Source organism: Leguminivora glycinivorella, chromosome 21, assembly GCF_023078275.1.
Source record: "Leguminivora glycinivorella isolate SPB_JAAS2020 chromosome 21, LegGlyc_1.1, whole genome shotgun sequence".
In the NCBI taxonomy this organism is placed as follows: domain Eukaryota; kingdom Metazoa; phylum Arthropoda; class Insecta; order Lepidoptera; family Tortricidae; genus Leguminivora; species Leguminivora glycinivorella.
The window spans coordinates 2,291,480-3,355,490 of NC_062991.1; the positions used below are offsets into that span (position 1 = coordinate 2,291,480).

Below are 1,064,011 nucleotides of genomic sequence, written 5' to 3' on the forward strand. Positions count from 1 at the left end.
CGGTCCGACACAGATTATTTAATTGTTATTCAGACTCTGAAATTTCGTTACGATTGATTAAGTTTTGAAGGAGGAAACAGTCGAGAGCGGAACCTCAATTTCAAATAATTTTTCGCAATATCTTTTAACGCAGTTGTTCTGAATGGATAATTGTTTTTCGATAAATCTAGTTAAAAACACTAGTATATTAAACTAGAATTCCCAAATTAAAAGGGCTCCTTTGTATTTTAGCACTTTGTAGCGTTTTCGCTCCTGTAGCGTCCTTAATTTAACCATTTTTAATTCGCTTGGTCTGACTCTAACGCCATATCTTGCGTGGGCGACGATCGCGCGACCGTCGCGCGACCGTCGCCGTGGCGTCTCATACTTCCATATCGATAAGGTTTGATTTCGTATGCGTCACATCGCCGTCGCGCGACGCAAGCCACGGCGTAACGCTACTTACTAGCCTTTTTTGCATGCAGTACAATGCAACATATGTACAATAGCGCAAATTAGACAATCTGCGCTCCTGATTAGAATGGCCTTCAGCCACACTATTAACTCTTTGTTCGATTTGTATAGTTTTGTCTACTCTTATTGACCGACGCGGCAGTGAAGGTCTCTGTTCCCGCCAGTCAGGACTCGCCGATATTCTCAGGTTCGATCCTGACAGCGATCTTTTTGTTTTACTACACCTGCCAGTTGTGGTCGTGTTTGCCGCTCCCGTATTGGCTTACACAGCCACGAAAAACGCTGTTGCCCCACCTGACACTGCTTGAATAGTCTGCACTGAGAGAAATTTGCATTGTGAATTTAACAAGTTCGACTTGTTGCGGTTTATCCGTTTGAATCAGCCAAACGTATGTTTTTTAAAACAATATGTGTCAGGTTGTTTTTACAAAATCGACTTGTTGATTCAAATATATTGCCGATTCAAATGACAAGTAGCTTGTTGTTTGAACCAAAGAGCACGTAGGCGCTATTTTAACCAAAAAACTTGTTGAACGAACATGAAAACTGTTTGTTTTTCTCTCAGTGTGTTAGAGACTTGAAGGCCTATGATGATGATGATTAGGGATTAGGACCTAGCCAAGATGACAACCCCTGCTATAGCAAACGATTGTAATCTTGGCTAGGCCCCCTTCAATACGTATGAGCATTAATTGAGTGATGAGCTGATGAGTGTACATTATACGGAGTTCTGTCGACTATCGGTACAATCGCGGCCTTTGTTTATAGTACCGCTCTGAGTCAGGGGTACTCAACCATTTCGTATTTATAAACTAAAAATTCTATACCTAGTTTTTTAAAACTTACATACTTACATACATCACGCCTGTATCCCATAAAGGGGTAGGCAGAGCACATGAAACTACTAAAGTCTCAGTGCCACTCTTGGCAATTAAGGGGTTAAAAGAAAACGAAAATTGTGACATAAAACTAAAACTTAACTGAAGAAATATCACCAATACCTGTTTATTAGAATTTATTTTAAACCACCGACGCAAAAACGACGAGGTATTATAAGTTAGACGTGTCTGTCTGTCTGTTTCTCTGACTGTGTGTGTGTCTGTCTGTGGCATCGTAGCTCCCGAACGGATGAACCGATTTAGATTCTTTTTTTGTTCGAAAGCTGAAATAATCGGGAGTGTTCTTAGCCATGTTTCATGAAAAGCTGTGTTTTATTTTAAGTTCTTGTAATTTTAGATCTAGAAGACCCCCACTGAGGTTCATCTTTTACATTCAAGAACCCCAAAAAACCACAAACATTAGACCCTAAGTCACGTCACGTTGTGTTTCTGCCGGTGAGTAAGGTTTCCAGAGCTCAACGAGAATGCAGTATGTTAGGATCGGCATTGACACTTCTAAATTTGCAGACGTCAGTGTCTGAATAGTAATCAGACCGTATGGTGGTCGTAAGCTTATTTGCTACTGACTTAGTATAAAAAAATATCAGGTGCCGTAGCCGAATGGCATTAAGAGAGTTTTGAATGATTCACGGTTATTTTCATTAGACTTATACACACACTTAGCACACTATTGCCTGCAGAATTAAAGAACACATTGCTGCAGTCAAAAAGAACGATACTCGCAAGTCTGCTATTGCTCAACATCTCATTGAGTCGGGTGCAAATCATTGGATCGAGTTGCATAGTCCTAAGGTAATTTCGACGGAACGCCACTACATACCGAGTGAACGCGACCAGTGGTAACGCTGAAAGTGAACGCAGCCGACGCGCGCGAAGGAGGATAGATCGCGCGCTGTCTATACAACTTTAACATCCACCCGCCTTCGTCAGTTTTCCGTGATCATGATGCATGCAACTGCGTCGAAATATCGGGAGCTCGACAAAATCAAAAAGGTAATCACGGTCTATATCCCGGTCAATATAAGCTGAATGGCATTTCTGCGACGCGCAACGAAAACGAAACGCCGCGAAAGGTAGTCAGGCTCTGTCGCGCCAATACGCACGAGCGATAGAGATAGATATCTACGAGCGTTTCGTTTTGTAAGCGTTTGTGCCTTCCGGTTACGCACCCAGGAAGTGTAGGTTGCCGACCCCTGCCCCCTGTATACGCTCGGCAGATGGCGCACGTGGCACGCATCTACATTCTGTTAATCTAATTTACCAGATATGTCCGCTATTTGAGGAATCTCGCCTTAATACAGCATTTTTGAACACCCTACTTCCTACCCCTTCCTCCTAGGGTTGCAAATAGAAAAAAAAAATGTTTTCATAATTATGAAAAAAACCGAGCACCATTGTTTTTTTTTCTAAATATGGTTTTTATGAAAAAAAACCGAGCACCATTGTTTTTTTTTTCTAAATATGGTTTTTTTTTTTCAGGTGAACCAATAATTCGACAATAACGGTTTTTCGTGAGTTGTAACTTGTTTCAATAACAATAACGTACATTTTAATTCGATTATACAAACGTTTATTGGGGAATCCCCGATGCGACATGCAGTGTGGAGAGGCGGTGGTGTTGCCAACAGTAAATAGTGATAACTGCCAACTACAGATTTCGTAAATGTTACTTTTATAAGACCAGAAATTAAAGTTATTTGATTATATTCGTTTAATAGTTAACATTAAGTCTGAAAAACCGTATAAAAGTATTGACTGCTTTGCAAATTTTGATATTTCGTACTTTAGAAAAAAAACATACTCCAGAAAAAAACTGTTTTTTTTTCGTTTTTTTTTTCAAGCCCGAAAAAAAACGGTTTTTTGCAACCCTACTCCTACCATTATCCCACGTTATGTGGGGTCGGTATTGGCGCGACAGAGCCAAACTACATTTCTGCGAAGCTTCGTTTCGCAGAACTGCCATTCCGCTACAGGGCTTGAAATATTTATCAAAACACCTGAAAGGATCAGTGTAATATCAATACATTACCGCTCGGATGTTTCAATAATACATAATGGGTAAAATCGATGATAGCGGCCACAGCCATCAATAATTCAAGACTTCGCAAGGTTATTATAGCTGTAGGTGTTTACTTCCCATTTGGATAGTACAATCTGAGAATGGACCATTTTTAGGGTTCCGTAGTCAACTAGGAACCCTTATAGTTTCGCCATGTCTGTCTGTCCGTCCGTCCGTCCGTCCGCGGATAATCTCAGTAACCGTTAGCACTAGAAAGCTGAAATTTGGTACCAATATGTATATCAATCACGCCAACAAAGTGCAAAATAAAAAATGGAAAAAAATGTTTTATTAGGGTATCATGTGTCGGGGCTGATTTTTTTTTTCATTCCAACCCTAACGTGTGATATATTGTTGGATAGGTATTTAAAATGAATAAGGGTTTACTAAGATCGTTTATTGATAATATTAATATTTTCGGAAATAATCGCTCAAAAAAAAAAAAGTGTGTCCCCCCCCTCTAACTTTTGAACCATATGTATAAAAAATATGAAAAAAAAGCACAAAAGTAGAACTTTTATAAAGACTTTCTAGGAAAATTGTTTGGAACTTGATAGGTTCAATAGTTTTTGAAAAAGGAAAACTACGGAACCCTACAGTGAGCGTGGCCCGACACGCTCTTGATTTTTTCAAAGTTGTCCTCCCCTTTTTTTGTAACATGGGTATCTTTTACGCGATTCATGCTCAGAATCGAGTCTTCCGATCCTGATAGGAGAAAAAAAATGTCCCAAGATTTCCATAATTTTTTTCGATCCTTCCATTCCGTTACCGCCATACAAAATGTATGAAAAAATGGTAACGGAATGGGAAAAAAACCTTGGGACACTTTTTTCCTATTAGGATTGAAAGGGCTATTCTAAAAACACATAAAAATTTCCAAATCCAAAAAAAAAGTGGGGTGGACAACTTGGAAAAAAAAATGGCCCGCATACAGTAGCAATAGCAGTAGTAGTTTGACAATTACTTTATAATTAAGTAAGGAGCATTAGGGTAATTCCGAATGACAGAAATGCTCTGGTAATTCCGAAAGGGAAATCTTGATATGATGGAAATAATAGTGACTTTTATGCGACTTTCGTAATTAGACGACTTTCGGAATTACCCTAATGCACCTTACTAACTAAGATAGCTTTTGCCCGCGGCTTCGCCGGCATTAAATTCGAAAATTGCGGTAGGCTCCATACAAACTTCCACTCCCCCCTCCCCCATTTTAAAGAAGTGGGGGTTAGGTTAGGTTAGAAAAAAATAAGCTATGTCTTTATGAGTATGGACACTCATGCTAATATTATAAATGGGAAAGTGTGTGTGTCTGTTTGTTTGTCCATCTTTCATGGCAAAACGGAGAGACGAATTGACGTGATATTTTAAGTGGACATAGTTGAAGGGATGGGGAGTGACATAGGCTTGTTGTCTCTTTCTGAACCCCTTCTTCCCTACGGCAAAACGGAGAGACGAATTGACGTGATATTTTAAGTGGACATAGTTGAAGGGATGGGGAGTGACATAGGCTTGTTGTCTCTTTCTGAACCCCTTCTTCCCTAATAGGCTACTAGACTCGTATCGAATTTAGCACATCAAGTTATTGTTTTCTGTAGTATTTGACTTAAGAAATCAATATTTATAGCTTGCGGGCATTAAAAGTGCGTGATGACTGCGTATTTTTAATTAAAGATGTGTGTATGTTTTTTTTTAAATTATGGACTCCAAAAACGGTGTTGGCCAATGGAGTGACGTCACATAATTCAGATCAACTATGGAAATTAGAGGTAGTAATCTGATCTCCATAGAAGCAACCTCTATCGTATTAAAATTCATAGTCGTTGACAGGTGTGACAATGTGAAATATTTTTTTCTAAATATACTGACGTTATGTCATAGATATTCTATAGATTAATATGGCTGATGTGTTTTTGCCTGATGTTTTTACTATTTTTTTTCGTTTAATTAGACAGTAATCCATACTAATATTATAAATGCGAAAGTAACTCTGATCACGTGAAAGTAAACTTTAAATAATTTTTTTGCGGGTTTTTAAGTCGTAATAAAATATGGTACATTATTTTTTTACAGGTCGTTTAATTAGACAGTAAATAAACATTAACTAAAAGCGGGTAGATTATATTTATTTGTCTACCCCGAACATTTATATTATAAAGGTTTCCCCAGCGTATATAGAATTACCTACGTTGTGGTCGATGTGTAATATTTCTACAATCATTGCAAGCAAAAGTATTATGTGCAATCGAAATAATCGCAGATAAATATACCTACAGAGAAACCTACGGTCCCTACGGATCCAAATGAAAATCTTAATGAATACTTTTAACGCGGGCGAAGCCGCAAAAGCTAGTTTATAATATTCTAATTTTCCATTTTAGCCCTACATTGTAACGAAAACTCGGAAAACAATATGGCTACCAACTATTTCCACTTAAATCAATTATGGCTGTCTTACACGAAATGAGTTTTAGAAATGCTCATACTAAAGGGGGGGACATTCCTCAGAGGGTGGGGTGGGGCCATAGACTACCTCTAGTAGATCCTTCAACAGCGCCACACCTCGGACACTGGCGATCAAATATATGAAAGAGGCGCGTTCCTAGCACACAGTCTAAGCTCGTGTAGGTGAACGCGTACTATGCTTGTATGAGTGAAATATGACAGGTCGACTTTTCGCGTTTTTGACAAGCGGTAACTGTGAGGTAACTGTGAGGTGGTGGGCAGCACTTTCAGCGGGGAGCGGGACTGGCCATACTGTACGATAATACTCTTTATTATACTGTGACAGCGCATAAACAATAAATATGTTCTAAGAATAAATCAAATTGTTTTCATAGTAATTCGTATTTTGAAGTAAAGCAAACCAAAAGTTTATATTCAAGTTTAAAAACTCAAAATTGTTGAAAAAAAGGGAGCGCTCCCACAAGTGACGTCACGTGCATAAGTTTCAATCAAGATCACCGAACTGTATTGAAAATAACTCAAAAATTGGAGTGGCGGACATCGAGCTATTGAAGAAGGTGAGTCCCGGCTGCTCCAAGTGTTGATCCTTACGACCCTGATCCTCCCTATACATATATTTCATTATTTCGCTCATATTTACATTAACTCACACTCAAAAATATATAATTTCCTCACATATTTGTTACAAACGCACAACGTGACTTCGCATTTAATTGTTTCGCATCACGCTTATTTAATAGTATTTCACACTCAATTATTATTAAACATCAGTTATTTTACTCATTCTTCAAAATTAAAAGCTTATTTTTGGTAAAACTCGCATATTTCGCATAATTAAATGTAAAAAGTTGTTCGCCGCTTGCACCATATATACCTACACCTACCCGCCATTTTAAAATCATTAAATACTTATTCGCCGCTCACCGCACTTTTATTATTCAACTAATTACGCATATTGATAACTATTTTAAACTAACTTTTCGCAAAAGATGGGTGGTGGAAAGAAAAATGAAGCTGGTACAAGCGACGAAGATGTCATAATTACTTTTCTCGAACATAAAAAACAATTTCTGTTTCAAATAATTCAAGAAGTCTATAACTTAAGCTTAATGGTTTCCGACGATGTTTCTCGCACGCAGTTTTTAGCAAGAGCTCAATCAGTAGATAAAACCCGTTTAGATTATATAGAAACAGTAGATAAACTTTTGATTGAACAACTCAAAGAAAATCCTGAGGCTCAGCCGAGTTTTAGTATTTTAAATACATTTGACGAGTTATATTGTTACATTAAACAAAAGGAAACCATACTGAAGCAAGAGCTTGAGGACCAAAAGAAAAATAATAACTTTAATACTAAGTTACCCCCGCTTCAACTCATAGGGTTCGATGGGACACCTACTAAGTGGCCAGTCTTCTATGAAAATTTCCGCAGTGTTATACACACTAACACTCGCTTAACAAATGCTGAAAAGGTCCAGTACCTTATAGGATGTCTCAGCGGAAAAGCACTCAATGTTTGTTCCGGAATAACCGCTACCTCAGAAAATTATGAAATCATATGGCAAGCTCTTCTAGCAAAATATCAAGATACTAGGGTACAAGCTTCTATCTATCTAGACCAAATGTTGCAGCAAAAAACTGGACAGTCTGTAGATAATATACTTGACAACTTTTGTTCCGCTGAAGCAGCCTTACAACGCTTGAAAATTGATAACTTATCAGATTTCATTATAACACATATTGCCTTAAGCAAATTGGATAAATCTATGATTGATCTATTCGAACAGACTCATAGACAAATTGATATTCCTAAATTTAGTGACTTGAAAAAGTTTTTAACTGAACAAAGTAAACTTCAAGTACTCCACTCACAGTCTCGCTCTCAAACTAATACTAATAACAACACGCGCACTCAAAATTTTACTAAACCCGCACCGCAAATGAATAAAATAAAAACATTCTGTACTCAAGTTGCAGTTCCTCAAGTTTCTCAACCTCAAACGTCAAGCAAGTCAGAAACTATTACTCAGCCTCGACCATGCAAAGTTTGCAACTCTCAACTATCACACCCGCTATTTAAATGCGACCATTTCCTAAAACAAAACACTCAATCGCGTAATGACATAGTACGTCAACACACATTTTGCATAAACTGCTTAGGTTTTCACCATATCAGTACTTGCAAATCAACAAACAGATGTTCGATTTGCAATAAAAAACATCACTCTTTGCTACATTACGATACCAATTCTAATTCCCCGCGATCAGCTGATTCCACAAGCGACAAGAGCAATATAAGTATAAATAGTCAAGCAGGCGCGACGGCTACAAGAGCGCCGTGTCCAAGCTCTGCGAATATTCCGTCTCTGTCGCACTCGCCGCGTCAGCCGCGCTCGCCCACGGCGAGTACTGCTCGCACGCAGGACAGCGAGACCGTCTCAGCTGTAAACGGGCCGCGCACTCCCGCTAATAAAAATAACAACCTCGCGTTATCTGTTAACGTTCCCGCGCAGAATTTAAATACTGAAACGCTAGTTTTATGCCCAACCGCGACGGTTTATGCATATAACAATAACCAAAGACATAGTCTCCGCGTATTTTTAGATACAGGAGCGGCTACTAACTTTATAACGAAAGCTTGCTGTGAACGTTTAAATTTAAAGGTCATTACTGAGCCCGCTGTGATTAATGGCATAGGAAAAATCACAGATACTACATTTGGAATAACGCAACTCACAATACATTCTCGTTACGACTCACGCTGTTCCTATACCGTTTGCTGTCGCGTTATGGATGACATTACCGACATTTTACCTGGAACTCAACTCGAAGCCACTCAGTTAGAACACCTGCAAGGCCTGCCGATGGCTGATGACGAATATTACTTACCGGGTGAAATTGATTGCTTGATAGGCAATGAATTATTCCCTACATTACTCGGACCGGGAAAAGTAACTTCACCGACCTCGACAATTATCGGTCTCGAAACTACTCTAGGATATATCGCCGGCGGAAGAGCCCTGTGTTTACCTCAAACGCTCAATAATAACACTCACTCATTAAATTCTCACAACGTGGAAAAGACATTTTTTTGCCAAACGGAAGATTTTCGTCTCGATCAATTAACGCAACGCTTTTGGGAAATTGAAAATGTCCCAGAAAAAAACCATTTTAGTCCCGACGACGAAGCATGTGAAAAACATTTTCAGTCAACTTATACGCGCGGTGACGACGGTACCTATACTGTCGCTCTCCCGTTCAAACACTCGCCCGCCGAACTAGGATCATCTTACTCTGCCGCGAAGCACCGCTTATTGAATCTAGAAAAGAAACTCGACTCATCTGGTTTACGGTCAGATTACAACTCAACTATTCAAAATTATATCGATCAAGGTTATTTAACAAAGGTTCCGAATAATTTTCAAAACACTGATTCTTATTACATACCGCATAGAGCCGTTTATCGCCCGGACAAAGAAACTTCAAAAACGCGCATTGTACTGAACGCTGGGTGTAAAACGACCTCAGGAAAATCCTTAAATGATTTACTATATACCGGACCAGTTTTACAGAATAATATATTCGAATTGCTATTAAATCTCCGCATATTTTCAATCGCAATCTCCGCAGACATCGAAAAAATGTATTTTCAAGTCAAACTTTCTCCTGATCATCACTCCTTTCAAAGAATTTTGTTTAGGTTTGATTCCAACTCACCCATTGAAATATATCATTTCAATAGGGTTTGTTTTGGCGTCTCAAGTTCACCATACTTAGCTCTGCGTGTCGTCCGACAGCTCGCCGCGGACAGTCGCGCGTCGTACCCGCTCGCCGCGCACGAAGCCGAAAATCATATGTACGTTGACGATTATGTTAGCTCCGTTGATGACGTCGACACGGCTGAGAAAATATATAAAGATATGACCGCTATGTTCAAAGAAGGAGGTTTTAATTTAGTCAAATGGATTTCAAATGATAGTCAACTCTTGTCGCGAATCCCATCCGCACAAAAAAGCCCTCTCGCTGTGAAATTCGATGATGATCCCAACGCTGATACAAAAATCGTAGGTATGCAGTGGCAACCTACTGATGACAATTTCCATTTCAAAACAAATATAGATTTTCCAGAAACTTGTACAAAACGCACGATTTTATCTGTTACTGCGCGCTTATTTGACCCTTTAGGTCTCATAAGCCCCGTTGTAGCTTATATGAAATTACTCATTCAAGAATGTTTCAAACTTCAACTTCAATGGGACGATGAAGTGCCCGACTCCATTATTTCCAAATGGAAACAATTTCATCTGGAACTTCCACACTTATCAAAAATTGAAATACCGCGCCACATTGGCATCACAGCTAGTAACAGAGTAACCCTAATTGGATTCGCCGATGCCAGCCAGCAGTGCTACGGTGCTGCCATCTATATTCGCGTAGATACAAATGAAAACTCAATCGCTCACTCAGTTAGACTACTCACCGCTAAGTCCAAAGTTTCCAATCCAAATAAAACCCTCGCTCGCTTAGAACTCTGTGCAGCTTTGTTACTTGCTAAATTAATACATTCTGTTCGAAACGTCCTAAGTAAACGATGCACTGTAGATAAAATTTACGCTTTTTCAGACGCCACTGTGACTCTTACATGGATTCATTCTCCAGCTTATAAATATCAAACATTTGTAGCTAATCGTATCGCTCAAATAAATGAATACTTACCCGCAGCGCATTGGTTTCACGTTCGTGGTGTAGAAAATCCGGCAGATATTGTTTCACGACCTGTAACGCCTCTAGGACTAACAAATAACTCACTCTGGTTCCATGGCCCGCAATGGCTGTTTGATCCAATTAATACATGGCCTGTAATAGAATTTAAAATAAATAATCACAATCAGGATTTGCAAGAAATTAAAATCACATCGCTCCCCGCACAAGTCGTGTCTACGTTCGAACCTACTCATCCAATTCATAACCTCGCCATGCGATGCGCGACTTGGACTAAATTAATCCGCACACTTGTTTACGTTCTCCGCTTTTTAAGAGTATTAAAATCGCATGGTACTATAAACTTAAATGATTTAGAATGCGCAGAGACCCGTGTATTACTCTATCATCAAGAAACTCATTTCGCCCGCGAGCTTGAAGCTATCAAAAAGAATAAATTAATTCCTAGTAGATCTGTTTTAAAATTACAACCGTTCATTGACGACAAAGGTCTGTTAAGAGTTGGAGGTAGACTCACTAATTCTCAATTAAGTTTTGATCAAAAACATCAAATACTGTTATCCGCAAAAGGTAGAATAGTATCGCTGTTAGTAGACTATTACCATTCGTCGAACCTGCATACCGGTCCCGAATTGGTATTTACATTAATTAGACAAAAATACTGGATCATCGCTGCTCGTAATTTAATTCGTCAAAGAGTGCACAAATGCAACTCCTGTTTCAAACTCAAACCAGTGTCGACCCAGCCACCGATGGGCGACCTTCCCGCCATCCGTGTCTCACAAGTAAAGGCATTCGTACACACGGCTGTCGATTATGGCGGACCGTTTTATATCACGCATATACGCCGGCGCGGAGTTAAAAGCCACAAGGCTTACATATGTCTCTTCGTTTGTTTAACAACAAAGGCTATCCATTTGGAATTAGTTTCTGATTTGAGCACGGACTTATTTCTTGCCGCTTTTAAACGTTTCATTTCACGCAGAGGCCCTGTTTCTATTTTATATAGTGACGGAGGAACTAATTTTATTGGCGCGAAACACAAACTAAATGAAATTTACCCACTTATACAGTCCACTGATTACAATAATTATTTAACCAATTATCTCGCGCAACATAAAATTCAATTTCAACATAGTCCACCTTATGGACCTAATTTTAATGGTTTGAGTGAGACAAATATTAAATCTGTTAAAGCACACTTATACAAAGCTATAGGTACCTACTCAAATTCTAACCTATGAGGAATTTAACTCAATTCTTGTTCAAATTGAAGGCTTGCTTAACAGCCGTCCAATTTGTGTCCTATCTTCGGATCCATCTGATCCGACCGCGTTATCTCCAAGTCATTTCTTAAACGTCACCCCGCTTAAGTTTTTACCCGCTGAGAAAATTGATACTAACATCTCAAATAATATGCTAACTCGTTATCAACTCTTAAATAAAATAGTTCAAAGCTATTGGAACCGTTTCAGCACTGAATATCTCACTTCCCTTCAGCAACGCAATAAATGGAATACTCCATCTAACCCTGTGACAGTGGGAACAGTTGTTGTCATTAAAGATCATAATTCTCATCCTATGTTTTGGCCTCTCGCAGTTGTTTCAGAAGTTTTCCTGGAAAAGATAACATCATTCGTGTCGCTAAAGTAACTACCTCTTCAGGGACTTATGTCCGTCCCGTAACTCGGCTCTGTCCTTTACCTACGCAATAATTTAACTTAATATAGTATACCTAAACTTAGTTTATAGTATAAACACATAGTAGTTTTAGTAGTAATCATTTCAAATTATAACTTAACTCAATGTAGAGGAAACCTCTAGGCGCCCCGAAGTTGGCTACGCCATTGTGAATATTTATTACATTTCTAAGTATTTTCATATTACTTTAATAACCCACATACACACACACTACTCGAACGCATCCTTTTTTTTAATATATTTTTATGTATGGCAATATCCATTCCTTCCCCCACCTCACCTCACCTGAAAACGTCAGTGTGAAAGACAACGACCGCCGCGGACGCTTCCAAAAGTTTATATTCAAGTTTAAAAACTCAAAATTGTTGAAAAAAAGGGAGCGCTCCCACAAGTGACGTCACGTGCATAAGTTTCAATCAAGATCACCGAACTGTATTGAAAATAACTCAAAAATTGGAGTGGCGGACATCGAGCTATTGAAGAAGGTGAGTCCCGGCTGCTCCACTTTTTAACTTTGAGAAACAGCGTGAGTTACGAGATTTTTTAAAAGTGGTGACGATATAACTACGCGCCATGTCGTGGAGTTTCATTAAAACTATTTTCTTCATATTATACTGAACTGTCACCGCATACATGAGGCAAATGGGCTCAAATTTATTAAACAGTTTGCAGTGTGCAGGTAACTTTTTTTGAAGATGACAAAACGTGTTATCTCCGAAAGGGCTTTTTATGGATTTGAACCTTATTGCTATCATGATAGTTGCTTTTTAACTACACTGAGACTATAGCACGTGCCGTTTAAACGGGAGCTAACCGCCGCGAATAATAGAAACAAAGGCCTTTGTTTAACAGATTAGGGCAAAAGCGAAAAGTTCATCTCAGAAAATTCATACTATACCTTTTGCGGCGTTATGTTTTCGTTTTGCGTCGCAGAAATGACATTCGGCTACGGCTCCTGGACTGGACACTTACGCTCCGTCTTGCGTGAGCGACGGGCGACGCGACGCGACGCGACGCGACGCGACGCGATGCGACGGCGATGGCTCAAGGCACTAGCATTTTGGTGATTAGAATCACAAGATTCGCCGTCTTTCACAATGTGCAAATGGTCTAGCGGGTTTGACTTCTAGGTGAAATCGTTTGCGCCATGAGTGTCGTGAGTTCGAATCTCGGGTCACGCAATCTTTTTGCATTTTTATTTACTTTTTTTCTTTTATGTTCTACTAGCTTTTGCCCGCGGCTTCTCTTGAAAGACGGACAAACAAACAGACACACACACACTTTCCAGTTTAATCAGTATGGATTATTTGATTTTGTTTACCTGCTTATTTCTTTCTCTAAGATTCTACTTTCTTATTTTTTTTTAAGAACTCCGGGTTTTATACTAACAAGGAAAGTTTTAAGTAGCACACAATAATACTGCATTTTGTTTTTATTAACTTAATGTTTATTTTAATCCATACTAATATTATAAACGGGAAAGTGTGTGTGTCTATTTATTTGTCCGTCCTTCACGGCAAAACTGAGCGACGAATTAACGTATACTATTTACTTATAACGAATGCTATTTACTTAATGTTGAAATGAAAAAATGTCATACAGTGTAACCACGTGTAACCCAGTGTTTTTTAATGCTGCCATCTAGTGTCGACTGGCATAACCACTACACTAAGAGCCCTTATTCCTTAGAGCGTTCATCAATTTCGTGAAATAGCCATTGATAGATGGCGTTGGCACTCGGTACGCGAGCCACCGGTAACGCAACACACAGGCAAGAATGATCTTGATAGTTTTGAATTTAATTGCTAGTAACAATTCTTTTGGTTTCATGTGTTAACTTTTTTGTAAAGTTTACAAGAGATAAGAATATATTATTATTATATGGTACCTACTAAAAGAGATAAGAATATATTATTATTATATGGTACCTACTAATTGTAAGTAACTTAAAATAAACAAACTTGAAAATGATTTACGTAAATTTGACTTTGACCCTGTTTATTAAAATTCTGCTGATATAGGAAATAGCATGTTATACTTTAGTAAAAATGTGTATCAAGCTAAATTACTTAACACAAGAAAAACACGTATTACTCATATACACCTATGTAGCTATGTTTATTGTATGACGTAGGTACGATGATACAGGAATTTTGCTTATGGTTGTAAATTAATTAATTACCTAGTTGAGAACCTGCTGTAATATGTTTTTTGTTTATTTATAATTAAAATAATTAGCTTTATTATAGTGAATAATTAATAATAATTTACCAATTAAGTCCTTGTTATTGCCTGAAACACAGGAACTATCCTAGCTCAGGCATTTGTATAAATCATCCCTTGTAAAATTCTTAGTCTTTAAGAAAAACCAATGTACACTTATGTTATTCATAATAAATTATTTCTATTTCTATTTCTATTTCAGTTTCAAAGAGCTAAGCTGTGTGCATAAAATTACATGTGTTATTGGCCCGGCTAATGAGATCAAACATGGTCGAGTTACGATAAGTAGAATAGCAGTTCTGTTATTCATTTCCTGACTCGATCATGTGACCTTGGACATCATCGAGATCGACGCTGCTCATCAGCCCAAATGTAATAAGCCCAAACATAGTGGAGTTATTATGAGTAAAATAGCAGTTTTGTTGACCATATCCTGACTCCACCATGAAAACCAGAACCTCATCCTGGGGGCCGGTTTTTGAATCTCACATATGGGATTTGTCACTAAAATACCGGTTGAAAACAGTGAATTGCTTAGTATTTTCAGTGACAATTTTCTGAATTCGAACGCGTGAGACTCAAAAATCGGTCCCCTGGTCCCGAAATATAATAATAATTCAAACTCTCATCAGATTTCAAGTAAAATTTCTTGGATAAAATTGCATGTGTAAAAATCAGGCGGACCGTATGCCTGTTTGCCACCAACAGGATCAAGATTTGTTTAGTCGCAGTACCTATACAGCACTTCTCAGAACTATCTAGCTGCTTACGCTTACGAGAGCACGGTGCGCCGGACTATCGAACGTAGGTCCACTGTCTATGAGCGCTGGGCGCAGACTGAAGGTGGCTAGCCGAATGGCACAATCGCTCACGAAACGCTCACGAAACGAAGCGCTAGTAGATATCTATCTCTATCGCGCTTGCGTATTGGCGCGACAGAGCCAGCGGCGTATCGCTTTCGTTTGGCGTCGGAGAAATGCCATTCGGCTACGGGGCCTGGGTGGCTAGCCGAATGGCACAATCGCTCACGAAACGCTCACGAAACGAAGCGCTAGTAGATATCTATCTCTATCGCGCTTGCGTATTGACGCGACAGAGCCAGCGGCGTATCGCTTTCGTTTGGCGTCGGAGAAATGCCATTCGGCTACGGGGCCTGAGCAGTGAGCGGGCCCGTGTCAGCAGTGTATTTTATTCGAATTTTATGTGCTTTAAAATAGTACATTACGATACAAGTGCGTAAAAAGGAAGTTCGAAACGAGTGGCGATAAATTAAAACACGACCGAAGGGAGTGTTTTAAATCGACACGAGTTACGAATTTCCTTTTCGCACGTGTATCGTACGACGTTTTTCAGTACAGATGAGCCTCCGAAGTTTCGACCTGGCATATAATGAACCACTTCTCGCACTAGTGCGTAAAAAAAACACCATCTGTACTGAAAAATATCTATCGACACAAAGGTATGTCTTATATGTATTTTTTTTTATATGGCAACAAGAAGTTCTGGTTTAGGATAATATTATTATTTAAGAGTTACAATAAATGCAGGAATCGCAGGAATTACAATGAACGCCCCTTAAAGAGTAGTCTAATTATATTTTTTTTTGTATGGGTACCTTTCCTTGTTAGTATAAAAGCCGGAGTTATTAAAAATAAAATAAAAATAAGAATGAAGGTTCTTACAGAAAGAAAAAAAGTAAACAATCAAATAATAGAAAATAAAAGAAACAAAAATAAAACTGCAAAAGCACGCCTCAGCCGAGGTTCGAACTCACACCGCTGGCGCGGCGTCCAGACGTCGAAACCGCTAGGCTACGAGCCCGTTGTAATAACTAGTTAATTTTGTGATCCTAGTCACCAAAGTCAAGTGCTAGTACATATATCGTAAGGTCATCGCACTAGTGTTTCATATTTTTAGTTCACACTTAAATTTTAATATTTTACGCAGACAATCTCGTATCACCGTGCACATAATCAAAGGCTGTCAATACAAGTTACAAAAGTTGTAATTTCCTTACTTTTTAGGCACATTACTCCTTTGGTCAACTTATGTTAATTTGAATATTTTGAATTTTTATTATAAGAAAATATAAAGAATGAAATGTGAGACTAGTAATCAATCGTTATTTCTCTAGTCCGACCTCTCTACGTATTGAATTTGCTTCTAAAAATCAAATAGCTTGATCGCGCGCCCATCGCCATCGCATCGCGTCGCATCGCCGTCGCGGGCCGTCGCGGGCCGTCGCTTACGTAAGACACTCCCATATGAACACAGCGGTTTGATCGCATCGCGTCGCATCGCGTCGCTTAACATTCGCATGTTCATCGCTAGTTCGTCGCGTCGCATCGCCGTCGCGTTCCGTCGCCCACCTAAGACAAGTCCATAGAGATAGAAGGTTTGATTTCGTCGCATCGCATCGCATCGCATCGCCGTCGCGGGTTCGTCGCTCACGCAAGACGCGGCGTTAGAGGCCTTGGCTTTTTTTTGGCTATACAGTACATATATAATTTAACAAACAAAACTCATATTTCAACTTATAACTCAGGGTTTGAGCGATTTCCCATCGAAGAAGATGATTTTTCTCATTCTGTATTAATACCCATAGGTTAAACGAGATCAGCCAAAACATACGTTTACTGAGAACTTTAATTATAGTTCATGCACTTCGTAATCTAATACAAAATCTGATTTACACAAAATTCCAGTCTTTTAACTAAAACGAGTACCTTTAAATTTATTCTCCGTTATATTCGACCATGACGTACCTACTTTAAAAAAAAAACTTTAATCTGAAATCACAGAACTAAATTTTTTTTTTCTTGATAATTCTCTTTATTTACATGAACATATTTACATAATTATATAAGAAACTAAGACTAAACTTAAAAGCTAGCTAATGTCTAAAATAGGCCCTTGAGGCATTGTACCAAGGATACTGGCGACATTTCCTCGCTGTATCGCAATGCTGATACGTTGTGCGAGGAAGTCGCCAGCTCTTCGGTCACCAGTTACCTCAACCAGACGCTTCGCGATTTCTGTGAACAACTTGTTCGCGCTGGGGCCCCATGGACCTAGAGTTTCTACACCAAAGGGTACAAAAAGGTATTCTTTGCCAAGACTTTTGTATTTATTACGTTTCAAAATTTCGGCACTTTCTGCCGCTGCGCCTGCTTTTATCTTGGTCCGTTGGAGGTGAGACGGTGCCAATGTGTCTACGCAGGTAGCATCCCACACTAACATTCGTCCCATACTCCAAGGGATATTTTAGCCACCCTGTAATGCTCTATCTAACGGCGAGCGATCTACAGGGTGGAATCAATTACGGCGGTCGTATCGTATGTAGGTTACGTATGTGAGGCATTTATTTTTTTAATCTATGCTTTAAATGGGGGCATTTGGAGAATTAGGTGGGGAATATAAGGAATGGGGCGATTTGGGGAAATCGCTGTTCTTTTGTTTATTGCTCGATGTTTTTATTTTCTTTTTTCTTGAGAGAGAAGGCAATCTTTGTCACTGGCAGGGTAATATAATTATTATGCCTACAGATTTTGTCGAGAGAAAAACAGTGGAGTTATAAGTGTCATTTAGACAAGGATTATTTATATACCCCCGTATCGGTCATAAACCGTTCAGGCGATAATTCATTCCACAGTTTAGCTGATAAAGTTTGTTTGTCCCTTTCCGACGTATTGGTGTGATAGTAAGGGACAAACGAACTTTATCGGCTTGATAACTTTAGTAAACGTTTATGAATAAGGGGGATAGGATTTACATACTTCATCTAATTGTACCTCGACTTTTTAGCGCCACCTATTAAATACTATCATAACTACACTGATGATGCCTAATTTTTTTTAAAATGTGTATTGACGTGATATCATGATATTAAAAATAAAGAAATAATATGACATTTGTTCTTATAAAAAATAAAAACACGCAAAAGTATTTGGGGAAAATATGATTTTGGCCACTTCCAGACTGCGAACAGCGCCATCTAGTTTTAAGCCAAAAAGGTCCATACATTTCAGGGGTACGCTTTTTGTGTGGGCATTGTCAGAACAGTATTAAATCGTTCTTGCTCGTACCTAATGTAATGTAATGTTTTAGCCTTGTGCCTACATTTTGTCCTACCCACAGGACATACATAGCCACCCGGTATATGTTTAAACTAGTTTAAACTAAAAATACGCGTAGATAGGCAGGAGGTTAGGTAGGTATTCGGTTTAAAGATCTTTATTTCTCAAAAGAATAACAATAATTCACTTATTTGAGAAAAAAAAACAAATATTTACAAATAGTTTCGTGAGCAAAACACTTTTTAAACTTAATGATCGTTTCGTGCCGCGCTAGTAAGTTGCTATAACAAAAACATAAAGATTTAATATAATTATAACATAATAAAAGTGGTGTGTGGGTAGAACAAAACACATGCAAAACAAGTTCAATAGAAGTGTGGTTGCTAGGAGCGTCAAGCGGTGCAAGCGCAGGTATTCCTAAGTATACTTACATATATTACATACATACATATAATCACGCCTGTATCCCATAAAGAGGTAGGCAGAGCACATGAACTACTAAGTTTCAGTGCCACTTTGGCAAAAAGGGGTTGAAAGAAATCCAAATTGTGACATTGCAGTGACCGGTTGCCAGCCTCTCGCCTACCCCATATTCCACAGTCGACTTCTACGACACCTCGTGTTAGTCTCGTGTTTACTTAGAAGCTTGCAAATAATATCTAAGTTTTTTGAAAAAAATTGAGGTGAGACAAAAGCGGGGTTTGTAAGTAGGTTTTGTAAGTACTGTGCGATCCGGAAACACTGTTACCGACAGTTCATCCCACAGTTTAGTTGTGCAAGGAAGTTAAGCAACTATACAGTTTAGTACTGCCAATGGCAGTCTACTTAGATGGTACTTAGATGGCAGTCCTGGGAAGATGAAGTTGGTTGGTTGGTTCGTTGAAGATGGTTATATTGTAGATTATTACCATACAACTTTATTTTAGCAAAACTGGTTTCTTGGTCGGAACTGATTTCCAAAAATAATGAAGACTAAAGCAAGTTTTCTACTTTCGAAAATAAACATCACTATCACTACTACGTGTTTGTCTCTGTCTGTTTGTAAAAAACTACTGAACATAATTGAAATGCAATAGTCACTTCGTGGTAACATACTGTATACCTACTCTTTGTGGTAACATATTTACTATATAAGATACAGCGGGGCAAACCTCGACTGGGGGGCAATTGTAACTTTTTTTTTTTTTTAGTATGAATAAGTAGACGTTTGACCACGATCACACCTGATGGTAAGTGATGATGCGGTCTACGGTGGAGCACGCTTACCTATGAGATACCTATTTACTCTTGCTTTAAAGTGACCTGGATTGTACTCATGAAACACACACTCAGGCAGAGCATTCCACTCCACTAATCCATTTTTTCCATTATTACACTATGATGTTGATATAACCGGTGGATACTCTATTTAATAATGCAAACATTGTAAAACATGAAAAAATGGACCAGTCGAGATTTGCCCCGTTGTACCTCACTCGATTATTTTTGTAGGTAAGTAATAAAGCGCAACAATTTGCGAAAACAACTATTTCGGCCTATAATGTTTGTCACATCACTAGTAGCCTAGTTAATGAACAATGCCGTCTGTTTGTTCCGCCACTGGGCCGTGCTGGTACCGTCGGCATTAAAAGTTGCGTATCAGACTACAAGTCAAAGAAACCTACAATTCTCTAAATGCAATAAAATTGGTATAGAGGTAGGTATTTAAACAAATGCACTACCTTGCCTTGCCAGGCCTTGGTCACTTTTTCTTTCATATGTGTAATTTATTTCGGTTTTAATGCACTACTTATTAAGGGTCCCACTGATTAATTTGGAAGGTGGCAAAGGCCTGTCAGTTATAAGACAGTGACAGCACCAAAGAAATAACAGGTCATTGCCATCCGGCAAACTGAGAATCAGTATATCTCTTTAGAAACACTTTTGACGTAAAGTCACACCCTCAACTGAAAACCATAACCGAGTCATAACCTCAGTTGAAATAGTGTTCTTGGGTGCTCTCAATCAATCAACGATCAACACAAAAACAAAACCAAAAACTTATCAACTCATTTTTAGATCATCCTGTAGTGAAGCGGAATTCGGCGAACTTTTTTAATTATAGGTCCATGGGGTCCCAGCGCGAACAAGTTGTTCACAGAAATCGCGAAGCGTCTGGTTGAGGCAACTGGTGACCGAAGAGCTGGCGACTTCCTCGCACAACGTATCAGCATTGCGATACAGCGAGGAACTGTCGCTAGTATCCTTGGTACAATGCCTCAAGGGCCTATTTTAAGTAGACATTAGCTAGCTTTTAAGTTTAGTCTTAGTTTATAATTATGTAAATAAAAAAGTATAGGTATATAAAAAGTTAACGTCGATACAGCTGGTGGTTTTACGTCTATTTTCGCTCAGTGTTTTACCATTCGTTCCGCAATTAACAATGCAACTAGCCGAACTTTCTAGATCTAGTTTTTTTGAGGAATGTGCCCACCACTTGTCGACTTGATGGCAATAAGCTTGGCTGTTTGTTTGTCAACTAACGCCGAATATTTTCGGCTAAACTGCCAACCAATGGTGGACTAGAAAAAAAAAAGACAGCGCCCGTTTGTTCGTCAACTGACTGGATAGATGCGTGAAAATGAAATATATATTTTCAAGTAGGCATATTACAATGTGCATATGACACTGATTTAAACTTTCACGATTATTACACATCATTATTTTTAAAACACATCATTATTTTTTTTTTTTTTTACAGTAGAAAAGTGCGTGAAGCCATTGAAATCAAAAAACATCGCAATTTCAATCGGGACGAAGGTTTTAGGATCTCATCCACATGGAATCCTGTCATTAATAAGTGTAAGCCGAAAATAATATCGACAGTCGTTAAATCAAATATCGTCAGTGTTGTACGTCAAATAAAGCTACGCCGGCTCTAACCCTACGCCTCAGCCTCGAGAAGATTGTTTGAAGGGGAACTGAAATGAATAGTGTAGTTTTTTATTTTATTTTATTTTATTTCTTAAGAAACAAACAGTCTCATATTATGACAATTATTACAGTGTAAATTACTAATATTGTAGACTTACAGTTTCCTTAATTTAACTATCTTAACCTAAACATTATCAGTTAAAAGTGTTATAACATTCAATATATTGTTTACTGGTGTTTGAGTGGTATCGGTATACATCGCTAAGTAATACAAGTGAAAATATCTATATATTACAAATAGTGTGCTTGTTGAATACATTGTAAAGATAATCGTTTGAAGCTACCAAGTGTTTCGTGAAAAATGTCTAACTCTTGGAATTTTTCATCATAAAGCCTGCATGCTCTCCTAATGAAACCGTTTTTAGAATAAGAAGTACGACTACGAGATATATGAAAGAGGGGTTTTTTCCTACAAGCTCGCTCACAACGCCGGGGTACTCGAAAACAAAGTGTCTGCAATAACGAGGGGGCATCAACGATGTTGTTAATAATTTTGTAGAGGATCAAAACATTAATACGATCTCGACGAGAACTTAATAAAGTGGAATTTTGACTTTTTAAGGAAGTTGTATAATCAATGTATTTGTGATTAACGCGAAACTCAACCGCTTTCACAAATTTTCTTTGCACCTTCTCAATTTTGTCGCTGTGTATTTTATAAAGAGGATCCCAAACGGCGCTGGCAAATTCTAATCTGCTACGGACATAGCTATTAAATAAAACTTTATAGGTAGAGAGTTTACTAAATGGTTTTCCTATTCGAAGTATAAAACCCAACAGCTTAAAAGATTTATGCTATCTATGTGAGGAACGAAGGTAAGTTTAGAGTCCATAATTACACCGAGGTCACGAATCTGGTTAACACGAGTTAACTCTTTATTGCAAAGCTTGTACTTAAAGCCTATGGAAGTACGCTTCCTACTGAAACTAATAACGTAGCATTTGTCTAAATTTAGAAATAACTTATTTGAGGTACAAAAAGACTGAAAATTATTAAGGTCATTCTGCAAAATAGTGCAATCGTCCGTATTTTTAACAACTCTGAATATTTTAGTGTCATCGGCGTATAGTAGCATGTTTGAGTTTTGTATACAATTGGTAATATCATTAATATAAAGCATAAACAAAAGAGGTCCTAAATGTGACCCTTGCGGCACGCCGGAAGTTATAGGTCTATAATAAGAAGTGTGCCCTTGCACAGCTACCGCTTGGGAACGATTCTCAACATAAGATTTTATCCAACGGAACAGGTCGCCGTGTATACCGAAGTGCCAGAGCTTCAAAAGTAAGCGCTCATGACAAACCTTGTCGAATGCCTTAGCAAAATCAGTATACACAGCGTTCACCTGATAATTATTATCTAGAGCATCCAATATTGTTTCTGTATAAGATAATAAATTCGAGTCAACACTACGACCGCTGAGAAAACCATGTTGGTTTGGGATAATATGTTGACGTATTGCAGAGGAAAGCTGGTCAGTGACAATTTTCTCAAGGAGCTTACCGAACTGACATAGTTTTGAAATAGGGCGATATTTTTCTATCTCGTTACTAGACTCTCCTTTTGGTATCGGTGTAACTAGTTTTGTAAATACTGGGCTTCATTTATTTCAGTTTTTGTTAATCCAAAGAAAATGGACACAGGTGATTTTGGAAGACAAAAAGGCAGTGTCCTCTCAGTCGTTTATTCACCAACTATTTCCGAATATTTTTGTCACTGCCTACTCCCAGGTACATCACTGGTCGCCTAAAAGACAAAAGGAGTCGTCCGGTAGGCCACTTGTTTAAATAAATAAAAAAATATTATAGGAAATTCTTCTTCTCCGGAGAGATGGGCCAAGGTAGCGACCGAATGGGTGCCACAAACTACCAGAGGCCGAGGTAGACCAAAGATGAGATGGCGGAAAGACCTGGACTCATTTTGTGGCGGCTGGCGAGAGCATGCACGGAGCCGTGACGAGTGGCAGAAAACAGGGGAGGCCTTTGCCCAGCAGTGCAACACACTATAGGCTATTAAAAAAAAAAAAGCAAATTCTTACACAGATTGACCGAGTCCCACGGTAAGCTCAAAGAAGGCTTGTGTTGTGGGTACTCAGAAAACGATATATATATAATATATAAATACTTATATACATAGAAAACATCCATGACTCAGGAACAAATATCTGTGCTCATCACACAAATAAATGCCCTTACCGGGATTCGAACCCGGGACCGCGGCGTAGCAGGCAGGGTCAATACCGACTGCGCCAGACCGGTCGTCGAAGTAGTATGCCGAATATTGTCGGATAAGTTTTCGGCGAAACTGCCCACCACTGGTTGACTGTTAGACAAAAGGCAGTGTCCGCTCGGCTGTTTGTCCCTCATTAGTTGGAGTTAGTATGACGATTATTGTCGACCAAGTTTTCGGCGAAACTGTCCACCACTAGTCAACTGGAAGACAAAAGGCAGCGTCCGGCCGTTTGTTCGTCAACTAACTGGATCGATGGGTTGGTGCTTCACTCATGCAGTTAAATACTGAGCTAGATTTGTTTTAGTATGCTGTGAATGGCTAAAAGACTATTTTTAAAAACGTCGGGGTGTTATAAGTTTGTCGTGTCTGTCTGCGTATGTGTCTGTCTGTTTGTCTATTTGTCTGTCTGTCTATCTCTGTGTGTGTCTGTCTGTGGCATCGTAGCTCCTGAAACGTATAAACCGATTTGGATTTAGTTTTTTTTTGTCTGAAAGCTGAGGAAGTCGGGAGTGTTCTTAGCCATGTTTCATGAAAATCGGTCTACTATGTCGCCGTCGGTTTTTTCTAAATTTTAATTTTGTGGTTAGTTTTTCGATAGATTTTGTCGTTAAAGGGCAAAGGTGCCATATTACCGCACTGTTTAGATTACGCAACTACTTATGTCAAAAAACTAAATGGCCATATGTTATTAAAATTCTTCACACCGAAATTCTTAAAGGTAAGTTTCAAAAATAAAATTCATAAACAACTCAAAAACAACATAACATCGACTAACATACATAGGTTATATAACGGATGTCAAAAATACCATAGATCAAGCAAACGTATCTACTTAGCGTGTCAAATGAACTCAGTAAAATCCACTGAGTTGTCCGTCTTTAATCGCCGCTTGCAGCTTTCGGGCGTCAATTTTTGTAAGTTGAAGCCAACAAAAACATTAAAAATGCCTCGTTACGCGATATTTAATTACAACAACACAAAAAATATGAACACTCAAGGGTCTGAGACATATTTAAAATCACAGGCAAGACAACTTCAGTACAAAATCTGACACGCTCGGCCCCTATACGTATACAAATAGATGAACTTGTTTTTCCTATCTAAATCATAGAGGAATAAATAAAGGAAGAGTTGTAACTCCATACATCAGTAAATGCGAGTTATTTGTATAGGCATAGTTATAGTGACATCTAGCGACAATCACGCATCACGCGTCAACTTGCGTAAATTATCAGCAGGCCTAGCACATGATGGCCGCGGGAGTATGTCGCCGCGAGATAGACTACCTGTCCTTATGTCATTAATACAATTAGACAAAGACGTGTCATCTATCTCGCGGCGACATACTCCCGCGGCCATCATGTGTTAGGCCTACAGTACCGCTACTTGTCAATAGATGTCGCGACGAAGAAAGAGTCTAATGCTCACTCATTTTCTTTCACAATCCCTGTTTTTTTTTTGTTCTACTGATGCACCATCTATTTTTGCGTTTTTCTTTGTGTAACTGGTATTTATGTGTTATCAGTAGGTATCTAGTGCCTTAAGTGTTTAGAAAGTAAGTTTTTCTTGTAACCTAGGTTAAGGCGCCATTGTAGAATGGTTTATACAATAAATGATTTTTATCTTTTTTTTATCTTATCTTTTTTTAGCTAATATTACAATAGTATAAATCAGTATTCTGTTTTCAATTCCTTCTGCTTGTAATATAAGTTAAAACTGTTCTAATATTAAATTTTTGGCAGACGTGACACTATTGACAGCTAGTATCGAGTAGTACTGATAATCAGGGATGTAACAGAGCTCTGCTTCTGCTTCCGTTTCTGCAGAACTTCCGTTTTGTTTTGCACATCCGCTTCTGTTCCGGTTCTGTTATTTTTCAAACGGAAGTTATAACGGATGTCGGAACCTAGCGCGACGGTGGGACATGAGCGGCGTACATCAAAGACCAACAGACCCCTTAGCACAACTTACCTTGTCGCGCGCGAGTCCATACATCAAGCGCGACTTCAAGTATGGACTCGCGCGCGACAAGGCAAGTTGTGCTAGAGGGGCTGGTCTATACCTGTCATTCGCTCATTTCTCTGCGTGCCACGTGCTGCGATACTAAACGCTAAGGCGGAAGGCCAAGCCAGTTCTTAAATTCTTAGTTAGTAAACAGTAAACACCTAAAAGTCGTAGGTAATTTAATTAGCAATTAAATAGCAATTAAAATAATTGTATTATGTATAGAGGACACAGTTCAGATAAGAAAGCACATCAAATATTTTATATTTTATGTTGTGTAGGTAAATTACATATTTAATGATATTGAGATTCATATTATCTTTTTCTTCTGTGACAATTTGATATGTTTTCTCTGAAGAAGAACGACGTATTATTAAGCAATAATATAATTTATTGAAATTAATTTCCATAGAGTACCTAGTCTGTTCATATTCTTTGATGAATACTTTTGCATGTTAAATTGTATCTTGTTATTTAATGCATGTTAATTATAAGATGTAATGTTTTGAAAAGAAGTTGCCCGCCGAGTTTCTTGCCGGTCCCATAGTGGATACCCCCCACCCAACTGAGGGGGGACTGAAATCTTCTCGAGGCTGAGGCGTAGGGTTAGAGCCGGCGTAGCTTTATTTGACGTTCATATGCGCATTGTAATATGCCTACTTGAAAAATAAATATTTCATTTTCATTTTCATTTTCATTTCATTTTCATTTTCATTTTCAATTAGTTTTGATTTATGTTATACCTATGTGGTATTTTTTCTTTTCGTTTTTAACATCCATAAGTTCCGCTTCTGGTTCAGGTTCCGCTTCTGCTTCCGTTAAACTAAATTCAAAACTTCTGCTTCCGCTTTCGGTTCCGTTAAAAACACTTCCGTTACATCCCTGCTGATAATTCACGCTATTTGACGCGTGATTGACGCGTTATTGTGGCTAGATGTCACTATAACTATGCCTAGGTATACAAATAACTCGCGTTTACTGATGTATGGAGCAAGCGCGGATCCAGCTTCGTACCCAGGGGGGGGGGGTCACGTGGTAAAGGCCCAGGCCCCAGGGGGGGGGAGGGGTCACGTGGTCTATTTGTATGGCCAACCTAGGCTAGGCATGAGACCAAAAAATTGTAGATCTCAGGGTTTGGACCACGAAGATACTCGATCGTCTTTGGTATAGGTCATTGTTGTTATATTTTGTCAAACAAGTCTGTCAGTAAAATAAGAACAAAGAAAACTATAGGTATCCTTTTCTCTAGCACCCTAAAGAAAAGGATGCATATAGTTTTCTTTGTTCTTATTTACTGACAGACTTGTTTGACAGAGTATACCTACCTGTCTTAATATTTAGTAGTGTTTATCTATGTGGTTATTTAAAATGATGCAGACCTTCGATTAACCAATAACCGACACCTGTGTGTCTGTCTATACGTCTGTATCCCGTGTCGGAAATAAGCCAAGAAATTAACAAGCGGCCATTTTTATCCCGAGCCATGTGTTACTCGCATCAAAGAACAAAAGAGCCACGCAATCAGAGGGTAAAAATAAAACTCTAATACAGGATGTTCATAAATAAACTTATTATATAATTACCAAGGCCCCCCGACCCAAAACCGACTGTCTGTCTGTCTATCTGTTTGTCTGTGTGTGTGTCTGTCTGTGGCATCGTAGCTCCCAAACGGATGAACCGATTTAGATTTAGTTTTTTTTTTTGTCTGAAAGTGGAGTTCGTCGGGAGTGTTCTTAGCCATGTTTCATGAAAATCGGTCTATTATGTCGCGGTCAGGAGTTATTTCAAAATTTGAATTTTGTGCAACTAGGGAACAAATCAAATTATTTTATTGAATATTTTTCGATTTGTTCTTTTTCAAGTAGTCACACTACTATATATAAATTATAAATTTAAATAGATATCATACACGAAAGAAAAAAAAAGGAACGCGGCTAACGTCCTCACCACTAGACCACCCGCCCAATTTCCCGGCTCGGCCATCAGTGGGCCCTGTCGTTTTTTCTTTCGTGTATGATATCAATTTAAATTGAATTTTGTGGTTAGGTTATTTCAATTACCGCCAAGCGTAGTATATCTATTAAACTACTTAGACGCCAAAAGTAGGCAAAGCCTAACCTGAAATATTTGATTATTGTCAAGAGGGCGCTGTTATTATGATGTATGCGGTAACAGTTCAGTATAGTATGAAGAAAATAGTTGTCATGAAATTCCGCATCATGGCGCCTAGTCATATATTTCTGCGACTTTAACTGCGAAAGGTTTTGAACATTTCATGCAGCTTTCATTTATTAATAAGTGATTTTTAATGTATATAAAAAATGTTTTCTGTTAGGAATGTCAGCATGACAGTCTGCGTCGGGATACCATCGGCATCGCGCGTGCTCAATGAAAATGCTCCTCGTTACGGAGCGAAACACAGACTTACCAGACAAAACTTTCAAAACAGTTGTAAAAGCACGATTAACTGAAAGATCTTACTATAATGTGTCAGACTATTTGAAGGACAAACTTGTTTGGGTGAAATGCAAAATTGTAACTTTAGAATAAATAGGCATTAGTGTACTAGTAATAAGTTTAGTAGTTATTAGTTATTAGTAAGTAATAACAATTGTTTTAGTTGTATGGAAAAACCTGACGGACATAAGTGTATCTTGCATACCTATGTGGGAAATAAATAAATATAAATATATAAATATAAACATGTCGAGCGACCTTCGACAATTTTACGTGAGTTACCCGATTTTACATGTTTAATATGTCAGTGTCTCACGATAGTTTTATTATTAAAACTTATGAAATAAATTTATGGAAACATTGGAAATTGATTACATCACTTACAATAAGTATTAGGTACACTTTGTTTCGAGGCTTTCACCACAGAAAATTGTATGTACAGCTTTTATGGTTAGCAGTACGTAGCTAAATACACAAACGCTCACGATAATATCTGTTTAGTAGCTATCTATCTCTGTCGCTCTTGGGTATAGGCGCGACAGAGCCAAACTGCTTTTCTGTCAGCGTCGACGATTGTCGGGAATTATAAATTAGACGAGTAAATGAACTAATCCAATAATCCATTATCAATAGTTTAATTATAAGAACAACACAAACCCCCTGTATACGTCGGGGTTTAATAAAGGCACGTGCCGCCAACATGTGCGCGCGCGCAAGCTCATTCATCGGCTACACAGATTACTTGCTTGCTGGATTCTACACAAAAAAGAAAATAAAAAACTCTACATAGAATCATTGTAATCATTCACACGACTGGTCTGATACGTTACAAAATTTTCAATGAAATTAACAAATTAAAGATTCTTAATTCAAAAGCAAATTTTTGACAGCGGACAATGACGTTCGGAGGCAATAGATCGCAAAAACCAGATTTTCATACAAAAGTAGTTCTTAAATTCCTATTTGGATACTGGTATTATTGAAAATATTGTTATATCTAATTCGATGAATTTTAAACTTAGTTGTAACGTAGTTGCATTTTATCAACATTATATGTTCAATCAAAGCACTTTTACACAAATTTTAAACTTCTGATCAAGCTGGACGATAGAACTAACTTTTAATTTAATATTTGAATTATTTTTGGATTATATTTGGCTTCTTTTATATTTTGTTAGTGTTGGTGTATCAAACATTTTGGGTTTCACTCGATGGCATAAATTGTTCAAGCTTCGTGTCTTGATTACAATTTTAATGTGCAAATGTGTCGCTTAATTTCAAACTTAGGTAAATCCATTCTGCTTTAAGGTTGATTATATAAAAAAACATGTTATGATCTGAATGATAAATTGATAATTAACTTACCCGAAGTTAATCGACACAAATGTTTGTGTAGTGGTCTAGTGTGTAAGTAATCTGTGGTCTACAGAAGAAAAAGCCGCGCGAGCTTCACTCATTCTTTATTGGTTTAATTTTTTTCCTATTGAATGATATAATGCATACTAACAAATTAAGGATTTGATAAAATATTAAAAACAATCTTATATTAATAATATAGGTATTTTTAGGCAGCCGAGTAGACCTATAATTTATTTATTATTTATAGTTACACTAACAGTCTAAAAAAAATAGTACTTTACAGCAGAGGCCGGAAAAATGTGAATTTCCGGCCAAGTGGGTATAGGGTTACAAGGCCGGGAATCCATTTTGACGCCGACGCATGTTAGTGTTTTTCACAAACATACAATGAAAAAAAAATTGCTCCCGACATTTTAACCAACCAACCTTTAAAAACAAAACCTGCTTTTTATCTAACCAGCCAGCTGACAATGTTGTCAAAACATATTTTGCAAGGCCTAGGCCTGAAAAGTAGTATGAAATCCCTTCCTCTCCAGGCCCCGTAGCCGAATGGCATTTCTCCGATGCCAAACGAAAGCGATACGCCGCTGGCTCTGTCGCGCCAATACGCAAGCGCGATAGAGATAGATATCTACTAGCGCTTCGTTTCGTGAGCGTTTCGTGAGCGATTGTGCCATTCGGCTAGCCACCCAGGCCTCTCAAGTTGTTGCTAAGGAACGTAAAGACAATATTTCATTGCATGTTTGAGAGAAAGTATTTTAAGCAGCATTCCAACAAATCTGAAGGGATTGTAACAATGAGATCTTAATCCCAAATTGGTCTGCATTATTCCCGTGTCCAGCCGTGAGACAGAACGCTGAATATTCATTTGTATAAGGAGCCGTCTCTCGGATCCCGGCTGCCACACAAAGGGGATAGTCGAATTTGTGCCCAAATTACCAAGCGCGGATCCAGCTTCGTGCCCAGGGGGGGTCACGTGGTAAAAGCCCAGGCCTCGGAGGGGGGGTCACGTGGTCTATTTGTATGGCCAACCTAGGGCACGGGGTCATGACCCCCATGACCCTCTTTCTGGATCCGCGCATGCAAATTACAACCACCACATAGTTTACAAAGTACATGAAATACGCATCATCCTCCTTGCGTTATCCCGGCATTCGCCACGGTTCATGAGAGCCTTTTAGTTAGTAGTAGAGATTAGAGTAAAAAAAAAGATATAAAGTAAATGAATTGACCGTGACATCACTCCTCAGTATTTCATAGTAATTCCATGTAGCAATTCGTTTTGACAGTTCTTAAAAAGAAGCTGATTTGACTAGTAGGAAACTAGCCTATTGTCCTTTTTAGGGTTCCGTACCAAAAAGGTACAACAGGAACCCTTATGGTGCGACTCGGTCCGTCTGTCTGTACGTCTGTCGCATTCCTAAATATCTAGAGAACTACTAATGCTATCAACTTGAAATTTAGAATAGTTGTGAACATTGTGAACCTCTACAAATTAGAAGGTATAATTTTTTTGAATTTATTAATTTTAATTGTAGAAAATGGCCAAAATGAAAGGGGGGCAAACTGTAAATTTGAAGTTACTAGGTTAAGTGGGGTATCATTAGAAAGAGCTCAAATTGAACGTAAATAAAGTATTTTTTATAATTTTTTTGTTGTGGAAAAAAAAAGAATTTTGAAGGAAAAATTATGAAAATTTTAGGAAACATTAGTTTTATGCTAAATATTACAGGAAAAATATAATCGTGTTTGTATTTTGAAAACTTTTTTTAATTCACAAAAAACTTTTCAGATTTTTACTTTTAATTTACCCACCTTTGCGGATGTATATAGTACTTCAAATTAATACGAAATGTTACGTAAATCATCTTCTTTCCAATAAAGTAAAAATTGTTTAAATTGGTTAACATTATAAAGAATAATCCCTGAAAAACCAACATACTATGATCGCGCAAATTAGTTAGCGAATTCACCGAGAGATGGCGCTAAACACAATAATCCTCATTAGTACCTATACTTTTGTCTTCTAGTCAAGTCGTTAGAATTATGTGAAAACATGAGATTATTTTAACTGGGGAGTTTGAAAGTTTGTACGGAACCCTCGGCGGGCGAGTCCGACTCGCACTTGACCGGTTTTTTTTTCATAAGCTCGAGCTTGCAAATTAAATTTCCAAAAAACATAATAAAAATTGTATGGTGAAGCTGCCGCGCTCAACAGGGCTTTAAAAAGGGGCCCGTCTGTTTGTAATAGATAACCCACTTACAGCGGCGCGATTATAATGACAGTCTGACGTCATTCTTTTGTCCGCCATCTTCTTAGAGGGTTTCTGACTTTTCATTTAGCAATATACATGAGTATAGTGGCTATTCCCTCTAGTCTTACCGCGTAGTTTTACCAGTTGAACCACGGGGAATTTTCTTCCCAATAGACTTACTGATAAATATTAAGGACATAAATAAATAAATATTATAGGACATTCTTACACAGATTGACTGAGGCCCACGGTAAGCTCAAGAAGGCTTGTGTTGTGGGTACTCAGACAACGATATATATAATATATAAATACTTGTATACATAGAAAACATCCATGACTCAGGAACAAATATCTGTGCTCATCACACAAATAAATGCCCTTACCGGAATCGAACCCGGGACCGCGGCGTAGCAGGCAGGGTCACTACCGACTGCGCCAGACCGGTCGTCAAAAAACTGATAGTAAGGGCTAGTCAATAAGTTTTTTAAGTACCTATAGATGCCCGAAGGGCAAACAATCTAGAAATAGGAGCCCCATCGAAACAGTTGTCGCGTCTGGTTTCGTACAAAAAAGCAAAGTCTTACAATGAGTAAGTCTATTGGGAAGAAAATTCCCAATGGTTCAACTGGCAAAATTAACCGGTAAGACTACAGGGAATAGGTCCATGCAGTGAGAAACATTTTGCCTTCGTATTGTCAGTCAGTCTCAGTATGTACAAGACGTACTGACATTGACTGACCTAGCATGACTAAATACGAACGTTTCCTGAACAGTACGAAGGAAACCCTTTTCGCACTGCATCTGTATATAGACCGGGATATAGACCGTGATTACCTGCGCGCGCTGTCTACGCAACTTTGACGTCCACCCGCCTTCGTCAGTTTTCCGTGATCATGATGCATGCAACTGCGTCGATATATCGGGAACTCGACAAAAATCAAAAAGGTAATCACGGTCTATATCCCGGTCGATATAAGTCTAACGAAAATAACCGTGAATCATTCAAATCTCTTACATCTGTATATACCTAAGCATTTTCCCGTGGCTTCGCTCGCATTAGAAAGAGACAAAAAGTATCCTATATCAACCAGCTCTTCAACTATCTCCACTTAATAAATCACGTAAATTCGTCGCTCTGTCTTGACGTGAAAGACGGACAAACAAACAGACACACGCTTTCCCATTTATAATATTAGTATGGATGTTCAAGTCTAACTTAGAAGTCGAATTTATTTTATTTATTAGGAAAACATACAGCTATAGTTAGTTAGTTAGTAAATAAGGTTTATAGAATATAACATAACATAGAAACAATGAGCCAATAACAGTTTCCACAAATAGAAAACTTATAACTATTATGTTTGATTAAGTTGAGTGTAAGATTAAGGATGGCAAATACCATTTTACGTCACAGATTCTGATTCATATTTTCTAACACTTACTCTATTTGAGATAAATATTTACGTAATCTAAATATGAATCACTAAACTATACTCCTGCCTGTCTGTCAGTCAGTGAGTCAGACTAAATCTCGTCAAGTCTGAAGTGACTTCATAAGTGTTTAAAGTAGTTTTAAGAAATTATCTTATAAACATCTCTATTAACTATAAACAATTTTAGAATCATGGTGGCAGAGACGACTTAATAATAAAGAATGCTGATTGTGATAATAGCACAGAATATATAATAGTACAAGTACAGAAGGCCCACTGCTTTGATGTTCACGAAATGCCGCCTTTTTAAATGCCTACAAAATTCTAACAAAGAAATGAGCCGCACGTGCGCAGCGTCGGATGATAGGGTTGCCTATGGTTTAAAACGCAATAATTCTCAGATAAATAGTTATACCATATATTCAAGTCCTGGGTACTTTCTAGGTATATATACAGTATTTATATATTTTTGTTACAGCCTTCAGCATCACAAGTCTCATTGAACTTTTCCGTTGGACTTAATCAATAAGATCAGTGTAAGATTGTCCTATTTTATTCATGGTGTCTATTTAACTAAGCATTATTAGCCATTCTACACGTGGACATCGCATATGAACCTTGAAAAAATCTCGCTACGTAATGTAACAATAGAAAGTGCGAACGTGCGTTTCGTGAGAACGCGCGCCACCCCTGATTAGGCCGCGAACTCGCGGCCGCCAGCATGTACTTGTAGCGCGGCGATAGAATCGCGGAGTGAGCCGCCCCTGATAATAGATCGATCGCAACGCCGGGCCGTGCTCGTTGACATCACCATTCCCCATGATAAGAATCTCGTGAAAGCTGAGAAGGACAAGTCCAGTAAGTGCCTAGACTTGGCTCACGAGATAACCGCCATGTGGGATGTTGATTCGACGATCATTGTTCCGATAGTTGTTTCCGCGAACGGTCTCATAGCGAAGAGTCTTGACCAACATCTTGAGAGACTTCGCGAGGTGGTTGGATCAAGGGTCAGATGCAGAAGGCTGTCATCTTGGACACAGCGCGGATAGTCCGACGGTTCCTCTCTCTGCAGCCCTAACCACCGGCAGCTTTGGGCCCTGCCCCGCTGCTGGCGGCACCCTAGGTTAGGTTTTTTATAAATGGGTTTATATGTTTTTTATATTGTTTTGTGTGTTTTTTGTATTTTACTTTATATTCATATTATAAACAACCTAACTTAAGACGAAAGATGAATAAAGAATGCTGACTTGACATTTTTACCAAAAATTCATTTCACGTTTGAGCTGTGCGAGGCAGAGGCATATTCATCCCGAATATTTAATTAATGTAATATGCGTATTAAAATCCGATTGACACAGAAACATATCCATTATTCATGAATTTCACGATAATGACTAATCAGCTAATATTCAGGCTCTGTTTGATTTGATTTAACCGATTACCGATGAAATTTGACTGATTATCACACTGTTTTAGTTTTCAGTGAAATTATTCAAAACCGTTGTTTTCCAAATAAGGTAAAGCGGGGCAAATGTCGACTGGAGGACAGTAACTAATCCATTTTTTCCATTATTACACTATGATGTTGAGTTCGACATGTATCCACTGAACACGCCTATCATATATAACCGGTGGACGCTCTATTTAATAATGCAAATATTGTAAAACTTGGAAAAAATGGACCAGTTACATTTGCCTACCAGTCGAGTTTGCCCCGTTGTACCTTAGTCATTATAATTATGTTAACACTGTTAACAGTTCCATATGTAGTTTGGTAGTACGTAGTCTTTTCTCGAAGTTACAATTACAATTTACAAGTGGTTGTCAATGTCTAATATGACAGGTTGGAAAGAGACTTCCGCTTGTAAAAATATAAAATAAATAAATATTATAGGACATTCTTACACAGATTGACTGAGGCCCACGGTAAGCTCAAGAAGGCTTGTGTCTGGGTATATACATAGAAAACATCCATGACTCAGGAACAAATATCTGTGCTCATCATACTAATAAATGCCCTTACCGGGATTCGAACCCGGGACCGCGGCGTAGCAGGCAGGGTCACTACCAACTGCGCCAGACCGGTCGTCAACTTGTAATTTGTAACTTTTAAGAAATGGGCCCGGTCAGGCTTTAAATAAAAATGTCTCGCTCAGCCGCACAACCTACTCGTGTAAGGTATACTATACTTATAGACTTTGTCTGAAACAATACATCCCTTCAGTGCGCCCTGCGAACTGCGTCATGGTATAAATATCTACGCAGTAACTTTGAGTCAGCTGCATCGTACTATACTTACGTACTTGTATCTACTAGTTCGGCCTTTAGTAACCTGTGGAGGTTCCATGAGTTTCGATACGGTCGTCGATAGAATAAACGTCACAAAGCAGTGTCAAAAGCGTCATATTATGCAGGATATGAACAGCGCTTACGTCTGTTACTTACTAGAACCAAACATTATATGCAACTTTCTTGACGTTTCACATGCAGTAGGTGTAGCAGAGTGTGTATCCGCCTTAAGACGTGGTGTGTAACGCGCCCTTAAGAATCTCTAGCTGTCAATCATGACATCTTACCCCGCCTCTTGGATCTAGACCGTCATACAGATAACATGTCACTCCTCACGAAATGTATTAATTATAATTAAAATAAGTTAGTTTTCCAATTAATAAACACATCGTTGAAGACCTCATCAATTGTTTTATTGAAGAACATTACATGGCGCAGTCGGAGAAGAACAATTACGAAGATTAAATTCGATTAAGATCGAAGTCACATGGCGGACACCGGCCTGTACGAATACGAAAATATTAAGGTACGAAACTAAAAATGTCACGACGAAGATAACGAAAAGAAAACTACGAAAATGGACGCAGCCGAGGTAGACAGCATGACATGCGCGGTGGAATATAAAATGCCGCAGGGCCTTAACCTCGATGACATCAGCAATTGTTGGCCACAATGGTTAAGGTTTAAACAATCTTTCCGCATATTTCTACTCGCTGCGGGCTTCGAAAGACTGACAGAAACGAGAAAAGCGGCTATACTCCTCAATTGCATCGGGCAACAAGCGCAAGAACTGTATTTTAATGTATTGCAAACAGAAGAGAAAACGAAGCTAGAAGAAATAATACTATTATTTGACGAACATTTTAAGCCAAAACAAAACGAAGTTATTAATAGCTACAATTTCAACAAACGGGACCAAGAAGACGGAGAAACGTTTGATGCATTTTACACAGCCATCAGGAAAATTGCTGAAAATTGTAACTACAAAGAAAAGGACAGGATGCTGCGAGACAGAATAGTCATCGGAATCAGGGACCAACGGACTCAGCAGAAGCTGCTCGAAGTAAAAGAACTGACCATGGAAAAGGCGGTAGACATATGCCGCTCTGCTGAACTCTCCAGAGAACACATGAAGACACTGAAGAACCCGGAGGTGCATGCAGTACAGGCGAAGTACACAGTGCACCGGTCTTCGGATAACAAAGATAAGTATTCTGATACTAACAATAATAGGACTTTCAATAATACTAATCAGTACAGCAAAAATTTTTACCTATGTAGAAAATGTAAGACTGAGCATGGACCTAGGAATTGCCCAGCTTTCGGAAAAATGTGCTCAAAATGTAAGAAATTTAACCATTTCAGTGTAGGGTGCCATATGCCTAACAAACAAGTTCATGAAATGAACACAAATGACACAAATACTAATAATAAAATACATGAATTATGACTAGTATATTCCATTGATTTTTCCAAGAATGAGTGGACGGAGAAATTAAGAGTTGAAAATAAAAGGGTATCATTTAAATGTGATACAGGTGCAGGCATTAATGTCCTGTCATTAAGGGATCTCAAATTAATTGTCAATGATGATATTCAAAACAGGTTGTCTGAGACAAGGTCAGTTATTGAGGTCTACAATGGTGGCAAAATCTTCCCACTGGGCACCATTACTTTAAAGACATATTCTAAAAATGATGAAAAAAGTTTTGATGTTGAATTTGTAATTATTAAAGAAAATTTCCGTCCTATCTTGGGTTTCAAGTCCCTGGTAACAGTAGGATTATTAAAAATACAAGAAATTAATACTGTGACGAATGGAGCCGTGTGCTCAAACAAAGATAATATTGTTAATTTGAATGGTGAATTATTCCAGGGTGTCGGGGAGTTTAAGGAGCCATTGGAGTTGCGAATTCAGCCAGGAGTCCAGCCAGTAGTTCGGCCCCCGCGACGAGTGCCGCAGGCATTGATGGGCCGCCTTGCTGAGAAACTGAAGACGCTGGTGGAACACAAAGTAATAGCTGAAGTCGCACACCCTAGGAGTTTCGTAAGCAACCTTGTTATTGTTGAAAAGAAAGATGGCTCGCTTAGGATTTGTCTCGACCCCAAAGATCTAAATAAAGTTTTAATAAGAGAACATCGCTTGATACCAACATTAGATGAAATAGTTTCAAAATTGTGTAACAAAAAATACTTTTCAGTTTTAGACTTATCAGATGGGTTCTATAATATTAAATTATCTCGGATTACTAAAGATTTACAGTTTGTGCGGAACACAGATGTCATATATACCATAGATCAAGCAAACGTATCTACTTAGCGTGTCAAATGAACTCAGTGAAATCCACTGAGTTGTCCGTCTTTACTCGCAGCTTGCAGCTTTCGGGCGTCAATTTTTGTAAGTTGAAGTCAACCAAAACATAAAAAATGCCTCGTTACGTGATATTCAATTGCAACAACACAAAAATTATGAACAAACAAGAGCCTGAGACATATTTAAAATTACAGGCAAGAATCAACTTCAGTACAAAATTTGACACGCTCGGCCCCTATACAAATATATGAATTTGTTTCTTCTATCTAAATTAAGTTCTGTGGTGCGGAAAGAGAAGAGTCATAGAATGAATTAGATCCCGACATGTCACGGCTCTATTTCCAACAAAAGAATTAAATTTTTGGGCGTCCTCCATATTCGATTCATTTAAAAACATTCTATTACAAAGGCATACAATTATATAGGAAACATTATAACTTTTCGATTATTTTTATCTATACAATTATAAGAATAATTTAACTAAATATATGTTTTGACCTGTAGTTTTGATTACCTATAAAGAATGTAGTTATCTAATTTTCGGAATTTGGGTCCCCCAATTAGCGTCAGTTGTTACCAAAAATTAACTCGCTGTCAGTTTTGAGAAAACACTTACGCCGTGTCTTGCATGGGCGACGGTCGCGCGACCGTCACCGTCGCGTCTCATACTTCCATATCGATAAGGTTTGATTTCGTATGCGTCGCATCGCCGTCGCGCGACCATCGCCTACGCCGTGGCTTGCGTGGGCGACGGTCGCGCGATGGTCGCGCGACGGCGATGCGACGCATACGAAATCAAACCTTATCGATATGGAAGTATGAGACGCGACGGCGACGGTCGCGCGACCATCGCCCATGGAAGACACGGCGTTAAGCATAAATTCTGTCTACCATCGTGAATATTTGTCATATTATCTAAGCGGAGTTGCCCTCTGCATACTTGTTACCCGAGATCCGACCTAGTTTCCATTCGGGTCTCAAACGCAACAAGTGCGGGTTCATTGGGAACAAAGGTTCGCCTCAGGGCATGTTTAACCGATTACGGTAAACCAGAGGGAAGGGTTCTGATTTCAATCCATATCTATTTATTCTAAGGGCCGGTTTTTCAGTCGCCAGATAAATATATCTACCAGATAAAGTTATCACTATCCTTTTCATCACACGTATAAATGACAAGGACAGCTAACATTTATCTCACAGATATTATTTATCTGGCGATTGAAAAACCAGCCCTAAGCCATATTTAAGCTAGGAACACACTACGCGGACGTCCGTCGTAAATCGACCGCGGACGGGAATCTGGACAATGGAAATACACATACACATAACCGTGCAAACTATCGGTCGACGGACGCGGACGTGGCCTTGAGCGCACGGACGTCCGTTCGAAATCTGGCTCGCTGGATGTTTTGTTCCGTGCACACTGTTCGGTCGCGGTCGCGGTCGTTTTACGACGGACGTCCGCGTAGTAATGTTCCTAGCTTAAATATTTGCCCGCGGATTCGCTCGCGTGAAATTCGAAAGTTGCGGAATGCTCCAAAGAAATTTCCACCATTTTAAGGAAGTGAGGGGTTAGAAAGAGCCAAAAATTAACCTATGTCACTCCCTATCGCTCCAATTATCTCCTCAATTAAATGTTTATCTTTTTCCCTAGTTTTCAAGGTCTTCAACATTTTTTATGAGCACCGATTTTGAATGATAAAGTCAATTTTCATTAAACATTTGGCTACCTATTTTTGTCTAAAAAATATTATAATCATTGATGATCGTGTGTCAGTCAGCCATTGAGTGACAAAAATAAGAAAATTTTGCTAGTAATTATTCCTAAACTGCTAGTTTAAATTAGAAATTTTGAATATACCGTATTTATACAATGACTGCTTGGGTGCTGAAAATTCAGGCTTCTAGTTTTATCCACAATGGACTAACAGGGGGTTGAAAATGGTCTGAATTGCTTCGAGAAAAGGATGGTAAACACGGCCGTGCCATTTTTTGCTCGACTTGGCGGGGGCACTGCCGTAGCTCCAGATGTTTGTGTGTGAATTTTACTTCAGCGTCAACGGACTTTAAAATCGTATCAAAATAAGATCAATATCATAACAAGTTTCTAAATATGAATCTGGTTTTGTGTGAAACCCTAAAGTTTCTGATTTCAGTAGCAATATACAAATCAAACTTGACATGTTCTAACCCATTTTAACTCAAACAAGAAGTCTTTGTTTAAGAACAAAGAGAGTCGAGTGACTAGGCGATATATAACGTTGGTTAATTTTAGCCGATAAACGAACGTTTGGGTGATCGAATTCTTAAAATACTTAAGGTATTTAAATATTAAATAAATATCTAAGGTACAGCGGGGCAAATCTCGACTGTGGGGCAAATGTAACTGGTCAATTTTCCATGTTTTACAATGTTTGCATTATTAAATAGAGTGTCCACCGGTTATATATGGTAGACGTATTCAGTGGATACATGTAGAACTCATCATAGTGTATAACGGAAAAATGGATTAGTTACAATTGCCTCCAGTCGAGATTTGCCCTGCTGTACCTTATTCAGGTTATATCCAAAAATTTATCAATAAATAAATAAATAAACAAATAAATATTGGGGACACCTTACACAGATCAACTTAGACCCAAACTAAGCATGTAATAGTACATACATTACCATACAAGTGCGGAAAAAAGAAGTTCGAAACGAGTGGCGAGTAAAAAAACAACCGAAGGGAGTGCTTTAAATCGACACGAGTTACGTATTTCCTTTTCGCACGTGTATCGTACGACGTTTTTCAGTACAGATGGCCCTCTGAAGTTACGACCTGACGTAATTCGTGTCTTTTTAAAACACTCCCTTCGGTCGTGTTTTAATATATGTATTACACAACCACATGAAGTATAACGCCATTTATTTAATTTAATTGGCGGGGCATATGACGTCATTACTGTGACGTCATCGCGTCACAGGATGAGCTTGAATTGGGCCGTGCTGGAGCTGTAGGGCCGGTGGCACTGTGGAAATAACTAAAAGTTTAGTTAAAGGTTTACTGCACGAGGCCATGCGCTTGGCGAGGAACAGACGCCTATGGAGGGATCTAGTCTTCAAACGAACAGGATGTCACGGTTCTCAGCATTGAGGGAACGACTAAAGAAGAAGAAGGTTCAGTTTTCAAAATTTACTAGCTTTTTCCCGCGGCTTCGCTCGCGCTAATTTCGAAAATTGCGGACTGCTGTAAACTTCCACACCATTTTATTAAAATCATCAAATCACCGCACCCACTTTACCTCATCCTTTCATCACGAATGTTCGCGAATACCCTATCATATCACCCGCGGACAGTCAACCAATTGGAACCCTAGGCCACTGTAGAACTGTCATAATGACGTTATAAATCAGAGTGTAAGAAATCTCTTACTGCTTGTCATTTTGACATGGTTGTAGAGTGGCCTATTGGAACTCTAGTACCAATTGCAAAATTCCCATGAAAGTGGCAATTGAGAACATTCTGTTTAAGATTAGGATTTATTACGCAATGTTCTCAACAGTTGATGATCCCTTCATAGTTTGATGTTTTAGTTACAAACATGTTTATTATCAGCTCATGATATGCCATAGAAATCGAACTTACAGCTAGAAAATACCGAAAACATTCCTTGAGAACCTTCACAATTTAGGAAACTTCGAACTCTTCCGTGCATCGCTAGCCCCAACGACTGTTTTAGCACGATAATATGTTACTCTGATATAAAATTAGGTAGGTAACGTAACAAGACTAACGCAGTACCTACAATAAAACTGCCAACACTTAAACCTCGTTTAACAAAACACCACCGGGCCCAGAATCCGCCCCAGAACGGAGAATGCCATTCGTGTGCGTAATCCCGTGTACGTGCACGATTATCTGTCAATGTGTGCGTGAGTGGAGATGTACGCTGTACGGATTAAACGACAGTTTGCGAGTGTGTGCGTGGATGGATTTATGATGGTAAGGCGAAGAAAATTAATGTTTTCTTGAATAAGTTGATGGTAATTGAATGAGCTGGCGACTTTCTCGCACGTTACAGCAACATACATCGAGGAAATGCAGCTGCAGCTATGGTACAATGTTGAGGTATTTTAAATTTAAGAGTTAGTTTCATGTACATTAATTAGAAAAAGCATTTCCAATACAGATGGTGCTGTGGTTAATGGGGAAGTTGATTGTACTTAAAATAACATACCTATATTTTATATTATGCACAAAAGAAAGCATCAGATAATTCTAAGGAAAACATGGACACAAGTTATTTTTAAATCCAATTTCTATTTAATAAGTCAGGCCGAAATATATAAAGACTGAATTGACCGTGACGTCACTCAATTCGATTTCATATTAATTCCATATTAGCAAGTTGTTCAAATTCGTTTTGACAGTTCTTAAAAAGAAGCTGATTTGAGTAAGGCAAGTAGCCTATTTCTTGTCAGGTCGAAACTTTGGAGGGTCTGTACTGAAAAACGTAGTACGATACACGTGCGGAAAGGAAATTCGTAACTCGTATCGATTTAAAATACTCCCTTTGGTCGTCGGTTTAATACATCGCTCGTGTCAACCTTCCTTTTTTTCGCACTTGTATCGTAATGTACTATTTCCTAATGATTATAACTAATTTGATAGATTTTTACTTGAACATAGTTACAACATTTCAGAATAGTTCATGAGATATCGAGGTTTATCTTTGTAACAACTTATGTACACCTATGTTGGACAAATAAATGATTCTGTATTCTGTATCTTATTTCAAACTGTGGTACTCAGTATTTCAACAAATGTAGAATGCACAAGAATTTCACTGCAAGCGTTCTTGTCTCGTATCTACGTTTGAGTACATCAGCAATGCAGATAGATGCCGAATTTCGGCCGTACCGACTTAGAGATGGGAGAAAAGTAATATTTAGAATATGTATAAGAACACATTTTAGGGGCGAACAATAAAATAAGACATTTTTGAAAGCTATTTGTTAGCTTTCGAAAATGTCCTTAAGTTATTTTTTTCGAGCGTTATAACGAAGGTATCCGTTTCAGTTTGCGCAAAAATACCTCAGTACAGTAGGTACGTCTTGTATTGAGACGGATTGAAATAGCATGACACGTTCGTACGTTTTCGTAAAAATAGAAGGAAAATCTTTTCGCACTACCATCTGTACAAAGTTCCTCGTCCAAGCGTAAGTATCTTACGTAAGCTAATTAATTTAGAATAATAATTTATTCACGAATATAAGTGATGAATATAGGTATCCGAACACCACCCTCTACCGAATACTGATGTGCCGATGGCAAATTTCCAAAATTCTGAAATTTCTACATAGGAAATCTTCGGAAACTTTCCATAGTTTGCATGGACAATAGGGATGACGACTACATAAAAAAATGGCATTCTGTTTAGTCCGTCAGTTAGATCGTCCAAAAATACTAAACAATACGTGTTTTCTAATCATTCTAATCATCTGTCACTTTTTCTAATTAATAAAAAAAATACAAAGATATAAAGCATCAAAGTTCCGGAGTGGGGGCTTGTGACGTCACTTCTAGGTAAAAATTGTACCTAGGCGTGACGTCACGCGAAACTTCAACGCACTGTACCGTCATTTTTCGTTTATCAGAAAAAAGAAAAACTATGTGTCCAAAATTCTTTGATAATCTAACTGACGGACTTATTAGTTTTTTTTAGTCATCTCGCCTATTGCATGGATGGAAACTTTCCACTCCATAAATTTAAATTCCCTTTATTTTTCGTAAATTTAAGATTTTTTGGAAGGTTTCCGCAACTTGCACGTGAGCATTTCTTTTTCCGCCACTTTTATGAAATATGATGTTTTTGAACAAATTTATGGTATTTGTACTTTGAATCACTAGCTTCTTCAATCCTAGTAGTTAAAAAAATTATACCATACGATTTTTTCTTATTTTGTTACCATTTCCCATACATATTGTATGGGGTAACAAAAGAGGAAAGTAACAAAAATGTATGGAAATTCTGTGAGATTGAAAGTACTCGTGATTCTGAGTACAATTGACCTAAAATTCCCTAAAAAAAATCAAAATAAAAGTGGCAAAAAAAAAAGAAATGCTCACATCACTAATACCGAGTGACCCGTATAAGCGCAGCTCTGTTTACAAGCCCCTCACATAGAAAATGACCTCGAGCAAAAATACCCTTTTAAGTCTGACTATTTTTGAATCGAAGAAACTTTATATTGGTAATTTTAACTAATCCAAGGTTTACAATAAACATTTTATGTTAGCTTAAGTACTTCTTGAGATAAGAGCCAAACGATCTGATCGCCTGATGGTAAGCGATCATTGCTGCCCATGGATACCCGAAATACCAAAAGGGTCGGTGTAGGTACGCTCTTTTCTTGACGAATAGGCTAGTTTCCTAGTACTTAGTCAAATCAGCTTCTATTTAAGAACTGTCAAAACGATTTGCTAATATGACATTACTATGAAATACTGAGGAGTGACGTCACGGTCAATTAATTTACTGTATCTTTATCTTTGACTTATTGAATAGAAATTATGTTTAAACATAACTACTTACTGTCCATATTTTTCTTCTAATAGGCTAGTTTCCTACTAGTCAAATCAGCTTCTTTTTAAGAACTGTCAAAACGATTTGCTAATATGGAATTACTATGAAATACTGAGGAGTGACGTCACGGTCAATTCAATTACATTATAGTTCTCTTTGACTTATTAAAATAGAAATTATGTTTAAACATAACTACTGTCCATATTTTTCTTCTAATTATGTGGTGCTTTATTTCGGGCACTGCATATTTTACTTTAAGCATAAGAAACTTGCCTATTGGAGGTTGTTCGAAAGTCAAGAGATATTTCAACCCTAGCAAAAAAAATATCTCCTAAAGATCTTTATTTTCTATTAGGTATGTAGGTACGAGTAAGTACTTAAAGTATGACCAAGGTAAGTTTGTTGGAGTATACATTAAAAGATACTACCTGAATGTAGATGACCTATTTGATAGCCGTCATGTTTAGTTCGTAGTAGGTTCTGTCAGGTGGCGCCTCTATCAATGCGGTTTAACGTAATTCAAATGTAACGTGTTGACAAGCTAAATAAAATTCCGTTATAAAAGAATTCTCATAGTTTACTTGATTAAAGCCTAGCCCCATTAAAGTTGACAGTGATTTTGGTAGCCCAAATAAACGTCACATTAACATAAAACTTTTAAGTTTAATTCCCTGCAAATTCCATGATCTAAATGAGACAGACTGATATTGAAGCCATTTCAATATGCATCATTAAACACCCGATCGAACACCATTATAATTTGTATTGATATGTCACACCTGAGTCAACAGAGGGCGACAAATTCTCGTGCAGCTCTATTGAAAATGTAAGATTTGCATTGGTTTGATATTCTACTAGTGGGCATTTTCAGAATTTGGGACCCACAATTAGCGTAAGTCGTTAACAAAAATTAACTCGCTGTCAGTTTTGTGACGATAATAAGCATGCAATTTCAATAAAAATATTGTTTTTATATTTATTAATATAAGGTCAGTGTGGGGAAGACCGTCTACCCGGAAAGACCGTCTATTGACTATAACTTTTGTGTTTATATATCTACGCCTCCCACACCTCCGAAGGTATAGCAGTTTTTCATCCTCAAGCCATTGGTCTTCAGTACATATCCCTAGGACGAACACTAGTTAACAATAATCTTGATTTGTGTTTCGAACTCGAACATCGAGTTCAACATGGTTCCGCAAAAAATTAAAATCAAATAGAAGCAGTCGGAATATTTATATATTGTATATGTAACGTAGTCATTTAATAACCGTTCTTTCTGACTAGTACTATTAATTTACTCAAAACGCGCTCAATTTCTAGTTTTATGTTCTGAAATATGTAACTTAGAAATTGTGCATACTCAGAAAGTCCGGCATAAAAGAGAAAGGCAAGACCGGCATATCATAAACAAGGAGTTGCCAACATTTTTAGGCTTTATTGGAAATAAGTCGAGTGTAAATGATATCAATATATAAGTACGTTTTTGGCTTATGGTAGTTGTACCGTTTTTGATTTTAACTTCGAAATACAGTTTTGGTAATGATTCGTATTGTGTTACTAAAATCATTCGAAAGTATTAAGTAAAAATAAAATATGTGACATGGGTTATATGAGCTCGTAAATATAGCCGCCTGGGGCCCGTTTCTCGAAAGGTACAAGTCTTGTATTACAAATGTGTTTCCATGACAACCCATACGATTTGACAGTTCGCGCACTTGTAATACAAGGCTTGTGCCTTTCGAGAAACGGGCCCCTGGTATGAATTAAATACCACTTTGGAATCTGACATTGCTGACTGTCACTTTGACACAAAAGAGGTCATGGGTGTGGTCAAATAGGTTCTCGGGGGTGATTCCAAAATTAATAATCAATCTGGAATATGACATTGCTGACTGTCACTTGACACAAAAGTCGTCATGAGTGTCGTCAAATAGGTAGGTTTCTGGGGGTGCCAAAATGAATGACCAATTGGAAATCTGACATTGCTGACGGTCACTTTGGCATAAAAGTCGTCATGGGTGTCGTCAAATATGTTTTCAGGGGTGCTGATTTCAAAATTAATGACCAATTTGGAATCTGACGTTGTTGACTGTCACTTTGACACAAAAGACAAGGGTGTGGCCAAATAGATTCTCAGGGGTGCTGATACCAAAATTAATAACCAATTTAGAATTTGATTGTGCTGACTGTCATTTTGACACAAAATTCGCCATGGGTGTCATTAGTCGGTTTTCGGGGGTGCTGATTTAAAAATTAAAGACCACTTTGGAATCTGATATTGCTGACTGTCACTTTGATACAAAAGTGGTCATGGGTTTGGTCAAACAGGTTCTCGGGTGTGCTGGTAGTGATTACAGCAAAACCCAGACATTGCTAAGAAATGTTACCAAACTAATTCACGTACTACCTTTACTTAATAGCAAAGTTTCAAAAACAAATAAGTAGTTGGATTTATATGATCCTGTAATATCGTGACTAAATTGGACCTGAAAAGAAAAGGTTATGAACCCCATCTACGGGACATATGCCGGTCTTGCCTTATAAATGGAAAAATGCTTATATGTTTAAAATTTCAAATAACAATGATCATGGTTTTGGAACCTAGTCTCATATGAAATTACGCGACAACAAGCACTAGACGGTCTTTCTGTACTCATCGCGGGAGGACGGTCAACCCGCCGAACCTTAAAAAATGTGATTTTTATGACTTAAAATTACCTTATTTCGCCAAAATACTATAAAAGCTTTGTAAAATATAATATTTGCTATCCCATAGGACCATGCGCATTACGCCAGACTAAATTAATTATAGAGTTTTATCCACTCAAACTTTATTTCAAATAAACTATGCCGGTCTTGCCCGCACTGACCTTAATTTCAATAAAAATAGGTCTAGGTAACCACAGTGCATAAATAGTCATCATGTAAAAATAGGAAAAATCAAGCAAAATGCAAAAAAACCAATGCTTTTTATTTATATCTAAAGATATAATAAAGATATACATTTCTTTTGATTTTGGCTTTCTTAACGTGATAATAATTAATAAATATTATAGGCCTTACACAGTATTCTTAACTCAAGAAGGCTTGTGTTGTGTGATAGGTATGTGTTAAAACTGTCAAATATTGATATTAGCGCCATCTGAGAGTCAAACAAAGGTGTAGCGCCATCTATCCGAACTTGACCCGAACGTAGATTTTTCTTGATGGTTTCGAGGTAGGTTTTTTCTTAGATTTTATCTGTTGTGTTGGATTTCTGTCAACCCCTCTTTGCCAAGAGTGGCACTGAAACTTAGTAGTTCATGTGCTCTGCCTACCCCTTTATGGGATACAGGCGTGATTATGTGTATGTGGGTGTATTTTATATGTCTGTAGTGTTATATTTTGCAGTTAATATTTTCCTCGCGTTGGTGTGATGAAAAGTTTTGTTTCACTCCATGGCAAAAGATTAACCTACGTGCCTTGAAACGTGAAACCCTCACAATGCTCAAGATTCCACATTATAAGCCACTCGCTGCTCTCGCAGTTCAATCTTTCGCTTGCTCGGGTATCAAGATATTGACACGTGCGGTTAAATAACTTTGCCCCCTTGTAAAGCAAGTAACTATTTTGTCTATTTTTGTGTCGCCTACCTCTTCCCATAAATGTATATGGGCGTTGGGCTCCAGGGATCCTTTAGAAAGGCAAAAGACCGGCCTGAGTGGAGAGCAATGCAACGTACGTTATGTACGTTGCATTGCTCTCCACTCATCGTGTTTCACTTAACACTAAAAACCTGAATACCGTTTGTTCAGAATCGAGAGTAGAATCGATTGAGCTATGTCTTGATGGGGGTAATATTTTTTGTTTTAATTTGTATTATTAGTTATTGTTTACGTGCCCATTCTACAAATTCGTAATACAACATTGTGCATATCATATTGCTAGAGGTTGTATACCTTTTTCAGTATTTAGGGGTATTAATACTGGCTGGTTACTTGGACGATTATTTTTTCCGCTACGAGTTTGACGTTGTGCGTCACTTTAATTTTAAAGTTTATCATAAGTCATAACAAATTGAACTCCTACCTAATTACAACCTTGTCATTTTGAACGTTAGGTTTAAATTTGCTTGCTGTGTCACCTGTCTAATTTGAAGTTTACTGTGACACAGTTTAACGTGCTTTACAGTGCCCACTACCATGTGAACCTGAAGTGGAAAATGTCAAAAAATGACATGTAAACAAACATTATATTTTAACGAATTTTCGTTAATTTTAAATAAATCGAATAACAAGAGCTACTATTTCAAGTGTAATTTAGGTAGATAGATTATAAAGACATGGATATAATACCAAAAATCAGTTTCCAAAGCATTACTCTCGGTATAAACTTCCAACCCCAGACTACAGAAAGAGTCAATAAATTGCTGCTGGCAGCCATATAAGGAATCTTGAAGAACATAGGAGTAATGGTACAAGTTCTTCGAGCTAGTGATATGGTATTCGCTAAACCTCCGTCCCGTTAATGCCATATAAAACAAATCTAAACGTAAGTACCTAGTCATGTCCGCGGCCGCAGAAATATCCAACACGGGCCTATTCCCAGGCTAGGCCTGAATCTTTAAGCATAATCTTTTACGGTAGGACAAATACTAACAGACTATTGAACAATATTAGGTAAACAAAGCTTAAATATAATTTATTATAATGTTTTGTTTTGACATGTCACTTACGTTTTCTCTTCACCGTAGCTATCCATTTAGTTCTTTGATCCTATTTCCAGTGTGCTCTAAGAAACGCAAAGAACGTGCAACGACTATTTATGCCATTATTTGTACAATTAACAACGAAACAACATTTATGTCCCATATCAAACATTACACATTGTATTATATTGTATGAGTTTTGATAGATGACAACCACAATCAGTGTCTATTTTGACCACCGCAAGCACTGCGATCGCTTTGCTTTCCCCCTCCATGCACTTCGCACGAAGCCAATTGGTAAACCTTATGTCGTTGCAGTAGCTAGCAATTTTTTTATTGAGTGTAGAGTTAAAAGTCGAGTAGAGCTGCACAGAAAATTAAATATTCAATTTAAAAAAATAATAATCATCAAATTAAAAAATGAATATTCTAGATACGTTTAAAAAAATAAAAATCAGTTGGGGTGTCTGAGGTTTTGAGTGATACCGGAAACACGGTGTATATATGAACTGGAAAAAAATACATCGGTTTTTTGGCAGCAGAGTTCGAGTGATTCTTAAAATTTCGCGTAAAAAGAAACTTATTTCAAACATCTCAACCTTTTAGGCACTCGCCTCTGACACGTCTCGACACAAAGACGGGGTTAAGTGCCCTCCGCTTCCTACCAATTATATAGGCGACGAAATCCCTTTGACGCTGTTGTGAATGTAGATATTCGAGTAATATATTTTTCAAAAACTGACGCGCTGGTGGCCCAGCGGTAAGAGCGTGCGACTTTCAATCCCATAATTAGGTATTTATCCCATTCAGTGCCTACAGTAGCCGTTAATACTACTCATATGATATACAATCATGAATTAGACAGCTTTTCAGTCAAGTAGGAAGCTTGATTGTATCTTTATTGTCAAGTGCAGAAATAATATTATGTGGGGCTGCCGAATAACTTACCGAATAATATATATTAGTCACTAATTGGCGAGTGTCCTCACTGATATAGGTACTTAGGTTGGTTATTTGAATGTATTTTATTTAGTTTGAGGATCCTCTTTAATTATATAAATGAATTAATCTTCGCAACACATGAATTATACGATAATACGTTTTTCTTTCTGTCGTGACACTGACTTACTGTCACTATTTCTTTATATCAATTATCAACTCCTTGACGACAACACCTGACAAGGAGACCGTAATAGTGCCGTAATATGTTCTTAACAAGAGGTTTTGAATTAAGGCGCAATAGTTATATGTTTTACAAGGGGGCAATTAAAGTTGTTGTTTAACCGCACGTGCCAATATTGATACCAGAGCAAGCGAAAGATTCCAATATTGAACCGCGAGCGTAGCGAGTGGTTCAAAAAGTGGAATCTTGAGCGTTGCGAGGGTATCAAGGTACGAAGGTTAAACAAAACTTTGCCACCGAGTGAAACACAAAATTTTTCACCACACCAACACGAACAAGATACCGACTATAAACCATCAAAATAAATCAAATCCGTCAATTTATTCAATATTTATGATTCAAAATCATCATTTATAGGTAAAATCTAGCAGCCAAATTAAGACATCGAGTTAAAATTTGTATCAAATTACTTTGCCCCTTGTGGATAAAATGCGATTTTGCTATCTGTTTTCGAATAGCAAAGAAAGCCTTTACCAGTTGGTGTGGTGAAAACAATATTATGTATCGAAAAAATTCGTCTAATATGGTACTACGCTCTTATTACACCGGACTAAGATGCTATGGGACATTATTTTTGAGTAAGGTTTGTACACCCATATTTTTACACTTGACTGTACTTTTGCCATTATACAATTTTAAATAATCAATGAAAATTAGGCATGTATGGTCAATAGTAAGTGTTTGATAAAGGGAAATGGCTTCACATCTGACCGTTGTACTCATTGTTACAGGTGTTTTTGTGAGTTCATATTTTTAACCCCCGACGACAAAAACGACGGTGTTATAAGTTTGACGTGTCTGTCTGTCTGTGTGTGTGTCTGTCTGTGGCATCGTAGCTCCCGAACGGATGAACCGATTTCTATTTAGTTTTTTTTTATTTGAAAGCTAAGTTAGTCGGGAGCTACGATGCCACAGACAGACACATCAAACTTATAACACCCCGTCGTTTTTGCGTCGGGGGTTAAAAAGACAAACAAACTATTACCATAAAACAGTAACGCGTTTATGTCTTTTCACCACTCCAACTGGTAAAGGCTCTCTTTGCTATCCGAAAACAGATAGCAAAATCGCATTTTATCCACAAGAGTGCAAAGTAATTTCATATTAATTTTAACTTGATGTCTTAAGCTGGCTGGTAGAATTTACCCACAAATGATGATTTTGAATCCTAAATATTGGATAAATTGATGGATTTGATTTAGTTTGATGTTTTATAATCAGTATTTTGTTCATAGTGTGGTGAAAAATTTTGTGTTTCACTCGGTGGCAAAGTTTGTTTAACCTTCGTGCCTCGAAACCCTCGCAACGCTCAAGATTCCACTTTTTGAACCACTCACTACGCTCGCAGTTCAATATTGGAATCTTTCGCTTGCTCGGGTATCAATATTGACACGTGCGGTTAAACAACAACTTTGCCCCCCTGTAAAACAAATACGTATTTATCAAACAGGATCGAGTATTATAGAGAATGACTGTCAAAGTAAAATGTGTAATCACAGTGCATAGACTGCCATCTCTCGACACAAGCTTAAAACTTTTGAACCTCAGTTTTGACAATTTGGCCCATATTCTTAGCTTGATATGTTTTAAAATGTCAAATATTAATATTAATCTTACCCCAAAGGTGTATCGCCATCTAGCTCACCGTACCTTTCTCTGTATGGTTTTGGGGTACGTTTTTTTTCTTAGACTTTATCGGTCTTTACGAAGTTATATATTAGGTCTTTGGTATTTATATAGAACTAGTATGGGATATGAGAGTTTAAATTGTAAATAAAAAACATGTATATTTTTCTATAATTTTCTATATTATTTGGTACATGATATTAGTCTGTCCGTCCAACCATAGGGAGCTATATGCGCCGCCTTTGACTAAACATTAAAATACAAATATGGCGACACTTCCGGCCAGTATAGTTGCACGGAAGACGACATCCACTTAACTATACTGTACAACATAAGGTTTTTAGACTTTTTGACGGTCAGTCCTTTCGGGATTTTTTTCGTTTCAGATAATTTATTTAAAGAGATCATTGTAGAACACAAAAACATTCATCATCATTACATCGGCTCTTTATCACCTACTGCAGAGCATCCATACTAATATTATAAATGGGAAAGTGTGTCTGTTTATTTGTCCGTCCGGCAAAACGGAGCGACGAATTGACGTGATTAAGTGGAGATAGTTGAACGGGATGGAGAGTGACATAGGCTACTTTTTGTCTCTTTCTAACGCGTGCGAAGCTAATAAACTAATATAATGTTAAAATAAACGTGAATAAAGAATTACTAGTCACAAAACTCATTAAATCACGATTTAAAAGTACTATAGACTGAAATACAAAATATTTCACTACATAGACAAATATACAAATTAAACATTACAAATCAAACCCAAAGGACACTATTTAATTAAATATTTAAAATCCATAAAACAACTCAAATTATGATGTCATGTGCTCAAGAAGTTTTTTTGGGAGTTGTCTTTAAATAAATTACCCGAAACGTATATACCTACTTGTATTTTGTAACTGTGATCAAGGCCTATATAAAATTGCAGAATCGACCGTCAAAAAGCCTCATACATCCCCATAAGCTTAACTCAAATGGCGTAAAAAAGCACGCTACAATACAAATCCATACATAACTCATACTATAACAGATTATTCTGATACTAACATGTCTTGTTGATGTTACGTTTTTAAATGTGACAGGGACGCTGAGGAAAGCCTGACCAGTAATATATGACAACGCCCCATGTTGCGGAATTTCATGACAACTATTTTCTTCATACTATACTGAGCTGTCACCGCATACAGACTAACAGCGCCCTCTAGACAATAATATCGTCACTACTTTAAAAAATCTCGTATCTCACGCTGCTCCTCAAAGTTAAAACGCAGTAAGTCTATATGCATTCCATACATACTTTCTACGATTTTCTTTTCATTGACAGACGAAGATACAAGTTTTTTTAAAAGTAGTGACGATATATTTCTGGTCAAGCTTTAACCTTACCACTCAAACGCTTTATCGCTTAGGGCCACTTGCACCAACGAAATTGGTGGGTTAACCCGAGGGTAAACCGATCATTTTATATGGAATTTGACAGCCCACTAACCCTCAGTTAAGTGATTGGTGCAAGTGGGTCTAAGTATAATAAATCTGCGATACACAGTTGCGTCATACGATGTCACATGTTTGAGTCAATCAACCCTTGATATTTGTCTCTGAGATGCCTCTAGGTCAGTGGTGGGCAAACTTCATTGGCAACCAAAATTTGAAGTAATTTTAGAGGGCTAGATTTAGGCCAAAATAGCTTCTTACTACAGTTGCATCCTTTCGTAGGCCGAATTTGACCCGCGGTCCGTACTTTGCCCACTACTGTTCTAGATGGTATTATACTACAGATGTGCGAAAAGCTTTCATTCGTATTTTTCCGGAGACGTTCGTATTTGTCATGCTAGTTCAGATTGTCAGTCTTGTACTGAGACTGACTGACATAGCATGACACGTTCGTAAGTTTCCATAACGATATGAAGGAAAATCTTTACGCACTACATCTGTACCGAAAGAACGCACTAAAGCCCAAAAATAGTTATTTGTTATACAAGGGGGCAGTTGTATTTTAAAACGAGCAAGTGAAAGGATTATATAGTTGAACCACGAGCGAAGCGAGTGGTTCGAGAATAGAATCCTGAACTTGCGAGTTTTTTAACACACGAGAAGTAAAATACATTTGCACCCGAGTGTAACACAAAACTTTTCCCCTCACTATAGCGAGGAAACTACAACGCAAAAAATGTGTTTATTACTGCTTCCAGTAGTTCCACAGATGGTAAATCATCTTTATTACTAGATTCACCTATTTTTATCAAATTTTAAAGCAGTTAATTTGACTTTATTCAAGGTCAAATTAATTTACCCACTAGTGGATAAAATGCGTTTTTACCCGCTGGTAGTAAAGGACAAAACACGTGTTTCCGAGCTAGTGAGGGGAAAAATTGGTATTTTTAACTAAAGGGTCAGTTGCATCAGCCACATTTGACAGACACATCATCGTCACGCAGCAGACGTCTATGGAACTTCTCGTACAATAAACTTTAACGAACGCTTTAACGGTGACAGACAGTTTGATGCAACCGGCCCTAAATCGAATCGAAATTATTTTCAGGTCATATGACGAGCAGATTTGTCAAATCGTTATGCTATATGAGAATAATTGAGGCAGGATTCATCGTGAATGACTATTAAATGTTTGTAGAAAAGGCATATGATAGCATTTTTAGGGTTCCGTAGTAATTAAGGAACCATTAAAACTAATAACAATCCAAAACAAGAGGACTCAATGGCCAACGCAAACTTAATTTCATACTCGTTGAAATCAGTTTAACAAATTCATATTCACAATCAAAATGTTGGAATATCAAATGAACCGTGAATTTTATTAGACTAGGATTATAATGGCGGGTTTACACATTCGTTGTCTGTTAAACCAGTATTCGAATAATCAATAAGATGTAACGATACGATACAGTGTGCGTAATAGCCGAATGCAGAAACGCTCACGATAAGAGGTATCTGTTTTGTAGCTAATAGCTAGGTACTTATCTCTATCGCTATTGCGTATTGGCGCGACAGACACAGACTAAATTTCTGCGGCGTTTCGGTGGCGTGTCGCGTCGCAGAAATACCATTCGGCTACGGGGCCTCGTTTCAAAGGTGACGTTTTGGTTGAAGAATTATGTACGCTCATATTGTGAGTGGGAGTGTGGCATGCATATCAAACAATAGACTAGTTTCCTAGTCAAATCAGCTTCGTTTTAAGAACTGTCAAAACGACTTGCTAATATGGAATTACTATGAAATACTGAGGAGTGACGTCACGGTCAATTCATGTACTTTATATCTTTCTCTTTGACTTATTAAATAGAAATTATGTTCAAACATAACTACTGTCCATATTTTTCTTCTAATTATGTGGTGCTTTTTGCTTCGTGCACTGCATAAAACATTTTATTTTAATTATAGGAAACTAGCCTATTGAAGCTCATACAACTGTCCTGAGTCGACGCTTCACGCCCCGCCGACCACTCAGGCCTTCCACTTACATCCTACTTTTTTGAAGAATTGACACTTTTGACATGCTTTTCTGCAACAGATCGGTATCGTATTTGACATCTTATTTCAGTTCAGTTTTTAAAATTAAATGGCTTCAGTCCATTGGGACTATTTCGCCAGTGTCAAGGTGATATGAGCTAATATTAGTAATTTTTGTACGGTAAGTACGACATTGTACGGTGACTTAGCACTTGTAAATTGATAGCTAGATTTTACAAGAGCACGTGGACTACCGGCCGTTTACGACAAAAAAGAGGCTAAGCGCGTTTCGAGAACAATTCTTCATCAGCTTCTCACTACGCCATTAGTTTACTGCATAATACGCTATCAATATTACACTTTAAACAACATTAATGAGTAAAAGAAAAATAAATTATTCACGACACGAAACCGCTATGATGGCGTCCCAACCGGAAGTGCCGACATCTTATTTAAGATTATTATAACCAAAAATTATCTATTTGACTTCGTCATTGGTCAAATTCGACTAGCTATACATATTTATCTGAACAATGATAATATTTGATATCACAAAAGTCCATTCACGAAGTCTTCCTGGCATCCATTACTTCTACTTTTCAAAATTCATTATTAAATATTCTGAGACAAAAAATGTGTAAAACCAGCATTAAGACATGGATGATAAATAAAAAAGCACTGAGACATTTTATCAGTTTCATATACTTTATAGGCGGTATTTTTATTAATATCGAAATAGACAATACTTTCAATTTACCATCCATTACTACATTACACCAGGGTCCATTTCCTACGCAATAATCACAAAATGTGTCAAATAAATGTATTTATTAAACAAAAAAAGAATAATAACCATTCAGCTTACATTCAGTTAAGGCGCGCGCGCGCAAGCTCTTAAAAATAAGCGAACTTCGCCTTAAATATACATCGACTACATTAACATTATGTACACGTCGAAAAATCGACCTTAGTCTATAAGAACACAGTATCCCCCGCGAAAGGATTGGTCTGTACTCACTCCGATATTACTCCCAATTTTTCGAGCATACCAGTACAAAAAAAAAGTACAGTCAACCAATTGGAACCCTAGGCCACTGTACAACCATGTCAAAATGACAAGCAGTAAGAGATTTCTTACAATCTGTTTTATAACGTCACTATATGACCTAGTTCTACAGTCTAGGCCACTGTATAGTCAAGTCAAATATTCTTTATTCAAATGTAGAACTATGGTTCCGATTCGTTGACTATACATTACTATACAAGTGCGGAAAAAAGGAAGTTCGAAACGTGTAGCAATCACGCGACCAAAGGGAGTGTTTCAAATCGACACGAGTTACTCGTAGCTAATTTTACCTAAAACTTTTTGTCACAAAACTAAAGAGTGTTACCGACCCATCCTTCTCAGTAGTGCCCAATTTTCTAGGATTTTCTTTAAGTAGCCACGGTAACTCTGCAACGATATTGATGTAGTCATAAGTCATTGGAAACAGAATATTTATAATCAGGGCCCGTAACTTTCATGCCGATGACATAAATTTGACGTCACGCTGCATATAGGTGATTCAAGAGTTTTATTTAATAATTAATCATTATTCATCAATCATTTTAATCATGACTTCAATACTAATCTATTCATACGTAAAATTATTAATACCTACTTGATACGTGAATAGTAAGCTAAATTATTTGTTTATTTTTATACATACCTTTTATTAAATAGTTTTGTTACCATATTTCAATAAATTATAAAAACAAAACAAAATTGTTTCCTTTTCGTTTCACGTATCAAGTAGGTATTAATTATTTCACGTATGAGTAGCTCACTTTTGAAGTCATTTGTACATGATTAAATTGATTGATGAATAATGATTAATTATTACAATAAAATTATTAGAATCATCGTATATGCAGCGTGACGTCAAATTGATGTCATCGGCATGAAAGTTACGGGCCCTGTTGATAATCATACCAATAGATGAAAATATAATGTATTGTCAAAGTAAAACATTTATTTTAACGTTACAGCACTTAAATACTGTTGACCTTTTTATTTAAAACTAATTGAGATCGTCATTTAAAATTTCATGTGTAATGTTCTTATTTTAATTATTTTAAGTTGAGTCTTAAGTTATTTTTGAGTGAAATCCAAGAATTATTGAACAATACTGGCCTCCGATACACGAGTCAACAGAACACTAAATACAAAAACGCACTAAAATGTTGCCTAACTTAAAAAATATCTATAATTCAGTATAAAAAATACTTATTCAATTTCTCATGTTTTGAGCTCTTTAAGTGAAAGTTACTCTCGACAGTTGAAAGACCTCGCGTAGCGGTTCAGACGTCAACTGTCACTCTTATGAGGTGAGTTGAATTCTAATGGGTAATTCTTAATCATGAGGGATTTAATAAATAAAAGTATAAACTTATTTCTTATCATGCAGAAACATCTGCAAGCGATAAAACATATTTTTAAAGACGGTCAGAGCGACTGGACAGGCAATCCAGAAAAGATCGCAGGTTCGAGTCCTGCCCCAGGTGTGATTTTTTTCTACATTTCCTTCAATTTATAAATAGAAAAAGTATAATTGACCGAAGCAAGCATTATCTAAATAGTGAACAACTAATTTGATTTGTATGATCGTAATCATACACATTTTAAATTGAAAATAATTAGAAGCAATTTGTAAAAAAGTTAGTCTAAAATTGAGCATCATGCGTATAAAAATGAATTTAAAAAAAACGTGTGTATGTTGAATCGTGGAGCGTTGGCGTCACTGTATACGTAATTCAGAAACGGATTATCAATATTAACTTTTCCCTGTACGGAAATAAGAGTTGAAAATCGTTAATTAGTTTCTTAAACGCGGTACATTGGGACTGGTCGGGTCTGGATATTAAAAACTATTAATAAGGCCTAGAAAGATGTTAAATTTTTTTAAATTCGAGGCAAATCATCTTGTTTCAACTTGTTTTTTTTTAGTAATCAAGTAATAAGCTGTAAGGCACTGGTCTCACGAAAAGTAAGCTATGAGCTCATCTAGCTATCAGCGATAGAAGTAAACAAAAGATGGTCGCCCCCGCCACACCTCGGACACTGGCGATCAAATACACATATAAAGAGGCGCGTTCCTAGCACACAGAGTAAGCTCGTGTAGGTAAACGCGTACTACGAGTATGCTTGTATGAGATATGACAGGTCAGGTTCGCGTTTTTGAGAGGCGGTAACCGAGACCGGCGGGAACCGGTTTGCGAGGTAACCGAGAGGGGTGGGGGGCACTTTCATTGGGGAGCGGGAGTGGCCATACTGTACGATAGTACTCTTTATACTGTGCCCCGCGGCTTCCGTGTAAGTAAGAGACGCGATAATAGCGTGAGCGCGCTATAGTTCGTCACCAAGCGATCTCTTTTATTCTTTTCTATCGCCGATAGCCAGGGCTCGGATACCGGTTCAATTTTCAAACCGTTATCATGTACTTGCGGACAAACCTTTATATTACGTTTTCGCTCGAAAAACCGCTATTTTTAAACCGGTTTTTAGAACTCTTTCATAAAGGTTTCGTTCGATTAACCGGTTCAGAATAAAATAAACCGGTTTATTCCGCAGCATGATAGGTAATACTGTTTTAACCAAACAAAAAACTCGCTGCGTGAACTTATATTTAGGTGCGTCTCGCCGCTCGTCGAATAAACCGGTTTATTTCGGTTAAAATAAAGTTCTCATAACGTTCGCGTTCTTTAAAAAGTTCGGAGTAAAATCGAAATAAACCGGTTTTAACCGGTAAAAAATAAACCGGTTCCTCGATTTTGGTGGGCCAGTGCCTAATGTAGCTTAATTTTTCTTTCCACATATCTTTATAGACCTTATTATTTAACAAGTATACATTTTCCAAAATGACACCGCCCCCTGGCGGAGAGTACAGCAAACCCTTCAACGAGAGGGAAACATTACGAACACGCACAAAACCTCTTTTAATTTCCAAAAATGTACCAATTCATTTAAAAAAACTCGTCTAGAATTTTACTCTTAAAAAAATATTTACATTTTCTCGTAATCGTAAATTTTTGTCTATCGCTCACAGTTGAGTGGCGTATTTAGAATTTAATAATTATGTTTTAGTGAATTCCTAAGACCGTCCTAAGAAACGATAGGAGTTAGTAATTTTTAGAACAGTATATTTACTAACTTGACACAATGTTTCCTAACTGTCCCGAAAATGACTTACTTCTGTCGTAATTTCCATACATGTTGTAAAAATTCCTGGGACCTGTTTCTCAAAACTGAAAGTTACAAGTAACCAAGTTACAAGTTACAAGCGGAAGTCTCTTTCCAACTTGTCATGTTAGACATTGACTGCCACTTGTAAATCGTAACTTGTAGTAAGAGTTTTGAATTATATAGACCGTGATTACCTTTTTGATTTTTGTCGAGCTCCCGATATTTCGACGCAGTTGCGTGCATCATGATCACGGAAAACTGACGAAGGCGGGTGGATGTTAAAGTTGCATAGCGCGCGATCTTCCTTCGCGCGCGTCGGCTGTGTTCACTTTCAGCGTTACCACTGGTCGCATTCACACTCAATGGTCTGTCCAAACACACTACACTCACAGTGTCACTACGTTTGTTCAATTCTGACTAAATCAAAAAGGTAATTACGGTCTATATCCCGGTCAACATGAGTGTAACTTGTAGCTTCGAGAAATGAGCCCCTGTAAGAAGAAACAGTAGATATACTTCAATATAGTCAGATCTTCCATTACATATTGTTATAACACCAATAGAAATTCAAACTATTTTCAATACAAATATTAATTATACAACACCAGGGAATTCGTAAGTGTGTTGCTGGCCATTAAGATAAGAGTTCTTTTCTTGAAGTTTTGATCATTAAAAGCTTCGTTTTAATAGCAACTTCACTTATATGAAGATGATTTTCGGTAACATTCTCCTACTATGGACAATAAGCTCACACAAAACACAATATTGACACAAAATATCTTACTCCCATTAGGATATGATCTAAAATCCCTTGGCTCATATCTGAGTGTGAATTTAGATTTAAACAATAAAATGCAATTTTATAATTCATTTATAAAAGTTAGTCCATTGAAATTGAAGATATACTTGATATTTCTAAGTACTGTTTGTGTCCATATTATTTCGAATCCATGTATATAATTGCCAGTTTTATCCTCTATTTTGCCCATGTAGAAATATGACCTATAATGTGAATGAAGATCATGATAATCATATCAATTTGAAATAGTCACATCTAAATGGTTGTCAAATCAGTATTACCACTTATAACTCTTCACACGTGTGTTTATTGACGCTTGTTTTGTCCTAAACTGGTGTTTAAAAGTTAATCTAAACATTTACTATAATTACGTTACAATGTTGGATGTTCGCATATTCTAACAATATGGCAGTCTTTTCATTAACACTTTAAATGGTAAGAATTAACGCTTCGTTAGAATCCTTCACTTTTACAGTAGTATTATTATTATTTGGGCGTTGAAAGCTCTAAGTTAAAACGGTAGTATTCTGTTTGCCCCAAATGTGTAACAATGTTTGCAGGTGTATGGGTGTCGCTCGTCTGTCTTTAGTCTGAGCCAGCGAAGGCCTACGGCCGAGCTGCGCGCAGGGCGAAAGGCCTGGAGCGTCACTGGCAGGGAATTTGAGCCTAAATACAACCCAATAGTAAAAACTTTCTTCGAGAAGCAACATGGCGGGCTCGCTCGTTTGTCTTGACCAGACTGAGAAAGATCGAGCTTCGCGTAGGACCGATGGCCCGGAGCGTCACTCGAGTCAGACAAACTGTTTGCTTTTTCTATAAATAAAAAATATGACGCGCTAAAAATGTTGGAGCTTTTTACATTTTAAAAACTCTACGACTCAATACTAGAAAGTGTCTTAGAGAAACTATTAAATTTATATAGTAGTACTCACTATTACACACTTACCTATCATACAAAATAATTACAAACTTTAGTAGAATCTGATTAGCCTATCTATGATATTGCTCCATCTCGTAATAGTTTGAAGCCTTGGGTGGCCAGGTTTCTCCCTTGTTGATCGTTTCAAGCTGCGTTTATCGTACCTATCCCATACTATGTCTAATCTAGAAACGTTTTCTTTTGGCTTTGAAGCTTAGCCAGGCCTCCCAAGGTGTCAAACTATTACAAGATGGAGCAATATCAGAGGCAAATCAGATTCTACTAAAGTTTGTAATAATTTTGTACGATACGTAACGTAAGTGGGTAATACTGAAGGTTACGTGATCCACCAAAAAGTTGTAATTTGATAGTTGTAGACTCTAAAATGATAATGCACATATTGTTTCAGACCAAGTCGTTGCGTAACGGTGAATGAGTGGTCGAAGTACCTACCTCTTTAGGTACCAGAAAAGATCGACAATTGGAGAACATACCTCCTTCAGAGGCTGTAAGTGGCAATTCTGTTTGCCCCATATAGGTAGCAATGTTCACAGGTATATGGGTGTCGCTCGTCTGTCTTTAGTTTGAGCCAGTGAAGGCCGAGTTCCCCGTGCGCCCGAAGGCCCGGAGCATCACTCAAGAGGCGTGCTGCAAGTTGCAGCTTAAACACCAATAGTAAAAACTGTCTTAGAGAGAGCTAAATGTCTGTTAGTCTACCGTTCTTCGTTCTTGGGCTTGCGTGGCTTGCCAAGCGTGCGGTGCGCGCAAGCGCCGCAGATGTATTCGTCGTCGTCGCGAAGTGTGGCGCGCTGGAGCCCGACGCAGTGCATGTGGAACCATTGGTCGCAGTCGCCATCGCATTGGACCCAGTCCACTTTGCCTGGTAACAATGAGAAATAATTAATATCTAATACAGAACTTACAACTTAGTTAGATCTCTTAAAATATATCAAGTTTCGCTGTCACTGTTAAGCGGCTATTACACTGAGTCGTTCGCCACATGAAAACAATGTCGGTTGCCTGGCAACCTCATACATTCTGTAGGTATACCGCATTAGGTGAACGACGCAGTGTAACTGCCGCTTTAGCAATGTATGTGTTGAAAGAACACGAAATTGTGACTTTACAGTGACAGGTTGACAGCCCATTCGCCCATATCACAATTGAAGTCAAATTCTTCAGTCAATTTGTACGACATCCACGGGAAGAAATGGGGTGGAGAAATTCTCCACCAGGCAGGATACCTCCTATCAAGTAGTCTCCCAGGTTTGTGCTACTGGTAGACAATGGTCTACCGTGGTATAGCAGCAATGGCTGCAAACGGTCTAAGTCCGTTTTCACATTATCCGATCCGATATCGGACGTCGGAAGGATTTCAATAGAAAAAATCCAAGATGGCGCCTTTAATGTATGGGATATCGGTCCGACATCCAATATCGGATCGGATAATGTAAAAACGCACTAAAGCACAGAGATATACCACGCCGGAATATGATATTTATTGTCAATATTATGTTATATACCTGTTAATATACCTGGTAGGTAACTTGACAAAATGCTGAGGGGAAACCTTTTCAATGACGTTAATATCAATACCGTCCTATTAATGTGTATCATAGACATGAGGAACTTGTTAACGTCCTGAATAAATTTATTTTCTTTCTTTCATTCTTTCAATCGTCTTCGGGAGGAAGACGGTGGTGAAATTATTATCCCGACACTACAGATACTAGTTACATTAATAATAAGGTACATGGGTATGTCTTATGTACCTTATTGGTAACTATACGTCAACCTGGAGGCGGAGCGTAGAGAATGAGCTGCGAGAATTTGGACTGAGCTGCAACGAGGCCAAGGCGGTGGCTCAGGCGTGGAAGGACCTTGTGGAGGCCCTATGCGATTGTGGGTGCCCTAGGACAAGCGGCGACAACATATAGACATACCTGTGGGGCGGCGGCAGCTGTGCGCGGCGCACACCTCGTCCTCGTCCTCGCCGGACGACGACGAGCTGCTGCTGGGCTCCGCGGCGGCGCCGGCGGCCGCGGCGCGACGCGCGCCCGTCTCTCGGGTTTGTGCTGCTGGTAAAACATTCATGTTAAAAAAAATATCAGCCCCCACTTTACATGTAGGGGGTACCCTAATAAAACATTTTTTTCCATTTTTTATTTTTGCACTTTGTTGACGTGATTGATATACATATTGATACCAAATTTTAGCTTTCTAGTGCTAACGGTTACTGAGATTATCCGCGGACGGACGGACGAACGGACAGACAGACATGGCGAAACTATAAGGGTTCCTAGTTGACTACAGAACCCTAAAAAACACACCCTTTTCTTTTAGATGTTAGTGCTAGAGTTTTAAAATATCACAATCATGTACATACCTAACTTTATATATGTCGCTTTTTTTAAAAGCAAATGTGCCAGGAGAGCGCGAAGACGTATCGAATTATTGTCATCGCCTATTATCACAGAATATATAATAGTACAAGTACATAAGGCCCACTGCTTTGATGTTCACGACATGCCGCCTTTTTAAATGCCTACAAAATTCTTACAAAGAAACGAGCCGCACGTGCGCGGCGTCCGGCGATAGGGTTGCCCATGGATTCGCTTGAGTCTGTAGTCACTAATAACATACCTGTTTCCTGTTGAGATAGTTGGTGGTGGTGGCGGAGCCACGTTTGACAGTCTTGCTGGGTGCGGCGGCGCCCCGGCGGGCGTGGGCGTCGTGCGGGGGCGCGCGCGCACGCTTGAGCTGCGCGTGCGGGCGGGAGGGCGCGCGGGGGGCGCGTAACGTTTCGAGAAATGGAATCGAGACAGGCTTATACCAATCGGTGTGGAAAATGTACTAAAATACTATCTCTTAAAATATATCTTGATATAAACATAAAGTAATACGAGTGAAATAAAGTATGGAAAGAAAAGGCAACAAACAAAGTCCTCGAAATACAGCCCTCCGCCAATTTTTCAGCAAACTATGTTCTGACGTAGACCTAAACTCGCACGTAACATGTTTCACCACACATAATGAATAACAATTGAAACAATTCAAACTCAGTCGACAGCAATTTTTACATACTAAAATTTAAACTAGCACTTAACACTTGTATTGTATTGTAAAAATCTACTCAGTTAGGCACTGGTCCCACCGCGAGCTAGTAAGCTATGAGCTATCGGCTATAAAAACGAACAAAAGTTAAGCACCCCCGTGCGAATAAAAGAGACACGGCGATATTGATAGCTCACCGCTGGGCGAGTAACTATAAACATCGCCGTGTCTCTTTTATTTACACGGGAGTGATTATCTTTTGTTCGTTTTTATAGCCGACAGCTCATAGCTTACTAGCTCGCCGTGGGACCAGTGCCCAAGTCTTAAACTCGCTTTATATCCATTAGGCCGTTTTCACATTATCCGATCCGATATCGGATGTAGGACCGACATCCTACACCCGATAAACGCTTCCGATAGTGTCGGATGTCGGTCCGATAAAACGCATTGTTCCAAATCAATGAAGTATGATTTTGTATCAAAAAATATTTTTAAAAAGTTTTATATTTAATAATTATAAGCACTATATTTCAAATATTTTATTGTAAAATTAAAGTAACGAGCATAAAAGTACTCAAGTGTGTGCAGGTAAAATAAATATTTTTACATTTAACTATATCTACTAAAACATGAAAAAATTAGTATCCGCAATTCGGACCGATGAATTACAATCTTTTTTTTCAACAGAAATTCATCATTAACAGCTGTTTAATAGACGCCATTTTTGTCACGCACACTACTACAAACGTATACCTACATTATATACGCACACATACAAATATTATCGGCCGACAGCTGGCGGGGGGTCCGGCATGCCAAAAATGTCGGAAGCGTCCTGCCGATATCGGCAGTTCGATGGTGCCTCGGACAAAAACTGTTGTAGGAAAGTGCCATCTGCATTAAATCCGCAATTTTTGCGTTTTAATCCTTTTTTTAGTAATAATGATCTATCAAATACATAAATAAAGACGTGGAAGCGCATAAATCTTACATTTTACATACTTCCTACATCCGATATTGGATCGGATAATGTGAAAACGGCCTTATATTACTACTTCACTAGCTCAGCGACCCAAAAAGGATCTTCCATTATATTAGACATAATTAATATTTACCTCGAGCAAATCTCCTTCCAGCATCAAGTCCTCCAATTTCTGTAATAAGCCAGGAGCCAAGCGAGTGCCCGGCGAACGCGGAGTGGCGCTATACGCGTGCTCCACGCTTGCGGACGATCTGCAATCATATTGTCGCTTACTTAACCTGAAAACCTTTTACTAAACGTCACAAATACCTACAATAGGCTACTTGACCCTTTTTCAAAGTATGTCTTATATTATTAATTACTGTATAATTAAACCAAAAAAAAAGTAGTTAATACTTTTATATTTTTTAGACTTATTACGACTTAAAAACTTTAATTTCTGGTCAAAAAAACATTTACGATTTTTGTAGTTTACTTTTACGTGATCAGCAAAACAACATCAGCCATATTAATAGAACTATAGAATATTATGACATTACACGAAAAACCGTTAGTATATTTAGAAAAAAAACCATATTTCAAAAAAATTGTCACACCGTCAACCACTATGAATTTTAATACAATAGAGGTTGCTTCTATGGAGATCAGATTACTACCTCTAATTTCCATAGTTGATCTGACTTATGTGACGTCCACTCCATTGGCCAACACCGTTTTCGAGTCCATAATTTAAAAAACAATTAAAGTCATACACACATATTTAATTAAAAATACGCAGTCAATCACGCTTACTTTTAATGCCCGTAAATCATTTGATAAATATTGATTTCTTAAGTCAAATACTACAGAAAACAATAACTTGATGTATAAATTTTACTTTTATACGAGTCTAGTAGCCTATATACTACTATCCTCCTAGTCAAATCGGCTTCTTTTTAAGAACTGTCAAAACGATTTTGAACGACTTGCTAATACGGAATTAATATGAAATCGAATTGAGTGACGTCACGGTCAACTGATTTACAGTGACAGGTTGCCAGCCTCTCGCCTACACCACAATTTATATATTTCTATCGGATTTATAAAGAATAAATTGTAGTTAAAAATAACTTCTGTCCCTGTTTTTCTTATAATTATCTGATGCTTTATTTCGTGCATGGCATAAAATATTTTATTTTAAGTACAGTCAAGTTGAATGAAATGTTATTTCTTAGTATTACGGAAAAGTTCGTATTTGTCGTGCTAATTCGGTCAACATCAGTACTTATTATTGTATACAGACTGACTGAAATAGCTGTGACACTAACACGTTCGTGAGTTTCCGTGAAAGTTCGCAATACATCTGTAAAGTTCGAAGCAAACATCGCATTATACAAAATTAAATGTAACGTTGACCAAAAAGTGATAGAAACCAGTTAGTTTACCTCGCGTTTTGTGATGAATGATCATGTCCTCGACCGGTCGCTTTCTTCAATTCTGCATTGAGTTTGTCCGATTTTTCTCGATTCGCCTGCATAAAAAGACATAAAATAAGTTTGAGGCTACTTCGAGGCACATCTTTTAGAATGTACGTCAGTTTCAATGGAAATACGAATTTGTACTGTGTATTTTACACGAGCCATCCTCAAACACAGAATCACAGACTTCGGTGTTCAAACACAACAAAAGTCCCGAGTGTCTTAAGTCCAACCCCCTTAAAATCATAAACGTACTCTAGTTATTTATTGATTTAATCTTTATTGAACACAGAAACACAATGTACAATAGGCGAATTTAATGCCATAAGGCGTTCTCTACCAGTAAACCTTTAGGCAAAGCAGAGAAGTTGTAGTTATCAAGCCGATAAAGTTCGTTTGTCCTTTTCTATCACACCAATACGTCGGAAAGGGACAAATTACTTTATGGGCTGATAATTTTAGAGTACATACATACATACATACAATCACGCCTGTATCCCATAAAGGGGTAGGCAGAGCACATGAAACTACTAAAGCTTCAGTGCCACTCTTGGCAAATAAGGGGTTGAAAGAAAACGAAACTGTGACATTGCAGTGACAGGTTGCCAGCCTCTCGCCTACGCTACAATTTAACCCGTATCCCACAGTCGCCTTCTACGACACCCACGGGAAGAAAGGGGGTGGTGAAATTCTTAACCCGTCACCACACAGGCAACGAGTTTTAGAGTACGTTTATGAAAATTATGAATAAAGGTGAAGGCCGAAAGCAGAGCTCCGCGTAGCACCAAAGACCTAGAGCATCCCCAAACACTCGACAAAGGAACAAGTGTCCAAAGATACTGACTGGGTCGCTGCGCCAGAATAAAGGTCGCCTGCACCAAACCTTCCGATACCGAATTTATTTTTCGTCAAATGTTGTGTATGGAAATTTGCTTTGGCTTCTGCTGCGTGCCTTTGTTGTGTCTGTTACCTGTGGTCGATGCAAGTAGCCCTAATATAATACAGTAACTTTGTCGTCTGAAAGTATGGCACCGTATGCGTCAAATCCGGTAGTTCTGATTTTTTCAGACTTGTTTAGGATGTTGGCCTAATGAATAATCCAAGTTTGTGACCTCGAGCGCCGAAAAACGTTCTAAGAAAGGTTTTTCAAAAACTGGTCCTTTACGGCTCAGCCACGACATTGGTCTAAGCGCGACAGCGGTGAGCGGCGGCCATACATTGGAGTGAGACACAGCGATGGGACTTTTCATTCGCACGTATGGCTGCCGCTCACCGCTGCCGCGCTTAGACCAATGTCGTGGCTGGGCCGTTAGGGTTATAATCGCCAAAATTTGAAAAAGAAACTATATTTTCGTGGTTTTTTCGATTTTTGACAAAGTTGCGTTCGGCGTTCGAGGTCACAAACTTAGATTATTCATTAGGACAAATTACAAATTTTGAAAAAACCCCCGACCGCGACATAGTAGACCGATTTTCATGAAACATGGCTAAGAACACTCCCGACGAACTCAGCTTTCAAATAAATAAAACTAAATCTAAATCGGTTCATCCGTTCGGGAGCTACGATGCCACAGACAGACACACACACAGACAGACAGACAGAAAGACAGACAGACAGACAGACAGACAGACAGACAGACAGACAGACAGACAGACAGACAGACAGACACGTCAAACTTATAACACCCCTTCGTTTTTGCGTCGGGGGTTAAAAATCAGAACTACCGGATTTGAAGCATAGTACAAATCGTCACTACTTTTAAAAAAACTTGTATCTTCGTCTGTCAAAAAGAAAAGACTTACTGCGTTTTAACTTTGAGGAACAGCGTGAGTTACGAGATTTTTTAAAAGTAGTGACGAAATGTATAAAATGACTGGATCAATAGGTAAGTGAACACACGGACCTGTGCGCGGTCCTGCTCGACGGGCAGCGCGGCGAGCGCGGGGTGCGCGAGCGCGGCGCGCGCCGCGTCCTGCCACGCCATGGCGCGCTCCGTCACGCACTGCAGCGCTCGCCTTCCGCTAGCCGCACTTGCAGCTTCTGGAGCCACACCTGGACAAAACAAATATAAAATTATCGGGGTTCTAACTTAAGGAGTACTAGTATATCCCACCAAAAACATTCTGTAAAAAACTAGCCAAGTCTCGATGGAGCTGCTTATTTATCTCTAAAAAGTAATGAAATCTAGACAAAGTCGTGCCAAGTCTAGGGTTCCTTACTGCGATTTCTTCATTATTATAGTTAATGTTATGTGACCTGGCCGTTGAAGGGTAGCGTTTCTGGCGACAGATTGGTGCAATGGTGTCATGGAGCACCTAGTTTTCCCTTGTGTACCCTTCAACGGCCAAGTCACATAACATTAACTATAATAATAAAGAAATCGCAGTAAGGAACCTTAGACAAGGCACGAAAAAAACTAGTGATTCTGAGTATAAATAGTATAAAATTTAGGTTTAAAGATCTTTATTTCCCATTCTTATGGGAAATATACATAATATTCACTTACATGAAAATTTTTTATTTTCCATGCAATACTTATCTTTTAAGCGGTGAGCACACTAAGTACTAATAACTAACAATGTTAACAATAACTTAACACTTAAATTTATCAGAAATAATAGCACATTTAAAAAAAGTGGCGAAAAAAAAAAGAAACGCTCTATGCAAGCAGCTGTAAACAAGTAATAAAATAATAATATCTTTTTTTTTTTACACAGATTGACTGAAAAAAAAAAGAAAAAAAAAGAAAATAGTAATAATATAACATACCAGTAAGGCAAGGATGCGGTCCAAACGCGGCCGGCGTGTCCGCGTGCAGTCGGGACACAGGAACTTGGGCTCGGGTGTCGGGAACGGTAGGTCTCGCTCTTCGGATTCAGCGCGATCTTCTTTCGCGGCGGTTATGCAGGCAGCTACAATAAAACAGACACATTTTATTTTTAACCCCCGACGCAAAAACGACGGGGTGTTATAAGTTTGACGTGTCTGTCTGTCTGTCTGTCTGTCCGTCTGTCTGTCTGTCTGTTTGTCTGTCTGTGTGTGTGTCTGTCTGTGGCATCGTAGCTCCTGAACGGATGAACCGATTTCGATTTAGTTTTTTTTATTTGAAAGCTGTGTTAGTCGGGAGTGTTTTTATAGATATAACAGAAACACGGCTTAAGACAGGGGATAAATGTTGCGCATGCGATGATGGACGAAATTTTAACTATAAAACTCCGTGAGACTCAAAAATATTTAAATTGTTTTTTCGGGTTATTTGCGTCCGCAGTTCGTTTTAGACGAGCTAAACTCTACCTCTTTGAAAATGATCCTCGGAAATGGATCGAAACATGTCGAGCGTTATATTTTTAATATGTGAGTAACCCGCTCTCCGTAATATATCAAGCAAAATCGAACTTGTCGGTCGCTTCGCTGAAGGCTAATCTAAAAAAGCTTTGGCTCTCTGATGAAAACTGAGGTATTGGATGTATGCGGTTTTGTAGTTGTCGTTTTTATTATGTAAATATATATTTAATTTATATATTGTATATGTATATATTTATATTATTTGCTATTTGTATGGTTATATATTATGTATTTATTCGTATATATTGCATGTTAGTGTAAGTTATAATCAATTTATTATTACCTAGAATCCGTTTTCTGCGCCGTTTGTACTGTATGCCTACCATCTCCAATTCTCCCTCAATTGCTCAAAGGTTAACTGGAAGAGATCCCTTAAAGGGATAAGTTCGCCTTTGTACTTGTAATAAGCTCTTTTTCCTGTGTGTTGTATTATTTTCTGGTACAATAAAGTGTTTTACTACTACTACTACTACTTGATTTAAAGATTTTTATTAACCTACTATATTATTGTACATACTTGGTCTGTTGCAAAATATTCAATAATTATTCAATTTAGAACCAGTAAAGAAGTTGACATTAGACTCACCATGGAACCAGTCCTTGCAGAGCTCACACTGCGTCATGACGCCATACTGGCGCTTCTGGCATACGCAGAAGCTGACGCCAGGCATTGGTGGCGCGCGGACTTCTTTGCGCATGTTCTTAACCCTGTAGGAAAGTAAACATTAACTGTTGTGAAACATAAACATTACAGTACATCAGTTGACGAAGCCTGCGTTGCGGATTTGAGAATATGGTTATATGAGCGTACATTTAGACTTCAAAAAGTCATAAATTTATCTTAAGTTACTTATAACAATAATTTTATTATTCAATTCTTAACGATAATTATATGTTAAACATTAAATGTTAGTTTATGTATGTTTAGTTGTTAGTGTATCTTGTTATCTAATGCATGTTAATTATAAGATGTAATGTTTTGAAAAGAAGTGACCCGTCTTGTTTCTTGGCAGTCCCATAGTGGATATCCCCTTCCCAACTGAGGGGGGACTGAAATCTTCTCGAGGCTGAGGCGTAGGGTTAGAGCCGGCGTAGCTTTATTTGACGTTCATATGCGCATTGTAATATGCCTACTTGAAAAATAAATATTTCATTTTCATTTTACACTTTTACCCATTCATTTATAAACGTTTACTAAAGTTATCAAGCCGATAATGTTCGTTTGTCCCTTTCTATCACACAATAAGTCGGAAAGGGACAAATGAACTTTATCGGCTTGATAACTTTAACTTTCTATCACACAATATGTCAGAAAGGGACAAACGAACTTTATATTTGGACTAATACGTCTGAGTCTAAAGATTGAAAGTGTCAAAATGAAGGAGTTAGTGGTTTAACTTAATGTTAATAATAAATATTATAGGACATTCTTACACAGATTGACTGAGGCCCACGGTAAGCTCAAGAAGGCTTGTGCTGTGGGTACTCAGACAACGATATATATAATATATAAATACTTATATACATAGAAAACATCCATGACTCAGGAACAAATATCTGTGCTCATCACACTAATAAATGCCCTTACCGGGATTCGAACCCGGGACCGCGGCGCAGCAGGCAGGGTCACTACCGACTGCGCCAGACCGGTCGTCATTGTTCTCGGCGCAACTTCACTAATTTGGTCAACTGAATCGATTATAGACGTTGACCACAACCGTATAATGTTTAAATATTTGAGTCGATTATCTTAGTAGGAGTGGATTCTTCACTATAGTTGCGTAGGAACTCTGCCGCCTTAAGCGAGGAGGTCTGTGATAAGTTTACTTCTATATTTATTCTGGTTCCTCTCACCTGAGTTCCTTAACAGCGGCTAACTCGCGTTGCTCGGCGTGTTTAAAAGCAGCCACAACGTCAGTAGGAGTGGAATCTTCGCTAAAGTTCCGTAGGAACAATCCAGCTTCAAGTCACAAAGTTTGCGGTGAGGAGACGCCAACGCAATACGTGTCAACTCTAGTTTTCGCTAAGAAACTGTCCCACATTAAACTAGGAGGTTCGTGGTAAGTTTACCTCCATATTAATATTCCTAGTTAATTTTCTCACCTGAGCTCCTTAACAGCGGCTAACTCGCGTTGCTCAGCGTGTTTAAAAGTGGCCACTACCTCAGCGGGTGTAGAATCTTCACTAAAGTTCCGTAGGAACAGTCAAGCTTCAAGTGACGAAGGTTGTGGTGAGGAGACGCCAACGCAATACGTGTCTAGTCTTCGCTAAGAAACCGTCCCACATTAAAGGAAGAGGTTCGTGGTAAATTTACCTCTATATTAATATTCCTAGTTCATTTTCTCACCTGAGCTCCTTAACAGCGGCTAACTCGCGTTGCTCGGCATGTTTAAAAGCGGCCACTATCTCAGTAGGAGTAGAATCTTCGCTGAAGTTCCGTAGGAACAGTCCGGCTTCGAGCGACGAGGGCTGCGGGGAGGCGGCGCCGGCGCGCGCGCGGCGGCGGCAGGGCGCGGCCTCGGTGCGCGGGGAGAGCGCCTCGAGCAGGGAGTAGGGCCAGTTCTGTGGAAACACCGGTCTTTACTATTCATTTTAAGCTATTTATAATAAAGAAGGATGACAAAAATAATTTGATGGAGGAAGGGACTTCGATTCTCACGATCGTAGTCGAAGCATCAATATGATATCTAGTGGATGTTACAATTTGGTGCTGCGACCAGGATCATACAGGTAATACCACAGATGTCGGTAATACGATCACACCTGTATCCCATACGACTGTACCAGGGTCATGCAGAGAGTAAAGAACGAAACAAAATTTTACAGAATACACTGCTAATATAAGAAGACTAATGACTAAAAAGATACTTTGTTACGGGTCAGGAAAAAAAAATTAGTATCAGCCTGAACCTTAAAAAAGTAACAAAACAAAACTGCAAAATCACAAAACAAAATTACATTTAAATAAAAAAAAATCGTTTCCCTCAAAATATCAAAAACCAATTTAAGCTCTTACCTTCTTTAAGAACATATCCCCGCTCCCCGCTTCCATTCCTTGGCGGACGCTAAAGCGGCCGCTAGTTGATCTTCCTCGTATAACGCTAGGGGTATTTCCTGACCACAATATACCTACAGAAACATGGGGTAAAAGTCTAAAATCTCACCTTCTTTAAGAACATATCCCCCGCTCCCCGCTTCCATTCCTTGGCGGACGCTAAAGCGGCCGCTAGTTGATGCTAGTTGATCTTTCTCGTATAACGCTAGGGGTATTTCCTGACCACAATATACCTACGGAAACATGGGGTAAAAGTCTAAAAACTCACCTTCTTTAAGAAAATATTCAGATTCAGAAATGTATTTGCTGAAACATGGTATTTACAATAAGGTCTTAATACTAGGTATGACAGTTCTACATGTTTGGTCATAGAGACATGCAAATATTTCGTAGTGTAATGTGTGTCGCATGCATTAATTTAATGTCTACTTACTTATTAATTAGACAATCTTATAACTATCATTATCATTACTATTAATATATTTATCTATATATCCCCCGCTCCCCGCTTCCATTTCTTGGCGGACGCTAAAGCGGCCGCTAGTTGATCTTCCTCGTATAACGCTAGGGGTATTTCCTGACCACAATATACCTACAGAAACATGGGGTAAAAGTCTAAAAACTCACCTTCTTTAAGAACATATCCCCCGCTCCCCGCTTCCATTCCTTGGCGGACGCTAAAGCGGCCGCTAGTTGATCTTCCTCGTATAACGCTAGGGGTATTTCCTGACCACAATATACCTACAGAAACATGGGGTAAAAGTCTAAAAACTCACCTTCTTTAAGAACATATCCCCCGCTCCCCGCTTCCATTCCTTGGCGGACGCTAAAGCGGCAGCTAGTTGATCTTTCTCGTATAACGCTAGGGGTATTTCCTGACCACAATATACCTACAGAAACATGGGGTAAACGTCTAAAAACTCACCTTCTTTAGGAACATCCCCCGCTCCCCGCTTCCAATCCTTGGCGGATGCTAATGCGGCAGCTAGCTGATGCTAGCTGATCTTTCTCGTATAACGCTAGGAGTATTTTCTGACCACAATATACCTACAGAAACATGGGGTAAACGTCTAAAAACTCACCTTCTTTAAGAACATATCCCCCGCTCCCCGCTTCCATTCCTTGGCGGATGCTAAAACGGCCGCTAGTTGATCTTCCTCGTATAACGCTAGGGGTATTTCCTGACCACAATATACCTACAGAAACATGGGGTAAAAGTCTAAAAACTCACCTTCTTTAAGAACATATCCCCCGCTCCCCGCTTCCATTCCTTGGCGGACGCTAAAGCGGCCGCTAGTTGATCTTCCTCGTATAACGCTAGGGGTATTTCCTGACCACAATATACCTACAGAAACATGGGGTAAAAGTCTAAAAACTCACCTTCTTTAAGAACATATCCCCCGCTCCCCGCTTCCATTCCTTGGCGGACGCTAAAGCGGCTGCTAGTTGATCTTTCTCGTATAACGCTAGGGGCATTTCCTGACCACAATATACCTACAGAAACATGGGGTAAACGTCTAAAAACTCACCTTCTTTAGGAACATCCCCCGCTCCCCGCTTCCAATCCTTGGCGGATGCTAATGCGGCAGCTAGCTGATGCTAGCTGATCTTTCTCGTATAACGCTAGGAGTATTTTCTGACCACAATATACCTACAGAAACATGGGGTAAACGTCTAAAAACTCACCTTCTTTAAGAACATATCCCCCGCTCCCCGCTTCCATTCCTTGGCGGATGCTAAAACGGCCGCTAGTTGATCTTTCTCGTATAACGCTAGGGGTATTTCCTGACCACAATATACCTACAGAAACATGGGGTAAAAGTCTAGAAACTCACCTTCTTTAAGAACATATCCCCCGCTCCCCGCTTCCATTCCTTGGCGGACGCTAAAGCGGCCGCTAATTGATCTTTCTCGTATAACGCTAGAGGTATTTGCTGCCCGCGCTTCACTAGGGCTTCTACACTGTGCATGTATGGGTATAAGTCTTTTGATTGCATCTCTTCCACCTGTGAACAAAGTTTTAGTTAGATAACTAGTAATGTACTTTAAATAATATTCACAAATACAAGAAAACTTACATCTGTTGGCTTTTTTTTGGTGCAAACGAATGAATCGTTATTATAATTATACATAATAATATACTTTAGAATAACTCTTTTAAATTCGAATCAGCTGCCTTAAACCATTGCTAACTGGGAATCTCTAAGGAAGTTTATCACAAAACGTTACTCATTGGTGCCGTAACCAGGATACTGTATACAAAATCTAAGACCATGATATGGACTCATCTTAAAATTGCCTTTTTTCTCATCTATTCTAGGACGACCGCGATTAAATATCATTATTTTAACTTTATCCAGACTTTAAATATGTGTACATTGTGTACAAAACGCGAGAATTCAGTGTTATATTTTCTCATCTATTCCTAATGATTTTATAACGTAACTTTTGCTAGCCAGTCTTGAGAATGTTGCTTTACATGACTAAGCGCGTGGTACGAAGGTAACGCGGCTTCGATATCTTAGTTGGCGTCTAGTAAAGCTTTTACTTAAGCTACTCTTACAATGTTATACTTGCAATAATAATCGACATCCCTCTTTGTTATGTATAATACGTTACAAATTGGTGCCAATGACCAGGATATTTCATACTAATTCTAGTCTAAAACTTACCTTTGCTAGCCAGTCTTGAGCGTGTTGCTTAGCGTGACTGAGCGCGTGATATGATGGCAATGCGGCCTCAATATCTTCCCTGGCGTCCAGTAAAGCTTGTACTTCCGCTAGAGTGGTGTGTTGCGGCGGATCGGGAGGCGGTTTCGACGGGTCGATGAGAACGGCGCGGGCGCGCTCCTCCCATTCTTCGACTTCGGCTGTGGACAAAGAGGGAATATTAGGAATAAATAAATAATAAATAAATTTTGGGGACACCTTACAGAGATCAACTAAGCAAAGCTTGCTATGGGCGACGATATACATACATAAATAGATAAATACATACTTATATATACATAGAAAACATCCATGACTCAGGAACAAATATCTGAATAGAAATAAAAAGAGAGAGTAATAGAAATGTAAAGAATTAACAAATAGTAAACATCTTTCTGGCTGGAGGAGGCCGCGTCGGACAGGGAACAGTGGAAATCCTTCCTAAGAGCCCTATGCCCCTAATGAGGGATAACAGGATACAATCATCATCATCAAACATCTCTCAAAAATCACTTGGTCCCTCGTTGCTGAGGATCGCGACCATATGTGCCGTTTTGCTTCATTTAAAAGGTGGTCAATAGGCGCCACCAGCCATCATCATCAAACATCTATCTTATTCCTTGGTCCCTCGTTGCTGAGGATCGCGACCATATGTGCCGAGCTTCATGGCGCCACCACCCACCAGCATCCGACCATCTCATGGCTGATCATATAAGGGGGAAAACCGATATTTTTTACTTACCTTTAAGTTTATATAATAATGCTCGTTCAGTCTCAATCTTATGATGTGGCACAACATTCTCAGAGTCTTGCAGCAGCCGGTCAATGACCTCTGGGGTCAAATTCGCGTAGTCTTCCTGTATGTGCGGACCTCTTCGAGGAATTTGACTTGCTGGAGGCGCGCTTGTAGGGGGGTGAGGAGGGGTAGAACGATGCAGAGGCGTGCGCCAAGCTCTACCACCTGTGGGTAAAAGGAAAAGGTAAAAAAAGTATCCTAATTTGTACTCCTCTTTAAATATTGGATAATTATATTGTTTTTCGCACCCTGAGGTTACTTAAATAAATAAATAAATAAATATTATAGGACATTCATACACAGATTGACTGAGGCCCACGGTAAGCTCAAGAAGGCTTGTGTTGTGTGTACTCAGATAACGATATATATAATATGTAAATACTTAAATACATAGAAAACATCCATGACTCAGGAACAAATATCTGTGCTCATCACACAAATAAATGCCCTTACCGGGATTCGAACCCGGGACCGCGGCGCAGCAGGCAGGGTCACTACCGACTGCGCCAGACCGGTCGTCAATAAGAATAAGATCTAAGTATTACCTCTTCTAGCTCTCTGACAATGCCGGGGTCGGTCTGGTCCAATTCTTTATCAAGAAGCTCCGTGGCCCGAGACTCGAAGTCGGCCGTCTGACGAAGGACCTCCTTTACTGCTGATCCTATTTTACAAAATAAACTGTATTCAGTAAATGTTTTACCTATAGAGTTAAACCGAAATTATATCAAGAGACGAGTGGAATAAATTTATTTGAAATAAAGTAACACAAAAAATATTAACACAAAAGTCGCTTAAAGTGCTACAAATCTTGTATATCTAAGTGCTGGATCATTGAGGCTATTTTTAGGGATTTTTATCGACAAAGGGAAAAACAAAGGATACAAACCTTCTGGCAGCACGCAAGCTAGTTGGTCAATATCTTGCGCTAATAGCGTAAATTCTTGCACAGATAATCAATATTTGGGATCATGGTGACGCGTTCTGGTACGCATCTTGTGGCGATCTAACTACTGAACCACACAGGCTCTGCTTTAGGACTGTTAGGTCACTATTTAAAAGGGAAAAACAAATGATACATACCTTCAGGTAGCACACAAGCTAGCTGGTCAATCTCTTGCGCGAATAGTGTCAATTCTTGCACAGATAATCTGTATTTGGGGTCATGGTGACGGGTTCTAGTCCGCATCTTGTTGAGATCTAACTGCTGAATCACGGAGGCGCATTTTTCTGCATCCTCAATGGCGGTTTCTAGCGCGCGGACTAGCTCGGTTTTGTGCATCTGTGGAATATAAAACCATATTAGTGTTTATAGTCAAAATTTATTACTTTTAAGTACTACTTTTTGCGTCTTAGTATTTATTATTTCGTTCTATTACAGTAAATATTTTTTTACACACAGTCGGTAAACTTATATTGACCGGGATATAGACCGTGATTACCTTTTTGATTTTTGTCGAGCTTCCGATATTTCGATTGGAATGCGAATGGTAACGTTGAAAGTGAACGCAGCCGACGCACGCGAAGGAGGGTAGATCGCGTGCTGTCTACTCAACTTTGACATCCATCCGCCTTCTTCAGTTTTCCGTGATCATGATGCATGCAACTGCGTCGCATTATTGGGAGCTCGACCAAAATCAAAAAGGTAAACACGGTCTATATCCCAGTCAAATATAAGTCTAATGAAAATAACCGTGAATCATTCGAAACCTTCACACAGTCGGTACTTGCAGTGATAGAACGATTCTTTATGTTTTTTTTTTTTATTGAGCATCTAATAATGTTACATGGATTATACAGTATGTAAACCAACAAAACCATTTACTGAAGCCTGTTAATATTTAAGTTACACAGAGCAACTTTTACTATGGGACCAACACCCAAAACGCGAAATAAAAATTTACTCTCCCATAGGAAATACTTACTATAAAATAAAACTACCTATGAAACTGTCAGAAGATATTTTCGTGATTTCGGGGTTGATCCCATAGTAAAAGTTTCTCAGTATCACCTGGACATTTACGGGTTACAGTAAATGGTTTTCGTTAGTTTAGATACTGTATATTTATAACACTCATTTGTGAATTGTAATTTAAAAAAGTAATAAGTTAAAAACAAAATACCTACATTAATTTTAACATCAAAGGGTTTATATCAAAAGGGAATGTACAAGTTTCTAATGGGGTGGCAACGCGCATGTGACACTGATTGAGTTGCAGGCGTCCATGGGTTGCGGTGACCGCTTTACATCAGGCGGGCCGTATGCTTGTTTGCCACCGACGTAGTATAAAAAAAATATCAAGAAAAAATACAGAAAACGGTTTATTTTTTCGAATGTATGTTTTGAGCTAGTAACATAAGCACACATCCAATGCAGAGATTTTTATGAGTCATCATTACAGAGGGATAAAAGCTAGAATTTATCAGCTTTAAATTTAGGTATAACGAAACGTGCAAACGACATATACCATGCATACAAATTTGTTGTTTACCGTCTAAACAAAAATGCCCAAAATGTAAGACCGAAACAAAAAAAGTTCTTTAGATATTGTGACTTGTGACACAGAAACAGTAAGTATAGTCTCTGTCATCATCATCCTTGCGTTATCCCGGCATTTGTCACGACTCATGGGAGCCTGGGGTCCGCTTTGACAACTAATCCCAAGAGTTGGCGTAGACACTAGTTTTACGAAAGGGACTGCCATCTGACCTTCCAACCCGAAGGGTAACTAGGCCTTATTGGAATTAGTCTGGTTTCCTCATGATGTTTCCTTCACCGAAAAGCGACTGGCAAATATCAAATGACATTTCTCACATTTCAGAAAAACTCATTGGTACGAGCCGGGTTCGAACCCGCGACCTCCGGATCGAAAGTCGCACGCTCATATCGCTATCATACCACTATCTGTATCAAGATTAAATTAAAAATAAAGTCCAGTTAAAATATTGACCAGATAAGATAATTCCACTTCACAACATATAAAATCATTTGTACCCCGTTTGTTTTGTAGATTGACAAGCCCACACTCCATCGCATTACAATAGGCTAGTTTCCTAATAGTCAAATCAACTTTTTTTTAAGAACTGTCAAAACGATTTTCTAATATAAATAGAATTACTATGAAATACTGAGGAGTGACGTCACAGTCAATTCATTTACTTTATATATTTCTCTTTGACTTATTAAATAGAAATTGTGTTAAAATATAACTACTATCCATATTTTTCTTCTAATTATGTGGTGCTTTATTCCGTGCACTGCATAAATTATTTTATTTTAAGTATAGGAAACTAGCCTATTACAAACGTTTCAACCGCTGCTGTTCAGCCCTGGGGCCCGTTTCTCGAAAGGAACAAGCCTTGTATTACAAGTGCGCGAACTGTCAAATCGTATGGGTTGTCATGGAAACACACTTGTAATACAAGGCGTGTACCTTTCGAGAAACGGGCCCCAGGTCTTACTTAGCGGCCACCAAAGCCTTATAAAGCTTGCAACTCAAACTCTCACAGTCAAGAACCCGTAGATTCAGCAAACTCACTCGGACAGACTACCAAATTATACACACTCACAACTTCACTCGTCTTATGCTGGGTTTACACGGGCTTAATGCGTGTCATTAATACTTGTCACATGCGTGTAAACACATTGTACAAGTGTTTAGTATTAGTGCAACTGTGAGTGCAAGTGAATAGAAGTCAGTTCTATTTACTAAGCGACAAGTATCTATCGCCGGCAAAAAAACTACTAATACTTGTCACTTTTCAAGTGGTGTAAACATTACTGACAAGTCGAGTTCAACTACTACAGTGATTAGTTTACTTCGTTACCATGGCAATATCTTGTAACTAAGGCCGTTTTCACATTATCCGATCCGATATCGGATGTCGGAAGGATTGCAACAGAAAAAATCCAAGATGGCGCCGGTAATGTATGGGATATCGGTCCGACATCCGATATCGGATCGGATAATGTGAAAACGCACTATACGCTACTTTCCTCCTAGTTAAATCAGCTTCTTTTTAAGAACTGTCAAAACGATTTTGAACGACTTGCTAATATGGAATTAGTATTAAATCGAATTGAGTGACGTCACGGTCAACTGATTTACTTTATACATTTCTATCTGATTTATAAAATATAAATTGGAGTTAAAAATAACTTCTGTCCCTGTTTCTCTTATAATTATCTCTACTAATACTTGTCATAAATAAAATAAAATATTTTATTTTAAGTACAGTCAAGTTGCCTATTCTCTAATTCCCATGTGTAAACTACTTGCCACTTGTCACTTTGCTCACAAGCCCCTAATCGCTAATATTAATGGCAGTTACTAAGCCCGTGTAAACCTAGCATTAAATACAAAATCTGTCACAGACATACCTTAAGCTCAATAGACCTCCTAAGGTGAGCCCTGAGGCCGTCCAAGTCGCAAGTTTTGGGCGTGTCGGGGTCCAGAGCGTTTTGTACGGACTCGGCCCATTCGCGGAATATTTCTGACTTCTTTTTCAGTTTCTCCAGCATCGCTGGGAGCTCGTCGAGGGTGTAGCGATATCTGGAAAAAGAAAAGGGTTTGAGGAGTGGAATTCCTTGCCGCCGGCTATATTTCCGAGCTCATATAACCCGGCAACCTTCAAATCAAGAGTGAACAGGCATCTTCTGGGCGAGCTCGCTCCATCGTAGGCCACGTCTTTGCCTTTGGCTAGTCTGTGGCCAAGAGTAAGCCAATTTATAAAAAAAAGCAGCCTAGATGACTTTAAAATTAGCAAAAAATCTGTTGCTAAATAGAATGGCATTAAGTCACACTGATGTGATTTAATCTCAGCAATTTATATAAGAAATACGACTTTTCTTTAGAGTAAATTTTCTAACACACTAACCATGACCGAAGGTCAGTTTAACTTCAGTATGTGTGCTTATAGTCTACGACGGCATGAATCGGGATTCGGGACGCTCACTTTAAGCACCTCATTTACACTGGAGCGACAATTTTTTTTTATCAGACTTATATTGACCGGGATATAGACCGTGATTACTTTTTGCGACCAGCGGTAACGCTGAAAGTGATCGCAGCCGACACGCGCGAAAGAGCGTAGATCGCGCGCTGTCTACGCAACTTTGACATCCACCGGCCTTCAGTTTTTCGTGATCATGATGCACGCAACTGCGTCGAAATATCAGGAGCTCAACAAAAATCAAAAAGGTAATCACGGTCTATATCCCGGTCAATATTAGTTTAATGAAAATAGCCGTGAGTCATTCAAAACTCTTTTTTTTTATCGTTTCTATGGCCGATAGCTCATCGATAGTCGCTTTTAGTGGTATGGCTCACTATTCTATATGGCGTATTCATCACTAGCTTGCAGGCACAGGGCTAGCAATGTTTGGAGTTCGAATAGTCTAACACTAGTGACAGAGGATCGGCACACGCACCTTAGTGTGTGCGTCCTTGGCGGGCAGCCGCAGAGCTGGGCGTAATGTCTGAGACACGCCACGCGTCGCGAGCACGTGCAAGTCACGCAGGAGAGGAAGCAGGTAGTCTTCCGGAACACGCATTGACTCTCAATATCGAGTAACAACCCGAACAATTCTACAAGTCTTGATCACGCACTGTTCTAGTAGACTCAAGTCAACAAGGATGACGCTTACCTGAGTGTGTGCGTCCTTGGCGGACAGCCGCAGAGCTGGGCGTAATGTCTGAGACACGCCACGCGTCGCGAGCACGTGCAAGTCACGCAGGAGAGGAAGCAGGTAGTCTTCCGGAACACGCATTGACTCTCAATATCGAGTAACAACCCGAACAATTCTACAAATCTTGATCACGCACTGTTCTAGTAGACTCAAGTCAACAAGGATGACGCTTACCTGAGTGTGTGCGTCCTTGGCGGGCAGCCGCAGAGCTGGGCGTAATGTCTGAGACACGCCACGCGTCGCGAGCACGCGCAAGTCACGCAGGAGAGGAAGCAGGTGGTCTTGCAGAGCGCGCATTGACGCTCATCGTCCGGTAGTAGCTCGAATGCTTCGCGCTCGGCTGAGGTGACACCCTGGGAAGAGGAATTAGTATGAAACAATGGTTTGGTAAATATTTAAACAAGATCATAACCGTATATTGATTAAATAGATATAAATATATTGTTAAACATTATATTTTGTTGTTCACAATTTGAATTATGTACCTATATTAAATTACATTTTATTTTATTCAAAACCAATTCATTAATACAATTTATAATACTAACTCATTCTAAATATACAAAATTACACAATAATACAAAATACAATTAACAATAATTAATACTTAAAAGCTAAGAAACACAATATCCAAAAACTAAACCATATACATCTCCCTATTATTCAGTCGTCGAACAGCCCCCCACGAGTCATTCCCGGCGCAAAAGTACCCAGCACACTCGCAGCGTTCCCCCGTTGAACTGCGATGGATAATCTTTGCACCAGAAATGACCCGGAGCGTGGATCAAGTCCCTTTGCACGCAACCGACTACCGAGCTCCCTTAGGAAGGACCGCGCCTCTGAGCACCAACACCCAGTGGTCTCCACCGCGAGAGGCACAAACAGCTGCTCATAATAGTAAAATCATAATAGTAAAAATATGTACAGGCAGGCAATTATGGTCGCGCGATAAATGATAAAATAGCAGCCCGTCCCTATCGCACTATTTGTAAGTGCCATAGGGACGGCCCGATGTTTTATCATCTATCGCGCGACCATGATTGCCCTACAGTACCCCATACCTTGAGGGGTCGGATATGTAAAGCCTGGCCAGAAATATATGATTATTGTCAAGAGTACTGTTATTCTGATATATGCGGTGACAGTTCAGTATGTAGTATGAAGAAATTAGTTCTAATAAAATACCGCAACATGCGGCGTAGTCATTTCTGGTCAGTATGATATTATGTACTTACCCAGTCTAACAGCGTCAGACGCTAAAACATGGCAACAATTATATATGAAGAATTCCTGACATTTTTTTAGCAACTACTATTTTATGTCGCTTTCTTGGTGCATTTGTGGCCTTCCATAAGAGGATCCTTATATCAAGTGCAGAGAGGACATTTTCACGTTTAACAGAACAATATTAAGGATTTTTATATTAAAGGAAAAAATGGAAAAATTTACGCTTCCGGCGGGACTTGAACCCGCACCATTTAACCATTTAATATTAAGGATCCTTTAGACATGAAATGTCAAATTTTTAGTCAATAATTGATATTGATGTCTTACCCAGTCTAACAGCGCTTTCCTAAGCCTCCGTTCATCGTGCAGCATAGTCCTCATGTCTCTATACGCGGCGAGGGCTACGTTCATGTTTAACGCGTCATGTGAGAGCGCCATCTTGCACACCAACTCGTCGTGTGAGAACACGCAGTAGCGACGCAGGGTTGAGTAGTGTGCGATGCATTCGCGGCCCATTTTTAGCTGGAAAATATTCGTATATTTTAATGTCATAATCCTAGCATCCTAGCCGAAAGTAAGGAGATAATGAGGCACACTTAGGGGTTATGATAGATGGCGCCACCTGATTATTCCATTGCACAGATAAAGAATTTCTTACGTGAGAGCGAGTAAATGATTTTTTTTCTTATAATAACTGGCCAGTGATTGACCTTAGTCGCCCCTGATGGAAAGTGACGACAACGTCGAGGTTGTAGCTCACTGGTTCAGTAATAGCCTATTCACTCTTGACTTGCATTCACCCAGATTGTATTCGCCCGGGAATACAGATGAGGGGAGCATGTTCCATTCCTTAGCAGTTCGCATAAGGAGAGAAGAGGCACACCTCTTCGTGCGAATGAAAGGTAGGTCGACAACGTAAGGGTGAAACCGCTCCCCGCGCCTGGTATGATAGTGACATACCTAGACACTTGTACAGGCGCCGCCTGGCGGGGTAAAATGTGCCTCCTCATTAGTCAAAATATTAATTTGTTTTACAAGAGTTTTACTTGTCACACAAAATATTAGTAATTAAATTTAGTTGTCTTACATATTGATTTGAAAGAGACAGTCACTGGCATTAACGTCGCACAAAAACAAGGCTGCATAAATATCTAGATTAACATGCTCTTATGGATCTATTGTCCCATATTTGTAAGAACCTCTTTTTGACACATGACAGCGTCCACAATACGTAAACTCACGCAACCTAATGAATTTTTAAATAAAATCCTGTAATAATATTAAAAAAAAATAAAGTACTTAAAAACAATATTTCACTTACTTTAAACATAATCTAGCACATATTACATTTTTGCGGATCTTCGTTAGTGAGTATTTTACGATATTAATTTATCACGCGGGATTTACTTATTATGACATTTTTTATCATTTATTTTTATTTTTAAACTAGTGCTGTGGCAGTCTGTCATTTCGATTCAAATGGCATTTCAGTAAGTTGATAGAAATCGTATATTTGTTTAAGCGCCTCCTTGTACAATTGTACATAGGGCCTAATCGATTTAACCAATTCGAAATTAATCGTTAGATTTGGCAAACGATGCGTCTTAGCCACATCGCAACATACTTCAAAACAATGTGTCAAAAATGTGAACTTACAAATCCGGGACAATAGCGATCTCTTTGTGCGATGTTATAGACGGTGACTGGACACGATAATGTTGACACTTTTTAATTCCTACTCTTTCGACAAATTATAATGTTGACACCCGAACAATCGAAAAATGCGAATTTAAACCACGAACGCAGAGTTGTTAATTCTTCATTGAAAAATATCCGTAACTTTTCAAATTGTAAAGACTAGAAGCAATAGTTTATGAATTATGAGTTAGATATTTACCCAGTCGGCGGGGGTGAAATTGACCGCCTCAGCGAAGTTGTATCCTTGGTTGAAGCCAGCGTGGTACGCGCGAGGGAACGTGATCACGAACTCGCCGGCGCGTTGGTCAGTCCTGTCAACAATAATCAGTTTGTGTTAAACCTAACAGTTATTACTTATTGCTTAACAATATATCGTGTAATTCAAGTTGTCAAATGTCACCGCTAATAACATGACAATACCACAGTATAACAAAGAGTACTATCGTACAGTATGGCCACTCCCGCTCCCCGCTGAAAGTGCCGAGCACCCCCTCTCGGTTACCTCACAGTTACCGCCTGTCAAAAATGCGAACAGTCAACCTGTCATATCTCACACATACAAGCATGGTACGCGTTCACCTACACGAGAATGTGTGCTAGGAACGCGCCTCTTTCATATATTTGATCGCCAGCGTCCGAGATGTGACAATACGAACCAAAGCACGCGTCCTTAACAATAACACGATTTACGAGTAAACTATTTCTTTGGTCTACGGTGATGTAACGAACCAAAGTGACTTCATAAAATCATGTCTTGCCTCTCAGTGTACGGTAACCTTCAAGTCACTAGTTACCGAGGAAGGTCGCTACATCTTTCTAAGACGTTCAAGCGGGTGTCTCCCATTTGGTTGTCCCAAGTACGCTCTCTTCGCGGCTAGGGTTGCAAATAGAAAAAAAACCAAATGTTTTTTTTTCAGAATTATGAAAAAAAACATGAAAAAAACCAAGCACCATGGTTTTTTTTCTAAATATGGTTTTTTTTTTCAGATGATCAAATAATACGACAATAACGGTTTTTCGTGATTTGTAACGTTTCAATAACAATAAAGTATATTTTAATTCGATAAACATTCAGTATGCAAACGTTTATTGGGGAATCCCCGATGCGGCGTGGAGCGTGGAGAGGCGGTGGTGTTGCCAACAGTAAATAGCGACAACTACTAACTACAGATTGTGTAAAAGTTAGTTTTATAAAACCAGAAATTAAAGTTATTAAATTAAATTCGTTTAATAGTTAACATAAAGTCTAAAAAACCGTATAAAAGTATTAACTGTTTTGAAATTTTTGAAATTTCGTCCTTTAGAAAAAAAAACATACTACTCCAGAAAAAAAACTGTTTTTTTTTTCACGGTTTTATTCATGTTTTTTTTTTCAAGCCAGAAAAAAAGCCGTTTTTTTGCAACCCTATTCGCGGCACTAATTTCTGGCATTCCCTCTAGGTTAGTGGTTCCAAAGCTGGGAGCCGTGAGCCAAACCTTACCGCCATATTTCCTATCCATTTCAGTGCAAACGTTGTTAAAGGATGGGACAAAAACAAAAAAACTATACCTGTAAACGGGAACTCCAGCCCGCATAAGAGTATATTCGGGTTCATGATGGTGACCAGCTGATGCAGCAAGTCTGGTTGCAGTTGGAAGAGTTCTGGCGCCTCCGACTTCATGGCAGTCTCAAATTGTTCCGCTTTTGAGCCTGGTACGCCGTACCTGCGCACAAGAAATAATACCGTAAAACCAAGTCTTTTTTTTCGGAAATTTTCCTCTAGATTTTTTAGGGTTCCGTAGTCAACTAGGAACCCTTATAGTTTCGCCATGTCTGTCCGTCCGTCCGTCCGTCCGTCCGTCCGTCCGTCCGTCCGTCCGTCCGTCCGTCCGTCCGTCCGTCCGCGGATAATCTCAGTAACCGTTAGTACTAGAAAGCTGAAATTTGGTACCAATATGTATATCAATCACGCCAACAAAGTGCAAAAATAAAAAATGGAAAAAAATGTTTTATTAGGGTACCCCCCCTACATGTAAAGTGGGGGCTGATATTTTTTTTCATTCCGACCCCAACGTGTGATATACTGTTGGATAGGTATTTAAAAATGAATAAGGGTTTACTAAGATCGTTTTTTGATAATATGAATATTTTCGGAAATAATCGCTCCTAAAGGAAAAAAAAGTGCGTCCCCCCCCCTCTAACTTTTGAACCATATGTTTAAAAAATATGAAAAAAATCACAAAAGTAGAACTTTATAAAAACTTTCTAGGAAAATTGTTTTGAACTTGATAGGTCCAGTAGTTTTTGAGAAAAATACGGAAAACTACGGAACCCTACACTGAGCGTGGCCCGACACGCTCTTGGCCGGTTTTTACTGCACTAATTAGATTTAGGCCTGAGTTAGACCACGTGCAAACTCGCATGCGATTTTAGTCACATTGCGGGCTGTTGAGGTAACATACAATTTTGCAAAACCCTCAAATACCGCAATGTAATAAAACTCGTATGCGAATTTCGGTACCGTCTAAATGGGCCCTTAGTTTCATTTAGTGAATTTTACGGACTTGGGACTAAAAACAAGGAGGTGATTTCAGCTTTTTTTTAAAAGCCAGGCGAAGTTAGGCATCCTAGAGGAAGAACAGACGCGACGGCAGCTGGACTCACAAAATGTCTCCTTGCGAACATTCCACCATGTTGTATCGTTGTCTTGCTCTTGTATAACCACAACATAAGCCTTCTTGAGCTTACTGTTGTGGGTCTCAGTCAATCTGTGTAAGATTGTCCTATAATATTTATTTATTTTCACAACACCAACTGGTAAAGGCTTACTTTGCTATCCGAAAACAGGACAGCAAAATTGCATTTTATCCACAAGAGTGCAAAGTAATTTCATACAAATTTAAACTTGATATCAAGTGCTGGCTGGTAGAATTTACCAACAAATGATGATTTTGAATAATAAATACTAAATAAATTGATATATTTGATTTAGTTTCATGTTGTATAGTCAGTATTTTGTTCGTGTTGGTGTGGTGAAAAATTTTGTGTTTCACTCAGTGGCAAAGTTTGTTTAACCTTCGTGCCTTGAAACCCTCGCAACGCTCTAGATTCCAATATTAAATTCCAGAATGTTTCGCTTGCTCGGGTATCAATATTGGCACGTGCGGTTAAACAACTTTGCTCCCTTGGAAAACAAATAACTATTTAGTCTTCCGTGGCGGAATCAATCTTCTGTAGACTTAAAAGGTAAGATGGAAATGTAAAAAATGCTCACCAAGTCTTGGGCTCGCCCCAATGTAGATAGTTGATGGAGTAACTCCAGTGGTCCTCGTTATGCCAGCAGAACGTCGCGAAACACATGCCCACGTACAGCCATGGCACCTGCGGAAAAATACACTTGTTAAAACAATTCCATAACCAGAATTTTGCTAGAAATTCCTCGGTCGACGAATAAGCCTTGAGATTTAAGGATTTAAAATTTCAAGGTGGTATTTTAGTTTATGTTAAGATTTTTCCCTTTAGACATTACGATACAAGTGCGGAAAAGAGGAAGTTTTTAAACGAGTGGCAATAAATTAAAACACGACCGAAGGGAGTATCGTACGACGTATCGCACGTGTATCGTACGACTTTTTCAGTCCCCAGCCCAGTTTGGCCCTCCGAAGTTTCGACCTGACAAACAATTAACCACTTCTCGCACTAGTGCGTAAAAAAAGACACGCACCATCTGTACTGAAATAGTACATTACGATACAAGTGCGTAAAAAAGGAAGTTCGAAACGAGTGGCGATAAATTAAAACACGAAAACAATTTTTCAGTACAGATGGTGTTTTTATTACGCACTAGTGCGAGAAGTGGTTCATTATATGCCAGGTCGAAACTTCGGAGGCTCATCTGTACTGAAAAACGTCGTACGATACACGTGCGAAAAGGAAATTTGTAACTCGTGTCGATTTAAAACACTCCCTTCGGTCGTGTTTTAATTTATCGCCACTCGTTTCGAACTTCCTCTTTTACGCACTTGTATCGAAATGTACTATATCGTTATATGTATGAACTAGGTAAAAGGATACTGTAGAATTATGTTTTGTTAAATTTACCTTCATCCCAGATATGTCAGCGTTGATGTGTCCGAGCACAGAGCCCTCTAGTACGGGCAAATTGTTCAAGTTCCAACTCGACTCCGCATACTGCTGTTCGCCGGGGTATAGATGTGCGCTTGACTTTGTAGGGAATCCTGTACAACAGTAAATTATAAACTGAAATTTAAAAGAATAAGAATAATTTATTTACCAAGAAAAGGAATAGCTACAATTTTATCATTTACTGTGACTTCCACACTAGGCAAAGCCTGAGTGTTGATTTTGTGTAAATGTGCAGTGTATAAGTGTGAGTGTAAAAAATAAATAAATAAATAACAGAAACAACAGAAACAGAAGGATACTAGGTCATCCATTTTAAGACCTATTCAGCCTGATCATAGTTCATGGATAATAGGAGCTCTCGTAATAGGGTTTTAGCCATATGAAAATGAAAATGAAATGAAAATGAAATATTTATTTTTCAAGTAGGCATATTACAATGCGCATATGAACGTCAAATAAAGCTACGCCGGCTCTAACCCTACGCCTCAGCCTCGAGAAGATTTCAGTCCCCCCTCAGTTGGGAGGGGGGTATCCACTATGGGACCGGCAAGAAACTCGGCGGGCAACTTCTTTTCAAAACATTACATCTTATAATTAACATGCATTAAATAACAACATACAATTTAACATGCAAAAGTATTCATCAAAGAATATGAACAGACTAGGTACTCTATGGAAATCAATTTCAATAAATTATATTATTGCTTAATAATACGTCGTTCTTCTTCAGAGAAAACATATCAAATTGTCATAGAAGAAAAAGATAATATGAATCTCAATATCATTAAATATGTAATTTACCTACACAACATAAAATATAAAATATTTGATGTGCTTTCTTATCTGAACTGTGTCCTCTATACATAATACAATTATTTTAATTGCTATTCGTTTTTGTAGTTTCTGGTTCGGGCCATGCATGTTTGTCTGTCAAATAGTCCTCGACTCTGTAATAAGCCTTTAACATCAATGATTTTTTTAAGTAGTTCTTAAGAGCTGGGAGGGGTAATCTCAAAGCAGTGTCAGGTAACTTATTATAAAAATTAATGCATTGCCCAACAAATGACTTCTGTACTTTACGGACACGAAACTTCTTTATGGCAAGCTTATTTTTGTTTCTAGTGTTATAATTATGGATATCAGAATTCTTAGTGAAACAGTCTAAATTCTTAACAACATAAATTATACTATCATAAATGTATTGGGAAGCTACAGTTAAGATATTAATTTCTTTGAAGAGTTCTCTTACTGATTCACGAGTTCCTAAGTTGTAAATAGAACGAATGGCTCTCTTTTGTAATACAAAGATAGTCTGTATGTCAGCTGCTTTGCCCCAAACCAGAATACCGTATGACATTACACTGTGAAAATAACTATGATACACTAGGCGAGCTGTCTCAACATTAGTCAGTTGCCTGATTCTCCTAACGGCGTATGCGGCTGAACTTAATTTGCTTGCTAGTTTCTTTATATGAGGACTCCATTGTAGATTTTTGTCCAATGTTAAACCAAGAAACAGTGTTGTATCTACCATCTCTAAGCATTCATCATTCAAAAGTATTTTTGTATCGATTGGTTTAACATTCGGCAGAGAAAATCGAATACATTTGGTTTTCTTAGAATTAAGAAGTAAATTGTTGACAGTAAACCACTGCAGTACATCAGCTAACGTGCTATTAATTACATTGTAATCCGTAGATTTTCGGTCAACATTAAAAAGCAGTGATGTATCATCAGCAAAAAGTACTATTTCACAAAAGTTTTTCACTATACATGGCAAATCATTTATATAAACCAAAAACAGGAATGGACCTAAAATTGAGCCTTGTGGCACTCCTAATTGGACTACAGTCCCGCTAGAGCGAGTTTTGTTAACAACTACTGTTTGTGTTCTAGTAATCTTGTGGAGTTTTATGTCACATATTTTTAATATATTATTATAAACATGAGGAAGAATAAATAACTTAAAACGCTTAGCAAATGCAGTTTTTACAGAAGGGATGGGAACTTTAAACACTCGTTTCTTTAGCAGGTCAGGGTAGTATGAGTGTTGTAATACATTTTGATGCATACGAATGGAAGCACGGAACAGAAATAATCTTCGGACGCTCAGGACATTCGCCTGCTTATAAAGGTCTATAGTAGGATAGCGTCGGTGTTTACGAAGAGCAACCTTTAGCACCGCTCTTTGAGCTCTTTCCAGAGGCATGAGAATCGATTTTGCACAGCCACCCCAAAAAAAAGCGATCTAGTTCACAGGCGGCCGGAAAAAACCCGTGTATTCAGCAAATATTCATTTATTTACCCCCTTATTCATAAACGTTCACTAAAGTTATCAAGCCGATAAAGTTCGTTTGTCCCTTTCCGACGTATTGGTGTGATAGGGGGGGACGTTTATGGATAAGGGGGTTAATCTTTATTGAACAGAGAAACATGGAAAACAGAAGCAGCAAATCGGGCGACGGAGAAATGAAGAGAAAGAGAAAACATGTTTAAAATAATGGCAACTCTTAGCGCGTTTTTACATTATCCGATCCGATATCCGATGTAGGAAGGATGTCAAAGATGGCGCTTTTAACATATGGGTGAATCAACTTTTTCTTGCCTGTTATTGCCATGGTTACGATCTCCTGAGTCACGCTGGTTTTATGCAAAATTATGCTACTGAAATTATGCAAGCATGCACGTATTCCATGTTTGTATAGGTGGCAAATTAAGGACTTGTTAACACCAGAAAAATGCATGTTTGCATAGTTTAGGTAGCATAATTTTACATAAAACCAGCGTGACTATGTTTATTACTGAATTCTCTGCCAGTTACCATTCCATAGATAACATTAAAAATAAAATTAATCTACTAACCAGATCCGTGGTCCATAGAGTGGAGATCAGCTCCATATTCGACGGTGACGTCTTCATCTATCGATGAAACTACTCGCCAGAACTCTTTCTCTACGGTTGGGGTTGGCACCATCTAAAAACAACATACAATATATGCTCTCCTGACGTTAAACGCGAGAGATCAGTTTCTTAAATTTTTTGAACGATGAAGAGAACTGTATTTGGAAATAAAATAATGTTGTGTAAAAAACCCATAATGCATATCATAATAACTGAGGCTCTAGTGTAAAAACAAGTCTCGCGAAGCGCAGGTGAAAAGGGTGTATGTCCCATATATGAATTATGCCGTTTTTCATCGCTCCGCGAGACTTGTACCCTTTTCACTAGAGCCACAGTAAGTACAAGAATGACTCCTCTCAAACACAAATGCATAAGCATTTGCAAAATGCATATCATAAGTAAAATAACTCAAAGTTTAAATCTTGAAACTATAGTTTCAAGCAACGACTATTTAAAAAGCGTACCCCTGAAATGTGTGGGCCTTTTAGGCTTACTAGATGGCGCTGTTTCGCAGCCTGGAAATGACCAAAATCATATTTTCCCGAAATATTTTTGCGTGTTCTTATTTTTTATAAGAACAAATCTGTATTTTTAATATCATGTAAATACAGATTTTGAAAAAAAAGTAGGCATCATCAGTGTAGTTATGATAGTATTTAATATAGACCGTCAACCAAATCTTGTCACTAGAAAAATGCGGCAAATTTGAAAAATCGCGGGCTAGCAACACTAGTTTTGAAAATCGGTGGAAATTCTCGTGTCATTTGTATCTTATCTGTGGAAATCTCCACCCTACCAAAAAGAGAAATAACTAGCACATATCCGTCCCTTTTTAATACATTATCTAATTCGTAAGGAAGGAGCGAGCCCCTTGAAAAAAATATATCTGTGGCTGTTCGACGTACATTGCTGGTTTTTGTTCCTTTCATAGGGATACCATACTTTAGTTTGATGTACATTGCTACTGCCAAAATTTGGTTGACAGGCTATAGTTATAAAATAAATTGACTGTATTGCTATTCAAAATGTATATTGTACTAGCTTTTGCCCGCGGCTTCGCTCGCGTTAGAAAGAGACAAAAAGTAGCCTATACCACTCTCCATCCCTTCAACTATATCCACTTAAAAAAATCACGTCAATTCGTAGCTCCGTTTTGCCGTGAAAGACGGACAAACAAACAGACACACACACTTTCCCATTTATAATATTAGTATAGATCATTCATAGCTGTTGGAATTCCTTGTATAAATAAATAAATAAATAATGGACGTAGTTACGCAATAACGTTCCAATCCACATGAAATTGTCATTAAGTTTTAGACCTTGTATGAAAAAAAAAATCTTTCATTTCAATGAAAATTTCAGATGGATTGGAACGTTATTGCGTAACTACGTCCATTAAATAAAAAAGGTAGGTTTAGCCAAAGGCTGATCAACATTTTCTTATAATCGGACGCTTTTTTCCTCCATTTATAAAATGCAGTAATAGTGAAACAAAGACATCTTCTTCTTTGTCGAAACCTCAACGGAGGGTCGTGACCACCATAAGTCGCTGTACGTTGCAGTGCTCTCCACTCAGGCCGATCTTTTGCCTTCCTAAATGATCCCTGGAGCCCAACGCGCGTGACCTTCTTTATTGTGTTGAACCAGCGCGTGGGTAATCCGGCTCGGAAACACGCTTTTTTCCTCAATTTATAAAATGCAGTAATAGTGAAACAAAGACATAATACGTACGTGAACGGGCATGTTGAAATAGTCCGATTTAAACTGGTCGGCCATCTCTCCGAACTGTTGTAGAGTGTATTCTCTTGAAGCCTGCTCGAATCCGAACGCCTCTGTCGGTTTTGACACCTGTAAAATCTTGAAAAATTAAACAAGGCTCTGTACAGTACTAATATAAGTTTTATATCGTTACTAGTATTTTCTCGCGGCTTCGCTCGCGTTAGAAAGGGACAAAAAGTAGCCTATTTCACTCTCCATCCCTTCAACTATATCCACTTGAAAAATCTCGTCAACTCGTCGCTCCGTTTTGCCGTGAAAGACGGACAAACAAACAGACACAAACACTTTCCCATTTATAATATTAGTATGGATTTTATTTAACGACCGGTGGTCTGGCCTAGCGGGTAGTGACCCTGCCTGCTAAGCCGCGGTCCCGGGTTCGAATCCCGGTAAGGGCATTTATTTGTGTGATGAGCACAGATATTTGTTCCCGAGTCATGAATGTTTTGTATGTATATATGTATTTTTATATTATGTATATCGTTGACTGAGTACCCCCAATACAAGCCTTCTTGAGATTACCGTGGGGCTCAGTCAATCTGTGTAAAAAATGTCCTATAATATTTTATTTATTTTATTTGAAAATTCACATGGTACAAGGGGGCAATTTCAACTGATCCAATATTTATTCATATTTACTTGGGTTTCATTATGTATTTTTTTTTTATTATTATAAATGGGCTTATACTCTTGGCCACGGACTAGCCAAAGGCGTATCCACTGAATAGTTGAATTTAATAAATTGTCAACATGGAAAAAATCATTACCGGGAATCCTCATCCTTTGGTTTTTGCCTTGAGTAAAACAATATATGTTAATCTTATCCCACCTGACCTTAAAAGTAGACGTCTAACCAATGGTGCAGAATCTACTTCGGATAAGACTTGAACTCACGGTCTTTGTATAAGCACAAGTCCCACTCAAAGCAGTAAATTATTTTGTTGAAGGACTCACCTCTTCTGCGAGGCAAACGGGGCAACGCCAGTCGCCCTTAGGCACGATGGCGAGCGGAGGCACGAGGCAGAATGTGTGGTAAGAGTCATCACAGCCGTCACACAACAGCATTTGCTCTTCGATGTCGCCTCGCCCGCAGACGCGGCACATGTATTTTGCCAGCTGAAATATTTATTTTGGTTACTATTTTAATTCTAGTGCGAAGAGATGAACGAGTTATCTTTCTCATTTACAATCATAGCTACGTTTTTAACGAACCTACGCTAAACGCGTGTTTCCAACCGTCAATATACGCGCGGTTGTGTTATAATACACAAATCATAGGTTGTTTTAAAGGGAGCTTCCGCTACCGCGCAACAATGTTGGAATAACTTTCCTCCGCCAAATATAGTTATACAGGATGTAACATTAATGCCGGTGATCCATTTAAGAGCATAACCGGTATCGAATAGCGGTTACGAATACCACTTCCTTTTTTTAAAATAAACACCATGAAAATTAAAGGTACTATAGAAGGTAATGTATAAGCCGTAGGATTTATCTTCGGCAATTATGTTACATAGTGTATGTAGTTACCGGATCTAGAGGGCCGAAAGTATCAGAAACAGTCACATTGCTCATGCGGCCCTAAATACAGGTCCGCTGATATAAATGGAGCTTCCGCTACCATGCAACATAATGTTGGAACAACTTTCCTCCGTCAAATATTCTTATTGCTCATCATGAGCTCGCGCAGGCGCGTGGAGCGCGTTACAAATCCCTAAATACATGTATGGAGCTTTCGTTACCGCGCAACATGATGTTGGAACAACTTTCCCCCGCCAAATATCAATTTAAATAATATTATTATAGTTACCGGGTCGAGAGCACCGGGGGTGGTAGGAGGTGGTGCGGGTGTGACGGAGACAGTCATGTTGCTCATGCGGTGCTCGCGTAGGCGCGTGGAGCGCGTCACCCGCGACCGAGCGCCGCAGCTGCCCGCCGCTGACATCCATTTGTTTTCGCGGGGACCTGTAATAAAAAAAACTGTAACTATTCTATTATAGCGGTTACACACGTTTGATGTTTGTTACAATCACGGCATCACCACGCTTGGCGAATATCAGAATCATCTCCTCCTAGCCGTTTTCGGCTACGGCGACTGCATTTTATAGATGAGAGCGTCGCTGGTGTGCCCTCAGGTGACTGACGAAGCCAATTTTTGCTACGAATGTGCGACCACACTCGCGGCAGGTCAGCACCCCTCCGACATAATTGTAGGTAATAGCCACAGGTGGTCTGGCTTTTAGCTCGTCGCGCTTAGCGTCGAGTTCTGTGTGCCTTCTAGCTTCAAACTGACGCACCTGTGTCTGCACGGTATGCCTCCACCGTGGGCGAATATACCAGTTTATCGAACACATTTTCGATGTGAGAAAAATTTTGAGTTCGAGCGGCTGCGGGTTATGCTCGCCTGTTCTGGTGTCTGCACGCCTTTTACTTCGATTTTCTACTGTTTTAACGACTAACACCAAAATTAGAAAACTTCAACAAAGATCGTGTGGAAACTGGACTAATCCCAATAAGGCCTAGTTACCCTTCGAGTTGAAGGGTAATCTTGGCCAAATGAGCCGTGGCAAATGCTGGGATAACGCAAGGAGGATGATGACCAAAATTACAAAACTTACTCGTCTCTGCTCCCCATTTTCCTTCTCCTCTTTAACCGGAGTCTTGACCTCCTTTTTATCCTCATCAGCGCCAGCCAGCGCCCCCTCAGTATGACTCCCTTCCACCGCAGATTCAACCTGTTTTAATGAATAATTATCCTCCAAAGATCAAACAAACTTACTGCGTCTCTGCTCTCCATTCTCTTTTTCTTCTTTGACCGAGTCTTCACCTCCATTTTATCTTCATCAGCGCCAGCCAGCGCCCCCTCAGTATGACTCCCTTCCACCGCAGATTCAACCTGTTTTAATGAATAATTATCCTCCAAAGATCAAACAAACTTACTGCGTCTCTGCTCTCCATTCTCTTTTTCTTCTTTGACCGAGTGTTCACCTCCATTTTATCTTCATCAGCGCCAGCCAGCGCCCCCTCAGTATGACTCCCTTCCACCGCAGATTCAACCTGTTTTAATGACTAATTATCTTCCAAAGATCAAACAAACTTACTGCGTCTCTGCTCTCCATTCTCTTTCTCCTTTTTAACCGGAGTCTTCACCTCCTTTTTCTCCTCATCAGCGCCAGCCAGCGCCCCCTCAGTATGACTCCCTTCCACCACAGATTCAACCTGTTTTAATGACTAATTATCCTCCAAAGATCAAACAAACTTACTGCGTCTCTGCTCTCCATTCTCTTTTTCTTCTTTGACCGAGTCTTCACCTCCATTTTATCTTCATCAGCGCCAGCCAGCGCCCCCTCAGTATGACTCCCTTCCACCACAGATTCAACCTGTTTTAATGACTAATTATCCTCCAAAGATCAAACAAACTTACTGCGTCTCTGCTCTCCATTCTCTTTTTCTTCTTTGACCGAGTCTTCACCTCCATTTTATCTTCATCAGCGCCAGCCAGCGCCCCCTCAGTATGACTCCCTTCCACCGCAGGTTCAACCTGTTTTAATGACTAATTATCTTCCAAAGATCAAACAAACTTACTGCGTCTCTGCTCTCCATTCTCTTTTTCTTCTTTGACCGGAGTCTTCACCTCCTTTTTATCTTCATCAGCGCCCCCTCAGTATGACTCCCTTCCACCACAGCTTCAACCTGTTTTAATGACTAATTATCTTCCAAAGATCAAACAAACTCACTGCGTCTCTGCTCTCCATTTTCTTTTTCCTCTTTAACCGGAGTCTTCACCTCCTTTTTCTCCTCATCAGCGCCAGCCAGCGCCCCCTCAGTATGGCTACCCTCGGCCGCGGGTTCGGGTTCGCTGCTTTTGAACCGGCGCGCGGGGGGAGGGGTGGCGGCGGGGCATTTCGAGTTGGAGCGGCTGCGGGTCGTGTTCGCCTTTTCTGGGGTCTGCTCGCCTTTCACTTCGATTTTCTAAAGAATTGAAATTAAAATTTGAAGATTACACATTCATCACGCAAAAGCTGTTGAAAGTATGATCAATTGATCACCTAGGACGGAAATGGACTCTCACTTTAATACTTCATGTTAAACTTGAAGTTCTAGTATTAGAAAGGAAAAAACCGTGCCAAAATATCGACGGAAGGCCGCACGAATATCTAAGTTTAACCTCAGTAACTCATCATCATCATCACTAGGCTTTGTACATCTTTACAGGTGATTTAAGCAGCGTCTCTAGCAGCATACCTAATTATATTTAGATATTCTACTCAACTTCCTGGGCTCTTATATCACTAGCAACCTAATACAAAGCTTCATATGAAAAGAAATTAAATAAAATTCAACAACGGAAACTCTTTTTTTAGAAGAAGTACCTGCTCCCGAGAGGTTTTCTCAAGTGACATCAAGCTCTTTACAACTGATAGTTATATCAAATCAATACAGAAACTTGTTATTTTATCATCTTGTTGATAATTATTGTAATCGAACGCAAATGTATCTATAGAGGATGTTGTAAACCAATGTGAAGATGACTCGAATAATTCTTAGGTATAATAATAAAATAATTCTAAGCTAAGTTCGCACCGACGTGGCATTTGGTTGGATTCATTCTTTTTTAAAGCCTTAGGTCAATTTTTCCGAATGACCAGGATAAACATAATACTCGTGCAATAATAGTGCGATCCTGATCATGTCAAAAATACCTTGACTTTTTAAGAACTCCCTCAAAGCGGGGCATCGTTATCTAATAAAAGAAGCCCCGCAAAGCGGGGTTTCGTCGCTTAGACAAGGTAGCAAGGTACTTACTGTTTCTTTATCCACGGCGCCACTGCTCTTGAACACATCGTAAGGGTACAGTATGCGTTCATAGTGGTTCTTGAGTATAGAGCCAATACCATTTCCTTGTGATGTCAAAAATACTTTCTAAGAACCCCCTCAAAACGGGGCATCGTTACCTAATCAAAGAAGCCCCGCAATGCGGGGTTTAGTCGCTGAGAAAAATAACTTACTGTTTCTTTATCCACGGCGCCACTGCTTTTGAACACATCGTATGGGTACAGTATGCGTTCATAGTGGTTCTTCAGTATAGAGCCGATACCTTTTCCCTGGGGGTGGCCCATACGCCGTGCGATCTTGGTCCATTTACGCTCCGCCGAACATGTGTCGAAACCGCCTGAGAAAAATGAGTTTTTTTTAAATCTTTAATGACGTTAGCAGACATTTTTAACTTGCACTTTAAAGAATGACTTTAGGTGATAAGGCACATGCAGTTCAAAGTGAAACAAAACAAAAAATTATAAAAAGATCATATTCTTAGCGTGTTTAGCGAACATTTTCGTTCTATCCAAATGGAGAAAAAAATTGTGCGTTGGATTTAGCCTCTGGAAAATAAACTTAGAATTATGACTTACCGGCTTCTTTAACAATTTTGTGCAAAGAGTAGAGATCAAGCGGCTTCCTCTCGACTGTGGGGATCTTTAGGACGGAGCCCTGGAGCTCCCAGAACTTGATAATCTGGTCCAGAAAGTTCAGCTTCACACGCGTTATAGCCTGTACAAAATTAAAAAAATATTATAAGCATTTAAATGTGCACAGTTGAATTAAATAAAGGGAAGTGGATCTAATAAATCTATAAAAGATTAAATAAAACAAAACTTTTCAAATAAAATTTCCTAGTAAAAATAAAAAGAGTTCAATTTACCTCTAATTCATTTAACCGTTGTATCCGCGGTGTGAACCGTAGCCGGTCGACGTCCACTGCGAACGGAGGCTGCCAGTGCTAAAACAATAATGACACATTTGGAAAATACTTCAATGGCTCATTTGATAGTTACACAGAACAAATCTGCGTTGCATTTGCATGACTATGGGCCAGTTACACCAACAATTAAGACTGTTCGAGCTAACTCAGCAGAGATCTATGCATTGAGAGAAAAAACAACCAGTTTTCATGTTCGTCCCACAAGTTTTTTGGTTAAGATAGCGCCTACGTGCTCTTTGGTTCAAACAACAAGCTAGATTTTGTTAAGTGTAACTAGTACATTCTACAAGTTACTCATCAATTCAATAAACAACATATTTGAATCAACAGGTTGATTTTATAAAATTAAAATTTTGAAAAAAAACCTCCCCCCCCGCGACATAGTAAACCGATTTTTATGAAACATGGCTAAGAACACTCCCGACTAACTCAGCTTTCAGACAAAAAAAAACTAAATATAAAAATCGGTTCATCCGTTCCGGAGCTACGATGCCACAGACAGACAGACAAACAAACAAACAGACAGACAGACAGACACGTCAAACTTATAACACCCCGTCGTTTTTGCGTTGGGGGTTAAAAGAATTAACATACATAATAAGCAAATTGGAAAACAGGAAATTGCACAGATTTTTACAATAGTTAATTATAATACTGTGCGCGTCCGTCTTTCCTCGTCCTCTCTTACGTCCTATCCGCTCCTACAGAATAGTTACAAAAAAGTGGTTGTGTCGTATCAAATGTCCGATAATTTTTATCTTCACTAATATGAAATTTACCTTTACAAATGTATCTGTAAAATATGATTTTTTTTAGTTAAAAGTAAGTATCTTCATTATGCTGACAACATTCTTTGAAACAGTATACAGTAAATAAAAGTTTCTTTACACAACTTCCATTCTTCACTGATTGTTTTGAGTTTTCCATGCAACATGAGTGTATTGGTAGACAAAACATGTGTTAGTTATTGTTACTGCTCAAAATACATCCTGTGTATGTCATATGACTGAAATGTTCACTGCAAATTTGTGGTGGTTCAAGCTTTTTTCCAATGTAGGCTACTTTCCTTCTAGTCAATGCAACCCATCATCGATGCCGAATGGGCAAAACCCTCTGCATTCTTACTTGGAAGCTTGGAACTGCATTCTACTGTAAAAAATTTTGCTGACCTAAATTTTTTTATTTGTATTTTAAACTTGCTTTCTTAACTTTGTTATAAGCTGTACATTTTTATGTATATTAGTGCCTATTTTAAGCCATATAAAAGAAAAAACCTTTTCCTTAGTTATCCTTTCCTTTTACTTCCCTGTAATATCTTTTACCAAAAATAAATTCGGCTTATTAATATTATACAGTTAAATGTTTACCTACTGACATTTTACCCCATATATCTATGGGGCAAAATGCCTACTATGATTTTAAAAAAATGTTATTTATATTCTACTTATCTTCTTATTCTGTTATCTTTTTCTGTGACATGTCTTACATCATATTGTCTTCGGTTACCGCGATAGTTACCATAAAGTTAGTTAGTATAAAGTTAGTTAGTTAGTTAGTTAGTATAAAGTTTGACAAGCCTCTGGTTCTCGCTAAGGAGAAGCGATATATACCCAGAATGTTGCGAGAGGCCATTGAGATCAAGAAATATCCAAACTTTAATAGAGAGGATGGCTTTACTTTACCACCGGCTTGGGATCCAGTAGTACATCTGATAATGGAACAAGCACGACGAAGGCTGTGAGGCATTTGTGTTGTATGGTGTTGGACATTTGCAGTTTGTTTCTTTGTCAATTTTGTGAAGATTAATTGGTTAATTATTATTTAACAGAGTAATGGTAAATTTTTTGAATATTGTATAACTAGCTTTATTAATAGTGTGTGAACCTGCCTTAGAAATCTATATTATTTGTGGTCATGGTTCGTTAATATTTCTTGTAAGTGGGTAGCTTTTACACATTTTAATTTTTCCTCAGTCACCCGTTGACCACGAACGCTGTAAAGAGTTCGAAACGTCGGGATGTATTTTAAATTCATTATACGCGATTTAATCCGTTTCCATAGTTTTATTTCATGTCTTACATCATTAGGCATAAGTATATTTATTTTAAACAAGTCTCTCACATATTTTATTTGGGTTTAAAATTATAAACACATATTTTATTATATGGCGTATACTCAGAAAGATGAGATCAAAAGGCATTATGGTTGCCCGTTGTTGCAATTTTAGCACCACCTAAAGATCACAAGAAGGTTAGCAAGGGGCAGGGTTAGGATGTTCTGCGCTTCAAATCAAGAGTGACTAGGCATCTTCTGGGCGAGCTCACTCCATCATAGGCCACATCTTTGCCTTTGGCTAGTCTGTGGCCAAGAGTAAGCCCATTTATAATGATAAAAAAAAAGTAATTCCTATGGATGTGATGCCTGACCCAATGTTAGAACATGTTTTGCTATTTACCGAGGAGAAGTTTTGCTCTTCTATGAGAAGATGCACTGTCTGCGTTAATGGATTGCTGTTATTTGCAATCACTTGCAAGCAAAATGTTTAATTTAAAATATGTCTGTGACCCATTTTAATAATTAAAAAACTGCACACAACCTATTTTCCAATGCATTATGCAAGCCTTGCGACATTATTGGATTTCATGAATATTTAATATTCTTAAAGCGACTTGACCTTAGGTTCTACAATAGGCCATTACTTAACATAATATAAGGATATCTTAGTCTTCAATGGGAGTTCACAGATACAAAGTGTCTGTATATTTTAAGGTAAATAATTTAGTATTTGACAGCCAAAATCCAATAGTAAGTAATAAATAAATAAATATTGGTGACACCTTACACAGATCAACTTAGCCCAAAACTAAGCATAGCTTGTACTATGGGTGCTAAGCGACGATATACATACTTAAATAGATAAATACATACTTATATACATAGAACACATCCATGACTCAGGAACAAATATCTGTGCTCATCACACAAATAAATGCCCTTACCGGGATTCAAACCCAGGACCGCAGCTTAGCAGGCAGGGTCGCTACCGACCATCAAACCAATAGTGAACTATTTGTTTACAGTTGAGACCATGTTTGAATTGCATAAGAGGGCACTCACTCCATCGTAGGCCACGTCTTTGCCTTTGGCTAGTCTGTGGCCAAGAATAAGCCCATTTATAATAATAATAACGTCTCGACCAACATCTTAAGAGACTCGCTAGGTGGCTGGATCAAGGGCCAGATGCAGAAGGCGGTGATCTTGGACACAGCGTGGATAGTTCGACGGTTCCTCTCTCTGCAGCCCTAACCACCGGCAGCTTGGGCCCTGCCCCGCTGCTGGCGGCACCCTAGGTTAGGTTTTTTATAATGTGTTTATATATTTTGTATTGTTTTGTATGTGGTTTTGTATTTTACTTTTATAATCATATTATAAAAATACCTAGCCTAAGAAAGAAAATAAATACTGAGAAATAATAAAAAAATATATATATTTTCAATTTGCTTCATATTCAACAAATTGCACATAAGCCAAGTTTTATTTTATGAATAATCTGCAGTAGGCCACTTGCCTCCTAGTCAAATCAGCTTCTTTTTAAGAACTGTCAAAAAGAATTTCAACAACTTGCTAATATGAAATTGAATCAAGTGACATCACAGTCAAGTTACTTCAATATATTTCTACCTGACTTATTAAATAGAAATTGGATTTAAAAATAACTTCTGTCCATGTTATTCATATAATAATTGTCTGATGCTCTATTTAGTGCATGGTATAACATTTTTATTTTAAGAACAGTCAATTTCCCTTTTTTAAAGGGAATTGGGGTATAGATTTTTACAGCTTTATTATTACATAATAACATGGAGTTAATTAAAGCACTATTTATGTATTCATACTAAACAGACACAATAATTTTAGTGGGAAAATCATTTTAGGCATTATAACTGTTTCTGGCTACAAAAACAAAATGGAAATCTTAGAACAACCATATGGAGGGCAACTTAAGGACATACTAATACAATGGCTAAAAATTTAGAAAGGCAACTTCATAGACTAAGGGTCCTATTTTTAATTGTATAGTAATTTCATCACTTGTCACAATTTTTATATTCACTTTGAAACCACTGCTGTAACCAATTTAGTTATTAAAATATGCTCTAAAGTAAATAATTTTTCATAATTCTATTGAGATCTTAATAGAATTACATAAGAATATGTAACAATATGATCAATAACTAATAGGACAATGTTAAAAATCTAAAATAAGAATGTCACTAAGAGATTTTATCAAAGTATTTTTGATGATTAGTAATATGAATGTTATATTTTACACATTTTCCTCAAAGATTCAGTTGCTAAAGTTTCAGAAATGACTAATCATAAAACAAAAGGCATGACTGTAGTGATTGTAACAACCATTTTGAGGTAGATATGGAATTGTTTGACATTTGTACACATTACATTCTCATTTACAGCTATTTTAAATGTTTATTAGTATGTTTTCTTTATTTTTAACACTTTACAGGAAGAATATAATATATGCCAACATATTATATGACAGTATGGTTTACTATTTGCATCTATGAATAATGCCACATTGCCATTATACTTTTCAAAGCCAAATTATGACCTTTCAATATATCTTAACAGATTAAAATAGGTAAATTGAGGGTTGAAAGTTATTTTCAGCACTCCCTGGGAGTATTTTGTGTTTAGATGCAACAATTTACACCACTGGAAGTAAGTATACATAGCTAATAGTCAAATGATCCCAAGTCTATTGGATTGATACAAATCCTAGACATCAAAGCAGATGAAAATAGAGCAAACCTAAGAGCATTTGACCAAATTACAGTTACACGCGACAAAAAACGTCGCAATAGTTATTTTTTATTTTAACCACTGCAAGCAGCAGGGTACAAGACAAAATGGCAACCTGCCTTCTATGCACAATATGCCACTGCATTTTATGACAATATAATGCATTTACTGGCAGTGTAGACATTTGTAACGTGCCCTAGCATGTTTTATTAAGGATTACGCCCTAAAAACAGAAAATAGATAACGCGCAAGACACACAGACGAGCTTATGTGGTTGCATCACACAATTAACGTGCGAGTTTAGGGTTAGAAAACCACTTGAAAACGACAATTCTAAGCTCCAAATAAACAAATAATGAAAAATTGAGATGGTTTCACTGTTTTATAACAAAGGGCACTAACCGCAGGGGGTTTGATTTTGCATATTCCTGACTTCTCTGCGATTGGCCTTATTTTGCTGATGTACGCCAAGGGATCCAGGAACTCTTCCGGCGTCGGCTCGAACACGGGCGCCTCCGGGGGCACGCTGAACGTAAAATTATCAGGTTTCATGGGGGACGCCGAGTCCCCCATACTAACTTCAACATTGGCTTCGTCACATTTTCCCATTTTTGAGAAAAACTATGCAGTTCACACAAATACAACAAATAATATCACTACAGCATCATCAATCGTTAAGGTATGAATAACGCACGTCCACAAAGAAATAAAAGCATTAGAATTAGTCCTTCCATAAGGAATCACAACGAGATGATTGAAATTATCACCAACAAATATCTGAGTCTTATTGCACGTCCGCCATGCGAAATTGAACTTTCGAAACTGCGGTGTTGCTAGTGGCAAAAAACTAGTACGCATTTGACTTTTTTTAAATTGAGCGTTTACTCAAAACTTGTCACAGGATAAAGACTCGTACTCAACGTATCCTTAAATCTATAAAAATAAAGTGTATATTTTTTATGAGATAAAATGGATGTTACAACCTAGCTTGATCTGACTCTAGCCAATGTGAACTGTTTGTAGGTACATCGGAATGGATTTCCTAAAAAATATTCAGGGATTAGGGATATCAAACCGAATTGAAAATGGAAACCCATCGAAGGCTTCCCACAGACAGACAGTCTTAGGCTCCCCACAGACAGTCTTAAAAATTCATAATCTTAAAAAAAACTTGTATGCAATCTGACAGTTCAGATCTGTCAGTATCTTGTCAGTGTCAGTTTGAACTGTCAGATTGCATACAAGTTTTTTTTAAGATTATGAATTTTTAAGACTGTGTGTGGGGAGCCTTAAAAATTCATAATCTTAAAAAAAAAATTGTATGCAAATTGAGACTGACAGATCTGTCAGTGTCAGTTTGAACTGTCAGATTGCTGTGATTATGAATTTTTAAGGCTTCCCACAGACAGTCTTAAAAATTCATAATCTTAAAAAAAACTTGTATGCAATCTGACAGTTCAAATCTGTCAGTGTCTTGTCAGTGTCAGTTTGAACTGTCAGATTGCATACAAGTTTTTTTTAAGATTATGAATTTTTAAGACTGTCTGTGGGAAGTCAAGACTGTCTGTGGCAAGCCGAAGGCCAGATCAAGCCAGTCCGGATACGGTTTTATACACTATGTAACACGACGAAACAAAATATTTCATAATAAATATGTTATGACAAAAATGTATACGACACTTTTCTGGATTTCGCTTAGTTTCAAAGTTCACAAAATTTAAAGAATATACTACTCTTTATTGTTTACTAGCTTTTACCCGCGGCTTCGCCCGCGTAATAAAAGTATTCATTAAGATTTTCATTTGGATCCGTAGGGACCGTAGGTTTCTCTGTAGGTATATTTATCTGCGATTATTTCGATTGCACATAATACTTTTGCTTGCAATGATTGTAGAAATATTACACATCGACCACAGCGTAGGTAATTCTATATACGCTGGGGAAACCTTTATAAACATCCCACATAGCCCGTATTTCGACACTATGATCGGTGGGTAAAAAGTACTTTTTTCTATTATCCCTTACAATTTTTTACATTTTGCTTATACTTGTCGCAAACGTAATCTTCAAGCAAGCAAACAACGATCGTCTTAGAGCACATTGATTGTAAGAGACCGCCGACCGATTATCCGTATCCCTCTAACGATACCCATATTATCCGTATCCGTATCGCTATCGCTAACGCTATCGCTATCGCTATCGCTATCGCTAACGCTATCGCTATCGCTATCGCTATCCCTATCGCTATCCCTATCGCTTTCCCTATCGCTATCCCTATCCCTATCCCTTATCAAGATGTTTAATGATATAACACTTTAAGTTCTCGCGCTTTGTACACATATTTAAAGTCACATACAGGTCGAACGCGATTAATTAACATTATTTTTACCTTTTTTCCCAACGTTTCGGCCAGGTTGCACTGGCCGTGGTCGCGGAAGACTGAAGTCCCAGCAAAACGTCACGGGAGATATAAACAACACAAAACTACCCGATATTAATTTATATAAATGTTCGGGGTAGACAAATAAATATAATCTACCCGCTTTTAGTTAATGTTTATTTCCCACCATGTTTATTTTAAAGGTAAAAATAATGTTAATTAATCGCGTTCGACCTGTATGTGACTTTAAATATATGTTTAATGATTTCTTATAAAGTGCTAAAATATAAAGTTTCATGGTTTTATCATTTAAAATTAAGAAATCCCATACAAACTTTCAACCTCTTTTTCAACCCCTTTATCCCTTTTTTTCGAAATAAATAGTAGCCTATGTTCTGTCTCAGGGTCTAAAGATTGTCTGTTCCAAATTTCATCAAAATCGGTTGCGTGGTATAAGCGGGAAAGCGTAACAGACAGACAGACAGACAGACAGACAGACAGACAGAGTTACTTTCGCATTTATAATATTAGTATGGATTAGTAAAGAAGCCATTATGGTCAAAAATTAAACTATCTGTATTCACAGACAACAGACTGGCTCAGCTTCGCAAGGAGAGCATAATATTTCATACAGCGAACTATCTTAAAAAATTTCAACACGGTTTCTGTAGAACAATAAGGCACACTTGCACCAACCACTTAACTCAGGGTTAGTGGGCTGTCATCTGTCAAATTCCATATAAAATGGTGGGTTAACCAACCCATACAACCATTTCAGTCGCAAAATCTTCAAATCAGTAACTAACTGTCAAATGTGACATAACGCGTGGTAACGTCGTGCAAACAATGCGACCGTATTGATACAATAACAAAATGTAGTCGTCGTGTGCACTCGTTACAGTAACAAAATGTGTACGAATTTGTGGCTGTCAATGTCACTGTCAGAATGACTTTTAACGACACTTTATTAGTCGACGTTTGCACACATAACGGTAACAACATGTGGACGAATTTGTGGCTGTCATTGTCACTGTCAGAACGGTTTCTGACAGTGACATTGACAGAATTTGTACATACATGTACACAACACACATGTACACATGTGAATTTGTACACTGATTACCGAACTGCTCCTAAACCACTGTATCCGCAAATGACAATCTGAAATACGAAGGTTTCTCAAACTGTCTTGTGAAGTTGTGGACTGGTTGCTTTGAATCATTTAAATATGAGCGAATTAAATAATAATAAACGACGACGACCATTTAAGCACTCTTCGACATTTTATAGAAATGTGGGAAAGTTAAGAAAAGTGCAGAATGATAATACAAATAGATAAGCACTTTATAGTTACTTAATGTATTAAATATGTATATAATTTTTAATTCTTATTGATAAAAATGAAGTGTAGTGTTGCTTTACACAATAAAAGTAGGAATCAAATGAAATAGAACTGAGTACCTATTTACTGTGATATTAATAGAATTTCTGTTGCGCAATGATAGTTTTTTTCAGTACAGATGCTGCTTTTTTTAACGCAGTAGTGCGAGCAAATCAAGCAATGATTCATTTCTTGTCTGGTCGAAACTCTTAGCTTAGATTTAGGTACTGAAAATCGTCGTACGATACACGTGCGAAAAGGAAATTCACAACTCGTGTCGATTTAAAATACTCCCTTCGATCGTGTATTAATTTATCGCTACTCGTATCGATTTTCCTCTTTTCCGCACTCGTATCTACAAGTATTTTGTTTGGGTTACAAAAAAAAACACATTATTTACTCTACTACGTTTTATTTGTCTCTTTAACATTACAAATTTGTAGATGTATAGATAAAACTACTAAAGCTTCAGTGCTAGATAAGTGCAAAAAAATCTTGACAAAAGAAGTACAGATCGCTGAAATGAATGTTGATAGTAATATTAATGAAGACTACTTCAACAAGTGTCAATTGTGAAATGCCGCAAAATACTAGTTGCTCTATAGAAGACCATAATAATATGATCCCCGATCCTTTACAACCCAGCAGCTCGGTACGCACGTTACAATTTTTTTTTAATCTTCTTTAGTGAGGACAACTGAGTACGACGGCATATTTAATTGTTTATAAAGTTTGAGGATACCTGGAAAAAATGAATACATTAGCCATTTTGAAAATCCAATAAATATTCACTGCTTTCGGTCACGCGTGTACGCTGCGACCATTTTGCGACCGTTTGTCGACCGTTTGGTGACCGTTTGGCGACTGTTTTTTACATGGAATATTACCGTCTTAATCCATATTTTAACAACTTTATTGGTTTTCTAGGCATTATTTTTATTATTTCAGAATAGTATATGCACCGGAGCACTAAAACTTCACCAATCAATATACATAACACGCAAACACCGAGTAGTCAATAATATTATTACTGGTTAAACTGAGGTAAATTGATGGCGCGTTGATAAATTTAGACTTATTTTATGAAATCACTCGAGCAATTTAATTGGCCATGGTAATTAGCCCACATTATATTACAAATGCAAACAATATTTATCTTTAACAAATGCTTACGCCATTACATTTTAATGTCAAATGATTTTATTTCTTTTTTACTTTGACGTCTCTGACAGTCGCCATTTGAAAAGAATGAAATGAACGAATGATTTTGGGAAAGTAGTCGCCAAACGGTAACAATGTGTGCACGCGTAGTGCACACTTCTGTCACTTTTGTGACCATTTGTGCCTGTTACCAATCATCCCCATTTGGGTCGCCGCGACTAAACGTCGACCGTACTGCGACTAAGCATTGAGACCCGAAGACCTGTGTGTACACAAAATAGGAGGATTTGCGTAGGAACGGCGACCGATTATAGTTATATGGGAACCATTTTCGTTGGTGCAAGTGGCCCTATGAGAGACACAATAAAATTCCACTATACACTATTTTATTAACCCCCGACGCAAAAACGGCGGGGTCTTATAAGTTTGACGTGTCTGTCTGTCTGCGACATCGTAGCTCCCGAACGGATGAACCGATTTAGATTTTGTTTTTTGTCTGAAACCTGAGTTAGTCGGGAGTGTTCTTAGACATGTTTCATGAAAATCAATCAAAAATTATATTTTGCGACTTGATTAAGTTGATTAGCACATGTATAATTACATATATCGTCAAATTTTTAATCAAGCAAAGTACACAAGGTTTGGTTATATTAAACAAATGAATCCAAGCTATATTAGTTAAACACAATTAAAGAGACAAAGGGTCGTAGGGTCTGACATGCGCAAACGCGTCCGTTCTCTACTAAAGCTAAAACGGTAGGCTTGTGTCGTTCACGAACTATGAACTGTTAGGAATAAAATCCCATCAATGACCGAAATGAACTGAATCTTTCCGTGGTCTGAGAATCGGTCTTTGCTCATTTAGTTCAGTATAGGATCGGCGAGCGCGAGCGGTTTGGATCGAGAACGAATGTGTGACTGGGCCGACCGAGAGCGAGAGCTACTTAGCAGAGCAACAAAAAAAGTCAAGTTTTCATATTAAACTTCGGTTACTTACAACCTTTCGGCCCGGAATGTTACTATCTGTGGACTATTCGTGTAATTTTGACACTATTCGGTCCCATTCGTTCTGATCTTTCCGACCGCAGTGATCGCTGGTCTGGCTGAACTAAATGAGCAAAAGACCTAAAAGAGCGAACTAGTTCATGGGAGCGATTGAACGAGATCGGAGCGCTCCGATCAACGACCGAAACGGCACAAGCCTATAAAACGGCCACTGTCCCTACAAATGCGCAGCGCTGCCAGCCGCTACGTGATTGGACAAAACAAGTTACACACGATAGCCAGCTAAGGTTGACCCGCGGCTTAGTCCGTTAGGAAGCGAGACGGGGGTCTACCTCTGTTGGTCCTATTTGGCAGTCTTCTATCTCCCTCAGACTGACTCTTACCGTCTCTCTGAGACGCGTTAGGCGTAAAGCCAGTGTCACACGCTATAGTGTACTTTTATTTCGGGTGAAAACAAATTTCGTAATTTTTTTTATGGGCTTGTGTTTTTATTGTTTTAGAATGCCTCGGAAACCCAAGCCACGGACGTGGGTACCCATAATGAAGAAATAATGAGAAGAAGCACTTAGACAAGTTCACCGAAGGTTGAGCTTAAGAAAAGGTTCTATTTTGTGTTGAATTTTTTGCTAAGAATATTTAATATCTGTACATGTAGATCTCAGATTATGCTACAAAGATCTTAATAAAGACGACTGATTGACTTAAATACGCATAAAATTGTTTTATTTCTGTTAATTAGCCTAATGTTATACACTGTGTACCGCCCCGAGCCACTGTGGAAGTAAGGCCGAGCCACAGTTACAACCCCCTCGTACACAGTGGCCAATTTCTCTCTTTAAAAAAAAAACGAATGTATTGTTCAAAGTGTTGACTATTTTCGAATGTCAGTAACACATACAAAAACTACATTAAATTTACTATAATATTGTTCTTTATCAGTAATAGTTCCGGAGATATGGCCTATGGAAAAAAAGCGAACCACTGTTGACCACTTCACCTACACTTAAACTGTAACCTTCCTCAAAAATCACTCTATTCATAGGCCTATGCCTATGTGAGAGCCGCATGAGTTCTGTCGTTTTTAAGTATACATATACATACACGGTGGGTGACCTAAGCATTTATTTCCCCCTTATTTTGCGTGGTAAAATTCTTTCTGATTCTTTACACTATGTGTAAGGGTGTTTGAACAAACAAATTTTTTATGTTTTTTTGTGTCTTATTTTACCGGGACCGGTGATTTTTTTAAACATTGTTTTTTTATTGTATTCACTGTAGTCAGTTGTATGAATAAAGTTTTTTTTTTATTTTGTTAGTTTTAAGTTTTAGAATAGTTTTTAATTTAATTTATTAATAAATTTGTTTATCGTTATTTAGTTGTTATGTTTATAGAGATAATAATTAATGATAATAAAGTTTATATTATACCGTATACTTTTTCAGAACGCATCGTAATTTTGAGCTAGCCACACTACAGACGACGGTGCCGTGCAGTGAGTACAAGCTTTATAAAAACCTAGCTAGCTCCGTAAACTCACCGACCCGAATGCAATCGATGAAATCACATCCGTCATCCGCCATTTGCGAAAGTAGCCGATCGCTGCTCCGCAGCGCGAGTGTCGTACGTTTGAGTATGTCGAGAGTGTAATTTGTTATTTTCAATTAAACTGTGACTTCTGTGCGGGATTTGAGCAGTTAAAATGATTGTGAGATTTTTGAGCGTGCTGTGCCTGGGAGTTTTGGTGGCTTCGGCGCACAATGCCGAAGGAAACAACGACAATGAAGGTTCGTAATTATAATCCTCAGTCTATTTATTTTTTATCGGTCCCCGTTTTATTTATAAACAGTGTGGAAAATATAAATCAACTTATTTAAAGATTTGAGAGGAGTTCATTCGCCTGAGAATTATTTTTATCTCATAAATTGTATCTTGGAAGTATATGTTACGAAATATTCGTAAAGTTTATTTAGCAATTTTCTTATTAGGGCTTATATTATTTTCCTGACTTTCTAAAGTGTCCCGCGGTTGATTATTATGTCTGCGGGCAGGTCGTGGGTGTAGAGTCGATAGCATAACCGGCCCGACGACTTTAGGCTGAGCCTCTTGCCCAGTGCCCATAGTGCGTGCATACAGCTTGCACACACGTGCATGCTTGTGTAGGTGTTGTCTGATTCACACCGGGTGTTAGCACTTTGTCCCATTTCCGAACGAATTACCTGAGCAGATGAATGAACTGTACTAAAAAAAATATGTTTGTCTCTGCCTAGGGACCTATTCCACCACTGTGTACTTGTAGTCACTTTTAAATAAAAGTTTTTAGGAATTCATTTATGTATATATCAAAAATGTATACTTTACCTAATTTATATAAATATCATCTTTACTATTTGTCACCATTCTAATATTATAAGTAATAGGTTATCTATATATTTACCATGATCATTAAAAATGTATTTTTGTGTTTATTATGGTCTATAAAAAGTGATTCAATTCCAAAGAAAATTAATAAATAACATAGCATCTTTATTTTCAGTTTTAGAGAGGATAGGCATATGAAGCTAGTCAGGAGATAGTTAATAGAAGAAAAAGAAACATAGAAAACCTTGCCCAGGTGTAAGATCCATACAGTCTTCAGTTCTTAGTCCCGGCCAGATCCCGAGTTAAGAAAATCAAGATAACTTTATTAAAAGAGCTATGTTATGAATGCATAACATAGCCCTATTAATGCACTGACATCTAGCCCAATAATTTTGTGATTAGGTTTTTTTTGAGAGTGGATTCTGCATAGTGTGGCACTTAAACCATTTCATCCGAATGATGGTCTGGTAGCGGCTGTTTTAAGTACTAACAAACAGTTTTGCTGTTTTATTCACCAAAAAAATATTCTGAAGTTTGGCAAAATTCAATAGCATGTAAAGTTGTAAATTGGCTAAAAACAGGCAAACTAGAGAATAATAACCCTGGAAAATAGTTCTTGTCATGTACTTTGTTATTATTTATTACATTGGTACCCGTTATTCATAAACATACACTAAAGTTATCAAGCTGATAAAGTTTGTTTGTCCCTTTCTGACGTATTGGTGTGATAGAAAGGGATAAACGAACTTTATCAGCTTGATAACTTTAGTGTATGTTTATGAATAAGGGGGTTATTATTTATCTCAATTGGAGTACTGCAATAGGTGTGTAGGATGTAAGAAAAAATGGCTTTAATCAAACCTCTTAACATTTTTGCCTTGTAAAAAGATTCTGGTATTTTTCTTTTGAATAAAGATCTATTTCAGTATTTTTCAGTATACAATTTATATAAAAGGATGATCAAGTTAATATGAGACCAACAAATTATTAAATAATCAATTAAAAGTATACCTCTACTGTAAAATGAGCTGCATGTGAGGCCACAAGATAATAATATAAAGTGTAGCTGTAGCAACCAATGTTACATAATATTTACCTTTATGAAGGTGATATGTAGATAAGACTGATAAGAGCCAACCTACTTATACTCTCGTAAAACAAGTGTGTGTTAAAGTAGACAGACCAAGCTAACTATGCACGGTTTGACACTTTGACAACAGCCAATGTACATACATTATGTGATGATTATTACTATGATAGTACCTTTTGACAAATTAACATTAATTTCTAAATAAATGTATATGAAGTATCAACACAAAGATTTTTAGTGTTATTTGCGTAATCAATCGTAATAAATAATTAATTTCAAATCTAGTGCTGAAAGCTGATAGCAATTAAATCTAGGTGCTGCCATCGGAGTATACATGTAGGTATTTACATACCATTGTCATCAAAATACGCCTGTTCTACGAATTGATATTGCGTCAGGCCAGAATACCATCTAAACGTGTGGAGTAGGGTTGCCATAAATCCAGGAACGTCACAGGGATAATCTTAAACTACTGTTGTTTCCGTTTTACTCTCAGCTTCAACAATAGTTCTTCAAATTAGTTTTATAACTATACGGCTCGAAACACGTAACTTTAATGCGTGACAGTACACATCAGCGTCTACATTGGAACTGGTTAGTAGATCGTAACTCCATACATTGTCCTGCCAGTTATCCTATTCCTGTGTCCGGGAGTCTCTTCCAGTGTTCGGAATGGATTGTGCAGCTTGTAACAAAGTCGCGTAACAAAAGACGTCCACATTAACGGTACTGACACGTGTTCGTGATACGGTCACGGGATAATGTTCGGTAAATTGTCACAAATGTGGACCCACCTTGAGATACCAAGCCTTTCGACATCGAAGTGACCAAGAGTAAGCCCATTTATAATAATATTAAAAAAAGAAGTGCAACCGATTGTCCCCAGCCACCGTCACAATACTATCGTTATCATAGCTAGCTCTCTCTATCGCTCTACCGTATTAGAGAGAGAAAGATAGAGAAAGCTATAACAATATTGTCGTAGCCGATTGTGACTTTGGCTGTCATGAAACGGGACATGTCTTGGCGTTTTGCAACGTATGGTAACCCTATAGCTGTAGAGCAATTTGCGTGGAAATGCTGCCTTGTTCCGCCATTATTCAAGTTTCAAGGGATTCTAGTTTCAAATGCCGCAAGCTTGTACATGCCGGATAATCTGAAACTTTGAATTAATATGTGTATTGCTAGAACAAACAAACCGAAGTTAATATGTGACGGTGAATGTTCACCGAGGTTATATTGTCTTACAATATAACCTCGCAGGTTGACTGGTGTCAACCAATTAGAATCCTAGGCTAGGCCACTCTAGAACTCTGTCATATTGACATCGTGCTTTATTTGCTATAGAAGTCAGTTTGACTTTTACTGTGAAAGGATTCTACAGTAGCCTAGGATTCAGATTGGTTGACTGTACGTAGGTTTTATGTCTGTACTCACATTACTCAGTACTCACACATCAACTTTGTATTAAAATATAGGTAGATGTTGCTGTATATTGTTTTCCATGTCACTAAATGTTGTATTTTCGAGTAAAAAGCCCTTGTCGGTAACTGCAACATCCACAAAAATTGCCAAAAAATGGTTCTGTATTTACTCTAAGCTTTTTAATGACTTGCAGGGCTAGCACACGATTGTTGCGACAGTATCTCGCCGCGACATCACGTCTTTTTCGAATTGTATTAATGATATAAGGACGCATAATCTATGTCGCGGCGACAATCATGTGCTAGCCCGGCTGGGACTTTTAGAGCCAATATGTATAGCCAGTTTCGCTATTTAATAGTTCTTAAAATTGTAGTTTCCAGTCTCAAGACACTTATACTGCCCATGAGAATTGGGCAAGACTCCTACGCTATCCGCCAGTTAATTGCTTCGCTAAACGAAAAGCTCTTGTGTGCGCGCTACTCATTAAATGTTTCGTTGTAATGTTTAGGTAACAGTACTGTGAGGTTTCCGAGTGAATTTTCTTGTGTTTTGTAGGCAACATTGTTTCTAGCTCGAAATAACTCTATTTACTTTGACCCAAATGCGCGAGTTTATAAAACCTTCAATATTTTAACTATTAGCGCAGAAGTAAGTTTAAAAGTAGAACTTTATCAATAGATGGACCTATACTTAACATGGTGGATGGACAACACTAAAACTCGTCAATAATTTTGTATTTAAAATGATGAATTACTCGTAATGTAAATACACAGAACACTCAGATAGAAAAATTGCCACTTTTCGCCGTTCATATTCAAATATGTATCTTCAAAAGAAAGTTCCATGTCCTATATAAGTTATTGAATCAAAGAACCATTATTATGCGTACACGCATCAAAGAAAGCTAGACGTCCTGGAATGTTGACATTCCAAAGTCAAAAGGTGACAGAATACGCCGACCAACCAGTTTTATTTATAGTTCGTTACCTTTAACGGAATGACTCACTCCAGCTCATTCAAGGACCAATCGAGACAGAAATTATAACTTAATTTATATTTACGATTATTGGGATGAGGATCTCTGTTTAACTTTTTTATACGCTTAACATTTAAAACTGTTTTGTTTTCCCTAACACATAATTATTTATTTATAAAGTTCGAATTTAACGTTATTGAGCGTTGAGCGTCTGTATCATTATATTAAAAATGTTTTTTAATCAAAAAGACCAATAATTAACGAACACAGACATTAAATAACAAAAGGCCATCAAAGGCTAGATAAAAGGCACCAATACAACACACTTCAAAAGGAAAAAAAAACTCGAGAACCATAAATAAACCTTGAACAATGTCACTCGACACCACATCTGTGCAGTTCCGGATATTAAAAAAAACGCACCTGTCGCACTCGTTCAGAAACAGGTTGAAAAAAAAAGCTAGGGGTTTGTCGATGGTTTTTGCGCACATTGAATGTGGCAAACGAGAATTTAAGCACTTGTTGATGGAGTAAGGCAATGGTTTGTTTATTTAGTGATAAGTAGATTGTAAAGATAACAAGACTCAGAGTAACAAGACGAGTTAAGGTTTTGTTAGGATCGTAATATATATATATATTCTGTTATTATAAAAGGTAACTTTAAACCATTATTAAGTGGTATTGTGTGTGTTTATTCACAGCATTACCTGGATAAATGATCGTTAGATTCATAAGTTTAGATAGATTTTAGACGATTACAACAGAAATATGTAATTTCCTTAAAGTTCACTAATCATATCAACATTATGCATCTATTGTTACCTTAATAACCAGTTATTTAGTTGTTCGCGTTTGCCACTTTTAAAGTTAGCTTTTCCGAAGCGTTTGTATTTTTGTTAGTCCAATACAAATGTACTGCGTTCCATTAAATAAGGTGCGCCAATGTAAGCTCAAGCATACTTCCTTTTTAATTTTATATTTTTAAGGGCCGGTTGCATCAAACCGTCTGTCACCGTTAAAACGTTCGTTAAATTTTATTTTATGGGAAGTTCCATAGACGTCTGCTGCGTGACGATGATGTGTCTGTCAATTTGGATGACGCAACTGGCCCTAAGTGGTCTATTGGCTTGGACTAAGGACTTGCGGTACTCAGCCGCGTTATTCCGTGTATTCCGAGATAGAATGTTTTCCTGCCCATGCTATTTAAGGCTTCCCACAGACAGTCTTAAAAATTCATAATCTTAAAAAAAAATTGTATGCAATCTGACAGTTCAAACTGACACTGACAAGACACTGACAGATCTGTCAGTGTCAATTTGCATACAATTTTTTTTTAAGATTATGAATTAATTAGGACTTCCGGTTTCGGGTGCTATCTTAGTGGTATCGTGTCGTGAATAATTTCTCCTTCTTTTGCTCATTAACGTTGTTTAAAGTGTAATATCGATAGCTTATTATGCAGTAAACTAATGTTATAGTGAGAAGCTAATGAAGAATTAATCTCGAAACGCGTTTAGCCCCCTTTTTTGTCATCGACGGCCGATAGTCCACGTGCCCTTGTAAAATCTAGCTATCAATTTACAAGTGCCAACTACCGAACAACGTCGTACTTACCGTACCAAAATCGAATACAATAAGCTTATACCACCTTGACACTGGCAAAATAGTCCCACCAATGGGACTGAGGCCATTTAATTTTAAAAATCTAAGATTATGAATTTTTAAGACTGTCTGTGGGAAGCCTAACCCTTAAATGCATGACCTTGACAAAGATTTATTCAAATTTGAATTTTGACATGCTGTCAATAGAGTCAAAAATGTATGATGCATATATACGTCACTAATATGCATTTAAGGGTTAAGACGAGTCTACATTTTTTAGCTATAGCTTAAAACTTTACTTATTTGATTTTTTTTACAGCGTTTCATAACCGATTATTTAATAAAATAGGTTAACAGCAAAATTGCTCAGCTTTTACCGTGAATTTAAAACATTTGTCCATCAATAAGAAAAAAAGAATACCATTACCATAGATACTTGAATGTATAACAATAAAATGAAATAAGTCTAACAGCTTTAGACCCTTTCGCATGTAAAAATATGTTAATGTATTCGTAAGAGTTGTAAACATTTGATTCATTTATTTATTTACATAGCCGACAGCCGTACATACATAAAAATACAACACGCACAGTGGAAAAAGCACGTATAGGGTTTGACAGCCGTAAAGTAGGCTTTTTTGAAATTATGGCAAAAGTACTCTTATAAGCAAAAACCCACAGATAATAATATGGCAGACACTGAAAACTTAAATGAAATAAATATCGCTGCCAGTGCCAACATTGGAATTATAGTATTTTACACTCAAAATTATTAGAGCCAGTCTACTTGGCAAGCAACAGTGTGAAAATGCTATCATAACTGTCAAGTTCGAATAAATAATGTTAGGTCCCTAAGTATAGTCTGTGGAAACAAAATGATAGCAATGTAATATCCATTCTTAGTTCACACAGAAAGATAACTAATTTCATCAAGTTCATATGAATAATGTTAGATTTGTAAAATACCTATATTCTACGGCAACGGCAGCAAAATGGTTGATAGGGGGGACAGATGTAGTGCATAATAGTTTTCCATCGTATTTTATCGGAAACGTTCGTATTTGTCGTATTAGTTCGGTCAACGTTAGTAACTTAGTAGGTACTTGTACTGAGACTGGCTGAAATATCACGACATGTTCGTGAGTTTTCGTGAAAATACGAAGGAAAAAATATCGTTTACCATTAATGAACAGGCACACTCAAAGATTGAGACAGATGGCGCCACCTTATTACTTACTCCATTGCACAGATAAAGAATTTCATACGTGAGAACGAGAAGATATTTTCTCTCTCTCATACATGTGAATGACAGTGACATGCTTAGACACTTGCACAGGCGCCGCCTGGCGGGATAAAATGTCAGTGTGCCTCCTCATTCTTCTCTTCGCTGAGACACTGAATACCCCAAGAGCTATCCGGTCTTGCTACTACTGGGAAAATAACTTAATTCTATAACAGTACTTTTTATCTCACCAAAAATTAAGTTTGGTAATTTGGTACAGTTTTTTTAGTTAAGCCACCAAAATTTGTGACAAGAAACGTATAATATAATAAAAAAAAGATTATTTTAATTCACTAAAAATCAGGCGAAAATGGTATCAGGACTTTTGTTTTAAATTCGACTACTTTAATTTATGATCTTTATAACACATTAAGAAACCACCTATTTTTGTGAATGATACTTCGTAGTAGCAAAAAGCGGAGTAATTAAATTAGTTATGACGCAAGCAATAATAGGACAAGTGAAGTTATGGTTGTTTTGTATCTACATTATGTGTTGAAACACTATGTCTACTGAAACCACCCTAAAAACAAAACGGAAGTTCAGTATTTTACTATCTCAGAATAACATTCAGGGCAAAAATTATATCAGCAAAAAAATTGGAACAGACTTTTCGTTAAGATCAAAATAAAGAAGTATAAAAAATAATCCACCTTTAAATGCACGCCACGAAGCGCTAAAATCTGTACTGAAAGAAGTATTTTCATATTTTTAATTTACCTACAAACTCTACTATTGACGATGTCATTTTCTGCATTATTTCAAAAGTTAGTTATTCATTCGTATTTTCATTACATCGCGGTATAATAATATATTTCGCCACCTTCACTATCGCTTAAGAGGCCTTACTCCTAAAGACGAGCGTTTTTTGCAAAATGGAACCTTTTTCATTCAAAATTATAAAGAAACTATAAATGATTATTAAAAAAATGATAATGTTCCTAAAAGTACATATCTTAAGCTAGAAAGTCAATTGGTACTACTTTAAAATATGTCTTTTTATACTTCCGAAAAATCAGTTTTTTCGGAAGACGTTTTCAAATTTCGTAGTGGGATAGCTCGTTTAGAATCGTGATTGTGCTGTTAAAAATGTTATTTGGGGTAATAAATGATCACAATCCTATTTGTTATATCCTGTACGAGTTAGCTAATACTTTGACATTTTAAGATTTACTTGAAATGGTGGATAAATAACCTTCCGTATCCTCCCCATTTTTTCGATAAAAAGAGGTTTACATTATGTATTTTTCCTGCGATTCCTGCATTTTTTGTAACTCTTAAATAATATTATCCTAAACTAGAACTTCTTATTGACCTATAAAAAAAAAATCATACATATAAGACATACCTTTCTGTCGATAGATATGTTTTTAAAACACCTAAAATTCGAATAAAAGACACTGTGCTAACGCGAGCCCGCTCAGTCTGCGCCGAGCGCTCGAAGACAACGGACCTGCGTTTGATCGTCCGGCGCACCTAGCTTTCGTAAGCAGCGCGATAGTTCCGAGAAGTGCCGTAAACTGCGACTAAACAAATCTTGATCCTTTTTACACCTTATGCAATTTTAGCATTCGACATGCTTTTCATATGATTTTGGATTTTAAGTTATACGTGAAGTTTGTTGAGAGTTTGAATTATTATTATATTTTGGGACCAGGATGAGGTTCTGGTTCTCATGATGATGGAGTCAGGCAGGAGATGTTCAACAGAACTGCTATTCTACTTATCATAACGCCACCATGTTTGGGCTCATTAGATTTGGGCTGATGAGCACCATCGATCTAGATGAGGTCCAAGGTCTCATGATGGAGTCAGGAGGTGGTCAACAGAACTGCTATTCTCCTCATCATAACCCCATCATGTTTGGGCTCATTAGATTTGGGCTGACGAGCACCATCGAACTAGATGAGGTCCAAGGTCTCATGATGGAGTCAGAGGTGGTCAACAGAACAGCTATTCTCCTCATCATAACCCCATCATGTTTGGACTCATTACATTTGGGCTGACGAGCACCATCGAACTAGATGAGGTCCAAGGTCTTATGATGGAGTCAGGAGGTGGTCAACAGAACTGCTATTCTCCCCATCATAACCCCATTATGTTTGGGCTCATTAGATTTGGGCTGACGAGCACCATCGAACTAGATGAGGCCCAGGGTCTCATGATGGAGTCAGGAGGTGGCCAACAGAAATGCTATTCTCCTCATCATAACCCCATCATGTTCGGGCTCATTAGATTTGGGCTGACGAGCACCATTGAACTAGATGAGGTCCAAGGTCTTATGATGGAGTCAGGAGGTGGTCAACAGAACTGCTATTCTCCTCATCATAACCCCATCATGTTTGGGCTCATTAGATTTGGGCTGACGAGCACCATCGAACTAGATGAGGTCCAGGGTCTCATGATGGAGTCAGGAGGTGGCCAACAGAACTGCTATTCTCCTCATCATAACCCCATCATGTTCAGGCTCATTACATTTGGGCTGACGAGCACCATGGAACTAGATGAGGTCCAAGGTCTTATGATGGAGTCAGGAGGTGGTCAACAGAACTGCTATTCTCCTCATCATAACCCCATCATGTTTGGGCTCATTAGATTTGGGCTGACGAGCACCATCGAACTAGATGAGGTCCAGGGTCTCATGATGGAGTCAGGAGGTGGTCAACAGAACTGCTATTCTCCTCATCATAACCCCATCATGTTTGGGCTCATTAGATTTGGGCTGACGAGCACCATCGAACTAGATGAGGTCCAGGGTCTCATGATGGAGTCAGGAGGTGGCCAACAGAACTGCTATTCTCCTCATCATAACCCCATCATGTTCGGGCTCATTACATTTGGGCTGACGAGCACCATGGAACTAGATGAGGTCCAAGGTCTTATGATGGAGTCAGGAGGTGGTCAACAGAACTGCTATTCTCCTCATCATAACCCCATCATGTTTGGGCTCATTAGATTTGGGCTGACGAGCACCATCGAACTAGATGAGGTCCAGGGTCTCATGATGGAGTCAGGAGGTGGCCAACAGAACTGCTATTCTCCTCATCATAACCCCATCATGTTCGGGCTCATTAGATTTGGGCTGACGAGCACCATTGAACTAGACGAGGTCCAAGTTCTCATGATGGAGTCAGGAGGTGGTCAACAGAACTGCTATTCTCCTCATCATAACCCCATCATATTTGGGCTCATTATAAATATGTGGAAGGTCGTTAATAATAATAATAAATGGAAAAAATGTTTTATTAGGGTACCCCTACATATAAAGAGGGGGCAGATATTTTTTTTCATTTCAACCCCAACGTGTGATATATTGTTAGATAGGTATTTAAAAATGAATTAGGTTTTACTAAGATCGATTTTTGATAATTTTCATATTTTCGGAAATAATCGCTCCTAAAGGAAAAAAAGTGCGCCCCCCCCCCCCCCCCTATAACTTTTGAACCATATGTTTAAAAATATGAAAAAAAATCACAAAAGTAGAACTTTACAAAGACTTTCTTTGAAAATTGTTTTGAACTTTATAGGTTAGTTTTTGAGAAAAATACGGAAAACTACGGAACCCTACACTGAGCGTGGCCCGACACGCTTTTGGCCGGTTTTTATGTTATTTTAATACTTTTCTGTGCTATTCATACATTGTCACCCTAGGGGATTCAGTATTGACAGCTTCTTTTTTTTCTTTCTGCATATATTTCTTTCCGCTTGTAAGTTTGTTGTAAATAAGACTGCTTGCACTTACATTGACATTATAATTACATAATGCTATTAAATTAAATCTAATGAAGCGTTGTTTTATTTCCTAAATCTCAAAACCCTCTAAATCGAATATGTATAGTAATGAGCAAAAATTTTACCGCAGGCTTTCCAAACCGACGATGTTTGATCAGCTACTTTTAGAACGAACATGTACATATTTTGATTTTCACCCTTTAAATTTTAAAAACATTTTAAAGTTTAAAATGTTTCTAAGACGCAATGTTTTGCAAATTTGGTCACGCCATGCACAGTTAAACTGTGGAATGAATTGTCGCCAGCGGTATTTCCGGACCAATGCGACCTTCAAACCTTCAAGAAAAGAGCGTACATCCATCTTAAAGGCCGGCAACGCACCTCCAACACTTCTGGTGCTTCTGGTGTCCATGGGCGGCAGTCATCGCTTACCATCAGGCAGCCTATCTGCTCGTTTGCCTCCTATCCCATAAAAAAACGTTTAATATTTTTTAAGAAAAAAAAAACCGCCGCCTTTCGGGTTCTGGTGAAAGCTACTTGCGAATGTTGGATTATGTAGAAATGTGTAGGTATTTTTTAAAACTGCTTTTAATGCTTTAATTATTTGATGGCAACACAAATCAATATACGTATAACGCTAAGGTTTGAGGAGTTTCTCAATTCCTCATGAATCCGATTATAAGAAATCGAAGCTTGACAAACTTTGACTTGAAAACTCAATATGCTTAACAAACATAACTAAATAAATGTCACTGTTCTGAACTTAAATGCATGCTTTTCTTACAAAAATACCAAAGTCACTATGAGTGTGCCGTTCAGATTTGAGGAGTTCGGTTCTGACCATCATCAGCAGTTCCACTGCACCAAATGTCACTGTTCTGGACGTAAGTGCATGCTGTTCTTATAATAATACCAAAGTCACTATAAGCGTGCCGTTCAGATTTGAGGAGTTTGGTTCTGAGTGTTCTGACCATCATCAGCAGTTCCACTGCACCAAATATCACTGTTCTGGACTGGACGTAAGTGCATGATGTTCTTATAAGAATACCAAAGTCACTATAAGTGTTCCGTTCAGATTTGAGAAGATCGGTTCTGACCATCATCAGCAGTTCCACTGCACCAAATGTCACTGTTCTGGACGAAAGTGCATGCTGTTCTTATAAAAATACCAAAGTCACTATAAGCGTGCCGTTCAGATTTGAGAAGTTCCGTTCTGGCCATCATCAGCAGTTCCACTGCACCAAATGTCACTGTTCCGTACCTAAATGCATGCTGTTCCTTTAAAAACACAAAAATCACCATACGTATGCCTTTCAGATTCGAGGAGTTCCCTCGATTACTCCAGGATCCCATCATCAGAACTGGGTTCTGAGAAAAATGGGACCAATCTGTATTCATATACATTCAATTTTTTTTTTTTTTAATCGGTCCAGTAACAACGGAGATATCGAGGAACAAACATAAAAAAATGAAAAAAAAATAAACATACAGACGAATTGAGAACCTCGCCTCAAATCTCTCAGATTTGAGGCGACGGTTAAAAAGTGACACATCATGAGCAGTTCCAATGCACCAAATGTCACTGTTCTGGACGTAAGTGCATGCTGTTCTTATAAAAATATGAAAGTCACTATAACTGTGATAATTTCCGAAAATATTAATATTATCAAAAAAACCGGCCAAGAGCGTGTCGGGCCACGCTCAATGTAGGGTTCCGTAGTTTTCCCTATTTTTCTCAAAAACTACTGAACCTATCAAGTTCAAAACAATTTTCCTAGAAAGTCTTTATAAAGTTCTACTTTTGTGATTTTTTTCATATTTTTTAAACATATGGTTCAAAAGTTAGAGGGGGGGGACGCACTTTTTTTCCTTTAGGAGCGATTATTTCCGAAAATATTAATATCATCAAAAAACGATCTTAGTAAACCCTTATTGATTTTTAAATACCTATCCAACAATATATCATACGTTGGGGTTGGAATGAAAAAAATTATCAGCCTCCACTTTACATGTAGGGGGGTACCCTAATAAAACATTTTTTAGCATTTTTTATTTTTGCACTTTGTTGGCGTGATTGATATACATATTGGTACCAAATTTCAGCTTTCTAGTGCTTACGGTTACTGAGATTATCCGCGGACGGACGGACGGACAGACAGACATGGCGAAACTATAAGGGTTCCTAGTTGACTACGGAACCCTAAAAACGATCTTAGTAAACCCTTATTCATTTTTAAATACCTATCCAACAATATATCACACGTTGGAGTTGGAATGAAAAAAAAAATCAGCCCCCACTTTACATGTAGGGGGGTACCCTAATAAAACATTTTTTTCCATTTTTTATTTTTGCACTTTGTTGGCGTGATTGATATACATATTGTTACTAAATTTCAGCTTTCTAGTGCTTACGGTTACTGAGATTATCCGCGGACGGACGGACGGACGGACGGACGGACAGACGGACAGACAGACATGGCGAAACTATAGGGGTTCCTAGTTGACTACGGAACCCTAAAAAACAGAAATCACTATTAAACTATTCTCTAATTTCAAGTTCCTAACTAAAATTTTCCTAATAAAAAAAAAACAAATTGATCCCGCTACAAACTTTCACTCCCTTTTTCCCTCTACTAGGGGTGTAAATTTTCATAATCGATTCTTATCTCTTCGAAATTTTGTTAATGCAATCTATACAAATTTCGACTTTCTAGCTTTCGTAGTTTCGGCTCAGCGGTGTTGGTTGTTGAATCAATCAATTAGGAAACCTGTATTTATATATGTATATGTAGACTACTATACTTTTACTACATTCATACACCTTATTTACTACTACCATACCATGAACAGGAAATTCCCCGTATAAAATTGAAAATTATGTTATTACCAATTTAATTCAAAACTATCAAGATTATTTGTGTCGGCGTTGAAACGCGCGTTGAGTTGCAGGTGCTCGCGTACCGAGCGCCAACGCCATCTATCGATGGCCGTTTCGTGAAATTGATGAGCGCTCTAAGGAATAAGGAGTCTTAAATACGTCGTGGGTTCGATCCTCGGCAGTGGAAATCTTTTTTTCTTGTTATTATTTTTTTATCTTTTACACCCTTTTCAACCCTCTCTTTTTAAATATTGATTTTTTAGTATTAGATTTACAACCCGTTTCATTGAAATTTTGTTAGACACATGTAATGCAATAAGTTTAAATATTGTCTTTCAGTATTAGTATTGATTGAAGGTAACCTAAGGTTCAACATCGTGCGTCGTTACTACTAACCGCAATACTCTGTCTTAGTTAACCATCGCTAGACGTTATGCCCTTGTAATAAGGATTACAAGTGTACAGTGACAGTTGTCCGGTATGACTCATAGATTTATATATCATTAAGCTAGATTGAGTTGTTAGGCCAAAAAGTGTGTCCACATGAGAGGGTTGTTGGGGCTGGTGTCCCTCTCGCACTTATTGCCACTGTCAAAATTATTTGAATGACGTCATCACTGTCATTATTTGGGGATACCAGTCAATATTCAAAGTTACTACCAAATCTACTAATACCGAATTAAAGGTTTTTTTTAATTGCGCAAATCTTTGGTTTTATGGCTTCATAATAATGACTTACCAATTCATTACAAGGTATTAATATCCTTGCTTCGATATAATACAAAAATAATTTAAGAAGTTTAGTTATCATACAGGTAAAAATACTACTACTGTAGCTCTTTACTCTTTAACACTGGTCACAGGTGCGAGAGGGACACCAGCCCCAACTTTGACCCTCTCATGTGGACACACTTTTACTAGTCTGATAAGAACGCCTTTCTGCACCGGTGATAAAGTTCAATTTAGTATGGCAAAAAAAGTGTGAGCTCAGTCCCTATTGAAAGTCCATGGTATGAGTCAATGAAAAATTGGCTAAATAGTAATCAGAAAACAAACAAAAAGGGTAGAATATATTTCTTATAAGTTATTTCTGTGGATTACATTACAAAATGAATGTATTATACATTATATAGATGTAATTGTATAGATTTCAATGAATAATTTTATTTGTTCAAATTAATGACTTTCAAGAAACAAAAACTATTGAGTCGCTATTAGACCGTTTTCACATTATCCGATCCGATAACGGATGTCGGAAGGATATCAATAGAAGAATCCAAGATTCCGTCTGTAATGTATGGAATATCGGTCCGACATCCGATATCGGATCGGATAATGTGAAAACGTACTACATTTTACTCTTTTTAATACCAAGATTAATTAGAGTCAGTTGTATGGTCGGTACGTAGTGTAAATAAAAAGTCGAAAAGTAGGTCCTTTCTATACTTTTTGCTATGTATTTTATATTTCAATGGGCAGGCTTTTGTACCCATATTACAGTACTTTCAATATGTGCTATCCTATAATTAAATTCGAACACTCGCGTATTAGACACTTCTAATATTATTTGAATGGCGTTACCAACATTAAATCTCCTTTTGAAAATAAATTTTAAAGAATATCCCACACTATCAGATCAGAACCACTGGTATTTAATTTAAAACAAATGCCTATAATAAATAAATCCGATAAACCTTTGGGTTGTCTGCTGTCGAATTTAATTATTTTCATAAAAAATATTTTAATTTGTATCCTTCCAGCTCGAGATTCTTGGAAGCCTTGTAAATTTTTCTTTGTGCAACAAGATATGACATTTATTTCAGGAAATTTACACATACATACATTACATACATTTATTGTAATAAACAGAGTACAAGTGACCAAGAAAAAGATGATACAGTAGGGTATTTTTAAAGTTTATGTAATGAAGAAGTAAAATTGCGGCCTTTTTTAGGTATTTATATTTATGGAATAAATTGGAAATATCTAATACCTACATACTTATTATATATTGGTAGCGGCTCCATTCGTTCAATATTCGTTCGCAATTCATTTTGACATATAAGTCATTTGAGCATATTATGACAAAAGGTATTTTGATAAAGAGTTTTTAGTGTGTGGCAGTTCCATTTGCAATTTTGATACTTAGGTCTTTATACACTATGTTGGTTATGGCATGAACGATTTTTTTCCTAAGCAGATAAGAAGTTAACGTTATTAGCATCAACAAGAATGTTATAAATGCAATTTAGACCCAGATTTTTAAAACATTTTTGTTATGGTATATTTAATGTCATTGCAGTAGCTTGTACTCATCAACTTATAATATAAATAAAACCTTAAAAAATGAATTAAAAAAGCTGTAAAAACGTATGCGACGACTGAGATTTGAACTCGTGACCCGTGGCTTGTAAGTCTAACGATAATCGCCGGGGCTATACCTGGCCGTGACATATGGGTCGAAATTAGACTTTGCATAGCTTTCGCGTGTTTGTAACAAGCGTTGCTTCAACGATTCTGAAGAATGGAAGAATACATTTCACAAGATGACGGCGATCTGTCAAATGGTAGAAGAGAAAAACGTGAGATAGATGTATGTACTGACAAGTATATACTCTTTTCGACGACTGTCAAATCGCATGCCTAAAATAAATGTGTAATTTTTTTAATTACTTTGGACTTTATTATCGGTGGGAAACGTCTGTTTTTAATCTACTTAAAATATTACTTATGTAGAAACAGGCATGCAATGAGGAGGAACACTCAAAGGATATGACAGATGGCGCCACCCTATTAGTCCGTGAGACGTGAGAGCGAGAAGCTGATAATTATGTTTTTCTCTCTCTCACATATGAATGACAGTGACATGCATAGGCGCCGCCTGGCGGGGTAAAATGTCAGTGTGCCTCCTCATTTACGTTAATGTGTAATAGAAGAATAGAATAAAAAGCATGCGACACGGCTCATCACCTACCCTCGGCCCAGCTCCACCGGCGTTGTGGTTTGCCATATGGATTCCTAAATGTAAGACACTAAGGTCCAAACCAAACCACGCAAAAAATGTAAATATATTAAATAAATTAAAGTATTTAATAAAGGTCAAACTTATTGGGTGGATTATTATGCTGTTAATATTGTTAAATAGGGACAATAAAAGTCAACCTCGTACTATTATCTGTTTCGAATTTGCCCGGTCAAATATTTAGATTTTTTTATTTCCATATAAATATATTGGTGGTTTTTATATGTTAAATATCTGAAAAATTATGTGCTATTGATTTCTGCTTAAAAATATCTGTTATTATATCAGTTCTAGAGCACGTTAGACAAAATTCAAAAATTCTATATCAATAAAAATAGTCTTATTTCCCGTCATATATTTAGGTGGCTTCGGGTTGTAAACCTTAAAACTGATTTTTTCTACATGTTTCCACCATTAAATTACTGTGAGGTATTTTGCTGAAAGAAAACGCTTATTTTCTAGGCGTAGTTTTTTTTAATATCTTCCATTCCAAACTATTGGTGGATTCGAAAATATAGGTTTTTTAAATTGCGATTAAGCGCTGTATATGAAATAAAACTACTGTTATAGAATTATTTTCAAAAATATCGTACCGGTCTTAGGCTAAAATAGCTACTTAAATGTTTAGAATTCTGAGGCCATGACCCTCGTTCCGGGTCTTTTCTGATGCAAAGGCTGTTGTATCGCAATTCAGCACCTTTGCATCTGAGAGGGCCCGGAACGAGTTTTGTGAATAGAATTCAGTTTTATAGTAATGTTAGTTTTAATAGAGTAGTACTTATATTAATTAGTATTTTTAAGTTAGTTTTACATGTACCCTCGGTACATGTAAAACTAACTACAGTCTTTTGAATAAATATATCTTATACTTTTAAACGAGCAATTCTTGTATATTTATTTATTTATTTATTTATATATTTATTTACACTGACGATCTCGGAAACCGCTCTAACGATTTAATCGGTCTAACTTATCCTTAGGTCCCGGAAAACGCGAATTTTCGAGTTTTTATGCGTTTTTCTTCGCGCGCCATCTCGTGTGCAGTAGTTGTACTGTTAAGACAGAATTCTTTCGGTCGATGTAAGTACTATTTATTGCAAACACTAGATGGCGACACAGGTCAAGGCTAAAACGAATAGAAAAATACACTATTTGAGTTTTTGTGGCGAAATGCGCGCCATCTCGTGTGGAGTAGTTGTCACAAGATGACGGCGATCTGTCAAATGGTAGAAGAGAAAAACGTGAGATAGATGTATGTACTGACAAGTATATACTCTTTTCGACGACTGTCAAATCGCATGCCTAAAATAAATGTGTAATTTTTTTAATTACTTTGGACTTTATTATCGGTGGGAAACGTCTGTTTTTAATCTACTTAAAATATTACTTATGTAGAAACAGGCATGCAATGAGGAGGAACACTCAAAGGATATGACAGATGGCGCCACCCTATTAGTCCGTGAGACGTGAGAGCGAGAAGCTGATAATTATGTTTTTTCTCTCTCTCACATATGAATGACAGTGACATGCATAGGCGCCGCCTGGCGGGGTAAAATGTCAGTGTGCCTCCTCATTTACGTTAATGTGTAATAGAAGAATAGAATAAAAAGCATGCGACACGGCTCATCACCTACCCTCGGCCCAGCTCCACCGGCGTGGTGGTTTGCCATATGGATTCCTAAATGTAAGACACTAAGGTCCAAACCAAACCACGCAAAAAATGTAAATATATTAAATAAATTAAAGTATTTAATAAAGGTCAAACTTATTGGGTGGATTATTATGCTGTTAATATTGTTAAATAGGGACAATAAAAGTCAACCTCGTACTATTATCTGTTTCGAATTTGCCCGGTCAAATATTTAGATTTTTTTATTTCCATATAAATATATTGGTGGTTTTTATATGTTAAATATCTGAAAAATTATGTGCTATTGATTTCTGCTTAAAAATATCTGTTATTATATCAGTTCTAGAGCACGTTAGACAAAATTCAAAAATTCTATATCAATAAAAATAGTCTTATTTCCCGTCATATATTTAGGTGGCTTCGGGTTGTAAACCTTAAAACTGATTTTTTTCTACATGTTTCCACCATTAAATTACTGTGAGGTATTTTGCTGAAAGAAAACGCTTATTTTCTAGGCGTAGTTTTTTTTAATATCTTCCATTCCAAACTATTGGTGGATTCGAAAATATAGGTTTTTTAAATTGCGATTAAGCGCTGTATATGAAATAAAACTACTGTTATAGAATTATTTTCAAAAATATCGTACCGGTCTTAGGCTATGAAAGATAATTTCATAAAAGTTTAAAGTCGAAGTCAGGTGCGACTAAGGTCAATCACTGGCCAGTTTATAATAATAATAAAAAAAGTCCTCTCAGAGACGCGGTTAGCTACTTGAATGAAAAGTAAGGATAACCCTTTGTCTAGTGCTAGACTTAACTGTTTAACCAGAGTTTATATTACAATGGCTTCCGCTATATGCCATTGTTCTACGGAATAATTTATGCAGATGGTGCCCTGGGTTTGGTATTGGTGCAAAGAAACTTGGCTCCGACTTAGGTTTGTTATGTTTATGTCTGTCTATTGTGTGGGAAATCGAGTTGTTATAGGGAAATTTCAATAGGTAAAGCCTGCTCAGGAATATATGACTACGCGCCATTGCGGAATTTCATTAGAACTGTTTTCTTCATAATTTAATTCATAATTTATTGCATATCATGTGGTACAAAACAGGTGTTACTATAAGGTAGGTTCACACCAGGGATGTAACGGATGTGGTTTTAACGGAACCGGAAGCGGAAGCGGAAGTTTTGAATTTAGTTTAACGGAAGCAGAAGCGGAACCGGAACCAGAAGCGGAAGTTATAGATGTTAAAAACGAAATGAAAAAATACCACATAGGTATAACATAAACCAAAACTAATTAAATTACCTAGAACTTTTAGGTGTTTACTGTTCAGCCTGTAATCAGCAGTTTGTAATCAGCCTTTAGGCCCACTTAGGTTTTAAAAACGAAAAGAAAAGTAACCTGATATTTTATCTTAAGTATATCATTCATTACAATCCAAAAATTAAAAACACCTTGAACTTTAAGATTGTTTGTTGTTTAGGTAATCACTAAAAATCACATAAGAATCCTTTTAAACCTTTATTATGCCGTAAAAGGTTTTAGAAACGAAAAGAAAACTTACTCGTGCACCACTGAATAGTTGTTCACTCGCTACTAACTAGGTGGACAGGACAAATATTGGCGCGCAATGGAATGAAGCGATTAATGTTTAGTATCGCAGCACGTGGCAAGCGGAGAGATGAGCGAATGATAGGTATAGACCTGTTGGTCTTTGATGTACGCCGCTCATGTCCCACCGTCGCGCTAGGTTCCGACATCCGTTATAACTTCCGTTTGAAAAATAACAGAACCGGAACAGAAGCGGATGTGTAAAACAAAACGGAAGTTCCGCAGTAACGGAAGCAGAAGCAGAACTCCGTTACATCCCTGGTTCACACATGAACCCTGTTAGGGCACAGCAAGTATTCCTTAAAACTAGATTAAAACTAGGAGGTGCAGGTACTATTCATAAATTACAGTTATTATTCGCATTTTATACCACTTATGTTTAAAGCATAAGGCTAAGAGCTGGATTTATATAATTTTGGTACATTTATAATTGTATTATATTCGATACTTATTTATTAACCGATTTCAAAAAAGGAGGAGGTTCTAGAGGAGACTAAGGGACCGAATCCGGAACACTACGCTGCGCTCAAAAACTCAGATAATGGATGTGGCTCGGAAAGCGGCCAAGTTAAAGTGGGACTGGGCTGGCCACGTCTGTCGCATGCCGGATGACTTATGGGCCAAGAATACCACGCAGTGGGAGCCTCTCGAGTCAAATCGAGGATCCGGCAGACCTCGTCGGCGATGGCGGGATAACTTAGACTCCTTTTTGAGAGACTGGTCAGTTGTCGCACAAAACCGAGAGGAATGGAAAAAGAGGGGGGAGGCCTTTGCCCAGCAGTGGGACACAATAGGCTCATAATAATAACAATAATAAGGAGGTTCTCAAATCAACTTTTTTTTTAAATCTATAATTCTTATTGGTAATATTTTAAACTATTTATATTTAATTTCTCATGTACAGAGTAACTTTTATAAATTCGCAAGCCTTAAGTAGGTATGTAATTATATTGAATATAAATTAAATTTATTAATTATTTATTTGGGTAAAGATTCGTCTTCTAGGTACTCGTCTATAGAGTAATAGCATTTTTTGATAAGTAAATCCTTAACATATACTGAACTGTCACCGCGTATGTAAGAATAGCAGCGCCCTCTTGACTATAGTCATGTATTTCTGGCCAGTCTTTCCTATACTATATTTTTAGTATGATGAAGTAATTTTATGTTCTTTTCGCGAGGAAGTGGCAAAGTTATGAGTGCCTTAGTAAACTTCAGATTTTCATAGAAAAATTACGACATTTACTTTGTCACATCGAAACAAGAGCGATATAAAATAGTAATAGTGAAGGCACCACTTTCTTCGTAAATGTTTAATATTAAAACGCTTAAATATGGCTGAAATTTAGTATGAAAATGTTTAGTTCAATTTATTTGTGCCGTTCTGGGTAAAGAGACCTTATTGTCGGTGGCGCTTACGTCCCGCGGCGTTGTATTTGTAAGCGAACATTGATCTTGACGCCATAAGCGCCATCGACAATATGGTCCTTTTACCCAGATAACGTCACATTTCAGTTTATTTCGCGTTGCTGGTTACCCTACCTATCAGTATGTTTTATCTTCACATAAAGACTCAGCAAAATACCTGACTTTTATCATCTAAAGTAAGTATTTGTAGAAATTGTCCCTTTTACTCCAGTCTTCGTTTTATCATATCATTTATCACAAATTTCGGCTGACATGACAAGATACATGATTGGCTGTATGCTCCGGATCGCGGGTCGCATGACAACATCAAGGAAAAAATACAATGCCAATTTGTCCTTGGACATTGATCTTATTGAAGTGACGTTTAAGATTGTCTATGTACATGGCATATTATTCGCTAGCTACACTAAAACTTGTTTTTGACAAAGTAAATATATTCAGTATTTTTCAAGGCTGATAAGGAAGAGGCGATTATAGAGCTTCTTCTTATTAAAAATTAAAATGCTTATGAAATTATATAAATGAAAAGCACTAGTTAACCATAATGCATGGCACAAATTGCACAGACACAGAAGGCAACTAGTTAAATTAAATAACCATCATATTAACCATATCATGTAAAACTCTTGAGTATCACTTATTTTGTATTTAGGTACAAAACAAATGAAATGAATGTTGGTCTTGGTACATGTATTATTTACTGTTTCTTCATAGATTAAACAGGTTTTTAAAATTTGACATTCTTCTCCGCTATCGGATGCCGCCATTGCGCTATTGCAACTTGTGAGAAAGGCTATTTGTTATCGAATAAGTCAAATGTAAGACAATAAAACTGTATGTTGATTTTTACGGAGCGACATGTTAACTTCGGTGACAAGCTCTTTAAATAAAGATAAAAAAAAATTGACATTGATTCCATAAAGCAGGTCGACCTGCTAATCGAATAAGTTGGATCAATAACCCCCCGCGCATAGACAAGAATCACAATAGACTCAATGTTTCATAATTTTTACTCGTGGAGTTCAAACTATGATTATGACCTCATGTTTATTATACGGTGTGGTATGGGCACACCTCGGACACTGGCGATCAAATATATGAAAGAGGCGCGTTCCTAGCACACAGTCTAAGCTCGTGTAGGTGAACGAGTACTATGCTTGTATGAGTGACATATGACAGGTCGACTGTTCGCGTTTTTGACAGGCGGTAACTGTGAGGTAACCGAGAGGGGTTGGGCGGCACTTTCAGCGGGGAGCGGGAGTGGCCATACTGTACGATAGTACTCTTTATTATACTGTGGTATGGGTATGACCTGTCTCTTCTCTACCAAGATCTTTTGACGTTTTACTTAGTTTAGAGTAGGTTATATGTATAGATAATTAGATATACCCGTTTGAGGGCACTATTTATTTTCTCCATACAATGAATGTCACGTTTACACTGTTGATTAACGAACTCTGTCATGTAAAACTCGCCTTAATTATTTAATTTAACTGTTATTGCCTTTTTCAATAATCCGTAAATGAAGATGTTGGTACCTATTTATGTTGGTATGTATTATGAAAATGAGCAGTTGTGTTTCCGCACTTAATATTTGAGTGGAAACGCTCTTATCATATTGTTAGTATGTAAATCTTGGTTATGTGTTAACTGAAGAGTGAGCTTTACACAGCTGTACAGATGTAGTGACTGAAATAGCATGTCTGCATGTCACGTTCATACGTTTCTGTAAAATACGAATTGATTGAAGTTTGTGATATATTCGTGTGTTGAATTGAGGCGAGGAAAGGACGATTGTTGCATTTTTATACTACATGATACGTAATAAAACGGTTCACAATAGTGTTTCCTTTTCTGGCAACACTGCGATAATTGTCGCGTGTATATCACTTATCGATGTGGACAAAACATCTTTCGCACCTATTGTTTAATCATCCGGTCGACCTCGACAGGCTTTGGACATTTTAACACCTTGTAGTTTGATATTGTCATCCCAATCGTGTGTATATATAGGTAATTTTTTTTTGTTGAATTCACATTAATAATAATTGTGTTCACTAGTTTTTCAATTTTATTTTCAGTTTTTATATTTTGCTCCTCATCATCTTGAAGAAATTGTCAACAATCTTTGGCGAGACATTGTATTTGTGCACAAAATTTATTTTTTGTCTACAACTCTACATTAATCAAAATATTTTCGGTTTTTTTACTACTATTTCTACTTTAGTTCTCATCAAAAGATCCTCTAAAGTATTAAAACTTGATTCGCTGAGTCAGAACGCTTTTGTTTCGTTTTTAAGTTGGCTAAAATGATTAATTACTCCCTTTAAAACTTTACACAACGACTTTGGACGAAATCCATGAGATTAATTTGGAGTTTTAGCCTGAGGTGTTAAGTAGGCTTTAGATTTAAATTATTTTTTGTATTAATCTATGCATTAAGCTTTGTATATTGTGATATGTCACTTTTACATCATGTAATATCATCGACATATTTATTTATAGTAAAGGAAGCAGATCTCATGATGCCATTTACATAGTTCCTAAAATCGCACGATTTTGATTGCAACGTGTGTAGATGCCTTTAGACAAACGTCACTACTGATAGATAAATTGTCTCTGGTATTACGTAACCTTTTAAATTTGTTAACTGTCTAAAGCGATTTACGCAGCGGATCAACCGTTTTAATCTTCGTCGACGGTACAGTTTACTCGTTAATTAAATTTATATCTGTGTAGTATAACTTTAACAGGATCACGTTTCCTTCTCTCATTAAATTGATGTAAAGGTTAAACTACTATTAGACATTGTAGAATTTAAAGAGAATGTGAAAATGAAATAATTCTCTGAAGGACCTCGTTCACTATCTCAGGCTGCGTAGACAAGGTGGCAATTGGTAAAACGCTCTTACGAAAGAAACGCAACGGCCGGCCTCGTACTAATATGATAGAGATAATAAACTACGATATGCTATCGATCATGGACGATTGGCACCTTGTCTACGAGGCTTGGTGCTCCTTTTTAGTAGATCCACGTTTCTACGGAAGACCGAATGAAATATTCTTGGAATGCCTAAAATTTCAAAATCGAAGCCAAAGGTGTATCCAAGTATTGTTCATTTACATTTTCTCTCAAATAACCTAACCAAACAGTTTTTCAGAATTTTCCTTTAAAAGTTATTTAAGCGCTCTTGCTTCTGAAAATGTTGAAGTTTTCTGTTCCAATAATTTACGTTGGTAGTGTAATAATTGACGTGCATGAGCGGCGTGAAGGGTTTCATATAAATTTAAGCTTACTTCACGGAATAATACTTAATAATCGGGCATAGAGTATAATTAGACATATCAATCATGGAAACCAAAGACAATATCATATTTTTTTTAAATTTAAAGATCTTCATTTTTTTTTGAGGATTTTATGGCCTAGTTACGAGACCTTTAAGCCAATAAAGATTTTCAACACGGTTTTAAGTGTTGCCAGCGACAAATCGTCTAGCCCAACAGGAAGTTATGACGTCATCATAATTCAAACTCATACGTATGCTAATGGCGTGTCGATTCGTCATTGAATCGCATTGCCACTCCATCGGTAAATCTAGATTCAGAAGCCTGAATATGTATTAGGCATTGTATTTGAATAACATATTTGAATACTAAATTTAATAGGGTTGCCAATTAGCCTTGCCATATTTTCATTTTAACGATGTTTATTTATATTAGAACTAAGCGAATTAAATTATAATGAACCAGAATTGCAACACGTTTAAATGAAACCCAAAGGTACATTAAAAATAACTAAATATTATTTTTATATTCTGGTGTAAGTACAGAAAAAGGCGTAAAACAAATGAAAGGAAAAATTTTTTGGTATGCCGATTGTTGCTACTGAAAAGTGGGTGTGGCGTGCCAGAGTAATTTTCCTGCAACATGATAAAGAAAACAAATCAAAACAATACAACAATGTATATTTAAAGCTGTACATATCGGACTCTGACCTTTTTTTGAAAAGACTAAAGAAAAAAAAACAATCCTTTGTTCTAATATTGGCCTGGGGAAATCCAATGCCTTTCACCTGTTCAAAGGAAAATATTTAGCTCCGCAGATTCTAAATCAGGTTTGACCGTCATCAGAGAGGGTTGACCAAACAAAGACTATTTGAACATGTTTAGAATGTCCCAAGACTTTTGTTACGAGAGAGACAGATATACATTGCAAAATAGCAATGTTAGAGATGTATTCGCTTCAGCACATTTCCGCTACTTTGCATGACTGGTGCTGCCTTCATTTTATAGGCTTTTCCTATTTGAATGTTTTGTCTCTTATGAACCCATTTATAGAAAGTTGTTCCTACAGTGGCATACAATGTGAACCGCTTTATTAATGTACAATCAGCTGCAGAGAAAAGGAGACCCCCTTGCATACAAATAATTCTTTGCAGCTGACTGTACATGCTCGTGAAATGTGGCTTTCTACGAGAGCAGGGTCCATATTCTTTTTTTTTTTCATTTTGCATTTTTTTTTCATGTCTAACCGACACTATCGCGCTAACCAGAGACAATATTAAAGAAATAAAACTATGGACACGGATTATATCGCGTATAATGAATTTACGATTCATCCCGACGTTTCGAACACAACAGCATTCGTGGTCAATGGGTGACTGAGGAAAATCCGTTTCAATAGTTTTATTTCATGAGTAAGGGTCCCCCCACATCTAGCGTCTCGCGAACGTCGTCGCCCCTCCAACGCCCGCGCGGCGTCGACGCCGCGCTCCCGCAGCGCCGACGCGACGTTGCGGCGCCTATCGAACGTCGACGTCGCAGTGGCGTCCGCGCGGCGTCGTCGCAGCGCCAACGCCGCGCCCGCGCAGCGCCTCCGCGATGCCAGCGGCGACCAACGTCCAGCTAGGCCTTACAATACCGGGATCCCAGTATCTCGGGATTTTTGGGGTAGATTTCAAAACCGGTATTTAATATTGTAATACCGGATTCCCGGTATTTTTAGTAACTAACAAATTATGGCAAATAAACGTAATCTACTCATCAAAAACCTTAAATTTCTGCATCATGACGGTCGCTAGACGCGTAAATATTGCTTTTTGCTCCCGTTTCTTCGACACATTCTCTGTTTAGTGTTTTTACAATATTTCTATGAAATGACAGTTTTTCCGATCGTGAACCTTTTGACACATTTGTCGCACTTGGGAATCGTAAGTGTGACAGGGAAGCAATACGTCAAACGTAGTTGATACAACACAGGCCACAGACCCTCTGTAAACAAGTCGCCTTGATGCACCTACATTATAGAAATAACTTTTCAAAAAATTGGTTAAGGCATACGAACTAACGTATAAGCTACTTTTGGTTTACTGCCACTGACGTCGAGGAGGCGCGGCGCTAACGCGGCGTCGACGCCGCGCGGACGTTACTCCGACGTCGACGTTCGAGAGGCGTCGCAACGTCGCGTCGGCGCTGCGGAAGCGCGGCGTCGACGCCGCGCAGGCGTTGGAGAGGCGACGACGTTCGCGAGACGCTAGATGTGGGGGGACCCTAACTATCACGGTAACCCAAGAATATTAAAGAGATATTTAAAAAATATTTTAGGCGGGTTACTCACGTGTTAAGTCAATATAGCGTTCGACATGTACATACATACATACAATCACGCCTGTATCCCATGAAGGGGTAGACAGAGCACATGAAACTACTCAAGTTTCAGTGCCACTCTTGGCAAATAAGGGGTCGATAGAAAACGACATGTTTCGATCCATTTTCGAGGATCTTTCTCAAGAGTAGCGACCCCGCTTTTACATGTCGAGAGCGCGACGCATATACTCACCCCCCACCCCCACGGGGTGAGTAACCCGCTTAAAATATTTTTAAATATGTTTTTATAGTTAAAATATTAAAGAGCTTTAGAATTTCAGGTGGAAGCGTCCTTAATAATCTATAAGTACTTGAAGAGGATCCTTCTCTGCAAGCTTCAAATTAATTCCTGTTTGTATAGATAGGAGTCATGTGTCCAGCTGACTCGGCTGGCTCTTTGTATATGTTAGCATATATCAATTTGCTGTATGGATGTTATATCAATAACATTTGCTCAGGAACTACGTTTCGGCAGACGGATGTATCTATCATTTGCAATAGCTCTGCTCACTGTGAAGGTTTCGGAGCTAAGATTATCTCGAATAGGTACATGGAATGACATAAAAGTAGCGAGTAGCAATTTATGTTTGATATAAGAAGTCTCTTCTCTCGTTAGTCTGAAGACTCTGAACGTGTGTTTAGCTGTCCGATGCGTACTTAAAAGTATTATGTCTAGGTATTATATCACCGAACTACATGTAATAAATAAAATTAACATTTTGAGAAAAACTCCGACATAGTGGACCGATTTTTATGAAACACGGCTAAGAACACTCCCGACTAATTCAGCTTTCAAACAAAAAAACGAAATCTAAAATCGGTTCATCCGTTCGGGAGCTACGATACCATCAGACAGACACACAAACACAAACAGACACGTCAAACTTATAACTGCCCCTCGTCGTTTTATTTGCCCAGGTTAAATTAATAGAAAATTAAGGTCAAAAAACAACAGGAGCAATTACAAAAAATATCTCCTTCGAGTTATATTTGATTTAACATTTATTTCTGTACACCATGATTATACCTATAAATTATATTTAAAAAATACTCAATGTATAACAATAATATAAAAAAAAAACTTTCACATTCCAATGCAACAAACAGCAGTTGCGTTGCGACTTGAATGCATTTTATAACGGAGCCTTCACAATGTTTACATTTATCTTGTTACATATCAATATGGAATGAGTAAGCGGTTTGGACTAGTAATCGAATCTTGGCCTAAAAGCTCGGCCACATATGCGCGTTTTGAGAGCGTAGGCGGAGCGGAGCGTTAGCGGAGCCACAGTATAATAAAGAGTACTATCGTACAGTATGGCCACTTCCGCTCCCCGCTGAAAGCGCAGCCCACCCCCTCTCGGTTACCTCACAGTTACCGCCTGTCAAAAATGCGAACAGTCAACCTGTCACATCTCACTCATACAATCATAGTACGCGTTCACCTACACGAGCTTAGAATGTGTGCTAGGAACGCGCCTCTTTGATATATTTGATCCGTAGTGTCCGAGATGTGGCGGAGCGTCAGCGGAGCGCAATGATAGCGGTCCGGTCAAACGCTGGCGTTGCGCCCAGCTGACGCCGGCGGGAACTAACGAGCGGAATGCGAGCGGTAATAATGTCTACATAATTAGACTAAGTTACGGCGGGGCAATTTCGACTGGGGGGCCCTTGCAACTGATCCATTTTTTTCCATGTTTTACAATGTTTGCATTATAGCAACCGCACATGCACATACACTACATACACTTTACACACGCACACACACTCACACACATTACATTATGCAAGCCATACCTACATTAATGTACTTTAGTATTGCCTAAGTGCCTACTTCGTAAGCAGCACCGCTTTTTGTTTTTGTTTTTTTTTGTCTTCATTCCTTATACCTACTAAATTTGTATTTTTCTTTTGTTACCACTTAGCTTTTGCATGTTTTTTGTATAGTACTTGTGGACATCTGTTATTGGCTATGTTAATGGTTCCTTGTGTCTTAAATTTATCTTTTGTATTGCTGTTGATGACCCAAATAAATAAAATAAAAATAAATAGCGTGTCTACCGGTTATATATGGCACGCGTTTTAGTGCATAGTTGCATACATGTGGAATAGTGTAATAATGGATCAGTTACAATAATAATATTTTCTCAAACATGGTATGAAATATTGATGTTATGTGCCTTATAAGTGGCATCGAAGTATGACGTTGCAGGTGCGGCTAGGACGATTGATAGATAATGGAATTTCATACAAACCTTGCAGGCCAAGGCCGGCAAAGTCCTCTTTTTTAATTTCCAAACACAGATAATTGTGACATAACTATACGTAGAGCAAAGGCGAGAGGGATTATTTTTGCGCTACGAAACCGTTGATGTGACTGGAGAGTAGACTACTTTCATACCATGACAAGCACTATAGTAGAGTTGTGATCGGTACACTTTGTGACTGAGTACGAAATAATGACTTGTCACTTTCTGAGTACAGAAATAATGACTTGTCACTTTCTCAGACTGGGGGGGTTAACTATGACGTCACAAAGATCGCGGTCCCGGGTTTAATTTTTTTGCCAATTTGTCTAGAACCCCTTATCCAATTTTGAAAAATGAGGTGTCGATTGAAAGCGTATAACATGCTGATTAAGATTTATTATATGTGAAAAGTATAGTTTTGTTAGTTATTTTTTAATTAACAATAATGCAAAAAATACGTTTTTTTTTACTCTCTTTTTTTGATTTTTGTGACTCAAAAAGGCAATGAAAACGGCCACTTAGCTAAAAAATATGTTATATAAATCATTTAACTACATTATTAAGCTATCTGTTGCTTTTTGAATTTCTACGATCGGATAATAAATGAGCAAACTACAACCACATACCTGTAGGCGGGGAGTACCGCTTGACACGCGTTCCCATACATTCGGCGTCTACCAAATTACACCTCGCGCAAAATTCGTTTCAAGCAGATATACCTCTAATCTTATTCATCGTAACCTATCAATATTGATATCATTTGAAAGCACAATTAAAGTACTTTAAAAAACAATGTCAATCATTTTTTTAAAATCAATAATCGCCAGTCTGTGGTGGTTACAAAGGAAAAAAGTGGGTATGCAATTTGACTGGTTTCCTGGGTTTGATACCCTAGACGAGTTTAAAAGGGAGGTAAAGGTGACATATGGGTTTTTCTCTGGCCTAAAAGCTACACAGAGGGTCAGGGAGAAAAAAACTAGGGTTTAAGTTTAGTTTTAAGTTATTTTTTCCTTTATTTGTTGATTTTATTGTGTTAAATTTTTTTGTAATTTTATCAAGGATACACGTTGGTTTCTTTTGCTAAAAGTTGCCTTTTTTATGAGAAATGTTATGAATTTTATGGCTTTTTCCGATAGAGACTAAAATTAACTTTCAAATAAGGCCACATAGTCATACTTTTACTTATATAATATTAAGGGTATGACTATGTATCAGTAGGCCACATAGTCATACTTTTACTTATATAATATTAAGGGTATGACTATGTATCAGTATGACTATGTGGCCTTATTTGAAAGTTAATTTTAGTCTCTATCGGAAAATGCCATGAAATTCATAACATTTCTCATAAAAAAGGGAATTTTCAGCAAAAGAAACCAATGTGTATCCTTGATAAAATTACAAAAAAATTAAACACAATAAAATCAACAAATAAAAGAAAAAATAACTTAAAACTAAACTTAAACCCTAGTTTTTTTCTCCCCTGACCCTCTGTATAGCTTTTAGGCCAGAGAACAACCCATATGTCACCTTTACCTCCCCTTTTAAACTCGTCTAGGTATCAAACCTAGGAAACCAGTCAAATTGCATACCCACTTTTTCCTTTGTAACCACCACAGACTGGCGATTATTGATTTTATGAAAATGATTGACATTGTTTCTTAAAGTACTTTAATTGTACTTTCAAATGATACCAATATTGATAGGTTACGATGAATAAGATTAGAGGTATATCTGCTTGAAACGAATTTTGCGCGAGGTGTAATTTGGTAGACGCCGAATGTATGGGAACGCGTGTCAAGCGGTACTCCCCGCCTACAGGTATGTGGTTGTAGTTTGCTTATTTATTATCCGATCGTAGAAATTTAAAAAGCAACAGATAGCTTAATAATGTAGTTAAATGATTTATATAACATATTTTTTAGCTAAGTGGCCGTTTTCATTGCCTTTTTGAGTCACAAAAATCAAAAAAGAGAGTAAAAAAAAAGTATTTTTTGCATTATTATTAATTAAAAAATAACTAACAAAACTATACTCTTCACATATAATAAATCTTAATCAGCATGTTATACGCTTTCAATCGACACCTCATTTTTCAAAATTGGATAAGGGGTTCTAGACAAATTGGCAAAAAATTGAAACCCGGGACCGCGATCTTTGTGACGTCATAGTTAACCCCCCCACAGTCTGAGAAAGTGACAAGTCATTATTTCGTACTCAGTAAAGTCTACCGATCACAACGATACCACTTGTCAGCAGTATACTCTCCAGTCACATCAACTTCAAAACTAGACGACTTTTTTCAATTCCGCCGCCTTACTAATAGCCGGCAAGGAATTCCACCCCTTGGCAGTGCGCATAAGAAAAGAAGAAGCAAAGCGCTTAGTGCGGATTCGTGGAATATCCACCAAGATAGATGCTATTCAAGTGATGTCGGCATATCATTCATTACGTCTCAATTAAAAATTTGGCACCATCTACAAGCACTCTGAAATAATGATCACACTTCAGCCAGAACAGAATAATTATATTCATTATCCAGAGAATCGCGACCTTCCTGACATTATTTTAAATTACTGAAAATTATTTGAGCACCTTTAAAGTTCTTTCGAAAACATGAGTTTTTGACTTTTTTTTTCCCTATGGCTTTTACTCCTCGCTAATTTAAGCCAGGTGGATTCTCTCAATGTCGAGGTGAGGACTTTTAATTTTTTAACCGACTTCAAAAAAGGAGGATGAGAACCTCCTCCTTTTTTGAAGTCGGTTAAAAAATTAAAATTCGACTGAATGTTTTTTTTTTTATTTTTTTTTTTTTTGTAGTAGTAGTAGTAATACACTTTATTGTACAAAGATAAGAACACACACAGTAAAGAAAAAAAAGAACACACACATCATTTGTACAAAGGCGAACTTATCCCATTAAGGGATTTCTTCCAGTTAACCTTAGAGCAGTTAAAGGAGAATTGGAGATGGTAGACGTTCCTAAGCTAAACCTAGCTAGTTAGCTAGCTAGTTTTTGTATGTATGTTACTCGATATCTCCGAGGATCGTAGACCGATTTTCAAAATTTTTTTTTTTGATCGAACGGGTATAACCCCGAGATGGTCCCATTGGCACCAAGTCGGGGTCTGATGATGGGATCTTGGAGAAATCGAGGGAACTCTTCAAATGTTATAGGCACATGTAATGTTCTTAGTGTATTTTTCAAAGGTACACCAGTATTTACGCCTGATGGTAATAATTTTATGTGGCTGAGCTGATGATGGAAGGTCAACTCCTCAACGGTTAGGAGTTAAAGGATAATTCTTTCACTACTGTACATATATTCGGACTGATACATATAATATCACTAGGAACCACTAAAAATCAACAAATAAATTAACTTTTTAACAAAAAATAAAACCGCCTTCAAAAAAAGCGTGTTACAAAACACGGAGAAACTAAAAAGCCAAAAATAATAAACCTTCGAATTCAGATTTCTTATCGGATTGCAATAATCTAAACATCCAAATTATAAACAAATCAATTATTTTTGGAGTCGGGGCCAGCCTGCGTATGGTTGGGTGGGGTAAACAGGAAATAGCAAGGCGACGAACAGGTCTGGTACCGACTACAAAAATAATTGATTTGTTTATAATTTGGATGTTTAGATTATTGCAATCCGATAATTTTATACGTGAGTGTTCGGTAAAATTTTGATTTAATTTTTGGAAAGATAGAGGTCGGACGTTTTATAATACTAGATGGCGTAAACGTCACGGGAAATGACATTGTATTGAGAAAGTGAACCGCGTCCTCTAAGTGCGTTTTCACATTATCCGATCCGATATCGGATGTAGGACCGATATCCCATATATTACAGGCGCCATCTTGGATTTTTTCCATTGAATTCCTTCCAATATTAGTCATAGGGCTTACGGCGAAATTATGGTCAAAAGCTGCACTTTATGCAGAAAGCAAGCCACTTTGCACAGTGATACTAGGGACCAATACAAATGATTTCATCCGAGGAAACACGATTTTCATCCACTAGAATTCAAGATGGCGGACATTTTCCAAAATGGCGGCCTCATATTTTTAAAAATTTACAGAATCACAACGGCTGCACCGATTTTGATGGTTGGTATGTCTATCAGTTTGTATTGAAGCTTTTATTAATATAAAAAATTAAAAACATAAAAAAATTAAGATGGCGGCCGAATAATAAGAAAAATATGAAATTTTCAAACTTTTTTTTTCATTCTCGTGAAATTTACCAATAAATTTTCTATGATATGGCCACATTTGTATATATATAAATTAAACCTGATAATATTATCTACATAAAATAAAAATCATGAAAATCCGTTGAGTAGTTTTTGAACTATACCCATTTCAAATGGAGCGCGCGGATTTGAAAGACGTTTTTGCACGTGCAGTAAAAAAATTTGGAATCATAACAGCTGCACCGATTTTAATGGTTGGGGTGGCTATCAGTTTGTATTAAAACATTTATTCATATAAAAATTAAAATCATTAAAAAAAATTAAAGATGGCGGCCGAATAATAAGAAAAATTTGAAATTTTAATTTTTTTAATTCGCTAACGAAATTTACAAATAGTTTTTCTACGATATGGTCACATTTTAATTTAATGAAATAAAATCTGATAATATCATCTGCAAAATAAAACAAAAAACGTTAAAATTCGTTCAGCAGTTTTTGAACTATACGCATTGCAAATGAAGCGCGCGGGTTTGAAAGAAGTCTCGTACCGCTATACACGCAAGACTGATTATTTATTTTGGTCACCACTTAACTATATTACTATTCAGAATCAATGTTTTTAGTATTTATATACATTATTAGTATTTTATTCCGAGTTTAGGTATATTTAGATAGCCCCCGTAAACGTTTATGGTCATAATTTTTATTTTAATACGTAAAAGAACTTAAAATAGGTACACATAACAGTTGCATCACTTCTCCTTTTCAAGGCTAGAGATAATCTCCGACAACTTCTGTAGGGGGCTACAGAAACATATATTAATACAAAACTTATTTTTTGCTTCTCGTCTAGGTTATATTGAAAGATAAAAGAGTCATTCAAAATAATATCAAAATACAAGGAAATAATGAATAAATAATAATTTATAATATCATTTTTGCAAAATAATTTTTATTTTGGCAGCTGCCTGTGCAAATGTTACATTGCATTATTTGCATTGCGTAGGGTAGACCCACAACACGTACAGCGTATTGTTTCGCAGCCTGTTTCACAACCGCAATTGTCCAAGTATTCCCATTCATACCATATCTCCCTGTTTTCAGACCACTGCAGTACCCAACTATCATTGTACGTCTTCCAACCCCAGGGTGATGGCATAGGCACAGAAGTAATATCCAGAATATGGGGCGTTGTTATACGACACGGAGCGCAAGTGCTGCCGATGTTGGTTACTAATTTATTTTTGGTGGTAAACAGTTTCTTGCTCACCAAGTTCAGGTGAACTTTTCAAGCATGGCGATTATTCCTCCAGGAAGACTTTGTAGTTACTGCGATGTTTCTAATGTTTCTATCAAAGCTGGTATAACTTCAGGGTGTGCAAACAATGTTTTAGAACATGATTATTTTCTTTTGTATTGAAAAAAGAAGTGGTGTCAGACGTAAAGACGTGAAAACCACGAAGAGCAGTCGGTCTTCCAGGATCCAAAGTGTTGGCTATTTTATAACTTATACTCTGGCAGGTTATTCTCATTTAAAATATTAAGAAAATATACTAGATAAGACTTGGAAATTTCCCAATATAATTAGCTCCATAGATCCCATGCTTAAATGCCAAATTGGGATCGTTCTTAACACATATTTTAGTCAGCAAGCATGGACTCAGGCCTGTTTTCCGGTATGGTTTGGCGGCTTAGGCACTCGTAAAGTGTCGTTTTGCCGACATTCCTGCCTCCATTTACATCACGTCCGATCACGCAAGTAACATCTTGAAAGCCTCCACGGCTACAAACTGCGAGATAAACTCAAACAACAAAGGGCATGGGATACTAGTACCCGTTACCACCCTGAACTCACTCGAGGCCTCTTCATGAGGCAAAGACCTTTCGGGCTCTAACCTAGGTCCAAACCCGAATCTGGCCACTGACTTTGCGTCTATCCTTCACCCGTACTTCAGACTCCAGTAGTTTTTATTTAAATACCAAGACATTTGTATCGGAAGATCTGATGATACGCGTGAGTCCCTGTTCCGCCATATCTTTTGCGCGAGGTACAATGAGGCTATCAGCTTCTTCCGGTTACGTTTCTATGGTTTACCCTGAAATAGCAGAGCAAATGTTCTCTGAGGAAGTAAATTGTTTAGAAAAAAAAATCACCACACTAATAACATCAACAGGCCACAGTTTCTGAAACAAGCCTTGTTGGTTGTCATACTAACATAACAGTGTCTTCCTGGAGGAATAATGGCCAAGCTTGAAAAGTTCACCTGCGGCCTATATATGATCCGCAGACTCCACATTTATCGGTGAACTTGGTGCGCAAGGAACTGTTTCCAACCAAAATTAATAACCAGCATTTCACCAACATCGTCAGCACTACAAAACATACGCTCCTTGTCGTATAACAAGCAAACCATCTCGAAACGTAGACTAAGTAGACGAGAAGCAGAAAATAAGTTATTTTATACATAGATATTTCTGTAAAGAAGTTGTCCCCTACAGAAGTTGTCGAAAATTATCTCTGGAGTCCTCGGAAAGGACAATTGCTATTAATACAAATGTTATGTTATGTGCATTTAAGTTCTTTTACGTATTAAAATAAAAATTATGACCATCAAAGTTTACGGGGGTTATCTAAATATACCTAAACTCGGAATAAAATACTAATAATGTATATAAATACTAAAAACATTGATTCTGAATAGTAAGTTGTGACCAAAATAAATAATCAGTCTTGCGTGTATAGCGGTACGAGACTTCTTTCAAACCCGCGCGGTTCATTTGCAATACGTATAGTTCAAAAACTACTGAACGGATTTTAACGTTTTTTGTTTTATTTTGCAGATGATATTATCAGATTTTATTTCAATAAATAAAAACGTGACCATATCGTAGAAAAACTATTTGTAAATTTCGTGAGAATAAAAAAAAATGAAAATTTCATATTTTTCTTATTATTCGGCCGCCATCTTTAATTTTTTTTTAAATATTTTAATTTTTATATGAATAAATGTTTTAATACAAACTGATAGCCACCCCAATCATTAAAATCGGTGCAGCCGTTATGATTCCAATGTTTTTACATCATGTGCGAAAACGTCTTTCAAATCCGCGCGCTCTATTTGAAATGGGTATAGTTCAAAAACTACTCAACGGATTTTCATGATTTTTATTTTATTGTGTAGATAATATTATCAGATTTAATTTAAATATATACAAATGTGGCCATATCATAGAAAATTTATTGGTAAATTTCACAAGAATGAAAAAAAAAGTTTGAAAATTTCATATTTTTGTTATTATTCGGCCGCCATCTTATTTTTTTATGATTTTATTTTTTTATATTAATAAGCGCTTCAATACAAACTGATAGATACCCCAATTATCAAAATCGGTGCAGCCGTTATGATTCTATAATTTTTTTAAAATATGCGGCCGCCATTTTGGAAAATGTCCGCCATCTTGAATTCTAGTGGATGAAAATCGTGTTTCCTCGGATGAAATCATTTGTATTGGTCCCTAGTATCACTGTGCAAAGTGGCTTGCTTTCTGCATAAAATGCAGTTTTTTTCCGTAAGCCCTATGACTATATCGGATCGGATAATGTGAAAGCGGTGTTACGGTTACTTACTAGAATTAAAAACACATACATTTTTTATTGACGTTTACCCTATCGAGTAACGTATCCTAAAACGTCCAAAACTCATATTAGATGATCCGTAAAGTTTTCCCCAAACCTATTTTGGTCAGCGAAAACCGATTCCGTGTCGATAGGTTTGCGGAGACCCTAAATCTTACATAGAATGACTCTTATCAAAACGAGTAGGTATGTTCAGGAATTGGATGCCTTCATTAAGTTTTGTGCAATATATTATTATGAATTTAATTTACTGTAAATATAATAGAGTATTATCGTACAGTATGGCCACTCCCGCTCCCCGTTGAAAGTGCCTCCCACCCCCTCTCGGCTACCTCATAGTTACCGCCTGCCAAAAACGCAAACAGTCGACCTGTTATATTTCACTCATGCATAGTACGCGTTCACCTACATGAGCTTAGACTGTGTGCTAGGAACGCGCCTCTTTCATATCAAATGCCAGTGTCCGAGGTGTGCCTCAAGTCACAGTACGCGTAAAACCAACCCAAAGGGATAAGTGTTTCTCCCTTTCTTCAACCGCTTTTGTTCGGGTGCAAATCGGACCTTAAGGTCTTCTGATAACTCGATAAGTGTTAACCATTACCAAGTTCCTTCGCCCTTGATTGACCACGTCCTATCGATTTGAACCCGTGACCCACTTACAAACAAACCTACCCTCCACCCTCTTATTACTTTCAGAAAAGTCCGATTATTGCTTGACCGGACAGTAAAACGCAGGTTTGCCATCCGAGCCATGGCATTGTCCAGCCGCAGATATGTTCATTATTTCCGAAGAATGGAAGAATTATTTCCTATCTAACCCATGTCAGGCAGAGTTATTGCGGATTGTAATGAAAATATAACGAAATCAACAGTTCAGAAACGTGTAAGAGCGGCTTCGCATTACGTCCGATCTGATAATAAGATCCGTCATTGCCGTAAAACAATTTTTACGAGACTATACGTACTACATCCGAAGAATGACGGAAAGAAATCGGATGACGGATATCGGATGTAGTGCGTAAAGTATCATAAAACAGTTCTACTGCTATGATGAATCATATTTTTACGGGTACCGCTCTAGGCAGGGGTAGAATATTGTCCCGATCGGGCCATTCGCATTGCCATGTAGCAATTATTGGAAAAGGCTCAACTTGACCTCCTTTTGCGTGCTCTACCACAGATAACTATTTTATTTTGACAACCCTAATACGGTCGAAAGGGATAGCACGACGTCTTGGATAAGGACAACACGACCCGACCCTGAACTGCTGTCAAACTTCGGTACTGTAGCGAGTGTCCTTTTTGTACATACGTAAGTAATAATTTATTCTGTGTCAAGAGTACTCCGGAATCCCTTTTAAGTAGGGCTCTGGATATTCGTTACTACCCGCCGATCCGTGCGCCCGGCCCCTTAGCCCCGGCGGTGCTAAGCGTCCGAACTACCCGAACCCGCCGAAGTCCGTTCCCGTGTAGTGCCGTTCGCGCGTGTAGTGCCGAATCGGCGTTCGGGGCCGGACGGCCGGACGCACGGACTTCGGCACCGTTCGGGTATTGAACACACGAGGCGGCCGGCGGACCGATCGACTTATTGCCGTGCCGGTTTGTATTTAAAAAAATACTTAGGTGAAATTTAAAATTTATATTAATTTAGCGAACGAATACGAATTGGTTTTATACATACTCGTTTTATTTTGATCAATAACGTGTTAACTATATTTTTTGTACTTGTTCCCGTTACGTTGTAGGCTACTCGTACAGATTAGATAATATGGAGTGATATTCAATACAAATATTACAAACGTATTCCTATTCCTATAGGTCCATTGTTCGCCAGGCACACTAGTCTACTGGTTTTTTTTTTCAATAAAGTTGCTTAAGACAATTGCGAAAAGTAGAGTTTAATGGACTTTATTTGTCTCTAGGTTAACTAATAAAAGTCTAAACAGGGTATTGGTTTGTGTGAAAAATACTATATTAGTTCTATTACTTGATTGTTTTATAATGTTCATGGTGCCTTACTATAGGGACCATACCACCTATAGTATAGTTATATCTATGTCTCATAGTTGTAAAATAAATAAATAAATATTGGGGACATTACACAGATCGACTTAGCCCCAAACTAAGCAAAGCTTGTACTATGGGTGCTAAGCGACGATATACATACTTAAATAGATAAATACATAACTATGGAAACGGATTAAATTGCGTATCCTGAATTTACTATTCATCCCGACGTTTCGAACACTTTACAGCGTCCGTGGTCAACGGGTGACACTCAGTTTCCACAGTTTTATTTCATAAATATCTTTCAAATTAAGGAAATGTATGTGAACTGTCGAGTTATTAGTTTTTATCTAAGGAGTTAGTAGAATTAACGTCGCATGAGAAGACAAAGGTATAATAATAATGACTTGTGGGCGGCACAATAACCAATACCCGTGGTGATTTTTACTGATAATAATGACACTCAAACCTCACACTCGGCTTCCCTTTGACATGGACAAACCTTTTGTTTGAAAAGTTCTAGATGTAGCCGCGCTGTTTTACAAATACCTAGATAAGAATGGTATTTTTTTTGTTATTTTGGAGGGTACCACTTTGAAGTGAATATGTATCCATAGTCCTGGTTCTTAACTTGAGCTAGTCGGATAGGGTGTGACAAAAAGCATGAGATTTGACATGTATATAGATAACTTACAAACACTTAACAGAAAAAAATAAAAGTACGCAGACGCCGAAATGTCAATGTTTCCCCTCTTTTCCCTCATTATATCATTATCTTCAGTTTTTTTTATATTGTCATGAAAACCGTGAAAGCTATAATCACGATATTTAGGAAAAGTATATTCTCCATAAAAAATTTCTACAATACTGTCTTTTAAGGTACCTATATAGCTTTAACTCATCATTTTTAGATTATGCTTAAGTCCCCCGCATAATAATTGTGTTTAACTACTAGTGGGATGAGTAGGGGTAGCACTACCGACTGTTAGTAATATACTTAAAATGGAAATATTGTAGAGAATTTCATGGTACTTCTCCTAGACATATTTCTGGTAAGTACCTACTCGTAATATTTACTTATCAAAACCTTTAATAGTTTTCGTGAAAATTTTAAAACGCTAACAATGGGATATAATAGTGGAGGGAAGAGATTGACTCCTCGGCGTGTTTCTACTTCTATTTATTCTTATGAACGTCAAAGCTATGTGCACACCAAGTTTCATGCTTTCTGACATCATAATAATTTAGGCCACTGAAAACGCGTGCCCTATATAATAATACCTAAAATGTAAAACATGGAAAAAAATCGAGTAATTAAAATTTGTCCCCCATTCACAATTGCTCCGCTGTCCCTTTCTCGTTTTAGTTATTAAGGTTTTATAATTTTTGGTTCTTTAAACTGATTTTCATATTCGCTTGAACCAAGAACGCGAACGATCATCAAGCATCACTATACGTCGAGAACGGATCGGACCCGCGGGTTTTTAGAGTCCGTCGATCCGGACGCACGGACTACACGGGTACCCGGACCTTAATTACACGGTCCCTAATTACCCGTTCCAAACGGGCCAGAAATCCGGATTCGTGTAACACGGGAACGGATACCCGGCAACGGGTACACGAAACACGGACGCGACCGGGAGCCCTACTTTTAAGCATGTTTACATATTACATAACACAGCGTATTGAGCATCTGGGGCATGATTTAGACAAATGATACGCCGTTATCTCATATCGCTATAAAACACATTTGTCTCAAGATCCTCGCGTGCCCTCGTCACGGTCGCGAAGCTTCGCGATAAATCCGAAAGTACTCGCCCAGTACTACCAACTTGCCAACGCGAATAAAAAATAATAAAGAGCAAACGAGAAAGGCGCAAACAGCCGAGATCGGTTTGTTCAACTTTTTCATTTGGCAACTTTGATTGCCTCCGAATGCCTTGGTGAATTTAAATTTCCTAGCCTTATCTTGAAATGCATTTAGGTTTTATAAATATCCTCACAGATATGGCTGGGGAAATGCTTTTATTTTTCCGGCATCGCTTTCAACTTGAGAGCTTTGAGCGCAATGCTTAGATATCTACACAGGCTCTATTTAATTAAAGTCCTCAGAACTTGTTCTCTTTGCTGTTTAGAAGTTTTAGAACCAATAAAGTATTCCACGAGTTTCGCAATGTCAAATACAAACTTTTTTCTGTCGACGACCGTTCGAAAACTTCGGCAAAGGCTCACAAAACTAGAAACCTCTTGAAATCTGAATCGAGTAATTTCTGCTTAGCATTGGAAATTGAAAAGACGTTTATAGGCTTTTATTAAATGGGTTTTGTATTTCCAAATCTCATTTTCTATTATTTCGCCCGATCTGTCGTAGTGACTGGAAATCCTTTTATTGTAGGTATCTGAAAAGGTATTTGTAATCAAGATTCCCTGCTGAATCGGATGATCGACTCTTTTTTGGTGTGGCCAGTGCAAACAAACTGTATACCTGCAGGGTTCCGGGAACTAAGGCTTGGAATTTAATGAATGCGTACGCTATCCCTTTATGGATTTGTTTCTTTATTTAACACTTCTCAATTCTCCGTTTTTTAGCAGTTTCCTGCCCATTGTTGAAAATATTATACGCCGTTGGTCTTTTGATTAAAAAAAAAAACGTTATTTGATCTCAATTTATTCAAGGCAATTACTGCACCTTTGCAAAAGCGACTTTCAGTAGTAGGGTACCCCCGTTACCAGCCCGTACCCGCCCATCCATGGTCTTACTGAACCTAAAAAAAAAAAAAAAAAAAAAAAAAAAAAAAAAAGCCCCCATTTAGATTCATTGCGCTGGGTCTCGACGCTCTCAGAAGCCTCCTTCTAGTATTTACAGAATACGTTCTTTACACAATAAACCTTGTGCACGACGGTCACAAAAGGATTACCGACCCTTTCTATTGTTCGATCTGGACTCGGCGCTAGACCATTGTTACCCTACCCAGCTACCTGGCAGTGTCATGCACACCTTTTCCTTGTGTCTCATACTGATAGGTATTTTATAATTAATTTTTAGTATAACTTTGTAATCATAATGGATTGCGATTCTAACCTAACCTAACCTAATTAAAATACCTAACTTTTCCATTCGTAACCTAACCAAATTTAATTAAAACCTACTCTTAGTTAACCTAAGTAGTCTAGACTTACCTTTATGAAACCTAACTGAGTTTCACCTACTTTTACTTTTATTTCTATAAATGTAGGTATTTATGAAATGTATTATAATTACGTTTTAACTTAAGAACTTCTGAGTTACATTTAAGTTTATCCAAATACCTAAACTTAACGATCCTATCTAGCGTATCTTTCTTTTTCTCGAATATTTATGATATCTTATACCTATTTCTATCATACTTCTCTTTGTTGTATTACCAAATTTGTACATATGATTAATAAGTCAATTTTTTGATTACGTCTTAATAAAAGTTAATTTCCCATCTTATCAAACTTTTTTTTTACATATATTTCAATGTTTTGTATCTGAATAAACCTCGGTAATTTTGTGAAGTTGCGTTTTTGCTTAATTGCTTTATTTATTGTACCTTCTTTGAATAATTTACTTACCTATTCTTATTTTCTATGACTTGTGTATTGTTTAAGAGAATGCATACTTTCAATAAACTTGTTACGACGTGAGAAACTGAGAACCGGTTAAAACATGTTTAAGGCTAATTCTATGTGAATAAAAATGTCTTTTGTGCATTTTTAAAGATAATATATATTTATTGTTTCCGTTTATTTGAATAATTCGGGTTTTGGGTAAAGAGATCCTTCGACGAACATGTCAAGGCATGATACTTTCTATTCATATTTAACAAAGAGCATTAACTGGTGTAAACATGTTTTAGACTAACGCACCGGTAATTCTTGTGACTTGAATTTATTATTGTAACAACTTAGTTGCTTTATTATAGATGTTTATTGTATTGTAAAATGACAAAAAGTTTATTGTTTGCGTTCAGGTATAAGATGAACTGGTTGAAACAAGATTTATGGTACGTTCCCCTGCTCTCTACCATATTACGAGTATAAAAGCCAAAGACAGTCGAGGCTGAATAAGTATTCCTGTAGAGGCAGCCTTCTGTACCAGAGCTCCTTGTATCTAGTGTGGTATATAGAGAAGTGGAGTGTGCGTTCAAAAGTGAAGTGTTTATAGACAGATCCAACAATGGACGTGAGTATGTTTTTCTTTTTAAATTACTGTAACCCATATTGCCTTTTTATAATATTGTTTCGTCTAGTGTTCTTTGTATTTAATTAATAGAATTGTTAATAGTGTTTAAAATATTGTCTTTCATTGTTTCAGTTCTCTGAAAATACTTTCAAGAACTATTACTACCCGGAAAATCAGGGTGATTCAACCGATGAGGAAGGTACAGCTGGTTTCAAAGTTAAGCAAGCCCTCGCAAAGAAACGTCCTGGAAATAATATTGACAGCTTCTTTGAACGACCTAAAAAGCAGTGTAAAACCTTGAAACGGTCTTCGAATGTAAGCAAAAGTTCGCCAGAAGGCGTGGCTAATTTATCATCTGGATAAGATGATGGGGCGTATTCATCTCACTTAATTAAAATAGAGATATATGATATGCAAACAATCAAAAACATCCCATCCACGGAACACTGGAAGCACGCGGACGTCAGACTGAAGTATTTTGCGTTGGAAGACGACTTGGAATTACAAAATACGCGAAATATTGTATATAATATTACAAAACAATTAGCTTCTAAGGACACATGTGTAAAATATTTTATAGATAATAAGAAACAGTGATAAATATAATTTTTAACGATAGCAGTAGGATAGTGTTAAAGTGTTTCACATTTCTTATCTTTCCTTTTTATGATTTAAGTAAATTTCCTTGTAAGATATTCTTTTGCATTGTTTCACATTCCAAACAAAATAAATAAGAAATAAAATGGTGTCAAATGTCTGTAGTTTTATAAAGGTTACTATGTGAGAATTCAAAATAAAAATCATTATTACCAGTACACGTATTTTTATTTATTTCACAAAAAAGGTCTTAAACATATTTCGTAATACTAGATCATTACATAAAGAATTATCAGAAAACAAGTTAAGCATATGTTTCATAGATTTTCCATGAAACTTAAAATACAAATAAACTAAACAATATTCACCACAAACAGAAGTGAAATGGTTTTGAAGTGATTTATTATTGTAAAACCACCGTCTCGTATTTCTATCTAGAAATGACTTATGATAACCGGAAGGTTTCCTGCCAAAGGAGTCAAAGTATTCACCTACACCATTTACATCAATGTGTATAGCAACCCAATGGGAACCCGGTTTTGAATCAGGGTCCAAATTACTGACAATAAAGGTAGGTAGATTAACCCGAATAGGTATTTTGTTGGCAGCAAAAACATTTGAATTAAACAATGGGTTTAGTTTCCTCATACAAAATTGAATTTCTTTAGTATCCATAGTTAAGTAACATATACAAATTATTGATGATCATGCAAACAATGATGAATTCCAAATAAAATAAATTAAAGAGAACGGGGTATTTATATGTTTCTTAACTATTGTAATCTACAGATACATCACGATTTTTATTTATTTCAATTATATTATCAAATTCTGCATACACAATACAATTAATGGTACTAGTTAGAGCGGAATCAAAACGTACTTCTATCCGAACGCTACCATGTCTAACAAGATTCCAGTGTGAAGTTGAATTAGCAGATAAATCAGGAGTTAAATCAAAACACAATAAACAATAACCTTGACCAAAATCTGTTCTGCTTATTCCATTACCCTCGTTATGGAAATGAATACCAGTTCCAGAAAATAGAGTGTGATATGCTGCTGCTATTGTACCAGAACTAAATGAAGGTTGTAATGTTTTAGAAGGAACTTCATGACCATCTACGAACAAACTAAATGAATTCATATTATAATGTTGAAAATTAAACGGATTTAATGCTAAATTACCATTAAAACCTGAATTTGATACAAATCCAATAATACATCTTTTAGGAATTTGTCCGAGAAATATATTATCTAATGTTTTACCCTGAACCCCCGTTGGTATTGTGAGAACCTTAACTTCTGCCCTCGTAATGGGGTACTTTGCAGTTGTTGTGGCTAATACTTTTTGATGGGCTAACAAAACACTAGGATTGATTCTCGTTCTCCTTACAATGAGGCTGGCATCCATTATTTGTACTTTGAATTTTTTATCTTGGTGGCAAATAAGATTGAATGATTCTTTTGAGCGAACTAACTTAATACGTAGTTCTACACCATTTATTAAGAATTTCTCTTGATTAAATATATCACCATGTAAATGACCAATCATTTCTACTTCCTTACTCTCCTTGATAAATTCCAGCCTTTTGTTAAACCCTTTGTTGTTAACGTCAACAGTATCCATATAGCCCGGCGTATCTTCATACCACAATCCACAAGTAAGATGAGTTGTTTTGGCTGCTGGTCCGTAGTTGAGAAGATTTTCCATATAAGCACGGTAGGCATATGTATTGTTTGGTGGTGATATGAGTTTTTGATTTAAATATACATCAAGTTGATTAAAAAGAGAATGTAACCAGTTATTGGTGGGTCCAACTGCAGCATCTGCTTTTAATTTAGTACCATCTTGGTTCAACACTTTAGCAGTAATGTGTATCATTGTGTGTGATAGATCTATGTAGTCATCACCTGATCCAGGTACTTGAAATTCGATTGGACCGTCATCGCTTAAAGATGAAATTGGTTTATAATGAATCCACTGTCCGCTTTCAATGCTTGTTTGAGTTGATGGAAGGGCAAATATATCTAATTCAGATTTCGCACACTCACATGAATGATTATGTAAAAATGACATTATTTAGTTTGAAAATATATCGTTATTTATATCTTTTTTATTTTTTTTACTTCCTCTTCGTCGCGATGCTTTTAGAGCAATGAGCGGTTCCCTTCTTTTATTGGACATTTTATACCCAGATCCTGACATAAGGGAATCAATTTTTTCATCGGCCTTTCTTTTCAGGTTTGCACTTGCTTCCTTGAATCGTGATCGTATGGAACTGTCTATAGGGCGAGCATTTACCATATCAGATAAGAGTCCAACTCCTGCTCCTAAAGTTTCTTTTCCAATGGTTCTTAAACCACTAGATAATAAAGGGAGTACGGATCTAAATAGTCCTCCCAAAAAACTGCCTATACCATGTCCTCTTTGATATGGAACTCCCTTATAGACAATTCCTACACCAGAGCCGGCTTGGTGTGAATAATAATGTTCGTAAGGACAAGAGGTTGATGATCTGTTATACATCATTTTACACGTTGAAAGTGTAGTTTCACGCAAGAAGACCCAAATTGAAATGGTACTCTGACACCGGTTGTTGTTCTTATATCTATTTCAATTGTATCAAACTCTCTTCGTAAAACTGGTACATAGTGAGCAGGTGAGAAAATATGTGTTTTATAAGCTCCATAAATGAACTTAGTTGGATCTAAAGGTATTATTCTAAGTAACGATGTTATAACATCTCCAACTACTTGTGGATGGATGATATCTGTATAAACAAATATTTGAGATGGTAAACCTAAATATAAATTTGCTGGGTTTTTTCCCAATGTGATTTGTTTCAAATTTGTTCTTGGTTTAAAACCCATTTGAAGACTTAGTATTGGAGTTGTTATGATAGAAGTGATATCTTTATTTGATGTTGTTACTCCTATCATTTTTGTTAGTTCATCATAACGAAATTTAACATTATTTTTTAACTGAGGGTTTTCATTAAACGCTTGAAGAAAGTGATCTATATTATCGTAAGTAGTGGCTGGTATATGAGCTTTTATATCCACAATTTTTGAAGTCTTGTCAGCAGGCGAAAACACTTTTTCTTTATATAAATTATGTTTTCATGCTCTTGTACATTATACATAGAACAAGGGTATTGAAATTCCACCAAACCAACTACCCATTCTCCATCCAATTTAATGGTCTTTGGTAATTTTGTTAAAAAATGTGCAGTCGTATTATCTGTGTAATAATCGGATGAACTATTACTTAACAAAGTTAAATAAAAGCTATTATCACTCATATTTTCTTTAAGCTTGATTCAGGTATCCAAGAATTAAATTTATTAGGATAACCTTGCCACTTCACCAGTATTTCCTTTCTGCCAGCAACTCGACGTGAACGTAATATTTTATCAATTTTATACTCGTTGGAGGGGAGGTAAGTTACTTTTTGTATTTCTTTTGAATAAAACGTCCCAATTATGCGTTCGCCTTCCAAATCCCTTAGTGTATAAACAATTCGAGGAGATCTTTTAATAATTGAATTAATTATAAATATTTCATCACTCCAATTACTTTCGTAACCTTTTTGAAATATATGTTTGTATTTAGTGATTCTAACATGATCTCCTACGTTTAGTTTTGCAGTTTCTGGTGAGATTTGTCTATCTGTATTGCGATCATATAAATTACACCAAACAGTCATAATATTATTAGAGTTAACATCAACTGGACACATTTTTATGCTTGAATGATAGCTGTGGTTGTAAGAATAAAGAAGATCTTGTAGAACATTTATGTAATTATATGTATTCTTATGAGTGAAGTAACGCCACATTTTCGTTTTAAGAGTTCTCTGGAACCTTTCTACTATACTTGCTTTAATATCAGGGTTATTAGTGGTATAATAATTAATATTTTTACTTTTGAAATAATCTCTTACCACCTTTGAAACGAATTCCGTACCTTTATCAGATTGGATATGACGAGGAACTGAGTTGGCTTCAGTAAATATGCTTTCAAAACAATGTTTAACTGTTGCTGAATCCTTCTTCTTCATGGCTCTTGCAAAAGCATATTTACTGAATACATCGATAACACAAAGAATATATTTGTAACCATCATTAAATTGACTATATGTACTCATGTCACTCAAATCAGCTTGCCAAAGTTCATTAAAGTTAGATAGAATGTATCTATTTCTAGTAAACCGCCTATGAACAGGTTTATGTAGTGTATACGTGTCTTGAGATTGTAACCATTTTTTTACATCTTCTTTATTCATTTGACCTTTCATTTCCTTTGTTAAATTATTTAAACTGCTATAACCAGCGGGATGAGAGATATCATAGTAGATTCTGTTAATATCTAATAAGGAGTCCATCTTTCCCAATTTATAGTTTTTGCAGATGATTTTTGTACTCGTGTAGTAAGAGGAGTAGATGTGTTGTTTTCTTTATCTAACGAGGCTCGTGTTCTTATAGAAGTAGAGGGGGTAAAGGGCTCAATCAAAGGAGTGTCATTAATAAATGCTAAATTTGTAGGATTACCTATGCATGACTTAGGAACTTTGATATCTTTTAAAAGTAAAGCAAACACTTCCCAGCCAATTGGTTTAGGACGTTTAAGACATCTAACCGTGTCGCTCACCAAATCAGTAATATTGCTATTTTGAATAGTCTGGTTGTTTATAACAACTTCACCAGTCTGCTTCCACCAAATTTTAGGTTTACTTAAAACAATGTAATCTAATAGCGTTCTAGCTTTTTTTTCATAAGATTTAGGTAATATCTCTATTATTTTTGATGGACTGATCGGCATTGATTCTTGATTTATTTCACCAGGTGTCGTGTTAAACAAAGATGGTGCAGGTATCTCAGTTACATCACCTTTCGCTGATTCCTTATATTCTGTCTCCTCCTTTTTGGGTATCTTTGAATTTATGATATCATTACTTTCTTTGTTGAATTGATCGAACCCCTCCATTACTATAGGTATCTTAAACGGTTTTCGATCTGTTTCAATAAAATGTAGAAACCGCTGCAATGCTTGAGAATAAAGCATCCATTTTTCACGATCGTTCATTTTACTTTTGAGAATTTTTTGCATCTCTTCATCTAGCCGAGATGAGGAATTTTCAGGAGGGTTCTCATTGCGTTTCAACTTTTCAATAAAGTCCGATTCAACTAATAACATTTTTTTCGTGTTTTCCATTTTGTTTATTTATGATAAAGAGTTAACTAAGGCACTTAGAACTGCTCCTAAAATAATAGGTAAAAAGGCACCTCCTTTTTGAATTATAACCGTTTTTCTTAATTTATGTTTACCTTTTGAAACTAATTTCCTTAATATGTCTTTGTACTTTTTTAACTTTGTTTTTTCTTTTTTTTTCTAAAGGAATTTTCCCATTCAGAACGTTATAAATGCACTCGCATATAATGTTGATCTCTTCATCATCACAAGATTTAAGTAATGCAGTACGATATTTGGGTTTAAGCAAGTGCAATGCTTCTAATAAATGTTTATATGTGTTTACTCTTGCATGCATCATGTAGAACTGACTAAAATTTGTTGATTTTTATCATATTTAAATCCTTTTTTGGGTACATACACTGTGCAATGTCCATCAAATGGAAATATTTTTGTTTTAAAACGACATATGTCATTTGTATTTTGTTTCAGATCAATCATAAGGTAACCATGAGCATCCTTTGTAGCATCTTTGTAGGCTTCATCCACGAATTTTGAGTTTTCAGGACAAACTTGTCGTGACAGGTATCGTATTTGAGTTTTATCTCTAGGGTTCTTAAAAAATACAATGTAGCTTGTGTTCAGTGAAATATCACGTTGACCTCTTCCTTGATGAAATATGTTTTGTGTTATATAAAAAACACTTAAATTTCTATGATGACTTCCTTTAGTAAAAATATCAACAACTCGTCCATCTGATTCTCTCATTAAATCATCTATTATTAGAAGTTTAGGTTTTTTCCCATCGAAAGTTGAAAAATCTGGTATTCCTTGACTATAATTTACATTTTCTAGATTATAAAGAGGTTGCATTTCATCATAACACCAAATAATTTCATCAAATTCTATGTTACATATCTCTTTAGTATTATTCAAAAAATTTGTAACAAATTGAGTTTTGCCACACCCACTGGGACCTGCGACAATGGTAGTGAAAGGATGATAAAAATGAATCATCTTTGAATGCTGTAATATGTTTAACAGTGTTGATATGAATGCGGATAGACATTAAATGGTGCTATTCAATAAACATATTACTATTTAAACTAAAGTAGAGTAAAAAAAAAACTGATAAAAAATATGTATATTTATTCTGATATTAACACTTTTCTTTATTATCTATTGTTACATTTGATATACCCAACCACCAATTTAAATTTAAACATAAAAAACAATAAATCTATGTTTACAATATTCTTATGCCAAAACACGAATAAATGTTAAATTAAACAATTAATTAAAATATAATTTACAATTAAATTTAAGTTAACTATTCAAATTTACATACAAAATATATATTACAAACAATAATTCGAATTTGAATGTTCTGTCATTTACATGACAAAATTTAAATTATTTTTTTATTTTACAATGTCCCCACGCAAGGGTGTCACAAGTGTTTTCTAATAAGTAACGTTTTGTATCATCATGAGATAATGATATTTTATTAATTTTTTGAGTGAATATTACATGTTTTATAGATTTAAATCTTAGCATTTGAGCACGTTGCACATTTTTGTTAAATAAACATGTTTTGAAATTATTTAGAGTAAATTTCTTTGTAACACATACATTGACTCCTTTAGCTTTTGATAAAACACCATATTTACCTTTTTTGTCATCATTCTCATCATATTTTTCAACATCTAAGGCATACATTTTAGATTTTAGACCAACGAACTCTTTTAAAATTCTACCATTATTTTCATCTTTGAAAAATCCTAATCGCTTTTTATTTATAAGTGGGAAATTATATTTATTGATAGGAGGATAGTCAGATGTATCAAAATAGAAATTAAGATCTTTTTTTATATCTGCATAAAAATTTTCAGTGAAAATTTGATAAATTAAACTATCCGTATCTGTATAAAGAAGTTTGAGTTTGTTAGGATATTTGATTTTCATGTAGTTGTAGTGAAAGTCATACATTAAAGTTTTTGATATATCTAATACACAAAACCCCAAATAAATCGGTTTATTATAAAAGACTTTAGTTTTTTTCAATTGAACAGCTACTAAATTCTCTGAGAATATGGATAGACTGTGGAACTCAGGTCTAGCTATAAAAGACTGAACCCCTTGCGATTTCCCTCGATTTTCCCAGTGATTTAATAATTTGACGTTTACACGTTTTGCAACATTTTCCATAGTCTTACCGAACACTGAATTGTTCATTAGTTTAAAAAAATCTTTTTCAAAATCAGATGATGCCAGCGATCTCATGTGGGTATTTAAATCTATGTAACTTTTTAACCACATAGACTGCTGAAATTTAAGAATGCGATGTATTTTACTTAATACCAAACCATTCTTCAAACACTGTTTTAGATTTCGATAATGAATTACATAATTAGTTTTTCTATTTAAATTAGGAATCAGTTTTTTTCTTTACAATTACCCAAACAAACGTTTTCAGGACAGAATGGTAAATCTGAATGTGAGTCATGAATTTCGTTAGGGTATTCGAGGTCAACTTCTAATATGAAACCATGATCAGCGTCATCGGCTATATTGAAGTCTGTATCTACATGAACCCATTCAAATTTACCTGTAGGGAGACATTGAGACATAGCCCATCCGTAAAGGTTGTTTGCATCAAAATACATAAGATAGGACGATGGTATGTTTGAATCAAAATCATCCATAAATTTATTATTAGCTTTCGCATATCTGTTACTACATTGCGATATGCCACCTCGAATATTTTTGCAATTAATGATATTTTATCTATATCAGTTAGGAGTTCTAATTTTATTTTTGTAGTAAATAACATTGCATCCCAACTTAATCCTGGAGCAGTATAATAATGAGCGGGATCTAAACCATACGTCTTAAGACAAAGGTTTCTAAAATTTTCAAATACGTCAGCCAGTAACAAAACATCTGTTTTTAGGTATAAATCGGAGTAATCGCCCATATTTTTGCAACGAAAATGGGACCAAACATCTTTTGCATGATTATAATCATCTTCTGAGATGTGACTATCAGTCAAAGAACTAAAAAAATTGTCTTTAGAGGGAAGATCAGTTAACTTTAAAGAATCGTATGATGTCATGTATTCATACGGATACACACCCTTTCGTAATAAGCGTTTAAAATCGTCCTCACAAGTGAAATTCAATTTTAATTCATGAAATTGTTTAGGAAACAAGTTTTTTGCTAGTTTATCAAGACTGCTGGGCATAAATTTAAGTGAATCTACAAACCTCAATTTGATTGTGCGATTATTTATTTGTAACTTCTTAGAAAATGAAATGTATTTTTCTTTGTTCTGTGGAATCAATTCAATGTCCCCTTCCACCAAACCAAGTCCATGTACTATGAAATGACTATCATAATTACTCAAATTATGAAAAAATACAGGTATAAATTGAGGTGCTTTGTATTTTTCAGAACAAAATGTATGTGCTACGCCTTCGTAAAGACCAGTATGGAAATTGTAGGAAATGATAGAATCACTATTTAAATTTCTATCACAAATGTAACATGTCCTACTCTGAGCAATATGTTTATTATTTTCAATGGATAAAGGCAATGGAGTTTTTCCGAAAGTATTCCTCTTACAAATGCTTTTTAAATCTTTTTCTATGTACTTCATAAATACCTGGGTGCAATCTTTACCTTTGTATGTTCTATACACAGACAATTTATCATTATAAGAACACTTAATATAATATCCAAAACCTCATGTTTTTGAATATTTGTAGTAGAAGATGTTGTAGGGTTATTTGACTGTGTTGCTATTGGGTTTAAAAAGGCTTCAAAATCAGCATAAACAACAAAAGGCACCCTTAATTTACGTTCGTAATTATCGAAGGTAACTTCATTGGTGGGAACGTTTTCATTGAACCAGTTTTTCTTTTTATCTTGTTCTGAAGGTAAATGTGTGCAAACATGGAAACAATCGTTTTTTTGATGTTTCATTAAATTTTCGTGAGTTGTGAAGTTGGATAAGCATCCATCGCAAATATGAACAGCATGCTGTGTATTTGATAATTGCTTAGATACTAATCTAGATAAGTTTTTGATAAAGCAATAATGTCCGTTACTATTTTTGGATATATACAATAAGTTCAAATGGATATCTTTTCTACACTTTGTTAAATGCAATGGTCCTACTATATCATGTTTTTTATTTTGAGAATTGTATTCAATTCCAAAAACGTTTATGCTCATATTATTATTATTTTCAAATTTTGGAATATCCCCCAATTTTATTGGAAAAGTTAAATCTCTAAAATTCAATTTATTTTTATGAACAATATACGATTTAGTACAGTTTGAACGATGGTTTGTTGGGGGTATAATCCTGACAATACTGCCCATCTAAAACATTCTTGATCACTATTTTTTACATTAATAACTGCTTTTTTATTTTGAATATCTCGTGGTAACTCAATATAAGAAGAACCGCGCAACGGATTAAATTTGTTAACATTAACATCTAGATAGTTAAATTTTACTAAACCCCACCCACTGTCTTTTCTTTCAAAGTTGGATAATTTTGTTAATATATCCTTAACCACGGACTCGAAAATTTCATCCTTGTCGCTACTAGTATCAATAATATTGTTACATAATTGGAAATCAAAAGTATTATTGATTTGTTTGCTCTCTTGTGTAAAATCGGCATTTAGAATAAAGTTAACTTTCAATGCAAAATGATTACTAAGGGAACGATCCAATAATGCAAAGATTTTATCTCTATTCTTTTGTAAAATAGTTTCAGGTGTAAAAGGTTGGTAAACTTTTTCATTAAGTAGTATTCTATAAGTGGCCACCCTATTCTTAAACGCATTCTCAATTAATTGAACATCAATCCATTCTAAGTCAGATCTTATAACATTATTTTTATGAAGATTACTGTTTAAATGATTTTTAAAATATCTTTTAGACACTAACTTTTTACATACAGAACATTCAATTTCAGCATTATTATTTGTACTTACAATGACAGAAGGGGTTGGTTTAGATGACGTTGATGATGTAGGCTCAACAGCTAGGCGACTTTTCTTAACAGATACTTCTTCTTCTGTCTCTAAAACTGTAGCCGACCTTTTCAATCCACCTCCTATTTGAGAAGATCTAAAACAACGAAAACATATACATTTATAAATACTCTGATGCGAGATATAATTAAAAATATTTAAATGTTACTTCATTTATACTAACTCAAATCTTTTCGACACTGCTGACAATAGGCTTGCATCATTAAAACACCGTCAATTACATCTTCAGATACAGTTTTCTTCTTGGAATCGTTGATATAATGACCACTACATGGTGTAAAGTATGGTTTAATATCAAAATCTTCCACTAATGTAGAAGGTAACTTATTTTCTGTGTACCAGAGCCTTATACTGTTATGGAAACATTTTAAAATAAATTCTTTACTTAATTGTGCAATCTTGTCACGAGGTAAAGTGGGCCCAATATGATAGTAAGTAAAAACCATTTTGGAAATGAACGTCACAAATAAGTATTACAATTATTGAAGCACGGTGGTAAAACACTGAATGATAACAATCTCAGATACCCCGTTTATATATGTGGGCTCTCCCACCTCACCATCAACGTAACAATAAGATCAAGTATCGCCTCGTTAAAAAACTATCCTATTGTTCAGCAGGTAATGGAATAATCGCTACAAGTAGAAACAAGATCCGGTCATAACAAGTTAAAACTCAACATGAAGCAGGTATTCGTTAAATGGTTTGAACATGCAGGAACATGAATATTTTAAGTGGAAATAACTTACGTCTCTCCGTGACATTGGCTCACAAGCAGGGACCGGAACCGCTTACCATAACCGGGGTTTTTCATAGGCTTATTTTAGAAGTTGTTTTAAAAACCCCAACCATAATGGTAACCTTTTGTAAGGGTGACTGTTTGATAGGGTAAGCCTATCTGATACAGTTAACTTAAATAACCTCTAACGAAAACCAAACCCAGTCTTAAAGGTTACCCTATCATTTTAATTATTAAACCGTTTAAGCAACTTTAATCTCTGCGCACATTGAAATTCAACTTATTATTGAATAACCATAGCGAGTACAAGCTCATACGTATCGTCTCTAAACAAGTTTATGTCGATTCAAATAACGTAGTTTTATGTCGATTCAAACAATATTGGACTTTAAAACCTTACACTAAAATTTAAAACATAACTGACCTGAATTATCATAGTGTGTTTTGACATTGAATGCATTCGTAGCGCGCGCCGGGTCGTTCTATTGTTTATCTATCTTACCTGTGCGTTTCCGAACAAGCTTTTTAAAGATCAACCTTTTGTTTGGCCGTCGGACCATCTCACCAAAGACGCTCATACTCGAGAGCAAATTTTAGTAAAGAACTAACTAAAAAAAATATTGTAAAAGAACAAAGCAAATAATTATATCGATATCTTACGATTAGATAATTGAAAACATCTTCTCAATTGGGCTTTGTTAAAAATGTCAAAATAGCTATTTATGCAACAAGTGCGGAAAGTAGGTGATTTCTGATGAGTGTCATATAAGCCGATACGAGTCGGAATTTCGGAAATCATCTTTGCGCACATGTTTCAAAGTTTTCAAACAATGCTTTACTTTGCATTGTGCGAGTAAATAAAAAAACATAATAAGACAAAATACTTTAGTAATTATTAAAATTAAAAGTTATGTTAGTACAATTTTCGAATTTGAAAGACATTGGTTTTATGGGACTTATAATAGTAAAGTTCAAAATAAAATAAAAAAATTGAATTTTAAAAAGCACTAGTGCGGAAAAGTATTACTTTCCACACGATTTTTATGGGACTGATAGTGAAGTTAAAGTTAAGTTTAACTTCACTATCAGTCCCAGTCATCAGTTAAGTTAAAGTTAAAAGCAAAATAAAAAAAAATGTTAAAAGCACCAGTGAATATTGTGGAAAAGTACCTACTTCTTTCCGCACAATTTTGCTTCATAGAAAACGCACTTTTCGAGCACATACATTCTAATAGCTATTTTTATGGGACTAATAGTGAAGTTCAAAATTTAAAGAAAAATGAAAAGTAAAAAGCACTAGTGCGGAAAAGTACTTTCCGCACGATTTTGCTTCATAGAAAACGCACTTTTCGAGCACATACAGTGCTATTTTTATGGGACTGATAGAGAAGTAACAAATTAAAAAAAAGTAAAAAGCACTAGTACGGAAAAGTACTACTTTCCGCACGATTTTTCTGGGATAGACAGTGAAGTTCAAAATTTAAAAAAAAATTAAAAGTAAAAAGCACTAGTGACTAGTGCGGAAAAGTAGGTACTACTATCCGCACAATTTTGCTTCATAGAATACGCACTTTTCAAACACATACATTGTAATAGCTATTTTTATGGGACTGATAGTGAAGTCCTAAATAAAATAAAAAATTAAAAGTAAAAAGTACCAGTGCCGAAAAGTACTCTACTTTCCGCACGATCTTACTTTATAGAAAACGCACTTTTGTAATAGCTATTTTTATGGGACTGATAGTGAAGTTCAAAATTAAAAGTAAAAAACACTAGTGCGGAAAAGTACTACTTTCCGCACGATTTTCCGGGGACGGATAGTGAAGTTCAAAATGTAAAAAAAAAGAAAAGTAAAAAGCACTAGTGTGGAAAAGTATTACTTTCCGCACGATTTTGTTTCATAGGAAACGCACTTCTCGAGCACACATACATTATAATAGCTATTTTTATGAGACTCATAGCGAAGTTCATAATAAAAAAAAAATTAAAGTAAAAAGCACTAGTTTCAAAAAGTACTACTTTCGACACGATTTTTCTGGGACGTATAGTAAAGTTCAAAATTAAAAAAAAAATTAAAAGTAAAAAGCACTAGTGACTAGTGCGGAAAAGTAGGTACTACTATCCGAACAATTTTGCTTCATAGAATACGCACTTTTCAAACACATACATTGTAATAGCTATTTTTATGGGACTGATAGTGAAGTCCTAAATAAAATAAAAAATTAAAAGTAAAAAGTACCAGTGCCGAAAAGTACTCTACTTTCCGCACGATCTTATTTTATAGAAAACGCACTTTTGTAATAGCTATTTTTATGGGACTGATAGTGAAGTTCAAAATTAAAGGAAAAGTACTACTTTCCGCACGATTTTCCGGGGACGGATAGTGAAGTTCAAAATGTAAAAAAAAAGAAAAGTAAAAAGCACTAGTGTGGAAAAGTATTACTTTCCGCACGATTTTGTTTCATAGGAAACGCACTTCTCGAGCACACATACATTATAATAGCTATTTTTATGAGACTCATAGCGAAGTTCATAATAAAAAAAAAATTAAAGTAAAAAGCACTAGTTTCAAAAAGTACTACTTTCGACACGATTTTTCTGGGACGTATAGTAAAGTTCAAAATTTAAAAACATTTGAAAAGTAAAAAGCGCTAGTGCGGAAAAGTACTACTTTCCGCACAATGTTGCTACATATAAATCGCACTTTCCGAGCACATACATTATAATAGCTATTTTTACGGGACTGATAGCGAAGTTCATAATTTAAAAAAAAAAGTAAAAAACCCTAGTGCGAAAATGTACAACTTTCCGAACGATTTTTCTGGGACGGATGGTGGCCTTCAAAATTTAAATAAAATTGGAATGTAAAAAACACTAGTGCGGAAAAGTACTACTTTCCGCATGATTTTGTTTTATAGAAAACGCACTTTTCGAGCACATACATTGTTATAGCTATTTTTATGGGAGTGATGGTGAAGTTCAAAATTTAAAGTAAAAAGAACTAGTGTGGAAAAGTACTACTTTAAAAGTACCTACTACTTGCTGCACGATTTTGCTTCGTAAAAAACGTACTTTTCGAGCACATGCATTGTAAACGCACTTTTTGAGCACATGCATTGTTATAGTTATTTTTATGAGACTGATAGTGAAGTTCAAAATAAATAAAAATTAAAAGTAAAAAACCGGCCAAGAGCGTGTCGGGCCACGCTCAGTGTAGGGTTCCGTAGTTTTCCGTATTTTTCTCAAAAACTACTGAACCTATCAAGTTCAAAACAATTTTCCTAGAAAGTTTTTATAAAGTTCTACATTTGTGATTTTTTTCATATTTTTTAAACATATGGTTCAAAAGTTAGAGGGGGGGGAAGCATTTTTTTTCCTTTAGGAGCGATTATTTCCAAAAATATTAATATTATCAAAAAACGATCTTAGTAAACCCTTATTCATTTTTAAATACCTATCTAAAAACATATCATACGTTGGGGTTGGAATAAAAAAAAATTCAGCCCCCACTTTACATGTAGGGGGGGTACCCCAATAAAACATTTTTTTCCATTTTTTATTTTTGAACTTTGTTGGCGTGATTAATATACATATTGGTACCAAATTTCAGCTGTCTAGTGCTAACGGTTACTGAGATTATCCGCGGACGGACGGACGGACGGACGGACGGACGGACGGACGGACGGACAGACAGACAGACATGGCGAAACTATAAGGGTTCCTAGTTGACTACGGAACCCTAAAAGTAGGTACAAAACCTTGCTTGCTGTAAAAACCTACTTCATTTTATTCCCTTATAATATACTGATGAGTACGAGTAGGTCAATAATTGTACTATCAAATACAGAAACTAAATGACGTACATATCAAATGGTAATAACTACGCAAATTCGAGTGCATGCGTCTGAGACAAGCTCTATCTATAGCAAACCAGTTTCAATGTAGAAAGACAACAAGGAACGGATAAAGCTTACCATAACTCAATGAAAACAGGTTTTAAAAACCCTATCGCGATAGGGTTTCGGAGTTAACTTAGTTAGTAGTTATGGTAACCTCATAGTAACAGATTCAATAAGCTTACCGTTTTAAAAGGTTACCTTTAAAAAAGCTTACCGTTTTATTTAGTAAGAAAATTGATTGGGTAAGCAAATTGATGAAGTTAAGCCTAAAAAGGGGTTTTCCGGTCCCTGCTCACAAGTCGGGCGGCTTCATATAACTCATCATCTAGTTCGATTACTTCACAGAGTCTTATAAGTTCCGCATCATAAACATCACAGTTCAGAGAATCCATTGTCAAACGAAGCCGCCTCCCCACATTGAGTTTCTGCGTTAAGTAATTCAATAAAGAGTATACATTTTATAAAACAAAGAGGGTTATTAACAAATGTAGTGGACCGACTTAACACTTTTCGTCATTTTTAATGTGAAACAATGCAAAAGAATATCTTACAAGGAAATTTACTTAAATCATAAAAAGGAAAGATAAGAAATGTGAAACACTTTAACACTATCCTACTGCTATCGTTAAAAATTATATTTATCACTGTTTCTTATTATCTATAAAATATTTTACACATGTGTCCTTAGAAGCTAATTGTTTTGTAATATTATATACAATATTTCGCGTATTTTGTAATTCCAAGTCGTCTTCCAACGCAAAATACTTCAGTCTGACGTCCGCGTGCTTCCAGTGTTCCGTGGATGGGATGTTTTTGATTGTTTGCATATCATATATCTCTATTTTAATTAAGTGAGATGAATACGCCCCATCATCTTGTCCAGATGATAAATTAGCCACGCCTTCTGGCGAACTTTTGCTTACATTCGAAGACCGTTTCAAGGTTTTACACTGCTTTTTAGGTCGTTCAAAGAAGCTGTCAATATTATTTCCAGGACGTTTCTTTGCGAGGGCTTGCTTAACTTTGAAACCAGCTGTACCTTCCTCATCGGTTGAATCACCCTGATTTTCCGGGTAGTAATAGTTCTTGAAAGTATTTTCAGAGAACTGAAACAATGAAAGACAATATTTTAAACACTATTAACAATTCTATTAATTAAATACAAAGAACACTAGACGAAACAATATTATAAAAAGGCAATATGGGTTACAGTAATTTAAAAAGAAAAACATACTCACGTCCATTGTTGGATCTGTCTATAAACACTTCACTTTTGAACGCACACTCCACTTCTCTATATACCACACTAGATACAAGGAGCTCTGGTACAGAAGGCTGCCTCTACAGGAATACTTATTCAGCCTCGACTGTCTTTGGCTTTTATACTCGTAATATGGTAGAGAGCAGGGGAACGTACCATAAATCTTGTTTCAACCAGTTCATCTTATACCTGAACGCAAACAATAAACTTTTTGTCATTTTACAATACAATAAACATCTATAATAAAGCAACTAAGTTGTTACAATAATAAATTCAAGTCACAAGAATTACCGGTGCGTTAGTCTAAAACATGTTTACACCAGTTAATGCTCTTTGTTAAATATGAATAGAAAGTATCATGCCTTGACATGTTCGTCGAAGGATCTCTTTACCCAAAACCCGAATTATTCAAATAAACGGAAACAATAAATATATATTATCTTTAAAAATGCACAAAAGACATTTTTATTCACATAGAATTAGCCTTAAACATGTTTTAACCGGTTCTCAGTTTCTCACGTCGTAACAAGTTTATTGAAAGTATGCATTCTCTTAAACAATACACAAGTCATAGAAAATAAGAATAGGTAAGTAAATTATTCAAAGAAGGTACAATAAATAAAGCAATTAAGCAAAAACGCAACTTCACAAAATTACCGAGGTTTATTCAGATACAAAACATTGAAATATATGTAAAAAAAAAAGTTTGATAAGATGGGAAATTAACTTTTATTAAGACGTAATCAAAAAATTGACTTATTAATCATATGTACAAATTTGGTAATACAACAAAGAGAAGTATGATAGAAATAGGTATAAGATATCATAAATATTCGAGAAAAAGAAAGATACGCTAGATAGGATCGTTAAGTTTAGGTATTTGGATAAACTTAAATGTAACTCAGAAGTTCTTAAGTTAAAACGTAATTATAATACATTTCATAAATACCTACATTTATAGAAATAAAAGTAAAAGTAGGTGAAACTCAGTTAGGTTTCATAAAGGTAAGTCTAGACTACTTAGGTTAACTAAGAGTAGGTTTTAATTAAATTTGGTTAGGTTACGAATGGAAAAGTTAGGTATTTTAATTAGGTTAGGTTAGGTTAGAATCGCAATCCATTATGATTACAAAGTTATACTAAAAATTAATTATAAAATACCTATCAGTATGAGACACAAGGAAAAGGTGTGCATGACACTGCCAGGTAGCTGGGTAGGGTAACAATGGTCTAGCGCCGAGTCCAGATCGAACAATAGAAAGGGTCGGTAATCCTTTTGTGACCGTCGTGCACAAGGTTTATTGTGTAAAGAACGTATTCTAAATACTAGAAGGAGGCTTCTGAGAGCGTCGAGACCCAGCGCAATGAATCTAAATGGGGGGCTATTAGTTTTTTTTTTTTTTTTTTTTTTTTTTTTTTTTTTTTTTTTTTTTTTTAGGTTCAGTAAGACCATGGATGGGCGGTGGTGGGGTCCTGGGAGCAGGCCCCAGACCCGGGCTGGTAACGGGGGTACCCTACTACTACTTTCATCTCACTTCAAAGGATTTAACGTCAAATGATATCACATTTTTATACCTACAGTAGCGCTCGAGAAATTGCTTCGATGATTCTTTTTGAATTTCGAATTATCGGCATGATCTTTGTTTTGTCGTTTACATTTCTTTCGCTTTGAGTAGAAGTTAAACGAAATAAAAGGTTTTTTTATGGGTAATAACATGGAGGAGTTTAAACCAAGAAACTGGTACTTATTCGTATATGGATAAGGTTTAAACCTGATTTAATCTTCTTAATGTTGTAGGCGAAAGCTCAGTGGAGTTACATATAGAAAACGCCTTTATGGGTGTTTTACAACCGTTCGACATACTTGGCGATTTAGCGAAATTCTGAATCTAAAATATGGCTAAAGACCACGTAACACTACTAACTCTAAAAGACGTAACAGTAATATAAAAGTCCTGTGCCTAATTTCCTATAAAATCAATACCAAATTGTCTATGGGAGCTTAACGTTGCGTGCTTAGTTTTTTTTTTAATTTGTCGCCCCTTCTACTGTCAGTGTTACCAGTTGAAAAAACGGTTTGACTCTTTTAAGTTTTTTTTTAATTTGCCGCTCTTTCTACGGTCAGCGTTGCCGGTTTAAAATTGTGTCCATCCATAGTAAAATACACTTTTCAGTAAAAAATAAAGCCGGAAACTACCAACGACAGGGCAGGATTAAATCAGACGTCTAAATGAATATGTTCTGTTAATATCCTCTCTGACACCGGAGCGTGGTTCATGTGAGATACTAATATGAATATTTGGGGCGGAAATTTCATTAGGTTTAAATATATTTAAGAATAGAATAGAATAGAATATACTTTATTTAACATCAAATTGGACAAATACAAGGTAGGGGTACATACAATTTAAATTAGATGAATAGGAAAGCTAGGCAAAAGACAATTCCAAATTATAACGGGGGTGTTCACAGACCATTAAGGGATCAAAGGAATTTTGGCCAAGATGGGACACGCTGACAACACTGATTTTCGCATGTGCGGCAAAGAGGAAGAGACCGTCAGACATCTAATGTGTGAATGTCACGCCCTCGCCAGACAAAGAATGAAGAACTTTGGAGCAGTCTACCTAGTACCAAAGGACTTCAGAGAGCTACCCATGAGCCTCATCATCCGATACGTGGAGATGGTCGAGAAGCTCCTGAATAGCTGCCTTCAGATCTTAGGATCGAAGGGGGTAATTGCACAAAAGATCCCGATGGGTCGAAGTGTATCCGGAAGGGCCCCCGCAGATTTAAGATAAGATGAGTATCCGATCCGATATCGAGCGAAGGACCGACTCCTATACATTCTCGAAATCATTCAAGGCGCCATCTTTGATTTTTGCCTTTGACATCCTTCCTACATCCGATATCGGATCGGATAATATGATAACGCTGTATAGCCCTATAACCATCATCATATCCAATGATGTTGTCTCACGTTCCACTCTACACAAGCCATCCTCTTTACCATCCATTTTCAAGGTGTTGTCAGAAAAACTTCTCCTTATAGGTACCTAACACCTAACTAATTACTACTACTAACTGTCTTATATCAACAGCTCACGAGAAGATTCACGCAAGATTCTAGTCATAGAACTAAAGATATAGAGCTAGGTGTATTTTAATTTCTACAGGTTGCTGATTTACGCAAAAAATAAATAAAATATGTAGGTAAATTTCGCATTATGGCACTCATCTATCTCAGCCGTTATCAATTCCACGCTTATACGCACCTGGAACATTAATTTTGTTCCATTTAATAAATTATCCGAAATTATCCGATTATTCGAATATTCGAATAATAAAAATTGTATTATCCGAATTATTCGAATATTAAAAACCCGTCGGATAATGCAAACTCTAATCATGCCCCAGATGCTCAATACGCTGTGTTATGTAATATGTAAACATGCTTAAAAGGGATTCCGGAGTACTCTTGACTAGGGCTTCCAAATACCGGACCTTATCCAATACCGGTATTCATTCCGGTATTGGTGATTTCAATACCGGTATCCCGGGATCCCGGTATTGAGCTCGGGAAAATATAAAAACCAAGAAATTTGCTTAAAATAACAAATTTTATTCAAAATCTCGTTTGTTACTTTTCGTGCGTGTTATACTACAGCGAAATCTTGCCAATCCGACTTAGTGATGGGTCAAACCGAATACATTTCGAACTTCATAAGTTTCGATTTCAACCCAAAACGGTTCGTAAACTTATGTGGCCAAGTCGATTCAACTTCTATTGTTTTTAAGTATACATATAATAACGTAGTTGAAGGGCTACGCCCCGTGCTCTTTATTTTTGTTATGGAAGCGGGAAAGAGCCCCAGATCTCTAGTCGGTTGATTCTGTAAGTTACATATCGTCGCCAGATCGGACATTTCGCAAGAAGACGCGGCCATAGCAAACCATGTTTTCTGCCAAATCGTTCTCTTTAGGCTAGTGCGGAATAGGACCTTGTAGTTCAGTAGGTAATCTTCCTTTTCTCTAGCACCCTAAAGAAAAGGATCCATATAGTTTTCTTTGTTCTTATTTACTGAGACTTGTTTGACAGAGTTTAGTAATCAATTTTAGGCAAGCCTGTGGGAATCGGCTTGTATGGATCAGCCGCTGCTGATAGGTATGCAATTTGGAAATGTGATAGATATACCTATAGTTTAAAGATGTTTTCGTCAGTAAGTACTAAAATACTAAGGTGACATATTAAAAGAAAGTGCTCTCACAGACAATTTGAACTTTTTTAATGAGCATACGGCCGCCTGATGAAAAGCGGTTACCGTAACCTATGGACGCCTGCAACTCATAAGTTAGTCCATTAAGTTTATACCTTAATGCAATACTGGTCTCCCGCGGTACAGGCCTAGCCTAGTGCGGGGACGCCTGGAAACTAGTGTTAATAATAATTAGGATATGCACAAATGGATGTAACCTTATCCTTCAACAATTGTATTTGTGTTTATGTGCAATAAACGAATTTTTATCTTATCTTTATCTTTTTTATCTTTACCTCTAAAACGAAAATAAGACACGAAAGTAACAAACGATCATGTTACAAGTTAAATACAGACAAGTTTGTTTCTAGTTTCGAAACGAGAGCCTTGTTTGAGCAAGACCCACCTGGGTAAATATATCTATTTCTTTCCGACAGAAGCTGCAAAGGAAATGGATTTATTTATTTCAAATTGCGGTATATTGCTCTTAAGTTGTGATTAGCTATGGGTATATAGTCAGTACAGAAAAACTTTTTCTTAATGGGAAAGTGAGACGCGATAAAATAAATAAATATATAAATATTTTTTTTTAATAGCCTATATGGTGTCCCACTGCTGGGCAAAGGCCTCCCCTTCCTTTCTCCGGTCCTCACGGTTTGATGCCCGCTCTTGCCATTCTCTGCAAAATACGTCGAGGTCATAAGGAGGAATAAATTGAAATTGAAATTGATGCACATTTAATTAAAAAAAAATCTATGAGCTCCATAAACATTCGTGACTTTTTAAATTTGCTGATTTTTTAAATGTCGGAAATGGCTTGTCAGTCATCGCAGTTTCACAGTTGAACAACATCAATTCATGACAATGTCATGGATCTATGAGTAGAAAACATGCGGAATAGTAAACATAAACCGCACCACTTTGTGTCATAGTTTGTCAAAGTATAAATAAACAGTATACAGTGAGTGTATTACATACGGGCGAATATCTTAATATTTTTTTATTTTATTGAATTATTATACAGTCGACAAATATTACAATTTATCACAGGCCCTGCAAAACTGTTTAACAGTTTGACTGCAGGATAAGAGTATCTTATTAGAAGTAATTACAGAAAGTAATATCTAATTAAATTTAAAATTAGGACTACGATAAGTATCGGACCTAAGGAGCCTAACTACATGTTTTTTTGAATAGCTGAGATATTTTTTTAACATACAGAACAATTCAGCTCGCAATGTATTACGTCCACATCAATTAGCGTACCTAGTACCTACCTAGACGTCATTACGGGATGACGTTCATGTCATATCAAATTAAGTTGGACGGCGTACATTGCTGCTTGGTAAGATTTAAAAACTTAATTACTCTTAATTAATGACATGTTTTAACAAAATGATTATCCTATACGATTCGTATGATCAGATACTATAACTCGATACATTATTCGCCCGTATGGAATCCACACGCTGTATATTGTTGACATACAGGTGATGAATGTACTTGACATTGTCGTTTGAGTACAATAGTCATTACCATTGTTTTGTATTGTAAAGTGACATTTGTAATTGACTTACGTAACTGATTACAATTTGTAAGTTTTGCTATAACATATTTTTTTAAATAGTTACAGTTATTAATTAATCTTGATCATATTTAAATCGTTCGATATTTGAAACGAAACAATTGATTGATCGATAAATTATTTCTTCTGATCAGAGCATTCTAAATTTGAAAGTAATTAAAGTATCGGTCGCCGACGCCGATGTCGTAAATAAAGTAAAACTTAAGATGCACAAGGCATAAATATACAGATTTCTTAAATATGGGCCATTTGCTTGAGAATTAGAGAGAGAATGCGATAGCATTATAGATATAAATATTTGTTACTCTTCTAAAATACAAACTGTTAAATGTGGGTATTCATCTTTTAAGTCTTTAAAAATACTTCTAAGATATAATTTAACACTGGGTATTTGAAACTCGAAATAATACCTATCAAGGGTGGGTAGGCTGTAGAGCAAAAATAGATTGGCAAGTTAATTTTATTTCTTTACCATTTTTCGTATTCAGAAACTTTTTTCATGTAATATTTATTGTATGATAAAGAATCTGTATATAAAATAAAGCTATTTTCAGCTTTTGCTAATTTAAGAATTAGAAAATTAATAAGACGGTATAATACGAAATATTTTACTTTAATGTCGATTATAAGTTTTATAAGCTTATTTTGCAAATCTGTTAAATTAAATTGTTTTTCTTTTGCAGGTAAGCAGTAGCTGATGATTTAAAGTTTTCCGTTCGTAAGTTACATTTCCATGCTTATATCTAAATATGGCTTCTCAAACTATTTTGTCACTATTGTCAATCATTTTTAAATCATCAACAATGTACAATTTTCATCTTATTCTACATATCCGAGCAATTTATTGGTGCAGTAAAAACTACATTGAATTAATAAAATTATATCAATCAAATTGTATAAAAAGTACTAGTCTAAAAACTTCTAGAATAAATTCTAAATGTCATTTTTTTTTATATAGCCTATATTGTTTCCCACTGCTGGGCAAAGGCCTCCCCTGTTTTCCGCCACTCGTCACGGCTCTTTGCATGCTCCCGCCAATCGCCACAAAATGAGTTCAGGTCTTTCCGCGCCATCTCATTTTTGACCTACCTCAGCCTCGGGTAATTTGTGGTGCCCATTCGGTCGCTATTTTGGCCCATCTGTCTGGATGCATCCGACAGATGTGTCCTGCCCAATCCCACTTGAGCTTGGCTGCCTTTACATCCACATCTGCGATACCTGTTTTGGAGCGCAACTCCGTGTTCCTTATCCGATCGATTCTGCGGACTCCGAGTATGCTGCGCTCCATTGTGCTCGCTGGCAAATCTTGAGAATGGGCGCCATAGGTTAGGATAGGCAGGATGCACATGTCGACCAGTTTGCGTTTTAGTGCTATTGGAAGGTTGCCCTGGTATTGGTGGTTGGTTGAAAAATAAATTATAGTAATATTATATATAATTGTTCAGTAAAAATAGGCGCGAAATTCAAATTATCTATGGGAAGATGATTATTGGCGCGTCTTTTTCTTTTATTTAATTTAAGACTGCTTTTAACTTCTGACGGAAACTGCTTCATAGACTATAATTTAATAAGCCATAGATACGCTAGCGAAGGGTATCAAATGACTAATATTTATAGGTTTATTCAAAAAGCAAACTGATCTCGTTAACTTTATTGTTTTAACGTGGGCGATGTGACCCGTTGGCAACATCAGACGAGAAAATTGTGAAAGTTTGCCGGATATCTTGGTAATACTAGAGGTATAAAATTCGTTAAAAAATATAGGAGTTTTAATTTATTTAGAAATTACAAGGGAACATAAGATATCGTGCCGCGCAAAACTAATAGTGACGTAAAAACGTAGCGTGCGGAAATCGAAACTTCGACATACGGTACTTAAAGTACCTATAACATTAGATAAGATAGGCGAGGCCGAAAATTCTGACAGTTTCTGCACGGAAAAAAAATATTTTAACAATACTACCAGAACGTTTAGTAAAATAGATTTATCGTAACTGATACTACAATCTCGTAATAAAAACAACTGTATTGTTACGTTTACTATATCTTGAATTCAATAGAACTAAGCAAACATTAATATGCACTAAACAGTTCTGTTTGAATTACATATACGAGAACTCTAGTTTTATTTACAACTAATAGAATAAAGGTTACGATAATTCTATTAACAAGAAGCTTCTTGTAATGCCAAAAAAATAAAAATTATCTTTACAATCTTAATCTTAGCGGTTACTATCACAGTATACTTCCTGTAACTTTTTTATACGTTGCCATTACTTTGTAGTTCTCGTAAAGAAATAAAAAGAATATTCTTGTAATGTAAACTCAACGAAGAGTTATATTTAAAAATATTAAGTTTGTATAAATATGTACGCATCGCTGTCAACTCTATTATTTGTATCGTAGCGAATGCCATCGCAGTATAGTTGATATGACTGTTTTATAAGTTGGTATTACTTTGCAGCTCTTGTAAATAATGAAAATAATATACTCGTAATGTATACTGGTGAACAAATAGTTCTGTTGAAAAATTATTTAGTTAGTATTAATATTGTGTTTCGTTTTTGTAACGAAACGCCATGTTTAAGTACCATTGTATATCTTAGTGAATGCTATAGCAGTATAGTTGATTTTACTTTGCGCCTCTTGTAAAAAAATAACAATGATATTCTCGTAATATACACCGAAAAATAATTGTTATAACAAAAATATTGTCCGCATAAATAAATGTTTTGCTTGTGTAACGAAACGCAATGTCAAAGCACTCGCGGCGTGGTCGGCGGCCATTTACGTGTCATGAGAGATCACGCGTGGACGCGGATCGCAATAGGTTATATTATTTATCGTTAAACGTACTCACTACGTATTATCCATTCGTTTGGTAGTTTCCATTTTAGGAAATGGATGAAGAGGTGCAAAAACTCTTGCAAGGATGGGAGATGGCAGAGTTGGCAAAAGCAGGTGAGTCATATTGTACCGTACATGTAGAACTTAGTAGATAATTAGAACTTAGTAAAAAGGCATTTAATGTTGTATTCATTTTACATTGCATACAAATTCATACGACATTACGTGGGCAAAATCTAAATACTGAACTAATAAGGACTATCCAAATCTTTCTTCCTGAATGCACATTTTGAAGCAATATTATATTTTGATAAATCTGTATACATAAAACTATATAATAATTAAAGCTATTCCTTATAATGCTTTAGTGTGTCTGAGGTTTCGCCGAATGTATACCATCAAGCATTTCATTTCTTGTACAGTGTTTTTTAACAAACTTCACACGCTTCCTGGCACAATTTTATAAATACTTATATTTTTATAAGCTGTTTTACACACATTAGAATGACATCTTAGCAGACAAAAAAATACTTTTTGAAACTCATTTCGACTTTTGGGAGTCAGGAAGACTTTCTACTCCAAGCACTGACAGTTGTTTTTGTATGGAGAGCCAAAAAGTGTCAAAAAGTCGAATTCAGCAAAGTTAGAAAATCTCAGGACTTTCTTAAACTGATTACAATCAGAAAAATGATTACTATCGTAAAATCAGTATGTAATAGGGTATATTTTGGCTATTATAATTAAACATTAAAAAAATATTTTTGTCATTAAAACTGTTGTACTTAAAGACTGCAAGAAGACACTGTACAAAAAAATATTGTTATCATGAGATACATACTGCTAAAATTCATAGGCCACCTAAAGTTTATAATTTGTTTGTATTTTTATAATGTAGTTTGATATCTACAAATTATTTGACAAACATGCTGCTTATAAATTCTCATTGTATCAAAAGATTTACCATGTTATATATGACCACTTTTTATCGTGGACAGTCTTTATATATATCTGAAGTGGACGTAGAATATTACTTATTGTAAAATTTATTCATAGAAATTTTAATGTCTTTTTCAGATGATTTACAATGGTTGCAAGTTTCCTGTGACCCATGCCATACTGTGGAACAAAAGTGGAAAAATTCTGCAAAATATAAATTTTGGACGAAATGAAGGACGGTTCTATTAACACTGACGAATATATGAATAAAGTCTTGCACTAAGGATCGTTGAAATATATTTTTTAACAAATTATATAATTATTTTATTTACTTTCAGATTCACCAATTTTCACCGCTCATAGCATCCATTCCATATGCTGGGTGACCCAGGTTTCCGGATCCCAGTTTCAACTCTAGGCTTCTGTCTCTTGGAACTGGTCCTGGCAACCTGCATTTTTATCGGTAGGTACCTATGAATTTGTCTGTGCACTGTATAGACAACTAACATTTCTTGTAAATGTAAGAAAAGGTTTGTTGTCTATACAAGGTGGTACAGTAGGATTAAAGGCTGAGCCACGCCAGATACGTGTACGTAGACGTGCGCGTAGCGTACGCGGTGTAAATGACGAATCCTCATTAGAGATTACACCGCTTGTGTGACGTGTTTCCCGTGTGTGTCTAACGGTGTATCATCTCTTTTGAAGATTCGTACTTTACAGCGCGCACGCCACGCACACGTCTACGTACACGTATCTGGCGTGGCTCGGCCTTTAATCCTACTGAACCACCTTGTATAGACAACAAACCTTTTTTTACATTTACAAGAAATGTTAGTTGTCTATACAGTGCACAGACAAATTCATAGGTACCGATAAAAATATAACACGTTAACGCAATTGTATATTTATTAGAGAGTACCATAAATGCAGTTGCTGTAACTAACTTTCTTGTTCTATCAACCATTTAATGAAGTTTACATAAATGAAGAGAATGTAATATATTGGGTTGGTAAGAAAGTAATGAGCGAATCATAACCAATATTGTAATTTTTATTTAATTTATTATTTTAATCATTTATCAAAAATATAACGGCCTTCGTTATCTACTACTTGTCTCCATCGTTCTGGTAAAGAATGAATAGCATCGGCGAAGAAGTTCTTAGGTTTAGATTCAAAACACTCAGCTATGTACTGTCGTAGATGGACTTGATCATCGAACTTTTTTTCATTCAAGGCATTGCTTAGCGATCTGAACAATGCGTAATCTGTAGGTGCCAAGTCTGGAGAGTACGGTGGATGAGGTATCACTTTCCAACCTAGCTCCAATAGCTTTAGCCGAGTCACTTTTGCAATGTGTGGGCGAGCATTGTCGTGTAAGAAAAAAACTTTAGCATGCTGTGGAAGATTCTGACAGATTTTTTGGTTTAAATTTTCAAGCTGATTACAGTATACTGATGCGGTAACAGTCATTCCACTTGGTAGGAGTTCCCAGTGAATAATACCGTGAATATCCCACCAAACGGACAGCATAACTTTTTTCGGGTGAGGCTCTGTTTTTGGTGCCTCTATTCCTTTTTCGTTTAGAGCTAGCCACTGACGTTTGCGTGTGTGATTTATATATAAGACCCATTTTTCATCTCCAGTGATAAGATGGTCCAACCAGTTGAATGTGCGGCGAAAAGACAGAAGTTGTATGCAGATATCGGCACGGCGGTTTAGTTGATGTCTATCAAGTTCGTGCGGTATCCAAACACTGTATTTGTAGTTTTTTCCCAACTCGTGTAAATGTGTTTCTATGGTGACATGAGAGCAGCCTAACTCGGTAGCAAGAGTACGACTCGTTAGCCTCGGATCTCCTTCAATTAAGGTTTTTAATTTGGCTACATCAATCTTCACCGGTCGACCAGACTTAGGTTGATCTGATAATGAAAAGTCACCACTACGAAACCGCTGGAACCATCGTTTCGCCGTGGCCTCAGACACAACTTCAGGAGCAACACGCTGACATATATTACGCACTGCTTCGGCGGCTGAATGGCCAGACTGAAATTCATATAGTAAGCAATGCCTTACATGCACTTTTAATTCGTCCATTTTCTTCCTTATATTAGCTCGGCGACAGCTAGTGAATGACTGACGAGAAACTGTGCGACTCGCCCTTTATATACTTTCGACCATAGAAGATTCTAGAACTCTCTCAAAAATTTTATGTGGAATTCAATCGATCGCTCATTACTTTCTTACCAACCCAATATATCAGATGACTTGTATTCTTAACGATACCTATTATTGGCCTAACTAAAGTTTTATAACCTTTACAAGAATTTCTTGTGGAGTTTACATTATTTTGTTTATTTAGACACTCCATTTGTTATAAATACTGAATAATCTAGTAATACACACAATTTGACTGTGTGACCCTTACAATATTTTTATTTTATGATACGTAATGTATATATTACCTTTACAAGAATATATTGTCAAGGTCACATTTCATTTATTAAGCTCTGCAAGAAAATATTATTTATTTGTACGGTCCACGTGTTATGATTACTAAATATTTTAGTAATACACGCTATTTTAATGTGTAGCAATTACAAGATAACTAGTTCACTAAGCTCAACGCATTTAAACAGACTAGTTTAGTTATTTATACTATGTGAACAATTGTCCCAGAATTTACTAGATTTTCTCGTTCAGATTACACTATTCAGGTATCATGGACGAGACTTTTTTTTCCGTGTGGGCGGAACCGAACCTTCGATCGAAACATGATACTTAAATATACCCAAAAACATATGTTACTCCGTATAGACGGATAAAGTCTAAGAAAAAAACGTACCTCAAAGCCATAGAGAAAAAGGTACGGTGGCCTAGATGGCGTTACACCTAGCGCTAATATTAATATTTGACATTTTAACACATATCAATTTAATAAATACGGGCCAAATTGTCAAAATTGAGGTTCAAAAGTTTTAAGCTTGCACTGAAAGAAATAATTAACTGAACTAATTCAGTTGTTTCAGAAATAATTGAACTCAAGTTATAGCGAAACAAATTTTAGTTAAATTTACATAACTAATATTGTGGTGTAATACAATACTAGTCATGTTATTTTGTATTTGATGTGCAGTAATTTAATATTAGGCTGTTATTAACTTAATCAACTTAAACGAAGTAGTAGAGCTGCTGCAACAGAACTGTCTTTTTATAATTAACTTAAATGTATCCTTAATTATTATCAGTACGTTAGACTACGTTTTACCAAACTATGTATTGTTGTTCCAACAAAACTGTATATGTTTGCAGACTGTTAAAGTGTTTGATTGATTTTAACCAAATCTAATAGCATACTAATAATTTTACCTTACATAACTACCAGGTAACAATTTCATTCAAATATTAGACAAACAATTATGTTGTCTTTAATTTACTACTCTATTTATTAACAAAAAATAGTTTTGTAACAAATAAGTGATTTTACTTCTTTGTTGCTTACTTAACTTAACTTAAGGAAAACTATAGTTATAAAGTACGTAATGTTTAGTAAAACACTACAAAACTTTTGTTATCTGTAGCTCGAACGATTGTTTATAACATGAAACAGAATGACGCGACGCGCACAGCCGCACAGTAAACGGACCGGACCGAAGCAAACCTGTTCGTTCCCGTTTGTGTTTCCTCGAGACGAGAGTCTCAGCATTTCAGCACGCATCACAGTTTGTTCAGTCCGGTTGTTATTAATAAAATTCATGGTATTTGTGAAGAAAACCTTGGAGGCAAGGGCGGGTGCACAATATGAGTGAACTTGAGGAGGCGGCGGCGGCGGAGTCAGCCAGAACCTCCGAGTGTGAGATGCCTCGTGTACTAGTACCACTACGATGGAGGAGTACCTAGCGTCGTGACTCCTCCCTATGTAAATATTTAGATGTTTAATGGTAAGTAACAACATTTAATAACAATAATGAATTGCATGATATGGGAGCTGTAGTTGTAGCGTAAGTAGATATCTACCAAACGTGCTTAATGCCCATAAGTAGGATTGAATACGCAATTAATTAGGTGGAAGTTTTCTTAATTCCTAAGTTTAATACGTAGGTTTACAGGGGGCAATTTACAGGTAGGTAAACACAGCAGGTAGGTTTGTAGGTCAGGAATTAATTCTACTACTAATTTCCAGTAACATAGTAAACGAGTGGTCAATACCATTACCTATATTCCTTTCACTGCGGCGTTTTCAGTTCACCTTGGTTATGGGGTTACAATTTTATTGTTATTCGTTGGAATAGTTGGAAAGTTCTATTGTATGTTCTATTATCCTTTATCAGTGAACGTTGGTATTCTGACATTTGTGTACGTTTTAATTTCAGAACACAGAAAACATATTGATATTTTGCAGTTATTATCAGAAGAGGAAATATAAGAAATTATTACAAGGCGAAACTGATTACCCAAACAGCCATGCTACAAAACATAATTAGTATAATTACGGACGCATTTTCCAAAAAAGTAAGTACCTATAGAATCTGTTCGGAAAGAGAAGAGTAGTGAAATGTATGGGGTTGGGGTCCAATACATTCCACGACTCTTCTCTTTCCGAACAGACTAACATCACCACATCCTTTGATTTCATATGTATCTTTTAATATTAACGATTGTTTTGTTTTTGTATTTAGAACCCTTTTTTACACGATAAAAGTTCAAAATGGTTTTGTAATATGTACAAAAATAAAACATTATTAAAAAGTATACGAGGACTGAGGAAGGTACATATTAAATTGAATGTTTCAGAACATTGTGAAGAAGTCCTGGACGCAGCATTTATGGCGACCCCTTTTTTGGTGACTACTTCGAACGTAGGCAAGAGTAAGAATTAAACCAGGTCTACTCTAAACTTCTCTGGTGGCCGTCTAAGCTGATTGTGCCGGAAGGATTTTTTTTATGCATGTGAAATGTGCTGCGCAAATAGAAGAGACCATCGCACGCAGAGCGGAATGACGGTGCGAAATGGAATTAACGTTGCCGCCGTCTAAATTGTAAGATATTCTATCAAAGCTCTAATAAACCTAACTGTAAATAATGTTCGTTACGAAATGCAGTTGATGCGTGATTTAAAATAAATTTGTTCTTAATGCACTGGGTAGCTCTTGGTCTAAAGTAAAAGCGAAACATAAGCATAAGTTAGTATTTCCATTGTTTCTATTTTTTGATGATTACGAAATCAGAAAGTAAATAATGTTATAGTGTCATAATTTTATTATAATATTTCGGAAATACAGGAATTATTTGAATAAAACTGTACTTAGCATTTAAATGAAGAGTTTTACTATACCTACCTACCTAAAATTTGAATATTCGTATCAAGACGCTTTACGTTAATTATTTATGAAAATAATGGAATTTAATTATTTTTAATGTAAGTAACACCAATTCAAGTAAAACCCCGTCTTAATATGAATATTTATCAGAATTCAGTCAAATAATAAATATTATAAATATACTGTAATTCCACTATATTTTGTTAGTTAAACGTCGGATCAAATAGCTACCAGTCCATCCGGCAATTAACTTAGTACAAAAAGGGACGATATCAATGAATCCGTCCTTAAATTAATCAACGAGAGTATAGTAAAATCACATTGTATTGAAATGAATTGTAACAATACCTTCTAGTAGCATTACCTGATCACTTATTACGAATATTATCTAAGATTCAGTTTAGGACCTAAACGGAATTGCTACAGGACGGAGCTAAAAACTTAAACTGAATCGTAATAAGTGATCGGGTAAGGCTACTAAAAGGTTATTCATTTCAATACAATGTGATTTTACTATACTCTCGTTGATTAATTTAAGGACGGATTCATTGATATCGTCCCTTTTTGTACTAAGTTAATTGCCGGATGGACTGGTAGCTATTTGATCCGACGTTTAACTAACAAAATATAGTGGAATTACCATTTTAATTATAGATTACTAAATTGGTCGAGCTACTTGTAGCTAAACAGTTTTGTTATTAGTTACCAGACTAAACTTTCTGATTAACAACCTAAGTATTGTAACACGTCAACAAATTAAATTAGTTACCAGTTGATGAACAGTTTGACTACTAATAAATAAATCAATTCAGAAAATAATTGAACAGTTTAATTACTAAGTAAATGTAGGATTATTTAATTATTACAAAACATTTTTGTGTTTGCAACCAACTAGATGTTATAGATTCGTAAGCAATTTGGTTGTGAAATAGTTAAATTATTTGTTCCATAGTAACAAAATGGCGCTTGTACTTTTGTTGCAAATCACAAAATGTTATAATTATTACTAGACTATTACCATTGTTATAAGTAGAACATACAATTTAAAACAGTAACATAAATAGTTAAGTTGTTCATAACTCAACACAAATAACAAAACACGGTTTGGTAATGGGTAACACGTAGTTCGCAAGTCACAATTTTTAGGTAAGCAGTAACCTAAAATTTGGTTACAGTTATGCAAACATTTCTTTCAGTGTGTGTCGAGAGATGGCAGTCTATGCACTGTGATTCTGATTACTTATTTTACTTTGACAGTAACTCTCTAATTCTCGATCCTCTTTGATATACCGAAACTAAAAGCCACAGACACTAAAGGTTTCCCCAAACCTATCGACGCGAAATCGGCATTCGCCGACCAAAAATCGTTCGTCGTCGCTAAACGCAACCGTGCGCATGTTCAATTGTTCATACTAGAGATGGGCCGAATATTCGGTAAATATTCGGTATTCGGCATATTCGGCAAGTTTTTCAATGTTCGTATTCGGCCGAATAAATCGGTTGCTTGCCGAATATTTACCGAATAAACAAAGTAAAAAAATAATGAAGATCTTACGTATTCCTTTGGATAATAAGCTCCTATTTTAGTAGCTTTCTAAGGAACTACTAGAAAGAGATAATTGCCTATGCGTCAAAATACAAATACAAAGTTGGAAAAACCGTAGTTTAAGAGTTGAGAAGAGTTTAGAGTTGTTTTAACTAAGTTTTAGTTAAATTCACTAAATCGTAATAACATATGTAGTTCTAGTAACATATGTAACCATTATCAATCATTTAATAGTTTTTTCTTAACATCCGCTTTCTACATATGGCGTAACCGAATATTCGGCCGAATGTGCGGTTCGGTAAGAGCTGAACCGAATGTTCGGCCGAATATTCGTATTCGGCAAAGTCCATATTCGGCCCATCTCGAGTTCATACTAACGAGCGATTTTAGTCGGCGAAAGCCGATGCCGCGTCGATATGTTTGGGGAGACCCTAAGCACAGTATAATAAAGACTATCGTACAGTATGGCCACTCCCGCTCCCCGCTGAAAGCGCCGCCCACCCCCTCTCGGTTACCTCACAGTTACCGCCTGTCAAAAACGCAAATAGTCTACCTGTCATATCTCACTCATACAAGCATGGTATGCATTCACCTACACGAGCTTAGAATGTGTGCTAGGAACGCGCCTCTTTCATATATTTGATCGCCAGTGTCCAAGATGTGCCCTAAGTTAGTAAGTTTTCAGCTCTCTATAAAATGAAGCTGAATAGGTGTTTCCTAAATGTAAACAAACGCTCCAATATAAAGGTATATAATATTGAAGCTATATAATACCTGCGTCAACATTTCCTAATTTAATTTACAAGTTTATGTTGACTTAGCGGTTTTGTAATTAATTTTAAAGTTCAGATTTGTCGAGAATCAAACATTAAAGTATATTGTGTTTAGTAAATGTTTTATATGTCGAAATTGTTGTCAAAGACATGTTTACCTATGCGAATACGTGTACAGTCAACCAATTGGAACCTTAGGCCACTCTACAACCATGTCAAAATGACAAGCAGTAAGAGATTTCTTACAATCTGATTTATAACGTCACTATGACATAGTTCTACAGTGGCCTAGGGTTCCAATTGGTTGACTGTACCTATAGTCTGTAGTAGGTATTTAAATAAATGTAAACTAAATCTACCCTCAAAAGATTCCTTAAAAAAACAGTAAAGGTTGTACATTTGGATCACGTCTCCGATTTTGATAAAAATTGGTAGGCTGATAGAGTCCATGATGCTGAGCAAGATCCAATGGGTTTTCCAAACAGTCCCTAGTAGTTTGTATGAAACTTTCCTTTTTTGTTACCGAAAATGTATAGAAATCTGGTAACAAAAAAGGAAGGACTCTATCAGCCTACCAATTTTTATCAAAATCGGAGTCGTGATCCAAATGTACAAACTTTTCGGGAATTGCTGTTGAAATAAAAGTATATATTGTCAGCATTCAAAGCATGTTTTTGTCAATGGACTAGCTAGAAAAAAAGGCCATTAGATTCAGTGATTCAGCCCGATTATGCTTCTTATTCTTTGCCCAAATACTCGATTACTCAGTATTAAGTTTAATAGATGTTGAGATCTTTTTTATCGCTCTCTTTATCCTGCAATTTCAGTTAAATAAATTACGCAGATTAGCCAAGAAAAGTAAAAAACAATCTATCGCTGAGTGCCGCCATCCTTTAGCGTTGATTACAAACGAATAGTGCGGGAAATTCACGGCATCCAAAGGCCGCTTTTGACTGAACGAAATTGAATTAGTCGTTCCCATTCGTTCATTGAATGAATGAATGGGATGAATGCATGAACGGGTTTCGAGCGATCGGAATCAGATTTAGGTATTGCTAGAGGATTTATTTTTGAGCACTCTCAGTTACAAATTTAAATATGAGAAAGGAATATTTTAATAAATGGTAAAAATACTAATTTAAATATTTATGCTATGTCGACGAATAAAAATACGCTTTATAGGAAAAAAGTAAGCTTATTTTATAATATGTTCACTCCATGTCTAAATTTATAGATTGAACAATTGATACATCGAAACATAACTGTTTCAATCCGCTAAGTTTACGTGTTTATTAAGGTTTAAGCTTAATAAGTAGGTAAATAAAAACTAGCTATTATAATTTACAAATATGATTAAGTAATAAAAAAGGATTTAACCTTACCTAAGGGCATTTCCAGAATTTGGGTCCCCCCAATTATCGTAAGTTGTTAACAGTTTAGTAGTTTAACAGTTAGGCATAAAATCTATCTAAAAATTTACTTTTTTCACATTGTAAATGTAGATTATCGCTTACAGTTTATATAATTAACACAAAACAATATTTTTATTTAAATTTCATGCTTAATTATCGTCACAAAACTGACAGTGAGTTAATTTTTGTTAACAATTTACGCTTATTTATTGGGGGTCCCAAATTCTGAAAATGCCCTTGTAGTCACCTACTTCAGTCTATGTAGTGTTTTAGGTATTTAAAAATCGAACTAGTAAATGTATTAAAATAATCACTCATTAAGTTTACGATACTTATCTTAGCCTATGTCATTTCCCGCGCAAACTTCCAAAAACCAATTACCACAGATAAAATATGTCTTGAGCAACGCCAACCTAATAAAGCAATAACACGGTGTCAAACTCGCTAATGAAGTTTTCAATGTTGGTAGTACGCGATGCACGTGTTTGATATACCTACTGTGCCAGTATGTCTGATTAGTATTTATGGTTATGCATTTATTCTGTGTTAATCATTGGCTTATGTGTTACTTAGGATGTGGCATATAGGCGTCAAAACAGTGTCAGTAATACCTGACATTTGCATGAATACCAGCCAAGCGGGCGGGTCAATGTGACCAATCGGTTTGCAAACTGACTAATCACGTTTTAGCGTTTCACTAAAGCGCATAAACGAGAATGTTCTGTCGGGATTGTATGATTTGTGCTATCCTTACTTTTGATATCTTTGGTGTTAATTGTATTTATACATCATAGAACTACATAAAGGCTGTTATTCTTAATGTTTATTTAGACGATGTAGCAATTTCATTGTAATAATGATGCAAGAAGGAAAAATACAAATAAAACTTGTTAGATTGACGCAACCCGATCCAATATGAACATATATCCGCCAAATTGTATTAGATTTAGTTGCAATATGGATCGGAAACATCACTGTCAAAATTGACGTTTTTGCTTGAAGAAACTTTTATAAATAAATTAATATTGGGGGACACCTTACACAGATCAACTTAGCCCCAAACTAAGGAAAGCTTGTACTATGGGTGCTAAGCGACGATATACATACTTAAATAGATAAATACATTCTTATATACATAGAAAACATCCATGACTCAGGAACAAATATCTGTGCTCATCACACAAATAAATGCCCTTACCGGGATTCGAACCTGGGACCGCGGCTCAGCAGGCTGGGTCACTACCGACTAAGCCAGACCGGTCGTCAAACTTTACTTTTAACAATGAGAGATCGCAAGACGACTGTGAGTCTTATTCACATCTTAGTAAGTATTTTTCTGCCTTATTTAAACGTCGAAATTGGCGTACCAAACTTTTGCTTGTTATTCAACTTGGTTATATATCCAGTTTTATTTACAGTAACTTTATTACGAAATCAGCCATATCGTTACTACTTTTAAAAACTTGTATCTTCGTCTGTCAATGAAAAGAAAATTGTAGTAAGTATGTATGGAATGCATATAGAATTACCTACTGCGTTTTAACTTTGAGGAACAGCGTGAGATACGAGATTTTTTAAAAGTAGTGACGATATAAATCTTAGAAAGAAGCCATTTTGAGCTGACAATTTGACGTTTACATGGCGTGAGACTTTTATAGCGCCATCTCTTTTATGGTGTTGTAAGACTGTTGTCGATGTCACATTCGTTGACTATTTTGGGCATCTGACAATAGTGTTTAATTGTAACGTAGCTGCGTAGGTGCAAAACGAGGTCAGAGTTGATTGTGCTGTTTAGGCACAGTATAATAAAGAGACCTACTATCGTACAGCATGGCCACTCCCGATCCCCGCTGAAAGTGCAGCCCACCCCCTCTCGGTTACCTCACAGTTACCGCCTGTCAAAACGCGACATATTTCACTCATACAAGCATTGTACGCGACCTACACGAGCTTAGACTGTGTGCTAGGAACGCGCCTCTTTCATATATTTGATTGCCAGTGTCCGAGTGGTTCCCAGTGGTTCAGTTCAGACTTTAGCGTTATAATGTAACAAACTGGGCGAACTACATATTAGACTAAATATTTATGACTAGAGTTCAAAATAAGTTTGTCAATATTTTTTTAATTGCTGACTGTATTTTTTTCTCGATAGAAAACTCTTTTGTTTCAATACAATTTTAGATCTACTTTAACGCCAAATAGGCTTACGGTTAGAGGTGTGCGCCGACCGGCGTGGCGTACGCCGCCGGTCATTTTTGCCACGCCGACGCCGCCGATCATTTCACCGGCGTGAAATCGGCGTGAGATCGAAGTGAAAATAATTACTAATTTTTGGCTTGTTCTGTGTTATTCATTCTGTAGACGTGTGTGCCGATTAAAAATTGATCAGCAACGGCGTTTGCCAAAAATTGGCGGTGGCGGCGTGTTTCCGGAGTGAATTTGGCGTGACCTTGAATTGAACCTCGTAAGTCCCAGGCCATTTTTTTGCGATTTTGAATTTGGAACTTTCTTTTATTGAGAGTTCAAAACTCTAATTTGTACCTACTTGTACAAGTAGGTACTAAGGTGTTCCTTGTATAAAAATCATACGTATACTTTTATATAAACAGTGAGTTAAATAACACATGTAAATGAACACGGGATAGGAAAAAACACTGATTACCCTAATAATTATCTGTTGATAGCACAAAATATTTTTTTATCATTGTTGGCTTCCATTAAATAATTTATTTTCTAAATTATCGTGAATCTTCAAGGCACTCTTTATGAGGACCTTTGGAAGCTGGTAAAGAGGCATTAGCATCGGTGGAGCACTGCAACCCTATGAGGTACAAGACCTTACAGTCCAAAAAATCTTGAACTTCCTGGATTCAATGGGCATGAGAAGATTATTTAATCACAAAGAGCCGTCACAATAGATCACTGCTGGTCGGCGTGACGCGGAAAGGCCCACAATACCCCCCAATAATAGTCGGAGGAACACACATCGTCAGCACAACCACAGGAATTCCATTGTGCCCAGCCAATTGATGAGTGTCGAGAAAAAAAGAGCTTTACACACAACTATGGTGGAAACGGATGTCCAGCATATAGCTCTCGGCATACAAATTTGAGTTGGATGCAGATAGTTGATCCAGAAAACTGGTTTTGTTTTTTGCGTCGTGTAGCAATGTTAGCACTGATTAATTTTCCATCTGTTAATGCGATATATACCAGGACCGGTAGTCCAAAGTACCAACAAATGGTTACCGTGCTACCGCAGCCAGGCCGGGAAAGACCAAAAAAAGAGATAATAAAAGGACGACCTCGATGCATTTTTATAATGACTGGCAGGAGCGGACAGCAAACTGTAATAAGTGGGGATAAAAAGAACAGGCCCCTGCCCAGCAGTGGGCCACATATTAAGCACATAAAAAAACAAGATAAATACGATTAAATGAAGGTTGGCACTTGCCGGTAGTTGTAATCACACAGAATTATAATGAAAAGCTTTAATTCCTGCAAAACCAGATCAGCAACGAAATTAAGATCACGCAAAGTGAAGCCAACCTGGGTAGTATACCTCTATGAGTACCTAGGACGCAAAAAACCATCGCGTCCCATTCCAAACTATAGTTCTACACACAGTGGCTACAAGCAGTTTGCCGACGCGATGGGCACATAGGTATTTTTCGAGGAGTCCTGAAATCTTGAATAATACATGGTAGTCATCCAGATGGAAAAATAGCTGAAGATCCAACAGGGAGAGTCTTGGCTCTCCAGATCTGGTGCTTTCGTAGGCGCTGTAACCATGTGGTTATAGTCAAGACGTAAGTCAGAGCAAAATCGCACACAGATCTCCCCGCATGCCCATCAGTTTTTCGCATGCCATTAAGAACTTCATACTGAAGTCCCTCATCTTTCTTACTGCTGAATAACAAATGTTTTATTCATAGTAAAGTTTATTGGCAAATTGTAACAAATATTGCACAAAAAAGTCCAAAAATATATCCAAATAGTGCAAATACAAATACCAAGTTTGAGCAGTTTAGTAACCACCAAGGTCACGCCGTTTAACAATCGGCAAAAATGCCCGGAGGCGGCGGCGGTTCATATCAACTTAGTGACAAATTTCGAGAAAAAAACGAAATAATTTGCTATTAATATTGCTAAAATCTTCATTAGAACATGAAATTGTGTCACAAGGCTCATGATAAAAAGTTTATTTATGTACTTTGTAACGCCGGTTATAGTAGAAGTGCCGTTTTTTTTTAAATATAACATGTTTTTAATTATTACGCCGATCACGCCGATTACGCCGACGCCGCCGGCCATTTTTGGCCCGGACGCCGCCGCCGACGATTTAGCCACCGGCGCACACCTCTACTTACGGTCCACCTGATGGTAAGCAGGGGGCCGATTTTTGAGTCTCACTGTCACTAAAACAGTGAGACTCAAAAATTCAGTGATAATTTTCTGAATTCGAACGCGTGAGACTCAAAAATCGGCCCGCAGTATGAAGACGCCTGCAATCAGGGGTGATGCATGTATGTTGCCAACTATATAAACTCAAAGTCCTTATATTATACCCTCTTTTATAGGGAAAATTTTTTCAGGGTCTGAAAAATCAAAACAGCAAAAGTTTTCGACTTACCATTCCTCAATTTTTTTATTAAAAAAAGCAATAAACGAAACCATATTCCAGATCCTTTGTATACCATTCACGCTCAGACTCCGTCCCTCAAACTCCCCAAGAATGCTTGAATCGGCGTAACTTCACTTTTGCAAGTTAAAATATTATCATAAATTGTCGTTGATCTATTTAATGGGCGGAGTTTCGGTAATGGTATGGGACGTAACTTTAATAAAGCCGTAAGGAACAGACTTGAACTGGAAATGCTCAAAAGCTTACATCATTACCACCAGCGGTTCTCAAACTTATTTCCCCATGGAACCCTTTTAGAAAGCAAAATATCTGATGGAACCCTTAAATAAATAAAAAAAAAATAGTTTATTGCAATCTTTATTTTAATAAGTAATCATAATATCATTAGATTCTAATGTGAGGTATTACATGAAACTGATATTTTTTAACGATTGGTGAATATTTGGTTGTATGGAAGAGAGTTGAAGTTGCATATCAAATAACGAAAATTCACACGGAGCCCCCAGAGAGGCTTTGCGGAGCCCTAGGGATCCGCGGAGCACACTTTGAATGGCTGCCATGCACTAATTTTATGTTTTCGCCCCAAAGAATGACGAAAAAAAAATCACCTGAAAAGCTATATAGTACAAAATAAATTAGGGTGCCAACTTTTTTGTAATTTTTGACGTAAAATGCTTAAACATGGCAACAATTTTGTAGGATTTTTTTTAGGCTGCCTTGGTAAGATGTCTGGATATCGGGACAAAGCGATCATGATGATGATATAGTCCGTATCTATTATTTATTTGGAATTTCCGTATTATTTCTTTGAAATTTAGTCAAATACAAATAAATATTTACCCCCTTATTCATAAACATACACTAAAGTTATCAAGCCGATAAAGTTCGTTTGTCCCTTTCCATCACACCAATACGTCGGAAAGCGACAAACGAACTTTATCGGCGTGATAACTTAAGTGCACGTTTACGAATAAGGGGGTTAACGTTTAAAGAGGTTAATCATGTTCAAAGAAGTAACAAATCGATTTGTAATAATTGAGGTTCCAGCAAGGCCAGAAAGAATGTCCTATATAATATTTATTTATGTATAATATTTTAAATAATTAAAAGAAATGCGTTTTATTTCTTTTGGCGCCTATTTTGCGTATTACGTCATTTGTGTTGAGTAGTAAATAAAGTAACAAATAATCTCTGTTTTAAACCTATCAAATTCCATAGAGAATTCAATATGGCGGATGGCGGATGGCGGGAAATAGAGGAAAAATAAAGGAGGGCGATTTAATTACTGGATAAAGTTTTTAATAGGGTTTTCTTTGATGTTGCCAGTGTTATTTTACGCATGTTTTTTTTTTAAATTATAAATGGGCTTACTCTTGCCACAAACTAGCCAAAGGCAAAGACGTGGCCTACGATGGAGCGAGATCAAGTCTAATGATGTTTTTTTATACAAACACCATTTTAATCGGAAAGTCCTATATTATCAATAATATGCATGTTTTGCTGAAGTATAAGTATGTATTATATTACTTGAAGAATCATATTTTTTGCTAAATGTAAATATTTATGATTCGTTTACGTAACTCGATACTTGTTAGAAGAGTTTTGCGTTTGTGTAACGAAATTCATGTTTACGTCTTGTTGAAAAGTTAAATTAAAGGAATAAAAAACTTGTATAATGACACACTTGTATGATATTGTTACCGAACAAGGTAAAAAAAGAAAAAATGTAATGGAATACACGTGTCAACTCTGGCACACCCAACATATCAATAGATAGGCAGCGAAAAAAAAAACTCGAAACGTATGATAAAGAACTGACCAGGATGTGTAGCCGAATGGCACAAACACTCACGAAACGAAACGCTCATAGATATCTATCTCTAACGCTCTTGCGTATTGGCGCGACAGAGCCAGACTATCTTTCGCGGCGGTTCGTATTCGTTTCGCGTCGGACAAATGTCATTCGGCTACGGCACCAGGTACATATCATACAATATTTGGATTTCGCGCCTTTTTCTTTGGCAAAAGTCGGTGTGTCGTCGGGGTATATCACATGACTAAAAATTAAAAATCATAATCATTTTATGACGATTATCGTCTCATCTTACTTAAAAAAAGATTGCCACCAATCACTTTTCATCACATATAAAAAAAAAACTTTAAACTCTATGGAAACCGCTCACCCTTACCTGGCGAAGTCCTTAGAGGATTATAGACCGTGTCATTCACAAAGACGCACGCCTGCACTCTTAATGTCATGTTAATAAAGGTTGCATTTGTCGAACCTGCGAGTCATCATAAATGACACAATTATAATAATCGTGGGAGTCTCCTGATTGGTGGATTACATTCAACACTTAAGCCTTAAGCCTGTTTAAGCTTATTACCAATAATCTTGCGTGCTCTGCAATTTGCGGGGGAAATTAATTTCACACCTTTTTTTTTTAAAGAAGGATCCTTGGATCTTGATTATAATCGCTATCATGGCGACAGTTTTGTTCGTAAATGAGCTGTTTTTTCCGTTCTAGTAACATTTTATACTTTGTATTAAATAAATGGAAGGAAACAAAAAAAATTAAAGGTGTTGGATTTTTTTTCACTTAGTAGGATTAAAAAAAGAAACTTTGTGGTTTTAAATAGAGTTTTGTCAAGCTAAGTTGACAAGCGATTTTTTTGGCGGTGCAAGTGTTATTTTGAACGTCAAACTTCTATGTAATCACAGAATATATAATAGTACAAGTACAGAAGGCCCACTGCTTTGATGTTCACGAAATGCCGCCTTTTTAAATGCCTACAAAATTCTAACAAAGAAACGAGCCGCACGTGCGCAGCGTCGGCGGATAGGGTTGCCTCGCAGTAATTCTCAGATAAATAGTTATACTATACATTCAAGTCTGACTTTCTAGGTATATATACAGTATTTATATATTTTTGTTACAGCCTTCAGCATCACAAGCCTTATTGTGCTTTTCCGTATGACTTAATCAATAAGATCAGTGTAAGATTGTCATTTTATTTATGATGTTATTTAACTAAGCATTATTAGCCATTCCACATGTGAACATCGCATATGAACCTTGAAAAAAAACTCGCTAAGTAATGTAACAATAGAAAGTGCGAACGTGTTTCGTGAGAACGCGCGTCACCCCTGATTAGGCCGCGAACTCGTGGCCGCCAGCATGTACTTGTAGCGCGGCGATAGAATCGCTGAGTGAGCCGCCCCTGATGTAATTATGATCCCTACTTAACCCTTATACAGGCGGGGATATCAAAATGGCTGTCAATTTAGTTTGGCATGACTGACAGTTTTAAGTGGCCCGCCATCTTTTTTTTTATTTTTATGAAATAGGCAGCAAACGAGCAGACGAGCCGCCTGATGGTAAGCAGTCATCGCCGCCCATGGACATAAGCAACATATCATTCTTGGTTTCACGCCCCACCAGAGTACGTCAAAGTTTTTTCAACTTGTATGTTTTCGGTAAACGTATTTGATTTGTGGGTACTTAGCCTCATATGTTCTGTATTCCCACGCGTAATAACTCACGCGCCGAACACGACAGATCACTGACTTGATACATAGATGAAACAAGATATATCAGGAATGACATTTATATTTGACGTTTTCAAGTAAGAGGTACCGCATTGCCTTTTATTTTGGATTTATGGCAATCGGCAATACCCTTTTGATGGAGAACCTCACATATAATGTTCTCAAAGTTATGCTTTTGCAGCCAACTGCTTTTGCGTTTTTCAATGCCACTCTATTGTACTTTTTTCCACATCCACACTTGTTTTTACCTGCTTCAAAGGATTATTTCCATGATGAAAACTAAATTGGACTTGGACTCAGATTGATCTTCATATATTATCAGCAGTTTGCACAACAGAGATACATAGTTATTATTGCTTTTGTACTAACTATTTATGCAAATAAAAATAAAGACAAAAAATGCCGTCACCAGAAGATGAACCCGGGACTTCCTGATTGACAATGTTCGGTCTTTAAAAAACCGTTCTTTACATTTTTCATGTGCCTATTTGAGTATTTGCTCTCGTAAAATCGTTATATTTTCTTAAAACAGAGTCTGATTCTGGTGGTCTGTGCCTAAACGACAAAATGGCCGTATGTGATAAATCTTATCCACATTACGCTTTATTTACAAGTACTTTGTGTTTTTGTGTTCACATCGACTTAGACGGTTTCAATGGCATCCAATATGTAACTGATGGATAAGAAGAAACCTACAGACGTGTTCATGGTCTTGGTTGCCTCAAATAATATCATAGGTTTGAAAACAGGGTTAGAGTCCATGCTGAGCAAGATCCACTAGGTTTCCCAAAATGTCCTAGGTAGTTTATATGAAACCTTCCTTTTTTGTTACCAGAAGTACCAGTTTCACACATTTTCGGTAACAAAAAAGGAAACTTTCATACAAACTACCTAGGTCATTTTGGGAAACCTAGTGGATTTTGCTCAGCATCATGGACTCTACCAGCCTACCAATTTTTATCAGAATCGGAGACGTGATCCAAATGTACAAACTTTTCGGGAATTGCTCGCCTACGATGGAGTGAGCTCGCCCAGAAGATGCCCGTTCACCCAGGATTTGAAGGATGCCGAATCTTAATCTTATACTTATATTCTTTGTTTTTTGTTTCAGGTATTTTTGATGAAAATGGCCTCCAAAAACGAAGGAATCAAGTAAAGAGTGAAGTCAAATGCTAGCGTTAATATAAAGAAATGCAAGATTGTCGCAATATTCTTTTTTTAGGCGCCAAGTATAGAGGAATCGGAATGAGTGAGGGTTTCGAAAATTTCAGATTTTATTTCATTGTTTAAGGACGTGTGTTTTACCTTTAATATCAGACATTCGTCCATGACTTTCAGTTTCTTCAGTATCAGTACCATTACCATCAGTTGCCTAAGTGAAAGTATTACTCAACTTAGAAATTGAATGAGATTACGTTTGTCCACGATCTATTGTGCCTAACTTCACTCCAAACGAAGCTGCTTCTGTCCCTTTCTAAGTTATGAATAAACGGTGCTACGCCTCTGGAGTTTACGATACAGTCCTGTCGCGTGTTACAGCTCAGCCACGACATTGGTCTAAGCGCGACAGCGGAACGCGCCTCTTTCATATATTTAATCGCCAGTGTCCGAGGTGTGACAGCGGTGAGCGGCGGCCATACATTGGAGCGAGAAACTGCGATGGGACTTTTCATTCGCACGTATGGCCGCCGCTCACCGCTGTCGCGGTTAGACCATTTTCGTGGCTGGGCCATTATAAGGTAACGGACCCAATCATGGACAGTTTAAGAAAAATTTTCGCCTGTTTTTGATATTTCACTCATAAATGTAAAAATTCTACCGCTAAGCGTGTTAAATCTTGAATGTCCTATCCTTCTTTTACATTTCAAGCGTATTGCAGAATGGATACTCCTATTAGTTTCTTCATACTTAACAAATTAAAAGTAGGTGTTTTTTCTCCAATTATGGACGGCAGTTCTCCAGTAATGGATCCCCCATTATGGACAGTGAAATAAGTTTAAAATTTTACTTTTAAAGCCAACTGATACTCAATGAGTCAATTTTATATACCATAAATACAATTAGTTTGAGTTTTCACATAGGATTGTTTTTTGTAAATTTTGGTTTTGTAAATTGTTCCTTGTCCATCATAGGAGGTAGGCAGTTTTTCGGTTCCAGTAATGGACACTCGCAAAATAACGCCATTTCTTTATATCTTTGGAGCAACAAACTAGTATGTTTTATACCTTATCTCATGCTTAATGCAGTAAGTAAAACGCATTCAAGTTTACACAGAGTATTATTTTTTTATTTTTTTATACATGAACTCAACTCTCTTAGCGACATTACTAAGAATTCGTCTTGATATTTTTTTCAGTGAACTGATGAATTTTATCTTGTCGCACAAATCCTTCAGAAATAACCGAATTAATTGAAACTTCAAAATGAAACAGCTCTATAACTCTATGTTTATGGTACATAGCCGTCAGTTTTTAAAAACTAATTTTAGATACTTATTTTTAAGGATTTGTGTTTTTTTGTCCATAATGGCATCACCGTCCATTATGGGGTATTTCACCTTAGATAGTCTACATCTTACAGCGACGCCTTTTCTCATTTCATGCCACCGTGCTAATACCGCTGGTTTGAGAAGGAATTCGGTAGAATTTGACAATATACTAGTGAACAGGCATCTTTTGGGCGAGCTCACTCTATCGTAGGCTACGTGCTTGCCTTTGGCTACTCTGTGTCCAAGAGTAAGCCCATTTTACAATATATATAATAAAAAACAAAAAAATACTGGAATATCTAAAAGTAGGCAAGCCGGGTAGCAATCGGGGTAAACACCTCATCTAATACCTACTGTCTATTTCTGTTCAGTGTACAGTCAGCAACAAAGCTATGAATACAGCCAAAGTGCCAAAAGTATGTATACAGAACTTTATTGCCTGTACATTAAGGTGTGTATATATATTTGGCGCGTTGTCTTGGTTGCTGACTGTACTTAGTCTACACGTTCGGGATGTTGGTCGTGACGTGACACTCGATTTGTTTCGGTAAAACATTCTGAGAATATTGAGAGAACTTCGAGTTCCATTCAATTTTATAAAAAACCCCTACATTTATTTATTTATTTATTGTAAACATAATTTACAGCATTACAGTCGAAACCATGTAAGGTGGGGCTGATATTTTTTTCATTCCAACCCCGACGTGTGATATATTGTTGGATAGGTATTTAAAAATGAATAAGGGTTTACTAAGATCGTTTTTTGATAATATTAATATTTTCGGAAATAATCGCTCCTAAAGGAAAAAAAATGCGTCCCCCCCCTCTAACTTTTGAACCATATGTAAAAAATATGAAAAAATCACAAAAGTAGAACTTTACAACTTTCTAGGAAAATTATTTTGAACTTGATAGGTTTAGTAGTTTTTGAGAAAAATACGGAAAACTACGGAACCCTACACTGAGCATGGCCCGACACGCTCTTGGCCGGTTTTTTTTTTCACCATAGCAACACTTTTCTCATACAAAAGTTGCCACATGCTAATCGGTTTACACAGACGGTGGCCGCCCTATTATTTTTTACTCGTTTTTGCCAGGCTATATTCTTCCATTCATTCTCTCCAAAATGTGTCTCGAATCATTCTTCCATTCATTCGATCCCAAAAGTGTCGAACCATTTGTTATCAAAATAGTCTCACACCCACACGGCAGTGACCAACTGATGGACAATTTGCTTATTGTTCACTAATGAGGTTAACTTGAAGACCCGTTTTGGTAGATTTTATAAAGGAGTTAATAATAAATTACAAACGGAGCAAAATTCTTAGGCGTACATTGGATCCTAAGCGTAGTGAGGGATTCTAAAACATAATCTAGCGCGTAACAAACTATTCAAGTATTTCAAGTGTTAACGCCGAAAGTGGAAATAATTTTGCTACCTTACACACTAACTGATAAAGAATTGTGAATGTTCAAAAACTAATAAGATATAAACTGAAATAAATACCTTACGCTAAAGAAGCTCACTGGTGGCGAAGCCGGGAATCGAACCCGAGTCTCCAGATATCGCGGCTGACGTGCTAAACCGCTACACCACCCCGACCGCCGAGGTATCGCTTTTTCTTTAGTGTATGGTATTTATTTTAGTTTATAATTTATATATAGTAGTGTTACTACTTAAAAAAAAGAACAAATCAAAAAATATTCAATAAAATAATTTGATTTGTTCCTTACATATATCTGATTAGACGTGTGCGCCGATTAAAAAATGATCGGCGGCGGCGTTTGTCAAAAAATCGGCGGCGGCGGCGTATTTTCGGCGTGAATTCGGCGTGACCTTGATTTCATGTTTCTTATATAAAATTCATTTATTTGTTTTTATTCTTGAAAATTTGATCAATACAGGTGTACTACGTACACTTATATATAAAATATTAGTTAAATAACACATTTAAGTAAACACGGGATAGGAAAAAACATTTTCGAGTATACCCAAATAGTTACCCTTTGCTGGCACAAAACCTTTTTTGATCAATGTTGGGTTCCATCAAAGAATGCCTTCTCTAAGTGATCATGAATCTACAAACGTCTCTTTCTTTATGATTGAGCTTAGTGATGAAATTAAAGAAGAACTTTGTGCCAAACGCGATTGTCGGCATAGCTGTATCAAACTCATTTGGAAATGCCTTTTGCTTATTTGGCCACCCTTTGACTTGCCCGCCGGTGCTCAAAGATGTGCCATGTAAACTAATAAACTAGAAATCATTTTGTTGGTTACTTATTTTCAATTCGTAATCTTTTTGGTACAGTACAGAAGGAGTAGTATAAAACGGACTTGAATTGATGAATGCCAACTTTCCGAGCAGGCCAAGGTGCAAGACGTGGGTTTCGTCATAAAACCAAACTAAAATGGAGTTGGGAGTGGGGCCCATGTTGCTAGACAAAGCGATGGCAGGTGGACTAATATTTTAACAGAATGGTGTCGGCTTACAAATGTAAGAAGCGCTTGACATCCGTTGGCTCGCTGGGTGGACGACATCCGGAAAATTGCGGGTCATAACTGGATAAGAGTAGGAACGCTGAATTTACATCGGTGACCTCTCAAAAAGCATACAACTTCAGCAAAATTCCAATGATACCGTCGTTATCTGTGTCGAGGAAAAAAAGAGCTTTACACGCTGAACTATGCTGGAAACGAACGTCCGGCATATAGGTCTCGGCATTTTGAGTTGGACACAGACAGTTTATTAGAAAACGCGGTTCTGTTTTTTGCGTCTTGGAACCACTGAATAATTTTCCATGTGCTATTATAGCACATGGAAAATTATTCAGTGGTTTCGTATAATACGATACGTGCAGGACATGTTTGCACCTGATTGGTGGGCTAAAGTAGCAACTGAATGGTTACCACAGCTTCGCCGGGGAAAGGCAGACCAAAAATAGAGATATCACTCGGACGGCGGTAGCAGGCATCAAATCGTGAAGAGTGGACGAAGGAAGAGGAGGCATTTACTCAGCAGTGGGACACATTAGGCTACTGAAAAAAACACGATTCTATCAAATGAAGTTTGACACTTGCCAGTGATTGGAACCACAGAGAATGGAATGAAAAGCTTCATTTCCTGCAGAACCAGATCAGCAACGAAATTACCTCTAGGATCATGCAAATTGAAGCAAACCTGGGTTACCTGGGGGCGTAAGGCGCAAAAAACTATCGCCTCCTATTCAATCTGCTGATTTACAGTTACACACAGCGGCTATAAGCAATTTGCCGACGCGGTGGGCACGTGGGTATTTTGGAACGGACAATATTTCGAGGAGCCATGAAATCTTGAATGGATTCAAAGGTGATCTAGATGAAAAGATAGCAGAAGATCCAACAGGGAAAGTTCTTGGCTCTCCAGATGTGGTATTCTCGTAGTGCTGTAAACAATTGGTATCAAGTCGTATGCCAGATCAAAGTCGTCACGATCATAGATCTTCCCCCATATCCGGTTTTTCGCATCTTTCTTAGTGCTTAATACAGAATATTTTAATAAAAGTAAATTATGTGTATTGGAAATTGCATAAAAAGTCCAAAAATGTAATCAAATATAAGTTTGTGCAATTTATTAACCACCAAGGTCACGCCGATTTCACGCCGATTAATAATCGGCGGCGGCGGCGTGGCCAAAATTACCGGCGGCGGCGGCGCGCCGGCGCGGCGCACACGTCTATATCTGATATATCTAATAAGATATTTGCATTTTATTCACAATTGGGGCAAAATAATCTGTTGCAAAGTTAAGTATTCTCCTTGTATTTTTAATGTCACTTTAGCTGTTAAAACATTAGCAGTACTTTAATCTAACTAATAAAACAACTGTGCAACACTGTTGGTAGTTACAGGAACTCTGTACAGGTTTTAATGAAATTTAAGTGCAGAGAGTTACCTACACTTTACAGTAATTCAGTTTTAAAGTGGAACAAATAAACTTGAGCATAATGGAGTACAAAACGTCGTTTTTATTTTACTCTCCGCGTTTTGACAATGTAACAAATATTTATTCAACACACCAAGTGGTGAAGGCTCTCTTAAATTTATTTATTAATTATTCGAAAACGGATAGCAAAATTGCATTTTATCCACATGAGTGCAAAATAATTACATGGGTACAAATTTTAACTTGATGTCAAAGCTGATTTTGTCTAAATGATGATTTTGAATCGTAAATGACCTACTTTCAGTTTTTTTAAAGGATTCTTTTTTATTCATAGAGAATGTTTTGTCTTAGCTTTGCTCTCCAGTCTGTATAAAAGGATTTTAGGGTCCGGGCCTAATCCGGTAGGGTATGGGTTGCCGGCGGCTATATTTCCGAGCTCATATATCCCGGGAACCTTCAAATCAAAAGTGAATATCTTCTGGGCGAGCACACTCCGTCGTAGGCCACGTCTTTGCCTTTGGATAGTCTGTGGTCAAGAGTAAGCCCATAGATTGATAGGTAGATAGAATACTCTTTATTGGCACACCTCAGCAAAAGATACAGTGGAGACAAAACAAATGATTATAAATTGAGGCAGACAACAGGCGGTTTTATCGCTACGGAGCGATCTCTACCAGACAACCTTTGGGTAGTGGAAATAATAATAAAAAAAAACAATGAAAAAGAGTAGGTGCTTCGAAATAGAAAAATCATAATTATTCTAAAAGCCCATTTATATTTAAAAAAAAAGTCAACACTAGAATTCGCTCATGGACGGCATTCCTGTTAACCCGACGATGTTCATTTCCTTCGTATAACAAGTTTAATGCAAACTAAACTCAGTATGACTGAGCTAAAATAAAATAACACTAACTTATGCGCTAAACTTTTTTGGCATTTTGTCAGCCCCATCTTGAATATGCAAGTGGATTTAATATTTATGGACAGCGGCCAAACTTACTTTATACTTTTTATCCCGAGAGCTTTCAACATTTATTTTAGTCTAATTTAAACTACTATTAAGGGTTTTGTCCTAGTTTTTGGTTATTGTAGGCATTTTTTGAGAAAAGGATAGATTTTTTGCAGTATTTTTCCAAGACTTCCGTATATTCGAGTTTAATAAATCGCGCGCAATTTGGTAAAGCCAGAAAAAAAAATTCAATGTCGTCTGCACGTGCTATTTAAATTTTAAAAAATCCGTTTGTCTCAATGTTTGTTACCATTTTATGTTTAATCCGCTGAAGTAATTTAGATTTTTTTTCGATTTTTAAATACGGATAGTTAAGGGTACGAGAACTTACAAAGTTAAGATTTCGATCGATCTGTTTCAAGACTAAGTTTAGACTAAGTAGTCTGTTCAAAATATTCCTTTGTTTATTTAATAATTCCGATGGTTGAATTTTTTACTTTAACATGTTTATTACAAAGAAAATAAAATATCAACAGATTTGATCACACAAAACAATGAAACTCGTATATTCAAGACTAATTAAGCTAACCAGACTTAATTAAGAATTATTGCGTTTTATTTGAGCGTCTATGTTTGAGCTGCGCGGTGTCAACCCGTCCCCCCTCTCCCCTTTCTTGAAATATGGCGTCTATTAGAACTTTGTCTATCCGTTTTGGATTATGAAAGGTATTTTTTAATATTAAAGGAAGAAATTATAATCGCCTCTGCCGAGAGCCCAAATTGAAATCTTTTGTGACACCGATCCGATCGTCGCTGCTCGCTGTCAAGTTTTAACTAAGCTATGGACGTTCACCAGAAGCTTGCATTTCTTACTTCCCAAACCTTTTTTTTTTAATACCACGTCGGTGGCAAACAGCCGTACGGTAGCCGCCTGATGGAAAGCGGCTACCGTAACCTATGGACGCCTACAACTCAAAGAGTGTTACATGGGCGTCGCCACCTCATTAGAAACTTGTACACTCCCCTTTGCTGTGTTAAGTATAAGTACACAGTAAAAACGTCCATCAACATACAATACAGCCAGCCATTTTTTTATTCAGTATTACTTATTAATTATTATAAATGGGCTTACTCTTGGCCAAAGGCGAAGACGTGGCCTACGATGGAGTGAGCTCGCCTAGAAGATGCCCGTTCACCCTTTGAAGCCATCATAAATCTAGATACGTTTCCTTATTTACCTCAGATAACACGTCATAAAAATCTTAAACAAATATTGTGGCTTTCCAATAGAAAAGGGTTCATATGCACATAATTATATAAAAATGTCTTTGAGTTGTAGATCTCCCTTTTAAAGCACCCAATTTCAGGAACATGAATCGATTTCGAAAATTCACAAATGATCAAAGTACGACAAATTGTAAAAGTTGGCCTATAAATTTACGTTAAAAACACATAACGAAATATCAACACTTTTATTGCTGCGAAAAATCCAAGACAATTTCAACCCTTCAAATGAGCTCATAAAGAAGCTTAAATGAAACCGCTCTTTTAGCTAGGGTTGTCAACTGGTTAGTGTTTTTTTGTCTTATTATATTTAAATAATAACATAACCTAATCAAAAAACGATCTTAGCAAACCCTTATTCATTTTTAAATACCTATCCAACAATATATCACACGTTAGGGTTGGAATGAAAAAAAATTTCAGCCCCCACTTTACATGTAGGGGGGGTACCCTAATAAAACATTTTTTTCCATTTTTTATTTTTGCACTTTGTCGGCGTGATTCATTTTTATTTATTTTTTATTTTTATTTATTGTCACTTAGCAACTATCCTTACAGGTAACCCTAATACAATAGTGCCTATTCATAGTTATTTACATAATTATATCAGCAAAACCTTACGATTACATCAAATTATAACATATAACATTTAAACACACTTTTACAAATTCGGACATTGGACAACTAAACAAGTCAGTCTGATCAGCCACTAAATTCAGTGTACGGACGGTGCGACTGAGAGGCGCCTTACGAAGCAGGTTGGTTCTGCCGATCGGTTCCACCAGCAGCTGCGGCCGCCGCCTCCGCTCCACGTAGCCATTGGGCACGTACAGATTCATCTGCTGTAAGATCCCCGGGTTGTGAATACTGCCGCGAAGGATCTTCACCACGTAGCATGCGAGTGACAGATCCCTCCGTGTTTCTAATTTGTTATAGCCCACCATACCTATAACGAACAACGTGGGATACATAAGCGGATAGAAAGGATACACTCCGTACAGTTTTAAGTAGATGTACCTCGTGAACTTATTTTGTATCCTTTCTATCATTATGCTGTACTTCGTCTCATGCGGGGCCCAGATTGCAGCATTACATTCCAGTTGGCTTCGTACCAGGGCGTTGTACAAAGCCGAAATGGCCTTCACACTCTTAAACCCCACTGCTCGTCGAAGCACAAATCCTAGGATTCGGAACGCTTTCTTGCACTTGCTGACAATATGGTCTCTGAAAGTCAGTTCTGCATTTAAAAGTACTCCTAAATCCTTTACCGACTGCACTCGGTTCAATTTCGACCCTGACACCAAATAATTGTAGGAGAGTGGTGTTTTAGCCCGGGTAAATGTAATTGTCACGCATTTGTCTACATTAAACTCCAACTTGTTTCTCCGGCTCCACTCCACCACTCTGTCCACGTCCCTCTGAAGCCGCTTGCAGTCTTCTTCGTCTTTGATCGCCAGGAGCAACTTGAGGTCGTCAGCGAACAGTAAGCATTGAGACTCTTTCACTACTTCTGGCAGATCGTTAATCATTATGACAAATTCTAACGGCCCCAAGTTGCTGCCCTGACTTACTCCAGTTCTGGTAAAATACGGCTCAGACTTGTATCCTGCATACTCCACATACTGCTGGCGGTCCCTCATATAGTCTGCGAAAAATCGCAGAAGCTTAGGTGTGCAGCCAACTGCCGCCATCTTTGCCAACAAGACATCATTATCCACCATGTCAAATGCTTTCCTGAAGTCAAAGTACGCGGCATCTACCTGCACCCCAGCATCAACATGAGGAACCGCGTAGGCCATGGCATTGAGTAGGTTACTGGAAGTGCTTCGCGCCTTTCGAAACCCGTGTTGCGCGTCTGACAGCTGAGCCGACACTTGCTCTTGGATACTACGCTGCACAGCCGATTCGAACAATTTTGCTGGAGTAGATAATATTGCCACTGGTCTAAATCCACTCACTTCTGACCCTGAATTTCCTTTGGGTATAGGAATCACCCGAGTGACTTTCCAGCGCTTTGGGAAATATGATCTTTCCAGACACAGATTAAATATGTGCAGCAGCGGTTCCTCCAGGACTCTGCCGCAATCCTTGAAGACGAAAGCAGGAATGCCGTCCGGTCCCGCCGATCTTTTTGGTTTGAGCGCAGTGAGCGCGGCGCGCACCTCGCTCAGCGTTAGCCGCTCTAACGCCACGCGCGCCGAGTTTGCGCCCCCTCCCGCACTGCTTGCTCCACGTCCAGAGTAGCCACTGAGTTCCCATAAACTGAATGAAAATAGCTAGCAAATTCCTTAGCACATTCTGAATCCTTTAAACTACTTCCATTTTTTGTTACGGTTTTACGGTTTCGTACTCCCATTTTGGATCGCACATAGTTCCAGAATGACTTCGGATCCTTAACCAACTGACCTTGCATCCGTTCTTGGTACCGTTCGTGCGCCTCGTTTATTAATTGTTTAGCCTTGGCCCTAAAATCAGAAAAAGCGGCATAATCTTCTGCCGAACCGCTCAGTTTATAAGCCTTGTGTAGTTTAGCTTTCTTTTGTATACATTTAATAATATCTAATGTGTACCATTTAGGGTAAACGTACCTGCCGTCGCCGAGTATTGGCTTCTTTTTAGGGACGCAGTCGTTTATGATTTTTTCCACGGTCTCATAAAAATAATTAAGTGCATCCTCTGGCTGACTTAACCTAAATAAAGGATTCCAATCTATCTCTGAAAGTAATAAATACATCGCACTGAAATCCGCTTTTGCAAAATCCCACTGCGTTGTACTTTGAGCCTCGTTTGATTGTGAGTTTTGAGGGCGATGGGGAGTACAGTCGTGGCGGTCTCCGCGCACGGTGACCGCCAGCGGCGGGTGGTAGGCATCCACTGGCACCAGCGCCTCGTCCGCCGCCTCCACACGCACCCTGTCCGACATGTCCTTATTACATAACACTAAATCTAGTTGCCGATCATGACAGTTAGGTACATAATTTTTTTGGTCAAGCTCACAAAAAATACGGAAATATTCAAAGTAATTTTTAACATTATCGCAACATGAATACAGGTTAAAGTCCCCTAGTATTACATAATTTTTGTATTTAACACACCACATTTCTAAAATTCTAAATAAAGTCATATACTCGTGTTCATTACTTTTTGGTGGTATATATACCACACAACAAAGAAATAAATATCTACTATTCAGGTAAACTGCAGCGCCTACTAACTCAAACGCACAGTTATCAATATTGACGTCACTAGGCATCGCGACCGGCCGTAGTTCAAACCTGTGTGTGGCCACGAGAAACGCGCCGCCTTGTTTTCGTCCATCTGTTCGATCACACCTTATAATTTGGTAGCCCTGTGGGATAATTTCGGCATCTTCTATGGAGGCATTGCAACCAGATTCCGTGATTCCAAATAAATCGGCACCTGAACCATCTATATTACTACTAAAATCATTCAACTTCGTTCGTAGCCCTCTTGCATTTTGGTAAAATATGTAAATTATGCTATTTTCCTTCCTCTGTTTTATTTGCTGCTCTCCGAAACCAGATCCACTCGCTAAACTCCGTATTCAAAGGCCAGATTTCCGGGTTTATTAATTTATCATAACCGGTTTCGGGTACACTTATTATAAATGAAGCATAACCTCTATCTTTCTTTTGCGTTACCTTCTCCACTTTTAAATTAATTTGTGATCCACATATTTTTTTGATATATATTGTTAGATTTTCTACAGTAGTATCCTTTTGTAATCTCCATACATGCAAATATTTCATGCGTTCCATAGCCAAAATATCGGTCATGCTCTTGTTACTACCTCTTTGAACGTTTTTGAAGTTTGATGTTCTCTTCTCCTTTTCATTTGACTCGGGCTCGCGAGTCGAGTTATACTCAATTCGTGTCGATTTTGATGATTTATTGTTTTTTTCTATGTTCCTACTTCCGACACTCGCGCTTCGCGTAGTAGGCGTAGCTTGTGGCGCTTTTGAAACAGCCAGTTCCACCTTGTTTTCAGTGCCTGTATTGGATTGAGTAGCTTGCATTTTGTCTGTTACTGTGACCTCCTCGTATCGAGTAACACGCGCCGTTTTCGTGGCCCAACTCTCAATGTTGTTTTGCGCACTGTAGGTATCAGCCGCGCCCGAACCACTTGCGCTTGCGCTTGACCCTGCAGTATCTATCCGCGCTCCATCACAATTGCACTTCCTGCTTTCGTTACACGATTTAATTATTTTTTCTAAACATTTCGCGTCTGCTATGAATTTATCAAGTTGTTGAGTGGTAACTGATAATTTGTTTAGTTGTTGTTGTAATGTATTGTCAGCTGAAGTATTGTTTTGCAAGGTGGACTTTAAATCATGCAACTGTTCGCACGTTGCCTGGCAAACTTGGTAAATATTTGTTATGTAGTGTGCTTGGCTGTCTAATCGGCTAATTATCTCGGACCGGAATTGTCTAAACTCAGCCATAAAAGTGTCTGGACAGATGTTTACGTCGTTATAATGTGTCAGTGGTGATGTTTGAATGCGGTTACCGCGGTAAGTGTTGACATTTTTACTTGCCGGGAACATATTTCGCTGGTCTGGACTGCCGCGTACTGGAGTGTTGGAGTCAATTCGTGTTGGTTTCAAGCAAACACACTCTGGACATACCCAGAGTTTTTGTATACCTTCCTTAAATGAGTTAACATCTTGTGGTAGCACTCCCAGACACTCGATGTCGTACACTTTGTGGCAGTTTGGGCGAGAACACTGCATTATTTCTTTGTCCGTAACATCAATACCGCACGCACTACAGTTTTGCGTCATTTTGAAAATAGTAATCCGATAGAATTCAAAGAAAAACTGGGAGCGAAACAAAAACACATCCGCACCGATCAACGGTTTTTTTTTTTTTTTTTTTTTTTTTTTTTTTTTTTTTTATACATATTGGTACCAAATTTCAGCTTTCTAGTGCTAACGGTTACTGAGATAATCCGCGGACGGACGGACGGACGGACGGACGGACAGACAGACATGGCGAAACTATAAGGGTTCCTAGTTGACTACGGAACCCTAAAAAAGTCAACACTAGAATTCGCTCATGGACGGCATTCCTGTTAACCCGACGATGTTCATTTCCTTCGTATAACAAGTTTAATGCGAACTAAACTCAGTATGACTGAGCTAAAATAAAATAACACTAACTTATGCGCTAAACTTTTTTGGCATTTTGTCAGCCCCATCTTGAATATGCAAGTGGATTTAATATTTATGGACAGCGGCCAAACTTACTTTATACTTTTTATCCCGAGAGCTTTCAACATTTATTTTAGTCTAATTTAAACTACTATTAAGAGTTTTGTCCTAGTTTTTGGTTATTGTAGGAATTTTTTGAGAAAAGGATAGATTTTTTGCAGTATTTTTCCAAGACTTCCGTATATTCGAGTTTAATAAATCGCGCGCAATTTGGTAAAGCCACTACTACTACTACTACTACTTTGGTACTTGTACTATTATATATTCTGTGGTAAAGCCAGAAAAAAACGTGCTATTTAAATTTTAAAAAATCCGTTTGTCTCAATGTTTGTTACCATTTTATGTTTAATCCGCTTCAGCGGAAAAAAAATCTTAATTACTTCAGTAATTAAGATTTTTTTTCGATTTTTAAATACGGATAGTTAAGGGTACGAGAACTTACAAAGTTAAGATTTCGATCGATCTGTTTCAAGACTAAGTTTAGACTAAGGTAGTCTGTTCTGTTCAAAATATTCCTTTGTTTATTTAATAATTCCGATGGTTGAATTTTTTACTTTAACATGTTGATTGCAAAGAAAATTAAATATCAACAAATTTGGTCACACAAAACAATGAAACTCGTATATTCAAGACTAATTAAGCTAACCAGACTTAATTAAGAATTATTGCGTTTTATTTGAGCGTCTGTGTTTGAGCTGCACGGTGTCAACCCGCCCCCCCCTCTCCCCTTTCTTGAAATATGGCGTCTATTTTAACTTTGTCTATCCGTTTTGGATTATGAAATGTATTTTTTAATATTAAAGGAAGAAATTATAATCGCCTCTGCCGAGAGCCCAAATTGAAATCTTTTGTGACACCGATCCGATCGTCGCTGCTCGCTGTCAAGTTTTAACTAAGCTATGGACGTTCACCAGAAGCTTGCATTTCTTACTTCCCAAACCTTTTTTTTTTAATACCACGTCGGTGGCAAACAGCCGTACGGTAGCCGCCTGATGGAAAGCGGCTACCGTAACCTATGGACGCCTACAACTCAAAGTGTTACATGGGCGTCGCCACCTCATTAGAAACTTGTACACTCCCCTTTGCTGTGTTAAGTATAAGTACACAGCAAAAACGTCCATCAACATACAATACAGCCAGCCATTTTTTTATTCAGTATTACTTATTAATTATTATAAATGGGCTTACTCTTGGCCAAAGGCGAAGACGTGGCCTACGATGGAGTGAGCTCGCCTAGAAGATGCCCGTTCACCCTTTGAAGCCATCATGCAGTCAAGACCATAAATCTAGAATATCTAGATACGTTTCCTTATTTACCTCAGATAACATGTCATAAAAATCTTAAACAAATATTGTGGCTTTCCAATAGAAAAGGGTTCATATGCACAGAATTATATAAAAATGTCTTTGAGTTGTAGATCTCCCTTTTAAAGCACCCAATTTCAGGAACATGAATCGATTTCGAAAATTCATAAATGATCAAAGTACGACAAATTGTAAAAGTTGGCCTATAAATTTACGTTAAAAACACATAACGAAATATCAACACTTTTATTGCTGCGAAAAATCCAAGACAATTTCAACCCTTCAAATGAGCTCATAAAGAAGCTTAAATGAAACCGCTCTTTTAGCTAGGGTTGTCAACTGGTTAGCGTTTTTTTGTCTTATTATATTATATTTTAATTTATTATAAGAAAATAAAATAAATAAAATAAAATAAATAATAACATAACCTAATTGTAATTGTGTTATTAATTAGAATAAGTTTTTAAAAATATATTTGCTCACTGTATGGACTTTGGTCGGAAATAAAGATATTTTTTTTATTGTGTGGCAATGCTTACAAATGTAGTCAGGAATAGTCAATTGTGGTGATTTAAATGAATAATTTAAATGTGGATCAGTTGCCTTCGAGGGAAGCCAGTCTTGTCAAACTGGTCTAACTTGGCAGACGTTCGGATGTACTCTCTGAGTAATTACTGGTCAATACAAACTAAGCATTGCGAAATGGTCAATATCTACTTATAATCAGGCTAAACGACCTTTTCATTAGAACAGGTGGCCATTTTTAAAATGTTGGGCGTTAAGAACTTAACTTCCACGCATTTTTCCACTAACAAGATGGCTGCGTTTCAGTGGTTGATTGGTAGAGAATTCCACATCACATCACAATGCAATAATCTACCATTTGCACCTTTGTTCATGTGCTATAAAATTGAAAATGAATAATGTCCTCCATGTTAACCTTGTTTGATAAGGTAAAAAGTAAATTAGATAAAATCTGGTAAGTGACAACCCTAAAATGGGGCGACAATGAATAATGCGATCGCCAACGGCCCAAGTTATTCTACTAATTATTCTACTTTCTAGTTAACTACTAATTTATTCTACTTTTCATTTATACTACAACTGTCTTTCAGAAAATTATTAAATTACTAACGTATAATCTCGTGGAAAATGCCATTAGACATTACAACGCCATTCGTGCCTTTTTAACCCAAAACGACGGGGTGTTATAAGTTTGACGTGTCTGTCTGTCTGTCTGTATGTATGTCTGTCTGTGGCATCGTAGCTCCCGAACGGATGAACTGATTTAGATTTAGCTTTTTTTGTCTAAAAGCTGAGTTATTCGGGAGTGTTCTTAGCCATGTTTCATGAAAATTAGACCGATTTGTCGCGGTCGGGGGTTTTTTCAAAATTTTAATTTTTTGGTTAGGTTAATAATACTACCAAATTGTCATCCCTAGTCTTTAGTAAGTAATGCCTGAGTGCACGCTTATATTACTAACTACTTACTAACTAACATAGCTCTTAAATTTTTATTTTTTGTACTAACATCTTATGGATCAATGATGGATCTGAAAGAAACGAATTTTATTTATTTATTATTATTTATTATATTAGGCGTGTAGCGGGGCGGGGCGCAAGCGCGATCCAGCTTCGTGCCCAGGGGGGGGGGGGGGGTCACGTGGTAAAGGCCCGGGGCCCCAGGGGGGGGCTCACGTGGTCTATTTGTAAGGGCAAGGGCATTTATTAGTGTGATGAGCACAGATATTTGTTCCTGAGTCATGGATGTTTTCTATGTATATAAGTATTTATATATTATATATATCGTTGTCTGAGTACCCACAGCACAAGCCTTCTTGAGCTTACCGTGGGCCTCAGTCAATCTGTGTAAGAATGTCCTATAATATTTATTTATTTATTATTATTTGTATGGCCAACTTAGGCTCCAGAGACCCCATGCCCCCCCCCCCCCCTCCGGATCCGCGCATGGCGGGGCGTGCGGCGTGCATGTCAAACTATTGAAGCTCATGCAAGTGTCCTGAGTACAGCCACAGTATAATAAAGAGTACTATCGTACAGTATGGTCACTCCCGCTCCCCGCTGAAAGTGCCGCCCTCCCCCTCTCGGTTACCTCACAGTTACCGCCTGTCAAAAACGCGAACAGACGTCCTGTCATATTTCACTCATACAAGCATGGTACGCGTTCGCCTACACGAGGTTAGACTGTGCTAGGAACGTACCACTTTCATATATTTGATCGCCAGTGTCCGAGGTGTGGTACAGCGCTGGTGGCCTAGCAGTAAGAGCGTGCGACTTTCAATCCGGAGGTCGCGGGTTCGAACCCGGCTCGTACCAATGAGTTTTTCTTAACTTATGCACCGAAATGTCATTTGATATTTGCCAGTCGCTTTTCGGTGAAGGAAAACATCGTGAGGAAACCGGACTAATTCCAATAAGGCCTAGTTACAGTCAGCAGCAGAAGTTCCGTAGCGGGCAAGGTGTTCACAATGATCCTAACACGCTCTTATTGTCTTAAAAATAAGATCATGTAAAGTTCATTTTGAACACCTTGCCCGCTATGCAACTTCTGCTGCTGACTGTACCCTTCGGGTTGGAAGGTCCGATGGCAGTCGCTTTCGTAAAACTAGTGCCTACGCCAAATCTTGGGATTAGTTGTCAAAGCGGACCCCAGGCTCCCATGAGTCGTGGCAAATGCCGGGATAACGCAAGGAGGATGACAAGTGTCCTAAGTCGACGCTGTATACGAAATGTTTGTTAAAGAAAATGGAAACTATAGGTCTAGATTAAGAAAAGAAACTGTATAAATATTTTTGTATGACCGTTTGTTTCATATCAAAAAAAAAAAACCGGCCAAGAGCGTGTCGGGCCACGCTCAGTGTAGGGTTCCGTAGTTTTTCGTGTTTTTCTCAAAAACTACTGAACCTATCAAGTTCAAAACAATTTTCCTAGAAAGTCTTTATAAAGTTCTACTTTTGTGATTTTTTTCATATTTTTTAAACATATGGTTCAAAAGTTAGACGCACTTTTTTTTCCTTTAGGAGCGATTATTTCCGAAAATATTAATATTATCAAAAAACGATCTTAGTAAACCCTTATTCATTTTTAAATACCTATCCAACAATATATCACACGTTGGGGTTGGAATGAAAAAAAAAAATATCAGCCCCCACTTTACATGTAGGGGGGGTACCCTAATAGAACATGTTTTTCCATTTTTTATTTTTGCACTTTGTTGGCGTGATTGATATACATATTAGTACCAAATTTCAGCTTTCTAGTGCTTACGGTTACTGAGATTATCCGCGGACGGACGGACGGACATGGCGAAACTATAAGGGTTCCTAGTTGACTACGGAACCCTAAAAACGGTGAACGGTCGCCCGCCCGCTGCTCGCTCCGCTCCCAGCGTCCACTCAGACCTCACACTGACGGCCTTCATTTCCGAGGATTCATTTCCAAATATTTGTAACTGTGCGAAATTGTGACGTTTCTAAATTTTATTACGCCGTTTACGAAAGGACCTTTGAAATAAATCTTCTAAAAGGGGTTGTTAGGCGTTTGTGATATTATTTGTGACTTTCTTAAGCGAAAGGTATCTCTCGAATCGAATTTTGTAATTGTAAATGAATACATAGCGCACAATCGGCACAATAATATGTTATGCGTTATGTATAAGTAATTTAGTTCTCATTTAAGTGAAGTTGTATATATCTGAGATACAAAGTTCTTAAACCTGAAAGGTACCATTGCCGCTTAAGTATAAAAACGCTCTCAAATTTCGTGATTATGATAAACGTCAATCAGTAGTACCTTTTACTGTAAGATTTTCACAATTTATTAGGTTTTTCCCGCGATTTATCCATGAAATTAGTAATTTGTATAGGTACTTAGTGTATTTTGTCAATCTGCTTTTGATTTATTGTAAAGTACGGGTTGGCAATTTCGGATAAATAAATAAATATTATAGGCCATTCTTACACAACCCCTTTTTTTCAACCCCTTATTTGCCAAGAATGGCACTGAAGCTTTAGTAGTTTTATGTGCTCTGCCTACCCCTTCATGGGATACAGGCGTGATTGTATGTATGTAAATCATAAATCATAAATCATAAATCATTTATTTGCGTGAATAGGTGTATGTATGTATGTATTCTTACAAAAATTCACTGAGTCCCACGGTAAGCTAAAGAAGGCTTGTGTTGTGCGTAACTGGGTACTCAGACTACGGTACGTATAAACATAGAAAACATGCATAACTCAGGAACTGTGCTCAACTGCTCATCACACAAATAAATGCCCATACTGGGATCGAACCCGAGACCGCGGCGCAGCAGGCAGGGTCACTACGTGTTAACGCCATGACTGGCAACACTGTCCAGGACAGCCAACCTCCGGTCACCCCGCTGATCCAATGAGCGGCGGCGGCCTCGACCTGCCGGACCAATAAGAATGAAGACTGAAGCGCCACAGTTTCCCCTTCGCATCACTATAAAAGCTAGGTGCACGGCACCAGCGGCCCTTCTTTTCTAACCAAAAATCTCTCTCCGTTACGTGTCCTAGACTAGAACCTCTCACTTTATTGAAAATCCATTAAAAATGGTAATATTTTAAAAAACTGTTTTATTTAATGTTTGGGTTCCGGCTCAAACACTACGCGCTAGGCCAAACTGGTCGCCATATCCACTAATCGAAATATATGTTTTACTGTATCTAAGTACTGTTATTTATTCTGTGATGTGGCTTGTACAAGTTACATATAAACGTTTCAAAAGGTAAACAAGGTAAGATAAATGCTTGTTAGCGCATTTTTCACTAGATAACCTCTTTCACCGGAAAACTATCGTAAACTGATCTCTAAAACTGTATAAAGTATACGTGATCGGAGCGCTAAGTTAAACTGGATGTGGAAGAAATGTGTGTACAGGTAGTTGTTCGAGATTCAGGATAGGGTTGCCAGCGTACTTTAGATATAAAAGGCACCTGAAACATTACTCGTGCTTTTTCAAGATGTTAAACTGTGTGTCAAAATCCAGGAAACACTGTATTTCACGGAAGTTATTCTAGAAAACTATTAAACCCTGGAACGACGTTGTCACAAATTTGCTACTGAATTAATAACTTTTAATCTAAGTATATGGTCGTAGAAAAAGTATTGTATGCAACGATGTTCGAGGCAAAAAATACTAGGGGCGTCTTTATTAACAATTTTCGGCTTCGCCTCAAATTGTTGCCCACGCCACCACTCGGCTTTTTTTTTTTGACGTCTTTTCGGTTTAAAGACATTTATTTCTCATAAGAACAAAAACAGTTCACTTGCATTGAGATTAAACGCCGGTTGCATCTGTCTTTCTGTCTGTCGGTGTGTGTATGTCTGTTTGTCTGTGGCATCGTAGCTCCCGAACAACAGTTCACTTGCATTGAGATTAAACGCCGGTTGCATCTGTCTTTCTGTCTGTCGGTGTGTGTATGTCTGTTTGTCTGTGGCATCGTAGCTCCCGAACGGATGAACCGATTTTGATTTATTTATTTTTTATTTGAAAGCTGAATTAGTCGGGAGTGTTCTTAGCCATGTTTCATGAAAATCGGTCCACTATGTCGCCCCCGATTTTTTCAATATTTTAATTTTGTGGTTAGGTTATTCGGTAATTATACAAAATACCCAAAAAAAGTTGTCACCCCTAGCCCTAGTGACACTTGGATTTATTCCGAAATTTGTATCTCTATCCCGGATCTGTACCAGGTAACACCGACTCGTATTCTGAACCTTACTACAACGTGTTACTGTTGGTTTTTACTGAGATATAATATATTTAAGTTGTGTTCGCGGGATGTAAAATTGGAAACAATCGATATGTATACGGTCCGTTGAACGGAAAAATAAGGTAACTCTACCGTGAGAGTTTGATGTTTTAGTACATGTTACTAGATAGCTCTTTACATCACGGAAAATAATTGTGACGTTCTCTGAGTAAAGGGACCTTACAGTCGATGGCGCTTACGTCTCGCGTAGGGTTGTAATTAGAAAAAAAAACCAAATGTTTTTGTTCAGAATTGTGAAAAAAAAACAAGAAAAAAAACCGAGCACCATGGTTTTTTTTCTAAATATGTTTTTTTTTTCAGATGAACAAATAATACGACAATAACGGTTTTTCGTGAGTTGTAACGTGTTTCAATAACAATAACGTACATTTTAATTCATTTAACATTCAGTATACAAACGTTTATTGGGGAATCCCCGATGCTGCGTGTAGCGTGGAAAGGCGGTGGTGTTGCCAACAGTAAATAGTGATAACTACCAACTACAAATTTCGTAAAACTTACTTTTATAAGACCAGAAATTAAAGTTATTTGATTAAATTCGTTTAGTAGTTAACATTTAGTCTAAAAACCGTATCAAAGTATTAACTACTTTGCAAATTTTGAGATTTCGTACTTTAGAAAAAAAACATACTCCAGAAAAAAACTGTTTTTTTTCACAGTTTTTTTTTCATGTTTTTTTTCAAGCTAGAAAAAAAACCGTTTTTTGCAACCCTAGTCTCGCGGCGTCGTATTTGTATACGGACATCGTTCATACTTAAGATAAGACGATACGATACAGCTGAATTCTCCATACAAACGCTCTCGACTATTTCCTCCCTGGTTTTTGAAGATAGAGCAATGATTTTTTTCAACACAGATTATTATTATTTTATCCGTGTCAGACCGTTTTGATTTTTTTGCTATTTTTATTTTAAAAGACGCTAGATTCAATCAAAAATTTCCAAAAACGGCCTTTTTCAATATAGCTCAAAAAAAGGTGTGATACTCAAAATCGGTAACAATAAGCCAAAAAATCTGACACAGATTATTTCATTGTTATACAGATTCTCAAATTTCGTTCCGTTTAAAATTTTAAATAAGTTTTGAAGAAGGAAACAGTCGAAAGCGGAACCTCGATTTTAAAGATTTTTTCGCAATATCTTTTAAATGAGTTGTTCTTAATGGATATTTTTTTTCGATAAATCTAGTTAATAACACTAGTATATTTAACTAAAATTCCCAAATTAAAAGGGGGACTCCTTTCCATTTTAGCATTTTCGCTCCCGTAGCGTCTTAACGCCGTAAGCGCCCCGTTACCCAGATAACGAATGAATGAATGAATGAATGAATGAATGAATGAATGAATGAATGAATGAATGAATGAATGAATGAACAAATGAATGAATAAATGAATGAATGAATGAATGAATGAATGTATTTGTTTGCATGTGAATATTGGGTTTACATTAATAGGTGTTAGGTACAATATTTTTAATTCGAATCTCAAAGATTCTACGTATACAGGTGTACATGCACTGTATATTGGCTTAACGTCACGTCACATATGTGTAATTTTTAATACTATTAAGTATAAGAGCGGTTTCGCACTATGTCCGATTCGACTTCGATCCGAACTCGGAAAATATCGTAGTAGCTAGTAGCCGTATAACTATTTCTATGGTAATTTACGCGCTAGATCCGAAGAATGACGGAAATAAATCGGATTAGTTAAAAATTGTTTTATCCCGTTCTGACACGTATTTGTGAGAAAGGGACAAAACTTTTTTAAAAGGGGGTAAGGACGCAAAAATAATAACCCTAACAAAATTAAAATTTTGAAAAACCCCCGACCGCGACATAATGGACTGATTTTTATGAAACATGGCTAAGAACACTCCCGACTAACTAAGCTTTCAAATAAAAAAAAACTAAATCGAAATCGGTTCATCCGTTCGGGAGCTACGATGCTACAGACAGACACACAGACAGACAGACAAACAGACACACCCCGTCGTTTTTGCGTCGAGGGTTAAAAATCGATAAAAATACATATTTTAAAAACATTTTCGTAGAAATCACGGCCGGTAGCGAATAACCCTTTTAGGATGCTAATAGCCCTGTAAAACATCCGGTTCCAAGGATGTACTTTAAAGGGAAATACACTGGAAATTGATACCTTTCTCGTTTTTCGGTTTTTCTCTCTACGGGGCTGATTCTGCTGTAGCGTATTGAAAATACTTGTATGTTTTGATGTGACCGCGACGTAAAAACGACGGGGTGTTGTAAGTTTGACGTGTCTGTCTGTCTGTCTGTGTGTCTGTCTGTCTGTGGCATCGTAGCTCCCAAACGAGTAATTTAAATTTAGTTTTTTTGTTTGAAAGCTGAGTTAGTCGGGAGTGTTCTTAGCCATGTTTCACGAAAATCAGTCCACTATGTGGCGGTCGGGGGTTTTTTCAAAATTTTAATTTTGTGGTTAGGTTATTCCTTTAGTTTAAAAATATGTTAAAATTTTTACAATTTTTATAGCTGAGTCGGCCTCAGGAAAGCTTTTATTTTTATCAAATGTGAGCGGAAATGGGACGCGGGTTCCAGAATGGGATCCAGATTGCGTGTATCATGGGAGATTTGAATTTGCTTTCTGGCTCAAAGGAAAAATCGTAATTTCAACGGCTGGCACCCACGGGACGGTTTTTGGTACCTATACAGAGTGGGGCCTGTAACAAAGGCGAAGAATTGAACTCTAGGCTATTCTCCTTATACTGATCAACATTTGTTCGGCGACTTGCCTGTAGTCAGGGACCAAACGACCTCTTTTACAAAAAGTCGTCGACATCTCTTCTAAATACCTAAAACAGGTATGGATGTGTTCCTCGTTATCTCCAGATTACGAATTGACCTGTTTTAGTTTAAGGAGGGGGGGACGGGTTGAGAAAAAGGGGGGAGAAAGATGGCGGCCGACCATCATAGATATTTATTCACATCTCGAGTCCTATGGCACCAATCTGTTCGTGCAAGGTGTCGTTTGAAAGCTTATTAAACCTACTTTAATTGTTTTTAAATAACTATACTCATAAAAGTAACCGTTTACGAAATATTTGAAAATATGTGTTTTTTTATCGCGCATGAATTGCACAAGTAGTAGAAAAAAATGCGTCTAACTCAATAAACAATAACTTTACCGCAATTGATGTTATTATAAAATTTTTGCGTCTATTCATGCTCTTTCTAAAAATATAAGTTTCATTGGTATATGCTAATATATAACCATGTAATTACGAATTTGGTTTAGCAGGAGTCACTCTGCCCGGTCGCAGAAATGGGCGCTGACCGTAGTAAAGTATTCAATATTTTTGAGGTCCTATTTTACGGATCCATATGCGAGAGGTATCGTTTCAAAGCTAATTAAACCTACTATATTTTTTTATAAATAACTATAATCATAAAGGTAGCTGTTTAGAAAATATTTGAAAATATGTGTTTTATAGACCATGAGTCGCACAAGTACCTACTGGTAAAAAATGCTTCTTAATCAATAAACAACAACTTTTCCGGAATTGATGTTAGTATAAGATTTACGCGGAATTTCGTGCGCTTTCTAATAACATAAGTTTTATTGGTGTATAATATTATATAACCAAGTAATTACAAATATGGTTAAGTAGGGGCCACAGCGCCCGGCCACGTATGGATGCTGACCGTCGCCAAATTTTCTATATTTTTCAGATCCTATTTTATTTAACAGGAATCTTTTGAAAGCATATTATGCGTACTATCATTAGTTCTCAATAATTTTAGTTGTAACTGTAGTAGCTAACAAAATATTTGAAAATATGCATTGGGACCGATGTGAGTAAAACATGCTTCTAGCTCAATGAATTATATTTTTTCCGCAATTGATATAATAACAAAATAAACGGCGAAATGTATGACCTTTTGCAAATAATAAGTTTTGTCAGTATTGCATAAACAATTAATGTTAATTTATCCATCATACTCACTGCGCACCGTCATATACATGGATGACCATTTTCGTTGCCGTTTTCATAATTTTTAAGATTGTATCTTGGTGCATGACCAATAAACAATAACTTTACTGCAAATAATGTTATGATAAGATTTACAGGACATTTCATATGCTTTCTAAAAATATAAGTTTTATTGATGTATGATATTATACAACCAAGTAATTACGAATTTGGTTTAGCAGGTGTCACTGCACCCCCGTGACGTAAATAGGTGCTAACCGTCGCCTAATTTTATGTATTTCTCAGATCCTATTTTAGCGATTAATTTGTGAGAGGTATCATTTGAAAGCATATTATGCGTACTATCGTTACTTTTTAATAATTTTAGTCGTAATTGTAGAAGTTTACAAAATATTTGACAATATGTGTATTTTTACTGTATATGAATAGCATTCGCACTGATACGAGTGAAACATGCTTCTAGCTCAATAAATTATATTTTTCCGCAATTGATATAATAACGAAATGAACCGCAAAATGTATGGCCTTTACAAAAAATGAGTTTTGTTAGTTTTGCTTAAACAATTAATGTTAATTTGTCCACCATACCCACTGCGCACGGTCAATCGTCATATAAACGGATGTCCTCCGCCGTTGCCTTAATTTTTTCATCATTTTACAGATTTTATTTTACTGATCAATTAAGTATATAAGTAAATTCGATACGTGATAGATTATATTTATTATGAATATACGATTAGTGAAATAAAATCTGAAAAATCATGAAAAAAGGCAACGACGGTGGACATCCATTTCTATGATGGTGCGCAGTAGGTGAGCTGAACAAATTCAAATTAATTGTTTATGCAATACAAACCAAACTTATTTTTTGTGTAAGTCATACATTTTCCGTTTATTTTGTTATTATTTCAATTGCGGAAAACTATAATTTATTGAGCTAGAGGCGTGTCTTATCAATGCCAATGCTATTCATGCACAGTAAAATACACATATTACTAATCAAATATTTTGTAAACTTCTACAGTTTCGACTTGAAATATTATAAATAAAGATAGTACGCATAATATGCTTTCAAATGATACCTCTCGCAAATTTATCAGTAAAATAGGATCTGAGTAACGTAGAAAATTTGGCGACGGTCAGTCAGCACCCAATATCGTGACAGGGCGCAGTGACCCCTGCTAAACCAAATTCGTAATTACTTGGTCATATATTATCATACACCAATAAAACTTATATTTTAAGAAAGCGCATGAAATTTCGCGTAAATTTTATATTAACATTAATTGCGGTAAAGTTATGGTTTATTAAGTTAGAAGCATTTTTTATCTGTATATGTGCAACTCGTGCTCGAAAAAAAACTCATGTTTTCAAATATTTTGTAAACAGCTACCTTTATAACTATAGTTATTCAAAAATAATTATAGTAGGTTTAATTTGCTTTCAAATGATACCTCTTACATATGGATCCGTAAAATAAGAACTTAAAAATATTGAATACTTTACTACGGTCAGCGCTCATTTTTATGCGACCGGCGGAGTGACCACTACGAAACAAAATTCGTAATTTAATGGTTATATTATCACTTACCAATAAAACTTATATTTTTAGAAAGCTCATGAATAGTCGCGTAAATTTTATAATAACATCAATTGCGGTAACGTTATTGTTTATTGACTTAGAAGCATTTTTTACCAGTACTTGTGCGATTCATGCTCGATAAAAAACACATATTTTCAAATATTATGTAAACAGCTACCTTTAATACTATATTTATGTGTGAACAATTATAGTAGGTTTAATTATCTTTCAAACGATACCTCTCACATATGGATCCGTAAAATAAGACCTCAAAAATATTGAATACTTTACTACGGTCAGCGCCCGTTTATGCGACCTGGAGGATAACCCCTGCCAAACAAAATTCTTAATTACATGGTTATATATTATCATATACCAATGAAACTTATATTTTTAGAAAGAGCATGAATAGACGCGAAAATGTTATAATAACATCAATTGCGGTAAAGTTATTGTTTATTGAGTTAGACGCATTTTTTACTAGTACTTGTGCAATTCATGCGCGATAAAAAAACACATATTTTCAAATATTTCCTAAACGGTTACTTTTATGAGCATAGTTATTTGAAAACAATTAAAGTAGGTTTAATAAGCTTTCAAATGACACCTCGCACGAACAGATTGGTGCCATAGGACTCGAGATGTGAATAAATATCTATGATGGTCCGTCGCCATCTTTCCCCCCCTTTTTCTCGACCCGTCCCCCCTCCTTAAACTAAAACAGGTCAATTCGTAATCTGGAGAGAACGAGGAACATATCCATACCTGTTTTAGGTATTTAGAAGAGATGTCGACGAAAATCGTGAAGGAGACGACTTGTGGCCAAATTGGCGATCTGCGAAAAATTTGTGCGTGCTGGGAACCCCATAGTCAGATAAATCAGTGTGTTTCGAACCCACGCGGTCTTTGTTTTAAAAACGTTTTGAGTGGGACGACTATTAATGGCTTTAAAGGTACCTGTAATTTTTTATCACTAGCATGAATTGGAATAAAGTAGTTGATTTCTTAAAAATGAAAGTTGTGTTCTGTTTAGTCCATCAGTTAGGTCGTCCAAAAATACTGAACACATATTTTTCGTGAAATAAAACTATGGAAACGGATTCGCGTATAATGAATTTAAAATTCATCCCGACGTTTCGAACTCTTTACAGCGTTCGACGAGGAGATGAATTTTAAATTCATTATACTCGATTTAATCCGTTTCCATAGTTTTATTTCATGAGTAACTATCGCGGTAACCGAAGACAATATTACATATTTTTCGCTTTTTCTAAATAATGAAAAAATACAAAGATATAGAGCATCAAAGTTCCGGAGTGGGGGCTTGTGGCGTCACTTCTAAGTAAAAATTGTACCTCGGACGTGACGTCACGCGAAACTTCAACGCACTGTACCGTCGTCATTTTTCGTTTACGAGAAAAAAGAAAAAATACGTGTCTAAAATTCTTTGATAATCTAACTGACGGAATAATTAGTTTTTTTTAGTCGTCTCGCCTATACGTGTCGCAGTTGTTAGCTCGTTGAGCATACAGTTGTCGTTGTGTGCGTGCGTGATTTCACGACTCGCTGCTCATTCGCAAGTACACAGACATGGAAATGATGCGCGTGTATTGCGGAAAAGCCCTATAGGAGCGACCATCTAAGTGTGTGTGTTTAAGAACTTGCGTCAGACGTATTCAATACAAATCGTCCGGCAAGTCCGATCTCCTTACTTCCCATATCCAAAGAGGATCGAGTATTATAGAGAGTTACTGTCAAAGTAAAATGTGTAATCACAGTGCGTAGACTGCCATCTCTCGACACAAGCTTAAAACTTTCGAACCTCAGTTTTGACAATTTGGCCCATATTGTTAGCATGATTATGTGTTAAAATGTCAAATATTAATATTAGCGCTATCTAGCCGAGCGTTCCCTAAAGGTGTAGCGCCATCTAGGCCACCGTGCCTTTTTCTCTATGGCTTCGAGGTACGTTTTTTTCTTAGACTTTATCCGTCTATACGGAGCTACATATGTCTTTGCTATATCTGTGAGCAAAACGCTAGAAATTAATTTTTTATGGGTCTAAATCACCCAGTAACTTTTAGACCCCTTAACGGACGTTTATTGTGGCATAAAACATCAAATTTAATTTTTCACGGGCGGGAGTGTTCTAAATCACCCTGTAGTCGCAGTTATGTGATTGTGAGCAGTATTTTGACTTTAGACAAACGCGCGGAGGAGTTTGATAACTGTGAGACTGGACTTCCGGTTCTAACGCCATCGTATCGTGTCGTGAATAATTTATTTTTCTTTTGCTCATTAATGTTGTTTAAAGTGTAATATCGATAGCTTATTAATCTTATTATGCAGTAAACTAATGTTATAGTGAGAAGCTGGTGAAGAATTAATCTCGAAAAGCGTTTAGCCACTTTTTTGTCGTCAACGGCCGGTAGTCCACGTGCTCTTGTAAAATCTAGCTATCAATTTACAAGTGCCAACTACCAAACACTGCCGTACTTACCGTACCAAATTCAATAACAATTAGCTTATATCACCTTGACACTGGCAAAATAGTCCTAATGGACTTTCATCGAAAATTATTTTTAGGACCAGGATCATATCAATTATCTCACTCTACCTATAGCTAAAACGCGAGTCGAATGAGTTCTACATCTCAGTCAATTTGCGTTTGCAAATAATATATGTAATTAGAACCTGGTGTTTTCGACTCATTTTATTCAGAATCGATTTTTTTGTTATCAGGATTACATCTGCTAGTGTTTTTGAGCTCATGTAACCCAAATCCGGAGAATCAAACATCAGGCCCTGTGAGAATCAGGTCAACGGCCTCTGTTTCTGATTTCACGACTGTAATTTCCTTAGCATTAGTTTTCTTAGCATGTTTCGTTTTATTTCTCGGCGTGGCATGGCCACAAATTATTTATTGTGACAATACAAAAGCCTTCAGGCTGTTCTAATTAACACAAGTTAAATTATAATCTATTGAAAATATTTCAACTTGTGCTACCTTAAAGTAGTCACACCACTATATATATAAATTAAAACCGAAATAAATTACACATATGAAAGAAAAAGTGACCAAGGCCTCTCGTGGCTGGAATCGAACCAGCGTACTCTGCATACGCGGCAGATGCCTATTAATCCGCTCGGCCACCCAGGTCACAGTTGCTGAGGTCGAAATTATCTGTCATATGAGTAATCTATACAAGGACTCGTAGCGCCCTCTGCCTTCAGGCTGGTTTTAATGTCACGCGGATCGTCCGCGCGGACAATTTGTATGAAGTTGAGTCGTCCGCGCCACTCTAAAACGCTCCCTAAAGTTAACACCAGTCCAGTGCGGATCGGTCCGCGTGACACTAAAACCAGCCTTAAGGGTGCTTAAATTTGTATAATAAACCTTAAATTCATAATTTTAGAACAAAACGGGACTTAATCGCGTAAACACCCCTAACGCAGTGACAACCCTAGCGCAAAAGTGAATAATCAAGAACAAGTGCGGGTAGTTCGAAAACTCGCGCGGCTGACTAAGATGTTGATGCAATTCCTCGCCAGTCTACATTTGACCACGAACATAATGTGATGTTCGAAACGTCGGGCCTAATATAAATGTAAGTGTTTACGCGATTAAGTCCCGTTTTGTTCTAAAATTATGAGTGCAAATCGTGTTAGTCTAAATCAATATAAACCTTAAATTTGTATGATTTATATTAGGCTGGTTTCAGTGTCACGCGGACCGTCCGCGCGGAGCGATCCGCGCGACTAATTTGTTTGAAGTTGATGTTGTCGTTGTCGAAACCAGCCTTAGAAGCCCAGTTACAAAACTGGACAGGAAAATTGGTTTGTGCTGCGCGAGGGTTGTTTTTATTGCACTTCTGGTTTATACTAATTGTCGTTCGGACGGCTACGGCGCGTTAGATCGGCGTGTTCTAAAGTGTGAGTGTTATTACAATCGTATATTTCCTTTTGGAAAAATATTGGAAGGCTTTCAATGGCTTCTAAAAAATTCAATGTTGATAATATCAATGACAATAATCAATATAATATATTATATTCCGTATTTTGGAACTAGAAGAAATATTCTTCGAAAAACTGCAAAAAATAATGGTTTTCTAATCTTATTTCATAACCCAGTCAGCTAAGAAGAATTATTTTTCCTCATACAAAACCAGTTATCAAACTTGGTTATCTACGGGTCCCCCCACATCTGGCGTCTCGCGAGCGTCGCGTCGGGCCGTATGGGCAAAGCCTGACGCCGCGTCTTTTTCCATACAGTTGGCCCGACGCGACGCTCGCGAGACGCTAGATGTGGGGGGACCCTACGAGGAACAAGGGTGCACGATAGTACGGTAGATACTCTTTACTATACTGTGGTTGTACAGTAAGGAGTAGGGATGTTACGAATATTTGCATTCGCATTCGCATATGCGAAAGATTCGCATTCTTTTAAACATTTGCATTGACATTCGCATTCGCTTCAAACGATGCGAATGTTTTGCGAATGCGAATGTGTGCAAGTCGCAGCTTGTTCCTCCAATTGCTACTTGTCGACTGTCGACTCGCGCATGCGCAGATCAGATAGGTCAAATTCGTACGGCGTGAAGTTCGTACTCGGCATTTTGACCAATAGTAAGCATTTTAATTTTTTTACCTAGCGGGTTGTTGGTGATTGCTTAGTTTTTATTTTGGTTTTTTATGAAATTCAGCGATATTCGCATTCGCACATTCGCATTCTGAATATTCTGAATATTCGCATTCGCATTCGCGAATGTGACACATGCGACATTCGTGACATCCCTAGTAAGGAGTGTCGGGTGACGTGACGTGACGCCAGAAGAATGTAGAATGCGAGCAATGTGACCATTCGCTTACTTACTGTAGATCGCTTATAGTGCTTATGTCACTGTAAGGTTTATTTACATACAAGTAGAACCTTTGACCCGTTAACCCACTTTGGAATACTTACGAGTATATTTGATTGAAATTCTTCGCATACATAGGAACTGGCCCATGGCTCGTGTGGTGACGGGTTAAGAATTTCACCACCCCCTTTCTTCCCGTGAGTGTCGTAGAAGTCGACAGTGGGATATGGGTTAAATTGTGGCGTAGGCGAGAGGCTGGCAACCTGTCACTGCAATGTCACAATTTTCGTTTTCTTTCAATCACTTTTTGCCAAGAGTGGCACTGAAGCTTGAGTAGTTCATGTGCTCTGCCTACCCCTTTATGGGATACAGGCGTGATTGTATGTATATGTACATAGGAACTGTCAGCGGGAAGGGACTTTTTAACCCCCGAACGCAAAAACGACGGGGTGTTATAAGTTTGACGTGTCTGTCTGTTTGTCTGTATGGCTGTGTGTGTCTCTGTCTGTGGCATTGTAGCTGAACCGATTTAGATTTAGTTTTTTTTTCTTCTAAAAGCTGAGTTAGTCGGGAGTGTTCTTAGCCATGTTTCATGAAAATCGGTCTATTTTGTGGTCAGGTTAGTAATATAGGTACTTTGTTTTTTATGCGATACAGGTCGCCACGAGCAGACAGGTCGCCTGATGGTAAGCGATCACTGTAGCCCATGCACACCTGAAACACCAGAAGTGATGAAGGTGCGTTGCCGGCATTTAAGATGGGTGTACGCCCTTTTTTTTTTTTGGAGGTTTGTAGGACGTATCGGTGCGGAAATACCGCAGGCGACAATAAATGTACTTACTTAGGTGTCTTAAAAAGTGGCAATGCACTTATTGTCTCTCTGACTCTGCAGGTATCCAATGGTGTCCATATACGTGGTAAATTACTTACTTTCGGGCGTTTGATCATCCTCCTTGCGTTATCCCGGCATTTGCCACGGCTCATTTATTTATTTATTTATTTATTTAATAAGTTTACACGGCATTACAGCATAAACACCAATACACAGAATAAACTAATATAGACAAAAAATACAATTTACAAAAAAGTATTATAACGACACACAATTACTTAAAAATATCATACACCGACCGCGGAAGGCCTATCATCCATCATCTCGCAATACCTCAGACACTCAAGATACACTGTCTTCCATCTCCATGCAAACAAATCGCAATCAGGTCTCATGGGAGCATGGGGTCCGCTTTGACAACTAATCCCAAGATTTTGCGTAGGCACTAGTTTTTACGAAAGCGACTGCCATCTGACCTTCCAACCCGAAGGGTAACTAGGCCTTATTGGAATTAGTCCGGTTTCCTCACGATGTCAACTCATTCCTCATGTATCATAAACAATCGGGTTCTAGAGGTACTACTTCTACCACTTATTTGACCGTTGTCTTGACAACGTCTCAACGTTAACGTCAACGTCCGTTGTCTAGCAGTGATAGGGTTAATCCTAATCCAACTTTAATCCGTCGGCAGGCAGTTCTTAATTTAAACATTGCATAAATGCATATGCATGAGGCCGAATTGCATGCGATAGCAGTACGTTATGTAAAAGAGTTCGCGCACTTTAAATGGGAATTACTGCAATTTACTGCACTTTATTAGGTTAATTCTTGTTGAGTTAAACTTTATTTTGTTCTAAATCCGTCCGTGTTACATTTACCCCTTAAGAGGATACGGTAGCGAAAATGCTAAAATTGAAAGGAGCCCCCCTTTCAACTTGGCAATTTTAGTTAAATATACAAGTGTTATTTATTAACTAGATTTATCGAAAAAATATTGTCCATTAAGAACAACTCAGTCAAAAGATATTTCGAAAAAATCTTTAAAATCGAGGTTCCGCTCTCGACTCTTTCCTCCTTCAAAACTTAATCAATCAGAACGAAATTTGAGAATCTGAATAACAATGAAATAATCTATGTCGGACCGTTTAGCTTTTTTGGTTAATTGTTACCAATCTCGAGTATCACACCTTTTTTTGCGCCACAATGAAAAAGGCCGTTTTTGGAAACTTTTGATTGGCTCTAGAGTCTTTAAAAAGCAGAATATCAAAAAAATCAAAACGGTCCTACACAGATAAAAATAATAACAATCTGTGTTGAAAAAATCATTGCTCTATCTTCAACAACCAGGGAGGAAATAGTCGAGAGCGTTTGTATGGAGAATTGACCCCTACCGTATCGTCTTAAAATTGTAGTTGAACCAACTTGCATGTTTTTTACATTGCGGTACTTGGCCGAACGACAGAATTTATTGTACTTTTGTAATTTGCGTTTTGTGATGTATCGAATATTGTAAGCGAGTTTCTAAAAAAAAACGGCCATGAGCGTGTCGGGCCACGCTCAGTGTAGGGTTTCGTAGTTTCCCGTATTTTTATCAAAAACTGTTCAACCTATCAAGTTCAAAATAATTTTCCTAGAAAGTTTTTATAAAGATCTACTTTTGCGATTGTTTTTCATATTTTTTGAACTTATGGTTCAAAAGTTACAGAGGGGGGGGGGGGGGGATATTGGTAGCAAATTTCAGCTTTCTAGTGCTAACGGTTACTGATATTATCCGCGGACGGACGGACGGACAGACAGACATGGCGAAACTATAAGGGTTCCTAGTTGACTACGGAACCCTAAAAACGACCGGTCTAGCCTAGTCGTGAGTGTTAGTGACCCTGCCTGTAAGCCGCGGTCGCGGTTCGAATCCCAGTAAGGGCATTTATTTGTGTGATGAGCACAGATATTTGTTCCTGAGTCATGGATGTTTTCTATGTATATAAGTATGTATTTATCTATTTAAGTATGTATATCGTCGCTTAGCACCCATAATACAAGCTTTGCTTAGTTTGGGGCTAAGTTGATCTGTGTAAGGTGTCCACAATATTTATTTATTTATTATTTATTTATATTATGCGTATTTGTATTATGTATCCTTTTTGAGCTTACCGTGGGAGTGGGACCCAGTCAATCTGTGTGAGAATGTCCTATAATATTGATTCTATTATTTATTTATTCTTTGTGAATGAGCTGCCGAGGTTTTCTCGACAATTTCTCGCAATCTTCAAAATAATGTAAAAGCTTTTAAAAGGTCGCCAAAGCACATGTTGACGATAATTACTTACCCTTAAACGACTCCTGTGCTCGTTTGCCACCTAATAACAAAACACGCATAAATGCATGTATTCTGCCCAAAACCCAAATGTAGCTCAATCTCGGTCAGTACCTATATTTTTAACACGGGGACAGTTAACAAATTAGGGTACCCGGGTTTGTACGAGGCCACTGGGTCGAGTAGTGATGGGACACGCTACTAAAAATATAGTAACTTTTAAATATTATGTTTTTGGTACAGCTATATAATGAAGTTAGCTTGCTAAGGGAAGAAAATAGATATACTATAATAGCTGAATTAAAGAAGAAGTTAAAAAAAAAACTCTATTGGAGAAATTGCCCTAAGATATTTATCTACCTAAAGTATAAGTGTAATAGAGTAGTCCTGGGGCCCGTTTCTCGAAAGGTACAAGCCTTGTATTACAAGTGTGTTTCCATGACAACCCATACGATTTGACAGTTCGCGCACTTGTAATACAAGGCTTGTACCTTTCGAGAAACGGGACCCAGGAAGCATTAGCATGTAATAGTAATAACATAAGCTTGCGCACTGCATGTAAATAGTTATAAGTTAATTACGTAAGTATAGGCTACTTGACCCTTTTTCAAAGTATGTCTTATATTAGATATTAATTACTGTCTAATTAAACGAAAAAAAAATAGTACCATATTTTATTACGACTTAAAAACCTGCAAAAAAATTATTTAAAGTTTACTTTTACGTGATCAGGCAAAAACAACATCAGCCATATTAATCTATAGAATATCTATGACATGACGTCAGTATATTTAGAAAAAATATTTCACATTGTCACACCCGTCAACGACTATGAATTTTAATACAATAGAGGTTGCTTCAATAATAATATGGAGATCAGATTACTACCTCTAATTTCCATAGTTAATCTGAATTATGTGACGTCACTCCATTGGCCAACACCGTTTTCGGAGTCCATAATTAAAAAAAACATACACACATCTTTAATTAAAAATACGAAGTCATCACGCACTTTTAATCCCCGCAAGCTATAAATATTGATTTCTTAAGTCAAATACTACAGAAAACAATAACTTGATGTGCTAAATTCGATACGAGTCTAGTAGCCTATTAAGTGCCTAACAAGTATGTATACGTAAAAGTTAAAAATGTAAGACGCGTGATTGTCGCTAGATGTCACTTAACTATGCCTATACAAATAACCCGCATTTATTTACTGATGTATTGAGTTACAACTCTCCCCTTACTTATTCCTCTATGATAGCTAAGCAAACTTTTCTTAACTTAAGTATAAAAAACGCAACTATGGGAGCAAACCAAATTATTTTTAACAATAGTACATTACATCAGAGGCCGGGAAAATGAGGATTTCCGGCCAAGTGGGGTATATAGGGGTGGGATAGGGATACGAGGCCGGGAATCCGTTTTCACGCCGAGGCATGTATAGTGCTTTTCTCAAACATACAATGAAATAAAAAAAAATGCTCTAAAGGACAATATTTTATAAAAAAAAGTTTCTTTGCAGGCCTAGGCCTAAAAAATAATATGAAATCCCTTTACAGTCCTCTCGAGTTGTTGCGCCCAAAAAGCGATACTTCCCAGCCCATTTTAAGGAACGTAAAGACAATATTTCATTGCATGTTGAGAAAATATTTTGATTTGTATTTTTAAGTAGTCACAAGTTTTAAATTCAAAATCGAAATAAGACGTCATATATTAAAATTTGTTTTTTTTTTCTTTAATATAATAGACATCTTATTTCGATTTTTAAGTGTAAAATGTTCACAGCCCATCACTAGCCCAAAAGCTCGCAACTATCCCTTCCCTACTTAACCCTTTCCCAACTTTAGTTTTAAATTCAAAGTGTTGACTTTGCCCCGAATTTAATAGGGCATTATAACGGATTTAAGGGCGTTATAAGCTCTTAGACTAGATTAGTACGGCCCGCCCTTAAGAAAACTTAATTTGTTAATACTGTTCCAAGGAAGTTGGAGTCCGGGTTCTTTAAGCTTGTTTTCGTTGTTGTTCAGTTAATTAACTTTAAAAGGTAAATAATAATTTAAAAAAAAATGAATCGAGGTAAGAAATGTCTCGTGGCATTAAGTTCGCCTTTTTTAAAGAAATAAATAAAAATAATGAGGGTATTCTGAATCGTTTTTTAGGGTTCCGTAGTCAACTAGGAATCCTTATAGTTTCGCCATGTCTGTCTGTCCGTCCGTCCGTCCGCGGATAATCTCAGTGACCGTTAGGACCAGAAGATTTTTTTTCATTTCAACCCTAATGTGTAATATATCGTTGGATAGGTATTTAAAAATGAATAGGGGTTTACTAAAATCACTTTTTGATAATGCTCATATTTTAGGAAATAATCGCTCCTAAAGTAAAAAAAAAAATGTGCCTCCTCTGTAACTTTTGAACCATAAATTTAAAAAATATGAAAAAAATCACAAAAGTAAAACTTTATAAAGACTTTCTAGGAAAATTATTTTGAACTTGATAGATTAAACCATTTTTGAAAAAAAAATCGGTAAACTACGGAACCCTAAACTGTGCGTGGCCCGACACTCTTGGCCGGTCTTTTTTCACCAGGCGGCGATACTTAGGCGCCAGGTGTTTCTCACAGCAAACTTCAAAATCCACCAATCATATAAAATCGACATTTATTGAATTGACATTGGTGGATTTTGAAGTTTGTTGTTAGAAAGACCAGGGCCCTATTTCACAATAATGATCGATTCATAACTTAACTTCAAAGTGGGTAAATCCATTCTGCTATAAGGTTGATTATCTTTAAGATTATATTATATTTTTTTATATAATCAACCTTATACATAGAAGAATGGATTTACCCACTTTTGAAGTTAAGCGACACATATTGACGCTGAATAACAGTGTTAGTCAATTAGTTTTTTTTAATTAAATGGCTTCAGTCCATTATTGGGGCTATTTCGCCAGTGTCAAAGTGATATGAGCTAATACTAATTAGTGATTTTGGTACGGTAAGTACGACAGTGTACGGTGAGTTAGCACTTGTAAATTGATAGCTAGATTTTAAAAGAGCATGTGGACTACCGGCCGTTGACGACAAAAAAGAGGCTAAACGCGATTCGAGATTAATTTTATTCTTCATCAGCTTCTCACTACATTAGTTTACTCCATAATAAGCTATCGATATTTCACTTGAAACAACATTAATGAGTGAAAGAAAAATAAATTATTCACGACACGAGACCGCTAAAATGGCGCTCGAACCGAAAGTCAGCAGTGTACTTATCAACCCAGAAATAGGCACAGAAATGTCATAGTCAATGTCACTGTGGTATTTCACCACACCACTGGCGAAGAAAACATTCAGAAAAGCGTTATTGAATTTGAACCTATATCCCACAATCCACTTCTAACGACACCCACGGGAGTGGGTAATGGAGAACTACTTGTAATTGTACTAATATAAGGAGTATTGTTATACACCGTGTTTTTTGTTTTCCGTTAAATTCGACACGTCGTTAGGTATTATCAGGAACCACCTGTATATCACTTTTAGTTAAATTCGCAAAAAAAATCATCGTTTTCATACATAATAAATGAATTTATTGGTGTGAGAGAACCCTTAAGAATAAAATTTAAGTTAGTGTCAAGTGATTGACGGCACATGTCAAAACAAATAACGTCAGAAATTAGTAAAGGCCGTGACACAGGTGTTCAGCAATTACCTTTACTTTTTTAATAACTCAATAACCGCAAGAGTTAAGACGCTAGTTTCTTAAAGATACTAATTGTATTTGATGTAATGAATCTTCTCTTAAAGTTAACGGAATTCAATAAAAACAGGGTGTATTTGTTATCTACGTATATTTTTGTTCCCACAAAACCTTTTCTATGCAAATGCTGCGGTCCGGGTCATGCATAGAACCTTCCTGCTTATAAAAAGGTATTATGTTTTAAGAGATAACAATGTACTTACGACGTTTTTATATAAAAGTAACAGTGACAGTGATAGTACATAGTTGATATTCCAATTGCGAACTCAGTACGAGGTATAAGTTATACTCGTTTTATAAGAGAAAATACTTATTAGCACAAAGGCGGACTTAATGCCAAAAACCTTTAGGCAACGCTCTGGGCGCTGCTATCTACTAAGGGACCATCCCCACTCAGGCGACGCATGTCCTGAGACGCGGAACGCGGAATGTAATTTAAAAAAAAATGGATAATCATTACTACGCCATGCTGTATGAAGACAGTAATTTAAGAAACGTCTCCTCAGTACATTTTGTATAGGAAGGACGCGCAAGGGACGTCGCTTGGCGCGCCCCCGGCGGCGCGCGGTGTGCGCCAAACGCGTCGCCTGGGGGCGCGTCTTACGTCCTTCCTATACAAAATGTATTGAGACGTTTCTTAAATTACATTCGGGCGGCGTGGCGCTGACGTCCGTTCCGCGTCTCAGGACATGCGTCGCCTGTGGGGATGGTCCCTGACAATATACAACATCATAATACACATAACATTCATTATTGGCCTATATCACAATAGTGACAATTGTTGCCCGACAGTGACTCTTCGTCGTTTATTTCCTGTTCAACGAGGAAATATTGACGGTGAGTTACTTATCAACCCAGATATAGGCACAGAATAGGCTACTTGACTTTTTTAAAGTTTGTCTTATATTATTAATACTGTCCAATTAACCGAAAAAAAAATATCACTATACTGGCTTTTGGCCGCGGCTTCGCTCGCGTTAGAAAGAGACAAAAAGTAGCCTATGTCACTCTCCATCCCTTCAACTATCTCCACCTAAACGTCAATTCGTCGCTCCGTTTTGCAGTGAAAGACGGACAAACAAACAGACACACACACTCTCTGTAGCGGCGTTTAATTGGTGAGGCTACTTACATTTGTCCAGAGGCGCTTGTGGGGCCACGTGGAAACACTTTGGGAAAATCCTCACACTAAAACGATTGTCACATATAAACGGAAGCTTAGGTCACTGGTCGGAATATCACTTAAAATGTCAATTTTCACGTTTGTGTCGCGCCGGTGCACCGATAACTATTTTTAATTCGTAATAACGGGAGCGCAGATCATGGCGCTCGCACGGTCGAAGAGAGAGTTTTTTCTATATATCCGCCAGGTGGCGGGGCAGGCGCACCGGAAAGTCGCTTTGGGACTTCTGTAATTGCCAGCTCCAAAAAACTGTGCTACATATACATGGAAACAAGTATTCTTTCAAAATTGTGTTGCCTTGTATGTATGAAAATGAAATAACTATTTAACTATATCAAGAAAAGAAATTAAAACTAAAAAATCTCTGTTCCTCGACGGAACATGCCGCTCACCTTAAAAGACACGGAGTGACTTTTAAAAGAAAATAAAAAAAGAAACCATACGAAAGTATACCAAAATATTTTATGAAACTTATATTTAACTTAACATTAAGAGTCGTAACGATTGTATAAGTTTATTCTAAAGGTAAGGGACAGACCTTCACAACAGGTCGTTTGAACAACGTGTTCCCGCTTTTCAATGTTACGACGCGAATAACTTGATCGCTGCCCGGATGGACAGCATGAACGCGCGCGAGTTTCCACTGCAGCGGCGGCAGGTGGTCGTCGCATACCACAACAACAGTACCTTCACGAACGGCGGGACCGCGGTCTTGCAGCCACTTTGTACTTTGTTGCAGTTGATGGAGATATTCACGACTCCATCGACGCCAGAAATGCTGGACAGCTTGCTGTATCCAGCGCCAACGTGTAAGACGATTAGGGTTCTCGTCTATCAGAGAAACGTCCGGTAGGGCCGTTAAGGGCTCACCGATTAAGAAATGGGCCGGCGTAAGAGGTAAAGGATCCGCGGAGTCCGAACTTAGAACGCAGAGCGGACGACTGTTTAATACAGCTTCGATTTGACACGTCAAAGTGTGCATACAATCATATGTTTGCGTTTGTGTACCTATTACGCGATGTAAATGAGTTTTGAAACTCTTAACAGCTGCTTCAAATAATCCACCGAAATGACTAGCATAAGGTGGTTGAAAATGCCAAGTTAATCCTTGTTTTAAAGTTTGTTGATTAAGGGCACTCATGACCGAATCATTACGTAAAAAAATATATAACTCTTGAAGGTAATTATTACAACCAACAAAGTTACGTCCGCAATCGGTATATATATCCGTACAATATCCTCGACGGGACGTGAAACGTCGCAACGCAGCTAAAAAACCTTCCGTGGAAAGTTCGGAAACTAACTCAAGATGTACAGCTTTAACGCTCATACATACGAAAATTGCAACGTAACATTTTATTATTTTTGCATTACGAACCTTATTAGCGCGTACGTAGAATGGCCCACAAAAGTCACAAGACGTTTTACTAAACACACGTGCGGGGCGTAGCCGAACCGAGGGTAACATTCCTATGCGCGGCTGGCAGCGAGTCGGTCGAGCGCGGAAGCATTTGATACAACGATGTACGCGGAGGCGAACAATATCACGACCAGAGATAATCCAGTATCGCTGTAAGAGCGAGTTTTGCACGCACTGCGAACCGGCATGTAGTTCCTTTATATGCGCATCGTCAATGATAAGATTTGTAAGAGGATGTCTTTTAGGTAAAATCAATTGATGTTTTGATTCAAAAGGTAAAAGTGATTTGTGAATACGTCCGCCGACGCGTAACAAACCATCCCTATCTATAATGGGCGTGAGACGCCGCAAACGAATTGACGGAAGTTTATTTGACGAAATCCTCTTAATGTCGTCTTCGAACACTTTTTGTTGTGTAATCAATATTAGTCGATTTAATGCAAAATTGTACTCTGGTACGGTGACGTACTTTGGGAATGTTTGTTTATGTTTCCTGCATTTATTGTAGAAACGAAATATGACTGCCGTGACGCGAACTAATTTACCTAGCGACGAAAATCGCGTTATAAGAGTGTCGTCGTCCGGGGAAGGTGGCAATGTGGACACACATGCATAACTAAGACTTGCCGAGTCATGTGTATTGCGTTTTTCCTCGTTCGTGTTTACCACCGGTTTTGGTATAGGCCAGGAGTCGCGACTTTGTTGGAGCCATGTAGGACCATGGAACCACAAGTCATTTTGTACGAGCGCGGCGGGGAGCAGACCGCGAGACGCCGGGTCAGCGCTGTTATCAGCTGACGGGACGTGACGCCAACAGCGCGCCGGGACACGGGACAAAATCTCACTAGTGCGGTTCGAGACAAACGTTTTCCATTCGTGCGGGGGTGACTGAAGCCACGCGAGCACGACGGAACTGTCAGACCATGCGTACACTTGATCGGGGTGAATGTGACCACCGTAAAGATGCATAACTCTTTCAATTAATTTTGATAGGATTACACAACCCATCAATTCCATTCTAGGTATAGTAAGGCATACCCGAAGAGGTGCAACGCGACTTTTAGCCATGACTAAATAGGTTTGAACTCGCCCGGTGTTGTCCGTCAGACGTATATAAACACATGCTGCGTATGCAATTTTGCTTGCGTCGGCAAATCCGTGAATTTCGATTGAATCGAAGTCGTCAGTATTGAAAATATGACGAGGAAAAGAAATTTGCGATAGGAGCGGTAGCTCGTTAATAAAACTCGTCCATGAGTTAATAATATCGATAGGGGTTCTGAGTCCCAGGAAATTTTGGCTAACCATAGCAATTGAATTAAATGTTTGGCAAACAATGTCACCGGAGATAATAACCCGAGGGGGTCGTAAATTTTTGCAATTTCGGAAAGAATCGCCCGCTTTGTACAGGCCTGCGAAGAACTTTGAACTTTGAAACTAAATGCGTCAGATCTTGGATTCCATTGAAGTCCAAGGACCTTGACCCCTTTGTCATTTTCCATTTCGGCAAAATGAACATTTTCGCGCCGCTCACCATGAAACTCTGTCGGTCGCGTGGCAGCGAGAATGGCTGGCGAGTTACTTTGCCACTTTCGCAATTCGAACCCGGCCGTGGCACAAATACCTATCAGCTCCTGCTGCAGATTGAGGGCTTCGGCTAAGGTATCTGCGCCGGTCACCACATCGTCGACGAACACGTCATTTAGGAGGACTGGCGAGGCGAGCGGGAAACGCTCGGCTTCGTCATGCGCGAGCTGTTTAATTGTGCGCAAGGCGAGATAAGGGGAACTACTGATACCAAAAGTAACGGTACGCAGCCTATAATCGCGCAGAGGTTCCTCTGGCGACTTGCGCCACAGGATGCGCTGAAAGTCCCTATCACTCTCACGTACAAGAATATTCCGATACATTTGTTTAATATCAGAACAAAATGCAACTTTATGTACTCGAAATTTTAGAAGTACATCTACTATGTCTAAGTGTAACTTAGGCCCTTTTAGCAACGCATCATTGAGCGCGTAGCCACTCGTTGTGCGACAACCAGCATCATAGACAACACGAGTTCGGGTAGTGTCGGAAATCTTCGACACCGAGTGGTGCGGGATGTAATAACTCGCGCCAGCGGGGGTTATCGTCCGCGAGCTCCATGTGGTTAAGATCCACATACTCCTGGAGGCACGCGTGATACTCCGCCTTCAGCTGGGGGTTTCGTTCTAGACGGTATTCCAGTTTGTGGAAACGTGCTAGAGCAATTTGCCGAGACTCGCCGAGGGGCGGTGCATCGGGCTTGAATGGCAGAGCAACTATGTATCGCCCTGTCTCATCGCGCGTATGCGTCCTTTGGAAAAAGGATTCGCATAGCTTTTCTTCGGGAGTGTAACTCCGCATCTTCTGGAACTGACTCCAGCTCCCAAAACTTCTCGAGATTGTCGTTGTCGAACGACGTAAAACAAGTATGGCGTGGAGTCGAAATATTAGAAGTAAAGTTGACTTTACCCCCTAGTAAATAACCAAATACACTATTGATTGCTGTGGGTGTGCCAGGTTTACCCCTGACTATACCCTCGCGAATGACATCCATGAAAATGTCCTCGCCAAGTATCATGTCAACCGGCTGAGGTTTATGAAATTCAGGGTCGGCTAGAGCGAGCCCTTGCAAATGAGGCCATTCCCCGTACGGTGCTAGTGGTACACTAGGCATTTGACGGGTTAATTTTGACAAAATAGTAGCCTCCAAAGGAATACTTGGACTTTGTTTGCCCTTGGGCGAAATTGAGCACACGAAGGTACCCCTAGGGTTGAGCGGTAAATCACCGACACCTACCAACGGCTCGCTGACATTTCGTCGCGGTAAATTTAATCGTTGCATACACGATTCAGTAATAAGAGCTGCTTGTGAGCCCCCGTCTAACATACAACGAATTGTAGCAATTTTATTACCTTCGTAATAAAGGTCAACCAACGCAGTTGACAGTAACACCGTATGAGGCTCAATACCTAAACCTAGATTATTTTGATTCACGCCGTGAACAGCTGATGGGCTCGGGACAGCGCCCGCGCCGGGCTGCGACTGCTCCGTTAGAGCGAGCGAGACGGCAACTAGTTCCGCGGCTTCATTGTTCGCCGGGAAGGGTCGCGTACGCGTAAGGTCCGAATCTAAATGAATTAAGGTGTGGTGCTTCTTATTGCACTTACGACACTTAAAACTTGATTTACAATTACGTAAGTCATGTCCGGAACATAAACAATTATAACAAATGTTATTTGTTTGAACAAATGTGAATCTATCTTTAGTAGACAAATTTAAAAACTCCAAACATTTGTGAAGGGCATGCGAGCCTTTGCACTTCACGCAAGATCGAACCTTATTCGTATCGACATACGGTCGAGTTTGGTCTGACGTATTCGTAATTAAAACCCGTTTAGGTGTAATTTGATTTGAAATTAAATTATTTTTATTTGTTGTACTTAAGGAATTATTTTTTGTGGACTGTATATGGGAAACTGTAATCATCTGTTCCGCCGTAAGTTCGCGCTCTAAGAATGTTATTAAGGTTTGGACTTTAGGTATTTCACTTGGGTTGGTTAAAGAACGTTCATATTCTTTTCGCGTATTAACGGGAATTTTACGTAATAATAAATTTAACAGAACGAAGTCCCATTCTTTAACCGGAAACTCCAAAACTTCAAGTGCTTTAATATTTTCGTGGTAAACATTAAGCAAATTTCGCATAGCAACAACTGATGAGCGCGCGGAACAAGAATCGATATCGAATAATTTATCTAGATGTTGTGACGCAATAATGCGTTTGTTGTCATAACGGGATTTTAGAACATCGATCGCAATTGAATAATTACTTTCCGTTATGGGAATTGATTTAATTAAATTAAATGGTTCGTTTTTAACCGAAAGTAGTAAATACCTAAACTTTTCCGCGTCAGTGTAGGCATTGTTGTTGTGGACCAACGATTGAAATAAGTCGAAAAAGGCGGGCCAGCCCGTAGGTTCACCGTGAAATTCAGGAAGCGACAATTTAGGCAAGTTTCGACGGTCGTTCATAAACGTGTCGTGTTGGCTAGGCACAGGAATGCGGCTCGCTCGCCGCTTTTCTACATCTACCTCCTTTAGGTTATTTAAATGCGTAACTATCGCGTAATATAAATCGTTGAAATCATTTCGAATCTTAATGTTGGCTTCTTTGTTGAAGCTATTAGACTTAATTAATGCCTTTTCGATCTTAGTTTGAATTTTGGTAAACTTTCGCTGGTGCGCTGTTAAATCGGAAGTTCTTGAACGAAATTGTTCTATATTCGTTGCTGCGAACTGTAATGTTCGTTTTAATTCGTCGAGAATTAGATCTCGCTCGAATAAATCTTGTGTCATACACGATGTGTCGGTTTCGACACCGTCTGTAGGATTCGGTACCATTTTGCCGTGAGCAAAGATGGCGGAAATTACAATGAAAAATTGAACTACAAACGTATGTAATTGGAATGATGGGTACGTAATACCGCAAAATACACGGGCAACACAACGTGAGAAAGAAAAATCCGGATCGAACGGATCAAAAAACTATATGTAGCGGCGTTTAATTGGTGAGGCTACTTACATTTGTCCAGAGGCGCTTGTGGGGCCACGTGGAAACACTTTGGGAAAATCCTCACACTAAAACGATTGTCACATATAAACGGAAGCTTAGGTCACTGGTCGGAATATCACTTAAAATGTCAATTTTCACGTTTGTGTCGCGCCGGTGCACCGATAACTATTTTTAATTCGTAATAACGGGAGCGCAGATCATGGCGCTCGCACGGTCGAAGAGAGAGTTTTTTTCTATATATCCGCCAGGTGGCGGGGCAGGCGCACCGGAAAGTCGCTTTGGGACTTCTGTAATTGCCAGCTCCAAAAAACTGTGCTACATATACATGGAAACAAGTATTCTTTCAAAATTGTGTTGCCTTGTATGTATGAAAATGAAATAACTATTTAACTATATCAAGAAAAGAAATTAAAACTAAAAATCTCTGTTCCTCGACGGAACACTCTCCCATTTATAATATTAGTATGGATTTCATTAAGACTTATAAACCGTAAGAAATATTTTTAAAGAATACTTTTACGTAATCAGGCAAAAACAACATCAGCCATGTCATCTATAGATTTTCTGTGAATGAAGTCATTCAGTGCGAAAACAACACTTTCTGACACTAAGTATAGGCATAAAGGTCATTATGTCAGTGATTGATTTGACATGAATTCTATGACGTCACTTCACGGCCGACAGCGTTTTCGGTGGCCAAAAAAAAAACTACTTACATTTTTGAACGTAGTCATCGTACATGTACATTTAATAACCAACATCATTAAATATTGGTTTGTTATGTCAAATATTACAGAAGACAATCATTTATTGTGCCAAATTAGATACGAGTCTAGTAGCCTACTGTATCAAGTGGTGAAATAGACCACTCATGAACATTATAATCTCGAGACCAAAATAAAATGGACACTGTCCCCTTTCCTGCGCTCGCGCCAGCAATACGAATTCCCGGCTTGTATCGCGGGGAACGAGACTGGAAAGCATTGCGGCACGGAAAAGGCCGGTTGCCGGCTTTTATCTAAATTACTTGCTCACATTTGTGGCTAGGTTAATCTTGGCTAGAGATTTACTGGGGATTGTGAACATTTTATGGGGATTCGTAAATACAGGTGCATATTAAAGAATAGAACAGAAAAGAGTTTATTCGTGGCAAACACAATGTATAAAAATTAGCCTTGAGAATATAAGAACCCACGAGTAATAGGCCCTACTTATTACGAACACCTACCCGCCGAATTAAGAACTGAGGTATCTGACGAAGCATTTGAACGGCAATTGAGGAACTTTTTATTGAATAATCCATTATATTCAGTAGATGAATATATGGAATTAAAATTGTAATAACCTGCTTTAAATTGTTTTGACATAGTTTTAATTTTACTATGACGATCACTATGAGATACCTACCTATTAGATTTTAATTTGACCTGTATTTTATTGTTTACATATTTACTTAATGACGGTAGTTTTGAAATACCATTTGAAATTCAAATTGTTCTTTCATGTTTTCTATTGCTTATGATTATCATTGACATAAATATTATTGTACCTCTTATATGTTTGCATGCCTAATTATAATTATCATTATTGACGATCATAATGTAAATTCATATAGGTTAACGTAGATTAATTTATACTGTAATTTATCATTATGTAATAAATAAACTAAACTAAACTATAAGGAAAGTTAGTGTTTAAAAAACACATTAAAGCAAAAAAAATGGCCGAAGGACCGAACTAGCTAATATGCAGATATTAGACGTCGACACGAACTCTAAATTACCCAAAGTTTCATCCTTGTTAAAATGAGAAGCTCTGGCGTCTCTGGGCTCTGAGTCTAAACGCTGCTTGATATAAAGAAGTTGAAAAATATATAAGGTGTATTCGGGTAATGCCGTTAATCGGATAATTCCGAAATTCAAATGATAATCACCTGTGATTCTATAGTAATAAGTCAAAAACCGTCGCTAAATTCTGAAAAGGGACCCCTTTTCGGAATTTACCGACGGTTTTTGACGTTCGGAATTACCCGAACATACAGTACATACAAACCTACTAGGTTGTCTTGAAGAGATCGCTCTTTAGCGATAAGATCGCCTCTTGTTTTACCTCTTAAGTTGTTGTTTATACTTACTATGTTGTTTCCTGTATTGAGGTGTGCAATAAAGAGTATTTGTATTGTATTGTATTGTATTGTAAGCCTTCTTGAGCTTACCTCAGTGGGGCGTTCTCACGGAATGCACGTTCGTACTTTCTATTGTTACTTTACGACGCGAGGTTTTTTTAAGCGATGTCCGCGCTAATAATACTTAGTTAAATAGACAATATTGACGCCACACATTCTTACACAGGTCACGGAAAAGTTCAATAAGGCTTGTGATGTTGGAACTTGAAGAAAAATATATAAATACAGCGTAAATACCTAGAAAGTACCCAAGACTTGTATAATAGTATAACATCTTATGTGAGTATTAATTCGTGTGGATCCATTGGTAACCCTATCACCGAACGCCGCGCACGTGTTGACCCTTGCCTGGCCTAGCTAAGCCGCGGTCCCGGGTTCGAATCCCGGTAAGGCTCCTGAGTCATGGATGTTTTCTATGTATATAAGTATTTGTATATTATATTTATCGTTGTCTGAGTACCTGCAAGGCTGCAACACAAGCCTTCTTGAGTTTACCGTAGGGCTCAGTCAATCTGTAATAATGTCGTATTAAAAAAAAAATCTGTGTAAAGAATGTCCTATAATACTTATTTATTTATACAGTAAAAATTCGTATAGGTAACCAAGAGATTTATTATCTTCCAGCACAATTTATTGTACAAAACAAGCGGCTCTTCAGAATCCTAATTTTAGTTTAGCATAAAGTTTAGCCTAGGTCCGAACTCTGGTCTAACAGCCTAATTTACGCGGTCAACTTGTGGTTAATATTTTAGAGGAATTTCTGAACTTTTGACAGCGGACTTATTGAAGTTGTTTGACAGTAAATCGTGGTAGTTTTACATGTGGAGAAGTTTTAGTGTGTCGAGGAAACCTATTTTGTAGCAATTGGAAGCTCGAAAAAAGTCATAATTATCATAAAGTTAACATTATGGTCTCTTTCTTCTTCATCGAAACGTTATGTTATGACTGAGGGTCGTGACCACCTTAAGTCACTGTACGTTGCAGTGCCCTCAACTCAGGCCGATCTTTTGCCTTCCTAAAGGATCCCTGGAGCCCAATGTGACCTTCATGATTGTGCTGAACCAGCGCGGGGGTAATCCGGCTCTTTTACGATGTCCACTGGTCCGGCGATCAACGCTTTCTCAAGGCTGTCAGGATCTCGCCTGGACAAATGGTCAAAGAAGCCATGGTCTACATCCCGGTTGATATAAGTCTAATAAAAAAGAATTTAAGTATAGTTTTGAGATCAGTCTAGGTTTGAATACGTCTCTAAGACTTTAAGTATCGTATTTTTCTAACAAAAAACAAGTTAATTTGACGTCAGAGCGTCCCACGCAAATGTTCTCAATTTGTCTAATTTTATTAATTACGCCCATCAAGCCTCTTCCTTTCTTGTCTGCAATATAAATACTTTTCTTAACTTCCTCGTCTAGCTATTTGTTTTTTTTTTTGCAGTTGGACTGTTTTATTTAAAGTTGCAGCTTTTTATTTCAGGTAGTTAAAGTTAAAAGTAACAAGGTCTTTCGATTCTGATAGGAAACCTTGCAACCTAAATGGTCGCGCACCGTGCAGTTTCAGGGAAATTTCCTCCCACGAACGCTCCGACTGTGGAATGAGCTCCCTGTCGAGGTATTCCCGATGAACTACAGTATGGGGTTCTTCAAAGAAGGAGTGTACAAGTTTCTAATGGGTCGGCAACGCGCACGTGACACCCCTGGAGTTGCGTCCATAGGTTACGGTGACCGCTTTCCATCAGGCGGGCCGTATACCTGTTTGCCACCGACGTGGTATATAAAAAACCGGCCAAGTGCGAGTCGGACTCGCCCACCGAGGGTTCCGTACAAAGTTTCTTTCAAACTATCTAGTAAAAATAATCTCATATTTTCATATAACTCTAATGACTTGACTAGAAGACAAAAGTATAGGCACTAATGAGTATTATAGTGTATATGTATAGCGCCATCTCCCGGTCAATTTGCTAACTAATTTGCGCGACCTGGTTTTTCAGGGATAATTCTTTATAATGTTAACCGATTTAAACAGTTTTTACTTTATTGGACAGAAGATGGTTTACGTAACATCTCGTATTAATTTTAAGTGCGATATACATCCGCAAGGGTGGGTAAATTGAAAGTAAAAATCTGAAAAGTTTTTTGTGAATTAAAAAAAAAGTATTCTAAATACAAACACGATTATATTTTTCCTGTAATATATAGCATAAAACCAATGTTTACTAAAATTTTCATAATTTTTCGTTGGTAAACTTCGGAGATAAGGGGGGGGAACGGTATTTTTTTTTACATTTTCCTTCAAAATTCTTTTTTTTTCCACAACAAAAAAATTATAAAAAATAGTTTATTTACGTAACGATACCCCACTTGACCTAGTAACTTGAAATTTACAGTTTGCCCCCCTTTCATTTTGGCCATTTTCTACAATTAAAATTAATATATTTAAAAAAATTATACTTTCTATTTGTAGAGGTTTACAATGTTCACAACTATTCCAAATTTCAAGTTGATAGCATTAGTAGTTCTCGAGATATTTAGGAATGTGACAGACGGACAGACAGACGGACAGAGTCGCACCATAAGGGTTCCTGTTGTACCTTTTTGGTACGGAACCCTAAAAAAGGAGAAAAGGTGTCTGAAGATTTGTTCTTATTCCCTTACTAATAGGAGTAATTGTTATAGACTTCGTAACTATTAGTAAGAGAATAAGACATTTTACAAAAAAACCGGCCAAGTGCGAGTCGGACTCGCGCACCGAGGGTTCCGTACAAAATATTTATTAAAAAATATATATTTTGTAATGTAACTAAAAATTTAAGGTTTTCGGAATTTTTCCTTTATGTGTGCTATAAAACGTTGCTTCATGCCAAATTTCAAGATTCTAGGTCGACTGGAAGTACCCTTTAGGTTTTGATTCCCTTGCGAGTACTTGCGAGTTTCAAAATATGCAGCTTAAATTGCTGTTTCTTTTGATTGCGTTGACATAGAAGTTTGATTTTGTTACAGCTTAAAGGTATTATAGACCTGAGTATTTGGTATGAATTTCAATTTAATACCTCTACGCGTTTATGAGGAAATGGGTAGTAAGGTTAAAATTATTAAAAAAAAAAAATATTATGTGATGTAACTAAAAATTTATGGTTTTCGTAATTTTTCCTTTATCTATGCTATAAGACGTTGCTTCGTACCAAATTTCAAGATTCTGAAGCACCCTGTAGGTTTTGATTCCCTTGCAAGTGTCGAAAATTTGCGGCATAAACGGCTGTATCTTTTGATTGCGTTGGCTTAGAAGTTTGATTTTTTCACAGCTTCAAGGGGCAGTCCACGCGTTCCTGAGAAAAAGGGTCTTGACAGACGGACGGACGGACGGACAGACGGACAACAAAGTGATCCTATAAGGGTTCCGTTTTTTCCTTTTGAGGTACGGAACCCTAAAGATTTAATTCTTGAGACACTTTTTATTTACTCAAAAAAGGTTGCACAGTATTTTTCTAATTATTGTACATACATACAATCACGCCTGTTTCCCATATAGGGGTAGGCAGAGCACATGAAACTGCTGAAGTTACAGTGCCACTCTTGACAAATAAGGGGTTGAAAGAAAACGAAACTGTGACATTGCAGTGACAATTATTGTATGCTAATTATTGTATTTTTGCCAAACTGTATGACAGTTTGTTGGCTACTATTAGTAACGAAAGAGGACGTGATATCCAATTAGAATTTACTTTAAAGTCACGAAGTTTTAATAAAATATTCCAGTAATATAGTTACCTAAGCAAAATTTTTAAGTTACTAGAAAATGTCTAAAATTGGAAAACGAAACACAAGAATATAATTTAAGATTTTATATAAATTATTATTGTATATTTTTCATAAAATGGCTAATGATATATTTTCATTGTTTCAGGTACAAAAATTTCTACCGGAACCCGAAAACCAAAGCCAACTAATTTGCCAAAACGTAACAGTTGCTGTGTAACTTTTTTATTAAAATTTTCAATGTTGGCAGAACGCGCCTGCTGGTGCCAATGTTGCGTTGTTTTATTTTTTATGCGCGCGTGAATTCAAGTTTTTTTTTAGAATATAGTTTAGTGTTTTGGAGACAAACAGCCAGTGAGGCATTTTTTGTTGTATTTTTTTTTTTCACGCACTGAGGCCTCTACCCAGCAGAGGATAACTTATGTAGACTGATTCTTTGTTATTTTTGTATTATATTAACAATTCTGAACAAAAATTTACATGACAATAACAGATCTACAGACGGACTGAAAAACAACTGCACCTTGTATGTTTATTAACTAGGTGTCCTCATTAATATGTATAAAATAGAATAGAATATGAAAGAAAAAAAAAAGAACAAAAAAAATAGAATATTTTTTATTCGAAAGCACACAGATAATAAACAATTTTACACTGACATAGAAAAGTAATAAAGTGCCACGAAATGGCCTCACCTCAGCATATTGCTGGCGACTTCCAGCGCTGGTCTTCCGGTGAGACCATTAAGTGAGAAAAATCACGGAAGGTAACATACAAAAGAAGAAACATAAGGAACAAAAGCATAGATTTAAAAACAAAAAAACATGACAAGAATAAAAACATGGCTAGACGGACTTTACGTTTTGATCGCGACCGAACCTGAATCGGTCCGGTCGGATATAGCGTGGCATGACATTAAGCGCTCGTGTACTAGCGCGTATTTTACAAGTTTTTGTGACACTTTGATCTTATTTTGTTTTATTTAAGTTGGTGCAAATTATGAAAGTACCTATACCTAGTGCAATTGTATTAATCTGGATAATTGGATACGATATGAGCCCACATGTACGAGTACATTGTGTAATATTGAAGTATGTTTCATCTGTTTCGATTATGCCGATAGGGATAGCGTTTATGTCCTAATCCTAGATACTTTAATAAATATGTTGGTCATTTAGGCTGCGTTTGCGATAATCCGCAAATGAGTTTCACCCCAATTGGCAGTTGGAGGGTTGCCAATTTTAGTAAACCAATCCCTAAATCTGTACAGAATTTAAAATATAAAAAGTTATCAAACTGATTGGAAATAAGGATTAGCAAAAAATAAGTACTCAGAGTCGTAGACAAATAGATCATACAAGATAGAATGCTCTTTGTTGGCTTGGCACACATCAGCAAAAGATACAGAAAAAAAATACAATGGAGACTGGAGACAAAACTAATGATTATAGACAGATAGAGCCGTATTAGGCAATGGACAATAAATACGTAAATAATCATTCAAAGCTGTAGTAAGCTCCATGATTCGTTATGAAAAGTAATCATTACATACCTGCAAACTAAAATGTTTGTTCTAGACTTTTTCTAAAACAAAATAAAAGATTCTTAAAAAGAGAAACTTAATCAGTCTAAGCCGAGTGTTGTTCGAGGCTTTTGTCAGATAACGATTTGTCATTTGACAGAACCAGTACAGTACAGTTAGACCAAGATAAGTTTGCAATGATTTTGACACCTCCGCCTGCGCAACAGTTAAGTAACATACAAGTTTGACGTTCAAAATATTATTTGCACTACCCGGTGATGTCAAAATGGCTGCCAACTTAGCTTTGTACGAATTTAGTCTTTGATAGGTGCGACAACGAACGAAGCGAGGAGCGTGTTACTTACGATCTGCAGGGCTAGCACAATTGGCGGGACAGTTTCTCGTCGTCTTTTTCAAAATGTATAAATGACCAAGAACGGGTAGCCTATCTCGCGGCGACATAAACTCGCTCCAATCATGTGCTAGCCCTGCTGTGACGTTCTCATACATTATTCGATAACGCCATACCATGAAATTAAACTAAACTTTAACCCCTCTTATTAGTCGCATCACGGAGTGCATCCGACTTGGTTAATCAACTTTAAATGCATGTGCAAGGAAACTGTAAAGGCGAGAGAGGCTAATGAAGTGATGTTTGATACATACACTGTGTTTGGTATAAGTTTAAGCGGGGTAACTGCGACTACTAAAATATAAAGTACAACTTTGACTGCCTTAAACTACTATCCGCGGTAATTTTACTGACAATTGATTGCCTTCATACTGTAGATCTATAAGAATAAGAATTTATTTATTGCCTCAAAAAACTTACAAGTAACCTTACATGCTAAGTACAGTACATATTATCTTACATACTAAATGTTACTTAACTAGACAAGTGATATATACAGTATATTGGCGATAGGTTCCAATCTCAGCATGTGCCAAGTTGAGGGCCTAGCGCTGGTTTTCAGACTGGACCTTCGGGATCGATCGGTCGCAGGTTAACAAATTACCGTGCTGATAGGCTTTTACATTACATAGGTAATTGATATTATAAATTAAAGATTGAAATATAAAAGGTATGTTAAAAACAATCTAAGAAAAACAAAACAAATATACATGCTGGCAACATCTATTCTACTCGATCTCAGTTTTTCACTATCGTAACTGTTTGACCACGTTCTTGTATGTGATTTGTATTTCTTCTGTCTGTTACCCTCCGTGAATCTTTCTCACTTGATGGTCTCATCGGAAGATCAGCGCTGGAAGTCACCAGCAACACGCTGAGATGAGGCCATTTCGTGGCACTTCATTCCTTTCTGTCTTGTTGTTATTACATATATGTATTTTGTCTTGTTCGTGTTCACGAATAAATGTTTATTCTATTCTATTCTATCTAGGTTTTATTTTTTTCTGACTCTCGTCCAAAAGTATAGATTCCGTATTCTTTAAATACGATTTTTAAATGAGATAGCAGAAATTGTTATAAATTACCCCGCCGAGGGGGAATTCCAACTATTGATAATAAGTTTCGTTACGGTGAACCTACACTGGTAAACCGAATATCATGTGGTTTGTCAAAGCGTAAGGAACCTAAATAAAACACCCAATTTTTATGTAGGTCGGTCCGTTTCTGTAAAAAAACACTTTCAAGTTGTTAGCTGGAGACTCGGGTTCGATTCCCGGCCACCACTGGGCTTGATCGCTTTTTCTTTAGTGTATGATATTTCAGTTCATAATTTATATATAGCATTGTAACTACTTAAACAAAAAAACAAATCAAAAAATATTTAATAAAATAATTTCATTTGTTCCCTACATCGAAGTTTTGATATATTCATTTTAGTGTTTACAAAAGCGCCAAGCTTCATTAACAGCTTTATAGCGCAAACTGAGGTTTTGTGTCACAAATGAATAATTTACTTGCAATATTCAAATTGCGATGGCGGACCGAGAACGATCGATTGTACACTAAAACGCTGGTAAAATGGGTCAGGCGATGAGGAAGTTTTGTGTAAACTGACCAGTTTTCATTGCTGTTGAGTGCAGTAATGTATTCGAAGCAACTACCTCCGTGAAGTTGACCGCCCCATATCGAGTGCCCGCAAATTACATATCTATATCGTTAGTTCATCGTTAGTTCACGTTAGTTCAGTATGTGAAATCGTTAGGATCCGATAACAACATCACTTTTTTTAAAAAACAAAATGGAGGGGGCCAACTTCACGCTACCGCCCCAAAACTGATTTTACGGTTTTTGTCAATTGGAATCGAAAGATAATCGTTAATAGACGTTAGTTCAGTATATAAAATCGTTAGGATCCGATTAGAAGTATTTTTTTTTTAAATGAAGTGGGGCGGCCAACTTCACGCTACCGCCCCAAATTCGATTTTACGATTTCTATCAATTGAATTCGAAAGATAATCGTTAGTAGACGTTAGTTCAGTATATAAAATCGTTAGGATCCGATTAGAAGTATTTTTTTTTTTAAATGAAGTGGGGCGGCCAACTTCACGCTACCGCCCCAAACTCGATTTTACGATTTCTGTCAATTGAATTCGAAAGATAATCGCTAGTAGACGTTAGTTCAGTATATAAAATCGTTAGGATCCGATTAGAAGTATTTTTTTTTTTTTTTTTAAATGAAGTGGGGCGGCCAACTTCAGGCTACACCGCCCCAAACTCGATTTTACGATTTCTGTCAATTGAATTCGAAAGATAATCGTTAGTAGACGTTAGTTCAGTATATAAAATCGTTAGGATCCGATTAGAAGTATTTTTTTTTTAAATGAAGTGGGGCGGCCAACTTCACGCTACCGCCCCAAACTCGATTTTACGATTTCTGTCAATTGAATTCGAAAGATAATCGTTAGTAGACGTTAGTTCAGTATATAAAATCGTTAGGATCCGATTAGAAGTACTTTTTTTTTTTATGAAGTGGGGCGGCCAACTTCAGGCTACACCGCCTCAAACTCGATTTTACTATTTCTGTCAATTAGAATCGAAAGATGATCGTTAGTAGACGTTAGTTCAGTATATAAAATCGTTAGGATCCGATTAGAAGTATTTTTTTTTTATGAAGTGGGGCGGCCAACTTCAGGCTACACCGCCCCAAACTCGATTTTACTATTTCTGTCAATTAGAATCGAAAGATCATCGTTAGTTGACGTTAGTTCAGTATATAAAATCGTTAGGATCCTAAGTGCAACAACACTACGCATTATTCATTTTAATATTATTCATTTTAAACCCAAAACATAGGTTGCAGCAGTAAACTGTTTTTATGGCTTCTATCGTGCAAAATCGATATGGATTCGTTAGTTCATCGTTAGTTCACGACGTTTAGTATGTGAAATCATTACGATACAATAAAAACATAAATTTTTCACTCATAGAAGATTCGCCATAAAAAAATAAAACTTAAAAATTTTAAAAACTCAACTTATGGTCCTATGTCGAAGGCCGAAAAATTACTTAGGATCGGATCCTTACGATGCCACTTTATGAATACGTTCAAAAGACGTTGCTCAATCAAGATACACAGGTCACTTGCGGGCACTCGTAGAAGATTCGCCATAAAAGCATAAAACTTGAAAATTGTGAAAACTCAAGTTATGGTCCTATGTCGAAGGCCGAAAAAAATACTTGGGATCGGATCCTTACGATGCCACTTTGTGAGTACGTTCAAAAGACATTGCTCAATCATAATACATAGGTCATTGGCGGGCACTCGTAGAAGATTCACCATAAAAAAATAAAACTTAAAAAATTTAAGAACTCAACTTATGGTCCTATGTCGAAGGCCGAAAAAAATACTTGGGATCGGATCCTTACGATGCCACTTTGTGAATACCTTCAGAAGACGTTGCTCAATCATAATACACATGTAGTTTGCGGCCACTCGCTGAAGATTCGCCATAAAAAATAAAACTTAAAAAATTGAAAAACTCAACTTATGGTCCTATGTCGAAGGCCGAAAAAATACTTGGGATCGGATCCTTACGATGCCACTTTGTGAATACCTTCAGAAGACGTTGCTGACTCAAGATACTCAGGTCATTTGCGGGCACTCGCTGAAGATTCGCCATAAAAAAATAAAACTTAAAAAATTGAAAAACTCAACTTATGGTCCTATGTCGAAGGCCGAAAAAAATACTTGGGATCGGATCCTTACGATGCCACTTTGTGAATACCTTCAGAAGACGTTGGTGAATCAAGATACATAGGTCATTTGAATAAAATAATAAAACTTGAAATTTTTAAAAACTCAACTTATGGTCCTATGTCGAAGGCCGAAAAAAATACTTGGGATCGGATCCTTACGATGCCACTTTGCGAATACCTTCAGAAGACGTTGCTCAATCAAGATACTCAGGTCATTTGCGGGCACTCGTAGTAGATTCGCCATAAAAAAATACAACTTGAAAATTTTAAAAACTCAAATTATGATCCTATGTCGAAGGCCGAAAAAAATACTTGGGATCGGATCCTTACGATCCCACTTTGTGAATACCTTCAGAAGACGTTGCTGAATCAAGAAACATAGGTCATTTGCGGGCACTCGCAGAAGATTCACCATAAAATAATAAAACTTGAAATTTTTAAAAACTCAACTTATGGTCCTATGTCGAAGGCCGAAAAAAATACTTGGGATCGGATCCTTACGATGCCACTTTGTGAATACCTTCAGAAGACGTTGCTCAATCAAGATACTCAGGTCATTTGCGGGCACTCGTTGAAGATTCGCCATAAAAAAATAAAACTTGAAAATTTTAAAAACTCAACTTATGGTCCTATGTCGAAGGCCGAAAAAATACTTGGGATCGGATCCTTACGATGCCACTTTGTGAATACCTTCAGAAGACGTTGCTCAATCAAGATACTCAGGTCATTTGCGGGCACTCGTTGAAGATTCGCCATAAAAAAATAAAACTTAAAAATTTTAAAAACTCAACTTATGGTCCTATGTCGAAGGCCGAAAAAAATACTTGGGATCGGAACCTTACGATCCCACTTTGTGAATACCTTCAAAAGATGTTGCTCAATCATAATACACATGTCGTTTGCGGGCACTCGCTGAAGATTCGCCATAAAAAAATAAAACTTAAAAAATTGAAGAAATCAACTTATGGTCCTATGTCGAAGGCCGAAAAAAATACTTGGGATCGGATCCTTACGATGCCACTTTGTGAATACCTTCAGAAGACGTTGCTCAATCATAATACACATGTCGTTTGCGGGCACTCGCTGAAGATTCGCCATAAAAAAATAAAACTTAAAAAATTGAAAAACTCAACTTATGGTCCTATGTCGAAGGCCGAAAAAAATACTTGGGATCGGATCCTTACGATGCCACTTTGTGAATACCTTCAGAAGACGTTGCTGAATCGAGATACATAGGTCATTTGCGGGCACTCGCAGAAGATTCACCATAAAATAATAAAACTTGAAATTTTAAAAACTCAACTTATGGTCCTATGTCGAAGGCCGAAAAAAATACTTGGGATCGGATCCTTACGATGCCACTTTGTGAATACCTTCAGAAGACGTTGCTGAATCAAGATACATAGGTCATTTGCGGGCACTCGCAGAAGATTCACCATAAAATAATAAAACATGAAATTTTTAAAAACTCAACTTATGGTCCTATGTCGAAGGCTGAAAAAATACTTGGGATCGGATCCTTACGATGCCACTTTGTGAATACTTTCAGAAGACGTTCCTCAATCAAGATACTCAGGTCATTTGCGGGCACTCGTAGTAGATTTGCCATAAAAAAATACAACTTGAAAATTTTAAAAACTCAACTTATGGTCCTATGTCGAAGGCCGAAAAAAATACTTGGGATCGGATCCTTACGATCTCACTTTGTGAATACCTTCAGAAGACGTTGCTGAATCAAGATACATAGGTCATTTGCGGGCACTCGCAGAAGATTCACCATAAAATAATAAAACTTGAAATTTTTAAAAACTCAACTTATGGTCCTATGTCGAAGGCCGAAAAAATACTTGGGATCGGATCCTTACGCTGCCACTTTGTGATTACCTTCAGAAGATATTGCTTAATCATAATACCTAAGTTATTTGCGGGCACTCGTAGTAGATTCGCCATAAAAATATACAACTTGAAAATTTTTAAAACTCAACTTATGGTCCTATGTCGAAGGCCGAAAAAATACTTGGGATCGGATCCTTACGATGACACTTTGTGAATACCTTCAGAAGACGTTGCTGAATCAAGATACATAGGTCATTTGCGGGCACTCGCAGAAGATTCACCATAAAATAATAAAACATGAAATTTTTAAAAACTCAACTTATGGTCCTATGTCGAAGGCCGAAAAAAATACTTGGGATCGGATCCTTACGATCCCACTTTGTGAATACCTTCAAAAGACGTTGATCAATCAAGATACTCAGGTCATTTGCGGGCACTCGTAGTAGATTCGCCATAAAAAAATAAAATTTAAAAAATTGAAAAACTCAACTTATGGTCCTATGTCGAAGGCCGAAAAAAATACTTGGGATCGGATCCTTACGATGCCACTTTGTGAATACCTTCAGAAGACGTTGCTGAATCAAGATACACAGGTCATTTGCGGGCACTCGTAGTAGATTCGCCATAAAAAAATACAACTTGAAAATTTTAAAAACTCAACTTATGGTCCTATGTCGAAGGCCGAAAAAAATACTTGGGATCGGATCCTTACGATGCCACTTTGTGAGTACGTTCAAAAGACATTGCTCAATCATAATACATAGGTCATTGGCGGGCACTCGTAGAAGATTCACCATAAAAAAATAAAACTTAAAAAATTTAAGAACTCAACTTATGGTCCTATGTCGAAGGCCGAAAAAAATACTTGGGATCGGATCCTTACGATGCCACTTTGTGAATACCTTCAGAAGACGTTGCTCAATCATAATACACATGTAGTTTGCGGGCACTCGCTGAAGATTCGCCATAAAAAATAAAACTTAAAAAATTGAAAAACTCAACTTATGGTCCTATGTCGAAGGCCGAAAAAAATACTTGGGATCGGATCCTTACGATGCCACTTTGTGAATACCTTCAGAAGACGTTGCTCAATCATAATACACATGTTGTTTGCGGGCACTCGCTGAAGATTCGCCATAAAAAAATAAAACTTAAAAAATTGAAAAACTCAACTTATGGTCCTATGTCGAAGGCCGAAAAAAATACTTGGGATCGGATCCTTACGATGCCACTTTGTGAATACCTTCAGAAGACGTTGGTGAATCAAGATACATAGGTCATTTGAATAAAATAATAAAACTTGAAATTTTTAAAAACTCAACTTATGGTCCTATGTCGAAGGCCGAAAAAAATACTTGGGATCGGATCCTTACGATGCCACTTTGCGAATACCTTCAGAAGACGTTGCTCAATCAAGATACTCAGGTCATTTGCGGGCACTCGTAGTAGATTCGCCATAAAAAAATACAACTTGAAAATTTTAAAAACTCAAATTATGGTCCTATGTCGAAGGCCGAAAAAAATACTTGGGATCGGATCCTTACGATCCCACTTTGTGAATACCTTCAGAAGACGTTGCTGAATCAAGAAACATAGGTCATTTGCGGGCACTCGCAGAAGATTCACCATAAAATAATAAAACTTGAAATTTTTAAAAACTCAACTTATGGTCCTATGTCGAAGGCCGAAAAAATACTTGGGATCGGATCCTTACGATGCCACTTTGTGAATACCTTCAGAAGACGTTGCTCAATCAAGATACTCAGGTCATTTGCGGGCACTCGTTGAAGATTCGCCATAAAAAAATAAAACTTGAAAATTTTAAAAACTCAACTTATGGTCCTATGTCGAAGGCCGAAAAAAATACTTGGGATCGGATCCTTACGATGCCACTTTGTGAATACCTTCAGAAGACGTTGCTCAATCAAGATACTCAGGTCATTTGCGGGCACTCGTTGAAGATTCGCCATAAAAAAATAAAACTTAAAAATTTTAAAAACTCAACTTATGGTCCTATGTCGAAGGCCGAAAAAAATACTTGGGATCGGAACCTTACGATCCCACTTTGTGAATACCTTCAAAAGATGTTGCTCAATCATAATACACATGTCGTTTGCGGGCACTCGCTGAAGATTCGCCATAAAAAAATAAAACTTAAAAAATTGAAGAAATCAACTTATGGTCCTATGTCGAAGGCCGAAAAAATACTTGGGATCGGATCCTTACCATGCCACTTTGTGAATACCTTCAGAAGACGTTGCTCAATCATAATACACATGTCGTTTGCGGGCACTCGCTGAAGATTCGCCATAAAAAAATAAAACTTAAAAAATTGAAAAACTCAACTTATGGTCCTATGTCGAAGGCCGAAAAAAATACTTGGGATCGGATCCTTACGATGCCACTTTGTGAATACCTTCAGAAGACGTTGCTAAATCAAGATACACAGGTCATTTGCGGGCACTCGTAGTAAATTCGCCATAAAAAAATACAACTTGAAAATTTTAAAAACTCAACTTATGGTCCTATGTCGAAGGCTGAAAAAATACTTGGGATCGGATCCTTACGATCCCACTTTGTGAATACCTTCAGAAGACGTTGCTAAATCAAGATACCTTGGTCATTTGCGGGCACTCGCGGATGATTCACCATAAAATAATAAAACTTGAAAATTTTAAAAACTCAACTTATGGTCCTATGTCGAAGGCCGAAAAAATACTTGGGATCGGATCCTTACGATCCCACTTTGTGAATACCTTCAAAAGACGTTGCTGAATCGAGATACATAGGTCATTTGCGGGCACTCGCAGAAGATTCACCATAAAATAATAAAACTTGAAATTTTAAAAACTCAACTTATGGTCCTATGTCGAAGGCCGAAAAAAATACTTGGGATCGGATCCTTACGATGCCACTTTGTGAATACCTTCAGAAGACGTTGCTGAATCAAGATACATAGGTCATTTGCGGGCACTCGCAGAAGATTCACCATAAAATAATAAAACATGAAATTTTTAAAAACTCAACTTATGGTCCTATGTCGAAGGCTGAAAAAAATACTTGGGATCGGATCCTTACGATGCCACTTTGTGAATACTTTCAGAAGACGTTCCTCAATCAAGATACTCAGGTCATTTGCGGGCACTCGTAGTAGATTTGCCATAAAAAAATACAACTTGAAAATTTTAAAAACTCAACTTATGGTCCTATGTCGAAGGCCGAAAAAAATACTTGGGATCGGATCCTTACGATCTCACTTTGTGAATACCTTCAGAAGACGTTGCTGAATCAAGATACATAGGTCATTTGCGGGCACTCGCAGAAGATTCACCATAAAATAATAAAACTTGAAATTTTTAAAAACTCAACTTATGGTCCTATGTCGAAGGCCGAAAAAATACTTGGGATCGGATCCTTACGCTGCCACTTTGTGATTACCTTCAGAAGATATTGCTTAATCATAATACCTAGGTTATTTGCGGGCACTCGTAGTAGATTCGCCATAAAAATATACAACTTGAAAATTTTAAAAACTCAACTTATGGTCCTATGTCGAAGGCCGAAAAAAATACTTGGGATCGGATCCTTACGATACCACTTTGTGAATACCTTCAGAAGACGTTGCTGAATCAAGATACATAGGTCATTTGCGGGCACTCGCAGAAGATTCACCATAAAATAATAAAACATGAAATTTTTAAAAACTCAACTTATGGTCCTATGTCGAAGGCCGAAAAAAATACTTGGGATCGGATCCTTACGATCCCACTTTGTGAATACCTTCAAAAGACGTTGATCAATCAAGATACTCAGGTCATTTGCGGGCACTCGTAGTAGATTCGCCATAAAAAAATAAAATTTAAAAAATTGAAAAACTCAACTTATGGTCCTATGTCGAAGGCCGAAAAAATACTTGGGATCGGATCCTTACGATGCCACTTTGTGAATACCTTCAGAAGACGTTGCTGAATCAAGATACACAGGTCATTTGCGGGCACTCGTAGTAGATTCGCCATAAAAAAATACAACTTGAAAATTTTAAAAACTCAACTTATGGTCCTATGTCGAAGGCCGAAAAAAATACTTGGGATCGGATCCTTACGATCCCACTTTGTGAATACCTTCAAAAGACGTTGATCAATCAAGATACTCAGGTCATTTGCGGGCACTCCTAGTAGATTCGCCATAAAAAAATAAAATTTAAAAAATTGAAAAACTCAACTTATGGTCCTATGTCGAAGGCCGAAAAAAATACTTGGGATCGGATCCTTACGATGCCACTTTGTGAATACCTTCAGAAGACGTTGCTCAATCATAATACACATGTTGTTTGCGGGCACTCGCTGAAGATTCGCCATAAAAAAATAAAACTTAACAAATTGAAAAACTCAACTTATGGTCCTATGTCGAAGGCCGAAAAAAATACTTAGGATCGGATCCTTACGATGCCACTTTGTGAATACCTTCAGAAGACGTTGCTAAATCAAGATACACAGGTCATTTGCGGGCACTCGTAGTAGATTCGCCATAAAAAAATACAACTTGAAAATTTTAAAAACTCAACTTATGGTCCTATGTCGAAGGCCGAAAAAATACTTGGGATCGGATCCTTACGATCCCACTTTGTGAATACCTTCAAAAGACATTGCTGAATCGAGATACATAGGTCATTTGCGGGCACTCGCAGAAGATTCACCATAAAATAATAAAACATGAAATTTTTAAAAACTCATCAACTTATGGTCCTATGTCGAAGGCTGAAAAAAATACTTGGGATCGGATCCTTACGATGCCACTTTGTGAATACCTTCAGAAGACGTTGCTCAATCAAGATACTCAGGTCATTTGCGGGCACTCGTAGTAGATTCGCCATAAAAAAATACAACTTGAAAATTTTAAAAACTCAACTCATGGTCCTATGTCGAAGGCCGAAAAAAATACTTGGGATCGGATCCTTACGATCCCACTTTGTGAATACCTTTAAAAGACGTTGCTCAATCAAGATACTCAGGTCATTTGCGGGCACTCGTAGTAGATTCGCCATAAAAAAATAAAATTTAAAAAATTGAAAAACTCAACTTATGGCCCTATGTCGAAGGCCGAAAAAAATACTTGGGATCGGATCCTTACGATGCCACTTTGTGAATACCTTCAGAAGACGTTGCTCAATCAAGATACTCAGGTCATTTGCGGGCACTCGTAGTAGATTCGCCATAAAAAAATACAACTTGAAAATTTTAAAAACTCAACTTATGGTTCTATGTCGAAGGCCGAAAAAAATACTTGGGATCGGATCCTTACGATCTCACTTTGTGAATACCTTCAGAAGACGTTGCTCAATCAAGATACATAGGTCATTTGCGGGCACTCGCAGAAGATTCACCATAAAATAATAAAACTTGAAATTTTTAAAAACTCAACTTATGGTCCTATGTCGAAGGCTGAAAAAAATACTTGAGATCGGATCCTTACGCTGCCACTTTGTGTATACCTTCAGAAGACAGTGCTCAATCATAATACATATGTTGTTTGCGGGCACTCGCTGAAGATTCGCCATAAAAAAATAAAACTTAAAAAATTGAAAAACTCAACTTATGGTCCTATGTCAAAGGCCGAAAAAAATACTTGGGATCGGATCCTTACGATGCCACTTTGTGAATACCTTCAGAAGACGTTGCTAAATCAGGATACTCAGGTCATTTGCGGGCACTCGTAGTAGATTCGCCATAAAAAAATAAAATTTAAAAAATTGAAAAACTCAACTTATGGTCCTATGTCGAAGGCCGAAAAAATACTTGGGATCGGATCCTTACGATGCCACTTTGTGTATACCTTCAGAAGACAGTGCTCAATCATAATACATATGTTGTTTGCGGGCACTCGCTGAAGATTCGCCATAAAAAAATAAAACTTAAAAAATTAAAAAACTCAACTTATGGTCCTATGTCGAAGGCCGAAAAAAATACTTGGGATCGGATCCTTACGATGCCACTTTGTGAATACCTTCAGAAGACGTTGCTAAATCAAGATACACAGGTCATTTGCGGGCACTCGTAGTAGATTCGCCATAAAAAAATACAACTTGAAAATTTTAAAAACTCAACTTATGGTCCTATGTCGAAGGCCGAAAAAAATACTTGGGATCGGATCCTTACGATCCCACTTTGTGAATACCTTCAAAAGACGTTGCTGAATCGAGATACATAGGTCATTTGCGGGCACTCGCAGAAGATTCACCATAAAATAATAAAACTTGAAATTTTAAAAACTCAACTTATGGTCCTATGTCGAAGGCCGAAAAAAATACTTGGGATCGGATCCTTACGATGCCACTTTGTGAATACCTTCAGAAGACGTTGCTGAATCAAGATACATAGGTCATTTGCGGGCACTCGCAGAAGATTCACCATAAAATAATAAAACATGAAATTTTTAAAACTCAACTTATGGTCCTATGTCGAAGGCTGAAAAAAATACTTGGGATCGGATCCTTACGATGCTACTTTGTGAATACCTTCAGAAGACGTTGCTCAATCAAGATACTCAGGTCATTTGCGGGCACTCGTAGTAGATTCGCCATAAAAAAATACAACTTGAAAATTTTAAAAACTCAACTTATGGTCCTATGTCGAAGGCCGAAAAAAATACTTGGGATCGGATCCTTACGATCCCACTTTGTGAATACCTTCAAAAGACGTTGCTCAATCAAGATACTCAGGTCATTTGCGGGCACTCGTAGTAGATTCGCCATAAAAAAATAAAATTTAAAAAATTGAAAAACTCAACTTATGGTCCTATGTCGAAGGCCGAAAAAAATACTTGGGATCGGATCCTTACGATGCCACTTTGTGAATACCTTCAGAAGACGTTGTTCAATCAAGATACTCAGGTCATTTGCGGGCACTCGTAGTAGATTCGCCATAAAAAAATACAACTTGAAAATTTTAAAAACTCAACTTATGGTCCTATGTCGAAGGCCGAAAAAAATACTTGGGATCGGATCCTTACGATGCCACTTTGTGAATACCTTCAGAAGACGTTGCTCAATCAAGAATTCAAGATACTTAGGTCATTTGCGGGCACTCGCAGAAGATTCACCATAAAATAATAAAACTTGAAATTTTTAAAAACTCAACTTATGGTCCTATGTCGAAGGCCGAAAAAAATACTTGGGATCGGATCCTTACGATGCCACTTTGTGAATACCTTCAGAAGACGTTGCTGAATCAAGATACTCAGGTCATTTGCGGGCACTCGTAGTAGATTCGCCATAAAAAAATACAACTTGAAAATTTTAAACTCAACTTATGGTCCTATGTCGAAGGCCGAAAAAAATACTTAGGATCGGATCCTTACGATCCCACTTTGTGAATACCTTCAAAAGACGTTGCTGAATCGAGATACATAGGTCATTTGCGGGCACTCGCAGAAGATTCACCATAAAATAATAAAACTTGAAATTTTAAAAACTCAACTTATGGTCCTATGTCGAAGGCCGAAAAAAATACTTGGGATCGGATCCTTACGATCTCACTTTGTGAATACCTTCAGAAGACGTTGCTGAATCAAGATACATAGGTCATTTGCGGGCACTCGCAGAAGATTCACCATAAAATAATAAAACTTGAAATTTTTAAAAACTCAACTTATGGTCCTATGTCGAAGGCCGAAAAAAATACTTGGGATCGGATCCTTACGCTGCCTTTTTGTGATTACCTTCAGAAGATATTGCTTAATCATAATACCTAGTTTATTTGCGGGCACTCGTAGTAGATTCGCCATAAAAATATACAACTTGAAAATTTTAAAAACTCAACTTATGGTCCTATGTCGAAGGCCGAAAAAAATACTAGGGATCGGATCCTTACGATCCCACTTTGTGAATACCTTCAGAAGACGTTGCTGAATCAAGATACATAGGTCATTTGCGGGCACTCGTAGTAGATTCGCCATAAAAAAATAAAATTTAAAAAATTGAAAAACTCAACTTATGGTCCTATGTCGAAGGCCGAAAATAATACTTGGGATCGGATCCTTACGATCCCACTTTGTGAATACCTTCAAAAGACGTTGCTGAATCGAGATACATAGGTCATTTGCGGGCACTCGCAGAAGATTCACCATAAAATAATAAAACATGAAATTTTTAAATACTCAACTTATGGTCCTATGTCGAAGGCCGAAAAAAATACTTGGGATCGGATCCTTACGATCCGACTTTGTGAATACCTTCAAAAGACGTTGATCAATCAAGATACTAAGGTCATTTGCGGGCACTCCTAGTAGATTCGCCATAAAAAAATAAAATTTAAAAAATTGAAAAACTCAACTTATGGTCCTATGTCGAAGGCCGAAAAAAATACTTGGGATCGGATCCTTACGATGCCACTTTGTGAATACCTTCAGAAGACGTTGCTCAATCATAATACACATGTTGTTTGCGGGCACTCGCTGAAGATTCGCCATAAAAAAATAAAACTTAAAAAATTGAAAAACTCAACTTATGGTCCTATGTCGAAGGCCGAAAAAAATACTTGGGATCGGATCCTTACGATGCCACTTTGTGAATACCTTCAGAAGACGTTGGTGAATCAAGATACATAGGTCATTTGAATAAAATAATAAAACTTGAAATTTTTAAAAACTCAACTTATGGTCCTATGTCGAAGGCCGAAAAAATACTTGGGATCGGATCCTTACGATGCCACTTTGCGAATACCTTCAGAAGACGTTGCTCAATCAAGATACTCAGGTCATTTGCGGGCACTCGTAGTAGATTCGCCATAAAAAAATACAACTTGAAAATTTTAAAAACTCAAATTATGGTCCTATGTCGAAGGCCGAAAAAAATACTTGGGATCGGATCCTTACGATCCCACTTTGTGAATACCTTCAGAAGACGTTGCTGAATCAAGAAACATAGGTCATTTGCGGGCACTCGCAGAAGATTCACCATAAAATAATAAAACTTGAAATTTTTAAAAACTCAACTTATGGTCCTATGTCGAAGGCCGAAAAAAATACTTGGGATCGGATCCTTACGATGCCACTTTGTGAATACCTTCAGAAGACGTTGCTCAATCAAGATACTCAGGTCATTTGCGGGCACTCGTTGAAGATTCGCCATAAAAAAATAAAACTTGAAAATTTTAAAAACTCAACTTATGGTCCTATGTCGAAGGCCGAAAAAAATACTTGGGATCGGATCCTTACGATGCCACTTTGTGAATACCTTCAGAAGACGTTGCTCAATCAAGATACTCAGGTCATTTGCGGGCACTCGTTGAAGATTCGCCATAAAAAAATAAAACTTAAAAATTTTAAAAACTCAACTTATGGTCCTATGTCGAAGGCCGAAAAAAATACTTGGGATCGGAACCTTACGATCCCACTTTGTGAATACCTTCAAAAGATGTTGCTCAATCATAATACACATGTCGTTTGCGGGCACTCGCTGAAGATTCGCCATAAAAAAATAAAACTTAAAAAATTGAAGAAATCAACTTATGGTCCTATGTCGAAGGCCGAAAAAAATACTTGGGATCGGATCCTTACCATGCCACTTTGTGAATACCTTCAGAAGACGTTGCTCAATCATAATACACATGTCGTTTGCGGGCACTCGCTGAAGATTCGCCATAAAAAAATAAAACTTAAAAAATTGAAAAACTCAACTTATGGTCCTATGTCGAAGGCCGAAAAAAATACTTGGGATCGGATCCTTACGATGCCACTTTGTGAATACCTTCAGAAGACGTTGCTAAATCAAGATACACAGGTCATTTGCGGGCACTCGTAGTAAATTCGCCATAAAAAAATACAACTTGAAAATTTTAAAAACTCAACTTATGGTCCTATGTCGAAGGCTGAAAAAATACTTGGGATCGGATCCTTACGATCCCACTTTGTGAATACCTTCAGAAGACGTTGCTAAATCAAGATACCTTGGTCATTTGCGGGCACTCGCGGATGATTCACCATAAAATAATAAAACTTGAAAATTTTAAAAACTCAACTTATGGTCCTATGTCGAAGGCCGAAAAAATACTTGGGATCGGATCCTTACGATCCCACTTTGTGAATACCTTCAAAAGACGTTGCTGAATCGAGATACATAGGTCATTTGCGGGCACTCGCAGAAGATTCACCATAAAATAATAAAACTTGAAATTTTAAAAACTCAACTTATGGTCCTATGTCGAAGGCCGAAAAAAATACTTGGGATCGGATCCTTACGATGCCACTTTGTGAATACCTTCAGAAGACGTTGCTGAATCAAGATACATAGGTCATTTGCGGGCACTCGCAGAAGATTCACCATAAAATAATAAAACATGAAATTTTTAAAAACTCAACTTATGGTCCTATGTCGAAGGCTGAAAAAATACTTGGGATCGGATCCTTACGATGCCACTTTGTGAATACTTTCAGAAGACGTTCCTCAATCAAGATACTCAGGTCATTTGCGGGCACTCGTAGTAGATTTGCCATAAAAAAATACAACTTGAAAATTTTAAAAACTCAACTTATGGTCCTATGTCGAAGGCCGAAAAAAATACTTGGGATCGGATCCTTACGATCTCACTTTGTGAATACCTTCAGAAGACGTTGCTGAATCAAGATACATAGGTCATTTGCGGGCACTCGCAGAAGATTCACCATAAAATAATAAAACTTGAAATTTTTAAAAACTCAACTTATGGTCCTATGTCGAAGGCCGAAAAAAATACTTGGGATCGGATCCTTACGCTGCCACTTTGTGATTACCTTCAGAAGATATTGCTTAATCATAATACCTAGGTTATTTGCGGGCACTCGTAGTAGATTCGCCATAAAAATATACAACTTGAAAATTTTAAAAACTCAACTTATGGTCCTATGTCGAAGGCCGAAAAAAATACTTGGGATCGGATCCTTACGATACCACTTTGTGAATACCTTCAGAAGACGTTGCTGAATCAAGATACATAGGTCATTTGCGGGCACTCGCAGAAGATTCACCATAAAATAATAAAACATGAAATTTTTAAAAACTCAACTTATGGTCCTATGTCGAAGGCCGAAAAAATACTTGGGATCGGATCCTTACGATCCCACTTTGTGAATACCTTCAAAAGACGTTGATCAATCAAGATACTCAGGTCATTTGCGGGCACTCGTAGTAGATTCGCCATAAAAAAATAAAATTTAAAAAATTGAAAAACTCAACTTATGGTCCTATGTCGAAGGCCGAAAAAAATACTTGGGATCGGATCCTTACGATGCCACTTTGTGAATACCTTCAGAAGACGTTGCTGAATCAAGATACACAGGTCATTTGCGGGCACTCGTAGTAGATTCGCCATAAAAAAATACAACTTGAAAATTTTAAAAACTCAACTTATGGTCCTATGTCGAAGGCCGAAAAAAATACTTGGGATCGGATCCTTACGATCCCACTTTGTGAATACCTTCAAAAGACGTTGATCAATCAAGATACTCAGGTCATTTGCGGGCACTCCTAGTAGATTCGCCATAAAAAAATAAAATTTAAAAAATTGAAAAACTCAACTTATGGTCCTATGTCGAAGGCCGAAAAAAATACTTGGGATCGGATCCTTACGATGCCACTTTGTGAATACCTTCAGAAGACGTTGCTCAATCATAATACACATGTTGTTTGCGGGCACTCGCTGAAGATTCGCCATAAAAAAATAAAACTTAACAAATTGAAAAACTCAACTTATGGTCCTATGTCGAAGGCCGAAAAAAATACTTAGGATCGGATCCTTACGATGCCACTTTGTGAATACCTTCAGAAGACGTTGCTAAATCAAGATACACAGGTCATTTGCGGGCACTCGTAGTAGATTCGCCATAAAAAAATACAACTTGAAAATTTTAAAAACTCAACTTATGGTCCTATGTCGAAGGCCGAAAAAAATACTTGGGATCGGATCCTTACGATCCCACTTTGTGAATACCTTCAAAAGACATTGCTGAATCGAGATACATAGGTCATTTGCGGGCACTCGCAGAAGATTCACCATAAAATAATAAAACATGAAATTTTTAAAAACTCATCAACTTATGGTCCTATGTCGAAGGCTGAAAAAAATACTTGGGATCGGATCCTTACGATGCCACTTTGTGAATACCTTCAGAAGACGTTGCTCAATCAAGATACTCAGGTCATTTGCGGGCACTCGTAGTAGATTCGCCATAAAAAAATACAACTTGAAAATTTTAAAAACTCAACTCATGGTCCTATGTCGAAGGCCGAAAAAATACTTGGGATCGGATCCTTACGATCCCACTTTGTGAATACCTTTAAAAGACGTTGCTCAATCAAGATACTCAGGTCATTTGCGGGCACTCGTAGTAGATTCGCCATAAAAAAATAAAATTTAAAAAATTGAAAAACTCAACTTATGGCCCTATGTCGAAGGCCGAAAAAATACTTGGGATCGGATCCTTACGATGCCACTTTGTGAATACCTTCAGAAGACGTTGCTCAATCAAGATACTCAGGTCATTTGCGGGCACTCGTAGTAGATTCGCCATAAAAAAATACAACTTGAAAATTTTAAAAACTCAACTTATGGTTCTATGTCGAAGGCCGAAAAAATACTTGGGATCGGATCCTTACGATCTCACTTTGTGAATACCTTCAGAAGACGTTGCTCAATCAAGATACATAGGTCATTTGCGGGCACTCGCAGAAGATTCACCATAAAATAATAAAACTTGAAATTTTTAAAAACTCAACTTATGGTCCTATGTCGAAGGCTGAAAAAAATACTTGAGATCGGATCCTTACGCTGCCACTTTGTGTATACCTTCAGAAGACAGTGCTCAATCATAATACATATGTTGTTTGCGGGCACTCGCTGAAGATTCGCCATAAAAAAATAAAACTTAAAAAATTGAAAAACTCAACTTATGGTCCTATGTCAAAGGCCGAAAAAAATACTTGGGATCGGATCCTTACGATGCCACTTTGTGAATACCTTCAGAAGACGTTGCTAAATCAGGATACTCAGGTCATTTGCGGGCACTCGTAGTAGATTCGCCATAAAAAAATAAAATTTAAAAAATTGAAAAACTCAACTTATGGTCCTATGTCGAAGGCCGAAAAAAATACTTGGGATCGGATCCTTACGATGCCACTTTGTGTATACCTTCAGAAGACAGTGCTCAATCATAATACATATGTTGTTTGCGGGCACTCGCTGAAGATTCGCCATAAAAAAATAAAACTTAAAAAATTAAAAACTCAACTTATGGTCCTATGTCGAAGGCCGAAAAAAATACTTGGGATCGGATCCTTACGATGCCACTTTGTGAATACCTTCAGAAGACGTTGCTAAATCAAGATACACAGGTCATTTGCGGGCACTCGTAGTAGATTCGCCATAAAAAAATACAACTTGAAAATTTTAAAAACTCAACTTATGGTCCTATGTCGAAGGCCGAAAAAATACTTGGGATCGGATCCTTACGATCCCACTTTGTGAATACCTTCAAAAGACGTTGTTGAATCGAGATACATAGGTCATTTGCGGGCACTCGCAGAAGATTCACCATAAAATAATAAAACTTGAAATTTTAAAAACTCAACTTATGGTCCTATGTCGAAGGCCGAAAAAAATACTTGGGATCGGATCCTTACGATGCCACTTTGTGAATACCTTCAGAAGACGTTGCTGAATCAAGATACATAGGTCATTTGCGGGCACTCGCAGAAGATTCACCATAAAATAATAAAACATGAAATTTTTTAAAACTCAACTTATGGTCCTATGTCGAAGGCTGAAAAAAATACTTGGGATCGGATCCTTACGATGCTACTTTGTGAATACCTTCAGAAGACGTTGCTCAATCAAGATACTCAGGTCATTTGCGGGCACTCGTAGTAGATTCGCCATAAAAAAATACAACTTGAAAATTTTAAAAACTCAACTTATGGTCCTATGTCGAAGGCCGAAAAAAATACTTGGGATCGGATCCTTACGATCCCACTTTGTGAATACCTTCAAAAGACGTTGCTCAATCAAGATACTCAGGTCATTTGCGGGCACTCGTAGTAGATTCGCCATAAAAAAATAAAATTTAAAAAATTGAAAAACTCAACTTATGGTCCTATGTCGAAGGCCGAAAAAAATACTTGGGATCGGATCCTTACGATGCCACTTTGTGAATACCTTCAGAAGACGTTGTTCAATCAAGATACTCAGGTCATTTGCGGGCACTCGTAGTAGATTCGCCATAAAAAAATACAACTTGAAAATTTTAAAAACTCAACTTAAGGTCCTATGTCGAAGGCCGAAAAAAATACTTGGGATCGGATCCTTACGATGCCACTTTGTGAATACCTTCAGAAGACGTTGCTCAATCAAGAATTCAAGATACTTAGGTCATTTGCGGGCACTCGCAGAAGATTCACCATAAAATAATAAAACTTGAAATTTTTAAAAACTCAACTTATGGTCCTATGTCGAAGGCCGAAAAAAATACTTGGGATCGGATCCTTACGATGCCACTTTGTGAATACCTTCAGAAGACGTTGCTGAATCAAGATACTCAGGTCATTTGCGGGCACTCGTAGTAGATTCGCCATAAAAAAATACAACTTGAAAATTTTAAACTCAACTTTATTGGAGGTTGCATATGTATGCATTATGCTGGCATAAAGTAAACCATTACTTATGTGACAGCAGTTTGAATATTTATGTTTTGTACGTTGTGTTTGTAAATATGTCACTCTAAATATATTGCTCGCCACGTAAACTAGTATTTCCATTGGTATCCACACTCTGCCTAACCCCGTATAACCGGTAAATAACAATAGGTAATGCGCCTCACGCACTGGTGGAGTGCTAGTTAGTATAAAAAAGTGGTTTGTAAATAATTTGTTTGTGAAACTTGCGAAAATTATGTCGGATGAAAATGGCATAAGTGGTATCAAAAAGCTGAAGGGGTCGTCGGACTACCCTAATTGGAAGTTCCTGGTACGTAATTACCTTGAGAATAAAAACTGGTGGGAGGTGATTTCTAAAGACACAGTTAATGCCGATTCAGACAGGAAAGCACGAACAACTATTTGTTTGTTGTTGGAGCCAGAGTGCTTTACCCACGTCTACAACGCCAAGACTGCTAAAGAAGCCTGGAACAACCTGAAGAGCGCCTATGAAGATAAAGGTTGGGGCAGACGTATCCACATACAGCGAGAGCTCTTTAACTGTAAGTTAGACCATTTTAATTCTATGGAGAGCTACATTGCCAAAGTCACATTCCTTGCACAGCAATTGGATGATATCGACGCAAAAATCGCGGAGGATTGGCTGATATCGATTTTGCTCGGTGGTCTGACGCATGAGTACAGCCCTCTCATTATGGCTGTAGATAATAGTGGCCAAAAGATCACGTTAGAGCAAATAAAGACAAAATTGCTTCAAGAAGGAGGTCGGCAGAGCAAGTTCAACACAGACTACGAGCAAGCGTTAGTGACACGAAGAACACGAAACGATGCCAGATCTACTCCTAAAGCTAACGATCGTAAGCAAAAGTTTGTCTATAAGTGTTACAAGTGCCATGAACAAGGACATAAGGCGTCCGAGTGCAAGGTGCGAGGCAAGACCGCTAATGTCTGCCTGAATACCAAGGAGGCGATCGACAAAGATAAGTGGTATCTTGACAGCGGATGCTCGAACCACCTTACGCACGACAAAAGTAAGTTGTTGTCCTATAAACCTGAAAGAGGCAGCATGAAGATATCTGTAGCAAACGGTGAGAAGTTGTCAGTAACAGGACGAGGGAATGCTGAGCCCCAAGTCAGCGAGGATGAAAAATTGAGTTTAGAAAACGTCATGCATGTTCCCGATTTGTCCATGAATTTAATTTCGGTAAGCGATTTAACTAAGAAGAAATGTACTATTATTTTCGACGAAAAAGGTTGCGTAATTCAAAAGAAGAACCGAATTATTGCTAGCTGTCAAGAAGTCGATGGCATTTATGAGTTGACAGAAAAGAAAAACAATGTCGTCAATTTGACACTGTCAACAGAAAATAAAAACATTTCGAATCTTTTACATAAACGTTTGGCCCATTTATCCCGAAATTATATGTTGAAAATGAAAAACTTCGTCACCGGATTGAATTTTAAGAGCACTGATTTGTGCGAACCGTGTATTCCCTGTATTGAAGGAAAGACGTGCAAGAGTCCCTTTAAAAACAAAGGTACGAGAGCCACGGAAGTTCTACAAATCGTTCATAGTGATTTATGTGGACCCATGGAAGAGCCGTCAGTTGGAGGTTCAAGGTATTTCTTGCTTTTCATTGACGATTATACTCGGAAGACTCATGTTTATTTTTTGAAAAATAAAAGTCAAACTTTTGATAAGTTCCGTGAATATAAGGCGGAAGTAGAGAAGGAAACGAGTAAATCTATTAAAGTCTTAAGATCGGATGGAGGTGGAGAGTACTGTAATGCGAAATTTAATGCTTTTTTGAAGTCCGCAGGAATAAAGCACCAGACTACTGTACCCTACACGCCCGAGCAGAATTCTGTTGTTGAGAGGGCGAATCGCACGATTATGGACAAGGCAAGAACACTACTGTCAGAATCCAATTTGAGCAAAAAGTATTGGGCGGAGGCCGTTAATACTGTTGTATATTTGAAGAATAGAAGTCCCACGAAAGCTTTGAACGATACAGTGCCTGAAAAGCTTTGGACTGGAAAGGAAGTGGATGTCAGTCATCTGAGAATATTTGGTTGTGTGGCTTATAGACTGATACCAAAACAAAAGAGACGTAAATTGGACATGAAGACGGAACCAATGATTTTCATAGGTTATCCAGATAATCAGAAAGGTTATCGTTTGATGAATCCAAAGACGGGTGAAGTGACAACTGCTAGAGATGTCAAATTTTTAGAGAATGTGTTTCTTAAAAAGGATGATGTCGAGAAGTCGTCGGAAGTTATTATCAGCCTGAGTACGGACTCTGATGATCAGTACTGTTTACCAAATGGATCCACGAGTGTACCTGAAGTATCAGAAGTAAACGAGAATGGATTTCTTGATACTGTAGATGAAAACATAGTACCTGAACCCGATGTACATGAACATGAGCACGTACCCTATGAGGTGGTCACTAATGACGAAGTGATAATACCTGACCTGACAGAAAGGAGGTATCCTCAGAGAGAACGCAGACAAGTTGATCGGTACGGTTGCAACGTTATGTATGCCAAAGAGAGCAATCTTGATGGAGATCCTGTAACCATAGAGGATGCATTGGCGAGACCAGACAGCGAGTTATGGCAGAAAGCTATAGATGATGAACTTACGTCGTTGAAGGAGAACCAGACGTGGACGTTAGTGGATCTACCAGCTGACAAGAAACCAATCCAGTGCAAATGGGTGTTCAAGATCAAGAAAGATAGCGACGGCAAGGTAACGAAGTACAAGGCTAGACTCGTAGCGAAAGGGTTTACACAGGTATGTGGTGTAGATTATACGGAGACCTACTCTCCGGTAGTTAGAAGCTCTACTCTACGATTATTGTTCTCGCTAGCTGCTGAATACGATTGGTTTATTGACCAATGGGATGTCACGACTGCGTTTTTATACGGGAAGATCAAAGAGGATATTTACATGCTTCAACCGAAAGGAGCAGTCACCAAAGGTCAAGAAACCAAGGTATGTAAGCTGCAGCGATCACTGTATGGTTTGAAACAAGCCTCGAATGCTTGGTTCAAAGAGTTAGATAATGAAATGTTAAATTTAGGCTTTGTACAATCCAAAATAGAACCGTGTTTGTATCAAAAACAGCTTAAAGGTAACAAGAAGTTAATTGTCGTGATTTATGTTGATGATTTATTTATATTCGGTAATTGTGAACAGGAAAAGCAAAAATTAAAATCAGGTTTGCTTGACAAGTTTAAAGTGAAAGATTTAGGCGCGGCTAGACATGTTTTAGGCATGAGACTGAGACGAGAGAAGGGACTTATTCATCTTGATCAGGAACAGTTTATTTTGGACTGCTTGAGTGACTTCAACATGACAGATGCTAAGCCAGTAACGACTCCTTTGGAAGTTGGAATGAAATTAGAGAGATCGAACGATTCCCACTGCCACCTACCGTATCAAAATTTGATAGGTTGTCTAAATTATTTAGCCTGCAATACGCGTCCAGACATTGCACACGCGGTAAGTGTACTTTCTCAATTTAATTCGTGTTTTGGTGAAATACACTTTAAGTGCGCTAAACGGGTCTTACGGTATTTAAAGGGTACGTCTAATATGTGCCTCACCTTTCGAAAAACGGGTGATTTAGACTTACGTGGCTATGTAGATGCAGATTGGGGTGGCGCGCTCGATCGTAGATCTTTCACTGGGCTAATTTTTAAGCTAGGCCAAAATATTGTCTGTTGGGAGAGTAAAAAACAACCGACAGTAAGCTTGAGCTCGACAGAAGCTGAATACTTAGGGCTTAGCCAAGCTTCCAAGGAAGCATTGTATTTGCGTAGCTTACTGAACAGTTTGACGACTGTAGAGGGTAAACCTGTAGTCATTTACAATGACAATCAGTCGGCGCATAAAATTGCAGCTAACAAGATGATGCATAATAGGACAAAGCATATCGATATCAAATTTCATTTTGTCCGTGAGTGTGTACTGGCTAATAAAGTTGAAATTAGGTACATGCCAACGGATAAAATGATAGCGGACATCTTAACTAAGAGTGTTTCTGGCCCTAAGTTAAAAGGTTTTTTGAAGGATTTATCCCTGTCAAATTATCCTATTAAGAGGGCGGATCAGTGTTAGAGTTAGGTGTTTGATATATTTTTATAAATGTTTTGTGTAGGTAATAGAATATTTTTTCTAGAGTTACTTTATTATGCGTAATTTTAATTTGTTGGCGGTTTTTCTATGTCTGTGTACAGTCAGGTACGAAAGTTAGAAATTTATTTTTTTATTTTATGTACCGAGTTCAAACGTGTACAAAACTGATAATATAATATACTTATGTCCATTATACGTAATAGTTTAAGAGGGTGTATTGGAGGTTGCATATGTATGCATTATGCTGGCATAAAGTAAACCATTACTTATGTGACAGCAGTTTGAATATTTATGTTTTGTACGTTGTGTTTGTAAATATGTCACTCTAAATATATTGCTCGCCACGTAAACTAGTATTTCCATTGGTATCCACACTCTGCCTAACCCCGTATAACCGGTAAATAACAATAAACTTATGGTCCTATGTCGAAGGCCGAAAAAAATACTTAGGATCGGATCCTTACGATCCCACTTTGTGAATACCTTCAAAAGACGTTGCTGAATCGAGATACATAGGTCATTTGCGGGCACTCGCAGAAGATTCACCATAAAATAATAAAACTTGAAATTTTAAAAACTCAACTTATGGTCCTATGTCGAAGGCCGAAAAAAATACTTGGGATCGGATCCTTACGATCTCACTTTGTGAATACCTTCAGAAGACGTTGCTGAATCAAGATACATAGGTCATTTGCGGGCACTCGCAGAAGATTCACCATAAAATAATAAAACTTGAAATTTTTAAAAACTCAACTTATGGTCCTATGTCGAAGGCCGAAAAAAATACTTGGGATCGGATCCTTACGCTGCCTTTTGTGATTACCTTCAGAAGATATTGCTTAATCATAATACCTAGTTTATTTGCGGGCACTCGTAGTAGATTCGCCATAAAAATATACAACTTGAAAATTTTAAAAACTCAACTTATGGTCCTATGTCGAAGGCCGAAAAAAATACTAGGGATCGGATCCTTACGATCCCACTTTGTGAATACCTTCAGAAGACGTTGCTGAATCAAGATACATAGGTCATTTGCGGGCACTCGTAGTAGATTCGCCATAAAAAAATAAAATTTAAAAAATTGAAAAACTCAACTTATGGTCCTATGTCGAAGGCCGAAAATAATACTTGGGATCGGATCCTTACGATCCCACTTTGTGAATACCTTCAAAAGACGTTGCTGAATCGAGATACATAGGTCATTTGCGGGCACTCGCAGAAGATTCACCATAAAATAATAAAACATGAAATTTTTAAATACTCAACTTATGGTCCTATGTCGAAGGCCGAAAAAAATACTTGGGATCGGATCCTTACGATCCGACTTTGTGAATACCTTCAAAAGACGTTGATCAATCAAGATACTAAGGTCATTTGCGGGCACTCCTAGTAGATTCGCCATAAAAAAATAAAATTTAAAAAATTGAAAAACTCAACTTATGGTCCTATGTCGAAGGCCGAAAAAAATACTTGGGATCGGATCCTTACGATGCCACTTTGTGAATACCTTCAGAAGACGTTGCTCAATCAAGATACACAGGTCATTTGCGGGCACTCGTAGTAGATTCGCCATAAAAAAATACAACTTGAAAATTTTAAAAACTCAACTTATGGTCCTATGTCGAAGGCCGAAAAAAATACTAGGGATCGGATCCTTACGATCCCACTTTGTGAATACCTTCAGAAGACGTTGCTGAATCAAGATACTCAGGTCATTTGCGGGTACTCGTTGAAGATTCGCCATAAAAAAATAAAACTTAAAAAATTGAAAAACTCTACTTATGGTCCTATGTCGAAGGTCGAAAAAATACTTGGGATCGGATCCTTACGATGCCACTTTGTGAATACCTTCAGAAGACGTTGCTGAATCAAGATACTCAGCTCATTTGCGGGCACTCGTAGTAGCTTCGCCATAAAAAAATACAACTTGAAAATTTTAAAAACTCAACTTAAGGTCCTATGTCGAAGGCCGAAAAAAATACTTGGGATCGGATCCTTACGATCCCACTTTGTGAATACCTTCAAAAGACGTTGCTGAATTAAGATACATAGGTCATTTGCGGGCACTCGCAGAAGATTTACCATAAAATAATAAAACTTGAAATTTTGAAAAACTCAATTTATGGTCCTATGTCGAAGGCCGAAAAAAATACTTGGGATCGGATCCTTACAATGCCACTTTGTGAATACCTTCAGAAGACGTTGCTCAATCCAGATACTCAGGTCATTTGCGGGCACTCGTAGTAGCTTCGCCATAAAAAAATACAACTTGAAAATTTTAAAAACTCAACTTATGGTCCTATGTCGAAGGCCGCAAAAAATACCTAGGACATTTTGGGAAACCTAGTGGATCTTGCTCAGCATCATGGACTCTATCAGCCTACCAATTTTTATCAAAATCGGAGACGTGATCCAAATGTACAAACTAAACGGGAATTGCTCGTATTATGATTGAACAACGTCTTTTGAACGTATTCACAAAGTGGCATCGTAAGGCAGCGTTCCCACTTATGCGTCGCGTGTCTCGGGGCGCGCAAAGGGCGTCCGCGCCACGCCACCTGAGTGTAATTCAAAAAGCGTCTCCTCAGTACATTTTGTATAGGAAGGACGTAAGGCGCGCCGCCAAGCGGCGCGGCGCGCGCCCCGCCGCCGCCACGCCACCTGGGGCGCGTCTTACGTCTTTCCTATACAAAATGTACTGAGGAGGCGTTTTTTGAATTACACTGAAGCGGCGTGGCGCGGACGCCCGTTGCGCGCCCCGAGACACGCGACGCTCTGGTGTGGCCGGTCACTAAGGATCCGATCTCAAGTATTTTTTCGGCCTTCGACATAGGACCATAAGTTGAGTTCTTCAATTTTTTAAGTTTTATTTTTTTATGGCGAATCTTCTACGAGTGCCCGCAAATGACCTATGTATCTTGATTTAGCAACGTCTGTTCAAGGTATTCACAAAGTGGCATCGTAAGGATCCGATCCCAAGTATTTTTTTCGGGCTTCGATATAGGACCATAAGTTGAGTTTTTTAAATTTTCAAGTTGTGTGCTTTTATGGTGAATGTTCTACGAGTGCCCGCAAATGACCTATGTATCTTGATTCAGCAACGTCTTCTGAAAGTATTCACAAAGTGGCATCGTAAGGATCCGATCCCAAGTATTTTTTTCGGCCTTCGATATAGGACCATAAGTTGAGTTTTTAAAATTTCAAGTTTTATTATTTTATGGTGAATCTTCTGCGAGTGCCCGCAAATGACCTATGTATCTCGATTCAGCAACGTCTTTTGAAGGTATTCACAAAGTGGGATCGTAAGGATCCGATCCTAAGTATTTTTTTCGGCCTTCGACATAGGACCATAAGTTGAGTTTTTAAAATTTTCACGTTGTATTTTTTTATGGCGAATCTACTACGAGTGCCCGCAAATGACCTGAGTATCTTGATTGAGCAACGTCTTCTGAAGGTATTCACAAAGTGGCATCGTAAGGATCCGATCCCAAGTATTTTTTTCGGCCTTCGACATAGGACCATAAGTTGAGTTTTTAAAAATTTCAAGTTTTATTATTTTATGGTGAATCTTCTGCGAGTGCCCGCAAATGACCTGAGTATCTTGATTGAGCAACGTCTTCTGAAGGTATTCACAAAGTGGTATCGTAAGGATCCGATCCCAAGTATTTTTTTCGTTCTTCGACATAGGACCATAAGTTAAGTTTTTAAAATTTTCAAGTTGTATATTTTTATGGCGAATCTACTACGAGTGCCCGCAAATAACCTAGGTATTATGATTAAGCAATATCTTCTGAAGGTAATCACAAAGTGGCAGCGTAAGGATCCGATCCCAAGTATTTTTTTCGGCCTTCGACATAGGACCATAAGTTGAGTTTTTAAAAATTTCAAGTTTTATTATTTTATGGTGAATTTTCTGCGAGTGCCCGCATATGACCTATGTATCTTGATTCAGCAACGTCTTCTGAAGGTATTCACAAAGTGGCATCGTAAGGATCGGATCCCAAGTATTTTTTTCGGCCTTCGACATAGGACCATAAGTTGAGTTTTTAAAATTTCAAGTTTTATTATTTTATGGTGAATCTTCTGCGAGTGCCCGCAAATGACCTATGTATCTTGATTCAGCAACGTCTTCTGAAGGTATTCACAAAGTGGGATCGTAAGGATCCGATCCCAAGTATTTTTTTCGGCCTTCGACATAGGACCATAATTTGAGTTTTTAAAATTTTCAAGTTGTATTTTTTTATGGCGAATCTACTACGAGTGCCCGCAAATGACCTGAGTATCTTGATTGAGCAATGTCTTCTGAAGGTATTCACAAAGTGGCATCGTAAGGATCCGATCCCAAGTATTTTTTTCGGCCTTCGACATAGGACCATAAGTTGAGTTTTTAAAAATTTCAAGTTTATTATTTTATGGTGAATCTTCTGCGAGTGCCCGCAAATGACCTGAGTATCTTGATTGAGCAACGTCTTCTGAAGGTATTCACAAAGTGGGATCGTAAGGATCCGATCCCAAGTATTTTTTTCGGCCTTCGACAAAGGACCATAAGTTGAGTTTTTAAAATTTCAAGTTTTATTATTTTATGGTGAATCTTCTGCGAGTGCCCGCAAATGACCTATGTATCTCGATTCAGCAACGTCTTTTGAAGGTATTCACAAAGTGGCATCGTAAGGATCCGATCCTAAGTATTTTTTTCGGCCTTCGACATAGGACCATAAGTTGAGTTTTTAAAATTTTCAAGTTGTATTTTTTTTATGGCGAATCTACTACGAGTGCCCGCAAATGACCTGTGTATCTTGATTGAGCAACGTCTTCTGAAGGTATTCACAAAGTGGCATCGTAAGGATCCGATCCCAAGTATTTTTTTCGGCCTTCGACATAGGACCATAAGTTGAGTTTTTAAAATTTTCAAGTTGTATTTTTTTATGGTGAATCTTCTGCGAGTGCCCGCAAATGACCTATGTATCTCGATTCAGCAACGTCTTTTGAAGGTATTCACAAAGTGGCATCGTAAGGATCCGATCCTAAGTATTTTTTTCGGCCTTCGACATAGGACCATAAGTTGAGTTTTTAAAATTTTCAAGTTGTATTTTTTTATGGCGAATCTTCAGCGAGTGCCCGCAAACGACATGTGTATTATGATTGAGCAACGTCTTCTGAAGGTATTTACAAAGTGGCATCGTAAGGATCCGATCCCAAGTATTTTTTTCGGCCTTCGACATAGGACCATAAGTTGAGTTATTAAAATTTTCAAGTTGTATTTTTTTATGGCGAATCTACTACGAGTGCCCGCAAATGACCTGAGTATCTTGATTGAACAACGTCTTCTGAAGGTATTCACAAAGTGGCATCGTAAGGATCCGATCCCAAGTATTTTTTTCGGCCTTCGACATAGGACCATAAGTTGAGTTTTTAAAAATTTCATGTTTTATTATTTTATGGTGAATCTTCTGCGAGTGCCCGCAAATGACCTATGTATCTTGATTCAGCAACGTCTTCTGAAGGTATTCACAAAGTGGTATCGTAAGGATCCGATCCCAAGTATTTTTTTCGGCCTTCGACATAGGACCATAAGTTGAGTTTTTAAAATTTTCAAGTTGTATATTTTTACGGCGAATCTACTACGAGTGCCCGCAAATAACCTAGGTATTATGATTAAGCAATATCTTCTGAAGGTAATCACAAAGTGGCAGCGTAAGGATCCGATCCCAAGTATTTTTTCGGCCTTCGACATAGGACCATAAGTTGAGTTTTTAAAAATTTCAAGTTTTATTATTTTATGGTGAATCTTCTGCGAGTGCCCGCAAATGACCTATGTATCTTGATTCAGCAACGTCTTCTGAAGGTATTCACAAAGTGGCATCGTAAGGATCCGATCCCAAGTATTTTTTTCGGCCTTCGACATAAGACCATAAGTTGAGTTTTTAAAAATTTCATGTTTTATTATTTTATGGTGAATCTTCTGCGAGTGCCCGCAAATGACCTATGTATCTTGATTCAGCAACGTCTTCTGAAGGTATTCACAAAGTGGCATCGTAAGGATCCGATCCCAAGTATTTTTTTCGGCCTTCGACATAGGACCATAAGTTGAGTTTTTAAAATTTTCAAGTTGTATTTTTTTATGGCGAATCTACTACGAGTGCCCGCAAATAACCTAGGTATTATGATTAAGCAATATCTTCAGAAGGTAATCACAAAGTGGCAGCGTAAGGATCCGATCCCAAGTATTTTTTTCGGCCTTCGACATAGGACCATAAGTTGAGTTTTTAAAATTTTCAAGTTGTATTTTTTTATGGCGAAGCTACTACGAGTGCCCGCAAATGACCTGAGTATCTTGATTGAGCAACGTCTTCTAAAGGTATTCACAAAGTGGCATCGTAAGGATCCGATCCCAAGTATTTTTTTCGGCCTTCGACATAGGACCATAAGTTGAGTTTTTCAATTTTTTAATTTTTATTTTTTTATGGCGAATCTTCAGCGAGTGCCCGCAAACGACATGTGTATTATGATTGAGCAACGTCTTCTAAAGGTATTCACAAAGTGGCATCGTAAGGATCCGATCCCAAGTATTTTTTCGGCCTTCTACATAGGACCATAAGTTGAGTTTATAAAATTTTCAAGTTGTATTTTTTTATGGCGAATCTACTACGAGTGCCCGTAAATGACCTATGTATCTTGATTCAGCAACGTCTTCTGAACGTATTCACAAAGTGGGATCGTAAGGATCCGATCCCAAGTATTTTTTTCGGCCTTCGACATAGGACCATAAGTTGAGTTTTTAAAAATTTCAAGTTTTATTATTTTATGGTGAATCTTCTGCGAGTGCCCGCAAATGACCTATGTATCTTGATTCAGCAACATCTTCTGAAGGTATTTACAAAGTGGAATCGTAAGGATCCGATCCCAAGTATTTTTTTCGGCCTTCGACATAGGACCATAAGTTGAGTTTTTAAAAATTTCATGTTTTATTATTTTATGGCGAAGCTACTACGAGTGCCCGCAAATGACCTGTGTATCTTGATTGAACAACGTCTTCTGAAGGTATTCGCAAAGTGGGATCGTAAGGATCCGATCCCAAGTATTTTTTTCGGCCTTCGACATAGGACCATAAGTTGAGTTTTTAAAATTTTCAAGTTGTATTTTTTTATGGCGAATCTACTACGAGTGCCCGCAAATGACCTATGTATCTTGATTTAACAACGTCTTCTGAAGGTATTCACAAAGTGGCATCGTAAGGATCCGATCCCAAGTATTTTTTTCGGCCTTCGACATAGGACCATAAGTTGAGTTTTTAAAAATTTCAAGTTTTATTATTTTATGGTGAATCTTCTGCGAGTGCCCGCAAATGACCTATGTATCTTGATTCAGCAACGTCTTCTGAAGGTATTCACAAAGTGGCATCGTAAGGATCCGATCCCAAGTATTTTTTTCGGCCTTCGACATAAGACCATAAGTTGAGTTTTTAAAAATTTCATGTTTTATTATTTTATGGTGAATCTTCTGCGAGTGCCCGCAAATGACCTATGTATCTTGATTCAGCAACGTCTTCTGAAGGTATTCACAAAGTGGCATCGTAAGGATCCGATCCCAAGTATTTTTTTCGGCCTTCGACATAGGACCATAAGTTGAGTTTTTAAAATTTTCAAGTTGTATTTTTTTATGGCGAATCTACTACGAGTGCCCGCAAATAACCTAGGTATTATGATTAAGCAATATCTTCAGAAGGTAATCACAAAGTGGCAGCGTAAGGATCCGATCCCAAGTATTTTTTTCGGCCTTCGACATAGGACCATAAGTTGAGTTTTTAAAATTTTCAAGTTGTATTTTTTTATGGCGAAGCTACTACGAGTGCCCGCAAATGACCTGAGTATCTTGATTGAGCAACGTCTTCTGAAGGTATTCACAAAGTGGCATCGTAAGGATCCGATCCCAAGTATTTTTTTCGGCCTTCGACATAGGACCATAAGTTGAGTTTTTCAATTTTTTAATTTTTATTTTTTTATGGCGAATCTTCAGCGAGTGCCCGCAAACGACATGTGTATTATGATTGAGAAACGTCTTCTAAAGGTATTCACAAAGTGGCATCGTAAGGATCCGATCCCAAGTATTTTTTCGGCCTTCGACATAGGACCATAAGTTGAGTTTATAAAATTTTCAAGTTGTATTTTTTTATGGCGAATCTACTACGAGTGCCCGTAAATGACCTATGTATCTTGATTCAGCAACGTCTTCTTAAGGTATTCACAAAGTGGGATCGTAAGGATCCGATCTCAAGTATTTTTTTCGGCCTTCGACATAGGACCATAAGTTGAGTTTTTAAAATTTTCAAGTTGTATTTTTTTATGGCGAATCTACTACGAGTGCCCGCAAATAACCTAGGTATTATGATTAAGTAATATCTTCTGAAGGTAATCACAAAGTGGCAGCGTAAGGATCCGATCCCAAGTATTTTTTTCGGCCTTCGACATAGGACCATAAGTTGAGTTTTTAAAATTTTCAAGTTGTATTTTTTTATGGCGAAGCTACTACGAGTGCCCGCAAATGACCTGAGTATCTTGATTGAGCAACGTCTTCTGAAGGTATTCACAAAGTGGCATCGTAAGGATCCGATCCCAAGTATTTTTTCGGCCTTCGACATAGGACCATAAGTTGAGTTTTTCAATTTTTTAAGTTTTATTTTTTTATTGCGAATCTTCAGCGAGTGCCCGCAAACAACATGTGTATTATGATTGAGCAACGTCTTCTAAAGGTATTCACAAAGTGGCATCGTAAGGATCCGATCCCAAGTATTTTTTTCGGCCTTCGACATAGGACCATAAGTTGAGTTTTTCAATTTTTTAAGTTTTATTTTTTTATGGCGAATCTTCAGCGAGTGCCCGCAAACGACATGTGTATTATGATTGAGCAACGTCTTCTGAAGGTATTCACAAAGTGGCATCGTAAGGATCCGATCCCAAGTATTTTTTTCGGCCTTCGACATAGGACCATAAGTTGTTCTTAAATTTTTTAAGTTTTATTTTTTTATGGTGAATCTTCTACGAGTGCCCGCCAATGACCTATGTATTATGATTAAGCAATGTCTTTTGAACGTATTCACAAAGTGGCATCGTAAGGATCCGATCCCAAGTATTTTTTTCGGCCTTCGACATAGGACCATAAGTTGAGTTTTTAAAATTTCAAGTTTTATTATTTTATGGTGAATCTTCTGCGAGTGCCCGCAAATGACCTATGTATCTTGATTCAGCAACGTCTTCTGAAGGTATTCACAAAGTGGCATCGTAAGGATCCGATCCCAAGTATTTTTTTCGGCCTTCGACATAGGACCATAAGTTGAGTTTTTCAATTTTTTAAGTTTTATTTTTTTATGGCGAATCTTCAGCGAGTGCCCGCAAATGACCTGAATATCTTGATTGAGCAACGTCTTCTGAAGGTATTCACAAAGTGGCATCGTAAGGATCCGATCCCAAGTATTTTTTTCGGCCTTCGACATAGGACCATAAGTTGAGTTATTAAAATTTTCAAGTTGTATTTTTTTATGGCGAATCTACTACGAGTGCCCGCAAATGACCTGAGTATCTTGATTGAACAACGTCTTCTGAAGGTATTCACAAAGTGGCATCGTAAGGATCCGATCCCAAGTATTTTTTTCGGCCTTCGACATAGGACCATAAGTTGAGTTTTTAAAAATTTCATGTTTTATTATTTTATGGTGAATCTTCTGCGAGTGCCCGCAAATGACCTATGTATCTTGATTCAGCAACGTCTTCTGAAGGTATTCACAAAGTGGTATCGTAAGGATCCGATCCCAAGTATTTTTTTCGGCCTTCGACATAGGACCATAAGTTGAGTTTTTAAAATTTTCAAGTTGTATATTTTTATGGCGAATCTACTACGAGTGCCCGCAAATAACCTAGGTATTATGATTAAGCAATATCTTCTGAAGGTAATCACAAAGTGGCAGCGTAAGGATCCGATCCCAAGTATTTTTTTCGGCCTTCGACATAGGACCATAAGTTGAGTTTTTAAAAATTTCAAGTTTTATTATTTTATGGTGAATCTTCTGCGAGTGCCCGCAAATGACCTATGTATCTTGATTCAGCAACGTCTTCTGAAGGTATTCACAAAGTGGCATCGTAAGGATCCGATCCCAAGTATTTTTTCGGCCTTCGACATAAGACCATAAGTTGAGTTTTTAAAAATTTCATGTTTTATTATTTTATGGTGAATCTTCTGCGAGTGCCCGCAAATGACCTATGTATCTTGATTCAGCAACGTCTTCTGAAGGTATTCACAAAGTGGCATCGTAAGGATCCGATCCCAAGTATTTTTTTCGGCCTTCGACATAGGACCATAAGTTGAGTTTTTAAAATTTTCAAGTTGTATTTTTTTATGGCGAATCTACTACGAGTGCCCGCAAATAACCTAGGTATTATGATTAAGCAATATCTTCAGAAGGTAATCACAAAGTGGCAGCGTAAGGATCCGATCCCAAGTATTTTTTTCGGCCTTCGACATAGGACCATAAGTTGAGTTTTTAAAATTTTCAAGTTGTATTTTTTTATGGCGAAGCTACTACGAGTGCCCGCAAATGACCTGAGTATCTTGATTGAGCAACGTCTTCTGAAGGTATTCACAAAGTGGCATCGTAAGGATCCGATCCCAAGTATTTTTTTCGGCCTTCGACATAGGACCATAAGTTGAGTTTTTCAATTTTTTAATTTTTATTTTTTTATGGCGAATCTTCAGCGAGTGCCCGCAAACGACATGTGTATTATGATTGAGCAACGTCTTCTAAAGGTATTCACAAAGTGGCATCGTAAGGATCCGATCCCAAGTATTTTTTCGGCCTTCTACATAGGACCATAAGTTGAGTTTATAAAATTTTCAAGTTGTATTTTTTTATGGCGAATCTACTACGAGTGCCCGTAAATGACCTATGTATCTTGATTCAGCAACGTCTTCTGAACGTATTCACAAAGTGGGATCGTAAGGATCCGATCCCAAGTATTTTTTTCGGCCTTCGACATAGGACCATAAGTTGAGTTTTTAAAAATTTCAAGTTTTATTATTTTATGGTGAATCTTCTGCGAGTGCCCGCAAATGACCTATGTATCTTGATTCAGCAACATCTTCTGAAGGTATTTACAAAGTGGAATCGTAAGGATCCGATCCCAAGTATTTTTTTCGGCCTTCGACATAGGACCATAAGTTGAGTTTTTAAAAATTTCATGTTTTATTATTTTATGGCGAAGCTACTACGAGTGCCCGCAAATGACCTGTGTATCTTGATTGAACAACGTCTTCTGAAGGTATTCGCAAAGTAAGATCGTAAGGATCCGATCCCAAGTATTTTTTTCGGCCTTCGACATAGGACCATAAGTTGAGTTTTTAAAATTTTCAAGTTGTATTTTTTTATGGCGAATCTACTACGAGTGCCCGCAAATGACCTATGTATCTTGATTTAACAACGTCTTCTGAAGGTATTCACAAAGTGGCATCGTAAGGATCCGATCCCAAGTATTTTTTTCGGCCTTCGACATAGGACCATAAGTTGAGTTTTTAAAATTTTCAAGTTGTATTTTTTTATGGCGAATCTACTACGAGTGCCCGCAAATGACCTATGTATCTTGATTGAGCAACGTCTTTTGAAGGTATTCACAAAGTGGCATCGTAAGGATCCGATCCCAAGTATTTTTTTCGGCCTTCGACATAGGACCATAAGTTGAGTTTTTAAAAATTTCATGTTTTATTATTTTATGGTGAATCTTCTGCGAGTGCCCGCAAATGACCTATGTATCTTGATTCAGCAACGTCTTCTGAAGGTATTCACAAAGTGGCATCGTAAGGATCCGATCCCAAGTATTTTTTTCGGCCTTCGACATAGGACCATAAGTTGAGTTTTTAAAATTTTCAAGTTGTATTTTTTTATGGCGAATCTACTACGAGTGCCCGCAAATAACCTAGGTATTATGATTAAGCAATATCTTCAGAAGGTAATCACAAAGTGGCAGCGTAAGGATCCGATCCCAAGTATTTTTTTCGGCCTTCGACATAGGACCATAAGTTGAGTTTTTAAAATTTTCAAGTTGTATTTTTTTATGGCGAAGCTACTACGAGTGCCCGCAAATGACCTGAGTATCTTGATTGAGCAACGTCTTCTGAAGGTATTCACAAAGTGGCATCGTAAGGATCCGATCCCAAGTATTTTTTTCGGCCTTCGACATAGGACCATAAGTTGAGTTTTTCAATTTTTTAATTTTTATTTTTTTATGGCGAATCTTCAGCGAGTGCCCGCAAACGACATGTGTATTATGATTGAGCAACGTCTTCTAAAGGTATTCACAAAGTGGCATCGTAAGGATCCGATCCCAAGTATTTTTTCGGCCTTCGACATAGGACCATAAGTTGAGTTTATAAAATTTTCAAGTTGTATTTTTTATGGCGAATCTACTACGAGTGCCCGTAAATGACCTATGTATCTTGATTCAGCAACGTCTTCTGAAGGTATTCACAAAGTGGGATCGTAAGGATCCGATCTCAAGTATTTTTTTCGGCCTTCGACATAGGACCATAAGTTGAGTTTTTAAAATTTTCAAGTTGTATTTTTTTATGGCGAATCTACTACGAGTGCCCGCAAATAACCTAGGTATTATGATTAAGTAATATCTTCTGAAGGTAATCACAAAGTGGCAGCGTAAGGATCCGATCCCAAGTATTTTTTTCGGCCTTCGACATAGGACCATAAGTTGAGTTTTTAAAATTTTCAAGTTGTATTTTTTTATGGCGAAGCTACTACGAGTGCCCGCAAATGACCTGAGTATCTTGATTGAGCAACGTCTTCTGAAGGTATTCACAAAGTGGCATCGTAAGGATCCGATCCCAAGTATTTTTTCGGCCTTCGACATAGGACCATAAGTTGAGTTTTTAAAATTTTCAAGTTGTATTTTTTTATGGCGAATCTACTACGAGTGCCCGCAAATGACCTATGTATCTTGATTGAGCAACGTCTTTTGAAGGTATTCACAAAGTGGCATCGTAAGGATCCGATCCCAAGTATTTTTTTCGGCCTTCGACATAGGACCATAAGTTGAGTTTTTAAAAATTTCATGTTTTATTATTTTATGGTGAATCTTCTGCGAGTGCCCGCAAATGACCTATGTATCTTGATTCAGCAACGTCTTCTGAAGGTATTCACAAAGTGGCATCGTAAGGATCCGATCCCAAGTATTTTTTTCGGCCTTCGACATAGGACCATAAGTTGAGTTTTTAAAATTTTCAAGTTGTATTTTTTTATGGCGAATCTACTACGAGTGCCCGCAAATAACCTAGGTATTATGATTAAGCAATATCTTCAGAAGGTAATCACAAAGTGGCAGCGTAAGGATCCGATCCCAAGTATTTTTTTCGGCCTTCGACATAGGACCATAAGTTGAGTTTTTAAAATTTTCAAGTTGTATTTTTTTATGGCGAAGCTACTACGAGTGCCCGCAAATGACCTGAGTATCTTGATTGAGCAACGTCTTCTGAAGGTATTCACAAAGTGGCATCGTAAGGATCCGATCCCAAGTATTTTTTTCGGCCTTCGACATAGGACCATAAGTTGAGTTTTTCAATTTTTTAATTTTTATTTTTTTATGGCGAATCTTCAGCGAGTGCCCGCAAACGACATGTGTATTATGATTGAGAAACGTCTTCTAAAGGTATTCACAAAGTGGCATCGTAAGGATCCGATCCCAAGTATTTTTTCGGCCTTCGACATAGGACCATAAGTTGAGTTTATAAAATTTTCAAGTTGTATTTTTTTATGGCGAATCTACTACGAGTGCCCGTAAATGACCTATGTATCTTGATTCAGCAACGTCTTCTTAAGGTATTCACAAAGTGGGATCGTAAGGATCCGATCTCAAGTATTTTTTTCGGCCTTCGACATAGGACCATAAGTTGAGTTTTTAAAATTTTCAAGTTGTATTTTTTTATGGCGAATCTACTACGAGTGCCCGCAAATAACCTAGGTATTATGATTAAGTAATATCTTCTGAAGGTAATCACAAAGTGGCAGCGTAAGGATCCGATCCCAAGTATTTTTTTCGGCCTTCGACATAGGACCATAAGTTGAGTTTTTAAAATTTTCAAGTTGTATTTTTTTATGGCGAAGCTACTACGAGTGCCCGCAAATGACCTGAGTATCTTGATTGAGCAACGTCTTCTGAAGGTATTCACAAAGTGGCATCGTAAGGATCCGATCCCAAGTATTTTTTCGGCCTTCGACATAGGACCATAAGTTGAGTTTTTCAATTTTTTAAGTTTTATTTTTTTATTGCGAATCTTCAGCGAGTGCCCGCAAACAACATGTGTATTATGATTGAGCAACGTCTTCTAAAGGTATTCACAAAGTGGCATCGTAAGGATCCGATCCCAAGTATTTTTTTCGGCCTTCGACATAGGACCATAAGTTGAGTTTTTCAATTTTTTAAGTTTTATTTTTTTATGGCGAATCTTCAGCGAGTGCCCGCAAACGACATGTGTATTATGATTGAGCAACGTCTTCTGAAGGTATTCACAAAGTGGCATCGTAAGGATCCGATCCCAAGTATTTTTTTCGGCCTTCGACATAGGACCATAAGTTGTTCTTAAATTTTTTAAGTTTTATTTTTTTATGGTGAATCTTCTACGAGTGCCCGCCAATGACCTATGTATTATGATTAAGCAATGTCTTTTGAACGTATTCACAAAGTGGCATCGTAAGGATCCGATCCCAAGTATTTTTTTCGGCCTTCGACATAGGACCATAAGTTGAGTTTTTAAAATTTCAAGTTTTATTATTTTATGGTGAATCTTCTGCGAGTGCCCGCAAATGACCTATGTATCTTGATTCAGCAACGTCTTCTGAAGGTATTCACAAAGTGGCATCGTAAGGATCCGATCCCAAGTATTTTTTCGGCCTTCGACATAGGACCATAAGTTGAGTTTTTCAATTTTTTAAGTTTTATTTTTTTATGGCGAATCTTCAGCGAGTGCCCGCAAATGACCTGAATATCTTGATTGAGCAACGTCTTCTGAAGGTATTCACAAAGTGGCATCGTAAGGATCCGATCCCAAGTATTTTTTTCGGCCTTCGACATAGGACCATAAGTTGAGTTATTAAAATTTTCAAGTTGTATTTTTTTATGGCGAATCTACTACGAGTGCCCGCAAATGACCTGAGTATCTTGATTGAACAACGTCTTCTGAAGGTATTCACAAAGTGGCATCGTAAGGATCCGATCCCAAGTATTTTTTTCGGCCTTCGACATAGGACCATAAGTTGAGTTTTTAAAAATTTCATGTTTTATTATTTTATGGTGAATCTTCTGCGAGTGCCCGCAAATGACCTATGTATCTTGATTCAGCAACGTCTTCTGAAGGTATTCACAAAGTGGTATCGTAAGGATCCGATCCCAAGTATTTTTTTCGGCCTTCGACATAGGACCATAAGTTGAGTTTTTAAAATTTTCAAGTTGTATATTTTTATGGCGAATCTACTACGAGTGCCCGCAAATAACCTAGGTATTATGATTAAGCAATATCTTCTGAAGGTAATCACAAAGTGGCAGCGTAAGGATCCGATCCCAAGTATTTTTTTCGGCCTTCGACATAGGACCATAAGTTGAGTTTTTAAAAATTTCAAGTTTTATTATTTTATGGTGAATCTTCTGCGAGTGCCCGCAAATGACCTATGTATCTTGATTCAGCAACGTCTTCTGAAGGTATTCACAAAGTGGCATCGTAAGGATCCGATCCCAAGTATTTTTTTCGGCCTTCGACATAGGACCATAAGTTGAGTTTTTAAAAATTTCATGTTTTATTATTTTATGGTGAATCTTCTGCGAGTGCCCGCAAATGACCTATGTATCTTGATTCAGCAACGTCTTCTGAAGGTATTCACAAAGTGGCATCGTAAGGATCCGATCCCAAGTATTTTTTTCGGCCTTCGACATAGGACCATAAGTTGAGTTTTTAAAATTTTCAAGTTGTATTTTTTTATGGCGAATCTACTACGAGTGCCCGCAAATAACCTAGGTATTATGATTAAGCAATATCTTCAGAAGGTAATCACAAAGTGGCAGCGTAAGGATCCGATCCCAAGTATTTTTTTCGGCCTTCGACATAGGACCATAAGTTGAGTTTTTAAAATTTTCAAGTTGTATTTTTTTATGGCGAAGCTACTACGAGTGCCCGCAAATGACCTGAGTATCTTGATTGAGCAACGTCTTCTGAAGGTATTCACAAAGTGGCATCGTAAGGATCCGATCCCAAGTATTTTTTTCGGCCTTCGACATAGGACCATAAGTTGAGTTTTTCAATTTTTTAATTTTTATTTTTTTATGGCGAATCTTCAGCGAGTGCCCGCAAACGACATGTGTATTATGATTGAGCAACGTCTTCTAAAGGTATTCACAAAGTGGCATCGTAAGGATCCGATCCCAAGTATTTTTTCGGCCTTCTACATAGGACCATAAGTTGAGTTTATAAAATTTTCAAGTTGTATTTTTTTATGGCGAATCTACTACGAGTGCCCGTAAATGACCTATGTATCTTGATTCAGCAACGTCTTCTGAACGTATTCACAAAGTGGGATCGTAAGGATCCGATCCCAAGTATTTTTTTCGGCCTTCGACATAGGACCATAAGTTGAGTTTTTAAAAATTTCAAGTTTTATTATTTTATGGTGAATCTTCTGCGAGTGCCCGCAAATGACCTATGTATCTTGATTCAGCAACATCTTCTGAAGGTATTTACAAAGTGGAATCGTAAGGATCCGATCCCAAGTATTTTTTTCGGCCTTCGACATAGGACCATAAGTTGAGTTTTTAAAAATTTCATGTTTTATTATTTTATGGCGAAGCTACTACGAGTGCCCGCAAATGACCTGTGTATCTTGATTGAACAACGTCTTCTGAAGGTATTCGCAAAGTAAGATCGTAAGGATCCGATCCCAAGTATTTTTTTCGGCCTTCGACATAGGACCATAAGTTGAGTTTTTAAAATTTTCAAGTTGTATTTTTTTATGGCGAATCTACTACGAGTGCCCGCAAATGACCTATGTATCTTGATTTAACAACGTCTTCTGAAGGTATTCACAAAGTGGCATCGTAAGGATCCGATCCCAAGTATTTTTTCGGCCTTCGACATAGGACCATAAGTTGAGTTTTTAAAATTTTCAAGTTGTATTTTTTTATGGCGAATCTACTACGAGTGCCCGCAAATGACCTATGTATCTTGATTGAGCAACGTCTTTTGAAGGTATTCACAAAGTGGCATCGTAAGGATCCGATCCCAAGTATTTTTTTCGGCCTTCGACATAGGACCATAAGTTGAGTTTTTAAAAATTTCATGTTTTATTATTTTATGGTGAATCTTCTGCGAGTGCCCGCAAATGACCTATGTATCTTGATTCAGCAACGTCTTCTGAAGGTATTCACAAAGTGGCATCGTAAGGATCCGATCCCAAGTATTTTTTTCGGCCTTCGACATAGGACCATAAGTTGAGTTTTTAAAATTTTCAAGTTGTATTTTTTTATGGCGAATCTACTACGAGTGCCCGCAAATAACCTAGGTATTATGATTAAGCAATATCTTCAGAAGGTAATCACAAAGTGGCAGCGTAAGGATCCGATCCCAAGTATTTTTTTCGGCCTTCGACATAGGACCATAAGTTGAGTTTTTAAAATTTTCAAGTTGTATTTTTTTATGGCGAAGCTACTACGAGTGCCCGCAAATGACCTGAGTATCTTGATTGAGCAACGTCTTCTGAAGGTATTCACAAAGTGGCATCGTAAGGATCCGATCCCAAGTATTTTTTTCGGCCTTCGACATAGGACCATAAGTTGAGTTTTTCAATTTTTTAATTTTTATTTTTTTATGGCGAATCTTCAGCGAGTGCCCGCAAACGACATGTGTATTATGATTGAGCAACGTCTTCTAAAGGTATTCACAAAGTGGCATCGTAAGGATCCGATCCCAAGTATTTTTTCGGCCTTCGACATAGGACCATAAGTTGAGTTTATAAAATTTTCAAGTTGTATTTTTTTATGGCGAATCTACTACGAGTGCCCGTAAATGACCTATGTATCTTGATTCAGCAACGTCTTCTGAAGGTATTCACAAAGTGGGATCGTAAGGATCCGATCTCAAGTATTTTTTTCGGCCTTCGACATAGGACCATAAGTTGAGTTTTTAAAATTTTCAAGTTGTATTTTTTTATGGCGAATCTACTACGAGTGCCCGCAAATAACCTAGGTATTATGATTAAGTAATATCTTCTGAAGGTAATCACAAAGTGGCAGCGTAAGGATCCGATCCCAAGTATTTTTTTCGGCCTTCGACATAGGACCATAAGTTGAGTTTTTAAAATTTTCAAGTTGTATTTTTTTATGGCGAAGCTACTACGAGTGCCCGCAAATGACCTGAGTATCTTGATTGAGCAACGTCTTCTGAAGGTATTCACAAAGTGGCATCGTAAGGATCCGATCCCAAGTATTTTTTCGGCCTTCGACATAGGACCATAAGTTGAGTTTTTCAATTTTTTAAGTTTTATTTTTTTATTGCGAATCTTCAGCGAGTGCCCGCAAACAACATGTGTATTATGATTGAGCAACGTCTTCTAAAGGTATTCACAAAGTGGCATCGTAAGGATCCGATCCCAAGTATTTTTTTCGGCCTTCGACATAGGACCATAAGTTGAGTTTTTAAAAATTTCAAGTTTTATTATTTTATGGTGAATCTTCTGTGAGTGCCCGCAAATGACCTATGTATCTTGATTCAGCAACGTCTTCTGAAGGTATTCACAAAGTGGAATCGTAAGGATCCGATCCCAAGTATTTTTTTCGGCCTTCGACATAGGACCATAAGTTGAGTTTTTAAAAATTTCATGTTTTATTATTTTATGGTGAATCTTCTGCGAGTGCCCGCAAATGACCTATGTAACTTGATTCAGCAACGTCTTTTGAAGGTATTCACAAAGTGGGATCGTAAGGATCCGATCCCAAGTATTTTTTTCGGCCTTCGACATAGGACCATAAGTCGAGTTTTTAAAATTTTCAAGTTGTATTTTTTTATGGCGAAGCTACTACGAGTGCCCGCAAATGACCTGAGTATCTTGATTGAGCAACGTCTTTTGAAGGTATTCACAAAGTGGCATCGTAAGGATCCGATCCCAAGTATTTTTTTCGGCCTTCGACATAGGACCATAAGTTGAGTTCTTAAATTTTTTAAGTTTTATTTTTTTATGGTGAATCTTCTACGAGTGCCCGCCAATGACCTATGTATTATGATTAAGCAATGTCTTTTGAACGTATTCACAAAGTGGCATCGTAAGGATCCGATCCCAAGTATTTTTTTCGGCCTTCGACATAGGACCATAAGTTGAGTTTTTAAAATTTCAAGTTTTATTATTTTATGGTGAATCTTCTGCGAGTGCCCGCAAATCACCTATGTATCTTGATTCAGCAACGTCTTTTGAAGGTATTCACGAAGTGGGATCGTAAGGATCCGATCCCAAGTATTTTTTCGGCCTTCGACATAGGACCATAAGTTGAGTTTTTAAAATTTTCAAGTTGTATTTTTTTATGGCGAATCTACTACGAGTGCCCGCAAATGACCTGAGTATCTTGATTGAGCAACGTCTTCTGAAGGTATTCACAAAGTGGCATCGTAAGGATCCGATCCCAAGTATTTTTTTCGGCCTTCGACATAGGACCATAAGTTGAGTTTTTAAAATTTTCAAGTTGTATTTTTTTATGGCGAATCTACTACGAGTGCCCGCAAATGACCTGAGTATCTTGATTGAGCAACGTCTTCCGAAGGTATTCACAAAGTGGCATCGTAAGGATCCGATCCCAAGTATTTTTTTCGACCTTCGACATAGGACCATAAGTTGAGTTTTTCAATTTTTTAAGTTTTATTTTTTTATGGCGAATCTTCAGCGAGTGCCCGCAAATGACCTGAATATCTTGATTGAGCAACGTCTTCTGAAGGTATTCACAAAGTGGCATCGTAAGGATCCGATCCCAAGTATTTTTTTCGGCCTTCGACATAGGACCATAAGTTGAGTTTTTAAAATTTTCAAGTTGTATTTTTTTATGGCGAATCTACTACGAGTGCCCGCAAATGACCTGAGTATCTTGATTGAGCAACGTCTTCCGAAGGTATTCACAAAGTGGCATCGTAAGGATCCGATCCCAAGTATTTTTTTCGGCCTTCGACATAGGACCATAAGTTGAGTTTTTCAATTTTTTAAGTTTTATTTTTTTATGGCGAATCTTCAGCGAGTGCCCGCAAACGACATGTGTATTATGATTGAGCAACGTCTTCTGAAGGTATTCACAAAGTGGCATCGTAAGGATCCGATCCCAAGTATTTTTTCGGCCTTCGACATAGGACCATAAGTTGTTCTTAAATTTTTTAAGTTTTATTTTTTTATGGTGAATCTTCTACGAGTGCCCGCCAATGACCTATGTATTATGATTAAGCAATGTCTTTTGAACGTATTCACAAAGTGGCATCGTAAGGATCCGATCCCAAGTATTTTTTTCGGCCTTCGACATAGGACCATAAGTTGAGTTTTTAAAATTTCAAGTTTTATTATTTTATGGTGAATCTTCTGCGAGTGCCCGCAAATGACCTATGTATCTCGATTCAGCAACGTCTTTTGAAGGTATTCACAAAGTGGGATCGTAAGGATCCGATCCCAAGTATTTTTTTCGGCCTTCGACATAGGACCATAAGTTGAGTTTTTAAAATTTTCAAGTTTTATTATTTTATGGTGAATCATCCGCGAGTGCCCGCAAATGACCAAGGTATCTTGATTTAGCAACGTCTTCTGAAGGTATTCACAAAGTGGGATCGTAAGGATCCGATCCCAAGTATTTTTTTCAGCCTTCGATATAGGACCATAAGTTGAGTTTTTAAAATTTTCAAGTTGTATTTTTTTATGGCGAATTTACTACGAGTGCCCGCAAATGACCTGTGTATCTTGATTTAGCAACGTCTTCTGAAGGTATTCACAAAGTGGCATCGTAAGGATCCGATCCCAAGTATTTTTTCGGCCTTCGACATAGGACCATAAGTTGAGTTTTTCAATTTTTTAAGTTTTATTTTTTTATGGCGAATCTTCAGCGAGTGCCCGCAAACGACATGTGTATTATGATTGAGCAACGTCTTCTGAAGGTATTCACAAAGTGGCATCGTAAGGATCCGATCCCAAGTATTTTTTTCGGCCTTCGACATAGGACCATAAGTTGATTTCTTCAATTTTTTAAGTTTTATTTTTTTATGGCGAATCTTCAGCGAGTGCCCGCAAACGACATGTGTATTATGATTGAGCAACATCTTTTGAAGGTATTCACAAAGTGGGATCGTAAGGATCCGATCCCAAGTATTTTTTTCGGCCTTCGACATAGGACCATAAGTTGAGTTTTTAAAATTTTCAAGTTGTATTTTTTTATGGCGAATTTACTACGAGTGCCCGCAAATGACCTGTGTATCTTGATTTAGCAACGTCTTCTGAAGGTATTCACAAAGTGGCATCGTAAGGATCCGATCCCAAGTATTTTTTTCGGCCTTCGACATAGGACCATAAGTTGAGTTTTTCAATTTTTTAAGTTTTATTTTTTTATGGCGAATCTTCAGCGAGTGCCCGCAAACGACATGTGTATTATGATTGAGCAACGTCTTCTGAAGGTATTCACAAAGTGGCATCGTAAGGATCCGATCCCAAGTATTTTTTTCGGCCTTCGACATAGGACCATAAGTTGAGTTTTTAAAATTTTCAAGTTTTATTATTTTATGGTGAATCATCCGCGAGTGCCCGCAAATGACCAAGGTATCTTGATTTAGCAACGTCTTCTGAAGGTATTCACAAAGTGGGATCGTAAGGATCCGATCCCAAGTATTTTTTTCAGCCTTCGATATAGGACCATAAGTTGAGTTTTTAAAATTTTCAAGTTGTATTTTTTTATGGCGAATTTACTACGAGTGCCCGCAAATGACCTGTGTATCTTGATTTAGCAACGTCTTCTGAAGGTATTCACAAAGTGGCATCGTAAGGATCCGATCCCAAGTATTTTTTTCGGCCTTCGACATAGGACCATAAGTTGAGTTTTTCAATTTTTTAAGTTTTATTTTTTTATGGCGAATCTTCAGCGAGTGCCCGCAAACGACATGTGTATTATGATTGAGCAACGTCTTCTGAAGGTATTCACAAAGTGGCATCGTAAGGATCCGATCCCAAGTATTTTTTTCGGCCTTCGACATAGGACCATAAGTTGAGTTTTTCAATTTTTTAAGTTTTATTTTTTTATGGCGAATCTTCAGCGAGTGCCCGCAAATGACCTGAATATCTTGATTGAGCAACGTCTTCTGAAGGTATTCACAAAGTGGCATCGTAAGGATCCGATCCCAAGTATTTTTTCGGCCTTCGACATAGGACCATAAGTTGAGTTTTTAAAATTTTCAAGTTGTATTTTTTTATGGCGAATCTACTACGAGTGCCCGCAAATGACCTGAGTATCTTGATTGAGCAACGTCTTCCGAAGGTATTCACAAAGTGGCATCGTAAGGATCCGATCCCAAGTATTTTTTTCGGCCTTCGACATAGGACCATAAGTTGAGTTTTTCAATTTTTTAAGTTTTATTTTTTTATGGCGAATCTTCAGCGAGTGCCCGCAAATGACCTGAATATCTTGATTGAGCAACGTCTTCTGAAGGTATTCACAAAGTGGCATCGTAAGGATCCGATCCCAAGTATTTTTTTCGGCCTTCGACATAGGACCATAAGTTGAGTTTTTAAAATTTTCAAGTTGTATTTTTTTATGGCGAATCTACTACGAGTGCCCGCAAATGACCTGAGTATCTTGATTGAGCAACGTCTTCCGAAGGTATTCACAAAGTGGCATCGTAAGGATCCGATCCCAAGTATTTTTTTCGGCCTTCGACATAGGACCATAAGTTGAGTTTTTCAATTTTTTAAGTTTTATTTTTTTATGGCGAATCTTCAGCGAGTGCCCGCAAACGACATGTGTATTATGATTGAGCAACGTCTTCTGAAGGTATTCACAAAGTGGCATCGTAAGGATCCGATCCCAAGTATTTTTTTCGGCCTTCGACATAGGACCATAAGTTATTCTTAAATTTTTTAAGTTTTATTTTTTTATGGTGAATCTTCTACGAGTGCCCGCCAATGACCTATGTATTATGATTAAGCAATGTCTTTTGAACGTATTCACAAAGTGGCATCGTAAGGATCCGATCCCAAGTATTTTTTTCGGCCTTCGACATAGGACCATAAGTTGAGTTTTTAAAATTTCAAGTTTTATTATTTTATGGTGAATCTTCTGCGAGTGCCCGCAAATGACCTGAGTATCTTGATTGAGCAACGTCTTCCGAAGGTATTCACAAAGTGGCATCGTAAGGATCCGATCCCAAGTATTTTTTTCGGCCTTCGACATAGGACCATAAGTTGAGTTTTTAAAATTTTCAAGTTGTATTTTTTTATGGCGAATCTACTACGAGTGCCCGCAAATGACCTGAGTATCTTGATTGAGCAACGTCTTCTGAAGGTATTCACAAAGTGGCATCGTAAGGATCCGATCCCAAGTATTTTTTTCGGCCTTCGACATAGGACCATAAGTTGAGTTTTTCAATTTTTTAAGTTTTATTTTTTTATGGCGAATCTTCAGCGAGTGCCCGCAAATGACCTGAATATCTTGATTGAGCAACGTCTTCTGAAGGTATTCACAAAGTGGCATCGTAAGGATCCGATCCCAAGTATTTTTTTCGGCCTTCGACATAGGACCATAAGTTGAGTTTTTCAATTTTTTAAGTTTTATTTTTTTATGGCGAATCTTCAGCGAGTGCCCGCAAACGACATGTGTATTATGATTGAGCAACGTCTTCTGAAGGTATTCACAAAGTGGCATCGTAAGGATCCGATCCCAAGTATTTTTTTCGGCCTTCGACATAGGACCATAAGTTGAGTTCTTAAATTTTTTAAGTTTTATTTTTTTATGGTGAATCTTCTACGAGTGCCCGCCAATGACCTATGTATTATGATTAAGCAATGTCTTTTGAACGTATTCACAAAGTGGCATCGTAAGGATCCGATCCCAAGTATTTTTTTCGGCCTTCGACATAGGACCATAACTTGAGTTTTCAAAATTTTCAAGTTTTATGCTTTTATGGCGAATCTTCTACGAGTGCCCGCAAGTGACCTGTGTATCTTGATTGAGCAACGTCTTTTGAACGTATTCACACAGTGGCATCGTAAGAATCCGATCCCAAGTATTTTTTTCGACCTTCGATATAGGACCATAAGTTGAGTTTTTAAAATTTTTAAGTTTTATTTTTTTATAGCGAATCTTCTATGAGTGAAAAATTTATGTTTTTATTGGATCGTAATGATTTCACATACTAAACGTCGTGAACTAACGATGAACTAACAAATCCATATCGATTTTGCACGATAGAAGCCATAAAAACAGTTTACTGCTGCAACCTATGTTTTGGGTTCCCCCATTTAAATGAATAATGCGTAGTGGTGTTGCACTTAGGATCCTAACGATTTTATATACTGAACTAACGTCAACTAACGATCATCTTTCGATTCTAATTGACAGAAATAGTAAAATCGAGTTTGGGGCGGTGTAGCCTGAAGTTGGCCGCCCCACTTCATTTAAAAAAAAAAAATACTTCTAATCGGATCCTAACGATTTTATATACTGAACTAACGTCAACTAACGATCATCTTTCGATTCTAATTGACAGAAATAGTAAAATCGAGTTTGGGGCGGTGTAGCCTGAAGTTGGCCGCCCCACTTCATTTAAAAAAAAAAAACTTCTAATCGGATCCTAACGATTTTATATACTGAACTAACGTCTACTAGCGATTATCTTTCGAATTCAATTGACAGAAATCGTAAAATCGAGTTTGGGGCGGTAGCGTGAAGTTGGCCGCCCCACTTCATTTAAAAAAAAAAAATACTTCTAATCGGATCCTAACGATTTTATATACTGAACTAACGTCTACTAACGATTATCTTTCGAATTCAATTGATAGAAATCGTAAAATCGAATTTGGGGCGGTAGCGTGAAGTTGGCCGCCCCACTTCATTTAAAAAAAAAATACTTCTAATCGGATCCTAACGATTTTATATACTGAACTAACGTCTATTAACGATTATCTTTCGATTCCAATTGACAAAAACCGTAAAATCAGTTTTGGGGCGGTAGCGTGAAGTTGGCCCCCTCCATTTTGTTTTTTAAAAAAAGTGATGTTGTTATCGGATCCTAACGATTTCACATACTGAACTAACGTGAACTAACGATGAACTAACGATATAGATATGTAATTTGCGGGCACTCGATATGGGGCGGTCAACTTCACGGAGGTGAAGCAACTCTATTTATTGACAGTTTGAATTTGAAATATTAAGTGCTGTTATCAATTGAATATGTCTAAAATATGGATTTTAGTAAAATGAATATGGTTTTCCTCCTAGCCTCCTCATTGTCACTGAAAGAAAGAAAGATATTATGATACATACTCAAAATAAACTTATATTGACCGGGATATAGACCGTGATTACCTTTTTGATTTTTGTCGAGCTCCCGATATTTCGACGCAGTTGCATGCATCATGAAAACTGTTTTCCGTGATCATGATGCATGCAACTGCGTCGAAATATCGGGAGCTCGACAAAAATCAAAAAGGTAATCACGGTCTATATCCCGGTCAATATAAGTCTAATGAAAATAACCGTGAATCATTCAAAACTCTTATACACAAAATAATTGAATTTTCCCCAAACAGATCTAGGATTATTAAAGACACATTTTCACTTGAACATTTCCGCTCGCTAAAATTTAAAATCTCTTCATATTTTACGCTAAAATCCGTAGAAGAAACCATTTCCATAAAATCATCAGTAAATTAAACTAGTTCGCTCCACCGCTATGCGGTAACCGCTCCGAGCCGGTTGAAACCGGAGTGATCCGGGTGGAACTGGAATTATCCGGTTATATTCCGGTATTTCGGAGAATTTTCCGGATTGCGGGGAAACCACGTCGGTGCGGTGCAGCGCGTCTGAGCTACCGCGAATTTTTGTTTTAGTCCGTTTTCACATTGTCCGATCCGATATCGGAGGTCGGAAGGAAGTCAATAGAAAAAATCCAAGATGGCGCCTGTAATGTATGGGATATCGGTCGGATCGGATAATGTGAAAACGCACTTAGGCTAACGTACTCAATCGACTAAGATCAGAAAACCCCCCCCCAAAGTTCCCCCCCATACTTTTTCATTTGGATTTGGAATTTTTATGTAGTTCCCACTCAGAATCGCGAGCTCAGTCAATCCTTATAGGAAAAAAAATGTTTCTCAAGGATTTTCTCCCATTCCGTTACCATACCTACATTTTGTATGGCGGCAACGGAATGGAGGGTTTGAAAAATGTGTTGAAGTCTTGGGTCATCAGGGGATCGATTTTTGAATCTCGACGGCATGAATTTGCCGTTCGAAAGTCTGTGGAAATCGACGTAATGCTAATACGACTTTCGAACGGCGAATTCATGCGTTTGAGATTCAAAAATCGGTCCCCAGGATTAAAAGACCTCGCGATTCTGAGGAGAGTATGAACCGCGTAAAAAATACCCATGTTACACAAAAGTGGAGTTGAAAAAAAATGGCTCTTTAACGAATTGAAACGTAAAGTAAAATTCATAATCCTACGGACTAAATTGACAAATGACTGACAGGTAAAATGATACCAGGAACAGCAAAATTAAAATAGGGAAGGGTATATGTCGATAACAATATATCGACAAGTTGTAAAGTACATACAACAGACAAGTTTAAATCAAGAATAAGTATATGAGTTTCAAATAAGAGGTACACATTTTGGTTTGTTCTATGTATCTTAGAGGTAGTGGATGAATACCATGCATTTTTACCCACTAGTTTTAAAACATAAAAAGGTTTCCGAGCCTGTAGGTAAAAAATAAAATACCATGTCCGACGATAATAAATTATCAGTCACGCTATGGCAAGTATATCATAAATATCTATATAATTTTCGAATAATATTATTGCTGCTTCGAAATAAAAAAAATATCTCTAATTAGCGGTCTACAGACCTTTTGATCTGTCGAAATCACAGAAAAGTTGGTATATTGATTAGCCGATCAAATTGCCAATTTCATTGTCCCGTCTGGGTGCACCTTAAATCTACGATGTAATAATAATTTTAATATCGATAAGAACGACACTGGCCAAACTGTGGCAACATTCGTTCACACTTACTTGTCAATTTGGTCCGTAGGTTTATGGATTTTACTTTATATCTTCATAAGATGGTAAACATGACCAGTATAGCCGCTCTATTGATGGGTCGAAGTTAATTTCCCAGGAGACCTTAGATCCAGTCCACGATCATTTGGAGATACCTACGTATCCCTCTTAATCCATACTTAATATTATAAATGGAAAAGTGTGTGTCTGTTTGTTCGTCTTTCACGGCAAAACGGAGCGACGAATTGACGTGATTTTTTAAGTGGAGATATTTGAAGGGCTGGAGAGTGACATATGATACTTTTTGTCGCTTACTAACCCTCCCACTTCCTTAAAATGGGAGGCGGAAGATTGAAGCATTCCGAAATTTTCGAGTTTAGCGCGAGCGAAGTAGCGGGCAAAAGCTAGTACCTATATCATCCATACTAATCCATACTATATCCATACTATATACTATAATATTATAAATGCGAAAGTAACTCTGTCTGTCTGTCTGTCTGTTACGCTTTCCCGCTTAAACCACGCAACCGATTTTGATGAAATTTGGAACAGACAATCTTTAGACCCTGAGACAGAACATAGGCTACTTTTTATTTCGAAAAAAAGGGATGAAGGGGTTGAAAAAGAGGTTGAAAGTTTGTATGGGATTTCTTAATTTTAAAGGATAAAACCATGAAACTTTATATTTTAGCACTTGATAAGAAATCATTAAACATATATTTAAAGTCACATACAGGTCGAACGCGATTAATTAACATTATTTTTACCTTTAAAATAAACATGGTGGGAAATAAACATTAACTAAAAGCGGGTAGATTATATTTATTTGTCTACCCCGAACATTTATATAAATTAATTATATAAGTTTTGTGTTGTTTACATCTCCGGTGACATTTTGCTGAGACGTCAGTCTTCCGCGACCACGGCCAGTGCAACCTGGCCGAAACGTTGGGAAAAAAGGTAAAAATAATGTTAATTAATCGCGTTCGACCTGTATGTGACTTTAAATATGTGTACAAAGCGCGAGAACTTAAAGTGTTATATCATTAAACATCTTGATAAGGGATAGGGATAGGGATAGCGATAGGGATAGCGATAGGGAAAGCGATAGGGATAGCGATAGCGTTAGCGATAGCGATAGCGATAGCGATAGCGATAGCGATAGCGATAGCGATAGCGATACGGATACGGATACGGATACGGATACGGATACGGATAATATGGGTATCGTTAGCGGGATACGGATAATCGGTCGGCGGTCTCTTACAATCAATGTGCTCTAAGACGATCGTTGTTTGCTTGCTTGAAGATTACGTTTGCGATAAGTATAAGCAAAATGTAAAAAATTGTAAGGGATAATAGAAAAAAGTACTTTTTACCCACCGATCATAGTGTCGAATTACGGGCTATGTGGGATGTTTATAAAGGTTTCCCCAGCGTATATAGAATTACCTACGCTGTGGTCGATGTGTAATATTTCTACAATCATTGCAAGCAAAAGTATTATGTGCAATCGAAATAATCGCAGATAAATATACCTACAGAGAAACCTACGGTCGCTACGGATCCAAATGAAAATCTTAATGAATACTTTTATTACGCGGGCGAAGCCGCGGGTAAAAGCTAGTATATTATAAAAATGTTCCTTGTGGCGGGTTAAAAATTTTACCACCTCCTTTCCCGTGGATGTCGTAGAAATCGACTATGGGACATGGGTTCAATTGTGGTGCGCTATGGGTTTCCAACCTGTCAATGCAATAGCAAGTCTTTCTTTTCCTAAATTGCAAAGAGTGGCACTGAAACCTGAGTAGTTTCATGTGCTCTGCCTACCCCTTTTTGAGAATACAGGTGTGAGTTTATGTATGAAACACCGTGGGATACAAGTGTTGCTGAAAACAATTAATTATATAGGTTATTAATGATGATATTGATAATTCAATGTATTTTTATACAATAATTTTTTTGACATTTAGAATTTATTGTAGAAGTTTTTAGACTAGTATTTTTTATACAATTTAGATTGATATAATTTTATTAATTCAATGTAGTTTTAAAACAATATTGTTTATTGCACCAATAAATTGCTCTGTTATTTCTAAATAACAGAGCTTGTACTCTGTTGACAATTTAAAAGTGCTTATTGTAAGCCTATTTGAATAAAGAATATTTTGACTTTGACTTTTGACTTTGTTGTTAAGAGCGTTATAACATTTCGGCATCGGGCGAAATTAGGTATTTTACCCGCCGCGCGAGCCCAATATGCCGACCCTTTCTAGCACGTCTTATCACTCGCTCGCACTACAATAATGGACAAAACAATCTTGATCCTTCCTATGGAGTTTTGATAACAACCACAATCTACTATCTCGATATAAACTTTTGATTTCTAATAAACATTATTTTGTACGAAAAGACTAGAATATAGCGCAAAATAATATTAATTACGTTAAAATTTATTGAAAAATTAAGTAATAATTATAAACTGTGATCATATTTAAGTAGATCCCATCCCAAATGTTTGCTTTTGTTATATGATAAGTATTAGAGTAAAGTATATATTAATATGATGATAAAATAAGTCAAATATAATTCTAATTACTTCAAGGTGGTACTCAGGGTCTGATGATGGAGAGAGATTGTGGTCACCAAAAATCTACTCGCATATTTGAATAACATAAAAAAACGAAGTGGTTCAGTTACATGGGTTTATTGGTACCGGTGACCACCATCTGGCTCCAACATCAGACCCTCAGTACCACCTCTTGTCAAAGGTCTGATTAAGAAGAAGTAAGAACCCAATGAGCCTGATTACTAAATGGTTTAGTTACATGGATCACTGGTACTGGTGACCACCATCTGGCTCCATCATCAGACCCTGAGTACCACTTCTTGTCAAAGGTCTTATTGAGACGATCCCAATGAGCCTAAAGACGATGTGGTTTAGTCATATGGTTCATTGGTACTGGTAACCACCATCTGGGTCCATCATCAGACCCTGAGTACCACCTCTTGTCGAAGGTCTTGTTGAGACGATTTCAATGAGCCTACATACGAAGTGGTTTAGTTCCATGGTTCATTGGTACTGGTGACCACCATCTGGCCCCATCATCAGACCCTGAGTACCACCTCTTGTTAGGTCTTATTGAGATGAACCCAATAAGGCTAAACACAAAGTGGTTTAGTCATATGGTTCATTGGTACTGGTGACAACCATCTGTCTCCATCATCAGACCCTGAGTACCACCTCTTGTCAAAGGTCTTGTTGAGACGAACCCAACGAGCCTAAACACGAAGTCGTTTACTTACATGGTTCACTGGTACTGGTGACCACCTTCTGGCTCCATCATCAGATCCCGAGTACCACCTCTTGTCAAAGGTCTTATTGAGACGATCCCATTGAGCCTAAATACGAAGTGGTTTAGTCATATGGTTTATTGGTACTGGTGACCACCATCTGGCTCCATCATCAGACCCTGAGTACCACCTCTTGTCAAAGGTCTTGTTGAGACGAACCCAACGAGCCTAAACACGAAGTCGTTTACTTACATGGTTCACTGGTACTGGTGACCACCTTCTGGCTCCATCATCAGATCCCGAGTACCATCTTGATGTGTCTTATCATCTTGACCGTATTGTAATTTTCACATATTTATCATCATAACGTTGTAATACTTTAACATTCAAACATAACAAAGTATTACAAAAGCAAATATTTACGGATCTAGGATCAAATTCGTTGGTCGCTGTTTACACACACACAATGCGAGGATAGCCCGTGTATAAACAAGGCGTCCGACCCACACAACGATAAATATTCACGACGTTTGCGATGAAAACTCGGAGAGCGAAGCGACATACGTCTCACCTCCTCGAGCTCCGGCGCGGCACTGAAATCGCAGGCGTCCGTCGCCGGTAAAATAGCGACAGGAAGGCTAGTTTTCAAAAAATTGGCAAAAAATCATGATAAAATATTATAACGACAAATGGATAACAGCAATTTAAGCACATTGTGCAGATTATTTATATACTAAAATAACTTCGATAACATGTAGATTTTCGGAGACATTATCACTTGTTTCGATGTATTTTCAAGACAAAATTGAGTTCGTTTTACTTTCAATTTCTCAATTTCAAAGGATTAAATGATAAATATTGTTTAATGGGCCTAAAGTACAAGATATTAGGAATTTAAATTTACCGCATTTATGAGAGTGAGCTTATCAAATTGTACATAATAAGAGCTCCGAAATCTGTGCTTCGCGCGGTTTTTCCTAAACGAGCATCAGAAAAAAAATCATTACTAATTGAAAACGCTTTTTCTTCCATATGTTTTTTAATGAACCGACAGTTCATTAATTTTCTAACTAAAACAAGTACTTTTACTGTCTTTTAGTATGAGTAAAGTGTACAATTTTGCCGATAAATATTGTACATTTTACAATATATCGCCTTTTTTTTGTCATAGCGCTCTTAATGTTATGATAACATTGATAACATATGGTGGCCTAGCGGTAAGAGCGTGCGACTTTCGATCCGGAGGTCGCGGGTTCGAACCCTGGTTCGTACCAATAAATTTTCCGGAACTTTTGTGCGAAATGTCATTTGATATTTGCCAGTTGCTTTTCGGTGAAGGAAAACATCGTAAGGAAACCGGACTAATTGCAATAAGGCCTAGTTAGTTACTTTTCGGGTGGGCAGGTCAGATGGCAGTCGCTTGCGTAAAACTAGCGCCTACGCCAAATCTTGGGATTTGTTGTCAAAGCGGACCCATGCTCCCATGCCGGGATAACGCAAGGAGGATTATGATGTGAATGTCAACATATTACATGTACCTACATTGCACAGTAACTATAAATAGTTCCTAATGGACAAAACTAACATCTAATGACATAATCATGTCGGTGACATCATGCAGTTGTGACAAATGATGATGGATGATGTGACGAGTAATATCAACTAACTACAGAGGCTTTTGAACTTTGATATGAATTGTATTATATTGTGTACCTATACTAGCGCGCCGTCCTGGCTTCGGCACGGGTATTACATATAAACCTTCCTTTTGAATCACTCTCTCTGTTTAAAAAATCCACATCAAAATCCGTTGCGTAGGGCTAAGACGCCACAGGAGCGAAAATGCTAAAATGGACAGGAGCCCCCCTTTCAATTTGGGAATTCTAGTTTAATATAGTGTTATTAACTAGATTTTTAGAAAAAAAAATGTCCATTAAGAACAACTCAGTTAAAAGATATTGCGAAAAAATGTTTAAATCGATGTTCCGCTCTCGACTGTTTCCTCCTTTAAAACTTAATCAATCGTAACGAAATTTGAGAATTTGAATAACAATGAAATAATCTGTTTCGGACCGTTTAGTTTTTTTGGCTAATTGTCACCAATTTAGAATACCACACCTTTTTTCACGCCATAATCAATTATTCCGTTTTTGGGATTTTTAGATGGGCCCTTGCGTCTTTAAAATTAAGAATAACAAAAAAATCAAAACGGTCCGGCACAGATAAAAATAATAATATTCTGTGTTGAGAAAATCATTACTCTAGCTTCAAAAACTAGGGAGGAAATAGTCGAGAGCGTTTGCATGGAGAATCGACCCCTCCTGAAGCGTCTTAAAGATCTAAACATACATAGGGACAAACAGACAGCTGAACGCGACTTTGTTTTATACTATGTTGTGATGTTGCCAATATTCAAACAGTAATTAAACTTAAAAACACATTCGTAAAAAAGCGTTGGTGGCCTAGCGTGCGACTTTCAATCCGGAAATCGTGGGTTCGAACCCCGGCTCGTATTTACCCATAAGTTTTTCGGAACTTATGTTTTTTTTTTTATGGGATAGGAGGCAAACGAGCAGACAGGTCGCCTGATGGTAAGCGATCACCGCCGCCCATGGACACCCGAAACACCAGAGGTGTTGGAGGTGCGTTGCCGGCCTTTATGGACACCCGAAACAGGAAAGACGTAGACGCGCCCCAGGTGTGGCGGCGGCGTGGAGCGCGCCGCGTCGCTCGGCGGCGCGTCTTACGTCCTTCCTATACAAAATGTACTGAGGAGACGTTTTTTGAATTACACTCAGGTGGCGTGGCGCGGACGTCCGTTGGGCGCCCCGAGACACGCGACGTTTAAGTGGGAACGCTGGCTAAGATGGGTGTACGCTCTTTTCTTGAAGATTTGAAGGTCGTATCGGTCCGGAAATACCGCAGGCGACAATTCATTCCACAGTTTAGCTGTGCGAGGCAGGAAGTTTCTGGAGAAACGCACAGTTGAGGACTGCCAGCCATCTAGATGATGACGATGGAAATGTTGTCGCGTAGGGCGATGGCGGAAAGAAGCGGTAGGGATTAATCCGAACAATTCCTCGGAGCACTCCCCGTTATACATGCGATAGAAAATGCAGAGCGAGGCCACATCTCTACGCAGCGCCAAGGGGTCAAGCCGAATGTACGAAATGTCATTTGATATTTGCCAGTCGCTTTTCGGCGAAGGAAAACATCGTGAGGAAACCTGACTGATTCCAGTAAGGCCTAGTTATCCTTCGGGTTGAAAGGTCAGATGACAGTCTCAGCTTTCGTAATTAATGCGTACGCCAAAACTTGGGATTAGCTGTCAAAGCGGACTCCCGTCGTGAGCCGTGGCAAAAGCCTGGATAACGCAAGGAGGATGATAAGTAGGTATGTTATATTCGTACATTTCTGTACGATTGATACGTGAAAGGGTTGTTTACAAGTATATTTGGATATAAATAAACCATAATACGAATCGATAAGATAAATTTATCAAAATAGCCGACGCTGTGAAGCCCTGAGGGTATTCCGGAGTTCGCCTACACTCATTACTTGGGTAGGTAAGTGCGATATTTTGGGTCCGATACGTCCTTCAAATGTTCAAGAAAAGTATACCTTATCTTAAAGGTCGGACATGTCCAGTAACTAGTTAGCACATTATTGCTATTAAGACGATACGGTAGGGGTCAATTCTCCATACAAACGCTCTCGACTATTTCCTCCCTGGTTGTTGAAGATAGAGCAATGATTTTTTCAACACAGATTGTTATTATTTTTATCTGTGTCGGACCGTTTTGATTTTTTTGATATTCTGCTTTTTAAAGATTCTAGAGCCAATCAAAAAATTCTAAAAACGGCCTTTTTCATTGTGGCGCAAAAAAAGGTGTGATACTCAAGATTGGTAACAATGAACCAAAAAAGCTAAACGGTCCGACATAGATTATTTCATTGTTATTTAGATTCTCAAATTTCGCTCCGATTGATTAAGTTTTGAAGGAGGAAAGAGTCGAGAGCGGAACCTCGATTTTAAAGATTTTTTTGTAATATCTTTTGACTGAGTTGTTCTTAATGGACAATTTTTTTTCGATAAATCTATATTTAAATCTATATTTTATTTATTTAAATATTTTTAAATATGTATGAGTCTCACGGGAGTTTTATAGTTAAAATCGATAAATCTAGTTAATAACACTTTTATATTTAACTAAAATTCCCAAGTTGAAAGGGGGGCTCCTTTCCATTTTAGCATTTTCGCTACCGTATCCTCTTAAAATAGGAGCGCAACTGTCTATTTTTTAATATTCCATTTTTCCATTAAGCATATTTAGATTATTATGGTAAATAAAAATATACACCTTAAAGGGTGCATTTGCACCAGAGATGTGCTACGATACGTTGCTATGGATGTGTCTGATATCCACCGATCAGTTTAGTCGGTAGCGCTATGCTTTGTGGAACAATGAACATGATGGTGGATATCAAACTGGATGTGTTTGTAGCGCATCTTTGGTGGAAAAAATACACTATTTGAGTTTTTGTGGCGAAATGCGCGCCATCTCGTGTGGAGTAGTTGTGTTGTTAAGGCTGAGAATTCTTTCGCTCGATGTAGGTACTATTCATATTTGAACTAGATGGCGACACATGTCAAGGATACGAAACAGAACCGAGCGAAGCTCGGTTTTCCAGATATTTTACCAAAATCGCCGTTCGCCGTGCCCAACACCGCCACCAACGCCGGCGTGCGAGCGCCGCTGCGTCGCATATGCGACACTTACAATAAGAGTCTCGTCTCGGTCGATATCTTTAACACAACCAAGATTCAGTACAAAAAGCAAATCCTTCAAATAATCCCAGAGGAATGATAAGGATGATAAGACTACTTTTGTTAGTTTTTTGTTTGTTCTATTTTACTTAAAATTACCAGTACCGTTACCATGGGCTGCCCAAGTGAGAGCCGTATTACTTTACTCAGAATGTTAGTGAGTTTACGTTTGTTTACAATATATTGTGCCTAACTTCACGCCAAAGAAGCTGCTTCTATCCCTTTCTAAGTTTATCAATAAACGGAGAAAGAACTATAGGCGAATGCTACGCCTCTGGTGTTTACGCGATGGAACTAAAATCATAAGTAAATGTAATTTACCTATCGAAATCTGTCAATATAGGCTCTACTGCAAATTTCGAAACATACGCACTGAGGGATTCTTCCTCTTTCACTTTATACTGATAAGAGTAAAAGAGACGCATGTCCACATTTCGATAACTTCGGTATTCGGTAGTAGGCCTCAAACCATAGGCCAAGTCATTCTGACGTGACATTTCTGTCAAGTTATACAAAAATCACACGGAATTTTCACGATTATATTTGCAGTTTTAAATAAAATTATGACTAACATATTGCATTAATTTAAAATATTACGTGAAATTCAAGATTAGCTAAAATTGAATAAAAAGATAAACCAGTGAACAAATCAAATAAGGTAATGAGTTACTTTTGGCCATCATTTTGTACTATTTATAATTGAGATGATTATATTGCTCAAAGCAGTTTTTGGTTTCAGAAAGATGACGGAAGCTATTATGATTGAAATCAATATTTCCGAACAAACCCGTATGGTATTCAGTCAACATGGAAGATGGTTCAATTGATATTAATACTGTGGCACTCTGGCAGTTACGCTACTCAAAACCTTAGGGCAGCAGAGGGGAGCAGTACCAATTTATAGGTGTTTTTGTTCCGCGATGCACTTAATGGTATTATTGGCCATGATCATCACAGGTATATGTATAGAAATGCTCCAATAAACGAAAAAACCTCAACTCCAAAAAATAATCCTGTTACTAAAATAAAGTATTTCATTAATTGACTGTTTATTTGTGATGTTCTCGAGTACTAAAGAAATAGAAATATTTTTTACAGAAAAAGGGTACATAGCATCTTATATAGACTTAGCTTTTGCCCGCGGTTTCGCTCGCGTACTAAAAGAATTCTTATTCAAACATACAAATAATAAAATTTTCATTTGGGTCCGTAGGTTTCTATGCAGACATTTGTCTGCGTTTTTTTCGATTACTCATATTACTATTGTTTTTAAAAAAGAAATAAAAAGTACTTTCTCGTATTATCGTTTACAATTACCGATTGCCGACCGATTACCCCTATCCCTATCCCTAACCCTACCCCTATCCCTATCCCTATTAGGGTTTGCTCCCGGGAAATACCGGTACCGAAAGTACCGGGAATTCCCGGGATTTTCAGCCAAGCAAAGAACCGGGAAATGAATTTGAAGGCTGTTTTAAACCCTATAATTTATGAATTTATTATGCACACTATTGGCGCTTTGTAAATAATTTGTAATTGTTCAAAAATACTTCTTTTCATTCATAAAACATCGTATTGTGTAGTTACTAAATAGTCATAAGTTTAGCATTTCAATATGTGCAATATTACTTTTATGATTAACAAAGTAATTGTTATTCCTGTAATTGTTTCTTCTGCTGTATGTTGTGGCCGATGGCCAAGTTGCCAATGCTCCCAATAAATTAAAAAAAAAATTAGCTTTGTCAATTTTAACACAAGGACTTAGCTGAAATGTCAATCGTTGACGCTAAACCATGGACTTTAAATCTATGCGCTAAACGCCGATCGAAATTCAGTCTAAGCTACGATTAACGATGTTATCATAATCGTTTGTGCATTTGGCTACGTGCCCTGCCAAAAAATTAGATACAATTTTTACTTGTTTCAAAATGCTTTTTCTACTCACTTTTGTATCAAATTATAATCTTCATATACACCCCATAATGGCCTAATCGCCTTCAAAAGTTCTATACCTTACCTTAGACTTTGTCGTTACCTATGTCGATGTCGTTGTAATTGATGTTTGATATGTACGTAAACGCTGAATTTTAGGTTTTTAGTTTTCGTTTCACGTCAATTTATTAAATACTTAGCCTGTTACTCAAGAATATTACAAAATAAACAAAGTCACAGAATGAGATACTTTATTTCAGTAATAGGATAATTTTTTTGAAGTTTTTTCCTTTGGTTCACTTCTAATATATACCCACGAGATATGGTGTTATGGTGACTATAGGTATATACAAGTATTGTGCATTGAGGAACTAACATGCCCATGAATTGGTACTGCCTGCTGCTGTAGGTAATCAGTTGATTCTTAACTGCCTCATTCATTATCAATTTGAACAATCTTCTACGTTGGGTTTGCTGAATACCATACGGCTGGCATGGAAATATTGTTTTCAATAATATCTTCTTTTTCTGAAAGCAACCAATATAATCATCTCAACTGTAGCTAAACAGTACAAAATGATGAATAAATATACCTAACTCATTACCTTTGTAAAAGTATCAAGCACTGGTTTCATCACTGGTTTATCTTTTTATCGAACTACTGACTAACTGTTACATTTAAGCTATTCTTTAATTTCACGTAATATTATACATTAATACATATCAGTCATAATTGCATTTAAAATTGCAAATATAATCGTGAAAATGTTGTAGGATTGTTATATAATTTGACAGTAATGACACATCAGAGTGAATTGGTGGTTTACTTTTACGTTAGTGATTGTCATGATTACTCACGTAAAGTATTGAGTTTTCACTAGAGACTGTCAAATAGTTCTGGTTCTATTGACTTCATACAATCAGAAAGAGAGCGCCTTAGCTGTAAAGTTAGGAACGTATTAAAAACCCGGAGTAAACACGTTAATAACTTATGGTACCGATGAAAATTTTAGTACGTGAGCGTTTCCGCTTGGAGCGCTGTTCAGTTTTTCCATACATTTTCCGTAACTCTCACTGAAAACGTAACGTATTTTTTCACTTAAAAAAGTCATGGTAAGGCTACTGAACTAACTATAGTTAGATAAGTTTTTACTTAAGTTATTAATGTTATTCTCTAAGCCCTTTTTCCTTTTCTTTAAGTATGTGTACAGTTATATACCTATATTATGCTGTATGTCACGTAATGTTTAGGTACTATTCGGTTACTTGCCAAACAATAACATAATTGTTTAAATATAACATAATAGTTAATGCGTATAATTTTAGACGTAAACTCAATGTATCAATGTATGTCTCGGTGAGACCTGATGTGGAGGTAAATGCATGTTTACCATATAATTTAGCTTTTATACAAAAGTATGTACATTTAACTCTGTTTGTTCTCCTAATAAATAAATAAATAAAATAAGCGACGTTGTTACGCCCCGAGGGTGTCTCGCCTACGCTCATATTTTTCAGATTAGCCTAATGACGTATGTGCTGATGGAATCCTAATGGATGTTTTTGTCAATGTACACAAATATTTTTCCTATTTTACGATGTTTAGTTTCTCATATGGCCTAAGTTTTACTTTACGACAACTTTGGGTAGACGACATCCGGAAAATTGCGGGTCACAATTGGATGAGACTAGCTCAGGATCGGGGCAAGAGGGGCCTATGCTCAGCAGTGGGCGTTAAAGGGGTAATATGATGATATTGATGATTATGTCGATGTGATAATGATGATTACTGCTATTTTATTTTCTAGATATGACAATACGCAGGCATCTTCTGGGCGGGCTCACTCCATCGTAGGCCACGTCTTTATCTTTGGCTAGTCTGTGGCCAAGAGTAAGCCCATTTATAATTTAAAAAAAAGTACGTTTCAAATTTAAACACCATGAATTATCGTTATTTTATGACATTCGCGGGCCTATTTCGTTGTGATTTGTGATCCTGCATATGAAGACGATAATCTTTGGTTCGAATCCCGGTAAAAGTAAGTATATATATTTATGTGAACGACGTCTCTATTTTAATTCGACTCGGAAATTTGGAAAAAGATTGCAATTTTTACGCTCAAAGTAGTTTTATACCAGTTTACGGCTACGGTAAATTCGTGGTAAAATTACCAAAAACTACGCATTTCACATACTACATTAGTTACATTACATACACAGCATGACAGCAATAATAAACTTTGCATATTACTGTCATTAAGTCATATTAGCGCCCTTATGTAATATTCAAGTATGTTATACCTACATTTCTCTCAAGACCAGTATATTATGACTTCTATTCACGTATATTTATTACGGCGTAGGCGAGAGGCTGGCAACCTGTCACTGCAATGTCACAGTTTCGTTTTCTTTCAACCCCCTTATTTGCCAAGAGGGGCACTGAAGCTGTAGTAGTTTCATGTGTTCTGCCTACCCCTTTATGGGATACAGGTGTGATTGTATGTATGTATGTATATTTATTACGGGTTTCGAGTCACAAGTTATAATGGTATTAGCATGATGTTTGGTAAGCCCTTGGGAGGCTAGATGGCGCTGTCTTGTGCGTACATTACGAGAAAAGTTAGTAACGGAGACACATATATGTAAATACATAATTATGTGTTACTGCTATCCTGGTTCAGAAACCCAAATCATGATCATTTGCTTAGGTACAACTACATTACGATACAAGTGCGAAAAAGAGGAACGAAGCGAGTGGCGATAAATTATAAGACGACCTAAGGAGAGTATAGTACAATGTTTTTAGTACATATTTTATGGCCATTTGAAGTAAGTAAGTAAGTAAATATTCTTTATTGCACCATTTTAGCATTTTACATGTAAAAAAATATACAGAATGTTGAGTGAGAGTATAACTAGGTAACAACAGGCGGTCTTATCGCTAAAAAGCGACCTCTGAGCGATGCGAAGTTTCGACCTGACAAGAAAATGTGGTACTTTGCGAACTACAAGTTTCTAATGGAGTGGCAACGCGCATGTGACACTGTTTGAGTTGCAGGCGTCCATAGGTTACGGTGACCGCTTTACATCAGGCGGACCGTATACTTGTTTGCCACCGACGTAGTATAAAAAAAAAAAAAACTACACCGTGTTTTTTTTGTTTTCCGTTAAATTCGACATGTCGTTAGGTTCGTTATCAGGAACCACCCTGTATATCACTTTTAGTTAAATTCGCAAAAAAAATATTTCATCTTTTTCATACATAATAAATGAATTTATTAGTGCGAGAGACCCTTAAGAATAACATTCAAGTTAGAGTCAAGTGATTGACGGCACATGTCAAAACAAATAACATTAGGAATTGGTAAAGTCTGTCACACGGGACCCCTTTCTTTCCCATAAACTTTTTGGTCAGAATTTCGTTAGTCAGAAGTTGTTATTCATATATTTTGTGGTCATAAACATCACTAGTCATAATTTTTGTTACGAATAATGCTTAATGGTACTAACATTAACAACCCATAATATTGGATGCCATAACCTTAAAAGTCATAAAGTTGATGAGTATAAAATTGAAAGGCATAACAATAATTATCCAGAAATATTACTAGGCATATTTTTTGAAGCCCTACTGATTGTTCTGCATACAGTTTTAAGGCATAAACCTCATAAGTCATAATCTTTGTTACGAATAACATTTAATAGTTCTAACGTTAACAACCCATATTATAGAATACTATAATCTTAGAATCAAGAAAGTTGATGAATATAACATTTAAAACGGATCCCTTTGTTAGCCAGATTATCATTAGTCATAATTCTGAAACGGTTTCATTAGGGTCACCTATAGATAGGTTAGGTTAGGTTTGTTTTATGGCAATCCTGAAAAGTTACGCGTTTTTGAGAAAAACCAAATTATGACTAACGAAAATGTGGACAATCGATACATTATACCTTATGACTTTATTGGTAGTCCGCATTTACCTCGCGTCCATTAGAACGGAAATAGGACCCCTGCCCCCCTTCTACTCGTTGACAAAGCCGAATACTACAAAAATCAGCATGCAAAGGAAGAAATGGTGGGAAAATCAGTGAGCTCATTGAGTATTTTAATCCTCATTTCTCAGCTAGGTTCGCTAGTTACCTTGTGTCATTCAGAGCAAAAATAGGAGCCCCGCATCATAGCGAGGCTCCGTCGAATCGCTGGCGGGGCCTAATACTTTTAAAAGCAACATGAAAAAATAAAACACATAACATGTAAAAGACGAAATGGCGGGAAAATCAGTGAGCCCAACGAGAAAATTTTCATTTCTCGGGTAGGTTCGTTAGTTACCTTGTGTCATTCAGAGCAGAAATAGGAGCCCCGCATAGCAGGGCTCCGTCGAATCACTGGCGGGGCCTAATATCCTTAAAAGCGACATAAAAAAATTAAACACATAACATGTAAAAGACGAAATGGCGGGAAAATCAGTGAGCCCAACGAGAAAATTTTCATTTCTCGGGTAGGTTCGTTACCTTGTGTTCCTTATAATGAAAAATAATATAGATCCCATTGAATATTATGATTAAAGTTAATGTGGACAGTAATCATTATTACTTGCGAAAATATACTTTACGACAATTATGACAAACATGTTTATTGCTTTCAACATTAGGTCCATAATACAAAATGCAATTTGATTATTATGCCAAACAATGTTTATGACTAACAATAATGATGACTTGCAAAAATCTGACCTCCAATTTCTGACATTCAACTTTATGACTAATGATAATATGACTATTAAAAATTATGACTAACAACGTTATGGATTGTAAAAATCGGACTAAAAAAATTATGGGAACCAATAGAGACCCCTGTCACACACATGTTCAGTAATTAACTTTATTTTTTTAATAACTCGAAAACCGTTAGAGTTAAGACGCTAGTTTCTTAGAGAAATTAATTGTATTTGATCTAAAGAACCTTCCTTTAAAGTTAACGGAATTCAATAAAAACAGGGTGTATATAGTGCGGGATAAAAACACCATGTGTCCTGCAAATTAATTAATTATAGGATTCACGATATAATCAGTTTACAGTTTTATTTCATCTATGAGAATAATCGAAATTTTAATATTGACCATTCTAATCTGATTAAAAATATGTTGATTCGACGGACCAATAATATCAAATTAGCTGGAACCAATATGATTAATAAGGCCCGGGCCAATATTCAGCCAATATCGGTATTAGCCAGCTGGGAGATATTAAAATGCAAATTCTTTGAATGAATCTGAAAGATAATTCAATTATACAATTTTCCCCTGAAAATAGCTTTAGATTTATCTGTCTTTATTAATAGACGTTTGTTTGTTTATAATGCTCGAAATATCTAGACGGTCAACCAAATCTTGGCACTAAAAAAGGGCCCGAAATTCAGATTTTCGTTGGGAATGAAACCTTCGCTTCTACATTTTCAATATTTTTTTAATGATCTTTCTTTCTTTCTACATTTTGGTTTCAATGGAATTTAAACTTTCATGTTAACAAGTACTTTTTTTTCAAAAAAAAATCGGGTAAATCAAACTAAAAGTAATCAAGTACAAATAACATCAAGATTCCCCAGCAAAAAGTTTGTATGGTGGGCGTTACGAGGAAACTTAGACTCGAGATTGGAACGATTTTAATTGCCAATGTTTATTTATTTTAGATATAGGTACCAGATCCGGAAATGTTATCGGTTTATAAATAGAAAATATAATATTGTGTTCTGAAAATAGATCGTTAGCTTAGGACGATAAAGGTCTCTCGAAGACCTTTTACGTCCCACGGTTGTAATGTTCGTACAGTATACCTTTCGTAAAGTTTTGGGTTTTTAAAAGTCTAAACAAATCAACTTTCAAATCAAGGGTGAACAGGCATATTCTAGGCGAGCTCACTCCATCGTAGGCCACGTCTTTGCCTTTGGATAATCTGTGGCCAAGAGTAAGCCGATTTATATACAAAATACCATAAGGTGCTTCTGGTGACCAGAGGGCTGGCTAATACTTTGCTCAGCGGATCAGCATTGTTATCCAGCGGGGCAATACGGCCAAGCCACCTTATGACCTTACCTAACGACGAGGACTTAAGTATTTTTTTATTTGTAATTTTTATATTACTCTTATTCACTAGGTTTCTAAGTGTAAAAGATCCAAGTTGGTAAATAGTCGTAGAACAATTTTATAATATTTATATGCAAAGGTAGCACATGTCTAAAAAAAAAAAATTAATCTGTTTATTTCTAAGAAACGTACATGCATTTATAATATAGGTACTTAACTGCTAATCTTAAATTGAAAAGATTATTTGAGTTAAGGAGTCTAGTTACATATGAATTGTTATTTATTTTATTTATACATAATTAAGTTTTTTCGTTTTTAATAAGTGTTTTTTCAGTATATAACGAGCTTGGCTACAGGTTCGACTTTCTAATGAGTCTATCAATTCATTTGGGAATCTATTCAGTATCCGCGGTAATGTGCATTTCCATACTCTTCGCCCGTACTCATAGTTAGACAAGTTAAGTAGGTTATGTCTGCCAGGCAAAATAAAATCACCTTTAGTACAGAATACATTGAAAATGAACACCACGAAGTGTCTGAAACAGACCGCAGACGTTAAACATCGCTATCAACAAACACAAAGTGAATTCATTTAAGTAATTGTGGCTGGTTGATGAATTATATTAAGCCTAGTTTTCAAACTTTGAAATTACGTTAGGAAGATGACAAGTCAGTAATCATTAGGAGACAGGAGCTTAGATTTGGTAGGTAAGACTGAAACTAGGGCAACAAAAACACTTGTAGGAAATCGTAATATGTAAGACTCTTATCTCGAGAAAAATAAAATATATCGTACTTTTACTTCAGATGACTTTTTTTCTATCGATCATAAAACGTTTAATTAAGTAACCATGGGCCTATTAAGGTGAACCCATGCAAGGCCCACCTTATTTTACTAACAGATGATGTAATTATTAATGCATTGAATCAACATAATTATTCTTAGATGTTAGGTTTAAATAAAAAACAATGTTTAATCTGACTTTAACCGTATCATAAACTAGACATGCCATTTTAAAAAGCGGGTTTCTGGGCACTGGGCCTTATAAATATTATGGCCAGGGACCTTAATTGACAATGCGATGACATGTTTCACATGTTTGCTATTCTTAACCGACTATAGATTTTTTATCTGTGTATTTCCGGAGTTCCTGATCGCAGTGAAGACACTATTTCAGTGACCTGCCAGTTACGCGTCACCCTATAGTGCAGTCTGGGTGGTCTATTTCTGCCGCCGTTGACATGTCTGGCGGGATTCGTGTAATCAAATATTAATACTATTAATAGTTTAAATCGATTATTTCAGTTTTGCTGCATGATATAATTTAATTTTACGCATTATTCATGCACGAACTATAAATGGTACCTTGTAATATTTTAATTACTGAACACGTGTGTGGCATCCCTTACCACTTCCTTATGTTATTTGTTTTGACATTTGAGAAATATACAATTATACACTACACGTACGTACTGTACTATCAATAGGCTAGTTTCCTACTAGTCAAATCAGCTTCTTTTTAAGAACTGTCAAAACGATTTGCTAATATGGAATTACTATGAAATACTGAGGAGTGACGTCACAGTCAATTCAGTTACATTTTATCTTTCTCTTTGACTTATTAAATAAAAATTATGTTTAAACACAACTACAGTCCATATATGTCTTCTAATTTTGTGGTGCTTTATTTCGTGCACTGCATATTTTTTATTTATTTTAAGTATAGGAAACTAGCCTATTGTAGCGGATAAAACAACGCACCAAAAGTATCTGACATCCTGAATAAGAATAACTTTTCTGAATATGTATTGATAAATCTGTACAGGTTGGCGAGAATGTACAAGTATCAAAATATATCAAGTGTCAAATTCGTAGTAAGACTAAGGTACAGCGGGGCAAATCTCGACTCATTTTTTCCATTATTACACTACGATGTTGAGTTCTACATGTATCCACTGAACAGCTTACCATATGTAACCGATGGACACTCTATTTAATAATGCAAACATTGTAAATATGGAAAAAATGGACCTGTTCCATTTGCCCCCCAGTCGAGATTTGCCCTCTGTACGATACTGTTATTATAATGCAATGGCAATGATCGGTCTTCATCTCAGTAGTTCCCTCATGGCTGAGGATCGTGACCAACAGTGATTTCTCTCCACTTGACGCGGTCTGCGGCCATATGGACTGCCATCTGCATGGAACCACAAGCTTTCTTCACGGTCTCAGCCCACGGTGCCCGATTGATATTCCGAAATAAAATACGCCGATTTTCGTTACGCCGACAACGATTCGCCGACGTCTGTTTTGGCCGAATATCGATTGGAAGATTCTCATTTCGCATAATATTCGTTCGTAAACGGAGTCGGTAGGCAGAAATTTCATACGCCGATTTACTTTTCGACGAATAATCATTTAGTAATTGTAAAAATTGGCCGACACAAAATTGGTCGAAACACAATAGGCCGAGTGATCATTTGTTTTTTTTGGTGAGTTGACTGGAGCCTGGAATTTGCGTACAAAGTGTTCTGCGGATTCAAAAATCTAGTTGTTAGATCGTTTATAAGATTAATTTTAATTCACATTTATTTCATTTACTTATTTATATTACTTATCATGTTCTGATTCTAAGGATTAATTTTAGTAAATTATGTATTGTTGTTTTCAACTCATCAAATTTTTTCATGAACATAATGTTGCCAGTATATGTAAATTATTACCGCAACGAAAAGAATTTCACTTTATACATTGTTTAAGAAGCCCCCCCCCCCCTTCTTCCCGTAGGTGTCGTAGAAGTCGACTGAGGGGTATGGGTTAAATTGTGGCGTTGCCACTGCAATGTCACAATCTGGACTTCTTTCAACTACTTTTTGCCAAGGGTGGCACTGAAACTTAGTAGTTAATGTGCTCTAGCTACCCCTTTATGGGCTACAGGCGTGATTATATGTATGTATGTACGTAAGAAAAAAAGTGTCTATTAAGTGCGTAATTTTTTTACAACAGCGATAATTTATGAAAAATGTCCAATAATAGTTCGGATAATTTGCACAGAAGCGAACTGAAGTGTATGCGAACTAAGATTCTACGTAACGTTATTCGACCAAAGGTGACAGCGATAGTTTGATTATTCGGCTAAATGGCATTCGGCGAATCGTTGTCGGCGAATCAATAATCGGCTAAAAAATTGTCGGAGAATCATTAGGTATAGTGATGGGTAGGACATCATATTAAAATGAGTTTGTATGAGTACCTCATTTTCAAAAATGAGGTGTTACAATGTCTTACTTCAAATGAGGTGAGGTACTGGTACATAAAATTTTACAATCGGCGATTTGATAGACTCAATCGGGCAACAAATTCTAGTATGTATATGTATACTATGTAATAACATCCTTTATACCTATTAAATTTTATTTGCAAATAAATGTTAAGAATAGAACTTGAACAACAGAAGACTGAAATATTATTTAAGAATTCCAATCATTGTAATAAGAAACTACATAAAAAGCAAATTGAGTTGATGGTTCTATGAAACTTTTATTCTATTTTAGCTGTTGATTATTGTTATTTATCGTATGTTATATTCTTGATATCATGGTTTCATTTACAGTTTAATAATTATATATGTCAATTGAAATTGTAACCTTAAAAACTGCATATTTTTAACAAACGTGAGTTCATATTGTTTTCTAATTAGATACCACTTTTGCGTAAAAAGAACTAACTTACCGCTGCGGATATTCTAACAGCAATATTATAGTAAATTAAATGAACACCAACATTCTCGACGCCACCGCCGATCATACTTTTGACTATATTTTTGCACGTAAAAGACACCAAAGCAGAGCCACAAGCGTATTAAATCATGTATAAAATATCACCATTATTGTATTTTGGTGTATTTATTAGTAATATCACTGACACAAATAAATTTGCCACTGAACTTTGGAAACAACAAACAACTTTCACAACTTACTTTTTTCTGTCTGTGTCAACTGACAACGTCAACTGTCTAGGAATTACGTTTCGTTTCACGACTCACGTTTATTATTTGATAATGTTGTCAAAATGTGTACATATTATATAATAAACAATGTTATTTTTATTAACAATGTTTATATACTCCGCGTCATAAATACCTTTTTATGGATAATATTAACCCATATTGTTGTCTCAAGGAAGGCTATAACTATAACGTAAAAACAAAATAGAAATTTCTCTTCTTTATCCGTTGAAGCAATGCGATATGATGTTAAATATTATCCACCTTAAAATATTTTCAAACTTTTAACTTAGACAAAACAACCAACTAAAATTTAACTGATATATTATAGAAATAAGTAAAAATTGCAAAAATAAAATAAACATTTGTCACTAAGAAAAAGGAGAGAAATTCAAATTCAGTGAGACGCTAACTCTTCATGCTTACAAAGTTCATATTTGTTGCATTTAAAATAACAACTACACCTACATAAGAATGTAAATTAAAAAAAATTGAATAATTTAAATAATATTTCGGTCATTAATCCTGTAATGTTGTCAAGCAAACTTCATAAATGCACATTTTGAGTCGTCCTTGGTATTCAAAACGCTTCGAAAACAATTATGTCACCGTCCAGTATAAGAGAGCTCCCTTATTACAAGTGACAACAGTCATACAAATCTGTTGGTCCGATAGGTCACGTTAAACTGGTCAAGTCGGTAGCTCAAGTAATAGCATCGAAACTATCGAATGTCGAAAATCGCGCGCCATTTTGACGAGATGCTTGGATCACAACGACGCAATATGTATGAAAGCTTGCGGCGCTTAAGACTGTTTTCTTTCGAGTCACGTGTAACGTATTTTGGCGAGGCAAATTTTGAGGTATAGCGCGTGTCTGTCTCACTCACTCTTACGGTAAACCTAACTAACTGTTTCACTTTGAAAGGATTTTTGAAGTAATGTTGGTAATGTGACATTGTCGCGATGAGGTCTTCCGGTACAAAGCGATTTCCGGTACAAATCTATCGGTGGACCTTTTGTCTCGGCAATAAAGTTTGTAGTTCGGTGACAGCCTTTGAGGCTTGAGGAGCGCGAGGCGCGCGTGTGACAGATGAGTTTTTGAATGATTTGAAGTTTGTGTGTATTTGTGTGGCATGAGGTGTTTGTGTAGTGTCGACTCTCGCGAGGGAGTTTGAGAACCGCGAGGCGCGCGTGTGACAATGAGTTTTTGAATGATTTGTGTGGCATGAGGTGTTTGTGTTGTAAGACTTGCGCGCGAGGTTATGAGTTTTTACTCATTTTTGAGGTGAGGTGAGTTGAGGTGTGATGTAATACATTTTTTCCGTGTGAAGTGCTGCGACAAATCAACAATATGAGTGGTACAAATGAGGTGCCTCATGAGTGAGGAACTCAACACTAATTAGGTAGCCCTCAGCCCACCTTATCGGTATTCCACCCCTGGAGCGTCGGCCTTCGACTTTGCCGAGCATAGGGTAAACTCGCCTCATTCGGTGACACGCCTAATTTGGTGAAACAATCAAAAATCGTCTTTGAGAATAGTGCTTCAAAGCTTGTATCACCGAATTAGGCGTGTCACCGAATGAGGCGAGTTTACCCTAATGTTCCTTTGGAGAGCATGGTTGGAACGCATGATATGCCCGAAGAACCTGAGTATTATCTCCTGACAAATAGTGAACGATACCTAAATGCGGTTTTACGAATTATCGTATGCACGAGTACACTGCAAGTGCGAATCATGTTACAAGTGAAAGGAATCTGAAGGTCTAGGAGTGGTTTAGGTCTAGACTAGCGGAATTCCTAACTTTATAGTCTAGGTAAATGCTTAAGTATTGATAGCATTTTGTGGTCTCAGGATTAGTAGATTATTTTCATATAAAATATTTAACTTGGTATACATAATCGTACTATTTAAGTATAAACTGAAAAAAATATATAAAGAAAAAAGACCAAGGCCTTTAATAAATGCGATAAGGTCCTTTCAATCTGACATTCTTACAGAAATTTGAGGCATACGTACTCCATGTCCTGAAAAAAAAGGGTCTTGACAGACAGACGGACGGACGGAGAACAAAGTGATCAAATAAGGGTTCCATTTTTTACAAGCTTTTATTCTTAGTTTGGGTCAAAACGTAGAAAGCTAAATTTGACCTATTTCCCGGTTTCTGATTGATCTGAAATTTTGCACACATAATTATGTAAATCACGTGACAATGCAATATTATGGTATCATGAAGCTGATCTGATGATGGAGCAGAAAGATGGTCATAGGAACTCTGTTATGAAACGTCGTATCCCCATCGAGTAAGGGGTTTTTAGAAACGCCTCGTAAAGCAGCAGATGACTGTTGAAAGAATGGTACAGTCGGCGATAAAAGCTTGTTCCAAAAATGGAATTTTTGCAAAAAAACTTATTAGTTATTTCTTTCGAGGTACGGAACCCTAAAAATACCATATGTACTGTAAAATCAGGTTTACTCCTCGTTGTAGATCGTAAATATTTACAAACATTTAGGTACGCGTGTTCTATTAAAACTTCGTGTAAAAAGGTCAATGGCTTCCCGTAACATAATCTAGAGTACAGAATGCGCGACCTGATTACCTATTAAACTCTTTTAGACGTTAACTCTTTGTGATAAAATTGAAAATTGTTCGTTACGGGATTCAGGTGAAGGCGAAATATTAAAGTTTTAATGAGTGTTAGTTAATGTTGTACTTTTTTGTCGGAATTTGTTTTGAATTGAAGGGTTTTTGGTAAAAAATGCGATCCAGCCCTGTAATCCTTTTGGGGTGTTATAAATTAGGGAAAAAATGGCTTAAGAAATTCCGGTTATGGAAAATGGTGAGAAAGTAGCGCAATTTTATATTATACAAAAAATTATAACTGCCCAGTTCAGTTATATAGGTACTTATACAATCCTGTGTAAATAGGCTAGTTTCCTATACTTAAAATAAAATATGTTATGCAGTGCACGAATTAAACACCACAAAATTAAGAAGAAATATATGGACAGTAGTTATGTTTAAACATAATTTTTATTTAATAAGTCAAAGAGAAAGATACAAAGTAAGTGAATTGACCGTGACGTCACTCCTCAGTATTTCATAGTAATTCCATATTAGCAAATCGTTTTGACAGTTCTTAAAAAGAAGCTGATTTGACTAGTAGGAAACTAGCCTATTGAGTTATATGTACTGTCAACCAATTGGAACCCTAGGCCACTATACAACCATGTCAAATTGACAAGCAGTAAGAGATTTCTTACAATCTGATTTATAACTTCACTGTGACATAGTTCTACAGTGGCCTAGGGTTCCAATTGGTTGACTGTACTTATAAGAGAGTCTAGTGTAGGGCGTTCAAATAAAAAGTGTAATTCTTGGCATTGATTATATCCGGTCCAACTTATATTTACTCGTATCAATAGGTACTAATTTTTAACGTATATGCCATGTATATGAAAGGTCGAATCGTAGTAGTTATGAATTATGAAGTGACTTGACATGAACGTTTAAGTAACTTATTACCTACTCTATGACAGGTACCTAATGTACTAGGTAAGTACTAGTTTAGTTGCCATACTATCATAATATGTATTACTGCCGAATCCTACACCGGGGCAAACGACGCAACGGAGCCACGCTGTTACGTGATCGCCCAAATCATATTGTTTAGTTGTAATACTTTTATTGTTTGTTTTTTTTTTATGATCTTATTTACTGTTTCTTTTTAATTTAAGTTTCATGACATGACGCATTGGATTTATCTGTAATGTCATTGAAATATGTTTTTAAATAAATCCATGCTAATATTAGGGCATTTGCAGAATTTGGCTCCCCCCAATTAGCGAAAGTTGGTAACAAAAATTAACTCACTGTCAGTTTTGTGACGATAATTAAGCATGAAATTTCAATAAAAATATTGTTTTTGTGTTAATTACATAAACTTTAAGCGATAATCTACATTCAGAATGTGAAAAAAGTAAATTTTTAGTCAGATTTCATGCTTAATTGTCGTCACAAATCTGACAGCGAGTTAATTTTTGTTAACAACTTTTGCTAATTGGGGGGACCCAAATTCTGAAAATGCTCATTATAAATGGGAAAGTGTGTGTGTCTGTTTTTTTGTCCGTCTTTCACGGCAAAACGGAGCGGAGCGACAAATTGACGTTTTAAGTGGAGATAGTTGAAGGGATGGAGCGTGATATAGGCATTTGTCTCTTCCCAACCCCCCATTTCTTTAAAATGGGGAGCGGAAGTTTGTATGAAGCATTTCAAAAATAAGAACAGGCTGCACAAGTACTCACCTCCATTTAGTTTTAAAATAAATCAACTATTCAGAGCCGGTCAAGAGTCGCATCAGTCGCATGACATCAGTCTGCCCATACTCGGCAGTTGAATGTTGATGGTGATTCACATGCATTGTTCGGTTCAAACTTGTCTGTGACAATTTACATAGATATGGGTACAGTAAACCCCTTCGCTTCGCCTAGGACAACTATCTTCGACCAGTATTGTAAAAAAATTACTTGCGGCTTAGTTTTTAGTGCATTTTCTGCAAACTGAGCATTTCTTTTTTTTCGCCACTTTTATGAAATGCGATATTTAAAAAAAATATATGCTATTTCTATTTTCTACTCAGAATCACTAGCTTTTTCAATCCTAGTAGTTAAAAAAATTGTCCCATACGATTTTTTCTTATTTTGTTACCATTTTCCGTACATGTTGCGTGGGGTAACAAAAGAGGAAAGCAACAAAAATGTATGGAAATTCTGGGACACTTTTTGTCTCCCAATGAGATTGAAAGTACTCGTGATTCTGAGTACAATTGACCTAAAATTCCCTAAAAAATCAAAATAAAAAATGGCAAAAAAAAAAGAAATGCTCAATTACTGGTATTTTTTATTTTGGTAAATTATGCGAAACCTGGACCATTAAACTGGTCATTTAAACTAGTATAAAGCCAGTCGAAGATATTTTATGTAGATATCTTAGGCAAAGAGACGACCCGATTGTTCTTCAAAAACATTGAATTTTTGCCGAATGTAATCCGGATGCAGACCGGAGGTAGTCATGGGAGCTTTCTGATAAAGGAACACAAACTTGGGAGTTTTATAATACTTATTTGAGATTATTGAGCGAATATTTGACGATCTTACCCCTTTACAAAGCCTATCCAATATCCATTCTATTACTCTATTATAATACAAAATCGCTTGTTATGAATGTACATAGGTATTTTGTTGTACAGTTTCATTAGTTTATTTATTTGGTCTTATATTACATATTTTATTGCGGACCCAAGGCTCCCATGAGCCGCGGCAAATGCCGGGATAACGCAAGGAGGATGATTTCATAGTTGATTGCTCAAAGATTGTACCTAATCGTTTGTTGACTTTGGTTTACAAACTCATTTATTCGAATTTAGGTACCTAATACAGTCACACACCGCCAATATCGTCGCACAAAAGGAAGGCTGCATAAATATATCTGACATGTTCGTATGGCTCTAGAAATAAGATTGAGGTCTCATTTAAAAAAAATATATGCTATTTCTATTTTCTACTCAGAATCACTAGCTTTTTCAATCCTAGTAGTTAAAAAAATTGTCATGTCTATGTCTATGTCTATGTGTTTGCGGCCTTATTTTTGTGTGATGTTATTGCCGGAACTACAGATGTCATATATATCAAGATCAAGCAATCTCTATCTACTTAGCGTGTCAAATGAACTTAGTAAAATCGACTGAGTTGTCCGTCTTTATTCGATGCTTGCAGCTTTCGGGCGTCAATTTTTGTAAGTTGAAGTCAACAAAAACATTAAAAATCACTCGTGACGTGATATTTAATTGCAACAACACAAAAATTATGAACACTCAAGGGCCTGAGACATATTTATAATCACAGGCAAGTAACAACTTCAGTACAACATCTCACGCTCGGCCTCTATACAAATAGATGAAGTTTCTTCTATCTAAATCTAGTTCTGTGCCGGTAACTGTACTTAGGTACATATTAGGTATCCTTCCACAAATGAAATATATTTGTAATAAATGTTTCTTTCTTTCAGGTACTTACCTCACAATCAGTAAGTTACTCGTAGAAGAGTCCTCGAGCCCGCGCAAGTAAATTGGATTTTTTTAATTCCACAGAGCAAGTTCGCATTGAAACAGTCGCAACTCGTAACGAAGTTGAAAGTATTACGTGTTTGGGGAAATTTTTCGAGTGTATTGTTTATGTTTTATTTCGATCTGCAAATACATAGAGCAAATACAGGGTGGGGCCTGTCATATGATATGAGCAAACAATGAAAATAATTTAAATATGCAAATTGCAAACGATGTCAATTTTGTTCAAAAACTTTTAATAATTAGATTTCTCTTTTTTTAATACAATTCTTTATCAGATACAAGTAAGTTATGCACAAGAAAGACAAAAACAATGGAAAATGAGCATTTCTTTTTTTTTGCCAATATTTTTTTTTATCGTTTTAGGGAATTTTAGGTCAATTCTACTCAGAATCACGAGTACTTTCAATCTCACTGGGAGACAAAAAGTGTCCCAGAATTTCCATATTTTTTTTTACTTTCCTCTTTTGTTACCCCAACATGTACGGAAAATGGTAACAAAATAAGAAAAAATCGTATGGGACAATTTTTTTAACTACTAGGATTGAAAAGGCTAGTAATTCTGAGTAGAAATAGCATATTTTTTTCTAAAATATCACACTTCATAAAAGTGGCAAAAAAAAGAAATGCTCAAAATCAAAATCAAAATCAAAATCAAAATAATTTATTCAGCAAATAGGCCACAGGGGCACTTTTACACGTCACATGTACATAGGTATTTAAAAAAATATTTAAAATTGAGTTGAAATTACAATTGATACTATTATATACTAATTCTAAGTTCTAACTAAAGTTAACTCTATACAATTAATTAGAGATGTAGAAGGTCTCTAAATGTCGAATTACAACCAAGAACTACACTAAATTTTAATATAAAAAGTACAAATAAAAAAAAAAAAGTCTAAAATTACTTTAGAGGTGCAAATGACTCTAAATGTCACAACTAAAAATAAAATGTATATCTACTTAATCTAATTCTCCTTAGAGATGTATATGGTCTCCATGAGTCAAAATCATATATTTAAAATATTCACTAAAAGAAAGGAAACAAACGACAACCGAACAAAGTGTCCTAATTTAATAAAAATTAGAATTAAAGTTACTAAGTTATAACAGCCCCAGTAAGCTTAAACAGACCGGTCTTCACAGACGGCACCCGTTCACGAGTATGACGCGTATCTCATATATACATATTAAATAATACCATCAACGTTGTCATCATTAACGTTTTTTATCACGTAATTAACATAACAAATTCTCAGTATATATTTCAACTAGGTTTTGCCCGCGCCTTCGCTCGCGTTTGAAAGTGACAATGAGTAGCCTATGGCACTGTTCATCCCTTCAACTATCTCCACTTAAAAAACATTACAAATCTTCGCTCCGTTTTACCGTGAAAGGCGGACGAACAAACAGACACACACACTTTCCCATTTATAATATTATTATGGATACTATCTAATAATTTAATAGTGTAATTATCTGTACGATATTTGGTAGCACTAGCAGTATTACGTGAAATAATTAATTATATTGAATATTATAATACTATTACTGGCTTAATTATATTTTAACGATTTCCATGAATAATGAAGTTAATGTCTGATGTGATGATGCTTTGGTATAATAATTTTATTTTAAATAGTTAATTAAATTGAAACCTGTGTGGCGACGGGTTAAGAATTTCACCACCCCCTTCCCGTGGGTGTCGTAGAAGTCGACTGTGGGATATGGGTTAAATTGTGGCGTAGGCGAGAGGCTGACAACCTGTCACTGCAATGTCAGAATTTGTATTTCTTTGAACCCCTTTTTACCAAGAGTGGCACTGAAACTTAGTAGTTCATGTGTTCTGTCTACCCCTTTATGGGATAGAGGCGTGATTACACCAATAAAGACATCAGTGAGCTCAAAAAAGCGTATGTTGCATTTGGGTACCCAACGATGATTCTTGAATATATAATTTTGTTGATCACATCTAAAAATCAATGAAATTGCTATAGATATATATAAATAATACTTTATTGATTCATTTCCTATCGTTTTTTTTTACAAATCAGGCAAATTTCCAACAGAAAATATGTCACAATAACATTTGAGCCCAAAAGTCCTACACTTTTCAAACTGTAGTTGTTGATCCTGTCTGCAATTTTGTTTCTTCTGAAGATGTTTCCAATGTATGTATTTCTGCTACTATAGAAATCTTTAAATCTTCAACAATATACTTCAAATCTTCATTGGAAATTCTGCCATCATCATCATCTACTTTCCGACCAGCGAGTTTCCGAAACCACTTCCTCCGAAGCCAGACGATCCCCCTCCAAAGTTGTTGAAGCCACCACCTCCTTGCTGAGCCCCGAAGCCGGAGGAACCGCCTGATGCTCCACCGGATGACTGCTGGGCTGAGGTTACCTGGAAATAATAAATTTGATTTAAAAATGTTTTAGGAAATTATTTCGTGCGTCTCTGAACGGGGCATTGCACACTATTATTGAATGATTATCATTGTCAAGCCCTGTTTAAGAATTTGGAACATATTCTTGTTCCATTTAGTCCAGTTTGCACTAGAAAATTCTACATTTAAATCGGTAAAGAAAAAGTTCGGGAAGGGACAGAAATTTAAAAGACTCATGAAGCTGTAGATTTAGATATACCTCTCAAGAAACTACCTATAACTATAGATCATAATTAGATATGCAAAGTTACTAGCACATTTTGTTTTACTTAAGGGATAGAATATATTTAAATAAATAATTGTGCAATATCTTACCTGATGGAAGCTGCTCTGTTGTCCACCTTGCTGGAATCCTTGCTTTCCACCTCCCACCGATGATCCACCTCCGAACCCTGAGCTGCCGCCGCCGAACTGCTGTCCAGCACCGTACTGGCCGCCTCCGATGCCTCCCATGCCTCCCATACCTCCCATACCCATGCCGCCCATGCCCATACCACCGATAGGCATACCCATGCCTATGCCACCTCCGTAGGCCATGGGGCCGTATGGCTTGGCTGAGACGGCCACGGCGCAGACAACGGTAAGCAGCTGAAATAAACAAAGAAAAATGAGGATAGAACGATATTTCTATAAGAAATAATAAAATTGGTCCGAAGAGAGATCCTAGAGGTACACCAGATTAAATTTAGACAGAAACTTTGGCAGTTAATAAGATATATGTTCTATAATGTTGAATTTTGGTTAGATATTAACAAAACAAAAGCAATTAATTTATTTAAATGATTGAATAATGACTAATATTTCTAATTAATTATCAGACTTTGATTAACAACACAAATGCAGAATGCACGAGTGACTCAATTAATTAAGGATTTATTTAAAGCATTCCTCACGAAAACTTATCCAAAGCCTAAGTATGAGCTGGAGTAATTTTTTAAACGATTTTAATTTTACAAAACCGACTAAGTAGTTATAAAATCTAATGAAATACTAGGTTATTACTGATTTTCCAAGGAAATTGAGTCAGACCAAGCTAAGTTGGAAACAATTTAGAAAGCCTAGCCTGACTCAAGTTTAAAGTAAACGTCATAATTGCATAGAACTTTGTCGTTTCAAATAACATTTGCACCGGCAAGGCTGTCAGAACAACTGCCAACTTTGACATGGTATAACTCAATATTTCTTGAGAGATCAATAAAATAAAAACTTTGACTCACCAGGAACTTCATGTTTCTCGTTCGACAACTCACAACGAAATGATAATTTTGTCTTCTCTGCCCATTCTGTTATAACTATCTCCACTACCTAATGGCCCTACGTATTTAACAGTATTAATATCTCTAATTGTTTCTCAGATTTGCCTTTTAATAACACGTTTCTCTTCGCCGCTTAATTACTTCAATAGTCTCTTTGTTTAATAGGCTTTAAATATATTGTTATCTTTGTGGGTTTTTTAGTTTTTGGGGATTCCAGGTTTCCGTGAATCGTTGTGTTAGAAGCGTGGAATGTACCAGGGGGTAATAATTTTGTTAAAATGGTCTTTTTAAATACGTGTATCGGAAACATTTTGTTTTATAAGAGTATTAGTCGATTCGTAGTATTAAGACCGTGTTGTTTTTAGTTTTTTGTGTGCGTGATTGTTCTTATCATTTTGTGTTCTGTGAAATGAAGTGATTATTGTAGAAGTTTTATTTTGTACCTGGTTATGTGTTTTCCTTATAGGGTAGTGACATTTGCCTGTTGTTTTTTTCAACCACTGTGCAATTTGTGTATACCTAAGCGTAATAGTAGTTCATTTCTCATATGTTTGTTATATTTATGTTTTATTGCAACATATATTTAGGGAAATAGGATAAATTGATTATTTCCAGATGAGTACCTATTAGAACTATACAGCGTGTGGATTCCATACGGGCGAATAATAGGTATAATCAGTTATAGTATCTGATCATACGAATCCAATAGGATAATAATTTCGTTAAATAGTGTTATTAATTAAGAGTAATTGATTTTTTAAATCCGGCCAAACAGCAATATACGCCGTCCAACTTTATTTTAACATAACAAGTAATTAACTGTTAGTTAACAAACATGCAAACATTATTTTGATGTCTTTTTGAAATAAACCCTAAATTGAGGTACCTAGCTTGATCGGAATAATCTTGGTGTCGGAAAGATTCTTCAAATGAAATGCGAAATTATTTACTGTACGAGGCAGTGCAAATTACGTTAGTTATCATGCTAATACCATTCTTGAATCCTAATTTCACTATCCAACTACTTGCCTTACTTACCAGTTAAACCATCATTCAATTTTACAATTAAGTAGTCATTTTCTGATGATTCTTGTATTTAATTGTATGGAAACCCGCATTTATTAAATACAAGAATTTTTGTATTTAATTGTATGGAACACTTCGTGTCATTATCTGTTTTGATAATGATTTATTCCTCCTCAACACGAAGAGGATTGATTAGATTTATTCTACAACATAATCAATCTCTAAGGAGTCCAGTCATTGTCTAATTGACTTTTAGGTTTAAATTTAGGTATTAAGTAGAGATAAAGACTGATTGATTGAAGAAAATCATTTTCTGGTTTCTGCTTTCCTGATATAATTTGTCATGTTGCCGTCAGTTATCAAAATAATTGTTGATTAAAATCGGTTGAGTAGTTGAGGAGATAATTGGTAACATTCGTTTGCACAAACAAACGCACAATATCTCACCCTAAACGCATAAATACCTTCTCCGTGCCATCGTCGATAAAAATGCCGCGACCAACGAGTTTTCCTCCTAATAAACTCGTGGATATGATCGTGATTTACGCTGAAACTCAACGGCCGAAGAGCGTTTTTCGGACCATCGAACCCCGCGAAACCCTAGAATATACCCAATTATTTCAGCGTATTCACAAAGATCTCCATGCCTATCACTATCCCATTATTTGCAACGTTTATTACTTTGTACATTGATCCGATATATTGATTGATATGACGACCGGTCTGGCTCAGTCGGTAGTGACACAAATAAATGCCCTTACCGGGATCTGGACCCAGGTCCGTGGCTTATCAGGCATAGTCACTACCAACTGAGCCAGACCGGTCGTCAAATTCCGGGCATCGAATTTGCTTTGAATTAATTACACATGAACACCACGTTTATATGTTTTATTAATTAACAAAGCATTAAATAACACTAACATGACAGGAGTCTTAAACGTCATGTCATAATGACGATTAAGTTGGTACGTAATTGACGTGGACGTAATACATTGCGTGCTGAATTGTTACGTACAAAAAAAAATCTCTCTTTCTCTCTTTAGCCTGTTTCTACCCTTCGGGTGTAGGCCTCCTTCAACATGCGCCACTCGTCACGGTTTTGTGCGATCTGGAGCCACTTCTTCCCAGCAATCCTTTTTTTCGCATATCAAAACGAAAAATTGGCGATTATCAAAGCGTCTTTTGATTCTCGCATACGGGATTTTGTCACTAAAATACTGGTTGAAAACGGTGACTTGCTCATATAAAGTTCTACTTTTATGATTTTTTTCATATTTTTTAAACATATGGTTCAAAAGTTAGACGCCTCTAACTACCTTTTTTTCCTTTAGGAGCGATTATTTCCGAAAATATTAATATTATCAAAAAACGATCTTAGTAAACCCTTATTCATTTTTAAATACCTATCCAACAATATATCACACGTTGGGGTTGGAATGAAAAAAAATATCAGCCCCCACTTTACATGTAGGGGGGGGGGGGTACCCTAACAAAACATTTTTTTTTCCATTTTTTATTTTTGCACTTTGTTGGCGTGCTTGATATACATATTGGTATCAAATTTCAGCTTTCTAGTGCCTACGGTTACTGAGATTATCCGCGGACGGACGGACGGACGGACAGGCAGACATGGCGAAACTATAAGGGTTCCTAGTTGACTACGGAACCCTAAAAAACGCAACCTACCTATATTAGGTACCTTAGGCGCCTATCCAAGTGCATTTATCATACAGTCCGCTATGAAAGCGCTTAAAAAAGCCATCTCTCCGCTTATAACTTATATTTAACTCCGGACGATCACGGCCTCGCGTGACATTTCTTTATTTCGAATGTTTGCGTCGAAAAACGTGTTGATTCATTTAGTAAGTAATCTATTATACAACAGACACAACAGTCAAATGAATTAACGCTGCCATTACTAAACAAACCAAAGAAAGTCCTAACTATCTCTTAAAAATAGGTAGTATCTAACCTTGAAACTCTGACTTGCACTGTCACTAAAACACGACACCGAAACACTCCAAATCATTTAAATTTCACTGATATATTGCACGTAATGAGCAAGTTAATAAAAAAACTGAGAGAATAACACAAAACATTTGAAAGCACACGAAGCCTCGGTAACAAGCGGGACGCAAGTGTTGCAGTGATATTATTCCATTTTCACCCACGAATTTAAAAACCTTTTCATACAAACAAAGTATATCTGATGAAGAAACGTTCATTACCACATTACTAAACTTATATTAAATAAGATTCTCGGTTTTTTAATAGAAACTATCAATATTTAAAGGCTTTTATTTAAAACAAATATATGTGCGATAACAAAACACAATAAAATTTTACCCATTAATACATTTATAATTTTAGTATGGCAATATTTAGCATGCAATTATTACACTGTAATATCAGTCTTATTTGTTTCACTCGAAGCTTTAAATTCAAATGAACAAGTGCGAGCCATCGAATATTGTGCGCTTGGCTGTCTATGTGTTCCCAAATGGCGGTCACCCTTCTCTGTCATCTCAATCCTGCTATGAGTAGAGTAAAAGAGATAGTTGCGCCCAAATTACGTACATAGGAGTTCGCGATAGGCAATCACTCACACGCGCGGACTTTGTGAATGTGTATGTGCGTGTTTTCAAATATAAACCTTATAACGCATTGTTTACGGTTTGTATTCAAATGAATAACTCGATAAGAAGCCGAGTTGCTTTGGAGTTTAGTTGAGCGGGCTGTTTTTGCTAGCTCATTATTTTCAGTGTCAATTTTCTGAATTTGAACGCGTGAGACACAAAAATCGGCCCGCAGGCCCGATACTCATCGTTATAAAATATTCACCCGTATGGAATGCACACGCTGTATAAGGTTGTAAAATATTACCTACCATCAATGTTGTCATCGTTGACTTGTTTTGTCACGTTATTAACATTTCAATACTATCAAATAATTGAAAACTTTAATTACCTGTAGTCTGTACCGTTTATATTTGGTAGCAGATTTACTAGAAATAATCAATTACTTAAATTGAATATCGTAATAATATTACTGGCCTAATTATATTTCAACGGTTTCCATGATTAATGAAGTTAATGTCTGATAAATATTATTATGCTTTGGTATAACAATTTTGCATTTATAAGCGGTTAATTAGGTAATTTGATAAAGTTCCCCGAATAAATGTTAATTAATTAACAATACAGCCAAATATTCCACAGATCAAAACACACAGCTTATAAAGTAGAGAACAAAACGATCATAATAGTATACTTATAAGTATAGAAATTCAATGAAATTGCTATAGGTATGTATAAATAATACTTTATTGATTCATTCCCTATCGTGATTTTTACAAATAAAACAAATTGCTAACAGAAATATATCACAATTACATCTGAACCTTTTTGAAAAGTCCTACATTTTTCAAACTGTACTTGTTGATCATATCTGCAATTTTGTTTCTTCTGAAGTTGTTTCCAATATATTTATTTCTTCAACTATTGGAGGCTTAAAATCTTTTACTAAACTCTTTAAATCTTCATTGGAAATTCAGTCATTATCATCTACTTTCCGGCGAAGCCGCTTCCTCCGAAGCCGGACGATCCTCCTCCAAAGTTGTTGAAGCCACCACCTCCCTGCTGTGAGCCGAAGCCGGATGAACCACCTGATGCGCCACCGGATGACTGCTGGGCTGATGTTACCTGGAAAAATAGGTTTGATTAATAAAAAGTCTTGGGCTACATATTTCGTTCGTCTCTGAACGAGGCATACTCTGCAATTTCAATATCAAGCACAGTGTAAGAATTTTGAACGTATTATTGTTCCACACACTCCAGTTTGTCTTCTAGTTATTCTAAATTTAGTGATTCAAGAGGACATACAAATTTGTATACTAATCGTGCTATTACACCTTTTATGATTTTCCTAAAATTTTGAAATGTAAAGGTAAAAAAAATCGTGCTTATGGCAAGCGACAATGTGGAAACTTTTACTTGAGACATTAGAAATAATAGTTCAATATATTACCTGATGGAAGCTACTCTGTTGTCCACCCTGCTGGAATCCTTGCTGTCCACCTCCCATGGAAGAACCACCTCCGAACCCAGAGCTGCCGCCGCCGAACTGCTGACCACCACCATACTGGCCGCCTCCGATGCCACCCATGCCCATACCACCGATAGGCATACCCATGCCTATACCACCGCCGTAGGCCATGGGGCCGTAGGGCTTGGCTGAGACGGCCACGGCGCAGACAACGGTAAGCAGCTGAAATAAACAAAGAAAAATGAGGATAGAACAATATTTCTATAAGAATAGAAAGAGAACACTATTCCAGCTAAAGATTGACTTATATTATTCTCACAAATGAATAAGAGATCCTTGAGGTATACCAGATTAGATTTACAATAAAAGTTTAGCTGCTAACAAAACATAATCTAATATGGTGAATTTTGGTTTGTTATCAATTAAACAAATGCATAATGCGCGAATAACTCAATTAGTTTAGGATTTATTTATAGCATTCCTCAGAAAACCTTATCAAGAGCCTAAGTAGGTATGTACTGAAATAATTTTGATTTTACAAAACGAACTAGTTTTTAAATGGTAATTCGTCAAAAGTCAATGAAATATTAGGATTTAGATTCTCCAAGAAAATAGAGTCAGACTAAGCTAACTTGGCAACGATTTTGAAAGGCGTATATGCGCAAGGGTTAAAGTAAACGTCATAATTTAATCGAATTATGACGTTTAAAATAACATTTGCACCAACAAGGCTGCGAAAACAATTGCCAACTTTGTCAAGGTATTGCTCAATATTTCTTGAGGGATCGATAAAATCAAAACTTCGACTCACCAGTAACTTCATGTTTCTCGTTCGACAACTCACAACGAAATGATAATTTTGTCTTCTCCGCCTATTCTTTTATAACTATCTCCGCCACCTAATGGCCCTACGTATTTAACAGTATTAATATCTCTAATCGCTTCTCAGATTTGCCTTTTAATAACACGTTTCCCTTCGCCGCTTAATTACTTCAATAGACTGTTTGTCTAATAGGCTTTAAATGTATTGTTATCGTTGTGGGTTTTTTGGTTTTTGGGGATTCCAGTAAACCTTATTATTGATTTTCTTTGACAGAAAGGATTCCATGAATCATTGTGTTAGAAGCGTTGAAGGTGTCAAGTGATTAAGGCATTTTGGTTAAAATGGTATTTTTACATAGGTACGTCTATTGGAAACGTGTTGTTTTAAAAGAGGATTAGTCGATATTATGACCGTGTTAGTTTTTAGTTTTTTTTTATGTGCGTGATTGTTCTTAGAATTTTGTGATCGTCGTGATTATTGTAGTTTTAGTTTGTACCTGATTTGGTGTTTTCCTTATAGTATAGTGATATTTGCCTGTTATTTTTTCTCGACTGTGTAATTTGTGTATCCGATATTAAATCATATGATTCATAAGCGATAATGGTCCATTTCTCATATTTTTATTGTATTTAAGTTTTACTGTCTATATTTAAGGAAATAAGATAAATTGACTATTTCCACATGAGTACCTATACAAGATTGTAAAATAGTGAATCATTTAATACTAAAAATGTTTTGTTTGCCAACAGGAAAAATAAAATATCTAGTGTATTTTTGTATACAGAGTAAACAACTAACCTAACAGGTAATTCGATTTTGTGTACTCACAAACTAGAAAATAATGAATCCTGCAAAGTTCATAGAAGTTAAATATTTGATCTGCAAATATTTATTAGTTTAACAACGGTTTTTACTCAGTTACTTCCAATTTCATTATGTGCCTTCAAATATGTATAGGCATTCGTATATTGCGCCGATCGGGATAGGTTTTAGTTGTTAAAAACAAGAACGTATTTGGGCCATTTTTTTCAAAGTTGTCCACCCCACTTTTTTGTTTCTTTCGATCCTGATAGGGGGAAAAAACCTTGGGATATTTTTTCCTCCTATTAGGATTGAAAGAGCTCGCGATTCTCAGTGGCAGAGATGTTAACTATTTGAAATAAAAGCATTTCAAATAGAAATACAAAATACCTATTTTGTATTTGGTATTTTAAATACTTTTATCGAAAACTATTTTGTATTTTATTTGAAATACTTTTTAGTACAAGTATTTTGCATTTTCTACCACTTCAAAATACAAAATGCTTTTTGTCACTTATTGACGTAAGGTAGATGGTACCGAGCGCGTATTCTATTTTTTTCTTTGTCTGCCTAAGTTCGGAAGCGCTTAATTTAATGTTTTACAAAAACGCACTTATTTTCAGTGCTGCCAACATAAATATAGTGTTTCATATAACAAATAAGGTTCGATAAATAGTAAGCGATTTGTTGCAAGATCCCAAAGCACCCTGACCGTGAACATCAAAAACTCGGGGAAAATCCTTATCGATTCGTATACCTAATGACTGTAGGCATTTCTATTTAGTACAGCTGTAATGTATGCTTAATTAATATTACTATTATTTTCATATTTCATACATATTGCAATATAACTCTTTCATTCGATTTTATAATATTAAAGTAAAACATGACATGGAGACATTGGAGACAGTCAATTTTTGGCTTCACTATTTAACGTGTTAATTTTATAGAGCCAGGTTTCTGGGCTCTCTGGTGATTCTGTGTTTTAAACACATCTTTAAAATAAAAGTTTTACCTTATGCCAAAAAAGTAATTTATTTGAATAAAGGTATTTTGAAAATACCTATTTTGCATTTTGTATTTCAAATACCTTTTTGTAAAACTATTTTGTATTTTTATTTGAAATAGGTAAAAAACCAAAGTATTTGTATTTTGTATTTAAATACGTTGCAATACCTATTTTTTAACATCTCTGCTCAGTGGATACCAAATGAACATTTCCAAATTCAAAAAAAGTGGGGTGGACAACTTTGAAAAAAATGTCCCATTTTTATGGTTAGATAGTTAGTTTGGTGCACAAGATTATAAAGCTAGTATGAGATTGTAATGATTTAATGCAACACAATAATGTTACCAATTCAGATTGACACCAGTTAAATTGTTATCTCAATTCAATTCAATTCAAAATATCTTTATTCATGTAGGCCTAGTTACAAGCTCTTATGAATAGTTCATTACATATATATTATGATCTTAATCTAACCTAATTATCAGAGCAATTTATTGTTGTAAATTATTGTTCATAATAATATTGAGTCTATAATATACAATTTCATATAAAAATAATCGTTAAACAAAAAATATATAATTAGGTATATGTATATATAAAAATACATGTCTAGAATATTTCTAGGAAAAATCCAATGTCCAAAAAAATACAATATTAATTTCATCAACAATAATAATAATAAAAAAACGTAAAAATAAGAAACCATTTCGAATAACAATTAATCCCACGTTGTTTTATCATTCATGTAGTCTTGTGTTGTATAATAAGCTTTGGAAATGAGTACACGCTTTACATGATTCTTAAATTTATTAATTGACAAGTCAGTAATATGATTCGGAAGTTTATTATAAAATCGAACACAATTACCCATGAATGATTTTTTAATTTTACAGAGCCGTGTGAAGGGCACCGCGAGTTTATGTTTATTTCTAGTATTTATATTATGTACATCACAGTTTTTCTTAAAATTACAAATGTTTTTATGTACATACATAATATTCTCATAAATATATTGACAATGCACTGTCATTATATTAATGTCCTTAAATTTATCTCTAAGTGAGTCTCTATGGTTCATTTTATATATTGCTCGAATAGCCCTCTTCTGCAGAATAAATATGGTATTTATCTCTGAAGCACTGCCCCAAAGTAAAATACCATATGACATAATGCTGTGAAAGTAACTAAAATAAACTAATCGAGCTGTTTTCACGTCTGTTAACTGACGGATCTTGCTCACTGCAAAAGCTGCAGAACTAAGTCTATTCGAGAGGTTAACAATATGGGGACCCCACTGAAGTTTAGAATCTAAAGTTATACCAAGAAAAACTGTACTATCTACCAGTTCTAATTCCTCATCCTTCACAACGACACTTGTTTGCTCATTCCTTACGTTACTATTAGTGACAAACTTAATACATTTAGTCTTTTTTTCATTTAATAATAAATTATTAGCATTGAACCAGTTCACTACTTTAGAGATAGCATTGTTTACATCACTGTGAGCTTGTTGCTGTCGTTTGAGTTTGAAAATAAGTGAGGTGTCGTCTGCAAACAATACTATATCATGGTGGGTCTTTACAAGGAATGGCAAGTCATTTATGTAGATAAGGAACAGGAAAGGCCCCAATATTGATCCCTGTGGTACACCCATAGAGACCAATGACCCAGTTGATCTCTGTCCATTGACATCTACCCTTTGTATTCTACCATTTAAGTAGGACTTGAGTAAATCTAGTGCTGATCCTCTGACTCCATAATAATGTAGTTTCCTGATCAATGTTTCATGACAAACACAGTCGAAGGCCTTAGATAAATCACAAAAGATACCTAAAGCATCTTGTGACTCCTCCCAGGCATCGAAAATATGCTTAATTAGCTCAACACCAGCATCGGTTGTCGAGCGACCCCGTGTGAAGCCAAATTGCTTATTATGCATTAAATTATTAACGTTAAAATGTCGTACTAATTGAGAAAGAACTAATTTTTCAAATATTTTACTGAAAGTTGGCAGCACAGATATTGGTCTAAAGTTAGTGGGGTCAGAGTGGCTGCCGGATTTAAATAAAGGAGTTATTTTGCTATGTTTCATTAGATCAGGAAACTCGCCGCAGTCAACACTGTTGTTGAATATAACTGCTAAGTCAGGCGCTACAATCTCAACTAAGGATTTTACGGCATGGACGGAGACCCCCCAGAGGTCACTAGTTTTTTTGACATTAATTGATTTAAATGCCTTTACTATATCTGAGGTACAAACATGTTCAAAATAAAGGTCTCTACAACACTCAGGAACGTTTTCCTCTAATAATGTGACGGCAGATAAGGGTGATGAATTTAAATCCTTAGTTGTGAATGCTGGTATCTCGGTGAAAAATTTTTCGAACTCTGTTGCTACTTCAAAATTGGAATCTATAATTTTGTTATCAATATTCAGTTTAATATCTTTTACTGCGTGTTTCGAGCGACCAGTTTCCACATTAATTACTTTCCACGTTGCTTTAATAATGTCAGAGCTATTTTTTATTTTATTACTAAGATAATTTCGCTTAGCGATATGACAATCTATCTTGAACTTCTTCGAATATTGCTTAACATGTTCTTTAAATTCATCACTCGTATTAAACCGCCGTTCTTCATACAAGGCATACAATGCACGTCTTCGTTGATGTAACTCTGCAGTAGCCCACTCACTAAAAACTGATGCACCACTAACTACGACCGATTTTGAAGTAAATATTGCATTATAATGTTGCAGAAAAGTGTGAAAGAATGAATTATACATACTATTAGGACTCATATCGGAAGACAGGGAGGGTAGCGCCTGAACCAAACTTTGCTTCATTCGTTCCACGCGGTCGGAGGTTACTGGTACAAAAGTTATTTGTTTTCTCAAAGTATTTTTCCTTAATGTCTCAAATACTATCAATTGGCCTAAATGGTCTGATTCTAAGTTGCTAATTACATCTTTAGTAGTAGGAAAAATATCAGTGAAAATATTATCTATACAGGTGGCACTAGTGGCAGTCACTCTAGTAGGCTCCATAAAAATATGATTGAGATTACATGATTGATGATCTTTTTATGAATATATTTTAACATGCTGTTAACTTGATTCCAGCCTCAGGCACTGGATGCCTTGGTCACTTTTTCTTTCATATGTGTAATTTATTTCAGTTTTAGTAATTTAACCAATTTGAATATTTACTAAGCTTACATAAATACCTACTAGATGAACTGTCAGTTTTCCACACACAGATACCCGTCGAGGGTAAGGCAAGATATTGGCAAAATATTATTTAGTATAGAACTTATGATTCCTTCACACGATAATAAGAAGACACAGATTGGAGTCCTAGCGGGGTGTACATTTTTGCATTTTTACTTTAAATGAAAAATATGGTGTTAAAAATATTATAATGAATAAACTTAAACCTAACATAGACTTTATTTCCTTCTAGTGCAACTGATTTCTTGTGACGCAGCACCGTAACGAAGTGTCCACCTCGTTACGACAAAGTGGATTCCCGGCGATAAACAAGACTTTCCCGGGATTCCCGGGATTCGATTAGCGAAGTTCTTCCGATACAAGAGTTGAAAATGGAAAGTGTATTTGAAAACAAAAATTAAGTTTGTACGATGAGAAAAGTCGTCAAATTACATTTATTTGGTGAGATTTTGTGAAAGTTAGATTCAATAAAAATGAACCCCATGAATCGCTTACGCACTTAGCTACTCGTATTAGAGGCGACAAGCACTAGGCCACTACGGCCCAGGGCCCAGGGGTTTCAAACTCAAACGCCTCAAATATGTAGCTATTGCCGAAGGTGACATACTTGCGACATTTGAGGTCTTCAGCCAAAGATGCACACGCAGCACCAACTTTGGTGCTTGGAACATGGTACAGTCGACTACAAAGAGATGTATCCATATTTTTACCTTATTGTATTGTAATAAGGTGAAAAAGTGGATTCATATCTTTCTAGTCGACTTTACGGCGCTAGAGTAGGTCTTCTTCTTTGCATCCTGTTACCCTCTGCTGGGGTGTAGGGCTCGAATCATATTTCTCCATTTACTTCGGTCTTGGGCAGTTTGAGTAACCTCCACCCCATGCCTAGCTCACTCTTGAGCTCCTGCTGAACCGAGCGACGCCAGGTCGATGTAGGACGGCATGGTTTGCGCTTTCCGGGTATATTCCAGGTAAGGGGCATTTTGGATGTTTGGTATCAAGTTTTCTGAGGATGTGTCCAATCCAATCCAATGCCATTTCCGCGTCTGGATTTCTTCTTCGTGTACGGGTGCTTGTCCAGTTATTCTCCATAAGTGACCGTTTGTGATCCAGTTAGACCAACAGGATCTGACTCAAGCATTTGTTCACAAACACTTGGAGTCTAGAGTAGTAGTACTACTTATTCACGTAGGTAGCATCTCAAATATTTTACACTATGTTGTATGTACTTTGATTATGTATTGTGTTCAGTTCACGTCATTAATAAAATCCTGTTTGACGGTTAAAGTGTGGTATTTGGCATTCGCTCTGCTGCGGTTAAGTTAATTACTTATTTAATTAGTTGTAATGATGAACGGTTTGCCTCGCGCTTAGTTTGGGTTAGGTGCTCGTTTAGTTTGTTGCCTTATTCGCTGCAATATATTAGTCAAAATGTTAGTTATGCATGTTGCCACCGGGCTGGGTGGCGCTAGATGCTGCAAGCAGGGCTGACAGATGATTATGGTCGCGTTCATTGTAATTGCAAATGTTTGATGTGTTTTATTTGTGTTCTGTTATGCCTTTCTTTTTTTTTCGTTTTGTGATTTATGTGTATTCTTACTTTGTTATGTAAATAGTTTTATTTTTCTGTCTCTTTTCGTCCCCTTCTTTTTTATTGTTGTGTGTTTGTCATCTGTCGTGGCATCTCCGAATGGGCTCTACGGAAGACCAGCGCTGGTTTCCAGCTAGCATCATGCTGAGTTGGGTCCATTTCGTGATGCGCACTTAATGTTCTGTTTTCTGTTTTTTTGTTCTTTTCTTGTGTGTACATGTACGTGTTTGTAAGCGTCATGAATAAATGTCCTTTATCTTTATCTTTTTATCTAGGAAACGGTTTGCGATATTTTCTATTGATTTGCACGTGCTTATCCTAGGTACCTCGGACACTTAGGGACACAACTCGGAGACTGGCGATCAAATATTGGGTTGGTAAGAAAGTAATGAGCGATCGATTGAATTCCACATAAAATTTTTGAGAGAGTTCTAGAATCTTCTATGGTCGAAAGTATATAAAGGGCGAGTCGCACAGTTTCTCGTCAGTCATTCACTAGCTGTCGCCGAGCTAATATAAGGAAGAAAATGGACGAATTAAAAGTGCATGTAAGGCATTGCTTACTATATGAATTTCAGTCTGGCCATTCAGACGCCGAAGCAGTGCGTAATATATGTCAGCGTGTTGCTCCTGAAGTTGTGTCTGAGGCCGCGGCGAAACGATGGTTCCAGCGGTTTCGTAGTGGCGACTTTTCATTATCAAATCAACCTAAGTCTGGTCGACCGGTGAAGATTGATGTAGCCAAATTAAAAACCTTAATTGAAGGAGATCCGAGGCTAACGAGTCGTACTCTTGCTACCGAGTTAGGCTGCTCTCATGTCACCATAGAAACACATTTACACGAGTTGGGAAAAAACTACAAATACAGTGTTTGGATACCGCACGAACTTGATACTCTTGATAGAGATCAACTAAACCGCCGTGCCGATATCTGCATACAACTTCTGTCTTTTCGCCGCACATTCAACTGGTTGGACCATCTTATCACTGGAGATCAAAAATGGGTCTTATATATAAATCACACACGCAAACGTCAGTGGCTAGCTCCAAACGAAAAAGGAATAGAGGCACCAAAAACAGAGCCTCACCCGAAAAATGTTATGCTGTCCGTTTGGTGGGATATTCCTGGTATTATTCACTGGGAACTCCTACCAAGTGGAATGACTGTTACCGCATCAGTATACTGTAATCAACTTGAAAATTTAAACCAAAAAATCTGTCAGAATCGTCCACAGCATGCTAAAGTTTTTTTCTTACACGACAATGCTCGCCCACACATTGCAAAAGTGACTCGGCTAAAGCTATTGGAGCTAGGTTGGAAAGTGATACCTCATCCACCGTACTCTCCAGACTTGGCACCTACGGATTACGCATTATTCAGATCGCTAAGCAATGCCTTGAATGAAAAAAAGTTCGATGATCAAGCCCATCTACGACAGTACATAGCTGAGTTTTTTGAATCTAAACCTAAGAACTTCTTCGCCGATGCTATTCATTCTTTACCAGAACGATGGAGACAAGTAGTAGATAACGAAGGCCGTTATATTTTTGATAAATGATTAAAATAATAAATTAAATAAAAATTACAATATTGGTTATGATTCGCTCATTACTTTCTTACCAACCCAATAGTAATCAATCAAGAGCAAACATAACTGCCAACAAACTGTTTTGCAGTTTGGCGGTATTTTGTAAACTGTAATATCAATGTAACTATTGTGTCTGAAGAAAAAAAAATATATATATATGGAAGAAACGTGGTCCTACGCACACAGTGTACCTAAGCTCGTGTAGTCTGATATAATGTGACAATAAGTTAATAATGTGAACCACAAGAAGTGGTTTATTAACCTGTCATATAATGAACCACTTCTCGCACTAGTGCTGTAGTGGTTTCAGTACAGATGGTGTTTTTTTACGCACTAGTGCGAGAAGTTCATTATATGCCAGGTCGAAACTTCGGAGGGCCATCTGTACTGAAAAACGTCGTACGATACACGTGCGAAAAGGAAATTCGTAACGTGTCGATTTAAAACACTCCCTTCGGTCGTTTTTTAATTTATCGCCACTCGAACTTCCTTTTTTTCGCACTAGTATCGTAATGTAGGTACTATTTTATCCTCCATTTTCCCAATTATTCTCCTTGGAGCATGGATTCAAAAAAGGTTACTCCTAAAATAAATTAAAAACTTCGTATAAAACCATTTTATAGGAACTATTCTCGAAGTGCCGTAATAAAGTTTATTACGTACGGATTAAAGTGGCTTTTAGCTTGAAGCGTTTCATTAAAGTAGTTGAGGAAATTCATTTAGTGTCCAGTGTATAGGGAAATTCAATTTGGGTTTAATGTTAGTTCTTAAATAAGTATCTAGTGCATAAAGGTTCGGAAGAGTGAACTTAATCCAATCTTATTGCTTTAAACGAGCAATTCTTGTATATTTATTAATTTATTTAACACCGGCTCGTACCAATGAGTTTTTCGGAATTTATGTGCGAAATGTCATTTGATATTTGCCAGTCGCTTTTCGGTGAAGGAAAACATCGCGAGGAAACCGGACCTATTCCAATAAGGCCTAGTTACACTTCGGGTTGGAAGGTCAGATGGCAATCGCTTTCGTAAAACTAGTGCCTACAATCTTGGGATTAGTTGTCAAAGCGGACCCTCGGGCTCCCATGAGCCGTGGCAAATGCCGGGATAACGCTATAGGAAGATGATGATATATATATACGATACGATTTTGCTGAAATTTGTTTTGTGGGGGTTTTCGAGGTTTCATGCGTTTCTCCAGGGGCGGCTCACTCCGCGATTTTATCGCCGCGCTACAAGTACATGCTGGCGGCCGCGAGTTCGCGGCCTAATCAGGGGTGGCGCGCGTTTTCACGGAACGCACGTTTGCACTTTCTATTGTTACTTTACGTTGCAAGTTTTTTTTTAAGTTTTATATGCGATATCCGCGTGTGAATGGCTAATGCTTAGTTAAATAGACATCATGAATAAAATAGGAGAATCTTACACAGATCTACTATTGATTAAGCCCCACGGAAAAGTTCAATAAGGCTTGTGATGTTGGGACTTAAATAAAAAATATGAATACTGTATATATACCTAGAAAGTACCCAAGACTGGAATATACTTAATAGTATAACATTTTATCTGAGTATTAATTCGTTTTAAAATGTTTTAATCCATAGGCAACCCTATCGTCCGACGCTGCGCACGTGCGGCTCATTTCTTTGTTAGAATTTTGTAGGCATTTAAAAGGCGGCATTTCGTGAACATCAAAGCAGTGGGCCTTCTGTTACTTGTACTATTATATATTCTGTGGTTTCTCTTGGAAAACGGAAAGTTAGCACTTTTTTTTCACCTTCAGCACTTGACAGCAAAAAAATGGCCGTCGGGCCGAACTAGAAAATGTGCAGAGTGCAGACGAGCATTTCTTTTTTTTTTTGCCAATAAATGTTTTTTTATTGTTTTAGGGAATTTTAGGTCAATTGTACTCAGAATCACGAATACTTTCAATCTCACTGGGAGACAAAAAGTGTCCCAGAATTTCCATACATTTTTGTTACTTTCCTCTTTTGTTACCCCATACAAAATGTACTGAAAATGGTAACAAAATAAGAAAAATCGTATGTGACAATTTTTTTAACTACTAGGATTGAAAAGGCTAGTAATTCTGAGTAGAAATAGCATATTTTTTTTCAAAAATATCACACTTCATAAAAGTAGCAAAAAAAAAGAAATGCTCAGACATGAAACGTCGATATAGGTGAAAAACTTAAGAAAGTCACCTGTTGTATGTGTGAGTGACGTGTTCGAATAGAGAACACATATTTAAAATTAGTAACACAAACAAAACAAACGCCTATTCGAACACGTCACTCACACATACAAAGTTTCATCCTTGAGAATTTTAGGAAGGTCTGGGTCCTGGGCACTTAGTCCATTATGTTTTATTACAAGTACACAATCAGGGTATTGAAAGTATGAAAAATAAAATAAAATGCAAAGAATAGTACATTACGATACAAGTGCGTACAAAAGGAAGTTCGAAACGAGTGGCGATAAATTAAAACACGACCGAAGGGAGTGTTTTAAATCGACACGAGTTACGAATCCTTTTCGCACGTGTATCGTACGACGTTTTACACAGATGAGCCTCCGAAGTTTCGACCTGGCATATAATGAACCAGTTCTCGAACTAGTGCGTAAAAAAACGACCATCTGTACTGAAAAAATATTTAATCGTTTATTGAAGAAATAAAGGTTTTGTGCTACAATCACTTAATATATCATTTACTAACAAAAACACATACAAAAAAATAAAACGAAAAACCTCATACAATTAAAAGTTAACCTAAAATTAAATCTAATTACACATACGCACACACATATCTGGAGATAATTCTATATTAACATCATCCCGTGTTTTCCCCCCAGTCCGATATCCAATCATTATTCAGCACAGGTGATAAACTTCGTATAGCACAGTCTGCATTACGCGTCATACGATAAGTGCTCATATGCTTCGTCGCTTATTAAAATAGATGTGCTATCCATTTCTACAGCGTCTCGTTCTTTCTCCTCATCTTCCTCTTCCTCCCAGGTCATCAATAGAGGGTTGCCGATGAATAGAGGTGGTGATGGTGAAGCCGGAGAATATGGTTTAAAGTTCGAATGTTGTACTTCAACTTGTCACAAAATTTAACCAACTCTTCATCATGATATGAGTCCTGCAGGTCCATGTTGATATAATTATATTTCACGGGTAAATGAACCGAGTGTTGACGGAAATGCGGTATGGGTTCGCGGGTGATGGTGAGTCTTCGTTCGACACTCCTGCTGGGGTGTTTGTGGCCCCTTCCGCGCTGGGCGCTGTGTCGGGGCGCGCCCCATCCATGTGAGGCGGTCTGCCGTTGGCTTTTTGGGAACGACTGGGCGATCCGGTCACTGCCACTGTGATACCGTTTGAGCGGGGCCGGGTTTCGGGGCCGCAGTGAAGGCGACCGACAGCTCGGGCTAGCGTGGGTACTATGGGCTCGCTTTGCGTTGTCCGGCTATATAATATATTATAGTCCCAAAATCGTTTGTGGGGAGCGTTGTACGTTGGTGGGGAGATGATGCGTGGGCGGAGTTGGGTGTGATTTATGGCTTTGTTTCTATTTAATATTTTGTTCAGTCGTTTTGAGTTGCAATATGTTTAGTTATATTATAGACTAATTCATGAGTGTTAGAATAAAAGTCATCGTCTTCGATTTGCGTTTAGTATTTGATTCTCGTATTTGCATGTTTCCAGTGTTGGTCGTTTGGAACACCGCAATTTTTTCATATCGTAGACATTTAGTACACTCACACACGCGCAACAGAATGGTAGCGAAAGGAGCGAAGAGCCGAGGAGTGACAATGACAGCAAAGCGATCATTTTTATCCGACCCCAACCGAACTAGAACCGACTGACTCGGACCGAGAGCGCTCGAAAACTGCCGATCAGCTTTCGGCTAGTACGAGCGAGCGGTACTGTACACCATATGCACAATTCTCACAAGTACCTATCTCGCTCTCTCGGTGTACTACTGTACTAAATGTCCTAAAGGCACGAACTAGTACACTTCGGAGATCGTACCAGTTGGGGATGGTAAGTACATCCTCTGTACATTGATCGGTGTAATGTAAAGCGAAGTTGAGCCCGGTCGAATTCTCATTAGTTCCCATTAGCGAGTTGGCAACTCATCAATTTGCACTAATTAGCGCAGTTTGACTGGAGGATCCGAGAGACCGGTTTACATATTAGTTGTAGTTTTTGGAGTTTTAGTAGTTTTGGAAGTTTTTGGAAGCGAGGAGTAGTGAAAGTGAAATAAAGTACGAATATTTAAGTTGTTGGATCTGATATACAACTATGGAAACGGATTAAATCGCGTATAATGAATTTGCAATTCATCCCGACGTTTCGAACACTTAACAGCATTCGTGTTCGAAACGTCGGGATGAATTGTAAATTCATTATACGCGATTTAATCCGTTTCCACAGTTTTATTTCATGAGTAACTATCGCGGTAACCGAAGACGATTTTATTGGATAGTTTATGCTAGGTAGCAATAGTCCATCGTTTCCGGTTCACTTGAACCTAAACTCAAATTACCCTTTTGAACAGTACAACATAAAGTCAAAAATACATATTCTCATCATCATTATCATCCTCCTTGCGTTATCCTGGCATTTGCCACGGCTCATAGGGCCTGGGGTCCGCTTTGACAACTAATCCCAAGATTTGGCGTAGGCACTTGGAATTAGTCCGGTTTCCTCACGATGTTTTACTTCACTGAAAAGCGACTGGCAAATATCAAACGACATTTCGCACATAAAATCCGAAAAACTCATTGGTACGAGCCGGGGTTCGAACCTGCGACCTCCGGAACGAAAGTCGTACGTTACTTACCGCTAGGCTACCAGCGCTTCCTATAAAGATCAAAGGCCATGTTTAAAAATAGTCAAAGTTGGTAACAATTTTTAGTTTACGTCTACATTGTAGACAGTCTCTACACAGCCCGCCCCGTTTCCCTTCATAAAATTACGTACGTCTAGCAATCGATAGACGAATATACCCGAAGGCCGCCAGCGAACTATTACGTGGCAAAAGTTAACTCATTACGGTTGCCTGGTACGTTACAGTTACGTTGTGGATAACGTAGATGTATGCCGTCAATTTTAATGATCAATTGATCATTCATCCTCCTACCGGCGGTATACCGGCATTCGCCACGGCTCATGAGAGCCAGGGGTTTGCTTTAAAAACAAATACAATATATAATAGTACTAATACAAAAGGCTCACTCCTTTGATGTTCACAAAATGGCGCTGTTCTAAAGTCTTACCTACATTACAAAGGAACTGTACGCAAGCAGCCGACATTGAATTTTATTGCGCCGCGCGATGCACAGACAGGTATTGAGCCTCAAAAGCTGGCCAAAATCCATTTTTTTTATTTACGCCGTACCCCTTCTTAACCATTGTTTCTTAAAACTAGGATAACCCCTCCACCTAGTAAAAAAAAAATACCACGTGCTAAAGCCATTTATCACCCGTGTAGGCTTAGTCGAAAATTACCGTTCGCCGAAAGCGTCCGCGTGATTGTTCGATGCACTCGAATTTCATAGTTTTCAAAAATTTGTTATTCCTTGATTGGCCCGTTTTGTGTTGGTTTCTAATATGGATTGAGAAGAACCAGGTATGTACTTTATTTAACACTAAATTTTACTTAATAATTAATTGATTTTCTTCATTAATACCCTTGAGAAGTGAGTACCGGGAAATTTTAAATAAAAAGATAAGTTTTTCAAGAACATTGGAATTTTTAATAAGTTACCAAGCATAATCCAGCAAACATTTGAATGACATGTTGAAGAATAGACTTGCCTTTATAATATAAAGTGCAGAATAGCCACCCCAATGCACCCGCCTATTTTTGGTGATTTTTTTTCCGTAAGCACATTCGTTACTCGGTACATGAGATTTTACTTATTTTTGCGTTTTTATGTTTTAGGTTCTTCTGGAATCCGGGTATTTAATAGAAATGATTTATTTGCTATTATTGAACGCTCAGACAGCTCAACATTTAACAAAAAGTTGCAATTTTTGGAGCAAGTATTACTGAATCTATATACGGAAAATGACCACAATATTGCTGACATAAAGCTGTAACTGTCTCGCATCAAGCATTAGTTTAAACAAAAATGGACAGCTGCTCTTAATACAAGTGCCAGATTCCTAGATAGCAGCGTCGAGTGGCTCAAAGGATGTATCTCTACCAAAAGCAGGAGTCAGTTCTGGTCGACCTGAAAAGACTTTCTCAGAGTTGAGCGACAGGAGCAAGAGACATAAAACAGAGATGTCCTAGAAGATAGCTAATGTAAGCTTTGAACAAAATAACCAATAAAAGTTGAAATATAATATTTAATGTCTTTCAACTTTCAATTTGTCAACTAGGAACCCTTATAGTTTCGCCATGTCTGTCTGTCCGTCCGTCCGTCCGCGGATAATGTCAGTAACCGTAGCACTAGAGAGCTGAAATTTGGTACCAATATATATATCAACCACGCCGGCAAAATAATAAAATAAAAAGTGGAAAAAAATGTTTTGTTAGGGTACTTCCCCTACATGTAAAATGGGGACTAATTTTTTTTTTCATTCCAACCACAACGTGTGATATATTGTTGGATAGGTATTTAAAAATGAATAAGGGTTTACTAAAAACGTTGTTTGGTAATATTAATATTTTAGGAAATAATCGCTCATAAAAGAAAAAAAAGTGTCCCCCCCCCCTCTAACTTTTGAACCATATGTGTAAAAAATATGAAAAAAATCGCAAAAGTAGAACTTAATAAAGACTTTCTAGGAAAATTATTTTGAACTTGATAGGTTCAGTAGTTTTAAAAAAAAAATACGGAAAACTACGGAACCCTACACGGAGCGTGGCCCGACACGCTCTTGGCCGGTTTATTTTACCTTCTTGACCCTTAAATCTTAATAACAAATGGTTAGGAGGCCATTGGAACTTTAAAATAATTTTGGCCAACTTTTTGGGTCAAATACCAGTCTGTGCGATGGTCGTCACATCTGAATGGGCCGCGAACTCGCGGCCGCCGACATTGTACTTGTAGCGCGGCGATAGAATCGCGGAGTGAGCCGCCCCTGCCCCTCTAGCACAACTTGCATTGTCGCGCGCGAGTCAATACTTGAAGTCGCGCTTGATGTATGGACTGGCGCGCGACAAGGCAAGTTGTGCTAAAGGGTCTGGTAGGCACTAGGAAACTAAAGCGATTGCCATCTGACCTTCCACTTCGGGATAAGTCCGGTTTCCTCAATGTTTTCCTTCGCCGAAAAGCGGTGGCATATGTAACTATAGAATTATACATATCTACTTAAAGTAGGGAGTGGCGCAGGGGTCATATTGGGTCCATTTTAATTTATATTTTATAATCACGGATAAACGTATGTATGGCGTGTTGAAAGCCTTAACTGTAATAAGATTCATAAGGTACGATCAACCAGTTTCAATCCTAAGCCACTCTAGAACCCTGTCTTATTGACACCGTGTTGAAATTCGTCATAGAAGTCGCTTTGTCGTTTATTGCGAAAAGGTTCTACAGTGGCCCTTGGAACTTCACATAATAACATTGTATACCGTCAATTTGAATAGTATTAAAGCTTCGAATATGCTGCTATTGAATTATGTAGTAAACTTGGGAGTGGCGCAGGGTTCTGTATTGACCCCGTTTCTATTTCAGTTTAGTTGGAAACTTTACATAGTTTGAACTGCCGATAATCAATAATTTAAACTTTAGAATTTTAGCTTTCAATTTTCCCATGTTCTACCAATTTCCACCCACTTCCCGTGGGAGTCGTAGAAGTCGACTGTGGGATGTGGGTTTTGTAATATGGGCGACTGGAAATCTACCACTGTATCAATATTTAGTCTTCTTTTGACCCCTTAACTGCCAAAGTGGCTCTGCCTCACCCGTTTGGGAATACAAGAGTGAGTTTTTGTATGTTTTTATGTATACTTTTGTAAAATATATGTAGATACCTACGAAATTACAACGACATTAAAACGCTAAGAATTATATATTATATCTTAAAAACGATGCGCGAAAAATATATATCACGCTGTCGTAACTCTGCAAATAAGGAATTTTCTTATTACACAGGTAAATAATTTGAAATATGTATTCAGAAAAGGATTTTAACAATTTGAACATGCACTGAGAGAAAATACAACCAGTTTTCATGTTCGTTCAACAAGTTTTTTGGTTAAAATAGCGCCTACAGTACGTGCTCTTTGGTTCAAACAACAAGCTACTTGTCATTTGAATTGGCAATATATTTGAATCAACAAGTCTATTTTATAAAAACAACCTGACACATATTGTTTTAAACATACGTTTGGCTGATTCAAACGGATAAACCGCAACAAGTCGAACTTGGTAAATTCACAATGCAAATTTCTCTCAGTGTGCTTTTAGAATTTATCTTAATTATATGGCGTCTGATGTGACGACATTCAGTAACAAAAACTTCATTATTTATGCACCCCTGCCTGTGGCCTATGCCTGACCTAGTGGATATAGTGGCACTGCCTGTAAAGACGATGGTCCTCGGTTCTAATCCCGTTAAGGGCTTTTGTGCGATGAACAAAAATATGTGTTCCTGAGCCTTAGGTGTTTTCTATGTTATTTTAATAAGTATCTTTGACTGAGCACCCACAACACAAGTCTTCTTAGAGCTTATATCAGAACAATACTTTTTTTAAGATTATCAACAAAAAAAAATAATTAAAGCTACTGCAAATATTAGTAACTAAATAATAAATGTGAATTGTAAATGCCAAACAAGCATAATTACGGTTATTATCATAGATTAAATCAGTCGATACTTAATTAATGATAGTTCATAATTAGAGTAACAATATTCAATGGAATCGCTTGAATAATTATTGTCAATTGTTCATTAATATATGTTAACCTGTGTTACATTATACAGAAATGAAAAGGTCCGTTCAAACTTTGCATAGTGACTTTTGAGGTCATAATGAACAACTTTTATTGTAGGACCAATGCTGAAATCGCAAAAAAGAAATTTGGCTTTGGCTTTTATTTCACCGTGTAGATCCTACGTGAAGTATATGCATACTGAAAGTGTCAAGTAAGACTATTGAAGACCCGTCTGGCTTAGCGCGTAATTTCACCATGCTTGCTAAGCCGCGGTCCCAGGTTCGAATCCTAATAAAGGCATTTGTGTGATGAGCACAGATATTTGTTTCTGAGTCATGGATGGTTTCTATGTTTATAAGTATTTGTATATTATTTAATATTGTCTGAGTACCTGCAACACAAGCTGTCTTGAGCTTACCGTGCGACTAATTCAATCTGTGTAAGAATGTCCTATAATATTTATTTATTATTCATTATTATACGTAAGTAGTTTCTTTTCTATGTTTCTGTGCAGTACGAATAAAGTTAGTTTTTAGCTCGCAGGCTCTCTAGTTGACTAGTACCTACTTAATCCTCTCATCTTTGGGTTAAGGCCGGCAATAACTTGGTAAAGGGCCTCGTGTGAACCGGCGGTCTGTGGTTAGGATCAAGGGTTTTATATGTGTGTGTGGGTTTACTTAATAATGTTGAATTTACTAATTAACTAATACTTAAGAGTTTTGAATGATTCACGGTTATTTTCATTAGACTTATATTGACCGGGATATAGACCGTGATTACCTTTTTGATTTTTGTCGAGCTCCCGATATTTCGACGCAGTTGCATGCATCATGATCACGGAAAACTGACGAAGGCGGGTGGATGTTAAAGTTGCATAGACAGCGCGCGATCTACCCTCCTTCGCGCGCGTCGGCTGCGTTCACTTTCAGCGTTACCACTGGTCGCATTCACACTCGATGGTCTGTCCACACTACACTCACAGTGTCACTACGTTTGTTCAATTCTGACTTCACCGGTTTTTTACACAAACAAATCACTGGATTCCATACATTAGATAGTTTGAAGCCATCCTCACGATTGAAATTTTTATAAAAGGTAATCACGGTCTATATCCCGGTCAATATAAGTCTAATAACTAATACTTATTAGTAAATGTACTTATACATTCTTCAAAAAAAGAGTGTAGGTACAAGTTTCTAATGGGTCGACAATGCTATGATTGAAAATAGGTACCTACCCTACAGATATAGTGCGAAAAGGGTTTCCTTCGCATTTTTAACCCCCGACGCAAAAACGACGAGGTGTTATAAGTTTGACTTGTCTGTCTGTCCTATGTGTGTGTCTGTCTGTGGCATCGTAGCTCCCGAACGGATAAACCGAATTAGATTTAGTTTTTTTTTGTCTAAAAGCTGAGTTAATCGGGAGTGTTCTTAGCCATAATTCATGAAAGTCGGTCTACTATGTCGCGGTCGGGGTTTTTCAAAATTTTAATTTTTCTGGAAACTTTCGTATTTGTCATGCTAGTTCTGTCAGTGTCAGTAAGTCTTGTACTGAGACGTCTGAGACTGACTGAAATAGCAACACGTTCGTACGTTTCCGTAACAATACGAAGGCAAATCTGTTCGCACTACATCTGTACTTAGGTAGAAAGAGAAATAATACTACTGACTAGTGCAGAAAATCTGGTTATTCAAAAGTAAGTGAGAGTATGTATACTTGTACCTAAGTCACGCGAGTAAGTCTCGACTGATGGCTTTGTAACGAGTATCAGCGTGGTTTAGATTGCGATAAGGGGTCAACGAACGCGCGCGAGCAGGTGAGATATGACGATTGACGGTGCTATGTGACTTTCGTTTAGAAAAGGGTCCTTATGTTTCAGGGTTCACGGGTTATGTGGGCTTTTACGGGCATTTTTAGAATTTGGGACCCCCCAATTAGCATACATACATACATACATACATACATACAATCACGCCTGTTTCCCAGAGGGGTAGGCAGAGATCGCTGATTTCCATTTACTATGATCCTGACAAATCACTTTCGCTTCACACACTTTCATAACGTTTCTCATACACGCTCGTCGGTTTCGAGTACTTCTGACCTGGCCTTTTTGCAATATTTATTTATTTATTTATTTATTTATTTATTTATTTTCGGAACACCAACAGCTATAAATAACATTATGCTAATTTAAATAATAACACAAAGCCAATTACAGGTATTCACAGATAGAATTTGAATGGACAATATATAAAATGTACGCGCAAATTCGCACATAGCTATTGTGAAGTATGACATTAAAGAAAGGAAAAAAAAAACTATGGCAGAAATCTCGAAATATGCTACTCAAGGCTTAACTAAAACTAACAAAACTACTACTACTTATAACAATTTTCCACAAAGCACCCGGGCAAATCGAAAACCTGTTATTTGTGCAGACAATCTGATCTTAAATTCCATACAATTAAGTTCCGATTGGGTTAAAAAATAGATTGGCTAATTTTCGCTTCACTGAAGGAATGGAGCTATTAAATACATCAACGTCTAGGTTTTTTGATAGAATATATATATTTCCCCGATTTGAACAAGAAAAGTTCGCCTAGGTCTTCCACTTCCAACTGACCCTTCCACTCTTTTTTCATATACTTTCTTCGTTACTCTCCTCCCCCCAATTAGCGTAAGTTGTTAACAAAAATTAACTCACTGTCAGTTTTGTGACGATAATAATTATCTTTTCCATCTTCACTTTTTTCACATTCCGAATGTAGATTATCGCTTAAAGTTTATATAATTAACACAAAAACAATATTTTTATTGAAATCTCATGCTTAATAATTAAGCATGAGATTATGCTTAATATGCTTAATAATTGCTTAATAATTAAGCATGAGATTTCAATAAAAATATTGTTTTTGTGTTAATTATATAAACTTTAAGCGATAATCTACATTCGGAATGTGAAAAAAGTGAATTCTTGAATGCTTAATTGTCGTCACAAAACTGACAGCGAGTTAATTTTTGTTAACAACTTACGCTACTTGGGGGGACCCAAAATCCGGAAAAAAAGTGAAGATGGAAAAGATAATTATTATACATTAACAATATTTTTATTGAAATCTCATGCTTAATTATTAAGCATGAAATTTCAATAAAAATATTGTTTTTGTGTTAATTATATAAACTTTAAGCGATAATCTACATTCGGAATGTGAAAAAGTGAATTCTTGAATGCTTAATTGTCGTCACAAAACTGACAGCGAGTTAATTTTTGTTAACAACTTACGCTACTTGGGGGGACCCAAAATCCGGAAAATGCCCTTACCACCCCCTGCTGCAGACTCACCTTTTGTGTGTAAATAGTCGTTGTGGTAAGAAAATCGCCGTCAATAGAAATTGTCAACAATGTAAACAAACCATACTATAAAATATCAATATTCTAGCACATTTTATTACTTTAAAGGTTGAGGATTATAATGTGACATGAATTGATTAAATAACACATGGATTTAGCCAGTATCTGATGAGTTAGAATGGAAATTGAAGACATTTGACTGCAAGGTTTGTTTACATTGTTCACAAATGCCGTGCCGTGGTGCTATAGGACTGTATGACTCTTATTTATATAACAAAAATCTACGACAGATGTGGTGGCCAACGATGATGATGATATATTAGGAATTATGTAAGGATTTCAACTAGAGATGGGCTGAATATGGACTTTGCCGAATATGAATATTCGGCCGAATATTCGGTTCAGCTCTTACCGAACCGAACATTCGACCGAATATTCGGTTCAGCTCTTACCAACCGAACATTCGGCCGAATATTCGGTTCAGCTTTTACCAATCGAACATTCGGCCGAATATTCGGTTACTCCATATTTTTAAAGGGGATCTTCATTAAAACTATTAAATGATTGATAATTTAGTTACATAATAATATGTTACTACAACTATGTTTTTATGATTTAGTGGATAACCAAAACTTAGTTGAAACAACTCTGAACTCTTCTCAACTCTTAAACTACGGTTTTTTAACTTTTTTACAAAACAATTGTATTTATATTATTTTTAGTAGTTCCTTAGAAAGCTACTAAAATAGGAGTTTATTAGTAGGCTTGTGCCGTTTCGTTCGTTGATCGGAGCGCTCCGATCTCATTCAATCGCTCCCACGAACTAGTTCGCTCTTTTAGGTCTTTTACTCATTTAGTTCAGCCAGACCAGTGACCACTGCGGTCGGAAAGATCAGAACGAATGGGACCGAATAGTGTCAAAATGATACGAATAGTCCACAGATAGTAACATTCCGGGCCGAAAGGTTGTAAGTAACCGAAGTTTAATATGAAAACTTGACTTTTTTTGTTGCTCTGCTAAGTAGCTCTCGCTCTCGGTCGGCGCAGTCACACATTCGTTCTCGAACTGAACTAAATGAGCAAAGACCGATTCTCAGACCACGGTAAGATTCAGTTCATTTCGGTCATTGATGGGATTTTATTCCTAACAGTTCATAGTTCGTGAACGACACAAGCCTATTTATTAGGTATCCAATGGAATACGTAAGATCTTCATTAGTTATTTACTTTGTTTATTCGGTAAATATTCGGCAATGCAACCGAACTATTCGGCCGAATACGAACGAACATTGAAAAACTTGCCGAATGTGCCGAATACCGAATATTCGGCCCATCTCTAATTTCAACTTTGACCTGACCTTTCTCTTGGGAACATTCTTTTCGTATTGCTTATTTATATTTTGTAGTAGGTATTTACTTATTTTTTCTCATCAATATAGCCTACTGCGTATAAAGGGGTAGCGATTGCCCGCTCCCTCATATTACGGTGTTCCTTTAGATTGGATGCCACCTGTATTGTCTCATACTTTTACTCTTTCGGTAAATATAAATATGGATGAAATTACGGTGTATTTGAGGAAATGCTATTGACTACGGAGTATTGTAGGTTATGGGACTGTTTAATTGATTTTTTTTAATATAGTGCTTTTTCAATTTTGTTAGAAAGTGCTGTGCTTGTTAGGTACAATTGGCATGCATGTTTATAACTACAGCTAAAGCTATCCTTTTTATTTTATAAAGACCGTTGAAGTTATAAAAAAGGTGCATATATTCATATGCACCATTAAATTATCAATAATAGTCAGAATTATATTTAAATATACGTATATACTCACGTTAATATATCGCTTTTGGATGGAGACAGATGAGCAGGGGCGGCTCACTCCGCGATTTTATCGCTGCGCTACAAGTACATAATGCTGGCGGCCGCGAGTTTGCGGCCTAATCAGGGGTGGCGCGCGTTCTCACGGAACGCACGTTAGCACTTTCTATTGGTACTTTACTTCGCGAGTTTTTTTAAGACGCTGACAACACCCAGTGGCCTTGACGCTAGCGTACACTGTCTATTCGTATGGGAGTAAGTAAGAGCGCTATGTCACTCAAAGAGGGCGGCTAGGTACGAAAAGTACGGAAAAATATTAAAATAAAATAGAAGAATGCAGTATTTGTGCAAAATGTTTCGTTAGTGTTTTAGATATGTATATTTTTGTTAATGTTATATTACTTAAAGATAACTAAGTGAATAATTGAACGACATATTTAGAACCGTTTAATGACGAACTCGAGACCAATCGAAATATAATGAATAATAACATATAATTTACTTGCCTTACTAAAACTAATAGTTTGTCTTAGAAAACTGCGCAAGTAACATCAATTTTGCGCAATTGGGTGTTGTCAGCACCTTAAGGTTCATAATTTTATTATGCGATGTCCGCATGTTAGTTAAATAGACATCATGAATAAAATAGGACAATCTTACACAGATAGATTGATTAAGTCCCACGGAAAAGTTCAATAAGGCTTGTGATGTTGGGACTTAAACAAAAATGTATAAATACTGTATATACATACCTTTTTTTATATATATATATAGGTACCTAGAAAGTACTCAAGACTTGAACGTTTTAATCCATACGCAACCCTATCGTCCGACGCTGCGCACGTGTGGCTCGTTTCTTTGTTAGAATTTTGTAGGCATTTAAATGGCGGCATTTCGTGAATATCAAAGCAGTGGGCCTTCTGTACTTGTACTATATATTCTGTGGCATGAGTGAACGTTTTAAAAATTTAAATATTTATATCTCACGTCTCTGTTGTCGCTAGGGCATATATTTTGCAAATGCGCGTCACTAAAAAGGGTCTCTAAAAAGCATTTGTCTGAACCCTCCAACAAAAACTAAACTGAACAAAACTATTCGCACATAAGAGCGTATTCATGTTGGTGTCACTTTGCTCAATTTAAAGTTGGGCCGTTGGTTTCGGTATCAGTACTGAAATGACGTATTTTGCTAATGTAACTATGTATTAGGAAAAAGATACAACATAACGATTGTGCGACATAATATATAAGGTACAGCGAGGCAAATCTCGACTGGGGGGCAATTGTAACTGATCCATTTTTTCCAATATTACACTATGATGTTGAGTTCTACATGTGTCCAGTGAAAACGCCTATTTATAACCGGTGGACACGCTATTCAATAATGCAAACAATGTGAAGAATAGAAAAAATGGACCAGTTACATTTGCTCCCCGGTCGAGATTTGCTCCGCTGTACCTTACTTGTTACTTGGAAATAAAAGTAAAAATTCAAAAATTCACACCTTCGGCAGGATTAAACCTGCGATCTTCTGGAGACATCCCACAGCAGGCCTCCATGGCTCAGTTGGTTAGAGCGGCTGGACCGGCAGTCCAGAAGTCGCAGGTTTAATATTAGGCTGTTATTAACTTAATCAACTTAAACGAAGTAGTAGAGCTGCTGCAACAGAACTGTCTTTTTATAATTAACTTAAATGTATCCTTAATTATTATCAGTACGTTAGACTACGTTTTACCAAACTATGTATTGTTGTTCCAACAAAACTGTATATGTTTGCAGACTGTTAAAGTGTTTGATTGATTTTAACCAAATCTAATAGCATACTAATAATTTTACCTTACATAACTACCAGGTAACAATTTCATTCAAATATTAGACAAACAATTATGTTGTCTTTAATTTACTACTCTATTTATTAACAAAAAATAGTTTTGTAACAAATAAGTGATTTTACTTCTTTGTTGCTTACTTAAGCAAATGTACGAATTAAGGAAAACTATAGTTATAAAGTACGTAATGTTTAGTAAAACACTACAAAACTTTTGTTATCTGTAGCTCGAACGATTGTTTATAACATGAAACAGAATGACGCGACGCGCACAGCCGCACAGTAAACGGACCGGACCGAAGCAAACCTGTTCGTTCCCGTTTGTGTTTCCTCGAGACGAGAGTCTCAGCATTTCAGCACGCATCACAGTTTGTTCAGTCCGGTTGTTATTAATAAAATTCATGGTATTTGTGAAGAAAACCTTGGAGGCAAGGGCGGGTGCACAATATGAGTGAACTTGAGGAGGCGGCGGCGGCGGAGTCAGCCAGAACCTCCGAGTGTGAGATGCCTCGTGTACTAGTACCACTACGATGGAGGAGTACCTAGCGTCGTGGCTCTCCCTATGTAAATATTTAGATGTTTAAAGGTAAGTAACAACATTTAATAACAATAATGAATTGCATGATATGGGAGCTGTAGTTGTAGCGTAAGTAGATATCTACCAAACGTGCTTAATGCCCATAAGTAGGATTGAATACGCAATTAATTAGGTGGAAGTTTTCTTAATTCCTAAGTTTAATACGTAGGTTTACAGGGGGCAATTTACAGGTAGGTAAACACAGCAGGTAGGTTTGTAGGTCAGGAATTAATTCTAGTACTAATTTCCAGTAACATAGTAAACGAGTGGTCAATACCATTACCTATATTCCTTTCACTGCGGCGTTTTCAGTTCACCTTGGTTATGGGGTTACAATTTTATTGTTATTCGTTGGAATAGTTGGAAAGTTCTATTGTATGTTCTATTATCCTTTATCAGTGAACGTTGGTATTCTGACATTTGTGTACGTTTTAATTTCAGAACACAGAAAACATATTGATATTTTGCAGTTATTATCAGAAGAGGAAATATAAGAAATTATTACAAGGCGAAACTGATTACCCAAACAGCCATGCTACAAAACATAATTAGTATAATTACGGACGCATTTTCCAAAAAAGTAAGTACCTATAGAGTCTGTTCGGAAAGAGAAGAGTAGTGAAATGTATGGGGTTGGGGTCCAATACATTCCACGACTCTTCTCTTTCCGAACAGACTAACATCACCACATCCTTTGATTTCATATGTATCTTTTAATATTAACGATTGTTTTGTTTTTGTATTTTTTTTTTTTTTTTTTTTTTTTATGGGATAGGAGGCAAACGAGCAGACAGGTCGCCTGATGGTAAGCGATCACCGCCGCCCATGGACACCCGAAACACCAGAGGTGTTGGAGGTGCGTTGCCGGCCTTAGAACCATTTAGAACCCTTTTTTACACGATAAAAGTTCAAAATGGTTTTGTAATAAGTATGTACAAAAATAAAACATTATTAAAAAGTATACGAGGACTGAGGAAGGTACATATTAAATTGAATGTTTCAGAACATTGTGAAGAAGTCCTGGACCTGGCAGCATTTATGGCGACCCCTTTTTTGGTGACTACTTCGAACGTAGGCAAGAGTAAGAATTAAACCAGGTCTACTCTAAACTTCTCTGGTGGCCGTCTAAGCTGATTGTGCCGGAAGGATTTTTTTTATGCATGTGAAATGTGCTGCGCAAATAGAAGAGACCATCGCACGCAGAGCGGAAAGACGGTGCGAAATGGAATTAACGTTGCCGCCGTCTAAATTGTAAGATATTCTATCAAAGCTCTAATAAACCTAACTGTAAATAATGTTCGTTACGAAATGCAGTTGATGCGTGATTTAAAATAAAATTAAAATTTGTTCTTAATGCACTGGGTAGCTCTTGGGCTAAAGTAAAAGCGAAACATAAGCATAAGTTAGTATTTCCATTGTTTCTATTTTTTGATGATTACGAAATCAGAAAGTAAATAATGTTATAGTGTCATAATTTTATTATAATATTTCGGAAATACAGGAATTATTTGAATAAAACTGTACTTAGCATTTAAATGAAGAGTTTTACTATGCTACCTACCTAAAATTTGAATATTCGTATCAAGACGCTTTACGTTAATTATTTATGAAAATAATGGAATTTAATTATTGTTGTTTTTAATGTAAGTAACACCAATTCAAGTAAAACCCCGTCTTAATATGAATATTTATCAGAATTCAGTCAAATAATAAATATTATAAATATACTGTAATTCCACTATATTTTGTTAGTTAAACGTCGGATCAAATAGCTACCAGTCCATCCGGCAATTAACTTAGTACAAAAAGGGACGATATCAATGAATCCGTCCTTAAATTAATCAACGAGAGTATAGTAAAATCACATTGTATTGAAATGAATTGTAACAATACCTTCTAGTAGCATTACCTGATCACTTATTACGAATATTATCTAAGATTCAGTTTAGGACCTAAACGGAATTGCTACAGGACTAACAGGACGGAGCTAAAAACTTAAACTGAATCGTAATAAGTGATCGGGTAAGGCTACTAAAAGGTGTTGTTACAATTCATTTCAATACAATGTGATTTTACTATACTCTCGTTGATTAATTTAAGGACGGATTCATTGATATCGTCAATTTTTGTACTAAGTTAATTGCCGGATGGACTGGTAGCTATTTGATCCGACGTTTAACTAACAAAATATAGTGGAATTACCATTTTAATTATAGATTACTAAATTGGTCGAGCTACTTGTAGCTAAACAGTTTTGTTATTAGTTACCAGACTAAACTTTTAATAAATAAATCAATTCAGAAAATAATTGAACAGTTTAATTACTAAGTAAATGTAGGATTATTTAATTATTACAAAACATTTTTGTGTTTGCAACCAACTAGATGTTATAGATTCGTAAGCAATTTGGTTGTGAAATAGTTAAATTATTTGTTCCATAGTAACAAAATGGCGCTTGTACTTTTGTTGCAAATCACAAAATGTTATAATTATTACTAGACTATTACCATTGTTATAAGTAGAACATACAATTTAAAACAGTAACATAAATAGTTAAGTTGTTCATAACTCAACACAAATAACAAAACACGGTTTGGTAATGGGTAACACGTAGTTCGCAAGTCACAATTTTTAGGTAAGCAGTAACCTAAAATTTGGTTACAGTTATGCAAACATTTCTTTCAGTGTTTGAGTCCTGTCGGAGGTGTGAATTCTTGTGTAGGTCTACAATTGAATTTAATTTGTCTTTTTCTTCCCTTTCGTATGATATTACTCGGGTTGGCTAATATACAGTCCACTCTATATATTTATGGATGTATGATAAAAACCGTACAACAAAGAACCTCTCTGTAAGCCATACTGGACTGGCTGAAAGGTAGGATCAGAAATTTTGAACATAAGTGCGTTTTTACATTACCCGATCGGATATCGGATGTCGGGCCGATATCTCATACATTACAGGCGCCATCTTTGATTTTTTCCATTGAAGTCCTTCCGACATCCGATATCGGATCGGATATTGTGAAAACGGACTAACACTGTTCGACATCGTCGGTACCACCCTTCCATAATATACAAATTACAATATTCTGGCTAAAAACTTAACGAGTGTTGAAATCCTTTATTGTACCCAAAAAATCAATTGTTTTAAAAAGGTTTTGTACCAAATAAGGGAATTTTAGCGTTAAAAATTATACCTTTTCTATGCTGCCGGTTGCCAGGGATAGAAACAATACGCCATTTCGGTTTCGAGGGGAACCCGTGACAAGGGTCCACTGTGGGTCCACTTTTATGAAATTAACCCGCGGTGCGTATGCCTTCTGATTTCTGCTTGCGGCTGCGAATCGAGATACTTTCGAGAGATTTTACTTTTGTTTGGATATTTGAAACGTTTTGGGACGATTTTTATTGTATTGATATTTCTATAAACGTTGGGAGGTTAGAGTGCCTTATCCCGCAAAGTACAGGGTGTTTAATAATTTACGGGCTGTAGGTGTACCTTGAAATAGCCCAAAAAATACTGTTTTATACATTTTGGATGTGTTACCTTGGCATTTTTCTGTTTTTTTAGCGATTTTGTTGTTGGTCCTACTAATACTTACTATTGCGTTGCAAATGACACACCTTTCGTAAGCGTTATTTTTCAGTATGGACATGTGACACCCCTTGAGTTGCAGGCGTTCATAGGTTACGGTGACCGCTTTCCATCAGGCGGGCCGTATTCCTGTTTGCCACCGACGTGGTATAAAAAAACGGTACCTAATAAAGAAAATTTCTTTGAGTTCCAAAAGATGTACTTTCTATCGCATTTTCATAGCTCAACGGAATATTTCTAATGTTAGGTTAATTCTACAGAGCATTTGAATTTTTTTCGCTTTTTACAACACAACCAAAGGTATAAACATGTTTTTTGCCACATGTGTAATAAAAGGTTAAATGAATTAAAGAGTTCCAACTCTTGAACATAATACACCCCTTTTCAACGCACTTTTGCTACCTGTCGGCAATTTCTCATTTGTTTGTACTTCGTCCACAATTAGGAAAGATGGCCACAATGAAATTATGATTTAGCGACCTCTGGGAGAGAAGGCTAAACGGACGGTTTTTGTACAAATTCGAGAAGTTTAAGGAAACGTTAATTGTTGAAAATTTACCTGCTTTTGTGTTACTACGGCCCTTAACATTCAAAAATCTCACGATTTTTAATTTACATACATACATACAATCACGCCTGTTTCCCATAAAGGGGTAGGCAGAGCACATGAAACTGCTAAAGTTACAGTGCCACTCTTGGCAAATAAGAGGTTGAAAGAAAACGAAACTGTGACATTGCAGTGACAGGTTGCCAGCCTCTCGCCTACGCCACAATTTAACCCATATCCCACATTTTTAATTTATTTTGTTTATATCATAGATTTTAGAAACCCCTAGACGGGTAGTGTGACTTCAAAAAAACATCACTTTTCTATTACGACAATACTTGGCTGATGCCCTGCTAATGGTAAACTTTCGTATAGTTTTCTCAAAAAAAAAAACATTGACTTTTAGGTACTTATTTGTTTAATGATATCCACAAAAACGCAGTCTTATAACACACAATAAACTTTCATAAGTAAGTTTATTTGCAAAGAATGTTTGTGTACAAGTTTCTAATGGGTCGGCAACGCGCACGTGACACCCCTTGAGTTGCGGGCGTCCATAGGTTACGGTGACCGCTTTCCATCAGGCGGGCCGTATACCTGTTTGCCACCGACGATGTGGTATAAAAAAAAAATAAGCAGGTATATACATTAGCGTCTTAGGTGGTAACCGCTGTGACATTTGGTTGCGTATTCCAGCGGTTCTCAAACTTATTTTCCCATGGAACCCTTTTAGAAAGTAAAACATCTGACGGAACCCTTAATTTTTTTTTATTGCAATCTTTATTTTAATAAGCAATCATGATAGTAAAATATAATCACTAGATTCTCTAATGTGAGATATTACAAGACAAAGCAGTTTTTTTTAATTTTTTAACAATTGGTGAATATTTGGTTTTATGGAAGAGAGTTGAAGTTTCATATCAGGTACCCAAAATTCACACCCCAGAGAGGCTTTGCGGAGCCCTAGGGATCCGCGGAGCACACTATGAGAATGGCTGGCAAATTCTGCTATTTGTACTATACAGGTTGTAGGTACTAGCATCGTCATCATCATATTTAGTCCTTTATCATTCACTGCTAATCATAGGCTTCCCTTCTAGTGCTCCGAACTTGTCACGTTCCTAAGCTAGTCTCATCCAGTTGTAGCCTGAAATTTTATAAATTGACAACTGACACAAAATTTCTTTTTAAAAAAAAAAAAAACTTTACCACTATAAGCGTCGCCGTTTAAAAAAAAAAACGTTTGCAAAAAATTTTCATTTGCCGTACTATAAGGTTACGTTAAGGTATATACAATATCTATTTGCTGTACGGTCAGCCAAGAACCTTACACTGCTTTTTGGCTGACTGTACCTTACACATATTACTATTGTTTTAAAAGAAATTCTTGCAATGATTGTAGAATTGTTACATAGCGTAGGTAGTAGGTACGAATATGTATGTATTTTACCTATATAAATAATATACCGGGGAAACTTCATACAACCCACATAGCCAGTATCTCGACGCTATGGTCGGTAGGGTAAAAAGTACTTTCTTGCATTATCGCTTACAATTTTTTCCATTTTGCTTATACTTATTGCAAACGTAAACATATGAAAGGCAAGCAAACAACAATCTTCTTACAGCACATTGAATGAAATAGTTATTACGGATGCAGGATACTCGCCGATGCCTACTTACTAATCCCTTCCCACTGAGCCACCTGCATTTTACACTGCCTAGATATCGATTGCCGACCGATTATTCCGACCCCAATCCCTATTCTTATCCCCGGCCCTATCTCTATCCTTGTCCCCGACCCCGTCCCCGTCCCGTCCCTGTCCCCGTCGCTCCCCTATCCCTATCCCTATCCCTATCCCTATCCCTATCCCTATCCCTATCCCTATCCCGTTCCTGTCACTGTCCCTGTCCCTGTCCTTGCCCCTGTCAAATTATCACGCTAGGAGGTGAACTTTGAAAAATCCTTTCTTAGTGCTCCTCTAAGGAACTTCCGTGTCAATTTGAAATCTCTTGAACCAGAAGTAAAGATAAAAACTAAACCTATACTTATGGCTATTTTGGATATTTTAACCCCGTTGCTCAACAACAGGGGAGAAAATTTCTTTTCCACCTCATTAGATTTTAAAATCGTTGTATTTATCGTGATCAGCGACCCGATAAACCATAAAAACGATACCCATATTGTGTTTTTGACTTTACCCCCTTTGCACCCCTTTAGGGGTCAAATTGTCAAAAAACCTGAAACATGTATTTAGTCATATGTCTTTAGGAATCCTCCTGTGAAGTTTCGAATAAAATAGTCAAACTAATCTTGTGTCCCCATACAAACTTTGAACCCCCATTTCACCCTTTTAAGAGGAGAATTTTGAAAAATCCTTTCTTATTGCTCCTCTACGCCATATAAGGAACCTATGTGCCACATTTGAAATTTCTAGGACCAGCGGTTTCGGCTGTGTGTTGATATGTCAGTTAGTCAGTCAGTCAGTTTCTTCTTTTATATATTTTTTGATATTTAAACCCCATTGTACTATAACGGGGAGAAGATATTTCACTTCCGCCTCGTTAGATTTTAAAAGCGTTGTATTTATCGTGATCAACGACCCGATTAATCATAAAAACGATACCCATATTGTTTTTTTACTTTATCACCCCCTTTTCACCCTTTTAGGGGTTAGATTTTCAAAAAACCTGAAACACGTCTTTAGTCATGTGTTTTTAGGATCCCTCCTGTGAAGTTTCGAATAAAACAGTGAAACTAACATTGTTTCCCCATACAAACTTTGAACCCCCATTTGACCCCCTTAGGAGGCGAATTTTGAAAAATCCTTTCTTAGTGCTCCTCTACACTATATAAAAAACCTACGTGCCAAATTTGACATCTCTAGGACCAGCGGTTTCGGCTGTGCGTTGATATGTCAGTCAGTCAGTCAATATCTTCTTTTATATATATTTTTGATATTTAAACCCCATTGCACCACTACAGGGGAGAAGGTATTTCACTTCCGCCTCATTAGATTTTAAAAACGTTGTATTTATCGTGATCAGCGACCCGATAAACCATAAAAACGATACCCATATTGATTTTTTGACTTTATCACCCCCTTTTCACCCTTTTAGGGGTGAAATTTTCAAAAAACCTGAAACATGTATTCAGTCATATGCCTTAAGGAATCTTCCTGTGAAGTTTAGAATAAAATAGTCAAACTAATCATGTTTCCCCATACAAACTTTGAACCCCAATTTGACCCCCTTAGGAGGTGAATTTTGGAAAATCCTTTCTTAGTGCTCCTCTACACTATATAAGGAATCTACGTGCCAAATTTGATTGGTCCCTGGCTCTCAAAGTAGGTCTCCCTGTGTCTCAAGAGCCAGTTTTGTAGTGTAGAATTCGTTTTATTTTATTTGTGTCTTCTTAAAATGCTATTTTTCCTCCTTTTATTTTGTAGTGTAAATAGTATGTTTTATGTGTGTTTTTTTCTTCTCTATCTCTTCTCTTTATTGTACTGTGTGTTATCTGTCGTGGCATCACCGAATGGGCCCTACGGAAGACCAGCGCTGGCTTTCAGCTAGCAATATGCTGAGTTGGGTCCATTTCGTGATGCACACTTAATGTTCTGTTCTCTGTTTCTTGTTTTCTTGTTTCTTGTACATGTACGTACGTGTTGTGAATGTCACGAATAAATGTCTTTTATCTTTAAACTTTAAATATCACAAACTGCCCTCCACCTCTCAAGCGCTCCAAAAAAAACAATTTTTTTTTATACGAGGCAATATTTAATCTTCAGCATTCTTAGGTTCATCCTATTACGGGCGTCCCTCTGGACCTCATTACGGCATATTTATTCTGGCACAATCGACCTAATCGCTTATTAACATTCTTGGGATTCCCCAGTACGGCGAAAAGGACGGTGTAATTTTTGTTGGCTTTGCGTCGATCATACCTCGTGCTTCATTCTAAGTCAAGATATGTACTTATAAACTGAAATAGATGTACTGAAGAATAAATTATAACCACAAAATTTAAATTTTGAAAAAACCCTAGACATAGTGGACCGATTTTCATGAAACATGGCTAAGAAAACTCCCGACTAACTCAGCTTTCAAACAAAAAAAAACTAAACTAATCGGTTCGTTCGTTCAGGAGCTACGATGCCACAGACAGACACACACACACAGACTGACAGACAGACAGACACGTCAAACTTATAACACCCCTTCGTTTTTGCGTCGGGGGTTAAAAAGCGACCAAGCACTCTGGTGGTAAAGCCGGGAATCGAACCCGGGTCCTCAACTATCGCGACTGAAAGACAAATAATTTGATTCTATCAGAGCATATTCTTTAGTCGTGCAGCTTTCGCGCCTCAATTTTTGTAGGTGGAAGTAAAAAAAATCTCGTTACGTGATTTTAATTGCAATAAAACAAAATTATGAACACTCGAGGGCCATAGATATATTTCCTTTCACAGGTAAATGAAGTAGTTACCTACCTTAATTTTTTTTTAAATTAATTAAGGAAAAAAAAACCTACTATGTCAGTATAAAATGAAGCATACTATTTCTTCATAATTCAAGGCATACAATACAATACAATACTCTTTATTGCACACCTCACATAGTTTACAAGTAAAACACAAGAAACAAAACAAATTAAACAGAGGTAACAACAGGCACACTATATTATTTCTTCTATATACCGTCCGCAAGGTGCTCGATATCCCCAATCCATCCAGAGGAAGAGGAAGACCGCCCGCCTCGTGGTGGTCCAATGTCCAGAGAGACCTCAAGCAACTGTCACCAACCACGACAACCCGGGACAGAGCGTCTTGGCGCCGAGCCATAAGGAGGCCCGACCCCAACTAGCGAGCTTGGACCAGGGACAGATGGAGAGAGAGAATATATAGTATAGCATAGTCATTAGTCATGTATAAATATAGTTCTGTGCGTAAAATTGTAAGTCATTCTTTACACATCCTATAAAAAATGAAGCTTCGAACAAAGTCATTTAAGATTTTAAATTGAAAGTATTGGCAGTGGGGCAGTTTTCTGAACATCTCGACCGTGAAATTGCTGAATATCTGGAGCGGATAATGATTACAGACTGTTGTAGTTTTTGGTTTTAATTTTCAATCAAGAAAGAAAGAAGAAAGAAAGAAAAAATATTTATTTGCTTTATCCAACACAATACAAATAGATAACGTACTTGCTCAGCGTAGACCGTGTCTAAGAGACACGGCACTGATTTCAGGCACCCATAATTAAAACTAAACTTAAAACTAAAACTAAACTTAAACTACTTATAACAAGATCAAAACAGCCGCTGGCATCTGATCGCGCAAGTATCAGGACTCATTCGCAAAGCGCGATAGAGAATAATAGATATTTATTTATGAATGTGGCGCTTCGTTTCGTGAGCGTTTCGTGAGCGATTGTGCCATTCGGCTTGTCGACCAGGTGCCGTAGCTGAATGGTATTTCTGCGACACGAAACGAAAACGAAACGCCGCGAAAGGTAGTCTGGCTCTGTCGCGCTAATGCGAACGAGCCATAGAGATATCTACGAGCGTTTCGTTTCGTGAGCGTTTCGTGAGCGTTTGTGCCATTCGGCTACGTACCCACCTGTTGAATTAACTTGCGAATATTTTTATATGCCTATTCCCACCTTTCCACCGCAAAAATAAATAAATGAATAACATATTTGGAGGGTAGGACAGGGCATGTTGAGCTATAAGTAAACACTTTGTAATGCCAAAACAATTCGTTTATGAAAATAAATATGAATTATTTATTTTATTGACTGAGACAAAACTGAGTCTACTTTAAAATGTTTAATCCAATTTAAAAAAATGTTAAATTTCAAATGCTTCTTTTAGTTAAATTGTCCTAACAAGGAAATTAGGTTAAGTTAGTTGTCCTTCAATATCTGCACAAATTTATTTTTCTGCGCGTCTTGTTTGTTCCTGAAAATATTTATAAAACATAATTATGCCTTGTTTAGACCATCTAGTAATTAAGATAAAATGGGTAATCGATGTCCCTAAATATTCACAGCTCACAAACGTAAGAACTTTACTAGCAGTGCACGTAGATGTATCCTTGAAGCCTAAGCGCCCAAGAGATTTACATACTTAATTCATTTACTCGTTGGTGAAGCTTTTTCCTTGCACCAAATTGATTTCCATCCCCACCTTGTTTGTCCCAAAAAGATCTATCACCATTTATTTCATGTTAAAATTCAGCCCGACATCTGTCTAGCATAATGAGGGGCTCTTGGGGGCCGAGCCGAGAGGCGAGGTGTGGGGAGGCGACACAGCTAGTGCTTTAAGCGGATAAATAATTCAGTGGAGCCGGCCTTGGGGTGTGGGATTTTTTATTTGATGCGGTTAGGATGTGTGGAACGTCTTTAAAAAACATCTTGGTTCTTTTCCGGGTCCTTCTTAGATAAAATTTAGGTTCGTATTTTAAAGGCATATTTTTAAGACGTACAGTCAATCCAGGGTTAGGGTTCCACCTAGGCCACTCTACAACCATGCCAAAATGACAAGCAGTAAGAGATTTCTTACAATCTGATTTATAACGTCACTATGACATAGTCCTACAGTGGCCAAGGGTTCCAATTGGTTGACTATACATAGTAAGGCGCCTGAGGACTGTTTTTGCCTTGTAAGGTCACTTACTGTAATTGGTTCATGTGAAATTAAGTGAGAGCCGTTAGTGCGATATAGATATTTGCCACAATTACCGAAAATATAGATTATCATGATCGTATCTATACCTACTTTAATCAGTTGTTTAGTCTGAATGGGGCTTTGAGTTTTATTGAAATGTTGAAAATAGCATCGTCACGATGTTTTGTTTTCAAACACCAATCTCTGTCCAACGTATAGATTTGAATTTGTAATAATTTCACAGAAAATATGTTTTTAAAATCCATCAAAGTTATTGAAGTATTTTTTAATAATGAAACCTTTTTTTTTCAGGTAAGAGCACATTCCAACCAGACAATACACGAAATTACCTCAAAAGACTTAAAGGTAATTCTAAATTTCAAAAACTACTTCATCGTTAGACCAAGTAATTAAAGAAAATATGACCTAATCTTCGTCCAGACCGAAATAGATTTCTTTTGAATTAAATTTCAATTTTAAAGAACCAACTCTCTTTATGGTCCGATTCTCCCGGCTCTCCTCAAGTCGGACACTGAAGGAGCTAAGTTAAGACATCAGGGTGGTTGTCCATTACCCGTCGCGGCCCTAAGTGGACTTGGAATAATTTGGATTACGGGGCTATTTGAGAAGCCCTGAATTTGGCTAAAGTATGTAGTGTAGGTAATAACAATCTTTATTACCAAAACATAGAAACCATCATCCAAATCCACAGCGCAGGCTTCGTCAAACGCGTAGGTACAAAATAGCATCCGCAACAAACTTCGTCCAAACTACATCACTAATAATCCACCACATGCTTCGTCAAAAGTACATGTACATGATAAAATCCGCAACAATCTTTGTCCAAACCCCTAGCAATACCTACACGCTCCCATTAATCCCCAAGACGACATGTGCCCGGTGCAAAAGTCCCAAAAATACTGGCTGCATTACCGCGCTGCACTGCCAACGATATTTGCTGGACCAGGTATGAGCCAGCCCGTGGACCCCCACGTAATGTAGGTAATATGTGACTTCCACACGGAAAAGATCTTCAGTACAGATGGTTTTTTCCTTTGCCGGCGCTAGTGCGCAAAGTGGTTCCTTTCTTGTCAGGTTGAAACTTCATAGACCCTCTGTACAGTTCCCGGCATAAGTGATAATTTCTGTACCTTGTCGCTTTTACTCGTTTGACGATTTCGTAAGACATTTCAAAGAAGACGTTAATGTGACAAGGTACAGAAATCATCACATATTTATGCCGCTGACTGTAGCTACTGAAAAAATTATGTCGCACGATACACGTGCGAAAAGGAAATTCGTAACTCGTGTCGATTTAAAACACTCCCTTCGGTCGTATCGTTTGGCTCTTCTAGTTTTGCCGCACTTGTATCGTAATGTATATATGTATTAGTTCTAATAAGAATAGAAGTTACTTATTTTCTATAATCCATAAATTTCATTTTATCATCTTACGGGGAATATTAAATAAGATGAGAATAAGAGTAAACAATAAACTTTAATGGAGGAAATTGTATCCGTTGCCATGGTAACGTCAAACTTCAGTAGTTAGCCAATCACAAATATGTTACCAAGGTGACTCACACAGTGACATTGCGAGTCGAAAATTGCGAGAGAGAAGCTACTTATTCTGACTTGATGTAAGAAAATAGTAATAAATAAAATCTATCATACTGGCTAATCTAAGGCTAATTAGACTTTTATATCAAAAACAATAATCTGTCGCAAATTATAAGTGCTTTTTCAGTGTTGGAACTTTAGACTTTTATATCAATAGTTGACTTTAAGTTGTTCACTCACTATACTGCACTGCACTTCCTACCTTTTGTAAATAAACACTTTCTTGACAACTTAAAACTCGTTTATTCCATAATCAAACTAGCTACTTATAGTATTGCAGAAAAATCTTAATAGCGTGAGGCAGCTTTTATATGACAGTTTATCAGCGACATCTAGTGGGACATTTGAACGTATAATAAGTATAATATTACATTTAACATTATCGGCCCCCAAGGACGACTTGTCCTTCATAAAGATCCATGTAAACAAAACAAAGCAAACTAGTGACGTAATAACATGAATCAATAGTATTAAGATTAAATTGCGTAGTAATACTCAAGTAGTGTTATTCTTCACAAAACTAAAACACATTAACTTCTTAAAACGATAGTTAAGAATCCAGAGGTAGAGGACAAATTTTAGCAATGGGTCTGCGAACAGTACCATTCTTTAATTTCAACGTGACTACTCGTGTCAAACCATCTCTACCAGGATGCTTATCTACAATACGACCTAACAACCACTTTCCGGGAGGGAGTCTTTCATCTTTGACCAAAACTACTGTTCCAATATCAGGATCAGGATTAGTCACGGTCCATTTATAACGGTTTTGAAGTGTTGTTAAATACTCAGCACTCCAACGAGCCCAAAGCGATTGCAACATCCTTTGGAGCAATTGCCAACGATCCAGACGAGATACGGGCACAGTTGTGAGACTTTCTTCCGGAACAGTGACAGGAGCTTCGCCTATAAGAAAATGTCCCGGTGTAATTGGAGAAGCATCATCAATAGAATTACTGATGGGAGTTAAAGGCCGCGAATTTACACAGGACTCCACTTGAGTCAACAGTGTGGCATACTCTTCAAAGGTCAAAAGAGTCTGCCCGATGACACGCTTCAGATGTGACTTTATCGACTTCACGCCGGCTTCCCAGAGTCCACCAAAATGTGGTGAGCCTGGAGGAATAAAGTGCCATGTGGTTTGATCATTTGCCAAAACCTCAGATATTTCTCCAACTACTTCTGAGTTCCGATTCCTAAACATAGTGTCGAGCTCTTTAGAGGCTCCAACGAAATTGGTACCACAGTCGCTCCACAGATCACTACAATGACCGCGTCTAGAAGTGAAACGACGAAAAGCAGCAATAAAAGCAGCCGAGGACAAGTCACTCACAAGTTCTAAGTGAATGGCCTTAGTCACGGTGCACACAAACAAGGCAATGTAGGCTTTACATGTACGTTGACATCTACCAGGGTACAATTTTAACTGTACTGGACCAGCAAAATCCACTCCACTTTTGCGGAAGGGCTTATCTGGCGTTACACGACACGCAGGTAACTGACCCATCAATTGGTTGATCGGTGTTGCAGACTGTTTGAAACAAGGAATACATTTATGAATAACCTTCCTAACTAAATTCTTAGCACCGATTATCCAATATTTGCTACGAATTCCGTTCAGAGTCAGTGCAGGACCTCCGTGCAAACAATGAATATGAGCATCATTTACAACTAAAGAAGCGAAATGACATTTCGAAGTTAGAACGACAGGTGATTTTGTATCAAAGTGTACATTAGCATTACGTATACGTCCGGTAACTCGAATAATGCCATTTGTATCAATAAATGGGACAAGTGAGGTCAAAACATCAGATTTCGGAAGCATTTGGCCTTTTCTCAGCATATATAACTCTTCCTGAAACCAAAATTCCTGAGAGAGTCGAATGCAAACTTTGGTGGCATATCTCAATTCAGTAACTGTAAGATGCTGAGGAAAAGTCTCCGACACTGTCTGATTATGTTTTGCATCAACATGTGCTTTACACAGTTTTACAAACCGTAACAGGTACGCTGTAACGCGAATCAATTTAGTGAGAGTAGAAAATCTAGCCAAATATGTAAGTCGGTCATCACTCTCATTCGATACACCAGCTTTAAGTGCTACTATCTTACTATCATTTCCTTTCGAATTTTCTTTAGCTTCGAGTTGTGTTGTTGGGATGTCGAGAGAGAGCGAACAACAATCATCAAAATCATTCATTTGGTGAAGTATAGTAGGTCCGCGCCACCACAATTCACAGTCTTTAAAAAGATCGGGACGAATGCCACGCGACGCAACGTCTGCTGGGTTATCAGCCGATTTGATGTGGTGCCACCGGCCACTACTTACATTATTAATAGTCTCAGTGACTCGATTGGCTACGTACGTTTTCCAAGTGCTAGGGTTTCTTCGAAGCCACGCTAAGACAATCATCGAATCTGTCCACGCAAAGACAGAGTCCTCTGGCAATTTAAGACTGTGCTGAACGTCTTTGAGTAACTTCGAGAGCAGTACCGCGCCACACAACTCCAATCGTGCGACTGATACTTGTTTCACAGGTGCCACCTTTGTTTTAGCAATGATAAGTGACACGTGGATTCCGTGGGGCGTGATTACTCGCAAGTAAACAACAGCGGCGTAAGCTAAACAAGAGGCATCACTGAACCCATGAATTTCCACTCTTTCCTTGCCGTCAAATTGTGTGTGAACCCAACGATCTAAATACAAGGTCGGCATGTGACAGAGCTGGTCCCTGTAGTTTGACCACTCTGTGGCAAGTTCGAGAGGAAGTTCATCAGTCCAACCTATACCACTCAACCAAAGTTTTTGCAAAAACATTTTTGCAGTGATAATCACAGGCCCTAAGAAACCTAAAGGGTCATATGATTTAGCAATGTCAGACAGTACTGACGTTTTGGTAAAGCGTTCTGTGGGTTCTGAAATATCTATCTTAAGTTCGAAAACATCTCGATGTGAGTTCCATTTGATACCCAAAGCTTTGATGGTATCATCAAGCTTGATCTCGATACTTGGTTGATTAGTTTTTTCTGAGTTTGGTATATTCTTCAAGACGTCAGGACTGTTGGATGCCCATTTGTGCATTTCAAATTTACCTTTAGCCATAGCTTGTGTGATACGACTCTGTAACTTAGTGGCTTGTTCCACGTCATTCGCACCAGTGAGTAAGTCATCCATATAAAAGTCGTTGCTTATGACTTCAACTAAGTCTGGGAATTTCTCTTTTTCATCTTGTGCAAGCTGTTTCAGTGTGCGAATAGCGAGGAACGGAGCACATGATGTACCGTACGTCACAGTCAACAAACGCTTCTCGACAATTTCATCTTGTGGGGATGCACGCCACAATATGCGCTGATAGTCTACATCTTCTTTAGCGACGAGTATTTGGCGGTACATTTGCTTTACATCAGCAAGCAAACAAATCTTGTGAGTACGCCAACGAACTATGAGATCTCGTAAGTCTTGCAGTAGTGGTGGTCCGATTAGTAACTCGTCGTTCAGAGATGAACCATCTGAGGGCTGTGCTGTTCCATCAAAGACCACGCGAAGCTTGGTTGTGGTGCTGGACTCTCTTATCACAGCATGATGTGGGAGATGGTAGACTTTGTGAGTTGGCTTATGTTGTGGGTCTACATCTTCTAAGTGATTCAGCTTCTGATACTGATCAATGAAGTCGGCATAATCTTTTTGGAATTTAGGCTTGTTTGCAAATCTCTTCTCCATGTGCATCAGTCTTTGTAGTGCGATTTGTCGAGAGTTGCCTAAGTTCTTCTCATGATCATCTTTAAACGGTAAACGTACGACGTAACGACCATCTTCTTGTCTAGAGTGAGTTTCTTTATAGTGTTCTTCACATTGTGTCTCAAGATGTGTCATCGGTTTTTCATGTGGCTTGTACTCTTCAGTCTCCCAGAATTTGCGGAGGAGTTGATCTACCTCGACGAGTGCGTGGTGAGCTACTATATTGTGAGGTGGTAGATTACATCGTGATCCTGATGCTCCAGAGACAAACCATCCGAGTTTCGAGTTTTGTGCTATAAGTTTGTCATCGTTGTATTTGTGTAGTCCGTCTAGCAAAATAAATGCATAGACCTCGGCGCCCAGTAGAACATCAATAGGTCCCGGTGATTGCATGTGAGGATCCGCTAGTTGCAATTGGGAGAGGGCAGGCCATTGTGAGATGTCAAACTCCTTTGAGGGTAGCCATCCATTAATCTTCGAGAGTACGTGAGCGTTAACTTGCATTATATAGTGAGTGTCTATTGGTGAGTAAATCTCTAAGTTAACGACGTGTCGTGGCTGCGAAGATTGGTGCTCTAAACCGGTGATATTAGCTGGCTGTAAAGTCTTCTTCAGGCGCAGCAGTTGCACAGCAGACTCGGTAATGAAAGTCCCTTCTGAGCCTTGGTCAATAAGGGCTCTGAGTTGTACGAGAGAACCACTGCTATCCTTCAGATATATCTGTGTTGTGGCTAGTATCACTTGTTTGCCTTTTTGTGAAACCTTTAGACTTGTGAGTTGCTTGGTTTGTGCGTCATTAGGTTCTGTGAGTGTCTCCATTGTGACTGTATTCGCAGCTAAACTCTGGTGATGCAACAGCGTATGGTGTTTGCGATTACAGGTTCTACACGTTGTGACTTGTCTACAGTTCCGTATGGAATGTCCTTTGACAAGGCAATTGAAGCATAAGTTGTTGTTCTTTACAAAATCTTTGCGTTGGTCTATGTCTAGTTGTGCAAATTCAGTGCAGTGACAGATGTAGTGACTTTTCTTACAATAAGTGCATTCCGTATCAACTTCAGTGGTGAAAGATCTCACACTCTTTACTTTAGGTGCAGTAGCTGATTGTTGAAATGTGATCTCTTTTTTCTCTTTCTTTTGTGCCGCTTGTACCATTTCCATTGCTCTGAATCGTCCCTCTAAGTATGATGTGAGCTTGTTAAAAGTGGGTAACTCTGTTGATGACCCAAGTGATTGCTCCCAAGCTTTGTGAGTTTCACTATCTAACTTGGATACTACAATATGCACGATGATCGAATCCCAAGTAGTTGTGTCAATCTTCAAATTCGCTAGACTACTGAGACACTGGTTTGTAGTATCAAGAAGATCCTTGAGGCCTTTAGAGCATTCATTTGTAAGTTTCTTCTGACTGAGCAGGCGATTCAGTACGGTATTAGCTATCACTCTATCGTTGTTGTAGCGGCAAACTAAGGCGTTCCAAGCCTTCCCATAGTTGGCAGCTGTGAGTTCGAAATGACGGACGACTTGTTCTGCTTCACCCTTCAAGCTTGACCTCAAGTAATGATGCTTGTGTACGTCACTCAGACCCGGCTCATTGTGTACCATCGACATAAACAAATCCTTGAAGTGCATCCACTCTTGGTAATCACCAGAAAACGAAGGAAGGTTTATCGGCGGGAGTTTACTCTTCGTGACAACTTGGGGTTGAGCTGCCTGAGGCGCTTGAGGTGAGGCACTATCTTGGGTTGTGACAGGTTCCGTCAGTTCCAACAAACTAGTCTTGAACTCCATATAGAAATCTTCGACATTGTTATAGAGCGCTTTCAATTCCTTTTTCTCTTCGGCGTCTTCTGAAGACTTGAGGAATTCTCGGTGTTCAGTAAGGAATTGGTTCCAATACTCTTCAAGCGACTCTATGCGTATTTTCAAGTAACTCTGTGAATAACGCGTTGACGAAGTTTTCTTGTGGTTAGTGTAAAGCCTTTTAATCTGACTAAACAGTTCTTCTTGTGATGCTATGTTAGCCATTGTTGTTTAAAATTTGCTAAGTGTTTGACAGAATCCAAAGTCTTTTGTATTCTAAGTTAATTTTGAACACAATTTTTCAAAGTTATTTTTCACCCGAAATTACGCTAAGTCCAATAATTCACAAAATCGACTAAGTCCAAATTTCAGCAAATTTTTCTAAGTGTTTAATTCCCACGGTTTTTTGACTAAGTGTTTTTTCGACGGATTTTTTCTAAGTCCTAAATTCACTCGAAATTGCACTAAGTCTTTTTTCACGCCAAAATATTCTAAGTCTATGTTACCGCGAAAATTAACTAAGTTTTTGACACTTCACTTTTATTTCCACTGTCACTGTACTCACGATTATCCAGATTCCGAAGGACCAATGTTCACTCACTATACTGCACTGCACTTCCTACCTTTTGTAAATAAACACTTTCTTGACAACTTAAAACTCGTTTATTCCATAATCAAACTAGCTACTTATAGTATTGCAGAAAAATCTTAATAGCGTGAGGCAGCTTTTATATGACAGTTTATCAGCGACATCTAGTGGGACATTTGAACGTATAATAAGTATAATATTACATTTAACAAAGTTAACTGTAATAATTTCAAAAATAGAACATCATACAATTTCTATACTAATTTGCGAATTTTGCGATACCTGGCAAATTTGTCGGCATCTGAAATATTTTTTTTTATCTGTCGCGTTCTCGGCCAATCAGAGACGGTTATTACAAACAGTTGGTTGCTAGGTAATTCGATGTTGATACAACGGTGAACGACGCTATTAACATTAATTTTAACTTGCATGAATGATATTTCCGTCCATTGATGATGAAAATGATGACTCGTAGAAAAAGTATTGTATACAATAGTGATATAATTATTACTCTCGTACCGTACTATTAGGCCACTCAGCAAAGCTTCGTGGCCTAAACATGGTACTCGACTGAAAAGCTTTGTATTATATCACGATTGTATAAAATACTATTATACAATCGTGATATAATTCAGAGCTTTTCAGTCGAGTACCTAATAGTACGGTACGAGAGTGAAAAGCTTAATTATATCACTATTGTATCCAATAATTTTTCTATGAGTCATCATCTTCATCATCAATGGACAAAAAATATCATCATTCAAGTCAAAATTAATGTTAATAGCGTCGTTCACCGTTGTATCAACATCGAATTACCTGGCAACCAATTGTTTGTAATAACCGTCTCTGATTGGTTGATAACGCGATAGATAAAAAAATGTGTTTCAGATGCAGAAAAATTTGCCAGGTATCGCTAATTAGTATAAAACTTGTATGAAGTTTTATTTTTACATTTTTTCAGTTAACTAAAGTGAAGTGTAATGAAATATTATAGTTGACTAAATGTAAGATACACTGATAAGTCGGCACATATAGTTTAGTCTGTGATGTCCTAATTGACAGATTAAAGTCGACGAGCAGAAAAACAACTATTGTATCATCATTGGCCCCGTGTGGTGACGGGTAAGAATTTCACCACCCCCTTTCTTCCCGTGGGTGTCGTAAAAATCGACTGTGGGATATGGGTTAAATTGTGGCGTAGGCGAGAGGATGGCAACCTGTCACTGCAATGTCACAATTTGGATTTCTTTCAACCCCTTTTTGCCAAGAGTGGCACTGAAACTTAGCAGTTCATGTGCTCTGCCTACCTCTTTATGGGATACAGGCGTGATTGTATGTATGTATGTATGTATCATCATTACAAATATGTATTTGAACACTTACGAGTCTTAGGACCCACTACACGTTGCCCGTGGGCAGCCACGAGAGCCTGATGCGGATTAGAGACTTTACACACACCATTCGTGTATGTTACTAATATTGAACTTCTTATTATAATAACCACAAAATTAAAATTTTGAAAAACCTCCGACCGCGACATAGTGGACCGATCTTCATGAAATAACGCAAGGAGGATGATGACTGTATTTAGAACTAAGATTTTATTTTAAGTTCGAATCAACCTTTAGAAGCCGTAATTTAATAGATGGCTGAGAAAATCTTACTATACCAATCAAACAAAACCAATTCAAACTAAAATCCAACTGAAACGATTAAATATTTCACGATCCAAAACTTACAGGTAAATAAAGCGAAACTGCTGAGCGCTGACTCGACAGATCTGCCGCCAAGTTACCCACCATCTTGGATACATATTGACTTTGTATTGCTGACTGTACTCACTAGTCTTCAGTTTCAGGGTTCCGCAGTACTTGGATTAAATACATATCATTTTCTCTCTCTCTCTCTTCAGCATGACTATTCCCATCTGATTTTGGGGTCTGCTTTTTCTGTCCTTTCCTTCCACGTCTCCTTATTCAAACCAGGGGCGGCTCATCCGCGATTCTATCGCCGTGCTACAAGTACATACCGGCGGCCGCGAGTTCGCGGCCTAATCAGGGGTGGCGTGCGTTCTCACGGAATGCACGTTCGCACTTTCTATTGTTATTTTTTTTTAAGGTTCATATGCGATGTCCGCGTGATGAATGGCTAACAATGCTAAGTTAAATAGACATCGTGAATAAAATATGTACCATAGGACATTCTTACACAGATCTACTATTCAGTAAAGCTTGTGATGTTGAAACTTAAACCTAAATACTGTTTAATTATAAACCTAGAAAGTACCCAAGACTTAAATATAATAGTATAAAATTTTATCTGAGTAATTAATTCGTTTTAATCCATAGGCAACCCTATCAACCGACGCTGCGCACGTGCGGCTGGTTTCTTTAAAAAAAAATTGTATATATTTTTTTATTTTTTTATTATAAACTGGCCAGTGATTGACCTTAGTCGCACCTGATGGAAAGTGACGACAAGGCCGAGGTTGTAGCTCACTGGTTCAGTAACAGCCTATTCACTCTTGACTTGAATTCACCCAGATTGTATTCACCCGGGAATACAGATGAGGGGAGCATGTTCCATTCCTTAGCAGTTCGCATTAGGAAAGAAGAGGCAAACCTCTTCGTGCGAATGAAAGGTAGGTCGACAACGTAAGGGTGAAACCTTGAGCCTTGGGGCTTTGTAATCCTGCCTTGCCTGCCGGAACGTCGCCAATGAGTCTTCGAGCTCGACGTTCTATTGAGTCCAAGGCTGCCAACTGGTATTTGGCATAGCCGCCCCACAAGTGGCAGCAGTATTCCATACACGAGCGAACTTGCGCCTTGTATAAGGAGAGAAGTTGCTCCGACGAGAAATATATAGGCTTTTAAAAAGGCGGCGTTTCCTGAACATCACAGCAATGGGCCTTCTGTACTTGTACTATTATATATTCTGTGTTCAAACTAAAAAAAAAACACTTCGCACGATCGGACCTTTTGTCTACTGAAATGTCGAAGGTTCTCATGTCTTATGCTAAATACATATAATTATCAAATACAGAAAATTGCACATAGAGCAGAAAAACACGTAGGTACAGGAACAGGACAAATACCTATTGCCACACAGGGCACACTGGGAACAGGCATCTTCTGGGCGAGCTCACTCCATAGGCCACATCTGTGCCTTTGGCTAGTCTGTGGCCAAGAGTAAGCCCATTTATAAAAATAAAAAAGTTTGGTTTATAAATCGGGATTTGTACACATTTTTAAAGATACCTACACACAAATCGAACGTGATAATAATTTATCACATTCGATTCGTGTGTGACTTTGTTATTACATTCAAAAATGATAAAATAATGTTACACCTCACTTTAAATCATCAAATACTGGTAAATAAAACAAAGTATAGGTAATCCTTGACTGTTGCTATCCCGGTTATTTGATTCGATATCTCATTTTCCTTCCTAATATGAACTCTGGGCTTATTCAATATAAGATAATACTCTTATCAGGGTTATTGGTTTAGTGATCCCTACGGTAAAAACCGGCCAAGAGCGTGTCGGGCCACGCTCAGTGTAGGGTTCCGTAGTTTTCCGTATGTTTCTCAAAAACTACTAAACCTATCAAGTTCAAAACAATTTTCCTAGAAAGTCTTTACAAAGTTCTACTTTTGTGATTTTTTTCATATTTTTTAAACATATGGTTCAAAAGTTAGAGGGGGGGGACGCACTTTTTTTTCCTTTAGGAGCGATTATTTCCGAAAATATTAATATTATCAAAAAACGATGTTAGTAAACCCTTATTAATTTTTAAATACCTATTCAACAATATATCACACATTAGGGTTGGAATGAAAAAAAATATTAGCCCCCACTTTACATGTAGGGGGAGTACCCTGATAAAACATTTTTTTCCATTTTTTATTTTTGCACTTTGTTGGCGTGATTGATATACATATTGGTACCAAATTTCAGCTTTCTAGTGCAAACGGTTACTGAGATTATCCGCGGACGGACGGACGGACGGACGGACGGACGGACGGACAGACAGACATGGCGAAACTATAAGGGTTCCTAGTTGACTACGGAACCCTAAAAATGGGAAGGACTGTTATTTTTGGTATATCCTTATTACCTATTTACTGCTTGCCTTACTTAATTTTTCCGCGAGGTATGCTGGTTTTTTACCTAAAAATTCAAATCTCCTAGTGACTCTTCAATCAATTAATCAAAGTATTCTTTATTCAAATATGCTTACAATAAGCACTTTTAAATGGTCAACAATGTACAATTTTCATCTTATTCTAAATAACAGAGCAATTTATTGGTGCAATAATCAATATTGTCTTCTATTTTACATATGTACATATTTTAATATTCTCACAATTTGTCCTTTTTTTTTCAAGTCTCCGAGAATTTCTAGCTATCAAATAAAAAAAAATACTACGGGATCGTTAGCATTTTTGCAAAATGTTCTTGTTAGGATGGCTTAGTATAAAAAATAAGTGTTTAATTTAGAAAATGTTGTCTTTAGCATTCTCGATTGTAATTTTGTAATTATACGTCCGCGGACGCTCCGGCTGTGGAATGAGCTCCCTGTCGAGGTATTCCCGATGAACTACAGTATAGGGTTCTTCAAAAAAGGAATGTACAAGTTTCTAATGGGTCGGCAACGCGCATGTGGCACCCCTTGAAATGCAGGCGTCCGTGATTACGGTGACCGCTTTCCATCAGGCGGACCGTATACCTGTTTGCCACTGACGTGGTATAAAAAAATACGATCTTGCCTTCCATCTGGGGCCCGTTTCTCGAAAGATACAAGCCTTGTATTACAAGTGCGCGAACTGTCAAATCGTATGGGTTGTCATGGAAACACACTTCTAATACAAGGCTTGTACCTTTCGAGAAACGGGCCCCTGATCTTAGCCGGGTGTACCTTACCTGCACTAAAAATGTTTCACGTGGCCAATATATGAAGAAAAAGTCTCCAACAATTATCTATAGTAGATCTTTTGTCTTTACGGATTTTGTGCCTGGCCGATAAACAATAACCACAAAATTAAAATTTCAAAATAACCTCCGACCCCGACATAGTGTACCGAATTTCACGAAACATGGCTAACTAAATCTGAATCGGTTCATTCGTTCGGGAGCTACGATGCCACAGACAGACAAACAGACAGACACTTCAAACTTATCATTATAATAACAGACAAACAGTTCAAACTTATCATTATAACAAAGTAAGACCTTGTAAATCTGTCAAGACCAAATGTTAAATAGTTAATCAGCAGAACCCTAATTAAGTAATATATTGATAAGATCAAGACCTTTTTAGGTTAAACGAGTGATCTTGCGACTTCCAGACGACCTACCTTAAGGGCCGCCAGGTAAAGGGCATTGTGGTCAGGCAATAAAAGGGATTTTGGGAAATATGGTTCACTTTCACACACATTCTGGGTATTCTGGGTAAAGTTTGACAAGCCTCTTGGTTCTTGCTAAGCGATATATATACCCAGAATGTTGCGCGAGGCCATTGAGATCAAGAAATATCCAAACTTTAATAGAGAAGATGGTTTTACTTTACCACCGGCTTGGGATCCAGGTTACTAGTAGTACATCTGATAATGGAACAAGCGGGTGTGTAATGATTGGTATAACTATTTTTGGTATAGTAACATTTGATATAACAACATTTGGTATTTATTTAATGAATATAATCACTCATTTGACATAATTAACATTTGGTATAACAACAAAATATCTACTTTTATTTTGTATAATCATTATTTCCTATAACAGTTATTTATAATAACCGTTACATGGTATAACTATCTATTGATATACGACTAGTATAATATAACTAGCAAACAGTATAAAACATTTCATGAAGTAATTTTATTCTTTTTTGAGGGATCACAGTTCTAACCTAACCTAACCTACTTTTCTGATAGCAGTACATATGTTTAAGGGTCACAGTTCTAACCTAACCTAACCTATTTTTCTGGTAGCAGCGCGTTGTGTGTAGGGATCACAGTTCTAACCCAATCTACTTTTCTGGTAAATGATGGTTCTAATTTATTGTACAATTTTTTTTATTCTTACTGTGCTTTAGAAAGAATTTGTGTTATACAATTTATTTATTATCGGAAATAAGCATTATACTCAAAGTATGTTATAGTAAATGTTATTCGAAGAAATTATCATTATATTAAATAAGAATTATACAATTTGTTAGTATATTATTTGTTGTTATATGATTCAATAATTATATCAAATGATCGTTATAACGACTAAAAATATATCAAAAAAGGTTATATCGATCGATACGCACCCGGAACAAGCACGTCGAATGCTCTGAGGCATTTGTGTTGTGTGGTGTTGGACATTTGCAGTTTTTTTTTGTCAATTTTGTGTAGATTAATTAATTAATTGTTTTTTAACATAGTAATGGTAAATTTTTTGAATATTGTATAAGTAGCTTTATTAATAGTGTGTGAAGTGAACCTGCCTTAAAATAGTGCGATAGTGTAATACGATACAAGTGCGTAAAAAAGGAAGTTCGAAACGAGTGGTGATAAATTAAAACACGAGCTGCGAATTTCCTTTTCGCACGTGTATCATACGACGTTTTTCAGTAGGTACAGATGAGCCTCCGAAGTTTCGACCTGGCATATAATGAACCACTTCTCGCACTAGTGCGTAAAGTCCATATTATTTGTGGTCATGGTTCGTTAATATTTCTTGTATGTACTAGCTTTTGCACATTGTAATTTTTCCTCAGTCACCCGTTGACCACAAATGCTGTAAAGTGTTCGAAACGTCGGGATGAACTATATAGTACATTACGATACAAGTGCGTAAAAAAGGAAGTTCGAAACGAGTGGCGATAAATTAAAACACGACCGAAGGGAGTGTTTTAAATCGACACGAGTTATGAATTTCCTTTTCGCACGTGTATCGTACGATGTTTTTCAGTACAGATGAGCCTCCGAAGTTTCGACCTGGCATATAATGAACCACTTCTCGCACTAGTGCGTAAAAAAAACAAGATCTGTACTGAAAAAGTCATTATACGCGATTTAATCCGTTTCCATAGTTTTATTTCATGAGTAACTATCGCGGTAACCGAAGAGAATATTATGCAAAAGTATTCATCAAAAAAATATTCGTTCAGTTTACCAATACGCATACTAATTTAGATTTAATTAAAGCTATCTCCTATTAGGATTATGCCGTATCGCAAATGCAAACCAGTAATAAATTATCTAACGCGATGAGCGCTCGCCGCCATGTTGTGTCCACCATTTTGAATTTGCACGCAAATGCATTAAATTATCATGGCGCGTTTAATGTGATGTCTCTTAATCCGATTTGGATATAACTATCATTGTACGTATATAATGTAAAAGCAGCTGAACAACATAAATCATATAGTACAATAAGATATTACGATACAAGTTCGGAAAAGAGAAAGTTCAAAACGAGTGGCGATTTTAAATTAACACCGGTTACAAATTTTGTTGAATTATAGCACGTGTATCGTAAGATGTTTTTCAGTACAGATGGTGCTTTTTTTACGCACCAGTGCAAGGAATGGTTGCGAGAATCTTGTCAGGTCGAAACTTCGGAGGGCCATCTGTACTGAATAACGTCGTACGATACACGTGCGAAAAGGAAATTCGAACTTCCTTCTTTACGCACGAGGATGATGATGAAATAAATATTATAAGGACATTTTTACACAGATTGACTGAGTCCCACGGTAAGCTCAAGAACGCTTGTGTTGTGGGTACTCACGTACTCAGACAACGATGTATATAATATACAAATACTTACATACATAGAAAAAATCCATGAAGCAGGAACAAATATCTGTACTCATCACACAAATAAATGCCCTTACCGGGATTCAAATCCGGGACCGCGGGATGGCGTATTTTGATTGTGCATCCTTTTTATACTTAGGTACATTGAATGGCATTTTTCGAGAAATTTACCCTATCAAGTAACGTATAGTATAGTAAATAGTCAACATTTTTTTTAAATAAATAAATATTGGGGGACACCTTACACAGATCAACTTAGCCCCAAACTAAGCAAAGCTTGTACTATGAGTGCTAAGCGACGATATACATACTTACTTAAATAGATAAGTACATACTTATATACATAGAAAACACCCATGACTCAGGAACAAATATCTGTGCTCATCACACAAATAAATGCCCTTACCGGGATTCGAACCCAGGACCGCGGCTCAGCAGGCAGGGTCACTACCGACTGAGCCAGACCGGTCGTCATGTGCGTGCAAAAATGCATGGACAATATCTTCTTAAAATTTCCTTCACGGATACTGTGTATCAATTTAATTTATCGGAAACAAAGTAATTTGTTTCCAACAAAATGGCGACAAAGATGGCGGCCAATATACAGGATGCCACATTCACAGGGATTACTCCGCAGTTTCGTACTTTATTTATTCTTCCGTTTCCGGTGGATCGAGCCAACTGATATTGTCTATGTTACGAAGTTATATTGAAGGGAACATGTTTCTATATGTTGTATTTTGTGACAAATATATTTTCATTCTAAAGGTGTTAGGCGTAGGTATTGAATTGTAGGGAAGTGGGGAGTTAGAAAGAGACAAAAAGTAGCCTATGTCACTCTCCATCTACGCTTAAAAAATCTCGTCAATTCACGACAAACAAACAGACACACACACACTTTCCCATTTATAATATTAAGTAAGAAAGTTAGTATTGATGGTATTATTAAGCTAGGAATCATTATCCTCCTTGCATCATCCCGGCATTTGCCACGGCTCATGAGCCTGGGGTCCGCTTTGACAACGAATCCCAAGATTTGGCGTAGACACTAGTTTTTACAAAATCGACTGCCATCTGACCTTCCAATCCAACCCGAAGGGTAAACTAGAATTATTGGAATTAGTCCAGTTTCCTCACGATATTTTCCTTCATCGAAAAGCGACTGGCAAATAAATATCAAATGACATTTCGCACATAAATTCCGAATAACTCATTGGTGCGAGCCGGGGTTCGAACCCGCGACCTCCAAATTGGAAGTCGCACGCTTTTACCGCTAGGCCACATATACCTGTCGCAGTAAGATAGATAAAGCCGTTATATAGTTATAACCCTAGGGATATAATTATATGTCGTAACATAGTTAAACGAAAGCAATTTATTGCTATCTTACTAGGAATATAACTATAATACGTTACTAGTTTAGTCAAATAATTATATGACTGGATTCAGTTTAGTGAAATGATTGTAGACAGGAGTGTGGCGGTGCGGCGGAGGTATAGTTATAACCCTAGGGATATAATTATATGCGTTAAACAAACAAACCACAGTGAAGAATTGTTTATGGCAAGAATTTGTTAATTATTTCCAATTCAATGTGCTTATTCTCTCTAAACACACAGACGGATAGACAGAGTCGCGACATAAGGGTTCCTTTTGATTTTTTTTTGGTATAGAACTATAAAGAACCGGGACTTCCGGTTCCAGTCCCACTTAGAGACGTATTATAATTATATCCCTAGATTAAGTTTAATCCAGTGATATAATTATATAACTAAACTAGTACCTACCGTATTATAATTATATTCCTAGTAAGATGGTTATGAATCGCTTTTGTTTAGCTATGTTACGGCATATAATTATATCCCTAGGGTTATAACTATACCTCTGCCGCACCTTCGCACTCCTACCTACAATCATTTCACTAGACTGAATCCAGTCATATAACTATATGACTAAACTAGTAACGTATTATAGTTATATTCCTAGTAAGATAGCAATTAATCGCTTTCGTTTAACTATGTTACGACGTATAATTATATTCCTAGGGTTATAACTATATAACGGTTTTATCTATCTTACTGCGACATACCCATATAATAGGATGATAGGCCTCATTGGGGATTGGTCCGGTTTCGTCACGATATTATCTTTTACTGAAAAGCAACTGGCAAATATCTAATGACATTTCGCACATAAATTCCGAAAAACTCACGATTCATTGATGAGCCGGGATTCGAACCCGCAACCTCTGGATTTAAAGTCGCACGTACTTACCGCTAGGCTACAAACGCTTCCTGCTGCTAAGCTAGCCGTGGAATAGCTGAAGAAATAAATTGGCCCAGGGTGGCTAGCCGAATGGCACAATCGCTCACGAAACGCTCACGAAACGAAGCGCTAGTAGATATCTATCTCTATCGCGCTTGCGTATTGGCGCGACAGAGCCAGCGGCGTATCGCTTTCGTTTGGCGTCGGAGAAATGCCATTCGGCTACGGGGCCAGAAATCTTTGACCGTAGATAAAGCGAGTCCGTGTCAAACGTCGGGTTCCATTTGTGTGATTAATCGATTATCCGTTATGGCCAGTAACTCGTATCCGTCTTAGTTATGTTGGCTACGGACGTTGCGACTAATGGCCGAGTCTAATCCACTTGATAGGTACTCTGCAGGCATAGGTACAGTCAAGTGTAAAAATATGGGTGCGTACAACTTATCAAAAATATGTCCCATAGCACTTTATGTCGGCGGAATAAGGTCTCGGTACATATTTTTGAGCGGATAAAATCGATACGTATTTTTGCACTTGACTGTACTAGTGACGGCTGGTGAAAATTTCTGTTAAGCAACACTGAGCAAAAAGAAACCTACCTTAACATTGAGTACTTTACTAGTAATCAATATTAGGCAAGCCGGTGGGAATCGGCTTGTATGGACCAGCCGCAGCTGATGGTAGGTACTAAGTCATATACTACTTGCCTTAACTATAGATTAAATACAAGAAGATAACACCATCCCATACCACAGAATATATAATAGTACAAGTACAGAAGGCTCACTCCTTTGATGTTCACAAAACGCCGCCATTCTAAATTCTTACCTACATTAACAAACGGACCGCACGCGTGCAGACGACATTGAATTCTATTGCGCCGCGCGAAGGTCGTCGCCACTGAATGGGCCGCGAACTCGCGGCCGCCGGCATGTACTTGTAGCGCGGCGAAAGGATCGCGGAGTGAGCCGCCCCTGCCCATACATTAAAATGCGACCGCCTAAAGACGTGCAAAAACCAGATGGCGCCACTGAAAATGAGCAACACAAACACACACAACACAGCAAACGGGAGTGTACAAGTTTCTAATGGGGTGGCAACGCGCATGTGACACTGTTTGAGTTGCAGGCGTCCATAGATTACGGTGACCGCTTTACATCAGGCGGGCCGTATACTTGTTTGCCACCGACGTAGTATAAAAAAAAAAAATGGAGCTGATCTGACGATGGAGCAGAAAGGTGGCCTTAGGAACTCTGTTATGAAACGTCGTATCCCCATTGAGTAAGGGGTTTTTAGAAACATCTCGGAAAGCAGTAGATAACTGTTGAAAGAAAGGTACAGTCGGCGATAAAAGTTTGTGCCAAAAATGATTTTTTTGCAAAAAAACTTCTATTTTACATAACCTAAACGATAAGAACTAGTCTTAATTTTAGGCCATTATTTCTATTTGGACGTGAGAAACCGCCATTACTACAGCCGCAGTTCCTTTTGTTATGATGAATTGTTGAATAGCGTGATAGGTCTAGATTCTAGGTCTCTTGTACTATTCTTACTAACATTCAAAGTGTAGGAAAATAAAATTATATTAAGTCTTTTTTTCATTTGTGATATACACAAATAATTTGTACATTTTCGGATAATAGTTAGTTATGTATATTTGTTGGTTAACGAACTAAACACAAAACGTGGCAAAACCATGTATATCTGTCAACCTATGTTTAACTTTCTTACATGGTCGTGTAACGTTAATTTACCTTCAAGTGGCTTAAGGATCCTTTTAAGGGTAGATTTTCTTTATATTTGTTGAAATAACGAAAAATCTGCTATATAAGTTAATAATATCCAAAAGTTAGAATCCCGTAATATTACCAAGGTGCAAGACGTGGGTTTCGTCATTAACAAACTAAAATGGAGTTGGACGGGACATGTTGCTAGGCAGAGTGATGGTAGATGGACTAAAATGGCCGCTCACAGATGTAAGCGCTTGGCACCCGTTAGCTCGTTGGGTGGACGACATCCGGAAAATTGCGGGTCACAACAGGGATGAGACTAGCTCAGGCTCAGGACCGGGACAAGTGGCGTACTAGAAGAGAGGCCTATGCAGCAGTTGGCGATAAAGGGCTGGTATGATGATGATGAATATTATACCTATGTAGAAAGTCATTATCGCGCCCAAGCAGTTATTTATCAAAGGAATCGGTATATGATGAACTCATGCTAGTGTTACTTGTGTATGCTGCAATCTGCAATGTGTTTCCCTTGCGCTATGATGTGGGGTTCTTCAAGAAGCAGGTATTTAGGGTTCTCAAAGGTCGGCAATGCATAAGTGGCTCCCCTGATGTTGCTTATGTCTATGGGCGGCGATGACTGCTTACCATCAGGCGGCTCGTCTGCTCGTTTGCTGCCTATTTCATAAAAAAAAAAAATTTGGAATGAAAAAAAGCTTTTGATAAATGTTTTGTTTGATAAAAAAAGATTTTAAACATTTTAAATATCATATATTACTAGTATATTAATTAGGCTAATCTAAATACGTCCAAAAAGAGCGATTTTCATTTCAGAAATTTATTTCGAGCCACCATGAAATATTTCCTACTTTGCGCAGTCCCAGGAGGTGTGCAAAATGTTTTCCTCTTTTTCAGTTTTTTGCTTGTAGCTCGAAAATATGCATCCCGAATTGGAATCTAGCATAACAACTACATCACTTAAGAGGGCATTCAACGAAAACGTCGTAATAATGTAAAATTGATAGTTTTAGTCGGCAAAATGCTACACTTTCCGTCATCTAAAAGACTTATTAAGTTCAGGATTCGATTAGGACATCTTCTTAACTTACATGTTGTGAGACTGGATTTTTAAAAACTAACTCACTTAATAAATTATGATTTTGTTTCTGGTGCATGTTTAGGAAAACCCGCGAAAAGTGCTGACTTAGTCCGTCTAATTTGTAAAATTTGGATAGTTTTGAATGCTTCAAGTGGTAAATTTGTATTATGTATATCCTGTACTACAATCATCTGAGACTACTTCTTTGTTATAAGGCTTTAGAATAGAGTAAATGAGGATATGATGAATCCAATTTGTTTCAGAAATCACCTCAGAATAAGTGTCAATTTCTTCGAAAACTTACGTGTTTTTGAAGTAGTTTTAATATAAAAATAATCTGCAACGCTTACTCAAACAGATTTTATGCAAAAGTTTTCTATTAATTGCAATTTAATATTTTTGACGATTTTTTAAAAATGCCTCCTTATTACCGGTTACGCGCGCTTGCGATGTCAGTACCGCGGCAGAGCTTGTAGAGGCAGGACGTATGTTAGTCCGCTCCGCACGCGGCTCGACGATCGCGAAGTTATTTTGTCATTGTGTGCGGCACCCGCCGTGTCCAAAACCGCACTTGTGTGCGTGTTTGGCTGTACTGTTGCATGTATACTGCGACCGAAAACTTTGATCCTTGGGTTGACGACTTTGGTAACTAACTAATTAACTTGACTAATATTTTTAGTAAGTATTATTTATTATTGAATATCATTTGAGGTTACTGACTCGTCTCAACAAAATCTTTGACAATAGATGGTACTCAGGATCTGATGATGAAGTCAGATGGTAGTCATGAGTTCTCATCAACCAGGTCTTGAAACCATTTCGTGTTTGGGCTCGTTTGATTCGCCTCAACAAGATCTTTGACAAGAGGTGATGGTACCCAGGATCTGATGATGAAGCCGGAAGGTAGTCATGAGTTCTCATCAACCAGGTCTTGAAACCATTTCGTGTTTGGGCTCGTTTGATTTGCCTCAACAAGATCTTTGACAAGAGGTGATGGTACCCAGGATCTGATGATGAAGCCGGAAGGTAGTCATGAGTTCTCATCAACCAGGTCTTGAAACCATTTCGTGTTTGGGCTCGTTTGGTTCGTCTCAACAAGATCTTTGACAAGAGATGGTACCCAGGATCTGATGATGAAGCTGGAAGGTAGTCAAGAGAATTCATCAACCAGGTCTTGAAACCACTCCGTGTTTGGGCTCGTTTGGTTCGTCTCAACAAGATCTTTGACAAGAGATGGTACCCAGGATCTGATGGTGAAGCCGGAAGGTAGTCAAGAGTATTCAACAACCAGGTCTTGAAACTCTTCTGTGTTTGGGCTCGTTTGATTCGTCTCAACAAGATCTTTGACAAGAGATGGTACCCAGGATCTGATGATGAAGCTGGAAGGTAGTCAAGAGTATTCCACGACCAGGTCTTGAAACCACTTCGTGTTTGGGTTCGTTTGATTCGTCTCAACAAGATCTTTGACAAGAGATGGTAATCACTCTTTTATACTCTGGCGCATCCACTGTCTCAGTGTGTCAACAGTCAACTAAAGCAGGTAGGCGTAGCGTAGAGTTGTATTTCCTTACAAAAAACCAATACATAGATGTGGACCTTCCTGTGCTCCATGCAATTATAACAACATAATATTTAAAAACCGGCCGAGAGCGTGTCGGGTCACGCTCAGTGCCTACACTGAGCGTGGCCCGACACGCTCTCGGCCGGATTTTAAAGCCGCGTTGGTAAATAGCCGCTCGGCTCTTCCGTAGCTTTCCATATTTTTCAAAAACTACAGAACCTATCAAGTTCAAAACAGTTTTCCTAGAAAGTTTATAAAGTTCTACTTTTGTGATTTTTAAATATTTTTTTAATATATGGTTAAAAAGTTAGAGGGGGGGGACACTTTTTTTTTCTTTAGGAGCGATTATTCGCGAAAATATTAATATTATCAAAAAACGATTTCAGTAATTCATTTTTAAATACCTATCCAACAATAAATCATACGTTAGGGTTGAAATGAAAAAAAAAATCACTCCCTACTTTATGTGTAGGGGGGTACCCTAATAAAACATTTTTTCCGCTTTTTATTTTTGCACTTTGTCGGCGTGACTGATATACATATTGGTACCAAATTTCAGCTCTCTAGTTCTAACGGTCACTGAGATTATCCGCGGACGGACGGACGGACGGAGGGACAGACAGACAGACATGGCGAAACTATAAGGGTTCCTAGTTGACTACGAAACCCTAAAAACACATTTTAAATATTAAACTTATATTGACCGGGATATAGACCGTGAATATAAGTCTAATGAAAATAACTGTGAATCATTCAAAACTCTTACATTTTAAATATAAAAAAAAACTACTTAAAATTAAAGAAAACCGATCTTAGTTCCATTATATACAGAGTGGGGCCTGTAACAAAGGCGAAGAATTGAACTGTAGGCTATTCTCCTTATACTGATCAACATTTATTCAGTGACTTTTAAAAATTATGAAGTCTTTAAATTTTTAATTTTTCATACAAAATAAATATTAGCTTCAATGTACGCCATTATTGTTGTCATTGACGTTGTCTGTCACACTTTAGACTTAACAGAATTCGCAATACATTACCTCTTAGAAAAAACTTTCAAGGGTGATAAAAATCAAAATACAAGTTATTTTTAAAAGTCGCCGAACAAATGTTGATCAGTATAAGTGCGTTTTCACATTATCCGATCCGATATCGGATGTCGGACCGATATCCCATACATTACAGGCGCCATCTTGGATTTTTTCTATTGAAATGCTTCCGACATCCGATATCGGATCGGATAGTGTGAAAACGGCTTAAGGAGAATAGCCTAGAGTTCAATTCTTCGCCTTTGTTACAGGCCCCACTCTGTATATGTACCTAGAAAACATCATCATCTTCCTTGCGTTATCCCGGCATTTGCCACGGCTCATGGGAGCCAGCGGTCCACTTTGACAACTAATCCCAAGATTTGGCGTAGGCACTAGTTTTTACGAAAGCGACTGCCATCTGACCTTTCAACCCAAAGGGTAAACTAGACCTTATTGGAATAAGTCCGGTTTCCTCACGATGTTTTCCTTCACCGAAAAGAACCTAGAAAACATATCATATACAAAATAAAATAAAACTAAGAAAACGGATTATATTCATTATACGCGATATAATCTGATTCCATAAATTTATTTCATGAGTAACTATCGCGGTGACAGAAGACAATATTATATACACAATTTATTATATTATAAAAGTTTTTTAATTTATTTCTTCCAAGGCTACACACGTTTTAATAAAAAAAACTGTGATAAGTTTAATAATTAAACTAAAAGGTCAAGTATTTATGCACAAAATCATGTATGCAAATATGTAATATATATGGTGGAGTTTTTACGCAAGTATCAATAATGGTTAGTCCGCAACGCCACTGACGGCGTGGCGGTACCGACCATGAATGCTATCCCTTTCGCTCTAGCCGCACGTAAGGTTGGTTCGAAGAGGATCGCACGCTATGTCTGTACCGCAGGCTACAATCGTTATGCTTCTGGTTATAGTGTGCGTCTGCACACAGGCGCACGCCAGCGCCGCCGGCGTCGAAATGCGAGCAAGCAGATTTTTTGAAAGCGCTCTTAACCACATCTCGGACACTGGCGATCAAATATATGAAAGAGGCGCGTTCCTAGCACACATTCTAAGCTCGTGTAGGTGAACGCGTACCATGCTTCTATGAGTGAGATATGACAGGTTGACGGTTCGCGTTTTTGACAGGCGGTAACTGTGAGGTAACCGAGAGGGGGTGGGCGGCGCTATCAGCGGGGAGCGGGAGTGGCCATACTGTACGATAGTACTATTTATTATACTGTGACTTAACCTTACCTACCTATAGCCCTAGTTCAGACACAGCGGAAACCGCGCGGATGCAAACCGCGGATACGTTCATACTACACCCGCGCGGTGTAGTGTGAACGGTCTAGTACTATGCTATTAAAATAAGATCCGCGCGGTTGATCCGCGCGGTTTGCATCCGCGCGGTTTCCGCTGTGTCTGAACTAGGGCATAAAACACTGGAAAACGTCCGATCGGAAGCCTTTAATAGTAGCCGAATGGCATTTCTGCGACGCCTAACGCCGCAGAAATGCAGTATGGCTCTGTCGCGCCAATACGCAAGAGCGATTGATTGCATTTCTGTAGTGTTATGCGTCGCAGAAATGCGGGTGATCCTAGGGTCGACCCCAACGGCATTTAGTGCTAGTTCAGACACAGCGGAAACCGCGCGGATGCAAACTGCGCGGATCAACGATCTTTTTTCTTCACACTACAACCGCGCGGTGTAGTGTGAACGGTCTAGTACTATGCTATTAAGACGCTGACAACACCCAATGACCTTGACGCTAGCGTACACTGTCTATTCGCATGGGAGTAAGTGAGAGCGCGATGTCACTAAAATAGGGCGGCTAGGTGCGATAAGTACGGAAAAATATTAAAATAAAATAGAAAGACGCATTATTTGTGCAATATGTTTCGTTAGTGTTTTAGATATGTATATTTTTGTTATTGTAATTTGAATTAAATACAACTAAGTAACAATTAAACGACATCCGTTTAATGACGCGGTTTTTGCATCCGCGCGATTTCGTTTGTATCGAGTACGGCTATGTTCGAACCATAGATTTAACATAAATTATTAAAAACTAATATTGTGGAATCACATTTTTTGGGTGTTGTACTAAATTGAACCTTTGCATCACCATAGAGAATTATTAAACTAGGTGGAATGATCGTATCAGAACCTTATCAGCGAAAATGGTCAGACTACAAAAAGGTCCACATGAGAGGGCATTGTTTGGGCTGGTGTCCCTCTCGCACGTGTGGCCAGTGTTAATGAGGTTACCATAGTAGTAGTATTTTTATCTGTATATTACCTGGCTTTATGACTTCTTATATTATTTTAGTGTTATATTCAAACTAGGGTTTCGATATATTTCAAAGAATTGGAAAATAATTGTAATGTAATTATTTTGATGCCAATAAATCAAAGGTTTGTATAATTAAAAAATATGTTCAAATGGGTATTAGTAGATTTGGTAGTAACTTTGAAAATTGACTGGCATCCCCAATGTATGACAGTGATGACGTCACTGAATAATTTTGACATTGTCAGTAAGTGCGAGAGGGACACCAGCCCAAACAATGACCTCTCATGTGGACACACTTTTTGACCTAACTACACAATCTAGTTTAATAATTCTAAATCTTATGGTCCGAACTAGCTTATTTGTGTGATGACCTAAGACTTAAAGTGAAAGTGTCTCTATTTTTATCAATCTTATTTTTTTTACCGTTTTCCTCAAACCCACAGCTTCAAAAGTTCTATGACAGAGCTCCTTTTAAAAAGACACACAAAAGGAGGATTGGACGCTTTAAACAGATGGGAAACTTTCAAGGACCTCCGGAGTTCGAGTAGCCGACAGTTGGCGAAGTTTTACGAAGTGTCCCGAAGTTTCGGGAAAAAAGTCGATAGCTTGAGAAAATGGGAGTGAATGGCACTTTGGACTGGGGTTGAATTCAACTTTCAAGTCGTAATGATGTGACATTGCTATGATGACCAGTTAGGTGAGAAAAAATGGACAAGATTTAGTAAACGGGTTAATTTTGGTACTTACCATATTGAATTCAAGATTTTTCATACGTATCTATTAGTAAACTTGACGACCGGTCTGGCTCAGTCGGTAGTGACCCTGCCTGCTGAGCCGCGGTCCTGGGTTCGAATCCCGATAAGGGCATTTATTTGTGTGATGAGCACAGATATTTGTTCCTGAGTCATGGATGTTTCATTAGAACAATCACTGTACAATTATGTTTTTATTAATAAATTATTTGTATTTGTATTTTGTATTTGTTTTCTATGTATATAAGTATGTATTTATCTATTTAAGTATGTATATCGTCGCTTAGCATCCATAGGTACTACAAGCTTTGCTTGGTTTGGGGCTAAGTTTATCTGTGTAAGGTGTCCCCAATATTTCACTTACCATCAGGTGTCATCGAAGTCAAACGTCTACCTATTCAAACTTAAAAAAAAACAAAAACTTACGTAAGACTTATATTGACCGGGATATAGACCGTGATTACCTTTTTGATTTTTGTCGAGCTCCCGATATTTCAACGCAGTTGTATGGTATGCATCATGATCACGGAAAATCAAAAAGGTAATCACGGTCTATATCCCGGTCAATATAAGCCTAATGAAAATTAAACTTATGTACTTTGTAGCTATGGGACATAATAAAAACGTCTTAGGGAAAACTACAGCCATTCAATAGTATTTACTTATCTCACTAACCCAACCACAAAATTAAAATTTTGAAAAAACCCCCGGCCGCGACATAGTTGACCGATTTTCACGAAACATGGCTAAGAACACGCCCGACAAACTCAGCTTTCAGAAAAAAAAACCGGCCAAGAGCGTGTCGGGCCACGCTCAGTGTAGGGTTCCGTAGTTTTCCGTATTTTTCTCAAAAATTACTGAACCTATCAAGTTCAAAACAATTTTCCTAGAAAGTCTTTATAAAGTTCTACTTTTGTGATTTTTTTCATATTTTTTAAACATATGGTTCAAAAGTTAGAGGGGGGGGACGCACTTTTTTTCCTTTAGGAGCGATTATTTCCGAAAATATTAATATTATCAAAAAACGATCTGAGTAAACCCTTATTCATTTTTAAATACCTATCCAACAATATATCACATGTTGGGGTTGGAATGAAAAAAAATATCAGCCCCCACTTTACATGTAGGGGGGGTACCCTAATAAAACATTTTTTCTATTTTTTATTTTTGCACTTTGTTGGCGTGATTGATATACATATTGGTACCAAATTTCAGTTTTCTAGTGCTAACGGTTACTGAGATTATCCGCGCACGGACGGACGGACGGACGGACGGACAGACAGACATGGCGAAACTATAAGGGTTCCTAGTTGACTAAGGAACCCTAAAAAACTAAATCTAAATCGGTTCATCCGTTCGGGAGCAACGATGCCACAGACAGACACAGACAAACAGACAGACAGACAGACAGACACGTCAAACTTATAACACCCCTTCGTTTTTGCGTCGGGGGTTAAAAATGGGCCCTTTAAGAGTTTGTGCATTGTGAAAGGAGGTAGAAAAGTGTGTAGGGATTTTGCGAATCAATTACTTACAATCAATTATCTTGTCAAAAAAGCGCAGGCCGTTTTTCGAGACATGCGTCGCTTAATGACATAATCCGTCGGTCCCTTGCAACCATCAATGTGCCTGCTCTCCTTGAGCCGACTGGCATAATCAGAGATGATGGCAAGAGGCCTGATGGAGTGTCCTTGGTCCCTTGGAGTATGGGACGAATGTTAGTGTGGGATGCTACCTGCGTAGACACATTGGCACCGTCTCACCTCCAACGGACCAAGATAAAAGCGGGCGCAGCGGCAGAAAGTGCCGAAATTTTGAAACGTAATAAATACAAAAGTCTTGGCAAATACCTTTTTGTACCCTTTGGTGTAGAAACTCTAGGTCCATGGGGCCCCAGCGCGAACAAGTTGTTCACAGAAATCGCGAAGCGTCTGGTTGAGGTAACTGGTGACCGAAGAGCTGGCGACTTCCTCGCACAACGTATCAGCATTGCGATACAGCGAGGAAATGTCGCCAGTATCCTTGGTACAATGCCTCAAGGGCCTATTTTAGACATTAGCTAGCTTTTAAGTTTAGTCTTAGTTTCTTATATAATTATGTAAATATGTTCATATAAATAAAGAGATATTAAAAAATTACTGTTGTGGAATTCTGCATATTTTAATTTAATTGAAAATTATACCATAAACATAAAACCTTAATTAAAATCACTTTTTAACCCCCGACGCAAAAACGACGGGGTGTTATAAGTTTGACGTGTCTGTCTGTCTGTCTGTCTGTCTGTCTGTCTGTCCGTCTGTCCGTCTGTCTGTCTGTCTGTTTGTTTGTCTGTCTGTGTGTGTGTCTGTCTGTGGCATCGTAGCTCCCGAGCGGATGAACCGATTTTGATTTAGTTTTTTTTGTCTGAAAGCTGAGTTAGTCGGGAGTGTTCTTAGCCATGTTTCATGAAAATCGGTCTACTATGTCGCGGTCGGGGGCTTTTTCAAAATTTTATTAAACTCTGACGTCGCGAAGTGCGTTTTATAATATTACTTCCCTAAGTAAGTAATTAGCCAAATTCAAGAAACAATATACAGTTAGTGTCATGAACTAAAAGAAAACAATGCGGAATAGCACCCCCAGTTTATTACTGACACAAACAAATACAAGATCGGAAAAGTTTTGTTTTGTGCCACAAGGAATTTAAGTTTTGCGGTGTTTTCTTATTTTTCCTGTTGATTTTTACTAGTAGAATGATATTTTATTAGTTTAGTTGTGTGATTTTACTTATTCTTTTCGATTTAAATTGAGTTTTATCATGTTTTCGTGCGCTTGACGTGCGCGTGCGATTCTTATATTATTAAATTAAAACGGGACTTAATCGCGTAAAACTTACGTTTATATTTAACCCGACGTTTCGGACGTCCGTGGTCACGTGTCTACCCGTAAGTTTTACGCGATTAAGTCCCGTTTTAATTTAATAATATGAGTGAAGATCGTGTTAGTTTAAATCAGTATAATGCAATGATTCTTGTTTAGAAACTATGGGACTTCTTCCTTATGATATCTTGGCATTTGGTATAGACACTAGTTTTTCAAAAGTGACTGCCATCAGACTTTCCAAATCCGAGGACAAACGAGCAAAGACATGTTTCAGCCATATGGAAAGTTGGAGACCCATCATCGGGCATGAGTGCCCTCGATGTGGCGGCTAGAACGTGAGTACATCCGTACATTTAAATATGTCTCACGATAGTCTATCGTCTTCAAAAATACAATCAATTACTCAGTTTTCAGACAAAAAAAAACTAAATCCAAATCGGTTCATCCGTTCGGGAGCTACGATGCCACAGACAGACAGATAGACAGACAGACACACACACAGACAGACACGTCAAACTTATAACACCCCGTCGTTTTTGCGTCGGGGGTTAAAACCAGATCTTCTACTAGTGTTTAATATTGTTCTATGTCACAACAATACATAAATTGTGACTTAAACTGTTCAACCAATACTAAATAGCCGAGCAACAGACTCGATCGAATATACAGCAATAGGCTGCCCTTTGCAAGCCAACGATATGTAGAAATACTGCAAATGGGTTGCAATAAAAAGAGAATAGAGCTTACGAGACTGTATCCAGGCGTGCCTTGTTTAGTCTAGGTCTGATGCGAACTTTTATTTACGACAAAGTGCCGCCCACCCTTATCGGTTACCTCACAGTTACCGCCTGTCACACTGAGAAAAAATACAACCAGTTTTCATGTTCGTTCAACAAGTTTTTTGGTTAAAATAGCGCCTACGTGCTCTTTGGTTCAAACAACAAGCTACTTGTCATTTGAATCGGCAATATATTTGAATCAACAAATCGATTTTATAAAAACAACCTGACACATATTGTTTTAAACATACGTTTGGCTGATTCAAACGGATAAACCGCAACAAGTCGAACTTGTTAAATTCACAATCCAAATTTCTCTCAGTGCAAAAACGCGAACAGTCGACCTGTCATATATCACTCATTCAAACATGGTACGCGTTCACCTACACGAGCTTAGACTGTGTGCTAGGAACGCGCCTCTTTCATATACTTGATCGCCAGTGTCCGAGGTGTGGTATTGACGCGACAGAGCCAGACTACCTTTCGAGGCGTTTCGTTTTCGTTTCCTCCTCCGTTCCTATATCTGTGAACATATCGGATCCATTTGGATGATGTATCCGATATGTTCCGATCCGATACGTTATGCATCCCCGATGGGCGAAAGACTGTATTTAAACGCTCAAATTGTACGCTCGGATTATCTTTTAAGTCAAAAGCCTCTCTTTATAGAGATTTAAAATATCAAATCATAATTTATACTGAATCGCTCGATTCTCATTTCTCAATAATCTCGATGTAAAAGATCTAAGGACCAATCAGGCCTTAATGACATATCTCGGATCTGAAATAATGACCTGGAATCTTTTAATAGTAAAATGCCGGATCCGTACAAAGGTTTCCCGGAAATTGATATTAAAGGTCTATTCTTAATCTTAAATACAGTAGTAATTCTTGGTAATTCTGAATGAGATTGTGACAAATGATTAATATCCGTTTTGATATTCTAATTTAAGACCCTGCGTGGTGACGGGTTAAGAACCTCGGCAAACCCTTTCGTGGGTGTCGTAGAAGTCGTGACTGTGGGATAAGTTAGGGTTGCAGCGTAGGCGAGAGGCTGGCAACCTGTCACTGCAATGTCACAAATTATTTTTCTTGCAAGCCCTTTTATTTATTTTTATTTTTAGGTACAGAAATTAATAGAAAAATAAATTACAATTTTACTTAAAGTACTGAGCTGGCCTATAATTCTAAACATGTGTGCACAGATAGTATTTAATTTAAGTAAAAAATAATATGCGCTAGGGAGGTGAGATGTCTTAACTAGGTACATTAATTGTGGAAGAGCAACTGACTAAACTTATACCTATTACATATAACTTAAAACTAAACTAAGTAGTTTATTGCCTAGAGTTGCACTGAAACTTGAGCAGTTTCATGGGCTTGCCTACCCTTTTAGCCAGCGTTCCCACTTAAGCGTCGCGTGTCTCGGGGCGCGCAACGGACGTCCGCGCCACGCCACCTGAATGTAATTCAAAAAGTTATAGTATAAGAAGTTATAGTATAATATAAGTATAGGAAGGACGTAAGACGCGCCCCAGGTGGCGTGGCGGCGGCGCGTCTTACGTCCTTCCTATACAAAATGTACTGAGGAGACGTTTTTAGGGTTCCGTAGTCAACTAGGAACCCTTAAGGTGCGTTTAAACGGCGCGCGATAACGCGAGCCGAGCCTGGCTCGGCTCGTGATCCGGCGCGCCACGCGCCGTTTAAACAGCTACGCTCGGCGCGGCTCGGCTCGGCTCGGCAAAGTTCGCGCGATCCATCACTTGTCGGTTTTTTCGACACGGATCAAAGGCGCGCGCGCCATCTTCGGCTCGGCTCGTGTTAATACGCGCCGTCTAAACAGATGGTACAAAGCGCGCGACGACGGAAGTCGAGTTTTAAGTTTTTAACACGCTTTTATTAGGTCGTCGTGTATGTAACTATGTAATGGAATCTACGGAGGCTAATTTAACCATCTTCCAAGGATCGTAGCGTAATGAAAATTGGCAGCTGATGACAATGCAATAATATGGTACTGTTGAACTGATCTGATGATGGAGCCGGAAGATATGAACTGGAACTACATGATGGAACATCGTATCATAGCTGTTTTTGGGTTTCTTAGAAAAGTCTTGTAATGAACTTTGACTAAGATTAGGTTTTAAAGTCTGATGATGGAGCCGGAAGATATGAACTGGAACTACATGATGGAACATCGTATCATAGCTGTTTTTGGGTTTCTTAGAAAAGTCTTAATTATAATGAACTTTATTTATTTATTTATTTATTTAAACTTTATTGCACAATATAAAAAAGTACAAATGGCGGACTTAATGCCAGATGGCATTCTCTACCAGTCAACCATGGGCTAAACCGAAAGATTAAGTAGGTGCAGGGTCCTAGTATAGTTAGCGTGTAATGGAAAAGAATTTAAGATACAAACAATATCCATATATGCTACATTTAAATATATACAGACCTAATATTATACATAAATAGGTATATAAATATACAATACATAAATATAATATAAAATATACCCATTGTGAAAGATCATTGAGGGTGACTATCGAACCTTATCAAACAGATACTTACGCAGCATGCGCTTGAAGGCGAATTTGTTCCGAGCCTGCCTAATGGTGAGAGGAAGATCATTCCACAGCCGGATTGCCTGGATGGTGAACGAACTTTGACCACGATTAGGTTTCAAGGTCTGATAATGAAGCCCGAAGATAGGCACTGGCATTCCATGATGGCATATCGTATCATAGTTCTGTTTGCGCTTGTGAGAAAGGCCACGTAATGAACTTCGAACGTTACGTTTTCAACGTTATAACAAACCTATTATTGACCGAAGCGAAGCGAGGCCTAAGCTAGGTTAGGGTTTTCTTGCGACCCTTATGAGCGGAAAAAGGAAAGACCGAATCAGTATATCTAAACTAAGTCAGGTTAGGGTCTTTTTTGTGACCCTTAAATATGCAGCCCAGCCAGGCAATCATGGTCGCGCAATAAACGATAAAACATCGGGCATCGATAGGGACGGCCTGCTGTTTTATCATTTATCGCGCGACCATGATTGCCTAAATAAATATCAACGTAGTATTTAAAATAAGTTGGTTAAGGGCAAGGGCCCTTAAGAGCAAAAGTAAGAGGGGCTCGGGGGGCGAAGCCCCCCGCATAAAAGAAAGATTAACGTAATATTAAAAATAAGTTGGGTTAGGGTTTTCTTGTGACCCTTAAGAGTAAATAAAGGGGGGCTCGGCCCCCGAAAAAAAGAAAGATTAACGTAGTATATAAAAAGGTGGGTGTGGGTTTTCTTGCGACCCTTAAGACGCTACGATACCCCTCATTTCTCCATACAAACGCTCTCGCCTGTTTCCTCTCTGGTTTTTGAAGCTAGATCAATGGTTTTTTCAACACAGACTTTTATTATCAATATCTGTGTCGGACCGTTTTGATTTTTTTGATATTTTTGTTTTAAAAGGAATTAGAGCCTCTCAAAGTTGGCCAAAACGGCTTAATTGAATTTGCCAGAAAGAAAGGCGTGGTATTCAAAACTGAGATCAATTATCCAAAAAAACGAAACGGTCCGACACAGATAATTTCCTTGTCATTCTGATTTCCAAATTTCGTAACGATTGGTTAAGTTTTGGAAGAGGAAACAGTCGAGAGCGGAACCTCGATTTTTGCAGTTTTTACGCGGGATTTCGCGCCTGAGCTGCAGTTGTCCCTATCGCACCAAATTTAGGGGCGGGGCTAAGTTTTTATATACGTACACTGAAATAAAGTGATGGGAAATACTCTACATCTAATGTCGATAATCTAGTGATGTGAAAAGTTATCGATATACTACGTCGAAATATCGACATACCGTGTTTGACGAACTTTTTAGTTAGAAATACGTACTATTATATGTTCATATTTAAAATTGGTGGTCCAAAAAGACCAGTCTGCTCCGAGACCACGGGGACAATGCCGTCCTTGAAACGTCGGAGGTTAGTGTTTAAAACATAGTAAATACGCGATTAAGTCCCGTTTGCAATTTTAAATATGTGTATAAATCGTGAAAGTTTGAATCTGTATTATATATTCTGTGGAAATACTAAGTCCATATTTTTATAAGTATAGGTACGTAACAATTGCATACAGGTATAAGTTTATTTTATACATGCATAACTTTTCTCGTCATTGGTTTACTAGTAACAATTATAAAGTTATGCTGTATTTTACGATAAATTCCACGAATATTAGGCAACTATTTGGTATTCAGTCTTTTCAGCCATTTTGCCGAAAATTTGGTATTCGGTCATCATTGTTTATTTATTACTATTCTGCCGAACACCAATTAGGTAAGTAGTTATATTAGTCATATTATATGTACTTATTTACACACAATAAAAACAGACATAATATTAATAATTTAAGTCATGTTTTAAAATATTAAAAAAAACGATGGGCCTTATTTAGTAATACATAGTTTGTTCAGGTTGGTACCAGTACCTGCCCTTAATAAGGCCCAGTGCTTATATTTCTTCTAAGTTTTATCAATCATGCCGTTTTGTATATTTTCTTCGCAGACATAGAATCACAAAATGCCCTAAATAGTTACTTCTCTAAACCCCATCGCTCGCTTCTTAAGTTTTATAACTTTGTGTAAACATTGTGTTCATGAATTCAATCATCAATTTTTGTGATAAGTATTTATACTACGGTCTGTCGTCTAAAACACATTTATTCAGGACTATGCATTTAGGATATGGTACTCTAAATTAGAGGGGTTCAAGTCTTAACAAGCAGTGCGTCAAGGTCAATGTGGTCAAGATATGCAGACTTTATTTCATATTAAGTTTAAAGGGACAAAATTAGGTACTTAATTAAAGTAGTGTGGGGTAGCCTGCTGTCCTACGGGGCAATATATATTATAATGTATTGTGTTTATGTGTATTGTGTATCATAAGTACTGGGCGTTTGCGGGGTCGCCTTCCACTCTGAGGCCACCACTCAAATACTGGCGCTGATGATAGCTCATCTTTGAAGATTATATCCGATCCATCTCTATTTCCGCAACGCTACTTCTTGGGTATTGAAGGTTGTGAACATGTGGACACATGGGCGGCATGGGCCTTATTTCATACCTGCATCAAATAAGACCCATAGTTTTTCTGTTTAATAATACTTACTTTTTACTTTTTTACTTACTGCACGAAATTTTGAACCATTTACACTTATCAAGTTATAAAATGTACATAACATTTCGAAACTTAATAGCCGGGCCTTGTTTGCACAAGCAACATTACATATGCCCTTAGTAGGTAGATTAAATGAGTATTACCAACGTTTTAATTCTGCGGTAACAAAAATGCTTTGCCGAAAAGTATAAATAAGATCTAAATAATAAAAGTATATAAAGTATCTATACGTTTAAATAGCCTAGGTTTAAATTTAGCTGGCAAATTAGTTAAGCATTTTTATGGTTGGTATGCATGTTGGTAACCACGAAAAAATGCACATTTTATTACATTATGATTATGGTAAAGTAATTAAATAAATATTGGGGACACCTTACACAGATCAACTTAGCCCCAAACTAAGCAAAGCTTGTACTATGGGTGCTAGGCGACGACATAGCGCAGGACACCATCGTGAGCGCAGACTTCTGGCCGAAAGGTGTGGTTTTTCGGCGATTCCGAGGCAACTTGCCGAATCCTACACCGGGGCAAACGACGCAACGGAGCCACGCTGTTACGTCATCGCCCAAATAAATTGTTTAGTTTTAAACTTTATTGTTTTTTTTTTTTTTCATGTTCTTACTTACTGTTTTTTTTTTCTTTTTTGTTATCTAAGTTTCGTGACGCATTGGTTTTACTATAATGTCATGTAAACATGTTTTTACTAATAAATAAATAAATAATACATACAATCATAGTGATAATTATGAAGTATACATACATACATACAATCACGCCTGTATCCCATAAGGGGGTAGGCAGAACACATGAAACTACTAAAGCTTCAGTGCCACTCTTGGCAAATAAGGGGTTGAAAGAAAACGAAACTGTGACATTGCAGTGACAGGTTGCCAGCCTCTCGCCTACGCCACAATTTAACCCATATCCCATAGATAAATTCAAAACCATACTTAAATAGATAAATACATACTCAGGAACAAATATCTGTGCTCATCACACAAATAAATACCCTTACCGGGATTCGACGAACGACGAACGACGACGGGAACCGAAGACAACATTAAAATTAGGTAGTTAATTAAAGTACTTTGAAGTAACCTGCTGTCCTACGGGATAAATATTATAATATATATAGGTATCCATATATTTTTATTCTTTTCCTTCCGGCGACCGTCCTTTGTCACCCATGTTTCACAACTAAAGAGTAAGACGAAATTGACAAGTGAAGATGCTCTGACTGAAACAATTACTTTTCATATTATTAATGTTTACCATTACACACAGAGCACAATCTCATCGGTAAATATTGTAAATTTTACTTTATTTCGACGTGCGTTTATCATAGCGCTCTTGAATAATACGATTTTGTAAAGAATATATCTCCTAGATACATACTATCAATTGTGTCGCTTAGTTTCAAACTTGGGTACTTAAATCCATTCTGCTTTAAGATTGAATATATAAAAAATATATATTAACCTTGTAGCAGAAATTTATCCAGGTTTGAAGTTAAGCGACACAATTACGCTTAATTCGGTATGTAAATACCTTATTTTTTGTTAAGTTACTGATGGGCCTTATTTCATACATGCAGCAATTTGGGAAAAGTGCACCTACTTAATGCACAATTGCACATGGACCCAATTTTTTGACCCATTTACACTTATCTAATTATAAAATGTACATAACATTTCGAGACTTTTAACCGGGCCTTATTTGTATGTAGATTACAGATGCCCTTAGTTGGTAGATGAAATGAGTGTTATATACGTTTTAATTCTATGGTAACAGAAATGCTGATATGTAAGTATAAATAAGTTTTAAATAATAAAAATATCAATCAATACGTTTAAGTACCGATACCTAGGTTTAAATTTAGCTGGCAAATTAGTTAAGCATTTTTATGGTTGGTCTTGTTCTGTGCTAAGCCTTGTATTTCTAATGCTAGGTAGGTAATATGTATATGTCGCAGTAAGATAGATAAAGCCGTTATATAGTTATAACCCTAGGAATATAATTATACGTCGTAACATAGTTAAACGAAAGCGATTAATTGCTATCTTACTAGGAATATAACTATAATACGTTACTAGTTTAGTCATATAGTTATATGACTAGATTCAGTTTAGTGAAATGATTGTAGGCAGGAGTGCGGCGGTGCGGCAGAGGTATAGTTATAACCCTAGGGATATAATTATATGCCGTAACTAGCTAAACAAAAGCGATTACCATCTTACTAGGAATATAATTATAATACGGTATTTAAAATTGCAAACGGGACTTAATTCGCGTATTACTATGTATTAAGTCTCGGTTGCAATGTCACTGACGTTAGAACAAAGTTTATTTTGTATCGAACATAGTACACAAGGTTTGGTTACTAAACAAACGAATCCAAGCTATATTAGTTAAAACGTAACAGTTAGGGCATGCTCCCGGTATTTCCCGATTCTTGATTTCCCGGGAAATCCCGGTAATTTTATGGTGGCGAAAGAACCGAGACAAAAATTTAGGAACCGGTGCTCCCGGTTCTTTTCATAATATCGGATTTATTCATTTTTTAAATTGTATCTGCATTTGGATTTGTGCGATGGCAGTTTTAATTTAATCTAAGATAAACATGATATTTACTATCGCAAATAGTGCAATTTGCAGCACTACACTGCTACAATTATACTACTGAACTTAATCCTGTAATATAACTATATTACTTAACTAGAGACGTATTATAATTATATCCCTAGACTAAGTTTAATCCAGTGATATAATTATATAACTGAACTAGTAACGTATTATAATTATATTCCTAGTAAGATGGTAAGGAATCGCTTTCGTTTAGCTATGTTACGGCATATAATTATATCCCTAGGGTTATAACTATACCTCCGCCGCACCGCCGCACTCCTGCCTACAATCATTTCACTAAACTGAATCCAGTCATATAACTATATGACTAAACTAGTTTAGTATTATAGTTATATTCCTAGTAAGATAGCAATTAATCGCTTTCGTTTAACTATGTTACGACATATAATTATATCCCTAGGGTTATAACTATATAACGGCTTTATCTATCTTACTGCGACATATACACAACCCTAGAAAATTAGAAATATAAGATGCATATGTAGCTTTCCATCTGAAAAAGGTCCTTATGCTTTGGCAGATTTTTTGTTAGAATTCAGCTAAAAAGTTCTAATTACCTTGGAACATAATCCGGTGTCTGGTAAGTATAATAGGTACCAAATTGTTACCTAGTTAAATTTTCCTACGTTGTCACTTCTGTCAAACATGTGCAAAAAAAAGAATAAGATTCACATACATTTTTGGTAGGTAGATACTGTCAACCAATTATGTAGAATCCTAGGCCACTCTAGAACCCTGTCGTATTGACACCGTCCTTTATTTGCTACAGAAGTCAGTTTTACTTTTACTGTGAAAGGGTCTAGATTGGCCTGTGTCCTAGGATTCAGATTAATTGGTTGATTGTACGTACCTACTCCTATACTTAATATGGCTTCTCTTTGAAATCGAAAAGGTTTTAGCTTTTTACATACCGAATAACTTTATTTCGCTAACAATGTGACTATCTTAAAAGAAATCATCTTTTAAGATAATCACATTATGTATAAGATAAGGAATTGTTTCTACCATTCCTTAAAACATTACAAATTTGCATTTTAGTCAAATCAGTACACTTAATATCTTCACGGAGTCCAAAACATTATGCATCAGAAGTCCGAAACTAGACAACTATAGAGAGCGCTTGAGCGCGAGTAAGTACTTGCGCCGGCCGCGGACGCGGGTGTGTGCGTGCGCCGCGCGCACGCACACAGGGCCTCTCTGTGGGTTCCACCCCCGTCAGCGCGACGGCGATAAAGACCTAAAAATCTCAAATTTGAATTCGTGCTTCGGTATCGTATCCTCTTAAGAGCGAAAATAAGGTGGGGGTTGGGGGGTGGCTTTATCAACGAAAAATTTCACGCCACGCTACTGCTAAGCATGTCGCGAAGGTCTACAGTTCCCAGAGCCACTATCAGTCTTTTAGTTGCTTAGCAAAATGTCGCGTCCACGTTCCATATCCAGGTTCAACCCAACGTAAATATACTAGAGTGCGACTGAGAAAATTCAACCCTTTGTCTCTATCCTCTTACAGAGTAAGATGAAATCCTTAAGTTCCGTATTGCATTAATCTTCAAATAAATATAAATACCGTGCACAAGATGCAAGGCACTGCGCAGTGGTGTATTTAGGGTCCCTTACTTTTGCGGTTGGACAGGCTCATGTGGCCCTGAGTAGAGTAAAATTACTTAGTGCTCTCCAGATAGAAGAGCTAGATTGTTCTAAAGCTGAAAGGTAAAACACCATGCAATACAGACACACTGGCGGAGATGGAGAGAATGTGGGCTCAATAAAATAGAAATTGAAATAAAAATTAAATGAATCAATGAAAAACTTTATTGCGATAAGTTTGGTACCTATACATCAGGTGGTATTAATTATTATTAAGTAGCAATACGTGTTAGCCACAAATGGCTTGCGAAATTCGCCTACTTGGAATAAATTTATGTTTAAATATTAAAGATATTTCATTATTAACGACTAAAAAGTATAAAATAAATTTATAGTTTAAAAAACTCTAGAAAAACACGCTTTTATAAATGCACGTAAAAGCCAAAAATAAATTATGGATCGTTCAAGTTGTCTCTATTTCTGGGATGAAGAGTAAACTCTGTGCTTTTAATTATAATATTTGATTGTAAAAGCGTGGGGCGCTGTAACAGGAAAATCTTTTTGTATAACTTGCTGAGAAATCAAGTTAAACTATATTACGAGAAGCAGTTTACACAGATTGGCGCGCTAACTGGACTTGCAGCACGACTGCAGCGCCCCACGCTTTTACAATCAAATATTATAAAAAAGCACATAGTTTACTCTTCATCCCAGCAATAGAGACAACTTGAACGATCCATAATTTATTTTTGGCTTTTACGTGCATTTATAAAAGCGTGTTTTTCTAGAGTTTTTTAAACTATAAATTTATTTATCGGCGTTTTCATGTGTTCGAATTATGGAGTGGAGCAATGATATGATTCAAAGCTTTATTTAATTATATGAAGAGGAACCATCAATATGGAACCCAAAACATCTCGGTCACAAAAATCGCAACAATATAAATAGGCTTTCGTTCGTATCTACACGGACGGCTCGGCTCGCGTAGGATCGTGCTACCTCGCGCCGTGTAAACGCACAGGCTCGCGTTCGTATTGAGCCGAGCCGCATCTACACGGACGGCTCGGCTCGCGTAAGATCGTGCTAACACGCGCCGTTTAAACGCACCTTTATAGTTTCGCCATGTCTGTCTGTCTGTCCGTCCGTCCGTCCGTCCATCCGTCCGTCCGTCCGTCCGTCCGTCCGTCCGTCCGTCCGTCCGCGGATAATCTCAGTAACCGTTAGCACTATAAACCTGAAATTTGGTACCAATATGTATATCAATCACGCCAACAAAGTGCAAAAATAAAAAATGAAAAAATATGTTTTATTAGGGTACTCCCCCTACATGTAAAGTGGGGGTTGATTTTTTTTTTATTCCAACCCCAACTTGTGATATATTGTTGGATAGGTATTTAAAAATGAATAAGTGTTTACTAAGATAATTTTTTGATAATATTAATATTTTCGGAAATAATCGCTCCTAAAAGAAAAAAAAGTGCGTCCCCCCCTCTAACTTTTGAACCATATGTTTAAAAAATATAAAAATAATCACAAAAGTAGAACTTTATAAAGACTTTCTAGGAAAATTGTTTTCAACTTGATAGGTTCAGTAGTTTTCGAGAAAAATAAGGAAAACTACGGAACCCTACACTGAGCGTGGCCCGACACGCTCTTGGCCGGTTTTTTGAATTACATTCAGGTGGCGTCGCGCGGACGTCCGTTGCGCGCCCCGACGAGACACGCGTCTCTTAGATGTGGCCGGTCCCTTATGGGATACAGGCGTGATTGTATGTACCTATGTAATTTAAGAAATATTTATTTTATTACAAATGGGGTTACTCATGGCCACAGACTAGCCAAAGGCAAAGACGTAAAGGTGAAGATGTGGTATTCATTGCTAACAGCTAGGATGCTGATGTAGCCAAGATGACGATCGCTTGAATATTACTTAATTAACTGTGTGTGTGCCTTAAAAATCTATATTATTTATGGTTCATAAATATTTCTTGTATGTAGGTAGTTTTTGCACATTGTATTTTTTTCCTTAGTCACCCGTTGACCGCGAACGCTGTGTAGTGTTCGAAGCGTCGGGATGAATTGCAAATTCATTATTCGAGATATAATCCGTTTCCATGGTTTTATTTCATGAGTAACTATCACAGTAATGGAAGACAATATTACTTACTTGGCTGGCGCGATAACCCAAAATGAGTTTTGGCCTCCAACACAAGAGCCCGCCATTTAACTCGGTCTTGAGCGGCATCGCGCCAGCTTTCGCCGATGCCGAGCTCACGGAGGTCTACCTCCACTCTATCCGCCCAAAGATAGTTTGGGTGTCCAGCAGGACGGCGTCCAATTGGTTTTTCCAAGTAGGCCCTTTTAACTGCTCGATCTTCTCCCATTCTCTCAACCTGACCTAGCCAACAGAGACGATGCGCTTTGGTTTCACCTATTATATTTGGCTCGGCTACCAGTTTTTCAATTTCGGCATTTTTGCGGATCCTCCAACAGCACTGAGAGAAATTTGCATTGTGAATTTAACAAGTTCGACTTGTTGCGGTTTATCCGTTTGAATCAGCCAAACGTATGTTTAATTAAAACAATATGTGTCAGGTTGTTTTTATAAAATCGACTTGTTGCCGTGCCGATTCAAATGACAAGTAGCTTGTTGTTTGAACCAAAGAGCACGTAGGCGCTATTTTAACCAAAAAACTTGTTGAACGAACAAGAAAAATGGTTGTATTTTCTCTCAGTGTGCCATAAATCATTTATCTATCTATCTAAAGTATAGCCAGGAATGGCGTGACAACGAGTCAATCAATAAATCATTATGGTCATTACGTAACTGCGTTTCTATGGGACGTCTGCGACCTGCGTGTTAGCTTTGATGTCTTGAATATTTAATATGTAGGACTATTTGCACGTACAGCGATGTTGTGAAGGTTTTTCAAAACACCTGTGTTTGTCTATCACAGTTTTTTAAGCATCATCATTCTCTTGCCCTTATCCCAGTCACTTGGGGTCGGCGCTGCATGTATTTCTCTTCGATACATCTCTATCACTCGTCATCTCATCATTAACTTGTTTTAGTTCCATATCATGTCTCACACAGTCCATCCATCTCTTCTTCGGGTTTCCTCTCCCGTTACACTGAGAGAAAATACAACCAGTTTTCATGTTCGTTCAACAAGTTTTTTGGTCAAAATAGCGCCTACGTGCTTAGGTTATGTGGCCTCTATCTGCAGCATCAGCATCTTTTGTTGTATGCTAATAATAAGCAATATAGTTAACTATGGAAACGGATTAAATCGCGTATAATGAATTTAAAATTCATCCCGACGTTTCGAACTCTTTACAGCGTTCGTGGTCAACGGGTGACGGGGGAGTTCGAAACGTCGGGATGAATTTTAAATTCATTATACGCGATTTAATCCGTTTCCATAGTTTTATTTCATGAGTAACTATCGCGGTAACCGAAGACAATACAATATAGTTAAGTATTTAGTACATAAGGTCTCTTTCTTTCTTTTTTCAAATGTATGTGGTGCTGTATGTAGATAGTTTGTGCAATAAACGTTTTTTCTTTCTTTCTTTTTTTTACATTTGCGAAAGATTTTTACTATACTGTAGGTACGCAATTGAAATACAAGAATTTCGCGTCACACAGTACTATTGTGTGATATAATTGCGACATTGTTGGTGCAAAAATCACAAATATATTACACAGGTTTTGTGTACGCAGAGATTTTTCTATAACATCTTGATTGTGAAAGAAAATATTCTCAAAGAGAAAATATGGCTGTCTAGAAGATTCAAGGTTTGGAAAGAAAATCATTTGAAGGAAAATAAATACATGCTAGTGAGCTCAGAGAATAAAATAAATGAGATTGGAGGCAAAAAACTTATGTATTATGATATGACTGTTAGTAAATCTTCTGTTTTCTTTGCTAATTAATAGAAACTAGAAAGATAAAGAAAAATGTTCGGTGATTTGTAACGAGTGTACAAAATAAAAGAATAACATTTGCCCCAGTCTGATGTATTTATTAGAATAGAATAGAATAGAAATCATTTATTCGTGACAAGTGACAACTGAAATTATTTACACATACCGCAAAAAGTTAGGTACATATACATACATAAATTACACAATATTTGCCACGAAATGGTCCCGACTCAGCATGGTGTTAGCCTGCGAGGGCCGACGCTGATCTTCCGTCGGGGCCATTGCGAGTGAAAACACGGAAAGCACACACACATCACAAATAGGAAGTATAGATAAAAAGATGCAAAAAAGTACACAATTTAAAATAAAACAATATTTGCAGAGTTTATAATTAAAATTATACATTAAAATAAAGAGAACAAAACAATGACAATCATTATTAAGTTCACACTTAAAAACCGGCCAAGAGCGTGTCGGGCCACGCTCAGTGTAGGGTTCCGTAGTTTTCCGTATTTTTATCAAAAACTACTGAACCTATCAAGTTCAAAACAATTTTCCTAGAAAGTCTTTATAAAGTTCTACTTTTGTGATTTTTTTCATATTTTTTAAATATATGGTTCAAAAGTTAGAGGGGGGGGACGCACTTTTTTTTCCTTTAGGAGCAATTATTTCCGAAAATATTTATATTATCAAAAAACGATCTAAGTAAACCCTTATTCATTTTTAAATACCTATCCAACGATGTATCACACGTTGGGGTTGGAATGAAAAAAAAAATCAGCCCCCACTTTACATGTAGGGGGGGTACCTTAATAAAACATTTTTTTCCATTTTTTATTTTTGCACTTTGTTGGCGTGATTGATATACATATTGCTACCAAATTTCAGCTTTCTAGTGCTAACGGTTACTGAGATTATCCGCGGACGGACGGACGGACGGACGGACGGACGGACGGACGGACGGACGGACAGACAGACATGGCGAAACTATAAGGGTTCCTAGTTGACTACGGAACCCTAAAAAGATGCAAAAAAGTACACAATTTAAAATAAAACAATATATGCAGAGATTATAATTAAAATTATACATTAAAATAAAGAGAAAAAACAATGACAATCATTATTAAGTTCACACTTAAAAATGATTGTCATACGCGACCATAATTACTAGCTTTTGCCCGCGGCTTCGCTCGCGTTAAATTCGAAAATTTTAATGCTGGATACAATCTTCCACACTCTATTTTAGGGAAGTGGGGGATTAGGATGAGACAAAAAGTAGCCTATGTCACTCTCCATCCCTTCAACTATCTCCATTTAAAAAATTACGTCAGTTCGTCGCTCCGTTTTGCCGTGAAAGACGGACAAACAAGCACACACTTTCCTATTTATAATATTAGTATAAGTATATGGATAAGTAGTCATAATTTAATGATAAATAAATAAATATATTATAGGACATTCTTACACAGATTGACTGAGTCCCACGGTAAGCTCAAGAAGGCTTGTATTGCAGGTACTCAGACAACGATATACATAATATTCAAATACTTATAAACATAAAAAACGTCAATGACTCAGGAACAAATATCTGTGCACATCACACAAATAAATGCCCTTACCGGGATTCGAACCCAGGACCGCTATTTTCCAAATATTTATTAATATAATCTTTTTTGTTTCAGGTAATATTATTTTCCTCTGACACGACTGGGTGCTTTCGTAAATACTTATCAGTAAGTTATACCATAAAGGTAATGTAATGCCATTTAGTATCACAATTGATAACAGAGAATAGCATAATATTGCCACATTATTAATTATAATAGGTACTTCTAAATAAGTAAGTAAACTATTTATTGTACCACCAACATAAAATATAAGTACAAGACATCAAATATAAAAGAAAGAGAAAGTACAAAGACGAATTTATCCCTAATAGGGATTTCTTCCAGTTAACCTGAGTAATGAAGATGCTAGATTTAGATAGTAACAATCATGTTATCTATTGTTTAAACTTCTATGATGGGAAAAAGAGATACATCATCATCTTTAGGTACATACCCAGTACCTGTTTTATTCTTCTCTGTTTGGCCTAAGGTTGACTGGTAGAGAATGCCATGTAGGATTAAGTTCGCCTTTTGTAATTGTATATTTTTACTGTGCAATAAAGTTTAAATAAATAAGACATCACTGCGATATAACTATCTGTTGATAGCAAAACTGTTATTTCTTCAAAAACATCACTTAAATAAATAATTAAATATTATAGGACATTCTTACACAAATTCTCTCAAATTTTCTCAAAAACTCACACACGGTAAGCTCGAGAAGGCTTGTGTTGTGGGTACCTACTCAGACAACGATACATATAATATACAAATACTTATATATATAGAAAACATCCATGACTCAGGAACACATATCTGTGCTCATCATTACCGGGATTCGAACCCGGGACCGCGGCTTAGCAGGCAGGGCTTAGCAAATAAAAAAAATAAAAAGTAAAATGTTAGTGATAGTAGGTATAAAACCATCAGCTTTTACGGCAAATTCGTGAGATTCTTCAAGTCCCTAAAAATGTGACCTTATCTGGGTAAAGGGACCGATGGCGCTTATGGCGTTATGAGCGATGTTCGTGTACAAATACGACGTCGGGACGTAAGCGCCATCGACAATAAGGTCCTTTTACCCAGATAACGGCACAAAATATAGCTTGTTATAGCTGAAACATTAGCGCTATCTCAATAGCTATAACTTTTCTATTTCCACAAGCTTTGTTGTATTTTCCAGAATTTCCAGGTATATATTTTAACTGGAAAGAAAAATGGGGCAGTGCATCGGCTTGATTGAGTGTTAGAACGTGTGGAAATAAGAGATGAATTCTTGTAAGAATGAAACGGTTCGATAAAATAATACACACAGTGTAATATGAGGAAACCGAATAATTTTGATTTTTTTTCCTTATAATACTAGAAGAGTAAAACGATATATAAACTTTTCTGTCGTCTTTTCGTCATTACCAAACTAAAATGGAGTTGGGCGGGACATGTTGCTAGGCAGAGTGATGGCAGATGGACTAAAATGTTAACAGAATGGTGGCCGCTCACAGATGTAAGAAGCGCTTGGCATCCGTTAGCTCGTTGGGCTCGAGGCTCAGCCCCTATACAAATAGATGAACTTATTTCTCGACGACATCCGGAAAATTGCGGGTCACAACTGAATGAGACTAGCTCAGGACCGGGACAAGTGGCGTACTAGAAGAGAGGCCTATGCCACAGTATAAACCAGTAATAACTCTTCTTACAAACTTCACGCCGCGCGGTGTGTCCCCTCCCTCCCCTCGCATGCAGCGAAAACATGCGAAACTGGTAATTATTGGGCTGGACAGTCGGGGCCGCGTTTGCGCGCTGTTTTGATGTGTGTGTGAAAATGACGTCAGTGCCGAGGTCATTTCGTTACTGTAGTGTTTATGGATGTATGGAGAACAGTTCTAAAAATCCGGATATAACATTCTTCACAATTCCTAGACTTCCAGAAAAGTAAGTGGTTTTTATACTTATATTTTTGCAGCGTTAGGTAAAAGTGAGATATAGTGATGCATTAAAATCAATAAGGATTTACCTGTAACGACATTAATTACTTTGCAACCAAATACTTGTTTTTCCGTTAACCGTTAGCACTAGAAAGCTGAAATTTGGTACCAATATGTATTTCAATCACGCCGACAAAGTGCAAAAATAAAAAATGGGAAAAAATGTTTTATTAGGGTACCCCCCCTACATGTAAAGTGGGGGCTGATATTTTTTTTCATTCCAACCCCAACGTGTGATATATTGTTGGATAGGTATTTAAAAATGAATAAGGGTTTACTAAGATAGTTTTTTAATAATATTAGTATTTTCGGAAATAATCGCTCCTAAAGGAAAAAAAAGTGCGTCCCCCCCCTCTAACTTTTGAACCGTATGTCTAAAAAATATGAAAAAAATCACAAAAGTAGAACTTTATAAAGACTTTCTAGGAAAATTGTTTTGAACTTGATAGGTTTAGTAGTTTTTGAGAAAAATACGGAAAACTACGGAACCCTACACTGAGCGTGGCCCGACACGCTCTTGGCCGGTTTTTAGGTAGATGATGCGATCTATCTTATCTCGAAAGTTTGGTACCTACTTAAATATTGTGGAACCATCTATTCAGACATTTTATGTAAATACTATTTCGTCAGTATTTAAGAAAAAAACACGTACCTACTTGAATGGTACGTAGTAGAAAGTGCGTTTTTGTTTTAAATAATATCTAAGTATCCATCCATACTATCCATACTAATATTATAAATGCGAAAGTAACTCTGTCTGTCTGTCTGTCTGTCTGTCTGTCTGTCTGTTACGCTTTCCCGCTTAAACCACGCAACCGATTTTGAAATTTGGAACAGACAATCTTTAGACCCTGAGACAGAACATAGGCTACTTTTTATTTCGAAAAAAAGGGATGAAGGGGTTGAAAAAGAGGTTGAAAGTTTGTATGGGATTTCTTAATTTTAAATGATAAAACCATGAAACTTTATATTTTAGCACTTGATAAGAAATCATTAAACATATATTTAAAGTCACATACAGGTCGAACGCGATTAATTAACATTATTTTTACCTTTAAAATAAACATTAAAGCGGGTAGATTATATTTATTTGTCTACCCCGAACATTTATATAAATTAATATCGGGTAGTTTTGTGTTGTTTACATCTCCGGTGACATTTTGCTGGGACGTCAGTCTTCTGCGACCACGGCCAGTGCAACCTGGCCGAAACGTTGGGAAAAAAGGTAAAAATAATGTTAATTAATCGCGTTCGACCTGTATGTGACTTTAAATATGTGTACAAAGCGCGAGAACTTAAAGTGTTATATCATTAAACATCTTGATAAGGGATAGGGATAGGGATAGGGATAGCGATAGGGAAAGCGATAGGGATAGCGATAGGGATAGCGATAGGGATAGCGATAGGGATAGGGATAGCGATAGCGATACGAATACGGATACGGATACGGATAATATGGGTATCGTTAGCGGGATACGGATAATCGGTCGGCGGTCTCTTACAATCAATGTGCTCTAAGACGATCGTTGTTTGCTTGCTTGAAGATTACGTTTGCGATAAGTATAAGCAAAATGTAAAAAATCGTAAGGGATAATAGAAAAAAGTACTTTTTACCCACCGATCATAGTGTCGAAATACGGGCTATGTGGGATCTTTATAAAGGTTTCCCCAGCGTATATAGAAATACCTACGCTGTGGTCGATGTGTAATATTTCTACAATCATTGCAAGCAAAAGTATTATGTGCAATCGAAATAATCGCAGATAAATATACCTACAGAGAAACCTACGGTAAAATCTTAATGAATACTTTTATTACGCGGGCGAAGCCGCGGGTAAAAGCTAGTAACATATAAATTACCACATACGTGATGTGAAAAGCCGTCCCCGTGAATATCTCATTTTGCTCGGGATCGTTACACAATCTAGTATTGCGCTTATGAGACTAATATATGAATAATATTTTTTTGTGTATTCAATATTGACTGGTGTGGTATTGTTATACTAATACTTACAGTTACCTAATAGTACCTATTAGATAATAACAACTTACTTTGTACGAAGTTGATTGATTAACTTTATAGTAATTTTGTTCAACCCTGCGTGACCTTGCGCAGTAGAGACCGCCCGCATCTACCTGCCGGAGATTAACTACTGAATATTCCTTATACTGTGCCTATGCTCAGCAGTGGGCGATTAAGGGCTGATATGATGATGATAGAACTTTTCTGGATTTCGCCTACTTTCAGAGTTATAATCATTTGAAAAAATAACAATTACTTATAGACATAGCACTTAACAGAGACGAATGGAAGAGGAGGGGAGAGGCCTTTTCCCAGCAGTGGGACACAGCAGGCTCCTAATAATAATACTTATTATTTCTCAGAACAAAACGCTGTTTTGATAGCGATAATGCCGTTATAGGACATAATCTAACTATCCTCAGTGATAGATAACAAAAAGTAACTAGTGACACGTTGCAACCACCGTTTTCATAATTGATGAAGTCAGTAATTTCGGCCTTCACTCGTCCATTTGGGTTGGCTGTCACAAGTCTAACAAGTTTCTTGACAGACTAAATTAGTATACTAGTCAGTATTGTTGGGGACATTACCGGGTTGATGATGAAAACTATTACTTGTACCATCACTTTATTCGCTTATAACAAACATATTAACAACCAATTTACAATAAATAATTCAAGACTTCTTCACTACAACTCGTCTGTACTCGAACTGGCCACCGTCACTGTTTTCCGCCATTTTTATTAACAATCCAAGATGGCGGGAACCAGTGACTAGTATGAGTCAATTGATATTCTTTAATACTTTCATCATAAATAACAGTAAGATAAATCATAATATAAGGCAAATATAAATAATTAATCTTACAGTATTTAAATGTATTAAGTGTCAGACTATATTTCTAAATAGGAAGGAATAATAGTTAAGGCAAGGATGATTCATATAGGATTTACAATCTTCATACTAATAATCGTGCCTCAATTGTTTAGCGCCACTTATTAAATACTATCATAATTTTCAAAATTCTCAAAGGTAAAAAGTTTCAAAAATTTATAACAACTCAAAAACAACATAACATCGGCTAACATACATCCATACCCATAGGGTATATCACAGATGTCAAAAATACCATAGATCAAGCAAACGTATCTACTTAGCGTATCAAATGAACGCAGTAAAATCCACTGAGTTGTCCGTCTTTAATCGCAGCTTGCAGCTTTCGGGCGTACATTTTTGTATGTCGAAGTATTTAATTGCAACATCACAAAAATTATGAACACAAGGGCCTGAGACATATTTAAAATCACAGGCAAGTAACAACTTCAGTACAAAATCTGACACGCTCAGCCCCTATACAAATAGATGAACTTATTTCTTCTATCTAAATCTAGTTCTGTGATTTGTAAATATGTATATGAATCACGCCGACAAAGTGCAAAAATAAAAAATGGAAAAAAAATGTTTTATTAGGGTACCCCCCTACTAAAAGAAAGTAAATATTTAAATATATAAGATCTTTTTTGAAAATTTATAAAATAATCGCTCCTAAAGTAAAAAAAAGTGCACTTTTGAATATGCTAGTCTTTCTAGAATGAACTTTCTCGAGAAAGTTGGAACTGAAAATTTCTTTGAAAAGGCATTCTCAGAAACGAGAAAATTCTCGGTACATGAATTCTCAGAATCCCTTGACAATTTAAAATCTATCTTCTCTATCGATTGGCCCCATTTGATGTATTACAATTTAATTGACATTTCGATGTCCTCTGGGTATTGGTTGATCTCTTAAGCGACGGCAACGTACTTTGAGTTCGATTATAATAATATAACAATGTAGGCAAATTTATACTGGTCGATGAAGGAGCTTATGAAGGGACCCTTCACTTTCACTTACTAAAACTAGTTGACATGTGTATACTGCCCATCCTAACCTACGGTGCACAAATTTGGTCGCTCACAGAAATTCAGAAGTCCAAAATGAAGGTTTGCCAACGCGCTATGGAGCCACTTTAGGTGTTAAAAGGTCCGATCGCGCCCGTAACACCACACCACAGTATAATAAAGAAAACTATCGTTCAGTATGGCCACTCCCGCTCCCCGCTGAAAGCGCCGCCCACCCCCTCTCGGTTACCTCACAGTTACCGCCTGTCAAAAACGCGAACAGTCGACCTGTCATATTTCACTCATACAAGCATAGTACGCGTTCACCTACACGAGCTTAGACTGTGTGCTAGGAACGCGCCTCTTTCATATATTTGATCGCCAATGTCCGAGGTGTGACCACACTGCGCTCTAAGACTCGCATTGCTGACGTTCGCAGAAAAACCGCTAGGCTTAAATGGGACTGGGCCGGCTACGTCTATCGCATGCATCCGGATAGGCTGGGCTAACATGGCCAAGTGGATGCCGACGAAGAAGCGTGGGCGAAGTAAGCCCAGGCAAAGATGGCGGGACGACCTTGACGTCTTCCGAAACAACTGGCTGGAAGTAATGGAGAATCGGGCATTATAGAGAGCCAGGGGAGAGGCCTTTGCCCAGAAGTGGGACACTCCAATAGGCTAAGAAAAAAAATTGAAGAGAAAGTTGTATTTATCGACAAGATTGTTCAAATAATTTTAGGTAAATTTTGAAATTGCTACATTATTATGCTTGTGATAAATAGGATAGAGAGATCTCTTTAAGAAAAAGACACAAACCTCCACCCAAAGGTCTGTCCGTCCGTCCGTCTTTACTGCCGTGGTGACTGTAAACCAACGTAAGGTGTACTGTTTTAAACTTTCACGATGATTACACATCATTATTTTTAAATCGGGACTTAATCGCGTATGACTACATATTAAACTGACCTCCAACGTTTCAGGGACGGCGTTGTCCCCGTGGTCTCGGAAAAGACTGGCTTTTCGAACTACCCGCACTTGGTTATGATTGTCAACTTGAACTGTTTGCGCACTGGGGATGTTTGTCGACACACAGGAGGTCAGTTTAATATGTAGTTATACGCGATTAAGTACCGTCCCGATTCAAAAATATTATCTGTGAGGTGTAAGTAGGACTGGTAGGCTGTGTAGGGGTAATGTCCTTATTCTGGCCGGTTTTTATGGTTGATCACAATAAAGATGCGGACTGTTGTTGTGCAGTTCAAGTAATGAGGGAAAAGCGTTTGCCATAAGCTAGCTCCAATACAGATAAAGATTTTTTATTTGCAAAATGTAGTGATTGACATAGTTGGACAGTAGGTAACATTATGCTTACATTTTACTTAAAGAAGCATGCAAATTTTTCTTCTTAGCTAGGGATACTTAGGAAAAATGAAAGAATGCTTAGGGATAAGCATTGGAACTAGCTATTGTCCCGCGACTTTGTCTGCGTGTGACGAAAATGTCTAAAATGGTAAGGATAAAGAGTTCCGTTGATTTCTTCAGAATTTATTATTCGATTATGACTTCATAACATTCATTGAAAGACATACATCAGACCAAAAAGTAGATAAAACATTTTGACATACTGAGTTCGAGGAACAAACATTTCCTAATCTTGAAGAGGGTTATAATAAAAAGTAACATAAAAATAATGTCAGGCAAAAGCTCGATTCGAAAACCTAGTCCAAACCTTCAAATCAAGAGTGAACAGGCATCTTCTGGGCGAGCTCACTCCATCGTAGGCCACGTCTTTGCCTTCGGCTAGTCTGTGGCCAAGAGTAAGCCCATTTATAATAATAAAAAAAAAAACTTTACTCAGAGACTACTAAAATACAGAACTAGCGCGGCTGAAATGTTCAGCACGTTTTTGCCTCAACGGAACCTTCAGTTTTGATGTCGTGTCGTACTCGTCCAAAATCCAAATTGGAAACTATTACCAAGTGAAAGAAACGCTGCCTTTTATGACTTTGGCCACGCCACAGAAACAAAGGTTCCACCGGTCGATATCATTATTGCCTATAACCCGTGAAATCGCTTTGTCCCGACTAATCAAATTGCGATAAACCCACACGACTTCATACCTGAGATAAGGGAGTAATTGCCTATTAATATGAAAGCCGGTTATTTATGATAAACTTGGGCGTTTCCGCTAAGGAGGTTAGATATACGGGTATCGACCAATGTATTGCTTATAATCCTCATCCTCACGGAGCATAAATATTATATATATATATATATAATAATTACATATTATTCATGTGTAAGTATAATAAATTGTCACTGTCACTAAAATTGCTTCATAAAATGTCTGTTAATATATTAAACATACAACTTAAGGTTAAACCGGATAAATTCAAAACCCGCCTGAATGACGATGAAAGGGTGTCAGACTATATTGTTCTCGGATCTTTTGTTTTACGTAAAATAAAATGGATATTGTATTTCAATTTTTAACATGATAGATTACATGAATTCCTGCCGGGATATTAATATTTTATGAAAATATGGGGTCAACGAACTAGGTCAAGGCTATAAAAAATAACGAGAAGAAATATATTACATACCCTTCCGCTACCCTCAAAATCCTTAGCTAGTTTAATTTTTCATACAAAAGTAGGTATTAGGTAAGTATATTATCATCAGGGCCCGTAACTTTCATGCCGATGACATAAATTTGACGTCACGCTGCATATAGCATGATTCAAGAGTTTCATTTAATAATTGATCATTATTCATAAATCATTTTAATCAAGACTTCAAAACTAATCTATTCATATGTGAAATAATTAATACCTACTTGATACTTGAAAAGTAAATTAAATTATTTGTTTATTTTTTATACCTACATACATTTTATTAAACAGTTTTGTTACCATATTTCAATAAATTCTATTTAAAAAAAAATGTTTCCTTTTCGTTTCACGTATTGAGTAGGTATTAATTATTCCACGTATGAATAGCTTACTATTGAAGTCATTTGTAATTGATTAAATTGATTAATGAATAAAAAATAAAGAATAAATCTTATGTAACGTGACGTCAAATTGATGTCATCGGCATGAAAGTTACGGGCCCTGATTATCATATAAAACGAACGACTAAAAATACGTAAATTGTTCTGAAACTTTGGACTTAATAGTTCTCAGGCCCACTAAACATTCCATTTCACTTTTTGACAAGCAGAAACGTCTGATTTTGGAGGGGATCTTGGTGGTTTAAATGGTAGAGCGCTGGAGTATCGATACAGTATCTTGAGTTCAAGTCGGGCAGTTTATAATTTCCACTTATAAATCTACTAGACGCGACCCACCAGTGGGCTGAACCCTACCTTGTAAGTATAAATAATACATTGGGCAACGTGGGGTCGAAGTAAAATAATGCTAACGAGATTTAAAACGCTACGGCTTGCCGGAATATTCTTACGCCCCGAGTTACACGCAACGTTTTTCATCACACTTGCAATATAAGCAGAATGTAAAAAGATTAGAAAAAAAGTTAAATACGTCAGTAGAAATGTCATCACTCACATCTCCCTCTTATCCATCACCTCACAAAATCTCAGACATTAATGTTCTACTGTGTTGAAAAATACTGGACATCAATATAGCATCGCGCCATTTTTGCGATCCTGAATACCGGCAGTTTTGAAATTGTTTCCAACTTTTTCGCCGTACAAAGGAATAACTCCGAATTGCATAAAACTGAAGTGAGAACCTCTTTTGTTTTCAATTTTGAACCCTTACCAATATTGTATAAAGTTCTATATTTTAGCATGTTTGAACGTTTGACGTTTTTGAACTAATTTAAGTGAAATTGTTACGTTTTTAGGGTTCCGTAGTCAACTAGGCACCTTATAGTTTCGCCATGTCTGTCTGTCTGTCTGTCTGTCTGTCCGTCCGTCCGTCCGCGGATAATTTCAGTGACCGTTAGCACTAGAAAGCTGAAATTTGGTATCAATATGTATGTCAATCACGCCGACGAAAGTGGTAAAATAAAAAGTGGAAAAATAGTTATTTGTTATACAAGGGGGCAAAGTTGTATTTTAACGCCGAGTGTGGAATTGAAAAACGAGCAAGAAAGGATTTTATATTGAACCACGAGCGAACGAGTGTTCGATATAGAATCCTGAACTTGGAGTTTTTAAAAACAATAAGAGAAGTAAAAATACATTTGCACCCGAGTGTAATATTAAAATTTTCCTCACTATAATCGAGGAAACTACAACGCAAAAAATGCGTTTATCACTGCTTTCAGTAGATTCCACAGGTGGTAAATCATCTTTATTACTAGATTCACCTACTTTATAAATTTTAAAGCAGTTAATTTGACTTTTGATTCAAGGTCAAATTAGCCCCACTAGTGGATAAAATGCGTTTTTACCCGCTGGTATTAAAGGACAAAACACGTGTTTCCGAGCTAGTGAGGGGAAAAATGTTTTGTTTATATGTATTTCAGCCTTTGTTATATTAACTTTGATTCGATTCCGATGTCGCTGAAAATTAGTGACGAATTGAGTTATTTTCGATTCGCGGAATCGGTGAAGTGAAGTGATCTCATCGAGTAGTTGATGGAATTAGAAATGAGGTGATCTGCTTTCTGCTTGATGATCATTGCGAATTTCTTTTGTAGTACGTATATTATCCGTACTAATATTATAAATGGGAAAGTGTGTGTGTCTTTTTTTTATGGGATAGGAGGCAAACGAGCAGACAGGTCGCCTGATGGTAAGCGATCACCGCCGCCCATGGACACCCGAAACACCAGAGGTGTTGGAGGTGCGTTGCCGGCCTTTAAGATGGGTGTACGCTCTTTTCTTGAAGATTTGAAGGTCGTATCGGTCCGGAAATACCGCAGGCGACAATTCATTCCACAGTTTAGCTGTGCGGGGCAGGAAGTTTCTGGAGAAACGCACAGTTGAGGACTGCCAGCCATCTAGATGATGACGATGGAAATGTTGTCGCGTAGGGCGATGGCGGAAAGAAGCGGTAGGGATTAATCCGAACAATTCCTCGGAGCACTCCCCGTTATACATGCGATAGAAAATGCAGAGCGAGGCCACATCTCTACGCAGCGCCAAGGGGTCAAGCCGATCGGAGATATGCTGGCAGTTGACAATTCGAGTCGCTCGTCGTTGGATGCGGTCCAGAGGGAGAAGCTGGTACTGAGGTGGAGGTCTGTTTGTTTGTCCGTCTTTCACGGCAAAACGGAGCGACGAATTGACGTGATTTTTTAAGTGGAGGTAGTTGAAGGGATGGAAAGTGACATTGGCTACATTTTGTCTCTTTCTAACGCGAGTGAAGCCGCGGGTAAAAGCTTAGTATATTATGTTGCTAAGCGGGTTAAGTAAATTGAAAAGATAGTGAAATTTGCTTTAAAAAACGTTGTTTGTAATTTTCTCCTGCGTTACAAAAATATCCTTATTTTACTGATTTTTTAGAACAGCGTAAAATCACAGAATATATAATAGTACAAGTACAGAAGGCCCACTGCTTTGATGTTCACGACATGCCGCCTTTTTAAATGCCTACAAAATTCTAACAAAGAAACGAGCCGCACGTGCGCGGCGCCCGGCGATAGGGTTGCCTTTGGACTAAAACGAATTAATACTCAGATAAAATGTTATACTATTATATTCAAGTCTTAGGTACTTTCTAGGTATATATATAGTATTTATATATTTTAGTTTGAGTTCCAACATCACAAGCCTCATTGAATCTTTTTGGGGGAGTTAATCAGTAGTAGATCTGTTTAAAAATGTCCTATGGTATTTATTTTATTCATGATATCTATTTAACTATGCATTATTAGCCATTCCACACGCGGGCATCGCATATGAACCTTAAAAAAAACTCGCGATGTAATGTAACATTAGAAGGTGCGAGCGTGCGTTCCGTGAGAACGCGCGCCACCCCTGATTAGGCCGCGAACTCGCGGCCGCCGGCATGTACTTGTAGCGCGGCGATAGAATCGCGGAGTGAGCCGCCCCTGGTAAAATCGCATTTGTCGTGTACAGGGTTGGGCAGAATAACTGTCCTAGTTAAAAAGTGGTATAAAATTTAAAAAACACGATAATGTGAAAAGTAGTGCTATGATTTATATCCATAACATCTTAAGTTTTAAAGTGTTATGTAATATATTTTATTTGCTTTTCTTTAACTTGCATAATTTTAGGCATTTTGCTGTAGAAGGAGTTTGACCCGGCACGCACGACCTCATCTGCTAAGTCATGCAATACTTGACTACCCGGCCCCAAAATAAATGCCAGTTTTAGCCTTTTGCCATCTCAATAAAACTTTGCATTTATTTTTATATGTAAATATTAATAGTTACCAGTTACCTAAAAATGCGTAGCGTACGTTTCAAGATAAAATATCAGCCTAAAAATTTCGATGAAAATGGCACTTTTCCTCATGAAGATGTGGTCTGACTGAGTTTCTCTTTTGAATAAATTTATGGCTAAAATATCTTCGTTTCTATCCCTTAACCTCAACCTCTACACCATACTCAACATCAGTCTGACATTTGTTGAACTCCTGAAATCGAAATACATTTTCTTTGCAAAATGGCCATCGTGCCGCGTAAATAGCATTTTGTATCTAGCCCTCACATTTTTAAAAGAAACAGCGTACATACATAAATTATCCTTTATGTTAGGTCCCTTAGGTCATGGTTATTTTGCAGTATGCAAAATGTTGTCCCCTCTTCAATTATATTATGTTATTGAATATTTTATAATTTTAAGCACAATTTTGTATGATTCGCCCATGGTTATTTGTAGCTACTTTACTCACACAAACCATCCAATTCCTACAAAATCTTTACTTGATTTCAGAAGAAAAATACTTCTATAAACGATTTTTGGTATGCAATATCAAAGCAATATTGGATATTAACTTTTTTCAGTTAGTTGAAAATCTCGCCCAATCCGTAATGTTCGCTGTCATAACTTCCAACTGTAAATACTTTGTTATAAAAAAATAATTAAACAGACTGTAATAGAAGTGTCTTTTAGAATCCGTGAAGGGCATTAAATTGTGGATTTAAAATGATACACAGGGAATAGAAATCTGTTATATTGAAATAGATAACGACATGTATTACAATAGGACAGTTAATCCGCCCAACCCTGTACATAATATGGAACTAATAGTCTCCCTACGTTAGAAGTATATCTAATTATATAAAAATAACAACAAAAAAATTGCCCTAGGGACGTCCCTTGCGTTACTTTTTACCGTTTCGAAATCCTTCGAATTGTCTTAGGTATGTTTTTTTTTTGTGATCCTTATTCGTAATCTCATTCTTCAATTAAATAGAAAATTCTACATTCATACTGTATTTTATTTGCATTATAGCAACACTTCAGATGTTTTTGGTTTTACTTGTCTCATAAACAATAAGCTAGAATTCAGCAATCTCCACGAGAAGGGGTGGGGGGAGGGGGGGGGGGTAAATTTACCGCCGCCATTAGCGAGGCGTTCGGCGGCGGAATGCAATATGCACTCGCGATGCAGCTTTATTAGAACGTCTTATTTACACCAGCGATCAAATATTTCAATGGTAAGGATAGGGCAATGCATTAGGCACTGGTCCCAACAAAAGCTAGTAAGATATAAGCTATCGGTGATAGAAACGAACAAATATAGTCGCTCTTAAGACGATACAGGAGGGGTCAATTCTCCATCCAAACGCTGTTGACTATTTCCTCCCTGGTTTTTGACGATAGAGCAATGTGTTGAAAAACAATCTGTGTTGGACCGTTTTGATTTTTTTGATATTCTTATTTTTAAAGACGCTGGAGCCCTACAAAAAATTGGAGCCCTACAAAGTATTCAAAATTGGTAACAATTAGCCAAAAAAACTAAACGGTCCAACACAGATTATTTCACTGTTATTCAGATTCTCATATTTCATTACGATTGATTAAGTTTTGAAGGAGGAAACAGTCGAGAGCGGAACCTCATTTTAAAGATTTTTTCGCAATATCTTTTAACTGAGTTGTTCTGTAGGGGCAATTGTTTTTCGATAGATCTAGTTTATTTAACTAAAATTCCCAAATTGAAAGGGGGGCTCCTTTCCATTTTAGCAGTTTCGCTCCCGCTTTTAAATAAAAGAGACGCGATGATAGCGCGCGCGAGTTTTAGTTCGTCGTCGAGCAATGAAAAATCGTTCGCTCTCTTTCATTTACACGACAGCGACTATCTTTTGTTCCTTTCTATAGCCGATAGCTCTCGACACCGAGCGCTTGATTAGTCGTAAAGACTGCGCGCTTCGCTCGCATTTGTGAGCGCTGCGCTGGCATCATTTTTGGTGGTTGTACATCATCATCATCAGCCTATCGCAGTCCACTGCTGGGCATATGCCTCCCAATTTCACGCCACCGTTTTCGATCTTTGGCTGCTCGCATCCAGCTCGTGCCAGCCATCCGGCGCAAATCGTCACCTTCAAATCAAGAGTGAACAGGCATCTTCTGGGCGAGCTCACTCCATCGTAGGCCACGTCTTTGCCTTTGGCTAGTCTGTGGCCAAGAGTAAGCCCATTTATAAAATAAAAAAAATCGTCGCTCCACCCTGCCTTGTTGTACGCCCCGTCCTAATGAAATAGTATATAAGTTAATGCAAACGAGATATATAAATAGCAATGCAATAAAGTTGAAGAGCTGCTAGATCCAGTGGCGTCTAACACTTAAACATTGACATTTTGATACACTATTCAAATAATCTGCCAGATTTCCAAAATCGAAAGTATATGAAGGTAGGTATAAATTATTACTTAGTCCAGAATGTTCATTAAAATAAACTTAAGATGGATCTCATCAAGTTAGTAATAGCCTTCTCAATCTTACTTTAAAAAGGTCTACTAACGAACTAACTAGGAAAAAAGGTCGCTGTAAACAAATATACGTACTTAACCCTTTATGAGAAAGCATCTTTACTGCCTATATAATTTTTAAAAATCTCAGATTCTCCTGTTAAGATTTTTTGAAGGAACATTTTTTTTATTGTAGACTAATCAGCGATTGACCCTAGTCACACCTGATGGAAAGTGAAGACAGGGTCTAGGATGGAGCTCGCCGATTCAGTAATAGCCTATTCACTCTTGCTTTAAAGAGACCGAGGTCGTATTTATCCGGGAACACAGATGGTGGGAGCGCATTCCATTCCTTTGCGGACAAATGGAATACTAACCGCATACGGTTGCATTCATTGTTTAATTCCTCAAAAAAATTAAAGCATTTTATGAAGACTAGAAGGTAACGCTGGAGACAAGATTTACCTCTGCCATTAGCGAGTTGCAGACGGAATGCAATATGCACGATAATGCGCTTGTGCACCGGCTTTAGACAGTGGAAGACACAAAATAACCTGAAAATAACTAGTCGAATGCATTAATTTCATTTTTTCATACTTACTATGTTCAAACTACCACAGGTTGATGTCGATAGATTTTACGATTATTATCAGTTTTTAAAGGAATCAACATTAAATACAGTCAGTAGGCCCAGCACATGATGTCCGCGAGAGTATGTCGCCGCGAGATAGAGGACAAGTCTTACGGGTAACGGGAACGGGTAGTCTATCTCGCGGCGACATACTCTCGCGACAATCATGTGCTAACCCTGCAGGTGATTTTAAAGTGTCTCTTGCGTTACTCAAAATGTCTCTGGTGTTACCAAGAAATCAAACTTCTAAGTTCTAATAAAAATCGTTTCTGTTTATGAGGTGTTTGTTGAGGCTGAGGTTTGAATATATATTTTAACATACACCATAAAGGAAGAATTTAGAAGGTAACGCAGGAGACAAGATTTACCTCGGCCATTAGCGAGTTGCAGACGGAATGCAATATGCACGATATGTGCCGTGCGGCTTTATTAGACATTCCACCACGAGACGAGTGGAAGTCATACAACATGAGAGTAAGGTAGTGAAATGTACTGTAGGTAGAATTAAAATAATTATTTAATATTAATTTTATAAAAATGTTCAAAAGCGACAAACTGTAAATCAATAGATTTTAAATCTTGTCTTCGGTTACCGCGATAGTTACTTATGAAATAAAACTATGGAAACGGATTAAATCGCGTATAAATTGTAAATTAATTATACGCGATTTAATCCGTTTCCATAGTTTTATTTCATGAGATTTTTAATCATTATAATATTTTTATCGATCCCAATAATATATTTTCTTGAACGACTAGTGATCAGCTGTAGACTAGTTTCACCACAGTGACAATGTGCTTATTTCGGCATTAACGGCCCAGCCACGACATTGGTCTAAGCGCGACAGCGGTGAGCGGCGGTCATACATTGGAGCGAGACACGGCGATGGGACTTTTCATTCGCACGCATGGCTGCCGCTCACCGCTGTCGCGCTTAGACCAATGTCGTGGCCGGGTCGTGATAAATCACTTTGTTACGCAGCGTCAATACTTCCTTGTTGAACAGTAGGCCTAGCACATGATGGCCGCGGGAGTATGTAGCCGCGAGATAGATGACACGTCTTTGTCTAATTGTATTAATGACATAAGGACAGGTAGTCTATCTCGCGGCGACATACTCCCGCGGCCGGTTGTCTATTGTTTGCCCGACAGTCATTTAACATAATATTCATTTGCCCGAATCTAACTTGCCTGAATTTCATTTGCCCGAATGATTTGTTTACCATAAAAATCATATGACATACTCGTTGTTTATCCGAATATTACCTTCCATAATCATACAATGCCATACTATTTGTTAGCCATATTATTAAGTGCAATAATATGGTTTCATAGAATATTCAAACGCCATAAGCAATTATTGCCATATTACTTGTTGCCCATATTATTACCTAACCTAACCTACTTTCTGATAGCAGTTTCATTTTCCAGGGGGTCACAGTTCTAACCTAACCTAACCTACTTTTCCAGCAGTTTCATTCTCCAGGGGGTCACAGTTCTAACCTAACCTAACCTACTTTCTGATAGCAGTTTCATTTTCCAGGGGGTCGCAGTTCTAACCTAACCTAACCTAACCTACTGTCTGATAGTATTTTCATTTTCCGGGGGGTCACAGTTCTAACCTAACCTACTTTTCAAGCAGTTTCATTTTCCAGGGGGTCACAGTCACAGTTCTAACCTAACCTAACCTACTTTCTGATAGCAGTTTCTTTTTCCAGGGGGTCGCAGTTCTAACCTAACCTAACCTAACCTACTGTCTGATAGCATTTTCATTTTCCGGGGGGTCACAGTTCTAACCTAACCTAACCTACTTTTCAAGCAGTTTCATTTTCCAGGGGGTCACAGTCACAGTTCTAACCTAACCTAACCTACTTTCTGATAGCAGTTTCTTTTTCCAGGGGGTCACAGTTCTAACCTAACCTAACCTACTTTCTGATAGCAGTTTCATTCTCTAGTCCTTCTAGTACCTATTATAGTAGTTTTCGATTCTACCAAAGCACATTATGGAAATTGACTTTTCTGGACGCTAATTTGTATGACAAATGATGGTATGGAATGTGGTAATTACGGATTTCGATGATTCTGACAAATGACATTATAGAAACTGACTTTATGGGAAACAAAGTTTCTGGCACTAGATTAATATAGTAAACAATGATTATGGCATAAGATGTTATGAGAAACAATATTATGATTGTTGAATAGGATGGCAAATAAAATTATGGCAAATGAAATTCTGGCAAATGGGGGTATCCCCCCGCGGCCATCATGTGCTAGGCCTGCAGTTGAATGGCGAAGTGGCACTGTCGGGCGTCAATCGTCACTGTTGTGAAATAGGTCACTGGAGTCCATCTGGCATAAAACGGGAAAAAATCTTTGCCTGTTTTTGAAAGTAACTTACTGCCCTAAGTTAGTAATTTAGCATTTACAGACCGCATCGTCTTCATGTGAGTTAAAGTGGCTTAGAAGTACCGTTTCATCAATCACCACCCGAATAGTTATATTATTAACGGAAGAAGGCATATGAAATAAAACTAATGGTGTAATGCCATCTAGGCCACCGTACCTTTTTCTGTATGGTACTGAGGTACGTTTTTTTCTTAGACTTTATCTGTCTATACGGAGTTATATATGTCTTTGGTAGTAATAATGAAGACATAAGCCCTTTTAATATGGAACTGTAAGGAACCCCGAGAGATACTAATTAGGGTTCCCCGGGCGTCGGTACTCACCGTCCGGGTCACCGCAGTTTCGACTCAGACTGCAATACCACTAACGGATTTAACTGGAGTTTCGACTTGACGTTTTAACTTGGTATTTTTAACCCCCGACGCAAAAACGAAGGGGTGTTATAAGTTTGACGTGTCTGTTTGTCTGTCTGTCTGTTTGTCTGTCTGTCTGTGTGTGTCTGTCTGTGGCATCGTAGCTCCCGAACGGATAAACCGATTTAGATTTATTTATTTTTGTCTGAAAGCTGAGTTAGTCGGGAGTGTTCTTAGCCATGTTTCATGAAAATCGGTCTACTATGTCGCAGTCGGGGGTTTTTTCAAATTTTTTCAATGTAATTAATTGTATTTTCTTTTTGAATTTAATACATTTTGTCTCGAACTTTGAGTTAGAAGAAGCTTTTATATTTGTCGGCCGGTTTGGCCTAGCGCGTAGTGACCCTGCCTGCTACGCCGCGGTCCCAGGTTCGAGTCCCGGTAAGGGTATTTGTTTGTGTGATGAACACAGATATTTGTTCCTGAGTCATGGATGTTTCCTATGTATATAAGTATTTGTATATTATATATATCGTTGTCTGAGTACCCACAACACAAGCCTTCTTGAGCTTACCGTGGGACTCAGTCAATTTGTGTAAGAATGTCCTATAATATTTATTTTTTATTTTTTTATAAATATGTGTGTAAAAAATGTCCACTTCGTTACCGGGTTATTATCCGGTTAAAAGCAGTTTGTTTCCCAAACTATGTAAATTTATAAATTAATAATAGCTGAATGAATAAATAAATAAATAAAATAAATAAATAAATAAATATTATAGGACATTCTTACACAGATTGATTGAGGCCCACGGTAAGCTCAAGAAGGCTTGTGTTGTGGGTACTCAGACAACGATATATATAATATATAAATACTTATATACGTAGAAAACATCCATGACTCAGAAACAAATATCTATATATATATATATCTATATACATATCAAATATCTATATTTATATATGAATGTTTAATTAGCTTAGTAGAATCGTGAATAGCAGTATTACTCTGTATTGTGCCAAATACATAAATGTAAAGGTTTCTAGTTTAGGTATTTGAAGTCAGTCGTACTTTTGGCATGCAAATAGGTCGTGACCTGAATAAACATAAACGATAATTCAAATATTGGATGAGAAGTAACTCGACAGATTTTGCCTACGAATTGGTTACCCCCTGCCTGACTCTGTGTTTCCGTGAGTACAATCCAGATCTCTTTAAAGCAAGAGTAAATAGTAAGCGTGCTCCACAGTAGCCCGTATCATCACTTACCATCAGGTGTGATCGTGGTCAAACGTCTACCTATTCATACTAAGAAAAAAAATGGTGCTCTTACATTTATACTACCTTATCTTATCCTAAATAATATGCTATCACGCCTAAATCCCATAAAGGGGTAAGCAGATTACGTGACACTACTCAAATTTCAGTACCGCGCTCTTGGCAAATCAAGAGTTGAATGAAAACCAAAATTGTTACATTGCAGTGACAGGTTGCCAGCCTCTCGCCTACACCAAAATTTAACCCATATCCCACAGTCGACTTCTACTACACCTATGGGAACGATACTTCGTGCACTTTTTACTTTTGCGAAATAAATCGAGATGCTTGCTGCCAAAATCTACAATGAGATGTTTCATTGTCATATTATAATTTTACTTCATTTTATTTCACCATATGAAATATAATTTAATATTTTTCATTGTTTGTTTCAGGTATGTCACATTTACCCCTGAGCTACGGTCGAAGCGCTACCACAGATTATTAATTATTCCATTCCAAGGAGTGGAATGCCCTGCCTGAGTCTGTGTTTCCACACGAGTACAATCCAGGTCTCTTTAAATCAAGAGTAAATAGGTATCTCATAGGTAAGCGTGATCCACCGTAGACCGCATCATCACTTACCATCAGGTGTGATCGTGGTCAAACGTCTACCTATTCATACTAAAAAAAAAAGTTACAAACGGTTACGTTAAGAACCTTCATTTGGCCGCAAAACTAATAAGTTACTACGTAAAACTCCGAAGAATAGTAGGTACGTGCCACGCGACTACACTGGCGGGCGCGTATCGCCCCTCGGCCACTTGTTCATTCGAATGAACGGCTACGGTAGGTAGTTAACGCGCGACCGCGAGCGAGTGATGTAGGCCTGGCGCTACGTCGTAGGCGATAACAATGGTTTTTCCCGTATGTAGCGAAAATGCGTCGTAGAGGCAGAACGACAACGTGTCGTGAATCTCTACGACGCATACTCTTGATTAATTAGACATTTTTATGCCTTTGACTGATCAAAAGAGCATTTCTTTTTTTTTTGCCAATAATTTTTTTTTAAAACCGAAATAAATTACACATATGAAAGAAAAAGTGACCAAGTCCTCTGGTGCCTGAGGCTGGAATCGAACCAGCGTACTTTCCAATCGCGGGAAATGCCTCTTAATCCGCTCGGCCACCCAGGTCACAGCTGTCGAGGTCGAAATTATCTCTCATATGAGTAATCTATACAAGGACTCGTAGCGCCCTCTCGGACTCGGACACGGGGGGCAAGAACCATATCGTTCTGCCCTAGGGGTGGACAGAGGGCGCTACGAGTCCTTGTATAGATTACTCATATGAGAGATAATTTCGACCTCGACAGCTGTGACCTGGGTGGCCGAGCGGATTAAGAGGCATTTCCCGCGATTGGAAAGTACGCTGGTTCGATTCCAGCCTCAGGCACCAGAGGACTTGGTCACTTTTTCTTTCATATGTGTAATTTATTTCGGTTTTAATTTATATACATAGTAGTGTGACTACTTTAAGACAGCACAAGTTGAAATATTTTCAATAGATTATAATTTAACTTGTGTTCATTAGAATTTTTTTTTAATTGTTTTAGGGAATTTTCGGTCAATTGTACTCAGAATCACGATTACTTTCAATCTCACTGGGAGACAAAAAGTGTCCCAGAATTTCCATACATTTTTGTTACTTTCCTCTTTTGTTACCCCGTACAAAATGTACGGAAAATGGTAACAAAATAAGAAAAAATCGTATGGGACAATTTTTTAACTACTAACATTGAAAAGGCTAGTAATTCTGAGTAGAAATAGCATATTTTTTTTTCAAAAATATCACACTTCATAAAAGTGACTGATTCAAACTCTAATTCATACTGAAAATAATTAGTAGTTCTAGGCGCCTCAAAGTTCCTAGTTAATAGATATAATTTAATATAACATGTAGTTAATAGTTCTAAACTTACCTGGAAGCGAGAGCTTCAAGTTTTACCAAGTTGAATATTGAGATATTAGATGATTGGAAATGATGGACGTACGTTAATATAGTGGAAAGATATTCTGTTACTATGTAGGCTATATTAGGAAGAAATAATGCGAGCATTGTTTCGACTGGAAACCGTGCAAGCCGCCCCGGGCGCCCTGTTCATTGAAGCGGTCCGTCGAAAATGAGCTTGAGCAGCGAGGCCGCGAGGGTCGCTGAAGATAGAAAGGCGTGGCGCGAGCTTGTGAAGGCCCTTTGCACCGCTGGGGTGCCTTAGGACTACAACAACAACAACAACAACAACAACAAGTAGGCTATTGACTGGAATGTTGACACCGATGTAGGGAACAAATTAGTCGGGGTGGAGTAGCGGTTTATTACGTCAGCCGCGATAGCTGGAGACCCGGGTTCGATTCCCGGCTTGGCCACCAGTGGGCTTGATCGCTTTTTCTTTAGTGTATGGTACCTATTTATGTTTGGAATGTTGACAATTTTGTATAAAAAAAAATAGTAACTCAGGAGACAAACTGTCATTTTTCAATCATTTTTAAGACGTGCTCTCCATTTAAAGCAGTGTTGGGCAAAAAATAACTTGAATAAGAGTAATAATACAAAAAAAAATCGGCCAAGAGCGTGTCGGGCCACGCTCAGTGTAGGGTTCCGTAGTTTTTCGTATTTTTCTCAAAAACTACTGAACCTATCAAGTTCAAAACAATTTTCCTAGAAAGTCTTTATAAAGTTCTACTTTTGTGATTTTTTTCATATTTTTTAATCATTTGGTACAAAAGTTAGAGGGGGTTGGAATGGGGGGGGGGTACCCTAATAAAACATTTTTTTCCATTTTTTATTTTTGCACTTTGTTGGCGTGAGGGTTCCGTAGTCAACTAGGAACCCTTATAGTTTCGCCATGTCTGTCTGTCCGTCCGTCCGTCCGTCCGTCCGTCCGTCCGTCCGTCCGTCCGTCCGTCCGTCCGTCCGTCCGTCCGTCCGTCCGTCCGCGGATAATCTCAGTAACCGTTAGCACTAGAAAGCTGAAATTTGGTACCAATATGTATATCAATCACGCCAACAAAGTGCAAAAATAAAAAATGGAAAAATATGTTTTATTAGGGTACCCTACATGTAAAGTGGGGGCTGATATTTTTTTCCGTTCCAACCCCAACGTCTGATATATTTTTGGATAGGTATTTAAAAATGAATAGGGGTTTACTAAGATCGTTTTTTGATAATATTAATATTTTCGGAAATAATCGCTCCTAAATGAAAAAAAAGTGCGTCCCCCCCCTCTAACTTTTGAACCATATGTTTAAAAAATATGAAAAAAATCACAAAAGTAGAACTTTATAAGTACTTTCTAGGAAAATTGTTTTGAACTTGATAGGTTCAGTAGTTTTTGAGAAAAATACGGAAAACTACGGAACCCTACACTGAGCGTGGTCCGACACGCTCTTGGCCGGTTTTAAATGAATAAATGCGTAACATGCGAGATCTATTCACATCTTTAGTTTTCTAGAGAATATGGTATTGCTTTTCGCATCTTTGTATTGGCATGTATCGTTATATAGTATACCTTCCAGTGCTTGGCTTATCTTCATCATCATCATTCTCTTGCCCTTATCCCAGTCACTTGGGGTCGGCGCAGCATGTCTTTCTCTTCCATACATCTCTGTCACTCGTCATCTCATCATTAACTTGTTTTAGTTCCATATCATGTCTCACACAGTCCATCCACCTCTTCTTCGGTTTTCCTCTCCCGTTACTTCCACCACCTTCCACATTCATTCGTAATATCTTTCTCGTCACATGCCTTTCATCCCTCCGCATTACATGTCCAGTGCTTGGGTTATCTTATCTTATCTTAAATCTGCGGGGGCCCTTACGGATACACTTCGACCCATCGGGATCTTTTTTGCAATTACCCCCCTCGATCCTAAGATCCTTCAGCTATTCAGGAGCTTCTCGACCATCTCAACGTATCGGATGATGAGGCTCATGGGTAGCTCTCTGAAGTCCTTTGGCAGAAGGTACCCTGCTCCAAAGTTCTTCATTCTTTGTCTGTCGAGGGCGTGACATTCACACATTAGATGTCTGACGGTCTCTTCCTCTTCACCACACATGCGATCTTGGCCAAAATTCCTTTGACCCCGTAATGGCCTGTGAACACCCCCGTTATAATTTGGAGTTTTCTTTTGCCTAGTTTCCCTAGCTTTTTGCTCCATCCAGAGTCTACCCTCTGCATAAAGAGCTTTGAATGCTTCAGACCTACCTGGGCATCCCACTCTTTTTGGTGTTTAGCCTTTGTTTGGTCCTTCAGTGCTTGGCTTTAAACTATGCAATAGGGCTGTACACGAGGCAATTTGCTTGACACCTTTGGAGAGGCTAAATAAAATGGCCGGTCATGCCTGCAATCTTCACCGCTACCTTCTATTTAGGGTTGCTACCTTAGTTTTTAACTAAATTACCTAATAAAAAAAGAAGATCCAAGATAAATTTATTGAAAAAAAAATAACTAGGTACATACATTACCTAATGATTATTTTGAATAATGTAGTTAAGAAAGTGACTGATGACGTGAGTTTTGTCAAATCTGTCTTTAAATGACACGACATTCGTTTTGTGAATGTGATGAACCAAGGCAGGTTGAAAGGGAAGAAAAATAAGAATTATTTTCTTAAGTAGCTATTCTTTAATATTGTCTTCGGTTACCGCGATAGTTACTCATGAAATAAAACTATGAAAACGGATGAAATCGCGTATAATGAATTTACAATTCATCCCGACATTTCGAACACTTTACAGCGTTTGTGGTCAACGGGTGACTGAGGAAAAATTACAATGTGCAAAAGCTACCCACATATATGAAATATTAACGAACCATGACCATAAATAACCTTTGAAAGTCGCACGATCTTTTAGGCCACCAGCGCTTCCTATAATATTACCTATAATATTTATTTATTATTTTTGTTTAGAATTATTATAGCGTTTGTCCCAACCCTGAGCCTTGAGGTGCTTGTCTGAAAAATCTCGCCAGAGGTGTCGCAATTTATATGCAAATTCCTGACCCAAAAGACGGCGTGCGCAGCTTATTAATGCGAAAAGAGGTCACTTGAGAGTAAACACGTTTCACTCAAATCGAAAAGGATAAGAGCCATGCGTATATATCAGGGTCACACGTGACTTCTCTTGTGTTACTTTTGAAAAGTATGACTTGAGAATCTGTGAAAGCTTAGTAACAGCAATTTATTTTTTGTAACAGACATCTTTTTAGGGTAAGCGATTGTTGATCGTGGACATTAATGTCAAAAAAATAAACACGTAAGTTTAAGTAGGTTACAAAGCTATTTAGTTATCTTCAACAGTCAATGTAGGTACTTTTTTCCTTATGTCCTTTTTAATATAAGGTAGGTATGTCTTTTATGGTGTTTCCACATTGGCTGATATAAATGTTATAACATTGTGTGACAGAGACAGGGCGATGGCGTCACACTAGTCGAGAGAATAGAGAAACAGTGAAGAATTGTATTTTATTCTATTTTATACCTAACAATAATGGAAAACGAATTCTCGATCTATCCGGTTATTATAAATCTAATAGCGTAATATGTTAACTTTTATCCCATCATTTTAAACAGTCCGACGGTGAATTACCATGAACTCCCAACTACTTAGGTTTTCGTACTTTTCGTACTTAGTTAGGAGTTTATGGCACTTCGCCATCGCAGTCCCATTTAGCTGTCAAACTAAACACTTAATTTCACAGACTAGTTTAACTGAATTCGACTCTCGCAGCGCTCGTAACGTCCGCATATTTTATATAGATTAGAGTTACTTCCAGAGTGGCTACGCTGTATATTTTTGTGATCGTTTGCACTGGATACATACTATTAAGGCTATAACTTCAAATTGGCCTGTGCTTTCGGAATATCCACTTGCGTTTTATGTTCTCTATGAATATTGAGAATTTTAAGATTTTCTTGATAGTCAAGACTTGGTTTTAAAATGGCTATGATAAGTCTTCGACCGTTTTCACATTATCCGATCCGATATCGGATGTCGGAAGGATTTCAATAGAAAAAATCCAAGATGGCGCCTCTAATGTATGGGATATCGGTCCGACATCCGATATCGGCTCGGATAATGTGAAAGCGCACTTAGGTTTATTTATTATTTAATACATTAAAATGTCGTCCACATTTAAGTAAATGTTTATCAAAACATACTAAAAAAAGTTTTTTATAGGGTAACGCAGTAGAAAAATGGTTTTAAAATGAGTATATAGTTTTTGGTTTATAATTTGGGTTCGACATTCAAATGGCGTCCAACTTTATGTAGATAATTATTAAAACACGACAAAAATAAAACATCCGTGAGTGTGCACGGAAAAACGTCCCACTTTGTCGATCGCTATAAAGCCGCTTTATCAGTATATTCATATAAAGATACAAGTAAATCTCCTTAATGATAATCTCGACTTAATGATAACCGACAAAGTGGGACGCTTTACTAAACACACTCACAATTTTTTTTAGTAACGCAGGGGAAACAATATTTTTACTTCTTGGTTTTTCCTTGTTACGGGGTGTCGACATGGCTTGAATTTAAATGTTTACATAATTTTTGTTAATTTTATGAAGATGAGCGATCTTTATAGAATTTTCTCTATCGTAAAGAACTCTCTAGAGGCAAACTGGAACGTTTCCAAATAAGAAAGTTATTGTACGTATTTACCAACTGAATTTAAAGCAGAACCGTGTTTTGTCCTTTAATACCAGTGAGTAAAAACGCATTTTATCCACTAGTGAGTAAAGTAATTTGACCTTGAATAAAGTCAAATTAACTGCTTTAAAATTGATAAAAGTATTTGAATCTAGTAATAAAGATGATTTACCACCTGTGAAACTACTGGAAGCAGTGATAAACGCAGTTTTTGCGTTGTAGTTTCCTCGCTTTAGTGAGGAGAAAAGTTTTGTGTTACACTCGGGTGCAAATGTATTTTACTTCTCGTGTGTTAAATAACTCGCAAGTTCAGGATTTTATTCTCGAACCACTCGCTTCGCTCGTGGTTCAACTATAGAGTCCTTACACTTGCTCGTTTTTCAATTCCACACTCGGCGTTAAAATACAACTTTGCCCCCTTGTATAACAAATAATTATTAAACCAACATTAAGATAAATTATTACAGTCTAAATTTATTTGAACGTCTTAAGAAGGTTTTTTGATTATCCGATCCGATTTCGGATATGGGGCCAATATCCTATACATAGATCACAGGAGAAATCATGACATCTGCCTTTGACATTCTTCCTACATCCGATACCGGATCGGATAATGTAAAAAAGCACTTAAAGTCGTCATAAATATATTAGGACGTCCAAAGTACTAAAAATGTATTCTAACGCTTTGACAGGGATGTATTTAGATCTTTGTGAGAGCCTTGACCGCTCCAATATATCCGATGTACTAAACTTGCCGTAACACCAAGTAGCTACTGATGTTATAGTACTATCCCTTTCCATCTCACTGGGTCTCCATTAACATGAAAGAGAGCAATATGACTTCAGCCGCCATCGCTAGTTAGTATTGCCGGCGAGTATAGCTAAAAGTCGTTGATTTTTCAAAAAAAAAAACAAATAATCGTTACTTATAAACAGTATTTTTTCTTTGTTCTTATTTACTGAAAGACTTGTTTGACAGAGTATAAACAGTATTTCCTCGAATTGTTAATCATTCCGCCTCAAATATTTTAATTTGACAATTTCGCACGAACATTTTCGGTAAATGATTATCGATTAATAACTTTTAAAAGGTCATATTTAAACCGGCAACAGGAAAAGCGATTCTGTTTAATTGTAAATAGAATTAGAATTTAACGTCGAAAATTGATAGTTAACTTCAAAAAGCTCATATTTAAAATCTCGAATAGAAGCGGTTCTATTTATTTGAAAATAGAATTTAATTTAAACGCGCGCGCTCGTTCGAAATTCGAATATGCCGAATATGCGTCATGATGATCGTGTTACTTGTTAAGCTTAAATATCGAATATTCCGGGTTCTAGTGTTGTGGCGTGTCGATTAAATCCACGATAATTGCGGTATTAAGTTTGAATATCGGATATTTGACTTTAGTGCTGTGGCCATAGAAATTTACCTATACATATATAGGTAGGTAGATGGAAAGGGTTTTTTTAAGCAGGATTTCACATATCATCATCCTCCTTCCGTTATACCGGCATTTGCCACGGCTCGTGGGAGCCTGGGGTCCGCTTTGACAACTAATCCCAAAGATTTGGCGTAGCCACTAGTTTTTATGAAAGCGACTGCCATCTGACCTTCCAACCCGAAGGGCAAACTAGACCTTATATTGGAATTAATCCGGTTTCCTCACGATGTTTTCCTTCACCGAAAAGCGACTGGCAAGTATCAAATGACTTTTCGCACATAAATTCCGAAAAACTCATTGGTGCGAGCCGGGGTTCGAACGCGCGACCTCCGGAATGAAAGTCGCACGTACTTACCGCTAGGCTACCAGCGGTTGTTGTGTTTAAGCAGCATCTCACATAAAGCATACTAATTACTGAAAGATACAGATCTAAACTACTTTACTTGATCTTCAATACCGTGGTACTGCTTTTGCTCTTCAAGTTTATGAAAATTTATTTGAATATTTGTTTACCATGGCATATTTCACAGTAGTGACATATGTCGCCCTACAGTGATACTTCGCCGTTTATCGCCTGTTCAACAAGGAAATTGACGCTTAGTAACACTGTTATACCAAAGACATATGTACTTAACTCCGTATAGACGGATAAATTTTAACTATAAAACTCCCGTGAGAATATTGACGTTTACATGTCGAACACTGTTATACCGAAAGAACGCTATATCGTAACTCCCGCTTAAAATATTTTTTAATATTTTTTTAGACGGATAAAGTCTAAGATTACCACAAAATTAAAATTTTGAAAAAACCCCCGACCGCGACATAGTGGACCGATTTTCATGAAACATGGCTAAGAACACTCCCGACTAACTCAGCTTTCAAACAAAAAAAAACTAAATCGAAATCGGTTCATCCGTTCGGGAGCTACGATGCCACAGACAGACACACACACAGACAGACAGACAAACAGACAGACAGACACATCAAACTTATAACACCCCGTCGTTTTTGCGTCGGGAGTTAAAAAAACGTTCCTCAAAGCCCTAGAGGTACGGTGGCCTAAATTGCGTTACACCTTTAGATGGCGCTAATATTAATCTAACAATATGGGTCAAATTGTCAAGACTGAGGTTCAAAAATTTTAAGCTTGCGTCGAGAGATGGCAATCTATACACTATGATTCAGGGTTCGAGGATGTATATCTTGATATCCAGCTGGGTTCGACGATATATATCAATGGATATAAATATCCGATATAATATCATTTGTTTTTATAATTATTGCAGTACAAAAATGGTAAAAAAAAATTAACATTGTTAAAAATATAGTTTTTATTTGTTTGTTACTTCTTCTACTAAATGTTGTTTTTTAGTCGATGTTTCCTTATCTAAAGTAGTATTCATAAATAATGCAACAAAATAATAATATGCCTTCCATCACAGAATATATAAAAGTACAAGTACAGAAGGCTCACTGTCAACAATCTGTCAACGGGCTGCATACGACATTCTATTGCGCAGCGATAAGGTCGTCAAACTTTATAGGCCGCGAACTCGCGGCCGCCGGAATGTATGAAAGAAACGCGGAGTGAGCCGCCCCTGTTTCCATACAAAATGGATATATATCAAAGTTGAGATATATCCGATATACATACACCGTGTTTCACTTAACACTAAAAACCTGAAAACAGTTTGTTCAGAATCGAGAGTAGAATCGATTGAGCTATATCTTGATGGGGTAATATTTTTATTTAAATTAGTATTATTAGTTATTTTTTACGTGCCCATTCTATTGTACTCGTAATACAACATTGTGTATATCGCATTGCTAGAGGTTGTTTACCTTTTTTCTGTATTTAGGGGTATTAATACTGGCCGGTTACTTGGACGATTATTTTTTCCGCTACTAGTTTGACGTTGTTTGTCAGTTTAATCTTAATGTTTATCATAAGTCATAACAAATTGAACTCGTACCTAATTACAACCTTGTCATTTTGAATATTGAGTTTATTTGCTTACTGCGATTACCTGTCCAATTTGAAGTTTACTGTGACAAAGCTTTAAAGTGTTTTACAGTGACATCTTAGCTGTCTATTGGTAAACCTTATGTCGTTGCAGTAACGTACACAAATAAATAGTCTTATGGTTTATGATGGTAGTTAGCAATTATTTTATTGAGTGTAGAGCTAAAAGTCAAGTAGAGCTGTACAGAAAATTAAAAATTCAATTTAAAAAAAAGTAACGATCAGATTAAAAGATGAATACTCTAGATGAGTTTAAAAAAATAAAAATCAGTTGGGGTGTCTGAGGTTTTGAGTGATACCGGAAACACCGTGTATATCATAAATATCCGATATTTTGATATTTATTATAAATATCGGATATTATTGAACCCTGGCCCCGTAGCCGAATGGCATTTCTCCGACGCCAAACGAAAGCGATACGCCGCTGGCTCTGTCGCGCCAATACGCAAGCGCGATAGAGATAGATATCTACTAGCGCTTCGTTTCGTGAGCGTTTCGTGAGCGATTGTGCCATTCGGCTAGCCACCCTGCTATGATTACACATTTTACTTTGACAGTAAGTCTCAATAATACTCGATCCCCTTTGGTTATACTTATACTTATCAACCCAGAAATGGGCACAGAATTGTCAGTGTCAATGTCACTCTGGTGAAATAGACCACTGGCTGTCAGGTGTACATATGTTGTCGGAATAGAAAAGTGGTGCCATGATGTCATCCAGGGGTTTCAATAAAATGCGACCGGTCTGGCGCAGTCGGTAGTGACCCTGCCTGCTACGCCGCGGTCCCGGGTTCGAATCCCGGTATGAGCATTTATTTGTGTGATGAGCACAGATATTTGTTCCTGAGTCATGGATGTTTTCTATATATATAAGTATTTATGTATTATATATATCGTTGTCTGAGTACCCACAACACAAGCCTTCTTGAGCTTACCGTGGGCCTCAGTCAATCGGTGTAAGAATGCCCTATAATATTTATTTATTTTTCACCACACCAACTGGTAAAGATCAATTTTGCTATTCGAAAACGGATAGCAAAATTGCATTTTATCCACAAGAGTGCAAAGTGATTTCATACAAATTTTAACTTGATGCCTTGAGCTGGCTGGTAGAATTTACCTACAAATAATTATTTTGAATCATAAATATTGAATAGATTGCTAGATTTGATTTAAATTGATGTTTTATAGTCAGTATTTTGTTCGTGTTGGTGTGGTGAAAAATGTTGTGTTTCACTCGGCGGCAAAGTTTGTTTAACCTACGTGCCTTGAGACCCTCGCAATGCTCAAGATTCCACTTTTTGAACCTCTCGCTACGCTCGCGGTTCAATATTGGAATCTTTTGCTTGCTCGGGTATCAATATTGGCACGTGCGGTTAAACAACAACTTTGCCCCTTTGTAAAACAAATAACTATTTACTGTCGAATAAAGTGGTTAGTGTTGTGGGCGAGTCGATTAATTTCACGATAAATTCGGGCATTCTCTTATGTTATGTGTATTCAGTGGAGTGAATATAATCGAGCCGGGACTATTTGTTTCTATTGTGACCGGTAGGTTTGATAAATGTATTGTGCTATAGATATTTGTTGATAAATCTGTTTCATTTGTAATAGTGGGTTGTGTTCTTGTGACATAATGCGTATGTCTGTTAAGAAGATACAGGAGGGGTCAATTCTCCATACAAACGCTCTCGACTATTTCCTCCCTGGTTTTTGAAGATAGAGCAATGATTTTTTCAACACAGATTATTATTATTTTTATCTTTGTCGGACCGTTTGATATTTTTATTTTTAAAGACGCTAGAGCTAATCAAAAATTTCCAAAAACGGCCTTTTTCATTTTGGCGCAAAAAAGGTCTGATACTCAAGATTGGTAACAATTAGCCAAAAAAACTAAACTGTCGGCGGCTTTTTTTTTCGTGTATGATATCTATTTAAATTTATAATTCACAAAGTTAACATTTTTGTGGCCAAGAAAACGTCTAATTTTCCTTAAAAGCCTTCTGAATGACAATTATTCCGTTAACAGAATATTTTATCACCATCTGACAATATCTTATTAAAATTCCACGCAAAATTATGTCCTTTTATTAAAAAGAGAATTCTTTCTCGTTCGTCGGACGCCATTTTGGCTTTTTGTTTTTTTTTATGAGTCGTTAAAAATTTAATTACTTTGTGTTTACAGAGCCTTTGTAATAAATACAGTCTTATGGTTTTTTATACGGGAGGTAACTGAGTGAAAATTATTATTACCTCTTTTGTAGCTAAATTTGTAAAAGATTTCCTGTAACGTTTCCGTTTCCACGATGCCACTGACGTACTTAAGACGATACGATACAGGTCAATTCTCCATACAAACGCTCTCGACTATTTCCTCCCTAGTTTTTGAAGATAGAGCAATGATTTTTTCAACACTGATTATTATTTTTATCTGTGTCGGACCGTTTTGATTTTTTTGCTATTTTTATTTTAAAAGACGCTAGACCCAATCAAAATTTTCTTAAAACGGCCCTTTTCAATATGGCTCAATAAAAGGTGTGATACTCAAGATCGGTAACAATTAGCCAAAAAATCTAAACGGTCCGACACAGATTATTTCATTGTTATTCAGATTCTCAAATTTCGTCCTGTTTAAATAAGTTTTGAAGGAGGAAGCAGTCGAGAGCGGAACCAGAAATGTACATAGGAACACACATTACAATAAATTTTATTACAGAGGTAAACAACAGGCGGCCTTATCGCTAAAGAGCGATCTCTTCCAGGCAACCTTTGGGTAGTGGAAACATGGTATTCATAACTTTAACTAATTAGGAGGTGCAAAAAAACTAAATTAAAACTAATTCATAGTAGCTAAAAATCATATACATACTTATTACATACACTATGTAACATAATTGCCGAAGATAAATCCTACGGCTTATACATTACCTTCTATAGTACCTTTAATTTTCATGGTGTTTATTTAAAAAAAAAAGAAGTGGTATTCGTAACCGCTATTCGATACCGGTTATGCTCTTAAATGGATCACCAGCATTAATGTTACATCCTGTATAATACCTGCACATAACATATACATACATACCGCTTACATATTATATACGTACTCGTACATCATCATCCTCCTTGCGTTATCCCGGCATTTGCCACGGCTCATGGGAGCCTGGGGTCCGCTTCGACAAATAATCCCAAGATTTGGCGTAGGCACTAGTTTTTACGAAAGCGACTGCCATCTGACCTTCCAACCCGAAGGGTAAACTAGACCTTATTGGAATTAGTCCGGTTTCCTCACGATGTTTTCCTTCACCGAAAAGCGACTGGCAAATACCAAATAATGACATTTCGCATATAAATTCCGAAAAACTCATTGGTGCGAGCCGGGGTTCGATCCCGTGACCTCCGGAACGAAAGTTGCACGTACTTACCGCTACCAGTGCTTACATATTATAAACGTACATGTTACATAATACCTATATAATAATACATACCTACAATCCATGTAATGATCATATGACATTATGGTTAATAAAATTAAATGAAATTAAAAAGAATGAAACATTCTAGTACAAATAGCTAATCCGCGTCGTCGTCGGTCGTCAATTTAATGAGATCAGAGTCCGTATTTCGCATAAAATTTATTTATAGGATTTTTCCGACCTATTTTGGACACCATTTCCTTCATTACGTTTAACGCCATAATTTACCAACAGTGCACGCAGATCACTTCACAATAAGACGAGGCAGACGAACTGCGGAAAATCACCCAGTTGCAACCATCGTGAAAATGAATACCAAACCCTATGCTGGCATAAATTCGGTAGGTAATGGGTGAATCAACCTTTTCTTGCCTGTTATTGCCATGGTTATGGTCCCCTGAGTCACGCTGGTTTTATGCAAAATTATGCTACTTAAAGTATTCAAACATGCATTTTTTTGGTGTTAACAAGCCCTTTCCTTAATTTGCCACTTACGAACCGCGACTACATGCATGCTTGCATAATTTCAGTAGCATAATTTTGCATAAAACCGGCGTGACTCAGGGGACCGTAACCATGGCAATAACTGGCAAGAAAAAGTTGATTCACCCATAAAAATGTTGGTTATCTTTTGACACGCGACTCGACAACGATGTTAGAGGGTTTGCCACTTTGCCTTGATAGCAGGATAAGGGCAAGCGAATGATGAGTCTATTCGTGGTGATCTCTAAACTGAACCACGGTTCAACGGTAGAACAATCAATCAGGCCGTTTTCGATTTCACCAGGTTATTACTGTTTTGAGGAACGACTTCCAAAACGAAGCTCTTTGAAATATGGAACAAAGCAATCTGTCTTTTCTTGATAATATTGATTGTTATCGCCAGTTGAAATACCTTAATTAAAACGGCGTTTATTGTTACAAGTTATAACAATACTCATCATCATCATCATCTGAGGCATTACAGCCGCGGGTGGGCCTTAGCCTGGTCAAGCAGGTCTCTCCAGTCCGATCTATTTGTGGCCTTCCTTCTCCAACTTTTCACTCCTAGGGTCCTGATGTCCTGGTATACGCCGTCTAACCATCTGAGCTTGGGCTTGCCTCTACCTCTGCTGCCCTCCGGTCGGCCATCTAAAAGGCGTTTAGGTACTCTGGCCTCGTCCATTCTAATCACGTGTCCTGCCCATCGCAGGCGTCCGATTTTTATGGTCTTAATGACGTTAGGCTCATTGTACATTTGATATAGCTCATGATTATAACGCGTTCTCCATCTCTCATCCTCCATCACAGCTCCGAAAATGCGTCTTAGGATTTTGCGCTCAAATACCAACAAGGAATTTTCGTCTTTTTTGCTCAGCACCCAGCATTCAGAACCGTAGGTGAGTATGGGCCTTAGTAAGGTTTTGTACAAAAGAAGTTTTATGCTCCTTGAAAGAAGTTTCGAACGAAAGTATCTTAGCAGGCCAAAGTAGCACTTGTTAGCGGCCATTATTCTCCTGCTAATTTCTGAAGATGCCTCGTTGGTATCGGTTACTAAGGATCCCAGGTACACGAATTCGTTGACCCTAGCGAAGGTGTTATTGCCAATGTTAATTCCTTGTAGTAGTGCTAGTTGGTCTTTTGTCGCTTTTGACGCTTTCAGGTATTTCGTCTTGGCCATGTTAACTTGGAGACCGGCCCCTGCAGCTGATTTTTCAAGAGCAAGGTATGCACTCTCCATTGCAATTTGGGATCTTCCTATCACGTCGAGGTCATCCGCATACCCTAATATTTAACAATACTAGCTTTTATAATAACACGCGTTAAATTCGAGAATTGCGGAATGCTCCATACACACTTCCACCCCCCGTTTTAGAGAAATGGGAGGTTAGAAAGAGACAAAAATTAGCCTATGTCACTCTCCATCCCTTCAACTATCTCCACTTAAAAAATCACGTCAATTCGTCGCTCCGTTTTGCCGTGAAAGACGGACAAACAAACAGACACACACACTTTCCCATTCCGCAATATTTGTATTTAACGCGAGCGAAGCCGCGGGCAAAAGCTAGTTAACTTAATAAATTCATAACGAATGATGAATGAACGAAATAAAGTGACAATTCTAAAATGTGACATTGACATCTTTCGCCAAACTTGGTATCTCAATTTTCCAACTACAAAGCAATTATATATTGTTATTTGAATTTCTAAAGTATTAATATTTTTCGATATTAGAATTTCCAACCCACGTTTTCCTGTTTTTATTTAATTAAATTTAGCTTTCGTGAAGGTACAAAGTATCTATTTAAATCAACGCACAAAAGTTTTTGGTGATGTTGCGTCGCACTAGGTAGAATTTTTTTTTGGGTATTCGTGGAGGTGCCGAATTGAAAACATAACTAAGTGTGTATATGTGGTATAAGGTGTATTAGGGTAATTCCGAAAGTCGCATAACAATCACCATTATTTTCATTATATCAAGATTCCCCTTTCGGAATTATCCGAGCATTTCTGTCATTCGGAATAACTATGCAGCTTAATCATAAGAAATCGATAATTCCCTTTTTCCATAATGTATTATATTAACTCGAACCCCCGCCAAAATAAGCCTATTTCCAACATTATTTATCAGAAAAGAAAGCCTATTTGTAGTATTTTCACAATGTTCACTTACTAAAACGTTTACCAAGCAAATATTTCATTCGGCAGCCCATGACTGCCATTTTGACGTTATTTTTCGCGTCATTTGGTACTGTTATGTAGGCAGAACGGCCCAAGGGGTAGAAGCAAGCGTTATAGACGACCGGTCTGGCTCAGTCGGTAGTGACCCTGCCTGCTAAGCCGCGGTCCTGGGTTCGAATCCCGGTAAGGGCATTTATTTGTGTGATGAGCATATTTGTTCCAAAGTCATGGATGTTTTCTATGTATGTAAGTATGTATTTATTTATTTAAGTATGTATATCGTCGCTTAGCACTCGTAGTACAAGCTTTGCTTAGTTTGGGGCTAAGTTGATCTGTGTAAGGTATCCCCAATATTTATTTATATTATATGGGTACAGTCAGCGTCGAATATACATGGCCTCCTATAAGCAAATGAGCAAACAGGTGGCCTGACTTTACCCGAAACACCAGTGGTCTATTTTACCACAGTGACACTGACACTTGATATTGACAATTCTGTGCCTATTTCTGGGTTGATAAGTAACATTGTGACTCGGCGTCAATATTTCCTTGTTGGACAGGCAATGAACGGCGAACTGTCACAGTCGGGCGGCAATTGTCACAGCTATGAAATTGGCCACAGAAGGGTGCGTTGCGGGCCTTTTAAAATGTGTGTACGATCTTTTCTTGAAGGTTAGAAGTTCGTATCGGTGCGGAAATACCGCAGGCGACAGTTCATTCCACAGTTTAAGGGGCTGACAACACCCAATTGCGTAAAATTGATGTTACGTGCGCAGTTTTTTAAGACAAACTATTAGTCTTAGCAAGGCAAGTAAATTATATGTTATTATTCATTATATTTCAACGAACATAGCCGTACTCGATACACGATTTAATGAAATCGGCTCGATAGAAAAAAATTGCCAAGATTGGTCTCTAGTTCGTCATTAAACGGTTTTATGGCGTTTAATTATTCACTTAGTTGTCTTTAATTAATATTACAATAACAAAAATAACACACTAACGAAACATTACAAATAACAAATAATGCATCTTTGTAACGAGTAGTTTCATGTGCTCTGCCTACCCCTTGGGACACAGGCGTGATTATATGTATGTATGCATCTTTCTATTTTATTTTAATATTTTTTCGCACTTCGTACCTAGCCGCCCTCTTTTAGTGACATCGCGCTCTCACTTACTCCCATACGATTAGACAGTGTACGCTAGCGTCAAGGCCATTGGGTGCTGTCAGCGTCTTAACTTGTATGAGTCAGGAAGTTTCTGGAGAAACCCGCAGTTGAGGACTGCTAGCCGTCCGTAGAAATGAAAAAACGTACATACATACATACAATCACGCCTGTAACCCATAAAGGGGTAGGCAGAGCACACGAAACTACCAAAGCTTCAGTGCTACTTCTGGCATATATTAAGGGGTTGAAAGAAAATGAAACTGTGACATTGCAAATGTTGTCGCGTAGGGCTTTTCTTATCAATCAAGCAAGCGGTAGAAAGAAAACAAGTCTGATATTGTCAAATGTCATACGAAGGAAAACTGGTGCTGTAGCTGAAAGGCATTTCTGCGACGCGAAAGGAAAACGAAACGCCGCGGAAGGTAGTCTGGCTGTCGCGCCAATACGCACGAGCGATAGAGATAGATATCTACGAGCGTTTCGTTTCGTGAGAGTTTCGTGAGCGTTTGTGCCATTCGGCTACGTACCCTGGAAATCATTTCGCAATACATTAGTATATTCTTAAAAAGGGCGGAGCGGAATCCATAACTTTCTTTCTATAACCTAACCACAAAATAAACATTTTGAAAAAACCCCCGTCGCAGTGGACCAATTTCATGAAACATGGCTAAGAACACTCCCGGCTAACTCACCTTTCAAACAAAAAAAAACTAAATCGAAATCGGTTCATCCGTTCGGGAGCTACGATGCCACAGACAGACAGACAGACACACAAACAGACAGACAGACAGATAGACAGACAGACAGACAAACAGACAGACACGTCACACTTAATACACCCCGTCGTTTTTTGCGTCGGGGGTTGAGAAGCTTGCAATTGAAAAGCACAAATTACTAATGACAATGAATCTTCCTATCTCTTCTCTCATGGCCGCCTAAACCGCCACAATCAATTTCACAGCACCGAGATGAAAAAAAAGCGTTTTAATGCCGAGATGAAATTCGAGATGAAAAAAAGCGTTTTTAATGCCGAAAACGGTCGTTAAATATTTAATCGGTACCGTAATATCGCTGACGCTCGTAAAGTGAAATTAGTATACGTTACAGACTTACGGGGGTTTAAGGGGACAGAGGATTGTAGGCTGAGAGACAGCTCCAAGAAATAATACGAGCATAGGTCATAGACGTTAATATTTCGTGACACATATTTGTCATACACTATTATGTATATAAGTAGCTGTTTATGTAAGTATATCTTAAAGAGTATATGTGTAAGATCATCCCCTCATTATAGTATTTAATGATAATAGTTTTAATTTGTAAATAATAGAATAGAAAGTGATATCTGATTATTGTTTTCTGTCACGATGCCTGCACGTATCAAATGTTTCTTTTTAACCCAGTGGTTGACTGGTAGAGAATGCCTTAAGGCATTATGTCCACCATTTGTACTTATTTTTTTATGTGCAATAAAGAATAAATAAATAAATAAATACACTGTGACTTTTGAGGTTATAATGAACAACTTTCATTATGGGACCAATGCTGAAATTGCAAAAAAAATTTTTTTTTTTTCAAATATATTTTTTGGCAATTTCAGCATTGGTTCTGTAATAAAAGTTAAATAAATAAATATTATAGGACATTCTTACACAGGTTGACTGAGTCCCACGGTAAGTTCAAGAAAGTTTGTATTGCAGGTACTCAGACAACGATATATATAATATACAAATACTTATATACATAGAAAACATCCATGACGACCATGACTCAGGAACAAATATCTGTCTCATTACACAAATAAATGCCCTTACCGGAATTCGATCCCGGGACCGCGTCGTAACAGGTAGGGTCACTACGCGCTAGGCCAGACCTTAATATCGCTAAGGTCATTAAGCGCGATCTTATTTATTCATAAATACCCTCAGAGGTATCATTAGGCTGTCTTAAGAGGAAACAGAACCGCTTGTCTATACAATCGTAGTCCTGATTTCACTCTCCGGATATAACACTGTGTTACCACCAGCAAGTGTTTTTTTTTTAAGGAGCCTTATCCAACATGGTTGTTTAATGTTGTTTAAAGTTATGCCTATTTGTTTGAAATATCCGATTATTAAAATATGATCCTTGTACTGTCTATAAGAAAATGAAGAATAAAAATGAAAAATGGTTTACCTTATAAAGCTTATTCCATAAATATTCATCAGTGTTTGGGATCTAAAATGATTTCAATTACATAAAGAGGAAAATGGGGCCTTAATTTGTATGAAGAAGCGGCCTTCCCGTTTTGTCTTAAGGTAATTACGAATCGATGATCGAATATTGATGACGCCCTGGCGTATAATGTTAATGTGGGCGTAAATGCTGTTTTATTATATTAGATAATAATACAACGAAATTGCTAGAAAATTAATGTATGATGCAGAAGACCTCATGTCCGCATATGGCCTATTTCACGACAGTGACATTGACACGACACTGGCAATTCTGTGCCTACTTATAAGTAACGTTGTTACTTAGTATCAATATTTCCTTGTAGAACAAGCAATGAACGGCGAACTGTTACTGTTGAGACAATTGTCAGTATTATCACTATAGTGAAATAGGCCACTGTTTGTAGTTAAATACGTACCAAGCAACAACGTAACGTAAGATGTAATGTTTTGAAAAGAAGTGGCCCGCCGAGTTTCTTGCCGGTCCCATAGTGGATACCCTCCAACTGAGGGGGGACTGAAATCTTCTCGAGCCTGAGGCGTAGGGTTAGAGCCGGCGTCGCTTTATTTGTCGTTCATATGCGCATTGTTATATGCCTACTTGGAAAATTAATATTTAATTTCAACATAAATTTGTAAGCAAAAATTCTTGGCAGTTACTTATTTGCCCTGGTTGCGTGCGAGTTGCTAGTTCTAGTCACGAAGGTGCCATTTGGCGTGTTCTAGGTTTTTGCCCTGTGACCTGGGCGCTGCTATTGCAAATGTTAAAGAGCAATGTATACATTTCTTACAGTTCAGCAAAAAAAAATAGGTTTTTAACCCCCGACGCAAGAACGAAGGGGTGTTATAAGTTTGACGTGTCTGTCTGTCCGTCTGTCTGTCTGTCTATCTGTCCGTCTGGGGTGCGCCAAAGTTCATATAAAATTGTTATATAGATTATTGGTAGTCCGAAAATGTTTCTCATACAATTTTACATTATAACGATCATTATTTATAACAATTTTATGTTAATAAGTAATAACTATCGTAACTTCGAATGACTTATGTTCATAATGTCATTCATCATAAATACGTTTTATACTAATGTTTATGTTTATATACTTATTGATCATAACGATTGCGAGTAATATAATTTATCGTTATATTATTTTTAACAGAACAGACATCACATGTGACAGTCCAGTTAGGTGCGACGACGAGCGTAGCGAGGAGGAGCGTGTTAGGTTGACCGTGAGCGAACCAGAAATTTTTTTTTAATGTAAATTGTATATGTCACTGTAAAAGCTTCAAGCGCGCTTCTATAAATAGCACAAGTTTTTCATAGAACTTCCCCAAAACTTTTTAAATAATTTTATGATGAATGATTTTCTTAAACACAAAATTATGAATGTTATTAAATATTTGTATAGAATTTATGATTAAAAATTTTCGACTGAATGATTATTATGAACAGTGATAGTAGTACTATTGATAATAATGAAATAAAATTATGATAAGTAAAATTATGTGAAATGATCATTCGGAGCACAAATCGGTATAAACAATAATTTTATAACAAATAATTTTATATGAGCCAATATGGACCCGTCTGTATGTTTGTCTGTCTGTCTCTGTGTGTGTCTGTCTGTGGCATCGTAGCTCCCGAACGGATGAACCGATTTAGATTTAGTTTTTTTTCTGTCTGAAAGCTGAGTTAGTCGGGAGTGTTCTTAGCCATGTTTCATGAAAATCGGCCTACTACTTATATGCCGCGTTCGGGGGTTTTTCAAAATTTTAATTTTGTGGTTAAGTTATACATATACTGGTTTGCTAAAAACTCAAACTCGCGTTGGTTATAGTTATATAATCTTTCGACCTGACCTTCCTATGCCATCGCCATGAAATGCCTGAAGCTAACTTCCTTTACTTTACTTAGTTGACTTTGTAGGCTCGGCTTTGAGTAAACGCTGTTAGTAGTTCATTTTACGGGGACAAAAATGTAGGTGGATTTTTCTACTCGTCGACTTTAATCTGTCAATTAGGACACCACAGACTAAACTATAAGTGCTGACTTTTCAGTGTTGGATAGTCTTTGACACTTAGTCAACTATGATATTTCATTACACTTCACTTTAGTTAACTGAAAAAAATTCAAAATTAGAACTTCAACAAGTTCTATACTAATTTGCAATTTTTCTGCATCTGAAACACATTTTTTTTTATCTATCGCGTTATCGACCAATCAGAGACGGTTATTACAAACAATTGGTTGCCAGATAATTCGATGTTGATACAACGGTGAACGAAGCTATTAACATTAATTTTGACTTGAATAATGATATTTTTTGTCAATTGATGATGAAGATGATGACTCATAGAAAAAGTATTGTATACAATAGTGATATAATTAAGCTTTTCACTCTCGTACCGTACTATTAGGCCACTCAGCAAGCTTCGTGGCCTAAACATGGTACTCGACTGAAAAGCTCTGAATTATATCACGATTGTATAAAATACTATTTTAAAATGTGGGAATTTTAGTGTCAATGTCGTTACGAAAAAACATTTAAAAATCTATTGAGTTTTCTGTTTTTCATCATTCCTTATTTTATATTATAAATTTTGATCGCGTATTGGTTCTGCCGGATCCTCGATTTGACTCATGGGGCTCCCACTACGTGGCTATCTTGACCCACAGGTCATTCGGCATGCGGCAGACATGTCCAGCCTAGTCCCACTTTAACTTGGCCGCTTTTCGAGTTACATCAATTATCTGAGTTTTTAGCGCAGCGTGCCCAACTAACAAAAATTAGTCTTATAGTGGCTTATAATGCCAAAAATAGTACTCTTATAATAACCTTGTAAACCCTTTACAAGAGGGCATTTGGGCACACCTTATAAGGCCAAAAACCTTATATCCCCTTTGTAGTTGCTATATTATTAGCTTTCTTATCTTGTACGTGTTTTATTATGGCATGCAATAAGAAAGTTAACCTTATAATGGCAAGAAAAGTGCTTTTAAAAGGCTAATGTACTAATAAGAATCATATTTAAAGCTTTAATAAAGGCAATTATACTTGTAAGAATCATATTCAAAGCTTTAATAAGGGCAATAGCTCTTGTACACGTTTTGTGATCATCAGATATAAGGGAGTAAAACTCATAACGGCGAAACAGGATGCTGTTTTAAAAGTTTATTGTGCTTTTCGTAGTGATTTATGTGTACATCATCATCAAGTCATCCATTTTGCAAGTTAGTAAACGGTAAGTTAACTTTTACATATTACAATTATTTGCTTATTTATTATGAAAACTGTGTGGGAATCCAATTTCATGGTGAAATGTGATATAAAATGTGTTGTATTATTAATGCGCCCTTGTATTTCAACGGTTTTGTACTAAAAATGCGGTTAATTAATTTTGACATGTCTTGAGCAAGGCTGTTATAAGAGTAAAAGCAGTAAGCACATCATTTACAAATACTCTATAAGAGTAAAAAAATACTTTATAATAGCCACCGGTGTTACTTATGATTCGCCATTTTATATATCTTTAGGGTTCCTTCTCACAATTAGTGAAATCCCGAACCTTACCATCTAGTTAAATATTTGTAACGGATACCAGTTAAAAATTCATAACGTTATCGTTAGAGAGCAGATTTCAGGTAGCGATTTAAATATTAATATGAATATGACTCGCATACAATATTTATTATTTTTTCTACACACGAAAAAATGTATGGGAACATAAAAGTAAAACCCTTATTGGATGCTTTTGTGAATATTGGGCAAAAATTATAATGATAATAAATAAAAATAAAAAAAATATTTATTTATACTTATTTCTTTAATATTTCTTCTGCGCATTGCACAGTAAAAACTTCTATTGGCTCAAAGAATATAAAAATGAAAATAATACGCTCTTATATATACACCGTGTTTCAAACACTAAAAACCTGAAAACAGCTACTAGTTTGACGTTGTTTGTCAGTTTAATCTTAATGTTTATCATAAGTCATAACAAATTGAACTCGTATCTAATTACAACCTTGTCATTTTGAATATTGAGTTTATTTGCTTACTGCGATTACCTGTCCAATTTGAAGTTTACTGTGACAAAGCTTTAAAGTGTTTTATAGTGACATCTTAGCTGTCTATTGGTAAACCTTATGTCGTTGCAGTAACGTACACAAATAAATAGTCTTATGGTTTATGATGGTAGTTAGCAATTATTTCATTGAGTGTAGAGCTAAAAGTCAAGTAGAGCTGTACAGAAAATTAAAAATTCAATTTAAAAAAAAGTAACGATCAGATTAAAAGATGAATACTCTAGATGAGTTTAAAAAAATAAAAATCAGTTGGGGTGTCTGAGGTTTTGAGTGATACCGGAAACACCGTGTATTTAAACTGAAAGTCCATTATTTAGAATAAAATACTTTAATTTATAAAATAAAAAATAACATTAATTTAATCTAATTATTCAGTGAAGTTTGTGGTGTGCGATGTAGGTAATAATAATAGATTATAAACCACATGACATGTATTTAAAAAATTGCACTAGTCATATCCATATTAATATTTAAATCGCTACCTGAAATCCGCTGTCTAGTTATCATGTACTTGGCGCAAAACTTTGAAATTGCATTTTTGTTCGAAATATCGTTCTTTTTAAACCGGTATTTTGGGGAACGCTTTGATAAAGGTTTGGTTCGATTAACCGGCATAGAACAAAATAAAACCGTGTAGTCCGCAGCATGTCAGGTAATACTGATATTTTCAATATTTCATTAGGAAGTTATACCTAGAATTTTCAATTTAAAACAAACTTGTGCTTCGGAATATTTAATCTTCTGGTGCCTTATTTTATTACTTCCTATTGATTTATTGTAAATGCTGAGTCAAATACTCTATTTGATATTTATTATTATGGTTATACACTTTATTATGGTTATTGTTACAGAATCTGTGGATGAGATACATAGTCAGCCGTTTTTAGTGACGTGAAGATGACAAACTCTTCTCCTCCTCTTAGTAAGTAAGTGCTATTGAAAACCACAGACGATTTCAGTACCGCCATCACAATGGACTTTGTGTCGATAACTATAAACAGCCTAGCCTAAGACTTCAAATAAATATATTTTTTTTTTATTACAGATGAACTACAAAACGGCACATATTCTGATGGAGAAAATCAGTCACAATCATTACTTACACCCAAAAATAAGCCAGGAGTGGTGGATCAAAAAACATGCAAAATGGAAGAGGACGCAGGAAATAGTTTAGGTTGTAAGAAAATCACACCAAGCAAAGATGGCGCTGATAATTCAAAACAAGAAAACGGAAATCAATATATCTTTTATGAATTTGATGAAGACCTCGATAAAAGAAACTACTTATTATTTTGGAAATTTACTGATAGGTTAATTACAATTTCTACCACCGTGTCGGCGCTCTGAAGAATATATTAATATTTTGAAGTATGTAGACTCATTGAAACAGCAACATCGTGAGCAATAGAACTGAAAATATTAATCTTATAAAGTTACTTGTATCGGTTTGGTTTCGTTGCACATAAATAAATATCTTAAAAAGTGAGTTTGTCTTTATTTGTCCTCAATTTTATCTGTCTTAGTCCCAAAAGGATTACATATAAAATCGGTTTCTTCTTAAAATAGCCGAACATTGTATTCACTTATTCAGATCGTCCAACATTCACAATGATACCCCGCAATAAAAGATTTTTTTTTTTATTTCAGACCAAAGTCCATAAAGTAAGGAATACACTTTTGGAACTTATTCTAATAAAGTTAATCTTAAAAATTAATATTAGTAGGTACTGATGGATAAAAAAACTGAGTGCCTTGGTAATAGTCTCTTATACGCTCAGTTATGTATAATTGGCCACCTCCGAGTACATGCTAGTCTGGTATAACCGGTGGACACTCTATTTAATAATGTAAACATTGTAAAACATGGAAACAATGGACCAGTTACATTTGCCCTCCAGTCGAGATCTGCCCCGCGGCCCCGCTGTATATACCTTAACATTTTTCACCGCAGAGCTACAGACACCTTAAATAAGAACAAAAAATATAATTATTAAGCTAAATCCAAACTCAATTCATCATTTAACGATATACCTGTATTACTGTCACTGCTGCTTGCCTGCATATTCTTATAATTATTCCATAATGGCATCCTCTACGGAACCACTAATCGATAAGTTGGGATCAGATTGTTCACATTCGCTGGATTTTCAAAATGACGAATCAAGTTTTATAAAAACTTTTAATACGACACTTTCAAGAATAATGCCTTTATAATTATTGTATAAGAGAAAATGTATTGCTTTAATTCTTTAAAACACTTTATAAAATGCTATAATTTGTTTGCTGGATAGACGTTTTATTATATGCTCCTATGAGGCATAAAGCATCATAGTTATCTTATGCATTACTTTTATAAGAATAATTGGCCATAACAAAAGCTTTTATAGTGCTTTGAATATTATACAGCGAAAAGGCATTTTAAATGGCTTCTATAAGAATACATATTTTTAAACCCTTATTGCAGTCATATAAATTGGACTTATTAACGTGTACATGGCCAAGTTATAAGAGTAAATGTACTATTGGCCAAATCCTCTTATAATGAGCTACTATAAGAGTAAATATTTTTAAACCCTTATTGCAGTCATATAAATTGGACTTATTAACGTGTACATGGCCAAGTTATAAGAGTAAATGTACTATTGGCCAAATCCTCTTATAATGAGCTACTATAAGAGTAAATATTTTTAAACCCTTATTGCAGTCATATAAATTTGACTTATTAACGTGTACATGGCCAAATTATAAGAGTAAATGTACTATTAGGCCAAATTCTCTTATAATGAGCCGCTATAAGGAACTCTGGCATAATGAATGCTATTTTAAAACTACTATGAGTGTTTAGCCCTTATAGATTGATTTTATAAGGATATTTTGTTTGTTGGGTGGTGACTAAATAATAATAAATAAATTTTAAGACGATATAGGAGCGAAAATACTAAAATGGAAAGGAGCCCCCTATTCAATTTGGGAATTTTAGTTAAATATACTATTTTTATTAACTAGATTTATCAAAAAAAAAATGTCCATTAAGAACAACTTAGTTAAATGATACTCGTATTGCGAAAAATCTTTAAAACCGAGGTTCCGCTCTCGACTGTTTTCTCCTTCAAAACTTAATCAATCGGAACGAAATTTAAAAATCTGAATAACAATGAAATAATCTGTGTCGGACCGTTTAGTTTTTTTGGGTAATTGTAACCAATCTTGAGTATCACACTTTTTTTTGCGCCATAATGAAAAAAGCCGTTTTCGGAAATTTTTGATTGACTTTAGTGACTTTAAAAATAAAAATATCAAAAAAATCAAAACGGTCCGACACAGATAAAAATAATAATAATCTGCGTTGAAAAAATCATTACTCTGTCTTCAAAAACCAGAGAGGAAATAGTCGAGAGCGTTTGTATGGAGAATTGACTCCTGTATCGTCTTAAATCTGCTCATTTACTCTTCCAGAATATAATGCGCGATACAATGAGCTGAAAAACTGATCTTATCCGGTTAATTCCGGTTGAGTGTGCCTGTTTTCCCGTAATTTCGCTTTAAAAGGCTTCATCCCCACTTACATCGTTACACTGCGTAAGTGAAAACCAATGGAGTGTGTAAGTGAAATTACAGTTCCGCGTCTTTGCGCAAAAAAAGTAGGTTGACATTTAAACATTTTTTTCTACTCCCGTGTTGTTATTCGTCATTTACCGTGTCGTGCATAGATCGTTAAAACCCTACATAAAAGATGCCCGCCCCCGGCCGGCGCCCCGCGTACCGACGCATACGATATAGCTCTTACAGCATTGTTAGGTAGCCGTTAAGGGATATAGCGGGCCGCGGGGCGCCGGCCGGGGCGGGCGGCGGCGCGGCGGAGTGCGAGCGACAGGGTGAGTGCAGAAACATTGCAGAGGACAAGTCAAAATACTTGTAGGAAACAGTGCGAATTTCACGAAAGTTATTCTAGAAAACTATTCAAAAGTATGTGCATGGTCGTAGAAAAAGTATTGTATGCAACGGTGTTTAACTGAGTCAAAAAATACTCGTGGTGTCTTAATAACAATTTTCGGCTTCGCCTCAAATTGTTACTCACGCCACTCGTCTTTTTTGACCTCCTTTAAACGCCTGTTGCATAAAATACTATTTTCAGTACAGATGGTGTTTTTTTTACGCACTAGTGCGAAAAGTGGTTCATTATATGCTAGGTCGAAACTTTGGAAGCTCATCTGTACTGAAAAACGTCGTACGACACACGTGAAAAAAGGAAATTCGAAACTCGTGTCGATTTAAAACACTCCCTTCGGTCGTGTTTTAATTTATCGCCACTCGTTTCTAATCTATTGAGCATTTCTTTTTTTATTGCCATTTTTTTAATTTTGATTTTTTAGGAATTTTAGGTCAATTGTACTCAGAATACTCGTGACTTTCAATCTCACTGGGAGACAAAAAGTGTCCCAGAATTTCCATACAGTTTTGTTACTTTTCTCTTTTGTTACCCACACAACATGTACGGAAAATGGTAACTCAAGAAGAAAAAATTGTATGTGACATTTTTTTAACCACTAGGATTGAAAAAGCTAGTGATTCTGAGTAGAAATAGCATATTTTTTTTTCAAAAATATCACATTTCATAAAAGTGGCAAAAAAAAAAGAAATGCTCTGTTATGGTATTACATATACTATTTTTAATATTACAAATGGGGAAGTGTGTGTGTTTGTTTGACCGTCTTTCATGGCAAAATGGAGCGACGAATAGGTTAGATAGTATTTTGTTAGAACAAATTTATTTTTTGTGATATTCCTCTATACAGAGTGGGGCCTGTAACAAAGGCGAAGAATTGAACTGTAGGCTATTCTCCTTATACTGATCAACATTTGTTCAGTGACTTTTAAAAATTATGAAGTCTTAAAATTTTTAATTTTTCATACAAGATAAATATTAGCTTCAATGTACGCCATTATTGCTGTCATTGACGTTGTCTGTCACACTTTAGACTTAACAGAATTCGCAATACATTACCTCTTAGAAAAAACTTTTAAGGGTGATAAAAATCAAAATACAAGTTATTTTTAAAAGTCGCCGAACAAATGTTGATCAGTATAAGGAGAATAGCCTAGAGTTAAATTCTTCGCCTTTGTTACTGACCCCACTCTGTATATGTTCAGTGTCAAAAGTGACGTTTTTGATACAATTTCTTTTGAAAATCAAAACGCACCTATTAAACAATAATCCATACTAATATTATAAAGAAGAAAGTGTGTGCTTCTGTTTGTTTGTCCGTCTTTCACGGCAAAACGAAGCGACAAATTGACGTGATTTTTTAAGTGGAGATAGTTGAAGGGATGGAGAGTGACATAGGCTACTTTTTGTCTTTTTCTAACGCGAGCGAAGCCGCGGGCAAAAGCTAGTAGTACCATTTATTAAACAAGAAAGAACAAAGCCGCGTAAGCTGAAGACCCAGGTTCGATTCCCGGCTCGGCCACCAGTGGGCCTTGTCGTTTTTTCTTTCGTGTATGATATCTATTTAAATTTATAAGAAAGAACAAAATTACCGCCTACTATTAAAGTCTGTATAAAAACCATAATATTTTCCCAAGATACCGCTCCTATAAATCTTTAGACCTGACGTGAGTTACAGACGTAAGGGTAGCAAGCTAGTCATTTGGCAGGTTGCCTGGGCACTAAAGCTAGGGTATCGGTTTGTTCAGAAATTCAATGAATTTACTTCGATATGAAAAAGAAACACGAGTTTTGTTTTAGCCAGCTGTTTTATTAGAATTTTTAAAAAACATCCCCACAATGTACCCGTATCCATTAGATCTTATTCTATAAAAAATTGTATTCTAGCTTTAGTCAAGAATAATTTATCCAGCCAAAATGATGTAATTAATTATTGTTTTAATGTAAGTATTGTGTATATATTGTATGTTTAGTTCAAATTTAATTGCATGAAATAATGGATTGTTTTGTAATTTTCGCATGCTCAGTTGTGAGTAGAGTACACTGTACCACTGATTGTATGTTACTATCTATGCAACTACTGTTTTCTGGCAAATAATTACTTTGTATATTGTATCTTTCTTTACATCTGGTGTGACTAGGTTCAACCGCTGATCAGTAGCCTTACCATGACTTTTTTAAGTGAAAAAATACGTTACGTTTTCAGTGAGAGTTACGGAAAATGTATGGAAAAACTGAACAGCGCTCCAAGCGGAAACGCTCACGTACTAAAATTTTCATCGGTACCATAAGTTATTAACGTGTTTACTCCGAGTTTTTAATACGTTCCTAACTTTACAGCTAAGGCGCTCTCTTTCTGATTGTATGAAGTCAATAGAACCAGAACTATTTGACAGTCTCTAGTGAAAACTCAATACTTTACGTGAGTAATCATGACAGTCACTAACGTAAAAGTAAACCACCAATTCACTCTGATGTGTCATTACTGTCAAATTATATAACAATCCCACAACATTTTCACGATTATATTTGCAATTTTAAATGCAATTATGACTAATATGTATTAATGTATAATATTACGTGAAATTAAAGAACAGCTTAAATGTAGCAGTTAGTCAGTAGTTCGATAAAAAGATAAACCAGTGATGAAACCAGTGCTTGATACTTTTACAAAGGTAATGAGTTAGGTTTATTATTCATCATTTTGTACTGTTTAGCTACAGTTGAGATGATTATATTGGTTGCTTTCAGAAAAAGAATATATTATTGAAAACAGATTCAGATTCAGAAACAATATTTCCATGCCAGCCGTATGGTATTCAGCAAACCCAACGTAGAAGATTGTTCAAATTGATAATGAATGAGGCAGTTAAGAATCAACTAATTACCTACAGCAGCTGGCAGTACCAATTCATGGGCATGTTTAGTTCCTCAATGCACAATACTTGTACTTATAGTCACCATAACTCGTGGGTATATATTAGAAGTGAACCAAAGGAAAAAACTTCAAAAAAATTATCCTATTACTGAAATAAAGTATCTCATTCTGTGACTTTGTTTATTTTGTAATATTCTTGAGTAACAGGCTAAGTATTTAATAAATAGACGTGAAACGAAAACTAAAAACCTAAAATTCAGCGTTTACGTACATATCAAACATCAATTACAACGACATCGACATAGGTAACGACAAAGTCTAAGGTAAGGTATAGAACTTTTGAAGGCGATTAGGCCATTATGGGGTGTATATGAAGATTATAATTTGATACAAAAGTGAGTAGAAAAAGCATTTTGAAACAAGTAAAAATTGTATCTAATTTTTTGGCAGGGCACGTAGCCAAATGCACAAACGATTATGATAACATCGTTATCGTAGCTTAGCTATCTCTATCACTTTTCCGTATTGACATGACAGAGCTAGACTGAATTTCGATCGGCGTTTAGCGCATAGATTTAAAGTCCATGGTTTAGCGTCAACGATTGACATTTCAGCTAAGTCCTTGTGTCAAAATTGACAAAGCTATTTTTTTTTTAATTTATTGGGAGCATTGGCAACTTGGCCATCAGCGCAAACATACAATATTTAATACAACATACAGCAGAAGAAACAATTACAGGAATAACAATTACTTTGTAAATCATAAAAGTAATATTGCACATATTGAAATGCTAAACTTATGACTTTTTAGTAACTACACAATACAATGTTTTATGATATGAATGAAAATAAGTATTTTTGAACAATTACAAATTATTTACAAAGTGCCAATAGTGTGCATAATAAATTCATAAATTATAGGGTTTATAACAGCCTTCAAGTTCATTTCCCGGTTCTTTGCTTGGCTGAAAATCCCGGGAATTCCCGGTACTTTCGGTACCGGTATTTCCCGGGAGCAAACGCTAATAGGGATAGGGATAGGGGTAGGGTTAGGGATAGGGATAGGGGTAATCGGTCGGCAATCGGTAATTGTAAGCGATAATGCGAGAAAGTACTTTTTACCCACCGACAATAGTGCCGAGGTACGGAGCTATGTGAGTTCTGTTGTATACAATATGTAGTTTCCTCAGTGTATATAGAATACATACCTACTCGTACCTACTACCTTACGCTGTGGTCGCTGTGTAACATTTGTACAACCACTGCAAGCATTTCTTTTTTAAAAACAATAGTAATATGAGTAATCGAAAAAAACGCAGACAAACGTCTGCATAGAAACCTACGGATCCAAATGAAAATTTTATTATTTGTATATGTTTGAATAAGAATTCTTTTAGTACGCGAGCGAAACCGCGGGCAAAAGCTAATTCTATATAAGATGCTATGTACCCTTTTTCTGTAAAAAATATTTCTATTTCTTTACTACTCGAGAACATCACAAATAAACAAAGTCAATTAATGAAATACTTTATTTTAGTAACAGGATTATTTTTTGGAGTTGAGGTTTTTTCCTTTATTGGAGCACTTCTATACATATACCTGTGATGATCATGGCCAATAATACCATTAAGTGCATCGCGGAACAAAAACACCTATAAATTGGTACTGCTCCCCTCTGCTGCCCTAAGGTTTTGAGTAGCGTAACTGCCAGAGTGCCACAGTATTAATATCAATTGAACCATCTTCCATGTTGACTGAATACGGAATACCATACGGGTTTATTCGGAAATATTGATTTCAATCATAGCTTCCGTCATCTTTCTGAAACCAAAAACTGCTTTGAGCATTATAATCATCTCAATTGTAAATAGTACAGAATAATGGCCAAAAATAACTCATTACCTTATTTGATTTGTTCACTGGTTTATCTTTTTATTCAATTTTAGCTAATCTTGAATTTCACGTAATATTATAAATTAATGCAATATGTTAGTCATAATTTTATTTAAAACTGCAAATATAATCGTGAAAATTCCGTGTGATTTTTGTATAACTTGACAGAAATGTCACGTCAGAATGACTTGGCCTATGGTTTGAGGCCTACTACCGAATACCGAAGTTATCGAAATGTGGACATGTGTCTCTTTTACTCTTATCAGTATAAAGTGAAAGAGAAAGAATCCCTCAGTGCGTATGTTTCGAAATTTGCAGTAGACCCTATATTGACAGATTTCGATAGGTACTTATGATTTTAGTTCTATCGCGTAAACACCAGAGGCGTAGCATTCGCCTATAGTTCTTTCTCCGTTTATTGATAAACTTAGAAAGGGATAGAAGCAGCTTCTTTGGCGTGAAGTTAGGCACAATATATTGTAAACAAACGTAAACTCACTTACTTTCTGAGTAAAGTAATACGGCTCTCACTTGGGCAGCCCATGGTAACGGTACAGTCTACAATAAAAAGAAAACGTATGTGTTCCTGTGTGTATGTAGATGGTTTCTGCAATAAACGTTTTTCTACACTTATAGGCGAGAAATACACAGGGACGTGGGGCGTGGAGCGTACGCCAGCGCCGCGTCGCTTGAGTGTAATTTAAAAAATGTCTTAGTACATTTTGTTGAGGAAAGACGTAAGACGCGTCGCTTGAGGCCTGTCTTACGTGTTTCCTATACAAAATGTACTGAAGAGACGTTTTTTTAAATTACACTGGCGCGGTTTCGAGCGGCGTATAACCGCGACCTTCAAATAAGGGTGAACAGGCATCTTCTGTGCGAGCTTCACTCCATCGTATTGGCTAGTCTGTGGTCAAGAGTAAGCCCATTTTAAAAAACACTCGAGCGGCGCGGCGCTGGCGTCCGTTCCGCCTCTTACGACGTGCGTCGCCTGAGTGTAGATAGTCCCTTATTCTTCTATGGTGACGGGTTAAGACTATCATCACTCCTTTTCTTAAAAATTGACTGTGCAGTGTACACAGTGGGATATGATTTCATTTGAGTTCGGGGCTAGTGCGTACCCGGGCCATTTTTTTCTAAGTTGTCCACCCCACTTTTTTGTAACATGGGTATTTTTTACGCATTTATACTCAGAATCGCGAGGTATTTCGATCCTGATAGAAGAAAAAAAATTGTCCCAAGATTTCCATACATTTTTCAAACCTTCGGTCCCGTTACCGCCATTCAAAATGTATGAAAAAATGGTAACAGAATTGAAAAAAGACCTTGAGACACTTTTATTCTCCTATTAGGATTGAAAGAGCTCGCGATTCTGAGTGTAAACCACATAAAATTTTCCAAATCAATAAAAGTGGGGTGATCAACTTTGAAAAAAAAAAATTGACAAAACCCCCGACCGCGACATAGTGGACCGATTTTCATGAAACATGGCTAAGAACACTCCCGACTAACTCAGCTTTCAAACAAAAACAAACAAAATCGAAATCGGTTCATCCGTTCGGGAGTTACGATGCCACATACAGACACACACACAGACACACACACAGACACACAGACAGACAAACAGACAGACAGACAGACAAACACACAGACAGACACGTCAAACTTATAACACCCCTTCGTTTTTGCGTCGGTGGTTAAAAAGTAGCCCACCTCGTATGATGACGGGTTAAGAATTTCACCACCCCATCTACTCCCGTGGGTGCCTACATCGCTTACATCTTAAAACACGTTTATCACGTTTGTGTGTTATAATTATAAAACTTATAAAAGTTAAGTGATTTATAAAACTTGTAAAGTAGTTTCTTGCACATATTTAAAATTGCAAACGGGACTTAATCGCGTATTTACTATGTTTTAAACACTATGTTTTGATTAAGTCCCGTTTGCAATTTTAAATATGTGTAAAAATCGTGAAAGTTTGAATCAGTAGTTTCTTGCATCCGCTACGAACGCGAAAGTAAACTGCTACGAGAATTTTCGTGCTACGAGTTTACAACATCGCGTAGGCGCGTAGCGATGTAGCGTAGAACCGAATGTACTGAGGACAATGAACTTTTATTTAACCTTTTTTTTTTATTTTTTTTTTGACGACCGGTCTGGCTCAGTCGGTAGTGACCCTGTCTGCTAAGCCGCGGTCCTGGGTTCGAATCCCGGTAAGGGCATTTATTTGTGTGATGAGCACAGATATTTGTTCCTGAGACATGGATGTTTTCTATGTATCTAAGTATGTATTTATCTATTTAAGTATGTATATCGTCGCTTAGCACCCTTAGTACAAGCTTTGCTTAGTTTGGGACTAAGTTGATATGTGTTAGATATGTAGCCGAATGGCATTTCTCCGACGCCAAACGAAAGCGATACGCCGCTGGCTCTGTCGCGCCAATACGCAAGCGCGATAGAGATAGATATCTACTAGCGCTTCGTTTCGTGAGCGTTTCGTGAGCGATTGTGCCATTCGGCTAGCCACCCTGATATTTTTATTATTAAATGAGAAACGACTTCTTGTCAAATTAATAAATATTCCTCCATTAATGGCAGATAGCCATGACAAGACAAGTTACTTAAAGATCAAATTAAATTATTGTCCCTAAAAATATTTCAGTTTTATAATTCATAAGTTAATTAAAAATTAACGCTTTAAAGTAGCATTTCCTCACAAATGGACTGCCCGTAAACAGGCTGATTTCACTTCCGTTTCCGGTCCAAGATGGCGGCCGGAAATTGTTTCGGTTAATTTCTTCGGTTTAATCAATCGGCCGAAAAGCCTTAAATCATTTTGATGGAAAATAAACTCTATGTTTTATATAAACAGAGTTGAATTAAGTAGAGTGGAAAATGTTTGGAGTTGAAATGTTTTGAAAGTTAACCAATTTGGGTTTTAATTCGGGGGCGAATTGCGGAAGCTTTCTAACTTAAGAGAATATTTAATCTACATACAATACTTTTTTGACTCAGTATTATTTTTGAAGTATAATGTCGACATCGAGGTCGCGAGTTCGACCCTGGCTCGTTCAGTTCAGATCAGTTCCTGTTTGTGATGTGTGTGTGAATAGGTCTTTCCGTGTTTTCACTCGCAATGGCCCCGACGGAAGATCAGCGTTGGCCCTCCCAGGCTAACACGTTGGCCCTCCCAGGCTGAGTCGGGACCATTTCGTGGCAATTATTTTGTATGTACCTATATTTTTGTGTTGTGTAAATAATTTCTGTTGTCACTTGTCACGAATAAATGATTTCTATTTCTATTTCTATAAATATGTGAAAGAGGTGCGTTCCTAGCACACAATCTAAGCTCGTGTAGGTGAACGCGTACTAAGCTTGTATGAGTGAAATATGACAGGTCGATTGTTCGCATTTTTGACAGGCGATAACTGTGAGGTAACCGAGAGGGGGTGGGTGGCGCTTTCAGCGGGGAGCGGGAGTGGCCATACTGTACGATAGTACTCTTTATTATACTGTGCTAAAAGGGAGTATATAATTAGTATAATTACCTTAATACGTTTACATAAGTCTTTTCCCGGTGCCGGACGAAAAACCGTGCGTAAGTTAATCAAGCGGCGTCCGGCAAAAACCGGGCCCGATCGATCATTGGCGTGGCGTAATTAACATTTATTGGGTATTCGGATCGGTTAGTGGGGAAACATAGTAAAATGAACTTTATGAACTCGATAAACGCAAAATTGTATTTATTATATTGAACTTAACTCACATCTTGATTGTGTCTATGTATGTATGTATAAGCTTTATTCTACATAAAGGAAACAAAAGAGACAGATAATAACACAGATAAAGATTGTCTGATAATTGGACGCCTAGATGTTTTTAGGGTTTAGGGTTAGGCATAAACTATACAATAATACCAGGGTGCATAGCCGAATGGCACAAACGCTCACGAAACGAAACGCTCGAAGATATCTATCTCTATCGCTCTTGCGTATTGGCGCGACGAACCAGACTACCTTTCGCGGCGTTTCGTTTTCCTTTCGCGTCGCATAAATGCTATTCGGCTACGGGGTTGGAGGCCGTATTTGATTTGAGCTACTTATTTGGCTTTTTCCTATATTTATTGACATAAATGTTTCGTTCAACGCCACAATAACACCTCTGATACAATTAGTATACATACTGTATATTTTAACGGGTGAGTGACGTCCCGGCCCGCCGCTCACCGCAAACCTCACTCCAGCCATTCGTCTTCGTTTAAATTCATGCGGGTTAAACTTTCATAAGCGGGCATTTTCAAAAATTAGAACCCCTTGTGAAAGTTACTCGGTCGCCCAGATATTGTACACATAAAAGCAGACAGTATACATACTATTGGGTTGGTAAGAAAGTAATGAGCGAATCATAACCAATATTGTAATTTTTATTTAATTTATTATTTTAATCATTTATCAAAAATATAACGTATCACTACTAAAAGAATAAATAGCATCGGCGAAGAAGTTCTTAGGTTTAGATTCAAAAAACTCAGCTATGTACTGTCGTAGATGGGCTTGATCATCGAACTTTTTTTCATTCAAGGCATTGCTTACAGAACAATGCGTAATCCGTAGGTGCATCTGGAGAGTACGGTGGATAGGTATTTTCCCTCACTAGCTCGGAAACACGAGTCACTTTTGTCAATGTGTACCAGTCGGTAAAAAAATTTTATCCATTCTGACAGATTTTTTGGTTTAAATTTTCAAGCTTTACAGACCTGATGCGGTAACAGTCAAATTCCACTGCTAGGAGTTCCCAGTGAATAATACTAATATCCCACCAAACGGACAGCATAGGTGAATCTGTAATAAAGCCTCTATTCCTTTTTCGATTGGAGCTACCACCGTTTGCGTGTGATTTATATATAAGACCCATTTTTCATCTCCAGTGATAAGATGGTCAACCAGTTGATAAACGACATTTTGCAGATTCGTAGGCGGTTTCCTGATCTCTATCAGTTCGAGCGGTATCCAAACACTGTTTTGTAGTTTTTTCAACTCGTGTAAATGTGTTTCTATGGTGACATGAGAGCAGCCTAACTCGGTAGCAAGAGTACAACTCGTTAGCCTCGGATCTCCTTCAATTAAGGTTTTTAATTTGGCTACATCAATCTTCACCGGTCGACCAGACTTAGGTTGATCTGATAATGAAAAGTCGCCACTACGAAACCGCTGGAACCATCGCTTCGTGGCCTCGGAGCAACACGCTGACATATATTACGCACTTTCGGCGGCTGAATGACTAGACTGAAATTCATATAGTAAGAATGCCTTTCACTTTTAATTCGTTTTTCAATTTCACAGCTCGAATGACTGACGAGAAAATACTCGCCCTTTATACTTTCGACCATAGAAGATTCTAGAACTTCTCAAAAATTTTATGTGGAATTCAATCGATCGCTCATTACTTTCTTACCAACTATAAACGGGTGAGTGACGTCCGTGCCCGTCGGTCACCGCAAGCCTCACAGCCATTCGTCTTCATTTAAATTCTCGCGGGTTAAACTTTCGTACAGAATACCATGCCACGCTTTTGGCGGTTTTTGAGTTACCGGGGCGGTGTTTGGTAGAATTATCCAGTGCAAATAAAAATAGCTTATTGTCTACTGAATTGTTTTCTCGTTTTTAAAATAAAATAAAGTAAAAAATAGTTTTTGCCAAAAAAAATTACAATCTAAAACTTACAGTTTAAGTAAAGTATCGTATTAACATTCATTTAAGTACAAACAACATCAATCATCAAGTTGGATTTGGTATTTCCACATTAAATCTGTAGGTTTTTAATTTTAATTTGGAAATAAATAGTTTTGAAAATGTTGAACCAATTTTTTGTCGCATAACGATCGAATGAGTCGTGGTTCTAAATATTTTTGGTAATTTGATACAAAGTCCCATTTATACCAATACCGTACTTTTATAAAATTCGGTATAATATATGTATAATATTGTATGTATAGGTACATAAACAAGCGAGTGGCGTCCGAGCTGTCCGCCTCTCACCGCAAGCCCCGCTATAACCATTCGTCTTCGTCTAAATTTGCGGGGTAGATTTTCGTACGGAATACCATGCCACGCGGAAGCTCTGTCATGTTTGCTGAGTTAACGTTTTTAGCAGAAAATAACTGTTTATAAAGGAAAAAATATAATATGTATAGCAAAATAGATAATAGAGTTTGTTTCATCAAATGTAAAGAACTCTATAGCGTAAACGTACCGGAAACGGTTTCTTTTCTTGAACCAAAAATTATGTAAGAACATCTGAGGGTAACATAAAATAAACAGTTAGGTATTTGTTTTACAAGGGGTTACCCTTTAACTAATAGTTAAAGTGTAACCGCACGTGCCAATATTGAAACCTGAGCAAGCGAAAGGTTCAAAAAGTGGAATCGTGAGCTTTGCGAGGGTTTCAAGGCACGAAGGTTAAATAAACTTGGTCACCGAGTGAAACACAAAATGTTCTATCACACCAACACTAACAAAATACTGACTATAAAACATCAAACTAACACCGTGTCTTGCGTGGGTGACGGTCGCGCGACCGTCGCGCGACCGTCGCCGTCGCGTCTCTTACTTCCATATCGATAAGGTTTGATTTCGTATGCATCGCCGTCGCCCACGCAAGCCACGGCGTAAATCAAATCCGTGATCCGAGTTTTCCGTGATCATGATGCATGCAACTGCGTAGAAATATCGGGAGCTCGACAAAAATCAAAAAGGTAATCACGGTCTATATCCCCGATATCCCGGTCAATATTAGTCTAATAAATCAAACCGTTAATTTACAATACAATACAATACAAATACTCTTTATTGCACACCTCAATACACGAAACAACATAGCAAGTATAAACAACAACTTAAGAGGTAAAACAAGAGGCGGTCTTATCGCTAAAGAGCTATCTCTTCCAGACAACCTAGGTAGTGGAGAATAATAAATTTAACCTTGTAAGTATTCAATATTTATGATTCAAAATCAACATTTATAGGTAAAATCTACCAGCCAGCTTATGACATCAAGTTAAAATTTGGATGATATTACTTTGCACTCTTGTGGATAAAATGCAATTTTGGTATCTGTTTTTGAATAGCAAAGAGAGCCAGTTGGTGTGGTGAATAATTAATTATTGTCACATTACCAATAGTGCTAATATAATGTTTTAAGTGTACCAGACCTAGGTGACATGACGTTTTCAGTACTTCTAAGTACAGTTGAGTTCATAAATATGTGTACATTTTTTCACCTTGATTCGATGCAATAAAGTGAAAAAATTGACATATTTATGAACTCGACTGTACCAATCACAGCTAAAGTAAACAAATAGTTTAACTATATTAATAACTTAAAAGGTCTGTTTAAGGTTCACACAGAGGTAAGAGGTCAATATAAAAGGTCATATTTGAGTTACCAGCACAAATAACTAACGCAGCTTAACCTACGTCAAGTCTAGGTATTACTGAGGTCAACCTTTTCTGCCAATTCTCATTAACACAAGTTAAATTATAATCTATTGAAAATATTTCAACTTGTGCTATCTTAAAATAGTCACACCACTATATATTATATAGATTTATACCGAAATAAATCTCTCCTCATCTCTCGAGCTGTGTTGAAACCAACCTGAGTTTGGTTCACATGGAGGACAAGTACCATACCGTTCTACCCTAGGTATGGTCAGAGGGCGCTACGAGTCCTTGTATAGATTACTCATATGAGAGATAATTTCGACCTCAGCAGCTGTGACCTGGGTGGCCGAGCGGATAAACAGGCATCTGCCGCGATTGCAGAGTACGCTGGTTCGATTTCAGCCTCAGGCACCAGAGGCCTTGGTCACTTTTTTTTTCATATGTGTAATTTATTTTGGTTTTAATCAACCTTTTCTTATCTACCTTTTGCAAGTGCCTTAAGAGTCCGCAGAATACTCGCCACTCCATACAAATGTAGTTTTGTATACTTTTGACGTGCTGCTTCCCAGTCACACTTAGTGCGTTCACATTATCCGACCCCACATCGGATGTCGGACCGATATCCCATACATTACAGGCGCCATCTTGGATGTTTTCCATTGAAATCCTTCCGACATCCGATATCGGATCGGATAATGTGAAAACGGTCTTAGACTACTTAATTTTGCACTACGTCTGATCCGAATCTGTGAAAATAAGATCTGTAGTAGCAGTAGTAATATTTATATCCAATTTCACAGATTCGGATCGGATTCAGATCAACCGCCTTTTTTTTTTAGGGTTCCGTAGTCAACTAGGAACCCTTATAGTTTCGCCATGTCTGTCTGTCCGTCCGTCCGTCCGTCCGTCCGCGAATAATCTCAGTGACCGTTAGCACTAGAAAGCTGAAATTTAGTACCAATATATATATTAATTACGCCGACAAAGTGGTATAATAAAAAGTGAAAAAAAAAATGTTTTGTTAGGTACCCAATCCCAAGATTGTCCCAAGATTTTCATACGTTTTTCAAACCTTCCATTTCGTTACCGCCATACAAAATGGTAACGAAATGGGAAAAAACCTTGGGATACTTTTTTTCTCCTATTAGGATTGAAAGAGCTCGCGATTCTGAGTGGAAATCGCATAAAAATTTCCAAATAAAAAAAGTGGGGTGGACAACTTTGAAAAAAAATGGCCCAACCGCTCTTACGTGCGACAAAGGGTCAAAACGTCAAACTACGTTCGGCTACATAATACGCAAGTGGCGCTCTCTGTGCACAGTTTTGTCTGTCACTTAGTTTTAAAATAATAACAAAATACTCTGTTTCACCTTTTTGACACGCATAAATGTCTGCAATCAATGCCACTAGGCTATTAGGCTTAGAATAAATTTAAAAGTGAGAAGGTACTGCCTTGGGCTGTGTTGAAGTCGTGATGGCTCAGTTGGCAGAGCGCTAGATTTTAGATCCAGAGGCCGTGAGTTCAAGTCTTACCCAGTATTACTTTTCCATTTTTAAATATAAAATTCTGTTTGTATGTGAAGCTGACATTCGGCTCTCACTGTGGACCCTTAAATGGAGAAATAATAAAAGGGTGTGGAGTGAAAAGGTAGGTTTTACAGCCTTTTATATGAAGGTACGGTAAAGTACCTATTATTATGATGGCGACTTTTTGAGCTTTCGGGCTTATTTTGCATAAAAACACGTGATTTTTATGTACCTTTAGCACGAGTATGTTATCGTAAAAGTGGAAAATTGATTTTTTACGGGTTTTTGTACGACTTCTTAGCTTATAAGCCCACTAGCTTTACCCGCGGCTTCGAACGCCTACTAAAAGTAGTCTAATTGAAACTTTGAACTTTGGACCCCCCTTTCACCCCCTTAGGATGTGACATAACAACATACAATCACGCCTGTATCCCATGAAGGGGTAGACAGAGCACATGAAACTACTAAAGTTTCAGTGCCACTCTTAGCAAATAAGGGGTCGATAGAAAACGAAAGTGTGACATCCCACAGTCGCCTTCTACGACACCCACGGGAAGAAAGGGGGTGGTGAAATTCTTAACCCGTCACCACACGGGCTTCCTAAGTGCTACTTCTACACCGTATGACGAACCTACGTGACAAATTTGGAATCTCTAGGACCAGCGGTTTCGGCTGTGCGTTGATATGTCAGTCAGTCAGTCTCTTCTTTTTAACCCCCGACGCAAAAACGACGGGGTGGTATAAGTCTGACGTGTCTGTCTGTCTGTCTGTCCGTCTATCTGTCTGTGTGTATCTGTCTGTGGCATCGTAGCTCGCGAACGGTTGAACCGATTTCGATATAGTTTTTATTTGTCTGAAAACTGAGTTAGTCGAGAGTGGCATTATTAGCCATGTTTCATAAAAATCGGTCCACTATGTTGCGGGCGGTTTTTTCAAAATTTTTATTTTTATATTAGATTTGAACGTTGTAAATAACATTTGTAATATTCTTATATCAGCATGTTCTGCTAAAATCGCAAAGCATAGTACATTGGAGAACGGTGGAAGAGGTTGGAGGAGGCCTATACCCGGAAGGGTTCCTAGCCACTATATACATAATATATACATATACTTACATTTAAATTTAGTTTATAAGGAAAATTTTGTAGTGTACATATATACATACATACAATCACGCCTGTATCCCATAAAGGGGTAGGCAGAGCACATGAACTACTCAAGTTTCAGTGCCACTCTTGGCAAAAAGGGGTTGAAATAAAACGATTTTGTAGTGTTTATGGAATAAAAAGGCTTTTTACTTTATTTTTATTTATTTATAGTACATTACTTATCATTATCATGCCAACATTTCTTAGGGTCATTAATGTACTACTGTAAAATGTCGTACCATACACCTACAAAGAGGAAATTTGTAACAAGTGTCGATTTAATTGATCGCCACTCGTGTCTCTCTTTTCCGCACTTGTTTCGTACTAATTCACAAATGTAGTGCGAATAGGGTTTCCTTCGTACTTTTACGGAAACGTTCGTATTTGTCATGCTAGTTCAGTCAATGTCAGTACATCTTATACGGAGACTGACTGAAATAACATGACATGTTCGTACGTTTCCGTAACAATACGAAGGCAATTGTTTTCGCACTACGTCTGTAGTGCGATCTTATCTATCAGTAGTAATAGTACATTACATCAGAGGCCGGGAAAATGAGGATTTCCGGCCAAGTGGGTATATACGGCCGAGCGAGCGTGCGAGCGAGGCCGGATAGGGATACGAGGCCGGGAATCCGTTTTCACGCCGAGGCATGTATAGTGCTTTTCTCAAACATACAATGAAATAAAAAAAAAAGCTCTAAAGGACAATATTTTATAAAAAAAAGTTACTTTGCAGGCCTAGGCCTGAAAAATAATATGAAATCCCTTTACAGTCCTCTCGAGTTGTTGCGCCCAAAAAGCGATACTTCCCAGCCCATTTTAAGGAACGTAAAGACAATATTTCATTGCATGTTTGAGAAAAACACTTTATTGTACCAGAAAATAATACAAAACACAATAAAAAGAGGTTACCACTAGTAAAAAGGCGAACTTATCCCTTTAAGGGATCTCTTCCAGTTAACCTTTGAGCAATTGAAGGAGAATTGGAGATGCATACAGTACAAACGGTGCAGAAAACGGATTATAGGTAATAATAAATTATAACTTACACTAACATGCAATATATACGAATAAATACATAATAAATAATTATACAAAAGCAAATTATATATATATTTACATAATAAAAACGACAACTACAAAACCGCATACATCCAATAGGTACCTCAGTTTTCATCAGAAAGCCAAAGCTTTTTGTATTTTTTTTCTGTTTAATCAGGTGCGCACTCTCTGGCGTTTATGTCAGTTTTAATCCACAGGTAATCCAGTGCCAATATTTGTAAAATCTAGGTACAGTTCAAACGGAATAATTAATTCAGTGTGGCCTAAACCAGTGATTACTCCATTAATTGGGTACACAAATCATAACGCCGTTCGGACTGGCCGCCATGTTTTAGTTGTACTCTAGTCAATGCAGGTTAGTAAGAATGGAAGGCATTTATGTACAGCTGCCCATTACATACAAAAAAAAAAGGTAAAAATGAAACGTTTTCAACAAAATTTGAGTTTTAGTGGTTAATATTTGATAACATGGGCTATTTTTAATTTATGTTAAAAAAACCTAGAAAATGATCAAGTAACGGTAGTAGCATCACACAAACGGTAGTAGCATCGACAACCTTACGTTTCAATCTTTATAACAAACTATTTTCTTGACTGACACGACATGTCGAAAACCGTAATGATATCTTTTTGCAAAGGAGTTAATCATTTCAAGGGTCGATTAGATATGATATTTTATGTCTCATTTTGACATTCAACTGTTCAACATCATTGCCCTAAAGTATACTGACCTTGCCCCGTAGCCGAATGGCATTTCTCCGACGCCAAACGAAAGCGATACGCTGCTGGCTCTGTCGCGCCAATACGCAAGCGCGATAGAGATAGATATCTACTAGCGCTTCGTTTCGTGAGCGTTTCGTGAGCGATTGTGCCATTCGGCTAGCCACCCTTATTGCATTATGAATGTTTTAACAAAATTTAACGGAAATATGTCACAAATTAAGTGCGTTTTCACATTATCCGATGCGTTATCGGATGTTAGACCGATATCCCATACATTAAAGGCGATAGTTTGGATTTTTTTTCTATTGAAATCCTTCCGACATCCGCTATCGGATCGGATAATGTGAAAACAGTCTAAAGCTCGTGACTGTACGTCTATTTATCAAGATATTCACCGCCAAGCTCTATTCAATACATTATGAGTGGTTCTTGGCAGTAAATGTGGTAAATAAATGGCAAAGCCAAGCACCTCATTGATCGGACTATCGGCCCACCGCGACGCTATCAGAAAACGTCAATGGATGGTGTGTACACAGCCTAATGAGGTTTGCTCAAAATTTGACGGCAAATATTTACGAGCAAACCGATCTGGATAGTTCGGGGAATAGTTTTAATATGAAGTATTTAATTAGAGAAATAGTAAAAGCACAGTATAATAAAGACTACTAAGTATTAGGTATGTATGACAACTTCATAGGTCCGGAACCTTATGTGGGCCTTTCACAAGGAACCATCAGAACGGCTATGAAAGACCAAACAAAGGCTAGTCACCAAAAAGATTGGGATGCCCTGGTTGGTCTGAAGCATTCAAAGCTCTTTATGCAGAGGGTAGACTCTGGATGGAGCAAAAAGCTAGGGAAGCTAGGCAAAAGACAACTCCAAATTATAACGGGGGTGTTCACAGGCCATTACGGGGTCAAAGGAATTTTGGCCAAGATGGGACACGCCGACAACACTGATTGTCGCATGTGTGGCGAAGAGGAAGAGACCGTCAGACATTTAATGTGTGAATGTCACGCCCTCGCCAGGGAAAGAATGAAGAACTTTGGAGCAGGCTACCTGGCACCGAAGGACTTCAGAGAGCTACCCATGAGCCTCATCATCCGATACGTGGCGATGGTCGAGAAGCTCCTGAATAGCTGAAGGATCTTAGGATCGTAGGGGGTAATTGCACAAAAGATCCCGATGGGTCGAAGTGTATCCGTAAGGGCCCCCGCAGATTTAAGATAAGATAAGATTAGGTATGTATGGCCACTCCTGCTTCCCGCTGAAAGTGCCGCCCACCCGCTCTCGGTTGCCTCACAGTTACCACCTTCTGTCAAAAACGCGATCAGACGACATGTCATAGCTCACTCATACTAGCATGATACGCGTTCACCTACACGGACTTAATTATCTGTAAGTAATGTAATTGAAAGATGTTTTCGAGTAAATAATACGTTTTATATTATTATGCCACTCCCGTCAAAAAATACTGTGCCATTTAAAAAGTGTTAAGCTTTCGTGATTCTTGTCGACATCAAAACTAGAACCGACTAACACCTCAAACCACGTGTTTGCCGGAGAAGCAATTAGCCGCCATCTTTGTCCGCCATTTTGAATGCTCTTCCCACGCCTCGCTTAATTGTCACGTTTCTAGGGAATTTGTTCGTTTTCTTTAAAGCTGGAGTTGAAAAATACTGTATTACATATTTTTAAATTAAAGGAAAAATTCACACTTCCGGCAGGACTCGAACCTGAGACGTTTCTGCATGATAAAAAACAAATTTAAATACTGTATTATTTTACTGTTTGAGCGTTTCTTTTTTTTCGCCACTTTTATGAAATGTGATATTTAAAAAAAAATAATGCTATTTCTACTCAGAATCACTAGCTTTTTCAATCCTAGTAGTTAAAAATAACAAAAAAGGAAAGTAACAAAAAAGTATAGAAATTCTAGGACAGTTTTTTAGGGTTCCGTAGTCAACTAGGAACCCTTATAGTTTCGCCATATCTGTCTGTCCGTCCGTCCGTCCGTCCGTCCGCGAATAATCTCAGTAACCGTTAGCACTAGAAAGCTGAAATTTGGTACCAATATGTATATCAATCCAGCCAACAAAGTGAAAAAATAAAAAATGGAAAAAAATGTTTTATTAGGGTACCCCCCCTACATGTAAAGTGGGGGCTGATATTTTTTTTCATTCCAACCCCAACGTGTGATATATTGTTGGATAGGTATTTAAAAACGAATAAGGGTTTATTAAGATCGTTTTTTGATAATATTCATATTTTTGGAAATAATCGCTCCTAAAGGAAAAAAAAGTGCGTCCCCCCCCTCTAACTTTTGAACCATATGTTTAAAAAAATATGAAAAAAATCACAAAAGTAGAACTTTATAAAGACTTTCTAGGAAAATTATTTTGAACTTGATAGGTTCAGTAGTTTTTGAGATAAATACGGAAAACTACGGAACCCTACACTGAGCGTGGCCCGACACGCTCTTGGCCGGTTTTATTTCTCCAGGTGAGATTGAAAGTACTCGTGATTCTGAGCACCATTGACCTAAAATTCCCTAAAAAAATCAAAATAAAAAAAAATGACAAAAAAAAGAAAATGCTCGTTTTTGCACAGATATAGGAAGGAATCGGACATGGCGGCGATTTGTATTTAATACGCCGGTCGCAAGTTCTTGACAAACTCACTTGTAGAAGGACACTCCTATTGCGGAATACACGCGCATCATATATCTTATTATATTATCTATTTCCAATATTATTATGTCTTTGTACATGCGAACGACCAGAGAGTCATGTTATCACGCACGCACACAACGACAGATTATTCTATATGTTAGTCTGACGCCTGTCAAATGTATTTTTAAGTTTCCTTTGACACCATTTCACCGTATTAAGTGCACTGGTTTTTGAAGTTTTACGTCGAAAACACGTGTTAACTGGGGAAGCAATTAGCCGCCATCTTTGTCAGCCATCTTGAATGCGCTTTTCACGCCTGCCTTAATTGGCGTCACGTGCTTAGAATACAGTTCTCGTTGTGTGCGTGCGTGATGACACGACTCGTTCAGACAAGGAAATAATGCGCATGTGTTGCGCCATAGCCCATTAGGAGCGTCCATCTACAAATAAACAAATAAATAAATATTATAGGACATTCTTACACAGATTAACTGAGTTCCACGGTAAGCTCAAGATGGCTTGTGTTACAAGTACTCAGACAACGATATATGTAATAAATATACAAATACTTTTATATACAGTTATGGTAGATGAATAAATGTGAGAAATATGTAATACTAGCTTTTGCCCACGGCTTCGCTCGCGTTAAATTCAAAACCGGCCAAGAGCGGGTCGGGCCACGCTCAGTGTAGGGTTCCGTAGTTTTCCATATGTTTCTCAAAAACTTTTGAACCTATCAAGTTCAAAACAATTTTCCTAGAAAGTCTTTATAAAGTTCTACTTTTGTGATTTTTTTCATATTTTTTAAACATATTATGGTTCAAAAGTTAGAGGGGGGGGGGACGCACTTTTTTTTCCTTTAGGAGCGATTATTTCCGAAAATATTAATATTATCAAAAAACGATCTTAGTAAACCCTTATTCATTTTTAAATATCTATCCAACAATATATCACACGTTGGGGTTGGAATGAAAAAAAATATCAGCCCCACTTTACATGTAGGGGGGGTACCCTAATAAAACATTTTTTTCCATTTTTTATTTTTGCACTTTGTTGGCGTGATTGATATACATATTGGTACCAAATTTCAGATTTCTAGTGCTAACGGTTACTGAGATTATCCGCGGACGGACGGACGGACGGACAGACAGACATGGCGAAACTATAAGGGTTCCTAGTTGACTACGGAACCCTAAAAATGGGTTAGAAAGAGACAAAAAGTAGACTATGTCACTCTCCATCCCTTCAACAATCTCCACTTAAAAAATCACGCCAATTCGTCGCACCGTTTCGGCTTGAAAGAAGGACAAACAAACAGACACACACTTTCCCATTTATAATATTAGTACCTATGGATTTAAAATTACGAAATATAGATAAGAGAGACACACTTCTGTGAAATCCGCAAAATGGTTCAGTAGAAGTAAATATGAATTTTAATGAACTTCAGTGTTATGAATAATATGACTTTATATTATACTAGCTTTTTCCCGCGGCTTGGCTCGCGCTAGAAAGAGACAAAAAGTAGCCTATGTCACTCTCCATCCCTTCAACAATCTCCATTTAAAAAATCACGTCAATTCGCGGCTCCGTTTTGCCGTGAAAGACGGACAAACAAACAGACACACACACTTTCCCATTTATAATATTAGTATGGATTATAAACGGTGTAACATGAGGAAACCGAAGAAAAACCTCCAACACCTCTGGTGTTTCGGGTGTCCATGGGCGGCGGTGATCGCTTACCATCAGGCGACCTGTCTGCTCGTTTGCTTGCTATCCCATAAAAAAAAATTGTATATTAGGAGCTCATATTGTACCACTGCTAGGCAAAGGCCTCCCTCAAATTCATTCATTAATTCCTCAAAACATGATAAGCATACTTGTATGGTTAAAAATAAACTTGTTTCTTGTTTGCCCAGTAGCTACATTGACTATGCATAACATGGTAAATGTATGTGTATACTCCTAGCAGTTCATGACACATAACTTATTTTTTAATACAGTTGCTCAAAAAGTGCCCGTTTTTTGGCTGTTTAGCGTGCGAGAAGTTGTATTTTACGAACTAGTGCGTAAAAAGTATATACGTTCCATTTTACGACTACTTACCGAGCTGTTTTCATATTAGTCCAGTTTACTAAGACAGAATAAAACTATAAACATACTATTAAGTGATTAATATTTAAAACGTTAATATTTCATATGTAATTGTTTACTTTTAGTCATACTAAACATAATTTATAAAATGGTTTATACTTTGAAAAATCGGTCATAATGAGTCGTGTAAACAGAACATGATTGGAACGAAACGCGTCTTCTACTGTCAAAGTAGATCGTCTACCATGTTTTAACTTAAGAGGGCTTTCGTGTGAAAAACAGTGAAATCGTAACCAAGCGCTTGATCATACCGTGTGTGGTATCAAATTAAAGGGCTTTGCGAGTAGTTTTCAAATATATATCACGTTATAGGACTTTTTCTACTTGGTCTAACAAAATATGAGATAATGTCCAAAAGTGGTAATAATTGTACCGGTGAAGGCTCGTTTTCAAAAAATTGCCAAAAATAAATAATAGCAATTTATAATCACTAAGGCATAACAGCAATTTAAGTAAGCAAGTTTAAAAGCTTCAAAAATACGCCTTTGAATTGTCAAATAATCCGTCAATGTCCATGGGAAAATTGATAGTTCGGATTGTTTTATTTCGTTGTAAGTAAGTAGTAGTGTTTTTTCGCAACTGTATTAAAAAACGTCGTTCGTCACACGTGCGAGAATGTCATTCTTCACTCGTCCCGAGATTTGCCTGTCTCGGGACTCGTGAAGTAATGACATACTTCTCGCACTTATAACGAAATGTACTATTTCAGTACAGATGGTGTTTTTTTACGCACTAGTACGAGAAGTGGTTCATTATATGCCAGGTCGAAACTTCGGAGGCTCATCTGTACTGAAAAACGTCGTACCGTACTTTACCGTACTTTAATACCGTACTTTCATAAAATTCGGTATAATCTATGTATAATATTATATGTATAGGTACATAAAACAAGCGAGTGGCGTCCGAGCTGTCCGCCTCTCACCGCAAGCCCCGCTATAACCATTCGTCTTCGTCTAAATTTGCGGGGTAGATTTTCGTACGGAATACCATGCCACGCGGAAGCTCTGTCATGTTTGCTGAGTTAACGTTTTTAGCAGAAAATAACTGTTTATAAAGGAAAAAATATAATATGTATAGCAAAATAGATAATAGAGTTTGTTTCATCAAATGTAAAGAACTCTATAGCGTAAACGTACCGGAAACGGTTTCTTTTCTTGAACCAAAAATTATGTAAGTACATCTTAGGGTAACATAAAATAAACAGTTAGGTATTTGTTTTACAAGGGGTTACCCTTTAACTAATAGTTAAAGTGTAACCGCACGTGCCAATATTGAAACCTGAGCAAGCGAAAGGTTCAAAAAGTGGAATCGTGAGCTTTGCGAGGGTTTCAAGGCACGAAGGTTAAATAAACTTGGTCACCGAGTGAAACACAAAATGTTCTATCACACCAACACTAACAAAATACTGACTATAAAACATCAAACTAACGCCGTGTCTTGCGTGGGCGACGGTCGCGCGACCGTCGCGCGACCGTCGCCGTCGCGTCTCATACTTCCATATCGATAAGGTTTGATTTCGTATGCGTCGCATCGCCGTCGCGCGACCGTCGCCCACGCAAGCCACGGCGTAAATCAAATTCGTGATCCGTGTTTTCCGTGATCATGATGCATGCAACTGCGTAGAAATATCGGGAGCTCGACAAAAATCAAAAAGGTAATCACGGTCTTATATCCCCGATATCCCGGTCAATATTAGTCTAATAATTAATAAATCAAACCGTTAATTTATTCAATATTTATGATTCAAAATCAACATTTATAGGTAAAATCTACCAGCCAGCTTATGACATCAAGTTAAAATTTGGATGATATTACTTTGCACTCTTGTGGATAAAATGCAATTTTGGTATCTGTTTTTGAATAGCAAAGAGAACCAGTTGGTGTGGTGAATAATTAATTATTGTCACATTACCAATAGTGCTAATATAATGTTTTAAGTGTACCAGACCTAGGTGACATGACGTTTTCAGTACTTCTAAGTACAGTTGAGTTCATAAATATGTGTACATTTTTTCACCTTGATTCGATGCAATAAAGTGAAAAAATGTACATATTTATGAACTCGACTGTACCAATCACAGCACAGCTAAAGTAAACAAATAGTTTAACTATATTAATAACTTAAAAGGTCTGTTTAAGGTTCACACAGAGGTAAGAGGTCAATATGAAAGGTCATATTTGAGTTACCAGCACAAATAACTAACGCAGCTTAACCTACGTGAAGTCTAGGTATTACTGAGGTCAACCTTTCCTGCCAATTCTAATTAACACAAGTTAAATTATAATCTATTGAAAATATTTCAACTTGTGCTATCTTCAAATAGTCACACCACTATATATTATATAAATTAATACCGAAATAAATCTCTCCTCATCTCTCGAGCTGTGTTGAAACCAACCTGAGTTTGGTTCACATGGAGGACAAGAACCATACCGTTCTACCCTAGGGATGGTCAGAGGGCGCTACGAGTCTTTGTATAGATTACTCATAATATGAGAGATAATTTCGACCTCAGCAACAGACCTGGGTGGCCGAGCGGATAAACAGGCATCTGCCGCGATTGCAGAGTACGCTGGTTCGATTTCAGCCTCAGGCACCAGAGGCCTTGGTCACTTTTTTTTTCATATGTGTAATTTATTTTGGTTTTAATCAACCTTTTCTTATCTATCTTTTGCAAGTGCCTTAAGAGTCCGCAGAATACTCGCCACTCCATACAAATGTAGTTTTGTATACTTTTGACGTGCTGCTTCCCAGTCACACTTAGTGCGTTCACTTTATCCGACCCGACATCGGATGTCGGACCGATATCCCATACATTACAGGCGCCATCTTGGATGTTTTCCATTGAAATCCTTCCGACATCCGATATCGGATCGGATAATGTGAAAACGGACTCAGACTACTTAATTTTGCACTACGTCTGATCCGAATCTGTGAAAATAAGATCCGTTAGTAGCAGTAGTATTATTTATATCCAATTTCACAGATTCGGATCGGATTCAGATCAACCGCCTTTTTTAGGGTTCCGTAGTCAACTAGGAACCCTTATTATTGTTTCGCTTGGTCTGTCTGTCCGTCCGTCCGTCCGCGAATAATCTCAGTGACCGTTAGCACTAGAAAGCTGAAATTTGGTACCAATATATATATATTAATTACGCCGACAAAGTGGTATAATAAAAAGTAAAAAAAAAAGTTTTGTTAGGGTACCCAATCCCAAGATTGTCCCAAGATTTTCATACGTTTTTCAAACCTTCCATTTCGTTACCGCCATACAAAATGTATGAAAAAATGGTAACGGAATGGGAAAAAACCTTGGGATACTTTTTTTCTCCTATTAGGATTGAAAGAGCTCGCGATTCTGAGTGGAAACTACATAAAAATTTCCAAATAAAAAAAGTGGGGTGGACAACTTTGAAAAAAAATGGCCCAACCGCTCTTACGTGCGACAAAGGGTCAAAACGTCAAACTACGTTCGGCTACATAATACGCAAGTGGCGCTCTCTGTGCACAGTTTTGTCTGTCACTTACTTTTAAAATAATAACAAAATACTCTGTTTCAACTTTTTGACACGCATAAATATCTGCAATCAATGCAACTAGGCTCTAGGCTTAGAATAAATTTAAAAGTGAGAAGGTACTGCCTTGGGCTGTGTTGAAGTCGTGATGGCTCAGTTGGCAGAGCGCTGGATTTTAGATCCAGAGGCCGTGAGTTCAAGTCTTACCCGGTATTACTTTTCCATTTTTAAATATAAAACTCTGTTTGTATGTGAAGCTGACATTCGGCTCTCACTGAGGACCCTTAAATAGAGAAATAATAAAAGGGTGTGGAGTGAAAAGGTAGGTTTTACAGCCTTTTATATGAAGGTACGGTAAAGTACCTATTATTATGACGGCGACTTTCTGAGCGTCCGGGCTTATTTTGCATAAAAACACGTGATTTTTATGTACCTTTAGCACGAGTATGTTATCGTAAAAGTGGAAAATTGATTTTTTACGGGTTTTTGTACGACTTCTTAGCTTATAAGCCCACTAGCTTTACCCGCGGCTTCGAACGCCTACTAAAAGTAGTCTAATTGAAACTTTGAACTTTGGACCCCCATATCACCCCCTTAGGATGTGAATTTTGAAAAATCCTATCTTAATGCTACTTCTACACCGTATGAGGAACCTACGTGACGGGGTGTTATAAGTCTGACGTGTCTGTCTGTCTGTCTGTCCGTCTATCTGTCTGTGTGTATCTGTCTGTGGCATCGTAGCTCGCGAACGGTTGAACCGATTTCGATTTAGTTTTTATTTGTCTGAAAACTGAGTTAGTCGGGAGTGTTCTTAGCCATGTTTCATAAAAATCGGTCCACTATGTTGCGGGCGGTTTTTTCAAAATTTTTATTTTTATAGTAGATTTGAACGTTGTAAATAACATTTGTAATATTCTTATATCAGCATGTTCTGCTAAAATCGCAACGCATAGTACATTGGAGAACGGTGGAAGAGGTTGAAGGAGGCCTATACCCGGAAGGGGTCCTAATCACTATATACATAATATATTTATTATTTATTAGTAAAAACATGTTTACATGACATTACAGTAAAACCAATGCGTCACGAAACTTAGATAACATAAGAGAAAAAAACAGTATGTAAGAACATAAAAAAAAAAACAAACAATAAAGTTTAAAACTAAACAATTGATTTGGGCGATGACGTAACTGCGTGGCTCCGTTGCGTCGTTTGCCCCGGTGTAGGATTCGGCAAGTTGCCCCGGAACCGCCGAAAAACCACACCTTTCGGCCAGAAGTCTGCGCTCGCGATGGTGTCCTGCAGCGGCCGCGGCACGCGCACCACGAACGAGCTGAAGTGCACGTAGTGACGCGACTGCAGCTGTTGCACCCTCAGCGTGTAGCCAGTCTTCCGGCGAACGTAGTCCACCACCTCGTCTGCCACGGCGGAGTAGTGCAGGCGAGACACATAGAGCGCCCTACTCGGTGTTGCGACCCGTAGACCAGAATTAACCGGCTCTGCAGTGCCACACAGAGTCTTTCGAGGCGCCCTGCGTGTCCTGTTTTTTCTTTCCACCAGTGTGAATCCCTCATTATCCACACTGGCGCGGGAGGACTTCTTGAGTGGGGCCCGTTCATCACACACCTTAGTAGATGCCTTGACCCGGTCAGCTGTTCGAGGCTGACCCACAACATCAGCATAAGCACGCTGACGTTGTGTCGAGTATATACATATACTTACATTTAAATTTAGTTTATAAGGAAAATTTTGTAGTGTTTATGGAATAAAAAGGCTTTTTATTTTATTTTTATTTATTTATAGTACATTACTTATCATTATCATGCCAAAATTTCTTAGGGCCATTATGTACTACTGTAAAATGTCGTACCATACACCTACAAAGAGGAAATTTGTAACAAGTGTCGATTTAATTGATCGCCACTCGTGTCTCTCTTTTCCGCACTTGTATCGTACTTATTCACAAATGTAGTGCGAATAGGGTTTCCTTCGTATTTTTCAGGAAACGTTCGTATTTGTCATGCTAGTTCAGTCAATGTCAGTACATCTTGTACTGAGACTGACTGAAATAACATGACATGTTCGTACGTTTCCGTAACAATACGAAGGTAATTGTTTTCGCACTACATCCTGTAGTGCGATCTTATCTATCAGTACCACAGAATATATAATAGTACAAGTACAGAAGGCCCACTGCTTTGATGTTCACGAAATGCCGCCTTTTAAATGCCTACAAAATTCTAACAAAGAAACGAGCCGCACGTGCGCAGCGTCGGACGATAGGGTTGCCTATGGATTAAAACGAATCAATACTCAGGTGAAATGTTATATATTCCAGTCTTGGGTACTTTCTAGTTATATACCTCTATATATAGTATTTACATATTTTTGTTTAAGTCCCAACATCACAACACAAGCCTTATTCTTATTATACTTTTCCGTGGGACTTAATCAATAGTAGATCTGTGTAAGATGTCCTATTTTATTCATGATGTCTATTTAACTAAGCACCATTAGCCATTCACACGCGGAATCCGCATATAAAACTTTTAAAAAACTCGCGACGTAAAATAACAATAGAAAGTGCGAACGTGCGTTCCGTGAGAACGCGCGCCACCCCTGATTAGGCCGCGAACTCGCGGCCGCCAGCATGTACTTGTAGCGCGGCGATAGAATCGCAGAGTGAGCCGCCCCTGTCAGTAGTAAAACACTTTATTGTACCAGAATATTTACATAATAAAAACGATAACTACAAAACCGCATATATCCAATAGGTACCTCAGTTTTCATCAGAAAGCCAAAGCTTTTTGTATTTTTTTTCTGTTTAATCAGGTGCGCACTCTCTGGCGTTTATGTCAGTTTTAATCTCGTGGTAGCTCCACAGGTAATCCAGTGCCAATATTTGTAAAATCTAGGTACAGTTCAAATGGAATAATTAATTCAGTGTGGCCTAAACCAGTGATTACCCCATTAATTGGGCACACAAATCATAACGCCGTTCGGACTGGCCGCCATGTTTTAGCTGTACTCTAGTCAATACAGGTTAGTAAAAATGAAAAGCATTTATTTTTATGTACAGCTGCCCAGTACATACAAAAAAAATAGGAAAAATAAACGTTAATATTTGATAACTTGGGCTATTTTTAATTTTTTTTTATTAGCCTGTTGTAGTGTCCCACTGCTGGGCAAAGGCTTCCCCTCGCTTCTTCCACTCAACCCTGTCATGTGCGTAATTCTGCCAGCTTGGATAGAATGCGTTCAAGTCATCCCGCCATCTCTTTTTTGGTCTGCCTGAACCCCGGCCTGCACTCTCTATTTTTAATTTATGTCAAAAAAAAACCCAGCCGTCTAGAAAATGATCATGCGGTTGTAGCATCAACAACCTTACGTTTCAATCTTCACAACAAACTATTTTATTGACTGATACGACATGTCGAAAACTACGGTTTCACAGAATATATAATATCACAGAATATATAATAGTACAAGTACAGAAGGCCCACTGCTTTGATGTTCACGAAATGCCGCCTTTTTAAATGCCTACAAAATTCTAACAAAGAAACGAGTCGCACGTGCGCAACGTCAGACGATAGGGTTGCTTATGGATTAAAACGAATTAATACTCAGATACAATGTTATAATTACTATTACATTCAAGTCTTGGGTACTTTCTATATACAGTATTTATATATTTTTGTTTAAGTCCCAACATCACAAGCCTTATTAAACTTTTCCCAGTACCACGGAGAAGTTTAATAAGGCTTAAAATCTGTATAAGATTGTCCTATTTTTTTAATGATGTCTATTTAACTAGGCATTATTAGCCATTCCACACGCGGTCATCGCATATGAACCTTAAAAAAACTCGCGACGTAAAGTAACAATAGAAAGTGCGAACGTGCGTTCCGTGAGAACGCGCGCCACCCCTGAGTAGGCCGCAAACTCGCGGCCGCCAGCATGTACTTGTAGCGCGGCGATAGAATCGCGGAGTGAGCCGCCCCTGCCGTAATGATATCTTTTTGCAAAGAGGTTAATCATTTCAAGGGTCGATTAGATATGATATTTTATGTCTCATTTTGACATTCAACTGTTCAACTTTATTGCCCTAAAGTACTGACCTTATTGCATTATGAATGTTTTAGATTAAATAACGGAAATAGGTCACAAATTAAGTGCGTTTTCACATTATCCGATGCGTTATCGGATGTCAGACCGATATCCCATACATTAAAGGCGATAGTTTGGATTTTTTTCTATTGAAATCCTTCCGACATCCGATATCGGATCGGATAATATGAAAACGGTCTAAAGCTCGTGATTTATCAAGATATTCACCGCCAAGCCCTATTCAATACAATATGAGTGGTTCTTGGCAGTAAATGTGGTAAATAAATGGCAAAGCCAAGCACCTCATTGATCGGACTATCGGCCCACCGCGACGCTATCGGAAAACGTCAATGGATGGTGTGTACACAGCCTAATGAGGTTTGCTCAAAATTTGACGGCAAATATTTACGAGCAAACCGATCTGGATAGTTCGGGGAATAGTTTTAATATGAAGTATTTAATTAGAAAAATAGTAAAAGCACAGTATAATAAAGAGTACTAAGTAGGTATGTATGGCCACTCCTGCTTCCCGCTGAAAGTGCCGCCCACCCCCTCTCGGTTACCTCACAGTTACCGCCTGTCAAAAACGCGACCAGACGACATGTCATAGCTCACTCATACTAGCATGATACGCGTTCACCTACACGGACTTAATTATCTGTAAGTAATGTCATTGAAAGATGTTTTCGAGTAAATAATACGTTTTATATTATTATGCCACTTCCGTCAAAAAATACTGTGCCATTTAAAAAGTGTTAAGCTTTCGTGATTCTTGTCGACATCAAAACTAGAACCGACTAACACCTCAAACCACGTGTTTGCCGGAGAAGCAATTAGCCGCCATCTTTGTCCGCCATTTTGAATGCTCTTCCCACGCCTCGCTTAATTGTCACGTTTCTAGGGAATTTGTTCGTTTTCTTTAAAGCTGGAGTTGACAAATACTGTATTACATATTTTTAAATTAAAGGAAAAATTCACACTTCCGGCAGGACTCGAACCTGAGACGTTTCTGCATGATAAAAAACAAATTTAAATACTGTATTATTTTACTGTTTGAGCGTTTCTTTTTTTTTCGCCACTTTTATGAAATGTGATATTTAAAAAAAAAAAATGCTATTTCTACTCAGAATCACTAGCTTTTTCAATCCTAGTAGTTAAAAATAACAAAAAAGGAAAGTAACAAAAAAGTATAGAAATTCTAGGACAGTTTTTTAGGGTTCCGTAGTCAACTAGGAACCCTTATAGTTTCGCCATATCTGTCTGTCCCTCCGTCCGTCCGTCCGTCCGCGAATAATCTCAGTAACCGTTAGCACTAGAAAGCTGAAATTTGGTACCAATATGTATATCAATCCAGCCAACAAAGTGCAAAAATAAAAAATGGAAAAAAATGTTTTATTAGGGTACCCCCCCTACATGTAAAGTGGGGGCTGATATTTTTTTTCATTCCAACCCCAACGTGTGATATATTGTTGGATAGGTATTTAAAAACGAATAAGGGTTTATTAAGATCGTTTTTTGATAATATTCATATTTTTGGAAATAATCGCTCCTAAAGGAAAAAAAAGTGCGTCCCCCCCCCTCTAACTTTTGAACCATATGTTTAAAAAAATATGAAAAAAATCACAAAAGTAGAACTTTATAAAGACTTTCTAGGAAAATTGTTTTGAACTTGATAGGTTCAGTAGTTTTTGAGAAAAATACGGAAAACTACGGAACCCTACACTGAGCGTGGCCCGACACGCTCTTGGCCGGTTTTATTTCTCCAGGTGAGATTGAAAGTACTCGTGATTCTGAGCACCATTGACCTAAAATTCCCTAAAAAAATCAAAATAAAAAAAAATGACAAAAAAAAGAAATGCTCGTTTTTGCACAGATATAGGAAGGAATCGGACATGGCGGCGATTTGTATTTAATACGCCGGTCGCAAGTTCTTGACAAACTCACTTGTAGAAGGACACTCCTATTGCGGAATACACGCGCATCATATATCTTATTATATTATCTATTTCCAATATTATTATGTCTTTGTACATGCGAACGACCAGAGAGTCATGTTATCACGCACGCACACAACGACAGCTGTATGCTCAACGAGCTAACAACTGCGACACGTCCGCTGTGCGCTCTCTAGTATTATATATTCTATATGTTAGTCTGACGCCTGTCAAATGTATTTTTAAGTTTCCTTTGACACCATTTCACCGTATTAAGTGCACTGGTTTTTGAAGTTTTACGTCGAAAACACGTGTTAACTGGGGAAGCAATTAGCCGCCATCTTTGTCAGCCATCTTGAATGCGCTTTTCACGCCTGCCTTAATTGGCGTCACGTGCTTAGAATACAGTTCTCGTTGTGTGCGTGCGTGATGACACGACTCGTTCAGACAAGGAAATAATGCGCATGTGTTGCGCCATAGCCCAAGGCCGGTTCACACGTATTAAGTTGTCAAGTAATTAACTAAATTTTAACTTAATTTTAAGCGACTTAAAGCGTGTAAACAATCAATTTAGTAATAAGTTACAAGTTAATATTTAGCGTGCACTTAAGCAAGTAAATTAGAATTTTGTCTATTTTTCGGTTAAGTAGGTGGGCGTGAACTACCACTTGATACGTTTGGACGGGCACGATTTAGTTAAATATTAGTTAATTGTATAAGTTTGGCGGAGCGGTTGCGATCGTATGTTCGTGAGTTAACTATCTTTTTAGAAAAATGTCGAAGTGGTCGGAAGACACTACAGTGAAGTTTATTGAAGAATATATTAAACAAAGTTGCACTAGCGCCCTATTCATTCCTTCTGCTTATCCAGTTCCCACCCACAGTCTCGTGGGTGCTCTCGTTTCCCTGTCTACTTCATCCTTCAGTTCGTCTATATAAAACCTCGCTGAATACGAATTTAATTACTGAATGAATTCAATGAATGACTTGAACGCGCTGTTGATCGTCCATTTCAGGATGACTAAAGAGCTCAGCTGTTTACGACGTGTAAACGCTTACTTAAAATTAAGTCGCTTAAAATTAAGTTAAAATTTAGTTAATTACTTGACAACTTAATACGTGTGAACCAGCCTTTAGGAGCGTCCATCTACAAATAAACAAATAAATAAATATTATAGGACATTCTTACACAGATTGACTGAGTTCCACGGTAAGCTCAAGATGGCTTGTGTTACAAGTACTCTGACAACGATATATGTAATAAATATACAAATACTTTTATATACAGTTATGGTAGATGAATAAATGTGAGAAATATGTAATACTAGCTTTTGCCCACGGCTTCGCTCGCGTTAAATTCAAAAAAACCGGCCAAGAGCGTGTCGGGCCACGCTCAGTGTAGGGTTCCGTAGTTTTCCGTATTTTTCTCAAAAACTTCTAAACCTATGAAGTTCAAAACAATTTTCCTAGAAAGTCTTTATAAAGTTCTACTTTTGTGATTTTTTTCATATTTTTTAAACATATGGTTCAAAAGTTAGAGGGGGGGGGACGCACTTTTTTTTCCTTTAGGAGCGATTATTTCAGAAAATATTAATATTATCAAAAAACGATCTTAGTAAACCCTTATTCATTTTTAAATACCTATCCAACGATACATCACACGTTGGGATTGAAATGAAAAAAAATATCAGCCCCCACTTTACATGTAAGGGGGGTACCCTAATAAAACATTTTTTTCCATTTTTTATTTTTGCACTTTGTTGGCATGATTGATATACATATTGGTACCAAATTTCAGCTTTCTAGTGCTAACGGTTACTGAGATTATCCGCGGACGGACGGACGGACGGACGGACGGACAGACAGACATGGCGAAACTATAAGGGTTCCTAGTTGACTACGGAACCCTAAAAATGGGTTAGAAAGAGACAAAAAGTAGACTATGTCACTCTCCATCCCTTCAACAATCTCCACTTAAAAAATCACGCCAATTCGTCGCACCGTTTCGGCGTGAAAGGCGGACAAACAAACAGACACACACTTTCCCATTTGGACAGTGTTATGGAATAAACGATCAAGCGACAGTTAGTTGAAATCGAGAAAGTGAGCTAGAAAGATTTGAAATTTGAATCAGTTGTTGTAAGTTCATTTATAAAGTAAAAAAGTTAATTTTGACATTGAACCTATAAAAGTGTTCATAATTTAAATAGAAAAAAAAAATAACACCATACCTATTCAAGTTTCGAAGTTATTAACGTTTTTCCGCTTGATTCTTTATTGAACTAATACTGGGATGAGGTTAATTTATTTCGTCGTAGCGTACTATGAGACATATTTTGTCGCTTGATTCTTTAATGCAAATTGTTAGAGGTAAAGTGAATACTGGAATAAAATAACATTCCATATATTTGAGTAAATAGTGCTATTGTAAATAAATGAACAACAATGTTTTCCTCCACAATGATTAGGATTAATCCGTCTAACAATTTAGTTTTGTTCTCCAATCAACTTTTTTAATAAATGTCAAAAAAATCAGCATATATGGCAAAATTGGCATTGTAACTAATAATAATTCATTAGTACTAGCCAGAATTACACACATAAGATATTATGATATAACAAAACCTCTTGATACTTAGTTCTCATTAAGCGAAATATCCTGCAATTTCAAATATGTAACAACGAATTAAACGACACTATTAGGGCGGTTAAATCGATATTGCGTTTATAAATCATCAAAATTTTAAACCAAAACGAATTAATAACATTTTTATGGCGTTTAACTCGATTTTGCGATTTAGAATATACGCTTATTATAATTTGTAAAAGTAAATTTGGCGTTCAATTCGTTTTTACGTAACGACTTAGTACACAGGGCCATACAAATTTTAACGTGTCGCTTGATTCTACCCCTTAAAATAAGGCTGTAAGCATGATTTTTCAACAAATAAATAGTCAATACTATAGATTATCACATTTATATCCGAACTGCATTCATAACTTTTTTTTCGGATTTTGGCGCTTAGTTCGCTATTCCATAACACCGTCCATTTATAATATTAGTATGGATTTAAAATTATGAAATATAGATAAGAGAGACACACTTCTGTGAAATCCGCAAAATGGTTCAGTAGAAGTAAATATGAATTTTAATGAACTTCAGTGTTATGAATAATATGACTTTATATTATACTAGCTTTTTCCCGCGGCTTGGCTCGCGCTAGAAAGAGACAAAAAGTTGCCTATGTCACTCTCCATCCCTTCAACAATCTCCATTTAAAAAATCACGTCAATTCGCGGCTCCGTTTTGCCGTGAAAGACGGACAAACAAACAGACACACACACTTTCCCATTTATAATATTAGTATGGATTATAAACGGTGTAACATGAGGAAACCGAAGAAAAACCTCCAACACCTCTGGTGTTTCGGGTGTCCATGGGTGGCGGTGATCGCTTACTATCAGGCGACCTGTCTGCTCGTTTGCTTCCTATCCCATAAAAAAAAAGAATTGTATATTAGAAGCTCATATTGTACCACTGCTAGGCAAAGGCCTCCCTCAAAACATGATAAGCATACTTGTATGGTTAAAAATAAACTTGTTTCTTGTTTGCCCAGTAGCTACATTGACTATGTATAACATGGTAAATGTATGTGTATAGTCCTGGCACAGTTTTAGTGCATGACACATGACTTATTTTATCGAAGATTCATAGTTGATTCCTACGTTTAATTTTTCTTAGGTACCTATACGTTTTTTTAAAGTACATATACAACATGTTACACCAACCACTGAAAACCTCAGACACCCCAACAGATTTTTATTATTTAGAGTTACTCTAGAGAATTTATTCTTAAATCGGCCTATTATTTCCAAAGATATTGCTGTTTCTTTTATTTTCGTAAGTCTAGTTGATTAGTAACTCTACGTTCGTTGATTACGTATGCGTGCCGTGTTAGTGTATCATCGTGGTCCAAACAGATTACTGGCAATTCGTAATCCTTATTGCAAAGGCATAAGGCTTTAGGTATCTTATCAATTGTCAGTCATACAAACTGGGTTTAGAACAAAAGTCGATAAGGCGATAGTTTGTTACAAATTGTAAGAAAAACAGCCCTTATTGCCTGAAATACGGTAGTGACATTGGCAACTGACATTCGCTTTGTAGTAACAGGGACTGACTTGTCGTATTTTCGCCATGATAAATTGAACCTTATCACTGAGCCAGAAGAGCGAAATTTTAAAAATTCAATCTTTAATAAAAAGAACAGCCAGTATTAAAAAACATTACCAAGTATGCAATCCTCTATCAGAGATACAGTAGTAACTTTTGCTTTTGTAACTTTTAGACCTGGCACGCAAAAAATGAAAACTAAATACAAAAAATAACCTGCATTAAAATATAGCGTAATTGATTCTACTCTTGATTCTGAACAAACTGTTTTCTGGTTTTCAGTGCATGGTGTAACACGTTGTATAGACATTCTCATCCTAGCATAAATACGTATTTGAACCATGTGTATTGTATTTATTGACATTACCTATATACCAATATCATTATATCTTTCAGTCCCCACTCGAAAACAAAATCTACAACTACCGCCGATCTTTTGACAAAATGTACTCGAAATAAAACCACTCCAACAAGAAATAACAAGCGTACTTTTCTTTATATTTGCTGTAAAAGCAAATAAATTCTCTGTGCAGTCCACGTTTCCTAGCAAATATATGAGTGCACCGGTGTTTTTGAGGTCTTTTTCAGTGTACAAACACAGACCACCTCAACTACTAGACTAGACGGAGCATTCAAGCCACACCACAGAATATATAATAGTACAAGTACACACACATTTCACACATCAGGCATGACTTCAAGCACAGTATAATAAAGTAATTTGAGCCTGATCCACTTATATCAACGTTTACAAGCAGCACTCGTGTAATTTTGGAATATCTATAAAAACATAGTTTCAGAGTTGAACCTGGGCTGTTATGTAATAGTGTAAGATGCTACTCAATTGCGCTGCACAAATCGTGGTATTTTACCAGTAAAATTGTACATTTCTGTTGACGCGCTCTTTGTAAATTGTCCTGGCAGGGCCGCCATGTCATGTGGAGAGTAAAGGAGCGTATGGAGTAAACGTTTAATGTATCTTAAATAACACGTACATGGCGTTATATAATAGGTCATGTATATGTGTGGGTAAGGTGTGGTACACACACTACAAAATGTTTCACAATGCGGTGTGTGTGTGTGTGTAGTCTGTGACTGACGATAAATATAGGGGATACATTGTAGACTGCAAACGTATGTAGCAATAAAGAAATTCGGCCACAGTACAGAGAGCAAAGCTTTATCGACAAATAGTAAGGGTATTTTGTCATGAAATCCGGAGAAAGCAAGCCACTGGAATTCGGTAAATTCTAGAGGAGTTTCAGAGAAGCGATTTGTATACGCTGATATATATGGAGTATTTTGGGAAGGACATGATAATCAGATGAATGTAATCGGACATGAAGATATGCTAAAGAATAAAAGAATATCTAGATCGCATTGGAAGATCAGCGCTGGAAGTTTTAGCAAGAGACCATACTGTGTTTAATTTGTCTTGTCTTTCTTTACGACTTATGTAAAATACTAGCTTTTGCCTGCGGCTTCGCTCGCGTTAATTTCGAAAATTGTGGAATGCCCCATACAAACTTGGGGTTAGAAAGAGACAAAAAGTAGCCTATGTCACTCTCCATCCCTTAAACTATCTCCACGTAAAAAATCACGTCAATTCGTCGGACCGTTTTGCCGTGAAAGACGGACAAACAAACAGACACACACACTTTCCCATTTATAATATTAGTATGGATTATATATATATATATATTTTAATTAGCCCGTTACAGTGTCCCACTGCCGGGCAAAGGCCTCTCCCCCTGATTTCCACAACTCCCTCTGATGTGCTTTTTCCGACCAGTCAATCATAAAAATGTCCAAGTCGTCCCGCCATCTTCGCTTAGGCCTGCCACGTCCCCACTTCTTTGTCGGCATATTATAATATTATAATATAATATATCATAATATTGTCTTCGGTTACCGCGATAGTTACTCATGAAATAAAACTATGGAAACGGATTAAATCGCGTATAATGAATTTTTTTGTAATTTTTCCTCAGTCACCCGTTGACCACGAACGCTGTAAAGTGTTCCATAGTTTTATTTCATAATATATCATATTATAATATTTTATTCCATAATGCAAATTGTTAATTTGAATTACTATTGATTATAAGTTAGTATATTTGTCCAACATACAAGATTAAACAGACATAACAAACCCTTGCCCACGATTTAAAAACCTTTCTTTTACCGTAATCTTACGAAAAAACTGGAATTTGCGTTTATTTTAAATCCCTTAAACAGATAAGACTTTTCTTCAGCGAAACATCTCTTAAATAAGTTAAATGCGAGATAAAACATAGTGTTAACGACGAAATATCAGTTTAACGACACATACTTAGTCGCTCAGAGAAGAGTAAGATATAAACATAAAATATGAGCAACAGGCATCAAGAAAATGTTCTCACTTAATAACGCGAATGTCTCTGAGACCATAGAGAAATAAGAATAGATTGTGCACTTTATACGACAGTTTTCGTATCAAAACCATTAATATTCTGCAGTCGACATCTAGCGTCGAATAGCGACATCATCTGTATTATTATTTGACGGTAGATGAAGCGGCAAATGAAATGTCTAACTTAAGCTCCATTTTTCAACGAATATTAATAAATAGTTGTTAACAGATACATAAAGCCGCCAATATATTGACATCTAGAATAGAATAGAATAGAATATAATATTTTTTTATTCGTAAGCACTTAACAACGACGATAACAATATAATATACACAAAAATTAACGACACACAAACAAGTAACCATACACACAAAGGCTAACAGACAAAAGTGCCACGAAATGGTCTCATCTCAGCATGTTGCTGGCGACTTCCAGCGCTGGTCTTCCGATGAGGCCATTCGGTGAAAACAATCACGACAGGTAACAATTTATGAATACAACACTAATAAAAATAAAAAATAGCAAAAAAGAAAGTATGCAAAAGACATCATTATTTTTAAAATCGGGACTTAATCGCGTATAACTACATATAATGATGTGTAATAATCGTGAAAGTTTAAATCAGTGTTATGCAAAAGACAACAAAGATTTATAACAGACATTACATTATTACACAATATTATCGGGTCGGACTCGTCATAGCTGTACATTAAAGTATGACTACATCTAGCGCCATCCGGCCATCTCGTCTAGTGTCAAGTAGCAATCATTCATCATCATTGAACTCTAACCCCCTTATTCATAAATGTTCACTTAAGTTATCAAATCGATAAAAATCGGTTTTCCCTTTTCGACCTATTGGTGTGATGGAAACGATTTTAACCGGCTTGTAGACGCACGGCCGATTTCCATCCTTTCTTGGTAGATATTTCGCGAATTCGCACGAAGCGCTTTGCTTCTTTTCTTATGCGTATGCGCACTGCCAAGGAGTGGAATTCCTTGCCGGTGGCTATATTTCCGAGCTCATATAACCCAGCGACCTTCAAATCAAGGATGAACAAGGCATATTCTGGGCGAGCTCACTCCATCGTATGCCACGTCTTTGCCTTTGGCAACCTGTTAAGCCCATTCATAATAAAAAAAAAAAACAAACAGTTTTAGTACGAAAACTGATATATGGAAGTGAGCACTCTTTTACTTCTTTCTCTATGAGACACAGTAAGTAGGGACAACAAATCCGTAGCCTTTTCACAAGTAGGTCAACTTCACCTGCGAGCTGCGAGCGAGTTTGTGGGAGCAATTACAAATGCGTGTTTTTGTTTCGACAAGAATAGAGATGTTACGGATATCCGGTCACTATCTGGTAGCGGTATTGTATCCGGCTGGATACCCGATACCGCTTTGGTCTCCTCAAAGAGAAAACTAGAGTAGCCTGAATATCAAACTAGAAAGTAATCAACAATAAGGTCAGTCTAAGCTTACCATATCATGTAAAAATATCAAAGTCCAAATACCAATAATTACCTATAACATGCCTATCCATCGCGCCCGCGCGCCATTTAATTAACTTCAACTAGTTACCTGTGTAAAAACTTCAAGCTGGATATGTGGTAGGTAGAATATCCGGTACCCGGTATCCGACAAACCACTATTCATTGCATCTCTAGTCAAGACACATTACTTTTTACCGTCCCACGTTTGGGCGCCAATTTTGTTCATAATATTGTCGTTTTATTTCTTGTTTGTCTTTCGTTGTTTCTCTTTTAGACTAAATATTTCTCGTGGATCATGTTAAGGGGTATCTTTTTCATTTGTAAACAATCTTGTTTACATACAATTTTAAAGGAATAACTTTATTCCTATAGGTAATTGGCATATTGAAAGAGCGTTACATTATTCTTTTATAACAAAACATGTTTTTAACAGAACTTTGTATCCTATGTTTAATTTCATATTTCAAAATATAATGTAATTATACCCATATGTACATACATACATATAATCACGCCTGTATCCCATAAAGAGGTAGGCAGAGCACATGAACTACTAAGTTTTAGAGCCACTCGTGGCAAAAAGGGGTTGAAAAAATCCAAATTTTGACATACCCATATGTATTAATTTTATTATAAACACATACATACATAGTCATAGTTGGAATAATTAAATTCGCAGTCATGGACGACGGATGGTAGATTGGTTAATTGGACCGGCAATCCAAAGATGTGGGTTCGAGTCGCATGTTGGCCAGAGTTGATCACTGTTGATATTTTCATTTCGATACAACGTACGAGTACGTGGTTATTGTTTTTAAATTAACATTAATTATATTTTATTACTCGTAAAATAGAGATACCGTTTAGAATATCAATGTTTTTCAAATTAGAAAATCACTAGAAACACCTGTTTTAAAACAGTTGAAACAAACTATGACTATTCACTTACGAAAGTCCTTGTAGCACAGACATAAGACATAATGTCGCTTGTACTGAATGAAAATTGTATTCCAGTTTTAACATCAGACCCACGTTGGGCGCCACTTCTCAGACTAACTCAAAAGAAAAAGGTAGTAACTTCATATAAATTTATAGACTCTTTCTACTTTATTCCATTGGGAAGCGTAGCTTCGTTACCTTCATTTAATAAACGTTGTGTACCGACTATAAAGGTATCGGTTAAGGGAAGAATAATGTATGGTGCGGTGTGATAAGGTGTTTTTCAAACACGTTACTTGATAATAAATGTAAATTGTTTAGCGTTTAGCATAATTTAGTAATAGGATAAAACTTCGTGCTTTTTCGTCGTTTTCGTTTGGCGTTAAAAATTTTAGAAATGAGAAAATTGGCTTGTATTGTTTTCTTAACATACTGGTGACGTAATAATTAAGACTTAATTATACGCGTGGCATGCGTGGATCCGGGGGGGGGTCATGTGGGTCATGACCCCCCTGGAGCCTAAGTTGGCCATACAAATAGACCACGTGACCTCCCCCTGGGGCCCCGTGCCTTTACCACGTGACCCCCCCCCCTGGGCACGAAGCTGGATCCGCGCTTGACGCGTGGATCTATTACACACGAGTAACTTAATGATCTAGAGCATCAGATTTAATATCTCTCATTATTTTCAATAGAACGTGTCGTAAAACATTAAAACACATTTTCCTCGTTGATTAATTATAACTGCAAATTCACACATTATTGCGCTTAACAGCAAATATTTCGTAGTTAAAATATTTTCCATTAAACTCCAAAACTTAAGAGTTGTTTACAAATATTAGTGTTTAGTGTACTCACATTCGGGTGCAAAACTCTTTTAAGTTTCTAGCAGTCGTCTCAAACGAAACCTTTTAATCTTTTTCTCGCACTATAAATCTCAGGAATTCACAAAGAAAAGAAAGACGAATCTAGATTATAGCCATACGTGAGTGCCCCACAGATGAGCGCCTTATTGCCGCGTACGTTGCACACGTCCGGAGTACGCTCGGCTGACGTGTCATTTGTTTTGGACAAAAATGAGCTTCTTAACCACTACCAAGAGTTTTTAAAGCTTTACCTGGGGGTATTCATAAAAAAAGATACTCGAAACTCGACTGATTAGTTAAAAATTGTTTTGTCTCTTTCTGTCATGTTGATTTAGATATTTATTATTAGGTACTCGCTTAAACTATTTTTAAATACTTATTATTGAATCTCACAAGGGTTTTGTAGTTCAAATCGAGTAACGTATTCAAAATCGTCAGAAATTCGCGGTAGAGGGTCTGAAAGCTCGGCCACACATGCGCGTTTTGAGAGCGTAGGCGGAGCGTTAGCGGAGCGCAATGATAGTGGTGCGCCGGACGAACGCTGGCGTTGCGCCCAGCGGACGCCGGCGGGAACTAACGAGCGCGGATTGCGAGCGGAACGCATAATAATAACTCCACGGCCGAATTCGGCCACGGCGACTGCTGTCAGCTCCGGTGCTGTCGCTGATGTGCTCGCAAGTGGCTGACGAAACCAATCTTGGCGGTAAATGTTCGCGAACATTGCGGGCATGTGAGCACACCATTAACATAATTGTATGGTATTGCCGCTGGTGGTCTGGCTTTAATTGTGTCACGCTTGGCGTCAAGCTCTAAGCGCCGACGAGATTCAAAGTCGGTTACTTTGGCATTTATCGCAGATCGCCATTCCGTGCGCATGGCCGCCTGCTGTTCCCATCGCGATGGCTCTATGTCACACTTTTTCATATGACGCTTAAGCACATCTTTGTACCTGAGGAATTGTCCGCCCTGCTTCCGCTTGCCTTCCTCAAGTTCGGAATAAAAGATGTGCTTAGCCACACGCTGGTCGTTCATACGCGAAACGTGTCCGCACCACCGAAGCTGACGGCGCATGAGGTATATCTCAATACCACCCACATTTGCTCTACGCAGCACTTCGGTATTCCGTACACGATCAGACCATCGGATCTTCAGTATCTTACGTAGGCATCTGAGGTGGAATCGATCCAGCATGCGAATATGGCGGCGATAAACGGTCCACGTTTCAGCGGAGTAAAGGAGGTTAGGTAACACAACAGCCATGTACACGGAAACTTTAGTGGCCAGTTTCAAGTCATGTGAGCTGAGGACCTTGTGATCTAACCTGCCGAAAGCCGCAGCCGCAGCTCCGATTCTGCTATTAATTTCGGCATCAAGGTCGCACTTAGAAGTTATCGTGCTCCCCAGGTATCGGAACTTCTCCACTTGCTTCAGCTGGTCCTCGCCGAGTCTAACGATCAGTGTCTGTTGACTGAGCACATCCAGCGACATCACTTCCGTCTTCTTGATACAGATCTTCAGCCCAAATCTGCGGCAAGACTCGTCGAAACTGGACATCAGCTGTTGCATGGCTTCCAGGGACTCAGTCACGAAGCACAAATCGTCTGCATACATTATCTCTGTGATAACTGCGTATGAGACTCTTGTGCGTGCTTTCAATCTGGCCAGGTTGAAAATATTGCCGTCAGTCCGGTAGCGAACACGAACGCCTTCGGAGCATGCCATTAAGACTTCTCGGACTACAACTGAGAAATACAATGCGAACAGAGTGGGTGCTAAGACGCAACCTTGCTTCACCCCGCACGTAACGGGAAATAAGTCCGATTGTTCGTCATCGACCGCAACGCAGCACTCCATGTCGTCGTGTAGGAGTCGAACTAGTCTTATTAACTTCTCCGTACATCCAAGCTTGCCCAGGACTAACCAGAGGGCTTCACGAGGCACGCTGTCAAAGGCCTTCTCGAGGTCAACAAAACACAGGAACAGTTGACGACCCTGCTCTCTGCTTTTCTCTTGAAGTTGACGCACTGAGAATATAGCTTCACAGGTACCTCGGTCTGGCCGGAAGCCGAACTGGGTCTCTGGGAGCAGCTTTTCGGATAAGTCCATAAGGCGGTTTAGTAGAACCCTAGCAAAGACTTTCCCGGGGACTGATAATAGGGAAATACCACGGTAAGAATTGCAATCAGAACGGTCACCTTTATTCTTGTATAGTGCCTTGATGCGCGAGACTTTGAAGTCACGAGGAACTTGTTCTTTTTCCCATACAAGAACAAAGAACTTCCACATAACTGATTGCAACTCCTCCCCGCCGTATTTAATCAGTTCTCCTGGTATAAAATCGATGCCAGCCGCACGTTTGTTTTGCTGTTGCTTGATAGCAAGAGCAACCTCGTCACCTGACAGTGGCTCATCCAACCCAACAGCTATAGGGAGTTGAGGCATTGACCTTATGTGGCTCAGATCTGCTGCTCGATCAACATTCAACAGAGTGTTGAAGTGTTCTGCCCATCGTGTCAATACCTCATCCTTACTTTTAAGAAGGCCTTCGCCATTTGAAGACTTAAGTGGCACTTTTGCAGGTGGTATAACATTTGTAAGGTTCCTGATCTCTTTATAGAACTCCCCTAACCGGTTAGTGTCTACGAGCAACTGCATATGGCGAGCTTTATCCTGCCACCATTTGTTCTTAATTTCCCTTGAAATTTTACGCAGACTTATGTTACTTTGCCGTAATTCCGCAATGTTTCCACCTTGACTAGTACTACCGTGCTGCTGTAAGAGACGCCGGTGTTTTCCGATTGCCTCTGAAAGTACTGCATCATTCTCATCAAACCAGTCCTCATGCTTGCGAACTCTTTTACCCAATGTGGACTTAGCAGAGTCTAATATATGAGATGACACAGTCTTCCAGATGCCATCAACATCACCTGTACTCATATCTATGGACATGATTTTTGAATTTAAGGTTTCAACATATGTCTCCCTGGCCTCGCGGTCATTGAGCCTATCGACGTTAAAACATACCGGCTTTGATCTTTCACACCTACGAGGATGGCGAAAGCGAAGGCGTAGCTTCATAATTACAAGCCTGTGGTCGGTCCAGCAGTGAGCGCCCCGCATTACGCGGGTGACTTGGACCTGGGAAATGTCTCTGTGTCGCACGATTGCGTAGTCTATTAGATGCCAGTGCTTGGACCTAGGGTGCATCCACGTATTCTTGTGCTTGGCTGAAAGTCGGAACATGGTGTTCGTAATAGCCAGGTGGTATTGCGCACAAAGGCTAAGCAACAGCTGTCCGTTGCTATTCATGTTACCTACACCGTGCCTACCCAAAACTTCAGGCCAAGCTTCGAAATCTCGACCTACTCTGGCATTGAAATCACCCAGTAGAACTATCTGCTCCCTGGGAGGTATGCAATCGATGCAACGTGCAAGATCTTCATAAAATTGTTCCTTAACGTCATCAGATTTGTCTAGCGTAGGAGCATAGACACTGATGACGTTAAGAAAGTTCTGGTCAGTCAAATGGAGGCGCAACGTGGTCACTCGGTCAGAGATGTGAATTAGACACTCCCGTAATTGTTTAGCCAGCTGGTTCTTGACCGCAAACCCCACTCCTGACCGTCGAGATTCGGAAGAAGGTAGCCCCTTCCAGAAAAAGGTGTACCCACCTCCATGTTCCACCAGTTGTCCTTCGTCGGCAAGATGTGTTTCGCTGAGAGCAGCCACATCTATATTGTAGCGACGAAGTTCTCGAGCAACAATGGCGGTCTTTCTCTCGGGACAAGCATTGGTCTCACGATCCAAGAGCGTACGCACGTTCCACGCACCGAAAATCATATTTGATGTTATTTTGTTGGTTTTCTTGTTACGTCGACCGCGAGTTGAAAGATGCGGAGGCAGCCACGGTTACTACCGTCCTAAAAGTTTGGGGTGAGCATTTTTTTAGGGCACCTTTTCTAGCCCCCTCCCTGGCTGAGCGGGGAAAGCAGAGCCTCCCTAAATAGGGCTGCTTTGTCGCCCCAGGTGTTGCCGGATCCTTTCTGTCTCCCCAGTGCAGAATGGAAACGACCACGGTGTTTACAACACCCCTGGAGCCGCCTGTGTGCAGGCTTCAGACAAAACCCAGTCTGCATCGGACCGGATCTCTCTACCTCGGCCCATCGCCACAGGACTTTTAGCACTACTCGGAGTCAAAATTCGGAAGCAGTCAGGTGCGCAGGAGATATTCCGGTGCACAAACATACGCGCAGACGCAGGTGCACTCACTCGTCCTCCCCCATCTTGGCCCAGTGGAACGGAGAACCGATACGACCGGAGATGAGATCAGATGCTGTGTCTGGCCGATGATACCTATATGCCCTCTATCATCGCCCTAGGCCATCCACCTTGCCTTGTTATCCCGCCAGGTCCGCCAAACTTGAATGCATATCTGCGTTGAGTTGCCTTCCCTACCGGAATAAGCTTTATGCATTACAAATGGGAGGGTTCCACTGTTTAAGCCTGCCAAAGGCAGGTTCCCCTCACTAGTTTAGCCCGCGAACCGACGCGGTTTACCGGGGTGTGGCCGCTGCATGCATAACAGCTTCTTGGAGCCACTAGTGCGAGTTTGGAACGTTACCAGTTGATCACCAAGGCCTTCAATAGGCCGGTTCTTGATGTTCTGGTATACGCACCACGAGTTGAAGGGATGGAGAGTGACATAGGCTAATTTCTCTCTCTTTATAGGGTTATATAATGCTCCCTAAAATTTGGTGGAAAGTTTGTATATTTATATTTATTTATTCAATTACAATCATAAACTTACAGTGTGGTACCAAAGCGCCTATAATGTTATCAAGAGGTATTTAGCAATACAATACTAAAGCAAAATAGTTAAATTAATCAAATACATAAATTAAATAAAGTTTAAATAAATAAATAAATATTGGTGACACCTTACACAGATCAACTTAGCCCCAAACTAAGCAAAGCTTGTACTATGGGTGCTAAGCGACGATATACATACTTAGATAGATAAATACATACTTATATAGATAGAAAACATCCATGACTTTGAGTTTGAACTAAATTCATTACAAAGTGCGCGTATTTTACATAATAAAGTGTGCCGTTGTATTGCAGCATTGCACAATTTTCGCATTTAACGCGAGCGAAGCCGCGGAAAAAAGCTAGTGTATGTATATATAATTTACTAGCTTTTGTCCGCGACTTCGCTCGCGTTAGAAAGAGACAAAAGTAGCCTATGTCACTCTCCATCCCTTCAACTATCTCCACTTAAAAAATCACCTCTATTCGTCGCTCCGTTTTGCCGTGAAAGCCGGACAAACAAACAGACACACACACTTTCCCATTTATAATATTAGTATGGATTAAATACATAGAAATATTTAACATTTTACACACTTCCTACATCCGATATCATGTCGGATAATGTGAAAACGCTCATATACTGACGAATGTTTCCGACATTTCGGAAAAAGAAACTAATTTTACCTGCCAGTCTTTTGTCCCGTGTCTTGAAATGTCACGTGTATGTGTCGAGAGGAAAACGGTTCATGCCTGTCACTCTTGACAGACATATTATTGTGCTTTTGCTGGGCTCGTGTTTGAGACACGTTTGTTACTTAGGAATACAGACAGACTTAAGAGAGTACACTAAGAAAAAAATTGCATTGTGAATTTAACAAGTTCGACTTGTTGCGGTTTATCCGTTTGAATCAGCCAAACGTATGTTTAAAACAATATGTGTCAGGTTGTTTTTATAAAATCGACTTGTTGATTCAAATATATTGCCGATTCAAATGACAAGTAGCTTGTTGTTTGAACCAAAGAGCACGTAGGCGCTATTTTAACCAAAAAACTTGTTGAACGAACATGAAAACTGGTTGTATTTTCTCTCAGTGTACAGTCAACCAATCTGAATCCTAGGCCACTGTAGAACCGTTTCACAGTAAAAGTCAAACTGACTTCTATAGCAAATAAAGCATGGTCTCAATACGACAGGGTTCTAAATATATGTAGTGGCCTAGGATCCTACTTGGTTCACTGTACAGGATGTAAATGATATGGTGGACGATGTGAATATTGTGAAGATACGTTTTTCAAAAATGGTTACCGAGTGGGACCCACGGAACACCGTAGAGGGTGCAGGCCGGGGTTCAGGCAGACCAAAAAAGAGATGGCGGGATGACTTGAACGCATTCCATCCAAGCTGGCAGAATTAGGGCCCATTTAGACGGTACGAGAACTCGCATACGAGTTTTATTACATTGCGGTATTTGATGGCTGTGCAAAATTGTATGTACCCTCAATAGCCCGCAATGTAACTAAAATCGCATGCGAGTTCGCACGCCGTCTAAATCGGGTCTTATGCACATGACAGGGTTGAGTGGAAGAAGCGAGGGGAGGCCTTTGCCCAGCAGTGGGACACTACAACAGGCTAATAAAATAAAAAAAAAGTTTTTCAAATTTGCCGTCTTTTTTAGGTCCATGATTTAGTTTGACCGTCTATAATTGTAAAATTAAACTTACTTTTAAATAAATGTTTCTTAGATAAATACTTTCTGCATAATTTCAGAACAACAATAGGTACTTTGATATCTCAAGAAATGAAAATTCTTACCAAATAAATCTGTATTCGTCTTTAGATTACAAATCTTCCAAAGCCCATAATCTGTGTCTTTCAGAGCCTATTCTGGTCTTACTCTCTCAAAACAATCTCCCTGTAATGCCAATCCACCCACGCCTCAGTCAAATAGAAGCCTACATGCTCAGTCGTTTAATTAGATTCTTAAAGCCATTTACTCTTAAAGATAATTTAAAATTATTCTTGCTAACTCACTCATTCTCCTTTTTAGGGTTCCGTAGTCAACTAGGAACCCTTATAGTTTCGCCATGTCTGTCTGTCCGTCCGTCCGTCCGTCCGTCCGCGGATAATCTCAGTAACCGTTAGCACTAGAAAGCTGAAATTTGGTACCAATATGTATATCAATCACGCCAACAAAGTGCAAAAATAAAAAAAGGAAAAAAATGTTTTATAAGGGTACCCCCCCTCTACATGTAAAGTGGGGGCTGATATTTTTTTTCATTCCAACCCCAACGTGTGATATATTATTGGATAGGTATTTAAAAATGAATAAGGGTTTACTAAGATCGTTTTTTGATAATATTAATATTTTCGGAAATAATCGCTCCTAAAGGAAAAAAAGTGCGCCCCCCCCCTCTAACTTTTGAACCATATGTTTAAAAAATATGAAAAAAATCACAAAAGTAGAACTTTATAAAGACTTTCTAGGAAAATTATTTTGAACTTGATAGGTTCAGTAGTTTTTGAGAAAAATACGGAAAACTACGGAACCCTACACTGAGCGTGGCCCGACACGCTCTTGGCCGGTTTTTTATACTACGTCGGTGGCAAACAAGCATACGGTCTGCCTGATGGAAAGTGGTCACCATAACCTATGGACGCCTGCAACTCGAGGAGTGTCACATGCGTGTTGCTAACCCATTAGAAACCAGGCAGGCAATTATGGTCGCGCGATAAGTGATAAAATAGCAGGCCGTCCCTATTGCACTATTTGTAAGTACGATAGGGACGGCCTGATATTTTATCGTCTATCGCGCGACCATGCTTCCCGTGCTGTACAGTCCCTTTTGCTGTGTTAAGTACATAGCAAAAAGGAGTGTACAAGTTCCAAGGAGGGTTCGGGTTCCGACGACTCAAATGACATTGAGTCGGAACAAATTAGTTCCGTAGGTCCTTCCATCACCAGCACACGACACCCTTGTTGAGCTCTTGCAGCCTCTCCTTGCGTTATTCCGGCATTCGCCACTGCTCTTGGGAGCCTGGGGTCCTCTTTGACAACTATTGCCAAAAAAAAAAAATATGTTAAAAATAAATTCCTGCGTGCAATATTTATAACAATAAAAATATTCATCTCTGGATATCTTTCATTTAAAGTTCCGGTAATTTGTTTCTGCAATGAAAGCATCAGCTAAATGATTACATTACATCTCCTTTAAATGTATACAATAAATAGATAGGTACTCCTTCATTTGGTTAATGTTAAACTAGTGTAAGTTATTCTAGAATTGGCAGTTAGAGCGCACAAACTACTTATACTGGTTTGTAATTCATTGTTTAATTCATTGTTTAGTCCTATTTCTTTTCTACTTTTTTTTTACATCCCTATGTTACATTTATGTAAATTTAAACATACCTAATCGCAGGTTTGTCTCTCAGAGCAAAATTGTATGTACTAACTTTCAGCTGAAACTGTTTTGGCTAATGTGTTAACATATCGTTGTAGACTATAAGAAATTATGTATGCTGTTTGTTTCCCTAATCAATAAAAAAAAGAAAAAAAAAATATCGTAGACAATAGATTACGAAACCGACTGTCATCTGATCTCTAACCCGAAAGGTAACTGGCCTTATTGGGATTAATCCGGTTTCCTCGCGATGTTTTCCTTCACCGAAAAGCGACTGGCAAATATCCAATAACATTTCGCACAAGTTCCGAAAAACTGATTGGTACAAGCCGACGCTCAAACCATGGAACTGGATTGAAATCAGTACCTACCAACTCATTTTTAGGGGTAATTTTGACGACCGGTCTGGCGCAGTCGGTAGTGACCCTGCCTGCTACGCCGCGGTCCCGGGTTCGAATCCCGGTAAGGGCATTTATTTGTGTGATGAGCACAGATATTTGTTCCCGAGTCATGGATGTTTTCTATGTATATAAGTATTTATATATTATATATATCGTTGTCTGAGTACCCACAACACAAGCCTTCTTGAGCTTACCGTGGGCCTCAGTCAATCTGTGTAAGAATGTCCTATAATATATATATATTTTTTTTATTTATTTAATTAGTGTACAAGTTAAAATGTAATCAAAATCAGCACCAAGTTACTGTAAACTTAAAAGAAGTGTCTGAATTTTATGTACTTGTTCTGTCAAAACAATTGCGTTGTATTTTTTTTTTTCAATTTATAAAACTAATATTCTCTTTGAAATTAGCGCAAATAAGTTCGTAAAAAAATTATATGCGCAAATGTTTGTTTAAGTTAACTTGTGGTTGCGATAGTGCGCAACTTTAGTACCTGTTTTATATAAATAAATGGTCGCGCACCGTGCGGTTTCGGAGGAATTTCCTCCCACGAACGCTCCGGCTGTGGAATGAGCTCCCTGTCGAGGTATTCCCGATGAACTACAGTATGGGGTTCTTCAAAAAAGGAGTGTACAAGTTTCTAATGGGTCGGCAACGCGCACGTGACACCCCTTGAGTTGCGGGCGTCCATAGGTTACGGTGACCGCTTTCCATCAGGCGGGCCGTATACCTGTTTGCCACCGACGTGGTATAAAAAAAATAAAAAATTGTCACTACCAGTGAGTTCCTGTAATTGCCTCCAGGACCACCAACTTGAATTCCTAAAATGTTGAAATCCCGAAATGTTGACTTTCCCAGAATGTTGATTTTTTTCAGTTTCGCAAAATGTTGAATTCTTATAACGTTGAAATATTAAAAAGTTGAATTCTCAAAATGTATACTTTCAACATTTCGGGATTTCAACATTTTAGGAACTCAAGTTTATATTCCTGGAATCTTTTTTTAACATGGGTAGGTACTTTTTTGGTCCTAATAGGAGAAAAAAATTGTCCCAAGATTTCCAGACATTTTTGGAATTGTCCATCCCATTACCGATATAGCTATGAAAAAATGGTAAACGGAATGGAAAACAAATCTTGGGACAGTTCCTTTCTCCTATCAGGCTATCAGGATTAAAAGAGTCCGCGATTCTTTGAAGAAATCACATAAAAATTACCAAATAAACCAAATACCGTTTAACACTAAAGACCTACTTAATCTTTCTGGTATAGCCCATTGGTTGACTGGTAGAGAATGTCTCAAAGCATTAAGTTCGCCATTTATACTTCTGTATTGTGCAATAAAGTTTAAATAAATAAATAAAAAAGTTTAAATATGCCCTGAAACTATATAGCATGTAACAAAAGTCAATAGGGTGCATTGAGATAATTTCGACATACAGAAATGCTCGGGTAATTTCGAAAGGGGAATCTTGATATGATGGAAATAATGGTGATTTTTATGTGACTTTCGAAAGTACCCCAATGCACCCTACTTCAACAGCCGACAAGGTCAATTACCCTGATTGCTATTTAAGCGGAAAAAATCGAAACTCATTTTTTTCGAACTACGAAATTTTTTCACTTGTATCGCACTTAGGGTCATTAGTAACCCTATCAGCTGTTAAAGTATCACTCGGGCCCTTTGCTACACCCTGTAGGTACCCACCACAAATTCAATCTTATGGAAATTCAGCCAGCATTTTAGGGTTCATCATACCGCAAAATCAACTTTCTGCAAATTCAACATTTTAGGATTCAACAAGCTGCAAATTCAACTTTATGCAATTTGGACATAAAAAGAACTCAACAGAATACAAATTCAACATTTTAACATTCAACATCCTGCAAATTCAACTTTTTGCAAATCCAACATTTTAGGAATTCAACTTGGTGGTCCTGGAGGTGTAATTGGCTTCCCGTATGTACTATGCCTTATATACTTATGTCATAGCTGTTGGATCTCCAAATAAATAAATATAAATAAATATTAAGTAGGTAAATAATTATGTAATTATTTAATTAATAAGAGAATCCGTAATCCTTAAGAAGTAGAATGTAGTCATTAAATTTGATTTGATTAAAATCCAGTTTTCAAACATCGTCTTAAGGCCAAATACTTTATTTCATAATTAAATTTCAAATAAAACATAACCTTGCAAAATATTTCACCATTGAACTGTGCTTTTTTGTATAGAATCCCAACCACAAATGGGAAAAGTAATTACAGATGGAATCGCGACGCACAAAGGCCGAGGCCGCGAAACGGCATATTTCCACGTGCCAAACGTGCCAATCATGCTAGAGACATCCGAAATCATTTAAAAAATTAAAGATGGCGGCCGAATAATAAGAAAAATATGAATTTTTCAAATTTTTTTTGTATTCTCACGAAATTTACGAATAGTTTTTTTACGATATGGTCACATTTTTATTTATTGAAATAAAATCTGATAATATCACCTGCAAAATAAAATAAAAAATATCAAAATCCGTTCAGTAGTTTTTGAACTATACGCATTGCAAATGAAGCGCGCGGGTTTGAAAGACGTCTTTGCACTTGATGTGATGCATCGTATCGTTTGGTACCGCTATACACGCAAGACTGATTATTTATTTTGGTCACAACTTACTATATTACTGTTCAGAATCAATGTTTTTAGTATTTATATACATTATTAGTTTTTTATTCCGAGTTTAGGTATATTTAGATAACCCCCGTAAACTTTGATGGTCATAATTCTTATTTTAATACATAAAAGAACTTCAATAGGTACACATAACATTTGTATCACTTCTCCTTTTCAAGGCTAGAGATAATCTCCGACAACTTCTGTAGGGGGCTACGGAAACTTATATTAATACAAAACTTATTTTTTGCTTCTCGTCTAGGTTATACTGAAAGATAAAAGTAATACAAAATAATATCAAAATACAAGGAAATAATGAATAAATAATAATTTATAATATCATTTTTGCAATATACTTTTTTTCGGCAGCTGCCTTTGCAAATGTTACATTGCATTATTTGCATTGCGCAGGGTAGTCCCACAACACGTACAGCGTATTGTTTCGCAGCCTTTTTCACAACCGCAATTGACCAAGTATACCCATTCATACCATATCTCCCTGTTTTCAGACCACTGCAGTAGTCAACTATCATTGTACGTCTTCCAACCCCAGGATGATGGCATAGGCATATAAGTAATATCCAGAATATGGGGCGTTGTTGTTGTTATACGACACGGAGCGCAAGTGCCGATGTTGGTTACTAATTTATTTTTGGTGGTAAACAGTTTCTTGCTCACCAAGTTCAGGTGAAATTTTCAATCATGGCGATTATTCCTCCAGGAAGACTTTGTAGTTACTGCGATGTTTCTATCAAAGCTGGTATAACTTCAGGGCGTGCAAACAATGTTTTAGAATATGATTTTTTCTTTTTGTATTGAAAAAAGAAGTGGTGTCATACGTAAAGGGGTAAAAACCACGAAGAGCAGTCGGTCTTCCAGTGTCCAAAGTGTTGGCTATTTTATAACTTATACTCTGGCAGGTTATTCTCCTTTGAAATATTAAGAAAATATACTAGACAAGACTAAAATTTCCCAATATAATGAGCTCCATAGATCCCATGCTTAAATGCCAAATTGGGACCGTTCTTAACACATATTTTAGTGAGCAAGCGTGAACTTTGCCACCCTGAACTCACTCGAGGCCTCTTCATGAGGAAAAGACCTTTCGAGGCTCTAAGCTAGGTCCAAACCCGAATCTGGCCACTTACTTTACATCTATCCTTCACCCGTACTTCAGAGTTCAGTAGTTTTTATTTAAATACCAAGACATCTGTATCGGAAGATCTGATGATACGCGTGAGTCCCTGAGATACAATGAGGCTATCGGCTTCTTCCGGTTACGTTCCTAATATGGTTTACCCTGAAATAGCAGAGCAAATGTACTCTGAGAAAGTAAATTGTTTAGACAAACAATTCACCACACTAATAACATCAACAGGCTACAGTTTCTGGAAAAAGCCTTGTTGGTTGTCAGTGTATTCCTGGAGGAATAATGGCCAAGCTTGAAAAGTTCACCTGCGGCCTATATATGATCCTTTATCGGTGAACTTGGTGCGCAAGGAACTGTTTCCAACCAAAATTAATAACCAGCATCCCACCAACATCGTCAGCACTACAATAACATAGGCTCCTTGTCGTATAACAAGCAGACCATCTCCAAACGTAGGCTAAGTAGACGAGAAAAGAAAATAAGTTATTTTATACATAGATATTTCTGTAGCCCCCTACAGAAGTTGTCGAGAATTATCTCTGGAGTTCTCGGAAAGGAAATTGCTATTAATACAAATGTTATGTTATTTGCATTTAAGTTCTTTTAGGTTTTGCCCGTGCGGTGACGGGTTAAGAATTTCACCACCCCCTTTCTTCCCGTGGGTGTCGTAGAAGGCGACTGTGGGATATGGGTTAAATTGTGGTGCAGGCGAGAGGCTGGCAACCTGTCACTGCAATGTCACAGTTTCGTTTTCTTTCAACCCCTTATTTGCCAAGAGTGGCACTGAAACCTGAGTAGTTTCATGTGCTTTGCCTACCCCTTCATGGGACACAGGCGTGATTGTATGTATGTATGTAAGTTCTTTTAGGTAGGTGTTAAAATAAAAATTATGATCATCAAAGTTTACGGGGGTTATCTAAATATACCTAAACTCGGAATAAAAAACTAATAATGTATATAAATACTAAAACCATTGATTCTGAACAGTAATATAGTAAGTTGTGACCAAAATAAATAATCAGTCTTGCGTGTATAGCGGTACCAAACGATACGATGCATCACATCAAGTGCAAAGACGTCTTTCAAACCCGCGCGCTTCATTTGCAATGCGTATAGTTCAAAAACTACTGAACGGATTTTAATGTTTTTTGTTTTATTTTGCAGATGATATTATCAGATTTTATTTCAATAAATAAAAATGTGACCATATCGTAGAAAAACTATTCGTAAATTTCGTGAGAATACAAAAAAAATTGAAAATTTCATATTTATCTTATTATTCGGCCGCCATCTTTAATTTTTTAAATGATTTTAATTTTTATATTAATAAACGTTTTAATACAAACTGATAGCCACCCCAACCATTAAAATCGGTGCAGCCGTTATAATTCCAAAATTTTTTACATCACGTGCAAAAACGTCTTTCAAATCCACGCGCTCCATTCGAAATGGGTATAGTTCAAAAACTACTCAACAGATGTTCATGATTTTTATTATTTTATGTAGGTAATATTATCAGGTTTAATTAAAAGACATAAAAATGCAGCCATGTCATAGAAAATTTATTGGTAAATTTCACGAGAATGAAAAAAAAAGTTTGAAAATTTCATATTTTTCTTATTATTAGGCCGCTATCTTAAATTGTTTTATGACTTTAATTTTTTATATTAATAAACTCTTTAATACGAACTGATAAACACCTCAATCATCAAAATCGGTGCAACCGTTATGATTCTATAAATTTTTAAAAATATGCGGCCGCCATTTTGGAAAATGTCCGCCATCTTGAATTCTAGTGGATGAAAATCGTGTTTCCTCGGATGAAATCATTTGTATTGGTCCCTAGTATCACTGTGCAAAGTGGTTTGCTTTCTGCATAAAATGCAGTTTTTTTCCGTAAGCCCTATGACTAACGGGGCGGGAAGTAATGAAATATAGCTTTTCATTATTATTTACTTATTGCGGGGCCGGAAAGATGGGCAAAATAGTGATTGAGTGTGCACCATCCCGAGGCGCAAGGGCAAATAATGAGATGGCGAGATATGCCAAAAATGAGATGACATGTACTCATTTTGTGGTGTATGGCCGGCAGACAAACAGCATAGGTTTTTGCCTGCTGACAGTGCCACATGTGTGATCATTTATGTATTAAATTCGGTTCAACATTGCTTTTCTGTCTGTCTCAAATTACCGTGTTCTCAAAATGTCTAAAAGTCAAATTAACTTAAAACCACAACTTCACTTTCTCAAAATGCCTAAAATTCAGTATCCATGAAAACTGTATTTTTACAGTTTTTCATAAATAGTTAGCATTAATTAACGAAATGAATACTAAAATTCATAGTAAAACACTGTGCAAGGAATATAATGCACACAGTAAATAAAATTTTAGGTATTCTGAGAAAGTGTAATTTTGAATTTTGGTTATAATGAAACTAAATACATTTCGGTTATTAGGTGTAATCGGCCAATGTCATTTTGGCATTTTGATGTACTAAAAATTGGTATTTTTGTAAATTTAGACATTTTACTACTAATCCGTTTTAACATTGCGACATTCTAAGAACATGGTACATATTATAAAATTTGGTTGTAACGAACCGTAATCACGTAGTTTATTTTTGGTATGTCGACAAGAACGTCTAAACGTGTTTTAAATTTGTCGCATTGCGTTTGTTTTGTCCCTCGTTCTGTTTATTTACTGTCTATGTTTTTAATTCAATATCACCTGCCTCCAAAGTTAAAATGTCACTCAGTTTACAGTGTGATTTGTTTGCGGGGAATTGCAATTAACTAACTTTTGGGCTTTGAAAGACAGGTTCAACCGAGGCCGGGATGGAATCTGGGTTAAATTTAATTTACAGCTAAAGTTGGGCCTAAAATTAATTGCTTCGGTCATTTCTGATTTTATTTTCGTGTGTTTTAGATGTGTCTATGTTTAGTAGTAGTAGTAGTAGTAATACACTTTATTGTACAAAGATAAGAACACACACAGTAAAGAAAAAAAAGAACACACACATCATTTGTACAAAGGCGAACTATTTGTTTAGAAATGGTGGACTAGTAACTTTTTGTATAAAGTGTTTAGTGATTTGATTACTTAATTATTTAGTGATAAATTTTTAACTTCTGATTAGCAGAAACGTCTGCAATCGATGCCACTAGGCTTAGAACAAATTTAAAAGTGGAAAATGTCTGCTTTGGGTGAGACCTGAACTCACAGTCTCTGGATGGAGTATTTTGTGATACTTACTTAGTTATATTTTTTCGGAGTCACCCTGTGTGTAAAAGCGCACATATTTTTCAGTAAAGATCGTGCTTTTTTTTACGCACTAGTGCGAGAAGTTATTTGTTTCTTGTCAGGGATAAACTTGGGAGGGCGATCTGTACTGCATAACGTCGTACGATGCACGAGCGGAAAGAAATTTCGTAACTCGTGTCGATTTAAAACACTCACTCTTTTAATTTATCGCCACTCGTTTCGAGCTTCCTTTTTACGCACTTGTATTGTAATTTACTATTTCCACACTTAACAGATAACAGATAAACAGATAAAAAGTATTTTATTGTACACACAAAAAAGCTTAAACAGAAATTGAGTTATCTGGTCTTACAACTAAGTGACAGTTATGTAGGTACATTTAGGCATTATCATTATTCTTGTATCGTAATGTACTATTATTTATTGTTATTGTAACTGTAAATATATATTTTCTAAAATCTGACTTAAGCTCCAGTCATTCTCAAAAAAGGACGACAAGGAATTGTTAGAAATCGTCACTACTTTTAAATCTCGTATCTCACGCTGTTCCTCAAAGTTAAAACGCAGTAAGTCTATATGCATTCCATACATATCTACTTACTACAATTTTCTTTTCATTGACAGACGAAGATACAAGTTTTTTTAAAAGTAGTGACGAAATGAAACTTATTGGAAATATAATAATGGTATTACCTGATCTTACAAAATATTGTGGAGTCTTCTTGTCTTTGAACTTTGAATGTAATAAGTAGAAAATACACTCTGAAGTCATCATGTAAACGAAAAGCATTCTACCCAATTATTGAACAGCAAAAATCAATTAGTCAAACGAAAAAGGTATTTCTCCAAAAATAATAGTCATCCCTCATTCTGCCCCCATCCCTACCATGCAAAATGGCAACACAGAGGTGTATATAACGAAATTTAATCCAAAATTTATCCGCGCCCTTATCGTCGGCTCACACGCGAACCGTACCTTATTATAACAAAAAGGCTTAAGTACATTTACCCTGTTTTATGTTAACATTAGCTTTTGCCCGCGGCTTCGGTCGCATTAAATTCAAAAATTCGAATGCTTTTTATAAATTTTCACCCCCCATTTTAGGGAAGTGGGGGGTTAGAAAAAGACAGAAAGTAGCCCATGTCACTCTCCATCCCTTCAACTATCTCCACTTAAATAATCACGACGATTCGCCGGACGGAAGGACGAAAGGCGGACAAACAAACAGACACACACTTTCCCATTTATATAATACTAGCTTTTGCTGGCGGCTTCGCTCGCGTTAGAAAGAGACAAAAAGTAGCCTATGTCACTCTCTATCCCTTCAACTATCTCTACTGAAAAAATCACGTGAATTCGTCGCTCCGTTTTGCCGTGAAAGGCGGACAACACACACTTTCCCATTTATAATATTAGTACGGAAGTATGGATAAACGTGGGAAGTGGAGTTTTTGGGCGTCAATTGTAACGTGAACTCTAATACTGTATTAATTTGTGAAAGCTATAAGCGGGTTTATATTGGTTTTAGATTCGCAATACTATATATTAGGCTTTTTGAATGTCCATCGCTTGCATAGTGACATAAGATGTTTTTGTATCAGAGATGTTATTAATTAAAAACCGGCCAAGAGCGTGTCGGGCCACGCTCGGTGTAGGGTTCCGTAGTTTTCCGTATTTTTCTCAAAAACTACTAAACCTATCAAGTTAAAAACAATTTTCCTAGAAAGTCTTTATAAAGTTCTACTTTTGTGATTTTTTTCATATTTTTTAAACATATTGTTCAAAAGTTAGAGGGGGGGGACGCACTTTTTTTTCCTTTAGGAGCGATTATTTCCAAAAATATTAATATTATCAAAAAACGATCTTAGTAAACCCTTATTCATTTTTAAATACCTATCCAAAAATATATCACACGTTGGGGTTGGAATGAAAAAAAAATCCGCCCCCACTTTACATGTAGGGGGGGTACCCTAATAAAACATTTTTTTCCATTTTTTATTTTTGCACTTTGTTGGCGTGATTGATATACATATTGGTACCAAATTTCAGCTTTCTAGTGCTAACGGTTACTGAGATTATCCGCGGACGGACGGACGGACAGACAGACATGGCGAAACTATAAGGGTTCCTAGTTGACTACGGAACTCTAAAAAGGGCGTAAGCGACCTTGTTTCTCCAGTAACATAAGTTGTTTTGGGAGTTTTGACGGTAAATAAATAATAAACTTTATTGTATAAACAATTTGGGAAGTTCGCATCGATTGTTTAGGATGGAGGATTTACGGTTATTTTTGTTCTCGTTTGTATAGGTGATAACTATGTACATTTTATAGCAAGAAACCAATAATCCTCGGAGAACACGTTCGCAAAGTAAATGTTTTTTACAAAGATTCTCATTGTTATTTGACGATGTATTGTTTATTTTAAAGTGTATAAATGTACTTTTTGAGAATGTCCGTTATATGTACTCTTTAGCAAATAAATACTTCATTAATGTAGAAATTATTTTATTTGACAGGTTTAATGTCATTCATGAAAATCCGAATACAAGATGGCGCGCTCCTAGTTCAGGATAACTGTTAAGGTGTTTACGTTCGTGGCCCAGGTTGAAAATCTTTAAAATATGCTGATTTCGGTAAACAACATTTATACTGTTTTTTTTTTATAACCATTTGTTTGTATTTTTTTTAAATATAAATGTTTGTATTGGTAAAGTTTATTTCCTTCTCGCCACTTGGGTATTTTATTTGACAGGTTTAATAAGACGAAGCACTTGAAAATCTTTTAAAATCTGCTTCCAAAGCGGTAATAAAATCTGCTTCCTAAGCTGCTGCTTTCTGCTTCTTTCTTTGTTGATAAGTAACAATAATTCCCGTAAATATTTCTTTACTGAACTGGTAATGAACGGTAAAGTGTCACTGTCGTCGGGCGACGATTGTCACTGTGGTGGAACAGGGCAGTGAACACGCATTGCTTTGACACGTGAGGCGATATTTGGCCGCTCCAACCTTCCTTATTATTCAAACTAGTTTATTGTTTAAATGTACAGAGAGGCATTATGCTAAATTAAGGACCTTTTTGGCGTGGAACACTACTTAAAGTACAGAGTTAGTACAATACAGTACACTCTGTCTACACATGACCAAAGCACAATTTTATTCGCTTGTGTGTATTTTGCAGGTTAGTTTAGGAAAAGTAAATCTTTGCGTGTCTTGCAGCCATTTTGTTAATATTGGGTACTTTATGCTATATTTGCTTTGTCCGTAAGTTAATTGGCTTTGTATTATTATAGAGGTAGTTAAGGATTAATCTAGACCTTAGTGAAATCAAGATAGGTATGTTAATTATAATTATACACTTTTATTTAGCTTCGCTCCTATTAGCTGTTGTAATTTGAAGTATTTCAGACGGCAATGTAATAAAATCAGCATTAAATTCTGTTACATTATTATAACGTTTACTAACACTTTCTAGCTGGAATATAAAAATTGTTGTTAACTTAGATTGGTATTACCACAGTATAATAAAGAGTACTACAGTATGGTCACTCCCGCTGCCCGCTGAAAGTGCCGCCCACCCCCTCTCTGTTACCTCACAGTTAATACCGCCTGTCAAAAACGCGAACAGTCGACCTGTCATATCTCACTCATAAGCATGGTACGCGTTCACCTACACGAGCTTAGAATGTGTGCTAGGAGCGCGCCTCTTTCATATATTGGATGGCCAGTGTCCGAGATGTGGTATAACTCTATCACAGAGTATGATTGAGATATGGTGATGAAGTCGAGAGGTAAAATTGGTAAAATAGACTAGGGTCTTCTCAAACGTAATGAGCGATTTTTTGTCGGCGAAAGCCGAATCGGCGTCCCACGGTAAGCTCAAGAAAGCTTGTGTTTCATGATTTGGCACACCTCAGCCAAAGATACAGTGGAGACAAAACAAAAAAAATAAATAGAGGCAGACAACAGGCGGTCTTATCGCTAAAGAGCGATCTCTACCAGACAACCTGATTTTATGGTGGCTCTCTTATTTATTTATATTTTTATACCACGTCGGTGGCAAACAAGCATACGGTCCGCCTGATGGAAAGCGGTCATCGTAACCTATCAACAATTTGGGCCAAACCATTAAAAAATTTTACACTCCCTTTTGCTGTGTACACAGCAATAAGGAGTGTACAAGTTCTAAGGAGGGCGCGGGTTGCCGACGACTCAAAGGACAATAGACGGAACAAATTAGTTCGGTACCTAGGTTCTTCCGTCGCCAGCACACCGCAGCCTCGTTGAGCTCTGGCAGCCTTACCCACCGGCAGCAACACAGCACTATGATTAGGGTCTAGTGTTATTTGGCTGTGGTCTTCTGTAAGGCGGAGGTTCTTCCCCAGTTGGGCTCTGCTCTAGACTCGAGCGAGTTGATACCCGCTATGCTGTGCCCTACCACACAAAGCGGAATATCATTCGCTGTGCCCCACCTCAAAAATTTGTTTACTAAACCTAATTTATTGCCTGGGACTAAGTATCTACGCCTTGAGTTGTGGACTGTAAGGTTTGTAAGAAATCTCATTACCCGTCTCCGCTAGCTAAAAGTTTCTTTAGGCTCGGAAATTAGATTTATTTTCATACCAGCTCTATTCGGAATGCATAATGTAATATAACTTTGGGATGATGAGCATTCTGACAAGTTTGCGGTGATGGAAAATTAGTTTCTGAGTCGCAGTTTTTTTTAAATGCTTTTATGGCTTACTTTTTAACCACCGACACAAGAACAACGGGGTGTTATAAGTTTGACGTGTCTGTCTGTATGTCTGTTTGTCTGTCTGTGTGTGTGTCTGTCTGTGGCATCGTAGCTCCCGAACGGATGAACCGATTTAGATTTAGTTTGTTTTGTCTGAATGCTGAGTTAGTCGGGAGTGTTCTTGGCCACGTTTCATGAAAATCGGTCTACTATGTCGCGGTCGGGGGTGTTTTCAAAATTTTAATTTTGTGATTAGGTCATGGCTTCATATATTTCAACAAAAAAGGGGTAAACAATGTAAATAGCCCTTTCATATAAAAATAGATATTGCTGCTAAAAAGGTTCGTAAAAAGGCGCCTCCGCAATAAATTAGACTGTTTAAAACATCAGGGGTATGAACTCCGATCGTATCGCGAAATGTGAATCCTGTTCGAAATTGAAAATATCGTCTTAAAATAAATAAATAAATATTGGGGGACAACACAGATCAACCTAACCCCAAACTAAGCAAAGCTTGTACTATGGGTGTTAGGCGACGATATACTTACTTACATACATAATAGAAAACATCCATGACTCAGGAACAAATATGGGCACTTTATTTGTGCTCATCACACAAATAAATGCCCTTACCGGGATTCTATCCCGGGACCGCGGCTTAGCAGGCAGGGTCACGACGCGCCACACTGAGAGAAATTTGCATTGTGAATTTAACAAGTTCGACTTGTTGCAGTTTATACGTTTGAATCAGCCAAACGTATGTTTTAAAACAATATGTGTCAGGTTGTTTTTATAAAATCCGACTTGTTGATTCAAATATATTGCCGATTCAAATGACAATTAGGTTGTTGTTTGAACCAAAGAGCACGTAGGCGCTATTTTAACCAAAAAACTTGTTGAACGAACATGAAAACTGGTTGTATTTTCTCTCAGTGTAGGCCAGACCAGTCTTACTTTATTATCTTTCAGTACACATGGTGTTAGTTTATCGCACTAGTGCGAGAAATGATTCTGTTATGTATTGAAAAATGTCGTACGACACACGTGTGAAAAGGAAATTTGTATTTCGTGTCATGTTAGAACACTTCCTCTGGTCGCATTTTAACGATTTTTCTTTGATAAAGGCCCAGTTAACAAGGCTGACCTTATATCCATAAGGACAAGAAAAACATACACAAGAGCAGATTTGGCCAAGTTTCAAGAAGTAACCTTCGCTTTCACTAGTCTTGTGTTAGTCTGAGATATACATACATACATACAATCACGTCTGTATCCCATAATGGGGTAGGCAGAGCACATGAAACTACTCAAGTTTCAGTGGCACTTCTGGCAAAAAGGGGTTGAAGAAAACCAAAATTGTGACATGGCAGTGACAGAGGTTGCCAGCCTCTCGCCTACGACACAATTTAACCCGTATCCCACAGTCGACTTCTACGACATCCACGGAAAGAAAGGGGGTGGTGAAATTCTAGTCTGAGATATAATGGATAAATACGTACCTAAGTTTTGAATGTTTCATTCACTAGACTAATATTGCTTGGCTCATAAAATAGAACTGAAGGTGAAGACATAATTAAATTTTGTTTAGCTCCGGAGATATCGGCCAAAACATCGGGAGATCACAAAAAACGGTAACATGGTCTATATCTTGGTCTGTAAGTCTAGGGTTAGGGTACATACCTACATATCGGCAACACTAATCAACATCATATCAAAATAAGGTTTTAAACGTTCGCATTGGCATCTTTACCTAAAACCCTTCTCATTACAAACATGTCACAACAGGCAGTGTTGCAGATGGGAAATCAATTTGATATCAGACGCACGGAAATATTGTATTTCTTTGTGAAAACGTTGACAGCGGACCAGGGTTCGATAACCTGGAGTACAGTCACCGGCAATAATACATATACTACAAGTTACGGTATATATACAATAAATAAATAAATATAAATATTGGGGGACACCTTACACAGATCAACTTAGCTCCAAACTAAGCAAAGCTTGTCCTATGGGTGCTAAGCGACAATATACATACTTAAATAGATAAATACATACCATGACTCAGGAACAAATATCTGTGCTCATCACACAAATAAATGCTCTTACTGGGATTCGAACCCAGGACCGCGGCTCAGCAGGCAGGGTCACTACCGACTGAGCCAGACCGGCCGTCATAATACAAAAATACGCACTAAGTAAGCGGTTCGCTTCAACATTTCTTTTGCGAACCGCCAAGGGGTGGAATGCCCTGCCTGAGTCTGTGTTTCCGCACGAGTACAATCCAGGTCTCTTTAAAGCGAGAGTAAATAGGTATCTCATAGGTAAGCGTGCTCCACCGTAGACCGCATCATCACTTACCATCAGGTGTGATCGTGGTCAAACGTCTACCTATTCATACTGAAAAAAAAAACGTAAATTTTTAGCGCTAAGTGAAATGTGGACGCATACCCTTCGACCCCTGTGACATCTGGTGCCGTAGCCGCATGGCATTTCTACGACGCTAAACGAAAACGAAACGCCGCGAAAGGTAGTCTGGCTCTGTCGCGCCAATACTCAAGAGCGGTAGAGATAGCTATCTGCGAGCGTTTCGTTACGTGAGCGTTTGTGCCATTTGGCTACGTACCCTGTTTCTGCCTTCTGCGCAATAACGGTCATCGCTAGACTTACGTGCCACTACTTGTACATACATACACACATAACACTTACGCAAATTCCCAAAAGGTTAGGCGTCTACATAAAACTGCTTAAGTTTCAGTGCTACCCCAACGCCACAATTAGGGTTTGCAAGATCCGCCGATTTTTCGGATCCGGATATTTCGGATCTTAAGATTTGACGGATCCGGATATCCGGATATTTCGGATAAAACGGATCCGTGTTGAAAAGGTCACTTTTTACAGGGGTTTCGTCAAATCAAAGCTGCTGTTACCGAAATAAAATAATTTAAATTCACAAAACGACATAAATATAGTCTATTATTGCTTTATTAACTTTTTAGACGAACTTTTAACATGCAATTGTGTCGTTTAACTTCAAACTCGCGTAAATCGATTCGGTTTTAAGGATGATTATACAAAAAAAGCAGAATGGATTTACCCGAGTTTGAAGTTAAGCGACACAATTAGGGCCCCCACAGACAGGAGACAAAACTGTTTTGTCTCCGTCGCTCGGTCTATGGGCTAGTATGAAGGTGCGCACACGAGGCGACGCAACTTTTCATACAAATACGAAAATCGCCGAGCAACTGTTGCCTCCGTGTGCGCGGGGCCTTAATATCACTCCCATTGTACAGTACAGCATATAACATTAAACAGTAGGCCAATATTTTTGTTTAACATACATAAGCTAATGCAGGGTAATTTAGTGTTGTTTACTAATACCTCCGTTTTACTGAGGCGTCTATCCGTCACCACAGCCAATAAATACATCCATGCGAAATTGCAGATGTAGGAAAAAATATAATTTTATTGCATTACTCATACACGTATTAGACGTGTGAAATATGCTACACATATTTAGTTATCATGTACCATTTTCAATTGTTTTTCTGAACTTATGTGCAATATGTCATTTGATATTTGCCAGTCGCTTTTCAGTGAAGCTCTAAGGCTGGCAGCGCACCTCCAATCCTTCTGGTGTTTTGGGTGTCCATTGGCGGGAGTGATCGCTTACCATCAGGCAACCTGTCTGCTAGTTTGCCTCCCATCTTATTAAATACAAAAAAAAATTGGATCTGGATTCAGCCTATAATTAAAATAATTACGTACAAAATTATATTAATTACTTCCATGATCTCTAATTCATCATTAAGCTTAAAAACATCCATGGCAATCGTTTCTGCTTTGTAGAAGATTAATAATTTATCGTTATTCCTGCGGGATGCATCCAGTTAGAAACGAAAGCAGTTTTAAAAACAATGATTTACTATTCATTTTATTTAGTTTGTTACATATAGTTTTATGGATTCATCGCATGGCGTAATGTACCAAACCTAACCTAGCTTAATATTCTGGAGTATTTGAATTAAATAAATGTGAATAAACATTTTAGGCGACAAAATACACGAAATAATTGATCAATTTCATTCGAAAATTCTTTCTGGCGTGGATAGATACCCATATTTCACGGATCCGTATTATCCGTTTTATCCGGATCCTATGAGACCTCGGATCCGCATCTCAAATTCAACGGATATCCGGATAATTCGGATATCCGGATATCCGGATCTCAAACCCTAGCCACAATATCTAAATCACGAAGGTTTCGAAAATATTTTTTTTTTAAATTATAAACTGGCCAGTGATTGACCTTAGTCGCACCTGATGGAAAGTGATATCTGACATAATCTATTTTTTTAAGCCATATAAAGAGCGTATCACATATTTTTTCTTTACACTCGCTCGTAAACGGTGTTATTATATGCTTGCCCACAGTGCACTGATACGTGAGGTATTTTACCGCCCAAGGGCGTGAAGTGAATACCTGGGTGGGGCCTTCCACGACCTGTCAAAAATCAAGATGGCGGACGAATGTTCGAGATGACAGCGTCGGTATTTCAATGCATTTCGTTTAAAATCTGGTCATTACTTCGCGTGTGATTAAAATATTTCGGCGTCGGGCTTCTGACAGCCTCTAGTTCGTAATCCTTCACTTTCCTAACCTCAATACACACTGTTGTTGCCACTATTGCGGCCTTTGAAAACTGACATAATTACATGAACTAACCTGGGGCCCGTTTCTCGAAAGGTACATGCATGTTTACAAGCCTTGTATTACAAGTGTGTTTCTATGACAACCCATACGGTTTGACAGTTCGCGCACTTGTAATACTAGGCTTGTACCTTTCGAGAAACGGGCCCCTGCTCATTTTATAAACCATTTTCATTCATTTGTTTTCGTTTGGAATGATTATTATTAATATCTTGAAAACCATGACATTTTTATTAAGGTCGAATTCGCCTAATGTGATAGGTCATGTCTTATCACCCTTTTTAGTTTTGGCGTTGGTTTTAAGGACACCCGGTATAGTTAACTTGTTAAACTTCATGCAGGTAGAAGATGTCATTTCTACCCCTTTTCTTATAAAACTTATAATCTTATATGAAATCTTATTATCGAGATTTCCCCTAAGCGTCCCCATCTTGTAAGTTTCAAAAATTAACTCTGAATGGTACATCCGAGACAGAGTTAATTTGAATTCTGAGGAGAGTCTGTACTTTCAAGGTTATTCTTTACCTATGGGAAATATGGAAATATCACATTTATAATTAAATTTAGGAAGTGTCGAGAGAAAGAGAAGAGAAAATAATTTGAGGAGTTTCAAGGAACTTCGATATTAGAATAAAATAAATAACAGAAAATAATTCGATTTGACGAGTTTCAAGAAACTACAAACAATTCATCATCCTCCTTGCGTTATCCCGGCATTTGCCACGGCTCGTGGAGCCTGGGGTCCACTTTGACAACTAATCCCAAGATTTGGCGTAGGCACTAGTTTTTACGAAAGCGACTGCCATCTGACCTTCCAACCCGAAGGGTAAAATAGAGTCGGTTCAATACATACATATAAGTAGCACTGCGCACGAGTGGTTCTGCCCTCGTTTCGTAGGCTTTTCTACCTTAAATGAACGGTTGCCACCACCATTAATATTTGACATGTTCGTAATATGATAAAGCACTGGTAGCCTAGCGGTAAGTACGTGCGACTTTCGTTCCGGAGGTCGCGGGTTCGAACCCCGGCTCGCACCAACGAGTTTTTCGGAATTTATGTGCGAGATGTCATTTGATATTTGCCAGTCGCTTTTCGGTGAAGAAAACATCGTGAGGAAACCGGACTAATTCCAATAAGGTCTAGTTTACCCTTCGGATTGGAAGGTCAGATGGCAGTCGCTTTCGTAAAAACTAGTGCCTACTCCAAATCTTGGGATTAGTTGTCAAAGCGGACCCCAGGCTCCCATGAGCCGTGGCAAATGCCGGGATATCGCAAGGAGGATGATGTCCGTAAGATGATTTGTATTTGTGACAATCAGCGCTGCTCTTTCGATTCCAAAACGAAAAAAAAAACCAAAAGAAGTTATAAATAACAGTCAGCGACTAGTTATCATTTTCTCCTTTAGTAGATACCCAAATACATTGCTTCAATTATACACGAGGCATGAAAGCCAAATGAATTTATATCCAAAAACCTTAATGCTGGCGTTACACCGACGTCCAAAACTGCCGCGTTTATCCGACCGGTCGTGAGTGTCATCCCACAAGACTTTATTACAGAGATGGGAAAATTTGACGAATAACGAATAAGAATTTAAAAAATCGTGGTTGAGGAAATAAAACTTTAGAATGATTATTATTCAGATATTTTTTTTATACTACGTCGGTGGCAAACAAGCATACGGCCCGCCTGATGTAGAGCGGTCACCGTAAGGGGCTGTCCATAAATTACGTCATCGATTTTTTCAGATTTTAGACCCCCCCCCCCCTATAATCATCCTATCGTCATATCTTAATGACCCCCCCCTTCTCCCAAAATTGACGTCATTACCAGTTTGACAAAATAAAACATTGCAGATTTGAGAAAAATAGGGTATTATATGATTAAAACACTTGGTTATAGAATCATCTTTTATTATTTTTACTTTGCCAATAATCATTGATATAATATAACTACTTATAATATAATATAAATACATAGTATAAAACAAAGTCGCTTTCGCTGTCTGTCCCTATGTATGCTTAGATCTTTAAAACTACGCAACGGATTTTGATGCGGTTTTTTTAAATAGATAGACTGATTCTTAAAGAAGGTTTATATGTATAATACATTTAAGTACCACGGGCGAAGCCGGGGCGGGCAGCTAGTATTATATGTAATATTATTGTTAGAGTATTTTATCTGTAGTTATTACTGTATTTGTGTACATCTATGTTGCATTACTTATGTATGTTTATTATGAGTTATTTTAGTATTGTATGCGCCTTAGCCGCCTCTCACATTTGCATTCTCACTTACTAGGTGTGCTGGAAGAAATTTCTTTTTAGAAATAATCTTTTTGTACGTGAAAAATAAACTATAAATAAATAAATAAGAATGACGTCAATTTCGAAACACCCCCCCCCCCCCCCCATCTATCATTTACCATCATCCGCAGACCAAACCCCCCCCCCCCCCCTAATTTAGAATGACGTAATTTATGGACGGCCCCTAACCTATGGACGCCTGCAACTCAAACAGTGTCACATGCGCGTTGCTACCCCATTAGAAACTTGTACACTCCCTAAATTATTCGTGGGATGACAAATATATTTATTTACTGTGTAAAAATTGTGTTTTTATGGATTTTGGATACAGTCTGACCAAAAAGAGTACCCAGAAATTAAAAAGTGGCAACATCGTAGTGTCGTCCCATTTTCTCATACATGTTAATTTGGTATTGACAGATCAGAGAGTGTATACTTGACTTTGACTTGACAAGAGGGGAATAAGGTAACCATACCAATTTGAGCAGGTTAAATTATTACCTCCTTATTCATAAACGTACACTAAAGTTGTCAAGCCGATAAAGTTCGTTTGTCTCTTTCTATCACACCAATACGTCGGATACGAACTTTATCGGCTTGATAACTTTAGTGTACGTTTATGAATAAGGGGGTTAGTGTATAAATCTGTATAAAAATACTTCCCTGGCTCTTACAGCACTGGCTCAGCTACCCTGAGACTCTGAAACTAGACTTTGCCATTCCCTCCTGTCGTGTGCGATCTGATGCCATTCAGTCGCTTGAAGATCACACAGGCTTTTCCTTACAAAATATTGATTTTTTTTTTATTCGAATAATCACTCAAACAAAAATTTATTCAAATAATGCCCATCTCTTTCACATACGTCTTTTCAAAATGGCGGAAAAGCCGTGCGGGATTATCCATGTTTAAGCTCGGATTAGACGACACAAGATGGATGCTCGCTGCAAAACGCTCGGATTCCGAAATCCAATCCTTTCGGCTGACAGCGTGGATTCTGATTATGAATTTTCAGCCCTGTTAACTGACGGGCCTGAGAAAGTTTAGATAAATAAGTTCAGTTCGGCTGTTAAGGAGCGGAACATGCTCCTCCCTTCTACATTCCCGGTCGAATTCAGTCTAGGTATATTCAATTGACATACTTAGATTATAATTATAAATTGTGACGACACTCATAATTATGTAGTAGTAGTAGTAGTAGTAACTCTTTATTGTACAAAAACACATTAAAAATAACATACATTGAGATGCGAAGTACAAAGGCGAACTTATCCCATAGAGGGATTTCTTCCAGTTAACCTTTGAGTAAATGAGAGGAAAGAGTTAAAGAGGGTAACAAAATCTAGCAATTTGTACAACAAGGTACCATAAAGACAATGGATTAAAATCTATATATAGTTATAGGATAAACATAACTATATCACACAAAAAGGAATGAGAAAAATACACTAAGTTGAAAAGAAACAAAAAATACATTTACATATAAAGCAACAAAGGCAATTTAGTCAGATAATCACAGCTTCTTTAGCCTCTCCTTGAGCGACGCAACCGATTGTGCCTGTCTAAGCGAGACGGGCAGCTCATTCCATAGCTTCACTGCACGGACAGCAAAAGACGTATGATATGTAATACCTACTTAGCTTAATTGGACTCGAAATAAAAGGCTTTTTTTCACTTGTACTATAACTGCTGGTATTTGCTTGTGATGTAACTCTACCCTATTTTTACAGGGGAAATGCATTACGCATACCACCCAGGCGCGGGGACGGGCCTGGGATGGTTATGTGGGACTCCCTAAATCCAACCTGAAAAGTGGCAAAGCTACGTGTTTCGGATGACGACTCGGATTCTGTTATAAACGTCACAACGGCGCGTGCGTTGAATTATTAAAAAACAAAACATTATTAGTTGAATTATCTATTAATAAAGGAGTACTTAATTTAAAAAAAAATCCTTGACTGTGCGATAAACAATGACCAAGGATACTGTATGACCTTGAATTGTTAGTAAGTAGTAGCACCGCAAGTAGCTGTCACCAGAACGCCAAAGGCGGCGGTTTTTTTTTATTTTTAAAAAAAAAAAGAACCAGTTTCTTCATTTGTGATAACTCGCCTTATAAACATTATGGACTCCTTGAAGTATAATGGAGTTAGGATACATTTATGAATCGTAATTTTTTATGGTTCCTTCCGACCTTCGCAGAGTTTGGAAAGGTGTCAAGTTCCGGCGTTCCGGCGGACTGCGTCCTAACAAAGGGTAACTTTACGCTTCTGGGTTTTGTTTGAATATTTCGTTACTTTCTCTCTCGATTTCGTCTTCGTGAAATGACTACAATGATTAATTATGTCTACATGAGAATTACATTCAGAACGATGGTAAACGTGGTAAGACCTCTTTATTGCACACCTCACATAGTTTACAAGTAATGCACAAGAAACAATAACAAATTAAACAGAGGTAACAACAGGCGGTCTTATCGCTTAAGAGCGATCTCTTCCAGACAACTTTTGGGTACTGGAGTTAATATGATCAGAATTCAGAATATATGGTACCAAACAACACAAAACACTCATTAAAATAGACATACATCAGGTAATTATATCTCCCTATTACATATCAAGTATTATCTCGTAGGATTATCGTGCATCCCAAACGAGCTATCAGCGATATCCGCACACTCGCTAATTGGCATCAGCGGCTTAGCGTCAAATGCGGCGTTCCCATTGGCACAGAATAAATAGTAGATTTCCCTTCTCGTACCAGTGAGTTTTCAGAACGTATATGCGAAATCTATTTCGCAAAAACGAATGTGCCTACCAGTGGCGTAGCGTCGATACAACTAGTCCCAACGGGTTCCCTAAAATTCTGCAGCATCTGTAGAAGTCCATACAAAACAAATCCCAAAAACCCGGCTTTACCAACAAAAATCTTCACGCGTCGCCACCAGCTGCCTACACCAAATCTTGTCTAAATACGCAAATGCCGTACTAAAAGTAATTAATTGCAAAGTACAATGGAAATCATGTTTAGTATGCAAGGACGCAGGGAACTGAATCAAAGACGAGCACTGCTTTAAGACTGATTTATTATTTTTTATGCAACCACCCCTCCACATGCAAATATATGATATGACAGCAAATGCCGGGATAACGCAGGGTTCGGCGGTTAACCTTAGGGTGCAGTCCGCCGGAATTCCGGATCTTGACACCTTTCCAAACTCTGCGAAGCCGAAGGTCGGAATAAACTATAAAAAGTTACGCAATCATCATCCTCCACAATCAAGACGTTAATGATTCAGATGTGCTTATCAATACATATTGTTTATCAATACATATTGCCCGATATGTTGAATGAATGAATGAATGAATAAATGAATGAATGAATGAATGAATGAATGAATGAATGAATGAATTAATGAATGAATTACTTTATTGCGATAAACATGGTATACATTAGGTGGTACATTATCCCCCGATCTCTTTCCTTCCTATCTGTGGTATTATACAGGGTGGCCCATTCAAATCGGCCAGTATGGGAAAGTCTGAAACTGTAAGACATACGAAGATTTGTTCTTAGGAACCATGTCACCGATTTTGATAAAAAGAAAAACTGCATTCATACAATTAAAAAAAAAAGTGTACCCAGCTGGGGAATCGAACCCGGTTGTTTTGAAAAAATAAACTTACACTATTTCTATTCAGATATCGTTTGTGTAGGTCTTAAGCAGTAAATATCTCTAAGAAACATAATGTCTAAAATGAATAAAATGCATTTTTTTCACATACTTTAATTTATCATAGTAGGTGTTCAAAGTGACCACCGTTACAATATTCAGCAAGTTCACTTCATCTTTACAACAGTCTACAAAAATAGCTATAACACCGTTGAAGACCTAAAAGTAGCCATAGAGTCAACTTTAACGCAGATTCACCACATGAAGATACAAAATGCAATAGTAAGATCGTTACCTAGACGTGTTGAATATTGTATTGAAAAAGACGGTGGTCACTTTGAACACCTACTATGATAAATTAAAGTATGTGAAAAAAATGCATTTTATTCATTTTAGACATTATGTTTCTTAGAACCCGATATTTACTGCTTAAGACCTACACAAACGATATCTGAATAGAAATAGTGTAAGTTTATTTTTTCAAAACAACCGGGTTCGAATCCCCAGCTGGGTACACTTTTTTTTTTAATTGTATGAATGCAGTTTTTCTTTTTATCAAAATCGGTGACATGGTTCCTAAGAACAAATCTTCGTATGTCTTATAGTTTCAGACTTTCCCATACTGACCGATTTGAATGGGCCACCCTGTATAATGATTGTTCCCGATTCAGATACTCAGTCTGACTGGAGTTACTGGAGATTGGAATGATATGTCAAGTTGCATGCTGATTGCTTAGATCCGCTTTGATAGGGCTTGATTACCGGTACCGGTATCTTACTGATCTGTATCTACCGTTATGTTAGATTAGATGTGCTTTACCTAAAGTAGAGGCCATAGACCTAAGTTTCTTATATTCTGATGTTTCTGGGTTTCTAGAGCTAGGAATTTCTGATTTCATTATAATTATAAAAAAAATGTCTGGAATATTTATACAGAAGTTACATTATTAAAGTAAAAGTGAAAAATATATTATTTATGTATAAATAATGGTATATCCTTTCACTGCAATGCCACAGTTTCGTTTTCTTTTAACCCCTTATTTGCCAAGAGTGGCCCTGAAGCTTTAGTAGTTTCATGTGCTCTGCCTACCCCTTTATGGGATACAGGCGTGATTGTATGTATGTATGTTGTATGTATGTAAATAATGGTATATGTATATGTATGTATATTTATGTGTTTTTGTAAGTAGATATCTTAATTATGTTAAGTATCTTAGTATGCTGTATAATATACAAAATCATTTATGGTTATTTAGTAGGTATTCCATTTCTTGTCATTGCGATATTTCCTGCACCTATTAAGCTCTTATAGATCTCTGTTTGGCCCAAAGGTTAGCTGGTAAATAATGCCTTCTGGCATTAAGTTCGCCTTTTGTACATTTTTTTACTGTGCAATAAAGTTTAAATAAATAAACAAAAAATGTTCCGTCTCAAGGACGTTTCTTTTCACAAACCATTTACAACTATAAAGACATTGTCATTTAAAAACAAAATTACTTAGTCCACCTCGTTTCACAAAGCTTCTTTAATTAAGCTGCTATTAGTAGTTTCAACAAAAGAAATTAACTACGACATGGCAGTTTAGAACTATTCACAGTACAAGCCAAGTTTACTTTAACTTGCTATTGTTGTGTTTTCGACAATGTTAAAGGAAACAACCGTATTCGAATACCGCTAATAAGATTCGATACGATATCGGTCAGTGGCAAGTGATATTCTTGGTTGAAGGAATTATGAATTAGTTTCTATGTATTTTTGTCTTATTTTCACCCGCTAACTTGCTATAAACTTTCAATTCATTTTTTACATAATTAGACATCATAGATTATCATAGAATAACATTATAAGATCACATATAATCTAGAAATTGTGCTTATAGAATTCTCCGTACAGTTTCAAATATTACGTATCATAATGTTCTCAACAAACCTGATCCTTCAAACATTTTGGCAAAACGTTGTCTCTACAATGTAATATCTGTACGAGACGACATTTTTTAATTGAAAACAAAACATTGGTACCAGAAACATAATAAGCAATAATATTTCATTATCCCGGCCCCGTTGGGCGCCACTTTTCACAATGCCAAATACTCTTAAAATATCGCATTCAAAGATCCAATTTCCAAACAACACCAATTTCAATATAACAAAACAACAAAGAAAACTCACGAAAGGAAATATTTATTACTGCAGTAACACTTCGCAGACGCTGTCAAAAGTTACACTCATCTTGGCTGTTAATAAAAGCGGAACTCTTTTCTTTCTTAATTTAAAAAAAAGCTTTTATACGTACTTATGTAACGGCACATAAGACGTTTTTGATTATGAGAGGCCTTGTAAAACTGGCGCCCAAACGTGGGACCAATTTGAACGACGTAGTCTTGGTTTATTTTTTGTCATGTTAATGTGTTTCAGTTAAAACATCAAACGATGTTTGTTTATTTACTTGTAAAAGTCGTCTTTTCATTTTTCCTTTTTCTATCACGTTTGAAAAATTATTTATGCGGTTTTTTTTTATTTTATTACCTGTATTTTATTGTTTCAACACTTGTGTACAAAGTAACAATTCAATGGTAGGCAAGACTTAATACATCTTGTTTTGTCGAGTATATTATTATGTCCTAGACTATTTTGTGAAAGCACAATAGTATTTACACGTGCTATTACAAAACACTAGAGAGAAGACAGAAATTCTACTAAAGTTCTATAGGTAGACAACACGTGGTTTTATTTTGAAGCAACCTGTTCCTCACCTATACAACATGTTTTTATTAAATTCAGTTAACTTTAAGGGAACTCTCTTTAGCGCCCCCGCGGTCAGAGAGTGGGACGCCAGCCCGCTACACGAGCGCTGGAGGGCCTACCACAGGCCTGTGGGATCGGGGTCGGGGTGACCCGAAACCGCGGGTCCTACTAGATTTACTTTAGTTTTAGTTTTATTAATTTTAATTTAATTTGGTTAATTTATTATGTTAATATTATTAATAATTTGACATGTGCTGCCAGACACGTGGCACTGACTTGAATGTTATGGCCCTCTCCCAATAATTCATTAATTTACTGTATGGAATTGAAATAAGACTTTATTTCGAATTTAACAAAAAGCGATATAGAGGATGGTTTCAGGGTACGTAGCCAAGCCGTAGCTATCTATCTCTATCGCTCTTGTCTATTGGCGGGACAGAGCCAGACCGAATTTCTGTCGGCGTCTGGCGTCGACGATTGCCATTAGGCTACACGGGCTGACGATGAACCTTTTTTTGTTTTCCATAAATTCGAATTTAACGAAAAACAAAAATAACACACTGTGTATATCAGCGTCACCTGTGTCTAATTATATACGTCTCGTTTACAGGAAACTGGGTCGTGTCGGGAGTCAATTTGCTCTGTTTTGTATTGATCACGGCTCGACGCGCAGTGTGACAACGTTCTAATTATGTCGTCTCAAAGTGAAGGGAGGACGTGTAACGAGAAATTATGGAACCGATACGAATTCGGGGCTTTAATGTGGTGACGAAATTTTCATTTTCAATTGTGAGTATGCACAGAAGAACGTGCCACTTTGTCGATTGCTATAAAGCCGCTTTGTCAGTTTATTCATAAAAAGATACAAGCAAATCTCGCCTTAATGATAACCGAAAAAGTTACTAAACACCAGCAGCGGCTGGACCATACAAGCCGATTCCCACCGGCTTGCCTAAAATTGATTACTAGTAAAGTACCTAATGTTAAGGTAGGTTTCTTTTTGCTCAGTGTTGCCTAGCAGAAATTTTCACCAGCCGCCACTGAAACACACTCACAATTTTGAAACTAGTTGGCAAATGTGAAACAAGTCGGCATTAGGTTTGTGGAAGATAGTGTTGCTTGTTTCTGTTTTCTCTTTTTAGGGTTCCGTATCAAAAAGGTACAATAGGAACCCTTATGGTGCGACTCTGTTTGATACACTTTGCCGCAGGCATCATATCAGGGTATGAAGTAAAACAGTAAGTCATTTCTGAATATTTTTAGTGCAAAGACACAAGATTTAAGAGATGAATCAGCGAAGTGAAAATTAATGCGTTGTATAAAAAATAATAAAAATGTGAATAAAAAACGAATTAAATTTTGACAAAAACGTCCGACTTAGTGGACCGACTTCCATCAAACATAGCTAAAAAAACTCTCAACTAATTCAGCTTTTAAACAAAAAAGAAACTAACGAGCTACGATGCCACAGACAGAAAGACACGTCAAACTTATAACACCCCGTCTTTTTGCGTCGGAGGTTAAAAAGAATTTGACCTATAAATAAGGAAGTAAATTACTGTACCAACAAGAGCAGACCTAAGGTTGTGATGACAATGAAAACCCACATGCCTCACATTGCCAATGCTTACAGAAACGTAACTGTGGCTTTAACCCGCCTCATTCGGCTTTTTCAACCCACAATCCTGTTAAGCCTCCATATTTATTATGTGGATGTTTAGTCAGAGGGTAAACAAAAGCGTCACGCGTCTAAAGCAGAGCTTAGCCTTAAATTCGGGTAAAAAAGTCACACTCAACTTGGCTGTTAATAAAGCAGAACTCTCTTTTTTTCATTTAAATAGCTTTTATACGCCCTTATCTAACGGCACATAAGAATTTTTGGTTATAAGACTTGTAAAATTGGCGCCCAAACGTGGGACCAATTTGAACGACGTATTCTTGGTTTATTTTTTGTCATGCTCATGTTAATCTTTTTCAGTTAAATCAAACGATGTTTGTTTTACTTGTAAAAGTATTTTTTCATCCCCAAAATCCTGTTAAGCCTACATATTTATTATGTGGATGTTTAGTCAGAAGGTAAACAGAAGCGTCACGCGTCTAAAGCAGAGCTTAGCCCTAAATTCGGGTTGTTGTAAAAACTGCGGTCGGCCGAGAAACGAAATACGAGTATGTACTGTTTGCGTTGAGCCGTTACGTGGATTTTATGACTGTTTTTTATATGTAAAGCCTGACCAGAAGGATATGACTATTGTCAAGAGGGCGCTCTTATTCTGATGTATGCGGTGACCAGTTCAGTATGGTAAGTAATTCCGCTCTTATTCGCAGTTCAATGGTATGAAGAAAATAGTTTTAAAGAAATTCCGCAACATGTCGCGTAGTTATACACCCTGTTTTTATTGAATTCCGTTAACTTTAAGGGGAGGTTCTTTAGATCAAATACAATTAATGTATCCAAGAATGTAGCGTCTTAACTCTTACGGTTATTGAGTTATTAAAAAAATAAAAATTATTACTGAACACGTGTGTGACAGCCTATTCTATCCTAATGTTATTTGTTTTGACTTGTGCCGTCAACCACTTGACACTAACTTGAACATTATTCTTAAGGGTCTCTCACTCTAATTAATTCATTTATTATGTATGAAAACGATGAAAAAATTTTTTTGGCGAATTTTACTAAAAGTGATATACAGGTTGGTTCCTGATAACGAACCTAACGACGTGTCGAATTTAACAGAAAACAAAAAAAAAACGGTGTATATACTTCGTCGGGCTTTAACACGTCGGTAGAAAATGTATGTTGAAGAAAAGCTTCAAAATTTTCTATTGCAAGCTTATTTTTAGAGATTTTTATATATTTTTATATTTACCTTAATAGATGACTGGGAACAAGTCAACGTGTGTTCATAAATTGAATTAAAGCTTCTGTATCTTCAGGCAGAAAGTAATTAATGGCTACAGGGCTATTGAATGATCACATAATTCTGATTCTATTTACCTTCTAGTAATTAATGATACTATTATCCCGAAACCGTAACAGTAGGATGCTATGTTAATATTAAATGAACTAATCACATTTGTACATTAAGATATCAAAGATGCATGATCTGGGGTTTGTTCGCAAGACATAGGAGTGTAGCAGAGACATCTACATTTATTATATAACCTAACCACAAAATTAAAATTTTGAAAAAACCCCCGACCGATAGTGGACCGAATTTCATGAAACATGGCTAAGAAAACTTCCGACTAATTCAGCTTTCAAACAAAAAAAATCTACATCGGTCCATCCGTTCGGGAGCTACGATGCCACAGACAGACACACACTCAAACAGACAGACATGTCAAACTTATAACACCCCGTCATTTTTGCATCGGGGGTTAAATAGTAGAGAGCGGACACGCCGCCAGCGAACGTGTCGCAGTTGTTAGCTCGTTGAGCATACAGTTGTCGTTGTGTGCGTGCGTGATGACACGACGCAGGTCGTTCGCATGTACACAGACATGGAAATGATGCGCGTATATTGCGCAAAAGACGAATATGAGCGTCCATCTACATGTGTGTGTCAGTTTAAGAACTTGTAACAGGCGTATTCAATACAAATCGGCATGTCCTTCTTTCCTATACCTGTATCCATACTAATATTATAAATGGGAAAGTATGTGTGTCTGTTTGTTTGTCCTTATTTCACGGCAAAACGAAGCAACGAATAGACGTGCACTGAGAGAAATTTGCATTGTGAATTTAACAAGTTCGACTTGTTGCGGTTTATCCGTTTGAATCAGCCAAACGTATGTTTAAAACAATATGTGTCAGGTTGTTTTTATAGAATCGACTTATTGATTCAAATATATTGCCGATTCAAATGACAAGTAGCTTGTTGTTTGAACCAAAGAGCACGTAGGCGCTATTTTAACCAAAAAACTTGTTGAACGAACATGAAAACTGGTTGTATTTTCTCTCAGTGTGATTTTTTTTAATCGAGATATTTGAAGAGATGGAGAGTGACATAGGCTACTTTTTGTCTCTTTCTAACACGAGCGAAGCCGCGGACAAAAGCTAGTAATATATAAATATAATTGCCCCACAGTAAACTCAACAAGGCTCTTGTTATGAGTCCAACCGGCTGCGCCATTTCAAACATGTATTCAAGCATTCTCCACGTGTAAATACGGCAATCAAAAATATACACACCCTGTTTTTATTGAATTCCGTTAACTTTAAGGGAAGATTCTTTAGTTCAAATACAATCAATTTCTATAAGAAACTAGCCTCTTAAGTCTTACGGTTATTGAATGATTAAAAAAAAAATATTACTGAACACGTGTGTGGCATCCCTTTCCTCTTCCTAATGCTATTTGTTTTGACATGTGCAATTTTAATGTTATTATTAAGGTCCTCTCACACTAATTAAACCATTTATTATGTTTGAAAACGAAAAAAAAAATTTTTTTTTTCGAATTTAACAAAATTCGATATACAGCTGCCAACCTAACTGCGTGTCGAATTTAACGGAAAACAAAGAAAACACGATGTATAATTAAAATATATTTATATGCTTTTCTTTGTGTAAAGGGAAAGAGAAACTCAGGTATAAAATTTGCCTTATTAGTCACACAAAGCAGGAGAGCCTTAATTTGGTATGTGTATTTTCAAACATATGGTTGTGTAGGTCTAAAAATGCGACGTGATGTGAACAAGAAATTTTCTTTGGCAGGATTGGTCAAGAATAAAAAAAATAATAAAAACAAATGTGTCTCTTAACTTCAAACCTGGGTAAATCCATTCAGCTTTAAGGTTGAATATACAGAGTGGGGCCTGTAACAAAGGCGAAGAATTGAACTGTAGGCTATTCTCCTTATACTGATCAACATTTGTTCAGTGACTTTTAAAAATTATGAAGTGTTTAAATTTTTAATTTTTCATACAAAATAAATATTAGATTCAATGTACGCCATTATTGTTGTCATTGACGTTGTCTGTCACACTTTAGACTGGTAAATGTAAATCACGCGATTGTCAAGTCAACATTGTATCAGATAATCAACAAATAGTGTCGAACAGCGATGTTGCCTCGGCATTCGAAGATTATTTCTCAAATATAGCCGTTAACACCACAAAATGTTTACATTCTTCTGCGGCTCAAGCCCATTCATTACTTTGTGCTAATGTTAAGAAATGTAATAATTCATTTGAATTTAGTCAAGTAGACTCTGTAAATATTGTTAAAACATTCAAGTCACTCAATTTAAAGAAAACGGAAGACTTATGGGGAACATCAGTTAAAGTAATTAGTCATGTCATAGATATAATAGCACCTTACTTGGCCGTAATATATAATATTTCAATTTCACAAGGCACCTTTCCAGATCTTATGAAATGTAGCAAAGTCATACCGCTTTTTAAATCGGGTGATTCGAGTGATATAACCAATTTCCGTCCCATATCAATACTTCCTGTACTAAGTAAAGTCTTTGAGAAGCTAATGTTAAATGATCTACTGGGACACTTCAACAGACATAGATTACTTACAAGCAAACAGTTCGGTTTTACAAGGGGCCGTTCCACGACCGATGCTGCTTCGGTACTCATTAAACATATATATAATTTTTGGGAAAATTCTTGTGATGCAATTGGCATATTTTGTGATCTTTCAAAAGCCTTTGATTGTGTGGATCATGGAACGCTCATTTTGAAATTAGAACACTATGGTTTGTCTATAAATGCCCTAAACTTTATGTCTTCTTACCTTAGCAATAGAACACAAACAGTAGTTGTTAACAAAACTCGCTCTAGCGGGACTGTAGTCCAATTAGGCACTCCTAATGGACCAAACCAAACCAAAAACAGGAATGGACCTAAAATTGAGCCTTGTGGCACTCCACAAGGCTCAATTTTAGGTCCATTCCTGTTTTTGGTTTATATAAATGATTTGCCATATATAGTAAAAAACTTTTGTGAAATAGTACTTTTTGCTGATGATACATCACTGCTTTTTAATGTTGACCGAAAATCTACGGATTACAATGTAATTAATAGCACGTTAGCTGATGTACTGCAGTGGTTTACTGTCAACAATTTACTTCTTAATTCTAAGAAAACCAAATGTATTCGATTTTCTCTGCCGAATGTTAAACCAATCGATACAAAAATACTTTTGAATGATGAATGCTTAGAGATGGTAGATACAACACTGTTCCTTGGTTTAACATTGGACAAAAATCTACAATGGAGTCCTCATATAAAGAAACTAGCAAGCAAATTAAGTTCAGCCGCATACGCCGTTAGGAGAATCAGGCAACTGACTAATGTTGAGACAGCTCGCCTAGTGTATCATAGTTATTTTCACAGTGTAATGTCATACGGTATTCTGGTTTGGGGCAAAGCAGCTGACATACAGACTATCTTTGTATTACAAAAGAGAGCCATTCGTTCTATTTACAACTTAGGAACACGTGAATCAGTAAGAGAACTCTTCAAAGAAATTAATATCTTAACTGTAGCTTCCCAATACATTTATGATAGTATAATTTATGTTGTTAAGAATTTAGACTGTTTCACTAAGAATTCTGATATCCATAATTATAACACTAGAAACAAAAATAAGCTTGCCATAAAGAAGTTTCGTGTCCGTAAAGTACAGAAGTCATTTGTTGGGCAATGCATTCATTTTTATAATAAGTTACCTGACACTGCTTTGAGATTACCCCTCCCAGCTCATAAGAACTACTTAAAAAAAAACATTGATGTTAAAGGCTTATTACAGAGTCGAGGACTATTTGACAGACAAACATGCATGGCCCGAACCAGAAACTACAAAAAACGAATAGCAATTAAAATAATTGTATTATGTATAGAGGACACAGTTCAGATAAGAAAGCACATCAAATATTTTATATTTTATGTTGTGTAGGTAAATTACATATTTAATGATATTGAGATTCATATTATCTTTTTCTTCTGTGACAATTTGATATGTTTTCTCTGAAGAAGAACGACGTATTATTAAGCAATAATATAATTTATTGAAATTAATTTCCATAGAGTACCTAGTCTGTTCATATTCTTTGATGAATACTTTTGCATGTTAAATTGTATCTTGTTATTTAATGCATGTTAATTATAAGATGTAATGTTTTGAAAAGAAGTTGCCCGCCGAGTTTCTTGCCGGTCCCATAGTGGATACCCCCCACCCAACTGAGGGGGGACTGAAATCTTCTCGAGGCTGAGGCGTAGGGTTAGAGCCGGCGTAGCTTTATTTGACGTTCATATGCGCATTGTAATATGCCTACTTGAAAAAATAAATATTTCATTTCATTTCATTTCATTTCATAAATATTTCATTTCATTTCATTTCAGACTTAACAGAATTCGCAATACATTACCTCTTAGAAAAAACTTTCAAGGGTGATAAAAATCAAAATACAAGTTATTTTTAAAAGTCGCTGAACAAATGTTGATCAGTATAAGTAGAATAGCCTAGAGTTCAATTCTTCGCCTTTGTTTCAGGCCCCACTCAGTATAAAAAATATAATATGATCTGAAAGATAATCAAACTTACATCAGCACTATCAGCAGAATGGATTTACCCAGTTTTGAAGTTAAGCTACACAAATATTGGGGACACCTTACACAGATCAATTTTGCCACAAACTAAGCAAAGTTTGTACTATGGGTGCTAAACGACGATATACATACTTAAATATATAAATACATACTTACATACATAGAAACCACCCATGACTCGGGAAAGAATATCTGTGCTGATCACACAAATAAATGCCCTTACCGGGATTCGAACCCAGGACCGCGGCTTAGCAGACAGGGTCACTACCGACTGAGCCAGACCGGGCGTCAGAATGGATTTAAGAAGTGGTGCCACGAAATAATTTTATGTCAATTTTGAGAGTGGGGGAGGGGGGCTCCCAACTTTTCAGTATATCTTTATCATGAAAGCTACTCCTACAAATTTGGTATCGTGTTCATAGAGAGATGTGAAATTTATGATTTTTATTTTCATTTTCTTCATGCTTATGAAAATATGATATTTTTCTTGTGTGTTGTATTATTTTCTGGTACAATAAAGTGTTTTACTACTACTATATCAATTCTGTCAAATCTTTCGTTTGTTTAAACCTGTTTTTGACTGTTTAGGCGTCTACACACTCAAATAATAAAACGAATCCTGACTCAGGTCTTGGCGGGGAGTACCTAAATTAAGTTAAAACAATTTGGAAGTAATTGGTTGAAGTCGAATTAGTTTTCTTTATTAAGGTCGAAGGTTGGCGAATTAACAGTCGAGACACTGAGCACTAAACTTTTCAAGACTTAAGAGTTTTGAATGATTCACGGTTATTTTCATTAGACTTATATTGGCCGGGATATAGACCGTGATTACCTTTTTGATTTTTGTCGAGCTCCCGATATTTCGACGCAGTTGCATACATCATGATCACGGAAAACTGACGAAGGCGGGTGGATGTTAAAGTTGTATAGACAGCGCGCGATCTACCCTCCTTCGCGCGCGTCGGCTGCGTTCACTTTCAGCCTTCGTCAGTTTTCCGTGATCATGATGCATGCAACTGCGTCAAAATATCGGGAGCTCGACAAAAATCAAAAAGGTTTTTCAAGACTTGTTGTGAATTAAATTAATTATAGACTTAGGACCAGTTGCGTCAACCACATTTGACAGACACATCATCGTCACGCAGCAGAGGTCTGGAACTTCCCATACAATACAATTTAACGAATGCTTTAACGGTGACAGACGGTTTGGTATAACCTTCCCTAGGTAAGTTGGATAAAGACACCTGTGGCCTATTTCACAATAGTAACAATGTAACAATTGTCGCCCGATAATGACACTTTGCCGTACAGTGCCCGTTCACCAAGGATACACCTGTATTTGCCATGTCCTCCAAAATGGCACCGAGGTAAGACGGGGGGGTTGTTTAGTGGGTAAACTTGGGTCTCACGTAACCACTCGGGTTCATCCCCGTACCCGAGTGGTATGCGTAACAGCATCTCCCCCCCCCCAGAAAAAAAACACTTTTTTTTTTTAATACTACGTCGGTGGCAAACAAGCATACGGCCCGCCTGATGTAAAGCGGTCACCGTAACCTATGGACGCCTGCAACTCAAACTGTGTGTCTGTTAAGTACACAGCAAAAAGGAGTGTACAAGTTCCAAGGAGGGCTCGGGTTGCCGACGACTCAAAGGACAATAGACGGAACAGGTTAGTTCCGTAAGTCCTCCCGTTATCAGCACACCGCACCCTCGTTGAGCTCTGGCAGCCTTACTCACCGGCAGGAACACAACACTATGAGTAGACACAACACTACACTTGTATGAGCTTCAATTGTTTGACTCGCACATAAACATAAAAGTGTGATTAGTAAATTAATGCAAATTTTCAATTGTTACAGGTAAAGGAGAAATACTGTTGCAGTTTAGAAACTACGCTTCATCTTAGAATGGTGGTTTTGCGTTATACTGGCCAGTATTTCGCTTAGCGGATAAGTATAGCTACCCAGCGGGGCAATGGCGGTCAGCCTTCTAGGCACCTTTACCCACTGGCGACGATTTGAGCCATTTTTTTTATTTGTAGTTTTGTGTTGTATGATGTTGGACATTTGCAGTTTGTTTTTGTCAATTTTGTGTAGATTAATTGTTTTTATTTTTAACATAGTAATGGTAATTGTTTTGAATATTGTATAACTAGCTTTATTAATAGAGTGTGAACCTGCCTTAAAAATCTATATTATTTGTGGTCATGGTTCGTTAATATTTCTTGTATGTCACCCGTTGACCACGAACGCTGTAAAGTGTTCGAAACGTCAGGATGAATTTTAAATTCATTATACGCGATTTAATCCGTTTCCATAGTTTTATTTCATGAGTAACTATCGCGGTAACCGAAGACAATATTTTGTAGATAAGGAGTAGAAGTGTTTTTTTTGTAAGATTTTTAGTATTTAAGTGTTTAGTTGTAAGTTTTTGCTATGTTGTAATTAATTAATTGGTTTTGAATAAATTATTTTTGTATGAAATACTCGTCATAATAACCTAACTACAAAATTAAAACTTTGAAAAAATCCCCGACCGCGGCATAGTAGACCGATTTTCATGAAAGATGGCTAAGAACACTCTCGACTAACTCAGATAAAAAAAAATCTAAATCGGTTCATCCGTTCGGGAGCTACGATGCCACAGACAGACACACACACAGACAGACAGACAGACAGACAAACAGACAGACAGACAAATCAAACACGTCAAACTTATAACACCCCGTCGTTTTTGCGTCGTCTGTCTTCGTCTCGTCGCATTGTCTGTCTGTGTGTGTCTGTCTGTGGCATCGTAGCTCCCATTTAGTTTTTTTGTCTGAAAGCTGAGTTAATCGGGAGTGTTTTTAGCCATGTTTCATGAAAATCGGCCTACGATGTCGCGGTTGTGGGTTTTTTCAAAATTTTAATTTTGTGGTTAGGTTATTTTAGTCTCTTTCTATTTGTGTTTGCAGTGACTGTTGACTAGTTTTATTTATCTATATAGTGAGCTCAAGCTTAAGTATTAAGAGCCATGTATTTAACAATTAGAAGATACATTGCTAACTCTCGTTATCTATAACTAAACAACAAGAAACTTACAATAAGCAGAATAGTTGAACAAGCATCATAGCGGTACAATAATATGTATTAATGTACACACAATAGCTAATTCATGTTATCCAAACACATCCGTCAGACCGTCTTTGTTACATAATTCATTGTTTTAGCTCATCTTGTAAGTCGTTTGCGAGTTTAGACTTTTAGAGCGATGTGGAGTACAAAATAGAAGTTTATTCAAAACGAGTTTTGCCAGCCTTTTTTGGGGGAATCCGTTATGGATCCCACTGGCTCGGGAGAAAGCCAGTAAGTATGTCAGTAAGTATGTGAGGGTGTTCCGAGGCTCGCTTTTTGCGCAGGGTTTCGGGCACTCAGTTGTAGGCTTCCGATACCCCGCCAGCGTTGCCCTTGAGGCCCGTCGTATCAGACTATTCTGATAGCCTAGCCAAAGTGACAACATTTCCATCTCCATCATTTAGCTGGCTGGCAGTCCTCAACTGTGCGTTTCTCCGAAACTTCCTGCCCCGCACAGCTAAACTGTGTAATGAATTGTCGTCAGCGGTATTTCCTGACCGATGCGACCTTCAATAAATGAAATGAAATGAAATGAAATGAAATGAAATATTTATTTTCCAAGTAGGCATATTACAATGCGCTTATGAACGTCAAATAAAACTACGCCGGCTCTAACCCTACGCCTCAGCCTCGAGAAGATTTCAGTCCCCCCTCAGTTGGAGGAGGGTATCCACTATGGGACCGGCAAGAAACTCGGCGGGCCACTTCTTTTCAAAACATTACATCTTATATTTAACATGCATTAAAAAAAAACAAGATACAATTTAATAAGCAAAAGTATTCATAAAAAAAAATATTAACACAAGAAATTATACAAAGTACAAAGCTATTATGATTATTAATAAGAGATGTTAGAGATGTATAGAGTCTCTAAGTGTCAAAGTACATCTAAAAAAATTATACATGAAGAAAAAAACCGAATAACTAAAATAACTTTAGAGTTGTAAAAGACTCTTGTTGTCTTAAGCAAAGGAAAAAAAAATATATGTATACTTAATCTACTTTTTTCCTTGGAGATGTATATGGTCTCCAAGAGTCAGAAAGAAAAATAAACAAACAAGGACCGAACAGAGTGCCTCAACGTAATCTCATTCAAAATTAATGTTACATAGAATAGCATAGCCCCTATTAGCTGAAACAGACCGGTCTTCACAAACAGCACCCGTTCACGAATATGGCGCGCATCTCAGCCATCGCCTCCCTCAACCTTCATTCGGGAAGGTGGCGACCCGATCAACGACGTCACCGTAAGCAAAGACTTTTTAGCGAGCATGACATGTTCAAGCTGTCCGGGCTGTATTAAATATTCCAATAATAAGTGAATACGGTATACCTAGATGTAAGACACAACATTCCGTGCTTGTATGTAAAAGGTCCCCACAGTCAATTATAATTAATGGGATATAATAAAAAATAAAAATTTGGAGGTGTAAAGGTTCTCCAAGTGTCAAAAGAACTAGAAATAGAAAAAAAAATGCGTATGAAATACAAATTTCACGTCAAGAGACTGTTAAGCTAGCAATCTCCAACTAATTCTACAGAATACATAACTAGTATGTACTCAACAAGTCAATATATATATATACCAAATTATAATTATACAATAATAAGGATCAATAATTTAAACAGCCAGTAGCAACAGCGCCTTAAGCATGACACAATGTCTCCCCGGGACACTGCTAGCAAAACTATGACAGATTTTGAGCCTGGATAGTCGGCCATGGTGTAGTATCTCCCAGGTAATCATCAATTTTGTAGTACCCCTTTTTGAGAAGTGCACTTTTTATGTACTTCTTGAATGAAGTAAAGGGCAGATCCCATGCCTCTAAGGGTACCTTATTATAAAATGTTACACAGTTTCCCAGGAACGATTTCTTCACTTTCTGTAGACGAAACTTGGAAACCGCTAGCTTATGTTTGTTCCGTGTATTATAACTATGAATATCTGACAGTTTCTTAAAGGACTCTATATTCTTATGAGTATACATTATCACATCTAGTATGTATTGTGAAGCTACTGTAAGGATGTCTATCTCCTTAAAGCGTTCCTTCAGTGAGTCACGTGACGCCATGTTGTAGATAGATCGTATTGCCCGTTTCTGGAGAACGAAGATGGTTTGAATATCTGCTGCTTTTCCCCAGGCCAATATGCCGTAAGACATAACACTATGAAAGTAACTGAAATAAACTAGGCGAGCTGTCTCCACATCAGTTAATTGCCTAATTCTCCTTACGGCATACGCGGCAGAGCTCAACCTTTTTGCTAGGGCAGATATATGAGGACCCCATTGCAGATTGCAATCTAAAGTAAGACCAAGAAAGAGCGTATTCTCGACAAGGTCCAGGTTTTCGCCATTCAGCGTGATGGTAGTATCTGTCTTCCTTACATTGGGTAAAGAGAATTTAACACATTTCGTCTTCTTGGCATTAAGGAGCAAGTTATTTGCTGTAAACCATTCTAGTACCTCCTTCAAAGTTTCATTCACATGGCTATAGTCACTCAGTTGCCTATCAACTTTGAAGATTAGTGAAGTATCATCAGCAAATAAGACTATCTCACATTTGTTCTTTACAAGACATGGCAAATCATTTATATACACAAGGAAAAGAAAAGGTCCCAGAATAGAACCCTGTGGTACTCCAAGCTTGCAAAAGAACGTACACCCATCTTAAAGGCCGGAAACGCACCTCCAACACTTCTGGTGTTTCGGGTGTCCATGGGCGGCAGTGATCGCTTACTATCAGGCGACCTGTCTGCCCGTTTGCCTCCTATCCCATAAAAAAAGGGACAAAGTCGAGGTCATCACAATTTTTAGGGTTCCGTAGTCAACTAGGAACCCTTATAGTTTCGCCATGTCTGTCTGTCCGTCCGTCCGTCCGTCCGTCCGTCCGTCCGTCCGTCCGTCCGTCCGTCCGTCCGTCCGTCCGTCCGTCCGTCCGTCCGCGGATAATCTCAGTAACCGTTAGCACTAGAAAGCTGAAATTTGGTACCAATATGTATATCAATCACGCCAACAAAGTGCAAAAATAAAAAATGGAAAAAAATGTTTTATTAGGGTGGGTACCCTAATAAAACATTTTTTTCCAAGTGTTGTACGTGTAGGGGGGGTCCCCTACACGTAAAGTGGGGGCTGATATTTTTTTTCATTCCAACCCCAACATGTGATATATTGTTGGATAGGTATTTAAAAATGAATAAGGGTTTACTAAGATCGTTTTTTGATAATATTAATATTTTCGGAAATAATCGCTCCTAAAGGAAAAAAAAATGCGTCCCCCCCCTCTAACTTTTGAACCATATGTTTAAAAAATGTGAAAAAAATCACAAAAGTAGAACTTTATAAAGACTTTCTAGGAAAATTGTTTTGAACTTGATAGGTTCAGTAGTATTTGAGAAAAATACGGAAAACTACGGAACCCTACACTGAGCGTGGCCCGACGCGCTCTTGGCCGGTTTTTTTATGACATATAGCAAAAACAGGATTAGTATTATAGAGAGTTACTTTAGAAGTAAAATGTGTAATCACAGTGCAGACTTGCAGAGACTGCCATCTCTCGACACGGGCTTAAAACTTTTGAACCTCAGTTTTGACAATTTGGCCCGTATTCTTAGCTTGATATGTGTTGAAATGTCAAATATTAATATTAGCGTCATCTAGCCGAGCGTCCCTCAAAGGTATCGCCATCTAGGCCACCGTACCTTTTTCTGTATGGTTTTGAGGTACGTTTTTTTTAGACTATCTGTCTATACGGAGTTACATGGGCCATTTTTTTCAAAGTTGTCCAACCCACTTTTTTTGTAACATGGGTATTAAAAAAAAAAAGTCATTTATTGTCGCAAATAATTTTAAGGTACAATTACTTAAGTATTTATTTCTATCATGCAACTAAGAGTTACTATGATACAGTACAATCATGTCTATATTCTATATTAGCTATGATCACAACTTTGACGACGCGCAACTTTTTTTACGCGTTCCATACTCAGAATCGCGGGATCTTTCGATCCTGATAAGAGAAAAAACATGTCCCAAGATTTCCATACATTTTCAGACCTTCCATTCCATTACCGTCATACAAAATGTATGAAAAAATGGTAACGGATTGGGAAAAAACTTGGTACACTTTTTTCTCTGGGATTGAAAGAGCTCGCGATTCTGAGTGGAAAGCAATTAAAAATTTCAAATCCAAAAAAAGTGGGGTGGACAACTTTGAAAAAAATGGCCCACATATGTCTTTATATTTGGCAGCAGACGAGCAAGCAAGCCGTCTGATGAGAAGCAGTCTTTGCCGCCCATATATCATGAGTATTTCTTACTTAACTGGCAATGACTATGTAGTCTAATATTTAACAAACTCTGCGATTAAGCCCAAAACATCACCTCGGAAAATTACAACTAACGATGTACTTGAATGTCAGACCCACCTTCTCTAGCAGCACTTGAAGCCAGGTGCGGTCGATTCAGTCCCAAAAAGTTATATAATCATCACCATTCGTGCAACTTACGACCTTTTAAAACAAACTATCAAACTTTCAATACTAAAAGGACATCTGCGTACAAAATTTACTTGGCGCTTACGCCCTTTTATTAATCATAAGGCGTGCCAAGACTGCCAAGGTTGATACCGTACCGCACGCACCTTTACGTGAAAAGTACTTGTTCTAGAAACTTCTGGACTTAACCGCCATAGTTGTGATCAGAAGTATGTATACGATTTTGAACTTGAACCCTTGAGATTTTGTATACATATATATGAGCGTCTAGTCGAGGTAAGTAATTTTGTAAGGGAGGAGTGTAAAGTCGTTAGAGTAATGCGTATAATGCGTTATTATGGTGATGTTGTTTGGGATTTTTGCGTGGATTTTTTAAAGCTTGATTTAGTGAAGATTCTTTGTTGATAACGTGTAATAAAACGATGAAAACTAATTAATCGAAAACTGAAAACAGGTTATAAAAATATACGTATTAGGAGTCGAGAATTTCTAAAATGGAACAACAAAACATAAGTAGATGAACATCAGTGCGTTGTGCAACTTGGCGCAGAGTTAAATATTGTAAACGAGAGTAAAGTTGATTCGCTGTTAACGCCCTGACTGGCAACACAGACAGGATAGCCAACCTCCGGTCACCCCGCTGATCCAATGAGCAGCGGCCAGAGCCTCGAGCTGCCGGACCAATAGGAATGAAGACTGAAGCGCCGCGGTTTTCCCCGTCGCGACACTATAAAAGCACGGGTGCGCGGCACCAGCGTCCCTTTTTTTACTAATCGAAAACTCTCTCTGTCGCGTGTCCTAGACAAAACCTGTAATTTAAAATCCATTAAAAGAAATGGTAATATTTTATACTGTTTTATTTAAACAATTGAGTTCAGGCTCAAACATTTTGGCGACCGTGACAGGACACGTGCGGAGAGAGGAACTCTAAATTTTTATAGCCACCTCAAGACAACGGCCATCTTGGCGGAACGGGTTGGGCCTGGAGCAGAAGAAGACGTCGCAAGCCAGAAAAGGGACATCGCCGCCAGCCGAATATCAAGTTCCCGAAGTCTCCTGGGGGACAGCTGCGGCGAACAAAGAAAAAACCTGACGAGCGTCGAAGGCGCGGCACCCGGCGGCAGCGTGTGGCGGCTGGCGAGTTTTTAAGGAAAGTGCCGTGAGAAGTGCCCATACCCACCTAATTCTGTTTCCCCCAATTTCTTAATTAGCCCTAGTCTTTTTTCCAATTTAAATTCATTTTCCAATTTACAAACCTTAAATTTAAATTCATTCCAACCCAACTTAGCTAACATCAATTTATATATCTACCTACTTACTCAACTTTGAACTCGTAAACAACTTAACCTCTATTTGACCTTTACCCGTACTGACTTGACAACCTTACTTTAAATTCAAATTTCACTAGTTCCCCATCAATCTAAAATTAGGAGAGAGCTCGCTGCGTATTATTGCCTTCATTTGTGTTTTAGTTTCAGAACGCATCTGCAAATTGTCAGTGTGACGTTAACCTCAAAAGCCACGCTGGCACATAAACGTTGCTATAGCATAGCTTAACGCATACTGCATTTCGAGTTTTTTCTGCTTAAAACAGTAAAGTGCATTGTTCTTTCCATACTTTTAATTTAAAAATTGAGTTTCGTTTAAAGTTTAATAGAAATTGCATATGCCATCCTTATTTTGTGATAAAAACGTAAGGTGATAAATTCATTTGCAATCAAAGGCACTGCTTTCTTCTTTAAAAAGGTGAATTTAAACTCAACTGTATCTATTTCTTTCTAATTACGCTGACGCAAAGTGGTTCTATTCTAACATCGCGCCTGCTTGCATCTTGGTTTGTGTTCGCTTATGCACAGTTTCGTTTGCACAATTTCAGTGGATTCCGTGGACAACCGTCGCAGTGCGTGTCGCGTGCCACATCTGTAGTGCCACGCCCATACCTGCCACCACGTGGCAAGTTGTCCAAGGGACTGCTGCCGCAACACACCTCGGCCTAGCTGTTGAAGTTTAAAAGGCGCGTAAGCTGTTTTCACATTTTTATTTCTAACGTGGATAACTTTAAACTTGACATTTTATTTTTAAAATTGTATTTGACTTGTTTGCTAGCCCAGTTAAAAACATAATTCAACATGGCTGAGGCAGCTAAAAGGGAGGCTCTTCTAGCAGAATTGCGTACTAAACGCGGATCGATTAAAGGTCAAGTTTCCAAATTCCGCATTTACTTAGACAAAATTTCAGATGATGAAGTGTTATCAGGTGTTAAATTCAATGAGCTGACCTTAAGATTAAACAAAGTTATAGAGTTATCCACGCGACTTGACGAGCTGCAAACTTCAATCGAAGTTGCTAATTTTGAAAATTTAGACACTGAACTTGCAGAACGGGACAACAATGAAACCCATATCAATAATGCTATAGCTGCAGCTCAGTGTATTCTTGAACGCTCTCAAGCTCAAAAACCCTCTCCAGAGACTTCTGTCAGAACATGTTCATCGAACGGCTGTCATTCTGAGCATCTCGGCTTCAAGCTTCCTCAAATTAAAATCTCTAAATTTGATGGTTCATATTATAAGTGGATGGAATTTAAGGACCTTTATGAATCTTTAATTCACAATAATGATCACATTAAACCTATTCATAAATTCCATTATCTGAGCTCTTATCTTGAAGGGGATGCGGCCAGAGTGATAGCAAACTTAGAAGTCTCCGCTAACAATTATACTGAAGCCTGGAAAATTTTGTGTGACAGGTTCAGTAATAAAAGACAGCTGATTACTAACCATTTAAATTCTCTATTTAATTTAGAACCTATACAGCGAGAATCGGATAAGGCCTTAAGGTTCCTTAATGATCATGTAGTTAAAAATCTCCGGGCCCTAAAGACATTAGGTCAACCGACAGAGCATTGGGATACAATTTTAGTTCACCTATTGACGGCTAAGTTAGACGTCAATACTAATGCAAAATGGGAAGAACATAGGAACACTCTCAAAGAGTGGCCATCACTCGATGACTTTAGGGGATTTCTTAGTAATCGTGCAGACATCTTAGAAAATCTGTATCGCTCTAGGAGAGAAAAACAATCTAACCACAAGCCAGAGCCTGTGGCCAATAAAACTTCATTTAAACATGATAAAAACATAAAAACATTCGTGATTTCAGAGAAACAAGATGACCACAAGGGTCGGCCGTGCATCGTGTGCCATGGTGATCACAGAGTGTACGACTGCCCAGCCTTTTAAAAAGATGTCAGTCGACGAGCGCTGGTCGCAGGCGTCACGTCTAAAGCTGTGCCATGTCTGCCTCCGACCGGACCATGAGACCCGTCAGTGCAAGCTGAACGGTTGCCGGGTATGTAAGAGACGTCACAATACATACTTACACACCACACAAACACTCAACACTTCTCCACCTGGAGCCAGCACGGAACAAACAGCCGAACCTGCAAATAGTGCTAGGTCGGATGTGGCTTGCTCCTCGACTATGCTAACCTCTGACAGTGCAGCGGTGCAAAACACCCTCACTGCTAGCACTTTAATTAGCACTAGCGAGTCATTGCTCTCAACAGCTCTAATTGAAGTGATCAACCCTATTAACAACAAAAAGGAGACAGTTAAATGTCTTGTAGACAGTTGTTCACAGTCTAATTATCTATCTCATAATTTGAGACAAAAACTAAATCTTGATTGTCAGCCTCTAACTGCCTCAAATGTGACAGGAATAGGAAATACGCCTCTGACCTATCAACCTGTGCTTTGTGCAGCGCATATTCAATCTAAACTCAGTGATTTTAATGCCAAAATTGACTTTCTAGTTTTAGATCAAGTAACTAGTCGCTTTCCACAAAACTATGTAGACATTAGTCACCTTAACTTACCTGCCTCTGTGCAGCTTGCTGACCCAACATTTAACGTTCCATCCCAAATAGATATGCTGTTGGGAGTGGAAATGTTTTGGACTATTGTGACAGGTGCTGCAAAAAGATTGCCAACGAGCAAGCGCACCTTCCTAATCCCATCTAAACTAGGGTGGTTAATAGCGGGACCGGTAGAGGGAGCCTCGGCTCATTTACATACAGGGAACACGCGCAGCCACCTCTGTCTCTCTGATCTGTCGGCCCAAATGACCAAATTTTGGGAAACAGAGGAGCTACCGTCTGAAACGGACTCCATCAAAAATGGGAGTGAGTTCGAGTCTCACCCTATAAACCAACACTTTGTTGAAAACACTTACCGCCAATCTGACGGCAGATTCGTTGTGCGCTTGCCTTTAAAGGACTCGCCGGACTGCTTAGGCAACTCATTTAACATAGCTAAAAAGCGTTTATTCAGTTTAGAGAAACGTTTTAGTAACCAACCTGAACTAAAATCAATGTATGTTGATTTCATAAATGAATATAGAGACTTAGGGCATCTGTCGGAGTCTGAGCGATGTTACAAAGCTAATCACCTCCCGCATCACCCCGTGATGAAGGAGAGTGAATCTACACGCATGCGCACAGTCTTTCACGCTAGCTGTCCCACCTCTTCTGGGTATTCAATAAATGATATTCAGCTTGTAGGTCCTAACATACAAAGCCCACTGTTTGACATATTGCTTAGATTCCGACAGTACAAGTATGTGCTATCTGGTGACATAGAAAAACAGTACAGGCAAATAATGATGAATGAAATAGATAGAAACCTACAAGTTATTCTATGGCGCGAAGATGAGCACTTACCCATACGCTCACTAACTTTAAATACCGTTACGTACGGCTTTGCTTCATCGAGCTGGCTAGCAGCACGCTGTTTGTGGCAGTTAGGGGCTGAAAGCAAGGATCCTTTAGTTAGGACTATTATACAAAATGACTTTTACTGTGATGACTTATTAACAGGCGCAGACTCTGAAATAGAGCTGCTTCGTATACAAGCAGGTGTCTCACAGGCCTTAGCCTCTGGTTGTTTCAATTTACGTAAATACCGCTCGAATTCTAACGCGCTATTAAAGTCGGATTATATTAATAAAGATGATCACTTAGCATTGAGTCAAGCTTGCCAAACACTTGGACTAGGGTGGCAACCTAGCCAAGATGTACTAAACTTTTCCATTAAAAATGATCATTCTGATAAAATAGTTACAAAAAGAAAAATCTTATCTGAAACGTTCCAAGTCTTTGATCCATTAGGACTCTTAAGTCTATGCACAGTTAAAGCTAAAATATTAATTCAAACCTTATGGAAAGAAGGCAAAGCTTGGGACGCCAGTGTCTCCTGAAATACAGCATATCTGGTCAAAATTCATTAAAAACTTACATCACATTAAATCACTTAGCATACCTAGATATGTATTATGTGAGGCAACCTGCACAATAGAGTTACACTGTTTTTCTGACGCTGCGGAGACTGCATATGCAGCCTGCATTTATGTTAAATCTATTTCTGAATCCGGTGAACAGAAAGTACATTTGCTGTGTGCGAGGGACAGAATTGCTCCAATCCGTCGCACATCTATTCCTAGACTTGAATTGGCCGGGTGCTTGTTAGCAGCCCAAACATATGCAGCCGTAGTACGAGCCTGGAGACGTCCTGTCTCTCGCACAATATTCTGGACTGACTCTAGCTGCTGCTTGGCTTGGCTAAAAACAGACAGATCAAAGCTTAAAACTTTTGTGGCCAACAGGGTAGCAGCTATAGACAGCCTTGCTCCCGGAGCCACCTGGAGACATGTACCTACAAAACAAAATCCAAGTGATCTTGCAACTCGTGGTGTGGATCCACAACATGTCGCAGGGACAGCTCTGTGGTGGGAAGGCCCCGAGTTTCTATTAAAGCCTGAGAATGAATGGCCAGAATTAAACGCTGTAGAGCCGGAGGTCTTACCTGAAACTAAAGTAACATCAATGCTCACTACTAACACAGAAACCTCATCTATTATAGATTTTGACAGATTTTCAAAATACACAGAACTACAACGTACTATGGCCTATGTGCGTCGTTTCATAAATAACTGTAAGCCCCGTGGGCCTAAATTAACTGGTGCACTTTCAGCACAGGAGCTTACAGACGCATTTCACACTCTAATTAAACTTGCACAGCAGGAGTCATTCTCTGCAGAGCTTGAAACGCTTCGCAAAGGTCACAGGTTGAGTCCCAAGTCACACATACTAACCCTGGCCCCGTTCATCGACTCTCAAGGCCTCTTGAGAGTAGGCGGGAGGCTGGATGCTTCAGATTGTACTTACGATCAGAAGCATCCAATGTTGTTACGTGCTAAACACACACTAACTAAACTCATCTTTACACATGAACATGTACGTCTCTTACATGCCGGGCCACAGTCATTGCTAGACTCAGTACGAGACGAGATATGGCCGATCGGAGGCAGGAATTTGGCACGAAGCACGGCCCACAATTGTGTCACCTGTAAACGTATCGCTGGCCAAACTTTAAAAAATATAATGGGAAATTTACCAGCGCAACGAATTAAGGCTGATTTTCCATTCACGTCAACAGCTGTAGACATGGCAGGGCCCTATTTAATAACAGATCGCCGTGGGCGTGGATGCAAAATCACCAAATGTTACTTGTGTCTGTTTATATGCTTAAGATATAAATGTGTTCATATAGAAGCTGTGAGCGACTTATCTAAAGATGCATTTGAGCTAGCTCTCCGCAGGTTTATCGCTAGGCGCGGCAGACCTGCGGAATTGTTTTGCGATAATGGTAGAAACTTTGTAGCTGCAGCTAAAGAAATTAATGATTTTTTTAAGTTATATGAAAGTGACCTCGCTGAATTTGCAGCTGGTCAAGGAATTAAATTCAAATTCGCACCAGCTTACGCGCCAAATTTCAACGGCTACGCCGAGATAAGGAGCGCAAAATTTCACCTTAAAAGAGTTTTGGGTAACACCCATCTCACATTTGAAGAAATTGCATCCCTCTTTAGCCAAGTGGAGGCAATATTAAACAGTAGGCCTCTCTGTCCACTCTCTCCCTCCCCCTTAGACTTTACACCCCTTACTCCCGGGCACTTTCTCATTTTTAGGCCACTCACGTCGCTGCCGGGCCCGCCGCTCGACGACCGCAACCCGCACCGCCTGGACCGCTACCTGAGGCTGGAGCAGCTACGGCAACACTTCTGGAAGCGCTGGTCGGCCGAGTACGTGTCTCTACAACAGCAACGCTATAAATGGCGCGAGAGGCAACGTGATCTACAGCTGGGAGAAGTAGTACTCATCAAGGAGGAGGGCTTGCCGCCGTACTCTGGCGCATGGGCAGAGTCGTCAAACTATACCACGGGAAGGATGGCGTACCTCGCGTGGCAGACATCAATACCGCTAGAGGGGTGATCAAGCGTGCGCTGAACAGAATATGCCCGCTCTCGTCACAACAAGAATCCTGAAAGAGAGTCTTTCAGCGCCCCGGAGTATGTTAACGCCCTGACTGGCAACACAGACAGGATAGCCAACCTCCGGTCACCCCGCTGATCCAATGAGCGGCGGCCAGAGCCTCGAGCTGCCGGACCAATAGGAATGAAGACTGAAGCGCCGCGGTTTTCCCCGTCGCGACACTATAAAAGCACGGTGCGCGGCACCAGCGTCCCCTTTTTTTACTAATCGAAAACTCTCTCTGTCGCGTGTCCTAGACAAAAACCTGTAATTTAAATTCCATTAAAAGAAATGGTAATATTTTATACTGTTTTATTTAAACAATTGAGTTCAGGCTCAAACACACGCGGTTATGCGATAAACAATACATATGCGATCAAGACAGTATTCATTATTTTATTTGACGACCGGTCTGGCGCAGTCGGTAGTGACCCTGTCTGCTGCGCCGCGGTCCCGGGTTCGAATCCCGGTAAGGGCATTTATTTGTGTGATGAGCACAGATATTTGTTCCTGAGTCATGGATGTTTTCTATGTATATTAAGTATTTATATATTATATGTATCGTTGTCTGAGTACCCACAACACAAGCCTTCTTGAGCTTACCGTGGGACACAGTCAATCTGTGTAAGAATGTCCTTATAATATTTATTTGTTTATTTATTTATTTATTTATTAGTCTTATTAACCCCCGACGCAAAAACGACGGAGTGTCTGTCTGTCTGTCTGTGTGTGTGTCTGTCTGTGGCAACGTAGCTACTGAACGGATGAACCGATTTAGATTTAGTTTTTTTTTTTCATTTAAAAGCTGAGTTAATCGGGAGTGTTCTTAGCTATATTTCATGAAAATCGGTCCACTATGAGAACATTATATTTTAAAATATAATGTTTTCTACATCTTCTTACAGAAATTTTCATTCTTTACTGTTCTTGGAAATACCAAATAAATCCGATGCTCAGACACTCTTTGTAGTGAAATAGTTAAAAATATATCATGTATTAAGTTTCGGTGTGAATAAATGTCTACTTTTTCCTTTACATGTCTCGATATAAAGTTTCTAAAAGAAACCCTTTGAGTTTAACATATGCAGACGGTTTTAGGAATTTTGACCGTGTGTAGAGGAATCTAAGGCTTCTATTGTACAAAAGAATAATATGTATTTTTTTTATGATGTTTTAGAGATGGGCCGAATATTCGGTAAATATTCGGTATTCGGCAAATTCGGTAAGGTTTTTAATGTTCGTATTCGGCCGAATATTTCGGATTCATTGCCGAATATTTACCGAATAAACAAATAACGTCAGTTGTTTCGTAATTCATCGGATAATGACATCCTATTTTAGCATTCTAAGGAACTACCAAAGGGAGTTAAAAATGCGTTAAAATATAAAATACAATAATTTTGTACAAAAGTAAAAATTAACGTATCTTAAGAAACAAAAACCAAAATTTTCTTATGCACTAAATTATAGGAACATTAAGAGCCTTAGCAAACCTACGGACCAGCATATTCGCCCTCACACACAATGCCCTCCGCTCCCTTTCCATGTCGGCATCGTCCTTCAGATCATCAGTTACAATGTGCCCAAGATATTTAAAGTGCGTAACTCTCTTGAGAGCGATGCCGTTTAGATGGACAGGGGGTATAATTGTGGGACTCTTATTTCCAGCCTTGAAAACCAGGATTTCACTCTTTTTCCCATTATATAGCAATCCGTGCGAGGAGGCGTAGGACTCACACACTGCTATCAGTTTACGGAGAGCTCTAATAGAGGGGCTCAACAGCACCATGTCATCCGCATAACTGATGTTGTTTAGGCACACGCCATCAACATGGCAGCCGACATGTGTACCGCTGAGCCTCTCAACAAGCTCATTTACGTAGAGGCAAAACAGCAAAGGAGAGCTCAATCCGCCCTGCCGAACCCCGCACTCAAGCCTGTATGAATCCGTCGCCACCCCCGCCCACCTTACACGGTTCTCTTGATGCAAATACCAATGCCTTAAAAGATGAATCAACTCTGGCTGTAATCCTGACCTCCTTAGCTTATCCCATAGGATATCATAGGATACTAGATCGAAAGCCTTCGTGAGGTCCAAAAAACAGGCATAGATAGGCGTTTTCCTGTCTGCATAGTATTTGACAGTGTGTTTTAGACTGAGAATGGCCGCTTCTGTTGACAACCCAGACCGAAAACCGAACTGGGCATCGTGTATTTTTATGCGTGAAGTTAAATACGAGTTTAACACACTGTCAAAAACTTTTGCTACAATATTCGCCAAAGATATAGGCCTGTAATTTGTTCCATCCGAGGCGTCACCTGTTCGATTTTTAATAATTGGCACTACTATGGTCATCATCAATTCAGGCGGTAAATAAGAGTGATTTAGGCACAAGTTGAATAATAAGGCCAACACTCGAGGTAGGTGGACACCAGCATGTCGGAGGTGTTCCACACTTAAACCATCGTGTCCAGGCGACTTGCCCCCATTCATTCGACTAATTGCTACGCGAATGTCTTTAGCGCAAACACACACCGACAGCTTTCCGCCCAATGTACCAGGCTCGTGATCTCCACTCGGTGGACCTAACGGTGAGCTAATTGTAAACTTAGTTCTAAATGAGTTGGCAATTTCCTTTGGATCCAACACTCCATCGACACTCACAGGCACGCCATTCTTGGGATTTAATTTATTTGTAGCTTTCCAGAAAGCTTTAAAGTCTCCACTAGAGTGATAGGACGCCAGCAAGTCCATTTTTATTTGTTCTTGATGATTCTGACACCACCTCACTTTCCCTTTGAAGATCTTACGGGCCTCCAACATGTCATTGTAAACTTTTCCTGAACCAGGTTTCCCATGCCATTCCCATATTTTAAAAACAAGTTTGGCGTGTCTGTGAGCCTCACTAACATGTTTGTTCCAGCCGGCTAGCCCACGTTTACGTCCACCGCTATTTGTTCTATGAGTTGCAGCTGAAGCATGACATAGAGCCTCAGTAATATCTTTATACAGTTTATCAATAAGACGCTTGTGACATATATTATCACAATAACTACCGCAACACTCTTGGAACTCTATTGGGAAATCGATATCCTTTAACTTTGAATTGCAAATTTCAGAATATTCGTTTATTTGCTGTATACTTCTTTGTCCCCATTTAACTTTATTGAACTCCAAGCGTGGTACATTGATCTTTTTATTCACTAAACTTAAATTACATTTTACAATAAGTGGAAAATGATCTGACCAAAAGACATCATATTTAACATACAAATCGGTAACACTCGGCAGTGCAGCCCTAGTAGTTATACAGTGGTCGAGCCACCGGCGGCATCCATGTGCCTCGCTAATGAATGTGAATGCTCCCAACGACTTTAAAATATCTACATCGGCACATACCCATTCCTGCTCTCTTGAGAATTCGACGAGCTCGTTGTAGAACCGTTCTCCCGGGTGCGCATTAAAGTCGCCGAGAACATACACATACTCAGAACCACTCTCATCTATAATAGCACAAATGGCACTTAAAGTATCTGTAAAAACCGCAATATTTTCTATTAGATCAACCGGCATATAAACACAAATAACAACAATGGGTCCGTCGTTTGTTAAGGCTCGGATAGCACACACACGCGGATTTGGACACGGAATCACCGTCACGCACCCGAAGATAGACTTGCGCCACAACAGAGCCACGCCGCCGTGCGGCCTCCCACGCAGAATGCCCGCAGACGTGTCGACGGCGGACGTACCAGTGCTCCCAAAATCTGCGTGCACAGTTTCCAGGAAAGGCAGATCGTGCGGCAGTAACCATGTCTCCTGCAATGCAATCACGTCCCCAATGTTGCAAAGTTCCTTTACTCCGTCTATAGACCGTCTCACATTCTTACAATTGTATGAAATAAGCGTTGCCATTAATTCTTATTATTATTATTTAAATTGTTTCTCTCATCTTGACTTTTGTATGGCATAAAAAGTCTGCAAGTAATTCCGTCTGGCCATAAACTATCGTTAAGGTACATGTCTAGCTTACTTTTCTGAACCATAACTTTAAAAGACTGATAACGTTTATCGCTTTTCATTTTTATTTTACGTAAAATAATCTTCTCGTTCGTTTTTGACAATATGTAGTCGGCAATGTCTTTGTCAGAAGTATCTTTATGCACATTTGATATGAATAAGGCAGTTTTCAACTCTGCGGCTTTAAACTTAGCGTTCGGTGAATAAGACGCCCTACCTCGTACAGTGTCTTTCTGTATTTTATTACTATATTTTTTCCTTTGGACTTGATTCCACTCTAAATCATAGATCTTATTATTTTTCCACTCGCCTTCCTGACTTACGATTTCAGCGAAAGATTTATTGCGGTCATCGCTTACGATGGTATTAATTTGAGTGGAACTCATACGGTGTTGATGTTGTTGCAAACCGCTGTTCATTGTTTGTATCGGACTCTCGCTGAGCCGCTCCGGTGACTCATCAACGCTCGTCTCGACTCCTAGCCGTGTCCTAGCGCTAGCCACCGACACCGGGCACGGCACCGCAGGTGCGAGCGCGATAGCGCTTTCCTCCGTTTCGCCCGAGTGTGACGGCGACGAAGAACGCGCTCTCAGCTTGTTATCAGGTGACCTGTTCCTGTCGGTAGTTTTAGTAAAATTTAACAAACCGATCGGACCGCTATCTAGTAAACAAGCGCCTCTTCTTAAATTTACGTTGCCGTCGTGATTTTTTAACTGAGATGTGTATTTTAGATTATGAATATCTGTACGGATGTCGTTAATCTGGTCAATCGTCACGTAAGTATCTTTCATATTTGCAATAGTCGACTTCAAGAAAACTATGTCCTTTAGGAGCGCTGTGACGTCAACGTGATCAAAGGTCACGGGAGGCAACTTTTGCAAATCTTTTGATACAAATATCGGTGTCACATCAGGGTCTGTTTCCTTAAATGTGCTAATGATATCTGCAATCTCTCTGCCGCCTTAGTAATCCGAATGTTCGGTTCGGTAACAGCTGGACCGAATGTTCGGCCGAATATTCGTACTCGGCAAAGTCCGTATTCGGCCCATCTCTTTATGTTTGTTTAGAATTTGAGGAAAGGTATTGACCTTAGTATATTGCCCTGTAACCATCAACACTAGAAGTTTTAATACAAATGTGGATGCGGAATGTTTGATTTATACCGGGTGAAATAAAAAGGACTCAAACTTTTCATAATGACTTTTGCGGTCATAATAAATAATAAAATAAAAATAATAATAAATATTGGGGACACCTTACGACAGATCAACTTAGCCACAAACTAAGCATAGCTTGTACTATGGGTGCTAAGCGACGATATACATACTTACATAAATAGATAAATACATACCTACTTATATACGTAGGAAACTCATGACTCAGAAACAACTATCTGTTGCTCATCACACAAATAAATGCCCTTACCGGGATTCGAACCCAGGTCCGCGGCTTAGCAGGCAGGGTCACTACCGACTGAGCCAGACCGGTCGTCAAATAATGAACAACTTTTACTTGGGACCACTGCTGAAATCGCGAATAAAGACTTGGAACCATAGAAATAAGTGCCTTCAAAAGTTGTTAATCAAAATTAACTCGCTGTCAGTTTTGTGACGACAATTAATCATAAAAAAATTGTCTAAAAATTTACTTTTTTCACATTCTGAATGTAGATTATCGCTCAAAGTTTAACACAAAAACAATATTTTTATAGAAATTTTATGCTTCATTATCGTCACAAACCTGACAGTGAGTTAATTTTTGTTAACTTTCGCTAATTGAGGGGTCCCAAATTCTGAAAATGCCCCAAGACAGTCGAAATGTACGAAAAAGCCTTTTTTTTACGATTCAGCATTGGTTTCTTAATAAATCTTGTTCATTATGACCTCAAAAGTCAATATGAAAAGTTTGAACGGTCCTTTTTATTTCACCGTGTATGTAATACACGCTGGCCCGCCCCGCCGCACACCCCGCTAAACGCTCCGCAACAAGCGTCCGCTCAGGCCTGACACTATCGGCTCAGCCACGACATTGGTCTAAGCACGACAGCGGTGAGCGGCAGCCATACGTGCGAGTGAAAAGTCCCAGCGCTCGCTCCAATGTATGGCCGCCGCTCACCGCTGTCGCGCTTAGACCAATGTCGTGGCTGAGCCGTAAGTATTTCAAGCTGGTACGGAATTACCTACACTACTGTTCGGAAGTCTGATCAGAAGTTTAGCTTAATGTGACGTATCGGACAAGTTTGACTGCTGGCTCCGAGTTGCTATATCAGTTTGGTTAGACACCACTATGGCCGTGCATTGAGCTTTCCTTTGCAACTAGCGCCATAACGCGGTGGGTACGGGTACTAAACTAAAAAGTCAATCAAAATATAGGTCGATTGATAACAGGAAATTTCATCAATTTTGATATCAGATTAGGTACTGTTAACTATTTACATGTATTTCTTGCTAGTACGGAATTACCCACACTACTGTTCGGAAATCTGATCAGAAGTTTAGCTTGTGCCGTATCGAACAAGTTTGACTGCTGGCTCCGAGTTGCTATATCAGTTTGTGGCTGGTTCGGTAAACTTTACAGAGCAGATTTTCGATTAAATTGAGTATGTTGGTATGGTATTTTGAGTATTTAACAAAGTTATATCTAAATATATAAAAGAAGAGATAGTTGAAGGGACGGAGAGTGACATAGGCTACTTTTTGTCTCTTTCTAACGCGTGTGAAGCCGCGGGCAAAAGCTAATCCATACCAATATTATAAATGGGAAAGTGTGTGTGTCTGTTTGTTTGTCCGTCTTTCACGTCAAAACGGAGCGACGAACTTTACTGACGTGATTTTTTTAAGTGGAGATAGTTGAAGGGATGGAGAGTGAGATAAGGTACTTTTTGTCTCTTTCTAACGCGAACGAAGCCGCGGGCAAAAGGTACTTTATAAAGACAACTTTAGAATTTCTATTAATACAGCAGCAAACTAATGACATGAGTCCAAGATTGGGCCGAGGGCTCTGGGGCCGTTAAATTTGGTTTAATTAAGGACTGAGGGTTTGATGCTATCATGTCGGGGTGTGGTGCAAGTTTTCCTTAATAGCGGATTGCAATCCGACTGCGAACGCTTGCGTTGGTGTGGGCACGTCATGAGGCGAGACCCGGGCCATGTGACTAGAGCAGCTAGTGATGCAAATTGAGGAAGTAAAACGAGGCAGGCCACCGTCCACCTGGAAGAGCACCATTGAAAAATACCTTAAAGCCAATAACGTAGACGAAGTTGTTGTTGTTGTAGTCCTAAGACACCCCAGAGGTGCAAAGGGCCTTCACAAGCTCGCGCCACGCCTTCCTATCTTCAGCGACCCTTGTGGCCTCACTCCAGCTCAAACCAGCCGCTCGTAGCTCATTTGCGACGGATCGCTTCCATGAGTGGACAGGGCGGCCGGGGCCACGGCTTGCATTCTGCGGTTTCCAGTCGAAAGCTATGCTCGCCTTATTTCTTCGCGTAGACGAAGTGACAACACAAAATAGACTGTTGTGGCGAAAACGTACGGGGAGGGCTGACCCCAAGTGATATTGGAATATAGCTAGCAGAAAGAAGAAGAAGAAGAAGCAATCCAACTGCGATTTGTATGGAAACCGTGCAAGTACACGTGCATTTCCCATTTGAGGCTAGACCTTGGTGCAGTAAGTTCAGCCAGCAGTTTGAGAAATCATAGAGCATTTATCTAATATCTAGCTTTTGACCGCGGTTTTACTCGCGTTACATTCAAAATTCTATATAAGTAAGTATATCGTCACCTATCACCCATAGTATAAGCTTTGCCAAAGACGATCGAGTATTATAGATAGTTACTGTCAAAGTAAAATGTGTAATCACAGTGCATAGACTGCCATCTCTCGACACAGGCTTAAAACTTTTGAACCTCAGTTTTGACAATTTTACCCATATTGTTAGCTTGATAGGTGTTAAAATGTCAAATATTAATATTAGCGCCATCTAGCCGAGCTTTCCCCAAAGGTGTAACGCCATCTAGGCCACCGCACCTTTTTCTTTAACTTTGAGGTACGTTTTTTTCTTAAACTTTATCCGTCTATACGGAGTTGCATATAATATTTGGAGATTTATGAATATTTATTTATTTCTTTATTTTTACTTATATTGTCTACAATTTCGGGCACACTCTTCCTTTTTGTGCAGGTCATTAATGTCACCATAGTAGCAACACTGACCTTTTTTTTTTTTAATACCACGTCGGTGGCAAACAGGTATACGGCCCGCCTGATGGAAAGCGGTCACCGTAACCTATGGACGCCTCAACTCAAGGGGTGTCACGTGCGCGTTGCCGACCCATTAGACACTTGTACACTCCTTTTTTGAAGGACCCCATACTGTAGTTCATCGGGAATACCGAGCGACAGGGAGCTCATTCCACAGCCGGAGCGTTCGTGGGTTTTCACATTATCCGATCCGATATCGGAAGTAACGCCGATATCCTATACCTATATTAATGGCGCCATCTTCGACATTTGTCTTGCACCACAGAATCTTTTCTTTTTGTGAGTACCCAAAGGTTGTCTGGAAGAGATCACTCTTAAGCGATAACGCCGCCTGTTGTTACTTGTGTTTAATTTGTTTTTGTTTCTTGTGCATTACTTGTAAACTATGTGAGGTGTGCAATAAAGAGTATTGTATTGTATTGTAAATTTATAACTGTACAGTCAGCTGCAGAGAAAACCTACATAGGCTTAAACCCGCTACCTCCCGTGCCGTGGCCACACAAGTAGGATCAACTCCCAGTTAACAGCCATTCAATTAGTAGGGATCAAAGGATTGTACGCACTGTTTTGATAACAGGCCACTACTTGATTGACAGACATTACTGTTGCAATCATTATGATGATCTAAACTTTATGTTCTAAACTCGGATCCGTTTCTTTGACATAATGATCGAAGCTGTATTCGTAATGATTGCCAGGTTATCATTAACTGAAATAAATGTCATATACAAAGAAAAAGTGACCAAGGTCTCCAAGTGTTCAAAGCTGGATTCGAACCAGCGTCCTCCGTAATCACATGAGTTGATTCAGGAGGTCGAACTAGTTTCGGTTCTACCTCAGAGATGGCGGGGGGCGCCATAAGCCGTCGGTAATTGTGTCATAAACTTGAAAATTTCGACCCTTGCCACCGTGTCCGAATAGCCGAGTGGTTTAGGTGTCATTTGATATTTGCCAGTCGCTTTTCGGTGAAGGACAATATCGTGAGGAAACCGGACTAATTCCAATAAGGCCTAGTTACCCTTCGGGTTGGAAGGTCAGATGGCAGTCGCTGTGGTAAAACTAGTGCCTACGCCAAATCTTGGGATTAGTTGTCAAACCGGACCCCAGGCTCCCATGAGCCGTGGCAAATGCCGGGATAACGCAAGGAGGATGATGACCTACAGTTGGTACGAGTAGGTAACTTACCTACACAGTACCTATTTTATGTAAGTAATTTATTAACTTAGTACTTAGCAAAAACCTTCTAACTTCCTTTCTGTATATTTTGAGTGAGTAATCAAATAACACATCAACTGCACTTTCAAAATATAATACTCCACTAAATCTTATACTTTTAAACGAGCAATTCTTGTATATTTATTTATTTATTTATTTATTTATTTATTTATTTATTTATTTATTTATTTATTTATTTATTTATTTATTTATATATATATATTTATTTACACTGACGATCTCGGAAACCGCTCTAACGATTTCGCAGAAATTTGTTATGTGGGGGTTTTTGGGGGTGAAAAATCGGTCTAACTTATCCTTAGGTCCCGGAAAACGCGAATTTTCGAGTTTTCATGCGTTTTTCTGCGCGCCATCTCGTGTGCAGTAGTTGTACTGTTAAGACAGAATTCTTTCCGTCGATGTAAGTACTATTTATTGCAAACACTAGATGGCGACACACCCAAGGCTAAAACGAATAGAAAATACACTATTTGAGTTTTTGTGGCGAAATGCGCGCCATCTCGTGTGGAGTAGTTGTGTTGTTAAGGCTGAAATTCTTTCGCTCGATGTAGGTACTATTCATTTTTGAACTAGATGGCGACACATGTCAAGGATACGAAACAGAACCGAGCGAAGCTCGGTTGCCCAGATATTTAAACTAAATTGTGCATTCACGCGAAAATTAATATCCTACACGTTAAAACGAATATGAACAACTCCAAGTACACACGAAAGCCGGTCATTCTCTTCAAACAAAATGTCCCGATTTAATTATTCCGCATTGTATTAAAACAAAAGACCGGGGTTTCCTGGTATAACAAATAAATCCCATAAAGGACTCATTTCATTTGTGACTTTCCTAAGCCAAGGAGTCCTGGTACAATGATTTGTAGCCAAACGCGTACCATGTTTGTATGAGTGAGATATGACGGGTCCATGGTCACGTTCTTGACATGCGGTAACTGTGAGGTAACCGGGAGCGGGTGGGCGGCACTTTTAGCGGGGAGCGGGAGTGGCCATACTGTACGATAGTACTCTTTATTATACTGTGCGTATACTGTGAGCGTACACTGAGAGAAATTTGCATTGTGAATTTAACAAGTTCGACTTGTTGCGGTTTATCCGTTTGAATCAGCCAAACGTATGTTTAAAACAATATGTGTCAGGTTGTTTTTATAAAATCGACTTGTTGATTCAAATATATTGCCGATTCAAATGACAAGTAGCTTGTTGTTTGAACCAGAGAGCACGTAGGCGCTATTTTAACCAAAAAACTTGTTGAACGAACATGAAAACTGGTTGTATTTTCTCGCAGTGTAAGGCCGTTTTCACATTATCCGATCCGATATCGGATATCGGAAGGATTTCAATAGAAAAAATCCAAGATGGCGCCTGTAATATATGGGATATCGGTCCGACATCCGATATCGGATCGGATGATGTGAAAACGCACTAACAAGGCGCTTATTTCATATTATTTGATCGCCATTGCGGAAGGGACCTTCTTTAATGGAAAGCCACATTTTATTACGACCGGCACGAAATGATTCGGTCTCCTTTATGAGTCATTAAAAGAGCTATTAAAGGTCGGGACATCCCGCGGGATGAGGTATCTATTATGTGATGTCCAGAATTCTCATTAGGTTACTGGGTCGAGTTTGAGATTATATGTTGTTAACCGTTTTGAATTATTTAATACTTCGCTAGCGTTAGAAAGGACAAAAAGTAGCCTATGTCACTCTCGGTCCCTTCAAGTATATCCACTTAAAAAATCACGACAAATCGTCGCTCCGTTTTGCCGTGAAAGACGGACAAACAAACAGACACACACACTTTCCCATTTATAATATTAGTATAAATGTTTCATTATTTTAATGTAATGCTAAATTGACGAGTTAGCTTTTGAAAATTTGGCCAGTAATTCAGCATCCATTAAATGAGGGTCTCTCACACTAATAAATTCATTTATCATGTATGAAAATGATGAAAATATGTTTTTTACGAATTCAACTAAAAGTGATATACAGGGTGGTTCCTGAGTGAGAATGAACCTAACGACGTGTCGAATTTAACGGAAAACAAAAAAAAACATGGTGTATATGACTATTGACAAGAGGGCGCTGTTATTCTCATGTTCGCGATGACAGTTCAATATGGTATGAAGACAATCATTTTGTATATAGCACCTGGTTTGTAAGGAATTTTCAGCTAAAAACAGATAGGATGCTGAGTGTTCAGAACACTAAAAAAAGAAGTAAATTAACAAAAACTAGTTTTCCAAATGACGCTCCGTTTCGCGCACCGGTGCTCGGCGTAAAATGGCGTCGACACGGTGACAAAAAAAAACAGATATGTCCTGAAACGGAACGAGCAAATAGACTAGCATTTTTTATTGCAATATAAAGTTAAAAACGTGAGAGATAGTAGTTAATAAACATCTATCTGTCAAGCCATTACAGTGACTAGAAAAAAAGCGGCAAATTGAAAAAATAGTTATTTGTTATACAAGGGGGCAAAGTTGTATTTTAACGCCGAGTGTGAAATTGAAAAACGAGCAAGTGAAAGGCTTCTATAGTTGGTTCGAGAATAGAATCCTGAACTCGCGAGTATTTTAACACACGAGAAGTAAAATACATTTGCACCCGAGTGTAACACAAAACTTTTCCCCTCACTATAGCGAGGAAACTACAACGCAAAAATAGTTATTTGTTATACAAGGGGGCAAAGTTGTATTTTAACGCCGAGTGTGGAATTGAAAAACGAGCAAGTGAAAGGATTCTATAGTTGAACCACGAGCGAAGCGAGTGGTTCGAGAATAGAATCCTGAACTTGCGAGTTTTTTAACACACGAGAAGTAAAATACATTTGCACCCGAGTGTAACACAAAACTTTTCCCCTCGCTATAGCGAGGAAACTACAACGCAAAAGATGCGTTTATCACTGCTTCCAGTAGTTCCACAGGTGGTAAATCATCTTTATTACTAGATTCACCTACTTTTATCAATTTTAAAGCAGTTAATTTGACTTTATTCAAGGTCAAATTACTTTACCCACTAGTGGATAAAATGCGTTTTCACCCGCTGGCATTAAAGGACAAAACACGTGTTTCCGAGCTAGTGAGGGGAAAATGCGTTTATCACTGCTTCCAGTAGTCCCACAGGTGGTAAATCATCTTTATTACTAGATTCACCTACTTTTATCAATTTTAAAGCAGTTAATTTGACTTTATTCAAGGTCAAATTACTTTACCCACTAGTGGATAAAGTGCGTTTTTACCCGCTGGTATTACAGGACAAAACACATGTTTCCGAGCTAGTGAGGGGAAAAAAGTATTACACTGCATCATCACTTACGATCAGGTGTGATCGTGGTCAAACGTCTACCTAATCAAACTAAAATAAGGTAGGCGTGAAAATTTATCATCACAAAGAAAATTCTAATTTCGAGCCTTACGAGCGTTTCGGTCCGTGAGCGTTTCGTGAGCGTTTATGCTATTCGGCTACGTACCCAGATGACAATCGTTAACGCTAGACGACCATCTAAACGCAGTCTGGCTCTGTCGCGCCAATACGGAAAATAGAGACAGCTAGCTACGATAATGATATTAGCGTAAGCATAAGTGCATGAGGCTACGGTACTCAGTAGTTTATAATTATAACATTAAAAGGGAAAAAATGCCATAAAATTTAAATTTATTTTTCTCTCCTTCATTGTTTTTTTTCTGCTTTTCGATTTCATGTAAATTACGAAAATTGCCTATTAATTATGTAAATGTACGTATTTCAGCATCAATACTGTTCGTGTTAAATACATACCTACACCGCATAGTTGTTAATGAGGTTCAGAAAAGGGGACGGACTGAAAATCAGCGTTGCGCTGTCAATTTGTAACAAAATGGCTGCGCAGCATAACATGCTGAGCCCGTTCCTTTTGACATACATGCTAATTGTCTATTTTACTTTTTAATATTTTTGTGTAAATGTTCAATTTTTGTTTGTGTGTCAATGTTTTCTTATTCTTATTCTTATAATAGCGTCAAAAACGTAACCCTTTCCGCGCGCGGTAACAATCCATCTTATTTGTCATCCATCAGCCCTCTATCGTATCGGTGTTAGCGCAAGTCAAACATTTCAACCCTTCTACGTAAACGTCGACTTATACTTAACCCTATAAGAGTCTGGTATCAACCAGAAAGAAAAACATGCAAAAATCCCCGATATCACACATGGGGTTAGTTGGTTGACGTCCATATTTTTAAAATAAATATAATATATATTTTTAAATTAACCCTTAAATCGACAACGTCCACTATACAAGACATCGCAAGTAAAAAATTCTACACCGAATATTAAAGCATATCAATACTTTTGATGCAACGTAACTGAATCCTTAGTTATTTTTAAGTAAATAAAAAAATATTAGAAACCAGTGGAGACCTAATATTTGTGTCAAAGTCTTACAGAACACAGACCTTACTAGGAAGCATCCGACTGACTGATATCGTTGCTAGCTGTTTTTATTTTTTTTGTATGACAGTATTATGCAGCGTTAAAATATATAATATGTTAATAATTATTTAATAAGTCACAGTCTAAATAACACGAAAAGGTGTTGTTTTTATGGGTATTAGACACTTGAAAAGTGCAGTGTGCAGTATTTTACCCTTTGTCAAGTTCACGATACTTTTGCTACGTCCAGTATGTTGGACGTTGCCAAGTAAACGAAGATTAAAAACAATTCTTTTTTTATGATTTTTTTATAGTAAATAACAATAATATATGATTTTTAGATATTTTAAAACCTCAACAAGTTCGTTATTTGGTATACTACAGGTTATTGAGCCAAATGGATAAAAAAAAATATTGTTTACTGAGTTCTTTCCCTATTAGTCCGTTACAAGGAAGAGCCAATTTCAATATAGAAATTTCTTATGAAATTTTTGATAAATGCACATGCTTATAATACAAACAATAGCTTCTACGTTACTGTTTCTTATGACATTCGGCTCGTTTAATTTTATGTTAAATATATGTGTCAATAACTGGAAAAATATGATCACCTTAAAAGCTATGAAATTATCTCCCAAAAAAATTGGATGACACAAGTTTATTATATCAATATATTTTTTATTACAGGATGTTCTTATGGAAAAAACACAAGTGTTTTATAATTAGCAAAACAAAATAATTTGATAAAAAAAACCGTATGCTGATAATATACCGTATACTCGGCATTGTCCAAAATACTGCACGTCTTCTCCTAACTCGTTATGACGCCATCATTACAGCAAACCTGGCAGTGTCCAACATACTTGACATAGGTTTTTTTCAAAACTATTATAAATATATTTTTTTTGTGATTTTTCTACAATTAATTATCACATAATAACTTCAAAAAACAGATGCAACCCCATTTTTTCGAGATTTTTTTTCCTTGTCGATTTAAGGGTTAAAGGAAAAATGGATAAAATTCACACCTCCGGCAGACGTTTCTGCATGATAAAAAACAAATTTAGTATGGGTTAGCACATTGTTACTGGCGAATTCTCAATGTAAATTGAGACTCCAGTGCCTGTTAAGATCTATTCTTACGGGTAGATGTTTGCTATAACGCCACCAAGGCGGTTGGGAATTGAGGGAAGGCATGGATACATTCGCACACGTCCAGCAGGCCTCCGTGGCGCAGTTGGAAGCGCGATGGCCCCGGCAAGGCCAGAGGTCGCAGGTTCGAGTCCTGCCGGAGGTGTGAATTTTTCCATTTTTCCTTTAATTTAAAAATATGTAATATCGCTTGCAGACGTTTCTGCATGATAAAAAACAAATTTAAATATAATATAGTTTTACATAACTGAACTAAAACAGGACAATCTCACTACATCAATCCGAATTCGATCCAAATCCGATTCGAACTCTGAAAATAAGATCCGTCGTAGCCGTAAAACTATTTGTACGTAGTATAATTTAGCGATAATATATTCTCAAATTTCAATAAGACAAAAAGTGTCCCAGAATTTAAAACCCTCTTTTGTTACCCCATTGTACGGAAAATGTAACAAAAAAGAAAAAATCGTATGGGACAACTACTAGGAGTGAAAAAGTTAGTAATTCTGAGTAGAAATAACATTTTTTTTTTCAAAAATATCACACTTCATAAAAGTGGCAAAAAAAAAGAAATGCTCTTGTACGGTACTTTGCGCACTAGATCCGAAGAACAACGGTAATAAATCGGAAGACGGAGATCGGATGTAGTGGGTAAAGAACCATACAAATAGCACAGAATATATTATAATACAAGTACAGAAGGCTCACTCCTTTGATCTTCACAAATTGCGCCCATTATAAATTCTTACCTACATTGACAAACGGACCGCACGCGAGTTGCCGACATTGAATTCTATTGCGCCGCGCGTAGGTCGTCACCATTGAATGGGCCGCGAACTCGCGGCCCCCGGCATGCACTTGTAGCGCGGCGATAGAATCGTGGAGTGAGCCGCCCCTGCATATAGTTCTACGCCATTCTACGACTAAGCTCATTTTCACGCATGACCTTAGGCCTCACATTTATCATCTCGCGAGCGTAGCGTCGGGCCAACTGAATAAAAAAACACGCCGCGTCAACGTCGCGCCGACCCAGCGTCAGGCTTTGCCATACAGTTGACCCTTACGCTACTTGCACGCTTTAAGCACAGTATAATAAAACGTACTATCGTACAATATGGCCTCTGCCGCTCCCCGCTGAAAGCGCCGCCCACCCACTCTAGGTTACCTCACAGTTACCGCCTGTCAAAAACGCGAACAGACGACCTTTTATATCTCACTCATACAAGCATGGTACGCGTTCACCTACACGAGCTTAGAGTGTGTGGAACGCGCCTCTTTCATATGTTTGATTGTGTGCTTTAAGTTTATCTAAATGTCACAACTGTCACAAGTGATATTTCACATATTTTCTCCATATATTTTTAAAGATTTACGTTACGACCTTTTACAATAGTTAATAACCTAACCTAACCACAAAATTAGAATTTTGAAAAAACCCCCGACCGCGACATAGTGGACCGATTTTCATGAAACATGGCTAAGAACTCTCCCGACTAACTCAGCTTTCAGGCAAAAAAAAACTAAATCTAAATCGGTTCATCCGTTCGGGAGCTACGATGCCACAGACAGACACACACACAGACAGACAGACAGACAGACAGACACGTCAAACTTATAACACCCCGTCGTTTTTGCGTCGGGGGTTATAATCGAAATACGTCAAAGACGCTTTCCAAGCCTTTAAAAAAATAAGCTTACTGCGCCTTCCTCATATCAACGTGACCTCCCATAACATATCTCTGTTATACGTCACACGGGTGAAGCAAAATTAGCTTTGCTCACAAGAGACAATATTTCTTATTTGTCTCGCGAAGAAGCAAACAAGCGGCCGTGTGTAAAAGTAATCCAAGCTGGAATAGGAAATCTTCTGTTGGACGTAGATTACTTAAAACTATAGCAGGTATGCAACTATTGACGACCGGTCTGTCATAGTCGGTAGTGATTGTGACCTTTTCTGCTTAGCCGCCGGTCGGTTCGAATCCCGGTAAGGGCATTTATTTATGTGATGAACACAGAATCACAGATATTTGTCCCTGAGCCATGGATGTTTTCTATGTATGTAAGTATGTAATTAAATTAAGTATCTATATACGTTTTATGTATCGTCGCCTAGCACCCATACTCGTAACTGAAACTTGAGCAGTTTCATCTGCTCTTGCCCGTTTGGTAATACAGGCTTGATTTTTTAAATTATTATAAATATATTATTATAAAGACTTTGCCTACGATGGAGTGAGCTCGCCCAGAAGATGCCTGTCACCTAGATTTGATGGTTGCCGAGTTATATAAGCTCGGAAATATAGCCACTGGCACTTAATTTCACTCCTTGGCAGTGCGCATACTCATATTCATATTCATTTATTCATAAAATTAACAATTTTACATGTCAAAGTTAAAATTAAATTATCATAATTAGGGTACAATACAATAAGAAAAGAAGAAGAGCGCGCGCAAAACGCTTCGTGCGAATTCGCGGAATATATATCTATATAGATAGATACATGTCTGTGTAGTATATCTGCTGTGTGTGTGTAATCTATGGCAGCGGGTTACCACAGGGAGATAAGCCGTGAGGTGGGGATTTGGGGAATTAAGGTCGTATCATTTGTGTGAGCTTGCGGTGTCGCGGTAGCCGGTTTGTTTACGTTCTGTTTACTTAAATATCAATCAATCAATCAATCAAAATATTTATTCGTAATAAACTTAAAAACTACGCATTATGCATAAAGTATGACTAAAACTACAAATGTACATGGGATGGATAAGTTTATCACGAAATGGTCCCGTCGCAGCATAATGCCGACCCGGAGGTCAGCGCTGATCTTCCGACGAGACCATTTGCGAGACACGAACGCAGCCGCACGGTACGGCCCTACCGTAAGTTGAACGCGTACTTACTGAAGGCGCCATTTTGTCTATTGTCTATTCCATCAATTGACATTTGCATGATTTGCATTAAGCTAGGAACATACTACGCGGACGGACGGAAATAAATAAATAAATAAATATTATAGGACATTCTTACACAGATTGACTGAGGCCCACGGTAAGCTCAAGAAGGCTTGTGTTGTGGATACTCAGACAACGATATATTTAATATATAAGGTCCTAATTTATTAGATGCAGATATTTTTACAGCTGATAGTACTCGGTCTCTGGAGTATATTAAACCGTGAAACATTATAGCTTTTACGATGTTTTTTTGGAGAAAACGGAAAAACAAATTTGCTACGTAAAAACACCCTGTTTATGTGATTATTAAATAAAAACTCATTGAACAGATTCTAGTACCTCTTTTACGTACCACTTAACTGTAACTGGCCACTTCAATGACATGTGCAGTTTTCCCGCCGAACCTTTACGACATTTACAACAAACAGTTGTTGACATGACAGACAGTGTTATTGTGACATGTGATAATGCACATGATGATTTTTTTTAGACGAAATTATAATTAATTTTTTTGTTAGGAAAATGAAATCAAAAAAGTTACATGAAAAGATTTCTTAATTTATATTTAAAGTTAATTATTTTAATGTAAAGTATCATGTGTTAAAATATCTGCAACTAATAAATTAGGACCTTATATAAATACTTATATACATAAAAAACATCCATGACTCAGGAACAAATATCTCTGCTCATCACACTAATAGATGCCTTTACCGGGATTCGAACCCGGGACCGCGGCGCAGCAGGCAGGGTCACTACCGACTGCGCCAGACCGGTCGTCAAACTCGTTACTTAGCTTAACTCATTCGGAGTACGGCCGTATTTGAAAATAGTTTGTTTCATCACATTTGCTGTTTAAAGGTCTCATGGCGTCTACGTGTACTGAAGAATAATGTACTCGTACTATTTTATTCCCAAGGGAATAGTGGATTTAGTTTTAAAAATTAATACAATCCGTACAATACTTCAGACAAAGGATGTTTCAATCAGCCAAGGATTTTATTTGCACAACTAAAATTTTACTATTAAGCTTTAAAAAAATATTTACCGGTATGAAAAATGAATTTTATTTAATGGTTTACAATTATTTCAGTGTGTTTTACATTTATTTTGTAAATTTCACGTAGATAAATCGATATTATTTGCAATCTGGCAGGAAATTGCGACGGCCATCTCGATTTGCGCTTGACCGACATTCATTGAAGGTTCTGCCTTATAATTTTTTTCTCTGTGTTTTCCTCTCAAATGTAATGAAAAATATTGTGTGTAACTCAGGAGGTAAGGATTTTGTAAACTCGTGTCTATAACTCTCTCCAGCCTGCGGCTGTCGCGAGTTATTAACACTCGTTGACCAAAATCCCCCTTACCTCCCTTATTGCACTATATACTACTATAGATGTAACAGCTATAGGATAAATACCGATCTGTCAATTTCAAACCAAACCAAAGTTATTTGTTTATGAAGCGTTGTCCTTTAAACACTGAAAAATCTATATCGTATCGTTGTGATATTTTTAGGGTTCCGTACCAAAAGTACAAAAGGAACCCTTATGGGGCCGCTCTGTCCGTCTGTCTGTCTGTCTGTCACATTTCTAAATATCTCGAGAGCTACTTACGCTATTTAAACATTGTTCAAATTGGAACGTGTCTCAAATAAGAGTCGTGACTATTCGATACATTTTGTTGTAAATTTCCTATTTAGTTGTTTACTAAAAGCTTTAAATATACTACTTAGTTGTATATTTTATATATAGTTTAACTGACCCTTATATACATGGCTTACATCATGATATAACATAGACAAGTAATTACCTGTTATATATAACCATAACCCTAAATATAACCTAACCACAAAATTAAAATTTTGAAAAAACCCCGACCGCGACGTAGTAGACCGATTTTCATGAAACATGGCTAAGAATACTCCCTACTCAGCTTTCAGACAAAAAAACTAAATCGGTTCGTCCGTTCGTGAGCTACGATGCCACAGACAGACACACACAGACAGACAGACACGGCACAAACTTGTAAACACCCCGTCGTTTTTGCGTCGGGGGTTAAAAAGTTAACAACTAAGAAGAAGATTAAACTGTTTAAGCGCTTACTCTTCTATGCGAACTCATAAAATTAGGTCACTAACTAAAAGTTCCCCTGTATATATTTCTACATACAGGGCAAACCGAGTGTAAACTTGGCTCCATAATTTATGTCGCGTAATTATTAAATTGTCGCGTTGTTTATCGCGCCACCGTGTCGCGCGTGATATACTGTCGTTTGTCCACAGTATGACACCATTTTAAAACAAGTACATATTTACTTTGAATAAGATTTAAAAGTTTGCAGATTTTCCTACTAAAAAAAAAAAAGTAACAAAACATACAAATTTTTACGAATATTTTCTTCATCATCAGTAGAACTCAACATCATAGTGTAATAATGGAAAAAATGGATACGTTTGCCCCCCAATCGAGATTTGCCCCGCTGTATCTTATCTGAAAGGGTTAAACGCTGGTTAAACGCAAACGTCATAATTTCTTCGAAGTATAAGTATGACGTTTAAAATAACTTGTCCAAATCTTTGCCAACTTCACAGACGGTTCAAAAATGTTTCTCAAAAGTATTATATCAAATTCTTTCCTTGCCAAGTCGCTCGTCAATTTTATAAAGGTATTTATTCTCGCATTTCGACAGAAATATGATCAAGCACTGTAAACCTGTCAAGATGAAAAGCCAACTAAATAAAATCTGAACTTATTGCGCCATTTCCAATATGACAAACTACTCGGACTCCTACATATATCAACTTGACAGTGTCCAGTTTTGTCTGGTCTGTGAACGCTCGTAGTTACTATGGATCGGTAGATATTTTTATATTGGTTAGTTTGGAAGTTGTGGTAGCTTATAGTGTTTCAATTGTTGGTAAGATATGCGAGTCGATGGTTTAAGCAATCCAGTACAGTGTGTACGTCTTCATCATTTGCTTGTCCTTATCTCAGTTACTTGGGGTCGGCGATGTATTTTTCTTCCTTATCTTATCTCTCTTTTTTTAATACTACGTCGGTGGCATACGGTCCGCCTGATGGAAAGCGGTCACCGTAACCTATGAACGCCTGCAACTCAAGGAGTGTCACATGCGCGTTGCCAACCCATTAGAAGCTTGTACACTCCCTTTTGCTGTGTTAATTACACAGTAAAAAAAAAAAGAGTGTACAAGTTCCAAGGAGGGTTTGGGTTGCCGACGACTCAAAGGACAATAGACGGAACGAAGTTCCGTAGATCCTTCCGTCACCAGCACAACGCACCCTCGTTGAGCTCTGGCAGCCTTACTCACCGGCAGAAACACACACTCTATTTGACATCATCTCATCAAGTCATCAATCATTTGCAATTGTTTCATGTCATCTCTCTCACAGTCCATCCACCTTTTCTTAGGTTTTACTCTCACGCTACGGTCCATGTCAGCGTAATTATTTGAGTGAACATTAGATGTCTTTCTTTTTGTCTTCAAAAAATGTGACGGAAAAGCTTTTTCTATAAGGTTAAATTTAGTTTTGAATATCTCTCAATGGTAATCGTCCGTAGCGAGAAAAACATGCAATACAAAGAAGACAAAAACAAAAGAATGGTAACGTAGTCAATAAACACATGGAAATAATTATGATGCCCTTTTTTGGTTTATTGTCGAAAAGTTTGGCCTCACCAACACTTGCCAATCGTTTGGAACACACACCCAGGGTTACCACTGTCCAATAAGTCTGCATTGCCGATAAATCAGATTCTGCACTCCGGAAAAACTGACAAGGCGGGCCGGGGGCGGGATTCCGGATCGCTGGCTTGGCTTTGCAGCGGCGGAGCGTTTGGGTCAGATCAGTTTAGGTTTAGGGTTGACACTTGATAATTTTGAGCCTCTATATTTTTTTAACGTAACGTTTGAAACGTCTGGTTAAATGTATAAGTGACTGTTAAGCGATGAAGCCCCGTTTCAATTCCTCAGGGAGTGTGCTCAAGAGCTACACGAGCTTATTCCACCGTCCCCATTCTACCATCGGACTCTTAGACGCACGGCCGGTTTCCATCCTTTCTTGGTAGATATTCCGCAAATTCGCATGAAGCGCTTTGTTTCTTCTTTTCTTAACACTGCCAAGGAGTGGAATTCCTTGCTGACGAAAAAAAAACTCATGAGTGGATATCGTGTTAGTGTAAATCAATATATTTGAACGTTTATTTATATATTTATCAAACATTAACGCGCAATAGAAGACAGTCCGATGGCGGGCTAAATGCCTTAAGGTTAGGTTTCTACCAGACAACCTTTGGGCCAAATAGATACTTACAATTGGTGCGGGAAAGATAAAAAGTAGTAGGAGAGTTATGTTGCGCCAGTACATGATGACATCATTTCTATAAAATCCATACTAATATTATAAATGGGAAAGTGTGTGTGTCTGTTTGTTTGTCCGTCTTTCACGGCAAAACGGAGCGACGTATTGACGTGATTTTTTAAGTGGAGATAGTTGAAGGGATGGAGAGTGACAGGCTACTTTTTGTCTCTTTCTAACGCGAGCGAAGCCGCGGGAAAAAGCTAGTTATACATATTTTATTTGTGTCCATACTTTGTCGCTGTCAAGTTTCAAAGCTTAGCGTATGCGACACGAATGATCGCTAATAACATCCTGTAAGCTTCTTGGCTAGTGGCCAAGTTGCAATAGGGTTGCCACTCGGGTTTAGTACGACAGGGTAAGTAACGGATGGCTCCGTTGTTGGTGTCCGCTTATTTTAGTCTCATTGTCACTTTAGTTTTCTCTGAGCTTTTGCAGAATGTTGAGGTCAAAGTGGAATCAAATAAAATAAATGATATACAAAATGAAATAAATGATTACTCTTTCTGTTTAGCCTGTTGGTTGACTGGTAGAGAATGTCTTTAGGTGTTAAGTCCGCCATTTGTACATTATTTTTTATATTGTGTAATAAAGTTTAAATAAATAAATATTGCTGACTGACTGTTTTCTCTCTTGCTGTGAATTTGATAATGATGATTTTAGAAGCTTGTTTGCCACCGATGTAGTATAAAAAAAAAATGGGTGTGTAATGATTGGTATAACTTTTTTTGGTATAGTAACATTTGATATAACAACATTTGGTGTATATTTAAAGGATATAATCACTCATATGACATAATTAACATTTGGTATAACTACAAAATATCTACTTTTATTTTGTATAACCATTATTTCGTATAACACTTATTTATAATAACCGTTATATGGTATAACTATCTATTGATATACGATTAGTATGATATAACAAGCAAACAGTATAAAACATTTCATGAATTAATTTCATCCTTTTTTTGAAGGGATCAGTTCTAACCTAACCTAACCTACTTTTCTGATAGCAGTAGGTACATATGTTTAAGGGTCACAGTTCTAACCTAACCTAACCTATTTTTCTGGTAGCAGCGCATTGTGTGTAGGGGTCACAGTTCTAACCTAATCTACTTTTCCGGTAAATGATAAATCTAATTTATTTTACTTTTTTTTATTCTGTGCTTTAGAAAGAATTTGCGTTATACGATTTATATATTATCGGAAATAAGCATTATACTCAAAGTATGTTATAATAAATGTTATTCGAAAAAATGTTCATTATATTAAATAAGAATTATAATATTTGTTAGTATATTATTTGTTGTTATATGATTCAATAATTATATCAAATGATCGTTATAACGACTAAAAATATATTATCAAAAAAAGTTATATCGATCGATACGCACCCAAAAAAAATTATGCATGTCTAATCATTGTCTGTCAAAAATATGTATTGCTCAATTACCTGTGTGGCAGTCGCAATGGTTAAATTCGCAGTCATGGACGGATGGTCGGCTGGCGCAATTGGTAACGCATTGGACCGGCAATCCAAGGATGTGGGTTCGAGTCCCACGTTGGACAGAGTCGATCACTGTTAATTTTTTCATTGCGATCGATGTCTGCATTTATAATTTTGCGATCTAAGTATGTATATTTTCTGTGAATGTAAGTAGAGGTGTACTACACTAAGGTACAGCGGAGCAAATCCCGACTGGGGGGCAAATGTTACTGATCCATTTTATTAATTATCTGACCTAAAATCAGAAAGACTTCGTTTGGCACCCGCAACACAAACCATACTGAATTTACTTTTTTTTTTAATAGCAGTAGCAACCCTAGATTAGAGCCTGAAAAGTTTCTAGTTGCCAAGTTGCTCGTCTGATCGAAACTCTGTATTTCTTTGTACAATTTACGGGTAATAACTACCAATAAGCTACCAATTTATAGTTGCCTAGCGAGCATAATTTTAGTTAAAGATGGGGTTGCCACAGCGTTTGTGACGTTCTAAAAAAAAAGGTTCCACTTTTAATAATAAAACTACCGCGAGACACTGACATATTAAACATGTAAAATCGGGTAACTCACGTAAAATTGTCGAAGTTCGCTCGACATGTTTCGCTCCGTAACGAGGAACATTTTTATTGAGCATGCGCGATGCCGATGGTATCCCGACGCAGACTGCGGGGCGCAGCTCGCTGCGACCGTTGGCTCGACGCGGGGGTCGGCGGCGGCAGGGGCGGTGCGAAACTACCCTCACTTTTGGCATAATTGTCATTTGTTGGGTTGCACACTACACTCGCTACGTCATTCGCTAAGGGCTCATCCGCACGGACTGCCGGCGTAGTACGTAATACCGTCTTCCAGCTAGGGGGCACTGACCAACCACAATCACGATTAAAATTCGGATGACGAGTAATTTCAATGGCCTCCCGTACTTTTCGCTGAACCACGAATTTTTCTTTTCCAAGTACGGTTTGTCTAAACGAAGATAGTGTGTCGAATCTGAATCGAGCGACCTTGGACAATTTGACGTGAGTTACCCGATTTTACATGTTTAATAATGTTCCACTTTGTTTGACTACCCACATGACCAGCTTTTCCCAGTGGCTCATTTTATGCAATCGATGTTTAGAAACGTTAAAAAAGGCGAGTGGAGAGGGTAACAATTTAAGGCGAAATTAAAATTGTTAATAAAGACTCCACGAATGTTTATTACTCAGGTAAATAACGTTTCATTATAGTGACGTTATAAATCAGATTGTAAGAAATCTCGTACTGATTGACATGGTTGTAAAGTGGCCTAGGGTTCCAACAGGGTTCGAGGATCAATGGATATAATATCCGATATACATATATCCAGCTGGGTTCAACGATATATATCAATTTTTTTTAGAAGTATTGCAATACAGAAATGGTTTTAAAAATGTAACATTGTTAAAAATATAGTTTTTTTTGTGTTTGTTACTATTTTTCTACTAAATACTATGTTGTTTTAGTAGATTTTAAATTTCCTTAAAGTAGTATTCATAAATAATGCAACAAAATAATATATCCCTTCCATACAAAATGGATATACCTCTATATCAAACTTGATATATATCCGATATATATCATAAATATCCTATATTTTGATATTTATAATAAATATCGGATATTTTCGAACCCTGGGTTCCAATCGGTTGACTGTACACTGTATATACATCAACGTTGCATACAATACTTTTTATACGACCTTGTAGGTACAGTTTGGCAAAATTAAAATTACAATTTTTAAGAAAAAAAAACCGTCGCCTTTCGGGTTCTGGTGAAAGTTACTTGCGAATGTTGGATTATGTAGAAATGTGTAAGTATTTTTTAAAACTGCTTTTAATGCTTTAATTATTAGATGCAACACAAAAGAATATACGTATAACGTTAAGGTTTGAGGAGTTTCCTCAATTCCTCATGAATCCGATTATATTATAAGAAATCGAAGCTTGACAAACTTTGACTTCAAAACTTATGCTTAACAAACATAACTAAATAAATGTCACTGTTCTGAACTTAAATGCATGCTTTTCTTACAAAAATACCAAAGTCACTTGACTATGAGTGTGACGTTCAGGTTTGAGGAGTTTGATTCTGGCCATCATCAGCAGTTCCACTGCACCAAATGTCACTGTTCTGGATGAAAGTGCATGCTGTTCTTATAAAAATACCAAAGTCACTATAAGCGTGCCGTTCAGATTTGAGGAATTCGGTTCTGACCATCATCAGAAATTCCACTGCACCAAATGTCACTGTTCTGGACGAAAGTGCATGCTGTTCTTATAAAAATGGCAAAGTCACTATAAGCGTGCCGTTCAGATTTGAGGAGTTTGGTTCTGGCCATCATCAGCAGTTCCACTGCACCAAATGTCACTGTTCTGGACGAAAGTGCATGCTGTTCTTATAAAAACACCAAAGTCACTATAAGCGTGCCGTTCAGATTTGAGGAGTTCGGTTCTGACCATCATCAGAAATTCCACTGCACCAAATGTCACTGTTCTGGACGAAAGTGCATGCTGTTCGTATAAAAATACCAAAGTCACTATAAGCGTGCCGTTCAGATTTGAAGAGTTCCGTTCTGGCCATCATCAGTAGTTCCACTGCACTAAATGTCACTGTTCCGTACCTAAATGCATGCTGTTCCTTTAAAAACACAAAAATCACCATATGTATGCCTTTCAGATTTGAGGAGTTCCCTCGATTTCTCCAGGATTCCATCATCAGAACTGGGTTCTGAGAAAAATGGGACCAATCTGTATGCATATACATTCAATCAAAAAAAAAATTTTCAAAATCGGTCCAGTAACGACGGAGATATCGAGGAACAAACATAAAAAATAAAAAAAAAAACATACAGACGACTTGATAACCGTCCTTCTTGAGATATGAGGCGACGGTTAATAACCGTCCTTCTTGAGATATGAGGCGACGGTTAAAAAGTAGCGAAATTTGCTCGTACCTACTTATGCAAATAACAACATAAAGGAATAACTAAGGGAAGAGTTGTAACACTTGTAACTCCATACATCATATCGCGAGTTATTTGTATAGGCATAGCTGCAGTGACATCTAGCGATAATCACGCGTCAAATAGCGTGAATTATCAGTACCACTAAGTGTCACGTCTGCCAAAATTTAATATAAGAACAGTTTACAACTTATATTACAAGCAGAAGGAATTTAAAACAGAATACTGATTAATACTATTGTAATATTAGCTAAAAATTGGTGCATGAGCATTAGATTTCGTTCGTCGCGACATCTATTGACAAGTAGCAGTACTGATAATTGACGCTAGTTGACGCGAGAGTTGACGTTATAGTGACAGATGTCACTATAACTTGCCTATACAAATAACTCGCATTTACTGATGTATAGAGTTTCAAATCTTCCCTTACTTATTTCTCTATGATAACAATAACCTGTGACGTCCTTATGTTTTTACAACAATGTGGTCCTTTTTGCTTTAGAACGCCACATTTGTAGGTTACGTGTTTCTTTGAAATAATGTAGGTATCATTTGAATTTTTACGGGACTTTTATGCTAATTTGGAATCTGAAATATAGTGACGTAGATTCTTGCATTAATTTTCTTTTTGCAAATGGCAAAAACGAATTGGATTTCATTGTAGGTACAAGAAAAGATTCAAGATTTCATTCTGCTGAATGGGAATAGAGGCCCGTCTTCGCCACTCAATCTTTTTTTTTGTTTGAATAGGTAGACGTTTGACCATCATACCAGATGGTAAGTGATGATTGCCTTACTGAGATATTCGTATTTAGATAGTTAATCTACAACAGTAGCGGAAAAAATCTATAGCCAGTATGATATGATAGATTTTGTATCATTATTTCAAATATTTATTTGAACGCTTGAATATATTTTTTTATTTTTTTATGGGATAGGAGGCAAACGAGCAGACAGGTCGCCTGATGGTAAGCGATCACCGCCGCCCATGGACACCAGAAACACCAGAGGTGTTGGAGGTGCGTTGCCGGCCTTTATTTGCTTGTTTACGACGGCCATTCTTTTGCTATTAAGGTTTTTTTTAAACACTAACATTCCTTAAATTTTCAACGCTGATTTTTATATAACTATGTAATAGAACTTTTATATATGTAATAGATTTATTTTAAAATATATGTAGTAGACTGTAAGGATTTGATAATCATCATTTCCCACAGACCAACCCCTATAGACATCCATTACAAGACGACTCGCGGTCGCCAGCCTTCCTAGTATTTGCACTGATATAAACGCGGGCGCTCGCCGTGCCCGATCAGTATCGACCAAGTAACAGACCCGAAAGCAGCGCGTGGTTTTCGCACAAAAAAATTGGAAAAGGGTATTTTGATGCCTTAAAGATATCCCCCTGTAGTGTGAAATGGTGTGGAAAGGAAACAAGAAGCTCAAATTTAAAAACAGACGGCATTACATTCCACAAATAAGTCATATTTATAATTTATTCAGAGCCGGCATAGGTCAACTTACATTGGCCACTTACACGTCAGTAGAGGGACAGTCATACTTCTGTCCCTTTTCATCTGGCGCGACTGCCCGCCGTCCTTGAAACGGCCAATCACAGCGCGCTTAACACATTCCCCGCCCGCTCCTCGCACCCCAAACACTGGTGACTCGTATCGCGAACAAAATATACAAGATTTCTACTCTATAGGAGGTTCTCTGTGTCATTTCCAGACCGTTTCCGCCGGCCGTAACTTTTACCAGACGCTTGAAAGTCTCTCTAACTTACCCCAATTTCTCAAGCTACCCGGCGCAAATGGTTAGGAAATGATGATTATCAATTTATATTAGTATTTTCTAACATATAAGTTAGGTAGTGTTAAAAAAAAACTTATAACAAAAAAAAATGGCCGACGGGCCGAACTAGGTAATATGTAGACATTAAACGTCGATACGAACTCTACATTATCCCAAAGTCTCATCCTTGAGAAAATGAGGAAGGTCTGGTGGCTCTGGGCTCCTAGTCCATATCGTCACTACTTTTGAAATCTCGTATCTCACGCTGCTTCTCAAAGTTAAAACGCAGTAAGTCTATATGCATTCCATACATACTTACTACAATTTTCTTTTCATTGACAGACGAAGATACAAGTTTTTTTTAAAGTAGTGACGATATGTTCAGAGGTTTCAACGGTGTCCTGCCGTTTCGCCAAAAAACGTTTCGTCAAATTTCATTTCCCAATAATCATATCGCAATAGTTTCATTTCCCAAAGTATTGTTTGGCAAAGGTATGTTTCGCAATGAATTTGTTTGGTCAAATTATCATTTGGCACAATTTTACTTAGTCAAATTTTATTTAGACAAAACTTTATTTCGCAAACGTTTTTAATGGCAAAACTTATATCCCAAAAACATGTATGGTCAAAATTTCACATCGCAAATTTCGAAAATATTTAGGCATTTGCATTTTCATTTCTACGGGATTAATTTAATTTACCGAAGATTTTTTTGCCAAATTTAACTTAAAATTGTCAAATGATAATTTCAGTTTTATTCCCAAGGCTTCAGTTGGACAAGAAAAGTTTGCTCAACTTTATTTTTGTCAAATTAATTACTGGACAAAATTATTTTGTCAAAAAATGTTTATACAAATTACACCATGCAAAACCACGTTTGACAATAAATATTACAGGGCATAAATTTAATGTAATAATTTTATTAGTATTGTAACAGAAAACTCGTGTGCGACAGGGTCAGTTTAGGTGCGACGACGAGCGAAGCGAGGAGGAGCGTGTTAGGTTGACAGTGAGCAAACTGGAAATGGCTTTTTAAAGTAATTAAAAATTAATAGAACATAATGGTCTTGAAAACATAAGGTTTCTTTTTAATAAAATGTATCCGGACATGTAAGTGAAAATGTCATCCTTGACATTTGCAGCAGGAGGAAAAAAGTACGACATACACATTATTTCACACAAATCTTGGACACAAAGTATAAAATGAACAAACAAATTTCTAATGCGCCATTTAACTACAATATATTGGGAAATGGAAATTTTGCCTAACAATACATTTGACTAAATAATATTTGGTAAAATGAGATTTGACCAAGTAAATATTTTGGGAAACAAATACTTGCCAAAAAAAGTTTTGCTAAATGTCAATTTGCGATAAGTTGTTTTGCCAAACTTTTATTTGGGAAATGATAATTTGGGAATAATAGTTTGGGATGTGAAACTTTGGGAAACGTTTTTTGGCGAATCGTCAGTAAACCGTTTCAACACACTTTATCAATATATATGCACGATTTTTAACCCCCGACGCAAAAACGACGTGTGTGTCTGCCTGTCTGTCTGTCTGTCCGTCTGCCTGTCTGTCCGTCTGTCTGTCTGTCCGTCTGTCTGTATGTCTGTCTGTCTGTCTGTGTATGTGTCTGTGGCATCGTAGCTCCCTAACGGATGAACCGATTTCGACATAGTTTGTTTTTGTTTGAAAGCTGAGTTAGTCGGGAGTGTTCTTAGCCATGTTTTATGAAAATCGGTCCACTATGTCGCGGTCGGGGGTTTTTCAAAATTTTAATTTTGTGGTTTCGTTATTCTCATTTCATTTATTTCACTAACCTAACCAGCTTAAATGACTAGCGCAGTAGCTAACAATGAACCAAACCACTTAATTTACTAACTGGCTAATAACTAGCTTAGGACCTAGATTACCTAGGCACAGTCCGAGACTAAGTTAGGCTAACTCGAACCGGACTTAGTAACTTAGCCGGTAACTTCATTGGTGATAATACGTACAATTGTCTTGTTGCTGTTTAGTATAAGCAAGGACCATTTAATACTAGACTGATATAGCCCATACAAAAAAGCGTACCCCTGAAAAAAGCTTAGTTTTTGCTTTAAAACTAGATGGCGTTGTTTCGTAACCCGGGAGTGGAAAAAAACATATTTTCACACATATTTTTACTTGTTTTTATATTATACTATGAATAACTATCAAAAAACTTTATTTTAATATCAAAATATTGGCTCAAAACACAATTTTTACAAATTATATTTTTTGGTCGGCCTCGACGTAGTTGTGATCGCTTCGCTGGCTAAGTTTGTTCGCATGTTGTCTAATTATTGCCAAATAAAATGACTAGATGACGTTGGTGGACTAGGAAAATGTCATATCCGTTTCGTTGTTCATTAATATAATATACTTAGTGATAATAAACCTATATGTTGAGCTCAAATACGTTCAACAAAACGCAATCATTGTGCCAACAGATGTGACATCTGACATCCATGTCACATCACAAATGTCATTGTATGATTTATTGAATATTCATAATATATGGACATTAAATATTTTAGAATCACAGCAGCAATGCGAGATACAGAATTAATAACTGTATAAATTAATAATTGTATGACCAATGACCTCATACATAAATTTACCAGTTTAGGTGACAGAAGGCGAATCCAATTTGTAAACATTAAATGTGCTAAGGAAAAGAATCTTTCCGATTTTCAACGGGACACGGCTGAAGGGGCGAGCTGGTTTCGACTGCGCCCATGCATCTCAATTGTCCAGAAAGTTCATTCGAAGATCATTTTGCTTATAATAATCTGAGTAATCACAGTGAATGGTTTGACAGTATTTCAGCTAACATGTAGAGAGACTTGCTAGCTTCGTCGGTCAGGCTTCGTCTTGGACACAACGCGGATAGTTAGGCCGCCAGGTGTGGCACTTTGGATTACGTTTTTATAATAAATTAATGATAGTTTGTATTGTTTTGGTAATATATTTTCTACTCGTATACTACTCGTTTGGTACTCGTATAAACCTAAACTGAGATAATAAATGAATAAAAGGAAATAATTAGTGAAACTCTGACATAAGTAATAATTAATGAGACTAAATGCGTTTTCACATTATCCGATCCGATATCGGATGTAGGACTGATACCCCATACATTACAGGCGCTATCTTGGATTTTTTCCATTTAAATCCTTCCGACATCCGATATCGGATCGGATAATGTGAAAACGGACTAAGACAATAGATACCTTGTTAGTGTTATATATCTATGCCTATGTATATCCCACCAAAAACATTCTGTAAAAAATAGCCGTCTCGATGGAGCTGCTTGTTTATCTCTAAAAAGTAATGAAATCTACATAAAGTTCCTTACTGCGATTTCTTTATTATTATAGTTAACTAGCCTTTGCCCGCGGCTTCGCTCGCGTTAAATTCGAAAATCTCTCCACAAACTTCCATCCTCCATTCTAAGGAAGTGGGGGGATATAAAAAGAGACAAAAAGTAGCCTATGTCACTTTCCATCCCTTCAACTATCTCCACTTAAAAAATCACGTCAATACGTCGCTCCGTTTTGCCGTGAAAGATGGACAAACAAACAGACACACACACTTTCCCATTTTTTATAATATTAGTATGGATAGATGTTGTGTGACTTGGCCGTTGAAGTGTAGCGGTGCTGGCGACAGATTGGTGCAATGGTGTCATGGAGCACCTGGTTATAAACTTCTTTATACCCTTGTGTATAAAGAAGTTTATAAGTTTCATATTCGATGGTCCGAGCTAAGGTTCGTAAAGCCATGAAGCCGAGCTGATAATCATTGTCGCTAAACGCCGATCGAAACGCAGTAGCACATAGTAGTCGACCATCCAACGCGTACTTGCTCGTACGCCTATCACCCACTTGACGTCGCGCCAACACTTTATGGAAAAAGCGGGTTTTCGACAACTACCAATAAGATTTTAGACATTCAAAAATCTTCAATAATACTCAACTGTTTCGGTCGCACTCGTTCACATATAGGATAGGATTGGTGTGAGCGAGACGGCCAGGAGATTGATTGTCAACATGATATCTATCATAAACACCGTTCGAAATGGCCTCATTAAAATCTAAATTTTAAATATATTGAAAGTAATATTACTAATCATTGACGTCACGCTCAAAATGAAAGAGATAGAAAATTTGACAGTATGGTACTCTTTTGCATGATTGTCATAATTCAAAATAAGAACGATGGCTTGCGTTGTAAACAGGGACTGAAACATGACACGGGCCCCTAGCGTCATCTATATACTTTTCACTGTATCACTTGTAATGCCGTTGAACTACCGCGTGCGTATTTAAAAAAAAACGACATTTTTATTTAAATGACACTCTTAGTGACATCTAGTGACATAGATTTACGGCTGCCAACGGGGTACGGTATTTAGTATGGACTCTGCTGGTCCTTTATAATCGTCCTTGGTATAAGGTAGTGAATTACATGTTTTGTTACTAAGAATGAGTACAGTCTATTTACATATCTGTCTATTGACGACCGGTCTTGCTCAGCCGGTAGTAACCCTGCCTGCTGAGCCGCGGTCCTGGGTTTTAATCCCGGTAAGGGCATTTATTTGTGTGATGAGCGCAGATATTTGTTCTTGAGTCATGGTTGTTTTCTATGTATTTATCTATTTAAGTATGTAATTGCTTACCATCACCAGAAAAAAAGGAAACAAATATTTCGGTTATCCCCTCATCAGCGAAATACATTCGATACCGGTAAAAGAGTACGGCAAAAATCACCTATAGGAACGCTCCATAAAACCCGGGAAGGTAAAAAGCCGTTTTTATTTAAAAACGCTGTAAATATCAAAGAGGTTTTTCAGAGGTTTTCCCTTTATGTGGACGCGAGGAATTTGACCTGGCGGACTGATAAGGGAAAAAAGCTCGTTTTTAAGTCAGCGACTGACTTCCTGATATTTTGCGTGGAAAGGTTTAGGATTTTTGTATTTTCTAATTGAAAATCTATCAGCTGGGCTAGCACATGATTGGTGCGAGATTATCTCGCCGCGACCTTATTTATTTATTTATGGAATAGAATAGAATACATATTTTTTATTTAACATCAGTTTGAACAAATATAACGGAGATAAATACAACACAAATCACAATCTAGATGTTAAATTGGGAGCCCACTCAGCATATTGCCACGGCATGCCGAAGCGCTGATTTTCAGTGAGTCCCGGACTTGATAAAATTAAGAAAAGAACAATTTATGTCATTAATACAATTAGAAGAAGACGTGTGATCCCCTGCACATCATGATTATGTAGGTATACAGTTTGTAGGTAGTTTTTTTAAGAAACAAAACTAATCATAGGTTTGAATCTATCACTACCTGTGAGTTCCTGTAATCGGCTCTTTGTTGTTATGCTTGTATTCTTTGTGTAAATAGCTGTTGGTACTCCTTAAATAATAATGAATGAATCATAAATGGTTTAGTTATTGTGCTTGTACATCACTTACTTAGCTTGTAAGATTTATTTATGCTTGAACTAGCGACTCTGATGTCATCTATTGCACATTAGTTTGCCGGAGCACTGGTACAGTCGACCAAGAAAGTGGTTTTGACAAGTTTCTGCGAGCTCTAACGATCGCTAAGGCCAGGGGCGGCTCACTCCTCGTTTCTTTCATACATTCCGGCGGCCGCGAGTTCGCGGCCCATAAAGTTTGACGACCTTATCGCTGCGCAATAGAACTCAATGTCGTATGCAGCCCGTTGACAGGTTGTTGACAGTGAGCCTTCTGTACTTGTATTTTTATATATTCTGTGCTAAGGCTGACTTGGCATGACGTAAGTATCATATATAGCTAGAGCAGTTGTCACTGACATAATATTATTGCAAGGGGAAATCGACCTTGTTGTCTCATGGCGTTCAAACGAATCTCAACCGTAGGGCGGTAAACCACATTTTTGGTCGACTGTACTTACTTTACCTTATATATTGTGAAGTGTACCTTTTGTACGATAAGCCTGGCTGCTTTTCTAAGATCAAGTACGTCTTAGTAAGACTAGACATCCAGTGAAGTGCCTATATGCTTCCCCTCTCATGTCCCAGTTTGAAGCGTTTTTGCCCTCGAGCGGTAAGTAACTTTGCCCACGAGACGTGTGCTATTTTCACGTGAAGTCACTTTGAAAAAGCTCTGCTTATGTCTACAGTTATTTTGTGGTACAGTATAGGTAATAAATATATTTATTTATTTAAACTTTATTGCACACTAAAAAAAGTACAAATGGCGGACTTCATGCCTTAAGGCATTCCCTACCAGACAACCATAGGGTAAAACAGAAATTCGCGAATGTGGGTGCAGTAAGATAAATAATTTAGAGAGCATGACAACTAGGTACAGGCAATTATATAGTTGCGGACAAAGTGCCATAAATATGTATACACGACATATATATATATTTACTAGTTTTTGCCCGCGGCTTCGCTCGCGTTAGAAAGAGACAAAAAGTAGCCTATGTCACTCTCCATCCCTGCAACTATCTCCGCATAAAAAATCACGTCAATTCGTCGCTCCGTTTTGCCGTGAAAGACGGACAAACAAACAGACACACACACTTTCCCATTTATAATATTAGTATGGATATCTTGACTGTACAACTTTAAATACATTATTATTTATTGCTCACCAATATTTAAAAGATCATCCTTGCGTTATCCCGACATTTGCCACGGCTCATGGAAGCCTTGGGTCCGCTTTGACAACTAACCCCAAGATTTGGCGAAGGCACTGGATGAAATTCTTAACCCGTCACTAGACGGGGAACCCAAAAAATATGTAATGTAATTTGATTTGCTCTCGACAATCCCGACTGGTTTTTAACTTTCTCTACCAATGCACTTAGTATGAAACTCATCCAAACTGTTTTTCCTTCACAACCTCCAAAGCTACAATGATAAAGCACGGTCGTTTGAACGACTAATTAAAACTTGCAATTTGGCTCCACCCCGTATAGCGGCGACAATGTCCGCTTAACAACTTCGTGTTATAGTTTTTAATGAGTTTTAAGGGAAATGGCCTTTTTGTTAATGTAGATTAACACAATGTTTACGATTTTTTTACAAGCTTTTATTTAACTTGCAACACAATATAAGTATGTATTAGCATAGAGGAATAAGTAAAGGTTGAACACGCCAAAAATGGGGCACACTTAAATGTTTATTATAAAAAATATATAATAATAATAAATAAATAAAAGATGTTTGATTTCAATATGAGCAAATTTAATGTATTTTAAATGCAAACCATAATTAGTCAAGGTTTCTCGACGAATAAGCCCTCGATCGTACTTTTCTTCGAACACGACTCATAAGAGTTTGCACCATCACGTCAGGATACCTCTTTGTCGCCAGGTCCACAGTTTTCGCCGCTCCTCCGCGGAATTAACCTCCCCGCCTCTCTTTTTAAGAAACCCTTTCATTATACTCCAATATTCCTCGATAGGCCGGAGTTCTAGGCAATTTAGTGGATAGCTATATTTCGGTACCACGGCTACACCATTTGCTTTGTACCACTCCATGACAGGTTTCGCGTAGTAACACCTGGCAAGGTCTGGCCAAAATAAAGGCCAGGAGTGGTGTTTCTTAATAAATGGAAGTAATCGCTTTTGTAAGCACTCTTTTTGATAGATGCTGCCCTTTATTGTTCCGGTAGTGACAAAAGAGCTGCTTCTTTTCCCGCAACTGCTAATTGCCTGCCAAAGTAGGTATTTTTTTTGGAAACTTAGATCTTTTTTTATTTGACAGTCTTTGGGAGCCTCTGTGCTACTTTTGCTAGTATAAAACTCTTGGCCAGGGATTTCTTAGAAATCGGATTTTATGTAAGTTTCACCATCCATCAGAACGCAGTCAAATTTTGTTAATAAATTTTCGTATAGTTTCTCAATCGAGTTTCTGCTGCTGATTTCTGTCTTATATTCCGATCTGGTGCCGTTTTGTGCTTTAAAACTTCTTAGCCCTGCTCTACGTTTCACCTTTTGAACATACGATTGGGACATCTTTACTTTTTAGCCACGTCACGAGGTAACATCATACAATTTGAAGCAAATATCCTTAAGATGCGTTCCTTCTTTTTTTTATCCTTTATACCCTGCAACCCACCAATTCCTGGCTTTCGTTCTAAAGTTAGGCGTTCCCGAAACCTTTTCAATATGCAACAAACAGTGGATTGTGGAAATTTTAATCTTTTACCCACATCCCTGTAGCTGAGTTTTGGATTTTTTGTGTTTTCGTGCAAAATAAGTTCACGTTGTTTCAGTTGCCTGTTCGATATCGCTACATATATAAATCTTTCACAAAAGTAACTGATATATTTAAAATCTATACTTTTTTACGATTTATTTGGCATCAAAAAAAATTCTATACCTTTTATTATAACGAAGCAGCAAATGAATTTATATGCCTCAGTTTTGGCGTGTTCAACCTTTAAGGGAAAATCTGTAACTCCATACATTAGAAAATGCGGGTTATTTGTATAGGCATAGTTAAGTGACATCTAGCGACAATCACGCGTCAAATTGCGTGAATTATCAGTACCACTACTCGATAGTAGGTGGCAACTGTATCTCGTCTGCCAAAAATTTAAGAGGATACGGTAGGTAGCGAAAATGCTAAAATGGAAAGGGTTCCTTTCAACTTGGGAATTTTAGTTAAATATACAAGATTTATCAAAAAAAAGTTGTCCATTAAGAACAACTCAGTCAAAAGATATTTCAAAAAAATCTTTAAAATCGAGGTTCCGCTCTCGACTCTTTCCTCCTTCAAAACTTAATCAATGGGAACGATATTTGAGAATCTGAATAACAATGAAATAATCTATGTCGGACCGTTTAGCTTTTTTGGTTAATTGTTACCAATCTTGAGTATCACACCTTTTTTTGCGCCACAGTGAAAAAGGCCGTTTTTGGAAAATTTTGATTGGCTCTAGAGTCTTTAAAAAGCAGAATATCAAAAAAATCAAAACAGTCCGACACAGATAATAAATTTATAGTTTAAAAAACACTAGTAAAACACGCTTTTATAAATGCACGTAAAAACCAAAAATAAATTATGGATCGTTCAAGTTGTGATATTTCTGGGATGAAGACTGAAGAGTAAACTATGTGCTTTTAATTATAATATTTGATTGTAAAAGCGTGGGGCGCTTCAGTCGTGCTGCAAGTCCAGTTAGCGCGCCAATCTGTCTAAACTGCTTCTCGTAACATAGCTTAACTTGATTTCTCAGCAAGTTATACAAAAACTTTTTTCTGTTACAGCGCCCCACGCTTTTACAATCAGATATTATAATTAAAAGCACATAGTTTTTAAACTTTTTAAACTTCAGCTAACAAATAGAGACAACTTGAACGATCCATAATTTATTTTTGGCTTTTACGTGCATTTATAAAAGCGTGTTTTACTAGTGTTTTTTAAACTATAAATTTATTTTATACTTTTTAGTCGTTAATAATGAAATATCTTTAAAATTTAAACCTAAATTTATTTCAAGTAGGCAAATTTCGAAAGCCATTTGTGGCTTCACACGTATTGCTACTTAATAATAATTAATATCACCTGATGTATAGGTACCAAGTTTATCGCAATAAAGTCATTCATTGATTCATTGAATTTTTGTTTTTATTTTAATTCATATTTTATTGAGCCCACATTCTCTTATTTGCTCTGAAGGGTCACAAGAAAACCCTAACCCAACTTATTTTGAATACTACGTTGATCATTCATTTTTGCGGGGGGCTTCGCCCCCGAGACCCCCATTATTTGCTCTTAAAGGTCACAAGAAAACCCGAACCCAACTTATTTTAAATACTACGTCGATCTTTCTTTTATGCGGGGGGCTTCGCCCCCCGAGCCCCCCTTATTCGTGCTCTTCGGGGTCACAAGAAAACCCAAACCCAACTTATTTTAAATACTACGTCGATCTTTTTTTATGCGGGGGGTTGCAAGAAAACCCGAAACTAACTTATTTTAAATACTACGTTGTTCCTTCTTTTTTGCGGGGAGGCTTCGCCCCCCGAGCCCCCTTTATTTGCTCTGAAGGGTCACAAGAAAACCCGTACACAACTTATTTTAAATACTACGTTGATCTTTCTTTTTTGTGGGGGGCTTCGCCCCCCCTAACCCCCCTTTATTTGCTCTGAAGGGTCACAAGAAAACCCTGACCCAACTTATTTTAAATACTACGTTGATCTTTCGTTTTTGCGGGGGGCTTTGCCCCTCGAGCCCCCCCCTATTTCTTACTCTTCGGGGTCACAAGAAAACCCGAACCCAACTTACTTTAAATACTACGTTGATCTTACCTTTTTGCGGAGGGCTTCGCCCCCGAGCCCCCTTTATTTGCTCTGAAGGGTCACAAGAAAACCCTAACCCATTTTATTTTGAATACCACGCTGATCATTCTTTTTGCGGGGGCTTCGCCCCCCGAGCCCCCCATTATTTGCTCTGAAAGGACACAAGAAAACCCGAACCCAACTTATTTTAAATACTACGTCGATCTTTCTTTTATGCGGGGGGCATCGCCCCCCGAGCCCCCCTTATTCGTGCCCTTCGGGGTCACAAGAAAACCCGAACCCAACTTATTTTAAATACTACGTTGATGCTACTTTTTTGCGGGGGCTTCGCCCCCCAAGCTCCCCTTTATTTGCTCTGATGGGTCACAAGAAAACCCGAACCCAACTTATTTTAAATACTACGTCTATTTTTTTTTTATGCGGGGGGCTTCGCCCCGGACCCTCCTTATTCGTGCTCTTCGGGGTTACATGAAAACCCGAAACCAACTTATTTTAAATATTACGTTGTTCCTTCTTTTTTGAGGGGGGCTTCGCCCCCCGAGCTCCCCTTTATTTTGCTCTGAACGGTCACAAGAAAACCGGAACACGACTTATTTTAAATACTACGTCGATCTTTCTTTTTTTTGGGGGGCTTCACCCCCGAGCCCCCCTTTATTTTCTCTGAAGGGTTACAAGAAAACCCGAACACGACTTATTTTTAATACTACGTTGATCTTTCTTTTATGCGGGGGGCTTCGCCCCCCGAGCCCCCCTTTTCGTTACTCTTAAGGGTCACAAGAAAACCCTAAACCAACTTATTTTAAATACAACGTTGATCTTTCTTTCATGCGGGGGCTTCGCCCCGAGCCCCCTTTGTTTGCTCTTAAAGGTCACAAGAAAACGCTAACCCAACTTATTTTAAATACAACGTTGAACTTTCTTTTATGCGGGGGGCTTCGCCCCCGAGCCCCCTTTGTTTGCTCTTAAAGGTCACAAGAAAACGCTAACCCAACTTATTTTAAATACTAGGTTGATCTTTCTTTCATGCGGGGGCTTCGCCCCCGAGCCCCCTTTTCTTTACTCTTAAGGATCACAAGAAAACCTTAACCCAACTTATTTTAAATACAACGTTGATCTTTCTTTTATGCGGGGGCTTCGCTCCCCGAGCCCCCCTTTGTTTGCTCTGAAAGGTCACAAGAAAACGCTAACCCAACTTATTTTAAATACTACGTTGATCTTTCTTTCATGCTTCCCCCCTCGAGCCCCCCTCCCTTTTTTCTGTTCTTATCTTCCGGCACCATCATCAGGCCTTGAAACCTAATTGTAGTCATAGTTCATTACAAGACTTCTAAGAAGCCCAAAAACAGCTATGATACGATGTTCCATCATGTAGTTCCAGTTCATATCTTCCGGCTCCATCTTCAGACCTTGAAACCTAATCGTAGTCAAAGTTCATTACAAGACTTTTCTAAGAAACCCAAAAACAGCTATGATACGATGTTCCATCATGTAGTTCCAGTTCATATCTTTCGGCTTCATCATCAGACCTTGAAACCTAATTGTAGTCAAAGTTCATTACAAGACTTTTCTAAGAAACCCAAAAACGGCTATGATACGATGTTCCATCATGTAGTTCCAGTTCATATCTTGTATCCGGAATTAAAACTATTTAATTTTATAGAAATAATTTATTGGATCTACACAAAATGCAAGGGCTGACAAAGCAGAAGAGAGCGTTCCGATTCACACATACTACACTCTCCCGGACTTATCCTAAAACTAATCTAGTTTTACTTAAGTTTAGATACATCATATAGGATCATTGAAGAATCCCATTATAACTGTACAGAAACTATAGTTAACCTAAGCACACATATCTTGGCATCATTTATAAATAAATGCAAGTTAGACTTGGCCTACGATACAAACTTATTAACTCTAATTATTATCTACGTCCTCATTGCAATACACCATTTGATCAATATGACGTTTCCACCGCATACCTTGAACCTCAATTATATATGTTAAATCTGGGACAGAATCTGACACTATCGTGCCCACTATCCAAGGCTTATAACCTTTTCTATAGTCTCTCACCATTACTTTTTGACCTACTATAAAATTAACTTTTCTTTTACCTGCCTTTCTCCCCTCCCTTTCAGATACATCTTCCAATATAGGTGGAGGTTTAAGACAGCTAAATCTGTTTCTTAATTCTCTCCCCAGCAACAAACAAGCCGGAGTCTCACCTGTTGTTCTATGAGGTGTGGTTCTATAATCAAATAGAAATAAATTGATTGCAGAGTTAATACTGCATCCATTTTCTCTTATTTTGGTCACCGCGGCCTTGAAAGTGTGTACAAAATTTTCTGCGGCTCCGTTCGTCGCTGGGTGGTAAGGTGGTGAAAATATTTGTTTAATGTTATGTTCCTTACAATAGCTCTTAAATTCCGTACTTGTGAAAGTAGTTTGGTTATCTGTGACCAGCTGGTCCGGATATCCAAACCGACTGAATAGCTTATCTAGTACATCCATTGTTTTAGTTGCTGTCATGTTTGACATTTCGAAAGCCTCGGGCCATTTACTATAGCTGTCTATAATTATTAAATACATTTTATTATAAAATGGTCCCAAAAAATCCGCATGAATTCTATACCAAGCTGTAGGTGGTGTTGGCCATGGCTGTGGAGATTTCATGGGGTTTTTATGGTTCGTTAAACATATGATACATGATTTTCCAATACTTTCAATTTCTGAATTTAATTTTGGCCACCAAAAATAAGAGCGAGCAATTTCTTTCATACGAACAATACCAAAATGTGTTTTGTGTAAACTTTTTAATACAGCTTTTTGATTTATTTCTGGAATTATTACTCTATGTCCCCAAAGTAAACAACCCTGATCCACACTAATTTCATCCTTTCTATTATAAAATGGTAGAAGTTCTGACTTAATTAAATTTTTATTTGGCCAACCTGTTGTACAATATTCAATTACTTTACTTAATAGTACATCTTTTTGTGTATTTTCTTCTATAACTTTAAAATTTAAATAGTCTATTTCAGAGCTATTTGTATACAATACCTGTATCAAATTATCAACTTTATTAATTGGATTTACATGTTGGCTGGTACATTCTGTATTGTCAGGATTTCTGGACAAATAGTCTGCTGGATTATTGTTAGTTTTAATGTGTTTAATTCACAGACCAACCCCTATAGACATCTATTACAAGACGACTCGCGGTGGCCAGCCTTCCTAGTATTTGCACTGATATAAGCGCGGGCGCTCGCCGTGCCCGATCAGTATCGACCAAGTAACAGACCCGAAAGCAGCGCGTGTTTTTCGCACAAAAAAATTGGAAAAGGGTATTTTGATGCCTTAAAGATGTCCACCTGTAGTGTGAAATGGTGTGGAAAGGTAACAAGAAGCTCAAATTTAAAAACAGACGGCATTACATTCCACAAATAAGTCATATTTATAATTTATTCAGAGCCGGCATAGGTCAACTTACATTGGCCACTTACGCGTCAGTAGAGGGACAGTCATACTTCTGTCCCTTTTCATCTGGCGCGACTGCCCGCCGTCCTTGAAACGGCCAATCACAGCGCGCTTAACACATTCCCCGCCCGCTCCTCGCACCCCAAACACTGGTGACTCGTATCGCGAACCAAATATACAAGACTGCCACTCTATAGGAGGTTCTCTGTGGTTTAATTTTATAATTGAAAGCTGAGAGAAATATGGCATAGTGTTGTAACCGCTTTGCGGCCATTTTCGGTATACCTTTTGTTGGTCCAAAAATCCTGACTAGAGCAGAACTGTCTGTTTCTAATTCAAATTGTCGGCCATAAATATAATTATAAAACTTAGTGACCGCAAACACAATTCCCATAGCCTCCCTGTCTATGGCAGCATATTTTTGTTCCGTTGCATTTAATTTTTTGCTTGCATAAGCTATGGGCCTGACTACACCATTTTTGTCCCGGTTTGATAACACAGCACCAAGTCCATGATTTGAAGCATCAGCAGTTACAATTATTGGGAGGTCTGGATTGAAATGTCTTAAATTATCTGCGGAGGCTAATTTATTTTTAATTGTGTCAAATGATTTTTGACAGTCGGCTGTCCAGTTGAATTTATTTAATTTAGTGCATTCATATAATGGACTCAGAATCTTAGCCATATCTCTTAGAAATCGGGAGTAATAATTTATTTTTCCTAAAAATGATTTTAGCAATGTTAGGTTAGTTGGTGCAGGCACATTCAACAATGGCTCAATATTTGATTTTATGAGGCTCATTCCCTCTTTATCTATACGAAATCCAAACACGTCAATGTGGCTTGTGAAAAGTTTACATTTTTCAGGTTTTAATTTGAAATTACTTTCTTGTAGTCTATTAAGCACTTTGACAAGGGTTTCATATGTTTCTTGTAAACTTTTCCCTGCCACGTAAATGTTATCAATAAATACAATAGTATTTGGTATACCTATAAGTTTTTTACACATTAGTCTTTGAAATGAGCCAGGGCCAGTATTAACTCCATATGGTAAATATTTGTACTTATATGTTCCAAATTCTGTTACAATGGTCGTTAATAATTGACTCTCCTCAGTTAAAGCAGCTTGTAAGTAAGCTTCCCGAAGATCAAGCTCGCAGTAGTATTCTCCCTGTTTTAAAGTTTCAAAGATATCCTCCACATGTGGAAGAGGGTAATGGTCGATTTCTAAATTTGGGTTTAAAGTGACTTTATAGTCCCCACAAAGTCTTACAGAGCCATCTGGTTTTATTATTGGTACTACCGGTGTACCCCACTGACTCTGTTCGACGGGCACTATGCGCCCATTTTTCTGTAATCTGTCAATTTCATGTTTTACCTTATCTCGAAGTGCATATGGAACACGTCGAACAGGCAGAAACTTTGGTACAGCATCTTTTTTTAATTTTAAAGAAATTGCTTCACCTTTAAATGCGCCCCACCCAGGGCTGAATACTGCTGCGAACTCCTGATCAATTAGTTGTTTGGCATCTGAAACATTTTTTATCAACTTATTAGAATCACAGAATGCTACATTTGTAAAATTTGGGGGCCACATTTTTAATTGATATAGCCAATCCCTACCCATCAAACAAGGTGTCCCGTTATGTGAAACAAATACATTTAATTCTCTGTATATATTATTATACTGAACAGGTATGTTACGAATAATTCCTAGTGGTTGAGACTGTGATTGATCGAAATTTCGAAAAATAGCTTTAGATTGTTCCATAGGATACTCTTTCAAATATTTTTTATGGTAAAGCAGAGGTATCACTGACACTTCGGCACCGGTATCCACTTCAAATTGCACTTTTTGTCCATGTCCTATTGTTAGCTCTAATAAATGTGGCGGCACTCTACTTACTCTGTCAAATGTATAGGTTTCATACTCTTCACATACATTTTTTTCTTCTTCTAATCCTTGGCCCTCTTTATTTTCTTCATTTGCTACATTCAAAACATTTGTTTGTCTATACTTATTTGGGCACATTTTAAATATATGGCCTTGTTGACCGCATTCCGAGCAAAATTTAGTCTTCAGTGTGCAATCCTTTTTAATGTGGTTTTCTTTCCCGCAGCAGAAACACTTACTTTTCATATTATTATTATAATTCTTCTTGGAGGGTGTAAACTTCTGTCCCACTGCTCTGGCTTTAGGTTTAACATATGATATGTTGCTGGTGTCTTCTTCATTTACTTGTTTATATGCCGATTCTACTGTTTTCGCCAAGTTAATCAAGTCTCCTAAATTAGTTGTGGTTTGCTTCATCAGTTCAAACTTGACAAGTTTGGAGTATACTCCATCAACCAGTTTTTCTTTAATCTGGTCTTCTTCATCTTTGAAGTTGCACTTGCGAGATAATTTTTGAAGGTTTAACACATACTCTTCAATTGACTCAGTAGGTAATTGGTTGCGACGTCTAAACTCGGCTCTGTCTAACAGTGGTGTTTTCGTTTGTGTATATTTCTCTCGTAATTTCTCACATAACTCTTTGTAAGTCAATGTTGTTGGTTTTTTTGGTTTACACAAAATTTGTAATGTTTCAAATACACTTGGTGTTATTTTTGTAATAAGCAATGCGGCTTGTTTGTCAGCAGACACATCGTTTAAAAGTATTAATGATTCTAATTGCTGCTCGAAAACATCCCAGTTGTCTCCGTTAAACGGTTTTAGTTCGTAATTCGTCATGGTTTTTTGTTTTGAGATTTTAGGTTGGTTTTGGTAATAATTACTTAATACCTTGCGTAACGAATCAACCGTTGGATTTGTCGGGCACTGCAAACCCTCTTCAGATATTATTTTTAGTAAAATATCTTTCCCACATTTATAAATGAAACTTCTTTTTCCTTGTTTTATCAATTCTATGAGAGAATCGGTATCTTTTGCTTCTGTCAATTTATTTTCTTTAGTACCCGCAGTGACATCTGTCATAATAACGTTTCATTTCACGTTCGATCCGTGAATGTAAAGTCAAGTTACCTTTTAATTTGTAGGTAGCTTTAAAATATGTTTGCGACCGTCATTTAATATCACAAACACATATATTTTATTCTTTTAAGTAATTAATTTCTTACTTCTGACCTGTTTTATGCTCTTCTGATTTATTTATTTGTTGCCTCGCGCTGTTCGAAAGTCCTCGTCGCCAATGTTGTATCCGGAATTAAAACTATTTAATTTTATAGAAATAATTTATTGGATCTACACAAAATGCAAGGGCTGACAAAGCAGAAGAGAGCGTTCCGATTCACACATACTACACGACTCCATCATCAGATCAGCTCAACAGTACCATATTATTGTATTGTCATCGGAACTACATATAGCTGCCAATTTTCATTACGCTACGACTCCTGGAAGATGGTTAAATTAGCTTCCTTAGATTCCATTACATACATAGTTACATACACGACGACCTAATAAAAGCGTGTTAAAAATAATAACAATCTGTGTTGAAAAAATCATTGCTCTATCTTCAAAAACCAGGGAGGAAATAGTCGAGAGCGTTTGTATGGAGAATTGACCCCTACCGTATCGTCTTAATAGTAGAACAGTTTACAACTTATATTACAAGCAGAAGGAATTGAAAACAGAATACTGATTAATACTATTGTAATATTAGCTAAAAATTGGTGAGCATTAGACTTTTCGTTCGTCGCGACATCTATTGACAAGAAGCATTACTGATAATTTACGCTAGTTGACGCGTGATTGTCGCTAGATGTCACTTAACTATGCCTATACAAATAACACGCATTTACTGATACATCATGATGTAGGGAGTTACCACTCTTCCCTTACTTATTCCTCTATGGTATTAGGGTCCATTTAGACGTTACGAGAACTAGTTTTATTACATTTTGGTATTTGATGGCTGTGCAAAGTTGTATGTGACCTCAACAGACAAAAAAAATAGTAAAAAAAAAATTTTTTTTGTCCAAAAATTACAAAAGTCATAAATTAGAGATGGGCCGAATACGGACTTTACCGAATACGAATATTCGGCCGAACATTCGGTTCAGCTGTTACCGAACCGAACATTCGGCCAAATATTCGGTTCCACCATATTTTAAATCCTGGCTTAGAGTTAAAAAATTGGTTAATGGGTACATTGGGTACTAACTAAGGCTCTTAATGTTCCTATAATTTAGTGCATAAGAAAATTTTGATTTTTGTTTCTTAAGCTATGTTATTTTTACTTTTTTACATAATTATTGTAGGTACTTATATTTAACGCATTTATAACCCCCTTTGGTCCTTAGAATCCTGAAATAGGATGTCATTTTCCCATGAATTACGAAACAACTTACGCTATTTATTTACTTTGTTTAGTCGGTAAATATTCGGCAATATAACCGAACTATTCGGCCGAATACGAACATTGAAAAACTTGCCGAATATGCCGAATACCGAACATTTACCGAATATTCGGCCCATCTCTAGTCATAATTATAATATTTTTTGTTTGTTTTTACATCAAAAATGCGTGGTTAAAATATTTAGTGTTATTCAGGCCCACGGTGTATAGTAATGTGACTAATTAAAAATATTTATAAGCTAATTTTATTTGCTCCCTATAGCCAACTTTTTCTTGTCACTCGTTGCCATGGTTACGTCTTCTCGGAACATTTAAAAGCAACAAGTCCCACTTAGAAACAAAAGCCATTGTCTGTGTCCACAAATCAAAGTGGGACAGCCGTGTGAGGGTTAGATACACTTGAAGACAAATAAAGGGATTGATAGGAAGTTCTACTACAGTCACCGGCATAAAATATATGATGATTTCTATACCTTGTCACATTAACGTCTTGTTTGAAATGTCATTACGAAAATTAACGATTTAAAGCGACAAGGTACAGAAATCATCACCTTATTTTTGCCGGGACTGTACTTGCAATACATCCATACTAATATTATAAATGGGAAAGTGTGTGTGTCTGTTTGTTTGTCCGTCTTTCACGGCAAAACGGAGCGACGAATTGTCGTCATTTATTAAGTGGACATAGTTGAAGGAATGGAGAATGACATAGGCTACTTTTAGTCTCTTTCTAATGCAAGAGAAGCCGCAGGCAAAAGCTAGTATGCCATAAAGGGGTAGTCGCAGTATGGAACTACTCAAGTTTCAGTCCCACTGTTGGCAATTTAACCCTTAATTTGGCAGAGACTCTGGTGACATAAATTTTCCGATTTTACTTAATATATTGAATAACAGGTGTTTTTAAAGCGTCCGAAAAATATTTAAAAAAATCTAGATTTATTAGTTTTGGAAAAAAAATATGTCCGCCACAGCGGACTCTGCCAAATATTGGGATAAATTAATATGTCCGCTGAGGCGGACACTGCCAAACATACGGTCATTTAAAATAAACAAGTATTTCTTAACATATATTTATTTTAAAAATTAACAAATATAATAATTTTGTATGAAAATCAAACTGACACATATTTATAGTCAAATATCATTATTTTAACTTTTTTCCGACTTTTTGGCCAGGTTGCACAGGCCGTGATCACGACAGACTGATGTGACAGTGATGTCCCAGCAAAATGTCGTCGAAGATGTAAACAACACAAAACTACCCGAAATTAATTATATCAATGTTCGGGGCAGACAAAGAAAATATAAATTTTGATCTACCCGGTTTTCTTTAATGTTTATTGCCCCTCGCGCGACATGTAACATTCACAATATCCGCGCACTACGTATACCTAAAAGTGCCAAAATTTTAACTGCTTGGTCTAGCACCACACGCTGTTGGATTAAATAAAAAATCTAAGCATAAAAGCAGGCCACCAAAACAAGAAAATCAAAATAATAAACAAAACAATATAATAATTTGTTACAACACGTGTCACCGCAACATTGGCATAGTCCGCCACGGCGGACAAATCGTATTTAGTATATATTTGGCACAGTCCGGTGCGGCGGACAACTTGTTTAGATGATGATTATGAGTATTAGAAATTGAGAAATAAATTGAAAACATAACCACTTGCAACTATTATGTAATATATTTTATTATTTATACAACAGAAATACCCTGTTCTTACAAAAACCAAAAGAAAAACGCATAAATATTTTGCTAAAAACAGTTGACTTCTGATGCGGTGCCATCTTGACGAGTAACTGTCAAACGAGTGTTGACAGTGGTCAAATAGTATTTTTATACAAAGCATGTATCATAAAAGAGTCTCTTTCCATATGTTAAATTAAATAAAATTCTACCTAAAAAGCGAAATATTTTTTTTTATCACCTGTCCGTCCCACCGGACTTTGCCAAATTAAGGGTTAAAATGCCAAATTAAATAAAAATGTAAATAGTTACATTTAGTAAGTGCCAGCGGTATTTCCGGACCGATACGACCTTCAAACCTTCAAGAAAAGAGCGTACACCCATCTTAAATGCCGGCAACGGCTCAACACTTCTGGTGTTTCGGGTGTCCATGGGCGGCAGTGATCGCTTACCAGCAGGCGACCTTCTGCTCAATGTTAACTTTCATAAATACAAGTTGAATAAGCTGCGGGTGTTTTAGAATATATCGGTATAGTTGTACCCACTTATTCTCATGGCTTTATTAATGTAAGGAAGGTCGAAGGTAGTTTAGTTTAATTATTTATGGCAATACCTTCAATAATTGTATGATTATTTATTATGGTTAAACATTGCGGGTACATTAGATTGACTATTTCCAATATACCCGCAATGATACTTTTAATAATTGGTAATAATATAAAAGCCTAGAATAATGTGATTCGACGGCCATTACTGTGGAATAATTCAAGGTGTTAACATCTAAACGTTTTGTGAATAAACACGTGTCATAGATTTCTCAGTTTTATTTGGAATTCACCATCGTCGGCTGCCATCCTTTGTCATCGATAGTTAACAGCTTCAGAAGGTGGGATGTGATACTGGCTCACTAGAAAAGGTACATCATTTTTTTTTCTTTACTTATTTTATTGTGTCCGTTAAGTGTTCAAAAATCAACGACGGATGGTGTAACGAAAATGTACCGTACTAGTACACGAGTACATTGCTGTTAGTACTTATTATTGTGTTAATATATCAATCGAGTGAAACTCAAAGCAATAAAATTACAAATATACTGTAGCGTAATCAATAAGTGAGAATAATATTGTGTAGCAAGTACGTGTTTACTTGTGTATGCTTGGAAGTCGAAAATATCATATGAATTATGTTTTAATTAAAATATGAAATAGATTTAAAAGTACCTACATATTTAATGATAGAAAAATAAGTCCGAGCAACAAAATAAATCGAATTCTAGATTTTATTACATTAATTTGCAATTAACTTTCAAATTGAATCTTTGTACTTAACACTTTTGTGTGGCTGTCTTTTGTGTTTAATTAAGAGTTATTATAGTGGTGTGTGCGTAGCCTAAGTGGCGTACTTACCCTGTAGAGTGTATGCAATCACAAGGGAAATGAAACGATACCGATTGATTTATTGATTAAAGTATAAACTAGTTTAAAACGAAAGCGTAATGAGAACATTACATGTCCGATGCAATTATCCGTTTCAGCCATGAACGAGACACCCACTGAGCGACGACTGGCGACGCCAGATGAGGGCGGAGGGCGCCAGCAGAGGCAGAGTCGGCGGCGCAGCCGGCCACCGGACGACCGGCGCAGTCACGGCTCCAGGAGGTCACGCAGCCAGCAGCGGCGCGGCTCCAGGTCACGCAGCCGGCAGCGGCGGGACTCCTACCGAACGTGCAGCCACCGGAGGGACCACGGGAGGTCACGGTGTCGACGCACAGCGGAGCGACCAACACGCAGCCGTTCCAGAGGTACGAGACGTTCATGTAGTCATCGTAGAAGCAGTCGCAGAACGATTAGTGAACATAGGTATTATGCTAGGCTCCGGGGTAGTCGAAGTGGAGGTCGGAGATCTCGTAGTGTGAACCGAAGGACGACCGAAGCTTTGCATAACGGTAGATCTCGTAGTCCACATATGGATGATGAGCGGTACGATAGAGCTAGGGGAGGTAATCGATTGCAACCTCGTATCTCAATGACTAGGTCTCATGCCGGACAAACAAATGCAAATAATAGTAGTTCAAATGAGAACGCGAGTATGATCCTATTGCCTTCCCATTTAAATCGAGTTCAAAATAACGAAATTGTAGATGGCAGCAACAATCAAACGCAGTCTTTGATTTCTGAGCAGCGCGGTGAGCCGCAGGATGTAACAGGTGTATTTAAAGAATTTATTAAAATAATGAAAGCTGAAAATGCTAACTCTAAGTCATCTGTGAGATATCCTGTTGCTACCAGCGCAGTTCCGGAGTTTGATCCAAGCAAAAGTAGTCAAACTATAGATATGTGGCTTAATAAAGTGAACGAGTGTGCTGCTATCTATAATTGGTCTGAACCCGAAGTACTCCACTATGCGTTGCCTAAATTAAGCGGGGTAGCCCAGCGTTGGTACCAGTCCTTACCTAGTATGAAATATACATGGGAAGAGTGGCAGGTTAAATTAAAAACTGCTTTTCCAAGTATTGAAAATTACGGTATTTTATTAACCGAAATGTTAAACTTGCGAGCAAAATTCGGTGATTCACTTGAGAATTATTTTTATGATAAAATGATTTTGTTACATAGATGTAGATTGTCCGGAAAAGACGCCGTAGATTGTATCTTACTGGGTATTGATGATAGGTCCGTACGAACAGGAGCAGAAGCTGCTCAATTTACTGATCCAGATAAATTATTAGTTTATTTACGGAGTGTAAAATCAATTAAAAGATCTGAGAGACCCTACACTAAACCATCTTCTGCTTCTGATTCGACGGCAAAATCAAAACCGTTCGTGAAAACTAATAAAGATAATAAGGTTTTAAAATGTTATAACTGTGGAGAGGAAGGTCACCCGAGCTTCAAATGCAAGCAACCGCAAAAGAAATGTGAATCGTGCTCAAAACTAGGACACTCGTCCGAATATTGTTATACTAAGAACCCGAACAATAAACCATCGGTAGCCGAACAAAAATCGATTAATTTAATTAGCTGTCCTAATAAGGATGACAAGAAATACTATAAAACTGCTTTAGTAAATGGTAGAGAGTTTGCTTGTTTTATAGATTTCGGCGCGGGATGCACTATGATGCGGATGTCTGATGCAAATAAGTTTTTAAACATAAGTTTTGATGACCTTCCTGTTCTACATGGTTTTGGTAAAGGTATTGTAAAGCCTGTAGGTAAATGTACCGTCGATATATCCATTGAGGGGGTGGGTGCTACAGTCCCTCTTTTCATAGTGCCAGACGAGTTTTTATCGGTACCTTTACTTGTAGGACACTCATATACGGAACAGAGTCATATCACTTTCGTAAAGACGCATGAAGCAGTCATTGTTATTGATACCAGTAAAAAAACAGATAAAATACTACTCTATGCTAACGAAGACACTAAAATTGATGGTGATAGTACGGTAGACGTTTATTCTAAGCCAGTGTTTACTGGCGAGCTTCTAATTGAACAGCAATTGAGACAGGAGCCACGTAAAGAATATGAATTGTGTCGTGATTATTGTCGGATCAACAATGGTAAAGGTCAGATCACTATTAAAGGGTTTCCGTCTAGACAGTTTGTGATGCCGAAAGATACACTGTTGGTTCGTTCTTGCCCAGTGAACGTATTACGAGTAAATTTGATAGAAACATGTAGTGATGATTCCGATAAGGTAGATATTCATTCTAAAGACCTGTTAGTAGATACTGATTTAGATCCAACTCATTTAACGAAATTAACCTCATTATTAAACGAGTATAGAGAGTGTTTTGCTTTCAATACTAGTGAGATTGGTTGCACCAATGTTTCTGAAATGGAAATTCGCTTAAAGGATTCAACCCCAGTTGTCTATCGGCCTTACAGACTGTCTCATACGGAAAGAGAAACTGTCAGGCAAATCGTTAGTGATTTAGAGAAGTGCGGTATAGTACGAGAGTCGTGTTCGGAGTTTGCCTCGCCAATAGTCTTAGTCAAGAAAAAAACAGGCGAGACACGTATGTGCGTGGACTTTAGGAAACTTAATAAAAATACAGTCAAGGAACATTATCCAATGCCAAGAATCGAAGACCAAATCGATAATTTAGCTGGATTCAAATACTATACAACACTGGACTTGGCATCTGGTTATTACCAGATCCCAATGTCTGAAAAGTCTAAACCACTAACAGCCTTTGTGACCCCAGACGGCCATTTTGAATTTAATCGTATGCCGTTTGGCCTTGTTAACGCGCCATCTACCTTCCAACGTACCATAAACAAAATACTAGGTAACTCTAGGTTTAAAAACGCGTTCGCCTATATGGACGATATAGTGATTCCGTCTACAGACATTAACACCGGGCTAGACGATTTGCGTCACGTTCTTTCATTGTTCAAAGAAGCCGGATTAACTTTGAAACTTTCAAAATGTCATTTCTTTAGAAAGAATATAGATTATCTAGGTTTTGACATTAGTGCGGATGGGATCAAGCCTGGTAGCCGGAAGATTGATGCGGTTAAGAATTTTCCAAGGCCACAGGATCAGCATAACGTTAGACAGTTTATAGGTCTTGCGAGCTTTTTTAGGCGATTTGTGCAGGGTTTTTCGGTGATTGCTAGACCGCTAACACAATTATTAAAAAAGGATTCAAAGTGGAAATGGGGCGAAACCGAAGAAAGTGCATTCAATACGCTACGTAACGTATTAATCGAACGTCCCGTTTTAGCATTTTATAACCCAACTTTTGAAACGCAAGTACATACGGACGCGAGTAAGAGCGGATTGGGGGGTATATTGTTACAAAGAGAAAATTCAAATAGTCCGTTTAAAGCAGTCGCGTATTATAGTCGCCAAACCTCGCCCGAAGAGCAACATTTTACGTCGTACGATTTGGAAACGTTAGCTGTTGTCTGCTCCTTACAACGTTTTCGGGTTTATCTACTAGGGTTACATTTTAAAATTATCACGGACTGTAACTCACTGAGAGCAACTCTGGAAAAAAGAGATATGATACCCAGAGTGGCTCGTTGGTGGAATATCATGCAAGAATACGATTTTGATATGGAATATAGGCCCGGCACTAGCATGAAGCATGTAGATGCGCTTAGCCGCAATCCTGTTGACCCAGCAGCAGTAGTAGTAGAATATGACGTTAGAATATGCGAAGTTAGAGATACATCTGTCGATTGGATTACAACGGTTCAGCAGAACGATTCTGAAATCAAACGTACTATGGAAATCTTAAATGATTCCTCATTGGATAGTGTCCCTGATATTAAAGCTAATTATGTCGTTAAACGCGGTCTGCTTTACCGTAAAACAGAAAGTGGCGAACGCTGGGTGGTGCCAAAAGGGGTTAGGTGGCAGATCTTGAAATCCAACCATGACGATATAGGCCATTTTGGGTATGATAAGACCCTACACAAGATAAAAAGTCAATATTGGTGGCCTAAGATGAATCGATTTGTAAAGAAATATGTTCAGAGCTGTTTAGAATGCGCATACTCCAAGAGTCAAGGGGGAAAGAAAGCAGGTGAACTGCATTCTATCCCCAAGGTAGAATCTCCATTTCATTCTTTACATTTCGATCACTTAGGACCATTTGTTAAGAGCAAGCGCGGTAATGTGTATTTGTTTGTTATCATCGACGCGTTCACTAAATTTATCGTATTGGTACCGGTTAAAAACACTAAATCAACTACCTCTATTAAAGCTCTTGAACATTATTTTGACCTGTTCAAAACCCCAACGAGAATAATTTCTGACAGGGGTAGTGGTTTTACTTCAAAGCGATTCAAGTCGTTTGTAGCATCTCTGGGAATAAAGCACGTGCTTAATGCTGTCGCTACACCGCGTGCGAACGGGCAGGTAGAGCGCTACAATAGAACCATACTGGGAGCGCTCACAGCGGCAAATTACGGAAAACCGGAAAATGCTTGGGATGAGACAGTTTCTAAGGTACAATGGGGACTAAATAACACTATCAATCAAGGGACGGGTAAAACTCCATCGGAAGTGTTGTTTGGTTTCCAATTAACGGGAAGAAGTGATGCTCTTTTAAATTCGAGTTTAGGTAATGATAATGCAAACACGTCAAACCTTGAAACTGTACGAGAAGAGGTAGCGGAGTATGTCCAGAAAAATCAGCAAAAACAGAAGGAGAGATACGATAAGCATAGAAAGATAGTAAAATTTAATCTAGGAGATTTAGTCCGCGTTGAAAGGGAAATACCTGCGAGTGGCCAAAGTCGAAAGTTGGTACCTCGATTTCAGGGACCCTATCGTATAACACAAGTCCTAGATCACGATCGATATGAGATTCGTGATACCCCGCTGTCTAGGAAAAATAACCGCCCTTTTAAGAGTATAGTTTCCGTGGACAAAATGCTACCCTGGCTGGTATTTAATAGGGCTGCAGATAGTAGCGATAATGATATGACTTTGTCTGACTAAATTGTAATTTAAGAAAACATTAAATAAAGGTGATAGTGAGTGGCAAATAATTCAATTTATATTAATGCTGAATTGTTTAATGTACGTTTTATAGTATAAGGAAACAAGAAGGATTTCCCATTACTGATTAGCTATGTGATTGATTTGGAGGATTCAATAGAATTACTTCATGACTTTACACAGTATAAGGAAACAGGCAGGGTTTCCCATTACTGATAAATAGTTAAAGATTCGATAGAATCATTGCGGACAGTATAAGGAAACAGGAAGGGGTTCCCATTACTGATCCTAGTCGTTAAAAATTATGTTGGGCAGTATAAGGAAACATGAAGGGGTTCCCATTACTGATCCAAGTTTTAAGGAGATTCAATAGAATCTCAATGAGACTCAATGTACTTATATAATTCTTAATCTGAATATGTTGGAGTTATATGCAGTAAAATTATTATATTTAAAAGTATTGTTTTCATACTTATTTATTGTCAATGATTATTGTTAATGCTTATAACACTATTATGGTTTAAATAATTATGCATTTATGAACTTTATAAATGTATGTTATCAAAATAATTATAATCTATAAAACGTGTGTTACTTAATAATGATTTTATATAAACAATAAAGCCACGAGGACGTAGCTTGGCAGGAAGGCCGACTGTTAACTTTCATAAATACAAGTTGAATAAGCTGCGGGTGTTTTAGAATATATCGGTATAGTTGTACCCACTTATTCTCATGGCTTTATTAATGTAAGGAAGGTCGAAGGTAGTTTAGTTTAATTATTTATGGCAATACCTTCAATAATTGTATGATTATTTAGTATGGTTAAACATTGCGGGTACATTAGATTGACTATTTCCAATATACCCGCAATGATACTTTTTAATAATTGGTAAAAATATAAAAGCCTAGAATAATGTGATTCGACGGCCATTACTGTGGAATAATTCAAGGTGTTAACATCTAAACGTTTTGTGAATAAACACGTGTCATAGATTTCTCAGTTTTATTTGGAATTCACCATCGTCGGCTGCCATCCTTTGTCATCGATAGTTAACAATATGTACGTACATCCATCTCGCTCACTCGCAGCTATGCTCAGAAAATAAGAAAATAGGTACCTATGCTACATACCCGAGTCTCGAACTAAATATGTCTTAACAACTAGGGAACAAATCAAATAATTTTATTGAATATTTTTGATTTGTTATTTTTTTCAAGTAGTCACACTACGGGCGTGTGGTCTAGTGGTAAAGACGTTAGCCGCGTAAGCTGAAGACCCGGGTTCGATTCCCGGCTCGGCCACCAGTGGGCCTTGCCGTTTTTTCTTTCGTGTATGATATCTATTTCAATTTATAATAAATATGTCTTAATTTAAAAATAATAAATACAGCCATATGGCTTGAAGCCATAGTAAAAGCTTTGCTTAGTTTGGGGCTAAGTTGATCTGTGTAAGGTGTATCTGCTAAGCGACGATATACATACTTACATAGATAGATACTTATATACATAGAAAACATCCATGACTCTGAAACAAATATCTGTGCTTATCAGTGATATAAGTCTAAGTGATATAACTTATAGTCATCAGTTATCACACAATATGCCCTTACCGGGACTCGAACCAAGGACCGCGTCTTAGCAGACAGGGTCACTACAAACTGAGCCAGACCGGTAGTCAAGATACAAATAGTCAAATATAAACCTAACACTTATGTAAGTCACTATATATTTATTTTTGCACCATAAGGAAAGAAATTGAAGAGAATATTGCATTGTAAGTCAACACCAGGGTACGTAACCGAATGGCACAAACGCTCACGAAACGAAACGCTCGTAGATATCTATCTCTATCGTATCTTGCGTATTGGCGCGACAGAGCCAGACTACCTTTCGCGGCGTTTCGTTTTCGTTTCGCGTTGCAGAAATGCCATTCGTCTACAGCACCAGGGGCTATAGCGATTCTTCTGGGCAACTTATAGATGATACAATATGTTGCAAAAATAATATTAACACATCAAATAGTAAAAGTGTCCTTTTTATTTCATCGCCAGTGTAACTCCCAAGTTACTCGCGGTCTCATTTTGCAAATGGCACAAGCGTAGGGTTTTAAAAAATGTCCGACATTACTTCATCGCGTTGACAACTTTAATGGCTACTGAGACGACAGTTTTCTTTTTAAATCTCCGCGACTTTGGCCGCGTTTACACGGTGCGAGAAATCGCATGCGATTTTTTGCATTGCCTTATTTAAATACGTATGTTGAATAAGGTAATAAAGGGTATCGATAAGGATATTAATGAAATCAGCTCCTATTTTAGAAATAATTTGTTATGTTTAATTTATATTTTTATATGAAATATGATACAATGACGCGTCATGACGCAGGTTGTGTTGGCGAAAAATTGTTGTGACGGTCGAGTTATCTACTCTTTTTAAATAGTTCTGTACGATTTATAAAATGGATAGAAAAAATAACCTTCTGCCTTGCTTTATTTCTTGCTTGGTGTGAAATAATTTATTGTAAACTAGCTTTTGCCCGCTGCTTCGCTCGCATTAAATTCGAAAATTGCGGAATGCTCCATACAAACTTCCACCCCCCTTTCTAGGGAAGTGGGGGGTAAGAAAGAGACAAAAAGTAGCCTATGTCACTCTCCATCCCTTCAACTATCTTCACTTAAAAAATCACGTCAATACGTCGCTCCGTTTTGCCGTGAAAGACGGACAAACAAACAGACACACACTTTCCCATTTATAATAGTATGGATGCAGTCAAATACCGTATTGTATGTAACATCAACTGTCCGACATGTAACTAAATTCGCATGCGATTTCGCGCACCGTCTAAACCGGCCTTTAGTTGGACTTTTTCTCATATTCAGTTTATGTATCGTAGATGTAGAATTTTTAATATTTAAAGCTTTTAAGCTTAGGTTTTTGTACATTATACTGAAATATTTTAAGAAAAATATTATTTTTAATAAAATATTGTGTTTAGACTGTGCGTCGCATCTTTTATATACCCTTGACTTTTATTTTAAACGATAAATTATAGTTTTCGTAAAAACTGGTGTATTACGGTATAGAGTTACTAGCTTTTGCCCGCGGCTTCGCTCGCGGTAGAAAGAGACAAAAGTAGCCTATGTCACTCTCCATCCCTTCAACTATCTCCACTTAAAAAATCACGTCAATTCGTCCTTCCGTTTTGCCGTGAAAGACGGACAAACAAACAGACACACACACTTTCCCATTTATAATATTAGTATGGATGGCCAGTGTAATTTCGCACAGAACAATCATCATCTTCCTTGCGTTATCCAGACTTTTGCCAAAGGTACTAATGCTAACCTGGCCCTCTAGCACAACTTGCCTTGTCGCGCGCGAGTCCATATTTGAAGTCGCGCTTGATGTATGGACTCGCGCGCGACAAGGCAAGTTGTGCTAAAGGGTCTGATGTCCGCTTTGACAACTAATCCCGAGATTTCGCGGAAGCTCTAGTTTTTGCGAAAGCTACTGCCAATACTGCCATCTCCTTCCAACCTAAAGGCCCTACTTAGCCTTATTAGTCCGGTTTCCTCGCGATGTTTTCCTTTACCAAAGAGCGACTGGAAAATATCAAATAACATTTCACACATAAGTTTCGAGTATCCGGTACTATTTGAACCCCAATTTTTGAATATTCGCCGGATACCGGATCTTTAGACAAAGCAATACTTAAGACTTTCGTGTGAAAAACATTGAAATCGCAACCGGATCACCGTGATGTGCGATCAAATTAAAAGTAGTTTAAAATATATATCACGCGACTTTTTCTCTTGGCTTAAAAATATGAGAAAATGTCCAAAAGGGTATAATTGTAGGTGAAATCGTTTTCAAAAAATTGCCAAAAATAAATAATAGCAATTTATAATCACTAAGGCATAACAGCAATTTAAGTAAACGTTGCAGATTCATTAAATACAAAAATTATTTCGATGTGATGTAGATTTTCAAAGAAATATTAATATAAGGTAATTTCTGAAAAAAAATGATTTCGTCTTAGCATCTCTAATGTTTACTCTTTTTTAAAATCTTATAATAAAAATGTAGTCTGAGAAATTTGTAGTACAGGGTATACGAATCATAACATTTACCTGTTTTAGTAATCAAAATTGTCCAAATTTTACAAATAAGATCGACTAATTCAGTCATTGAGTTTTTCTAAACGTGTTTGAAAAAATTCATTTGAACCCGTGACTTGGTTTTCAAAAATCCAGTCTTATTCAAGAAAGATCTCACGCTTTGAATTAAATAAATCTATTGCTAAGCCACCAGCGTGTCTTTAGACAAAGCAATACTTAAAGTGCATTATTACGTAGAGGTACCTATTATTGTATAAGATATAACCTAACCCTATTAAATTAAAATTAAAAAAAAAACCCCGACATAGTGAACCGATTTTTATGAAACATGGCTAAGAACACTCCCGAGTCCCGACTATTTCAGTTTTCAAACAAATAAAATCTAAATAAAAATCGGTTCATCCGTTCGGGAGCTACGATGCCACAGACAGACAGACACGTCAGACTTATAACACCCCGTCCTTTTGTTAAAAATTAACAAAATTTATTTTGAGATCGAGGTAAAATTGAAGATACTTTCAAACCCTATTTAAAGAAGAAATTTAATCCCAAGTGCTTTTATCTTTTCTCTCTTAATTAATTTGTTAACGTTTGAAAACGGTCCGGTCCGTCCGGAATTCCGGATTTCCGGATTATTCTTGATAATTTGATGGAATAGCGAATTATCTTAGTGGAATGGAATTAGTTGAACTAAACGGAATGACTAACAAGTTAGCTAAACTTAGTTGAACGTTCGGTAGTCACTGAGGAATCGATGTTTCACAACACTAATCTAATGTTTCTAATGGGGTGGCAACGCGCATGTGACACTCTTTGAGTTGCAGGTTACGGTGACCGCTTTCCATCAGGCGGACCGTATGCGTGTTTGCCACCGACGTAGTATAAAAAAACACTAGTCTGTAATGTCTGTATCTTTAGTTACATAAATAAAACTGGAAGAGAGGAGAGGTTAACTGGAAGAGATCCCTCAAAATTTAGATTTAGTTTTTTTTTTAAAACTGTTACTTAAAAAGAGGTTCCAACTCAGAAAAATGTAAACTTACTCTTATACTGAATAAACGATTTTTTTTTATTATTTACTTTTTTTGTTTGAAAGCTGAATTAGTCTGGTGTGTTCTTAAACATACATACATACATACATACAATCACGCCTGTATCCCATAAAGGGGTAGGCAGAGCACATGAAACTACTAAAGCTTCAGTGCCACTCTTGGCAAGTAAGGGGTTGAAAGAAAATGACTGACATTGCAGTGACAGGTTGCCAGCCATTCGCCTACGCCACAATTTAACCCATATCCCACAGTCGCCTTCTTAAACATATTTTGATGAAAATCGGGGTTTTTTTCAAAATTTAAATGTTGTGGTTTAGGCTTATCTCTACTTTTATCCTAGACGCTGAAGTCGCATAGGTAAGAATCTAGCGAGGAATGCTCGTATGTCCATTTCGGAATAGATGAATAATGTATAGGGCCCATGCAGACCGGCCGAATCAATTTGCAGATTCATTGTTAAGGCGTGTTTACACATGTGGGGATTTGGCGAGGCTTTGGTGATGTAAAATCGTTGTCGATAGACTCCGTATAACAGCAGAGGGTGAATATGATGTGTGTTAAAATTGACAAATATTAATATTGCGTGTAATATTTATTTATTTATACATATTACACTTAAGTGATTAACACCTTATTTTTTTAATGTTACTCTTGATTCTAGATAATTTAGTAAATAATACCTTAGTAAATAATTTATCCGTTCAAATTCCAATTGATTTGATTATTTTACTGATTGCATATTGGCTTTGAAAATATGGTTTGAATTAGAGATGGGCCGAATATTCGGTAAATATTCGGTATTCGGCATATTCGGTAAGTTTTTCAATGTTCCTATTCAGCCGAATAATTTGGTTGCATTGCCGAATATTTACTGAATAAACAATGTAAGTAACTAATGAAGATCTTACGTATTCCATTGGATAATAAGCTCCTAGTTTAGTAGCTTTCTAAGGAACTACTAAAAAGAGATAATTAATACATCAAAATATGTAAAAAACCGTAGTTTAAGAGTTGAGAAGAGTTCAGAGTGGTTTTAACTAAGTTTTAGTTATCCACTAAATCATAATAACATAGTTATAGTACACTAAATCATAATAACACAGTGATAATCGTTACATATGTATGTAACACAAAATCATTTAATTGTGTTAATGAACATCCGCTTTAAAAATATGGCGTAACATTCGGTTGAATGTTCGGTTCGGTAAGAGCTGAACCGAATGTTCGACCGAATATTCGTATTCGGCAAAGTCCATATTCGGCCCATCTCTAGTATGAATTATTAATATTTAACGTAATTATGTTCCTTCCACATGTGCGATCAACGATCATCCCTTGAAAATTTTTATCGAAATTTTAACTTAGATTTAAGTCGAAGTTATCGATATTGTCCCATCACTATTTTCACCCGTGGAACCGGGGATTAGGATCGAGATAGTTATTCGGGTATTAGAGTTCAGAACTACGGAACTAGCGACTTTGTTCTTTTTGTCTTGTTCAGTTAGTTTATGTACACTTTACGTACTATTATAAAACTGCGCCGTTCATTCAGTTACGCATTTAGGGGATTTTGTTTTTTTTTTATAAAGTAATCCATTTCCTTAAACATATTTAAATATCGTCACTACTTTAAAAAAAATCTCGTATCTCACGCTGTTCCTCAAAGTTAAAACGCAGTAAGTCTATATGCATTCCATACATACTTAAGTACTACAATTTTCTTTTCATTGGCAGACGAAGATACAAGTTTTTTTAGTAGTGACGATATATTACATTTATAGTCCTACTAATTCCCCAACTTTTCTTGAGACTTAGTTTTATTTTCTCATTTAATTCTAGCCCAAAAATACGTTGAATGTATACAATATTCTAAAAGCACAACATGAATCTTTTATTCAGCGTATAAGGGTAGGCAGAGCACATAAAAGCTTCAGTAGCACTCATAGCAAAGGGTTGAAAGAAAATAAAGTGATGCTATGGTACTGACAGCTCCGATCGGTTATATGTGTATTCATTCAATCAATGTTACCCATATTCCACAAAACGACCCGCGGCAGAAAAGGGGGTGGTGAACTGGTGATCAAAATTCTTAACTCGTCATCTCACGAAGTAAAGTACTTTTTACAGCCTTAAGAAATCGTTTATTAATTTATAATATTTATCTTTTATTGACATTTTATAAGTTTTATACAAAACGAGCAAAATTCTATTTAGCTGATCAGTTTTTAAAACATTCAACATATTGCAAATGATTTAATTTAGTCTGTACTGTCGCGTACACTCGTTCAATACTCTTCAATTCAATATTCAATTTTCAATAGAAATTGCTCGTGCATGTTAAAACAAACTCAGTATGAATAGAACGGTTTATATTTGAACTAAAAATATAATTCAATTTCGCATTGTGATTGAACGATATTTGAATGTGAACTAATAAATGTAAAATATGACTATGAACTAATAAACGAATGTTTTTACGTTCAATATTAATTGACAAAGGTTCAATTAATATATTATATACAAATTGTCTTATATTGTCTATTTTAAGTCCGTAATTTCAAACACAATCATGTATTGTTTAATAAAATAAATAAATGAAATGAAATGAAATGAAATAAACTGAGAGGTCTAAAATGAAATAAATTTTGTTTTACAAGTTACTAGTTTTTAAATTAGCTGTAACTAATAACAATAATAATTTGGAAAAAAACAAGCTCTGGGACGTAAGTAAGTAGTTTCTGTGTTTTAAAGTATTTTTAAGAATTTAAAAATACTTACAGATTATGAAAATGAGGACTTTTGTCTCAGGATTAAGTTTATATTTTTATTTTCTATCTGTTTTTGTGGTTTTTTTTTAAATTATAAATGGGCTTACTCTTGACCACAGACTAGCCAAAGGCAAAGACGTGGCCTACGATGGAGTGAGCTCGCCCAGAAGATGCCTGTTCACTCTTGACATTGTTATTATGCTAAAGCAATGTTTTCTTTCAGTAGAAAAAATATGGCAATTAAAAAAAACAGAGCTAAGTTGCCAAGAAACATTTGAAATTTGTGCCTTGTTGTAAGTACTAATAATTTGGGTGCTTTTCAGTATATTTTATCTAAAATCATTAATTTTACTTTATTTATTTATTATATTTTAGAAACATACAGTCGTTTACAAACAGTACTTATACAATATTTTCAAAGTTTAGACCTAGAGTTTCATTTGTTACATAAAATCACAGTCTGTTTTTTAAATGTTACTTATCCAAAACTAAACATTTGAGAGCATAAGGAAAGGAAAAGATGCAATTATTACCTAAACAAAAGAACGTTTTAAAGTATTAATGGAACAAGTGAATATATCTACGTTATTAATAATTATTGTAATTTTTAATCTAGCAGTAAGCATGCCAATGTACCTGACGTGTAAAATTTTATTTTATCAATAAAGGATTGTATTGTATTGTATTGTATTGTAGAGAGCTTGTAATTTTCGTTTAATAGTTTGCAGTTTGTTTGTCCGTCTTTCGCGTCAAAACGGAGCGTCTAATTGACGTGATTTTTTAAGTTTAGATAGTTGAAGGGATGGAGAGAGACATAGGCTACTTATTGTCTCTTTCTGACGCGAGCGAAGCCGCGGGAAAAAGCTAGTAATACATAAACACACAAAAATCCGTGAGCGTTAATATTTCAAATGAACGTCAACACAAACATTTGCACTATCGTCCATCGATATTGGAATCGTCATAGAATGCCATCTTTCACATTGATATATGGACAGTAAATCAGGAATTCAGGAGGACGAATTGGTGCGGACACGGTTTGAATATCAATGGGTTTTTAGCTTCCTGCATGTAATATGTGGAGATAAAGTACAATATAACTAATATTGTCTTCGGTTACCGCGATAGTTACTCATGAAATAAAGTGATGATTTTCTTGTATGTGGGTAGCTTTTTTCAGTCACCCGTTGACCACGAACGCTGTAAAGAGTTTGAAACGTCGGGATGTATTTTAAATTCATTATACGCGATTTAATCCGTTTCCATAGTTTTATTTTACAATATAACTAGCTTAGCTTATGCCAGTAGCTTCGCTCGTGTTAAATTCCAAACTTGCGGAATGCCCCATACAAACTTCCACCCCCCCCCCCCATTTTAGGAAAGTGGGGGTTAAAAAGAGTCAAAACTTGGTCTCTGTCACTCTCTATCCTTTCAACTATCTCCGCATAAAAAAATCACGTCAATTCGTCGCTCCGTTTTGCCGTGAAAGATGGACGAAAAAACAGACACACACAAAAATAATGTATTGGTATGGTTATTTCAAAAAAAATCTAGAATATTTTGCGTAATCCGGATTGTTTTAAAGTGTCCCAGTTGAAAAGTACTATTTATTACGTAAGCATCTACCGTTTTTACCTAAAACATTTAGGATAAAAAGAAACCATATTTTAGTATTTTTCGCGTATGTTTCGGTTCCTATTGTGTAACGAAAATTGATTCGGCAACGTCACATGCGTCACGAAGACAAACGACCGCGGCCGTCACACAAATGATGCACCCTTCAACGAAGGCGTGAAAATTTCTGCTAGGCAACACTGAGCAAAAAGAAACCTAAAGGTAGGTTAGTTACTTTACTAGTACCTAATCAATTTTAGGCAAGCCTGTGGGAATCGGCTTGTATGGATCAGCCGCTGCTGAAAAGTGGTACCAACATGGAAGAACTTACTGAATACAATACAGTAATAGTTATTTGTTTTACAAGGCATCAAAGTCGTTGTTTAACCGCACGTGCCAATATTGATACCCGAGCAAGCGAAAGATTCCAATTTAAAAAAAATCCAAATTCAAAAAGTGGAATCTTGAGCGTTGCGAGAGTTTCAATTCACATTAAACAAACTTTGCTACCGAGTGCAACACGAAATTTTTCACCATACCAACACGATAAAAAAAATACTAGTTAAATATAAAACAAGAAAATAAATCATATACTATTCAATATTTATGATAATTATGATTCAAAATAATTATTTAATTAGGGAATTATAGGTCAATTCTACGAACCTGATCAAGGCATCGAGTTAAAATTTGTATAAAATTACTTTGCACTCTTGTGGATAAAATGCAATTTGTTTTCGAATAGCAAAATTGATCTTTACTAGTTGGTATGGTGAAAAGATAATTATTTTTCTGGATTTAAATATCAAGTTACTCTTTAAAATACTTGTATGAACGGTGTAACCTTACTACTTATTCGCATTGTATCTATCAAGCATATTCAATTCAAATTAGAAAAAAAAACGTTTGTAAGATTCTAAACCTCAAATAAAACCTATTGTCAACGCCATTTGAGGAGGTGCTCAAAAGTTAACCCTTCCGTTTTTTAAAACGGAAGGGGACGATTAACCTTTTCATACAATCATAGTTCCCATTTTCCTCCCGGAATAATGACGTTATTGGAAATATTTTTATTCAATTTAATGTAGTTATGCCCGAAATACATCAAACTGCATAAAACAGTTGTGTTAAAGTTTTTTTTTAATACTAAGTCGGTGACAGTCATACGGTCCGCCTGATGGAAAGCGGTCACCGTCACCCATAGATGCCTAGAACTCAAGGAGTGTCACGTGAGCAATGCCAACTCATTAGAAACTTGTACACTCCGTTTTAAGTACACAGCAAAAAAGATTGTACAAGTTCTACGGAGGGTTTGGGTTGCCGACGACTCAAAAGGACAATAGTCGGAACGAATTAGTTCCGTAGGTCCTTCCGTCACCACCACACTGCACCCTCGTTGAGCTCTGGCAGCCTTACCGGCAGGAACAACACTATGAGTAGAGTCTAGTGCTATTTGGCTGTGGTCTTCTGTAAGGCGGAGGTACGTTGATTATGATTATTATTATTACTTCCCCAGTTGGGCTCTGAAATGAAATGAAAGCATTTATTTCGGACAACAATACATCCATATTATGTTAGTAATAACTTAAAAACTACACGATCTTAAAGGCCGGCAACGCACCTCCAACACCTCTGGTGTTTCGGGTGTCCATGGGCGAAACCATCAGCGACCTGTCTGCTCGTTTGCCTCCTATCACATAAAAAAAAACTAAATATCTGCTCTAGATTCGAGCGAGATGATAACCGCTTTGCTGTGCCAAAGCGGAATATCATTCGCTATGGCCTACCTCCTAGAGTCAATATTCAGAGGGGAAAATGAGAACAACAGTTTGTATGGGGAATCGACGGTCCCCTACCTTTATAACGAGTCATATGAGGGTGCGTCAAGGACTAGGGTCCGTTGTGCTTTTGTAAAAGTACCTGTTGATTAGGGCGACAGAAGGGTTTCAAGGGGTTTAAGGGTTCAAATGGCGTAGGGTTTTGACTTGTAAAAAGGTGCTTTTTAATTTTGAATGCGTATCGTGACATTCATGAGGACGTTCTTATTTTTATGCAAAAATAATATTTTTATTGAAATTTCATACTTAATTATCGTCACAAAACTGACAGCGAGTTAATTTTTGTTAACGAATGACGTTAATTTTGGGTTCCAAATTCTGAAAATCCCCATCATTAGCGGGGTCCTTGCTCACACGCTGCCACCACAACAAAAAGGGGGAGTATGAGGAAACCTAACGATTGCTTAATGAGTTCATCCAGAATCTAAGTATATAGTTTTATCGTTTGTTCGAACAAAATCGCACTTGCAAATAAGAAACTATTGATAGCTCACCGCTGGGCGAGTAACTATAAACATCGCCGTGTCACTTTTATTTACGCGGGATTACTTATCTTTTGTTCGTTTTTATAGCCGATAGCTCATAGTTTACTAGCTCGCAGTGGGACCAGTGCCTAATGATATCATCCAGATATCAATCTAAGTATATAGTTTTATCGTTTGTTCGAATCGCCCTTTAAGAAACTGCTGCTAGGAACTTATTAGTCGGGTCAAGGTCACTTTACTACGCCGAAATTTCGCGGAATCACGTCAATTGAGAAGCCTTCGTTTCGCCAAGACTTTCTAGTAATTTAGACTTGGGTTTGGTTACCATCATTATCATTTTCTTTTGAGGGAGACCTTTTTATTGATGTTTAGACTTTCGCGTTATAGTCCTTTGTTTTTTGTCAAAGATCATTTGTGAGTTGTAACTAAAAATGTACCTATGGACAATAGTACTACAAATTTAATAAAGTAAATACTTTGTTTATTTCTGATTCTAAAAAGGTATAAGGTACACATGTAAATTATTACAAACAAGAATATTATCTGAAGTAAAAAAAGTGCTTCCTATTAAAGAGGACGGAATTGTAGAATTACAGATTGGAAAATTCGATTTTTTTAATACCACGTCGGTGGCAAACAGGTATACGACCCGCCTGATGGAAAGAATTAGATTTCGAAAACCACATAACTTTCGACTAGATTTATAAGTGCATTTTCTGGACTAGCCTGGTTATTGTCCTGGAGCTGTAAGTTCACATTTTTGATACATTTGTTTTGAGGGATGTTGCGATTTGGCATGTGGCTAAGACGTATCGTTTGCCAAATCTAGCGATTATTTACGAATTGGTTGAATCGATTAGGCCCTATGTAAGGAGGCGCTTAAACAAATATACGATTTCTATCAACTTACTAAAATGTCATTTGAATCCAAATCACAGACTCTGCCACAGCACTAGTACACCGGTCAAATCTTACATGAAAATCGGCTAAAAAAACAAAGTGTGATGTAAAGCTGGATTTTTGGTATGTTATTTGGAGTCCTTGGGGGAATGTAAGACTATGTTTTGCAAGCAAAAAAAAAGTGTGCTAACTTCGTAATTTAAAAAAAAAAGTAAAAAAATCGGACTTTTTTTGGTTTTTATTTTTTTATTAAAAAACTATGCGTTTTTGGTCAAAAGTTGCTTTATAATGTTGAAAGCGCATTAAATTTCAAACAGTTTGACATCTTTTTTATCAATGTCCGTCAAATAGTTTTCGAGATATGAAGCGTCAAAAAAGGTTAATTTTTGACGCATTTATAAAATGTAGCGTTTTGCCAATATTTTTGGACAAATATCTGAAAAATACTTCATGATATGATATATATTGCAATACAACATTGTATAAATTTATTTTGCTTTAGTTTTAGTGCAAGTAAAAGTCAGTAAGAAGAATAGTTACTTTGGTAAACAAAAAAAAAATCTATAAATAGAGAAGCCAAGAGTCTGGTAGATTGGTTAAGGTATTAGTTTACGCTAAAAGTTTTAGGTTGAAAGTGTTATCTATTCGATCTTACTTTCTTTGATATCCGTTTATCTGATAAAATTGTCTAAGCTAACTTTGCATCGATTTGACTATTACTAATGAAGAAATAAAATACAGTAAAATTTTGAAGTTTAGTAAATTAATTTAATTTATTTATTATATCAGACAACAAAGGGCCCATAATGGTTAGTACTTAATAAGTATGTAATATAAGTATCCAATAATGTATAAGTACTACTTATACATTATTGGATATTTTAAAAACTACCTGTTAGTATAACATAAACAAAAAGTCGACACAATAATACAACAATAAAACACTCACCTAGTGGCCTAAATTAGAAAAATAAAACAGAATTAGTTACATTTTACTTTTTCCTTTTTGAGGGTCCTGGTTCTGCATCTTGATGGCACAACTCCTGTAGTGATAGAAAGTCCACTTGAGTTGTATTTGACCACCGATTGCTGTGGAATAAACTACGGGAACGGAAAGCGCCCACGCCAATTATTAAGATACTGGAGAAGTGGTATTCCCAGCAGAAGAACGTAGTAAGATGGAAGTCAACTCTGTCCACAGCCAGCGGGCTAAACTGTGGCGTGAGACAAGGAGGCAGTATGTCTCCGGCTCTCTTCAGCGTGTACATGGATGGGCTGTCGCAGGCTTTGACCAGTACCGAGGTTGGCTGCTCCATCAATGGGCAAATGATAAATCACATCGCATATGCAGACGATAATATATGGTCCTACTAGCACCATCTGTGGGAGCTATGCGTAAGATACTTGCAGAATGCCAGAGATACGCAAGCCAGCATAACATGAGATACAATCCGGACAAGTCTGAATTTATGCTCATGGAGGCAGCACATATGCCCACACATGTACCACCTCTTTTGCTTGATGGAGTTCAATTGCGGAGAGTACACGAAGTCAGATATCTTGGTCACATCTTGTCCAGTTTAAAAGACCAGGAGGACATAGAAAGGCAGAGGCGAGCCACCGCAGTAAAGGCAAACCTGTTGGCTAGAAGATTCGCCAAATGTAGTGACAACGCAAAACTAGTGACAGCGCAAAAAGACAGCTGTTCCTCAGTGTATACTGTCGAGTTATGGTTCGACTACACCTGCGCGGCGGTGAGAGACCTGCGCGTGCAATACAACACATACTATGTAGTCTATGTACTGATATTTCGTTAAACGGAGAATACTATGATTCGGGCACGTCCACGACAAACGACAACGCTCGTGAGATTGCATCGATGTTATTGACCCTCAGTGATATGCTTTAAAAACCAGTCCGTACAAGAACAATTTCGGAACAATCTGATTCAATTAATGAGGGTTTTCTACTCGTAAATATTTTTTTCCGCCAAGCGTCGATCCTGAGGTCTTTTTGACCGTAAACTTAACTAACTAAATAAATGTTGATTTGATATACGCAAATATGTGACTGAGTAATACTTGAACAGCCCCCAAATAATCATAATTCATTCTCCGCTACACCTCCTGTAAATATATGTAAACTATCCCATTTGGCCATTACCATCCACCGATTATTTCTGATCCAGTTATACTAGACTTACGATATAATCCTATTTTTTTAAATAACTGGCACACTTTTGGTCTTAAATGAAAGCTAGTGAAATTTTCTACATTTTTATTTTACAATTTATGTAATAGCCTGAGTTGTTTTGCTGATATCTGTCTCAAAATATTAGCAAAATGAATATTTTCATAGAAAGGGGAAAAATGTTCTTTTTTTGACGCTTCATATCTCAAAAAATATTTGACGGACATTGATACAAAAGATGTCAAACTGTTTGGAATTTAATGCGCTTTCAACATTACAAAGCAACTTTTGACCAAAAATGCATAGTTTTTTAATAAAACGGCAAATACCAAAAAAAGTCTGATTTTTTTACTTTTTTTTTTAAATTACGAAGTTAGCACACCATTTTTTTGCTTGCAAAATATAGTCCTACATTCCCCCAAGGACCCCAAATAACATACCAAAAATGCAGCTTTACATCACACTTTGTTTTTTTATTTCTCTTTTTGACCAGTGTATAGTTTAAAAATAAAAATGAATGATAAATGATACGTAATAAGTAAATGCTGCGTGATAAATTAAATTAATATCGTAAAATACTCACTAACAAAGATCCGCAAAAATGTAACATGTGTTAGATTATGTTTCAAGTTAGCGAAATATTGTTTTTAAGTACTAGATTTTTTTCAATATTATTACAGGATTTTATTTGAAATTTCATTAGGTCATGCGAGTTTACGTTTTGTGGACGCTGTCATGTGTCAAAAAGAGGAACTTACGGCTCCGGGACAATAGAAGCATGTATATTAATTACCGGGCATCCTTTATTCCAGCCGAGATTTGATTAGGTACATGAATTTGTTCATGTGTGTGTGTCTTGGTACATATTACGAACATTTCAAACATAATTTCGTAAACTTAACCAGCAAAGAGCAAACTAAGTATTATGATTAATGATTATATCAATTTGTGACATAAGTTAGTTTAGAAACTCGTAGATGGGATGATATTACATTATTTACGGAGAATAAGGTTAGCCTTCGGTTCATTGGAAGCTCTCAAACTATTATCCACGTACTAATGTTGCTGAAAATTTTATGAGTTGCTTTAGAGCTAGATTTTATATACTTTTACAGAGGTAATAACTAGAATTTATACCTCATGGTAACAAACAAGCATACAGTCTGCCTGATGGCAAGCAGTCACCGTTTCCTAGAACACTTGCTACATACCAGAGGTGTTCCTTGCGCGTTGCCGGCCCTTTAAAAATCTGTGCACTCCATGTTTAAAGAGCTCCATACTTCATATGGCCAAAAGACGAATCGTGTATTTTGATTAATATAACAATCATTAAACTTTACTTTATGAAGGATTATCTGAAATCAAGTTCTCTAAAGTTTATGTACGTTATCAATAATATTGCCTAAAATAGATATTAACTCGTCGCCAACTTTTGGTCCCGCGTTGGGCGCCAACTTTTGGTCCCGCGTTGGGCGCCAACTTTTAAAGACAAACAAAACAACTCTTTTTAGAGAGCTTACGAAACTAAGGGGTGTGTTTATTTATTATAGTGCACTCTTAATTAATAACGTTATAATAATAAAATAATAATTCATTCAGTAATTAAAGTAATAAAAATAAAGAGTTATAAATTCAATAAAGTAATTACTTAATTGAAGTTTGTATTATACATATCAGCATTTACAATATAATAGGTTAACTGTAAGAAATCCCTCAATGGGATAAGTTCGCCTTTGTACTGTTCTTTACTGTAATTGCTGTATTTTTTGTTATTAATTGTACAATAAAGAGTTTACTACTACTACTACAATCTTAAAGACCTACTCCTCCAATAAATGAACATACATACATATTACACAAATACCTTTTAAGCATTTTGTATCTTTATTATTTATTATGTGTTATGTAATATTTTGGTTATATATGGCCAATTTTAGAATAAATTAAAAATCAGATTCGCGGGAATCTGAAATGTTAAATCAAATAAATTGTACGTAACTTATCGCTGCCACGTTCAATGGTTCCACCTCGCAAGGGTCTGAATAAATTCAAACACATACATTTTGTACACAATAGGGCACAAGTCAGAAAGGGCCCTTCCTTCACACGACAGACCGCAATGCTGTACTGAATATCTAATGAAGGCGTCAATTATTTTACTACCTTTCAACTTACTTGTCACTTTAGCAGTTAATAAATTAAAATATAGTACTTCCATTTATATTGTAGAATTAGGACCTAAGATCACTAGAATGAATCGCTAAAAAACCCGATTCTTATGTAACATAATTGTTATGTTTTGATATTATCTTTATAGCAACGTGGTGGGTTTTGTCTTTTTACTCGTAATAACAACTTGAAGATCACTTACACTGATTGGGGAATGCAAAACGTAGTAAAAAGTTAGCCTTATACTTTTGTAGAAAGTTAAAAATGTCTAAAAGCGAAGCTTCGCATAGGACTGAAGACTCGAAACGTCCAGGAAGTCTGTGCTCAAACAAAATACAAAAATACAAGTGTATAAAAGTGAAGTTCGAAGACTGAGCTCCGCGTAGGTCCGAAGGCTCATAGTGTCCAGAAAGTCAATGCTCAAACTCAGATCAAAAGTTTTTTTTTATTATAAACTGGCCATTGATTGACCTCAGTCGGACCTGATGGAAGGACGACAAGGCCGAAGTTATAGCTCACTGGTTCAGTAATAGCCTGAAGTGATGCGCGCCAAATCGCCAAAACTAAATATAGTAACCGGTTTAAAACCATAATTTCATATATCTAAGTCGAGCTCCAGATATTTAACATCTATTTTAAATCACCTATTTGAATAAGTAGGTACTTAGTTACATTTGCTATTGTTAGGAATAGGAACGCCGTCGAAATTATTAGCCACATTTCCCACATTGCCCACATTCACTTTAAAGAACCAGCGATAAGAGCTTTCTCTCATTTTAAATCCCTCGTACCGTCTTTACATTACAATATTTCTATTCTGAATAAAATTGTCACGGAAAAATCAAATTTACCGCGCACAGTCCGGCATACATAAAAAACTGCAGCATTGTTGAAAAAAGAGTTTTTGTGTCCGACTTTTCATTTTCCGTTTTCCAGGTAGCTTTCGTCAAAAGAATCAGTTAAAATGTACAAAGGTAACATATAAAACCTTAAAAAAAGGGCTTAAGGGGCATGAATAGTTCAAGAACAAAAGAGCGTAAACGACGAGATGTTCCTGTCGCTTACGTCATTTGAATCTGGAGTTATCTTGTTCCTTACGCTCTTTTCCTACTGTAGTTGATATGTCGCGCTGTAGTTTAGTGAAAATTGGCGCTTACGTCATATTGCCTAGAATTTATATAGAACTATCGTTAAAAATGTCGCAAGGGACATTTTTTTGTTATTTGTACGGAACGGAATATAGATATGGTTTTTTGCAAGTACGCCTTTTCATTTAAAGCTTTGCATTGTTTTTTTTGTTCCTTAGAATTAATGACAACAGGTATTTGGGATTCGTAAAAAAAATTTAGGACAATGTACATTTTTTTATTAAGCAAATACGTCTGTACATTAGTCCGTTTTCACATTATCCGGTCCGATATCGGATGTAGGAAGGATTTCAATTGAAAAAATCAAGATGGCGCCTGTAATGTATGAGAAATCGGTCCTATATCCGATATCGGATCGGATAATGTGAAAACGCACTTAAACTGTAAGTTACTATAGATTTTATATTGAAAGGGTTCATCTCTTAATCAAAGTTAAAACATGAATTCTTTATAATACTGGCCCAATCGCTCTTAAACAACTAAGCTACCTACCGAAGCTTCTAGAGGGTCGCATAGTTGGTTCTAGTCAGATACGTCAAATATTTACATTATTCCTTTAATATCAAAATGCACGGACTTTTTATTCGACCCAGCATCATGTAAAAAAATACGTAAGTAGTAAGTAACTAATTATTTTTTTGTTATTTCACTTTTCTTAACAAATTGCCAATTATAATTATTAATTAGTACGTTCGAACTTGTCTTTCCTATTTACCTTTTATATCTTGTACAAGAATTTTCTTCAAAAAGTTTTAATATTCTTGATACTGGTCAAGTGCTTTCGAAACTTATTCTGACATGAGAGTGATATTTGAGCATTTCTTGTTTTTTTTATTTTGATTTTTTTAGGGAATTTTTGGTCAATTGTACTCAGAATCACGAGTACTTTCAATCTCACTGGGAGACAAAAAATGTCCCAGAATTTTCATACATTTTTGTTACTTTCCTCTTTTGTTACCCCATACAACATGTACTGAAAATGGTAACAAAATAAGAAAAAATCGTCTGGGACAATTTTTTTAACCACTAGGATTGAAAAAGCTAGTGATTCTGAGTAGAAATAGCATACATTTTTTCAAAAATATCACATTTCATACAAGTGGTGAAAAAAAGAAACTCATTTAATTATCAACGTGAAGTTATGCCGGTAGCATGAGTTTTATCTGTCAAAAATCTGGCAGGTCACGCCGCTTGTCAATCAGCCTCCATCAAACTCGTTGTCGAAACAGCAACGTGTAAATCGTCTGCAATAGACGCAAAGGCCTATGATTATGATGATGAAGTTATCAATATGAGCGAAAACACGTTAAAAATAAATAAATAAATAACGAAACGCCTCGAAAGGTAGTCTGGCTCTGTCGCGCCAATACGCAAGAGCGATAGAGATAGATAGCGAAGAGATATTATTGTGAGCGTTTCGTGAGCGTTTGATTCGGCTACGCACAGTGTTCTTTCGACTTGGTCTTCGAATGTCTACTTTGTGTACCTTAATTAGATAAAAGTTTTCGTCGGTAATAATGAGGCGATTTCTCCGAAATCATTAATATACTTGTAGATAAAATAAAAAGAAGAAAATAAGTTCTTGAAAATATAGACAAAGGTCATACAAGTATTATGTTCAGTCTTTCATATAATTCACTCCTCAAATCCTTTCCAATGTAAATTTTTAATAAAAACTTTTTTGTATTTTTTTTTCTCTTGAATAAACGTTTGGTTTGATCCCAATTTAGAAGAATTATGAACTAGAGATTTAAAAAAAATTTAAAATTTAATAGCAAATAATAAATTAAAGTGCCTAAAACATGTGTTTTGAAGTTTTATATAAGCTACTTAAAGTGTTAAATAATAAAAAGCAGCGGAGTGTAGATAAAATTTGTTATGAAATTGGTAACTTAAATTGTTTTATTTTATTCAGTATATGAACTACTTATGACTTACTCATGTATGGATCAGAGTGTTGGGCCCTAAAGGTGACGGATGAAAAGAGATTGCACGTAGCAGAGATGAGAATATTAAGATGGATGTGTGGCGTGACAAGAATGGATAAAATAAAGAATGAGTATATCAGAGGAAGCCGGAAAGTAGCACCGATTGTTGAAAAAGTAAGAGCGAATCGACTAGCATGGTATGGACATGTAATGCGGAGGGATGAAAGGCATGTGACGAGAAAGGTATTACGAATGAATGTGAAAGGTGGTGGAAGTAACGGGAGGGGAAAACCGAAGAAGAAGTGGTTGGACTGTGTGAGACATGATATGGAACTAAAACAAGTTAATGATGAGATGACGAGTGACAGAGATGTATGGAAGAGAAAGACATGCTGCGCCGACCCCAAGTGACTGGGATAAGGGCAAGAGAATGATGAATGATGATGATCAACTACTTATGAATGGAGCAAGGAACCATATTTGTACATTCAAGTATCATGAATATTATTCTCAGATTATTAATTTCTTTTTTAACCTTTAAAGCGGGTGATAGAAGTACGAGCAAGACTTAGTCGAACGTCAGCAAGTACGCGTACTTATGGCTCGACGACTTTTTTCGATTGTAAGTCGCCGTACGCGTACTTGCTTTGCTCGTACGTCATTAACTTTAGAGGTTTAGACTTTGTTTATCTGTAGACCCTAACCTTCCTCCTAAAATTCAATCTAGATCCTACCCAGCAGAACAATAAGTTTTAGACATCTAAATCCACCCATAAAATATGTCCCGCAAAATGCATTGGCGTTCTGCGGGCAATATAAATCGTGGAGATGACATTTTTATCAACCTCCGTACAGTCTCGGCTGCAGCGACTTAGGGCTGCCACGTAACAATAGTGCATTTCCATTAAAACTTTAAAATACGTGATATATTACCCCTAGATCAACCCCTTCCCTCCTCGGAGAAATATGGCGTGTGTGTGATTTGTATGATAGCCTAGAAACTTGTCACTGCAGTACCACGATTTCGTTTTCTTTCAACCCCTTAATTTCTGTGTCCTCCTCTATAACTCCACTGTAAGATAAAGGGTCAGTTGTGAAGCGATGGGCTAGCCAATTGTCACTGCAATATCACGATTTCATTTTCTTTTGACCCTCTAATTGCTAAGATAGGAACGAAAACTTGTGCAGTTTCGTGTGCCTAATATCTTTTTTTTTGGGAATACAGGCATACGTCCTGAGCGCATTGAAATATAACTATTTGAATAATAAATCTTATCTTTCTAGTGAATATCCTTTGTGGCAACCTTGAAAACTGCAAGCCGTTGACATCCCCGGGATTCTTGTGATAAAAAGCTTAAGTTTCTTAGCACAACTTAGTCACTTAACCTATTTAGACCGGGGAGCTATATTTCTAGCTTGTTTAAGTTTTTATTGGAGATAATTCAGAAACAAACTTTGTTTAGCCTTTATTTCTTAGGGGAATACTTCTTTGTCACCATGGTAACGGTTGCTATGGTAACTTGATAAAGTAATCTTTTGAAGAATGACGGAAAGAAATCGAATGACGGAGATCGGATCTAGTGCGTAAATTAACATATAAATAGTTCTACGGCTCCTACGGACGATATTTTTACAAGTTCGGATCACATTCTGCTAACTCGCTCACAGTCAAAGCCAAAATATGCTTTAATCAAATACTGCCCCCACATAACGTGGGATAAGGGTAGGAGGAAGAAGAAGAAATAGGCTTACGATAAGCACTTTGAAACCATGCCACTAGAAAATCCGCCAAAGGTCTAAATATTTTTCAAAACAATCCCTCTCCCCCGTATCCCGAAATCGACTTCAAAATTCAACCATTTACACGCGCCCACATCTGTACGTAATCGCTTTATGTAACCAGGTGCGGGTTCGATCCCCGGTCGAGCTGTGAACGACGGTTTCCCAGAATTCTCCGATTTGTGGCGAGAATTGTACGGATTTGGAGTCTTGTTCGTTTCGGCGATTATTTAGGGCTGTTGAAATTCGAATTGGATTGGCGTTGGTTGAGCGAGTGGGAAATGTTTTTACAATTTGTCCATGTCCAAAACTTCTAATGATCAAGGGTAAGATTATTAAAAAAGATCTTTAAATTAAGCCTCATGGTAAAAATTTTGGATAAGAAAAAAATATGATGTTATTGCTGGCCAGTCCGTTTTGGTACCACTACGCTGCTCTGTACAGGGTTAAACCATTTGCAGCAAGACGCGCCCAAAGTCAAGAGAATTGTCAATTTTCATCTTGAACTCATTAAATAATTGGCCTAATGGTGACAGAATGATCCATGAACTCTTTTTGACTTGGCGCTTGTCGCCTTGATTCGTATAAAAAAATCAGGGTACGTAGCCGAATGGCACAAACGCTCACGAAACGCTCACGAAACGAAACGCCCGTAGATATATATCTCTATCGCTCTTGCGTATTGGCGCGACAGAGCCAGACTACCTTTCGCGGCGTTTCGTTTTCGTTTCGCGTCGCAGAAATTCTATTCGGCTGCGGGGCCTGGTATGAAAAAGTTTAAAATATATCGGTACGTAGAAACATTGATTCGTATGGACACAATATATTCATGTGAACACATTATATATTATGCAATGTAATCACTTAGTTTGTGATCTTATCAACCGAACCAATGAATATTGAATGATCAATATTTTGAAGTGCTTGATGATATTTTAATAGAACCACTCAATGAAATGTATTGGTTATTAAATGAAAATGAAAATGTGTGATCTGAGACAAAAACAAAGACATTATGTTTGAGCCGGAACCCAAACATTAAATAAAACAGTTTTTAAAATATTACCAATTTTAATGGCTTTTCAATACAATGAATAGGTTCTAGTCTAGGACACGTATCGGAGAGAGATTTTGGTTAGAAAAAAAAAGGGACGCTAGTGCCGTGCACCTTGCTTTTACCTATACTTCGTTTCTTTTAAGATTAGAATTATCTGTCAAACGGGTAAACAATACTATGTACATAAGTTCCAAGAAATCAGTGCTATCGGCCGAAATCGAAGAAGGAAGGTCTACGACCACTGCTTCTTTGTTTACCCGTTTGACAGATAATTCTAATCTTAAAAGAAACGAAGTATACTGCAGAGCATCCATATTAATATTATAAATGGGAAAGTGTGTCTGTTTGTTTGTCCGTCCGGCAAAACGGAGCGACGAATTGACGTGATTGAAGGTATAGTGACGCGAAGGGGAAACTGTGGCGCTTCAGTCCTCATTCTTATTGGTCCGGCAGGTCGAGGCCGCCGCAGCTCATTGGATGAGCGGGGTGACCGGAGGTTGCCAGTCATGGCGTTAACTAGAAATGGAATTTACTAGTAACAGTACTGTCATTTATTTATTGAAGTGTAAAATATCGTACATAGTTTGCGTGTAACATTAAAATTAAAAAAAAAACCCCGACCGCGACATAGTGGACTGATTTTACACCACAAGGAGTTGTTTAGTAGATTATTGTGACAAGATATGTGAAACCAATGGTTTAAAATATTGTAATACCTAAAATGAATGTTAATACGCACTGTAACTAGTAGTAGTACATGGACATGTAATTTTAAATTATCAATAAATTATTATGAATTATGATTTTCATGAAACGTGGCTAAGAACACTCCCGACTAACTCGGCTTTCAAACAAAAAAACTAAATCTAAATCGGTTCATCCGTTCGGGAGCTACGATGCCACAGACAGACACTCACACAGACAGACAGACAGACCGACAGACACGTCAAACTTATAACACCCCGTCGTTTTTGCGTCGGGGGTTAAAAATACGAACGAAACGAAATAAAGATAATTTACACTGAGTTCATCACCAGTGGTCACGGAAGCTATTAGCTATTAGTTTCAGCATAATGCCAACGAAGAAATTTGAAAAAGATTATAGCTAACCCACCCGAAATATATGCTTTAGAAATTTCTTTTATGATATAGGCAGCAAACGAGCAGACGAATGTTCGGGGTAAAGAAGTAAACAAAAATTATTCACTTTGTGAAAGTTTGGTCCACACCGTTTCCCTGGTGTCAACATTTTAATCTCTGGTTCCCAAAATAACACAAGATTTAAACATTTTTTTATTTTTATTTTTTTCTAGTCCTCCCCCTTCTTTAGTACTTGAACTATAAATCTTCCCCTTTTTTCCGTAGTCCGTTCCGTAGTCAACTAGGAACCCTTATAGTTTCGCCATGTCTGTCCGTCCGCGGGTAATCTGTGACCGTTGGCACTAGAAAGCTGAAATTTGGTACCAATATGTATATTAATCACGCCGACAAAGTGGTAAAAGAAAAAGTGGAAAAAAATGTTTTGTTAGGGTACCCCCCTACGTGTAAAGTGGGGACTGTTTTTTTTTTCATTCCAACCCCAACGTGTGATATATTGTTGGATAGGTATTTAAAAATGAATAGGGGTTTACTAACATTGTTTTTGGATAAAAGTAATATTTTCGGAAATAATCGCTCCTAAAGTAAAAAAAAAGTGTCCCCCCCCTCTAACTTTTGAACCGTATGTTTAAAAAATATGAAAAAAATTACAAAAGTAGAACTTTATAAAGACTTTCTGGGAAAATTATTTTGATCTTGATAGGTTGGACACAGTTTTAAAAAAAAAATACGGGAAACTACACCGAGCGTAACCCGACACGGTCTTGGCCGGTTTTTTTAGTTCTTGAGAATACCATTAAATTTACACACCTGAGCGCTCATCTCGCTCGATGTGTGAGCTGTGCTATCAGAACCCTATATTTCCAATAGCCTTAGGAAAGGTTCTTGCCTTCGTGAAAGTAGTTTTATTGCCTCTAAAGGTTTTCCTGGGAATCTCAGAGTGTTTACTCGGCACTTATCTAACCTTTCTGAAAGTAGGCCAATTTAGGGGTTTAAAGATTGGGTGTTACGTAAGGACTGAGGATGCTTATGTGGGTGGTGAAAATTTATGTGTCAGTTGTGATAACAAAATGAGGAATGCGCTCCCACCATCGGTGTACCCAGAAAAATACGACCTAAGGCCTCATTTAGACGGCGTGCGAACTCGCATGCGATTTTAGTTACATTGCGGGCTGTTACAACAACGGGGGTAGGTACAAGTTTGCACAGCCATCAAATACCGCAATGTAATAAAACTCGTATGCGAGTTCTCGTACCATCTAAATAGGCCCTTAGTCTCTTTAAAACAAGAGTGGCTATTACTAAATCGGTGAGCTCCATCTTAGACTCTGTCTTCACTTTGCATCAGGTGCGACTAGGGTCAATCGCCGATCAGGCCACAAAAAAAATCTGCAGTGTGTATTTTTCCAGATGAAAACTGGTTTGAATGCTAGGAAACGATTCTAAATACATACATTAATATCCCAGTAAGAATGTTTAGAGAATTAGAAAACTTGCAGATTGAAAAGTTATTGCACTTCAAAAACTATTGTTTTTTGTTAGGCCTACCCGATCTGTGAGGTAATAGATATCTACCAATAAGTAATTGTGTAGAAACGGTTATAACATTAATTGGGATACCATATTATCTGATCGATGTTATATTGCAGAATTTTTGGTAAAATAGGCGTTTTGTGATGATTGGTAAATCGCAGTTTGAATTTATTTGTAAAACTTTGTTGCCCTCCAAAAACCCACTCCGTGATTCCTCACTGAGATATTTCCATATTTTGTAGATACTTTCATATGTGATGACTGGTAAATCACAGTCTCTTGATAACAAATTGTTGAACTACAGTAACTTTTTTTTTTTAATTTTGCGTTAGCGATGTCAAGAATAAACGAAGACCATCTAAACAAAGTAATAACCCACCTAGGTAATATCTACCATGCAGTAATGCGTGTAGAAACTGTTATGGCACCATTATGTGGGTTCCGGTCGGGCATTATTTTGCAGCATATTTTGGAGTCATTTTATATGAAATGGGCGACGTGATGAATGCTAATTTATAATTTGTCAGTGTCAAAGATTATTGACACAATTTTTTGCGTGTTTCCTTGACCTCGTTTCCAGGCCTTCCCAATTTTGAGCGACTTACGAGGTTATTAAAAAATATTGAGAAAAAAATTGTGTTTACTTCGTCAGATATAATTTTCAAGTTATTGTAGGATAAATACAAATGTCCGACGCCTTAAAAACCACGTAGAAGTATTGCTTTTATGTACGTAACTTTCCCTGTCCAATTATTCGTACTAAGATTTATGTCCTGAATGCGTAGAAATTTTATAATAAGTAAACCAAAACTAGTAACGCAACGTCATTATATAGGATTTAACAGTTGCATGTTGAAATTATTTTTAACATACACTGACTGAAGATACTTCAGTGATCATCCTCCTTGCGCTATCCCGGCATTTGCCACGGCTCATGAGAGCCTGGGGTTCTCTTGAACAACTAATCCCAAGATTTGGCAATACTTTTCGAAAGCAATTGTTATCTGACCTTCCAACCCGAAGGGTAACTATAGGCCTTATTGGTATTAGTCCGGTTTCCTCAAGATGTTTTCCTTCACGGAAAAGCGACTGGCAGATATCAAATGACATTGACACATGACAATATCAAGCGACAAAAGCTCATACCAAACATAAACCTTACCTAAGACTAATTTAAATCTTCTTTGTTCCAGACGTACCATACTTGGAGCTGGCGGAACCCGACGAAGGCTACCACGGCCTGATCCGGGAGAATGAGACCCTGGTGGAGGTGACCCCTGCCATCAGGGCTAGGGGACCTCTGTGCTCGTTCCTGATACTGAACAATAAGCACCATGGAGAAGCACCGTTCGAGGTAAGTCCTTGGTAGTAGTCTGTAAGGTCTGATCCGGGAGAACGAGACCCTGGTGGAGGTGACCCCTGCCATCAGGGCTAGGAGACCTCTGTGCTCGTTCTGTAATCATCTTTTACAGGCCTTAAGAATGTTGCCAGTATAACAGTATAATGCAGGAATTCGAGCCAATCGTGTTTATTGCCAACGATATAGTCAAAGCTCGTCGTCTTTACACATATAACTTAGGCGTTAAGTCCGCTATTTGTACTCTTTTTTTGTAAATTTGTGCAATAAAGTTTAAATAAATAAATAAGTCATATAACAAAACATGGAACTTAACGTCACTTGTAGAGAGGTATAATCGCGTCTAAAAATGGTTAAGACGGGACACTTCATTCGATTCCTTTCATCGCTGAAGATGCGTGGGTATGAGAGGGTGTCTAATGGCACAATTTGCCTTTAATATGACAGTGGTATTATTGCTTTCCCTTTTCTAGTTTTTTTTTCCTTTTTATAATAAACAAAGTATTTATAGCAAATATTTTATAGGTCATTTATTAGTACATCATTTTCTGTTATTTATTTCTAGCTTTTCGTCACAAAATGATTATTATGCGTCACAAAATGTAAATTCTTTAACTGAAATTTTCATTGCGAATTGACTTCATATGACGTCAGTAAGCCATGTTCTTTTCTCTCCAAAACTGCTTAATAAACCGCCCCTTTTCACGCTCGGATCCCTACAATATAAAGAAATACCTTTCTATCGCCCTTTCAGAACCTTCTGGGCGGTTCGATATAGCTTCATTTGATGCCTTTCATGCCACAAGGGAGTTTGTTAGTTTTGTGCTCTTGTGGCCGAATGGCAATGCGTTGGTTAGAATGGGTCTTCTTATTAAAGAACGGTCTTTTATTTCGCAAATACATTCACAGAAAGTAATTTGTTTTATGTAGAAGTAGAAGATAATGACAAGATTACGACAATAGATAAACTTATGAACAACCAGAAAATTATACACCGACTAATCGTTAGGTATTTATGTGCAATTCCCGAAAAGTTTGTACATTTGGATCACGTCTCCGATTTGGATAAAAATTGGTAGGGTGATAAACTCCATGATGCTGAGCAAGATCCACTAGGTTTCTCAAAATGTCCTATGTAGTTTGTATGAAACCTTCCTTTTTTGTTACCAGATTTCTATACATTTTCGGTAACAAAAAAGGAAAGTTTCATCCAATCAACCTAGGACATTTTGGGACTCTATCAGCCTACCAATTTTTATCCAAATGGCCAACTTACTGTCGTGGTTCAGGGATTTTATCAAATCCCTGAACAAATCTAGTGAAATGGCGAAACGTGGCTTGTCTATTGGCCGATTTTGTGATTTCACTAAACAGAGTCAGGGAAATAGTCAAATGACTGAAATTTTCTAGAGAAATGATGAAATGGATTCGCCATTTTGGCATCTTGCGTGATTTGATCATATCCCTTAGAGATTTGATCAAACCTCTGTTTTGGCCATTTCCCTGCGACATATACAAACTTATCGGGAATTGCTGTTATAAGAGTTAAGTACATTGTATACTGTATAGTTATACATATCGTACATATATTAATATTTAGCCATAGTATGGTTCGAGCCATAGTATGGTTCGACCAAACGTTGAAACGCGGCGTGTGCGATCTGGTGTACGACTCTTTTTATTTTTAATTAACTTAGTGTGTTCTGTTTATGTTTCGATCACAGTCTGTTGTTATTTTTCTTGTAACGTTTTCACTTTCTTAACTGTTCGACCACGTTCTTGTATGTGATTTGTATTTCTTCTGTCTGTTACCCTCCGTGAATCTTTCTCACTTGATGGTCTCATCGGAGGATCAGCGCTGGAAGTCACCAGCAACACGCTGAGATGAGGCCATTTCGTGGCACTTCATTCCTTTCTGTCTTGTTGTTATTATGTCTATTTTGTCTTGCCTGTGTTCACGAATAAATGTTGATTCTATTCTATTCTATTTAAATCGCTACCGAAAACCGCTCTCTAATAATTATATTTGGTACTCAAAGTCTATGTTTTTGTAATAAACTGCGAAGTCATTGTTGATTGAAAGACAGTATTAAGGGTCAATTGCACCATCCACTTAACTCAAGGTTAGTGGGCTGTCAACTGTCAAATTACATATAAAATGGTGGGTTAACCATTTTCGGTGGCGCAAGTGGCCCTTAGTGTCTTATTATAGGCCAAAAGATTCGTACCGCAAAACTTATTTCTTGAAGTAGGAAATCGTCAGACATTTTGAAAACTATTACATGATAAAGGCGATCAGCGGGCCGATTTTTGAGTCTCACGCGTTCGAATTCAGAAAACTGTCACTGAAAATAATAAGCAAGTCACCGTTTTCAACCGGTATTTTAGTGACAAAATCCCGTATGCGAGATTCAAAATTCGCCCCCCAGAAGCCAAACAGAAACTTAAATAAATCAATATTGTAATCAAAAGGTTTAAACTGAATAATGTTCACAACTTTAACTGCGACTCCTATTTTAACTAATTTCCAATACAACAGTTTACCTAACAACTTGTAAACTTAGGAAGCTAACCACTTTAACTCGATCTATCCTAGACACTAATACCCTAAGCATCCTATTATTGGCATAGTTCAAGTTCCAGGGGGGTTACCATGACGTGCTAAAGCCGTTCAGTTTAGGTTGAGAGAAAGGGACGAAGCTATAGCAGTTCCATAGCTCCGTCCCTCTCTCTCAACCTAAACTGAACGTCTTTAGTACGTCATGGTAAACCCCCAGGACTCATTTTAATTGAATCCAGTACTCTCAATATCCAGAGTACTCGCCAACGTCTCAGTCGCTTGCGCTCTGTAAGCGTATCGTCTCTCTATCTATCACTCTTCTGTAGTGGTGGCAGTGGCACACTCGGACACTGGCTATCAAATATATGAAAGAGGCGCGTTCCTACGCACACAGTCTAAGCTCGTGTATAGTGAGAGATAAAACAACCAGTGTTCATGTTCGGTCAACAAGTTTTTTGGTTAAAATAGCGCCTACGCGCGTTTTGGTTCAAACAACAAGTTTGATTTTGTTAAGTGTAACTAGTACATTCTACAAGTTACTTCGCATTTGAATCAACAAGTCAAGTTTCAAGTTTCAAGTTTCTTTATTTGGCCAAGTAACAAAACACGTTACATCTAGCAAGTCAATTACAGGTCATTGCTAAAACTAATCATGCAATGTCTTAAAATAGCTTATATAAAACAAAGATATAATTCATATAAGATGTACATTATTTTTATTTTCTCAGTAAATTTATTGATTGAATAGAACGGATTACATTGAAAGAAACGTTTCAGTTTATTTTTAAATTCCGTACATGTTAAATTTATTACGTTTACAGGCAGTAAATTATAAAGAGTAACTTTTAAGGAGATACCTTGTTTAAATGTTTTGACTAACTTTGTTGCAGGAACGCATAGCTTATACTTATTTCGTGTGTTATATGTATGAATGTCCTTTCGCGTTCTAAAATCATTCTTACTTTTGTGTATGTACAATGAAATTACTGTCATGATTCGACTTTTTATAAAGAATTCTCTAACGGAAGTGCCTTTGCGTAGATTGTATACAATTCTCACTGAATGTTTTTGAGATATAAGAATTCTTTTTATTCCAACTGCGTTGCCCCAAGTAGTTACAGCATAATTTAGATGAGCGTGAACTAGAGCATAGTAAGCCGATATAAGTGTTGTACGATTGATTAAGGGTCTTAGTTTTAATAGTGCATAATTTCCTGAAGCTATTTTGTTACAAATTTTGTCAATGTGAAATGAGTGACTTAACTTATTGTCAATATGATATCCTAAAAATATTGTGTTAGTTACGTTTACTAATCCTATCTCACTAATATTTATACTATCAATTATATTTTTATTATGGTATGTCAATAATGTAGTTTTGTTAGAGTTTAAAATGATTCCGTTAGCATTGAACCATTCTCCAAGCGTTTTCATGATATTTTTGATATTCTGTTCCAGTTTGTCTAGGTTAGTCTCTTTTAAGCCCACATGTGTGTCATCTGCAAATAGGGTAACCATAGCGTAATTCATGGCGGATGCATTCCGGTAAATTATTAAGTCGATTTTATAAAATTAAGCAACATGACACATATTTTTTTAAAAATATGTTTGGCTGATTCAATCAAATATCTTTTAACAAGTTTGATCTTGTTGTTCGTACAAATTTAACTTGTATCATCAATATTGTGATTTATTCCGTTTACTATAATACTTTTGTTTCAAACGGATAAAGCCTGTTGCGGCTAAAGTCGAACTTGTTAAATTCACAATGCAAATTTCTCTCAGTGTAGGCGAACGCGTATGTACCATGCATGTAAGAGTGAGATATGACAGGTCGATTGGTAGCGTTCTTGACAGGCGGTAACTGTGAGGTAACCGAGAGCGGACGACACTTTTAGCGGTAGTTAAGGCACTGGTCCCACCGCGAGCTAGTAAGCAGGGATGTAACGGAGTTCTGCTTCTGCTTCCGTTACTGCGGAACTTCCGTTTTGTTTTACACATCCGCTTCTGTTCCGGTTCTGTTATTTTTCAAACGGAAGTTATAACGGATGTCGGAACCTAGCGCGACGGTGGGACATGAGCGGCGTACATCAAAGACCAACAGGTCTATACCTATCATTCGCTCATCTCTCCGCTTGCCACGTGCTGCGATACTAAACATTAATCGCTTCATTCCATTGCGCGCCAATATTTGTCCTGTCCACCTAGTTAGTAGCGAGTGAACAACTATTCAGTGGTGCAGGGCTTATCTACGATCCCCTTAGAAGCTCCCCTTAGATTTGTTTATTAAATACAGTTTACTTCTTTTACAATCACTCCATTTAATTTAAAAATTTAATTGTGTGCTAACAATTACACATATAATTTTTACTGGTTAGTTTTGGATTGTATTATACTACCTACGAGTAAGTTTTCTTTTTCGTTTCTAAAACCTTTTACGGCATAATAAAGGTTTAAAAGGATTCTTATGTGATTTTTAGTGATTACCTAAACAACAAACAATCTTAAAGTTCAAGGTGATTTAAATTTTTGGATTGTAATGAATGATATACTTAAGATAAAATATCAGGTAACTTTTCTTTTCGTTTTTAAAACCTAAGTGGGCCTAAAGGCTGATTACAAACTGCTGATTACAGGCTGAACAGTAAACACCTAAAAGTTCTAGGTAACTTAATTAGTTTTGGTTTATGTTATACCTATGTGGTATTTTTTCATTTCGTTTTTAACATCTATAACTTCCGCTTCTGGTTCCGGTTCCGCTTCTGCTTCCGTTAAACTAAATTCAAAACTTCCGCTTCCGCTTCCGGTTCCGTTAAAACCACATCCGTTACATCCCTGCTAGTAAGCTATGAGCTATCGGCTATAAAAACGAACAAAAGATAATCACTCTGGTGTAAATAAAAGAGACACGGCGATGTTTATAGTTACTCGCCCAGCGTTGAGCTATCAATATCGCTGTGTCTCTTAGCTTAGCTCATAGCTTACTAGCTCGCGATGGAACCAGTGCCTATGGAGTGGCAATAACAGTGCGATAGTACTCTTTATTGTACGCTTTTCGGTGAAGGAAAACATCGTGAGAAAACCGGACTAATTCCAATAAGGTCTAGTTTATCCTTCGGGTTGGAAAGTCAGATGGCAGTCGCTTTCGTAAAAACTAGTGCCTACGCCAAATCTTGGTATTAGTTGGCAAAGCGGACCCCAGGCTCCCATGAGCCGTGGCAAATGCCGGGATAACGCAAGGAGGATGAGTACTCTTTATTATACTGCGTCTTGTCTGTAGTGGTGCGACTAAGCCAGACTGCGTTTAGATCGGAGCGCAGCGTCAAAGATTGTCACTTTGTTTAGGCCTTGTGTACTGAATACCAATTACCAATTTTACTTGACCTCTGTAACCTTAGTAACTATACATAGTGATCGTTCTCAGTTATACTGGTTGCGAACAACGAGAATAGTGAAGGCTTTTGAGAGGCCATCGGATCTCCTTTGGGATATGAGTGGACGGAAAGCTTTGCGCAACTGGATTGCAGTTGCTTTATTATATTATAAAGTTGATTTACAAGCTAATGAAATTATAATTTTAATTTTTTTTTTATACTACGTCGGTGGCAAACAAGTATACGGTCCGCCTGATGTAAAGCGGTCACCGTAACCTATGGACGCCTGCAACTCAAACAGTGTCACATGCGCGTTGCCACCCCATTAGAAACTTGTACACTCCCTTTTGCTGTGTTAAGTACACAGCAAAAAGGAGTGTACAAGTTCCAAGGAGGGTTCGGGTTGCCGACGACTCAAAGGACAATAGACGGAACAAGTTAGTTCCGTAAGTCCTCCCGTCATCAGCACACCGCACCCTCGTTGAGCTCTGGCAGCCTTACTCACCGGCAGGAACACAACACTATGAGTAGGGTCTAGTGCTATTTGGCTGCGGTCTTCTGTAAGGCGGAGGTACTTCCCCAGTTGGGCTCTGCTCTAGATTCGAGCGAGACGATATCCGCTGTGCTGTGCCCTACCACACAAAGCGGAATATCATTCGCTATGCTCTACCTCCTATAAAGAGTATCAACGAAATACCGGTTAATAGGGATATCTGAGGTGAATAGGGACAAAACTGAAAATACTCAAACTTATGAAACCCGTCCTAAAATATTGGCTGAAATTAAAAGAACCAGCCTTTGCATAGTGACTTTTTATGTCATAATGAACAATTTTTACTAAAGGACCAATGCTGAAATCGCGAAAAAATTTAGCTGTTCCATAGAAATGACCCCGGGCATCAAGTCAGTCAGAATGTGTGGAGCAGGCATTATTTTTTTTTTCCCCTCACTAGCTCAGAAACACGTGTTTTGTCCTTTAATACCAGCGGGTAAAAACGCATTTTATCCACTAGTGGGTAAAGTAATTTGACCTTGAATAAAGTCAAATTAACTGTTTTAAAACTGATAAAAGTAGGTGAATCTAGTAATAAAGATGATTTACCACCTGTGGAACTACTGGAAGTAGTGATAAACGCATTTTTTGCGTTGTGGTTTCCTCGCTATAGTGAGGGGAAAATTTTTGTGTTACACTCGGGTGCAAATGTATTTTACTTCTCGTGTGTTAAATTACAACTTTGCCCCCTTGTATAACAAATAACTATTACTATTTCAGCATTGGCCTAATAATACAAGTTATTCATTAGTTTTGCTAGTTCTTACAAAATTACCCTGTATTAATGCAAGCAAGATGTACAGATGTGGGATATGGGTTAAATTGTGGTGTAGACGAGAGGCTGGCAACCTGTCCCTGCAATGTCACAGTTTGGTGTTCTTTCAACCCATTATTTGGAGTGGCACTGAAACTTGAGTAGTTTGCTCTGCCCTTTATGAGATACAGGGGTGTTTCTATGTATGTATAGTATGAATTTTTTGAAACGAACGTTTCTAAACAAAGGCATTGTTCCTTTTGTGTTGAGCAAGAGCTTCTGTTTTACGCCGCGCTAAGACAACAAGAAGCTTAACTGTATCCGGATAATTGTAAGGTTCAAATCTGAGCAACATCAAATTTGAGATAGATTGTTTTGGAAATGTGAAGCGATAGACCACACCGGTATAGTTGCAAATATACAGCGCTTCTAATACTTTGATACTTGGTGGTGGTGGTGTAAGTAATGAAACACGTATATCACTGTTATTTTTTATTAATGATTTTGTTAACAATCAACAATTGTATATAGTAATATATAAATAACAATATCACAGTAAATAACAAACGAGAAGCGCACGATGTCTGCTGTACAAAGCGACTGACGCCTAGATATTTACGTTAGGGTCACCAAAATGCTCCCCACTTCTTATATGCTTCATTTATTCTTTTAGCAGGTAAAATAAATGTGGTCGGCTTCATTCAAGTTTGGGATAAGTACTGCATTCCTTACAAACGAAACATGTAAACATAACAATGGCGGTCAGATTGAAAAACCTTATCAGTGTTTATTGTCACTTTGCGACGACACCTTAACCCATTCAGGGCCATCAACTCAGCTTATGAGTCATGGTGGAACAGTTCCGCAGGGCCGATGACTCATGTGAGTCCTAAATAAATTCTGATTTAAACATAAACAAAACGTAATATAACGTAATAATGTAAGTATAGTTTGAGCTAACAACCATTTTCATAAGGTAATAATGAAAAAAAAATCTAAACATGTTTTTTTTTAGTGAAATGGGGTCGAGAATATTCAAGTTTGGTTTACTATAAGTGTAATATAGTAAATATTCTGAAATTCGAGATACATATTTGTTCCAAGCAAATGGATGAATCCACATTTCAAAAATATAAATAATACATATATGCCTGAAGTTATAGACCAGGGATGTAACGGAGCTCTGCTTCTGCTTCCGTTTCTGCAGAACTTCCGTTTTGTTTTAGACATCCGCTTCTGTTCCGGTTCTGTTATTTTTCAAACGGAAGTTATAGCGGATGTCGGAACCTAGCGCGACGGTGAGACATGAGCGGCGCAAATCAAAGACCAACAGGTTTATACCTGTCATTCGCTCATCTCTCCGCTGCCACGTGCTGCGATACTAAACATTAATCGCTTCGCTTCATTTCATTGCGCGCCAATATTTGTCCTGTCCACCTAGTTAGTAGCGAGTGAACAACTATTCAGTGGTTGTTTATTAAATACAGTTTACTTCTTTTACAATCACTCCATTTAATTTAAAAATTTAATTGTGTGCTAACAATTATACATATCACGTTTACTGGTTAGTTTTGGATTATATTATACTACCTAACGAGTAAGTTTTCTTTTCGTTTCTAAAACCTTTTACGGCATAATAAAGGTTTAAAAAGATTCTTATGTGATTTTAGTGAGTAAACAACTAAACATCTTAAAGTTCAAGGTGATTTAAATATTTGGATTGTAATGAATGATATACTTAAGATGGTATACTTACTGATATAATCAGGTAACTTTTCTTTTCGTTTTTAAAACCTAAGTGGGCCTAAAGGCTGATTTACAAACTGCTGATTACAGGCTGAACAGTAAACACCTAAAAGTTATAGGTAATTTAATTAGTTTTGGTTTAGCTTATACCTATGTGGTATTTTTTCTTTTCGTTTTTAACATCTATAAGTTCCGCTTCTGGTTCCGGTTCCGCTTCTGCTTCCGTTAAACTAAATTCAAAACTTCTGCTTCCGCTTCCGGTTCCGTTAAAACCACATCCGTTACATCCCTGTTATAGACCCGACTCAAGGTATGGGTCACCGTGGCCTGGCGCTACTTGTAAAATCTACACATTATTTTCATAGCACGCAATAATAAACTTTATTGCATTGTTTTAAAGCTTATTTCATGACGAAATTCGTTGCAAATTGTACCATTTTACAACGGATTACTGTTTGGATGGCAGCAAGCAACATTTCTAAGAGCCAAACATATTACCATGCTATATTTTTTTGTTTCATTACAAAAACAGGGCAGCTTAAACAGTCACAAACTAAATAGTAATTATTGTATTATCATAAAAGTGTGTGACAAATATTTAGAAGACAAGTTTTTTTCTAAACATTTGCGTGGTGTTTATAACAGTTTTTAAGTGCTCTATTGTTTCTATTATAATGACGTTTACCAAAACAAAGATCATGACAGGCCACATGTAAGATTATCGGTGACACTTTGCCAATAAACAATGAATGCACCTGAGCGGCGGCGGATTAAGCGGTCGTCTCATCCTTCACGTGGTATTTTTGACAAAAACTCAAGAAATTATTTTTCCCATACCCTTTATTAGGATGTATGTTAGAGTAATATGGAAAATTCTATTTAGTCACGATTTATTCGTTGGCGACTTTATACTCGTCCCAGTGCTCTTCAGTGATTTCGTATTTTGTGATTTTTGTGACCTTGGCTATGGATGACTAGAAATATACATAATCACGCGCTAAGTTGCGAAATTTCATTATAAATATTTTTTAAATACTTTTCTGAACCGTATAATTAATTAATTACATGAGAATAACAGCATCCTCTCGAACCCTATGAAAGGAACAAAACAAGCACTGTTGGACATATTATCCGAACACACATTTGAAAAAAAATACTACACTGACGAAAATGGCAGAAGCGAAGAACTGCAAAGTACTGCGATTACCTCCCTATTATTGCATACTAAACCCTATCGAACTCATGTGGAGCCTTGTGAAAAGAGACGTTAGGAAGCTGAATACCAACCCTAAATTCAGTGATGGGGTTTTGAATATAATAAGGGACGTTGTATTAAAAACGAACATTCATTGGAAAAATTGCTGCAAACATGTGCACACTGTAGAAAAGAATATGGCTAGAAATTATAGCCACCCGCCGGTGGTTATTCATGTTTCGGCCTCAGACGGTGACTCGACTGAAAGCGAAATCGAAACAGCGATAAGTTAAAATTATTTTGTATTAGTTCTATAATTATATTAAGTATCGTTTTAGTTGCTCGCGCTTTATTTATAAATGTTAAATGTTGATTTATGTAATTGTAAGGAAATCATTTATTTAAGTTTTATACTGAACGTATTTATCATATATTTATAACTATTAATTACTAGATTTATATGTATGCTTGTAATAGAAATGTATGATTTAATTAAGATGTGCTTACAGTTCAGTTATATCTTATTATACTATTTTATTTATGATTGTTAGTGAATATGAAACTTGTTTTATTTAATTAACTATATACACATTTTTTTCGTACTGTATTATTTATACTTTGAAATTTAGATTTATTGTAACTAAAGTATTTATTTTATTTGTTTTTTACAGTAGTTATTACAATTTAAAAATGTTTATTGATTTTTTTATATTCCTAATTGTTAGACAAACATTCCTAATAATTTAGATTACGGTTTGTTTAGTTATTTATGTTATTTTATGTATCAAGATTTTTTTTTATGTACCTTATATATACATATATGTAATTAATTATTTATATATTACTATATACAATTGTTGATTGTTAACAAAATCATTAATAAAAAATAACAGTGATATACGTGTTTCATTACTTACACCACCACCACCAAGTATCAAAGTATTAGAAGCGCTGTATATTTGCAACTATACCGGTGTGGTCTATCGCTTCACATTTCCAAAACAATCTATCTCAAATTTGATGTTGCTCAGATTTGAACCTTACAATTATCCGGATACAGTTGCTTCTTGTTGTCTTAGCGCGGCGTAAAACAGAAGCTCTTGCTCAACACAAAAGGAACAATGCCTTTGTTTAGAAACGTTCGTTTCAAAAAATTCATACTATATGTATGTAAGATGTACAGAAAGTAGGTGTTGCCACGTGTCTGGGGTTCGAGGGTCTTGGGCAGGTATCGGAGAGAAAAACGATGCTGCTTGATTCAGGTCTATATTAAAAGTGAATGTACTTATTCTAGTTATACAGTTTTAAGACTTTTAAGGGATTAGCGTGACGTTATTACTATTGATAATACCGCCAATACCGCCATCTATCGGCGGTATTGGGAACTACATAACTCATTAATGACCTATATCGACTGGAAACATGCGATCCTTGAGGTAAGCCATCTAGGATTCGGACTAGTATGTAAATCATAGATGGCGCTGTCAACAGATGACAAGTTGACAGTAGGTTACTCAGACGTTAGCGTATATGTCAGTAATTCAGTATCAGACTCGTATCAGTAAGCTTCAAAGTTCTCAGTTCAACATTGTAAGGATAAACTGAAAGATACCAACTTTTACAATACCAGTACCGTTAGTTTGTAGCGAGACTGCAACTTTGTACATTTCAACTTGATGGTGCACAATAAAATTGTTATTTTTAAACTTACAGATTGTAGGCTATGAAACAAGGGGCTTACAAAGTTTGGTCTTGTAAAGTAACTAACTTGTTAAGTCTTAGAGTGTTTTCACATTATCCGGTCCGATGTAGGATGTACGAGTAGAAAGAATGTCAAAGGCAAATCGAAGGTGGCGTCTTTAATACAGTGAAGTGACCGGTCTGGCTGAGTCGGTAGTGACCCTGCCTGCTAAGCCGCGGTCCTGAGTTCGAATCCCGGTAATAAGGGCATTTATTTGTGTGATGAGCACAGATACTTGTTCCTGAGTTATGGATGTTTTCTATGTATATAAGTATGTATTTATCTATATAAGTATGTATATCGTCGCTTAGCACCCATAGTACAAGCTTTGCTTAGTTTGGGGCTAAGTTGATCTGTGTGAGGTGTCCCCAATATTTATTTATTTATTTATTTAAAAAATAAGGAAGACCGTTCAAACTTTGCATAGTGACTTTTGAGGTTATAATGAACAAGATTTATTATAGGACCAATGCTGAAATCGCAACAAAAAATGCTGTTTCACACATTTCGACCGTCATGATGCCACTCATTTCTATGGTACAGCCAACTTTTTTTCGCAATTTGCCATTGGTCCAATAATAAAAGTTGTTCATTATGACCTCAAAAGTTACTACACAAAGATTGAACGGTAATTTTTATTTCACTCTGTATAGGTATAGAATATCGGTCCTACATCCGATATTGGATCGGATAATGTGAAAAAGTACTTCTTTAATAATTGATACCTACCTAGACGATTGATCTAGCCTATTGAGGCTGATAGACCCGGGATCGAATCCCAGTAAGAGCATTTATTGTAACTGAAAGTTTAAACCAAACGAAAGTCATCAAGTCAACAATTAGGACAAAATACGTCTATTTTCTATTACGAAATTCCGTATGCATCTAAATTATGGAAATAGCATGCACTCAAACTCCCACAAACCATTTCTACTTTATTTGCATAGCGCTACCTTTGCCACTTACCAAACTATTTGGAACTTTACCCCACCTGCAATTCATTTTTGCAGTGTACACTCGCAAACAAATGGGCTATTACTAGACTCATATCGAATTTAGCACAATAAATGATTTTCTTCTGTAGTATTTGGTTTAAAAAACCAATATTCAATTCAATAAATGCTACGGAAGCCACGCCGGACTTCGCAAATATTTCCATGCTTTTCCTTTTGTACACACGTCTTGGGGTGACGTCCAGCGCCATCTACCGACAGACTATTACATCTTGTAACGGCACTGGAGTCTCAAGTTATATTGAGAATTCACCAGTAACAATGTGCTAACCCATACTAAATTAATTTTTATTAAGCAGAAACGTCTGCTAACGATTCTAAACATTTTTATATTAAAGGAAAAAATGGAAAAATTTACGCTTCCGGCGGGACTTGAACCCGCATCCTTTTTGCAATCCGTGCAATGCTCTTACCAATTGAGCTACGGAAGCCACACCGGACTTCGCAAATCTTTCCATGCCTCTCCTTTTGTACACACGTCTTGGGGTGACGTCTAGCGCCATCTGCCGACAGACTATTACATCTTGTAACGGCACTGGAGTCTCAAGTTATATTGAGAATTCACCAGTAACAATGTGCTAACCCATACTAAATTAATTTTTATTAAGCAGAAACGTCTGCTGACGATTCTAAACATTTTTATATACGTCACCCGACGTCACCCCAAGACGTGTGTACAAAAGGAAAGGCATGGAAAGATTTGCGAAGTCCGGCGTGGCTTCCGTAGCTCAATTGGTAAGAGCATTGCACGGATTGCAAAAAGGATGCGGGTTCAAGTCCCGCCGGAAGCGTAAATTTTTCAATTTTTTCCTTTAATATAAAAATGTTTAGAATCGTTAGCAGACGTTTCTGCTTAATAAAAACCGGCCAAGTGCGAGTCGGACTCGCGCACCGAGGGTTCCGTACAAACCTGCAAGGTTTACAAAGTTCGTTCATTACGACAATCGAGTCATTTAGATCTAAGTATTTGATATGAATTTCAACTTGATATATTAGCTCTACGCGTTCATGAGGAAAAAAGTAATAAGTTTATATTTATTAAAAAATATATATTTTGTAATGTAACTAAAAATTTAAGGTTTTCGGAATTTTTCCTTTATGTGTGCTATAAAACGTTGCTTCATGCCAAATTTCAAGATTCTAGGTCGACTGGAAGTACCCTTTAGGTTTTGATTCCCTTGCGAGTACTTGCGAGTTTCAAAATATGCAGCTTAAATTGCTGTTTCTTTTGATTGCGTTGACATAGAAGTTTGATTTTGTTACAGCTTAAAGGTATTATAGACCTGAATATTTGGTATGAATTTCAATTTAATACCTCTACGCGTTTATGAGGAAATGGGTAGTAAGGTTAAAATTATTAAAAAAAAATATATTATGTGATGTAACTAAAAATTTATGGTTTTCGTAATTTTTCCTTTATCTATGCTATAAGACGTTGCTTCGTACCAAATTTCAAGATTCTGAGTTCACGGGAAGCACCCTGTAGGTTTTGATTCCCTTGCAAGTGTCGAAAATTTACGGCATAAACGGCTGTATCTTTTGATTGCGTTGGCTTAGAAGTTTGATTTTTTCACAGCTTCAAGGGACAGTAGACCTGAGTAATTGATATAAATTTCAGCTTCATACCTCCACGCGTTCCTGAGAAAAAGGGTCTTGACAGACGGACGGACGGACAGACGGACAACAAAGTGATCCTATAAGGGTTCCGTTTTTTCCTTTTGAGGTACGGAACCCTAAAAATTAATTTACGTATTTTCGATTTAAAATCTGTGTAATTTTTTATCTATTTTGGCCACTTTAAAACGCTGCGCGCTGTCAGCGATGTAGTGACGTCATAAAATACAAACCTTTTAACTTTATGTCGAAACAATCACTGACATTATGCCTCATACTTGAATATCAGAAAATGTTGTTTTCGAGTCGAATGACGTCATAGACAGATAATTCAACAGATTAACATGGCTGATGTTGTTTTCGCCTGATTACGTAAAATTATACTTTGAAATATTTTTTGCTGTTAATCAAATGTCGCTAAATGACAATAATGCTGTTTCAGATAATGGTCATCGACGAGAACGAGGCTCGGCTGCGCGTGCGCTTCCCTCTCAACTGCGAGAAGAGACGGAACTACAAGTTCGACATCGCTGCCGTGGGTTGTGACGGCTCCTATTCCAACACGTAAGTCTTCCCACCTTCTTTTTAGAGTAAGGCGGGCTTAACGGCCCGGCCACGATATTGCTTTAGAGACGCATGTCCTGAGGTGCGGAACGAACGTCCGCGCCACGCCGCCTGAATGTAATTCAAAAACCGGCCAAGAGCGTGTCGGGCCACGCTCAGTGTAGGGTTCCGTAGTTTTCCGTATTTTTCTCAAAAACTACTGAACCAATTTCAGCTTTCTAGTGCTAACGGTTACTGAGATTATCCGCGGACGGACGGACGGACGGACGGACGGACGGACGGACGGACGGACGGACGGACGGACGGACGGACGGACGGACGGACGGACAGACAGACATGGCGAAACTATAAGGGTTCCTAGTTGACTACGGAACCCTAAAAACGTCTTCTCAGTACATTTTGTATAGGAAGGACGTAAGACGCGCCCCCAGGCGGCGCGGCGCGCGCCACGCCACCGCCACGCCGCCTGGGGGCGCGTCTTACGTCCTTCCTATACAAAATGTACTGAGGAGACGTTTTTTGAATTACATTCAGGCGGCGTGGCGCGGACGTCCGTTGCGCGCCCCGAGACACGCGACGCTTAAGTGGGAACGCTGCCTAAGCGCGACAGCGGTGAGCGGTGGCCATACATTGGAGTGAGACACAGCGATGAGACTTTTCATTCGCACGTATGGCTGCCGCTCACCGCTGTCGCGCTTAGACCAATGTCGTGGCCGGGCCGTAAGGAATGCCGCGGGGCGCGTGCGTCCATCGTATGCAGCGTCGACTCAGAATATTTGCATGAGCTTCAAATTGTTTGAAATGCACGCTTCACGCCCAATATGAGCATGCACTCAGGCCTTGAACGTACACATTACATACATACATACAATCACGCCTGTATCCCATAAAGGGGTAGGCAGAGCACATGAAACCACTAAAGCTTCAGTGCCACTCTTGGCAAATAAGGGGCTAAAAGAAAACGAAACTGTGGCATTGCAGTGACAGGTTGCCAGTCTCTCGCCTACACCACAATTTAACCCATATCCCATAGTCGCCTTCTACGACACCCACGGGAAGAAAGAGGGGTGGTGAAATTCTTAACCCGTCACCACACAGGCTTACACATTATTCTTTATTTATTTCTTAAATTAACATTAACAGCATAGCTAACATGCCAATCGTACATTTGTGGACATACATACATATAATCACGCCTGTATCCCATATAGGGCCCTTAGTGTCCGATCGTCGGTTTTCCTGGCTTTTGAGTATAACAATTGGCAAATACATCCCAAATAGGAAAAGTGTCCCTTCTGTAATAGACAGCCACATTTACAAATAATTTCTATGTTCCAGGGTCCCCGTCCACATAACTGTCACAGACGTCAACGAGTTCGCACCCGTCTTCCCCCAGACGGCGTACGTCAAGTCTGTAGACGAAGGAAAGATCTATGACGAGATAGTCCGCGTGGAAGCAACCGATCGGGACTGCACGCCGAGATATGGCGATGTGTGCAAGTACGAGATCTTGACGGATCGAAGCCAGCCCTTCGCTATCGATACCTACGGTAGGTAATCAAGACATAAATTTAATCAAGACAGACATCTTGATAAGAACTGCCTTGCCAGTCAACTTGATCAATCATCGGCGTAACCAAATCCCACAGACTTCGCTGGTCCGGTTACCTACTGACAATGGGAGAGGATCGGGCTGCCAAGAGGGCATATCTGGGAAGACCAGTTGGTCTTCCCAGTGGTGGCCGCCTGGCGGGTCGGCCCAGATACCGCTGGGGAGACAGTGTGATGGCGGATCTGTGTCAGCTACAAGCCGATAATTGGCAGGAAGCTGCGCAGGATCGAGAAAAGTGTCACAGAGCCATACTAGTTAGTTAGTTTGCCAGTCAACTACAAGCTACCACAAGTTCCAAAAGCGTCAGTCTAGTACAATTTACAATTTTATGGCTGTTTTTCGTTCCAACTTTTACGCAACTTCGTATCGACGACATTTTCTATAGCGCTGATTCAATGCCGATGCTCAAAATAAGCTAGTCTAGGGACCTTAGGGTAGCTCTAAAAAACTAATATTCCCATTAAAAGACAAATATAGTGCTCTCAAAAGGGAGTTCTCTTTATTTTTTTAAGTACCAAATCAAGTAAGTAGTTGGTAAACCAAGAACAAACGCGCCTCTCGCTCGTTTTTGCAGAACATGCAAGTTGTGGAATGAGCTACCTTCTGAGGTGTTCCCCTTACGCTATGACATTGGGTTCTTCAAGAAGCAGGTATTTAGGGTTCTCAAAGACGCATAAGTGACTCACCTGATGTTGCTTATGTCCAGGGGCGGCGTTGACTGCTTCCCATCAGGCGGCTCGCCTGCTCGTTTGCTGCCTATTTCATAAAAATAGTTGTTCTGAATGTCGGTTAATACAACCTTTATGTCTCCTTCCAGGTGTGATTCGCAACACGGAACCCCTGGATTACGAGAAGTCCACAACCACATCTTATCCGTCGTCGCTTACGACTGTGGGATGATGCAGTCAGCTCCAGTAATGGTCACCATTAAAGTCAACAAGCCGTGCCGTGCTGGTTGGAAAGGTAAGATCAACCATCCATCCAACCGTCTTTGCAATGTCCATAATCTCATTCTTTATCCATCATACTCGCACCAACCAGAATGGTTGAGACCAGTAGTCTTTTCACGTGCTGTTAAGTGTCGATTTAAATGGAAAGTGTAAATACAAAACGCACGCACGCAAACGCAAACGCAATACGAACGCTGCCCTGGAGTTACCAGGATCCAAGCTGCCGTGACTCTTCAGGCTTCAAGAGCTGGGTCTGGTTGCCATCTGGATACTTATGCTATCCATTCGCAAAGGACAATCTGTGTTAAGAACCTGACACTTGAGGAAAATTACATGTGTCCCTTGATATCTTCTAAACTTAATAAAGCACACACGTGCTTTATTAAGTTTAGAAGATATCAAGGGACACATGTAATTTTGAAAAAAAAAATCCCAACAAGTAACATCAAACTTTCACTTAATTCGCTCTCTGTCTGAGTCATCAACCTATATATTCAAATAGGACGATTGAAACTCAGAATGAGTTTGTTTTATTATCTTCACCAGGTGTGGCAGAACGCGTGGACTACGCCCCCGGCACGGGACCCCTCGCCCTGTTCCCGGCCGCCCGCCTCGAGGCCTGCTCCTCGGACGAACGCTGCCCTGGAGTGACCAGGATCCAAGCTGCTGTGACTCTTCAGGCTTCAAGAGCTGGGTCTGGTTGCGATCGGGATACTTATGCCATACATTCGCAAAGGACTATTTGTGGTAAGTCTTACCCTGTCACTTTTCAAACCTATTCTTGTTTCCTTAGCATTGAGGTCTGCTCCTCATACGAACGCTGCCCTGGAGTTACCAGGATCCAAGCTGCCGTGACTCTTCAGGCTTCAAGAGCTGGGTCTGGTTGCCATCTGGATACTTATGCTATCCATTCGCAAAGGACAATCTGTGTTAAGAACCTGACACTTGAGGACCTTTAGCTTGTTCTCTCGACAACCTCAAGACCTGCTTAGGAGAGCGTTACCCCGGCGTCACCAGAATCCAAGCTGTAACCCTGCAGACCCCTAGAGCCAGATCTGGTGACTCGTCAGGCTTCTAGATCTGAGTCCGGTTGCGATGGGGACACTGTTCCAAGGCCAGGAACCTTAATCACAGGTACCCGACTTGTTGTTACCTTCTTTGGGCGTGGTATGCTTATGCAGTTTAGCACTATAGCCTTCAACCATTATCAGCGTCAGCTCTAAAAAACAACTTTAATGATTCTAATGAATGTTAATTTTTACTTTCAGGTTTGGACCCGCAGACGGTAGACCTTCTACCCAGTCCGGGCGCTGGCAACGAATGGGCGAAGGCTCTCAAACCTGATTCAGGTACTTATTTAATAATCATCACTTTTTTGATAGTCCAGTTATCACATCGTTATGGAGCTTTTTTACAGTGTTTCATAAGTAATGCCATGAATGGAGTAAGTGGACTGTTGAACTAGGATCTCCAAACTTTTTGTCTCGATGCAGGCCTTCGATTCGTGGTATCATGAAACCTCATGAATCGTGAACATCAGCTGCAGCTAAAAATAACTTGTTTGTAAAAGTGTTTGGTGGCTATAAAATACTTATAAAACCATTGTCTGTCATTCCAGGTCGTGACGGCGAGCAGATGTTCGAATTCGACGGCTCAACGACAGCCGCAGCGGTGCCAGCTAGCGTGCTCCCGTCTTCTTTAGCCGGCAGTTTCTCCATCTCCACATGGATGCGACATGCACCGCCGCCGGACCATGATAAACATAGGAAGGAGCATGTGCTGTGTCTCGCTGATGACCACAGTAAGTCATCATCATCATATCAGCCGAAAGACGTCCACTGCTGGACATAGGCCTCCCCCAAAGATTGCCACAATGACCTGTCCTGCGCCACCCGCATCCAGCGGACTCCTGCGACTTTTACCAGGTCATCAGTCCACCTTGTGGGAAACCTACTCACGCTTCGCATTCCGGTACATGGTCGCCACTCGAGAACCTTTCCGCCCCAACCGCCATCGGTTCTACGTGCAATGTGCCCCGCCCACTGCCACTTAAGTTTAATGATTCGGAGGGCTATGTCGGTTACTTTGGTCCTGTTACGGATGGTCTCATTTCTGATTCGATAGCCCTCTCCATTGCCCTTTGGGTGACCTTGAGCCTAAGAGCTTGAGTAAGTCATGGTGTTCTTTAAACCCTGAGAAAAGTTATATGTAGCCGACCAGTCGGGTCAGCTTATCCCGTTGTCGGATGTCCAGACTGTCAACAAGTCAACATCTCTTGATGATTCTTTGTAGAAAGGTGAAAAACATGTTGCCAGCAAGCTACGGTGACTGTTTACCATCTCATGGACTTCCTTGCATGCCACCGACGTGGTATAACGATTGACATCAACTATCCGAATGGGTTCTACACCGCTCACGTCAAGAAACATTTTTGAAGGTCAAAGGATTCATGCCAAAATCATTTTTATTACAGAAATGAACCGCCACCACTACGCCCTGTTCGTTCGCAATTGCCGCCTGATCCTGCTGCTGAGGAGAGATTTCGGAGACGGAGACCTCAACATCTTCAGACCGGCTGAGTGGCGCTGGAAGATCCCTGAGGTACTATCAGCTTTTATTTTAAACTAGCTTTTGACAGCGACTTCGAAAATTACGAAATGCGTCATACAAACTTCAAGCCGCCATTTTAGGAAAGTGGGGCCAGTCATTTAACTCTGTCTTTAATCTTGCAAAAACTTAATAAGATTTGTGGATGAGGACGTGAACAATACATTTTTGTATGGTATAAGAGGCAATTAAGAGCTCAATCAAGCCCTGTGAAGTATATGCCAGCAAACACCCACTGACTAAGAAATCGTGACACGAAAATAGAGATGGATTGGACACACTGTTCGGAGAGGGGAAAGAAATAACGCAAGCATTGCTTTTGGCTGGAAACCGCAAAATGCAAGCCGTGGCTCCGGGCTCCAGGTCCGCTCATGGAAGCGGTCCGTCGAAAATGAGCTACGAGCGACTGGTTTGAGCTGGAGCGAGGCCACGAGAGTCGCTGAAGATAGGAAGACGTGGCGCGAGCTGGTGAAGGCCCTTTGCACCTTTGGGGTGCCTTAGGACTGCAACAACAACAACATAAGAGGGAAACAAACAGATTAATCGCCTGATGGTAAACGCTAAACGATTACATAAACGTACTTAGATACAATGATATTACGGTATTTTGTTAAAACAAAGAGGTCGTCGTATCAGTCCCCAAAAAGTGAAAGATCACAAAAAAATATCAAAGCGGGAAGTTTTTGGAAAAACGCTAACTTGATTTTTTATTATTTGACAGGTGTGCGACAACGAATGGCATCACTACGCTGTCAACGTTCGCTTCCCGAATGTAGAACTCTTCGTGGACGGAGAACCCTATCGAGCTCTTGATGGGAAGGGGCCTGAAGTCATTGACGATTGGCCACTGCACCCGGCCCATGGAGTCAATACCACGCTGGTTGTTGGAGCCTGTTGGCAAGGTATGTTCGATTCTTCGAATTTTTGAATTCGTATAAAAATCTCGCCACGCGCAAAAAACTGTAAGAGGTAGGGCATAGCGATTGATATTCCGCTATGTGTGGTAGGGCACAGCACAGCGAATATCATCTCGCTCGAATCCAGAGCAGAGCCCAACTGGGGAAGTACCTGCGCCTTACAGAAGACCGCAGCCAAATGGGTCTAGACCCAACTCATAGTGTTGTGTTCCTGTTGGTGAGTAAGGCGCCCAGACTTCATACCGCTGCTAATTAAAACTTTTGATACTTTATCGCAGTGGAAAACCATCAACATGAACACATTCTAATGCAAAATAAAACAGACTTAGAAACCGAAGAAATAATAGATATGATAGCCGAAAAACGAATCTGTTTACCTGTATGCTGTAAATGTATATTTCTTTTGTCTTAAGTTTTTAAACAACGAATATTAACGGAATATTAATTAATTTAAACAGGAACGGAAGGCGACATGAAGCACCACCTGCACGGCTGGCTGGCCGGGCTCGGCGTGCTCGTGCACAACGTGCAAACACCAGCCGCGCTCAAATGCGTCGCGCACTGCCAAGAGGGGCTCAGCTTGGCGCCTGATCTATGTAAGTGTCCACAACATAATTCGGTAGAAAGGAGTAATAGCGCGATAGTAAAAAAACATATAGATCGTCCTCCTCAAGGACTACCTTGACCACCACCACTAAACACCGGCCGCGAGTGCGTCGCGCACTGCTAGAAGGGGCTCAACTTGGCGCCTGATCTATGTAAGTATTGTTGTAGAACCCTGTATAACAGTGATCTGTATAGCAGCAGCGTGCTAGTGTTACATAGAGGTCATCTGTGTTGAAATGTGTCGCGTGTTTCTAAGTGTCCGCAACATAATGGGATTTCTGAAAGATGTGGTCGAACGTTACTAGTTATTTCTGAAGTAGGTGGAAACACGGATTTTGGTGTTTTAATGCTCAACGTGCAAACTCCAGCTGTCCTTAAGTGCATCGCACACTGCCAGCAGGGTATCAGCTTGGCGTCAGCTTGGGGCAGCATCTGTGTAAGCGTCCACAACATAATTCGGTAGAAAGAACTAATAGTGCGTTAATAACGAACTTAATATAACCGCTATTTGCGTAGTGGCGGATGATATGTGTAAGTGTCCTCAAAGTAATGATCTTGCAGAAGGATGTGGTAACTTAATATAAAAAGTTTGGTTGGTCTGGTCTCGGCGTACAGTCCCAGGAGGGGCTTTGGCGCCTGGTCTATGTAAGTGTCTACAACATAATGGTCTGGTAGAAAGAACTAATAGCGCGTTAATAAAAAAACGTACAGCAGTCAACTGGGTTAAGTGGCCCCTGAATTGATATGAGTGTAATATATAATATAATAAATATTTTTTGTGAAAGCTGCTACCACGATCCTTGATAAGTATCCGCAACGTAATGGAATTGCAGAAAGATGCATTTGGTAATTAATTTATTCTTGCTACTGCTTCGTACTTATTACTTTACAATGTGTTTATACTTTGTTGCATATAGGAAAATACATTCTACAAAAGGCGATCTTAATGCCTTTGTATTCTTCACCAGTCAACAATCAGCGAAACAGATAAAATTAAATTTGATTTCTCTTTCCAGACTTGAAATCGGTGTCAGTGGAAGGTGACGGTGTTGCTGACGTGGAAACCTTACTGCGTCGTGTCGCCTACGGCGATGCACGAGCCTTCCCTACCCCGGGCCGCAGGAATGTACACGTAGCCACCACTATCACGTAAGTTACACTTTTACCACACCTCGGCCACTGGCCATCAAATATATGAAAGAGGCGCGTTCCTAGCACACAGTCTAATCTCGTGTAGGTGAACGCGTATTATGCTTGTATGAGTGAAATATCACAGGTCGACTGTTGGCGTTTTTGACAGGCGGTAACTGTGAGGTAACCGAGAGGGGTTGGGCGGCACTTCAGCGGGGAGCGGGAGTGGCCATACTGTACGATGGTACTCTTTATTATACTGTGATTTTACGTCCGTTTCTAAGTAAACACCGATGAAATTGACTTAGTATTATGAAAAAATATTTCAGAAAAACCTATTGCTGTTCATTACTGTCTTACTTTTCTGCACCAGTGTGGGATGGAGCACAATTCACGCGTATTTCGAAAACTTAAGGACCATATTATGTACAGTCGCCATCATATATAAGAGCGCTCAAGGTACTTAAAAATATCTGAACACTTTTGTAACGTCTAGGCAATATAGGCGACTGTACTGTAAAAGCTTATATGATACACGTGCAAATAGGTAATGCGCAAAAAATAAAACTTTGAAAACCGGATTATATCTCGTACAAAGAATTTAGAATACATCTTGGATGTTTTTATACGCTCAATCGGTATCGAGTTGGTCGAGTTATAATATGTGTATTGTGTATTTTTTTGCAGATGCGACAACGGCCGCATAATCAAAGCGAAGCCCGCCGAGTCCTACATCATGGTTCTCCAGCCGCAAACGCCCAGCATCCTGATAAATGGCACCGATGACGCGGCCACAGACTACACACACTTCCGCAAGGGGGTCCGGGTCTTCCCGGAGCTCAGCGTGAGGGTTATTGCAGCGCAACACGGCGCTGTCAAAGGTAATACTTTGGCTACACAATACATTGAAAATAATGTGACGGACAGACTGACAGACGGACAGAGTCGCACCATAAGGGTTCCTTTTGTACCTGTTTGGTAGGTGTGGAACTCTAAAAACACACGAAGAAATATTAATACAAAAACTTACCCCCAAAGTTGTATGCAAAGATAAAACTGCTAAATTTTTACGTCATGTACTCATCGGGGCAAAATGGAGCCATCAAAGGTGCTCACATAAACTCAGATGTTCCCAAAAGGAGAATTTTGCAGGAGGTAGGGCATAGCGAATGATATTCCGCTTTGTGTGGTAAGGCACAGCACAGCGGATATCGTCTCGTCAGCGGATAGAGCTCAACTGGGGAAGTACCTCCGCCTTACAGAAGACCGCAGCCAAATAGCACTAGACCCTACTCATAGTGTTGTGTTCCTGCCGGTGAGTAAGGCTGTCAGAGCTCAACGAGGGTGCGGTGTGCTGATGACGGGAGGACTTACGGAACTAACTTGTTCCGGCTGCTTTTCAATGCTACTTTTAGCAAGTAAGGGTTGAAAGGAATAATTGTGATGTTGCAGTAACAGGTTGCTAGCCCGTGGCTCATACCACAGTTTAACCTGTATTCTACAGTAGGTACAATGTAATACCGACGAGAAGTTCTGATTGCATTGAAGATCTGATTAATATACTTTACTAATACCGTTGATACGGTACAATACACCATTCTGCCAGGTATCTAGAGATTTTTGGTACGCAGTATGCTTGAAATTCAAGCATATTTTGGGTCAAATTAGTGAACAAAAGACTGTAAATCTCTTGAGAACGTAATATACTTCTGGATTTTTTTATTATTTTCTCATCTCGCGTTCCTACTTCGCATGCTTTTAACATATCCTTATGCCTGTGTGGTGACGGGTTAAGAATTTCACCACCCCCTTTCTTCCCGTGGGTGTCGTAGAAGGCGACTATGGGATATGGGTTACAATGTGGTGTAGGCGAGAGGCTTTTCTTTTAACCCCTTATTTGTCAAGAGTGGCCCTGAAGCTTTAGTAGTTTCATGTGCTCTGCCTACCCCTTTATGGGATACAGGCGTGATTGTGGGTGTGTGTGTGTGTATAATATAACAATCTAATACTTTTTTCCTATTTACAGACGCAGAAGCCCAAAAACTCGACTCCTGCGTTGTCTCCGTGTACCCAGCACTCAACCCGGACCACGAGACCTTGTCTCTTCGCTCGGCCTCGGAACTGCCTCTACGTTACGACATCCGCGCGGCCGTGACGCGAGACGGCGTCATACTGACTGGCTCGGACGCTGTACACAACTATCAACAGGTATATACATACATACATACACACACCTGTTTCCCAGAGGGGTAGGCAGAGATCACGGATTTTTAACGTTCTTCATACATACTCGTCGGCTTCTAGTAATTTTGAGTTTCTAACAGGGTGGCAACGCGCATGTGACACTGTTTGAGTTGCAGGCGGGCCGTATGTTTGTTTACCACCGACGTAGTATAAAAAAATTTGAGCTTCTGACCTAGCCCATTTAAATATAAGAAGATCATACCATCCCATATATTAAAATGCGACCGCTTAAGAGCGCGCTTACACTACACCGCACATAGATGGCGCCACAAAATGTCTTGTAGCTTTCGATTATACTTGTAGATGGCATTAAGTGTCACTTTTGACATAGATTTATGACTCGAAAGTTAAGTGTCACTCTACAAAACGCCAATTACAAATAATCGATGGCAAGATGAGCTATCAATATCGCCGTGTCTCTTCTATTTGCACGGGAGTGTTTTGTTCGTTTTTATAGCCAACCGATAGCTCATCAAGCGCGGATCCAGCTTCGTGCCCAGGGTGGGGGGTGGGGGGGTTCACGTGGTAAAGGCCCAGGCCCCAGGGGGGGGGGGGGTTAAGCATGTAGCTCATTGCTTACTAGCTCCCGGTGGAACCAGTGTCTAAAGCCGGGCTAGCTAGATTTCGATTCCCGATCTACCGGGCCTTGAAGTTTGACAAGGAAGCGTTATACATTCATAATATTTCTTTAAGTGCTACTTCAGACACAGCGGAAACCGCGCGGATGCAAACCGCGCGGGTCGGAACGTTCGTACTACAACCGCGCGGTGTAGTGTGAACGGTCTAGTACTATGCTATTAATATAAGATCCGCGCGGTTTCCGCTGTGTCTGAACTAGGGCTAATCCTTAACATGATTATGAGTTTATTACCTATATTGTTCACAGGTCCTCCGTGAAATCGAGTATAGCAACAAAAAGCCAGCGTACTATCTCAACCGCGTGTTTAAGCTGACTTGCTCCGAGCTAGACGGCCGGTTCACGAGCAACGAATACGTTCAAACGGTTAGTAAAGAAATATAAATATAAACCAAGTTAAAAAAAAAAAACAGAACTTGGATTCATTATTCACTAATTTTGACAACGACAATTATTTGTCAAAGTCACTAAAAGTTACAAGGAAGTCTCTTTTCAACATTTTAGATAGCAACTACTCTTGTAATTTGTAACTTTGAGAAATGGGCCACTGATCCATCAATCTGTCGTTAGTTGGTTGCCGTTATAAATGTTGAAAGAGAAACAATTAAAAACAGCCGGATTTTCAATCAATCCGGTTTGCAACTCCCCTAATATTTTAAGTTTTACACAGATTGACTGATCTTGTGACACTGTTTGAGTTGCAGGCGTCCATAGGTTACGGTGACCGCTTTACATCAGGCGGACCGTATGCTTGTTTGCCACCGACGTAGTATAAAAAAAATCCCCACGGTAAGCTCAAGAAGGCTTGTGTTGTGGGTGGAGACAACGATATACATAATATACAAATACATAGAAAACGTCCATGACTCAGGAACAAATGAGCATTTCTTTTTTTTCGCCACTTTTATGAAATGTGATATTTTTGAAAAAAAATATGGTATTTCTACTCAGAATCACTAGCTTTTTCAATCCTAGTAGTTAAAAGTTATCCCATACGTTTTTTTCTTCTTTTTCTTGTTACCATTTTCCGTACATGTTGTGTGGGGTAACAAAAGAGGAAAGTAACAAAAATGTATGGAAATTCTGGGACACTTTTTGTCTCCCAGTGAGATTGAAAGTACTCGTGATTCTGAGTACAATTTAGGTCTAAAATTCCCTAAAAAAATCAAAATGAAAAAAATGTCAAAAAAAGGAAATTCTCAAATATCTGTGTAGCTGATCACACAAATAAATGCCCTATTATAAATTAACTAAATTTTATACGGGATCACTTCCAACTAACTTCTTTCTTTTTCTCTTCTTTCCTAAATGTCCAATAACATTCGTTTATATTTCAGCTCACGGTTGTGCATCCTAAAATGACCGGGGACGGTTTGGCGCGCGAGCTACACCCAAGCGGAGTTGCTGACAAAATGGACGCTGTTGCCAGAGACAAACAGGTAATAATAGGCTAGTTTCCTATACTTAAAATGAAATATTTTATGCACTGCACGAAATAAAGCACCATATAATTAGAAGAAATATATAGACGGTAGTTTTGTTTAAACATTATTTTGTATTTCATAAGTCAAAGAGAAAGATATAAAGGAAATGAATTGACCGTGACGTCACTCCTCAGTATTTCATAGTAATTCCATATTAGCAAATGGTTTTGCAGTTATTAAAAAGAAGCTGATTTGACTAGTAGGAAACTAGCCTATTATAAGTAAAATTGTCATATACAACGTGTTTCCGGTATCACTCAAAACCTCAGACACCCCAACAGATTTTTATTTTTTTAACCTTTAATTTGGCAGAGACTCTGGTGACATAAATTTTCTGATTTTACTTAATATATTGAATAACAGGTGTTTTTAAAGCGTCCGAAAAATATTTAAAAAAATCTAGATTTATTAGTTTTGGAAAAAAAATATGTCCGCCACAGCGGACTCTGCCAAATATTGGGATAAATTAATATGTCCGCTGAGGCGGACACTGCCAAACATACGGTCATTTAAAATAAACAAGTATTTCTTAACATATATTTATTTTAAAAATTAACAAATATAATAATTTTGTATGAAAATCAAACTGACACATATTTATAGTCAAATATCATTATTTTAACTTTTTTCCGACTTTTTGGCCAGGTTGCACAGGCCGTGATCATGACAGACTGATGTGACAGTGATGTCCCAGCAAAATGTCGTCGAAGATGTAAACAACACAAAACTACCCGAAATTAATTATATCAATGTTCGGGGCAGACAAAGAAATTATAAATTTTGATGTACCCGGTTTTCTTTAATGTTTATTGCCCCTCGCGCGACATGTAACATTCACAATATCCGCGCACTACGTATACCTAAAAGTGCCAAAATTTTAACTGCTTGGTCCAGCACCACACGCTGTTGGATTAAATAAAAAATCTAAGCATAAAAGCAGGCCACCAAAACAAGAAAATCAAAATAATAAACAAAACAATATAATAATTTGTTACAATACGTGTCACCGCAACATTGGCATAGTCCGCCACGGCGGACAAATCGTATTTAGTATATATTTGGCACTGTCCGGTGCGGCGGACAACTTGTTTAGATGATGATTATGAGTATTAGAAATTGAGAAATAAATTGAAAACATAACCACTTGCAACTATTATGTAATATATTTTATTATTTATACAACAGAAATACCCTGTTCTTACAAAAACCAAAAGAAAAACGCATAAATATTTTGCTAAAAACAGTTGACTTCTGATGCGGTGCCATCTTGACGAGTAACTGTCAAACGAGTGTTGACAGTAGTCAAATAGTATTTTTATACAAAGCATGTATCATAAAAGAGTCTCTTTCCATATGTTAAATTAAATAAAATTCTACCTAAAAAGCGAAATATTTTTTTTTATCACCTGTCCGTCCACCGGACTTTGCCAAATTAAGGGTTAAAAACTCATCTAGAGTATTCATCTTTTAATCTGATGGTTACTTTTTTAAATTGAATTTTTAGATTTCTGTACAGCTCTACTTGACTTTTAGCTCTACACTCAATAAAATAATTGCTAACTACCATCATACCATAAAACTATTTATTTGTGTACGTTACTGCAACGACATAAGGTTTACCAATAGACAGCTAAGATGTCATTGTAAAACACTTTAAAGCTTTGTCACAGTAAACTTCAAATTGGACAGGTAATCGCGGGAAGCAAATTTAAACCCAATATTAAGAATGACAAGGTTGTAATTAGGTACGAGTTTAATTTGTTATGACTTATGATAAACATTAAGATTAAACTGACAAACAACGTCAAACTCGTAGCGGAAAAAAATAATCGCCCAAGTAACCAGCCAGTATTAATACCCCTAAATACTGAAAAAGGTAAACAACCTCTAGCAATGCGATATACACAATGTTGTATTACGAATACAATAGAATAGGCACGTAAAAAATAACTAATCATACTAATTTAAATAAAAATATTACCCCCATCAAGATATAATTCCGATTCTGAACAAACGGTTTTCAGGTTTTTAGTGTTAAATGGAACACGGTGTATAATGTCATAATGTCTTCCGCACTTACCGTCTTGTTAGAAATTATAGATATCCGTCCCTACTGGGCCCCAATAATACCCTGGTGTTATCCATACTAATATTATAAATGGAAAAGTCTCTGTGTCTGTTTGTTTGTCCGTCTTTCACGGCTAAACGGAGCGATGAATTGACTTGATTTTTTAAGTGAAGATAGTTGAAGGCTTAGAGATTGACATAGGCTACTTTTTGTCTCTTTCTAATGCGAGCGAAGCCGCGGGCAAAAGTATATAACTCTAAAATAATAAAATCCAAAGCTAGTTTAAATCGACACGAGTTACAAATTTCCTTTTTGCACGTGTATCGTACAACGTTTTTCAGTACATGCCCCCCGGAGTTTCGACCTGAAAAAAAAAACTACATCAGGGTGGCTAGCCGAATGGCACAAACGCTCACGAAACGAAGCGCTAGTAGATATCTATCTCTATCGCGCTTGCGTATTGGCGCGACAGAGCCAGCGGCGTATCGCTTTCGTTTGGCGTCGGAGAAATGCCATTCGGCTACGGGGCCTGTACTGAATAATAAGTTTTTGTATGGATTACGTACATAAACTGACGAGAATTACCCAAATTGCTCTCGAGTAAAAATGTTTTTTTTTAGCCGTCGCACGTGCACGGGCACGCAATGCAACCGCGCGTGTACGCAGCGCACGCGCAACGCGACTCGCACTCCGCCGAGATGCCGTCTGCGCGGCTGCTCGACGCGCCCACCAGCGCTACCAGTAAGTAACCATGGCAACCGTGTACGCAGCGTATGCAACCAAGCAACCATCTGGCGGTGGAATATTATTCCCAGCATCGCGTGCCTGCATACTGAAAGCTGTAAACTCCTACTGTCTTTGTGATTTCCATTTAATATTTTATTGGTGACGGAATATTATTCCAGGATCGAATAACAGCATACCGAAATCTGTATAATAGGCAAAGCTCGTAATCCGAGGTGGAAATAATAACTTAATAAGTATGAACAGTCTATTGTAGTGAATAGGATTGGTATTTGGTTATTATTTTGTAAAATGTATTGTAATGAATAAAATGGGTGTTATATGAAAAGTGTGCCGGAATGAACTCTGGTAAGGCTTCGGACTTTTGTAGTACAAGGTCCTCTTGCTATACTAATCTAACACTGTGGGTTTCATAGAGTTGGTGTGAATAATAATGCCGAAATATTAATTCATGCAGATATAATTCATTGGAACTAAAAACCTAGGGGCCGATTACATGGGCTCAAGGCCGGTTAAACTTAAGGTCTAGCCGCTTATGGTCTACACGCGCGGTGTTGTACGATAGACGACTACGCGTATCTTTGGCCAAAGAGAACGGGGGGGAAATGTTTGTGCACTCACGAACTCGTGGTCTCGTCGTTTGCAGCGCCGGTACCGTCAGGGTACGGGCGGAACGTCGGTGGCGGCGATGGGCGACGAGCTCGCTGTAGTTCAGGTCGCGAGTGTGACCCGTGAAGTCCTTAGCTTGGTCGGCGGCGGGACAGGCGCCGCGCGACTCACAGCCCGGGTCCGGGAGCTGTAGCTTGCGGAGAAAGACGCCAGCGCTATCAGCGCATCGTTGACGCGCCCGCGCCAAAGGCGCCGGTCAGACGATGCCGGCGAATGATGGGGGGGGGACGTGTGAAACACCTCGAGGTCGCCGGCGCTACCTTGCAGCAGCGCTCGGCATACAGCCCACGCCCCCGCCAGCTGTACTCTACGGTGGAGACTCGGAAGCCGCGCGGGCTTTCAACACACTGCACGCACGCACACTTCACACTCGATATACGTTTTCTTAGTTTACCAACACTAGAACTACGCCTGGCAGCATGTCAAGGCGCAATCAGCCGCCTGCGGCGGCGGCGGGGACCGGATCAGAAATTAATCAACGGAGCGCGCGTGTTCCCGTATTCGATCCTGTGCTCATCTGTCAAAACCGTCAACCGAGCCGACCCACGAAAATCTGCGTTCCGTTTGTTCGGTCCGCTCTCCATATCAGACTCAATCCTATTAAAAAACCTTGAATAAATTAAACTTCAAACCGTATCGACATTATTTATACTATTTAATAATAGTTATCACCACACGGGATTTAATAGCAATTCTTAACGAATCTTTGACCTTTTTCTATTTGTGTCTCCCCTCCGAACTACGTGAAACGAAACGCACCAACTTTTTCTATTTGTCAAATTCTGACTTATTTCTACCGTACATTCTCTAACCTATTTCATGTAACCAATATCTAATTACTTTTTTGGAAATACCAAAAGATATGGGATGTGATCGGATTTACTAAATTCTACGTTACAAAAGGAACATTTTGGTGTGCGCAAAGTCTAGTTCTGTTTTGTAATTACTGTGTACCAAGTCCTAGAAGTTTGACTTAGCTTAGTGTTTATATCGCGGCGTATCTAAAGTTCAGGGCTTTTATATGGCCTAAAGGAATGCAAAATTAGGAGTTCAGAAGGTAAGCCACGATTTTATATAGGCGTTAAGCTTCGGTGTATGTTTTCTGTGGAAAAAAACGGCATCGAAAACCGATGGTGATATTGAGGTTAATTTTCATATAAAATGTATGTAGTATCACTACACTATGCAGCGAAATCCGTTTGTTAAACAAATAACAGATTATTAGCCCTTATTATCGGCATCCAGAACGTCATGTTTACTTACAGTGTGGATTTTTATAAGGGCCTTTGAATATAAGAGTGTATCGGATTACTGATAGACCTGAAAATTGTGTCCAATTTAGGTTTACGTCCGAGGTGAAATCTCACAGTATAATAAAGAGTAATATCGTACAGTATGGCCACTCCCGCTCCCCGCTGAAAGTGCTGCCCACCCCCTCTCGGTTACCTCACAGTTACCGCCTGTCGAAAACGCGAATAGTCGACCTGTCATATCTCACTCATACAAGCATGGTACGCGTCCACACGAGATTAGAATGTGTGTTAGGAACGCGCCTCTTTCATATATTTGATCGCCAGTGTCCGAGATGTGCTCACGGGCTGTGTTTCTGGGGCATGCCTTAATCCAGTAAACTCTCAGACGAAGGATACTATAGGCTTGACGTAAGCGTACACCCGTAAGGGACAGATATAGAATAATGGAGCGAATTTAAGAAGTACTTTAAAAATGGCTGACAGTTTACCATAAACAACCTACGTAATTTGGGTGGATAATAAGCTTGACAAGTCACGTACTTATTTGTTTGCCACAAACTCGTTTGTGGCAGCGGCGGAAAAGTGAAACTATGACAAAGACAAAAAATAACATTTTGCTCTCTGTCACTCTTATTATAATTTGTATGTGACCATCTCGTTCGGTAGGGGTATTATTATTTGGCTGTCTAGTCTATAGTATCCTTTGTTTAAGAGTAATCTTATTGTTTTCAATTGTTTCCAGATCACGTGGCCCTCCTAATCGGCGTGATAGCGTGCGGCGTGCTCGTGCTGGCGGGCGGGGTGGGGCTGGCGCGCGCGCGCGCGCCGCGCCCGTCGCCCCGCGCCCGCGCGCCCAAGGACGAGATGGCTTGGGACGACTCCGCGCTCACCATCACGCTCAATCCTATGGATGAGGTGAGGTTTTTCACATTTTTCAAATTTTCTGCAGAAGGTCAAGTGAAGCTGCCACAGCCCGGTAAGTCCCATAAGGAACCTCCAACAAGAAGGATGCAGAGCGTTTCTTTTTTTGTTACTTTTTAGAATGTGATACATACATACATACAATCACGCCTGTATCCCATAAAGGGGTAGGCAGAACACATGAAACTACTAAAGCTTCAGTGCCACTCTTGGCGAATAAGGAGTTGAAAGAAAACGAAACTGTGACATTGCAGTGACAGGTTGCCAGCCTCTCGCCTACGCCACAATTTAACCCATATCCCATAGTCGCCTTCTACGACACCCACGGAAAGAAAAGAGGTGGTGAAATTCTTAACCCGTCACCACACAGAATGTGATATTTTGGTGAAATTAGAGCGTTTCTTTTTTATCACTTTTTTAAAATGTGATATTTTTATTAATGTTATATTATTTCTTCTCAAAATCACTAGCTTTTTCAATCGCAATAGGTAAAAAGATTGGTTATTACGATTTCTCTTATCTTGTTACCATTTTCCTATGAGATGAAAGCTGTGATTCTGAGTAAAATGTCAGTACATCTTGTACATACTGAGACTAATAAAAATAACTCCCATTACACTCCCCCCGTACCCTTCATCGCTTCGTCGCCACTAAGCGAGGTATACCACGGTGAAACCCGATAAATCGAAAATATTTGAAATAAGAATATTGTGGAAATTGCACATATTTAGTAATTTTCGTACTCAGTTTTAGACCTTTAGTTATCCATTTCCGCTTTCTGTTTATATTTACTTTTACTTTAATTATAGGAAAGCAGAGATTGTAAAAAAGGCATATAGTGTCATGAAAACATTTAAAACTTTTATTAAAATCAGGCTCGGTGTAGACTTCAGAAAATGATAGGGAACCTAAAGCTCTCCGGAAGATTTCAATGTTACACTCAGAATAATCCCTTTTCATGATAGTTATATACTTCGGCAATAGGGGTTTTTTACTAACTTCAAATGTTAGCATTTGTGCCGTGTCATGATCAGATAGTGCTAGCGGTAGAACAGTACCAGTTGCGTTTTTAATATTACTAAATATGTGATCGATACAATTCAACCCTCTGGTCGGTACGTTAATATGACAAGACAGATTAAAGTTCTCCGCGATAGACAAAAGCTGATCTGAGCAATGATTGTGATTGAGTATATTTATGTTAAAGTCTCCCACTAGCACCAATTTTTTTTTAGAATTTCAAAACTACTTTGCTCAACTTATCGGGTTTCACCAGTAAACCCTATAGGCTGAATAAAATCTTGACAAGGCATAAATGTTTTCTTTTTTTTTTCAGCAGGCCGCAGCAGAAATGGGCACGGCCGGCGCGGCCGAGTTAAGCTCCGATGGAGAGTCGTGTGACGATTCCGACTCTGACCGACACGACTCGTCCGATGAAGACGAGGAAGGTATGTAAACTTCTTTTTACCTCCTCGTATTGAGCTCATGACTCGCAAAAAGCTTTCGATTCAGTGAAATCTATTTATTTCCTTAAACGTTTGATCTCTAAAGAAAAATTATGAAAAGCGAAACTCTTAATTCAATATTATTTTAATAACATGCCGCAGATTTTAGAGCTACTGGAAAAATACAGGTCATACTACCAAACCACTAACGGAGTGCCTCAGGGGTCTGCATTTGGTTCTAAAGTCTTTATTTCTTAACATTAAATATTTATATGAAAGCCAAAAGTAAATTAGATCTTAAAACTCCCCTGGACATTAAAAAACGAATGATTTTAAGTGATACTAATTTCAACATGCCGTAGGATCCAGCAAGAGAATTAGTCCATCTCATCTTATCTTATAATGTCCACGTAGTTAAACGAAACAATCTTAACTATTTTTTTATCTTACTCAGACGTTACGTCAAAATCCTTTTTTTTTTCAGTGGTGTCCGGAAAGCAGCACAAATACAGAAACATCAGTCAGCTGGAGTGGGACAACAGCACCATGTAATCCTGCATCTCTCTCGCACGCGAGCCACGCCTCTATCGCTATCTCGCTCACCAAACTGTCTGCATTAGTTTTCTACGTGTTGAATGTGTTGTTATGTAAAGATTAAGAGGTGCATTCGACGATGATGTCGCTTACGTAACGCCTTTCTGTATGGCAGCATCCTAAATCAAATCGACTACCAATTTTTTTGCAAAGACATGAAATACTTCAAAAAATAATAAAACTTTGTGAGCTTTTTCAGAAGTATTTGTAGTACCTAGATGGCGTTACGTAAGAGAAGTTTACGTGGAATGCTCCAAAAGAGGTTTGTGACAATCGATACACTGGTGTGTGTATATTTAATTTTTGTCTTTGAAGTTTAGAAATAATGACTTTGAGTGTTTGTGGGAATACTAGAAAGTGAAATGTTACGATCAATGTAAAATAAAACAAAAAATGAGCAACTAGATGGATTCAAGTTGTAATTGCAAAGAAAGTAAAAAATACTTTCTTTGCCTTAGTAGCTTTGGTAAAGAAAATTTTAAATCGACTGATTGGGCAAAATAGAATAGTTGACTAAGATTAAATTTGACGTCCCAATCGGTATACGAGTTACTTGAGGAAATAAGGCGAAAACTAAAAATAATGCAGATTAAACTAATGCAAACTGTTTGCAATCTATCTCTGTCGCACATTAGGACGAGCCTAGTGTGCGACAGAGACGACACAGCGACCCACAGTACAGTACGGAATTGATTTCTCGAGGTGTAGAAGCTTGGCACAAACCACGGCACAATTTATCTTTTAATTTGTAGTTTATTGTAACTAAGTCTAAAATTGATCATATCAAGTTTATACGTAAATGATTTCCGCGGACTATTGTTGCCGATGGCGCGAATGTACTTAACGTGTTTTTGAACGCGCCGAGCGGCCATTTTGTGATGGCGGCCATCTTGTCTGCCACGGCAGCCATTTTGTGCCCGCCATGTTGGCAGCAGCAGTTCGCTCCGCGCTTGCTTTGTAGTACTGAGTACTCTACTCTAGAACTCTTTTCTAATCTTTTTTTAAAAATAAGTGGAAACAACTGTATGTACTAAATAACAGTAGTCGTTGTAATTTCGTATGGAATCAGTATAGCTCGTAATATAGCTTGTAAGTGATCAAATACTATGTATATTGAATACTTAAGAGATATGTTGTATGCTTCACTTTTCAAGTATATTTTGCTACAATTTTTTTTAGTTTAAGACACCCACGGCGATGCCTGTTTGCGTTTTTGGTTCAAAGTGCATTTAACATTTTAATTTGAAGGTACAAAAGCTTCGTACAATTTGTAGTTATTGTCGTTCGACAAAGAAATGTCCAAAAATACTTCTACCCTTTATGAGCTTCTCAAAGATCGGCTTAAATGTATATTAGGCACAGATATTTTGAAAAAAAAAATAGATGTACGATATTATACAAGTAATATACAAAATGGTATCGACAGCTACTATATAATTAATTATATATATATTTTGAATGCGTTAAGGGATTTTTACTAACAATTAGGTAGTAAGAGGCGGTCTCGCCGCCGGTCTAACTCTAGGTAGGGTTTTATTTGGGTCTATCGGTAGTGCGTCTCGCTCGCACGCCATCTGTGCCCATCCCCGTGACAGAGAAAGAATATAGAAACAAAAACACTACTTTATTCTCAAAAAATATAAGCAGAGCACATAAAAATGGTCAAGTTTCTGCGCCACTCTTAAGCAATTAAGGGCGGAATCTATGTCCGTGTGTGTTATCTAAAAATGTATATAAGTATCCACATCATAATGGTCTTGCAGAAAATGCAGTCGAATGTGCAAAAATAAATAAGCCTAGACGGGACACTTTAAAGAATCGAATTTTGTCAAAGTGCTCGCGCTTGCGATTCTTCTGGTCTTGCAAGTGTCCATGGATGACTAAAGTGATTATCATCAGATGTCCCATGTGTTCGATTACCATTAAATTTATCATAATACATATATATTTTATCTCAAAGTCACGGGGTTGGTACATTGACGTTATGTGGTTGCATATCATGGGAAGTTTGCCATATTAGTGTTATATATTCGACTGTACGACCCCAAGCAATCGTTGATATAATCATTTTGTCTTTGTCACTAGTTAGCGTTGTTGTATGTTGCCGTTTCTCTCGCACATTTGGCGGTTACTGGCGGGTTGTGTGTTCAGCATTGTTATAAGCTAGGTTGAATTGTCTCATAGCATTTTGTTCGAAAACTATATAAGTGCATAATGTAAAAATATGCCTAGAATTACTTAGTATTTTTGTCTGTCAATTTTCTGACAATAAGCGATCATCGTACTTATAAAATGTCCGATATGTGTCATATCATGTCAACTGTCATATAGGTTTTATTAGTTGTAATATCTATAAAACAGTGAGTGTTAAGGGGCAATACATAATATATAATTAAAGAAACATATGTTGTTGTATAAATTAATATAATTTCGTATTAATAAGGCTATGAGACAGACTTAAACCCTACTTGTTCGGTTAGTGAAATCGTGCCATCTCAAACAACGAAAATGACACCTGTCATTTTGACAGCTGTCATTCTGTCACACAGCCCGGTGTATTAAGTTTCTGCTTCAAGTTTCCCGTTATGTTTGTTCTTGTCAACCGTCCAACGCTATTTTAATGTTTTTAACCTAGTTTATGATCTGAAAAGTTTTATTCTTTGACAGCGTTCGCACCGCCAGTTATAACAAGTATTATGTGAGGTAGCTACTTTCTTTTTGTATTTTGCGGTATTATTACTGTAATTAGGGATCCTCTTTGATGTATGGATTATTATATTTTAGCTAAAAATAAAGTTGGTTTAAAATAATTGTTACTGTTTTATTTTGACACCCAATGCTTTCAAAACATTTAGCACACCTCGGATAATGGCGATCAAATATATGAAAGAGGCGCGTTCCTACGCACAGTCTAAGCTCGTGTAGGTGAACGCGTAACATGCTTGTATGAGTGAGATATGACGGGTCGACTGGTACTGTGAGGTAGCCGACAACGGGTGGGCAGCGCTTTCAGCGGGAAGCAAGGAGTGGCCATACTGTACGATAGTACTCTTTATTATGCCTACTGTGCCTTTAGTTGCCTACTGCATTCATATAATATAAAATTATAAAGATATATTTTGATCTTTAATAGCTGGCAATAAAATTGGATAATTATTCAATATATTGTGATGTAGTATGTATTTACCTATGTCAGTAGTACGTAAGCACTGCCTATATAATCGTGTACCTTGCCTAATATCAGTCAGAATAAATCATATATTCATCGAAGCTGTTGTTTCTCTAATGCCATCCGTACATGGCGACCCTGCCTTTTAAGGCAGCGGCCTCGTGTTCGCGAGTGCAAGGTTGTAATTAATTAAAAATGAAGGAACTAAATTAAATAAAAATTAAACAATTTGTGGACTAAAGTGGCAGAACAAGCAGTGTTTTGTTAAAGACTGAACAATGTCTGTGGGACTATACCCCATTTGGGCGAAGTGGCAGTGTATTCGTTATAAGCTAATGTCACATCAATAATGCAGTACGACGTTACCTACTGTTAAAATGGGGTCCGGCACATCTAAACCACAAGAGGTAATCATCGCGCAGACGGCTTCAGGAGGAAACAATGAAGCAAATGCCTCGGTGAAGGATTTGGCATACCACGTCAGCAACACCAACATAGTCCTGATGACCATACTTGTCATTATTGCTCTGATCTTCGTGTACGGGCTATACAAGATATATTTGAGATGCCATAAGAAGATGATCCGTAGGGAAATTAACGGTCAAGTGGCCTTCAGGCGATCCTTTGGACTCGGGAAGAGGACCGGAGCAGCAGATGCGGTGTAACAGTTTTTTTTTTTTTACGACGCCTTCCTCGGACTTTTGACGGCACGGTGACGCAATGCGACGAAAGTGAAGTGTTATGTGGTTCAAATGTGAGTTAGTAGAATTAATTACCTATAACATAGATTAATTTTAATATAAATTTATCTAAAACGTATCATATAATAATATGTTCGTCAAGTAAATGCCTTTAAGGCGATGTTTCAAGAGCTTACAGATTTATACAATGAATTAAGCAAACTTAAGCAAAATATTTCTAAGTTAAGTCTTGAAAAAAGAACAGAAAAGAAATTAAATGAAAAGTTGATAACAGCAAAAGAGTTATATGATACGTTTTTGGAGTATTCAAAAGTGATAGATAATAAAATCTTAAAAGGAGAAGTTACCAGCGATACAGTAGTATATATTGACGAATTACGTAATAATATCGAACATCTATATAACAAAATATACCAATTTTGTACGAGCAGTCATATTGTAAAGTCAACCGCCATGGAAAAATTCGATCTCAAAACGGCAGTCCACCTCTTACCTATTATGACCGGTGATGAGGATACGACTAAAAAATTAATCGATGCCATTGAGCTATATAAATCAATGTTAGAAACGGACGGTATAAGAAAATTAATTAATTTCGTGCTCAAGACACGTTTATCTGAAAATGCCAAGTTACGAATGTCACAGTCATACACAGACTGTGAGTCGCTTATTCTGGACCTAAAAAATAATTTCCTAACCAAAAAGTCAAGTACTGCTATTCACAGTAAGTTAATGCAAATAAAACAGCAATCACTTTCGATTGATGAATTCGGTACACAAATTGAACAGTTGTTCGTTGATTTAACAATTTCTCAAGCCGACGGTGACCAAAATGCGCACAAGGTATTAAAACCTATAAATGAGAAGCTGGCGATAAAAAGGTTCACCGACGGGTTGCGAAATCCTACTTTAGGGATCATACTGGCAGCCAGGAATCTACCAACATTAAAGGATGCGATTCAAGCCGCGAAGGACGAGGAGATTTCGTCCACACGGGAGAACGGCGAGGTTCCAATCTTTGTCAATCGAAGGGGAATTACAGGTCAGTATAACCCACGCACAGGCCGAGGCTTCAATAACTCGCGTCGGGAAGCACCCGGCAACATGCAAGTGCGGAATTCCTATTACGGGAATCGGGCCTCGCGAGGTAGCTATACTCAAAATGAAACTGGGCGCGGTTTTGGAAATCCGACCCGCGGATTTTATAGGTTTAGATCTGATAACGTATTTACCCGAAGGTCCAAAAGTCAGCCCAATATATATGTAGCCGAAGAGCCGCAGCCTTCGACGTCAAGTCAGGATCAGGAAACTAAAAACACGACAGAAAACCCAGGTTACGAATTTTTTCGTCCCTAATACGATATATGCATACAGATACGACAGTTCCTTAGAAGTAGTAATTGGAGACGACACGTTTCAGATGCTAGCAGATACGGGCGCCGCCGTATCGGCCGTGAAATATGAAACAGTTTCGCGGCTAAATATTCCAATCCAAAAGCAAATCGTTCCTATAATCGGTCTCGGTATATTCATCGAAGCTGTTGTTTCTCTAATGCCATCCGTACAATATTTTATCCAAATTTATTCATAATGACCGGGATATAGACCGTGATTACCTTTGTGATTTTGTCGAGCTCAGCTCTAATCTTAATAATCTATAATAATATTAATTTTAACAATGGCAGCATCCACACAGCAAAGTTATAATAACGCACGGAGGTTGATGACCTTCAAAGACTATTATCAATTAAGAACTGGTTTTAAACACAAAATGAATCTTACAACTATTTCCATTCGAAATATCATGGTTCAAGGCCAATAGGATTATTATCTGTTATATGTTATAAAACGTATAAATCTATATTTAGGAAAAATAGTTGGGCAAAGCACGAGTCGGATTTGTATGCTGATGGTGCCATGCCTTCTCTTAACTCAGCAGTTCTCGAAAAGTTTGTACAAAAATTAAGGGAAAAGTTAAATTTGTTTTTATTAATTCCTATTTTGTTACCAAGATTTTGTTAATGAATTGAGATTTTATTAAGTTTTATTTCGTCATTAAGGTTCTCTAGTATCTATATTTTCTTAATTATAACAATTATCCTGTATATATCTTACGAAAGTCGAATTATATTACTAAATGTTGGTAACAAAATAGGATCAATTAAAATTTGATGACGTGGCATTGTACAAAGTTGACGGGAATTGCTGAACTAGGGTTGCAAAAAAACGGTTTTTTTTCTGGCATGAAAAAAAAACATGAAAAAAAACCGTGAAAAAAAAACCAGTTTTTTTTCTGGAGTATGTTTTTTTTCTAAAGTACGAAATCTCAAAATTTGAAAGTAGTTAATACTTTTATACGGTTTTTTAGACTTGTTACCTAGTTAACATTAACTATTAAACGAATTTAATCAAATAACTTTAATTTCTGGTCTTATAAAAGTAACATTTACGAAATCTGTAGTTGGTAGTTATCACTTTCTACTGTTGGCAACACCACCGCCTCTCCACGCTACACGCAGCATCGGGGATTCTCCTATAAACGTTTGTATACTGTTAATTGAATTAAAATTTACGTTATTGTTATTGAAACACGTTACAACTCACGAAAAACCGTTATAGTCGTATTATTTGTTCATCTGAAAAAAAAAACCATATTTAGAAAAAAACCAAGGTGCTCGGTTTTTTTTCATGTTTTTTTTTTACAATTCTGAAAAAAAAGTATTTGTTTTTTTTTCTATTTACAACCCTACTCTTAACACATCATTTATCTATCATAATCATACATTGGAGCTTTGACACAGATAATATAGGGCGGAAGCACTATTGCCTAGCGGTAAGAGCGTGCGGTCCGCTTTTACAACTAAGTACTTAAATACAAGAAATTTGTCCAATCCACAAATTTCTGACAACAAAGTTACAACTTTCTGTCTCAAGAAAAAGTCATTCATTTCAATAGCATGTTTTGGAGAATCATTTTCGCTAAACGACGTCTATTACAAATGTTCGTCACAAACGCGTTTCAATGTAGTTTAACTACATCATTTAATATCAATTACAAAATAAACTAGTCCAATCGAGACTTAATATTCATGTAACTATATGTTTACATATAATTACTTAGAATACGTCATAGATAAATAAAAACAAATAATAATCTGCTGCAGCACAGACGAGTAACAAATAAAGACCTCACTACGTTCTTGTGTCTTTCCACGCCATAAGTAACCTTATGCTTATGATATCCATGGATCGTCAATACCTTCATATGTGAGTTACAACGAGTTCATAACGAACAAAGAATAATGATTACTTTCTATAAAAAGTGCTGAATTCAATGTTAATTTTTATTGTAATTTAATATTCTTATTTTTATTTTTTGTACTCGTTTCTTGACTATTTTTTTTATTTGATATGCTTACGATGTAAGGACTATTATTATTATTAATGTTTTCTTCTTATTGTATCATTGACTGACATGTAAATTAGCTTTGCCAATAAAATGATTATGATTATGATTATGATTATGAGTGTGTTTAGTAAAACGTATTACGTATCCCACTTTGTCGATTTCTATAAAGCAGCGTTGTCAGTTGATTCATATAAAGATGCAAGCAAATCTCGTCTTTATAGAAATCGACAAAGGGGGACGTTTTACGAAACACACTCACATATAAGAAATATTTTCATCGTTTACACAAAAGGGCATTCAGTTACAAAATGCATATGACTTTTTATGTTTAAAATCGTTCGATAGTTTTTGTTCTCGTCTGTTGTGTGCAGGGCAGCGTCACTTGTCCCCTTCTTACTTCGTAAACGGTGTAAAATGTGTTACTTAGGTACATCAAATGAATTTTAGTTATTATTCTAGTAACCGCTTGGGAGCGCTGTTCACTGGGAAACGAAAATATCGTACTGGCAACGATGATGAATACAAGGTGCTCGCGAGGAACCCATATAACTTTAACGGCATATTCTTGGTCACATTTTAAGACTAAAATGTCATATAAACTTTTCTAGATTTCGTCTAGTTTCAGAGTTATTGCCAATTAAAAAAAAACATTCCCTTATTGTTACTCAGTACAAAAGGTCTTCTTAACGGCGCTGATGCGCAATTGTGGAGCATAGTCTCACAGTCGTCATTGATAGATGTCAAAATGTGACAAGAAAAACTTCAAAAAAATTTGATTTTTAGAAAAATAAATTAAGAAACTCATTTTAATTGCCAACTTTATGGATAAAAATTACTTTTTATGTGAAAATACGTCCAAAAAAAATAAAAAAAAAAAATTTTTTTTTCGCGAAAAATTTTCAAATTCATATAACATTTTTTCTTTTTTTTTGGCCTCAGAAACGCGTGGTTCAAGTTATGCGGGTTCCTCGCGAGCACCTTGTATAGGATTTAAAATCTTCACACTAAGAAGAATTTACCTATTGAATTACTATCATAACTACACTGATGATGCCTACTAATTTCTTTGTTTTTATCAAAATGTGATTGACGTGATATCATGATATTAAAATAAAGAAATGTGTCATTTGTTCTTATGAAAATCAATCACGCAAAATTATTTGGGGAAAATATGATTTTGGCAACTTCTAGGCTGCGAAACACCGCCATCTACTTTTAAACCTAAAAGGTCATACATTTCAGGGGTACGCTTTTTTGTATGGACTTTGTCAGTCACGTATTGTCGTCGTTGGTACTGGGTATTATTTACTACATTGGCAGTCTATTATTTACTCGTCTCTACCTCTGCGATGCAAGTCGAACAAACATCATTTAGTTGGACTCCTAACTACAGTGGGGACAGTGAGATCAGTTCTTAAAAAAAAAAAAAATATTTCATAAGTGGCAAATAAGCCTACAGCCGTGTTAGTAAGCTGTTACAGTAGCATAATAATCTGATGCCGCTAGAGAACAGTAGATTGGGACTATTCTTGAGACAAGTAAGTTTTTAGTTATTTTTAAATTAAAGGGAAAATTGAAAAAATCACACCTCCGGCAGGAGTCGAACCTGCGACCTCCATTTGCCGGAGCAGTCCTCGCTTATGACCAATATAGATTGGTCATAGCGAGGGCTACTGGATGCGTGCAAATTTTTAACCCCCGACGCAAAAACGACGGGGTGTTATAAGTTTGACGTGTCTGTCTGTCCGTCTGTCTGTCTGTCTATCTGTCTGTCTATCTGTCTGTTTGTCTGTCTGTCTGTATGTCTGTCTGTCTGTGGCATCGTAGCTCCTGAACGGATGAACCGATTTAGATTTAGTTTTTTTTGTCTGAAGTTAGTCGGGAGTGTTCTTCTATGTTTCATGAAAATCGGTCTACTATGTCGCAGTCGGGGTTTTTTCAAAATTTAAATTTTTTGGTTATTCATCAATTCCTAAACGCCTTACAATGGCGTATAGCGATAAGATGTACCTGTGTGCCAGTAATGAATATTCTATCCTTATATTTAGCATTTCTTTCTTGATTTTCCTTTCCGAATCACGTTTGTTAAAACCGGACTTTGCGATACAGGCTTTGTCTAGTGCGGAAGTCACAGTGAATGATCAAATTGCTAACTAGCAATTTTTTTTCTTGGTAAATATATTTTTTAAATAGCCTATAATCTGTCCCACTGCTGGGCAAAGGCCTCCCTGTTTACCGCCACTCGTCACGGCTCTAAATAAATTATTCTAGACTATTCTATTTATTCTATCTATTTGCCTATATCTATCAACGGTGCCTTTACCAGTTAGTGTGGCAAATCTGATATTTTTCAAAATCTTTTTTCAGTGCCTGGTGACGGCAGCAGTTGGCATCAACATGATTGGCTACGGCTGCGGCTTCGGCTTCCCTGGGATCCTGCTACCCCAATTGGAAATGCCAGGCTCCACCATCAGCGTCTCCGTCAATCAAGAGTCTTGGCTAGGTAATACGAAAGCCCTTTTTAGGGTTCCGTAGTCAACTAGGAACCCTTATAGTTTCGCCATGTCTGTCTGTCCGTCCGTCCGTCCGTCCGTCCGTCCGTCCGTCCGCGGATAATCTCAGTAACCGTTAGCACTAGAAAGCTGAAATTTGGTACCAATATGTATATCAATCACGCCAACAAAGTGCAAAAATAAAAAATGGAAAAAAATGTTCTATTAGGGTACCCCCCCTACATGTAGGGGGCTGATATTTTTTTTCATTACAACCCCAACGTGTGATATATTGTTGGATAGGTATTTAAAAATTAATAAGGGTTTACTAAGATCGTTTTTTGATAATATTAATATTTTCGGAAATAATCGCTCCTAAAGGAAAAAAAAGTGCGTCCCCCCCCTCTAACTTTTGAACCATAAGTTTAAAAAATATGAAAAAAATCACAAAAGTAGAACTTTATAAAGACTTTCTAGGAAAATTATTTTGAACTTGATAGGTTCAGTAGTTTTTGAGAAAAATACGGAAAACTACGGAACCCTACACTGAGCGTGGCCCGACACGCTCTTGGCCGGTTTTTTGCATTATAAATGCGTCATGAGCAGGGAGCGTACTTTTCGTGCCGATGACATCAATTTGACGTCACGCTCCATATAGGGTGATCACAAATTGTTTTATTGTTAATTATTAATCATTAGTCATCAATCATTTTAAGTTATGAATTTGTGTAATGAATGCACACAGACCAATACAACAAGACGGCCCTTACAGGGCGACTCGCGGTCACCAAGCATACGACAAATCAGGTTTATAAAAGTTTGAACGCGTGCGACACCGATCAGTAGCGCCCAAGTATACGACCCGCTAACAGCGTTCGTGTCCGCTCGGGAAAAAATCTTAAATAATCAAATTTGGTTGCAAACAATGGTCTCTTGCAGCATAAAGTGGTGTGGCAAGTCTTCTTCATATAAAAAAGATGGAATAACATTCCACAGTTAAGACAAATTAATTATTTTGTTGAATATTGTTTATTATCCGCGGAGTTCATTTATACTGGTCAATATGGTTGTACTGAGCGGCGCCAAGGCGCGTCCATCCCTTTTTGCCTAGTTAACAATGCGATATGCTATCCCTTTCACGTAAACGACTAGGGATGGGGCCATGTTAGTTTATGTCTGTTGCGGGAACTTCGTACTACCGTTCGTACCATGTGCTACCATTTTATGAAATATAAAAGAAAGCAGATTTGTAATTGTGAATAATTATCTAGAATCTGTAGAGTCTGTAGTGTTATTTAGTTGATTGATTAGTTTAGAATATTTAGTTGGTAATTAAAACTTAGTAAACGTAAGTAAAAATGCACAGTTTAGTTATTAGTTACTAGAATGATTTTTATTGAGGTGCTACCACAATCATCAACCTCCTTGCGTTATCCCGGCATCGGCATTCGCCACGGCTCATGGGAGCCTGGGGTCTGCTTTGGAAACTAATCCCAAGATTTGGCGTAGGCACTAGTTTTATGAAAGCGACTGCCATCTGACCTTCCAACCCGAAGGGTAACTAGGCCTTATTATAATTTAATTATAATGTTATAATTTGTTGCAAAACAAATTCACCACAATACTGGTACCGGTACCATTGTCTATAATAGACATGTCCCATTCCCATCCCTACTGCTAATCGTAAAGGCGCGCCATTATTTGAAACTACCAATGGCAGCACCGTGCGCGCCCGCCTCACCCCGCAAGGATTGGTGATTTGCGTCTCGAACAATATCGCTTGCATTAGGCTTCTAGTGGGGTGTTCTGTGTGAATGCAAGAATGATGGTGTGCTTTACGTTAGAGAGAAATTCTCTTTTCTACGTATTTCTTGTAATGTGTTGTTAACAATACTATTTAATTAAATTTATTTATAAAAACAAATCAAATCATTTTATTCACGTTTCACATTTCAAGTAGGTATTATTTATGCCACATGTAAATGGACTACTGTATTTGAAGTAATTTGTATACGATTAAAATGATTGACGACTAATGCTTAATAATTTACAATAAAACTATTTGTGATCATCCTATACGGAGCGTGACGTCAGATAATTGTCATCGGCATGAAAAGTACGCTCCCTGGTCATGAGCATCAACGCTGTGTCCCCACAGTAGGACGCCATAGCTTTACAGATAATGAGCATAGGCAAAATGAGCTGAGAGATTGTTCACTAGTATTAACCTTAAGGCAAAGAGGCTAGAATAATTAGATAGTTACTAGTCAAAGTAAAATGTGTAATCACAGTGCATAGACTGCCATCTCTCGACACAGGCTTACAACTTTTGAACGTCAGATCTTGCCCATATTCTTAGCTTGATATGTGTAAAAATGTCAAATATTAAATGTAATGACGGATTAAATTCAATTGATTTTCAAGAGTTTGACATTTGTTATAATATAAATTGTAATAATAATTGCCATCGCCATTTAATAGATTGTTTATATAGAGATATCGTTAATATTTTATCGAACGCTGCAGTGCAAAGCTATCATCAAGCTTGTAGTCGTAAGAGAAAGGGTAAAAAGGTAGTGGGCTGGAATAAACATGTCCGGGACGCGTACGGGCAGGCCAGGATGCACTATCAGGCGTGGGTCAACTTTAATAAGCCGATGTCGGGAGTGATTTACGAAAATATGTGCGCGAGTCGTAAAATATTCAAAAGCAAGTTAAAATGGTGCCAAAATCATCAAGAGCAAATTAAATTAGACATTTTAGCGTCGCATCATAGTTGTAAAAACTTCAAACAATTTTGGAAGGCTGTTAAGAAATCGGATGGTCATTCTGGCGTGCCCGTAAGCGTCGAAGGAGTGAGTGAGCCGGAATCCATTGCTAATATGTTTGTTGGTCACTTTAAAATAGATTCTCCACTTGGCCCAGCGCAGCAAAGGGTTGATGACGGGGCCTGTCGTGAGTCGGACTTTGTACGTTTTACGTCCGAACAGGTCGAATATGTAATTAAAAAAATGACCAGAGGAAAGTCACCGGGTCACGACGGGCTTAGTATTGAACACTTACAATTTGCGGGCAAACGGCTATTTGCAGTTCTCTCTAAGTTTTATTCGGTATGCATGTCTCATTCTTACCTTCCCCATGACCTAATGAAGACTATTGTAGTGCCTATTCTTAAAGATAAAACTGGCGATGTTTCTAGCAAGTCAAATTATCGGCCCATCTCGCTTGCTACTGTACTGGCTAAGGTACTCGATAGGCTACTGGACGCACAACTTGGGAAGCATTTAAATTTACACTATGCACAGTTCGGTTTCCAACCCGGGCTTTCCACAGAAACAGCCATCTTAAGTCTGAAGCACACGATACAGTATTACACTGAGCGTCAGACACCGGTATATGCCTGCTTCCTGGACTTGTCCAGGGCATTTGACCTTGTGTCGTATGATGTGCTTTGGAATAAGTTAAGGGAGCAAAAAGTACCGGCGGAGCTACTCAGGATCTTTCAATATTGGTACCTTAATCAGAGCAATAGTGTCAGATGGGCCGGTAGGTTTTCTCAGACGTACAGGTTGGAGTGTGGGGTGAGGCAGGGGGGGATAACCTCTCCCAAGCTCTTCAGCCTGTATGTGAACGACCTGATCGAGGGATTGAGCAGAACTCCGGTAGGGTGCAGAGTTGATGATGTTAGTGTCAACAACATCAGCTACGCAGACGATATGGTGCTGCTCACTCCATCGGTCAGAGCTATGAGAAAACTACTAGGCATATGTGAAGAGTATGTGGGTAAGCATGGTTTACTGTATAATGCTAAAAAAAGCGAATATATGGTGTTTAAGGCCGTCGGGGGCAAGCTACCGGAAAGTGTACCAGTCATCAAACTTAATAATAATGAACTTAAGCGTGTACACGCATTTAAGTATCTGGGACACTACGTCACCGACGACCTTAAAGACCAATTAGACATAGAGAGGGAGCGTAGGGCGCTGGCGGTACGATGCAATATGCTGGTAAGGAGGTTTGCACGTTGTAGTCAACAGGTAAAAATAACTTTATTTAAAGCCTATTGTCAAGTCTTCTACACGTGCAGCCTCTGGACTAGTTATTCGCAGAAGACCATCAGTGCCCTGCGCGTGCTTTACAATAATGGTTTCAGGATGTTGTTGGGGCTGTCTCGTTTCTGCAGCGCATCAGGTATGTTCGCACAAGCTCGCACGGATGACTACTATGCCATAATACGCAAAAGAACTGCCTCGTTGCTTTGTAGAGTGCGGGCCAGTACCAACCCCATCCTGGCCACTATAGCCTGCCGATATGACTCACCTATAGCGCGGCATTTTGAGTGTGTCATGACCGCCACTAGGTGAGTGTTTTATTGTTGTATTATTGTGTCGACTTTTTGTTTATGTTATACTAACAGGTAGTTTTTAAAATATCCAATAATGTATAAGTACTAACCATTATGGGCCCTTTGTTGTCTGATATAATAAATAAATTATTATTATTATTATTATTATTAATATTAGCGCCATCTAGCCGACCGTCCCCCAAAGGTGTAACGCCAAAACGTCATGTAGGCCACGGTACCTTTTTCTCTATGGCATTGAGGTACGTTTTTTTAGACTATTCGTCTATACGGAGTTACATATGTCTTTGCTTTAATGTCATACAGGGTGGAAAGTTAAGTCAGGCCCTGGAGGGAAACTACCTTAAATCCTTAAGCTGGCTCATTTGAAATACTTAAAGAAGACATTCAGACTAACGGATAGACCCGCCGTACAGGTGGAAGAACAGACAGATAACCTAACAGCATCATATCCTATTCTAAAACGTTTCTGTATTTTTGCAGCTTCAGTCAGTTCAATCCCAATGATCTTCGGCAACTTTCTAATCCCAGTGGTGATGTCACGGGCCGGACGAAAGATGGCGCTGTACGTTGTGACCTTGATCCTGATGATGGGCTGGTTCGTCGTCATTATAGCCACAAACTATGAGGTAAATACACATCTTTACATTACAAGTTGTAACAAACTTAGTGGACAACCATAAGAGATTATGAAAATGTCGTATATATGGTTGACGGAGTTTCCGCTTAAAAAATAATTTTGTTCTACTTTCTCGTAACGATAAAATGATATCACTAATTTTGATACTTCCTGTGCCTACCTATGTTTATTTTTCTTTTAAATTGTGTATCACTGGAAACTGGAACCTTGAAATTGAAAAAGGAGAAAGATTAGAATATGCAAAGATTCTTATTGGTAATGATAACAATCTTGGGGATTTTTCTTGCAAGTGGATAATTGCACCCTTTACTTTCGTGAGTCTCGTTTTGACAAATAGCTACCAACATTAAATGATTATCATTATGTTAATAGATGCTGTTACTAGGGATGATGATCCAAGGCCTGTCCTTCGGCATGTTCATGCCTCTCCGTTCCGTGTACATCGGCGAGTGCTGCAGCCCGCGCTACCGCGGCGGTTTCCTCACCGCCACCGTCCTCGCTCAGATCTTCGGCATCCTCTTCGTCCACTTCACTGGCTCCCTCATCAGCTACCACCTCACTGCCCTCTGCTCTATCTCCTTCTCTCTCATCAGCCTTATCTTAACCTTATACTCGCCAGAATCTCCCAGCTGGCTTGCCACAATAGGACAGCATGATGCCTGCAGAGAGAACTTCTTATGGCTAAGAGGGGAGGATGAAATGCCTGAGCTGGAGAGAATTATCGAAACTGTCAACCTTTTTGAGACGCAAGAGAGAATCCCACACACACCTAGAGAAATTATCACAGTGGTAAAGAAGAAAGAATTCTACAAGCCAATTTTGTTGTTATTCGCTTTGTATACTATGCTCAGTTGTGGAGGAGCGCCAATAATGGGAGCGTACGCGGTGACGATTTTGGGATTACTAATGCCTAAAGCAAACGCAAATTTCTGGATGGTAGCTTTAGATTGCCAGAGACTATTATTTACTGGTGCAGCTATTTTCGTTATTAACAAATTTAAGAGAAGAACCATGCTGTTTTGCATAGGGTCTCTTTGCGCTGGAAGTCAAGTACTGATGGGTGCTTACTTATTTGCTAAGAACAATGATTACCTGCCTTTCGATTCTTTATGGATACCTGGTATACTTATAAGTGTGCAAATGTTGAGTATATCTATGGGAATGCAGCCGCTGCCTGCTGTAATCGCTGGTGAGGTGTGTCCTCTGCAGCATAGGGGTCTTGCAGGGGGCATAGGTGTTACAGCGTTGAGCGTGGCTGCTTTCGTGGTGTTAAAGACTTTTCCTGGTCTGGTTTCTGTAGGGGGGTTGGAAGGGGCGTACGCAGTGTACGCTGGGATCATAGTGACGTGTCTGGGGGTTGCGTGGGTGCTGCTTCCGGAGACTAGTGGACGGACGCTGCAGCAGATCGAGGAGCATTTTCGAGGGACGCCAATGTTGAATGATGATGAGGAGAAACTATTGGCAAATGAAACGAAATCTATTTACTTCTCTATTCAAAAATGAAATGATTGTGTTAGAGATGAAGACTGATTTAACTGAACTAAATAAATAATATAGAAGCAGAAAGCTGTGCCAAATGAAATGAAGAGTAAACTTGGTATTTTAAATTACCTGGCAAGCTATAGGAGTACAAGCCAAATTGAAATATTGACGCCAAATAGCGTTATTGAAATAAATCATGTTTTTAAGATTACAAATAATTTAGCTCTTAAGTAAAAAATTGTTATCTTAAGGTACAGACCTAATTGTCATTTTGTGATCTCATACCATACCTTACTAGGTTAAGTTAAGTTTACTTTAACTTACATTATTGATAAACATCACTATCCTTACTAATATTTAGTAGGGGTAGGGTTCAGGTACGAATTTATATTCTGGTATACCTACAGTAAAACATGATTATAGCGGTGCAATTAATTTTATATCTTGTCATTCTTAACAACCTGATAGTTAAATTCACAAAGACGCGTATTTTGATTCGTATTGTCATGCTACTCATGCTCTAAGGGCTATATTTGATAAATTACAAATTACATGATTTATAGCATAGATTGAATGGGCAGGAATATGTTGAAAATAAAGTTCAGTGACTTAAATGTATATATTTTTTAATTAAAATACCCTTAAATTATAAGTAATAAGGTCATGTTAATTTCATCTCTACATAGGGTTAGCATAAAGTATGCACATAACAGGGTAAATGCTTTTCACCACACCAACTGGTAAAAGGCTTACTTTGCTATTCGAGTAATTTCATACAAATTTTAACTTGATGTCTTAAGCTGACTGGTAGAATTTACCTATAAATTGTGATTTTGAATCATAAATACTGAATAGATTGATGGATTTGATTTAGTTTGATGTTTTATAGTCAGTATTTTGTTCGTGTTGGTGTGGTGAAAAATTTTGTGTTTCACTCGGCGGCAAAGTTTGTTTAACCTTCGTGCTTGAAAGGGTTTGCAACGCTCAAGATTCCACTTTTTGATTCAATATTGGAATCTTTCGCTTGCTCGGGTATCAATATTGGCACGTGCGGTTAAACAACAACTTTGCCCCCTTGTAAAACAAGTAACTATTGTATTTATTTATTTTCTAACAGTAACTTTGCAGTAGTTATCAGATCAGCACATTTACTCTTTGGCGACCCTAGTCCCTTCATATGGCTGCAGTTCGTTGGCATTGGACACTGTTTTACAATTATTTTCTTTCTCTTCATTAGTTTGACGACTGAACTTGCAGAATAACCTGAAAACATTAATTGGCAAATTATGTGGTTACCATAAAGTAGGGTAAACTTGCCTCATTCGGTGACACGCCTAATTCGGTGATACAAGCTTAGAAGCACTATTTCGAAAGACGATTTTTGATTGTGTCACCGAATTAGGCGTGTCACCGAATGAGGCGAGTTTACCCTACTAAAACCGTTCAGTTTAGCTGTGTAGCAGCGGTATAACTGTGTCCCTTTCTCTCGGTCTAAATTTAACGGCTTTAGTACATCAAGATAACCCCCCAGTACGTACATTACATTACATGTTCTGAAACATGCTTTACTTAAATATTATGGCCTGTGGGAACTTTTTTGTTAGGTACTTAGTAGTTGGCAGCAGGTTACTCGTAGGTTGTTTTAGATTTTGAAATGACAACCTTGTTTTCACATTTCAGTCATCAGGCCCCGTAGCCGAATGGCATTTCTCCGACGCCAAACGAAAGCGATACGCCGCTGGCTCTGTCGCGCCAATACGCAAGCGCGATAGAGATAGATATCTACTAGCGCTTCGTTTCGTGAGCGTTTCGTGAGCGATTGTGCCATTCGGCTAGCCACCCTGGATCCCCTCGACTCCTCACATTCGGCCAAGAAGACTGTCGCACAGATCCCGGGCCCTGTAGCCGAATGGCATTTCTACACCGCGAAACGAAAACGAAACGCCGCAAAAGGTAGTGAGTCTGTCGCGCCAATACGCAAGAGCGATAGAGATAAATATCTACGAGCGTTTCGTTTCGTGAGCGTTTCGTGAGCGTTTGTGCCATTCGGCTACGCACCCAGGAGTAACATACCTTAGAGTACAGAAGTAGATCAGCTCAACCAAACTGAGGAAGGAGAATCCTAGGAAGACCCCTCCTAACCCCCCACATTCGGCCAAGAAGTCCGTCGCTCCAAACAGCTCCTTACGACGCATCGTCACGAACTGAGCGTCCTTGAAGTACATCTCGATTCTGGTAAGCCTTCAAACATAATACGGATTAGTCAACCCATACGTCTAGTTCGAGAACTTGTGCCTAGTCTCGTCAAAACCAGAGAAATCAATGTTGGTCCTGACATAGGCACTGGTCCCACCGCGAGCTAGTAAACTATCGGCTATAAAAACGAACAAAAGATAATCACACCGATGTAAATAAAAGAAACACGGCGATGTCTATAGTTACTCGCCCCGCGGTGAGCTATTAATATAGCCGTATCTCTTTTATTTGCACGGGATTGTTTATCTTTTGTTCGTTTTTACGGGAAAAACGAAGGGGTTGTTTATCTTTGTGTATCGTTTCTGTCTGTTTGTCTGTCTGTCTGTCTGTCTGTCTGTGTGTGTGTCTGTCTGTGGCATCGTAGCCTGAACGGATCCGATTTTGATTTAGTTTTTTTTGTCCATTAGTCCTTACCTGTTTCACTCCACTAGTAAAATGAATAAGTTTGTTCCATTCCGACAAATGAATAAGTTTGTTCTTGACAACATGGGCTTTACTGGTCTTTAGTTTGGTACTATAAAGAAACCAAGTGACTTCGTAAAGCAGTCTCTAAAATTCTCAAAAGCAGCAAGCTATCCCATATGGGTGAAATTTTCCATATAGCACCAACATAAGCTCGTCGATAGCCTATCCGAAGTAGTCAGCGCCGGCCCGTGCATTCGATCAGGGTAGAGCGAGTTTGAATTTCGGCGCCCTTGGAAAGAAGCTTTACGACGTAGATAAAAAAATCGCGAGCGTAGCGAGCGCGAAATTTTTTTCATAGTAATGCCGCAAGGCAGTACAGAATTTATGGATTTCATCATACAGAAAAGGGACAAGGGTTGAACTTTCTCAGTCGCACCCTAGTATAATTACGTGGGGCTGAACGTCGATATCATGTAGGTACATAAAATAACAAACAAAAGTACTATAGTGGCCAAGTCAAGAAGTCAGACTTGAAATGAAAACGCGAGAGCTGTGCGCGCAGAATTTTTCGTAAGTAACTAAAAGAGAACTGATGTAAATTATTTATCCTATTGACGCAATTTATTACTACGATTATTTTTCCTATTGACGCAATTTATTAAAACTCAACCCGCTAGCGGGGAAGCAGCGAGTTTCCAAGCTTTGATCAATTGCAGAGCTGCGGTCTTTGGCATATTTTGGGGTATTTTGACTTCACAGGGCGCCTATGTCCCCCACTATTAGGCCTTATATTTCACCATCACTATTATTTTTATAAAACTAAGAGTTGTAATTAAGACATTAACTGTGAATTCTATCGTCACCGTCAGGATGCCCATTTGAGAGTTGTAATTATTTTGCCACTAAGTGCCCTTCGGGATCTTAGTCCTTTGAAGTTCGCTCATCTCCTGTGACTCACAAAATTGCGCCTCTCTGAGACTTTTCGCGCCTTTGGCTTTATGAGGCACTCCGCTTTGGACTATCGGATAGACTCATATTTTTGCATTTGGATAACGACGTAGCTTTGTCTTTGGGCCGCAAAACAATGTGGTTCGTCAAGGGCTAATAGAATCCTCCTTTTACGACGCCCTAGCAACAGCGCCTTTATGAATGTTGGTATAAATATGTTGGCTATGTGGTGCAACTTTCCACTTAATCTGAATTACAAATCTAGATTTTCAATAGGTGTATTAATTCCCGACTCCTCTCGCCATTTTGTGAAATGTGCGCGCCCACACAATGTATAATTTTTTCTGTATGGATTTTTCCACATTCTCGATTTTGGCGCCCCCTTATCATGTGGCGCCTAGAGCGGCCGCTCCACTCGCTCTACCCTTAATCCGGCCCTGGAAGTAGTAATGTAGACATTGCAGAACATTCCCAAAAAGCGGAAACATTCTTGAGAATGTTCGCAGAACATTCCCGCAACATGCAATTTATTATTTAAACGAGGGAATATACTCGTACATGAAATAATGTTTAAATGGGCATAAATAAAACTATATGTTATTATACATATAATATTGTCTATTACAGTTAGCTATTTTGTTGATAAGTGATAAGTTACCAATAAGTTGCTTAAATTCTCACTATACTTCAGGGAATATTTCGACTTTCACACTTTACAGTTTTAGTCCTGACTTTTTTATATTACGTACCGAACTATTACTTCATGATGCCTGTTTTTGGTCATGCCAATATATGTATATACAAAAAAAAAACAAACAAAATAAAAACAAAAAAATCTCTGTCAGGATCGAACCTGAGAACATCGGCATACGAAGCCAGCGCACTACCACGGGACTACGTCTTGAGTCTTGACTTGCTGAGTTCGACGAAATGATGGTAAAAACTACGAAGTTACTAGGTATTCTGATAAATTCTCGTTCTCGAGAACATTCTCAGAAGTTACCGAAAATTCTCATGAGGAATGTTCTGCAACTTTGGAAACTTCTCGTCCGTGCATTGCTAATCCAAAGTGACAATCATTAACGCTACGTGGCAACTGGCAATGGAAACGCAGTCTGGTTCTGTCACACCCCTACAGAAGAGCCATAGGGAGAGTAAGACTAATAAGTCTATTGACGACCGGTCTGGCTCAGTCGGTAGTGACCCTGCCTGCTAAGCCGCGGTCCTGGGTTCGAATCCCGGTAAGGGCATTTATTTGTGTGATGAGCACAGATGTCCTTTCCTGTCCTTTCCTGAGTCATGGATGTTTTCTATGTATATATATCTATATATACCTATCTATTTAAGTATGTATATCGTCGCTTAGCAGTAGCACCCATAGTACAAGCTTTGCTTAGTTTGGGGCTAAGTTGATTAGTGTAAGGTGTCCCCAATATTTATTTATTTATTTTCTTACCCCTCGATTTGAGATTTATACCTACTTACGGGTTACTCAACTCATATCAGCTCGTTGGTAAATTTGTGCATTCATCGAAGGCGGTGAAATCAAAATTGGTCCTAACAGGTTCTGACTCATATTCTTAGGTAGCAAAGTTTTAAACCTGATTGAGGATCATTCTATTCTCCTTACCCTTCGATTTCAGATTTGTACGGGTTACTCAGCCCATATTAGCTCGTTGGTAAACTTGTTCCTTCATCAAAGGCGGTGAAATCAAAATTGGTCCTAACAGGTTCTGACTCATACTCTTTTTTTTTATTATTATTGAATGGGCTTACACTTGACCACAAAGTTTTAAACCTGATTGAGGATCATTCTATTCTCCTTACCCTTCGATTTGAGATTTATACGGGTTACTCAGCCCATACAGCTCGTTCGTGAACTTGTGCCTAGCTTCATCAAAGGCGGTGAAATCAAAGTTGGTCCTGACAGGTTCGGCTTCGTACTGCACGCTGTGACACAGCTGGAGGCAGATGCAGCTGTCTGTGCTGTTGGTGCTGAATTCTCCTTCGCTGGTCACGTAATGACCTGGAATATAGGTTATCTTATATTTTATGTATGTATGTATGTATAAGCTTTATTGTACATAAAGGAAACAAAGGAGACACAGTTACAGAGTCAGTAATATACAATGTAGGCGGACTTATCCCTTAATGGGATCTCTTCCAGTCAACCTCTTTGAGAAAATAATATTTTAAGGGGGAACAAATGATAGTACAAAGGGTTTTTTGTTTTCTGTTAAATTCTACACGTTCTACACGTTAGGTTCATTATCAGGAACCACCCAAATTAAAATCACAAAAAAAAATCATCGGTTTCATACATAATAATTTCATCAGTGTGAGAGACCCTTAAGGATAACATTCAAGTTAGTGTCAAGAGATTGACAGCACATCAAAACAAATGAAATAACATTATAGGAAGTGCTAAAAGCTGTCACACACGTGTTCAGTAATTATTGTTATTTTTTTAATAACTCGGTAACCGTAACAGTTCAGAATACTAGTTTCTTAGAGAAATTACTTGTATTTGATCTAAAGGACCTTCCCTTAAAGTTAACGGATTTTAATAAAAACACGGTGTATATTGAATATCAGAAAAGAACTATTGATAAAACTTCTTCTTTTGTGTCGAGGTTCCTTTCGTTTTTAAACAGTAAATGCCCAATAGGCATCAGCAGCCGTCGATGTCGCGTCCCTCTAGTTCATATTAATAAAACTGAGTAGGTAAGTCGGCAGTGTTCTAGAATGATTTATGTCCTTTAGCTTTCCACACACACACACACACACACACACACACACACACACACACACACACACACACATAAAGTTACACTTAAATTTTCCGAATAATGGAACTCAAGTCAGTTTAAAATAACAATCGGATCATAAATCCAAAAAATGTTGCATGGTGCTCGTCTCGAGATTATTTATTTATTTAAACTTACATACATACATACATACAATCACGCCTGTATCCCATAAAGGGGTAGGCAGAGCACATGAAACTACTAAAGCTTCAGGGCCACTCTTGGCAAATAAGGGGTTAAAAGAAAACGAAACTGTGGCATTGCAGTGACAGGTTGCCAGCCTCTCGCCCACACCACAATTTAACCCATATCCCATAGTCGCCTTCTACGACACCCACGGGAAGAAAGGGGGTGGTGAAATTCTTAACCCATCACCACACAGGCAAACAGGCAGGTTATTTAAACTTTATTTCAAAAATTTACAAACAAAGAGTACAAATGGCGGACAGCATTAAGGCATTCTCTACCACCATTGGGCTAAACAGAAACCTTAGTTTGGTGCAGTATTATACTATTGAAACTCACCTAGAACTTCTTCGACACACTTTCTGTTCTTTTCTGTTGTGCACAAAGGAGTTTCACTATCGTCTGAAAATAAATTACATATTATAACATATAACATACATATAATCATAGCCGAATGGCATTTCTCCGACGCCAAACGAAAGCGATACGCCGCTGGCTCTGTCGCGCCAATACGCAAGCGCGATCACGCCTGTAGTATCCCATAAAGGGGTAGGCAGAGCACATGAACTTCTACTAATTTTCAGTGCCACTCTTGGCAAAAAGGGGTTGAAAGACATCCGAATTGTGACATTGCAGTGACAGGTTGCCAGCCTCTCGCTTACGCCACAATTTAACACATATCCCACACTCGACTTTTACGACACCCACGGGAAGAAAGGGGGGTGAAATGTTTAACCCGTCACCACACGAGACGGGATTAATTTATATTTATTACCAAATCAAAGTTTTAGTTTCACATTTTTTTCAATTACCTACTTAATGCGTTTTGGTTGTACCAAGATGTACCGAAGTCAACCTGCGATCGAAATTCACATGCGACCATTATCTACAGTTGATTTTGAAATGATGCCCCTCCGGCCGTTTTGGCAACCAAGTGTCGCAACCAGTTGATGAAAAATAATGAATAATATTGTTACGCAACTAGTTGCCTAAAAAGAAATGATATTCCTGTTTCACATCTAGTTGCCAAAGAAGAATAGGTCTCCGTTACTTAACCTTTCGATGCATGATTTAAGATTAAGGAATAAGTAAGGGAAGAACTGAGAACTTCATACATCAGTAAATGCGGGTTATTTGTATAGGCACAGTTAAGTGACATCTAGCGACAATCACGCGTCAAATAGCGTGAATTATCAGTACCACTACTCGATACAGGTAGCAACAGTGTCACGTCTGCCAAACATTTATAAATGCATACTACACTCACGTGGCATATAGAAATGGGCGCAGCCGCAGCTGTCTATAGTATGGTTGGTAAGACATTCCAGTCTGCAGTTGCTTGGTGTGTACAGTTTGAAGTGCTTCAGAGCCCTTTCTGAAGGGAAGTAACATTGACGTCTGCAAAATAAAAAGGGTTATCATAATTTAGAACATCTATAGGGTTATATAACTACTACAACTCAGTACTGCTTAGTGTTTGTGTACCATTTTCAAAATGTCTATTCTTTATTTCCTGCTACCCTAAGGTTGTCTTGTGTGTCTGTGTACAGCGATAAAACCGCCTGTTGCTACCTATATGTTTAATGTAATTCTGTTATCTTTAAGGTGGTTACTCACTATTGAGTAAAGTTGTTGACCCGACAGTTGGAGTGTGCTAGGGACACCTACAGGTCCTATAGGTTAGGGTATATACCTACAGGTATATACTCGGCACTCACAGTTCAGTAGTCATAGTCTCACTATGTCAGTAGACAACGTTGACGTTGACAACTAAAGTGACACTCTCATGACAGTTAAGCGTCAGGTAAGATGTATGTAGTGTGGTGTAACCCTTGGTTATACACCATAATACACTCACAGTTCAGTAGAGCAGTGAGTCAAGTGAGTCAGAAGTAGTAGCCACTTTTCACAGCTAAGAAGAGTCTGCTATGAGCTAGGACCTACAGGTTATATAGTTTATACACTACACTCACAGTTCAGTAGTATAGTCAGTCAGTGAGTCAGAAGTGGTGACTACGTTGACCTTGACAGCTAAAGTGACGCGCTCGTGCGCTTGCGCAGCGTAGTAGTTAAGCGTCGACTGTGGAAGGTCTGCCGGGTGATGTAGGAACACCTGTAGATAAAATAACGTTTGGATTTTTAGGTGATAGGAGGCCGATGAGCCTGAGAATGCCGAAGCTTAGATAACCTAACCACAAAATAAAAATTTTGACATAGTTACCGACCGCGACATAGTAGACCGATTTTCATGAAACATGGCTAAGGACACTCCCGACTAACTCAGCTTTCAGACAAAAAAACTAAATTTAAATCCGTTCATCCGTTCAGGAGCTACGATGCCACAGACAGACACACACACATACAGACAGACAGACAGATCCCGTCGTTTTGCGTCGTGGGTTAAAAACTGAGCAGAAAAGCGGGCCCTGGCCGGGAAGCGGAGCCTAGCCTGCCTAGGCCGGGAAAAAGCAAGGTTGAAGAAGAAGGATAGCTAATGAGCATTATCTCATATAGCCAAAGAATACGCCCCCAAATACTCGTCCTTGCTTTTAAGGACTACAAGTTTGCGGCGCTTGCCATGGAGACACCGGGTCCTTGGGTGGCCGACATGAAAGCCTTTGTCCCACAACTTCAACTTATAATTACATTTCAGGATGAAACTGACCTTGAAACCTTGGAAAAAGGTGCCGTCGCAGAGAAAATCCCGGCGCAAAGTGTCCTGCAGGGTCAATCTAAAGTCAGGAGAATCCAGCTTGCTTTCCTGGAGAATAAGAATAAAATAAACATCATAGGCTTCGTTTAAATAGGTTTCAAATACATAAGGAGTGTACCTACAAGTTTCCAACGGGTTGGCAACGCGCACGTGATACTCCTTGAGTTGCAGGCGTACATACAATTAGGTGACGGTGACCGCGCGCTTTCCATCAGGCGGACCGTATGCTTGTTTGCCACCGACGTAGTATAAAAAATACGTAATTAAATAAAATCACGCCTGTATTCCGAATAGGCGTAGGCAGAGCACATGAAACTGATCAACTTTAATTGCCACAACTAGTAATCAACGGATTGAAAGAAAAGGAACCAAAATTAAGATATTGCAGTGACCTACATTGTAGCCTGTCGGCCACACCACAATTCAACCCGTACCTATCCCAATCGACAAAAATATTAAAACATACTTTTTGTGTAAGATATCCCGTGGAGCGTCCTATAAACGCAGTGTCCATAACATAATTATACAGTGCGTAAACGTAATAAGGGCGATAAATGAAACCAGGCATATAATTCAATAATGTTATCATTAATTAAGAGGTGTTTTTGAGTTACTCTTAATCTTCAGCCCATAATTAATTTTTGAAAAATTTCCCAGCAGCAATGTACTGTAAACGTGGTTGCGATGACAATCAATGACAACTGTCAACGAGCGGTTAACGCGAGTGTGTTTGCATTACGTTGCGGGCCGAATTATTTTATATGGATAAAAAAAATATTTAAATTTTAAGTAAAAGTTATCTAATTCCATTTTTTATGTCCTATACTCACCACCGTTAAGAGGTTCGCCCGTATTAGGTTTACACCCTGTATATAATTGAGGCGAAACGGGAGAGCGCTCCACGGGATATTGTAAAAAAATGTGTTTTGAATGTTACAATGCTGGCTGCGTGCGTGGTACAAATGGTCTCGTCGGAAGATCAGCGCCATATCAGAGCTGACTTTCAGGTTCCATCTACTTCATGTTTAACTTTCAAGGGTGAATTTCTCAGCGTGATTTTTTTGTGGCGGAGCTGAAATTCATTGTGTGGGCTAATTGTTTCCGGGTTTTTATTTTTTTTATGAAAACCAATCCTAAAATACTACCTTCGGCAACATTGCAAATTGTTACAAGTGTTATGTATATTTATTTAAAAATAATTTTCCATCGAAATTCTAATTTTGGTGTAGCGTCCAGAGCCTGTTTTTAGCGGATTATTGCTATGGTAAATCCTGTAAATCCGCAGCTATAAAGATAACTTGCCATAACTTCATTCTTTATTACATTAAGTATATTTTAAGATGACATAAGTCAATATTATTATACAATTTGACACTTATAACTGAGCACAAAAAGTTGTCCGGGGGAAAGAACCAATTTTGGTGGTAAGTATTGAAATCATTTTTATGGTTAAACGAGACGCAGCAAGACTAACAAACGTGTCGTAACATGACCATTCAGGTTCGTTCCTGCATTTAGACATGACACAAGTGTCATACCTTGCTGGATTGGTCCGCCCCACACAAAAATATCTAATTTTGGTGGGTCGTAATACTTTTCCACCAAAATTGCATAAATTTTGGTGGTGAACATATTGAGGGCAGTAACGTTTTTGTTTCTATTTGAAAAGTATTTATTACATGTTAAAAGTTTATTATTTCAAGTAGAAAATAATAGAAAAATGAATAAAAGGCTTTATTTTTGATTTTATTTTTTATTTTTGTGGGTAGACCAATTTTGGTGGCGACCATGTCATTGAAATCGTAATTTCTCTAAAACTACTTATTATAATGAAAGGTCATTGATACATAACATTGCTAATAATTAGTTATGTAACATCAGTACAAAATTTCAACAAAAATTACAAAACTAAAAAAATCCACCAAAATTAGGCAAATTTCGAGTATGTTGAAATTCACCCTCAAATGCATCGTACTTATTCGTATGTAGTTTAAGTCATACCTTTTGTATATGTACCAGTGGCGACTGACGAAAAAAAAAGAAACCTACCTTAACATTAGGTACTTTACTAGTAAGTACTTAATTAATTTTAGGCAGAAGGTGGGAATCGGCTTGTATGGGACCAGCCGCTGCTGATATGTATCTACTTATGATTAGTTTTAAGCATATCATGAATAAATAATTTGATGGATTGATTGACTTTACTCAGGTTATTATTTATGATAAAGGATAAGGTACCTCGCCACGTCTGGGATACAGTTTGTCAGTTCGATTGTCTCCATCTTTTTGTTCTGTGCTGAAATAACCTTGTTCCGGTGACCAGCCCTTACTTCTGTATTTATTTACATCGGATAGAATGTACTTGGGTTGGACGCTGAAAAGACAAAAACATACAAAATAATAAACTAATAAAAGAAAACCCTACATAAGTAAGTGGATAATAATAATATGTACATTGTGTCATAAGGGTGCAAAATTAAATATGGTAAAAGTAAAAAGATTATCCGTCGACGGACAAGTGACGGCGAAACTATAAGGGTTCCTAGTTGTTCTGCTTTTTAAAGACTCTAAAGCCAATCAAAAACTTCCATAAACGGCCTTTTTCATTGTGGCGCATAAAAAGGTGTGATACTCAAGATTGGTAACAATTAACCAAAAAAGCTAAACGGTCCGACATAGATTATTTCATTGTTATTCAGATTCTCATTTTCGTTCCGATTGATTAACTTTTGAAGGAGGAAAGAGTCGAGAGCGGAACCTCGATTTTAAAGATTTTTTTGAAATATCTTTTGACTGAGTGGTTCTTAATGGACAATTTTTTCGATAAACAGTTAATAACACTTGTATATTTAACTAAAATTCCCAAGTTGAAAGGAGGGCTCCTTTCCATTTTAGCATTTTCGCTACCGTATCCTCTTAAGTCTGTAAACTTAAACTTACTTGTCAGTGTTGAATATCTCGTCAGCCGCGAGCCCGTTGAAGGTGAAACACAGTCCTTCTGCCGTCAGCACCGGGTACAAGTAACTCTGGACGTCGTGGCTTGGCGTTATTATCTTACCACGCCATTTCAGGTTCAGGAAGATGTCTTTTAAAGTTGGTGCTGCCTGTAACATAAGTACATTAAAATTCGAATGTGAAAAAAAGGAAACCCGAAAAGAGTGCACCCTATGCAAATACAATTTCATAAAAAACCGGCCAAGAGCGTGTCGGGCCACGCTCAGTGTAGGGTTCCGTAGTTTTTCGTATTTTTCTCAAAAACTACTGAACCTATCAAGTTCAAAACAATTTTCCTAGAAAGTCTTTATAAAGTTCTACTTGTGTGATTTTTTTCATATTTTTTAAACATATGGTTCAAAAGTTAGAGGGGGGGGACGCACTTTTGTTTCCTTTAGGAGTGATTATTTCCAAAAATATTAATATTATCAAAAAACGATCTTAGTAAACCCTTATTCATTTTTAAATACCTATCCAACGATATATCACACGTTGGGGTTGGAATGAAAAAAAATATCAGCCCCCACTTTACATGTAGGGGGGGTACCCTAATAAAACCCTAAAAAAGTGCTTAAACTGGATCCAAAATTATTTAATCATACACCGTGTTTTTTGGTTTTCCGTTAAATTCGACACGTCGTTAGGTTCATTATCAGGAACCATTCTGTATATCACGTTATAGTTAAATTCGCAAAAAAAAAATTACATCGTTTTCATACATAATAAATGAATTTATTAGTGTGAGAGACCCTTAAGAATTACATTCAAGTTGGTGTCAAGTGATTGACGGCACTTGTCAAAACAAATAACATTAGGAGTTAGTAAAGGCTGTCACACACGTGTTCAGTAATTATCTTATTTTAATAACTCGTTAACCGTAAAAGTTAAGACGCTTGTTTCTTAGAGAAATTAATTGTATCTGATCTAAAGAACCTTCCCTTGAAGTTAACGGAATTCAATAAAAACAGGGTGTATAATCGGTTCACTAAAACTCAAGGGAATTGGTTAAAGGGTGTTTAAAGACGAAATAAGTTTAAATAAGCAAATTTTCTCGGCTCACGTCATAGTATCGTCATCATCATCATCATACGTCCGTGATATTAATAGGGCCTTCAGTTTTCGGTTGAAATCTGACATAATCGTTTTCTCTTCATCATCATCATCCTTGCGTTATCCCGGCATTTGCCACGGCTCATGGGAGCCTGGGGTCCGCTTTGACAACTAATCCCAAGATTTGTCGTAGGCACTAGTTTTTACGAAAGCGACCATCTGACCTTCCAACCCGAAGGGTAAACTAGACCTTATTGGAATTAGTCCAGTAAGTCCGGTTTCCTCACGATGTGTTCCTTCACCGAAAAGCGACTGGCAAATATCAAATGACATTTCGCACATAAATTCCGAAAAACTCATTGGTGCGAGCCGGGGTTCGAACCCGCGACCTCCGGAACGAAAGTCGCACGTACTTACCGCTAGGCTACCAGCTCTTTTACACTGCTTTCTCTTATTACCCTCTAAAATCGAAAGGCACATTTTAAAAGTTCACGGACTATGGATATGGATATGTTGATATTATTTGAAGAAGTCAATGAGGATCGAGTATTATAGAGAGTTACTGTCAAAGTAAAATGTGTAATCACAGTGCATAGACTGCCATCTCATGCTTAAAACTTTTGAACCTCAGTTTTGACAATTTGGCCCATATTCTGAGCTTGATATGTGTTAATATGTCAAATATTAATATTAGCGCCATCTTGCCAAGCGTTGCCCAAAGGTGTAACGCTATCTAGGCCACCGTACCTTTTTCTTTGTGGTTCAGAGGTACGTTTTTTTTTCTTAGACTTTATCTGTCTATACGGAGTTAGATAAGTCTTTGAAGAAGCTTACCTGTAAAATATCTTCAATGAATTTGTCGTCAGCATCAGGAAAATACGGTGGGTATAAAAGAGATTTGCAGATCAGATCAACGTTACCCATTTGTCTCATAAAAGGGGTTTGTTCAGTAAAGCTGCAAAAAAATCGAAAATCATCATTTTTTCGTATTTGTTTTTTTAGGGTTCCGTACCTCAAAAAGGAAAAACGAAACCCTTATAGGATCACTCGTGCGTCTGTCTGTCACAGCCAATTTTCTCCAAAACTACTAAACCGATAAACTTGAAAGGCACGGGGCACCCAAAGACGGACATGTAATAAAATTAAAAAAATTAAATTATACTTTTGAGGGGTAAAAGTGCAAATAAATTTTTTTTTTTTAACTATATTGTCTTACATATCAAATGAAAGAGCTTTTTATAAGTATTTTAAAAATATATTTTTTATATTTTTTAGTCAAATACCTAATTAAAAAAAAATCTCAAGATAGCCTTCAATCTATAAATTACAGGAAAACCTATTAGAAATCTACAGTCAAGCGTAAGTCGGACTTCAAAGAAATTACGAATTTCACTCACTGCCGCTGCAAGAAGTTACCATCTGAAATAGTGTGAGCTCGTTTGAATATTACATATAAATTAATTTCTGTTTCGTTTTTTGTAAAATGGAGGCGCTTATAAGCCCTTCTTGTGGTTTACCGAACCCTTGCAACGCGAGTACAACTTTTATGTTTTTTTTAAATATAGTGGTAGTAGTTAGTAGTACATTCTTACTTTTTCATGTTTTCAGCTATTTCCTCTTTCGTAGCGCGATGTAAATTCGAGTCCTTAGTAAAGTGTGATAGTGCGAGCATGAGTTTGGTGTAGTTGTATTTGTCTTGGTTCAATTTCGTCTGAGGGCACACGGTTACTGCTGGAAATGGCACCTGAAGGAAAAATCATCTACATTTAGGTACTATTCAGTTCACCGAAGCATGAACCCTTTCAAAACAGGTAAGTACAACACAGGTCACAACAATATCAATATATACAATAATTAAACTAAAACGAAGAGTTTTGGAACTCTAAAGAGTTTGAAGATTCCCATTCGCACATGTATCGTAGAATATTTTACAGTAAAGATGACCCTTTAAACTTTCAAAGTTTCGACACTTACCCAAAGTGCTCTTTTACCCAAAGTGCTCTTTTACCCAAAGTGCTCTTTTACTCAAAGTGCTCTTTTATCCAAAGTGCTCTTTTACCCAAAGTGCTCTTTTACCTAAAGTGCTCTTTTGCCCAAAGTGCTCTTTGGGTAAGTGCTCTTTTCTGCATGTGTGCTGGAGAGTACCATTAACCTCCACCGTGCAATATAACAAATTTTCATTGCTATTTAAGTATATAAGAGAAATATATTTGTCACCGTTAGGTTTACAACAGGACCACATTTGTCACCGGTAGGTTACATACCTCTGTGGCTGGCAATACATGAGTTGTTTTTTAACAGTAATTAAGGAGTTATGCTGCCATTTGTACCAACCAAGCTTCGCTGCACGCCCAAAGGCACACGAATATCCTCGTCACCGTTAGGTTTTAAAAACTAGTCTGTCACCGTTAAGGATACAACAGAACAAAATCACCATAAGCACAGTATAATAAAGAGTACTGTCGCACAGTATGGCCACTCGTGCTCTCCGCTAAAAGCGCCGCCCACCCCTTCTCGGTTACCTCACAGTTACCGCCTGTCAAAAACGCGAACAGTCAACCTGTCATATCTCACTCATACAAGCATGGTACGCGTTCACATACACGAGCTTAGAATGCGTGCTAGGAACGCGCCTCTTTCATACCTCTATATTTGGTCACCAGTGTCCGAGATGTGCCATAAGGTCAACAGCAACACATTTGTCACCGTTAGGTTACATACCTCCGTTGCTGACATGAGCTCTTCATTGACGGTGATGATCATGGAATTATGCTGCCACTTATACCAAGCCCGACTGCACGCCCAAAGACACAGGAATATGCTTGTCAACGTTAAGATAGCCCAGAATATCCTGAAAACGAATGAGAAAATATAACACTGCTGATTATTTACCTACAGAAACGAACACTTAAAGCTCGGCCTCACATGCGCGTTTTGATAGCGTAGGCGGAGCGGTAGCGGAGCGTCAGCGGAGCGCAACGATAGCGGTGCGCCGGACGAACGCTGGCGTTGCGCCCAGCGGACGCCGGCGGGAACCAACGAGCGCGGATTGCGAACGGAATGCGCGCGGATTGCAAGCGGAACGCCAGTGTTCCGAATGCGCGAATTTTTATCACTCGTTCTGTTTGACATCCTAGAAGATTCGAAATTCAAATCGGTGACTATCTCTATAGGAAACTCTTTACAGTACTTACTTCTCAAGCCTGGTCAACCCTCGCTCAGTGATGTAGTGCATGCCATGCAGGGATGACGTGCTTGTGAACTCCATGAGAACCTCCCGAAGCATACCTCGAGGCACCGGCCTGCATGGCTTTAACGACCGGCTTGCTTCAGCCCGCGGCCTGGTTTCTTGCCTGAATTAGATAAGTTATTTGTTTTACAAAAAGCGCTGATGGCCTTGCGGTAAGAGCGTGCGACTTTCAATCCGGAGGTCACGGGTTTGAAGAAAAGAATCATTGCGAGGGTTTCTGCGCGTCGCTGTGGTGTAAATGGGGGTGGCGCGAGTCATCGGAATGCCAATGTGGTGACCCGGATCAGACAGTACACCACATTGTCTTTGAGTGCCCCATCACCAAATTTAGCGGAGAATTGGCAGATCTTAAGACCTTGTCGACGACTGCAATCGAGTATCTGCAGTCTGACTTTTTAAACATTTAATAGTAGAGAAACGATATATGCCATACGATAAATAAATAAATAAATAAGGCACAAAGCCTTAAAAAAATTGCCACCAAGTGAAACACGAAATTTTTCACCACACCAACTCTACGGAAATACTACTGTATGTTAAGTGTGTATAACTAGATGACGTTTAAACTTCTCTGATTCAAAATCATCTTTTTAAAGCTCAATTCTAATAACAACCACTCAACCAGCTTAGGACATCAAGTTAAAATTGGTCTGAAATAATTTTGAATTTTCAATACAACGCTAAGGCTCGATCCAAATAGTTTTTAAGTATTAATATTTGTTTACTATTCGCTTAAAAAGTCAATCAAAAGTCTTACTCCATAATAATGATGACACTTTATATTCACTAAAACGTGTTATATTCGCGGTAGGCACTGTTGTGACTGACCTAAGTCCTGCCTAACTTGTCCGAGACAACTTTTGGCACTTGTTTTGTATTTTTATTAATATTGTGTATGTATATAATCTGAATCAGACGCAAAACGAGTTCTCACTTTAGGAATTGGATTATTTAAACATACATACATACAATCACGCCTGTATCCCATAAAGGGGTAGGCAGAACACCTGAAACTACTAAAGCTTCAGTGCCACTCTTGGCAAATAAGGGGTTGAAAGAAAACGAAACTGTGGCATTGCAGTGACAGGTTGCCAGCCTCTCGCCTACGCCACAATTTAACCCATATCCCATTGTCGCCTTCTACGACACCCACGGGAAGAAAGGGGGTGGTGAAATTCTTAACCCGTCACCACACAGGCAGGGTTGGATTGTTTAAAGTTTTTAGAAATTAAGATTGACTCCTCAACAAATAAGTAGTGGTTATTTAAATTAGTTACCTACCTGCAATTATCTACGGAATGTGTAATATTAATATTCATCATCATCATCATCATCATCATCATCATCATCATCACCACATCAGTCTTGTTGCCCACTGCTGAGCATAGTTAGGTTTCTCTTCTAAGTACATAGTACTCCAGTCTCAGTAAAATTATGAATATTATGGTGTATTATACCAATGCCACGGTGCATGACGCATGCGGTGCGGTCATTTGACCTTAAAAAGCGGGATTTTATAAGAGTTTGCGATACAATTTCAAGGTCAAAGCCGCATATTTAACGTGCCCAGTGTGTTAGATATTTGGTTATTACTACCTATACATAAGCTAAGTATATTATAAAATCTGTACCTACCTAATTGGAAAAACCTGGTGATGCCTTTTCACGTGAAGGTGCATTTTTCCTATAATCATATTAAAAATATAGTACTAGCTTTTGCCCGCGGCTTCGCACGCGTTAAATTCGAGCTCCGTACAAACTTCCACCCCTCGTATTATTGAGGGGGGGGGGGGTAAAAAGAGACAAAAAGTAGCCTATGTCACTCTCCATCCCTTTAACTATCTCCACCTAAAAAATCACGTCAATTCGTCACTCCGTTTTCCCGTGAAAGACGGACAAACGAACAGACACACACAGTTTCCTATTTATAATAATATAAAGTAAAGTATGGATTTTGCTGTCAAGCTTTGGTTTTTGTTTCCTCGAAACCGTTTGCTGCTGTTGATTTGTTTTTTTATACAAAGCTTCTTAGTATTTTCCTTGTAGATTTGTGTTTTTTTTTGTATATGAATATTTTTTCGCCACACCAACTGGTAAAGGCTCTCTTTAAGTTAAAAAAAATGGATACAAAGTTTCCTTTTATCCACAAGAGTCTAAAGTAATTCTATGCAGATTTTAATTTGATGCCCAAAGCTGACTGGTAGAATTGAATTTTGATTGATGATACATGTATGATATTATTACGCCACTTATTTCTTGACCTCCTTTAAACGCCTGTTGAATAAAATACTATAAATTAACTATTAGCACTCTAGGGGATAAAATGAAACTTTGTCAACAGTTTTTCTTACACCAAAAACGAACAATTTAAGTAATTTAACAATAATGAGTGACTATAGTTCCCAAAGCTGACTGGTAGACTACACTTAGGGGATAAAATTAAACTTTGTCAACAGTTTTTCAAGTAGAGTGAATATGAGTAGTTCAACACTACTTGGTGTGTTGAACTATTAATATACTTCAATAGTAAATACTAAATAATCAATGTTCATATTATTAAGTGGCCATCGTTCGTCCAATGACACCCTTATTGAGGAATTTTGTTAACGAATAAACTAATGGATATTTAAATCACTTACTTACATGGTGTTTGGCACATGAACCGACAAAATTTTTTGGGGGGTTTGTGGTGTCATTTCCTACCTTTTCTTTTTATTACTTTAACCATGGACGGTTTATTGAAGAGGAGCAGGATTCTGATGATAAAGAAGAAAATATTAAAATGCTGAGATAGCTTGACCATGTGTCAACATTTGCTTTAAGTAATTGGTTTTATTTAACTATAAACAATTGTAATTTATTATTAAAGTTTAATTTATTGAGATTTATTTTGAAATAATCGTTATCACTAATTGTTTTAGTTAGGTAAATGCATTGATTGTGAGCTTATTAATTTTCTTAAACATAATGTTTGGATCGCCTTATCGCTTACAGTCAATAATTAAATATTGCATGTTTTTTTTATATTATGTATATTTTCAAATGTTTCTGTGTTACTTTTGTATTGTATTTTATAACAATTTGTAAAAATCCTAACCTAGGGAATGAAAATAAATAAGAAGACTGGTTGTTTTATCATTTATTTTCACGAACAAAGTATCACAATCACAACAAATCAAATACAGTTACAATACTTATATTATACTCCATTTATTTTATTTTACAGTAGGTATATAAAATGAATGAACTATGTCTATTAATAACGTGGATGACTGCAATAAATAATAATTAAATAAATAAATAAATAAAATAAATAAATATTGTAGGACATTCTTACACAGATTGACTGAGTCCCACGGCAAGCTCTAGAAGGCTTGTGTTGTGGGTAATAACAACGATATATAATATATAACATTAATATAGAAAACATCCATGACTCAGATATCTGTGCTCACAGTAAACAATAAATGAATCAAACGATTAACAGTTAAATGTTCTGACATCATTATTTGCATTTAAATATGTAATTTAAAACAAAGTTAGTTAGTCTCAATAAAATATTTAACACTGATATACAGAAACAAAAATGACAAGGAACATTAAATATTACTTTAATACTAAAATATATGTATTTAGTTCTAATAAAAAACTGATATCTATATTTAGCTTTTAGTATTGTATTTGTAAATAACTTTTTATAATATTTAAACTAATATTAAATATTGTGTATTAATTGTGTAACTCACTATATATATATTATCTGTGTAAAATGGAACTAGGTATGTATAAACAAACAAAAACAACATTAAACAATAAATGCGGATTTTGTTTTGAAGGGTATAAAAATTATAACAAAATAAATAATTTGTCAAGGACTTAAATCAATAGGTACGTACTTCATTCTAATATTGTACATATTTCGCTCTTATTATTTTATAATAATTTATGACTAGTTTTATTGACTGGATTTATGATTCGCTTTTTATCATCTCAAAACCTCATACATTCCTCAATATATATAATAAAATATTCTAAAACAAAACATACTAGCAAACTCTTACAAAAAGCATTTGTTTTTTCAGGCATTTTTTTTTCGCTGATATGTAATCGTTTTATAAAGATACATTTAAACAAATCAATTTAAATTACAAACATAAAAACATCGTCATTTAACAGTAAAAAAAAACTCGTTATATCTAAAAAAAAATTGTTACTTATTTGGTAATCGTAATTTATGCGCTTAATATCATCTAGATATTTTTTTTATTTCTGTGCACTTATGTTTTTATTTATTTTATGAACCAAAATAATAGATTGCCCTAATTCGTCAAATGGTATCCCATCTGATTTAGTAAGTACTTGGACTGAATAAAATCATGATACTTAAAATAGGTGCATCCGGGTCGTTAATTTAAAAAAAAATCCTCAAAGTAGCCTCACAGAGTCGCCGAATTAAAATTTTCCAAAGCAATCTTTTAGCGACATTTTTTTGCTTACGTTTCTAACAAATTGGGTGTCAGAGAAAAAAAAAACTACTAAAAATCAGAATAACGTGGAGCCGCCCCAGCGACATCTAACGCCACGGGTCTGTAATAATCCTTCATCTCCCCCCACCCGCGCGGTGCCACATTGAAGTTCGGTCCTGAGACTAAAGGCAGTCTCGGACTGACAGGCGCCGCGTACACATCATTCAACTTAGTTGGCGCCATAGGAATAGGGACCTCCTGGTTTTTAACTATAATAGTTGGTGGGGAGACTGGGAATGGCTCCATTTTGGGGAGGGGGTGTTTTAATGCTGATTTGGGGTAGGTCTTCTGGTTGCGGAGACTTGATGGTGGGCGGTAGGGGGTGTCGTGGGTCGGTGTCGGCGTCGGTGTGGTGGATAGATTCGTTGTGTTGCGACCTGGAAAATAATAGTAATCTTTACATAAATTGACCAAAACACTTTTTTGGAAATATACTATTAGGAGTAAGTATGAACTATTAAACAGGTTTTTGCTTTGCTAAGTCCAACAAATCTTACATCATTTAAGCTCTAATACACACTAAGTACATGATAAGTTCTATAATCTGACCATGATATAAACTGCTCAATCTTACCTTTGCCTCCATACTAACACCCAATTTTCACCGACGTCATCGTTAAGCGATTTGAAAAATACTACAAATTTATTTATTTATTTATTTATTTATTTATTTATTTATTGGTAAACATGATTACATGACTAATACATTGTCACCGTTAGGCAAACATCTCAAACTCACCCCTGAATGAAGGGCATTCACCAATTTGAAGGATCGCTTCTTGCGATTGGCGTGCATGCTTGGCCCTCTGCTCTTGTGGTTGTTCTTCTATATTCTTGGCAAGACGCACGTCATAAGTTCTATAATCTGGCTATGACATAAACAGCTCAATCTTACCTCTGATGTCACAGTGAAATTCTATAAAAACTACTACTATTGCGTGGTCATTGTTAGGTATTCTACATCATCATGCTCACCTCTGCCTTCGTGCACCCATTTGACGGATCTCTTCTTCCTGTTGACATACATGCTCTGTCCTCTTGCTCATGTGGTTGCTCTGGTCACTGAGACTCTTGGAGATGCCTCAAGTCAAGTTCACTACTCTATCATCTGGACTATTATATGCAGCTCAATCTTACCTCTGTCAACATGCACGTCACCGACGGATCACTGTAAAGCCATTTGAATCAATCAATAAACATCAATAAACGAATACGTTGTCACCGTTAGGTAAACATCTTAGCCTTACCTCTGCCTTCGTGTAGGTACCCATTTAACGGATCGTTTCTTCCTGTTGACATACATGCTCTGTCCTCTGCTCATATGGTTGCTCTGGTCACTGAGACTCTAATGATGTTCCATAATCTGGCTACTGTATAAAAACAGCTCAATCTTACCTCTGTCGTCAAATCTACTTGTCAGCGAGAAACTACTATTGTCATTTGTCACCGTTAGGTAAACATCTTCAGACTCACCTCTGCCTTCGTGCACCCATTTCACGGATCTCTTCTTCCTGTTGACATACATGCTCTGTCCTCTGCTCATGTGGTTGCTCTGGTCACTGAGACTCTTGGAGATGGCCCTCGCCAGGTCCATCTGTTCTTTGACCGTGGGGTGGACGCCGGGAACGTAGAACGCTGAGGAAGCGAAGGTTTTCTCTGAAATTTGAGAAATGGGTTTATGAAAATTTGGTTTGAGCTGAGACAGAGACTATGGGCCAACTACTACGCAATATAAGGATGCCGCTAATTTATATAAACCATCCATACTAATATTATAAATGGGAAAGTGTGTGTGTATGTTTGTTTGTCCGTCCTTCACGGCAAAACGGAGCGACGAATTGTCGTGATTTTTGAAGTGGAGATAGTTGAAAGGATGGAGAGTGACATATGCTACTTTTTGTCTCTTTCTAACGCGAGCGAAGCCGCGGGCAAAAACTAGTAACAAATAAAAGAACATTTGGCGGTTATTGAGGTATTTGTTGGTGGTTGGCAATGCATCGAATACTACACGGATGTTATTTAACTCCCATATACCATATATAGAAGGGTTGGTGATGCCGGAAACACAAAACCAACCGGTGTTTCGAATATCCGGGTGGAGGTGTGCAACACGTCTTTGCGTTTGGCTTGTCTGTGGCCAAGAGTATGCCAATTTATAATAATGAAAATACAGCATTATGGACCTTTAAAGCTCGGCCAGCGGTGCGCCGGACGAACGCTAGCGTTGCGCCCAGCGGACGCCGGCGGGAACTAACGAGCGCGATTGCGAGCGGACCGCCAGCGTTCCGCCGGCACACCGCTATCGTTGCGCTCCGCTAACGCTCCGCTGACGCTACGCTATCAAAACGCTTTATGTGTGGCGGAGGCTTAAAATACAGTCATATTCCAAAGGCGAGAGGAATGTACTAGTTTTGAAATAGTTGGCAACACGTATGAAACATCCCTGGAGTTGCTGACGTCTATAGGCTACGGTGACTGCTTAGGATCAGACAGACATGATGATTATTTCCCACCATTATGATATAATGATAAATAAAAATGGTAGGTATAGGTATATTATTTAGTACTGACCAAACTTCCGATCCTTCTTGATGAGATGCTCCTCAGCATCAGGTGCTGGAGTGAAGATCTTGTTCAAATCCACTTCTTTACTCAGCATCGGGGCGTTCTCCAGATTCTCCTGTAACCACATCAATATCATATTAAAAACATTTTAATGTTGATATGGTCGCTATAAGTTAGGTTAGCCAAGAATAGGCGAGACGACAAAAAAAAACTAATTAGTCCGTCAGTTAGATTATCAAAGAATTTTAGACACGCATTTTTTCTTTTTTCTTGTAAACGAAGAATGACGACGGTACAGTGTGTTGAAGTTTCGCGTGACGTCACGCCTAGGCACAATTTTGACTTAGATGTGACGTCACAAGCCCCTACTCCGGAACTTTGATGCTCTATATGTTTGTATTTTTTCATTCATTAGAAAAAGCGAAAAATATATGTTCATTATTTTTGGACGATCTAACTGACGGACTAAACAGAATGCCATTTTTATGTAGTCGTCATCCCTATTTATGGAAGACAATTTTAAGGTACAAATAGACAACCTAAGAATGTTTGCCATTACAGCCCATGCTGTAATAAATAATACATGATGTAGGCAATAAAATGATTTATCATCGTGAATATTCAATATTGATTTGCATGCAATATATATCTCAACCTTTCACCTTCACGGAATGGTACTAAACTAATCTAAACATATTGCAAGTAATGATGATTTCTAATATCATAATGTTGTATCAAGTCATGTAAGTAAATAGTGACTAATAATCTTAATCTCGGATGAATCTTCTAAAACCAACTATTTGTTTGAAACATGAAAATGAAATATTTATTTTTCAAGTAGGCATATCACAAGGGGTTGGTCTGTGCAATGCGCATATGAACGTCAAATAAAGCTACGCCGGCTCTAACCCTAAGCCTCAGCCTCGAGAAGATTTCAGGCCCCGTAGCGGCGGCATTTCTCCGAAGCCAGACACAGTGATGGGACTTTTCATTCACACGTATGGCTCTGCTCGCGCCAATACGCAAGCGCGATATAGATATCTATGTCGCTGGCTGGGTTTCGTGAAGCCTCGGCCTCGAGAAGATTTCCCTGTTCCCCTCAGTTGGGAGGGGGGTATCCACTAAGGGACCGGCAAGAAACTCGGCTCTATTTATTGTCCTGTCAAGCAATGTTTCAGAACATCCTAAAAAATTTCTCATTTGTATTTGCCATTGAGAACAGTCTCTTTAAATTTGGGATGTATTTTGCAATGTTTTTAACACTAAGTACTAAATACTACTCTAACGCCGTGGCTTGCGTGGGCGACGGTCGTGCGATGGTCGCGCGACGGTGATGCGACACATACGAAATCAAAACCTTATCGATATGGAAGTAGACGATGCGATGAGACGCGACGGCGACGGTCGCGCGACCGTCGCCCACGCAAGACACGGCGTAACTTATTGAGTTTGATTCATTTAGCGATATTTTGTGTAATTGTAACCTCAACAGTTTATTTTAAGCTATATCAGCTAGAGCAAAGCTATAGAGCTAATTTAGTTGTAATAAAAAAATCATGCATCAAAAAAAACTAAGCTACAGCTAGTCAAATCTCGACTGGGGGGCAATTGTAACTGATCCATTTTCCATTATTACATTATGATGTTGAGTTCTACATGTATCCACTGAAGACGCCTACATATGTAAACGGTGGAAACATCGTAAAACATGGAAACAATGGACCAGGTACATTTGCCCCCCGGTCGGGTATGGTAATTTCATAGAAATAGAACCAATGTGTCCAATGGGCAAGATTAATAAGATAAAACCTAACCTATGTAACGGTGATTACCATCTGCATTCGTCATTCGCCTTAAAAGAAATACAATAAATACGGAACCCTAAAAAATAATAGCGCTGAATGACTGATTAACACTCATAGCACAGATTATTAATAAGTTACTAACGTAACAGATCCTTCACTTGCCCGCAAAACGACAAATAACTACGCTTTATTTAACTAATACTAATAAGTTAAAACTTAGAAGAATAGTAGGTACGTGATGCCACGCGACTACACATGGCGCCCCTCGACCACTTGTTCATTCGAATGAACGGCTAGCGTGTAGGTACTTAACGCTCACCGCGAGCCAGTGACGTAGGCCTGCTGATAGTGAGTGGGTCCTTATATAAATGTTTTATATACACATGTATGTTTAGCGTCAAACCGTCTAGCGATGAGTCAAACCACAAAGTCTAGGCTAGATCTAGGTCTCCCGGGGGAGCCTAGATAGGTTCTTACTAGGTTTTGGTCCAGGGAGGGTAAAATTGGGACAGTGTCGCTCCGGGAATACTCGCTGTCGTTCTGTGTAAATACATAGTTTACATATAAATATTAATAATAAATATTGTACTAAGCACTATGTTAAGCTCAAGAAGGCACATAACTACTTAAATACATAGTTTCATTTCATTTATTTCATTTCATTTCATTTATTTTAGCATACATAAGCATTACAGTGTTAACCAAAGCGCTTATATACTAGTCACATTAACACTAAAAATACATTATTGTTCATTACTTATCATTATCACAAAATTCAATGTCAAATTCAATATAAAATAAGTTACTAAAATAATACACATTTCATTCTAAAATAGGAATATCAAATCTACCATTAATATATACACTATTTAGCTAATATATAATTTCATTTATTTAAATTACACAAATATTTGTAAGTGGCCTCTGTGAACTTAGTAAGAGTACAGCTGAAGAGATCTATTTCAACCGAGATCTTGTTTAAAATATTAATTGCCGCGACCAACGGTGCTGCAGCTAGCAAATTAGTGCGCGCGCTCGGGCGCGCCAGCATGCGCGGAGCGCGGCGGCACGGCCCGCGCGCGCGCAGCACCACCAGTCCTAACTCCCCCAGCACTTCCGGATTGTGCACGATCCCCCGCCAAACTTTGAACACATATGTCGCCAATGACAGATTTCGCCTCACTTCCAGTTTCGTGTAACCTACCATGCCAAGAACAAAGAGAGTCGGGTACATGAGTGGATAAAACGGATACACTCCATACTCTTTTAAGTACAAATATCTGGTAAATTTGTTTTGGATTTTTTCTACCATCAAAGAGTACTTCGCTTCATGAGGGTTCCATATCATTGCCCCACTTTCTAGTCTACTCCTTACTAGCGCGTTATAGAGAGCCCTGACTGTTGCCGTGTTTTTAAAGTCCTTTGTCTGGCGTAGTATAAAGCCTAAGTTTCTAAAAGCTTTCTTGCAAGTATCTACTATGTGCTTTCTAAAGGACAGATCCGACTCAACCCGCAAACCCAGATCTCGCACAGACGACACTCGCGTTATTGGTTCCCCTTCAATGTTATACGAGTGTACCAATGGAGAGACGGCTTTGCTGTATGTCACTACGTTGCATTTGGACACATTGAAGGACAACTTATTTTTGTGGCTCCAATTCACTACCTTGTCGATGTCACTCTGTAATCTTCTACAATCATTGCCATCCCTGACTTTCAACAACAATTTAAGGTCATCTGCAAACATCAGGCAGGTAGCATGCTCTACAACACTCGGAAGATCATTGATCATGAGATTGAAGTTTAAGGGGCCCAAATTACTGCCCTGGCTTACACCTGAAAGCGTTCGATAACAATCCGATACGTGGCCTTTATAATCCACGTATTGCTTGCGGTTACTAAAGTAATTTGCAAAGAGACTAATCAGACTTGGCGTAAATCCCATCGAAGCCAGCTTTGCCAACAGTATATCGTTATCCACGGTATCGAACGCTTTCGTAAAATCGAAATATGCGACATCGACTTGTCCGCCTAGCCGGTCTACTTCCTGTGTCGCATAGTTCATAAAGCACAGCAAATTGCTCTCCGTGCTACGGCCTGGACGAAAGCCATGTTGGGCTTCACTCAGTCTCGCAGCCACCTGGGGAAATATCGCTGCGTGTAACACGGATTCCAATAGTTTGGCAAATGTTGACAAAACCGCCACTGGTCGGAATCCGCTCACATCCGTTCCTGCCCCACTCTTCGGGACTGGTGTAACTCGAGTGGTCTTCCAACATTCTGGAAATACGCTCTGATAGAGACACAGATTAAAAATGTGTAACAAGGGCTCTGCTAACAAAATTCGACAGTCTTTGACCACATACGGCGGAATTCCATCGGGTCCGGCAGATCGCTTTGGCTTAAGCCGGCGCAGGGCAGTTTGCACATCCGATAGCTGCAAGCACGGTATATGTACTCTTAAACTTGTCCCTGCACCGCCCGCTGCCGCCTCTTCCGCCGCTACACTCGGGTTCAGACGTGGTTCGACCTTACTGTACACGGATTGAAAGAATTTTGCCAACTCCCTAGCACATTCTTCCGGTTGTAACGTCTGGCCGTCCTTAGATACCATGCACTTATTACGACTGTCGCGCTGTGATCTTACAAACCCCCAGAATGATGCGGGATCGCTAATGAAATTTTTCTGTAAGCGTTCCTGGTACATTTTTAATGACGCACTAATATTTTTCTTAACTATGGTCCTGTAATAAGAAAACATTTTATAATGGTTCTCATCTCCGCTGTGTTTATATAACTTATGCCAATATGCTTTTGCCTTTATATCCCTTATTATATCTACGGTATACCATTCGGGATATTTAAACTTGTCATTACTCTTATTATTATTGTGTCTTTTAGTAGGTACGTTACTATTTATCACACTATATAGCTTAACATAAAAACATTGAACAGCTACTTCAACATCTCTTATACTATACAGGGAGGACCAGTCTATCAGTGTCATATCAAGATACAGTTGATTAAAATTACACTTACAGAAATTCCATTTAGGGTAAGGGTGGACCTTAGTCTCATTCGATGCGTTGTATTGAGGCTTACCAGCATCTATCACAGTTTTGGGCTTACACGCGCCTACCACCACGTTGATTTCCAGTGGTGGGTGATGCTCGTCCACTGAAACCAGAATATCAAGGGCCAACCTTACAGACATATCTTCATCCCGTCCAGATGTCAAGGCTAAATCTAATAACCTCCCGTTGGTATTCGTGACTAGGTTTCTCTGACTTAGTCCACAGAAGGCCAAAAAAAAATCAAAATAATTTTGAACATCAGATGAAGCTGAGTACAAGTTAAAATCACCAAGTATTATAAGATTTTTGTATTTCGAAGAAAAAAGCTCTAACGTGTGAAATAATTGCATATACTCTCTATCGGGGCTTTTAGGGGGAATGTACACCACACAGTAAAGACAAGAATAGTTATTTTTCACTTTCACTACCGCTGAGACAAGTTCATAAATCGCTGAGTCTATGTCGCGACCCGGTGGTACAACTCGCTGTAGGCTGAGGCCGACCCGCGGAGCGGCTATCAACATTGCCCCACCATGCTTGCGGCCATCCATGCGATCGCAGCGCAGCACTGTGAATCCTTGAGGAACTAACTCTCCATCCGAGATGCTGTCATTTGTTCCTGATTCTGTAATTGCTATTAAGTCGTATGTAGATGACGCCGCATTGTTAAAAAATGTATTCAACTTAGTTCTTAACCCTCTAGCGTTTTGATAATAAATTGTAATCGATTTTGTCGTATTCTTCGTCTGTTTTATATTTGCCTTCTCTGAAGTAGCTCTACAAGTTTTACTTTGGCATTTGACGAAAAAACCGCAATGGTGTTTCTTGCTCTATGTGAATGGATTCCGCACTTTGGCTTGGTTTGTCCATGTGAGTTTTTGTGGTACCCGCAGGTGTGACGGCCTGTGATTTTTTTTGCTGAATTGTCCATATGAGCTCCTCTAAACATTCAAGTATTATTTGAATTCCCGTCCTCGCAACTTTCCCAGTCATGATAGAGAAATTATTTAGTGTAAGGTTAAGGTTAGAGTCGAGTAGTACGGCATACCTGTGAGTGAAAATATCCTGCCCCAATAATTTATTAAATGTCTCGACTCTAGCATTGTATAGCGCTGCCCCATAAATATAAGTTGGAGTTGCTATGATTATGTTTGTATTTACCAAGCTTTCCAATTTCCCTCTAATGTACTTAACAATCTCGCCATAATTTTGTGTAGTACAGAAATCTGATTCACCAACCATAATAATGCAGAAATCCTGTTTAGTGTATAGATTAATCTTCTTTTCTAGGCCCTCGAGCATAGTACCGATGCCTACATTGGGAATAATAAAGTGGCATCTTTCGAAGTCTTTAAAAACATTACTTGCTTGAATATTTTGTAGTAGTTTACATCTTTTACTACTCGAAATGATGCAGAGTTTTCGTTTGCATGTATCTTGATCAATCTCTATACATGTACTGTGCAGCGATTCCATTACTTGGCCCCTTTCTGTTGGATTACTTTGTACTGATTGCTGTTCAAGGTCTCTAATATTTTCCTTGAGACGGGACAGTTCCGCGCGTGAGCTCACAAGTTCATTATTTAACTTTTGTATTTGAGCTTCCATTGAAATAATTTTGATTAAATTTTCTGGATGTAAAGTATCTCTACTAGAGTCCAAGGTCAGATTTTTCCGGTCTTTTTTAGTTTGTTGAGGAGATTTGCATATATTTTTAAGAGCGCGTACTTCCCTCGTAAGCTTTTCAATTTGACGTGTAAGTTCACCTTTCTCCAAAATTACATTTTGCAGTTCTTCCTCAGTGGTAGCGAGTTCCAATTTTAACCTCTTAATCTCACAATGAAGGTCTGATATAGATTCAGTATTCCGGCTCAAATCTAAGCTTTTTGACTGAGTTTCATCCATGAACTGCATGCTGTCGTTCATTGAGTCGCAATGTACGATACGATGTAGATACTCGCTTGATTTAGATTTTGTTACAGATCTATTGTGCGGTGACCCCATAGAAATATTAGGCTCTATTAAAGCTCTAGGGCAAGGAGTCGAGACTGTAGAGGGACCTGTGGGCGTTTCTGGATCGTCTATTTTGTATTTGGAGGGACTGGGTGACTTATTTAACGTGTTGATGGTGCCATCAATATTAGTGTCCGGGCCCGGAGGTATATTTCTCGAAGGGGTAGAGGGGTCTGAAGGCGTATTTATGGGCCCAATAATGACATCCTTTTTCTTTCTCATCGTTACGTTCATCGTTGTAGAGTCGTGTGTAGCATTTATAAGCTCTACTGCTACTTGACAGCAATCGCTCTGAGCTAATGGTATGTTTGGGGAGCTTTCGAGCTCTTGCAGCGTCGAAGTAGGTTCGTTTTGGACGACATATGTCTCTAAAATTTTAAGCTCTTCCTCCACTATGCAGCGATCACAATAGGTAGCTGGGGTGATCGGGGAGCTTATAGGGTCACTTTTCGGCATTGGCGTCGCACATGAAAGTTCGTTTTTATTGATACCAGTCTCTACCCTTTTAAGCTCTTCCCCCACTTGACTGCGATCGCTCTGGACAATTGGGCTGCTTGGCGAGCTTTCAAGGAAGTTTTCAGTTTCTTGTGTTGCACAGGAAGGTTCGTCGTTGTCGGTAAACGTCTCTACATATATAATCTGTTCTGTTACTACACAGCCACCGCTTTGAGCACCTGGGGCGCCCAGATAGCTCTCAGGTACGATGCACGTCTTTAAATGTGTGTCTTCGTCCGGTTCTAAACTTTCCGAGGGAATGGACTCGGCAGGGGCAACAAGGAGATCGACGGCCTCTTCTGCTGATTGAGCTGAGTGGCTATAAACATTTTCTATCTTTGTTTTTTTATGACTTAAGAGATTAGGTGATGACACCTCTACTGCCGGCGACATCTTACTTATTGTTTTTGTATATTTTCTTCTTAATGTGATATTTTGTTCGTCCTCACTTTTTAGTATAACAGGGGGTTTTCTTCTTGTGAGGTGTTGGCTTGGTGATAGTGCACTTTGCCGACATGAAAGGCATACCCATGCTCTCTTACTTTCTGTCGTCATCAAATTGAACAACTTACTCGACCTTCCTGCACATTTTTTGTCAAAAGTATTTTTACATTTGGTACATTTGAGTACATCTTTATTTAGTAGACTCTCGCTACATTTCGCGCATGTTGGCGCCATCTTGACCATTAAGCGTAAAGTAGTAAAACCTTTCGTACGTGCGTAAGCGCAGGCGCAGTATACTACTGTGTTCAGTGGTTTGGCGTTAAGTTAATAGATGGCGCTTCAAATCTGCTCAGCGCTAGTGGTAGAAGCTTCGGGCGTACAGTTTCACCAAACGAAATATAGATGGCGCTCTCACTTAGAATGTTCATACTCGCATAGCAGGTTCAGCTCTGGTTCATGTGTTCTTCGCTAGATGGTTATGTGCGTCAGCTGACCTTTGAATTACGTTTGAATGTCTTTGTTTATTTTGAATAGACTAACGGCTGGTATATATTATTCGTTCACTTTGACACTGTTCTAAACACTTTTATCAATTAGATTCCAGTTTTTATTGATACAGTGTGGTAGTTGTATATAATAGTTTCTATTTTTATATTTAAAGTCCCGTATATTCCGTATAATAATCACACAAATGTAAAATAGTATTTTTTCACTTTTCACAAAGTTCTTTCACGTTAATAACACTTTCCGATAGTTGATAGTTCATATATTATTACTAATAGAGATCGGTGATAAAATCGATATTTGGTTAAAAATTGAAAGTAGAATGCGATCAAGAGTAGATGAAAATGATGAAATGACTATGCCGCAATAAAAAAATAATATCGACGCTGGAAAGGCTAATTGACTAACAGACCATTTTTGGGCATATTGAGTTATATACATCATTGGAATCAGCGATTTTTTCTGCGTCTAACGAGCCAGGCTTCAAAACGATCTGAAGACTTTTTTGGCTTGTTAGCAATTTGGAAAAAGGCAATTTACTAAAAACATTTCCTCTAACAAGCCACTTTTTTTGACAAATTATTGAGATACTGGCTATATGTTAACGCCAAAAACACTTGTTTGGATGTTAGTCAATTTCGTTTAATGTAATTTTATATGTTTTAGTTTATAAGTCATTTTACCAGAATGAAAAAATCTTATGATTGCACGTTAACCATTTATCTAGAACCGCGGTAGTAAATAACTGCACGTTAGCCGTTTATCCAGAACCGCGGCAGTCAAAAACTGCACGTTAGCCGTTTATCCCAACCGGCGAAATAGTGGCTTAGGTGGTTTAAGCAAATATCCTAGAAATTAATAACACAACATTCTCCTTTAATCCATTTTACTTGTCTTTGGTAAATAAAAATTACATTTAATAGTCAAATATCCTGACCGAATAATTATATTTTAATTTACGTTAGTGAATTTAAATGAACTCTTCAGTCATAGCGTAATGCGTATTAGGTATTTTAAAACCAAAAACTGACCTTGAGCGTAAACATTTTACAAGGGGGAAAGGGACGGGCGACTCTTTAGTCAACGCTTAGTGCTACTCGAGTTAAGACGTGACAGCTGTCGTGCGTAATTGTGGCGATCATTCATTTCGGAGTGTTTAGAGGTAACATTGGACAAAAATCTACAATGGACTCTTCATATAAGAAAACTAGCAAACAAATTAAGTTCAGCCGCATACGCCGTTAGGAGAATCAGGCAACTGACTAATGTTGAGACAGCTCGCCTAGTGTATCATAGTTGGCCATTTCTCAAAATTTTGGCACCGACAGGTGAAAGATTTGTGTTTTTTTAAATGTCGCATTTTTTAATTTTTTTTTGTAGGTATCGTTTGAATGCGTCTCAAACATTTCAAAAATGTCAAAGGCACCGATATCAATTAATTATTTTAGAAGTTATGATCGATTAAAATTCAGGTGAACGACATCATGATCAGGTAAAGGATAAATATACACAGGTTATCGACAACAGCAGCAGGTTAACGACAAATTGGTACAAATTTGTATGACACATTTGACAAGTTAACGACAAGCGTCGCTAACCTGCGTCCGTAGTCGATCACCTGTAGTTTGGTGGTCATTCACCTGATATGGACGTCATTCACCTGCCCATCAGCATTATGATAGTTTTTAACCGCCGCCCAAATCTCAAGGAAGGGGTTCTCAATTCGTCAGTATTTTATTATTATTATTTTTTATGTTTGTTACTCGATATCTCCGTCGTTACTGGACCGATTTTGAATATTTTTTTTTATTGAATGTATATTTTATATTTATAAAAATTAATATTTATTATGCACGTCAAAAAAAAAAACACCATAACTATATATATATATATATATATATATATGTATATATATATCGACTATTCAGGCCCATATGTATATATATATACAGATTGGTCACATTTTTATCAGAACCCAGTTCTGATGGGATTCTGAAAAGGGAACTCCCCAAATCTTAAAGGCATAACATATAATGATTTTTATTTTTTTATACATTTAATTTTTTTTTAATTTCACCATTTTTACAGATTATCACGAAAATTGAGGAAATATATTGGAAACAAAATAACGTTAGTATTAAAGAAGAATATATATTTTTTTATATAAAAAAAATTGAGTAGTTAAAATAACAAAATTTTAAATAATCAAATAAAAATTCCTTTAAATAAAATTGTAATATAATAGCTACTCTGAAGTATAATGAAGTGACTTCACTTCAAGCAAGCACTTGCTTACTGACATGGTATTTAGACTATAATTAAGATTTCATTTTTTAAAAGGGGCAAAAACAAATGAAAAAATTAAAATATGTAAATAAATCACAGAAGAGTTACTTTTAATTATAAAAATATAAGGATACTCATATTCTAGATTATGTTTTAATACTCATTATCATTACTTATTGATCCGATTGATCGCCCCTCGTAATGGTTCATCTGGCTTAATGACAAGTGATCGACGTGTCGGTTTCCTGTCACTGAGTCGTTCACCTGGCTTTATCGCACAGGTGAAGGACACACACCGCAAAAAAGCAACAATCCTTTGAGAAATGCAGCCTAAACCGATATAACAGTAATACTTTTCTCATTTAACGCACAAAACAAATATTGAAGGTGTAAAAAAGTATTATTACGATTGGTAAATTTATCATTATTGTCGTCACCCTGTCCAAAAATGTCGTTCACTTGCCTATTTTAGCCAGGTGAACGATGCACAGGTGACCGACAAAATGCCAGTTATTTCGCCAAAACTCAAAAAGTATTTGCCGAACGAACTAAATATTTAGGTGCCTAAAAATTAAGCTACAAAATACGAAACATATGTTACAGTTAATGCAGTATCTCAAATAATAACGAAATTATGATTGACAGAATAACGACTACTTACCCGTTACAAACTCCCGTTCGAGGTAATTAAAATTTTCTATTTTCTAATCAAGGCGTAGTGAGCACGTGCCGTTGCTTGCAGGTGATGGCCGATACTGTCGGCTTCGATTCATGCGGGGTGGGGTGGCAGAGGTGGAGTAGGGATGACACAGTGCTTGCGAGTTTGTCTCGACAGGTCAACGACAAAAACGGCCGTGGACAAACTTTAAAGCCAAATAACTTGGAACATAAGTGTAATACTATTATCAGATAGTCTAGTTTTAAAAGTTAAGGATATATGCAAATAAAATACAGCAATAAAGGTAAGTAAAGTTAATAATTTGTGTACTTTTAACAACTCGAAACACGAGTACTCCGCGTTGGGACACGGAAGGTGAACGACAAAACTTAATTACAATTATTATTTATTTCATTAATATAAAATAAATCGATTTCAAAGCATCAGGCCTCTATGTAAAAACTGTCTTTTAATATGTATTGATAATTTATTTATGAAGATATTGTATACTAAAAAAAAAGTTCTAACATAAACGTACTGACAGGTGGGGGTGGCAAAATTTTGAGAAATGACCAGTTATTTTCACAGTTTAATGTCATATGGTATTCTGGTTTAGGGCAAAAGATCTATGATAGTATCATTTATGTTGTTAAGAATTTAGACTGTTTCACTAAGAATTCTGATATCCATAATTATAACACTAGAAACAAAAATAAGCTTGCCATAAAGAAGTTTCGTGTCCGCAAAGTACAGAAATCATTTGTTGGGCAATGAATGCATTAATTTTTATAATAAGTTACCTGACACTGTTTTGAGATTACCCCTCCCAGCTCTTAAGAATTACTTAAAAAATCTTTGATATTAAAGGCTTATTACAGAGTCGAGGACTATTTGATAGATAAACAATATAAACATGCATGGCCCGAACCAGAAACTGCAAAAAACAAATAGCAATTAAAATAATTGTATTATGTGTAGAGGACACAGTTCAGATAAGAAAGCACATAAAATATTTTATGTTTTGTAAGATCATAATATATTAGATTAAGATCATAATATATATGTAATGAACTATTCATAAGAGCTAGATGTAACCTACATGAATAAATATATTTTGAATTTGTACATATTTAATGATATTGAGATTTATATTATATTTTTCTTCTGTGATAATTTGATATGTTTTATCTGAAGAATAACGACGTATTATTAAACTACAATATAATTTATTGAAATTAATTTCCATAGAGTACCTACCTAGTCTGTTAATTTTTTTTTGATGGATACTTTTGCATGTTCAATTTTATCTTGTTATTTAATGCATGTTAATTATAAGATGTAATGTATTGAAAAGAAGTGGCCCGCCGAGTTTTTTGCCGGTCCCATAGTGGATACCCCCCTCCCATCAACTGAGGGGAGACTGAAATCTTCTCGAGGCTGAGGCGTAGGGTTAGAGCCGGCGTAGATTTATTTGACGTTCATAATTATGCGCATTGTAATATGCCTACTTGAAAAATAAATAATTCATTTTCATTTTCAAGTCTTTGTTTTGTGTATTCCTTAATTTTTATTTATTATACGTCATTTTAATTGTATAAAGTAATAATGATACTCGAACCTATATTTAAGTAATAAGTCGTTTTATTTATGTTCCTTTCGCGTTTGTGTTTTTTTAACACAAACGCTAAGCTTACTAGTAATATTTACGAGTACCTTTCTATTGTTTATTTTGAAAGTACCTATAAGTTTGTTTTATACTGTCCCGTGTATAACTCACTGGTCAAAGGAAACGGGTCAGATAGTATGGAAATCTTGAGATTCAATGTTGTAGTACTTGTAGTGAATACGGTTACCTTGTTGACCTAGTTGACCTTGACTAGTGACTTTGCCTACAAGTTGGAGGTCCCGGAATCGAATCCCGGTGAGGGCGTTTATTTGTATGTATATAAGTAGGTACCGTATTTACCTACATGTATCTACATTAGTAAGTACTTACCTATATATATCATCGCCCATCACAAGCAAACTATGTATATTATACATACTCACATACACACATTTTTACACCTTTTTCACTACATGGTGGCGGCAGAGCGTCGAAGGTGCAACAGTAGAAACCTATGTCTATTTTCGTACAATCAACAGCAAAAGTAAGTGTTGACCATCTTCCTTTTCATAATATTTTATAGGTCATGTACTTATTTTTAAGAGAAAAAATGACAATGTATAATATGATGTGAATAAGATGTTAAAAAAATAAACAAAAAGAATTGAACAACATTTCAAATATACATAGGTATGTTTATGAAGTATAATATGATGTGAATAAGATGTTAAAAAAAGAATTGAACAACATTTCAAATGTATTTATGAAGTGTACCTTTTTTTTTTTTTTTTTTTTTTTTAATTTATTGAAAAAAGAAAAACCTTAAAGTCTAAAGTTACAAATTATCGCCAAACTGTATAACAGTTTGTTGGCGGTGCGCTCTTGTACATGTATCTATTATATTTCACTATAAGTATTATGCTATAGTATAAGTAAGAGTAAACACAATACAATAGGTTAACGGATATCAATAAAAACAGGTTGTATAACTTGTTAATTAGAATTACTGAGGCTAACGAAGACTGCTATGGTGATTATTTAACATTATTTCTTTAAGTTTTGTCTTGAGACTGCCTATTTTTAATTTATTTTTCTCCAGTAAAAGAGGGTATTTGTTACAAATTTTAGGTGTTACATATTCCATAGTTCTTTGACCATAATAATTTTTTGCTGTAACTTGACATAATGTTCTTTTCTTAGATAACCTAGTATTATAGTGATTAGCCGGTCTTTCGATTTTATAGTCCTGAGTATAGTAACATTGTATAGCATTAAGATATTCTACTTTACATGAAATCGGAAGGATTTTACAAGCTTGAAACAATTTTTCATAATTATTTCTACAATCATACTTTGTCTTTTTATTAACTAAGTATTTCAAAAGCCTTACCTGCAACTGTTTAATTTGATCTATGTAAGTTTTAAAAGTGAGTCCATAACAACTTAATCCGTAACTTAACAATGAATCAGCAAGGGCATAGTAAACCATGTACAGGGTGCGTTTATTTAATATATTGTTTAAGTGATAGAATTGACCTAAAACTGACCGAAGCCTATTACAAACCTGATTTATGTGTAATTTCCAATTAAAATGTGTATCAATCGATAAGCCTAAATATTTGAAGTTATCCACTATCTCCAGTTTATTACAAGTACAGTTACTCTTATTGTTATGTAGGCATTCGTATGTGTGACCAATAATTTTAATTGCTGATGAAGTTATATTTTTAGCATTTCTATTGTGTGGCGAGTAAATATGCATACATTTTGTTTTTCCTAAGTTCAAAATAATCCCGTTATCATGGGCCCATTTATTAATATTATCAAAGTCCTCCTGTACATTGCATACCATGTCCGCCATATCTTTCCCGGAAAACAACAGGCACATGTCATCAGCGTACATGTATACCTTGCATTTACGGACTACATTCGACACACTGTTTACATGCATAATATATCCAACTGGCCCATATACCGAGCCAGTCGGTACCCCGAGATCGACTTGTGCCTCGGCTCCAGTCGTTCCGTTGATAACCGTTCGTAGTGTTCGGTTCTTTAGGTACTGACGGAACCACAGATTAGTAGGCCCTCTGATACCACATTCGTCCATCGCCATTAACAGCTGATCATGGTCCAAAGTGTCGAATGCTTTCCGGAAATCAATAAATAGTGATAAAACTTGCTGACCGGCTCCGAGACAATTGTTGACGTAATTAGCAAAATGGGTCAAGGCCGTAGTGGTACTGCGGCCCTTTCGGAAGCCGTGTTGCGCATCTGATAATATACTATTATGCTCCAAGAAAGAACTCACCTGTCCCATAATAACTTTTTCTACAATCTTATTTATAACTGAAAGAATAGCAATTGGTCGATAATTTGAATAGTCCAGGTGAGATCCCTGTTTAAATATAGGCCTAATTAATGACTTTTTCAGTAGATCAGGATACATTCCATTAGACACGCACATGTTAATAAAGTTAGCCAATAATTTACTTATATCTTTTTTTACATATTTAATGTCCTGCACCCTAATTTTGTCTATGCCAGGTGATTTTTCACAATTAAGTTTATCAATAATTTTCTCAACTGTATAGGCATTTACTTTTTTAAACCGAAAAGAACAATTACTTTTTTTACATATGAATGTCGGTCTAAAAACTTTTGATTACAAACATGCTTTATACTTGCAATTTCCTGTGTAAACGTTTTTGAAAAATTATTACAAATATTTGTTACATCTTCAGTCTTGCCCAAATACTTCATTACAGTCTCATCTACATTAGTCTTGTTTCTTCCTAGCCAGTTATTAATTTTAGACCATATTTTTCTAAAATCACCTTCACATTTTTTTATTTCAGTTTGCCGGTACTTATTTTTAGCAGCATTTATGATTTTGTTAACTTTATTCCGATATCGAGTATATTCTAATCTTTTATTCATATTTTTAGGAGAACATTTCCACGCTCGAAACAGTTCGTCTCTTTTATAAATCATATTTTCTATTTGTTTACTAACCCACGGCTGCGATTCTCTTTTGGAATTACGTTTTAACTCGACTATTGATTTATCATAAATACTGCCAAACAAACAACAAAGTTTTTCGTACAGTGCAAGTGGGCAATTAATTGTCAATAATTCACGCCAGTCAATATGGTCCAAGTTTTCCTTAACTAATTTGTTAGACAGCGCATACCTTATTGTAGATGCATTAGAGTCATAATCGTCTACGCCGATGTCGAGTCTTATCCCTACCATGTGATGATCGGACAGTTGGCACGTGAGCATGTGTGCGTCGGCGCGCGCTGCGCTGCGCCTACGCACCCACACATGGTCGATGCATGACGACTGCGGTGTCCGTCGACGATCGCCTCGCGCGTTATCTCGCTTGTAGGTAATGCACATTGTAGACCGTATTCACTCAACATGGTTTTATACTTAGAAGTTGTCGTATTTATCTTGTTGTTTAACAAGTCCAAGTTCATATCGCCGATCAAAACTATGTCGTCAAGATGTGAGATATTACTTAGCAAGAGACTAATCTCGTCCATGAATTTCAATTTATTGGTCTTCGGCGGTCTGTACGTTGATATTATATGAAGCTTGTTCTTTTTTTGTAGTTTTTATCTCTCCATGTATTATTTCGGAAGCTGAGAATTCTTTTATTTCGGCGTGGAAATTTATTTGGTCCCTGACATATATGATTAATCCTCCTCCCCGCCTTTTTTCCCTAGTGTTTGCATGTAAATGATATCCTGGTATTGAGTAAAAGGGGAGCTCTTCTTTTTTGATATTTACTTCTGATAATATTATTACATCCAGCTTGTCATCACAAAATTTCAATAAGGCTATCAGCTCGTTAAATTGTTTTCTTATAGATCTTATATTTAGGTGTACTATATCTAGTTGTTTTTGTTTGTTAACGATATTTTTACTCCATAACTGTACATCATCATATCTAGTATATTCTATGTCTTGATCTAAGAATTCGAATGACTGGTTCATATAGTATGAGTAGCAACTAAGTAGGTGAATTTATTAGAATTAATCGGTAGCGAGTAGTGTGTATGCCCTCTTAGCAGGCGTGGTAATTATGTTGTTTACTCCGCGTCGCTTAAGCTATCGTTTTCGTTTTTAAGCAGGGAATCGATATCCTCCTCACATTTTATTGAATAAATCTTCTTTTCGTTCTCACTCTTCTTAACAAGGATGTTGGAGTTCTGATACCACACGAAGGTATATTCGGGCTTAAGCCGTTTTCTGGCCATCAAAAAAAGTCTACGATGGTGATATGTCATGTCGGCGTTAATGTAAATTCTTTGTTGGTTATTATTCCCATAGACAGCATCATTAGTTAAATGCGTCTTGCGTTGTTTTAACCACTTATCCCTAGCTCCCTTAGTACGCATCGTGATTATAATCGGCCTGGGGCGCCGGGGCTTATCTGGATTTGAGTCTACCTTCCTTTCTGGGGCTCCTACCCTCTTAACCTCCTGTATATCCTCCGTTTCTAGACTCAGTTTTTCGGCAATAGCCTGAACTACTTCCTCTAAATTTTCATTTTCCATACTTTCTACCATTGCTATCTCGATATTTTTTTCTTTTTCCTTCTGCTCAATCTTCTCCACTCTCTCCTCTAGGGCTTGATTGCATTTTTCTAAGTAGACGTTCTTCCTTTCTAAGGCTATTATCTTTTTTTCTGCCTTTTCTTTGAATTCCGTCAACTCATTGCAGCGTTCTTCATAAATATCTACCGAGCATTTCAATTCTTGCAGCTGGTTCTGGATATTGAAAACAGCTTCAGCCTCATTCGGTGACACGCCTAATTAATTAATTTTCGCCGTAATTCGGTGAAACAACCAAAAATCGTCTTTCGGAATAGTGCTTCAAAGCTTGTATCACCGAATTAGGCGCGTCACCGAGTGAGGCGAGTTTACCCTACTTGTATTGTTCTGCGCATATTCGTTTCGGCTTTGCGAGTTTACGTACACGCGCAAATATTTTCTTGTTTAGTTTATGTGCCCTAACAATCGTACGAATGCTATCTTGAAACCGGCTTTATTTTGGTAGGTATTCTAACTAAGGAACAATAACCATACGTACTAGCGTTGCATAATTTGACTATCACCTTTATCTTATTCAATAAGCATTCAATATTATAAATCCAAAAGCGACACTTCTATTTGCATCTCTTCTCTCTTACTTGTGTTACAAACCCTTACAATATCATACTCGACGGCCGGCAACTCGGGTATTATGGGAAACCCGTAGCCATCAGTCTCGTAGTCGGTCCAATTCTGTATAATTCAACAATATGATAATGTAGGAGCCCGGTCTCATTGGCGAGCGATCAGCGGAGCGTGAAGCGTGGCGTTGAGCGTCCAAAGGATTTTATCTGCTTTTAGGGTCCCCCCACATCTAGCGTCTTGCGAGCGTCGCGTCGGGCCAACTGTATGGGCAAAGCCTGACGCCGCGTCGACGTCGCCCGTCCCCGCCCGTCTGATCTAGACGCTAACGTTGATGTGTGACGAAGGCCCCAGGAGGACCCTATCCCATAGGAATAGGAGAGCCTAACGCCTGATTTAGACGGCGTGCGAATTCGCATGCGATTTTACGTACATTGCCGGCTGTGGAGGTTAAATACATTCAGAACAGCCATCAAATACCGCAATGTAGTAAAACTCGTATGCGAGTTCTCGTACCGTCTAAATGGGCCCTTAGTGCGTTTTCACATTATCCGATCCGATATCGGATGTCGGAAGATTTCAAAAGATTGTCAAGGCTAATCAAAGATGGCGGCTGAAATGTATGGGATATCGGTACTACATCCGATATCGGATCGGATAATGTGAAAACGTACTTAGCGCGAACACTGCTTTCATTTGTTTTAAAATGGACGCTTCGCTACGCTGCCCGCCACGCTGGTAGCACGCAGTCATGTATCTACCGAAAAAGATGTAAGGGAGAGAAAATCTTGAGTAATTGTAATTAGACTATTTGTATTTTGGTTATTTTGTATGAAGGTCGAAAGTTGGCGTATTCATGAATCACATATTGACGTGTTTTAAATAGTTAATAATATCAATTGTAGCTTGTAGCAAAGACATATGTAAATAAATAAATAATAAATAAAATAAATATTATAGGACATTCTTACACAGATTGACTGAGGCCCACGGTAAGCTCAAGAAGGCTATTGTGTTGTGAGTACTCAAACAACGATATATATAATATGTAAATACTTATATACATAGAAAACATCCATGACTCAGGAACAAATATCTGTGCTCATCACACAAATAAATGCCCTTTCCGGGATTCGAACCCGGGACCGCGGCGCAGCAGACAGGGTCACTACCGACTGAGCCATCAGACCGGTCGTCAAACTCCATATTATTATAGACAGCTACCAGAAGAAGGTACGGTGGCCTAGATAGCGTTACACCTTTGGGGGACGCTCGGCTAGATGGCGCTAATATTAATATTTGACAAATTGACATTTTAACACATATCGAGCTAAGAATATGGGCCAAATTGTCAAAACCGAGGTTTAAAAGTTTTAAGGCTGTGTCGAGAGGTTGCAGTCTATAATAAATAAATATAAATAAATAAATAATTGATCCTCTTTGATTTTAGTAACGTTCCATTTATTTTGTAAATTCCCAAGCTTTACCGCACTACGTCAAAGTTCTTTTAATTGTTTTGCGTTTGTATTATAGACGAGGTTTCTGGCTTTTAACCATTTTTCTTGCATCAGCACGTATTTGACACCTTTTTTAAATTGAAACTCCATCAAACGATAATTAAAGTTCAAAGTCCATTGCATTTACGATATTTCGCCTGACAGCTCTTGGCGCAGAACCAACTCCATCGTTTACGCATTAGTTCAAAACCAGTGTACTCACGATCCCCAATTACGTTTGCTTATTACTAATCACTGATAGCAATTAGACTGGTCTTTGATGTAAATAGGAATAAATAGTGTATGTTCTCAAGCCGAGATTTACAAGCAACAACAATATTTTATTCGCTGAATTCAGGCCAGCGTTCTGGCTGGCGTCTTGGTAAATAACACGCAGTTATAATAGACGCCAGTAAACTTTGAACAAGGCCCAATGTGAACTAAATGAAGCATAATATATTATATAGTCGACGAGATCATCGACAATTTATCGATAACTACCATTCCCTTTACCAGTTTTAGAAACTTAAGTGCGTTTTGAGGCTTAAAGGACCTCAAAATTTGTTTAGGTATTTTTTTTAAGCAAAGGCCAGAACCAAGGGCGAAGCAAAGTGTATTTTATAAATTTACTGAAGAATGCATACTTAAAAACAGCACCTGATCTTAGTCTAGCCAAAGCTATGGACGATTTTAGTAACTACTGAAATTTAAGGTCGATAAGGCCTCACCCGCACTGGAATAGAGCTTAGGTTTGGTCTGGTCTGATTCGATCTCAACCGCACTAGTTAATTTTTTTTTTTTTTTAATCTTTATTAAAGAGCTTTATCGCTTAGCGATTATGTCGCTATTCTTTAGGATTTGTGCCGCAGCGAACTTTAGTTCGTAATATTTGATAATGTGTTTATTTTCCCCTCACTAGCTCGGAAACACGTGTTTTGTCCTTTAATACCAGCGGGTAAAAACGAATTTTATCCACTAGTGGGTAAAGTAATTTGACCTTGAATAAAGTCAAATTAACTGCTTTAAAATTGATAAAAGTGGGTGAATCTAGTAATAAAAATGATTTACCACCTGTGGAACTACTGGAAGCAGTGATAAACGCATTTTTTGCGTTGTAGTTTCCTCGCTATAGTGAGGGGAAAAGTTTTGTGTTACAGTCGGGTGCAAATGTATTTTACTTCTCGTGTGTTAAAAAACTCGCAAGTTCAGGATTCTATTCTCGAACCACTCGCTTCGCTCGTGGTTCAACTATAGAATCCTTTCACTTGCTCGTTTTTCAATTCCACACTCGACGTTAAAATACAACTTTGCCCCCTTGTATAACAAATAACTATTATAGTGTGTCAGTATCCGATTGGTGATATGAGTCATGTCATGTTTAAAAGTGGCATAAATGGAAACTTTGAATGAAAGTACTTAACCGATAAATGTACGTTTTAATAAACAATGAATAACGTAAAAACTGCGTCAATCGAAGACGCAGAATAATTAGTTTTATCCGGAAACGAAGACAACATGCTTGCGAATAAGTAAAAAATATACATACATACATACAATCACGCCTGTATCCCATAAAGGGGTAGGCAGAGCACATGAACCTACTAAAGCTTCAGTGCCACTCTTTGCAAAATAAGGGGTTGAAAGAAAACGAAACTGTGACATTGCAGTGACAGGTTGCCAGCCTCTCGCCTACGCCACAATTTAACCCAATCCCACAGTCGCCTTCTACGACACCCACGGGAAGAAAGGCGGTGGTGAAATTCTTAACCCGTCACCACACAGGGTAAAAAATATAATGGAACAAAATACTAGATAATAGTACATTACGTTACGATTATAGAGGAATAAATTTGGGTAGAGTTGTAACTCCATACACCAATAAATCGCGACAATCACGCGTCAAATAGCGTGAATTATCAGTACCACTACTCGATACTAGGTGGCAACTGTGTCTCTTCTTCAAGAGTGGTACTTGATTACGATACAAGTGCGATAAATTAAATCAGAGTGATTCAAGAGGAAGGTTTAGACTTTAGGTAAGTATACAGCACGTAAACCTAATAAGGGCGATAAATGAAACCAGGCATATAATTCAATATTGTTATCATTAATTAAGAGGTGTTTTTGAGTTACTCTTAATTTCCACCGTATAGAGAATTTTTGAAAAATTTCCCAGCAGCAATGTACTGTAAACGTGGTTGCGATGACAATCAATGACAACTGTCAACGAGCGTTTAACGCAAGTGTGTTTGCATTACGTTGCGGGCCGAATTAATTTGTATGGATAAAAAAAATATTTCAATTTTAAGTAAAAGTTATCTAATTCCATTTTTTATGTCCTATACTCACCACCGTTAAGAGGTTCGCCCGTATTAGGTTTACACCCTGTATGTAATAAATACCCGTGCGAAGCGAAGTAATCAATAATCTAGTAAAATCTATGCATACGTTGTTACTCTGCACAATTCTTGAACTATTTGGAGTATCTTCCATCCTTTCTAAATTCATCTCTCTTTTCCTCCGAAGAAACACTAAAAGTTCACTTATTATATCTTCTTCTCGTTCGTCCGATATTGTATCCATGTCGTTTGACACTTCACAGATATTACGTTTTATTTATGTACTTTACTATAAGTTAATAAAGATTGTTTATATTTTAGTGTGTTTTCAAAATTATAGTCATTTTCGAATGCGACACTTATGAGATCATTTTAATGTTTATCATTAACTTTATTGGTACGTTCGTGAACACTTGACTTCTAAAGACGTCCTTCTATTCTGTTTGGTGTAACATCCACTAAGTTATAACAGTTTTATTGTCACTGAACGCTATACATTATTTTAATATTTATTTCCTGTATAATACGTTTCAATCACAACACTTTTAAATGGCAACTGTGCTATAATGTAAAATAAAAATATCGTTACATTCTCTTGGCTTAATCTAATGAAATTAATATAATGGTTGCCAAAAGTAAATAGCACACAGTGGTAGCTAGTGTATTGAAAACATCGAATTCATCTTAAGAATTTGGCAAGCATCTAATTCATAGACGATTTCAACTACAAGTTAAATTAATAATAAATGTCTTCGTAAATAAATATTACAAAGATGCTCGCATGAAAAACGGATGATCATGAGTTTTCGATATTGTTTAATATATATATACTTTTTTCTACTCGTCGACTGTAATCTGTCAATTAGGACACCACAGACTAAACTATAAGTGCTAACTTTTCAGTTGGATACTCTATGGCAGTTCCGACTCAACTATAATAATCCCATTATAGTTGACTTTAGTTAACTGTAATAATTTCAAAAATAGAACTTCATACAATTTCTATACTAATTTGCGATACGATTGCACGTGTAATCTGTATTGTACGACGTTTTAAAATATGGTTTGAAGTTTCGACGTGACAAAAAATGTGACTTTACGCACTAGTGCAGGAAAAAAGCACTGGAAACGTACACCGTTACGTTTAATGTTATCGAGTAACGTCTGAAGAACTTCTGATTAGCAGAAACGTCTGCCATCGATGCCACTAGGCTTAGAATAAATTTATGGCATCGATTAATCTTTTTTTTTTATTAGCCTCTTTTGTGTCCCACTGCTGGGCAAAGGCCTCCCCTCGCTTATTCCACTCGACCCTGTTGTCGGCATTTTCCCACCATTTTGGGTAGAATGCATCCAGGTCGTCCATCATCATCATCGATTAATCAGAAATTTATATTTGAGCATGGTTAGCGCATTGTAACTGGTGAATTTCCCATATGATTTGGAACTCCGGTTGCCGTGTAAGAAGTTTAATACGGTAGGTGTCGCTACGGGTCCCATTGACCTAAGTGGTGGAAAATTTCGCTGGCTTGGTTAAAGTCTTGGTGGCTCAGTTGGCAGAGCGCTGGAGTATCGATCCAAAGGCCGTGAGTTCAAGTCTCACCTAAGGCAGATATTTTCCACTTTCAAATTTATTCTAATTTACAATAGAGCCACAGTTAAAACCAAATATTGATTTTGCTCAAACGTGGATCATGTGTAGTCACATTAGTCACATAGCACTCTGACGCCTTTGCCTGCCTTGTCTATGAAGTTTATCAAGCAATCCAAGAAATTATAATCGTTCAGAACCCTTGGCAAACAACTGCCTATAAATCATCAATAATCTAAGACCATCAGTACGATCTCATTCCATAGAAGACGGTCGTCTTGGCATCATATGGTGTCTTAATTAGTGCGTTTTCACATTATCCGTTCCGTATCCAGACCGATATCCCATACATTACAGGCGCCATCTTGAATTTTTTCCATTGAAACCCTTCCGACATCCGATATCGGATCGGATAATTGTGAAAACGGACTAAGAGATTCCATAGAGCCATATTCGAAAATTTCTTATAAGACTAACAATACGATACAGTGAAAACTGTAATCACTGGTTAAAGATAATTATGTCACTTTTGGCTCTGAATCGTATCACTATGAAATATTGTAAGCAATGTTTGAATACGGCCGACAGACGGTTGTCTTGGGATCTATCAACAAATATTATTATATCTAATAACAATAAAAACATAAAATTATCCAAAAAAACTGTACCCTGTCGTCCCCGGTGCAAAAGTGCCCATGACGCTCGCAGCATTTCCGCGTTGGATTATTATATTGTATAGGTGATTTTATACGCTTTGAAGATGACTTGACAGCTATACCAATCTCAGTGTCAGAAGTATAATTTTTGGTCAAAGAAATCTCACTTTTGATTTGATCGTATCATTGTGATATCTTATAAAGATTGTTAGAATACAGCCGACAGACGGTTGTCTTGGCATCGTTCATCGTCTTGTATAGGGGTCGCCACTAAACGGTTAGGAGTTCGATGCCCGGGTTATTTCTGGCTAGGTCAACACGTTCGCTTGAAATTTGGACGCGATAATATTTTACATTTTGCAAACTGTGTTTTGCAAGATAATATGTACATAAATATTGAGGGGGACACCTTACACAGATTAATCCAACCCCAAACTAAGCAAAGCTCATACTATGGGTGCTAGGCGACGATAAACTTACTTATATAGATACATAGCTGGGCATTAACTCGTTAATCCGTTAATCGTTAATTAACGAAGTTAACATTTTGGTTAACGGATTAACTTTTAAGTTAACTTTAAAAAATTACGTTGGATAATAGTATTTAAGATAAGACGAGACGCAATTTTCAGAATACCAATAGGGGGAAAATTAAATAATTATGTAAGTTTAATAAATAATTATAATTTTTGTTTTGAGGGCATTTTAGATACATACATACATACATATAATCACGCCTGTATCCCATAAAGGGGTAGGCAGAGCACATGAACTACTAATTTTCAGTGCCACTCTTGGCAAAAAGGGGTTTAAAGAAATCCAAATTGTGACATTGCTGTGACAGGTTGCCAGCCTCTCGCCTACGCCACAATTTAACCCATATTTTAGATACGACATTCATTAATCTCCCCTTAAGCAAGCATTAACCTAATTTTCTATTTACGTTTGATTTCACACAAAAGATTGTTTTTACTACCAAACATTAACGTAAGTAAACAACTTCCTTAGCTATTAATGGCCACCAAACATATTCAAAACTACGCTATCCAAATAACTTACAGAAAATGTAAACAAACCTTGAATTCATAAACAATACAATAATTCTAGAATTAAAATGAATATTTCACTGTATGCTTTGATTACATTATTCACAATTTCTATTAAAGGCAATTTTACTCATATCCTTAATCGCAACAACTTAAAATCCAGATCCGTCCGCGTCAGTAGATATCTTCGACGTTTCTATCTGTCTCTAGGTATCAGCTCAATATCAGTGTCGATCTGTCTCAACTGGAACTGTCCTTTAGCGTACTTCCTCTTGGAGCAGTCACGGTGGGACACAACGTCGTAATGTCGCAGCAAGTGCAGCAGCCCTGCTAGACACTGCAGCCGCGCGTACCGCATCCCGATGCAGATCCGAGCGCCCCTCCCGAACGGCAAGTACCCCCCTCACTCCTACTCTTGTTCTCCGGGGAAAACCTCTCCGGGTCAAACCTCTCAGGCTCCGGAAAGAACTCAGGGTTGTAATGCATATCGAACACTGGGATATATATCCTCGTTCCCGCTGACACTTTTATATTCCCAACAGGGAGCACTGCATCGCTGACACACATTCGCCCGATGAAACCTAGGCGCGTGCATTCTTAAAGCTTCACTCAAAACTTGATCTAAGTATTTCATCTCGGAAACTACATCGTATGTGATAATTCCATTGTGCTTCTCGAAAGTTTCGTCGATTTCTTTATGTACTTTATTAAGGATCTCTGGATTTTTGCCTAGTTCAATAAGTGCTCCAAATAATGCGCTGGCTGTAGGTTCGACGCCAGCGATGAAGAAGAAGAAACCCTGGGCAGCAAGCAGCTCGTCTGATGGTTCAAGTTCTTGGCCCGTCTCGGTATCTTTCATCGTCCCAGCCTTCTGCAGACTCACACAAACATCAGCAAAATCGTGTTTCTTTACATCCTCTTTTTCCCTAGCTCTTAATACTTGCTTTATCGCGTCAATGAACAGTGGTTCATGTTCTTTAAACAATTTCAAACCTATACATCTGCTAAAAGCTTCACTGGCATTAAGGATCGTGAACCTTAGGTTAGTTCGCCAGTTGACCCTCACGGCGTCTCTCGCCATCTTCAAGAAAGGTGACTTGAATGTAGATTCTGTACCGATTCCGAACACCGCGGCCGCGATGGCTGCACTACAGAACTCGTTCATTGTATCGAATCCATTAGCTTTCAATTTCTCCGGATTTTCCTTTAAATATGCCACGAAATCCTGCGCGCTTTTGTCCATAATATAGAACATGTTTTTGAGTTTAGTCGCAGTGAAGAGTGGCGTCATTTTTTGTCTCATCAGCTTCCATCTTGTACCATTCATGAAGAGCAGGTTGTCTGCTAACAGGTCGCCATCGTTGACGGGAACTCCTCTGTGGTTGAAGGATTGGAAGTCGGTTTGAGTGATATGCTGAACGTTCTGCGGGTTGATTACGAAGAGGCTTGGGGTCATGAAAGATCCGATTCCAACAGCAGGTTCGTTCTTGTACTTGTTGTAAAGGTCGCTGAGGACCTCGAACAGTGCCTTCTCGGTAGTGAGAAAGTCCCAGAAGATGCCCATAACTTTATTCTTTTCGTAGAAGGCGACACCGCGTTTTTTCCAATAGTTTTCATTGTATCGACCTCCGAGATAAATAAATATGAGACCAATGATAACGACCAGTAATATAGGAAACATTGTATCCGTGGGACGACCGAATGTGTACTAATTGTGAGTTGACGCATAATTCTATTTTATACTCTTTTTCCTTTATCTCCTATGGTAAGTACTTCAATCTAATGACCTCTTGAAATACGGTTATCTGTAATTTGTATGATGACAAGAAGGATTTGAGATGTAATTAAGTGCAAACGATGTATGTTGTTTATGTTATTGCTTTCTCATTTGCTCGCATGGATATTAACATACACAGTTGAAATCGTTTTGATGGAAAAACATGGGTGTCCTAGGAGCCAACTGTGCTGTGGGCTATGGGTTGTGGGCGGTTGCGGTGTGGGCATGGGCTTGCAACCTGTAATGTCGCAATTCAGCAGTTCTCGAAAAGTTTCTACAAAAATTAAGGAAAACATTAAATTTGTTTTTATTATTCCTATTTTGATACCAAGTTTTTTTTGATGAATTGAGATTTTAGTAAGTTTTATTTCGTCATTAAGGTTCTCTAGTATCTATATTTTCTTAATTATAACAATTATCCTGTATATATTATATCTCTCGAAAGTCGACTTACTTATATATAAAATTTGCTGACGTGGCTATGTACAAACTTTTTAAGAACTGTTCAATTTTGTTTTCTTTTAACCCCTTAACACTTTCGAAACCGGGCTCTACGCGGCGCTACGACATTTTCGCTACATACGGGGAAACCCATGTAATCGGCTACGCTTCTACGAGCGGTGTACCCGACAGTCGGGTTCTTGGTAGCGAAAGTGTTAATAATTGCCAAGAGTGGCACTGGTACTTGAGCAGCTTCATGTGCCCTGCCTACCTACTTTACCTGCCGTTATTGGGCCTTATTGCTTATTGGAATTGGTTGTGTATTAATAAACCTCTTTATGCTATAATACATACGTATAAATTATTTAATGTTTACATAATATTTAAAATATTGAGTCTGGTACATTTTATAAACTTTTACATGTTAATGACCTCATTAGTTAATTTGTCTGTCATACATAGGTACTAATTTAAAAGCGCTGATAGCCTTGCGGTAAGTACGTGCGACTTTCGTTCCGGAGGTCGCGGGTTCGAACCCCGGCTCGCACCAATGAGTTTTTCGGAATTTATGTGCGAAATGTCATTTGATATTTGCCAGTCGCTTTTCGTTGAAGGAAAACATCGTGAGGAAACCGGACTAATTCCAATAAGGTCTAGTTTACCCTTTGGGTTGGAAGGTCAGATGGCAGTCGCTTTCGTAAAACTAGTGCCTACGCCAAATCTTGGGATTAGTTGTCAAAGCGGGCCCCAGGCTCCATGAGCCGTGGCTAATGCCGGGATAACGCAAGGAGAATGATGACATAGGTAGGTACTAACAGACGATTGTCACTTCTGCTGGGCCGGAAGGTTCGCTTTTCGTACTCATGTTACGCGCAATCAAGTTAAAAACAAACCGATATGTAAACAAATAGGTACGGGCTAAAGTTCACTGATAAAAATATTTTTATAACAGTTCCACGTGTGGAACTAATTACGAAATAATATTGTTATGTTTATCCAAGGATATAGAATTTACAATCTTCATAATCATACCTCAATTTTTAGCGCCACCTATTAAATAGTATCATTAACTACACTGATGATGCCTACAATTTTTTTTTCAAAATATGTATTGACGTGATATTAAAATAAAGCCGCATGTCATTTGTTGTTATAAAAAACAAAAACACGCAAAAATATTAGGGGAAAATAAAATTTTTGCCACTTCCAGGCTGGGAAACAGCGCCATCTAGTTTTAAGCCTAAAGGGCCCATACATTTCAGAGGTACGCTTTTATGTATGGCTTTGTCTGTCCCGATATTATATCGTCCTTGGTTTAACTTATCAATGTATAAATTGCAGGAGTTTTTCAAAGTTACCGTTATCACAGTACAAGGACGACTCAGAGTTAGGGCCCATTTAGACAGTACGAGAACTCGCATACGAGTTTTACTACATTGCGGTATTTGATGGCTGTGCTGAATGCATTTAACCTCCACAGCCCGCAATGTAACTAAAATCGCATGCGAGTTCGCACGCCGTCTAAATCAAGCCTTGTGTCTTTCGTGGGCGACGGTCGCGCGACCGTCGCCGTCGCGTCTCATCGCATCGTCTACTTTCTATATCGATAAGGCTTGATTTCGTATGCGTCGCATCGCCGTCGCGCGACCATCGTGCGACCATCGCGCGACCGTCGCCCACGCAAGCCACGGCGTTACTCTCCGGCAGCGGTGACGCGAAAGGTACATACTGCGTTCGAAAGCACGTGGCACGTGGTTGAACAAAATTACTACTTTTAATATTAGAAATATGATTTGTTGTTTGTTTGTAAAACTCCTAAATTATCAATAAATAATCTTGTTCAAATCTAACTCGTTTCTGATTGTTAATATCAGAAGCCGGGATAAAGAGACCATTCCCACATCATATTTTTTTTTTTTTGCTTTTAATACCGTTTATTTTGATTCCGTTAAAATTTTACTAAATTTAGCTTCCTACCCACCTTTGTTTACGTTGCTTTTAAGAAATATTTTACATTTCATTGGCTTTTCGTTTATTACTCTTTTGGTATTTGTTTATTTTCTTAACTTCATTGGTATTTGTTTTTAATTTTGTTGATTTTTAAAGTTGTGGACGATGGGTGGTACCAATCGCTCACGTTCGCGTAATAGACGCTCACCTGAATCGCGCGATCGACGTATGCGCAATCAACATTCTCGTGGACGACAGGCTTCGATTGAAGACTCTGGTAGTTATTCGCGTGATCGTTCATCATATACCCGACACTCGCGTAGTCATTCACGTAGTTACTCGCCTCGCCATCGCTCGCGAAACCGACGTTCTAGGGATATGCGTTCAAGGGGCCGGTGTTCGCGTAATCATTCGCGTAGTGACTCGCCGCGTAATCAGCGCTCACGGAAACGACGTTCTCGAGAATCTCGAGATAGATGTTCTAATAATCGGCGTTCGCGTAGTATCTCACGTACTCCTTTGCCGTATGCTAAACGTTTGCGTCACCATCGGTCGAGTTCGCGAAGCCACCGTTCTCGTGATGAACGCTCACTGTCACGTGCGTCTTACTCGTGTACAAAAAAAGCCAACAGTGGTGAGAGATGTCGATCGGCGTACACGCCCCCCGTGACACCAACGAAAACAAATAATGAGTCATTGAATTCTTTGATGTCACGATTAGACGCGTTAGAAAAGCGTGCGCATAAGGAAGTGTCAGTGTCTACAGAACCCTTGAGTGAACCAGTTACAAACCAAATAGTAGAAGCAATTCAATCATTAAAGTCAGTAAGTGTAGACCGGTATTATGTTTCGAATTTTGATCCCAGTATCCACGATGTGGACTCTTGGTTTAGTGAGGTTGATCGGGCTAAACTTGTAAACAAATGGAATGATCGTGAATGTCTCTCGCGTATAGGGAACTGTTTAAAGGGTGATGCTAAATCATGGCTTAACGAGTGGGTTTCTAACGACCGAACATGGACCAATTTTAAAAACGTTTTAAATCTTTGTGTGTTAAAAAAATCGATTCAGCCGGTATATTGTTTGAGGTCATGTCCAGTAACTCTGATAAATTTCGTACCTATGCCGAATATGCACGCCGGACGCTGTTGCGGTTGCGTACCTATAGTAAAGGGCCTCAGTGATGATTTGATTACGGAAATTGTTTTGCGTGGTATTAATGACCCTCAAGTAAAAGCAGCCGCAACAAACGCAAACTTAAAACCTGCCGATTTAGTAAACTATTTATCTGCTTTTATAAAACCGTCAACGTCTAATAACCGCGCCGGTCGCCAAGGTACTTTTAAGCGTGATGGTATTGTGAAAGCCCATGGATTTAAGAGTGCGTCACAAGGACCAAAATGTTACAATTGCGGTGAGTTTGGTCATAGGCAAGCGTCGTGCCCTAAACATTCAAAACCTTCTGAGTCAGGATCCGCCGAGCAGAATCCTAATAAAATCAATTCCCCTGATCCTAAAGCTAGTAGAAATCCAAGGGTATGTGTTTATTGCAAAAAGTCAGGTCACGATATTAAATCATGCTTTGCCAAACAACGATGTTGATCAACAGCGTAACAATAATAAGAAAGTTAACTTTTGCTCTGCCCCTTCTGAAGATAGTAAGGACCTCGTGGTAGGTGTCATTCAGGGCATTCCAGTAGACATTTTAATATCGAGTGGTGCGAGTACTTCCTCACGATCGCTACGAGTTGAAACTTTTAGCTGCTTCGTACGGGAAAACAACCTATGCTGCTGCTCAATACATGGTTCCTTGGACGGGTGAATGGACTCCCGAATCATGTTCTGGTTTTTTTGAGGGTGAGTCTTCACGCTATCGAATCCAGGAAACAGTGTATCTGTTGTGGATTCCTTTCTGTCGACGTTGTGCAATGCACACTCGACCTCTGTCTGTCTATGTGGTACACCGATAGGTTTACCCATGACCTCTGTCTGTCTATGTGGTACACCGATAGGTTTACCCATGACCTCCGTCTGTCGTAGTGGTACGCTATTATGTATACCCGTGACCTCTAAATCTGATCGGCTTTGCAAACCGATCAGTCACCGTACAATGTGCTCACACGGTGTTTTTATTACGCATGCTTCGTTAGTTATTTTCACATATTTTAATGTACGTAGCTCCCAGTATGTGTTCTATTTTGTTTAATAGTTACAATTAGTAAGTAGTCCAAATAACGGGACTACTTTTGGTTTTACTTTGGGATACGAACATTCAAATATGATTTAGATTTATGATTAACTAACTCAACTAATCACACTAAAATAGACGTAGGATAGCGTGTTACTCGACATCGTCCAAAGTAAGATGTTGTTATTTAATACTACTAACCATAAATATTAGTATAATAATACCACATTATATCAGACAGAAAACACAAAAAATAACATTATTCATATTAATATTGTCTTCGGTTACCGCGATAGTTACTCATGAAATAAAACTATGGTTACGGATTAAGTCGCGTAATAATGAATTTAAAATTCATCCCGACGTTTCGAACTCTTTATAGCGTTCGTGGTCAACGGGTGACTGAGGAAAAATTACAATGTGCAAAAGCTACCCACATACAAGAAATATTAACGAACCATGACCACAAATAATATAGATTTTTAAGGCAGGTTCACACACTATTTATAAAGTTAGTTATACAATATTCAAAAAATTTACCATTACTATGTTAAAAAATAATTAACCAATTAATCTACACAAAATTGACGAAAAACAAACTGCAAATGTCCAACACCATACAACACAAATGCCTCTCAGCCTTCGTCGTGCTTGTTCCATTATCAGATGTACTACTGTACTACGTTTTTTTAATAGTATTTTATGCAACAGGCGTTTAAAGGAGGTCAAAAAAGACGAGTGGCGTGGGTAACAATTTGAGGCGAAGCCGAAAATTGTTATTAAGACGCCACGAGTATTTTTTGACTCAGTTAAACACCGTTGCATACAATACTTTTTCTATGACCATGCACTTACTTTTGAATAGTTTTCTAGAATAACTTTCGTGAAATTCGCACTGTTTCCTATAAGTATTTTGACTTGTCCTCTGCAATGTTTTTGCACTCACCCTGTCGCTCGCACTCCCCCGCGCCGCCGCCCGCCCCCGGCCGGCGCCCCGTGGCCCGCTATATCCCTTAACGGCTACCTAACAATGCTTTAAGAGCTATATCGTATGCGTGGATGCGCGGGGCGCCGGCCGGGGGCGGGCATCTTTTATGTAAGATTTTAACGATCTATGCACGACACGGTAAATGACGAATAACAACACGGGAGTAGAAAAAATTATTATACGCGATTTAATCCGTTTCCATAGTTTTATTTCATTATGCATATTATTCTTATCCACGTTTATCCAAATCCGCTTGCATGTGTTGCGTACGTACATGACGCGCTTGTGTGCACCGCGCGGCGTACTTTTGTTAGAAGAGTTATTACTGGTTCTATACTGTGTCATTGCTACGTAGGTACTTAGGTATATCTCTGTTTACTAGGAAAGACAAATTTATCAACGAAGTATAATAAATAATATAGAAGTCGTCGATCATGTCATATCATAGGTTAAAATACTTAAAATGCGACTACGAGCGTGAAATTGATAACAGAATGTACTTTCATATTGTTAATATACAGAGTGGGGCCTGTAACAAAGGCGAAGAATTGAACTGTAGGCTATTCTCCTTATACTGATCAACATTTGTTCAGTGACTTTTAAAAATTATGAAGTATTTAAATTTTTAATTTTTCATACAAAATAAATATTAGCTTCAATGTACGCCATTATTGTTGTCATTGACGTTGTCTGTCACACTTTAGACTTAACAGAATTCGCAATACATTACCTCTTAGAAAAAACTTTCAAGGGTGATTAAAATCAAAATACAAGTTATTTTTAAAAGTCGCCGAACAAATGTTGATCAGTATAAGGAGAATAGCCTAGAGTTCAATTCTTCGCCTTTGTTACAGGCCCCACTCTGTAGATTCTTCTTCTACTATGTTGTTTGTATGAAATAAATAAAATAATGTTCACCACACCAACTGATAAAGGGTTACTTTGCTATTCGAAAACAGATAGCAAAAATTGCATTTTATCCACAAGAGTGCAAAGTAATTTCATACAAATTTTAACTTGATATCTTGAGCTGGTTGATAGAAATTACCTAAATAAATGATGATTTTGAATAAATTGTAAATATTGAACAAATGATAGATTTGATTTATTTTGATGTTTTTTTTTTATGGGATAGGAGGCAAACGAGCAGACAGGTCGCCTGATGGTAAGCGATCACCGCCGCCCATGGACACCCGAAACACCAGAGGTGTTGGAGGTGCGTTGCCGGCCTTTAAGATGGGTGTACGCTCTTTATAGTCAGTATTTTGTTCGTCTTGGTGTGGTGAAAAATTTTGTGTTTCACTCGGCGGCAAAGTTTGTTTAACCTTCGTGCCTTGAAACACTCGCAACGCTCAAGATTCCATTTTTTGAACCACTCGCTACGCTCGCGGTTCAATATTGGAATCTTTCGCTTGCTCGGGCTTCAATATTGACACGTGCGGTTAAACAACAACTTTGCCCCCTTGTAAAACAAATAACTATTATTCATGTGATGAGCACAGATATTTGTTCCTGAGTCATGGATGTTTTCTATGTATATAAGTAAGTATTTATCTATTTAAGTATGTATATCGTCGCTTAGCACCCATAGTACAAGCTTTGCTTAGTTTGGGGCTAAGTTGATCTGTACAAGGTGTCCCCCAATAAAGGTACTTAAAATTAACAACACTTAGTATATGAACTAAACATGTAATTAAAACAATAAAATAAAATTAAAGTTATATTTATATAAACAAAATATATAACCATAAATAATTGAGATATAATTGTAGCACATACATGACAGATGTAATTTTTGGATACAACTACTCCAGTAATATTAATGGCAGGTAGGTGCATCCAAAGATTACATCTGTCTTGGGATCAGCTCAATATCGTTATCAACTCGTCTCATCTGGAATTGGCCTTTAGCATACTTTCTGCTGCCAGGGACCCGGTGTGTAAGGACATCGAAATGTCGCAGTAAATGCAGGAGACCTGCCAACACCTGCAGCCGAGCATACCTCATCCCGATGCATACCCTACCACCCTTACCAAACGGCATGTAAGCCATGTCGCTACTACCCTTGTTCTCCGGAGAAAACCTCTCAGGATCAAATTTCTCCGGCTCAGGAAAATACTTTGGGTCGAAATGCAAGTCGAAAATAGGTATGTACAACTTTGTGCCTTTAGACACCTCGATGTTACCAATTGGTAGCACTGAATCGCGAGTACATATCCTGTTTATGAAGCCTACCGGCGTCTGTATTCTTAGCGTCTCGTTCAACACTTGATCTAAGTACTTCATCTCAGAAATTATCTCGTAAGTGACCTTGCCGTGTTTTTCAACAGTCTCATCGACTTCCTTCTGTAATTTGGCTTGGATTTCTGGGTGCTTCCCAAGCTCGGTAAGCGCACCAAACAGGGCGCTGGCTGTGGGTTCGACACCAGCTACGTAGAAAAAGAAACCTTGGGCAGCGAGCAGCTCATCTGTCGGCTCCAACTCCTCGCCTGTCTCCAAATCCTTCATGACTCCAGCTTTTCGCAAACTCAAACAGATATCTGTAAAGTAATGCTTCTTAATTTCATCTTTTTCCGCAGCTCTGAACATTTGTTTCACGACGCCTATGAAGAAAGGTTCCTGCTCTTTAAAGAACTTCACACCCACAGCTTTGCTTATTGAATCACTCAAATGAGCGACCGTGTATCTAAGATGAGTGACCCAATTCAGTGTAAACGCGTCTCTAGCCATCTTAAGGAACGGTGAGACGAAAGATGAATCTGTCCCAATTCCGAAGACAGCAGCTGCGATGGCGGCGGCACAGAACTCGTTGGCCCTGTCAAATCCATTCCCTTTCAACTTCTGCGGATTCTGCTTCAAATGCTCAACGAAATCTTGCGCAGTTCTGTCTAAAATATAGTACATGTTTCGTAATTTAGCAGCAGTGAAAAACGGTGTTAACTTCTGCCGCATCAGCTTCCATCTAGGTCCGTTCATGAAAAGTACGTTATCTCCAAGCAGGTCGCCTTCGTTAATGATGGGTCCTCTGTAGGTGAAGGATTGGAAGTCGGTCTGCATGACGTGGTGGACGTTCTGTGGGTCCATGACGTAAAGACTTGGCGTCATCAGGGACCCGATGCCCACCGCCGGCGCGTTTTCGTTGCTCTTGTATATTTCACTCAGAATCTCAAACATAGCTTTTTCGGTAGTCAAGAAGTCCCAGAAAAGGCCGAAAACTTTGTTTTTATCGTAAAAAGCGACGCCGCGTTTCCTCCAATAGTTCTTATTATATCTGCCTATGAGATATAGGAAGATTAACGCGACGACGACACACAGTAATATTATCGGGTACATATTGTTGACTATAATGAGTTAATGAGTAACGATAATTTTCTATCAGTGTTCCGGACGAGTACCGAGCGTCGACTAACAAAACATTTAGATTTGAAATAATTTATAGAGATAGAAACTTGCGCAGTTATTAGTATAATAATAGTGGGGGAAGTAAACACGCAGAATATGCAATTATGCACTTTTATCTCACGCGATTCCTGCTGGCAGGTTGAATTTGTATTTTTTTTAATAAAAATGTATATTTTGCTAAAAATGTATTAAACCTATAAATATTTCAAGGAGTAACCATGGCAAACGTCAGGCCTTCGATACGGATTTTCTGGATAAATATTCTTATTTTTAAACACGCTATAGAGCCCATATCGGATCGGATAATGTGAAAACGCACTAACTCGTGTTGATGTCAACCTTGTCAACCCTTCGGTCGTGTTAATCGAGAATTAATTTATGAGATCAGCAGCTGTACCTTATCCTCATAAACTCTCCATTTATAAAATGTTATAAGAACATCCATGATTTTTTGAGTATTATTGTGAAACAGCTTATCGTATTAGATGACAAAAAACAGAACGAGTGGTTTGAGCATTAAGAAAATAGGTTAATCTGTCCGTTCGCAAATAGACGACGAACTGAACTTTTGTGCCAGTTTTTGTTATAAAGACTGTCAATATGCAATATCTCTACTAATCTTGCATTGCGAGTGATCCTACACTGAGAGAAACTTGCATTGTGAATTTAACAAGTTCAACTTGTTGTGGGTTTTACCCGTTTGAAACAAAAGTATTTTAGTAAACGGAATAAATCACAATATTGATGATACAATTCGAATTTGTTCAAACAACAAGGTCAAACTTGTTAAAAGATATTTGATTGATTCAAATATATTTTTGATTCAAATGACGAGTAACTAAACTTGTAGAATGTACTAGTTACACTAATAAAATCTAATTTGTTGTTTAAACGAAAGAGCATGAAAACTGGTTGTTTTTAACACGCTTTTATTAGGTCGTCGTGTATGTAACTATGTATGTAATGGAATCTAAGGAAGCTAATTTAACCATCTTCCAGGAGTCGTAGCGTAATGAAAATTGGCAGCTATATGTAGTTCCGATGACAATACAATAATATGGTACTGTTGAGCTGATCTGATGATGGAGTCGGAAGATGTGAACTGGAACTACATGATGGAACATCGTATCATAGCCGTTTTTGGGTTTCTTAGAAAAGTCTTGTAATGAACTTTGACTACAATTAGGTTTCAAGGTCTGATGATGAAGCCGAAAGGTATGAACTGGAACTACATGATGGAACATCGTATCATAGCTGTTTTTGGGTTTCTTAGAAAAGTCTTGTAATGAACTTTGACTACGATTAGGTTTCAAGGTCTGATGATGGAGCCGGAAGATATGAACTGGAACTACATGATGGAACATCGTATCATAGCTGTTTTGGGCTTCTTAGGAAAGTCTTGTAATGAACTTTGACTACAATTAGGTTTCAAGGTCTGATGATGGAGCCGGAAGATATGAGCTGGAACTACATGATGGAACATCGTATCATAGCTGTTTTTGGGCTTCTTAGAAAAGTCTTGTAATGAACTTTGACTACGATTAGGTTTCAAGGTCTGATGATGGAGCCGGAAGATATGAACTGGAACTACATGATGGAACATCGTATCATAGCTGTTTTTGGGCTTCTTAGAAAAGTCTTGTAATGAAATTTGACTACGATTAGGTTTCAAGGTCTGATGATGGAGCCGGAAGATATGAACTGGAACTACATGATGGAACATCGTATCATAGCTGTTTTTGGGCTTCTTAGAAAAGTCTTGTAATGAACTATGACTACGATTAGGTTTCAAGGCCTGATGATGGTGCCGGAAGATAAGAACAGAAAAGGGGGGGGGGCTCGAGGGGGAAGCATGAAAGAAAGATCAACGTAGTATTTAAAATAAGTTGGGTTAGCGTTTTCTTGTGACCTTTCAGAGCAAACAAAGGGGGCTCGGGGGCGAAGCCCCCGCATAAAAGAAAGATCAACGTTGTATCTAAAATAAGTTGGGTTAAGGTTTTCTTGTGATCCTTAAGAGTAAAGAAAAGGGGGCTCGGGGGCGAAGCCCCCGCATGAAAGAAAGATCAACGTAGTATTTAGAATAAGTTGGGTTAGCGTTTTCTTGTGACCTTTAAGAGCAAACAAAGGGGGCTCGGGGGCGAAGCCCCCGCATGAAAGAAAGATAAACGTTGTATTTAAAATAAGTTGGGTTAGGGTTTTCTTGTTACCCTTAAGAGTAACGAAAAGGGGGGCTCGGGGGGCGAAGCCCCCCGCATAAAAGAAAGATTAACGTAGTATTTAAAATAAGTTGGGTTAGCGTTTTCTTGTGACCTTTAAGACCAAACAAAGGGGGGCTCGGGGGGCGAAGCCCCCCGCATAAAAGAAAGATCAACGTTGTATTTTAAATAAGTTGGGTTAGCGTTTTCTTGTGACCTTTAAGAGCAAAGCAAACAAAGGAAGGCTCGGGGGGCGAAGCCCCCCGCATGAAAGAAAGATCAACGTTGTATTTAAAATAAGTTGGTTTAGGGTTTTCTTGTGACCCTTAAGAGTAACGAAAAGGGGGGCTCGGGGGCGAAGCCCCCACATAAAAGAAAGATTAACGTAGTATTTAAAATAAGTTGGGTTAAGGTTTTCTTGTGCTCCTTAAGAGTAAAGAAAAGGGGGGCTCGGGGGGCGAAGCCCCCGCATGAAAGAGAGATCAACGTAGTATTTAGAATAAGTTGGGTTAGCGTTTTCTTGTGACTTTTAAGAGCAAACAAAGGGGGGCTCGGGGGGCGAAGCCCCCTCATGAAAGAAAGATCAACGTAGTATTTAAGATAAGTTGGGTTAGCGTTTTCTTGTGACCTTTAAGAGCAAACAAAGGGGGGCTCGGGGGGCGAAGCCCCCCGCATAAAAGAAAGATAAACGTTGTATTTAAAATAAGTTGGGTTAGGGTTTTCTTGTTACCCTTAAGAGTAACGAAAAGGGGGCTCGGGGGCGAAGCCCCCGCATAAAAGAAAGATCAACGTAGTATTTAAAATAAGTTGGGTTAGCGTTTTCTTGTGACCTTTCAGAGCAAACAAAGGGGGGCTCGAGGGGCGAAGCCCCCCGCATAAAGGAAAGATCAACGTTGTATTTAAAATAAGTTGGGTTAAGGTTTTCTTGTGATCCTTAAGAGTAAAGAAAAGGGGGGCTCGGGGGGCGAAGCCCCCCGCATGAAAGAAAGATCAACGTAGTATTTAGAATAAGTTGGGTTAGCGTTTTCTTGTGACCTTTAAGAGCAAACAAGGGGGCTCGGGGGGCGAAGCCCCCCGAATGAAATAAAGATCAACGTAGTATTTAAGATAAGTTGGGTTAGCGTTTTCTTGTGACCTTTAAGAGCAAACAAAGGGGGGCTCGGGGGGCGAAGCCCCCCGCATAAAAGAAAGATAAACGTTGTATTTAAAATAAGTTGTATTAGGGTTTTCTTGTTACCCTTAAGAGTAACGAAGAGGGGGGCTCGGGGGGCGAATCCCCCCGCATAAAAGAAAGATTAACGAATTTTTTTAAATAAGTTGGGTTAGCGTTTTCTTGTGACCTTTAAGAGCAAACAAAGGGGGGCTCGGGGGGCGAAGCCCCCCGCATGAAAGAAAGATAAACGTTGTATTTAAAATAAGTTGGGTTAGGGTTTTCTTGTTACCCTTAAGAGTAACGAAAAGGGGGGCTCGGGGGGCGAAGCCCCCCGCATAAAAGAAAGATTAACGTAGTATTTAAAATAAGTTGGCTTAGCGTTTTCTTGTGACCTTTAAGAGCAAACAAAGGTGGGCTCGGGGGGCGAAGCCCTCCGCATAAAAGAAAGATCAACGTTGTATTTAAAATAAGTTGGGTAATGGTTTTCCTGTGACCCTTAAGAGCAAATAAAGGGGGGCTCGGCAAAAAAGAAATACTTAAATTTTGTTTGAATTAGTTGAAATGTGACAATATTTTCTAATCGAGTCAAACAAAATCCCACTAGCTGAGAGCTTCAAAACAATGTATGGCGAAAGTATGTCTCTCTAATGTCTTCGAAAAGTCCGCGATGGCACATGTCTATATTGTCTATCTTTTACGGATAACTTACTAGGTATAAACATTTTCATGATAATACCGTAATAAGAAGATAGCCGCTAGTTATTATTAAGTAGCAATTAGCAATAAGTACACGTTAAGCCACAAATGGCATGTAAAATCCGCCTACTTGAAATAAATTTATGTATAAATGTTAAAAGTATTTCATTATTAATGACTAAAAAGTATAAAATAAATTAATAGTTTAAAAAACACTATAAAACACGCTTTTATAAATGCACGTAAAAGCCAAAAATAAATTATGGATCGTTCAAGTTGTCTCTATTTGTGAGCTGAAGTTTAAAAACTATGTGCTTTTAATTATAATATTTGATTGTAAAAGCGTGGGGCGCTGGAACAGGAAAGACTTTCTTGTAAACAAATACTAATCCGAACTTCCTGGCGAATGAAGTTGCATAAGAACATAACATTTACATATGCTGCCTAAGGGTTACCAAAGAGAACCAAAGATATCTCGTCCACGAACAAGAACTCTGCATCCTGTCACTGTAGACACTTTCCCCTTTTGTACTTTGATTACCGGAAAAAAGCGGCGTTCTAAGTGTCGGTGACTGTCGACTCTCCTCGCTACTAGCGCATATTTTGTCTGAGTTCGACAAACTGGTACCTACTTTGAACACTGACTTTTAATTGATTTGACTGTTTAATGTAGAACCTACTAGTCATGCTGCAACTCCAGTTAGCGCGTCAATCTGTGTAACCTCCTTCCCGTAACATAGCATAATTTGATTTATCAGCAAGTTATACAAAAAGTCTTTCCTGTTCCAGCGCCCCACGCTTTTACAATCAAATATTATAATTAAAAGCACATAGTTTTTAAACTTCAGCTCACAAATAGAGACAACTTGAACGATCCATAATTTATTTTTGGCTTTTACGTGCATTTATAAAAGCGTGTTTTATAGTGTTTTTTAAACTATTAATTTATTTCTCTCAGTAAATATAACTTTGTTTAAAACCCTCAAGCCTTACGCCGTGTCTTGCGTGGGCGACGGTCGCGCGACCGTCGCCGTCGCGTCTCATACTTCCATACCGATAAGGTTTGATTTCGTATGCGTCGCATCGCCGTCGCGCGACCATCGCGCGACCGTCGTCCACGCAAGCCTTCGCAAAACTCAGGATTCCAATTTTCAAAAGGTGACATCTATCTATATCTATAGCCTCCTCTTCTTAGTATTTTTAACCGACTTCAAAAAAGGAGGAGGTTCTCAATTCGACTGAATGTTTTTTTTTTTTATTATTTTTTTGTATGTATGTTACTCGATATCTCCGAGAATCGTGGACCGATTTTCAAAATTTTTTTTTTGATCGAACCGGTATAACCCCGAGATGGTCCCATTGGCACCAAGTCAGGGTCTGATGATGGAATCCTGGAGAAATCGAGGGAACTCTTCAAATGTTATAGGCACATGTAATGTTTTTAGTCTATTTTTCAAAGGTACACCAGTATTTACGTCTGATGGTAATAATTTTATGTGGCTGAGCTGATGATGGAAGGTCAACTCCTCAATGGTTAGGAGTTTAAGGATAATTCTTTCACTACTGTATATGTATTCGGACTGATACATATAATATCACTAGGAACCACTAAAAATCAACTGAGCTGATGATGGAAGGTCAACTCCTCAATGGTTAGGAGTTAAAGGATAATTCTTTCACTACTGTACATGTATTCGGACTGATACATATAATAACACTAGGAACCACTAAAAATCAACTGAGCTGATGATGGAAGGTCAACTCCTCAATGGTTAGGAGTTTAAGGATAATTCTTTCACTACTGTACATGTATTCGGACTGATACATATAATATCACTAGGAACCACTAAAAATCAACAAATAAATAAACTTTTTAACAAAAAATAAAACCGCCTTCAAAAATAAGCGCGTTACAAAACACGGAGAAACTAAAAAGCCAAAAATAATAAACCTTTCAATTCAGATTTCTTATCGTATTGCAATAAGCTAAACATCCAAATTATAAACAAATCAATTATTTTTGGAGTCGGTACCAGCCTGTGTATGGTTGGGTGGGGCAAACAGGCAATAGCAACCTGTTCGTCGCCTTGCTATTGCCTGTTTGCCCCACCCAACCATACACAGGCTGGTACCGACTCCAAAAATAATTGATTTGTTTATAATTTGGATGTTTAGCTTATTGCAATACGATAAGAAATCTGAATTGAAAGGTTTATTATTTTTGGCTTTTTAGTTTCTCCGTGTTTTGTAACGCGCTTATTTTTGAAGGCGGTTTTATTTTTGGTTGTTTAATTGCTTAGATGAAGTCTTTTAGCCTGTTGGCAAAGGCCTCCTCCAGCTCTTTCCAGCATTTCATCTGTCTAACCAGTCTAGTCCAGAAAGGTTTTAGTGCATTTTTAACCGACTTCAAAAAAGGAGGAGGTTCTCAATTCGACTGAATGTTTTTTTTTTTTTTTGTATGTATGTTACTCGATATCTCCGAGAATCGTGGACCGATTTTCAAAATTTTTTTTTTGATCGAACGGGTATAACCCCGAGATGGTCCCATTGGCACCAAGTCAGGGTCTGATGATGGGATCTTGGAGAAATCGAGGGAACTCTTCAAATGTTATAGGCACATGTAATGTTTTTAGTGTATTTTTCAAAGGTACACCAGTATTTACGCCTGACGGTAGTAATTTTATGTGGCTGAGCTGATGATGGAAGGTCAACTCCTCAATGGTTAGGAGTTAAAGGATAATTCTTTCACTACTGTACATATATTCGGACTGATACATATAATATCACTAGGAACCACTAAAAATCAACAAATAAATTAACTTTTTAACAAAAAATAAAACCGCCTTCAAAAATAAGCGCGTTACAAAACACGGAGTTTCACATTATCCTATCCGATATCGGATGTAAGAAGGATCTCATAGGCAAAAATCAAAGGTCGCGGTTAAATGTATGGTATATCGGTCCTATTACATTCGATATCAGATCGGATAATGTGTGTGTGAAAACGCACATAAAGTGGTTATAATTTCGTCCTTCTAAAGGTGAAATAGTAATGTATCAGTAAACTTTGTGTATTTTTATGGAATAGGTTATAAAATGTAAAAATTCACTGACCTACGGTAACGATACGGTCATTACCTCATTACCTAATGTTTCAAATTAGTATTCATTATTAGTGTTTATATCTAATAAAGTATCTGAATATATAATTTATGATGCTGTTTGGTACCTAATGTATTACATGTTTTTATTAGTTAATTGCTTTAAATGTTGTTGTTTTTGAACGAGTTAATAAAGTATGTAACGTATACATTAAAGGACAGTGGTTCAAGTGTAGCGCCTTGTCCCACACCGAATGTTAGAAGCTTCCTCATCCTCCTTGCGTTATCCCGGCATTTGCCATGGCTCATGGGAGCCTGGGGTTCGCTTTGACAACTAATCCCAAGATTTGGCGTAGGCACTAGTTTTTACGAAAGCGACTGCCACCTGACCTTCCAACCCGAAGGGTAAACTGACCTTCAAGTGTTTTCCTTCACTGAAATTATAAATATCAAATTTTGACCGAGTGTTACTAAATAAAGTGAGAAATTATATTATTTTACGAACTAAATCACACCCACTAGTCAAAAGTGTGCACTGTGCAATACAGTAAAAATAGTGAGTTTAGTAAGGTGCAGACTAACTACATAAATAATACTTGTATACCAAATACATAACATATAAATTAAAGGATAGTGGTTCCGGTGTAGCGTCCTGTACCACACCGAGTGTTAGAAGAGCATTTCTTTTTTTTTTGCCATTTTTTTTTTTAGGGAATTTTAGGTCAATTGTACTCAGAATCACGAGTACTTTCAATCTCACTGGGAGACAAAAAGTGTCCCAGAATTTCCATACATTTTTGTTACTTTCCTCTTTTTGTTACCCCATACAACATGTACGGAAAATGGTAACAAAATAAGAAAAAATCGTATGAGACATTTTTTTAACTACTAGGATTTAAAAAGCTAGTGATTCTGAGTAGAAATTGCATAATTTTTTTCAAAAATATTACACTCATAAAAGTGGCAAAAAAAGAAATGCTCAGAAGCATTTATATTGATGTTAAAGTGTTTATATTCATTTTACAAGATAATTTCTAACTACAATATAACGCCTTTAGATACAAAGAGAACCAATCTATGATATTGATCGTTTACCTGCTATACATAATTCGGTTTTGGAGCAGAACAATTTGAACTATTTCCAAGGGAATTGTTAAAAATCACACTAATGTTACACCAATTGAAAATCAAGATGTGAACGTGACTATCAAAATCCAATTTCAGTATTCAAATATACACATCTAATATGTTATTCTCATTATGGAATATCGACATAGGCCTTCAGTGTTCAGGCAGGCAATCGTCCCTATCACACTACTAGTAAGTGCGATAAGGACAGCCAGATGTTTTATCATTTATCGCGCGACCATACTTGCCTGGCAGATCCAGATCTGTTTAACTCAACAGTATCGCATTCGCGGCATATATGACATTGGTCTAGCATTAAGTTAGCTAAATATTTACATATTCTTGTATCAATTCTTGTATCTCTCCATATCCAAAGGCGTTTAAAAATATAACAAACCATAAAATACTTAAATACGGGCACCTCCCAAGCAAAAAATATCGTAACTTACCCAACTTACAGGGAATAACTTATAACTGAGGTTCGTCAAAAACTCTCGTTTCTGAGGGTCATACATGTCCGACGGCTTGAATCCTCGCTTGGTGACCAGTGAACTGTTGACGTCGTTATAACTGTCCCGATGGACAACTCGGTCGTTGACGGAGTAGAAGCTTGACATCTTGTTGGACGAATACTGGTTCTCGCTGATTGTCATCATTTTGCTTTTTACACTTTCACTAACACTGTACGAAAGTCTGGAAGCAACTGAGCTAAAAGGGGACGTGATTAATGTGTGAGTGGGAACACGGAACCGATGGTTTGTTTGTTTGTGTGTGTTTGTCTACGTCAAATCAAATATAGATTGGCCTCTATTAAATGCAGAATTTAGGAGCTTGCATGAGCATTGAGGAGTTACGGTGAAAGTTTTGGTTTTTAGAACTGTTTCATGATTTAAAAACTGGTAAATAATATTGAATTTGTGTTTATTTTTGTGACCGTTCTTGTTTACAATATGTTGTCCTTCGCTTGTTTTCGTTTGAATTTACGTTATTTTTGGCAGCAGGAAACAATACAAATACTTGTTTCTATTAAAATTGTATGTTTTGTCATCAAGACTGCCAAAAAACTTGTGTATTATTATTATTCCTCGTTTTATCAATATTATTGTATATACATATAGTAACAATTAATTTTTAAAGGGGGATTAAAACAACACAATACGTAATTATATTAACTACGAATAAAACAAACGGCACTAGTTACGCATTTAACACAAACAAACAAACAAAAAAAAAGGCACAATGTGAAACAAAAAACCAAGAAACAATACAAATACTTGTTTCTATTAAAATTGTATTTTTGTCATCAAGACTGCGTATTATAAATCAATATTATTGTATATACAATTAATTTTTAAAGAGGGATTAAAATAACACAATACGTAATTATATTAACTACGAATAAAACAAACGTTGATCTAATTTCCCAAGTAGTTTACAATTAACCAACTGACATTCTAAAATTAACTATTGAATCATTGCACTAGTTACGCATTTAACACAAACAAACAAACAAAAAAAAAACAAAAAACCAAGATGGCGGCTATCGTCACTTGTCAAAACCAATTAAAAAACACTTCGGCATTTGAAAGCACTATATTTGTTAGTATTTTGAATCTAATTACGTTGTTATTAAGACCGTTTTTCGCTTAGTTTCGGCGGACGTGTGTTCGCGCGGTGGAAATTACTGACTGACTAAAATAAGTCCTGAAACTCAGTTGCATAATACGCAGAAAAGCTCGGTCGGTAGCGGGGACCATGGGTTAGTGTTTACTGGGATAGTTTATTGTAGTAATTGCCACCAAGTACCCAGTGATTTTACTACAACGTAGTTACACCTCGGACACTCATCCTCCTTGCGTTATCCCGGCATCTGATACGGCTCATGGGAGCCTGGGGTCCGCTTTGACAACTAATCCCAAGATTTGGCGTAGGCACTAGTTTTTACGAAAGCGACTGCTATCTGACCTTCCAACCCGAAGGGTAACTAGGCCTTATTGGAATTAGTCCGGTTTCCTCACGATGTTTTTCCTTCACCGAAAAGCGTTAATTACACCTCGGACACTGTTGTTTAAATACTTAAGTATATGAAAGAGGCGCGTTCCTAGCACACAGTCTAGTCTAAGCTCGTGTAGGTGAACGCGTACTAATACGGAGTCGGAGACTAACCCCACATAGTCAATAGCAAAGTCTATGAGACTATAATTAATTGACACAGTACATTTTGGTCGCGACTATTTTCTTCTCTCGGCAGGCATGCTTTCACTGTCGATGTCGGGCCTATGAAATGAAATGAAATGAAATGAAAATCTTTATTGCAGACACCAGGGACCCATTTCTCAAAACTGAAAGTTACAAGTTACAAGCGGAAGTCTCTTTCCAACTTGTCATATTAGACATTGACTACCACTTATAAATTGTAACTTGTAACTTCGAGAATTGGGCCCCAGGTATTCATATTTAAACAATGAAAATACAATAGAATGCCTCTCCTTTAAATAATGCCTCTCCAAAAATAAATAATGATTTAATTTAATTTTTCAAAGTAAAAGTGTAAATGTTGTATTTTTTTGTTTTCCCTTAAAATTCGACACGCAGTTAGGTTCATCATCAGAATCACCTTGTATATCGCTTTTTGTTAAATCCAAAAAATATATTTTTTTCCATACATAATAAATGGATTTATTAGTGTGAATTTTTTTAATAATTCGATAACCGTAGGAGTTAAGAGGCTAGTTTCTTAGAGAAATTGATTGTATTGGAACTAAAGAATCTTCCCTTAAAGTTAACGAAATTCAATATAAGCACAGTATAATAAAGAGTACTATCTTACAGTATGGCCACTCCCGCTCCCCGCTGAAACTGCCGCCCACCCCCTCTCGGTTACCTCACAGTTACCGCCTGTCTAAAACGCGACAGGCAACTTGTCATATTTCACTCATACAAGCATAAGTACGCGTTCACCTACACGAGCTTAGACTGTGTGCTACGAACGCGCCTCTTTCATGTATTTGATCGTTAGTGTCCGAGGTGTGATATAAGTAACCACAAAATTTAAATTTTGAAAAAACTCCCCACCGCGACGTAGTGAACCGATTTTCATAAAACATGGCTAAGAACACTCCCGACTAACTCAGCTTTCAAACAAAAAAAAACTAAATCGAAATCGGTTCATCCGTTCGGGTGCTACGATACCACAGACAGACACCCACACAGACAGACAGACAAACAGACAGACAGACGGAAACACACACAGACAGACACGTCAAACTTATAACACCCCGTCGTTTTTGCGTCGGGGATTAAAAAACAGGGTGTATATGCATACGCCTACCAGCTTGCATAAGCAGTTGTCCTCTATGGAAGTATTTGACTGGATTATCCTTCCAGAGCGTAAAACATGGGCACACTAGCGCCGCCGCGCACTGCCAGCGTCTAATTTCGTCCGCGTTTCGCCATCGGCTTATGCGCGTATATTCGCCCGACTTATTGACCAAATGACCATCCTTTGCTTTATCCTTCAGTTTTCAAATTTCCAACATTTAAAATGAATAAGAGTTTAATCGGTAGCTAAAACCTGGATGAGACTAGGTCAAGACCGGGAGAAGTGGCGTACTAGAAGAGAGGCCTATGCTCAGCAGTGGGCGATAAAGGGCTGATATGATGATGATGATGATGAAATGATTTTCACGTTAATACAACCTGTTTTTTAACCCCCGACGCAAAAACAACGGGGTGTTATAAGTTTGACGTGTCTGTCTGTCTGTGTGTCTGTCTGTCTGTGGCATCGTAGCTCCCGAACGGATGAACCGATTTAGATTTAGTTTGTTTTGTCTGAAAGCTGAGTTAGTCGGGAGTGTTCTTACCACGTTTCATGAAAATCGGACCATTATGTCGCGGTCGGGGGTTTTTTCAAAATTTTAATTTTGTGGTTAGGTTAGGTTTTCCGTCAACTTTAAGGGAAGGTTTGACATCCTTCCTACATTCGATATCGGATCGGAAAACGTGAAAACGCTCTTACACGTCACCAGTGTCATCACGTCATTTTCATTTTTCATAACTGTGCAGAACCGATTCTCCACATGTTAAAATATCTGCAGAAATATTTGCAGTAAGTAATACAATATTTTAATGCCAAGAACGCAGTTCAAGGCACAACACCATCTGTCCATGACAGTAAACAGAACACAAAACTTTTCCCCTCACTATAGCGAGGAAACTACAACGCACATGACAATGCAGAGGCAGGCATAATCAGTGAACAGGCATCTTCTGGGCGAGCTCACTCCATCGTAGGCCACGTCTTTGCCTTTGGCTAGTCTGTGGCCAAGAGTAAGGCCATTTATAATTTAAAAAAAAAGTTGCAGGCGGTGGCCTATTTCACAAAAATCACAATTATCGCCCGACAGTGACATTTCGCCGTTCATTGCCTGTTCGACAAGGAAATACGGACGCTGAGTAACAATGTTACTTTTTTTTTATTATAGCCTCATTTATTCCTTAGGTAATACATTCCCATTCAAATAATGTACAGATCATGTTACTTATCAACCCAGAAATAGGCACTGAAGGCACTGTGACATGCTATCTTGTTGACATGCTATTTTTTTAACAACGAAAACAGAATGAGATTGAATTCGAACATTGGTATACGTTCGGTTGATATGGAACGGAACAAAAATAGCTCTACAATAAGCAGTGAATCAGAACAACGTGAAGCCACCTGCTTATGAAAACTAGCGTCGATTCACATCATTCTTACTACGAACGAAGTCTAATCATCATCCTTGCATTATCCCGGCATTTGCCACGGCTCATGGGAGCCTGGGGTCCGCTTTGACAACTACTCCCAAGATTTGATGTAGGCACTAGTTTTACGAAAGCGACTGTCATCAGACCTTCCAACCCGAAGGGTATACTAGACCTTATTGGAATTAGTCCGGTTTCCTCACGATGTTTTCTCTTACCGAAAAGCGACTGGCAAATATCGAATGACATTTTGCACATAAGTTCCGAAAAACTCATTGGTACGAGTCGGGGTTCGAACCCGCGACCTCCGGATCGAAAGTCACACTCTCTTACCACTAGGCTACTAGCGCTTGTAAAATGAGCAGTGTACCTATCCATAATTCTAAATATAGTCGTGGCTTAAAGTATTTAAATAAATGTACCTAAACATAATCTTACCCGCAAAAAGCTCTTCTTCCTTCCTAAATCTTACACTGAATTAGTTCCGCCCAAAATGAAACAGACTAAAATAAATCTACAATGATGAATCAGAACACCTGCTCCTGAAAACTCATCGAATCATACTTATTATAATTTTTAAATCCTACATTGACTAGCGAACTAATATTGTTTCAGAATTCAATATTTGAATCATCATGTTAGGTATTTACTCGTGCTGTATTTTGTCCGTCTTTTTTTAACATTTCTACGATTTATGGGCCGATAACGATATACTTACCTATTTCTTTCTTTTGAATACCGATATACCTAATTACTTACTTTACATTAAATATCAATCGGGAGTTTGGGACCCCCCAATTAGCGTAAGTTGTTAACAAAAATTAACTCACTGTCAGTTTTGACTACTCGGGGTAATTAATTTTTTTACGTCCTTATGTCATTAATTACGTAGGGACGTTTTCTATCTCGCGGCGACATACTCCCGCGGCCATCATGTGCTTTAATTAATGTTTTTTTTACGTACCTTTTCCAAAAGCTTTCGACCTTCATACGTAGCTCGAACATGTTTGAAACGTCACGCACTCGTGCGTCACACGCAAATGGCATTCATGACCGCTTGCCAGCAGCCAGATGTACAAATTACTCGGATTCACTCGTTTCAGCACAAGTTTAAACTAGAAATTTCGATGTTTTTGAGGTCTCGTCTGTATTAAATAACCTAAAAACAAAATTTTCATTTTGAAAGAATCCCCGACATAATGGACCGATTTCCATGAAACAGGGCTAAGAACACTCTCGACTGAGTACCTAATTCAGCTTTCAAACATAAAATAAAATAAATCTAACCTAAATAAGATGTTTTACAATAATAGTTCGTGAAATCAAGTGAAATACAAATGACTTTAGTAAATAAGTACCTAATACGAGACCACAAAAACATCGAGATATCTGTAAAAATATGTAATATTAAGGGCCAGTTGCATCAACCACATTTGATAGACACATCATCGTCACGCAGCAGACGACTATGGAAGTTCCCATACAATACAATTTAACGAACGCTTCAACGGTGACAGAAGAACGGTTTGGTGCAACTGACTCTTATTAAAATTAAGCAAGTACCAACACTACCAACGTATCAATTTTAAACACTAACTAAAAATAATAAACTTCCTAAGTCCATTTTAAATGGCAATGTTGAAAATTGCTATTTAAACTATTGGTACTTTTTAAGTGTATGATTGATATTTATAACTTAAACAGTAGGGTACTGATGTGTACTTAATTCTGCTTTTATTAACATGTTTGAAAAACAAATCGTCAAGAAAATTCGATTCTTGTCACAAAAAAAGGCGCGAAATTCAAGGCTACGTTTTTCAAAGTTGCCGCCTTTTTTCAGTGATCACTGATCACATTTGCTTGGCCGTCTATAGCTACCAGTGGCGGAGCGTCGATACAACTCGATTCCCAACGGGTTCCCTAAAATTCTCTAGTATCTGTAGAAGTCCGGGATACCCCCATTTGCCAGAATTTCATTTGCCATAATTTTATTTGCCACCCTATTCAACAATCATAATATTGTTTCTCATAACATCTTATGCCATAATCATTGTTTACTATATTAATCAAGTGCTAGAAACTTTGTTTCCCATAAAGTCAGTTTCCATAATGTCATTTGTCAGAATCATCGAAATCAGTAATTACCACATTCCATACCATCATTTGTCATCCAAATTAGCGACCAGAAAAGTCAATTTCCATAATGTGATTTGGCAGAATCATCGAAATGCGTAATTATCACAGAGACGACACTACTAGAAGTACTAGAGAATAAAACTGCTATGAAATTAGGTTAGGTTAGGTTAGAACTGTGACCCCCTGGAAAATGAAACTGCTATCAGAAAGTAGGTTAGGTTAGGTTAGAACTGTGACCCCCTGGAAAATTAAACTGCTTGCAAAGTAGGTTAGGTTAGGTTAGAACTGTAACCCCCTGGAAAATGAAACTGCTATCAGAAAGTAGGTTAGGTTAGGTTAGAACTGTGACCCCCTGGAAAATGAAACTGCTTGAAAAGTAGGTTAGGTTAGGTTAGAACTGTGACCCCCTGGAAAATGAAACTGCTATCAGAAAGTAGGTTAGGTAATAATATGGGCAACAATTAATATGGCAATAATTGCTTATGGCGTTCGAATATTATATTAAACCATATTATTGCACTTAATAATATGGCTAACAAATAGTATGGCATTGTATGATTATGGAAGGTAATGTTCGGATAAACAACCAGTATGTCATACAATTATTATGGTAAACAAATCATTCGGGCAAATGAAATTCAGGCAAGTTAGATTCGGGCATATGAATATTATGTTAAATGACTGTCGGGCAAACAATAGACAACCAAATCAATTAACTAATTAAATTAATTATGCCTGTGTGGTGAATTAACTTTCTTCATTGTCGTACGACTTGGGATATGGGTTAAATTAACTCAAACTGCAATGCTTTCGTTTTCGTTTAACCATTTTCCCTTTAGTCATGTGCTCTGCCTATACAGGCGTGATTGTATGTATGTATGTATGTATGTATTAATTATGAATTAACTAATCAGATCTTATTAATAACTCAAAACTCGTTTTCCCGTCGGGCAAAGATCAATCGTGATACTTTTTTTAGATCGAAGTTGTCAAACACGCGTTCGCTTCCGTCTGCCCATTGATCACTAGTCCACTAGACGGAGCATTTTTAGCTTTGGACGCAAGCGGCACAAAGACGTGGAATTGGCTCAAATCCTCAAGAACTGTGGGATATGTGTCCCATTTTTAACCCCCGACGCAAAAACGAAGGGGTGTTATAAGTTTGACGTGTGTGTCTGTCTGTGTGCGTGTGTGTGTCTGTCTGTGGTATCGTAGCTCCCGAACGGATGAACCGATTTCGATTTAGTTTTTTTGTTTGAAAGCTGAGTTAGTCGGGAGTGACACTGTTCTTACTGTTCTTAGCCATGTTTCATAAAAATCGGTCCACTATGTCGCGGTTGAGGGTTTTTTCAAAATTTTAATTTTGTGTTTATATTGTGTGCGATAGGCTGGTAACCTGTCAATGAAATATAATGTTCAACCCCTTAATTATGCCTAGACTCATTGCCACTCTAAACTCTTTCAATGTATGTAACGTATACATTGTAAAAATCTCATTCCCCTGGCTTTTCTTATTTTCAGATTCCGCTTAGCAGTTTTTGGCTGTAGATAAATAGCGCTTGACACTAGATAAAACGACACCAAAAATGAGATTAATACAGTAATTACCCCCATATACCGCCTTTGTGCTCGTCCAAATGTACATAGGTATAAAATGGCTCGGAATAGATGCTCGCGTTGCGCTGCAATGCGGACAAAACTTGCTTGGCACTGATTATACTGGTGTGGTAGAGTAACAGCTCTGCAAAATGCGGAGTCTAATAATAAAAGTCTAGCTGTAGTTCGACCACATACATGAGTAATTACGCTAATTTGTGAGAAATGTTCACTTACATATTTTAGTCTCTATCTTCAAGATGTACGGTCGCGTTTCGTAGTTACAGGCGACGGCAAGAAAAATGGAAGATCCTTGAAGTCACAGGCCAAGTTTTCAGCTTTTGAAAAATACACTGTAGAACTTAGTCCAACCATAAATATATTATAAGAAGATTATACTATCCCATCCCATCCCGTCCCGTCATCCCATATCGTTGGTGCGAGGAAGCCCTGAAAGACCTGTCCGCACTCGGTGTACCTAACTGGCGTGAAGTGGCGCAGGATAGGGCAGAGTGGCGATCTCTTGTGTCGGAGGCCAAGATCCTTTTTGTGTCGCTGAGCCAGTGAAGTAAGCGACCACCTAAGAACGTGCTAAAAGTAGATGGCGCCACTAAAAATGCCTTGTTCAAAATTTCAGATTTGTTTGTAGATAATGTAGATTGGCGTTAAGTGTCACTTTTGAGCCATGCTATGCCGAATGCCGAGCCATGTCGAAAGTGACACTTAACCCTTAAATGCATAGATTGATTCAATAAAATAATTGCTAACTACCATCATAAACCATAACACTATTTATTTGTGTACGTTACTGCAACGACATAAGGTTTACCAATAGACAGCTAAGATGTCACTGTAAAACACTTTAAAGCTTTGTCACAGTAAACTTCAAATTGGACAGGTAATCGCAGTAAGCAAATAAACTCAATATTCAAAATGACAAGGTTGTAATTAGGTACGAGTTCAATTTGTTATGACTTATGATAAACATTAAGATTAAACTGACAAACAACGTCAAACTAGTAGCGGAAAAAATAATCGTCCAAGTAACCGGCCAGTATTAATACCCCTAAATACTGAAAAAAGGTAAACAACCTTTAGCAATGCGATATACACAATGTTGTATTACGAGTACAATAGAATGGGCACGTATAATACGTAATAATCGATGGCAACAATAATACGTAATAATCGATGGCAACAAGGCATTATTTTACTGGCGTAATCTACTTTTTGCACGTTCTTAGGCGCTCGCATTTTAATTAATAATGGAATAATAATACCATCCCATACGAACGCGCATACACTACACCACACAAAGGTGGCGCCACAAAAATGCCTTGTTGCCATCGATTACTTGTAGATTGGCGTTGTGTTACTTTCGAGACATAAATCTACGTCAAAAGCAAAGTGACACTTAACGCCATCTACAAGTATAATCGAAAGCTACAAGACATTTTTTTTGTGGCGCCATCTATGTGTGGTGCGCGTTTTTAGGCGGTCGCATTTTAATGGATGGGATGGTACCTATAATCTTCTTATATTTAATCAATGGTCCAACACAGGGTAGGAATCGGGAGGAAGACAGAGAGGAGTTCCAATAAAACAAACACGAAATAAACAAATTTTAATTTATTGATATAATAACTAAAAAAAAATATTTTACACAATACATTATAATTAGTATTACACCGCTAAGAATAATTATATTAACATATCGAAGATGTGGACTAGCAAATAAAAAATAACTTATACAAAATCCTTTTAGTGTCAGTAAACAGTTCAGGTTACTATCATTATTACTTATCTGCCGATTTATACGATTAATTTGCACATAGTAACATATAAAATTATGCGCTTAATTTTGACCCGAGTTTTTTACTTAAGAGACCGCAGAGGGCTCATTCCTAATTTCTCTCGAAAGGTGAAACATTTTCTAATAAATCAGGTAACCCTTAAGAGGCCACAGAAGTTTATTTGATAGCCCAATCCCATAACTGCATGTGAACACGTCAGATAAATATAATATTAGGTACAGTAAGACTAAATATGGCAGTCCATTTCAATAATACGATGTAAAAGTGAGAAAAATTGGTCTGAATATAAACGAAACGGGTACCATCAAACTATCCATTAAATAGTAAATATACATACATTAAAGTTACTCTTAAGTTGTCGTACACCGATCGGAAAGCGGATATTGTAGAAAAAAACGTTTATTTTAAAAAAAGTCTTACCCTAGGCTTTATCTAGCGTACCAGCTAACAGGGCCGCCCAACTTAAGTTTTACATATTTAACACATTCACTGTCAGGGAAAAAACGGCGCACTACTCCAACTCGTTACATGTAAGCGACCGCCCGCCTAGCGGGTTATCTGGCGTCTGAGCGTTCACGAGCGCCCACTAGGCGGGTTCCTGTCAGTGGGTGTGTTAATAGGTTGGTCGGTTGTATCCAATATCCATCCAAAACAGTTCGAAACACCATTAACATTGGACAAATACCCAGACATCAAGATGAGTGCATTATATCAATTTGCTCAAAGCAAAAAACAGGAAAAAACCCGAATATAAATAATTGTGCTGTATAGTTAGTATAATAAACGGAGCAAATTGCTTGATATGCTAGAAACTAGCAGTCATCTCTAGTCTGTGGGTCATAGGCCTCTGTGGATATATCAATATGCTGTCGCATTATTCTTTGAGCTCATAAATATAATTGAGGCGACGAAAAGTAGACGTTATACTCGTACAAAGCTGACACGAATGGAATGAATGAAAATTTCATAATACGAGTGATACAGTGGTTAGTATCGGTATACAGTGGACCACCACTTTACAGGCAAATGACAGACATTTTCATTCATTCATTTCCTTCGAGCTTTAGGACCTGTATTTGCAGTAAACTACAGTTTTAGGCGTAGATTAGATATTTATCTTAATTTTTCACGTTCGTTATTAACACATTCACTACGAGACTAAAAATTACGCACTACGTCAGAAAACGGACGTCATTTTAATCGCCCGCTGATATGGCGACAACCCGCCCAGCGGGTAGTCCGTAATCTGAGCAAAGTTCTCGAGTGCCTCGAGTGTTCTTGGCTGCGAAGTGTTAAAAATTTGAGCGCAAAAATAGTTTTAAAAATTCTAAATACCTACGCCTTTTTATGGTCGTTTACTGCTACCATATTAAATTGGAAGGTAGGTAAGGCTAAAATAATGAATTTAAATTATTACCTTACTTTGTCATTTCTTTCTTTTTTACTTGCCTTAAGAAATTGTATTGATATATCCATTTCCTACATCGTACGTTTCTTCCGGAAGCGGACGCCTTACAAACATCTAAGTTTATATTATTACCTATCTAGACGAAAAGGCTATCCTCTTGAGCCCGATTATAAAGTAAAAAAGTAGTAATAATTATGTAAAAAGGTAACCTACATTTTTATCAGAACTATCAGTTTTAAATCAAAGTTGACTGCATAAGAATCCAAATAATGTTCGAAATCATTTTTTCTTGTAAAATCCTGCTAACCCTTAATCGGATACAGGTGTTCAAAATTAATGAAATTTGAACCAATTAAATTGTACGGTACTTAGAGTCCAAACGATGGTGGGAAATATATTCCCTTGCTTGATAAAGGGTTAAGCTTATTTTGCATCGAGTTGAACAAATGGAACTAAAGAAGTGTCATTATAAATGTAATATTTTTATAGAAATTTGACATTAATAATGTCAGACCACACTTTGTCTTAGCAATTGCTATGCAGACTTAGCTATGATGACACTATGTTCACTTTATATTTTTGTTACCGACGTGTATGGTCTCAAGAGGATATAAAAAACAAAAGAGCGACAACCATCCATTAAAAAAAAGCCTACAATAACTTTGTGCTAAAACGAATGAATACTGCAACGTAACTGCTTACTGAAATATTGACAATTTTGAAGCAAAAGAATGTTTCAAGTTACAAAATGCTTGGGATCTTACATTTAATTCCTATATCTAGCTTAGTCTAGAAAAATGAACCTGAGATGTAGGACGTACAGTGTAACCGGATATAGAAAAAGATGAGGGATGTAACACATTAACAGTCACGCCTAGTGGGTTGCTCACCTCGTCGCGTTTGCACGACTCGTTAAACCTCGTCCGCCAAGGCAGGCTCTGTGCGTCCCAAAATAAGTACTATTTCTTGCAGTGCGTTTAGTATCAAAATTAGAACTATTGATAGGAAAAGGTGTTTTAATAGTTTACAATGAGAAATTTGACGATTATTCAGAATGATTAAGTAATTATTTATAATTATAACCTGTTTTGATTATTATGGCATCGAAATTTCAAAACTTTTTCGCGTATAAAAGAATTTTCTTATAAATTATGACACATTTGCCGACAAAAATGTTGAAGGAATATAAAATTTACATGAATGTATTAAAATTCATTTTAGACCATCACGAAGTTTAATTGTAGTATTCTTGATACTCAATGGGATTTTTAATGGTTATTTAGACAACTTTATTTAATATTGTTGCCATATTTCCGTTAGGTGAGATATAAAGAATAACAGTGAGTGACATAGATAAATTAATATATTGCATTATGTCAAATTGTAAATTACATTGTTTTACAAGTCTAGACTTTTGGAAATATAAAATAATATCTTACAGTTTTGAAACGACACTGCATTCTCATCTACCTTCAAAATTCAGTAGAAAAAAGTACTGATCTAAAATGAACAGTGTCGTTTCAAAATGTATGAAGTGAAATTATCAATTAATTTTTGATCCATGAGAGATCTATAGGAATCTCCATTATTTATACATTTAAAACGGGTGACTTATACATACAATTACATATTAAAAATTATAACTTAGCATCCAAGTGAAATAATCATCATACAATAAATTACACATAGATATAGTTAGTTGATAGTCGACCGAGACAGTCTCATGAGACAATCAACTTACTCATTAATCATAATATTTGGTTCTCTAAATAGTTTGTTTAGAACTTGTACGATTGATGTTGTGCGATTGATCTGCAAAGAATAGATATTAATTGAATTAATATTTTGTTTAAATTCTTGAAATGCGAATTGACAGTTATTCTAACACATAAACATATACATAAACTAGTAGCAATAGATATAGTTAGTTTTTTTGAAAGAAATTATTTGTTCATACCGAGTAATAAAATCGATATCAATGTAATAATGATGTATTACAATTTCAAATATCTCTGAGAACTTTATTCTAACACATAAACATATAAACTAGTATCCCTTTTAATTATATTTTCTACACACATGTCATAAACACTCTATGGTGCGTCCAATAATCTAGTTTTTTTTTATTTGTTCACAATGTTACTGATATATCAAAGTGATTCTAATATTTTTAGAATAATGATAATAAGATAGTGTTTTCTATAAAATGCAAGATATAATTCTGCATAACATGCGATTTCTGAACACATCATATAAACCCTATAATACGTGTGTAGATAAGTTATTTTACCAGGGGCCCATTTCTCAAAACTATAAGTTACAAGTTACAAGCGGAAGTCTCTTTCCAACTTGTCATTAGGCGTCATCCATATATTACATCACAGTGTAAGGGGGGGGGGGGGGGTCATACTAAATGTGACAATCCCAGTTAAAGGGATAGCGTGACATTGTCCAAAAACCTGAAATTTGTTGTGACGTAATATGTGGATGATCCCTTATATAAGACAGTGACTACCACACTTGTAGATTGTAACTTGTAGCTTCGAGAAATGGGTCCCAGGCATTTGCGGTGAAACCAATATAAATAAAATTTTAAATACAAATGTTAATACAACAATTTTCACATAGACTACCCAGCTTTCGGCTTTATGACACTTTGTAAAGCTAATGAGGAGGCAGACTGACATTTTATTACGCCAGATGGCGCTACTATTACTGTTTGCCTCAGTATAAGCACAGTAGTAACTCTTCTTACAAACGTACGTCGCGCGCCATGTATGTGTGCGCGCTGTTCATTCTCGTTCTCACCCGCATGTGTTGCGTACGTACAAGGCGCGCATACATACAAACCACGCGGCGTACGTTTGTAAGAGTTACTACTGGTCTTATACTGTGCGTCTGCTGTCACTGTCAAATCACGTACTTTTTCACTGACTTACAGCGGTTTCACTGGCGATATTAACCATTCAGTGTACCTTCTCAACGAATCAGGGTTATATAACATGTGAGACCGGTGACAACACAGTTTATTGAGCTTTGACCGCCATAGACGTCATGTAGAAAGTACAGTTTAAACTTGCGAACGACAAGAACTGTGTTTTAACCCTTAAATGCATAGTGATGTATATATGCATCATGCGTTTTTGACTCTATTGACAGCATGTCAAAATTCAAATTTGAATGAATCTTTGTCAAGGTCATGCATTTAAGGGTTAACTAATCAAGGTCAATGTTATGGCGTACGTTCAAAAATAAAGTTAAAGTTATTCAAACTGTTCAATCGTCTTTGGTCTCACTCGTTTAAAATTGCTACATATCCAAACCCTGATAGCTCTTCAAATAGAATTTTTCTTCCAAAATAATACCGTTTTTAATGTTAAATAGTGTTTACCAATTTACTAAGAATCGAAAGTAAAGACAATACTTATTTATCTGAAACTTAGAATAGAAACGTGTGTCAGATTTCTGTAAATTTAATTTTAAAAATAAAAAGGTATATTTTCAAAGAAAACACCTAAAGTAAATAATTTCATATGAATACTTACCATTACACAGAAACATATTCTCAGCAGCGGTGCCGTCCAGAAGGCTTCGCAATGCTACGCTATATAATCATATAATTACATTACATATATATAAATGGCCGGCGGCCGATCGCAGAAACCGCCCGACCGTGAAGTCCCTTAACTTTGACGATACTCGCTAGATTCAGATGCTCAAAGAGGCAAACGTTAGTAAAACGAAGCCCCGCATCGCGGGGGTTCGTCGACGCAGAGTCGACAATGATTTTAACGTTTCACGATATGCCCAGGAATTTCACGATCCGGCGAATACTACGATCGGCCGCCGACATGTATATAGTAAACGGTGAACCATAGACACACACGCACCCACTCTTAAACTACACTTTCTATCGTAGTTTAAATGCTTTCATTGTTAGAAATTATCGTCTACTTTTTAAAATAAATAAAGCAAAGAAACGGTGCGCTTATCAAGTGCGTTGGTTGAAAACGTTTGCGCATCGCTTATCCGATAAAAATGTACATTGGTTTTTTGTTTTTCTTATATTCAATCGTTTTGTTAAAAACAGTTGGGTTACTTGCTTTTGTCAGTGACAGATACTGCACGTAGCTCATATTTTATCTTTCAGATAGTAGTTACCCTTGAAAATCTCTTTCTTAAGCAAGAAAAACAAAATAAATGTACATTTGTGGCTTTAGCCAAGACAATCGGTCGATAAACGCCAAACGAAAAGTATAAATGAAATGGTTCTCCATACAATTCAGTTGGCGTTTTCTATAAAGGTCAGTGTCATAAGCGTTTGAAGTGTCTAATTTATTTGGATATAGTTGTGTCAAAGTCATATAACATCTTAATTATATTTTTGGTTTAATAGCAATCAGGCATCGCTGCTAGACAACTAACAATATTATCATAATTTTACTTTTCAGCTGTCGAAATGTTGTTTTAAAATTCGTATTTCGTATCTTCCACCTATACAAAATGGTGTTTATGAACGTATAAACGAAACCTTGATTGATAAAAATCGTTATTTGACAATTCAGTGACCACATTACCTTGTATCTCACACTGCTACTCAAAAAGGTAAAAAATCTGTACCAAGCACAGATGTACCCCATTATTTTGATTGACTAAAAAGATAAAAGTGTTTTTCTATTCGAATTTAAAAATTTCCACCTAAACAAAATGGTGTTTGTGAGCGTATAAACCGTACTTTGATTGTCAAAAATATTAGACAATTCAGTGATCACAATATGTTGTATCTCACAATGCTGCTCAAAAAATGATCGATACCACATTGATTTATTAAAAAAGATACGTTGTTTTGCTTACGACACTCCCAATACACGGCACTCCATCCAAAGAAACGCTGACACCGACCGTGCGACCGAGCTGTATAAAATTAGAAAGGGTGGCGTGGTGCTTAGTTCCAGATGCGGAGGAACGAATCCCAGGAGCCGGTGGCGACGGCCATGCCGTTCTCCGTCACGCCGAGGCAGGACACGCGGTTGTCGTGGCCGGCCAGGATGCCTGGAAGGAAAGGTTTATGTTAGTATTAAATTCTGAATAATATTATGAGTAGGTCCCTCTTTCAGACCTCTATTCTGCATAAGTAACTTAAAACTCAAAATGTTGCAGGGTTCCACTTTGGGACCATTATTTTCTCAATCATATAATACCTCCGAGTTCAACAGGATTCTGATTTTGGACCAGCATTCTTCCTAATAACCACCTTAAAGCTTGGAGTGCCACATACTTTAGCTTTTAGACATTTAGACCCTTTACTCATTCTCACTCTTCTTCCTAATTGTTACCTTTAAGCGAGGAGTACTACACTTTGGGACCATTATTCTTGCTCTTTAGTACCTTAAAGTTCGGAGTGCCACAAGGTGCTACTTTGAGACCACTATTCTTCCTAATGAGTACTTTAAAGCTCGGAGTGCCACAGGGTTCAATCCTCGGACCCTTTCTCTTCCTTACCTAGCTTCTAGCTTCAAGAAATTCAGAATTCTAAAAGCACTCACCGGCACGCTCGCTCTTCATCGAATCCCACACGTTGCAGTTGAAGTCGTCGTAGCCGGCGAGCAGCAGGCGGCCCGACTTGGAGAAGGCAACGCTCGTGATGCCGCAGATGATGTTGTCGTGAGAGTACATCGCGAGCTCCTGGTCGGCGCGGATGTCGAACATGCGGCACGTCGCGTCGTCCGAGCCGGTCGCGAACGCGAACCCGGACGGGAAGAACTGTAAAACAAATACAGTTGTTTTTAGTTGAGGATTTCGCTAAAGCATTTAATAGCGTTAAGCATGATGCTACAAGGCGGGAGGCTGCGCAAAATCAGGACAGGTGGCGTGCTGTCATTTCGAGAGCCAATATTCACGATCTAAAGATCACTGACCCAAAATAGTTAGTGTAGATGACCGTGGTAGCATTGATGTCGCTATCGTGGCCGGGGAAGGTCTGCTACCGCAGAGTACTCCAGAGTTAAGTTCTTGAACCATTCCTCTTCAGCTTAGGACTACTGCAAGGTGCAACTATTGTGCCTATTTACTTTCCTTCTTCATTGGTAAATTTACCTATACCTTCCCAAAGACTACATACCGTGACAGGGTTGATGTCACTCTCGTGGTCGGGGAAGGTCTGCTTGCACTTGCAGTCAAGTACTGCTGGATTCAGTCCTAGAGTCATATTAAATTTCTTCTTCAAGCTTGGTGTGCCACAAGGTATAATTTCTCGTGCCTATCTTCTTTCTCAACTACATAAACGTTAGTCTAGATTTTTGTATCTCCTGCCGTCACGGCGTTGATGTCGCTCGGGAAGGTCTGCTTGCACTAACAGTCACTATTAAATCTCTAAGTACTGCAGGGTTCCGTCCTAGCGTCATATTTACTTTCTTGTTCAAGCTCTATCTTCTTTATTAACTACAGTTTTGTATCTCTTACCGTGACGGCCTTGATGTCGCTCTCGTGTCCAGGGAAGGTCTGCTTGCACTAGCAGTCACTATTAAATCTCAGAGTACTGCAGGGTTCCGTCCTAGCGTCATATTTCTTTCTTCAAGCTTGGTGTGCTACAAGGTTCAATTATCGTGCCTATCTTCTTTATTAACTACAGTTTTGTATCTCTTACCGTGACGGCGTTGATGTCGCTCTCGTGTCCGGGGAAGGTCTGCTTGCACTGGCAGTCGCGGATGTCCCACAGCTTGGCGGAGGCGTCGCAGGCGCCGGACACGAAGGTGCGCTGGTCGGGCGCGAGCGACAGCGACATCACGTCGCCGGTGTGACCGGTGAACTGGCCGCACTGCTGTCCGGTCTCGATGTCCCAGAGGGCGCTGGGGGCAACAGAATAGTTTTCTCAGTCTTAGCATAAGAAATGTAATAATTGGAGCCACTAAATATTCTTTTAGCGACTCTTCTCATTTCGCACAATCAGACATTCCTCTTTTGTTAGCATAAACAACAAAATGTAACAAAATAAGAAAAAATCCACTACAGTAATAATTTTGAGTAGAAATAGCATTTTTTTTTTCAAAAATATCTTTTTTAGGCTTTTTTAAATCTTTGACAGATAACTTAAGCATGAACGATAGTTGCGTTAGTGGCTGTACCTAGGGTCCCCTCACATCTAGCGTCTCGCGAGCGTAGCGTCGGACCAACTGTATGGAAAAAAACGCGTCGACGTTGCGTCGACGTTGCGCCGACGCGGCGTCAGGCTTTGCCATACAGTTGGCCCGACGCTACGCTCGCGAGTCGCTAGATGTGGGGGGACTCTTCCCAGCACGGCAGGTAGGCGAAGTGCCCTCTCCGATGCTGGTTTGGTCCTCTCTCCTCGCCGACAGGCAATGACGAGTCAGTACAGTAGCCTGAACCGACACCACGGTTTGGCCACAGGCATGGCTCGAGCCTAAACGGTGACTCCAGTCCAGTTCCCCTTCCTTTTGGAGACTAGATGTTAGCGTCGCGCAAAAAATATTTCTGTACTAATCCGTGTGTCGCCTCTTACGCCACAGAAAGAAAAAGGTATCATCCGACACCACTTGACAGTAAAATTATGATATCTAAACTAGTTTTGGATAAGTTACCAGGTCATGTCGCCCGAGCTGGTGAGGATCTGGTTGTCGTCGAGGAACCGGCAGCAGGACAGGTAGCCGGAGTGGCCGGGGAGCTCGCGGGAGACGCGCACGTTACCTTCGCGGGTCTTCAGGCTGTAATGACAAATAGGTGTTAACACATTCAATACCAGACAAAAAATGGCGCAGTACGTCAGAAACCCGTCGTAATTTATAACCGGTCGCTTGTATGGCGATGGCCCAGCGGGTTCTCCGGCATCTGAGCAAAGTTTGCGAGAGCCCACAGGCGGGTTCTTGGTTGCGAAAGTGTTAATGTTTGAAAATCCTGGTCACGGCACCAAATTGAAATAGTGTTGCATCCTAACATATTATATTATTCCTAGCGTATTTTATAATAGACGTATAAGTTTGCGAGTAATATCACAACGCGCCACTCAGGACGTTTACGTAGTTGCAATTGATCGAATAATATAACGTCCAAAAGATTTATGAGCGTCCCCAAGAACTTATTTTATTATTATCATTTCTTATAATCATTTTGATGCATAAACAGAGTAATTTTGTATTGGATATTTTATATTCTACCACTCTATCTATTTCATCCATCATTATATTTATTTAAACTAATTCACGGCAAAAAGCAACATAACGTTTTTACTAGTGTAAACTAGGTTGATATCTGTGATGATTCTTTTTTTCGATCGCTGTTCAATTATCGTTTCAGTATGTTGATAGACATCTCAGTAGTTTTACTTTCTCGAAAAAGTGATGTGATATGGCATTACATTTTGAAGCACTGTTTCGCGCATGTCTAGTATATAAACAACTTTTTCATCACTGTTCAAATACAAATATATAAAAAAAAGTACAAGGACAACACTTCTGAAATAAAATTTTTAGTTACAACCCAAGAAAAACAGAAGTCTAAACATACATTTACTTGAAACAAAAGAATCATAAGTATGACGAGTCTAGCAAAAACAATCAACAAATAAGTCACGCGTCAATGATTCACGCCATCAGTGGCTCTAACAGGAACGTGCTCTTTCCTGTTCTAAAACCATATACGTCACTGTGAATGCGAATTTTAATAACAATGTGAATTCATTTTTTGTATTGTCATTCTTACGCGTACTTATAGATATTGGATAATTCCTTGTCGGATTTTTTAACAAAAGTAAAAACTAAGCACGTGTTTCATCCCTTTTGCTTTTGTACATCTTTCCATTGCAACTCTGGACACTTCGGGATTTTGACCCTATATGTAATTTGCCCACAGCCTGCACATTAAAACAAAGTTATCAAGCCGATAAAAATCGTTTATCCCTCTCCGACGTACTGTTGTGATAATAGAGTCAAACGTTTTTTATCGGTTTGTTAACTTTAGTGAATGTTTATAAATAAGGGGGTTCGGGGTTCGACGTTTGTTATATAATTAAGCACTGACCTCGAGTTGCTAAGAGCCTTAAACCTACAAGAAGCTCTGTGTGATGTGCTATTGTCTGTTTTATGTTAGAGCAATACCTTCCTGAAATTCATTACGTTTTGGCCTTAAGCGGCCTTTGCAATTTTCCAGGCTTAAACCTTTGCTGTGCTGTGGCCGTGAGGATATGGACTATGTCTTAGTGAAGATTGTCCTCACCTGTAGATAGAACAGATGCTGTCAAGTTCGCCGCAAGCTATGTACGAGCCAGTGAGCGCTTCTGATCATCATCGCGTCAAACTCAGCTTTTTTTTTATTTTAGTAATTGTTGAAAGTCAATCGGCCCTCGCTAGAGATACGGGCGGCCGGTTGCTCTTTCATTGGTAACGGCTGGTTTTATTGTGTTTTGTAGTGGTGTTTTATATAGGTAAATCGGATAAGGTGGTCAGGTCAGGTAGGTAATAAGGGATTTGGTTATGTTTTGTTTAAAGGTTTTTAGGGTATCTATTATATATTTGGTGTAATTAATAAATGAAGCTATTGTTTCTTCTTTGCCGTCAAGCTCAGCTGGATCGCATGCACCTTGTTGGTATGACTATCCTCTATCTGCTTGGAGGTTATGCTGGTCTAAGGTCCTCACCTGTAGATGGAGCTGATGGAGATGTTGTCAAGCCGCCACAGGCCACATACGAGCCAGAGGGCGCGTAAGCACACGTAATCACTTAAAACGAACTCAACAGGATCGCTTACACCTGGTTAATCTGGCTGTTCTCTGCCAAGCTGTCCTGCAAGGAAATGCTTAAGGTCCTCACCTGTAGATGGAGCAGATGTTGTCAAGCCCGCCGCAGGCCACATACGAGCCAGAGGGCGCGTAAGCACAGGTCATCACCCAGGAGGAGCGGAGCGGGATGGCATGCACCTTGTTGGTGGTATGACTGTCCCATACGATTAGCTTGCCGTCTTGGGACGCGGATACCAGGTTCCTGTGGACAAAATTTCACGTTGTCAATTAATTTTACAAACATAAGAGTGAATAAACATTTTTTGGGTAAACATGCTTCATCCTAGACTGCATCGGCACTTTCCATCGATCAGTGGTCAAACGATTTATCCTATACCTGTATTAAAAAAATTGGAAAGCTCAAAATACGGCGGCGGTATGATAACAAACTCCTAAGTAGTTGTTATTATGATTGGAGGCTGTCAATCGAGCTGCAGGTGAAATGGTTGACGAGTGCTGGCGTTGCTGGAGATTCATCGGTCTAATCCGGCGGTTTGCTCGAAATAATAGGCGGAATGTATTACTGTGATGTGATTTAATGTGTAATCGGTTTTGTGCAGTAAATTCTATGATAAGGACATGGTATTTAATTAAAAGCTCTCATAAACAACTACGGAAGGTCCTGAGAACGGTTCTGGTATGATACGCCCACGATCCGACATCAGGTTATTACAAACTCCAAATCTAAATATTTTATTCATAAAATATGTACTTGCTAAAGTAATATACCTTCTATAACAGTCTCGAATTAATATCAATAACTATAAATGGTAAAGCAAAGTGCCTCATTACCCACTATAGCCTGCGGTCACCCTTATCACATTAGGTAATTGCAACTTGCCCCCCCTAGTCCCCCGTTATACGTTTAGTTTCGGAGTTATTATTCTAATAGCTTGACGAATATATTTTATTTATTAAATAGTTACCAACGGATAAATCTATACAATTACATAAGAAGGAGCATAAAACATTATTTAATACCTACACTCTGCACTAATTTTTGATGTGTATACAAAGGTCATATCGATCTACTTTTTCTACGGTAACGCAAAAGGAGTTATTATTAATATTATCAGAAAGTATCATTTATTCATGACGCTCACAAACACGTACAGATCAAAAAACCAAAATGACAGCCCATCAAGTAGCTGCAACTTTTGCCAAGCGATTTCAGCGCCACCCAGCCCGGTGGCATTTATAATTTGTTTTACTGATGTGGTCTCCGGGTCAGATCAGCCAAAATGACAGCATAAGTAGGCAACTTTTTAAGCGATTTCAGATTTCTCATAGCAAAGAGGATCAAGTATTATAGCGAGTTACTGTCGAAGTAAAATGTGTAATAACAGTGCATAGATTGCCATCTCTTGACACTGGCTTAAAACTTTTGAACCTCAGTTTTGACAATTTGGCCCATATTCTTGGCTTGATATTTGTTAAAATGTCAAATATTAATATTAGCGCCATCTAGCTGAGCGTTCCCCAAAGGTGTAACGCCATCCTGGCCACCGTCGCAGCAGAAGTCTATGGAATTTTCCATACAATAAAATTTAACGAACGCTTTAACGGTGACAGACGGTTTGAACCCCCCTAAGCCCAGACCCCCCACCCTAACCCCCCTAAGACTAAAGTTTTTACGAGGTCACTTCACACTGGCGTTAAAACAGCTCGTTCGCACACGCGTAATCAGAATATGTACATGAACATGGTTTTGATAACATCAGCCATTGAATGTCAGTCTGTCACGAATATCATGCTTGTAGTTTGCATGTCTGAGTGCATTTATTGTACTTTCTCTTTGACTTGCTTTGTGTGGGAAAGGGATGGAGATACAAGATCAATCTGGGTGAATTCAAGTCAAGAGTGAATAGGCTATTACTGAACCAGTGAGCTACAACCTCGGCTTTGTCGTCACTTTCCATCAGGTGCGACTAAGGTCAATCACTGGCCAGTTTATAATAAAAAAAAAAATACATCGAGAAACTATCCAAACTGACAGTTACTGATAGAAAACGCCTAGAATATCTTTAATAAATTACATAAAGAGTTAGTTGTCAAAGCGGACCCTAGGCTCCCATGAGCTGTGGCAAATGCCGGGATAACGCAAGGAAGATAATCTTTAATAAAGTACATAAATATTTGTAATTTGTACGGTCCCCTGGGTCACCCTGGTTATATGCAAAATAATGCTATTTAAACTATGTAAAACATGCAGTTTTCTGGTGCCACTAACCCCTTTATTTAATTTGCCACTACTCTACATGCAGGATTGCAGGTTTGCATAGTTTATGTACCATAATTTTGCATAAAACCAGGGTGACCCAGGGGACCGTAACCATGGCAATAACAAACAAGAAAAAGTTGATTCACCCAAATATTTTTACACAGGGTTCGAAAATAACCGATATTTATAATAAATATCAAAATATCGGATATTTATGATACCTATATATCGGATATTTGTCAACTTTGATATATGGGTGAATCAACTTTTTCTTGGCTGTTATTGCCATGGTTACGGCCCCGTGGGTCCCCTCTGGTTTTATGCAAAATTATGCACAAATTCTACGAACCATCTTTTCGTAGAATTTGACGACTGTACTGTAGGATTGTTATAATGGCTAGCCTGTTTTACATGAAATCAATAACTTTTCACACAAGAACTTTTAAAATATTTAGCAGATTTGTAATATAATTAAATATGATTTTAGGTAAAACACATGTCATGTAAAGTTTTATCGTTTGAGGAAAAACATTTAAATGATAACATAGTACGCACTAATGACATATTCGGCGAAATGTTATTTTCCATTACTAGAGTATGACAAGTGAAACTGTGGGAATTACCTATATACTCGTATTCATATTTTGTACGTGGATCGACATGTGTATTAGTTCGTAGTTCGTACTATTACCTAATCGCAGCAAACGATGTCTTAGCTTACGAATCTTAAATCTTTTTTACCTGCTAGACCATGCCTAGTGCGGGTACGTTTAGTACGGTACGTAACTTTTTTATACATATCAGATACATTTTTTTTATACATATCAGATATATTTGACGACCGGTCTGGATCAGTCGGTAGTGACCCTGCCTGGTGAGCCGCGGTCCTGAGTTCGAATCCCGGTAAGGGCATTTATTTGTGTGATGAGCACAGACATTTGTTCCTGAGTCATGGATGTTTTCTATGTATATAAGTATGTATTTATCTATTTAAGTATGTATATCGTCGCCTAGCACCCATAGTACAAGCTTTGCTTAGTTTGGGGCTAAGTTTGTCTGTGTAAGGTGTCCCCAATATTTATTTATTTAGGTATATGTATGTATGTTTAAGCTTTATTGTTCATAAGGGAAACAAAAGAGAGACCAGTTACAGAGTCAGTAATATACAATGTAGGTGGACTTATCCCTTAATTATTTATTTTTATTTATTTCAATAGGTATCTCATAGGTAAGCGTGCTCCACCGTAGACCGCATCATCACTTACCGTCAGGTGTGATCGTGGCCAAACGTCTACCTATTCATACAAAAAAAAAATACAGACCTGGAGTCGCTCCCCCAGTGCATGGCGTAGATCTTGGCGAGGTGGCCGCGCAGCGTGCGGCGCGTGCGCATCTGGATGCGCCCGATGGGCTCCAAGTTGCCCGTCGCCTGCGAGAGCGAAGTGTCGCATGCCGCCTTGCGCGCGTCCTAAAATAAAACAAGACTATTGTCAATCAATATCTCCTGTTATTCTTCCTCCTACCCTTATCCCACGTTATGTGGGGTCGGTACAACACGTCTTCCTCTTCCATTCTCCTCTTTCGTCATCTCAACACACATCTTTCTTTCTCATATTTAAGTCCATCATTTCATTCTTAATACATTTTATTGTTAACTGTACGTAGCAACGGGCAAATACTACTCATACTATATGTACTTCTAAGGCACTGGTCCCACCACCAAAAAGGAACAAAAGATAAGCACCCCGTGCAAATAAAAGAGACACGGCGATTTTAATAGCTCACCGCTGGGCGAGTAACTATAAACATCGCCGTGTCTCTTTTATTTGCACGGGAGTGATTATATTTTGTTCGTTTTTATAGCCGATAGCTCATAGCTTACTAGCTCACGGTGGGACCAGTGCCTAACAAATTTAAACCTAATTTGACATTTCTGACCGCGTTGTTTTATACGTTACTATTGAGGCTGGCTGTACAGTTTGAAATAGTAGTAGGACCAGTTGCTCTAAACACAGCGGACAGACAGATCAACATCACTTAGCAGAGGTCTATGAAAAAAGCCATAGAATAACATTTTCATATTACGGTGACAGAACTGAGCATTTCTTTTTTTTTTTTGCCACTATTATGAAGTGTGATATTTTTGAAAAAAAAAAAAAAATGCTATTTCTACTCAGAATTACTAGCTTTTCAATCCTAGTAGTTAAAAAAATTGTCCCATAGGATTTTTTCTTATTTTGTTTCCATTTTCCGTACATGTTGTATGGGGTAACAAAAGAGGAAAGTAACAAAAATGTATGGAAATTCTGGGACACTTTTTGTCTACCAGTGAGATTGAAAGTACTCTTGATTCTGAGTACAATTGACCTAAAATTCCCTAAAACAATAAAAAAAAAATATTGGCAAAAAAAAAGAAATGCTCAATTATGCTTGATGCAACCTACCCTTAGTTATGCTGTGAGGATTGAAATGAAGTGGACGTAGACTTACTCGCTAGAAAGATGAGGATCATTTAAAATAATAGGCTCCAAACGAAAATGCGTGTACATTACCTATGAAGTAAACTTAAAAACAACATATTAGATAGACACGTTCAAGGAAAATCAGGGAAAACTTTGCAGGAAGTAATAAAAACTCCTCTGCTCGAACCAAATGTTTTGTTTTGCTACGTATCTAATCTAGGTGTTCATGAAGATTTGTACACTAGGCTATGAGCTATAACCAGTTTAATTTGAGCCCTAAGTGTTGTAAAGTATTTCTCTGGCTTTCCAGCTTAAAAGGGTCCCTATGCTGGTGCCGTAAGGACGTTATGATCTGATTTTCTTACAGAAATCCAACCTTAATGCAGATAGAGCGTAAGGCATTGAACGCCACATTTAGTCACCTAAAATAATTGAATATAGCTCACACTAAGTATCTTTTACTATGGAAGTATGGAACCAACCACGAAATTACAAAAAATATGCTGTTCCATACTGCCTGATCCTGTTGCCACCTATATGATTTTTTTTGCGATTTCTGTAAAAGTTTCACATCTACTTACATCCCGTAGCTATACGCACCCTGTATTAAATAAATATTACAGGGTGTGATCAAGGTATACTAGTTTATTGTAAAATAAAGTCGTCAATATTTCAAGTGACTTCAACAAGCATCCTGTATAAACTGTGTGTGATCACGTATGCTAGTTTATCGTAAAGTTTCTAAGCTTTATGAATACCAGTGTTACGCAACACTTTCGTAAGCAAGAATAATAATTTATTATCTTTCTAACTACAGGATTGTCAGATGTATCTACGCAATATGTCATGATGTCACGGGGAAAATATCCAGGTTGATGTCTGTGAAGGTTATCGCTAGAGAAGGCACGAAGGTCAAAGTGTACGTGACAGCCTTATGCGAATAAGGTTGTGATCTTGTGATAGATTGACTTTATTTTGGCAAAAGTATATCGTTTAGAGTCAGTTCGGAAAGTGATGAGTCGTGGAAATCGTGGAATCTATTGGACCCCATACATTTCACGATTTAATTTTTCTTAAGCCGCTGTTATCTGGTCAAGTCACGCATGTAGCTGACTTCCACGATACAGGCTTAGCCTAGTGTGGGAGTCGTCGATTAATTGCAAATTGTATTTTAAACTAATTCTCTTGGTTAATAAAATATTTTTTTTTTTTTTTTCTCTTTCCGAGCAGACTGTAAGATTTGATACTGTGTAAAGAAAGATACAACAGTAGAGAAGTAAGAGCTTCAACAATATTTGCAGTTTGCAGTCATGGTCTCATCTCAAGTTACGATAAGAACATTTTGAAAACATCACCCGATAGGTGACTTTTGATGTTGCCTGTACCAGGATTGAACCGTGGTCAGGGGCGGCTCACTCCGCGCTTTTATCGCCGCGCTACAAATACATGTCGGCGGCCGCGAATTCGCGGCCCATTCAGTGGTGACGACTTTCGCGCCGCGCAATAAAATTCAATGTCGCCTGCTCGCGTGCGGTCCGTTTGTTAATGTAGGTAAAAAATTAGAATGGTGGCATTTTGTGGACATCAAAGGAGTGAGCCTTCTGTACTTGTACTATTATATATTCTGTGCCGTGGTTCGAAAATTAACACTCGTGTATAAACAAATTACCAACAATATGGACGTCAAACTGACAATTTAAAATTATATCATACAGTGTTCTAAATTACATCGTGTGAAACAAATTTCGACGGCCAACACGTCTCATTGTGAGGGATAGAAATATAAACATAAAGTTAAGCGATGCGTCGCCGTGTTTCATTCAACTTGTACCTAAAGCCTCCGCCACACATAAAGCGTTTTGATAGGGTAGCGTTAGCGGAGCGTAATGATGATAGCGGTGCGTTCCGCTCGCAATCCACGCTCGTTAGTTCCCGCCGGCGTCCGCTGGGCGCAACGCCAGCGTTCGTCCGGCGCATCGCTATCGTTGCGCTCCGCTACCGCTCCGCCTACGCTATCAAAACGCGCATGTGTGGCCGAGCTTTTAGACCAGGGTACTAGCCATATTCACAAACGCTTACGATAATATAGTTATAGTAGCTCGTAGCTACTATAACTATCGCTCTTCCGTACTGGAGCGACAGAGACAGACTGAGTTTCGAATTCGATCAGCGTCTAGCATCAACGATTGACGTTTCGGCTAGGCCAACAGAGGTCTCCAAACTACTGGATTTTGCCCACAGGCTTTGGAGACCCCTGCTTTAGACCTCTGCATTCGATAAGATACTAACAGTCACGGTAATTCATGACTGCGTAACAGTTAGTTCCTTTAAACCAGTTCCCTAAGTCTACACTACGCTTTAAACAGTTCTTTTGGTAAATTACTCACCCTAATGGCATTTTTGAGGGTCTCCGCCTCCTGACGTAAACTGTCAAGCTCATTCATGGCTGTGTAACCGTTGGTTCTCCTGTCTGGACCTGCTCCCGACGCCTAAACCGCGCTCTGCACCGACCTGTAACAATAAGAACATCCAATAATGACAAATGGGCGCGTTCAAGTTATATTAAGGCCGTGTTGCACGTTTGCGTCCGTGGCCCACAAATGGTGTCGCCGGAAGACCAGCGCTGACTGTATGGTTAGCATTATGCTGAGGCGGGACCATTTCGTGGTAAACGATAATTTTTGTATTATGTTTTAATAATTAAATGTTTGTATTTTTAATACCTATTGTAATTTACCACGAATAAACGATTTCTATTCTATTCTATTCTATTCTATTCAATAAAGCATTAAATATAGAGAAAGAAAGCGTTAGAAAGAGACAAAAAGTAGCCCATGTCACTCTCCATCCCTTCAACTATCTCCACTTAAAAAATCACGTCAATTCGTCGCTCCGTTTTGCCGTGAAAGACGGACAAACAAACAGACACGCACACTTTCCCATTTATGATATTAGTATGGATTCATTAGAGGCCCGAGTCGCTCGGAGCGGAGCGATCGGCAGGGCGTGCAGTGGGGCGGGCGAGCGTGCATCCACCCTTATACAGCGTCGTCTCAGGTCAGGACACTTGTATGAGCTTCAATAGTTTGACATGCACGCCGCACGCCCCGTCCCGCTGCACGCCCAATATGAGCGTGCACTCAGGCCTTACACTTACCTACTCATGAGAAACGGCAAAAAAACTCATGAATGGAGAAAATTTGAAGTGAGATCATAAAGTGTGTAAGTGTTAAGAATTTTATTAAATTTTGACATTTATAATAACACTTGCACTTTCTGGACTATTCGTTAAGGCATAGTCTACTTAGCTTAGTCACACCTCGGACACTGGCGATCAATTATATGAAAGAGGCGCGTTCCTAGCACAGTCTAAGCTCGTGTAGGTGAACGCATATTATGCTTGTTGAGTAAAATATGACAGGTCGACTGTTCGCGTTTTTGACAGGCGGTAACTGTGAGGTAACCGAGAGGGGGTGGGCGGCACTTTCAGCAGGGAGCGGGAGTGGCCATACTGTACGATAGTACCCTTTATTATACTGTGGCTAGGTCTAGGAAGGTAAAATCTTTAGGGGCTGGACCATCTTTCGACGCGAAAGGTAAGTTATTCTGATAGTAGGATTTTCAGGTACAGTGAGCAATACTATTCGCTTAGCAACTTTGCATACATACCTACCTATGCAGGTAACTTTGAACTACAACTGTCTGTACACTTATATATATAGTAATATAATATTTATCCTAATGCCACGCGAGAAATATCGCAAGAATCGTAAACTTCTGAACGGATTGAGTGCGTGCAAGATAATCAAAATAGTCCGTTCATTTACTAGCAAATGCGTCTTTATTTTTAACAAAATTATATTTACATAGCAATACTCGTCTGTTACCTAACGAATTAGCTGAAAATATCTGGGCAACCGAGCTTCGCTCGGTTCTGTTTCGTATCCTTGACATGTGTCGCCATCTAGTTCAAAAATGAATAGTACCTACATCGAGCGAAAGAATTCTCAGCCTTAACAACACAACTACTCCACACGAGATGGCGCGCATTTCGCCACAAAAACTCAAATAGTGTATTTTCTATTCGTTTTAGCCTTGACCTGTGTCGCCATCCAGTGTTTGCAATAAATAGTACTTACATCGACCGAAAGAATTCTGTCTTAACAGTACAACTACTGCACACGAGATGGCGCGCGAAGAAAAACGCATGAAAACTCGAAAATTCGCGTTTTCCGGGACCTAAGGATAAGTTAGACCGATTTTTCACCCCCAAAAACCCCCACATAACAAATTTCTGCGAAATCGTTAGAGCGGTTTCCGAGATCGTCAGTGTAAATAAATAAATAAATATACAAGAATTGCTCGTTTAAAAGTATAAGATTTGGGAATTTTCATAGTAGTTTACGCACTAGATCCGAAGAATACCGGAGCTCGGATGTAGTACGTAAAGTACCCATACAAATAGTTCTCCGGCTATGACGGATGTTATTTTCTCGGGTTCGGATCGGACGAAGTGCGAAAGCGAAAGTGTCCCCGTGTGATGACGGTGTTGTGTGATTTTTTCTGCCGCGTGTGTCGTAGAAATCGACTGTAAGATGTGGGTTTAATTGTGGGATAGATGATGAGCTTAGCTACCTTCTCAACCCTTCAATTTGCAGTCGAAAAGTGGCACTGAAACATGAGCAGTTTCATGTGCTCTGCCCTAACCCTTGTGGTAATACAGGCGAGAGTTCTGACAAATCTATCTCAAAAATGTTTTTGAAATTTTCTCTAAAAACTGCTTATGGGCATTTTCGCGAGAAGAATCACCAAAACTATTTTTTCTAAGGTAGGTAAATTTTATGTTTTTCCTACTCATAATCACGAACCCATTAGATTCTAGGACATAAAACAAGAGACAAAAAAATGGTCCCAAAATTTTCTATTATTAAGTATTAGCATACTTTCCACTTTGTAATCGCTGTACAAAGTGTTTGAGAAATAGTGACACAGTGGAAAACATAAATTTGGGACGCTTTTTTCCGCCTAGTAGGATAGAAAAGGCTCGTGATTCTGAGTAGGGAAAATATTAAATTTGCACAACAAAAAGTTTTTGAATTTTTTTTTCCCAAAATGCAAGCATCCATCCGAGACAAGAGAAAAAGAGTTGTTGGTAAACGGAGATTTTTACGCTGTAGTACAAAATGTTAAGTGCATTAAGCAGGATAATAGCGTTTACAGGAAAATTTTATTCCATTGTTCCACGGTAATTGGCATTGCGTCATTTGCGTCAGTGATAATCTCGGTCCAAGTACAAAGAACTACAATAAGGACCTTACAACTTTGTATTAAGGTGGGTAAAAGTACAAAGGTACAAAGCCGGACATTGGTAAAGGTACCTACGTTGCACTGTCTTCACTAATATGTAGCTGAGACAAACACTAGCTAAATATCCTGGGATTTTTCAACCTTTGCAATGCAACTAAACGGTAATAATAATTTATTGTCTTTTCAAACTTGCTCAGATATGCATTTGCAGGCAAGCGTAGAGAGAGTTACAGAAAAAGCTTTTAAAAAAAAGACTCACAAGAAATTTTATATCTCCCTGGGGAGGGAGTTATGAAATTTCTTGTCTTTTAAATCGCACTTGTAAGCCGCTTTTAAACCTCGGTTTAACTATACTATAGTTAGCGATATGTAAATTATGGTCCATGTTGCAGTATGTCCTCTTTGTAACTTAAAGGTTGGAAATAAGGACCTTATCCGTAAAGAGCTGTTTTCCAGAGAAATTGGAGCAATCCAGGACTTATGTAGGAATGGGTACTTGCAGGAGATATATGTGTTGGCTAAAACCGATAAAACCAGTACAGGTATCTTGTACTGGTTCTTGAAAAAATTGAGGACTGAAAATTAACCACATTCTCAAAACGGAAAGTGCTCCAATACGCAATAGGGATGACGACTACATAAAAAAATGGCATTCTATTTAGTCCGTCAGTTGGATCGTCCAAAAATACTGAACACATATTTTTCGCTTTTTCTAATTAATGAAATAATACCTACAAAGATATAGAGCATCAAAGTTCCGGAGTGGGGGCTTGTGACGTCACATCTAAGTAAAAATTGTACCTAGACGTGACGTCACGCGAAACTTCAACGCACTGTACGGTCGTCATTTTTCGTTTACGAGAAAAAAGAAAAAAATACGTGTCTAAAATTATTTGATAATCTACCTGATGACGGACTAATTAATTTTTTTTAGTCGTCTCGCCTACTAATGTGTAAATTAAAATCCCTACTACACTACCCAAAAGCTTTGTCATCTAACGAGACAGTTATTCCCAGTGTGACGTGTGACATATCAGTGCGGTAGACCGTATGCTTCTGCGTCACTAGGCCGACGGCCTAAAAAGGTCCTATTGCTACTTCGCTCGTATACATTATGCTCATATATAAATATCATATTTTTGCTTAGTAATTGAAGAATTTGCTCTTTCCGTCTAAAAGCTTTTTCCAAGTTGTGCGACGTGTCTCTTACTTCAGTTAGTCCTACAGACCGTGTAGGTACTTCTGCGTCACTATAGGCCGACGACCCCAAAAAGGTTCTGTTATTATGTAGCCTCTATTTACATTGTCTCCATTTTAAACGATTGAATGACATTTAAAAAAATCTACATATTTTGTATTATTTCAGGGGATTCTTAATTGCCGGACCGAATATTTATTTGCCGGACACCTTTTTAATTTCAATTGCTAGAAAAACTATTAACTCTGATTTTTAAATTAAAGGAAATGGAAAAAAATCACCGGCAGACCTAATCTTCCAGAAGCCTCAAACCGGTGTGCGCACGCATGAGGTCGCAGGTTCGAGTCCTGCCAGAGGTATAATTCTGTATTTTAAAAATTCGTAGTGTTGCTCGAAGACTTTTCTACTTAATAATATAAAAAAAACGGATCCACGCTATGAAGAGACAGTAGTAAGAGCCAGTAATAATATATCGTTATGATCAAAGGATTCAAAAGTATGCAATGACAGGGTAACAATGGGGAAATTTTATATTACGTTCAAAGATCAAATTATTGTCATATGAGAACGAAATTGTAATATAATATAATGTAAGGGTGGAAAAGCGTTGTTTTGTATATTTGAATTAATAATGATTACGAACGACGCAAGTCTGCCAAAATGTTACCAGAGAGGATCGAGTATTTACTGAATTACTGTCAAAGTAACAGAGACTACCAGGCTTAAACCATTTCAACCTCCGTTTTAACAATTTGGAGCATATTTTTAACTTGATTTGTATTAAAATTCTTAATTATTTTAGCGCCATCTAGCCAAGAATCAACCAATAGTGTGGCGCCATCTAGTCGACAATACATTTTTCTTGATGGTTCCGAGGTACGTTTATTTCATAGACTATCTGTCCATTCGGAGCTACATATATCTTTGCCGCCGTTAAGAGATTCACCGTATTAAATTTACACACTGTATATCAGTGTATGACGAAGTATGAAATATAATAAAACGCCGACGCATTATTCGTGTCAGTACTAAAGTTCCGTATTTATCTAGAATTTAGAACAAAGCATATTGTTCACTTTCAGTAGCTAAACGTCAGGTCTAAAATGGGAACTGTTATTATGAGCAGTCGAACGAAAGCGCCATTCTAATTTTATGAAAGTTCGATTTAGTTTAGTGGATGTAAAGTTTTAGTATTCCACGAAATGGTCTAGCGTTGTCCGTACACAAACGCATATTTTCAGGTGTAGAAACACAGCCACAGCCTAATATAACAATATTCTCTGCTTTGCCAAAACGTTGACTGGCAAAGTTCGCCTTTTTTTGTCAACAGTGACATTTTGACAACGAAAACGTATGAACAATCCACATCTTTGTATTTATTTATTTATTTAAACTTTATGTAGAAAAGGCGAACTTAATGCCATGAGGCATTATCTACCAGTCAACCTTAAGGCAAAGCAGAGAAGATTGTAGGCGGTGCATTGGAAACAAAAGAACAGCAAAAGAAAATCTAGTAATCTAAAAATTAATTACATATAACAATCCTTACTACTTACTTACTGCGATGGCTCAGCGACCCGAAGTGGATCTTGGCCTCCGACACTAGATTCCGCCATTCGCTCCTATCCTGTGCAATCTGATGCCACTCAGTCACTTGAAGGTCACGCAGGTCTTTCTGGACCTCGTCGATCCATTGGTACCTGGCCCTTCCGACCGGCCGACACCGGTATACCAATCCTTAATATCTGTCTCTGTCCTCAATATGTGTGTCTGTCTGTGTGTGTGTGTCTGTCTGTGGCATCGTAGCTCCTGAACGGATGAACCGATTTTTAGATTTAGTTTTTTTTTTTGTCTGAAAGCTCAGTTAGTCGGGAGTGTTCTTAGCCATGTTTCATGAAATCGGTCTACTATGTCGCGGTCGGAGGTTTTTACAAAATTTTAATTTTGTGGTTAGGTTATTTTCGTGTAGTCTACGCATCTACGTGACATTATCATTGAATGTTTGCGCCTAAACAACAAGTCTAAAGACTAAAGTAAACAAAACGATAAACACAGGTAAACACGTAACTGGGAATACTTCGAATTGCGGCAATTCTCGTTCTGAACCAAACGTTGCCTAGCCAACACATTTGTTTACGCTTCGTAAACGTATGTTACTTTCCCTATCGCTCTTCTGTTGCACACTATAATAAAGAGTATTATCAATATTATCATATACAGTATGGCCACTCGCGCTCCCCGCTGAACGTGCCGCCCACCCGCGCTCGGTTACCTCACAGCAGAGATGGGCAAAATGTAATCGACTAACGATTAACGATTAAAATTACAAGATTTAATTGCGACTGACGATTGAAAACCACGAATGATCAATCTTAGTTGTATAGAGCGCGACTAATTTAGTTGCAACTAAATTAGTTGCCGATTGATTTCGGACAACTAAATTTTGTAATCGACTAATTAGTTAGACTTATTTCTCGCAACTAATGTTGACAGACTGATTAGGACATCTTAACGAATGTTTAAACATATCAACATGTATTACCTACTTAAGATAATTTTAACCATTTCTAAGGAGTTAGATCGGTGTTCTAACTATTATTGTAAGATAGGAAAGATTTTGGTTTTAATCTGTTTTTTATAAGTGAGAACCTGTAATTGGCTTTTTAATTTTATTTTGGATTGTATTGATAACTTCAGCTGTTGGTTTTCCATGTATGTAATAAAAAATAAATAAAATAAATAAATAAATTATTTTGCTACTACAGTCACTTTGAAATTGGATTAAATTTCTCTTATCTAAGGGTAAATAAAAAATGAGTACTTTGTTTGTGCATTAGTAAAATAACATTAAAAAAACACAATAAAAGTACCCGGTTGACTGGTTTAAATACATTTCCAAAAAAAAAATGTTTGATTTATTTTTTGAATAATTCTACAACCGTAAGAGTTAAGTCGCTAGTTTTTTAGAGCAATTCATTGTATTTGACCTACGGAACCTTCCCTTAAAATTAACGGAATTCAATAAAAACATGGTGTATAGTATATACCAAATATCGTGAAATTCGTTGTTGCCATTATATAAATTTGAATGTAGAATGCCGCAAGGAAGATGAACAATAATTAACGCTGAGAGTTCTTTACATTACAAAGAGGTTTAAATATTTTAATGACAACAAAATAGTGCGCGTAGATAATAGATAAGCAATATGCAGATGTTTGATTCAATAGAACGTCTTATTTTTAGAAGATGCGTCGGCCCTTGCACCAAAATGAAATTATTTCCAGGTAAGTAGGATTAGTCATTTAGCCCAATGTTTTGTCACCACGTGCCACTAAAAAGAGTTTTACTATCGACAGAGACAGCAAAATACTTTTAATTTCTATGTCTAAGATTTACTCAGTATCGTATAATTCAAAGTATTGCAATAACATACTTAATTGTTTTGTTTGCTACTTGTGAACACTGCAGTTTTTCGCTATTTTTCATTACCGATATATCGTTATAATATTGCATTGTCATTCAAGCATTACAAATTAAACGTGTATACGTAATTTTAGCTCAATCGGTCGAATATATCTACTTCAAAATAATCCACAAAATTCCACCCAAACCAACATAGTTATAACATACGAGTACCTCCAATGTTATATACATACCTACTTGTAGTTACAAATAAGATATAAATGCAAAAACGCCGACTGTGTAGTTTTAATGATTTATTCGTGGAATTTAGTCGATTGAAACTAAAACTAATTTAGTTGTTAGTCGAACATTCCCACAACTAATTTAATCGCAACTAAATCAATCGCGATTGAATAATGACGATAGATATTTTTAGTCGATTGATTAGTTAACTAAAAAATCAATCGATTGATGCCCATCTCTGCCTCACAGGCTCACAGTTACCGCCTGTCGTGAACGCGACCAGTCGACCTGTCATACCGCACTCATACAAGCATGGTACGCGTTCACCTACACGAGTAACACGAGCTTAGACTGTGTGCGTAGGAACGCGCCTTTTTCATATACTTGATCGCCATTGTCCGAGGTGTGCTTTCGCTCCACAAACGCTCACGAAGCGGTCACGATAATATCTCTTTCGTAGCTATCTATCTCTATCGCTCTTGCGTATTGGCGCGACAGAGCCAGACTACATTTCTGCGTAGTTTCGGTGGCGTTTCCCGTCGCAGAAATGCCATTCGGCTACGGGGCCTGTTGGGGCGAATGAATGGTAAACGCGCTTGGGGTGGGGATCGTAAGAGATGGTCAAACTGTGTGAAGAAGTCGACTGGCGGCAGCCTATATCGTGCAATCCACATGGCTTATGACCGTGTTTAATGGAGACACGCTACTTGTGGTCGCGATCCTCAGCATTGAGGGAACGAGGAAGAAGAAGACGGGGCCTGTAGTGGCGCGACAGAGCCAGACTGCGTTCGATCGCTGCGTATCGTCAACGGTTTTCACGGCCGGCCGGTCTATTTATTCTCACGCGATAATAGCGCTAGTTATAAAGAGGTAAGCTACTAGAATGCTGAACAGTATAATTTCAGTAGGTAGAAATACGTGTGTGTAATTGAGGGCGTATTTAAACGCATGGTGCGGTTCAATAACTTGTATGTTTTGTTACATGCAGTGTTAGTAACCATCTGTTGACGGATAAAACTTAGACTTTTACGTCAGGACTTGGGTCACCAATAAAATAAAAAAAAATAAATAAATAAAAAAAAAAACAATGCGGTTAGGTAGATTTTTTCCCTGTTGGCACAATTAGAGGCACAAAGAGGCTCTGTTTGTATATTAAGACCGTTTTTAACACCTGTGTTATACAAATAAATCTTATTTTATTTTTATTTATTTTAAAAATCTCAGTTATATTGTAATGGCCAATTCTACTGCAAACAGATTTACCTTCGAATTGTTACGAAAACGTACGAACGTGTCATGCTATTTCAATCAGTCTCAGTACAAGATGTACTGACATTGACTGAACTAGCATGACAAATACGAACGTTTCCGAAGGAAAATCGCACTATATCTGTACCAGGGATGTAACGGAGCTCTGCTTCTGCTTCCGTTTCTGCGGAACTTCCGTTTTGTTTTACACATCCGCTTCGGTTCCGGTTCTGTTATTTTTCAAACGGAAGTTATAGCGGATGTCGAAACCTATAGCGCGACGGTGGGACATGAGCGGCGCACATCAAAGACCAACAGGTTTATACCTGTCATTCGCTCATCTCTCCGCTGCCATGTGTTGCGATACTAAATATCAATCGCTTCATTCGATTTTCGCGCCAATATTTTGTCCTGTCCACCTAGTTCTGTAGCGAGTGAACAACTATTCAGTGGTGCAGGGCTTATATCTACGATCCCCTTAGAAGCAGACTGCAGGAAGATAAAGCTGCCAAGCTTTTGTTTATTAAATACAATTTACCTACCTACTTCTTTTAGAATCACTTCATTTAATTTAAAAATTTAATTGTGTGCAATTACACATATATTTTTAACTGGTCAGTTTTGGATTGCATTATACTTAACGGGTAACTTTTCTTTCCGTTTCTAAAACCTTTTACGGCATAAAAAAGGTTGATTATTCTTATGTGATTGATTGTATAAGTAATATTCCAAGCCAATTCTTAAATTCTTAGTTCATAAACACCTAAAAGTTCTAGGTAATTTAGTTATTTTTGGTTTATGTAATACCTATGTGGTATTTTTCTTTTCGTTTTTAACATCTATAAGCACCGCTTCTGGTTCCGGTTCCGCTTCTGCTTCCGTTAAACTAAATTCTAAACTTCTGCTTCCGCTTCCGTTAAAAGCACTTCCGTTACATCCCTGATCTGTACCTACTTTTACACAACTTATTAGTTAGTTACCAGTTTGGGGATATCCCAAAATAATTGATTAACTCAACGTCAGTCTATGGGAAACCTGTATATTCCCCAAAAAGGGATCATCCATAAATTACGTCACACTAAAAATCGTGATTTTTGACCCCTCCCGTCCTTGTCACAGCTGGTCACATTTGTTAGACTCCCCCCTCCCTAGTGTGACATCACATATTTTGCAAATTTACATGTAGAAATTATTGTATGAAAACGGCGGTTAAAAATCAATCTTATTTCCATTTATGTACTTAAATTATTCTTAACAACACTTGATACTTCAAAAACGAATGACAAAGTTTAATTTTTCATAGAACAGCTGGCTGTGGCTGGAAGAATAAACGTTTAAATGATGATTTTGACTCAAAATGTTTAAAAAAAATTAATCAAACTAAATTGTTTGATGTTTTGCAGTTAATATTTTCCACGTGTTGGTGTGTGTGTGTGTGTGTGTGTGTGTGTGTGTGTGACAAATTTATTTAACCTACGTGCCTTGAAACCCCCGCAACGCTCAAGATTCCACATTCTGAATCGGTTGACAATACAATTGGTATCTTATATTTATAACCAGATACAAATTACACCTTTATGGGATACTGGCGTGGTTGTATGTATGTATGTATTTTTTATGTTATTCAATTTTTAAATCGCTGTAGTTTGATTTTCTTTAGACACAGATGTTTCAAATTTATTTTATGGTATACGATAGACATTTTACAATACGAAATAAAACCAAAACAACTATCTACAATAACAAGAATATGCTTATCGATTTAGTCTAAAATTTTGGAGTTTTCACCGAGAAGTTTAAAAAAAACGACAAATCAAATTTTGTGCAAGACATTTATAGAATGTTCTGAATAGCCTAGACTATCGCCTACTTTTGGCTTTTTGTCCGGTTACCGAACCTCCTGTATTTTGTACATGTTTATGAGGTTTTCATAAAGTAAAAGTTTAAAGTTCGTGTTTTAACCCTTAGATTACGATAGATTTTGAAATGTGACGTCACGAAATTTAGGACCCCTCCCACCCCCTTGTCACACCTTGTCACACTTCGTCGACCCCCTCCCTCCCCCTTAACGTGTGACGTAATTTACGGATGATCCCAAACAACATTTAAAACATGTGTTGTATTTTCGATTAAAATGACTGATATTTATGTTAATGAACTGCCTAGTAGAGAATATACCTAATACTCGATTGCATTATACACATTAACTACTGCTAATTAAAATTTTAAAGACCCCCTGACATAGTGGACCGATTTTCATGAAACATGGCTAAGAACACTCCCGACTAAGTCAGCTTTCAAACAAAAAAAAAAAACTAAATCTAAATCGGTTCATCCGTTCGGGAGCTATGATGCCACGGACAGACACACACACACACAAACAAACACGTCAAACTGTCACCGTCGTTTTTGCGTCGGGGGTTAAAAATAACTACTTTTAAATTTGACACTTAACATTTTCAAAGGCGCGTTACATATTACATCATATTTTAACATAAGTCTCTAAATAAAGCGTTTTTGCAAGGCAAATCTACCACGCGGAAGTTTTGCTTGCATTTCATTAGCATAACAAATTATGATGCAAAAACTTAGAAAGGAGTTATGGCAGTAGGAAACGAAGTATTTTTTTTTATATCTGTGTATAGTGAGTATAACAATACTTATTACATAAACACTCGAACGTAGTCCCAAAGGGGGTAGGCAGAGCACATGAAACCAGTTTAGGGAAGTGGGGGTTAGAAAGAGACAAAATCACGTCAATTCGTCGCTCCGTTTTGCCGTGAAAGACGACGGACAAACAACAGACACACACACACACACACACTTTCCCATTCATAATTATTAGTAGGTACGTTATTGTCGTCATTATAATCGTGTTACTAGCCAATTTAAATGTGGCCTGTAAAGCCTTAGCAATGAAGTAATCAGACAGTCGAAAATTTCCGCGACTGCGTCACACTCACACAATAGTCGAAAACATTTTCGACATATGTATGCTTATGCTTAAGGATACATATGGGGCATTCTCAAGTTAAAGGTTCCACGTTGTCCGTAACTATATGGAGCACAATTTGCTCGTAACTTTGTACGGATATACATTGTACATATACGGATATACATATACATGTTAGGGGCAACCCACATACAGGCGACGCACGTGAAACGCGGAACGGATGCCAGCGCCGCGCCCGACTAAGGAGGCGTCTTTAAATTACACTCGGGCGGCGCGGCGCTGACGTCCGTTCCGCGTTTTACGACGTGCGTCGCCTGAGTGAGGGTTGCCGCTTAGAATTGATACAAGTGTAGCCTAAAAATTTCAATCCCAGGCCGTAGAACTTTTTCACAGTAAACGTCGGAGTGACCTCTATAATGACAAATACAGCACGGTGTCAGTAAGGGTTCTGGGCCGGTCTAGGATTGGTTTACAACATTGGTTGACGGTATTTAAAAACTTAAGCGACGTGGTATCTTTTGGCTTGAAAACGCCACATAAGAACAAAATAAACACATACGATTATTCAATACCAACGCAACCTTCAAATCATTAGCGTATTAAATAAAATCTGTGATAGACAGACTGTGCTAGACGGTATCCAACCTGCGTTTGATAGAAACAAATTTCTGGGTGAATGACCTCCAAAAACTTTTCAATTCAATTTCCAGTACGTTTCATAAGCTTTGCTCCTTGGTTACCGAGTTCTTTATAGGCTTTAGAAATAATTTTGTCCACAGTTTTCCTCAAATAAATACCTACAAAACATTACTTTTCAGGGCCTGGGGTCAGCATCCTTCTTAAGTTTGATACCCTCAATAATGCTGTGAAATCCATACTAATATTATAAATGGGAAAGTGTGTGTCTGTGTTTGTCCGTCTTTCACGGCAAGACGGAGCGACGAATTGACGTGTTTTTTTAAGGTGTTTATTTCGCTCGCGGTAGAAAGAAACAAAAAGTAGCCTATGTCACTATCCATCCCTTCAACTATCTCTACTTAAGAAAATCACGTCAATTCGTCGCTCCGTTTTGCCGTGAAAGACGGACAAACAAACAGACACACACACTTTTCCATTTATAATATTAGTATGGATTACTGCAGTTCACTGTACTTTTACCCCTTGCATTTGAACGTAAATATCTTACACATTAGTGACATACGATAATAGGGCTCGTAGATTTATGATAATGATAAATAGCTGTGATAAATAGCTATAATGAGTGACAACTCCATTTTGAACCAGCCAAGACAAACAAATATAAATCTATTCAGAATACAGTCTACCTACCTACTTTAAACTTATTGCTAATTTGTAATAAATACTCTGGCAAACCCACCTCACTCACCTTATCAGCAACAACAATATATTTGAGAGGAATTTTATACTTGGAGGGCTTACTAACCTTTAAAAACATGTATTTTTTATTCGAGAATGAATATACTAAGCCGCACTGACACAGGTGATCCCAAAAGGAGTAGGCAGAGCACATGAAACAGTTTAAGTTTCAGTGCATTCTCAGCAATTAAGCCTTCGAGAAGAAACTAAATTGTGATATAATATTGCCTTCCGTTGGCTCTATAGTTACATTACTTATTCCCGATTAACTACTGATTCTTCAAAAAAGGAGTGTACAAGTTTCTAATGGGTCGGCAAAGCGCATGTGACACCCCTTGAGTTACAGGCGTCCATAGGTTACGGTGACCGCTTTCCATCAGGCGGACCGTATACATGTTTGCCAACGAAGTGGTAGTTCGAGGTCGAAATGTCGCTGAGATGTTTATCTACGCAATTATGCTTTAAACGCCATTAGACTTGTTAACCGTTAAGTTAAGGCTGAATAAAGTTAAATCTACACATTTTACTCGAGCAAATATACACCCTGTTTTTTACCCCCGACGCAAAAACGACGCATTCGGGAGCTACGATGCCACAGACAGACACACACACACAGACAGACACACACACATAAACAGACACGTCATACTTATAACACTCCGTCGTTTTTGCATCGGGGGTTAAAAAAGACAGACAACTCATATCATCAAAGTTGACAAATGAAGAATACATGACCAAAACAGATTTGGAGTCGAGATATTGTTGTTGTTGTAGTCCTAAGGCACCTCAGAGGTGCAAAGGGCCTTCACAAGCTCGCGCCACGCCTTTCTATCTTCAGCGACCCTCGTGGCCTCGCTCCAGCTCAGACCAGCCGCTCGTAGCTCATTTTCGACGGACCGAATCCTCCGTTTCAGGTTTTCGAGATATAGAATCTTTTTTAATTCATAATATAAGAGTTTAAGTTTAAAAGTCTTATACTCAAAATGCTTGCCAGTGACTATAGGTACCTATAGTATCTATTCAATATTTATGTCTTAACCATTTCGCATTCAGTAGATTTTCAACGCTTTTCACACATTCATGCAAATAAGGCTGACAAACATGAGTATAACAAATAAAGTGTCCTAAGTGCATTAAAATATACACAGTATTTTAAGACATATTTTTAAACACTTACAGGCTACAATTGCATGAACATGGTCCTATAGTTTTTATAAATTTAAAAAACAGTAGTTGAGTGGAGAATCTTGAGTCTTTAGAAAGAGTTTTGTATGGTTATAGTCCTTGTATTTATTAGGACTAAGTAATCAAATTTAAGGTCAAACAGATTGTCAAAACTATATGCTTTATATTTAAGTTAATACCTGTTTAGCGTTTGACTGAAATCAGAAATCTATTTTGACTTTAGTTTCAGTAAAAACAATACTTATGCTCAATTACACTTCCATTGATCTCACTATTTAACTTTCTTTTAGATAGTTTTTGGTTTTTTTCTAATCAGATATAAACCAAAAACTTAGTGTGAACAATATATAAGTGATAATATTTAAATATGTTAAAGAAACCGAACGAAGGTTAGATTCAATGGAGAAATATGATTCCAGCCCTACACCCCAGCAGAGAATTAGAAGAAAAATATGGACAGTAGTTATGTTTAAACATAATTTCTATTAATAAGTCAAAGAGAAAGATATTTTAAAGTAAATGAATTGACCGTGACGTCACTCTTCTCTTCAGTATTTCATAGTAATTCCACATTAGCAAATAGTTTTGAGTTTTTAAAAGTAGCTAATTTGACTAGTAGGAAACTAGCCTATTTATAATCCCAGAGTCACCTTCTACAAAACTCACAGGAGGAACGGTGGTGGTGAAATTCTTAGCCCGTAACCACATGGGTCATAACTTAACCACAAAATTAAAATTTGGAAAAAACCCCCCACCACGACGTAGTGGACCGATTTTCATGAAACATGGCTAAGAACACTCCCGACTAACTCAGCTTTCAGAAAAAAAATACTAAATCATAATTGGTTCATCCGTTCGAGAGCTATGTTGCCACAGACAGACACACACAGACAAACAGACAGACAGACATACACGTCAAACTTATAACACCCCGTCGTTTTTGCGTCGGGGGTTAAAAATAGAACATAATAGAACTAACTAGGCAGCATATCCTAATCCAATATATTTCAAAACTATGTTTTTTTTTATCAAGTGAAAAAGAAAGTGATACATTGTTTTCATGAACACATAACCGTTGTTATAATCATGCATTAGCATGCTGTACTGTTGTTTCCATTTCAATGAACAATCTATTGCCAATTATCAATCGGTTTATTGTATGCATCAATACTTTTCGCCTTGTAGCGTGGAACAAATCAGAGGCAAAACCCGATTTGTCACAATATCTATCTATTTAGCCCCTCTTTTCTGAATTAGAGTATATCTCTAGCTCTTTCCATTGGGGTCTATCTCGAGCGATTCTTCTCCACTTCGGGCCCACTGTGAGGTTCATCCTCCCGTCTTGTTCGAGGTTTCTTCTGGCCCCTAGTTCTGGTCAAAATAACTTTTAACTAAACTCCCTTTTGCCCCGTGAGATAGCAATGGAATAAGAATTTAACATTTTCTAGAAGTGAACTGTGGGATTTGGGTTCCATTGTGGTGTGGGTGATAGGCTAGCAACTCACTCACTACAATATCACAATTTTGCTTTGAGGGGCCCATTTCTCGAAGCTACAAGATACAATTTACAAGTGGTTGTCAATGTCTAATATGACAAGTTAGAAAGAGACTTCCACTTGTAACTTGTAACTTTCATTTTTGAGAAATGGGCCACAAAGTCATTACAATATCACATTTTTGCTTTCAGGTCACTGCAATATTACAATTTTGCTTTCTTTGAACCCTTTAATTGCTAAGTGAGGAACTGAAACTTGAGCAGTTTCATGTGCTCTATGTAGTACCCTTGTTTGCATTCACAGAGAACCTCCTATAGAGTAGAAATCTTGTATATTTTGTTCGAGATACGAGCACAGAATATATAATAGTACAAGTACAGAAGGCCCACTGCTTTGATGTTCACGAAATGCCGCCTTTTTAAATACCTACAAAATTCTTACAAAGAAACGAGCCGCACGTGCGCGGCGTCCGGTGATAGGGTTACCAATGGATTCAAACGAATTAATACTCACATAAAATGTTATACTACTATATTCAAGTTTTGGGTACTTTCTAGGTATATATACTGTATTTATATATTTTTGTTCAAGTTCCAACATCACAAGCCTTATTGAACTTTTCCGAGGGACTTAATCAGTAGTAGATCTGTGTAAGAATGTCCTATGGTATTTATTTTATTCAATATGTCTATTTAACTAAGTATTATTAGCCATTCCACACGCGGACATCGCTTAAAAAAAACCTCGCGACGTAAAATAACAATAGAAAGTGCGAACGTGCATTCCGTGAGAACGCGCGCCACCCCTGAGTAGGCCGCGAACTCGCGGCCGCCAGGATGTACTTGTAGCGCGGCGATAGAATCGCGGAGTGAGCCGCCCCTGATACGAGTCACCAGTGTTTGGTGTGCGAGGAGCGGGCGGGGAATGTGTTAAGCGCGCTGTGATTGGCCGTTTCAAGGACGGCGGGCAGTCGCGCCAGATGAAAAGGGACAGAAGTATGACTGTCCCTCTACTGACGCGTAAGTGGCCAATGTAAGTTGACCTATGCCGGCTCTGAATAAATTATAAATATGACTTATTTGTGGAATGTAATGCCGTCTGTTTTTAAATTTGAGCTTCTTGTTACCTTTCCACACCATTTCACACTACAGGTGGACATCTTTAAGGCATCAAAATACCCTTTTCCAATTTTTTAGTGCGAAAAACACGCGCTGCTTTCGGGTCTGTTACTTGGTCGATACTGATCGGGCACGGCGAGCGCCCGCGCTTATATCAGTGCAAATACTAGGAAGGCTGGCGACCGCGAGTCGTCTTGTAATGGATGTCTATAGGGGTTGGTCTGTGTCAGGGATCGGACAACCCCTTCCGCGCTACAAGCCTTTCATTGGGAATCCCTAACGTAAGGACGACCCAATCGAGAGACTCTCCCTTTCGAACTGCAAGCCCATTCATTTGACTAGCCCTTACAAAAAACTTAGCAAAACAATAAAGCTAGCCCTGTGCATTGGCTTACCGCTATCCGATACGGCTTGCAAGCCTTTAATAAGGGTTACCCTTATTTTAAGCGCTATTTATAAGGCTTTCCCTTTTGTTGAAGCGTAGTCGAGCCTTGCGTGAAAGAGACAGGATTATGAATCTAAGCTAGTGTAAGAACAGGAAGGAAAATGCGCTGTTGCCACTCCGCACTATGCGCCCCATTTTTAATTTTGCAGCGAAACATGTTGTCGTTGGATAGAAGTAGAACACGGCTAGAAATTATTTTTAATGAACTGGGATACAAGGGACTGATGGATCGCCTGATGATGGTAAATGATCATCGTCGCCCATAGATCAGTATGTATGTTCGTACGTATGAATGTATGTAGGTATGTATGAATGTATGTAGGTATGTATGAATATAAATATATAAATATGTAAATATGTATGTATGCATGTAAATATACAGTGTTGGCCGAAAATCAATACAATTAACCATTATCATTACACATTGAAAACGTTAATTGCCAACATAAAAATAAGCCGTTTTCGTCATCCAACTCGCCTTGATGAGTTAATTGGGTGAGCAGTTACTAAGATAGAGCTGATGCTGAACTCTGGCTTTTCCCAGGGGAACGCGGGTTTGGTTTAACATAGGCAAGCGCTGTTTTCGTCATCGGACTTGTTTTGATGAGTACTTGACTGAGCAGTAACCAAGGTAGAGCTGATGCTGAACCCTGGCTATTTCTAGGGGAACTCGGGTTTCGTGCAACATAGGCAAACGCTGTTTTCGTCATCGGACTTGTATTTATGAGTACTTGAGTGAGCAGTAACCAAGGTAGAGCTGATGCTGAACCCTGGCTTTTCCCAGGGGAACGCGGGTTTGGAGTAACATAGGCAAGCGCTGTTTTCGTCATCGGACTTGTCTTGATGAGTACTTGTGTGAGCAGTAACCAAGGTAGAGCTGATGCTGAACCCTGGCTATTCCTAAGGGAACTCGGGTTTCGTGCAACATAGGCAAACGCTGTTTTCGTCATCGGACTTGTATTGATGAGTACTTGAGTGAGCAGTAACCAAGGTAGAGCTGATGCTGAACCCTGGCTTTTCCCAGGGGAACGCGGGTTTGGAGTAACATAGGTAAGCGCTGTTTTCGTCATCGGACTTGTCTTGATGAGTACTTGTGTGAGCAGTAACCAAGGTAGAGCTGATCCTGAACCCTGGCTATTCCTAGGGAAACGCGGGTTTGGAGTAACATAGGCAAGCGCTGTTTTCGTCATCGGACTTGTTTTGGTGAGTACTTGAGTGAGGAGTAACCAGGGCAGAGCTGATGCTGAACCCTGGCTATTCCTAGGGGAACTCGGGTTTCGTGCAATATAGGCAAACGCCGTTTTCGTCATCGGATTTGTATTGATGAGTACTTGAGTGAGCAGTAACCAAGGTAGAGCTGATGCTGAACCCTGGCTATTCCTAAGGGAACTCGGGTTTCGTGCAACATAGGCAAACGGTGTTTTCGTCATCGGACTTGTCTTGATGAGTACTTGAGTGAGCAGTAACCAAGGTAGAGCTGATGCTGAACCCTGGCTTTTCCCAGGGGAACGCGGGTTTGGAGTAACATAGGCAAGCGCTGTTTTCGTCATCGGACTTGTCTTGATGAGTACTTGTGTGAGCAGTAACCAAGGTAGAGCTGATGCTGAACCCTGGCTTTTCCCAGGGGAACGCGGGTTTGGAGTAACATAGGCAAGCGCTGTTTTCGTCATCGGACTTGTCTTGATGAGTACTTGTGTGAGCAGTAACCAAGGTAGAGCTGATGCTGAACCCTGGCTATTCCTAAGGGAACTCGGGTTTCGTGCAACATAGGCAAACGCTGTTTTCGTCATCGGACTTGTCTTGATGAGTACTTGAGTGAGCAGTAACCAAGGTAGAGCTGATGCTGAACCCTGGCTTTTCCCAGGGGAACGCGGGTTTGGTGTAACATAGGCAAGCGCTGTTTTCGTCATCGGACTTGTTTTGGTGAGTACTTGAGTGAGCAGTAACCAGGGCAGAGCTGATGCTGAACCCTGGCTATTCCTAGGGGAACTCGGGTTTCGTGCAACATAGGCAAACGCTGTTTTCGTCATCGGATTTGTATTGATGAGTACTTGAGTGAGCAGTAACCAAGGTAGAGAGCTGATGCTGAACCCTGGCTATTCCTAAGGGAACTTGGGTTTCGTGCAACATATGCAAACGCTGTTTTGTCATCGGACTTGTATTGATGAGTACTTGAGTGAGTAGTAACCAAGGTAGAGCTCGGGCTATTCCTAGAGGAACTCGGGTTTCGTGCAACATAGGTAAACGCTGTTTTTGTCATCGTGAAATATCTGAGACTCGTCTTTATGACTGGTACTTGGTTGAGTTGAGTAGTACCATAGAATCTGTCAAACTATTTCTGTTGATTGTTGTGAATTCTATGAAGATCGTTTGAAACAGAAATACTTTACTGGTAGAAATCAAGCATACAGCGCGTCTGATAGTAAGTAGTTACCGCAGTCTATGGACGCTTGGAACTCCAGTATTCTCTTTATTCCCTGTGTTACTATTAGTGAAATCGACTGTACTTAATTTTGATATTCAAATGGATATACATACGTATTTTTTTAGACACAAATAAATTGTTTCATGTATGGCAAATTAATAAATGTGTTCTAACTACTTGATGTTAATATTCACTTCTGGTAAGATTTTTGTTCAGTTAATATTATGTTTTTATGCCTAACTTGAGATTGCATGAAATATTTCTATATTATAATGTACCGAAACCAGAGTTGCCCTTGATACCGCCAGGGCTCAGCTACAGCGCTGTCTTGGCTACTGCGCACCCAAATCCTCGTCAAGACATGTCCGATGACGCAAACAGCGTTTGCCTATGTTACACCAAACCCGAGTTCCCCTAGGTACAGCTAGGTTTCAGCATCAGCTCTATCTTGGGTACAGCTCACCCAAATACTCATTAAGACAAGTCCGATGACGAAAACAGCGTTTGCCTGTGTTACACTAAACCCGAGTTCCCCTAGGTGCAAACAGAGTTCAGCATCAGCTGGACTTTGGGTACTGCTCACTCGAGTACTCAAGACAAGTCCGATGACGAAAACAGCGTTTGCCTGTGTTGTGTTACACTAAACCCGAGTTCAACTAGGTGCAGCCAGAGTTCAGCATCAGCTGGACTTTGGGTACTGCTCACTCGAGTACTCATCAAGACAAGTCCGATGACGAAAACAGCGTTTGCCTGTGTTACACTAAACCCGAGTTCCTCTAGATGCAGCCAGGGTTCAGCATCAGCTGGACTTCGGGTACTGCTCACTTGAGTACTCATCAAGACAAGTCCGATAACGAAAACAGCGTTTGCCTGTGTTACACTAAACCCGAGTTCCCCTAGGTGCAGCCAGAGTTCAGCATCAGCTGGACTTTGGGTACTGCTTGCTCGAGTACTCATCAAGACAAGTCCGATGACGAAAACAGCGTTTGCCTGGGTTACACTAAACACGAGTTCCCCTAGCCGCAGCCAGGGTTTAGCATCAGCTGGATTTCGGGTACTGCTCACTCGAGTACTCATCAAGACAAGTCCGATGACGAAAACAGATTTTGCCTGTGTTACACTAAACCCGAGTTCCCATAGGTGCAGCCAGGGTTCTGCATCAGCTGGACTTTGGGTACTGCTCACTCGAGTACTCATCAAGACAAGTCCGATGACGAAAACAGCGTTTGCCTGTGTTACACTAAACCCGAGTTCTCCTAGATGCAGCCAGGGTTCAGCATCAGCTGGACTTCGGGTACTGCTTACTCGAGTACTCATCAAGACAAGTCCGATGACGAAAACAGCGTTTGCCTGTGTTACACTAAACCCGAGTTCCCATAGGTGCAGCCAGAGTTCAGCATCAGCTGGACTTTGGGTACTGCTCGCTCGAGTACTCATCAAGACAAGTCCGATGACGAAAACAGCGTTTGCCTGGGTTACACTAAACCCGAGTTCCCCTAGGTACAGCCAGGGTTCAGCATCAGCTGGACTTCGGGTACTGCTCACTCGAGTACTCATCAAGACAAGTCCGATGACGAAAACAGCGTTTGCCTGTGTAACACTAAACCCAAGTTCCCCTAGGTGCAGCCAGGGTTCAGCATCAACTGCACTTCGGGTACGGCTCACTCGAGTACTCATCAAGACAAGTCCGATGACGAAAACAGCGTTTGCCTGTGTTACACTAAACCCGAGTTCTCCTAGGTGCAGCCAGGGTTCAGCATCAGCTAGACTTCGGGTACTCATCAAGACAAGTCCGATAAAAAAAAACCGGCCAAGAGCTTGTCGGGCTACGGTCAGTGTAGGGTTCCGAAGTTTTTCATATTTTTCTCAAAAACTACTGAACCTATCAAGTTCAAAACAATTTTCCTAGAAAGTCGTTATAAAGTTCTAGTTTTGTGATTTTTTTCATATTTTTTAAACTTATGGTTCAAAAGTTAGAGGGGGGGGGACGCACTTTTTTTTCCTTTAGGAGCGATTATTTCCGAAAATATCAATATTATCAAAAAACAATCTTAGTAAACCCTTATTTATTTTTAAATACCTATGCAACAATATATCCCACGTTGTGGTTGGAATGAAAAAAAAAAAATCAGCCCCCACTTTACATGGGGGGGTACCCTAATAAAACATTTTTGCCATTTTTTATTTATGAACTTTGTTGGCGTGATTGATTTGATATACATATTGGGACCAAATTTCAGCTTTCTAGTGCTAACGGTTACTGAGATTATCCGCGGACGGACGGACGGACAGACAGACATGGCGAAACTATAAGGGTTCCTAGTTGACTACGGAACCCTAAAAAGCAGCGTTTGCCTGTGTTACACCCGAGCAAAGCAGGAGCCTATCATAACTATAAGTATTTGGTATTGAAAATTGAACCTTATTTTATCTACAGCCGTTTCCATTAAACAGAAACGCGCAAATATCACACACAGTGCCGCCATAGGTAACGATCGTATGTTATTTCGTTCGGAGTAATGTGTGCTTTATGAGCGAGGTACAGGATTTAAACTCGCACGATATGATCTATAAGGGAAAGCAAATAAAACCCAATATAAGGCTCACCCTTATGGCGTTAGGCTGAGCCGATGATAAGGGTTTTGAAAGGGTATTGGGCTATTTTAGGTAAGCGCTTTCGTTAGGGCTTTAAAAGCAAAATGAAAGGGTATCGCGTCAATAGGGTAGGGTAAGTTAAGCCTAACGAAATACCCATACAAAACCCCGTATAAGGGATAGCGGGCCGGTCCCTGGTCTGTGTTTGCATTACAGGGGCCCATTTCTCAAAACTGAAATTTACAAGTTACAAGTGGAAGTGTCTTTCCAACTTGTCATATTAGGACATTGACTACCACTTGTAAATTGTAACTTGTAGCTTCGAGAAATGGGCCCCAGGTGTGATTTTGCATGTATGACCTTGGAACCATTTTTTTTTTTTTTCAAAAATCCCGAAGATGCCTAACATTTTTAATTATTATATGCTCAATACATGGAACTGAGTCCTGTATTTAGATAAAAAACTTCGTTTTATTGTACCATTAAAAATAAAATAATAAACCAAAGAATGGAAACGGACGAAGTAAAACTGGTATTTTTGTTTGAAGAAAATTCCAAGCTTTGCTCAAAAGCAGAATTAGTTGTCAAAGCAGACCGTCTCTTATGAGCTGTGGCAAATGCCAGCATAAGGCAAGGAGGATGATGATACCCAAAAGCATAATTGAAAATAACAGCCAAATCAAAGAAATACATTAAAGTTGGAAATCGAAAGTATAGCCCAGGATACAAAATATTGGCAGTTACTCAGACATTGCACAAACTTACAAGAGCGAAGCTCTTAAACTATGATGATGATGATAAGTTTTGTTCCACATTCATCCTATCTGTGATAAAACATGAAAATTTTCTATTTTTCAAAGATCATTTTTGATGGTGATTACAAAAAAAATTACTGGCTGATTGAAATCCAATATCTGACTATACAGAAAAATAGTTTAGGAAAAGACACTTTCCACACACAAGGATTTTGGTACATTGACCCTGTTGCTATGTCTATTCAATATTACTATGATGTGTGATTAACCAATGATTATCTATGATGTGTGCTGTTATGTTAATGTCTCTGTACAGAAATGACAGCAATATAAATTAATTATAGGTGCAAAACCCACACCAAATATTGGGATTCGTAAAAAAACGCAGACCCCAGGCTCCCATAAGCCGTGGCAAATGCTGGGATAACCAAGGAGGATGATGATGAGTATAAAAGATGACAAGTGACAAAAATCAGGGAGAAAAACATTCAGCACTAAGTGAATGTGATGTATGTATGTATAAGCTTGTACATAAAGGAAACAAAACAGACACAGTTAGGCACTGGTCCCATCGCGAGCTAGTAAGCTATGAGCTATCGGCTACTAAAACGAACAAAAGATAAGCTCTCCCGTGCAAATAAAAGAGAAACGGCGATTTTGATAGCTCACCACTGGGCGAGTAACTATAAACATCGCCATGTCTCTTTTATTTACACGGGAGTGATTATCTTTTGTTCGTTTTTATAGCCAATAGCTCATAGTTTACTAGCTCGCGATGGGACCAGTGCCTTACAAGTGAATGTGATCAGGACAGGCAAATGAAAACACCATCTTTATAGACAGAAAAATGACAAACAAAACAATAGTAAGAGACACACAGACCACCAGACCATGTTCATAATTTTGTATCATCCTATGCTTCAATGTTGATTATCGATGTCTAAGGGAAAAAACAAATACACATATAAAACCATATTCAATCTTAAAGCATGGAACATTGTAATAATTATTATTCAATTTCTACTAGAAACAAAAAGTTGCATTTAGAGTAGTAACTATAGTGTTGACAAAATCAATTTGAATAAATATAACTTAGTATTAAAACATAATTGAATAAAGTATCCTAGTTAACCACAAATTACTCATAACTACTATTAACGTATTTCCACACTGTATGACAGGTACATAATAGAGCACATCGTATATTTTACACACCACTAAAGTATCTGAAATACGCCCAAAACGTCAATATAATCCGTCATAACTACCACATGAACACACATAGTGGCTGTTTGAAGTTATTTGTGGTCATATTTTCCAGTAATGTAGTGATATGTATAAGAATCGATGGCCTGACTAGCAACAGGGGCTGTGCCTCTGTACTCTATAAGCAAGTACCTATAGTACGCGTACATGCACGCCTAGATTTTCACGAATACGTGACATCGTAGCATACGGTGGACTAGAAAGCACCCTAACGCACGGTAAACGGAACTAGATTGACTCAATGATAGCGGTCGGAACAGAAATTAAATGGCTCACCCAATTGCACAGACCGGCGGTGCCCCACGAAAACTTGTCCGATAAACTTATCAACGTCGCGGTCCCAATTCAAACAAGTAAATAACTTACAAAAATAAGGCACAAACACTTATTCATTATTATTACAAGCCAACAGTAGAAGTAATTGGTAAAATAAGACAAGAACTTTTACCCGTCCGTCAGCAATGTAACTTCGATCGTCCCTCCAGCGGTTTCAGGGCGCTTCCTATATCACCATTAAGACTGGATTCTCACTTTTTGGCACATTTTGTATCAGTACAACAACACCACACTGAATCAAGAATTAATCACAAGTTTTTAACACGGACCCTACCACCATTAGCTTTTCATACACCTTATCCCGGGCACGGTCCTCCTCACGGCCATTTGCAAATTGCGTCAAAATTCCAGGAATTTGATTGGTGGATTCCGCGCAAGTCTTGTTTCAGTCCGACACTGCTACCTGGTGGCGATATTGCAAACTATTAATCGTGCCACACAAAATCTTTCCTTATCACAACGGCTTAAAGCCTTTTAAATTATTCATGTACGCACTTACACCGTTTTCATATGAATGCTGTAGGGTGCGGTAAGGTAGTTCGAGAACCCCGTATTGTGACGTCAAACTGGGCGTGAATAATATAAAGCGGGCTGTTTAAAATACGATTATACGAAACAAATTTGTCAAAAAAAATTAACAAAATGATTGATGACAAAATATTCCATTGTATTTTCTTGGAAATAACAAAATTATATATCAAATTTCATACAATTTAAAGTAAGATTTTGTTCATGATATATTCCATGGCGTTCCGTTATACGCAACTAACACTCATTACACTGAACTACTTGTGAAATACAACATAAAATATGTTTACCAATTAAATATGTACCAATAAATAATATTCCATAATATCAACAACAATTGAAAAAAATTATAGTGTACAACAATAAATACAAAACTTGTTTTTATTATCATTTCTTTCCGAACGAAACTTTGTTGTCAACTGCAAACCAAACGTCAATCATCACCAGTCACACCAGTGCCCTTTGTTATTTTCTACCTAATGGACGTGCTACGAGGCCCGCTCGCGCTCGTTCCGTGAAGATTTATTTGGAAATAAGCAATTAAATTATTTCACGCGTGTATCAGTTACGAACTAAGTGCCGAAATTAAATAATCTAGACTTCCTTTAGTCTCTAAAACTGTCTAGGACTTTGTTGGAGACTTCAATTGCGAGTTATCCGCAATAATAACAAGCTGAGTAATCTAATATAGTTGCTATCGGTAAGTATTATAGTTAATTTTAGATATAATTTCCATAACAGCGTTTTATATGGACTGGGTTGCCTTGAGAACGGCTGTGAATCGATGTTTTTACTGTTTTCAGATGATATTTAAGATCTGTAGACACTAAGCGGGCGAAGTCCTTGATACAGCCTTTGTCGCTCTCCTCGCGAATGTAGTACCGCATTGCGTAAAATAGTTGCAGTAACTGTAAAGTATAATAAATATCCTTGTCTCGATAGCGTTTTTATGCTGTTTATCCTGCTACACTACTAATATTATAGATGTTAGGATTTGCAATGTTTATTTATGCTCAATCAAGCAAAAAATATTGAAACTACGGGTTTGGATGTAACTTTTCACACATACCAGAAATATATTGTATGACTTTTGTACCTGTTTGCCACCGACATGGTATAAACAAAAGACTAAAGATGGTGGTAAAGTGTTTCTTTTTCAGAAAACTTGTCAAAATAATTATTACACCAACAATTTGAGGGTAGTTGCTATCTGCACAAAATAAAACATCTACATATACCTACTGTGATTGTGTCATATAATATAATAATTATAATAAACAAAACAATGTCATCTCAAGATGCCTAATATTTCAATAAAATAAAATTATAAAAAAATAAAATAATACCCAAATATTTAATTTGACCTTTATGAAATAAATTAATATTTTAACTATTCAAATAAATATTTGCATTAATATTTCAATAACTTTTATTAAAATACCTATTAAGAACTTCAATACCTAGTTGCTTAGTTTTAAACGAGCAATTCTTGTATATTTATTTATTTATATATACCGATGATAAATAAATATTGTTTGCATTTGTAATATAATGTGGGCTAATTACCATGGCCAATTAAATTGCTCGAGTGATTTCATAAAATAAGTCTAAATTTATCAACGCGCCATCAATTTACCTCAGTTTAACCAGTAATATTATTATTGACTACTCGGTGTTTGCGTGTTATGTATATTGATTGGTGAAGTTTTAGTGCTCCGGTGCATATACTATACTGAAATAATAAAAATAATGCCTAGAAAACCAATAAAGTTGTTAAAATATGGATTAAGACGGTAATATTCCATGTAAAAAACAGTCGCCTAACGGTCACCAAACGGTCGACAAACGGTCGCAAAATGGTCAACCAGTGGCGGGGCGTCGTTGGTAAAGCCGGAGGGGTTTTCGGGATCTGTTTTGTAAACTTCTACAGATACTAGAGAATTTTAGGGAACCCGTTGGGAATCGAGTTGTATCGACGCTCCGCCACTGCAGCGTACACGCGTGACCGAAAGCAGTGAATATTTATTATATTTTCAAAATGGCTTCTTGTATTAATTTTTTCCAGGTATCCTCAAACTTTATAAACAATTAAATATGCCGTCGTACTCAGTTGCCCTCACTAAAGAAGATTTAAAAAAAATTGTAACGTGCGTACCGAGCTGCTGGGTTGTAAAGGATCGGGGATCATATTATTATGGTCTTCTATAGAGCAACTAGTATTTTGCGGCATTTCACAATTGACACTTGTTGAAGTAGTCGTCATTAATATTACTATCAACATTAATTTCAGCGATCTGTACTTCTTTTGTCAAGATTTTTGTATAGATAAGTGTCTACAAATTTGTAATGTTAAAGAGACATAAATAAAACGTAGTAGAGTAAATAATGTGTTTTTTTTTGTAACCCAAACAAAATACTTGTAGATACGAGTGTGGAAAAGAGGAAAATCGATACGAGTAGCGATAAATTAATACACGAACGAAGGGAGTGTTTTAAATCGACACGAGTTGTGAATGTCCTTTTCGCACGTGTATCGTACGACGATTTTCAGTACCTAAATCTAAGCTAAGAGTTTCGACCAGACAAGAAATGAATCATTGCTTGATTTGCTCGCACTACTGCGTTAAAAAAAGCAGCATCTGTACTGAAAAAAACTATCATTGCGCAACAGAAATTCTATTAATATCACAGTAAATACTCTATTTCATTTGATTCCTACTTTTATTGTGTAAAGCAACACTACACTTCATTTTTATCAATAAGAATTAAAATTATATATTTAATACATTAAGTAACTATAAAGTGCTTATCTATATCTATTTGTATTATCATTCTGCACTTTTCTTAACTTTCCCACATTTCTATAAAATGTCGAAGAGTGCTTAAATGGTCGTCGTCGTTTATTATTATTTAATTCGCTCATATTTAAATGATTCAAAGCAACCAGTCCACAACTTCACAAGACAGTTTGAGAAACCTTCGTATTTCAGATTGTCATTTGCGGATACAGTGGTTTAGGAGCAGTTCGGTAATCAGACTTATACATGTGTGTACAAATTCTGTCAATGTCACTGTCAGAAACCGTTCTGACAGTGACAATGACAGCCACAAATTCGTCCACATGTTGTTACCGTTATGTGTGCAAACGTCGACTAATAAAGTGTCGTTAAAAGTCATTCTGACAGTGACATTGACAGCCACAAATTCGTACACATTTTGTTACCGTAACGAGTGCACACGACGACTACATTTTGTTATTGTATCAATACGGTCGCATTGTTTGCACGACGTTACCACGCGTTATGTCACATTTGACAGTTAGTTACTGATTTGAAGATTTTGCGACTGAAATGGTTGTATGGGTAGGTATGTTACTTACCTACTTATTATCATAATTAGATAGGCAATTGTTTAATATGAATAAATACATGTTGGCACCTATAATTAGTGTAATGATTACAATTATTACAATGTAGTGTATAATTTAAATATAACATATTAGGTCACTGTTGGTGATTTTATAGTTATTTGTTATACAAGGGGGCAAAGTTGTATTTTAACGCCGAGTGTGGAATTGAAAAACGAGCAAGTGAAAGGGTTCTATAGTTGAACCACGAGCGAAGCGAGTGGTTCGAAAATAGAATCCTGAACTTGCGAGTTTTTTAACACACGAGAAGTAAAATACATTTGCACCCGAGTGTAACACAAAACTTTTCCCCTCACTATAGCGAAGAAACTACAACGCAAAAATGCGTTTAATCACTGCTTCCAGTAGTTCCACAGGTGGTAAATCATCTTTATTACTAGATTCACCTACTTTTATAAATTTTATAGCAGTTAATTTGACTTTATTCAAGGTCAAATTACTTTACCCACTAGTGGATAAAATGCGTTTTTACCCGCTGGTATTAAAGGACAAAACACGTGTTTCCGAGCTAGTGAGGGGAAAAATATTTTTTATTGCAAGACAATAGGCGAGACGGCTAAAAAAACTTATTAGTCCGTCAGTTAGATTATCAAAGAATTTTGGATACATATTTTTTCTTTTTTCTTATGAACGAAAAATGACGACGGTACAGTGCGTTGAAGTTTCGCGTGACGTCACGTCTAGGTACAATTTTTACTTAGAAGTGACGTCACGAGCCCCCACTCCGGAACTTTGATGCTCTATATCTTTGTATTTTTTTATTAATTAGAAAAAGTGAAAAATACGTGTTTAGTATTTTTGGACGATCGTCTGTCTGTGTGTGTGTCTGTCTGTGGCATCATAGCTCCCGAACAGATGAACCGATTTCGATTTAGTTTTTTTCATTTGAAAGCTGTGTTAGTCGGGAGTGTTCTTAGCCATGTTTCATGAAAATCGGTCCACTAGGTCGCGGTCGGGGGTTTTTTCAAAATTTTAATTTTGTGGTTAGGTTAGGTTATTTGAATGTAGTCATCATCCCTATTGTAACTGATCCATTTTTTCCATTATTACACTATGATGTACCACTGAACACGCCTACCGTATACAACCGGTGGACACTCTATTTAATAATGCAAACATTGTAAAACGTGGAAAAAATGGTCCAGTTACTTTTGTCTCCTAGTCGAGATTTGCCCCGCTGTACCTTATACTAAAATACTAAATACAGTTTTAAAAACATAAATAATAGTCGCGCGGATCGCTTCTCGCGGTCGGTCCGCGTAGAACCAGCCTAAGGGACCGTCCACACTCAAGAGACGCATGTCCGAAGACGCGGAACGAACGTCAGCGCCACGCCGCCTGAATGTAATTTTAAAAAACGTCTCCTCAGTACATTTTGTATAGGAAAGACGTAAGACGCGCCTGCAGGCGGCGCGGCGCGCGCCAAGCGACTGAAGCGACGCGTCGCCTGGTGGGCGCCAAGCGACGTCCCTTGCGCGTCCTTCCTATACAAAATGTACTGAGGAGACGTTTTTTAAATTACATTCAGGCGGCGTGGCGCTGACGTCCGTTCCGCGTCGGCGAACATGCGTCTCTTGGGTGTGGACGGTCTCTTAGACACAGTAGATTGACATATACATTTTTTAAATAATAGTACATCGTTACTTAATTGATATTTGTGTTCATTAATTGTAAACATCAATAGTGTATGAAACCATTTGTCAGAATCGTGGCGAGTGGTTATCTGGCGACAATCGGTAGCTTAATGATACTTTATCATTTGGAAAGCAATTATGTAGATTATTTAAATTGATTTATTTACAACGAAATATTAGTAATGTCGTGTAGAAGTGTCGTGTGATGCTTATTTTTATACAATTCATTTAATGTATTAATGCATTTTCTACATCACAAAATGAGTCGTGGAGTTGTGTTTATCTAAAGTTATTTTAGTTCAAGTTTAAAAAAAATTCAATTTTTCTGAGGACCATAAACATTCGCTCCTCTTTTTGTCGTGACGGAATTGGCTTGATAGAGTAAAATACATATTATCATTACAACGTCGATATTGCCTACAAAATTAAACTTCAGTTTTTCTTTTCTTTTCAACCCTTTAATGGCCAAGAGCGGTAAGGGCCCATTTAGACGGTACGAGAACTCGCATACGAGTTTTATTACATTGCGGTATTGACGGCTGTGCACAATTGTATGTGACCTCAACAGCCCGCAATGTAACTAAAATCGCATGCGAGTTCGCACTCCGTCTAAATCAGACCTTAAGCAGTTTGAGAATATAGGCTTTAGTGTGTGTATATAATTTATGTAAAATATATTATGCAATTAACCTTCACACAATGATAATTTAAGGACTTTAAGGCTTATTCTAACATCTGCCAAACAGCTGATTTGTCTATAATTATCTACTTTATTACAACAACACGTCGGCTTCGTCACTCATCCTATTTTAAACCTAAACATATAGGCAATACGGCTCCATTTCAAATATTTACAGAACAAAGAAAATATTACTCATATTTTAAAACCATATCATCAAGCCATTTTGTACGCTATTTTAAAACTTATTCAAGTAAGGTTAAGAGTCATAACCGTTTGGAATATTATTCTTTGTTCGGTGTTTTGCTAGTTATTTTGTTAGTTGTATAAATATTATCGAGGTTCAAAGATACAGGAATTTGCCACATTTCCTGGGCGTGAATCATTTAAAATTATATGTTTGAACTTGAAAAGTTTAACAGTTCAAAACAAAGGAAAGGAAGTTCGTAATAATAAATAATATATAAATAAAATAAATAAAAAATTGTCCGTCTTTCACGGCAAAACGGAGCGACGAATTGACGCGATTTTTTAAGTGGAGATAGTTGAAGGGATGGAGAGTGACATAGGCTACTTTTTGTCTCTTTCTAACGCGAACAAAGCCGCGGGCAAAAGCTATTAGTATATAATTTACAACAGATGTTTAAAATGAACAAAAAGTGAGAATGTTGAGGCGAAGCCGAAAATTGTTAATTAATAAAAACGTATTACTTATGTTATACTTATGTACACATACATACATACAATCACGCCTGTATCCCATAAAGGGGTAGGCAGAACACATGAAACTACTAAAGCTTCAGTGCCACACGTGGCAAATAAGGGGTTGAAAGAAAACGAAACTGTGACATTGCAGTGACAGGTTGCCAGCCTCTCGCCTACGCCACAATTTAACCCATATCCCATAGTCGCCTTCTACGACACACACGGGAAGAAAGGGGGTGGTGAAATTCTTAACCCGTCACCACACAGCAGCATGTATTTGTGAGACAAGGACAAAATACTTTTTTATTAATCAGTTTAGTAACTTTCTCATGAATAAGGCTTAGTTTTTAATGAATTTTCAGGAAACACTCGAATAACTTTCTTGAATTACTCACTGTTCATTGTATTTAATTAATTATGTAAACAAATGTAGCCCTATTAATTATTGCCTGCTCTGTGTTTTCTATTACAAAGATAAATAGTTTAAACATTTAGGCTAAGAGCTTTGATGGCGCTTGTCAATGCTTTGACAAAAATACCGTTAGCAGAAAGTTTTGGCTTTTAGACAAAAAATATAAGCAACTAAAGTTTACCGTAACATTGCCTGATTTGAAAAAAATGTCGTTCAGTTTATTCTCTATCAGAGACACCTTTTTTGACTGACTTCTTTTAGCACACTGAGTAAATATTTTTCCTGATCTATGGTATACATTATACCTATACACGGTGAGATAAAAAGGATCATTCAAACTTTGCATAGTGACTTTTGAGATCACAATGAACAAGATTTATTATGAGACCAATGCTGAAATCGCAAAATAGTACATTACAAGTGCGTAAAAAAGGAAGTTCGAAACGAGTGGCGATAAATTAAAACACGACCGAAGGGAGTGTTTTAAATCGACACGAGTGACGTTTTTCAGTACAGGGGGCCGATTTTTGAATCTCACGGCGTTCGAATTCAGAAAATTGTCACCGAAATTGCCTATTATTTGAGTCTCACTGTCACTAAAATACCGGTTGAAAACGGTGAATTGCCTATTATTTTCAGTGTCAATTTTCTGAATTCGAACGCCGTCAGACTCCAAAATCGGCCCCCAGATGAGCCTGCGAAGTTTTGACCTGGCATATAATGAACCACTTCTCGCACTAGTGCGTAAAAAAACACCATCTGTACTGAAAAATATATTTCGATTGAAATAAATGTCATAAAGAAAAAGTGACCAAGGCCTCCAAGTGTTCAAAGCTGAATTCGAACCAGCGTCCTCCGTTATCGCGACGGACGCCTAAACCACTCGGCCATTCGGACACGGTGGCAAGGGTCGAAATTTTCAAGTATAAAACACAATTACCGAAGGCTTTATGGCGCCCTCCATCTATTTATGGTTTGTGCTACTAAAAAAATACAAATTAAATTATTTTCTATGAGGATAAATTAATGTGTTCTAAGAATATATTTCGACTGTCATAATGCCGCTCCTTTCTATGAAACAGCCAATTTTTTTCACTATTTCAGCATTGATTTCATCCGGTATGAAAGGCAACCGTAAGTTACTGTGACCTCTTACCAACAGGCGTTCTTAATTATTTGTCACCGATATTAAAATGCCCGTTTAACTGGTTGATCTTGTGTTTTCCACCGTCATGGTGTGAAAACTGTGTCAAAATTGTTAACTAGAATGTATAGAATGTCGCCTACTTTTTGCGCTAATCACAGACCATTAATAAAAATAGAGTACTACACCGAGGGTTCCGTATTTCTTTCAAACTAAAGTACAAATAATCTTATTTTCATATAACTCTAATGACTTGACTAGAAGACAAAAGTATAGGCACTAATGAGTATTATAGTGTATAGCGCCATCTCCCGGTCAATAAGGGTTCCTGTTGTACCTTTTTGGTACGGAACCCTAAAAATAGATACTACATGTATATAAAATTCTTTCGATTACATGCGTGCTGATTTGCATACCAACATACGGCGTCGGGGCGTCGCTGAAGATTAATACGATCAAATTATTTTGATTAGTTCGGTTAAGTATTAGAAATTTTAATGTTTTTTTTTACAAAGAAAATGAAATAAAATTAATTACAGACACTGCGATGGTGGTTAATAAGGAAAGTCAAAAGAGTAAAGGTTGGTAACTTTTTGAATTTATCTGTCTTTGACAGGATTCAAAATTGACTTATTTTTGGCATCCTCATGACCAATAGGTTAATTTCAGTTTCAAATGTAGTGTATAAATGTAGTCCGAAATGCTTTTCCTTCGTATTTTTTACGGAAACGTTCGTATTTGTCGTGCTAGTTCAGACAGTGTCAGTACGTCTTGTACTGAGACTGACTGAAATAGCATGACACGTTCGTACGTTTCCGCAAAAATACGAAGGAAAATCTTTTCGCACCACATTAGTAGTAGTAGTAGTAGTAAACACTTTATTGTACAGAACAAATTACATGTACAGAAAGTAATTATAACGGTTATGTACAAAGGCATTTGTAGTCAGTAGTCTATTGCTATATATGGTCTATGACACTGCCCGTACTTGACATTGTGTTTAACCATGCGATAGTTTTAACCGGATTAAGTTATGGTCTGTTTACATAGTTACGTGCATCAGATAACTGTTGTTTTTAATTAGCCTAGATTGGTTTCTCGTTAACCCGATGGTGATAGGTGACACCGTTAAAGGTAGTGTTAACTTTTAACTGCAAGAGAATTTACGACTTTTTTAAGAGCGTTACTTTCTGTCCACTTTTTTAAATGTGATATTTTTGGTAAATTTTATGTTATTTCTACTCAGAATGACTAGTCTTTTTAATTCTAATAGGTAAAACGAGTAATAACATATTTTTCTTATTGTGTTACCATTGTCCATATGGACTTATGGAGTAACAAAAGAGGAAATGTAATAAAAATATATGAAAATTCCGTAAATTTGTAAACTGAGGACACGAAGAGATGACGCTATGCTATTTTAATCCTTACTTAATTTATCTGTTTTTTTTTATGACTCAGTCACCTTTTAGGGACCATCCACACTCATAAGACGCATGTCTCGGGGTGCGCAACGGACGTCTCCGCCACGCCGCCTGAATGTAATTCAAAAAACGTCTCCTCTGCAGTACATTTTGTATAGGAAGGACGTAAGACGCGCCCCCAGGCGGCGCGGCGCGCGCCACGCCACCGCCACGCCGCCTGGGGCGCGTCTTACGTCCTTCCTATACAAAATGTACTGAGGAGGCGTTTTTTGAATTACATTCAGGCGGCGTGGCGGAGACGTCCGTTGCGCGCCCCGAGACACGCGACGCTTAAGTGGGAACGCTGCCTAAAGGAGTAGTCCACTCATTTTACATTAGCCACATATCAAATATTTGCACTTCGACCTTGAAGGCAAGTAATTAACCTTTTTTTTATTTTTTTGCACACTGATACCGAACTTGTTTATTTGTTTGGATACTTACCTACTTATTTATTTGCTCATCTAATACCTAATAAGCATACATCGGGGTTTTGGGAGCGGGAATGATTTACACTAGCCCAAAAAGGGTGAAAACGATGAACAACAGACATTACTATAACATTTCTAGGTACATTTGGAGCCAGATACATAGTTTAATCTATATTTCAGTAATTCAAGTTACTATAAACAGAGTTATAAATACACGAATTCATTCCCGCTCCCAAAACCCCGATGTATGCTAATAAGGTACCAAAATTATTTGTTATGCTACGATTATTGATTGATGATTGATCACACTTGGGTTTTATAGATACTTACTTTCCTGACGGCTCAAATCATTAGTCTTCAGAATGATCATCATTCCTTTGCCCTTTTCCCATTATTTGGGGTCGGTGCAGCAGATCATTTTCCTCCATTCCTCTCTATCAGCCGTCATTTCCATACTAATACCTTTCACTCTCATATCATTGTTCACACATTCCATCCATCTTTTCTTAGGCCTTCCACTACCGTTGTATCCATCCACCACCACTCGTTTTATAACATTGCTTTCATCCTTCCGCATTACGTGCCCATACCATGCTAATCTGCTTCCTCTCACCTTCTCTGTCACTGGCGCTACTCTCAGGCTTCCTCTTATATACTCATTCTGAATCTTATCCAGTCTTGTCACACCACACATCCATCGCAACATTCTCATTTCATTCACATGCAGTCTTCTCTCATCATTCGTCTTGGTGGCCCAGCACTCACTTCCATTAGTCTTTAGAATCTGAGAGAACAATTAGACCAATTAATACATAAGTACGTAGAATCTAAAAATAAAACTTGCCAATGAAGCATTTGTTATTACAAATGTCATAATAAGTGAAAAATGATATTGTAGGTGTAGATAGTCATCAATAACAATGTGAAGTCGTCTAAATAAGCTGAATACCCAACTTTTATAACAGTTGTAACTTAGTCAATTACAGACAAATCATCCAACAATTTAATGACTTTTACAGGTCAAAACAGAAATAGACAAAGGATAAAGCAATAATAACCTAACCACAAAATTAAAATTTTGAAAAAACCCCCGACCGCGACATAGTAGACCGATTTTCATGAAACATGGCTAAGAACACTCCCGACTTACTCAGCTTTCAGACAAAAAAAAAACTAAATCCAAATCGGTTCATCCGTTCGGGAGCTACGATGCCACACACAGACAGACACGTTATTTCGTCGGGGGTTAAAAATTTGAATACCCAACTTTTGTAACAGTTCTAACTTTTCAGTCAAATCCTCCAACAATTTAATGACTTTTACAGGTCAATACAGAAATAGACAAAAGATAAAGCAATAAAAATCACTGCCAGTCAAGACCACATCAGCATTAACCCACTGTGAAAGCATAACGGTACAGAATCTTTACTGCCAAGACAAATTTAACCAGCGGCCGTTAAAAAAGTTAAAACCGGCCAAGTGCGAGTCGGGCTCGCGCACAAAGGGTTCCGTAGCAGCAAATATAATAAACCAATAACTTAACCAAAATTACAGTTAAATCAACCTATCTCAAAAACTATAAGAGATACTTTGATCAAACCAAAAATCGTTGAAAGAGTTAATTAGCATGCATCACCTCTATTTTTTTTAGAATTTTATACCCCGTAGTTATAAAAATAGAGGGGGGGACATACTTTTTACGACTTTGAGAGCTGATATCTCAAAAACCGTTCACTTTAAGAAAAATGTTTTTTAGAAAACTTTATATCATTTTAAAAGACCTTTCCATTGATACCCCACACGGGTATGTACATCGAAAAAAAAATTTTCATCCCTCAGTTACATGTATGGGGGGCCCCACCCCCAATTCTTTTTTTTACTATTTAGTGTCATAATTTTGTAGCGGTTCATACAACACATATTCCCATCAAATTTCATCACTGTAGTACTTATAGTTTCCGAGTAAATCGGCTGTGACAGACGGACAGACGGACAGACGGACAGACGGACAGACGGACATGACGAAACTATAAGGGTTCCGTTTTTGCCATTTTGGCTACGGAACCCTAATAAAAAGGTGCCAATCATCGGCATCCGGTGGCTAACCAACGAACCTTGAACTGCCGCTATAAGGTACAGCGGGGCAAATCCCGACTGGGGGACAGTTGTAACTGATCCATTTTTATCCATTATTACATTTATTACACTATTGAATTCCACAGTTATCCACTAAACACGTGTGCCATATTTATGTATAACCGTCGACACCCACCCTATTTATCATAATAATGCAAACCGAAGGTTTACTGGTGAAACCCGATAAGTTGAGCAAACTGCAATCCGGTGTGAAACCAGCGAACTGTAAAATGTGCCATAGATACAGGGTTGTCAACTGTCCTAATGAAGTCCGGGTGGGTAACTTGGGATGTTTGGGGCAGTTGCAGACAGATTTTCCCTCTACATATTAGAACATCCTCAAAACACATTATATTAATTATTATTTATTATGTTATTCCTTGGTCATTGACGGAAGCCCAAAAGTCCCGACTCAAGATTTGCCAGCGAGCAATGGAGCGCAGCATACTCGGAGTCCGCAGAACCGATCGGGTTAGGAACACCGAACTGCGCTCCAAAACTGGTATTGTAGATGTGGGTGTTAAGTCTGCAAGGCTCAAGTGGGATTGGGCAGGACATGTCTCACATGTCTGCCGAATGCATCCAGATCGGTGGGCCGAATCGGCTACCGACTGGACACCACCGATCAGCCGGGGCAGAGGTAGGCCAAAGAAAAGATGGCGGGATGACTCGACGCATTTTTCAGCAACTGGCCGGAGCAGGCGGCAAATCGTGATTGGTAGTGGAAGAAAGGGGAGGCCTTTGCCCAGTAGTGGGTTATAGGCTAGAAAAAAAATGTTATTCCTATTTAGTCCTTGTATAGTAGATTACTCACATGAGAGATAATTTCGACCTTAGCAACTGTGACCTGGATGGCCGAGCGGAAACAGGCATCTGTCGCGATTGCAGAGTACGCTGGTTCGATTCCAGCCTCAGGCACCTTGGTCACTTTACCTTTCATATGTGTAATTTATTTCGTTTTTGAATTATTTTGATTTATCTTTATTCTCTCGTAAGAAGTGACAGCCCTAAGTAGAAATCGAAGAATTACAGGTAATTTCTCTAAGTGCACATAACTTATACCTTTAATATGCAGTTACATCCCGTTCTAATACATTATTATAGAAACCCGTACAATAACTGTATGGGTGAATCGACTTTTTATCCATACATACATACAATCACGCCTGTGTCCCATAAAGGGGCCCTGTCCCATAGGCAGAGCACATGAACTACTCAAGTTTCAGTGCCACTTTTGGCAAAAAGGGTTTGAAAGAAAATGAAATTATGACATATATATTTTGATCCATAATTTTTGTTTTTGTTTTGTCACAATTTCGTTCAACCCTTTTTCCAGGAGTGGCACTGAAACTTGAGTAGTTCATGTGTTCTGTCTGCTCTGCCTACCCCTTTATGGGATACAGGCGTGATTGTATGTATTTTTGTTAATTTGTAACCTTACTTTGGTTTAATGGTATCCAGACAAGCATTTTTATTTATTTAAGTCAGTGTTATTTAATTTTTTTCTTGGCGGGATTCCTCATAATACTTGTCATTTTCTATCATATATTTCTTGTTATTTTCTTGTCATGTATATTATTTTTATGACTAATACGGGCTTGAAAAATGGTTAGTTAAAGGTGAAAAATTCAGTCTATAGTTTTGTTTGTCTTTGCGGTATCTAAGATACAATAAATAAATAAATAAATATTATAGGACATTCTTACACAGATTGACTGAGGCCCACGGTAAGCTCAAGAAGGCTTGTGTTGTGGGTACTCAGACAACGATATATATAATATACAAATACTTATATACATAGAAAACATCCATGACTCAGGAACAAATATCTGTGTTCATCACACAAATAAATGCCCTTACCGGGATTCGAACCCGTGACCGCGGTAGGCAGGGTCACTGCGAGCTAGGTCGTCGGTCACCGGTCGTCAATTAATAACTTATTCATTACGAATAAAAAAGTCCAAAGACAGTAGACGTAATAATACTTACTAAAATGACCTTGTTTTAGTTCATGCAAAAAGAAAGTTCGTCCTGGCGATGGCGCCTCACTTTCCAAAAACTGGACACAACAGTACAGTAGTTAGTCTCGTCCTGCTGACATACATACACCGTGTTTTTTATTATTTCCATTAAAAAGGGAAGGTTCTTCATAATATTGTCTTCGGTTACCGCGATAGTTACTCATGAAATATAACTATGGAAACGGATTAAATCGCGTAAATTTAAAATACATCCCGAATAGTGTGTGAACCTGCCTTAGAAATCTATATTATTTGTGGTCATGGTTCGTTAATATTTCTTGTATGTGGGTACTTTTGCACATTGTAATTTTTCCTCAGTCACCCGTTGACCACGAACGCTGTAAAGAGTTCGAAACGTCGGGATGTATTTTAAATTCATTATACGCGATTTAATCCGTTTCCATAGTTTTATTTCATAAAGGTTCTTCATGTCAAATACAATTAATTTCTCAGAAAAACTTCTAATAATGTACAGTCAACCAATTTGAATCCTAGGCCACTGTAGAACCTTTGCACAGTAAACGTCAATGTGACTTCTTATGGCAAATAGAACATGGTTTAAATGAGACCTGTCTGTGTCTAGAACCCTGGTTCTAGAGTGGCCTAGGATTCAAATTGGTTGACCGTACAGTCAACCAATAGGAACCCTAAGTAGGCCAATTTACAACCATGTCAAAATGACAAGCAGTAAGAGATTTATTACAATCTGATTTATAATGTCACTATGACATAGTTCGAAAACGTAGTACGATTCAGATACACACGCGAAGGGCTCCCTTTGGTCGTGCTTTAATTTGTCGCCACTCGTTTCGAACTTCCTCTTATCCGCACTTGTACCGTAATATACTATTGCACAACTAAAGAGAAATTACTTAAGTATACAACCATTGCGGGGCAATTTTTTTTCAAAGTTGTCCACCCCACTTTTTTTGCAACATGGGTATTTTTTACGCGATTAATACTCAGAATCGCGAGGTCTTTCGATCCTGATAGGATAAAAAATGTCCCAAGATTTCCATACATTTTTTGGAACCTTCCATTCCGTTACCGCTATACAAAATGTATGAAAAAATGGTAACGGAATGGGAAAAAAACCTTGGGACACTTTTTTCTGCTATTAGAAGTGAAAGAGCTCGCGATTCTGAGTGGAATCCAAAAAAAATGGCCAAGAGCGTGTCGGGCCACGCTCAGTGTAGGGTTCCGTAGTTTTTCGTGTTTTTCTCAAAAACTACTGAAGCTATCAAGTTCAAAACAATTTTCCTAGAAAGTCTTTACAAAGTTCTACTTTGGTGATTTTTTTCATATTTTTTAAACATATGGTTCAAAAGTTAGAGGGGGGGGGACGCACTTTTTTTTCCTTTAAGAGCGATTATTTTCGAAACTATTAATATTATCAAAAAATGATTTTAGTAAACCCTTATTCATTTTTAAATACCTATCCAACAATATATCACACGTTGGGGTTGGAATGAAAAAAAATATCAGCCCCCACTTTGCATGTAGGGGGTACCCTAATAAAACATTTTTTCCCATTTTTTATTTTTGCACTTTGTTGGCGTGATTGATATACATATTGGTACCAAATTTCAGCTTTCTAGTGCTTACGGTTACTGAGATTATCCGCGGACGGACGGACGGACGGACGGACGGACGGACGGACGGACGGACAGACAGACATGGCGAAACTATAAGGGTTCGTAGTTGACTACGGAACCCTAAAAATGGGGTAGACAATTTTGGTAAATATGGCCCTGCTTACAGCCTACAACTTCATTGTTTATAGATTTTTTAATATATCTTTTTCTACTCGTCGTTTGTAATCTGTCAATTAGGACACCACAGACTAAACTTTTAAACTTTTAAATTAATAAGTGCTAACTTTTCAGTGTTGGATACTCTATGGCAGTTCCGACTCAACTATTCTCATTAATCTCATTATAGTTGACTTTAGTTAACTGTAATAATTTCAAAAATAGAACTTCATACAATTTCTATACTAATTTGCGATACCTGGCCAATTTTTCTGCATCTGAAACACATTTATTTTTATCTGTCGCGTTATCGGCCAATCAGAGACGACTATTAGTACTATTACAAACAATTGGTTGCTAGGTAATTCGATGTTGATACAACGGTGAACGACGCTATTAACATTAAACTTGAATGATGATATTTTCGTCCATTGATGATGAAGATGATGACTCGTAGAAAAAGTATTGTAATACAATAGTGATATAATTAAACTTTTCACTCTCGTACCGTACTATTAGGCCACTCAGCAAGTTTGTGGCCTAAACATGGTACTCGACTGAAAAGCTGTGTGTGTATTATATCACGATTGTATAAAATACTATTTTGTATACTCTCTAGAACAATGAAAGTGCTGTCACTGTTTGCACTGTCTTTAACCCATGATAGTACAATGTTGATTTGATTTAACATTAATAATAAAGAACGAGGACAATGATGGTAAAACAAAATATAGTAGTACCTACCGTAATAACACACCTCGGACACTGGCGATCAAATATATATGAAAGAGGTGCGTTCCTATCACACATTCTAAGCTCGTGTAGGTGAACGCTTACCATATCTGACTCATACAAGCATGGTAAGTTACCATGCTTGTATGAGTATGACAGGTCGACTGTTCGCGTTTTTCACAGGCGGTAACTGTGAGGTAACCGAGAGGGGGTGGGTAGCACTTTCAGCGGGGAGCGGGAGTGGCCAATGGCCATACTGTACGATAGTACTCTTTATTATACTGTGGTAATAGGTACTCTGTTCATCCAATTAAAACATACAGGGTGTCATGTAACGGATGCACAAAACTATTTGTCATTTGTTAAATAAAAACAAACAAGTACGTAAAGAAACATTTATAGAAGATTGTTTTTTTTTTTTAAGTAATTTGGGCTGAAATATAAGTGTTAATTAGAATGGCCGAAATAGAATGTTCATAAATATATGATCAATTGAGGTCTCGTTCGTGTTTTTAAACTATTGATGCCTATATTTTATTCATTTAATTTTGAATAAGAGTATTTTTAACCCCCGACGCAAAAACGAAGGGGTGTTATAAGTTTGACGTGTCTGTCTGTCTGTCCGTCTGTCTGTCTGTCTGCCTGTCTGTCTGTTTGTCTGTCTGTGTGTGTGTCTGTCTGTGGCATCGTAGCTCCCGAACGGATGAACCGATTTTGATTTAGTTTTTTTTAATAATATTTTAAGTAATGATTAACTAATTATGTTAAAGTTATTTCACTTCTATGTATTTTTAAACAAACGTTATGTTTGATTAAATCTTTAAAAAAATAAATACGATTTAGCACCATTTGTATGAAGTCTTTATCAAAACTTTACACTTTTATCTATGCACTCACGCTTACGTTTATTCTTGCCCTATTAAGGTCTAATTTCAGACAACTGGAACACATTAAGATAAAAGTAAAACTGGATAGAACTGGTTTGACTTCCGCGTGTCAGCTTGACTACCAATGACTCATGGCCGCGATGACCCGGACTGATAATAAAAAAAACATAGTTCTAGCAAAATCGCAAGTATGGTAATTACGAAAATTATAATAACCAGTTGGACGAAAAATTTGATTTTCCTTAATAAAATAAATGTTTTTTTTTTAAGAACTAGAATGAAAAAGAGATTTCGTTGACGTAGCTATTATCACTACATAGTATAAAACAAAGTCGCTTTCGTTGATGTTAAATCTTTAAAACTATATTTTGATGCGGTTTTTTTTAATAGATAGAGTGATCGTAGAGGAAGGTTTACATGTAGGTATATTACCCGTGCGAAGCCGGGGCGGGTCGCTAGTTGTTTTATAAAATAAAAACACAATGTACATTTAATTAGTCATACTGAGACTTATTGACTGACCCTTGATATTTTCTTTGGGATTGTAATGTTTTCGCGATTTCGGCAATGGGCTCTCAGTAAAAGTACAATATTTGACCCCGTAAATTCTTGTTGGTGAGTAAATAAAACAACCTGTATAAATATTGAAAATTTGTCTAAATTTATTTATTAACATAAATGTATACAGCTTATACAAGTACAGTGTCCCACAAAACAGTTTCCACGGTTTGACTGTGGGATTTGAAAGGCAATTTCGACGGTTCCGTTTTTTTTTTAATTTTGTTTAAAGATGATCCATTGCAAAATACGAAGCTGAGTAAATGGTGTATTATTGTCAACTAGCTATTTCCCGCGGCTTCATCCGCGTACTAAAAATAATATTATTCAAATTTTGGACCCCCATTTCACCCCCTTAGAAGGTGAATTTTGAAAAATCCTTTATTAGTGCTCCTCTATGCCTTATAAGGAACCTACGTGCCAAATTTTAAATCTCTAGGACCAGCTGTTTCGGCTGTGCGTTGATGTGTCATCAGTCAGTCAGTCAGTTTTCTTTTTTATATATTTCAATAAGTACACTTGTGACTGTAAATGGGACACATAGAGGTATAATTTGTAATAAACACCCAGTATTTATTTACATTTCGCGCATGCGCTGCACTCAACAACAGTGACGCAACCTTTTCACTCCAACTTTCACTTAAGTTTTCTACGTGTTTTTCTATTTGCGGCATGGGGGAATTAAGAGGCTACAAGAGCGAAAATGCTAAAATAGAAAGGAGCCCCCCCTTTCCATTTGGGAATTTTAGTTAAATATACTAGTGTTATTAACTAGATTTATCGAAAAAAAATTGTCCCTACAGAACAACTCAGTTAAAAGATATTGCGAAAAAATTTAAAATCAAGGTTCCGCTCTCGTCTGTTTCCTCTCTCTCTGTTTCCCCTCAATCTGTGTTGAAAAAATCATTGCTCTATCGTCAAAAACCAGGGAGAAAATAGTCGAGAGCGTTTGTATGGAGAATTGACTCCTGTATCGTCTTAACTGATGGATTCAGTACCTTTTGTTAAGATTCTAATAAGACATACACGGTGTAACAGAAGGAGCCCATAAGATTTTAATAAGAACACAATTCTTACAGCTGAAAGAAGGTCACTGTCTTTATTTCCATTGGTAGGTAATAAAGCCACTTAATCCTATTAACTATTACCTATACTGTTGTAATTCATGATACATATACATACATGTACTTGAATTAATATTTGTATTTCGATAGGTACTTGATATTGATCAAATATACATTATATACAATAGTAATTATATATTTTATATTGTAGATTTTTTTTATTTTTTTAATTTACGTTACTTACCTATGGAATTTACAATGAAATTTCTCCAAGATTTATTTAAGTACAATAATGATAGTAGTAAGTGCGACTTTCGTTCCGGAGGTCGCGGGTTCGTACCCCGGCTCGCACCAATGAGTTTTTCGGAATTTATGTGCGAAATGTCATTTGATATTTGCCAATCGCTTTTCGGTGAAGGAAAACATCGTGAGGAAGCCGGACTAATTCCAATAAGGTCTAGTTTACCCTTCGGGTTGGAAAGTCAGATAGCAGTCGTTGTCGTAAAAACTAGTGCTTACCCCCAAATCTTGGGATTAGTTGTCAAAGCGGTCCCCAGGCTCCCATGAGCCGTGGCAAATGCCGGGATAACGCAAGGAGAATGATGAATGTTAGTTGTTAAACAGAAACCTAAAAAAATAACATCGCCGAATCCACAAGTCACTCACCTAAGAATAAATAAGTTTAGATGATTACTTTCCATTTTGATCGAACTCAAACAAGGAAGTTGTAAAATTTCCGACCGCTATGTAGGAATGTGAATCGCCGCGGGGTGTCTAGAAAAACTATAAATTATCCACTTGTTTATATTGTTTAAGATGGAAATAATGATTAACATAATTTAAAAGTGTGTCAATGTCTTCAACTTGAATCTTTCAATATAGATATCTCAAATTCCTTGAAATAACTAAATAAATTAGAGTTTTGAACTTCAATAGAATCGAATAATGAGTGATCTTAGAAAATCTGTAAGTTGTTACAAGTTTACATCCATCCTGTATAGGGGCATTTGCATAATTTGGCACCCCCCAATTAGCGTAAGTTGTTAACAAAAATTAACTCACTGTCACTTTTGTGATGATAATTAAATAATCATGAAATTTCAATAAAAATATTGTTTTTGTGTTAATTACATAAACTTTAAGCGATACTCTACATTCAGAACGTGAAAAAGTAAATTTTTAGACAGATTTTATGGTTAATTGTCGTCACAAAACTGACAGCGAGTTAATTTTTGTTAACAACTTACGCTAATTGGGGGACCCAAATTCTTAAAATGCCCCTAGTCAACGCAGATAAATTGCCTTGTATAACAATGTGTGTAAGTACTCTATAAATCGATGCACTTAGTTGCATGAGTTGCATCTACAGTTTTCTTTGTAATTTCTGTCCATTATTTCGAAATATACAAACATCCATGACTCAGCAAATATCTGGGGCATCCATCCATCATACAGGTTCCCCACCAACAAAAAAAATGACGCGCAAAAGCTGTGAGTACGGTGACTATCGGGCACGCTAAGTAGACGCGTTCTTGATCTATGGTATAATATACTAGCTCTTACCCGCGGCTTCGCTCGCGTTAAATTTGAAACTTACGGAATGATCCATACAAACTTCCGCCTCCCTGTTTAGTGAAGTGGGGGTTAGAAAGAGTCAAAAAGTAGCCTATGTCACTCTGCATCCCTTCAACTATCTCCACTGAATAAATCACGTCAATTTGTCGCTCCGTTTTGCCGTGAAAGACGGACCAAAACGCAGACACACACTTTCCAATTTATAATATTAACTATGGATGAAATCTGAATTAGTAGGTTTATAACTATAAAAAACTAAGAGTTTTTGAATGATTCACGGTTATTTTCATTAGACAAAAATCAAAAAGGTAATCACGGTCTATATCCCGGTCAATATAAGTCTTATAAAAAACTAAATCTAAATCGGTTGTTCCGTTCGGGAACTACGATGTCCCAGACAGACACACACACAGACAGACAGACAGACAGACAGACAGACAGACAGACAGACAGACAGACAGACAGACAGACAGACAGATAGACAGACAGATAGACAGACAGATAGACAGACAGATAGACAGACAGACAGACGAACGGACAAGACAGACACGTCAAATTTATAACACCCCGTCGTTTTTGCGTCGGGGGTTAAAAAAGGAGATGTCCAACTATGTACGAGGTGCGGTCCAAATGTCTCCGGCCCGACAAATATGGCGGAAGAGTTTAAAAAAAGTATGGATATCATTGTGTTCGTCATTTATTCCACTTTTTTGGTGTATAGTTTCTTTAGATGTCTGTTGGCTATAGGTTTTTTTACGGTGTTTAGTGCTAGGTTAGTGCCCAAACTTTTATCGTGCTTACAGCGAGATGAGTGAAAAACCGTGAGTTCATGAAACTTGAGACCAGCATAGACACCGCGTAGCGAGTTTTTTGAATGCAATTGCTACTGTAGATGAAACCATGGTTATGTAAGACGATACTCTGTACAAAAGAAAATTAATGGAGTGACAACGTCATGGTGAAAAGGCGCCTAGAACAACCTCTGTCACAAAATGCACAAAAAAAGATAAAGGCTACGGTATTCTAGGGTTGTCACGAAATTCTAACGATTTACATAAAAGAAGGGTAGACTACGGTAAATAGCAGATGCTACGCAATATTTTTTGTCCAATTACGATAGCAGATTATGCAGAATAGTCTTTAAAAACTTAGCAGAGGCACAAGGGCATCTCCGCGACAATTTCCCCGTTCACGCTGCTTCATTTTACAAGGTTGCTATGACGAAATGTGTCTTCAAAAATATTCGACACCTACCTTATATTCGAGACGTGACCCCAAGTGATTATTATTTGTTCTAAAAACTTAAGGTAGACTGAAGTAGAAAAAAAAAATCTTCGTTTGACGAAGTGACCCGTGCGGTTTAGGGCGATTTTGAGGACAAAAATCTTTATTATTTTTATTAGGTGATGGAGAAGCTTATAAAGAGATTTGAAAAGTGCGTTGTGACAGAGGAAGACTATATTAAAAAATAAAAATAAAATTGTAAAGATATGTAAGCCCTTTTGGACCGCACCTCGTACGCTTAGTAATTTCTGCTGATTACTTGTATGTTATAGATACTGAACCTTCGTAGCGGTAGATGCACTCGCTGCGTTCGCGATTCGAAATGAGGGTAAGAAAGTAAGCTAATTGCAGCTTACTCTTGATTGTCTACAACTTTACAGCATAACTGTTACCTGACTATTGGCACTTATGTTTTTGCAGTAAGGTATAATTTGTCAGTTAAAATTGTGACCGATGTATAGGTTAAGAACTAGCTGTCAATTATTGTCACCATGTCGTTAAACTGTCAGCTTAAAACGTTGTGTGAATTGTGAGTTCTAGGTTAATATTTATTTGAAACACCAGTAATCTGACTGAGATTATAGAGAGGAATGAAATGAAAACATTGATTATTAATAGTATTTTATGCAGCAGGCGTTAAAGGAGGTTAAAAAGGCGAGTGGCGTGAGTAACAATTTGAGGCGAAGCCGAAAATTGTTATTAAGACGCCACGAGTATTTTTTGACTCAGTTAAACACAGTTGCATACAATACTTTTTCTACAACCATGCACTTAGTTTTTAATAGTTTTCTTGAATAACTATCGTGAAATTCACACTGTTTCCTGTATTTTGACGCAAAGGTTTGCACTGTCAATTCAGCTGCCCAAAGCCGCGCACGCGCGCAGTATCGTTATAACAATGCGTTGCCATGGTTACAGAGCCAAACAATGCGTTTTCAGTTTTTTTCGATACTGCGCGCATGCACTGAGAGAAATTTGCATTGTGAATTTAACAAGTTCGACTTGTTGCGGTTTATCCGTTTGAATCAGCCAAACGTGCGCGGAAAGCCGGCGGTGGACGCTGGCTTTGGGGAATAGACTTTTATGTATGGTTTTAAAGATCTACAGGGTCGTGCCTGTAAATGACAGATCGGAATAACAGTTCGGGAGTAGAAAAAATACAAAATTGCAGCCACTAAACTTGCAGCTTTATATTCTGTGCTTGCAGTCAAATTCCCTAATAATGTCAATTCACTAGGATTTGTGATGAGTGAGAAAACCTATCGACGCGCAATATTTTAAATGATTTAATTTACATTATTTGTCTATTTTGGAAAAAATATAGTAGACAGGTACTAGATAAGGTTCTGTCATCCCATTTTGAAGTTAAAAATGTATCGGAAGGATTAACGATGCTGTTGGTTAGTACGTAATTTCAATAACACCAATATGATAACCTGTCTAGCGGGTCTACCGTGAAAATGGAAATTGCTTTCTAAGCTTAGTTTCGCATGTACAGTTCGCTACAGATACCAGCTTGCAATACACCTGCAATATTTACGGAATTAGGGTACACTTACCAATTACATCCTGTATACTTCACCCTCAAGCCGTATGTAATTCGATGTATGTCTCGCGAAAACTATGACATATTCATTTAGGTAAAATAACCATAATGTAATTGTAATGTTTATGAATAAAACAACAGTTTAAAGACACACTTTGGCAGTCAGGGCCCATTTAGACGGTACGAGAACTCGCATACGAGTTTTATTACATTGCGGTATTTGATGGCTGTGCAAAATTGTATGTACCCTCAACAGCCCGCAATGTAACTAAAATCGCATGCGAATTCGCACGCCGTCTAAATCAGGCCTCAGTCTCGCAATTGGCTGCCTCTGTATGGATATTCTAGAAGTGCCTCAGTTAATTCCAAACATGAATAACATAATCGTCTGTACTAAAACAAATGCACTCACTGTCACTCACAGTTTCTTGACACTACATTAAAGAGTTTTGGAACATTCATAATAATCAAAAGCTATTACCGTATTAGCTAATGAGATGTCCTAAACACCCCTTTCATTTTTGCGTTGGTTTGGGGACACCCGTTATATATCCACAAATGCGATTTTGTGGAATAGACTATAAGATACAACGGGGCAAATCTCGACTGGGGGGCAATTCTACATGTATTGTATCCACTGAACATGCCTACCATAATATTACCGGTGGACACTCTATTTAATAATGCAAACATTGTAAAACATGGAAAAAGTGGACCAGTTACATTTGTCCCCCAGTCGAGATTTGCCCCGCTGTACCTTATACTAGTGTTGACATCTATTATGTAGGATTTTAAGTATGTGTCCACGACCCTGTAAATGACAAATAAAAGTACGGGAGTGGAAAAACTATGCCATCGCGTTTTTGTGCTATATGAATTACCTACATAGATTGCTAAAATCAATTACAACTTATCGGAATACTTTAAATCTAAAATATAACTTAAATTATGAAATAAACGGCGTAAACTGTACGGTCAACCATTTGAATCCTGGGCCACTCTAGAATCCTGTCTCATTGACACCGTGCTATATTTGTCATAGAAGTCAACTTGGACGTTTACTGTAAAAAGGTTCTACAGTGGCCTAGGATTAAAATTGGTTGACTGTACATGGCTAATAGGTCTTGGAGCGAGTGGGACTTTTCATTCGCACGTCGGTGCTGAGCGCTTAGACCACTGTCGTAAGTGGCTCGGTGAGAGCTAAGTCTAGGCTAAACCACGCTAATTTAGCCAGACTAACACCGGTATTTTTAGCACCTTTCTAGTTTTGCCGTAAATAAAACGTTGCTTTCACTGTTTTCAAATGGTAAAAAGGAATCTGACGTGGTCTGTTGCAAATCAAGTTGGAAGCGGTAAAAACTAGGCCACCGTCGTGATTTTTTGTTTTTCATCCCCGACGCAAAAACGACGGGGTGTTATAAGTTTGAAGTGTCGTGTCTGTCTGTGTATGTGTCTGTCGGTGGCATCGTAGCTCCCGAACGGATAAACATATTTAGATTTCTTTTTTTTTGTAAGCTGAATTTGTCGAGAGTGTTCTTATTCTTAACCATGTTTGGTGGAAATCGGTGCACTAAATAGGTGTTTTCTTAAAAAAAAATTTAAAGAATAATTGTGAAGATGTAGAATATCGATATTTGGGAATTGTGAAGATCCGAACAGAGATCGGCAGCGGTCGTCGAAATTCTGTAAAGTATTTAAAAATTCATATTAATTTATACCAACTCTTTTAGTTAACTTTGCGGTAATAATATACTATATTAGTAGTTGTAGCTGGCTCGGTAATTATGTTTGTCGCTTTCTTCACCCCAATACAGGAAACTGATCGTATCCCAGCTTCCTTCAGACACAGCTGTGCCTTATCGAAATCTTGAGTTTTCCTGCGGATTTAGCTGCCTGGAGCGTTAAACGATAAGATATAAGTTATAGAGAAAATACAAGGATTTCCTTATATTGATCTGCCTGCACGTCTTGTACGAATAGGCAAACCACAGCTTGCAATCTTAATCAATCGTAACGAAATGTTAGAATCTGAATAACAAAATCAAAAAAAGCAAAACGATCCGACACAGATAAAAATAATAAAGGAGATAATAATCTGTATCGAAAAGATCATTGCTCCATCTTCAAAAACCAGGGTGGAAATAGTCGAGACCGTTTGTACGGAGAATTGACCCATCTTAACTTAACTGACATGCCGTTATCATCTGACGAACTGATAGATCACTTAACAATCATGTCTGTTGGTATCATTCTTGTAATAACGCTGCATCATATTGCGCGATCTACCAGTTTACTTCCAAATGCAAGTACTTGAGCACATACTCGCCCAAACAAGTAGTTTAAGTCTTTTTTCTGACCATGATCCCATTACTCCGAACCAGTTTGGATGTCACAACTTCATCATGAAGGTTAGCGGGTAGGTTTAAACTATCATTTGGAGTAATATATTTTATTTAAATTCTTATAATTAATGCAAAATAAGTATATTCGTCACTACTTTGAAAAAATCTCGTATCTCACGCTGCTCCTCAAAGTTAAAACGCAGTAAGTTTTTATGTATTCCATACATACTTACTACAATTTTCTTTTCATTGACAGACGAAGATACAAGTTTTCTTAAAAGTAGTGACGTATCTCTGCTACCTTTTTGCACGTGTCAAAATCATGATAAGACTTTTGTCAGTTCATCCTGTATTATGTCATCCATATCCATACTTACAATATTTATTTCATATTAGCTTTTGCCCCCTGCTTCGCTCACGTTAGAAAGAGACAAAAAGTAGCCTATGTCACTCTCCATCCCTTCAACTATCTCGCTTAAAAATCACGACAATTCGTCGCTCCGTTTTGCCGTGAAAGACGGACAAACAAACAGATACACACACTTTCCCATTTATAATATTGTATGGATTATAATTGGGAAAGTGTGTGTGTCTGTTTATTTGCCCGTCTTCACGGCCAAACGGAGCGACGATTGACGTGATTTTTTAAGTAGAAATAGTTAAAGTGATGAAGAGAGTGACATACTACTTTTTGTCTTTTTCTGACCCCCCACTTCTAAAATGGGGAAATTCTTTTTTATTGAGCATTCCGCAATTTTCGAATTTAACACCGAAGCCGCGGGTAAAAGCTAGTCTGTATAATTTGAAGGCCAACTGTTTTTTTTTTTACTTTATGTCATTAATAATTAAAGTGTTAATCTACATAAACACGCGCTATTATATTATTTACCGCTAATAGTTATTTGTTATACAAGGGGGCAAAGTTGTATTTTAACGCCGAGTGTGGAATTGAAAAACGAGCAAGTGAAAGGATTCTATAGTTGAACCACGAGCGAAGCGAGTGGTTCGAGAATAGAATCCTGAACTTGCGAGTTTTTTAACACACGAGAAGTAAAATACATTTGCACCCGAGTGTAACACAAAACTTTTCCCCTCACTATAGCGAGGAAATTACAACGCAAAAAATGCGTTTGTCACTGCTTCCAGTAGTTCCACGTGGTGGTAAATCGTGAGCGTCAGGACCCCTGGACCACTACAGATATTTGATGTTTAGTACATACTAAAATTTAGTACCTATTTGATACTATTTGGTACCTGAGTACATATATTTGGTACCTCCACTGATATCGAAAAATCGAGCGAATAAAGTGGCCAGACATTCTGACGTCAGGATGTCTGGACCATTTTTGGTTTACATAGTTCTAGACAACACTACTAATTGATATCTTAGTCAATATTTACTACCTATTTGGTACCTGTCAATATATTTCTTTCAATTTTTTTTGGCGTACCAGAAAAAAGTTATGACTGAATTTAAAGTTGTGAGCCCGGCCGTGCCGTTGAAGTATGTAGCGCCTGTCAAAAGTATAGAGGCAAATCCGCCTGCCCTCCTGCGCGCGTCAACTTAAATAGGAATTTAGTTTTAGGCACTCGCACATCATCTCTACTACTGACTAGTGGCATTAATATAGTCGAAATATAAAAGTAATTAGTGTAATGACACTAGTTTTCCATTTTCCTCCTGAGAGACCTAAACACGTGGCAACAGTTGGGCAAATTCTAGGGGGGACATAGCATAAACTGTTATAATTAACAGCGTCATTGGTAATATTGGTATTGGCAGGGTGCAAAGCGGGTGGAGGGGGTAGCTAAAACGATCACAGCGCTCACTACGGCCAAAATTGACATCTTAGTCGCTGACTTGCGCTGTCAAATCCATATTGCAGTAAACATTTTCATGTCGTTTTTGAGATAAATTTAATACGGGCCCAGTAAAATTTGTTATGGTGAATTGTAATAACTCCAAGAAAAGTAGCGACTAAATTCTAGCTATTTCCAAGACCGTGGTGGAAATGAAACCACCGTTTAAGTGAATAGTTGCCGTAAGAAGAAAAGTGTCGTCCAATCTCTGAAGTTTTACTTAAAGTGCGTAATCATTTGATACAAGTATTGAATTGAATTTACGGTGAATTTATAGTGCAAATTTTATTGGAGGTAGAAAAGCCGACGTGGAAGCCAATCCCAGTTATGTTCGGAAATAATTTTATTTGTTTCCTCATCTGTGCTCCTGTTTACAAATCGAAACGGATTGACGAAAATGCATAAATATCGAGGTTTCAATGGGAAGAAGGAGCACGAGAACAATAGAAGCAGAAGCAGTCCATCCACTGAAGGCTTATCACATTTTAAATAAAATTCCTGAGAACTTATTTCATCGCATTCATGATTGTATTTGATGTGATATCTGGTAAACCTCCATTGGTTTTCAAGTAAATGAAACAAGTTTATGTAATGTATATTATAATTAAACGTTATTATAGCTAGTTTGTTTTTATTTTACAATAAACCCTGTACCCTGCAATGATACTTATAATACCTATAGTTAGCCTATGAAAATGACAGGATAGCAGTGAACTGATCAACTATTCCAATGATTTATTCAAAAGCCAATGATTTATTTATACTTTATTGCACATAGGTACAAATGGTGTAAAAAAGTCTTCAATCTCTAGAAAATGCCCAGCTAGCACCAATTTCTTGTCTTTATTCATCGTCTTAGGTTGGAAAATGATTTCGTGAGCGATGGCACGAAACCCCGTTTTAGTCACCAGTTTGTTAATTTCTCACTGAAAACAACAATTTTAATGTTATTGGCGATAATGTTGTAACCACCGTCGTCCAAAATTGTCTAATATAGTAAAATAACACAAGATTTCATTAATTTTTTCACAATTTTTACTTACTTCTCGCTTAACAGCGGCGACAATATTGTCCATAATGGTCACCTGTCACGTGGCGTGTCGTCGCGCACGGTCCCAATATAGGATGTATTTTGATGATGTGGACCAGTCTATGGTCCATGAGCTCCGTTATAGGGGTTCATCATATAAATAAACCACTGCTTGTAACATTTGTTTTTTGCATCGATTAGTGTCAATTATGAATTAAGAATAAATACAAACATCAAATCAATCATCTACTATCAGTACCTACAACCACAATGCCGCCAAATCTGCCATACAGCTCTACAGCTGCTGAACAGTCGCAAAAATGACCGGCTGTCAGGGGTAAACTGATTTACAAATTTCTCTGCCAGGAGATGTCTCTCAGGGACATGACATGAGATTAGACGTTATTGAGACTGTAGGAGGCTCTCTCAGGAGGAAAATGGAAAACTAGTGTAATTACACTAATTACTTTTATATTTCGACTATATTAATGCCACTAATAGTCAGTAGAGATGATGTGCGAATGCCTAAAAATAAATTCCTATTTAAGTTGACGCGCAGGAGGGCAGGCGGATTTGCCTCTATTCTTTTGACAGGCGCTACATACTTCAACGCCACGGCTGGGCTCACAACTTTAAATTCCATCATAACTTTTTTCTGGTACGCCAAAAAAATTTGAAAAAAATATATTGACAGGTACCAAATAGGTAGTAAATATTGACTAAGATATCAATTAGTAGTGTTGTCTAGAACTATGTAAACCAAAAATGTTCCAGACATCCTGACGTCAGAATGTCTGGCCACTTTATTCGCTCGATTTTTCGATATCAGTGGAGGTACCAAATATATGTACTCAGGTACCAAATAGTATCAAATAGGTACTAAATTTTAGTATGTAATAAACATCAAACATCTGTAGTGGTCCAGGGGTCCTGACGCTCACTGGTAAATCATCTTTATTACTAGATTCACCTACTTTTATCAATTTTAAAGCAGTTAATTTGACTTTATTCAAAGTCAAATTACTTTACCCACTAGTGGATAAAATGCGTTTTTACCCGCTGATATTAAAGGACAAAACACGTGTTTCCGAGCCAGTGAGGGGAAAATGATTTTATATGAATTATGTATCATAAAGTGGTTACTGGCTCTATAACCAGTTTTCTAGAAAAGTCCTTACAACGATTCACAACTGGATGACAGTAGCTTAGTGCGTTTTCACATTTTCCGATCCGATATCGGATGTAGGACCGACATCCCATACATTACAGGCGCCATCTTGGATTTTATCAATTGAAATCCTTCCGACATCCGATATCGGATCGGATAATGTGTAAACGGACTAAGGATCGGTACGGGACAAAGCGTAAGAAGAGTGGCGTTTGCTTGGCAGTGGGCGATAAAGGGTTGATATGATGATGATGATTCATAATTCATTACTCCAAATATTTACGGCAAGATTCGAATAGAACTTTATGATGTCAAAAATCAACTATAGATATGACATGAGAATAATGACTTATCGTATCTATAGCTAATATTTGAAGTACCTATCTTAGACTTCGAATCGGGCATATAATATTGGACGATAGGAAAAACTGATCATATCACGCAAAAAAGACAACTGTGCTGATGATTGTATTTGTTGCATTGAGCTCGCACATAGTAATGGCCCCGTAGCCGAATGGCATTTCTGCGATGCGAAACGAAATCGAAACGCCGCAGATAGGTAGTCTGGCTCTGTCGCGCCAATATGCAAGAGCGATAGAGATATTGCGAGCGTTTCGTGAGCGTCTGTGCATTTGGCTACGCACACAGAAATGCCTTTCACAAGTTTCACGGAACCCTGATTGAATTTAACGGTAGAATAAACTTTATAACACCATGTCCGTTTCTAGCGTTTATGGTGATGCAATCGTGATAGAGTTTTATAGCTACCGCTCCATTATTATGCAGGTAAATAGTCGTACACTATTAAGCCGCGTTTATATTTGTCTGTTGTGTTGTGTCGTGACGCATCAGAACGGTATCGGTTTCAACCATTTAATATCGTTGCATTCACATTTATCTGATGCACTGTGTTGTGACGGCTTGTGTTGTGTCGCGTCACAAGCGATCCCGGTCCGCGTCAGACCGGGTGAGGTACGGGGGGCGGGGCAGCGACACGACACAGCTCCTTTGGCTAGTGTGAACGCGCCAGTCTTGTGTTGTTACGCGTCAGAGCAACCAGTAATAACTCTTCTTACAAACTTCACGCCGCGCGGTGTGTCCCCCTCCCTCCCCTTGCATGCAGCGAAAACATGCGAAACTGGTAATTATTGGGCTGGACAGTCGGGGCCGCGTTTGCGCGCTGTTTTGATGTGTGTGTGAAAATGACGTCAGTGCCGAGGTCATTTCGTTACTGTAGTGTTTATGGATGTATGGAGAACAGTTCTAAAAATCCGGATATAACATTCTTCACAATTCCTAGACTTCCAGAAAAGTAAGTGGTTTTTATACTTATATTTTTGCAGCGTTAGGTAAAAGTGAGATATAGTGATGCATTAAAATCAATAAGGATTTACCTGTAACGACATTAATTACTTTGCAACCAAATACTTGTTTTTTATTTAGGTAGATGATGCGATCTATCTTATCTCGAAAGTTTGGTACCTACTTAAATATTGTGGAACCATCTATTCAGACATTTTATGTAAATACTATTTCGTCAGTATTTAAGAAAAAAACACGTACCTACTTGAATGGTACGTAGTAGAAAGTGCGTTTTTGTTTTAAATAATATCTAAGTATAACATATAAATTACCACATACGTGATGTGAAAAGCCATCCCCGTGAATATCTCATTTTGCTCGGGATCGTTACACAATCTAGTATTGCGCTTATGAGACTAATATATGAATAATATTTTTTTGTGTATTCAATATTGACTGGTGTGGTATTGTTATACTAATACTTACAGTTACCTAATAGTACCTATTAGATAACAACAACTTACTTTGTACGAAGTTGATTGATTAACTTTATATAGTAATTTTGTTCAACCCTGCGTGACCTTGCGCAGTAGAGACCGCCCGCATCTACCTGCCGGAGATTAACTACTGAATATTCCTTATACTGTGCTGCAAGTATATGGATGGCGAACTGCTCGTTGAATACGTACGGCAATACGAAACCATTTATCGACGTTCTAAAATACTGATGAAATTTTTCAGGATCACTCTCAAGCTCTTTAACGAGACTATGAAACTCGCCTTTACTCTCTCTTTTTCTATTTACTGGATGAATCCAATACCTCCTTCTCTTTTTTTCTTTTGTAAGAAGCGTAGCCAGCGCCAACAATTGCAATTCATCTTTAAAATCGGAATCTGAATCGGATGATTCTTGAAAAAACATTGTGAACGTGTGAGCTATCCGAGTGCTAAGAACGAACTGATAAAAAATTGCGTCAGAATGCGTCATAACACGTCATATTAATGTGAACAGTAGCCATCACGACAGAGAGCATCACAACACGACACGACAGACAAATGTGAACTTAGCTAATACTTATAACCTACTTGTCATTATTTATTTTTCAACAAAAACAGGCGAACAAAAAATTCCACCGTTCTGAACTTAAATACAAGCTGTTCTTATAAAAATACCAAAGTATAAGTGTGCCGTTCAGATTTTAGGAGTTCCGTTCTGATCATCATCAGCGGTTCCACTGCACCAAATGTCACTGTTCTGGACGTAAATGCATGCTATTCTTATAAAAACACAAAAATCACCATATGTATGCCTTTAAAATTTGAGGAGTTCCCTCGATTTCTCCAGGATCCCATCATCAGAATTGGGTTCTGATAAAAATGGGACCAATCTGTACGCATATACATTCAAACAAAAAAAATTCAAAATAGGTCCAGTAACGACGGAGATATCGTGGAACAATCATTAAAAAAATACAGGCGAATGAAGAACCACCTTCCTTGAGATTTGGGCGTGATGGATGTATCAACTTTATCCAGGCAGGCAAGTATGGTCGCGCGATAAGTGATAAATTTTTGTTCATTCCAACATTACAAGCCTTATTGAACTTTTTCGTGGGACTTAATTAGTAGTAGATCTGGCCGTCCCTATCACACTTACAGATAGTGCGATAGGGACGGCCTGCCAGGTCGGCCACATTAGCCCTCGGGAAGTCGGGATCGAGATAGCAATGCTGATCCGACGAGCAAAATATTGATCAGCCCCCAGCCCCCTGATCACTCGAAGCCTGTGGAATCTACTAGCTTTTGCCCGCGGTTTCGCTCGCGTTAGATTCGAAAATTGTGGAATACTTTTACTTGGCTGGCGCGATAACCCAAAATGAGTTTTGGCCTCCAACACAAGAGCACACCACTTTGCTCGGTCTTGAGCGGTATCGCGCCAGCTTTCGCCGACGCCGAGCTCACGGAGGTCAACCTCCATTCTATCCGCCCAACGATATTTTGGGTGACCAGCAGGACATCGGCCACTCGGCTCTTCGGCTTCCCAAGTAGGCTCTTTTGACTGCCCGATCTTCACTCATCTTTTCGAGGTGACCTATCCAACGGAGACAATGCGTTGGTTTCACCTTTCACCTATATATTTGGCTCGGCTACCAGCTCCTCAATTTCGGCATTCTTTCGGATCCTCCAACTGCCATCGTCTCATCATCGTCGGAATGCTCCATACAAACTTCCAACCCCCATATTAGGGAAGTGGGGGGCTTGAAAGATACACAAATCAGCCTATGTCACTCTCCATCCCTTCATTTATCTCCACTTAAAAAAACACGTCATATTGTCGCTCCGTTTTACCGTGAAAGACGGACAAAAAAACTGACACACACACTTTCCCATTTATAATTAGAATACTCTTTATTGGCACACCTCAGCAAAAGATACAGTAGAGACAAAACAAATGATTATAAACAGAGGCAGACAACAGGCGGTCTTATCGCTAAAGAGCGATCTCTACCAGACAACCTTTGGGTAGCGGAAATAAAAAAAACATAATCAATAAGTCAAAGTTTAATGTCATCGGCGTTATCGCCGATTATATTTTTCTTCTAACTTTATTACTTAACAAAAGACACGGGAATTTCTTTCTAGTTTAAAGAACGTTTCGTCTAAAAATACTAGATGTCCACTAATCCTTACTAGCCTGTCCAATTGTCCATTGACAAATCGCTTAAATACCCCAGTTACCCCACACTCAAGAGTTGCAAAAAGCGTTAATTCTTCATTGCAACGAGTTTTCGAAATGACATCGGCAAATGATGGCTAAGATTGACCAATTAAGGAACTGGGCAATCTAAACGCGTCACAATTGTGTACATTGACACACAGTTTGTTGATCGGTTTCAAACTCGATTTCAAAGGAGTAAGGTTCACTGATAGTCAAGTATTCAAGTGTCAGTGTGTTGTAAAGTTGCAATCAAAATCGCATGTTCGCGGTGAATTTTCGACCGTCGCAATACTCTTGTATTTCACGTCTATTTGGTCGTACTCGTATAGAATCTGACCAAACGTTCTCCTCTACCGGCCACATTTGGCGCAACGGACGTCGTGAGTGTAATTCAAAAAGCGTCTCCTCAGTACATTTTGTAAGGCGCGCCGCCAAGCGGCGCGGCGCGCGCCACGCCGCCGCCACGCCACCTGGGGCGCGTCTTACGTCCTTCCTATACAAAATGTACTGAGGAGACGTTTTTTGAATTACACTCCGTAAGGAAATAATAATTTAAAGGCCTAACGATCAGATTCGGATTTTAATATACGTCACAAATCAGCTCAAAAGTGACGTTTTTGTGCGAAGAAACAGGGCAGTTTACATGTCCTACTTACTGGTTACGGGTGTAGCTACATTTAGATTCAGATCTATTAAGTATTCTTTTTCACAAAACAATTTAATAACCTAACCACAAAATTAAAATTTTGAAAAAAGCCCCCACCGCGACATAGTGGACCGATTTTCATGAAACATAGCTAAGAACACTCCCGACTAACTCAGCTTTCAAACAAAATAAACTAAATCGAAATCGTTTCATCCGTTCGGGAGCTACGATGCCACAGACAGACAGACAGACAGACAGACTGTTTAACCCTTTACTATAGACGTTTGCATAAAATAATTGTATAAGAATTGCGAAAGCTATCACTGGGCTCACCGTTTGCAAAATATTTGGCTAACCTAGCCTAGCTCGATCACTGTGAAACAACAGGCACATTTGCGGAATAAAACGAGGGTGACCATGTAGTTTCTAACCATGAGACTCCCATTTTGTTTACGTTGTACAGGAGTGAACGTGTGGGCGTGAGTACTTGTCCAACAGAAGGAGGATTTTTTGTAATAAAAATCTTGTTTATTGACGAAACTTTTAATTTTTTGTCCCGAACCTACCGAACTGTAAAGTTTAGTCAAACAAGTGAAGTAATGTGAAGAAGGTGATGAACTAGGAAAAACCATTGTAAACGAATAAGAGAAACAATCATACCAGAAGATTAAGGAGTTGGCAGAGGTTCGGAGTTGGAGATTGCTCCACCAACAAGAGCTCTTAAAGAAGAAGAAAATGAAAAATCGGAAAATTTTAAGCTTTATTACACAAAGTCCAAACCGACCGTCGAATGAATATCTCGCTCTTCTTATCAACGTTAGCCCTATTCCATCCAAGACAATAGTATATACCACACATGAAGATGATATAATTCTGCATTTTAGCTTGAAATATCTAACCTCTTGCTAACTAAACACCAATCCTCCGTTTAACTTGAAAAGTGTAAAATAAATTTTATTTTAGCAACAATATAGCGGTAAGAGAGTGCGACTTTCGATCCGGAGGTCGCGGGTTCGAACCCCGGCTCGTACCAATGAGTTTTTCGGAACTTATGTGCAAAATGACATTTGATATTTGCCAGTCGCTTTTCGGTGAAGGAAAACATCGTGAGGAAATGAAATGAAATGAACCTACGCCAAATCTTGGGATTAGTTGTCAAAGCGGACCCCTGGCAAATGCCGGTATCCAAGGATGATGATGATGATTGACTTATGACAAGACATAAATGTATCCAAAATGGACTGTCCTGTTTATTTGCACAAAGCCTTGTCACCACAGATGTCATATATACAATAGATCAAGCAAACGTATCTACTTAGCGTGTCAAATGAACTCAGTGAAATCCACTGAGTTGTCCGTCTTTAATCGCAGCTTGCAGCTTTCGGGCGTCAATTTTTGTAAGTTGAAGTCAATCAAAACATAAAAAATGCCTCGTTACGTGATATTCAATTGCAACACAAAAATTATGAACAATCAAGAGCCTGAGACATATTTAAAATTACAGGCAAGAAACAACTTCAGTACAAAATTTGACACGCTCGGCCCCTATACAAATAGATGAACTTGTTTCTTCTATATAAATAAAGTTCTGTGCTTGTCACCATGGCACACTGACATTTGGCCTACTGCACCACGCAAGTGTTTATTCTAGCGTTTGTTTACAAATACACCTCATACAGACTAGACCTTATCTATATTAGAATAAGCGTTTTGTATCTAAGGACCTATCGACGTTCAATAGTGTTTGCGTATTTGCTTACACTCGAGTTGAAATGTTTGTAAATAGGAGACAATTTTGCAAACTACGTATAAATCATAATGATTCATGCATTTTAGCGTTTTACGTAATATAATAGATGTACACGGTGAAATAAAAATGACCGTTCAAACTTTGCATAGTGACTTTTGAGGTCATATCATCATCATCATCCTCCTTGCATTATCCCGGCATTTGCCACGGCTCATGGTAGCCTGGGGTCCGCTTTGACAACTAATCCCAATATTTGGCGTAGGCACTAGTTTTACGAAAGCGACTGCCATCTGACCTTCCAACCGGAAGGGTAACTAGACCTTATTGGAATTAGTCCGGTTTCCTCACGATGTTTTCCTTCACCGAAAAGCGACTGGCAAATATCAAATGACATTTCGCACATAAGTGAAAAACTTATTGGTGCGAGCCGGGGTTCGAACCCGCGACCTCCAGAACGAAAGTCGCACGCACACTTTTGAGGTCATAATGAACAACTTTTATTATGGGATCAATGCTGAAATCACAAAAAAAAATTTTGCTATTTCATACATTTCGTCTATCATGATGCCGCCAATTTTTATGGAACAGTCAATTTTTTTTTTAGCGATTTGAGCATTGGTCCCGTACTAAAAACATGTTATGACCTTAAATTACTATGCAAAGTGAAAATGACAATCGAGAAATGTCATTCTAGAATTCTGAGAATGCTAGACTACAATTTTTCATATAAGTCTCAGTTTCATCCAGGTCTCTTCAAAGCAAGAGTGAATAGGTATCTCATAGGTAAGCGTGCTCCACCGTAGACTGCATCATCACTTACCATCAGGTGTGATCGTGGTCAAACGTCTACCTATTCATAAAAAAAAAAAGTACTTGGAATTTTTGACCCTTTGCCACCGTGACCCGCTGGCCGAGCAGTTTAGGCATCCGTCCGGAAAACAGAGGATGCTGGTTCGATTGCAGCTCGGGACATTTGGAGGTTGTGCCTTGGTCACTTTTTTCTTTGTGTCTGACATTTATTTAAAGTTTTTTGTTGACAGGTCCTTATTCTCAATTTTATAATAGGATGGGTAATGAGTTCGGATATTATCACTTCATTTGAATACACTTGTTAAATAAACATAAAAAATGTCATTGACACACTTTAATAATTATAAACATAAACAACCATTAACGCTTTATGTTGCTCACTATTGTGCTAAAAATCAATTAACATTTACATGGAAATTGCAACCATTCCTTAGAACACCCAAGTTTCTTTTTACTGTTAAATTATTTTTAGGTTTGTTTATCGTTAATGTGAAATGCATTGACGTCAATATTTTGGGTGAGACTTATCCTCAAAAATATTTGTGTGTGGGAGTTCCTAGTGTGTTGATTGGTTATTTAATGTATTGCCAGAAAAATAGTTTATTCAAGCTTGTCTCTTGAATAAACTATTTTTCTGGCAATACATTAAATAACACATACTTTTAAAACAAGTGTCAAAAAATATCTAATAAATAATTGTCCATAGGAGCAGCAGAGAGGGGTCAACTTAGTATGGAAAGTTGGAAGTCTATAATAATTGGACCTGACTTTGCTGGCCCTGAAGGCGTCATTCAGTACCTATAGCGTAAAATTAGAATTAATTTAAACAATTAACTTTGCATGCTTAGTTATTATAGATAATAATGATGATTTAAAAAATGCATGATATTATGTATAATTGTATAACTTGACACAACTTGTACCTACTCAGTAATCAATCAAGAGCAAACATAACTGCCAACAAACTGTTTTGAAGTTTGGCGGTATTTTGTAAACTGTAATATCAATGTAACTATTGTGTCTGAAGAAAATAAATAAATAATAATAATTTTAAAGAGTCAAAAAGGAGCCTATGTCACTCTCCATCCCTTCAACTATCACCACTTAAAAATCACGCCAATTCGTCGCTCTGTTTTGCCGTCAACAAACAGACACACACACTTTCCCATTTATAATATTAGTATAGATTATGGCAAGCATGCTTCATGAGACTGTACAGGAAGACATAAGGTTATTTAGATCGTGCTTAAAATCTACAGTATTTTTTATGTCTATCCATGTCACAAACCACCTCGTGAGAGACAGTCGTGTAGTCATTCAAAGTGGATATAAAAGTTTTTCGTTGTTTTTTTGTTGAAGATTATGAGTTGTAAATTAGCATATCCGCCACACATCCGCACTACAGCAATGTCATAAAATATACCGTTTGACAAGCATTTGATCTTAGCCATATAGACACCTACACAATCTTGTCATATTTAGCATCGTATGCGGGTGGACATAGACTGCTCTTTCTAACGCGACATAAATGTCCAATTTTTATGCGGGGTCACTGCGACATAAATGATATCAGGAAAAAATTCTGACAAAAGAATTGTCTCATACTAACTTAATTTGATATGTGTTAAAATTGTTAATTATTAATATTAGCGCCATCTAGTAGAGAATCAACAAAAGGTGTAGCCCCATTTAGTCGACCGTATACATTCTTCTTGATGGCTCCGGTAAATATATCTTTGCTATATTTACCGGAGCAAATATGTGATACTTACATACAACATACATGCAATCACGCCTGTATCCCATGAAGGGGTAGGCAGAACACATGAAACTACTAAAGTATCAATGCCACTCTTAGCAAATAAGGGGTTGACAGAAAACGAAACTGTGACATTGTAGTGACAGGTTGCCAGCCTCTCGCCTACGCCACAATTTAACCCATATCCCACAGTCGCCTTTTACGACACCCACGGGAAGAAAGGGGGTGGTGAAATTCTTAACCCGTCACCACACGGGCTAGTATCATATTAAAAAAAAACCTCGATGTACAGGGTGAAATAAAAAAGACCGTTCAAACTTCGCTTACTGACTTTTGAGGTCATAATGAATAACTTTTATTATAGGACCAATGCTGAAATCGCAAAAACAAATTTTGCTGTTCCATAGAAATACTGCTGTTCCTACTTAACACAGCAAAAGGGAATGTACAAGTTCAATGAGGTGGCAACGCGTATGTGACACTGTTTGAGTTGCAGGCGTCCATAGGTTACGGTGACCGCTTTACAGCAGGCGGGCCGTATGCTTGTTTGCCACCGACGTAGTATAAAAAAAAAATGAGTGGCACTCATGATAATCGAATTATTAATGTATGAAACAGACGATTTTTCTTTTTGCGATTTCAGCATTGATCTAATCTGACACTAACTAGCTATTTCTAATCAATTGGCATCAAAACATTGACAACATCTAATGACAAATTAGCATGCTTGATAGATTTGTCTCCGTTTTACGATATTTTATTGAACACAATTGATATGCAGACGACGTTCCGTCGATAAATTTACTCGTCAATAAAAGAACAATGGGATTTATTTGGTACTATTTTTAATTGTTGACATCTGTCAACAGTCAATGGGTAAACATTAAAAATTTCCTAAAAACGTACTTGATTATGTTTTTTAGAGATGACGTTTCCTGACTTTTTTTTTCTGTAAGTGTTTACTTTGTATATTTATATTTTACTCACATTTTTTGTATGTTGTTTTTGCATGTTGTATATAAGTTTTTTTTTTCAATCATTTAAGTGTCATTTACTGGTACGTTTATACGTTACTAGCTTTTACCAGCGGCTTCGCTCGCGTTAGAAAGAGACAAAAAGTAGCATATGTCACTCTCCATCCCTACAACTATCTCCACTTAAAAAATCACGTCAATTCGTCGCTCCGTTTTGCCGTGAAAGGCGAACAAACAAACAGACATACACACTTTCCCATTTATAATATTAAGTATGGATTTACAACAGGACAAGCACAATTGGTTCGCGGGAGTTAATGTAGGGTCCCCCCTCGCACCCTAGTGGTATGCGGAACGCATTTTCCCCCCTTAAAAAAAAAAAGAAAAAATAAGGCGCGGCCGCGATCCGTCTTTATGTCATTAATACAATGAGAAAAATACTTGTTATGCGAGATATGTCGCGGCCACATACTGTCGTAATAATTATGTGCTAGCCCTGCTAAACTGGAGGTTTTGCTTAAAATATCCGAAAACGTGCGAATGACATTCGAAATCGCGCCCTATGTAGATGGCAAATGTTACTACACTACAACATTTCATCAATGATAAAATAAACACTCATTCAATTTTAAAATGATTTGAAGACTTAAATTCCCTAACTATGGCAAAAAGTGAACGTGAGCTTATAATATATTCGCTAAGGTCTCAAGATTGAAAGCTAAACTTTAGCAATCGACTTCGAAGGGCTTGGGCAATATAACCTAGATTCTGCAGGACCGGTCGTTAGGTATTCTGTTTTATTAATGTTAAGGTCTATTTAGTGCGTAGGTTGATGTACTAAATAATTATCTATGTATCTTAATACAGTATACATACTCACTATACAAAATTAAATTTTGAAAAAAAAAAACCCGCGACATAATGGATTTTTCCACCAAACATGGCTAAGGACACTCCCGACTAATCCAGCTTTCGAACAAAATGGGAAGTAAGGTTTTTAGGGGACGCCTGCAACTCAAGGGGTGTCACGTGCGCGTTGCCGACCCATTAGAAACTTGTACACTTTTTTGGAACACAATCTTTTTCATCGCCGACTGTACCTTTCTTTCAACAGTCATCTACTGCTCTCTGAGACGTTTCTAAAAACCCCTTAATCTATGGGGATACGACGTTCATAACAGAGTTCCTATGACCACCTTTCTGCTCCATCATCAGATCAGTTCCATGACACTATTAATATTGCATTATCACCTAATTTACTTACATATGTGTGCATTTCAGGTCAACCGGAAACCGGGAAGTGGGTCTTTAGCTTCTACGTTTTGACCCAAACTAGCATACTAACAAGGCAAGTTGAATAAAAGCTTGTAAAAAAATCTAAATCGGTTCATCCGTTCGGGAGCTACGATGCCACAGACATACACAGACAGACAGACACGTCGTTTTTGAGTCGGAGGTTAAAAATAGCTCAAATATAATAAACTAGCTTTTTCCGCGGCTTCGCCCGCGTACTAATCTAATCTTGTTTTTCCATTCGAACTTTGGACCCCCATTTCACCCCCTTAAGAGGTGAATTTTGAAAAATCCTTTCTTAGTGTTCCTCTACACCTTAAAAGGAACTTAAGTGCCAAATTTGGAATCTCTAGGACTAGCGGTTTCGGCTGTGCGTTGATATGTCCGTCAGTCAGTCATTCAGTCAGTCAGTTTCTGCTTTTATATATTTAGATTTCCTATAGTATTTCTCAATTGAATGAACAGCCTAGCCAAAGTTGTGAGACTCGAAAGAGGTCGTCGGCACCGTTGTGAAACTTGCCCGGTGACCCTATATAGACCTAGGCTAGGCACCGGTCTAGACATTATTGCGGTTAGAATTAACCCCACGGTATACTCGGTAAACTCATTAATTAGGTACTCTTCATACATCTATTTATTTATTTACAACTAGGGAACAAATCAAATTATTTTATTGAATATTTTTTTGATTTTGTCGGGTACCGCGGCGGGCGGGTGGTCTAGTGGTAAAGACGTTAGCCGCGCCTTGTCGTTTTTTCTTTCGTGTATGATATCTATTTCAATTTATTTATTTATTTGTTAGCCTGTTCTTTCCCACTGCTGGCCGGCCGGTTTCCAATTCCAACCTTTCTTGGTAGATATTCCGCGAAGCGCTTTGGTTCTTCTTTTCTTATGCGCACTGCCAAGGAGTGGAATTCCTTGCCGGCGGCTATATTTCCGAGCTCATATAACCCGGCAACCCTCAAAACAAGGGTGAACAGGCATCTTCTGGGCGAGCTCACTCCATCGTAGGCCGCGTCTTTGCCTTTGGCTAGTCTGTGGTCAAGGGTAAGCCCATTTATAATTTAAAAACAGGCCTCCCTCTCTTTCTTCCACGTGTCTCGGTTTAAGGCAATGCTTGGCCAATTTTTTCGAAAGACGTCAAGATCGTGCCATCTCCTTCGCGGTCTGCCGTACTACATCTATAGTAATATTATAATTGGAAAAGCGTGTGTCTATTTGTTTGTCCGTCTTTCACGGTAAAACGCAGCGAGCGACGAAGATAGTAGAAGGGATGGAGAGAGACATTTGGCGCACTTTTTGTCTCTTTCTACTCCCCCCCCACTTCCCTAAAATGGGGGATGGAAGTTTTTATGGAGCATTCCGCAATTTTCGAATGGAACTCGAACGAAGCTAGTTTACAATAAAATCTTATCAATCTTTACACTTTTATTTATTTTGCTACTTATAATATAGTACATTACGATACAAGTGCGTAAAAAAGGAAGTTCGAAACGAGTGGCGATAAATTTAAACACGACCGAAGGGAGTGTTTTAAATCGACACGAGTTACGAATTTCCTTTTTGCACGTGTATCGTACGACGTTTTTCAATACAGATGAGCTTTCAAAGTTTAGACCTGGCATATAATGAACCACTTCTCGCACTAGTGCGTAAAAAAAACACCATCTGTACTGAAAAAATTATTATGTATCTTCAGCTCTATCTTGACAAAACATTTCTCATATTCACGAAGATTAATGCATTGATATGAAACATAATCCCTATCATATCAAGGCCATCTTTAATGTTTCAAAAGTGGGTTACAAAGCTCTCAAAGTCAAGGTCCTAAATATATGTTCGGACAAAGTGGCAAAAATTTGTATCCACAACTTTAACGTATGCGAAATAAAGTCGTGTATACATATGTTTGACACTTTGTTCGCGTATATATGTAATATTTTGACTGTACTTACAAAGTTTTATTTTGCATTCTAGTCGAATTCGCGAGTGCCATTTTGCGTGATTTGCGTCATGAATATGCCAATTGAGAGACTGAGAGTAGAGTAGGTACGAAAAGACGTGACTAGTATTATAAAACATTGTGGTTACTGAGTGTCTATCTACATTCATATCATAAGTTCTCTATAATATGCTGAGCGATAGCAAATGGCCTATATTGAGAAATTTGTATCTGCTAGTGCATCAATAATGTTTATTTAAGGATACGCCAACCGATTACTTTAATGACATTCAAATTTAGAACTTTATGGTGCCGTAGCCGAATGGCATTTCTGAGACGCGAAACGAAAACGAAACGCCGAGGTAGGCTGGCTCTGTCGCGCCAATACGCACGAGCGATAGAGATAGATATCTACGAGCGTTTCGTTTCGTGAGCGTTTGTGCCATTCGGCTACGTATCCTGTTCAGAAGAAATAATCATATAATTTGCGATTGGAGTTAATCGATCAGTCATTTGTTTCTTGTTCCGTTTCAAATTTCGAATGTTTAAAATGTGAACTGACAGTCAATATTCAATTTCACTGGTTGACATTACCTCTTACCTGATTTTTTCTTGGCATAATGTACAGTAGATTATATATGTATGTTATGTATGTACCTTAGTATCCTCAAAATTAATCAAATATTTGGCAATAAGTTGATCGACCAGCGTTCACCCGCGGCCTTGTGCGGTTCAACTTTTTACATTTTTACTGGTTTTGAGTCTGTCAGCCTTTCGCTTTGAACAAATTTTGAAGTATTCTAGTCTTTAGCTTTATTTATTTCATTTATTCAATATGGCAGCCTCGTGGGCCTTTGCCAATGACAACTGTATCACATAGATATAAAAAACACCGATGTGTGCATGTGTGATTACTTGATTAGGCCTTCACGTTGCACTGGAGGATAGCTGGAGCAGCAGTACAAAGCATGATGGCGGCCGGGACCACGAACTGCCGAGTAATATCCGTAGAATTGGATAATCGCATCTCCAAACGAATTCTTCATCAACTGCACCCTTTGCGTAGGCTATTTACTGCATAATATCCTATCAAACTTAAACATTAAACAGCAGAATGCAAAAATAAAAAATACATATTTGGAGAACGATCCGCCATGATCCATGGATCAATTGAAAGTCCTAGCTTTATTTATTTATGCGACGCTGGCAACCTGTCACTGCAATGTCACATTTTTGTTTTCTATTAACTCCTTAGTTGCCAAGTCTGGCACTGAAACTTGAGTAGTTTCATGTGCTGTGCCTACTCCTTTATGGGACTTTATATGTACTTAGTATGTATTTATTTGTATATAGTATGACGAACAAACGTTTTACCCATACACCCATTCCTTTAACTTTAAGGGGAGATTCTTAAGTTCAAATACAATAAATTTCTCTAGAAACTAGCCTTTTAACTCTTACGGTTATCGAATTATAAAAAAAAATACTGAACACGTGTGTGGCATCCCTTACCACTTCCTAATGTTATTTGTTTTGACATGTGCCGTCAAACACTTGACAATGACTTTAATGTTATGATTAAGGTCCTATCACACTAATGAATCCATTTATTATGTATGGAAATTTTTTTCGAATTTAACAAAAACTGATATACAGGTTGGTTTCTGATGATGAACCTTACTGCGTGTCGAAGTTAACGCTGTATATTTTTTCGCCACTTTGTTAGTATCGATATTTTGAAAACGTACTTCTTGCTAATATTTTCGATCTCTTACTCTAAATTAAAGAACTCTTTGTGTAACGTTTATGGCTAGTTCTGCTATCGACAGTAACCACGTCCGGAAGTATCGCAACAAGTTACTTGTGTTGTAACTGAGGAACTGGCCGGGTTAGGCAACCTACAGGAAATACTAGTGGCAATAGAAGTGGGTATTATAAATATGTAAACAAATAGGGCCAAATGAAAATTTAAGTGTTCAAAAGGGATCAGGAAAAACTCTGCGGACAATTAATGATGGTGGCAAATATTTTCACCCATTTTTAACCCCCAACGCAAAACGACGGGGTGTTATAAGTTTGACGTGTCTGTCTGTCTCTGGCATCGTAGCTCCCGAACGGATGAACCGATTTAGATCTAGTTTTTTTGTTTGAAAGCTGAGTTAGTCGGGAGTGTTCCTAGCCATGTTTCATAAAAATCGGTTCACTATATCGCGGTCGGGGGTTTTTTCAAAGTCCGATCACTGGTGGTGATTACTAAGCATATTAAGCATATTATGCTCTCTCGCGATACTCTCTCCTCGGCGGTGGGGCCTCAATTTACGTGTACAAAATGCGGACGTGCATGTCGCTCCCGGATAGGTCTATATATTAGTCACGCGAGGCGTTGTCTCTCGCATTCAGACGCTGCTTAAATCATCTGTCAAGATGTAAGAGGCCTTATGATGATGATGAATACCTAAGGTTCCGCTAGTCTTCCTAGGCATATCGAAAAACATGAACATCTCCTATTTCTGGTCGCATAGAGGTTCGCTTCGGAGCGTGAATGACAGGCATCTTGTTTACGAAACTTACACTACTTGTCCTTCGTCGGGCAACTGAACCTACTTTACGCACGTATTTCTTATTTTACCATTAAAAGTGAATGACAGGCATCTTGTTTACGCAACTTACACTACTTAGGTTTCTTATTTTACCACTAAAAATAAACCGGCCAAGAGCGTGTCGGGCCACGCTCAGTGTAGGGTTACGTAGTTTTCCGTATTTTTCTCAAAAACTACTGAACCTATCAAGTTCAAAACAATTTTCCTAGAAAGTCTTTATAAAGTTCTACTTTCGTGATTTTTTTCATATTTTTTAAACATATGGTTCAAAAGTTAGAGGGGGGGGACGCACTTTTTTTCCTTTAGGAGCGATTATTTCCGAAAATATTAATATTACCAAAAAACGATCTTAGTAAACCCTTATTAATTTTAAAATACCTATCCAACAATATATCACACGTTGGGGTTGGAATGAAAAAAAATATCAGCCCCCACTTTGCATGTAGGGGGGGTACCATAATAAAACATTTTTTTCCATTTTTTATTTTTGCACTTTATTGGCGTGATTGATATACATATCGGTACCAAATTTCAGCTTTCTAGTGCTTACGGTTACTGAGATTATCCGCGGACGGACGGACGGACGGACGGACAGACAGACATGGCGAAACTATAAGGGTTCCTAGTTGACTACGGAACCCTAAAAACGTTAAAAAAACGTCTAACGTTAAAAAAAATAGTACAGAGGATCACATGACCATACGGCGGATTTAACAATTTTCCGTCCATAGATAGTCCGTAATAAACACGCCAAAAATATAACTGCACTATTTTGTGTTACATAATGCTGACATAGCGGCCATAGCGCTAAGAGTCATTGTGTTCAAGTCCCAGAGGTCGCGAGTGCTTTCGTTCCGTCTGAGCTAGTGATGTGATAGCTATCGATATAATATTATATCGATATAACATATTGATATAGCTGAGTCATTGTTAACGTCGCAGAAGTCGCGAGCCTTAGTGCTTTCGTGCCGTCTGAGCTAGTGATGTGATCACTACATATCGATATAATATAAAAACTGCATTATTTGGCATTACATAATGCTGACACAGAGCAAAGTCATTGTGTTCAAGTCTCAGAGGTCGCGAATGCTTTCGTTCCGTCTGAGATAGTAATGTGATGGCTTTGTCACCGACCTATCTAAGAGATATGCCCGGCTGTTGACATAATACCTAGGGTGCGGGAAAGAATAAAGAAACACCAGTATTTTATACAAAATTCTTTATTATGTACACCCTAAATAAAACCTAACTCAGTAACTTGGTAGAGCAAGATTTGGTTCGTTAAACTGTTATTTACATCAAGTTCAGTTCGATCATAAAACCTAGGAAAAACACATCCTATGTGTAACACCATCCATAGATCAAACTAATTTTAAGAAAAACCTAATATATAGATTAAACCACCACCAAACAAATTGTTGTAAACAGAAATTATTACTCAGTAAATGGGTGACTCTTATTGCTATACCTAGAACTGAAACTAAAACTGGATCTGGCAAATGTTGCAATCATGAGATAGGCTTTCAAGTATTCATTTTATGGTTATTAACTTTTGAATAGAAAGGATTTAAATTAAGATTTTAACTGTAAAAAGAAACAAACCAAATAAAAAACCAACACAATAGGTACCTGCTATCTCTGAAGTCCCCGAAGAAACACTCCGTTCCCGGCTCCGGATTCATTAGTGAAGTATGAACATTCTCCTCCCCTACAATAGAAATAGAATAATAAGAACCACGTTTATAAGCTAAAGAATTTCCCTACTCCTTTTAAGATTGAACTATGGTAACACTTACCGGAAAATACTTCAGCAGACAAGCATTAAAATTATTAGGTCTCAGCACAACCACCGAAACGCCAACGCATATCAGCAACAGCTGCAGTGCGTAGTCTGAGGACCTATTGCTCCTGTCAAGTCCTGTCCTCGATGATGGAACTATGCATTTCCAAAACACCAAATTAAAACTTTTCCTTATTATGCATCTATAAACTTCCTCGTGATGCATGTGCTTTCCATGCCAATAAACATCATTATTATCTTATAAAATTAATTTCTGTACACATTTAATCAGAAAACGCCTTTTCTTCACGTCCAGAATTTTCCATCTCCCATTCATTTGTTCTTTTCTCTATCCAAATTCAAATTCCCCACCATAGAGGTAACTAGCCAAAAAGTCCTGAATAAACTAGATGAACAAAACCTTTATGCTGAAACTATAAAATGGACTGAAAGTATAGGAATGTAATTTTATTAATTTAACTAGAACATATTATTTATTTATAAGAAAAAATAAAAGTAAAAAAATACATACCACGTTAGTAACACTGATACTCACTAGGTGTCGCTACGTGACAGCTTCATATCGATAATGCAACACAACGAAAGAATGGTGCCATTGACACGTTTAAAAAACAAATTAGACCTAAAAGAACTTATAAAATTATTGTACTAGAAGAAATATTTTTTATTCTACATGAAGCGGAAATCCACCGTCATCATGAGCGTAAATATGTAATAATTACATTATAATGTGCTACCCAAACTGTCGCGTAAGATAGACAGTCTTTTTTGAGGAATGTTAAAGGCACCTATCGGACGATAGCCGGTCAGTTAATTGAAAAAGGTAACTGGAAAATAACTGACTTACTGATATCGTCCGACAAATTCGTAATCTATGGGCCCGTTACGAATAGGTATGATAATAAACTACGTAAATAGATAAGAAAATAATAATTTGGAAGATTACGTCTTTATCTGAGGTTTATGGAAACGATAAATCTCAATATTACCTTCAAATTTTAAATAAGTACATTAGATAAGATTTGCAAATTAAAATTGCGTACGAAGGTTATCGTTGTTTAGCCAAAGTTCCGGTATTTAATCTTATCGAGGTCCACATACGCTAATTATAGATATTATTAGACGTAAAGAAAGATAATAATATTTTGAATAAATCAAGTATTTTATGATATATGTTCTTCAACGACTTAATTTATTACTTTACAAGTGTTTAATTCTTTTATCGTATTATAGTTTGTAATATATTTTAGCTAGGTAGTAGTGTAAAAGCCTCGAACTGTTTGAGTGTTGCTGCACGCCTGTTATTGGTGCATAAATATTATGGGTGTCCTCTATTGTCACATTATATTGTTTGAATTGTTTATGTACTGTTGGTGTGTCTTTTATAATAATAAAAAAAACCGTTAACCGTTATTTTGTTTACTTTAATGATTTGAGTACCTACCTACTTACCTATATTGGGCGCTGAAACTAATATAATATCATAAATAATTAATTGATGAGTTTTGCTACTTATTTAAATTTCTAAGATCACATGTTAAATAATCTTGTGATAAAAATCTCATAATAATATGATTGCCAAACCAACTTTAACCAAATGATCATACGATTTATCGATATCGATAGTTGGCCGCAGACAGCACTAGCCTGTTAGACAGTTATGAAACGAAACACTCTTACTTTCTGCAAGTTATCTAACCGGCTTGTGCGCTTGCGCTGTCTTCGAATGTAATTCATCTTTTAACCGATTGCAGCATTGTTTATGTTTATGTTTATGTTTTAACTGCATGATTAATGAATGTCTCACCCTTAAGACACCGGTTTCATAGAGACCATCAACCACCAAATCGACCAAATCATCAATAACATCCATACTAATAAATATAAATGATATGTGTGTCTGTTTGTCCGTCTTTCACGGCAAAACGGAACGAAGAATTGACGTGATTTTTAAAGTGAAGATAGTTGAAGGGATGGAGAGTGATATAGGCTACTTTTGGTCTCTTTTTAACCCCCCCCCCCCCTTTAAGTTTGTATGGAACATTCCACTCTTTTAGAATTTAACGCGAGCGATTTGTCTTTTATATTGTCTGGTTTAAATAAAAAAAAAATAAAAAAATAATAAAATCATTTATAACATAATATGTTATTCCAAATACCTTACACGGCATTACATATTTGTTAGTCAATCCATCCATACTATACTATCCATACTAATCCATACTATATACTATATATACTATATATACTATATACTTATATATATATACTATATATACTATATATACTATATACTATATATACTATATATACTATATACTATATATACTATATACTATATTATTACTATATTTACTATTACTATATTTACTATATTTATTTACTATTTTACTATATAATATTATAAATGCGAAAGTAACTCTGTCTGTCTGTCTGTTACGCTTTCCCGCTTAAACCACGCAACCGATTTTGATGAAATTTGGAACAGACAATCTTTAGACCCTGAGACAGAACATAGGCTACTTTTTATTTCGAAAAAAAGGGATGAAGGGGTTGAAAAAGAGGTTTGTATGGGATTTCTTAATTTTAAATGATAAAACCATGAAACTTTATATTTTAGCACTTGATAAGAAATCATTAAACATATATTTAAAGTCACATACAGGTCGGACGCGATTAATTAACATTATTTTTACCTTTAAAATAAACATGGTGGGAAATAAACATTAACTAAAAGCGGGTAGATTATATTTATTTGTCTACCCCGAACATTTATATAAATTAATATCGGGTAGTTTTGTGTTGTTTACATCTCCGGTGACATTTTGCTGGGACGTCAGTCTTCCGCGACCACGGCCAGTGCAACCTGGCCGAAACGTTGGGAAAAAAGGTAAAAATAATGTTAATTAATCGCGTTCGACCTGTATGTGACTTTAAATATGTGTACAAAGCGCGAGAACTTAGTGTTATATCTTAAACATCTTGATAAGGGATAGGGATAGGGATAGCGATAGGGATAGCGATAGGGAAAGCGATAGCGATAGGGATAGCGATAGGGATAGTGATAGGGATAGCGATAGCGATAGCGATAGCGATATCGTTAGCGATAGCGATACGGATACGGATACGGATAATATGGGTATCGTTAGAGGGATACGGATAATCGGTCGGCGGTCTCTTACAATCAATGTGCTCTAAGACGATCGTTGTTTGCTTGCTTGAAGATTACGTTTGCGATAAGTATAAGCAAAATGTAAAAAATTGTAAGGGATAATAGAAAAAAGTACTTTTTACCCACCGATCATAGTGTCGAAATACGGGCTATGTGGGATGTTTATAAAGGTTTCCCCAGCGTATATAGAATTACCTACGCTGTGGTCGATGTGTAATATTTCTACAATCATTGCAAGCAAAAGTATTATGTGCAATCGAAATAATCGCAGATAAATATACCTACAGAGAAACCTACGGTCCCTACGGATCCAAATGAAAATCTTAATGAATACTTTTATTACGCGGGCGAAGCCGCGGGTAAAAGCTAGTAATATTATAAATGCGAAAGTAACTCTGTCTGTCTGTCTGTCTGTTACGCTTTCCCGCTTAAACCACGCAACCGATTTTGATGAAATTTGGAACAGACAATCTTTAGACCCTGAGACAGAACATAGGCTACTTTTTATTTCGAAAAAAAGGGATGAAGGGGTTGAAAAATAGGTTGAAAGTTTGTATGGTATTTCTTAATTTTAAAAGATAAAACCATGAAACTTTATATTTTAGCACTTGATAAGAAATCATTAAACATATATTTAAAGTCACATACAGGTCGAACGCGATTATTACCTTTAAAATAAACATGGTGGGAAATAAACATTAACTAAAAGCGGGTAGATTATATTTATTTGTCTACCCCGAACATTTATATAAATTAATATCGGGTAGTTTTGTGTTGTTTACATCTCCGGTGACATTTTGCTGGGACGTCAGTCTTCCGCGACCACGGCCAGTGCAACCTGGCCGAAACGTTGGGAAAAAAGCTAAAAATAATGTTAATTAATCGCGTTCGACCTGTATGTGACTTTAAATCGAAACGTTGGGAAAAAAGGTAAAAATAATGTTAATTAATCGCGTTCGACCTGTATGTTGTGACTTTAAATATGTGTACAAAGCGCGAGAACTTAAAGTGTTATATCATTAAACATCTTGATAAGGGATAGGGATAGGGATAGGGATAGGGATAGGGATAGCGATAGGGATAGCGATAGGGATAGCGATAGGGAAAGCGATAGGGATAGCGATAGGGATAGCTATAGGGATAGCGATAGCGTTAGTGATAGCGATAGCGATAGCGATAGCGATAGCGATAGCGATACGGATACGGATACGGATATGGGTATCGTTAGAGGGATACGGATAATTGGTCGGCGGTCTCTTACAATCAATGTGCTCTAAGACGATCGTTGTTTGCTTGCTTGAAGATTACGTTTGCGATAAGTATAAGCAAAATGTAAAAAATTGTAAGGGATAATAGAAAAAAGTACTTTTTACCGATCATAGTGTCAAAATACGGGCTATGTGGGATGTTTATAAAGGTTTCCCCAGCGTATATAGAATTACCTACGCTGTGGTCGATGTGTAATATTTCTACAATCATTGCAAGCAAAAGTATTACGTGCAATCGAAATAATCGCAGATAAATATACCTACTGAGAAACCTACGGTCCCTACGGATCCAAATGAAAATCTTAATGAATACTTTTACTACGCGGGCAAAGCCGCGGGTAAAACAAACACAAAGTACAAAACTTGTTGTAATTTTTTTCTTTGTTTATAACGAAATAAAAAAAAAAAAAGCTAGTAATATTATAAATGCGAAAGTAACTCTGTCTGTCTGTCTGTTACGCTTTCCCGCTTAAACCACGCAACCGATTTTGATGAAATTTGGAACAGACAATCTTTAGACCCTGAGACAGAACATAGGCTACTTTTTATTACGAAAAAAAGGGATGAAGGGGTTGAAAAGAGGTTGAAAGTTTGTATGGGATTTCTTAATTTTAAAAGATAAAACCATGAAACTTTATATTTTAGCACTTGATAAGAAATCATTGAACATCTTGATAACGGATAGGGATAGGGATAGGGATAGCGATAGCGATAGCGATAGCGATAGCAATACGGATACGGATACGGATAATATGGGTATCGTTAGAGCAGTGGTTCCCAAAGTGGTCCATACCGCCCCCCAGTGGGCGCTGAGGAGTTCCAGGGGGGCGGTAGAGGGCTCGAAAGCAATTGGGGGGCGTTCGTCCCTCACAGGGGGGCGGTCCCATATATGAGGAAAAAAAATAACTTAAAATAATAACTGTAAAACCTATTGTTAAACACCATCTGGTCGTTTGTCTCGGCGCATTTGTATTATTATGCAATAAGCCGCGCTCGCCGGTAGCAAACATTGTTTTATTACCTTAGGTTTGTTTTTGTTTTGTCTAATATCTTTTGTCGGGTCCTTATTCTCCTTATCGGCGCGAGAACTCGAAGCCATCTGGGTGACCGTTACACATGGACCGCGTAGTGCACAGCTTTATTTGCAATCAGTAAATGACTAGTGTTGAGTTCCTCACTCATGAGGCACCTCATTTGTACCACTCATATTGGTGATTTGTCGCAGCACTTCACACGGAATAAATGTATTACATCACACTTCAACTCACCTCACCTCATTTTACTCATAACCTCGCGCGCAAGTCTCGCAACACAAACACCTCATGCCACACAAATCATTCACAAACTTCAAATCATTCAAAAACTCATCTGTCACACGAGCGCCTCGCGGTCCTCAAACTCCCTCGTGAGAGTCGACACTTCAAAATGAAGCGGCTCATCGTCTATGTCACCGAACTACAAACTTTATTGCCGAGACAAAAGGTCCACCAATACATTTGTACCGGAAATCGCTTTGTACCGGAAGACCTCACCGCGACAATGTCACATTACCAACATTACTTCAAAAATCCTTTCAAAGTGAAACAGTTAGTTAGGTTTACCGTAAGAGTGAATGAGACAGACACGAGCTATGCTTCAAATTTGCCTCGACAAAATACGTTACACGTGACTCGAAATAAAACAGTCTTAAGCGCCGCAAGCTTTCATACATATTACGTCGTTGTGATCCAAGCATCTCTTCAAATTGGCGCGCAAATTCAGCAACGCTCTCATTCGATAGTTTCGATGCTATTACTTGAGCTACCGATTTGACCAGTTTAACGTGACCTATCGGACCAACAGATTTGTATGACTGTTGTCATTTGTAATAAGGGAGCTGTCTTATACTGGTCATGACATATTTATTTTCGAAGCGTTTTGAATACCAAGGACGAATAACTCAAAATGTGCATTTATGAAGTTCGCTTGACAACAGTACAGGATTAATGACCGAAATATTATTTAAAATTATTTATTTTTATTTAGATTCGTATGTAGGTATTGTAGGTGTAGTTGTTATATATTTAAATGCCACAGATATGAACTTTGTACGAACGAAGAGTTAGCGTCTCACAGAATTTGAATTTCGCACCTTTTTATTAGTGACAAATATTTATTTTATTTTTGCAGTTTTTACTTATTTCTATATATCAGTTAAATTTTCGTTGGTTGTTTCGTCTAAGTTAAAAGTTTGAAAATATTTTTAGGTGGATAATATTTAACATCATATCGCATTGCAGCATGTTCAACGGATAAAGAAGAGACATTTCTATTTTGTTTTTACGTTATAGTTATAGCCTTCCTTAAGACAACAATATGGGCTAATATTATCCATAAAAAAAATGTATATCCATTTATTACACGGAGTATATATCTATGCAGTTAATAACATGTTTATTAATATGTACACATTTTGACACCAAATTATAAATATAATTACCAAATAATAAACGTGAGTCGTGAAACGAAACGCATTTCATAGACAGTTGAAGTTGTCAGTTGTGTTACTTGTGTTGTGACAGTTGTTTGTTGTTTCCAAAGTTCAATGGCTATGTCTAATTTATTTGTGTCATACAGTGATATTACTAATAAATACACCAAAATATAATAATGGTGACATTTTATACATGATTTAATATGCTTGTGGCTCTGCCTTAGTGTCTTTTACGTGCAAAAATATAGTCAAAAGTATGAACGGCGTCGAGAATGTTGGTGTTCATTGAATTTACTATATATTGCTGTTAGAATATCCACAGCGGTAAGTTGGTTATTTTTACGTAAAAGTGGTATGTAATTAGAAAACAATATGAACTCACGTTTGTTAAAAACATGCAGTTTTTAAGGTTACAGTTTCAATTGAAATATATTATTATTAAACTGTAAATTATAAATGAAACCATTATAAAATGATATCAAGAATATTAACATACGATAAATAACAATAATCAACAGCTAAAATAGAACAAAAGTTTCATAGAACCATCAAATCAATATGCTTTTTATGTAGTTTCATATTACAGCAATTGGAATTCTTAAATAATATTTCAGTCTTCTGTTGTTCAAGTTCTCTTCTTAACATTTAGTTGCAAATAAAATTTAATAGGTATAAAGGATGTTATTACATAGTAAACATACTAGAATTTGTTGCCCGATTGAGTCTATCAAATCGCCGATAGCAAAATTTTATATACCAGTACCTCACCTCATTTGAAGTAAGACATTGTAACACCTCATTTTTGAAAATGAGGTACTCATACAAACTCATTTTAATTTGATGTCCTACCCATCACTAAGTAAATCCACGTCTTTCTAGTTGAGCTCATCGTTGGGGATCCTAGATTAATTTTACTGCGCATAAAGTTATTTATCGGGAGTGTTAATGGTGGTTATAGTAATAAGTTTAACTGTCCAGTTTTGCCACAAAGCGACTGAACATTTTGAATAATGTTTTTGTGATTACAAGTGAACTCGAACAACGACTTTTGTTGGTGTTAAATGTGAATACATAATTATATTGTTGGACTTTATTTGCTGCGACAATGTCGGAGGCTAAGAAAAAATGTCGCCAGTATAGTGTTGAATATTTGAAATATGGCTTTATTTTATCTCCCACCAGCCAAACTTTACCCATGTGCGTGATCTGCCAGAAGGTCTGCAGTTGAAGACAGCAGAGTCACCTAACTTAGAAGAAGAACTAATTGAACTGACAACAAATGAAGAACTTAAAATGAAATTTAAAATGGGATACCAGGAGTTCTGGCTCCAAAAATCAATACCTCAACTATACCCTGGATTATGGAAAAAAGCACAGAAGTTTCTAATCGCGTTTCCATCTTCGTATTTAGCTGAGCGAGGTTTCAGTGCCGTTCTCACATTGCTTACAAAAAAAGAAGCAAACTGCAAATTACTGAACGTGGTGACCTTCGGCTATTTTTAACGAAAATTCAACCAGATATAAATAAATTAACAAAATCGCATCCTTCACATTCAAATCTTGATTGTTCAATAAACTCAGTAGATAACTTCATATTTTCAATAAAGACAATAGTGCAAAAAATAAATAAATAGTGTTTAATCATGTATACTTGTTTTATTTTTAAGCGAAAATAAAAGCATCCTCAAAGAGTTGAATATAACTATGTATTTCGTTCTGCTTTACATGTACTTACGTTAGAGGGATACGGATAATCGGTCGGCGGTCTCTTACAATCAATGTGCTCTAAGATGATCGTTGTTTGCTTGCTTGAAGATTACGTTTGCGATAAGTATAAGCAAAATGTAAAAATTTTTAAGGGATAATAGAAAAAAGTACTTTTTACCCACCGATCATAGTGTCGAAATACGGGCTATGTGGGATGTTTATAAAGGTTTCCCTAGCGTATATAGAATTACCTACGCTATGGTCGATGTGTAATATTTCTACAATCATTGCAAGCAAAAGTATTATGTGCAATCGAAATAATCGCAGATAAATATACCTACAGAGAAACCTAAGGATCCAAATGAAAAACTTAATGAATACTTTTATTACGCGGGCGAAGCCGCGGGTAAAAGCTAGTAAATATTATATTTACTACATTACTTACGTCTTACTAATACCCACGTCACTAAAATTGTTATTGACAACTTATTTTTCTTTTTTCAGACTAACGCAGAACATACGAATGAAGAATTTATTATAAGTAAGTGGTTTATTTATGATTAATATTGCAAGCAAAAGATACAGGCTGTTTAGTTAAACACCTGAAATAACTTACAGCATGAGTTAACAGGGTTACTGGTTAGACTGAGCAACTTGTGCTGCAGGCCTAGCACATGATGGCCGCGGGAGTATGTCGCCGCGAGATAGACTACCTGTCCTTATGTCATTAATACAATTAGACAAAGACGTGTCATCTATCTCGCGGCGACATACTCCCGCGGCCATCATGTGCTAAGCCTACTGAGAGGACAAGCCGAATTCGCGGAAAAAACCCAGACATTTTATGCGGTCTTTCCTCCACTTTTTCTATAGGAGAGTTTTTTTTTTATAAATGGGCTTACTTTTGACCACAGACTAGCCGAAACCAAAGACGTGGCCTACGATGGAGTGAGCTCGCCCAGAAGATGCCTGTTCACTCTTGATTTGAAGGTTGCCGGGTTATATGAGCTCGGAAATATAGCCGCCGGCAAGGAATTCCACTCCTTGGCAGTGCGCATAAGAAAAGAAGAAGCAAATCGCTTCGTGCGGGTTTATTTTATTTTGATTTCTACGACACCCACGCGACGAAAGGAGGTGGTGAAATTCTTAACCCGTCACCACACGGGGCACGGGGGGCGGGGGTCGCCTCTGGGATATGGGTTAAATTGTGGCGTAACGTTGGCGAGAGGCTGGCAACCTGTCACTGCAATGTTACAATTTCGATTTCTTTCAACCCCTTTTTGCAAGAGTGGCACTGAAACTTAGTAGTTCATGTGCTCTGCCTACCCCTTTATAGGATGGAGGCGTGATAGTATGTATTAATATAATGCTTATCTGTTTTCTTTTGGTGCTAATAAAGCGTTTACTTACTTAAATTTGTCCTAAATGAACAATAATAATAAAACAACAACTACCGGAAATATATCCTGAAGGACGGTACGGTCGACATTTGTCGGGCATGCCGCCGTCCCGGAGAGTCACTCAGGCATATTATTTCCGGTTGTTCTCATCTTGCTAACGGCGAGTACTTGCACAGACATAATCTCGTAGCCAGGATTATTCACCAGCAACTTGCTCTTCAATACGGCCTTGTGGACCGCGAAGTACCGTACTACAAGTACTTACCTGCGCCAGTTCTCGAAAATGGTCGTGCCACGCTCTATTGGGATCGATCTATTATCACTGACAGGACTATTGTAGCCAATAAACCTGACATTCTGATAATAGATCGACTGCAACGCAGGGCAGTGCTCGTTGACATCACCATCCCCCATGATGAGAATCTCGTGAAAGCCGAGAAGGACGTCCAGTAAGTACCTAGACTTGGCTCACGAGATAACCGCCATGTGGGATGTTGAATCAACGATCATTGTTCCGATAGTCGTTTCAGCGAACGGTCTCATAGCGAAGAGTCTCGACCAATATCTTAAGAGACTCTCGCTAGGTGGCTGGATCAAGGGCCAGATGCAGAAGGCGGTGATCTTGGACACAGCGCGGATAGTTCGACGGTTCCTCTCTCTGCAGCCCTAACCACCGGCAGCTTGGGCCCTGCCCCGCTGCTGGCGGCACCCTAGGTTAGGTTTTTTATAATGTGTTTATATGTGTTTTATATTGTTTTGTATGTGTTTTTGTATTTTACTTTTATATTCATATTTAAACAGCCTAGCCTAAGAAAGAAAATAAATAAAGAGAATAATAAAACATTCAATATTGCATAATGAATCCACAGTCCACTCGGTAACAGAACCGATAAAAAACGAACAATAGCTCTCCGTCTGAGTGAACCTGCGTCATTGAATGGCTACCGGCTACTATGTTCGTAATTACACCTAATAGGTGTATTCTTTCGGAACTTATGTGCGAAATGTCATTTGATATTTGCCAGTCGCTTTTCGGTGAAGGAAAACATCGTGAGGAAACCGGACTAATTCCAATAAAGGCCTTAGTTACCCTTTGGGTTGGAAGGTCAGATGGCAGTCGCTTTCGCAAAACTAGTGCCTCGAATTTTGGGATTAGTTGTCACAGCGGATCCCAGGCTCCCATGAGCCACGGCAACTGCCGGGATAACGCAAGGAGGATGATGAAGTGTATTCTCTTTTGTCGTCGCCCACAGCTGTTATAAGATAGGGACAAATGGGAATGATTCAAAAGGCGGTCAACCGAATCTTGGCACTAACAAAAGTAAAACTTACATTGCATACTTACCGTCTTAACTATGTATACTGAGCATAGACCCATTCATACACAATGTAATTTGTTTACCAAACAAATAATGCGCTCCACGTCTTCATAAACCTTGTCGAAATGCACGAAAAGTATATCGTTCACCTCTTGGGCCGTCAAAGGGTTAACTGATGAGATATACCATAAATACCTATCACTTTCGTAACCCTTAACAAAGCATTATGAAGCTTGGTTATGCTCAGTATGTATTTAGGAAAATTATCGATAACTTAATTTATCGATATTAGGAACTCTCTACCTCTCTTACCTCTCTTTAAAGGGCCCCTAAAATTAAATGTATGACAGATAAAGAAACATCTGTAATCGGAGAGCAAATCAACTTGTTTGTATGAGTCCTTGACTCGTCTGTTGTTTAAATGTTACTGAAATTGCATCCCTGATATCGATAAGTGGTGACCGTTGTACCGGAGCTCGACTATCGACTTATCGATATCGGTATAGGATTTGTCTACAGTGAATATATTTATACATTTATCTTGTAATGAGTGTAATGACTTGCATATCCGGATTTTGAGAATAACAAGTCTGAGTTTTTGACAATCTTATTGATGTTAATTTCGTATTTTTCTAGAAGAGGAAAAGTTCTGCTTTCAGCATGTGCAATGGTACCACAAAGAAAGTGGGCGCGGCTGCAGAGACGCATAAAAGACGCAAATACGGAGGTCTCGACGCCAATTACAACTTTGTTGATTTGGCGTCGAGACCCTCGGTCCGTGGGGCCCGGGCGCCCAGATTTTATACAAGGACTTGGCGAAGCGGCTGACTGATACTACGGGGGACAAAAGAGCTGGCAGCGTCCTCGCTCAACGTATAAGTATTGGATGTCAAAGTTGCGTATCGCGCGCTGTCTACCCTACTTTGACATCCACCCGCCTTCGTCAGTTTTCCGTGATCATGATGCATGCAACTGCGTCGAAATATCGGGAGCTCGACAAAAATGAAAAAGGTAATCACGGTCTATATCCCGATCAATATAAGTCTAATGAAAATAACCGTGAATCATAAATTTGAATAGATATCATGCACGAAAGAAAAAACGACAGGGCCCACTACCGTGAATCATTCAAAACTCTTAATAGTTATATGTTCTAGTTCTGTGCCAAGTACAAATATTTGGATTCGATTTTTTCGTAAGACCTACGTCACAACCGAACACTAACTATAAAACATATAAGTAGATGTACATGTATGTTAAGAACAATATATAAACAAAAACTTCCTGCAATCGTGCGTCACTCTTAAACCGGTCGTTCAGACCTTGTCGCTTCACCCCAAAATGTGATGTTTAAATAAAAAAGTGTAGTTAAAGGTACTATAATATTTGCAAAGACATTTTCCCCTCACTAGCTGGGAAACACGTGTTCGTGTTTTGTCCTTTAATACCAGCGGGTAAAAACGCATTTTATCCACTAGTGTGTAAAGTAATTTGACCTTGAATAAAGTCAAATTAACTGCTTTAAAATTGATAAAAGTAGGTGAATCTAGTAATAAAGATGATTTACCACCTGTGGACTGGAAGCAGTGATAAACGCATTTTTTTGCGTTGTAGTTTCCTCGCTATAGTGAGGGGAAAAGTTTTGTGTTACACTCGGGTGCAAATGTATTTTACTTCTCGTGTGTTAAAAAATTCGCAAGTGCAGGATTCTATTCTCGAACCACTCGCTTCGCTCGTGGTTCAACTATAGAATCCTTTCTCTTGCTCGTTTTTCAATTCCACACTCGGCGTTAAAATACAACTTTGCCCCCTTGTATAACAAATAACTATTATTACTCCGTATAGACAGATTGTCTAAGAAAGACTGTACCTTAGAACTAGAGGCTATCGGCCGAGACTTCATACGATTTATTCGCGGCCGAGATTCTCGGTCGGACCCACAGAACTTAATTTAGATAGAAGAAACAAATTCATATATTTGTATAGGGGCCGAGCGTGTCAAATTTTGTACTGAAGTTGATTCTTGCCTGTAATTTTAAATATGTCTCAGGCTCTTGATTGTTCATAATTTTTGTGTTGTTGCAATTGAATATCACGTAACGAGGCATTTTTTATGTTTTGGTTGACTTCAACTTACAAAAATTGACGCCCGAAAGCTGCAAGCTGCGAGTAAAGACGGACAACTCAGTGGATTTCACTGAGTTCATTTGACACGCTAAGTAGATACGTTTGCTTGATCTATGGTATATATGACATCTGTGGTCGGACCTTACTTAGAAGTAGAACCATCAAGAAAAATGCACGGTCGGTCGGCTAGATGGCGATATACCTTTGGTTGATTCACAGCTAGATGGCGCTAATGTTAATATTTGTCAATTTTAACACAATATCAAGTTATGAATATGGGCCAAATTGTCAAAGCTGAGGTTCAAAAGTTACAACCTATAATTAGTAGTTAACCTGTCAACTGTGCGTTTCTCCAGAAACTTCCTACTTCGCACAGTTAAACCACAATTAAACTGCATTTTAAACTGTCTGCCTGTGGTATTTCCGGACCGATACGACCTTCAAAGTTTAAACCTTTAAAAAAAGTGCATTCTCTCATCCACCGGAAATGGACTCGACTTAAATCGACACGAGTTACGAATTTCCTTTTCGCACGTGTATCGTACGACGTTTTTCAGTACAGATGGCCATACGAAGTTTCGACCTGACATATAATGAACCACTTCTCGCACGAGTGCGTAAAAAAAACACCATCAGGGTGCGTAGCCGAATGGCACAAACGCTCACGAAACGAAACGCTATAGTAGATATCTATCTCTATCGCTCTTGCGTATTGGCGCGACAGAGCCAGAATAGCTTTCGCGGCGTTTCGTTTTCGTTTCGCGTCGGAGAAATGCCATTCGGCTACGGGGCCTGTACTGAAATAGTACATTACGATACAAGTGCGTAAAAAAGGAAGTTCCGAATTTCGATTGTACGATACACGTGCGAAAAGGAAATTCGTAACACGTGTCGATGTACTATTTTATGCTATCACTGTACAATTTAAATGAAAATGTGTTAATCATAGTTTAGAAAGAGAGGATGAGGCCTTACCTTCATTTTACAAAAAGCCTGCGGCTAATAATTACAGTGATTTAAACCTAGTCATGTGAAAAGTTCCATATTGTGAGAATGATAACACCTGCAGCCCTATTGTAACAATCTGGATGCGTAGCCGAATGGCACAAACGCTCACGAAACGAAACGCTCGTCTCTCATCTCTAACGCTCTTGCGTATTGGCGCGACAGAGCCAGACTATCGTTCGCGGCGTTTCGTTTTTGTTTCGCGTCGGAGAAATGCCATTCGGCTACGGCACCTGGGATAATCAATAACGCCGCCATAGCTTACGACGTGCTAATTACATGCCTGTGTGGTGACGGGTTAAGAATTTCACCACCCCATTTCTTCCCGTGGGTGTCGTAGAAGGCGACTATGGGATATGGGTTAAATTGTGACGTAGGCGAGAGGCTGGCAACCTGTCACTGCGATGTCACAGTTTCGTTTTCTTTCAACCCCTTATTTGCCAAGAGTGGCACTGAAGCTTTAGTAGTTTCGTGTGTTCTGCCCACCCCTTTATGGGATACAGGTGTGATTGTATGTATGTATGTATGTAATTACATTTTGCAATTTGCCAGTTGTAAATAACAAGTCTCTCAAAATGTCTTAAGTGTCTAATTAATCATTATCAGAAAATAACTCACTATAATAGCGTACTAACGTATAATAAATTAAAATTTAACTATATTCATAAATCTTCTAAGTTTTAATGGTTTTTTTCTCGGTTTTACACTTAACAATGACGACAAAATGTGAACTTTTGACCTCTCTTGTCGTTATACTAGAATCTTCCATGTCATTTGACCTTAGGTCAAAGTCACTTGTCAAGTATTTAAAATACTTGGTAGGTATATAAGTAAGATTTTGAAGTTTCGGGGCATTCATATTTTACTCGAATATTTAGGGTTCCGTAGGTACACGACACTTAGCTTGATTGAGTCTCATAAAACTACAGAAAAAACTACGCGCTGCCAGACCCCCTCCTCTGAACTCTGATCATGTCTGAGATCGCTGTGGTACAAGATGCCGCTCTGGTATAGGTCTCTTTAGCCACCGCAGACGTTGCAATACTTGCAATCAACCTCCACACAACACATAACTTACTAGACGCTGCAACAATCATCTGCAATAGATGACGTGGCCAATGATGATGATGGCATTGCAATATTATTGGAAACATGCGTGAATGAGTGGGTTTGTCGTACCATGTGATTTTTCTATACACAATCAAGATTCTACATTGTCACACACAAAGTTAGAAAATGCAACAACGGACGTCGCTGCGAGATGCGGAGCAGTGTGACGACCGCCTATGCCTCCGGACGTAGTATAGTTATAAAGTAGCTGATAAGTAGGTAACTAGGTATCCTAATACACTAGCTATATTTGATAAACAGACTCGGATCAAAAGAATAGGTTACTTAATTTATACAACCTAACATAACATCGCACATGCTCGAAGCTATTTTAATCGACATAGCCATTAGAGTGCTGCAGCTTCCTTATCTAATTTATTTAATATTACTTTAACCGTATCTTATCATTGTTATGCCCTAATAATTATTACGTCTAATATGCGGGCCAGTCGCTTTTCGGTACAGGAAAACATCGTGAGGAAACTGCGGGCTAATCCCAATGCCTAGTTACCCTTTGCAGCTTCGGGTTGGATGGGCAGAAGGCAGTCGCTTTCAAAACTAGTGCCTATGGAAAATCTTGGGATTAGTTGTCAAAGCGGCCCCAGGCTCCCATTAGCCGTGGCCAATGACGGGATAACGCAAGGATGATGATGGGGCAGCCATAAAATAATGACAATAATCGAATGGGACCTTCTTTACTAGACAATAGTCAAAAAGTCATTAATTCATTATTGAAACTAACAGTAACTCATAGTGGCACTACGTTTGCTTAGTACCTATATATTTGTAACATAAGAAACCGACAGACTTTGACCCCGCATTTCAGAGGTGAAAACAAGAAAAAAAAAAATAAGAAAATTTTCACAAAAATTTTTTTTTTTTTTTTTACCTATTTAGGATGTATTTTCAAATAAAAAGTAGTAAATAACTTCCATCCATGAAACTACTAGGAAGTAATACATAATGAGTTGTTTATCTGTAGAACTTTATAAAGACTTTCTAGGAAAATTATTTAGAACTTGATAGGTTCAGTAGTTTTTGAGAAAAATACGGAAAACTACGGAACCCTACACTGAGCGTGGCCCGACACGCTCTTGGCCGGTTTTTTGTTGAAATCTGAGTTCAGTTTAATAGGAAGCTAGCTCATACAAGTATAATTTAAGACATGCGAACATGGATGTTATTTTTCTTTGTTCAAAGTCATTCACCTTTGCCTAAACCGCAATTAAGGGTATGATGGTTGCATTATTTCATCTACTGTGTTGCTTCAATCACTAGCACATGCAGGGTGTAAACCTAATACGAGTGAATTTCTTAACGGTGGTGAGAATATTATAATTTTATAAATGGGAACGGCAAAACGGAGACACGTATTGACGTGATTTTTTAAGTGGAGATAGTTGAAGGGATGCAGAGTGACATAGGCTACTTTTTGTCTGTTTCTAAACCGTGCGAAGCCGCAGGCAAAAGCTAGTACTTACTAAAAATCACTCTGTACACATAGAAGACATCCATGACTAAGGAACAAATATCTGTGCTCATCACACAAATAAATGACCTTACCAGAATTCGAACTATACGCGCTAGGCCTGACGATTTGAAGCTCAACCATCATATACCTCAAAGTCTGTGGTACAAATTATGATGACTGAGGTGCAACGGAGCCTGTGATTTAGATTTAGGTTTCAGTCTAGCAGTCTTAGCTTAATTTTATACCTAAAGCAGACTAGTTTTTTAACCCCCGACGCAAAAACGACGGGGTGTTTGTTTGTTTGACGTGTCTGTCTGTCTGTCTGTTTGTCTGTGTGTGTGTCCGTCTGTGGCATCGTAGCTCCCGAACGGATGAACCGATTTAGATTTAGTTTTTTTTTGTCTGAAAGCTGAGTTAGTCGGGAGTGTTCTTAGCCATGTTTCATGAAAATCGGTCCACTATGTCGCGGTCGGGGGTTTTTTCAAAATTTAAATTTTTTGCCATACAATGCAACGGGAAATAAAATTTGAAACCGAATAAGTGGGTATACTCGCACCTAGTGTACCTACCTAATTTTAGTTTTTAATGAAGATTATAAGATTATAATCTTCTTATTTATATGACTTTTATTTACTTATTTGCCGAGTGTAATACAGAACGAATTTTGATAATGGGTCACTTGGGTCAGTAAGGGTATGGGGCAACTACCAGATACCGCGCAGCACGCGAAAACTGCTTTAAAAATTAGAAGACCTTCCCTCAGTTAGAAAATTTTCTGATTAAGAGAAAAACTTTTTTTTAACCTATACTAATCGATCCCATTTCAACCCAGAAGCAAAAACTTGTGTGAATATTGTAGAGAGAAGTTGACATTTTTTACTAGTAAAAGGAGCAGAAGACCGCGCAAAAATGAAAAAAAAAAAAAAACATTTTATAATCTATAAATCTGGTCGATAGGTACAAATATACATTCAACCTTGTGGATAAAGATCGTACGTGATTAGAACACCGCCATACAATTATCTCTTCAGTCAGTCCACGACCGTGGCGGTGCGCAGACGCATACGACTAACGCGCGACTAATCGCAGAGAGCATAAGGCGCGCGCGTTTAATCGCAAATATTGTGATAGTGTTTGTGACTGTGATAATACTAGTATAATATGGATTGCGATATTTGGTAAGCGATTCTTTTTTATCGAACGTCGGATCCAATGTTTTTAAAAAGTATTGGTAGGTTTAAAATATAACTGATTTTAGTTTTTTTTTTCTTTAGTGTTCCTGTATTTATATTATACAGGATGAAACAAAACCAGCCATACTTTGCATAATAACTTTTGTGGGCATAATGAATAACTTTTATGGGACCAATGATGAAAACGCAAAAAAAAATTGCTGTTCCTTAGAAATGAGCGGCAGCGTTTTTTTAGCTCTGTTTAACAGGTTTCTAGAAATAGTTTTTAGTGGTTACGCTCGGTTTATTTTTCATGAGGATTTTTTATTGTTGTGACGTTAAACATGTTTTTAAAACTCGGGGTTTTTAACGACTGTAAAATTTCAGTGAAAGAATGTACTGGGATTATTTTAAACTTATTAAAACTGGAGCTACATATAGTGTTTATGCCACAAAAATACATGAAAAAAAAAACATTTTATAATTTTAACATAGGCCACTTATAGATTCAATTTGTATTTAAATGTATTATAGTACCCGACCATTAGAATATCTGTGATAAATTAAAATAAATAAATAAACAGGGATAAAGTGTTTTCAGTTCATTTTATATGTATTTTTTTATTAAAATTAAGTATTTAACTTAATTAATGAACCCATTTAAATATTTTTTTGCACTTTTTGTCCCATATTTCTTTGTGTCAATTATGATTGATTCACACTAAAGCATACAAGGATTACAAGGTATTTGACCTCTCGGATATAAATGCCAATAACACCTACATAAAACAAAGGTAGTCTTAGGTTACTAGCAAAGGCAAAAGCCAATAAACAATATATTTTTATCTTTATTTCTCTAAATATGGTATCATGTAAAATAAAACAAATGTTAAATTGAATTTAATTTTAGGTTCTACACAAGGATTATTTATATAGAATTTACATACTTCATACTAAGAATCGATTTTTAGCGCCACCTATTGACTGATGATGCTTACAAATTTATTTTATATTTTCAAATTGTGTATTGACGTGATATCATGATTTTAAAATAAAGAAATATGTAATTTGTTCTTATAAAAAATAAAAATGCGCAAAATATTTAGGGAAAATATGATTTTGGCCACTTCCAGGCTGCGAACAACTTTCTTAGTTTTAAGCCTAAAATGCCCATACATTTTAGGGGTACGTTTTTTTGTAAGTGCTTTGTCATTCCAGTATTATGAGTATTAAATCGTTCTTGGTTCTACAATGGTTTTAAATGTGAATTAAAATATGTTACTTTTACAATACTTCAGTAAGTTACTACATACTTTATAATAGGCATAATCCAATCAAGACGTCTAAAATAAATCGTGTACGTAAATGTATTATATACCGTGTTTATTGTATAGTGTATACCTACTTGCGGACATCTGTTATTGGCTATGTGAATGGTTCCTTATGTCATAAATTTCTTTTCTGTATTGCTGTTGATGACTCAAATAAATAAAATAAAATATATTGTAATAAAACGTTTGATAATGCCTGTCATAAAAATTCACCCTGTATGTACAGTGAGCTGCAGAAGTGCATGACGATTTTATAAATGAATTAAATTTATTCATAATTTTTCCATGCAATTTTGAAGGTCACTGTACTTATATTTTCATTATTTCTAAGCAATATATTTTATCATTAGAAATTTGCAAGTACTGTACGTAGTTTGTGTACATGAACTACCTTTTTCCGCAAAATAGAAATCTCTGTATTGCCACTTATTCGCAAACTCTCTTCTCAGCAAATATTTAAACCAAAAACCGAAATCTGTTTACCTTGACACTCAGTACTTTCCTCGGCCGGTGAAAGTCGGTAGCCATTTTCGGCGTTCTTTTTTTGTTCAATCAAATCATAAATATAGATGCTGACGAAGTGTCAGAAATGTGTATACACATCTCTATTGCTATACTTTAAGGTTGAGGTGGTGCATGGAAGGAGCCTCCCAGTACGACGCACAACGAGTAACTAATTTCTACGAGATATCCCAGCGTCTGGCGCACCCCGGGCAACGGTCAACACCTATGCTGACCGGCGAATCCTTCCACCACGATGGTTTCTTTGAGCTCCAATGCGAATATAAATACATGCGATCAAAAAAGGCACTTTTCAGCGCCAGCCCTGACTGTCATCTCTATAAACATAGAGGGCTTCTCGGAAGACAAAGCACAACTTCTCTCCGAAATGTGCCGCGAGACGCATTGCGACGTTCTATGCATACAGGAAACACACCGTGACACAGGCCACCACCGGCCGCACATACCTGGACTGACACTTGTCGCTGAAATCCCTCACGCAAAACACGGCAGCGCAATTTTCACACGATCTGACACCCTAGTCACTTCCTCGTCTTGCGTGTTGATGGACTCGACGGAGCTGATAACTTTGGACATTGGCCAGTGCACAATCACGTCAGTCTACAAGCCCCCTCCACAGACCTTCCAAGCCTGGGACGTATCCGCACCCGGCGATCACCGGCCGAGAATTGTTCTGGGCGATTTTAACAGCCACAGCGTTGCGTGGGGTTACCGAGATTCCAACCCAGATGGAGAAAGAGTAGAAACATGGGCGGAAGCAAACGGGCTGGTACTCCTTCACAACCCTAAACTACCATCCTCCTTTAACAGCGGGCGATGGAAACGTGGCTACAATCCTGACCTGATATTCGTCAGTGAAGGAATAAGCTCCCAGTGTATCAAATCGGTCTGCAAACCAATACCAAGAACGCAACATAGACCCCTGATGTGCCGAATCCAAGCTGCTGTGCAACCCATCAGAACCCCTTTCCGTCGTCGGTTTAACTTCCAAAAGGCAAATTGGAGCGAGTTCTCGAACCAAATTGATAAAAACCTAAACGGATTACCAGCAAGGGCGTCGGAATACGACAAATTCATCAAAATTGTCCGAACCGTGTCGCGCCGTAGCATCCCAAGGGGTTGCCGCACACAATATATCCCGGGACTTAATTCCACCTCAGCCGATCTTCTGAGGGCCTACGAAGCACTGTACCGTAAAGACCCTTTCTCTGAAGAGACTATCACAACGGGAGAAGACCTAATGCGCGAAATATCGGCTAGCAGAAGAGAAAATGGTGTGAAGCAGTAAGCAATACCGACTTGACTCACAATAGCAAGAAAGCGTGGTCGAACTTGCGCAAACTCACCGGTGAACCGCCACCACCAACAAACTCAGGCCAAGTCTCGGCTAACCAGGTGGCCACACAACTTTTGCTCAATGGGAAACCCACTGGCCGTATGCCCAAACCGACACCAATACCTGCTGACACTAAACAACAGCCGCCCACAAATCTGAGCAAGCCCTTCACCCACCAGGAACTTGAGACTGCCATGAAGTCGTTAAAAAACGGTAAAGCAGCCGGCATCGACGACCTGACTGTGGAGCAGATCAAACACCTTGGGCCAGGAGCCAGGAACTGGCTTCTGGAACTATATAATAGCTGTCTCACGTCACTCAAGATTCCAAAAGCATGGCGTAAGTCAAAAGTAATTGCACTCCCCAAACCAGGAAAGGATCCGTCGGACGCTAAAAGCTACCGCCCCATATCTTTGCTGTGTCACACCTATAAGCTGCTGGAGCGCTTACTCCTAAACCGCCTCGCCCCAATTATTGAACCGAAACTCATATCAGAGCAAGCGGGATTCCGTCCTGGAAAGTCATGCACAAGTCAAACTTTGAAGCTAACGCAACACATAGAGGACGGGTTCGAGCTGGGCCTGATCACTGGAGTGGTCTTCGTGGACCTAACAGCAGCGTACGACACGGTGAATGTACAACGGCTGCTCGTAAAGGTTAACGACATGACGTGCGACGCTCGATTTACGAACATCCTCCGCGAACTGCTCCACAACCGCCGATTCCAAGTCCACCTGCAATCTACAAAGAGCCGCTGGCGCTCACAAAAAAATGGTCTGCCGCAGGGTAGTGTACTTGCCCCTATGCTGTTTAATATATACACCAACGATCAACCAGTACAGCAGAACACCCAGCGATTCGCATATGCAGATGACCTAGCACTAGCGGCCCAAAGTGACACCTTCGAAGGTACAGAAAAACCACTGTCGGCGGCCTTAAAGGGTCTAACGAGGTACTACGAGGTGAACTGCCTGAAAGCGAACCCCCTAAAAACTCAGTCGTGTGTATTCCACTTACGAAACAGGGAAGCAAACAGGCAGCTCAATGTCACCTGGAATGGCGTCGCGGTTGAGCACTGCCCCTGCCCAAAGTACCTCGGAATAACTTTAGACAGAACGTTGTCCTTTAAGAGCCACTGTGTCAAAACACGTCAGAAGGTTGACTCACGTAACTGCCTGCTGCGGAAACTCACCTCAACCCACTGGGGCGCGTCTGCGCAAACCCTTCGCACTACCGGCCTAGCACTTTGCTACTCGGCTGGCGAATACGCGTGCCCAGTGTGGCACCGCTCTACTCACGCAGACCAAGTTACCTCGGCACTCAACAACACCTGCCGTATAATTACCGGATGCGTTAAACCGACCCCGCTCAATAAGCTATACCCTCTGGCAGGAATTGCGCCCCGGAAACCCGCAGAGAGGTGGCATGTAGAGTTGAAAAATCGAAGCAGGAACAAGACTCAAGACATCCCCTGCATGGCCACAAGCTACCACCGCCCCGCTTGAAGAGTCGTAGGAGCTTTATGAGGTGTACGGAAGCCATCCGAACTCCACCACCTAAGAAGCGACTTGACCAATGGGAAAGTACCCGCGCCCCTCCCGACGACTACGTCCGTCCCGCCGAACTGCTCCCCGCTGGGCATAAGCAGCCGTGGCCGATCTGGAAAGCCTTGAACAGACTGCGCTCCCAGGCCGGCCGCAGTAAGGAGAACTTGCTGAAGTGGGGCACCCTACACGGCTCAGATACCCAATGCTCATGTGGGACGGCTCCACAAACGATGGAGCACATGCTGTCCTGTCCAGCGTGCCCGTTCGCCTGCTCTCAACAGGACCTCCGTGATGCGACAGACAGGGCGATAAATGTCATAAATACGTTTATCACTGCTTCCAGTAGTTCCACAGGTGGTATATCATCTTCATTACTAGATTCACCTACTTTTATAAATTTTAAAGCAGTTAATTTGACTATATTCAAGGTCAAATTACTTTACCCACTAGTGAATAAAATGCGTTTTTACCCACCGGCATTAAAGGATAAAACACGTGTTTCCGAGGTAGTGAGGGGAAAAGGAATGTATGTCAAATTCTTTGATACACGCCTATACTCTGTACGTTTAGGTATTAAAAGGAACGTAAATAATAGTATTTTTCTCAAACATGCAATGAAATATTGTCTTTACGTTCCTTAAAATGGGCTGGGAAGTATCGCTTTTTGGGCGCAACAACTCGAGAGGACTGTAAAGGGATTTCATATTATTTTTTAGGCCTAGGCCTGCAAAGTAACTTTTTTTTATAAAATATTGTCCTTTAGAGCATTTTTTTTTATTTCATTGTATGTTTGAGAAAAGCACTATACATGCCTCGGCGTGAAAACGGATTCCCGGCCTCGTATCCCTATCCGGTATATACCCACTTGGCCGGAAATCCTCATTTTCCCGGCCTCTGATGTAATGTACTATTTCAGTACAGATGGTGTTTTATTTTCGCACTAGTGCGAGAAGTGGTTCATTATGTGTCAGGTCGAAACTTCGGAGGGCCACCTGTACTGATAAACGTCGTACGATACACGTGCGAAAAGGAAATAAAAATACCGGCGTGACTATATGTATGTATGTTTCCTATATATGTCGGTTATCTAAATGGAGTTGAATATATATGGGTGTAAGCGATTCTAGAATGTTATGATAATAGTTTATCTCTTGCGTGACATAGTGACTATCTAGCACATTTATAAATAAGCGACACATTGCTTTATAAAGTCAATTAATTTTATTTCAATAGCATGGTTTGATTTTGACTAAAATTAAAGTACCTGCCTACACTTGTGTAATTGTTTTGGGTTCTATCAGCTATCTAAACTATAAATGTTGCAGGTTATAAAAATTGCACTCTGTAGGTATATTTCAAATACATAGACAACTTAGAATAGACAGATAAAATCTAAGGAAAAAATTACGTGTTGTATGGCTAGTTGACCATGGCGCTATTCGGCTAGAATCTAGATGATGTTATATCAACATTTGACAATGACAAATCGGGCCAAACTGTCAAAACTGAGGTTGAAAAGTTTTAAGCCCGGGTCGCGAAACGGAGATCTTTGCACTGTGAATACACATTTTACATTTTACTTTGACAGCAATCCACACTAATAATATCAGAATCAGAATCAGAATCAGAATCTCTTTATTTGTGAAAACATAGGTACATTTTTTAGGTGGTAACAGTACATGTTGTTTCTCTATGTTTTACCCGCGAGTGCAGGTATACAAACTTTTTGATTGCATGCAGCGTGCAGCTTAACTATAGAGTAGCAATTTATATACAGCATAAATCACACCCAGTTAACAGTGCTGATAACATAATTATAAAATTATTAAACCAAATAATCACATAATTTTCATAACTATACAAATTGATAAACTATTACACACAAAGTATTACACTTAGTATTTTCACTCCAAAAAAAAATGACAAATGATTATTGAAAATTTAATTCAATTACAGATGTCGACTTTAAGTGCAATTAATATAAGAAATGAATAAAGAAAAAAAAAATACAAGTTCATTATTTATAGCATTTGGTCATTTATATAGTCTTTAATCGAATAATAACATTTTTGTAGCAATAATTTAATTAGTTCTCTCTTAAATAGTTTAGCATTTAGCTGTAGGATGTCATTCGGCAGTCGATTATAAATGATAGTGGCCATCTTTAGCACGCTCTTGTTAAAGAGAGCGGTGTTACCAGCTGGAATTCGCAATTTGTAAGTGTGTTGCGGCCGCACAGCACGCTGTCGTCCATGAGACACCAGTGTAAACCGATTCAGATTATTTTTAACAAATAGGGCCATTTCTAGAATATACAGTGAAGGAAATGTCAATATTTTTAGTGAATTAAATGCAGGCACACAGCTTTCATCAATATTTAAATTTTCCATAGCACGAATACATGCTTTTTGTGCTTTAAATACATCATAGGTATAAGTAGAGATGCCCCAGAAAATGACTCCATATCTTAATACGGAGTCGACTAATCCGTAATAAGCACTTATTAGGGCTTTACGATTTACAAGTTTGGATAGGTTGCGAAGTGCGAACGCTGCCTTGTTAATTTTTTTACAAATCTCTAGACTTTGAGCTTGCCATTTCAAGTTACTGTCCATTATGATACCCAAAAATTTACATTCATTGACGTAGTTTATCTCAATACCTCTGTAGTTTATGTTTAGGCAGTCCGGTGTAATCTTTTGGTAGAAATGCATAATATTTGTCTTACTTAAATTGATAATTAGATTATTGCTATCAAGCCATGTTACAATACCTTTAAGTGCGTTATTTATATCATTTTCATAACTGCTTCTATCATTACATTTTATTATAGCGGTACTGTCGTCAGCAAAAAGTATCATGGGGTGGGGTGTGGCTTTTGGCAGGTCGTTAATGTAAATCAGGAACAGTAAAGGCCCTAATACGCTGCCTTGTGGGACGCCGTACCTTACTACTCGAGGATCTGAACTGTATTTATAGTCAAATCTTCGTTTTATACAAATACGACTTATTTCGGTATATTGCACTCTATTCGTCAGATAGGATTTAATCAAGTTCAATACATTGCCTCTTATACCATAAGCGTTAAGCTTGTGAAGCAATAGTTCGTGATCCACGTGATCAAATGCTTTGGTCATGTCTGTGTATATTGCACATATCGGTGTTCTTGTATCTACATTTCTTACAATTATTTCAATAAGTTCAAAAATCGCCATATTTATTGTTTTATTCCTCCTAAATCCTTTTTGTTGGTCACATAAAATATTATATTTTTCCAAGTAATCGTATAGATGTATATATATGACTCTTTCGAAAACTTTAGAAAATATAGGGATCAACGCTATGGGTCTGTAATTGGCGGGATCTTCTTTGTCACCTTTTTTGAAAAGAGGTTTAACTATGGATGTTTTTAATTCATCCGGATATATGCCTGTACTGATACAAAGATTTATTATATGACACAGGTATCCAGCTATAGAATCGCTTACAAATTTAACTACTGTTGTGTCAATGTCGTCATGCCCAACACTTTTAGTATTTTTTAATTTCTTTATGATATTATTCACTTCTTTAGCGGTAGTCGGTCTCATAAACATTGAATTTAAATCTTTCAGTTATATCAGTTATAAATAGAATATATCAGTTATAAATAGGAAAGTGTATGTTTGTTTGCCCGTCTTTCACAGCAAAACGGAGCGAGAAATTGACGTGATTTTTTTTATGTGGAGATAGTTGAAGAGATGGATAGTGACTTAGACTTTTTGTCTCTTTCCAACCCTCTTCCCTAAAATGGGAGGTGGAAGTTTGTATAAAGCATTCCACAATTTTTTAATTCAACACGAGCGAAGCCGCGTGCAAAATCTTGTTCTCTCCATATACTCGATCCTTTGATAATACATAACGCATACACATACATCCAAAACATATTTACTTATATATATACTAGCGCTAAGCATTATGACGAATATAATTATGCAATTTGTTTGCATGAATATTGAACGGCTATTTAGATCTTTTAACAATTAGTTACGGCGTTTTTTGCAACGTAACGCAAACTTTTTGCTTACGTAATGAGTTTAGCTTTTTGCGTTGGACAATAAAACTTCAATAATTGTTATTCTATTACTGCACAACATGTATATTTTATGGTTTTATGGTTTTGATATGCCAATAATGCTCAATAGATGTCAGTATGTTTCCGCTATTGTTAAGAGGAAAGTGGACGTCGCATCCCTATTTTCCCCATACAAACACTACAAACGTAGTTGTAATTTTCCTCTATGGATACTAATATTATGGAAGATATTGTTTACAATATTTGATATATATTAAACATAGCTACCATACCAAGTTTGATTTTTATCCATTTTATTATTATTGTAAAAATTTGAAGCAAAAAGCATTAGGTAGGTATAAAAATGTTTTGCTCCTATCTTTTTTTTTTGTGTATTAAACAACTAAAGAAATCAAATGAATGGGTGTAATTGTAGTTGTTTAATAAGTCGTTTTGAATAAATCATCGATTTCCAGCGGTCGTCTACTTTAGTCTGAATATTTGTCATGTTTTAGGACAATAACAAATACTTACCCGTACAATCAACCGAAAACATACATAAATACAATCATACAATCACGCCTGTATCCCATAAAGGGGTAGGCAGAGCACATGAAACTACTAAAGCTTCAGGGCCACTCTTGGCAAATAAGGGGTTAAAAGAAAACGAAACTGTGGCAGTGACAGGTTGCCAGCCTCTCGCCTACACCACAATTTAACCCATATCCCATAGTTGCCTTCTACGACACCCACGGGAAGAAAGGGGATGGTGAAATTCTTAACCCGTCACCACACAGGCACCGAAAACATAAATCATGATATTACATAGCAAAAATATTTTCTCTACTATGCAAACATGACTATCTTAAAGTACAGTAAGTTCTAACATGATATTTTTAAAAATAACACTCAGAAATGTTTTTTTTAAAACACTCATATCGTTAACGGTCTTTATGCTTCCAAGCATGTGACCATTCCAATACATACTTTAACGGGCCCAAACTCGAGGGCTTTGTTTGTGATCACAAAGAGTTTTATTGACCTACTTATCTACTTCCGTGATTATAATAATAGAGAGCCTAGCCAAGCAAGTGGCAGTCATTTAAGACGCTACCACTACTTGCAATTTGGGAATTTTAGTTAAATATACTAGTGTTAATTAACTAGATTTTCGAAAAAAAAATTCCATTAAGAGCAACTCAGTTAAAAGATATTGTGAAAAAATCTTCCGCAAAAAAAAGGTTCCGCTCTCGACTGTTTCCTCTTTCAAAACTTAATCAATAAGAACGAAATTTGAGAATCTGAATAACAACGAAATAATCTGTGTCGGACCGTTTAGTTTTTTTGGCTAACTGGCTAAGATTGGTAACAATCTTGAGTATCACACCTTTTTTTGCGCCGTAATGGAAAAGGCCGTTTTTGGAAATTTTTGATTGGCTCTAGCGTCTTTAAAAATAATAAAAATTTCACTTGCTAGGTTTTCAATTCCACACTCGGCGTTAAAATACAACTTTGCCCCCTTGTGTAACAAATAACTAATAACAACCATGAAAAATATTGAAATATATTACTGGTTTAAGTCGTAAATCGTTACTATGTTTTACATTTGAGGCAATATAGTTATAAACAAATAAACGTGTATCAAAATCAAATAAAAGGCCAGTGGTCTAGTGTACGACCTCCGGTAAGGTCGTGGCACAGACAGACCTCTATTTGAGTCGAGATCGGGTTTGTTTACACGCGGCTCTATAAAGTGACCTCCGAAAATATTTACACCGTGTTTTTTTTTGTTTCCCGTTAAATTCGACACGCAGTTAGGTGTTCATCATCAGGAAATTCAGGAACCACCCTGTATATCGCTTTTTGCTTTATTATTAGCATTATTCCTCTTTATTTCTTTCAAATCTTAGGCTAGGTTATTTATAATACGAATATAAAAGTAAAATACAAAACCATTATTATTATTAGCCATTCTACACGCGGATATCGCATATTAACCTATGAAAAACTAGCGACGCATAGTAACAATAGAAAGTGCTGACGTGCGTTTTGTGAGAATGCGCGCCACCCCTGATTAGGCCGCGAACTCGCGGCCGCCAGCATGTACTTGTAGCGCGGCGACGGAATCGCAGAGTGAGCCGCCCCTGGTAAAACTTCTTAGTCAAAATTAAAGAAAGTTGAACTAATTATTCTAATTTAATCATAATAGCGACGACGGCCCTAAAAGTGAAATTCCATCTACTCATTATTTTTTAACTAACCACGAAAAATGCTTTTATAAGTTTTGTAAAACTTTAACATTATCTTTTAATGGCTAATATTAATGACATTCTTATTTAAATAGATGTTTATTATCCAAAACGAGGGCGTGAATCCAGCGACCGTGAAAAAAAAAACAATTGAAGATGAACCCAACGAGTGTGAAGTGTTCTAGAGATTCAGGAGAATAAGGAAAGCTTTTATTATAACCAAGAACGAATGATGATGATCAGGGCCCGTAACTTTCATGCCGATGATATCAATTTGACGTCACGCTGCTTATAGATGATTCAAATAGTTTTATTGTAATAATTAATCATTATTCATTAATCAATTTTTATCATGTACAAATGACTTCAAAAGTAAGCTATTCATACGTGGAATAATTAATACCTACTTGATACGTGAAACGAAAAGGAAACGTTTTGTTTTAATAATTTATTCAAATATAGTAACAATTTATTAATCATAATTAATCAAACGACTGTAAAAAATAAACAAATAATTTAATTTACTTTTCACGTATCAAGTAGTACCACGTCGCGGTGGTCAGCTCCCGTTTCCACAGCACTTGCTAAAGTCTCAGTGTAGTTAAAAAGCAACTATCATGATAACAATAAGGTTCAAATTTTTTAAACAGTTTGCAGTGTGCAGGTAACTTTTTTTGAAGATGACAAAACGTGTTATCTCCGAAAGGGCTTTTTTATGGATTTGAACCTTATTGCTATCATGATAGTTGCTTTTTAACTACACTTAGACTATAGCACGCGCCGTTTAAACGGGAGCTAACCGCAGCGAATAATAGAAACAAAGGCCTTTGTTTAACAGATTAGGGCAAAAGCGAAAAGTGCATCTCAGAAAATTCATACTATAAGTATTAATTATTTCACGTATGAATATATTAGTTTTGAAGTCATGATTAAAATGATTGATGAATAATGATTCATTATTAAATAAAACTCTTGTATCATATTATATGCAGCGTGACGTCAAATTTATGTCATCGGGATGAAAGTTACGGGCCCTGATGATGATGATATTAATAAATTTACTATTTCGTAATTATTCAGGTTATATTAATAAACTAGGCAACTTTAGTATCTCATTAGCGTTATCCCGGCATTTGCCACGGCTTATGGGAGCCTGGGGTCCGCTTTGACAACGAATCCCAAGATTTGGAGTTGACACTAGTTTTTATGAAAGCGATTGCCATCTGACCTTCCAACCCGAAAGGTAACTAGGCCTTATTGGAATTAGTCCGGTTTCCTCACGATGTTTTCCTTCACCGAAAAGCAACTGGCAAATATCAAATGACATTTCGCACATAAGTTCCGAAAAACTCATTGGTACGAGCCGGGATTCGAACCCGCGACATCCGGATCGAAAGTCGTACGTTCTTACCGCTAGGCCACCAGCGCTTCAACAACACAACTTTAGCACAGTATAATAAAAAGTATATACTATCCGTACAGTATGGCCACTCCCGCTCCCCGCTAAAAGTAGCGCCCACCCCCTCTCGATTACCTCACAGTTACTGCCTGTTAAAAACGCGAACAGTCGAGTGTCATATTTCACTCATACAAGCATAGTACGCGTTCACCTACACGAGCTTAGACTGTGTGCTAGGAACGCGCCCCTTTCATATTATTTGATCTCCAGTGTCCAAGGTGTGACTTTTAAGTTACTACATTAGTATCTAAAATTATTATAATATTTGAGCAGGCAACCTTGCTTATTATGTACTTAACAGTTGACCGCTACCAAAAACTAATTTAAATAAAAATCTGAAAACCTTGTGTATAACAGTTAATATATAAACCTTGCGGTAACCTTGACAACCGTTTTCGTAACATAACTTCACGGTTAAGATTTCATAACTGGCCGTTTAATATGAATAAACGAAAGTGTATAAATATAGATGCGACGGGTATACTATTACGTCAATTATATGTTTGATTGCTAGTTGTAAATTTTGATAAAGGTTTTTAATATTTTATACCTTAGAACGTTAACTTAAGCTTTATTTTTATTCACAAATAGTAAAGACGTGTAGTTATGAGTGAAAGTAACAGTTGTTTAGTTGTTATTTTGTAATTATTTTTATTATAGGGACTGATGAACATAATCTGTCATATGACTATCGTTACGTCATAATTATTCCTCAGGGTTTTAGTTTTAGTACGTATATGATATTTTATCAGCTCTCGGCTAGTGCGAGCGAGCGTTACTGTACGCCATATGCACAATTTATCTCTCGCTCTCTCGGTGTACTACTGTTGTAAATGTCCTAAAAGAACGAACTAGTACACTTCGGAGATCGTACTAGTTGGGAGCGATCTTTTCAGTGAACGAGCAGGCACAACTCTTATTACTAGTAAAGTAGCTAATTGTAAAGGTAGGTTTCTTTTAGCTCGCTGTTGCCTAGCAGAAATTTTCACCAACCGCCATTTATAGGTACTCAAGTCGATATGATACTTTACCTTACTAGCCAAGCAAAGTGACTTTAGAAAACTACATACACGAAATTACAATAAGTCAAACTTAAACAAGTACTTGTTACTAATGTTTTGTTTGTCAGCGTAAATTTGCGACTTTGAATATTACTCGTGTATCTATTACTACAAAAAAAGTGTTTAGATACATTATGGGCATTTTCAGCATTTGGGACACCCCAATTAGCGTAAGTTGTTAACAAAAATCAATTAACTCGCTGTCAGTTTTGTGACAATTAAGCATAAAAGCTGTCTAAAAATTTACTTTTTTCACATTCTGAATGTAGATTATCGCTCAAAGTTTATGCAATTAACACAAAAACAATACTTTTATAAAAATATCATGCTTAATTATAGTCACAAAACTGGAAGTGAGTTGATTTTTGTTAACAACTTTCGCTAATTGGGGAGTGCCAAATTCTGAAAATGCTCGTTTATCCAGTATTAGCTTTTGCCCGAGGCTTCGCTCGCGTTAGAAAGAGGCAAAAAGTAGCCTATGTCACTCTCCGTCCCTTCAAGTATCTCCATTTAAAAAATCACGACAATTTGTCGCTTCGTCTTGCCGTGAAAGACGGAGAAACAAACAGACACACACACTTTCCCATTTATAATATTAGTATGGAGTATGGATTATAAAAAGCCCGGTTCTGTATAGGTTTACTACAAATTCTAACTTCATATTTTATTACTAATTCTTTTAAAATCCCTCAATACAAAGACAAAGAGCATTGTCTAATCTGCCATTCGTCATCGGAATGTTACTCACCAAATACTTGTAGGCCTTTTAGCATTGTCCTTCCGATAGTTACTCATATTTTCTGGTGCATTCTTCTAACAGGGCATTCAGAGTATTCGACTAATTAATATAGACATAAGAGTAATGTTTATCCATCCATCTTATGGCGAAACGATCTTGATGACGTCTTTCTGGAAAACTGGCAAGCGGAAACGGAGAATCGGGAGTCATGGAGAGCAATAGGAGAAGCCTTTGCCCAGCAGTGGGACTCTCAAATAGGCTAAGAAGAAGTGAGGAAAAGAAAAAAAGTCGATTAATTTTCAACTAATCGATTTTTTCTTAGCATATTTGAGTGTCCCACTGCTGGGCAAAGGCCTCCCCCTGACTCCCCTCGATTCTGTGTTCCCTACGGCCAGTTCTTCAAGAAGGCGTAAATATCGTTTCGCCATCTTTGCCTGGGCCTGCCCGGCCCACGCTTCTTCGTCAGCATCCACTTGGTGGCTATGTTAGCGCACCTATCCAGCACGGGAAGCATGGTCGCGCGATAGACGATAAAATATCAGGTCGTCCCTATCGCACTGTTTGTAAGTGCGGTAGGGACGGCCTGATATTTTATCGTCTATCGCGCGACCATGCTTCCCGTGCAGATGCATGCGATAGACGTGGCCGGCCCAATCCCATTTACCCAAGCCTGGCGGTTTTTTGCCATCAGCAATCGAAATACACCCTGTTTTTCGATTGCTGATGGCAAAAAAATTCCGTTAACCTTAAGGGAAACTAGGTTATTTAGATCAAATACAATTAATTTGTCTAAGAAACTAGCGTCTTAACTCTTACGGTTATCGAGTTATTAAAAAAATAAAGATAATTACTGAACACATGTGTGACAGCCTTTACCGATTCCTATGTTATTTGTTTTGACATGTGCCGTCAATCACTTGACACTAACTTGAATGTTATTCTTATTAAGGGTCTCTCACACTAATAAATTCATTTATTATGTATAAAAAATTTTTTTTTTGCGAATTTACTAACTACTAAAAGTGATATACAGGGTGGTTCCTGATAATGAACCTAGCTACGTGTCGAATTTAAAAACAACACGGTGTAGGTATGTTCCATATTTTACCCATACCACATGTCCTGTGGGTAAAATATGGAATAATCCTGTACTATTTTTAAATGAATCACACTACTTTGCATTGAAATAACACTACAATTAAACCGTAATATTGTAAGGAAGTAATGAAGATTGCTGTAAGGGTATAACATAAATAATAGCCAAGGGTCAAGGCAGAAAAATATGACTTCAGTTGTTTCACGTGTAGGCAGTTCTAGGTAAAACGACTTGTAAAACTATTTATCTACAATATCTACATCGATCATCCTCCTTGCGTTATCCCGGCATTTGCCTGGGCTCATGGGAGCCTGGGGTCCGCTTTGACAATTAATCCCAACAATCTACATCCATGCATATCATACCAAAAACATGTGTACCACAGCTTAATCGGGTTAGCAGTTTCGGAAAAACTTGTCTGTTATAGACGGACAGGTTTAAGAGGATACGGTAGCGAAAATGCTAAAATGGAAAGGAGCCCCCTTTTCAACTTGGGAATTTTAGTTAAATATACAAGTGTTATTAACTAGATTTATCGAAAAAAAATTGTCCATTAAGAACAACTCAGTAAAAAGATATTTCAAAAAAATCTTTAAAATCGAGGTTCCGCTCTCGACTCTTTCCTCCTTCAAAACTTACTCAATCGGAACGAAATTTGAGAATCTGAATAACAATGAAATAATCTATGTCGGACCGTTTAGCTTTTTTGGTTAATTGTTACCAATCTTGAGTATCACACCTTTTTTTGCGCCACAATGAAAAAGGCCGTTTTTGGAAATTTTTGATTGGCTCTAGAATCTTTAAAAAGCAGAATATCAAAAAAATCAAAACGGTCCGACACAAATAAAAATAATAACAATCTGTGTTGAAAAAATCACTGCTCTATCTTCAAAAACCAGGGAGGAAATAGTCGAGAGCGTTTGTATGGAGAATTGACCCCTACCGTATCGTCTTAAACTATAAACTATAAATAAATATTATTGGACATTATTACACAGATTGACTGAGTCCCACGGTAAACCCAAGAAGGCTTGTGTTGTGGGTACTCAGACAACGATATACATAATAATACAAATACTTATATACATAGAAAACATCCATGACTCAGGAACAAATATCTGTGCTCATCACACAAATAAATGCCCTTGCCGGGATTCGAACCCGGGACCGCGGCTTAGCAGGCAGGGTCACTACGCGCTAGGCTAGATCGGTCGTCAAAGGTTTCCTTTTGAGACAGGGAACTCTAAAAGCAAAGATTTATTTATTTAATTCAAACCATTTGTTACTAACAAATTTGAATAAACAACGAGTTCTTCACATGTTAAACTGTTTTTATATGTTAAATTTAATTAATATTTATATAACGAAAGTTCACTAATATAATGTACGGGGTCATACACGTGATGCCGATGTTAATTTGTGAATTTGCTGTTTTCTCCTTTTCACATTTCTTTTGACAAGAACAGTCGTGTCTTTAAATAAATTAATTCTAATTTTGGTTGTACATAGGCTTTTGACCTTTTTTATGCATATATTAAATACTTTGCCATTATGTGCTTAATTTTTTTCTAATGCACATTGGAAAATACTTATTAATTTTATTTCTATAAAATGCAATTTACATACTGATTCTATGGCGGCTGGTGAAAATTTCTGCTAGGCAACACTGAGCAAAAAGAAACCTACTTTTACATTAAGTACTTTACTAGTAATCAAGTTTAGGCAAGCCGGTGGGAATTGACTTGTATGGATCAGCCGCTGCTGCTATATTAAATAGTATTCTATAAAGGGCTAGGTAGGCAGGCACATGAAACTAGTCAAGCTTCAGTGCTACCTTTGGCAAATAAGGGGGTTGAAAGAAAACGAAATGGTGACATTTCAGTGGCAGGTTGCCAGCCTCTCGCCTACGCCACAATTTAACCCATATCCCACAGTCGATTTCTATCACACCCACGGGAAGAAAGGGGCGGTGAAATTCTTAACCCACTCACGGATAAAAATACAATGTATCTAAGCAATTTTCATATTGTAAACCTGTGTGCATAATTTGCACACATAGGTATATGGTAGACCTTTGTGACTCAGTTAGTCATGAGTGATTGGACTGCTGTTCCAAAAGGTCCAGGTTCGAGTCATGCCAGATGGGTGATTTTTCTATTTTACTTAAAAAAAAAAACTTACTTGATACCCATAAAAACATGCGACACAATTACTCATAAAATCGCTATCTAACATTTGTACGACTATTCAGTAGTAGTAGTAGTAGTAGTAATCACTTTATTGTGTACAACAGTTTATATACAATTTGTAGGTACAGAGATACAAAGGCCAGCTTATCCCTATAAGGGATCTCTTCCAGCTAACCTTGGAGTAGATGAGAGGATCGTTCCAGTACGTAAAATAGACAAACTTACAGGAGTACAATAAAGGTCAAAAGTAATCCAAAATATTGCTAACAAATAAATAAACTACATACATACAAAATGACCCTATAAAATAAATTACATGCTAGAGTACATAAATAAAATACAAAATATGTACCTAACCAATATATAAATATATCAATACATACATAATATACATATATAAATACCCAACCATTATCGTACTTTCAAACAAAAAAAAATGGTTCATCAGGGAGCTAACGATGCCACAGACAGACATACACACAAACAGATTGACGGAGAGACAGACAGACAGACACGTCAAACTTATAACATCCCGTCGTTTTTGCGTCGGGGCTTGAAAATTATTTTCTATACGGTAGGTACAGTCAACCAATTTGAATCTTAGGCCACTGCACTGTAGAACCCTTTCACAGTAAAAGTCAACCTGACTTCTATAGCAAATCAAACACGGTGTCAATACGCCGTCCTAGAGTGGCCTAGGATTCTAAACGGTTAACTGTACTATACATATATTCATTCTGCACTAACGCCGTGTCTTGCGTGGGCGACGGTCGCGCGACCGTCGGGTCTCATACTTCCATATCGATAAGGTTTGATTTCGTATGCGTCGCATCGCCGTCGCGCGACCATCACGCGACCGTCGCCCACGCAAGTCACGGCGTTAGACCAACAAGTTAGGTATTATACCTACAGACTAGGCTATAGAGATGTCATAACCACTCGGGCAGCGCGCCACAAACCTAATTCATCTTCCGGCTAGCTATTACTCATGAATTATGCAACACTTGTCATAGTGTGTAACTATAAGCTATAAGCTACTAGACTCATATCGAATTTGGCACAATAAATTATTGTTATCTTACGTATTTGACAAAAAAAAAACAATATTTATAGATTTTGAATATTAAAAGTTTATGATAACTACGTATTTTCGATTAAAAATGTGTGTAATTTTTTATTTATTTTGGCGACCGCTGTCAGCGATCTAGTGCCGTCATCGAATTCGAATTAAAAAAAACAATCACTGACATATTGAACTTTATCCTTCATACTTAAATTAGAAAGTCAGAAAATGTTGTTTTCGAGTAGAATGACCTGATGCACAGATAAGTAATGTATAGATTAACATGACTGTGATGTTTTTGCTTGATTACGTAAAAGTATATATTTCGGTTCATTGAACAGTACTTAATAACCTAACCACAAAATTAAAATTTTGAAAAAACCCCCGACCGCGACATAGTAGACCGATTTTCATGAAACATGGCTAAGGACACTCCCGACTAACTCAGCTTTTAGACAAAATAAACTAAATCTAAATCGGTTCATCCTACGCAGCTACGATGCCACAGATACACACACACACAGACATACAGACACGTCAAACTTATAACACCCCGTCGTTTCTGCGTCGGGAGTAATTTTTGTCTCTTTGTAACCCCACTTCCCTAAAATGGGGGGTGGAAGTTTGTATGGAGTATTTCGCAGTTTTCAAATCACAGAAATAAACCTTAATATAAGGTAACATAATATAAGGTCTTATTGTGCCATTGTAAGGTATAATGAGATAATTTGAGGGTGCAAAAATATAAGGAAAAGTTGCCACTATAGCTACTTCTATTGCCACAGCCTCTGCTGCTAAAAATACTCAGTAAAGGATAAAATACTTACAAAATGACTAGTTATCTAGGTATCGAAAGAGGAACTGCTCAACGCACGTACACGCGAGGTTGTTAGCGTTTCTCCGAGCTAAGGCTGTCTCGAAGCTTCTAGGCCACGTCTTTATGTTAGCGTTTGCACAGACCCGCATTGTGCGCAGCGGACGCATCGAATTATTCTTTGTATAGTATTAGAAAGAATAAAAAGTCACACAAGTGCAGGTATATCGATCCGCGGTGTGCGTACCGCAATATCAGTGGACGACATGCGATGCGATTTTTGCAATGCGTCCGATGCTTGCTATGTACGCCTAGCTTACGCCGTGTCGTCGTGTCTCATACTTCCATATCGATAAGGTTTGATTTCGTATGCGTCGCATCGCCGTCGCGCGACCATCGCGCGACCGTCGCCCACGCAAGCCACGGCGTTAGGCTACGAACTTATGCACACAATCGCAACGGACTGCCAATCTTCGGTGGAAAACGTCAGTGGATTTTTATGGAAATGATCACATCACATTACTTTTGGACACATTTCTTTTCTTATTATTAGTTCTAAGATATTTATCTTAACCCTTACTTTAAGAGAAGGTTAAGCCTCTCATTTGATCGGCTATTTTGTATTTTATTTCTTGGTTTCCTTTACGAACGTTAGTCAATGAATTTCCGTTTCTAACCCTCGACGCAAAAACGAAGGGGTGTTATAAGTTTGACGTGTCTGTCTGTCTGTCTGTCTGTGTGTGTGTCTGTCTGTGGCATTGTAGCTCCCGAACGGATGAACCGATTTAGATTCCGTTTTTTTGTCTGAAAGCTGAGTAAGTCGGGAGTGTTCATAGCCATGTTTCATGAAAATCGGTCTACTATGTCGCGGTCGGGGGTTTTTTCAAAACTTTAATTTTGTGGTTTGATTATGTATTTTGTTTCTTGGTTTCCTTTACTAACGTTAAATCAATGAATTTGCGTTTTATAGCGAATTTTATCGTTGTAAGCGGCACTGTTATACGTATTCTACCACAGAAAGAAATACCATTATTATAGTGACTGATTTTAGAAAACCCATTCTATTGTTTTCCATTTTTTCCACAAGACAAATTCCAAATTCGAACAGGTTTTTCAGAGTCATACCATTGTAATGCGTGGAGCAGAGTTCCATAGGTCACATGAAATAGTTATTTTTGAACTTCAAATGCGGGGGAATTTTAACCACTCACAAATTATTATTAATACAGTAACACATATTTCTTTTTTTACAATTCATATTAACTTTAAGAAGATAATATTATCTTAAAATATAACTAAACTATTAAATCTAAAATTATTCTAAATTTAATCTTCAGAGAAAAATTAAATTAAATAAATATAAAATAAATCTAAAAACGACCCCTGTGTGTTTTACTGTGTAGTTACTTAGAGATGTAAGGGTCTCTAAGTGTCAGTCTCTAAGTTTCATCATGGTGTGAGAGACCCTTAAGAATAACATTCCAGTTAGTGTCAAATGTTTGACGGCACATGTCAAAACAAATGACATTAGGAATTGGTAAAGGCTGTCACACACATGTTCAGTAATTATCTTTATTTTTTTAATGACTCGATAACCGTAAGAGTTAAAACGCTAGTTTCTTAGAGAAATTAATTGTATTTGATCTATAAGAACCTTCCCTTAAAAGTTAACGGAATTCAATAGAAAAAACACACACATGATTACAAATGCAATAAATGAATAAATGAATGAATAAAAGGGTGTATATGTGCTTACATATTTCATCTAGTAATTAAGTCTTAAGTTCCCGTTACTGAAAATAGTTTACTTGCTCACTGAAGATTTGAATCAGGGGAATTACCATGACGTACTAAAGACGTTCAGTTTAGGTTGAGAGAAAGGGACACAGCTATAGCAGTTACATAGCTCAGTCCCTCTCTCTCAACCTAAACTGAACGGCTTTAGCACGTCATGGTAACCTCCCAGTACCTACTCACGGATTGTAAAATTTTTCGCTCCGCTTATAAAGAACCAAAGCCTTACCACCCGGCGTTTTCCTTTACCAAAGGTCAGCAGCGGGCGTATTATTAGTAACATCGCTTGCAAGATAATATACCGTCAACACCTTGATTTATAGTGACATTACGTCAATCTGTCTGTATTGATTAAACTCTTCCACATGTAAAGTGAGTAAGTAAGTCTAAGGGATAAAGAAAAAAAATATGCTATTTCTACTCAGAATCACTAGCATTTTCAATCCTAATAGTTTATAAAATAGTCCCATACGATTTTTTCTTATTTTGTTACCATTTTCCGTACATGTTGTGTGGGGTAACAAAAGAGGAAAGTAACAAAAATATATGGAAATTCTGGGACACTTTTTGTCTCCCAGTGAGGTTGAAAGTACTCGTGATTCTGAGTACAATTGACCTAAAATTCCCTAAAAAAATCAAAATAAAAAAATGGCAAAAAAAGAAATGCTCAGAACAGGCCCCGTAGCCGAATGGCATTTCTGCGACGCGAAACGCCTCAGAAGTGTAATCTATTATCTCTATCGCTCTTACGTATTGGCGCGACAGAGCCAGACTACATTTCTGCGGCGTCTCACGTCGGCGTTTTCCCGTGATGCACACTCACATTATACATACATATTATATGTACATGTGTGTGTAATTTGTATAGCCCTTCACAGGCCTTTGCTGTCCGCGCATGCGACCTGGCACGTGCGCATGCGTGCACACTCACGTGATTCTGATTCACTCGATCATACGTCAATATTTACTTACGTTCCGTTTGCTTGCATTGAGATGGACTTCCCTGAGTTTCGAACGTTTTATATACGAGTAGGATACAGAAAATCAATTGCTTTGGTTCGCGAATAGATAACGTACTAGCCTAGACTAAATCTAACTCCGTAGTCCGTATAGGGGCATTATCAGAATATGGGTCCCCCCCATTAGCGTAAGTTGTTAACAAAAATTAACTCGCTGGCAGTTTTGTGACGACAATTAAGCATAAAATCTGTCTAAAAATTTACTTTTTTCACATTCTCAATGTAGATTATCGCTTAAAGTTTATGTAATTAAAACAATATATTTATTGAAATGTCATGCTAAATTATCGTCACAAAACTGACAGTGAGTTCATTTTTGTTAACAACGTACGCTAATTGGGGGGTGGGCGAATCAACTTTTTGACCGACATTTTTGGTGTCTCTGGCGTTACTCAAAATGTCTCTGGAGTTACCAAGAAATCGAACTTCTAATGAACAAAGTTTCAGTTTATTGGATTTAACAGTTAGGGTTATGTTTTAATATAAAGGGTAAAGTGAAAAATACCAATAAAATTCATTATTTAAGGGTGAAATTTCACAACTATGTTAGGAATGTGCGGACAGATTTGAGTCGGTCAAAAAGTTGATTCGCCCGGGTCCCAACGTGGTCCCAACCATCAAAAGTGTTATATGCTCGCCTAGATGAATATACATGCCCTTTGATTGACTCTCGACTAGATGGCGCTAATAACATTATTTATGTATCGTATTCTAAACATCAAAAACCCGTAGAAGAGGCTTTGACTCTGATATATAAAAGTCATGAAATATAATCTCTGAAACTGCGATGTCCACCCATGGTAACTCGATGACACGACAAAAAACCGGCCAAGAGCGTGTCAGGCCACGCTCAGTGTAGGGTTCCGTATTTTTCTCAAAAACTACTGAACCTATCAAGTTCAAAACAATTTTCCTAGAAAGTCTTTATAAAGTTCTACTTTTGTGATTTTTTTTATATTTTTTAAACTTATGAATCAAAAGTTAGAGGGGGGGGACGCACTTTTTTTTCCTTTAGGAGCGATTATTTCCGAAAATATTAATATTATCAAAAAAACATCTTAGTAAACCCTTATTCATTTTTAAATACCTATCCAACAATATATCACAAGTTGGGGTTAGAATGAAAAAAAATATCCACCCCCACTTTTACATGTAGGGGGGGTACCCTAATAAAACATTTTTGTCCATTTTTTATTTTTGCACTTTGTCGGCGTGATTGATATACACATTAGTACCAAATTTCAGCTTTCTAGTGCTAACGGTTACTGAGATTATCCGCGGACGGACGGACGGACGGACGGACAGACAGACATGGCGAAACTATAAGGGTTCCTAGTTGACTACGGAACCCTAAAAACGACTCACGCGGCTTTTTGTCGAAAGACATGTCTTAAAATTAATCTATTCATATCTAATCAAAAGTGTATGAATATGTATTAACCATTGGTGACCTTGAGAGCCAATGGACGATGATTCACTGTCCAATAACCGATTTGAACAAACAAGTGAGCAAGGCAAGTCAAATTTTTTTTTTTTTTTACGGGTGAGGAACAGACGAGTACAGTCCAGTTTAATATCGAAACAACTAAAAGTAAGTACAGTCCAGTTTAGTATCGAAACAAATAAGTAGGTAAGAAATCTTGAGATGAAAATTCCGAAAAAAATTGTTACGATACAAAATTTTGTTTTTTGTTCTCCAGTTAAAATGAGTCAGAGCTTGTTAAGACCAATTGACCCCAACAAACTTTCCTGCAGTTTGGTAGAAGAATTCATGTTATCAATAACCACAAAATTAAAATTTTGAAAAAACCCCCGACCGCGACATAGTGGACCGATTTTCATGAAACATGGCTAAGAACACTCCCGACTAACTCAGCTTTCAAACAAAAAAAACTAAATCGAAATCGGTTCACCCGTTCGGGAGCTACGGTGCCACAGACAGACACACACACAGACAAACAGACAGACAGACAGACAGACAGACAGACAGTTTGCCGACGCAGTTTGCAGACGTCGTTTTTGCGTCGGGGGTTAAAAAAGGGTTTATTTTGAGAATAAACGACTTTTTTTTAAATCTAAGGCCAGAATTTAAGACATACACTTGAAACATAAACTACCTGTTTAAATTAATTTCAAAAATAACTATTAAGTCATTATTATTTAGTCACTAGCTTTTGCCCGCGGCTTCGCTCGCGTTAAATTCGAAAATTGCGGAATGTTCCATACAAACTTCCACCCCCCCAATTTAGGGAAATGGGTGGTTAAAAGAGACAAAAAGTAGCCTATGTCATTCTCCATCCCTTTAAATATCTCCACTTAAAAAATCACGTCAATTTATCGCTCCGTTTTGCCGTGAAAGATGGACAAACAAAGAGACACACACACTTTCCCATTTATAATATTAGTATTCGGATATTTTGAATTCATTAAGTATTCAGAATTGTTAGTTTTTTTTCGGAAGTACAAATTAAATTTGCATTGTTATTTTAACAAAAAACTTGAATAAAAAGCATTCGTAACACAATTTTATGCAGGAACAGTTTTTTATATAGACAGCACGGACAGCGAACTACCTAATGTCGTGTACATATATTTTAGACGTTTTGTCCGGTTACAGTCAAAAGTCTAATAATATTTTTAGACTTTTGACTGTGTAATGACCGGATATTTAAATTTTACTCGAGTTAAAGTATTTGTTCGGAAAAAACATAAACGTGTGTATTTTTGTTTACTTTTCCTGATGTTCTGAAGGTTACACATACATGGGTATACGGGTAAACCCCAACTAGTTTAAATATTAATAAAAAAACGGATACCTACTCGTATATGATGTTACTGAAAGTACTAAAATTGACTCCACACAGTCGAATTATACGATACCCACAAACAAATAAACATAAAAGAAAGGGTGTGGTAAAATTCGTAACTTTTCACAATACTAGATAATATTTGTTTGGCGGCTAGATTTCCGAGCTCATATAACCCTTTGCTTTGCATTGAATGCCTTCAAATCAAGAGTGAACGGGCATCTTCTGGGCGAGCTCACTCCATCGTAGGCCACGCCTTTGCCTTTGGCTAGTCTGTGGCCAAGAGCATAGAGGATTAAGTAATATATATAAGCCGTAACTCTATACATCAGTAAATGCAAGTTATTTGTAGTGACATATAGCGTAATCTACGCGTCAATCACGCGTCAACTAGCGTAAATTATCAGTACTGCTACTTGTCAATAGATATCGCGTCTAACAAAAAATCTAATCTCAACAATTTTTAGCTAATATTACAATAGTATTAATCAGTACTCTGTTTTCAATTCCTTCTGGTTGTAATATTAGTTGTATACTGTTTTAATATTACATTTTTGGCAGACGCAACACTGTTGACACCTAGTATCGAGTAGTGGTACTGATAATTTACGCTATTTGAGGCGAGATTCACGCTAGATGTCACTGCAAATAATTTGCATTTGCTGATGTATGGAGTTACAACTCTTCCCATACTTATTCCTCTATGCCAAGAGTGAGCTCATTTAAACTAAAAAAAAAAAAAAAAAAACTATTTCTTTTACTAGTAGGTATACCAGTTTTCTTTATGAGCTATTTGAATGCAGTGTAAAAATAGATTTTTATTATATAATGCGCTTTATAAGTATTAAATTATGGGATAATTATGTACAATTGAGCTCAATTGGATATAATGGTACATAACAATAGCATTCATATCCGCTAGTTGTACACGTGATATCATGATCTTACCATACACTTAGAAGAGAGGGGATAAAAAGTTAAAGGGCATTATTATTGTATGGACCAATTCTTGCCGCTTCTTTCCGCCATTGCTCTATGCGAAAACATTTGTGAATTCTTTTTTCTACTTTCGTACTGTTATTCGTCATTTAAAGGCTCGTGCCGTTTTTTTTTTTTTTTTTCAATATGTTAAAAAAAGAAGAGTGGGCGTATCCTCAGCAGTGGGCGATAAAAGGCTGATAATATCAATCAATCAATCAATCATTATTTATTTGCAATAGAACATAACTAAATGCATGCAAATACAATTATAAAATGTCACACAAGAAAATCAACAGAATATAATAAAAAAAAAAAGAAAAAAAAAACATTTATTTCAGAAGACAGGTTCCATAATATGGTTAGTAGCTCTAAAACTTAATAACTATGTTAGACTAATTTAATAAAAATAAAATAAAACATTAACACAACACAAACAATACTTTCACGGATCCCTCACGTGCAGATCCTCGAACCGGCCAAGGACGGGCGAGTCCAGCCTGTCTGCTATCATATATAAAACGAACACAACAATTACCTATTATAAATGAAATAAATATAGCCTAGAATATCACAGTCAGAAATGTCAGAATCACAAAAAAGATACAATACAGATGACAGGTACAGATTTCATGCTTACTACTACAATTAATATTAGAAATTTACAAGTCACATTTTTATTAATTTAATTTAAAACATTTGCATAATATTCTTTGATCGAATAATAAGGTTTATTTATAAAATAGTCTATCAATTCAGATTTAAAAAATATCTTATAATCTTCACATGATTTTATGTTAATGTCCAAATTATTGAAAACTTTGACTGCTGTGTTATGTTTATCAAAATGTTGGAAATTAGATTTAATTGTCAATAGGTCGTGCTTTCCTCTCAAATTTCTAGAAGTAAAAGTCTACTTATTTGAACGCGGTCCTTGTTTTTAAAAAGATATGATAATGTACTGTAAAATATTTTTCTCTTAAATGGTTCAAAGCTCATAAACATTAAATACTTCTAAACGACCCACCAGAAAATATAACCATAAGTAATACATGTAATAATTCATTCTTTAATCGAACACAATAGGTGTTTTTACAAAAAACTAAGCCGGTTTAGTTACTGCTCATTGAAATACGCACAATAGTACTTAAATAACTTCCCGTCTCACGGGCATTAGTTTAAAAACTAAAACAATTGGTTGAAGGTGTTTTTGTTCTTTTACTGACTTTTATACTAGTTTCTCGAAACTTCGGTTCAGGAATAAAATGGCATATGCAACCTGTTATTTATGTGGAAACTGAAAATAACGTTATTTTGATCTTAATAGCATCATCATTGCCCGCGGCTCATGGGAACCTGGGGCCCGCTTCGACAACTAATCCCAAGATTTGACATAGGCACTAGTTTTACGAAAGCGGCTTCCATCTGACCTTCCAACCCGACGGGTAATTAATTAATTAATTATAGAATTAGTCCGGTTTCCTCACGATGTTTTCCTTCACCGAAAAGCGACTGGCAAATATCAAATGACATTTCGCACATAAGTTCCGAAAAACTCATTGGTACCTATACGAGTCGGGGTTCGAACCCGCGACCTCCGGATTGAAAGTAGCTTAATAGCATCGGTTGCAAATAAAACTAATTGATTCTGCTTTTTAAATAAATAATTTGATAATTTACAACCTAATCGAATTTTGTTATAGATTCAGCCATCTAGATCAAATTTCAAACTCGGGTTTATATGTATATAGTAATATTGCTTACATAGATTCGAACACGTCATATAAAAATGTATCATCGGTAGTTTTATTCTGTATGTAAGGTACCTATCCATACTAATATTATAAATGGGAAAGTGTGTCTGTTTGTCCGTCTTTCACGGCAAAACGGAGCGACGGATTGACGTGATTTTTTAAATGGAGATAGTTAAAGGGATAGAGATTAACATAGGCTACTTTTAATCTCTTTCTAACCCTCCACTTCCCTAAAATAGGGTGGTGGAAGTTTTTATGGAGCATTTTTCACTATGCTACTATGGGATATGGGTTAAATTGTGGCGTAGGCGAAAGGCTGGCAACCTGTCAGTGCAATGTCACAGTTTCGTTTTCTTTCAACCCCTTATTTGCCAAGAGTGGCACTGAAGCTTTAGTAGTTTCATGTGTTCTGCTTACCCCTTTATGGGATACAGGCGTGATTGTATGTATGTATGTATGTATGTATGTAACGCGAGCGAAGCCGCGGGCAAAAGCTAGTCTATTATATTTCTAGATTTGCAAATTATAAGTTGTCATTAACCAATAATTTCTATTGTTACAGAAAAATGGACGAGACGTGACACATAACAAAAGCAACACATCCTAAACTCAAATCTCGATCTCAGATAAGTCAAAATGCCGGCCATACTAACAAAGATTCGGGAGCAGGCGTCGCGGGTTCAGCCGTCGATCGCTGTAGGCGTTGGTGTTGGCGTGGCCTTAGCCGCTTGTGCGTTATACGGCACTAGGGAGAGAAAGCAGGCTCCTTGTAACAACAACAATAATAATTATAAGGTAAGATTCATATAAATGTTATTTAAATAGACCATATTGAAAAACACGATTTTAGTTACATTTATTGCTTGATCATCGCCAGGCCATAACGTGAGCGCTCGCAGCGATTACACTCCGTGCGTCGAGTTTTTCAATATTTAGAATAATGACACACGAAAGTTAAACGTCGTATGAAAACCTTCTTATACAAAATTACTATAAGTACATAAGTACCAAAGCCTATGTCATATTACTTAACTAAGATAGCAGCAGGTGTTACGTATACAACCGTTCATGGCTGTAGGTATAGGTGTTGGCGTAGCCTTAACTGCTTGGAGTTAACAAAAATGAATATATCAATGTCTGACTTTAAAATATCCAAGCCTGAATTCAGTTACGTATTCGATTTAATTGAAATTAGCTTAATAAGAGTTTTGAATGATTCACGGTTATTTTCATTAGACTTATATTGACCGGGATATAGATCGTGATATTCGTGATTACCTTTTTGATTTTTGTCGAGCTCCCGATATTTCGACGCAGTTGCATGCATCATGATCACGGAAAACTGTCGAAGGCGGGTGGATGTCAACATAACATAATGCAACACAACAACAACAAAAGGTAATCACGGTCTATATTCCGGTCAATATTTACCGAAGAGGTATTAGATATATACAGAAGAGGTCCTTACTATAGAGCTATACAGATATATAACAAGCTACCTCACCAGATAAAATGTGTAGAGAAAACTTCCCTATTTACTACTAAACTCAAGGATTTACTATTGAAAAAGGCATATTACTCTATCCAAGAGTATATGGAAGAGACACATTTATAATAAGCCTAATTAGTAATTAACTTTAAATAGTATGTATTAAGAATTGCCATACCCTACCAGGGTGCCATGTGATCATATGTACTTATATGCACACAACTTCGTAACCATGGTTCGCAAGAAATGATTATCTTATCTTACCTTATCAATATGTCTAATGAAATTAGCTTATTAGCGCTTGAACTCACTTTTGCAAGTCCACCATTTTTTCTAATGCTGTGAGGTAGATCCAGCAATACCTATAGTATTAAATCGAATCAATAACCAATACCCAGGTACATCCAAGAGTGTACAATTGTCGCTAATGGGCCAGATTAGTCTACAAAACAGATAATTATGTTTATTGTGAATCATTTAAACATTATTTAAAAATATTTTAAGCGGGTTACTCACGTGTTAAGTCGATATAACGTCCGACTTGCTTCGATCCATTTCCGAGGATCTACACGTGAGTAACCCGCTTAAAATATTTTTAAATATATTTGAGTCTCACGGGAGTTTTATGGTTAACATTGAAACATTTATTAAAATCTCATTTTATATTTTCCAGATCGCAAAAAATGGCGAACTACATTCTGTTCAGAATGGTTCCAATGGGCAAACTTGTGGCGGGCGATGCGGCGCGGAGCAGTGCGCCCTCTGTCGGGGCGACGTCGACACCGACAACAAACAGAATATTGTAAGTATTTTTTCATCACAGTCGCACACTAAATGAGCTATTGCACGCAGGCGGAGCGGGAGTTATGGAAAATCATTCTCCCAAGGGAGTTATGAAATTTCTGGTACAATACAAATATTCTTTATTGCTCACCAATATAACAAGATGACATTAAAAAAATTAAGCACATAACTTTAATTAACTATGATAGACAACAGGCGGTCTTATCGCTAAAGAGCGATCTCTTCCAGACAACCTTGGTACCTACCATACCATACCATACCTGGTACCATATTTTACTTTTTTTATCTTTTTACATATTTTTCATATTGCAAGTGTGATGAAAAACATTGTGTGTAACTCGTGGCGTAAGAATATTGCAAACTCGAGTCTAATAAGCAAGCCGACAAGCCGTCGCCATTTAAGACGTGCCTCTAGATTTCTATTTTATACCCACAATAAAATTCTAACACAAATATTATAAAAGAATCAACATATACCATCATCTCTATTACAGGAAGACGCCGAAGAACCAGCGCCAGAAGAAAAACACGTCCCTGGACTAAACCTGGAGTTCCTCCGGCAAATGGTGTCTCTAGCCAAGATTATGGTACCCGGGTTCCGTAGCCACGAGGTCGCCTTGCTGACTGGACACACACTGTGCTTGTTCACGAGGACTTTGCTCTCTATTTATGTTGCTGCTTTAGAGGGGTCTATAAGTAAGTAAAGTTTACCAGAATATCGTCAATAGTCAGAAACCCTCATATTTCTCCAACAAATTGGTCTACAAACGTCGTATCAGGCGCAATCCCCGACTCAAGGCACAATACCGTTGCATTTCGTGGCAGTTTTCGTTACGCCGCCATGTAGTGCTGGAACAACCTTCCACCACCTATTTAGGAGAGCAGTTCAAGTCAAAAATTAAAAACACACCTACCTATAATCCCCTAATGTAAGGCTTCCAACACTTTCAGGCGCCATACCGCATTTCGTGGCAGTTTTCGTTACGCTGCCACGAAGTGCTGGAACAATCTTCCGCCACCTATTTGAGAGAGCAATATACATAGTGAGTTAAAGTCAAAATAAAAACATATACAGGAATGTAAGGTGTTCATTAAAATGTCTGTGTCGATCCTCAGATAGTATATTATATAACGGTAACGTTATGAAGGCTATAAAAGTTGAGTACCGCGGTTAGGCCACGAAGGCTTGCCGAGTGGCCTAAGTAAGGTACGAGACTTTTATAGCCTTCATAATGTTACGATTGTATACTATACTTTTTCTACGACAGCCACATACATACCTATTCGAGAATAATAAAATGGGTTAGTTACTTACTTCATGTAATGAATGGGAATATTTGTGTGGATCGTCGTAGCATTGAGTATTCTGTCCACAATGTTGATGGCGAGAACTTGTTGCACAATTCTTCAAAATATGCCAACAACGCCGTTTCAGAGAAAGTTGAAACATTTTTTTGCAATTTCCATGTCAAAACAATCATAACATTTTTGGTACGCTTTATCTGACTTTTCATGTAACAAATTGTCAGTCACTTTGAGCGCCCATAGCCTTGATTTCTTCGGAAGTGCATTTTTCACCAGAATCACTCATAATTACTTATGTTTTTGCACAATAACGTCGAATTAAAACAAACTACACACCACCGAAATAGTTCAAATAGTTTCGTGATAAGTTTACAAATGTCAAACATACCATAGACAAGAGAAATAGAAAATAAGCCGGTTTTCAATTACGAAAAATGTGGTTGCGTTCAAGAATATTTAAATGTCGAATGTAAAATTATTGGATAAACTTATGATTTTTACCTTTGTTTTGCAATATCTAATATGTAAAACGCATTTAAGTTTATTTTTTCATCTTGATTTAAATTATGAACCTAAATATTATATTATTTATTAAAAGTTACTTATTACTGTAAATGAAAACATACCTGATAAATGGAAGTTGTGCTTTTAAAAAAAAATTAACAGAACTATATTCATATGATTACTGCTAGCAGTAATCCTATGAACCTATAGACAAATAGACTTTCTCATCGTTACTCAAATGAACTTAATTTGGATACCGCTGACAATAATCTAATTGACAGATTTAAGTGCTGGAGTAGAAATAACATTTTGTGACTGCTGTCTATTGAGAGGTTATAATTATGTAAGTGAAGTTTGGGTTTCATCCTACCGACTGTGCCAGTACGTCTACATTACATAATTACCTTAGCCGCTTAAGTCCTTCTTGACGCGCACGCTACCCTGAGATTACCCGCTAATATTGTAGTGTTAATTTTTAATTTGCAATTTTAATTTATCCTATGTATCACAATAAATTAAATGTAAAATGTATCCACGAATCGAGTGTCAACACAAACCTTATAGGGTTTCATGGCACCCTGGTGTATGAACAAATGTAAGATTTTTAATATAGAATAAATAAATAAAAAATAATTATTATTATATTTTGAATAGTGTGTGTTAGGAAGAGGTATAATTTATCGGAAGGGTCTAGAACTCTAATGTCATTACTTTAAACAATCAAGATATGTGCTGTTTTCCAACAAAAATCCCACTTTGCCCAAAATAATACTTTTTATCACACACCTCACACAGTTTATATTTATTTTAAACGAGATATATGTATCAAAGACTACCATGAATAAATAAATTCGTATGAAATTGAATATACTATGAAATCTACACATTGCGCTTTGAATAAAATTAAATACAAATCACTAATAGTGATTACAATTTACATACGACTCAAACTCAGTTTCATTTGTTTACCCTTATTTGTTGGCGCACCGTCATGACGTGAAAAAAATTGTACCTAACATATTGTATAAGCGAAATGCCTCCTACCTACCTACATTAATTGCTGCGCCCATCAGAGCTTCATGTTCATGTGTGTACCTACCTATACTTTTAAGTACTTGTAAAACCTGTAATGTACATGTGAATTGCAATAAATAAATACAAATACAATACAAACATAATTTCACTTTCAATTTCTCTTTTCAGTGAAACACATAGTCCAAAAGGACCTCAAGAAATTCGCTGCCCTTCTCCTTCAATGGTTCGGAATCGCCATCCCGGCCACCTTCATCAACTCCATGATCCGATATCTGGAGAGCAGACTAGCTCTGGCCTTCAGGACGAGACTGGTCAACCATGCTTATGACATGTACTTCAAGAATCAGACGTACTATAGGGTGGCGAATTTGGACGCCAGGATTGAAAACGCTGATCATAGGTAAGCGACAAACCCGGTAAATCGAGATAATTTGTCATTGAAATAACAACATTGTGGAAATTGCACATAGTTCGAATTAGTGAAACCCGATAATCGAGATAATTTTTCATTGAAATAACAACATTGTGGAAATTGCACATAGTTCGAATTGGTGAAACCCGATAAATCGAGATAATTTGTCATTGAAATAACAACATTGTGGAAATTGCACATAGTTCGAATTGGTGAAACTCGATAAATCGAGATAATTTGCCATTGAAATAACGACATTGTGGAAATTGCACATAGTTCGAATTGGTGAAACCCGATAAATCGAGATAATCTGTCATTGAAATAACAACATTGTGGAAATTGCACATAGTTCGAATTAGTGAAACCCGATAAATCGAGATAATCTGTCATTGAAATAACAACATTGTGGAAATTGCACATAGTTCGAATTTCAAAAACCAGTTTGCTCAACTTATCGGGTTTCACCAGTAAACCCTCGGTATAATAAAGAGTACTATCGTACAGTATGGCCACTCCGTGCTTTACGCAAGTGCCGCCAGCCCGCTCTTGATTACCTCGCAGTTAGCGCCTGTCAAGAACGCGACCAGTCGACGTCACATCTCACTCATACAAGAATAGTAGGTACGCGTTCGCTTACACGAACTTAGACTGTGTGCGTAAGAACGCGCCTCTTTCATATATTAAATCGTCATTGACCGAGCCGCCCCATATTGCCACGCTCCCGTGAGCCGTGGCAATATGGGGTAACGCAAGGGGGATGATGATTGTCCGAGGTGTGGTCAAACACTACAAAAGACCTCAAGTTTTCTTAAGTGACCAACAGGCATGCGGCCCGCCTGATGGTAAACTGTTTCCGTAGCATCTGGATACCTGAAGAGTATACTAGCTCTGTTCTTCGGGACGAGACTGTTCAACCATGCTTATGACATGTACTTCAAAAATCAAACGCACTATAGAGTGGCGAATTTGAACGCTAGGATTGATAACGCTGATCATAGATTACTTCAGCTAAAACGTTTGGAAGGAAGTTCATCTAAGGAAACCCTACTCTGACCAGGGTTACATACTAATAGAATGCCACGTAATGGTGACACCTGTATTCGCAGATTAACAGAATATGTGTCAGTATTCGTGCAGTCTGTGACGCAAAACGCATTATGCCCCAACATCAAAGTTATAGGCTAGAAATATAACATCTAATTATGATACCTGCATGCGCAGATTAAGAGAAGAATTGTCAGTATCTTCGCAGTCTGTGACATCACAGTATGCTTAAAGAAAGTTACAGACTAGAAGAATACCATCTAATTATGATACCTCTCTTCGCAGATTAACAGAAGACGTGTCATTATTAGCGCAGTCTGTGACATACCCCGCACGATGCCTAAAGTTACAGACTAGTAGAATACCATCTAATCATGATATATCTATTCTCAGATTAACAGAAGACGTGTCAGTATTCGCGCAGTCTGTGACATACCCCGCACGATGCCTAAAGTTACAGAATAGGTGAATACCATTTAACGATGATACCTCTATTTACAGATTAACAGAAGATGTGTCAGTGTTTACGCAGTCTGTGGCACATCTGTACGGGTCTCTGACGAAACCCTGTTTCGACCTGCTCCTCATAGTGCTGACGCTCGCCAGCTATTCTAGCAAGATGAAGGGCAACATTTTCATTGGTGAGTGTTTTTTAAAAATATATTAAAAGTTATGTGACTGGTGCATAATGAGAGACATTAAAACATGAGTGTTGTTTTATGAAACAAGCCGAAAGGCGAGTAGATAGTAAAAATGCCATTTGTATATAACATTTGTATATGACTTACCAATGAAGAGGCGCGCTGACATTTTATAAAAAAAAAAAAAACATTTATTTCAGACCTTGAGCCCGTATTAAAATACAATAAATAACACAAATTAACTTAAAATGAAATGTAAAATTAAATTAAATTAGCAGTAAAATTAAAACAAAATAAATGAATGAATGAATGAAATAAATGAATTATCCCGCCAGGCGGCGCCTGTGCAAGTGTTTAGGCTCACTGTCATTCATATGTGAGAGAGAGAAAAAACATATCATCTTCTCCCTCTCACGTATGGACTAATAGGGTGGCGCCATCTGTCATAACCTTTGAGTGTGCCTCTTCATTATCAGTTAACATTATAGATAATTGTATTCTGTCTTTGGTTTCCGTGAATGTTAATGTCTAGGTATATATACGATTGCCAAATCCTTGATATTAGCATAAAACAACATCCGTCTCTCTTGTTTAGAAATTGTTGGCGAACTTCCAATTCCTTGTGTTATTATGCTCATCAATTACGTGCCTATAATTTTAAGTGAAACATTATACGTCGTACTTTATGAATATATAATTTCTTTCAGGGTTATCAAAACTTTTTACAGTCGGTAGGAAAAACATGTTTTTTTTTAAATATATTATTAATTTTATTTTTTATATGATGGAGGTATGTTAAAATAGGTAAAAACTACACTAAGAAAACGTTCAGTTCTCTGCGTCGTTTAGCAAAGAGTTTATTATTTTAAGCGCAGGGAAATTCCCCATTCCAGTCAATGGGGAATTTCCCTGCGCTTAAAATAATAGTACATTACGATACAAGTGCGTAAAAAAGGAAGAAACCAAAGGGAATGTTTTAAATCGACACGATAGCACTCCGAAGTTTCGACCAGGCATATAATGAACCACTTCTCGCACTAGTGCGTAAAAAAAACTCCAACTGTACTGAAAAAATTATCACCACTCGTTTCGAACTTCCTTTTTTACGCACTTGTATCGTAATGAACTATTATAAGTACCATACATGAAATAAAGCGTTAGAAAATTATAAGAAAAACATGGACAGTAGATATTTTTGGACTCGATTTCTATTTAATAAGTTGGATAGTCATATTAAGACTACTCGCCATGTTACGGAATTTCGTTAGAATTTTCTTCTCACAATATACTAGACTAGCTTTGGCCCGCGGCTTCGCTCGCGTTAGAAAGAGACAAAAAGTAGCCTATGTCACTCTCCATCCCTTCAACTATCTCAACTTAAAAAATCACGTCAATTCCTCGCTCCGTTTTGCCGTGAAAGACGGGCAAACAAACAGACACACACACTTTCCCATTTATAATATTACGAGTAGTATGGATTTTCTAACGGCTCGTACCAATGAGTTTTTCTGAACTTATGTGCGAAATGTCATTTAGTATTTTCCAGTCGCTTTTCCGTGAAGGAAAACATCGTGAGGAAACCGGACTAATTCCAATAAGGTCCAGTCCTACCCTTCGGGTAGGAAGGTCAGATGGCAGTCGCTTTTGTAAAAACTAGTGCCTACGCCAAATCTTGGGATTAGTTGTCAAAGCGGACCCCAGGCTGCCATGAGCCGTGGCAAATGCCGGGATAACGCAAGGAGGATGATGAGTATGGATTTTCTAACGTTTCTATATTTTCAGGTCCCGGTTTCGCTACAGTGGTAATCTGCATGACTGGTCAAGTCCTGCGTATGCTGTCGCCTCGTTTCGGAGCTCTGGCTGGCGAGGAAGCCAGGATGAAGGCCAACCTTCGCCACGTCCACGCTTCTATCATAGCTCATGCTGAGGAGGTGGCTTTCTACGGCGGCCACAAGGTATGACATATACTCGTAAACATGCATGTATTCCCTAAAGGACTAGGCAGAGTTGCAATTGCTCAAGTTTCTACAATCTTAACAATGATGGGTTGAAAAGCTCATAGCAAGGGGTTGAAAGTATACGTTTCGGAGCCCTGGCTGGTGAAGAGGCCAGGATGAAGGCCAACCTTCGCCACGTCCACGCTTCTATCATAGCTCATGCTGAGGAGGTGGCATTTTATGGTGGACACAAGGTAATATTTCCTGTAGAAACGCTTTTATCATAGTATGTAATTGTATCCCCGAACAAATAACTGCTATATCCAATGATAATGTATCTTACAATAAATTTAAAAAATGGCTTATTGATAATGCCTTCTATGACATTAATGAATTCCTTGAAATGTAATATTTAGCGCAATAATGTATTTAAATTATATAGAACACATACATTTTATAAGTTAATTCTTAAAGTAATAAGAAGAATGACTTAGTTTAATGAATGTTTATATTTCTGACGTGTAATGTATATGTGCAATATCAATAAATATGAATATGATCAAAGAGGATCAAGTATTATAGAGAGTTACTGTCAAAGTAAAATATGAAATCACAGTACATAGACTGCCATCTCTCGACACAAGCTTAAAACTTTTAAACCTCAACTTTGACAATTTGGCCCATATTCTTAGCTTAATATGTGTTAAAATTTCAAATATTAATATTAGCGCCATCTAGCCGAGCGTCCCCCAAAGGTGTAATGCCATCTAGGCCACCGTACCTTTTTCTATATGGTTCCAAAGACATATGTAACTCCGTATAGACAGGTAAAGTCTAAGAAAAAAACGTACCTCAGTACCATATATAAAAAGGTACGGTGGCCTAGATGGCATTACACCTTTGGGGTACGCTCAGCTAGATGGAGCTAATATTAATATTTGACATTTTAAAATATATCAAGCTAGGAATATGGGCCAAAACTGAGGTTCAAAAGTTTTAAGCCTGTGTCAAGAGATGGCAGTCTATGCACTGTGATTACATATTTTACTTCGACAGTAACTCTCTATAATACTCGATCCTCTTTGATGGTTCTGAGGTACGGTTTTTTCTTAGACTGTAGCTATGTACGGAGTTACATATGTCTTTGGTATGATAAAGAGTACTATCGTATAGTATGGCAACTCCCGCTCCCCGCTGAAAGGCGACCAGTCGACCTGTCATATCTCACTCATACAAGCATGATACGCATTCACCTACACGAGCTTAGACTGTATGCATAAAGAACGCGTCTCTTTCATATCTTTGATCGCCATAGATACAGAGGTTTATTATTGACATGACATAGAGGTTTATGATTGCCCCTGACGAGGACCGTCCGCGTGGAGTGATCCGCGCGACCAATTTTTATGAAGTTGATTTTTACGCTCCCAGAAATTAACACATATCAATGATTTTTTAATGATTTTTATTGAACATAATAACATATTAGTCCGGTGCGGATCGCCCCGCGCGGTCGGTCCACGTGACACTAAAACCAGACCTATAGATCAGCTTAATTCTTCTATCTACAGCAAATTCTATATACATTTCTTTCTACCCACAGGTGGAACTAGGCCAACTACAATCAGCCTACAAGGAACTAGTCGCGCAAATGACCGGAGTCTTCAACAAGAAGCTGTGGTACGTCATGCTAGAGCAATTCTGCATGAAGTACGTGTGGAGCGGCACCGGCATGGTCATGCTAGCGCTGCCCATCCTCACCGGGACCAAGGGCGACGGTACGTGCATGCTAGAACCTTCAGCTCTCACTAGGTCTACAAAGGTCTACAGGTCTACAAGTCATGCTAGGGCTGCCCATCCCCACCGGGACGAAAGGCGATGCTACGTATATGCTAGAACCTTCAGCTCTCGCTAGGTCTACAAAGGTCTACAGGTCTACGAGCTTCCTAGCCATAGGTCTACCGAGGTTTACAGTTCTACAGGCTACCCACAGGTCTACATGCTTCCTACCCGCAGGTCTACTCAGGTCTACACATGCTAGAAGAACCTTCAGCTCTCACTAGGTCTACAAAGGTCTACAGGTCTACAAGTCATGCTAGGGCTGCCCATTCTCACCGGGACTTTGAATCGAAATGACAGACTGCCACAGCACTAGTTTAAAAATAAAAATGTGATAAATTACATAAAAAGTAAATGCTGCGTGATAATTTGATAAATTAATATCACGTAAAATACTCACTAACGAAGATCCGCAAAACTGTAACATGTGTTAATAGTACATTACGATACAAGTGCGTAAAAAAGGAAGTTCGAAACTAGTGGCGATAAATTAAAACACGACCGAAGGGAGTGTTTTAAATCGACACGAGTTACGAATTTCCTTTTACGCACGTGTATCGTACGACGTTTTTCAGTGAGCCTCCGAAGTTTCGACCTGGCATATAATGAACCCCTTCTCGAACTAGTGCGTAAAAAAACGACCATCTGTACTGAACATTACGTTTAAACTTTTAAAGTAAGCGAAGCGAAATATCTTGATTTTTTTTTTAATATTATGGGATTTTATTTAAAATTTCATTAGGTCGCGCGAGTTTATTATATGTTTTGTGTTATTACTCCCTTATTCATAAACGTACTCTAAAGTTATCAAGCCGAAAAAGTTCGTTTGTCCCTTTCCGACATATTGATGGTATATATGGTAGAAAGGGACAAACGAACTTTATCGGCTCGATAACTTTAGTGTACGTTTATGAATAAGGGGGTTAATGTTTGTTTTTGGTTTTCATGGTGCAATAAAGCATTTTCTTACCTCCTTCCTTACTTATTACTATGTTTGTTTTATAGGATCGGCGAGTGAAGGTATCAGCGCCCGAACAGAGTACATGACTACTTCTAGGCATCTGCTGAACTCTGCTGCTGACGCCATTGAGAGGCTCATGTCCAGTTATAAGGTAAAATGAAAATGAAATGAAAATGAAAATGAAATATTTATTTTTCAAGTAGGCATATTACAATGCGCATATGAACGTCAAATAAAGCTACGCCGGCTCTAACCCTACGCCTCAGCCTCGAGAAGATTTCAGTCCCCCCTCAGTTGGGAGGGGGGTATCCACTATGGGACCGGCAAGAAACTCGGCGGGCAACTTCTTTTCAAAACATTACATCTTATAATTAACATGCATTAAATAACAACATACAATTTAACATGCAAAAGTATTCATCAAAGAATATGAACAGACTAGGTACTCTATGGAAATCAATTTCAATAAATTATATTATTGCTTAATAATACGTCGTTCTTCTTCAGAGAAAACATATCAAATTGTCATAGAAGAAAAAGATAATATGAATCTCAATATCATTAAATATGTAATTTACCTACACAACATAAAATATAAAATATTTGATGTGCTTTCTTATCTGAACTGTGTCCTCTATACATAATACAATTATTTTAATTGCTATTCGTTTTTTGTAGTTTCTGGTTCGGGCCATGCATGTTTGTCTGTCAAATAGTCCTCGACTCTGTAATAAGCCTTTAACATCAATGATTTTTTTAAGTAGTTCTTAAGAGCTGGGAGGGGTAATCTCAAAGCAGTGTCAGGTAACTTATTATACACCGTGTTTCACTTAACACTAAAAACCTGAAAACAGTTTGTTCAGAATCGAGAGTAGAATCGATTGAGCTATATCTTGATGGGGGTAATATTTTTATTTGAATTTGTATTATTAGTTATTTTTTAAGTGCCTATTCTATTGTACTCGTAAGACAACATTGTGTATATCGCATTGCTAGAGGTTGTTTACCTTTTTCGGTATTTGGAGGTATTAATACTGGCTGGTTACTTGGACGATTATTTTTTCCGCTACGAGTTTGACGTTGTTTGTCAGTTTAATCTTAATGTTTATCATATGTCATAACAAATTGAACTCGTACCTAATTACAACCTTGTCATTTTGAATATTGGGTTTAAATTTGATTAACCGTCCAATTTGAAGTTTACTGTGACAAAGCTTTAAAGTGTTTTACAGTGACAATTTAGCTATCTATTGGTAAACCTTATGTCGTTGCAGTAACGCACACAAATAAATAGTTTTATTGTGTATGGTGGAAGTTAGCAATTATTTTATTGAGTGTAGAGCTAAAAGTCAAGTAGAGCTGTACAGAAAATTAAAAATTCAATTTAAAAAAAAGTAACCATCAGATTAAAAGATGAATACTCTAGATGAGTTTAAAAAAATAAAAATCAGTTGGGGTCTCTGAGGTTTTGAGTGTTACCAGAAACACGTTGTAAAAATGAATGCATTGCCCAACAAATGACTTCTGTACTTTACGGACACGAAACTTCTTTATGGCAAGCTTATTTTTGTTTCTAGTGTTATAATTATGGATATCAGAATTCTTAGTGAAACAGTCTAAATTCTTAACAACATAAATTATACTATCATAAATGTATTGGGAAGCTACAGTTAAGATATTAATTTCTTTGAAGAGTTCTCTTACTGATTCACGTGTTCCTAAGTTGTAAATAGAACGAATGGCTCTCTTTTGTAATACAAAGATAGTCTGTATGTCAGCTGCTTTGCCCCAAACCAGAATACCGTATGACATTACACTGTGAAAATAACTATGATACACTAGGCGAGCTGTCTCAACATTAGTCAGTTGCCTGATTCTCCTAACGGCGTATGCGGCTGAACTTAATTTGCTTGCTAGTTTCTTTATATGAGGACTCCATTGTAGATTTTTGTCCAATGTTAAACCAAGAAACAGTGTTGTATCTACCATCTCTAAGCATTCATCATTCAAAAGTATTTTTGTATCGATTGGTTTAACATTCGGCAGAGAAAATCGAATACATTTGGTTTTCTTAGAATTAAGAAGTAAATTGTTGACAGTAAACCACTGCAGTACATCAGCTAACGTGCTATTAATTACATTGTAATCCGTAGATTTTCGGTCAACATTAAAAAGCAGTGATGTATCATCAGCAAAAAGTACTATTTCACAAAAGTTTTTCACTATACATGGCAAATCATTTATATAAACCAAAAACAGGAATGGACCTAAAATTGAGCCTTGTGGCACTCCTAATTGGACTACAGTCCCGCTAGAGCGAGTTTTGTTAACAACTACTGTTTGTGTTCTATTGCTAAGGTAAGAAGACATAAAGTTTAGGGCATTTATAGACAAACCATAGTGTTCTAATTTCAAAATGAGCGTTCCATGATCCACACAATCAAAGGCTTTTGAAAGATCACAAAATATGCCAATTGCATCACAAGAATTTTCCCAAAAATTATATATATGTTTAATGAGTACCGAAGCAGCATCGGTCGTGGAACGGCCCCTTGTGAAACCGAACTGTTTGCTTGTAAGTAATCTATGTCTGTTGAAGTGTCCCAGTAGATCATTTAACATTAGCTTCTCAAAGACTTTACTTAGTACAACAGTCTTCACAGGTAAACAGTCTTCAATTAAAAAATACATTAAATAAAAAGATAAATAAGATAACCAAACCAAATCTGCGTTAGCAGAAAAGCTACTAGAATTTGTCTGGAATTTTTTTGTACATATATCTTTTTCTTTTAATTTATCATAATTAACTTCGCTTCCATCACAGATAAAATTGGTTGTCTTGTTTGCATTTTTGTAGTAAATTACCTGTTGTTTCTGTTTTTAAAAACTTATCTCACGCATGTCTATTTCAGAGCCTTCTCATGTATAACTTTAAAGTGGAAACTGTTTTGGCTTGTGAGCTACCTTTAATTTGTATGACATATGTATTATTAATGCTGTGTGTTTCCCAAATCAATAAAATAAATAAAAATAAGTCAGTTCCGTAAGTCCTCCCGTCATCAGCACACCGCACCCTCGTTGAGCTCTGGCAGCCTTACTCACCGGCAGGAACACTACACTATGAGTAGGGTCTAGTGCTATTTGGCTGCGGTCTTCTGTAAGGCGGAGGTACTACCCCAGTTGGGCTCTGCTCTAGATTCGAGCGAGACGATATCCGCTGTGCTGTGCCCTATCACACAAAGCGGAATATCATTCGCTATGCCCTACCCCCTAAGAGTTTACGTACAGTCAAGTTGCCTATTTAACTAAACCAAAACTTTCAACAGGAAGTAGTGACGCTAGCGGGCTACGCTGAACGTGTCTCCGACATGTTGGACGTGTTTGGCGAGGTGGCGCGCGGAGAATGCGTTCGAAACGTCCACGTCTCCGCTTCCAAGGACAACCCTAACGCCTTCCAGGTCACGTTTAGGGACAAGCGGCCTGTTCCACAAGGTATACTAGACTTTAATCTATGTATGTGTTTAATGTTGACGACCAGTCTGGGCCGATCTGGCTCAGTCGGTAGTGACCCTGCCTGCTAAGCCGCGGTCCTGGGTTCGAATCCCGGTAAGGGAATTTATTTGTGTGATGAGCACAGATATTTGTTCCTGAGTCATGGATGTTTTCTATGTATATAAGTATGTATTTATCTATTTAAGTATGTATATCGTCGCCTAGCACCCATAGTACAAGCTTTGCTTAGTTTGGGGCTAAGTTGATCTGTGTAAGGTGTCCTCAATATTTATTTATTTATTTTATTAGGTAACATCATAGATTCAATATAAGAAGATCATACCATCCCATTAAAATGCGTCCGCCTAAGAACACGCATACACTACACCACATATAGATGGCGCTACAAAAAAATGTCTTGTGGCTTTCGATTATACTTGTAGATGGCGTGTCCCTTTTGACATCGTTTTATGGCTCGAAAGTGACACTTAACGCCAAGCTAAGTGCTAGGTATGATCTTCTTATTTAATCTATGGTAACATGTATTTTAAATAATGATTTTAAACTTACTGTTAGTCAGTAATAGTCCATTACGATACAAGTGCGGAAAAGAGGATGACGAATTACCTTTTCGCACGTGTATACGACGATTTCAGTACAGATGGCCCTTGTAGTTTCGACCTGAGAAGAAATGATTCCTTTCGCGCACTAGTGATGGCAAATAGCACTATCAGGGGGTCGATTTTTGAGTCTCACTGTCACTAAAATACCGGTTGAAGACGGTGACTTGCCTATTATTTTCAGTGACAAATTTTCTGAATTCGAACGCGTGAGACTCAAAAATCGGCCCGCTGTACTGAAACGTTTGTGTCAGATTTTTTTAAATGATGTCCTCTTTTCCAGGAAAAATTACCTACACGAACGACCTATCAATCCGACTTCGCAACGTGCCAATAGTGACGCCAGCGTGCGACGTGGTCGCTAGCGGAGTGTCACTAGACATAGCACCAGGCACACATCTACTTATAGTTGGACCCAATGGCTGTGGCAAATCCAGGTATATATCATTGTGTTTTATTTCAAACTGTCTATTTTTTTTTTGAGTGCTCCGGGTCTTTGACCGTCAGTGGAACTCGGCCTTCGGCTTAAGCAACGTGCCTATTGTGACACCAACGTGCGACGTGGTCGCTAGCGGTGTGTCACTAGACATTTCCGTAAAAATATGAAGGAAAAGCTGTTCGCAGTAGGTAAATCAATAGAATAATGTATCAATTTGGATTTATGAACAAAATATGAACTCGCCGAATGCACAAACGCTCGCAATAATCTCTATCGCTGTTGCGTATTGGCGCGACAGAGCCAGAATTCATTTCTGCGGCGTTTCGGTGGCGTCGCAGAAATGCCATTCGGCTACGCCCCCTGTAGTTACTCACCACCATATTTGTTCGCAGTTTGTTCCGCATAATCTCCGGATTATGGCCGGTGCACGGCGGCTCGCTGGCCGTGCCGCGGCCCTGCGCATGCGCGCACTGCGCCGACGACGCGCCACCTACAGGCCACTGCACTTCCAGGCCTATCATGTTCTACATCCCTCAGAGGTATGTTTCTAGATGGTTCTAGACTGTTTATCACTCACTCTCACTCACTAATTCATCGAGACATATCACTTACATCCCTCTATAGTATGTTTCTTGAAGCCTGACGCACGAAAGGCGAAGGCGCCCTCATACTTAAAGAATCGGGCCCAGCCCGACGCACGCGGTGCATAAACGGGCGCCTGAAGGCACCCTCATACTTAAAGAGTCGGGTGAAACCCGACGTACGCGGTTCAAATCCGGGCACCTTCGACGCGCTCATACTTAAAGTGTCGGGCAAAAACCGCTACGCTCGGTCTAAAGGCGCGTCTATTAGTTTAAGAGTCGGGTGAAGCCCGACGCACTCAGTCCAAAGCCAGACGAATCTTTGACTTATGGTTGCTTGGTACACTGGAGGCTGATGCTCTAGGATATAGACTCGGTGATATCTCGGGTCTGTGGCCGGTGCACGGCGGCTCGCTGGCCGTGCCGTGACCCTGCGCCTGATCGGGCAAAGAACGTCACGCTCGGTCCAAAGACGGGCCTTATACTTAAAGACTCGGGTAAAGCCCGACGCACTTGATCCAAAGCGAGGCGGATCTTTGATTTATGATTGCTTGGTACACTAAAATCTAATGCTCTGGGATATATCATAGTCTAACTTGGTCATTTTTAAATTTGTTTTTTTTTTTATCATGCAGAAACGTCTGCGAGCGTTATTACATATTTTTAAATTAAAGGAAAAATGGAAAAATTCACACCGGCAGGACTCGAACCTGCGACCTCTGGCCTTGCGCAGTTAGGAGCGTGGTGGCGGCAAGGCCAGAGGTCGCAGGTTCAGAGGTGTGAATTTTTCCATTTTTCCTTTAATTTAAAAATATGTTGGTCATTTTTGTTTTATTTTTACAACGCCCAATAAGAGCGTGCACTAACAGAATGTTGGAATCATTGTTGCCTGTATGTTTTGAACCTCTTTATTCTTTTGTTTCAGACCATACATGTCCATGGGCTCTCTAATGGACCAAGTGACGTATCCGACTCGCGTTTCGCCCGACGACCAGGAAGCATTCGATCGCGCCACACACATCCTCAAGGTGAGTTATATTACATTACGATACAGGTACGAATATTTTTCAAACGGTATTCATCGTTACGGTTTTGTACGGAAATTAAAAACAAGTGGCGATAAATGAAAATACGAACGAAGAGTGTTGTTACTGAACGCAACCAAAATATAAGTTGAATGAATAGTCCATACTTATACTTATACTTATATATATTTATAATATTATAAATGGGAAAGCATCTGTGTTTGTCCGTCTTTCACGGCAAAACGGAACGACGATTTAACGTGATTTTTTAAGCGGAGATAGTTGAAGGGATAGAGAGTGACATAGGTTACTTTTTGTCTCCTTCTAACTAACGAAGGGTAACTAGACCTTATTGGAATTAGTCCGGTTTCCTCACGATGTTTCACCGAAAAGCGACTGGTAAATATCAAATGATATTTCGCACATACACTACCGTCAAAAAGTTTAAGACCAAACACAATGTTCAGTGTCATTGTTATAAACCCTTCTAAAAATCATCAAACGAAAAAATTTGTAATCAATAGAAAACAACGTAATCTTATTATATTGATCGCGGCAACCCATTTGTTCTGCAAGAAGACAACGATCCCAAACACTTAGCAAAGATCTGTAGAAGCTACACAGTTAATAAAGAACGCCAAGGTGTGTTAAAAAATATGATTTGGCCACCGCAATCCCCAGACCTTAACCCGATCGAACTTTTATGGGATAAACTCGACCGTAGAGTCCGAAGACAATGTCCGACATCTGCAACAGCTCTATGGGAGATACTGCAATACGAGTGGAAATCCATTAGCCAAGAAACGCTACACAAACTTATAGCAAGAATGCCAAGAATCTGCTCGGAAGTGAAAAAGCGTCGAGGAGGATTTTTCGATGAGAAAAACGTTTAGCTTTTATTTCTTATTATGATCCCTTTTTAAAATACCGGTTTATTTTGTCGGTTGTAGGTACTGAAAAGTAATATTCTCATAGGAACTTCATGAAATGTTGATTATTTGCATACTTATATCGTGTTTGGTCTTGAACTTTTGGACTGTAGTGTAAATTCCGAAAAACTCATTGGTGCGAGCCGGGGTTCGAACTCGCGACCTCCGGAACGAAAGTCGCACGTACTTACCGCTAGGCTACCACGCTTTTAACTACGCAATGTACTAATTTTAATTGTTGTTTGTGATCTAGGTCGTGCGGCTCGACGCATGCGCGGCGCGGCATGGCGGCCTCAAGGCCGTGCGCGACTGGCGCGCCACGCTCAGCGGCGGAGAAAAGCAGAGAATGGCCATGGCTAGGATGTTCTACCACATGGGGGTCATGACCCCCCTGGTAAGTTATACAAATTGACCCCGGGCCTGGGGCCTGGGCCTATACCAACATACACGAAGCTGGATCCGGCTTGGGAAAAATAAGGGATGAGTTGTAACTCCATACATCAGTAAATGCGGGTTATTTGTATAGGCATAGTTAAGTGACATCTAGCGACAATCACTCGACAATCACGCGTCAACTAGCGTAAATTATCAGTACTGATACTTGTCAATAGATGTCGCGACGAACAAAAAGTCTAATGCCACCAATTTTTAGCTAATATTACAATAGTATTAATCAGTATTGTGTTTTCAATTCCTTCTGCTTGTAATATAAGTTGTAAACTGTTCTGATATTAAATTTTTGGCACAGTTACCACCTAGTATCGAGTAGTGGTACTGATAATTCACGCTATTTGACGCGTGATTGTCGCTAGATGTCACTTAACTATGCCTATACAAATAACCCGCATTTACTGATGTATGGAGTTACAAACTCTTCCCTTACTTATTCCTCTATGCTCCAAAGTAAGCGATTCTACCACAGGGTTTGGAGACTGCAGTCTCACTTCACTCATTCTGACAGTATTTAGATGTTTGTTAGATTGCTTCAGATGCTCGGAGGTCAAACTGTGCAAAAATAGGAGCCCCTCGTTGCGGGGCTTCGTCGACTAAGAGGGCTGAGCACATGATGGATCGACAGTATCTCACTCTTATGAATCAAGTAAGACAAGGACGGGTAGCCTATCTCGAGGGCCTATACTCACCATCATGTGCTCATCTTGCAGGGACGAAAAAGGGATTTTCCTTAAACTATCTTATCAATGTCCGAAAACTAATATCTAATACTCCAATAAAATCTATTAATCTTAGTTAAATAGAACAGAGTTGCTATAATTTTGTTTTGTACGGTTTTCAAACATTTTTTTTATGCCACGTCGGTGGCAAACAGGTATTCGGCCCGCCTGATGGATAGCGGTCACCGTAACCTGTAAATTGTGTTTTCTAATGATTGCCAATGAGGAGGCACACTGACATATTATCCCGCCATGTGGCGCCTGTGCAAGTGTCTAGTCATGTCACTATCGTTCATATGTGTGAGAGAGAAAAAACATCATCTTCGCTCTCACGTATGAAATTCTTTATCTCTGCAATACGAGTGCAATGGACTAATAGGGTGGCGCCATCTATCATAACTTTTGAGTGTGCCTCCTCATTTTTAACCGACTTCAAAAAAAGGAGGAGGTTCTCAATTCGACTGATTTTTTTTTACTTGTTTTACTACCTATGTATGGTGCCGATATAAATTAAAAAAAAATATAGAATTAAATGTATTCTCGTTGCTATCCATATTTTACAATTTAAAATATTTTTTTCTTTTCAGACCCGTATACGCGTTGCTAGACGAGTGCACTAGCGCCGTTTCCATGGAAACCGAGGTCGTTATGTACGAAGAGGCGGTGAAAGAGGGCATTACACTCCTCTCTATCACGCACAGGCCTAGCGTATGGTTAGTATGAAATTTGACAATACCCACCGATATTTTCAAATAATTTATCAAATTTTAATTCCATGGAATGGTTAGTAACGAAATGATTACAAAAAACGAATATATACCTCTAAATGAGCAATTCTTGTATACTTATTATGCTTAATATGTTTCGGGTATCTCGGAAGCGGCTCTAATAACGATTTAGATGAAATAAACTTTCGGAAGCGAAAAATTGATTTATGTTTTGTCTTTGTAGAAAATCTCAATTTTTTGTTTTGTTTTGCGAATAAAGTGGTCAATTGTTGAAATTTGATAATAATTTACATAACTAATTTTTAGTATAATTTATATAACCTAAGACCGGATCTGGCTTAGTTGTTAGGTTCGTTCCTCAGTTTTATTTGTGTGATAAGCACAGATATTTTTTTATTATAAATAATTAGATTCATGTTTAAAATTTCAGACATTATTGTTCGTCTTACCGTATAGATGTAGGTAACTTAATGTAACTGTGCCGACAGCAAATGTTTCTTATTTGGTTGGCCAATCTGTATAAGCATACCAACAATAAATAAATAAATATTATAGGACATTCTTACACAGATTGACTGAGGCCCACGGTAAGCTCAAGAAGGTTTGTGTTGTGGGTACTCAGACAACGATATATATAATATATAAATACTTATATACATAGAAAACATCCATGAATCAGGAACAAATATCTGTGCTCATCACACAAATAAATGCCCTTACAATACTTAAATTAATATAACTTCTTTTTTACAGGAAATACCACACGCATGTCCTAGAGTTCGACGGTACTGGCAACTGGTCCTTCCGGCCGCTAGAAAAGGACGCCCCCGCTATTACCCCCTCCATTACCCCTTCTCTCCCCCCTCCTACCACCGCACAGAGCGACAGCGATTAGAACTGTATGGTCATACTGAGTATAATATAACAGGCCTTTGCATCTATAACAGATGATTCAAGAAACCATACTTTGACCATAAAAACATTCAAGGCAGAATGACAAAAAATATTCAAAAATTAATTTCACAAATACGTGCCTAAAATCTAAAATCATAGTGGTAAATATATCGTCACTACTTTAAAAAAAACTTGTATCTTCGTCTGTCAATGAAAAGAAAATTGTGGTAAGTAGGTATGGAATGCATATAGACTTACTGCGTTTTAACTTTGAGGAGCAGCGTGAGATACGAGATTTTTTCAAAGTAGTGACGATATGCCCCCTGCCCTATTAAGGGCTAAACCTTAAACGTTATGACAGTAGTACGGTACAATACCAGTAGCAGTAGATTCTTCTAACAAACGTACGCCGTGCGGTATGTATGTGTGCGCGCTGTGTTCGTACGCAACACATGTAAGCGGATAAGAAAGTTTCATTCTCGTTCATTCTCATCCGCTTACACGTGTTGCGTACGAACACGGCGCGCACACATACACACCGCGCGGCGTACGTTTGTTGGAAGTGTTACTACTGTGCTTATAGTGCGCGTCATTCGCGTGTCTAGAAATTGAATGAAGATGTGTACAAAAATGTATTGTGGGACAGTGACAGCACTGAATCGACCGTCAATTGTTTTAACCAAGACTAATCAAAACCTTTAAGGTCTGATGCTAAATTAACAATGATTTACAATGTGCAAGAGTTCTATCAAAGGCCAAACTTTTATAACATAATGACGTAAAATTTATCCCTAATTTTGATTCGTGGGCGTCTAAAAGTTTAAATTTTGGTTAAATCTATAGGCAATTATTATATTTCGATTGACATAGTCCCTAAATACAGTGACGGTAAATCTAATTTTTTTATTCGAAACAGGAATATTGTAAGCCATTTATTTCAGTAAAAAAAAATAGAAAAACTTTTAAAAAAATGTAACCGCGAATGATTATCGTCCCGTAGAAAATTTGAATTTCGGATCTATTCTGCTGACAAACTTATTTGACCGGCTATGTTAAATAAAATGAGACTATCAAATAATTTTATACTTATTAAGTTTCATTTGAAATAAGTTATTTTTCTTTAGATGTTCTGCTGGTTATGTGATTTCAGGAATATAAATAGTTTATGGGGTCCAAACGTAGATTTTTGGTAATTCCTTAGAAATTATATAGGTATGTAGTAGGTGCACAACATTAGGACTTGAAAATCATGTCCAAGATTCTTTAACAGTCTACTTAGCTAGTATACTTATCTGCCAAAATGTATGTATAATTCTATTTTGCAAAATTAATGGACACTCACAAACAACATTATAAATAATAGGGAATGTGACTGTAGTTAAAATAAAATATTATATACCATGCACAAAATAAAGCATCCGATAATTATATGAAAAACATGGACAGAAGTTATTTTAAATTCAATTTCTATTTAATAAGTCAGGTAGAAATATATAAAGTAGCTGAGTTGACTGTGACGTTACTCAATTCGATTTCAAATAAATTCCATATTAGAAAGTCGTTCAAATTCGTTTTGACAGTTCTTAAAAAGCTGATTTGACTAGGAGGCAAGTAGCCTATTTATTATTTATTTGTTATAAGTTCTCGATATTTAACTAAAAATCGAAGTACCTATCTATAAATAAACAAACGATGTACTAACAGTACATAATGAATATGTAGAATTCTATTTTTGACTCCGAAATTTGTTTTTACAAACCAAATTTTTACTTATCCGTTACATTTATTTGCTTAAAGTTAAATAATCTTTTTTTTTTTTTTTGGGATTTAAATAAAACATTAACACATTCACTGTCCCATCTGAGCAAAGTTAGAGAGCCCACTAGGCGGGTTCTTGTTAACGAAAGTAGACAAAAAATGTGTGTGTGTGTGTGTGTGATCGATGACAATACTAATTCGTACCTCTTGTTTTTATATAGTTAAAACAACTTTTAGTTACAATATAACCAAGAAATATGTAAACGAGGATGCTGTAGTTATAAAATAATAATTATAAAAATCACTATAATTAGATATTCCTAGATTTTTTTCCAAAGTTATCAAAAACGGGGTATTTTCAGTACCTTAGTAATTTAGCTGTGTTATATTATCAATATTATACCAGTTATAGTGTTATTTATTTTTTAAGAATCGGGTGATACAGGGTGGTGACTATGTATAGATATTTTTATAGGCTGCTCAGTTTTTTATCCTCGCCATTTTTTTATATTTTTTTAATGTTGCCACCCAAATAAATAAGAAAATTTTGATAGAGATTAATATTTGAAATGGCTGTTTATGTATTAAGGTGTTTTGTCTTTTTTTACCGCGTGGATTAGTTTTATATAGACAATTCAGTATGTATGTACAATCTGCTATCCTTCACATTCAAACAGGTTTTTTTTTGCAGAGGGATCACTTTTTTTCTGTTACTGACTATACGATGTACAGTTAGCGTGATATAGCAAAATAGTTGCTTGTATTCTTATGATATTGAAAATGTTCAGAAATATTTGGTCGCTGACCATCAGTATCTATTTCATGCTGACTGTACTAAAAATAAACTTCAAAAAGATGGTCACGAGAATTTATTATTCAGAGATTTTATTGACATTAAGTTTAGTATTTCTTTTTTAAATATTTTTCCATATTTTATATAATTATGACATATCGTGTATATACGGACCGGACCTTAGCGATGTATAGCAAATCGTATTATTTATTTACATGGAGATATTCCTACAACTTGTAAATTGTAAATAAAATTAGTTTGTAAGCGACTTGAGGGATAATTATGAGAAATAAACGGGGTTTTATAATTACTGATTGTTTTATTTCGTAAAATCGGTTTCTTTTTTACGCGTATTAACTAAATGTTAATTACTGTGTAGGTATTTTTTTTAAGTAACCATAGTGTCACTTTTACACTTAGCCTAAATATCCATTACCAGATAAAAAATGTCGCAGTACGTCAGAAACCGGTCTTAATCTATAACCGCCCGCTTGTATTTCGAGAACCCGCTTATCGGGTTCTCCGGCGTCTGAGCAAAGTTCACGACTACCCACCAGGCGGGTTGTTGATGGCGCAAGTGTTAAGTAAGTATATAAACATTTGGGACAATCTTACACAGGTCATTTCTGCAATATAGGTACACTAGCTTTTGCGCGTGGCTTCGCGTTAGAAAGAGACAAAAAGTAGCCTACGTCACTCTCCATTTCTTCAACTATCTCTACCTCGGATCTCTACTTTAAAAAATCACGACAATTCATCGCTCCGTTTTGCCGTGATAGGCGGACAAATAAATAGACACACACACTTTCCCATTTGTAATATTAGTATTAAATTAAATTAAATAACTTAATATTAGAATTATGTAAACAAATCAACATATAGGTAATACAAACTTATTAAAAAATCCGTTATCATAGACAAATTCTATACTTAATTATTTGTTTGTACCTTGTGCTAATAAATTAAAATAACAATTACTATCTTGTGTTAATGTTCTCTTTCAAAGGACGGGAAAGTACTATGACCAATTGACCATGGGCCATATTGTTATTTGTTTGTGTAATAGGTCCAAATATGACCCAATATTGTTATTAAGGCCAGACACTTAATGAGTCAAGTTCAGATGCACACATTCGGCCAATGCACTCGATACACAGACTCGATACGTTGTAGCAAAGAGGATCGAGTATTATAGAGAAATACTGTCAAAATGTGTAATCACAGTGCATAGACTGCCATCTCTCGACACAGGCTTAAAACTTTTGAACCTCCGTTTTGACAATTTGGCCCATATTCTTAGCTTGATATGTGTTAAAAAATCAAATATGAATATTAGCACCATCTAGCCGAGCGTACCCCAAAGGTGTATCGCCATCTAGCTCACCGTACCTTTTTCCGTATGGTTTTGAGGTACGTTTTTTTTTCTTAGACTTTATCGGTCTATACGGAGTTACATAAGTCTTTGGTTGTAGGTACTTTGTCTATCAGTATGACAGACGACCGGTCTGGCTTAGTGGACAGCAAAGAGGATCGAGTATTATAGAGAGTTACTGTCAAAGTAAAATGTGTAATCACAGTGCACAGACTTCCGTCTCTCGACACAAGCTTAAAACTTATGAACCTCAGTTTTGACAATTTGGCCCATATTCTTAGCTTGATATGTGTTAAAACGTCAAATATTTTTACTAGCGCTATCTAGCCAAGCGTTCCCCTAAGGTGTAATGCCATCTTGGCCACCGTACCTTTTTACCCGACTACGGCAACGCAAAAGGAGGGTTATGATTTTGACCGGTATGTATGTGGGTATGTATGTATGTATGTTCATCTGTTCCCTCATAACTTCTAAAGTACTCATTAGAATTTGACAAACGATATGTCATTCGAATCGTCTTAATCGTCCATCGAAACATGGCGCCCTCTAGAGGTCATAAAGTAACGAAGCAAAAAAATAAAATGAAGTTAGGATGACATGTTGTATATCATTTGAAAGGGCTTGATTATCACATTTCAAATAGGTATGTATATATTGTTAGCTTTTATTCCCAGCTTTACTTGATTACACCGGATAATTCATTTGATTTCTCGGAAAAATTTACTATTTGCAAATCCGCAAGCGCTCTGACATAGATCCACGCATTATCCGAATGCGGTTACACAAGAAGGCTTTTGCCAAAGAAACAAATTTGGCTGCTTTAAATATTAATTTTATTAAAGATTTGCAATATTTTTTCGACCTAAAGTTCAATTTCGTACAGCAAATTGTCATAATAAGAACTAGATGAAGTTTGACGCTGTTTTGACCACGTTTTGACATTCTGACGTGTATCATAGATTGCAGGAAACCCTAGATGAAGGGTATATGTTACGTCATCGTGCCAGAATGACTTTCTACTTTCTTTCTTTTATATATTATTGAAAGCTAGTTAATCATCTAAAGTTATTATAATTTTCATAAAGAGAGAGAAAATGCGGTACCACGATACTGCTAGGGAACAAATCAAATTATTTCTATTTCAATTTACCACGATACTGATTGCCAGCTATACCTGTCTCTTTCAGTATACGGTAATATGCTTCATGAGGGTGTACACACCGTAGACGCGGTCCTAAATCTACTTAAAGAGTCCTTACAGAGTCACGTCCTAAACCAACTTAAAGAGGCCTTCGGCGCCCTCATAGGCTCATATTTAAAGTGTCACGCGGTCCTAAGCCGGGCGCCTTCGACGCCCTCTAACTTAAAGTGTCGGGCGAATCTCAACGCACGCGGTCCTAAGCCGGGCGCTTTCGGCGCCCTCTAATTTAAAGAGTCGGGCGAAGCCCGACGCACTCGGTCCTAAGCCGGGCGCCCTCGAACTTAAAGTGTCGGGCGAAGCCCGACGCACGCGGTCCTAAGCCGGGCGCCTTTGGCGCCCTCTAACTTAAAGTGTCAGGCGAATCTCGACGCACGCGGTCCTACCCTCTAACTTAAAGTGTCGGGCGAAGCCCGACGCACGCGGTTCTAAGCCGGGCGCCGAAGGCGCCCTCGAACATAAAGTGTCGGGCGAAGACCGACGCACGCGGTCCTTATATTTAATAAATAAAATGTAACCCCAAAGTAAGTTAAAGATTCCGAAGATAACCGTGGTCGTATGCCACTTAATGTACTTATAATGTGGCATACGACCACGGTTATCTTTGGAATCTCTGCAAGTATATATAAAATTAACAAACTTATTATAACATTGAATTAACGTATTGAAAATAATACACATCTGTGAATATCATGCATGATAATTTCATAAACTAATTCAGTAATTCTATCTTGTTTCATACTTTTTAAAACACATTTTATAGTAGTCGGGTTTTAGTTTTTGAACTTATTTTTTATTCATTATGGTTTTGAGGTTTTTTCCCTTAAACTTTATCTATCTATTCGGAGTTACATAATATCTTTGCTATCAGTATGACAGACGACCGGTCTGATTTAGTGGACAGTGATCCTGCCTGCTAAGCGGACGGTCCTGGGTCCGAAACCCGGTAGGGGCATTTATTTCTGAGTACAGAGATTTGTTCCTGAATACATAGTAGATGTTTTTATGTAGAGCGTCGTAATAGAAGTCTTCAGGTTGCTACTACTAGCTGTGATCACTGAAGAATGATGTCTCAGTAAAGTGTCAATGGAAGTGTAAACTACTCTAAACTACCTAATATTCGCTTTTAACATGTCGGAAAAAGATAAAATAATTTATACAGGATAAATCAATATAGGATATAATATAAGATACGTACAGTCAACCAATTGGAACCCTAGGCCACTGTAGAACTATGTCATAAATCAGATCAGTGTATGTGTATGTTATAAATCAGATTGTAAGAAATCTCTTACTGATTGTCATTTTGACATGGTTGTAGAGTGGCCTAGGGTTCCAATTGGCTGACTGTACATAACAACATATACACCGTGCTTTTATTGAATTCCGTTAACTTCGGCATATAGTTATGTAGGTCCATTATAGGAAACAGAATGGCGTAGTTAGTTTTCTTAAATTTGTATTTTTTTCTAAAAAAAACCATACTACACTGTCAGATGGCAGTCGCTTTCGTAAAACTAGTGCCTACGCCAAATCTTGGGGTTAGTAGTCAATGCGGACCCCAGGCTCCCCTGAGTCGTGGCAAATGCCGGGATAGCGCAAGGAGGATGATGATCACCTCTTTCTTCCCGTGGGTGCCGTAGAAGTGAACTGTGGCAATAAAAAAAAATTGTTTGTTTTAGGGAATTTTAGGTCAGTTGTACTCAGAATCACGAGTTCTTTCAATCTCACCGGGAGACAAAAAGTGTCCCAGAATTTCCATGCATTTTTGTTACTTTCCTCTTTTGTTACCCCCTACAACATGTACGGAAAATGGTAACAAAATAAGAAAAAATCGTATGTCAATTTTTTTTAACTACTAGGATTGAAAAAGCTAGTAATTCTGAGTAGAAATAGCATTTTCAAAAATATCACACATCATAAAAGTGGCAAAAAAAAATGCTCGAATATGGGCTAAATTGTGGCGTAGGCGAGTGGCTCTGAAAGCGCCACTTATCTCCACTCTAACTAATGCTTAAAATGTTTATTCCTGAGAGAATATGTGACGTTATCTGGGTAAAGGGACCTTATTGTCGATGGCGCTTAGGGCGTTATGAGCGAAATTCGTATACAAATACAACGCCGCAGGACATAAGCGCCATCGACAATAAGGTCCTTTTACCCCGATATCGTCCTATATTTTGTGTCCAGAATCTGTTAACACTTTCGCTACCAAGAACCCGACTGTCGGGCACACCGCTCGTAGAAGCGTAGCCGATTACATGGGTTTCCCCGTATGTAGCGAAAATGTCGTAGCGCCGCGTAGAGCCCGGTTTCGAAAGTGTTAAACGAAGCGCAAGGGCAGGGTACTACCAAGGAGGATCGAGTATTAAAGAGAGTTACTGTCAAAGTAAAATTTGTAATCACAGTGCATAGACTGCCATCTCTCGACACAGGCTTAAAACTTTTGAACCTCAGTTTTGACAATTTGGCCCATATTCTTAGCTTGATATGTTTTAAAATGTCAAATATTAATATTAGCGCCATCTAGCCGAGCGTACCCTAAAGGTGTATCGCCATCTAGCTCACCGTACCTCTTGCTGTATGGTTTTGGGGTACGTTTTTTTCTTAGACTTTATCTGTCTATACGAAGTTATATAGGTGTTTGGTACTACCTACCTTTTTTCAAAACTTGGGTCTGAGATATAGACAAACAACATTTTCATGCTTATTACTTATTAAGAATCATAATAAATAATAAAATAAAAAATAAATATTATAGGACATTCCTACACGGATTGACTGAGCCCTACAGTAAGCTGAAGATGGCTTGTGTTGTAGGTACTCAGACAACGACATATATAATATACAAATACTTATATACATAGAAAACATCCATGACTCAGTAACAAATAGCCCTTACCGGGATTCGAACCCGGGACCGCGGCGTAGCAGGCAATGTCACTACGCGCTAGGCCAGACCGGTCGTCATAAGTCGTAAGTAAAGATTTTTTTTTATATAAATATTGGGGACACCTTACACAGATCAACATAGCCCCAAACTAAGCATAGCTTGTACTATAGGTGCTAAGCAACGATATACATACTTAAATAGATAAATACATACTTATATACATAGAAAACATCCATGACTCAGGAACAAATATCTGTGCTCATCACACAAATAAATGCCCTTACCGGGATTCGAACCCAGGACCGCGGCTTAGCAGGCAGGGTCACGACCGACTGAGCCAGACCGGTCGTCAGATTAAATAATTATCTACGAATCTCGACCTAATTCCTGACTATTGCCCGTGACTCCGCCGGGCACTGAACCCGCGATAACTCGCGAAAACAACCTGCGAGATTGTAACTCACGATGAGGCTCGAGTTTGACTTTAACCTGGACCGTTTTCACATTATCCGATCCGATATTGGATGTAGGAAGGATGTAAAATGTAAGATTTATGCGCTTCCAGGTCTTCATTTATGTATTTAATAGATCATTATTACTAAAAAACGATATAAAACGCAAAAATTGCGGATTTAATGCCGATGGCACTCTGCTACAACAGTTTTTGTCCGAGGTACCATCGAACTGCCGATATCGGCAGGACGCTTCCGACCATTTTTGGCATGCCGGACCCCCCGCCAGTTGTCGGCCGATAATATTTGTATGTGTGCATATATAAAGGTATACGTCTGTAGTAGTGTGCGTGACAAAAATGGCGTCTATTAAATAGCTGTTAATGATCCAAATTCAAATAGTTGACAATTTCCATTGAAAAACAAGGTTGTAATGCATCGGTCCGAATTGCAGATACTAGTTTTTTCATCGTTTAGTAGATATAGATGAATGTAAAATTATTTATTTTGTCTGACACTCGGATTATTTTTTATGCTCGTTATTTTAATTTTACAATATAATGTTTGGAACACGTTTGGAATATGCTTATAAGTATTAAATATAAAACATTTTTTTAAATATTTTTTGATTCAAAATCATACTTCATTGATTTGGAACAATGCGTTTTATCGGACCTACATCCGACACTATCGGAAGCGTTTATCGGATGTAGGATGTCGGTCCGACATCCGATATCGGATCGGATAATGTGAAAACGGCCTAATGCCAAGATAATAATAGCTAAGGCATGTGACTTCTTGAATGACTCGAGCTATACTGCGTTTGACAAAGTCTGGAAGGTGACTTTCGGATTGAGAATGCAATTACGTTACCTGAAGCACAGTATAATAAAGAGCACTATCGTACCGTATGGCCACTTCAGCTCCCCGCTGAAAGCGCTGCCCACCCCCTCTCAGTTACCTGACAGTTACCGCCTGCCAAAAACGCGAACAGTCAACCTGTCATATCTCACTCATACAAGCATGGTACGCGTTCACCTACACGAGCTTAGATTGTGTGCTAGGAACGCGCCTCTTTCATATATTTGATCGCCAGTGTCCGAGGTGTGCCTCTGAAGGCAAGAGGCGCTTTCCGCGATATTCGTGCATTGACCATGCGCGGATCCGGAGGGGGGGGTCATGGGGGTCATGACCCCCCCTGGAGCCTAGGTTGGCAAATAGACCACGTGACCCCCCCTATGGGGCCTGGGCCTTTACCACGTGACCCACCCCCCCCTGGGCACGAAGCTGGATCCGCGCTTGGCATTGACCCACCTGTTGCTATCTCTAGGTCATAGAGGAATAAGTAAGGGGAGAGTTGTAACTCCATACATCAGTAAATGCGGGTTATTTGTATCATCATCATCATCATCATCATCATATCAGCCCTTTATCGCCCACTGCTGAGCATAGGCCTCTCTTCTAGTACGCCACTTGTCCCGGTCCTGAGCTAGTCTCATCCAGTTGTGACCCGCAATTTTCCGGATGTCGTCCACCTAACGAGCTAACGGATGCGCGCGGAGGCGCTTCTTACATCTGTGAGCGGCCACCATTCTGTTAACTGTTAAGTGTGTTTTAGTCCACCTGCCATCACTCTGCCTAGCAACATGTCCCGCCCAACTCCATTTTAGTTTGGTAATGACGAAACCTACGTCTAGCACCTTGTATAGGCATAGTTAAGTGACATCTAGCGACAATCACGCTTCAGCAAGCGTAAATTATCAGTAGGTACTCCTACTTGTCACCTCACCTGCTCACCATTTCTTAGCTAATATTACAATAGTATTAATCAGTATTCTGTTTTCAATTCCTTCTGCTTGTAATATAAGTTGTAAACTGTTCGAATATTAAATTTTTGGCGGACGAGACACAGTTGCCACCTAGTATCGAGTAGTGGTACTAATAATTCACGGCGGCTAGGTCGGTAGAAACTTAAAAGTATGACATAAGCAGTATTCAAAAATGTTAACACCTCCGTTTACATACATTAACTATTAATAGATAACAATAGATACTATACTAAATAGAATGACACACTTTTTTAATTCACTCACGTAGATAACCTTTAACCTTCATAACTTTGCTTAAAAGTCAACTTTGAAATTTAGCAACACTAGGCGAACGCGTGACAGAATATGAAAAAAAAAACTTTAGTAGGCATATTTCAAAAATATTTTACTTATTATGTTCCTAATTCATATCTTATGCCGCTACAAATTTAGTATCAATCAGTAAAGTAACCCACTGATTAGATATGTTGCCATGAATTTGAGTGGCAGCTGTGAAGCTCATGATATCCATTTTATGCGTATTTTGGGAATATCTTACATTTGAAATACTAAGGTTCTTCTTCTTCTTCTTCTTCTCAGCATATTTGCGTCCACTGCTGAACATATGCCTCTTTCATGGATTTCCATTCTGTTCTGTAAGCGGCGGTTCTGTGCCAGGTCGGCCCTGCCGTCTTTTTGATATCGTCCGACCATCTGGCTCGTGGTTTTCCGTCACCTCGTCACTAAGGTTACCTACTGCGAATATACGTAATTACGACTCCTTTTACAATAAGGGATTTCATGACAGCTAATGTTATGTAGCGTTTTTTCATGACCTGTCTGTCTAACAAATTTTCAGTAGATATATTCTCAAGTTTTACGCACGTGACTGGAGTATCTGAAATATAACGCAAAAGCATTTATATTTGCATTGTGTTGTAATTTAATCTATGTGTAGAATTTAATTTAATTATATAGAGTACACTCTAAAAAAAATTTGGTTGTTCCTATCAATATTTTGATAGTCGTAGTCAAGCATCTTGATTCCATACGAGCCTGATAAGATCTTAGACAAATCAAATAAGGTAATTTTGATTGCTCTTACTTTTGCAACGTAACTGAATCGATTAAGATCTTGTTCAATAATTCCATGAAAAATAATTATGCTAACTAAATTACCTTAGTAAGTTCAACTAAGGATTGAATCAACCTATGTTACATAGTTATGCCTAACAAGTTAATAATTGATTCAAGGTGTACAATGGTTAGGAATAACAAAACACCTAAGTAATTAGTTCAATCATACATTCCCTTGTTGTTTTTAGTAATCAGCTTTATTTGAATTATATAAGATCGTAATTGTAGTGATTAACTTAACGTCAACTAAGAGAAAACTGCTCTTAGTTGGTCTTCATTAACACGCTTTTATTAGGTCGTCGTGTATGTAACTATGTATGTAATGGAATCTGCGGAGGCTAATTTAACCATCTTCCAAGGATCGTAGCGTAATGAAAATTGGCAGCTATATGTAGTTCCGATGACAATACAATAATATGGTACTGTTGAGCTGATCTGATGATGGAGTCGGAAGATATGAACTGGAACTACATGATGGAACATCGTATCATAGCCGTTTTTGGGTTTCTTAGAAAAGTCTTGTAATGAACTTTGACTACAATTAGGTTTCAAGGTCTGATGATGGAGCCGGAAGATATGAACTGGAACTACATGATGGAACATCGTATCATAGCTGTTTTTGGGCTTCTTAGAAAAGTCTTGTAATGAACTTTGACTACGATTAGGTTTCAAGGTCTGATGATGGAGCCGGAAGATATGAACTGGAACTACATGATGGAACATCGTATCATAGCTGTTTTTGGGCTTCTTAGGAAAGTCTTGTAATGAACTTTGACTACGATTAGGTTTCAAGGTCTGATGATGGAGCCGGAAGATATGAACTGGAACTACATGATGGAACATCGTATCATAGCTGTTTTTGGGCTTCTTAGGAAAGTCTTGTAATGAACTTTGACTACAATTAGGTTTCAAGGTCTGATGATGGAGCCGGAAGATATGAGCTGGAACTACATGATGGAACATCGTGTCATAGCTGTTTTTGGGCTTCTTAGAAAAGTCTTGTAATAAACTTTGACTACGATTAGGTTTCAAGGTCTGATGATGGAGCCGGAAGATATGAACTGGAACTACATGATGGAACATCGTATCATAGCTGTTTTTGGGCTTCTTAGAAAAGTCTTGTAATGAACTATGACTACGATTAGGTTTCAAGGCCTGATGATGGTGCCGGAAGATAAGAACAGAAAAAGGAGGGGGGGGGCTCGAGGGGGGAAGCATGAAAGAAAGATAAACGTTGTATTTTAAATAAGTTGGGTTAAGGTTTTCTTGTGATCCTTAAGAGCAAAGAAAAGGGGGGCTCGGGGGGCGAAGCCCCCGCATAAAAGAAAGATCAACGTAGTATTTAAGATAAGTTGGGTTAGCGTTTTATTGTGACCTTTAAGAGCAAACAAAGGGGGCTCGGGGGCGAAGCCCCCGCATGAAAGAAACATTAACGTAGTATTTAAGATAAGTTGGGTTAGCGTTTTCTTGTGACCTTTAAGAGCAAAGAAAAGGGGGGCTCGGGGGGCGAAGCCCCCGCATAAAAAAGATTAACGTAGTATTTAAAATAAGTTGGGTTAGCGTTTTCTTGTGACATTTCAGAGCAAACAAAGGGGGCTCGGGCGAAGCCCCCCACATAAAATAAAGATCAACGTTGTATTAAAAATAAGTTGGGTTAAGGTTTTCTTGTGACCTTTAAGAGCAAACAAAGGGGGGCTCGGGGGGCGAAGCCCCCCGCATGAAAGAAAGATCAACGTAGTATTTAGAATAAATTAATTTAGCGTTTTCTTGTGACCTTTAAGAGCAAACAAAGGGGGGCTCGGGGGGCGAAGCCCCCGCATGAAAGAAAGATCAACGTAGTATTTAAGATAAGTTGGGTTAGCGTTTTCTTCTGACCTTTAAGAGCAAACAAAGGGGGGCTCTGTGGGCGAAGCCCCCCGCATAAAAGAAAGATCAACGTAGTATTTAAAATAAGTTGTGATAGCGTTTTCTTGTGACCTTTAAGAACAAACAAAGGGGGGCTCGGGGGGCGAAGCCCCCCGCATGAAAGAAAGATCAACGTAGTATTTAAGATAAGTTGGGTTACCGTTTTCTTCTGACCTTTAAGAGCAAACAAACGGGGGCTCGGGGGGCGAAGCCCCCCGCATAAAAGAAAGATTAACGTAGTATTTAAAATAAGTTGGGATAGCGTTTTCTTGTGACCTTTCAGAGCAAACAAAGGGGGCTCGGGGGCGAAGCCCCCGCATGAAAGAAAGATCAACGTAGTATTTAAGATAAGTTAGCGTTTTCTTGTGACCTTTAAGAGCAAACAAAGGGGAAGGTTTTCATGAAAGAAAGATCAACGTAGTATTTAAGATAAGTTGGGTTAGCGTTTTCTTGTGATCCTTAAGAGCAAAGAAAAGGGGGGCTCGGGGGGCGAAGCCCCCCGCAAAAAAGAAAGATTAACGTAGTATTTAAGATAAGTTGGGTTAGCGTTTTCTTGTGACCTTTAAGAGCAAAGAAAAGGGGGGCTCGGGGGGCGAAGCCCCCCGCATAAAAGAAAGATTAACGTAGTATTTAAAATAAGTTGGGTTAGCGTTTTCTTGTGACATTTCAGAGCAAACAAAGGGGGGCTCGGGCGAAGCCCCCCACATAAAATAAAGATCAACGTTGTATTTAAAATAAGTTGGGTTAAGGTTTTCTTGTGACCTTTAAGAGCAAACAAAGGGGGCTCGGGGGCGAAGCCCCCGCATGAAAGAAAGATCAACGTAGTATTTAGAATAAATTAATTTAGCGTTTTCTTGTGACCTTTAAGAGCAAACAAAGGGGGGCTCGGGGGGCGAAGCCCCCGCATGAAAGAAAGATCAACGTAGTATTTAAGATAAGTTGGGTTAGCGTTTTCTTCTGACCTTTAAGAGCAAACAAAGGGGGGCTCTGTGGGCGAAGCCCCCCGCATAAAAGAAAGATCAACGTAGTATTTAAAATAAGTTGTGATAGCGTTTTCTTGTGACCTTTAAGAGCAAACAAAGGGGGGCTCGGGGGGCGAAGCCCCCCGCATGAAAGAAAGATCAACGTAGTATTTAAGATAAGTTGGGTTAGCGTTTTCTTGTGATCCTTAAGAGCAAAGAAAAGGGGGGCTCGGGGGGCGAAGCCCCCGCAAAAAAGAAACATTAACGTAGTATTTAAGATAAGTTGGGTTAGCGTTTTCTTGTGACCTTTAAGAGCAAACAAAGGGGGCTCGGGGGCGAAGCCCCCGCATGAAAGAAAGATCAACGTAGTATTTAAGATAAGTTGGGTTAGCGTTTTCTTGTGATCCTTAAGAGCAAAGAAAAGGGGGGCTCGGGGGGCGAAGCCCCCCGCATAAAAGAAAGATTAACGTAGTATTTAAAATAAGTTGGGTTAGCGTTTTCTTGTGACATTTCAGAGCAAACAAAGGGGGGCTCGGGCGAAGCCCCCCACATAAAATAAAGATCAACGTTGTATTTAAAATAAGTTGGGTTAAGGTTTTCTTGTGACCTTTAAGAGCAAACAAAGGGGGGCTCGGGGGGCGAAGCCCCCCGCATGAAAGAAAGATCAACGTAGTATTTAGAATAAATTAATTTAGCGATTTCTTGTGACCTTTAAGAGCAAACAAAGGGGGGCTCGGGGGGCGAAGCCCCCCGCATGAAAGAAAGATCAACGTAGTATTTAAGATAAGTTGGGTTAGCGTTTTCTTCTGACCTTTAAGAGCAAACAAAGGGGGGCTCTGTGGGCGAAGCCCCCCGCATAAAAGAAAGATCAACGTAGTATTTAAAATAAGTTGTGATAGCGTTTTCTTGTGACCTTTAAGAGCAAACAAAGGGGGCTCGGGGGCGAAGCCCCCGCATGAAAGAAAGATCAACGTAGTATTTAAGATAAGTTGGGTTAGCGTTTTCTTCTGACCTTTAAGAGCAAACAAACGGGGGCTCGGGGGGCGAAGCCCCCCGCATAAAAGAAAGATTAACGTAGTATTTAAAATAAGTTGGGATAGCGTTTTCTTGTGACCTTTCAGAGCAAACAAAGGGGGCTCGGGGGGCGAAGCCCCCGCATGAAAGAATGATCAACGTAGTATTTAAGATAAGTTGGGTTAGCGTTTTCTTGTGATCCTTAAGAGCAAAGAAAAGGGGGGCTCGGGGGGCGAAGCCCCCGCAAAAAAGAAAGATTAACGTAGTATTTAAGATAAGTTGGGTTAGCGTTTTCTTGTGACCTTTAAGAGCAAACAAAGGGGGGCTCGGGGGGCCAAGCCCCCCGCATGAAAGAAAGATCAACGTAGTATTTAAGATAAGTTGGGTTAGCGTTTTCTTGTGATCCTTAAGAGCAAAGAAAAGGGGGGCTCGGGGGGCGAAGCCCCCCGCAAAAAACAAACATTAACGTAGTATTTAAGATAAGTTGGGTTAGCGTTTTCTTGTGACCTTTAAGAGCAAACAAAGGGGGGCTCGGGGGGCGAAGCCCCCCGCATAAAAGAAAGATTAACGTAGTATTTAAAATAAGTTGGGTTAGCGTTTTCTTGTGACATTTCAGAGCAAACAAAGGGGGGCTCGGGCGAAGCCCCCCGCATAAAAGAAAGATCAACGTTGTATTTAAAATAAGTTGGGTTAAGGTTTTCTTGTGACCTTTAAGAGCAAACAAAGGGGGGCTCGGGGGGCGAAGCCCCCGCATGAAAGAAAGATCAACGTAGTATTTAGAATAAATTGGTTTAGCGTTTTCTTGTGACCTTTAAGAGCAAACAAAGGGGGGTTCGGGGGGCGAAGCCCCCGCATGAAAGAAAGATCAACGTAGTATTTAAGATAAGTTGGGTTAGCGTTTTCTTGTGAACTTTAAGAGCAAACAAAGGGGGCTCGGGGGCGAAGCCCCCGCATGAAAGAAAGATCAACGTAGTATTTAAGATAAGTTGGGTTAGCGTTTTCTTCTGACCTTTAAGAGCAAACAAAGGGGGGCTCGGGGGGCGAAGCCCCCCGCATAAAAGAAAGATCAACGTAGTATTTAAAATAAGTTGGGATAGCGTTTTCTTGTGACCTTTAAGAGCAAACAAAGGGGGGGCTCGGGGGCGAAGCCCCCGCATGAAAGAAAGATCAACGTAGTATTTAAGATAAGTTGGCTTAGCGTTTTCTTCTGACCTTTAAGAGCAAATAAAGGGGGGCTCGGGGGGCGAAGCCCCCCGCATAAAAGAAAGATTAACGTAGTATTTAAAATAAGTTGGGATAGCGTTTTCTTGTGACCTTTCAGAGCAAACAAAGGGGGGCTCGGGGGGCGAAGCCCCCGCATGAAAGAAAGATCAACGTAGTATTTAAGATAAGTTGGGTTAGCGTTTTCTTGTGACCTTTAAGAGCAAACAAAGGGGGGCTCGGGGGGCGAAGCCCCCCGCATGAAAGAAAGATCAACGTAGTATTTAAGATAAGTTGGGTTAGCGTTTTCTTGTGATCCTTAAGAGCAAAGAAAAGGGGGGCTCGGGGGGCGAAGCCCCCGCAAAAAAGAAAGATTAACGTAGTATTTAAAATAAGTTGGGTTAGCGTTTTCTTGTGACATTTCAGAGCAAACAAAGGGGGGCTCGGGGGCGAAGCCCCCCGCATGAAAGAAAGATCAACGTAGTAGTTAAGATAAGTTGGGTTAGCGTTTTCTTGTGACCTTTAAGAGCAAACAAAGGGGTCTGGGGGGGCGAAGCCCCCCGCATGAAAGAAAGATCAACGTAGTATTTAAGATAAGTTGGGTTAGCGTTTTCTTCTGACCTTTAAGAGCAAACAAAGGGGGGCTCGGGGGGCGAAGCCTCCCGCATAAAAGAAAGATCAACGTAGTATTTAAAATAAGTTGGGATAGCGGTTTCTTGTGACCTTTAAGAGCAAACAAAGAGCGGCTCGCGGGGCGAAGCCCCCCGCATGAAAGAAAGATCAACGTAGTATTTAAGATAAGTTGGGTTAGCGTTTTCTTCTGACCTTTAAGAGCAAATAAAAGTATTTAGGATAAGTTGGGTTAGCGTTTTCTTGTGACCTTTAAGAGCAAACAAAGGGGGCTCGGGGGCGAAGCCCCCGCATAAAAGAAAGATAAACGTTGTATTTAAAATAAGTTGGGTTAGGGTTTTCTTGTTACCCTTAAGAGTAACGAAAAGGGGGGCTCGGGGGGCGAAGCCCCCCGCATAAAAGAAAGATCAACGCTGTATTTAAAATAAGTTGGGTAATGGTTTTCCTGTGACCCTTAAGAGCAAATAAAGGGGGGCTCGGCAAAAAAGAAATACTTAAATTTTGTTTGAATTAGTTGAAATGTGACAATATTTTCTAATCGAGTCAAACAAAATTCCACTAGCTGAGAGCTTCAAAACAATGTATGGCGAAAGTATGTCTCTCTAATGTCTTCAAAAAGTCCGCGATGGCGATAGCACATGTCTATATTGTCTATCTTTTACGGATAACTTACTAGGTATAAACATTTTTATGATAATACCGTAATAAGAAGGTAGCCGCTATTATTAAGTATCAATTAGCAATAAGTACACGTTAAGCCACAAATGGCATGTAAAATCCGCCTACTTGAAATAAATTTATGTATAAATGTTAAAAGTATTTCATTATTAATGACTAAAAAGTATAAAATAAATTAATAGTTTAAAAAACACTATAAAACACGCTTTTATAAATGCACGTAAAAGCCAAAAATAAATTATGGATCGTTCAAGTTGTCTCTATTTGTGAGCTGAAGTTTAAAAACTATGTGCTTTTAATTATAATATTTGATTGTAAAAGCGTGGGGCGCTGGAACAGGAAAGACTTTCTTGTAAACAAATACTAATCCGAACTTCCTGGCGAATGAAGTTGCATAAGAACATAACGTTTACATATGCCGCCTAAGGGTTACCAAAAAGAACCAAAGATATCTCGTCCACGAACAAGAACTCTGCATCCTGTCACTGTAGACACTTTCCCCTTTTGTACTTTGATTACCGGAAAAAAGCGGCGTTCTAAGTGTCGGTGATTGTCGACTCTCCTCGCTACTAGCGCATATTTTGTCTGAGTTCGACAAACTGGTACCTACTTTGAACACTGACTTTTAATTGATTTGACTGTTTAATGTAGAACCCAGTTAGCGCGTCAATCTGTGTAACCTCCTTCCCGTAACATAGCATAATTTGATTTATCAGCAAGTTATACAAAAAGTCTTTCCTGTTCCAGCGCCCCACGCTTTTACAATCAAATATTATAATTAAAAGCACATAGTTTTTAAACTTCAGCTCACAAATAGAGACAACTTGAACGATCCATAATTTATTTTTGGCTTTTACGTGCATTTATAAAAGCGTGTTTTATAGTGTTTTTTAAACTATTAATTTATTTTTAACACGCTTTTATTAGGTCGTCGTGTATGTAACTATGTATGTAATGGAATCTAAGGAAGCTAATTTAACCATCTTCCAGGAGTCGTAGCGTAATGAAAATTGGCAGCTATATGTAGTTCCGATGACAATACAATAATATGATACTGTTGAACTGATCTGATGATGGAGTCGGAAGATATGAACTGGAACTACATGATGGAACATCGTATCATAGCCGTTTTTGGGTTTCTTAGAAAAGTCTTGTAATGAACTTTGACTACAATTAGGTTTCAAGGTCTGATGATGAAGCCGAAAGATATGAACTGGAACTACATGATGGAACATCGTATCATAGCTGTTTTTGGGTTTCTTAGAAAAGTCTTGTAATGAACTTTGACTACGATTAGGTTTCAAGGTCTGATGATGGAGCCGGAAGATATGAACTGGAACTACATGATGGAACATCGTATCATAGCTGTTTTTGGGCTTCTTAGGAAAGTCTTGTAATGAACTTTGACTACAATTAGGTTTCAAGGTCTGATGATGGAGCCGGAAGATATGAACTGGAACTACATGATGGAACATCGTATCATAGCTGTTTTTGGGCTTCTTAGAAAAGTCTTGTAATGAACTTTGACTACGATTAGGTTTCAAGGTCTTATGATGGAGCCGGAAGATATGAACTGGAACTACATGATGGAACATCGTATCATAGCTGTGTTTGGGCTTCTTAGAAAAGTCTTGTAATGAACTTTGACTACGATTAGGTTTCAAGGTCTGATGATGGAGCCGGAAGATATGAACTGGAACTACATGATGGAACATCGTATCATAGATGTTTTTGGGCTTCTTAGAAAAGTCTTGTAATGAACTATGACTACGATTAGGTTTACGCATAAAAGAAAGATAAACGTTGTATTTAAAATAAGTTGGGTTAGGGTTTTCTTGTTACCCTTAAGAGTAACGAAAAGGGGGGCTCGGGGGGCGAAGCCCCCCGCATAAAAGAAAGATTAACGTAGTATTTACAAAAGGTTGGGTTAGCGTTTTCTTGTGACCTTTAAGAGCAAACAAAGGGGGCTCGGGGGGCAAAGCCCCCCGCATAAAAGAAAGATCAACGTTGTATTTAAAATAAGTTGGGTTAGCGTTTTCTTGTGACCTTTAAGAGCAAACAAAGGGGGCTCGGGGGCGAAGCCCCCGCATGAAAGAAAGATCAACGTAGTATTTAGAATAAATTGGTTTAGCGTTTTCTTGTGACCTTTAAGAGCAAACAAAGGGGGGTTCGGGGGGCGAAGCCCCCCGCATGAAAGAAAGATCAACGTAGTATTTAAGATAAGTTGGGTTAGCGTTTTCTTGTGAACTTTAAGAGCAAACAAAGGGGGGCTCGGGGGGCGAAGCCCCCCGCATGAAAGAAAGATCAACGTAGTATTTAAGATAAGTTGGGTTAGCGTTTTCTTCTGACCTTTAAGAGCAAACAAAGGGGGGCTCGGGGGGCGAAGCCCCCGCATAAAAGAAAGATCAACGTAGTATTTAAAATAAGTTGGGATAGCGTTTTCTTGTGACCTTTAAGAGCAAACAAAGGGGGCTCGGGGGCGAAGCCCCCGCATGAAAGAAAGATCAACGTAGTATTTAAGATAAGTTGGCTTAGCGTTTTCTTCTGACCTTTAAGAGCAAATAAAGGGGGGCTCGGGGGGCGAAGCCCCCCGCATAAAAGAAAGATTAACGTAGTATTTAAAATAAGTTGGGATAGCGTTTTCTTGTGACCTTTCAGAGCAAACAAAGGGGGGCTCGGGGGGCGAAGCCCCCGCATGAAAGAAAGATCAACGTAGTATTTAAGATAAGTTGGGTTAGCGTTTTCTTGTGACCTTTAAGAGCAAACAAAGGGGGGCTCGGGGGCGAAGCCCCCGCATGAAAGAAAGATCAACGTAGTATTTAAGATAAGTTGGGTTAGCGTTTTCTTGTGATCCTTAAGAGCAAAGAAAAGGGGGCTCGGGGGCGAAGCCCCCGCAAAAAAGAAAGATTAACGTAGTATTTAAAATAAGTTGGGTTAGCGTTTTCTTGTGACATTTCAGAGCAAACAAAGGGGGCTCGGGGGCGAAGCCCCCCGCATGAAAGAAAGATCAACGTAGTAGTTAAGATAAGTTGGGTTAGCGTTTTCTTGTGACCTTTAAGAGCAAACAAAGGGGTCTGGGGGGGCGAAGCCCCCCGCATGAAAGAAAGATCAACGTAGTATTTAAGATAAGTTGGGTTAGCGTTTTCTTCTGACCTTTAAGAGCAAACAAAGGGGGGCTCGGGGGGCGAAGCCTCCCGCATAAAAGAAAGATCAACGTAGTATTTAAAATAAGTTGGGATAGCGGTTTCTTGTGACCTTTAAGAGCAAACAAAGAGCGGCTCGCGGGGCGAAGCCCCCCGCATGAAAGAAAGATCAACGTAGTATTTAAGATAAGTTGGGTTAGCGTTTTCTTCTGACCTTTAAGAGCAAATAAAAGTATTTAGGATAAGTTGGGTTAGCGTTTTCTTGTGACCTTTAAGAGCAAACAAAGGGGGGCTCGGGGGGCGAAGCCCCCCGCATAAAAGAAAGATAAACGTTGTATTTAAAATAAGTTGGGTTAGGGTTTTCTTGTTACCCTTAAGAGTAACGAAAAGGGGGGCTCGGGGGGCGAAGCCCCCCGCATAAAAGAAAGATCAACGCTGTATTTAAAATAAGTTGGGTAATGGTTTTCCTGTGACCCTTAAGAGCAAATAAAGGGGGGCTCGGCAAAAAAGAAATACTTAAATTTTGTTTGAATTAGTTGAAATGTGACAATATTTTCTAATCGAGTCAAACAAAATTCCACTAGCTGAGAGCTTCAAAACAATGTATGGCGAAAGTATGTCTCTCTAATGTCTTCAAAAAGTCCGCGATGGCGATAGCACATGTCTATATTGTCTATCTTTTACGGATAACTTACTAGGTATAAACATTTTTATGATAATACCGTAATAAGAAGGTAGCCGCTATTATTAAGTATCAATTAGCAATAAGTACACGTTAAGCCACAAATGGCATGTAAAATCCGCCTACTTGAAATAAATTTATGTATAAATGTTAAAAGTATTTCATTATTAATGACTAAAAAGTATAAAATAAATTAATAGTTTAAAAAACACTATAAAACACGCTTTTATAAATGCACGTAAAAGCCAAAAATAAATTATGGATCGTTCAAGTTGTCTCTATTTGTGAGCTGAAGTTTAAAAACTATGTGCTTTTAATTATAATATTTGATTGTAAAAGCGTGGGGCGCTGGAACAGGAAAGACTTTCTTGTAAACAAATACTAATCCGAACTTCCTGGCGAATGAAGTTGCATAAGAACATAACGTTTACATATGCCGCCTAAGGGTTACCAAAAAGAACCAAAGATATCTCGTCCACGAACAAGAACTCTGCATCCTGTCACTGTAGACACTTTCCCCTTTTGTACTTTGATTACCGGAAAAAAGCGGCGTTCTAAGTGTCGGTGATTGTCGACTCTCCTCGCTACTAGCGCATATTTTGTCTGAGTTCGACAAACTGGTACCTACTTTGAACACTGACTTTTAATTGATTTGACTGTTTAATGTAGAACCCAGTTAGCGCGTCAATCTGTGTAACCTCCTTCCCGTAACATAGCATAATTTGATTTATCAGCAAGTTATACAAAAAGTCTTTCCTGTTCCAGCGCCCCACGCTTTTACAATCAAATATTATAATTTAAAGCACATAGTTTTTAAACTTCAGCTCACAAATAGAGACAACTTGAACGATCCATAATTTATTTTTGGCTTTTACGTGCATTTATAAAAGCGTGTTTTATAGTGTTTTTTAAACTATTAATTTATTTTTAACACGCTTTTATTAGGTCGTCGTGTATGTAACTATGTATGTAATGGAATCTAAGGAAGCTAATTTAACCATCTTCCAGGAGTCGTAGCGTAATGAAAATTGGCAGCTATATGTAGTTCCGATGACAATACAATAATATGATACTGTTGAACTGATCTGATGATGGAGTCGGAAGATATGAACTGGAACTACATGATGGAACATCGTATCATAGCCGTTTTTGGGTTTCTTAGAAAAGTCTTGTAATGAACTTTGACTACAATTAGGTTTCAAGGTCTGATGATGAAGCCGAAAGATATGAACTGGAACTACATGATGGAACATCGTATCATAGCTGTTTTTGGGTTTCTTAGAAAAGTCTTGTAATGAACTTTGACTACGATTAGGTTTCAAGGTCTGATGATGGAGCCGGAAGATATGAACTGGAACTACATGATGGAACATCGTATCATAGCTGTTTTTGGGCTTCTTAGGAAAGTCTTGTAATGAACTTTGACTACAATTAGGTTTCAAGGTCTGATGATGGAGCCGGAAGATATGAACTGGAACTACATGATGGAACATCGTATCATAGCTGTTTTTGGGCTTCTTAGAAAAGTCTTGTAATGAACTTTGACTACGATTAGGTTTCAAGGTCTTATGATGGAGCCGGAAGATATGAACTGGAACTACATGATGGAACATCGTATCATAGCTGTGTTTGGGCTTCTTAGAAAAGTCTTGTAATGAACTTTGACTACGATTAGGTTTCAAGGTCTGATGATGGAGCCGGAAGATATGAACTGGAACTACATGATGGAACATCGTATCATAGATGTTTTTGGGCTTCTTAGAAAAGTCTTGTAATGAACTATGACTACGATTAGGTTTACGCATAAAAGAAAGATAAACGTTGTATTTAAAATAAGTTGGGTTAGGGTTTTCTTGTTACCCTTAAGAGTAACGAAAAGGGGGGCTCGGGGGGCGAAGCCCCCCGCATAAAAGAAAGATTAACGTAGTATTTACAAAAGGTTGGGTTAGCGTTTTCTTGTGACCTTTAAGAGCAAACAAAGGGGGGCTCGGGGGGCAAAGCCCCCCGCATAAAAGAAAGATCAACGTTGTATTTAAAATAAGTTGGGTTAGCGTTTTCTTGTGACCTTTAAGAGCAAACAAAGGGGGCTCGGGGGCGAAGCCCCCCGCATGAAAGAAAGATCAACGCAGTATTTAGAATAAGTTGGGTTAGCGTTTTCTTGTGACCTTTAAGAGCAAACAAAGGGGGGCTCGGGGGGCGAAGCCCCCCGCATGAAAGAAAGATCAACGCAGTATTTAGAATAAGTTGGGTTAGCGTTTTCTTGTGACCTTTAAGAGCAAACAAAGGGGGGCTCGGGGGGCGAAGCCCCCGCATGAAAGAAAGATTATAACGTAGTATTTAAGATAAGTTGGGTTAGCGTTTTCTTGTGACCTTTAAGTGCAAACAAAGGGGGGCTCGGGGGGCGAAGCCCCCGCATAAAAGAAAGATAAACGTTGTATTTAAAATAAGTTGGTTTAGGGTTTTCTTGTGATCCTTAAGAGTAACGAAAAGGGGGCTCGGGGGGCGAAGCCCCCCGCATAAAAGAAAGATCAACGTAGTATTTAAAATAAGTTGGGTTAGCGTCTTCTTGTGACCTTTAAGAGCAAACAAAGGGGGGCTCGTGGGGCGAAGCCCCCCGCATGAAAGAAAGATCAACGTTGTATTTAAAATAAGTTGGGTAATGGTTTTCCTGTGACCCTTAAGAGCAAATAAAGGGGGGCTCGGCAAAAAAGAAATACTTAAATTTTGTTTGTGTTAGTTGAAATGTGACAATATTTTCTAATCGAGTCAAACAAAATCCCACTAGCTGAGAGCTTCAAAACAATGTATGGCGAAAGTATGTCCCTCTAATGTCTTCAAAAAGTCCGCGATGGCACATGTCTATATTGTCTATCTTTTACGGATAACTTACTAGGTATAAACATTTTTATGATAATACCGTAATAAGAAGGTAGCCGCTAGTTATTATTAAGTAGCAATTAGCAATAAGTACACGTTAAGCCACAAATGGCATGTAGAATCCGCCTACTTGAAATAAATTTATGTATAAATGTTAAAAGTATTTCATTATTAATGACTAAAAAGTATAAAATAAATTAATAGTTTAAAAACACTATAAAACACGCTTTTATAAATGCACGTAAAAGCCAAAAATAAATTATGGATCGTTCAAGTTGTCTCTATTTGTTAGCTGAAGTTTAAAAACTATGTGCTTTTAATTATAATATTTGATTGTAAAAGCGTGGGGCGCTGGAACAGGAAAGACTTTCTTGTAAACAAATACTAATCCGAACTTCCTGGCGAATGAAGTTGCATAAGAACATAACGTTTACATATGCCGCCTAAGGGTTACCAAAGAGAACCAAAGATATCTCGTCCACGAACAAGAACTCTGCATCCTGTCACTGTAGACACTTTCCCCTTTTGTACTTTGATTACCGGAAAAAAGCGGCGTTCTAAGTGTCGGTGACTGTCGACTCTCCTCGCTACTAGCGCATATTTTGTCTGAGTTCGATAAACTGGTACCTACTTTGAACACTGACTTTTAATTGATTTGACTGTTTAATGTAGAACCTACTAGTCATCCTGCAACTCCAGTTAGCGCGTCAATCTGTGTAACCTCCTTCCCGTAACATAGCATAATTTGATTTATCAGCAAGTTATACAAAAAGTCTTTCCTGTTCCAGCGCCCCACGCTTTTACAATCAAATATTATAATTAAAAGCACATAGTTTTTAAACTTCAGCTAACAAATAGAGACAACTTGAACGATCCATAATTTATTTTTGGCTTTTACGTGCATTTATAAAAGCGTGTTTTATAGTGTTTTTTAAACTATTAATTTATTTAGAGTGTAGATATAGTTTTTATGTTTACTAACAAGTCTATGGGATTACGCCTCCAATAAACTTTTTAGGGTTCCGTAGTCAACTAGGAACCCTTATAGTTTCGCCATGTCTGTCTGTCTGTCCGTCCGTCCGTCCGTCCGTCCGTCCGTCCGTCCGTCCGTCCGTCCGTCCGTCCGTCCGCGGATAATCTCAGTAACCGTTAGCACTAGAAAGTTGAAATTTGGTACCACGCCATCAATCACGCCAACAAAGTGCAAAAATAAAAAATTGAAAAAAATGTTTTATTAGGGTACCCCCCCTACATGTAAAGTGGGGGCTGATATTTTTTTTTTCATTCCAACCCCAACGTGTGATATATTGTTGGATAGGTATTTAAAAATGAATAAGGGTTTACTCAGGTCGTTTTTTGATAATATTCATATTTTCGGAAATAATCGCTCCTAAAGGAAAAAAAAGTGCGTCCCCCCCCTCTAACTTTTGCACCATATGTTTAAACAATATGAAAAAAGTCACAAAAGTACAACTTTATAAAGACTTTCTAGGAAAATTGTTTTGAACTTGATAGGTTCAGTAGCTTTTGAGAAAAATACGGAAAACTACGGAACCCTACACTGAGCGTGGCCCGACACGCTCTTAGTCGGTTTTTTTCATTTCCTTTCATTTCATAACGTAAGGGACATTCTCGTGCAATGCACCTAAACGTTCAAAACCGAAATATTTTTCGACGAATTTTCAGCCATTTTCAGAATCGGCTGCCTGAATGGTTTTGAGTTTGCGAGTCCGCAGAAAGCTCGGCTGAATTTTATATCGCCGAACAAACGAAATTTCGTTATAATTATAAAATTGGTGTTCAATTGTTATAATAAAACTTTGCACATACCTACAATAGCACAGATATTTGTTCCTGAGTTATGGATGTTTTCTATGTATATGTCGCAGGGAAATGGCCAAAACAGAGATTTTATTAAATCTCTAAGGGATTACACAAGTATTTATCAACGTTTTACATGAGGCCCTTCTTCAAAGTTGTGAATAGGCAGTTCTACTTTGCACACTAGTGCGGTAAAGCAACGTCATATGTAAAAAAGTTCTCAATTTCGCCTTCCTAACTAATAAATAATACATACATACATACATACATACATACAATCACGCCTGTTTCCCAGAGGGGTAGGCAGATATCACGGATTTCCATTTACTACGATCCTGACAAATCACTTTCGCTTCACACACTTTCATAACGTTTCTCATACACGCTCGTCGGTTTCGAGTACTTCTGACCTGGCCTTTTTGCAATATTTCCCCGATTTGAACAAGAAAAGTTCGCCTAGGTCCTCCACTTCCAACTGACCCTTCCACTCTTTTTTCATATACTTTCTTCGTTACTCTCCTCTCATCCATCCTCTCTACATGCCCGAAAATAATAATAATCGATAACCTGAAATACATGATCCGTGTCGTGGTGTTTTATCTGTGGCGGCATTTTTTATGTAAATTCATGACTTTGTGTAATTCTACGCAATAACGCATGGTCGTGTCGTCTGCGAGTCTATTAAGACGCTACAGGAGCGAAAATGCTAAAATAGAAAGGAGCCCCCCCTTTCAATTTGGCAATTCTAGTTTAATATAGTAATGTTATTAACTAGATTTATCGAAAAGAAGATTTATAGAGGTATCGGTTAAAATATATTGCGAAAAAATCTTTAACATCAAGGTTCCGCTCTCGACTATTCCTTCAAAACTTAATCAATCGTAACGAAATTTGAGAATCTGAATAACAATGAAATAATCTGTGTCGTACCGTTTAGTTTTTTTGGCTAATTGTCACCAATTTTAAATACGACACCTTTTTTTAAGTTTTGGAATTTTTTATGGGCTCTAGCGTCTTTAATTAACTTTTTAACAAAAAATAATACCGCCTTCAAAGAAAGCGTGTTACAAAACACGGAGAAACTAAAAAGCCAAAAATAATAAACCTTCGAATTCAGATTTCTTATCGGATTGCAATAATCTAAACATCCAAATTATAAACAAATCAATTATTTTTGTAGTCGGTACCAGACCTGTTCGTCGCCTTGCTATTTCCTGTTTGCCCCACCCAACCATACGCAGGCTGGCCCCGACTCCAAAAATAATTGATTTGTTTATAATTTGGATGTTTAGATTATTGCAATCCGATAAGAAATATGAATTCGAAGGTTTATTATTTTTGGCTTTTTAGTTTCTCCGTGTTTTGTAACACGCTTTTTTTGAAGGCGGTTTTATTTTTTGTTAAAAAGTTAATTTATTTGTTGATTTTTAGTGGTTCCTAGTGATATTATATGTATCAGTCCGAATATATGTACAGTAGTGAAAGAATTTTCCTTTAACTCCTAACCATTGAGGAGTTGACCTTCCATCATCAGCTCAGCCACATAAAATTATTACCATCAGGCGCAAATACTGGTGTACCTTTGAAAAATACCCAAAAAACATTACATGTGCCTATAACATTTGAAGAGTTCCCTCGATTTCTCCAAGATCCCATCATCAGACCCCGACTTGGTGCCAATGGGACCATCTCGGAGTTATACCCGTTCGATCAAAAAAAAAATTTGAAAATCGGCCCACGATTCTCGGAGATATCGAGTACATAAAAACATACATTTTTAACATACATAAAAAAAAATTAAAAAAAAAAACATTCAGTCGAATTGAGAACCTCCTCCTTTTTTGAAGTCGGTTAAAAATAAGAATATCAAAAAAATCAAAACGGTTCGACACGGATAAAAATAATAATAATCTGTGTTGAAAAAATCATTGCTCTATCTTCAAAAACCAGGGAGGAAATAGTCGAGAGCGTTTGTATGGAGAATTGACCCCTCCTGTATCGTCTTAAGCTCGGTTACTGCATTACCTACTCTAATAAAATAAGTTGGCAGCGCTTTTGACAACCCCGCCGGTGTAATTATTTTAAAGTGAAACTCGTACCTATGAATTTTTTACTTTTTATTAGCGTAAAACGAAACGTCTGCAATCGATGCCACTAGGCTAAGAATATAATTAAATTTAAAAGTGAAAAAATAACAATATGTCAGCCATCAGCGCTGGTGGCCTAGCGGTAAGAGCGTGCGACTTGCGATCCGGAGTTCGCGGGTACGAACCCCGGCTCGTACCAATGAGTTTTTCGGGACTTATGTGCGAAATGTCATTTGATATTTGCCAGTCGCTTTTCGGTGAAGGAAAACATCGTGAGGAAACCGAACTAATTCCAATAAGGCCTAGTTACCCTTCGGGTTAGAGGGTCAGATGGCAGTCGCTTTTGTAAAACTAGTGCCTACGCCAAATCTTGGGATTGTCAAAGCGGACCCCAGGCCCCCATGAGCCGTGGCAAATGCCGGGATAACCGCTCATTTCTATGGAGCAGTCAATAGTTATTTGTTTTACAAGGGGGCAAAGTAGTTGTTTAACCGCACACCGTGCCAATATTGATACCCGAGCAAGCGAAAGATTCCAATATTGAACCGCGAGCGTAGCGAGTGGTTCAAAAAGTGGAATCTTGAGCGTTGCGAGGGTTTCAAGGCACGTAGGTTAACAAAAATTTGCCACCGAGTGAAACACAAAATTGTTCACCACACCAACACGAACAAAATACTGACTATAAAACGTCAAACTAAATCAAATCTATGAATTTATTCAATATTTTTAATTCAAAATCATAATTTCTAGGTATATTCTACCTGCCTGCCTGTAAATTTACCTAGAAATTATGATTTTGAATTTAAAATATTGAATAAATTCATAGATTTGATTTAGTTTGACGTTTTATAGTCAGTATTTTGTTCGTGTTGGTGTGGTGAAAAATTTTTTGTTTCAATCGGGGGCATCAAAGTTTGTTTAATCTACGTGCCTTGAAACCCTGGCAACGCTCAAGATTCCAATTCAATATTGGCACGTGCGGTTAAACAACAACTTTGCCCCCTTGTAAAACAAATAACTATTTCACGATTTCAAAATCCCACACTAAAAATCGTTAATTACGACCTCAAAAGTCACTATGTATATTTGGGCTGATGGGCCATTTTTTTCAAAATTGTCCACCCCACTTTTTTTGTAACATGGGTATTTTTTACGCGATTAATACTCAGAATCGCGAGGTCTTTCGATCCTGATAAGAGAAAAAAATGTCCCAAGATTTCCATACATTATTTCGAACCTTCCATTCCGTTACCGCCATACAAAATGTATGAAAAAATGGTAACGGAATGGGAAAAAAACCTTGGGACACTTTTTTTCTCCTATTAGAATGGAAAGAGCTCGCGATTCTGAGTGGAAACCACATAAAAATTTCCAAATCCAAAAAAAGTGGGGTAAATAACTTTGAAAAAAATGGCACTGATACGAAATCGCCCTGTATAAATATGCCCTTATCAACCGTTTAATAAAAACCCAGCGACCGACATTGTTTTAACCCTTTGTCTATAAATAGACGCAGGAAGCCGTCAGTCCACTGTTTTTGAAACGCGATAAGTCTAAAGTCTCTATGGTATGAATAGCAAGCAGATAATTTTACTATGGACGACGGTAGGGTTGACACGACGATCATTTTAGTTTACCAAGGATTATATACCTACGGTGTCCTACGAAGTGCTGTGGGAAAAGCTTAAATCAATTAAATTACCCAGGGAATTGATTAGCATCCTGCAGTACTGGTATGGACATCAGATCAACAATGTTAGATGGGCGGGGGTATTGTCTGAAGAGTATGGTTTGGAGTGCGGGGTGAGGCAGGGGGGCTTAACCTCTCCCGCATTGTTCAACCTGTACATGAACGGGCTGATTGAGGCGCTCAGCAGGCAGCATGCCGGTTGTCAGGTGGACGGAGTGTGCGTAAATAATTTAAGCTATGCCGACGACATGGTCCTGCTGAGCGCGTCAGTTTGCGGTCTCAGGCGGCTGTTACGAACATGTGAGGAGTACGCTTTCAGTCATGGGTTGAAATATAACGTGAATAAAAGTAAATTCATGGTATTTGAGACCGGCAATAACAAACTGTCCAATATACCACCTGTTCTGCTTGGCGGGACTCGTTTGGAGCGTGTATATAGTTTTAAGTATCTTGGGCACGTAGTTACGGCAGATCTCAAAGATGATGAAGACATGGAGCGGGAGCGGAGGGCGTTGTGTGTGAGGGCGAACATGTTGGCTCGCAGGTTCGCGCGGTGCTCTAGCGGCGTAAAGTTAACTTTATTCAAAGCATACTGCACGTCGCTGTACACTTGTAACCTGTGGGCTAACTACACGCAGAAAGCGTACAACGCACTTCGCGTCCAATATAACAACGCCTTCAGGGCGGTGATGGGGCTGCCTCGCTACTGCAGTGCGTCGGGCATGTTTGCGGAGGCTCGCACGCCATGCTTTCATGCCACCATGCGCGTGCGCGCAGCATCTATGGTACAGCGGGTGCGGAGCAGCTCCAACGCCGTCCTGGCGATGATCGCGGCCAGACTGGACTGTCCCTATATAAAGCACTGCTGCGACAGGCATGTAAAAACTGGAATAGGCTAGATTTGTAGATAAATAGTTGTTAGTTATGTTAGAAATAGGTTAATTATTATATTAGGAATTATTATTATTTTAAATCTGTACTCTATGAGCAATTGTGCTTGAAATAAATGCATTTTATTTTTTTTTTATTTATATAGGATTTGACATACTTCATACCAAAGAGGATCGAGTATTATAGAGAGTTACTGTCAAAGTAAAATGTGTAATCACAGTGCATAGACTGCGCTAATATTAATATTTGACATTTTAACACATATCAAGCTAACAATGGGCCAAATTGTCAAAACTGAGGTTCAAAAGTTTTAAGCTTGAGTCGAGATCTCAAGCTTAAAACTTTTGAACCTCAGTTTTGACAATTTGGCCCATTGTTAGCTTGATATGTGTTAAAATGTCAAATATTAATATTAGCGCCATCTAGCCGAGAGCGTTCCCCAAAGGTGTAACGCCATCTAGGCCACCGTACCTTTTTCTCTAGGGCTTTGAGGTACGTTTTTTTCTTAGACTTTATCCGTCTATACGGAGTTACATATATAAATATAATATTGGGGACACCTTACACAGATCAACTTAGCCCCAAACTAAGCAAAGCTTGTGCTATGGGTGCTAAGCGACGATATACATACTTAAATAGATAAATACATACTTATATACATAGAAAACGTCCATGACTCGGGAACAAATATCTGTGCTCATCACACAAATAAATGCCCTTACCGGGATTCAAACCCAGGACCGCGGCTTAGCAGGCAGGGTCACTACCGACTGAGCCAGACCGGTCGTTACGTCTGTCTTTGCTTCATACTAAGAATCGTTCCTCGATTTTTTAGCGCCACCTATTAAATAATATCATAACACTGATGATGCCTACAATTTTTTTTTCAAAAATGTGTATTGACGTGATATCATGCATGCTTTTAAAATAAAGAAATATGTCATTTGTTCTTATGAAAAACAAAAAAACGCAAAAATATTTGGGGAAAATATGATTTTGATCACTTCCAGGCTGCGAACATTGCAGAGGTAAGCTTTTTTGTATGGGCTTTGTTGTCAGTACAGTAATTAAATCGTTCTTGATTTTACTATAAACTAAATTTAACGTTTTTAACCCTTTAGGTATGTCATAAAGTTATTTTATTATAATTCAAACAATAGACATATAATAAAATATAGACCGAAGTTATTGAGCAGGGGGCCGATTTTTGAGTCTCACGGCGTTCGAATTCTGAAAATTGTCACTGAAAACAATAGGCAATTCACCGTTTTCAACCGGTATTTTAGTGACAGTGAGACTCAAAAATCGGCCCCCGGACCTAAATAACTTTATGTCATCAGGGCCTCTTCCGCAAGTTTTTGACATTTTAGATCTATCAAAAAGACTAAACTTCTTTAAAGACACGTACACGGGTCGAACTCGATAAAAATAAAAAATTTTACCTTTTATCCAACGTTTTGGCCAGGTTGCACTAGCCGTGGTCGCGGAAGACTGATGTCCCAACGAAATGTCGGACACGGCTATTTGTAAAAAAAAACCGGCCAAGAGCGTGTCGGGCCACGCTCAGTATAGGGTTCCGTAGTTTTCCGTGTTTTTCTCAAAAACTACTCAACCTATCAAGTTCATAATGTTAGATTTAAATGTAATGTGTATTTATATAATCTTACTATTTGCATGTTACCTATTATGTTACTGGCTTACAGCAAGCATGTCTATGCTTCATAGTATTTGAATTTTATATTTCGCCTGTTCTTATTTTTGTCTGCATGACAATATCATGTCACTTGATTTGTTTGTTTACTTTAGGATGCACGTTATTTAATATATCTAATTATACCTAAACAGTCTCGTGTTATTTAACCATTGCGTACTCAGAAAGCTGCGCTACAATGGTTATGGGCCCAGAGAGCCCTAGGTATATTTAAAATTGAAGTCGAGTCAGTTTTAGGTCAACGTATTTTGTGGTACGTACGGTTGACACGGAAGTAAATAAAGGTTGGCGTAGAGAGGTCAACAGAATGAGTACTACTGTGAAAATAGAACCGCTTACTCAAGAAAATTATGAAACGTGGAAAATTCAGGCCGAAGCGGTTCTTATAAAAAATGATGCCTGGAGCTACGTGGATGGGAGTAGCGTAAAGCCCGCCGAGGTGGAGGAAGCACGGAAGTGGAGCGTTGGAGATGCAAAAGCTAAGTCCGATCTTATACTTGCTATCAGTCCTAGCGAATTACGTCATCTGCGTGATTGTAAGACGTCGCGAGAGGTGTGGCTGAAACTGGAGAGCGTACATGCCTCCAAAGGACCCGCTAAGAAGGCGACGTTACTGAAACAGTTGTTGCTTCACAAAATGCAGGAAGATGGTGATATCAGGGAACATGTTATGCATTTCTTTGACGTCAGAAATAAGCTAGCTGATATGAAAATAGAGATGCGATGAATAGAGGTGCGATGGGAATGAGGGCTGGATCATGGACAGCGGGTGCACCTCGCACCTGTGTAATGAGGCTCCTAAATTTGATAATTCTTTTACACCTGTATCTGGTAAGCTTAGCCTAGCCACAAATTCGTCAGCTAATGTAAAAGGTAAGGGCACAGTAAGGTTACTTACATGCCAAGCTGATTTAAAAATATTTGTGGAGTTAAAAGATACATTATTTGTTCCGGATCTGAGATGCAATTTGATTTCAGTTGCAAGAATTACAGATAGGGGCTATAGAGTCATATTCGATAAGTATGCAGCTCATGTTGTGAATGACATTGACACTGGAAATACTGTCATGGTCGCAAATCGTTCGGGTAACCTTTATCATGTCGAAGTACGGCTTGGGACTGCTTCAGCAGTTATTGGTAAGAATGATGATGTAAAGTTGTGGCACGAGCGCTTGGGACATTTAAACGTAAAAGATTTGGTAAGGCTTTTGAACAAAACTGGCATAAAATTTGAAATGGCGGATTTGAATCAACTGTATGATTGTAGTATTTGTGCTAGTGGGAAAATGATTGCGTCTCCGTTCCCGAGAGGAAATGGACCATGTGACGAGAAACTGAGGATTGTGTATTCGGATATTGTAGGCCCCATGCGTCATGAGGCTCTTGGTGGAGGAAAATACTTCATCACTTTTATTGATGATTCTTCTAGATGGTGCGAAGTGTTTTTGTAAATAAAAAGAGTGAAGCGTTAAAATTCTTCAAGATTTATAAGAATCATGTTGAAAATTTGACAGGTAAGAAAATAATTTACTTTCACACTGACAATGCAGGAGAGTATTGTAGTAGAGAATTCGATGAATACTTGCAGGATGAAGGTATAAGAAGAAGGCTGACTATCCCTGGTACAACCCAGCAAACCCCAGTAGCAGAGAGGATGAACAGGACATTAACAGAAATGGCCAGGTGCATGTTAATATCATCAGGTCTCTCACCAGGATTTTGGGGCGATGCTGTACTGACTTCATGTTATATTCGAAATAGATGTCCAACTAGCAGCTTAGCAGGCGAAACACCCTATGAGAAATGGTTTGGTAGACCTGCAACAGTAAGTTATCTGCAACCTTTCGGATCTAGAGTCCACATTTTAAATAAAGAGGAAAACAAGGACAAATTTGCTCCACGCGGAATAGACGGTATTTTTGTGGGGTATCCAAGCGACCGAAAGGGTTACAAGATTTGGTTACCACAGGAGCGAAAATTTGTCGTATCTCGAGATGTCAAATTTCAAAAGTTCATTGAACAGACAGACGAGCATGAGTGTAGTGAATTAGATCCCCTAGAAGTCAGAAATGAAGAGGTACAGATGGATACTAATAAGAGTTCTTCACCTGGTTTAATTGAAATAAGTTTTTCACCCAAAGGTATTGCTACAGAATCAAACCCTCAGAATGATTCAATTAAAACACAAATAGAGAGTGTTCAGGAAGTTAGAAATGACGTGGATCAGACAGAATCGCACGGGGATGACAACCAGACAGCAACGGTTCATGTGGAATCAATTGCTGGTCCGTCGCATACTCCCGTTCAAGATGTCGGCTCCTGTATTGACGAAGTCAAGGTTATGAAGAGAGGGCCTGGTAGACCGCGTTTAGAGAGAGGACACATTGGAAGACCAAGAAAAATTTACCACATGAACGAAGTGAGACAAGAAGTCGAAGCAGAATGTAATGTAGAAGGATCGTCTGACGAATGTAATGTAGAAAGATCATCTGCCTGTCAAGATTATGCTGGTGTAACTAAAAGGATGCCAGATGTTGAAACAGAAAGTGGCTCAGAAGAATATTCTGACTGCCAGGAATTCGCTGGTGCTGCCCAGATAACTTTAAAACAAGCACTGTCAAGTGATGAAAAACAGAAATGGAATGAAGCCATTTTATCGGAGATAAAAAGTCTTGTAAAGAATGACACCTGGGATATAGCTGAGAGACCAGTCGGGCGAGCGATAGTAGGTTGCCGCTACGTTTTAACAACTAAATTGAACATTGACAAGACAGAGAAGAAAAAGGCAAGGCTTGTGGCGAAAGGCTACAGCCAAAAATATGGTATTGATTATCACGATACTTTTGCTCCGGCAGTCAGATTAGACACGATACGATTGTTAACATCACTTGCGGTAGAATTGGATATGGAAATCCATCAAGTAGACATTAACACAGCCTATCTAAATGGTACATTGGACGAAGAAATATATATGGAGATACCTGAATTGCTTAAGGAAAGTCTACAGAAGCTCTTGGAGCTAGAGGAAGTAGGATCTGACACGTATGAACGAGCTAAGAAAATGTTAGCCGATATTAGCGCTGGGGGCAATGTCTGCAAACTTAAGAGGTCATTATATGGATTGAAGCAAGCGGGACGCCAGTGGAATGCCAGGTTAGACGACCAACTTCGTCGCATGGGCCTGAGATCATCGTTAAATGAGCCATGCTTATATTATGAAGACATCGACGAAAACTCCAAACTTTTTGTTGCGGTGTACGTTGACGATATATTAATAGCTTCACAGAATAAAGTTTACATAGAAAAGTTCAAAAAGCAACTGGCCAGTGAGTTTGAACTCAAAGACTATGGCATCGCAAAATATATTCTGGGTATTGACATTGACAGAAATGTCAAAGGTAAAATTAAGTTGTCACAACAAAAGTATGTTGAAAATCTTTTACAGAAATTTGGTTTTGAGAATTGTAAAGGATCCGTGTCGACTCCAATGGAAGTGAACTTGAAATTTGAACCCTTTAAAAGTGACACGAAATCCGAAGAGCAATATCCATATCGGGAATTAATTGGAAGTTTGATGTATCTTTCCGTTGGAACTCGACCTGATATTTCAAATACCGTTTCTAAGTTAGCACAGTTTGTGGAATCCCCGCGTAAAGACGCATGGGTCGCTGCGAAACGCGTATTGCGTTATTTACAAGGGACAAAAGAGTATGGACTCGTGTTTACAAAGACTGGTAAGTCGTTAGAGGGGTATTCTGATTCTGATTGGGGAGGCTGTGTATTAGACAGGCGTTCATATTCTGGCTATGCTTTTGTATTAGGTGGTGCGTGTGTGGTATGGCGATCCCAGAAACAGAAATGTGTGGCCACGAGCACTTCCGAATCGGAGTATGTTAGTTTAGCGTCAGCGATGAAGGAAGCGATGTATTTGAACAGCTTGCTAACTGAAATCGGATTGGGTAAGTTTGCACAAGTAACCTTAAATGTGGATAATCGAGGAGCAATTTGTCTAGCCAATGATCCAGTGTTTCATTCCCGCATGAAACATATCGATATCCGCCATCATTTTCTTAGGTATGTCTTAAAGGAAAATCAGGAGATTAAGTTGGTGTATTTGCCAACTGAGTTCATGTTGGCAGATATATTAACTAAGGCTTTACCGAAAGTAAAGCATTACGAGTGTATGTCCGGTCTAGGAATGCATTCTCTGTTTTAATATTATGTTTTGTGCGTTACTATCTTCTGATCTGTGTTGATAATAATTATAATATACACATTAAGAGAGCGTGTTAGATTTAAATGTAATGTGTATTTATATAATCTTACTATTTGCATGTTACCTATTATGTTACTGGCTTACAGCAAGCATGTCTATGCTTCATAGTATTTGAATTTTATATTTCGCCTGTTCTTATTTTTGTCTGCATGACAATATCATGTCACTTGATTTGTTTGTTTACTTTAGGATGCACGTTATTTAATATATCTAATTATACCTAAACAGTCTCGTGTTATTTAACCATTGCGTACTCAGAAAGCTGCGCTACACATAATAATTTTCCTAGAAAGTATTTATAAAGTTCTACTTTTGTGATTTTTTTCATATTTTTAAACCTTTGGTTCAAAAGATAGAGGGCCCCCCCTCTAACACACTTTTTTTTTCCTTTAGGAGCGATTATTTCCGAAAATATTAGTATTATTAAAAAAATATTTTCGTAGACCCTTATTCATTTTTAAATACCTATCTAACAATGTATCACACGTTGAGGTTGGAATAAAAAAAAAAACAGTCCCCACTTTACATTTACGGGGGGGTACCCTAACAAAACATTTTTTTCCATTTTTTATTTTACCACTTTGTCGGCGTGATTGATATACATATTGGTACCAAATTTCAGCTTTCTAGTGCTTACGGTCACTGAGATTATCCGCGGACGGACGGACGGACGGACGGATAGACAGACATGGCGAAACTATAAGGGTTCCCTAGTTGACTACGGAACCCTAAAAAATATTATGATGTTTTTCTCTGGCACTAGTGCGCAACCTTTAACGCGTAGTTTATCCGCCTATGTCAAAACATTAAAGAGCCATAATTATGTACTATAAAATGTAACACGTGCCGTGTCGATTTAAAACACTCTCTTAGATCGTGTTTTAAAGTATAGCGTAAAAACTCGTGTGGCAACCCGTAGTCGGATCCACAGATACGGTGGACTATGCCCCCGGATCCCTTGCCTATCACCTATTGTCTCCGATAAGGTACCACAGACCGGTAACGGTGGTACAGACGACAGAACTACCCTTTAGTACCTATTGAACTGGGCCATTTTTTTTCCAAGTTGTCTACCCCACCTTTTTTTGTAACATGGGTATTTTTTACGCGGTTCATACTCAGAATCGCGAGGTCTTTTTCGATCCTGATAGGGGAAAAATGTCCCAAGACTTCCATACATTTTTCAAACCTTGTGTTTCAATTCCAAAATTTATGAAAAAAAATGGTAACGGAAAGGGAAAAAACCTTGGGACACTTTTTTCTCCTATTAGGATTGAAAGAGCTCGCGATTCTGAGTGGAAACCACATAAAAAAATCCAAAATCAAAAATAGTGGAGGGCACAACTTTGAAAAAACCGGCCAAGAGCGTGTCGGGCCACGCTCAGTGTAGGGTTCCGTAGTTTCCCGTATTTTTCTCAAAAACTACTCAACCTATCAAGTTCAAAACTTTACAAATTTTTAAACATATGGTTCAAAAGTTGGAGGGGGGGGGCAATTTTTTTTACTTTAGGAGCGATTATTTACTAAAATACTAATTTTGTCAAAAAACTATTTTAGTGAACCCCTAATTTAAATACCTATCCAACAATATATCACACGTTGGGGTTGGAATGAAAAAAAAAAACAGTCCCCACTTTACATGTAGGGGGGGGGGGTACCCTAACAGAACATTTTTTTTCCACTTTTGATTAGGTCTGAATTTAACTATTTATATTACATGAAATGATCGATTGATATGATTTTACCACTTTGTCGGCGTGATTAATATAATTACATATTGGTACCAAATTTCAGCTTTCTAGTGCTAACGGTCACTGAGATTATCCGCAGACGGACGGACAGACATGGCGAAACTATAAGGGTTCCTAGTTGACTACTGAACCCTAAAAAATGGCCCAGCTTTCACTTTTGATGTTCATAACATATTATTACAATTTGCTTCGCTGCTGCTGCTTCGGAATTCGGAACCTTCAAAAAGGTCGTGATAAAACGATAAAAAAGTTAAAACGCAAATAAATAAAAATAACAACTATCATATTTACTTCTGGTACTGTTCTAATTTGGGCAACCTTTTAACCCTCGACTAATTAGTACAAGTGTTCACTGTATAGTAGCAATTAAAATACTACGACTTACACTTTGGTCCATTCATGATACCTAATCAACAGAAAATTCGTAAACAGTGGTTCTGGGAGAGAAAAGATCGTAGATACGCAAGGTATTGCATCATATATATGGACCATTTTTTTCAAAGTTGTCCACCCCACTTTTTTTTTGGATTTGGAAATTATGTGGTTTCCACTCAAAATCGCGAGCTCTTTCTATTCTAAATAATTCTAATAGGAGAAAAAAAGTGTCCCAAGGTTTTTTTACCATTCCGTGACCATTTTTTCATACATTTTGTATGGTGGTAACGTAATGGAAGGTTCGAAAAAATTTATGGAAATCTTGGGACATTTTTTTTCTCCTATCAGGATCGAAAGACCTCGCGATTCTGAGTAATAATATTTAGCGTAAAAAAATACCCATGTTACAAAAAAAGTGAGGTGGACAACTTTGAAAAAAAAATGGCCCATTTTTTTTATTTTTATAGTCTTTATTTACATATACATAATTATATAAGAAATTAAGACTAAACTAAAAAACTAGCTAATATCTAAAATAGGCCCTTGAGGCATTGTACCAAGGATACTGGCGACATTTCCTCGCTGTATCGCAATGCTGATACGTTGTGCTACCTCAACCAGACGCTTCGCGATTTCTGGGAATAACTTGTTCGCGTTGGGACCCCGTGGACCTAGAGTTTCATCATAATTATGGATAGGATGTATTTACTAGTAATTCACTTTAGGGCCACTTGCACCAACGAAAATGGAAGGTTAACCTGAGGGTTAACCCACCATTTTATTATGGAATTTGACAGATAACCCACTAACCCTGTGAGTTAAGTGGTTGGTGGGACTTCCGGTTCGAACGCCATCTTAGGTCTCGTGTCGTGAATAATTTATTTTTATAGCTTATCATGCAGTAAACTAATGTTGTAGTGAGAAGCTGATGAAGAATTAATCTCGAAACGCGTTTAGCCTCTTTTTTGTCGTCAACGGCCGATAGTCCACGTGCTCTTGTAAAATCTAGCTATCAATTTACAAGTGCTAACTCACCGTACACTGTCGTACTTACCGTACCAAAATCACTGATTAGTATTGGCTCATATCACCTTGACACTGGTGAAATAGTCCCAAATCATTATTGGGACCACAGAAATTGGGACTGAAGCCATATATTAATTAACACTTTCGAAACCGGGCTCTACGCGGCGCTACGACATTTTCGCTACATACGGGGAAACCCATGTAATCGGCTACGCTTCTACGAGCGGTGTGCCCGACAGTCGGGTTCTTGGTAGCGAAAGTGTTAAAAAAACCGGCCAAGAGCGTGTCGGGCCACGCTCAGTGTAGGGTTCCGTAGTTTTCCGTATTTTTCTCAAAAACTACTGAACCTATCAAGTTCAAAACAATTTTCCTAGAAAGTTTTTATAAAGATCTACTATTGTGATTTTTTTCATATTTTTTGAACATAGGGTTCAAAAGTTAGAGGGGGGGGGACGCACTTTTTTTTCCTTTAGAAGCGATTATTTCCAAAAATATTAATATTATCAAAAAACGATCTTAGTAAACCCTTCTTCATTTTTTAATACCTATCCAACAATATATCACACGTTGGGGTTGGAATGAAAAAAAATATCCGCCCCCACTTTACATGTAGGGGGGGTACCCTAATAAAACATTTTTTTCCATTTTTTATTTTTGCACTTTGTTGGCGTGATTGAAATACATATTGGTACCAAATTTCAGCTTTCTAGTGCTTACGGTTACTGAGATTATCCGCGGACGGACGGACGGACGGACGGACGGACGGACGGACGGACGGACGGACAGACAGACAGACATGGCGAAACTATAAGGGTTCCTAGTTGACTACGGAACCCTAAAAAAAAAGAAGTGGTTGGTGCAAGTGGGCCTTAAAGTACTAAGCAGGATCAGGATCTAAATAACCTTGTCACACTGTACACACCCATGAAGAAGTCACCGTTTTTTCTCTCCTTTATGAAAATTATATGTTTTTTTGGCGAGTAACTCATCCAGTCATATATCTGTATCAGTCATGTATCAGTAATATTATTCGTTGTAATGGAAAAATAGTGAAATGATGAAGTCATATACCCGTTATCTAGAGGTCTCTCCAATCTATGCTACGAATTGAGAATAAATGCTTTTTCACCAATTTTAGTAAACGTTGCAGATTAATTTAGTACGAAAATAACTTCTATGTGATGTAGATTTTCAAAGAAATTGTCACTTAATTTTAGGTAATTTCTGAAAAAAAATTAATTCGCCTCGTTTACTCTTTTTCAAGGACCATTTAATACTAGACTGATATAGCCCATACAAAAAAGCGTACCCCTGAAAAAAGCTTAGTTTTTGCTTTAAAACTAGATGGCGTTGTTTCGTAACCCGGGAGTGGAAAAAAACATATTTTCACACATATGTTTACTTGTTTTTATATTATACTATGAATAACTATCAAAAAACTTTATTTTAATATCAAAATATTGGCTCAAAACATAATTTTTACAAATTATATTTTTTGGTCGGCCTCGACGTAGTTGTGATCGCTTCGCTGGCTAAGTTTGTTCGCATGTTGTCTAACTATTGCCAAATAAAATGACTAGATGACGTTGGTGGACTAGGAAAATGTCACATCCGTTTCGTTGTTCATTAATATAATATACTTAGTGATAATAAACCTATATGTTGAGCTCAAATACGTTCAACAAAACGCAATCATTGTGCCAACAGATGTGACATCCAGTGACATCTGACATCCATGTCACATCACAAATGTCATTGTATGATTTATTGAATATTCATAATATATGGATATTAAATATTTTAGAATCGCAGCAGCAATGCGAGTAGAGATACAGAATTAATAACTGTATAAATTAATAATTGTATGACCAATGCCCTCATACATAAAATTACCAGTTTAGGTGACAGAAGGCGAATAAACATTAAATTTAATGTGCTAATGAAAAGAATCTTTCCGATTTTCAACGGGACACGGCTGAAGGGGCGAACTGGTTTCGACTGCGCCCATGCATCTCAATTGTCCAGAAAGTTCATTCGAAGATCATTTTGCTTATAATAATCTGAGTAATCACAGTGAATGGTTTGACAGTATTTCAGCTAACATGTAGAGCAAAGATGTAGAGAGACTTGCTAGCTTCGTCGGTCAGGCTTCGTCTTGGACACAACGCCGATAGTTAGGCCGCCAGGTGTGGCACTTTGGATTACGTTTTTATAATAAACTAGCTTTTACCCGCGGCTTCGCCCGCGTAATAAAAGTATTCTTATTGAAACGTTTACAAAAAATAAGATTTTCATTTGGATCCGTAGGTTTCTTTGTAGGTACATCTACATCTGTCCGCGATTATTTCGATTAAGGTAAAGCGGGGCAATTCTCGACTGGGGGGCCATTGTAACTGATCTATTTGCTGTACGGTCAGCCAAGAACCTTACACTGCTTTTTGGCTGACTGTACCTTACACATATTACTATTGTTTTAAAAGAAATTCTTGCAATGATTGTAGAATTGTTACACAGCGACCACAGCGTAGGTAGTAGGTACGAATATGTATGTATTTTACCTATATAAATATTTATACTGGGGAAACTTCATACAACCCACATAGCCAGTATCTCGACGCTATGGTCGGTAGGGTAAAAAGTACTTCCTTGCATTATCGCTTACAATTTTTTCCATTTTGCTTATACTTATTGCAAACGTAAACTTATAAAAGGCAAGCAAACAACGATCTTCTTACAGCACATTGAATGTAATAGTTATTACGGATGCAGGATACTCGCCGATGCCTACTTACTAATCCCTTCCCACTGAGCCACCTGCATTTTATACTGCCTAGATATCGATTGCCGACCGATTATTCCGACCCCAATCCCTATTCTTATCCCCGTCCCTATCTCTATCCTTGTCCTCGTCCCCGTCCCCGTCCCCGTCCCCGTCCCGTCCGTGTCCCCGTCCCTCCCCTATCCCTATCCCCGTCCCCTATCCCTATCCCTATCCCTATCCCTATCCCTATCCCTATCCCTATCCCTATCCCTATCCCTATCCCTATCCCTATCCCTATCCCTATCCCTATCCCTATCCCTATCCCTATCCCTATCCCTATCCCTATCCCTATCCCTATCCCTATCCCTATCCCTATCCCTATCCCTAACCCTAACCCTAACCCTAACCCTAACCCTATCCCGTCCCTGTCCCTGTCCCTGTCCCTGTCCCTGTCCTTGCCCCTGTCAAATTATCATGCTAGGAGGTGAAAATCCTTTCTTAGTGCTCCTCTTATGGCTATTTTGGATATTTTAACCCTATTGCACTACGACAGGGGACAAAATTTCTTTTCCACCTCATTAGATTTTAAAATCGTTGTATTTATCGTAATCAGCGACCTGATAAACCATAAAAACGATACCCATATTGTGTTTTTGACTTTACCCCCTTTGCACCCCTTTAGGGGTCAAATTTTCAAAAAACCTGAAACATTTATTTAGTCATATGTCTTTAAGAATCCTCCTGTGAAGTTTCGTATAAAATAGTCAAACTAATCTTGTTTCCCCATACAAACTTTGAACCCCCATTTGAGTCCCTTAGGAGGCGAATTTTGAAAAATCCTTTCTTAGTGCTCCTCTACACTATATAAAGAACCTACGTGCCAAATTTGACATCTGACATCTCTAGGACCAGCGGTTTCGGCTGTGCGTTGATATGTCAGTCAGTCAGTCAATATCTTCTTTTATATATATTTTTGATATTTAAACCCCATTGCACCACAACAGGGGAGAAGGTATTTCACTTCTGCCTGGTTAGATTTTAAAAACGTTGTATTTATCGTGATCAGCGACCCGATAAACCATAAAAACCGGCCAAGAGCGTGTCGGGCCACGCTCAGTGTAGGGTTCCGTAGTTTTTCATATTTTTCTCAAAAACTACTGAACCTATCAAGTTCAAAATAATTTTCCTAGAAAGTCTTTATAAAGTTCTACTTTTGTGATTTTTTTCATATTTTTTAAACATATGGTTCAAAAGTTAGAGGGGGGACGCACTTTTTTTTCCTTTAGGAGCGATTATTTCCGAAAATATTAATATTATCAAAAAACGATCTCAGTAAACCCTTATTCATTTTTAAATACCTATCCAACAATATATCACACGTTGGGGTTAGAATGAAAAAAAATATCAGCCCCCACTTTACATGTAGGGGGGGGGGTACCCTAATAAAACATTTTTTTGGATTTTTTTATTTTTGCACTTTGTTGGCGTGATTGATATACATATTGGTACCAATTTCAGCTTTCTAGTGCTTACGGTTACTGAGATTATCCGCGGACGGACGGACGGACGGACGGACGGACGGACAGACAGACATGGCGAAACTATAAGGGTTCCTAGTTGACTACGGAACCCTAAAAACGATACCCATATTGATTTTTTGACTTTATCACCCCCTTTTCACCCTTTTAGGGGTTAAATTTTCAAAAAACCTGAAACACGTATTCAGTCATATGTCTTAAGGAATCTTTCTGTGAATTTTCGAATAAAATAGTCAAACTAATCTTGTTTCCCCATACAAACTTTGAACCCCCATTTGAGTCCCTTAGGAGGCGAATTTTGAAAAATCATTTCTTAGTGCTCCTCTACACTATATAAGGAACCTATGTGCCAAATTTGACGTCTCTAGGACCAGCGGTTTCGGTTGTGCGTTGATATGTCAGTCAGTCAGTCAATATCTTCTTTTATATATATTTTTGATATTTAAACCCAATGGCACCACAACAGGGGAGAAGGTATTTCACTTCCGCCTCGTTAGATTTTAAAAACGTTGTATTTATCGTGATCAGCGACCCGATAAACCATAAAAACGATACCCATATTGATTTTTTGACTTTATGACCCCCTTTTCACCCTTTTAGGGGTTAAATTTTCAAAAAACCTGAAACACGTATTCAGTTATATGTCTTAAGGAATCTTCCTGTGAAGTTTCGAATAAAATAGTCAAACTAATCTTGTTTCCCCATACAAACTTTGAACCCCCATTTGACCCCCTTAGGAGGTGAATTTTGGAAAATCCTTTCTTAGTGCTCCTCTACACTACATAAGGAACCTACGTGCCAAATTTGAAATCTCTAGGACCAGCGGTTTCGGCTGTGCGTTGATATGTCAGTCAGTCAGTCAGTCAGTCAGTCAGTCAGTCAGTCAGTCAGTCAGTCAGTCAGCTTCTTCTTTTATATATTTAGATTAATGATAGTTTGTATTGTTTTGGTAATATATTTTCTACTCGTATACTATACTCGTTTGGTACTCGTATAAACCTAAACTGAGATAATAAATGAATAAAAGGAAATAATTAGTGAAACTCTGATATAAGTAATAATTAATGAGACTAAATGCGTTTTCACATTATCCGATCCGATATCGGATGTAGGACTGATACCCCATACATTACAGGCGCTATCTTGGATTTTTTCCATTTAAATCCTTCCGACATCCGATATCGGATCGGATAATGTGAAAACGGACTAAGACAATAGATACCTTGTTAGTGTTATATACCTATGCCTATGTATATCCCACCAAAAACATTCTGTAAAAAATAGCCGTCTCGATGGAGCTGCTTGTTTATCTCTAAAAAGTAATGAAATCTACATAAAGTTCCTTACTGCGATTTCTTTATTATTATAGTTAACTAGCCTTTGCCCGCGGCTTCGCTCGCGTTAAATTCGAAAATCTCTCCACAAACTTCCATCCTCCATTCTAAGGAAGTGGGGGGATATAAAAAGAGACAAAAAGTAGCCTATGTCACTTTCCATCCAGTCAACTATCTCCACTTAAAAAATCACGTCAATACGTCGCTCCGTTTTGCCGTGAAAGATGGACAAACAAACAGACACACACACTTTCCCATTTATAATATTAGTATGGATGTTGTGTGACTTGGCCGTTGAAGTGTAGCGGTGCTGGCGACAGATTGGTGCAATGGTGTCATGGAGCACCTGGTTATAAACTTCTTTATACCCTTGTGTATAAAGAAGTTTATAAGTTTCATATTCGATGGTCCGAGCTAAGGTTCGTAAAGCCATGAAGCCGAGCTGATAATCATTGACGCTAAACGCCGATCGAAACGCAGTCTGAACTGGGTGATAAACGTACGATACGAGCAGGTATGCGTACTTATGGCTCGACCACCTTTTTCGATTGTGTGTCACCGTAAGTACGCGTAAAAACCGCTGCGCATAGTAGTCGACCATCCAACGCGTACTTGCTCGTACGCCTATCACCCACTTGACGTCGCGCCAACACTTTATGGAAAAAGCGGGTTTTCGACAACTAAGTACCAATAAGATTTTAGACATTCAAAAATCTTCAATAATACTCTAATACTGGGGACGCTATTGCTATGTCTTGTATGGGAACCCTGCATTTTATGATTAAGCACTGAGACTTGGCACAGTTGTTCATTGGGTGGCCCTGAGTAGATAAAGATCGGGAGGCATCGAGAGCCCCCTTAATTTAGGAGGGAGGAGGGGGAAGGCTGGCGCCTCCGCGCTTCCTTTGAAACCATATTTCTCTAAAACTATACAAAATAGGGCATGCGATATATCATTTTCGGATAAATGAAGGACGAGGAATTCATTTTTGGAACAAAAAAAATGTATTTTAGAACAAAAACACAAAATAAAATGGGAAAATCTGAAAACGAGATTTTTTTTTATACATATTATTGCACATTTTATGAAAACTGTAATGGTTTTTTCTAAATAAAAAATATTATTTAATAGCTACATTTATCTAGTTTTAGAAAATGTATAATTTGTTATAGAAATATATTATAGGACGAGTGATAAAAAATAATTTACATCGCCCGATGGGGTGATTTGAATGCTCATTTCAATAAGTTTTGTCAATGATTTCAGGTATAATCACTATTTTTAACACACGAAAGCCGTAATCATTGTATTTTATGGCTATTTTAGTGATTAATGTACTTAAAATAAAAAAAATACAAAAATTAAAAAAAAATTAAATGTGATAACTTTTTTATAACATTATCCTATTTTGTTCTTTCTATACAATATATATCTAAAAGCAATAAATATGAATGAAAAGCCACATTTATGTAGTTTATAAAAATATATAGTTTGTTATATAAATATATTACGAAACGCGAGATAAAAAATAATGAAAGTGATCTTGATGTACGGTACGGGTCAGCTTGTATGATTCGATGAGGTGAGGTAAAGGTACTCAAAGCTCTCAAAAAATGTAGTTATTTAGAGTACTTCAAATTAAACAACATACTCCTATATAGTCTGAATTTAACTATTTATATTACATGAAATGATCGATTGATATGATAGGTCAGATATATACATCTGATCCTAATACATCTTGTGAAATAGTAGTTATCTATATGATTTGCATAATTTATGGATAATTCTTACTTGACATATTTATTATTCCAGATCTGCGTCCTGTACTTTGGTTAACGAGTGCCGAAAATAGTTATTAACCAAAAAAGACCGCCAAATTAACAGCATTTCACCGACAAAAGCTGCCTTGCACCATTTTTGTAAGGGTTATAGGTATATCAAGGTGTCCATTTATGGGGTCAACTAAACCCAATTCAAAATTTGCCATTATTTGCTACTTGTGGCTGGACGAAAGTCTGTAACAATTGGGATTTGGGAGCCTACTTGCCCGCAACGTTGCCTGTTGCTGCAGAAACATGCCTCGAAATTGTCGGATGCAGGTGTAATAAAAAACAGTGGCGCGTAAGGTGCAACCGTAAAAAAAGACTTTTTAAATTAAATGTTCGGAGCTGATGTGCTTATGCAGTGGATGTTGTGATATATACATAATTAAATTCAGACTATTCAGGTTGTTTTATTTGAATAACTCAAAATAGCTACACTTTTTGAGAGCCTTGAGTAGGTACTAGCCCCGATACACATGTTTTCGTCTAGTCAGACCATTTTTTGAGGTTCTCCTTTGTACAAAAGCAATGTCTTAGTTCAAAAATCATTAATGTTTAATGCTAATACCAATCTAGTTTATTTTTATGGCACTATTGCGCAATAACTAACTATCATTGATACTGAAAGGAAGAATATGACGATTTTTATTTTATCTTTTATGGATTGGTAAAACCGATTTAAGGGGGCCCAAAGGAAGTAACTAAATTCTGCTAGTAAACTAAAAAATCTTCAAGCCTATGCATGCAGAACTGCTTTAGGAGAGGAGAACGTGATTAAGACATTTTTTTGCAATATAAGTCACATGCAATTTTATTTTACAATCAAAATAAACTATATTATAGGACTTTTACAATTTTCTGTACTGGGTCGTGATATACCTACATGTGTAAACGTTATTAGAATAAGTATATTTCTGTATTACTAGACGAACTCCACTGCATAGCGGGTAGTAGGTACCTTTACCTCACCTCATCGAATAATGCAAGCTGACCCGTACATTAAAATTTTCATTTTCATTATTTTTTATCTCGCGTTTCGTAATATATTTATTTAACAAACTATATATTTTTATAAACTGTATAAATGTGGCTTTTTATTGATATTTATTGCTTTTTAGATATATATTGTGTAGAAAGAACAAAATAGGATAATGTTAAAAAAAATATCACATTTTTAATATTTTTTTTAAATTTTGTATTTTTTTTTATTTTAAGTACATTAATCACTAAAATAGCCATAAACTACAATGGTTACGGCTTTCGTGTGTTAAAAATAGTGATAATACCTGAAATCATTGACAAAACTTATTGAAATGAGCATTCAAATCACCCCATCGGGCGATGTAAATTATTTTTTATCACTCGTCCTTTAATATATTTCTATAACAAATTATACATTTTCTAAAACTAGATAAATGTAGCTATTAAATAATATTTTTTATTTAGAAAAAACCATTACAGTTTTCATAAAATGTGCAATAATATGTATAAAAAAAAATCTTGTTTTCAGATTTTCCCATTTTATTTTGTATTTTTGTTCTAAAATACATTTTTTTTGTTCCAAAAATGAATTCCTCGTCCTTCATTTATCCGAAAATGATATATCGCATGCCCTATTTTGTATAGTTTTAGAGAAATATGGTTTCAAAGGAAGCGCGGCGGCGCCAGCCTTCCCCCTCTTCCCTCCTAAATTAAGGGGGCTCTCGATGCCTCCCGATCTTTATCTACTCAGGGCCACCCAAGGAACAACCTGTGCCAAGTCTCAGTGCTTAATCATAAAATGCAGGGTGTTGTGCAATAGCGTCCCCAGTATAATTTGATCTCCAGTGTCCAAGGTGTGACTTTTAAGTTACTACATTAGTATCTAAAATTATTATAATATTTGAGCAGGCAACCTTGCTTATTATGTACTTAACAGTTGACCGCTACCAAAAACTAATTTAAATAAAAATCTGAAAACCTTGTGTATAACAGTTAATATATAAACCTTGCGGTAACCTTGACAACCGTTTTCGTAACATAACTTCACGGTTAAGATTTCATAACTGGCCGTTTAATATGAATAAACGAAAGTGTATAAATATAGATGCGACGGGTATACTATTATGTCAATTATATGTTTGATTGCTAGTTGTAAATTTTGATAAAGGTTTTTAATATTTTATACCTTAGAACGTTGACTTAAGCTTTATTTTTATTCACAAATAGTAAAGACGTGTAGTTATGAGTGAAAGTAACAGTTGTTTAGTTGTTATTTTGTAATTATTTTTATTATAGGGACTGATGAACATAACCTGTCATATGACTATCGTTACGTCATAATTATTCCTCAGGGTTTTAGTTTTAGTACGTATATGATATGTTATCAGCTCTCGGCTAGTACGAGCGAGCGATACTGTACGCCATATGAACAATTTATCTCTCGCTCTCTAAGTCCTAAAAGAACGAACTAGTACACTTCGGAGATCGTACTAATTGGGAGCGATCTTTTCAGTGAACGAGCAGGCACAACTCTACTAGTAAAGTACCTAATGTAATAGTACATTACATCAGAGGCCGGGAAAATGAAGATTTCCGGCCAAGTGGCTATATACGGCCGAGCGAGCGTGCGAGCGAGGCCGGATAGGGATACGAGGCCGGGAATCCGTTTTCACGCCGAGGCATGTATAGTGCTTTTCTCAAACATACAATGAAATAAAAAAAAAAATGCTCTAAAGGACAATATTTTATAAAAAAAAGTTACTTTGCAGGCCTAGGCCTGAAAAATAATATGAAATCCCTTTACAGTCCTCTCGAGTTGTTGCGCCCAAAAAGCGATACTTCCCAGCCCATTTTAAGGAACGTAAAGACACTATTTCATTGCATGTTTGAGAAAAGGTAGGTTTCTTTTTGCTCGCTGTTGCCTAGCAGAAATTTTCGCCAGCCGCCACTGATACTCAATTCGATATTATGATACTTTACCTTACTAGCCAAGCAAAGTGACTTTAGAAAACTACATACACGAAATATACAATAAGTCAAACTTAAACAAGTACTTGTTACTAATGTTTTGTTTGTCAGCGTAAATTTGCGACTTTGAATATTACTCGTGTATAGTTAATACTAACAAAAAAAAGAATGTTTAGGTACATTATGGGCATTTTCAGTATTTGGCACTCCCCTATTAGCGCAAGTTGTTAACAAAAATCAATTAACTCGCTGTCAGTTTTGTGACGACAATTAAGCATAAAAGCTGTCTAAAAATTTACTTTTTTCACATTCTGAATCTAGATTATCGCTCAAAGTTTATGCAATTAACACAAAAACAATATCTTTATAAAAATTTCATGCTTAATTATCGTCACAAAACTGGAAGTGAGTTGATTTTTGTTAACAACTTACGCTAATAGGGGAGTGCCAAATTCTGAAAATGGTAGATAGATAAGATAGATAAGTCATTTATTTGGCAGACTGCAAACACACACAATACAATACACAATTTAAAACACACAAATTAGGCGCAACATAACAAGAGACAGAACAGTAAAATACAATTGAGACAGTAAAAAAAAACAACAATAACAAAAAAGAGAGAAATGCCCTTTTATCTAGTATTAGCTTTTGCCCGCGGCTTCGCTCGCGTTAGAAAGAGGCAAAAAGTAGCGTATGACACTCTCCGTCCCTTCAAGTATCTCCATTTAAAAAATCACGACAATTTGTCGCTTCGTCTTGCCGTGAAAGACGGAGAAACAAACAGACACACACACTTTCCCATTTATAATATTAGTATGGAGTATGGATTATAAAAAGCCCGGTTCTGTATAGGTTTACTACAAATTCTAACTTCATATTTTATTACAAATTCTTTTAAAATCCCTCAATACAAAGACAAAGAGCATTGTCTCATCTGCCATTCGTCATCAGAATGTTACTCACCAAATACTTGTGGGCCTTTTAGCATTGTCCTTCCGATAGTTATTATCCGGTGCATTCTTCTAACAGGGCATTCCGAGTATTCGACTAATTAATATAGACATAAGAGTAATGTTTATCCATCCATCTTATGGCGAAACGATCTTGATGACGTCTTTCTGGAAAACTGGCAAGCGGAAACGGAGAATCGGGAGTCATGGAGAGCAATAGGAGAAGCCTTTGCCCAGCAGTGGGACTCTCAAATAGGCTAAGAAGAAGTGAGGAAAAGAAAAAAAGTCGATTAATTTTCAACTAATCGATTTTTTCTTAGCCTATTTGAGTGTCCCACTGCTGGGCAAAGGCCTCCCCCTGACTCCCCTCGATTCTGTGTTCCCTACGGCCAGTTCTTCAAGAAGGCGTAAATATCGTTTCGCCATCTTTGCCTGGGCCTGCCCGGCCCACGCTTCTTCGTCGGCATCCACTTGATGGCTATATGTTAGCCCAATTTTGGATTTTTTTTAACCCCTTTTTGCCAAGAGGCACTGAAACTTAGTAGTTCATGTGCTCTGCCTACCCCTTTATGAGATACAGGCGTGATTATATGTATGTATTATGTTAGCGCACCTATTCAGAGGCCGGCCCAGTCCCATTTACCTAAGCCTGGCGGTTTTTTGCCAGCAGCAATCGAAATATGTTCCATATTTTACCTATAGCACATGTGCTATATGCACTCTATTTAATAATCTTGGCTATTTTTAAATGAATCACACTACTTTGCATTGAAATAACACTACAATTAAATCGTAATATTGTAAGGAAGCAATGAAGATTGCTGTAAGGGTATAACATAAATAATAGCCAAGGGTCAAGGCAGAAAAATATGACTTCATTTGTTTCACGTGTAGGCAGTTCTAGGTAAAACGACTTGTAATAGTACATTACATCAGAGGCCGGGAAAATGAGGATTTCCGGCCAAGTGGGTATATACGGCCGAGCGAGCGTGCGAGCGAGGCCGGATAGGGATACGAGGCCGGGAATCCGTTTTCACGCCGAGGCATGTATAGTGCTTTTCTCAAACATACAATGAAATAAAAAAAATGCTCTAAAGGACAATATTTTATAAAAAAAAGTTACTTTGCAGGCCTAGGCCTGAAAAATAATATGAAATTCCTTTACAGTCCTCTCGAGTTGTTGCGCCCAAAAAGCGATACTTCCCAGCCCATTTTAAGGAACGTAAAGACAATATTTCATTGCATGTTTGAGAAAAACTATTTATCTACATCGATAATCCTCCTTGCGTTATCCCGGCATTTGCCTGGGCTCATGGGAGCCTGGGGTCCGCTTTGACAATTAATCCCAACAATCTACATCCATGCATATCATACCAAAAACATGTGTACCACAGCTTAATCGGGTTAGCAGTTTCGGAAAAACTTGCCTGTTATAGACGGACAGGTTTAAACTATAAACTATAAATCAATATTATTGGACATTATTACACAGATTGACTGAGTCCCACGGTAAACCGAAGAAGGCTTGTGTTGTGGGTACTCAGACAACGATATACATAATAATACAAATACTTATATACATAGAAAACATCCATGACTCAGGAACAAATATCTGTGCTCATCACACAAATAAATGCCCTTGCCGGGATTCGAACCCGGGACCGCGGCTTAGCAGGCAGGGTCACTACGCGCTAGGCTAGATCGGTCGTCAAAGGTTTCCTTTTGAGACAGGGAACTCTAAAAGCAAAGATTTATTTATTTAATTCAAACCATTTGTTACGAGTACTAACAAATTTGAATAAACAACGAGTTCTTCACATGTTAAACTGTTTTTATATGTTAAATTTAATTAATATTTATACAGAGTGGGGCCTGTAACAAAGGCGAAGAATTGAACTGTAGGCTATTCTCCTTATACTGATCAACATTTGTTCAGTGACTTTTAAAAATTATGAAGTCTTTAAATTTTTAATTTTTCATACAAAATAAATATTAGCTTCAATGTACGCCATTATTGTTGTCATTGACGTTGTCTGTCACACTTTAGACTTAACAGAATTCGCAATACATTACCTCTTAGAAAAAACTTTCAAGGGTGATAAAAATCAAAATACAAGTTATTTTTAAAGTCGCCGAACAAATGTTGATCAGTATAAGGAGAATAGCCTAGAGTTCAATTCTTCGCCTTTGTTACAGGCCCCACTCTGTATAACGAAAGTTCACTAATATAATGTACGGGGTCATACACGTGATGCCGATGTTAATTTGTGAATTTGCTGTTTAATAATAACTTTTTCTCCTTTTCACATTTTTTTTGACAAGAACAGTCGTGTCTTTAAATAAATTAATTCTAATTTTGGTTGTACATAGGCTTTTGACCTTTTTTGTGCATATATTAAATACTTTGCCATTATGTACTTAATAAGTTACTAATACAATATGGAAATTTATTTCTGAAATAAATGATATTTAATTTAATTTAATTTTTTAACCCCCGACGAAAAAACGACGGGGTGTTATAAGTTTGATGTGTCTGTCTGTCTGTCTGTCTGTCTGTCCGTCTGTCTGTCTGTCTGTCTGTCTGTCTGTTTGTCTGTCTGTGTGTGTGTCTGTCTGTGGCATCGTAGCTCCTGAATGGATGAACCGATTTCGATTTAGTTTTTTTTATTTGAAAGCTGTGTTAGTCGGGAGTGTTCTTAGCCATGTTTCATGAAAATCGGTCCACAAGGTCGCGGTCGGGGGTTTTTTCAAAATTTTAATTTTTTTTCTAAGGACATTAGAAAATACTTATTAATTTTATTTCTATAAAATGCAATTTACATACTGATTCTATGGCGGCTGGTGAAAATTTCTGCTAGGCAACACTGAGCAAAAAGAAACCTACTTTTACATTAAGTACTTTATTACTAGTAATCAATTTTGGGCAAGCCTGTAGGGGAATGGACTTGTATTGATCAGCCGCTGCTGCTTTACAACCTGTTTTTAACCCCCGACGCAAAAACGAAGGGGTGTTATAAGTTTGACGTGTCTATCTGTGTGTATGTATGTCTGTCTGTCTGTCTGTCTGTCTGTCTGTCTGTCTGTCTGTCTGTGTGTGTGTCTGTCTGTGGCATCGTAGCTCTCGAACGGCTGAACCGATTTTGATTTAGTTTTTTTTTGTCTGAAAGCTGAGTTATTATTGAATTCCGTTAACTTTAAGGGCAGGTTCTTTAGATCAAATACAGTTAATTTCTCTAAGAAACTAGCGTCTTAACTCTTATCTACGGTTATCGAGTTATTAAAAAAATAAAGATAATTACTGAACACGTGTGTGACAGCCTTTACCAATTCCTAATGTTATTTGTTTTGACATGTGCCGTCAATCACTTGACACTAACTTGAATGTTATTGTTAAGGGTCTCTCACACTAATAAATTAATTTATTTTGTATGAAAATGATGAAAATAATATTTTGGTAATTTAATTAAAAGTGACATACGGGTGGTTCCTGATAATGAACCTAGCTGCGTGTCGAATTTAACGAAAAACAAAAAAAAACACGGTGTATAGTCACGCCTGTATTGTATAAAGGGGTAGGCAGAGCACATGAAACTAGTCAAGCTTCAGTGCTACCTTTGGCAAATAAGGGGGTTGAAAGAAAACCAAATGGTGACATTTCAGTGGCAGGTTGCCAGCCTCTCGCCTACGCCAGAATTTAACCTATATCCCACAGTCGATTTCTACCAAACCCACGGAAAGAAAGGGGCGGTGAAATTCTTAACTTACGGATAAAAATACAATGTATCTAAGCAATTTTCATATTGTAAACCTGTGTGCATAATTAAACATAGGTAATTAATTATAGGTATATGGTAGTCCTTTGTGACTCAATTAGTCAGAGTGATTGGACTGCTGTTCCAAAAGGTCCAGGTTCGAGTCATGCCAGATGTGTGATTTTCTCCATTTCCTTAAAAAAAAAACTTAGTTTATAGCCATCAGAACATGTGACACAATTACTTATTAAATCGCTATCTAACATTTGTACGATTATTCAACTTTCAAACAAAAAAAATCGGTTCATCAGAGAGCTAACTATGCCACAGACAGACATACACACACACAGACAGACAGACAGATAGACAGACAAACAAACAGACTGACTGACACGTCAAACTTATAACACCCCGTCGTTTTTGCGTCGGATGTTAAAAAATCTTTTTCAGTACAGATGGTCGTTTTTTTACGCACTAGTTCGAGAAGTGGTTCATTATATAACAGGTCGAAACTTCGGAGGCTCATCTGTACTGAAAAACGTCGTACGATACACGTGCAAAAAGGAAATTCGTAACTCGTGTCGATTTAAAACACTCCCTTCGGTCGTGTTTTAATTTATCGCCACTCGTTTCGAACTTCCTTTTTACGCACTTGTATCGTAATGTACTATTCTATACGGTAGGTAACTAGGCACAGTCAACCAATTTGAATCTTAGGCCACTGCACTGTAGAACCCTTTCACAGTAAAAGTCAAACTGACTTCTGTAATAAAAATAATCAAACACGGTGTCAATACGACAGGGTCCTAGAGTGGCCTAGGATTCTAAATAGTTAACTGTACTATACAGAGTGGGGCCAAGGTAACCAAGGCGAAGAATTGAACTCTAGGTTATTCTCCTTATACTGATCAACATTTGTTCGGCGACTTTTAAAAATAACTTGTATTTTGATTTTTATCACCCTTGAAAGTTTTTTCTAAGAGGTAATGTATTGCGAATTCTGTTAAGTCTAAAGTGTGACAGACAACGTCAATGACAACAATAATGGCGTACATTGAAGCTAATATTTATTTTGTATGAAAAATTAAAAAATTAAAGACTTCATAATTTTTAAAAGTCACTGAACAAATGTTGATCAGTATAAGGAGAATAGCCTACAGTTCAATTCTTCGCCTTTGTTACAGGCCCCACTCTGTATATCCATTCTGCACTAAGACCAACAAGTTAGGTATTATACCTACAGACTAGGCTATAGAGATGTCATAACCACTCGGGCAGCGCGCCACAAACCTACTTGATCTTCCGGCTAGCTATTACTCATGAATTATGCAACACTTGTCATAGTGTGTAACCACAGTATAATAAAGAGTACTATCGTACAGTATGGCCACTCCTGCTCCCCGCTGAAAGTGCCGCTCACCCTCTCTCGGTTACCTCACAGTTACCGCCTGTCAAAAACGCAACCAGTCTACCTGTCATGTCTCACTCATACAAGCATGGTACGCGTTCACCTACACGAGCTTAGAATGTGTGCTAGGAACGCACCTCTTTCATATATTTGATCGCCAGTGTCCGAGATGTGGTGTAACTATAAGCTATAAGCTACTAGACTCATGTCGAATTTGGCACAATAAATGATTGTTATCTGTAGTATTTGACAAAAAAAACAATATTTATAGATTTTGGATATTAAAAGTTTATGATGACTACGTATTTTCGATTAAAAAAGTGTGTAATTTTTTATTTATTTTGGCGACCGCTGTCAGCGATCTAGTGCCGTCATCGAATTCGAATTAAAAAAAAACAATCACTGACATATTGAACTTTATTTTTTTTTTTTTTTTTTATGGGATAGGAGGCAAACGAGCAGACAGGTCGCCTGATGGTAAGCGATCACCGCCGCCCATGGACACCCGAAACACCAAACATCCTTCATACTTAAATTAGAAAGTCAGAAAATGTTGTTTTGGAGTAGAATGACCTGATGCACAGATAAGTAATCTATAGATTAACATGACTGTGATGTTTTGGCTTGATTACGTAAAAGTATATATTGTAATATAATATATTATTTCGGTTCATTGAACAGTACTTAATAACCTAACCACAAAATTAAAATTTTGAAAAAACCCCCGACCGCGACATAGTAGACCGATTTTCATGAAACATGGCTAAGAACACTCTCGACTAACTCAGCTTTTAGACAAAATTAACTAAATCTAAATCGGTTCATCCCACGCAGCTACGATGCCACAGATAGACACACACACAGACATACAGACACGTCAAACTTATAACACCCCGTCGTTTCTGCGTCGGGAGTACTTTTTGTCTCTTTGTAACCCCACTTCCCTAAAATGGGGGGTGGAAGTTTGTATGGAGTATTTCGCAGTTTTCAAATCACAGAAATAAACCTTAATATAAGGTAACGTAATATGTATAAGGTCTTACTGTGCCATTGTAAGGTATAATGAGATAATTTGAGGGTGCAAAAACATAAGGAAAAGTTGCCACTAGTTACTCTTATTGCCACAGCCTCTGCTGCTAAAAATACTCAGTAAAGGATAAAATACTTACAAAATTACTAGTTATCTAGGTATCGAAAGAGGAACTGCTCAACGCACGTACACGCGAGGCTGTTAGCGTTTCTCCGAGCTAAGGCTGTCTCGAAACTTCTAGGCCACGTCTTTATGTTAGCGTTTCCACAGACCCGCATCGTACGCAGCGGACGCATCGAATTATTCTTTGTATAGAAATATTAGAAAGAATAGAAAGTCACACAAGTGCGTAGGTATATTGATCTGTGCGTACCGCAATATCAGCAGACGAAATGCGATGTGATTCATGCAATGTGTCCGATGCTTGCTATGTACGCCTAGCTTAGGCTACGAACTTATGCACACAATCGCAACGGACTATCAATCTTCGGTGGAAAACGTCAGTGGATTTTTATGGAAATGATCACATCACATTACTTTTGGACACATTTCTTTTCTTACTATTAGTTCTAAGATATTTATCTTAACCCTTACTTTAAGAGGAGGTTAAGCCTCTCATTTGATCGGCTATTTTGTATTTTGTTTCTTGGTTTCCTTTACGAACGTTAAGTCAATGAATTTGCGTTTTTAACCCCCGACGCAAAAACGAAGGGGTGTTATAAGTTTGACGTGTCTGTCTGTCTGTCTGTCTGTGTGTGTGTCTGTCTGTGGCATCGTAGCTCCCGAACGGATGAACCGATTTAGATTCCGTTTTTTTGTCTGAAAGCTGAGTAAGTCGGGAGTGTTCTTAGCCATGTTTCATGAAAATCGGTCTACTATGTCGCGGTCGGGGGTTTTTTCAAAATTTTTATTTTGTGGTTTGATTATGTATTTTGTTTCTTGGTTTCCTTTACTAACGTTAAGTCAATGAATTTGCGTTTTATAGCGAATTTTATCGTTGTAAGCGGTACTGTTATACGTATTCTACCACAAAAAGAAATACCATTATTATAGTGATTGATTTTAGAAAACCCATTCTATTGTTTTCCATTTTTTCCACAAGACAAATTCCAAATTCGAACGGGTTTTTCAGAGTCATACCATTGTAATGCGTGGAGCAGAGTTCCATAGGTCAAATGAAATAGTTATTTTTGAACTTCAAATGCGGGGGAATTTTAACCACTCACAAATTATTATTAATACAGTAAGACATATTTCTTTTTTTACAATTCATATTAACTTTAAGAAGATAATATTATCTTAAAATATAACTAAACTATTAAATCTAAAATTATTCTAAATTTAATCTTCAGAGAAAAATTAAATTAAAAAAATATAAAATAAATCTAAAAACGACCCCTGTGTATTTTACTGTGTAGTTGCTTAGAGATGTAAGGGTCTCTAAGTGTCAGTCTCCAAGTTTCATCATGGTGTGAGAGACCCTTAAGAATAACATTCCAGTTAGTGTCAAATGTTTGACGGCACATGTCAAAACAAATGACATTAGGAATTGGTAAAGGTTGTCACACACATGTTCAGTAATTATCTTTATTTTTTTAATGACTCGATAACCGTAAGAGTTAAAACGCTAGTTTCTTAGAGAAATTAATTGTATTTGATCTATAAGAACCTTCCCTTAAAAGTTAACGGAATTCAATAGAAAAAAAGGGGTATATGTGCTTACATATTTCATCTAGTAATTAAGTCTTAAGTTCCCGTTACAGAAAATAGTTTACTTGCTCACTGAAGATTTGAATCAGTACTCACGGATTGTTAAATTTTTCGCTCCGCTTATAAAGAACCACAGCCTTACCACCCGGCGTTTTCCTTTACCAAAGGTCAGCAGCGGGCGTATTCTTAGTAACATCGCTTGCAAGATAATATACCGTCAACACCTTGATTTATAGTGACATTACGTCAATCTGTCTGTATTGATTAAACTCTTCCACATGTAAAGTGAGTAAGTAAGTCTAAGGGATAAAGAAAAAAAATATGCTATTTCTACTCAGAATCACTAGCATTTTCAATCCTAATAGTTTATAAAATAGTCCCATACGATTTTTTCTTATTTTGTTACCATTTTCCGTACATGTTGTGTGGGGTAACAAAAGAGGAAAGTAACAAAAGTATATGGAAATTCTGGGACACTTTTTGTCTCCCAGTGAGGTTGAAAGGACTCGTGATTCTGAGTACAATTGACCTAAAATTCCCTAAAAAAATCAAAATAAAAAAATGGCAAAAAAAGAAATGCTCAGAACAGGCCCCGTAGCCGAATGGCATTTCTGCGACGCGAAACGCCTCAGAATCTCTATCGCTCTTACGTATTGGCGCGACAGAGCCAGACTACATTTCTGCGGCGTCTCACGTCGGCGTTTTCCCGTGATGCACACTCACATTATACATACATATTATACATGTGTGTAATTTGTATAGCCCTTCACAGGCCTTTGCTGTCCGCGCATGCGACCTGGCACGTGCGCATGCGTGCACACTCACGTGATTCTGATTCACTCGATCATACGTCAATATTTACTTACGTGCCGTTTGCTTGCATTGCGATGGACTTCCCTGAGTTTCGAACGTTTTATATACGAGTAGGATACAAAAAATCAATTGCTTTGGTTCGCGAATAGATAACGTACTAGCAAAGACGGTTTACTATTATCTTGCAGAAACTTTTTTCGAATATATTTGATTTGCATAATAGTTCTTGGCAGAAGTCACTTTTGGCAGACACAGACTAAAATAACTCCGTAGTCCGTATAGGGGCATTTTCAGAATTTGCCCCCCCCCCCCCCCCCCCCCTATTAGCGTAAGTTGTTAAGAAAAATTAACTAACTGTCAGTTTTGTGACTACAATTAAGCATAAAATCAGTCTAAAAGTTTACTTTTTTCACATTCTCAATGTAGATTATCGCTTAAAGTTTATGTAATTAAAACAGTTTATGTATTTATGTATGCAAAAAATAAAAGGCTTTTTTGTTTTTAAAAAAATTAAAACAATATTTTTATTGAAATGTCATGCTAAATTATCGTCACAAAACTGACAGTGAGTTAATTTTTGTTAACAACGTACGCTAATTGGGGGGTCCCAACCATCAAAAGTGTTATATGCTCGCCTAGATGAATATACATGCACCTTTGGTTGTCTTTCGACTAGATGGCGCTAATAACATTATTTATGTATCGTATTCTAAACATCAAAAACCCGTAGAAGAGGCTTTGACTCTGATAAAATCATGAAAATAAATAAAATCTCTGAAACTGCGATGTCCACCCATGGTAACTCGATGACACGACAAAAAACAACTCACGCGGCTTTTTGTCGAAAGACATGTCTTAAAATTAATCTATTCATATCTAATCAAAATTGTATGAATATGTATTAACCATTGGTGACCTTGAGAGCCAATGGACGATGATTCACTGTCCAATAACCGATTTGAACAAAGAAGTGAACAAGGCAAGTGAAATATTGTCACTACTTTTAAAAAAAAACTTGTATCTTTGTCTGTCAATGAAAAGAAAATTGTAGTAACTAAGTATGTATGGAATGCATATAGACTTACTGCGTTTTAACTTTGAGAACCAGCGTGAGATACGAGATTTTTTAAAAGTAGTGACGATATTTTTTTTTACGGGCGAGGAACAGACGAGTACAGTCCAGTTTAATATCAAAACAACTAAAAGTACACAAATAAGTAGGTAAGAAATCTTGAGATGAAAATTCCGAAAAAAATTTGCTAGGATACAATTTTTTTTTCTCCAGTTAAAATGAGTGATGAGCTTGTTAGGCCCACTTGCACCAATCGCTTAACCCAGGGTTAGTGGGCTGTCATCTGTCAAATTCCATATAAAATGGAGGGTTAACCCGAGGGTTAACCCTCCATTTTCGTTGGTGCAAGTTGACCAATTAACCCCAACAAACTTTCCTGCAGTTTGGCAGAAGAATTAATGTTATCAAAAAGGGTTTATTTTGAGAATAAACGATTTTTTTTAATCTAAGGCCAGAATTTAAGACATACACTTGAAACATCAAATTACCTGTTTAAATTAATTTCAAAAATAACTATTAAGTCATTATTATTTAGTCACTAGCTTTTGCCCGCGGCTTCGCTCGCGTTAAATTCGAAAATTGCGGAATGTTCCATACAAACTTCCACCCCCCCCCCCCCCCAATTTAGGGAAATGGGTGGTTAAAAGAGACAAAAAGTAATAGCCTATGTCATTCTCCATCCCTTTAAATATCTCCACTTAAAAAATCACGTCAATTTATCGCTCCGTTTTGCCGTGAAAGATGGACAAACAAAGAGACACACACACTTTCCCATTTATAATATTAGTATGGATATTCTGAATTCATTAAGTATTCAGAATTGTTAGTTTTTTTTTCGGAAGTACAAATGAAATTTGCATTGTTATTTTAACAAAAAACTTGAATAAAAAACATTCGTAACACAATTGTATGCAGGAACAGTTTTTTATATGGACAGCACGGACAGCGAACTACGTAATGTCGATGTCGTGTACATGGGGTGGAGCGAATTTAAAAATTTTGGAAATATGCAATTGAATACCACTCAAAGAATGCCTAATTTTATGAAGATTACGAGAAAAATAATTTAAAAAATCTAGCTATATACTTTTAGCCCTCTACCATTGATTTAATAAAAAAATATTAATATTTTTTTGTAAAATTTAATTTTTTATTTTTACATATTTTTATTAAATTTATATAATAAACATAGTCTTTGGTATCTGAAATGATTTTAATTTATTTTTTTTTGTACTTTAAAACATTTTTTTTCTGAGACCTAAATTTATAGCAAAATTGGAATTTTCCAAAAAATCCTATTTACATATATCTCGTGCTTAAAAAAATATTCTTAGCATGTGACAGAAAAGCTATCAATCGAAATAAACTCATAGCATATTAAAAAACATATCAGTCCAACCAAAAAATTTAGTTATATCGCTTCAAAGTATGCCTAAATTGCTTAATAACGCCTAAAATGTCACTTTTGGTCATCATGTAAAAATAGGAAAAATCAAGAAAAATGCAAAAACCCAAAACTTTAAATTTATATCTAAAGATGTCCTTTCATATAAAATACAACCCAAAAAATATACTGCACGTGTTACTTCGTTTATCGTATTTCGCATGATAACGTGATTATTGAGTTAAAAATGAAATTTTGAAGTATCATTATTTACTACTTTTTAACAAATTTAAACATTATTATGGTTAAATTCACTTAATTACAGCCTCTTTTATAATATTAATTAATAATAAAAAATAAAAATTGACTTCAGACATATTTAATTTATTTCTTAATTTTACCTTATTTTTTTTGCTTTTACGGCTGGTAGAGGGCCAAAAGTAGTACCTTATTTTAAATTTGATGCCAGAAATATAATCTGCAAATTTTTCCGCAACTTTTGACACCTATTCCGTTATGAATTTCTAATTTTTATTTTTCTCCATCCAACAACGCTCCACCCTGTACATATATTTTAGACGTTTTGTCCGGTTACAGTCAAAAGTCTAATAATATTTTTAGACTTTTGACTGTATAACTAAAAATGACCGGATATTTAAATTTAACTCGAGTTAAAGTATTTGTTCGGAAAAAACATAAACGTGTGTATTTTTGTTTACTTTTCCTGACGTTCTGAAGGTTACACATACATGGGTATACGGGTAAACCCCAACTAGTTAAATATTAATAAAAAAACGGATACCTACTCGTATATGATGTTACTGAAAGTACTAAAATTGACTCCACACAGTCGAATTCTACGATACCCACAAACAAATAAACATAGAAGAAAGGGTGTGGTAAAATTCGTAACTTTTCACAATACTCGATAATATTTGTTTGGCGGCTAGATTTCCGAGCTCATATAACCCTTTGCTTTGCATTGAATGCCTTCAAATCAAGAGTGAACGGGCATCTTCTTGGCGAGCTCACTCCATCGTAGGCCACGCCTTTGCCTTTGGCTAGTCTGTGGCAAAGAACATAGATGATTAATTAAGGGATGAGCCGTAAGTGCAAGTTATTTGTAGTGACATATAGCGTAATCTACGCGTCAATCACGCGTCAACTAGCGTAAATTATCAGTACTGCTACTTGTCAATAGATGTCGCGTCTAACAAAAAATCAAATCTCAACAATTTTTAGCTAATATTACAATAGTATTAATCAGTACTCTGTTTTCAATTCCTTCTGGTTGTAATATAAGTTGTATACTGTTTTAATATTACATTTTTGGCAGACGCAACACTGTTGACACCTAGTATCGAGTAGTGGTACTGATAATTTACGCTATTTGAGGCGAGATTGACGCTAGATGTCACTGCAAATAATTTGCATTTATTGATGTATGGAGTTACAACTCTTTCCTAACTTATTCCTCTATGCCAAGAGTGAGCCCGTTTAAACTAAAAAAAAAAAAAAAACTATTTCTTTTACTAGTAGGTATACCAGTTTTCTTTATGAGCTATTTGAATGCAGTGTAAAAATAGATTTTTATTATATAATGCGCTTTATAAGTATTAAATTATGGGATAATTATGTACAATTGAGCTCAATTGGATATAATGGTACATAACAATAGCATTCATATCCGCTAGTTGTACACGTGATATCATGATGTTACCATATACTTAGAAGAGAGTTATAGTGCATTAAAAGTTAAAGGGCATTTTTATTTTATGGATGGTTTCTTGCCGCTTCTTTCCGGCATCGCTCTATGCGAAAATATTTGTTAATTCTTTTTTCTACTCTCGTACTGTTATTCGTCATTTACAGGAACTTGCTGTTTTTTTTTTTCAATATGTTAAAAAAAAGAAGAGAGGCCTATCCTCAGCAGTGAGCGATAAAAGGCTGATAATATCAATCAATCAATCATTATTTATTTGCAATATAACATAACTAAATGCATGCAAATACAATTATAAAATGTCACACAAGAAAATCAACAGAATATAATAATAAAAAAAAACAAAAAAAAAACATTTATTTCAGAAGACAGGTTCCATAATATGGTTAGTAGCTCTAAAACTTAATAACTATGTTAGACTAATTTAGTAAAAATAAAATAAAACATTAACACAACACAAACAATACTTTCACGGATCCCTCACGTGCAGATCCACGAACCGGCCCAGGACGGGCGAGTCCAGCCTGTTTGCTATCATATATAAAACGAACACAACAATTACCTATTATAAATGAAATAAATATAGCCTAGAAGATCACAGTCAGAAATGTCAGAATCACAAAAAAGATACAATACAGATGACAGGTACAGATTTTATGCTTACTACTACAATTAATATTAGACAAGTCACATTTTCAATTTAATTTAAAACATTTGCATAATATTCTTTGATCGAATAATAAGGTTTATTTATAAAATAGTCTATCAATTCAGATTTAAAAATATCTTATAATCTTCACATGATTTTAAGTTAATGTCCAAATTATTGAAAACTTTGACTGCTGTGTTATGTAAGCAAATGTTGGAAATTAGATTTAATTGTCAATAGGTCGTGCTTTCCTCTCAAATTTCTAGAAGTATTTTGTGTACCTACTTAAGTATTTGAAAGCGGTCCTTGTTTTTAAAAAGATATGATAATGTACTGTAAAATATTTTTCTCTGAAATGGTTCAAAGTTCATAAACATTAAATACTTCTAAACGACACACCAGAAAATATAACCATAAGTAATACATGTAATAATTCATTCTTTAATCGAAAACAATAGGTGTTTTTACAAAAAACTAAGCTGGTTTAGTTACTGCTCATTGAAATACGCACAATAGTATTTAAATAACTTCCCGTCTCACGGGCATTAGTTTAAAAACTAAAACAATTGGTTGAAGGTGTTTTTGTGCTTTTACTGGCTTTTGTACTAGTGAGTTTCTCGAAACTTTTGGAAGAAAATGGCATATGCAACCTGTTATTTAAGTGGAAAATTAAAGTAACGTTATTTTGATCTTAATAGCATCATAATTGCGTTATCCCAGCATTCGCCAACGGCTCGTGGGATCCTGGGGCCCGCTTTGACAACTAATCCCAAGATTTGACATAGGCACTAGTTTTACGAAAGCGGCTTCCATCTGGCCTTCCAATCCGACGGGTAACTAGGCCTTATTGGAATTAGTCCGGTTTCCTCACGATGTTTTCCTTCACCGAAAAGTGACTGGCAAATATCAAATGACATTTCGCACATAAGTTCCGAAAAACTCATTGGTACCTATACGAGTCGGGGTTCGAACCCGCGACCTCCGGATTGAAAGTCGCTTAATAGCATCGGTTGCAAATAAAACTAATTGATTCTGCTTTTTAAATAAATAATTTGATAATTTACAACCTAATCGAATTTTGTTATAGATTCAGCCATCTAGATCAAATTTCAAACTCGGGTTTATATGTATATAGTAATATTGCTTACATAGATTCGAACACGTCATATAAAAATGTATCATCGGTAGTTTTATTCTGTATGTAAGGTACCTATCCATACTAATATTATAAATGGGAAAGTGTGTCTGTTTGTCCGTCTTTCACGGCAAAACGGAGCGACGGATTGACGTGATTTTTTAAGTGGAGATAGTTAAAGGGATGGAGAGTAACATAGGCTACTTTTTATCTCTTTCTAACCCTCCACTTCCCTAAAATAGGGGGGTGGAAGTTTTTATGGAGCATTTTTCACTATGCTACTATGGGATATGGGTTAAATTGTGGCGTAGGCGAGAGGCTGGCAACCTGTCACTGCAATGTCACAGTTTCGTTTTCTTTCAACCCCTTATTTGCCAAGAGTGGCACTGAAGCTTTAGTAGTTTCATGTGTTCTGCTTACCCCTTTATGGGATACAGGCGTGATTGTATGTATGTATGTAACGCGAGCGAAGCCGCGGGCAAAAGCTAGTCTATTATATTTCTAGATTTGCAAATTATAAGTTGTCATTAACCAATAATTTCTATTGTTACAGAAAAATGGACGAGACGTGACACATAAGAAAAGCAACACATCCTAAACTCAAATCTCGATCTCAGATAAGTCAAAATGCCGGCCATACTAACAAAGATTCGGGAGCAGGCGTCGCGGGTTCAGCCGTCGATCGCTGTAGGCGTTGGTGTTGGCGTGGCCTTAGCCGCTTGTGCGCTATACGGCACTAGGGAGAGAAAGCAGGCTCCTTGTAACAACAACAATAATAATTATAAGGTAAGATTCATATAAATGTTATTTAAATAGACCATAATGAAAACACGATTTCAGTTACATTTATTGCTTGATCATCGCCAGGCCATAACGTGAGCACTCGCGGCGATTACACTCCGTGTGTCGAGTTTTTCAATATTTAGAATAATGACACACGAAAGTTAAACGTCGTATGAAAACCTTCTTATACAAAATTACTGTAAGTACCTACTACAGAACTTAATTTAGATAGAAGAAACAAATTCATATATTTGTATAGGGGCCGAGCGTGTCAAACTTTGTACTGAAGTTGATTCTTGCCTGTAATTTTAAATATGTCTCAGGCTCTTGATTGTTCATAATTTTTGTGTTGTTGCAATTGAAATATCACGTAACGAGGCATTTTTTATGTTTTGGTTGACTTCAACTTACAAAAATTGACGCCCGAAAGCTGCTAGCTGCGAGTAAAGACGGACAACTCAGTGGATTTCACTGAGTTCATTTGACACGCTAAGTAGATACGTTTGCTTGATCTGCAGGGTTAGCACATGATTGCCGCGAGAGTATGTCGCCGCGAGATAGACTACCCGTCCTTATGTCATTAATACAGTTAGAAGAAGACGTGTCATCTATCTCGCGGCGACATACTCTCGCGGCCATCACGTGCTAGGCCTACCTGTGGTATATATGACATCTGTGATAAGTACCAAAGCCTATGTCATATTACTTAACTAAGATAGCAGCAGGCGTTACGTATACAACCGTTCATGGCTGTAGGTATAGGTGTTGGCGTAGCCTTAACTGCTTGGAGTTAACAAAAATGAATATATCAATGTCTGACTTTAAAATATCCAAGCCTGAATTCAGTTACGTATTCGATTTAATTGAAATTAGCTTAATAAGAGTTTTGAATGATTCACGGTTATTTTCATTAGACTTATATTGACCGGGATATAGATCGTGATATTCGTGATTACCTTTTTGATTTTTGTCGAGCTCCCGATATTTCGACGCAGTTGCATGCATCATGATCACGGAAAACTGTCGAAGGCGGGTGGTTGTCAACATAACATAAATAATGCAACACAACAACAACAAAAGGTAATCATGGTCTATATCCCGGTCAATATTTACCGATTTTAGATATATAGGTACAGAAGAGGTCCTTACTATAGAGCTATACAGATATATAACAAGCTACCTCACCAGATAAAATGTGTAGAGAAAACTTCCCTATTTACTACTAAACTCAAGGATTTACTATTGAAAAAGGCATATTACTCTATCCAAGAGTATATGGAAGAGACACATTTATAATAAGCCTAATTAGTAATTAACTTTAAATAGTATGTATTAAGAATTGCCATACCCTACCAGGCTGCCATGTGATCCTATGTACTTATATGCACACAACTTCGTAACCATGGTTCGCAAGAAATGATTATCTTATCTTATCTTATCAATATGTCTAATGAAATTAGCTTATTAGCGCTTGAACTCACTTTTGCAAGTCTACCATTATTTCTAATGCTGTGAGGTAGATCCAGCAATACCTATAGTATTAAATCGAATCAATAACCAATACCCAGGTACATCCAAGAGTGTACAATTGTCGGTAATGGGCCAGATTAGTCTACAAAACAGATAATTATGTTTATTGTGAATCATTTAAACATTATTTAAAAATATTTTAAGCGGGTTACTCACGTGTTAAGTCGATATAACGTCCGACATGTTTCGATCCATTTCCGAGTGACCCGCTTAAACACGTGAGTAACCCGCTTAAAATATTTTTAAATATGTTTGAGTCTCACGGGAGTTTTATGGTTAACATTGAAACATTTATTAAAATCTCATTTTATATTTCCAGATCGCAAAAAATGGCGAACTACATTCTGTTCAGAATGGTTCCAACGGGCAAACTTGTGGCGGGCGATGCGGCGCGGAGCAGTGCGCCCTCTGTCGGGGTGACGTCGACACCGACAACAAACAGAATATTGTAAGTATATTTTCATCACAGTCACACACTCAATGAGCTATTGCACGCAGGCGGAGTGGGAGTTATGGAAAAATCGAATACCCAAGGGAGTTATGAAATTTCTAGTACAGTACAATACAAATATTCTTTTTTGCTCACCAATATACGAAGATGACATTAAAAAAATAAGCACATAACTTTAATTAACTATGATAGACAACAGGCGGTCTTATCGCTAAAGAGCGATCTCTTCCAGACAACCTTTGGTACCTACCATACCGTACCATATTTTACTTTTTTTATCTTTTTACATATTTTTTATATTGTAAGAGTGATGAATAACATTGTGTGTAACTCGTGGCGTAAGAATATTGCAAACTCGAGTCTTTAAGCAAGCCGGCAAGCCGTCGCCATTTAAGACGTGCCTCTAGATTTCTATTTTATACCCACAATAAAATTCTAACACAAATATTATAAAAGAATCAACATATACCATCATCTCTATTACAGGAAGACGCCGAAGAACCAGCGCCAGAAGAAAAACACGTCCCTGGACTAAACCTGGAGTTCCTCCGGCAAATGGTGTCTCTAGCCAAGATTATGGTACCCGGGTTCCGTAGCCACGAGGTCGCCTTGCTGACTGGACACACACTGTGCTTGTTCACGAGGACTTTGCTCTCTATTTATGTTGCTGCTTTAGAGGGGTCTATAAGTAAGTAAAGTTTATCAGAATATCGTCAATAGTCAGAAACCCTCATATTTCTCCAACAAATTGGTCTACAAACGTCGTATCAGGCGCAATCCCCGCGTCAAGGCACAATACCGTTGCATTTCGTGGCAGTTTTCGTTATGCCGCCATGAGGTGCTGGAACAACCTTCCACCACCTATTTAGAAGAGCGGTTCAAGTCAAAAATTAAAAGCACGCCTACAATCGCCTAATGTAAGGCTTCCAACACTTTCAGGCGCAATACCGCATTTCGTGGCAGTTTTCGTTACGCTGCCACGAAGTGCTGGAACAATCTTCCGCCACCTATTTGAGAGAGCAATATACATAGTGATAGTGAGTTAAAGTTAAAATTTAAGCATATACAGGAATGTAAGGTTTTCATTAAAATGTCTGCGTCGATCCTCAGAAACATTTTGTGACTCTGCTGTCTATTGAGAGGTTATAATTGAGGAGTGTCTTTTCAAAAGGGCTTATTTCCATTTTTTCTTTTTTTTTAACTATGAATGCAGTTGTTCTTAGTATAGAAAAGTACACGTTGTTTTGAGATAAAAGTTCAAAAAATCTCGCCTTGATCTTTAAAAAAAAGATTAACATCAAAGTTTAGAACACATTTTGAAAAATGTGTAATGATTATTTATGTGGATAAACCAATGTATGTATTACAACAACATTCATATCAACTAACGTTAATACAAATCCAAAAATAAAATAAAACTATTTTAAAATAATAACATTTACGCTACAAAGCCACAACAAAAGGGCTTAATTCCCAAGAGTTCGCATCAAAAGTGCTTAATTCTCAAAAACATATGGTAATTAAATATTTATTTAGGTACACATGTTGCGTTTGATGTAATCATAGCATTAACGTCAACTTACAATATTACAATTTTGCAAATTAAATATTAATTTCAAAATCAATCCCTTGGAATTATGTTTTTCTCGATTTCCCAAAAAAAGTTCAAAGTGGAAATAAGCCCTTTTGAAAAGACACTCCTCAATTATGTATCTGAAGTTTGGGTTTCATCCTACTGACTGTGCCAGTACGTCTACATTACATAATTACCTTAGCCGCTTAAGTCCTTCTTGACGCGCACGCTGCCCTGAGATAAGGAATGCAATGCACGGTCGGTTGTGTATCTACTTGAGTGGGTGCTATTTCATTTTTACCCGCTAATATTCTAGTGTTAATTTTTAATTTGCAATTTTAATTTATCCTATGTATCACAATAAATTAAATGTAAAATGTATCCACGAATCGAGTGTCAACACAAACCTGATAGGGTTTCATGGCACTCTGGTGTATGAACAAATGAAGGATTTTTAATATAGAATAAATAAATAAAAAATAATTATTATTATTTGATATTATTTGAATAGTGTGTCTTAGGAAGAGGTATAATTTATCGGAAGGGTCTAGAACTCTAATGTCATTACTTTAAACAATCAAGATATGTGCTGTTTTCCAACAAAAATCCCACTTTGCCCAAAATAATACTTTTTATCACACACCTCACACAGTTTATATTTATTTTAAACAAGATATATGTATCAAAGACTACCATGAATAAATAAATTGGTATGAAATTGAATATACTATGAAATCTACACATTGCGCTTTGAATAAAATTAAATACAAATCACTAATAGTGATTACAATTTACATACGACTTAAACTCAGTTCATTTGTTTACCCTTATTTGTTGGAGCACCGTCATGACGTGAAAAAAATTGTACCTAACATATTGTATAAGCGAAATGCCTCCTACCTACCTACATTAATTGCTGCGCCCATCAGAGCTTCATGTTCATGTGTGTACCTACCTATACTTTTAAGTACTTGTAAAACCTGTAATGTACATGTGAATTGCAATAAATAAATACAAATACAATACAGACATAATTTCACTTTCAATTTCTCTTTTCAGTGAAACACATAGTCCAAAAGGACCTCAAGAAATTCGCCGCCCTTCTCCTTCAATGGTTCGGAATCGCCATCCCAGCCACCTTCATCAACTCCATGATCCGATATCTGGAGAGCAGACTAGCACTTGCCTTCAGGACGAGACTGGTCAACCATGCTTATGACATGTACTTCAAGAATCAGACGTACTATAGGGTGGCTAACTTGGACGCTAGGATTGAAAACGCTGATCATAGGTAAGCGACAAACCATAGTATAATAAAGAGTACTATAGTACAGTATGGCCACTCCGTGCTTTCCGCTGAAAGTGCCGCCAGCCCGCTCTTGATTACCTCACCGTTAGCGCCTGTCAAGAACGCGACCAGTCGACGTCACATCTCACTCATACAATAATAGTAGGTACGCGTTCGCTTACACGAGCTTAGACTGTGTGCTAAGAACGCGCCTCTTTCATATATTAAATCGTCATTGTCCGAGGTGTCGAAATGACATTTGATATTTGCCAGTCGCTTTTCGGTGAAGGAAAACATCGTGAGGAAACCGGACTAATTCCAATAAGGTCTAGTTTACCCTTCGGGTTGGAAGGTCAGATGGCAGCCGCTTTCGTAAAAACTAGTACCTTCGCCAAATCTTGGGATTAGTTGTCAGAAGCGGACCCACGCTCCCGTGAGCCGTGGCAATATGGGGTAACGCAAGGGGATGATGATTGTCCGAGGTGTGGTCAAACACTACAAAAGACCTCAAGTTTTCTTAAGTGACCAACAGGCATGCGGCCCGCCTGATGGTAAACTGTTTCCGTAGCATCTGGATACCTGAAGAGTATACTAGCTCTGTTCTTCGGGACGAGACTGTTCAATCATGCTTATGACATGTACTTCAAAAATCAAACGCACTATAGAGTGGCGAATTTGAACGCTAGGTTTGATAACGCTGATCATAGATTACTTCAGCTAAAACGTTTGGAAGGAAGTTCATGTAAGGAAACCCTACTCTGACCAGGGTTACATACTAATAGAATGCCACGTAATGGTGACACCTATATTCGCAGATTAACAGAATATGTGTCAGTATTCGTGCAGTCTGTGACGCAAAACGCATTATGCCCCAACATCAAAGTTATAGGCTAGAAATATAACATCTAATTATGATACCTGCATGCGCAGATTAACAGAAGAATTGTCAGTATCTTCGCAGTCTGTGACATCACAGTATGCTTAAAGAAAGTTACAGACTAGAAGAATACCATCTAATTATGATACCTCTCTTCGCAGATTAACAGAAGACGTGTCATTATTAGCACAGTCTGTGACATACCCCGCACGATGCCTAAAGTTACAGACTAGTAGAATACCATCTAATCATGATATATCTATTCTCAGATTAACAGAAGACGTGTCAGTATTCGCGCAGTCTGTGACATACCCCGCACGATGCCTAAAGTTACAGAATAGGTGAATACCATTTAACGATGATACCTCTATTTACAGATTAACAGAAGATGTGTCAGTGTTTACGCAGTCTGTGGCACATCTGTACGGGTCTCTGACGAAACCCTGTTTCGACCTGCTCCTCATAGTGCTGACGCTCGCCAGCTATTCTAGCAAGATGAAGGGCAACATTTTCATTGGTGAGTGTTTTTTAAAAATATATTAAAAGTTATGTGACTGGTGCATAATGAGAGACATTAAAACATGAGTGTTGTTTTATGAAACAAGCCGAAAGGCGAGTAGATAGTAAAAATGCCATTTGTATATAACATTTGTATATGACTTACCAATGAGGAGGCGCACTGACATTTTATCCCGCCAGGCGGCGCCTGTGCAAGTCTCTAGGCATTGCACTGTCATTCATATGTGAGAGAGAGAAAAAACATATCATCTTTTTGCTTTCACGTATGGATTAATAGGGTGGCGCCATCTGTCATAACCTTTGAGTGTGCCTCCTCATTATCAGTTAACATTGTAGATAATTGTATTCTGGCTTTGGTTTCCGTGAATGTCAATGTCTAGGTATATGTATGTGCGATTGCCAAATCCTTGATATTAGCATAAAACAACATCCGTCTCTCTTGTTTAGAAATTGTTGGAGAACTCCCAATTCCTTGTGTTCTTATGCTCATGGATACGTGCCTATAATTTAAAGTGAAACATTATACGTCGTACTTTATGAATATATAATTTCTTTCAGGGTTATCAAAACTTTTTACAGTCGGTAGGAAAAACATGTTTTTTTTTTAATATATTACGAGTATTAATTTTATTTTTTTATATGATGGAGGTATGTTAAAATAGGTTACTACACTAAAAACCACACACTATCTACAGTAATAAAACGTCTAGTTCTCTGCGTCGTTTAGCAAAGAGGACTGGAATGGGGAATTTCCCTGTGCTTAAAATAAAATATTCTTCAGTAGATATGGTGCTTTTTTTACGCACTAGTGCGAGAAATGGTTCATTTCTTGTCAGTTCGAAACTTCGGAGGGCCATCTGTACTGAAAAACGTCGTTCGATACACGTGCGAAGAGGAAATTCGTAACTCATGTCAATTTAAGACACTCCCTTCGGTCGTGTTTTAATTTATCGCCACTCGTTTCGAACTTCCTCTTTTCCGCACTTGTATCGAAATGTACTATTATAAGTACCATGCATGAAATAAAGCGTCAGAAAATTATGAGAAAAACATGGACAGTAGATATTTTTGAACCCAATTTATATTTAATAAATTGGATAGTCATATTATGCCATGTTGCGGAAATTCGTTAGAATTCTCTTTTAACAATATACTAGATTTTCTAACGTTTCTATATTTTCAGGGCCCGGTTTCGCCACAGTGGTAATCTGCATGACTGGTCAAGTCCTGCGTATGCTGTCGCCTCGTTTCGGAGCTCTGGCTGGCGAGGAAGCCAGGATGAAGGCCAACCTTCGCCACGTGCACGCTTCTATCATAGCTCATGCTGAGGAGGTCGCTTTCTACGGTGGACACAAGGTAATAAACTTAGCCTGTATTCCCTAAAAGGGTAGGCTGAAGTCCTGCGTATGCTGTCGCCTCATTTCGGAGCTTTGGCTGGCGAGGAAGCCAGGATGAAGGCCAACCTTCGCCACGTGCACGCTTCTATCATAGCTCATGCTGAGGAGGTGCCATTTTATGGTGGACACAAGGTAATATATCCTATAGAAACGCTTTTAACATAGTATGTAATTGTATCCCCGAACAAATAACTGCTATATCCAATGATAATGTATTTTACAATAAATTTAAAAAATGGCTTATTGATAATGCCTTCTATGACATTAATGAATTCCTTGAAATGTAATATTTAGCGCAATAATGTATTTAAATGATATAGAATACATACATTTTATAAGTTAATTCTTAGAGTAATAAGAAGAATGACTTAGTTTAATGAATGTTTATATTTCTGACGTGTAATGTATATGTGCAATATCAATAAATATGAATATGATCAAAGGGGATCAAGTATTATAGAGAGTTACTGTCAAAGTAAAATATGTAATCACAGTACATAGACTGCCATCTCTCGACACAAGCTTAAAACTTTTAAACCTCAACTTTGACAATTTGGCCCATATTCTTGGCTTGATATGTGTTAAAATTTCAAATATTAATATTAGCGCCATCTAGCCGAGCGTCCCCCAAAGGTGTAATGCCATCTAGGCCACCGTACCTTTTTCTATATGGTTCTGAGGTACGTTTTTTTCTTAGACTGTAGCTATGTACGGAGTTACATATGTCTTTGGTATGATAAAGAGTACTATCGTATAGTATGGCAACTCCCGCTCCCCGCTGAAAGGCGACCAGTCGACCTGTCATATCTCACTCATACAAGCATGATACGCATTCACCTACACGAGCTTAGACTGTATGCATAAGGAACGCGTCTCTTTCATATCTTTGATCGCCATAGATACAGAGGTTTATTATTGACATGACATAGAGGTTTATGATATAGGCAATCACCGCTGGTACGCGCTCTCCTATACCTTAACGCACTCTACGTATCAGTACCGGAATGCGATGTGTTTGCTAGCAGATGGGCGGAATTGTGTGAAGTGTGTATGAGGTTCTGTGAGGCGATGGATAAAAGGAAGTCCACTGTTGTATATTAAGTTTGTAATGTTTATATATTGTACATTTTGTACTCTGTTACTATTATATAAGTGTACTATAAGTGTATAGTTGTAATGAATTCCACAGTGCTTTAGTTTACCTGTTATGCTGTGTAATTTTTGGATATTAAATAAATAAATAAAAAAAATAAATGATTGCCCCTGACGAGGGCCGTCCGCGTGGAGTGATCCGCGCGACCAATTTGTATGAAGTTGATTTTTACGCTCCCAGAATTTAACACATATCAATGATTTTTTAATGATTTTTATTGAACATAATAACATATTAGTCCGGTGCGGATCGCCCCGCGCGGTCGGTCCACGTGACACTAAAACCAGACTTATAGATCAGCTTAATTCTTCTATCTACAGCAAATTCTATATTCACTTCTTTCTACCCACAGGTGGAACTAGGCCAGCTACAATCAGCCTACAAGGAACTAGTCGCGCAAATGACCGGAGTCTTCAACAAGAAGCTGTGGTACGTCATGCTAGAGCAATTCTGCATGAAGTACGTGTGGAGCGGCACCGGCATGGTCATGCTAGCGCTGCCCATCCTCACCGGGACCAAGGGCGACGGTACGTGCATGCTAGAACCTTCAGCTCTCACTAGGTCTACAAAGGTCTACAGGTCTACAAGTCATGCTAGCGCTGCCCATCCTCACCGGGACCAAGGGCGACGGTACGTGCATGCTAGAACCTTCAGCTCTCACTAGGTCTACAAAGGTCTACAGGTCTACAAGTCATGCTAGGGCTGCCCATCCCCACCGGGACGAAAGGCGACGCTACGTGCATTCTAGAACCTTCAGCTCTTATTAGGTCTACAAAGGTCTACAGGTCTACAAGTCATGCTAGCGCTGCCCATCCCCACCGGGACGAAAGGCGATGCTACGTGCATTCTAGAACCTTCAGCTCTCACTAGGTCTACAAAGGTCTACAGGTCTACAAGTCATGCTAGCGCTGCCCATCCTCACCGGGACCAAGGGCGACGGTACGTGCATGCTAGAACCTTCAGCTCTCACTAGGTCGACAAAGGTCTACAGGTCTACAAGTCATGCTAACGTTGCCCATCCCCATCGGGACGAAGGGCGACGGTACGTGCATGCTAGAACCTTCAGCTCTCACTAGGTCTACAAAGGTCTACAGGTCTACAAGTCATGCATTCCCATTCTCACCGGGACTTTGAATCGAAATGACAGGCTGCCACAGCACTAGTTTAAAAATAAAAATGAATGATAAATGACATAAAAAGTAAATGCTGCGTGATAAATTAATATCACGTAAAATACTCACTAACGAAAATCCGCAAAAATGTAACATGTGTTAATAGTACATTACGATACAAGTGCGTAAAAAAGGAAGTTCGAAACTAGTGGCGATAAATTAAAACACGACCGAAGGGAGTGTTTTAAATCGACACGAGTTACGAATTTCCTTTTACGCACGTGTATCGTACGACGTTTTTCAGTGAGCCTCCGAAGTTTCGACCTGGCATATAATGAACCCCTTCTCGAACTAGTGCGTAAAAAAACGACCATCTGTACTGAACATTACGTTTAAAGTAAGCGAAATATCTTGATTTTTTTAAAAATATTATGGAATTTTATTTAAAATTTCATAAGGTCGCGCGAGTTTATTATAATTATGTTTTGTGTTATTACTCCCTTATTCATAAACGTACTCTAAAGTTATCAAGCCGATAAAGTTCGTTTGTCCCTTTCCGACATATTGATGGTATATATGGTAGAAAGGGACAAACGAACTTTATCGGCTCGATAACTTTAGTGTACGTTTATGAATAAGGGGGTTAATGTTTGTTTTTGGTTTTCATGGTGCAATAAAGCATTTTCTTACCTCCTTCCTTACTTATTACTATGTTTGTTTTATAGGATCGGCGAGTGAAGGTATCAGCGCCCGAACAGAGTACATGACTACTTCTAGGCATCTGCTGAACTCTGCTGCTGACGCCATTGAGAGGCTCATGTCCAGTTATAAGGTAAACAGTCTTCAATTAAAAAATACATTAAATAAAAAGATAAATAAGATAACCAAACCAAATCTGCGTTAGCAGAAAAGCTACTAGAATTTGTCTGGAATTTTTTTGTATATCTTTTTCTTTTAATTTATCATAATTAACTTTGCTTCCATCACAGATAAAATTGGTTGTCTTGTTTGCATTTTTGTAGTAAATTACCTGTTGTTTCTGTTTTTAAAAACTTATCTCACGCATGTCTATTTCAGAGCCTTCTCATGTATAACTTTAAAGTGGAAACTGTTTTGGCTTGTGAGCTACCTTTAATTTGTATGACATATGTATTATTAATGCTGTGTGTTTCCCAAATCAATAAAATAAATAAAAATAAGTCAGTTCCGTAAGTCCTCCCGTCATCAGCACACCGCACCCTCGTTGAGCTCTGGCAGCCTTACTCACCGGCAGGAACACTACACTATGAGTAGGGTCTAGTGCTATTTGGCTGCGGTCTTCTGTAAGGCGGAGGTGCTACCCCAGTTAGGCTCTGCTCTAGATTCGAGCGAGATGATTCCGCTGTGCTGTGCCCTACCACACAAAGCGGAATATCATTCGCTATGCCCTACCCCCTAGGAGTTTACGTACAGTCAAGTTGCCTATTTAACTAAACCAAAACTTTCAACAGGAAGTAGTGACGCTAGCGGGCTACGCTGAACGTGTCTCCGACATGTTGGACGTGTTTGGCGAGGTGGCGCGCGGAGAATGCGTTCGAAACGTCCACGTCTCCGCTTCCAAGGACAACCCTAATGCCTTCCAAGTCACGTTTAGGGACAAGCGGCCTGTCCCACAAGGTATGCAGGCTTCAATTTTTTTTTTATAAAGTAACAAAATCTCTCAGAAGAAATATGGGTAGAGATGGCAAAATACTCGTATATTAAACTGTAGAATAGGCGAGACGACTAAAAAAAAATTAATTAGTCCGTCAGTTAGATTATCATTGATAATAAAAAAATGTTGATTGGTAACCCATGAGGTGAAATTCTTGGACATTCTCCAGGAATCCAAGTGAGACATAAGTTCGAAAGATTAATAAAGTATTTATATTGTTTACAGGAAAAATTACCTATACGAACGACCTATCAATCCGACTTCGCAACGTGCCAATAGTGACGCCAGCGTGCGACGTGGTCGCTAGCGGAGTGTCACTAGACATAGCACCAGGCACACATCTACTTATAGTTGGACCCAATGGCTGTGGCAAATCCAGGTATATATCATTGTGTTTTATTTCAAACTGTCTATATATTTTTTTTTAGTGCTCCGGGTCTTTGACCGTAAGTGGAACTCGGCCTTCGGCTTAAGCAACGTGCCTATTGTGACACCAACGTGCGACGTAGTCGCTAGCGGAGTGTCACTAGACATAGCACCAGGCACACATCTACTTATAGTTGGACCCAATGGCTGTGGCAAATCCAGGTATATATCATTGTGTTTTATTTCAAACTGTCTATATATTTTTTTTGAGTGCTCCGGGTCTTTGACCGTAAGTTGAACTCGGCCTTCGGCTTAAGCAACGTGCCAATTGTGACGCCAGCGTGCGACGTGGTCGCTAGCGGTGTGTCACTAGACATTTCCGTAAAAATATGAAGGAAAAGCTGTTCGCAGTAGGCAAATCAATAGAATAATGTATCAATTTGGATTTATGAAGAAAATATGAACTCGCCGAATGCACAAACGCTCGCAATAATCTCTATCGCTGTTGCGTATTGGCGCGACAGAGCCAGAATTCATTTCTGCGGCGTTTCGGTGGCGTCGCAGAAATGCCACTCGGCTACGCCCCCTGTAGTTACTTACCACCATATTTGTTCGCAGTTTGTTCCGTATAATCTCCGGCTTATGGCCGGTGCACGGCGGCTCGCTGGCCGTGCCGCGGCCCTGCGCATGCGCGCACTGCGCCGACGACGCGCCACCTACAGGCCACTGCACATCCAGGCCTATCATGTTCTACATCCCTCAAAGGTACGTTTCTAGATGGTTCTAGACTGTTTATCACTCACTCTCACTCATTCATTCATCCAGACATATCACTTACAACCCTCAGCAGTATCTTGAAGCCTGACGCACGAAAGGCGAAGGCGCTCATACTTATAGTGTCGGGCAAAGATTGCCATGCTCGGGGCAATGACGGGCGCCTTGAGCGCTCTCACACTTAAAGAGTCGGGTGAAACCCGACGTACGCAATCTATAGCCGGGTGCCTTCGGCAATGACATAGTAGTAGTAAAGTCTTTATTGTGCATTAATAACAAAAATACAGTAATTACAGTAAAGAACGAACGAGAAGAAGGGAACTTATCCCTATGAGGGATTTCTTCCAGTTAACCTTTGAGTGAATGAGAGGATAAAAAGACATACTTAAAGAATCGGGCGACGCCCGATGCATGTGGTGCAATGACCGGCGCCTTGGGTGCCCTAATACTTTAAGAGACGGGCGAAGCCCGACGCACTCGATTCAGAGCCGGGCGGATCTTTGACTTATGGTTGCTAGAGTCTAATGCTCTGGGATATATCATAGTCCAACTTGGTCATTTTTAAATTTGTTTTCTTATCATGCAGAAACGTCTGCGAGCGATATTACATATTTTTAAATTATAGTAAAAATGGAAAAAATTCACACCTCCGGCAGGACTCGAACCTGCGACCTCTGGCCTTGCGCAGTTAGGAGCGTGGTGGCCCCGGCAAGGCCAGAGGTCGCAGGTTCAGAGGTGTGAATTTTTCCATTTTTCCTTTAATTTAAAAATATGTTGGTCATTTTTGTTTTATTTTTACAACGCCCAATAAGAGCGTGCACTAACAGAATGTTGGAATCATTGTTGCCTGTATGTTTTGAACCTCTTTATTCTTTTGTTTCAGACCATACATGTCCATGGGCTCTCTAATGGACCAAGTGACGTATCCGACTCGCGTTTCGCCCGACGACCAGGAAGCATTCGATCGCGCCACACACATCCTCAAGGTGAGTTATATTACATTACGATACAGGTACGAATATTTTTCAAACGGTATTCATCGTTACGGTTTTGTACGGAAATTAAAAACAAGTGGCGATAAATTAAAATAACGAACGCAACCAAAATATAAGTTGAATGAATAGTCCATACTTATACTTATACTTATAAATATATATATATATATATATATATATATATATATATATATATATATGGAAAGTGTGTGTGTCTGTTTGTCTGTCTGTCTTTCACGGCAAAACGGAACGACGATTTAACGTGATTTTTTAAGCGGAGATAGTTGAAGGGATAGAGAGTGACATAGGTTACTTTTTGTCTCCTTCTAACTAACGAAGGGTAACTAGACCTTATTGGAATTAGTCCGGTTTCCTCACGATGTTTCACCGAAAAGCGACTGGTAAATATCAAATGATATTTCGCACATACACTACCGTCAAAAAGTTTAAGACCAAACACAATGTTCAGTGTCATTGTTATAAACCCTTCTAAAAATCATCAAACGAAATTTGTAATCAATAGAAAACTACGTAATCTTATTATATTGATCGCGGCAACCCATTTGTTCTGCAAGAAGACAACGATCCCAAACACTCAGCAAAGATCTGTAGAAGCTACACAGTTAACACTTTCGAAACCGGGCTCTACGCGGCGCTACGACATTTTCGCTACATACGGGGAAACCCATGTAATCGGCTACGCTTCTACGAGCGGTGTACCCGACAGTCGGGTTCTTGGTAGCGAAAGTGTTAATAACCCAAGTAACAATTTCTGGTCCTATAGTGGTCGAGAGCACCAAATTAAATCACATTAAATAGTCCTATAAATAGTCTATATTGGTACTGTAGAGCCGATTTGGCGCAATTATGCAGCCATTTAGTGATATAATAGGGCTATAGCAGTATCATCCGTGACGTTTAAGGTCTATGATGGTGATGTGATGATGACTATTGTGCTAATTTGTTGACATAGAGGACACAGTAACGCTATTATAGTATCAATTTATGCTATAGTAGCATTTGAGATTCCGTTATACAGGTTTTTTGTTCTGTAATAGCAGTTGCCGTCCCTTTTAATGCGAATGAATGAAATTTCTAAAATAATTTAATGTGTGTAATATTTAACAAAAACTGTTCTAAACGAGGAACTTTATGAAAAGTGGCGTGTGAACTTGTGAAGTTTAGTGTCAATCAAAATAATTTGGATTTCGTATAATTCCATCATTACTGCAAAAAGGTATGCGATGGAAATTTTACCGTTAAAAGAATATTAGTTTAATGGAGTATTTTAAGTGCGCCCTCGATTTATACCTGTTTTGAATAAAATAAATAAATATAATTTAATACAATCAAATTATTGGCACCATAGTTTCTACTATGGATCCAAGAAGTACGAGTAAAACATACGCTTTTATAGTTCGACTATGTCACTTATCATACGCATTCACTGCCATAAGCCCGCCATTGTGGATTCAATTAGGGTTGCATGAGACTTTAACTATGATCCAGTTTAACTTATAAGTTCTTTATATAGAAAACAATACTTGTTTTCAATGTTTTACTATAGAAAGATCTTCTAAACAGTTTTTTTTTTATAAAACATATAGTAAACTCAGCTATAACGCTATTGTGTTTTAAAAGAGATACCGAAACCATTATTCCACAGTTCTGTGATATAAAAGAGTAATTGTGACGTATACGGCGATGAGATATAAAAGGCATTAGAAAACGACTATTAACGCTTTTCAAAGCTATATAAACGTATCCTGAAAACTTCATTATACAGCAAAATAGCTCTATAATGGTATTCATATCACTACTACGGTGTTAAATACTGTAGCAGTGTTTTCCAAAGCCACTATATCCCAAAATAGTGGTATAGTTAGGTTTTAATTTCTGTTAAAATACGACTACTAAAAATACTATAAGCGGCTTGTTGGGAACCTTAATAGCGCAAATTGATAGCATAACAGTGAATTCTAACACTATTATACAATAATATTGTTCTTTAGTAGGTTATTTGATCATGTTATAGACCAGGCCTATAGCGGCTGTATAAAATGGTGATATAAACGTTTACATCACTTCCTAATAACACCTTTTAGCTGTATAACACAACAACTATAGCGGCTTGTCGGGAACCTTAATAGCGTAAATTGATTGCATAACAGTGATTTCTAACACCATTATATAATAATATTGTTCTATAGTAGTCATATTTGATCCTGTTATACACCAGGCCTATAGCGGCTCTATAAAATGGTGATATAAACGTTTACATCACTTCCTAATAACACCTTTTAGCTGTATAACGCAACAACTATAGCGGCTTGTTGGGAACCTTAATAGCGCAAATTGATTGCATAGCAGTGATTCCTAACACTATTATACAATAATATAGATCTATAGTAGTCATATTTGATCCTGTTATAGACCAGGCCTATAGCGGCTCTATAAAATGGTGATATAAACGTTTACATCACTTCCTAATAACACCTTTTAGCGGTATAAGCTTATAGAGCTAAAAGGTGTTACTGGAGGCTTTTATACGACAAGCGGTCACGCCGAATACCTTTATACGACATCTATAGTAGCTTTTGGCGTCGAAAACCAAAATTATAGCACTAAAATGTTACTTGGGAAATAACGCCAAGGTGTGTTAAGAAATATGATTTGGCCACCGCAATCCCCAGACCTTAACCCGATCGAACTTTTATGGGATAACTCGACCGTAGAGTCCGAAGACAATGTCCGACATCTGCAACAGCTCTATGGGAGATACTGCAATACGAGTGGAAATCCATTAGCCAAGAAACGCTACACACTTATAGCAAGAATGCCAAGAATCTGCTCGGAAGTGAAAAAGCGTCGAGGAGGATTTTTCGATGAGAAAAACGTTTAGCTTTTATTTCTTATTATGATCCCTTTTTAAAAATTGTTATACGCTTTATTTTGTCGGTTGTAGGTACTGAAAAGTAATATTCTCATAGGAACTTCATGAAATGTTGATTATTTGCATACTTATATCGTGTTTGGTCTTAAACTTTTTGACGGTAGTGTAAATTCCGAAAAACTCATTGGTGCGAGCCGGGGTTCGAACTCGCGACCTCCGGAACGAAAGTCGCACGTACTTACCGCTAGGCTACCAGCGCTTTTAGGGTACCACGCAACTACGTATAATGTGCTAATTGTTGTTTGTGATCTAGGTCGTGCGGCTCGACGCATGCGCGGCGCGACATGGCGGCCTCAGGGCCGTGCGCGACTGGCGCGCCACCCTCAGCGGCGGAGAAAAGCAGAGAATGGCCATGGCTAGGATGTTCTACCACAGGTAATTTCTTCTTCTTCTTCAACCTAGCCTTCTCCACTTTGCCCGGTCTTCGGCATCCTGGGGTGAGAGATTGTTCTCTTCCATGTCCGCTATCACGACGTCCAGCCAGCGCTTCTTAGGCCTACCGCGGCCGCATGACCTAGGGCCTTGGACGGTGAGGTTGAGGCATCTGTTTCCGACGTAGTCTACCGGTCTGCGTTGTATGTGGCCATACTATCGGAGGTGACTTTCCTGCAGCTTATCCGCATCGTCACGGATTCCGAGGCTGCCACGGATGTGTTCGTTACGTATGCGATCTAGTCGCGTAACGCCACACATCCACCGCAACATCTTCATTTCTGTGACGTGTAGTTGCTGGACATGCCTTCCGAAAGCAGGCCAGGTCTCGCTACCATATAGAAACCATTCTCTATCACATATATTAATATCTCTTTAAAAGAAAAATTCAAACCACAGGTAAGTTACTTATTCTAAACATAGAGGAATAAGTAAGGGAAGAGTTGTAACTCCATACATCAGTAAATGCAGGTTATTTGTATAGGCATAGTTAAGTGACATCTAGCGACAATCACGCGTCAAATAGCGTGAATTTTCAATGTACGGTTTTCAAACAAAATAATTTAAATTGTGTTTTCTAATGATTTCCAATGAGGAGGCACACTGACATATTATCCCGCCATGCGGCGCCTGTGCAAGTGCAAGTGTCACTGTCATTCATATGTGAGAGAGAGAGAAAACATCATCTTCTCGCTCTCACGTATGAAATTATGAAATTATTTGAAATTATTTGAAATGAAATTATTTATTTATTACGCACAGTTTTAGGTACAGAAAGGTGGAAATATATATCTAGGAATACAAGTGTGTACTTCAGAGGTATCACTAAAACTACCTTACAGGCATGCATAATGTACTTACATTCTAATCTATTTAATAACCTAGCTTATTTATAGTTGAGAAATTCGTTTATACTATAAAAGCATTTATCCACAAGCCATTTCTTTAATTCTTTTTTAAATCGATTGAATGGTAAATCCTTAATCTCGTCCGGCACTTGATTATAAATCTTTATACACATAATAAATGCATTCTTTGCTACGAGTGACAGCTTTGTTGGAGGTATATACAATTTGTTCCGATATTGTGGACGTACAGGATTTCGATAAACTTCCTTGACTTGCTGGAAGAGATGGCCATGCTGATACACAAATATGCAGGCATTAAATATGTAAATAGACGGGAGCGACAAAATATTCTGATTTTTAAAATAAGGTCTACATGAATCTAAGGTTTTCAGTCCATAAACAGCTCTTACGCATTTCTTTTGCATGAGAAATGCATCATCTATATCCGTAGATCTACCCCACATAATTATGCCATATTGAAGAATCGAATGAATATAACCATAATAGGAAGTAAGTGCCGCATCTATTGAGACTACTTGCCTTATTCTCTTTAATGCATATACAAAACGATTCATTCTCGAACATAGGTCGATTATATGCTCTTTCCAGCTGCAGAACCGGTCAAGAGTTACACCTAAAAATTTAAAACTAGTTACTTCGTCAATTTTATGACCATTGTAGTTAACATCGAGATTTTGTGGTTTTCCCTTGTTAGTATAAAATTGCATTAACTTAGTTTTGGCTAAATTAACTCTAAGATTATTACACTCTAACCATTTTATTGTTTTTTCCAAGGTGTCGTTAATCAATCGTTCGTAAGTGGTTAGATTATCTGATTTAATAACAATACTTGTATCATCTGCAAATAAATAACATTGCTGTGTCAGAACATTTGGTAAATCATTGATGTATAATAGGAACAGTAATGGTCCCATTATGCTACCTTGTGGTACGCCATATTTATTATGTACAAAATTTGATCTGTATTTCATAATGTGTTTATTATTAGAACAATATTGAGATATCTCCACGCATTGGGTTCTACTTGTCAAATAAGATTTAATCCAATCATAAGCCAAACCACGAATACCGTACCGATAAACTTTCTCCAATAATCTTCTGTGACAAACGAAATCGAATGCCTTACTCATATCCATAAAAATAACGCTTACAGGTATTTTTTCGTTTATGCATTCAGTGACTGTTTTCATTAATTGGAAGATAGCAAGGCTTGTATTTCTATGTCGACGAAAGCCATTTTGTTCATCTTTAAGCAAATCATTACTTTCGACAAAGTTACTAATTCTTGAATATAAGACTTTTTCATAGATCTTAGAAAATATGGATATGAGTGTTATTGGCCTATAATTATCTACTTGGTTTTTGTCTCCCTTTTTAAATAGTGGTTTGACAATTGATTTTTTTAGTATCTCCGGGAAACGGCCTTGTGTCAAGGATAAATTAATTGCGTGTCTTAAGGGTTCGCCTATTATGTGAATGCTCATCTTTATAATATCAGTACTGACTTCGTCATAACCAACTGCTTGAGAATTACTCAAAGAAGCAACAACTTTTTCCAGTTCAGTAATTGAAACCGGTCGCAAAAAAATACTTTTTTCGAATTGCGGTACAGTTTCATTGATTTCTGAAAAACTATGAATTTTAGGACAGTTATCTTCAACTACATTAATGAAATATTTATTAAAAATATCCGCTACATCATCAGGATCACTATATACAACTTTTTTATCAATAATCTGTTGAATGTTATTAATACAAGTATTAGCAGCCGTGTACTGCTTAATAACATTCCAGGACGCCTTACATTTATTATTCGAATTGTTTATAAGCGACATATTTCTACTTTTTTGTGAATCATTGATACATTTTTTTAGGAGCATTGCATATTTGCGATAAAGTGCAGTATTGGCAGGGCATTTATTATACCGGCATCCCATGTACAAAGTTCGTTTTTTCCTACAACATTTACGTAAGCCTTTTGTCAGCCACTCATATTTTTTTGACACATTTTTGACTTTTACTCGAATGATAGGGAAACATAAGTCGTAAAACAAACAGTAAAGTTCATGAAATTTATTAAAAGCTAGTTCAGAGTCATATTCTTCGTAAACTTCATTGAATGAGAGACAGGACAAGTAACTAAGGAACTTTACTTTATTTTCTTTAGAGAAATCTCTTTTATTTTGGTACCACCATGTCACCGGTTTCTGCTTAGGTTCAATTAATGATACATTGTAAGTTTGAGCTGTGTGATCGGAGAGGCCCAGATCGTGAATACTGGCCTTTCCATTGGTAACATTGCTAATAATTTGATCAATACATGTTTGTGACAGTTTGGTAATACGGGTCGGGTTTTTTATTTGTGCTTTAAGGTTATAGTTTTCTATAGTATCTAAAAAACATTTTGCATGTCTAGTTTTTTTCATCACGTCTATATTAATATCCCCACATAAAATTAATTTCTTCTTCGGATTTCGTTCGACTTCGTCTTCTTCGTATGACATTCTTTATCTCTGCAATACGAGTGCAATGGACTAATAGGGTGGCGCTATCTGTCATAACCTTTGAGTGTGCCTCCTTATTTTTAACCGACTTCAAAAAAAGGAGGAGGTTCTCAATTCGACTGATTTTTTTTTACTTGTATACCTATGTATGGTGCCGATATAAATTAAAAAAAAATAGAATTAAATGTATTCTCGTTGCTATCCATATTTTACAATTTAAAATATTTTTTTCTTTTCAGACCCGTATACGCGTTGCTAGACGAGTGCACTAGCGCCGTTTCCATGGAAACCGAGGTCGTTATGTACGAAGAGGCGGTGAAAGAGGGCATTACACTCCTCTCTATCACGCACAGGCCTAGCGTATGGTTAGTATGAAATTTGACAATACCCACCCTATATTTTCGAATAATTTATCAAACAATTTTTAATTCCATGGAATGGTTAGTAACGAAATGATTGCAAAAAACGTATACATACCTCTAAATGAGCAATTCTTGTATACTTATTATGCTTAATATGTTTCGGGTATGAAATAAACTTTCTGAAGCGAAAAATTGATTTATGTTTTGTCTTTGTAGAAAATCTCAATTTTTTGTTTTGTTTTGCAAATATAGCACGGTGGTCAATTGTTGAAATTTAATAATAATTTACATAACTAATTTTTAGTATAATTTACATAACCTAAGACCGGATCTGGCTTAGTTGTTAGGTTCGTTCCCCAGTTTTATTTGTGTGATAAGCACAGATATTTTTTTATTATAAATAATTAGATTCATGTTTAAAGTTTCAGACATTATTGTTCGTCTTACTGTATAGATGTAGGTAACTGAATGTAACTGTGCCGACAGCAAATGTTTCTTATTTGGTTGGCCAATCTGTATAAGCATACCAACAATAAATAAATAAATATTATAGGACATTCTTACACAGATTGACTGAGGCCCACGGTAAGCTCAAGAAGGTTTGTGTTGTGGGTACTCAGACAAAGATATATATAATATATAAATACTTATATACATAGAAAACATCCATGACTGAGGAACAAATATCTGTGCTCATCACACAAATAAATGCCCTTACAATACTTATATTAATTTAACTTCTTTTTTACAGGAAATACCACACGCATGTCCTAGAGTTCGATGGTACTGGCAACTGGTCCTTCCGGCCGCTAGAAAAGGACGCCCCCGCTATTACCCCCTCCATTACCCCTTCTCTTCCCCCTCCTACCACCACACAGAGCGACAGCGATTAGAACTGTATGGTCATACTGAGTATAATATAACAGGCCTTTGCATCTATAACAGATGATTCAAGAAACCATACTTTGACCATAAAAACCTTAATAAGGCAGAATGACAAAAAATATTCAAAAATTAATTTCACAAATACGTGCCTAAAATCTAAAATCATAGTGGTAAATATATCGTCACTACTTAAAAAAAACTTGTATCTTCGTCTGTCAATGAAATGAAAATTGTGGTAAGTATGTATGGAATGCATACTTACTGCGTTTTAACTTTGAGGAGCAGCGTGAGATACGAGATTTTTTCAAAGTAGTGTCGATGTGCCCCCTGCCCTATAAGCACAGTAGTAACACAACAAACGTACGCCGCGCGGTATGTATGTGTGCGCGCTGTGTTCATACGCAACACATGTGAGCGGATGAGAAAGATTCATTCTCGTTTAGCAGGGGGAAATTAGCTAAAATTACGGCATAATTAATGGAAGGTTTTTTTAAATTGAAATATGTACATTATAGACCGAAGTTATTTTTCATCAACCCTCCCCACTCCTCCCTCCTCTGCGTCACCCCTCTACCCTCCCTTAAAGTGCCGAAAATGCGGTTTTTTTCGATTTCTGACAAAACTGTTGAAGATACAGAAAAAGCGCGTAGGAACGAAGTAATCCTTAATAAATTTACTACAAATCATTCATTAACACTTTGGTTCTAGCACTTATAGTTTACGCGTGATCCGTCACGAAAGTTGGTCCTTTGCTGCAATCTTCTTTAGTGAATGTTAAGTTTTCGCCCAAAATGCATACGAAATCGTCGAAATTTGTTTGATATAACTAAAATATTGTAACTCATGACTAAAATAAAATTAAGGGGGAAAAATCACTACCATGGGTGGAATTTCCAATATGTCTTGGAATTCCAGTAACTATTTAAGACGTAATATTTTCACGGTAGTAGTCGCTAGGAGTACCATTGATCTATATAGTGTATCTATGACTGGGGATGAGCTTTTGGTAGCTGTTGGTAGAGCCCTGGAGTATCAATCCAGTAGCCGTGAGTTCAAGTCCCACCCATGGTAGTGATTTTTCCCCCTGAAATTCATTTTCAGTTTATAATATTTTAGTAATATTAAATAGATTTCGTAAGCAATTTGGGAGAAAACTTAACATTCACTAAAGAAAATTGCAGTAAAGGACCAACTTTCGTGATGGATCACGCGAAACCTATAAGTGCTAGAACCAAAGTGTCAATGAACGATTTGTAGTAAATTTATCAAGGATTACTTTTTTCCTACACGCTTTTTCTGTATCTACAACGGTTTTGTCAGAAATCGCGAAAAACCGCATTTTCGGGTATTTAAGGGGGGGAAGAGGGGTGACGCAGAGGGGGGAGAGATGGGGAGGGTTGATGAAAAATAACTTCGGCCTGTAATGTACATATCCCAATCAAAAAAAATCTTCCATTAATTATGCCAACATTTTCATACATAACTTTCCAGAAGCAACGGACTAGTTCATTCTCATCCGCTTACATGTGTTGCGTACGTAAGGCGCGCACACATACATACCGCGCGGCGTACGTTTGTTAGGAGTGTTACTACTGTGCTTATAGTGCTCAGCGCGTCATTCTCAATATTGTCAAAATGCACGAAAAGTCATACGCGCGTCAAAACATTAGGTAAATATCCAAACTTTAGAATTTCTAGAAAATAAAAAGATTGTTTTAACCAAGACTAAACAAAACCTTTAAGGTCTGACCATGCTAAATTAACAATGATTTACAATGTGCAAGAGTTATATCAAAGGCCAAACTTTTATAACATAATGACGTAAAATTTGTCCCTAATTTTGATTCGTGGGCGTCTAAAAGTTTAAATTTTGGTTAAATCTATAGGCAATTATTATATTTCGATTGACATAGTCCCTAAATACAGTGACGGTAAATCTAGATTTTTTATTCGAAACAGGAATATTGTAAGCCATTTATTTCAGTAAAAAAAATAGAGAAACTTTTTAAAAAATGTAACCGCGAATGATTATCGTCCCGTAGAAAATTTGAATTTCGGATCTATTCTGCTGACAAACTTATTTGACCGGCTATGTTAAATAAAATGAGACTATCAAATAACTTTATACTTATTAAGTTTCATTTGAAATAAGTTATTTTTCTTTAGATGTTCTGCTGACTATGTGATTTCAGGAATATAAATAGTTTATGGGGTCCAAACGTAGATTTTTGGTAATTCCTTAGAAATTATATAGGTATGTAGTAGGTGCACAACATTAGGACTTGAAAATCATGTCCAAGATTCTTTAACAGTCTACTTAGCTAGTATACTTATCTGCCAAAATGTATGTATAATTCTATTTTGCAAAATTAATGGACACTCACAAACAACATTATAAATAATAGGGAATGTGACTGTAGTTAAAATAAAATATTATATACCATGCACAAAATAAAGCATCCGATAATTATATGAAAAACATGGACAGAAGTTATTTTAAATTCAATTTCTATTTAATAAGTCAGGTAGAAATATATAAAGTAGCTGAGTTGACTGTGACGTCACTCAATTCGATTTCATATAAATTCCATATTAGAAAGTCGTTCAAATTCGTTTTCACAGTTCTTAAAAAGAAGCTGATTTGACTAGGAGGCAAGTAGCCTATTTATTATTTATTTGTTATAAGTTCTCGATATTTAACTAAAAATCGAAGTACCTATCTATAAATAAACAAACGATGTACTAACAGTACATAATAAATATGTAGAATTCTATTTTTGACTCCGAAATTTGTTTTTACAATCCAAATTTTTACTTATCCGTTACATTTATTTGCCTAAACTTAAAACATTTTTGTTTGGATTTTAACAAAACTTGAACACATTCACTAGCAAACAGAAAAAGGCGAACTACGTCAGAACCTGTCGGCGTATCATGCTGCCAATTTTATCACTTATCCACGTGGATAAGACATCTGTCACTCTCACACTGACATACTTGCTAAAGCGTGACGGATGCTTTATCCACGTGGATAAGTGATAAAATTGGCATCATGATACGCCGGCTGTAATTTATAACCGCCAGCTTGTGTGGTGATAGCCCGCCTAGCGGGTTGTTCCATCTGAGCTAGGTTAGAGAGCCCACTAGGCCGGTTCTTGGTTGCGAAAGTGTCAAAGTAGACAAAAAATGTGTGTGTGTGTGATCGATGACAATACTAATTCGTACCTTTTGTTTTTATATAAAACAACTTTTAAGTTACAAAATAACCAAGAAATATGTAAACGAGGATGCTGTAGTTATAAAATAATACTTATAAAAATCACTATAATTAGATATTCCTAGATTTTTTCCAAAGTTATCAAAAACGGGGTATTTTCAGTACCTTAGTAATTTAGCTGTGTTATATTATCAATATTATACCAGTTATAGTGTTATTTATTTTTTAAGAATCGGGTGATACAGGGTGGTGACTATGTATAGATATTTTTATAGGCTGCTCAGTTTTTTATCCTCGCCATTTTTTTTATATTTTTTTAATGTTGCCACCCAAAAAAATAAGAAAATTTTGATAGAGATTAATATTTGAAATGGCTGTTTATGTATTAAGGTGTTTTGTCTTTTTTTACCGCTTGGATTAGTTTTATATAGACAATTCAGTATGTATGTACAATCTGCTATCCTTCACATTCAAACAGGTTTTTTTTTGCAGAGGGATCACTTTTTTTCTGTTACTGACTATACGATGTACAGTTAGCGTGATATAGCAAAAAAGTTGCTTGTATTCTTATGATATTGAAAATGTTCAGAAATATTTGGTCACTGACCATCAGTATCTATTTCATGCTGACTGTACTACAAATAAACTTCAAAAAGATGGTCACGAGAATTTATTATTCAGAGATTTTATTGACATTAAGTTTAGTATTTCTTTTTTAAATATTTTTCCATATTTTATATAATTATGACATATCGTGTATATACGGACCGGACCTTAGCGATGTATAGCAAATCGTATTATTTATTTACATGGAGATATTCCTACAACTTGTAAATTGTAAATAAAATTAGTTTGTAAGCGACTTGAGGGATAATTATGAGAAATAAACGGGGTTTTATAATTACTGATTGTTTTATTTCGTAAAATTGGTTTCTTTTTTACGCGTATTAACTAAATGTTAATTACTGTGTAGGTATTTTTTTTAAGTAACCATAGTGTCACTTTTACACTTAGCCTAAATATCCATTACCAGATAAAAAATGTCGCAGTACGTCAGAAACCGGTCTTAATCTATAACCGCCCGCTTGTATTTCGAGAACCCGCTTATCGGGTTCTCCGGCGTCTGAGCAAAGTTCACGAGTACCCACCAGGCGGGTTGTTGATGGCGCAAGTGTTAAGTAAGTATATAAACATTTGGGACAATCTTACACAGGTCATTTCTGCAATATAGGTACACTAGCTTTTGCGCGTGGTTTCGCGTTAGAAAGAGACAAAAAGTAGCCTATGTCACTCTCCATTTCTTCAACTATCTCTACCTCGGATCTCTACTTTAAAAAATCACGACAATTCATCGCTCCGTTTTGCCGTGATAGGCGGACAAATAAAAAGACACACACACTTTCCCATTTGTAATATTAGTATTAAATTAAATTAAATAACTTAATATTAGAATTATGTAAACAAATCAACATATAGGTAATACAAACTTATTAAAAAATCCGTTATCATAGACAAATTCTATACTTAATTATTTGTTTGTACCTTGTGCTAATAAATTAAAATAACAATTGCTATCTTGTGTTAATGTTCTCTTTCAAAGGACGGGAAAGTACTATGACCAATTGACCATGGGCCATATTGTTATTTGTTTGTGTAATAGGTCCAAATATGACCCAATATTGTTATTTAAGGCCTGACACTTGATGAGTCAAGTTCAGATGCACACATTCGGCCAATGCACTCGATACGTTGTAGCAAAGAGGATCGAGTATTATAGAGAAATACTGTCAAAGTAAAATGTGTAATCACAGTGCATAGACTGCCATCTCTCGACACAGGCTTAAAACTTTTGAACCTCCGTTTTGACAATTTGGCCCATATTCTTAGCTTGATATGTGTTAAAAAATCAAATATGAATATTAGCGCCATCTAGCCGAGCGTACCCCAAAGGTGTATCGCCATCTAGCTCACCGTACCTTTTTCTGTATGGTTTTGAGGTACGTTTTTTTCTTAGACTTTATCGGTCTATACGGAGTTACATAAATAAGTCTTTGGTTGTAGGTACTTTGTCTATCAGTATGACAGACGACCGGTCTGGCTTAGTGGACAGCAAAGAGGATCGAGTATTATAGAGAGTTAGGGCCCATTTAGACGGTACGAGAACTCGAATTCGAGTTTTATTACATTGCGGTACTTGATGGCTGTGCAAAATTGTATGTCACCCCAACAGCCCGCAATGTAACTACAATCGCATGCGAGCTCGCACGCCGTCTAAATCAGGCCTTACTGTCAAAGTAAAATGTGTAATCACAGTGCAGGTGCACAGACTTCCGTCTCTCGACACAAGCTTAAAACTTATGAACCTCAGTTTTGACAATTTGGCTCATATTCTTAGCTTGATATTCAAATATTTTTATTAGCGCTATCTAGCTGAGCGTTCCCCTAAGGTGTAATGCCATCTTGGCCACCGTACCTTTTTACCCGACTACGGCAACGCAAAAGGAGGGTTATGATTTTGACCGGTATGTATGTGGGTATGTATGTATGTATGTATGTATGTATGTTCATCTGTTCCCTCATAACTTCTAAAGTACTCATTAGAATTTGACAAAGGATATGTCATTCGAATCGTCTTAATCGTCCATCGAAACATGGCGCCCTCTAGAGGTCATAAAGTAACGAAGCAAAAAAATAAAATGAAGTTAGGATGACATGTTGTATATCATTTGAAAGGGCTTGATTAGCACATTTCAAATATGTATATATTGTTAACTTTTATTCCCAGCTTTACTTGATTACACCGGATAATTCATTTGGTTTCTCGGAAAAATTTACCTACTATTTGCAAATCCGCAAGCGCTCTGACATAGATCCACGCATTACCCGAATGCGGTTACACAAGAAGGCTTTTGCCAAAGAAACAAATTTGGCTGCTTTAAATATTAATTTTATTAAAGATTTGCAATATTTTTTCGACCTAAAGTTCAATTTCGTACAGCAAATTATCATAATAAGAACTAGATGAAGTTTGACGCTGTTTTGACATTCTGACGTGTATCATAGATTGCAGGAAACCCTAGATGAAGGGTATGTTACGTCATCGTGCCAGAATGACTTTCTACTTTCTTTCTTTTATATATTATTGAAAGCTAGTTAATCATCTGAAGTTATTATAATTTTCATAAAGAGAGAGAAGATGCGGTACCACGATACTGCTAGGGAACAAATCTAATTATTTCTATTTCAATTTACCACGATACTGATTGCCAGCTATACCTGTCTCTTTAAGTATACGGTAATATGCTTCATGAGGGTGTACACACCGTAGACGCGGTCCTAAATGTACTTAAAGAGTCCTTACAGAGTCACGTCCTAAACCAATTTAAAGAGGCCTTCGGCGCCCTCATAGGCTCATATTTAAAGTGTCACGCGGTCCTAAGCCGGGCGCCTTCGACGCCCTCTAACTTAAAGTGTCGGGCGAATCTCAACGCACGCGGTCCTAAGCCGGGCGCTTTCGGCGCCCTCTAATTTAAAGAGTCGGGCGAAGCCCGACGCACTCGGTCCTAAGCCGGGCGCCCTCGAACTTAAAGTGTCGGGCGAATCTCGACGCACGCGGTCCTACCCTCTAACTTAAAGTGTCGGGCGAAGCCCGACGCACGCGGTTCTAAGCCGGGCGCCGAAGGCGCCCTCGAACTTAAAAGTGTCGGGCGAAGACCGACGCACGCGGTCCTTATATTTAATAAATAAAATGTAACCCCAAAGTAAGTTAAATAAAAAATAAGTTAAAGATTCCGAAGATAACCGTGGTCGTATGCCACTTAATGTACTTACCTTTATAATGTGGCATACGACCACGGTTATCTTTGGAATCTCTGCAAGTATATATAAAATTTACAAACTTATTATAACACTGAATTAACGTATTGAAAATAATACACATCTGTGAATATCATGCATGATAATTTCATAAACTAATTCAGTAATTCTATCTTGTTTCATACTTTTTAGAGCACATTTTATAGTAGTCGGGTTTTAGTTTTTGAACTTATTTTTTATTCATTATGGTTTTGAGGTACGTTTTTTTCCTTAGACTTTATCTATCTATTCGGAGTTACATAATATCTTTGCTATCAGTATGACAGACGACCGGTCTGATTTAGTGGACAGTGATCCTGCCTGCTAAGCGGACGGTCCTGGGTCCGAAACCCGGTAGGGGCATTTATTTCTGAGTACAGAGATTTGTTCCTGAATACATAGTAGATGTTTTTATGTAGAGCGTCGTAATAGAAGTCTTCAGGTTGCTACTACTAGCTGTGATCACTGAAGAATGATGTCTCAGTAAAGAGTCAATGGAAGTGTAAACTACTCTAAACTTACCTAATATTCGCTTTTAACATGTCGGAAAAAGATAAAATAATTTATACAGGATAAATCAATATAGGATATAATATAAGATACGTACAGTCAACCAATTGGAACCCTAGACCACTGTAGAACTATGTCATAGTGACGTTATAAATCAGATTGTAAGAAATCTCTTACTGATTGTCATTTTGACATGGTTGTAGAGTGGCCTAGGGTTCCAATTGGCTGACTGTACATAACAACATATACACCGTGCTTTTATTGAATTCCGTTAACTTCGGCATATAGTTATGTAGGTCCATTATAGGAAACAGAATGGCGTAGTTAGTTTTCTTAAATTTGTATTTTTTTCTAAAAAAAACCATACTACACTGTCAGATGGCAGTCGCTTTCGTAAAACTAGTGCCTACGCCAAATCTTGGGGTTAGTAGTCAATGCGGACCCCAGGCTCCCCTGAGTCGTGGCAAATACCGGGATAGCGCAAGGAGGATGATGATCACCTCTTTCTTCCCGTGGGTGCCGTAGAAGTGAACTGTGGAATATGGGCTAAATTGTGGCGGAGGCGAGTGGCTGAAAATCGCACGCTCTGATAGCGCCACTTATCTCCACTCTAATGCTTCAAATGTTTATTCCTGAGAGAATATGTGACGTCCTTATTGTCGATGGTCATATGGACGCACATACACACACACACACACACACACACACACACACACACACACACACACACACACACACACACACACACACACACACACACACACACACACACACACACACACACACACACATTCTTACTTTTTTAAAACTAACTTATACCCATCCATCTAAAAGTTCCTCTCCCCACCCTATCTAGTTTTGTTAAAAACAACTTTATTATTAGTATAGTAGATAGCCTTGTGCAGGTGTTACAGGCAACATCTATATTTTAAATATTTAGCAGTGTTTAGCTATAAGTAATATTGTAATATAACATGTCTAATCATAAGTTTCACTGTATCAATAAACTATTTTTGATTTTTTTTTTGATTTTTTTTTTATGGCGCTTAGGGCGTTATGAGCGAAATTCGTATACAAATACAACGCCGCAGGACATAAGCGCCATCGACAATAAGGTCCTTTTACCCCGATATCGTCCTATATTTTTAACCCCCGACGCAAAAACGAAGGGGTGTTATAAGTTTGACGTGTCTGTCTGTCTGTCTGTCCGCCTGTCTGTCTGTCTGTCTGTCTGTGTGTCTGTTTGTCTGTCTGTGTGTGTGTCTGTCTGTGGCATCGTAGCTCCCGAACGGATGAACCGATTTAGATTTAGTTTTTTTTGTCTGAAAGCTGAGTTAGTCGGGAGTGTTCTTAGCCATGTTTCATGAAAATCGGGCCACTATGTCGCGGTCGGGGGTTTTTTCAAAATTTTAATTTTGTGTCCAGAATCTGTCAAACGAAGCGCAAGGGCAGGGTACTACCAAAGAGGATCGAGTATTAAAGAGAGTTACTGTCAAAGTAAAATGTGTAATCACAGTGCATAGACTGTCATCTCTCGACACAGGCTTAAAACTTTTGAACCTCAGTTTTGACAATTTGGCCCATATTCTTAGCTTGATATGTTTTAAAATGTCAAATATTAATATTAGCGCCATCTAGCCGAGCGTACCCTAAAGGTGTATCGCCATCTAGCTCACCGTACCTCTTGCTGTATGGTTTTGGGGTACTTTTTTTTCTTAGACTTTATCTGTCTATACGAAGTTATATATATATAGGTGTACTACCTACCTTTTTTCAAAACTTGGGTCTGAGATATAGACAAACAACATTTTCATGCTTATTACTTATTAAGAGTCATAATAAATAATAAAATAAAAAATAAATATTATAGGACATTCCTACACGGATTGAGTCCTACAGTAAGCTCAAGATGGCTTGAGTTGTAGGTACTCAGACAACATTTATAATATACAAATACTTATATACATAGAAAACATCCATGACTCAGTAACAAATAGCCCTTACCGGGATTCGAACCCGGGACCGCGGCGTAGCAGGCAGTGTCACTACGCGCTAGGACAGACCGGTCGTCATAAGTAGTAAGTAAAGATTTTTTTTTTATAAATATTGGGTACACCTTACACAGATCAACATAGCCCCAAACTAAGCATAGCTTGTACTATAGGTGCTAAGCAAATAACTGTGCTCATCACACAAATAAATGCCCTTACCGGGATTCGAACCCAGGACCGCGGCTCAGCAGGCAGGGTCACTACCGACTGAGCCAGACCGGTCGTCAAACAAGCATGGTACTCTACTGACTCATACAAGCATGGTACGCGTTCACCTACACGAGCTTAGAATGTGTGCTAGGAACGCGCCTCTTTCATATATTTGATCGCCAGTGTCCGAGGTGTGCCTGAAGGCAAGAGGCGCTTTCCGCGATATTCGTGCATTGACCATGCGCGGATCCAGGGGGGGGGTTATGGGGGTCATGACCCCCCCCTGGAGCCTAGGTTGGCCATACAAATAGACCACGTGACCCCCCCCCCCCCCTCTGGGGCCTGGGCCTTTACCACGTGACCCCCTCCCCTGGGCACGAAGCTGGATCCGCGCTTGATTGACCCACCTGTTGCTATCTCTAGGTCATAGAGGAATAAGTAAGGGGAGAGTTGTAACTCAGTAAATGCGGGTTATTTGGATAGTTAAGTGACATCTAGCGATAATCACGCGTCAACTAGAGTAAATTATCAGTACTGCTACTTGTCACCTCACCTGCTCACCATTTCTTAGCTAATATTACAATAGTATTAATCAGTATTCTGTTTTCAATTCCTTCTGCTTGTAATATATGTTGTAAACTGTTCTAATATTAAATTTTTGGCAGACGAGACACAGTTGCCACCTAGTATCGAGTAGTGGTACTGATAATTCACGGCGGCTAGGTCGGTAGAAACTTAAAAGTATGACATAAGCAATATTCAAAAATGTTAACACCTCCGTTTACATACATTAACTATTAATAGATAACAATACCATACTAAATATTAGAATGACACACTTTTTTAATCTAAATAACCTTATGACTGACATAGAGGAATAAGTAAGGGAAGAGTTGTAACTCCATACAGTTTTATTTGTAATCTATCATTCACTCACGCGCCAACTAGCGTAAATTAACTGCTTTAACCACGACGAACAAAAAGTGACTTTGCTTTACAATAGTCAACTTTGAATTACTTAGTAATATAAGGTGTAAACAACACTAGGCGAACGCGTGACAGAATATGAAAAAAAACAAATAACTCGCATTTACTTTAGTAGGCATAGTTATTTCAAAAATCTTATTGTGTTCCTAATTCATATCTTATGCCGCTACAAATTTAGTATCAATTTTCTATGAATTTGTTGTATACACTTAAGACCTTTTATAGTTCAGTAAAGTAACCCACTGATTAGATATGTGGCCATGAATTTGAGTGGCAGCTGTGAAGCTCATGATATCCATTTTATGCGTATTTTGAGAATTGCTTATACTTGAAATACTGGGAATATGCGTAATTACGACTTACAATAGTTTTACAACAGTAAGGGATTTCAAATGCGCAGTTTATATTTCGAAATATGCGCATTGTAATATGCCTTCTTGAAAAATAAATATTTCATTTCATTTCATTTCATTTCATTTCGAGAAAGCTAATGTTATGTAGCGATTTTGCATCTGACAATATTTCATGACCTGTCTGTCTAACAAATTTTCAGTAGATATATTCTCAAGTTTTACGCACGTGACTGGAGTATCTGAAATATAACGCAAAAGCATTACATTGTGTTGTAATTCAATCTATGTGTAGAATTTAATTTAATTTAATTATATAGAGTAGATATAGTTTTTATGATTACTAACAAGTCTATGGGATTACGCCTCCAATAAACTTTTTAGGGTTCCGTAGTCAACTAGGAACCCTTATAGTTTCGCCATGTCTGTCTGTCCGTCCGTCCGTCCGCCCGTCCGCGGATAATCTCAGTAACCGTTAGCACTAGAAAGTTGAAATTTGGTACCAATATGTATATCAATCACGCCAACAAAGTGCAAAAATAAAAAAATGAAAAAATGTTTTATTAGGGTACCCCCCCTACATGTAAAGTGGGGGCTGATATTTTTTTTCATTCCAACCCCAACGTGTGATATATTGTTGGATAGGTATTTAAAAATGAATAAGGGTTTACTCAGGTCGTTTTTTGATAATATTCATATTTTCGGAAATAATCGCTCCTAAAGGAAAAAAAAGTGCGTCCCCCCCCCTCTAACTTTTGCACCATATGTTTAAACAATATGAAAAAAATCACAAAAGTACAACTTTATAAAGACTTTCTAGGAAAATTGTTTTGAACTTGATAGGTTCAGTAGCTTTTGAGAAAAATACGGAAAACTACGGAACCCTACACTGAGCGTGGCCCGACACGCTCTTTGTCGGTTTTTTTCATTTCCTTTCATTTCATAACGTAAGGGACATTCTCGTGCAATGCACCTAAACGTTCAAAACCGATTTTTCGACGAATTTTCAGCCATTTTCAGAATCGGCTGCCTGAATGGTTTTGAGTCTCGCGAATCCGCAGAAAGCTCGGCTGAATTTTATCTTGCCGAACAAACGGAGTTTCGTTATAATTTTAAAATTGGTGTTCAATTTTTATAATAAAACTTTGCACATACCTACAATAGCACAGATATTTATTCCTGAGTTATGGATGTTTTCTATGTATATGTCGCAGGGAAATGGCCAAAACAGAGATTTTATCAAATCTCTAAGGGATTACACAAGTATTTATCAACGTTTTACATGAGGCCCTTCTTCAAAGTTGTGAATAGGCAGTTCTACTTTGCACACTAGTGCGGTAAAGCAACGTCATATGTAAAAAAGTTCTCAATTTCGCCTTCCTAACTAATAAATAATACATACATACATACATACATACATACATACATACATACATACATACAATCACGCCTGTTTCCCAGAGGGGTAGGCAGATATCACGGATTTCCATTTACTACGATCCTGACAAATCACTTTCGCTTCACACACTTTCATAACGTTTCTCATACACGCTCGTCGGTTTCGAGTACTTCTGACCTGGCCTTTTTGCAATATTTCCCCGATTTGAACAAGAAAAGTTCGCCTAGGTCCTCCACTTCCAACTGACCCTTCCACTCTTTTTTCATATACTTTCTTCGTTACTCTCCTCTCATCCATCCTCTCTACATGCCCGAAAATAATAATAATCGATAACCTGAAATACATGATCCGTGTCGTGGTGTCTGTGGCGGCATTTTTTATGTAAATTCATGACTTGTGTAATTCTACGCAATAACGCATGGTCGTGTCGTCTGCGAGTCTATTAAGACGCTACAGGAGCGAAAATGCTAAAATAGAAAGGAGCCCCCCCTTTCAATTTGGCAATTCTAGTTTAATATAGTAATGTTATTAACTAGATTTATCGAAAAGAAGATTTATAGAGGTATCGGTTAAAATATATTGCGAAAAAATCTTTAACATCAAGGTTCCGCTCTCGACTATTCCTTCAAAACTTAATCAATCGTAACGAAATTTGAGAATCTGAATAACAATGAAATAATCTGTGTCGTACCGTTTAGTTTTTTTGGCTAATTGTCACCAATTTTAAATACGACACCTTTTTTTAAGTTTTGGAATTTTTTATGGGCTCTAGCGTCTTTAATTAACTTTTTAACAAATAAATTAATAGTTTAAAAAACACTATAAAACACGCTTTTATAAATGCACGTAAAAGCCAAAAATAAATTATGGATCGTTCAAGTTGTCTCTATTTGTGAGCTGAAGTTTAAAAACTATGTGCTTTTAATTATAATATTTGATTGTAAAAGCGTGGGGCGCTGGAACAGGAAAGACTTTTTGTATAACTTGCAAATCAAATTATGCTATGTTACGGGAAGGAGGTTACACAGATTGACGCGCTAACTGGAGTTGCAGCATGACTAGTAGGTTCTACATTAAACAGTCAAATCAATTAAAAGTCAGTGTTCAAAGTAGGTACCAGTTTGTCGAACTCAGACAAAATATGCGCTAGTCGACAGTCACCGACACTTAGAACGCTGCTTTTTTCCGGTAATCAAAGTACAAAAGGGGAAAGTGTCTACAGTGACAGGATGCAGAGTTCTTGTTCGTGGACGAGATATCTTTGGTTCTCTTTGGTAACCCTTAGGCGGCATATGTAAACGTTATGTTCTTATGCAACTTCATTCGCCAGGAAGTTCGGATTAGTATTTGTTTACAAGAAAGTCTTTCCTGTTCCAGCGCCCCACGCTTTTACAATCAAATATTATAATTAAAAGCACATAGTTTTTAAACTTCAGCTCACAAATAGAGACAACTTGAACGATCCATAATTTATTTTTGGCTTTTACGTGCATTTATAAAAGCGTGTTTTATAGTGTTTTTTAAACTATTAATTTATTTTATACTTTTTAGTCATTAATAATGAAATACTTTTAATATTTATACATAAATTTATTTCAAGTAGGCGGATTTTACATACCATTTGTGGCTTAACGTGTACTTCTTATTACGGTATTATCATAAAAATGTTTATACCTAGTAAGTTATCCGTAAAAGATAGACAATATAGACATGTGCCATCGCGGACTTTTTGAAGACATTAGAGAGACATACTTTCGCCATACATAGTTTTGAAGCTCTCAGCTAGTGGGATTTTGTTTGACTCGATTAGAAAATATTGTCACATTTCAACTAATTCAAACAAAATTTAAGTATTTCTTTTTTACCGAGCCCCCCTTTATTTGCTCTTAAGGGTCACAGGAAAACCATTACCCAACTTATTTTAAATATAACGTTGATCTTTCTTTTATGCGGGGGGCTTCGCCCCCCGAGCCCCCCTTTGTTTGCTCTTAAAGGTCACAAGAAAACGCTAACCCAACTTATCTTAAATACTACGTTGATCTCTCTTTCATGCGGGGGGCTTTGCCCCCCGAGCCCCCCTTTGTTTGCTCTTAAAGGTCACAAGAAAACGCTAACCCAACTTATTCTAAATACTACGTTGATCTTTCTTTCATGCGGGGGGCTTCGCCCCCGAGCCCCCCTTTTCTTTACTTTTAAGGATCACAAGAAAACCTTAACCCAACTTATTTTAAATACAACTTTTATCTTTCTTTTATGCGGGGGCTTCGCCCCCGAGCCCCCTTTGTTTGCTCTTAAAGGTCACAAGAAAACGCTAACCCAACTTATCGTAAATACTACGTTGATCTTTCGTTCATGCGGGGGCTTCGCCCCCGAGCCCCCTTTTCTTTACTCTTAAGGATCACAAGAAAACCTTAACCCAACTTATTTTAAAAACAACGTTGATCTTTCTTTTATGCGTGGGGCTTAGCCCCCGAGCCCCCTTTGTTTGCTCTGAAAGGTCACAAGAAAACGCTAACCCAACTTATTTTAAATACTACGTTAATCTTTCTTTTATGCGGGGGCTTCGCCCCCGAGCCCCCCTTTGTTTGCTCTTAAAGGTCACGAGAAAACGCTAACCGAACTTATTCTAAATACTACGTTGTTCTTTCTTTCATGCGGGGGCTTCGCCCCCGAGCCCCCTTTTCTTTACTCTTAAGGATCACAAGAAAACCTTAACCCAACTTATTTTAAATACAACGTTGATCTTTCGTTTATGCGGGGGCTTCGCCCCCGAGCTCCCCTTTGTTTGCTCTTAAAGGTCACAAGGAAACGCTAACCCAACTTATCGTAAATACTACGTTGATCTATCATTCATGCGGGGGCTTCGCCCCCGAGCCCCCCCCTTTGTTTGCTCTTAAAGGTCACAAGAAAACGCTAACCCAACTTATTCTAAATACGACGTTGTTCTTTCTTTCATGCGGGGGCTTCGCCCCCGAGCCCCCTTTTCTTTACTCTTAAGGATCACAAGAAAACCTTAACCCAACTTATTTTAAATACAACGTTGATCTTTCTTTTATGCGGGGGCTTCGCCCCCCGAGCCCCCCTTTGTTTGCTCTGAAAGGTCACAAGAAAACGCTAACCTAACTTATTTTAAATACTACGTTAATCTTTCTTTTATGCGGGGGGCTTGGCCCCCCGAGCCCCCCTTTGTTTGCTCTTAAAGGTCACAAGAAAACGCTAACCCAACTTATTCTAAATACTACGTTGATCTTTCTTTCGTGCGGGGGGCTTCGCCCCCGAGCCCCCTTTTCTTTACTCTTAAGAATCACAAGAAAACCTTAACCCAACTTATTTTAAATACAACGTTGATCTTTCTTTTATGCGGGGGCTTCGCCCCCGAGCCCCCTTTGTTTGCTCTGAAAGGTCACAAGAAAACGCTAACCCAACTTATTTTAAATACTACGTTAATCTTTCTTTTATGCGGGGGGCTTCGCCCCCCGAGCCGAGCCCCCCTTTGTTTGCTCTTAAAGGTCACAAGAAAACGCTAACCCAACTTATTCTAAATACTACGTTGATCTTTCTTTCATGCGGGGGGCTTCGCCCCCCGAGCCCCCCTTTGTTTGCTCTTAAAGGTCACAAGAAAACGCTAACCCAACTTAATCTAAATACTACGTTGATCTTTCTTTCATGCGGGGGCTTCGCCCCCCGAGCCCCCCTTTTCTTTACTCTTAAGGATCACAAGAAAACCTTAACCCAACTTATTTTAAATACAACGTTGATCTTTCTTTTATGCGGGGCCTTCGCCCCCCGAGCCCCCCTTTGTTTGCTCTGAAAGGTCACAAGAAAACGCTAACCCAACTTATTTTAAATACTACGTTAATCTTTCTTTTATGCGGGGGGCTTCGCCCCCCGAGCCCCCCTTTGTTTGCTCTTAAAGGTCACAAGAAAACGCTAACCGAACTTATTCTAAATACTACGTTGTTCTTTCTTTCATGCGGGGGCTTCGCCCCCGAGCCCCCTTTTCTTTACTCTTAAGGATCACAAGAAAACCTTAACCCAACTTATTTTAAATACAACGTTGATCTTTCTTTTATGCGGGGGCCTTCGCCCCCGAGCCCCTTTTGTTTGCTCTGAAAGGTCACAAGAAAACGCTAACCCAACTTATTTTAAATACTACGTTAATCTTTCTTTTATGCGGGGGCTTCGCCCCCCGAGCCCCCCTTTGTTTGCTCTTAAAGGTCACAAGAAAACGCTAACCGAACTTATTCTAAATACTACGTTGTTCTTTCTTTCATGCGGGGGGCTTCGCCCCCCGAGCCCCCCTTTTCTTTACTCTTAAGGATCACAAGAAAACCTTAACCCAACTTATTTTAAATACAACGTTGATCTTTCTTTTATGCGGGGGGCTTCGCCCCCCGAGCTCCCCTTTGTTTGCTCTTAAAGGTCACAAGGAAACGCTAACCCAACTTATCGTAAATACTACGTTGATCTATCATTCATGCGGGGGCTTCGCCCCCGAGCCCCCTTTGTTTGCTCTTAAAGGTCACAAGAAAACGCTAACCCAACTTATTCTAAATACGACGTTGTTCTTTCTTTCATGCGGGGGCTTCGCCCCCCGAGCCCCCCTTTTCTTTACTCTTAAGGATCACAAGAAAACCTTAACCCAACTTATTTTAAATACAACGTTGATCTTTCTTTTATGCGGGGGGCTTCGCCCCCCGAGCCCCCCTTTGTTTGCTCTGAAAGGTCACAAGAAAACGCTAACCTAACTTATTTTAAATACTACGTTAATCTTTCTTTTATGCGGGGGGCTTGGCCCCCCGAGCCCCCCTTTGTTTGCTCTTAAAGGTCACAAGAAAACGCTAACCCAACTTATTCTAAATACTACGTTGATCTTTCTTTCGTGCGGGGGGCTTCGCCCCCCGAGCCCCCCTTTTCTTTACTCTTAAGAATCACAAGAAAACCTTAACCCAACTTATTTTAAATACAACGTTGATCTTTCTTTTATGCGGGGGGCTTCGCCCCCCGAGCCCCCCTTTGTTTGCTCTGAAAGGTCACAAGAAAACGCTAACCCAACTTATTTTAAATACTACGTTAATCTTTCTTTTATGCGGGGGGCTTCGCCCCCCGAGCCCCCCTTTGTTTGCTCTTAAAGGTCACAAGAAAACGCTAACCCAACTTATTCTAAATACTACGTTGATCTTTCTTTCATGCGGGGGCTTCGCCCCCGAGCCCCCTTTGTTTGCTCTTAAAGGTCACAAGAAAACGCTAACCCAACTTAATCTAAATACTACGTTGATCTTTCTTTCATGCGGGGGCTTCGCCCCCGAGCCCCCCTTTTCTTTACTCTTAAGGATCACAAGAAAACCTTAACCCAACTTATTTTAAATACAACGTTGATCTTTCTTTTATGCGGGGCCTTCGCCCCCGAGCCCCCTTTGTTTGCTCTGAAAGGTCACAAGAAAACGCTAACCCAACTTATTTTAAATACTACGTTGATCTTTCTTTCATGCTTCCCCCTCGAGCCTCCCCCCTTTTTCTGTTCTTATCTTCCGGCACCATCATCAGGCCTTGAAACCTAATCGTAGTCATAGTTCATTACAAGACTTTTCTAAGAAGCCCAAAAACAGCTATGATACGATGTTCCATCATGTAGTTCCAGTTCATATCTTCCGGCTCCATCATCAGACCTTGAAACCTAATCGTAGTCAAAGTTCATTACAAGACTTTTCTAACAAGCCCAAAAACAGCTATGATACGATGTTCCATCATGTAGTTCCAGTTCATATCTTCCGGCTCCATCATCAGACCTTGAAACCTAATCGTAGTCAAAGTTCATTACAAGACTTTTCTAAGAAACCCAAAAACAGCTATGATACGATGTTCCATCATGTAGTTCCAGTTCATATCTTTCGGCTTCATCATCAGACCTTGAAACCTAATTGTAGTCAAAGTTCATTACAAGACTTTTCTAAGAAACCCAAAAACGGCTATGTTACGATGTTCCATCATGTAGTTCCAGTTCATATCTTCCGACTCCATCATCAGATCAGCTCAACAGTACCATATTATTGTATTGTCATCGGAACTACATATAGCTGCCAATTTTCATTACGCTACGACTCCTGGAAGATGGTTAAATTAGCTTCCTTAGATTCCATTACATACATAGTTACATACACGACGACCTAATAAAAGCGTGTTAAAAATAAATTAATAGTTTAAAAAACACTATAAAACACGCTTTTATAAATGCACGTAAAAGCCAAAAATAAATTATGGATCGTTCAAGTTGTCTCTATTTGTGAGCTGAAGTTTAAAAACTATGTGCTTTTAATTATAATATTTGATTGTAAAAGCGTGGGGCGCTGGAACAGGAAAGACTTTTTGTATAACTTGCAAATCAAATTATGCTATGTTACGGGAAGGAGGTTACACAGATTGACGCGCTAACTGGAGTTGCAGCATGACTAGTAGGTTCTACATTAAACAGTCAAATCAATTAAAAGTCAGTGTTCAAAGTAGGTACCAGTTTGTCGAACTCAGACAAAATATGCGCTAGTCGACAGTCACCGACACTTAGAACGCTGCTTTTTTCCGGTAATCAAAGTACAAAAGGGGAAAGTGTCTACAGTGACAGGATGCAGAGTTCTTGTTCGTGGACGAGATATCTTTGGTTCTCTTTGGTAACCCTTAGGCGGCATATGTAAACGTTATGTTCTTATGCAACTTCATTCGCCAGGAAGTTCGGATTAGTATTTGTTTACAAGAAAGTCTTTCCTGTTCCAGCGCCCCACGCTTTTACAATCAAATATTATAATTAAAAGCACATAGTTTTTAAACTTCAGCTCACAAATAGAGACAACTTGAACGATCCATAATTTATTTTTGGCTTTTACGTGCATTTATAAAAGCGTGTTTTATAGTGTTTTTTAAACTATTAATTTATTTTATACTTTTTAGTCATTAATAATGAAATACTTTTAATATTTATACATAAATTTATTTCAAGTAGGCGGATTTTACATACCATTTGTGGCTTAACGTGTACTTCTTATTACGGTATTATCATAAAAATGTTTATACCTAGTAAGTTATCCGTAAAAGATAGACAATATAGACATGTGCCATCGCGGACTTTTTGAAGACATTAGAGAGACATACTTTCGCCATACATAGTTTTGAAGCTCTCAGCTAGTGGGATTTTGTTTGACTCGATTAGAAAATATTGTCACATTTCAACTAATTCAAACAAAATTTAAGTATTTCTTTTTTACCGAGCCCCCCTTTATTTGCTCTTAAGGGTCACAGGAAAACCATTACCCAACTTATTTTAAATATAACGTTGATCTTTCTTTTATGCGGGGGCTTCGCCCCCGAGCCCCCTTTGTTTGCTCTTAAAGGTCACAAGAAAACGCTAACCCAACTTATCTTAAATACTACGTTGATCTCTCTTTCATGCGGGGGGCTTTGCCCCCCGAGCCCCCCTTTGTTTGCTCTTAAAGGTCACAAGAAAACGCTAACCCAACTTATTCTAAATACTACGTTGATCTTTCTTTCATGCGGGGGGCTTCGCCCCCCGAGCCCCCCTTTTCTTTACTTTTAAGGATCACAAGAAAACCTTAACCCAACTTATTTTAAATACAACTTTTATCTTTCTTTTATGCGGGGGCTTCGCCCCCCGAGCCCCCTTTGTTTGCTCTTAAAGGTCACAAGAAAACGCTAACCCAACTTATCGTAAATACTACGTTGATCTTTCGTTCATGCGGGGGCTTCGCCCCCCGAGCCCCCCTTTTCTTTACTCTTAAGGATCACAAGAAAACCTTAACCCAACTTATTTTAAAAACAACGTTGATCTTTCTTTTATGCGGGGGGCTTAGCCCCCCGAGCCCCCCTTTGTTTGCTCTGAAAGGTCACAAGAAAACGCTAACCCAACTTATTTTAAATACTACGTTAATCTTTCTTTTATGCGGGGGGCTTCGCCCCCCGAGCCCCCCTTTGTTTGCTCTTAAAGGTCACGAGAAAACGCTAACCGAACTTATTCTAAATACTACGTTGTTCTTTCTTTCATGCGGGGGCTTCGCCCCCGAGCCCCCTTTTCTTTACTCTTAAGGATCACAAGAAAACCTTAACCCAACTTATTTTAAATACAACGTTGATCTTTCGTTTATGCGGGGGGCTTCGCCCCCCGAGCTCCCCTTTGTTTGCTCTTAAAGGTCACAAGGAAACGCTAACCCAACTTATCGTAAATACTACGTTGATCTATCATTCATGCGGGGGGCTTCGCCCCCCGAGCCCCCCTTTGTTTGCTCTTAAAGGTCACAAGAAAACGCTAACCCAACTTATTCTAAATACGACGTTGTTCTTTCTTTCATGCGGGGGGCTTCGCCCCCCGAGCCCCCCTTTTCTTTACTCTTAAGGATCACAAGAAAACCTTAACCCAACTTATTTTAAATACAACGTTGATCTTTCTTTTATGCGGGGGCTTCGCCCCCGAGCCCCCTTTGTTTGCTCTGAAAGGTCACAAGAAAACGCTAACCTAACTTATTTTAAATACTACGTTAATCTTTCTTTTATGCGGGGGGCTTGGCCCCCCGAGCCCCCCTTTGTTTGCTCTTAAAGGTCACAAGAAAACGCTAACCCAACTTATTCTAAATACTACGTTGATCTTTCTTTCGTGCGGGGGGCTTCGCCCCCCGAGCCCCCCTTTTCTTTACTCTTAAGAATCACAAGAAAACCTTAACCCAACTTATTTTAAATACAACGTTGATCTTTCTTTTATGCGGGGGCTTCGCCCCCGAGCCCCCCCTTTGTTTGCTCTGAAAGGTCACAAGAAAACGCTAACCCAACTTATTTTAAATACTACGTTAATCTTTCTTTTATGCGGGGGCTTCGCCCCCGAGCCGAGCCCCCTTTGTTTGCTCTTAAAGGTCACAAGAAAACGCTAACCCAACTTATTCTAAATACTACGTTGATCTTTCTTTCATGCGGGGGCTTCGCCCCCGAGCCCCCTTTGTTTGCTCTTAAAGGTCACAAGAAAACGCTAACCCAACTTAATCTAAATACTACGTTGATCTTTCTTTCATGCGGGGGCTTCGCCCCCGAGCCCCCCTTTTCTTTACTCTTAAGGATCACAAGAAAACCTTAACCCAACTTATTTTAAATACAACGTTGATCTTTCTTTTATGCGGGGGCCTTCGCCCCCCGAGCCCCCCTTTGTTTGCTCTGAAAGGTCACAAGAAAACGCTAACCCAACTTATTTTAAATACTACGTTGATCTTTCTTTCATGCTTCCCCCTCGAGCCTCCCCCCTTTTTCTGTTCTTATCTTCCGGCACCATCATCAGGCCTTGAAACCTAATCGTAGTCATAGTTCATTACAAGACTTTTCTAAGAAGCCCAAAAACAGCTATGATACGATGTTCCATCATGTAGTTCCAGTTCATATCTTCCGGCTCCATCATCAGACCTTGAAACCTAATCGTAGTCAAAGTTCATTACAAGACTTTTCTAACAAGCCCAAAAACAGCTATGATACGATGTTCCATCATGTAGTTCCAGTTCATATCTTCCGGCTCCATCATCAGACCTTGAAACCTAATCGTAGTCAAAGTTCATTACAAGACTTTTCTAAGAAACCCAAAAACAGCTATGATACGATGTTCCATCATGTAGTTCCAGTTCATATCTTTCGGCTTCATCATCAGACCTTGAAACCTAATTGTAGTCAAAGTTCATTACAAGACTTTTCTAAGAAACCCAAAAACGGCTATGTTACGATGTTCCATCATGTAGTTCCAGTTCATATCTTCCGACTCCATCATCAGATCAGCTCAACAGTACCATATTATTGTATTGTCATCGGAACTACATATAGCTGCCAATTTTCATTACGCTACGACTCCTGGAAGATGGTTAAATTAGCTTCCTTAGATTCCATTACATACATAGTTACATACACGACGACCTAATAAAAGCGTGTTAATAAAACCGCCTTCAAAGAAAGCGTGTTACAAAACACAGAGAAACTAAAAAGCCAAAAATAATAAACCTTCGAATTCAGATTTCTTATCGGATTGCAATAATCTAAACATCCAAATTATAAACAAATCAATTATTTTTGTAGTCGGTACCAGACCTGTTCGTCGCCTTGCTATTTCCTGTTTGCCCCACCCAACCATACGCAGGCTGGCCCCGACTCCAAAAATAATTGATTTGTTTATAATTTGGATGTTTAGATTATTGCAATCCGATAAGAAATCTGAATTCGAAGGTTTATTATTTTTGGCTTTTTAGTTTCTCCGTGTTTTGTAACACGCTTTTTTTGAAGGCGGTTTTATTTTTTGTTAAAAAGTTAATTTATTTGTTGATTTTTAGTGGTTCCTAGTGATATTATATGTATCAGTCCGAATATATGTACAGTAGTGAAAGAATTTTCCTTTAACTCCTAACCATTGAGGAGTTGACCTTCCATCATCAGCTCAGCCACATAAAATTATTACCATCAGGCGCAAATACTGGTGTACCTTTGAAAAATACACAAAAAACATTACATGTGCCTTTGAAGAGTTCCCTCGATTTCTCCAAGATCCCATCATCAGACCCCGACTTGGTGCCAATGGGACCATCTCGGAGTTATACCCGTTCGATCAAAAAAAAAATTTGAAAATCGGCCCACGATTCTCGGAGATATCGAGTAACATACATAAAAAAAAATTAAAAAAAAAAACATTCAGTCGAATTGAGAACCTCCTCCTTTTTTGAAGTCGGTTAAAAATAAGAATATCAAAAAAATCAAAACGGTTCGACACGGATAAAAATAATAATAATAATCTGTGTTGAAAAAATCATTGCTCTATCTTCAAAAACCAGGGAGGAAATAGTCGAGAGCGTTTGTATGGAGAATTGACCCCTCCTGTTTCGTCTTAAGCTCGGTTACTGCATTACCTACTCTAATAAAATAAGTTGGCAGCGCTTTTGACAACCCCGCCGGTGTAATTATTTTAAAGTGAAACTCGTACCTATGAATTTTTAACTTTTTATTAGCGTAAAACGAAACGTCTGCAATCGATGCCACTAGGCTAAGAATATAATTAAATTTAAAAGTGAAAAAATAACAATATGTCAACCATCAGCGCTGGTGGCCTAGCGGTAAGAGCGTGCGACTTGCGATCCGGAGTTCGCGGGTACGAACCCCGGCTCGTACCAATGAGTTTTTCGGGACTTATGTGCGAAATGTCATTTGATATTTGCCAGTCGCTTTTCGGTGAAGGAAAACATCGTGAGGAAACCGAACTAATTCCAATAAGGCCTAGTTACCCTTCGGGTTGGAAGGTCAGATGGCAGTCGCTTTTGTAAAACTAGTGCCTACGCCAAATCTTGGGATTGTCAAAGCGGACCCCAGGCCCCCATGAGCCGTGGCAAATGCCGGGATAACCGCTCATTTCTATGGAACAGTCAATAGTTATTTGTTTTACAAGGGGGCAAAGTAGTTGTTTAACCGCACACCGTGCCCATATTGATACCCGAGCAAGCGAAAGATTCCAATATTGAACCGCGAGCGTAGCGAGTGGTTCAAAAAGTGGAATCTTGAGCGTTGCGAGGGTTTCAAGGCACGTAGGTTAACAAAAATTTGCCACCGAGTGAAACACAAAATTGTTCACCACACCAACACGAACAAAATACTGACTATAAAACGTCAAACTAAATCAGATCTATGAATTTATTCAATATTTTTAATTCAAAATCATAATTTCTAGGTAAATTCTACCTGCCTGCCTGTAAATTTACCTAGAAATTATGATTTTGAATTTAAAATATTGAATAAATTCATTGATTTGATTTAGTTTGACGTTTTATAGTCAGTATTTTGTTCGTGTTGGTGTGGTGAAAAATTTTTTGTTTCAATCGGGGGCATCAAAGTTTGTTTAATCTACGTGCCTTGAAACCCTGGCAACGTTCAAGATTCCAATTCAATATTGGCACGTGCGGTTAAACAACAACTTTGCCCCCTTGTAAAACAAATAACTATTTCACGATTTCAAAATCCCACACTAAAAATCGTTAATTACGACCTCAAAAGTCACTATGTATATTTGGGCTGATGGGACATTTTTTTCAAAGTTGTCCACCCCACTTTTTTGTAACATGGGTATTTTTTACGCCATTTATACTCAGAATCGCGAGGTCTTTCGATCCTGATAAGAGAAAAAAAAATGTCCCAAGATTTCCATACATTATTTCGAACCTTCCATTCCGTTACCGCCATACAAAATGTATGAAAAAATGGTAACGGAATGGGAAAAAACCTTGGGACACTTTTTTCTCCTATTAGAATGGAAAGAGCTCGCGATTCTGAGTGGAAACCACATAAAAATTTCCAAATCCAAAAAAAGCGGGGTGAACAACTTTGAAAAAAATGGCCCTGATACGAAATCGCCCTGTATAAATATGCCCTTATCAACCGTTTAATAAAAACCCAGCGACCGACATTGTTTTAACCCTTTTTCTATAAATAGACGCAGGAAGCCGTCAGTCCACTGTTTTTGAAACGCGATAAGTCTAAAGTCTCTATGGTATGAATAGCAAGCAGATAATTTTACTATGGACGACGGTAGGGTTGACACGACGATCTTTTTAGTTTACCAAGGATTATATAGGATTTACATACTTCATACCAAAGAGGATCGAGTATTATAGAGAGTTACTGTCAAAGTAAAATGTGTAATCACAGTGCATAGACTGCCATCTCTCGACACAGGCTTAAAACTTTTGAACCTCAGTTTTGACAATTTGGCCCATATTCTTAGCTTGATATGTTTTAAAATGTCAAATATTAATATTAGCGCCATCTAGCCGAGAGCGTTCCCCAAAGGTGTAACGCCATCTAGGCCACCGTACCTTTTTCTCTAGGGTTTTGAGGTACGTTTTTTTCTTAGACTATTCGTCTATACGGAGTTACATATATAAATATAATATTGGGGACACCTTACACAGATCAACTTAGCCCCAAACTAAGCAAAGCTTGTACTATGGGTGCTAAGCGACGATATACATACTTAAATAGATAAATACATACTTATATACATAGAAAACGTCCATGACTCGGGAACAAATATCTGTGCTCATCACACAAATAAATGCCCTTACCGGGATTCAAACCCAGGACCGCGGCTTAGCAGGCAGGGTCACTACCGACTGAGCCAGACCGGTCGTTACGTCTGTCTTTGCTTCATACTAAGAATCGTACCTCGATTTTTTAGCGCCACCTATTAAATACTATCATAACACTGATGATGCCTACAATTTTTTTTTCAAAAATGTGTATTGACGTGATATCATGCATGCTTTTAAAATAAAGAAATATGTCATTTGTTCTTATGAAAAACAAAAAAACGCAAAAATATTTGGGGAAAATATGATTTTGATCACTTCCAGGCTGCGAACATTGCAGAGGTAAGCTTTTTAATGAAACATTTTTTTCCATTTTTTATTTTTGTATGGGCTTTGTTGTCAGTCCAGTAATTAAATCGTTCTTGATTTTACTATAAACTAAATTTAACGTTTTTAACCCTTTAGGTATGTCATAAAGTTATTTTATTATAATTCAAACAATAGACATATAATAAAATATAGACCGAAGTTATTGAGCAGGGGGCCGATTTTTGAGTCTCACGGCGTTCGAATTCAGAAAATTGTCACTGAAAATAATAGGCAATTCACCGTTTTCAACCGGTATTTTAGTGACAGTGAGACTCAAAAATCGGCCCCCGGACCTAAATAACTTTATGTCATCAGGGCCTCTTCCGCAAGTTTTTGACATTTTAGATCTATCAAAAAGACTAAACTTCTTTAAAGACACGTACACGGGTCGAACTCGATAAAAATAAAAAATTTTACCTTTTATCCAACGTTTTGGCCAGGTTGCACTAGCCGTGGTCGCGGAAGACTGATGTCCCAACGAAATGTCGGACATGGCTATTTGTAAAAAAAAACCGGCCAAGAGCGTGTCGGGCCACGCTCAGTATAGGGTTCCGTAGTTTTCCGTATTTTTCTCAAAAACTACTCAACCTATCAAGTTCATAATAATTTTCCTAGAAAGTATTTATAAAGTTCTACTTTTGTGATTTTTTTCATATTTTTTAAACATATGGTTCAAAAGTTAGAGGGCCCCCCCTCTAACACACTTTTTTTCCTTTAGGAGCGATTATTTCCGAAAATATTAGTATTATTAAAAAAATATTTTCGTAGACCCTTATTCATTTTTAAATACCTATCCAACAATGTATCACACGTTGAGGTTGGAATGAAAAAAAAACCGTCCCCACTTTACATTTACGGGGGGGGGGTACCCTAACAAAACATTTTTTTCCATTTTTTATTTTACCACTTTGTCGGCGTGATTGATATGAGATTATCCGCGGACGGAAGGACGGACGGACAGACAGACAGTCATGGCGAAACTATAAGGGTTCCCTAGTTGACTACGGAACCCTAAAAAATATTATGATGTTTTTCTCTGGCACTAGTGCGCAACCTTTAACGCGTAGTTTATCCGCCTATGTCAAAACTTTAAAGAGCCATAATTATGTACTATAAAATGTAACACGTGCCGTGGCCGTGTCGATTTAAAACACTCTCTTAGATCGTGTTTTAAAGTATAGCGTAAAAACTCGTGTGGCAACCCGTAGTCGGATCCCACAGATACGGTGGACTATGCCCCCGGATCCCTTGCCTATCACCTATTGTCTCCGATAAGGTACCACAGAACGGTAACGGTGGTGTCGTCTGCGACAGAACTACCCTTTAGTATTGAACTGGTCCATTTTTTTCGAGTTGTTTACCCCATCTGTTTTTTGTAACATGGATATTTTTTTACGTGGTTCATACTCAGAATCGCGAGGTCTTTCGATCTTGATAGGAGAAAAAGAAATGTCTCAAAACTTCCATACATTTTTCAAACCTTCCTTTCCGTTACCGCCATACTAAATTTATGAAAAAAATGGTAACGGAAGGGGAAAAAACCTTGGGACACTTTTTTCTTCTATTAGGATTGAAAGAGCTCGCGATTCTGAGTGGAAACCATATAAAAAAATCCAAATTCAAAAATAGTGGAGGGCACAACTTTGAAAAAACCGGCCACGGTGTCGGGCCACGCTCAGTGTAGGGTTCCGTAGTTTCCCGTATTTTTCTCAAAAACTACTCAACCTATCAAGTTCAAAACTTTACAAATTTTTAAACATATGGTTCAAAAGTTGGAGGGGGGGACACTTTTTTTTACTTTAGGAGCGATTATTTACGAAAATACTAATTTTGTCAAAAAACTATTTTAGTAAACCCCTAATTTTAATACCTATCCAACAATATATCACACGTTGGGGTTGGAATGAAAAAAATATCAGCCCCCACTTTACATATTGGTACCAAATTTCAGCTTTCTAGTGCTAACGGTCACTGAGATTATCCGCGGGCGGACGGACGGACGGACGGACAGACATGGCGAAACTATAAATAATGGCCCAGCTCTCACTTTTGATGTTCATAACATATTATTACAATTTGCTTCGCTGCTGCTGCTTCGGAATTCGGAACCTTCAAAAAGGTCGTGATAAAACGATAAAAAAGTTAAAACGCAAATAAATAAAAATAACAACTATCATATTTACTTCTGGTACTGTTCTAATTTGGGCAACCTTTTAACCCTCGACCAATTAGTACGAGTGTTCACTGTATAGTAGCAATTAAAATACTACGACTTACACTTTGGTCCATTCATGATACCTAATCAACAGAAAATTCGTAAACAGTGGTTCTGGGAGAGAAAAGATCGTAGATACGCAAGGTATTGCATCATATATATGGACCATTTTTTTCAAAGTTGTCCACCCCACTTTTTTTTTGGATGTGGAAATTATGTGGTTTCCACTCAGAATCGCGAGCTCTTTCTATTCTAATCTAATAGGAGAAAAAAAGTGTCCCAAGGTTTTTTTCCCATTCCATTACCATTTTTTCATACATTTTGTATGGCGGTAACGGAATGGAAAGTTCGAAAAAATTTATGGAAATCTTGGGACATTTTTTTTTCTCCTATCAGGATCGAAAGAGCTCGCGATTCTGAGTAATAGTCGCGTAAAAAATACCCATGTTACAAAAAAAGTGAGGTGGACAACTTTGAAAAAATTATATAAGAAATTAAGACTAAACTAAAAAACTAGCTAATATCTAAAATAGGCCCTTGAGGCATTGCACCAAGGATACTGGCGACATTTCCTCGCTGTATCACAATGCTGATACGTTGTGCTAGGAAGTTGCCAGCTCTTCGGTTACCATTTACCTCAACCAGACGCTACGCGATTTCTGTGAAAACCTTGTTCGCGCTGGGGCCCCATGCATGGACCTAGAGTTTCATCATAATTAAGGATTAGGATGTATTTACTAGTAATTCGCTAAGGGCCATCGGCCACTTGCACCAACGAAAATAGAAGGTTAACCCGAGGGTTAACCCACCATTTTATTATGGAATTTGACAGATAAATAAAATAAAATTAAAAAATAAAATTAAAAATAAAAATTTCCTTTTCCCCTCACTAACTCGGAAACACGTGTTTTGTCCTTTAATACCAGCGGGTAAAAACGCATTTTATCCACTAGTGGGTAAAGTAATTTGACCTTGAATAAAGTCAAATTAACTGCTTTAAAATTGATAAAAGTAGGTGAATCTAGTAATAAAGATGATTTACCACCTGTGGAACTACTGGAAGCAGTGATAAACGCATTTTTTGCGTTGTAGTTTCCTCGCTATAGTGAGGGGAAAAGTTTTGTGTTACACTCGGGTGCAAATGTATTTTACTTCTCGTGTGTTAAAAAACTCGCAAGTTCAGGATTCTATTCTCGAACCACTCGCTTCGCTCGTGGTTCAACTATAGAATCCTTTCACTTGCTCGTTTCTCAATTCCACACTCGGCGTTAAAATACAACTTTGCCCCCTTGTATAACAAATAACTATTGCCTTTTATTTCTTGCATTCTTACAACGTTAATAATTCTTAATGATTAATATTCATTTCATTTCATTTAAATTCCGTCTATTATAATTTAATTTAATTTCTAATCTATTACATACTTATAATTCAGGTTATGTATAATTAATTATGTCAAATATAGTATCATATAGAATAGAATAGAATAGAATAGAATAATGTTTATTCAGGCAACATACATTATTGCATTACATAATAACAAATAAAGTACAAAGAAACAATTATAAAATCTAGAAGAAGTAAACAATACAAACAGATGAAAAGAATATGTGAAGCTAAAATGGTCTCCACTCAGCAATGCAGCAATATGTCATTTGTTAGCAAGAACCCCTTCTCGGGTGAAGGCCTCCTCCAGAGTAAGCCAGTAATTTGACAGATAACAGCCCACTAACCCTGTGAGTTAAATGGTTGATGCAAGTGGGCCTTAAAGTACTAAGCAGGATCTAAATAACCTTGTCACACTGTACACACCCATGAAGAAGTCACCGTTTTTTCTCTCCTTTATGAAAATTATATGTTTTTTAACACGCTTTTATTAGGTCGTCGTGTATGTAACTATGTATGTAATGGAATCTAAGGAAGCTAATTTAACCATCTTCCAGGAGTCGTAGCGTAATGAAAATTGGCAGCTATATGTAGTTCCGATGACAATACAATAATATGGTACTGTTGAGCTGATCTGATGATGGAGTCGGAAGATATGAACTGGAACTACATGATGGAACATCGTAACATAGCCGTTTTTGGGTTTCTTAGAAAAGTCTTGTAATGAACTTTGACTACAATTAGGTTTCAAGGTCTGATGATGAAGCCGAAAGATATGAACTGGAACTACATGATGGAACATCGTATCATAGCTGTTTTTGGGTTTCTTAGAAAAGTCTTGTAATGAACTTTGACTACGATTAGGTTTCAAGGTCTGATGATGGAGCCGGAAGATATGAACTGGAACTACATGATGGAACATCGTATCATAGCTGTTTTTGGGCTTGTTAGAAAAGTCTTGTAATGAACTTTGACTACGATTAGGTTTCAAGGTCTGATGATGGAGCCGGAAGATATGAACTGGAACTACATGATGGAACATCGTATCATAGCTGTTTTTGGGCTTCTTAGAAAAGTCTTGTAATGAACTATGACTACGATTAGGTTTCAAGGCCTGATGATGGTGCCGGAAGATAAGAACAGAAAAAGGGGGGGGAGGCTCGAGGGGGAAGCATGAAAGAAAGATCAACGTAGTATTTAAAATAAGTTGGGTTAGCGTTTTCTTGTGACCTTTCAGAGCAAACAAAGGGGGCTCGGGGGCGAAGGCCCCCGCATAAAAGAAAGATCAACGTTGTATTTAAAATAAGTTGGGGTTAAGGTTTTCTTGTGATCCTTAAGAGTAAAGAAAGGGGGCTCGGGGGCGAAGCCCCCGCATGAAAGAAAGATCAACGTAGTATTTAGATTAAGTTGGGTTAGCGTTTTCTTGTGACCTTTAAGAGCAAACAAAGGGGGGCTCGGGGGCGAAGCCCCCGCATGAAAGAAAGATCAACGTAGTATTTAGAATAAGTTGGGTTAGCGTTTTCTTGTGACCTTTAAGAGCAAACAAAGGGGGCTCGGGGGCGAAGCCCCCGCATAAAAGAAAGATTAACGTAGTATTTAAAATAAGTTGGGTTAGCGTTTTCTTGTGACCTTTCAGAGCAAACAAAGGGGGCTCGGGGGCGAAGCCCCCGCATAAAAGAAAGATCAACGTTGTATTTAAAATAAGTTGGGTTAAGGTTTTCTTGTGATTCTTAAGAGTAAAGAAAAGGGGGCTCGGGGGCGAAGCCCCCGCACGAAAGAAAGATCAACGTAGTATTTAGAATAAGTTGGGTTAGCGTTTTCTTGTGACCTTTAAGAGCAAACAAAGGGGGGCTCGGGGGCCAAGCCCCCGCATAAAAGAAAGATTAACGTAGTATTTAAAATAAGTTAGGTTAGCGTTTTCTTGTGACCTTTCAGAGCAAACAAAGGGGGGGCTCGGGGGCGAAGCCCCCCGCATAAAAGAAAGATCAACGTTGTATTTAAAATAAGTTGGGTTAAGGTTTTCTTGTGATCCTTAAGAGTAAAGAAAAGGGGGGCTCGGGGGGCGAAGCCCCCCGCATGAAAGAAAGAACAACGTCGTATTTAGAATAAGTTGGGTTAGCGTTTTCTTGTGACCTTTAAGAGCAAACAAAGGGGGGCTCGGGGGGCGAAGCCCCCCGCATGAATGATAGATCAACGTAGTATTTACGATAAGTTGGGTTAGCGTTTCCTTGTGACCTTTAAGAGCAAACAAAGGGGAGCTCGGGGGGCGAAGCCCCCCGCATAAAAGAAAGATCAACGTTGTATTTAAAATAAGTTGGGTTAAGGTTTTCTTGTGATCCTTAAGAGTAAAGAAAAGGGGGGCTCGGGGGGCGAAGCCCCCCGCATGAAAGAAAGAACAACGTAGTATTTAGAATAAGTTCGGTTAGCGTTTTCTTGTGACCTTTAAGAGCAAACAAAGGGGGGCTCGGGGGGCGAAGCCCCCCGCATAAAAGAAAGATTAACGTAGTATTTAAAATAAGTTGGGTTAGCGTTTTCTTGTGACCTTTCAGAGCAAACAAAGGGGGGCTCGGGGGGCGAAGGCCCCCGCATAAAAGAAAGATCAACGTTGTATTTAAAATAAGTTGGGTTAAGGTTTTCTTGTGATCCTTAAGAGTAAAGAAAAGGGGGCTCGGGGGCGAAGCCCCCGCATGAAAGAAAGATCAACGTAGTATTTAGATTAAGTTGGGTTAGCGTTTTCTTGTGACCTTTAAGAGCAAACAAAGGGGGCTCGGGGGCGAAGCCCCCGCATGAAAGAAAGATCAACGTAGTATTTAGAATAAGTTGGGTTAGCGTTTTCTTGTGACCTTTAAGAGCAAACAAAGGGGGCTCGGCTCGGGGGCGAAGCCCCCGCATAAAAGAAAGATTAACGTAGTATTTAAAATAAGTTGGGTTAGCGTTTTCTTGTGACCTTTCAGAGCAAACAAAGGGGGGCTCGGGGGCGAAGCCCCCCGCATAAAAGAAAGATCAACGTTGTATTTAAAATAAGTTGGGTTAAGGTTTTCTTGTGATTCTTAAGAGTAAAGAAAAGGGGGGCTCGGGGCGAAGCCCCCGCACGAAAGAAAGATCAACGTAGTATTTAGAATAAGTTGGGTTAGCGTTTTCTTGTGACCTTTAAGAGCAAACAAAGGGGGGCTCGGGGGCCAAGCCCCCGCATAAAAGAAAGATTAACGTAGTATTTAAAATAAGTTAGGTTAGCGTTTTCTTGTGACCTTTCAGAGCAAACAAAGGGGGGCTCGGGGGGCGAAGCCCCCCGCATAAAAGAAAGATCAACGTTGTATTTAAAATAAGTTGGGTTAAGGTTTTCTTGTGATCCTTAAGAGTAAAGAAAAGGGGGGCTCGGGGGCGAAGCCCCCGCATGAAAGAAAGAACAACGTCGTATTTAGAATAAGTTGGGTTAGCGTTTTCTTGTGACCTTTAAGAGCAAACAAAGGGGGCTCGGGGGCGAAGCCCCCGCATGAATGATAGATCAACGTAGTATTTACGATAAGTTGGGTTAGCGTTTCCTTGTGACCTTTAAGAGCAAACAAAGGGGAGCTCGGGGGGCGAAGCCCCCCGCATAAACGAAAGATCAACGTTGTATTTAAAATAAGTTGGGTTAAGGTTTTCTTGTGATCCTTAAGAGTAAAGAAAAGGGGGGCTCGGGGGGCGAAGCCCCCCGCATGAAAGAAAGAACAACGTAGTATTTAGAATAAGTTCGGTTAGCGTTTTCTCGTGACCTTTAAGAGCAAACAAAGGGGGGCTCGGGGGGCGAAGCCCCCGCATAAAAGAAAGATTAACGTAGTATTTAAAATAAGTTGGGTTAGCGTTTTCTTGTGACCTTTCAGAGCAAACAAAGGGGGGCTCGGGGGGCTAAGCCCCACGCATAAAAGAAAGATCAACGTTGTTTTTAAAATAAGTTGGGTTAAGGTTTTCTTGTGATCCTTAAGAGTAAAGAAAAGGGGGGCTCGGGGGGCGAAGCCCCCCGCATGAACGAAAGATCAACGTAGTATTTACGATAAGTTGGGTTAGCGTTTTCTTGTGACCTTTAAGAGCAAACAAAGGGGGGCTCGGGGGGCGAAGCCCCCCGCATAAAAGAAAGATAAAAGTTGTATTTAAAATAAGTTGGGTTAAGGTTTTCTTGTGATCCTTAAAAGTAAAGAAAAGGGGGCTCGGGGGCGAAGCCCCCGCATGAAAGAAAGATCAACGTAGTATTTAGAATAAGTTGGGTTAGCGTTTTCTTGTGACCTTTAAGAGCAAACAAAGGGGGGCTCGGGGGGCAAAGCCCCCCGCATGAAAGAGAGATCAACGTAGTATTTAAGATAAGTTGGGTTAGCGTTTTCTTGTGACCTTTAAGAGCAAACAAAGGGGGGCTCGGGGGGCGAAGCCCCCCGCATAAAAGAAAGATCAACGTTATATTTAAAATAAGTTGGGTAATGGTTTTCCTGTGACCCTTAAGAGCAAATAAAGGGGGGCTCGGTAAAAAAGAAATACTTAAATTTTGTTTGAATTAGTTGAAATGTGACAATATTTTCTAATCGAGTCAAACAAAATCCCACTAGCTGAGAGCTTCAAAACTATGTATGGCGAAAGTATGTCTCTCTAATGTCTTCAAAAAGTCCGCGATGGCACATGTCTATATTGTCTATCTTTTACGGATAACTTACTAGGTATAAACATTTTTATGATAATACCGTAATAAGAAGTACACGTTAAGCCACAAATGGTATGTAAAATCCGCCTACTTGAAATAAATTTATGTATAAATATTAAAAGTATTTCATTATTAATGACTAAAAAGTATAAAATAAATTAATAGTTTAAAAACACTATAAAACACGCTTTTATAAATGCACGTAAAAGCCAAAAATAAATTATGGATCGTTCAAGTTGTCTCTATTTGTGAGCTGAAGTTTAAAAACTATGTGCTTTTAATTATAATATTTGATTGTAAAAGCGTGGGGCGCTGGAACAGGAAAGACTTTCTTGTAAACAAATACTAATCCGAACTTCCTGGCGAATGAAGTTGCATAAGAACATAACGTTTACATATGCCGCCTAAGGGTTACCAAAGAGAACCAAAGATATCTCGTCCACGAACAAGAACTCTGCATCCTGTCACTGTAGACACTTTCCCCTTTTGTACTTTGATTACCGGAAAAAAGCAGCGTTCTAAGTGTCGGTGACTGTCGACTAGCGCATATTTTGTCTGAGTTCGACAAACTGGTACCTACTTTGAACACTGACTTTTAATTGATTTGACTGTTTAATGTAGAACCTACTAGTCATGCTGCAACTCCAGTTAGCGCGTCAATCTGTGTAACCTCCTTCCCGTAACATAGCATAATTTGATTTGCAAGTTATACAAAAAGTCTTTCCTGTTCCAGCGCCCCACGCTTTTACAATCAAATATTATAATTAAAAGCACATAGTTTTTAAACTTCAGCTCACAAATAGAGACAACTTGAACGATCCATAATTTATTTTTGGCTTTTACGTGCATTTATAAAAGCGTGTTTTATAGTGTTTTTTAAACTATTAATTTATTTGGCGAGTAACTCATCCAGTCATATATCTGTATCAGTCATGTATCAGTAATATTATTCGTTGTAATGGAAAAATAGTGAAATGATGAAGTCATATACCCGTTATCTAGAGGTCTCTCCAATCTATGCTACGAATTGAGAATAAATGCTTTTTCACCACACCAACTGGCAAAGGCTTACTTTGCTATTCGAAAACAGGTGGCAAAATCGCACTTTATCCACAAGAGTGCAAAGTCATTTCTTACAATTTTTAACTTGATGTATTAAGCTGGCTAGTACAATTTACATATAATTGATGATTTTGAATCATAAATATTGAATAGATTGATGGATTTGATTTAGTTTGATGTTCTATAGTCAGTATTTTGTTCGTGTTGGTGTGGTGAAAAATTTTGTGTTTCACTCGGTGGCAAAGTTTGTTTAACCTTCGTGCCTTGAAACCCTCGCAACGCTCAAAAAAAAATATTATAGGACATTCTTTTCTTACACAGATTGACTGAGGCCCACGGTAATAAGCTCAAGAAGGCTTGTGTTGTGGGTACTCAGACAACGATATAATTATATAATATATAAATACTTATATATATATATATATATATATATATATATAGAAAACATCCATGACTCAGGAACAAATATCTGTGCTCATCACACAAATAAATGCCCTTACAGGGATTCGAACCCGCGCGGGACCGCGGCGTAGCAGGCAGGGTCACTACCGACTGCGCCAGACCGGTCGTCAAAGATTCAAGATTCCACTTTTTGAGCCACTCGCTACGCTCGCGGTTCTATATTGGAATCTTTCGCTTGCTCGGGTATCAATATTAGCAGGTGCGTAAACAACTTTGCCGCCTTGTAAAACAAATAACTATTGAAAACTAGCGCTGTCATAGAGAAATAAGGAATACTACTACCAGGGGCGGCTCACTCCGCGATTCTATCGACGCGCTACAAGTACATGCCGGGCCGCGAGTTCGTGGCCCATTCAGTGGTGATGACCTTCGCGCGGCGCAATAGAATTCAATGTCGTCTGCACGCGTGCGGTCCGTTTGTTAATGTAGGTAAGAATTTAGAATGGCGGCATTTTGTAAATATCAAAGGAGTGAGCCTTCTGTACTTGTACTAAGTATTATATATTCTGTGCTTCCACTACTACTCAGCGACTACTTATTAATAAAATTGTAGTAGCTTTTTACTTTAGTTGAATTCATATTATTTATTGTAATGTTGACATGTGAAAGTGCCCCCTGTGGCCTACTTACTAATATGTTTGTGATTTTTGTTATAATGTTTAGTAAAGTTTTCGGTACGAAAACTGACGTGAATGAACACTTTTTTACTTATTTCTCAAAGCTACCGCGCACCTTCAGATTTTTAATTTTCAACTCTTACCAAAAGTAGGTACTATCAGCTGCAAAAGTGCATGGAGAAATTATGAATGAATTCATTGATAAATTCGCCATCCACTTTTGCAGCTACCTAAAGTATTTCTTTCGGATCCAAAACCATCGACAAACATTTTATGAACACGCTCCTGCATCCTGCCAGCTCTTTATGTCAAGTATTGCATTCCTACATTTCTCCCCGGCTGCCTATATGGAGCGTTGGCAACTGATGTCTTGCCAATCTTGGCAGGCATATCTTAAGGCGGACTTGCCTTTTCAGGACGTTTTAGTCGTTCACATTCTTTCTTGTCTACATTTCAAGCTTTAAGAGGATACAGGAGCTAAAATTCCCTAATAGAAAAAAGCGTCTTTCAACTTCGGCTTTCAACCTCCAAATTAAATTAGTCGTGACGAAATTTGGAAATCTGAAGGGTAATAAAATTATGTTTTCACCACACCAACTGGTAAAGGCTTCCTTTGCTATGCGAAAAAAATAGCAAAAATTGCATTTTATCCACAAGAGTGCAAAGTAATTTCATACAAATTTTAACTTGATGTCTTAAGCTGGCCGGTAGTTTTTACCTATAAATGCTGATTTTGAATATAAATATTCAATTAATTGATGGATTTGATTTAGTTTGATGTTTTATATGTAGTCAGTATTTTGTTCGTGTTGGTGTGGCGAAACATTTTGTGTTTCACTCGGTGGCAAAGTTTGTTTAACCTTCGTGCCTTGAAACCCCTAGCAGCGCTCAAAATTGCACTTTTTTCAATATTGGAATCTTTCGCTTGCTCGGGTATCAATAAATATTGGCACGTGCGGTTAAACAACAACTTTGCCCCCTTGTAAAACAAATAACTAATGTCGTGACATTTTTTTAATTTATATCGGTTTTGATTATGATTATCACGCGTCTCTGCGCGGTATAGTCGGTTTTGGGCAATGTTTGAAGGACTCTAGTTCCTTAAAAAAAGAAAATATCAAGGAAAAATTGATAAGTCCACATAGATGTCATAATATTGTTTTGTGTCGAAAAAAATTTAATCTAAAGAATCGGTAGGAACAGATGAGTACCTACGTTTGTATATAGAAAACGCCAGTCCTGTTTGCTCTTAAGATAAATAATGTGCAATTTATTGGAAACCGATATAATTTATAAATATAAATAAACCGGTGACAACAGGAGAATTTTAATTAATATTTTATTTCGAGATAAAGATGTGTTATAATATTGTATTTTAAGATAAAGGTGTAATTAATGTAGGTACCTAATTATAGATGGATGACTAAGGAATGCATGTTTAACGTGCATGTTAAACTTTAGCACCTTTTGTTAATTAGATATAATTAATTAATTAAATAATAAATGTAAATACATCATTAAGCTTTTGCAATCAAAAGACAATGATGTGCAATGTACCTACCCCAATAAATACCTAGTCAAGTAGGTACATAAGATTGAAAGAGAGGTGATAATTATGAAACAAATGCAAACGAATGACGAGATGACGTCCAATGTGTGGAACCATAATAGTATTTTATACAATCGTGATATAATACAAAGCTTTTCAGTCGAGTACCATGTTTAGGCCACGAAGCTTGCTGAGTGGCCTAATAATACGGTACGTAGTGAAAAGCTTAATTATATCACTATTGTATACAATACTTTTTCTACGAGTCATCATCTTCATCATCAATGGACGGAAATATCATCATACAAGTTAAAATTAATGTTAATAGCGTCGTTCACCGTTGTATCAACATCGAATTACCTAGCAACCAATTGTTTGTAATAACCGTCTCTGATTGGCCGATAACGCGACAGATAAAAAAAATGTGTTTCAGATGCAGAAAAATTTGCCAGGTATCGCAAATTAATATAGAAATTGTATGAAGTTCTATTTTTGAAATTATTACAGTTAACTAAAATCAACTATAATGAGATAATATATATTATTATAGTTGAGTCGGAACTGCCATACTTAGAGTATACCACACTGAAAAGTTAGCACTTATAGTTTAGTCTGTGGTGTCCTAATTGACAGATTACAGTCGACGAGTAGAAAAATTAAATATAAAATCATACCATCCCATACATTAAAATGCGACCGCCTAAGAGCGCGCATACGCTATGTAGTATGTACACCAGACAAAAATGGCGCCACAAAAAATGCCTTGTTGCCATCGATTATTTGTAGATTGGCGTTAAGTGTCACTTTCGAGCCATAAATCTATGTCAAAAGTGACACTTAACGCCATCTACAAATATAATCGAAACCTACAGGACATTGTTTTTGTAGCGCCATCTATGTGTGGTGTATTGGTGGTGTATACAGTATGTAAACTAACGAAAACCATTTACTGTAAATTTACCCGTAAATGTCCAGGTGATACTGAGAAACTTTTACTATGGGATCAACCCCGAAATCACGAAAATATCTTTTGACAGTTTCATAGGTAGTTTTATTTTATAGTAAGTATTTCCTATGGGAGAGTAAATTTTTATTTCGCGTTTTGGGTGTTGGTCCCATAGTAAAAGTTTCTCAGTATCACCTGGACATTTACGGGTTACAGTAAATGGTTTTCGTTAGTTTACATACTGTATATAACACTTTAAATCTTTGACTTTTCTCATGGTTTTTGAGATATTGGCCGTTTCGTTTATAAAACGCAAGGAAAAAAGAAAAAAAGTGCCAATATCTCGAAAATTATGACATTTTCATTAAAGTCAAATTCGCGTAATGTGATAGCTATTAATGAGATGTCCTATCACGCCTTTTTTGGCATTGGTTCTAGGGAAAACATTTTTTTTTTGTAGGTACATCAACCCTTTTCATTTTGGTTTTAGAGACACCCGTCATATTATTATCATTTAACGACCAAAGGAGAGACGGATCTATAAAGTCCCAGTCCCACATGTTACTATCAAACTTAGGGCCGGTATCATCAAACCGTCTGTCAC

General features: G+C 37.8%; 15 protein-coding genes, 1 non-coding gene and 1 pseudogene across 28 annotated transcripts; 7 read left to right on the plus strand and 10 right to left on the minus strand.

The window, feature by feature from the left end:
• Positions 1-61,927: 61,927 nt before the first annotated feature.
• Positions 61,928-63,489, minus strand: LOC125237306 (lysine-specific demethylase lid-like). Its single transcript, XM_048144295.1, has 2 exons — positions 63,339-63,489; positions 61,928-62,275 (listed from the first exon to the last, which is right to left on the minus strand). Exons 1-2 carry the CDS (start codon positions 63,487-63,489, stop codon positions 62,109-62,111), a joined length of 318 nt encoding a protein of 105 aa, XP_048000252.1. The 3' UTR covers positions 61,928-62,108.
• Positions 63,490-63,741: 252 nt separating this feature from the next.
• On the minus strand, positions 63,742-105,588 carry LOC125237307 (lysine-specific demethylase lid-like). The gene is given in 32 exon segments (XM_048144296.1): positions 63,742-63,747; positions 64,039-64,221; positions 65,565-65,682; positions 66,856-66,941; positions 68,793-68,899; positions 68,902-68,941; positions 69,659-69,801; positions 70,821-70,942; positions 72,582-72,796; positions 75,125-75,295; positions 75,962-76,158; positions 76,740-76,853; positions 76,856-76,958; positions 77,339-77,454; positions 77,874-78,072; positions 81,172-81,343; positions 82,654-82,832; positions 84,034-84,228; positions 85,604-85,715; positions 86,954-86,982; positions 86,985-87,108; positions 88,659-88,765; positions 89,486-89,622; positions 92,393-92,504; positions 94,166-94,282; positions 95,168-95,329; positions 96,024-96,178; positions 97,951-98,185; positions 99,223-99,386; positions 99,625-99,763; positions 99,915-99,992; positions 105,198-105,588. Coding segments are annotated over 32 exon segments (4,344 nt in total). The 5' UTR covers positions 105,405-105,588.
• Positions 105,589-112,286: 6,698 nt separating this feature from the next.
• LOC125237362 (calsyntenin-1) lies at positions 112,287-685,093 on the plus strand. The gene is given in 21 exon segments (XM_048144366.1): positions 112,287-112,507; positions 647,124-647,284; positions 662,280-662,401; positions 663,740-663,951; positions 664,831-664,866; positions 664,869-664,976; positions 665,510-665,710; positions 666,232-666,312; positions 666,582-666,764; positions 667,437-667,564; positions 668,292-668,472; positions 668,946-669,083; positions 670,110-670,242; positions 670,912-671,105; positions 672,251-672,432; positions 673,355-673,471; positions 674,443-674,544; positions 677,278-677,398; positions 680,066-680,238; positions 681,581-681,692; positions 682,174-685,093. Coding segments are annotated over 21 exon segments (2,838 nt in total). The 5' UTR covers positions 112,287-112,422; the 3' UTR covers positions 682,242-685,093.
• LOC125237365 (acanthoscurrin-1-like) lies at positions 332,737-334,473 on the minus strand. Of its 2 annotated transcripts, XM_048144371.1 has the most exons (4): positions 334,405-334,473; positions 333,676-333,775; positions 333,503-333,642; positions 332,737-333,144 (listed from the first exon to the last, which is right to left on the minus strand). In XM_048144371.1, the coding sequence occupies exons 1-4, from the start codon at positions 334,414-334,416 to the stop codon at positions 332,995-332,997; spliced, it is 402 nt and encodes a 133-aa protein (XP_048000328.1). In that variant the 5' UTR covers positions 334,417-334,473; the 3' UTR covers positions 332,737-332,994. The 2 variants fall into 2 exon arrangements, with proteins under 2 accessions (XP_048000328.1, XP_048000327.1); XM_048144370.1 differs by having other exon boundaries at positions 333,503-333,775.
• LOC125237366 (keratin, type I cytoskeletal 10-like) lies at positions 338,775-340,351 on the minus strand. Its single transcript, XM_048144372.1, has 3 exons — positions 340,325-340,351; positions 339,496-339,735; positions 338,775-339,170 (listed from the first exon to the last, which is right to left on the minus strand). The coding sequence occupies exons 1-3, from the start codon at positions 340,334-340,336 to the stop codon at positions 339,033-339,035; spliced, it is 390 nt and encodes a 129-aa protein (XP_048000329.1). The 5' UTR covers positions 340,337-340,351; the 3' UTR covers positions 338,775-339,032.
• On the plus strand, positions 559,847-564,868 carry LOC125237363. Its single transcript, XM_048144368.1, has 2 exons — positions 559,847-563,038; positions 563,827-564,868. Exons 1-2 carry the CDS (start codon positions 561,007-561,009, stop codon positions 563,847-563,849), a joined length of 2,055 nt encoding a protein of 684 aa, XP_048000325.1. The 5' UTR covers positions 559,847-561,006; the 3' UTR covers positions 563,850-564,868.
• On the plus strand, positions 580,372-580,446 carry Trnaa-ggc. Its single transcript has one exon. It is a non-coding gene; the product is annotated as a tRNA-Ala (tRNA).
• On the minus strand, positions 605,949-610,003 carry LOC125237364 (uncharacterized protein K02A2.6-like). The gene is made up of 3 exons (XM_048144369.1): positions 609,647-610,003; positions 607,951-609,270; positions 605,949-607,433 (listed from the first exon to the last, which is right to left on the minus strand). Exons 2-3 carry the CDS (start codon positions 608,747-608,749, stop codon positions 606,178-606,180), a joined length of 2,055 nt encoding a protein of 684 aa, XP_048000326.1. The 5' UTR covers positions 608,750-609,270; positions 609,647-610,003; the 3' UTR covers positions 605,949-606,177.
• Positions 685,094-690,916: 5,823 nt separating the features above from the next.
• On the plus strand, positions 690,917-699,383 carry LOC125237584 (facilitated trehalose transporter Tret1-like). Of its 2 annotated transcripts, XM_048144715.1 has the most exons (4): positions 690,917-691,100; positions 691,930-692,065; positions 696,901-697,046; positions 697,430-699,383. In XM_048144715.1, exons 1-4 carry the CDS (start codon positions 691,059-691,061, stop codon positions 698,558-698,560), a joined length of 1,455 nt encoding a protein of 484 aa, XP_048000672.1. In that variant the 5' UTR covers positions 690,917-691,058; the 3' UTR covers positions 698,561-699,383. The 2 variants fall into 2 exon arrangements, with proteins under 2 accessions (XP_048000672.1, XP_048000673.1); XM_048144716.1 differs by lacking the exon at positions 691,930-692,065 and having other exon boundaries at positions 691,054-691,100.
• Positions 699,384-699,527: 144 nt separating this feature from the next.
• LOC125237605 (pickpocket protein 28-like) lies at positions 699,528-716,001 on the minus strand. Its single transcript, XM_048144759.1, has 14 exons — positions 715,906-716,001; positions 715,093-715,251; positions 714,620-714,749; positions 713,491-713,642; positions 712,733-712,853; positions 710,795-710,958; positions 710,093-710,228; positions 707,807-707,902; positions 707,115-707,254; positions 706,409-706,539; positions 705,481-705,543; positions 703,976-704,174; positions 700,613-700,780; positions 699,528-699,802 (listed from the first exon to the last, which is right to left on the minus strand). Exons 1-14 carry the CDS (start codon positions 715,908-715,910, stop codon positions 699,688-699,690), a joined length of 1,779 nt encoding a protein of 592 aa, XP_048000716.1. The 5' UTR covers positions 715,911-716,001; the 3' UTR covers positions 699,528-699,687.
• Positions 716,002-718,611: 2,610 nt separating this feature from the next.
• On the minus strand, positions 718,612-768,165 carry LOC125237608. 10 transcript variants are annotated; one of them, XM_048144767.1, is made up of 7 exons: positions 768,078-768,165; positions 766,914-767,163; positions 724,522-724,584; positions 722,246-722,354; positions 721,177-721,330; positions 720,650-720,678; positions 718,612-720,051 (listed from the first exon to the last, which is right to left on the minus strand). In XM_048144767.1, exons 2-7 carry the CDS (start codon positions 767,109-767,111, stop codon positions 719,684-719,686), a joined length of 921 nt encoding a protein of 306 aa, XP_048000724.1. In that variant the 5' UTR covers positions 767,112-767,163; positions 768,078-768,165; the 3' UTR covers positions 718,612-719,683. The 10 variants fall into 10 exon arrangements, with proteins under 10 accessions (XP_048000724.1, XP_048000718.1, XP_048000720.1 ...); XM_048144761.1 differs by having other exon boundaries at positions 766,905-767,163; XM_048144763.1 differs by having other exon boundaries at positions 766,905-767,163; positions 768,092-768,161.
• On the minus strand, positions 747,147-749,131 carry LOC125237607 (annotated as a pseudogene).
• Positions 756,487-758,194, minus strand: LOC125237606 (cytochrome P450 6B5-like). The gene has a single exon (XM_048144760.1). The coding sequence runs from the start codon at positions 758,111-758,113 to the stop codon at positions 756,626-756,628; it is 1,488 nt and encodes a 495-aa protein (XP_048000717.1). The 5' UTR covers positions 758,114-758,194; the 3' UTR covers positions 756,487-756,625.
• An 8,379-nt stretch (positions 768,166-776,544) lies between the features above and the next one.
• On the minus strand, positions 776,545-820,315 carry LOC125237372 (guanine nucleotide-binding protein G(I)/G(S)/G(T) subunit beta-1). Of its 2 annotated transcripts, none has more exons than XM_048144382.1 (9): positions 820,091-820,315; positions 795,016-795,139; positions 791,489-791,634; positions 787,977-788,147; positions 785,754-785,876; positions 784,802-785,003; positions 783,702-783,918; positions 781,701-783,207; positions 776,545-779,967 (listed from the first exon to the last, which is right to left on the minus strand). In XM_048144382.1, the coding sequence occupies exons 2-8, from the start codon at positions 795,070-795,072 to the stop codon at positions 783,101-783,103; spliced, it is 1,023 nt and encodes a 340-aa protein (XP_048000339.1). In that variant the 5' UTR covers positions 795,073-795,139; positions 820,091-820,315; the 3' UTR covers positions 776,545-779,967; positions 781,701-783,100. The 2 variants fall into 2 exon arrangements, with proteins under 2 accessions (XP_048000339.1, XP_048000340.1); XM_048144383.1 differs by lacking the exon at positions 820,091-820,315 and adding an exon at positions 819,919-819,941.
• A 657-nt stretch (positions 820,316-820,972) lies between these two features.
• LOC125237309 (ATP-binding cassette sub-family D member-like) lies at positions 820,973-933,456 on the plus strand. The gene is made up of 14 exons (XM_048144298.1): positions 820,973-821,206; positions 914,550-914,782; positions 916,150-916,278; positions 916,775-916,976; positions 919,293-919,524; positions 921,082-921,221; positions 923,004-923,176; positions 924,762-924,936; positions 926,003-926,109; positions 929,285-929,450; positions 930,354-930,507; positions 930,902-931,048; positions 932,016-932,118; positions 933,298-933,456. Exons 2-14 carry the CDS (start codon positions 914,624-914,626, stop codon positions 933,454-933,456), a joined length of 2,046 nt encoding a protein of 681 aa, XP_048000255.1. The 5' UTR covers positions 820,973-821,206; positions 914,550-914,623.
• LOC125237548 (ATP-binding cassette sub-family D member-like) lies at positions 886,030-1,024,957 on the plus strand. The gene is made up of 16 exons (XM_048144678.1): positions 886,030-886,181; positions 1,002,560-1,002,792; positions 1,004,639-1,004,767; positions 1,005,257-1,005,458; positions 1,007,403-1,007,634; positions 1,008,886-1,009,025; positions 1,010,211-1,010,383; positions 1,011,930-1,012,104; positions 1,013,415-1,013,521; positions 1,014,180-1,014,345; positions 1,014,608-1,014,761; positions 1,015,367-1,015,513; positions 1,016,406-1,016,508; positions 1,019,724-1,019,845; positions 1,023,515-1,023,640; positions 1,024,389-1,024,957. The coding sequence occupies exons 2-16, from the start codon at positions 1,002,634-1,002,636 to the stop codon at positions 1,024,528-1,024,530; spliced, it is 2,277 nt and encodes a 758-aa protein (XP_048000635.1). The 5' UTR covers positions 886,030-886,181; positions 1,002,560-1,002,633; the 3' UTR covers positions 1,024,531-1,024,957.
• On the plus strand, positions 933,938-935,922 carry LOC125237310 (ATP-binding cassette sub-family D member-like). The gene is made up of 3 exons (XM_048144299.1): positions 933,938-933,947; positions 934,743-934,929; positions 935,698-935,922. Exons 1-3 carry the CDS (start codon positions 933,938-933,940, stop codon positions 935,837-935,839), a joined length of 339 nt encoding a protein of 112 aa, XP_048000256.1. The 3' UTR covers positions 935,840-935,922.
• Positions 1,024,958-1,064,011: the final 39,054 nt, after the last annotated feature.

Excerpts from the sequence above, each read along its gene's own strand:
- LOC125237608 (XM_048144761.1), bottom strand. The coding sequence starts at position 767,111 with ATGATGACAATCAGCGAGAACCAGTATTCGTCCAACAAGATGTCAAGC. Across the intron at positions 724,585-766,904 it reads AGTTATTCCCTGTAAGTTGG|AACGACAGCGAGTATTCCCG; the intron begins GTAAGTTACGAT and ends GTATTTACACAG. Across the intron at positions 720,679-721,176 it reads TATGTCAACAGGAAGAAGAG|ATCCGTCAAATGGGTGCACG; the intron begins ATCCGTGAAATG and ends CAGGAAGAAGAG.
- LOC125237365 (XM_048144370.1), bottom strand. Across the intron at positions 333,145-333,502 it reads AACAGAGCAGCTTCCATCAG|GTAACCTCAGCCCAGCAGTC; the intron begins GTAAGATATTGC and ends TATTATTTCCAG.
- LOC125237309 (XM_048144298.1), top strand. The coding sequence starts at position 914,624 with ATGCCGGCCATACTAACAAAGATTCGGGAGCAGGCGTCGCGGGTTCAG. Across the intron at positions 921,222-923,003 it reads GAAGGGCAACATTTTCATTG|GTCCCGGTTTCGCTACAGTG; the intron begins GTGAGTGTTTTT and ends CTATATTTTCAG. Across the intron at positions 932,119-933,297 it reads GCGCCACACACATCCTCAAG|GTCGTGCGGCTCGACGCATG; the intron begins GTGAGTTATATT and ends TTTGTGATCTAG.
- LOC125237363 (XM_048144368.1), top strand. The coding sequence starts at position 561,007 with ATGACCACAAGGGTCGGCCGTGCATCGTGTGCCATGGTGATCACAGAG. Across the intron at positions 563,039-563,826 it reads CACAGTTAAAGCTAAAATAT|TAAGCCCCGTGGGCCTAAAT; the intron begins TAATTCAAACCT and ends CATAAATAACTG.
- LOC125237605 (XM_048144759.1), bottom strand. Across the intron at positions 713,643-714,619 it reads AGCTCATGTCAGCAACGGAG|GTGCCATTTCCAGCAGTAAC; the intron begins GTATGTAACCTA and ends TTTTTCCTTCAG. Across the intron at positions 707,255-707,806 it reads CCTTTTTCCAAGGTTTCAAG|GTGTTCCTACATCACCCGGC; the intron begins GTCAGTTTCATC and ends TTTTATCTACAG.
- LOC125237364 (XM_048144369.1), bottom strand. The coding sequence starts at position 608,749 with ATGTGTAAAAAACTTATAGGTATACCAAATACTATTGTATTTATTGAT. Across the intron at positions 607,434-607,950 it reads TTTCAATTATAAAATTAAAC|ACATTAAAACTAACAATAAT; the intron begins CACAGAGAACCT and ends TGTGAATTAAAC.
- LOC125237548 (XM_048144678.1), top strand. The coding sequence starts at position 1,002,634 with ATGCCGGCCATACTAACAAAGATTCGGGAGCAGGCGTCGCGGGTTCAG. Across the intron at positions 1,005,459-1,007,402 it reads TGCTTTAGAGGGGTCTATAA|TGAAACACATAGTCCAAAAG; the intron begins GTAAGTAAAGTT and ends TTCTCTTTTCAG. Across the intron at positions 1,009,026-1,010,210 it reads GAAGGGCAACATTTTCATTG|GGCCCGGTTTCGCCACAGTG; the intron begins GTGAGTGTTTTT and ends CTATATTTTCAG.
- LOC125237606 (XM_048144760.1), bottom strand. The coding sequence starts at position 758,113 with ATGTACCCGATAATATTACTGTGTGTCGTCGTCGCGTTAATCTTCCTA.
- LOC125237366 (XM_048144372.1), bottom strand. Across the intron at positions 339,171-339,495 it reads AACAGAGTAGCTTCCATCAG|GTAACATCAGCCCAGCAGTC; the intron begins GTAATATATTGA and ends CTATTTTTCCAG.
- LOC125237584 (XM_048144715.1), top strand. The coding sequence starts at position 691,059 with ATGCCGCTAGAGAACAGTAGATTGGGACTATTCTTGAGACAA. Across the intron at positions 691,101-691,929 it reads TGGGACTATTCTTGAGACAA|TGCCTGGTGACGGCAGCAGT; the intron begins GTAAGTTTTTAG and ends ATCTTTTTTCAG. Across the intron at positions 697,047-697,429 it reads TTATAGCCACAAACTATGAG|ATGCTGTTACTAGGGATGAT; the intron begins GTAAATACACAT and ends TTATGTTAATAG.
- LOC125237306 (XM_048144295.1), bottom strand. The coding sequence starts at position 63,489 with ATGAATGTTTTACCAGCAGCACAAACCCGAGAGACGGGCGCGCGTCGC. Across the intron at positions 62,276-63,338 it reads CAGCTGCCGCCGCCCCACAG|GCAAAGTGGACTGGGTCCAA; the intron begins GTATGTCTATAT and ends CATTGTTACCAG.
- LOC125237372 (XM_048144382.1), bottom strand. The coding sequence starts at position 795,072 with ATGAATGAGCTTGACAGTTTACGTCAGGAGGCGGAGACCCTCAAAAAT. Across the intron at positions 785,877-787,976 it reads AACATCTGCTCCATCTACAG|CCTGAAGACCCGCGAAGGTA; the intron begins GTGAGGACCTTA and ends TTGTCATTACAG. Across the intron at positions 783,919-784,801 it reads GCGACATCAACGCCGTCACG|TTCTTCCCGTCCGGGTTCGC; the intron begins GTAAGAGATACA and ends TTTGTTTTACAG.
- LOC125237310 (XM_048144299.1), top strand. Across the intron at positions 934,930-935,697 it reads ACGCACAGGCCTAGCGTATG|GAAATACCACACGCATGTCC; the intron begins GTTAGTATGAAA and ends TCTTTTTTACAG.